The 1,153,433-nt window shown below is 36.5% G+C and overlaps 24 protein-coding genes, 10 long non-coding RNA genes and 8 other non-coding genes across 112 annotated transcripts in view; 17 read left to right on the top strand and 25 right to left on the bottom strand.

The window, feature by feature from the left end:
- The window catches only part of LOC101738406 (protein artichoke), a 93,377-nt gene extending 78,721 nt beyond the window's left edge, over positions 1–14,656 (bottom strand). The window contains exon 1 of the mRNA XM_021350864.3: positions 13,893–14,656. The gene's annotated coding sequence lies outside the window, so the exon portion shown is untranslated. The remainder of the gene's footprint in view (positions 1–13,892) is intronic.
- A 6,653-nt stretch (positions 14,657–21,309) lies between these two features.
- Positions 21,310–37,156, top strand: LOC101738269 (vacuolar protein sorting-associated protein 16 homolog). Of its 3 annotated transcripts, none has more exons than XM_012694227.4 (16): positions 21,310–21,490; positions 21,616–21,779; positions 22,179–22,368; positions 22,635–22,781; positions 22,873–22,999; positions 23,166–23,275; positions 23,871–24,046; positions 25,506–25,752; positions 26,324–26,580; positions 27,273–27,411; positions 27,941–28,075; positions 28,801–28,962; positions 31,383–31,602; positions 31,932–32,109; positions 33,218–33,418; positions 35,344–37,156. In XM_012694227.4, the coding sequence occupies exons 2-16, from the start codon at positions 21,730–21,732 to the stop codon at positions 35,486–35,488; spliced, it is 2,484 nt and encodes an 827-aa protein (XP_012549681.1). In that variant the 5' UTR covers positions 21,310–21,490; positions 21,616–21,729; the 3' UTR covers positions 35,489–37,156. The 3 variants fall into 3 exon arrangements, with proteins under 3 accessions (XP_012549681.1, XP_004930556.1, XP_021206535.1); XM_004930499.5 differs by having other exon boundaries at positions 21,310–21,513; XM_021350860.3 differs by having other exon boundaries at positions 21,340–21,402.
- Positions 37,150–46,586, bottom strand: LOC101738138 (juxtaposed with another zinc finger protein 1). 2 transcript variants are annotated; one of them, XM_021350854.3, is made up of 6 exons: positions 46,446–46,586; positions 45,952–46,140; positions 44,735–44,843; positions 44,434–44,580; positions 42,954–43,053; positions 42,250–42,636 (listed from the first exon to the last, which is right to left on the bottom strand). In XM_021350854.3, exons 1-6 carry the CDS (start codon positions 46,543–46,545, stop codon positions 42,577–42,579), a joined length of 705 nt encoding a protein of 234 aa, XP_021206529.1. In that variant the 5' UTR covers positions 46,546–46,586; the 3' UTR covers positions 42,250–42,576. The 2 variants fall into 2 exon arrangements, with proteins under 2 accessions (XP_004930555.1, XP_021206529.1); XM_004930498.5 differs by lacking the exon at positions 42,954–43,053 and having other exon boundaries at positions 37,150–42,636.
- On the top strand, positions 46,544–49,822 carry LOC101738009 (ATP synthase lipid-binding protein, mitochondrial). Of its 8 annotated transcripts, none has more exons than XM_038011484.2 (4): positions 46,544–46,895; positions 47,360–47,434; positions 47,943–48,129; positions 49,434–49,822. In XM_038011484.2, the coding sequence occupies exons 2-4, from the start codon at positions 47,390–47,392 to the stop codon at positions 49,595–49,597; spliced, it is 396 nt and encodes a 131-aa protein (XP_037867412.1). In that variant the 5' UTR covers positions 46,544–46,895; positions 47,360–47,389; the 3' UTR covers positions 49,598–49,822. The 8 variants fall into 8 exon arrangements, with proteins under 8 accessions (XP_037867412.1, XP_062524970.1, XP_037867414.1 ...); XM_062668986.1 differs by having other exon boundaries at positions 46,760–46,895; positions 48,767–49,822; XM_038011486.2 differs by having other exon boundaries at positions 46,848–46,998.
- Positions 49,823–52,894: 3,072 nt separating this feature from the next.
- Positions 52,895–67,332, bottom strand: LOC101738992 (double-strand-break repair protein rad21 homolog). 2 transcript variants are annotated; one of them, XM_012694182.3, is made up of 21 exons: positions 67,226–67,332; positions 66,662–66,963; positions 66,455–66,570; positions 65,911–66,094; positions 64,810–64,969; positions 64,279–64,391; positions 63,264–63,358; positions 62,342–62,444; positions 62,123–62,252; positions 61,728–61,948; positions 61,296–61,406; positions 60,545–60,632; positions 59,542–59,610; positions 58,675–58,794; positions 58,308–58,421; positions 57,744–57,845; positions 57,128–57,370; positions 56,102–56,292; positions 55,183–55,278; positions 54,395–54,559; positions 52,895–54,018 (listed from the first exon to the last, which is right to left on the bottom strand). In XM_012694182.3, the coding sequence occupies exons 2-21, from the start codon at positions 66,917–66,919 to the stop codon at positions 53,893–53,895; spliced, it is 2,805 nt and encodes a 934-aa protein (XP_012549636.1). In that variant the 5' UTR covers positions 66,920–66,963; positions 67,226–67,332; the 3' UTR covers positions 52,895–53,892. The 2 variants fall into 2 exon arrangements, with proteins under 2 accessions (XP_012549636.1, XP_037867555.1); XM_038011627.2 differs by lacking the exon at positions 59,542–59,610 and having other exon boundaries at positions 67,226–67,331.
- A 12,870-nt stretch (positions 67,333–80,202) lies between these two features.
- On the top strand, positions 80,203–82,060 carry RpL15 (ribosomal protein L15). Of its 3 annotated transcripts, none has more exons than XM_012694110.3 (5): positions 80,203–80,382; positions 80,522–80,809; positions 80,890–81,026; positions 81,343–81,453; positions 81,777–82,060. In XM_012694110.3, the coding sequence occupies exons 2-5, from the start codon at positions 80,638–80,640 to the stop codon at positions 81,969–81,971; spliced, it is 615 nt and encodes a 204-aa protein (XP_012549564.1). In that variant the 5' UTR covers positions 80,203–80,382; positions 80,522–80,637; the 3' UTR covers positions 81,972–82,060.
- A 2,367-nt stretch (positions 82,061–84,427) lies between these two features.
- Positions 84,428–96,722, bottom strand: LOC101737874 (transmembrane and ubiquitin-like domain-containing protein 1). 2 transcript variants are annotated; one of them, XM_012694231.4, is made up of 9 exons: positions 96,568–96,722; positions 95,368–95,552; positions 93,786–93,857; positions 92,730–92,867; positions 91,737–91,892; positions 91,043–91,277; positions 88,636–88,789; positions 87,139–87,275; positions 84,428–86,179 (listed from the first exon to the last, which is right to left on the bottom strand). In XM_012694231.4, exons 1-9 carry the CDS (start codon positions 96,612–96,614, stop codon positions 86,032–86,034), a joined length of 1,272 nt encoding a protein of 423 aa, XP_012549685.2. In that variant the 5' UTR covers positions 96,615–96,722; the 3' UTR covers positions 84,428–86,031. The 2 variants fall into 2 exon arrangements, with proteins under 2 accessions (XP_012549685.2, XP_012549687.2); XM_012694233.4 differs by lacking the exon at positions 96,568–96,722 and having other exon boundaries at positions 93,782–93,857; positions 95,368–95,446.
- Positions 96,723–99,645: 2,923 nt separating this feature from the next.
- Cbz (chorion b-ZIP transcription factor) lies at positions 99,646–113,101 on the top strand. Of its 4 annotated transcripts, XM_062668885.1 has the most exons (7): positions 99,693–100,206; positions 101,099–108,070; positions 108,947–109,025; positions 110,439–110,699; positions 110,823–110,946; positions 111,032–111,675; positions 112,116–113,101. In XM_062668885.1, the coding sequence occupies exons 4-7, from the start codon at positions 110,529–110,531 to the stop codon at positions 112,713–112,715; spliced, it is 1,539 nt and encodes a 512-aa protein (XP_062524869.1). In that variant the 5' UTR covers positions 99,693–100,206; positions 101,099–108,070; positions 108,947–109,025; positions 110,439–110,528; the 3' UTR covers positions 112,716–113,101.
- Positions 113,102–123,230: 10,129 nt separating this feature from the next.
- LOC778479 (eukaryotic initiation factor 4B protein) lies at positions 123,231–129,750 on the bottom strand (the record flags this gene model as incomplete). The annotated part of the gene is given in 11 exon segments (NM_001098304.1): positions 123,231–123,539; positions 124,249–124,432; positions 124,756–124,829; positions 124,917–124,985; positions 125,515–125,629; positions 126,626–126,753; positions 127,433–127,518; positions 127,805–127,912; positions 128,359–128,549; positions 129,170–129,280; positions 129,725–129,750. Coding segments are annotated over 11 exon segments (1,185 nt in total). The 3' UTR covers positions 123,231–123,433.
- A 5,960-nt stretch (positions 129,751–135,710) lies between these two features.
- On the top strand, positions 135,711–185,566 carry LOC101737738 (tyrosine-protein kinase Fer). 4 transcript variants are annotated; one of them, XM_004930495.5, is made up of 13 exons: positions 135,711–136,282; positions 137,931–138,121; positions 165,970–166,066; positions 166,588–166,789; positions 169,077–169,214; positions 172,648–172,905; positions 173,537–173,747; positions 175,764–175,964; positions 176,892–177,068; positions 177,639–177,852; positions 181,804–182,079; positions 182,356–182,478; positions 183,033–185,566. In XM_004930495.5, the coding sequence occupies exons 1-13, from the start codon at positions 136,087–136,089 to the stop codon at positions 183,167–183,169; spliced, it is 2,421 nt and encodes an 806-aa protein (XP_004930552.2). In that variant the 5' UTR covers positions 135,711–136,086; the 3' UTR covers positions 183,170–185,566. The 4 variants fall into 4 exon arrangements, with proteins under 4 accessions (XP_004930552.2, XP_062524968.1, XP_062524967.1 ...); XM_062668984.1 differs by lacking the exons at positions 135,711–136,282; positions 137,931–138,121; positions 165,970–166,066; positions 166,588–166,789 and adding an exon at positions 168,176–168,213; XM_062668983.1 differs by lacking the exons at positions 135,711–136,282; positions 137,931–138,121; positions 165,970–166,066; ... (2 more) ...; positions 172,648–172,905; positions 173,537–173,747 and adding an exon at positions 174,615–174,854.
- LOC134199035 (uncharacterized) lies at positions 157,985–164,855 on the bottom strand. 2 transcript variants are annotated; one of them, XR_009973360.1, is made up of 2 exons: positions 164,445–164,855; positions 157,985–158,681 (listed from the first exon to the last, which is right to left on the bottom strand). It is a non-coding gene; the product is annotated as an uncharacterized LOC134199035 (long non-coding RNA). The 2 variants fall into 2 exon arrangements; XR_009973359.1 differs by lacking the exon at positions 164,445–164,855 and adding an exon at positions 158,777–159,139.
- Positions 185,567–186,718: 1,152 nt separating the features above from the next.
- LOC733081 (eIF2B-alpha protein) lies at positions 186,719–190,024 on the bottom strand (the record flags this gene model as incomplete). The annotated part of the gene is given in 7 exon segments (NM_001044183.1): positions 186,719–187,043; positions 187,410–187,554; positions 188,121–188,233; positions 188,907–189,023; positions 189,194–189,333; positions 189,774–189,875; positions 189,984–190,024. Coding segments are annotated over 7 exon segments (912 nt in total). The 3' UTR covers positions 186,719–186,761.
- Positions 190,025–199,260: 9,236 nt separating this feature from the next.
- Positions 199,261–247,105, top strand: LOC100101182 (malate dehydrogenase). Of its 5 annotated transcripts, none has more exons than XM_012694094.4 (13): positions 212,936–213,005; positions 215,278–215,350; positions 216,567–216,780; positions 231,849–232,007; positions 234,571–234,752; positions 235,392–235,552; positions 236,273–236,477; positions 237,873–237,999; positions 238,918–239,143; positions 239,568–239,710; positions 240,180–240,353; positions 243,282–243,405; positions 245,821–247,105. In XM_012694094.4, the coding sequence occupies exons 2-13, from the start codon at positions 215,295–215,297 to the stop codon at positions 245,955–245,957; spliced, it is 1,908 nt and encodes a 635-aa protein (XP_012549548.1). In that variant the 5' UTR covers positions 212,936–213,005; positions 215,278–215,294; the 3' UTR covers positions 245,958–247,105.
- LOC134199034 (uncharacterized) lies at positions 209,465–210,857 on the bottom strand. The gene is made up of 2 exons (XR_009973358.1): positions 210,555–210,857; positions 209,465–210,448 (listed from the first exon to the last, which is right to left on the bottom strand). It is a non-coding gene; the product is annotated as an uncharacterized LOC134199034 (long non-coding RNA).
- A 64-nt stretch (positions 247,106–247,169) lies between the features above and the next one.
- Positions 247,170–300,966, bottom strand: LOC101737313 (serine/threonine-protein kinase Doa). Of its 21 annotated transcripts, XM_062668980.1 has the most exons (15): positions 300,419–300,966; positions 299,769–299,809; positions 297,909–298,048; positions 267,215–267,341; positions 257,063–257,144; positions 256,502–256,568; positions 255,168–255,281; positions 253,481–253,571; positions 252,509–252,688; positions 252,013–252,142; positions 251,363–251,507; positions 249,902–250,007; positions 248,846–248,993; positions 247,848–247,878; positions 247,170–247,373 (listed from the first exon to the last, which is right to left on the bottom strand). In XM_062668980.1, exons 2-15 carry the CDS (start codon positions 299,769–299,771, stop codon positions 247,367–247,369), a joined length of 1,371 nt encoding a protein of 456 aa, XP_062524964.1. In that variant the 5' UTR covers positions 299,772–299,809; positions 300,419–300,966; the 3' UTR covers positions 247,170–247,366. The 21 variants fall into 21 exon arrangements, with proteins under 21 accessions (XP_062524964.1, XP_062524963.1, XP_012549619.1 ...); XM_062668979.1 differs by having other exon boundaries at positions 247,170–247,878; XM_012694165.4 differs by lacking the exon at positions 247,848–247,878.
- Positions 300,967–307,013: 6,047 nt separating this feature from the next.
- On the top strand, positions 307,014–363,704 carry LOC101738719 (progestin and adipoQ receptor family member 4). Its single transcript, XM_021350855.3, has 6 exons — positions 307,014–307,636; positions 321,948–322,166; positions 350,932–351,035; positions 352,491–352,628; positions 355,842–355,982; positions 357,586–363,704. Exons 1-6 carry the CDS (start codon positions 307,309–307,311, stop codon positions 357,649–357,651), a joined length of 996 nt encoding a protein of 331 aa, XP_021206530.1. The 5' UTR covers positions 307,014–307,308; the 3' UTR covers positions 357,652–363,704.
- LOC110385946 (uncharacterized) lies at positions 357,539–364,209 on the bottom strand. Its single transcript, XR_005244818.2, has 2 exons — positions 364,054–364,209; positions 357,539–357,676 (listed from the first exon to the last, which is right to left on the bottom strand). It is a non-coding gene; the product is annotated as an uncharacterized LOC110385946 (long non-coding RNA).
- Positions 364,210–365,914: 1,705 nt separating this feature from the next.
- LOC100101171 (scolexin) lies at positions 365,915–380,141 on the top strand (the record flags this gene model as incomplete). Its single annotated transcript, NM_001099799.1, is given in 6 exon segments — positions 365,915–366,049; positions 368,284–368,425; positions 373,873–374,026; positions 374,428–374,580; positions 375,112–375,249; positions 379,643–380,141. Coding segments are annotated over 6 exon segments (852 nt in total). The 3' UTR covers positions 379,802–380,141.
- A 531-nt stretch (positions 380,142–380,672) lies between these two features.
- LOC101736630 (AN1-type zinc finger protein 6) lies at positions 380,673–403,957 on the bottom strand. Of its 7 annotated transcripts, none has more exons than XM_004930487.5 (7): positions 403,845–403,957; positions 402,837–402,924; positions 401,101–401,238; positions 387,790–388,134; positions 387,201–387,344; positions 383,532–383,661; positions 380,673–381,895 (listed from the first exon to the last, which is right to left on the bottom strand). In XM_004930487.5, the coding sequence occupies exons 4-7, from the start codon at positions 387,886–387,888 to the stop codon at positions 381,747–381,749; spliced, it is 522 nt and encodes a 173-aa protein (XP_004930544.1). In that variant the 5' UTR covers positions 387,889–388,134; positions 401,101–401,238; positions 402,837–402,924; positions 403,845–403,957; the 3' UTR covers positions 380,673–381,746. The 7 variants fall into 7 exon arrangements, with proteins under 7 accessions (XP_004930544.1, XP_012549659.1, XP_062524952.1 ...); XM_012694205.2 differs by having other exon boundaries at positions 403,767–403,936; XM_062668968.1 differs by having other exon boundaries at positions 403,245–403,930.
- A 1,840-nt stretch (positions 403,958–405,797) lies between these two features.
- Positions 405,798–418,614, top strand: FRSB (phenylalanyl-tRNA synthetase beta subunit). Its single transcript, NM_001195206.1, has 12 exons — positions 405,798–405,929; positions 406,003–406,058; positions 406,240–406,394; positions 407,559–407,715; positions 409,341–409,517; positions 409,788–409,967; positions 410,507–410,682; positions 411,187–411,336; positions 412,745–412,877; positions 413,899–414,109; positions 416,529–416,675; positions 418,385–418,614. The coding sequence occupies exons 1-12, from the start codon at positions 405,872–405,874 to the stop codon at positions 418,534–418,536; spliced, it is 1,752 nt and encodes a 583-aa protein (NP_001182135.1). The 5' UTR covers positions 405,798–405,871; the 3' UTR covers positions 418,537–418,614.
- Positions 418,615–420,271: 1,657 nt separating this feature from the next.
- Positions 420,272–434,647, top strand: GSTu1 (glutathione S-transferase unclassified 1). 9 transcript variants are annotated; one of them, XM_062668866.1, is made up of 9 exons: positions 420,272–420,294; positions 422,353–422,509; positions 426,768–426,834; positions 430,548–430,722; positions 430,956–431,108; positions 431,533–431,666; positions 432,083–432,149; positions 432,808–433,011; positions 434,365–434,647. In XM_062668866.1, exons 5-9 carry the CDS (start codon positions 430,968–430,970, stop codon positions 434,518–434,520), a joined length of 702 nt encoding a protein of 233 aa, XP_062524850.1. In that variant the 5' UTR covers positions 420,272–420,294; positions 422,353–422,509; positions 426,768–426,834; positions 430,548–430,722; positions 430,956–430,967; the 3' UTR covers positions 434,521–434,647. The 9 variants fall into 9 exon arrangements, with proteins under 9 accessions (XP_062524850.1, XP_062524852.1, XP_062524854.1 ...); XM_062668868.1 differs by lacking the exon at positions 426,768–426,834; XM_062668870.1 differs by lacking the exon at positions 430,548–430,722.
- LOC101738584 (mucin-5AC) lies at positions 423,933–429,167 on the bottom strand. The gene is made up of 4 exons (XM_062669232.1): positions 428,981–429,167; positions 428,443–428,494; positions 426,240–428,361; positions 423,933–426,082 (listed from the first exon to the last, which is right to left on the bottom strand). The coding sequence occupies exons 1-3, from the start codon at positions 429,165–429,167 to the stop codon at positions 426,750–426,752; spliced, it is 1,851 nt and encodes a 616-aa protein (XP_062525216.1). The 3' UTR covers positions 423,933–426,082; positions 426,240–426,749.
- A 2,579-nt stretch (positions 434,648–437,226) lies between the features above and the next one.
- Positions 437,227–447,274, bottom strand: CCE-un1 (carboxylesterase clade H, member 1). Its single transcript, NM_001046946.1, is given in 11 exon segments — positions 437,227–437,633; positions 438,061–438,358; positions 438,528–438,665; positions 440,350–440,577; positions 441,217–441,366; positions 441,887–441,959; positions 442,405–442,686; positions 442,815–442,952; positions 443,050–443,114; positions 443,893–444,086; positions 447,080–447,274. Coding segments are annotated over 11 exon segments (2,076 nt in total). The 5' UTR covers position 447,274; the 3' UTR covers positions 437,227–437,317.
- A 13,614-nt stretch (positions 447,275–460,888) lies between these two features.
- Positions 460,889–1,001,569, top strand: Mod(mdg4) (Mod(mdg4)-heS00531). 5 transcript variants are annotated; one of them, XM_062668863.1, is made up of 10 exons: positions 460,889–461,208; positions 461,290–461,524; positions 461,607–462,164; positions 462,239–462,310; positions 982,669–983,034; positions 983,283–983,561; positions 984,415–984,645; positions 985,778–985,951; positions 987,909–988,129; positions 1,001,483–1,001,569. In XM_062668863.1, the coding sequence occupies exons 2-9, from the start codon at positions 461,314–461,316 to the stop codon at positions 988,118–988,120; spliced, it is 2,103 nt and encodes a 700-aa protein (XP_062524847.1). In that variant the 5' UTR covers positions 460,889–461,208; positions 461,290–461,313; the 3' UTR covers positions 988,121–988,129; positions 1,001,483–1,001,569.
- On the bottom strand, positions 463,061–471,349 carry LOC134199032 (uncharacterized). The gene is made up of 2 exons (XR_009973356.1): positions 470,570–471,349; positions 463,061–466,600 (listed from the first exon to the last, which is right to left on the bottom strand). It is a non-coding gene; the product is annotated as an uncharacterized LOC134199032 (long non-coding RNA).
- On the bottom strand, positions 516,334–518,465 carry LOC134199033 (uncharacterized). The gene is made up of 2 exons (XR_009973357.1): positions 518,087–518,465; positions 516,334–516,868 (listed from the first exon to the last, which is right to left on the bottom strand). It is a non-coding gene; the product is annotated as an uncharacterized LOC134199033 (long non-coding RNA).
- On the bottom strand, positions 877,527–880,483 carry LOC105842255 (uncharacterized). The gene is made up of 2 exons (XR_009973355.1): positions 879,769–880,483; positions 877,527–878,354 (listed from the first exon to the last, which is right to left on the bottom strand). It is a non-coding gene; the product is annotated as an uncharacterized LOC105842255 (long non-coding RNA).
- Positions 891,541–934,313, bottom strand: LOC110385951 (uncharacterized). 3 transcript variants are annotated; one of them, XM_038011577.2, is made up of 7 exons: positions 933,925–934,313; positions 915,885–916,070; positions 913,669–915,361; positions 912,408–913,073; positions 911,951–912,190; positions 911,219–911,332; positions 891,541–906,226 (listed from the first exon to the last, which is right to left on the bottom strand). In XM_038011577.2, exons 4-7 carry the CDS (start codon positions 912,934–912,936, stop codon positions 905,988–905,990), a joined length of 1,122 nt encoding a protein of 373 aa, XP_037867505.1. In that variant the 5' UTR covers positions 912,937–913,073; positions 913,669–915,361; positions 915,885–916,070; positions 933,925–934,313; the 3' UTR covers positions 891,541–905,987. The 3 variants fall into 3 exon arrangements, with proteins under 3 accessions (XP_037867505.1, XP_062524951.1, XP_062524950.1); XM_062668967.1 differs by having other exon boundaries at positions 915,898–916,070; XM_062668966.1 differs by lacking the exon at positions 933,925–934,313 and adding an exon at positions 917,933–921,262 and having other exon boundaries at positions 915,885–917,295.
- LOC134199031 (uncharacterized) lies at positions 935,890–939,373 on the top strand. Its single transcript, XR_009973354.1, has 2 exons — positions 935,890–936,333; positions 936,962–939,373. It is a non-coding gene; the product is annotated as an uncharacterized LOC134199031 (long non-coding RNA).
- Positions 956,776–959,802, bottom strand: LOC105842258 (uncharacterized). Its single transcript, XR_001139970.4, has 2 exons — positions 958,416–959,802; positions 956,776–957,983 (listed from the first exon to the last, which is right to left on the bottom strand). It is a non-coding gene; the product is annotated as an uncharacterized LOC105842258 (long non-coding RNA).
- Positions 995,687–997,683, top strand: LOC105842254 (piggyBac transposable element-derived protein 4-like). The gene is made up of 3 exons (XM_062669231.1): positions 995,687–995,829; positions 995,909–996,222; positions 996,659–997,683. Exons 1-3 carry the CDS (start codon positions 995,687–995,689, stop codon positions 997,366–997,368), a joined length of 1,167 nt encoding a protein of 388 aa, XP_062525215.1. The 3' UTR covers positions 997,369–997,683.
- Positions 1,001,570–1,021,142: 19,573 nt separating the features above from the next.
- Positions 1,021,143–1,027,559, bottom strand: LOC134199030 (uncharacterized). The gene is made up of 2 exons (XR_009973353.1): positions 1,025,004–1,027,559; positions 1,021,143–1,024,678 (listed from the first exon to the last, which is right to left on the bottom strand). It is a non-coding gene; the product is annotated as an uncharacterized LOC134199030 (long non-coding RNA).
- A 27,974-nt stretch (positions 1,027,560–1,055,533) lies between these two features.
- On the bottom strand, positions 1,055,534–1,067,536 carry LOC119628623 (uncharacterized). The gene is made up of 2 exons (XR_005244783.2): positions 1,057,342–1,067,536; positions 1,055,534–1,056,364 (listed from the first exon to the last, which is right to left on the bottom strand). It is a non-coding gene; the product is annotated as an uncharacterized LOC119628623 (long non-coding RNA).
- Positions 1,067,537–1,072,404: 4,868 nt separating this feature from the next.
- LOC119628614 (uncharacterized) lies at positions 1,072,405–1,116,798 on the bottom strand. Of its 6 annotated transcripts, none has more exons than XR_009973352.1 (5): positions 1,116,094–1,116,798; positions 1,085,965–1,086,123; positions 1,080,241–1,085,445; positions 1,074,904–1,075,067; positions 1,072,405–1,073,439 (listed from the first exon to the last, which is right to left on the bottom strand). XR_009973352.1 is itself a non-coding variant. In XM_038011536.2 (3 exons), the coding sequence occupies exon 1, from the start codon at positions 1,078,162–1,078,164 to the stop codon at positions 1,075,351–1,075,353; it is 2,814 nt and encodes a 937-aa protein (XP_037867464.2). In that variant the 5' UTR covers positions 1,078,165–1,080,007; the 3' UTR covers positions 1,072,405–1,073,439; positions 1,074,517–1,074,540; positions 1,074,904–1,075,350. The 6 variants fall into 5 exon arrangements, 4 of the variants coding, with proteins under 4 accessions (XP_037867464.2, XP_062524948.1, XP_037867466.2 ...); XR_009973351.1 differs by lacking the exon at positions 1,116,094–1,116,798 and adding an exon at positions 1,089,454–1,089,988; XM_038011536.2 differs by lacking the exons at positions 1,080,241–1,085,445; positions 1,085,965–1,086,123; positions 1,116,094–1,116,798 and adding an exon at positions 1,074,517–1,074,540 and having other exon boundaries at positions 1,074,904–1,080,007.
- TRNAG-GCC (transfer RNA glycine (anticodon GCC)) lies at positions 1,097,667–1,097,737 on the top strand. Its single transcript has one exon. It is a non-coding gene; the product is annotated as a tRNA-Gly (tRNA).
- On the bottom strand, positions 1,101,751–1,101,821 carry TRNAG-GCC (transfer RNA glycine (anticodon GCC)). The gene has a single exon. It is a non-coding gene; the product is annotated as a tRNA-Gly (tRNA).
- On the top strand, positions 1,101,967–1,102,037 carry TRNAG-GCC (transfer RNA glycine (anticodon GCC)). Its single transcript has one exon. It is a non-coding gene; the product is annotated as a tRNA-Gly (tRNA).
- TRNAG-GCC (transfer RNA glycine (anticodon GCC)) lies at positions 1,105,818–1,105,888 on the bottom strand. Its single transcript has one exon. It is a non-coding gene; the product is annotated as a tRNA-Gly (tRNA).
- Positions 1,116,799–1,125,032: 8,234 nt separating the features above from the next.
- TRNAG-GCC (transfer RNA glycine (anticodon GCC)) lies at positions 1,125,033–1,125,103 on the bottom strand. Its single transcript has one exon. It is a non-coding gene; the product is annotated as a tRNA-Gly (tRNA).
- A 466-nt stretch (positions 1,125,104–1,125,569) lies between these two features.
- TRNAG-GCC (transfer RNA glycine (anticodon GCC)) lies at positions 1,125,570–1,125,640 on the bottom strand. The gene has a single exon. It is a non-coding gene; the product is annotated as a tRNA-Gly (tRNA).
- Positions 1,125,641–1,142,860: 17,220 nt separating this feature from the next.
- Positions 1,142,861–1,142,931, top strand: TRNAG-GCC (transfer RNA glycine (anticodon GCC)). The gene has a single exon. It is a non-coding gene; the product is annotated as a tRNA-Gly (tRNA).
- A 9,911-nt stretch (positions 1,142,932–1,152,842) lies between these two features.
- On the top strand, positions 1,152,843–1,152,913 carry TRNAG-GCC (transfer RNA glycine (anticodon GCC)). Its single transcript has one exon. It is a non-coding gene; the product is annotated as a tRNA-Gly (tRNA).
- The last annotated feature ends 520 nt before the right edge of the window (positions 1,152,914–1,153,433 follow it).

Raw genomic sequence — 1,153,433 nt, 5'->3', positions numbered from 1 at the left:
CTATTATATACATGTGGTAGTTTCACTGGTGGCATTTCAACATCAGGCTCAATATCCGGTATAGGTACTGACAAAAGTACCGACGCCCTATGAGCATCTGCCTAAGTCCTACTTTAAAATTCTGTAACCATTCCTCTAAGTTAACTTAATTGTATTTATACTATATAATTGGTGACTGAATGTTTTCAACAATACAAAAGTTTTTTTTTTTAATTCCATAGACAGTACTTACCGATTATTCGTTAGTAGAAAGTCAACGAAAATAGTCATCGTGCGTTTTCTGGTGAGCTTCTAAAATATTTAAATATACGACTTCCCAAATTAATGATAATAAAAAACGAAAGTTAATCGTACAGTTTAATCGTACCACGCCTGTAATATATTTTATTGCGATGTCCAGCTTACACAAAGCGGTAACTAGCACAATTTGCACAGTTCACGCACGTTACCGTCAAGCCATGCGCGAAACACGGAAAACGGGAGTTTTCTACTGTCGCCTTTTTCTAAATCGGTCGACCGAGAGCAGATTGCGTAGTAAGCGATTTTTTTCATAGAGTACCGTAGTCAATGCTCGTTGTGTAAAGATCAAACTTGTACAATACCTAATATAAATAAGAAACTATTTCTTAATTAATTAAATATGTACCATGAACAATATGCGTTTAGGAAATAAATGCCTGTTTCGTTCAATTTAATCAATAGACGAAGCTCACGGTCTACTTGAGGTTAAGTGGGTGAAGGAGCGCATAGACATCTACAACGTAAAAGCCGGCACCCACTTTGAGACATGAGTCGTCCGTCTCAGTGTTATAGTACAACAGCTGCCCCACCCTTCAAACCAAAACGCATTATTGCTTAATGGCAGTAATGGGCAGTTTGGTAGTCCTACCCGTGCGGGCTCACAAGGCGCTCTTTTTTTTAACGCCGGGGAATCCATTTACGGATACCTACCCGGTCAATGGAGGCAACGGACCGGGTCACTACCACCAGTGACTACGCAAGTTATAATTTTTGCGGGTTTGATTTTTTATTCACGACGTCTTTCATTCACCGTGGAAGTCATTCGTGAACATTTGTTAAGCACGTATTTCGTTAGAAAATTTGATATCTGTCAGCGTTGTTCGAAAACCGGCACAGTCACATCGCTCGATACGAATGCATCGGGCTTCTAATCCTTTAGACCACGACGAATTCATTTTGTACGCATTCTCTTTTAACTACTAATATAACTACAGAGCTACTACTACTTTTCGGTAGGCAGCGACTTGGCTCTGCCCCTTGCATTGCTGAAGTCCATGGGCGACGGTAACCACTCACCATCAGGTGGGCTGTATGCCCGTCTGCCTACAAAGGCAATAAAAAAAAAAAAAAAAAAGAAGATTCTATATAGGATAATCTAATAGTGCAAACTTCTTTGTGCGTATTGTGTTTATCAGATTGCAGCAGATGCCATGCAAAATAAATCGATTAAAATTTTATATTTGACATAATTTGCACATTTGTTCGAAAACAACTGGCTTTACTAAGAAATAATAATTATTATTATTATTAATACTTTATTTCAGTTTTTTTTTAAAACCATAACATTTTGTTAGTAGTAATTACTTATATCTATGTTAGTGACTTAAAAAATCTAACACATAACTATCATTATATATATACATTTTATACCATTACATTTTTTATTTTATTTTTTCTCCTTCCAAGTGCCTACTGCAAAGGCTATTGATCAGCAATCCCTCGATCTTGCATAATAATAATATAATAAAATAGATTTTAATTTTCAATTACAAGATTTATGACAACAAATACTCTTAAAAAAATTAGAAAATAACAAATCGAATATTGAAGAGAAATATAACGAATAATTAAGCAAATTTTTAAGTAAATCTCATATTTAAATAACTGTTGGAGATTAGTCTTATAGCCTTATAAATGAATACCTAATTATCTACAAATACTAAAACTAAATTAATATTAATTGAATACTAACTCAAAGCCCCGCGGCCCCGTTCTCTTTGACGACTGACCGTCAAATCGCCATCTGACTAGATAATCAGACATCAAAGCGTATTGTACAATCAGCTCCTGAGTACTTAAGTACTAAATTTCAACTATATACCCCGATCTTAGTGTCAAAGCAGGACTTAATCTCTTGCCAGCTCACAGAAACTTAGGACGCGTTCAAAAACGAAGCTGTGCATTAGCGGGGCGATTTGTAATTAAACTACTAACTTAAGGACGAGCTTTGTTAAAGATTAAAATACTTATAAAGACAACGTAATAATAGTTCATGAAAGTGCCACGTCAGCTACATTAAAAGGCCAGGAATAGCGAAATGTGATAGTAGATTTTTTTTATTGCTTAAATGGGTGGACGAGCCAACGGCTAGTGTTAAGTGATTACCACAGCCCATAGATATCTACAACTTAAATGCCGCCACCCGCCTCGAGACAGGAGTTCTAAGTTCTCAAATTTCACAGTACAACAGCTGTCCAAGCCTTAAAACTAAAATGCATTACTGCTTTATGACAGAAATAGGTACGGCGATTGGTACCCACCCGTACGGACCCACAAGACTTCCTACCACCAGTAACATATAACACGACATTAAATCATAATGTTTCCAAACATTGTCCCATCAACACGCCGATATAACTGAACTCTGGCCGCTCCTATACAAACGAGTCCTTAGTCTTAACAAGACTTATTAAATTAGTAATATCTTGAATAAGCTGTGTTAAGCGAAATGAATACCTGCTTTTGCTCAAGCCTTTGTTTTACTACTGAACTAAGAGCGAACTTACCAATGGTTTTCAAAAAAAATGCCATAGATGTTATTACTAACGTTTAATAACATAAATTTGAATAACTATGTAGGTTAGATTTTTTCCATCATATTATATTTTGATGAATTTTAAGATAGGAAAGCCAAGAAAAAATGTAATTACCAAATCAAATCTTTAACACGATGTATTTAAGCAATATGAATAATATGATTTATGAATAAGCATTAATAAAATCTTTTACATTCTAACGCTGTGTGCTACATTTTGTAGTATGTTGGAACAAATTCTTATTTGAAGTAAGGAGTATCTTTGAACATATATATACCTAGTCAGGTCATAAATTCTGTCACATGTTTAATGTAAAATAATTGAAACAAGTTTATTCATTATGTAACCATTCATATACCAAAATAAACTTAACAAAACATAGATTCTTATGACACTAAAGTTTATTCAAAATGACCTCCGTGATTTTGAATACAGGCCTTCAATCTGCGCGGCCAGTCGTCTATCGCAGCACGAACGAGGTCCATGTCAATATCGGCGGCTGCCTTAATCAAGGATGTCTTGAGTGACTCCAAATTGGGATGAGGCTTTGAGCACGCCTTTTCCTCCAAGTGTTGCCATATCTTGTAATCTAACGGATTCAAATCTGGACTGGAGGAGGGCCAGTCTTCCTGCCGGATGAAGTCGATTTCAGGCGCCGCCAGCCAGTCTTGTGTGCTCTTCGCTCTATGAGCTGGCGCCGAATCTTGTTGGAATACCCAGTGCCTGTTATTGAACATGGAATGAGAAACAGGTTCCACAAGGTTCGTCAGGACTGTATTTTGATACACAACTGCATTCGTTTTTACACCTTTCTCACAAAAATGTACCTCTGTTAAGCCCCAATAAGAAACTCCCAACCATACCATGAGCGAGGATGGAAAATGACCTCGTTGGACACGCGGAATACGGTTGCTCGCTTCTTCACTACTGTGTGCGTACACCTTATCATTTTGTTTGTTGTAGCTCTCTTCTACGGTAAAAATTTTTTCATCCAAAAAAGGAATTTCCCGATGTTTTTTTCCCGCGTACCGCTTCAACAAAGCGCGGCATTTCTTCAGTCTCAGGTCCATTAGACGAGCATTCAAACGATGTCCTGTTTTTCTTCGATATGTCCGAAGCCCTAAGTCTTCATTTAACACCCTTTTCACCGTGGTTCTGCTTAACCCCATCTGAAGGGCCAACAGTTTCTGCTTACGTTTGGGATTTCTTTGAATTCGCGCCTTCACAGCTTTTATCACTGCTGGAGTCCTAACAGACCGAGGGCGACACTTCTTGACCTGTCATCTACACTAGAGTCTTCATTGTATCGTTTGATGGTACGATAAACGAATCTTTTGGTTATATTCAAATTTGTCAGTATGTTAAAAATTTGAATTGCCGCGTAACCGCAACGATGCAACGCAATAACTGCAACACGGTCTTCTTTAAGCGTCCACTCCATATTTAAAAATGAGTAAAATTCTAAAAGTATACATTTTTATTTTCATGAACAATTCGAAATTCGAATTCAATAAACTTTTTTGTGGCCAGCATTCTAAAAGAAAAGTTTTTACTGTGTGACAATACTTATGACCTGACTAGGTATTCCCCTTTAATTCAATTTGTTTAGCAAACGATTCTCATTCTGTACTTAGATGTAATTTCAAAAAAATGAAAGTAAAAAAAATCAGTTATATGTTTACATTTACGAAAAAGTAATAAAAATATAAAAATAAATAAACCAACTCCAACCGGGAATCGAATCTCGACCACATGACACAGTATCTATGATCACTAACCACTAAACCAACGAGTAAGCCGAACAAAGAAAAAGCCTGTTTATAGTCTGTACTGTCAAAAATTATCTAGTTTAAAATAAATTGTTACATTCATAATAAACTTTCAAGAAGGCGTGAATAATAAACGCTATTAAATTTATAATACGCCAGTACACGTTTCTTAAAATAGGTTTTTTTTAGACTTGTTTGAGTACAGAAGTAAAGGCCAATTCGTTTCGAGAAATCTTACATCACGTAGCTGTTCACGTTACGTCAGAAATCTATACTAATATTATAAAGAGGAAAGATTTGTTTGTTTGTTTGTTTCGAATAGGCTCCGAAACTACTGGACCGATTTGAAAAATTCTTTTTCCATTAGAAGCCGACATTGTCCCTGATGAACATAGGCTACTTTTTTTTTTTTTTTTGGTTTCATGTGTGTTTTAATGTTTCCGAAGCGAAGCGAGGGCGGGTCGCTAGTGGTAACATAAAATGTATTCATTATACTAGTAGTCAAGTTATTTTCAATGAACTAAGAAGAAATCTAAAAAAATCAACGAATTCCAAATGTATATTTTATGAATATCGAGGTAATGTGGCTTGTGAACATGTATTTGTGTATAACCAAGTTGTGTGTTTGGATATAAAATTATTTTTGCTCGAAATCACACAGATATTTCATATCTGAAATTTTCACATTTTTGTTTTGTTGAGGTGGAAAAAAATCGTTCCAAGTATTATGATAGTAGATACTAAAAGTCAAAGGTAAATAGTTACTACACAAAAAAAAAGAAAATGAGTTAAAAGGAAAAATGGCACATAACTTTATTATATTACCAGCGACCCGCCCTCGCTTCGCTTCGGAAACATTAAATTTTATTATTGATAGTTGAGTCCCGCAATGTTGCCCACGGTTATTGTCGTACCGCGGGTGACGCCGCGGGGCGAAGCTAGTCTAAAAAAAGTACCCTAAGTTACTCCTTATATCATCAGCTACCGGTCAGTGAAAGTCCCGTCAAAATCGGTTGAGCCGTTCCAGAGATTAGTCGGAATAAACAGACAGACAGACAAAAATTGTAAAAAATGTAATTTTGGTGTATGTACCGTATATATATTCATATGCATGTAGTAAAAAGCGGTTATCTCAATATTACAAACAGACACTCCAATTTTATTTATATGTATGTATACATTTAAGTTGTCGGTGTACATCATTATTTTTTAAATACCAACAATAGCTTAGCAAAGAATGTAAAAGTAGACAAGGCGCTAAATAAAAAAGTGTAATTAGGAATTATGATTACTCTACGATGTAATGTTATCAGAAATCAATCAATGCTTATGATTGATCAGAGTTTTGAACAATAATAAGACAGTATGTAAAATAAATTGTCAATATCCGCTTTTGCACTTATATTTATCATCATCATCATCGTCATTATATTAAACCTATATTAAAACATTAACCTATGCCTATATTCCTATACCTATATAATACATATATTAAAACGTGGAATTTGTTTAAAAACTTTATCAACAGATTTACCAAATTCAAAAATCACTAGGATAGCAATACCTGATAAATTATGTGACTAATAAAGGGGCTATGAGAATATTATATCATATTCCCTATTTGTTCGGTATTGAATTACTCGTAATCTTATTACCATTTTATTTGCTTGTAGTGCATAGCTGTGGAACACTTACCTACCGGTGATTTAGACTATATAAAACTTGTACCAGAATTGTAACTCATAAAAAGCAATTACCGTTATTACTGTATTTTTTTTGTATCAGTTAACTACTTCCCCTTCTGTTTATCGAATCAAAGCATCAAAACTATGAAATTTTAATTAGCATGAAGTGATGTAACTTTGGTTTAGGTTATATCACTTTCACCAACGAAACGCTTTCACTGAAAAGAGATAATTTAAAAAAAGAAGAGGTAAACTCAAGATATCAACAATTTATTTAATCAGTATATTTGCGTAGCATAATTTCCTTATACTATGAAAATTCATGCAAAGATATGCTGTTGAAACTTGATTCTAGATAGAGGGGCTACTCTCCACAACTCGACGTCCTAAACCGGACATCGTATGCGCGTGAGTGGGATCGAGCTACGAGCATCATCCCAGCTCCTCCACGAACTCTGCCAAGCTCTTCGGATTACCAAATCGCCTAGAGCAGGGGCTCCCAAACTTAATTTGTCTACTGCCCACTTTGAGAATAAATTATTTTTTAGTGCCCCCATGTTTTCTTGCTACTTAAAATCCACTATAGCGAGAGCTCAATCGGTGTCTAAGATTCCTCCGAAATGAAATTACAAATTGTCTCACAAGCCTCTACACAATCCCTCCATTTTTTTTCTGGCTCTCTTACCGTCCCCTTTAGGCCTAGAGCGTCCACAAAAGGGTGTTATCGCGCACTTTGAGTAAGGCTGGTCTAGAGCAGTAAACTCGGTGACCTGAGATATGCCGCATGTTCGAGTGAGCAATTGAGCATCTATCGCGTCTATCTCTATTCAGGCCCAGCACAAAAGATTTTCCGTTAAACCTAAATACAGTGAGAGATTGCACAAACTACGATTCTCATCCGTTGTCTATTTAGTCGCAACAGCTGTCAGGTTACTTGCGGTGTTAGTGCCCGAAACTCACGCTCAAGCCTGCCAAGAGTCTATACATTAAAACCAATAAGCTTGCTTCACCTTATTCACCTTGTTCGCCATAGGGTGAGTGACTTCGCAATACCTTGATTTGTTTAAATAGTAATAGCATAATGGATTCAGAGCCATCGTTTCATATTTGAACCCATACGAACTAAAGTGTCGCGGCGGCGTCATTGCCCTTAGATCCACTACGTCCCTTCATCCACTATGTTATTAATCGTCCACACCCTCATCAACGCGTAGAGACACTCGTGAATAATACCTGCTATATGTTGTTACAGACCTATTAGATCAGTTTTCGGTGCGAAAAGTGTTTTTTTCTAAACGAAGAGTCTTGTAGGTTGAGCTCCAGAGACCTATTGTCCTTATTCTGAAACCTAAGCATGCGGCTTGTTGTTAAGCTTGGAGATATAATGAAGTAATGTATAGAATTAATTATGGTTCAGTGGGAAGCAATTTCTATACGGTATTGTGAGATTTTTAATGTCTTTCGGGGATTCTACAGTGTAAAAACGATTTTTGTTTAATTCTATAGGATTGGTGGAGAGTACTGCTTGTTGTGGGCATCCTCTAGCCACCACAACTTTAAAGTATAGGGTTGTAAACAGATTCTCCTACTTCCGAGCATGTTAATAATCCAGCTTATTTATTTATTAAGTTGCACCAACAAAGTGATCATCGATACAAAACATTGAATAATTGACAAAAGTTCATGGCAGATGTCACCTCAATTATAGGTGCAACCGACAGTGCATTAACAACAACAAAAAAAAAATATAACTAATTTGATTGATTGCTTAAGATTAATTTATATTTAATTGGGAAATGATCCGCGTAAGATTTTTCCTGTAAGTTGTGAGACAATTAGAAAAAACATCTATTTCACTTAAAATTAGTTCAGCGCAATCGGACAACTCCGAAGGAAAATTGACAGAGACCGCGCTACCGTGGACATTATTGTAGTCCCAAAGGATTCTGTTTAAGGGAGAGTAAGCACCTAAATTCAAACGAGCGGGCTTTCTTATAAACGGTTTATATTTCTTCCTTCTTGGTAGGTAGGTAGGTTATCACCGCTATACTCACGAAATATGTTGTAAGTGAATTTTCGACGCAGATGACTAACAGGATCTATCGATTTATTAAGTTCTAGTATAAAGAGAGAGCTACTGAGACGTTAATTAACACAAAGATTTATTGGTTACACTGCGGTGGCAGCCGAAGTACGACCAGTGTGCTAAGTGCGTGTTTTTTAACGTTCTCGATAGCGTAAAAGTTAACTCCAATGTGTATGGAGTTGGAACGATTGCTTACGTTTGCCGCTAAGGGCGCTGTTCCAACTGCGTACAAATTTGAGTTAACTTTTACGCTATCGAGAACGTTAAAAAACTCGCACTAAGCACGCTGTACACGTGTACATATAAAACACTAATCCACTACCGTCAACATTTAGTCTGTTCACAGAAACAACAACGGTCAATTACTATGTTTTCATTTATTAATTCACGAACGTAGGTTCGTTATAGTAACTGACAGCTCGCTTGTTTTTACTTTTATTTACTTCACAACGTAAATGCCAACACCCACCTCACGACACGAGTTGAAAAACTAAATAAATTAGATTAGTGGCAACCTTACCGTTCATAGTTGAATGCGTGAATAATTCTAGAAATAGATTGAACAGTAGGACTAACACACAACATTAAATATCGTGCTGTTATATCTCTGTACTGAACCCTACAATTCTTATACTGTCAAACCGCTGACTAGACGGTCGGAGGTAGAGACTTTAGAGGAGACCGGAGAACAGTCAGTAGAGACTAGTAGAGAGTGAACTATCTTAGAGTACTGGTGCGGCTGCCGAGATTGCTCTGAGAGTTACGTATACCATCCATCACCACATAGTATAAAACAAAGTTGCTTTCTCTGTCCCTATATCTATCTGTCTGTCCCTATGTATGCTTAAATCTTTAAAATTACTCAACGGATTTTGATGCGGTTTTTTTTAATAGATAGAGTGATTGAAGAGGAAGTTTTATATTTATAATAACATCCATTAAATAGTGGAGAAATCAATAATAAATTACAGTTTTCGAAGCGAAGCGAGGGCGGGTCGCTTTATTGTATAAATAAAATAAAAAATTATTCGTATCCTAAAAGTTTCCTTTTTTAAACGATCTCACAGTAAACTCCCTTAACAATATGTTAACAGTACATTAAAATAAAAAGGGCAATTAAAAAAGTATTTTTTTTTAAATAACGTTACGTGCAGAAATGTGTTCGTTAATAAGTTCGATTAAAAAGCGGAACTCGCTTCACACCGACGAGGTTGATCATGAATTTTTATAAGTTGGAGATTGTTCAATGGAACCTACCAAGCGTGGAGACCATTGTACACCGTGTGAACTTCGTGAACACCATTATTCATTTTAGTAACCACTCTTAAGTACGAGTATTTGAAATTAAAAGGCAGAAAATTAAGATGAAGAACCGAATATTTCTCAGTATAATAATATGTCTTGTTTATTTATTTAGTTGTACCAACAAACTGATCATCATTAAAACACATTGACAAAATGACAAGAAGTTTGTGACAATTATTACTACATGTTAAAATTTTCAAATTAATCTGACGTCGCGAAGTTGGTGAAAATTACGTTGAGAAATTCCATTACATAGGTAAACAATAATTCTATGAAATCAAAGTTATACAACGGTTGTAAAAACAAATAGTCTATATTTTCTGGAAGCAAAAACAAAATGTAATGTGAGTAAGAATGAACTATTACTTGTGCATATTAACACTCAACGAATGCCTCGGTCACCGTCCTCACCGAGCCAGTCCCTTGCGACGAAGGGCTCGGCGAGTAAATTAACTCATAGACACAGCCCACTGAGTATCTCGCCGGATCTTCTCAGTGAGTCGCGTTTCCGATCCGGTGGTAGATTCTACGGAGTACTGCTCTTGCTAGGGCCAGTATTAGCAACACCTCCGGTTTGAGCCCCAAGAGCTCACCTACACGCTAGGGTAACGATGATATAGCCTCTCAAGGCTAACAGCATAGGAGCATAGGTAGGATGAAAAAAAACGAATGATGTCAACGGTCAAGTCACTTTTCTTTCAGATTTATTGTCACGGCCACAATCAGCAGCGCTACGAAAACGGCCTTTTGACTTGAGCTAAGTAGTGGTATTCACCTTACAGTATCTACGGGTATATAAACCACGTCAGTGGGCCGGTTAATATATTCAATATAAGCAAACACATACCGCATTCATAAGCAACTCTAAAATTCGGTTACACTTCTGAGATGTGCTGTAAATAATTTATCTATAACAGAGCGCAATCATCAATCTAACGGTACAAGTCACGCTAGCCGGAATGCGGGTACATTCTGCGATTACTTTAATTATTAGTTATCTGAACTTTCATTGGCTAATTGCGATATTGAAATGGTTCATATATTAGGTGCGGTGGGGTTATTACTAAGGTGATGTACAATACAATGTACGTAATCACAACCTTCATAATAAGGTGACACTCTAAAAAACTTGCTAAACTGGCATACGTTCTCCCACGACCTGTACAAGCGTAGTGTTCTGCATGCACATAGAATCTCTCCAGGTCATATAATCCCGTTTCTGCAGGATAGCCGTCAGAGCACCGTGATACGTGAGGAATATTGACCTTCACGATTTTACCGTAAGAGAAGCAGACGAAATTTACAAATCGCCAATTTCATACTATAACCCTAATACGAGTATGTTCAGTGTATCGAATATTGTACGCGCAGCCCTGTTTCATTCACCCATTGACTTTCTCGCCGAATCTTCTCAGTTGGTCGGGAATCCGATGCGGTGGTAGATTCTGCGAATCATTATTCTTGCTAAGGCTTGGGTTAAGAAATTCTCTCAGATTGAGCCCGTGAATTCTGTCTGCGCGAAACTAGAATAATCCTCTAGGTTACCAGCGAATATGTAGGGAAAACATGTATTCAAAGTATTATATATTCAAAGTATAATATTTTCAGTATAAGCCACAAAATATTAACACTCAAGAAAAAGCATAAAACAAAAATAAACACAACAGTTTTGTTTATTAAGATTGACAAAATAAAAAGTTTTGATACCTATTATATAAACTTTTGTATATAATATGCATGAATGAATTGGAAACAATCTAAATACGTATATTCATTTGTAAAAAAATAACATGTCCTATCATAACATTGTACGCGAAGAATATTTTAAAAGCAAGATACAGTACAACTCATGAGCAGATAATGAGCCGTATTGAGACCTTAGAACTCATATCTCAAGATGGGTGGCGGCATTTACGTTGTAGATGACTATGGGCTCCGGTAACCACTTAACACCAGGTGGGCTTTCAGCTCGATCACTCATCTATGCATTTTTTTTTAAATGTTTATTTATTCACTAATTCTAGAACATTTCATCAAATATATTTGAAGCTATGAAAATGTAAGTGGTTGCCCATTTTATAAATAGCTTTGGTGAAATTAATACCATTAGTTTCATTTATAGTTTAACGCTTATGAAACTTAAATAAAGCAATGAATGGACCATTGAATATAACGACTACCTGTTTGAGCTGTATGCGGAATTCAGTGGAAATTAAATTCCTACACATAAATTTTTCAAATTTTGTGGTTCTTTTTCCATACCTGTGCTGATAGCCTTGAGAGGCTATATCAGCGTTACCCTAGCGTGTAGGTTAGCTCTCGGGGCTCAAAGCGAAGGAGATGCTAACAGTGACCCTAGCAAGAGCAGTGCTTCGAAGAATCTCCCACCGGATCGGAAACGCGATCCACTGAGAAGATCCGGCGAGAAACTCAGCGGACTGATGCATGGGTTAAATTGCACATCGAACTCGTTATTAAGTTCGATGAGTACGATTATCGGGATCCCTAAGCCTACTCCTAGTGTTAGACCTGATGGCAACTAGTGCAACAGCTATTAGAGATCTGATGGATCCGTAAGGACGTGTCTAGGGCGTCGACGGAGATTGACTCCTGCGTCAGCAGGATTCGGGTAATAGTCGGCGGCGGCAGCAATAAGGCGATTATAATGACGCATAGCCTTATCGAAGTACCGTTCCGACGCTGACTTCATGTGTATTCGGATCGATTCAAAGCCAAAGCTGTCGTGTAAGTCGACATTCCTTACGAACCACGGAGCTCCGATGACGTAGAAGAACTACTGGGGTAAAAAACAACGTCTTTTGAAGTCGTTTAAAAAAACAAAGGTTTACATTTGTGAAATCGTCGTGGCCTGAAGGACAAGGATAAAACTCCCGGTGAATTCGTATATGCCCACGCGATTGTGCCGGTGTTCGATTCCCGTAGAAAGGTGCAAATATTTCTGATGAAAATACGTACTCAATAAATTCCACGGTGAAAGAAAAAAATGTGCAATAAAAATCAAACCCACAAATATTGTAACTTATATAATTACTGGTGGTAGGACGTCTTATGAGCCCGCACGGGTATGTATCACCACCCTACCTGTTTCTGCTGTAAAGCAGTAATGCGTTTCGGTTTGAAGGGTAGGGCAGCCGTTGTAACTGAGACCTTATAACTCATATCTCAAGGTAGCCGTGGGACACTTAACACCAGGTGGGCTGCGAACACGCCCACCCAAGTGACCAATAACGAAAGGTTACTGAACTATTTTGACTCTACCTGTGCCATCAATAAAAAAATACAATAACAAAATGTAAAGATTACAAAATAGCATTTGGAAGAGGAAAAAATTTAAAGAAGTATTTTGATACTGGATTTCACGGTAGCACGTTATCCAACTAAATAACAGTAACTAACAGTTATGGCCATCAACAGGTTGATTAGAACTCTAAAACGGGTCGTTATCAGTATTTGGAGTACCGGTTTTATCACGAAACCAGAATCTCAATGAAGCATTCAGTTCAATGGTATTTAAGGAAGATAATTCAACGTCACGCATCGATAATCACTTAAAAATTCAAACCAGTGTCTGATCAAAGTAGAATATCAAATGATTTTATGAATGTAAATTAATGTGGCTTGGAAAACACAATGAAATAAGATAAATTAGAATTTAAATACGAACGACTATAAAACAATCTTAATTATTTTTAATCTTGTTTATATCCTGTTATGAAATGAATTTTCGATAATACATAATAAAATATACCGAAAATAAAATTTCATATTTGATGTTTTTACATAGAAGTTGAACTGAGATAAATATATAAGTGCATACAGGTTTTGCTAGTAACGTAATATTTAATAGGTACTGTGAGATTATCTCCCAGAAGATAATAAAAAGCTTTATAGTGAAATTGCTTTTTTTCCACGTACAATATTGTTGTAACAGTATTATCATGAGCATTTTATTAAAGAATTACTTGGACACACTCATAGGCTCAAGTACTTTGCAAATTTAATATGTACCTACTACGTAGTACGTAGTATTGAAATTGAACCGCAAAAATAGATTGCATTAAAAGGCTTTCTTTGGATTACTTTGGAGACTTGGGATTACTTCTATAACAGTTTAAAAGCAGATTAATTAGCTAACTTATGAGCATGTTTTTGATAATACGCTAAATTTTAAATTATACAAAAAACTCACCTTGAAAGTTACTGCCAAAAATTTAAGTACACACAAACTGACGCACGTTCAATAACTCATAAAAATTCACTTTATCGCTTCAAACACGATAAAAAATCACCTTGCCGGTACTAAAACGAAGAATCTCCATAATTCGCAACATTTCACAAATCACATTTAACTCTCAAAACGTTGAAAGCTGGCAAAAGCTGTATTGATAAAAGTTTCCTTACACACCACCGCGTACAGTAATGGTTCACATTAAAAGTTTCCTCACACACCTCTGAAGTCGAACGAATGGACACAAATAAATTGAAAAATATATATTTTTAAATTTAGAAATATGTTCTTCGATTTAAACTAGTTATTTATGTACAAGGAGCGTGAACGCGTGAGGTATGTAGCAAGAAACGACAGCGAGGAGGGCAGGGACCTCCGAAGAGTGCGCTGGCGTCGACTGGCAAGCCGCTAACCACGAGTACCGTTGTATTAAGAGTGGGAGCGAGGTCGGGCCAGCTTTGACATTACTAAGTTATTTTCTTACTTCACATCGTAGTCATATCTTTGTTCTTGTTGGCATAGTTCTTTAACAAAAGCGTTCGCTTTTGACTAATGTCGCGGTCGCAGATTGTATTCATGATAACAAGTTGATGTTAAAACATTTTCTTGTGAACGTCACGTTCTTGAGTCATTTTGTTATTTGATTTTATTATTAAGCTCTGTAAAAAATACTATATTTGTTTACTGTTGTTTGTATGTGTTTATTAAATATCATTAAGTAATTAACCCGAATATGCTTTCCCAGGACTATCACAAGATGCACGAAACACGTCCATGTCTTGAGACGCTACTCGCGCTATTTATCATACGGTAACCTACGCATTTTTTTTTTTTTATTGCTTAGATGGGTGGACGAGCTCACAGCCCACCTGGTGTTAAGTGGTTACTGGAGCCCATAGACATCTTCAACGTAAATGCGCCATTCACCTTGGGATATAAGTTCTAAGGTCTCAGTATGGTTACAACGGCTGCCCCACCCTTCAAACCGAAACGAACTACTGCTTCACGGCAGAAATAGTTGGGGTAGTGATGTGGCACCCGTGCTGACTCAGAAGATGTCCTACCACCAGTAATACCTTACGATACTGTTCCTTAACTCTCCAGTACCAACTATACCACGTTAACACATAAAACGATGCGACAAGACAGACATCAAAATAAAAAATCATCTTCAACTATAAGGGTATTCATCGAATCAAATATTTCATGCTAAAAAAGCGGCACCTAAAATAACATCAAATTGAACTTTTCAATTGGCACTGCAATCAACTACGTTTGATTTACGTTTAGACTGCAAATTTATTTGAATAAATCGCAAGCCGGCGAAGCACACTAAAGCCCGTAACTCGCATTAAAATTAGTTTCATTTAATCTAACGAGGCATTCAACGAGTCTATCCGAGTCGTTGAGATTTACATGATAAAAACATTCGAACAGAAACAGGGAGAGAGCCTCCAAACTAAAACTAAGGAAAATTCATTCAGAAAGTCAGGAAGGAGCCTGATGTCGACCTCCTCTATAAGTCTCCTGAAGAATTAGCGTCGATTTACTTGCAGCGCCGCCCAAATCTACCAACTTCTCGGATACTGTACTCCAAAGTGACTCTTGAATAAAACAATAAGATAAAAAGATCACGGAACTATCATTTGGAGTAGGTACGAAACTTTTTACCGTATTCGTTTTCTTTCAGAATGTAACGTAGGGTTGTTTATTTTATGTAAAATTTTTGCATTGCTAAGAATGTTTTCTATTATTGTTATTTTTTGTTCCCATAGTAGGTAGACGAGTATACAACCCATTTAATAGTAAGTAGTTAGACTTTCTCTCATGTACATCACTCATGCCGGTGTTGCTGAGGACTCTCTTTGTCCTCTTAGAACAACAATTTGTTTAATTTTGAATTATATTTTAATATAACTTAAACTAATAACGAATAATCGCGCGAGTGGGACAACGTTATAAAATTAGTTTAAATTATTGCTGTTACCAAATGTAATTGCTATATATAAATATAATTGATGCTAATTTGGAATCATTCTGAAGGCTTCTCCGCAACAACCTTTACACTGAATACAGTTCGTCTTTTACGTCACTTAACGAATTCCCAATGCGACAAAGTTCGTAGCCGTACCATACAAATAAGTTTACTCTTTCTAAGAAAGATCGAGACCTGATTGATGATGAAAGAAACTTGAGGATATCAGTAACTTACTGAAAGATCTAAAGCCCTTTTTTAGTAATCGAATACATATTTTCTAATTTCTGTGAACTTTGCTCGTTGATCGTCCTTGATACGATGTTGCATTTAATTTTCCATGCTAGCTTCAATGTGACATACGAAGTTTAACGTGAAATTATATTTTAGAATTGATGAATCAACAATATTAAATGATTTTTTTATTTGAGAAACGTTTCTTAATCGCCTTCTGCGGTTCCGATAATCTGGTAAGCGTTTACCAGAACCCATTAAGAACGTAACGTGGATGCCGCCACACTCATTCTTGAATATAATATGAGGTCAAAATCTGAATTTAATTGAAGCCTGCTCATTACAGAATGATGGCAGCAGGAGCTCAATACTGAACTACCAGCGCCGGCACTATGATAAAAATCACTTAAAATGTCGTAAAACTCATTTTACCTTGCAACTAACGCAATCAGAATCATTTTAAAAATTCGCTCACAACAGGTCTTTGAATAAATACATTTGAACGTATAAATTGTTAAACTTTTCCCAATTTAAAATTGGAATCAAATGCAGTGCCTGTCGAAAGTTCGAGATTAAACTAATTGATTATCAATATATTTTCATTGTTTATGAAACTTTTAAATAAAATGCGTTATGAGGGTCCACAATCCTTGTTAAAATCTTTGTAACCTCTTTATAGATTGAAAAAATTTAAGAAACAGTATAAATCAAATTAAAATACCCTAACAAGCCTCATTCTCCACATCAACTTAGTCTAACTGGCTTACTTCAATCATAAACCACGTCCCAGCAGGCTCAGGATTCGACACAATAAAAAATCACAAGAAAACTGCCAGTAACACTTGTTGTAATCCATCTCATTCGGTATGTTTTTGATTAAAAATCTGTTGCTTGAGAATATATAAAAAAATTGTATAATAAGTTAAGTAAAGTAAGTAATAAAAAGTTGTATAAAACAATAGGCTTGATAAATTGTTTTAATTTTTTTTATTACCAGATTTTACATAAAAATCTTTAATTACGAATATTTTGAGTTAAGTTAAAAAGTCTCAGCAATGAAGCACAACACAACATCCAATAAAACCACAATAATAATTCAAATATATCAAATAAATCAGATGCATCAAGATACACTTTCGCGACTTTAACATAAAATTATTAAAATGAAGAAACTAAGCTACTATAAACTAAAATTTTAGAAGCCCACATAGTTTTAAATGACTTCGACTGACGTTGACTCCAATAATAACAATCTATCAGAAATTGGTATTGCGGCTCCATTCGTCTACATAACAACCCAAAAAAACAGAATTTTGATACTTGCGGCCTTGAATCAGTATATTAAAAGACTACGTGACGACTAAAAAAATTCGATTATGGAGAATCCTTGCTAAAATTTAAATCATTATCGTAAATTGCTATCTCGGACTTTGCAATGTAGATTTCCAATATTGGAACAGTTATTTGTTAATTTTATTTCCCAGAAAGAGGTTACGCCGTAGAATATCGAAGTGTAGTATTTTGTATAATAACTAACCTAGTCCTTGGCAAAATTTTCAACTCAAAAAGCCCTGATGACCCTATAATCTAATGATGAAGTAAAATTTTAGATCTGCTTAGACCAACAGTTAGTCTGTTTATTAAGAGACTAGCGACCCGCCCTCGCTTCGCTTCGGAAACATTAAAACACACATGAAACCAAAAAAAAAAAAAAATAAGGAGCCTATGTTCATCAGGGACAATGTCGGCTTCTAATGGAAAAAGAATTTTTCAAATCGGTCCAGTAGTTTTGGAGCCTATTCGAAACAAACAAACAAATCTTTCCTCTTTATAATATTAGTATAGAAAAAGGAACGTAAAGCAAAATTACAAGAGCGGAAAATGAGGTTTCACTTTTCTTAATTAAAGGAAATACAGTCAATGACCTATCCAGAATTACTGCTTTCGAATAAAACTTGTTTTAAGTAATGCGCTCTCTCAAGGAAAAGTGACTTCATATACCACCTAATTAGTACGTACGGTATGTGTAAATTTCTGTTGAAGGAACCATGTATTATCATTACCTTTTTCTAGAAGATCGAAAAATTACGTAGGTAAATATTTTATATGGATTTGCTTCATTTGACTTGCCAATTCCTGAACTAGGTTTTCAGGAATACCTGCCTTTATTTATAACTTCTTATTGAAATTGTGCGTCACCATCGTGTTTTTGTTTATAAAATATTTCAAAGTTGAAGGTAGAACCATTATCATATCGTCTGTCGTCGTGTGTTTGGATGTCATAGCCACTTTACTTAGAGGGTATTAGCAAAGCACATGGCAACAGTTTATTTCTTATCCATGGAAACGATACAAAAACTACTTTAAATACGACAAAAGGAATCCGTATTTAATTACTTTATTAATTCGTAATTATTATTAATTAGTTCTATACGACCGTCCCGTCCAAAAGTTCGTAAGAGAATATCTAGTGATATATTTGTTTTGATAGAAAGATACCGTTTGGCCTTGGGGGCTTACGGCTTGACTGGGATGGGTGTACGAGCAGGGGGTGGGCAGCGGCTTGGCTCTATCCCTAGCATTGCTGAAGTCCATGGGTGACGGTAACCATTCACCATCAGGTGGGCCCTATGCTCGTCTGACTACAAGGGTAATAAAAAAAACGAGCTCGAGGGCTCATCCCTGACGAGAAAGCTTCCTAACAACTGCCAGAGCGCTCCCAAGGCCTAAAGGCGCAAAGCTAGCAGATCATGATCAGCTGATAGACCGTCCTTCCGGTAATTTTCTTGTATAAATTCAGTGCTGTCATACAGTTGAAACAGATAATAGTTAGTTTTTGTATGCTAAAGCCACATTTCGGCTTTTCCTTTGTGGGACATAATTTGTATTATTACCTAATTTATACGTAATTAATAATAATTTAATTAATATTAATATTATTTTATAATTTGTACATATAAACGTAAAAGTAAAGTATATAATATACATCTGTATATAAAGAGTTGTAGTTCCAGATTTTTATATCTTAATCATATGCAACTATAATTATGTATTCCTTTTTAGAAGTAACTATTTATATTATGAAATAGCCATAAGAATAGAGTAAAGGGGATTAGTAATATAGAATAACATCACTTGTTGTTACTGACCTTATACTCTTTGCTAATTACGATATTTTTACTTGTCAAAAGTGAAGTCAGTCGCACAATAAATGTCGTTGCAACCACACACAGTTTTTCTTTACGGATAGTACGCAAACCAAATTGAACCTTAATTACATCATTCATATTGGTCCTTCGAGCCGGATTTGAACCAGCGACCTATATATATTTAAATATAATATATTTCATTTACTTTTTTAATTTCTATAGTAACAAATTCAAATAGTAATGAAGCTAAAAAAATAAAACGATTCATTAGAATGCTCCAGAGCTGTTTTATACAAAACTTAGATTAAATAAATCACATTAATGTAAAGTGTGTAAAGAAAAAAAGGAATTTATTACATTTTAAATTGAAATTAATAGATAATAGCGTGTCCTCGTCTTTTAATTACTGATTTACACCGGCGAGGAATTACTGACTCTAAATTTTTTTTTGACATTTCGCAAGAGAGTTCCACTCTTCTAATAAAACGTTCTCTTAAATTACCGGACTGAGGATTTGAAACCTTTTTCTTGATTTTGCACCAAAGATGCTTTATTGGGTTTAAATTTGGGCTGTTAGCTGGCCAATCTAAGACTGAAACATACACTGTTTATTTTTGTCTCGTCAGAAAAAAGAACTTTTTTCCACTGTCTGTTCCACTGTCCAGTTTTCATACCTTCTTGCAAATGCAAGCCGGGCTTGCCTATGGCACCGTTTTAATATGGGCACCTTTCTTCGTATACTTCCGTGCATCTTTTCTTCTACCAAACTCCTTTGAATAGTGCGTGCCGATTTCTGAAAGTTTATTTTCACCAAAATATTCGTTTCGCAGCTTATTAGAACCTTCCAAAGGATTTTATTTAGCCAAACGAACGATATTTCGATCATCCCACCAGAATAGTTACCTACAACCAAGGGCTAAATATTGTTTCGCATTTAAATATGAATACAAGATAAACTATTCAGCGTTCTTAATTATGGACCAGCCAGTAATCAGTTAAACTAGGTTAAAATCTAAAAATCTTATAAGTTTGTGTATTTAAATATTTTGTAGCCAATAATATGTATCAACGAATGTACCGCTATCATAGAAAAGTTCAAAGTTATGGCAAGAAATACAAAAAAAAACTAGCGATTAGTTACAAAATCTTGTCGGTGTGAAAATATTCTCTTACATACAAGATGGCAGTACCTTAGCATTAAAGTCCACAAGTGTGGCTTAATTAAACATAATTTGTAGACGACACTTCACAGGTTCATTTTTTTATTTCATGTGTATTGTGGTGTGGTGTGGTGTGGTTAGTGGAGCCCATACACGTCATACACAACGTCAATGCTGCCGCCCACCTTGAGATACGAGTTCCAAGGTCTCAATATCCCAATATACAACGGCTGTCCCACCCTTCAAACCGAAACGCATTGCTTCACGGCAGAAATATGCATGGTGGTGGTACCTACCTGTGCGAACTCAAAACAGGTCCTACCACCAGCGTTTTTTTTTTTAACTAACTCTCACTAAATTGCCAACATTTTACTAATAGATGATTTCATTTCAATTTACCCAATACTTGGATAGAAATTGAACTTTATTACATTTGAGTCGCCTATTATCAAAGGTGGCAATCTGTGCATTTGGACAAAAAATTTTTATTGATATGTCAATACAGATTGATTTGAATATAATCGTCTCCTTCAAAGAATACGGTTCAAAACCTGCATTAAATAAAGGTTAATAGTTAACCTGTTATTTATCTAAGATGTCGTTCAGAAGAGTTTTGTGACTGCCAATGGAATACAAAGTCAATAATTCGTTTTTCTGATTTACCAATAATTGTCCAAAAGTCACATTGCCGGCTTTGATAATAGTCGACTCATTTATTACAATTTCGTATGTACTCAATTTCAGTGACATAGCTTCGACCTCTATTCCAAAAGATTTGGCTGTATGACCTTTATTATTTTTCCCAGTCCAGTGGAATTAAGAAAAAATCAATAGACACTGACTTAGAACTGTCAGTTGTCACTGAAAAACAAATTGATCAACTGGTGTTTACTACAAAGAGTAACGTGAAAAGGGGAAAAGAAATAATTGTTTACCTACATATCTAGCATAAAGTGAATTTTCAATTAGTTCTGATTAATTCTACTACGATTAGAGTCTAAATAATGAAATATACAAATTCAGTTCATTCAAACTAGTGCTGTTAGTAATAAAAATATGGTGTAGTAAGAACATTTTATTTTACCATACAATTTTCAGATCCTGAAAGCATTAAAAACATTCAGGTAATGAAGTCGTTTCAATTTTAACCGTGCTTTTTGTTCTAGGCTTGTAGTTGAAAGCCAAACCGCTTCGAACAACAATATTTCTATAAAAATATTGTACCTAACAGGAAAACTGAAAACATCTAATTAATTGACTTGTTTGGCTACGAAGATAAAATGTCGGCTCTACTAACAGCTGATTGGTTCCAACTGGACACATATTATCGGTAATAAAATAGCACAATACTTGAAAAATAATTGTTGGTAATTTATGGCATGGGGCTGGTATTGTTGAAAAATAAAGAAATTGAACATAACCTTAACTTAATGCCCGTAGTTATAATATTACCTATAACTTTTCGGATTGTTTTATCGTTTTGCAACCCTAATACTATCATAAGAAAAATGAACAAGCTATGAATGAATTAACTAACAATGCAGTTATTGATTAAAAGTAAAAACCAACACATTTAGTCTCCATACACTGATTTCAACTTCTTTTGTTCGAAGAATATAACTCTGTCAAAATTGTGAACTCATATGTTAAATCATTGTTTTTATGTGTACAAATACAATTCTGAGTATTGAATAAAATATAATACTTAATAAATTTACATTAAAAACAGAAAATTTGATCTCTACACAATGAACTGGATGATGGACGAAGGTTTAGAGAATATGATAGTTAGCGGTGCACCGTATGGTGGCCCAATGGCAGTAGTGAGAGACCGTAAACAATTTGTTCAAATAAAAACCACCACTAAACCTGTTATAACAATCTACAACTGCTCAGGAAATGTTATATCAAAGATATTGGTAAGTGTAAAATTATATTATTTCTGCCACCCCTTACTGGGTCCCTAATTATTGGTAGATCTTAATAATTCTAATGGAATTTGCAGGTAACAAATTCATTTAACTAATATTTGACTGAATTAATGACTGATCTAACTACCCATAATAACAGCTTGGGTTAGAGTTTTAGCAGATTAGTAGTAACAACCTACATAACAAACAAAAGCAATTTAAAAATTGAATATGGACTCTTGACAATATATTCTATTATTAACTACATATTACAGTGGAACAGTGGTGTCCTACTACATATCGGATGGTCTGATGGGGAACAGCTACTTTGTATTCAAGAAAGCGGTGATGTCCTTATTTATGACATGTTTGGAGCTTACCAGAAAACTTTCAATATGGGCCAAGAAGTCAGAGATACAAAAGTATGTAGTTTCATTGTGATCTTAGTATATTCTACAAGTAATGTATTCTTATTTATAACAAATAAACAAGTTATTGATATATTTATTACAGGTTTGTAAAGCTCAATTGTTTCCAAATCCTCATGGTATAGGACTAGCTGTTATCACTACAACTAATAGAATGTTCCTTGTGAGTAATGTTTCTGAACCAAAAGCTCGACCGGTTCCTGATATACCAAGTAAGTTGAGACTATAGATATAATACTGTTTCGATGCTCCATGGTCTTTTATTCTACACATTCTCACAAATCGCATAGAAGCATTCACATATTCTCCGGTCTGTTAAATTGTAATGCTCAATTTAGAGTTGTTTATGTAGTTACCGAACAAAAAAGTTGATTTCAGGAGCCAATGAACCGATATCATGCTGGTGCGCTGTAAACTCTAGTTTTATAGTGTGTCGAGATAAAGAGATTTATAAATGCCAACTAGGTGAATCCAGGGCCATTCTTTTGGTATGTATTAAAATAGGCATATTATTTTCTCTAAATAAAAACAATTACTCTGACAAAAGACTCGTTGAACAGTCTCCCACAAAGTAGATGTATGTCCTCAGTGTAGACAAAACATAGTCTGATTAAATTCCTTCTGATTTTAGGGAATAGAGTTTAAAATACAGAGAATGTTTTTCCCTTTATTGGTGGTAGGACGTCTTGTGAGTCCGCGCGGGTAGGTACCACCACCTCACCTATTTCGGCCGTGAAGCAGTAATACGTTTCGGTTTGAAGGGTGGGGCAGCCGTTGTAACTACTTGAAACCTTAGAACTTATATCTCAAGGTGGGTGACGCGTTTACGTTGTAGATGTCTATGGGCTCCAGTAAGCACTTAACACCAGGTGGGCTGTGAACTCGTGCAGCCATCTAAGCAATAAAAAATAAAAAGAATTCAACATAATTCTCGATCCGTATAATGTGTATAAGAGTAACCTATGAAGTTCTCGTAAAATAGATGAAGTGCATTGTTAACAATGACACACACAGACCTACATACGTTGTTTGATATAATTCCAGTACAATATTTTCGTGCTCAATGCTTACAATATTTTACAGCGTCCAGAAATCAAGAACCCCTACACACAGATCCTATCTATCGTGGCTTCACAGAATGGCAAGCACATTGCGTTCTTTACCGACTCTGGTTTCCTATGGATTGGATCTTCCGATTTGAGGAATAATTACTGCGAGTTAGATACGGATTATATTAAACAACCCAAAGAATTCATGTGGTAAGTTGATTTATAAGCACTATGTTGCAGTTTATCTGCAAATCCCAAGGTTTATCAAACTCCCTATCACACTTGGCCTGCACACAATCCACATACTAATTTGATTGTAATTTGCCAGTAATGGTCGAATAAAATGTTCTCATCTACACGCTAGTAGACGTCACTAAAATATATAATATATATTACACACAAGAAAGATAAGATAAGGGATGACATTCGTCAAGAACGGAAGACCGTATGTGGTTGATTACAAGCGATTGGCAGAAGCTATTGTCTACCACTAGACTGTCAGTGAGTGAGCACTTTTAGAGAGAAAATTGCGCCCATCGAGTTTCTCACTGGATCTTCTCAGTGGTTGTCGATTCAGATCCGATGGTAGATTCTGGTAAGCACTGCTTTTGCTTGTGCTGGTGTTAACAAATTCTCTCAGATTAAGCCCGTGAGCTCACCTACCCTTCCGCGCGAAACTGGAATAGCCCCTTATGAGTTTTATTTAGTCATTCATGTGGGGTCGCTCGTGCAATCGACTAGTGACAAAATAGCAGAAAGATGCTGGAGGAAGACAATTTATCTTTTGTTCCCTACCTGTTCGCTAATAACGTAAGGGGCTATTCCAGCTACGACAGACGGGTAAGTGAGCTCACGAACTCTACCTGAGAGAATTTGTTAACACTAGCCCTAGCAAGAGCAGTGCTTCACAGAATCTACCACCGGATCGGAATCGCGACCCACTGCGAAGATCCTGCGAAAAACTCATTGGGCATTTAATTACTACATCTCCCCATATTTTGCGACTCTTCCCATACGACTCGAAAACGCTTTGTCACATTTTTCTAGATCTTTGACATCCTCACTTTTATTAATACGCTTTTATCAGCTTCAGATGTATGTATGTTAGTATGCTACGGAATCTTTGAACATGATTTTGACCCCATTGAAATTTAGTATACTTATTTAGGACCGATGACAATTCAATATTTAAAAAAAAAATTGGAAAAATTTAAATTCAACTAAAAAATGAAAAATAAATAATCATCATCATCATCATGCTTTCCTATTACCCTCTGCTGGGGTGTAGGGCTCGAATCAATACAAAAATAAATAATAGTTTAAAAAAACTAACAAAATACGCTTTTATAGAAAATCCGACTAAAAATAGAAAATAAATTTTAGTAAATTTGAATTGAAAATAGTGTAAGAAAAAATGATTATATTGTAAAAAAAAGCGTAATTCAAATTTATTAAAATTTATTTTCTATTTTTTAGTTGGATTTTCTATAAAAGCGTATTTTATTAGTTTTTTTAAACTATTATTTATTTTTGATATATGAGTACAGTGGAACTCTACCTTGTCCAGCAGCACCCTTGTTCCGTTGTATAACTTTCTATAAATCTGAATTATAATACCTTGATTCGACTGAACATGCAAAAGGACCTTAATATTAACATTTCATTTAAGGTGCGGTTCCCAAGCTGTGGCCGCACACTGGGACGACACTTTGTGCATGTACGGTACTAAAGGCAATAGTGTTGCGTATCCATACGATGGACCCTTCCACTTAATTCAGGAGATGGACTGCATACGTATTGTATCAGAAATGACCCATGAACTCGTGCAAAAGGTGCCTTTTGTTGTTGAGAAAATATTCCGGATCAATAGCACGGCGCCCGGCTCGTACCTAGTTGAAGCTTCTAAGCAATTTCAGGTACATTAAAAGCTGTGTTTAATTGTAGATTAATTGCGATATAGATTAATTGAATATTACTGAAAGACATAAAATACATTATTGATAGCATTTAACGCAATTTTATCATAAAATTTCAACAGATTCAAACTTCATTGAAAATTAAAATATTTCACGATAACATTTTGTTTGACATTAGCTAAGTTGTTTTTAGTTACCCAAAACCAAGCAGTTTAAATATAAGTAATGGACCCCCGGTAGTCGAAATTCGACTATAATTAATTGAAATTATAACTTTGTACACTATAGTGATTCTATTGTCAGACTATTAAACTTCTATTATATAATCACAGATTTCGCTAAGACGTCTTTCTGGTGGTAGGACCTCTTGTGAGTTCGCGCGGATAGGTACCACCACCCTACCTATTTCTGCCGTGAAGCAGTAATGCGTTTCGGTTTGACGGGTAAGGCAGCCGTTGTAACTACTGAGATCTTAGAACTAATATGTCAAAGTGGACTGTGAGCTCGTCCACCCATCAAAGCAATAAACCACTTTGCCACTAGGAAACGAATACGATCGATCGTCTTCCAGAAACGCAGTCACCGAGCTGACGAGTACATCCGGCTGGTGAAGCCCGACCTGTCCGCCGCCGTCGCGGACTGCATCGAGGCAGCCGCCTTCGAGTTCAGTCCGGACGTGCAGAAAATGTTGATCCGGGCCGCGCAGTTCGGGAAATGCTTCCTGATGGACCCCGTCATCACGGAGCTCTACGTCAAGACGTGTCGCTGGTTGAGAGTTCTGAACGCCGTCAGAGATCCTAAAGTGGCTATACCTTTGACGTCTATGCAGTATCCTTTTCCATCTAATACTAGTGGTCCCGCACTAGTCGAAATTTGACTATAATAATTAAAGAATTGCAATTATATGTTTGAACATCATTAAGGTTCTATTGTCAAAGACTATTAAGCTCACTATAATCACAGATTTCGCCAAGACTACACTGACAAATAATAATATTAAAAATGCTTTGCTGCTTTGCGGCAAAAATAGGTGGTGGGGTGGCATCCATCCGCAGAGGCTTAAATAAATACTCCCTATAACCAGTAATTTCGTTACACCGTTTCGTTTCTAATGACGAGAGACTGTTGGAAAATTTTAGAAGATAATAGATCAGAAATTAATTTAACACTAGGTGTGCACCGCAGTTACAATCGCTCTAAAACTGTATTATATTTGTTGAAAAGTAGCATATATATATGCTAGAAAATCGGGCCTAAAACCACGATACATCAACAATTTCGCAATTATAAAACATATTTTAATATAAAACCGTCAGCGTTAAAGTGGCCTAACCCATGATTTTTCATATTCGCGCTTTGTATCTTTTAATTTATTTAAAACATAATAAATGTTGATGCAAAACCGGCCTATCCCTAGTTTCACAATACCTAATTATCTCCATACGAACTATGGTAAGCTTAGGCCCCTTTTGTGCTGAAGACCTCATGTTTGTTTGGTATTCCTTAACGCAAGGCTGTAGAATGCGTAATTTGGGCGAACGAATACTTCTTGACCGGCTCATATGGCGCCGACTGCACTGTTTGGCCGGACACATCGCTTCCTACCTGCAACTGAAGGATGGACGCACGAGAGTCCTGTCCCATTGGGCTTGTTACAAGGTGAACATATGTCTTCACCAACAATATTATTTACTGACGGTCCCAATTTTGTTTTTGGGAACTTGGATTCAGGCATCTGTCAAATGTCTGTGTCTTTTGATGGCTACCAGCGACAATTAGGTTAGAGTAACGACCGAACTTCAGTTCGAACACCGGAAAGCATTTTCTTTGGGTCGATATCTCAATTTTATAATGTAGTATCAAACCAGAAAGCCGCGGCGTTTCTAGAATATTCTTCTACGGTGTTTCTTAAACTTGATCTGTGTCCTAGTCATTGGGTTCTGACGTGACTGACGGTAGTGTTGACGTGTCCCTATGCTCATCTGCACTATTCTATCAACCCACAAACGTCCACTGCTGGACATAGACCTCTCCTAAGCCTCGCCACAAATATCGGTCCTGCGCTGACAGACAAGACAACTCTTCCTCCCACAAGATGATCGACGATGTATTGAGGTTTACAGGACCGATTGCACTATAAACCAGTAAATGGGAGATTCGATAGAAATTAATTTACAAAACGTTATAGGTAACTCAGCCTCACTTGGACAACGAGAGTGCCGCAAGGGAGATAGGCGAGAAGCTACGGAATGTCCCTGGTATATCGTACACAACGATAGCCATGAAAGCTGCCGAAAAAGGAAGGAAAGCTCTCGCTATAAAAGTTAGTACGTAACCTAAATATTCGTTATACCATAAAAGCGAACCTTAGTATTAAACTTTTTAGTCATAAAAATATAATTTTCTCTTACTCTTACTCTACGTCTAAAATACATACCTTCTTTTTTATTGCTTATGTGGTTGAACGAGGTCACGGCTCACCCGGTGCTAAGTGGTTTCGGAGCTCATAGACATCTACACCGCAAATGCCGTCACCCTAAATTGAGACGCGAGCTTTAAGTCTCAGTTTTACTGTGCAATACTTTCGATCAGTCGACTAGGGGTAACACAGAAAAGAACGCAATGGGGCACATTGCTTGATAAACTCAAAACGAAAAATACATGTTATACAATACCTATACTATGTTCACTAAACGAACATACAAATACATCAAATAAAAATATAAATACACTAGCTGTACCCGTCCGCTTCGCTGGGCATTTAAAATTAACATTATTATTTCTGACCCCCCAAAATTTTTCAACGCCCCCGCAACTGGTTTAGGGAGTCCAACACTCATATTGGCCTATCCATTAAGTACATGTATTTTCTAAATGGCTACCAAGTTTCAAGTCAATCGGAAGCATGGTTCAATAGTTATAACGGAACATCCGTAAAAACCACTGTAGATTTATATATTAGTATAAATACATAAATTTTGAATATACATACTTAATATAATGAATATCTACATAAATGTATTCTACAATACAATTAATATGATACAGATCCTGGAGTACGAGGCACATAGCAAATTACAAGTTCCATTACTATTGTCACTCGGCGAAGGTCCGACTGCGCTGCTGAAGGCGACCGCCAGCGGCGACACGGACTTGGTCTACGTTGTTCTGTTGCATCTCAAGGAAAAAATGGGAAAACATGACTTTGAGGTATGTCATTACCGTAGATTGGGGGGAATCGGGACCCTTTCCAAATCCAACACAAATTTTCAATGATTTTTCTTAGGGTAATATCAATAAAATTGAGATTAAAATTGGTTCCGTCCGTCTTATATTCATTACAAAATACACAAAAACTGAAAAAAACAGCTTGATCCGATTCACCTTCGCTTTGGGGTGAATCAGGCTACGTATGGGGACAAGAGTTTTTCGATAGGGCTGGCACTATTTAGCTGTTAGGTAGGTATCTAACTTTAGGTATTTAACTTTTTAATATCTTTAATGAGTTACTAAACTTTGATGACTAAATTAAAACTATTTAAAACTAATTTTTAGTTCAACAAAGTTAAATCTAACAACTCAACAAAAGTATTGTGACATCCCAGATTTGTGCCTATTCTAACTCTAGTCTCTATCCCCCCCAATCTACTGTACCTACCTCCTCCTTGCGTCAATAATCCTCAACGCTGAGGGTCGTAGCCTCCTCTAATAACTATCTCATGGATTATCCTGCGCCACTCCTGCCTATCTTCGGCTGTGTGGATTATTATTTAACGAATGCTTAAGGCGATTTTAACTTTTAATGAGTTTGCGAGATCTCGACGATTGAGGGCAGACTACGGAGAGGTATCAAAACTTTATATAAATATTTCTTCTGCGCGTATGTTGATCACTGAACTCCTCCTAAACGGCTGGACCGATTTGAATGATTTTTTTTTTTGTATGCGTTTGGGTGGTACCCTGGATGGTTTATATTCACAAATCAGCACGGCATATGGCGCTGCAGTCGGTGTCTAGGTTATTTATCTTTCCTAGAAATAATTTATATGGCAAAACAACGTTTGCCGGGCCAGCTAGTCTTTTGTGAAATTCGTGTATTTTAGGTTACACCGTTCAAACTCGAAGCGGGGCTTACACTTGCGTATAATAGCCGGCAAACTTCTTGAGCATTTGTTGCCGTAGTGGGGGTAAGTTTGCGCATGGTACACTCACGTGCAAAAACATTATTTACTCTGCGTCATAATGCAATTAAATTATTAAAATCAACATATGTATTTATTTATATATTTATGAGAACATCAACAAAAAATATAGGTTAATAATTGTAATAATTTAATCTTGGGGTAAAATAGATATTCCTTCTATTAAGTCAAAACTAGAGCTGTTGCCAGGTCTTGGTTCAGTTGAAGCGAAGCTGGTATTTGTAATTTTTTTTTCGTTATCATAATCTTCACCATCATCATCACTGTTTTTATCACCCGAGTTGCTATCATCGTGATGAGTCGACATAGGGATCATCGGTGTAGTTTACAACTCGGTCGGTTCGGTCTACTTTTTTGTCTATAATTAATTATTTTTTGAAGATATTCGATTCGTAGTAATCGAATGTAACTTTTTTCAATTACCAGCTTCCGATTATTTTCTGTTTTTTTTTTCCATCTGAAGCCTAGCTCTTTCATAATTCGTCGTAAACTTCATACAGAGCCATTAAAATGTATATCTTCTTTAAATTTTTCGAAGCCTTTCTACGGTACGGAGTTTCGCTGCTTGTTATGTAGTTATTATGATTACATCTTTTTATTACAGATTGAACGAAACTATCCATTCCGGTAACTTTCTTCTTCCCTGATCTTTTCTTACCCGGAGTCCGAAACACGGCGAGCAAGCCAGAGCCTTTAGCTTCGTTAATAATGCACCTAACAGTACTCACTGATGTTTTTGTTGCTTCCGAAGTCTGTTTTACTTTTTCGGTATCATTCTTCCCCTGTTTTATAATGAAGCAATATACGTCGTACACAATTTTTCTACCCTTTCTTTTGATTACTACACCAGTTTGTTGCGGCATAGTGTATTTTTTATAAAAAATCAACAAACACTCAACAAATAGCAATGGCAACAAAGTCAACAAGCAATTATAACAAATAACTTAACGATTAATAACGATAGATTTTTCACTGTACGCAAGCGTACTTTTGGGAGCGAGCGGAACGAGGGTGCGGTGCGGGGCGCAGGGTTCGACTGATCTACCAATAACGCGCTCGATACGATTTCCCCTGCCGTCGCGCCTCACCCTCACCACCAAAGTGATCTGAAATTCGGTTCTGCGCAGTCAAGGTCATTTGCTCAAGATGTTTGCCGGTTACTATACCGTACTGCATTAAATATCACTCTGCATTCGCTGAATAATTATTAATAATAAGTTTATACATTTGAAAGATTTTCCACTGAGCGAGTGATATTGCTCGGTAGATCGAAGATTCGAATGTTATTATACGAAACTCGTTTATATACAAGCTTATCTTTTAATGTGTTTAGGGAGGTTCAGGCAACTGTTAAATATCTTGTGTTCTATGATAACTACCCGCTAAATAAACGATAATAATTTCAACGTCACTTTTTTTTTTTAATAGCTCACGATCCGCAGTTTCCCTTTAGCGCACGCCCTGTACATCAAGTACTGCGCAAGTCACAACCGCGAGGCCCTGCGCCTGGTCTACGTTCAGGAGGACGACTTCCAGGGTCAGGCCGCCACTCACATATGTGACGCCATCGAGCAGACCAACCCGGGCAGCGCGGAGGCCTCGCTGATATCCGCCAGGGAATGTTACAAAAAGGGCAAAAACGAATTAGGTATTTATATAAATAGTTTGAGCTCTCTAATACAACTATTGAAATGCATTCGCTCGCTTATCAAAATTCGACCGTAATCACAGACACTACAAGAATTATAATTATATTATCTAATTTTATACAATGTTATGTTGTGAACATGTTATGTTCACACATGAACAATGTTATGTTGTCCGGCCTTGGAATGTATTGTATTTAATTTTTTTTTTTTAAATGGCCTCAATTACTATCAAACAGCAGTTCCTTCTAAATCATATAATATATATATGATTGGATCATATATTATATACTTCTGTCGGTCACTGTACTGGTTAACAACAATTTTCCAGGTGCATCTGTATGCGAGGACGCCCGGAAGCTGTGCAAGCAACAGTCCAGTCTCCAGGAGACGTACGGAACGAGCTTCGTGGGGCTGTCGCTTCACGATACCGTCAAAAAGCTTCTGGACCAAGGAGAAGTCAGATTGGCGGACAAACTGCGATCGGAATATAAAATGCCCGATCGAAGGTGGGTCTGAACATAGTAATAATAATATGCATTATATAATAATCACATAATAATACGCAACAAATGCTTTATCTGTTTTTTTTTAAGTTATACTTCTTTAGGCGCGTTATGAAAAATTGATGAGAGTGAAATTTTACGATGCGCGCGCACCGTCACACAAAATTAACAGAATGAAGTTGCCCACTAAATCGCTCATTACAATACGACCGACGTAACTTGGCGAGTCTGAATATAGCCGCAGGTGAACTTTCCGAACCGTACCGAGAATTACCGAATTCATACGGTGTCAAGAAAAGGGATGTCCAATATGCGTGTTTGAGGATGTTGTTTAATCGATTTTTTTTCAAATTGATTAAAATTTAAATAAAAAAAAAGAAATTAATTTAATAAAAATAAAGTACATTAACTTCTTACGCGCGTACATAAGTACACACACCTTTTTTTTTGTTACATATACCTAAATGACAGTGTCATTTTAATCAGAATTTAAAAATCTATTCTAGAAATAATATTCACAACGAATGCTCAATGTGACAATTCACCCATATCTTCCAAATCTAACACAAAATTTCAATGGGTTTTCCAAATGGAAATAATATAGGTAATACCAATAAAATTGAGATTAAAATGGTTCCGGAGGCTTAAATTTTTATATACGATGCGTTATTATACATAGTTCATTACAAAATATACACAAAAACTGAAAAAACCAGCTTGACACGATTCACCTTGGCCTTGGGGTGAATCAGGTTACGTGACAATAGAGGACAATAGGACAATAGAGTTTTTCGTTAGGGCTGGCACTATTTAGTTGTTAGGTAGCCACCTAACTTTAGGTAATTAACTTTTTAATATCTTTCATGAGTTACAAAACTGATGACTAAATTAAACTATTTAATATTCTTAAACACTAAAGTCATTTTTAAGTTCAACAAAGTTAAATCTAACAACTCAACAAAAGTATTGTGACATCCCAGATTTGCCCTTATTCTAACTCTAGTGCCTGTTACCCCCAGTCTACTGTAACCACTGAAAGGTACGCATTACAATTTTATTAGGTATTCAAAAATTTTTATTATTTTACCTAGCCATCTTAACTGCGTTTCAGATATTGGTGGCTTCGTATCCTAACACTAGCCGAGAAGTCCAATTGGGAGGAATTGGATAAGTTTTCGAAATCAAAGAAATCTCCAGTCGGGTACGAGCCGTTTGTCGACGCCTGTCTCAAGTACAACAAGGCGGACGAAGCACTCAAGTACTTGCCGAGATGCAGGGATGAGATCAAAATTAAATACTACGTCAAAGCTGGGTGAGTCTTTGATTGATACAGTAGTACAAACCTTTTACGTAATACAACATTTTAACAAAAAAAAAAAAAAAAAAAGAGGAAACAGACTTCGCCATACGTACTTAACAAATGTTCGCGATTGACTTCCACGGTTAAGGAATAACATCGTGTAATAAAAATCAAACCCGCAAAATTATAATTTGCGTAATTACTGGTGGTAGGACCTCTTGTGAGTCCGTACGGGTAGGTACCACCGCCCTGCCTATTTCTGCCGTGAAGCAGTAATATGGTTCGGTTTGAAGGGTGGAGCAGCCGTTGTAACTATACTGAACCTTAGAACTCAAATCTCAAGGTGGGTAGCTCATTTACGATGTAGATGTCTATGGGCTCCAGTAATCACTTAACAGCAGGTGGGCTGTGAGCTCGTCCACCCATTTAGCAATATAAAAAAAACTTCAACGACCTCAACAAATAAATTGAGAATATCTTCAATTTAGTGAAGGCACTTAAATATGCATTAATAAAGATATGTAACTCAAAAACTCCTTGTCAGATCTTGATAAAATTTCGATGAGATCCCATGAGAAGCAAATAAATCAAATAAAAAGAAAGAAAATAACCATCAAAATCGGGTCGCCTAGAAAAAAAATTTGAAGCAATTAGCGTACACATAAATAATAGTCGAAAGGAGAACCGCCTCCATTCTTGAAAGCAGCTAAAAAAATTTTGCGAACAACTAAATTGATGTATATCGTCGTTGGAAATTTAAAATCTCCTATGTGTATAAATGTAGTTTTCGAGAAAATCTAATAAAACTAGCTCCTGAAAAAAAAAATGCAAATATTTTTTTAGCACAGGATTTTCCTTTGATCTACAATAGAATGCAATCTAACACTTAGGATTTTTTAAGATTGAAGCGTGATAAAGTGAAATATTGAGATATGCACATGAGAGTTTTTGCTGAGTATAAGTAGGTATTCAAAATAATTTTCATAATACAGTCAAACCTGGATAAGCGAGAGTTCAAGGGAGCACAATCTCACTCTCGCTTATAGAGGTTTCTCACTAACCCGAGCGTCTCGCTGGGGCACCCTCTGAATTTCATTTCGTGATTTTCCGGATTCAAACGCATTCACTATTTTAAGTTTATCACTTAATGACAGTGCTTTAATTTTCCGTTTCGACATGATGCAGAACAGAACTTTCCTTCCCAATTGATTAACGATAAACTCCTACAAACAGGACGGTACACAGGCACACGTGTCCATTCGAAAATAATGCGATAAAATAACAACGTTATTTAGTTCAACGAAATAGAATAGGTTCAATATTGACGAGAAAACCATACAAAAACAATAGTAGGAAGTTCCACGAAAGTTAAGAATAAGTCATAAAATAGCAGATGTTAAATTTGTAATTTGTTTTGTCATTTGTTCCTTCTAAATAATATAAATAAATAAAGCTGGACTGTCGCTTATAAAGGTATAGATAAGTAGCAGTCTCACTTGCGGAGGTCCATGAGGGAAAAACGGCTCTATCTTACAAAGGTTTCTGTTTCTCGCTAATAGAAGTTTTGCGAGCTTAAAATGACGGGTCCTGGCTATTACTCTCACTTATAGAGTTTTCTCACTTATCCAGTTCTCACTTACCCAGGTTTGACTGTATATGAAAACATCATTTTGGCCCAAAATATCACATAGGAGATTTTAAAGTTGCAACGATGATATGTTATATATACAGCGCATCGTAAATAAAATTTACGGCGTTTTGTGTTGTATCGCCTGTAGCTGCAGTGACGTCATAACTTCATGGGGGCAGTCGCTAAGTAGAGTTCGACTTAATATGAGTGACGTCATTAACATTAGGTCTATGTTTGCTTTAATCGGTTAACAGTACGTGAACCGCTCAAAACGAAGATAAATAAAAATATGTAACACAATTTTCAGGTATTACGCGGAGGCCGCCGAAGTAGCATACGAACAGAAAGACGAAGCCGGCTTACATTTCGTTCAAAACAAATGCCCGATGCAAGACTTCGACAATCAAGCCAAAATATCAGGACTCCTAGAACAGTTGAAAATTAAGAAATGATCGTTTTCGTTTGCCGTCTCCGTCGACTGCACGCTGTGGCTGTGACCCGGAATAAGTTATATTCACAAAACTCAATATCACTTAATGTATATCATGAAAACGCACCCTAAAGCACCTCGCACCTTTAGCTGCGTGGTGCCGACTTAAACTTAGAATATATCTCTGTGGGTTGGGTGGCCGCGTTCTCAGAATGCAATACCATTTACTGGTGGTTAAGCATCCTGTAAGCCCACGCGGGTAGGTCCCACCGCCCTTTTTTTTAACGCTGGGAAATCCATTTACGGGTACCCGGTCGAGGGGGGTAACGGACCTGGTTATGTCGGACTCCGGCGCCTCAGGAGAGAATGAGGGGGAGAGGAGAAGGACCGAGGTTCTCCACGTCCCCCAATTTCTCACAGGAGACTGTGCCTTGAAAAAGGCGCGCGAAGCACTTGCCCCGCACAACCGACTACCGACTAAACCCCGTCGAGCTCCACCACACCGAATACACGAAACTTACGGTACCGCAGTGCGCGCAGAAAGTCCCGCCTTCGCCGGTACCCGTCCTGATAATAGGACGGAATCTCATCCACGGGATTTTTTTTATTGCTTAGATGGGTGGACGAGCTCACAGCCCACCTGGTGTTAAGTGGTTACTGAAGCCTATAGACAAGGTAAATGCGCCATTCACCTTGAGATATCAGTTCTAAGGACTCAAGTGTGTTACAACGTCTGCCCCACCCTTCAAACCGAAACGCATTACTGCTTCACGGCAGAAATAAACGTGAGCGGCGCACAGGAGCCATCTTGTACCGCTTCACCACTGGACTGACAGTCCCTACGAGGGCTGAGCGGCGAATTCCCGCCCGCGCTGTCCTCTCCGCTTTCTGCGCTGTGGAACCGAAGAGGGATCCCATTCTCTTTCGCGTTCCTCAGCCTCACGAAGCGACATGACCAAATCGCAGAACCCGGCTATGCCCTCCCACAAACTCCGGTCCTCTACCATACGGGCGACGACAGCCTACAAAGAGAGGAGGTACCACCACCCTACTTATTTCTGCCGGAAAGCCGTCACGCATGTAATGGTGGGACATCTTTTATACAATAGAGACTCCAACCTCATGTCTCAAGATGGGTGGCGGTAGTCAACTTATGTTGTCTATGGGCCGTGAACTCATTTAACCGTCATCATCAACCACCATAGAATGCAATGCGATGCAATCAGAACATAATTATGCTGTGATTATAGTTTCGTTTCAATCGTAAAATTTAAATAATAAATTTAATATTTAGTAATCACTAATTTTATATAAAGTTAAAATTTCTTACATTTTCTAACCACATACTTATTCCCTCTATTGATTGTTTTTATCGATAATTTCCTTGAGGAAGTTCTGTGAAACGAATCAAGCCACTGGCCGTCATTAGTTTGTCAATAATTCATAATGTAATATATTATGTTTTGTTTGATTAACCGACTATAAAAATGGAGGAATATTCGAGAAACATTTGTCATTTATTAACTTTACATGCAAAACTTACCACCGTGAAATGTAAATTATATAGCGCCATAATGTAATCCTATTATTCCTATAACTATGTAACGTATAATAATCATAAAACAATATTATTAAGGTTTATTATTTTATATGAATGTTATAAATAAAATGAAAGACTCCACATATGTCATCATTGCGTTTTACTGTGTGATGTAAACAAACATATTTCTTTTTTAAATACAATACAAATTATGATCGATATTCTGATCCACCAAATTCAGATAAGATTACAAACATGTCGGCTCTAATATTAGAAATAATAATAATTAGCAACAACAACAAATTTCTAAACATCGACAAGCCGTATCTTAGTTACATTATATTATTATAGATAATAAATATTGCATTGCAAAACAATGTTCAAGTGACATTTTAAGTGCAAGAGATATTATGTGTCGATGAATTTAATAAAATATATCATTCTAGTCAAAGTCATCACTTTGCGAAAATCAAGGAAACCACTGCAAAAATTAACGTAATTCTTTTAATGTCTTTTACACATGTGAAGTTCGCACCAAGGGAAATTGTTGTTCACAACCAATCTCAAAAACGTAATAAAAAAATTACGGAATATTTTAGGTCTTTTAAACGCTTCCCCAACATATCCCAATGGTGGCCACCCGTATAACAAAAGAGATACATTGCACATCCCCATAAATACTGCCGCATCGGTAAAATTGATAACCTTCAATTTTATCAACGCAAAAGTCGTTACAGTTTCTGCTTTTAAACTACAAAACTACAATTATTGAGATACTTAAAAGCGTATTTTCGAGCTTAACGAAGGCTTCTAACTTTTCTGTCTGATATGATGCATAGTTAGGATGTTAACTTTCCTTCTTTTTTCAATATTTGTATATACGCGCCTGAGTATGCTCTAAGCAAAAGAAAACGCACAAATGACGTCATCAACAGTAAGCGCGGGCGTGCGACAGAGAGAGCCATATGTTCGTGAATAGCTCATACTCCTTCGTATTTAACATATTGCTAGAAGTACAATACAGTACAGTAAGAATAGTTGAAATTATTAATTAAATGAAGATTTAATTAACAAATGTATCCATTATTTTAATAAGGAACCTTCAGAGTTGAGACTGATACCGGACTACAAGTACACAAATTGAGTATCGTTAATACAGAACATTTGATATGTATCTTTCAAGCAAAGAATTATTCGTTTATAATAAACATTAAAATATTGTGTATTAACACTGTCAATGAAAATATTGAATTAAAACTTTAAAAAAACCTTTGCATTCGACTAGCTATTTAAGCCTCAGTCAGCATGTAAGTAAGCACATGTCTGTCTTCGCCCTTATAAACGAAAACAATATTCTAAAACACAAAGACAACTATCAGTCTTCATAAAACATGACTAACATCGTTCACTGCGAACACAAGCCAAAAATATCATAAATATGAGCTGTTTCATAAGAAACGTAATTATTAGCTATAAGATATTAACTAAATTCAAGGGATGCGGATCGAGCTGGTTAGTCTAATGTTACCATCGATAAAATAAAAACGAATATCGTTCATTTTTCGCATTCGGAATAATCTCGTTAGATCGATAAGAACATCAACAACAAAAGTCAACTAAAACAAATTACCATACAATAAGATGAAAGTTATAACGAAAGAAAACTCAAAAATATTCGTTTTTTTTATCATAAGCCAAGACAACAATAATAAATGTAAATTACAGTTCAATCGATACAAAAAAGAGTTTTCAATTGGTTTTGGTAATGATCAGACCTCTGTTACGAACACAAACTTAATTATCTCATGATACATCATGCAATATTTCATAATAAATAAAGACTCAATCTGGATGGTTAACCGGAATTTAATTCTAACTGAGGACATTGCTGGAAATTTTACTAAACAACATCTTGTTGTCTAAAAAAAGCTCTTATTGCAATTTCATTGATTTGCAAAAGCGGTCCCACGCTCTCTAGACTATTTTTTTGCATTTGTTACTTTTCTACGTTCGGATTGAGCTCTCAACGACCGCATAAAAATTAGAGCACGAAATACACATATAATAGGGAAAATCACTCGATTTGTTTCTTTTTTATATTTTAAATATGTCTTAGAAAAAGTACTGCCCGTCTTGTAACTCAATCCCTGAGTTTATAAATGAAAAATAAATAAGCGTATATCATTTTTTAGAACTATCATTTTTCTTTGGTACTTTGATACATGCAAACATTCGTTTTCGACTTTTGACGCTTATGTCGCGTTAAGCACCTCCAGTGAAATGTGCTTGAACATGCCAAACCCATCAATTTATTATAAAATAGGAACTTTTACATTATTTCAAAACTTATGTAGTAAAAATTTATTTTTAAAGTTACATCAGCACATCTTTCCTGATACTATCACCGTACTAATTGCTGTGCGGTTTGACACGTTCAATGTTCTGCATTGCAACAATGTAGAAAATACTTATATTCGTTTTCAATAACACCCCGTTTACCATCATTAGCACCTCTATCTCACCCATCGCCTATAAAAAATTACACAAACATTGTATTGTTTTTTTTTTTTCGATTCAATCGTGTTCACATTTGCAACTGTTGCAATTATTACAAAACCGTTGTTATCGTGCAACCTACATCAATTGAAAAATAGTCAAATTTATATTTTTTATTACAATTTTAGGTAATCTTCCAATTTCCTCCCAGCTTCCTAAGCCTTGGTAGGCAGCGGCCTGGCTCTGCCCCTGGCATTGCTGAAGTCCATGGGCGACGGCAACCACTCAGCCTCAGGTAAACCGTACGCTAGTCTGCCTACAAGGGCAATAATAATAAAAAAAACCTCTCCACGCTACGGATATTCGAATAAGAAATTTAAAAAAATCACATTCTCTGTTAGTAATATCTTGAAATACTTTGATATCCTTGAAATAAGATATTGATTACATCGGATACATGACAATAGCGTGTGTAGTAATCAAATCAAAGAGAACACATTAATCGATTTTTTTTTAACATCAAAGTTTTTGTTACCCGTTAATCACACTTAGAACGCCGCCCGGATCCCATTAGATATGAGATCGAACTGTAAATCTTATTGATCCTCTCTCCCTTCAAATCAGTGTGTTTAGTGCGAGTTTTTTAACGTTCTCGATAGCGTAAAAGTTAACCCAATTTTGTATGCGGTTGGAACAGCGCCCCTAGCGGCAAACGTAGGCGAACGATCCCATCCCATACAAATATGACCTAACTTTTACGTTATCGAGAACGTTAAATAACTCGCACTAAGCACACAGAATGAAAAACTGCTTTGCAACAGAAATGCGCAAAGAATTTTATTCGCCAAACATGAAATAGACGACGCTTTTTTGTGCTTATTGTTGAAGTTGAAACCACTATTCATTAGATTTGTTTAATTAAAATAAATAATCCTTTTGAATACTTCGTAAATTTCGTCAGCGCTATTAAACACATATACTCGATATTCCAAGAGTACTGTGATCGAATTGTTAAACAGAAAGGGACAGATGGTCCCAACTTTACACTCCCTATTCCCAATTGTTATTTTCAATCAAAACAATCTTGGCTTCCTGAGAGATTTGTTTTTTAATCCTTCAATTATTAGTAACAAAAAAATACAAATCAAGTGCGGACAAAACATATAAAGTATGTAAAAGGACATGAGAATATTTTTTAGAACGTGCATTAATTTTTATCTAAATCTAAAACGTATTCAAACCACTGACATAAAATTAAATTTTATCATTATACGCTCGTGTAAGCATTACATATGAATGTTTACTTATATTCTAAAAACTTTGGTTACGCAATAAAAAAAATTAAGCACACGTCAAACGGTTCTTAAATTAAATTTAATTCCATTTTTATGAGAATCTTTATTTTTAAAACAAAACTCATTTTTCTTTTATTTTGTGTAATACTCGTACCTCTGCAATTTTAATCACTAAGTACATGGATATTTTCTTAAGGGATGGGCATTGTGTGTGTGACAACCTTTTTTCTGTATTGCCAATTGCGCAAAATGTAAATTTTGTATTAAATATTTTTAATTCATTGGTAAGAATTGTTTGTTTTTTCAAACACGAAAACTATAAAATGTTTACCAACAAAACAAAAAAAAAGCACTTCATATAATTTACCACAGTATAAAAGAAAAAGGCACTGAATAAAAATACACAAGTCACATAAAATGACATTCTTATATGTATACATTTAGTGTGTATTAAAATTAGATTATGCAGTTAAGCTTATTTTTTTGTATTTTTTATTTTATTTTATCACATTAACGTTCATTACTGTAGCATACCGATACTAAGTGCGGTTCACTATTTTTTTGACTTTTTTTAAATAATTTATTCCGAGGGTGTGTTTACAACGTTTATCTATAAATCTAAAGCGATTTTGATAGATAATTTTAAGTACATGCCACAAAGTATGGCACGAAGAGAAAAAAAATATTGTTACCAGAATCAAAAATATTTTAAAAAGAAATTTTAAAACTATAATTTCGAGGAACCTAGTACGTTATTGCTGTTAGTAAGTGTTTTATCATTTGTTTACTATTAGGAAGACTTTTGTTAAAAATAGAAGAAGATTAGAAAGATCTTTTATTAAAAAACACACTTTCGATACTGAAAAATTTCGTATTGAATTTTAAAAGGTGCGATTAGTGCGTTCATACGAAAAAAAAATTTGCGAACAAAACATTCCCGTCCCACTCTCTTATTGCGACAGGAAAATACTTTCATGTATATCCGAACGCACCCCAACTCTAAACTACAAATAGATCGATTTTATAAACCAATCGTTTACGCCAATTAAACATTTCTCCCACAGCCTTTTCCATAGACTAATTACAGATGAAAAAAAACATGCAAATAAATCAAATAAATATTAACAACAATCACAAATAATACTAAAATAAATACAACTAATCTAATGTCAACGTGAAAATAAATAAATTGCGGAGCATTACTACAGAACATTTTTGTGCTAGAAAATTTTATGAAAGCTAAATTTCATGTAAGCAATAATACATTTGACGACCTCTATAGTCTATGTACCTACGTTAGCTAAATAAATCTGAACAAAAACAAAACTATTAGGAACTGTGTATTCGAACCTGCGTTTTGAATTCGCTTCGATCGCAAAGGTTCTAAATTAATTGGCCGTCTCATTAGTGAAAGACTGTGCGTAAACCTGTTGGGCGCTCTGCACCGTCACTTTAGTATAAGCGTCGACATTTTTCTCAACGAGACTCGTAACGGGCGGGGAGTGAGACGACGGGAGACCGTGACGTAAATGACTTTGCTTCGATAGGACATTGATGCCGAGATTACTTTTAGTGATGGTAAACGATGAGAGATCTTTGTTTTTTAGTGTGTCATAGATGCGAACCAGCTTGTTGCTGTCAGCTCCGTCGGGGCCGTGGTGCGGACGAGAGCCCGACGCCGTCACCACGACGGCGGGCATTCTCTGCGCCGGCCGGACCAGCTCTGATGGGACCGCCAGCACTGTGCTATTGGCGATGTGTTGCGATATGGAGTGGCTCTTAAATCCTTGGGCGGTTTTGTAACTTTTGCCGCACTGGCATTTGTAAGCCTTTCTTACCCTGAAACATACGATCCTTCGTTGGATTTCATACTAATTTCGTACAGTACAAATAATCCAACAATATATAAAATGAATGACTGTATGTTTGCTCGTAATATAATCCATATGTGCGTATTTCATCCTATTATTGCTATGTTGACTTTTCGTAGTTCGTATTGGCAATTAAGGCCAAGTTTTTATTACAATTCCATCAACGTAAAACAGATTATAAATCTAAGTACTCTATTATCATCGACAAAAACAATGAACTACACTCGATAATCCAAAAAGATTTAGGTGCGTAATAAGTATTTAATACTAGCGTTTATCTTGTACCCATTTCTTCCAAAAGTATTCTTGCGGAGTCAAACGCTTCTTTGGTGCGGACGATCGCTTTTTACTGAACAGACCAGGCGCTGACAACATCGGGTATTGTCTAGACATTGCCAAATCGATTTAACTCTTTACTTTATACCGGACATGATAACAGACGCGAATTTCATTTCCTCAAACTATTCTCCTCATCCGAAACAATATCTAAATCTAATGATAACAATAAATGCGAGACTAAACCGTATATTTTTTTTATTGCACCTTGTGTTAAGTGGTTACCGGAGCCCATAGAAATCTACAACGTAAATGCCGCCACCCACCTTGAGATATGAGTTTTTAGGTCCCAGTTTTTACAATACAATAGCTGCCCCACCCTTCAAGCCGAAACGCATCACTGCTTCACGGCAGACATAGGCAGGGTGGTGGTACCCACCTGTGCGGGCTCACAAGACGTCCTGCTACTAGTAATTACTTAAATTATAATGTTGCGCAAACGTGTGTCTTCAACGGATTAGATTCTAACTCGCCCCAGACAGTTCTCCACTTCAGACACAAGTTTTGATCGTCTCTCTTGCACCACGCTCCGAGAGTCTGATGGCCGATATATTGCGCATCCCCCGCGCTGTCATCCGCATAGCAAACCATGCCATCAATAGACAGCATGTCATTGATATACAGGATGAAAAGCATGGGGGAGAGCACCGAACCTTGTGGAACGCCAGCGTTAATGGTCATGGTATCAGAGCAGTCACCGTCTTGAACGACCGTGATGCTGCGTTCATCCAAAAAGCTAGCGATCCACTTGCAGAGTCCCTCTGGTAAGATGGTAGCTTCGACAGAAGTGCCCTATGCCAGCCCCTATCGAAGGCCTTCGCGATATCAACGCGCACAGCAAGAACCTAGCCCTTGCTCGCCAAGGCTTCAGCCCACCTGTGAGTAAGGTATACAACAAGATCGCCAGCTGAGCGACCGTGACGGAAACCGTACTATCGGTCCCTGATCAGCTGGCAATCCTTAATATACTTCCGGAGTTTTGTATTTATTATTCGCTCCATCACCTTGGAAAGCAAGGAAGTTATCGCGATAGGCCTATAGCTCGATGGGTTCGACCGGTCACCCTTCTTGGGGATGGGAGATTAATAGAAAATGAAAATTATAAAAATGATTGTACACGAAAACATTGACAAGGGTGACAGCGCTACGGTTTTCTTACATATCTGTGTTACTTCATTCTACACGTGCATTTATTGATGCAGCTTCGGTAGGTACTTGGTTTCGGGCGAGAGCGAAATGTGATATGTGCGGCAACTGAATTATTATAATTTCGACTATAATGAGGTACCAAAGTACAATATTGCATATTCGAAAACTTATTAACTTTTTATAACTTACAAATTGGACCTAATTTCACATGGAATAGTGCTTAAAATATTTCCACATTACACCACCGGAAAAAAGAAGTTTGTATTTAGTTTCTACTCACTTGCCGTCCTTCTTGTGACCGTTCTTAGAGTGGTACTTGATGCCGTTGACGTTCTTGTATCGCTTCTTGCAGCCAGGTACTGGGCAAGCAAATGGCTTCTCTTGAGCGACAGGACCCAAAGCCCCGGACAAGGCGTTTGGATTCATTCTAGAACGAATAAATATAACGTTTCTTCAGTCCGAAAATATCCTGTTCAAAAAATACAACATGGTCTTGACTTATAAATTATTTTAGAATAAAATTTCAGTGACATTGAGTTTTTCTAAGTCCATTTTTATTAAGGCAAAATACAAAATCATACCTCATCCCGTAACGCAATATGAACTCAGAGCTGTACTCTTCTACCGTTGTCCATGAGTCATTACTGTCCTCTGAATGAGTACCTGCCTCGTCTTCATCCATTTCACTTCCTGCAAGCGTTTCTTAACATGAGAAATCTCATTTTTCGAGCTCATTACATTAATTTTCTTTTATAACCCAAACATTCTAATATATAAACACCATAGGTATATTACGATGATATATAGATATATTAATATGTGAAACAAAAACTTTATACCCCTTTTTACGAAAATTGCGCGGACGGAGAAGTATGAAATTTTCCCACACTTAAAGAGAATATAGAGAAGGAGATCAGAATCCAATTTTTTTCAAATAATCCATAAATATATACATACATAAATCAATAAAAAAAACATTAAACACACTACCGTGTATTTTACACACACGCATGTATACTCTTTTGTTTATTTATCTGTGGTCAAATTGCGAATAGATTAATATTGTTTGTTTTTAATATTACTTATCTATAGTGTAGCCTTGGCGAAATCTGTTTTCATAGCAGTAGTCTTTGAAAATAGAGCTATCATAATGTTAAAACTTATAATTTAGATCAATAATTATAGCCGAATTTCGACTACTGGACGGCCACTAGTATAATTAAAACCGTAACCCTTTAAATAAACATAAAGTAGGAAATAGTAAGAAGTCGTATAACTATATAATCATATGTACCTACTGCGTACCTATTTTTTTCTTACTATATAGTGTTGTCCACCTCGAGAAATAAGGTCGCGGTCTCAAATGCATCGGAATAACGGTTATCCTAATTTTTAAATAGCTCATGGTTGCTCATGTATGCGGAAAATATAGGTAGACCATTAAATTTAACGCGTATAGATGCAGGACACTTTTTTTTTCTACCTATGCTGATAGCCTTGAGAGGCTATTTCAGCTTCGCCTTGACGTGTAGGTGAGCTCACTGGGCTCAAACCGGGAGTGTTGCTAACACTGACCCTAGCAAGAGCAGTGCTTCGCAAAATCTACCACCGAATCGGAAATGCGACCCACTGAGAAAATCCGGCGAGAAACTCAGTGGGCTGCAGGACAGGCTCTAGCTTCTAGCAATTTATACGTTTTCTTTTTTATTATTTATACCCCTGGGTGTTTATAATGTCAATTATATTATCGTGCAAATCGTGCAAATAATAAATAGATCAGGCTTAGTATATCAGTCACCTGTGGGTGTACTGCTGCGCACTGATGGTGTTTTGGGTGCGGAGAGTAAACGCCGGCGGACCTCCGGAACAGGAGGTGCATTGTGATTTTCGCGTCTTGACGCTTCTGATATATATTTCAAAATGTAACTTAGTGGGATGCATGACGGCTGGGAAGCCTCTTTCTGCTCTACCACCTCCGGATCGTAATCTATTGAAAAAAGTAACTGCGCTTTAATCAACTGACAACTACAATTTAACTTAACTAACAATTTATAAAATAATAACTGAACTGAAAATTTTAGTTATTCCTTACAAAGTGAAAAACATTTAAAACGATAAACTTAAATGTAAATATTGTTATTGTGAACCTATTTAAAATTGACGCAAAAATTAATTTCAGTACTGACAACATGGAGGACTTGATAAGACGCAAAATGGGAGTATCAAAAATTACGGAATCAAATCAGGATTTAAAATTTTACATAACATTTATAATTACATAATTCTATTTACCTATATGAATATCCTCGATGTGTTCAATAAGTTGTGTTAATCTTGGAAATATAATTCCACAGTCATTAAATTTACAGATGTTAATCATGAAGACGGCCATGTCGCTGCGAATGCACAGTCAGTGTCAGAACCGTGCTAATTTTATACTATGCTATTATCGTCACCGTAAAAAAGGCTCGATTATTAAATAATTAATATATTACTAATAGTAAAAATATAAGTACTATTTTACTTTTGTAATCATTATGAATTAAACTAAAAAAAGGAAACGACATTTAAAAAGTACTGAAAGTATACACGACTCGCGCACCTCAATCAATAGTTGGCGGCGCCGAACGGAACTGCTTTCTGCGCCGACCAATAGCGTTGCGCGATTAGTACTCTGTTTCATTTCGCCACTCAGAAATTGAACATTCCAAAGGCCGGTCTCCTCCTTCTCGGTGTTCTTTGGTAAGTGCGGCTAAAATTGTGCTAAAGCTAATCGTGAAAAAGTGCCGAAATTACTAGCCATCGTTACAAAAAGAGTGTTAAATCCGACGTATACTGTCGTAAAGTGTGTGTTAGTGTGTATATTTATTTGTGAATTTCTAAATTGTCATAGAAGAATCCCGTCAAAGTTTCGATATCGGCAATTCGGCCATTTTCCGTAATTCTTCTTAAATCGAAGTAACAACATACAATACTGTAAATACCCTAAAGTAACGTCCCTTAAGCTACTGTTCTAAATCTTTACATAACAGTGTTGATATATTGACCTCAGTCCTCGTTACGTAGGCTAGTAAATTACGTAACTGCAATTCTTCGGTCAAACTGTCAAGTGTCTAATACAATATCTGCTCATTCGGGTCTGCACTCTGGGACTCTTCTCACCACTGTTAGCATTGAATTAATTCTAGCTTTACGGTTTATTTCAGTTGTCGCGCGCCGCACCTTATAAAAACAAAATGCTGTCTGCCGCCAGACTGATCGCCCCTGCAGCCAGGTCTGCCGTAAGTATAATCATTATATTGCTGATTGTTATTGAATCTTTTCACGAAATTTACACAGTGAGATTTGTTAACTTGACATACCCATCAGCTGATGTTAAATTGACCTTGTAGTTGATTTTAATAATATTAATAATCGCCTGTTTAATTTTTGGAAATGTACTCTCCATAAATTTAAACCGATAATATCCCGAAAGAACGCTTTTCATGATTGTAAGTTATATAACCACATAAACCGATATTTAGTGTTGAGTAATTAAAGATTTGTCTAATCTGAAAATTATAATCATGTAATAGGAGACATTAATTTTGACAAAATATTTGTATAATGTGATAAGTATAATTGGTGCATTGCAGTATTTTTTTTATGTAATCCATTATATATAGCAAGTGACAGAATTGGATCTTATTGAATTGACTGTGATCTATTAGTGCTTCAATTCAGTATTTCTTTGCTAATTGTTGTCTGTGATAGTGTTCTGTACAGTATAACATTTAAACACTCTTACAGATCTTCTGCAACTCTGCACTGGTGCGACCACTTGCAGCAGTACCCACCCATACACAGATGGTACCTGCTGTCCCTACACAGCTCTCTGCAGTGCGGTCCTTCCAGACCACATCGGTCACTAAGGACATTGACTCTGCTGCCAAATTCATTGGTGCTGGTGCAGCGACAGTGGGAGTAGCTGGTTCCGGTATGTTATTCTCATTTTTAAGCATGTGTATAATGCTTGTGGTTGTGGTGCTTTGAGTTATTCCCCTGCTATTTCTGCAATAATTCTATCTGTATTATAACATAAAATTCATTTGGAATTCTGATCTTAAAAGGTACCTAAAAAGATTTATGCCAACATAAAAGAATAGACCACTCCCATGATTACATAACGATTTGATGAATAGATGTATAGATAGAGACAACAGATTGCAGCCCTGCTTGCATGCATATAAGTGTTCAATCTTGTACCCTAAGAGGTTGGTATAGAGGTATAATGTTAAACTTATAACATTTTAGAAGTTTAAAATGAAACTCATTCAAACCAACATAGATTAATTTTATGTAATAAGTTTTCTCTTACATTGTCATTATTGATAACAATCTCATCAATAGATATTTATAAGAATATCTGATGAGAAATATAAAAGAGATACTATTTATTAACAGAATAACTTAAAAAAAATTATGAGTTTACTAATTTTCAAAATATTAAAAAAAAATCACAAAATAAATGTTATATAAGTTCAATTGATCATTGCATAAAAATACAAATCCTCATCACATTGGTAAACTAACAAAAAAAATGCGAATTCACTAACATACTTTATATCCTACAGGTATTGGTATTGGAGTGGTTTTTGGATGCTTAATCATTGGCTATGCACGCAATCCCTCACTCAAGCAACAAATATTCTCATATGCTATCCTGGGATTTGCACTATCTGAGGCTATGGGACTGTTTTGTCTTATGATTGCATTCCTGATGTTATTTGCCTTTTAGATGTTTTTATTGTTTATGTACAGTGTATATTTTATATTATGGAAGTGCTTTGTTGTATATGCTGCATGATTTTGTGTGCAATTTTAATATTAACCATGAAGATCACAGAGGTGAGATTGCTTTCTAATGCTTGTAGTTTAGACTAAAACTGAATATTTTAAAGGGAATCTCAAACCATTGAGTGCAAACCGTCAATAGATCGACTATTAATGTGTATAAAGTGCAGAACGTCTGAATACGGACTGTTGCACAGTTACTGCATCTATGCGGACTTGTCTTAGCTTGTATTGGGTTTTTAATATGTTAATAACATTTATAAATAACTGTTTAAAAAGATTTTGCTATGAATTTAGCATTGATTTTTGTATTTTGTAAATTTTTTTAAAATGTACATTTCAAAAATCCTTTAGCAATTGCGACAAAATATTTAAAAGCTCGCACTAAAAGGGTTAAACAACTGTGTTGTCGTTAACAAATTACTTACATCACCATTAAAATTTCAGGAGCTGGTATTGGAACAGTCTTCGGCTCCCTCATCATCGGCTATGCCAGGAACCCCTCCCTCAAGCAGCAGTTGTTCTCATACGCCATTCTGGGTTTCGCCTTGTCTGAGGCTATGGGTCTGTTCTGTCTTATGATGGCGTTCCTGCTGCTCTTCGCTTTCTAAGCTATTTACTTTTAAGAACACTACTACTGCCATCCTACATATGAGGTTTCAGTGTATACTATCTGGAGTGGACAGCCATGGAATCGAATGTTTGGAAACCTCACCCTCATAGTGATGCAAGGACTGATGTGTGTTACACCTACAGTGCGCGTCAACAGGAATGCAATTTATTTAATTATGTAGTATAAACAAAAATCTGCAATAAAATGTTGTACGTAAACATTATGTTGATGCTGCAGTTATTTCTATTCCTGACTTTGTAGACTGTTATTATTAAAATCATGTTAAGCATTAGTGCACGAACATTACAAAATTCGATGACAATATAAAAATGAAGCCAGTTAATCTCGTGTATTTCGCGTGAGTATTGACATCGGGTTTTGTTATGGGAGTTATCTGTTCGAGAGTGTCGGCATCTGTATTGTACATTTTTAGGGCGATTAAATGATACATACCAAATACAAAGTATTAATTCTTTTTTGACCTTCGTTACCCGGTATATTGCATTCTAACTTCAAAAACAGTATAATTATAGTTACGAAATTCTCGATACAAATAGCTCTATTTAATATAAAGCGAGTGATTTTCTAAACGCTTATTATACCATCAAATAAAATAGTCATTTTTGAACTAAATAGTCCAGCTAGACAAGTGGTTCCATTAAGCTAATCTAGTCTGCTAGAACGATAGCAAAGGCACCCAGATACGTTAGAGGACTCCAATCTCTGCAACACTTGATTTTGAAAACCTCGCATAAAAGCAGCTTTCAAATTAAAATATAATGTAGGTACAGTACTCTATTCTAATGCCTTTTAAAGTAATCAAACGTCATATCAGGTACTACCCTTTTTTGCATCACCTTTGAAGACAGCTATATCCCATCCGATTGTAAGTAGGAACTATCGCTCAAACTTCAATTTCTAGGGGCACAGTCAAGCCACCAACTATTCTGAGAATTAATCGAACCTAATGATTTCTGGTAATGGTAAAAACACTAGATCTTGTTAGATTTCCTTAGATACGCTACGTCATAACACAGATACGCTATACAACAATGAACCAAAGAGCTGTACCTATGCACTACCATCTACGTATTTTAAACAGTATTCGTAGGCGCTCGAGTTAAATGCAGATTTCAGGAATACTCTAGTGCTGCCACCTATTTTTATATATTCATAGCCCACCCAAAACTTAATTTGATACAGAGACGACAAAATTCGGAAAAATATTTTTTCGTAGTTAAACATGGATTGGTAACTGCTCATCCAGGAAAGTTGCGCCTAACGCTATCTCAATAAAAATAATAGTATTAAGTTGGCAGATCATTAAAATTACATCTAGTTTATCACGCTTTAGTGAAGAAGTGATAGCACGATAAATAGTAGGTCTTGTTGAAAGGCCTCACTGATAGATACCAAGCATATCCCTGTCGCACAGCAGTCGTACATTTCGGTATGAAAGGCAAGACCCGCCTTCATTGCATTAAGTATGTGGTATCTACGCCCCACCCTTTTTACACCTTAAAGACCGTGGGCAATGAAGTAAATGTGTCCGTGTGCGCGTATTTCCAACGTATGGCGCAGTTATAGTTATTATTGCATATTTAATCTGCTCCAGCTTAAATCTCAGCATTAATTGAAACACTTTTTATAAATGATCTCAAAGGATTAGTATCGATCACTTTCCAAACAAAATGGAACACTTTTTTTGCCTGCTTGAGCTAGTAACCTAAAGAAGGATTATCCTAGCTTCACCGAGCGTGTAGGCTCATAGAGCTCAGCATGGCGACTTGCTAATACAGCCTTAGCAGGGGCACTACTTCGCTGAATCTACCACCGGATCAGAATCGCGCCCCACAGAAAAGATCCGGCGAGAAACTCAAAGGTCTGTGAGTTAATTTTAACGACGAAAACGGCAACCACTGCTTACAATGCCTAAAAGCATCGATAGTATGAATACGAAATGCTATCTACCTCAGTATTATAAAAACTGAAATATCGGGATGTACTATTCTATAAGCTCATAGAGGTCCACTACAGGACATAGGGATCCGCTGGATGCAGCGCAGGGCAGGACCGGTCTTTTTGGTGGTGCTTGGGATTAGTTGGAATGTATACAAAACAGTATTAGAGTAAGATGCACAGTTGTCAGGGGGGAATGGTAAGAAAGATGTTTTTGTCGTTCACCTTAGGGCTCCCAACTGCAATTATATTAAACTTTTACGAATATAACGTCGTAATGCTACCCCGAATAAAACAATCTTAAATACGGGAGGAATGACGTCAGAATTCTAATAACATGAAAATAGATGCTATCTTTAACTGGACCGATTATGCAAGGTATATGAAAAAAATTGTAACGCTCTGCAGTATTTATAATTTTATATCCTTGACTTTTATCGAACAGAAGGCCGAGTTATATTTTTTGTTATTGCATAGATGGGTGGACAAGCTCATAGCCCACCTGGTGTTAAGTGGTTACCGGAGCCCATAGACAACCACAACGTAAATTCCGCCACCCACTTGAGATATGAGTTCTAAGGTCTCAGTATAGTTACAACGGTTGTCCCAATCTTCAAACAGAAACGCATTACTGCTTCACGGCAGAAATAGGCGGATTCACAAGACGTCCTACCACCCGTAATTATGCAATTTATAATTTTGCTGGTTTGATTTTACGGATCCTCCCGATCCATTAACGGTACTTTTAGGCACCACAAGCACCGGTCACCGTCCTCGTCGAACCCGTCGCTTGCGACGAAGGGACGAGCAAATTAACCCATAGACAGTCAGTGAGTCGCGTTTACGATCCGGTGGTAGATTCTGCGAAGCACTGCTCTTGCTAGGGTCAGTGTTAGCAACAATCCGGTATGAGCCCCGTGAGCTCACCTACACACGTTAGGGTGAAGCTGAAATAGCCTCTCAAGGCTATCAGCATAAGTAGGGAAAAAAATCACTGTAGAAGTCAATCGTGAACATTTGTTAAGGACGTATTTCATTAAAAAAACTAGTACCTACCCACCCGCCTGGGATTCGAACACCACCGGTGCATCGCTCAACAAGAATGCATCGGACGTCTTATCCTTTAGGCCACGACAAGAATTCTTTTTCGAAGAACGAATTTTCAACCTAAGAGAATTTGCTAACACTATCCCTAGGACTGCTTCGTAGAATCTGCAACCGGATCGGAATCACGACCAGCTGGAGAGATCTGGCAAAAAACTCTGGGGACTGTATTTATGGGTTAAGTTAATGCCAAGTGATAGTGCTGAACTAATTAGAAATAATAAAACTAACATTATTTCAACAATATATTGCAAATGTTTTCATATATTAAAAAATATTTAGGGGAGTACCTTTGTCAAATTATTGGAAAAACCTAATAAATAATTTTTACTAAGGTAGACCCTTAAATCTAAGGAAAAAATAACTGCACGGTGTCATAAACTAACCACATGCATTTAAAATGCAAGTATTTTAGAATTGAACGCTACGTCAAAATGATTATAGTCCAAGATATAGATTCGGATTATAATCACTTTGGTGAAGAAAATATCAAAATAATGTAAAAACTAAATTATTTTTCAAATAGTCGAATTTCGTGCTTTTTTTATTTATTTAATGAAGTAAATGTGCCTAGTCACTAACGTCGATGTGAACTCTAAATGGCAAATAATTTAGTGTCTACATTTTCTTGACGAAATAACCATTGAACAAAATGCAATGTGCATAGCATATTTTTTCTTAGGCACATATTCGAGTTCAATGCGATTATTGAACATTATACAGGTGCAAATAAATTTTAGTAATGTATAAGGCTGTCAATATAATCATTGCATAATTTTAAAGATTAGAAGTCATTTGTAACAATATTTCTCCTATCTGACTGTTGAACACAACAAAACAGATAAAACATTTTTCTCACAATAATTTCACTTACCCTACAGCAAAACAAAATAAGGCATTTATTCGTCCTACATCTATCAAACACAATACTCAGGATCTGTTCATCTGTGATTCGAGTTCATGAAGTTTACAATACAGTCAACATAATGCAATCTGAATTTTGAGATCAACATTTGTAGTATTATTTGGTCCAAAGTTACAATTTTATGATAAAAACTGTTCACAAACTCGATCCACAGAGTCATCTTACATTATTTTTGGCTCAACATACATCATCATGAAATCTATACAAACTAAAACATCACCTTTCCACCATTTAAAATCTTTTACAATCTAACTTTTTTAATACAAAATATTTAATACAGTATATAAATAAAGTTCTTTTTGTATTTAGATTGCTTCGGTTTCAAACTGTGCACCTCTTGTGATAGTTATAGGTCCGTATGTTTCGTTTTGTTCTATCTTCAACACTTGATATTTCTTCAGAACAAGGAGACTGTAAAACTTTTGTGCAACCTGTTAAAAAATATCCAGATATTACATCATTGTCGTTTTAATCATTACCATAGATAGATAAGGCAGACAAGCTTATGGGTCATCTGATATTAAGCGGTAACTAGAATCTACATACATAAACAAATTGAGGCGTTAGATGTATAAATATTAATGGCCATTCTACCATTCAGCGAAACTACGAAAATATCGATTGGGATCGATTTAAATGCCTCACATTTGCTATTCACATCATAAAAAGACTTATTTACAAGAAGACATTTAAGCAGGGCAATTACCACCCATTTTAACATGGCTCATATATATGTAATTTTGTTATCAAAACATAAAGGAAAACTGTTATATTGTTAAAACCAATTCGCCTCATCTTTTATTTTACCTGTTTCTTATTATTGTGTCTAGGCGCTAAATCTGCGAAGCTAAGAGTCATTCCCGCAGCAATCTTGGGTCTCATCACTGCGAACAGTTGCGCCGCTCGTCTATTTAACACGCGCTGTTCGAACTGTTCGTCTGTTTCCCCAGCTTCCCTCTCACCGTCGTCAGCCTTGTAAAAAGTAGTTTTAAAATCAATGACTTGCATTTTCACAGATTGATCAAATTGAGGGGTAAAAGGCTACTTGGATTTAGCGATATTTTTGCAACTTTACTAATTGCAATTACTGAGAGCGATTTAAAACTTAAAATTTAGAAAATTATCATAACAAAAAATTACTTCTTCAGCTATTTGAATGGCTTAATTGAAGTTTATTTAAAAAATCGAATTGCTGATACTGATTACCAAATGAAACGGACTCATAATTACAAAGATAAATGTCGTGTATTAAGTAAAATGTCGCTTAAACCAAATAGCCTTACACCTCTGCATATATACGTAAATTTTTATTGCAGGCACAGGTGAATGAACTCACGGCACACCTGCTATTAAGTGGTTACCAGAGCACACGCATATCCTAATGTGAATGCTCCACTGGATATGAGGCCTAAATCATAGGTGTATCGTTATGGTTACCTTACGATTTTTACTATGTTCATCATGGAAGCCATTCATGAAATTGTGTAGATTTTTTTACAAGCCTACATGATTTGACCAATGAGGTACATAATAACTTGTAATAAGTACATTAAGTACACAACCAAGATACGTCACTAATAATACAGTATACTCACATTCTCGGGAGTAGGCGGTAGATCATAGTCATGCTGTGGACTTTGATGACCATGTTGTTGCTCATCATAGCCCAAATTAGTCATCTGCATACCATTCTGCAATATGGGAGATTTAATATTTATATAAATGATACTATAATTTTTCTCATTTTGCCTTTTAAAACATAAAATTCAATTATCTCAATTTATTTTAAGCATTTGAGAATAGTTGATGGATGGGATGGAGGATGACGGCATAATTTTATATTTAGTTATTGTTTTTTTTTTTTTAGTATTCTATGTGAAATGTTATTTTTAATGAATGTAATATGCATGTAATATCAGAAATAAATGAAAAAATAACAATAAAATAAAAAAACATTATTACGTATTTAAGAAGCTCAGGTCTCACCAAGTACTTAAGTCGTTACTGAATAAATAATTTAATCAAGAGTAACTAACTTAGAACCTCAATAACTGTTTTTTTTTTATCTAATGATGCCTCACATTCTCTTTTCGATACATTTGACTATTCATTTTATCTATGATTTCATTAATATCAGGATAAAATAAATGACATACAAACATAACGAAATTATAAAGGTTCTCTATATGATGTATCCCTAAAATGGTATTAAACTGTTAGGCGTAAGTCTCGTCAATCCGCAAAATTAATAAAAAAACAAGGTTATTGCTTAGATGTTTGACGAGCTCACAGACTACCTGGAATTAAGTGGTTACTGGAGCCCATAGACATCTACAACGTAAATGCGCCAGCCACCTTTGAGTTCTAAGGTCTCAAGTATAGTTACGACGGCTGCCCCGGCCTTCAAACCGAAACGCATTACTGCTTCACGGCAGAAATAGGTAGGGTGGTGGTACCTACCCGCGCGGACTCACAAGAGGTCCACTAGTAAAGCTGTTTTGTTCAAAGTCAGACCTGTAGATGATCGTGGTCGTCGAGCGGGTTGTGCAGCGGCTCGAGCGGCACGGAGTGCGCGAGGTGGTCGGCGGGCGGCGGCGCGGACAGCGCGCGCCCCGACCCCAGCGCCGCCACCGGCTCCGCGCCGCACACCTGCGGCATCATCGGCACCTCGCCCGACACCTGCAGCAGCGCGCCCGACGACACGCCTGCAACGCCAGCGTAGACACATCAACAGCTGTTTATTTACAAGCCGAATCAATACTTCTTGTATTTAATTATAAATTTAAAGGAAATAAAGAATTTTAGGGTATTTTAATACATTACTTATTATATATAACTTATTGTGAGATTAGCATTCACTTTTTTTAAAGGAATTTTACGACCTTGTAGCAAAGACCTATAATTCATGTCTTATTTAAATTTATATTCTTATTTTTATGAAAAATGATAATATGAAATAAAATGAAGATGATTAATTTGAGACATGAATCAACTGTGATGAACTTAAATGAAATGAGATGAGATGATATGGGATGAAATATAATAAAATGGTGGTTATTTATTGAGATTTTCTCAGTGGACTTTTTGGAGAATCCCGAGAACTTACGTCCAGCTGCTTTGTTTCATTTTCCCACATTTGTGCACTTTCATAGATATTAAACAGTTAATAAACCACCGTTATTACACATTTAAACCTGAAGAAACACTATAGACAAAATAAAACAAACAACACAACTTCACTCCTCGCATTCCCGCCAAAAAGTCTAGCATTCACTTAAAGACACACCATGTTACTGAGATTATTGTTGTCTAATTTAATATTTACCTTTGAAAACGGATACGTAAAATGCCCACTCTATTTAAAAAGTGCAGATTCCTGAATTTTGTTTGCACTAGTTATTTAAAAAAAAAATGTAAACACGCAATTAAGCTGGCAAAACGTTTTAGTCAGCACAGATTTTTGTGAGGACAAAAGCTACGAACATCTGTTTTGAATCCTATACATACATGAATTGAAAAAAAATTGTGGTTTTAACCAACCTGCGGGGATCATGCCGCCATGTTGTAGCCCTGCCGGCGTCATACCACCGTGCTGCAGGCCCGCCGGGGTCATACCGCCGTGCTGCAGCCCCACAGGCGTCATGGCTCCGTGCTGAAGTCCGGCCGGCGTCATGCCTCCGTGTTGGAGTCCGACCGGCGTCATGCTGCCGTGTTGCAGGCCGGCCGGGGTCATTCCACCGTGCTGTAACCCTACTGGTGTCATGCCACCGTGTTCCAACCCTCCTGAAGATATTATACAAACATAATGTATACAGAAAAATACTGCAAAAAGTATCAATAGTTAATTTTTAAAAATACTACCTGTACCCGAACGCTTCGCTGGGCATTTAAAATTAACATTATTATTTCTCACCCCCACAAACATTCTCATTATTTACGCCCTCGCAACTGGTGTAGGGAGTCCAACACTCATATAAATATCAGCCTATGTGTGCCTACGTGTATTTTCTACATGGATCCGAAGTTTCAAGTCAATCGGATGTATGGTTCAGTAGTTATAACGGAACATCCGTAAAAACACTTAGATTTATACATTAGTCTATCTATAAGTCATTAATAATAATAATAATGATTATACAAGCAAAATAACACGTACCGGGCGTCATACCACCATGGTGTAAGCCAGCGGGTGTAAGACCTCCATGCACTAAGCCCGCTGGAGTCATTCCACTATCCAAACCCAATCCTGGCGTCATTCCTGTAATTAATCAAACGTTAAAAATTAAACTCAATTAGGTATGCCAATATATAAAATTTTATCTTAATAAAGCCTATATGAGTCGTCTATTAACAAAGCCGGCAATCTGACTTTTGAATAATATTGGTAAATCAGAAAAACGAATTATTCACTTTGTATTCCATTGGCAGTCACAAAACTCTTCGGAACGACATCTTAGATAAATAACAGGTTAACTATTAACCTTTATTTAATGCAGGTTTTGAACCGTATTTTTTGAAGGAGACGATTATATTCAAATCAATCTGTATTGACATATCAATAACATTTTTTTGTCCAAATGCACAGATTGCCACCTTTGATAATAGACGACTCATATATTCTATTAATATAGTATAGTAGCAGTATAATCTATTAATATAGAATAAACATATTAAAATGGCACTAATTCAAATTTTTCATAAAATCGATATATTTATGGACCTCCATGATGCAAGCCTGCTGGGGTCATTCCACTAGGAGGCAAGCCCAATTCTACGGAATGGTTTTCGCCGTGTTGTAACCCCGCCGGCGTCATTCCGCCATGTTGCAGACCACCTGAAAATAATAAACCATGAATTGACGAACGAATGTATTATCTCCATTGAATTTTAAAACGTAAGTACATATATGAAACAACCAAATTGGAACAGAACTGAAAAAACATCATTCTACAAAATACGTATACTTAAGCATGATAGCTTTGTAGCTACGCCCACTCATTTAGCTGGGACACATGGACGGCTATAATTGCATATTTGGTGTATCTATTTGTTTGCCTTTGTACGCATATGTGAATAAGATCACTCACCTGGCGTCAGCGACCCATGCGCTAATGAAGGTGGTGTGAGTGCCGCCTGTAATAATGTGCCCGGAGTAAGTGGGCCCAGCCCTCCCGGAGTCAACGGACCCAAGGACGACATTATGCCACCTGTAATACAAAGACATTTATAAGTTAATACGTAATATGTGAAGACTTCGTGATCTAAAGGACACAACGCCCGTTGCACTCGCATCGAGCGATGCGACTGTGCCGGTGTTGAATTTCAACAAGAAAATATCATTTCTTCGAATGAAATACGAAAATTGTTATTTGTGTAATTACTACATAATTGAGACAATAGACCGTCTCAAGGTGGATGGCGGAATTCAAGTTTTGATGTCTATGGGTAATGGTAACAATTTAATAGTAGGTGGGTAGTGAACTTGTCTACGGAATGAAAAAGTTACACATTCACTTTTTATGATACTATTAGTTTGTTATTAATTTTTAATTAAGATTAAGAGGTTTTTCATTAATTAAATAATAGTGCTTATGAAAATAATCTATCTGTCTGAATTGTTAGTTTTAACTTTTATAACTCTGCAAACAAAAACATTCATGAAGTAGATTTCTAGTAACAAGACAGTCACAAAATACATGAACATAATTTTATGAAGTGTCAGTGATTGTTTATTTATAATACATTCAGTATTTCCCAATTTCATGGTATCTTTTTCAACTGTGGAAATAGAACCTTATAAAATTGTTACGATCAATAATATAAGACCTTTGAATTAATGACACCATACCGATTTAAATGTTTGTCCATGGATATGATGTACAACATTAAGAGTATTTTTATAAAAATGTTAGGAAGAAACATCTGGTTGGGAGCCACTGGATGGTACATCTCACCTGGAGTCTGCGGAGGGTCTACATCGAGATCTGGACGCGGTGTTTGCGCGAACGCTCCCTCGCTCGTCTCTACTCGCCACCAAGCAACACAGTTAGTTAATAGCAGAACCCACACAGTTACATATGTTACTGTCTTTTTGTATGAAGTGTTACAGTTTAGTTACAGCGTTATTAAAGCACGTATTACCATCACCTGAATGAATGCGTGTACGTTAACAACAACTTTTATTAACCAAAAGCCCGAATATTAGTGTTATAAAAAGTTTGCATGACGCATGTCTATGTAGTGCTTAATGTTTGTGTTGTATTGGACCCCTTCCCCTTATTTTCAAACTCTACATAATGTAATCAATATATAATTAGGAAAAGACAAGTTAGGTAGTATTTAACTCGCTCAAGTATTTATGATTAACTTTTACAATGAACATGTACTTATGCTGTTTTTTTATTGCCATTTTGGCTTCAGGCTCAGTTCTTCATGCACTGTATAATTACAATCAATTTCTTTAAGTTCAGTCGTATCAATCAGGCACTTTACTAGGTAAGTAGTCCCAGATGAATGTTTATTGTCATTCCATCTGTGAACCTAAACCTAAGCGTCTCAGACAAGAATTCCATAAACTCTGTAAAATCACCAAGAGACCACCTCGAGCAGGGTTCATATACACAAGGAAAGAATCAGTAGAATGCAACCGATATGATGATTTTAGTGTTTATTCTGTAGAAGATGTACATACATATCGACGCTTGGAAGGCAAACGTGACTAAGCGACAATGCGTGAACTTTACAGTAGACTAATTTAAAGTTGAAATACCTGAAAAAAATTCTATTTTAACGAATCTACCTGTTGGATTGAAATGATTTTAATAGACCTAGAAATTTTTTTTTTTGCTCATCCTATATGGTTATTGTCTATCATTTATGTACAAAGCAGTTGTTGTCGCTTAGTCACGTTTGCCTTTCAAGCGTCGATATATTCATATGTAGTTGCGTAGTACATACCGACTGAAGGTTCATATTCGTGCGGCATTGGAGTGGGTGCCTCCAGTTCGACGGGCTGAGGCGCTGGTGTATCCGGGGGCGGTAAATGCTGAAAGTCACCAATAACACAAAAGTTAACTTTACTCTGTAGAGGTTTTTTTGTTCATGCAGATAGGTATCAACCCCACAGACCACTTGGCATTAAGTAGTTAACTCTCCATACTGAGACAAAGTGGAAGTAGGAATTGTATTCCAAAGTATCCTAAGCCAGTTTGTGGTGGAAACTACCCATGTGGATGCACAATTTGCCATAACATCAATAAAATTGAGGGCCAAGGATAGGGGAACAATTTGTGAAGAATATATAAGTGAGGAGATAATACCCATCAGACAGACTATTGTCAGCATAAGATATACACATAGTGTTATTATTTAAAATATTATGGCCTCTTCAAAAATTGTACTAACACAGAATTAATATTCTATTTCTTTAAGGTGTGCTTTCACACATCAATTACTGGACTGAGTTAAAGTAATTGTCTGCACTACAGTAAAGATGTCTGTCATACTTAGTGGACGCATCTCATATATTTAACTTTAGTTACAGGATACTAAGTTTAATTGATCGCAAAGACAAAAATAATGATAAAAATTGCTTTTAGTTTTAATAATTTAATGTTTATTTTTGGGTACTTTGATTTGTTAATTTCCTTCCATACTATGTTGCCTCTGTCTGTAAATACGAATAAATAAATAAATGAAATATTCTTACATCTTCATGTTTACGTTTACGTCCGCCTCGTCTCACGACGCTGGGTTCCGGGTCTGGTGACTTGGCCTCTTCTTCTGCCTCACTGCGCAAGGTCATGTTGCGCTGGTATTTCTGTTATAAACAAAAAATACTTGAATATGTCATGCTTACAAGTATACTAAAAAAATTATGGACAAATTGCATTTTAGTTTCGTAGTATTTAGATAAATATCTATTCAAATAAATCTTTGTGCCAGTCGATTTAATATATTATTAAATATTTTTGTCAAACACGTTTTTGAGAGTCAAACCTGCAAAATACACAACTTAAACGCGACAGAGAAATGGGATTGGGTGACATATATGTCATATAGCACTCATTCCCCACACTATCATGCCTTACAGTATTTGATAAAAATACTAAGTGTATATGAAGTAACAGTCATTGGTTACCTTGAACAGAACTCTTGATGGGATCGGTCTAGCTGGTAATGTGAATAGCTTTTCAACACCCCCAGTTTCCTTCCAGTGCATAAGACGCCTAGTAGGGGGAGCAAGATCTAATGTTGTTACAATATCGGAAGTGTTGCTCAGTTGGTTTTTCATTTCTTCGCCCGATATGTTTTTTATTTCATCCACGATAAGCTTACGTTTGCGTTTTGTTTTTGTTATTCCTGAAACGCAACACAATTGTTTTCAAATTTTTTTTTGAGAAATTTTATGTCATACTTAATAGGAAAGCAAAATAAATAGCAACCTACATATTTTATGAGTGTATAGTTTACAAAAGTTGATAAGTTTTTTTTTTTCAATACAACAGAAGCATATTTAAATGTGAAAAATGAAACCTTTTAGTACTGTGGCATCAACAGGTGCAAGTGCAAATGATTCTTCATCGTTGTTCAGCAGCGTGGTGTTATCCGGAGGCTCAACGGGACCGGGGGTCGGCGGTGCGGGCTCCGGAATCTCGTCAACTTCCTATTTGTATACCATATTATTATTATTATTATCATCAGAACGTTTCTGAATAATTGTATCTTACAAAGTGACAAACTACAGCAACTAACCATTGGTCTGACGGAGGGCGGTCGAGGTACGGGCGGGGGCGCCATTTCCGGTACTGCTTCTTCTTCGGGCACCGGCTCCTCGCGAACCGGGGATCCACCCCAACTGAAACATTGCATAACTTTTATATGCAACTAGTGGTAGGACCTCTTGTGAGTCCCCGCAGGTAGGTACCACTACTCTCCCTATTTCTGCCGTAGTAACTATACTGAGACCTTAGATATCTCAAGGTGGGTGGCGCATTTACGTGGTAGATGTCTGTGGGCTCCAGTAACCACTTAACACCAAGTGGGCTGTGAGTCTACCCATCAAAGCAATAAAAAATTATATTTGCAACATTACCTACATAAAGATTATTTTATTAAATATCATTGATACACACAAATATGTTGACGCATAATACACAATAAAACATTAAAGTAAATAACATAACTGTAGAATAAGTAACAATAAACATGGTGCTGCAAATACCATAAATTACTGCTTATTACATTTAGGATGTAAGGGAACTATTCCCAAAGCCAAACAAAGTATAACAAAGAACCCTTAATATGTTATAATCGAAAAACAATATTGATTTGACAATTTAATATTCTTTTACAAAATTTATGTATACTATAAACCTCAAAAAATTTGTAAAATATAGGGTTAGTAAGACCTTCTTTGATTATATAAGCAACACTATTTTATTTATTGCAGCCGTTGTAACTATACTGAGACCTTAGAACTCATATGTCAAGGTGGGTGGCAGCATTCTTTACGTTGTAGATGTTCATGGGCTCCAGTAACCATTTAACACCAGGTGGGCTGTGAGCTCGTCCACTCATCTAAGCTATAAACAAAAAAGTGTCCGCTCAGATTACGAAGATAATTTCTTTTAATAATCCAAAGGTAAGGATAAAAGGATATAGAGTAGTTGTGTACCTGTGGTGCGGCGAGGGCGCGTCGTAGTGGTCGGGCATGTCGTCATCAGAGTCGGGCGCGTCCGCCGGCCCCGCGCCCGCCGCCTCTATCTCCGCCTGGAACGTTACATGTTGTGTGACTACTGGTGCCCTCTCGTTATGTGTTTATTTTATATTATATAGCCCTTAATTTATTAATTAAATTAGTTAAATTAAATTAATCGTTCATTGTGGCGGACTATGGGAGAGGCCTACATCCAGCAGTGGAGAGATACAGGCTAATGATGAGGTTTGGAGGAGGCTTTAAAAGAAAAATACCTGACCATACGACCACCTACCCCAGGATTTGGGTTCGATTTTCTTTCAGAATCAGTATAGTGATAGTTAGTATAGAAGACGTTTTACTGATGATAAGATTCAGAGTATTATAAAAAATTACAATATTTGAAAAAATCGAGCTCTAAATATATTTTTCGTTCTGTTCTTGACCCATGTAACTGAAGAAAATCCTAGTTTGTAGTCATTAATCTACAATGTATAATTGAATTTATATTATTAAGTGAAATTTTTTGGTGCCATTCTTATTTAAATCTTGATAATACAATTGAATATCAATCGTAAAGCGACATAAAAATGAGACAAACATTTATACAAACATTACATGTAGAGAGACAGGCTTGCGACACTAGTAGTCAAAGAAAACAAATAGACCACAAATAATACAATATGAATATAACCACACACTCGGGAACCTGAGGTCAGTCTCGACCACAAGTGTCCTACCCTTCAAACCAGAAAATGATGTTTAAACTGCTTTGCAGCAGGAATAACCGATTGTATTATTAGCCTATTATCATAGGCTGCTTGATCTTACAAAATCACCATACTCCTCAAACACTATATGCTGAATGCCAATGTCTTTCTCGAAACATAAGAGAACAATAAAAAAAGATTCTCACCAATTGGATAAGAACACATAAGATATCAAGTAATTTGTTATAATATCCACTTAAATAGGTTAATGTCTATATTTGTACCTGTAAAGACTGTGGTTGTGCAGAAGCTCCAGGCATGCCTGAAGCCGTGCCTGAACCACTTGCGCTAGCTGTAACATCTCCGAACAAATCTCCTTCGAACAGCCCTCCTGCATCTGGTTAAGAATTTAAAGTTTTTGTTATTTGAATTCATCATATAACATGTCAAGAAAAAAATATTGGATTGATCATTAAATTGTATTAAAAGAATGGAGAAAAGAAACAAAAGAAACAAAAATTGTAATATAGGACCATTTATAACTTTATGTAATACAGAATGAGTATCTAACAGGAGTTGCTAATTTTTTTCCAAGAATAATCCCCAATATTTTTAGGTGGGTTCAGGTAGGTTTTTTAGATGTATTACTTTTTTTTTCCTAAATAATTAGACACAAAAACAAATTAACAAAAAACTGACCAGTTATCCACCAAAAACTTGTCTGATCATGGCTGTGTTTTGATAGTATTGCTCATATTTCCTTCCAGTTCCAGTTCCAAACCCAATAAGCTAGAAAAATATTGATAAATACTTACGTCCAAAGTCCGGCACATCTCCAATAGTACCACCGAAACCATCATCTACAGGAGCATGTGGGGCTGGCTCCAAAGTGCGAGCGTGCACTGAACCTGGACCTGAACTAGACTCCTTGCCTCCCAATTCTAATGATGACCCATCAGCAAAAAGTAGGTTGCTCTGTTGATGTTCATTAAAAAGCTGATATTAATACTCAGTCTCAGTAACATCATATAATAAAAATCAAACCCGCAAAATAGTACATTGTGCACCAAGGGAGAAAAGTAGGACATTTCATCCCACGAGTAAAATTGCCAAACATGCAGAATTAAATGTCCTACTTTTTTCCCATATACTTATAAAAAAACAATTAAACTGTTTTTTAATTTTGAAATAAACTACTACTAATTGAATAAGAACTGTCTGATGAACTCATCTTTGTTTAATACTACACTATTAAATTTTATTTCCTTTTGTTTATTTCTCTTTTACACTAAACACAATATTGCAAATTACCCGAGCACAACAATGGCAGAGAATTTTAGGTGTGTGAGAGCAGACGTAGAAACTAACGCGCATGCGCACTTGTACCTCCTCCTCAGTACCCACAGAGGAAAAGTTACACTTTCATCCCTGTACAGCGGGAGGAAAACCGAATTTTCGGCATAGGTAGGACAAAAATATAATTTGTGTGATTACTGGTAGTAGGACCTCTTGTGAGTCCGCACGGGTAGGTACCACCACCCTGCCTATTTCTGTCGTGAAGCAGTAATGCGTTTCGGTTTGAAGGGTGGGGCAGCTGTTGTAACTATACTGAGACCTTAGAACTCATATCTCAAGGCGGGTGGCGCATTACGTTGTAGACGTCTATGGGCTCCAGTAACCACTTACAAAAACCAGGTGGGCTGTGAGCTCGTCCACACACCTAAGCAATAAAAAAAAATCTAAGGATGTATAAGATGATGAAGAAGGATAATAAATGAACTCTGATCTACACACTTATATCATATTTATTAAAACTGCAATTGCAGATGAATAGCTATAAAGATTATCTTAGATTATTAGAAAATTTTAATTGGTAGGTTATTATGTACCCTAAAAATCATGAATTACAATCATACCTGCTCCAGTCCACCTTCAGAACCAATACCTTCTCTCATAATGTCAGGATTATCAGTGTCAAAACCCATGTCTCCAAAGCCATCATCATGGGTGACAAGGTTTAATGATCCATAATCCTCACGCATCGTGATCTCTTCTGCTCTTGACTGGTTTAAAGAGAATTGGGCTTCAATATCAACCTCACTAAAACATTTTAGAATGGTGTAAATGTTATAACACAAGAAATGCACTTGAAAAAATACCATTTTATTTCATTAATGAAGTATGTCTATACTTCTTGTAAAGTTGTACAGTTTCAAAAGATAGAACAATTGAATTTTTTAGACTTTTGTGATATTTTGTAAATTAATTACAAATAACAACCAATAATCATAGTAATTTAATTATTCCTTAATAATAGCATTATTTTATCGTAATAATAACTAATAGAGGGAAATCAATAATATTGAGAATTTTTTAGCAAGCTTTACTGTGTTATTTTTGTCCACATATTACAGTATACTTACAGTACTACTGAACACTCCCTAACACTTTAATACTCACTTTAATTCAGGCATGGCTGTGTCAAAGTCATGAAAGACCTCTGGTAAGGTGATAGCATTCATAGCAGCCTCCCTGTGCTCTTCGGGAAGATCTACCATGCCAGGTCTGAAGGCCAACTGTTTAATTTGAAATTAAGATTTTTTTTTCAATTAAGTAAATTTAGATTTGGTAAACTTATTCACTACAATTGATTTAAAAAATGTGTACCTTAATCTTGACAAAAGCTTCGTTACAGTCTTGCAACAGATACTTGGCTTTTCTCGAGTAGATTCTCACAACTCCAAGCAAAAGGTGTCCAGAAGTACGCAATGCCATCTTCACTTTAGGCTTTAAAATACCATCAACTGATTTCTCGATATTAGTTTCAAATACGTGTGCTTTTGTCAATTTCTTATCCCAGTGGGCCGCCAGCCAAATCTTGGCCAGCGGACCCTTCTTAGCCAGCACAAAATGTGCATAAAACATGATGATAGTGGCACTTCCTGATCAAGAATCACATCAACACTTTTCTGAAATTATAAAATTAATTTAAATATTTATATATTGGGTTGCATATAACAAAGTATCAATTGCAGAACAATTTAGTAACGATAAACACCACAGCCTTAGATATTGTTTGGCATTTGTAACGAACAACTCGGAACAACAGTAAAGTAATTTGGCGCCTATTCTATTAATGAAGTGAATAATCACTTTTCGTAAAAAAATTATTAAAATAATTATTTTACAATCACAGTTATTGTAAAATATTATGTAAAATTATCATATTACCAATTATTTAGTCACACATTAAATATTTCACTTTTTACAATCAACGTAAACATGACAACAATTACGTTTTCAAGATGGTGTCCACTTGTGTTGCCAGTACAATTTTATTTTCAATTCGAGATAGGTATAAAGAGGAAAGAAATGAAACCGTTACTTTTTAATTGATGCTTAAAAAACGAAATTACATGAAATAATATTATTAATAAGTAATGTCTCAAAAAGTGGTGGATATCCACACTATCTGCTACAGTTAATGAAATTTTTGGAAGAAGTTTTGAAGTTTTGGAAGAAGCATTTAATGCATCAAACAAAATGGCTGAATGTGATGTAAAACAATTTAATCCAGTGTCTATATTTTGGAGAAAATTAAGAAAAATAGAAAGTGAAAAACCAAAAATTAGTAATAAAACATATATCAGTTATTTTGAAATTATTCTCCTCATTACCTTCGTAGCTACTGAAGGAACATTTTTTTTTTTCTTTTATGGATGAACGGGCACGCCTGTTTTCTTTAGCGCTGAGGAATCCATTTACGGATACCCGGTCAAGGGTGGTAACGGACCGGGCTATGTCGGGCTCCAGCGCCTCCAGAGAGGAAGTGGGAGACGAGAAAGTCAAGGTTCTTCACCTCCCCCAATTCCTCGCAGGAGACTACGCCTTGAAAAAGGCGCACGAGGCGCTCGCCCCGCAAAACCATCTACCAACTTAACCCCATCGAGCCTCACCGCACCGGCTACACCAAACCTACGGTACCGCAATGCGCGCCGAAAGTCCACCTTCACCGGTAGCCGTCCTGATGATACAACGGGACTTCATTTTTGTGAATATCCCGAAGGGCGTCGTTTCGGGAAACACGCCGTGGGCGACGCACAGGAGCCATCTTGCACCACCTCATCACCGGACCCATAGTTCGAATACCGAGCGCCCCCGCACCCGGAACTCAACAGCCCCTACGGTGGCTGAGCGAAAGCGTCACGTCTGCGCTGCCCACCCTACCTTAGTTGCTGAGAAGCTGAAGAAGGATCCTACTCCCTTTCGCACTCCTCAGCTTCACGGAACGCCATTACCAGGTCACAAAACCTGGCCATGGCCTTCCACGGATTCTAGTCCTCTATTTTTTTTTTATCTAAGCTGGTGGTCTAGAGCAGGGGTCGGCCTGTTTGTCCTTAAGGGCGCAATACTAAATTTGAAAATCACCGAGGGCGCATATTTTACAGATAATCAACAGGCATTAAAAAAGAGGTTTTTTAAAACTTTATTTTGTTGGTGTCATACATAATGATACATATTATTCAGTGTGAAACTATAACTATAATTAGGGATATAACTATAACTAACTTATAATTGGGGAGATATATAGAATTCCCGGTCCTTAAGCAATTATCTAAATGTGTAGTAGTACTTTTAAATGCACGGCCTACGCGTGGTCTATTCGAAATACGATCACACACTAACAAAAAATACGTGCGTCTTATTAGATACGCTCAAGGTTAGCAAACTGCTAATCTATGCACAATCCTAAACTCAACTGACTACTTGCTGTATATTGACAAGAATAAATTGCTCTGGCTATCATACATTTACATTAGTCCAGCGAGGGCGCATTACCGACCACCATTGCCGACCCCTGGTCTGGAGAAACCATATCAGCGTAACCTTAACTAGTAAGCGAGCTAACGGGACTCAAACCTGACGATGTTGCTAACACGAACTCTAGCAAAGAGCCGTGCTTCGCATAATCTACCACCGGATCGAAAACGCGACCCACTGAGAAGATCCGGCGAGAAACTCAGTGGGCTATGTCTGTGGGTTAATTTATTCGCCGAGCCCTTCGTCGCAAGCGACGGGTTCGCCGAGAACGATGACCGTTGCTTGGGGTACCTAAAAGCACCGTCTGGTCCTCTAGCATGCGGGCGACAACAACCCGTAAGGAGAGGTCCCTCTCCAGCACTGCGATGAGATCTCGCCGCGAGTATTTCCAACGCAGGCACGCTTCGAGCGCGTGCTGAGCGTCATCGTCCGGATACCCGCAATGATGGCAACCCGGATGTGGCTCTCTCCTGTAGATTTTCTACAGGTACCTCCCGAAACAGCCATATCCTGAGAGGACCTGCGTAAGGTGAAAGGAGAAAACGCCAGGTTGCCGATACGACCATGCCTCCAGCACGGGCACCTGGGCTTCGAGGGTGCGCCGGCGGGTGGCCGAAGCTTGCCCGATTTCAGCAACCACTCCCTCCACTTAGCGTACGCCACGTGACGCACAGCACGCTTCTGTCGATCAACAGCCGATGGATGGACGGGCGCTAGTGAAAATAGTGTAAGCATCACATCGTGAATACCGCTACCCATTTTCAGATGTGAGGTTTTTGTCTCAATTGTATTGTAATTACACAACTTATAGCTTTTGCAGCTTTGATTTTATTACACGATGCTATTTCTTGATCCTGGAAGTATTTCCTTATTATTTTATATTATCGTATTATCTTTATCTATTTCCAGGATTTGCATATCAACATTATCAACAAAGTCACATCGTTTGACCAGACGTCTTACCTTTTGTCCTACGAAGACTTCAACAGTGTGTCCGGATTTCAATATATATTGTTGGAGTTTGTATATTAAATGTAATGGCAGGCAACACTTGACACTTGATTAGATTTCGAATATTGGAATTATTTTAAATGTTTTAAAAAAACTGTCTCGTATGGACATTTGGAATTTAATTTATGTAAAATTAAACTCTGATTTTTTGATTGACTGTTTTATTGTGACGTGCGTGCGTGTCTTGAGTGCAATGGCAAAGAGGTTTTATATCTATGAAATATGTCTAAACGTCGGCGCGAACATCCTCCCCCTCGTTGAAAGGTCAGCTTTCAACCTTGAATATCTTGCGCTGAGGGCAGAGGACAAATACGTATTAGGGGCCGCCGAACACAGCCTCGTGTTGTTGATATGTCTGCCACTCGAGAAATTCCGTCTGGGCCCGGGAATAGGCGTCGAACTCTTCCGAGACGCCAAGCCATAGGCGGGACATGATCCTCTTGAATAAGGACAAGATCACCCACATTTAGCTGGGCAGCGTTGGTGCGCCATTTCGTTCGTTGCTGAAGTTCGCTGATATACTCCTTTTGCCAGCGTTGCCAGAAGTGCTGGCGAAGCTGCTCAACTCGAGCGTAACGTTGTAGCGTGTTTTGATTGTGATCTTGCAGAGCAGGCGATGGCAGGGAAGTCAGTGGTCTTCCGATAAGAAAGTGCCCAGGAGAAAGGGAGAGCAGGTCGTCAGGGGAACATGATAGCGGACACAGGGGACGACTATTGAGTATAGCTTCCACTTGCGCAAACAAAGTAGAAATCTCTTCAAATGTTAGATGCGCATTGCCTATAACGCGCTTAATATGGTATTTAGCAGATTTTACTCCGGCCTCCCAGATACCGCCGAAGTGAGGAGCATAAGTAGGGGAAAAAATGAATTTAATGGTTTCTTGTGTTGCAAAATCAAATAGAGGTTCTTTGTTATTTTGTAAAAAAGTACTTAGCTCTTTTGCTGCTGCTACAAAATTACGTCCATTATCACAGTATATTTCTATTGGTTTACCTCGACGTGAGATAAACCTTCTCAAGGTCATTATAAATGCGTCCTTGGATAAATCGCTGACCGCTTCCAGATGCAGGCATTTATAACGTAAACAAACGAACACACACAAATAACATTTAATCAATTTAGCGCCGCGCCCTTTGCGATTGAGTATGAGAAACGGGCCGGAAAAGTCTAGACCTACAGACAAAAACGGGAAGCCAGGGTTTATACGCGGAGCTGGAAGATCGCCCATTTTCGGGCTTAATGTTTTACCCTGAATTCGCCTGCACCGAACACACTTATAGACTGTGCGTCGAGCCAGATGCCTACCATTAAGGGGCCATACGTATTCTCTTACCGTTGCAAGCAGGAGTTGGGGACCGGCATGCATGTTACGTATGTGTTCGTGCTCAAATATGAGCTTGGTTAAATGATGCGATGAGTCAAGGAGTATTGGATGTTTCTTGTCGTAAGAATAATTCGATGCATTGATCCTACCACCGACCCGTATTAAATTATTTTTATCTATGAATGGGGACAGAGGTAAAATTTTTGATTTTGGATTTAATATTTTATTTGTGCTTAGTGAATTGTATTCTGTAGTGAATGATTGTTTTTGTGCTATTTTGCAAAGGTGAGTAAATGAATTGTTTATTTCTTCGATTGATAAATTGCCGGTTAACTTGATTTTGGGATTTTTTGAATTGTAAATGAACCTATTTATGTATGCCAATATACCTTTTAATTTATTTATTTTAGAGTAATTTTCGATTTTTATTACAGGCTCCAGGATGGCAGCCGGACTAGCGTATATGTTTGGTAAGTGTTTGGTTTTAATATTTTGTTTTATTTCAGGTAGCTCTTCATGAAGTTTAGTGGGGTTCAAGACTGGCCAATGTGTTTCGTCATGACCAAGGTAAGCAGGACCTGACCACCATAAACTCATGTTTTGAAGTTTATTTGCGTTAACACCGCGGGATATTAAATCAGCAGGGTTCATATCGGTAGGTACGTATCTCCAGGATGATGATTTTGATGTTTCTAGTATTTCAACTACTCTGTTGGCGACGAATGTCTTAAGCTTAGCGGGATTGCTATTCAGCCACCCTAGTACTATGCTTGAGTCGCACCAGAATATAGAACGAGATGGTACGTATCGTATAGAATCGAGTACACTCTTGCATAACTTAGCCGCTAATAAAGCTGCGCATAACTCTAGCCTTGGAATGGTCACAGGTTTAAGTGGAGCTACTTTAGATTTCGAGCATAATAAGTTTACGGTAGCTACATTATTGCAATCTATAGATTTTATATAAATACATGCCCCGTAGGCTCTTTGTGATGCGTCACTGAACGAATGCACTTCGATTGCGATAGGTGAGTCGCAAAGCACCCTCCTTGGGATTTGTATTTCTGATATAAATTTTAAATTATCAATAAAATCGTACCATTCAGTTTTAACATCATGGGGAACAGGTTGATCCCAATCGAGCTTGAGGATCCACAGTTCTTGTAAAATCATTTTAGGCTTAATAATGCATGGACTTAAAATACCTAAAGGATCAAATATTTTGAACGCGTCAGACATGATCGTTCTCTTTGTTACGTTGTTTGTATTGTGTGGAAATTTTATGGGAAAATGTATGCAGTCACTAGAAGGACTCCACCCGATTCCAAGAGTGCTCGAAGATTCACTCAACGCAAGATTTTCTTGAACGGCAATAAATGAATTGTCAAAAATAGAAGGTAAGTTGGATTTGTATTTACGAAGTTTGAAGCATGCTGAATTAAGAGCTTGCGATATTGCGGTTTGAATATAACGTAGCGTGAGCTCATCATCTGAACCAGTTATGAGATCGTCGACAAAGAAGTCTCTTTGTATAATTGTCTTAATAGTTTCGTCAGTACATTCCTCACCTACCTGCCACAGACAGCGCGTACTTAGATAACTAGCACTTGCGGTTCCGTAAGTGAGAGTATTCAGGCGCAGAGTCTCGATAGGCATAGACTCATCTTCTCTCCAAAGTATTAGTTGGAGATCACGATCGTCTTCGTGAACTAATACCTGGCGATACATTTTCTCTATATCGCCGGTCAATAGATATTTGTATTGTCGTGCTCTTATCTATATGGAGAAAAGAGAATCCTGAATACTTGGACCTACCCGAAGTATGTCGTTAACGGAAAATCCGGATGCGGTGACAGCTGACCCATCAAAAACAACACGGATTTTTGTACTTTCGCTATTGTCCTTGAATACAGCGTGATGACATAAAAAGTATGATAGTGGCGGTATTGGAGTATCAGATTTAGATAGGTGACCTAAACTCGCATATTCACGTAGGAACTCTATATATTGTGACTTTAACTTACCATTTCTACGGAACCTTTTCTCTAGATTAAGGAAACGTTTTTTTGCTGTATTGTATGAGTCACCCAGGCAGTCCGGGGACTCAAGCATAGGTAATCTAACACAAAATCGACCTGATTCTAATCTGGTGGTGTTTTCTACAAAATGATCTTCTGCAGCCTTATGCTCTATGCTTATTTTTTTGTTTTGAGGCAGATCTTCTATCTCCCAAAATTTAGATAACATTTCATGAATGTTTGTTGTATTAGATGGGTTATATACTGCAGCATGATTGCAATGTATAATAGAATGATGTGTGTTTAAATTATGTTTTGATGGATGATGTTTGGACGAATGATGTTTGGATAAATGATGAATAAATGTATTGTTGTTTCGTGATATGTTGTTTATGTTGCCGCCGACCAACCAACCAAATTTAGAATTAATTAACTTAACATTACTGGGGCCTATGGAACGTTTTTCGCTACCCAAAATGTCCCAAAAAATATCTGATCCAATCAACAGGTCGATTGGACCAGGTTGGTAGAAAGAAGGATCGGCTAGTTTAATATTGTTAGGTATATTTAAATGTTTGATGTTGATAGGAGTGTTAGGTAATATACCTGTTAACTGGTCGAGGACAAATAGAGAAAGTGTCACACTAAATTGATTTCGTAGTGACGATATTTGCGCAGTACAACTTTCTTTAATTGTATCCGCTATTTATTGCTGATTCCGATTACATTTAGGATATCAATGGATCTAGATTTAAGTGATAACCTTTGCATTAAAGATTTAGTGATAAACGAATATTGACTTCCACAGTCTAAAAAGGCACGTACAGTAGATTTTTCTTTAGTGTTTGGATTCTTCTTCTATATCGTTCCCTCACTACTGAGGATCGCGACCACATGCGATGTACTTCCAATGCACCCGATCATGGGCGGCATGGACTGCATGGTACAGACTACCACCGAGTGCTTCTCTTGCCAGATTTGACCATCTGGCTGGTGTTCTGCCCACGGCGCGCTTGCCTTCTATTCGACCCGTAATTATGAGCTTCTCTAATTCATGTCTGGGAGACCGCATGATGTGTCCGAAGAAGCTCATAACACGTTCCCGGCAGATGGAAGAGAGCCTTTTTCGGATGTCTAGCTGCCTTAGAATGGACTCGTTTGTTCGCATGGCAGTCCACGGTATTCGCAGCATCCTCCGCCACACCCACATTTCAAAGGCATCGATCTTTTTGATATCCCGGCTTTTTATGCACCATGTCTCCGCCCCGTAGAGGAATATGGGAAAGATCAGTGCCCGCACCAAGCGCACTTTGGTTATACATCTTGTATTTGGTATTGTGTCGCTCATTACATTCGCGACAGCTGCTTAATCGACAGTCAGTCACTGAATGACCAGCTCTCAAACAATTAGCGCATAATTTTAAATTTTCAACCTCAGACCATCTTTCCTTTATGTTTTTTGCTATAAATATGGGACAATTATAGATTCGATGGTTTTCTTTACAAATAATGCAAGAAGATGAATAATTTTGAGTGGTGCTGGTAAACGATTTTACATGGATTGGTTTATTATGAGTAGGGGCTGGGTGACGCGAAGTATTTAGTAATGTCTTGGTAGGGTTATCAAATTTGTTTCTATTTAAAGCCTCGAGAACGTCAGCACGATCGACCAAAAACTTAAAAAATTGTTGTAAAGTAGGTACATCGTCGATGCCATTACGCGTCTCCTCCCACTTGGTTAGCGTCGTATTATCTAGCTTGGAAGAGAGCATGAAGATAATAAGCATATCCCAATGATCAGTCGGCTGTTTCAAGTTAGATAGTGCCCGTAAATTTTTGGTTACATGATCCACCAAGAAACGTAGTGACCTTTCCGATTCGCGAGTAATGGACTGAATATTGAATAGTGATTTAAGGTGTTGGTTAATAAGTAATCGTTTATTATTGTATCGCGCACAAAGTAGTTCCCAGGCCTCTGCATAGTTCGCCGAGGACACTTCGAGATTAGAAATTATGCGCGCTGCGTCGCCCTCCAAATATGAAATTAAATAATGGAACTTGTGTATGTTCGTTATATGTTCGTTTTTATGCACTAGGTTTACAAAAGTATCATGAAATTCCAACCAGTGAAAATAGGACCCATTGAATTTAGATATTTGAATTTGCGGTAATTTTACACCAATATTGTGATGATCGAGACTACACTGAGCTTCCTGGAAGATCGATTTGCGTCTATCTTCATCTTTAATTGAATTTTGTTGATCGATAATATTTTTTGCTGTGACAATGTTTGTTACAATCTCCTGCTCAATGTTGTCTCTTTCATCGATTTCGAAGTCAAGATTATTAGAATTTAAGACCTCGATTTCACTTTGCAACGCATCAAACTTTGTTGAAAGTCCCTCAAATCTGCCAAGTTTAAGTGATAGTTCAGCTAGCTCAACATTTGATAATGTTGACTGCAGAATCAGCTTGTCGAGATAGTTTTTAAACTTGGTTATCTGACCCTTAATTGAACTACGTTTAGTCGTTAGCTCTTTTAAAGATCCGCGGATGGAACTATGTTTTTCACCGTCTGAAGGCATTTTGAATTATAATATAATGTAAACTAGTTACTATTTACAAATTTTAGTGAAATTCAACAAGTCTAACGCAATAAATATGCATATTGCAAAATGTAGGCAAGAAACCAATAGATTGTAAATAAGTAAGTTATATCTCACGCTCCTCACTGCGTCGGCATACCAGTTGGCGTGCGAAAAGCTGACGGCACTGATAACGCGCGATATGGCTCGTCCGTCGTACCGATGCTGTGACGTGAAGAGGCTACGCGCTTGTAGGCAGGGCGCAAGGCAAACTCTCGAGACGCTGAGCGCTGAGCTTCGGTGTCGCTTGAATGCTTGAATGCTTGAATGATGCTTCACGAACCGAGGCCGGCTAGGTCCAGGCTAATGCTTCCAATCTTGACGCCCAAAATGTTCTTCGCGATGAACCCTTTGATTGGTACGCGTCGTCTCGTTTTTGAAGAAGATTCGCGTTTTTTGGTTTGTTTTTTTTTTGAATTGTTGTCCTGTCACGGTCGCCAAATTATGTCTCGTATGGACATTTGGAATTTAATTTATGTAAAATTAAACTCTGATTTTTTGATTGACTGTTTTATTGTGACGTGCGTGCGTGTCTTGAGTGCAATGGCAAAGAGGTTTTATATCTATGAAATATGTCTAAACGTCGGCGCGAACAAAAACAGATCATTGTATTCTCGTAAGAAAATGTCAGTTACTTCTCATCTAGACACGGCAAGACAAACATGTAATAGTTTTATTAAAAATATATAAAGATAATAATTGTATTATGGTGTAAAAGTGTTCAAGCTATCTGCAATATAATTTTAATGAAGCAGTTGTGTTTTTAAATAGCCCCTCATCAACATAAAGAACCCAATCCCTTCAAATGTAACCGTCCAACAGGTTATGGGTCCAGAATTTATAAGGTAATATTTATTATAGTTTGCTGATTAAAACATCACCTACGCCTACAACATCACCATGGAAACGAAACTGTGTGTAAAAAATTTTTCTTAGCAACCAATATGTAATGAATTTAATGAAAATAAAACCATTCAAACAAATATTTTTGATAAATGGAGAGTTAGTGGAGTTCGAGAAGGTGATATTAAAGGAAATAATAGTAATGGAGTGTAATGAAGTAGAAATGGCGTAAAGTTCGAGAAGATGTTGTTAAAAGGCGAAATAATAGAGAAACAAATGAAAATGGAACAAATGATAGCAGATTAACAAATGAAAATCTGGTCATGAAAAACTTTGAGACATTAAGTGTACTCATTTAAAAAAAAAAAAAAAAAGTGAACTTGTGTTTCGGGATAAATGGGTTAGTTTAATAAGTTCTTTGGGAATTTAAATGTTGTATTATACAACAATAGATATATGTAACTGAAAGGAGACAAGGATAATTCAAAAATTAAGAGGGTGCTCTTTTTCAACAGAGGCAAACAATTAAGGGGGTGATCATAAAAATATATTTTTTTATTAATTATACTATAAATACAATAGATAGTCTAGCTGTGGAAGAAGTACACATTATTTGATACAAACATATTTACAGTCGTTTTTTAAAATCCTTTTGAATCTCTTTTATAGTTTTGTTTATTGTTGGTTTTGTTATAATAGATGTTAGGAATATTACTTTATTATTTTGGTTTTAGTTTTTATATTAAAATGATTGAATGGTTAATAGGTAAAAGAAAGTGAGAAAATTTAATAAGTGAAAGATATTAAGATAATGAAAGGTTATGGTAATGAAAAGTTATGTATGTGTTATGTGAATTCAAATGTTGAGTTTGTTGAAGTTGTGCGAGGTTATTTGTTATGAGTTATGTGGTTTGTGAGTGGAGTTGAAGGTGATTAAGGTTAAAGAAGTTAAGAGGGAGATTAACGTTAAATAAGTTGAGAAGGAGATAAAGGAGTTTAAAGGTAAAAGAGTCGAGTAGGAGTTTAAAGGTAAAAGAGTCGAGTAGGAGTTTAAAGGTAAAAGAGTCGAGTAGGAGTTTAAAGGTAATAGAGTCGAGTAGGAGTTAAAGGTAAAAGAGTTGAGAAGGAGTTAAAGGTTAAAGAGTCGAGAAGGAGTTAAAGGTTAAAGAGTCGAGAAGGAGTTAAAGGTTAAAGAGTCGAGAAGGAGTTAAAGGTTAAAGAGTCGAGTAGAGTAGGAGTTAAAGGTTAAAGAGTCGAGTAGAGTAGGAGTTAAAGGTAAAAGAGTCGAGTAGAGTAGGAGTTAAAGGTAAAAGAGTCGAGTAGAGTAGGAGTTAAAGGTAAAAGAGTCGAGTAGAGTAGGAGTTAAAGGTAAAAGGGTCGAGTAGGAGTTAAAGGTTATTAAAGAGGTTGAGAAGGAGTTAAAGGTTATTAAAGAGGTTGAGAAGGAGTTAAAGGTTATTAAAGAGGTTGAGAAGGAGTTAAAGGTTATTAAAGAGGTTGAGAAGGAGTTAAAGGTTATTAAAGAGGTTGAGAAGGAGTTAAAGGTTATTAAAGAGGTTGAGAAGGAGTTAAAGGTTATTAAAGAGGTTGAGAAGGCGTTTAAGGTTATTAAAGAGGTTGAGAAGGCGTTTAAGGTTATTAAAGAGGTTGAGAAGGCGTTAAAAGTTTTAAATAAACTTGAAGAGTTTATGTAGGAAGTCGAGAAGGAGTTAGACTATTATAGTTAAGGTTTTATATAGTTTTTTTTTTTTTTTTTTTTTTTCCGGGCCGGGGGCCGAACCTCCTACGAGGTCCCCGCGCCTAGGGGGCGCGCGGGGTATGTGAGACTCAACGATCTGCAGGTGTTGAGAGCAGATCGCGGGCCCAAGGATTTTAGGGCCCACCCACTAAACGACTCCCCTGCACTCTTACACCCGACGTCCGATCTCCGTCCGGGGTCAGAACCCGTTCAGAGTAGGGGGGTTCCCGCGGTCAACACTACAACCAGACACGCGGCGCCACCCCGAGGACGCCCGACTGACGGGTCGTCGAGGCGATAGTCGACGACCAACGACGTCAGTCTCCGCGGTACGGCGGCCCTACCAGGCCGCCCGGGCGGTGCCGCTGGTGTTCCAGGATACCCCGCTGGGCCAGAACCAGCCTGCCGGGTCGGAACGCGATACACCGCCGACCGGGTTGCTCTTCAACAGTATGTTCGGCGACGACAGCGACGACGAAAATGCGGACCGCATCGCAGTCCGCAGCCGCCGACGCGCCGTCCCGTCCTCCTGGTGCCAGCGCGCTAGAGTGACGGTAGCGTGCGGCGCAGCCTCAACCCCCTTAGGTCGCCCCGTGACCATCACCGGGAGGAGACTGCCTCCTCATAGGGGCTGGAGCTGGACAAACGCCCTCCTCCGGCCCCCGGCCCGACGGCGGCGGCACGGCGCCGAGAGGGAAGAAGAGCTCTCCCTCTCCCGTTCCGCCGCCTCCTTCTGCGAGATGGTGGACTCGCAGAAGTCGAGCATCGCCTGCCAGGACTCGTCGCTGCCGAGCATCGTAGCCACGACGGTCGGAAGCGACAAGTCCGGTCCTATTTTTGCAACGAGGACGCGGCGCTGCTCCGCGAAAGCGGGGCAGTACGCGAGCGTGTGCTCTGCCGTGTCCTCGTTGCAGCCACTGCAGTGGTGGCACTTCGGAGTCGGCTCCCTCCGGGCGACGAGGTGCAGGTAGCGACCGAAACAGCCGTGTCCCGTGAGCACCTGCGTCGCTCGGAAGGTGAGACGTCCTCGGTCGCGATTCACCCAGTCCGAGAGGACCGGGCGGATCGCCTCGACGGTCCGTCGCCCGTAGGCGGGGTCCGCCAGGCGGCGAGACCACGCCAAGGTTTTATATAGTGAGTCAAGAGGGAAGTTAAGGTTGAATGGTAGTATGGTTGAATGAAAGTACATTTTTGATCGAATTGGAGTTGGAGAAGTAAGAAAGGATTAAAGGAAGCGACATTAAAGATGGTATTAAGTTTGAAAGGTTGAATGAATAGTTGTTGGTTGAATTGAGGGATTAAGTGGAAGTAACGGAATGTAAGTGGTTGTGAGGTTTTAAGGTATGTATGGAAAGTAATTCATTTATGAAGGTCAGGTTAGCGTTATTCTTTTTTGGTATTAAATTATAGACGGAGAAAAATGTGTGCAAGTGTTGAGGGGGTGTGTTGGAGTTTGTATATTAAATGTAATGGCAGGCAACACTTGACACTTGATTAGATTTCGAATATTGGAATTATTTTAAATGTTTTAAAAAAACAGATCATTGTATTCTCGTAAGAAAATGTCATTTACTTCTCATCTAGACACGGCAAGACAAACATGTAATAGTTTTATAAAAAATATATAAAGATAATAATTGTATTATGGTGTAAAAGTGTTCAAGCTATCTGCAATATATTTTAATGAAGCAGTTGTGTTTTTAAATAGCCCCTCATCAACATAAAGAACCCAATCCCTTCAAATGTAACCGTCCAACATATATAAATACCCAAAGTACTGAATAAAAGTCTTGGATCGTTTTAGTGGATTGTTTTATAGTGGCTAAATCAAGTTGTGTAATCTATGGTTCAACCTTTACTTGGATAATGCATTATCTGTGTCATAGACAATAAACTTAATTTTATGATCTGTCTATCGGTTTGTAATTTGTAAACTCTGTGCACAGTTTAGTTTTCTTTTACGGTTTACCTGTGGGACACGCGAGACGTATGTACTTGAAAAATTAAATCTTTCAAAACCAAACTAATCCTTATCTAGTATCTTACAATAATGTTAAATATTAAATTCAGGTGAACGCCTGGTACGAAGTTCTCTCCAATTTTCAATAATAAATATTGTGTTTCAGTGTTTTCACAATGTCAAATTTGCGTCCAATCGAGCCTTTTCTGTGGCCAGACCGATGATGTGACTTCTGATCAATTTGTATTGATTTTGTTGCTAGGTCTGCCACAGGCTGCTAAGATGGGTGCCTACAGATATATTCAGGAGTTGTATAGGAAAAAACTGAGCGATGTTATGCGTTTTTTGTTGCGTGTGAGAGTATGGCAGTACCGTCAGTTGACTCGTATGCACCGCGCTCCCAGGCCCACAAGGCCGGACAAAGCCCGAAGACTAGGCTACCGTGCTAAACAAGGTAATAAACCACATTTATTTACTATACCTACTGATCGGCAAGCGAAACTTTTGATTAATGGTCGTAATGTGTTTTTGTAGGTTATGTTGTATTCAGAATCCGTGTGCGACGTGGTGGCCGCAAGCGTCCAGTTGCTAAGGGTGCCACTTATGGCAAGCCCAAGAGCCATGGTGTCAACCAGTTGAAGCCCACGCGCAACCTTCAATCCATTGCTGAGGTGAGTTTCGATTTGAATTAGTAGTATTGTTTTTGACAAGTTATTGCATTACACGTTTTTAGTATTCGTGTATATTATAAGATAAAGTTAACACCCAATCACAATCATGTATCCGTAAAAAAGCTTTTCTGTTGTTTTAATTCGTAATATGTGAAAATTAAATTAGGTACACAAAACTACCACTTTTAATATCTTAAATGTGCAGTAAAATAACTTAGGTCACTAGAATAATTTTAACAGCATTACGGTCTCAATAAAAAATTGCAAATTGAAATGAGATGTTGATGTATCTATTAACTTAAACATTTACTAATAGGAACGTGTTGGCCGTCGTTGCGGTGGTCTCCGTGTGTTGAGCTCTTACTGGGTTGCACAAGATTCTTCATACAAGTATTTCGAGGTTATCCTCGTGGACCCGTCACACAAGGTAATTATGCCCAATTTTTTACATGGTAATGTAACTACTGCCTAAACCCTACAAGCTATAACATTCTACTTTAAACAAAGCTAGTTTTTTAAGTACTATCTGGTAATTAAGAGTATTTGAATGATGGAGGCTGCTAGCAGATATAATTTTTACTTATAGTAATGAGTATTATTGCATTATTAATTTAAATGATGAATTTTTGTCATGCACCAATCTGAAAGGTTTTGCTGAAACTTCACCTACCATTTAATCTGAAATTGTATAAGATTTAATATAATTGTCCCAAAAAAAATTTTTGTTAAGTCTTACTCTTATTTGTTTAGGCCATTCGTCGCGATCCTAAGATCAACTGGATCGTGAATGCTGTACATAAGCATCGTGAGATGCGTGGTCTGACTTCGGCTGGTCGCAGCTCCCGAGGTCTCGGCAAGGGACATAGATACTCTCAAACAAAGGGAGGCTCACGCCGGGCAGCTTGGCTCAGACGCAACACTCTTCAACTACGTCGCAAACGATAAACATCTATCTAAAACTGTCAGTGACTTTCCATTTGCTTATTTTTGTATGCAGATGGAAAGCCAGTGGGATAATAAAATATTATTGCTAATTCAGTTTTTGCAATTATTATGGTACCTATGTCTACTGTCTGTGTAAGTATGTTTGATGTATTGTTCAATGTTTATTATGGCATTTGGTAATTAACAATTACTATTTCACCAGGTCATTCCAGTTGAGATCGGCTTCAGCCAACTATTTGAAAAGGTACTTCAATTTCTAGTCTCTTAGAGCTTACTAAATAAATATTTCAATGATGATACAATGCTTTATGAATGCGCAACCATGATTACCACGCATTTCAAACTTCCTTGGATGGCTGAATAAATTTAGATCCTTAATCCTTATAGTATTTATATCCCACAGTAGCATATAATAAATGATTTTTTTGTTTACAGTTTTATCACTGGCTGATGTCCATATCCCCAAAAGGTAATTATTTCATATAAATTATTAAAACTTCATCCAAATTCAATTTATTTCTTGTTGTTTTTACACTGTAATAAGAAATTGAATTTGGAAATATCAAAATATTGTCTAGGTGAGGTTCCTGTTACTTATTGACAGTAAACCTCAATCCGGCAACAAACATGTATATTATTTGGAATTTATATTGTGACGTGTTTGTTAGGTAATAGGGTTGTTTAAGAAGAATTACATACATTGTCTAATGAAATAAAATTTAAGTGACAGACTATGCTATTCATCTTGATGTATTTGCTAATTTTGTTGTGAAACTCACACTTAAGTTTTAAAGCTGAGACAGTTTTTACAATTAAATTGAGAGCTTGATATATATATATATTGATGTAAATAAATATATCAAAACTCGTGTCTGGATATTGAAGAAAAATTAAAGGGGGTACCTAATTCAATAAATAACAGAAATTGAACTGCCCTAATACATTGAATTTTCGGTCTTGTTTGTTCTCGCGTACCTATATCTGGAACTTTACAGCATTTCATATTGTCACAGGTAGATTCCAGTAATGAGAATACAACAATTTTCTGCAAAATATAGGCGTCGTTCTGTCCTAATGTTGCAAAAAAAAATAGATTTCAGAAATTCGTTTTTTTTACTGATAGGAATTAAGATTGAAAATAATATTGTCGGAAAGTAAGTCATTTTTACGTTTCGACACGAAAACATAGTTTGAGCTGTGGGGAAAAAAGTGGAATACATTTTATCTTACTTCTGAGCACATTTAACAAGTTCACACATTGCTTAGTCAATAAAAAGAAACAATGTTATTATTATCAAAAGGCATTCAACTATTGTTTTTATTCTATTTCAGGTAGTCTACAGCTTGGCTCTACCTCTGTCATTGCTGAAGTCCATGGGCGACGATAGTCACTCCCCATCAAGTGAGCTGTATGCTCGTCTGCCTACAAGAGAAATAAAAAAAGAGTCCACAAAGGGGCGGATCATTGAACCTCAGGAAGAATTTAATGGATATAAATAAGTTGAAATAAATTACTACCTACCCATTAATATTGGTTTAATTTTTGTAGTTCTGTGTTTTTTATTATAGAGCAAGGTAGTTTTGCCATTGATGTAGGTAGTCACCTTACGAACGACATTTTAGGAGTTTTGCAGACTGGTAAACGAGCCCATTTATTGCTAAGCAGTTACCATTACCCATGACATCGCAATCTGAAAGACACCACCTGTCTCTTCCGAGAACAATTTTTCAGTTACATAATTACTCATTTCGAATTTGACAGTAATTGTAGATGCAGTAGTATGGTGGTACTCTAGCTGACAAATAAAGTTAGTGAATGTAGTTCAGCTAGTACGCCAGTATATTATTATGTTTATTTTTAACTATGAACCACTCCTGTTAATTCCCTGTATGGCCTGTATGGCGAGGATGGTTGATGATTTAACTTCAGGTACCTAGGTAGGTAACCTATCTGAAATAAAAATTACACCAATTCATTTTAGTAATTTTATTTTTTTATTGCATGGATGGACGAGCTCACGGCCCACCTGGTGTTAAATGGTAACTGATGAATTAAAAAATCTATGAAAAAATATAGCTTTTTATAAACTATTGGGTACATACATACCTAGTAGTTTTATTTAAAACGCAAAATTCAAAATTTAGTCACATCCACACACCAGTGGATCCAAAATTATGGACGTAACACATATCGAGGCGTGAAGAGCTATTTGGTATAAGCGACATTTTTGAACCTTTACAGGAGAGCCATTTAAAGTTTAAAATTTAGAAAAAATATTGAAGTTCAATTAAAAACATCGAACTGTTGATGTTAATATCAAATAAAACGCACATTTAATTACAAAGATAAATGTCGTGTATTATGCGAAATGTCGCATAAAGCAAACAAACAGCCTTCATCCCTCGACATGTTCTGTATTCTACAATAAATACATTCATCAAATAAAATAGCAATATCTCAATAGACCTTATATTTTCTTTGAAACTTAAAAGTAATTAACAATAAAAATATTAACATATAAAACTCGTGGCAATATGATTGTATTTAAAGAAAACCACAAACCCAAGTTAGATACTAAACTGAAAACTTCGAAATTAATAACATACTTAGGGTCTAAATAAATTACAAAACAAAAATAATTTTCTAATGAGGTGCTTTTTTTACATAAACATTAATATTTACATTTTTAGAGAAAATATACTGTCTCCTATGCCAAAATGCACCAAAAACAATGAAAATGTCGAATTTATGATACAACTAGTAATTCAGACATCAACAGCATTAAATCTCGACCTACTTATAAGGCGGACGGTCCTAAATCGTTGAACAATAGAAATTTGTCTTTAGGATAATATTAAAATTTTTTACGCAAAAAAAAAAATTAAGTGTTTTGTTATATCTCAATGTCCTATAATAGTAGTATATTCCTATATTTATAAAATAATTAAGTTTAAAAAAAGGTTACAAAATAAATAATTAAAAAAGTCTTAAATTACAAATTACTACAATTAGTATTAAAGATCTAGAAAGCGATATCATTAAGCATTACAATACACTCATATTCAGACTCAGAAATGTATCTCAATAATTTACAATTTAAATTGTCTTTGTACATTATTATAAAAGTGTAACATTAACATAATTAATTATTGGACTAGGCTAGATTGGAACAGATAGATTAATAAGCTAGTTTAGTTAAAACAATGAGTTTAATAATTATTGTATTTCGTTTCGCCCAGAGTTGCTAATATTTCACCGAAAGTATCAAGGAATTCAGAAAAATTCAGTTAAAAAGACACCAGAACAGAAAATACTATATCATATACACTGTTTCATTAAAAAATTTGAGGTCATATAAACAATGAGTTTCATTTTAGAATAGTTCTCGGATAACAAAATATATTTATATTAGTCATTCCATTTTACACTGAACAGCCAAATCACTTAGATTATCCGTTTTAAGTCACATTTAATACAAGAAAATATATTTTTTTCATTCACTTTTAACAATGAAAGAAGTGTTAAACAAAACAAAAATATAAAAAAAACAATACCTAGGGGAAAAGTATGGCAACAGGTCGTTGAATTTATTTGGAAACTTAAAGTGTAGTAACAGAAATATGCAGTAGGTAGATTTATAAAATTATTTTACGATTAAACAGTGATAAGTATCAGTATACTGCTAACATTTTAATGCCGAAATTAAAATTTCTAATGACTATAGGCCCAAATGAACCTGCCGTTTCCCCCATTACATACAAACTTCAATTTATAACACAGAGATAAAATAAAATCATACTACCACAACAATATACATGTGCCTCTAATGGAAAAAGGGTGAATTCGTAAGAGAGAAATGTGAAAAAAATCATTCAAACAGTGAGAACACATTAAACTAAAATTAGATGTAGATTTGACTGAACGATTGTGCCGTCACTTTTGATTATTTTAATACTTATTTTCACTTATGAGCGAAATAGGATGTTCATGATTTTCCAACAGAGGCACAGATTAAAAAATCTGTACATCGATAAAGATAATGTTACCTGCTCAAACAATTCAGTTGTTCGTCGTTGGCGGCTGGTGTCGTCGGTCGAACTGGAATGTGTCGGAGAGATAGAGGCCGAATATGGCAACACTGTAGAACACCGTCAGACCGAACAATGCTACACTAGCACTTGCGGTGAACATGTTTGAGTACTCACACCTGTTTACAAATGTATTAATCAATCTCTATTGTTGCATAAAAAACCAACTAATTCTTATATCGAACCTATGGGGACATTTGTAATTAAGTATGGTATGTTGTGTAATTAAAGAACGAGAAGCTTTTGTAATTGAATATATTCCAAGAAAATCAAGAAATTATTAATGCATATTAGTAAAAAAAGACGAGACGAGAGACGGGAAAGCTTTTATTCAATACGATTATGGTTCCGACCTCATGTGGTGTAATGGCATACACATTACCATGTCTATGATCTTAGATAATCTTTTAACACGAAGGCCCCGAGTTTTCTCAACCGTCCAGGCAATAAAAAAGACCCAATTTACTTCATATCAAGCGGAGCAGCTTTGCAAATACTTCGACCAATAATACATCTTTACAAAGCTATAGTATTGTAAAGTTTATTGGAATATGGTATAGTTTCAATAATCTCTTTCCCACTCGCTCTATGGTTTGTTCTTAAAAAAAAGAATTTCCCGTGTATCAATTATTTTTATTGCTTAGATGGGTGGACGAGCTCACAGCCCACCTGGTGTTAATCGGTTACCGGAGCCCATAGACTTCTACGACTTAAATGTGCCACCCTCCTTGAGATATAAGTTCTAAGGTCTCAAGTATAGTTACAACGGCTGCTTCACCCTTCAAACTGAAAAGCAATACTGCTTCACGACAGAAATAGGCGGGGTGGTTTGTGGGTTTGAATTTTATTACACGATGTTATTCGTTCACCGTGGAAGTCAATCGTGAACATTTGTTAAGTACGTATTTCATTAGAAAAACTGGTACCCGCCTGCGGGATTCGAACACCGGTTCATCGCTACATACGAATGCACCGGACGATCCTTTAGGCCACGACGACTACAACCGCACAACTATTTCATTAAACAAGATGTCCATACTACATTAAGATCCTATATGCAGAGGAATAATTGACTCACCTAAAGAACCATACAACGGTGAGGGCGACAGAGACAAACGTCATCAGAATGTTTTCTAAATCCCAAGACCTCTCGGGCTGCGGCCTCTCCGTGATCAGCTCGTGCGTGGCCGCCGCGCTGCTCTCCTCAGCCGCACCCTGTGGTGGTGTACCATCCGTTAGGACGATATAACGTTGCTTTGGTTCGGCAACAAACCAATTTAGAAATTAGTTTTTTTTATTGCGCTGATGATGGACGAGCTCAGGGCTCACCTGGTGTTAAGTGGTTTCTGGAGCCCATAGACATCTACAACGTAAATGCGCCACCCACCATGAGATATAAGTTCTAAGGTCTCAAGTATAGTTACAACGGCTGCCCCACCCTTCAAACCGAAACGCATTACTGCTTCACGGCAGAAAATAAAACTAAAAAAATTAGGCAGTGTTCGATGTATGACATACAATCTCACCACTATCTCTGTGGATATCCCAGTTTCAAAGGTAGGTCAGTAGTTATACAACTGCGACCCCGATCTCTTGGCTCAAAGCGGGTGGCGATAGCCGCGTTGTGATGTCTATGGGCTCCAGTAACCTCTTACAAATCAGGTAGGCAGGGAGCTATTTCACCATATATAAGTTGACGTACTTTTTACTCGCTTAATTTAATTCCATTAACATCGGGACCTTCATCCTCTGCACCGTCTCCATTACATGAAGTAGGATGGTCAACAAAAATAATCCATTAGAATAAACACCCATTAACTTTCAAAATATTTCAAAGAACAATTAAAAGACTATTTGAGACAAGAACAGTGTGTTCAGTGCGAGTTTTGTAACGTTCTCGATGGCGTAAAAGTTAACTCGAATTTTTATGGAGTTGGAATGTTTGCGTACGTTTGCCGCCAGGGGCGCTGTATAACAATTTAGTTAACTTTTACACATGGAGGGTAGAAGTAAGGAGAACCGTCTCTGTGTGTGAAAAATGTCCGTTCAAATCTGCTAAATAAGGGTGGCGCTACAGTAGCAACCGGGTAAATTTTAAAAAAGCCGCTGAAAGTTATAAGAAATAAAAAAGGACGAACGAACTGTAAGCACTACAAAATCACATAAAGTATTTTATTTAAAGCTGATAAGAAAATGCAATCGATGTCTCCACGTTTTACCACAGCAACAATTTTAGGTTATATTGACGAAATTAGTTTGGACTACGTAAACATGTGAGGTCATGTATCACTAACTACTTTAGTCATTAAATATATAAAATTTCCTAACTCAGAATACTTCAATTAGTTAACAACTGCTCAATTCATATCATACCCTATACGCTAGCGCCATTCTCGAGGATTTTTGAACTGTTGTTTAGTACTGAAAGTGGGACACTTTTTCAAGCTTCTCCCATAGTGAGACGGTTCTCCTTACCTCTACCCTCCATACTTTTACACTATCGAGAAGGTTAAAAAACTCGCACTAAGCACACAGAATCTCGTGGCCTGGTGAGGTGTGACGTCTGTCCGCTCACCGGCCCCGCTCGCTTGGGATGCACGAGGCAGTGCACGACGGCGCGGTCGTGCAGCCCGCACGCCTGCAGCGTGGCCGCGTCGTCCGCCAGCACGCGCCCGTTGAATATCAGACGTATCCGGCACTCGGAAGACAGCTCCGTTGAGAAATGACGTCTGAAATGTTTTATTATCAAACATTTATATACGTATTGCGTACATATTATTATATAAAATATACTTTAAATGTGGCAGTATCTTTGTTTGTGTCCTTCTTTATGTTGAAATCAAGCGAAGAATTGACACTTTTTTTTAAATTATAGATAGGGAAACTGTTCTTTTATCTTGACAAATATTAAGTGACACTTTAGAAAAAATAAATGACACTTTCCCTTGACCACACAGACGAAGCCGCGGGTTAACAAGTAGTAATATATTTCTTAGAAATATATAAAGAGGGTAATGATGAAATCTGTGTTTCTCAAATGCATGAAATCATCACCAAGACATACCTAGTCAGGTCATAAGTATTGTCACACAGTAAAAACTTTTCTTTTAGAATGCTGGCCACAAAAGTTTATTGAATTCGAATTTCGAATTGTTCATGAAAATAAAAATGTATACTTTTAGAATTTTACTCATTTTTAAATATGGAGTGGACGCTTAAAGAAGACCGTGATGCAGTTATTGCATTGTATCGTTGCGGTTACGCGCCAATTCAAATTTTTAACATACTGAAAAATTTGAATATAACCAAAAAGATTCGTTTATCGTACCATCAAACGACACAATGAAGACTCTAGTGTAGATGACAGGTCAAGAAGTGGTCGGCCTCGGTCTGTTAGGACTCCAGCAGTGATAAAAGCTGTGAAGGCGCGAATTCAAAGAAATCCCAAACGTAAGCAGAAACTGTTGGCCCTTCGGACGGGGTTAAGCAGAACCACGGTGAAAAGGGTGTTAACTGAAGACTTAGGGCTTCGGGCATATCGAAGAAAAACAGGACATCGTTTGAATGCTCGTCTAATGGACCTGAGACTGAAGAGATGCCGCGCTTTGTTGAAGCGGTACGCGGGAAAAAAATATCGGGAAATTCATTTTTCGGATGAAAAAATTTTTACCGTAGAAGAGAGCTACAACAAACAAAATGATAAGGTGTACGCACACAGTAGTGAAGAAGCGAGCAACCGTATTCCGCGTGTCCAACGAGGTCATTTTCCATCCTCGCTCATGGTATGGTTGGGAGTTTCTTATTGGGGCTTAACAGAGGTACATTTTTGTGAGAAAGGTGTAAAAACGAATGCAGTTGTGTATCAAAATACAGTCCTGACGAACCTTGTGGAAACTGTTTCTCATACCATGTTCAATAACAGGCACTGGGTATTCCAACAAGATTCGGTGCCAGCTCATAGAGCGAAGAGCACACAAGACTGGCTGGCGGCGCGTGAAATCGACTTCATCTGGCACGAAGACTGGCCCTCCTCCAGTCCAGATTTGAATCCGTTAGATTACAAGATATGGCAACACTTGGAGGAAAAGGCGTGCTCAAAGCCTCATCCCAATTTGGAGTCACTCAAGACATCCTTGATTAAGGCAGCCGCCGATATTGACATGGACCTCGTTCGTGCTGCGATAGACGACTGGCCGGGCAGATTGAAGGCCTGCATTCAAAATCACGGAGGTCATTTTGAATAAACTTTAGTGTCATAAGAATCTATGTTTTGTTAAGTTCATTTTGGTATATGAATGGTTACATAATGAATAAACTTGTTTCAATTATTTTACATTAAACATGTGACAGAATTTATGACCTGACTAGGTATATTGGAAGAAGACATTTCATAGGCGATGCTTGATATTTTATTAATTAAATAAAAATCGTGAGGCATGAATCATGTTCAGATTTGAAATGCTATGGAAGGGCACGGCTTAGCTACGGTATTCCGTAGCTTTGCCATAGATTAATATCAGGTAATAATAAATTTTTCCTATTTGAATGCGGTAACTTTCTCAATTTCATGTATTTTAATCTTTTTTGTGCGCAACTCTTATTCGTTTTTTATATAAAATAGCAAACATAGTTTTTTATATAAAAAAGCAAACATAATAGAGTAACGAAGGAGTAAATTCCTTAGTCTAGTAGAGTAATTACTTTTTATATCAGCAATCTGCCAGTTGTGTAGGGGCGTCAATATCGGTTAAGTCGTTACGGAAATCAGCCGGAATAGAGATTTTTTCTTTAACTTTTTGTTCAATAAATACATTTTATACCTTCGTATGCATTTAGTAAAAATACTATTATTATTATATTAAAATGTGTCAATTTCATCCTACTGTATGGATTAAGCACGATTGGAACATATTATAACGTATATATTATTGGAACATAGTACCGGAAAAGCACAATAATTACACACTAATAACGGTACTCACAACTTAAAATCTTTTAACAGTTCATCAAGGTTTCCGTCAACTTCCTTCAGGGTGTCGTTTAGGTACTTCAGTTTTATCAGGATTCTTTTTGTCTCGTCTCGTTCCGGGAGTGCGGGAGTGTCTGCATTTTGGACTAATGTGTTCACATCGTCCGATGCATTCTCTACATCGGTAGACGAAGCGCCGTCTTTCGAACTGTCATTTTTCATTTCACTGTCCCCTTGTGCTGCGTCTACTGTATAAATAAATAAATAAATATATATATATATATTTTTTTTATTTTTTATTTCTTAATTAGAACTACCGAATCACTTAGTTATATAAGATAAAGTTAACTGCCCCACAAGCAAAAAGTGTTTCTTTTTAAATACTTAGATGGGTGAGCGAGCTTACAGCCTAACTGGTGTTAGGTAGTTACTGGAGCCCATAGACATCTACAACGTAAATGCGCCACCCACCAAATGAGATACAAGTTCTAAGGTCTCAGTATAGTTACAACGGCTGCCCCACCCTTCAAACCGAAACGCATTACTGCTTCACGGCAGAAATAGGCGGGGCGGTGGTACCTACCCGTGCGGACTCACAAGAGGCCCTGCTACCTGTGTTATGTGGTCGCGATCCTCAGCAGTGAGGGAACGATATAGATAGATAGAATACAATAAGGCGAAAAGTAATAACTGGAAGTTTCACATACCCGGTGCTCTCGTAAAGAGATCACATCCCGAAGTGACATCAGCCTCCATTGCGCTAACTATGCTGTCCATTTCCCTGATTTGTGCATTCCCGGCTGCTTCCTGTACGTCACTCTCGTCCTGTGTCGATTCTGGATTGCTTTGCGCGTTTGTTGGAGCTGTGTTAAGGTTTAAGAAAATTTTATAAAATTTACAAGAGATTATACTGACCTTTTACTTAATGTAGGAATATTTATTTTTACTATTATATAAATTTCACGGCGCCTTTGAAAATGGACAGTATATAAACAAGGGCAGTTTCTATGCACGAAATTAAAATGTTTAAAACTTTCTTATTTCTGAACAGGTTTCATTTATTTAATTATATTTATATAGTTTTATCTTTATATTAAAAAAGTTCAAAAAAAATTCAAAAATTCAACTACAAAGATACATGTTTTGAGTTAAGTACTCAAAATTAGATCTCTTACAGCTACAGAAAAGGAGATAAACTGGAAACGCCGAGGTGAACGTAAATTAAAATTTGGTTTTGTTTACGAGGCAATAATGATATTGTTATTTATTGCTTAAGTCGATGTACGAGTCCATGGCCATCCGGTCGCTGTCAAATGACTATCTTAGTTCATAGTACATCCAAGACTCAAATACCTTGCCACCAAACTTGAGACATGCAAGTATGATTATTGTAGAGTCGTTAATCTAAAAATATAAAAATAATGTAGAGTCGGCAAGGCGTCAGGGTATTAGGGTATTTAACACTAGTAATTCTTCGCCTTCAAAGACCTTCACCATTTATTTGTTTTACATGAAAAAGAAAGAAAATCACTAGGCACAAAACAGAAAAAACCTTCAATTTTCGACATCAAAGCAAATGTCAGTGACAATGTTGACACATCATCGAATTCATAGTAATTAATTGCATTGTAATAACGGCTGTTATATTGTTCAATGCAGAGGACAGGTATAATGGTATTCAAATTAAAAAAAAAACTCACAGTCCATTCTCCTGTAAAAGTGTAAACGGTTGTTATCAAGCATTGCCATATCGGCATCCACTATGCTGTCCATCTCCTGCAGGGGAATGACCCTGGAAGTTTCACTGGGAGTCTCTTGGACTTCTGATCTGCTTGTGCCTGAATTATGATAAATAATGTATTTTAATCTTTGTCAAAAAAAAAACTTACCTATAGAATGTTTTTACAACAAGGACATGTTCTATGTTATAAATAATTTTTAACTTAACAGCAAATATCAATAATACAAAATTGGCGTTCTTGTGATTAGTGATTAGTGAAAATTCGTGTTCGTAAATCTCGTAAATCTTCACTCGTGTTAGGACCTCTCGTTTTCACTGGAGGTAGGACCTCTTGTGAATCCGCACGGGTAGGTACCACCATCCTGCCTATTCCTGCCGTGAAGCAGTAATGCGTTTCGGTTTGTAGGATGGGGCAGCCGTTGCAACTATACTGAGACCTTAGAACTCATACCTCAAGCTGGGTGGCGGCATTTACATTGTAGATGTCTATGAACTTTGGTAACCAATTAATACCCGGTGGGCTGTGAGTTTGTGCACCCATATATGCAATAAGTGAAAAATCGGCAGTGCAATTAATTGTAGGATGATGTGACAATTAATATGATAAACATAAGTATAACTAAGGCTTCTTGTTTCATTGGCATGTAACATGAAATGCGTTATTGGTTTTTATGTATTTGGGACTGTGTTACAAACATCTTGTTATGTCAACCAAGCATGTCTACCGGCTTAATGCGTAGTGTTCAAATATCCAGGAAATGGGTCTCTACAAAAAACTATACCTATCAAACAGTGCATAGATTAATACATACAAAAGATTGATTAGCTTATTTTTGGATTTCTTTTTTAATTAATTATGTGTTTGAAAGTAGAGCAGATTGAAAGTTCATAAAAAACGAAAGCTATTTTTGTATAAAAACCATTTTATGACTATTCCAATAGAATAGTTTATACCACTGTCTAATGTGTATATGATTCATTAATTTATTGTTTTAAATGTTGCCAACTTACAAACCTGCAGCATCAGCATTGGATTCTTGGCTAGTATTTGTAAGTACTTGTTGATTCACTAGTGCCAGTCGCGATCCTAAAAAAAATTAAAATAAGTTTTTTTTTTAGATACATATCTTTAAACTGAAAGTACTGCTTCTTTTCTACAGATTGTCTTTACTATTAGGATTATAAAAGTTTTATTCCGTAGAGCTTGGTTATAAATACAAAAGTACTTCTTTTTATTATATTATGTTTTCACTTGATTACAGGAAATGTTACAAAAATAAACAAATGAACTATATTGATATAGCAGGTGAATTGCTTATAATTAATTTTTCAAAAGAACTATATTTTGAAAATTTGTCAATATAAAAAAATAATCCTACTCAGTGTTGTAAATTTGTAACAATTTCTACAAACTATTCCTTCTAAATACACAATGAAATGTAGGAAACATCCTTTCTAATAGTATTTTGAACATGATATGGTACAATCATATATTACTCACTATGTTGTACTGGATTGAAATTTATGTACCTACCCATCTAATATTATTTATAATTATATTCTGCGCTCATAAGGGTTTGAAAAAAAATATAGTACTGGATTGAAATCTGCAGCTATGTACTGTATTATACCTATATTTACAACATTATATAGACCTAGTAGCGAATTTTCAAAATTTAAAATTCTAAAAATCCCTCCTTAGCTAGAGACTAATTACACTAGTTTACAGTTATTATCCGCCCACTCAAATCTATACCAGTACTTCCGCGACTTTTTAGGTTCTAAAATTACCAATTTAAAAATTTTTTAACCTCCAATTATTTTTTTAAAGAATCATACGTAATAGCTTGGCTTTGGTGCTGCATTACTTGTTTAAGAGATATTTATTGTTTAACTCAATTAAAATGTTGCGTGGACAACATATATTTACAAAAAAGAAAAGGCATACAGTAGAATCGATGCAAAGTTACCGCCCGATTAGCCTCTAGCCCCTAGTAAATTTTTTTCTCTAAGCCCATCATTTTTGTGCGTACTGTGACATTGGCAAAATGAATGACAAAGGCGCTGGAGCCAAATAAATTCTTTATAAAAAAAACCTCTGGGTCTGCAGAGGAACTTCGGTTCTCTCTGTATTTTGTAATGTATGTTCCATGGAGAGTGCTCTGAGGAATTATTTAAGATGATACCATCATCTCGATTTTACCATCGCACCGCCTAGCACCAGAGTAGAGTTCATCCATACTAACTGAAGTCACTACGCTCATCCATAGTGCGTTTCCAGAGATATTTTTTGCCACGTACCACCTGGTTTTGGAATGAGCTCTTCTCTACAGTGTTCCTCATGCGTTATGACATGTCCTTCTTCAAACGAGGCTTGTGGAGAGTATTTAACTGTAAGCAGCGGCTTGGCTCTATCCCTGGCATTGCTGACATCCATGAGCGACAGTAACCGCTCACCATCAGGTAAACCCTATGCAATGCCTACACGGGGAATAAAAAATAATAACTGCATAATTTTAGCTAAGGCTTCTAACATATGGTCATCATTTTAGATAAGAAATAAAAAAATTAAACAAGCACTACTTAACAACACTTACTGGGTCGAATGCTAATTGCCACAGGACTGTTTGGACGTGATCGCAGGACTAGTACAGTTCCGTATCTATCAGGTCTTGCATTGGTTGACCACCAAGCCAATATTCCCACAATAACTGTCAAGACCACCCCCATGAACTGCACTACTTCATCACCAAACCCATCTATCAGGGTCATCTTGTGCAAACTGCAAAATATCGAAATATCTTGAAAAGGTGATCAAGTTAATTCTATTTCATTACTCAGTTTTTAATACATGTTGATTTACCGTTTTATTACAATTACCAAAAATTGAATCACTCAAAAAATTGAATTACAATCACTCTTAATCTTAGAGAGGAAGAAATTAAACCTGATTTTATTAAATTTAGATGGAAGTAGATTTGGATACACTTACAGTAAAAACATAATTTAAAAAAATATATCACACTTTTTAAATAGTAGCTTTCATGTTTTTTTGAAGTAATGTTGCAAATTTTCAGTATAAAAAGTTAACTATTGTCATTGTTCAGCCTATAAACTATTTAAAACATAACAATTTTTTGCAGGGTGAAAGAAAAAAACAACTTTCACACTCATTAATATTCAAAAATTATATATTTAGAGATTCTTAACAAAAGTTGAACAAGTTTCAAGATTTACTTTCTAGAATTCTCAGTTTGTCAAGTACTATTTTATGTGTTTAATGCACTGCTACATACTGGAAAATTTCATTGAATAGCAATTTCAGGAAACTAATTAACACTACTTTTATAGTTTAATCTCCTTATTATTTCATAGATTTAGTTAACTTTCTTTGTGAATAGTATTGTTTTTTTTAAATTAATGAATAGGTTTGCATATTTCTCAATTGACAAATGAATATTCTTGATATAGTAGGTAGGTAAACAGCAATAATATCAGTGAGCAAAAACATAAAATCCAACATTCCTGAGTTTACAGACTTTCTAGATCCAGCGAGACAAGGTCAAATCATAAAGCAACTGATCATTGCCTCAGGGCTGTTTTATCTTTGTACACACCAAAGTTTTGAGACAAAACGCAGTACCTTAAATCACTGTAGTCTTTGATTCGTTTCAATATTTTTTTACTTGGACTCTGACTAAATGTAGTTTATAGCATACGCAATGTTACATCCTTGATAAAAAACATCACTGTTTTGAAGTTATTTGTTTAGTTTCTTGGCATTAAACATTACGTACGGTATTGTCACCAAATGAAGAGTCAAATAAATTTTTACACAAAACATTAATCTAAATTCGCAGGAAAACAATCAAACCAGTGTATTATCTATGACGGTCCATTTTAACATTTTAACTATGAATTTTATGATGTGTGATGTGTAGATGTATCGATATATTTGGATCAAAAATCGATATTTTGAGTGATATTTAAATTTTAGTTCTTTCTTTAAAGTTCCTATGTCAGTTATGAGTTATAAGCTATAACGTTACGCTATAGGAACATACTTAACGTCGATTTTTAAAAATATTTTTTAGTTTTTCATGGTTACTTTTAGATAAATTACATATTTATAATGTAAATATTAATTTTCAACATCGATTTTGTTTGAAGTTTTTATGGCCTGGAACTCGACACCTTTTAGCCAAGTCTTAAATTTTCTTCTATATTAGATTTTCTCACAATATGATAAATGATATGAAATGAGTGGAAATGGGATGAAATATAGTTTCAGTAAAATGGTGGTGGTTTATTGAGCTTTTTTTTAGTGGACATTGGAAGTTTAACCTGAAAAGCTTCGTCTAGACAAATTTTATCATATTTGTTCACTTTTACAGATGCTGAACAGTTATTAAATCGTCATTACACAATTCAACCCAAAAAAACAATAAAGGAACAAAATAAAACAGAACTGCACTCCTCACATTCCCAGCAAAATATTTTCAATTCGGAAAATAGGGACAAAACAGAAATTACAAACCATCTAACGCCTGTTCACCAATGACCTCCTGCCGGCCACGCAAATGCGCGCAAACATTCGTGCATTGTAGAAATGTTTGCGCGCATGTGAAGGGCCGTCAGACATTCATTCGCAAACTTAGCGGCTGTGCAAATGGGTTCGGTACTCAATTTGCGAACCCGTTTGCGCTTCCTCCTACACTTGTTTACGAATGTCTCACGAATTTCTCCTCCTTTTTAATTCGTCAATAGAACATTGAAGAGAAAAAGAGTTTTGAATTCTTTCCCGGACATCATTAACAGACATGCTGTTTTTATGGGATTTCTTTTGATGAAGATACGCTACACAGTAGACGTCACGACCTATGAAAATAGCGAAACGTCCGTTGCCTTCGCAATCGTGGGCGCAACAGCTTGGATAACCGTGAATGCAGCGAAAACTTTGCATAATCATTTGCAAAGTCGTCCTACACTTGTGGGTTTGCGTATTCGTGCGAATGTGAGTGACCGGTATTAAATTTACAAATTTGCTTCATTGCCTGTTGTTGAGGTCTATTTTGAATTAGTTCGGGTAGTTAATATCAAACTGCCTTTTGCGCCGTGAATTAGTCATGCATTTCGATTTAAAGGGACAGCTTTTTTACAATATAATTCAATATGTTTCTAAGTGAATGGCAGCATGCACGTTGTTATGTCTATCGATTCTGGAAACTATTTAATAATTAGGTGTGTCATGAGCTCACAATTAGAAATGCTTCACTTTATAGATAATACACATATTATAGATATAGTGAGAAATTTTTTTCGGAAAAATTCTTATTTATCGTGCTCTCTCATATAGATTCAGTAGGTACACATCTTAGAGCCGTAGGGGTAAGTCGCATCAGCAGACCAATATAATAGTTTGGGGATAAAATGTCTTCACGTTTTTTAAGAAAATTCACAACATTTTTTTGTATAATTTATTTACATTTAACTAAAGTATGTAGCTACCATTTTGTTCGATAACTTTTTGCCTTCTTGTAGGTAGGGACATGATCCCATTGATATATAAATTTTAGGGCTTCTGATCAAAATACCGCGACAATTGGTTTTGGCAGTTCTCTCGTGATGTTAACCTAACAATGCCTAAAGAATTCTAAAGAGACCAAAACAGGTGGAAATTTGAAGCGTACTCCCCCGAAACACCCCAGACCGGCTATAGAACTCCCCAGATGAGTGGTCACACATTGGAATAAATTGTTTCTGATCTTTCAAGTAACTGGCAAAAAACGTTAAGAGGCACCTGTTGAACCCAAATGCCGGCTTCCGCAATACTAATATATGTCATTCATTGTCAACAAGATCAAAGGCCTTTTTAAAATAAAAGTAGGCAGCATCCACTTGAACCGCTCTGTCCATGTGTTGGAGAACAAAGTTAGAAAAGTTGATATTATTGGTGACAGTCGACCGGCCAGCGCGGAAGCCATGCTGCGCGTTATTATGTAGGGTGATATTTAGGTTATTATTTGGCGATTAATCAAACTCTCAAAAACTTTCGCAAATACCGACAAAATAGCAATAGGCCTATCCTTGGGAACTGGCGTTACTCTCGATCATAGATTATACACTTAATATATCTCGATAGTTTCCATACTGAAGGATATTATTATGTCATTTCTTGTATAGACAAGTTGTACAAATAGAGCAAGGGGGCTCGTCAAAAGCCGACACACAGTCACTAACTAAGAATACAGGTATACCATCAGGCCCTGGAGAGGATGAAACTTTCAGTTGACGCACCACTTGATGTAAATCTTTAAAAGTGATGCTATTCATTGAAATACTCACATTTTTCAGAGGGGTTTCATCTGAACTGGCGTTTGAAGAACTAGCGCACTCTCCTGAAAGACTGAACTAAAGTTGTTAGCAAAAATATCTTTAGCATCACCACTATCTACTATTTTACCATAATGAGTGCAAATACCTATTGACGAACGATACGTCCATTGATTCCGAATATGGGTCCAGAATACTGCGGTCTCCCGAGTAATATTAGATCCAATTCTCCTTATATAGGTACTCTCGGTTTGCAAGAGAAATTACCTCTTTAACTCAGGTTCTATAGTACTGAGACAGCTGTTTATTGAATTCAAGGCCATTAATCTTGAATTTAACGTTATGGAAATACTTAAGTTTAATACTCCCAATAACCTCAGGAGTGTACCAAGATGGGTGGGTATTTATATCAAATTGTTTTGTCAAATTATGCCAGAACCGGCGATTACTATTAAAGCATATCCACCATGAATGAATCTTGTTTTATTTTATGAAATTTACGAATATTTATTAACATTGTGGACTCAGATTCGAGCCACTTATTTCAATGTCGTGAAACGGAACGTTATCTATCTACTCACGCAGTCATCCATTGGATTGCGTCAGCCACCAAGCCCACCAATGACCGAGATAAGTAGATACATTCATTACGTATGTGAATCCTGTCCTGCTAAAAGATCGTCATTCCTCTTATAACGACGTAGTGATTATATACTCTTTGATTTAGCGCTTAAACATTAACAGAAGTGGTTTTATTGTAAAAAATTGTGTATCTTATCCTTTAAATCATAAAGCAAAGAACCGTTTTAATCGTAATTGAATTTTGGTCTTGAAAAGTTTTTAAGGCCGCTGATTCTGTTTCTTATTGTATTGACAAGAATAAGCATCATTAAATCAAGAAGAATAAATTTGGTTGTATTTAACATGAGCTGTGTCTACATGCAAAAAAATAAGCATTCAGGTGTCGGAAATAGTTTTGAACAGAACCATACAAATATTTCTACATTTAATTTTGTTAACCCGAGAAGAATTAACAGCTATTGTTCTCAGAGAAAAGGGATTATTAAGTTTAAGACGTTGTGGTGTAGAAGACACGGTAAAATGTAAGTACAATTTTTCGTTTGATAAGTGGATACTACTATAATTTAAAAAAAGCCAATTTTGAGACGCTGATGTTTTTGGATCGACCCACAATTTAAATTCCGCGCGCAACCGGATCATTTACTGGTGCGTTCCACTAAGCGTACACAACGATCAAAATACTCCTTTAGTCGTTCCACATAAAGAACGCGGTCGTTGTGGTCGCGGCGAAAACGTCACTTATGACGTCATGACTTACGCTCACGCGAAGCCCACGACGACCCAACTAAAAAGGTGGGTCGAAGTGATCGTTGAGAAAATTAGCGGCTTTTCCAAAATTCAAAGCATCAAAAATGGCGACCGTTAAGCTTACGTTATTTTATGCGGAAAGAGATACTATCTGGAGCATTATTGCGACCTCTTAGCAAATATCCAAGTGCCGAAAAGCCGCCGAAAAGACATTTTAATTACATTTGAACGTAAATGATTTATATACACCACTAATATTAGATATAAAAGATTAAATTATAAATGTTTTCAATATGAATCGATTTAAATAATAATTAAATAACTTTATTTTCAAGGCTTACAGATTATAACCTAACCTCTTAAAGCTTTTTATTAACTCACCGTTTGTATTATTTACCTCCACGCTCAAAACGCTCTATAAATCCATTCCACTTGAGTTTACGACAGTAACGCTCACAAGCAAGTGGAACGGGAAAAATTGCGGTCGTGAGCGTGATCGTTGTGAACGCTTAGTGGAACGCACCCTACAATTCATTGACAATAAATACAGCAAGAACAAAAGTCACTAATTATTGCTTCAAAATCAAATCAATTCATTCAATTTCGATGTTATTCAACATTGTTAATAAAACTACTTTTTCCTAACTTTTAGTATTGTTATCGTAGGCAGATGAACTTACAGTCCAGATCGTATGTAGTGTCAACGCCGTCCCTGCCGCCTACTGCTAGTACCAATTTTAAAGGCTAAGTAGTTATACTTCTACGTTTTTTTTTTATTGCTTAGATGAACGAGCTCACGGCCCACCTCGTGTTAAGTGGTTACTGGAGCCCATAGACATCCACTACGTAAATGCGCCACCCACCTTGTGATATAAGTTCTAAGGTGTGAGTATAGTTACTACGGCTGCCCCACTCTTCAAACCGAAACACATTACTGCTTCACGGCAGAAATAGGCAGGGCGGTGGTACCTACCCGTGCGGACTCACAAGAGGACCTACCACCAGTAATTACGCAATTTATAATTGTGCGGGTTTGATTTTTATCACACGATGTTATTCCTTCACCGTGGAAGTCAATCGTGAACATTTGTTAAGTACCTACGTATTTCATTACAAAAATTGGTACCCGCCTGCGGGATTTGAACACCGGTGCATCGCTAGATACGAATGCACCGGACGTCTTATCCTATGGGCCACGACGACTTCACTAAACGTTGACTTCCTACTGATAAAGGCTAAACAGGGGTGGTGGAGGATTTTTATTGAACTATAGTAGAATTATTTTGTCCGTGCAGTTTGGGTCATAATGCTAGCCATACACGTAACGATATACTTGTGCAAGTTTAGACTTGTACAAGTATACAGTAACGTGTGTTGGAAAATTATTGCGCAAATTTCTAGACTTGTACAAGTTTAAAAAAGTTTCAATTTTCGATTTCGAACTTGTGCAAATTTCCGTTTGCGCAAGTTTACTTGAACGTGTGTGGCATGCCGGCGTCCGAAGTTACAGTAGTATAGCAACCGCCCGCTTGTGCGCACGTCTTGTGGTCGTTTTAAACGCGCTAAAATGACGAGTGAGAGACATGGAGTTCGAGACAATTTGGAGGAATTTATTAATATTTACAGAAATGAAGTCTATCTTTAAAATTTTTATTCATTTAATAAATTGATGTGCGAATAATGCTCTCTTTTTTTTAACCAGTCGTTACACCATATAGGTATTTCGGTTTCTTTTAAGTCTTTTCAGTTTTTTGGTAGTAAATATTAAGCAAACTATTGCCAAAGCTTCATCCATCGACACACCCGGATGCTCTGCTCACTTTCATAGAAATGATATCGTTCAATTATACTTGAGGCGTCTGTGGTCACTCAGGAGTGACATTATACCTGTGCAAGTCTAAACTTGCACAAGTATATCGTTACGTGTATGGCTACCATAAAACATAGCCCGGCTAGGGCGGTGAGCATCTTGTGCGGGCGCAACGCTATTATCGATAAAAACAAATAAGTCATCGACGACAGGTACACGGCTGCGGGGTGGTATACGAAGGGTGGTAAGACATTATGTTACGAGTCATTTGTACTTACCTGCAAATTATAGTACATTATGTCGAAGAGTAATGTGTTTTTATGCATTCGTTTTCTGAATTTATTTAGTGACACAATGGTTACTCTTTTGTTTTGTATCAAAACGGCAGAATTTATTCAAAATAATATTTGCACGTGTTGTTATCAACAATGTGTTAAAATTTTTCACTGAAATAAGAATAAATCCCGAAAAGTTACAAAGTGTTAGTTTCTGCCGTTCTCGTTGTTTTGCTGCGGCGATATGTGGTGTAAATATTCGATTAGTGATTCTTTCTTTCATTTTTATTACTAACCCACAAAATGACAAAAATAAATACACTATCGATAACGCTTATCGACAACAATAATGCGCATCACTATGCCCGTCCATAAGGCTCGTGCCTGGAAGAGAGAGCGAAGTACTCGCTTCACCGCTACAATTTTTATGACCCAAACTGCACGGACAAAATAATCCTACTATAGTTGGGTCGACGAGGTTGGTCACTGTCTTTCTGGTATAAAGATGTTGCAGAAATCCATAGACCTTGACAGATGAGGTCGAAGTCTCAAGTCGACTGTATAACGCCTGTTGTCTCCCTGTTCAAACCGAAAATAATTATTGCTTTGCAGGAGAGAATACGCAAGGTGGTAGTACAGTTAGTACAGTATTGCGTTGCTCTCATTAGCAAATGCAGTCGATCTATAGTTGGCGTCGTGTCCCATTACCAATGGCAGTTTTAATTACATGGGTGTAGTATTTTAATGATCGAATTATATAAATAAAAAATGAAGTAAATTTTTCAAGAGATATCTTTATCGGGTTTATCACAGTATCTATTTACACGTGTGACGTAATATAACAGCGAATTGGAGGCCCGGAGGGAATTTTATAACTGGAGCAGTTTTAAGACATAGCAAGCTTGGTAAAATATGCTAGTATATTATAATTCATATTAAGCGTTCGGTATAAAATATGACGCATTTTATATCAGCCAGTGCCAATTAAACTTGTGGTCCAACGGTCCTATGTGTCCTTTATGTGGGGATATCGCAGAATCACGATTGGGCGCGCAATACTGAGTTATCAGTTTTATTGAAGGTCATGGAATCAAGAGAAGACACGTTTCACGATATCTGCCGTAATCGTTTGGCCAGATTTTAGAAAGCTGTAGTGAACGACACCGGCGCAGCGCTGGTAACACTCACAAGTAACTTTTTCAGAGTCAATTTTCGTATAGGGCAGGATTTGGCTGGGTCTCCAGGGTTCAGCAATTGCGACGAGCGCTTTCGATTCTGATTATCGTACAGTATCCACTTTTCATCACAAGTAATGATTCGATTTAAAATCCCTTCATTATTGTGTCGGATCAGCAAAGTAACACAGCAGTCGACGCGTGTTTGCAAATTCGATTCGTTCATTTCATGAGGTACCCATCGTTCAAGTTTTTTTACTTTCCCGATTTGCTTCAAGTGGATTAATAGAGTTTTACCCCGAAGCCTGCAGCTATCACTGAAGTGCTTTGTGATGGATCTTCTTCCACAATAGCCTTTAATTCTTCATTTTCCACTTTGGTCTCCGGTCGTCTACGGGGTTGGTTCTGAAGGTCGAAATTTCCAGAACGAAAACGTTGAAACCAAAAACGTAGCGTGCATTCTTTTGCGACACCAGCGCCGAACACAGTCATCATTAATCCTTCGAGCTGTTTGTGCAGCACTGGGGCTACGGTAGACCTCGTACTCGTAAATATACCGATATTTCATGTTTTCCATTGTGCGGTAATACTTAAGTGACGCCAAAGAAAAAAATAATGAGGAAAAAGAAATGAATGACTGTTTTCAAAACTCAAATGTACCAACTAAATGAATTTATAAATTTGAATTTGGAATTTTTAACCAAAGAGGAGATATTCCAGATCAAAGTGGTCAACACGACAAAACGCTAATTTCATATTATGTATGTACCTAATATTTCAAACATGGACCGTTTCGTTTGCATTTCATCATAATCTTCAGCAATTTGATACTGATTGCTCGACATAGACGTTATGTCGACGTTATAAGGTATGTTCGATCGGCCGCCATACTTGACTGATTGACTATGTCATCGGTTCAACGTGCCATAAGTCTTCCTAAGTCTTCTACGACCTAATCTCAGCCGACCGTCACTGTGTTTTCATTTCGTCCTGCTAAGTTTACAGCCCAACTCCATTTCAGATCTGCTGCTCTTTTACCCAAATCTGTAACTTTTTTTTATCGTCTAATATCGATATTACGGTTTCGATCTATTATATTATGTTATCAGATGCAAGGTATTCTATCGCTCGCGGTGCATAGTCTGACAAGTATTGGTCCATGTTTCTGCACCATACCGGCAAAGGAATTGATTGTCTTGAAACATTGTAGGATTTTTTTATTTAGAGATATCTTCACTTCTCTAAATGCAGCCCGCCCATTCTAATTGATATTCGCTACCCAAGGATAGAACATGTCACTGATCCACTATCTTAACTGTTCTTACCTCACAATTTTAAGTAAAAACTTACTTAGGTATTCACAATACGTCCTAACTTAGTTTAGTGAAGGCTCTTTTTTGAATAATATCACGTGTGATTATTACGTATTGAACGTACAAATATGTTGTAACTTTTTTTTTCCAACCTATTCTAGTAACTTATTCTAGATTCACCGAACTAGTAGGTGAGCTCGCGGGGCTCAAACCTAACGTTGTTGCTAACACGAGCGAACTCTCAAGCGTTTTGTTATACTATTCGTTATACGTATAATTGAGACTTTAAACTCCTCATGTCTCGATATGGCCTTCGACATTATTTTAAATGCACTGCGATAACCTCTTAACCTTTAGTGATCCATGTGTTCGTACGCACTATCCATTTGACGGAATAAAAAAAAAACGATTCACTTTTCTCAAAACAAACGGGATTTGAATCTGTGATCATAACAGTTACGTCATACGTGTGTTGCGGGCTTCAGTTCACAGAACTACTTTTGCGGCTTTGCGGATTTCATTCTCATTACATGAGTTTATTCCTTCGGCATGGAAGTATTTCGTGAAGGTCGTGTAATGCGGAGTTTACATTACGAAATTAGTGTCATGCATGTTGAACTCAGTTGCACGAAAGTAGTTTCGATATATGAGTCGTCTATTATCAAAGGTGGCAATCTGCATTTGGATAAAAAAATGTTATTGATATGTCAATACAGATTGATTTGAATATAATCGTCTCCTTCAAAGAATACGGTTCAAAACCTGCATTAAATAAAGGATTAACCTTTATTTAATGCAGGTTTAACCTATTATTTATCTAAGATGTCGTTCAGAAGAGTTTTGTGACTGCCAATGGAATACAAAGTCAATAATTCGTTTTTCTGGTTTACCAATAATTGTCCAAAAGTCACATTGCCGGCTTTGATAATAGTCGACTCATATGCGAAAGTAATTTCGTTAAAAAATTAGTGTCGCGAAATCCACAGTATCGCAGTAACCATGACGCCAACAGCATCAAAGCTATAATTTGCTATATTCAATGTAGCTAAAGAAATGCTTATAAATATAGCTATAAACTTAAAAAAATACTATCAAGAAAAAAAAGACGTTGGTAGATTCGGGGATGGTCAACAAGAAGGCATTTAGGTGCAATGAAGTTAGTCTCTGAATTAGCAGATGAAGATCCTGAGAGTTATAACTGTTTTCGAATAAGTGAAGATAATTTTGATTTTTTACTGTAGGTGTTTCGGGTCCCAGAGACACCCTTGTCGCTGATATTCATTAATAAGATCTATATTTTTTTTTGTACTCCATCGTTGGTTTGCCATTTTCAACGCTTGAAGGGCGTCCGAACTAACAATACATACGTCGGCACAGCGCAAGTCCTTTCGCGACATTAGTTTCACGTCGCGTCTACACTATGAAATTAGTTGCATGACACTAATTTCACCAAAAAATCGCGCAGGGCACGAAACTAATTTGCATGCATGAAAGTAATGCATGCATTACGAAAGTATTAAATTACACGTGAAACTGTTGGTAAAACTAATGTCACGAAATTAATTTCATGCCACTAATTTCGTAATGTAAATTCCCCTTTAAGTACTTAGGTACGTGTTTACAAATACAATATGGTACCTGGCTGGTTTTAACCCCGGCATTGTCTCATTGATCGTTTTCAATTCCTTATTTACCTATTTATATGACTTTAATTAATCGATAGATTAAAATATATTTTTTTACTAACAATATCTCGAAAGAAGAGTAGGTAGGTAATTCAGGTAAGTAGGTACTTACCTACTTACGAACAATAAAACGAATCATACGGGTATTAGTCTGATTAATATCATAATACAAAACATTGATAAGCTTCCAACTTCTTATTAGCCTAAACAATAAAGTAATTCGATCATTTTTTGAATTTCATAGATATGATTCTTATTACCGTTACGTAACACATAACACAAATACGTACGATCATAACCTTCGTAATTAAAGCAGGCACCACATAATGTTAATAAACTTGTTCGCATAGACAATAAATATTTAAGTAATTCTAAAAATTGAAAATAATAGGCACTACCTAAGCTAATTTACATAAATAGGTACCTATTTAAGTATGACGTAGGAAAAGACTAGGTATACATATTACGTACTTTGTGGATTAAACAATAAAATAGGTTATTCAACTTAGTTCAATGCCGGACTAAAGTGACTCCGTGCCACGGTATGAGTCATTCTTATTTTTTAACCTAAAACGTCACGGCCTAAACATGTTGATACCTGTCTGAATCTGATCTTTCACGCTTCGCAGTTCTGTTATAAACCTTGGTGGCCCCTACCTACTTACTAAAACTATAGTATTATTATCCGGTTTACAAATAATTTAATAACACGTGTTTTTTTACACGCTACATATTATGATAATACAGTGGTATTTAAGGTACATATTATTACGTATTGGCTCCAAAACTTTCTTTATTCAGATTGTAAGTAAAAATCTATATAGGTAAATTATTTTCATTCGACAAGAATGCATGAGTCATTAAAATTATAATGCGCTTGTTTTTAACTTTGTGAATCCCCAATTTCCTCACATTGGCGGACCGGTTAGAATGAAACGGAACAGTCCAAAGTATGTAAAACAAAACAGCTCCAACATAATATATATTGTATAGAACATGGATGGGAAAAGGTTGGCCGCGTGACTACTGACTCGCTAATATCTGGCTCTGTTCATTGGCTGTTAAAGTTGACGTCATTCTGTTGAGCCAATTAGGTTGTTCGAAAATAATATTTATAGATTTCATGTGGTGGGGTTGAGGAAAACCGAGTATAGTTGATTTCAGTGTACAGCGTGATCAAAAATATTGCACAATATTTTCTGTACTCTCTCGGAGAGCACGTGTTGCGCTTTCAATTCTGAGAAACTCTTGAACTTTTTACATTCTGTATTTACTAAGACGTCTTAAGCATTGCTCGTTTAAGTTCGATTCCTTTTTTACAAAAACGGAATCACATCGAACTCTAGTTTTGAAAGACTTGCATACATTCATTGTACTCAGGTAAGCTTAATTTACTTATATATAAATTAAAATTAAATTTACCTATCCCTCAAATATATAAGTACCAACGAGTGGTATTTTCCTACCAGTGGATAATTTCCTACCAGTGAATATTTACAAACGCAAAGACTATTGAGTTCCTAGAAATTTCGATGACGTTGCAAAATTAAAACGCGATGCCTTGGTTGAAATCGCTATCTTTATTGTTCGTCAGATAATAATTGTATCTCGCATTGTCAAAGCGAATAATCAATATCAAAACACTACGCCCTATCCATTATTCCAGCCAAATAAGCAGTCGTAAAAACCCTTCCTACTTAGTAATTAAAACTGTAACTTCACGGTAGGGACATTAGTAGTTTTTTTTTTTATATTGCATACATAGATGGACGATCTCACAGCCCATGTGGCGTTATGTGGTTACTGGAGCCCATAGACATCTACAACTTTAATGCGCCACCCACCTTGAGATATAAGTTCTAAGGTCTCAGTATAGTTACGACGACTGCCCCACCCTTCAAACCGAAACGCATTACTGCTTCACGGCAGAAATAGGCAGAGTGGTGGTACCTATCCGTGCGGACTCACAATAGGTCCTACCACCAGTACTTGCTTACTTTTGGAACGTATCTAAAAATTAGAATTGTTGCTAAAACTATTTTTCCTAACGCGACAAGACAACCGGTCAATCTTTTTACGTGTGGTAAAACCCGTTTTATTATAATCTCTGTGGAAATTTATGAAATCGATTTGGTGTGGGAGTGGAACACATTTAGGACGGTATTATAAACGAGGTCAGATAGATTAAGTAGAAACATATAATTGTAATGGATGTCAATAGAAGTTTATTAAATTACGTCTTTTTATTTGTTACAGGCCTACTCTCGGGACAGTTAGTTGTTTGGGAGCTTAAAGAGTTAACATTTCTTTAGGAGCTCAAGAAGAGTTCAATCAAGTGAGTAAAATATTTTATAGAGGTACTTTTTTCTTTCGGTTAGTATTATTTGTTCACAGACCAGATGCGCAAAGAAACGTTCCAGAAGGAAAAAAATCCAAATAAACATTACGATATACCTATATATAACATACCTATTACGTTGCTTTTCGTTCAGAATGAGCACTAAACATGTACATAATGCTCTTCAATCATTTCTCCCGCTTGGTGGCTAGATTTCAACTATTTTTTGTTCGCCTTTAACATAGCCTTCTCATTGATAATAAGAGATTGTTATTTTTTGTTTTACAATGTATAACTTTGTTATTGGTGATTTAGTAACATAAAATAACTCTTTAAATATTTATCAATGCGATGAATAAGCATAAGGCAAATAACAAGTGATTATCTAGATAGCTGCTACAAGGACATTAAATTCCACGACAACATTAATGAATTTATAATCAACCGAAGCACCTTGTTCGTGCGATTTGCATATCTTATTAAGATATTTTTACATTTTGAATTTCAAATTTTAGTTTAAATGTAACGATATTTACATAACTTTACAAGCTAGCAAATTATATTTAGATGTGATAACTTCCTTTAATATCAAATTAAAGTTTTTAGTATAAGTAATTTTAAACTAATAATCTCAATCGACATTTAGGAGCGACATGAATCTAAGGATTTTGTTGCGAGCAAGCACTTATAATATTATTAACTCACTGTAGAGATCTTTTTGTTTCGCTTCAAAAGTAAAAAAAATAATTATGATGTCATTGATAACGATTATGAGGGCAGGTGACTAGACTGATTGCATAATAAGTCATCATGTTATAATAACATAATGTTGTAATCAATTAAAGGAAAAAAGTAATAACGACATAGGTATTTAGAACATCAATTACACTAAAGACGCAAAAACCTTTTTTTTTTTTTAATCCTCGCAATTCAGCACACATAAGTGCCTAAACTGGTTGTAATCTTATAATATTTATGCAAACCCTCTACTTTATTGAACCTATTTATTTCATTAAATTTAAACAGTTCATTAATTTTTATGTAATGTTATTTGCATGCGTGGCATTAGTACCGACCTTCGTAGTACTAATGTAATAGGTATATCTATATAATAATATGAAAATATGTATATATTAATATCATTATATCTCATACCGACTACAACTACTACTTTGTTCTACTTTCTACTTTTGACTTTTCAAAATTGTACTTTCAAAATACTTAGCTACTGAGTCCTTGTAGGTAGTTATTTCTTTATATTTTACTACTTTAGCTGGTACTGTTCGTGCGGCTTCATTCTGTAGTTGAACTACGACGGGGTCTATATTTTCACATCGATCATCCTACTATAATCGCTCATATTGCTTCATAAAAGGCACATTAAGTTACGTCGTGTAATTTTTTTTGTAGTTCTATACAAAATGGTTGCTCAAAAGATCACCTGCCCGAGTCGGAGCGACGATATCGGAACTCAATACACCAATCCAAACACCAAAAGACATGGTTTTTTCGCAAACGAGTCTCAAGACTCGAAACATTTTGAAAGTAGTAGACCTAGATCGTTTAAAGCCAGAAAAGAACCAACAGGCGAACGGTCTAACCGGAGTGATTCACCAAGGAAACAACGGAGTAATGCCTCAAGGAACAGTGCCAACAGCCAGCTTTTCCGAGGTAAGAGTGAAGCTGAGAATTCGTGAGTACTATTATAATAGAATTTTTATTAACATTAAACTTAAATATAAAAATAGCTATGTCACTGGAACTAAATTTAATATTAGTTTATTCTATTTCCAGGAATATTTGAAACCGGAACAGTTATACGCGAGCACAATGCTTCACGGTTCGAACTCAGAGTTCTTCCAAGAACTGGATCAGTTGTGCTCCGATCCAGAAAGGGAAGAACAAACACGGACCATTGGTAAGATGAATGGAACATAATAAATTGTTATACCTAACATTTCAACAAAATACATTTAATCTAACGAATGAACTTTTGTTAACAGATTCTCATAAAGAAACCGAAAAACGGGCATGTTCCTTCGACACACCGCACACATCATTCTGCCTACAAGGGTGGGATGTACAGGACGATAACTCTCCCTACGGCCAGGCAGGCTTTTATAGTAACACCTCCATGGACACGATCTCTCCGGCTTTCGATGGGTTCGCTCTTAATAATGACTTAGGGCCGATTCCAGAGGAAGCTAATGAGGTTCAATTTCCAGAACAATTTTTGGATATCAGCAGCCTGCCTGTCGTTATCGGAGGTTTAACGTCCGCAGCGGCCCTTGACGATTCCTGGGCTTATCCAGAACCAGTCAACTGGACCAACACATTCAACACAGATAACACTATAAACACAGACACACAAAAAACATTGCCCTTGACCGAAGACGACTCTTGTGATGCAAAAATTATTTCTTTCCTGCCAAGTGAAGTCGAAAATTGTGATGTATTTTTACCTAAACTCATCGATCAGTGTGATGATGCAGTTTTACAAAAAGAAGGAATGCACAAGTGCGAAAGAGGACTTTCCATTGACGTAGGAATTCGTACACCAAGCTGGCCAGCTGATGCGATTAGCACTCCTGAAGTTCTTAGTTACGTCGAGCAATTAGAAAAAGAAAAGTGCTCACGTGCATTTAAGGTAGTTCTATATTTTGTGCTTAAAATACATAATAACACAGACCATAGAGGTTCGACAAAGATGCTTATGTTTTAAAACTAATGTTTACTACAAGATTTTATTCAGCCACTCGCCTTGAGAAATAGGATTGTAGCCTCAATTGTATAGCATAACCAACTTTACTTCTATATGAAAGCTTTAACAGTTGTAGATTAAGTTTGAAGAGTGTGAAAGACCTGTAAAACAATTGTAACTTTAACCACATTTTTATATTATTTTATGTACTAATGAGATAGTAGATTACTTTATGGCTCACCTGGCTTAAGTGGTGGTAGCATATGATGCCTATGAGACTTAGTTATAATTAAACACCAGAGGGGTAAACATCTCATGTCCAGTTACAATATGAAAAACAATTTGTTTATTATGAATAATTATTAACTTCCTATTTCATTGCTTAGGAACTCCGCAATGATTTGCCTCTTCAAAAAACGGAACTAGACCTAAACTCAGTAGTAAACATCATTCCATGCAAAAATAATGATTATGAACCAGTCACACCAAAAAGTGAATCTCAGCTGGATTCTGATAATGAAGACAGAAGAACACATTTAAGCAAAAGGAAGCATCTGGACAGTGATGATTCTGATGAAACCTATACACCTTTTGCTGAACAGACATCACGAAAATATAAAAGGAAAAAGTCAAATGTTCCAATCAAAGAAATGATCCTTGCACTTGAGGGATCGCGACAGGTTGGGACCAGAAGAAGAGGCCGACCCCCCAAGAGACGAGACAGCACACTATCATCCACATGCAGCATTGATGAAAATTCATCAAATATTTCCACTCAAGAATCAAAGTATAGAGAGTTGAGAGACAAGAATAATGAAGCTTCCAAAAGATCCAGAATGAACAGGAAACTCAAAGAACTACAGATGGAACAATTGGCAATTGATTTGGAAGAAAGAAATAAAAAACTAAGAGTTAAAGCAGATATTTTGGAAGAGCTGACCAAAAAAGTAAAAGATGCATTGATGGCTGCAATTTTACAGAAATGAAGCAAATTGTGAATATTTTGTGTATTGTTAAAGCTCATAAGCATCTGCATCTTGTTACTTAGTAAGTCTACAACGGTGGACTTTTCAGTCTTAACAAGACTACATAACAAGACAATGCATGTTGCATATTGGCAAGGATAGTAAGTATCCTTAATAAAAACAACCTGGACTACACATAAGAAAAATTGTCTATTTATAGGTACATAATCTTATCTAGAAATAAGATGTATTAATGTAACAAAACTTATTCTTTGGTTTTGCTTTACATTTTTGTTGTTTATCATTAAAAAAATATTTTTCCCTACAATTGTTTGGATATGGCAATTAAATAAAATTACGACTATGTTATACTTACCTAATTGAAAATAAATGGATTTATTGGAAAAGTTAGTTGTTTACATTCAATAAACCTTTTTCTTTATTTGTTAAAAGATACATTAAGTTTAGGTACTTTAAGTTAAAATTAAGTATGTAGGTTATGTAAATAGTAGGTTATAATTGAGTTTTTTTTTTTATTTTTTTTTTATTGCTTAGATGTGTGGACGAGCTCACAGCCCACCTGGTGTTAAGTGGTTACTGGAGCCCATAGACATCTACAACGTAAATGCGCCACACACCTTGAGATATAGTTCTAAGGTCTCAGTATAGTCACAACGGCTGCCCCACCCTTCAAACCGAAACGCATTACTGCTTCACGGCAGAAATAGGCGGGGCGGTGGTACCTACCCGTGCGGACTCACAAGAGGTCCTACCACCAGTAAAGAGTAAGAGTAAGAGTATGGGTTATAATCTTTCATTTTACTAGTTTGGTACAAATTTTAATTATTTTTTGTTTCAAATAAAATGAAATCAATCAAAATCAAGTATTTTCTGTATGAAAGCTAATTCATGAGTCTTGGAATTTAAATTACTTTTAGGGTTTTACCTCGCATTTTTTCTTTTTAATCCCAGCGTTTCGAAAACTACCCAGTCTCTGCCCTTGTGGCAAACTAATTATCATTGTCAGTAATGTTTAAAAAAAATGGTCATTTCGTTTCAAGATGTACATATATAGATTTCACTAAATTAAATGTTACCTACTTAATGCATCTTTCACTATAAATTGCAGCAAAAAGTAATTATGTAATATTATGGATACAAGCCCAAGTAATCGATAAATATGTACGCATTGTTGGTGCATAGCAGCTGTTCATACCTTCGTTTTGATGAAATGGAACTAAATTTGTATTAAAAAGTAATAATGATCTATCATAGACCTAGATAGTAGGGACACGACATATTGTTCTATACGTACAATTGCTTATATAAATAGCACCCATTTTGAAGGCACATACATAAACATATATCTATCTCGTTCTTACTCAGCACTTTAACTCGCAGGAAAACAATATAACAGTATTTCAGTGCGTACATAAAATGAAACATGAATATACGTAAATATCTCCGTCTCCGTCTAATGAGGCCGAAAATCCGCCATGTTTAGCGCGCCAAATGTCATTGTCACGTCAGTTCGGTCGTCTGTTTTGGGTTGTACATTATTTATTGACTATGATATCGATTTAATATGATTGATTATATAAAATTTCATAATTTATCATGCTTAAAACATAGAAAAATAATAATTAAAACGTATTTTATAGGATCTCAAGAAAGTCGATGTCCTAAAACTATTATCTATATGTATTTAAATTCATTATGGAGCCCTCATCCGAAAAATCCATTTTTCGGTCGGAATCTATTGATCATGACACTAATCATAAATACCACTTTAAAATATGTCATCAAAACATATTTAGACATTCTGTTTAGATATTTCGGGAAAAAGGCTACCGACAAAATCTCTTCGGAACTATTGAAATAAAATAGTTTTATTCCGCAGTGAGTAAAACACTATTGTAAATTTGTTAAATATTTAATAATTAAGTGATTTTAGAGAGGAAGTCACAAGGAATGACGTTTGTAATTAATGAATAAATGTTCTGTAGGCGTGTTTTTTTTAAACGCGGTCCCTGGATAAGTTTAAAATTTGAATCACTCTCAAGCGAAAGTGATTCAAATGGTGCGGCGCACCTTCCTTGGGGTGCGCTGCGGTAGTATGTTACGGACTTTAGAGTCAGCAAAACAATTAAAATAGATTGTAATAGTCTAAGAAAAACACGTACTCAAAATACGATAACATTTAGCATGCTAGAAATGGGCTGATGGCTTTGAACTACGCCATATCTTTATGTTTTGCGACAAACGACAACTTTATAAAATCATTGTAGCAACTTTTAAAAATCATCATATCGTTTACTTGGCAAATTCGAAGGACGAACTTGTCTTAGATTTCACCCATCTAAATCATATCATATTTGCACATAACAATATACCTACTTACTTCCCATTAAAGTATAAATTCTACAAATAAATAATACTCAACAATATTTAAAATAAAATGAGCCAAGAACGTTTATCGATAAAACCTGATAACATTGTAATCTTTTGTACAGCACTAAAGCCGCCATGTTTTGTGGCCAGATGACGTCACAGTGGCACGAAATTTTGGTTGACGTTTCATTTCCATAGGTTTCCTACTTCATTGTGATCTATGATATATTGACACAACTAAAACATTATAACGTAAAAAAAAATTTGATTGTAGGTATTGTAACATTAATTTCTTTGTAATAAGTATGATCTGCTACATTTTCAATCATTCTATACCCACCTACCTACACTCTACAGTTTTTTTATCTATGTTTCAAATATGACATCCAGGGCATTGACATATTATTAGCTGTCACGCGAATGAGGTTAGTACATAGATTAAACACTTAATATATTTGAGAGGTTAGTAGGTACAGCAAGATGTTGTATGTATATTGTATATATATTGTTTTAGGTAAATCAACAGAGATCCTGTCATCAAACATTCTTAGCTAGGTACTCACTTAATTCTTAGTTAATATCTGTGACCTTGCTCGTTCACGAAGCCCGCTATAGAAAGCAGAGTATTAAATACACTTGACATTGGCGAAATCTAAAAGGAAACGCCATAAACATAAGAGATAGGTACAGTAAGAAAGGGTGATTAGGGATTGAGAGGTGAATGGGGAAAAAACCAGAAGGAAAAAAAAGGTTTTTTAATCGTTGCAAAATCTTCCATTTTTTGTAATGTAATGGTAGAATGTTGAAAGTTCACAAAACAACTCTGAATATGCATGATAATAGCTGCTAACTTATAAAAAATCGCATTTCAAATTAACTTCTTGTGGTGGTAATTATTTTAGTGCTAGAAACTTTGCTCTCTTTTATTTATTTGATAATAATAGAAGACGACTGTGATTTATAAATGTTATTTAGTGTTTGAACCATTATATATATTAAAGGTAAGTCTTAGTTGTTATTGGTTTTAATGTATTTGATAAAATAAAAATACATGTAAAAATCTGTTGTTTTTGGGGATATTGGGGACGTTTCAGGTACAAATAACAATGAAAAAGGGGTCAATTGGGATGAGAATAAGTGAAATGGAAGCGACCTAAGTATAAATGAGTACAGAGTTGTAGGGTTGTCTATGTAGTTACAACAATATTTTTTAAATTTGTTGGTAAGAATCTGGTTTATTCATGATGTTTTTGTCTAGAACTTTTATTCAAAATTATCAATGCAGTGTTATTTTATTGTTTGGAAAATATTTATATTATCAGTTACGCGTTGTTTTCTATTAGATATGCCTCGTATCAAAGATTCCAAATCCTTATAAGAGATATGATCCCTTAATATTAAAAACAGTAATAGAAGCCTATGAAATTAGGAATAAGTCTTTAGTTGAAATAGCTAAGCAATTTAACATAAGTAAGTCGCTTTTGCACAGACATTTTACAAGAACAATGAAATCTCAAGGTGGACAAAAATGTCTAAGTAATACATAATAAAATATATTAATATTTGTTCAGAGTGGGGGTATCCACCTGATTAATCCATGGAATAACAGACACACTTAATCTCTTAACCCAGATAAAAACATCAGCCCCTAAGTACTTACTAAGAACGAAGAAATATAAACCGCTTATAAGAAAGCCCACTCGTTCGAATTTAAGTGCTTACTCTCCCTTAAACAGAATCGTTTGCGACTACAATAATGTCCACGGTAGCGCGGTCTCCGTTAATGTTCATTCGGACTTGTCCGATTGCGCTGAACTAACTTTAAGTGATGAAATAGATGTTTTTTCTAATTGTGTCACAGCTTACAGAAAAAAATTGTCGCAGATAATTTCCCAAGTAAATATAAATTAATCATAAGTAATTAAATGTAATCAAGTTTTAGATATATATTTTTTATTTTTGTTGTCAATGCACTGTCGATTGCACCTATAATTGAGGTGACATGTGCCATGTACATTTGTCAGTTTTTCAATGTTTTTCATTGATGATCTCTTTGTTGGTGCATCTAAATAAATAAATTAATTAACACCAAGGAGTGCAGCCCTAGCAAATTTCTCTATTAACACTAATTTCGTCCCCAATAACCGCAATTTCTGGGTAACTAGGGATAACACCTGTTTTTGCTTAAACTGGAATGCTAAAGCTTTAAATTTGATACCAAAGACGCCCCCAAGACTCATCATCAAGATCCTAGACCAAGACCTATAATTGTTCACCTCGATGACGACCTGGACTTAAAGTCCACCAGTAAGTATATGCAGTCGGCGTCGATGCGCCACTTCGATAAAGCGGCACGACACGAGAACCCTCTCATCGTGGCCGCCGGTAACTACATTCCCGATCCTGCGTACAGAATGGAAAGCAGTCGACGTCGCCCAAAACACGTCATCTCGGATCCTCCCGATCCACTAACGGTGCTTTTAGGTACTTCAAGCACCGGTCACCGTTCTCGTCGAACCCGTCGCTTGCGACGAAGGGGCGCTTGGGACGAATTAACTCTCAGACACAGCCCACTGAGTTTCTCGCCGGATCTTCTCAGTGGGTTGCGTTTCCGATCCGGTGGTAGATTCTGTGAAGCACGACTCTTGCTAGGGTTCGTGTTAGCATCGTAGTCAGGTTTGAGCCCCGTGAGCTCACCTACAAACGTTAGGGCGAAGCTGAAATAGCCTCTCAAGGCTGTCAGCGAAGGTAGAAAAAAAAAAATTTGTTCATCAAGTTGGAATTTGTCCCTAATCACCCCGTTTTACCGGTATACAAAGTTTAAAAAATTAGCAGTCTTCCTTAAAAGCGCCTTGTTAATCACTGGAAACAATTAACAAGCGATTAAAGAAATATCATATTGGAGTGAAGACTCATCTACCCTCGAATATATAAGTGTATGATCTATACCTGATGGGATAGGTAGGGAAAAAAGCGAACTGATATTTTTTGCGGAGAGCTCATAGATTATTATGCAGGCCACTCACATGCGCGCAAATATTCGTACATTGTACAAATGTTTGCGCGCATGTGAAGGGCCGTCAAACATTCATTCGCAAACTTAGCAGCTGTGCAAATGGGTTTGGTACTCAATTTGCGAACCCGTTTACGCTTCCTCCTACACTTGTTTACGAATGTCTCACGAATTTCTCCTCCTTTTTAATTCGTCAATAGAACATTGAAGAGAAAAAGAGTTTTGAATTCTTTCCCAGACATCATTAACAGCCATGCTGTTTTTATCGGATTTCTTTTGATGAAGATACGCTACACAGTAGACGTCACGAACTATGAAAATGGCGATACGTCTGTTACTTTCGCAATCGTCGGCGCAACTGGGCAAACGAATGCGTGGGAGACTACGCGAAGGTTCGCGGTTCGCGCGCTTTGATGACTGTTAAAAAACCGACACAGCTTGGAAAACCACGAATGCAGCGAAAACTTTGCATAATCATTTGCAAATGTCGTCCTACACTTGCGGGTTTGCGTATTCGTGCGCATGTGAGCGACCGGTGTTATACACTTGCATAGCTAGGTACTATTTTAATACCGGAAGAAAGTACCTAATAAATTTTTCTTATAAGTACAACCAGTGGGTATGACTCTTAGTTGATAATTAAAAGTGAAAATCATGGTGTCAATTACATAGTTACATCCATAAATCCAGGACTTGCATTTTAATGAAATTTCAAAGGAATACGGACATAGTCATCTGTTTACGACCAATCCGTAATTAAATTGATCTAGGCCAAGTCATCCAGTCAGGAATAATACAAAGAGGCATTTGATAGTAAATTAAATTATCACATTATCTACTCCTCAAACGTTACCTGCCTACCTTCTCGTACGACCAATTTGAAAGTGCCGAAAGATCGTATGATGAAAATTGGGAACGTGGCATGTACAATTCGTCTGAACAAGAGCTAATAAACCTACAGGATTGTTCAATTGAGTAGGAATCTGATTACGAGTCAGTCAACTTTATTTTGAATTACGTGTAATAAAAACTGTCGACTTACAAATTCGTTTTATTCTAAAATGACAACCATTATCTCTAAAAAAAAACAGATATTAAGTTAAAATTTAGACCATTCGATGGCTTCATTTCAACATTGTTCGATCCGTAGTAAATACACTTAGTTTCGATTATCGGTTTTTCCATTAATATCCCAAATTTAGAAATTTAATGTCAGTCTTTTATGCGAATGTCACTTCATCTTCATTCATTTAATCATCATTCTGCATATCTACTTAGATTCACGAAAATGTAGTTTCTAGATGTGTCGGGGTACTCAGAGAAAAATGGAATAAGGCGAATTAACACTATCTAGACAGTCTCAATATATTTTTTTACCGTCTCATGAGATTTAAAATTCACTCTTTTGATGAGTTATCTTTTGTGTATTACAAGTGTAATGCAAAATAATCTTTTCAATCAGCGTCGCGATTACGAAAGTTACTTAATTAAAAGATGGGAATCGAATGAAAGTAACAAATACAGATATGAATTACTACTTTGAAAGCTTTAACGTTGACTACGCGGGGTACTATTGTTCCTTTAACGTTTTTCTCACTCCAATAAAACATTGATTAAAATTTTCACATCAGTTTTAATTACAATTACTATTTAAATGATGCTTCAAGCATAGTAAATAATAATATGACAACATTAATACGAGTGCTAAATTAACAAAATGTGTTGTATCGCAAGAAGACGTTTGTTCATCACGATTCTGTGGCGGGTATACCCCGTATATCGCGGTTTATAAATAGATCCCTTTAGCACAACGGAAACAAAGAAATGAGAAAGATTCCTATAAAATAATAATAATAATCATAATAATAGTGGTGTATTGTTGAGTTTCACACTCAATTCATAATAATATTACTCCTACTCGAAAAGAAATCAAATACATGATAAATTTGCAAGAAAACAAAACACGACAAAGAGGCAGCACCTGTTTTATTGTAAAATTGAGGAAATGGAACTTTCGGATTCCAATGATTTTTAATTAATCAGCTTCATCTATATTTGTAAAAAAACTCATCGTGAATTTACACCAATTAGTATAAAATGGTTGCAAATATGAGAGCCCCAGTCTTTAATGTTGCAACTGCACAGATTTAAAAACAACCTTTTGTCGATGATATAATTTTATCGAATATCAGGTCACTACAGTAAAGACTGGGGCAGACCTCGAAGCTGCGTGAGCATGTAACAAACCCTAATTAATATACACATATGATAAACCACACCGCACTATGATTAGTCGAGTTCTATATCACATAGCACAATGTAAACGATCGTCTCGGTGCCACGTACAGTTCCGTCGTGCGTCAGTCACTCGATAAATTTACACTTTACACTCTGGTCACTTGCAGAACGGACACAAAATATTTCACACGTCTATACGAGTGTTATTCAGATGCAGCGTCGTCGGCGTCTTCAAGGAAGCTAAACTTGTTGGATGCAACGAAATTCTGAAAATGAAATTTTATTAATGAACAACAAAAATAATGAGGAAAATAATAGTAAATTTATTTACTACATAAGCTCTTGATCATGACCTAGAATACTATTACATATTTAACAAATTGAGAGATGACGCTGATGGCATAGCTTGTATCGTGAGGACCAAAATAAGATTTACTATGTATATAAATGACCTCAAAACGACATCACTATTATTAATAATTATTACCTTCAAAAACATATGGTACAAGATTTCACATACCAGATTGGGGAGAATAGGGGATTAGAGGTAAAATAGGGACAAGCCTTGGATGTCACAATGCTTTTGTGAGATTTAAATTTGTTGAATAGAAAATTACTTATTTAGTGTTTAAGAATATTAAATAGTTTAATTTAGTCAAGGTGAATCAGGTCAAGCTAGTTTTTTAAGTTCTTGTGTATATTTTTTAATGAACTATGTTTAATCATGGTTCATGTATGGAAAATTTAAACCTCCGGAAACATTTTAATCTCAATTTTATTGGTATTACCCTAAAAAAAACTGAAAATTTCTGTTGGAATTGGAAAGCGTCCGGATTTCCCAATCTACTCTGTATTTGACAACTGACAAAATGAAAGTCATTTCAAGCGAATACATACGGGTTTTTCTTGTTCTTTTAATTTGGGCAGTGGTTTCTCGTCAGTGTCGTCGCGTCGATCACGTGAACGACTGGGTCGTCCGTTTCTTTCTTGATCGCGCTCTACGGAATCTCTCCTGCGCGCTGGCGAGGCGGGCGAGGGGTCCCGTCGGTCGGGGGTGTAGTCTCTGCGTTCTCTCTCGTCTTTGGGATCGCGCCGATCTCTACTGTCCCTGTTGTAGTCGCGCCTGTCTCTATCGTCCCTGTAGTCCCTTTTTTCTCGGTCGTCGCGCCGATCCTTGTCGTCCTTAGAATAATCTCGTCGCTCCCTGTTGAAGCTTCGCGAATCTCTGCCGCGATCGTCTAAGGAAAATGTAACATCAATTACCTTTTCTAATAACCTATATAATAAATTGTTTTAACGTTTCTTCTTTTCTTCTTTTTAAATGACATGAAATTTTTAGACATTTTTATTAATATTTCAACAAATAGTACTGTTTTTTTTTATTATTATTATTGTATTCCATTTTCGAGCCGATGAATTGCCAATGCTATGTACGCCATTGTTCTCACATGCATCAGGCCATAAATTAAATAGTTTAAATTTATTTTCAATGTTAGATGTTTGTGATGTGGCAGTACTTATTTAAATAAATAAATAACCTTGTTTCATATATCCAAATGATGTAAAGAAACTGTTCTTCAAATCAAAAGGGTATTTTCAGAGTAGTCAACGGTAATTAATGAACATCGGGCCATGGAGGGAAATTTTGACTGCTTTTATGTAGTTAGTAGTTGGAAGTATGTAGTTGGTTTCAGTGCACAACAAAAATGTGATTCTCAAACCAAATGAATACTTGGATAAAATTCGCAAGTTATTTGATGAAACAAATAATATTTTCGACTTGGACGAGTATAGCTTTTTTTTTTCCTATTTAAGCTGAGAGCCTTGAGAGACTATTTCAGCGTAACCTTAACCTAAACCTGACGCCGTTGCTAACACGTACCCTAGCAAGAGCCGTGCTTCGCAGAATCGACCACCGGAAATATTAAGCGATTATAAAAAATATGATGGTCACATACAAGTAACGAAAAAAGTTTTACATAGTAAAATCTGGAAAAACCCCATACAGAAAATGATATAGTTAAGGGGCATTCAATTTAAATTGATCCCAGAACTGATGAAAACCAATGATCCCTTACTACGTCATCCACAGCTTACGGACCACAAAGAGTGTTCTGGAATATGAGTTGAAGAATGAAAAAAGGTTTATGCAAATTTAGTCAAATTTAGGAATGAATATCAAGGAACTCTGTGACGTTTAAGATGATAATACATATTGAATAGTATTAAAAAATAAGAGTTTTCGTGTCGTATAATATCGATTTTAATCAAATCAGAAATAAATTTCAGAGTTTAGACAGTGAATTATATTGTTATAAGTTAAATATCAACTCTAACGATAGTTATTACAAAATTGAACTGACAAAATTAACGTATTCGTAACGGTGGAAATAATAACCGCGAGATTAAATTGTAAAAATTGTTTGGCGTCTATGACTCGCAAAAGCCTAAGATAAGTTGTTTTAGTTTAAAATATGCTATAATATTATAAATCAGTATATATTCGAGATAATGACTAGAAGTGAAGAACAACACGTGACCAATTAGTAAAATATCTCTCTTCAAGGCCAGATGTAAAGTGTTGTTTTACTTTGACACTCAAATATGTTACATGATATCAAAGTTAAAATAATTTTAAATTGAAACAAGCTGAAAACCAAATTTATTGGCTAAGCCAAGTCTAATAATTACTTATTGTTTTACGAAAAGGCGATTTAAAACGAAGGCAATTCCCTCGTGTTACACAGAGAGCTCAATCCTAGCGTTGGCTGATTTTTATAATTTTAATTTTGGCATTTACATTTCAAATTTTATGAGCTCCAATAACCACTTAATGATGGAACGTGAGTTCATTCACCCATCTATGCAATAAATAAAAACGTATTATGGTCGGGACCACTACCAGCACCAATATGTTTACTCGTCATTTTCGTGAAAAATGTAAGTATACCTACTTCTAATAAAAAGTAATTAAAGTGTATTTGTAAATTGATACTGACCTCTTCTAGCACCTCCACGACGATCTCCAGAGTGATCATTCTGTTCGACAATAAATTATGTTAGTAGAAGTTAAATTATAAGAAACGTTTGATTGTTATTATTTTAAAGTACGTACTCTACGTCCCCCCCAACGTTCTTTTTCTTCAGCAACGCGTCTGGCTTCTTCTTCCTGTTTTCGTAGACGCTCTTCAATTTCTCTTTCCCTGTAGGAATTTATTAATTTTAGTTCATTTAATTGTTCTTTTTTTTTCTTCCTAGTTATGCTGACGGCCACGAGAGGCTGTATCAGCGTTACCGAAGGAGTAAGTGAGCTCAGTGGGCTCGAACCTGGCGAAGTTGCCAACATTGACACTGGCAAGAGCAGTGCTTCGCAGAATCTACCACCGGATCGGAAACGCGACCCAGAGAAACTCAGTGGGCTGTCTGTGGGTTACTTTACTCGCTGAGCTCTTCGTCGCAAGCGACGGATTCGACGAATGCGATGACCGTTACACATAATACCTACTTCACATAAAAACGTGATTTTAATGGAGCTACAGCACAATTGGGTGTAGCCGGTTCGCTAAACAGAAATAACCTTCCTGTTGTGTTTCGACTTATTTACAAAATTCCGTTTAAATATTTCGCTGGAATTAACTAGGTCAAAATGAAATAATTTAACTAAAACGTACACAAATTTTTCATAGAAGTCGTCAAATCATGATGACGCGTGAATCTAGTTTTATGTAATCTAATTGACTGTTGGTGTAAAGCGACCGAGTCTAGCACAAAAAGCACGAGTCGGTGTCTAGATAACCCTTTAATCTTGCACATTTTGTAAATTGTTTAACATAAAACCAAGATCATAGGTATTATCTTGATTTATCTGTCATGTGCTGAATTTTATTTTTCTATAAAACAACATATTCTTACTTAGCAGCAGTGTCAACAGGTTTAGCGCCGCCAAACACTTTTTCAGCAGGCACCGGCTTCGGAGCCTGTTTCTCTTGTTTTTCCTCCAGGGGCGCTCCGTCGGCGGGCTTGGTGGGGGCTTCGGTCTCGCGAGGCACAGTGCGCGGTAACAAATTCAACTTAGGACGTTCACGAGGTTTTGTGTCTGTGAAATATTTTTTTCTTAGATTTTTCAAATCTAATGTAACTTTAGTTACACATACATACAAACATACTCACAAGCATAATAGCCTGCTTAAATGATAGCACCTAATGATCTCTCAACACTAGTCTGCGACATCTGTTCACGACTTAACCTAACCTATCTATCCTAAGAACGAGGGAGCTTGGAGATCAATAATACAGAACAAATACAGATACAGAACAAAATAAACTATAAGGTTAATCTCTATTTGTATTTGTACTATACCCTTTAAGAGAGAAAATAAAAATTATTATAGTTAACAAAAACGAACTGTCATGAATTACCTTCTCTTGGAGGTGGGTCCCGGTCACGATCACGATCGCCAAAACCTCTGCCGCCGAATCCTCTACTATCTCTGCTGCAAGTGATTTCATATAAAATTTACAAAAATTTGAATATGGAGGATGTAAGTCAAGCACAATATAATTCAATAATTTAATTTTACCTGAATCCTCCTTCACGGTCTGGTGCAGCACGGAATCCATCTCGTCCACCATAACCCCGATCTCTACCTCTGGAAATGTTGGAAATCAAATATAAATGTTAACATGAAAATTTTAGATTATTTTTAAAGAGTATGCAAATGTATATCATTTTGTTATTTAAATAACACTTGTTATTAAAAACTACCTGCCAACTTATTCTCAATGAAATATCATTATTAAGAGTATGTTAGAAATATATCATAAATATGGTAAATACAGGTTCACAGCATGTCTTTTCAAAAGGATAGATGACAGAAATGGTAAAGGCATACATACTATAAATAGCAAATGCAATTTTACACACTATAAAGTTTAACTTTTTATTTCTTGACCGGTCATCATACACTAGACGTAAAAAAACCAGTGGTCATACTTTAAAAAATATGGTAGGATTCAAATTGGTTCATTTTTTCATGATTCATTCGAGTGATCAAACACAATCGAAATGAGTAATTTTGAATGATAAATCGTATTATGATTTCATAATTATTTGTTTTTGTAAATATATTTAATGTCTTAAAATAAATAGAGTACACTATATACAAAAGGTTATCAAACCTATCCTCTCCATAGCGGTCACGTCCGAAGGAGTCCCTCCCGCCGTAGGGGGCCCGCGCGGGCTCGGGGGCTCGCTCGGCGTCGCGCCAGGCTCCCGGACGGTTATCTGCACTCGCTGTGTAATTTCATAGTTTCTGGTCACTACTACATTACCTCTTGAATGAATGCAATTCTGACTTGGATTTAAGTTTTGTACAGATTCTAACTAGTCAAGTCACTCAGAATATGCGTCAGCACTAGAGCAAGCTGGAGATTAGTCTGAATTGAGTTATGACCGCTGCGTCGTGTCACAAATTGAACTGAAATAGCTGGTCGCAGGGAAACTTCCAAGGGTCAACAGAATCTCGTCTCATCCTTGCTGGACTCCTGGACTTGATAATGCGCCCGCGTTGCTGGGGTCCCCACCACCGCTGTTAGCGGAGCCCCCGCCTAGAGGGTTTGGTATCCGACTGTACCACTGACCTTTACTCAGACCTTCCCGAGACAATTTGAGTAACTAAGATTTTCTATTTCACTGAAAGACTCAAATTCATAGGTGTTTCAAATAAAATATCAGTTTCACATTCTAAATATTTTTTACCGCAGACATCTAACATGAATTAAAAGATCTGTACTCTGTATGTATGTCCCAAGTGTGACATTACAGCTCACTCTTAATGCTGACATTATCATCACTGTGACAGTAAAATTTTTTTTTCAAACCCAATAATCATGACAAACAAAAATAGTAAAATAAAACTGGACTGAATTAATTTAGCTTATTCTTTTTGTTTGTGGTTAGGCAAGGCTATCAAGCCACTATGTGGTGATATAGAGACAACCTATAAGTAACTAACTTCTTGATAGCCTTGCTATTAATTATATATCTTTGTTTAAATGTTTTACCTTCATTTCAAACTTTCACATTTAATATGAATCTATTATATATCTGTTACATAATATAAAGAACATATTTTTATATTAACTACATCAATCCACACTTAAAAGTATATTAAAGCAATGAACATACTTCAAAAACAACTTTTTAATAGAACCATGGTTTTAATAAATGTAAGAGACTCAATGAAATGATAAGGATTAGAAGTTAAAAATCTAATGATTTAAGACTCACAGTCTCTTTCGCGATCCCGATCCCGATCTCGTTCTCTGTCATTGGGAGGACGAGGGCGGCCGGGCGCGTCGGGTACAGCGCGGGGTCCGGAGCGCCAGTCACCCATTGTACGCTCAGGGTCATAGTCCCTGTAAGTTACATAATATCACTTCATTGATGTTTATGAAAATGTGCTATGTGTAGCGCACGTCGTGCGAAATGAAAAGAAAAAGTACAAAGGACTCAAGAGATGTTTGATTAAGAAAGATTGTTAATTTTTGTAAATCAATAACCATAAGCTTAACATTGGTGCTTTTTTTTCAATGCCAGATTAACTAAACATAGTCAGTCATTCTGACAGTGAAATAGAATAATAAATAGAAAAAAGCATCGCAATATGTTTATTAAAGCATTTTTCTATGAATTTTATATAATTAGCTGCTTGGAGAAGATCACTACTGGAGAAAAGACTACCTTTTATAAAAACTTTTGTGAGGTTGATGATTTTGTTAAATGTTACTGTTGGAATGCATTTGAACTAGTGCTAAGATTTTTTTTATTATTGCTTAGATGGTTGGACAGGCTCACAGCCCACCTGGTGTTAAGTGGTTACTGGAGCCCATAGACATCCACAACGTAAATGCACCACCCACCTTGAGATATAAGTTCTAAGGTCTCAAGTATAGTTACAACAGCTGCCCCATCCTTCAAACAGAAAGGCATTACTGCTTCACGGCAAAAATAGGCAGGACGGTGGTACCCACCCGCGTGGACTCATTAAGAGGTTTTACCACCAGTAAATTAAAAAAAAGAATTTAAAATACTTACCTATCTCTATCAGAGCGTCCACTTCGTCCCATTCGACGGTCATCTGGAGTAGACACCTCAATTCGTACTCTCCTGCCACCTATTGTCTATTACAACAAAAGATTACCGATAACAAAAACAGTACCATTGAGGTGAGAGCCTGCTCTTCAAGCTGGTCAACTGTTTTTATTTAAAATCATTATTTATGTATTATAATGTTTTCATAATTTAAAATATTATATCACTTGATGTTGACTACCTTGAATTATTTATCTAAGTTGGTTTATTCAAATTTAAAAGGCATTGATTGTATATGCACATTATCATACTTAGTATTGTTAAAAAAAAAAAAAAATGGATTGATTATATGAAAATAAACAATTTCCAACTCACCAAGTCTGGCATATTGAGAGCTTCAATTAAATTTTCTCTGTCTTCAAAATCAACATATCCATGACCTTTGAGTCTGTCACCCTCTCTTGGAAGTCTTAAGTTGGTAACCTGTGTAAATTGACTCAGATTATTTACTTGATTTTTTTTACTGCATCACAACTATACATTTGAATCACAACTGAGTATTTTGGAGCTGAAGACATTCTATCATTACATCATCAAAACAAGCACAGCAAAGATGCACGAACAATCTACATTATTAGTTAATTGCATATAATGTGATTGGTTTTTAATACAAATTTTGTTAAATATATTTTTCAATTAATCACTACATAGTATAAAACAAAGTCGCTTTCTCTGTCCCTATATCCCTATGTATGCTTAAATCTTTAAAACTACGCAACGGATTTTGATGCGATTTTTTTTAATAAATAATGATTGGAGGAAGGTTTATATGTATAGTAACATCCATTAAATAGTGGAGAAATCAATAATAAATTAGTTTCCGAAGCGAAGCGAGGGCGGGTTGCTAGTTCTTAATAAACAATAGTTACCTTAAGGTCAGCAAATAACTCTGCAATAGCACTTTCTTCAACATCATAAGGCAGATTAGAGATGTGTGCAATAAATGGGGGGCGATGTGGTATTGACTCATCATCAACTGCCAAGCCTCCTCGTGCTGCACGAGAAGCTGAAGGCAGTACAACTGGTGCCCGTGTATGCGATGCATATCCAAAATTTTCCGCTATTTAGAAATTTAGGATTTTTTATTTTATAATTATTCACAAAAAAGATTTTAATGTTTCCAACAAAGAAGTTTATGAGTTTTGGCATTTATGTAATTATAATATAATAAATCATTTTTTCTTTGAGTAATAATTCATAAAAGACCCTCAGTTTATACAGGGAGCAAGCCAAGAAAGACTAGTCTGAATTGAGTTATGGCTATGACCATCTCGTAAATTGTGCTAAAACTGCCAGCCATGAGGGTTTCCAATAGTAACAATAACTATGTCTCTTCCCTATCAACACAGACAAGGAATCCTAGACTAGAAATTGTACCATAATTTCTGGTTCCCTCTTCATCCTTGTTAAGGAAGCATCCGGCTAGAATGTACACAAAACACTGGTGGCTTTTACTCAGACCTTCCCGGGATGTTAAGAGTGACAAACACTCTGTGGGTGTATCCCAAGTACGAGATTAACATTGACCTGCCATTACCCTTTAAATCATCACTGGGTCAATTACGTTTTCAGATCTGATTTTTTAAATGACATTTTTTCAATCTTAACTTAATACTTTTTCAAGTGATGAAAACCCATGTAATCAATTGAAATTTTCTAATTTAATCAATTTAAACTCACTTTCATCTTCTGCAGCGTTCGCCCAATTGTTGGTAGTTGCGATTGTGGTCGGTTCTGCTATAATGCTTGTGATGTCGGCTTTGATCCATTTTGCCTTCTTTGACTTCTTGCCTGCAACAAATACACTATGTATAAAAATCAAAGATAGGGTGATGAAAAATGGTGACGCATATTTATAGTAAAGAACTTAGGTACTAGTCAGAGAGCCATTTTAAGAGGACATATCAGGACGTCCTTCTACAGAGAACATCTGTTCGAATGGTCTTTTTTATCAGCTTGGGTATTTTTTGAGAATTTGGTTATTTACATGTTAATTTACATGGATAATGAAAATATTATAAAAGGAAATGTGGCCACGCGGTAAATCTAAATGCCTGCAGAGGTGAAATTATGACACGTTAGCAATAATAAGTTAGGCATTTACAAGCTTACAATTGATTTGCCCGTAGAGTGATTTACTGTGACATTAGAAATACTTGTAAAATAAATTAAATTAATGAAGGAAATAGCGTAAATTTCAAACTTTTTTCACGTGCCAAAATTATATGAACTAACCTGTAGCGGCCATATTAAAAGGCTGGGGTTGGAGTTGCCACTGCAGAACCCACTTTATCTACCTGTGACGCTTTCAATGAACTTTGCACAAACGGCAAAAACTACCATGAAGTCCGTAATCTACTATAATAAATAAACTTACGATAGTGCTATTAAAATGTCGGCCATTTAACACAAAATATTTCCAATTTACTAAATGGGAAACCATAAGAATAGAAGTCGTCGTGACCTAAAGGATAAGACGTCCGGTGCATTCGTATCTAAAGATGCAACGGTGTTCGAATCCCAGGCGGGTACCAATTTTTCTAATGAAATACGTAGTCAACAAATGTTCACGGTTGACTTCCATGGTTAAGGAATAACATCGTGTAATAAAAATCAAACCCGCAAAATTATAATTTGCGTAATTACTGATAGTAGGACCTCTTATTTGTTTTTTTTTTTCCTACCTAAGCTGGTAGCCTTGAGAGACTATTCCAGCTTAACCTTAACTAGTAGGTGAGCTCACGGGGCTCAAACCTGACGACGTTGCTAACACGAACCCTAGCAAGAGCCGTGCTTCGCAAAATCTACCACCGGATCGGAAACGCGACCCACTGAGAAGATCCGGCGAGAAACTCAGTGGGCTGTGTCTGAGAGTTAATTTACTCGTCGAGCCCTTCGTCGCAAGCGACGAGTTCAACGAGAACGGTGATCGGTGCTTGAAGTACCTAGAAGCACCGTCAGTGGATCGGGAGGATCCGAAATGACGTGCTTGGGGCGACGTCGACTGCTTTCCATTCTTTCCGCAGGATCGGGAATGTAGTTACCGGCGGCTACGATGAGGGGGTTCTCGTGTCGTGCCGCTTTATCGAAGTGGAGTAGGACCTCAAGCCTCTGCCCCGGTAGGCAGCGGCTTGGTTCGGTAGGCAGCGGCTTAGCTCGGTAGGCAGCGGCTTGTCTCTGCCCCTGGCATTGCTGAAGTCCATAGGCGACGGTAACCACTCACCATCAGGTGGGCTGTATGCTCGTCTGCGTACAAGGGCAATAAAAAAAAAATGTGTGCGTGTACTAGTGTACACACGTAAGAAGTGAAACTTCTTTATGGCCTTATTTTTCGAAAAATGATCTACATGCAACTTTCTAGAAATTGGTTAAATAAAGTTAAATTAGATAAAGTTTAAACAAAAGGATTTTATTATCATAGACATGAATACAAAAAAGTTAAATTAGATAAAGTTTAAACAAAAGGATTTTATTATCATAGACATGAATACAAAAAAGATGGCGCGTAACGGAAAAATGTGACGCGTAACCGAAAAATGTGACGGTAAATTTTTTTCCAACGCCGATAAAGAAGTTTCACTTCAAAAACTTGTGAGTCTACGTGGGTAGGTATCATCACCCTGCCTATTTCTGCTGTGAAGCAGTAATGGGTTTCGGTTTGAAGGGTGGGGCAGCCGTTGTAACTATACTTAAGACCTTAGAACTTCTATCTCAAGGTAGGTTGCGCGCTTATGTCGTAGATGTCTATGGGCTCCAGTAATCACTTCACACCAGGTGGGCTGTGAGCTTCTCCACTCATCTAAGCAATAAAAAATAAATAAAAAATCCGTGAACTTGTCTTAAATGTACAATTACAATAATCAATAAACAATGTCAGACGAGAAAGTTAATTTCGAACAGGAGTTCCTAGAGCTTAATAAAATGAAAGGACTCCTCCCCCTCAGAATTTCAGAATACGGCTAAATAATAAGCCTGCATTCTGAAGTTTTCAGTACCGTGCGAATAAGATAGGTCAAATACCATCTATCAACGTCACTGACAATAATTCCCAAAAAATCTTATAGAATGTAGGGATAGATTTGATGTATAACCAGATACGACGAAACTACTATTTTAATTTAAGTTTCATTACTGGCAATATTTAATACCGTTCAGAAACTTTGCCTAACTGGTTCATTGTCTACTTACCTTTTTAAGACTACAATAAAGTTTGACATATTTTGTTGTTACTATAATACAATTAAACACTTCGTACTTTAATAAATTAATGTATGAAGTTATAAATTTGATCAGAAATAATAATGTAAACGAATTAAATTGAGACATTAAAACAGAATAGTCTAAGTTCACGGCCAGACTATGGTTGATATTTCAAGGGCAAAGTCTTTTCATTGTTTGTTTTAACAGTCAAGGATAATTCAAATCTATCAATAGCTGATACTGAATATTTACTTTATTACACTATCTATTATGATATTTAATATTATGAACATGCGCTGTTTTTCCCCGCACAGTTGGGGCAATGCCATGCAATAGAAGGCCTAGACGGTTGTAAAACAAATAAAATTATGGAATAAATTATATTGAATTTGTTTGATCCAGTAAAGGATAAAAAATTGGATAAAAGGCACGTCATATTGAGTCCATACTGGAGATGAGCATTCAGATGGCCGATAACTGGTCTTAAAGCCTAGGAAGATGTACCTATAGTTTCACAAACATCAACATGAATCGTGTCACTCTATAGCAGCGGTCGGGGAACTTTTTTAATTATTACCCCAAAATATTTTTGTGTAAGTTAATGTTACTCCATGGCGAAGAACAAAAAAAAACGAAATCGCTTCTTTTTAGCATCTTTCATATTATAGCCCACATGATAATTTTGCAAAGAAAACAATAACTAAAAATTTAATTTAACCATCATTTATTCAATTTATGAATGTAATACTTTTTTTTTCCTACCTAAGCTGATAGCCCTAGCGGCTATGTCAGCGTAACCCTAACTTTAGTAGGTGAGCTCACGGGGCTCAAACCTGACGATGTTGCTAACACAAACCCTAGCAAGAGTCGTGCTTCGCAGAATCTACCACCGGATCGGAAACGCGACCCACTGAGAAGATCCGGCGAGAAACTCAGTGGGCTGTGTCTGAGAGTTAATTTACTCGTCGAGCCCTTCGTCGCAAGCGACGGGTTCGACGAGAACGGTGACCGGTGCTTGAAGTACCTAAAAGCACCGTTAGTGGATCGGGAGGATCCGAGATGACAATGTAATACATAACGGTAATAATAGTAATATGTATATGTAATATACCTACAGTTGAGGGAAAAAAATCGCCGCCACATCGATTTACCCAGTGAAGCCATGTAAGTATGTATACGAAAATAGCTTTTGAAACAAGATCTTTATAGGTCAGCTATTTTGTCCGAAATATTTTAATAAGAAAACCTTACTCATTTATATCTTTCTTTGCATACTACTAATAGAAAGATTTTATAAAATTTCATATGATTTTCGCTAGAAATATGAATATAATAGGAAAAAAATATATAATTAATCGTAAATACTGATATTATATTCTTATACCTTGATGTATCTATCTGAAGCGAGTTACTTGAAGAGAGCTCTTTCTCGCTGCATTTTTGACCCCGTGCGTCGGTTAATTTATATTGTACTAGCTGACCCGGCAAACATTGTTTTGCCATATATAAGATTTCTAGGGAATTTCTAGTGTAAAAAAAAACTAACTTATTGTAAGTGGGTAAGGATGTGGTAAATGAGTGAAAGAGGTATGTAGTGCTGTGTACGATGAGGGAATATATAATAAAAATAACAAAACCTCATTCAACCACATAATGCCTCCTTATAACAAAAAAAAAAGTCCAAATAAAAAAAAAGATGTTAGGGGTGGACAACCCTAATCACTTAGGGGTATGAAAAATAGATAGTAGCCGATTCTCAGGCTTACTGAATATGCATAAAAAATTTCATGAGAATCGGTCAAGCGGTTTCGGAGGAGTATGGGAACGAACATTGTGACACGAGAATTTTATATATTAGATTAATGCGTGCAGTGCCAAGACCACAAATAAACTTAATTATTCTTGTCGAGATCTTTTTTAAGGTTTTCGTATCAAGAATCACCAACGCCACATGTACTTGAGAACGCATTTTTTAGCATTTATTCTTAAGATTATTTTAGATTCTTATTTAAGTCTGTAAACTTCACTGACTGCAACAATCATAAATGAATAAAGGGCGCTACTTAATTACTGCATCAGATCAAAAGTCATATGAACTATCTACCTAAAATCGTTGCGTTCACCTACAATGTGTTTCGAGAGGTCTTTTATCAGAGATCACGTATTGTTCGGTTTCTGAATGAACTTGCCTTCACGTAGTTTTCTGGGCGCTAAAACATGCCCTCTTACAAAGAGGTTTGAATAGCATCTACAGCGGTAGAGAGTGGCTTAGCTATGCCCCCAGAATTTGCAAATGACTATGATTTTTTGACGGTGGTATGGTCTTTTGTGAGTTTGCACAGTTAGCACCACCCTGCCTATTTCTAGAAAGAGGCAATGATAAATTCAGGTTTGAAAAGTGTTTCAATCGTTATACTATCCGATCGAGACTTTGGACTCATGTCTCAAGATAAGTGATCACGTTGTGATATCCACTAACTTTTGGTAACCACTTTACACCGGTCGGGCTGCAAGCTCGTTCTCCCACCATCTATCAATTAAAGTAATTTAATAAGCGATGGTGACCATTCAACGTTATCAAAAATGCTTAGTATAAGTAGGTCATTCTTTATATCTTTTTCATCTACAGTTTACTTCGTCTAAGCGGCGTGACACGATAACCCTCTTATCGTGGCCTCCACTAATTACCTACACATCCGACCCAGGCGACGACGGGGCAACGCTAAGCCGCCGTCGCCCGAACATGTCTTGTCGGATTCCCCGGATACACTCTCGGTGCTTTTAGGCTCTTCAAGTACCGATCACCGTCCAGGTCTAACTCGCCGATTACGACGAACATTTTGTGGAACGAGCTAACCCATAGACAGCCCTTTTTTTTGTATTACATACTTATATACTCTCGGTGCTTTTACGCTCTTCAAGTACCGGTCACCGTCCAGATCGAACTCGCCGGATTTTCGCTGGATCTTCCCAGTGGGTTGCGATTCAGATCCTGTGATAGATTCTGCGAAATTATTTTATATAATATTCTGAACTTATTTTAAGTGAAATAGATGTTTTTTCAAATTGTCTCACTACTTACAGGAAAAATCTGTCGCGGATCATCTCCCAATTAAATTAATCTTAAGCAATGAATGAAATGTATCCAAATCTTAGCTGTATATTTTATTTTTATTTTTGATGATAATGCAATGTCGATTGCACCTATAATCGAGGTGACATCTGCCATGAACTTTTGTCAATTTGTCAATGTTTTGTGTTGATGATCACTTTGTTGGTGTAACTTATTAAATAAATAAATAAATAGTTCTTTTGCTAGGGCTAGTGTTAACAAATTCTCTTAGCTTGAGCCCGTGAGCTCACCTACTCGTCCGAGCGAAGCTGGAACAGCCCTAAGCTACCAGTGCATAGGTTGGCAAAAAAGTAATGATTAAATTTCAGTTATCAATTCAGTTATTTACTGCGCTATCATCTAGGTATTGAGGTAAAAATAGTCAAATATAAAACACTTCATGAAAATTGGTCCGAATGAGGTAAACAGGGCTACTTCTGTAGCTTTTGAGAGATCAAATATATTGTTATAAAAGTACATATATTAGGTACATAATATTGAATTTACTGGCTTGAGATTTAAATTTGTTTTTTTGTGCATTCCACAATGTAAAATTTAGGAATTGTGAAATGTTTTTTATCGTTTCAGACGCACAGACATACTCATGAAGCCCAGGGACATCACAAAGTGAAAGTGAGGTACATATGTGCGGAGGATTTCAATACGTATATTAAATATTATCTACCTAAGATGCTTAATTTATCTGTTCCCATTACAAAAAGAAATATATTCATAATTTCTGCTTTCAATTTTATTCATCGAAATTCATGCCGCTTACGGATCTTTCAAGCAGGTGTGAGCCAACAAACACTTGGCCAGGATTTAAAATAAATTACTGTCTTTTGCATCGAATACAAAAAAAACACGTCTAGGCTGATCAGATGAGATAGGTATTATTAAGCTTAGTTGAGCAGCGAGGACGCTGCCGCTTCTGTCTAGCCGGTGAATCGAGTGGGCCCACCGTGCCTGCCTCCGTAACGCTAGATGGCATTCAAGTCGCACCCCGTTACCGAGCGGTTGTGTGTTCCGTAGCTTGTCGTCGTTCTAACTTTCCGCGTGCTCCTCTCGTTCGTGAAGAACGTTACAATTGGAAGTTGCTTTTTGTTTGAAATTATTTAACCGTCAACTCGGTTTCGACTTTAATAGCCCACCTTGCAACGCCTTTACGCTTGTAAATTTTCTTTCGAGGGGTCGCAAAACAGTGTTGGTGTGATAAAAAAATATGTGATTTGTGTTGTGTTTATGTTTGCAATGTGTGGTTTAGTGTAGACGTGGGTGGTTCACGATGGGATACACTACGAATGGCGCGGGTCGGGCAGCGCACGAGGCGCTGTTGGCGCGACAGGATGCTGAGCTAAGGCTCATGGAAGCTATGAAGAGAAGCCTCCAAGCAAAGATGAAAAGCGACAGAGAATATGCTCTGGCGCTAAGTGCTGCGGCTGCGCAGGGGCAGAAGATGGACAAATGCGAAGAGCTAAATGGTAAATATTGTATTTATTATACTCGTGTTTCGCTATCATGCAGGCCTCTCAGTCAAAAAGTTGGGGCTTCGAGACTGGACGGCGTGATCAGGGGTCAAAATAATCAATAGTAGTGCTCACGAATGGTAACAGTTGGCAACATTTATTTAAAAATTGTTTTTTTTTTTTTTTATGGGTACCAGAACAATTAAATTAAGGTAAAAATATTAAGGTATAATATTTTTTTACAATCTTGGTTGTTTTCAATGGAAAACACAAAATAGATTTAAATTTGGAAGATTTATGTGGGGGCTCTAAAAAGGTTTGGATGGATTGTGTGAAAGAGAATACGCGAGAGAAGCAGAGATAACGTGTGGTAGGCCTGAATGGAAAATGGACATACTACGCCGACTCCACATAGTGAGATAACAGCAAAAAGAAGAAGAAGATATTTTTTAATTGTTTGATTCTGTCTTAACAAAATTACCTTTTTTTTTTCAAATTCCGATAACACGCAAATTCGTCTTGTTATTATGTGGCGATTATAATATTGTAAACTATTGCAAACCAAATGAAGAGAATATAACGTGTGATCTTTTAATAAATCTTATAACATTTATTATTAGAAACTTCAATATAATGTGACGACAGTTGAAATCTGGCCAAAATCCATTTAATAGCCCTTGGTTAGTCATTTGATAGTTGATCGAAAATATAAAGAAGACTAGAAACTAGCTCTAAGGTAGGGCTTGCAATCTAAATCAATCTCAATCATCTTTTGTTCTTTGTCTTTTACAATGTCTTCGAGATTTACGGTTATTAAGAAATTTAAAATTATAAAGCGAAACCTCGTAAATTTGAGTTTATCTGAAAATCAGACATTATGTTGAACGGTCCCGGCCAAATATCGGTACAGCAGGTACCTGGCATAGCCCTAATTCTAAATATCGATGCAAAATCATAAAAATAGACAAAAACTTGTCCATCCCGATGGTCCGGTTGTTTCGACGGTTTCATTAGATTGTGAATAGGTATATTCTCGAAACGTTTCGATAACTTATTCTGATTTTAATACTAGGAAGGGATGAATGATTAGTTTGCGGGATGTAGTATGCAAAAATATATGTGTAATGTGTTCATTCTATTCGATTTGTCGATGCCATACGCAGAAGTGTTATCCTGGATATCTCAATGAGCTTCTGCATTAATCCTCGGCAGGCTTTTGGGATGGAGGGATGGGTGGTAGCTTGGAGACGGGGAGGGTCGTGTATGGGCTTAACAAGGAAGGGAGAGGTTTGCTAACAACTACTGCAGTGCTTTCGGAGAAGCGCTCATAGCTCAGGGGTAGCTGTTCCGCAAGTGTATCTATAACAGGATCATATCCTACAGATGCGGGGTCGCAATAATTGGGTTTGAGCGAACACCACTTGATCTACTAGTGGAGTAAACTCTTCCTTTGTAATAAGGTAGCACTTATCAAATGGTAACCATTTTGACGATGACGGTGGCCGCAGACTTATCAGTAAATATGGACAACTAAATTATGGCCCAACACAATATTTTTTTCATTAATATACCTACGCTCGAGAAATTCAATCAAACAATTTAAAGGGTGGAAAGGAAAGTGTGTTTCAAAATTGCTTCTTGAAAATTTTGTATTCTCCTCTAGGATCGGTGATAGCGGCAGCATGGCGTACCATGACCGAGGAGTGGGATAACACAAGTCGTCTCATCAAATTGAATGCCGAAGCTCTCGAGTCTCGAGCTCTTGATCGCCTCACCACACTGATGACAGAACGAAGGAAGGCGCGCAAAATGTACCAGGAGGATCATACAAAAATCTCTTCTCAGTTCACACAGGTTTGAATTTAGCTTTTTATTTATTTTATTTGCCTGCCTATTTATTTCGCGTGCTCTAGCTCAAATTTTCAGTTGAGCTGTAACTGTGTCCATTCACGTACGTCATTTAAAATAAGACTATTTCCGATCACGTCGTGTAGATAACTGTTGCTCATTCATTTAGTATTCTAATCACGGCTGCCTAAAACTCTATCAAACAGCAGTCACGTACATATTAGTTTAGTGACTTCGGTAATTTTGTACCGATTGGGTGGGGTAAAGAACTTTTAATGACTCGGTAATTTTTTCGAGAAGTTTTAAAAAGTTGATTGAACAAAGAAGCATAATCTGTATTGAGTTGGTTAGTAAATACCATTACAATTAATATGAAGACCTACAATTCCACATTCCTCCATTCGTTTTCCGTGAATGGTGTAAACTCTAAATTAAGTATAAGCGAAATGTGGCGAGGTCACTTTGCTGCCAGCTAAAATGTGTCCAACGCCAGTGGATTGAGTACTGAAAACGGTTATTTTTTATTTTAAATTTATACCAGTTTCTGACAGACATTTGGATTGCTAAATGATTAGATAACGTTATGGGCACAGATCTCGTTTAGTATTGGGATGTTGCCAACTTTTTCATCGAGATGTTAATAAAACATGTGATATTGGCGCCGTCATTCCTACTCCTCGAGAAAACAGTTCGCGTATTGTCTTTGTAAAATGAGGGTACGAATCATTTATTTCACTGAGGTTTGCTTACAATATAAATCAATAATTATGGTGCCGCATTTAGCGTTTCGCATCAACAGGTTTTGCTTTGTAGTCAGACGGTATGACTAAATGTTAGAAAGTCGCGCCGTTGCCGCGTTGCCTTGAGTCTCCAAGTGACAGGAGGACATTAGTATGCCAAGTAATGCACTTCTCTAAATGAATGACTGAATTTGGATTTTAAAGTAATTAACGTTTTTGATTTGATGATAATAATATGATGATATTACGTAAATATCTAAAAGTAAAAATGTTAACGTCAATTTCTCACCATGCGAAGGCTACGGTAATTAAGTTGTTTCCCGGAAATTATACTATTTTCTTGAATTATAAAAAAAAGAAGTTGATTGCTCGTTTCTTTATAAGATTGAATTGAAATTTCGCCTATTTTTTTTGGCATGTTTCTGGTATCACATATTATCAACTAATTATAGGTGTCGTGTGTTTATTTTAATACTAATGATAGACGATAGTGAATAGCTTTTCTGTTGATGTTCTAGTGATTAAAGAAAAAATTAAAATGAATCGTAAAAGTGCTTTTAAAACTGTAGACAAGGATGTAAATTATAATTTTGTGATTTAAAATCAAGTCTTGTAAAGTAAAGCGTCGCGATTGGCCGCGCGGCACCTGTCACCGTTCATTGGCCCTGTGCTTACGCCTCAGGCGCGTGCACATCCAATTTCTTATTTGATTTTTATTTTTAATGCGATTATTTCCACGAAGTTTTTGCTGAAAATATGAAGATTCCATTGGATTTAATACAACAAAGAAAAGCAATAATTTACGCATCGGTATCCGCAGTTCTTGGTTAAGTTGCGTAAGAATATATTATTTTAATCTATAGCCCGTGTGAGTTGTTTGATTTTGTATAAATATATAGCTAACTCAAAACGAGCGCGTGTAGGAGTGTAACCATACGTCGACTTGTAAGTCGTGTTTGCAATCTCGGCCGTGATCCGTTTAAAACGGATGTAATCTAGATACGACTTTTACAATTCTCGTGGTGAACAGGAAATCGAAAAATCATCCACGTCTATCAATACTAGGTACAATATATATGGGTGAATGACCAGTTGAGAAAAGTAGGTTAAATAGCAAGAGTTTTACTCTGTAGTGCCTAAAATAATTTTCAGGATTTTTGTCTTCTGCCAAATCAACAACCAACGTCGATAATAACTGTATGTTGAAAACATTATAGTTACTGCCAAAAATGTCCAATAAACATCTCATTGCTACTTGATTGTTGAAACTTGAAAGTTGAAAATCGAAACCTACCTTCTTTTTTTGTGAGCACGCTTTGAATGATGTCGCGGGCTTTCTACTTTCATTGGAAATCAATAAAATTCATCTTATCTTAACTTCCTTCTATTCAAAAAACCGATAGTAGTAATTAAATAATATTTAAGTATGAGTAGTATGACAGAAACGTTTAGTTATTTACTCAATTTTATAACTAAATAGATAAAACTTAATTTATATTCAGCAAGTTTCGTACGATAGTAAGGTTATGAAGTAATAACCTATTTCGGAGGATTATCTCATGAAGTCGTATTATAATAATAGTGTATTCTGTTCGACATGTTCGCTGTTTCAATCAGGTCACGCGTACAAAATAGCCAGCAAGTGTTATAATAACAACTGGACCTTGCTCCAAACAAACATCAAGAATGTAGGAAAAAAATTTAAGGACGCGGACGGATGATATGTCTTTAGCGAACGGTTCGTGATGTTTTCTTGAAACTTGACACTATGCCAATACATAATGCTGATTACGTTAGTGACGTAACCTCTGCTACTGAACTAGCACTGAACTGTTTCCAATATGACTATATGTTTTTTGTGCTTAATAGAACTAAGCAACTAACCTCAACTAAAAACTATGTACTTAAATTAAAAGAAGAAACGATGTTTCATTAACAATAAATGTAATAAAAACTATTGTGAAGATGGCCGTGTCTCTGCCTCTTAAAATGTCAGATATTCATAACAATAAAATTATAACAAGAAAGATTACCTATATCGGGATTAGCTATATCATTTTTTATGGGTCGTGGTTATGGTGTTCAAAGTTTTTAATTGATATAATAACCATCAAAATACATGAGGATCTATTTTTAAACTAAAAGTCGGATCGGATTCCCAAGTTTTTTTTAAGGCCTATAAAATATGCTGAAGTTATGCCGGCTCCCGTGTCGAATGTCTAAATTACAGCAATTAATATTGATCCACTGTCTTCTATTGAAACTGGTTGTTATTTTAAAAGTTGACGCCTATGTGGAACTTTTATTGATTGTAATCGTCTTAAATAGGTATGAAATCGCTAATATTCGAAAAGACCAATGAATTCATTTGTATAATGAAAAAAAACAGATTTCAAATTTTCAGATAGGGATAGTTTTTTCTTTTTTGTTGCTTTGAAGCGTGGACGAGTTCACAGCCCACCTGGTGTTAAATGGTTACTAGAGCCCATAGACATCTACAACGTAAATGCGCCACCCACCTTGAGATATAAGTTCTAAAGTCTCAAGTATAGTTACAACGGCTACCCCACCTCTCAAACCGAAACGCATTACTGCTTCACGGCAGGAATAGGCAGGGTGGTGGTACCTACCCGCGCGGACTCACAAGAGGTCCTACCACCAGTAAAAAATCATTATTTTTCATTTAATCATTATTTTGGTAAATTTTAGGATGTAAAGACCTTGCTCCTCCACGAGGTTTTATGGTCGCTATGACATCTCCTTGATCAAACAATTTTGAAAGAAATTTTCAGCAGTAGGCAGCGACTTTACTATACCCCTGATGATGAATGTCTTAAACGACCTAAAATATTCGAAACATTGAAAATAATGAAATAAAAATAATTAAACGCGAGATTAGAGCGTAAAAGTAGTCTTAATTTAGGTGGAATATAGTCTCTAAATGAACTGAGATTAGACTAAAGACAGGGGTAGAGTTAGTTATTAGCGATTACAAATTTTTGTTCATTTTCCAGCAGTTGATTATCGGTCTCTTTTTCAGTATTGTCATAATTATTTTCACACCCACGGGCGGCAATGACCACATGCTAAGTTAGTATTAATTCTTAGGTTTTTTTGTTGTTTATATATTTTCTAGAATGATGACGAAACGGAGGTCTAATGAAAAGTTTATCGGGGCTTTTAGCTAATATTTATATTATTATAATATATTATATTGGCCATTTAGAAGCCGATCAATGAATACCAATTGTTGCGCAACATTCGGAATCGACTCATTAGTGGGCCAGACGCGAGGAAAGTGAAATCAACTCGCGATAAGTGAAAGTTGCGCATGACAGTTATCTAATTTTGAGTTGATTTGAAACTATATTTTGGCTGATGGTATAAGCACATGGCCTGATACAATGGGCATTTTTTTTGCCAGAGATGTGTGTTAGTCACTGAACTCTTAAACAGCTGAACCGATTTTCCTTAAGATTTCGTGTGTTTAACTGGGTCCTTGGATTGTTTAGCTGTGTCCGTGTAAACGGATTCTAAGCTTTTTATAGTTGTGTCCACTGATAGTTTGGATTCACAACTGAACCCGATAAGTGGTGTTGCGATCAGATTCCGTGATCGGCTTTTATTTTACTTTAAAGGATGGGCAATGTCTATCGGGCCCACTAGTACATTATAGAACTCTAAAAATAATGTAACATATTTAATGTTTGATTTTTTGTATTGTTTGTTACGCCCTCTGAACATAAAACGATTGTCAATATGTCATGGCAATATTTTAATTAAATGAAAATTTTGGAAAGAATGCGTGGCGTTTTTATTGCCCCATCCAAGGAAGTTTTTATGAGGAACAAAAGACAAAGAGGCCTTATCGAAATTGCATACCGAAGTTGACTCAATAATCATGTCTTTGTCATGGTCGCCGTAGATAGACTGGAGGCTTGGAATTTCCTTTTAGCTTCGATAGCATTATCTGCCTTGTGTGACATTAGCCGAGCAAATATCAAGGTCGTTGTAAATAGTTCGAAACCTTTACTTCCACAATATATCCACAATGTAACGCGTAGTGTTTTAGCATAATTCATTATTACGTTATCCTTAATAATTCATTTATTCCGCAGGTTTATTAAGTAAACTATAAACAAATTATATTACGAATCGGAGTTTAAAAAATGTTTCCTCCTCATTATTACTTATTTTCATTTTTGGTTTGTTTTGGTACTTGTGACCTTGGGAAGACCCTTGGTTTGCGTTGCAGAGAAAAAGTATAGATACCTTACAATAAGTTATCACATTAACTATGCGTGTTAAATGTATCATGAGTTGCTACTATCAAACAGCGCATTCTCATCTTGTCTAAGGCATTTTCAGGGCACAGATTAATTTAGGCAACACATCTGAAAGGAATTACAGAAAAATATTGGAAAGATAAGATTCTACACCAGTTGAACCTTGATCTTTTACAACTTATTTTGACTTATCTGGATATATATGACCGACTAACGGCATATAATGCACTTAGCTATCCATACTTTAGCGCTGAAAATTAAATTTTATGTGTTTTGATGTTGAACAATAGTGAAGGCAAAATGTAATCAAAGTTGTCTCACTCCCACCGAAGTTTTAGTATTTAGAACTTCCATCTAGGTGTATTGATGTGCCAAGGTTTATCAGTTTCTGCGGTACCCCAGTTTCCGATAAAACCATTGAAATTCACAAAGAAAAGGTTGTCACAGAAAAATAATTGTAGCTCTTATTTATTTAGATTAAAAATATAGATTTTTTTGAAGGATGTATCACAATGAAATTTGTACAATTACCTACCCATGTGTGGTTGAAAACACGTTAAAACTTTGTAATTTCTGTATAACGTGGTGCAACATTTATGCTGTCAAGTTATCGCGTACAAGTTAATAATAATCCGATAACAGTCGAAGTTTTGTTAAGATATACACTTAATATGTTATTCATCATTAATATGTCACTCTGGTAAGAAATGTTTATTTGTAAATGCTTTAATGTTTAATACTTTCTTTAATTACTATTATCAATGAACATTTTGTTGTAGATTGAAGTCAGTATTACATAAAAATGTAACCCCAACCTTGGTATTAGTAAACTTTTTCATTTACAGAAACAAATGATAACTTTTTTTCATAAATTAACATTTCGACATTCCTGTAGTTTGACTTTAAAATGAATGTTAAAAAAATTAACCATTTTCAGTACATTGATACCTATTGAATTCGATTGCAATTAACGTAATTCAATACTTGTAAAGTTGCCATTGTATTATATTATACTATTAAAAGTACTTTTACGGTTTACTCTTACATTTATTATTTTAATTTATGTCCGATGCTTTTAATACTTTATAGTTTTCGTGGTCACGTCGACCATAGAAATGTACTTTTAACAGAATTTAATTGCGTTATAACCGTGGATAATTATGTGTATTATTGAAGTTTAATATTCCTATCATTTTGAAAATGCACTTTACAAAAGAGTGTTATTCTCTAATTGGCATTCTGATTACGCCAATGATTCCAGGTGTGATATATGAATAAAAAAATTCTTGGTTTTCTGTTTATTGTAGGTACTCGAGGTAAAGCTACATTTGTGTATATGAAGGAAAATACGAATTTTGTGATTCCCAGTAATTGTTATGCTACGGCAACATTAACGGTATTTGACAAATAGGAATCGAATTTCTACACTGTATTCATTCTTTACGCCTACATTAATCGTTAACTACAAATGCAATAGAAAGAGAGAGAAAAACTACAAAACACAAAGCAAAATATGAGACATGGGTACCACCACTCTGCCTATTTCTGCCGTGAAGCAGTAATGCGTTTCGGTTTGAAGGGCGGGGCAGCCGTTGTAACTATACTTGAGACTTTATAACTTGTATCTCAAGGTGGGTGGCGCATTTACGTTGTGGATGTCTATAGGCTCCAGTAACCACTTAACACCAGGTGGGCTGTGAGCTCGTCCACCCATCTAAGCAATAAAAAAATTATATAAAACATGCTAATTTGTGTAGCTACAGAAAATCAATAACTTTGTATGTAAAGCACAGATAATCTGTAAAGGTTTTTTTTTAAATTATATTCGTTCACAGATAATACTTATAATATTAGTGGAATAGTGTTACATACATACATCTGGCCGAGAAAATCATATTTGACACGACTGTTGCACTAAGTTTAATTTGGCTGGCTTCGAGCCCAGGGCGTTTGTACGAATGCGATGTCGCACGGACACAAATAGTTCGTTGCACTGTCCTCTCGGACATGTTGACCAGGCATTTTCTAAATGTACCGTTTACAAGTTTTGGAATGTTTATTGACGTTAGCTGGTGGTAGTACCTCTTGTGAGTCCGCACGGGTAGGTACCACCGCCCTGCCTATTTCTGCCGTGAAGTAGTAATGCGTTTCGGTTTGAAGGGTGGGGCAGCCGTTCTAACTATACTGAGACCTTAGAACTTATATCTCAAGGTGTGTGGCGCATTTACGTTGTAGATGTCTATGGGTTCCAGTAACCATTTAACACCAGGTGTTACGATCACCAGGTCTGAACTTACGATCAGGAGGACAGTTAGAGGTCATTGCCGCTCTTTTATTTATTTATTGCTTAGATGAGTGGACGAGCTCACAGCCCACCTGGTGTTAAGTGGTTACTGGAGCCTATAGACATCTACAGTGTAAATGCGCTACCCACCTTGAGATATAAGTTCTAAGATCTCAGTACAGTTACAACGGCTATTGAACATAACATAGCTCATGTACATAAATAACATCAGGGACACAGTCAAACTATCTACCACTGAAGCATGATTTCAAACCTCGTTTAGAGACAAACATAGCAAATAATGAACAGAGAAAAGCATTTTCATAGAGTTTAATTTTTACAAAAGCGAATCTTCGTCCTAGTTAGGTTAGGTTTGTACCTCTTTGGTTTCAAATTGGTATTAATAAAATATTATTTCATAATTTAAGTGCCCTAATTATACATTTGACTGACTCTAAAATATATAAAATGACAAAATTATTTTTAGGTCAATTTTACACATTAAACCGAATTGGAGCGTAAAAATAACGCTCCAATTTGGCAAATCATGGTAACCGGTTAAGAGAGTTAGATAGGCGTTTAACTGAATCTAACCAGGTTTAAAACTATAAGTAGATATATAAAATAAAACAGTTTGTATCGATGTTGCTTTTTTTCATCTGTGAGCACTTCATTGCAATCTGGTGACGTGTATGAAGAGAAAAAAAGGAATAATGTGTTTTCTTCGGCCATAATTGTACTAATTCCTTATCAATTTGATAATTGTAAATAGACATGCTTTAACAAAAAGCGACTTTAAATAGAAAAAAAAAGATATTCCAAAACAAATTAATATACATTAAAAACAATAATCATCGAAATCAGTTGGTTGTTGCGCACGTACTTAATGGAAAATCTAAGACTTATATGGTTTTCTCATGGGTACCATTATCAGAACTGGACTAACAGGACCACATGGGAAGCGTCAACTTTCTAGTAAAAAAAGAATCATCAAAATCGATTCACCCAGTCAAAAGTTATGAGGTAACAAACATAAAAAAAACATACAGTCGAATTGAGAACCTCCTCCTTTTTTGAAGTGGGTTAAAAATACAGCTTTTGCTTAAATAAAAAGGTGTTATAGTTCGTAATAAAGTTTTATTTGTTTCGTTTTGTCATACTTATTCCTTGTTTGTCACAAACTGAGGGAGAAATCTAGTATACCTAAGCGAGTTAATTGATATTGGATTTATCTGTATGTGTATATGCAGCACGTGTTTTTGTTTAAAATTAAAATATTAGAGTTTTCAGAATTTATTTAGCTTATCAAACATTTCTTTTGCGAAACGCTTTAGACCCATGATTTTGTATGTGGTACATTTGTTTTGCGAAAGTTTAATAATATGATGTGTCATACAGTTTATTCTGATGTCATTATATTATAATTACATGTAAATTCAGCTTTTAGTCGACTAAAGTAATGGAAAAACGTGTTGTACTGCAATTACTTTTATCTTTCCGTATACGTTGCAAATAAATCAATCAATATTAATACCAGTTGGAGAAATTTTATTAACTACACTCTTTTTTTTATGTACTGCAATAATCCAGTATGTATATTGGACATCCCAGTATTTGGGACAATTTTTTTTTTGTCACATATGAGATGGTTTGGAATACATTTCCAAGTCATGTTATCCATCAAGATTTGATTAATTTATGCATAAAAAATATTTCAATTTATTTTTGAATCTAGACACAAGTAGGAATTTAAAGTTTTTTGAGATCTTATTGTAAAGATTCAGAGCGTCATATGAGTCGTCTATTATCAAAGGTGGCAATCTGTGCATTTGGACAAAAAAATGTTATTGATATGTCAATACAGATCGGTTTGAATATAATCGTCTCCTTCAAAGAATACGGTTCAAAACCTGCATTAAATAAAGGTTAATAGTTAACCTGTTATTTATCTAAGATGTCGTTCCTAAGAGTTTTGTGACTGCCAATGGAATACAAAGTCAATAATTCGTTTTTCTGATTTACCAATAATTGTCCAAAAGTCAGATTGCCGGCTTTGATAATAGTCGACTCATATATTGTAATAGAATCTCTACATACTACATACCTACATACTACACAAAACATGTCAAACAAAAATAACCAAGAAAAAAAAGAGTTAATCCTACAATTCGTATTCGCTTACGGGATCTGATCTGTGGTTGAAGGTTGTTACATTTTGTTTGAATTTCGTTTTTCAGATGCCCACAAGTGTCCGACGTTATAATAATCCGATAAATATATTTTATAATTAAAGTTATGTAAGCATACGTAACATCAATTCTATACTGACTGATTCAGAACAATCTCAAGCACGCCGTACCCGCTGAACAAAATTCCTTTTTCATACTAAACTTATAGGTCAATCCATAGGTATTTGGTTGTTTTTATGTTGTAATAATATTATAGCTTTTCGCGGACTATTTTAATATATAATATAACATTTCTACTGTAAAGCAATCATGTGTTGAGTTGGTCTTAGTTTGTCTTAGAACAATTTATTAGATCTGTTGGATTTTATTATGTTCATTGTTAATTGCTAGAAATAGTTTATCTATATCGCCAAATTTAGGAATACATTTCAGCGGACCTAAATGTGTTTTACATACAAACATACATACGTACATATACAACAAACGACAAAAAATGAAAACAATTTTTATTTGACATAATAGTATGAATAAGGGACAAATTTAGTGATGTTGTTTTTAGTTTCCGAATAAACAAGATTACGCCCCACCTCTAATTGCTCAGTATTGAGTTTTTAAGCTATATATCATGGTCTCATGATCTATGAATTCACAACTATTATTTTTGGGAAAATTCAACCAAATAATCACGATTCAAAACGAATCAAAGGAAACAACGTAATAATCAATTTGATAACCGCGGCAATTCTAATACACAATAATAAACTTCATTGTATACTAGCTTCATCATTTTCACATTTGAAACATTAGTATAAAATTTTGGACAATAAATGATTATTATCAACCGAATTTTTTCTTTTGTCACGACTTTAAACTTGAAGTTTGTATTACATACACTTTAAAATTTAATATATGTACTGTGGAATAACTTTTTGAAGTAGAATAATTATGTAACACACCTCAAATGTTTGTGAAAATCACTCAATTGTGATATAATATTTATAAAAAAACTTTAATGATAATTAACAAACTGGGTCGGTGCCGTGAGATTTTATTAATTATTATGCCTCTGTTTTGGACTGAAATGAGTACTTTCAAGATTATCTACGTACAATGCAATAACTACGTAATAAAAAATCATAATATGTATGTGTATTTATGTAACATTGTCATCTTATATGCTGTACGCATTTAATAAATACCAGTCAGACGCAAATTCAAAGTTCAAACAATGGGTCAATTGGCAATTTCCTTTGAGTTTCTTGCTGTCTAATTGCTTACTTTAGACCTGTGTCGTTGGACTCACCGAAGTCATTCTTTATTCTAAGAGGTCGTATTTTTTCATATCGATTACTTATATAATCGTATTTATGTTTACGATTACGATAGATACGCGTATCTGGCACGCGTATTTATGTTGACAGTATTATCTCAACATAAAATAGGTACTATCATGATTTCATTACATACATAATAATTATCGTCATTTATATTATTAGAGTATTTGCCTAAATAAATGTTGTATTAGTCATTATGTTGGACTATTTATTTGATACGATATTTCACACGACCGCTTCACAATGGGCTATCATCGTAAAATTCTATTTAAGCATCACTCCGCTCAGGTACAGTCCTAACTTGAGGATAAAAAAGAAATTGACAGCTAGCGTCCGACGTAATATATTAATGAAAAGATGAGGCATAAAAAAAAAAGTATTAGAAATTCGAATTTTAAAAGGCGGCGCGCGTTCTTGCCCTGCCTCAGCTTATTTTGTTTGAGTGTTCGAAAAGAAAACAAAAATGTGGATGCTTCTTTTCTCCTATTTGCTTCCGACCTCGGTTCTTATTGACAATGGCTGCCAGGATGAGATATAGCGCGTCGGTAACCAAAAAGAGATTAGGTGAACACGATATTATTTCTTGCATGTGGTGAGTGGGACGGCAATGATGTCGGCAATATTTGTTATTTCGTATTCAAATTACAAGCATTTTTGTGCACTTGTTGACGCACAAACATAATAATATGGAGATTGTAAGTACTTGCGGGAATTGAAACAAATAATACTTAGTATTAAAACTTTTAATTACAAAATTCGCTTTCAAGTCAATGTTATATAATTTTAAATTAATGTTCTTTTTTTATAAAATTTGAGAAAAGTATAATAAATTTTACAACTTAAACTAGTCATCATCATCATCATTCTTTCTTATTACTCTCTGCTGGGGTGTAGGGCTCGAATCATTTTTTTTCATTTAACAACTTCTTCTTCTTCTTAGTCGCATACTTCATTGCTGAAGGTCGTGTCCCTGAAAGCCCTTCGTGGCCCCGTGGCCCTTTGTACCATAATCTTCCATTTTTTTTATTTTTTTTTTTATTGCCTTTGTAGGCAGACGGGCATACGGCCCACCTGATGGTGAGTGGTTACCGTCGCCCATGGACTTCAGCAATGCCAGGGGCAGAGCCAAGCCGCTGCCTTCGGTTTTCGGCTTCTCTCAGAACGGTCGCAACAGAGAGTTCAGTGAGCGCAGTTATCTGATCTGACCAACGGTTTGGTGGCCGGCCGGCGGGTCTTTTCCCTTCTACCTTGCCCACCACAGTCAATTTTTCATTAGTAATATGTAAATAATATTCAAACTCTTAGATTTATTTGAAAAAGAATTCATTAGTTCATCAGAACAATGAAACAGGTAAAAACAAATTTAAAAGTGCAGCCAAACTACAAATTGATGTGTAAACGTCAGAGAGGATTCAGTTGGCGCCTCGGGCTTAGGAGCTGCCTACGCTAGAGCTCGGGGGTGTCGGAGGGGAAGAGGGGAAGGCCTCGACCGACGGTAATGAAGCGGCGCGTGTGGCGGAGGGCAGACACAATACCTGCCGCCGACGCGCCGATCCTTCTCGGAACCGGTCCACAGCACACCGCTCTGCCGAAATTCGCGTCGACCACCCATCGCTACCAGCAAACGATACTTATCATTCTTGTATTTGTGATCGTATCGATATACCTAATAAATCGCCCTTCTTAGAAAATCTAGAAATAATTCAATCAACCATATTATGTTTTTGCATCATTTAGTAGTTTTTCGAAATGTTTCGTTATGATAACTGTTTTTTTTTTGTGTTAATTCCCCATCAAAAAGGTGTGTCAAGAAAGGCCATTGCACCGTTAGTCGTTGCAATAAATTCTATTATATTTCTGCCCTTCTCTCTGTAATAAGGCAATAAAGTTGTCCTTATTATCGATAAATATTAATACGGAAATGTATGTGAAACTACTTTGAAATAAAAATAAAAAGGATTACGTATTTAGTAATATTTTCTATCATTTCATATGTATGGTTTTATAAAGGACACAAATTATTTAGGCATATTAACGTGTTGGTAATAAAATCTAACAGGTGGTGTGGTGTTTGTTTGCGTCGTGTCGTATCGTGCATTATGTTAGGTGACGTAGGAGACGATATGTCATTGTGCAGAAATAAAATATGTATATTAGTGGAGCAAACAATGTTTATACAATGCCGTAGATGTAAAGTTTAAAGTAAATATTGCATATGATTAAGTTCATTGATCAAGGAAACCGTTCATTGATTGTATATTTACAGTAATTGGTATCTAACATAATATCTAATACCGTTAAAAATGTAATGTTTGCTGCGTTTTCATGAATTACGGGGTTAATCAAAACAACATATTATTGTTTAACATGAATTTCATTGAATTTATTTTTATTTAAAGACTAGCTGTACCCGTCTGCTTCTCTGGGCATTTAAAATTAACTTTATTATTTCTCACCCCCACAAAGATTCTCATCATTAACGCCCCCGCAACTGGTGTAGGGAGTCCAACACTCATATAAAAATTAGCCTATCCATTAAGTACATGTTATTTCTACATGGATACCAAGTTTCAAGTCAATCGGATGCATGGTCCAGTAGTTTTAAAGGAACATCCGTAAAAACTTTTTACTGTTTAAAATAGTTTTAGCAACAATTCAAATTTTTTTGGGATTAGATACGTTCTAAAAGTAAGCAAGTACTGGGGGTAGGACCTCTTATGAGTCCGCGCGGGTAGGTACCACCACCCTGCCTATTTCTACCGTGAAGCAGTAATGCGTTTCGGTTTGAAGGGTGGGGCAGCCGTTCTAACTATACTTGAGACCTTAGAACTTATATCTCAAGGTGGGTGGCGCATTTACGTTATGGATCTCTATGGGCTTCAGTACGCACTTAAAACCAGGTGGGCTGTGAGCTCGTTCACCCATCTAAGCAATAAAAAAAACTGTAGATTTACATATTAGTGGAAAGAAACATTACTTCGTTTATAGACTTTTATTGTGTATTATAAATGAAGTAACGTTTCATTCGCATGCAGTTCATTGAGCAAAGTCGTGTGGCGGACTGGGTCGCGTCTCTCGGAGTGTGAGTAGAGCTTTGAGTCGACGTGATCTGTCCTTGTTGTGCCTGCTTTTGTGTGTGTCTGTGTGTAAACCACTTATTTGTTGAGACCATTCGTAACTTTAGAAGCTCGCCGCGTTGCCGCTCTCCGTCGTGTTTTGTTTATTTATTTTTATTTATATTTTATTGTTTTCGAGCTTAAGGAGACCTGGTAAACGTAAACTTTTTCACATCTCAAATCGTAATAGAGTGGTTCACAATCCGATATTATGTATTTGTATTAGTCGTTACTTGTGGCTATGTACAGCGAAATAAAACAATAAGTCATGTTATGTTTATTGTATGCTGCGAAAAATTCTTTGAATGTTAAAGAGTTTTCTATTTTAATGTCTTAAAGGATTTATATAGCGCCATTACAGTAGGTATGTGCGATCTTACTTTTTTTCCGGGCTATTCCGGACATGCTCGGACGGGATGTGCGTACGAAATTGCGGTATCAATTAAAGATTATTGAATACAATTTTTTTTTTAAATTTTCGATGTAATCATTTATATTTTCAGTTTAAAAACGCTCTTTATAAATTGGACTGGTTTTTAACAACATTTCTAAAATTTGTTATTTCGATCGTTTTACGTTACTTCTATAAACAACTAGCGGACCCGGCAAACTTTGTTCCGCCACACGGTTTGTTTCAAATACATCAACCGGTCAACTTCAATTCTACTATAATTAAGCAAAGAATATATATTACGTTTAGCTGTCAGTTGCGTTTTGTTATTCCATATCAATTGCGTTTTGTTACACCACGTTTTATGACACGTCCCACGGGAATGTGATAAAAAGTATCCTATGTCCTTCTCCTGGTTCTAAACTACCTCCTCACCAATTTTCAGTCAAATCAGCTCAGCCGTTCTTGAGTTATAAATAGTGTAACTAACACGACTTTCTTTTATATATATAGATGTACTATCGATTAGCCGAATTAAACACCAAGGAGTTGAAACTTGTAACCAAGGGAATATTATAGTATAATACCTACTCATTTACCTATTGTGTTATTCAAAAATAAGAAACCAGATAAAGGAAGAGGTCGATTACAACTGCATTACGGTTGGAACAAGTGTATAGTTGTAAGGTAAACAACCCGACCCAGTTCCGAGGCATATCGTAGTCTATCTACAATGATGCTATTATTTTACTGTTTTTCATCGACTGGCGCAACATCGTCATCACACTTTGATATAATTCGACCAGTTACCATTGATCCCTGCGGTTCAGTTTCGGATCGTCTCGGTTTGTGTCAGCTAAGAAGTTCTATAGAATATGGTTGCACGATAACAACAAATGCGTGAAGTTTGTTTAGCTGTGCAAATAGACGCGGTTTGGTAGCACGTTCGGTACCAAGAACTTTCTCGTTTACACTATCCGTAGTACATAAATTATTTATCTTTGTTATTTCTATTAAGTCACCTACGGATGTAAAATGCGATAATGATGTTTGTTTAGTCTTGCATTAGCGTTATCTCAAATCCGTTTTTATAACATTATTTTGACGGGGCTCTGGAGTGTACGTTAAGAGTTTTTGTGGTATTCTTTAGACCACCTACTGATAAACAAAGGGCCTTTTACTTCAGCAAATGCGTCGTATAGGTAGCTACGAACGTGCAGGTATGCCGTTTAAAGGCAATGTCCTTTACTTTGTTTATAATGTAACTTTGACAAAACATATTCCGGTTTTATAGCTGTAAAATGTTTAGCATTTGAGTCGTTACCACCTACGAATATCGGACGTGCTTGTAAATCAAGACTTGGAAATGCTAAAACCGTTACCAACATTTCAAAGGTGACCGATTTACATGTTGAAATACGTAATGCATGTAATACTAAATTTTTTTGGCAACCTTATTTAAAAGAAAATAATTGTTCACAATATATTATTTGGAATCTGGGATACTGTCTATAACATAGGTGGGGAACCTGCGGCCTCCACGAGGTTCTTGTGCGGCCCTTTGCCACCTAGTACAAAATGGTAGAGTTCGTTTCAAACAACTATTGTACATCAACGCCATGACAGTTGCGCGAAAAATCCCGCCAAAGACAGTCATATTGTAACATGACGTCAGAATACTAGTCTGAACCAGGTATATTCATGAAATGTGGCAAAAGATCCAAGCGCTTAGAAAAAAATTATCATTTTTCAAAACATTGCTTTGTCGATCGGAAATATCTGCACAACACTTCCCGGAGCTAGCTAAAATGTTAAATGAGCAGAACTGTGAAAATAAAATATTCGATGAATATATTTTCATATAGACTCTATATGAAAATAAGGAAAATGAGCAAAACGCGTACATAAATGCATTTAGCATACATGCGATGCATTTAATTTGTTATGGGATGATCCGTGGGAAACTCCCTGCGGCGCGACCCGCATCGACACGCCCGAGTTCCGTGAATGAGGACTATACAACATAAAGTGCAGTAAATTATACACACTATTATTTAGTGACTTCATAACGTCATTTTTGATTTTATTTAATTTCTTAGTTTTTGGGGCACACGTGACGGAAAATGACGGGTAGGATGTTTTTTTTTAAAGGAGTTTTATGACTTGGTAACTAAGACCTTTAGGTCAAATCACAGTTTAATTTTAGTGAAAACCTTTTTTTATATGAAAAATGATATTATGAAATGAAATGAAGTTGATTAATATGAAACAAGGGACGAAATGAAATGAAATGAGATGATATGGGATGAAAGATAATCTCAGTAAAATGGTGGTCATTTACTGAGACTTTTTCAGTGGACTTCTTGGAGGATCCCGAGAAGTTACGTTCAGCGGCTTTTTTTCATTTTGGGTAGGATGTTAATAGCAGAAAAATCTGTTTACCCTCTTTTAGTTCGTTTAACACTTAGAGTATCGATTGTTTTTAAGCACTTGAAACAGTCATAACGCATTCTGCAATGGGTTATTTTGGGATCTATACGTTAATAAAGCCAGTCTTGTGTTAAGTCTTTGCCCCTCTCATTGATGACGTCTATGAGCGACGGTAACCACTTACCATTAGGTGGGCCGTATGCATGTCTGCCTAAAAAAATAATAAGAAATAGTGGAAAAGTTATTCCAATGCGGTTTTGATTTCGCTGAATTCATTAAAATGATAGGAATTACACAGAAAATGTATTATTCAAACGTGCCGTTTCGTATGAACTTTGATGACATGTTCTTCAAACGAGGCTTGAAGAGAATCTTAAGTGGCAGCCAGCGGCTCATCTGAGTTCTTGGCGTTGCTTAAGTGCATGGGCATCAGTGTCCGCACGCCATTAGGTTGGCCAAATCTCCACCTGCCACTAAGGCCCAAAAAATCGTCAGCATTATTAGCAAATGCCTTCATTTTTGGATACGATTCCTTTACAGCAGGCACAAGGTTCGCTGAAATAACTAACTATAAGCACGAATAAAAAGTTTCATAAAAATTCCGAGTCGAAATTTCTCAGCCGGCTCTTTTACGTCACGCCACTTTGAAAGTATAGGAAATTGACGAGTAATCAAGTCTTGTGATTAAAGTTGCGTGTGGCTGGCGACCGGCTGGCTGGAGAAAGCCAAACGCCGGTGGCCGCACCTTGAAGCTTCAGTTTTCCAGACAAAAGATGTACAGCTTAAATATATATTCATTTATATATAAATCGTAAATTATGATCACATAAAATCGTTCTAACGTAAATGTGGTTTTGTACAGGAAACCGTATGTTATTCATATTCAATATTTAAATCAGGGTTGAGTTAATATTGAATATGTTAAGTTTTTGTTGATCGTATTTTATAATAAACATAGAAAAAAAAAATATTCGTTGGTATACTGTCAGAGCGGAAGTAAAATGGAAGTTGACACGATTTAATGGTAGCGAATGGATCTCATTATTGAGAGGTTAGTGAACTCAAGCTTTCCGTTTAATGATTATGGTGGAACGATCCAGTGCATCAATATATCCCGTGTAGAGAATGCGTAATGCGACACGTCATCTACTCGTGTTTGCTCCTACCCGTATTCCCGTTATTATTGTGGGCAAATAAAAACTTGATCACACATTGCTCAAGTTCCAATGATTCATAGTCCCGATGTCGATTACAAAAAATTATAAGACCTGTTTTTGGTTTTCATTGGAATTTTTGTAAACGCGGTCATTGCGTTTTCCTTATTTAATTTTGTTAAACTCTAAACGAATTGTGACGTATTGGAATATTTATTAGTTATTAACCTTTATGTGGTTAGCAAGCACATGCCGTGGTTGTTAAAAAAATGCTTAGTCAGGGATATAATATGTACTTGTATTTAAGAATATTTGTAATTAATTTGCATAAAGCCTTTTTAATTGTTGATGTCATCGTATAAAATAGAGCGAGCCACTCGCTATGTAGCCTGAAATTAAAATGTATTAATTTAATTAAAAAATCCATAATTTCTTTATTTCTATACAGATTGTTTTTTTTTCGTAGTTCGAATATAAAAATTAATGGAACTAAGCTTCTAATGAAACAACATGGATTTGAGTGTCTAATTTTCTTTCACTAATACCCTAATAAATTGAATTCGCTTTGTTAGACATGGATTATTCTAAAGTGTACGAACTTTTTTTTTAAATTATCGCTTTTCTTTAGCGATGATATGATTGATGAAAACAATAATAGCCTTCTTATATATTTAGTTAGATATAGCGTGCACAAAATTAAGTAAGGCATTTATGTACATTTGTTTTGGTTCATTTTTGATTCTTGGTCACAATCAAATATCAGCCAAAACAAACATGGGATATTATTGAATATTTTTATTCCAGCTATCTCTTGTCGCTTGTAAATATACATTTAGTTTTAAGGTATTTATAGTTTAATTAAAGGTACGGCCTAGCATTCTTCTGACTACGCTGAAGTTCATAATGGTGGTGAGCGTTTATCATGAGGTGGGTCATAAGTTCACGTACCTTTTATGGCACTGAGATATATATCATACGTATGTTGTCGGTAAACAGGCAGTTCTTCGTAAATTACGTATAATTTGCGCTTATCTTCCATTATGGTAGCAGGGATATGATGACCACTATCCCAAATAATTGATCCACCAAGTTAGCCGGCTTCCTCATGTAGCTGACTACATCATGAAAACTTCAGTGACTAGAACTTTGAAGAATACCTATTAGACTACTGTGGTGGATATTCGAGTAGCACATGAATGCAAGCCTTGTATAAGGGACTGTCTGTAGTACCTATTTTCAATAAATGTTTATTATATGGCCTGTAGCCAGTGATTGCAGCAACTGCAAATCTCCGTGGTCGTCTATTAGGACGAAATAGCTGACGCATTAACCTCGGTTTTGTTTCCGGTAAGACCGCTCTCGCTTGAAGTCGGCGTTCTCTTCGTTCGGGTTAAGATTATACGAATAAATAGTCTCAGTAGTACCTACTGTAATTTGCTTAAAGTAAGGAACAATGGGTCAAAAGTGAGTATTGGTTTAAACGGGGCAACCGGTTAGCCCTGTCGATTCGTAATGATATCTTACTTTTCAACTTTCGTGAGACAATCAATTTTATATAAAAAATATGCTCATTTAATAGAAGTTAGGTTATCATGTTGTTTGGAAAGAAAATTCGTAAAGGTTTAAGGCATCGTGATATGCTAAAATCCAATAGCAACAAAACAAATAGCTCAGATTTATTAGATGCCCTAACAAAAACTGTTTTTATTGTTTTCCACAACTTTAATGACTTTTTATCCATTCGTTCAAATAGATAAAAATAAAAAAACCAAAACATATAGTGCGATGTGATACAAAAAAAATAGATGTACCGATAAATGTCAAAATACTGTCTCGTGATGATCTTAACTTTATGTAGGCTCTATAACTTGGTTATTTTTGTTCTTCATATTATTATTCTATTAATAAATATGATAACAGTTATTAAATAAAAAGTCAGTTCATGTATTTGCAAGTTCAGGTATTTTAATGTATGTATGTATTCCCATTCTTGGCTGGATAACAATAAAAATACGATTGAAAATTGTATTATTGTACAGATAGTTTTGGGTGCTTCTTGATATTATTCCAATGCTATTGAGTCTTAAGAAATATACAACTATAAATATACAACCTTATGCTAATAAAAAGTACCGATCAAACGTAGGCCTATAATAAATAATCTACTAACTAGATAATTGATAACTACAGGATATTGTACAAGAAATTGATCACAGTGACTTACAGTTTCAATGTTCAAATAAAATTGGAACCTACTTGTGAACATAATTTACGTAAATGAAGCGAAATATAAAACACGATAATTTCGTAATGTTTTAGTGGCTAAAACTGGTGTTCGGTTATTATTTTCTGTCTCACGGGCAAGTTTCGCTGACGTTCCGTTCTCGGAAATGAGTAATTACGATTTTATTTTGTCATCCGATGCAACTCTTTTAAGTAGCCGACTGTTAAATAATAAATCTGTACTGCTCTTGATTTTTTCCGTCAACTCCGCTAAGTATATTTGAGTATCAAGACGTATTGATGTTCATGAGTTTATCGACCTTGCTTTTATGACTTGTTGATTTTAAAATGCTTCGTTTCAAATTTCTATCAATATTTGATCACACTTGGTCCGACGTCCACCGCCCAGCCTATGACTTCTGAAACAATGACGAATTGCAGTTCGTATGGTTAGTTTCATTCATTTAATTATCAATTGACACTTCGAGCTTCGGTTCCCGTAACAGCTACGCACCAGATCAATTTTGTTTTTATTTAAACATGTATATTGAATAAAATATTTTTTGTAGCAAAACTTAAAACATTATTATTTGCAAGTAGTGTTATCGTTGATAATACATTATCAATTTTTTACAGCTAAGTTGTGCATAAACGTGACTTTATCATAAATTTTATGTTCTAACTAAAGTGACGTTATTTTGAAGGCTCTGTATGGTTTCATTCCATTCGATTTTTATTTAACGAGTAATTTGGTAAATCACTAATAACACGCACATCATACAACCTACAAAACACGACACGTCTTAATAACTCGAACTGGTTCTGTTTATTAATGTGTATTTTAAGATGACGTCAGGCACGATTTAGTCGATGATGCGTGGTGTCGCGATGTGATTTATCCAGACTCACAGATTCAATCTAATAAAATTTTAAAATAACTACGAAGCTGAAATATTTCGTCGTTTCCAAGACATTCGTGGAGAATAGTCTTCGTTCCGTTAAATAAAAAAAAATACATTTGCAAGACAAGTCCCAAAGCCTGATTAAGATATACTATTAAAACGTAAAAATGTGCTGTTTGATAATTATATCACTGGATTAGTCAAGAGGATTGGTGACTCGAGATAAATATGAGTATTTTACGGGGTTTCTTACTAGTAAACTAACATGGGTAATTAACATAGTGCTACTACTGCTTAGACGTGGGATAACGACTGTGTGCAGAACAAGAATAAATCTTATTAAACTGGGTCACGCGTGTCATTGTTGTTACACGCTATTGTGACGAAATATTTGTATTATTTTTAATCAAGTCTGCTTGTAAACGGTCTAGATCTGGTTATAAACTGAACCACGGCCGACTTACAACAAGGCAGGAGCCGTTTTTTTGTACCGTTACCCACATTGTCTCCATCTCGTCATATTCTGACGTGACATTGTGACATTTATTTATTCTCAACCGTTCTTAATACTTGTAATTTCTTCATATGAATTCTTGTGCTGACAATTTTCGGTCATTCTTTTTTCGACTACAATACATCTTTACAAGTGTTTGGCTGGACCAAAACTTTCTCTTAAAGTTAAAACTCAATAGCTGACAATAAACACCAGAAAAAAATCTATCATTGCAAGTGAAAGATTTCACTTTCAAAGCTTTGCATTTAAGATTGATGACTTTTGAAATCGTTGAATAAATTTGTATTTCTATTATTAGAGTGTTAGTATTTTATGAGATTTAACTAGCTTAAATCTTTTTCCTGTCATCTAATACAATATCATTCAGCATATAGGATCATAAGGTATGACATTGATAATATTAGGGGCATAGCTAAGCCGCTGTCGATTGCTGAGGAAGACCAAAATTCCTTTGGTGACTTGCATGTGATAGCACCAGTTGCAAGTCCTTAATACCACAGCCTGGTGATATATAGAAGACAATAACACATCTAGCTAGATTTGGGAATTTAAAGGAAATGGAAATGGAATTTTATGAAGTCGTCGTGGCCTAAAGGATCTTCGTATTTAGCGATGCAACGGTGTTCGAATCCCGCAGGCGGGTACCAATTTTTCTAATGAAATACGTGCACGGTGTAGGAATAACACCATGTAAAATAAAAATCAAACCAGCAAAATTAGAATTTGCGTAATTACTGGTGGTAGGACCTCTCGCACGTCCACCTACACGTCCGCACGTGTAGGTAACACCACCCCGCCTATTTCTGCCGTGAAGCAGTAATGCGTTTCGGTTTGAAGGGTGGGGCAGCCGTTGTAACGATACTGAGACCTTAGAACTTATATCTCAAGGTAGATGGCGCATTTACGTTGTAGATGTCTATGGGCTTCAGTGACCACTTAACACCAGGTGGGCTGTGAGCTCGCCCAACCATCCATACCAACCATAAAACAAAATGAATAACTTATTAAAAATACTACTACATATACATGTATATTCATTGCAACTTAAGCAAATAAATGTCTTTGTTACATCGTTGTGTAATAGAATTCGTGAGTGGTAATAGAATAAAAAAAAAACAATTAAAGTTGCAGAATATTCATTATACACATAGCTCACGACTTTCATGTTTATCGAGACATCCTGAATGTAACATCAATAAGCATCTTCTTAGTATCGACCTATTTTATTTTAACAGTATTCAATTGAACAAGGTTGAAATAATTTAGAACGAATCATTTATAACACTTATGATATCGATGGTTATTATTAAACCAATCATTAAAATGAGAAGAAGACGAGGCTTATGCCCTAAAAGCAACGATAGCTCATTGTGAATATTACACATTGCATTAAGTATATGCTGTCTGAAGTTAGTAATTCCATTATTAATTTCCATACACAACTAAGATGATCTTCGAAAAACGTGTTTCTTAATAGGTATTGACATTTTAATAAATATTTTAGAAGTGTTCGTCATGTAAAATAAAATCAAATAAGGTTTGCTAATTAGTCACCGTCTTTAAAATTGCAATGTATAATTTTATATACTACTAGCTGTACTCGTCCGCTTCGTTTGCCATTTAAAATTATCATTTTTATTTCTCATCCCCACAAAGATTCTCATCATTAACGCCCCCGCAACTGGTGTAGGGAGTCCAACACTCATATAAATATTAGCCTATCCATTAAGTACATGTATTTTCTACATGGATATCAAGTTTCAAGTCAATCGGATGCATGGTTCAGTAGTTATAACGGAACATCCATAAAAACTATTGTAGATTTATATATTAGTATAGATTGAAGTTTAATTTTGAAACAGGACTTTTAACCGATAAGGTCGTCGTGTGGCCATAAAACGAAGTGAAGCATTCGATACGCAGTGATTAGTTATGCGGTGTTTCAGTATTGGCGTATTTAATGTGTTCGCATTATGTGTTTCAGTAATCACATCGCAGCGTGTGGGCTTCGGACATTAAACTGTTTTAGCGATACCCGCGTAATCAAAACTGTTTTACCGTGTACTTGCTTTTAAATTTAAATGCGAGCGATTCAAATCTTTCTCGGAAGATGGAGACGTCTAAAAAGTTAAAAACCCGCTCCGTGATCCATAAAAATGATAAAAATTCAGTTAACTGTACTTAAGGCATTATAATAATGATATTCGAGCTTACTCTGAATAGATGTAAATATTTCATAAACATACGGAAATCCTTTCAGTCTTTAAAATCGTTAAAAATTCACAATTTTTATTCGTTTTAATATGTGTATTATTGAAAAAAATATTGATAGTTGCTGCTAAGCTAGACATCTAATTACACATCATGTCTGGCTATTAAAGGTTTTGTACATCCAATAAAAGGATAGCAGTCTTATCCGATCACAACTGTGTCTCTCTGTCCGCCTATTACATTCCAAATCAATAGTTGTAAAGCTTTTTTTTTATATTTTAGCACTTGACTAGAGTTATGTGTGAAACTGTACAAAATTGAAAAAGCATTCTTAAAGCGTGTCATCTTACATTTATATATTATTTTATAATATTAAACTTTACAGTCCATACAAATAAGTAGTTATATTAACAAAGTAATATCTGAGTTTATATGATAAAAATTTAAGAAATTATATAGATCATAAGCATCCTTCCCAATCACCAAATATAAGAATGTACCTAAATGTTTGAAAATTTTGGAGTTGGGTCCTCATTCGTAGTATACAAGAAAGCTTTGACCATGACCCTAAGTCTTAATATTCTCACAATATGCCTTTTGGTGAATAGAGGAAACCTGGTAAATACTTAAATTTTGTAATATTGGTTTCAATAACCATATATTGGCTGAATGAAAGATCTATCTACAACTTTACTTTAGAAAACAACAATATATTGTATATCTAAACGTTACGTTACCATCATCATATTTTTATTTATGCCGTAGGCATTGGTGTGATTCATTTCATAAAAACTTTGTTAATGATTACCGAAACAACTCAACGTTCTTACTCAAGTAGTTTTTATTATTTTCATTTTATAAAATAACAATATATGTACTTCGAAATACTTAACGAGATGAGTGACTCAGTTTACTGGTACAGGAGAGTAAAAAATCGGTCTAAGGAAAACTTCACTCTCGAGGGAGATATTAGTATCCACACCTTTCAATAGAATTTCTGAAATTCGAATGTAGGTAGAACAATAGTTTCCTTGTGGCTATTTGTATTGTACAATGGACGGATGAGACCAAAGTTGTAGAAGTTACTCTAGAGACCGGGGTACAACTTTATCTTCTTCTGTTATCTTCCTTTGTCCTTCTTTTTATTCATTATCTTCTTCCAGCCGGACAGACTTTTTATCGTCACTCTCATGTGATAATATTGTTATTCAGAAAATCTAAAATTCTAATGATAAGGACATAACAAGACAGTATGAAAAAAAAAAACAAAAACAAAATAAAAAAATGCGAAAAAAAGAACTTCTTTAAGTATCCTTAAGATATGAGTATGCGTTTTTTTTGTTTACACCTAGTTAGTAATTGAGAAGTGAGCACAAATATTTGAATCGTTTCCGGATACCTCTTAAGGCTAAGTGCCTACACCTAAAAAGTTTTGACTCCACTTGCCGATGATAAATTATTTGTTTGTAAACATATTGTTGGCTGGTATATGATATTTGAATAATAATAATAATAATAATAATAGTAAATATTCAACAATCACGCCACGTTAAGTGGTCCCGTGCTAAGTTCGTAAAGAACTTGTGTTGCAGGTACCAGATAACGGAAATAAATGTAAGATTTTTTATTATACACATACATATATTTAATATACATCCATAACCCTGGAAAAGACATTTAATATTTATCATACAAATATATTTTAATTAATATTTATGATATAAATATTAATTATACAAATATCCTCCCTTGGCGGGAGTCGAACCCGCGACCCCCTTGTGTACTGATCATGTCACCTAACACTACACCAGACGGCCGTTAAAGTCACCAAAGAAAAGTCGCTACGCAAAAAAATAAATTTTGGACCTACTTATACTATTTCCTCATAACATAACTTACCGCAATGATGTAATAAAATAAAACGAGAACTATAAGCCAAACCAAACACTGTATGGACAAACAGTTTTTTTTTTGTATGCATATACACTTGATTCTACGGTACAAGTTGTAATTTAAGATTAGCGTTTAATTGTTAATAATGACGGTTGTAAAACACGGAACAGCGTACTAATAACTGTTGAAAACGTTGAGTTGGTGTCATCATGTCTTTATTTAATTAGCAGACACAGAAATGGCCGTGAGAAAAATTTGATGAAAGCTGAATAGGGTAATCATCAAATTCAATTTGTTGAGTTAAATAAGGTTTATTTAAGGTTTGTTTTAAGTTTATAATAGAGATACATATCGAGGGGTGAAAGGCTTTTTTGTTTAAACGACATTTTTGCAACTCTACAGAAGAGCTATTTAAAGTTTATAATTTGGAAAAAAATCATATGTATATAACAAAAAACTTCTTCAGCTTCTCCCTTTGAACGGGGTAAACTTAATTGCAATTAAATTAACAGCATCGAGTTTTTGATACTACGAGTAATACCAAATAAAACGGACCTTTAGTTACAAAGATAAATGTCGCGTATTAAAAGAAATGTCGCTTAACCCACATAGCTTTACACCCCTCGATATTGTAATATAAATACAAAAAAAAACATACTCACTTATCTCACAAGATCGGTATCACACAAAATCGTGTTGTGTTTCTATGTGTTTAGTGCGAGTTTTTTAACATTCTCGATATCGTAAAAGTTAACTCAAATTTGTATGCAATTGAAACAGCGCTCCTAGCGGCAAACGTTCCGAGTCCATACAAATTTGAGTTAACTTTAACGCTATCGAGAACGTTAAAAAACTCACACTAAGCATACTAAATAAATGTTGTGGAACGTCGAATGTGTGACATCATTAGAGAGAAAGTGATGTCACAGTGTGGCCGTGACCTGCAGCGTTGAAGTTTCTAGACAAGAAAGATATTCAATACTTTTAAGAGAAAAGAGGTTTTTGTGGTTAATTTAAAACGCGCTTCCATAAGTTTACATTTTAATCCCGTACCTATTTCAATCATTCCATTGATTTCCGCCTTTTTGAAATCTGTACAGTTGTCGAGGCTATCCTATTTTTGTCGAGGCTACCTATAAACTAGATAAATCAAATGGACGTCTTCTGAAAACAAAAGAAGCTGGCATGCTGTTGTAACTATGTACAAGAAAAATAAATTGCCTACATTAAAATTCATAACCTTTAGATCTTAGATACGTATTGTTCGTCCCACACATATTAGCTGATGAATTCTAAATTAATCTAAACTAAACGTTCTTTGTAGGATGTAGCACAGCTGTTTCAATATGGTTTTTATTTTGGGCCAAATTTATGGAAGTGATAAGAGTACCTTCGGGTGTACGTGTACAATTACGGAAATATGTAAATGTATTTAAATGGACTACCTGAATCGGTGCACATAGTTATTGAACTTGAATTTAGTAATAAATTATCTAAATCTTTTTATTATACTTAATAACATATTTAATAACCTATTTGCAAGTACGCATGGAATGAAATAAAAGAACTGATAGCTGGATTTTAGAACTGGGAGCAATATTTGAGACGAGAGTTGACGAAGCTTCAAGTACCTTTATGACCGCAAATATTTCAGAAGAACATTTTACCTTTTTACTCTTTTTGATTGAATTTATCTCCGAACTGACTGACGATAGTTTTAGTTAGTGTTGCCGCTGTCAGTCGACAGAAGAGCTCAGCCGGCCTAAATATTATTACAAATTCAAGACTTTATACGACTTAATTTTAAGATTTTTTTATTTTTTATTGCATAGATGGGTGGACGAGCTCACCTGGTGTTACCGGGGGGTTACAGGAGCCCATATACATCTACAACGTAAATGCAGCCACCCACCTTGACATAATAATATGAGTTCTAAGGTCTCAGTATAGTTAGAACGGCTGCCCCAACCTCCAAACCGAAACGCATTACTGCTTCAGGGCAGAAATAGGCAGGGTTGTGGTACCTACCCGTGCGGACTCACAAGAGGTCTTCCAACAGTAAAATTACTCTTAAATGAACCAACTGTTGATGGCATTTTTAATAGATATTAAATCAGAAAACGATAGATGTTTAGATGAAAGGAGACATTTCGAAGCACTTCAATAAATTTATAATCTTGTTTGCAGCTATCCGAAGAAGTGCAGAGAAAACAGAGCGAGTACCAAAAGTGCCTTGAGTCTTACAAACAGATGCGGGCCAAGTTCGAAGAGAATTATCTCAAATGTAAGTTATATTTGATAATTCATATTTCAACGCTGTTAAGTTATTACTCCTTACCGTCTATTTTACTTTTAATTTATAGAGTTTGTATTAAACAGTTATTTTATACTGTTTAATTTTTTATGGAAATATGTTCCATGTCAAACTCTTTGAGGAATTATTCGAGATGATTTCCTCATCTCCTTTTTATCATCACACCCGCCGCCATCGGAGCAGAGTTCATCCTTATTATCTGAAACCGCTACGTTCATCAACAGTGCGTTTTTAAAGACCTTTTCTACTACGTACCATCCGGCTTTGGAATGAACTCCCCTCCACGGTGTTTCCCGAGCGTTATGACATGTTCTTCTTCAAACGAGACTTGTGGAGAGTATTCAACTGTAAGCAGCGGCTTGGCTTGCTGATGTCCATGAGCGACGGTAACCACTTACCATCAGGTGGGTCGTACGCTAATCTGCTAAAAAAGCAATAAAAAAAATTGTAAAGTCAACTAAGTTAGAAAAAATCTCCATCGTGGTTTTCAGGTCCAACTAGCAGGGGAGGGAGGAAATTAGATGAGACGAGAGACAAATATGGCAAAGCGTGCAGGAGACTCCATCGGGCACACAACGAGTATGTGTTATTGTTGGCTGAGGCGACCGAATGCGAACGAGCCCTTCGGACTGCAGCCATCCCTGCGCTTTTAGAACAGCAACGTCGCCAGGGGGAAGCTACTGCTACTTCTTGGTATGTGTGACTTAGAACAGCAACACTGCTACTTCTTGGTATGTGTGACTTAGAACAGCAACACTGCTACTTCTTGGTATGTGTGACTTAGAACAGCAACACTGCTACTTCTTGGTATGTGTGACTTAGAACAGCAACGTCGCCAGGGGGAAGCTACTACTACTTCTTGGTATGTGTGACTTAGAACAGCAACGTCGCCAGGGGGAAGCTACTACTACTTCTTGGTATGTGTGACTTAGAACAGCAACACTGCTACTTTTTGGTATGTGTGACTTAGAACAGCAACGTCGCCAGGGGGAAGCTACTACTACTTCTTGGTATGTGTGACTTAGAACAGCAACACTGCTACTTCTTGGTATGTGTGACTTAGAACAGCAACACTGCTACTTCTTGGTATGTGTGACTTAGAACAGCAACACTGCTACTTCTTGGTATGTGTGACTTAGAACAGCAACACTGCTACTTCTTGGTATGTGTGACTTAGAACAGCAACGTCGCCAGGGGGAAGCTACTACTACTTCTTGGTATGTGTGACTTAGAACAGCAACACTGCTACTTTTTGGTATGTGTGACTTAGAACAGCAACGTCGCCAGGGGGAAGCTACTGCTACTTCTTGGTATGTGTGACTTAGAACAGCAACACTGCTACTTCTTGGTATGTGTGACTTAGAACAGCAACACTGCTACTTCTTGGTATGTGTGACTTAGAACAGCAACACTGCTACTTCTTGGTATGTGTGACTTAGAACAGCAACACTGCTACTTCTTGGTATGTGTGACTTAGAACAGCAACGTCGCCAGGGGGAAGCTACTACTACTTCTTGGTATGTGTGACTTAGAACAGCAACACTGCTACTTCTTGGTATGTGTGACTTAGAACAGCAACACTGCTACTTTTTGGTATGTGTGACTTAGAACAGCAACACTGCTACTTCTTGGTATGTGTGACTTAGAACAGCAACGTCGCCAGGGGGAAGCTACTACTACTTCTTGGTATGTGTGACTTAGAACAGCAACACTGCTACTTCTTGGTATGTGTGACTTAGAACAGCAACGTCGCCAGGGGGAAGCTACTACTACTTCTTGGTATGTGTGACTTAGAACAGCAACACTGCTACTTCTTGGTATGTGTGACTTAGAACAGCAACGTCGCCAGGGGGAAGCTACTACTACTTCTTGGTATGTGTGACTTAGAACAGCAACACTGCTACTTCTTGGTATGTGTGACTTAGAACAGCAACACTGCTACTTCTTGGTATGTGTGACTTAGAACAGCAACACTGCTACTTCTTGGTATGTGTGACTTAGAACAGCAACACTGCTACTTCTTGGTATGTGTGACTTAGAACAGCAACACTGCTACTTCTTGGTATGTGTGACTTAGAACAGCAACGTCGCCAGGGGGAAGCTACTGCTACTTCTTGGTATGTGTGACTGCTGATCCACGAAACACAAAGATCCTGTCGCTTAAGCATGAATATTATTAGTGTTTCGTATCTGCGATTTAGTAGAAGAATCACGCGCGGTGTCACTGAGTCAATAATTAACCTTTATTGGAGCTCACGCTGCATTTTCACTGATTATCAATGGTCATTAGGGTTTTTTTTAAATTTAGATGAGTCAGCGAACGTGCTCACGGCCAATCTGGTCTTAAATAGTGACTATAGTCAAACCGTTTAGACAAATCATAGTTGCCATAGACAAGACATTAACAACGCAAATGCTGCCGCCTATTTGAAACATGAGTTCTCAGCTTCAGTTGTATAGTAGAACGGCTGCCTCACCTTAACTGGAACAAACTGGAACAAACTGGAACGCATTACTGCTTCGTGGCAGAAATAAGTAAGGTGGCGGTAGTAGCTACAAGTGCGGGCTCACAAGAGGCTCTATCACTAGTCCTAGGTCTAGCGTAACTAGTTAAATTGTTTTTCAGTTTTTAGCTTTTAGTATTACGGTGTTTAATACCTCTAATTTCGAAAAAAAAAACCTTTTTTTCATTAAAATTAAGATAATTAAATTAGTAAGCAGCCCATGTGAGATGGTGAGCAGTCAGTGTTGTTCATGGACATCTCAAAAGTCAGGCACAATGAAGACGCTGCCGGCATGCCGGTTGCGATTATACCGCAACCAAGTATCATCTACGCATTCATCCTAATAATCTTTACATTGAAACATTAACTTGTGTTTTTGTTTGCATTTTTATATTACTCATATTCTAGAAAGTCTACATAGTCTATTTTAATTGATTTAATACAATACATTTTACTATTCACACTTCTTCGAACAGGAAAGGGATCCTTTTAGAAGTGGTGCAGCGGTCAGACTATAGTACCGAAAAGTTCAGGGAGATCCAGACCAAAGTCGAGACTACAGTGCAGAATCTGAGGCCACAAGACGAGTACAAAGAGTTCTTAGAGAAGTATAAGTAAGTTCTTAATACAATATGCATAAATAGTGAATTTTGTTTGTATATAAAATATAAAGGCCAGTGCATCGCAAATCGTTAAGTGGTTTTTTAGTAGTTAGATTCACTACACGCACTAAGTATTTATAAATGTCATGATCACGTTCTTCGTCTTACGAATCTCGGAACCTTTTATAAAATCGTGTGAATATTCTTTGTAAAACCTCGAAATACTATTTACTTAAAATACTAATGACTTGTTTAATAGCAATATAATATGTTTCACAATATGTTAGCAAATTCTCTGAACCCGTCACATACCCGTCAGTGCGTAGTCGGATGGGCTCCGTAGGTTACTAAACATTAGGTAACATACCCGTCAACGCGTAGTTGGTAGGAGTGGGCGATATAAATCGTATCTAGATTCAATATCTATATATCGCAGCAATATCGTTGAATCCGATATCGCCCCGCACGAAATCTATATATCGATATCGGCCGATACACGATATTGCTCGATGTGATGCGCATCGGCATATCGTACCGATTCGTGAATCGAAATCTATATAACGATATCAGCCGATACACGATATTACTCGATGTGATGCGCATCGGCATATCGTACCGATTCGTGAATATCAGCAATATTCGTTTGGTTCGTATCGAATCGGCCAGAGTGAGTGAGCGCACGATAGGGATATCATGTGATGAATGAAACAGAAACAGGCATTATCCATACAATTGTAAACCTTATATTTAAGTCCATATGTCTGTAGATTATTCTTAGCGTATCAGCAGGATACAATTTAGGAAAGAAGTTTCAATTTTCGACCCTAACTTGAATGCAGTATAGCCTATTTGCATCGTTGAATTTAATTTCACGCGCTTTGACCTTGAACTACAATTTTTGGACAAGTGTTTATAAATACTTAAAAGTATTTTGTGTTTGATTTTTAAAGTACGCATTTTTCTATTTTTAGTTGAATCCAAATAATTGAGTTTATTTCTTGTGTTTGTAGGTATTAAACTTTTGAAATCTACACTCTTTTGGTATATTTTGTAATTTTAAATTAAGATACAAAATACTAAAAACTGAAAATAATGTAGCCAGTCCTAAGCCTGATAAAAGCATGAAGGAAAGTTTTTTTGATATTTTTATTTTCATGTTCTTTTTATTACTTTAAAATCATATTATAAATTGATATCAGAAAACCAACCGTATAACGTTGACTTAAATCTATATCTACTACGATATTATATCAGGGTATCGTTTCAAATCTCAAATATCATGAATCGAGAAAATCTACTAGCATCCATCAATATATAGATTCAGAAAATATATAGATTCAATATCCGATAATGATCCTCGATATATAGATACGATTCGATACGCGGCAAAACCGATATTACCCACTCCTAGTAGTTGGATGGGCTCCGTAGGTTACTAACGACTAGGTACGAAAAAAAAGTAAATGAAAAATAAGAAGCAGAACTGAGATATAATCTTTGCAAATTAGCTTTCCTCTAAGACTGTATGTTTTACGAGAATTACTTTAATAAATCCTATAGATATCTTAGATTGTTACCTATACCAATTAAAATTGGTAAAGTTGAAATCATTGATATGCTCTTTCGCTTCTAAAGTCGAGGTACATTAGTAATAGTGAACAATTGAGATTAACAATTTGTTAATGTTCAAATACATTATTATGCAATAATAAATACGTAATGTTATCTTTATTTTAAATAAGTCATTAATAACCAACGTTCTATATTTAAAAAGCTTCGAGATGGAATCTCCTATTCCGTTATAGATAATCAGACGGCCAATAACGATTATTTTCAACAACAATCTTTACCGAATCCCTGCGGAGCCCGTTCAGAAAGTAGACACCAAATAACAATCACTTAAAAATAAACCGATGACTTCATTTTTATCACTAAAACTAATAACCTTCATTATTTATCTTACCGCAAATGACGTTTGTAAGAAAAGGAAGTAGGTATTTCCTCTAAATGATTCGTTGAAAAATAAATTGGATCGTAATCCGTATCCGTAAGAGGATTTTGTAGAAAATATGCAACCCTGAATTAACATAAATGTCTGCTATCGTTTTTAGAATCCGATCGTACTACATTCACCGCAGTTAGCAAACACCATCGATGTTTAAAATTAAATTATACAAAGTTCGCATACAGATTTAGTTAATGGAATTCTATTTTAACGCTAGCGGACTTGCTTTACTACAAATGTTTTTATTTAATTTTAAGGTGCGCATATCGATATACGGGCAACGTATCGTTAATTACGATATCATCATCATTCTCCTGCCCTTCTCCCAGTCACCTGGGGTCTTTGCAACATGTTTTCTCCTTCCGTACTCCTCTATCATATACAATTTCTTCGCTCACTCCTCTCTTACACATATCGTCTTTCACGCAATCCATCCATTTCTTCTTAGGTTTACCTCTTCCTCTATGTCCTTCCACATTCATAGTTATCACTCTCTTACCAACCTCATTTTCATTTCGTCTCATCACATATCTATACCATCCCAAACGCGTACTCCTCAGCTTCTCTGTCACAGGTGTCACTTTCAGACTTTCTCTAACATATTCATTCCGTATTCTATCCATTCTCGATAATTAAGATATATTACTAGTCAAAAGAAGTACGTGAATAAGCTTAGGTACCTACATATGTATATACTCACCCTCCTATATACAATTTGTTGCTTTTATCACCTCATTTCAGGTTACAGAGACTTAAATTCTCTTTCTTATATAAATTAAATCATTATTTGGTTCAGTACCCATTGGTAATCTTTTGTGTTAAATCGTAAATAAATAAATAATAATAAAAAACCACATAACTATTTTTTTAAACGATAGTGTAGAGACAAAAGAGAAAATGTAATATATAAAATTTATCTAAATTTTATTGTGTTCGATAATGGCCAAATTATGATCATTGAGCAAACATTAGTCATAAAGGTTACAATTAATCTTGAAAGCTATGTTAGTGAATACATATTTAATTAAATAAAAACAAATTCAATACAAATCAAATAGGCACCTTGTGACAACCGTTTGCAATGTAGGAAAAGTCAAGCCAGTCTGACTACGGCCATGTTTTATGAGAGAAGGCTAAAATCGTGTGTGAAAGAGAAACATTTTTGTTCATTACATACTCTATCTGAGTTGCAAGAAGTATCTAACACGTGGCCGCCCAAACTACGAATCCCACATGAGGTTGACAGAAAATCAGTGATTGAAATATCAGCTAAATAATACTTGTATTTGTATACCTACCTCTTTGCCTTTTCATTTAAGTTAATTTGTATACTTTTCTGCTTTATGTTTTGTCCGTAAATCTAGCTGTATTTGTAAACAAAAGGCTATAATCGATTTTTATTGCATTTCATTATTAAATTATTATTTTATTCTTTCCCAGATCGCCTCCATCGACACCAGTGATATTTACATTTGACGAAAGCCTAGTGGAAGACACGAGCGGTAAATTACAACCAAATCAACTGACAGTCGATAATCTCACAGTTGAGTGGCTGAAAGAGAAACTCACAGAGCTGGAGGCAACATTGCAGGACAACAGAGAGAAACAGACCGCTTTGCAGGGACCAGAAATTATAGGGAATGGGGTTTGCAAAAACAACAATACCGGACTCACGAACGGCGTAAATGGAATCGACAGGTATGTCGATGGATATACAAAAGAAATTCAGCTCAAAAATGTTTATTTTTTATAACAAATTAATCTACTTCCAATTATATTAATTACTAGTAATTATGAAAATGAATATTTTTGTCTTTGTTTGTGATCAATGCTCTCCAAAATGGTATATCTGATTAACTTAAAACTCCGGTGCAATTGTTGTTAGTGCTTCAGGAAAGCTTTTTGTCAAAATCCCAATATTACCTATGATAAGTACACGGAGTGGCGTGTAACGGTGTAAGTACTACATTTTGTTATTGCTTAGGTGGGTAAATGGGTAAATGTCGCCATCTACCTTGAGATATGAGTTCTCAGTTTTTACAGTAGAACGGCTGCCTCACCCTTAAACCGAAAAGCATTACTGCTTCGCGGCAGAACTAGGCAGAGTGGTGGTACCTACCCGTGCGGACTCACAAGACGCCCTAGCACCAGAAATTACGCAAATTATAATTTTGGTTTGATTTTTATTGCGCGATTTTTAATCTAGGGATAGTCAAAGTATGAAGAGTCCTGATTTTGTTAGTGTATTAGACATAGGGCTTTAAGTATTTCAATTAATAAAAAAAAGAGCTATTTGAAAGAATCTCACAGTTGATATTTTCTTTGACAGGCATTCTCCTCCGCCGATTCCCGTCACAACATCGGAGCCCATAAAGTTGTTAGAGCTACGCGTAGCAGAACGCAAATGTGCGAAACAAGCGGAGATGATACGATCCGCGTTGGCCGAACTAGGATGTGAAGAAGCGCCCAGCGGCTGCCCGGATCTGTCGGCCGAGACAGTCGGCGTTGATAGCTTAGACGGAAGCTCTCCCGATCATCAGGTAACGTATTACGATGTTCGCAGATAATAATAAACTGTTTGAATGGACTAATTGACTGGTGGTAGGACCTCTTGTGATTCCGCACAGGTAAGTACCACCGCTCTGCCTATTTCTGCCGTGAAGCAGTTATTGCGTTTCGGCTTGAAGGGCGGGGCGGCTGTTTTAACTATACTGAGACCTTAAAACTCATATCTCAAGGTGTGTGGCGACATTTACGTTGGCTCCAGTAACCACTTGACGCCAGGTGGACTGTGAGCTCGTCCACCTATCTAAGCATTAAAAAAAATACAAGGCACAAGCTGCGGCAGGTTTCACAAAAGACCGAGGAATATAGCCTGCCGCTTTGCTTAGGTGGACTACGAGAAACCCGTCGATTCGATCGAGATTTGAACTGTACTGCAATCTTCAACTGTGCCAAGTTGATCACCGGAAGCGTTGAAGTGTTTGTACGAAAATACCATTATGTCAGTCGGATTACAGAACCGGGCTTGGAATCCATCATTCTGCAGTGTAGCGTGAGACAAAATGTTATTTCTCTGAAACTATTCAACTCTGCATTGGAGGATGCTTTCAAGAGTTTGGACTGGAAACGGCTAGGCATCAACATCGATGGCCAGTACATAACTCACCTTCGTTCTGCCGACGATATCATGATATAGAGGCATAAAAGATTTGGTAGCGACTGGATTTATGAGGGATTTGTTAGGCAGTTTCACTATCTATATATTAACATGTGAAGCAAAAACTTTGTATCCCTTTTTATGAAAATTGCGCGGACATGGGAGTGTGAAATTTTTTTCCATTCCATATCTATGTAAAGTCTTTGACAAGAGACCCTTAGTAATTTTCAAGCTTATAATTTTAATAATGGTCGAATTTCGATCGCTGGGCTACCACTACTTATAATTAATGTTCAACCGTCAGGGTCGATCATCGTTTGACTCGAAAGCGTCAATGGATGCGTTACGGTTGCACCTCCACTCGATAATTCCTCCGAAGCCGTTCTTCAGACTATTCATACGACCGTTCCGACGAAAGTCAGCGCCGTCAAGTCCCGCTTTACCGCCAAAGACTTATCGGAGCAGCAGCGAGGGCCCCGCGGACACGGTAACCGTACAGACCATCCGCTGCAAACGGATTCGAGTTGTGAAGCGTCGCTTGAAAAAACGCCTCGATGTTTATGTGCATTGTCGTGTTCACGCGACGAGGAAGCGAAGGAGTCGCGTTGTAGATCATTGTCGTAACAGTGTGGTGAGTGCCACTAACCGCGATGTGGCCGCGCGGCATGACGCGGCGTGCGCCAGTTGCATGACGCTTACCCTCCCACAGCGCCGCACCGAAGCACGGAACAACAAATAGAAAACGTTGGTCTTTCGTCGTCTCTAATTTTAGCACGAGTTCTCGCGTCACCGTGCACAGTACGAACTTCTCTCCTACACTTTTGTATGAAATTAAAATAGCACCCGCTCACGTTAAAACTCAGTTTCAAAATCAAGGTGAAGTCGCTTATGACGTTCTATATATCTAAAACATTGCATACGGACCGTCTGAACGCGTTTCAGTCTGATTGAGATATTGGCGTCACTTCATCCTGTTTTCCCACGTTATTTCGTGGTTTTAGTGTGCGGTTCAAAGTGAACTAGGCGTAGGTCATGACCCGTTAAGTATCATAAAATTCTGGACAGTTGATGGATCCGTTTTCGATGTATATAACACATTCCGAGCTACCGCCGCCTTACGTGATTCCTCGCAGGAAGAAACGATTGAAACAACTACAGCTGGAACTCGAAAAGGAATACGAGGTTACATTATGAGGAGCATAATATTTTGTGTTCGATTTCAAGTGTTCTTTATTTTTCATGTTGACACTGCTTTCGCGTGCATGGTCTGAGCCTGTGTTTGTTGTGACAGTTTTCGTTGTTCTGTTTTGTTGTATTATGCTTAGTTAGTAAATACTTATAACGTATTTTATGCTCACAATTACAATTAAATAGATTTTTTCAAAACATTTCTCAGGTGAGCGTGAGTGAGACAGAGCGTTCTCTAGTGGAACAGGAGTGGTTCCACGGTGTATTACCACGCGAGGAGGTGGTGAGGCTGTTGCGTAGTGACGGAGACTACCTAGTCCGTGAAACAACCAGGAACCACGCGAGGCAGCTAGTGTTATCCGTTTGCTGGGGACAGCATAAGCACTTCATTGTACAGACCACGCCAGAGGTATGTTTAAGTTTAAAATAAGTTTTGTCCCATTTTATTCGAATTCGAGTTCCATACTAAAGCTCCTCCGAGTTTCATACTAAAATTATACTTAGAAGGATGTGTGTTGATGCGTTTTTCTATATAAGGTATTACACGCTGCGTGTAGTATAGTAATATCTATTTCAAAAACAATGTACAAGTAAAAAATTAATTGTCATGTATGGATAGCTTTTAATCGATTACTAATGTCGGCAGACATCGAAATGTGAATGCTGCTACAATCCTGAAACTTTCAAATTGGAACGCAGTAGAAATAGGATTGGCAACCGCGGTATGGCCCATGTTAAGTAGCAGCGACCACATGTGACTTTCCACAGTGTTCGATCATCATCGTCATTCATCATTATCCTGCCCTTCTCCCAGTCACCTTGGGTCGGCGCAACATGTTTTCTCCTTCCATACTTTACTCAATCATATACCATTTCTTCGCTCACTCTCCTCTTGCCTATATCGTCTTTCACGCAATCCATCCACTTCTTCTTAGGTCTACCTATCCCTCTATATCCTTACACATTCATAGTTAACATTCTCTTACCAACCTCATTTTCATTTCGTCTCATCACATGTCCATACCATCCCGAACGCGCACTTCTCAGCTCCTCTGTCACAGGTGCCACTTTCAGACTTCCTCTAACAGTGTTCGATCATGGATGGCATATACATGGTATAGACTACCATCAAGCGATTCCTTTATCAGATCTGACCATTTAGCTGGTGTTCTGCCAACGGCGCGTTTGCCTTCTAAGCGACACTAAATTATGAGCTTCTCTAACTCATGGCTGGGAGACCGCATGATGTGTCCGAAGAAGCTCACAACACGTTCCCAGCAGATGGTACAGAGCCCTTTTTCGGATTGGTATACATGCCGTTAATTTTTATGTCCAGGGTCACTATCGTTTCGAAGGAGCAGCGTTCCCGTCCGTGGCCGAGCTGATAGCGTGGCAGAGGGCTAGCGGCGTGCCCGTGACGGCGCGTTCGGGCGCGTTACTGCGGCGCGCGGTGCCCAGAGAGAACTGGGAACTCAACAACGATGATGTACAACTGCTCGATAAGATTGGAAGGGTAAGATCGATATTGGGTTGTATCAACTAAATAATAAAATAAAAAGATGTGTGGTGTCATGGAACACCGGATAGGAACGAAGTTCCTTATTATAAAAATATTAATTTTAAGTTCTATTCGTGGTATAAAGAAAATAGAACGGGAGGTTTCGCAACAACCCAAGGTCATTCGGTAACGTGCGAACTTATTGTTGTACACTTCATTCACGGTTGTTTGCGTAAGAGTTAGTGTATTGCGCAAACGAACGCTCTGAGATCGTGGTCAATGAATGATAAAAAAAATTCATTTTTGAACGTTATTACAAAGTTAAGCCGTACACTATATTTACTAATAAAAATTTTACGTTACGGACGTTTTTTCCCGGTTAGGATACCTCACCGTATCGTCCCATAAGGAACTTCGTTCCAAAAACGACTTTTTTTTACACTCATCTCTAATGTTATGTTTCCGCTATCTGACAATAGATGGCTTTGTACTTCTCCAGCGTTCTAGGTGCTACTAGATCCTTCGATGTTCGTTCGACTATTCGGCGATAGATGACGTAACAATATGGTGAAATTTTTCGAACAGGGTAATTTCGGTGACGTGTATAAAGCGCGTCTGAAGACGACAGGACAGGAGGTAGCCGTGAAGACGTGTAGGGTTGCGCTACCAGAGGAGCAGAAGCGGACGTTCCTACAGGAGGGACGGATCCTCAAGCAGTACCAGCACCCTAACATCGTCCGGCTTATTGGCATCGCCGTACAGAAGCAACCCATTATGATTGTCATGGAGCTCGTTTCAGGTACAAATTATTATAATTTCCAGAATAATATTATGATTTTTATTGCTTACTAGCTGACCCGGCAGACTTCGTAGTGCCACAATCGATAAATAAAAGACCTAAACTTTTGTATAAAATAAACTTTAAAACAAACAAAAGGAATCCGTCCGACGGGGGATACATCAAAGGAAAAACTAAATTATTATTTTTATTGAATTCCGAGCATTTTCATATTTATTTACCTTTTAAACCTTCTCTGGACTTCTACAAATCATTCAAGACCAAAATTAGCCAAACCGGTCCAACCGTTCTCGAGTTTTAGCGAGACTAACGAACAGCAATTCATTTTCATATAGATACGTTGAACAAGCTCACGGCCTGATGTTACTTGGTTACCGATGTTCATAGACATTAACAACAAAAATGCCGGCAATTGAGACACGAGCTCTAAATCTCAGTTGTAAAACGTATGCCCCATTTCGTTTTATTTATTTATTCAGCAACACGCTTAGGCACGGGTTATTAATTTTATTTCAACAAGAGACGTTTTAGATGATGAAAACTAAATTATCACTTTAACACATAAACACATTTGCATTGTAAATTCTGTCTAAATTGTTGTTCTTGTTTATCGAAGTTAATTGTTTGACGTATGTATGTAGGTAGTGCTCACGCAAAGATCCTATGAAATCATTCTCTAGAACATTTTTTAAATTAAAACGGCTATCTCATGTTCATCTGAGTATTCCGATTTTACTGCAAATTGATAATACGTCACATATAATATGAACATATCTGCGTCTTAAGTTCTACATCTGCAAAATATCGACATGTTTAAAACGGGATAGTGTAATGGACTGAAACAATTTTCGAGTGTTTGGTTCGTTTATTCGTTTTCTGTACATAATGACAATGACTCTTAGCGATAAGACCGCCAATTGTACTTTTTGTGTTTAATGTATCGCACTGTTTATTTGTTTTTTTGGTGTACAATAAAGAATACTCTCTCTCTCTCTAATGACAGTAATTGTTTTTTAACAGAATTTTTATGCGTATCGAGTTGTTTATTTATTTTAAGAGATTTTCGAATTATTTTGACTACTCACATTACTAATGGGTATTATTAATAAATGCAAAAGTAAATCTAACGAATCCAAATTGCTTGAATATATCTTTTCAATACTCTATTAGACAAAACCACGAAATTCTATTTTTGTTTGTTTATCCTGTTTAGTTGAAAAGTGCCGCAGTTGGTGGCAATTCAATGGCATGCGTGCGCTTGCCAAAGAAAGCAGTTACCTAATTTCTCAAAATACATAATCCTTCGTCATTGAATCGACGATTAGGTATCCAATTACAAACTATGATTGTGATTGCAGCCATAAATGTAAATAATGTTTTATATTGACACTAGCAGACCCGGCCACACGTTGCCGTGGCTAAGGTTTTTGTTTCTAAATAACACGTGGCCGGCTATGCTAATACCGAAAATTATCAAAGTAAGAACAATTGGAATTCACTGTATTGCGTTTACTACGAAATAAATTTAACTTATACTTTAGCCTCAGCAACACGTGGTGTTTATGCCATTAAATTGTAACTTATGTGAAACGTTGGTATTTTTAACACAGCGCTATCTATGAGATTATATTAACGTTAGACAGTATTAAAATTGTCTGTAAAAACTGATTTAAGGCGCCATCTGTTTTAGACTTATGAAATTTGCAATTAATAGCAATAATCAACATATGAAATGATTTTATTGTTAACTAATAAATATTTCGACCATTAATCGAAATAAAAACCATCCTATGGCCTAAGTTGGAACAAAACACATATTAAAAAAAAAAGTTAAAATCTGTTCAGTAGTTTAGGTGTCCATCGCGGACAACGGAACGGAACTAATATAGATGAAGTGAAAAAATGGCTTGAAATCGAATAGATCTATCTACTGATAAATAACTGCACTGATATATTATTATGTAAATTAAAATAGACTAGAATTTGGCGCATAAATTATCGTCTAGATGAGTGAGAGCTATATTAGGGACTAATTTGTTTTGTTTAATTAATGTCTCCTATTGAAATTTGAGCGGGTAATCTGGAAGTCTGTGTCATTCGTATATTTAGACACTGGACGTGTGGGTTCAGATTACTACATAAATACAGTTTTCCATGTGGGTGGAAGTGTAAAAATTGGAGAAGAGCGTGAAGCACAGTCAACGGTTGCATAGTCAGAATAAATATTCATGGTTAAGTTCAAAGCCCACCTAATACTGTTTAATTATTTTCTTAAGTGTTCGTTTCATATTTTTCTTGTACAATTGGGCATTATAGACTCTCTTTTAAATTATTTATAAATTAAAGACATATCCGCATTTTACTTTGATGTGAAAAGGACTATTAAAGTTATGATAGTGACGAACACATTTACAAATAAATAATTAGTTACAAACTTACTGATCACATCTATTTATACTAAATCGGACGTAGTAACGGTAGTTTGAATCTATTTAGATATTTAAAGCAGGAAAATTATTAATTCTTTACGCAGTTAAACGACTAGATTTTTATTAATGTACTACTTGATTAGCTTAAGTACATTTCATTACAAATTGTCGAAACAATCCACTCGTTATCGAGATCAATATGAATTGGGTCTGTTGATTGAGTTATCGTGCGCTGTGTTTTGTCAGTTTTGTTTTCAATGCATCACAATTCGGCTTTCCACTTTTTAACGTCTATTATCATATAACCAATATATATTATAACTAGCGGCCCGCTCCGGCTCCGCTCGGGTCTTTAACAAAAACCAACGATATTTGACGTTTATTTTTTAAAATAAAAGAACATTTATTTCGGCATAACTATAATCGTCGGACATAAGCTGTCGCGACACTTTTTGTAAATAATAATGTGTTCTACAAAGTCGTAGTACATTGTTTTATTCTATCATCAATAGTTTTCGTAGGGCACGCGATGTAAAGAATATTTTAGGTAATTTTTTTACACCTTGGATTACATTATTGGAGTTTTAGTAAAGATCCCAAATTTTTTCAAAAAATATTATAGCCTATGTCACTCGGGAATAGTGTAGCTTCCAAACTGTGAAAGAATCTTTGCAATCGGTTCAATAGTTTCGGAGCCTATTCAATACAAACAAACAAACAAATCTTTCCTCTATAATATTAGTATAGATAATGAGGGAAGTCGTGCATACATATGACGAAATAATTATGAGATAGGTCTATTTAGTCAGTAATATATTGTTCAGTAGAATTTTAAGTAATATTGAAACTTCCATTCGACGTCTTACAACTACGTGGCGGCTTTTATGTTGTTATATGAATGGGTTTTGGTAATAAGTTAATGCGAGGACGGCTGTGGGCTCGTTTATCTATTTAAAGGAGTTGAAAAGCTTTTGGTAGGCAGAAGCTGTGCTTCTGGCATTTTTGACGTCCATAAGCGACGGTAACCACTAAGCAGCAGGTGAGCCGTATGCTATCTGCTATCTATTTAAGCCGTATGCTATCTATTCGTTATCTGTTCGTTAGTCTCGCTAAAACTCGAGAACAGATGGACCGATTTGGCAAATTTTGGTCTTGAATTGTATGTGGAAGTCCTGAGAAGGCTTAATAGGTATATATATATATATATATATATATGAAAATGCTCGGAATTAAATAAAAATAATAATTTTGTTTTTCCTTTGATGTGTCCCCCGTCGGACGGATTCCTTTTGTTTCTTTTAAGTTTATTTTATACAAAAGTTTAGGTCTTTTATTTATCGATTGAGGCACTACGAAGTCTGCCGGGTCAGCTAGTCTGTAATAATAATAAGCCTTTTATTCCATGCAAATAGTAGGCTACATACATATTTCAAATATAAAGAGCTCGTCTGTCTATAATGGCTGCAAAGAAACTCTATGGTCGTGTGTTTTTTTTTAATAGTCTACCCAATATTTCTTCTAGGAGGTTCTCTTCTCACATACCTCCGTACGAGGGCAGCTGCGCTTAGTTCTCGCACGCTGATGGCGATGTGCCGGGACGCGGCGGGGGGCATGCGGTACCTCGAGTCCAAGAACTGCATTCACCGCGACCTCGCCGCCAGAAACTGCCTCGTCGGAGACGACAACATTGTGAAAATATCAGACTTTGGCATGTCTAGGGAAGAAGAGGAGTACATAGTTTCCGGAGGAATGAAACAAATACCTATCAAATGGACGGCACCTGAGGCATTGAATTTCGGTTTGTCTATATGTTTTACTTTATTTTAGCATATTTTATTAAATAGTTTATTTTATTCATTTTCCTATATGTTATATATTTTTTTATATATATTTATTTGAATAGGTAGGTACGTTTCATTTGGTAGGATTTAAAATGATGTGTACAAGGCAAACGATTTAAAAGTAAACGCATACATTCTCTACATTTTATTACATGTTGTTTTAATTTTGATCGACACATTTATTTTAAACAAACAATTAGATGATTCTCGCTTAATGATGTTCAAATTTTCAGGAAAATACACTTCGCTATGTGATGTATGGAGTTACGGAGTATTGATGTGGGAAATATTTGCAAAGGGAGACACGCCATACGCGGGAATGAGCAATTCAAGGGCTAGAGAAAAAATCGATACCGGTAAGCTTATTTCGATTATGTTCATCATCATCATCAGTCCATTGCTGGACATAGACCTCACCCAAGGTTCGCCACAGCATCGGTCTTATGCCACCTACAACCAGTGAATTGCTATGCACTACAAAATGCAGAATATGCAGGCATCCTATGAGGTCTACTGACGACCTACTGAAGGTCGCGGGAATTTTGTTAATCTAAGATATAAAATTTTCGTGTCGCGGTGTTTGTTGCCAAACTCCTCCGAAATGGCTCAACCGATTCTCATGAAATTTCGTGTGCACATCGGGTAGATCGAAGAATTGGATATAGCAGTAATACCATATGTTTTATTCTCGTATCCTATTTCGATCCCGTTATAAATCCAATCGTAAAAAGAACTGACCTTGATCTTATAAGCCTCATTCGGAAGGCACTTAGGCTATTTCTAGTAGAGTCTCCTTCCTGGTTAAGCGGTAACTACTTCGGATAAACCATATTCCGTCCATCCCAAACAAGACCTAATAATCTATTAGTTTCACTTATATTTATACTAACCACAAACTTCTTTATTCTAGGATATCGTATGCCAGCACCGGAAGGATGTCCCGAAGACGTGTACGCACTTATGCTGAGGTGCTGGGAGTATGAGCCTGATAAGCGGCCGCATTTCCACCAGATATACACTATCATAGACAGTATATACAATAGATAAGAATTCAGTGCAAGATATTCTTCAGTGTCCGAATATTTTTAAGGTTACCGAAATGCATTTGAGTTCGTCGTTGCTTGGACATCTTCGAGAATTTTTTAAAAACAAATTGTGTCTAAAATTGTGTTTCAAAAATGTTGGAAAAAGTATTTTTTTGTTTACAAAGCCAAACAATTTTAGTAAGTTTTACGCGCCTGCAATAACACGATTGCAGTTCGAACCTCGCGTTCGGGATACTGTGCCTTTACGATTTTCCAGTGTAAAATTGCGTACAACACATAAAATGAAGGGCTCATTTTCGTTTTCGAGAACAATTTCGTTACACCAATGCGAAGTGCCGAAACATAAATAAGTAATGATTTATCTAAATGACTATTGGTATTCGGGACTCAATAAATATCTTTCGCAAAGATACTACTTCTGATAGGGAATCAAACACTAAGTCCGTGTTGCAATAATCAGGGTAATTAAACAGTCGACCAACAAAGCAATGTTCATCTCAGTTGTACACTGGATTTGAAGATAACCTTACCTTTGGCACAATTTGCGGTATTATTTTTGTGCTAGTGGTGCCATTACAGTATTCATTTTAAAATCCATGGACCAATTTAACGACCATTTAAAATATAAGGCGATTTTAAATTATTAAAGTTAAATATATATTAATACGTGAAGCAAAAACTTTGTATCCCTTTTTACGAAAATTGCGCGGACGGAGGAGTATGAAATTTTCCACACTTATAGAGAATATAGAGAAGAAGTGCACAACGCTAATTTTTTTTTTAAATAATGCATAAAAGATACATTAAATCAATAAAGAAATCATTACACACACTACAAACCATGTATTTGACGCACACACGCATGCATGCGTTTTTGTCAAACTTTTGCTCTTGATGTCTGTTGTCAAAAATTTGTGATTATACAAACTTACAATTCCAATTAATTATAGTCGAATTTCGACTACTGCGGGACCTCTAGTTAAAGTTAAATCAATCAAACCATATAATATTGGTTCTACCAGTAAGTACCTACGGACGCTTTTTAAAATTATTTTGATTGTTTGTAAATAACCTTTGAAATTATGAATGATCTGAAATAACAACAACTGACAATATTAAATCGCAAACTTCTTTTATTATGTCCGGAACCTTGAAAACTTTAGAAAAGAAGATAAAAACATTTTATTTAATAAAAAAAAATGTAGGTATATACTGATAAACTTTAAGTCAAAATATTTATAATTTACACTTACATTCGCAGTACCTACGTACTGTAACAATAAGGTGTGGATCTCCTTCGAGTGGCTCTTTTTAATCAAAATTTAAACATTACAACATTTCATTAGAGTGTTTTTAGTTCATAAATGTTATTTTAACTATATTAAACCTTATATATTGTTTAGTATTAATTCATAAAAATTTTAGATATTCATATTCAGAACGTGTTAGGATTGTTATGTATTGTAAGAAATGTATGAATTAAATGCAAATATTCTAAAAAAAATTGAGTTATGTAATTGACTAACCATATTATGTTACACAAAAAACAATATATGAGTCGTCTATTATTTAATGCAGGTTTTGAACCGTATTCTTTGAAGGAGACGATTATATTCAAATCAATCTGTATTGACATATCAATAACATTTTTTTCTCCAAATGCACAGATTGCCACCTTTGATAAAGGTTAATACTTAACCTGTTATTTATCTAAGATGTCGTTCAGAAGAGTTTTGTGACTGCAATGGAATACAAAGTCAATAATTCGTTTTTCTGATTTACCAATAATTGTCCAAAAGTCACATTGCCGGCTTTGATAATAGTCGACTCATATGGCAGTAACACGATCCAAACATTTAAGTACGTAAGTGCATAAGATTAGACTAATGATTGTAAGGAATTAATGACTTTATTTCATCAGAAACAGACTTTAATAATAAACGTGATGTATGTTAGGATTAGGAATAATTAGACCGTTTTACGTCATTTTCATTTTTTTTTTCAAATGAAAGAACCAATACACAGTGTAACTCAAGATTAGTTACACTGCCTTTAATAATATTAACGAAAATAATTAAATTAACCCAAGTATTGTTTAGTTTATTTGTTGAATGTTGCTCGGATTTAAAAGAATGTGATATTATTATGTGCTTCCACGAATTTAAAAAAAATATCGTTAAAGGAAAAGTTTTTATTTTATTCAATTTCGTTTTCTTGCCTCTTTTGGCGTTTTAAGCGCCAATCGTTTTGGCGGTACAAAAATTATATTAGAACAGAAAAAAAAGTGAGCAACTCGTATTGATAAAAATATATTTTATGTAAGGAACAAAAGTATTTGATATGTATGATTTATTGTAAATATCTTTTCGTACAATAAAGTGCCAGATAATAGTATAAAGTTTTTTTTCTTTTCTTTTCTAATTCTATTCAAGTTCATTTCAATATGATCTAATTTCTTTTTATTTAGCAAAGTAGATAGCCAACAGAATGGGTAATAAAAAAGGACTACGCTGGATGAAATGGTAACTATGAGAATTCAGGTAATTAAAAAAAGGCGGTATTTTAGCTACCGAGTTCCATACAAACCATTATGAATAACCTAAAAAATCTACTGTGCTAATAGAGGTTCGATAATTTTTTATTTTTTTATTGCTTACATGGGTGGACGAGCTCACAGCTGGTGTTAAGTGGTTACTGTAGCCCATAGACATCTACTACGTAAATGCGCCACCCACCTTGAGGTAAGTTCTAAAGTCTCAAGTATAGTTACAACGGCTGCCCCACCCTTCAAACCGAAACGCATTACTGCTTTACGGCAGAAATAGGCAGGGTGGTGGTACCTACCCGCGCGGACTCATAAGAGGTTCTACCACCATTAAAGAACTCATCATGAGTAAGAACGTTTTAGTTTTATCTAGTTTGTGGAAATGAAGTACTAATGCATGCACAACTTTAATGATGGGAAACATTTCTTTTTTTTTTGGATTAAAGGATTACTGGTGGCTCGGAGCCTTTCCAGCTTCACCAAGACAGGTGGGCGCACAGAACACTAGGTGGGCGAGCACGAGCTCAGCCAGGAGGGGTGGGATTTGCGAACAGCTACCTGAGCGCCTCCAAAGGAGACCTAATTGTAATCATGATCCACTGAGTAGATCCGGCGAGAAACTCAGTGGGCTGATGTTTAGGTTAGGTCGCACGTCGAACTCTTTGCCGAGTTCGACGAGTACGTTTACCGGGGACCCTAAGTCTGCTCCTAGTGTTAAAGCTAAAGGCGTCTAATGTAAGAGTTATTAGATCAGATGAATCCGCAGGGTCGTGTAAGGGGAAAACAATTTTGGCAGTTGCATACTTTTATTTAAAGTAAGCCTGGAAAACATTACAGAGGTCGTTATTACAAAAGCTAGTTCCATATCTCCTATTATGTGAAGAATTTTGAAAATCACTAACGATCCAATTCTCGTTTCTTACGCTCCACTGTAGATCTACATATTTCTGGTAAACTTTAAATTCCATGCCACCAATTCAGGAGAAAATAAAAGATCAGTTTTTATAAACAAAATTTATTTCAATCATTACGTATTATACTAAATTATTTACAGGTACAATTTAATTAGTTCATCACTAACGGCGGATGGAGTTAAGATGCCTAAATCCGTGAACAATAAAGTTATGTAGGAGGGAGGTGTGTAGTCGACCAATGGATGTTGTTTGCTTAGATCTTTACCACTTTTCAACGTGTTTGATAAATATTTGAATTCCTTAGGCAAGTCCATTTGGTTTAGAGGGTATATCCGAGAGAATTTGAAACTTTCCGTTAGTACATAAACTGGTTTCTTAAGTTCTAAAGCTGCTATACCAAGCGAGTATGTGCCAATCTGGAAGTTGAAAAATTATTTTAGATTTTTTGTTTACAATATGCCTTGTTTTGGTAAAGAGGACTGATACTTGCATCGCATTAATTTCGCTAATACCTCCAAATTTTATTTCAAAATGTTCAAAGCAACCTGTTGAAAATGAGGATATGCGATTTTATACCTACTATTTCAAGTACTTCAGTTTTCTCGAATCTTAGACTAATTTTTTAATTACCACTATGAAAGGCAGTTATAATGATGAAGAGGATGGCGTCAGCGACGATGACGTCATCCTTTTAAAAACACCATAGAACCAGCCAATAACCGTCATATACAAAAAGCCAGAATAAACAGTAAAAGTAGTTTACTGAAATCAATAGGACAGACCTTATTTATGATACCTCCGCTTTCAGTGACGCCTTCAGCTCCTATCATTACGATATCGACTTGTTCCATGACGTAGCCGACTGCGGAGTCTAAGATCAGTGTTGCGTCCACACCCGCAGCCACAAGTTGTTTGTGCATCACCTCACTGAAACATTTTTATTTATTTATTAATTACGTAAATTGTCTTTGTGTGTGTTAACAAATATAATCTGCATAACATTAAGTGCATACGTGGCATGTATGAGTCTATGCTAATTGGCAAACTTTCAACCTTATTTAAGCTGTTACTTCTTTGGATACTCTAACCTAGTCTGTCATTATTGTTTCCATAGCCTATCTTTGTTCTCATATCGAGGGGTGAAAAGCGCGACATTTATCTTTGTAAAGGTCCGTGTTATTAGGTATCAATATCAACAATTCGATATTTTTAATTGAACTTCAATTATGTTTACCATATTCAAACCGCTGAAGATTTTTTCATGATATTTTTTCCAATTTTTAAACTTTAAATTACTCTCGTGTAAAGTTGTAAAAATGTCACTAAAACTAAATAGCATTTCACCCGTTTATGTAAAATTATTTTAAATATTAGAATGCAATGACAGGTTGCACTTGAGATGAGTTCATAATAATTATGATGTAATTATTACATCATTGGCAATAAGATTTTTTTAATTGCATCTACTTTCATTATTTGTTTTAGATGCTTACCCACTATTGTCCGGTGCAGATACTGTGATGAAGACTTCAAATCTTTTGTTTGCTTTTATAGCTTCTATCATTGCTTGTAAAACAACTCTTGACCGAGAATGTGTTAAAATTTTCTGTAAATGATTTTAAATGTTAAAATGTTATTAATAATACAGAAGTACACTGTGCTTTATTGTGCTATTTTAAATGTGACTTTACATAAAACTACAGTTTTGCTAAAAAAAATTGATTTTGAATCACATCCACATATTTGTGGGTTATGTTCACTATTTATCTATTTTTACCTGTCATATTATACATAATCAAATAATAATATGTCAGTTAAAGACTAATCAAAAAAGCCAAAAATAGTAATGAATTATTAAAAACTAGTGAGCTACTAATTTGGCAAGTTACTTTGGTATTATTTAGTAAAGATCTTTATCAATATACAGTTGCAATTCTGTATACATCTGTAATATCTCTATACTTGCATAGTAGATCCCATTTCTTTTTATCTCCATGGATGAATATTTTAAATTATCATCAGTGTTCTATGGGGGTTAAATACATAAACTTGCAGTACTTAACAGTTTAAGCTGCTTAGCAGATATCAATCTAATATTATAAATGAATAACTCTATTTATAAATGAATAACTTTCAATAACTTTGAAATGATGATGAAGTTAATACTAATTTTTGAGACAGATAACAAAAACATCAACAAAGATGGAAAATGTGATACAAGAAAAGATCCACATATGAACTAGTGAGACTATTTAAAAAATATGAGAAATAATACTTACACATCCATCGCAAATGAATGACAAAGCCTGTTTTGCTACTTTTCCTCGTGCTTCTAACAGCTTGTCCAGAAATATATTGCCTCTTTGTAACATAATTTTTTCACATTCTTCAAAACTCTGAAATAATAATTTTTATACTGCAAGACAAATTAAATCTACAATGTATTTCCTGCATCAACAATAATAAGTAATTAATTTATACCTACTACTCAAATGTCAAGAATGGAAATTCAGTGTGAGTACTTAACATAAAATAGATTTATGGTAGTGTTTTCAAATGTAAGTACCTTTGTGTCTAATTTGGCAAATGTAATAAACCTCATAAACAATTCACACCCAGATGAGATAGCTGTAACAGGTTGATCACAATGTCTCATTGCATCCACAGCCAATTGGAGATTCAGATCTAATTCTCTCACTGTAGATACTGAAAGAAACATACAATGTAGTAGTAGCAGAGCAAAATGATTTTTACTCACTTTTTTAGCATCTTAGTACAAATTATAGAATTGTTGAGACGATTGATGACTGGGCTCAAGATGAATATCGTAAAATATGTTAGTCAAGCTTAGAAGACATGTTAGCAGTTTTGTTAACTTATAGTAAATATTCAAACACAAACACAATAACTATTATTATTGGCAGCAGCCAAAGAAAATCAGAAGAATTGCTACATAGCATATAAATAAAAATCACAGTTCTATTTTAAAATTCCGACACGACATCACAAATCCATTAACTTATTCAGTTTTTTTTAAGGAATTTATTTTTTAACTGTAGTAATCTCTGTTATAACTTTCTGCATTATTATATGTAAAAATATCAGTTACATTTTTATGAACTAATATTGATATAAGTAGATAATACCTTTATAATTTTCTATAACAGTTAACAAAGTTTTGATGGCAGCCACACCAGCTGAGACATCCTCTTCTTCTCTCAGGATCTTCATGAATATAGCTTGTACTTCTGAAATGTTCAACAAAAAAAAGGGATTTTACTTACTAATATAACTACTATTACGGGAACTACAAATATCAATAATATTTCAAACTTTCAGGGAAATATAAAGCTAACCTTCTTTTTTCATGTTTTAAATCTTGTGTTTACGTGCCACTACAGAATGAACATAACCTGCGACTGACAGTTGACATGTGTCCAATGTCACCAGATTTCATTTGACGAATCTACTGCTTGTGGAGGTTAAAATCTACTGAATTCTACCAAAAGAACGAGAAATACTAAAATCTGTTATACTTTTTTTTTGCTGTCGTGTTACAACGCAAAGACATGAATGTTTCCTTGATTAAACAATAAAATAATAAAAATAACAAAGAAACCACCTTTAATTCAAGAGACCAATGTTCTTTTTTTTTAAATTAAATTTATAGCAACCCTAACGCCTGCCACGTCGGCAGCCGCGTCTGATCGCGCGCCGCGACCAATGAGGGATTCTCGTTGTCGGCTCCCGGCGCGATTCAAAGAGTAGCGACCGAGTGGCTTTCCTTTTGGCAAGCCGCGCGTGCGCCTTTACTGGCGCCGACAGTTCACCCGCAACCACCGAAGCATACACACGAGAATACGTCCGCACCTCGCTCGCTACCATTCCTTTTCGAACTTGTTTGTGGGACCCTCTGGAGTATTCATACCCAGTGCTCCAGCTGGACAACACAAAAAATTCTAAATAAAAAAATAAAAATTATAAAAAAAACTTAAAATTCTTCGTCTTTATGTTGGGTAACATTTTCATAAAGTTTTTTTGAATACATTAACTTGATAATACTTCTGAGAGGATAAAATGTGCGACATCCTCCTTCCAACTGTCACCATGTCGTAGCCCCTCTTTTCCATGCATTATTGCAGCAACATTCTTATTATTAAACCGATTTCGATCTTCATTTTTAATCCTATTTATATTAGAAATTATTCTTTCTACTTTGGAGTTTGACAAAGTTGCTTCACAAATCGAGACAAATTGCCATACCTTGGCTTGCTATTTGTATCACAGATTTGGCTGACTTCCTGGACGAAAAGAGACATGCTGGGCGAAGAAAAAAGTCATGGCTCCTTAATATCCGGGAGTGGACCGGTATTGCCTCCGTCGAACAGCTGTTCCGGCTGGCTGCTGACAGAAGTGAATACAGGAAGCTAACGGTTAACCTTCAGGATTGAAGAGGCACTGGAAGAAGAAAAAGAAGAAAACTCCAAATTTTATCCACCATAAAAGTTTTAGACGTCGAACTAGAAGTTGACAATAAATTAGACACGGAAACATCTAATTTTAATTCCCTATATTGTTTGTCAACAATTTGCATGTTTTCTGTTGCAACTACAAGGATATCGTGTTGAATGGGACATCGCGATATCCTTGTGTATATTAAGTTCGATTATAAAAAATTTAAATGAAGGGATTCCCACTAGTCTATCACATTATGCTCACGGCACGAATGGTAACGAAAAGAATGAAAATTAAATAGTTACAATCCATTCGATGAAAGGGGGAATACCCCGAAATTATCCAAAATGCCAAAATAGTACTAGAATAACTGAAAAGCGTGAATTCTACTAAAATATACCAAATAATTTTTTGCATACTAAATTCTGTTGCCAGTACCTCAAAATCTACTAAAAAAGTAGAAATCTACTAAATCTGGTCACGCTGCATGTGTCTTCAGTAGGGGTTCGAGGACTTTTGGCGGGAACTCCAAACGTGGCGGTCGATTTAAATATTTTTACTGCTTTTCGTTAAAATATTACCAAAACTTATTTTATATAGTATATATATATATAGTGTAAATAATTGTACATTTTGTTAAATAATAAAATGAACGAACCGGAGGATCCAGGTGGAACCCCGAAACGTTCCAAAATTCTTCGTAAAAGAGGTTCGAAGGAATGTGGACCTGAAGCAGGCGGCGGTGAGGATGTCTTTATTCCGTTTTTTAAGCCAGGTTATCTGAGACTTTATCCTGAACATTGTACAAATACAGACTTCAAAGTGTTTGTTGAAAGCCAGGACCAACAGGTTAAACTTGGAAATAAAAGCCCAGTTTACTTGAATCATATTTTTACTTCGGAAGTGAAAGGTGTAGTAGCTTTACATAGAGTCAATGCCAACAAAATTGCAGTTGTTTTTAAGCAATACAACACTGCAAATAATTTCATCACAAATACAGACTTTTTAACAAAGCACAACTTGAAGGCGCATATTCCTGCAGCGCAAATAGAAAAAACTGGAATCATCCGATATGTGCCTACCAACATTTCGAACAAGGACTTATATACAAAACTGTCTTCGATCTATGAAATTATTTCAGTGAGAAGATTCACGAAAAAAGTCGGTCAAAGTACTGTAGGTCTTGAGACTGTTAGTATAACTTTCCTATCAAATGTTCTGCCCGACAACATCCAATATGACCTATTTTCGTTCAGGGTGTTTGAATATGTCCCGCCGTTGCAGCAATGCTTCCGGTGCTTCAAGTTCAACCACCCTGCGAAAATTTGTAATGGTAAACAACGTTGCTCGATATGTGCTGGGGAACATAATTTCAGAGACTGTGATAAAAAAGAGAACTTGTGTTGTGTCAATTGCAGTGGCCCTCACCTGGCCATTTCCAAATCTTGCCCAATAAAAATGAAAAAAATACTTGAAAAGAAGGGTAACATTACTTATGCCTCTGTGGCTAATACAATTACGACATCTGATTTTCCATCTTTACCTACACAGTCGAGCAGCATTGTTAAGACCCTGCCATCAATAAACCAAAGTGTACATAAATTAAATAAAAATGTAAAAATTGTAAATAATGTAAATAAAACAGTGCCTGAACCCAACTTGAACCAAACTCAACTTAAGGCTCAAATTGCAAACAATAAGAATATTCTGATGGCAATGGTCCAAACTTTAGTTGAATTGGGTAATAAAACAGATAATGAACCGGTGACTACACTGTTCATAAAAGACTTACTTTTAAAAAATCTGTCACATTAATGGATAGTACAGTACAGAACATACAGCAGTTATGTATCGCTCAATACAATATTCAAAGTATACATAGAAAAAAACCTTTATTGTCTAAATTTTTAGCTGAGCAAAATGTTGATATCTGTCTACTCAATGAAACTTGGCTGAAAGATACTCAGCATTTTAAAATTTCGGGATATAATTCCCACTATCATAATGCTCAAAATGAGCATGGTGGAGTAGCAATTTTGATCAAACCGTATTTTAAATATAATATTATTCAAACCAGATTTTACCAAGACATTCAGACTGTGGCATTATCGTTATATGTAAGTGGTAACCACTTAACGATTTTATGTGTATACTGTCCTCCCTCGAATGGTAGCTTCAGAATAAGTAAACTGCGTAATATAATTAGAGATTTGCCTAAGCCAATATATGTGGCTGGAGATTTCAACGCTCACCATGTGGCATTTGGGTGTATGACCACGAAAAGTCGGGGTTATCAGTTATACGATTTAATTGATGAATTTGATCTATGTGTCCTTAACAATGGTAGCTTCACTACTATTAATTATCCTAACCGAAATCCATCGGCTATTGATGTCAGTTTTTGTAGTGCTCCAATCACTCCACTATGCGAATGGTGGGTGCATGATGATTCTATGGGGAGCTATCATTTTCCTACGCTTACTCGTGTTTTATTGTCCGTTGATAGATACCAAATTAATCCTCCCATTGAAAAATTCTTATACAACAAGACAGACTGGACGAAATACAATGAGCTATCTTTAACTGCTTTTTCTAACTTTGAAGTTAATAATGAGAATCCATTACAGTCATATGACGAATTTATCGAAAGGCTTGATACACTTAAGAGGGATACTGTGCCAAAGTTTGTCAAAGCAAATAACTATCGTTGCAAACCTCCAGCACCTTGGTGGAGTGACACATGTGAACAGAGTGTTATTAAAACTTATGAAGCTTTAAAACTATACAGAAGACATCCAACCATTGATAATTACATTAATTATAAAAAACTTGATGCTGTTAAGAAAAAGACTATTTCAGAACATAAACGCAATGGTTGGGCGAACATCTGTAATACTTTTAACAGAACTACACCTGTTAGTATTATTTGGAAATACATCAAGTTATTTAAACGAATAAAATGCAATAATAGAACATATAAAGACGAATTTGTTGTCCCTCTCTTAGAAAAATTATCTCAGAATGGATGTAGGGTTATTGATAATCTAGAAAGTTATTTTCAAATTAATAATAGTCTTCAAAAGTCCAGTTTCCTCATAGAGCCCTTTACTTGGAGTGAGTTTTGTACAAGTTTACAATCCAGACGAAACACAACCCCTGGTTTAGATGATTGTCCATATATTTTAATCAAAAACCTAAATCAGTCCGTTCAAAAGAAACTATTAGCTAATCTTAATGCTCTTTGGCACTTAAAAAAAATTCCTGAATCTTGGAAAACACAGTGTGTAATCCCTCTACTTAAGCATGACAAACCACCTGAAGACCCTAACTCATATCGTCCCATATCACTGTCATCTTGTGTTGGAAAGCTTAATGAAAACATGATAAAGATGCGTCTTGAGTCTTATGTAGAGGTGAACAACATCATTCCACATGTTCAATATGGCTTCCGGAGAGGGCGAAGTTGTGCTGACAGCTTCATCTCTCTCTTGTCAGATCTGAAATATGCCAATAATAATAATAAGTCCAGTGTTTGTGTTTTTCTGGATGTTCAAGGTGCGTTTGATAATGTAGACCCTGGCATTTTGGTTCAAGTTCTTTCTGACACTGGTATACCAGGCATACTTTGCCATTGGTTATTTAATTTTTTAACAGATAGAACTTTGTATATAAGGTATAATAATATTCTCCATGGTCCCAGAAAGGTCTCCAAAGGTACAATGCAGGGGGCTACATTATCTCCACTGCTGTATAATATATATACTAGTCAAATTCTTAATTTTGTAAATATAGAAGGTGTAAATATTTTACAATTTGCAGATGATCTTGTAATATATTGTACAGACCATAATGTAGATAGAGCTGTAAATAGTATAAACAATGCTCTAGATCAATTGTACATATATTATAATGACAGGTTGGCTCTACAGATTAACCCTAACAAAAGCAAGGCCATGATTTTTAGTAAAGATTTTCCCTCTAATGGCATACTCTACAATAATCATCCTATTTCAGTTGTACCAAACCATAAATTCCTGGGTGTTGTCATTGATAACAAACTTTGTTTTAATTTACACATCAATCACATTATAACTAACTCTCTTAAGGGCTTAAATATTATAAGATGTTTAGCTGGTGTGTCTTGGGGTGCAGACCCCAATGTTTTAAGTATGCTATATAAATCTATAGTCAGAAGCCACTTCGACTACAGTTGTTTAGCCTACTCAAATAGTAGTTGTGTAAAAAAACTAGACATAATTCAAAACAAAGCTCTGCGAATTATTTCTGGGGCTATGTGTTCAACTCCCATACGAGCTATGGAAGTTGAAACCAAAATAATGCCACTGTGTCTTAGAAGACTTTTGCTAATAGAGAGATATTTACTAAAGCTGTTATCTGGTAATGATAACGTTCTCAAAAAAATAGTACCTTTTCCTGTACAATGCTCAGCCCAGCAGACTTCGGGAAGTGAGCTTTTACGAGGTTCTTTCCCAATTCTGCCTCTCATTGTACTGCAAATGAATGAAGATTTTAAAAATGTAATTAAACAATCAAAGTGGACATGTTACTCATACCCATATTCCTGTATTATATTTGAGACCAATATTGTTACTAAAAAAATTTTTAATAATAGTGAATTGTTAAGTTTTCTTTCCAACAATAACTACTATACTTTGTATACAGATGGTAGTAAAAGTGAACTCTTTGTGCGTAGTGCTGTTTATGATCCCCAATCTAAGTTTGGTCAAAGCTTTCTTCTGGACCCTAAATGCAGTGTTTTCACTGCAGAGGTATATGCGGCCCTCGAAGCCCTGAAGAGGATCGCACGTATAAATAGTTTTAATAACTTTTTAATTTTAACAGACAGTTTAAGTATGGTCCAAAGTTTAACCAATCTCAGATTTGACTTTAAAAAAAACTATATTTTGTATAATATTAAAAAATTGTTATTTAGTTATGCACAAAAGGGTATACAGGTCTCTTTCATGTGGATTCCATCACATAGGGACATAACAGGAAATGAGATAGTAGATAAAATTGCACGTGATGGAACCAACATGTTGGATGTTAGCTCCATAGTAAAAGTACCTTTGACTGACTGTTATCAAACTATTGACAACCAGGTCAATAATTTATGGGTCGAATTTTGGAAACAAGACCAAGAACAGAAGGGTAAATGGTATGGAAATGTTCAAACAAATCTACCTGTAGCACCATGGTATAACAAACTGAAAATGGCCAGTCGGGACTTTATTACGATTATAAACAGACTGCGTTTTGGTCACTCGACCGTCCCAGCCCACCTAGCTCGGTTGGGAATAGTGGAGAGCAGCTATTGCACCTTCTGCAATGATTCGGTTGGTGATATCGAACATTTCATATTTAAATGTGAGTGCTTTTCGTTTGACAGATTGATTCTTGTCAGTGAAATTAGTGACATAGTGCAAAATCAAGTGACAGTGCAAGATCCCTCCCGCCGCCTGAGTGATATGTTAAAAAATAGATCCTATTACGTGCCTCTATATAAATTCATCAAAAATACAGTGGGGAAATTATAATAAACTGAATAAAAATACTTAAGACTTGGCCTAAAGGTCTAGATACCAGGCCATAAACTCCAAAAAAAAAAAAAAAAAATCAGTAGGGGTTCTATTTTTCCAAGGCAGGCAAAGATATCATACCAAAAACCCTCATTTTCTGTATATTCTTTTTTATGGAAAATGAAATGAGATATGGGATGAAATATAATTTCAGTAAAATGGTGGTTATTTCCTGAGACTTTTTCAGTGGACTTTTTGGAAGATGCCGAGAAGCTACATTCAGTGGCTTTGTTATATTTTTCTTATTTGTACACTTTCATAGATACTAAACAGTTAATAAGCCACCGTTGCTACACATTTAAACCTCAAGAAACACTAAATATATAAAATAAAACAATTCACACAACTTCGCTCCTCGCATTCCCGCCAAAAAAGCCTGACATATTAATAAGTGCTCATTTTTAAAAACTGGATATTTTTATATAATGGTTAAGATCGGTATTTTAGCCAACACATCATTTATTACTATTATTAGGTATATTACTTGCTCTTTGGAAATTGAATTTGATTGAAATGAAATGGAGTGGATTTATCTGAAATTGATTATCAGATGAAATTGAATGAAACGAATGTAGATTTAAAAATTTCCCAGTAGAATGTTGGAAAATTATCAAGACTTCAATGGACCTTTTGGAGCCCGGCAAGCCACGTCTATCGGTTGTTTCATTTTGACAGATTTTCGCCCTTTCACATATGCTAAATGGTTAATAAGCTTAATTATGACACATTAAAACCAGGATTATTAACTATTACAATTTAATTGTTGCATAAATGTTACACACATAAGCTAGAAATACTTGATTGAAAATTTAAAATAATTCACTTAGCATCTTGAAGTGCCTCGCGTTGCCGCCAAACACCTGTCATAAGTATAGATTTTCTCATTACTAGCATTACATATTTATTGGTTTTCACACTGATATATTATCTTAAATTTTACAGAGTTTATAACCAATGCGTATTTGAATAAAATTAATTGATTAATTAATTTAAATACATTGTATTTTTTGCAATTATTTGTAAACTGGTTGGCTAAGACTGTAATTTTGATAATATTTATTCATTTTCACGCTTCAACCCTATTTGCCAAATCAAATGTATAATGTTTATTTAGCCCATACATATAATAAGTATGGCTATTGTACCGATACACCATTTACATAATTTTTAACAATTTTGCTTAGTTATTTTCATAACTATTTGGATTAAAATTTACACCTAGTTGCTTTAAGATAGAAGAATTGTAGTCGTGTAGTATCATAGAATTGTGTGTATTTCTGCCGTGAGGCAGTAATGCGTTTCGGTCTGAAAGGCGGGGTACCCGTTGTACTGTTAAAAGAGAGACCTTACAACTCATGTCTCAAGGTGGGTGGCGGCATTTACGTTGTAGATGTCTATTGGGCTCCAGTAACCACTGAGCATCAGGTGGGACGTGAGCTCATCCACCTATATAAGCAATAAAAAAAAGAAAAAGGAATCAGTCAAAGGCGCCAGATACACCCATAATACAGACCAGGTACACTCATAAGAGAATTCAAAAATATGTAGGCATTCTTACGATAAGTATCTTCATCAGGCAAACTATCTTTAGGCTTTCAAATAATGACTCTCCAGACATTGAGTATAATATGCATCTCAATGGTAATGGAGATCTCTAATAAGTTCCTAAATAAATCCACCTCCTTCCTCCTTTACATATTCCTCGAAATAACATGTAAAGGTCTTACGAGTATATCTTACCGATCTATTTTGGTAGAAATATATAATGTTTTCGTAAAAATTGTGTTTTATTAATAAAGCATTAAATGATTTAGAAATGTTTTGTTTAAGTAAATGTAATATGATGTAAATGTGGTTTGACTTAAAATTGGGATGTGATGATTTATAAATCTTTCAATCAAAGAGTTGTAGGTTCCAGTGTCAGGTATCAGTCACGAATAATGTGGCTTTAGTTTTTCTGAAGTTGTTTTTTTCGTAGCGCTGGCAGTAGAATAAATAAGATCTTTATATCTACGAATGGTTTCGCGCTCTGCTGTGTAATCGATGAGACGAGACAACGGACAGGCCAGATGCTTACAGGGATTTATTTAACTATAATGTAAATTTTACCATTACAAAAAGATTATTGTTTTTTATCTACCATCTCCACGAAAACTATAATTGTATGTGGTCATCAACAATTCCACAACCAGAAAATAAAATAAAATTGAACGTATAATTATGGTTTTTTTTATTACTTTTTTTATTAACTTTGTAGGCAGATGAGTATACGTTCCACATGACAGCTAGTGGTTACCATTGCTCAAGGCTGCCAGCAATGCCAGGGGCAGATCTAAGTCGCTGCCTATCACATCATGCTGTGGTTTGAAAGCTGTACTTAAGACCCGTGAAAATTTATAACAATAATTAGTATTTAATTAGCATTGATAGTCTTATGTACACTTGTATTGGATTAAATATAAAAATACTTAAATACATTTTTAAATCGAACAATAAATTAAAGCAGTATTGAGTGCTAACAAACGTCTCTCTAATGCAAGGGAAAGTCACGGCCATTGAACAAGTCTGGCACCAAGGTGGTGGATTACAGTCATAACAAGTAGTCGAATGAACTGCACGTTCTTAGTGTTTGCAAAACAACAGTATTGTGTTGTGTTCAGGTTTCTTTCATTAAACAGCCTTAGCTCTAGGGAAGACGGTGAACATGGGAAATTCTGCATCTGTCAAAATGAACGACAAACGGCGCTGGCAGTGAGTTACATTATATTAATTTAAAAAATTTAAAATCAGCTAACGAATTCTCTTGAAATTTTAATATGTTTTTTTTAAATAAAAACAAATATGATGCACTTAAATACTGTTTTGTAAAATGCGTTTTATAAATAATTTATTAGAGCATACCTATGTAATTGAATTTTTATTAAAAACGTAGCTTAGAATTAATTGTTTTTTTCTACGAATAGTGACAATCGCTACTTTAAAACGGAATATGGGTTCGCATCTCTTTTTAAATTAATTATAATAATCTGAACACACAACACGGTAGGAAATCCTAGCTTGGCGCCGTTTATGGTAAACCGATGCGGTCATTGTTTTCCAAAATAATTTAATTGGGAAACATTAAATTAATTTATTTTACAGCCCACTTATCTAATTGTACTAACGAAATAGTCTAAAGTCGTTATCGTGTCAAGCAAATATGTTACCTTAAACACGTTTTCATATTTTTAAAATTGTCACAAGTTTTCGCTAAAATCATTTTTCTGTCGTTTACGTTCCGATTGAATCGTGAAATTGTCTTCTAGTTGGGAGTTATTTTCAATGAGCAGTCGCTTTTCAACTTTCAGAAGTCCAGGAAAATATTATTTTAAGGGTCGTTACTTAATAAAAGCTGTTTATTAAGTAACATTTATTTGATACTAGTTGAAGTCGTCGTGGCCTAAAGGATAAGACGTCCGGTGCATACGTGTTGAGCGATGCACGGGTGTTCGAATCTCAGGCGGGTACCAATTTTTCCAATGAAATACGTACTCAACAATTAATGTTCACGATTGACTTCCACGGTGAACGAATAACATCGTGTAATAAAAGTCAAACCCGCAAAATTATAATTTGCGTAATTACTGATGGTAGGACCTCTTGCGAGTCCGCACGGGTAGGTACCACCGCCCTGCCTATTTCAGTCGTGAAGCAGTAATGCGTTTCGGTATGAAGAGTGGGCAGCCGTTGTAACTATACTTGAGACCTTAGAACTTATGCTTCAAGGTGGGTGGTGCATGTACGTTGTAGATGTCTATGGGCTCCAGTAACCACTTAACACCAGGTGGGCTGTGAGATCGTCCACCCATATAAGCTAAAAAAAAAGTGAAACGGGGCCCGCTTTTCTGGCTAATCTTTGATTTTACTTTAATTCGGTCGGTATCAACACTACCCGCTAGGACGATCTGAAGATTTCTATAAAATTTCTTCCTAATCGGTCCAAATCATTTCGAAACTTCAATACAATTTTTTTCGCCTATTCCTTTTGTAAACGATGTAAGTATCTACCTGCAGTTTCTTATCCGAGAGTAGAGCACTAATACATATAACAGTGTTCAGACGTAGTTTATCGAGCACGGAATAAAACTGTTTTCAGTATTGCTTGCTCTAGGAATTACAAATGAATGTGTTTTTATTCTAAAAGTAAAAAACACACGCCAGTGTTCCAAATCTTATTTTTCATAATTGCACATAAAGGTTAAAGTTATATTACAAACCTAGCAAACCATGGTGTGGGCCGGAAAAAACAATCTTACTGATAATATTGTTTATGTTTATTGTAGAATGACACATCAAAATTATGAAATAAGTTATGGCTTGTGTATGTAAAATCAAAATATTAGGATCTTCATCGAGTATAATGAAAAACGAAAATACATACGGTTGAAATTAATAATCTTCTAATTCTTAGTTTGAAATCTTTTAAAAAGAATAAATTATACCACGAGATGTCCTTGAAAAGTTACTTAAACATAGAGTATAATATACTAATCTATTATTTATTTATTATTGTTTAAAAGTCCGCTCAGAATATAGTATCTAGACTGAGACGCGAACCTTGGCCTCAAAGTTAAGAGCACGGAAAAGGTTACAAAACAAATAGGTGTCGTTCTGAATAAATGAGATTATTGTTTTAAAGCGCAAATACTTAATTTAATGCATGAATAAACGTGATACAAAGCATCGTGTAATTATATTCTAACGCGTCGAAGAAGAGAGTCAATCATAAGTACGGGATAAATAAATGTTAAATTAAATAAATTGAAACACTGTTACTGAAACACTGTATTTGTCGTTTAAAAAATTAGAGTGAGAAAATAATCATTTTAATGTAAAAACGTGTGGCGTGCTACACTAAAATTATTGTAAATATTTTATGGATTCTGTCAATATCTGATATTGGTAAAAGTAAAGTCATTATGAAACATCTTAAAAACCTCCCAACTCTTTCTTAGCTTTCAATACTATGTATCATTTGTTTTTACTTTGTGGGAGGTTGTGTGTTCAAATCACGTCGGGGTCATCAGTGTGGGAGGTGTAACGACGGAGGGAAAGATCTTCCACCGAGCGGGTATAATTGTTCGGTAGACTAACGGTCCGAATGCTGTTCTTCGGAACTTATATATTATAGCAAGCTTATCTTGAAAATGTCGTAAGGGAGATTCAAGCATCTGTCAAATATCTTGTGTTGTATGATGGCCACCTGCCACACCTTTTTGATCTTCAACGACTATAGTTTCATAGTAAGGAAGAATCTGCTTTTTAGTGTATCATATGTGAAGAGTGGTTATTAGGTGGTTCTATGAGTTACATATTTCGTAATCTGACCATTTTATCCAATGCATCGCTGCGTAATGACACGGAACTCTTCCAGTTAATTTTAAGCAAGTCTGGCTCTGGCATCTGACATAGGCTCTGTGATTACCAGGGTTTTAACGGGAAATTAGATTGTGATTCTGGAGAAGTCTGAGAAAGGGCCATCATATCCAAGGAAGGCAGCAGACGCGTACACGCAATTAGTACATAGCACAAGAAACTGCCTATTTTATCCGTCCGTGCCGTTGATAATCCTGAAAATTATGATCAAGATAACCGGATAATTCGATTTAATTAAAGTATTGTCATTTATACTTGCGAAAAGTTTGCGAAGTCTCTATTCAATCGGTTGCTTTAAAGTTGCTTTAAATTCAAAGATTCGGCTCCATAGATTACCTACATACCAAGCTAAATAAAAGCGTGTTAAAACCTCCGCTTTATTAATTCCACAGTGAGTTTCAGCATTTAGACTTTACCACTTAGACTAGACTTACTTTAGCATTTAGACTAGACTTTACCGGTGGTGGGGATATGGTGAGACTGTACGAGATTTTGCATTTTATATGTATTTAGCTATTGCGTACATGGTAGGGTAGGATGCAGCCACATTAGTTAAGACATGAAGTCGAAATCTCCCTTCTATCCTTTTTTTACTCCTTAAGTCTTACTCTACGTAATTTTCTTTTGTGGTGTTTTAATAACTGCTGCTATTTACTGTCTATCGATCTGTATTTATTAGACAACAATTGAGTACATTGATGTTACACGTTGTGGTTGTTTAAGAGCATCGGTTGCCATTTAATGCAAGGAGTGTCCGAGCTCGTATGCCTATATTAATAAATAAAAATATATGTAAGAAATAAACAAAAATACAACGTTGTGTAATTTCGCTCAGGAAGCTTGGTTACTGACTTGCAACATATTGTGAATGACTGTCATTAGCCAGGCGGCACGGCGTTTTGTTGCAATTGGGAAATAACGCGCAATTTATGTACGACCTGCAGAAAAATATTATCCAAATTCATGTTTATTTTCATTATGCTGAAATATAGCTAGGGGATAGTTCTCAGAAATATCTTTCAGTTGTTAGCCCATTGACGATGTTTCGACAATTCGATCGGCAAGGATATCAAGTCTCTGGTTTTTATCCCTTTAGATTGGCTGGCTGTAGGGGTGGAGTGGTAAAAATTCATCACGTAGCAAATAAGCGTTATGCCTCCTCCATGCGAGCTTCGCTTGCTCTCTGTCTCTGTCTCTGTCTCTGTCTCTGTCTCTGTCTCTGTCTCTGTCTCGTTTTATTTTTAACGAGAATCTACGTGCAAATTTCGAGATTCTAGCAGACTAACCTTCTACTGTATATAATTTAAATATTTAATTTACAATTTTTAATCTTAATTTTGATTCACTTTTTAAATTATAATTTTTTTATAAAATAATGTTTTTGTTTTTAAGTATTACATATATATTTTTGATGATAAGGAACTTAGTTCTTGATAGGGGTTCACCAGCCGTATAGATATTTATTTCTGTTAATGGGAGGATGTGCAGACCCAGTCATCGTTTTTTTTTTTTTTTTTTTTTTTTTTTTTTTTTATGATTGAAAGTTTACTGGTGGCCCGAAGGCCTTTCCAGTTTCACCAGGACAGGTGGGCGAGCAAAGGCTCAGCCAAGAGGGGTGGGATTTGCTAACAACTGCCCGAGCGCCTCCGAAGGAGACCTAACAACTCAAGAGCAATTGTTTCGCGAATGAATCTACTACCGGATCGGAATCGCGACCCGCTGAGAAGATCCGGCGAGCTCAGCGGGCTGATGCATGGGTTAGGTTGCACGTCGACCTCTTTGTCGAGTTCGACGAGTACGGTTACCAGGGTCCCTAAGCCTGCCCCTAGTATTAGAGCTGAAGGCATCTAATGCAAAGGTTATTGGATCTGATGGATCCGTAAGGACGTGTCTAGGGCGTCGACGGTGACTGACTCCTGCATGATCAGGATTCGGGGAGTAGTCAGCGGCGGCAACGATAAGGCGATTATCATGACGCATAGCCTTATCGAAGTATCGTTCCGACGCCGACTTCATGTATTTCCGAATTGATTCGAGGCCCAGGTCGTCGTGTAGGTCAACGTTCCTCACGAACCACGGAGCTCCGACGGCTAACCTGCAAAAGCGGGATTGTAGAGATTGAAGGGTGTCTATGTGTGTGCGGGCCGCATGAGCGAACACCACACTCGCGTAGGTCATGACGGGCCTTATGCAAGTTTTGTAAAGTGTCACCTTGTTCCGAAGGGACATTTTACTCCGCTTACAGATCATGGGGTAGAGTCTACCGAGAATAAACGCGGCACGGTCACGGACTGATTTTATATGCGGGCGGAATGTCATCGATGCATCCAGGGTAACGCCCAGGTACTTGACCTTCCTAGTCCAGGGTATGGGTTGTCTAAAGAGAGTAATCGGGGGTGTGAGATTCCTCCTCCTAATCCGGGAGGAAATCCGTGTGGAGCTTCCCCTCTGAAATAGCACCGCAGTACTTTTCGCTGGGTTGATGTCTATGCGCCATTTTCGGAACCACTGTCCTAGGGCTAGGGCTGCGCTCTGAAGCTTCTTCGCGATTAGGGACTTATTTCTACTAGAATAGTAAACAGTCGTGTCGTCGGCGAATAAAGCTAAATGGGTCGGCGGCGACCGGGGAATATCGTTGACGAATAAGCTAAATAGGAGGGGTGAGAGGACAGAGCCTTGCGGGACTCCAGCTGTGAGAGGTCGTGGGGAGGAGCGGGTTCCCTCGACTCGATATCGAAAAGAGCGGTTCGACAAGAAGTCCCGTATGATGAGCACGAGACTATCCGGCACGCCCATGTTGAATAGTTTGAAAATCAAACCATTGTGCCAGACTTTGTCGAACGCTTTTGCGACGTCGAAGAAGAGAGCTCCCGTGTATAACGGTTTTGGTCGATTAAGCCCCACAAGAATGTGCTCCGTGAGGCGGTGCACCTGTTGAACGCATGAGTGATTTGTACGGAATCCGAATTGTTCATCGATGAGAATGCCCTTGGATGAGACGAAGTCTCTGAGGCGTTTGTAGAGCAGACGCTCATACAGTTTGCCTAGAGACATGAGGAGGCTAATCGGGCGGTAGCTCGTCGGATGATTTTTTGGTTTACCGGGTTTATGTATGCCGATAACGTCCGCTTCTTTCCACACCGCGGGAAAGATACAGTTCGCCATAGCGGCATTGAAAATAGATGCCAACATCACGATGAGTTGGACGGGTAGAAGTTTAATAACGCGGTTAGATATACCGTCGGAACCGGGAGCCTTGCGAGGACGTAGGTCTTTGATCAAGTCTTTAACTTCCATCGGGGTGACGTGTGGTAACGCATCCGATGGTGGCAAGGAGGCTCTGCGTTCTACCTCACTGTCTACTAATTCTACATGAACAGGGTCCACGGATTGAGTGCTGGGCGTGCACTGGGTTTGCAATGTATCGGCCAGCAGCTCTGCTTTTTCATCATCATCGAACGCCGCGAGTCGGCCTGAGGGGCCTACGAGAGGGGGCATAGTTACTACCGTATCCGATTTGAGAGTACGAGCTAAGCGGTAGTAAGACCTTTGGGAGGGCGCGAGTCTTTCTAAGAAATCAGACCATCTGGCATCTCGGACTTCGGCGATGCGAGACTTTACGTCGCGTTGTAGGGCACGCATTCGAATACGATTATCCACGGTAGGATACCTATCGTAGGCGCGGATCGAGGTGTTCTTAGCTCTAAGGAGTTCCCTAATATCGTCGGGCAATTTGAAGCGGTGAAGGAAGTCCTCCGCTACAACTTGCTTCGATGACCTATCTAATGTCGAGGTGATGTGTGACGTTAAGATGTCTATGGCTTCAGCGGTATCCTGAGGAGACGGGGTAGAGTCCGGGCTCAACGGGAGCGATGGTGGATCAGATTCAGCCAAGCTGATGCCCAGCGTGTGCCAATCCACCACAGTCCTCGTGACGGGAACGGAATCGGGAGCGCGACCGAGCTTCATAACGACGGGACGATGGTCTGAATCTAACTCTGAAACTACTTCGATCGAGTGTAAGCGCAGAGTTACGTTTTTTAATAACGCTATGTCGAGTATATCCGGGCGATGCGCGATATTTAGCGGGAAGTGAGTCGGGGTTAGCGGAGCGACAATATCGAAGGCGAGATCATCGACTAACGCGTCAAGCCGCCTGCCATTCGGTGTTGTGGTGTGTGAGTTCCACCTGACGTGTTTACAATTTAGGTCGCCCGCCAGAATGACAGAGCTTCCCATGCCGAGCAGCGCCTCGATATCACTGCTTAGAACGATCTTATCCGGTGGAAGATAAACGGACGCGATAACGATCGGCGCGTGTCCAGTCAGTGAGATTCGGCATACTGATGCTTCGATGTTAGAAAGCGCGGGGGGGTCGAGTGGGACGCAGTGCAGGGCTCGTCTATAGTAAATGACGGTACCACCACCACGAGCAGTGAGCCTGTCGTTCCTAACCATGTTATAGTTCGCGATTTTAGGGTCGTGGCGCGCGGGCTTAAGCAGGGTCTCCTGCACCAAAAAGATGTCAATTTGATGGTCACGCAAAAAATCACAAACCTGATCACGTTGATTTGCGAGACCGTAAGCGTTAAAAAATCCTATCGTTACGGATAGGGGCTTTATTCTACTTATGTACGCCATTGATTACCGGCGGAGCGAGGGGAGGACGTACGTATTTAACGACGCGTATACGTCAGCGTATTCTTGCACAACGGCGATGAAGTGTTGTGCAGTGGAGGCGGCGCGAATGGCGTCACCCAAAGCATTAACACGCTCAAAGTTGATCGACTGAAAAAAGTCGATCGCTAGAGCGAGATTGTCGGACGCGGTCGGAGTGCTGGTCGCGGGGGAGGAACGAATCACGGGGGAGGGACGTATCGCGGGGACGGGACGAATCGCGGGGGAGGGAGCTACAGCCGTGTTCGTGTACGGCAACGGTTTAGCCCAGGCCGAGCCGCTGGGCACCAGCGCCGGCACGAAGGCAGGCTTAGCCTTCGGCACAGAGGGTGCCGTGGCTTTGATGTCAGGGCCGGAAGCTCGGAGGCGGTTTTGACGCGCGACGCGGCGATTTATTTTAGGGGCTCGGGGGCATCCACGGTAATTCGCGGGGTGACCCTGTGTTCGGCACAGGACGCAGCTAGGTGGTTCCGTCGCGGTTTTTTGATCGCGAGTGCAAAGAGTCGTGGCGTGATCGTCCAAACACTTGACGCATCGAGGGCGCGCGTGACAATTACGGGAAGAATGCCCGTACAACTGACAATTGTGGCACTGGCTCGGAGTGCCTTTTTTATGAGGGGTTTCCACGGTGATTCCGGAAAGCCTACAGACAGTTCGGACGTTAAAGATTTTCTTACCCTCGGGGGTAGACTGGAGGGCGACGAGAACCATATTGTATGGCTCCCTCCCGCGTCCTGTGTGCATGCGGTGCACGGAGTTTACGGGTAGGCCTTGTTCGAGTAGGTCGGCCTTTACGAGCTCGGCATCTAACTCCTTGGGGATGCCACGTATGACTGCACGGAGCTCACGCTCCTCCTGGAGCGTATACGTATGATAACTTATACGCTCCTTTCGGAGGTAGCTTGAGAGGGCCCTATGGTCGTCGGGTGTTGCTACTTTTATCTGTATCCCGTTCGCGAGGTTACGGGCACTGACAAAATTTATGTTTTTGGCCTTAAGGGCCAGGGAGATACGGTCCCAAGCAGCCTTCTCTTGAAGAATCAACGGAGGAGGGGCCTGATTTCTCGTTTGTGCCACCGGGCGCGGCGACGGCGTGGCACGAGGACAGGGAGCGACGGGGGTCGGAGGGCGGGGGCGCGACGCGTTCGCGGCTTTGCTTATTTTAGCGGCCGCGGAAGCTCGGGACTCCGCGGCGCGCTTCTTACCCTTTTGCACGAGAGTGAATCCATCTGTTAATGAGGCGGGAACGAGGTCAACCTCCATATCCGAGTCAGAGTCGGAGGACGAGGAGGAAGGCGCGGGAGCGGCGGACGCGACGGAGGCCGCAGACGATCGCTGAGGTAGAACGGAAGCTGCCGCGGTAGACGCGGCAGTTTTTCGCGACAGTATGGGGGACACGGGTGTGCTGGGCGCGACGGAGGCTGCGGTGTACGGCGCGGGAGTTTTGCGCGCGCTTGCAGGGGACGCGGGAACGGCAGGCGTGGCGGAAACGGCGGGCGCGGCGGGCACGGCAGAACAGTTCACGGCGCGTTTAGCTTTGTAAGCTAAAAATTCTGATTCGAGGGCCGGGTATTTCTCGCTTAAGAATTCCGCGAGCAGTGTGTTGGTTGGAGAAAACTCCATTTCTTCGGACTGCCCAGGGGGGGCTGCCCCGGGACTTGAACACGCGCTCGCCTTGCGGCGAGGCCCCTGCGTCGGTAACACTAAATTGGCCGAAGCGATTCTAGGAATTTTAGAAATTTTAGTGAATAGAATAAATAGAATAGAATTAGAGTGAATAGAACCACTGCACAGTTTCCGGGCGGCAATGCCTTGTAATTAGGCGCAGGTACAAATTCCGAGAAACACTTGGGCCACAGATGTGCCACGAACAATGATCTATTATCACCGGTAGTCACTTCCGACAAAACACTTAGACGCCAGATGTGCCACGAACCGAGGTCGGGCAATCGAACGAACAATGAGCACGTCCACGCGCGTCGGTTGCTCAAATCGGAATGGCAGTCATCGTTCTCATCGAGCCCGTCCCTACCGACGAAGGGCTCGGCGAGTAAATTAACCCATAGACGCAGTTTCTCGCCGGATCTTCTCAGTGGGTCGCATTTCCGATCCGGTGGTAGATTCTGCAAAGACCTGCTCTTGCTAGGCTTAGTATTAGCAACAGCGTCATGTTTGAGCCGCGTGAGCTCACCTACTTGTTAGGTTACGCTGACATTGCTTCTCAAGACAATAAGTTTAGGTAGGAACAAAAAAAAAAGATGTGCTCACAGTCCACTACATGGGATTAAGGGGTTACCCGAAGTGATTGAAATCGCTGAAATGAATTTCGTCTTTCACCTTGACACATGAACTCTAAGTTTCAATTTTATTCTACACATAAAGGCTGCACGCACTTCCCATTGTTGATTTGCGGTAGTAAAAGAACTGACAGATCGATATTGTAATAGGCGCACCGTCCCTTATAAAGACTACAATGTATTGTAGTCATTAGGAGGGACCAGTGCGGGTTTAATATACTTATCTCACCACCAGTCGAAGTTAAACTTTGTTGTGGGAGGGCGTAAGTAAGCTTATGAAAATAATATAGTGAAGAGGATCGAGGATTATCGAGGATTATTCAATAATAAAGAATCATATGATGTTTTAAATCTCAATTTGATAATTACTATTCAATACAAGAAAACAAATACTATTGGGATAATAACCTTTAATACTATAGGATACAGTTTAAATGCAAGCAGTCTATTATAAATCGTAGTTTTTTTTTGTTGATTAAATAACAGGAAAATAGTCGTGTAAACCACATTATACCGAAGTCGTAAGTTCCGTTATCATGATGTGAACTAGTATTAATGATCGAATCAACATTTGCCCTTGGGTTGCCTCATAAGTCGCAACTATACATTCATCAAGGTATACACCGTACGTAGCGTTAAAAGATTCGAAGAGTATTTGCAAATTGTAGAAAGAATACTCGCTTTTGTAACGGCCGTCTGGTGTAGTGGTAAGTGACATGGTCACTACACAAGGAGGTCGCGGGTTCGAATCCCGCCAAGGGAAGATATTTGTATGATAAATATAAATGTCTTTCCAGGGTTATGGGTGTATATTAAATATTATATGTATGTGTATAATAAAAATCTTATATTTATTTCCGTTATCTGGTACCTGTAACACAAGTTCTTTACGAACTTATCACGGGACCAGTTATCGTGGCGTGATTGTTAGTAAATATTTATATTTATATTATATTTTGTGTACCTAATTTTGACTAGGTATGAAACTCAGAAGAAATTTCGGTGGTGTATCAGACAGTGTGCTTAGGGCGAGTTTTTAACATTCTCGATAGCGTAAAAATTAACTCAAATTTGTATGGAGTTGGAACGTTTGCCTACATTTGTCGCTTGGGACGCTGCACTAAGCACACAGATCTCATTCAGACAATACATAATTCCAAAGTTTAAGATTCAACAATTCTATAAGTGCTACTACTGCTTTTAAATCAAATGATTCACGATGATGCAAGATGTTGTTCGTAGTTATAGGGTTAGTGCTAGCAACGTCGTCAGGTTTGAGCCCCGTGAGTTTGCGGTAGGCAGCGGCTTGGCTCTGCCCGTGGCATTGCTGAAGTCCGTGGCATTGTTGTTAGGTTACGCTGGTCGCTGACATAACCTCTCAAAGTAGGAAAAAAAAGAAGTTTAATTTTTGACAATATTCCTCCATCGTCGAAGTGTTTTGTGAGCAAGAATTAAGTACGTATTTCATGAGAAAAATCGGTACCTGCATCCGGGATTCGAACATCGGCACAGTCGCATCGCTTGTTACGAGTACACCGGGCGTCTTATCGTTTAGGCCGCCAGGAATACAGCTTCGTTAAGGCAGTTTAGAACCCAACCTGTCGTTGTTGAGTTTTTCGCAGCACAGCCAATATACTTCTGTTACGGACAGCAAACAGTCATGCATTGTTAATTCATAGTCGGCAAAGTCTATTCAAATTCAATCTCTCTGTGATAAAAATAAAAACCATTAAATGTCGCACGATCTTTTGCGACTTACCATTGACATTGTAACTATAAGTTCCGACCTTCATGCTTGTTTTATGAGAATCTGTATGATACAGGTATCATATAGTAGGCAGCATATATACAATTGAAGTCATCATGGCCTAAAGAATAAAATGCCCGATACATTTGCATTGAGCGATGAGACTGACCCGGTGCTAGAAACCCGCAGGTAGGTACAAAAATATTTCTAATGAAATAGGTACTTAACAAATGTTTATGAATTACTTTGACGGTTACGGAATAACTTGGTGTAATAAAAACCCGCAATTAGTTATTAATTACAATTTGCGTAATCACTGGTGGTAGGGCGTCGTGTGAGCACGGGTAGGTCCACCACTTTGCCTATTTCTACCGTGAAACATTTTATTTTAATCTTAATTTCAGTAAAACCTATACATTTTCTTAGTACTACTTATAATCTATGTTAGTAAATTAAAAACTTAACACATTAATGCGTTTTGGTTTGAAGGATAGGGCAGTCGTTGTACTGTAAAAACAGCAGCGGCAGCATTTACGTGGTTCATGTCAATGGGTTGATTTTAGGGTGAACTTAGTAATAAGGAAAATAAAAAAATACAGCAGACTATAATGTTTGTTCTATACTTATCATGTATGCGATTAGTATCTCTATGTTTATGTATGTATATATGACTCAGTCGTACATTGAACACATTAAGACTTTCAATTAACAATAGAAGTTTGATTTTACGAGGAAAATATGAGACCATTAATATCTTAATGAGATTGAATGACACAGAGTTTCTAGAAATACTATTAAGTAGTAATTCGTTATTTAGTCTTTTTTAATCTACGATACGTTTTGCAAATGTTAATACTAGGCAAGCAACCGACGTTCCTAAGTAATTATGTTCCTGAACAAAATAGTATCATGTGATAAAAAGGAAATCAACATATCTAAGGTGTTCTAAGCATGACAAACACACCGATGGTTTAATTGGACGACAAGCCTTTTTAGATTTAGAGCTCGGAATGATAATGATGTATCAAGTTATGTGATATATATATCCAACGTCTTCGAGCTATTCCATCTATTTCAGTATCGCAGCAGTCAATAGTAATATGCATATAATCCTACGTACCTGCCAAAATACTACTCACTATATCAAAACTACTTCTACGGACCAGTTTCGCGTTTATTACTCGTAATATCGTTAGTTTTTTTTTCTCCGTTGTTTACAGTTTTCGTGGTCACGGAGAACTGACAGTCGCGCAATAATAATAATTAATGCGAGATTAAGCCCTTATAAAGGCTACCAAGCTTAATAAGCTTTAATCAGAAATTAAAAGATACATCTGAGACTGAAACGAAAACTGAAGAAAATTCTAATATCTCATCTCTCTAATAATCACTCGAAATTAATTTCTTAAGTGGTAGTTAGTTGTACCTACGTGGGTAGCTACGACCGTCTCGCTAATATTTGCGGCGTGACCCTTTCCGGCTTAAGTGGTGGGATATTACCATTTTTTATTTAGGTCTCAAGTTGGGCGGAGGCATTTATGTTGTGGTATCCTCGTAACGTCCGGTGGGTAGTAAGTTTTTTTTTGTTAATCTTAGTTAACAAACGAAAAAGAAAACCTTCGTTCCAGTTCGAAAGGTGTCTTACGTGATAATTTAATTTTAATTCTCACGTAGCTCAGATGCATAGGTATCTTGTTGGCACTATTCAAGAAACAAAACTCTTTGGTATTTTTTTCGTCGGCTTCTAAAGATATGGAGTATTCACGTGATGGCTTTTAATTTAGAGATAATGTTGACTTTTGACCCTAAATAAAACTGCGTGTGATTTTTGCGGGATAAACTCAATAAACTGAAAGTTTCCAGTCATTTTAATGATAGCACAATATTACATTAATTTTATTATCATGATATTGAACGGTAGTCGTCGTCTTGAGTTCGACAGAATGACTAAAGACGTGGCTATGAAAACTTGTAGCAATTCCCTGCTGTCTTTCCTCTTTTCTTTGAATAAATTATAATACGTGAACGATTTATGAACAAAAGTATCGATGTACCTAATTTCCGATATTTCTAATAGTAACTCTTTGGTGAAATTTTGAAAATGGAATATTTGTCGCGCACTATGAATGGCAACAGCGGCAAATGTCAAGTTAATGGCACGGTCCGCGACATTCGGGAAATGAAAAGGTGAGTTTCTACATTTATGTGTAAAATCAATTAGAAATGAAGAATATGAATTGAATAATATTTTTTCAAATTGAAAATTATAAAAATATTATTCTTATTTGTGTGTATATATAGTGAGTATATTTTTAGCTGGTTATTTTTGAGAGATACTACAACCGTGATTCAAGGCTTCGAAAATTCGACGAATTAACAGATAGGTAATAATATAACTTCGCTATAATTTAGCTTAAAAGGTCGAAATGTAGTTTCAGACTTGGGCTGATAGTTCATTTAATTTTTTTAATTTAAATAAATAAATCATAATCCATTTTAAAGATAATTTTTTTTTTTATTAACGGATAGCCGCGCACGCGTGAACGTCTTCCAAAAAAAAAGCAAGATTTTCAATTACCTAAAGATCATAAAATAAGCTGGCATCATTTCTTAACGAACAAATATTAGAAAGTAGAAATGAAAATATTATTGTTTTTCATAATGAAATAGCCAGTAGACATAAAGCGCATATTTTGTCCGTTTATCCATTGCACGCCATGATTGCGTCAGCGAACACGTAACAGCAGGCCTGCATCACGCGATGATATGTCAACAAGCGAGATAGGAAGCTTTATCGAATATATATGTACATACATATATGTTTAACTTATAACATTGCATAACGAATCGTAATTTTTGTTACGCTGTTCTTATTTGTGTATTTCGTACCGCGAAATCATACTTTATTACTGTTATCATACGGCTCAGGCCGTTTTGAGTCAATTGGATTCCTTAACCGAAATAGAAAATTGTCAGGAATAGGGATAGGAAGCGGTGCAGCTGTCCCGTTCGCATTGCTGATATCCATGATCATGGTTAATTACTCACATGTTGTAATTGTAACTTGTAGTTTAGAATTTCCTGGCTGAATAATTTATGCCTTGTCAAAAGTAAGGTTTTTGTCGTGTTGATTGACCCAAATAAATCGGTGAAAATATTTCCAGTCGCTGGGCTTAATAATAATTATTCTTAATGACATTTTTATCTTTAAATTGAAATGTCGTTTTCGATGCCATCGATAACAAGGCCGATAAGACACTACGGAAGACTACGTTTTTTTAATTCGTGTATTCGTCACGCGGTCACAAATCTAACTTTTTATGTGATTTTGACTATATTGCCTTAGGGAGTAGCTCTCAGTCTCACACAACACAATATATTTAAAAGAGGGCTAACGACTCTTTAAAAATATACAAGTTGGAACAATAACATTCGGGCCGTCGATCTACCGAACAATTTTACCTGCTCGGTGGAAGATCTTCCCTGTGTTACCCCCCAATTGCAATACGTCAATGATTAATGGACTTCACTCAGAGTATATGTAGTATTCATAATTGCGAACAGAATAAATAGATCGATTTAGTTGAGACTGACTGCAGCCCTATCATGAAAATGAGGTTATAGTGTCAATTGTACTAGAAGAATAGCCGGCCCTAGGCAAAAGCCTATGAATGATTCGTAATAGATGACAGAAGTATAATGTTCTTTTCATGGTGCAAATCGTAAACTCACAAGTTCCGTACTAGAGCGTGAAAAATACGTGGAATACACAAAGCGTCTTGTCTATTATACAGCACTAGTTACTAGTTAAGATAGGGGCAGGATTAATTACCGAGCAGTGAAGGTTGCCTCAAGAGGTATCGCTTTTAATCATGGAAGGCACGTAGGTTGCGAGCTGTGGTCTTCCAGTTCAAATACATCATGGCGTGCTGAGTTCATGCTCGGCAGGGCTCCAAGGGATCTATCACGCTGTCCACTGAGAGTATTATTGTTTTTTAATAGAGAATAAATACGCTTCTGGGTCCTTATGTCCCCTGACGGGGGCATCGCACGGGCCTTGGGGAGACTCCCTTTGCCCGGACTTGCACTTCCCGCCCTCTCGGCGGGGGCGATGTTCCTGCTGGATGGTGATGTTAGAAGTTAGGGTATGAACTTGATGATGAAATGAATGGAAAGTTGAATGAATGAATAATGAAAATGGTTTGGTGAAAGTGCAGATGACATATTAGTTGGGGCGGCTTGCTTTTATTGTTGGTGTATATATACCATTGATTGATTGGTGTATATTTCTAGTCCAGATCTCAGTATACTTCGTTCTTCTTGATCTTTTATTTTCCTTCACTGCCGACGCTCCTCATGTTGTCTCTGATTTTACGGTCGTAGATCTTATCTATTCTATGGGGGGAATAAATACCGATCACGTTCAATCACCAGATTGATATATATTTTTCTTTTTCAGTTTTCGTATACATCCGTATGAGTTGTCCGTGTCGAAAACAGGGCGACCAATGTCCGGCTGTGGTACAAATTAGGTGGACTCTTATAATATACATTAAATACATTGTAATCAATTCGTGCCTTTAGTACTAAGCTTATTCACTAGAAGATTTACAAAACAATATTATAATTTCTTAATTATCTGTAGCCTGTAGCTCTATGAAGTAGTAAACACACACTTCAATGCTTATTGAAAGTATCTCTTCAATAACCAATGAAGTGTTGCCGATATTGCTTATTTGATTTATAGGTATTTAAAAATCGTAGCATGAATTATTGGCATTCGTATTTTGCTTATAAGCATTATTATTTAACGGGTTCTTATCACGATTTTAGTTCCTGATATTTCAACGTGATTACTTTTTCGAGCCGGGTACGGAGCTTAATACATAAGGTTTCCGTACCTAGCAGGCGCGAGGGGTGTGAGGGTTTTTAGGGCCCTACCTACCAAACAACTCCCCTTGCTCAACCAACCCAACTCTCGCCTGAGGTCCGATCTCGGGGTCAGAATTTAACCCAAAATGTAATTACGTTGAGGATTTTTTTTGGTATCGACGGAAGCGCAAGCGACCTTAGTTACAACTATTTAATTAGACAACTATTTAATTAGCACAGTAGCGTCGATCGGCGTCATCTTTTTAGATATTATTTTCCAGTAGAAACTAAAAACTAAAAAAAAAATTATCACGCGCGAACGAGTGATTCATCAACATTAGTGCCATGATCAAAATTGTTTCGTCGTTATCATAACAAAACTAACAGAAACAGAGCGATTGAGCAAAATATTTTGTGTAATGCGTTCTGATTGAAGTATATAAAGTAATTTAGTTTATCTTTTGTAAAAAAATTGCGAGTTTCGTTAGTTAATGTAATTGAAACAGCAAAAAAATAGTAGTCATGTTCATTAATTATTCTGAAATATCTTCAAGATAAATTCAGTTTTATTTTAATTTAAAATTTTATTATTCGTTTAATGTCATTGACCCGAATGCTCCAAATTAAAAGATGAGGTTTTGATAACAATTTTCCTTTGTTAAAAGAATCGTCAATAGCAAAAAAATTCCATGGTTGGTTTTAGAAATGAGTACGTAACTAGTTATTTTGTAATTGTTTTCGTTATCAACCGCAAAATAAAACTGTTTTACACACGGCCGTTAGGTCAAAGACCCAGCGCCATCTGTTATCGGGCGGCTAAAACCACTATGCGGTTCATATCTTTGTTATCACCGAAACATTTTCCCGTTTTCCCAGGAGCGAATCCGCAATGAGTCCAGCGCCCCCCGCTCACTGTAACAAAACTGGCGTTCCGTTCTCGGCAGTCAAGCAGTCGCAAGCGACAAGCGGAGGGAAGTGTACGTATAGCGAAATGGAACGTGATCGTATCGGATTATGGGGCTCCGGGGACGGACAGCCCACCAGCGGCCTCTCCGGCCTCGACCACCTCAAGCACCCCGGCCTCAACAAGGTTAGTTATATACATACTTACGTAAATCCATCGGCGTCCATAGAGCGGTCACCGTTTAATTCGGTTAGGTCATGGTTGAACGGTTTGTGCACATGCGGCGGTACATGTCCAGTCCAAATGTTTCAGGGGTAAATGCACTGAAATTCGTATATGCAATTTGTTCAGTGACGTTGCTGCAGCACTCTGTATTTATTCACAATTTATTGTTTGTATTATACTTTACTCGCGTTTCAAAGTTCACGTGTTTGAACGTAGTGTCAACAAACTTTTATTACGTCAAATAATATTATGTTTTTTTCGTTTTATAATACTATTTACATTTAAAAATATTTTTCTATTTCTTTCGAATGCACTGGGTTATTATTTAATTTTACTTTACGATTACTACAAACGAGGTGGAGTTTATATTATAACAGATGGTGAGAGGGGAAATATTTTTGTTATTTTTTCATCACAACTAATTTAATTTAACTTACTACTCTATTCTAATTGTTTAATGGTAATAAAAGAAGAGTATTTCACTCAAATCACAACTCGGAAACACAGACAGATTCTCTTCAAATAAATTATGTTAAAATCAATTTTTCCAACGTCATAATTCCAAGGGAACATTCATTATTCATACAACTCAAGGACAAAAAACATACTATTGATTTTTCTACTGAATATTTGAAATCTATTAAAGTGTATTCAATAAAACTAGTTATATGTAAATATATTTTATCATAACGTAGCTTCATTCCAGAGGAAATCTAGCTTTTGTGCTTGAGGGCTGATTTCACTCGCTGATGTCATAAAGGGTTCAGTTAGCTTACAATGTAATCGGACTTAGGGGACTGAACGGCGCCATCTTCCATTTTAAGTGAAAAAATATGTTTAGCATCTTAAAAATATCTAAAAAAATAAACTTTAGATTTAACCGTAAAATTCATAAATAAATGTATTTAGCAATATTTTGATAGTTCTTAAAAACACATTCACACATTTTCATAGCTAATGGATTGTTCCGTTAGTGGCTTTTTGAATACATACTATAAATAATGCCTATTAAAAATTCAAGTAGGTAGGGCTATTCTGCTTTTTTGTGTGGCGAACCTATAATAGGTTCTGGCTTATGTGTGAGAGTGTACGCTCTTGCAGAAGCAACCGACGGAAAGTGAAAGAGTACTCTTCTCTCTCCAAGGCAACCTGAGGCTGTCAAGTCGGGGGCAGGAATAGGGATGTCGTCCAAATATTGGCCTTCTAATTGATTCGGATCCCCCTCCATATGCCGATTAGGGACCAGTGTGGGACCCCAAAGAAGAAGACGTGTAAGCTCCTTTACAAGCGTCTTAGGTCACAGCAATGGGGTAACGGATGACCACATTGGCCGACCCATGTTGGTTTGGACCTAGCGAAGTATTCCGGGCGTACGAGTTGACGGCGTTATCTAGGCTTGCTTCGCATAGCGGTTCGGTTTGGCGTCTGTGAGGATAAAGTAACGGGAAGATATACGCTTTGCCTAAAACATTACCCGCACTTGCTGTGACTGAGTCCTGTCTTGCTTTTATGATTAGGTCAGGGAATGTCGAGTGGCAGCGATGGTCGGTTCGATTCCAACATTCCTAGCGAGACGTACTGCCCGCTAAGTGTAACGGAAGGCCGATAGGATAATATTCTCGTCACCCAAAAACCCCTCTGCCAAGCAATCCGATTTCACAAATGTTCAAAGGATTGATTTAATCAAGATCTTACAAAGCCTTTATCTCGAGTACCTGTTAAAATTCATATTATGATAACATAATAATATTTTTTGTTGCCGTGGGTACCTACTCGGTTTCTATATCCTCTCGAATTATTAAACGAAAGTTATAAATGAATCTTTTATTTTCGTGGCCAAGTGGTGTATCTTTGTATCAAAGTATCAGTTACCACGTGGATTTCTCTAATATTTCCAACGTTAAGCAGGTAATGAGGTAAGCATAAGAACAAATCGAATTCATAAGGAAATAGTGTTTTGTTTTGTTAATTTTAGTACTACCGAATTATTTAGTTCGCAAACGGATTGACCCCAAATTATGGTCAGTAAATGTTTTTATTTTCAAATTCTAAATTTAAATGTAATATTTATAATTTTATTTTATTTATTCGTGACAAATAACGAGCTATTATATATTGTTCGCTTAAACAGGAAAACAAAAAAAACAATACGTCGCGTTAGTTCACATTATGTATATTGGTTATCTGCGGGAATGTGATACTGTACACTCATTGGATATTTTATATCATCAAAATAAATATTACTTAAAATGACAAGGAAACAATTAGATTTTTCGAAATCTTGTAATGTTTGGTTATGTCTTTTTTTGTGCATAGCCAAGTTGAGATGATTATTGAAGTTATTCTCAACGTTTAATTTGATTTATCAATTTGCCAATTTTTTACAAATATGTTACAGGGTATCCTTAATTGGCTATTTGTAACAGCATTACCTTTCTTGACTATTTGTTACTGTTGTTTGTTATTATTATCATTACTATTATACTCAATGAGATCGGACCACATAATCTCAACTAGTTGCTGTGGGTCTTTGACTTCGGTAATTCTAAAGGCAGGTAGCCAAGACATCAATTTTCCATTTATTTACTATAGGTGTGCCGAAGGCCGCTATTATGTCTAGTCTTACATTATATACTGTATTTTAATATGGTGTTAATAGCTGACTTGGGGAATACCTTTACGCGGTGGAATTTTGTTATTTACCATAAAAATTCTGATGAATATCTATATACAATAAAATATATAAGGAGCTTACATAGGAACCTTAATAGGTATTTTAAAATTTTGCCTGCCATTTTGTTGTTGTCCTAGGGTACCCCGCTGGTATATAGGGCCCTCACAAGTTGTCTCCACTTGACCTTGTCTTGCGTTTGCTCCTTGTTTTCACTCCAGGTCACGTTGGCAGTCCTCATCTCACTCTCCACAGTGCGTCGCCAAGTATATACAGGGCGACCAGGTCTTCTCCTGCCAAGCGGTTGCCACTCGAAACGCGATTGATGCTGCGTTGACTCCATTGCGCCATAGAGTGTGTCCTATCCAACGCAATTTCCGATGGGCGATGTCTTGCGCGATGGGGGTTTGGTTACATTTAGTCCAGAGGTACAAAGAGAATAGAGATAGTGACTGGCTAGAATAAGCGGAGTGTCGACTTCAAGCACCTATTTACAAATACTTGCAGTTGGTTCGTGAGTGTGTTGGTCACTCTCCAGGTCTCAGATTAAAACATGAGAACACTTTTGTCAATGGAGTCGAATAGGGTCAGCGAGATTCGTCGAGTCATGGCACTTGACTCCCAGACTGGTTTCAACTGCGCGAACACATCCTGGCTGTCCTGATCGTGTCTCTATACCCTCGTCCGAACCACCCTGAATGGATATGGAATTCCCCACTAACTATAAGACACAGTTTTGGAGCTTTAAAGGTGTTGTGTTTTTCACATTACTCGCATCTCGACGGTTTAGTTGGTGTTGATAAGCAAGCCTCTTTTCTCATGGCTACGCCATATGGATATCCTCAAGCCTTGTTTCCATCTGATCTAAGGTCGGCGTCATTAACACTATGTCGTCCGCATAGTCAAGGTCCTCTAAGATATATTCGCTCCATTCAATTCCCCGTGGTGTAGTCACTACTTCTCGCATTATGCCATCCAGGAAGATAATGAAGAGTAACGGAGAGAGGAGACAACCCTGCTTAACACCGGCTCATATTGATCTCATATTGATATTACGTTCCTTAAAATATCAATTATAGATGATATTAATTTTATTCCGGCTACCGAGAATATTTCCGGAGTGGGTGTGTCATAATAGACACGTCACGACCATGGCCGAGCGTTTGTTTCAAGGTTCCGTTAACGTGTGAGGTTTTTACCGATTTCGTATTATGAACGGAATGACTAAGTGATTTTTTTGAAGTTGTGTGTTTTCGAACGTTGTCAAGATAACAAGCAGGCAAGGTTTTCCTTACGGTGTCCGTTATGATTTAATTATTTATAACATTACCTTTAACATTACCTTTTATGTTAAAGATATGTTATTTTTTGAAGAATACCAATTCAACAAGAAATACTTTGCTATTTCATGACAGAAGCCGACAGAAATGGATTTGTAGTACAAATGGACATAGTTTAATACGTAATAAGATTTGTCTAATATTGTAGTTACATACGTACTCTGGATGAAAGTATGTTCAAAATAATTAGTTCTTGAACCAATCTGTCGAATTTTGAAACTCATTTTGAATTTTAATTTAATCACGCAGTCTATATTAACTGCAGCCACATTCCTAAAAATTTTTCACAAATTAATTAGTAAATTACCTAATTAGAATTTGCAGAAGTAGAGATATAGGTAATTTAAAAAATCTACTCTTCTGTATTATCTTTACTCATGCTTCGTTTTAACAATACGTGTATCAAGGCTAAATATAAATCTTACATGGAGAAAACGAAACATAATCACTGAACTACAAGCTGTTCAGTATGAATTTATAAAAATTCGTGTTGACACAGTTAAAATATTACTTTATCATTTGTACCGACAATTTACTTAACTAACTTAGTCCTTGTAGCTTAGCGATACCATTTTTGTTTCTCATGTACAAGGTCAAAATTTCACCACTGGACCCATTATTTTGACATATCAAGTGACACATATTTGTACGTAAATTCTGTTCACGGGACTTCTTATTGGATGCCTATTCAAAATATGTATATTTAAATTGTTATGGTATTTGTCTATGATCAGCGTACCGTTTATTTAACCTAATTAATTCGTAAAAGTAATCATTGTCAAGAATTCAATTTTTATGCGTAAACTTCTAAGAATTCACAGACAAATTCACAGACAGTTGAATCAAATTGTTTCAGAGAAATGTAATGAAATTTCGGTTTTAATGGATGACGGAATTTAATCTCTCGTGAATCATGAAGACGGGACGAATGCTAAAATTACTTTAGGGTGCACGAAGCGAAATTTTCCTGAAGCCGGTTTATATGTTTCGTAAGCCCTTATTAACCTAAAACATTATTTGCTTTGGTTGATGATGTATCATAGACGTTTGAATAGTACATAAACATACATAGATATATGTATTTATGTTTTTTAGTTCATCAAGCTATGAATAAAATAATCTTTGATAATTGATATAACAATAATTTCATTTTTAGTAGTGTCTTATTTTTATTAACACTTTCTTTTGTCCAATGGGAAAACCAGTATAGGTAGGTATATTCTTCCTGTGGGAAAATACTTCAAACAAGCCTTGTTTACTGAGAATCTTCCTTGTGTGTGGTCGTGACGTAAAGTGTCATAGTTGAAATGTTTGTATATGAAAATTTATAAATAGAACGTTTGGTAACTGGTATGGAGATCTGTTTTATTCATTACTACTCAGACTCGTTTTACGGGCAGATCTTTGATTTGACTTTGGTCCGATCGCTATCATACTTCACAAGATTACCCGCTAGGTCAGTCTGAAGATTCCGGGGAAATTTCATCGAAATCGATTCATCATTTCCAGGTCTATAGGGTACATACACGCTCACATCGACTTTTATATAGGTACATATATCATATACTGGACTAATAAATTATATGTTACTGGGACTCGAGTCTTTACTTCTTTCCTTATTCAAATCGACGATTAAGCATCAAACGACAAATACAAATACATAATTCCTATTTAAATTTTATTCGTCGTCCGAAATACGTCTTTTGAAGCAATAATAATAATTTGAAGCGTTTATGGATTGCGTATTCAGAAATAATTTGTATGATATGAAAACAATGTTACCTCGATCGTGTGTGTGTAGTCTTCTTGTTCCTCCGCGCATCAATATTTTCTGGACTAAGGGTTGTGACCTCTATGAATAATGTTATTGCGGATTGCATTCTTCCACATAGCTTGGTCGTCTATGGTGGGAGCGGCGTCAGACTGCTTCACATATGTTATCGTCGACAAGATTTTTTCACTGCAAAACATGTTCCATCTTGCCCGTAACGCAGTAATTCTTTATAGTTGCTGTTTTTGGTTACAGCGGCCTATATACATCACCATGTGAATGCCGTCACCGACCTTAACAAAATTAAATGAGGTCGAAGTGTCAATTGTATTGTATAAAGGCTGTCGTAGGTACCATACGAGCCAGAACGCGTAACTGCTACACGACAGAAATAGGTAGCTTGGTGGTATCTACTCGAGCAGAGTTAAGATACGCGCTAACAGTAGAAAATATCTTGACGTTGTTGTAATGTACTTACTGCCAGCGGTAGTTGAAGCATTTTTCGCCAAGGCCACGTTTCTGAGGCTAAATAAAGTATATGTTTTTCCTGTCTAAATTTCCAAATTCGACTGTAACGTTCAAATATCATGGCAGCGTATGTTTTGAACTATCCTCCTCCTCCGTGCGTCGTATTCCTCAGTGCTGAGGGTTGTGACCTTTACGGAGCACTTTTGTTAGGACTATGTTCTTCCATTCACTCCTGTCCTCTGCGCAGTGGATAGCGACATTGATGCTGGATTCCAAAGTCGTCTTAATCTGATCGGACCAGCGCATGGGACTACGCCTCCTAGGCCTCTTTCCTTCCACTTTGCCGGTGATGAGAAGTTTTTCGAGATTGTCACCCTTTTTCCTCGCAACGTGGCCGAAAAACTCTAAAATCCTACGTAAGCAAATGGTGGAGAGTCTGGAGGAGACGCCTAGTTCTTCCAGGATTGATGCGTTTGTCCGATGCGCCGTCCAGGGAATCCACGGAATCATTTTAATAATATTTTTTTTAATTTAAATATATCATAATAATAAAAACATTGTTGTATTAGATTAATCTGCGAGTTTTCTATCTGTTCCGCGCTGTCAATATTCAATCGTTTGCCCTACATTGGAATTTCATTTTCGCATGACTTACACAAAAAAATGTTCGGATTCGTATTTTATCGTTTTTGGTGTCCCTGAAAACAGGCGATATGCGAACGAAAAAAGCTTTTCGTGTTGTATATTTTCGCGCAATTTTATTTCGTTTTGGATTAATGGATAGAACATCTGTTTCCCCAAAAAAATACTCAATCTTTGCATACCAGTGCATCAAATATTATTAGGCCTTGATAAAAAAACGAACATAGCATACCAATACTGTAAAATTTTATTTCTAATTCTAACGTAACTAAAACATCATTCCAGACTTATCAATAATGAATTGGGATCTAAAACACATTGTCAATTTTTAAAATGGTTATCAGAATTCTTTGTTCAGTAGTCTTTGGACAACAACAAGCTCTATTAGTCCATTAGATCATTTTCTATTATCTAATTTTATAAATATTATTGAATGATACGATAAATATAATAAAAGCGAAACTTTCAAACTTCCAACTTTTTCACTTCGGCACGTAGTCTTTCATAACTTTCTCAGTAATCTTTTGTCGTTTATCTCCGAAATACACATTCAAGTATGGGTTACTTTTCGTCTCTAATGACCTAAAAAGTTTACTTTAGTCACATCTAAAACAATACTACTAAAATAATCATTGTGTTATTGTTTATACAAGCATTTTGTTTATTGATAAGCATGTTCTGTGGCTAGAATTTAAAGTTAATTTCCAATAGTTGCCCTAATTAGAATTTTCTCAAATTACTAACACGTAAATAAATATCTACACGGCTCGAAAGAGGATATGCGAGAGAAGGGTGCCTGCCGGTGTAGAACTGAATGGAAAAATAGGACACGCTGCGTCGACCCCACATAGGCATAAAGGCAAGAAGAACAAGACTTAAATCAATATTTACCCAAGACAGGTTTATGAACGATTTTTGCAATGAGAGACAGACATTGTAACAGAAATAAATCCCGCAAATTTTGTAAATTTGTCAAATGATTGTGTTACTATTCATAACATCAGGTGTTATCTATGTACTCAAACATTGTTATTACCTCTTTTAATGCATAATTGTATTTTGTTATCGCACATCAAACGTGTATTATCTATTGGATTATCTATGATAAAAAATTGTATTGTTATCGATTTGAATCGTTTGACACTCAATCACCATAGCATTTATCACATATTGTGTATAATTTGCATTAGCCAAAATCTAATTGGAAATGATAGCTTTTGATGCACTCCTTATTCGTGCAAGAAAAGAAAAGTCAAAAGAAGAATTTAAAATTTCGCAACCTTCGAATTCCTAATAATTTATCGATAAAATGAGTCTTTGAGTATTGGTTTGTGAGGAAGATATGTGTTCACACGTCTTTTTTACGATTGAGTTAAACAGTTGATATTGGCACTTCCTAGGTTTTTGTCATAGTATCATCATTAACTTGTGATTCACGACTTGGAATTGTTGGACAATTGGATATTTTTCATTTATTTAATTATAATTTTAGAGGTGTTTACATACATATATGCCTCAAAGATATGAACATAATTTAAGTTAATAATAATATGACAGTAAATTCAATAGAAACAGTATGTTACTTCTAATATGAAATGAATACTATGTTGTCCTAATTCCAAGTCCGGTTTCAAGCTTCCTCTATCCTACACACACAAGTCAACGTCAAAATTAGCCAAATAGATGAGGGTTTAGCGGTAATGGTTCAGTACTCCCTACTTCATTACGCAAAAACGAATTTTCGTTCACATAAATAACATTAGATGGACTTGATGTTGTCATGGCAACAAGATAATTTTTGGATTGGATCCCAATGTAGGTATTTAAGTTTGTATTTTAGGCCATGCCAATTAGTTCCAATACAGTGCGTCGGCTGTAACGTGTTTGAGTAGTGCTAAATAAAATATATTAGTAACAGTTAGTGTGTGTTCAGTAATCTGATAATTAAACAGTGAAGAAAGTTTGACTTTTTCATATTTATTATAAACGCATATACGATGATAAAGTATAACATAAGTCCTTAGCACAGCTATAAAACCTGCTTTGTTTTAAACACTATAGATTTATTAATTTCGAAACTTTTGAAAAAGTTATTTTTTCTTTCAATTTATAGGCGCGATCCTAAATATCTAATCGTAGAACAAATCATGTAAGACCTTTACATCACATCGGAATCGGAAGTGATTCCGACCTTGTGCCTTGATCCCAATGCACTAGTCGTCCTATGTTGACCTAGCCGTTCTACCTAGCCTTGTCTATTCACATTTGAAAGTTATGATATGTCCCGGTATGTAAGTTTATAATGTTTCTCAAACTCGCTATATAATCATGATCGTGAATTTACAATTCTAGTAAGAAACACCGATACATCTTGTCAATGCGAAAGTGCGTTTGATGGTTAACTTATTCGTGACGCTTTCACATCTTAACTACTCAACTGATGATCATAAAATTGCACACATGATGCGTACAGAAAAAGGCACAGAGTATACTTTCATCCAAAAAAGTACTACTCCCGAGAAACATTTTTTGTAAATGAACGCTATTTATAAGTTGCTGTGAGTGAAGATCGCACTGTTCGGGAGATGGATTGGAATCCCTCGTTTAGCCGTTAACTTGGATACGAAAGAAATTTACGGACGCGAAAATTCGCACGGAAAACGCTTTGAGGAAATAAACACTTCTTAATTAAATTTATAATATTAGGAAGCATGTAAAATTCTCAATGAACGAATTAATGCTGCGCAGCAAAACTATCAAAACAGTTTTGTGAAAACAATATTACAAGATAGGAATAAGTTAACGCAATTTTAAGAAAAAAGACAAAATTAGAGGGTAAATTTAATGTAATTTTCAAGCCTCGATACATTTACGAGTAAATAACAAAACTGGCATCTTCAAATATTCTTAGTACCACCACCTTTCTCGCCACGCCTTTCCCCGCCCAGGGGCTGGCTTGGTTCATTTCACAGTAATATCTTTCCTTGCATTTGTTATGAGTTCTACGGCATTATTATGTTGATTATTTCTTGCGTTCATCTTGGGCAACTTAGTCTCTCGCTGTGGCTAAGCCTACTAGATCATTAACTTTCTTGTTTCTTTTAATTTGTGATCACTCTTACCAGAACACTTTTATTTAATTTTAACTTTAGCAGAGAATCGGACAATCATTATTAATATAATATAATCTTATATAATCTTAAAGACTTAAATTTAATTAGCCTTGTCGATGAATGCTATTTTCCGTTGTTATTAAAGTACGTTGTCTTTTTCGATTTCGTAGGGCTCGTCCGTCAATGGCTCTCTGCAGTCTGCTATATATTACGTATTGGCTAATTAAGAATATTACTAATATAAAACAATAGTCAAGCTTAGCCTTGTCGATGAATGCTATTTTCCGTTGTTATTGAAGTACGTTGTCTTTTTCGATTTCGAGTACTGCCATCAGCTAACACGCTATGTGTAAAATTATCTTTTTGCAGCCTATCTTAGTATATGACACGCTATGTGTAAAAATATCTTTTTGCAGCGTTTCCTTATCGTTTAGAGTGTAACAAAAAGCGTTTATATATAATTAAAACTACGGTTTAATCCCGCGTTTTTTTGTCATTTTATTATTTTGACGTTCCGAGTACTATAAAATGTTTGTGGTCATGGATGATTATGTTTTAATTATGTTTACGACTCTAAAACTCGAGTAAATACTACAACGTTTGTATATTTTAATTCATAAGTACAAGCGAGGCGTATCACCGCCCCCGGCTACATCGGGAGGCCCGTCTTGAAGGTTAGATTACGTGATTACTTATGTAATTGGTACAATTTATCGATTTAACATCTTAACCGATCTCGCTGATTCGTTTCTGTACATGTTTGTTGATACCTTTACGTTTGATTGGATCCTTTTAGGTGATGATCAAGTTCCTTACATCACATTTATAAAGTTAGTATCAAAACATGTTTTGTTCACAAACCATAGTTGTCAGTTGTGTGTCAATAGAAAATATAGCCTTTCTGATACCAAGGTTTGGCAGGCAGACCTTAATATTATGCTTCTTTCATAGTACATGTGAATGATTATACCACTTTGTTTATGCTTTGGTTTATCTCGTATTCCGAAACTATATAATCCTCGTTCTCCGTACGTTACCAGATATTGGTTCCTCTATAAAAATTCTGTAGTGTATATAATAAAAGTAGCTACAATACGATATTCCTACCCAGTTTTTAATAAACAATATTGTCCAAAGGTCGCCCCATTGTATCGCTTGAATTAAGTTTAAGTGCAAATGTCAGCTATGGCGTTGCAAATTCGAATTTCCAGATTCTTCTTTTTTCCGTTAAAGGTTTATCTATAATGGTATGAAATGACAAGGGCAAGCATATAGTAATAATAATAGTTACTTGCAAAATTTTAAATAATTAATAGAAATAGTGGCATAGCTTTATTTTTTTATTTTTTTTTTATTGCCCTTGTAGGCAGACGAGCATACGGCCCACCTGATGGTGAGTGGTTACCGTCGCCCATAGGCTTCAGCAATGCCAGGGGCAGAGCCAAGCCGCTGCCTACCTAGCCAAGCCGCTGCCTACCAAAAGGCAAAGCTTTAGGAAAACACTATAATTTGTTGCATGAATCTAATATTTTATCACGCACATTCCCATAGATAATATTTAGTGTTCGAATAGATTTGCATAGAACGAAATCGTTGACATTGTAAATAGAGTTGAGAATGGAACGAGATTGGTGGCAGCTGACTCCGCGCAGGGAGATGTGTGCAGTGTCTGAGTGCTTGGCCGCTATCGACTCGAGGGTTGGTTTTTTCTACTATAATAAATACTATGCACGCGTTCATTGTTGTATGTTCCTATATATTTGCACCAATTTCCTATATAACTAACCACCAAATTCCTGTATATTTGGTGAGTGTTACAGTGGATTTTTGTTTTTAATCAGATGGTCACTAAGCATATGCGACCTAATTAATCAAAGGAGGCACAGTGTAAGATTTTTTGCATTGAACATTAACTTTGAATAGGATAAACAGTAACAAAATATGGTATGAGCTAAGGTCACACTTTATTTATTGCTAACAGGCACACTACTATGCATACACACGTTAAGGCATTACGTAATATATCGAAAGAATATTCATATGTAGCTAGCACACGCCTGTTGAAAGTAGACCGCTTTACAAAATGATAAATTTGAAAAAGTTACATAATATATACATTGCATAAATCGAATGTTGATAGTTAATTACTTTGTATTTTGAAAAAAATACCCAAGACGTATCGTAGTTTTGCACGTTTGTGATGTTAATGACTATTTTACGTATTGAACAATGTTCTTCGTGAGAAAAAATTAAATAAGAACAGTTTCACTTTTTTGCATTAATTCTTTACACATTTTAACGCATTTTGAAACCAGTGGTTGTTTAAAATTAATTATTACAATAGGGTATACTATAGGCAAGTTCATACAGATAATCTAAACCTGAACCTGATATTAAAAATATGCGTAAAGCTTTCAATAATTCTTGTTCAATATTAAACATAAATAAAACTGTAATATCGCTAAAAACTGCAAAAAATAAGACATTACCAATATTTTTTTTATTGCTTAGATGGGTGGACGACCTCAAAGCCCACCTGGTGTTATGTGGTTACTGGAGCCTATAGACATCTACAATGTAAATGCGCCACCCGCCTTGAGATATAAATTCTAAGGTCTCAAGTATAGTTACAACGGCTGCCCCACCCTTCAAGCCGAAACACATTACTGCTTCACGGCAGAAATAGGCAGGGTGATGGTACCTACCCACCGGACTCACAAGAGGTCCTACCACCAGTCTAACTCTTTGTGTACGTCAAAATTAATGAATGTAAGCAAATGTGTATCGTATTGTTTATTTGCACAGAACTGTTTTAAAAAAAATCTGTAAATTAATAAAAATTAAAAAACTAATTTATTTTAAAGACTTAACCTCATTACTCGTTAATAGATAAACATTTTGTTAATTGCGATTCATTGTAGAGTTTCGTTCGGTTTCGAACAGGCAATTAATGGTAATGAAGGGAACTTAATTAAGTCGCGGACCTTCTCTTTGAATATGCTAACGAAATATGAATACAGAAGTCTGTTTTGTGTAGAATATTTGAAAAGGGATAATTTGATGAAAATGTTTACGTTACTTTAACCTTGATTAGCATTCGTCAGATGTGTCATGTGTTTTATGTAGTCATACATGGTACAGGTGGTAGGACCTCTTGTGAGTCCGCACGGGTAGGTACCACCGCCCCGCCTATTTCCGCCGTGAAGCAATAATGCGTTTCGGTTTGAAGGGTGGGGCAGCCGTTGTAACTATACTGAGATCTTAGAACTTATATCTCAAGGTGTGTGGCACATTTACGCTGTAGATGTCAATGGGCTCCAGTAACCACTTAACACCAGGTGGGCTGTGAGCTCGTCCACACATCTAAGCAATAAAAATGTCTATATTCTGAATCAGTAGCTATCAATTTTGCGCGCAGCAATTCGGGTTCAACTAAGTCTTGGAACTATTTCGACAATAGCGGTTGGGTTGGCTTCAACTTAACAACTTTGGCTTTAATACTAAGCCCACTGTCGAATTATTGGAACGATTTAAACAAAATTGGATTTGGTGTATGTGAAAGTTTGGTTAGTTGGACAAATACAGTACTCTGAAAATAGGAGAAGCCTCATTAATATAAGCAAAGTTTAGAAATAACGCGCAATCTTTATATTAATACGTGAGCAAAAGCTTTGTATCCCTTTTTACGAAAATTGCGAAGACGGAGGAGTATGAAATTTTCCACACTTATAGAGAATATCTATATAGAGAAGAGGTGCACAATGCTAATATTTTTTTTAAATAATGCATAAAAGATATATTAAATCAATAAAGAAAACATTACACACACTACATACCATGTATTTGACGCACACACGCATGCATACTATTTATTGTCAAACTTTTATTCTTGACGTCTGTGGTCCAATTGAGAATAGATTAAATATTGTTTGTCTTTATTAATATTTTTTTATAGTGTAGCCTTGGCGAATTTTTTTATTATAGAAGTATAAAATACAATCATAATAGTATACAAACTTACAATTACAGTTAATTATAGTCGAAATTCGACTACTGTGGGACCTCTAGTCCTTTTAAATACGAGACTAGACATATAGGTATCGATCAAACTTTATACGAACGAAATTAATTTATAAGAATTTTATAAAATAAATAGAATATTTTTCAAAAAATAAGGAAGCAGAACTATTCTGTGTTGACGCTTGACTTTAAACCATTGTCTGTTAAAGAACAATAGCGTATGGAGGTAAATACACCGGAAATTATCATTTAACACTGCATTGCGGTTTTGTTGACATGTGGTTCATGTACGTAACACAATGTGTCAACGACATCTTGATATCATCGAGATAGCGCTGTATAATTTAATCGATTTTACAATATCGCTATGTATTTGGTGATTGGTGATGTTTTACAACACAGGCACGAAAGTTAAGCAGCTTTAAGTGCTTTTTTTTAACTGAACGTCAATGCTAATATTTACATTGATATGTACTTTACATACTTGTTGAATTTCAAATGCATAAAGAGTTATGATGAACTTGGGTGGCAAGCTATGAGCTTGAGGTGAATCGGTGAAACAAATTATGCTGGCTATTTTTTATTTAATTTTGGTTTGAATTTATTGTAGAGTCTCAAATTTGCATTATATATTATATTTTAAATAAATATAACAAGTTATGATTTCAAATATAACCCGGGAATGTATGCTGTCTAGTAAATGTCTATATCTTTTAATAACCATTGCTGTTCAAATGTTCCTAAAAAGTTTTCTTAAATTGCTGATTAAGTAGTTACGGAATATTTTATTTGGACTAGTTCTAAGACAGTCCCTTGGAACAGTTACTTCTTTTTTTAAGACGAACTGCTTCCATTACTTTACTACGAAAACCCTTTAAAGATTTTTCTTCCTTAAATTCTCCTAAATTAAATGTACCTGCAAATTTTCGTTTACTTAAAAGCAAACATAAGTTCATGATATGTAAATGAATATTTTTAAATTAATTGATATTGCTTTTCTATAGGGTATGGCTTTTACCATCGAAGAGCGTCAGCTCTTGGGGATCCACGGGTTGTTACCACCACGAGTCAAGACGCAAGAGGAGCAGGTTGAACTATGCAAGCTCTCGATCGACAGATACGAAAATCCACTTAACAAGTACATCTATCTTATGGGGCTCTTGGTAAGTCTTCATAAAAAAATTATTTACAACAATGTTTTCTTCGAGTATTCAAGAAAATTATAGAAAGTAATTAAATTTTAATCTGTGTTACAAGGTGGAAGTGTTCCGTTTCAAAGCAAGCTTAACTTTCTTTTTAAATTGGTAACACTAGTGTAGTAGAAATGTGGAATATATTAAACTTAACGTTTATAATCATAATCTAATTTATCTAATAGATAATTCAAATCACTTTTTTCGTGAGCCAAACTCACGGCCAACCTGATATTAAATATTTACCGGAGTCTATGCACACTACATTATCGTCCACACCACATTATATCCCAGCGAAGATACTGGTCTAAAGGTCTACACCATTTGTGTAAGCTCTGTCTCCTATCCATCAAAGCAAACGCATGATGGCTTTGCGGAATTATTTTCAGGGTGGTAACATACACATTTAAGTAAATTTGGGAGTTATCGGTAGGGAATTAGTAGAAGTAGTCCAGGAAGGCAGCACAGACCTTTATTTTCTGGCAAACTATAATCATTAAGATAAATTAACCTAATAAGTTTTACCTTTGTTAATAAGTTTAATTGAAATTTATTAACAATAAACTTTTGATTTAAAGTTTATTATAATTTACGGATTCGTCTTTAATATAATAGAAAACGATTTAGGTAAGAGTATAACAAGGTTATAGAGTTTGGGAGAGCGATGAAGATTGATGAATGATGGTCCAAACATTTGCTTGAGTACTACGTACGTAAATAGAATGTAAGTACTGTGTAGTACGAGTATATGGAAAGTTAGTAAAAACATGAAAATATTGAGCTGAGAGCTGAGAATTTAAAAAAATGTTTACACAGTGTGTTGTTTTCACAAATGTTGTTTTAATTTTTTTAAATTTTTCCCTACCTATTGGTTGGTAGCCTAAGGGGCTACTTCAGCTACGCCCCGACGGGTAGGTGAGCTCACGGGCTCAACCTGAGAGAATTTGTTAACACTAGCTCTAGCAAGAGCGGTGATTCGCAGTCGTCTATCACTTGATAAAAATCGCGACCCACTGAGAAGATCCGGCGAGAAACTCAGTGCGCTGTGTCTATGGGTTGTTTTCATCATTTATTTTACGTGAATATTTAGACGATTCAACACCTTACCAAGGTTCATCGATTCGTAAGCGTACGAAGCCATCTGTCCGTGACCTCTGTTTCGTATGAATGTTCAATACTGTAGAAAAGTTATACTATAAATATATAAACAGTAGCAACAGGACTGATTTTAACATGACGATAGAGTTTAAATTATTGATGACGCACAGTTATTGTTAAATATTTTGGGTATCGGGTTCATTCGTACTCAATTGTTTTAATTACAGTGTCTACAATATTAGTATGATGACAGACAGTATTTTAAACATACATTAATTATTGGGTTCAATCTAGAAAAATTGTAATCTGGAAAATATCAATTCTTTATATTACATGATAAGAAAACGTGTATTATTTTGCAACATAGTAGAAAGAGCTCCGTCATGCTCAGTACCTGTGGATTCGACAAGGTTACATTTTTACGGTACAATTAAAAAGTGTGTGTGTCCGCTCCGACGCACGACTGGAGTTTACTGGATATAAAAAATTAAACGAAACAATACGAGAAATAGTTCTATATTACGACAACACGATACACTACAGATTATTAACAAATTAACGAGACACAAAACAAACGACTAACAAATATATGAAAATACAATAATGAGAGAAACGCGCGATCAGTACGAGGCTTTGTGGCGGACTGCCGGCGCAGCAGCCCGGCGTCACCTGCGATAACGCATTTCGTGTGACATGCGCAATCAGGCGCATAACGCATTTCGTGTGACATGCTAGTACGATTTTGGTCCCCATAATTTTCATACCCCGGGCCTATATATGTAAATCGATTCTAAAGGAGTAAACTCCAAAAAGATACCATACCTAGACTATCATCACCATTTTCGTAACATTATATATTTATTTAACTGGTAGCTGTTACCATTGAAGAGTTGGCCAAAATATGACTTTTAAACTGCCGTAGGTAGCGACCTGGCTATGCCTCTGGCATTGCTGACGTCCATGAGAAAATGTAAACAAATCACCATTATGAAACTTAAGTGCTCGTTTGCCCACAAAGACAAAAAAAGATTGCTCTTTAAGACAAGCGCCTTCTAAATTAAACATTATTTTTACTAACTACTACCTAATATTTCTGCTTTATAAAGTAATAAGCAGTTTTGACGTATCCAGTACTATGCTGTTTAAATATTGTTCATTTTGTTGACCTTAACTTTTATTCCCTATATAATCATTGGTAGCCCAAGGGGCTATTCTCGCCTACTACCTACTACTAGTCACGCACCGGTAGGTGAGCTCACATGAATTGCTAACACTGATAACTAACAAGAGCAGTGCTTCGTTGAACCTACCACTGGATCGCGACCACTGAGAAGATCTGGCGAGGAACTCTGTCGTGTATATGGGTTAATTCACACGTCGAACACTTCGTTGCGATCGACGTGGACGGTGATCACCATCTTGTAACTTTTTCCAGGACCGCAATGAGCATCTGTTCTACCGTTTCGTCGCGGATAACGTGGCTGAAATGATGCCAATTGTGTACACTCCGACGGTTGGCCTGGCCTGTCAGAAGTTCGGCCTTGTGTACCGCCGACCAAGGGGCCTCTTCATCACGATCCACGATAAGGGACATGTATACGATGTTCTTAAGAACTGGTGAGTACAATACTGGAAACAGAGTAAATTTATTTAATACTGTATTGTTATTACGTTAGTTTTTTGTTGTTGAGATAAATAGTAATATACGTGTCAAATACTGCTAAAGATATTCAGTTTCAGTCCACCCATCTAATTCGTTTTCGTATCTAATTATCCCTTGCTCCTAAATGAATTAATATGAATATTTTATTAATTTTCCTCAAAATTATAATTGTTACGTATTATTTTTCAAAGCAGTCCTAAGTAAACAAAACATCAAGAGGAACTTTGCTTTAGAAATTCATTAAAATAAGGTTAAAACAAGGTGTGTTTGGTTAAAACAATCCTTGTTTTAACACATCGTTAAAACAATGACCGATATTATTTAGGTACGGCAGATGAATCATAACAAAAGAAAAGTTATGAGTCACATTCCGATTTTTGTATATTTTATAATACAATTTATTATTCTTCCATTATTTGTATTGCATACAACGTATTTTCCTATTTTAATGATATACTTTTATGATAGATGTGTGTTTGAACCTATTTTGAATGGTTTAAAAGATATTTTATGGGAATTTTAATGGTAAACCTTTTTGTGGAATGGAACAGGAAATAAAGTGTGCAAATTTATTTCTTGTATTGTGTTTTCAGGCCGGAGACGGACGTCCGCGCCATTGTTGTAACCGACGGAGAACGTATTCTGGGTCTGGGCGACTTGGGCGCATGCGGGATGGGCATCCCTGTGGGCAAACTCGCGCTCTACACCGCGCTCGGAGGCATCAAGCCGCATCAGTGTCTGCCCATCACTATCGGTGCGTATCCCGAACTATGACTACTGAATGGTTCTGTTTTAGTTTTTAATACTTTTTGTAGGCTTTGTAACGAGCTAATCATAGCTTTGATTAAAGCATAAAAATAAATACGTTAGGTTTATATGTTTTATTAGACATTATTGAACTTGTTTTGTGTGCAGCTTCAAATATTTTTTCTTTCGTTTCAATGCTAAACTTTACTAAACAAGCAGTGGTTCGTGAAAATTGTAATTAGAGATACGATGATGAATATTTGGGATCTAAATTATTTCAGGAGACATTCTTTAGCTGAGATAAAGGTCTCGTTTCTTTAATCTAATACATCCCAGGGTCCAGGTTTGGTTTTCAATCGGAGTTAATATTTTTGTTAAAGTTGTTTCTGGTCTCGGTAGGCAGCGGCTTGGCTCTGCCTCTGGCATTGCTGAAGTCCATGGGCGATGGTAACCACTCACTATCAGGTGGGCCGTGTGCTCGTCTGCCTACAAGGGCAATAAAAAAGGTTTCGGAACATATGATTTTGTTTCGATATGTATGTGCATTTTACACAACAGGAAATCTTGAGTAGTAGTATAGAACGTACTACATTAATGTTAAGTTTCGAAGGGTTTGAATGCGACGTTTTTCTGAGGAAGGTTTTAAGGGGCTATTTTATTTAGTTTTTTAATGAGGGAACTAAGTCGAGAACTAAGAAGTAGTTAATGTATAAACGCGTCATCGTAGACGTGGGTACGAACACCCAGTCGATGCTGGACGACCCGCTGTACATCGGGCTCCGGCAGCGGCGCGTGCGCGGCCCCGACTACGACGAGCTGCTCGACGAGTTCATGCGCGCCGTCGTGCGCCGCTACGGGCAGAACTGTCTCGTGCAGTTCGAGGACTTCGGGAACGCTAACGCTTTTAGGCTCCTCGAGAAGTACAGGAACAAGTGAGTTTGACGGGCGCCTTTTTTTTTTTGGAACGAAGTTTCTTATGGGACGATGCGGAGGGGTACCCTAACCCTAAAAACGTCCGTAACGTAAGATTTTTATTAGTAATGCACACAGTGTACGACTTAACTTTGTAATAACGTACAAAAACTAACATATTATCATTAATTGACCACGATCTCAGATCGCACGTTACCGAATGACCGTGGGTTGTTGCGAAACCTCCAGTTTTATTTTCTTTATACCTCGAATAGAACTTAAAATTAAAATATTTATAATAAGGAACTTCGTTCTAATCCGGTGTCCCACGACACCACACATCTTTTTTTTAACGCTGGGGAATCCCTTTACGGATCCCGGGTTAGGTCGAACTCCGGCGCCTCCAGAGGGGAAGAAGGGAAGAAGAGAAGGACCGAGTTAGTAAGAGACATGAGTTTGACGGGCACCGCAGCAGACGATTACATACATTGCTTTGTGAGTGAGTGACCTCGAGTGGTCATACTAGATTCACTGGGCGAACTACTATGGGAAAGCTACTTGAACGAGCCCCATCGCTTGGAAGCTACAATCAAGAACACCTCTGGATTTTGATTCATTTTATCTATTACGTTTTTTACGATATTATAGAGAAAAAAAATGCATTATTAAAAATTAAAAAAGATATCGCTACAGCTCGTCTACGGCCTACCAAATACAGAGAAAACCAAATCGGTTAATGAACAGATGAGATAACATGGTGAATTTTACGGTTCATTCGAGAAACATCTCGTCACGGATCCTTATGAGCCTCTTAGTACTGTTGCAGTCACCAGCCACCATAGCATAGGTCACCGTACCGGTCAAACTCGTCCAAGAGCTCAACGTGAACCTTAGCTCGTCTAGCAGCGGTCGGGGAAAACCGGGGTAAATTACCCTAAAAGGGGTAAAATGAAATTTGGGGGGGGGGGGGGGGTAAAAATGAAACTTTTGTGAGTAAAAAGTATATACTGAAGTGAAACTTTTTTAGAATCGTTGTGATTTCAAACTCGATGAAACGAAATGAAACGAAACGAAAAAATAAAAATTTTTTTCAAAATTATCATGGGGTCTATAAATATGAAAGATGCTAAAAAGAAGCGATTTCGTTATTTTTTGTTCTTCGCCATGGGATAATATCAACTTACACAAAAATATTTTGGGGTAATAATTAAAAAACTTCCCCGACCGCTGCCGTATAGCATCAACCCGCTAAATTTTTCGCCGTTTCTGATCCAAGATGTACTCGCGAAGCAGCTGTCCTTGAGCTGTTATGCTTCCTCTGGGGGCGCTCGGGTAATTGTTTACACTTTCCCTTTCCTTCCTCACTGAGCCCTCGAGTCCTCAATACAGTTTGATTGGATAAATTTGTACATTAGGTACTGCACTTTCAACGACGACATCCAGGGGACGGCGGCCGTGGCGGTGGCGGGACTACTCGCCAGTCTCAGACTCACACAGAAGAGGCTGTCCGACAACGTCATCGTCTTCCAGGGAGCCGGAGAGGTTCGTTTGCATTGTCTCCATTTACACCGGAAGGATTTATTTAATACACATTTCGTCTTTTCGCATTAAAAGTGTACAATTTCCAAAAATAAATAAAATATAAATTACCGTAGGCAGCGGCTTGGCTCTGCCCCTGGCATTGCTGAAGTCCATGGGCGACGGTAACCACTCACCACCAGGTAGGCGGTATGCTCGTCTGCCCAAAAGGGCAATAAAAATAAAAAAATAGAGTTAATATGCGGAATCATTTGGTATCATCAGTATTTTTCTCATAAATACTGTCAAAAGAGCGTAGTTTAGTTTACCGATGTTTGGACTACTATTAACAAAATTAATACATAATTTTATCTTACTTTAAAAGACAGATAATGTAACTGGTAAAAAATAAAAATAAAATGTTGCAAAGATGATTAATATTAAAAAATGTCATATGTTTTAATCCTTTAAAACACTATCCTGTAAAATTAGTAGGTACGTTTTGAGATTATACAGTTTTGATGCGAGAAGACGATTTATGTCAGAATCTTTATAATGTGCGGTTTGTTATGTGCAACAAATGCTTACAGTAAGACTTAGACGAAATGCGTCAAACGGAATTTTCGCGGTGATTTCTAAGGACTATCCCGCAGTTCATATTAAAAGTATTGAAATTATTAATAAACTGAGAAACGAGTTAGGTATTGCAAATAATTGTGTTATTCTATCTAAATTTTTTTTTCTTTCTTAAAAACTTCTGTTATTTTGACTATTAAGTATTTAGTTAAGTAGTTATATCTTTATTAATAATTAGTGTATAACTTTAATATTAACATAATTTTAATTATGCTTTCAATTTATTACCAGAATGTAAATAGGACTGTGTAGCAAGTCTGTCGGGAAATCTACTGGCCAGTTAGAGTGATATATTTGTTTTTTTAGGCCGCTTTGGGTATCGCGGAGCTGTGCGTTATGGCCATGAAGGGCGAGGGCACGCCGGAGCAGGAGGCGAGGTGCCGCATCTGGATGGTGGACTCGAAGGGCCTCATCGTCAAGAACAGACCGGAGGGAGGGCTTAACGTTCACAAGGAGAGGTTCGCTCAGGACCACGCGCCCGTCAGGACCTTGGCAGAAGTTGTGGAAGTGGCCAGACCATCAGTGCTTATTGGTGAGCTCAGAGTTTAGTTATAGATAATATGGAATATGTTTATTCAACTGGAGAATTCGACTTTAGTGAAAAAAATTTCAGAAGCGACAAATTTTTTGAACGGTTTAGACAAAAGCGATCTAATAAAAAATATGTTCCTGAAGTTCGGATTATATTTGACTTTGTCTGTACGACTATTTTAGGAAGTTTCTTTAATTAATTGATCCAATAAAATTAGTGCGCAGGCCGAAACCTCATCCAAACAAACAAAAGGCTACACATAAATCCTTACATAAATGACTGTCTCAAAATCCGATCTTATGCTTCTATTGCATAGGCATTAATGTATAGACATTGATTTCATTATCAGGTAAAGTTTTATTCCAAAAACTGTTGCTTCTATTTGTATAAGTATATCTAACTGTATGTTGTATGTTTGTGGTAGGAGCGGCCGCCATCGGTGGTGCTTTCACTCCTGAGATATTGAGGAAGATGGCAAACTTCAACGAGAAGCCAGTCATCTTCGCTCTCTCGAACCCCACCAGCAAGGCGGAGTGTACCGCTGAAGAAGCCTACAGTAACACCGACGTGAGTACTGATTTGTTTCAATATAACGTCCAACTTGAAATGTGTGCTTCCCATCAACTATGAAGAAGTAATGGCACAGTTTCATTTTTATCACAGTTATATTAAATCACAAGATTTTAGACAAATTTCATCAGAAACGTTGTAGTGGTTTTTTTTCGTGGAGCTCGAAGGAACAAACAACGATACGAAATTGACACGAGACGAAAAAAAGTCACTTTTGCATGTATTCGTTGTTTTGTTTTTAGTTCAAAACAATTATTAGTCAAATTATTCAAACAAATGTTATTTTTAAAATCTGTTGTGAAATGTTGAAATTGTAATGTCTGATATAAAAAGTCTTTGTTTGGGACCCGTTTTTCAGATCTTCCTGTCAGGTCATTGGTTCTAGGTCTCATGCATTCGATAAATGTGTCGTGACAGTCGTGAGCGTTAGTGAGTCCACTCACAATGCGTGTCTCGGGTGTTCCAGGACCGTGCTATATTCGCGTCGGGGTCACCGTTCCCGGAGTACCGCAGTAAGTCGGGCGCGTTGTTCCGCCCGGGACAAGGCAACAACTCGTACATCTTCCCGGGACTCGCGCTCGGCATCATCTGCGCCGGGATACTGGACATCTCGGACGACTTCATGCTACTCGCCGCCGAGGTAACTCTTATTTCTTTTTATTACAAATGGTTTAGCGATGTACGTCATCAGTGTGCTTACTGCGAGTTTTTTAACGTTCTCGATAGCGTAAAAGTTAGCTCGTATTTGTATGGAATGGGATCGTTCGCCTACGTTTGCCGCTAGGGGCGCTGTTCCAACCGCATACAAAATTGGGTTAACTTTTACGTTATCGAGAACGTTAAAAACTCGCACTAAGCACACAGGATAGGACAGGAAAGTCTGTTAATTCACATCATAATAGTCGGTTACTTTTACAGAGCAGTCGTGATCATGTGGAATCTTTGTTTATTAAAGCCTTGACAGCGTTTGCTTGAAAGACATTTCACAAGGAATATGATGAAAAAATACAGTGAAAACAATTTCGGAATAAAATTAAAATGATTAAAAATGAATCGGTATCTTGCCTACCGTCTTATTTGATACTGTAATGTTTTAACTTTTAATGGTTCTTAAGTTACTATTGATGATCGAAGGTTCTTAAAGTGAAATATGCAGTATCGTATTACTGCTAGATCTCAGATACTGTTAGTCCTTTCAGTGTAAAATGAGACGTAACGATATATTTTTTATAGAAAAATAGAACTTCAGTTGGAAATCATATCTCTAATAACAATAAAAATACGAGATCAAACCCTAAAAATAGTTTTAATTGTATTTTTTAATGATGTTTTGAAATTAATATGATTAACGATCTCCTAGAATTTGGTTTTTTCACTAACAAAGTGTGTTTTTTTTTTTTTTTTTTTTTTTTTTTTTTTTTTTTTCCTACCTAAGCTGATAGCCCTAGCGGCTATTTCAGCGTAACCCTAACTTTAGTAGGTGAGCTCACGGGGCTCAAACCTGACGATGTTGCTAACACGAACCCTAGCAAGAGCCGTGCTTCGCAGAATTTACCACCGGATCGGAAACGCGACCCACTGAGAAGATCCGGCGAGAAACTCAGTGGGCTGTGTCTGAGAGTTAATTTACTCGTCGAGCCCTTCGTCGCAAGCGACGGGTTCGACGAGAACGGTGACCGGTGCTTGAAGTACCTAAAAGCACCGTTAGTGGATCGGGAGGATCCGAGATGACGTGTTTAGGGCGACGTCGACTGCTTTCCATTCTGTCCGCAGGATCGGGAATGTAGTTACCGGCGGCCACGATGAGAGGGTTCTCGTGTCGTGCCGCTTTATCGAAGTGGCGCATGGACGCCGACTGAAGATACTTACTGATGGACTCCTAAGTCCAGGTCGTCATGGAGGTCGACGTTCCTGACGAACCACGGGGCTCCGACGGCTATCCTGCAAAAACGGGATTGAATAATTTGAAAGGATTTTAAGTGTATGCGGGCCGCGTGAGCGAACACTACACTTGCATAGGTCATGACGGGGCGTATGCAAGTTTTGTAGAGTGTCACCTTATTTCTAAGGGACATTTTACTTCGCCTACATATCATCGGGTAGAGACGTCCTAGGATGAAGGCGGCACGATCGCGTACCGTCTTGATGTGGGGGCGGAATGTCATCCTACTGTCGAGGGTGACGCCTAAATATTTGACCTTCGGGGCCCACGGTATGGGCTGGTCGTACATCGTGATTGGGCGAACGGCGGGGGCGGGGGTGTTGACGCGCCTAGTCGGGAGAGGGATGCTCAGCGTGGTGTTCGGAGGGCGACCCCTTTTGAAGAGCACCGCTGTGCTTTTCGTGGGGTTAATGTCGATGCGCCACTTCCGGAACCACTGTCCCATGGTGGTAGCTGCGGTCTGAAGTCGTCGATGAAGCAACGCCTTCTTCCTACACGAGTAGTAGATGGCGGTGTCATCGGCGAAGAGCGCCAGATGGGTCTCCGGAGACCGGGGTATATCGTTGATATACAAACTGAATAGTAACGGGGAGAGGGCGGAGCCTTGCGGGACTCCGGCTGTGACGTGACGGGGCCGGGAACGCGTTCCCTCGACTCGATATCGGAACGAACGGTTCCACAAGTAGTCTCGTATGATGAGCACGAGTCTGTCTGGCACTCCCATGTTATACAGTTTGTATATCAAACCGTTGTGCCAGACTTTGTCGAACGCCTTCGCTATATCGAAGAAGAGGGCTCCTGTCGGAATGGGTTACAAAGTGTGTTGATGAGCAGGCACATTAAGTAACTATTCGGAGACCATAGACATCAACACAAAGGCCTCGAACCACCATGAATATATCTAACAATCTGACTAACTATCTAACAATCGCCATGAATGTCTATAGATATCGGTAACGCAACGCTCGTTGGAGCACGTGTGATTGCTTTGTAGCAATACTAGCCAGGACGGCGACACCAACCCGCCAAGACTTATAACATGTAGCCTTGTAACCTTTACTGCAAATTATAGTTGTATCCGATAGCTATTCTTGGTCGATCGAAATAAAACTATTATTTACAATGGAATTTTCTTTGAATTTCTCTATGTGCCGATAACACAAATAATAGGTACCTACTTTAGTTAAATTTACATATTTTGCGTTTATTTACTTACTTATTACTGGGGGTAGGACCTCTTGTGAGTCCGCGCGGGTAGGTACCACCGACCTGGCTATTTCTGCCGTGAAGCAGTAATGCGTTTCGGTTTGAAGGGCGGGGCAGCCGCTGTAACTATACTGAGATCTTAGAACTTTTATCTCAAGGTGGGTGGCGCATTTACGTTGTAGATGTCAATAGGCTCCAATAACCACTTAACACCAGGTGGGCTGTGAGCTCGAGCCATCTAAGCAATAAAAAAAATATATGTTTATAATATATTTATATTATTTTACAATTCAATTTTAATTCTCAAGTCAGTTTAAGAGTGGGTTCTACCTTGGCACATACGTGTTGAGCGATACACGGGATATTTAATTTAACATGTTTTTTTGTCGCTCCGTTTATGATAATTTAAAATAATTTCAGGCTTTAGCGGAAATTGTGTCGGATGATGATCTCGCATACGGAAGCTTGTACCCGCCTCTGCACATGATAAAGGATTGTTCCGTTAAGATCGCGAAGAAGATTGTCGAACACGCCTACAATACAGGTATGTGTAATAATTTCCTGTCGTAAGTGTAGTGGCCTTACTGGTGGTAGGACGTCTTGTGAGTCCGCACGGGTAGGTACCACCACCCTGCCTATTTCTGCCGTGAAGCAGTAGTGCGTTTCGGTTTGAAGGGCGGGCGGCGGTTGTACTGTTTGTTAAAAGTGTAAAAGTGTAGTGTATACCTTACAACTCATGTCTCAAGATGGGTGGCGGCGTTTACGTTGTAGATGTTTATGGACTCCGGTAACCACTTAACACTAAGTGGGCCGTGAGCTCGTCCGTCCGTTGCTTACATAGCAATAAAAAAAACAGTGGATAGTCATGAGGTCCGAATTACATAATTTTCAATCCTGATTACAGTATTTTTTTAGATTTTAACATTTTTAAGTAGTTGATCATGTTGATCGACATAACGAATGTGGTCTGTACGCATTGTAATTGCTTCATAAATAATTCAAAAATTAAATTGCGATATAGGTACGATGGCATATCTAAATACCAGTTATTTTAAGTGGTCCAAGTAAAAAAAAAATTCATACTTATGTATTGCATTTGTTTTATAATTCGATACTGTCTGAAACGATATTGCTTTAATTATACATTCGGGGAAGAGTCATACACTGTTATCTGCTTCCGAACTAGAATTCCGTGTGCTATGGAAATCAGAGACTGGTAACCCTACATAATACCTATGTATATAAGTTCAAATATACAAAGACAAACAGACACAGAGCGAACAAACTTAATACGCCAATTAGCATTGATATTTGCAATGGTAATCGTTTGTAAATTATGTGTACACGTTTTTACTTATCGATTAATTAATAAAGTATTTATTCCTCCGCTTAAATATAATTAATAGGCGCTGAACGTTTTTACCTTTGAATATAATGATGATAGTTGAAATGTTAATTTTGTTTTCCAACTGTTTTGTCATGTATTACAATAAATTAATTATTTGTCAAAATACCACAAGTCAGAATCTACGATTATCTTGTGTATAATGTTTTAGCAAGTCATGTGAACAAATTAGCACAATCCTAATCTTGTACCGTACTGAAAAAAAAACGTGAAATATTTGATAATAAGTCATGAGCGTAATTTTCCGCGAGTCGCGACGAAAATACATTTATGACCTACATTTCCTTTGGTTCGACGTACGAAATTTGTTGCTCGCCTTTAACTATAGATTATGTATACTGTTTTTGTAACACTAATAATGTCTTTATATTATAAAAATGGGTCATTCCTGATACGTGCAATGTCCCCGTCACGTTTATCCTACTGCAAAGCAGTATTAGTTTAGTCATGTCATTTTATTTCGATTTGAAGAGTAAGGTAGCCGTTTTTCGATATTTATTTTAATATTGAACTGAATTTGTTATTGTTCGGAAATTGATTCGTTAGAAATGTTTGAAATTTTACTGGAGGGCGATTGGGGAGAAAATTAGATTTAAAAAAATTTGAGAACCACATTGAAGTCTGACGTCAACACCATTAAACTATGTTGTTGTGTGATACATTGCGATGTTTCGGTTATGGTTCATACTTAATGCAATTATCAAATTTTTACCTACGGTCATTTTACGACGTTGTCAACTATTTTAGTGTCATTTTGTTTTATAAATATTTTACAAATTATTTTATTTATATCGAAACAGAAAACATTAGGTACTTTACTTTGAACGGTAATATATAGGGCAATGACTGTATCGTCGGCAAATATTTGATGACTAAAGACATTAACAAACAGTTCTGATCATTTTTTGTTCTTTGAAGACATCGTTTATGGACTAGAAAGTAACACAAGTTACTTTTCACCGAAAATGTAACACGATTTCTTGCAGATAACTGTATGACGCGGCTGTGAAAGCTATATACGTCTTTAGTTTGATATTTCCCAGTCACCGTCTTCGCCGAACCCGTCGCTTGCGACGAAGGGCTCGACGGGTAAATTAACCAATAAACACAGCCCACAGAGTTTCTTTCCGGATCTTCTCAGTGGGTCGCGTTTCCGATCCGGTGGTAGATTCTGCGAAGCACTGCTCTTGCTAGGGTTAGTGTTCAACGCAACGTCGTCAGGTTTGAACCTCCTGAGCTCACCTATTCGCCCGGTTACGCTGACATAGACTCTCAAGGCTATTTATTAGCTTAGGTGGGGAAAATTGACGTTTTATAAAAAAACTAGCAACCGCTTTCGCTTCGCTTCGGAAATTGTAATTTATTATTGATTTCTCCACTATTTAATGGATGTTATTATACATATAAACCTTCCTCTTCAATCACTCTATCTATAAAAAAAAACGCATCAAAATCCGTTGCGTAGTTTTAAAGATTTAAGCATACATAGGGATATAGGGACAGAGAAGGCGACTTTGTTTTATACTATGTAGTGAAGTTTGTTGTCGCTTCCAGGCAAGGCGTCGGTGCAGCCGCAGCCGCTCGACACGGAGGAGTTCATCCGCGCGCAGATGTACAGCGTGGAGTACGGCGCCGCGCTGCCGCCCGCCTACCCGTGGCCGGACAACCAGCCGCGGGTCGCGATCATCTAACCACCGCACGCGACGACCCACAACCGACTCGTTTCAAAGGCCACTTTGAGAACCGTGTGCTTGGTGCGTGTTAACGTTCTCGATAACGTAAAAGTTAACGAAACTTTGTATGCAGTTGGAACAGCGCCCCTAGCGGCAAACGTAGGAAAACGATACCATTCCATACAAATACGAGCTAACTTTTACGCTATCGAGAACGTTAACTCTAAGCACACAGCTAACAACGTAACCTCCCTCGTCTACGTCCCTTTGTACTAGTGACACGAGCTTAATGTTTCAACTTTACTAATTAATGTATGATTACGGCAGTTAACTTTGTATCAACATAATTTGATACAAAGTTAAAGTTGGCAACTGATTGTGTCCACAGCCGACATATTGTAGTTAGATGACTAGTATTTTAGACGTTGAATTATGTACTGTATCGCTACGCTGCCCCGAAATACTAGCCTCGTGTAAACTAGCCATTATCGGTCTCAGCGATGGTTATGCCCAAAAATTGCTAAAGTTCCGTGGCATTGACTGATTTTGTCTAAAAAAAGATTCAAGTTGCCTTTGAAACCAATTTAACTTCTTAAGTTTAAATATCAATTCATTGTTTTTCTAAAATATGAAATAACATATAATTGTGAATTTGATTACATTTGGAGTTGAATTTAATGCATAAATTCTGTAAACGGTTACCAGAAAAGAATTTGTTTTTTCAACTCGCAATAATTACACATAAGCCCTCGGGAAATTGATTGTTTCTTTATTAAATTTGACTTTGCAAATTAAAATGAGAACCTCATAAAGATCTAAAGTATACGGATTAAGGGAACCATTACAAATTTATATTTTATTGTAGAATTTTAACATTCAACAAAAAAAAAACATGGCATCAATAATGCGCAAAGAACAAAGTGTACTAACACATTATTTATTTAATTTATATTTGTTCTAAGAATCATTCCAACACAACGAAATGAATGTGACAATTGATTGTAATTAAAACCAATTTTATAACCAGCTTAACTTGCTCTCTTTCGTTTCTGTGCAATAAGAGGTAATATTTACAATTAAGCTGTTACAATTTGTTCAGGTTCCTTTTGTGATTTAGAATATAATGTTGTATTTATGTTTGAAATAAATAAAAAAATCTTAAAATATTACTTTATTTTATTTACTCTAAAAATGAATCTTGCGACGCAACAAAAAAAAAAACAAATAATGTCAAGACTGACAAGTCTTTATTTTGAAATAATTATTTATAAATACAAATTGAGAAGTACCGATTCACAACAAAATATTCCTATAATTAGAGCGTACGACAAAATATTTATCACTTATAGTTCATTATTATATGTACAAAGTATTCACAAGACGTCGTCGGCCCCCCTCACCGACTCAACGAGTGCGACCGCGCGCGTTCATTGCCTGAAACACAAACATACAATGTTAAAAACTATTTATTATACATAGTGTCTAAGCAAACAATGTGAAAGTATAAGCAGACTTCATAACGAGGAACAATGTTTAATAATCCCTCTATGTTCTGTTCTTTAGAATTAGACTATAAATAAGGTGGCCATCAGTTAATTTAGGTTAGTAACAAAGATAATTAATTACATTGCGATACACTTTGAAAGAGGTAATTTGAAATATTCGCAATATTACTTATAACCTCGACTGAAGAAGTTCTCATTACTACTTCATAATAGTTACAACCTAGAAGTCGGTTTATTAAAAATAACAATCAATAGTTAAAAGTAAGTGGATCATCGGAAAAGCAAAATAAAGCATATTGGTCTGATAAATATTTCTTTGAAAAGCAACTAACTGCTTCATGTCTCGTCATGTGTTTTTGTTAAAAAGCTAGAAAATAAGCATCTAACATGTAACGGGCCTGACCTAAGGAATGATGGCCTTGTAAACGGGTGTCCTATAACAAAAGATTTTCATTCAACGTAAGTCTTACAAGTGCGCAATGTACACACAGTGTGCCCTCACTCGGATTCTATAGAAATTTTACAATAGGTCGCCATGATATTATCATTATTAAAATTATAAACATTATCTTTATCACATTGGTATTAAAATTCTGGACTTAATTAACTCCGAAAACGCTGTCAAAATTAACCGCAATTTTATTTGAACGTTTCGTCGGCAATATGGATAGCAGTACAGTCTTATTACGATTTACAAGTACACTACTAGTACATGAAGCCGTAAGCGAACATTCTCGAAATAAAAAGTATCGGTGATCACTGATACAATGACATTGATTAAATATTTATTCTTTTATATTATATAATCTATGTAGTATTGCATTTTAATTTAACAAAAAATCTGATATAATGGATACGTGCGGCGTCACGGGTGAATATGTTTGAATGTCACGATAAAAAGTATTCGATCTTATAGTATGTCTTGTTTAGATAAGCAAATGCATATTTTTTTGCTATGGTACGACCTCGAGAATGGTTAAGATCTTATGTAATGAGGAAGTAATACCATTGTTACAATAAAACAAACAATTTTTTCATTGGTTACGTTCATGTAACTTACGGTTTCTAAATCTATTTTTTTTATTCTTAGATGGTTGGACGAGCTCACAGCCCACCTGAGTTAAATGGTTACTGGAGCCCATAGACATCTACAACGTAAATGCGCCACCCACCTTGAGATATAAGTTCTAAGGTCTCAGTATAGTTACACCGGCTGCCTCCACCCTTCAAACCGAAACACATTAATGCTTCACGGCAGCAATTAGCGGGGGGGTGGTAGCCACCCGCGCGGACTCACAACACGTCCTACCACCAGTAAAATCGAATATATTTATCTTAAGACCTAAACGTTGTTTGTGCTTTGTGATTCCTCATCGTGTGCGTGCGTAGTGGCGTGCGTACCGAGCCTCTGGTGCGGCGGCAGCTTGTTGAAGAAGGGGTGCTTGAGCGCGTCGCGCAGGGTCACGCGCTGCGAGGGCTCGTACTCCAGCATGCGCGCGATCAGGTCGAACAGCTGACGCGCCTCCTCGTTGTTGTTCAGTAAGTACCTCTGAACACAACAACAACAATCATCGTTATCACCACATAGTACAAAATAAAGCTTTAAATTCACATCAATCACAGACAAAATGACGGAAAATCGCCTTAGATGGGCCATTTTCCACAATTAACCATTACTTAATGCTAGTTATCCAATTACAGAGCATAATGCGACTCAGTGACGCACAATACCGAATTATGCTGAAGCTTAGTTGAGCATTATGCCGCATAATGCGCTCTTGTGCTGTAATTGGAAAACGGCCATGGTATGGCCATATCATGAGACGGGACGAAGATCAGGTGGTGAAGGTCGCATTGGGCTTGACAGAACAAAAGAAAGGTAGAGGCCGCCCGCCATCGACCTGGTGGTCAAACATCGAAAGAGACCTTAAGGAAGCCCAATTGCCAAAACCGACAAACCAGGACAGATCAGCCTGGCGGTGGCTTGTGGTATCGACTCTTGCACTGGGTAAACATTTATGACGAACATGTTTAATTGTTCTTTGTTTGAGCCTTTCATTTCTAATTATAGAAGGGAGCACAATCTGATACGTTTTAAAACATACACTCGAAAAATTCGAATACTTGCTTCAGCATTGGACAGCGGTATAGTTAACATTTATTAACTTCTTTTGTGCAATATGGTCCGCGTTTATAGAGCGAATTGGAAATTCGCAATGTTTGAATAGTCTGGTCAGCATATACCCGTTTTGAGCCGTGCTGAGACCATGCTTTCATGGGAATGCGACAATAATCTATTATTTAAAAAATTGAACTGAAATTTTGAAACGAAATGCGCTAGTATATGCGTTTCGCGACGAGAATCAATGCAATTACTGCATAAAGGTATTTTCGATGAAAACAAAGAAATATAAATCAAACCATGATTAATGGTAACATGTAAAAAATATAACTCACCAATAATGGTTTACAATTTTCTCTGACGTATCTGCCAGCAGACGATTTTTCTTCCCAATCTAACTTTCCATGATAGAAATATTTTGTTCTAGTTTTCCGCGCCATTCTAGAACAAAGCACAAATGTTAATTCAACAGCTCCGTTACGCGCCACAACAAAACAGAAAACAGACAGTCCAGTGCCCCAGTTCCCGTCTAGTCATTGTCCATTGTTTACTTTCGGCGGCACAAATCGACGGACATACAGAAACAGTTCTAGTCTATAAACACAGTTACATAGTCGGCGAACTGAAAACCGTCTAAAAACCCGTTCGCCGAAATAATAAACAATAGTGTTTCAGGCCGTTGACCACAATAGCGCGCACCCACCGACCGCACTGTGCTGTTCTTTTAACGGTGTAATAAATTTAATTTGCAAGTTCTTTATTGCAGATTTAATTTCACGTTTATGTGAGAATTCAAATGAGTTCTCTAATAGACTTTGTTGTTAGACTTTTTTTTGCTTCGAACGTGTGAAACATGTAAAAGTTTAATGTGTTTTGATTAATAATACAATAATGACTTTAAAAACGAAATCAAGTTTTTCTTATTTTCACAATGAGTACACGGCAATAGATGCGTCCTAATTTGGACGTATAATTTCATATGAACATTTCTTTAAAAATTCTCGCATTAAAACTGTATAATCTCAAAACTTACTAATTTTACAGGAGTGTTTTAAAGGTTTAACATGTGATATTTTTAATATTAATCATCTTTGCAACATTTATTTTTTACCAGTTACATTATCTGTTTTTTAAAGTAAGATAAAATTATGTATTAATTTTGTTAATAGTAGTCAAAATATAGGTATGAAGTCGTCGTGGCCTAAGAGATAATTCGTGTTGCATTCGTGCATTCGTGTTGAGCGATGCACCTGTGTTCGAATCCCAGGCGGGTACCAATTTTTCTAATGAATTACGTACTCAACAAATGTTCGCGATTGACTTCCACGGTGAAGGAATAACATCGTGTAATAAAAGTGAAACCCGCAAAATTATAATTTGCGTTATTACTGGTGGTAGAACCTCTTGTGAGTCCGCGCACCTACCAGCTACCACCGCCCTGCCTATTTCTGCCGTGAAGCAGTAATGCGTTTCGGTTTGAAGGGTGGGGTAGCCGTTGTAACTATACTGAGATCTTAGAACTTATATCTCAAGGTGGGTGGCGCATTTACGTTGTAGATGTCCATGGGCTCCAGTAACCATTTAACACCAGGTGGGTTGTGAGCTCGTCCACCCATATAAGCAATAAAAAAAAAAAAAAAACAAAAAAAAAACTAATACCAAACTACGATCTTTTGACAGTATTTATGAAAAAAATACTGGTGATACCAGATGATTCCGCATATTAACTCAATTTCGAATATTTTTGGAAATTGCACACTTTTAATGCAAAAAGACGATATGTACTCTTTACGAACCTGTACGGTATGGGTCCCAGGATCCTCTCCATCATAGCGAGGTGCTCCCTGTTGTCGTGTGTCTGGAAGAGCGTGATCCCGAGGTACAGCTCGAACATGATGCAGCCTATCGACCACACGTCGCACGGCTGCGACCAGCCCAGCTCTGGAACGTCGCAACGTCGCTGTTATACACCACGAGCTCACCAACGTTATACGAGAATAAACTTGTATCAATTTAAATAAGAACAATAGTACATTATGCACCGCGGAGCCCCCCCCATACTCATAAAAAAACAATTTAACTATTTTTTAATTTTTAAATAAATTACTACTAATTGAATAAGAACTGTCTGATGAACTCATCTTTGTTTAATACTTCACTATTAAATTTTATTTCCTTTTGTTTATTTCACTTTTACACTAAACACAATATTGCAAATTACCCGAGCACAACAATGGCGGAGAATTTTAGGTGAGTGAGAGCAGACGTAGACACTAACGCGCATGCGCACTTGTACTCAGGGAGGAAAAGTTAACTTTCTTCCCTGTGCAGCGATAGGAAAACCGAACTTTCGGCGTAGGTAGGAGAAAAAAAACGTTTCTATGATAACATTTTCTTTCTAGAAGTTTCGAAATGTGTTCTTTCGATATGCGTGCGGAGGACGTACCCAGGATGACTTCTGGCGCCCGGTAGTGTCTGGTGGAGACGATGGTGCTGTGGTGCTCGTGGTCGAAGGTGGCGCTGCCGAAGTCTATCAGTCTAACATCGCTTCGCTTCACGCGTCTTAAGTCATGTGTCTGGAACAACGGTAGCTTCGATTTACTGTGAGCCGCTTAAATAAGTTTAACTAATTTTTTTCAATCATATTTGCCTACAATATGTTTTTTTTTATTGCTTAAATTGATATACTCAGTGCCTCCAGTGTTTCCAGTCATTACCAAAGTTGAATAGAAATAAAAGCTTTAATTAAAAGTAAAAATTATTGTTCAACGTCATACGAGGTCATTAGCCCCAGTTTTATAGTTTTATTACACAAAATGCAAATTAATATAAATACATTTTATTGGGTTTTTGATGTGACTTCATTATTCAGTACAACAGGAAGGAAGTGTTCTCTAGTTGCACGAACAAAATGACGAATGCGAAATAAGCGAACGGTTTACCTTCTTAGAACTAGTGTAGACGCTGACGACCTCGTAATCGCTGTCAACGAATAATATATTTTCAGGTTTGAGATCGGTGTGCGTCAGTTTGTTGTCGTGCAGGAACATCACGCTGTACACGAGCTGGTACGAGATGTGGCGCACCTGCTCCAGCGGGTACGGCTGGTAGTTGTTGTCTTTCTGGAAACCAACGGGACTCTGTTATCACTACATAGTATAGTCAACAACGTCGCTTTCTCTGTCCCTATATTGCTTCACGGCAGAAATAGGCAGGGTGGTGGTACCTACCCGCGTGGACTCACACGAGGTCCTACCACTAGTAATACCAGTATATCTCTATGTATGCTTAAATCTTTAAAACTACGCAACGGATTTTGATGCGGTTTTTTTAATAGATAGAGTGATTGAAGAGGAAGGTTTATATGTATAATAACATCCATTAAATAGTGGAGAAATCGATAGTAAATTACAGTTTCCGAAGCGAAGCGAGAGCGGGTCGCTAGTTATCTATATATTAATAATACGTGAAGCAAAAACTTTGTACACCTTTTTACGAAAATTGCGCGGACGGAGGAGTATGAAATTTCCCACTCTATTAATGCGTATAAAGTGGGAAGCGTCAGAATAGCGACTATTGCGCAGTTTGATATATTAGATGTCGACCTGTACCGTTACGGACGTGTTTTAGTTCTTGATTTTTGTATTTGTTTTTAAAATGATTTTTAACAGGTACTTTTTTCAAAAATCCGTTATCAATTTCCGCAACATATGCGACACTAAAATAAGTATTAATTTAGTTTTGCATTGAAATTTTAGTACACTTTAGCATACAAGACAAACTTTACCAACGTAAGCTTAAACATTTAAATATTGGTCTTTTAAGTAGCAGTCCAGTAATAACTGAAATATTTATCAATTCCACCCCGGGAAGTGTTGAATAATAATGTTTTATCGCGAGGAACGATTACTCACCAGGAAGTCAAATACACTTTGACCGAGCATTTCAAACGCGATGCACATGTGACCGTGGTACTCAAACCAGTCCAACATCTTCACGCACAAACTGAAATAAACGAAAACCAACATCATTATTATTTCTTTCATTCATTTTTTATTTATTTATACTTTATGCACAAAACAAAACTTGTACACAGGCGAACTTAATGCCATGGGCATTCTCTTCCAGTCGACCATACGGTGGTGCAGAGATAATGCATGGTAGGTGCATTAACAAAAGAATAACAAACAACAACAACAAAACAAAAAAAGAACAAAATCAAAACAAAAATATTCCTTAAAGTAACATCTCAGTATTATAGAATACACATAATATTATTACTACCACTGTGTGGTGTCACACGTCTAATTCAATTTTTTTTGTTTGTTTTCGATACGTTAACGAGCTCACGGCCCAAATGGAGTTAAATAGTTACCGGAGCCCATATAGACATCGGCACCCACCTTTACATATGAGTTCTAAGGTCTCACTATAGTTACAACGGCTGCCCCGCCCTTCAAACCGAAACGCATTACTGCTTCACGGCAGAAATAGGCAGGGCGGTGGTACCTACCCGCGCGGACTCACAAGAGGTCCTACCGCCAGTAATTATGCAAATTGTAATTTTGCGGTTTTGATTTTTATTGCCCAATGTATATTGAAGCTTTTAATATAATTTCGACGTTCTGTAAAAACGACTGAAAAACACAACTGTTTCTAATCAGAAATAGACATTACTGTTTATAATAACATGACGGGAGACGTTTTGTTATTATTATGGAAGTATCATAGGTAGGCAAAACGCTCACCTACCTACCTACCTTTCCGACTAAAATACGCTAATAATATCATTCGACTGTTTGTACGTAAATAGACGAAAGAGGAAGTAAACATCAAGGGCGCTAGTTCGATATCGGGACGAGCGAATCTGGAAAGTTTGCGATCGCGCGGCGGTGGGGAGGTGGTATTTCGGTGTGCGCGTCCAGTTGACATCGCGATCCCTGTTGGCGCGGCGCCAGTCGGAGCCATAACGTCGCACATAAACGGGCAAGGTCAAATATTGACACGTTCGCCGACACGACACTACACCACACCGCAAGAACCTTTCATTATCAACCTTTTTGTTTTGTCTCACAACTTACATGAAAAATCGGATCAATTTCCAACTAAATACAAAGCTATACTAATATAATAAAACGACAGTGGTTTTTACGGATGTTCCGTTATAACTACTGAACTGTGCATCCGATTGAGTTGAAACTTGGTATCGATGTAGAAAATACATGTACTTAATCGATAGGTTAATATTTATATGAGTGTTGGACTCCCTACACCAGTTGCGGGGGCGTTAACGATGAGAATCTTTGTGGGGTTGAGAAATAATAATGTGCATAAAACTGAATAAATCTTTTCTTTGTCTCCACCTATTCCCTTTGGGGTCGGCACAGCTAATTTTTCTATTCCATTCTCTTCTATCAGCCGTCATCTCAACACTCACTTCTTTCTCTCTCATATCGTCATTCACACACTCTATCTGTGTCTTCTTCGGTCGATCTCTTTACATTACTTACACTACCATTCTCATACATCTCCTAGTCACATGCATCTCCTCTCTAAAACTGAATAAATAAAATAAATAAATAAACAACAGACGCGACTTACTTCTTACAATCCGGATCGACGTCAGCTAATTTCTCTAATACGTTAATCTCAAGTTTGGCAGCCTCTCTGTACTTCTCGACGTTTTTGATTATCTTCAGAGCCATTCTGTGCTCCCTGAAAATATTTAATTATATCGTTTACGTTTTTTCTTTTATCAGCGTCTCTGTGAAAATATCTGGCAGTGTGCAAGTGAAATTGACGTAAACAATTAAAGCATACATGTATGTATGCGTTATGAATATTATCGGAGCGGATGCCAAACGAAATGTGTCATGCACTCGACCACGTAAACAAAGATAGGCGACAATCACTAATACGAAAATGTAATTAGGGCGTCTACTAAAGGACACGGTTCAGTAATCAATATGAACCGTTCACGAAAATGCAATGTGAAGATGTATTCCTCATGGTCACCTAATACTGCAGTATAATACCACACTACTATTGGGAATTGCTTTGTTCGTCGACTATGCATTTTAATGCCTATTCTTTGTCATTCCTTTCTTCACGATGCCCCCTCATATAACATGTCTTTCTTCAACTAGGATGAAACACAGGATTAAAAGTCTTTAATGCTAGACGGTGACGTGACTGTGTCCCTAGCATTGCTAGTGAATGCTAGTCACAGCATTAGTCGACCCTTTACCATGTAGGTACAGGTGACAGTCTGCAGGGAACATACGATAGGAATAATTGCCTTTAAAAACAATAAAGCGGTCGGTCATAAAACTATAACCTCAATTGCTCAGATTAGTATAATGAACATATTTCCTGAGCCTGCCATCTGTAGTGAAGGCAGCTGACGCACACCCCTCGCTTCTGACGGGGGCATCGACCTCGCGCGTCACTTGAATTTGATTGTGTTACATTACGCGCCGTCCACACAAAAATAATTATAATCGTTGCGATTATTTCGGGAATGGTTCCCATACATACGGTAAATATTTTTTTACCTTTAAAAAGGTATTATAATCTTATATATAAAATTCTCGTGTCACAATGTTAGTTACCATACTCCTCTGAAACGGTTTGACTGATTTTTATTAAATTTTATATGCATTTCAGTAGGTCTGAGAATCGGCTACTATCTATTTTTCATACCCCTAAATGATAAGGGTTGTCCACCCCTAACATTTGTTTTTTTTTTGTGTTAGGTATGTGGTTGAATGAGGTTTTGTTATTTTTATATTCCTTCATCTCAGTGCTACATGCCTCTTTCACTCAACTAGAAATTCCCTAGAAATCTTATATATGGCCAAACAACGTTTGCCGGGTCAGCTAGTTTACTATACAATATACTACATTCTCTATTAAATAGCATAAACGTCACTTACAGCTCTAAATCCTTCACCTCGACGACTTTGCCGAAGGTGCCCTCGCCGAGCGTGTCGATGATTTTGTCTGCAATGAAACCAAGGCGAAACTGTTAGTCAATTATACTTGGTTACAAAGTCAAGACGGAATTTTACATTGATTTTCAGACATCGTTCTTCCCGAGAATAAACTCTGAAAGAATTCAACTGTTGTATTAACGTCGGAAATACAATGTAAAGCATTCCAGCATGACTTTCACGAATGATGATTATAACCACGGACACAAACTGTTTCAGATCTGATAAAAGAAAAGAAAAAAAATATTTAAAATCTTCTTTATCACCAAAAGGCTGTGAATTTAGATGAAAAAAAAAAAAGGAATGCTGATTCTTCGACTTTCTGTATTGGTGTATCGTATTTAATGTTATTGTACGCATTCGCGATCAAGTGGAAGGTGTTTTTTTCAATTTTGGTGTGTTCTCTCTGAATGCTTATGTGTGTGTCCGTGTTAGTGTACTATGTGTGATTGAACAACGGGTGTGAAATGTGTAAGTCGGTAAAGTGATGGTGTGGACACGAACATCTCGCTCCCATGACATAGCCGGGCCAGTAGACCAGATGTCCGTCCTTGTCGTCCTTGACGGAGGAGCGTGCCCGGGAGCTCTGCGCCGCCGAAGTCGCCACCGGGAGCCGCCGCCGAGCCGCGTCCGCCGCCACGCGCGCCACACGCACCACCGCACGCACCGCACATCGAGCACCGCCAACATCGACACGGAGAGCACGCCACGCGATCGCCACGACCCGAGTAGTGTGTTGTACCCAACAATCAGACAATGGAACGGTTGCCCGTCAGACAAGCGACAATTGGTTTGCTGTCGAGGTACATGCTGTTAAAGGACGGACGGGCGGGCGCTGCCCTTCGGGACAGGATCGGGCGGGATGGAGCCGGTGACTGCACGCACTTCTCTCATACTGACATTAACACCAATCACGCAGGTTGGGAAATAAGGTTTAGTGTCCACTCGAATTTACAATTTATTTATACTAACGAATACTAGAAAAATTTCATCATAAACCTTGCTTTTCTGAATTTAAAAACAATAGCATAAACAAACAAAAAGTACATGTTAGTTTTTTTGTTGTATTAAAAATAAGAAGCATGCACTATCATTCCACTATTTTATTTATAAGAAAAACATCGTTAGTCAATGACTAGTGTTGCTAAATGATTTCTAAGGGTTAGGGGGACGTAAAAGGGAAACCTAAATAGTTTATTTAATGGAGATGCGTTTTCTCAACTGGTACGATTCTAAGCCAAAACGTACTATTAGGATTCGATATCCTTGCAATAATATTTCCGTTACCGTCACTTAGTTTGGTATATTTCAGTATAGCATTCAGTATTTGATACGAAAGTGTATGAATTTACAAAGTTTGCTATAATATTTAAAGATGAATGTAGAAACAAGACGGACCAGGTGTTGTGTTAGCGTCAAACAGAGGCGCAGACGGTTAGCTTGTGCTTACAGGCGGCGTTGCCGCGCGCCGCGTCTGGTGGCGAGGTCTCTGGGGACGATGCCGACTGCGCAGCTCCGGCGGCAATGCTACTACGTCTCCAACAGCTAAGGGCTCCGGTTTTCGTATGGCACTCGTGTCGTTCGTCACTTCATTTTTATCTCCAATGCGATCGTACATTTCGTCTAAATGCGCATACTTCATTATCAATCCCTGAATTTCTTTGCGTCTCGTTTCACGATCGGTCAGTACCAGATCTCCAACAGGGGTTTTATCGTCATCTTCGTCACTGGACGGAAAATATATTTGTTTCTGTCTACCCGAATCTCGCGTCGGAGACGAAGCCGGCGTTTTTGTAATTTTAGACTTAGAGATAGCTTCTTTTATGGCTAACGGAGAAATAAGATCTCGATTGCTAGTTTGGAGGTCTATGTCTATTGGTCTCAAAGTCATCTTTGTGGTTTTTCTTTCGCTATTTTCGCTTTTCTCAGCCCTCAATGAACGTCGTTGATGTCTTCTGTATACACTATCACGGTCCTTACCGAAATGGTGATCCTTTTGCAGTACTTCGAAGCCATTCTTATATTCATCTTTATCTTTTTGTTTATGACTGGATAATCGTCGATCAGTCGCATTTCTGTAAGGAGTTTTGTCCCTAGTCTTTTCGCGAGAATAATTATTCCTTTTAAAAGTATGTTCTCCAAAAACGGCCGTCGTCAAACTTCTCATTAAACCTCTCGGGAGAGCAGGTTCTGGTTCTAATGTTTTTTCATGTTCTTTATCTTTTCTAGCTCTTTCCTTCTTTTGACTTGCTATTCGGTCCAAAACAGAAGAATATTTATCTTCTAAACGACTGCGAGTACTACCCAATGATAATGTTTGTTCAATGTTGTTGTTGTTTTCTTTTAGAGGATACCTTTTTGTATACGGGGATGATTTATCTTTCATTTGGGCTCTGCGGAATGAGTCACTACGACTGACAGTGGTAATACCGGACGTAGAACGCAATGGTGAAGTGTCAATTCTAGATTTTGTTGTTCCCAAGTAAGTGGAGTAGGCACGGTCGTCATTCAATTTCCTAGAACTAGGTGTAGTCGCCATTGAAGTCAACGATGAATATGGTAATATGTGGCCATTATTATTATCGTAACGACGGAAATTAGAAAGTGATGAAGTGTTATTGGAAAAGTTATCATTAAAACGAGATCGCGGTATCGTCAGTTTAGAATCAACTGCGGTGTCGGATTTTTCAGAGGGACCTCGTCTCGTTAAACGGTTAATGAAACTGGAGTAGCCGTCCGACAACAGCTGAGTCACACTGGTGGTGGACGCACGATTATAACGTTGACGCCGTGGACTCGTCGTGCTGTTGTTACTGGTTAAACTGGCCATATTTTGTAATTTTATAGTAACGTTGAGAAACAATAACACTCTTTAAACTAGGATAAGTCACGTAGTATCCTGCAACCGTCATAATTTTCAAACAGTGATTACACACTACATAATGATTTCATTTTCACTATTCCCAGCTTGCGGCACTCATTGTTCACTAGCGGTCCCAGACTGGGTCTATCTAGAGATTCAGAGCGTACCTAGGCGCGAACCGAACAAATTTCAAAAAGATCACTAGCGCAAGCGAGCGCGGCCGTCGGTGCCAAGTAATGGTCGTGGACTAAAAATATCGGCAACCCGTGGGAGCGCCCTCCCGCGCACTCCGAGGTGCCCGACACAGGAGCTTTTCTTCGCATTACGTACTACATTTCCTATCTTATTTTTAATGAACACACCTTCACGAAACTATTTTGTTTGTCAAGTTGCCACTAAAATTATTCTGCACTTTTGTGCACAAGAATACATTTTAACTTTTAAAATATCATCATCGTAGTAAAAAACTAAAACAATGCAAATGTTTACAAAATAGATTAAGTCTGATTCTTTCAACATTACTTTGACGTGTACAATATATTAGCAGTGGGTAACTGCAGGACAGTACAGTTTTAAAATAATTCTTCAAGCGCGGAAATTATTGACAAATGTCTTGGCTGTGTAACTGGGTATATAGATGAAGGCGACGGAGTTCGGACCGTGAGTGGCGAGTCCTAGCCCGGTATTTAGCTAGGTAATTGGGTTAGAAGAACAATACCGGTTCTACGCAACGAACGTTCGCGATGCTTTGTTTGCGCACATCTAACGTATCTTTATTCTGAGACATTTTTCGATCACGCCGAAACTATTTATTCATTCATTGACTTAGCAATTATTGACAAAACTGTTATTTGTTTGAAGAACGACCGGCTGATTGTCAACGGATGCGGGCGTTACATCGGAGATTTGTTGATAAAACGTCACACACTAACATGCCTGCTGCGCGTGCCGCCACCTCGCGCTTATCTTTTTGTAAATGAGTTTATTTCTGCTTGACTGCGAGATTGTTAGATATTTACTAGTACACGCGTATCATTTGAACAATAATAAAATCTCTGTTTTTACTTTATGTAATAAAAATAACTGAATACCTTAAGTGACGATATCTATCTTTATTAAGGGCCGTTCAAACTAATCGATATTCTACGACTTTAACATTAGATTTAGGTACTGAAATTTTGAAATATTTCAATGGTTGCACAGAAAATAGCACATACATGCTTAACGATTATTTTCGTTAGTGCAGCAACGTAACAAAACTGTGTAAACATTTTGTTTTCCACTTTGCTTGTTTACTTAAGCGTTTCGAAATATCATTCAATGTAATAAAATTAAAATATGTTATTGAGGTTAACGTACGCTGAATGTTAGTACACGGTCTTACACTTGTGTCATAGCTAGTAGTGTTTTTCGTGACAATTTTTTTTTTCATTTATCAGTACATACCGGAAAATCATAGTCTGGCAATAGTGGATAGTTAAATTCAAAAAAATTTTCTAACACTTGAAAGAAAATGTACGGTTTCATTTGTAATTTACACAACTTGGTCTACTGAAATTAGAAATGAGTGATGCAATATTATATCAAGAAAACACTGATTTATTATAAATGCATAATAAAACGACCGATGTTTATGTACAATTAATGCAGTATTCTATTATTATTTCATAGAAAATGCTAGTATTACACACGCGTTTGAGACAAGAATGTGGAATTTCTACTGAACACACAGCTGTTCGAAATGCAGTTCCTTTGGGTACATTGTGTTTAAAATAAGGGATGAGCAGGTAAAGAAGGTCTTTATTAAAAGTCGGGTACTCGGCCTCCGTTCACAGTTTTCTAGCACGGAACTTTTTTTGCTTATTGAAATGGCGGTTAGCATCAGAAAATCTTAAAAATTTGAGATCTCATTAAGTACTGACCTTTCCTAAAATCTTGCTACATGTACCGTCGACATCGAAAAGTATCTCCGCGACAACCGATAAGAGTTTAGAAACATCGTGCCACTTACAGCCGTGATCTTTTAAGAAACGTTTGTAAAGCTCATAAAACGAGCTAAACTTTAGCGGTAGCCGTGTTCGGTCATTTTTTAATGTCAATTCTGCCATTTCTTTCACTACACAATCACTGCACTGATATTTATTTAAGACAGGAACGCGATTCGTAAACGTGCGGCGGGTGGGTAGCCGGCCGATTATAACACACCACTGTGTAGTAATACCGCCAATGTAATACGATTCTTGTCTAATAAATAGTACCCCACGTGAGATGATCTGTAAATACTTGCAACTTAGTTTGAAATATATATTTTTAATAACCACGTGCACTCGTCAGTGTAACTGAGCTCAGACTGTTAAGACGAGGCCCGTCTCAAATGTAGTAGCATTTTAATTAAGGGTAACAAGCTTGAATGGAGCAACAATTGTTTGTGAAACTTTCGGTTGAAACAGGATTTATCCGCGTCAAATCCACATCTTGATTTTTCGCTTACTTATATTAGTTTTCTTGAAACAATTCATTCAACGAATTCACAAGAAACGCGACGTGTCACGAATGATTCTTCGATTTTGTGATACATTCCCGTGGTTACCCGAGTTATTGACCTTGCTCTTTCATTTAGATAATAAATATAACAACACACAATAATTGGATGATGAACAAAAATTCACAAAGAGTTACTGTAATTATTATAAATTATTATACTTTGAAAAAATTACATGTTTCTTCAATTTTTTAAAAAGTTTTGTCGAGTTAAAATTCCGTAAAAACTTCTGGTGCACTACGTATCGATATCAGTAAGGTCGACCGGAAGGAACTAGGCATTAACAAATGAATGCTGGGCTAGTCGACGTATAGTACATTATCAGGGCACACATCTCGGCCGCCCCTACACTAAACACGAGCCGACTTCATATGCGATAGCGTGCATCACATCCTCTATAAGGTGGACTTGACCTACTCGAAAGTATTTACTAAAACAGTACAAATAGTGATTTGGAAATAGCTGTTAGAGGTCATTAAATATTTCGTGATCGATGCTCAGAATTTTTCCCTATACTAAATGATTACATTTTTTTCGAAAAACTTAATTATCGAGCTTGCTATGTAAAAAGGTATTTGTGTTAAGTAAGAGAATTTTTGTGAAGTGTACCCACATATGCCAGTGACTTTAATACGAGAGGTATTGTAAAGACGAATCAATATTTTTTTATAGTTACCATCTGCAGTATACATTTAATCATTCTATCTTTCAATCAGATCAAACTGAGAAAAACCTTTGATAATCTGAGGGCGCATTTAAAAAGAATTTACGAATATAAAATCAAGAACTATCCACAGATGAATATTCTACTAACATAAAATTCTAAAAACAGAATGTTACGTATATTAAAAAGTTCAGTGACCAAAATCAACATAACTAAAAAGAGTTACCTAATAAAATATTGACAACTCTGACCATTTTTTGAATTCATACTATCAAATAAATATTTTACTGATCATATCACGATCGCCCCAAAAACTAAAATCAGTAGTAAGTATCTTTCTTAAAATTTCATTTGAACGTGTCGTATGCAAAACTGTATAATGTAATAGATAATAAACGCTACATAATTCTCTTTTTTTGTTTGTCGAGCGTATCTCAGCGTAGCCGGCTTTAACGGGTTTCAATTGACATCTCATAGTACGATTCGTAACTAGTAAAATTCCAAACTACACAGACATGTGTTCTTTGATTACTAGTGTGATGTACAGCGGTGTTGTTGTTATTTCCATGGAACTATATTGTTTCTTTTGTTGTGTGCAACGTTTTGTTATAAATTACGATATGTCAAAGAGTAAAAGTTACGAGTGTTGGGGTCATTGGGTTCGATGTAATATATGTATTCAGAGTGGGGTTCATAATAAAGTAGTAAATATACATTTTCAAGTATCGTTTGGAACCTCTGTACGGTAGGGACTCGTACGGTGCTCTCCCTTTTTTTTGTGAGCGCTCTGAGGAATTAATTTGAAATGATTCTCATCTATGGACCACCGTATTATTCTCTTTTCTTCACAGCGTACTCCTTGTCTCTAAATTTCCCACAAAGCTATAACAAATCCCTCGTAATTCGAAAACATTGTTGGACGGCATATCTATGCATGCCGCCCAGAGATGCTACCAATCACGATCGATAATAAATACTTTCTATCGAGCGAATCTTTAGTTCACCTGCCTTCGATGGGAATAAAATTTATTTTTTTAATGTGTTTTGAAGCATACAAATGTACCAAGATGCATTTATTAAGTGTTATAAAAAGTTGTGATACCATGTTTAGAAAAACATTATTCTTTCATACGTAATTATTAGAACAACAATTGTAGGGTCGTAATGGTTAACTTTAGTGAAGTGATATAAATTACAACAATACAAATGTAATTAATTTCACGTAAACTAGTTAAAGTAAAAGGTTAGCGATGCCACAAGAACGACGGCATGCTGATTTCGAATATAACGAACAATGTCAGTTTCTCCTAGGTGAAGGTGATCATCGCAATACTATTTCGGTGCGCGCATGCGTGGTGCGCTTAGCATAAAAACAAACCCGCAAAACGTGGCGCCATCTAGCAATTGACTTTCGAAATGCATAGTTATGACCATCTGTCGATACTATTTCGGTTCTTAAAATATTCATACACATTCTTTTGGTTGGTATTGAATCAACGTTTACAATCTGTAGTTTGTGTTGGCGCGCTTAAACCTACTTGACATAAAAACTTTTAATTTCAATATTTTTTTCGTTATCGCTTTACAAAATTTTTGGAGTTAGAGGAAATCATGCAAATAATTTTCATGCAAAAAACTTTGATTTTAGTTCTTTTTTTTTTCGAAAGGTAAACCTTGACCTAATTATATAACGTGCAAATATAGACGCGTATCGTTCTTAATATACGCTCACTGACAGTGTTGCGTTGCTTTTGATGCAACATAACATTTTATAGGACGTGTTTAAATGAAGCGTGTTATAATATGTGCTGACCTCTACTTCTTTTGGTTTCAGTTTTTCAGGATTGGGCTGTGATATTTGAGATGTCGCAGCAGCCTGAGGTTGCATGTATGAGCAAGATGGTTGAGGTTGGACTATCGACGTCGAAAATTCGTTTTCTTTTTTCGATTGCTGCTGCGTTTTGTGGACTGAATTCACTTCTGTTTTAGTTTTGATGTTCTCTTCTCTCTGTATAAATATTTGAGGCGGAGGTGGTGGATTGCTTGTTGAAGCTACCGGTTTTGACGTTAGCCAAGAAGCAGGTACTGCAGGGGGCTGTAAAGGTTGTGTTCCCGTGTTGGCAGCAGTATTCTTTGTCTTAATGTTTATATATGATTGTGACGAAGGCAAACTATTTTTACGCGGCACAGATTTGCATGCTTCTAATATTTCCGGTTCAGTAGCATTTGGCTTCATATCCAAAGGTAAATTTTGGATTTTCGTTGTATTTCTAGTTTGTATTCCCTTCACAGAATTTTCATTACCGCTTGACTTTTGGGTAGTTAAATTTGAATCGCCTTTCAAGTTTACCGCGAGTTTGTTATTTATTGCGAAATTTTGAACAGTTTTTTCTTCAATATTATGTTTGTCTACTACTAATCGACATGAAACTTCATTATTATATTCTGATGGTTCACTATTTTGATGATTGGATTCAGTATTAATGTGTTTGGTTTCTTTGGTAGATTTGATTACGGATGTACTTGCTTTTGGAGTTTCACACTCAACATTTTTCTCGCTTGAAGAAACATCATCCGTATTTATTCGCAGGCTGCTTTCAGCAGAGGATTCAGAGGTAAGCGGTTCCGCCAATACATCGTTATTTACATTTCCTATTATCGAATTCACATTCGACCCTTGTGTAGAGTTTGCTGCAAACTTTATTTTTTGTTCTTCTGACTCTTCATTTACATTTATATTTAATTTTTTATTGTATGATAAACCACACAAATTGAGATCTTCAGTTGAAATATTATTAATGTTTAAGATAGGTATTAGTTTATCTATTAATTCTTGCTGAATTTGCTGAGTTTCATTTATATTGGTTTCGAGTTGTTCTTTCGTTAAGCATTGCTTAACATTATTCTCATAGTCTTTGTTTTCATTAGTTTTTGTTAGTTGATTATTAACTGGCGAGATATCTCTGCTCTGCGAAAAGTTAGAGCTATCGCAGGACGATATTTCATCTAAACTCTGAACTAAATCAAGAGCGGATGCTTCGTGGTAATCTGTAGAACAAGGGGAAGTGTCGTCACTCGTATTATCAGAGCAATCCGGCCTCTGCGAACTTTTGCTGCTAGGTACAAAAGCTAAACTAGATGTTACATCGTTTGATATATCGGCGTTGAATAACTCTTCCGTTTCTGTTGACGATTCTCGATTTTCACAAAAATCAATATTACTCACTTGTTTGTCACTTGATACGATGTTTGACGAAATAGGATGAGTAGGATCTTTTAACGTTAAGAGGTCGCTGTTGATTAAGTCAGGAGCATCGATGTTAATTAGTTCTGATTGTGCTTCAATAGTTGCATTATTTAAATTTTCTCCAGGTAAACTCATATATTGTGGAATCGTATCTAAATCTGTGAGCGGCATATATTCTATTCCATCTTGTTCTCCGCTTGGTATTCCATAGTGAGGTGAATAAAACTCTAATTCAGTGTTATCATTATTGTAAACTGACCATGGATCGTTAGAAGGTATCAGAGGCACTCCATCGTAGAATATTTCATTATTGTTAACTCTATCCATTATAATGTTCGGTTTGTAATCCCATGCAGACATGAAAGAATCTTCGAAGGCTAAATAATTTTCCGGTAGCATGAGCATGTTACTTAGCTGCATTTGATCATACGCATGTGAATTATCGTAGAAAGGATTGTTCAGTACGAGTGAACGTTGTAAGGGTTCACATTCTAATGTCACTACAGGTTCCACAAACAATCCATATTTCGATAAGTCCGGTTCAGATCGTCTTTGCCTTAACGTGCCCAAATCAATGAAATTTTCAAGATCGGTAGTAGCAGTATCCGAAATATCAAAACTATGAGTTCTTCTTAGAAAAACATTTGCAGGTATTTCGTCATTATTTAGCAAACAATCTTCGATTTGGTCGTTATGATTTTGCTCATAAGTAGGTACACCCACATTGTTTATTTCTTGTAAATCATTCACATTATCAGGTTTCTGTTGCAAAGATGTTACATTAAAAGTCCCATCAACGTGTAGCACATCACTAGGTAAAAACACGACTGCTGGCAGAGAGGGTGGAGGTCCACTGAACAATAAGTTGTTAGGGGTCTGACGCGGTGGCTGGGCAGCCATGACTACGGCACTGGCTGCCCACGGCCTACGCAGCAGACTAGTATTACGGTGCGGGACGGCAAACACGCGCCGGGTGGCCGGCCAAGCTTTGCTACTGACTGAAGGCGCAGCGAGTGACGAAGGCGAACGCAAATAGAACAGCCGCAAGTGCGAGGAGGTCGCCGTCTCGCGCGGATCTTCACGGGCGATGGCGCACGCGCACGCGCTAGCCAAACCCGTCCCGCATAGTATTCCAATCCAACAGGGTGACGTTTATGCTTTGTTGTGGTTCCGCACTTTGCTTACTACTACCATTAAACAAAACAAAAGGAGCAACTAACTAGTTTCGGGTGGACACTTGACACGGCTAAAGTAGGTGTAGGATTCTTTATACGCGCGCCACACACGCTAACCTTTCTCACATCTTCTGGATAATATAGTCTGGAAGCGGTAGGACTCACCTGCTCAGGAGGAGAACGCGGAGAAGATTCATCGCGATGGTGTCTCCTCCGCCTGTGTGAAGTGGGTGAGCGTCGGTGATGTGACCGTTTGGAACGTTCATTTCTCCTTCTCCACGAGTGCTCTGAGCTGTGAAATCACCGATCAACGGGCTGTAGGGTTAGTGCTTAAAACAAGGCATAAACTGATTAGAAACGCTAAGGTGAAGTATGTCTTTAAATATTACATCTGAAGTTTACTAACGTTGGTGAGCGGTCTCCGTTTATAAAGAATGGGTCAACAAGCTGAACAAAATTATCAGAGGATGGGAAACAGCAGGCGCTCATCAGCGCCTGCACTATGGAGCAACATTTTCCTCCCGTACTTGTTAAGCGAACTTTACAATTTGTTTGTGAAGGCGACACAATGTATTTCACGACACTCTACAATTATTTGCATAACGGTTTAGGTGTATAGACTTTACAAAGTTTTTTTTTAAAAGTAATTCGTAGCAGATGGATTATAATATTATTTTGAAAGAGCTGGAGTACTTCAAATAATTTTAATATAAGATGTCATTACAAATCTTAAAAGAAAAATAAGCGTAGGAACGGTAATGTCAAAATGACCACTGTGCGGGGACCCCGCGTGTGCAGCGGTCGCGGACGCACTGCCAGCTTCTATACCGCCCATTGCGCACGAGATACTTACTGAAGCAAACTAACATAAAATCAAATATTCATTTCGAAACAGCCACGGTAGCGACATAAACACTAGACGGCAAAGACCTTCATGATATTCAGCACAATGTCACTATTTACACAAAAATGTTAAGGTTTTCAATTAACAAAAAATAACTATCGTTTTTGTTGCACAGCCAAACGACTCACAAAGCGTTAAAATTGGATGAATACAACTTACCGATACATCGGAATATCTAAATTATTCAGTGACTTGTATTATTACAACTACTATTGGTTAACTTGCTAATTTTATCTGCTATAAAGAATTGTAAATGTTATATTTCCATAGTTCGTCGAAAACCTTTACTATATTTGTCTGCAATGTTTTACTTAGTTCATGGCAAAAGCGTTTACCTCGACAAGAACAGAAACGGCAACGTACTTCCAAGTAATACACTTAGATAAACGTAATTTTGTTTTGGTTTACGATGAAGAAGGCGGTCTTGTCTCATTACTAATACTTAAAATCCAGAGTAATAGTAAGTAATAGTAGGATTTCGAAAATATTTTTATCAGTTACATTTTACGTACGAGCCTAACACGTAATTACACCTTCACCACCAGTACACGCACTACGATTCGGCCTATATAATATGTTGCGAAGCAGTCGGGAGTTATAGTTTGAGGAGCGACACAACCTTTTTTTTATGAACTTGAGTCTTACACCAATATCTTTAGACATTACCTCAAATATTCCTCCACTCTAACTCATCCGTGGACGCTCGAGCAATCCTTCAAAACGTACTCGAGTTTGGTATTTTTAGTCGACCATTAGAATATTCCTCAACTCTAGTGTTTTGGGTTTGGAACGTTCACTTGACAGTTCATTTACTCCACTTCGGTGAGGAAATTTTCGAGGGACGTTTGACTGGGGGTAATTTTTACGATCAAGCATACCAAAACGCGCGTTGGAGGTTGAGTCGAGTCGAGTTAAACTCGAGTGATCGACTAAAGATACGAAAGTAAATCCTTATGTTCTAAAGGTGAGTGGAGTTCAAGTGTGAGAACATATCTATACACATCAATGCTCAATCCGTAACGCATTATTGCTTCGCAGAAAAAGGAACAGTCGTGAGATTCACAATACGGCTTCCCGGCAATTACTAAGAATATTTTCATATTAATTTGTAGGTTTCTTATTTTTAACCAATTTTATTATTTCATCGTAGAAGCCGTTCTTGAACATGTCTTATCTAATGTTGGCGAATTTAAGTATTTAATGAAAAATTAGAACCTTTTTAATGTGCCATTGAACCAATAACGAATGAACAATAAACACAACAGGGTATTTGTTCTACCATTTGTTGTATATTAAAAACTCTAAACGTGTCAACTCAAATCATAAAATAATAATATCGTATACAACAACAAAGATTTTAATAATAACAGACATCACTTAATCCATATAATACGAGAAACAAATGCGAAGGCGTTGGTGTATCTCAACCTTAATGTTACATTGTTTAGCAAGAAGTTGAACTTGAAAAAACTTGTCAGTATGACAAATCTCTGCGAAACTAATTGTTAATAAACGAACAAATATTTTCGTAACGTCCTTAACTTTATTGCAAATAACATATAGAGCATCTTAAAATATACGAGAGCATTACCAAATTTTCATTTTAACTACTAGGAAAGATTTTTATCTACTTATTATCATCGCATATGCCTAGTGTGAATATTATTATACAAAAAGAAATAAAGTAAAGTAAAACACGACTAGTAAGTAATACAAAATCAGTTTGTTACATAAGCTCTGTTGAGCAACAGTGGAAGTGATCGAGGTGCATTAATGAGTATAGCACAATGTGTACCTCTTCGTAACCGATGGTGATATCAGTGTTGAACAAAGCAAATCACGTCACACGACACGTCCGCCGTCGCGAATAACAAACACCGGAACATTCACTTTCGACGTCCGACCACATTAGAATTATCGAGTCCGACTTGTGTTACTTAAGAAATCGGATTTAAAAATCGATAACTCGTGGAACCGGTCGCCAAAACTTGTCATTTAGAAGTTTGTTAGCTAAACTAACTTCCTCAATTAGTATATTCATGTCTCATTAACGTTGACTATAGCAATTTTAGCTTTTTAAATTTCTAAGACGTTTCCCATAACAGTCGTGCGGAAGACCAAGTTTTTTTAATCACTAGAACCCAACACGTGGAAGGTGAAAGCTAAAATATCATAAAACTCAAAGCTTTCATGTATTTTTTTCTCAAGTCAAACTTGAATTTATTCTCGGTAAGTGATAGGTGTGTGTGTGTGTGACCGACTGACTGCCTATTCATAGTTGAATCCGTTTGGAAATTTAAAAATATATTAAAAAATTAAAATCAAATTAAGAAAATTGCATAAAACGTGTGACAAGTGAAAAACCCATAAAGGAAAACGTAAATACGTATCGCGGTCAATGTTCAGCCGGCAACGGTATCCGTACAACGGTTCTTTATGTTTAGAAATAAAACGAACATGTGCACTGGATTGAATCATCTCGTTATAATAATATCTCCTCTGCTACTGGTGTTTCTTATCATATTTCATAATATTCGCTATCCAAGAAACTATAATACGTCTACGATACGAAACTTCAGAGACATAGGATAACTTTATTGAGTTTATGACACATTTTCGGAATTAGAAACTAACTATTAAGTCCATGGATAAATTTATGTTTTCTACAATCGTCGAAATTAAATAGTCAGCACATACTAGGTTTGGTTACGAAATTTTACAGCGCAACTTGCAACGTGACACTAACAACGCCCTTATTTACTGCATGTCACATATTTTAATTATTTTCTAAAAAAAGTTTATATTGTTTTTAAAAATCTACATAAAACCAATATGAGATTCGACAAGAATAATCCAGATTGTTTATTAATGTCCAATTGAATGTAAATTGGATATTATTCTATTAATGCTAGTTTTTAGTTTAATAGTCTAGTTTTAGTCTTAGTCTTATATTGAGATAGTTTTAGTCTATTAAACTAAAATTTTAGTTTAATAGAGTATAAGAATTCAAGGTTGGTGACAGACCCAAGGCCGCATCGGATGAAAGATCACTTGTGATCCTAGCTCACATCGCAGCCGTGGCTAATCACTCGCCTGCGCTACGCTTTGTGGGGTCAATGACAATCACGATTAATGATTATTAACACTCTCCTGTAATACCAAAAAAATAAAATACAAAATCACTACACCTAGCGATATTTTATTTTATTTTTTAACAGAACTAATACATGGACAAAAATATTTTTATTATGTTAGGAATAGGTCAGCCGATTTGAGATAAATATTTTTGAACTGACTTTCTGAACTCGATTACGAATTTGAATAACGATTTAATTGTTAATTCAACGGTCAATCATAATAACGTTTAATCATAATAATTCCTCAGTTTAAAATAGATTTTTCTAGCTTAGGTACCTCTCTAATCTTGCTAGATTTCATATAAAAATTACGAATGAGGAATAATGACAATATAGCAACTGAGATTTTCATATCAGAATTTCATTATAAATTACTTGGTCTCTTTACGTTATACTATCTTGTATGTCCACCTTATTCAACGTGAACCAAACTGAAAGTTCGTACAAAATCACACAGAGGATATATAAAAGGCTCATCTACATAATTACCGGTGTCGCGTGGTTTACATAAGTTGGATAACGTTTTCGCTTTTAGCAATCTCACCTCTGCTTTGTCTGCAGACGTTTAGCCCGATAATGGCGCAAAACTTTCACTACCAACTCAACACACTGTTTAAACTGAGTTTTCAACGGTACTACAATATTTACACATTTTCCTGATCGTACACATATGTTGCCCAAATGTAGAAAGTGAAAAAGTATCTGCTACGATAGAATTACTCCGGAAGCTGTAATCGGTAACTATGATTTTTAAATAAAGGTCACGGATTGTGAAACCATTTAGTTTCCCCTCTATTATTAACAGTACAAATAAGCATTAGGGAAACACGTTCCATTATAAGCCCATAAACACAGAACAATGTTCCATGAGTCATCATCTATCTCGTAATTTAACTTCAAAAAATAAAAAATTCAACAAACTGCTTAAAGTTTTAGATTAATGAATTATTTATTTATAAGATACAAAGAAGAATGAGGGATTAATCTTGAGAGACAAATGTTATAAGAGTTGGAATATTATTGTACACCAAAAATGTCGGAAAGGCACAGCGGCAACGTCACAGACGCCTACCAAGTTGACAAATCCTTTCCGAACAAACCAGGACAGGACCTTGAAACATTCACTGAACGCTATCGAGACGAATCTTAAGCTATGGCTGCTCCGAGAGCGCCCACGGTTATTTTTTTCGTATAATAACACTCCATATGCATTTAAGTCACATGTAAAATGGATTCTTAACTTTATACAGCATTTCTATGATATTTAAAGAGTTTAATTTAAAAACAAAATTTGGATTAATACTCGTATAATAACACTTTACCGGTTTGAAAAATTACTCGCTTATTGCCTCCAGTCTTTTCACTATTACTGATTAAAAAGAAGTGGTCAAGTTACGGATGAAATAAACCAAACGACGGTGAGTCACGATAACTTGTGTAATGGAGTTTGCACAATAATTGCCTGGACCCGAAACATTGATACAATGCTGTCGTACTGATATCTTTGCAAACACTCAGGTAATGTTTTATTAAGCTCAACGATAATGTCAGTTATACAAAATCAACAATTCAATTTTTTTTCTTATACATCCAATTCATAGGTTTCGTAGTCACATGACAAAAAAAGGAGACCTTATAATTTCATTATGTTCACCTGGCACTAATTATACTCGAAAACAAAAACAAGACGAAAGTCGGAAAGTAAATTCTGTAAATAATAGAATATATGTGACTGCATTATGAAAGGAATATTAGCGTTTGGGCCTTTGGCTAAACTTTACAAAATAGTACGATTTCTAAATGATTTCAGTTACTTTAAAATTTCACAATAGTCTGACTATGGAAGCCCTTTCATAATGTTTAGTTCGACACGCAATAGCTACTTTTTACTACTAGCTTCGCGTATGACTTTTGCAAACTTTGTATCACTTTAAAGTGAAATTTGCCTCCATAAGTTGTTAGAAAAAAGTGGGTCCTAATTTTCTTACGACACGTAATTGTAATTTACTCTAGGCGGTGTAAAGATGAATAAGATGTTCCCGATCTACTCGAATCAAGCGATAGGATGCGACTATACCAGTGTGTAATTCTCGTAGGCAGGCACCAATTATTCTACAAAAACGTGTTCAAGAAAGACATCCCTTAAACGAATAACAACGCCCAATAACAGTAATTATTGACAGGAGTATTGTGGGTACCACTATCCTGTTTTTCCTGTCGTCAAGTAATCATTCAATCCGGCATAAACGGTGCGACAGTATTTGAGACTTCGATACGATATCTTAATAATGTGTTATGTTTACGGGCTCTGATTGATTAAGAATAGGTGGTAGGCCGTGATCAACTTTATCGATCTACGCGAAATAATTGTAATCATAACATACATTATTATCTATTCCAAAATGTACTGTTTCAGGTAAGTACCTAAAAAAATGAAATTAATAATGGAGATAATGTAAATTTAATTTAAAAATAAAATAAAATCAATTTAAAATGTTATATAACGTGTATATTAACGCTCAGTAAGAGCTACCAATAAGTAGATGTAGTCGAAACCACGCAGTTTATTGAAAGTTGGAAAAAAAAATTGGACATCTCACCATTTAGAAAACTTCAGTGCATATTTTAGGTCTGATTTTATACGAACAGTATGCCTTGCGGTGTTTTTGGATGATGGGTTAGTATTTAAGGGTATATGCGCTATTCTTTTTATGTACATACGATACGCTCCACTCGTGTTCTTGCATATTCTTCTGGAATGTAGCAGATTTAGGAGTCCAGGAATCGACTCCTCTGTAGAGAGCCGGCAATTCTGCCAGCTTCACTTCCAGTCGCTCAGCAAGCCTCTGCTCCACCAACGCCTTCGGACCGCTTGTCAATAGCCGCGGTGGTTCTTTTCCAATACGCCGCTCAGAGGACGTAACCCCGTTAAATTTTTCATCGTTACAAGAGATCACACGTTTAGGACTATCGGTATTAATACTATGTAATTGACTCATATCGGTTTTAACATAAGTCTTATATTGCACTGATTCTGTTACGTTCGCTGTTCGCGAATACCTCAAAGAATCAAAGGTGTCGCCGTTGTGGCTACTGTATTCGACGTTATCCAAGTTGATGTCTCTATCGAGTCGCTTAGAGACCGCATCGTACCCATTTCGTTTGTGTTCCTCGTGGTTCTGTTTGAGGAAATTGTTTTCGAAACTAGTTTTACATTTAGGAACATTATTTAGGTAATTGTTATAGCTTAAGTCTTTGTGTAAGCCTTTTTCACAGCCTATTTTCAGTGTTTCTTGTATATCTACACCGTTTCCATTCGTCCGATTGTAGCTAATTCCCGTATGTTTTCCGCAATCACCCTTATTATCCATCACTTCGCTTCGTTCAGGTTCCTTGCTTTCAAATTCGTGTTTGACTAGAGCAACGCGTGAAATGTCATTATTCTTATATTGTGCTCTAGGAGAGAAGTCAGCCGACGTTATGCCTGCGCGGCTCTGCTCATTTGGAACGGTCCAAGTGTCGTGCTTCTTCTTTTCACTTTTTGATGACCAGGCTTTTGCTAAAGCAGCTTTTAGTGCTTCCCGCCTTTCGTGCACGCTAACCCTAGGGTACTCGTGTATCGGGACTATAGCGGGAGCGTATAGTGTTGATCTTGGTGTGGCTCGAGTGATTCGAAAACTTCTGAATTCTCTGTTGAACTCTGAACTCAGAGAATAAGCGGGTATCCGTGAAGTTACCATAATGAGATCAATTTTTTCTTTCACACGCAAATAACAAAATAAATTAATTCACCAACTTATTTTAGCACAGAGCGCACTGAACACATATCGACTCTACCTGGAAAATTATCATTTCTTACAATAATGTGTTAAAATAAATTGTTTGTTGTGTTGCCTTGTCGGAAGTCGGTTGTTTAGGATGCGATTTAAGCAAAAGTGTTTGGTTTTATGTGTCGGCGGGTTGTGGGCCGCGACCTTCGCGGTGGGCGGCGAAGCGACGGGACAACGCACTGGTCAACGAACCGTCCCGTGTCGTTCGCTGCTCGCCCTAACTTGCATAACGTTACTCCCTATCATTGATCTTTTTTGCACAACATCTTAAACAAGTCGTATTAGATTTTATGTTTGGTTTTGATAACATTAGAAATGCAACTAATTACGTAAGCTTGATAATGAATGGAACTATTCACATGCAAATATTGATAAGGCCTGTGAAGAACGTCTGGCTCGGGCTTGCTTTGTAGAATTACATTTATTCCGTATAAGTGCAACAAGTGTCGCCTTGATTTCGTCCCTAATATGGTTAAAGGCGCTGCTGCCATATGGTACGCAACAGATACATCCTCGCCTATCTCCGCTCTAGTTACAATGACGTTAATATAAATCAATTACAACGGTCTTGTTTGTTCGAATAGCTAATAATTAAAACGCGTAATTTTGTCCTGGTTCAAGTTGACTTTATGTTATCTTTATTTTATTGTTAGTTTTTCGACTCTTCACAATATAAAGAGGTTGATTTCTACATTTTATATTTGCAAACAATGGTGTTGAGACTGTTCCATTCAAAACAATAGATAAGATTTATTTTGTTTATTAAACCGTTAAACCGACTGACAATAGCGAACACAACAATTTAATTTAACACATTTCTTTTAAACAACAACAAATCACTGTGCATAATTTTGACAAATCGATTGGATCCACAAAATAATTGTAGAGGCTGCATGCACTTCACTCATTAAACACAAAGGTCCTTTACAACGAAAGGAAGGTATCGTGTATGAGTACACATACAGAGAAGAGTTGTGCAGATCGTAAGGAGAGCAGCCACCGGAAGCGAGTGAGCGCGATGGCGGCGGCACGATTGTTACGTGCATACCTTCTCGTTGTGCGCGCGAGAACTGCGTGCGGTGTGCGTGCACCGCGGCGACTATACAGACTCGAGGGAACCAAAGCGCGCTTCGAACCGAAGACCCCACCGCTTCCACCTCTCTCCTCTGGTTTACCACTTGTGACTTTAACATGAGAGCACTATGGACCGAATCACAAGAGCACTGACCTTCGCAGCCGCGCTTAGACCATACCGCCCATACTCTCACACCGATAAAAGTTTGTGCGCCTGCATTTCCCACTTTAATGCACCGCTGATTTTGAGTTTAGGTTATTCAATTTTAGGAGAAACAAATGTTATTGGTTACATTAGTTGATAAATGATCATAACGATATTATTATTAAGTCGATCCAGACAGTATCGCATGATTGCATATTATTATATACAAATGTTACGGTTTAAATATTTTTAAATTTGTAATCAAATATGTATTTGTTTAATGACGAAAGTAGTGATATAAATTAATATTGACAAAATTATGCACCAACTGATTTTAATTTTTTATATGTTGACGATGTTGATAGGAAAAAATTTCGACTGCTGTGCTGGGAAATGGTCATTGCAGTTGATAACGTAAAATTAATGTAAAGAGGATGAGAAATATCTAATCAGAATATTCATTAATTATATCATCATCATTCTCCTGCCCTTCTCCCAGTCACCTGGGGTTGGCGCAACATGTTTTCTCCTTTCATACTCTTCTATTATATCTTCTATCACAATTTCTTCGCTCACTCCCCTCTTACCTATATTGTCATTCACGCAATCCATCAATTTCTTCTTAGGCCTACCTCTTCCTCTATATCATTCCACATTCATAGTTAACATTCTCTTACCAACCTCTTTTTCATTTCGTCTCATCACATGTCCATGCCATCCCAAACGCGCACTTCTCAGTTTCTCTGTCACAGGTGCCACTTTCAGAGTTCCTCTAATATATTCATTCCGTGTTCTATCCATTCTTGTTACTCCACACATCCATCTCAACATTCGCGTCTCTGCTGCATGCAATCGCCTTAATTATATCTTGTTTCAAATTATTTCAATGTTATGATTGGTTATTTGCAATAAAGTTTACCTCAAATTGTTCTTAGATTACTTAAAAATAAAGAAAACACGTTGCCATTTAATATTACCTACATAATATGTCGGAAAAACCTCAAACTTTAAGAATTTCCGTAATTTATATTTCCACCTTTATTCCCGCCTGAATAAATTGGAACATTGACTAACAATTTATTTTTAATTGTTGAGGAAAATATTCATGAGTATATTAAACTTGTTTTGGTAGTTTTGTATGTAGGTACTTTTAGGCAATGATTAGCAATTCATTTAACTATCGATTAGAATATTTTAAATAATTAGCCTTGATTTTGCAACATTTGATCTATTTAATTAAGGTATTATATATATAAATTGTACTTCACCTTAACGTCTAATGTAGTCTAATAAAATGTGTATACCTGAAACAAAAAAGGTGATGTTAAATACAAATGTATTTTAGTGCATATATAAAAAACAGTGTTGAAACTTGTTACTATAATTTTAGCAATATTTTTATTTTATTTTTATTTTTATATTATATCTTATTATATATTATTTTTTATTGCTTAAGTGTGTGGACGAACTCACGGCCCACCAGATGCTAATTGGTTACCGGAGCTCACAGACATCTACAACGTAAATGCCGCCATCCACTTTGAAATATAAATTCTAAGGTCTCAGTTCTTAACAGTAGAACGGCTGCCTCACTCTTCAATCCGAAACGCATTACGCCCTCACGACAGAAATAAGCAGAGTGGTGGTGTCTTACAAGCCCGCACGATACCACCACCTTATAAGCCCGCACGGTACCACCACCCTGTATATTTCTGCCAAGCCAAGTACGTTTGTTTTAGCTTAACTATTTCTAATATGCAAAGACGTTATTCTGTAGAAAGTATTTTATAATAATTAGTTTATGTCGAATTCAATTAAATAAGCTGGTCCAGCCATTAACTATTCTGAAAATGGGTTATTTACTTCCCATTTTGAAGTAAATTTATTTTGTATCAACTAATAAATATTAACCACAATTTTATGATTGAAAATAATGTTTTACGAGTTTAATGAATGACTTAATGTTTGCTAACTTTTGAGTGTAAGTACATTTCATAAAAAATAACGCCTACGCGAGTGAAAGTTACGGAAATTGAAATAAATATTAAAAATAAAAAGCAAACGAATGACAAACAAAAATATTACTGTCGAAGATGTACAAGAATTATGAGTACTATGCGTATCGGAGTTACAGTAAGCCATTAGAATTTGTATCTGTAATTTACATAACCTAAAATCACCGACAACACAAACATTATAGTACTTGATACGTTTGTATTAACTTATGTACGTGGCATGCCTTTTTAAATATTTATTTATGTATGAAATAAACATGACCTAGACTGGAACATTATTGCTTACTCGGTGATAATGTGTCACTGCCAACGATTATATCTAGGGTCAGCAGACTAAAGCACATAAGTCAAAAAACTCTACTTTACAGGAATTAAAAAAAACTATTTAGAATCTTATACATTAACAAACTTAATAATGTTTATTTGAATTATATAAGTCTATAACACTAACTTATTATTAAAATTAAATATTTTAAAGTAAATGTGATTATTTAATAATTAGATGACTTAAGTTATAAGGAACACAATAATAGTATGAGTTAAGTGAAAAAGATCAACAATTAAGATATATATTATAATAATATAATTCATAAATATAAATAACAACTCAATGTTTAATTAAAATTCTTCTTCTTCATCGAGTTCTAAAATATCTGGATCAGTATTTCGTAAAGTTTTCAACGTGGGAAGACTTATGTAAAATTCATGGAAAATATCCGGTATTAAAGGGAGCAGCGAAATTAAATAAATTTTTTTCTCGATGGATATGGGTAATGGCTGTATAGATATTATATCATCAGTTTGAGAACCCCCTATGGATGATCTCCTTTTCATAGCAACTGTCTTTATAAAATTGTCACTTTCATCTAACTGTTTCATTAAACATCCTCGGCAGACAGGTTCACGTTTACCATGCACAGTAAAAAAGTATTTTTATGTCTTCATTCTAAGCTTTTGCTTTTCAGGTTCAATAGCTCGTATTCTTAGATTAGTTTTATCTTGAATTTCCATTAAAGACGCCAAGTATGCAGATCTTTTTGCATATGACCCCATTTGCCAATATTCTGTAAATATGGCATGGCGATCAGTTAATGGTATACGTTCTTTACATTTCATTCTGCAAACAGGTAACTCTTTCAAATTCAAAATCATTTATTTCAACATACGTGTCAGTCACAGTCAGTATAACACACTTGTTGAATGTCAAAATATAAATAACAATGTTATCTCTACCACCGGTTCCAAAAAAAGCCACAGTCCTGAGAAGAACCGGCGAAACAAACTCAGCGGGCTTTTGTTTTTTTGTTTTTTCTTAAATATTTTTTTTTTTCATAATGCGATCTGATATACATTTTCCTTTTAAAGTTTTGTATGCCTGTCCTAAGTTACGTTTTATTTATTTTTTCTCTTTTTATAGTACGTATACTCTTTTTTAGAGACACATTAGGATTCATTGAAATTTCATCACAAGTACTTGAACTTGATGTGATTGGAAGTCTCGGTAATTCATAACATGGATCTCGTACAGAATCATCACTAGAGAAGTCAAGTACAGAATAGTATGTTAAACTACTGACTTGACCTGATGATGTTGACGGTATAGAATCATCTACTACTAGGTTCTCTGCGTTCAAAATCGACTGTTGATTTACATTTTCTAAAAAAGGACAAGACAATTATCTATTTGTAATGATATAATATTGATATAATTACGTAATTTGCAAATCATACTTTTGAAGATATGTGATGTATACCTTCATTGCTTTCCAGATGAGTGGATAACGCCATTTCAACTAATTTCTTGCCTCTTTGAATATTCATCTTAAATAATTAAAATACTTAAGCACTCACACACAACTAACCAACAAACTGTGCACAATCGACAACATTAGTAAATTAAAACCACTTACCGAAGTATTGTTTACGTTATAAATATTTTTAAGTAACCACTTTCTCTAAAGAAATGTTACATTTCGATGTTCTTTATAACATAAGTCAGACTTCTTACGTTAATAACTTTGTACTTATGGTGTTCCTTAGAACATAAGTCCAGTTATGTTTTTTAGTTCGTTTGATTATATTAGGATTTGATAAGGTTGATACAGAACACCGCTTGAATACGCCATGAAATACTTGAGTTTGATTTATGTGCTTTAGTCAGATTGTGTGCTGAGCAAAATGTAAACCGATGATGTAATAAAAAATAAATTGAAAATTTTGACTTATGTGCTTTAGTCTGCCGACCCTAGATATTATGCACCTATGATTTTATGCCCCTTGGGGTGTTAAGCTGTGAAATATTTGCATGACCTATTATAAATCTTTATAAATATCATTTTAATAACATCGTTAGTATGTACAAAAAAAAGGAAAAATAAGTAATAAAACCGTCTCGAGCTGCTTGTATTAATTTCCAAGTACAACATGCCAATCAAAAAACTGACCCAAATAACTGTTCGCTGTAGGAAAATCTTCGTTCGACATACAAACTAACAAAGACAAAAAAATTCTCGACCTAAACCGTGTGTGAGACTGCGTCATTCTATACAATTGGTGGCGCGTAAATGGCAACAAAAAATTGTACCGGAGGCGGCGAGTACTCAACAAACGGTGAAGTCCAATGACCCAAATGACCAGTAACCAGGTCGTCTAGACTGGAATAGAATTAAAAACAAATTACCCGATCCGTACATTATCGCCATAACTTACGTTGTTCTTGCACAATATATACAACGTACAAACACCATCATGTATTGTGATTTGGTTTAATTTTACGCCCCCCTTTAGAAATGAAACGACCTAATCGAGTAACATTATTTAATTTACCTCTACAACTAGAGACACCATAAACGTTTGAAGATCGACCGCCCTAAAAGTTATCAAAGCCTAATTAGGAATGAACGTTCGAAACAAAAAAAAATAAACATGTATCTGTTAAACTTTAGGATGTGGTTCTAGCAAAGACCACAGCAAATTAATCCGAATCCATAAATGGTTCACCCACGGTAACCTGATCTGGCCAGCACCAGTTCAATACAATCTAAATTATATATCAAAATGGCATCCATACATAGACTTCCTCGAAATCATTGATTCTTCATCAGTAATTACTTCGTGACGTGCTCAATGGACAGATTTGATGGAAGATTTTCGCGTTTATTAATTTAAAACACAGCTAAATAATCTAACATGAACTCACTTCAGTGGTATTGCCACCTAATGTTTATGCTCTATAGCAACATAATATATCCAACAAAGTAATGACTGTGGTACTCTCGTTATGGTATCTATGGCCCCAGTAACTGATTACAACCAGGTGGGTCATAGCATCGTCGGGCATATCAGACTGTACGCTAGTTAAAACACACTTGCTTTAGTAGAGTAGGAAAGCATGAGAATTGCGCGTAGACTCATTTCTCCGTAATTACTGTACATTAGCAGGAGGCAGTGATGACTGTTGTTTTAAAAAAGTAACGCAATAATAACTGAGTCAAGTCAAGAGTAACGGTCCTCATTAATCATTGAGGTCATAATCGGTCAAACATCTAATCATATATGTACAAAAAAATCCTTACCAATACATCACTTATTGATTCGTCATCATGCTTTAGTATTCAAAAGATATTTTTGTATATTAAATTATTTTGAGAATTAAATGGAACAATTTGCTGAATTAATAATGCTAATGTTTAATAAACAGGAAAGACTGTTGTTTGCTAAAGTAGAAATACGTCACATGCATAGATATCACATAATTTGTTAGCTAGTAATTAATTTCCGTTCAGAAGAGGAGAAATCAGTCCACCGACCGGTATTCTTATTAACCTTTCTCACAAAGAATGATACGTCGAGCTTCTTGGAAGCACAACAAAGATCCTGAACATGTCCGTGAATCACGCCACCGGCAAAACCTTCGACCCAGACAACAAATAAAAACAAAATTAGAATTTGTGCCTCTATGTTTTCAAAACGAATTTGTATGCATACCGTCATCTGCCTCACTCGACCACTTTGGCGATACCTTTTATTTTAACTATAGGTACACAAAGTATTTAGGTATTTGCTTAAATTGTCAAACATTGTACAGCTCAGTCCGTGATTGTCGACACGTATGTTAAACATACGTTAAAATGGTAAAAAAAACATTAAATGTGAACAAGCAATAAAAAAAAACAGGCACAAGAAAAATGAAAACAAATTTATTGCACAAGGATTTTTAATTAGGAACAGCAGTCAACGCCTGTACGATAAACGAGAAAGTTGCCTACGGGCTGCCGCCACGGACCGTGTAATTGGGGCAGAAAGTTGTCTTACAGTCTCTAACAGTTCGATTCTCCGAAGAGACGCGTAGGTGTCGCCAGCCGCATACATCTGTTCGTTATACTTCATACACGAAATTGCCATTGAATATTACAATGATTCGCAATTGCGGACAGTGTAACACATTTTATTATTATTAGAAAGGAGATTAGGCTTTAGGAAAAAAGGCATTTTAAGGTCAAATTAAACACCAATCCGTGAATATAGTATCTTCTTCGCTTTACGCGCGTCGTAGAACAGTAAAGTAAGAGTATTCAAAATTTCGGAAATAATATTTTGACAACAATCATAAACGTCGATTAAGTGGTAGTGATCGAAAGGATAGGACGCACGGTGCATTCGTATAAAGCGATGCAACGGTGTTCGAATCCCGCAGGCAGGTACCAATATTTCTAACGAAATACGTACTTATTAAACGTTCAAGTTTCACCTCCACGGTGAAGGATGATCTTCTAATAAAAATCAAACCTGCAAAATTATAATTTGCGTACGTTGTTGGTGGTAGGGCGTCTTGTGAGCCCACAGGTAGGTGCCACCACCCTGCCTATTTCTGTTTTGGTTCGAAGAGTGGACAGACGTTGTACTGTAAAAACAGAGGCCTAAAAGTCATGTCTGTCATGTTAAGTAGGCAGCGGCATTTACGTTGTAGATGTTTACGGGCTACGGTAACCACTTAAGACCAGGTGGTTTGTTTGCCCGTCCACCCATCTAAGTTATAAAAAGAGAAAGAAAAAAAAAACAGCGAGATTAAAGCGTAAAAGTAGTTTTGATTATAATTCGTGAATGTTAACTTTGAATCTGTAAGTATATAATTTATATACATATAACGTATACATGTATATATAATGAAATGTATGACGTATATAACGTTTGTTCCTTCAAAAATGCTCAGGCCCATCGGTGAAATCTGTGCCCGTAGCTATACTAAAAGCTATTTTATTATCATATTCCACCCCAGATAAATAAAAAGAATTAAAGGGTTTACACTGAAAGCCTTATTAATCAAATATTTTTTCTTGAATATAATGAAATGTAAATATAGAGGGAGAGGCAACAAACATGGCGGTAGCTTTTGGGAAAAAAATCCTTTATTCTAGTTTCTTTCTGTTTACTCTCCCTTTATAAAACTGAAGTAGTGTATGATTGCTTAAATAAATAAATACGCGAACCATATCAGAAATGAACTCCAATGCAGTGAAGCAATGAGGCATTAAATTTTTATTAAGAAAGACATTTAAAATTCTATGGTGGATTTAAGCTCTAATAACCACTAATTATTATAACTGAATATTTTTTTATATTGTAATTGTATACTGACGACAAAGCGACCAAGATAAAAAAAACATCGTCAACAGAAGACATGATATAATCTACCATATATAAGTAAAACCTCAACTTATTGAATGAGATACATTCCCGATCCTGCGGTCCGAATAGAAAACAGTTGACGTCGACCAAAACACGTCATTTCGGATCCTCCCGATCCACTGACGGTGCTTTTAGGTACCCCAAACGCCGTTCATCGTTCTCGTCGAATCCGTAGCTTGCGACGAAGGGTTCGGCGAGTAAATTAACTCACAGACACAGCCCACTAAGTTTCTCGCCAGATCTTCTCAGTGGGTCACGTTTCCGATACGGTGGTAGATTCTGCGAACCACAGCTCTTGCTAGGGTTAGTGTTAGCAACGTCATCAGGTTTGAGTCCCGTGAGCTCACCTACTAATTCGGCCAATCTAGAATAACCCCTCGAGGTTACTAGAATAGGTAAGAAAAATAATAATTGAACGAGGCATGAGTGAGTCCTCTGGGTCACAGAAGACATCGATGAATACATTAAAGACTAATACTACATACAAATACTCGTAAAAAGAAGATATTAATACCACAATGAGATCGTGAGTGCGGTGAGATAATTTAAACATAATTAAAGAACACAGTTGTTACGTTCGTTGAAAAAGTAAATTAACATTCTTAAAAAATAGTGAACGGCATGTAGTATGAAAGTCAGCGGCTTCCAGTTTCATCAAGACGGATGGGTGAGGTTGTGCTCAGACAGGAAAGGTAAGAGTTTGCGACGAACGACTGCTCGAGCGTGTCCAAAGGACAACGCTCAAGGAGGTGGCAGTTGCTTGACTTGAGCATACACTACCAGTGTATTTAGCGGCCGCAATGGGGCTTATAGATTCGCGTCGCTGTCGCGAAATGGCATTCCCACACTGACCTCATTTACGGATGGGACACGGGAACTTTTTATGTCCACTTGATGTAAGTGTACATACACACACATGATGATACACAAAAGTAATTTGTGTAATACTGTAATGTAATTTATAATAATAAAAAGGAAAATAGAATAAAATAGAATATACCGTTTCAAATAAATTATTATTCTACCAGTATCCCTTATACTACACTATCTTAAACAAAGCCGCTGTTCGCTTCTGTCATCGCCTTTTTTTTAAATTCATGACTGAAAATATATTGCTTCTATTTTTTGTTTATAATTAGTATAAGCATAGAGAGTATTTACAACATTTAACCTTTAAATTTCATTTGGATAATTTAAAAGAAACTTTTTAACACATTCGTTGAGCCGTCATAACGTTATTGTGAATTTTTCAATTAATTACCGGAAACTAAGCACATGATACGAGTATAATTACAATAATCCTTAACTCGAGTGTCATACTACATATTGAACATTCCATAGCTCACTTTGATTAACATACAAGGCAATTAACCACCTGGTAAGTGAATCATAAATAAGCATATTTTTTTTAATTATTAATATAGTGGTTGCACGACGCGCGAGGTGGAAGCGTTTTCAATCGAGAAGGTTAACGGATTGAGGCTGCTTACCGTCACATCATCACTAGGAAAAAAACACACGCAATAAATCTCTCGATAGTGGCTCTCGTTTGTTTATGGCAACTTTCACTTATTAATATTTCATTTGATAAAAGGGAAATCGTGTTACGACAGATGACAAACGACTGAAGACAATGTGCAGTAGCGCGGGTGGGTAACAATCAAGGCCGCTAACAGTGGGCCACGCCGAGGTTCGCCAGACGTTCGAAAACAAAAGTGATCATCACAATTTCACACAAGACGCCAAAGAAATAAGATTATTATAACAATATTTCAGGATTTAATATTAAAAACTGTGCTGATACTATAGGATATATGATAAGAGCTATTAACTACTATTTAGCAAACAATCTATATACAAATCTTAGCGTTTTATTAATATAGCTATACAATATAGCTTTTATGCAACGTAAAGAGTAGGTGTATGTATGTGTAAGGCACGCGGTTGGGTTATATTTAAATTTTTGTTTTGCTTACATTACTATTTTTCTACTGTGATCCAGAACCGAATCGATTTTCAACCGTTTCCCCATTGCTTTACATCGTTTAAAACATTCGAAGCTTTCATTTTTTTCCGGGTACAAATGGATTAACTACGGACAGATCATTTGCATTGTTTTAGTGCGACGCCTCCGTCGATAACCGAACGATACGTGGGCGGCCGATGCATTGCCATTCCTTAAACGGAAACCTCGTTTACCTACTTGTCTTCCCTTCAGATATCGATGTTCGGTAAGGTTCCTTGTCATTAAAATCGGCTACGAAAACCAACTATCTTATCTGGCATTAATATGTACGTGTACGTAAATGGCTTGTCGGCAATCAGCATCAGTCCTTGGTAAAAACGATTCAAATTTGATCGAACTTCCGCGGTCAAGAGCCGATTACACTTCATACTCCCATGTTAATAAAGATCAAATTGAACGAACGCATCCGAGCTTCACTATATTTCCCCAATTTTTTGTCTATCGGATCAGGAAATTAACAATTCGATTTGCATAGCCAGCTAAAACGCGTCACGAGTAATGATCTAACAAAGTGTATACATTTTAGTTATTATGAATCGTATTCATTATTTAAAGAAACACAACAGTTTTATTACAGAAATACAGCTGGCTATCCAGCTTGTATCGTTATTTGTAACGTAACCGATATTGCACCCTTGATTCCAATAATATGTTGCCAACGTAATTTTCAAACGTGCGTAAATTAGTTTCAGTAAATGATTTGTTAAGCAGCGTATCGATGACGTTTTACAACATGCGCACGAAGACGAAGGTGCAATGCGAAGGCGTTGAAACAGATAAGGCACGTAATTCTTAAACAAATCCTTTATGTTTAAAATAATTACCAACAACGATACCATGTGAAGATAAATTTCAATTGAAGTAAATAAAGAAATCGGTGACAGTCTAAGTATCATTGAAGATTCGGGTTAACGTGATCATTTACCGATGATGAGTCACGTTTCTTTAACAACCAAACTAACTGTTGTCGGTCTAGGTTCGCACTTGCTCCAGTTCCCCAAATCTTTTCATATCGCGTTACAGTTCAAACACAATACGTGTTCTCGTTATGTCTTAATGAATGAAAACACATGTGTTTTATTTGGGTCGGTTGCATTTCATCTGCAATTTGAATTATTCTGATACAAACTGATTAGACTGTCATGGTTTGTAGCTCACTAACTGAATATTGGTAAAGGTTTGAAGCCCACGCTCGGTACAAACAATACAACATTATGTACGAGTTCCATGAAACAGACATAACGGATGAAGTACTATTTGACTAACACATTTCCGAACAATCGATTAACGTTCATATGAATACAATGGATATGCGTTATCAGACTACATTTAAATATACAATTAAACAAGCCCGTTAACTTTCTGAAATCTTATTAGTCACAACATTTACAGTTTATGGTATGTATTTTGATATTTGGTTTTAATTTAGTTCGGTTTTTTTTTTAAATTAAATGATAATTTTTGAAATTGAAAGCACGACTACTTCCATCTTCAAACGTAAACAAATGCAATAAAAAGTTGTGTAGCTAATGAGCTTTCACTAGTCACCTCCCACTAACAGCAGGGCACTATCCCACAAAATACAGGTTTTATGGTTTAGAAAACACCCAATATTTTATTTACGTACATGTGTTTGAACACCCACATTTGTACCAAAACTTAATTAGCGTCTACGAAATTTCGAATTGTTCCAGAATTTGATTTACGCAGTGACAGTGAAAGTAAAAACGTGTCACGGTTTGTAGTTTCTTTCAAAAGAGAATGGCAATTTGAAATTTTTTATTAGGGAAATCAAAGAAGTGGTAAAGTACCATAGATACTTATTATTGTTGAGACACAGTTTTGGGAAATAGACAACGATCGATAGGAAGATCGAAATAATAAACCGGATAAACAATTTCAACACTATCTCTTAAGCTTAAGTTAAGTAGTTATTGCAACGAGCTGTAACATTACCGTCGTAATTACCGTTCTTGCACGCCTTCGCCTGATGCTTTCTAAGTCTATCACTACAGCCACTACTATTATTACTATTATATTTGATAATTTTTTTATTTGATTACTGATTTAGTAAAATTTCCAAATTCAAAAGTAACATTATTGTAGCTTCTTGCAACCAGAGTACTTTTTTAGGGTAGGCGGTGTGTCGCAAACACATGAAAAACCAATGTAATGAATACTAAAATGTTCCATAAACGTTTTGACTCAAATATTAAATATGTAGTGGTAATGATTTTCGCTGTCCTTTTTTACTTAGACATCGTCGAGGTCACGCATCGTTATAAATATATGTGTGATCACCGCGCAAAAAGGGGAGATATAGCGGTGGAATAACTCAATTAAGCACTCGATGAGCTCCGACTAAGTGTTTAATAAAAAGCGGTCGTTCATGTGTTAACTATTTATTATGGCTTTTTTTATATATTACGTATGGAAAAAAATTTAAGTGCTTAATAGATTCACGTAGGTTAAGCAAGCCTACACTCGCTTTCGTCCCCCAAATTGGCGATAGCAATAACGATGAGTAATGAATAGAGAGCTGCTTTAATTTGCGGCGTCGCCTGCACCCACGCGCACAGTACAACGCGCATCCACTCGGAACAATACTTACTGGTTTACTTTCTCGATTGACTCATAATAATTCATTGCATATGTCTAGCATTTCGAATTAGATTAATGATAGTAATCTAGATTTATCTGCGAGGACACAAGCTCGCCGGCCGAATAAACGAACAATCGCATACACTTTCACTTTAACTAATAATGTCAGATGGCGGACTATCCTCAAGATATCACCAAGGCTTTGTCCTACCTGTGCGAAGATGCATCAAAGGCGATGCAAGGCGATACAGTGTGTAAATACGAATAGCAACAATAACCATACTGTGCTACATTATGCGATCAATCGAAGAGAGGCGAAGCTCTGTATGTTTTTATTTTATTCTATTCAGTACGTCTAATACGCATGAAAAATTAAGCGCTGAATTTTATTGGAATCCAGCTACTTTGATCCACGATAGTATTGCCTGTACGATGTCCAACTTTGACGTCAGGTCCGACTATAGTTCCTCAGTCCCTTTTTATAATAGAAAGAGATACAATGCGGACAATTGCATCAAAGATAAATTTTTTGCATCAAAGATTTGGTTATGTGCTAATTTAATGGAACAATCAATCTTAAATGTATCTTGTATTTAAAAAAAATGCTTCTTCTCTACGCTAGAGAAAAATGAAAACAGGTTTGAAAACTACTGTCCCCAAGTTTGAAATTAAGCAAAAATTTTATTTCATTAATATTAGAACACCCCACAACGATCATTCTATATGTTCCAGTTGATAATGGTTGGCCAATACGATATGACTGGAAAAGGTGTACAATTCACGTCTACGAGTACAGGCAGCGACCCTCTGGAGTCAACGCACCATAGGGACCGGTTTGCTAATCGCTCCCACATAGAACGGCTCGCGCTCCTGTCAGCTCCTAAACGCAACTAACGGCAACTTCGCAACCGGCTCCGTCTCGGCAACGACTTACAATCTAGTTTTTTTTAATAAATATTGGAAATCTTTGGAATTATCTCCACTGACTAATTGGTACAGTTATTTATTGGCCGAGTTATGTAAGTTTTAGAGCGTGTCGCAGTCTAAGGCATTATGTCATCGTAATGCACAGAGTTTAGTTGGAAAGTTCAACAAGTCGCTTTCTGTTGACTTCATAATGCAACAGAAATAACATGACTCCGACCAGTTTCCGTGGACGTGACAATGGTGCCGTTTTGCAAAGTAAACTCCGTATCCGATGCTCATAGGAACAACACGAATTCCACAAGTATGTTGCATAATACTATAGTTGAACGTTGAACGTTTGCTGCTCTTAATTCTGAGTTCCATTTATTAAAATTTAGAAGTTACACAACATTTCGATTTTAAATTTTAAAAATAAAATTAACTTGAATTTTATAAAAAAAAACAGTTACCCAGACAGACTGGGCGCTGAAGCTCGATCGAAATGATTTACAAACAAACCAAGTAGGGTCAGAGAACATTGATTTATTTGATATGTGTCTCATAAAACATACAATGTCAGATAACATTCTGATGCTATTTACCCATATTTGTATGTTGAAACGCTTTCGGTTCTGCTGTTTGGTTTTATGCCTTTGTTCCGACAATTTAAAAACAAACGGTACCTACGCCTGATCAAATAGAGCAAAATTTTAATCGAGACGCATTTTGGCACCGAAATATCGTCTAATATTAGAATAGTATGTTCACACTGATTCGTTTAATTTTGCTTAGCGATAGATTTAGTGTCGTGATAAATCGTCCAGCTCTCACTAAACGGTCGTTGATTCCGTCACATGTACTCGTTCCATTACGTACAATTGCTGAACGGATAGTGACAATCCGAATAAATAAGTCTGTTCATACAGCCAACGGGATTAATTAGCACTTGCACGTTAAGATTTCACTGAATTCTTTAACAGCGTGAAGAAGTTAATCAAACCACAAATAATTAAAAATCTTGGCGGCTGATCTTTAATTAATGATCGTTTCACGCAGATCAAACAGTCCACTATCATCTTGAAACTTTAGGCTTTTTCATTTAGGTATACAATAGTTGCGTGTCTATTATGATCTAGACAAGGCAGGTAAAAAATATCTTATCCACAATAACTTCCAAATCGGAACGTTTTTTAAAAAGATTGATTTCGAATTATTATCATATAATATACGAATGATAAAAGTTCCAAGTATTTGAATATAGCAGATTAGTTCTGTAATGATGTATTCCATGAAGTTCAAGAACCAAGATCGACCTCGATGTTTTGCAGAGATCCTCTATTGAAGTCTTTTGTTACACAGCAGGATATGTTGAACTGAGACCTTGCCGAGTTAATCCAAAACGTTGGCAAACAAATAATGTATTTTACCTTGGGTCGGTATCAAAATATGAACGGTGCGACACCACGTGTTCAATAAATTGAGGAAGCGCAAAAGATTTCTTCCCACCGATTAAAACTCATTTGTTGATTACAAAATCGTGATTTGTTTGTATGAGCGAAACGTGCGTTAAAGACATAAATTCGAGCACAGTTTTATGAAACATTTGTTCGATGTTGCATGTCGTAACTTGTTTACGAACTATATGAGGTACGAACAGATTGGAAACCAGCGGCAGAAATTACAGATTCGATTATTTGGAATGAAACGTTACGTGACGTGTAAATTGTGGCAAGTGCACTCAGTTCGGCGTTACGATGTGGTAGGTATTCGTTTCATGTTCGAATAGCTATTTTTATTCTCAATCGAAAACAACTGTTGTTAAAGAATCATCTCTATCTTCGAAGAGCTACCACTTCTGTACCGGATCTAATCTTATTAATTATATAATTAATAATCTACCAACTAAGTTATTGTCGTCAAAGTAGCATTAAAAGCTCTATAAAGTTTCATACAGATCTCTTTTAGCGCTTTGCAAAAAGCTCAGCGTGGGTCGGAGCTGCACCTACCTACTGCACTTCTAGTTTTACTGTGTCAAGAACAACGTCTGTCGCCCCCACTTCGCCGTTAGCAAGCCACCATTTGTCACCGGAATAATACACAAACTCTTACAAGTTACGACAATTGCTTCTTGTTCGGGTATAATGCAATCACGGCCTGGCTAACCCGCAAGACGTTGCGCTTTTTACAATATAACAATGTGGTTTTCAAGCTTCCTTATTTAGCAATCTGTCCTACTATTCTAAACAATAACAATTTTAAAACTCCACTTAGTAACTACGTGGCGATAAAATCTATTCCGACAAATACGTTGTTGTTTGAGGGATTTACAATTGTTGATTAGTCATTTATGAAATTTATCCAGTTAGTTTAAATCACGTATTACTGACTTAAAGATAATATAAAGATTACCGTTTAAGTAAGTGACCTTTCTGAAGTCCTTGGCACACAGCACTTGCGAAAGACGAAAATGAAAACATCGACATGAAAACAACCAGTAATAATTAATACTAGGTAAGTACCGCGACACTGTACATGATGAATAAATAATATAAATGTAATTGTTGTAGTGGTGGTTCATCAAGATTGGTTATTTATTGTTATAAAAATGTCTTAATTGTAATAGCTCAGAATGCCGTTATCGTTTCTAAATAAATTTTCTACTAACTGTGTTTAAGCCGAACCATAAGCTTTAAAACTTAAGCTGCCCTATTCAAAAACACGGTCTAAATAAATACTGGGATTATACATACAATACAAAGCCATATAACATTAAGCAGTTTTAACTAAAACACGTACTTTCAATGGTGCTAAAGTTAAAACTCCTACGCCCTAGTTTATTTACGAACTAACTTTAGCTCTGCTACTAATCTTAACATTCACTATTTTTTATTGGTAAACCAGTATACAACTCACTTGATGGTGAGTGGTCACCATTGCTAGTCAGCAACGCTAGGGGCACGACCAAGTCACTGCCTACTGCTGAAGACTCTCATCAAATCTCATTTGAAAGAGAGGATCATGGAAAAGCACTCGGTGAAAGTCGTGTAGGGGATTTTATTCCAAATGTGGATGGTATTCCAAATGTGGATGGTAGGAACGAAAAATATTTCCCGAAACAGAATGTGAATGCAGGTCCTCGTCTTATAGGTAGCATGGATGAACTCTACTTCGAATGTAATGGTAAATCGATCATGTGATCACCCAAAATAATCCCCCCACCACACTCGCCGTGGAACATACAGAACAAATTATGTATTTAGGTAAAAGTTATCGTCGTTTCAAATTACGCGTTAATTTGAGCTTGAAAATATTTTAGGACAAGGTTTCACACAACTTTAAAAGATTTTTAACTAAGAGTTAATCGTGGTTCTCACTAAAAAGAATAATTAGTCAAAGAAAAATTTGTGATACATTTTTGCTTACAAAAGAAGTCAACATTATTTATTTAATTTGAAGATAATATCATTATTTAGAGAAATCCAACGATGTCTGCCTATGCGAATATTTACAAAGTTTCGTTTATTATTTGGAGATATTAACAATCGTCCAATGGTCTATATATTATCCAATTACACAATGGTCTTTGGAGTAACTGATTCTAGAATGGGCTTAATTTTACAATAGTAAGACTCATTTAAGACCAGTACTAACGTTATTAATACCAGGAAGTTAAAACATAGATATGCCCCGCGACGAGTCATCATAATTAGCTCAGTAGTTTGCGTGATGCTCGAACGTACCAGTTTACAAAAGAAAAACCATCCCTAAAAGCCGTGATCGGGATATTTAATGGATGGACGGACTTTATTACAGTTTCATTATCGTAGAGGTTTGCAAATAAAAACATAACATTGTTCTAGTGTTTCTCAATCACAACATTCTCGTTGTGTATTGATTATTTTCATAAACAGTTTGATATAATGTGTAGTGGCAGCTGAATTAGACGAGTCGATCGGTTATAGTAATAACATTCACAACACATGCTTGTATTATGTGATGTTATTAACAATTAAAGTATCAATTTTACTGTTATTGGAACGAAATTAATCTTTTTGATGTCTCCAATCGGTACACGAAACTATGCAACTCATTCAAAGAGTTTTAATTCCACATTTATTTCAAAGGCTTTTGATTTTATAATATAATTTTTTGTGGCATTTTTAAACACGACCCGTTATGACACATTTAACCCTAATGAGGGTAATAGAAATATAATGCGTTTATTCCTTAGTATAATATCAATTGTTTGTGCTGACTGATAATGAACTAATTATTGGAAAGGTATAACCTATTTCTCTGGTAGGAAGTAGCGCACGTAGTTATCGAAAATCCTACCTATTTATGCCGAGAAACAATCCAGTATTCCAGTGAGAAATGACAGATTTTACACAAAGTAATTGAGATTAAGACCAAATGTTTCAAATCTTTAATATAAAATATTTAGTGTCCATTGACTACATTTGAGAGATTCTAGAAAGGATCCTCTTACCGCTAAGAATACTAGAATAATACATATTGAAAAATTGTGCAAGTAACTAATTACACATTAATTACGTTTGGAAATTCCTGTTCAATCGTAACGTGTACGTAATAAAGACGTGTCCTACAGCGCTAAACGTGCGTTACTATGGTCTCGATCCAATATCATGGTGAATCTAGAATAAAATCTTATTAAAACGTAAGCATCTATAAATGGCTGTAATAACAATTAAACCTTTGGAAGGCAAGCAATGCTGACATTATTTAAAGTACACAGATAGTACCAGACAAATGCAACTTGTCTCTAGGGAATGCAACGACAAAACTGGATTCTTTCGCAATGCTTGTTTCAAGCCACAGTACTAAGCACGTTGCATATTGAATTTGTACTATAAGCTTGAATACAAAGCAATCCTTGAGTGTAAATAAAAAAAAATTCAAACATCAATTGATAAACTTGAACTCAATTTCACGAAATAACTTTAATGTAAAATACAAACGTATGGATACAAACTAATTTATAACGCAAGGTCTCAACATTATTAACCGTTATCTGTTTTTTTTTTCACTAATATGTTTTGGCGGCCATTTTTTGTACGGTTAGCGCAACCGTCATCGTTTATTGTTGTAAAAACGATTTTTCGCAAGTGAAATTGGGTTAAAAATATAAATAACCATTAAATTATTTGAATCAATACGAATGTCAATGTAAGCAAACCAAATGGAGAAAAAAGTCAAGTGCGTTCCCACGAAGCGGCACATGTTCAAGGCTAGCGAGTTAATATGACGTTGCATTATGAAAAAAGTAACTCGTTTTTTAAGCAAGAAACCCTTTTCGAAGCAGTGTAAACCTATGAAAGGTAAAACAAATGGCGTATATATTATACTTAATATATTTTCATTCTTTAAAAGTAATCGGGAAGATGAATGGTGATGACCCCTTTAAATACCGTAGCCCATAGGCATCACGACGTGAATGCCGCTAAGCGTCCTTAGTCGTGAAGTCAAAGTCCCAATTGCATTGAATTTATTAACTCGAATACTACATTCATCGGCTGAAATTGAAATTCAACACTACTGGAAATGATTGAAAGTTTTGTTTTAGGAATTTGTATTTCGCTATCGATGCATTCAAGAAAAACACTAGTTTTTCTAATTAAGGTGAGCGTTTTTCACGTTGTAGTCTATGGGCTCTAGTGACCGTACTAGGTATATATGGTACCTTCACGGAAATATCTAACTCGATGTAACGAAAGTGACTATAACAATAAACAGTACAGTAGTTTATTTCGTCGGATCAGATATCTCCACCTGTTATCGTGAATGGTTCCATCCAATATATCGGGTATGATAATAAACTTTAATATTGCGAATTTAGACCAAAGAAATAAATTAAATTGTTTTTTGATAAACATAAAATTTGATTTAATAATCATCATAAAGACTCCGAAAGGTCTTTTATACCACCGAGCACAACCACCTGGATGACTTATGACCTCATCTCTTCTCAGGCTATAATTTGCAAATACAGTTATTCGAGCTTATTCGAATACAGTTACCGTGTTTTCAAACACACTATGTGTGTTAAGTCATGGTATCATTTTCATTAAAACAATATTTGCAAAACAATGTCAGTGTTTGAGAAAACAATAAAACTGTATTTTTGTACCATTATGTGCATACAATATTTCGCTTCCAATAAAACTAACATGCACATTAGTCACTAGTAGGTGTCCTAATTATGAAATATTATATTTATTAGGATTTTTTTTTGTCAGGACGAAATCGCCGGACTTCCGCCCTCCACTGGGGATGGACGGCGGGGCATGTCAGAGTCGAACTGACTAAAACCTCCTGTCGCTCAACAACCAACGTCCAAACCTCGCATGAGACAGAATTCATGAAAAAGCAAAGGGGGGAAAGTGAAGAGTTTAGTGCGGAGTACATCTCTCCCATCACCCTCCCCCTCGGGACGTCGGACCGGCGGTCGTCGGCGCCACGACCATCAGCCCTCTCGGTCGGCAGGCTATCCGAAGCCCGCCTAGATGGCGCCGGTTAGAGTGAGTTATCCTACGGAATACCCCGCTGGGCCAGAACCAGCGTGGGTTGAAGATAGCCGGCCTTCCATCACCCGAATGCTCTTGCGTAAAACGCGTGCAGAGCAGCTTGCACGTCGTCTTCTTAGGTCCCCCTTGCCGGTCCCATGACCCGCATGTGAGGGGGACCCGAAACACTTAAGAGGGCCAGGGCTTGGGCGAGATCCGCCTCCCTGGCCCCCGCTCGACGGCCGCGGAATTATGCGTCTTTCACGCGCCCCGCCGCCTCCTTCTGCGAGATGGTGCACTCGCAGAAGTCGAGTATCGCCCTCCACGACTCGTCGTCGCCGAGCATCGATGCCACAAACACCCGTCAACGAAAAGTCGTTTCCTATTTTTGCGACGAGGACACGGCGCCACCCCTGCCATGCGGGGCAGGCGACGAGCGTATTCTTTGCCGTGTCCAAGTCGCAACCACAATGGTGGCACTCTGCCGTCGGCTCGGCTCTGATCCGGTGCAGGAACTCACCGAAACAACCATGCCCAGTGAGCACCTGCGTGAGCCGGAAAGTGAGGCGTCCTGTCACGATTCACCCAATCCACAAGGACCGGGCGAACCGCCTCAACGGTCCTACGACCAGCCAAAGATATTTATTAGGATAACCTATTATTAACTAATTATATGTAAGTAGTATTTTTTATATAAAAAAATAACCTTTGAGTTTGACTAAGGTTTACTTTTAGTTATTAAATTATTTAAAATTTCAAGTATAATTGATTTCTCTTCCAATTTATGTAATAAAACATTACATTTATATTTTATGTCATAGGTATTTCCCCATTTAATATTATATAAGGAAGCCTATTCAAAACTAAATGGACAATGTATTGGAAACTACAGCAATTACAACAAACATTTATGTTGATAGATAATGTAATTAGGACAATATATAAAAACTAGTATATTTATATATATATACATATACCTACTTTTTTTTCTACTACCTATGCTGATAGCGCTTAGAGGCTATTTCACCTTTATCCTAACATGTAGGTGAGCTCTCGGGGCTCAAACCGGACGTGTTGCTAGCACTGGTCCTAGCAAGAGCAGTACTTTGCAGAATCTACCACCGGATCGAAAACGCGACCTACTGAGAAAATCCGACGAGAAACTCAGTGGGCTACGTTAAGGGGGCTATGGGTTAAGTATTTACTGAAAATTATGTCATTGTTGGCATTGGGTGAGCGTATATTACATTTAAAGTCGTCGTGGCCTAAAGGAAAGACGCGCCCGGTGCATTCATATCAAGCGATGCGACTTTTCTAATTAAATACGTACTTTTACGATTGACTTCCACTGTGAAGGAATAACATTAATTAATAAAAATCTAACTCGCAAAAATTATGATTTGCTTACTGTTGGTAGGACATCCTGTGAGTCCGCACTGGTAACTACCCTATCCATTTACCATGACCCCGCCTATTTATGTTGTGTAGCAGTAATTCGATTCGGTTTGATGGGTTATCCTGTAATAACTGAGACTATAACTCATGTCTCAAGGTCGGTGGCGGTATTTACGTTGTTGCCGTCTATAGGGTACGGTAATCACTTAAGACCAAGTGGGGCGCCAGCTCCGTCCATTCTTCTGAGGCATAGAAAAAAGAAAAAATTCTCAAAAACACGCTCTATGACCTTGCCGCACTCTTTTCACCTATCAGACCTTTCGTTTCGGCGGTCAAATCAGTGCCGTCAGTTGTTAGAGTAGAAACCATTAAAAATATTGATGCCCTCGCAAATCTCGAAATACTATAACTGCATTCATGGGTATTATTGTAAAAAATAAGATTTTTATCCGCCAGCGCCATCTAGTATCATACATTCAAAATCATTGGCAGCTGTCTCACAGAAGTCCACGAAAGGCCAATAGATGGCGTTTAACTCAATTTGAATGTTTCATTAGGCGATTTAATTTTCTTGAATGGTTTCAATATGATAAAATAATGTCTATTTAGCTTACCTGTCACGATCTCTGCTACGGCTGCGTTTCCTGTAGGTTCCCTCTGCTGATCCATCATCAAGACGACGACGTTTTGCTTCATAGGATCTTGATCTGGATTGTGAATGTGAAGAATAATGCTTCCTACGTGTGCGGGGCATCTGTAGATAGAAGAATATAATAAATAGAATGATGAAAATGAAAAACTAAAACCCTGTTTTGCAAGCATTGTTAGCATTTATATTTGAATATAACATATAATATAGAAATTCCATGGTAATTGAATTATATAATATTGCTGAAAAAGCTTCAACCTATTCAAGGAACGGTTGTTGCGGGGCAAAAGCTCAAGATTACTCAAAATAGTAACATTGCTTGGAATTGGATAAATGAGGAAATGTAACAATGCACCATAGATTTGCTTTTGCTTTTTGGACATTTATATTGTTGTAAGTCAAAACATAACTAACAACAAATATGACATCCAATTAAAAACATTATTAAAATTCAATGAATAATTTTTTGTGTTTTTGCATAGAAATTAAAAACATGAAGTTTAAAATGTCATGTTCAGTACATTATTTTTAATCCAATCAGCATTGACTAAAGCATTCAAGGTCAAAGAATGGAAACATTAATACAGCTGTGTTATTTAATCAATACAAATTTTTACCCCATATTTGGTATACCACAAATTTATTATTGTTAAATGAAACTTGAATATGATGGTTCAGATGAACAATTTAAGAAGTAATTTCCAATTTTTAATCCACCATTTACTAGTCTATAAAAAGGTTTGGTCATGAAATGTATTGATTCTTGATTGTATTGGTCATGAAAAGTATCATTCAGATTTTTATAATTTTTTTTAAATTACCATGTAAATCAGTCTTTCCCAAAGTAAGCGATAACGCCCCCTTGTGGGCGCTGCAGGCCTAAAGGGGGGCGGTCAGAGACCCAGAAAAAGAATGGGGACGTTGTCTATAGAGGCTTGGGAGGTGATTTATAATGTCATTCAGGAGGACCTTTACTCTTAACTGAGCTCTCACTATAGTGGTTTTTCAGTAGATGAAAAATGGGGGTGCTAAAAATGAATTTATTCTCAAAGTGGGCAGTGACAAAATAAGTTTGGGAACCCCTGATGTAAATTAACTTTTTAACAAAATTTTGATGACTATTTAATAACTAAAAATATGAACTGAAATACTGTTTGACGAAAATTATAATTAATACAAAATAATGATAGATGAATAAATTTCAGTAGTATTCTTCTTATGTCTTTAGATGTCCTTTTTAGATTTTCTTGACATAATATATTCAGAGTTTATTTGTTATAATGAAACGCATTTGTTATGCAATAAGCAAGCCATTCCATATAGTTCATGCTGAAAAATATGACTGTCAAAAATATTGTTTTCAACAAAATCTTATGATCCAATTTTCTGTCTGTGTTTAAATAGCATTGTTACTTTTAGGCTAATGTGTATAGACAAGAATAAAGCTAATAGTGATGAAACTATATAGAAAATAGATACATATCTTATTTGTTACTATGTAGATGTATACTAAAGGGCATTAATATGGTATATTTGTAAAATTGGAACTTGACCTATAAAATAAAACACTTAAGTAATCAACCATACAAGAGTAGATGATAACTTAATGTCAGTAAGAAATAAATGATCTTGTGTGTGGAAACTTATGTTTTATTTTCTAAAAAAACCTGGCCAAGATTTACTATACTTCCTGTTCTCAAAGAAATTAAATTTTAAAGAGATCTTTGTTCATTAACCTTATTATTTTCAATAACAAATCTTGTATCTAATAAAATGTTTTTGACAGTCACATTATAAGGAAAGTACAAGATGTACCTCCACTTACCATTAACAAGGATATCAAAACTCGTATCCAAGCAGTTTAAGCTGAAAAACATAAATCTTTTAGACCATTGACAAAACTAGTCAAGGGTTCATGAGAGTGCAAACCAACATGCAGTATTGCAATTTCATAGTACTATTTTTAAAACACTAATTCATCAATTTAGTGATGCATTTATGGCCATTTCATAAGATTGCATTTGAAATAAATGAAATAAAATTTTATCTGCTTTGTGAATATTATATGAACCAAATAAGAAATGTGTGGTAACTTAATATGGTAGCGTTGATGTGGCATGCAAGCTGCGTCGTCTCCATGCCTGTTTCTAGCATGTTCAATTTATCTATTGAACATCAAGTTTCTAAGTAGAGAAATGCAAAATATACCAGTTTAATGTTTGAAGACAATCGATTCTTTTTAATTTGAATTCAGCACTAAACAATAAACTTAAATGTTGTTGAAATTATCGTCACTCTTATCAGTTAGTGTGGCTTCAAATAAACGATGTTTTTAACTAATAATTGCGATTCATGTGGCCAATGCATCAAATGTCATAAGTTATTTACATGAGGACGCCATGTTGGTTTCTCCGTGACTCCAGTGGAGCCCTAGGCACTGATGTGACATTTATGTTGACTAAAGTTTTAACTTACCCTGATTTCACGTAAATGTTTTAATTTACACCAAAGTAGTTGAGTAAAATTTGTTAAACAATTCCAAGTTCGTGATGCTGAACCTTGAAGTATACTTCGTCGCAGTAAAGGGCCGAACATCGATCCGAAACCGAGACAAGCGGGTTGGATCGTTGATCGCTGTTTTTGACAGATAGCAATGGCGTCAACATACGTATTTCAAATTATAGTGTATCAAAATCAAAGTGGCTGTTATAAATGATTGAATAATATTCTTAACTTAAAAAAATTACAAAATGGTTCAAAAATAAATTCTGCTTCTTAAAAAAAAACTGGGTGATTAAGATTTACCCTTTAAAAAGTTTAGTTATACAGTAATTCAGAATCACAGTATGGTGGTTTTTTTAAGGGATTTTATGACCTGGTAACTAAGACCTTTAAGTCATGTATTATTTTATGTTATGAAAAATTATAATATGGAGTGAAATTAAATGAGATTATATGGGATGAAATATAATCTCAAAATGGTGGTCATTTACTGAGATTTTTTCAGTGGACCTTTTGGATGATGCCGAGAAGCTACGTGCAGCGGCATTGTTTATTTTCCCACATTTGTGCATTTTGGCAGATATTAAACAGTTAATAAACTACTGTTATTACACATTTAAACCTGAAGAAATACTAAATAGATAATATAATCACATAACTTCACTCCTCGCATTCCCGCCAAAAGTCCAGTCTGTTGGTATTTTTTAAGGGTTTTTTTGACCTGGTAGCTAAGACCTTTAAGTCAAGTCTTAATTTATATTCGTTTATATGAAAAATGATAATATGAAGTAAAATGAAATGAAATGAAGATGATTAATTTGAAGCAATCAACTGAGATAAATTTAAATCTCAGTAAAATGGTGGTCATTTACTAAGATTTTTTCAGTGAACTTTTTGGAGGATCCCGAGAAGTTACGTCCAGCGGCTTTGTTTCATTTTCCCACATTTGTGCACTTTCACAGATGTTAAACAGTTAATAAACCACCATTATTACACATTTAAACCGGAAGAAAAACTAAATAGACAAAATAAAATAAATCACACAACTTCACTCCTCGCGTTCCCGCCTATAAGTCCAGATAGATTCTTCATACGATATCTCATAGATAAAAAATTTTGAGACCTGACGTTTCCAATCTGTCTTGTTGACATCTTTAATAGCGATGACATTTTATATTCATTAAAACATAAGTTTAAGGAATATTAAAAAGAAATTCAATCGTTTTTAATTAGCAAAAATTTTCTGTAAAAAAGTTTAAATCACAAATCATATTCTTCAGTCAATGCCAATCACCATTTCATTTAAAAAAGTTCATTTAATTCCACTGTATTTCTTAATCAAAAAAAGTTTTTTTTTGAGATTCAATAATTAAATATATAATAAGCTCAATGCTGGCAACATTGGCATCGCGATAAGTGCATTACCATAATGTAAAAAATATAAGAAAAAAAATTGGAGTTACCTTAATCACAGGTGGGCCGAAGCCTTGGAGAGCAAAGGCGAGGCTCTTACTGTGGTCCTTGGTCTGGCATAGGGCACTTCTGTCGAAGCTACTATCTTACGGATTCCCCGAGGGGCTCTGCAGGTGGATCGCTAGCTTTTTGGATGGTCGGAGCATCACTGTCGTTATAGACGGTTGTTGCTCCGATACCACGACCATTAACGCTGGCGTTCAACAGGGTTCGGTGCTCTCCCCCACGGTTTTCATCCTGTATATCAAGGACATGCTATCCATTGATGGCATGCATTGCTATGCGGATGACAATACGGGGATGCGCGATATATCGGCCATCAGAGTCTTTCTCGGATCGTGGTACAGGAGAGACGATCTAAGCTTGTGTCTGAAGTGGAGAGCTCTCTGGAGCGAGTCTCCGAGTGGGTTGAATTGAACTAGGTTCACAGGTTAAAGGCACAAGTTTGCGCGTTCACTGCGAAAAAGTACCCCTTTGCCATGGTGCCGCAATTCCAAGGAGTTACCCTGCAACCTTCCAAGAGTAATGGTATACTTGGGGTAGACATTTCGAGCGATGTCCAATTTGGAGGGCAAAGCCAAGTTGGCCTCAAAAATGCCGGGAGTCCTCAACAGAGCGAAGCGGTACTTCACGCCTGGACAAAGACATTTGCTTTACAAAGCACAGGTCCAGCCTCGCGTGGAGTACTGTTCCCATCTCTGGGCCGGGGCTCCCAAATACCAGCTACTTCCATTTGACTTCATACAGAAGAGAGCCGTTTGGACTGTCGATAATCCCATTCTCACGGATCGGTTGGAACCTCTGGGTCTGCGAAAGGACTTCGGTTCTCTTTGTATTTTGTACCGTATCTTTCATGGGGAGTGCTCTGAGGAATTTTTTGAGATGATACCATCATCTCGTATTTACCATCGCACCGCCCGCCACCGGAGTAGAGTCCGTCCATACTACCTGAAGCCACTGCGTTCATCCATGGTGCGTTTCCAGAGATCATTTTTGCCACGTACCATCCGACTTTGGAATGAGCTCCCCTTCACGGTGTTTCCTGAGCGCTTTGACATGTCCTTCTTGAAACGAGGCTTGTGCGGTAGGCAGTGGCTTGACTCTACCCCTGGCATTGCTGACGTACATGAGCGACGGTAACCACTTTTTTTTTTTTTTTTTTGGTCAGGAGGAAATCGCCGGACTTCCGCCCTCCCCTGGGGATGGAAGGCGGGGCATGTCGGAGTCGAACTGACTAAAACCTCCTGTCGCTCAACAACCCGCGTCCGAACCTCGCATGAGACAGAACCCATGAAAAGGCAAAGGGGGGAAAGTGAAGCGTTTAGTGCGGAGCACATCTCTCCCATCACCCTCCCCCTCGAGACGCCGGACCGGCGGTCGTCGGCGCCACGACCACCAGCCCTCTCGGTCGGCAGGCTATCCAGAGCCCGCCTAGATGGCGCCGGTTAGAATGGTCTATCCTACGGAATACCCCGCTGGGTCAGAACCAGCGTGGGTCGAGGATAGCCGGCCTTCCATCACCCGGATGCTCTTGCGTAAAACGCGTGCAGAGCAGCTTGCACGTCGTCTTCTTAGGCCCCCTTCGCCTGTCCCCAGACCGACATATGAAGGGGACCCGAAACACTTAGAGGGCCAGGGCTTGGGCGAGATCCGCCTCCCTGGCCCCCGCTCGACGGCGGCGGGCCTGTGCGTCTCTCACGCGCCCCGCCGCCTCCTTCTGCGAGATGGTGCACTCGCAGAAGTCGAGCATCGCCTTCCACGACTCGTCGTCGCCGAGCATCGATGCCACAACACTCGGCAACGACAAGTCGTTTCCTATTTTTGCGACGAGGACACGGCGCCACCCCTCCCATGCGGGGCAGGCGACGAGCGTGTGCTCCGCCGTGTCCAAGCCGCAACCACAATGGTGGCACTCTGCCGTCGGCTCGGCTCCGATCCGGTGCAGGAACTCACCGAAGCAACCATGCCCAGTGAGCACCTGCGTGAGCCGGAAAGTGAGGCGTCCTCTGTCACGATTCACCCAATCCACAAGGACCGGGCGAATCGCCTCGACGGTCCTACGACCAGCCGAAGGATCGGCCAGCCGTCTGGACCATGCCTCCAGCACGGACCGCCGAGATTGGGCCCTTCGCGCTCTGACCACACTGGGGCTGGGACGTGCCACGCCCCGGATACGAAGGTCAGCCCGCCACTGATAGTCAGCAGCGAGCGCCTCCGCCTCCAGGACCCAAGGCGGCGTCCCAGCCAGTACACACGCCGCCTCGAAAGAGATGGTGCGATAACCACGGATGACCCTGACCGCGATAGTGCGTTGCGGCCGTTGCAGCAGCTTCGCTACCCCCACGGCCAGGGACGGTAACCACTTAGCATCAAGTCGGTCGTATGCTCGTCTGCCTGCTTAGGCAATAATAATAAGAAATGTTTTATTTGTTAATTTATTGTTTCTTCTGGTTGAGACATGTAACAATGGACTGTTGTTGTTGCATACGTGTTGGAAAATGAAATAAAGTTACTGGATGTGGCTTCACAGCTTCCCGTTAAAAGCCTACTGAAGTCTAAGTACGCTACCATCATTTTACAGGGACATTATATAATAATGTTTTATCGCGTTTCTTTGCACTTCGTTCAATTTGATCCCAATCTATTACAATTTCAAGTAAATCAACATTTTACTCTCCTACAATTTTCATTGAAAACATTTACAGTCAAACCTGGATAAGCGAGAGTTCAAGGGAGCACAATCTCATTCTCGCTTATAGAGGTTTCTCACTAACCCGAGTTTCTCGCTAATGCTCCCTCTGAATTTCAATTCGCGATTTTCCGCATTCAAATGCATTCACTATTTTAAGTTTATGACTTTAATGACAGTACTTTAATTTTCCGTTTTTACATGATGCAGAACAGAACTTTCCTTCGCAATTGATTAACGATAAACTGAGTAAGTCCGACAAACAGGACGGTACACAGGCACACGTGTCCATTCGAAAATAATGCGATAAAAGAATACGATAAAATAACAACGTTATTTAGTTCCACGAAATAGAATAGGTTCAATATTCACGAGAAAACAATACAAAAACAATGATAAGAAGTTCAACGAAAGTTAAAAATGAGTCATAAAATAGCAGATGTTAAATTTGTAATTTGTTTTGTCATTTGTTCCTCCTAAATAACATAAATAAAGCTCGGCTGTCGCTTATAGAGATATAGATAGGTAGCAGTCTCACTTACGGAGGTCCATGAGGAAAAAACGACTCTCTCTTACAGAGGTTTCTGTTTCTCGCTAATAGAGGTTTTGGGAGCTTAAAATGACGGGTCCTTGCTATTACTCTCACTTATAGAGTTTTCTTACTTATCCAGTTCTCACTTACCCAGGTTTGACTGTATTTTAAATTGTATAAACGCGACTTACACTAATGGCATCGCTTGGAGCCAATGGCCATGTTGAAAAAAAGAACTAGAAGAACTTAAGCCGTCGTGGCCTAACGGATAAGACGTCCGGTGCATTCGTGTTGAGCGATGCACCGGTGTTCGAATCCCGCAGGCGGGTACCAATTTTTCTAATGAAATACGTAGTCAACAAATGTTCACGATTGATTTCCACGGTGAAGGAATAACATCGTGTAATAAAAATGAAACCTGCAAAATTATAATTTGCGTAATTACTGGTGGTAGGACCTCTTGTGAGTCCGCACGGGTAGGTACCACCACCCTGCCTATTTCTGCCGTGAAGCAGTAATGCGTTTCGGTTTGAAGGGTGGGGCAGCCGTTGTAACTATAATTGAGACCTTAGAACTTATATCTCAAGGTGGGTGGCGCATTTACGTTGTAGATGTCTATGGGCTCCAGTAACCACTTAACACCAGGTGGGCTGTGAGCTCGTCCACTCATCTAAGCAATAAAAAAATAAAAAGCCGTCTAGTATTAATTGAAATTAGAAAACGTAAAGAAAAATGTTGGTATTTGTTAAATTATTTTTAGGCTCATTTAAGTATAACGATCCAGCAACACGATAGCCATAGTTATAGAGCTTAGTTAACCATTTTTCTGGAGATTATTTTTGATATAATTTGAAGAATATCAAAATCGTTTTGTAAATTTAATCGACACGACTACGAGAGAATTAATTCGTATTCCTTCACCGTGGAAGTCAATCGTGAACATTTGTTGAGTACGAATTTAATTAGAAAAATAGGTATCCACGTGGGATTCGAATACAGGTGCATCGCTCAACACGAATGCACCGGACGTCTTACCCTTAGGCCACGACGACTTCAATATGTATTACAAGATAGATAAATATCTCAAAATTATAAAACTGTTGTAGATTTATGATATAGGATATATGTTTAAGGGTTACGATTCGTCACGGTGAAGGGTGATGAAAGGCAACGCTCGACTTTTGGTGAGTCTTACATTTCCCGGGAGTGCCTGCGGTGCAGAAGGACTGATCTTTCACCGACATGTCACGGTTCTTGTGAGGAGGACTTTCACTTTCCATATCAGTGCTTAGTGTACTTTTTATATCGGTTTAAGGACTGGTAAAAACAATGATTTTCTCGGCAGGCCATGGCGCTTATTTATATAAGCCAGTGTTAGATGACCCCCTCTAATTTTATACTCTGTCTTGACCCCCTAGTCGCGAGGGCCAGTGACGGAGGGGTTTTTGCCACAGACCCGACTTTGACTACTCAAACTCTCAGTTGAAAACGCTGATTTTAATAAATATTATTCTAGTCTCACTATCGATTAATAGTAAGTATCTATGCAAAATAAATAGTTAACTGCATTATTTCTTAAAGCTCATTCATAACAGATAATATTAGTAATCACGTGTCTTTTGAAATTAATCCTTAAAATGCTAAAATCCTTATGAATTAAGATATAAATATTTTTGGTACACGAATTAGTCGCACACCAATAATATTAGCTACCACAATGCAAGATTATTGAAAATATCGTCTTCACAAAAAGGGCTAGAGGAAATATAATGTCCTGGCGGGAATCAGCTGATTGGGTTTGCGCAGTGCGCAAAATCGTAAGGGGCAGGGGTGCGAGGCGCGCTACGGTGCCGTGTGGTAGCGCCCGCCCGGCCAGTCGCGCGCTTCCGCGGCCGCAACCACGCGCCGACCCGCTCCCGGCCTCGCCGCGACCGCCACTACATCCGGCTTCACAGAACACCATTAAACTAAGAACAATAAACCTTATCCATGATCTTTCAAAAGCTGCTACCGTGATTTTATTACCAATTAAAAGCATTGCTTTGCATGGTTATGCGGGAAGGTGATTCTACGAACTGGACCACGCCGCAGCATCCCCTTGTTCAGCGTCGTAAACTTATCGACGTTGCTAGGTTATGAGAGCAAGGTTTATCTGAATCTTTTACTAAAATGTACGATATGTCAATTCAAGAAATAAACGGTAAGGGCCCTAAGAAGAGAAAAAAGTCGTTAGAACGACATAGCGATGATCTGGAGAAGGATCGGTCAAACCTAAACATCAAAGACTTTCATGAGAATGATGATAAAAGGAATGAAACTAAAGAAAGGGACACTGGAACCAGCTGCGGTGTAGAGTTATTGCACTGGCGGGACATGCCGCAACACCTTCAGTTCAACCCGTATGTTCTTACTGGCTATCGACCACTACAAGGCTGGACAGACTGCATTCGAAGCCTCTTCTATTTCCACAACGAGACTATCAACATACTTACTCATGGTAATTTTATTAGTTATGTATCCAAAGATCCGCTCGTTATTGAAACAAAACGAAGGTGGGGCATGTCTGTCTTATTTGTTAAGGGCTGGGAAAACACTTGCCCAAAACTTTCGTCCCTTGGTATCTTATGTTTCAAAACGGGTATAAAATATATTGTAATAAATGCAATAATTACACTCATTTGAAGTCAAAGGTAAACATAACAAGATTCCGGACCACAAATATACTTACAAACTTATTTGTGTTAAACAACTTACATAATTATGTATTTTGGATTTACATTTCACTGTGTTGTTTATTTTACCTTATAAAAGAGTGTATTTTGGGGTTCTTTATGAGTCTTTGGCGATGGGAAACGGTTTGGCTATGCCCCTGGCGTTACTGATGATGATGAGAGACAGTAACTTACGTTCGGGAAAATTTGTAAGTTAGTCCGTTACCGACGATATTTAAAAAAAAATGAAACTAAAATTACCAGTAACTAATTCAATACTAATTGATAACATTTTCTTCAAAAATAATAATGATGCGTTGTATAATATAATAATATATACGTCACAACTCGAACATGCTCCAACATTTTGAAGGGTCTTTCTTAGTTTGTTCTTGAAAACAGCATATTCATAATATTAGGTCTTTACTTACCAAACTATTTAGTATACATAAAGTTAGAATCATCTTTTGATACATCTCTGCCAGCGTAATTGTTCAATACCCTTCTTAAAGAAGTCGGGTGTACGGTAGCCAATAAACTCTTCAAAGGCATTTTGTACTACCCCTCAGGTATTGAATTTTTGCCAAGAAGTTGTCTCGTCTTAGGAGAATGTAGAAGTTTGTCGGAGCAAGATCTGGTTAGTACGGTACATGGCGCAAAACTTCCAACCCTAACTCGTGTAGCGGTCCTGTAGGAACAGCGGAGACGAGCGATTAACTAAGGCTGACCGGAGATTCGGGAACTTCTCCATCTTTGTATCCAGCTCCTCACAGTACACATTTGCAGTGAACCTGGAGTCATTTGTTAAAAATCAGAATGAGTTATGCCATAAATCACCAAACGTAGACCCTTTAGACGTAATTTTTTCGTTTGGGACTTTGCCCAGGTGCTGAACCAGAGTCTTACCAATATGATATAACCGCTTATGATTATAAAGATAAATCCATTTTTAATCGCAATTCGCAAGTGACAATGCGGCTTAAAATCCTCATCTGATCCTCAAAGTTTCCATTACCATTCCAATTTAATGTAAATTAAACAATGTTATTTTGATGCTAACGTTGATAGCTGCTGCTTACTCAGCGGTAGACTGAGCATCGTCAGTTTCCACTATCGCCTTTAATTCACCGTTGTTGACTTTAGTATTCGGGCGACTACGGGATTCAGTTTTTGAATCAAAATTACCATGTCGGTAACGTTAAAACCAATAACGAGTCGTGCGTTCATTTTTAGTGTTCACTCAGTAAATGCCAATAATGCTGTGAGCCGTTTAAGCGGTATTGCTACCGCGACGGAACTCTTATTCCATAATTACTCGTTTATTTTTATCGTATTTTGATGAAAAAGATATGTAGTGAAAGCAGAACACTAATCAATACACAAAATATGACTGAATCTAAAAGCATAATTCCATATTTTTCAAATAAAATTCATTTGAATAAAAAAAATATTGCCAGCCATATATAATTTTCGTTTTAAATGGTCAGTATTGTAAACGACCCATTAATAAATTGTAGTAACATAGCTGTTACAGATTTCTCATTTCCAAAGTGTTAGTTGCTTTACTACGAGGAAAGTAGGTTCAGTGTAGCTTACACTTTGAGCTTTCCCGAACAGTTGTAAAAAAAAATATTTTTTGATAATCGACATTAGACTTTGAGCTTTCCCGAACAGTTGTAAAAAAAAATATTTTTTGATAATCGACAATGAGCTTAAGAATTCGCGACATCCGCATATTTATTGCATGACCCATCTGGTGACCGTGGTATGTCCTGCATGTAGTCAAGTCAACTATGTCAAGAAACGTATCCACCAGCTCATTAAATCGTAATTTCGATCATTTGAGAAATGCGATCAGAATATTTAATCGTTAATTATAGAAATCAAAAATGTTTTGAAATTTATTTGGGTTGAAACGGTATTCCATATAATATGGAATTTGAAATGAATAAAACGAATAGTTCTTGCACGTGCCGAAATAACTAAAATAAGTTTTTGGGAGCAAATGCTTGCTGGAAGGTACACGGTACATTTTTCAAATTGTACCACCGTACGTTCTAAGGTCTTTTGTCTTTTGATAAACTTTGATGGAATTCGGTACACATTTTTCACAAAAAACGTAACACTAGTTTGTTGATAACACTCCCTCTGAGGTATGATTTACGTAAATTATTGACCTTGACGTTTTCAAACAACTCTTAAGGCATCTTCAGAGCTTCAGAGCGCTTACATTAAAATTTTGACTCTCTGTTTGTTATAGTTCTCTTTATGTTTGTACAATTTTTCGGCCGTATGCTGTAAATTTTACAAAATACTACAAACACAGGTCTTTCAATCGTGTTTTGAAGACTCTTAAAAATTATTCACTGCCACTCTGGTTTTTTACATCCCATTTCATAATTAAATGTGAATATATAAATGTAACTTAGTTTTCTTATTGCTGAGGGTGAAATGGTACCAACTGACGAATTATTGTGCACCATTGGTGCCTGTTTACTGTTATATGTGTTTAATGCATTACGGGACCTCTCTCTCCGATCTTGTCTTTTGATCATGTGCTTCTATAGGTTGTCAGTCTTTTTCCTGGAAAGATGACCAAAATATTAGAGATAAATTGCCTACAATTTCGCCTGAGTATTCAGTTCTCACAAGATTTTTTTTTATTGCTTCGATGGGTGGACGAACTCACAGCTCACCTAGTGTTAAGTGGTTACTGGAGCCCATAGACATTTACAACGTAAATGCTGCCACCCACCATGACATATGAGTTCTAAGGTTTCAGTCTAGTTACAACGGCGGTCCCGCCCTTTACACCAAAACGCATTACTGCTTCACGGCAGAAATAGGCAGGGTGGTGTTACCAACCCGTGCGGACTCACAAAAGGTTCTATCACCAGTGTTTCGTACATTGGCAAAATCTATCATTCAAGGAATGTTTATAATTTTTTTCCAGCACAGCATCTCAAAGCGTAAGTACATTTTCGGTCGGCTTTCTTAATGACCAAGCCTTAACCCCGTAAGAATTTTCGAAGAACACAAGTGTGCATACAAATAAGCGATGCGTGAGATGTTTCCTCTTTTTTATATACGTTCTGTAAAAGTATTTGTCAGTATTAGGAAAAAATCGCAGGATTTTCGCTTAGAACTGACACTTCGCTCCATTACTCTTCACAATCCACGGTCGACCCCAGAATCTGACAAAACTGAGACTGGTGATCGTCAATGGTGGCCTGTCGGTCTGCGGATGTCATGAAGATAAGCCAAAGTGCTAAGCAAAAGTCAAATACTTAAAGTCAATAGCAAATTTTAATTCAGAATAAAGGAGAAAAGAAGATAAGTCATTCCAAGACTCAATTTGGAAAGGCGTTTCAAAACATTTTGCAAATAATTTTGTGGCGGGTAACCATCATACAACATAAGATATTTGACAGATGCCTGAATCTCCCTTATGACATTTTCAAGATAAGCTTGCATATATACGAGTTCCGTACAACAACATTCGGACCGTCGGTCTACCAAGTAATATCAATTTTTTTCAACCCTTTGTCGTATACCTCTACAATTTTAATTCTTTCTGGAAACAAAATTTCATGCGAAAGGAACTTCTAAAAATAAGTGATATATTTACAATAAAAACCGATCATTAATGTTAATGTGTATTCCATTAATACCGAAGACATCCACTCGGTTTGTGGGTTGTAATTATCAGTGATACTGATAATCAGTATTCGACGGCATGGCGTGTCAATAAGCTATGAAGGCCACCCATAGAGCGAGCCGTATGCCCTTAACATAATAATGGTTCAGTCGAAACAAAATTACTTGAACTTTCTCTAAGAATCACTTAGGTGACACGGTTTTGTTGTGATCGACGGTGTTTAAAAATCGGTGCACCCAACATTGAATTAGAAGAAGACTATAAACAAGGCAATGGCAACTCCTATTTAATAAAACAATGTAGAGCTAATAATATTTCGATTCCGATACCTTAAAGTAATACATTTTTATGTATTTAGGCTATACCCTCATTTCGGAGCCGAAAAATATCACAACGTGATTATTGCTACCCACCTTGAGATATGGGGTCGAAATCTCAGTTGTGTTTATTGTGTAACGGCTATTGCGTCTGAAATTGGCAGGATGATGACCTACAAACGACGTACGAACGGAAAATAGGACGCACTGTAAGTTGGCACGTTTGGTTGTATCTTAAGCCGGAATACATCGCTTGCTTGCTTATAGGTAAAATTGGTGACTATCCGTGCGTGATTTCAATATGCAAAACAGTACTTTAGATCGTAAAAAGGTTTTGTTTTAATTAAGGGATTAAGTAAAGTTATTGGTAATACGAATGAATGAAAATAAGTAATAGCCGTCAGCAGTTCCGTTGTTACGGAAACCTAAAAAATATAATTTTAAAACTGCTCAATTGTTCGAGATGATACCATCATCTCGTTTTTACCATCGCACCGCCCGCCACCAGAGTAGAGTTCATCCATACTACCTGGAGCCACCGCAGTCATCCACAGTGCATTTCCAGAGATCTTTTTAGCCACGTACCATCCAGCTTTGGAATGCATTTCCAGAGATCTTTTTAGCCACGTACCATCCAGCTTTGGAATGAACTCCCCTCCACGGTGTTTCCCGAGCGCTATGACATGTCCTTCTTCAAACGTGGCTTGTGGAGAGTATTAAGCGGTAGGAAGAGGCTTGGTTATGCCCATTGCTGAAGTATAGGTATATAGGTGACGGTAATCACTCACCATCAGGTGGGCCGTATGGTCATCTGCCTATTTAGGGCTATAAAATGTTAAATCCTATCTGAAAAAAAACATCATCATAATGATTCATAACTGCATATAAATATTATTAAATTGGAAAGTATGTACATATTTACCCAAAGGCTATATATGTATAACCTTTTCATTCATTTATACATTTCATTCTGTAGGTAAATAAACGTAATATTGGTAACACCCATCTTCGAATAGTCTATAGGTGTTCCTTTTCAGGTCAACGCTCAATGGTCTTTTGATGCCGTAACCTTTAATGTTAATTTACTAATGGAAACACAGAACCTTGTGGTATTCGATACTATAAAATAACGATTTAAATCGTCTTGAATTAAATTACAATTCAGTTATATTTCGTATAGTAGTATTTTTTCTGTTTAAAATATACGAATTATTGATTTTATTGGTGAAAAAAGTTGTTGGTTTCGTTTCTTGAGCACAGGTGTGCTACGATCAATTTGGCGGGGTATATTGGCCATTTGCCAACGTTACACAACCAACTTTCATCGAAAACTCCCTTCAGTGTTTACGCCTTATAGTAAAGTTATAGCAAATAAAGGTTATTTAACGCGCTGTTACATATTATAAATTAACAAAAACCAACAATTTGTTATAATTTGTCATTTTAGAGACCTCAGTCAATGGTCATCATTTGTAAAATTAAAAATAACGTTACAATTACTCGACTCTATTTGTATTCTTCAGCTAAAGCTGTGGTGTTGAGTAAAAACATTTTTTTTAATTCAGTGTGTGATTTAAGATTGAAGATGAAGATTGAATGTGGAAGGCGGAGGACCGTTCATTGTGGCGGCCTATGGGAGAGGCCTACATCCAGCTTTGGAGAGATACAGGCTGGTGATGATGATGATGAGTATTGTAATGCTTTGAAAATAATAAACAATAATAAATGAATTCTGATTTCAAAAGGCAGCTTTTATGAAAATCAATCTTTATTCTAAGAAATATAAGGTTGACATTGAAGCATCAAGTGGAAACAGCTGCGCATTAACTTATTTAATCCGGCGTCGCTTCCGTACCCTCCTGCATAATTCAGCGTCGGTCATGAAAGCTCGCCCAAAGCTCCCTATGCCATCCGTGTTCATTCGGAATTTTAAATTAACTTATGTATATTAAATGCGCTGAACATCGATGACGCCACGCTATTTTAGGATTGAACCAATTTTGTTAACATTTACTCTATAGAGACACCAAATATGTCATAATAATATGCTAATTTCAAAGTTCATGACAATTATCAAATTTTACTACTGAAACGGAAGACGCAATGTACCAAGGAAAAAATAAATTAAAACAACGGCCTGAGCTCAAAAAATACATTACATATATTACTTAATTAAAGAAATAAACACTTTATTATTTGTTTATGTCAGAATATTTATCATCCATTTGTAACAAACTGCCCATACAATGCAAATGGAAAACAAATTATAAGTAACCCTCGCATTCAATCGTTTTACTTTACTTTATCTATGTAAAAATGATTCAAGTGAGAACGTTTATTAAATACAGACGTGAGCCAAGTCAATGTCGCAAATTGTTTCATTTATAGAATCTTCCGGTGTAGAGCAAGTGCTCCCTATCATCCAATACAGGGTTCCAATTTATCGACAGTCATTCAGGAAGTACCGGAAATTCGGTCAAATGCGCATATTACGAACTTTAAACCATTACTCCCTGAATAAGATGTGTAGATCTGTATATTTAGGTATGCCTTTAAAATAGCTTTTAACTATTTATGTAACCTGGCTCTATGAACCTAAATCTTTCACTTTTTGTTTCGTTATACAATTTGTATTATAGCTCTGTATATGTTATTCTATAATTCAAAGAATAGGGCCAATTTTACCACGACCTAATAACTAAAGGGATGCATTATTCTAGTGCGGTGCCGGTCAGACTGAAAGCTTCTTCGAATATTTACATTATAATGCCACATAAAATGCGTACTAAGAAAATAGGCACTCTGTTTGTTATATTTAAAGAGATGTGAACGGGTACATCGATATTTTTTTATAAATTACTAGTGGACCACCCCGGCTTCGCTCGGGTATTTAAGAAAAAATTCAAAATAAAAAATTATAATACACATGTATTAACCCTTCAATTTGCGTCAGGTTACTAACAAAAGAAAATTGTAAAGAAAGTTTGAATATTATTATTTAAATGATTTTTTGTTACTATTATTTCTTTTTTTTGTTATTTTTTATAAGTATTTAGTAATTTCTTTTCAAATTTTCGTAAAAATATCATACATACAAAACAAAAGCCATTGAATTCATTGAGCCAGAGCTTCCTTGTAAACGATATTTATAATAATAATAATAATAATAAAGATCATTTATTGCCTTTCACATCATAAAATGAAATACAAAAAAAAAGAAAAGCAAAAAAAAGAGAAAAAGGCAAAAGGAGGTGGCTCAGCTATTGCTGTTCAATGTTGATTAATTGAACAGCGCTGATTTTCAGTCACCCCCGTTTCCCTTTGGTTCTTTGCGGGAATGAAGACTCCGTACGTGTGTACATACTCAGAATATGATATAAATTAGTAAAATTAGTAAATTATAAAAATTTAAGAAAAAACAAAATAAAAATCAAATTAAATGGTGAACCCGAAAACAAAACCAAAATTGTTAATATTTGACGTTGTTTTATTTTTTAAAATAAAATAACACTTATTGTGGCATAACTACGAGTACAATAGTTAGACATATGCTGTCGCGACACTTTTTGTAATAAATGTGTTCTGCAAAGTCGTAGTACATTATTTTATTCTATCATCAATAGTTTTCGCAGCGCACGTGATATAAAACGCGATATAAATTTTTGGTATTTTTTTTACATCTTGGGTTACATTATTGGAGTTTTAGTGAGGATCCCTATTTTTTTTGAAAATATCATAAAGCTTATGTCATCCGACGATAGTGTAGCTTCCCAAAAGTGAAAGAATTTTTCGAATCGGTTCAGTAGTTTCGGAGCCTATTCAATGCAAACAAACAATCAAATCTTTTCTCTTTATAATATTAGTATAGATATGCAATTATTAAAGTAAAATTTAATGGTATTCAATATTGATTGTGGAAATGTTTAATTGGTCCTAGTTTTAGAAGATGAGTTTCCTAATTTTTCCTTGAATCAAGAAAAACGTGATTAATAGAGAACGATCCGTCTTAAGGAACATCCGTAGAAGCTGACCTTTAATTCACACCAAAGATATTTAAGCTATTTAGATGCAAGTGATTAAGATATATGATGAATGAAAAATGAAAAATTGAAATGAAAATGAAAAATTATTTCTTCTTTAGAGAAAAATCAACCCATTTTAAACTAAAATGAATAAAAACTACTTTAAAATGTATCATGTCTTGAATTTTAAAAGTACTATTTCATATTATTTTGTACTGGATGTAGGTACCTAATCTCAGAGGGTGTTTAGCACGCAAACCCTTTTGTTGCCTTGTACTTTCAAGCAAACAAGGGGTTGATTGTGTCAGTGAGTCATATTACAACTGCAAATGATTTGTGATTTTATAATAAAAATTGATGGTTTGAAATGTGTAAAAAACAAATGTACAGCGCAAAAGGATATATAATGTTAATTATGTGTTTGCTAAAACACACATAAATTAGCTCAAAAATAATCAGAACCTTTTTTTAAAAATGTTTCGAATTACTTTAAAAATGATAAATATAATTCAGACTAAATTGTCGACTTGTTCTTTGTCATATATGTATATTGTATATTACTACTTCTATTGTTCGTACGTAATTAGCAGCTACGTGACTCAGATACAATTATTTAATGTTACAGAGCAGGTGCAGAAAATATTAAGTACTGGTTATGAACATAATGAATGTGCAGTGTCAGGGACATGGATAATCGATATATTTGTTAAAGAACAATGCAAATTAACTTTTCAATCGAATTCACTATTTGTAATTATATTGACTTTTCCTTCTTCCTAGCGTTTTCCCGGTATAATGCCCGCTATATAAGATATAGGGTCCGCTTTCCTGCTTTAAACTCCTCCGCTTTGCCCGGTCTACGGCATCCTTCCGTATGGGGGTGGGGTTATTCTTCTCCATACTCGCATTTATCACATCTAATCAGCGTTTTTTGGGCCTACCGCAGGATCTTAGACTTGGTACGTAGAAGCATCTAATTTCGGTGTAGTCTGGATGCCTGCGGTTTATGTGGCCGTACCATTGGACACGACTTTCTTGCAGCATATCTGTTACGTCATAAATATCATAATACAAAATTTTCAACCACGATTACTGAGATAAATATGATTTTACGTTTTTAAATGGTTTTACTTTAAAATCCAATCTAAAATGTGTTGCGTCAGCAAGGAAAATGTTTCACGACCGTCGCCAAGCACAATCAGCCTGAATCCTTAAAAGTTAATACCGGTTTTTATGACAAAGGCCTATAATTACGTAGCATTGTTCCTGCGGCTTCGTTCACCCAAAAAGTACGTTTAGTCACAGAGCTGCGAAACTGTGGCAATTAGGACTTTTGTACACCTCGACCGCATCGTCAACAGTTAAGGCTTCCGTCCACGAGGCATTTAAATATCTGCGGGCAGTTGCGTTTCTTTCAGTTTTTACTGAAGTAAAAAAAGAACCATTACGTAGACAGTTCTAATAAAACCTGCACTGGTCTGACCTGACCAGATCAAACAGGTAACAGATTGATCTGGTTCAATGGGCGACATATTAGTTATAATAGATAGTTTTAATTCCTAATTACTTATTTAATCAAATTAATCTGCTGCGTTCAAATGGATAAACCACCTAAGTAAAGTTAGTGTAACCCACCGACGGACTAAATTAAATGTCTTCAGCAAATGGTGAAATATATTTCTAGCGTGCCCGCAATTAGGAATAATTTCAATAATTACCAAGATTAACTCACTAATATATGAAAATAAAAATTGAACTATAAACGTATGACGATATCGATATGGGAAACGTCAAGCTTACTATGATAATGCCGGTACTCGAATTGTGAACTTTAATCCACAACCAATCGATCACCTACAAACGAAAACCGTCTCATATGTCGATAATCGAAAAATCGACGTAATACCTGTGCGACCACAATAACGATTGCTTTAAAATATACCCCTTGTACATATTATATTACGTACAGGGGCTTATAGGATGCCACAGGCTAGGGTGCCTCAGGAAAACTTTTTGCGTAATTTACACTCACACAGCTATTTCTTTTAAAAAAAATCTGAAAATCGAATGTCTCGAAAACATCTTTTGATTCTGAATTATTTTCATGGGTACACCTATTCGTACATAACAATGTCGCAAGTTTAATGTAAACTAGAATTTCCTATCGTTAATATAAAATACGTGCATAGTTAAATGTCCAATGCTCCATTCCACATAATAATAAATTGTAATCAATTTTATATAATAATTTAAATAAAAATAAAATATAATTTAAATACAATGTGTGCACATAGTTTGTTAGGTAACGCATCCACCGTGGGTAGGCTGTTCAAGCAGGCTTGAGGAATTTTACATCGCAGTGAACGTGGAGGTTTTCAATGAACTTCCGGGAAACTTTATACCGCGTTTCATCTCGCTCTAAGCCGAATTCCCCCTCACTGTGCAACGTTGTGACATGGGCGTCTTTAAAAAAGTTTTAAAAATAGTCCATAATGGAGAGGAGCGTTTTAGTCATTTGTTTCTTTTACCGAAGTTGATTAATCATGAACTTTACATATGTATGATTGTAATGACGAATCAAGACGAAAACAAAAAAAACAATATTGATCATAACAGCATTGTTGATAATAATAAAACACTTCCTCGATCTCAATTCCCGTTGTTGTTTCTGCAAGTTCGCGTTTCGTATCGCGCACAAACTTGTGAACTGTTAGATGAAGATTGCTGTTGTATCTAATGACTTAAGTTAAATACTGATTTAGATTTTAGAACGGCGATGTAACAGTGAAACCACATTTTAAAGACTAAAGAAAAACAAGTAGGCTTTTCGCGTGATAGTGAGTCTCTGCTGTCTATGGACAACACCAAGATGGCAACAAGTAGGACAGCCATTTTTTATTTTAGCCCTGTGAAGCCCTGAGGTGATATCTAGCCAACAGTGTGAATGAATTTATAATTTTAATAATGACGAATAATCATTTCGCAAGCTTGTCAAAAAAAGCTACGTATTAAGGGCGAAAAAATTTGTAATAACACAAACCAATTAATTATTTCAGTTTCTGGTTATCCGTGAGTGATAAAAACATTTGTGTATGTATAATTTTATTTGTAGAAGTTCATATTTTCATTAGAAAGTTATTGTGGTTTGTTGCCATCTAGGTAATTTTATTTATTAACCGTTTATAAAAGAAATTCTAATAGTAATTTAACATCGTTTCTTTTATTTCTTTCTGACCTTAACTCCGTAAGTACGTAGCACGTAAAATCGCGAACTTTGTCTCTGTAAACAGTAAAATGATCACATAGAAAAGACGATCAGGGATTTTGTCAAAATTTAAGTAACGAACTTAATACGATGAATTCACCGACAGCGTTTTGTTATTGTTATCATGAAACGTGTTTTCGTACTTAAGTTGACTATGTAGGGCAAATGGGAATAATAGGATAGCAGGATTATTGGAACAAGATTTTTTCGACCAGAGACATTCTCATTCTGGCATCGCGCCATTAGTACTTTCTTGTAACGCTACTTCCCAAAAGTCATTTCGTTAGCAAAGTGCTTAGATTAATTGTCTATTCAACGGTAGCAGGCTTGTCTTTTATGATAGTGGAGTAGATGAGCTCGTGACCTCACTTGGTCCTAAATATTGAAGTGCATAGCACATTAATGCCGCTACCCACCTTGCCACATGAGCGCGATAGAAGTGAAATACGGATTTTACCATATATACTGAAATACAAAATAATCTAGGACTTTCAACAGGCTAAAATTTGATAGAAAGCATAAATATCATTCTAGAGGTACCTAACAATTCTAAAGTATCATCATTAATTGTAATTGGATCGCTCAATTTGTAGCCAAACAATTTATTCAGGAAGAAATTTTAAATTCGTTACATTATAATCTTACAATATTTAGAATTCCGGGCTAACATGAACATGTTTGCGGTAGCTATATCAGAGAAACGTACACATAAAACGCGCCGACGGAATTCACCTATCCTTTGTCCTGAAATCATTCAAAATTATTTATACTGAAATAAAATCAATGATACAGTTGCCTTCAAAAAGATAATATATAAAAATGGATATGTTGAAATGGTAAATGCTGAATGGGCAATAATTTAGCATAATTACCACATAAAACTCGGGCACTACCAATGAGTCGAGCTGAGACTTTTCCGTAAATTAATATAAGCGTAAACTTTTGTAAGTCAATTTATGAAATATAAATTTGCAGCCGACGCCGCAGAGGTACTGCGATGTAAATTTATTCGAATTCAAATGTAATTTTAAATTCATTAAATTGTTTACTTGTTGATCGTTCATGAATAGTTCTTAAAATTATAAATAGACAAAACCTATTTACATTAGATTTGCTTAGAGCTTTATTCAATTAGATCAAGAAAGATCGCTAGATCAATACAGACCTCTGTTCATCCACGAGGAATATCTAATTTAAAATTTAATCGCGTCGTATTATTGTTCAACTACCTACTGTTAAATCCGTTAAGGATGTATCTTCTCAACACCTAGGAGGAGAAGGACCAATATAGAAGTGTACAATGGAATATGTGAGGTCGTATAGACCAAAGCTAACTAAGCCACGTAGTGTTTCTATAATTTTTTTATCCGTGAAGGGCATCCGAGGTCGGCTTCCACACATTATTTTTCCACGTAAGTTATAGGATGCTATGTGATAGTAGTCTGGCTAAAAATCAAAAGAAGATGAGAGTTGCTACATGGTAATATTTTTTCCGAAACTAGCTATTTTATGTTATGAGATACGTAGGTATACCTCTTCCTTACGCCTTTACTTATTAGTCCCTTCGGTGCTCTTCAGACAATCTGAATCATACCTATCTATAGAAGTTATTAATTAATTAGCTATATTCGGAAGTAAAACCTGGCTCTATGGGCTCCTCCATACTCTGCATGTATTCCGTATAACACTATGGGATTGCTGAAACTCAGCAGTGTTTGAAATATTTACATATTTCGAACAGTATTTCCGGTGTTGTGTTCCTTGTGTTTTCAAACAATTTTGTTTTTGTTTTGTTTCTGTTCATTTATTTGTTACCCATTTAATCATTAATATACAAATCATACTGTAGAAATATTTTGGAAGCGCATTGGAAAGTCGTGACTGCGATTACTCACGATCCACCCGCCCCAAATATTTTATTACGAGTACCATAAAAGGCCACTATCCAAACACATTCCTAGCACATCATTTATGAAAACAGGATTCTTTTTTTATTAAGGGCTGAAATAAATATCGGACGATGGATATTCGTATGTTGTTTGATGAATAAATTAAAAATATTTTCCTACGGACTGTCGTAACTAAACAAAAAAATATCTATCTCAGATAGTTTTTTTTTTCTTATTTTTTTTTTCTCGCTTATATGAGTACATGAGCTCACAGGCCACCTGGTGTTAAGTGATTACTGGAGCCCATAGACATCCACAACGTAAATGCGCCACCCAACTTGAGATATAACCTCTAAGGTCTCTAGTATAGTTACAGCGGCTGCGCCACCCTTTAAGCCGAAACGCATTACTGCTTCACGGCATAAATAGGCAGGATGGTGGTACCCACCCGCGCGTACTCACAAGAGGTCCTATCACCAGTAAGTTAATGTTTATAAACTTCGGTATCCACTTAATATCAAGAGGGTTGGAATAGAAAAGTAATAATTTAAAAATACTTTTGTTTGACGAAGTTTTGCATTAATCCTAATGAGGACAAAAAACATTATTCAGCTATTATTTAGCAGAAACACATTGTATGCACTTAACACCAGGTGGGCTGCGAGCTCGTCTACCCATCTAAACAATAAAAAAAATGTCGACACCTAACTTGATATGTAGATAAGCTTCTATCTAAAGTGAATACGCAAAGTTATTATTTTTTGGTTTTGATTTTTACGAAATGGTTGTTCCTTCATCGTAATGAAAATATGATAGGCATGTATTTTTTTTTACTATAACCTGCCTGCTGTAATGTATCCTCGGCACCCTGGTTCAGTTTTTTACCGAAGACAAGGTAAGAAAAATAAAATTAAAAAGTTTATAACATATTCTTATTTGTTTTCAGGGATATCTTTGCTGTACATCCTGGCAGTTCTTCCATGGTTGCTGCCTTGGGGTGGAGGCGGTGCGTGGTTCCTATCTCTCTGCCATCTTCTCGGGGCTCTAGCGCCTTGGTGCGGCTCCTTCTTGTACCATCTGTTTATGAACCACGCTCGAGGAGAAACCCTTTACCATCGCCTCCTACAACTCGATATGTTGGGTATTTGGGTCAGCCAGAGCATAGGTGAGTAACCTTTATCTGACTTCAGTTTTTAAGATATAATCAGTTTTTTTTTTAATTCTATTAAACTTTCCAATAAAGACCTATAAATTGATGTCGCCATAGCCTAAAGGATAAGAAACCCGGTGCATTCATATCGACTGATGCGACCGTGCCGGTGTTCAATAGCGCAGGCAAGTACCATTTGTTCTAATGAAATATGTATCTGAGACATGATCCAGTAATGATTTCTACGACAAAGGAATAAAACACAGTGCAATAAAAATCAAACCCCTTGATAGATTGCATTAATACTAGTCACCACCAGTAATAACCAGAGCATCTAGAAGCCCACACGAGTATTGCCTATTTCTGGCCCGAAGTAGTAATGTGTTTTAGTTTGAAGAGTGATACAGCCGTAATACTAATACTGAGAAGAAGAATGCCTATGGACTCCGGTAATCACTTGAACACCAGGTTGCCATGAGATCATATACTCTAATTATAAATAATTTTGAATGGCGCTCTGGCTTGCAAAGGCACGACAAAACGTTATAAAATATAGAAGAAAGTATATTTAATCATTACGATCCATGAGAAAATTAAACTAATTTTACTGTTTAATTTCGCGTTAATTATTTTCATTATAATAATATTATTGGCGTTTAGAATATTTTACAACTTTTGTGCTCGACCGACCGACCGAGATGTTATTGTTGTGTGCGTTGTATGTAGTATTCCTCCTACAGTGTTGATATCAAAATTAAGGGAACCTTAGTGTGGAAAAATATCACAAAACACAAAATTATCCAAATGAAAAGTATGGTCATTTTGGAAGGCTCAAACCTCAAATACGAAAATTAAATGTGGACCTTGGGACCCCTTAAAATTTATATTATAAATAAATATCTCCAAGCTGTCCTATAAGTGTGAATATTCTAAAAGCTAAAAGCTTCTAAAGGCTGGTAACGAGGCACGCAATCGCATTAGTTCAGCTTATGCAATGCGTAGCAAAATTAAAATTCATTGTGGAAAATCAGCAGTGTGCTTAGTGCGAGTTTCTTAACGTTCTCTCTCGATTGCGTTGAGCTGGAACGTTTGCCTACATTTTCCCATAGGAGCGCTGTTCCAACTGCATGTTTTTTTTTATTTTATTTTATTGCTTAGATGTGTGGACGAGCTCACAGCCCACCTGGTGTTAAGTGGTTATTGGAGCCCATAGAGATCTACAATTTAAGTAAATTTGATAACTTTAATTTAAGTAAATTTGAGTTAACTTTTACGCTCTCGAGAACTTTAAAAAAACTCTCACTAAGCACACAGCCGAGCTCACGGCAGTTAGATAGAATGTTATGAAGTAACAGGAAGGCATTAAAAGTGTACTTTTTTTTCTTACCTATGCTGATGAACTTGAGAGGCTATTTCAGCTTCACCCTAACGTGTGTAGGTGAGCTCATGGGGCTCAAACCGGAGTGTTGCTAACACTGACCCTAGCAAGAGCAGTACTTCGCAGAATCTACCAGCGGATCGGAAACGCGACTCACTGAGAAGATCCGGCGAGAAACTCAGTGGGCTGTGTCTATGGGTTAATTCGCTCGTCGAGCCCTTCGTCGCAAGCGACGGGTTCGACGAGGACGGTGACCGGTGCTTGTGGCTAAAAGTACCGTTAAAAGTGTAGAAAATTTATTATCATATTTCTACGACATCACTTACATTCTTAAAATATAATAAATAACAGTATAAACCGAATTATTTAAACAATTTACTTAAGTATAATTTATGTTATAGAAATAACACAATGTTTGCTATCCGTTGTAATCGGTGATTAAAAGAGCTGGGAGTTGTCCGAGGCGAGGTGGTAGCCTGCTTAATACATTTACGTAACTGAATTCAGGCAAAACAAATGACGGTTTTAACGAGGGTTTCACTCGTAAAACATTTGTTACTGTCGCGTTTCGTCATTTCGACTAACAAATGTTGGCATTTTCAAATCACATTTAGTTTATGATCGGATATGAGCCCATATATTGAATGGGATCAACAAAATGAATATGACGGCGTTAACGATATTTATGTTATATAGCACGTGCAATAGGAGTGACTCACACAAGCCAGGTGCGCCGGCCGTGTCGTTCCACTCGTAAACAACAGCTGCAACAGAAGTGACTCATAAGCCAGCTGCGCCGGCTAGTATAAAAAGGCGGAACGTGCCTTGAAATGAACATTCGTTGGACTGCGCTTGCCTAGTGCACTTACTATATCCTTGTTACGTTGTGTGATTCAGTGACTGTTGTACGTACTGGTTAAAGTTGGACAAGTGTTAAAGTGAATTGTTAAGATAACATAATATTGTTGATTAAATCAGGAATCAAAAGGTGACATCGTTTTACTTGGTGTTCAACAAGATAATGTCTACCCTCAAGCTTACATCAGAAGTGAGATCAGGACTCTACTCTCACTGGCGTGACGTGTTTGAACATGTTCGAAGTACAGCAAAAAAAACATGATGCAGATCAGAATACTAGTAGTGGTACGCCACAAGAGCGTGAATGCAGCATACGTAAGTCGTGTAATAACGTCTCTGTTACCTCGATGGAAGATCTGAGCCACGAAGAAATCGTCACATCTTACGTTCTGGCTCATGTTGCCCAGTTTGACTGTCGACTTCATCACATGGCATTTACTAACGGAAATACAACACGTAACAAGCTATTGCAAGAAATTAAGGCAAGTGCAAATCTCAAGTGAAACTTCGATCGCAATAATGGATCTGTCATGACGAGTGGGTAGTTCCGACACGAATCGTTTTTAAGCCAATGACTACTGCTAGAGTTACATGGCACTAGTACAGTAAACCAGGACATGAGACTGTGAATTGTCGCTGAAATTTTAGAATCTACTCGATTCAATACCAATAACACTACACGTTCGATGACTTCGGGCTCCAGCAAGCAAGCAAGAAAGCAAGCAAGTTTCCGTGGGGAAGAAAAATTTACACATCTGAAGTCGTCGTGACCTGTAAGATAAGACGTCCGGTGCGTTCGTGCCTGGCGATGCGGCGGTGTTCGGGTTCCGCTGGCGGATGCAGGTTTTTCCGGTGAAGTGCGTGCTTGTGCGTGCTTGACAAGTGTTCGCGGTTGGCTTCCTCAGTGTGGGAGTAACATCGTGTAGGAGAAGTGGAACCCGTAAAATTGTAGTTTGCGTGGTGGCTGGTAAGATTTGTTGCGGTAAGAAGTTTGCATGGTGGTAAAATGTCTTGTGAGTCTGCACAGGTAGCCGGAGGTGAGACTTCCGCGGTCGCGGCCCACCCAGTCCGCGAGAACCGGGCAGATCACCTCGACGGTACGGAGGCCGGCCGACGGGTCCGCCAAACGACGAGATCACGCCTCCAGCACGGACTGCCGATATTGGAGCCCCCGCGCTCCGGCTGCACTTGCGCTAGTGCGCGCCGCCTCGTAGGAGACTGTGAGCCTGCAAAACCTGAACAACCTCCTCATCCGTGGGCGCCCGGCTCTCGCCTGCAAGTCGGCTGTTACGTGTGCGGTGATGCGAGCCATGTAGCTTCTGGGTGTTCCATGCGCTACAAGAAGAAAAACGACACTGCTCCAGGTGCTGTGGCAGGTCCAACCAGAGACGTCAACGTGTGTTCCAGAGCTTCAGTGTGTTACAGATAAGTGGTTTTGGCTCCCCCTTTATGTTCCATTCAGGGTCAGACTGTAGTCTTATAAAACAAAGCCATAGTAAATTATTCAATGGTAAGCGGTTTCATGAACAAGTCACCGTAGTCACCCTAGACACGTCCTTACGGATCCATCAGATCCAATAACTCTTGCATTAGATACCTTCAGCTCTAACACTAGGAGCAGGCTGAGGAACCCCAGTAATCGTACTCGTCGAACTCGACAAAGAGGTCGACGTGCAACCTAACCCATGCATCAGCCCACTGAGTTTCTCGCCGGATCTTCTCAGTGGGTCGCGATTCCGATCCGGTAGTAGATTCATTCGCGAAGCAATTGCTCTTGAGTTGTTAGGTCTCCTGCGGAGGCGCTCGGGCAGTTGTTAGCAAATCCCACCCCTCTTGGCTGAGCCTTTGCTCGCCCACCCGTCCTGGTGAAGCGGGAAAGGCCTCCGGGCCACCAGTAATCTTTCAATCATCTGCAGTTTTGGAAAACGATAGGTATAAGTTGAGATATGTAAATGGTTCTAGTGTACAAAGTTCCCCATGAAAACTTACGCGAAGTACCTCGAGGCCCGTCAGGCCTACTAGAAATTTCTGAAAATTATAGTGACGATGACGTGACGGCGTACACAGATGGGTTAATTAATCTTGTTCGTGAAACTGATCTTAATTATGACGACTCTATCACTGACAATAGAAGCGACATTTTTATCCGCAAATAGCGATACAGCAAACATAGTCTGTGGGTAGTGATACAATGTCTGTAAGCTCAGGCACCTCAGGTGCAGGTGTTGGAAATGTAGAAAACGATGGTCGGTCTCGCACTATTTCTGAAGAAATTCTGTATAAATGTTCTGGTTTAAGAAATGTTTTAACAAACGCTAACGTACACGCAGATTAAAAAAAAAAAAAAAAAAAGAGAATTGTATGTGGCTAGAGAGATGTTAATCCGGACTAGCAAAAAAAAAAAAAGAAAAAAAAAGTGTGAAGTCATTGAAGGGTCTGTCCGGTCCAATGGCTTGGCTATAGGGATTTTCATCCAGATTAGCCACAACAATTAGCTACAGGGATTGCGATTCGGTCTAGCATTAACCGGTCCAGTTCGAAAAACTGAAGGGATAACAATTCCGGTCTAAGTTAAAAGGGACATACTTACATACCTGAAGAGTTTTAAATGAGCTGGCCCAGGTATGTAAGCAGTCTGCAGGTTATTTATAGCCAGTATAGGATTTTCTGAAGAATTATGTGAACCGAACCGTACTAGATTCAATATCATAGACCACGTTTTAAGTTGCATCCGTTAATGTCAGGATGAACGAACACGTTTGTTGTTCACAGACATACCATAAGAATGCGCGCACGAGGACGAGCGCACGTCAGTATGGCCGTGACGGCGTTAACGATATTTATGTTATATAGCACGTGCAATAGGAGTGACTCACACAAGCCAGGTGCGCCGGCCGTGTCGTTCCACTCGTAAACAACAGCTGCAACAGAAGTGACTCATAAGCCAGCTGCGCCGGCTAGTATAAAAAGGCGGAACGTGCCTTGAAATGAACATTCGTTGGACTGCGCTTGCCTAGTGCACTTACTATATCCTTGTTACGTTGTGTGATTCAGTGACTGTTGTACGTACTGGTTAAAGTTGGACAAGTGTTAAAGTGAATTGTTAAGATAACATAATATTGTTGATTAAATCAGGAATCAAAAGGTGACATCGTTTTACTTGGTGTTCAACAAGATAATGTCTACCCTCAAGCTTACAAATACGTATACTTAAAAGAACATGCATATCTTTTTAAAACTCATTACAATTTTTTTTATTGCTTAGATGGGTGGACGAGCTCACAGCCCACCTGGTGTTAAGTGGTTACTGGAACCCATAGACATCTACAGCGTAAATGCGCCGCCCACCTTGAGATATAAGTTCCAAGGTCTCAAGTATAGTTACAACGGCTGCCCCACCCTTCAAGCCGAAACGCATTACTGCTTCACGGCAGAAATAGGCAGGGTGGTGGTACCTACCCGCGCGGACTCACAAGAGGTCCTACCACCAGTAATTACGCAAATTATAATTTTACGGGTTTGATTTTTATTACACGATGTTATTCCTTCACCGTGGAAGTCAATTATGAACATTTGCTAAATACGTATTTCATTAAAAAAATTGGTACCCGCCTGAGATTCGAACACCGGTGTATCGCTCAACACGAATACACCGGACATGTTATCCATTAGGCCACGACGACATCAGTAAAGTAGTAAAACGTTAAATTTAATTTGGTTTCGGATAAATGGTACACAAAAATTGTTTTCAAATAGGACCTGTCTAATGCAATGACCACATTTTTGTATTTAAATTTTGATCAATTAAAATTTAATTTTATTTCATCGTTCTTAATTCAAGTGATTGGAAATATAATTTTTGAGATTAACATACTTTTAAAATGAAATGCACTTTCTTTCTCGTAAATACAATATACCACAATTAATTACATAAAGACTTCATTTATTTGACAATATAGACAAGATATTCAGAAAATATTATACCTACTTTTATATACCAATAATATAAAACCAATACTAACCTAATTCCAATTTAATAATAGTAATCCCTAGTTTATATGAGATGGGTCAAGTCGAAACATGAGAAATACTCGAAATATTAAAAAATATATTGATTTATGTAATTTTTAAATACCAACCTAGATTTTCAAATACATAATATGGTTTTACGAGACGTGTATAATTTTGAGCTCTACTGTTTTATAGACGTGTAAGTGACGTCACTGCGTATAAACCTCAGCTTGCAATGAGAGGGTGCACTTACATTAACTCACGGCAAGGCCTCATTGGGATACTAAAAGTTTTACTAGCATTTTAAGAGCATATCTTTCCAATATTATCATGTACTTTATTTAAAAAGACTTGTTGTAAATGAATCAATAACTTAGAAGGTAATGATTTCAGAATAAATCTGTGTTGTCCAAAAATTTTTAGCGATATTTTGAAACTTGTAAATCCATATGTATTTTTTTAAGATTAAAAACACCAAATGTAATTTTGCTCGAAGAAGAAAATGCTATGCATTTTTTTGTGTTAAGTGTATTCAAAAATTATGTTAGATTGTATCTGTTAGGTAGTATTTCATAAAAAAATCTTGTAAACAAGGCTTACTATCGATAAATTCCAAGTGAATTGTCATTTTTAAATGGGAAGACTTTTCTAAGAGCCTCTGATTTGATCTGATTATGCAGAAACGAACACCGAAATAACGGCCTTCCTATTCTTTCGTACCGAATGCGTCTCAATTGCTCGCGGCAGAAATAGTCAGGGCGGACAGTACCAATTCGGACAATAGCGGATAGCAATGAAACCAAATCCGTTAAATTCTAGACAGTTATAGCATTACTCTATACAAATCAATAAAATTGGAGTGTCTATTTGTAATAATAAAATAACCATTTTTTACTAAATGCGTAAGTATGTATACCACAGTACATATAACAAAATATATTTTTTTTAATTTTTGTCTGTCTGTCTGTCTGCCTGTTTGTTCCGGCTAATCGCTGAAACGGCTGGACCGATTTTGACGAGACTTTCGCTGATAGGTAGCTGATGATATAAAAAGTAACTTAGGCTACTTTTTTTAGACTAGCTTTACCCCGCGGCGTCACCCGCGGTACGACAATAACCGCAGGTAACATCGCGGGACTCAGCTATCAATAATAAAATTTCATGTTTACGAAGTTTTTGAAGTCGTCGTGGCCTAACAGATAAGACTTCGACGACGACGTGTTCGAATCTCAGGCGGGTACCAATTTTTCTAATGAAATACGTACTCAACAAATGTTCACGATTGATTTCCACGGTGAAGGAATAACATCGTGTAATAAAAATGAAACCCGCAAAATTATAATTTGCGTAATTACTGGTGGTAGGACCTCTTCTGAGCCCGCGCGGGTGGGTACCACCACCCTGCCTATTTCTGCCGTGAAGTAATAATGCGTTTCGGTTTGAAGGGTGGGGCAGCCGTTGTAACTTACTTGAGACCTTAGAACTTATATCTCAAGATGGGTGGCGCATTTACGTTGTGGATGTCTATGGGCTCCAGTAACCACTTAACACCAGGTGGGCTGTGAGCTCGTCCACCTATCTAAGCAATAAAAAAAAGGCGTAGCAAGGGCGGGTCGTTATTTAAAAATAAAACAACAGCAGAAGAAAACTACGTTTTAATGAAAGAAGCCCCGAAATATCCGCCCTCGTCACTTTCATTACGTGAAATAATCACTAGTAGTCTGTTTTGTCAGCCGTTACCGAGGCCTGCCTCTACTCTGCACGTAATTCTTTAGAAAAATAAATTTGTTTTCTTTTATTATCTCGCTGCCCGCGAGAATATTTTGTTTTAGAATATTGCAGTTCGCTCTATACAAATTCAGGCCCCCGGAGTGACATCGTGAAAAGAATATGATTTGTTTTCTTATACTCTTACTCTCTGTAACAAAACTCATGAATAACAATGAGGGAACAAACAAATGCTTAGATTCCGCAGAAATATTTTGCTGAAAATACACAGAGCCTAACGTTATTTTTGTTTTCAGCAAGCTTGGCACTTAAAATGTATCTGTATCAAATCTGTACTTAAGTACTTATTCTTAGTTTTTAATTTCCATTGTTGGTAGGGCATACGACTCACCTGAGAGTTAGTAATGACAGCCGCTCATCAGCATTGTCATGATCATCAATGGGCACAGTGAACCCGCTTCGTACTGCTAACTGGTGGTAGGACCCCTTGTGAGTCCGCACATGTAGGTACCACCACCCTGCGTATTTCTGCTGTGAAGCAATAATGCGTTTCGGTATGAAAGGTGGGGCGACTGTTGTACTGTAAAACTGAGACTTAAAACACGTGTCTCAAGGTGGTTGACGACATTTACGTTCTCGCGCGTTCTTGCAGTTATGATCTCTTCATTATCGCGGCAAATACTCTTTTCTTAGAGGATCGGGAGGATCCGAAATGATGTGTTTTGGGCGACGTCGACTGCGTTTCATTCGGGCCGCAGGATCGGGAACGTAGTTACCGGCGGCTATTGTCATTAGTGGCATTTACGCCCATACATTCCATGATATTAGTTTGATTGATAATTAATTCCCATAGACACATCCATTTCACTAAACCCTTACAAAAAGTACCCATGAGGTGAACTGACGACCTGTTAAAGATTGCGGGGCTGCGTAGGACTGGTTACTGTGGCGAACCTTAGGTCCTATGTCCATCAGAGGAAGTATCAGGGCTGAAAAAAAAGGTTTAAAATATACACAATACAAATTGTGTTCACAACCCTTAACCTTAACGTCGGATATTTATATCGGCGACCAGACGTCCCGGTACCTTGATCTATAATCGTTTTACGCCCACTCATTAATAGATCATGACCATCAAAATTGAATGTCGCGAATCAATTTCAGTGCAAACATTTATAAAAGTGCTAAATTATATACTTTAAATTATGAAGTTTATTGTTTTTTTTGTGTTTCAGTCGTGACCTCAAAACCTCATAACTACGGAACTGTGCGTCTTCCAAAACATACACATGCACATACTCAGTTTTAACGTTACAATGCAATACAGTATAGATAGGTAGTGTTACATTTCCATTGTCCAGGCTCAAACTTTCGATCTCTTGAATAACATACGAGTATATGAATAACAAGGCCATGCTTAGATTCTTGCCCCAATCAGCTAACAACATTATTTTTTTTATACCTGCTCAATAAAAATCTTTCAACAGTGCGTAAACAAATAATAACTCTATAGCTATTTAATCTTCTCGCAGGCTTCCCTCTGTGACACCGACAGTTTCGTTCATCCATCATTTTAGAAATCACAATAAATGTGGGACGCTCAGAAAATCTATACTACTTGAAGAAGCGTTCGGATCATCTATCATATAACAAAGATATCGTCATGAAAGTAAAATGTAATTATATTTTTGTAGGCTCTTTATAAAACTTTAGGTAATGGTAAATAAATACGAAGCAATGTAAGAGGACACGCACGAGGTTTTAAGTATCAAACATAAAAATGAAAAACAAACATGGGCATCATGAATAAATTCAAATCAATACCCAAATTGAAGCATAAAGTGCAGGTAAAAATTTTGATCAAAAGTTTATTTCGTTTGACGCGTTAGGGATGATTTATGTGAGCGGCGATCGGGACAGTTCGTGCCTCGTACGATGAGCGTGCGAGGAATGGATCTAAAATCTTATGAAAATGTTATATGTTCACTCTATATCGCGTGCTTCCTCCGTCCTGGATGAAGTTGGTATTTCAGCGTCTACTAATCGATTCCTAGTTCAAGCCTGTTGGAAAACAACATTAGTAATTAAGTTATTATTAACGTAATTTGTTTCATAATTTCGTTTTTTACTTTAGATGCGCAGACGAGCTCAGAGCTCATCTGTAGTTAAGTTGTTACTGGAAGCCATATATTACTCGTACATATATCAAACACGGAGACATTTAAGTAGCAAAATATTAAGAGGATACTGTTACTGCCGGTTGATGATGAGGTAGTGTCTGACAGTGATGCTCTCAAATATAAAGGCTACTACTATGAATGTCCGTCTTGTCAAATTTAGCCCTATATAGTCAATAAGGTATAATATATCCCTGTTATAGTCAATAAGGTTAAAATAGTAAACTAATTAATAGGTACAATAGAAGCAAACCTTGTATACAGCTACGGAAGTCAAGCAAGTATATACATATTCCTTGTGCGTACACATACATATTTTATGTATATCGTCTCAGAAGAGCCGTTGTTCTCGTAAACAATGCACCCCGAGAAAGTTGTTAATTTTAACTTCTCAATATCAAAGTGACAAACTTTCGGATTGTTTAAACATGACGTTGAAACTTTTGTATTAATTACAGCTGTATATTTATTTAACAACGGAAAAAGTTTGTTTTACACAATAACTATAAAGTCAAAGTCAACCGTATCTAATGAACGCCAGTAGCACGAGAACAACCAAAGGGTTACCTTGCTCAGGGTCCTTGGTGTTACTAAAATGTCAGACTACACATTGTGCAAGCTGATCAATGGACTAACATATGAAACTTTTGCAACCACTACTTAAATAAAACTGTATTTATTTACCACATATCCGTCATTAGTAAAGAACGGGGGTTTATAAATTTCTTGTCTGTCTTATTTGGTGATTAACGATCTTATTCAGTGGAGTTTAGGGTGTTGAATCGAATTTAAAAATAAATTAATAAAGTTTTTCGGGATCCTAAAAATGACACCTAAAATACCGCACCGTTTGTGTCATAATATTCGAACTACGCAACACAATCTCTTGGTCTCAATCGACTGCTTCAAATGACTACTATAGCATACTCTACTCGAAGTAAAAATATCAGTAATAAGTAAAAAACTGTCACATTTACTTATCGTCTTCGATTTTTAACTAGCAAACAATAGTTGGTCTCATACTAATATCTACGCCAATTTTCCTTTGAGCGCATCCAATCGAGCTACAAAGCTTTTGCTTACACCAGTGCTGTCCCTAAGTAAAGTTCATAAATGTCAGTGGAGCATCGCCAGCATGTAGGTCATGTATTCTGGAGGAACGTCGTAGGCTCGATTTCGCATCGCTTTGATCTCCAAAGTATCACAGTAGTCACTTCGTTTAATTACACGTTTTGCTGACGACAATTTTCCTTTGTTTTCAGAGTACGCGTTAAATTGAAATCTGTTTATTTATAATTTAAAAAATTGTTATCCTAATCCGATTTATTTACAAGAGACGCATTTAGTAATAATTTCTTGGTACTTGAAATAAATAGACAGAACATAGAAAAAAAAAAAAGAAGTCATCGTGGCCTAAACGATAGACGCCTGGTACATTCGTATCGAGCGATTCGACCGTGCCGGTGTTCGAATCCCGCATGTAGGTACAATTTTTTCTAATGAAATACGCACTTATCATATGTGGTTCACGAACGACTTCCGCGATGAAGGAATAACATCCTGTAATATAAATCAAACCCGCTAAAATTCAAATTTCCTAATTACTGGTGGTAGGGCGTGTTGTGAGCACGGCGCACGGGTAGGTACCCTGCCTATTTCTACCGTGATGCAGAAATACGTTTGAAGGTTGTGGCAACCGTTGTGCTATAAAACTGAGACTTAGAATCCATGTCTCAAAGTAAGTAGTGGCTTTTCATTGTTGATGTCTATGGGCTCCGGTAACTACTTAACACCAGGTGGGCCGTTCGTAGACCCATTTATACAGTTTAAAAATAACTGCGAATGTTATTCAATAACATTGAGCGTCTGTTCATTAATAATATCTAAAGCAAGTCCACAAATAAGTTATTTTATTAATGAAGTAAATAGCAATCCCTAGAATTATTTTAATTATAAAATAAAGCTTCTAACTAGTAAGCACTTTTAAATTATACAGTTTGGCGTAGCAGTAATGTTTAAATTCACAGAGCCGTAAATTTTAGAAATTTGGTCGACTCCTCATAATTAGCGCCATCAAAGGGCATACGCTATGAAACACGAAATGAGCATGAAGACCACGCCGGATTAACTCGAAACATTAAATGTTCATTAAATGTATGAATTTTCATAGTATTATGTAGTAGTATCGTCATTATAATAAAATGGTTTATGAATTAATAAGATAAAATGCTCACCCGTATCAAACGAAGCGACGATATATACAAATTCAGCGGTTGCGTATCAATTTTTCTAAGCAAACACTTAGGCAGGCGAAGGAATGATAACTAGAATAACGAATGTGTGAAGTTTCGTGAAAAATAACATTTTACTTCACGAACAATCGATAAGTTTCTGTAAATCAGTATGCGTGTAAGAAAACGAACTTACCTTGTAACTCTGTTAGTTAATACTGCAAAGCCTAAGCTAATTAGTAAATATAAGTCTTTATACGAGTATAAAGTTATAATTTTCAAGGCAGATCTTATTGATGTCGTTTTCAAAGCTGGCGACACTGGAATATCCAAACTCTCTAACTGTTTTCTTCAAATTTGCGGTTTATAGTTTTGTATTTGAATTGTTTTGTCGACTTAGTTTTAACTAAGAAGATTAAACATATAAAGACCGGTAAAGTACAACGGACTGGAGTTTCGAAAATTATCTCTTAACGGGTATTCGCGAATCGTAGACATAAATATAAAGTATAAAGAATATAAAGGAAATATATATAAAGTTGAAATATAAATGATATGTCAAAGCGCTTCCAACGAGGCTTGTGGAGTATACTCAACGGCAGGCAGCGGCTTGGCTCTGCCCCTGGCATTGCTGAAGTCCATGAGCGACGGTAACCACTCATCATTAGGTGGGCCGTATGCTTGTCTGCCTACAAGGACATTAAAAAAAATTGTAGATAGATGCTTATGACTCAGATTTTGTAAGATTATAACGTTTCAAACTTTTTCGGTCAGTTTGGTTGGTTACAGGCTGTCAGGGTGGTAGAACATAAGGGGTGCATTTCATTATATTATTATAGAGGAAGAATATTTTCTGTATATTGGCGTAAGCTGCGCGTAAAAGCTAGTCACCTACTTATTAAACCAGTTAAATGAGCCTTCTCCTAATCCTAAAATGGAGAGGCGCGCTATCGTTAGGTCAGAAACCAAGCCAGGTGGTGTGTCGCGTTTTAATTTTCTTCGAACACAGTCGACCCTACGGCGCCCCTCAACTTTAGTGTCTATCGTTCTGAACATCAACAAGAACAGATCCTTCAAACCCTATTTTTAGTTTACGGGAAACACTCAAGAGAATAGTTAAATTCAAAGCAATATAGAGAAAAATTAACTTGAAAAAACAAAATTAGATAATCGAAGGAATGAACAGTCCTGCCATATATGTTATATTATTATATTGAAAATAATTAATCTAGTACAATAATAACCTAGGTTTCAACCATTTTGCCACAGCTTTTACTCATTGACCGTAATACTAGTAAAAATACTCTATCTTTTTTAATTTAATAATTCTGGCTATTTACTTGTTCCTATCGAATGAGAAAACGTTTGCAAAACACATTTACGTAACGCCAATGTAAGGAAACACCTTCAAGAATCTCGATTCGAAAAACCGACATTCAAAGTCAATGGCCGTGAAAACGTTTATTTCCACGAGCTTGTAATGCATCTTTGAGGAGATTGGGTGAACCCACACGAGTACAAGGTCGGGCCATTTTAATAATATTTTCACTTATACCTAACGAAGCGGTAAATTATTTGTGGGATATTTGGTTTGTTCCCATTCATACAGCCAATCACAAAATAATATGTTTTCTTTTAAGTTTAAAGTACCATATATTTTATTTAAAATGTTGTATTTTTGTGGATATATTGTCATAACGAATTTGGTCACGGCTTACATGCACGTATTAATATTACTTTAATAATAAAATTAATAAACGATTATATATTGATGGAAAGGACCTATGAATAAATTGTGTGAAATTTAACTATAATTTAAAATTTGAAACTTATGCCAATTCATAATCACGACGGAATTCACATTCTTCTGTCTATTGACTTTTTAATTCTTATCTTCATATTAGTATTAGAATAATCCACTAAACTAAATTAATAAAACAATAGAAACCAAGTTTATTTCATGGGGTAAAATTACTCCAAGCCTATGTTTCTCTCACGCGCAGAATTTTCAGAAACAAAAGCATGGAAATGAAAACTACATTGCTTTATGAATGAAGCACAAATCAACAAACTCTTTCGCGTTAACAATATCGGAATAATTACGTGTATAACAATTATTTGTGTCATTTCCATTCTCCCAAATTAAGAGATGTCCTAAAAAACGGACAGAAATACGGCAATAGAACAATAGGGTATTCGTCAGGTACATACTATTTTATAGGTACTACAGTATTTTAAATGGAACACAACGCGTGAATTTTTAAATAAGCATTGTGCAAATTACAGTTTGCAATTTTTTTCCTTTATAAATAGAAACACTACGTCATTCGACCTAGTTTCCGAAGCTTGAACAACAGTTTTCGTTTTTGTAACAACTTTCTTCTGCACATTAGTTGCTGATGGTATGCAATCTACAAATAGCATTTTGCTTACGAGACGGCATTTGTCAATAGCGATTATAATCAGTACGTACGTCTGAAGTGATCAGGAATTTTAGAATCAACCTTACACCACGTTTACCCTTAGATTTTTTTTTATTCTTTTATTGCTTAGATGGGTGGACGAGCTCACGGCCCACCTGGTGTTAAGTGGTTACTGGAGCTCGTAGACATCTACAACGTAAATGTGTCACCCACCTTAAGATATAAGTTCTAAGGTCTCAGTATAGTTACAACGACTGCCCCACCCTTCAAACCGAAACGCATTGCTGCTTCACGGCAGAAACAGGCAGGGTAGTTATACCTACCCGCGCGGAATCAGAAGAGTCCTACCACTAGTTACCTTTGCTGTCGTGCGTTTTATGGCTTATATGTAATTATGTAAATTGGTGGCTAAAAAATTTGAATAGACTATTATGGATACAGCGTAGTATACTTTCTAACTGAGAATATACACTTTTAGGATGGTAGTAGTAGGCCCAGGATAGGCGTTTGTGATCTTTGTAAGTCGATCCTTATTCGAAATGAAAATTATTTTAAAATTACTACCGAATTTTATTAAATAGCAAAGTAAGGAAATCAAAGTCAAACATTAATTCCCGCAAACATATTATCAAACACTGAATCCCTTAAAACGACAAAAACGAAAATAACCATTTCCTATTGAATTTCCTCGACGGAAATCAACAAATGAAGAAGTGTTATTGACACGGAATTAGCAAACCTGAACGAGGGGCACAAGTGGCGACAAGACTCCTGAAAAATACTCGCGCCTTTATTGGAACTTCATCGAAGAGCTCTTACACTTTGATTTGTGAACCCTGTTTAAAAAAAAAAGTGACATTGTTTGTGCATTTTTATTTCTAACATAATAATACAAATATATGAAAATTCATACTTTCTCTTTTTTTATGAAAGCGCTAACATCGTCTGCGTAATTTCAAATTTATTTCACTTCGTCGTACAATTTATTTCACTTAGTCGCTACCTGTAAAGTTGAACCTGAAGATACATGATGTCAGTATGTCTAGTACAGAACTATTCATTGTAATATATTGGAACGTCGGCATGATTAAGCTGATTTTGGAGCTCCGTACATCTTATGAGGGTTTCGATTGGCGAACCTCGTCTGCTTAAACCGAGACAAGTCGGAGCTAAGCTAAGATCACTATTGAACTATAATTATTAAATTAGTAAACTTTCAAACCAGGACGTAGAGTTCTTCATTCTAGGAGTATCACCAGACCATAAAGTTGGGCCGTAATAAAGTTTTTGATGTCAAAGTAACCAGTTTTATAGCGTAGCGCCGACCCCGTTGTGTACTTTTATGGATAAGATACTTAAAAACATACAATGTAACAGCAAGGGATCCTGATTACGGAATTTCATGAACTTGTTTCAAATACTTCTACGTGCTTCTGTGTTTTTTTTTATAGATTTGATTGAAAACAGACGTAAGGGTAAATGATGAAAATTTCTCATTAACTCCTCATTACGGGCATTTTCTTCATTAGTTACGTGAGTAAACTATTTCAAGACCCATCTGGTATTAAGTGGTTACTAGAGCCCATAGACATCAACAAAGCATATGCCACTATCCTAGGAGTGGGCGATATAAATCGTATCTAGATTCAATATCTATATATCGCAGCAATATCGTTGAATCCGATATCGCCCCGCACGAAATCTATATATCGATATCGGCCGATACACGATATTGCTCGATGTGATGCGCATCGGCATATCGTACCGATTCGTGAATCGAAATCTATATAACGATATCAGCCGATACACGATATTACTCGATGTGATGCGCATCGGCATATCGTACCGATTCGTGAATATCAGCAATATTCGTTTGGTTCGTATCGAATCGGCCAGAGTGAGTGAGCGCACGATAGGGATATCATGTGATGAATGAAACAGAAACAGGCATTATCCATACAATTGTAAACCTTATATTTAAGTCCATATGTCTGTAGATTATTCTTAGCGTATCAGCAGGATACAATTAAGGAAAGAAGTTTCAACTTTCGACCCTAACTTGAATGCAGTATAGCCTATTTGCATCGTTGAATTTAATTTCACGCGCTTTGACCTTGAACTAGAATTTTTGGACAAGTGTTTATAAATACTTAAAAGTTTTTTGTGTTTGATTTTTAAAGTACCTACACATTTTTCTATTTTTAGTTGAATCCAAATAATTGAGTTTATTTCTTGTGTTTGTATTAAACTTTTGAAATCTACACTCTTTTGGTATATTTTGTAATTTTAAATTAAGATACAAAATACTAAAAACTGAAAATAATGTAGCCAGTCCTAAGCCTGATAAAAGCATGAAGGAAAGTTTTTTTGATATTTTTATTTTCATGTTCTTTTTATTACTTTAAAATCATATTATAAATTGATATCAGAAAACCAACCGTATAACGTTGACTTAAATCTATATCTACTACGATATTATATCAGCGTATCGTTTCAAATCTCAAATATCATGAATCGAGAAAATCTACTAGCATCCATCAATATATAGATTCAGAAAATATATAGATTCAATATCCGATATTGATCCTCGATATATAGATACGATTCGATACGCGGCAAAACCGATATTACCCACTCCTACACTATCCACTTTGAGATATGAGTTCTAAGTCTCACCTCTATATGAGTCGACTATTATCAAAGCCGGCAATCTGACTTTTGGACAATGATTGGTAAATCAGAAAAACGAATTATTGACTTTGTATTCCATTGGCAGTCACAAAACTCTTCGGAACGACATCTTAGATAAATAACAGGTTAACTATTAACCTTTATTTAATGCAGGTTTTGAACCGTATTCTTTGAAGGAGACGATTATATTCAAATCAATCTGTATTGACATATCAATAAAAAAATTTTGTCCAAATGCACAGATTGCCACCTTTGATAATAGACGACTCATATTATAACGACTGTGCCGTCCTTCAAACCGGATCACACACTACTTGGCAGCAGAAATAGGCATAGTAGGGTAGTTAGTACCTGTCCGTGGGGGTCACAAGATGCCCTACCACCAGTAATAACGACACGAGCCCAGGACTGGTATAATGTGTACCATTTTATAATTCCCTTTTCGTGATTAGAAGAGAATTACTTTCAACTGATATTAAACATTCAGAAGAAATATGTCTCTCAATTTATGAAATAAATTATAGAAAACTACCGTCTCACTAAACAATTAAGATTCATTTCGGTGCCCTATTTAAACTGTCTCGAAAACGTGTTATTAATTTAAACGGTTCATTTACTATATTAAATGTAATAAAGATATATAAATGAGAAACTGTGAAGTAGCAGAACGTAGCAATTTAACGCGGTAAACCACCGAACTGCTGAAAGATAAAATTTTGCCGCAAGGCACAAGAATATAGGTAAAGGTGGGTTAATGTGGATCATGAAAATGAAATCGCAATTTGCATTTGAAACGTAGAATACTTATCAATAGTAAAAGGATGCACGTTCTGAATATGATAGGTTGAATATTCTGGCCACTTACATCGTTATAGAGAAAGCCTTTCCGCCCCTTCGGAATTCAGCTTACATGTGTCCATAAGCTCCAGAAACAAGTGACATCAGGTAGGCTGGCTATACAGGCAAATAAATAACTAAATTTTCCGCAATTTTAAAGGATTATAATACTAAATTATTATACCAAGATAATAAATTTAAATCAGGTAACAAATGATACAAAATACAAATCAATTTAGCTCGGACAGAAACAGAAGTGAACCATAGTCAGTAACTCGCTAACTTCTACACATTATACCGACATTCCATTTACAGACACCGGCAAAGTCCACATTGTTAAGTCGTACGCGTGGCTCATCGTGAGCTGTTCGGCGCTATCATACATATTATATTGTATACATACTTCCTTAGGGAAAACATCGTATTGGAATGGAAATTACACGTGGTTACATTGGATTTTCATGAATAATTAATTTAAACTGTCTTTATTTGATTTAAGAAGTAGCAAAAAGGAATATTTCGGTATAATTTTATTCCAACGTATTCTTCTCAATTAATCAGATTAAAACGTAAAAATAGTTTTAATTATTAATACGACTCGCGAACATCGAAAAATATTTTTCGTACATCATTATTTAATGTGATATCAATTATTTATTAAAGACTTTCATCTTTCTTAACATAAAATTTTCATTTTTCCCACCTATTCGCTGGTAGCCTAAGGGACAATTACAGTTACGTACGGAGGGATGACGAGTGAACTCACGAGCTTATCCTGAGAAAATTTGCTATTACTGGTCGTAGGACCTCTTGTGAGTCCGCGCGGGTAGGTACTACCGCCCTGCCTATTTCTGCCGTGAAGCAGTAATGCGTTTCGGTCTGAAGGGTAGGGCAGCCGTTGTAACTATTCTGAGATCTTAGAACTGATATCTCAAGGTGGGTGGCGCATTTACGTTATAGATGTCTATGGGCTCCAGTAACCACTTAACACCAGGTGGGCTGCGAGATCATCCACAATTCTAAGAAAAAAAAAACAGAACCTCACCCTAGCAAGTTGGTGCTTCACAGAATCTACCACCGCATCGGAATCGCGACCCACTGAATAGATCTAACAAGAAACTCAGTGGAGTTAAGCTTAGCTTAATGTCACTAACACCAATGTAAATTAAAATGTACTCGTATATCTGAATATCAAACAGTATAATTCCTAAAAAGACCTTTCGACCTGATAACTTGGGTATATACCCGGTCGGCGGTGTATCGCGTTCCGACCCGGCAGGCCCAGCGGGGTATCCTCGACGACCCGTCGGTCGGGCGTCCTCGGGATGGCGCCGCGCCGCGTGTCTGCTTGTAGTGTTGACCGCGGGAACCCCCCTACTCTGACTGGGTTCTGATCCCGGACGGAGATCGGACGTCTGGTGTAAGAGTGCAGGGGAGTCGTTTAGTGGGTGGGCCCTAAAATCCTTGGGCCCGCGATCTGCCCTCAACACCTGCAGATCGTTGAGTCTCACATACCCCGCGCGCTCCCTAGCGCGGGGACCTCGTAGGAGGTACGGCCCCGGGCCCGAAAAAAAAAAAAAGTGTACATAAGCTGCGTGTATCCTGTCATACGTACAGTGAATCTCATTTCGTCACTGTATCTGGGTACGATTCCCTGTCGAAGACTGTATTTTTGTTTAAGATATTTCGTATTTTTAGTTTAAATGTACGTCCTGTCTTATGTTTCCGCTACGCATAATGCAGCAGAAAATTCTACCTTTTTCTCTTCGAAATCATACTGCACGTAATCAAATAATTAAGTTGCCTACGATACTTCATAGCTCTACTCAAGGTTACACTATGGTTTAATTACAATAGCGTACACAATAGCAAAACTTAAAGCTTTTTAAGTTAAATGCTTTATTTTATGGCAATGTGTAATATAAATGTATGTATGTGTTGTATATAAAAGTACTTTTTGCATTTCTAGATACAAAGGTTATATCTTTAAATTAATCTATAATTAAATTATCATAATAACCTAAACTTCATATTAACACAAATAATTCACCACAATTCCGTACGCCTGCACATTGAGGAGAATAAAGTATTTATTTATTTATAATAATTTTATAAAAACCATCCAACTAAAAGAAGAATAACAAAACATTAACCAGCGATTTTTAGAATTATTTTCTCTTCTTATATTTGTTTGTAGGCGCACATTTTCGAAACTAGCTACGCATCTGATCTACATTTTTTTCTTAAAGATTGGTTGAGATTAATTTGAAGCACAAGGTTTTGTTTCACTAAAGTTAAATGTTCCAAAAATTCATGTTAGAAGTTACATGGAATATAATGTTCTCAATACGAGTATATTATTATGTATATTAATAAAATAATGGGAAAGAACATAAGCTTAACTTTTCACATTTCATTCCACTAATTTTTGTGTATTATCTATGCACTGCTCAGCACGAGTCTCCGTCTATGTGATAATTAAGGTGGTGAAGTTGCGGCAGAAAGCTAATTTCATTAAATAAAATTTAGTCTAAGCATTCTATTCAGGTGTATAGAAAATTACACATCTCAATTACAGATAATTATGGTCAGCGATATATTATTAGGGTAGAATCTCATTCAATGTTTTGCTTTTCCGACCAGACTACAAAATAATTTTTTAAGTTTTAGTTTAATTTTTGAAAGGAAAATCTTAGATAGCAAAAAAAGTTCACCATTTGAAACGAAAAATAGGTAAATGACACTTCTAATGACCTTGTTATATAGGATGTAAATTTTAGTTTGATGTCATTTTCTTTACAAAATACCATACCATTAACAACTAAAGTAAGCACCATGAATTACAATTTGCAAAGCCATTAATCATATCTCCGAAAATCCATGAAAGTTCAACCTTTTTGTAAAGCGATCATTAATATATCCGTGTTAGTTGCTGCGGTAATATATCACACTAAGGTCACGGTGGAGAAAAAACATTCGCAATATCGAGAAAATAAAATATAAGTAGCACAGTGGTAAAGTCATGTTCACAATATATAAATATTTCTTATTGCCTAATTGGGTGAACGAGTTCACGGTTCACCTGGTGGCGAAGAATTAAGTGGTTACCGAAGACCATAGTCATCAGCAACGTAAATGCCGCCACACATATTGAGACATGAGTTCTAAAATTTCAGTTTTACAGTACCACTTACTGTACTATATTTTACTGTATCACGGCAGAAATAGGTGGGTTGGTGGTACCCTACCCGTGCGGATTCAATACAAGATGTTCTACTACCGTAAAAAATATTTCTTATAATGTTTGGATTACAGCAATGTTTTATGATTTAAGTAAAATATTTATTTTTATACATTTTACAAACTCGTCTTGGAACCAATTTCAAATGAGAAATGTGCTAATACCTAAAACAACTGAAATTCAAGTTTAGAATATTTCAGATACTATTTTATTTATCGAAGGACAGAACAGAATTGAATCTGAACTCTTGTGAGTCCACACGGGTAGGTACCACCACCCTGCCTATATCTGCCGTGAAGCAGTAATGCGTTTCGGTTTGAAGGGTGGGGCAGCCGTTGTAACTATACTGAGACCTTAGAACTTATATCTCGAGGTGTGTGGCGCATGTACGTTGTAGATGTCTATGGGCTCCAGTAACCACTTAACACCGGGGGGGTTTAAGCTCGTCCACACATCTAAGAGATACAAAAAAAAAAGGAATTAACTTCATCTTTTGAGTTCGGATATCGCGTTTTAACAATTCACCTGCAATATGTCGGGGTGAAGCTTGTCCTTGAGCATCAGTCAGGGCGGGCGCGCCTCGAGAAACCATTGTGTACGGAACCGCCGACAGCTTGATTGCTGCGCTATACATATTGATCATGGCCGGGGTTTTTGATCAAACACTTCCCTTGAACTTACGAAGAAAGGTTTATAATATCTTCGAGGTTTTAGATTATAAATATGAACGAAACTTGATTTGATTTTTTTTAAATCTTATAGTCTATTAATAACAGTCTGGCAAAGAAATTTAGCATTAGAATTCTTAATTCGAATTAAGTACTATTATAAAACTTAGAAACAAGAAATTGTAATTAAAAAATGATATGAAAATTTTGGGAATGTATTAGTGAAGCCACTGGTCCACAGGTTTTTTTTCTTGCAGAGAAATAATTATATGCTACCTACTGAACTACTACCTTTTAATGTGTGAAAAATCTCAAATAACCTCTTTAAGCCTTATTTAATCTACAAAATCTTAAATCTACGAAACATACAACGTACTAAACTCTAGCCTATAATATAAATAAAACTGTAAACTACATTTCTGCATTCTACGATTTTATTATACATAATATATTTTTTAAATTATCCTATCACAGCCGTTCATCAAACTTCAGGAAATTCGACAAAGTTTTTCCACTGTTTCTCATTAAGTATTCTTAACACCTCGCGCTTCCGTGTAGAGAATGTAATATTCCTAGTAGCGCTACCGAAACTCTTTTATAAGTTTCATTATAATATAAGAAAGGTACTTGAAATTAAAGTTGGTATTCCGAGAGAACGATTTAGCTACTGCAGCTTAATCCTAAACTGAAGTGAGCTTGTACAGTTTAAGTAACAATTTTGTAAATTTGTACTTATGCTTAGCATTACATTATTTGTGAGAGGGAGAAAGAGAGATAGAGAGAGTAACTTAGCCAAGTCAATGTAGCCACAGTACTTAGATGTGGTTGAGGTATAACAGCGTATCCCTTTATGAATAGCCAAATAAACATAGGGTCTTCTAACGTAACTACCACCAGTCTCACAACACACAACCCGCTAAGGTTCTCCCCGGATCTACTCAGTGGGTCGCCATTCAGATCTGGTGGTAGATTCTGCGAAGAACTGCTTACTAGGGCTAGTGTTAACAAATTCTCTCAGGTTGAAGCCGTGAGCTCGCCTACCGACCCTCGCGTAACTGGAACAGCCCCTTAGATTCCCAGTGAATAGGTAGATAAAAAAAACGATAACCCCTGATGGTTTTCATTGACTCATAGATAAATATGAATTTACTGGTGGTACGACCTCTTGTGAGACCGCGCGGGTAGATACCACCGCCCTGCCTATTTCTGACGTGAAGCAGCAATGCGTTTCGGTTTGAAGGGTAGGACAGCTGTTGTAACTATACTTGAGACCTTAGAACTTATATCTCAAGGTGGGTGGCGCATTTGCGTTGTAGATGTCTATGGGCTCCAGTAACCATTTAACACCAGGTGGGCTGTGAGCTCGTCTACCAATCTAGGCAATAAAAAAAAATCCGTCGCAAATTTTAGACTAATTTGAACTAAATGTGGAATTCAAAATCAAAATGGACTTTTCCTCCCTCTAGACTGGACACTTTATGCTTCGTATGACAGAAGGGCGGTGCAGGTGCCGGCTAACCACAATGTGTCCAACCATCAGTGTTTAAGATGAAAAACGGGTATCGTGTAGAAAGCTAGATAGGAAATAAGGTATCAGATATCCATCTTAGGGCGCTGTAATGAACTCATTAGGGTATAGGAAGGCATTGCCTCATCTCATCTTCCGGCTTAAACCGGAGCTCTTTTGTAAGCTGGTTTTTCTATTCGCTATTTTTTAATTATTATTTATTTCCCAACATATTATTATCTGGTAAGATCCTCTGGTACGATGACTGTCAAATGTCAATAAATATGATTTATATAAAAATACCTTATCCATGACCACGTAAACTGTGAAGTATTCAAAGCGACTGAAATATTAAACGCGAGAGTACATCGTAAAAGTAGTTTTAATTATATATTTTTTATAGCCCTTGTAAGCAGACGAGCATACGGCCCACCTGATGGTGAGTGGTTACCGTCGCCCATTAACTTCAGCAATGCCAGGGGCAGAGCCAAACCGCTGCTCGGCTTTATATTAGGTCAAGTTGTATTTTAAAGGTTATGTTATATCTATTGTTACAACGCATTTTGAATTTTTCGATGGACGGCGCCATTCAGGCTACGAGACTATGGAATTTGCTTGCTGTTTTACTAAACGGTTAGATTTTTGCATAGATGCATAGGTTTTTTTTTAATATGCACAGAATTGAAGTGTATTCGTATCGAGTAACGCGAGTATGCTAATGTTCGAATGCCATAAGCAGGTACCAATTTATCTACTGAAATACATAAGACTACCGTAACAAAGGAATAACATCGTTTACGTTTTAAAAATCAAACCCACCAAAACTACCAGCGGTAAGGCGACTTGTGAACCAGTACGGGTAGGTACCACTACCCTACCTATTTCTCGCGTGAAGCAGCCGTTGTACTGTAAAACTGAGACTTAGGTTAGGTAACTCATGTCTCAAGGTGATTGATTCCATTTATGTTGTTGACGTTTATGTGCTGCGGTGAAAACTTAGCACCAAGTGGGCCGTGAGCTAACCCACCCATCTAAGCAATAACATATAGATAAATATATAATTCTGAATACATTTACACTACCCAAGTCAGCATCCAATCGCAATGAACTGCAACATAAAATTAGTTGTGGTCGTAATTTGCTGTAACTACATCGTTACAACGACTTTTATGCTTCACGTAATTTTGGGGCTTAACTGGTTTGACCACTTTGTGTAGTTTATAAGGTTTTGATTAGCTCCACAATCGAACAGATGCCAGTGACGTGTGGGTAAATATGCGTTAAGTTGTACGGTAGACTGCCGACTGCGTCTGACAACGTAACTCACACTCCGTTTAATACGTTTTGGCCCTAAATCTGCCTCGTCAGAACGATAATCGGTTAATACGTTAACCTTTAGGCAACATTTACTACAAATAATCGTAAAACTGCATCGGTGATTCAGGGGTTTTAACGATTCTGACTCATTGCATGTGTTTTTCAAGATTTTTTTTTTAAATTGTCGACAGTTGAGAGATCGTTGCGTTTTGTGATCCTTAATTGGTATTTTATAAGCTAGTGAAGCAAGCAACCACCTTTTCTCTTGTCGGTAATGAATAATCACCACCTAAAAGTGACAGTGCAAGTCAAAAGTATTTTTATGCATTTGTTTATTATTGCGGATTGATTTTTCAGCACAAATATCGAAAGATCATTGTACTGTGTACAAATGCATAATTAGATTTTAGACGCGATTAAGTTCGGCTTAAATACAAACAGTATTTACATTTTCCAGTGGTATAAATTAGTAAGAATGTAAGGCAACAGTAGTGCTACTTGACAAAGCGGTGGGGCTCTAGACAAAGCATTTTGTAAGTTTACGAAGCTTAGTGAAGTACATCAGATCGGTGTGACCTGGAAGTCATTTTTGCTAATCGAAAAAACAAACGTATACACTTGTACAAAACTTTTAAACGAGAAACTAAATCACTTTTTTAATCTGCATATTTTCTGAACATTCACTTTTTCTCTTTTAGGACCTGTTGAAAATATTTACAGATTTTTAGATAGGATAATTTTATTTGCAAAAACATTATGCAGATTATGCTAAGGACGTAACAGAGTTCGTATAAGAATTGTGTTTCTAAAATGAACGACAAAGAGATTTTCCTCCAAACGGGTATCGGATCATCGACAATCATCGACGATTGAACGTGTTTTTTTTTTCTGGTCGGTGCCGAACCTACTACGAGGTCCCCGCGGCACCTAGGCGACCTTCAGGTGTTGAGAGCCGACCGCGGACCCAAGGAATTTAGGGCCCTACCGCACTAATCGACTCCCCTGCACTCTTACACCCGACCTCCGATCTCCGCCCGGGATCAGAACCCGGTCAGAGTAGGGGGGTACCCACGGTCAAGCGTACAACCAGACACGCGGCGCCACCCCGAAAACGTCCAACCGACTGGGCGTCGAGGTGATAGTCGACTACCAATGACGCCTGTCTCCGCGGGAACGTGGCTGTCCTATCTTTCGAACCACAATGCAGAAATAGGCCAAAAGATGGTACCAGCACATGCAGTTCACAATTAATTATACCTAACCCGAATTCTCAATGAAAAAAAATCAAGGGGAAATTAGTTGAATAAGGAACGTGGTTGTTCAAATGCATACCAACACAGTATAACATAATAGTACAACAGTTGATAGAAGAGGCTGATGTAACCTACTCATATTCTCTGTTTAAGGCCCATTCCTATTGTGAATTTTAAGATAGTATTAATACATAAGCCATTTAATAACATCGTAGCAGTGTTACTACTTTTCAATAACTAAAATATCTGAGACCGACAGAAGGCAAACACAAAAAAAAAATTTACAGTTTTACACTGTGTTTAATATTATATTCTTATTGGCAATGAATGCACTATTTACAATGTTTTCCATTAGTTTTTTCTATTAATAACACAATAAGATACATTTATCGGTATTTTCCACAATATAGAAAATTCCCTACTCCATCGGTCAATATACCGAGTCTAATAATGATTTATTACAAAAACTCGAGCGAGCAAAAGGAAAGGCCAGTCGTTAAATACGTATTCATCATTCCGAAATTCCGTGGTTTATTGGCATCCAAGGACTGTGGGGCCACTAATGATAAAAGTTACAATCTAGATTCCAGAACAATGCGGTGATCTGCGCCTTAAAATTTAATACATAATCTTACCGTGTCTTGAACTATGGGATCTCGATGAGCAATAACAGGACAATCTATGAAAATAGGCAGATCTTATAAGCTAAAACAATTACCAGATACCACGTCCGAATGTCCGAACTCTAGAATGAACCCATTTCCAATAAATTCTCCAAACGTAACATATAAAATGTCCATCTTTAAACACAGTTTCAAGTTTCTTTTAATAAGGTAGCGGTATACTCTCCTGATATTGCCTCCATAAGCAACAGTAACTTTTACTGGTTGTAGGCCGTCTTGTGAGCCCGTACGGGTAGGTACCACCACCCTGCCTATTTCTGCATTGAAGCAGTAATGCGGTTCGTTTTGAAGGGCAGAGCAGCCTTCAGCATTTGTACTGTAAAACTGAAACTTAGAACTCATATCTCAAAGTAAGTGACGGCATTTACTTTGTTGATGTCTGTGGGTACTGGTAACACAAGACGGGCCGTGAGCACGCCCGCCCAACTAAACTATTTAAAGAAACATTAGCCAATAATGAGACTTTTTTTTAACCCCTGATTTAGTTGTTAACAGCGTAGGCAATAGGAAAACAATGCAATACAAGCGCAACAAACTAATGCAATTTTACTCATGATTTTAATTCGTAAAAAAGAAAACCCTGTTATTTTAAATTGCAAGTTTTTATGTTTTTCAAGGAAAGTATTCTGGGTCATTTAGACCGGCGTGAGCTGGCCTATCTTCGAGTTGAAAATTTCCGCTTTTGTTTAAATTTTCCCCTTAAGTTAATAAGAAACATAAAAAAAATCTGACGACACACGACTATTGTTACTACTTTCTTATTTTTTATTAGAATGAAGAAAACTCCAATTATTTAAATTAGCTTTAAATGTAATACAATTTGAATTAACCATAGAGCTTATACATATAAGTTCGTACTCAAATATTCTTGCTTGGGTAAATGACGAAACAGCTGCACCATTTTTGGGGTAAACACTTCTTTGGCACCGTTATAATTTCAAACTTAATAAAACGGAAATTACATGCTATAAGATGTAATAAAGTGTTATGTCCTGGAATATTAATGTAATGTATTATATAGGTAATAAACTTTATGCATAGAGAGAGCTCGAAGCTCATTGTACTGACACTGTGTAACTGTAATTACTAGGTTTGTGTTTCAGCTAAAAAAACCATTGTCGTTTCTCAGTGGGTACTAAACTTCACCCCGGATAACACTTAGCCAAGCAGTAAAAAATAACCTACATACATAACAACAACTTCGGAATGTTTCTCGGCAGCACTGTTCTAGAACTTTTTCTCTGCAGATTACTTGTGAGCTCTGTTTCTGCGTCGAAATCTTTTGTTTATTTATGGTACCACAATTTCCATTCAAGATGCTTTTGTACGATAAGACTGAATCGTGAGTAAAATTTGTTTTACAAAGAGAATTCAATGTTACTAAATGAACTCGATTTGTATTCCAAATGTTGAATTGACTTCTTAATACAGTTCATTTGTTTTGTTGACGTAAAACAGTTGGAAGAGCACACCGCCTACATATAATGAAGTGCTGCTTAAAAGTGATTACTGGAACTCACAAATCCCTATATTGTGAATCATCTTAAGATATAAGGCGTATATGGGCAGAAAAACTTAGAACCTACCTGGTATTAGTTAGTTTAAGAAGAAAGAATATAACTACGGACAGATGACTGCAAATGTCCTTGTGCGGTGCACATATCAATACTGCATCTCAATTGAAGCCTTTGTTGGTTGACTAAACCTGACTCCCAGTTTCAACAGAATTAATTTGTAAATCAGTAAAATATAAGTAAATATTGTTTTTAATTTACAGGAGCCATACCAATGGTCACTGCAACTGTTTATTGTGCACCAACGCTACTGCGATATGCTGCTCTTGCTGTATACAGTCTAGGATGTCTTCTCGGTCTATATAAGGTGAAACATTTTTTCGTACATCTCCATTAAGCATTTATTTAGTACGTGGAACATGGATCGCGAGCTCTTTGACTACGATGAATATCGTCGATGACGCACCACTAAATATAATTACGGCAATGAAAATTTCACAATACTATAAAGTCACGAGTTTGGGTTAGGGATAAAATAGGCTCTTTCATCTACGAATGTCACGTTTATTCAAAATTACAAACAATTAAATTCCCCGTGTTCATAGAGGGATATTTATTTATATTTATCAAAAAAAATTTGTCTATATTATTACTATTAGTAAGCTTAATGTAAGTACTATAATATTGTACTAGTCAGAATATCCCTTTACTAAAATGGACGAAGCAATTACGACTTCACACATGGCACTTATTGCTCTATTCATTCCATCGTAGCTACTTATCTTTTGGTATATCCAAAAGGAATACCATCACACAATTAAGAAACTATTGTTGTTATTTTAAGACCCGTTTTACTATTAAATATAATTGAAGCATCAGCCTCATGGATGTTATCAGCTCAGCCGCAATCAGGTTTTTATTTTATTTATTGCTTAGATGGGTGGACGAGCTCACAGCCCACCTGGTGCTAAATGGTTACTGGAGCCCATAGACATCTACGACGTAAATGCGCCACTCACCTTGAGATATAAGTTCTGAGGTCTCAGTATAGTTACAGCAGCTGGCCCGCCCTTCAAACCGAAACGCCTTACTGCTTCACGGCAGAAATAGCAGGGTGGTGGTACCTACCACCAGTAAAAAAATAGTCCAAAAATAATGCTCGTACAGGAATTTCTAAAAACAATAATTTAAAGTGAGCTTGGTAAGTAATGGTTATATTAATTTCATTAATACTTTACATACACCTAATTTAGTAAGCGAGTGTGAATAGAATGACGTTACGCTAATGTATTTATTGATCGATGCATGTTACGATAGAAAAGGATCAAGGATTTACAAATTGCTGGGTTTTTCCGTACCGAATACTATTATTTATTTGAAGCTGTTTATCAAGTTATTTTGAAGACTTGATATTTATTTATTTGAATTGATATTTATTTAAATGGCACGAGAATTAGGTAAATAATAATGGATGAATTTTTGCTTAACAATAAAAAAATATGTTTGTTCTTCTCACTCCTTATATAAATTGGTATTTTCTAGCTACACAGGGTGTAAAGGTACCCTATTTACATCAGAGTCCTAAGTTAAGTATCTCAACAGCCCGAAACGATCCTGGCTTCAACGAAATCGAGATATCACCGAGCTATTCCTGAACTCCACTTGTCTAAATGAACTCTTTAAAAACTTTATTTTAAAAATAAATCTGATATACTTTTTGTGTGTTAGGTATCACCAGTATTGTCATCAAGTATCGTTTCCGAAAAGTGTTCGAGGGTTTGTGTTATTATAAATATGTATTCTAATTATTAATGGTTTTCAGGCAATGAGAGCGTGGTCTCCGTGGGAACGGCGATTATGCTTCGCGGCGCCATTCTGCATGCGGTTACTACTGGCGGGGGCCCGGGCTGCGAGACTTGGAGGAGGGAACCCTCATGCTATACTGCATGTATTTTTACAAGTATGTGATGTAAAAATTACATCCTCTAATTCGTCATTATTAGAATTTCTGCACTTCTAAAAGTAGGTAAATTCGAAACGCACATCGTAATTATCATACATCGATACGATATTATTAATGTTAATGTGAGTTGTATTTCCTTGTTACGCTCTCTCATCTAAATTACTCATCCAATCATCATGCAATTTTGCATATATGCAGTCAGGGGTAAAAAATAAATATACCATTTCAGAGGGATCGACTTTTTTCTATCTTCAGGTGAGTGAAGCCGCATAGCAAAGTATCGATTTGAAAAAACAATATAGCTCACTAGCATTTCTTTAAAGATCTCATTAACAGGCAATAATATCTTTAAAAAACCATTTACTCCTTTATTTATCAACGAATACACATATTTTTTCGGCGTATGTAGTTGTTGACGAGCTTTAGTCAATAAAAGCTAAAATTCAATCAATACAAAATAGTTTTTTTCAATAGTATTATAGTATTTATTGGTTCGTTTATAGGAAAACCATTACTAGAATAATGGATTGATTTAAGTAATTAATACAGTATTATAAATTGCTTTCTAAAAATTACAAAAATAATTATGTATGTACGTCAATGTTTAAATAAAATTTCGAGGGCCATTTTTATTTTGCTCGACGTCTACCTTCCAAGACTGTTCAGTGTCATTCGCCTCGATTCCCCTCGGGGAACAACCCTCATTTCATATCCTTAATCCGTTAATAAATTCACTTAGCTGCAGTAATGGAGTGCAGATCCAATGAACGCGATATAATAAACGCTATTGTTGATGTTTCCATCTAAAACCTCCTAACGAACAAGTCCGTTTCCGACTATTATTTAATCTATACGTTTTTACCTATATAAATCTGAAAACTATATACACCAAATATCTCTTTGAACCGATTCAATTTTTAATGCAATGCCCCTGAAATAAAAATAGGTTCAGAGCGAGTTTGGAGTATATTTTTTGTTTGATGAAGCTGGTTTGTAAGATTTATTTTGTTGTATACTGTTGTGGCACCCGCCTGCGGGATTCGAATATCGTTGCATCGCTAGATACGAATGCACCGGACGTCTTATCCTGTAGGCCACGACGACTAGGCGCAGGCGGGTACCAATTTTTCTAATGAAATACGTACTCAACAAATGTTCACGATCGACTTCCACTCTGAAGGAATAACATCGGGTAATAAAAATCAAAGCCGCAAAATTATAATTTGCGCAATTACTGGTGGTAGGAACTCTTGTGAGTCCGCGCGGGTAGGTACCACCACCCCGCCTATTTCTACCCTGAAACAGTAAAGCGTTTCGGCTTGAAGGGTGGGGCAGCCGTTGTAACTATACTGAGGCCTTAGAACGTACATCTCAGGGTGGATGGCGCATTTACGTTGTAAATATCTATGGGCTCCAGTAACCAGGTAGACTGTGAGCTCGTACACCCATCTAAGCAATAATATATATATAGATATATATAATTATATTATTGTGCCGTACAATAGGTACGACACGATTGATCTAATTGAAGTAATACTGTGAAATTAAATGTTGTTGTTCATTTCACAAAGTCAACTAGTAATTTCAACTAACTATTAATATAACCATAATGTATTGTAAATATATTATAAAATACAATAATTAAAATGGTGCTACACTTTGAATACAGTGAATACTTAAATTAATCCAAGATCCCTTTCATCGCAGCACAATGGATAGGTTGGCTCGAGGCCAAATGACGGAGGTCCCAACGTAGGGTCGCATTTGATCTAAAGTTTCGTCTTGTCATTTTAGAATATTTTTATCACGTGGTAAATAAATCAAGCGTATTATTTATATTATAATCTTATTAATTTTCATCTTAGACATATTAAGAGAATCAAAAGATAACGCAAGTATTTTGATGAAGTTTTGAATTGAAGCTAATATACATTTTACATCTTTATGGATAGTGGCTATACTATATAAATCTGAAAAACCCTTACAAAATATTCAGTGTTTTTGTCTGAGTGAAAAATTAAGTAAATTTAATTTACGCGGTACTATCAGCTCAGCAACGCCGCGACGTTTTCCTACTTGCTGTTAAGATATATAATACTTATTTATTTTAAAGTATTTGTGAGGACACAATACAGGAGGCGAACGCACTTGCGGAATCAACTAAACATCTTATAGACCAGTCCCAGGAAATAACTATAATTCTAATTTTGTATTATTTTATGAAACTTAAAAAATCTTCTACGTGTGAATATTAATGTAATGCTAACGTTAATAATGAAGTGCGTACATAAAATTGGATTAGAAATACGCACCAACGACCAGATCCTGTCGCAATGCAGTAATGAGTTTATAATTATAAGGTTTCAGTGTTGTAGCCCTTAAACTTACAATTTAAATAACTATTATTTATTTACTGGTGGTAGGACGTCTTGTGAGCCCACACGGGTAGTTACCACAACCAGGTCTGTTTCTGTCGTGAAACAGTAATGCATTTGGTTTTGAAAGGTAGGCAGTCGTTGTACTGTAAAATCTGAGACATTAGTACTCACTAATCAAGGTGAGTGGCGGCATTTACGTTGTTGATGTCTATGGGCTCCGGTAACTTAACACCAACTTAACAGAAGATGGACGAGAGCTCGTCCTCTCAACAATTAAAATATATATATACAGCTCAAAAAATAGTACAGTGCAAAGTTTTTCAAGAGATCGATAATTAGGTTGGTATTTTTTAATTGTATATAAATATAAAGCTCACTAAAGCTCATATATATATATATATATATATATATATATATTTGAGCAAATATGTATACATTATATGTATCAATTTTTCACTGCTTTGCCTTTCGAGCGTTTTAAACTTTATCCTAACGAATCTTCTACCATGACATTCCATAGGATATTGCTTTAGTTGCCCTTAAAAATAACTACCATAATATTTCATAAAGATAAGAGAATGGAAATATTCCGTGGATAAAATGAATTTGTTTTTCTCATTATTAACATTAATAAATAGTAATAAATAAATAGTAATCTAATAATATTTTTTTCAGCCTTATAATTCGTGAATGTTAAGTTAAGTTTATACACCTAGACACCTATTGATTGACTGAATACAAGAATACCTATTTTGGTATAAAACATGACCGTAAGTCACTTCAGGATTTGAGTTCGAAGATTCTGTAATATACGAATAACGATACGTTTCAGGATGCGGTGTCTCTGGGTGGTGGGGTAATCGGCGCGCTTCATATCCCGGAGAAGTGGTTCCCGGGCTCAGTAGACCGGTGCCTCAACTCGCACAACATCATGCACGTACTCGTAGTGCTAGCGGTCTACTCCATGCACCAGGTCTGTTCTAATTTCAACAAATTTAATTTTAATTTAATCTGATATCAAGATTTTCGAAGGTATCATAGATAAATCCGAGTATGAATTTTTTTGTACCGTTTGGGTGACCGAGCTCTCTGTCCACCTAGTGTATCCTTGTGAATATCGCAACATAAAAGCCGCCATCAATGAAACAGTTAAAGTCGAAGTCTCAAATCTATACTAATATTATAAAGAGGAAAGATTTGTTTGTTTGTTTGTTTGTATTGAATAGGCTCCAAAGCTACTGAACCGATTTGAAAAATTCATTCACTGTTTGGAAGCTACACTATTCCAGAGTGACATAGGCTATAATCTTTTTTGAAAAAAATTTGGGATCCTCACTAAAACTCCAATAATGTAATCCAAGGTGTAAAAAATTACCTAAAATATTCTTTACACCGCGTGCCCTGCGAAAACTATTGATGATAGAATAAAATAATGTATTACGACTTTGTAGAACATATTATTATTTACAAAAAGTATCGCGACAGCATATTATGTCTAACTATTATAGTTATGCCGCAATAAGTGTTCTTTTATTTTAAAAAATAAAACAACATCAAATATCGTTGAAATTTTTGTTAAAGACCCAAGCGGAGCCGGAGTGGGCCGCTTGTATTATATATCTATATTAATATTATAAAGCTGAAAAGTTTGTTTGTTTGAACACGCTAATCTCAGGAACTACTGGTCCGATTTGAAAAATTCTTTCAGTGTTAGGTAACCCATTTATCGAGGAAGGCTATAACATCACGCTAAAACCAATACAAGCGGAGTACCAATAAATAATGTTTCAAAATTGGGTTTTTTTCCCTTTTGAGAGCTTCCGCTGCGTGCGCTGCAGAAACAGAATTGTTGCCCTTTAAAAGATCTGAAAAAAGCCGCGACAGCATATGTCCATATGTTAAGGCTGGCTTACTATAACGTTTTTTATGCTAACCAAATTTGTGCTAAAATAAGTTGAGCGACAAGAGGCTTTAGTCAGTTCGACTCTAATATGCCCCGCCCTCCATCCCCAGTGGAGGGTGGAAGTCCGGCGATTTCCTCCTGACCAAAAAAAAAAAGATCGACACTCTAATTATAAATAAAAAACAGTGGCTATTTACCCTGACAGGATTTCAACTTTATTCCCTTCGGCATTATTTACACCTTATACACCCATTCCCGATCCTGGGGAAAGAATGGAAAGCAGTCGACGTCGCCCAAAACACGTCATCTCGGATCCTCCCGATCCACTAACGGTGCTTTTAGGTACTTCAAGCACCGGTCACCGTTCTCGTCGAACCCGTCGCTTGCGACGAAGGGCTCGACGAGTAAATTAACCCTCAGACACAGCCCACTGAGTTTCTCGCCGGATCTTCTCAATGGGTCGCGTTTCCGATCCGGTGGTAGATTCTGCGAAGCACGGCTCTTGGTAGGGTTCCTGTTAGCAACGTCGTCAGGTTTGAGTCCCGTGAGCTCACCTACTAGTTAAGGTTACGCTGGAATAGCCTCTCAAGGCTACCAGCTTAGTTAGAAAAGAAAAAAAAAACACCTTATAAAAGTATACAGCAATATAGTTTAATTACAAACTTGCTTTCAGGTAACTACACTGGACTTAGCCTGGATGTCTCGCGTGGATTGCGCCGTCCCCGTTCGCCATCTTTGACGCACGTGTTGCCGGCAAACATTTCCTGAAAGAAACCTTTCAACATTATTTTTACATATGATCAATCGCTATTGGATCACATATAGTGTTTAACATCAAAGCAACGATATAAGCTATAGCATCAATTTGAATTTTTAAATCGATTACATACATTTTCATTCACATGATAAGACACGTGATAGGTTTATTTGTGGAAATTTCTACCCACTGAAATATTTTAATTTGATTTTGATTAGGCTTAGAAGTCTGTTCACTGATCCTTATTTAATTTAACATTGCCCCAAATCCCTACCCTACCCTACCTTACTCTACCTTACCCTACGTGTCGTGTTCGGTATATTTTGGAAACGGCTGAATGAACTTAGATGTTTTCGTTTTTCCTTACACTTATATTCTTTAAAGGAAAACTAAAATAACAAAGCAACTTACTTCAGCTAACTTTCGTATGTGACCTTCGATAATCGAAGTGTGTGGCAAAAATCCAAAAGACAAAACCGATTACGATAGAAGCTCCGAAAGTTCAACTATTTCAAACTTTGTACTAGAGAGTAAGTAGTAACCATTTTACATGCGCTGGTGATGCAATAACAATATACGTATATTAAACATATCTGAAGTAAAAAAAACAGTATTTTCGAACTTGGTTCCAAAAATTTATTTATTTTATTTTTTAATTAACAATTATAGTTTAAATTTAACTAAGACTCCCCAATTTTTAGTTCTATAATGTTGTCAATTTTCATGAATGTACAATCTATCCGTGTCTACAAGCCATACTTTAGGACATAGCACATGCTTGCTTAGTTTTCCATTTGAGTTTTTCGATTTAACAATATTTAACTGATTGACATTTTCAAGTTTGTGAAATATTGCGCCCACTAATTTAACAGTAAAATTAATGCATGACGTAAATACCAGATTATCCACAAGCTCTCACAGCAGTTGTAATTAAATATAAACACAAATTGACAATACCACGGCCTACAAAGAAAAATATAATAGTTTAATAGGTTTTTTCATCACCAATCGAATTGATTGTTTAGCTTAATGACAGGTAATGACGCCATTCTTACAATAATTAGTCATTAAAATTAGATAGAATTGTTTCCTTGCATATAATAGTATCGACAATTAGTAAGATAAGGTCTCGAATCGTATGTAACGTTCGACAAGTTAAGTTGTAGATTCTTCTTAGCTACTTAAAATTTACTTATAGCAAATTGTCTTCCGGGCGGAAGTAAAATCAACGATTAGGGATTTAGCACGTGTTAAATGAAGATTCAATAAACACAGTGCACGAATTAATTGTAACATTTTTGCACTCACTTACTCACTTCTAATATTCTTGTAATTTGACGGGTAAAAGATTTATCGCGATGTAATTAATATGCGGAATATTATGTATGACATTACTTCCATCATAATAATGCAACATGGAGGATTTTAATAGATATGATAGATCAGTGGTTTCCATGGGCAATCTAAAAAATAAGGTTAATATTACATGTTACATGTTTGCTCATTCTTTTATCCTAATAATTATAATTATGAATTGTTATGTCAATACCAATGTAACAGGATGAAGTTGAAATGTTATTAGCATATTATAGGTCGTCTATAGAAAACCGCCGAAGGGAATAACTCAAGAGCGAAACTAAAATTTCGTACTATGATATTAATCCGGTTGTTCATCATGCAGTACCGGTACACGGGTAACTCAACCGCATCGTCCTCTTAATTACTTTCTGAATACTACTCTCAGACTTTCTGCCCCTCGTTTTTGTAATAATCTAGTTGGCACTGTACGCCCATAAAGTGGCCACTACCACTGCAACTGCTTCGGACATGAAACATTCATGCGTTTCGAAGAGTAGCATAACTGTATTATTATATTACCAATTGAGGTTCACCTCAAAATATTGGCGGCGGCATTTCTTTTATTATTTCTATGGTATGGTATTCCTCATCACCAGCTGGACAGGGTCTCTAGACTATAGGTCTACGACTAGGTCTTCAGACTGTCCTATATCTATCCTAGACTATCCTAAACTAGGGATAGCCTCCAAACCATGTACCAAGAGCAATCTATAAACAAACCACGTGGGTTATATGATCGATAATTGTTAAGATCACTTTATCAAAGATGTTGAAATATCCAAACGGCGCTACGTATGATAGAATCTCAACACACTGTAAAATAACAATTAAAAAACAATGCAATTACTTTATAACAATTGCATAGTTTACGCCATTTGTCCTATACCAACTACCTTTGGCGACTTTCTATACACATACTTGATAAATTGTTCCTATATAGTGATTTTAACCCATTCACTTACGGTAACGAGTGATTATAAAAGTGAATTAATTAACTTGACATTCATTTTGTGTTTATTATTTAGGACTGAAAGTTTAAGTGAAATCAGTCACTTCCAAGTTCATAGTACAAATTATTTTCCTTTTTGTTTTATTAATAATTATTACAATTATAATGCAACAAGTAATTATTAGGTATGTTTCATTTTGTACATATTACTTATTTTAAGATAATAATCACATTTCTTGTAATTTTTAATGAAACTTTGATCTCGTGTAAGTAAGATCAGCGTACAAAACTTAAGAATAGAAAGTATGTTACAAAAGCGTTTAAGCTTAACTTACTTGATTTTAATCAGCTTTAAAATTCAATCGACACTTTTGATGATGACTTACAAATCGGTGTAATACTTGATGTTGGCTTTGACTATTTCTTCGTCGGTACACCGAGTAAGCGTTATTCGTCGTAGGCATCAAAGGCGAAGGAATAAATTTAAATAAAAATGTACTTATAGTCCATAAGAATGTTCAAAAGTAATTAAAACGAAGTAGTATTTTGTCATGTACATGATTTTTCCATAGATACAGACGAAGATTGTTACGGAAAATACAGAGAAAATATTTTTCTTACCATTTATTTAATTCCTTCAACGATTTTGATACCTACATTGATTTTGAAGTATTTGTCGAGCGTAGTAAATGTAATTGGATTTAAATTTCGTAATCCGAGCCAGTTAAAGTTTTTTCTGGACCTGTATAGAAAACTGGTACACTGGCAGTATATAGAAAAGCTTTCACAAAATTTTCTTTCATAAACCAAATCAGGCATACACACTACACAACCCGTGAAATTTATACATAAAAATAAGAATATGCTTTTATGTAAAGTGACAAATAGCATTCCTAAAGGGCTCCTTTAAGAAAGTCTTGTTAAATTTAATCCTTAGATATAATCGTAGAGTCACTAGTTAGAAACATTCAAAGCAATAATAGATGACAATGAAAAATCATGAAGAAATTTGACAAAAGTAGGGCTCACATTATGAAATATTTAAAACAAAGTATTTTGAACCCTCAATTGTTAAAATTTTATATCACGTCTTTTCGATGGCTTTAAATTAAATCTACTTTTGTCAAAGTTCTACTGTTATTTATAAAGTAGAATTAGATAATACCAAGTGTACTTGAAGTTTAATACTAGTTAAGAATTCGCACGATATTGTTTAAGCGGAGCGATGGTGTTTGAAATATCCTTCAGTATTGAATAAATAACCTACAACTTTGGTAAAATCTAATAAAATTGTTTTGTCAAAAACAATGCACATTGTTATTGTAACAGAAAAAGTATATAAAAATAAAGTGTTCGATAATCAAATGCTATAGTTTTAAAATGTGCTTAAGCAGGCACTCGGTGCGGAATTTTTTAAATGTTGAAAGGAGAAAAAAGAAAATCAATGAAAAAAAAAATGTTTTGAATGATAAAATTCTAAAAGAAAATGAATGAAATATCGTCGGCTTTTCTTTTGAATCAAATGCTTCTTTAACAATTCTCGTGACAACTCAACAACCAAAGAAAGAATATTTCATCATTCACCCTGACCATGCTCGTGCGAGTAGCACGGTGAGAGTGAACATCATCTTTGAATTATCTTCTTAAATAACGTTCAGTGTCAAACGTTTTCGCAGACATTTACTAATTTTATTTATATTTTTCGAAGCAAATATTCCGATGGTACTATTTTTTTAACTTTTTATTTTTGTCTATGCACACCTGAATGTTTATTTATTTAGATGAGAGGTTGTGTATGCAGTACTTTCTGTCATATTATTCAACTATTGAATAAATAAAATAAATGTATTTATGACTATTAAGTCACAATTTCAATTTGTTCAGCTATACATGTCTTCACTTATTAACATTTAAAGTTCATTACTACGATGAGTAAAAGAAAACAATAGCTAAATGCAGTAATTATATCTAATATGTATGTATGTATGTATGTATCAATGGATCGAGCAAAAATTTTGTATAGTCACAATCTCACGATCACAAGTTAAAATTTAATTATAAACATATAAACGATGAGTTGACATTTTCATTTTTATAACTTTATGCACTTAATACAATTAAGGGTAAAATTACAATTTTAGATACTATACTATAGTTATACGCTAGCTATAGCTAACTAGTTATAGCTATGGCACGCATTTAGGACATTTACAAATGCAATAAATTACGCATAATGTAAATCCACATTTCATTAAAATTACCAACGCAAACAAAATAATATATATACTAAATATTGTACTAAACTAAATGTCCAACTTTCAATTACTAATAATAAAACATCCGATACAATACAGTTTCAATCTGTTCATTCACTAATTAAGAACTTTGTTATTTCGTTGTGAGAATCAAACGTTCCATTTTGTAGGTATTCCATAATCAGATCGATTAAAAATAAAACCACCTTTAATGCTTGCATTAAACTATTTATATTATACATTTTTCTATTCAACGGGAGTGGGGACTTTTTCGTCACAAAATAATTAACTCAATTCTAATAGCAATCCAAAAATAAAATTAGATAATTTATAAATATTTTCAAGATGACTGAACCAGATTTTTATTACTAAGATGGTTAGACCAGCTCATAGCCGACCTGGTGTTAAATAGTTACCGGAGCCCCAATGTCAATGTCGCTATCCACTTTCAGATATGAGTTCTAAGTCTCTGTTTTTTAGTACAATGGCTACCTCACCCTTCATGGCAGAAATAGGCAGGGTGGTGGCACCTACCAGTGTGGGCTCACAAGACGCCCTACCACTAGAAACGTACGCAAATGGTACTGAACCACTCTTAGAATTGTGACGTCCCTACTCATTTAGGTCTATTGAGGGTAATTTTCCATCCGTTAAATCAGTTAACTAGCCAGCAGCTGCAGTGGATAATGGGCTAACCTCCACCGCTTTGCAAGGTTTTATACATTTTCAATCAAGAAATCTGTAACCAAATTATTTTTGTTATTACGTTTAATTATTACAAACCCTAACTTCTATAGTAATTATTGATAAGATTGACATTTTTATCATACAAATATTTTAATAATCGTGATAACTCTGAACTCTGATACAGACCTAATAAAAACATACATTTGTTAAAAGTTTCAGTAATTTTTACACTTTGTCAACTCACTATCTAAAGTCTAAAGCATAAAAGTCTTGGGGTTCAAGGACTAACTCATTTCATTCCACGTAGTATCATCTAGTGGATACACGCCATGCTCATCTAAATCCTTCATTTGTGTTACAAGACCCTTCACAAATAAGTACTTAGTAAAAAAACTTAATTTCTAAGTAAAATAAATACATTATTTATTATAAACAGTCGCTGCATTCATGTATATTTGTAAGTATACATTTGTAATTATCATTAAAAAACTATTAGTATTATTTGAAACTCGAATACCCTTGATCGTCATTAAAGTCATTCATTATAATTAAATGTTTTCAACTCTTACTACTTACTGTGCATAATGGTATATTTTTCGAAATACAATCAACCTAAAATTTATATTTGTATAGTATTTCACGCCACAGTAGTTAATAACGCATCAATAAAGCTATTAGAAATATAATTTACGTGTGAACAAAACTCGCCATAAATTATAACCTAATGAAAATTGTCAAAGTGTAGGATGTTAAAGAGAGATTAAAGTTTATTTAAATTCGCAAAATAGTTTTACTACAGCTGAAGCTTGAAATATCTCGAAGTGTCTTCCGAAGTGTCTTATCGAAGTGTTGAAATATTTTAAAACATTATTTAAGCACTGAAAACTCGTTATTTTTATGACTATTTAAAGCAGAGGATCCAAAAGACTTTATTTAAGCTATTGATAAACGTAGGCAGGGAGAGAGGCAAAGCCAAGCCGCTGCCCACCGCTAGCGGTAGGTAGCACAGGCTTCAGGTATTAACGAAACCTTAAACATACTTAAATGTGTTCTGAGTTCATTACCCAAGAAAAAAGCCTAATTTAGACCCGTTGTTTGTGGAGCGTTAATTTACTTATTTGCATTAGTACGTACCTACATACATTGGCTCGAACGCGCCACAGCGTAACCATCTTGCAATGCTGCAAATAAATCTTGTCGAATACGTTAAATGTCACGTATTACACATATAATGGCATTGGATATTTTTGAGGGAAACACCACGGAGACAATTGACGCAAGACAGAGCCCGCATTTTGTTATCTATATTTTATTTTGTACGAGTTTATTATGCAGCGGCGGGGTCAAGTCTCCTGGCCTGGCTGTTATATACGCGAGTAATCGAACATGAAGGTGAGATATTTTAAGAACAATATTTTTGTGCGTTTGTGATAAGGAATTACCGGAGCATGAGCCCACAACACAATTTTAATAAAATATGAAGTTAACGTGACCTAAAGGTTAAGACGCCGGGTGCATTCGTATCGAGCGTTGGGACTGTAACGGTGTTCATATCCCGTACCAGATACCAATTTTTCTAATGAAATACGAACTTAAGACACTTCACGAATGATTTCCACGACGTAGGAATAAAATTGAGTGGGCGAACTTGAGGACTCAGCCGGGAGGGTCTGAAATGTAGTTACTCACAATGGGCCTGATCAATATACCCAGTCACTCAGAAACGCAACCTATACTCGGAGTTTACCTGCGCGATCCAATCAGGAATGAAAAGATTCGCAGATGAATAAACGTAACCGATTAAAACTTTTGCGGCTTAATCTTTCTTATGGTCTTTATATACTATTATATTTCCGACGTTTGAATTTTTTATTTTACAGATTTAGTGGTCACGGACGACTTATAAGACAACATTTGAATATTATACTAGTATACCTGAAGCAGTATTAATTACTTCCCCAACTCACGAAAATCAAAAAAGGCTACATTAAAACTAACATAGCATTGCAAATTAGCAATAGCAGTGAACATGTATATTGCTCGTAGAACAAATGGTGGTTGAGGCCAAAAAGCTCTAAGGAGGCAACCGCGCACCGAAAGCGCAGCAAGGGCAGACATCTCTCAAGGTGGACCGACGATCTCATGAAAGTCGCGGAATTCCGCCGAATGGTAGCAACGTGGGATCGGTAATTGTGGTAAGCCTTGGGGGAAGTCTATATCCCGCAGCGGAAGTGGTCAGGCTGATGACATTGATGAACCGCTGAGGTCATAACTTAGTATTACGTGTATAGTATATTTGAGTCGTCTATTATCAAAGGTGGCAATCTGTGCATTTGGACAAAAAAATGTTATTGATATGTCAATACAGATTTGTTTGAATATAATCGTCTCCTTCAAAGAATTCGGTTCAAAACCTGCATTAAATAAAGGTTAATACTTAACCTGTTATTTATCTAAGATGTCGTTCAGAAGAGTTTTGTGACTGCCAATGGAATACAAAGTCAATAATTCGTTTTTCTGATTTACCAATAATTGTCCAAAAGTCACATTGCCGGCTTTGATAATAGTCGACTCATTTAACAACTAGTTTTTTTTGGTGTACCAAATACGTTTCTAAAATTATTTTATCGTAATTATTTAAAATATACGAGTAAACAGAATATACCAAAACTTTTCAAACTTGTCTAATGAATTATAACGATACAATTAAAATTGTAATTAAATACTCATTTTTACACTTTTCTTCATGAATTGATTTTTAAGAGCCTAAGTGCCACTTTAGTCTTATCTCGAGTCCACTACTATTACGAGTATTACAAAGAATTGTTTAGAAACAATGGAATTTATCATTACTTACACTCCATACAATTTGTCACATGCACCTTGAAGATATGCATAAGTGCTACTTAATTCGATAAGAAAATTGTCGAAAGCATTAACGAGACATTGGAGAAGAATAATTTCCTCGTGTCGTATGTTGTGATATAAAGTGCAGCGATCGTGCGGGTGGACGACAGTGGCACGATGTTCGCCAACAAACAGTCGGTTCTCGCGGTGATCGCGCTGGCGGCAAGTGCGTGCGCGCTACCTCAACCCGGCGCCAATGACATACCGGATTTAAAACAAAAATGTAAGTCTCACTACCTGTTTTACATTAATTTAGGCAATGTTAGCTTCCTAAGCAGTGCACGATCAAGAATTTATTGTGTTGTGTTTCTATTAAATCATTATCATCGTTGTTACGCGGAACAATGAATTTCGTCAGCGATCGAGTTTTTTTTTTAAATCTTTATGTTTTGCTTTAGATTTGTCTTTAAATTTTATTAAATTTGCTGTCAACTGCTGTTACTTAGGTGCTTTTTAAGTGAGCACTGAATCAAGAAGTTTGCCACAGTGAATATCGATATCATTTCAAATTATTTTCGGGAAAAATACTTCACTATAACGGAAAGAAATTAGTATACGAAAAAATAAAACCACCTCTCATTCGTGTCAAGTTTATTTTATATTGTGTTGCTGTTATCAGAAATTGTTTCCTTTGAAATAATGAAACTAGGTCACGAATAGTGTTACTTGTGTAGAACAAAAAAAATCCTTGTGTAAAGAAGAATCTTAAAGAGAACTGAAGCTAATAAAAGCATATTAAAAACGGGAGCGTCTTGATGGTAGGCAAGATTATTTTTTATTTCGGGTAGCTATTTAGAACCTTATAGATACTACAGGTAACCTTATCTGCGGCATAAGCGGCAAACTTTACGTAGGTAGATGAAAAAATTTCGTAAACAACAGTATACCAATAAACATGAGTTCACGTTTACTTTTGACGATAAAGTAACAACATGTTTAAAAATAAATCCGCATAATATGTATTTTATGTTGGTCGTTAGTGTAATTTTAATAAAAATGTAATAAGGCTTGCTGAGACAACATTTATAGCTGCTTGAATAATACTAACTATTATTAGTCTTGTAAGAGAAGAAATGTGTTCTGTTCCTAAAAGTTTTTGTGCTTTAGTTAACGTCTAAATAATACGTACCGAAAATGTTATATAGCATTTTGGTCATGCTGCTGGAATTAAAACGTGTATTGGTAACGGTAACCATTAACACACACATCAGACGAACCATAAACAGACAATAAACAATTTTTAAAACCATGTATGCAGTTCAGACTCAGTAGAAGTGAAACCTTCAGAAATACAAAATAATATTATGTTTTATTCCTTCCTCTGGGTATCTTTGTTGGTTCTTGTTGCTTTTCTAGTGTCATATCAGTTTCATTGTTTTCTGTTATTACCGTTTTATCGAGTTTAAAATCATAACGGTACTAGAGAAGTTTTGACTTCCAAAAAGAACATCAGCTAATTGTTTTCATATTCAATTTACGAACGATATACGTATTAATATAAAAAATAATTTGCAATAGACGTATTAATATATAAAAAATGTGCTTAAATAATTGCTTTTACTTGTGCTTTGCCAATAAACGGAAAAGGAACACGCAAGTACATTGAATGCTCACGACAATTATTTGTATAGGAGTATTTTTTTTATCGTTAAAAACTCGATCTTTACAGCAATTGCTACGATAAGCGGTCATGTAGTCATTGGAATTGGTTCATATCATTCAAACTATTACCTGCTACTACGTACTTATAGTATGTAATTAGTCAGCGCTATGAGGACTATTGGTTTTACGCCGTTGTCATATTTTCCGAGAAGTAGGTACAATTTAAACGATTTAATCCTCCCCATAAAACTAATTAATTGACTAAGGTAGTCATAGTCTAGAATAATCATACATCCAATAACTGAACGCAGTAGCGTAAGTAAAGAATGAGCTACTCGAAAATTGTGGATGTAGTAAATATAGTGTAATAGACTAGCAGATACATACATAATATAATGGAAACATCTTTTGTTGCGTACGTCAAGCCTAAAGCCTTATCTTTTTGTCACAGTACTGACCTCATAGTACACTGAAAGAAGATTTCGGTGTTCGGTAAAGATCGTAAAGGAATAAAGTACCTATTTCTTTTACCCGAAACCGCTTATTCCATAACACTACGTAGATACATTTTGAGATATTGTCACTCCTAATATACTCAAATTCCAAACTATGCCTGTTTGTCCGAAATATTTAGGATTATTATTCCTCAAATTAAATCTACCACCAAAGAATACGAATCTACCACCGGTTCGGAATGTGTGTCTCAACACTGTGAGATAATCCGATGAGAAACTCCGTGGGTTGCGTCTATGGGTTAGGTTGCACTTCGAACTCTTCGTCGCATTCGACGAGTATTTCGCATTCGTGACACTGGTTGACTGAGATTGTTTTTTAACTTGACCCTTTCATTTTCAGCTGCGCTGGTAACAACTGAAATTACAAAGACACAGTCTGATGTGAAAGCAGTACACGAAAGGTTTCCACATGCCGTTCTTTTCGGTGGTACCTGTGGAGGTTCCATTATTAGCCCGAAATGGATCCTCACTGCGGGACACTGGTATGTTAATTATCTAACCATATGGTAACCCTCTTCTAATACGAAGTCAGGGGGGAGTGCACTGAATTTTGACTTCATAATTATTATATTTTTTTTTTAGCTTAGGGTGCACGAGCTCACAGTCCACCAGGTGTTAAGCGGTTACTGGAGCCCATAGACATCTATAACGTAAATGCGCCAACCACCTTGAGATATAAGTTCTAAGGTCTCAAGTATAGTTACGACGGCTGCCGCACCCTTCAAACCGAAACGCATTACTGCTTCACGGCAGAAATAGGCAGGGTGGTGGTACCTACCCGTGCGGACTCACAAGAGGTCCTACCACCAGTAAAAATATATATAAATATAAATTGTATAAAATATTATTTTACTACTGCATGCAATGTAACACAATAAAAAACCAGCTGATGTGCGGGTCCAACCTCATAAATGTTTCGAGAAAACAATTACTTTAGGCTTCAGAGTGCGAGTTCGCGAAATATCGCCGGTATAAATCAACGACTATAATGTTCTCAAATTAGCAAAGGAATATTTTTTGAGGTTATTTACACTCTGTATTGATACTTCACCTTGTTTTGCAATCATTTTAATTTGAAAATCATTCACGCATTAAAGTAATTACTTACCTAACGATGAATTAACAAATTATTCTAGAGCATTGTAGGAATGTATTTTTTACGTAAGTGAACTCGCAACTTGTTTCATAAATTCACGATCACCTATTATTGTTTTTTATGATGAATATATTTCATTTATTTATTATTTATTGCACTCAATCTGTAGACAAGCCTAGTGGCCTGGCGTTAAACAAAAATAGGTACCTTTAAAAATTTGATGGATGGTTTACATATCATGGGGTAAAGTCTGCCGAGAATAAACGCAGCACGGTCGCGAACTGTTTTAATATGCGGTCGGAATGTCATGGATGCATCCAGGGTGACTCCCAGGTTCTTCACCTTCCTGGGTCAGGTAATAGGTTGGCCAAAGAGGACGATCGGGGCTGTAAGATTTCTCCTCCTAGTACGGGAGGAAATTCGTATAGAGTTTCCCCTTTGAAATAGCACCACTGTGCTTTTCACTGAGTTGATGTCTATGCGCCATTTTCGGAACTACTGTCCGAGGGTCACGGCTGCACTCTGAAGTTTACTCGCCATAGTGGACTTATTCCTACTAAAGTAGTAAACGGTTGTGTCGTCGGTGAATAAGGCTAACTGGGTCGGCGTCGACTGGGGAATGTCGTTGATGAATAAACTAAACAAGAGCGGCGAGAGGACAGAGCCTTGTGGGGCTCCAGCTGTGAGTGGTCGCGGTGAGGAGCGGGATCCCTCAAGTCAATATCGAAAAGAGCGGTTCGACAAGAAATCCCGTATGATGAACACGAGACTGTCCGCCATGCCCATGTTGAAAAATATTTGAAAATAAAATCAAATACTTTTGCGACATAGGGCTCCCGTGTATAACAGTTTAGGTTGGTTCAGCCCTATGAGAATATGCTCCGTGTAGCGGTGCACCTGTTGTACGCATGAGTGATTTGCGTGGAATCCGAATTGTTCATCGACGAGAATGCCCTTGGATGAGAAGAGGCTTCTAAGGAGCTTGTAGAGCAAACGCTTGCTATATACAGTTTGCCGAGAGACATGAGGGGGCTAATCAGGCGGTAGCTCGTCGGATGATTTTTGGGTTTACCGGGCTTATTTACCTATGCCGACAACGGTCGCTTCTTTCCACACGATGGGAAAGATACAGTTCGTCATAGCGACATTGAAAACATTGAAAATAGATATCAACATCACGATGAGTTGGATGGGTAGAAGTTTAATAACGCGATAGAAATACCATCTGAACCAAGAGCCTTGGGAGGACGTAGGTCTTTGATCAAGTATTTAACTTCCATCGGGGTGACGGGTACGTTCAACGAATTTCAACGAACGATTACGATTCTCACGTCACGATTATCTATTATCACAGGTAGTTAATTTCGACAAAAGACTTGGACGCCAGATGTGCCACGAACCAAGGTCGGGCGATCGAGCGGTCAATAAGCACGTCCGCACGCGACGTGTGCTTGAATCGGAATGAAAACTAATATCGTGCGTAAATACTAAAATTGTACATTTACATATTATTATATGTATGTATCAATTTTAAGGGCCTGTATCTTTGAATGCTACGTAAAATACAATCAATTGAAATAGACTTACGCAATGATATACGCATTTGGTAATAATAAAAAAACATTACATTTGAAACCCACCAACAGTACCTATCTAACTCATTAAAATCTAGCATTTACCCAAATCAATAAAACGTTTTACTGAATCAAATATGACAGCATTACATCATTAATTCTCTACAAATCGCTGTTAAAACTCCATTGAATACGATTTCAATCAGTTTTGGTGATTTGAGCACAGATGACTAATATGTCAAATTTAATACTCGTGGCCTCGGAGCGATATTTATTGTACTAGCAGTAACCCAACGATTGTGATTTTACCGTGATTCATGATTCTTCGGATTGAAGTAGCTTTAAGTTTTATATTAAAAGTTAATAAGGACACTTCTCAATGGCTAAATTTTAATTATAATTAAAAATCAAATAATCCATAAATAATTGATTTACTAATAATACCATGAAAATCCATTCAATCGATAAATGACAAAAATCGAATATTTAAATTTTATCCAATAAAGCATTTTTTGTTTAAAGTTGTAGATTTTATGAATAAGCTTATCTTGCATTATTATTACCATTGTAGGTACAAATGTTTCGTAACATTGTCCATTTTGTTCAAATCATTTTAAAATATAGTACTATTAGTAGAAATTAATCATGCCAATAAATATTTTTACACCGTAAAGTGTGGAGGATTACAATAGTAATCGATATGCGGACCAGGCACAACATCACCGCCAATTAATATGCATAAGTCACTTGGGTTTTCCTTTTCCGTCAGAGAACAAAACAAAAAATAAAGAAACCAGTTTGCAAAACATGACAAGATATTTACTACCTTAAACATTCAAGCACAAACGGACGTAGGATATGTAGCTGTAACGATGAGACATTACGCGGTAATTACAAAAAAAACTAAGTCGTCATTCAAAAGTCGGACAAGACGATGTCTTTGTGCTAGTTTCTGTTTTTTGACAGAATAGTTTTTGTTTTTGACAATATGAAATCGAGCCTTCACTGGCTTTACTCTGGTTGGTGAAACATTCGTTTTTCCTCATCATTGTAGTCAAAGATGCAATCCTTAGCTGTGTAAGTCAAAGTTAATCAAGGCTGACGAGTTTTTTGCATAATCTTCTATAGTACAAAGATAACTATTAAGAATAAATATTTATTTTTTTGTGAATAGAGCAGGAAAATCATTTATTTTTTGATAGAATATTCCTTTTCCACAATCACTGCTACATACAGGTTCACCAAAACTTAAATGTACTTAATTCAAATTTATACCTATAATTAAATTGTTTATTTATAGGCATAACTGCTTTTTAGACAAATGTAGTGATGTATTTCTTCCATTTTACTATTTCAACGTAATCAGTAGGTACTTATCGTATAGCCCTGACCGAGAGCGATAACCTTTTGGTAAGCATAAGTCACATTCGTGGAATATGGAAACGACAATCTGAAGACTTTAGTCTAAAAGTAAACACAGGATTTTCAGAATGATAATCTGACCAACCTGAGTTGATTAATCACGAGTACTAAGTGTAGTCGGTCGATAAGTAGCTATTCGAGACTCTATTGAAGAACTTGTCATCTTCACTTGTAAACTGAAGATTCTTTCTATTTTAGTACTTATATTACAGCCAATAGGCATGTAGGTACCGGTGCAGAAACTGTTAGTGGACGATAATCACACTTACCCACTGACAATGGGGATAAAATTGTGTCGAATTATAATAATACATCCTATTGTATGTATTCAGGTTACCCGTTCAAAAAATCAACCGCTATCAAATATTCTAACCTTGTAAATATATTTCAAATTTATTTTATAAATATGTAGTTAACAGAAATACAGAAAGTACGTGATAAAATAAACGATTGTATAGTAATAAAAAAGGAAATAATGGAAATTTCTAGAATTGTTTCGTGTTTCGTTTTCATATTTTATACGGATCTATTACAATCATCATTCTGTTATTTCTTTCAATAAGCCGACATTTTCAATATGTCGTTCAAAATTCAATGCCTTTAAAAAATTAGCTTTCAATGCCTTTTAAAACTCATTTACCACAGTACACGAAAGTTTCACATTTGGTAGGTAGTCAGATGACACTCACTAGTAATCGAATCAAATAAGCCTGCTTTGATGCAAAAGCAAACGTTGCTTTAATACTAGAACTAACTACGCGTAATTTCATTAGAAAATAATTCCGCAACCTCCACGATATGACGTCATAATTCTAATGAGGTATCAACACAATCACAAGGTAAATTAGATTGTGATTTCAACCGTAGCCCAAAAATTGTCCATTAATGAATTATTGTTATCACACAATAACAGGTGAGCGTCCTTTGCTTTGAACCAATTTATCATTTGTATTTCATATTACATTATGAAAATTAAAGACATCGAATATTATGTAACCATATTGTTATAGAAATATTTAAAAAATCTGAATTTTGTTGCATGTCTTATACGAGGGCGTAACAAAACTTTTTGGCAAGAACATTCCAATTTACAACTTGAATATCGAAGGAGCATTCTTGTCAAAGATAAAAAAATATTAGTCATTCTTCACTCATTATGTTCGCCACATTTTTACACTATTAATATATGATATTCTACTTTCTGATCACATGATATCAAACGGTTTTATCTACTTCATCATAACCAAACAAAGTTCCTAGATCCTGATAACGTAATTCTCCATTTTTACATTCTTTGTCTGATTAATCCTCATCTTCGTTCCAATTCATCAAATTATTTCTTTTACTGCTTACACGAGTGCGGCCGACCTGGTGTAAAGTGGTAAAACTAATAATAATAATACCTACTATTTTTTATATTCATAAAATCAACGTATTTTATTATGTGGTACTTTAGTACGTTTAATCACTTGATTTTATTTTAATCTTATTTTACGTTTTTATTTTTTTATTTTAATCTTATAACTTCTGATAATAGTCGAACACTTTGGTTTCCCAACATCACGACCTCTAAAGTGTTATTCTTCGAAATTATAATGTTGTCTTCTCAACTATTTCATAAAAAATTGGTTTTCATTAAAAAACATATTACGTCATTGACTCCACAGTTTATCTAATGTTTTTGTTTTATTAACCACATTTAGATAAAAAAATGCTACCTAGTGTTGTTGTATGATCAAATTGATATTTTGATATTAGACTTAATTTAGAACTAAACCGTGCTGAGATAATCCTACCGACTACCTAGTGATTATGATGACACTATTTCTGATTTTAGCACACTGTTCACGAACGGTCATTACGTATTGGCCGGTACTAACAAATCAGACGACCAAAGCGGCATTATTCGCTACGTGAAACGAATGGTCATCCACCCGCTCTTCTCTGTTGGACCATACTGGCTTGACGTAGAAGATTTTAATCTTAAACAGGTAATTTAGTTTATTCTGACATAAGAGGACAAAGAAAAAAATTAACTAGGATGAACTTTAACGTAGAATATTATAAATTTATAATAAGAACTCAACAAAGTATTCGGTTTTAATCCTACAAACTAACTGTTAAAGGTTTGCAAGCAACAAATTGTGAGACATTTTTACTATGCTAAGTTGACAGACTAGCTCAGTGGCCTCCTTGTGTTAACTGATCAATGGAGCTCATATATATACCTAACATACAAAACGCGATTAGAATGTAGAAATACCGTAAAAACAAAATTTACTTTACATAAATATTTATATACATATTTTATAATTCAAATTTGTACGATATTACTAAGTTGACTAACGCAAATAATATGCGTCGGTCAAAAGAAAACTCTGTTGTTTTACAGGTAGCAGCTAGGTGGGACTTTTTACTGGTCGAATTGGAGGAGCCCTTACCCGTGGACGGCAAAACGATAAAAGTTGCAACACTCGATGATCAGCCAAATCTACCAATCGGAGTCGACGTCGGATATGCTGGCTACGGAACTGACGAGCATGGGGTTAGTTTTATTTAACCTTTTATGATTTTTTATTGTTTTGACGCAAGAGTCCCAGCCACAGCCCACATGATGTTGAACGGTTACCGGAACCCATAGATATCACAACCCATATCTTAAAATTTAAGGTCTTTGTACAGTAATTACGCAAGTTATAATATATTTGTTTGTATATTTCGTTTTTATTATATGATGTTATTCGTTAATCTCGAAAACCACTAGAAATATTGGTAAATCCATGCGTACACCAAACGTCTTATACTTTAGATCACGAAGACTTAAATACCGATATCGTTCGCTATGCCGAAGTGTCATGGATAATACCATTAATGATTGCAAACATTTCATTCCTTATCCTTTCTTCGTCGCATACCCAAAGCATCACGCGGGAAGGGCCGTTTTTATGCGCTGGGCAATCAGCATTAACGGCTGCCTCTTTTTAAATTTGATAATAGGTACTTGGGTAATCAGAACACACTGAAATACTTGTAGTTGATCGGACGGTTTTTAAAACCTCTTATTTCACTTTTCCAGGGCGTGATGCGTAAAGATATGCACGCCATGGAGCTATCAACGCAGTCCGACGAAGTATGTTCTAAATTAGAGCAATACAACTCTCTGGATATGATCTGCGCTAAAGGTCGCCCCCCACGGTTCGACTCTGCTTGCAATGTAAGTCCTGTTCAAATTCTAAAGCACAATAATGTCTAACAGCATTATTGATTAAGCAGTTGATTAATTTGAGTATTTTGTTAACAATCGCAAGCAAACGTTATAATTCCTCTAATAATATCTAGGACCTATGAAAAGCTCCAAGCAAAACGTCATTGCTTATTAAGGTAACATTGTCGGATCATTGCACCCGCGACGTAGAACCTAAGACAACTGAGAAACTGGTCATCACGTGAAAAAAATAGTTGAGAGTTCCAAAGAAACTAGTTTGTTCATTCGTTTCATTTTAAGTAGGTAGCGTTAGCAACACTTTTTTTGAAGATTTTATGGCTTGGTAACGAGAGCTCTAAGTCCATTAGCAACACTTTCACAAACAAATTATTTGAATATTCGCTGTTTGCGTATTGTTCTTCGTGCTATTTTCGTTACACCACAACCAATAATAAAAGGTAACTACTATTTTTAATAAGTGTTAGATTCTGGCAAAGAGCATTCGTAGGTGAAAAACTATTCAAGTTCCCAGAAATTTAATGAAGATCGTTGAAAACCGTTAATCATTTCGATTCACATTGGAGACATTTCAACCCACAGACACAGCCTACTGAGTTTCTCGCCAGATCTTCTCAGTGGGTCGCGTTTCCGATCCGGTGGTAAATTCTGTGAAGCACTGCTCTTGCTATGGCCAGTGTTAGCAACACTCCGGTTTGAGCCCCGTGAGCTCACCTACACGTTAGGACGACGCTGATATAGCCTCTCAAGGCTCAAGCATAGGTAGGAAAAAAAAACATTTCATGTAGGATCGCTTCAATTAACTTTTCTATTAAGTATTTATGTATATTAATACCTCAATTAGTTTTTTAAAAATCTATTACATGTTTTTTTCTTCTCTATTTATTTTATTACTGTACTCTTTCAGCAGTAGTTCCAACTGAAAAATCTAACGTGCCACATCATACAACCTAACATTTTATTTTTATGAAAAGAAGAATTATTTAGGATTTAGAATGAAGGTGATTATTTTGAAACATTAATCAATCGGGATGAAATGAAATGAAACGAAATGATATGAGATGAAATATAGTCTCAGTAAAATGGTGGTTATTTACTTGACTTTTTCTGTGAAGTTTTTAGAAGATCCCAAGAAGCTACGTGCTAGCGACTTTGTTTCATTTTCGCACATTTGTGCATTTCCACGTTTAACAAACTCAAAAGAAACACTACATTAAAAATGTAAAGAATTCAGACAACTTTGTTCTTCGCGCCAAAAATCCTGTCATCTTTCATTCTTCCTTTTCTTTTTCTACTTCCTCCAAATAGGTTGAAGTATGTCTAGTGTCTACCTAGTTGTGGTAGTAACCTTTTTACTTGCTACAATGTCAACGTCATACAATTTTATGGGCATTCATATATCATCACCGTCCCTAAACTTACGACAAAACTCATATACATTGTTAAACTATTCGATTATATCGGGTGTGCCACAAAGAATAGCTCAAGCCGGAAACTGTAGATAGCTTTTATTTTTTATTGCTAAATTGATTATAGTGCAGGTGCAGGTATGGTGTTAAATGATTACCGGAAGCCCATACTCATCCATGACGTAAATGCCGCCACCCACCTTGATGTATGAGTTGTACCTAAGTCTCAGTTTTCAGTACAACGGCTCCGTGCTCCACCGTTTAAACCGAAAAGCATGTCTGCTTGGAGGATTCGAGTAAATTAATCCACAGACAACAGCCCACTGAGTTTCTCGCCGGATCTTCTCAGTGGGTCGCGTTTCCGATGCGGCGGTAGATTCAGCGAAGCACTGCTCTTGCTAGGGCCAGTGTTAGCAACACTCCCGGTTTGAGCCCCACGAGCTCACCTACTAGTTCGGTGAATCTAGAATAGCCCCTCGAGGTTACTAGAATAGGTAGGAGAAAAAAAATCTTTGTTTCAAACATAGGATTAGAAGACTGGATTTCAATCTCATGTTTCAAAGTAGATGTTGCTATTCGCGGTATGATATGTACAAGTTCCGGTAGGATACCCCTTATTAGGTAGGATACTCCCTAACTAATGTACAGAAGTAAAATAAAATAGTTCGAGCTCCGCTTCAAAACAAAATTGTCGCAAAGTCTCGGCCCTTTGACGGACTACACCAGCGCCGCTGTGTATTATCTATGTCCGTTCAGGCTGTTTTTTAGCTTAGATGAGTTGACGAGTTCGCAGCCCACCTGGAGTTAAGTGGTTACTGAAGCCCATAGACATCTATAACGTAAATGCGCCACCCACCTTGAGATAAGTTCTAAGGTCTCAGTAGTTATAACGGCTGCCCCACCCTTCAAACCGAAATGCATTACTGCTTCACGGTAGAAATAGGCAAGGTGGTGGTACTTACCCATAAGCCTTGTTCAGACTAGGCGAGTATTTTAGTCGAGTACCGAGTAATTCACAGGAATCGTTCGCATTACGGTCCAGTAGAGTACACAAGTGAGTGGTGTTTTGCAAGATGAACAAGCTGCAACGCAATAGAGTGAATAAACTGATTAAGCTAATCGTAATGGCTATTTTAGAAGTGAGGAAATTTCTCTGATTAAGAAAAATAATTTTATGGGTACGAAAATGGATCAATAAAAGAAATAAACTAGGAGCTACTAAATGTCTTCTGAAGGAATTAGCATTGGAAGAGATCGCAAAGAATACTTCGATAGTTTGGGAATGTCCAAAGCACATTCTCAAACCATCATCAAATGCACAAAGATACCCATTTGAGAAGTGTCACTAATGAACTCGACTAATCAACAGATTCGGACTTGTTTAGTCAGTGAGCCAGTGAGCAAGGACGCGTGGTGGGAGGCGCTACTCGCCTGTTTTTTTTTTTTTATTGCTTATATGGGTGGACGAGCTCACAGCCCACCTGGTGTTAAGTGGTTACTGGAGCCATAGAGCCCATAGACATCCACAACGTAAATGCGCCACCCATCTTGAGAATAAGTTCTAAGGTCTCAAATATAGTTACAACGGCTGCCCAATCCTTCAAACCGAAACGCATTACTACTTCACGGCAGAAATAGGCAGAGTGGTGGTACCCACCCGCGCGGACTCACAAGAGGTCCTACCACCAGTAATTACACAAAATATAACTTTGCGGGTTTCATTTTTATTACACGATGTTATTCCTTCATCGTGGAAGTCAATCGTGAACATTTGTTGAGTACGTATTTCATTAGAAAAATTGGTACCCGCCTGAGATTCGAACAGCGGTGCATCACTCAACACAAATGTATCGGATGTCTTATCCGTTAGGCCACGACGACTTCTAGATAAAAATAGAACAAAATGGATTGACTTTACTAAATTATTTACTAACCTACTCGACTAAATTTTTGGTGTCAGACACATTTAGCTACTAAATTACTCGGTACTCGACTAAACTACTCGCCTAGTCCGAACAAGGCTATACGGACTAAAAAGAGGTCCTACCACCAGTAATTACGCAAATTATAATTTTGCGGGTTTAATTTTTATGACACGATGTTGTTCCTTCACAGTGGAAGTCAATCGTGAACATTTGTTAAGTACGTATTTCATTAGAAAAATTGGTACCCGCCTGCAGGATTCGAATACCGGTGCATCGCTCGATACGTATGCACTGGACGTCTTATCCTTTAGGCCACGACGACTTCAAACTGTCGGCATAACAACTTCTTTTGTCTTTCCAGCAAAGGTGAAATTTAGTAGCATCAGCGTTAAATCGCTTGAAATTTGTTTTGCGTTTATGAGCCTTACGTGCTTAGCATATGGCTATATTTTCGTCGTATTCACTGTTTTAAATTAATTGAAACGAGTTTGTTATTGTCTGTCATTCTGACGGGTTTTAGGAAACGGAAAATTCGAACGACACTTTTGTTAATTCAGGGCTGACATTGAACAGTTCAAACTGTTAAAATAAATGATTTCATTAATTTACTAAGCAATTACGACTTAAATGTTTTTAATATAATCTACATTGTTTATACTATGGCCATGTTTCGGCTTGATATAGTTATTGTGGGACACTCTGTATAATTCATACTTGTTTGTTAGAGTTGTCTCGACTGGAATAATTTTGATGGTTTTGTTTTGTGGGTTACCTAGAGAATTCAAGCAAATTGGCTACTTTGCAAACGTGATATTTTTTCTTTACAGTTTGCTTAGTGCAAGTTTTTTAACGTTCTCGATAGCGTAAAAGTTAGCTCATATTTGTATGAAATGAGATCGTTCGCATACGTTTGCCGCTAGGGGCGCTGTTCCAACTGCATACAAAATTGCGTTAACTTTTGGGCTATCGAGAACGTTAAGAAACTCGCACGAAGCACACAGGATAGTATGTCCATGGGTCCTCTAGTAACATATGTAATTGCACTTCCAGGGTGATAGTGGCAGCGGGCTCGTGGACGGCGAGGGGCGGCTGGTGGGGGTGGCGTCGTGGGTGGAAAATGACGCTTTTGAGTGCCGCAACGGAAACCTTGTCGTCTTCTCCAGGGTCTCCAGAGCGAGGGACTGGATCCGAGAGGTCACCGAGATTTAAATTCTTTACACATCCAACTAAAGATAGCATCAACGTCGTTAAGAATTTAAAAAACTTAAAACTTGTAGTAAACTAAATAAACATTTGTTTGCTGGTAGCTTTTGTTATGTTTGAGATATCGAAACAGAATTGAGTGGGAAAGTTGACGTTGTAGCTTTAGATATATAATTTTTACTACCCAATTGTTAGCTCTTGCTAGTCATGATATTTATTTTCGGACATGTTTTCGTTTTTTGAATTCTAATATTAAATTTAGTTATTTAAGAAATTGATTAATGTACAAATGCAAGACAACAAATATTGTAGTTAAGTCAAAGGTAGCAAATGATTTTATCTAATCTGTTATATTTATTATAAAAAAAAGAACACAATATTCCTAACCTAAAAGTACATATTATTATCGGATCTGTTATATTTATGAACAACATGTGAATCTTGTTTTGAAATTAAATCGTTTTTTTAAATATCTATTTGTATTCGTTAAAACCCAAATCCAGTTTGATTCAATTTTATAAATGCATAGTCAATAAAACAAATGTGTCAATTCTCGAGGAGCTAAACGTCAAGACCCGTCTATCTACAATCTGCATGCAGCGTCTCCTCAAGTACTTCGGACACGTGGCCCGACAAAATCCCGAGAACTTGGAAAAATTAATAGTTGTAGGTCACGTGGAAGGAAAGAGAAGTCGAGGAAGATTGCCAACCAGGTGGACGGACATTATCAAGGAGGCCACAAACACCAGCGTCCCGGGCGCCAATAAGCAGGCCGAATGCAGGCAGCATTGGAGGAAGCTGGTGCAAAAACTGGACCAAGGTGGTCACGACCCTCAGCAATGAGGAAACGACAGAGAAAAGAAGTCAATAAAACAAGTTATATGTTCCTGAAAATTTAATGACTTTAATACAAGAATAACTAAATTAAAACAGCAAGATAGAAGAAAAATTATTCATCATTAACATTATCTGATTATGTTCGAAAGCGAAGACCAAAATTAATCAATGACCTAACAAAATATACAACAAAAGTCATTAAATAATTAAGTTCAACCAATCAGTTAGTCTACCGTGGGCACGAGACCGAAGCGATACGATAACTATGTCGGTTCCAACTTCACCACTAAAATGAACAACATTACATACAACTTACAATTTTGAATAATATTGTGATTAAAAGAAAAAAAAAGCTAAATAATTCTTTCCTACTTATATAAGGTGTAATAATATAAAGTGTCGACTACTTATAATATGTATAACTATTCATATGCTTACTTAAAATTTTCACACGAGCAGAGCGGGTCGCTCGCGCGCTCTCCTCACGCCGGTACACAACAATCTCGCTACACGCTATATCACTCACGCCAAATGTTACGATAATAAAGCGACAAGTTCCCAAACCGTAATTACAGCACTAATAATAAGAAGTTGACGTAAAGTTGAACCATCCGGTGTGGTGGGCGGCCGGCGCGGTCGAGTGTTCGCCAACAGTAAACACGAGTCAATAGGGCGCCGGCCCGCGATCCTCACGACCCCGCGACCACGCTATGCTCTCCTCCAAAAACGTAGCGTGTCATAGCTTTTTTTGAAGTTTTTTTTTTTTTACAATATATAGGATTCGTCTCTATAATTAATTACCACTAATATTTACAATGGAGGTGAACGGACAACATTCGCAACTCTACTGATGACCTCGTAAAATAAAATCCCGAACTCGCGGCCGCAACGCGCTTAGTCTGCGGCTTTTATTTAAACAATTTAAAGTAAACTCGCCACTGATTAAATCTAAACGGACGACGGATCGAGTCTGCATTTCAGACTTTTAGAAAGTCGTAGACTGATGACGTCAGGTCACGTGCGCTACACGACCGGGCTCGCGAATGAGAAACACAGACTCGATCGAACATTTATTGAGGAGTGGAGGATGCGGCGGTGCGGCTCGGGACGCGGCTCATATCTTGTGTATCTTCTGGCTGACGACGACGGGGTTGTTGCGGCGGATCTCCTGCGCGCCGAGCTCTCGGTAGTCGAACGAGCACTCGTGCTTGTCGCTGTACCGGTGCACGGCGCAGAACAACCCGCCGCATCGACACTCGAACCCTGCGCCCAAAACAATTACCAGTCATTCAACCACATTACGTCTTTTTGCATTAAAAGTGTACAATTTCCAAAAATATTCGAAATTGAGCTAATATGGGAATCATTTGGTATCACCAGTATTTTTCTCATAAATACTGTCAAAAGAGCGTAGTTTAATTTTAGTTTTTTTTTTTTTAGTTTACCTATATTTTGACATACTATTAACAAAATTAATACTTAATTTTACTTTAAAAAACAGATAATGTAACTGGTAAAAAAAAAAAAAAGTTACAAAGATGATTAATATTAAAAATATTACAATATGTTAAACCTTTAAAACACTCTCCTGCAAAATTAGTAAGTTTTGAGATTATACAGTTTTAATGCGAGAAGACGATTTATGAACGTCAGTCATGATAGCTTGTCCATTCATTTTATTGCTTTTCCTAAACGAGGACTATTTTAAATTAAGTAAAACAGCACAACGCCCTGTATTACTTGGCCTATGACAGATAATATACAGACTAAGCTGTTTGTTTCAATGTTTTATAGGTTTTCATTTCGATAATGTTTTGAGTTTAAAATTCCTCTATATAATTGATTTAAAAATCACCCACCATCCAGAGATCTAAAAAAAGATGATCTTATTATTTTCAAATAAATTACAAAATTATAAACTTCAGCCTCGACTTTGATCTCAAAAAAGAAACAAGTTTTTGTAAAAAAATTAAATCAGAACAACTCCTGACATCAAGATTTAAAATTCGTTGCAATGTTCCTTATATGCCCTATGTAGCGATTTTCGATATTTCAAAAATGATCCAGCACAAACAACAGCTTAAGTTAGAATTTTTTCCATGTTATCGGTAGATAAACACATAAAAGAAAAATATTGTAATGGCTTTTAAGTTGAAAATATATTGTCTAGTCACATGAATATTATAAGATACGCAGATAGGTACAAAACCAACACAGTAGAATTGAAATGAGTGAAATGGATCAATTGCTATCTGCAGCAGCATTATGCACATCTTTGTTCTCCATATTTATAGAGAATATCAAAAACATCTTGTCTTTATTTAGCGTAAAATATTTCATATGCATGAGTCCATTTGTTTATAGACAATGTCTCACAAGCACTATCGGATAAAATTGATTTTACATTGATTCTATTGCATGAATTAATTTCGCACACAATAGCGTAGTGTTATCATCGTAATGGAATTCTAAGGCTTGTATCTTTGTTATAAATAAAATATAATTTCAATACGATTATTCGCTAATATATCTACGCGAGTTCTCGGATAATGAAAATATGACCCAATTCGACTAGATACCAATTAATCTTGAATTATTTTAAATTGGTGCCAGGCGTCATTATCTATGATTAACTATTTAGATCAGTTCAAATAGTTCACGATCGATCAGGCTCATCAAATATTTCATACTATCTATTTACGCAGGGAAATTAGGTTAAACTTTCCAAAATCTAGAAAGGATAGAAGCGTCCGTGGCTCCCTCGTTTAGTCGCTGTATTGAAATTACGCCTATTGCAATCCTCCAAAACCTTAAAATCTAACCAAACCTAACGCATGATTACTTCGCGACAAAAATCGATTTAATCGAAAAAAAAAAACATAATATAAAATGCAATTACCCGTTAGTCCAACCTTCTTGCGGCAAACAGCGCATCTGTTCTTTTTCTTTTTATCCTTTGTGTCCTTGTCATCGGCGTCATTGTCCGACGTGGCGGCGCTGGTGCCGGCCGCGCTCTCCTCTTCTAACTTCTGAAAACAACAACGAAACAGCGTCAGCGACGCGTGCGTGTCGATGAACTCATTCCTCTGACAACAATAATTTCACTTTAGCTATAATTATTATTGTTGGCAGAGTTCGTTCACGTCTTATTTTTATCGAGACGTTCGATTTTGTGCAGAAACGGGAGGAATAAAACGTACCTACTTCATTAGTTTGATAACTTGTTTTGTAAACTAGAAATTTTATATAATGTAGTTTTTATATAAAAAACCTGTAGTTTTTATATAAAAAACCTATATGAACTTTCCATACCTATACCTCGTACAGTGCGTAAACAATTGAGTTCACATTTCAAACGAACAATGTTATCAGTAGGGATAAATGTCTATGGTGAAGTGGGAATTTCCCAGCCATATAATATGGAAATAATGTTACGCGTTAAAAGGCATATTTCAGTAGCGTGATTAAGATAATGCTTAGTTTTTTTCGGCACTGGCACGTACCCTTTTCAAGCTTGTTTTCCTTGTTTGGATTTGGTTTGTAGATTCTTTTATAGTAACGGTTTGCGTATTGGGTCGAACATGTTTTGAAGAGTACTCTTCGGTTTCTTCATCATCTTGAATGCGTAACACGTCTTCTTGGACGGAATCGGTTCGGATTCGTGAAAGTTCCAACTTGTCATCTAATTTAATTTTCTGAGGATCTACTCCTTTGGTTCCATCTACATTGCGGAGCGAAGAGCTGTCATTGATATCTTCAGAGCCACTTTTATTTTCAATTGATGCACTTTCTTCGTTTCTTCGTTCTAGTTTAGAATTTTTACCGTCATCGCTGGATTTACTTTTGCGACGAATTACTTTTTTGAATAGCCTTCTTCCCCTCGATTCTTTTTTGTTAGGGTCATTTTCCATTATAGATATATTATTATTTGGTAATTTACCAGATTTAACATCTTGATCGAAAAAAAAAGTACCTTGAAACGCCTTTATATTTATTTAATGATTTACCTAACGAATGAACAATTGTTACATGTTACCGATCACGACTCGGATGTGTCCCTCATCGCGTGTTCAACAACATCGTCAACTGGTTTGGGGTTTAACAGATAAAACATGTTACATTACATTTTTGTGTTGATTACTACAATATTTTAGTAATATAATTATTTAAAAAACTGAAAAGAAGTCTAAAATGTGTCAAAAAGGTTTGTACTTCAAAACACAATTGTCAAAACGACGCAGTAATTTTGAAATGCAACAAGAAGAATGTACTTTCGAAACCTTTTTTCTTATTCTCTCTATTTATATGTTTTTCCGCCTGATTGATCGAAACTTGAAGTTTGGGCTGTTGATGCCTTTTAGGTTTTTAGCATCTACTGAAGAAATATATTGGGAAACTTCCCTCCTAAAGCAGTAAATTATATTACATATAAATGATTGTATTGAATTCCGCTATTTTTTCAATTTTATATGCTATTTTTGCTTGCTTCTGATTAGAAATAAATGTATACTTTTTTTTAAAATGTTTAGCCCTAAAAGTGTGCGTATTAGGGGTTGAAAATATATATTTGGACTTTATGTATTTGTATATTTGTTCTATATATGCATTCCTATACCAACCATCGGATTGTAATGAAACTGTTGCGATTGATATTTCAGGAAAGGTTAGGGTACTGTCAAAATACTATCAATGTACGCCTAAGTTATCATTTTAAAACAATGGCTACTTTGAATTGAAAATTTCATTAAAAAGGCATGATTTTTAAGTGATAAAAAAGGTACATTGGCAGAAAAGGAACAACGTCCATTGTAAGTAAAAATATATTCGGTAGTAATTAAATTTAGTATTTAGGTCAATAATCGCCACAAATAAATACGTGTAGTGCATTTTCGCCTGTCTCAGTTTTCATAAAATGCAGAGTATTTCTTGAGAGCATACAAAACAGAGTTTCTTACTTCAAGCAATATAACTTAGGCATAATTGTCAAACCAACGTGACTCTTATAGTTGTTTCTGAGTGAATGAAATAGAAAGCTTACTCCAAAACATTACAAGTTTCATATTTACATCATCGCCATCAGTTAGAATCCTTTTTAGTATATCATTGAAGAGGTTTTCTTCCCTTTTCTACTTATTGTTTGCTGTTTATTTTTGTCATTACCTCACTGGTGTTAGAGACGAAATTTTTCGGACGTCACGAGGTATCACAATAAACTGTTACTCTGTCTTCTTTAGACATTTTTTTATTATTTACTTGGTTACACCATAATTTCACATAATGTCATCATTCAGACAATCAAATCATCTTTTTTTCGATCTAAATTCCAAGTTATCACCTGTATCATAATTTCTCTTGTAGTCATCCACATTCGTTATGACTCTCTTGTAACAAAAGATCTGATAAATTTTATTCATTGTGGTTTATTAGTAATGTCGCCATAACAGCGCGTATTGCGAGGAAGTTTTTCATTCTGGAGCCATAACCACACTACAAAATGTTGGCTTGTGTCGTAAACACCGTATAACCAGCAGGAATTTATTTTTATAGTTTTTTTTAATCAATTTCTTAAAACACATTGCTTAATTAATAAGATGTTAATAAATATATTTAGTATAAATGTAAAGAATCAACAGAAACTAAATTTGGCCTTACCTGCAAACCGTTCAACCCCAAAATATGCAATTTATTACTGCAATGTTAATAAGTTTCAATCAAGGTAATGAACTGCCTTTCCGTTTTACTAAAACTCTTCTGTATCTTTGTCTATTTACATTTCAGATTTTATATAATTTAATAAAAACTAAATTACTTCAATAAGTAAATTTTTTTTACAATGCCATTTAAAGTTATTAAAAAAAGTACAATTAATATTTGCATGATAATCGGGATAACTCGATAGGATTGTAATTCAATGGCGCATGACAAAGTAACGGGCTACTTGTTCATATTATTATAAGCAAAGCACAAATTATTCTAATACATAAATAATGGTTCTGATTTATTAGCCCCCGATCTATAATTTTCTCCCGAGTTGTGGGTGCCAAAACACCCAGGCCAGGATTTTTTCACTTCGATGGGAATCGAACCCAAGTCCCGTGGTACAAGTCTTTGGCACTAGCTACTAGAGTATGACAATGATCTTCAATGGAAGGCAAAGAAACTAGTCTGATTGTCTATTAATCAAAAGAAATGGATTGTGGTCTCAGCAATGTTGAGAAATTGCTTTTACTTCTCCAACATTCATCATGTCAAATATTATCATCACTTTCTTTTAATGCCTAACTTTCCCTTTAATATTGAAGATAGAGCTTGTGAAAGCCCGCATGGGTTGGTACTATCAAACTGTTTATGTCTGGTCTGGGATTATTCCCGTGCCTGAAACTTCGACCAGATATCTCAAATTGGACAGTAACAGTGTTGGGTCTCGCGCGCCACCGAGTTCGGTGTGTGTGAGTGCGCGCGCGCGTGTGTGTTTGTGTGTGAGCGCGCGCGTGTTTTTGTGTGTGGGCGCGCGCGCGTTTGTGTGTGTGTGTGTGCGTGTGTGAATACAAGAGAAGTGCGGCCTCACGTCTGCAAGCGGCTGCGGCGAGGCGGGCAGGCTGGGCACGGTGGGCGCGGCGGCCGACAGCGGCGTGGGTGCGGACGCTACGAAGGGAGCAGACACAGCCGACGGCGTCGTCGCGGGAGGCTGTTGTTTCTTCTTTAACGCTTCCTGGAATTAAAGAGATCATTTATATTAATAGCCGAAAATGTTGCAGAATACAAAAACGTTTAAGATGTGAAATAAACAATTTCTTTTAACAATAATATGAACGAATTAACTATTTACACAATATATTTACTATTTATATAATAATAATAATATGTATCTAACAATAATTTGATATAAAATTTCCCTTTTGATATAAAAAGCACATTTTTTTGTAATCACGCCTCATAAAAATAAACTTTTTGGCATATCGAAATCTAAACTATCACCTTAAAACTATCACCTGTTGTCTAGAATGGTCAGACAAAATCTTAATCGTCATCACAGTAAAGCAAAAAGTTTCAAGGACACAAGCTTTTGTGCTGCTTGAATCTAATGAAAAAAAAGAAAATAACATTCTAAGAAACATGAAAAGTAGCTTATGAAGACATTGCACTACAATATTTACCTTAAAGCAAACTGAGCAAAGTCCGTCTGTGGAGGGATTGCCGTAGAAACCGCAGCCCGATCGGCAAAGCGCTTCCATAGGATTTGATTCACGCTCCATTGTTCCACTATAATTTCACTTTAACAACAAGTTTCAAACACTTCACTAATGTCTAACGTCTGATTGCACTAAAAGTACTTTAATATTGCACACGTTTAGTTTTCCAGTACTCCGCGGTGATCACGATGCGCACTAATTTACTTTCAAATGTAGGCCAAGTTACGTCTGGCTTATGTTCGGCACAGCAGTTTTCCTTGTTGGTAGTATACGATCGCTACTTCTGTGTCAGGACCTTTGAAGGACACACTGAAACAAAACGAAAGTTATTCTTTTTACTTTCATAATTTATAAAACATTCGACCTCGCGCTACGGTGACACAATGATTCAGTGAATTGATTGAACAGCAATTTTGTAAAAATCGAAATCAGTATAACTTAGTTCGTAGATTGGATATAATATGCATAACGTCAGGTTTGCGTAACAAGAGAGAGCTAACACAAAGTGGAACGCGACCGCGAAACAAAGCACCAAAGGCGTCGGTAGGCCCGCGCCCCGCCACAAGGTCGTACTCCTCACTGGTGCACTCTGCAGATGGAATTTTATTTTACTAACAAAAAAGTGCATACAGTATAAAGTACTATGATATAATTTGAACACCCTTCATTCATTGGCAATAACTCAAAAGACCATAGAGGTAATTTAATATTAAATAACAAAAAGAAAAATTTAAGACTGGATCCAGGCTAAGAATCTACGAAAATCATATCACGACTTAAAATCAATCGTAAAATTTTAATAAATAAAGAATTAACGTTGACTGGTTGCTTTAAAGAATGATGCGTGGTAACAACTTCACAACTGATTTATTTCATATCTAAAACTAGCTTCGACATCGTGACATCGAAATCTCAATCAGTAGAGCAATCACTAACTAACAGAAATCCCAGAAACCCTTCAAACTAGAACGACGGACTGCTTTCCTGCAGAAATATTAGCAATTTTTTTTTGTGAATCCGATTTCCCGCACTATGTGCCTGCAATTAAAACTAATATGGTGGTACAAAGGTCGTTCACACTAGCACTTGGGGGAGTCATTGACCGGGCAGCACGCAGGGGTGCAAAGCGCCGACCAACGCAAGCGCATATCTCCTTTATTATTTTAATGCACTCTCATCACGCATGTGATACGGTCTGCGTTCTTCGAATATTACAATTAAGAAATCAGAAATCACTCGAACACTTTATGCTCGCATATTGTAAATAATATGAAGACAATAAAAATAGTTGACACATCATTTTAGTTTTAACAAGTCATGTCATGCTTATCTTAAGACTGATTCTGGTATTTTATGGGTTAGATTCCTAATTCGCATAAACCCTCGTATGACGAAAATGTTTGTTTGCTCTTGGCCTAGGTTTTTTATATATTAAAGCGTTATATACACCATTATTTTATAACTAGTACAAAAATTTTAAGGAGATATTAGGGAAGACATTATTATCATATATGTGACGGAAAAATCTCATACTACCTTTAAATAGCAAAGTTATTATCATTTGTTTATTGTAAAAAATCTCACTGAAATCATGGACATATTACTTTACAATCCATTCATTAGTTCATTGAACTTCATTGATGGTATTCCATCCTACTCATTCGCATTCGTACTGTCGCACTTGTGACGTAGATGGCCTTAGACAATAAAATGAAACAAAAGAACATGTGATGTAGTTACCTACTTTATTTAATTTTCTAAATTCTAACCTCTCCTTCATATTCATCCGGGCTTATGACCGGCAAAATTACCTTTTTACAATTAATTAAATACGTATGTGATTAGAAAACAATAAACAAATATTACAATAAAATAAGGTATTCCGTACTAAAAGAAAAGAGAAATTTTGGCATATTTATGAAGTTAGAATCAGGTGCTATTTACAATAATTATTTACATAGGTATTATTTACTAAACTTACAAGTATTTCAATTGTCCTTCGAAATGTCCGCCACTATTGTTAATACACAGACGGGCTCGTTTCATTAAATTGTTTTTAACGAGAAAAGTACGCTTCTCTGTCTTTTCACTTCGTGAATAGCGTCCAATATGCGGTGTTTTAATCATTCGAGCCTAATTCGCTCGCTTCTGTGCACACGTCTCTTAATTTCACTCCACAAAAAGAAGTCCATGCGCGTTAATTCTTGAGATTTCCTGTAGTGATATGGATTTAATCCAGCCTTATTAATAATCTTCCAAGCACAGGACTGGCTGATGTTAAACCGTCGATCAGCGTCATTTGTAGTCCGCCGGGGATCCTCTTCAAAATACGCTAGATTTTGTGACAACGCCGGTCTTCCTCGTTCTTGACGTACGTAGGTGACCGTGCGTGGAATGAACCGTGATCTAGTAAACGCTGGTAAGCATTTACCACGGTTCGCACATTTGGCTGTCGAGCGTTTGGTTGTCTTCCCTGTACATACGTACAGCTGCACTCGCGTTTTCTCCACTCAAAAAGTACGCACGAAGCATAGCTACATACTCCCGTGATGTAAACTGATAAGCCATCGCGTCAGGAAAAAACTGTTAAACAAACAACTGTTGCAACGAAAAAAAAGCATGCGCACACTTCCGATAACAATTTAGCACTGTTTTTTGTCGTTGTTGCGTCGGGGCGCGGCGCGGGCGCAGAGGGACAAGGGGTGGTTGGTGGGCTTCGACTTGAGTTTCCCGGAATTTATCAATGGAGCAGCACCCCGTAGGTACCCAAACCCCGCCGCACGTACCTACTATCGGTCATTGATTGATTTTTTTTATAATTATTTAGCATTTACCAGTTATTACGTATTTTTGTGGACAGTTTTGAGACTTAGTGTTTTTTATTTTTTAACTACACAAATATGATTAGTTAAAGATACTTAGATCCCAGTAAAATTTTTTGTACTAATTAAAAAATAGGGGTGTATATACAATAATATAACTATATACATACCAGAGATTAACTTGCATAATCGGTCTCTAGTTCCCATGTTATCTATACTAATATTATAAAGAGGAAAGATTTGTTTGTTTGTATTGAATAGGCTCTGAAACTACTGAACCGATTTTAAAAATTCTTTCACTGTTTGGAAGCTACACTATTCCCGAGTGACATAGGCGGCTATAATCTTTTTTTTTAATTAGGGATCCTTGCTAAAATTCCAATAATGTAACGCAAGGTGTAAAAAAATACAAAGTAATCTATACTAATATTATAAAGAGGAAAGATTTGTTTGTTTGTTTGTATTGAATAGGCTCCGAAACTACTGAACCGATTTTAAAAATTCTTGCACTATTTGGAAGCTGCACTATTCCCGAGTGACATAGGCTATAATCTTTTTTTTTAATTAGGGATCTTTACTAAATCTCCAATAATGTAACGCAAGGTGTAAAAAAGGTATACAAGAAGATCGCCAGCTGAGCGACCGTGACGGAAACCGTACTGTCGGTCACTAATCAGCTGGCGATCTTCAAGATACTTCAGGAGTTGTATATTTATTATTCTATAGCTCTTCAGTCGCTCGCCAATTCTAGCAACGTGCTCCGACTTCGCCCTGGCAATAACCTTCTTGTAAGGGATATAATTATAGTTTGAGGTCCAATAACCCTTTACTTTTTGCCCTCAATTTAACACAGAATTTGCAATGTGTTAATTTAAGGAGCTGGTACTTGGGAGCTACGGCCCAGAGGAGGTAGCAGTACTCCACATGAGGCCAAACTTGTGCTTTGTAAAGCGCACTGATCAGCTGGTGATCGTCAAGATAATTAAGGAGCTGGATGTTTATGATTCGCTCCATCACCATGGAAAGCAAGGAAGTTATCGCGATAGGTCTGTAACTCTAAGGGATCTGACCGATTTTTGGGGATAAGGTGGACAGAGGCGGCCAGGAAAACGGAACCCTTTTGGTGCTGTACGAAAGGTGATACTGACGCGTTAGCATGGGTGTCAATTCAGGGGTGCATGCTTTTAGAACTATGCGGGAATGGAGTCCGGTCGACTCGTCTTGTGGATTTATTGATTTCCCAAAAGTAACGGCCGTCTGGTGTAGTGGTAAGTGACATGGTCACTACACAAGGGGGTCGCGGGTTCGAATCCCGCCAAGGGAAGATATTTGTATGATAAATATAAATGTCTTTTCCAGGGTTATGGATGTATATTAAATATATGTATGTGTATAATAAAAATCTTACATTTATTTCCGTTATCTGGTACCTGTAACACAAGTTCTTTACGAACTTATCACGGGACCAGTTAATGTGGCGTGATTGTTAGTAAATATTTATTTATTTATTTAATTTTAGACGTAAATAAAGTATAAATTTATATATTGTATTATATATAGTGTAGTATTTATATAATAATATAGTATAGATTTTTTATTACCTATTCGCTGGAAGGTTGAGGGGCTATTCCATCTACACTGTGACTAATAACCTAACGTGTGTGCTAACACTGGCCTTAGCAAGAGCAGTGTTTCGCAGAATCTACCACCGGATTGGAATCGCGAACCACTGAGATCCGGCAAGAAATTCAGCAGGTTTTGCCCAAGGGTTAATTCACAACTCTTCGGCATCGACGATTACAAAAGGCCCTTAAACAACATTATAAAAACGATGGTGCTCGAAAAACTCGTCATTCAAAAACCGAGACTGGCCGATTGCTTTATAACCCGCTGCTTCATCAAGATAAAAGTCGAACAAATGCTGCCCGACAGGAAAATTATAAGCTGCGACCGCCAAACCATAACCAGACCTTGCTCCATTTTTCAGGATTTAGACAACTTTTTAGGAAAATAATCAATTGAAAGCACTCAAAACCGCCTACAAATATGTAATTTATGGATTATAGCTTCAAGATTTTTTTCAGAATACATGGTGGTAAATCTATTACGAGTATTGTGGATATAAAATTCATAGTTAAATTTTAACAGCTTATTCTCAAGTCTAATTATTATTTTGCTACAAACCTGACATAACTAATAAACACATAATTATTATAATTTTTATATTAATAGGCTAAAACAAAAAGTTGTCTTTTTCAGTTTGTCAACCTTTTTTTGTTTGTTTGTTAATAAGCCACGGCTATGGTTTAGTTAGTGTAGTATGTAACAGAAAGTGCAATATTTTGTTTTATTTGCATTAAAATAATAATAAAGAAAAAAAGGCATAACTGTGGGAGAACCCTACTAATAATGTGTATAAAAGTAACAACGTAGTGAATAAAATTAATTAAAAAATTGAGGTCAATGATTATGATCGAATTTCGGTTTTTAGTCAAACACTAGAAGAAATTCTGTTTCTTTTACACACGTGCTTTATTGTTAATAATTTTTGTTTGTCATTTACCACCAGCATCTAATTATAACACCAGTATCTAATGTAGAGCAATAAACAGCGGCTTGGCTGTGCCCTTAGCATTACTGATGTCGTTTAGCAACGGTGACTATTTACCATCAGTTAAGCCGTAAGCTTGAATGACTATGGCCTCAATAAAAATCTAATCTATAAGTCTATATTATACATATTTCGTAAATTATATTACTAACGAGCTATATAAATATGTATAAGCTAAAATGCATCAGTTAACACTGGAAAATAATTTCAAGTCAGGCAATGTTGATACTAAATAAGTGTGCCAAGGCGACTAACAACCTACCTATAGTCGGATTTTTAATTAGACGAAGCTAGCTGACAGTAGCTAATGTCACTTTGTGAAATAATGTTGCTATATTTAAAGTAATAGTGATGCGTTCAGTTCTCGTTCAATCACAAATGAACAATGAGTGTGAAGAGTTAATCATTAATTTCAAACTATAAAAGAGTATTATTTATATTTTACAATAAAATTGTATTAAAGTGCTCCAATATATGTTGCTAATAGTATGTAACTACAATCAGCTTTTTTATTTTCATTACCTACCTATAATTGTTATATTTTATACATCTATAATTTCAACTATATGATGTATTGGAAATATGACAGTCTTACAAGCTTCCTCGCAGTGTTTTTCTTAATTAAAACACTCGGTATTCAGTACAGGTAGATACTATAGGAACATAATATTTCGTCGAAAACTCGTTGGTATGTACAAAGCACGCCTAAAATTCGAACCCCGTACCCGATATCGGCAATTCGGCACACCAACTGTTCACTAGACAATCGAGGCAATTTCATTAATTCAGGAGTTTTTTCAATCGTTCACTTTGTCACAACACTATTAATATTTCATCAAAAACTGACAACACAGTAAACGTCAGTTGACTTCGTCTAATAAAAAATCCGACTATATACAAGAATTGGAAACATGATGTACAATTATAGTGTGTTAAGTGACGAAGGCAACCGGGCAATCGGTAACTTGTTGCCAAATTAACAGTGCCTTTAAAAGCTTGCAAAACAATTATTCCGATGATTAAAACGTACACGTAATACCAAAATTAATTCAGGGATTTTGTTCAATAGCATAAAAACAACAATATAATATCAGAAGTGTTCGCTTCTATATCAATGTTATCAGTTAAGAATACGTGGCGACGACGTCAGACGGCTCGCGAACAAGCCATGCCCTGTTGACCCAGTTGCAGAGTAGTTCGGTACGCAATTCTAGCGTGACCCGCTTCATGCTGCACTGACACTACTTCGGGCTACACAAAAACCGGCCACATGTCTCATCGTTTAATGTTATTTGCACATCAAAAACCCTCAATATTAATTAACGAGCATGAGTAATAAATCGAAAGATACCTCCCACCGAGATTCTATACTCCTGCTTTAAAAATTTACATTTATATACAAATTAATACAGAAATATTTAATTTTCATTACTTTGGATTGTATTACTCATAACTTTTACAAACACATTGAAATTCTAGTTTAAGTAGTATTACGTTTATTTAACTAGTGTACTAAATAAACGGTGTAATAATTAAAAACAACTTTATTTCCTTATGTTCTTCATAAGCCGATATCGTCTTGCATGTATCGAAGAAATTAAACTACAACAACGGAAGACAAAAACGCTGTTATCAAATATTCATAGATTTAGTACTTAGCACGACTATTTTCACTTTAAAAAAAATTTCAATACTGACAAAGAATGTTTCATTATTTCTATGTAAACAGACGAGAAAACAGCCCACCTGATGGTGAGTGATTACCGTCGCTAATGGTTGTAAGCAACATCAAGAGGACAGGAAAGGGCTGTGCTCATATTTAGAGTAATACGTATGTATTGAGTAACGACATTTCAGTGTGAGCTTGAATGTTTATGTAGCGAAGTAAAAGTTCCGTTTATCTCACAAAGCAGAGTACAAAGTACAGTGCTCGATTTGAGTCTGGTAGAGACAAAATACTGGTCAGACGACTCGATCAACGGTAACAGTAACTGTACGAGAAAAGCTCGTGCAGTTTTTTAAAATCCACCGAAATCTTTGTACCTATCTACTTATTATAAACCAAAGATATTATAGTATGGTATTAAAGTCAGTCGTAAGTTAACGTCACTAAAGAAAATGATTAAACATCTGATACTCTATGATGAAAACACAAAACGGGGTCAAAGAATTTATTCCTGGCAAGTTATAAAAACATTTTTTATCGCAATAAAATCTACGCTTGAACAAACGTGTTTGTCTAGGCGGAAACGTCACGTACCAAAAATAGAATAGCCAGGGTTTAGCTTCCTTCCGCGTGGTTTCGCAATGAGGAAACGGCTCTCGAGAGGTTCAATGATCACTCAAATAGAATTAACAGCGAGAACAAAGCATACAAAGCATGTAAGCAATAATGCAGATTTTGATCTTTGAAGGAAGATTTTTCTTGTTCAACAAGTGACGCGATGAAAATTGAAACAAGACGAGATGGCGGACGAAGGCGTCAGCTGATCTTGCACGGACAGCTGTAGTGTCAGTGTGTGCGAAACAAATTCTCAGGCACGAACACGCACATACCTCCTAGTGACTATTGCGCTCCCTTTCGTACGCAGAACACACAATAGAAACACTCTCAGTCGTTCAATTCAAGTTCAAAATAATACTATTTGGAAGCCTAGTAAGAACAGGTGTTCTACGCTAGCATGATAGCATGATTGCATTGAAATGCTGAAATTGAAAGTAAGAAAAAATAAAAAATTTAATGACAAAACTGTATACATATTTATCTAAAATATGATTAATCATGATAAGATGAATCATGACTTTTGCGAAAGTATTATCAAGTAATAAGTAAGCAGTAAAAAATATATTTTTCATACAGCATGGCTTGACTGATATTCAACAGCGAAATTAAAGTGTATTTAAACTTTTAAAAAAAATTTAGGTCCATTGTATTTTATTTCGCTTTAATTAATAGACATTTATAGCATCGATTTTGTACAATTAAACTACATTAAAATCACGGAAATCACAACACAGTTGACGTTCAATATTGTATTTATTTCGAAAACATTTTTTTTAGCAATAATTGATTTCCTGTACTTGGTAATCGTCTTTGTTTTATTTATGAAATATATAAACTCGAATGGAATAAAATTAAATTAACTAATGAACCCTGTGTTAAACCTCGCCTAGATAACTGAATAAATGACATGAAAGTTACACATGGGGCCGTTAACCTTGTCACACCAAGGTCGACGCGGACGGCCTTCAAACAGCCTCGTCTAGTCTAGGTTTTAATAGTCTCGCGAGGACACATCTCGAACTACAAATGCACCTAAGTATTTTACACAGAAAACCACAGTAAAATACAAACCTTTGTGTGGTAACACAAGCCCATGGCCACGTAGTATCTACGCTGTTCTCGAACTAAGAAACAACACTATATCACTGCCACAAATGGAGGAAACAAACGCGCACTAATTCGCACTATTATCTGACTCGATAAGGTACATTAGTCGCAACTAGTGACGAAAACGGCACTCAAATATTTGCTATCGGCCTCGTTTGAATGAGCTCCGACGCGCTCGACGTTTTAGCGAGGACTGACTGAACGATGAGCACTCTCCTCTAGAGCAGCGACGCTCGCGGCTTGCAACTAACTATTCGCGTCATTCCATTCTACTCACGCACTCAACAATACAAACAACACACGGGTCGCTAGATGATAAACATATTCGTGCGTAGTGGTCGCCATCTCGTTACACAAAGCATTTTGTTTTAACCACAAATTACTAAATAATTACTAATTTACCAAAAAATTGTTGCTCCAGATATCGTTGTACATTCAAGAAAAAAATCTAAATCATTTGTTGGTCTGTACCGAATGTACCTAAATAACATACAAATTCAAAGAAATTACGCATGCGTCAGCTATGTTATATGAATCATCATATCACACAAAGTTTTAAGAATTGTTCCCTTCTCGTTTCTACTTAATTCATCTGACTTTGATCAGAAATGTGACTTACGAATGATGTACTACTCAGTGTTGTTCAAGTTAAACATGTTTCTTATTAAATAAATGTATTAACTATCTTTTCGCACGTGTGGATGAACACTTTCTCTTAAGATTTGCCCAGCGTTAGCGATGTGAGCATACGAAGTTGCTTACGGCCTGAGAATCATAGTTCAACCATTTTGTCAAATATATTTACAAGATTATTGTTTGTGCTTACGTGGGTGGACGAGCTCACCGCCCTCCTACTATTAAGTGATTACCGAAAATCATAGATATAAAAAACGTAAATGCAGCCGCCCACCTTGATATATTTTATGAGTTCTAAGTCTCAGGTTTTCAGTCAGTAGAACGGCTGCCCGACCATTTAAACTGAATTCCATTACTAACTGCTTCACAGCAGAAATAGAAATGGTGGTGATACCTATCCGTGCGGGTTCAGAAGACGTTCCACCACTAGTAATTATGCAAATTATATTTGTTATAGGTTTGATTTTGATTACATGATTTTATTCCTTCATTGAGAAAGTCATTTGTGAACATGAAAATGTTAGTCACAACTACTTCAGATATATTCAAACTTTCCTCTCGTTTATTGCTCTTTCTATTAGTGAAAATCCTATCGAAATCAGTTGTCTGTCTAGTTTAGAAGAGGAGCTCTGTCTTCAAAAACGGACAGCGACTTTTTATACTTTGTAGACATTTGGTACATTCATATTGATTTTACATTATAAACAACGAAACATAAAAAGAAAATATACGCGATCAACTTTTTGGGAATTAAAAACAAAAGTGCAATGTACTGGTTATTGAAAGTGAAAATAACAGTAATCATCAATATTCAAGTGTCGACGGGCATCAACCTTTAACTACAATACGTAGCGTCGTGTGGGCGATACGGGAGCTGTATTTGTGCTTAAATAAACGATAATAACTAGTGAGTTAAGGTACAAAGGCCTTTGTATACTTTTCGAAATTGTCGTCAAAACATATGACTGGGATTTTATTGGCGGGAGAACCACTTATTGGGAACAGACTGAAGACAAACAAAGACGTGTTTGTGAGATTGTACGTCGCAAGTCATTTGGGGAGCTGGCGGACGGAGACAAAGCCGCGACGAGGCAAGTCGTCGATCTCCCCCGAATTAGTCCTGGGCCGGGGCGGTGACCTTTGAGACGGCCGCACGCGCCCGCCTCCGCCTCCGCGACACATCTCGCGACTCTCGAAAACTCACTCTACGATATTTACATTCTCAATAAATATGACTTTCTTAGTATTACTTTGTTTACCACACTAAATGCTGATTACAGACCAGAAACTGTGAATTCATAAATAACCACGTGTTTTCGGAAATAAGTGCGCAGTTTCTCGTCACATGTTTTGTGACTGCGCACCTGCGCGCGATTCAATTTACTTGGCAATCGCATGTTTAGTTACTTTCATAGTCTGTTCAATGATCAACTATGAAACCGAGATAAATACTGAACATGTCTATAGACTCTTTATTTCATCATTAAAATTCTTTTTCACTGTTACAAAATCATCCATTATACTGTGTCAGAAGACATACTGCGATGATATGTAATATAGAAACCTTCGACATCCTTTAATAGTTAAAGGATGGAACAAGCCTTATTATTGCTTTAAAAAGTGAAAAAAAAACCAAGGGATGTAGTATAATACATTAAAAATGTAATATGAAAAATGTCGTTGAAGCGACCACCTTATTCGTAAATAACGTATTCGATACTCTTGAGATAAATCTCCAAGTAGCATATAAAAGTGGCTATCTGTTTGTTTCTCCGCTACTTCTTCCATCCAAAAACACGACCGATTTTTATAGGGTTTTCACTAATAGGCCCGCGGCTTGTTTTCACGCGGCCCGCGACGCATGTTTTTAATCAGAAAATAGTTGTGGATATAAATATAATAATAGTTACTTATAGAATAATTTCCATAATAGAATTCTTTGTCAAAATATATATATATATTTTTTTTTTTTTATTGCTTAGATGGGTGGACGAGCTCACAGCCCACCTGGTGTTAAGTGGTTACTGGAGCCCATAGACATCCACAACGTAAACGCGCCACCCACCGTTCTAAGGTCTCAAGTATAGTTACAACGGCTGCCCCACCCTTCAAACCGAAACGCATTACTGCTTCACGACAGAAATAGGCAGGGCGGTGGTACCTACCTGCGCGGACTCACAAGAGGTCCTACCACCAGTAATTACGCAAATTATAATTTTGCGGGTTTGATTTTTATTACACGATGTTATTCCTTCACCGTGGAAGTCAATCGTGAACCTTTGTCGAGTACGTATTTCATTAGAAAAATTGGTACCCGCCTGCGATTCGAGCACCGGTGCATCGCTCAACACGAATACACCGGACGTCTTATCAGTTAGGCCACGACGACTTAACAATTCGATATTTGGTACAATTTATCTTTATTCTTGTAACATTCGATTCCCATGACATCATTTAAAAGTGAAGCTCTCTTTTACTATTATTGGAGGAATTCCCGGAGTGTATTTTGTTTTTGAAAATATATTTTTTTGCAGCCCTCCGGGTTTGAAGGAAATTTTATTAGCCCGCAAAACTAAGTAGCTTAGACAGCCTTGTCCTTTTTTTATTGCTTAGATGGGTGTACGAGCTCACAGCCCACCTGGTGTTAAGTAGTTACTGGACACCATAGACATCTACAACGTAAATGCGCCACCCACCTTTGAGATATAAGTTCTAAGGTCTCAAGTAAAACGGCTGCTCCACCTTTCAAGCCGAAACGCATTACTGCTTCACGGCAGAAATAGTCAGGGTGGTGGTACCTACCCGCGCGGACTCACAAGAGGTCCTACCACCCGTAATTACGCAAATTATAATTTTGCTGTTTTGATTTTTATTACACGACTAGCTGACCCGGCAGACTTCGTAGTGCCTCAATTGATAAATAAATGACCTAAACTTTTGTATAAAATAAACTTAAAACATACAAAAGAAATTCATCTGACGGGGGACACATCTAAGTAATAACAAAATTGTTATTTTTATTTAATTCCGAGCATTTTCATATTTATCTACCTTTTAAACCTTCTCTGGACTTCCACAAATAATTTAAGACCAAAATTAGCCAAATCGGTCCAGCCGCTCTCGAGTTTTAGCGAGACTGACGACAGCAATTCATTTTTATATATTAATACACGATGTTATTCCTTCACCGTGGCGGTCAATCGTGAACATTTGTTGAGTACCTATTCATTACAAAAATTGATATCCGTCTGGGATTCGAACACCGGTGCATCGCTCAACACGAGTGCATCGGACGTCTTATCCTTTAGGCCACGACGACTTCTAAAACTCCTATATAAACAACTAGCGACCCGCCCTCGCCTCACTTCGGAAACTGTAATTTATTATTGATTTCTCCACAATTTAATGGATGTTATTATACATATAAACCTTCCTCTTTAATCACTCTATCTATTAAAAAAAACCGCATCAAAATCCGTTGCGTAGTTTTAAACATTTAAGCATACATAGGGACAGACAGATACAGAGAAAGCGACTTTTTTTTATACTATGCTGTGAATACATTCTCCAGACCAAAATTTTAGTAATTTCTCTTATTTCGAAAATTAAAGAACCCACACAGTCGTGGAACTAAACATTGTAATAAGGATGCATTCATTGTCATAAGTTTTTTAGTCAACAAAATTATTAGTGAATCAAGCTCTACAATCAAACTAAGGTTTAAGTTGTTACACCATTGCTTAAAGTTTCCATTTTATCCATTTTCCTAGAAACCTTTTGACATGTAGTTTTTGTATATTTATTTTATGACATACCTGTTGTTGAAAAAGAGAGTTTCGAACCAAACAAATGTCTTTCCAAGTGCGCAGTCCCTTCAGCTCACAAACAAGCGACACCACGTCTGTGCGGTTGTAGTCAGCATCCACCGGCATCACAATGAATGGTTACAAAACCTGTTACAATACAAAACTATGCTCAATAATGCATCATAGAATAAACAACTACGTATCCTTTGTGAATTTAATTCATAATATAAGAATTGTGATCTTAATTAGGTTTTATAACCTATTTTAATAGATAATTTACAATGGACTTAATTTTATGAATAAGGTACTTTTTCAGTAGAACCTCAAACATGTTTTCGTTTTATAATTCATGAAATTACAGTACATATAATTTGTGATTATGTTCACACAATGACATGTAATTTAACATTAATTTAATTAGTTAAATGAAAAATGCAACTAATTTTTATTCTTAATAGTTAAGACTTGACATTTGTAAAATATTAGCACACTATATAGTATTATTCACTCTGTGTATTAAAAGACTGATTGAATGACTCATTGATGTAATTTATATATGTTTAAAAGATTTTGGTCTAAATCAGACTTTATTTAAATAGATAAATGTCAATAACAGAACAGAAAATGCATAATATTATAGTAAGTAAAGTATAATATAATAATGCATACATAAAGTCAATGTAAATCATGAGGTGTGAGTGGTCATGATCAAATTTTTGAGTACTGAACTAACATTGATAAGGGCCATACAATAAAAACAAACAAATACCATGATCTTATAAAGTAATCAAAAATAAATATGTAGTTAGTTAATTACTGTAATAGTGGGAGCATTATTCCAATATAATTTCTCTATAGCCTACTAGGCTTGTTTTGGGCTTGTCAAGAACTTCTGCTGAATTCTGTACTGGAAAGCTCATCCATACCTACAAAGACACATGCACACACACACACAGAGAGACAGAGAGATAGACAAATATGAATGATTAGACTTATTTTCTCATTATATACTCACTGGAAACTATATTACTCACTGGAAAATAACATGAAACATGTTCCAAAATGCAACACACCAAAAAATTCAAATAATTACCCAAATTTCGTAATTATTTGTATTTGGATTCATGGCGATATGGATAGCACTGGCCATGTTGTTGTCAAATTTAAGATTCTAAACTAATTTACGATTCTGGAAACTCTCAATCACCTTACATCCATACTTCATTGTAAATAAGGTTATTTAAGGTTTCAGGTTAACTATTTTAGTAACAATTTGTGGTGACTACTAACACTATATATATTTGTTTGGTATCTCTATGCAACTAACTAAGCAACAGATAACTAATAGTTAGGTGAATAAACTTGAAAAGTGCTTAAGAGTTTAATACTTATAACCAGCCAGAAAACTGAAGAAAACTTTTTTCAATAAAAAGGTCAAAAATTTCTTGAAACAGAATTTTGTTGGACTCTAAGTCTCATCTCTCTAACACTTTACATTCAATAAATAATTATTTAAAACACAGTCATATCATGTATCATGTCTACATTATGTCATAGAAAAAATTGTTAGTTTTTTATGTATGTGTATACAAAGTCTATGAACATTAGAACTTCAAAAACTTGAAAAAAAAGTTGAACAGGAAGAAAATTTTCATTTTTAAATGTTTCATCATAAGTTTATAACCATTGCATTCTCCTTATCTAATTTATCATGACAAAACTACCACAAACGATAACACACTTACCATTATCTGTAAAACAAAATTAATGTATTGTTATTGTGAGTGCTTATTGTTCCACATCATTCTTAAATTTTCTTAATGATTATTTGTTCTGAAAGTAATGAAATAATCTATAATTATTTATTAAATTAGCAAAAGTTAGTTTTCAATAAAGTTATAAATTTTAAGATTATAATAAGCACTATTCATTTTTATTAAAAAACTACAATTGTATAAGCCTTTTTTGAAAAACACATGGCATAAAATTACTGTCTTGTTTTAAATCTATTGAACCTTTAAATTTTATTGTATTCCAAAATACATTTTAGTACGTTTAATATATCAGTCCCATGACTTAACTACTTATAACAACTCCACACTAGAATACAATTAAACACAAAGCCATTAGAATAACATCAACAAAATACCTACTGTGTTGACATAAACCAAAAGTGAACTAATTAGGTATTGTTTCACTTTATTGGTTTATATTCTAAAAGCACTATTAACAATTATAGATATCAGCAGAAACCCTAAGGAATACGTGTGCATTTTAGCTGATAAGTAGTTTTTGTAACAAAGAGGAAGTTGATATTAGAAACTAATGACTTTGTTATTGGTAGGGCATTAGATAACGTTACTGAGACGCCATTTCCTATAGGTAAAAATGATGTACAAGAACTTCTTTAGAAAATAGTAAAAAAGAACGCCGTTGTAGGTAGAGTGCCATGCAAAAAATACGTGTGGCAATTGATAAAGTCAACGACTTTACGATGACAAATTTAGTTGAAAATTTTACGTTAGGTACTACATGTTATGTACATTTGAAACAGAGTTAAACGTAATGAAAGCCATGAAATACATCAAAAATTTTGTAATTGGCATTCACGAAGAAAATGGCGTCATATCACTAGTCACGGAACAAGGTACAGTTTCGTCACATTAGGAACTCACATTTCACGAACACCTTACAACTGTGCAACAAATTGACATATGCGTTCAGAATATTTATAAAATCGTAAATTTACTCACTTTGAATAAAAATTCGAAAGAAAATCATCCAAAAACTTATACAATTGATGACAAGGCACTACACTCACCGTTTGCAAAACCAGACTAATGTCACGTGATCATTTTGTACTGTCAAGAATTTGGTGAATCTCCTATTTGGTAGAAAATTTTATAGTACAGATTATTGCCGTGGTCAAGGACGCGTTTAGATTTAACGCGTTGAAAATTAGAAGAACTGAAAACACGGCAGATAGACAGCTATTTTCGTGATATCAACGACTGCTACCTAGCAATCCAGATGAGTTCTGTTTTATTTGAGACTACTAAGTCATTGAGTGACAGGTTGGTGAGGTTTTAATTTAAGCAGCTCCGACATGCCATGTGCACCAGCCCCAACACATTGGTGAAAGTAAGGGGATTGAGTGTTGATACTATTTCTGTAATTAAAAAATACATATACAACACTAGATGAGAGGTAGGGAGTGGCATGGCTGTATCTCTTGCATTACTAAAGTTAATGAGTGATGGTAACCACTCAGCACATCAGGTGTACTGCCCGTTTGTTTATAGAGGTAATAAAAAAATCTAAAGATTTTTTTTTCCTGCGTGGAGTTTTAATTTGTTGTCGAACTGGAAAGAAATTACACGTTCAGCTCCCCGAATATTTTTCCCTTATACCTTTTTCATATGTGTGTTTTTATGTATTACGTAGGTGTTGTACTGGAGAAGTAATTTCTATTGTTAATCTAATACATAAAACATTTTTCATTTTTTGCTGTCAAATTTTGTGGGAAAATATAAAAAAGGGGAAAATCAACGAAACCATCTGGCAGTAAAAATCATTAGTAGGGATGGAAATTTTTGCAACACAAAACGATCTTTGTATCAATTCGAATCAATGGTTTAATAATAATAGATTCACAAAAAAATTCGCAAAAATCAGTTTTTAGTGCTATTTCTGTGTTTTCTACCCAGCAAAACAAAAAATAAACGCATTTTCATTAATCATAATTATACAATACATTTAATAAAAACTTTGTCTTGAGAACTGAAGTCATGTTTTATCCCGTTTGTGAATAATTAGATGAAAATTTGATCTTTTAAAGATTAAGTGTTAATTGTTTTGTAGTTGTATATGAGTTGGCTCACTAATTTTCATGGCCTAAATAAAAACTGACAAGTATTTAATTATATATACCAATATCCAATATGGACTTATCCAATAAAATGTTCATTCAACTCTCTATTCTAAAATACCAGTTCTTATGATTATATCAGTACCTCATGAATATAACATAACTTAAATAGAATTTTCTGATAAAATGCTTTTCATAATGATGCTTTTCTTTTTATTATCGAGTAACTTATTTTAAATCAATTTTGTCAGTAGATACTATCCAGCATCCCTGCCGTGAACTGTCACCCTTATTTTCTGTGATTTGTGGTGCTTTTTTGTATTAACTGACTATTTGGCGGGAATGCGAGGAATGAAGTTGTGTCATTTGTCTACTTAGTGTTTTTTCAGGTTTAGAGATGTAATAAAATAACGGTGGCTTATTAACTCTTTAATATCTGTGAAAGTGCACAAATGTGAAAAAATAAAAGAAAACACTAGACGTAACTTCTAGGGATCCTCCAAAAAGTCAACTGAAAAAGTCTCAGTAAATGACCACCATTTTCCTGAGATTATATTTCATCGCATATCATTTTATTTAATTTCATCCCAGTTGATTAATGTCTAAAGTTAATCTTCTTCATTTCATTTCATTTCACTCCATATTATTATTTTAAATTAACACAATAGGAATATTTATAAATTAAAATAAGATATGGTATAAAGGTCCTAGTTACCAGGTCAGAAAAACCCTTAAATAGAATTTGTATTATCTATGGTTTTAGAACAGACATGGCTGTATGGGCTTAGATTTCCTTGCCTTTCCTGATAAGGAAAATTGTACCAAAAAAAAAACCGATAGTTTTGGAAGAGCGCAGCACTGACATATTTCACATATGGTCTACTCACTCGTTTTTAAATAATTTTATCAAGAATGCCCACAATTTCTTTAAAGCGCGATGCGCTTTTCGCCGCACTCGGTTCTACATACAGTATGAGAATATTTTGTAAAAAAATTAGTTTAATTTTAATTCAAATTAAAATGCTTTTATCGAAACATTTCAGCTGATGAAGAATTTCAAGACCTATGTTTCAAATTTGGTTTAGAGCTTGATGAAGTTGTGAGTACCCATTTTAGGACCCACTAAATTAAAAAAAACGAAATAATGATCTGAAACCTAGTTTTATTGTAATAATTAAAATAATGATTTACCTTGAAAAATATATGTAAATGTATTATCTTGAATTCAGAGCTTGAAGAAAGGATTTGTGGCGATATTAATGTGTGTCTACCAATTTCAGACTACGGAGAAACAAATGTTAATTAAAGAACAAGGTGACCAAGCAGATGCTGAATTATCTGATGAGATCCTCTACAGAATAGACATCCCAGCCAATAGATATGACTTATTGTGCCTCGAAGGACTTGTTGATGGTCTATTAGTGTTCCAGGGGAAGTAAGTTAATGGATATTTTTTTCTATTTTATTTATTTATTGTGTATGGGTGAACAAGTCTACCTGGTGTACAGAAGTCACCAGAGCCCAGTTATTACATTGTTAATATTACCACCCAACTTATGACATAAATTTGAAATCATATAAAAGTGGTTGTAACCCGCAAAGCAGAATGCATGAATACTTTGTAACAAAAATAGGCAGGATAGTAATACCTACTTGTAATATCCTCTACCACCAATGAATGCTATTGCAGTTTTCTTTTTTTACTGCCCTTGTCGGTAGATGAGCATACGGCCCACCTGATGGTGAGTGGTTAACATCACTCATGGACATTAGCGTTGCCTACTGTCTAATACTCTCTACAAGCCTTGAAGAAGAGCTTGGTAAACACCGTGGAGGGGAACTCATTCCGAAGCTGGATGGTACGTTGCAAAAAATATCTCTGGAAACACTGTGGATGAACGCTGGCTCCACATAATATGGATGAACTCTACGCCGGTGGCGAGCAGTGCAATGGTATTGTTTGAAATGATGGTATCATCTCAATTCAATCCTTAATTCTTCAGAGCTCTCCCCATGAAACATACGGTACAAAATACAGATGGAACCAACGTCCCTCGACAGACCCCGAGGTTCCAAACAATCCGTGAGAATGGGATTATCAATAATCCGAATGGCTCTCTTCTTTATGTAGTCTAATGAAAGGATTCCATGACGTGGTAGCAGTACTCCATGCGAGGCCGAACCTGAGCTTTGTAAAGCAAAATTCTTTATCCAGGTGTGAAATACCGGTTTGCTCTGTTGAGATCTCCCAGAACTGTACTTGAATTTTGATACTAAGAAAAGCTGCTGCCCATTCTCTAGTGAAAACTTTTATTACCTCTTTTGCCCGCTACTGAGGACACCCTTCAAACTTCTCTTGAATAAGACTTGTTAAAGATTTCAAGAAAGACTGGAAGAAATACTGTACAATAATACTGTGACTGTTCATTCTAGAGCAGGATGTTAAGTGGTAAAAATAATGACTTAAAGTACACTCAACTAACTCAATGTTTCAAAGTAGATACACATTTTGCTTTAGCAGCATTGCTACTATGAACAATTGTAAGCAGCAGGTGCGACGGTAAAAGTAAATGATGAGATCATTATAAATAAATTTCAGGAAACCTCCACCTCAGTACAAAGTGAAAAAATATGAAGACTGTAACTCTTTACACCTAACGATGGCCACAGCACAAATAAGACCCTATGCTGTAGCAGCTGTACTTAGAGGCATTACTTTTACAAAGGAATCTTATGATAGTTTCATTGATCTACAGGTAATAAATTGATATATCAAGCATAAAAAGCATTTGAATTGATGTACTGATAGCAGTGTATTATTGCGAGCCTGCACAGGTATCAGTGGAGTAAGTATAAAAATAAGAATAGAATTCGAACAGCAGACAAGACTACAGACCAGCAGACAAGACTACAGACAATCTAAATGGTATGAAGTGAACACGATAAACACAACTACTGCAGTTTTTAAATTAACCTTAAATTTATTATATTTTATTACTTTGACAAAGACATAATTGTAAAAAAACCTTTCACAATGTGTAGGTCTATGAGGAATTGCCTATAGTAGAATTATTTTGTCTGTGCAGTTTGGGTCATAAAACATAGCCCGGCTAGGGTGGTGAGCATGTTGCGCAGGCGTCTATAAAAACAAATAAGTCATCGAAGGCTTAGGTACACGGCGACGGGCGGGGTGGTATACGAAGGGTGGTGAGACATTGCTATGTTATGAGTCATTTGTATTTACCTGCAAATTATAGTACATTATGTCGAAGAGAAATGTGTTTTTATGCATTCGTTCTCTGATTTTCTTTAGTGAGTTCTTTAGTTTGTTTTGTATCAAAATGGCAAAATTTATTCAAAATAATTATTTGCACGTGTTTTTTATCAACAATGTGTTAAAATTTCTCTGTGAAATAAGAATAGATCCCAAAAAGTTACAAAGTGTTAATTTCCGCCGTACTCGTTAACTTACTGCGGCGATATGTGCTGTAAGTGTTCGATTAGTGGTTTTTTCTTTCATTTTTATCACTAACCCACAAAATGACAAAACTAAATACACTATCGATAACGCTTATCAACAACCATAATGCGCATCATTATGCCCGTCCATAAGACTCGTGAGTAGAAGAGAGAGCGAAATACTCGCTTCACCGCTCGATCACCGATTTTTATGACCCAAACTGTACAGACAAAATAATTCTACTATAGCATTCTATACATGGTAGTCTTGAATCAGTTTTTTTTAAATAAATTAATTTTAATATATGTTTTTTATTATAACTGTAAGCTAGGCTGATGGTGCGGAGTTATTATTGTTGATGAAAGTCTGCAAACTCCATTTTATTCACTAACACTGTAATCAGATGCCTGCAGCTCTAACAGTAGGAGCAAGAGTAGGGACCTAGGTAACTGTACTTGTCAAACTCATCATAGAATTCGACTTGAAATCCAAGAATATATACCGTATCACAAAACATGGTGAGCATCTTGAGTTTCTTGCACTTAAAATCTCAGCATTTTGCGTTTTTAATCTGGTAGCAGATGCATTCGTAAAGCAGATGCCCCTAAGCCGCTAGGTCTTTTTGGAGGCGCTTGGGTAGGTGTTAACCATTCCCATCTTTCCTGGCTGAGCCTGTGCGCGCTCAGCTGTCCTGGTGGAACTAAAAATGTCACTGGGCGAATAGTAATCTCTCTATCCTAAAAAAATGCCAGGGGTATTATTAGATTAATAAGAGTTCAAGTGATAACTACCTTTATTTATATGGTAGTTCATCGAGGTTACCAGCAGGCAAAAGTGTATTTGCTACAACAGCTAGTGACAAATCAAGAACAAATAAAATGGTTATAGTGGTATTATATCCCTTTATGTTTTAATTTCCAGGACAAACTGCACCAAAACATTTGCAGGAAAAGGACTTTAGTGGCTATAGGAACACATGATCTGGACACTATACATGGTCCATTCATCTATGATGCATTGCCTCCAAATGAGATTAAGTTCAAAGCTCTTAATCAGCCAAAAGAATTAACTGCACCTGAATTAATGGAGTTATATTCGGTATGTACAAAATTATCCTCTTCATAAATGAACGTATCATAATTATAATGTAGTATAATCTATTCATAATTAACAGATACATATAATTACACATACTATTCACAACAGTTTAATTAGAGGTGTGGCAAAATTATTTTCTTTTGTTGAATGAAAACACTACTCAATTAAATTCTACTTCATACTATATTGTTTTCTTCTCTATGATGATATATAAAATCATTCTACTTCACAAACACTTGATTACATTTCAAAATAAATCTGCTGTTTCAGAATCACGCCCAATTAAAACAATATTTAGGAATCATAAAGGAGAGCCCAGTGTATCCAATCATCAAAGATAAAAACGGAGTGATATTGTCTATGCCTCCAATAATTAATAGTGATCATTCTAAAATTACACTAAATACAAAGAATGTATTCATAGAATGCACTGCAACTGATTTAACTAAGGTAGGTAGTTTCATCTTTTTCGTGTTTGTTTTCCATTATTAGATTTGGAAGAAAACTCCTTTACTAATGAAACCCCCATTTGGAATAAATATAATTCTCTTGCACAACCTCATTCTTATTATGGTGACGTCATTAAATATAATAGCCTTATTTTAATTATTTGACAATGATGATATTATAAAAACGAAGATACTATAAAAACGAAGATACTAATACTAACTAACGAAGATACTATAAAAAAATCTACTCTTTTTTTTCATTGCTTAGATGGGTCGACGAGCTCACAGCCCACCTGGTGTTAAGTGGTTACTGAAGCCCACAGACATCTACAACGTAAATGCGCCACCCACTTTGAGATATAGTCTCAGTATAGTTACAACGGCTGCCCCACCCTTCAAGCCGAAACGTATTACTGCTTCACGGCAGAAATAGGCGGGGTGGTGGTACCTACCCGTGCGGACTCACAAGAGGTCCTACCACCAGTAATATAAAATATCAAATATAAAAAAAGTAATTTTAATTGCACTTTATTTATTTAGGCTATTGTAGTTCTGGACACGGTGGTCAGCATGTTCTCGAAATACTGCACGAGCGAGTATGAAGTACAACAATGTAAAGTTTTCTCTCCTGATGGAACTTACGAATTGTATCCCAAGCTTCAATATAGAGAAGAACTTATTAATGTTGATAAAGCCAACAACTATATTGGGATCAGGTTATCATTTATAAATTTTTTAATTAGACTGATCTCTTGAACACATGTATTTGTCGACTTTACAAATAGAAAGTTGAATTTGCGTGCTCATTATATATGTATATATCATATTTATTCATTACACATATTTTATGCCTGTATGAAAAGCGAAAAAGCAGGTCCGAGCTTTATGCCTCTGATATCAGCACATATTGAAACTATATACTTTTCTTTTTACTATCGGTGGCTGTGTTGTCCATCAGTTTAAGTATTATTTAGATTTTTCTTTTTTTTTTTTTTAGATGGGTGGACGAGCTCACAGCCCACCTGGTGTTAAGTGGTTACTGGAGCCCATAGACATCTATAACGTAAATTCACCACCCACCTTGAGATATAAGTTCTAAAGTCTCAGTATAGTTACAACGGCTGCCCCACCCTTCAAACCGAAACGTATTACTGCTTTACGGCAGAAATACACATGTACATATATAAACAGTTAGATTGAATACATTTGTGTAATTGCAGTGAAGAAGGTGATAAGCTAGCGTCGTTGCTGTCCCGGATGTGTCTCCAGACCGCGCACGAGGGCTCCGTGCTGCGCGTGCGAGTCCCCCCCACGAGGCACGACGTCATTCACGCTTGCGACCTCTACGAAGACATCGCTATAGCATACGGGTAAGATTGTTTATTTATTAAATAATAAACAACAGATAAAATACGTTTTCAATTAAAGTACGTTTTACTGCTGAATATTATACTCGATGTGAATCATAACAGTAAATTAATACGTGAGGCAAAAACTTTACTCCTTTTTACCAAAATTACGCGTATGAAGGAATATAAAATTTCCCACACTTATAGAGAATATAGAGAGGGAGTGCAGAACGCTATTTTTTATTATTATGCCAAAAAAATACATTTACCCAATAAATGAAACATGACACACACTACCATGTATTTGACACACACACACATAGATATTCTCTTCGTTTATTGTCTAACTTTTGTTTTTGTTATTGTTTAGTCTGTGGTCAAATTGAACATAGATTAATATATTGTTTGTCTTTAATTTTATTTTTCTATAATGTAGTGGCGAAATCTGTGATTATAGGAAGTAAAATAATAATAGTCTTTGACAATAGAACCATAATAATGTCCAAACTTATAATTTCAATTAAATATAGTCGAATTTCGACTACTGCGGGACCACTAGTAACAGTAAATACATGGAACTTCAAAGGGTTCAAGGATTTTCATAGACATTTCAAATAAATATGCACCCATTTTACTACAGTAAAAACTAATTAAACAATGAATTTCGTAAAACTATACCACAACAAGGCCGTTAATCTAATAAATAACTACTGGTGGTTGGAAGGACCTCTTGTGAGTCCGCGCGGTTGGGTACCACCACCCTGCCTATTTCTGCCGTGAAGCAGTAATGCGTTTCGGTTTGAAGGGTGGGGCAGCCGTTGTAACTAAACTTGAGACCTTAGAACTTATATCTCAAGGTGGGTGGCGCATTTACGTTGTGGATGTCTATGGGCTCCAGTAACCACTTAACATCAGGTGGGCTGTGAGCTCGTCCACGAATCCAAGCAATAAAAACAAAAAAAAATTAAGTTATTTGATTAACGATTAAAACTACTAACAAATGACGTCATAAATAAAAGAGCGCATTGAAAGTAGAGGGTCGACGGTGTGCGTACTGTAAGTGCGGCCGGACTTTTTGGCGGGAACGCGTGGAGTGAAGCTGTGTAATTTGTTTTTTGTCTATTTAGTGTTTCTTTAGGTTTGTGAAAGTACACAAATGTAGGAAAATGAAACAAAGCCGCTGGACTTAACTTCTCGGGATCCTACAAAAAGTCCACTGAAAAAATCTCAGTAAATGACCACCATTTTAATGAGATTATATTTCATCCCATATCATCTCGTCTCATTTCATTTAATTTCATCCTAGTTGATTAATGTCTCAAATTAATCATCTTCATTTCATTTCAATCCATATTATCACCTTTCATAAAAATAAGAATATAAATTAAAATAAGACATGACCCAAAGGTAAAATCCCTTGTCGCTGCAGGTACAACCGCATAGCGCGGCGCCCCGCCCGCGCCGTGACGTCAGGCGGACAGGACCCCGCCAACAAACTCACGGAGCAGCTGCGGAACGAGTGCGCCCGCGCCGGCTACACTGAAGCGCTCACCTTCACACTTGTTAGTAAAATCGTGACAATCCCAAGTATTCTTCGATGTTAGAGCCACACTGCTGGGCTGCTGGACTTTCAGAGAGGAATTTAATCTTGAATAAGTCGTCGCCCTTGTGCGGTGCACGCCCGACGGGCCTGGGCCTAAGAGATTGAATGTGCTTTGTTCGATTTATTTGTATAACATTATATTAATACTCCTTGTATACAAAGCGTTACGGCCAGTCACTGTCATATTTCTATTATTTTAAATATATTAGTCAGTGTCATAGAAAGTGCTACACAAAACACACGTATTTTATTTCAATTATCAAGCCACTCAAAACACAACCTTATCACCTCAACATGCTTTTATATATAAATTTGAATATTTGATTAACAATTCCTATCCCCTCTACTATTTTCTCATCTTACACCATATTCTTAAAGACCTACATACTAAGATGAGGCTAGAAGTCGTCGTCGTGGCCTAAAGGATAAGACGTCCGGTGCATTCGTATGAAGCGATGCACCGGTGTTCGAATCCCGCAGGCGGGTACCAATTTTTCTAATGAAATACGTACTCAACAAATGTTCACGATTGACTTTCACGGTGAAGGAATAACATCGTGTAATAAAAATCAAACCCGCAAAATTATAATTTGCGTAATCACTGGTGGTAGGAAGGACCTCTTGGGAGTCCGCACGGGTAGGTACCACCGCCCTGCTTATTTCCGCCGTGAAGCAGTAATGCGTTTCGGTTCGAAGGGTGGGGTAGCCGTTGTAACTATACTGAGACCTTAGAACTTATATCTCGAGGTGGGTGGCGCATTTACGTTGTAGATCGCCTAGAAAATTTTCATTTTAGTTCAATTAATAGATAGTATAAATATAGTAGATAGTAGTAGTTTATAAATTAAGTCCCCATCAGAGCACTCCCCATGGAACATACGGTACAAAATACAGAGGGAACCGAAGTCCCTCCGCAGTACAATTCAGAGAATAATTGAAAATACAAATTTAAGAGAGCTTCGTAATTATACTAATTATAGTGCTCCCGTGAAGACGTATCTACGAAATTGGGTGTTAAAATCGAAGATGTACCGGCCGCCCACATCTCCAATCCCAAGACCCTGGAGTTCCAAGTAGTCCGAACGTTGTTACTACCCGGGCTGCTGAAAACCATTGCTGCAAACAAAAAAATGCCTTTACCCTTGAAACTCTTCGAGATCAGCGATGTTGTGCTTCTAGATGAGAATGCCGGTGAGTTTGGTCTGAATTAATAACAACACGATAATTAATTAATCAAAAAAATGAAATATTTTTTTATACTGTAGGTTCTCGGGTTCTTTATTTGAATGTTAAACTTGGAACTTTGTACATTTGTTGTACAATTAAAAAAAAACACATTTTTCGATAATTAAAATGAAACGTGGCCGGACTTAACTAAAATTCATTAACAGTTACGTATTGTCTGTGTACTTAGTGCGATTCCCTTTGCTTATCGCCAGGGGCGCTGTTCCAACTCAATACAAAGAGTTGACTTTTACGCGATCGAGAAGTTAAAAAACTCTTACTAAACACACTGATCGCCTGGAATTACTTATATTTCCGTTCTTTCAATCCATAGCAGTAGTAGTAATGTTAGTTTTCTTGTAAAACTTATGTTCATATAGAAGATAGGTCTTACTAGAAACCTCTTACTAGCCCTTATTTTTTTAAAATAACATGTCTTCATGTCAGGGCCCTGAAACTGCGGTACTTTACGACAAATCTTTTTTGTATAGGAACTAGCGACATCTTGTTGCGGATGCCCCTAAACTTACATGTTGTTAAAGTTAAAGCATTTAATAATTGTATAACTAAACACAAAATAAAAAATTTATAAATCATACAAGTCTTTATTTGCTGAAAATTTACAAAATTCTTCATTGAAAATATTATAAAAATATTTTAATATAGGATAGGTAATATTCCGCGCTCACTTTGAGAAGTTGGGCCCTCGGCTGATGGCAACGGCCGGCTCTTTGAGCCGGCTCCTTCCAAACGTCGGGGGTCCCGATCAGGTGGCGCGCCGCCTCTACATGGGGGTGGTGCGGTCGATGGCACTATACGGCGCGCCCGTATGGTGCCACGCCCTGACCCGCCAGAACGTCGCCGCGCTGCGACGTCCGCAGCGCGCGATCGCGGTCAGGGCGATCCGAGGATACCGCACCGTCTCCTTCGAGGCGGCGTGCTTGCTCGCCGGGGCGCCACCCTGGGACCTGGAGGCGGAGGCGCTCGCTGCCGATTACCGGTGGCGTAGCGACCTCCGCTCTAGGGGGGAAGGGCGCCCCGGCGAAGGAGTAGTTCGAGCGCGGAGGCTCCAATCTCGGCGGTCCGTGCTGGAGGCGTGGTCTCGCCGCTTGGCGGACCCGTCGGCCGGCCTCCGTACCGTCGAGGCGGTCCGTCCGGTCCTCGCGGACTGGGTGGGCCGCGACCGCGGATGCCTCACCTTCCGGCTGACGCAGATGTTGACCGGCCATGGGTGTTTTGGCCGGTACCTCTTTAAGATAGCCGGAAGGGAACCGACGGCGCAGTGCCACCACTGCGCGGACCGCGACGAGGAAGACACAGCGGAACACACGCTGGCGCGTTGCTCTGGATTCGACGAGCAACGCGCCGCCCTCGTCGCGGTCATTGGAGAGGACCTCTCGCTGCCGCGCGTCGTGGCTACGATGCTCGGCAGCGACGCGTCCTGGAAGGCGATGCTCGACTTCTGCGAGTCCACCATCTCGCAGAAGGAGGCGGCGGAGCGAGAGAGGGAGAGCTCTTCCCTTTCCGCACCGATCCGTCGCCGTCGAGCCGGGGGCCGGAGGCGGGAATACGCCCGTACGTCCCGGCCCCTGTAGGTGGCGGCCTCCCCCCGGTGAAGGTCAAGGGGCGACCTGAGGGGGTGAGGCCGCGCGGCGCGCTACCAGCACTCTAGCGCGCTGCCGTGGAGTGAATAGAGCGACCGGTCGACGGTGTATCGCGTCCCGACCCGGCAGGCTGGTTCTGGTCCAGCGGGGTATTCCGGGACACCAGCGGCACCGTCTGGGCGGCCCGACGGGCTGCCGTACCGAGACGGCCGACGTTTCAGAGCCTTCGATTCGCCTCGAAGGCTCCGTCGGCTGGGCGTCCTTGGGGTGAGCCGCGCCGTCTGGTTGTAGTGTTGACCGCGGTAGCCCCCCTACCTCATCCGGGTTCTGACCTCGGAGGGGATCGGACGTCGGGTGTAAGAGTGCAGGGGAGTCGTTTAGTGGGTGGGTCCTAAAATCCTTGGGCCCGCGGTCTGCTCACAACACCATGCAGATCGTTGAGTCTCACATACCCCGCGCGCCCCTTTTGCGCGGGGACCTCGTAGGAGGTTCGGGCCTCTACCCGAAAAAAAAAAAAAAAAAAAAAAAAAAAGGATAGGTAATATGTTACTGCCATCTACAGGAACAATGAGAAACTAATCGACGCGAAGCCAACTAGTGGCCGGCGCCCGTAAACATTTTTGTTGCTTGCTTGAGTTGCTTATCTATAACTAATTTATGTGTATTATCTATGCTTCGTGTAATTCAAGTTCTTCCTGAAAAATAAAAAATAAAAAGAAAAAGTAATATGATTATTCCTGAGGATATCGATAAACATACGATGCGTGTGTGCGTGCGCTCAGAAAGCGGGGCACGCAACGTGCGGCGCGCGTGCGGCGTGCACTGCGGGCGCGCGGCCGGCTTCCAGCACGTGCACGGCCTGCTCGACCGGCTCATGGCGCAGCTGCGGGTGCGGCACCGCGACCAGTACGCGCTGCGACCTGCGCAAGGTACTTCTACTCACTTCGACTACTTTACGGGTAGTACATAGGGCTGCCACCTTTTTAATTGCAGATAAAGTACATTGATTATTATAGGTAGGGAAAAAAGTACATCGTATTAAAATAAAGTACTATTTATTTTTTATTATTACTATGTTTAAATACATAGTTTTTATTAGAATGGAACAATTTAAACATGAAAGTGTGACAATTGACAGTGATATTATTGAAATTTGAGGTTAAGTTGCGTTCAGAAATATTTGTTAAAAAACGAGTGTTTAAGTGATGTGGAGTTGACGAGTGGCGACATCGATTGAGCAATCGATGTATTTAGCTTAACGAAAAAATACATACTAAGACTAAACTTTTCAAAATCCCAAAGAAACCAAATCATGCCAAATAAAGTATTTGTACCTACTTTATTGTTCGCATAAAGTACAGAATACAATTAATTACCTTAAATATCGTACAATACTTTATTATAAAGTACGGGTGGCAGCCCTAGTAGTACAGTATAGTGAGCCCGCCGTGGCGTCGTCCGGTTCGAGGACTCGTCTCCACGTTTATTCCAATACTTCGTGTCTCTCGCACTTCAATATAGTACTAAAATAAAATATTTAAAAGAATACTGAGTTTTCTAGGAAAACAATTTAATATTAAAACGTATGTATATCGTATTGAATCCATTGTGGCACAACAATTTATTTAACACCATTTCGAGAGGTAAAAGGCAATTTGGATTAAGCTACATTTATTTTTATAATTAAAGGTGGGTCTTATTTGGTATTAGTATCAACAATTCGATGTTTTTAATTGAACTTCAATTAAGTTTACCCCATTCAAATCGCTGAAGAAGTTTTTTGTTATGATATTTAATTTTTCCCCAAATTTTAAACTTTAAATGGCACTCCTGTAAAGTTGCAAAAATGTCGTTTAAACAAAATAACCTTTCACCCCTCGAGTTAATCAGGATAGTTCTAGCAATGTGAAAATGTATCAGAGCTTAACGATCTCATTGTGAAATCATAAGAGAACGTCTTTTTTGCCACATACCATCCGGCTTTGGAATTTTGGAACATTGGATCTGCGGAGGGACTTCGGTTCCCTCTGTATTTTGTACCGTATGTTCCATGGGGAGTGCTCTGAGGAATTGTTTGAGATGATCCCCTCATCTCCTATTTATCATCGCACCTACCGCCATCGGAGCAGAGTTCATCCATATTATCTGAAACCGCTGCGTTCATCGAAATTGCGTTTCTTTGAGGTCTTTTTGCCACGTACCATCCGGCTATGGAATGACCTCCCTTCTACGGTGTTTCCCGAGCGCTATGACATGTCCTTTTTCAAACGAGGCTTGTGGAGAGTATTAAACGGTAGGCAGCGGCCTGGCTCTGCCCCTGGCATTGCTGAAGTCCATGGGCGACGGTAACCACTCACCATCAGGTGGGTCGTATGCTCGTCTGCCTACAAGGGCAATAAAAAAATTATTACCCCGGTAAGAGGAACGCCATCTATCGCCGAATAGCAGAAACGAAAAGCAAAGGATCTAATAACATCCAGAACGCCCGAGAAGTACATCGCCATCTATTGTCAAATAGCGGAAACACACATCGAAAATACTTGACTTGTGAGGAATGTTCTCGACAATTTTAGGGATGTCGTATCGACTATAATAAAAGCGATGCGAAGATGATTTGAAATAATTTTGTTTTGTTTAGATCCCGCTTATTTCCCTGGTCGCTGCGCTGAAGTTGTACTTCAAGGAAAAGTAATCGGAAAGATTGGAGTCATCCACCCGAATGTGCTGACAGCATTCGAGCTTACGAATCCGTGCTCTGCTGTTGAAATAGATATTGAACCATTCGTGTAAATGTAAAATGCATTTTGTGTTAAATTTACGAATGTACACACACATTTGATATGAAAATAAATTTAATTTTACAGCTTGTTCATTTGTTAAATTCAATTACCTTAATTAAAAAAACATAGTGATCTGTATAGTGGCCAAAAATAACTAAATCATTCGTATTTCGAATTGAATATAAACATACATTACGCTCCTCGTAACTCCACCGGGCGAGTCTCGTAATTCTAGCACATAATAAATAGACTGGCCAGTTGCATTAGTAAATCAATACTCGGAGAGCAACTTCTTCCAATGAAAAAAGGTTTCGTGTAGTAAAATGAACCAAAAATACATATAGGCATATGGGTATTAGCAATAACATGTATTGCTAATTCTAGCTAAATAAGAGTTAATACGGTCTGGGTTTGAGAATAATGGAACCATTGAAATAAAACTAATGCCTTTCATCTCACGTCTCAAAGTGAGCTGCGTCATTTCTGTTCTCATGTCTATAAACTCGACGAATCATTCCCCACCAGGTGGACTGAGCTCATCTTGAGCATAAGGTAACATTGTTTCTTCCAGTATATTTTTGTATTGGAATTGATCCATGTTTCCTTGTCTGATACAAAGAAACATAACAGATCCAACAGCATGGGCAAAAAAAGCACTCCTAATTTTCACATTTCCCCGACTTTACTTTTTCACAAAAGTATGGCTCAGTCACTCCTTCATAGCTAATACCCCATCAAACCTTCACTGAAGTCAGATAGTGCCCACGTTGCACTCTGTCGACTAGTTGGGAAGCTTCCTTAGAGCTTTGAGCATAAATACGGTCATTTTGTTTGTTAAAATGTTGCTCAATTGTAAAAAAATTCTCATCCGTAAACAAAAATTTTTTATGACCTCCCTTTGCGTACCGCTTCAGTAGTTGTTTTGATTTTACCACCCTATTCTCTTTTAAATTATCAGTTAAGAAATGACCAGTACGTCTCTCATAGGCTGCAAGTCCTAAGTCATCTTTTAAAATACGCGACAACGTTCTAGGTGCTATCTTCATCTCCTGAGATAAAATCTTGCTTTCGGACAGGATTTCTTCGAATTCTTTCCCTTACTGCTTTGACCACCTTTTTCGTACGAACACTACGTGGACGGCCAGATATTTTTCTGTCACAAACAGAGGAGGTCTCATTGCACCTATTAATAGCCCGGTACACAAACATTTTACTAATACCAAGCGTATGGAGAGTTTTAAAAATTGCATTTGGCTCCATACCTACTTTGTGTAATGCAATCACAGCGATTCGGTTCTCCTTACCACCCCACTCCATTTTAATATCGCAAAATATTGTACAATGTATTGGCGCCAAAATAAGAAAACTCAATGAGCAATTATATAAAAATGACAGACTCCAAATTCAAATGTAATATTTTGTTTATTTTTAATTGTAACAGTATTTATGGCCAGACTAAGTATAATACCCTTAAATGAAAGTAATAAAATTTATAAGCCACTACATTTTATTTATTAAAAACTACCATAAAGAAAAAAATACTGCTGATCTTGCCTTAACACCGGTCACTCACATGCGCACGAATACGCAAACCCGCAAGTGTGGGACGACATTTGCAAATGATTATGCAAAGTTTTCGCTGCATTCGTGGTTTTCCAAGCTGTGTCGGTTTTTTAACAGACATCAAAGCGCGCGAACCTCGAACCTTCGCGTAGTCTCCCACACATTCGCTTGCCCTGCTTGCCCAGTTGCGCCGACGATTGCGAAGGTAATGGACGTATCACCATTTTCATAGTTCGTGTAGTATAATAATATATACTGTGTAGCGTATCTTCATCAAAAGAAATCCCATAAAAACAGCATGGCTGTTAATGATGTCTGGGAAAGAATTCAAAACTCTTTTTCTCTTCAATGTTCTATTGACGAATTAAAAAGGAGGAGAAATTCGTGAGACATTCGTAAACAAGTGTAGGAGGAAGCGCAAACGGGTTCGCAAATTGAGTATGCGAACTTATTTGCACAGCCGCTAGGTTTGCGAATGAATGTTTGACGGCCCTTCACATGCGCGCAAACATTCGTACAATGTACGAATATTTGCGCGCATGTCAGTGGCCGGCATAAAACAAAAACAAGAGACATGACATTTTTGTACAACTTAGTTATGATTTTCTTGAATTTTAATACTTTGTACCTATTGCCTTCTCGTGCTTCCATTACTGCGTTTACGCGGTTTGGTATGCTTTACACCACGTTTATTATACGATTTTGGTAAATATTGGCCCATTCTTCTGTGAGAGCAATTTTGAGCTCGTGAAGCGTGATTGGGGGAGGGTTTCGTTGTTTTACGCATTTCCCTAGCTCGTCCCATACATGCTCGATCGGGTTGATATCGGGGCTGCGTGCTGGCCACTCCATACGAGTAATGTTCATCTCTTGTAGGTAGGTAGTCATTCACAATGAAACCTGTATGAGGTTGGGCATTATCATGCATAAAAATGGCATCCTCACCCAAATTGACCATAAGTGGCCCAACGTGTACATTAAGGATTTTCCAGATATTTTACGCTAGTTAAAGAACTGTTTTCTTTGGATACTAGTTCTGTGCGAATCTCAGATGAAATTCCGGACCACACAAGTACAAATCCACCACCGTTGGCTACTTTTTCTTCTATGCCTGCTTGCTTGAATATTTCCCCTGCTCTTCTATACACCCTGTGTCTTCCATCGTGTTTGTAGAGCATAAATTTTGATTCGTCGGAGAACACAACTTTCGACCTATCTTGAATAATCCAATTTAAATGGTTCTGGGCATATATTAGTCTTGAAATACAATCACCACGCTCCAGTTTAGGACCATTTGCAGGTCTAGATGATTTCAAGTTAGCTTTAGCAAGTCGTAGTCTTACTGTCCATGCGCTTGGGGTACTTCCTCCGAGGCATCGAAACTGATCACCAAGTATCGACCTTCTCGTGTTGTGGTACACCTAGTTCTGCCTGTTCCTGGTCTACGCAGGTTAGAGCCAGTTTCCTCGTAACATCGGAGAACTCTTTGTACTTTTGACAGCGATACCGATAGTCCTGGCTGTATACCACTGACTCCGGCCGGTATTCAGCATTGTGAGGATTCTGGTGCATTCTTCAGTAAGCGACATGATTACAGGTTGAATAATAAATATTGAACACTATCAATGTGGTTTATAGACCCAAATAAATGACAGATTAGAAACAAAAGCAAAATCAAATGCAGTAATTTCGTAGTTCCATCTTCGAAAGTATCCCTTTTTTATGACATAAACTTGCAGTAACTAATAAGTTTTAATACCTTAATTTATGAAGAATGTATTTGTCTACTAAGCACAATTTATTTCATTAAGCTAGGATTCTTAGTTTCCGAGATTTATAGGTTTTTTTTAGTGACCCGGATTCATTGCTCTCGAGTGTCTCTAGTTGGTAACGTGGCAAAATGCTTCAGAGCATGGAAATGGGTTCTTATTTTTTGTGACCAACCAATAAGTAGTAATATATAAAGTTTATCTATTTACGTTTAAATAATCATGTGTATCAACGAATGTTCAATTAGCATGGAAGCACGTGCAGTTATTTAAACTTTTTATTATTATTTATTAGTTAGCTTAAAAAAATCTTCCTTTTAAATAAACGTTCATAATTATATGTCCATCATTCTTTAAGTAGGTAATAAAATATCTATAAAGAACTTTTTTCTATTGTTCTTATGGGTGGACGTGCTCCACCTATAGACATTAACAATGTAAATGCTGCCTTTTGAGCATTCATAGATTGATTGTTAGTCCAGAGCCCTTTCCAGTTTCATTAGGCGAGCACGGGCCGAGATGGTTGGGATTTGCTGGCAGCTGCCCGAGCGCTACCTAAGGACTCCTAAGACCTCACGAATGCATCTACTACCGGATCGGAATCACTACCCGCTGTGATCCAGCAAGAAACTTTGCAGGCTAATGTTATTGGTAAGGTTTCACCTCAAACTCTTACTTACTTTTTTTTTTTTTTATTGCTTAGAAGTGTGGACGAGCTCACAGCCCACCCCTTTATTAAATTAAGCGAGTTTTCAAAGAAAGATAAAGATAAGCAATGTGAATGTTTCACGAAAGATGGATTCTAAGAAAACTATGTTATAAATTACTTAATTTTTTATTTACCGAAAATACGAACGTTTCAATGATTATGAGTTTTAAATACTCCTATTACTTCTTTATCCAGGGTGATTACTGTTGCGCGACATCCACTACTGACCCGAGTACACGACCATCGAGCCCTAACGCCAGTACTTCTACTATTCTTATTATATCTGTAGTCACCGATTTCAAGGACAGGATTCCCGTATCTAGAAGTAGTGAACGTGTTTAGAACGTGGCTTAGACCTGTGGAATAGAAATTTGTGTATATGTTTTTTGCATATATGTATATTTTTTTATTGCCTAAATATGTGGACGAGCTCACAACCCACCTGGTGTTAAGTGGTTACTGGAGCCCATAGACATATACAACGTAAATGCGCCACACACCTTGAGATATAAGTTCTAAGATCTCAGTATAGTTACAACGGCTGCCCCACCCTTCAAACCGAAACGCATTACTGCTTCACGGCAGAAATAGACGGGGCGGTGGTACCTACCCGTGCGGACTCAGGAGAGGTCCTACCACCAGTAAGGGTCCCTACGCCTGCTCCTATTGCTAGAGCTGCAAGCGTCTAATAACTGTGTTAGTGGATCGGACAGAACCGTAATAACGTGTTTAGGGCGTCGATGGTGAGTGGCTCCTGCGTAAGCAGGGTCGGAAATTAACCGTTTTTTTTTAAATTTTTTTTATAGCCTATATGGGTGGACGAGCTCACAGTCCACCTGGTTGGGGGTGGTTACTACGAGACGATTTTCATGATGACTGCCCTACCCTTCAAATCGATACGCATTACTGCTTCACGGCAGAAATGGGCAGGGTGGCAAAGCCTTACCAACAGTACTTATGCAAATTATAATTTGCGCTTTGATTTTTATTACACGACGTTATTCCTTCACAACCGCACAGAGCCTCAAGATCAGTAATACAGGTCTTTGAACGTAGTACATACTTCAGTTACTTCAAAGCCTAACAATAAAAATTATAGGTTTTACCTCTATTTGTACTATACTTTTAAGAGATAAATTAATACACATTATTATAATTATTATTACAGTGGAAGTCATTCGTGAACATTTGTTAAGTATGCATGTATTTTAGTATAAAAGTTGGTACCTCCCTCGGGACTCGGACACCGCCGCAGTCGCATCGCATGATGCACCGGGTTTCATATCCTTTAGGCCACGACGACAACACATTAGAAACTAGAGACGCATCAAAATATAATACAGTGAAAGAGCAATTAAAGAAAAATTTGTGTTGAAATTTTATTCATATGTATACAACACAATTAGACAAACAATAGTATAATATACTATTATAAATTATTGCACGATAGGTAAATATTACAAAAATATCTTACATAGGTTCCAAACGTATTTTTATATAATACTCAATATTTCACAATACATTAAATGTCATGACAGAAACAATAATCTTATGCGGTTATATTTCAGTTTTTATTCGAGTTTTTTTGACAATGTATAATCTTTTAAAGTAGGCATTTCTTAGTCATCCATATTCATAGAATAATAAAATATCTTAACTTTGTTTATAATTTGGCCTTATTATTCAATTCTATAGCACTATAGATAAGTAGGATTTTTAACTTTTAGTGAATTTACTAATTCTGAATTTTATTTTATTTCAAGAACTACATACTCATTTTAAAACATACACTTTTTAATGTCTAACATAAAATAATGTTGCCGAGTTTTAAATTCGTTTCGTCGTAAAACTAACAAACTCGTCTAAAATTGTGATGAAAAATTATTCTTCATTTTAGCAAGTTAAAAAAACAAGGTACCTAGTACATAAAATTATGCAAAAAATATGTAAATGTTTCTCCATTTGCCTTCCTTTTTAGAAACCAAATTTAACGTTTTTCTAAAATACAGATATACAAAACCTTTTTCCATTATCCTACAAAACTTTCAATCTAATTGTCCTCTAAGAACAATTCAAGGAAATAAGGCACCACTGGTTACTGTCAAATAGAAACAATATTTTGAGGAGTTGTATTAATATTTCTATTTTTACATTTATCTATCTACTATGCAGATAGTTTGACTTTTTAATACTCAGTAATACTCAATTATATAATTTGTTAAAAAAATTAAAAGTAAGATGTCACAACACAACTTAATACTGCCCAAGTAACCAAATATGTTTTTTAAAATTTGATGTCTGTTCTACATGTTAGTGGATTATTCTGTTATATTTTAATTGGTTGGACGGATATTCTCAGCTGCTATTTATAATATTTGTATACAGTAAGTTAGTCAAGCAATAACTGTATTTTAAACATTCGTTCCAATTCAGCTCTTTTAAAATCTGGAGCTATTATAAATGGACACAGATAAAATGACAATTCTTTAAGATTAGGAGCACTTGTTCTCACAGCTTTTGCCACTTGCATGGTCACATGAAGACATCTCGATAGGCTCAAATAAGTCAAGTGCTGAAATGTATTATTGCTAAAATGTGCTAACAAAGCACTTGTTGAAAAATACCCATGGCGAAGTTTCAGAGATTGTAAATTTTTGAGCCTATGCAAGTGTAACAAGCTTGAGTCAAATAATATTTTACATGTCATAATGTGAAGAACCTCTAAAACTCTACAGTTGGAAACATGTCTCATAATGTCATCATTTAATGTATCCCCATAAATATATAAAGCTCTTAAAGTAGATTGTTTTGTCCTTAATAGAGATTCAAGGAAGTTTGCAGGGATATTCTTCATTTTTTCCATATTAATACTGACCAGATTAGTGCACTGAAGCATACTGTACAAACTACTGTGAGTTAAAGCAAAATTTGATAAGATTAAAGTCTCAAGATATTTTAACTTTTCAAAAGGTAAATGATAAACAAAATTACCATTCGCATTTTGAGAATTTTGAACTATGAGTGAATTACGAAAGCTCAAAAATTTTAAATTAGGCCAATGCCCAAGATCTTCAAAAATACAACTGTCAACTTGAGATATACTTATTTCTAAATGAGTCAAATTGGGACAATAACTTATCAAGGAAGTCCTAACTTGAGAATATAATTTAAAATACTGTAATTTAACATTCTTTAAATACTTAGCTACAAAAGGCACTATACTCTCACTAATACTAACATAGTTTTTCATACACACTACAAGACGAGTGTTATCCCATACGCAAGGAGTGAGACACAGTTGTTGCCATCTTGAACAAACTTTTGCAACAGCTAGCAGGGACTCAAAATCGATCATAGAGAATATATAAATAAGTATTTCATTTGGGAGATCATTTATAGTTAAAGTGTCAGAACTTAGTTGAGTACTCAACATCTTCAGGTGCACCATAGTTCAATACACCAGCACACGCTTTTATTTTGATAATTGATGTATGCTTAATGTCACACGAAATAAACTGTAATAAAAAATAAGTAGCTTTAAAACGTTACCTACATTACCTACTTAATTTTACTAGTTACACTTTCCAATAAAGAACTAAATATCATGAATATAGGAAATATTTTTATTTAATTATTTAAACTTGTCGGATAATCACTTTATTTTTATATTACCTTATAATCACCTTGCTTCGCACTCGAGTATAAATTAACATTTGCCTTTATAGAACGCATAATTTTAATAAGATTCCTCTATAAATAAAAGTCTTCTCATTATGTGTTGTATGCAATAGAATAGAATACGCCTCGTCTAATTTATCAGAATTCATTCTAAAATTTAGAGAGTTTACCAAACTGAATTTTTAAGACATAATATTAAAAATAACTTTCATCTTTGATTTCTTGAAGCTATTTTTGAATGACGTTTTAATTGTGACACTTGACGTTTCCCTTGATCTCTTGGATAGCTATTTTGTGTGACTGATTGGGCAAAGAGCAAATGACCACTAGCTCGACAGTGCTATTTTTTATTTTTAATATTAAAATAAAATGAACAGCGTTCTGAATATAACAATTACATTTTAAATATAACAATTACGTTTTATATTTAAGGATAAGTAAATAATAGATAATATTATTGACATATTTCTGTTTACTAATTAATGTGGATTTGTTCTTAATTACTTAAATCTTCGGTGGCAGGTATGATACAGCCGGTAGAGAAGAGTCTGTCACTGGAGATAAATAGTTAGAATTCACTGATGTTGGGGTAAGTGTACCTGATGTAGGAGGTAAATAATTTCCATTAGGTTGGCTGGTTCCACTACTCAAATTTCGACTCGATGGCTGTAGATACGACTGTGATGGTACTGATGGTTGAATGCTTGGTGCACTAAGTTGTCCTGTATTCTGCGGCGGAATATATGAATTTAATGACAAAGCAACAGAGGTCTGTGTACTTAATTGTGGACCAGGGCTTGATATCCCGTATTGGGATGTTGATGGTGGTATATATGTCTGTGAATTGGACACCATTGACGAACTAAGTGGTGTATTGCTACGTATTGATGGAACGTACGATTGCGATGGCTGATTAGTTGAAATAGAGTTCGATGGAGGTAAATATGCTTGAGAAGAGCTTGATGAAGAAATTCCACTGCTTTGCGGTATATACGAAGCCAATGGCGTCATCCCTGGTACGCTAGTACTAAAAGAACTCGTTGGAGGTACGTATTGGTTATTGATTCCATTTGATCTATTCGTGCCAGAATTAATGGCGGGAGCACTAGCGCCTGAACCAGCCCCAGAGCTTGGCGGTAGGTATCGTAGACTTTCTGTATTTATTACTTGACTTGGCGCAGGTCCTTCATAGTTGTAATTAGCTGATACGGAACTTGTGGCTCTGGAATTCGGAATGGTTATTTTTTTAACACTTTCCACCGTATTGGATGTAGTCGGAGTATTATAATTATACCCAGAATTTCCCGATTGTTTTTGTGAATTTCCTTCGCTTAAAGCACTTTGACTTGCTATGGAATTTATGGAAGTACTTGTCACTGGAGCAGGTCCAGAACCGTAGCCCGCAGCTTTTGATCCAGCTTCTGAATTTAATAAATTCTTTTCTGTATTTATTAATGATTCTGATGATGGCGCTTGATAATTATAACTAGATGACAAATCTGTCAATCCACCTTTTACTGAAATGGTTTCTGTTTCGATTCGCCCAAAATTGTTTGCAATCAATCCAGCATTGTTGTAGTTATAGCCTGAAGGTGAAGTACTTTGAGAACGCTCAGCGTTCGTATTTTGATTGACTAAATCATTTGATTTCTGATTATTGTTAGTAATTCCGACAGAATCATAATTGTAGCCAGCAGCACTCTTACTTGTTTGAGATGAATCGGAAGTAATTTGACTTTTTGCTGTGGCAATATTAGAGATTGATGATGGAGTGTCATAAAAATAACTTGTGGAGACAGAACTGGTAGCAGTAGAACCAGTGGAAGTCGCACGTGAACCCGTGTTAATTTGAGGTGGACTACCAACATCCGTTGGCACATTATAACCATATCCAGCATTGGTATTTGTTAATTGACCGGTGCCTAAACTAATGGCCTGTGATGATGTGTCGCCAGCATCTTGTTGACTGCCAATCGTGTTTCGTGAACCATAGCTATAGCCGCCAGCGCTGCCACCGTTGTTACCTTTTGTTGTTGTATCCCCAACAATTTCCGCGTTAGAAGATTGTTCTTTAGGTGGGGCAGGATAAGCGTAATACATCTGCTGCGCCTGCGTCCTGTCAACATTTGGTTCTTGAGTGGATACAGTAGATGTCGAAGGCAAATCAAATTGAATACTAGGCTTGTTGTAAACGTACCCGGCTTGACGTTTCACGCGGACAATTTCTGTCACTAAGAACTCGTGGGATCCTGGGGATATGTAAAACGATCGTGTATTTATTATTAAAAGTAAAAAATTAAAAAGAAAACCAATAAGTTTTGCTTGTAACCACATTTCAACGGAAACCTACGGCTTTGTTACAAACTACTAACTTGTTTGTGAAACACGTTTCTCAGTAGACCTTTCTTTATTTATAATAATTTTAAGGAAGTCGTGAGTTCAACACTACCGCTGCTGAGCAGTGTTTTCCACCGCTATTCGTTGAATTAAAGGAAACCACAGAAAATAATGATTTTCATGTTTATGTTTTAATGGAAAGATAACAAAGAATACATAAGCAGCGAAATTTGAATTTTTTTTCATTGGAAAAAATATTCTTAACGTATATTTTAGAAAAACTTAGACAAGTCTGTGAATCTAAAATCATCATTATCATATTGACGCCGTCTCCGCTCACAAGACGATCGGCTTTCGCTCGACGGACTGCCCGAAGCCTACCATTCCACATGCCTTACCGTACTGTAACCCAGCTGACGCTAGTGTTCCGCAAGGTTCTGCAATCTCTATCATGAGCGTGATTCCAATGTGAAGAAGGATGCGTTTGACAGGACACCCCCATTCCAGCGAATACCTCTTCCGAAGCGAAACCTTCCGAGCGCATCGAGCTTGTTGGAGTTGATATTTCAAGTGTTGTATTATCATTTAAATCATTTGGAAGGTAAACCCATACTGGTATTAAAATTTTTGGGAGTGCTATAGGCTAGAGCGAAGTGGTATCTTGCGCCTGGACAAAGGCTTACGCTACATACATCCATAAGTAAAAGAAAAGTGCGGCTTGTATGTCATGATTGTCATGCTCCCTCCTTCGCGGCGGGGTTACCGATTAGTAGCTGCTCTTGAATAGTAGAGCGCTGTTCGGATTATCGATGATCCTGCTCTCACGGGTCATTTGGAAACTCTGGCTTTATGGAAGAAAGACTTTGGCGCTCTGAGTATTTCGTTCCATATTTTATATACAGAGTTCTCTGAAAATTTGTTTGAAAGGATTCCAGCATCTCTTTTTTGCCGCACAATCGGAGCACAGTTCATTACTATTTGGACTGCTATATTGCCTGTATGCTTAAAGTATAAGGTAAAAGAAATGTTGGTTATGTTTCTCAATTACCCATTCAAAATGAGATACATTGTTGATGGTCAAAAATACATACCTTCTTTTTTTCTCTCCACCTTATTCCAATAGGTGCGGTCGGCACAGCAATTTTTTCTCTTCCATTTTTCTATCAGCCGTCTCGTCTCTCATCTCGTCATTCACACACTCCATCCATGTCTTCTTCGGTCGACCACTTCCTTGCACTACCACTTCCATACATCTCCTAGTCCCATGCATCTTCTTTCATATCATCTTCACATCATCTTCAGCGGTGATGGTCAAAAACACCCGAGGAAAAAAATACAGTAGTTACAGGTTATATTCCGCGGACGAGATTGTGGTTTTATTTAATTATATAAGTATAACGAAGGTAGGACTTGACACTAATTTATTTATGTCAAGGGTTGAACATTTTTAAAATGAAATTCGAGTAAGCAAGTGCTTGAGATGATGATGGTCGTGTACAAAAATAAACAAGGCTAATTTAAAAAAAATGTTTTTTAGAATTCCAAACCTAGGTTTCAGACCCTGTAACTTACTGTACAGGCCTACTATGTTTAAAGCGTAAATTAATTAAAATAAAGTATTTCAAATTTCTTTCTTTACAATGGAAATTTGTTAGTCACTATTGAAAACAATACGAATCCAAAAAAACAAGGTCGGCTGAGCTTGTTTCGTCTGTTCTGAGAACCATGGTTCTTTGCAACCCGTAGTTAATTAGAGTTACTATGATGATATCAAGTATGTCTGGACGTTGAATTAAAGATCTAGTCTACCAATAACCCTATTTAAATACACACTCTAGAGTAAAATGTGAATATACCGAATATTGTATAGCTTTTTTTTTCATTTTACATTTTTGGTGACTTTTGATATAAATTATTTTATGAGGGACAATACTTCTTAACTTATTCTATTGTTTATATCAATAGGCATATCTAGATAATAATAACCAGAAAGTGAAAGACGAAGTCGCCACTCGCCAGACCGCTTAGTGCCAGGCGACCTCCAGTCTCTATTGAGAAGCTTAAGCTGCAGTTATTTAATGTACAGTATACAACAGTATAAAAACAGTACAGTGTAGTATAAAAACAATACTAAAGATAGGTAAGTTATCGTCATAATATTACATTTAAAGTAAAACTACAGATACAAATACTTTGTTTTCTTAAATATTCTTTCAATCAACAGGTATCTATGCGTAAAACCGGACCAAATTAGCGTAATTTCTATACTTACACGAGTACAGAGAATATGGGAATACATATATATTAATACTTAAAGCTATAATTAAATTTAACGGACAAAAAATCACGTAATTTTTTTTATTTTTATTTCAGACCCTTTCCGAAATGGTTCTAAAATTATATGCCGTTTCTGATGGCCCTCCATCGCTCTCTGTGAGGCAAGCCCTTGTCGCGCTTGAAGTACCATTTGAATTGATTAATGTGGACTTCGGCGCTGGGGAGCATATGACATCAGATTATGCCCTGGTATGAACAAAAAATAATAATTAACTACTTTCGTTTCGCAATCGGATCGTCACGTTCTCGAAAGTCGAAACTTGTACTCATAATCGAGAGCACGAAAAGTATTTTGACATACGGTACAACATAAATTTTAATCTCGAAGGCTAGCTAACGAGTACTACCATCTAATGTAATGATCCGTTTTCGTATCGAGGACTCCATACATTTACATTACGAATTCGATAGATTTTCGTTCTTGACGTACTGGTACCTGGTGATTACCTGAAGCCATAGACATCATAATGTGAACACCATCTGGAGTCAAAATCTAAATTATATTGTATAGCGGCCATCCTGCCCTACATCTTGGCAATTAACACGATAATAAAGTATTTCCCCATCTGCAAATAACAAATTATAATAAATAAATGTGTTTTACCTCTCCTAGATGAATCCACAAAAAGAAATTCCTGTTCTTGACGATGAAGGTTTCTATTTGAGCGAAAGCAATGCTATCCTACAATATATATGTGATAAGTACCGTCCTGGCTCACCTTTGTACCCACAGGATCCTAAGTCCAGGTTTAAATTTTAATTTTGTTTTTAATAATATACTCATCCAATAATATCGTCAATATTATCTGCCCAGCTATTAAACAAAAGATAAAAGTATAGCTGATTCACCTTAAACTTACTATGGCTATGTTTATTAGCTAACTTTCCTAGCTAACTTCATTGAATGCCTCCAGCAATGAGATGAGTTGATAAACTTGCATCTGTTGTTAGTTGGTACGACTAAACGGAGAGCCGTTAGTCTAATGAAACTGACACCAGGAACTCGTTTATACGGGGCATTTATTTGTCTCGACATCTACTCAAAGAATGTAATTTAAACGTAGTAATATCAAATTACAATTAATTACTAAATATTAAATTACTACCAATTTTGTTGTATGTTTTTACAGCAAGAACATTTATACCGTGAGTTTTTTTTTCAGAGCTATCGTAAACCACCGTCTCTGTTTTAACTTATCAAGCTATTATGCTAATATCTCAGCCTACACAGTAAGTACGTACTTCACTTAATAATAATGAGTTCGATGTTATAGTTAAAAAAATATTCCCCTTGAATTTATTTGGGCCCTTTATTGAATTTATTTGGAATATAAGGTGCCACGATTCCGCAATAACAACATGGTTATTGTCAATCTCTGACATCGTAACGCAGATTAAATTGAACAGTTTGTTCGTTTTCTTTTGCTATATTAGTTCAGTTTGAAATAAGTGACACGAGTACCAGGGTATGGTTTTTGGTTACTAACAGATACTTTTTTTTTGGGAGGGAATGATTACTGTTTGCCCTAAGTCCTTTCCAGTGTCACCAGGACAGCTGTAAGAGCAAATGCTCAGTCAGGAGGGTTGGGATTTGCTAACAGCTGCTCGAGCGCCTCCGGTGGAGACCTAACAACTCAAGGGCAGTTGCTTTGCGAATGCATCTACTATCGGAACGGAATGGCGATCCGCTGAGAATTTATATTTTTTCTCTAATTCTATTCTATTGAAAAATGAGGCAGAACTTCGAAGTCTGGTACATGCTTTGTAATATTAATATCGGTAGGTGCGGAAGTCGAGAGCTCATCTCCTATCTATACATACTAGTATAATAATATGGACCAATTACAACTTATGTACACATTAGTTTTGGTTGAAATTTATTTTCTAGATGGCACCTATATTCTTTGACTACGAACGCACTCCACTGGGTCTCAAAAAAGTTCACATCTCATTAGATGTTCTTGAGACTTACCTAACCAGAACAAACACATCCTATGCGGCGGCCAACCACCTGACTATAGCTGATTTCCCCTTGATCAACTCTACTATGACATTAGAAGCTATAGATTTTGACTTTTCCAAATACACGAAGGTAAATACATAAATATGTACTATCATATTGTTAAATAGCGGCGGTGACTTTTACATTTCTGTTTGCCTAACAAAGAAGAGAAATGCATAAATTTCGTCGTCATATTTTATATTCTAAGGTATGAAGGTCTTTTTATTTCATAATGAATTTTTGAGGGTGAACGCTAACGCATAATATTGCTTATTTTTCTATCAAGACTACAATACTACGCTTTTATTTTTATTCATGAATACACCCAGTACACTTAGCAAGCATTGACAAATTCTTGTTGTATATTTTGAATTGTGGATTCGGAATATTTAACTATGAGAGGTCAACTTGATTCATGAATAAAAAATCACACGTTCCGAATTGCAAATTTGTTAACTCTCTAAATAAACGCACAGTCTACCTTCTTTTTTACATATTTCTTTTTGCATTATTTTATTTGCCTATGTTTCATTCCTGTTTCGGTCAGTGCTTAAGAGGAGTACATTGAAAATACTTTATCTTTGACTTATTTTTCTCTAGATTCTGCTTATTTCTATAGAAAAAGGCCAAGGAGTTTCCGAATAATAATGAAAAATGATGAGTATGTGTAGAATAAATTATGGCCTTGGAACTTATTTTGTTGCCGTGCCACACAAACTTTTGTATAAAAAAACAATGATTACAATGATACAATGATCACAATTGATATGACTTCGCCTAGCCTTTGGCATCCTTAGGCACTTCGAACAGATTTTAGCGGAGATTAAAAAAAGTTTCCAATGTCAATTCGTGCCCTCACAAACCTTTCGCCGCTTCTACTAAACGCAACTCTCGAAAAATGATAAATGTCAGAGACGAAATTCACTCAAAAACTATTATATTTAAGCCATTGGCAAATATGTATTTACCACCAGTAAATAATATTTTTACTAGTGGTAGGACCTTTTGTGAGTCCGCACTGGGTGGTGCCTATTTCTGCCGTGAAGCAGTAATGCGTTTCGGTTTGAAGGGTAGGGCAGCCGTTGTAACTATACTTGAGACCTTAGAACTTATATCTCAAGGTGGGTGGCGCACTTACGTTGTAGATGTCTATGGGCTCCAGTAACCACTTACAACCAGGTGGGCTGTGAGCTCGTCCAGCCATCTGACCAATAAAAAAATGCATATTTGGAAAAATGGATTAGGTAATGAATACAAATCTCAATTAATAGAACTATTCTTTTTATAACTTTATCAGATCAATAATTATAAATTTAGTATGGTTTATGAAACGATATCGATAGTAAATATTAATGTTATTTAAACACAAAATGTGTTGTAATCTGTATATGTAAATACATACAATAAAAAAACTTGAATAATAAAACTTTTTTTATTTCACAGATACACAAATGGTACAATGATTTTAAGGTGAAGTATCCAGATTTATGGAAAATTTCGGAAAGCGCCATGAAAGAGATCCAACATTTTGCCGCTAACCCTCCAGACTTGACTCACCTCAACCATCCTATACACCCTATCCGAAAAATCAAAAATTAAATTGGAATATTTTTCATATTTCCTCACGCAACAGAGGAGCTCCAAACAAGATTTTTACTTAAATACATATTATTATATTATTTTGTAATCGATACATGATGTCTAATAAAATAAACGACAAGTTTTTTATCCGCTTTTACCCGGACCCTGAAACGCATTTCTTCGCATAACCCAGACACGCATTCGTGCAACAGTCCTTATGGTTGGTACACTGTGAAAATAAATTTTTTTTTTTTGATTTAAGGTTTTAATATAAATTACTAAAGATTTAGTTAGAATTAAAATAAAAAATTTAATAGTAGCTTAAAAGTTAATCGGACGTATACAAAACGAATAAATTTGCATAATCTCATTGTCGGATGAGTTGTATTAGAATAAATATCCTAATAAAACAAACCTGACCGATTAACCGATTATTAACCGATGACCCTAATGTTCATTTAATGTTAATTAGATCACGACAACTATTTAAACTAGGTGATGACCTATTAAAACTTATTTATTGGCGTAAATACGTAAACAAATCTAATAATGAATACAATTTCGGGCGTAGCAATTACCTACGTGATCAAACAATGGAAATAATCAATTTTGTCATAGTATCAGAAAAACAGTTTTAATAATATATTTAAATTAAAATTACTTACGGAATGTCCAATCTGAAAACATTCTTCTTTATTTTCATAATCCACGGGTTTGTCCAAATCATTTGCAGTAGTATTTTTATCCTTTACGTTTGAAGTTTCTGCATTTTCCCTTATTGCATTTCCAGTCACGTATCCGACGACAAAAACAATGCAAAGTACAAGTACTACACGAGACATTATGACCAAGTTTTGTTTGCTACTGGGTAGTTTCTCTGGCACGTCGACTCATATACAGTAAGGCAATCGATGTACATACATACATAGATACGTACGTACATATATAGTAATAGTATATATAGTATATAGTAACTTCTCGGAACCACGTACCCGCATGAACTTTCGTGATAGTAAATAGCAGAACGCTTGCGTTCAAAACAGGGTGTTCGTAAACATAATTAATTAAAAACAATTTTGGTATTGGTCGAATGCATGTATGGCTATTTATGGGTTTATAGGTTTTTAAACGTCCATTGCCTGAGACACAAAAAGGTTTGCCTGTCCATGTAGTATTCGTACTAAAAGCGATCAAAGCAATGAAGGAAAGAAATCTTCTTTGAAGACTTGCTCTGAGGAATTGTTCGAGATGATTCCGGCATCTCGTTTTTACCATCGCACCGCCCGCCACCGGAGTAGAGTTCATCCATACTACCTGGAGCTACTGCGGTCATCCACAGTGCGTTTCCAGAGGTCTTTTTTACCACGTACCATCCGGCTATGGAATGAGCTCCCCTCCACGGTGTTTCCCAAGCGCTATGACATGTCCTTCTTCAAACGTGGCTTGTGGAGAGTATTAAACGGTAGGCAGCGGCTTGGCTCTGCCCCTGACATTACTGGTGTCCATGGGCGACGGTAACCACTCACCATCAGGAGGGCCGTATGCCCGTCTGCCTACAAGAAAAAAAAAGACTAATATTTTATTTAGAGAATTGAATATACAACCCAGACCATAGTATTTTAAATCGTCACTAATTATTTCAATATTTAAATAATCTGTAACGTGGTGGTAAGAGTCTCCCCGGTTGTTTACCCACCCAGCCGAACAATATAAATAAAGGAAGCTTTTCATTAATGACACACTTGAAGTGTTTCGCAAACACTTAATCCAAAACATAAGTCTGTTGCATTTCTTGTCAGCTCTTCTCACAAGCACGCGATTCCGATCTGGTATTAAATACATTCGCGAAGAACTGCTGTCCTTGAACTATTAGGCCTTAGGGGGCCACTCGGGCTGTTGTTAGCAAACTCTGCACTCCCAGCTGAGAGTTAGAATTAAGCACCAAAGTTTCCAGGCCATCCACAATAATTGCACAAACACCTAAATTTGCGTTTAGCACTAAATTGTATTTTCATCTGTACAATTAACATTTAGTACCTATACTTTTTAATTTATTTTTTATTCCGTAGACGGGTGTACGAGCTCAAGGCCAGCTTGTTGTAACTGTCTACCAAAGTCCATATACAATAACATCTCCGCAATTTTATATTAACCTGAGTAGTTACATACATATCTATTAATTTTATATGAAAACAGAAAGACGTAATCTATATATATAAAAATGAATTGCTGTTCGTTAGTCTCGCTAAAGCTCGAGAACGGCTGTTCCGATTTGGCTAATTTTGGTCTTGAATTATTTGTGGAAGTCCAGAGAAGGTTTAAAAGGTAGATAAATATGAAAATGCCCGGAATTAAATAAAAATAACAATTTTGTTTTTCCTTTGATGTGTCCCCCGTCGGACGGATTCCTTTTGTTTGTTTTAAGTCCATTTTATACTAAAGTTTAGGTCCCTCTTTTATTAATCGATTGAGGCACTACGAAGTCTGCCGGGTCAGCAAGTACACAATAAATATACAAGAGTTAAATAGAGAATATAAATTTTATGATTAATAAATACTATCGTACTGTAGTTGGATTCTCAGTACTTTCAGTATTGATCAACAAGTCGATGTTTACATTTTTAATCTCTCTTTTAATTGATTTGTGAATGTCATTACGAGTATTTATGATGTTAACGCAATTATTTTGTTATGGTAAAGAAAAAGTAAAAACCAAAACATGTTAGACAATATTAATTTTTGTTTTTTAATTAATTTATAGTCCTATCAGGCAAACAATTTACATAACATGTTAATTATTGCAGAGGTAATGAACTTAAAAGTCTATAGGAAGTCCAAAGAGAGAGCCTCGCGTTGTCCTCCTGGTTACTTGTTGGACCCTCGGCGGCTCTGTAGGCTTCCTGCCGAGCAGACCTGGCACCAGCATGTTTTTATTTCCCCCAAGGTTGTTTAATGGTAGTTTGTTTCCTCCGAGATTGCCTAATCCCAAATTGTTCAAAGGATTATCTACCGGCAACTTGTCCACTGGCAAGGGTATCGGCAATTTGGATAACAAATCCCCAATTAAATTTTTGCAGAGAGCTCCTGTTAGTCTATCCGCCATTCCACCCCATAAGCCCATCTGGCAAAACCTGAGAATAGTTTTAATTTCAGTTACAAACTAATCGCTACAAACTAAACGCTTCAAATATCATAACTATTATCAATATATTCACTAAAAGTATGAGTTGAATCAGGGCCGGATTTAGGACAAATGGAGGGCCCCTACAAAAGAGAATTTAGAAAAAAAAATTCAAATTTCCACAAGTAAACATCTTTTCCTTCCTCCGAAATTAAATTTTAGATAATTCTTGTCTCCGATTATATTTATATATGTTTGTTAAATACTATGAAAATCTACGTGATTTCACAATAAATTATATATTGGAAAACTCGACTGAAAAAAATTGTTCATTTTATTGGAAAATAATTTGGGGCCAGGGGTCTCGGCATCTCTGTTGCCCCGATGCCTCCAGACCTCTAAATCCGACCTGAGTTGAATTCTAATGTTTCACGTACCTAAACCCTTTATCTGTTTTGATGCCATCATTGATTTTTAAGAACTGATCATTTTCTTCTGAATACGGTTGCAAGCCCATCAAATTCGTCTTTGTATTGTTCTCTTCTCCATTAAGGCTGTGCGCGAATTTGGAAATGAGATCTACAAAGTTGTCCCTAACTTTAGCATCACTGTCGGATACTGCACCACTCATTGATTTTCCTTCGTTGTCCAACGGTTCGAATATGTAGGCAAGCTCATCTCCGTGAGCTGGGCCCTTCATTTTGTTTTCATATACTTTCATATCATTTGAGTTATCTAAAAAAAGAGCAAAGTTATCAATTTGCTTTCAACATTAATTAAACTTGTAATGAAATTAAATCAATTTTATATTAATAATCGGTAGTGACTTTTCTAAAGCAAAAGCAATGATTTCAATATATTTTTCTGCTCTTCAAAATATGTATCCACAAAAAGTTGTACTAACCAGTAAGGGCAAGTCCAGGTAGAAAATATGACCCTTTACTAAGGTTCCCAACGTATTCAAAGCTATATAGATAAGCGGGACCCCCTGCGCTCCACTGGCGAACACTCTGGTACGCAGGAAAGTTGAACAAAGCATCACCTGTGATTTTTAAACATACATTGAACGAATTCGAATGGCACGTAATACATAAATATAAATTATAAAACTCTATATTTATTCCTTTCTTTGCGTAGGTAGATTAACAGCACATTTGAAAACAAAAGCCATGATTCTTAATTAAAAAACAAAAGGACGGTGGGTAAATTATTTTTAAGTAAAGTATGTATTTCTGAGTAAGTACCTAATGCTTTTAAGAACAGATTTATATTTTGAATAATTATCGCTGAAGGAAACTTTATTGAAATCCGAAATCTTTTAAATAATATCCATAACACAAGAACACCTAGCTTCGGGCTGTTTGAATGTGGAATTTGATTTTGGAAATAAAGAATCTTACTTCCTTGTTTATTTCTGAGATATCTAACATGTTGACTTAAGCTGTAATAAAATTGTAGCGTAACTCAAACATCAGTCAAAGCTCACAAAATATTTAGATCATATCACTCTGGAATCAGTTAGGAACACGTTTCCCAACTGAACCCTAAACACAATCTTGTTTACCTGAAGGGTGTCGGATCTGGGGTACCGTTAGGTTTAACACAGACAGGGGATGATAACATTGGAGGGGTGCCATTGTGTAACGCTTTCAAAGGACCCTAAAATATTTTTTTCGGACCGGACTGTACACCTGCTCTCCTATTAATATTTCCAGAGAAGCCACAGTGCACTTTAGATTTTTACAAAATCAATGTACTGAATTTGTAAAATTACCTACCATACCTGTAGAATTATCTATGGTTGTGACTTTTACAGGTCCCGATTCCCACTTATCACTAAGTGGGCTGATTAGCTTGATCTGTGCTATAAAAGCTCTGATAGTAATTTCAAATGAATTCTATTGTGACCGTTCCAAGTTTCACAACGAAATGCTTGGCTGCTTCAGAAGCTGCTTAAGTGGTAAGGATGGTGGTAACTGCCCATACGGGATTACAATTCGTCTTACCACCAATAATTACAGAAGTTTATAAATTTTGCGAGTTTCGTTTATTGTAGAATTCGTGAATACCTGATAAATACGTATTTAGAAAAAAATGGTATCTATCTATCTGCATGATTTGAATACCGCCATATGTATTTCCAGCGTGTGATACGAGTGTAGAGTGTATATCAGTAGATGTCGAATGAGTATATCAGAGGAAGTGTGAAAGTAGCCCCGGTAATTAACAAATTAAAGAGCGGACGGTTAGCGTGGTATGGACTAGCCCACTGAGTTTCTTGTCGGATCTTCTGAGTGGGTAGCGTTTCCGATCCGGTGGTAGATTCTGCGAAGCACTGCTCTTGCTAGAGCCAGTGTTAGCAACACTCCCGGTTTGAGCCCCGTAATTTCATCTACTAGCTCGGTTCACCGAATTCTAGAATAGCCCCCGAGGTTACACTAGAATAGGTAGGATAAAAAAAAAAGTGGTATGGACATGTGATGCGTAGAGAGAAGATGCATGTGACTAGATGTATGGAAATGGTACTACAAGGTAGAAGAGGGAAGACGTCGACCGAAGAAGACATGGATGGAGTGTGCGAATGACGAAAGAGAGAGAATGGAAGAGAAAAATTAGCTGTGCCGATCCCACCTAGTTAGGTAAGATGGAGAAAAAGAAGAGAAGTCAATTGTTGAACCTGCCATATTTCCCACGATACCTATGATTTTAGAATATCCTCGTCTTACCTGTGGCTTCAACTATTTGAGATAGACCATCGACTGCGTTTAAAGTTGTATTGAAGACCGATCCATAGTAATCCGTCAATGATATAGGAAGTATAGATCCGACCACTGCCGTTATAGGCAGTAGACCATCGACGCCTTGCACAACACCTTGTAGACCACCGACCAAGTCTTTTTTAATGAAGTCCTTAACGGCCTGTAATTGGTTAGTTAGAAACTTGTTGTATTTTCCTGCAAAAGAAAAGATATCATATATATTTTATTTTGTTATTAGTATTATTATTAATTGATCGTTCTGGCACATTATTTCTGGTAGATATCATGCAGATAAACTTTGTTTATAATTACCGGAATTTAATATTAGAAAACGGGAAAGACACCCGGTGTAATCTCATCGCAATGTTATGTGCCAAAGTTGAAATCAGAAAGGCAGGTACAATTTTTTCTAATGAAATACGTACTTAACAAATGTTCACGATTGACTTGCACGGTAAAGGAATAACATCTATTAATAAAAATTATAGTTTGCAATATTACTCGTGATAGCACGTCTTGTGAGTCCGCAGGGCTAGGTACCACCAACTGCCTATTAATGAACGTGAAGCAATAATGCGTTTCGGTTTGAAGGGTTCGGTAGCCATAGTTCTGTAAAAACTGAGACCTTAGAACTCATGTCAGGTTGCGGCATTTATGTTGTTGATGTCTATGGGTTCCGGTAGCCACTTGATACCAGATGGGTCGTATACTAGTCCATCCATCTAAGCAATAAAAAATAATCAGAGCTAATGTATCAAAGTGAATAGTTGCATTCAGTTCATTCAAGTGAATAGTTCATTGAGTTCTTTCAGTTCAGCTACTTGTGAAACCTACCGAAAACGGCTCTGGATGTCTCTGCAGAAGTGACACCTGTCAACATAGGAGGTCTTTTCGTTTTCTTTTTTAAAGAATCAGCCGGTTTCTCCGATACAATTGGTGGCAAGGCTCGTTTGTCATCCTCACCTTCTACGCGAGCTCCAGCACCTGCAATTACGAGTTTTTAATTCGAGATTTAATTCAACTTTAGTTAGGCGAGGTGGTTTCTAATTGCCTTATACATTAGGTAGTTCAGTGTCCTCAGAACCGTAACAATTGCTTGTTCCGTGATGAGCTGCTCTACGCAAGTATAGTGTTCGCTTACGCGGCCTGCATGCCCCTCAAGTACAGGTCACTGTCCTCGTCAAACTCGTCTATTACGAAGAAGAGTTCGTCAAGCGAGCTAACGCGTAGATGCAGCCAACTGAGTTTCTCGCCGGATCTTCTCAGGGGATCGCGATCCCGATCCGGTGGTAGATTCTGCGAAGGTCTTGCTAGGGCTAGCGTTAGGTTAAATCCGTGAACTCACCTACCCGTTCGTATATAGCTGGAATACTCCCTTAGGGGGTACCAGTGAATAGGGAGCGGAAAAAAGATTGCTTGAGAAGGAGTTAAATGACCGCCGTTTGTGACTTGGCGTTACTGTACTTAGATGCTTTGTTATTAGATGAATAAAATATATACTTGCCTGAGCGTCCAGATATTTCATCCAAAAATTTCATTGTGTCCATAGCGTTATCCATGCTTAAGTCTTCATCGGCCTTAAAGAGTAAATGCGAAATCAATACGCATGTTAAGATGTGCATTTTTTAGCGTTCTCCGAAGACTGCCTAATAAGTGTCTGATGACTCGATGAACGAAACATTGTAACTATTTATATAATTTTGTCTACGTGCCATATTTTTAACTTTCATTTAATCCTTACGCCAAAATTTAAGATATAACTAATGTAAACTAATGTAACTATTTAAAAAAAAAATGTTAATTAGTTTAACTTAGTAAAAATCCTCAAAGTACATGCATCATTATACTAATCTTTAAGCTATTATGAGAACGCATAAACAGTACATTCAGAGTGCCACCTTCAGCTCCATTAAGAAGGTATGTGTGTGTGCGCATCTCAGTTGCATTGTTTGCGTTCGTATTCTGTGTTTACAAGCACCAATTTGAAAATACAAATAATTCAAGAATGTCGATATAACTCACCATAATTAGTTTTTCCACGGGTACCTGTCGAAGGCACTTAATAAGACTCTCTGCAGGTCTCTTTGGGCATCCAGTACGTTCTGCTATGGTATCGGCGTGTTTAGCTGGTTCAGGTCTAACTGCCCCTGGTGATAGAGGAGCACCTGATAACGCAGCGACACCAGTCGCGGTACGTCCTTCCGCTGACATTGCTAAAAGTGATGCAGCGCTCCCACCCGAACCTTGGCCCATTACAACAACTCGAGTTGGATCACCACCAAAAAACGTTATATAGTCTTGAATCTAAAAAGTTGAAAATGCTTGGACATTCATTGTTGAAGTTTGGAAATCGAAGCGACTTAACGTATTTCGTAACAGAATTATGTATATATAAATAAATGTAAATATTTAAAAATTAAGCAGGTATTTACCCAGGCCATTACAGCATGTAGGTCAAACAAACCAACGTTTCCAGCTGCATCTCTTTCATCAGTACTAAGGTATCCTAAAGATCCTAAGCGATACTGCGCCGTCACCAATATAGTATCTTTTTGAGTAAGATGTTGGCCCTATGGAAGTAAATATTTATTTTGTTAACATTAAATATGTATCGTGTATAAAGTTTAGTCAAATTACAAATTTATTTTTAAATGTTTCACATCTTACTCCATACGCAGACGCAGAACCGCTTTTATAGTTGCCTCCGTGGACAAAGAAGACTACTGGGCAACCTGTAAAGTCAAAATTATACAAATAAGCAAGGAGTACCCTTCTCTTTCTCTTCTTCAACCCGTGTCCACCCAATGCTGAGTGTAGGTCTCTTCAAATGCACCCAATTGTTTTCGGTCTCTTGCCTTTCGCATACCCAAGTACTTGACTGTTACAATTTCTACACAACACCTACTTTTTGTAATCAGATGTCCTCGGCTTCTGCGAGTTCTGCTATAAATTCCTTAAAATTTGTCTGAAAGGGTAGGCCCGATAGGCTAGTTTCCTAAATAACTACTCGTTCTTATCTTAAAGTAATGGTGTGGTGGTAGGGCGTATTGCAAGCTCGCATGAGGGTTCAGCACCATTTTGCTTATTTCTGCTAGGATCGCTCAATAATGAGAAGCGTGTGTCCATTCTTGCAAAACAGTCCTGTGCTATTTCTCCGCGGATAGTGAATTCACAATATTGTCGCTTTTATATTTACGTTATAGCATTTTGGCCATGGGCCATTACATGGCTTGGCCTTTCATTTAAAAAAGGTTTTATCAAAAATATATGCTCGTTTTTAGTGGGCTTTTTTTTATTGCCTTTGTAGGCATACGAGCACTCGGCCCACCAAGGGGTTACCGTCGTGCAATAATTACCGCAATGCCACGTGCATAGCAAAGTCGCTGCCAACCTTACCAGACTTTTCTATCCTTATATCATAATTATTTTATTCCTTATATATGGCTAAACAAAAGTATGTGGGAGCCTTAAAAAAAAAGTTTGGACGAAAAACAATATGAAATTAATTACCTCGTTCATCGCCAGGCATTTTGGGAGCGAATACATTGAGACACAAACAATCTTCGTGACCAATAAATCGGTCGGGATAGTAAGGGTCTCGTTGCGGACACGGTAAGCATTGTCTCGTGGCGTTCAGCTCACTTGCTAAATACTGCCTCACTGGCCGTTGGAACCTTCGTGGTCCTAGCGGTGGCTCAGCATATCTACAGAAAGTTAAATAAATATGAAATACAGTATAACTAAGATCGTATCAATGAAACTTCTTGCTTCAATATTTTACATACACACATTACGTTACATTTGTAATAATACTTATAGCGATATGATTATTAAGTATGTGTGTGTGTGTGTTTCTCTTTCCCATGAATGTCTTATTGACAATGCGTAGACTTTCAGCAAATATCAAGCTCTTGTTTCTAATTTCTAAAATAATATTTTTTTATTTTAGGTATCGTAATTACAGAAAGCATTATATCTAATCTTTAATTTAATCTTAGATTCGATCAATAATAATTCCATTACCATTATCATAGCATTATTGTATCAATGCGAACTACACACACCGGTAGTTTTGGTAGTCCATTTATTGGTTAAGTTTAGTAGTAATTTAAAAAAACTATCTAGAAATTGTCAAATCCTTTCGATAACAGAAGCTATTTTAAATAAATTTAAATGCCTAGATTGAATGTGTTGCGTAAAATAGCGATTAATCTGCTGAGCAACGGAAACAGTTATCTATACATCCGCTAATATTAAATTTATTTCTAAAAAATTATCACGTTTAGTAATAAATCATTTTACTATTGGAGAAGGTCACTCAGCACGTGGCACACTTAATACAAACTTATTGAAGGGCATAATAGGTAATAATAAGATTGTTATACTGGGAACAAATCACAAACGGTCATCAGGCCTCAAATCAGAATTTCCTGCATTTTGGGTACCAGAAACTGTCATACATACTTATATACGTTTAAATAAATACATAATTATATAGATAAAAAGCACCCAGACAAAGAGCAAACAGACCTGTTCATAACACGAATGTTACGGTAATTGTCCTGAAAATAATAATTTTATACTCTTATAACGTCTCTTATAACGCGTCGAATTACCGCATGTAATTACGCCTTAGACATCCGCGGGGGTTCCAGTAACTTAAGTAAGATACTCTCGAACAGCTAACATATAGCTGACCATGTAAAAAGTAAGAACTGCCCAGGTGAACTCAGGCCACTTTCAGCATTTATTAATGACAATGACTGTCATGAATATGTATTTTTCAAGTAAATCTTCATTCATAAAGTTAACGAAGTCATTTTCATAAATAACACATAAAACGCAGACCGACAATCCTTACATTTCTTTAGGAGAAAGAACTTAATACATATTAATATTTTGCTCCTTTAACTAAATTACGGTAATAAAATTGTAGCACTATCTAAATCGACACCAAAGCGATCTAAGAAGAAAAACGGAACTAAAATCCAATTAAAATAACATTTAAAGTAAATTTATTGCAAAGTATTATTACCTTAATTTATATAGGTTATAATACTTAATAATTAATATTTAAATTAGTGTTAATCTAGGATTTGGTCTATCTATGTGCCAATATTCATCCAAATCTGTTTAACTGTTTACTCATGATTGAGTGATAAACATCCAACCATCTGTACAAACATTTTATGTTTATAATATTAGTAGGATTCGCATTCCCCATAGTACGTAAGATATATTATTTTCATTACAAAGAAACCATTAAAATATCATGTTTTGTACAATCATCCAACTTTTCTCTACTATACTAACTTAACTACTATCATTGACTGTAATGGATTTTTTTATCACATTTTCACTTATTCCTAATTTTTGTGTTATCATCAAACTGTAGATTTTTAAATTCTCATACATACAGAGTAATAGTAATATTACGGCAACTTGTAGGTGAGTTAAACTTTGTTTGATTACTAATAAATTTATCTGTTTTGGACACATTGGTTTGTCTTATCCAGTACTATTCACAAAGCATGTGGCTTTAGTTATAAGCTACATTTTATTTACTTAACTGCAATATGGTATAAGCCCCTTTATCATATAAATGTGTGTATACTCGATTATGACACCATAAACCTAGTAAGCTCAGTAATCAACGTTTGTAAGTTTAATCAGAACTAAATACAGTCCACTCAAAGAAGCACTATGGCCATTATCTACGAAGTGTATTTTGTAATTATGTTATCGTTCTAAATTTCTTTAAGTTGCTGTACTTAGTCATCAACTATCTGTATATGAGATAGTAAAACTAAGTACTGTAAAAATTTAAATACACAATCAGAGGACCTTTTTTCGTGTGCTCTCAATATGCATTCGAAGCTCACATTTTTTCGACATGATTTCGAAGTCTCAGTTGTATTCTATAGCGATTATAAGCCGGACAGCATAACTGTTTCACGCTAACTATAGATAGGTTGGTTGTTTCTAACTGCTCGTCTGGTTTTCTAAAATATCCTGCCAACCGTAATATGAAAATTTACGAACTTTTAGAGTATCATTTTAATTACACGATGGTATTCTTTCACTGTGGTAATTGTTCTGGAACCGTGCTACGCAGGCACCTATGTAATCAACACCATCATCATCAACGGAAAACGCAATCACCCGAAACACGTCTTATCGGATCCCCTGGATCTACTCCTTTACGCTGTTCAAGCAGCGGTCACCGTCCTCTTCGAACTCGTCAGTTACGGAGAAGAGTTCGACGGGCGAACTAACTCATAAACATAGTTCACTAAGTTTCTCGCTGGACCTTCTCAGTGGGTCGTGATTCCGATCCGGTGGTAGATACTGCGAAGCACTTCTTTTGCTAGTGCTCTCAGGCTCTCAGGTTGAGTCCGTGAAAGCTGACCGACCGGTCCACGCAAAACTGAAATAGCCTCTTAGGCTACCAGGGAATAGGTAGGCAAAAATAGCCATAGCCGCTACGAAACCTGGCCTGTTTTGAGGGCTGAAATTCGTCGAGCCTTCCTATGTAAAATTAAATGTTCCCTTACTTACTTTCACGTTTTAAAGCCCGGTAGTGTCGCATCACTCAACACGAGCACGCCTGGATGTATTCAGCCACTATGTTTTCTTTAATATCATAAGGTTTTCAATTGAGATGGGGAGCTAATTGAAAAGTTATTATTAAACCTACCTTATCCCAAAGAAAGTGTAGTAACCGAGTTTGTCGTCTTTGAGACCCTCTAGCCTCGCGCTTCTGCCATGTCGCTGGATGAAAACTACAGCTGCATCGGGTTCCGGAGGTGACGCCGGCGCACCTCCGACAACAGCTGTAGCGGGAGCTGACCAAGTCAGCAGAACAACAACACAGGACCAGTGCCAAATCATCACTAAAGCAACGATAGTTGCAGAACCGGAACCCACATCCTACGATAATTTTAATCTCTATTTTACTAAAAATACTGAAATAATTCCTCTTTTTTTTTATTATCACTATAAGGACTTATTACTTATACATGTTTATACTTTACTTATTACTTATGTATACTAACTTACTTAAACCAATATATTTTTACTCACTTTAGCTTTTTAATAAAGGTTGTCTTTCCCTAACCTTTTTTTGGTCCTATTTTCTTTTCCGATTTTATTTTACCTCGACGAGCGTGATGACTTGACAGATTGCATATATTCTTTAGATCTTCTTCAACGAAGTCGCTCCACGACGCTAGATATTCGATATTTATTTAAAAGCTTTTCGATATTTTTTGGTACCGGTATGCATTACCAATTCGCGCCAAAAAGAAATTGGTCGAGGTCTTACAAACCCATACGAATTTCAATTTCATCAGTACTCAATAGGACTAAGGAAATGTTATGTAGAAAAATAAGGTAAGCAAAACTGTTGCTACTGCCGATTACGTGTTGATTGAGAATTTCATATGTTAGGTCGTTGGTATGTTAGGTCGGTGTACAGCCAAGGATAAAACCTTGGAATCATCTACTTATCATCAGTGTCTCAGAGATTCCCTTTTATTGCAGTTTAAATATATATAACAAATTCGACATAGCTTTGTGGTACCTACTTAAATTCTCCTTTAATTGAGATTAGGGATCATCAAATCATTTGTCATTTTTTTTATAAATGGTATTGCGTTCAATCTTCTGTCAGGACTGCTTTTAACGCGTTTTATTATAAACTACTTAACCTTGACCTGTATTATATCTATAATATTTATAATATAAAACGATATAATATGTTTATTAATTTTACCTCCTAATATCCGGACCAGGATCATCAGAATTAGGATATCTTTATATATATACTAGCGACCCGCCCTCGCTTCGCTTCGGAAACATTAAAACACACATGAAACAAAAAAAATATTTTTTTTTTTTTTTTTAAAAAGTAGCCTATGTTCATCAGGGACAATGTCGGCTTCTAATGGAAAAAGAATTTTTCAAATCGGTCCAGTAGTTTCGGAGCCTATTCGAAACAAACAAACAAACAAATCTTTCCTCTTTATAATATTAGTATAGATATAGATATAGATTTCTCATGTGCGTGTGTTTATTACTGAACTCCGTCTAAACGGCTGGACAGGTTTTAATGAAATTTTCTGTGTACCTTCGGGTAAATTCGAGAATGGTTTAGATTTACAAATCAGCCCGGCAGATGGCGCTGCAGTCGGTATCTAGGTTATTACCTATATCTTTCCTAGAAAAAAATTATATGGCAAAACAACGTTTGCCAGGCCAACTAGTAATATTATATTATTATAGTTTCAAAACTCGCTTTAGTAGCAATTCGTCTCACTGCTGCAGCCGGCAAAAAGTAGAAAAGTAAATTCATAATGAAAAGCGTGGAAAGTGAGAGTCCCCGCCATGGACACCATGCATTATCTGAAATGGAAGATTAGGTCCCTACGAGAACTTGAATGAAATAATTTTTGACCTATCGACAAACATACGATGTACTAAAAAATCGAGTACCTTGATTATAACTATTCTTGACGTTGTTTGGGTCTAAAATAAGAAAATAAATTACAGTTAAAAAATATATAAAAAATACCGCAAAATTATAATTTGCGTAATTACTGGTGGTAGGACCTCTTGTGAGTCCGCACGAGTAGGTAGCACCCCCCTGCCTATTTCTGTCGTGAAGTAGTAATGCGTTTTGGTTTGAAGGGTGGGGCAGCCGTTGTAACTATAGTGAGACCTTAGAACTTATATCTCAAGGTGGGCGACTGCATTTACGATGTAGATGTCTATGGGCTCCAGTAACCACTTAACACCAGGTGGGTTGTGAGCTCGTTCACCCAACTAAGCAATAAAAGAAAATTAAAAAAAAACTGGGAATTAAGGCATTAATTTATAAGAAAAGACATAAAGTATCAGGTTTGAGCCCCGTGAGCTCACCTACTAGTTACGGTTACGCGGATATGGTCATTCTAGACAATCAGATAAGGTAAGAAAAAAAAAATGAATGTCTTCAACCACCTTATGGTCGAAATTGATACCTACTATTATTGATCGAAGGTCGAAAACAACACTTTTTTGTATATTTTGTAGTCGTCGTGGCCGAAAGGATAAGACGTCCGGTGCATTCGTGTGTAGCGATGCACCGGTGTTCGAATCCCGCAGGCGGGTACCAATTTTTCGAATGAAATACGTACTCAACAAATGTTCACGATTGACTTCCACGGTGAAGGAATAACATCGTGTAATAAAAATCAAACCCGCAAAATTATAATTTGCGTAATCACTGGTGGTAGGACCTCTTGGGAGTCCACACGGGTAGGTACCACCACCCCGCTATTTCCGCCGTTAAGCAGTAATGCGTTTCGGTTCGAAGGGTGGGGCAGCCGTTGTAACTATACTGAGACCTTAGAACTTATATCTCGAGGTGGGCGGCGCGATTACGTTGTAGATGTCTATGGGCTCCAGTAACCACTTAGCACCAGGTGGGCTGTGAGCTCGTCCAATCATCTAGCAATAAAAAAAAATAAAAAAATAAGAGAGATGTTCCTAAGGTATTTTTATCCTATGTTTGGTTTTGAATCTCGGTCAGGTTAAAACCACAATTCACACAATGTTTTTCAGTCGTAGTATGAAATGTTATTGATCGGTATCCATAATCGAATGTAGCTCTCTCTGATCCTTATCTCCTGAGCCAAAGTCGTCGTTGAAGGGAGGATAAAATCCATAAAACAATGCCAGTAAAATAAATCGAAGAAAAATCAAAACACATCCATTTTGAACGTAAGCAGCAAGCGAACTGCAAAGTAGTGCAAAGTGTCAGTCAGTCAGATTAAATTCAGTGCTGTCAGTATAACGAAAAATAATTACATTAAATTCATATAATTTTTTTAAATAACCGATAGTTGATTTATTTTTTCAAAATTTATTTTTACTGGTACATATTATTTTTTATGTTTTTGTTTTAGTTGTACATATTTAAATAACAATACTAGTAAAGTTTTTTTTTCCTTAGATGATTGGACGAGCTCACAGCCAACCTGGTGTTAAGTTGTTACTGGAACCCATGAGATCTACAACGTAAATGCGCCACCCAGCTTGAGATATAAGTTCTAAGGTCTCAAGTTACAATCAATTAAAATCGATTTATTAACTCATTAATATAATAATATTTTATAAAACATATAAATAAAACATTTTCAGTATTTGAGAATACTTAAAATGTTTTATTTATATAGTTAAAATGTTTACTTAATACGTAAAAGGTTTTGAAGCTGGAAATATTTTTCCCGCAAAAATTAAAATCCTTGTTTTTTCAAGAGTTACCGTCAAACTAACCAACATTTTTTAAATAACACTAGATATTTCAAGATTTTTGTATGTAGCCCAATACATATTTGCTTATCTATGGCAACAATAAGTTCATATGCATGCATGTGTTTACTTAAATTTAACATTAGTCATGGTTTTCACGATAATATAAACAATTTTCAAGGCGGATAAAGTTATCTAGACTTTTGGCCAACATTACCCAACTTGAATTTTAGCAAAACATTTTGGCAATATAAGCGATCGCCCAAAATGTTTACTCAATATCATAAATATTTTCTTACTAAAATGAAAGGGCAATGTTATCCTGACATTTTTTCTCTTTCCCATACAAACGGTACCTACGTAGCGATTTAAAAGTGCTTGGGTTGTCACATTTGAGTAATCTTCACAGAGTGTCGCAATAGGTGAGTAACATAAACAATTTTTAAAGTGCAGTTGTTTATTAAAGACTTCAATCAATTAAAATCAAAGACTCATTTTTATAACAGAAGACTTAAAATCTGATAACTAAATTAGTTTTGTACTACCTGGACCTAAATTCACGTCTCGACCTTCTTTATCGAATACGTGATTTATGTTTGTTTCTTCTGAAATACAAAATTGCGAATTATTATAGGTAATAAAGAATAAAAAAAATTTTTTTCTTCTGTAGATATTTTTATTCTATCCAAGTTGGGGTACATAGCCAAAAGGATTGCGACTTTAAGTGTAGTCGGGACTGCAAAGTTCTCAAGTTCGACTGCGTACCGGGAGACGTAACATGGGTAGGCCTCTCACAAGATGCACTGACGATCCAATAAGATCTCGGGGATCTACTGGATGCAAGCAGCGCAGGATCGATCGTTTTGGTGAGACTTGGAGGAAGCCTATGTCCAGCAGTGGACGTCTGTGGGCTGAAAGATCCATAGGGATACATAAATTCTCAACAGTAGTAGTAATATTCTCAATTCTCAATAAACATTATAGACATACTTACATGAACCCTGAAAATATAACTCTTTTTTTAACAGTTGCGTAAAAGAAAACCAAAGCGTCAACCCTAGATGTTTTGGGCAATGTTGACAATGATGCGGCTGCACATTTCTGTGTAACTTTGCCCGTCATCATAACTTTTGTTATACTTGAGCTACAGCAACGAATCTATCAGCAAAATACTAAGCATATTGTTTTACATAACAAATAATTTATTAAACTTACCGGTGTTTTCGTTATAATGCACAATTTACTTCAAAAAATTCACAGTAATTGGCCCGCAACATAGACCTATATAGTAGGGACACGACATATTGTTCTATACGTACAATTGCTTATATAAATAGCACCCATTTTGAAGGCACACACATAAACATATATCTATCTCGTTCTTACTCAGCACTTTAACTCGCAGGAAAACAATATAACAGTATTTCAGTGCGTACATAAAATGAAACATGAATATACGTAAATGTCTCCGTCTCCGTCTAATGAGGCCGAAAATCCGCCATGTTTAGCGCGCCAAATGTCATTGTTACGTCAGTTCGGCCGTCTGTTTTGGGTTGTACATTATTTATTGACTTTGATATCGATTTAATATGATTGCTTATATAAAATTTCTAATTTTATCATGCTTAAAACATACAAAAATAATAATTAAAACATATTTTATAGGATCTCAAGAAAGTCGATGCCCCAAAACTATTATCTATATATATTTAAATTCATTATGGAGCCCTCATCCGAAACATAGATTATACACTTAATATATTTGAATCCGAAATATCGGACACAATTTTTCGGTCGGAATCTATTCATCATGACACTAATCATAAATACCTCTTTAAAATATGTCATCAAAACATATTTAGACATTGTGTTTAGATATTTCGAGAAAAAGGCTACCGACAAAATCTCTTCGGAACTATTTAAATAAAATAGTTTTATTCCGCAGTGAGTAAAACACTATTGTAAATTCGTTAAATATTTATTAATTATGTGATTTTAGAGAAGAAGTCACAAGGAATGACGTTTGTAATTTCATTAACGAATAAATGTACGTATGTTCCATGGGGAGTGCTCTGAGGAATTGTTCGAGATGATACCGGCATCTCGTTTTTTACCATCGCACCGCCCGCCACCGGAGTAGAGTTCATCCATACTACCTGGAGCCACTGCGGTCATCCACAGTGCGTTTCCAGAGGTCTTTTTTGCCACGTACCATCCGGCTATGGAATGAGCTCCCCTCCACGGTGTTTCCCGAGCGCTATGACATGTCCTTCTTCAAACGAGGCTTGTGGAGAGTATTAAGCGGTAGGCAGCGGCTTGGCTCTGCCCCTGGCATTGCTGAAGTCCATGGGCGACGGTAACCACTCACCATCAGGTGGGCCGTATGCTCGTCTGCCTACAAGGGCAATAAAAAAAAAAAAAAAAAAATGTTCTGTAGGTGTTTTTTTTTTATCAGGCGGTCCCTTGATAAGTTTAAAATTTGCGTGCGGTGCGGTAGTGCGGTGCACCTTCCTTGAGGTGCGCTGCGGTAGTGTGTTACGGACTTTAGAGTCAGCAAAACAATTGAAATAGATTGTAATAGTCTAAGAAAAGCACGTACTCAAAATACGATAACATTCAGCATGCTAGAAATGGGCTGATGGCATTGTACTATGCCATATCTTTATGTTTTGCGGCAAACGACAACTTTATAAAATCAGTGTAGCAAATTTTAAAAATCGTCATATCGTTTACTTGGAAAATTTGAAGCACGAACTCGTCTTAGATTTCACATAATATCTAAATCACATCATCTTTGCACATAACAATATACTTACTTCCTATTAAAGTATAAATTCTACAAATACATTCATACTCAACAATATTTAAAATAAAATAAGCCAAGAACGTTTATCGATAAAACCTACTAACATTAAATTACATCCTGGGCAGCACTAAAACCGCCATGTTTTGTGGCCAGATGACGTCACAGTGGCACGAATTTTTTGTTGACGTTTCATTTCCATAGGTTTCCTACTTCAGTGGCCCGCAAAAACTCATCCCTTTTTTGACAAGTGCCGACAGGTACTAGGCTGCACTAAAAGTATCGGGAATGGAATATTTCCACTGTTCCTGTCATATTAAAATCTTTTTAATTGAAAACTCCTTGGTTTTAAAAATCGAATACCATTTATTTATTTCAAAAAAGATTCTCGGTCTTGTCACGAGGTTTTGTCAAACTTGTTTAGTCGTTGAGAAAATGGAATTGACTCGAGAAAATTCAAGAGCGATGATTTATTATGACTTTCGAAGTGGTTTAACACAAAAACAATGTGTTGACCGGATGATTTCTACATTTGGTGATGAAGCCCCATCCAAAACCACAATTTATCACTGGTTTGCTGAGTTTCAACGTGGACGTGTCAAGCTCAGTGATGATCCCCGTCAAGGTCGTCCAAAAACTGCAGTCACCCAAGAAAACGTTGATGCTGTGCGTAAGCTGATTGAGGAAGATCGACATGTGATATACCGCGAAATTCAGGCAACTTTAGACATTGGCATGAGTCTAATACAAATAATCTTGCATGAACAATTAGGTGTAAAAAAGTTGTTTTCCCGATGGATACCGCATTCGCTCTGTGAAGAGCAAAAAGCGGCTCGCGTTACTTGGTGCGTCAGAACTCTCGAAAGATTCCACGCAGGATCCTCAAATGCTGTATACAACATTGTATCAGGTGACGGATCCTGGATATACGCGTACGAACCCGAAACAAAAAACCAGTCACGAGTTTGGGTGTTCGAAAATGAGTTAAAGCCAACAAAAATTGTTCGTTCACGGAGTGTTGCAAAAAAAATGGTGGCCACGTTTGTCTCCAAAACCGGCCATGTTACGACTATTCCTCTTGAGGGACAAAGAAAGGTTAATGCAGAATGGTATGCTAGCATTTGTTTGCCACAGGTCGTTTTTGAACTCCGTAAAGAGAACTGCAACCGCCGCATCATCCTCCATCACGACAATGCGAGTTCTCACACCGCGCACAGAACAAAAGAGTTTTTAGAGCAAGAAAACATAGAATTATTAGACCATCCGCCGTACAGCCCCGACCTAAGCCCTAATGATTTCTATACTTTCCCTAAAATAAAGAATAAATTGCGTGGACAGAGATTTTCATCGCCTGAAGAAGCTGTGGACGCCTACAAAACGGCCACTTTGGAGACCCCAACTTCCGAATGGAATGGTTGCTTCAATGATTGGTTCCATCGTATGGAAAAATGTGTCAAATTTCGCGGAGAATACTTCGAAAAGCAATAAATACATTTTTAAATAGTAATGTTGTGTCACTTCGTTAATTCCCGAAATTTTCAGTGCCGCCCTCGTAACAGTGTCAAGTTAGGAACGCACGCGCTATCCTGTGATATCACCGGTATATTTGATTCTCTACTAATGTTATAAACGCTGTAGTAAGTTTGGTACTTTTATGATATTAGTTGATTTTCTTAGAAAGTGTGTTTTGGGCAGTTTTCCCTCGTGGTGAAGTTGGCGTATTTGACGGTACTTTTATTAAACTACTTATTGTAATGCCGGCCACTCACATGCGCGCAAATATTCGTACATTGTACGAATGTTTGCGCGCATGTGTAGGGCCGTCAAACATTCATTCGCAAACTTAGCGGCTGTGCAAATGGGTTCGGTACTCAATTTGCGAACCCGTTTGCGCTTCCTCCTACACTTGTTTACGAATGTCTCACGAATTTCTCCTCCTTTTTAATACGTCAATAAAACATTGAAGAGAAAAAGAGTTTTGAATTCTTTCCCAGACATCATTAATAGCCATGCTGTTTTTATGGGATTTCTTTTGATGAGGATACGCTACACAGTAGACGTCACGATTTATGAAAATAGCGAAACGTCCGTTGCCTTCCCGATCCTGGGCGCAACTGGTCACACGAATGTGTGGGAGACTACGCGAAGGACCGCGGTTCGCGCGCTTTGATGTCTGTTAAAAAACCGACACATCTTGGAAAACCACGAATGCAGCGAAAACTTTGCATAATCATTTGCAAATGTCGTCCTACACTTGCGGGTTGCCAGCTCTATGGCCACTCAGCGCGTAATTGCCACGCGCGCCCCCGCTGCGTGAAATGCCTCGGCGATCACGCAACCACAGAATGTTCGCGTGTTAGGGAAACCGCGACGGAACCCCCAAGCTGTGTCCTATGCCTTAAGCAAGGGCACCCGGCAAACTACCGCGGATGTCCTAGGGCTCCGCGTAAACGCCTGAACCACCCAGCCCCCCGAACCGTCGACCCAAAGACTTCGGCGCCTTCAGTGCCGAAACCAGCCTTCGTACCGGCTGCGGTTCCCACCGTCTCGGCGTGGAAAAAACCGCTGCCGTATACGAAGGAGGGAACACAAAACGTACCCCAGCTCCCGCCTGCGACACGTCACGCGCCTCAGCCCCTGCTCGCACCTCGCCCCGCGCCCGCGTACCGCCCCCTGCAACCCTCAGTCGTCAACGACTTCGCGCTCGTGCGCGACTTCGTCACCGCGGTAAACTTTGACCGTCTGCGATCGTTCGCAGATGCTATCCGTAGGTCGGTAACCCCCGAACAGCGGCTCGCGGCCGCTTTCGATCACATGGACGTCTACGAGTCCGTGTCTCGCACGTTATAAAAATTCTTTACCGGTAATCAATGGCGCAAAAAGGTAGAGAAAAACCGTATTCCCTTACGTTAGCATTCTACAATGCTAACGGACTCGCGCGGCAACGCTATCAAATTTTCGAATTCCTCCGCGATAATCTTGTAGATATTTTGTTAGTGCAGGAGACCTGTCTGAAGCCCTCGCGTTGTGACCCGAAAGTCGCGAATTACGTCATGGTTAGGAATGACAGACTCACCGCCTCCAAAGGCGGGACTGCCATTTACTATAGGCGGGCTCTGCACGTTGTTCCTCTCGATACTCCCTCGCTCTTACATATCGAGGCGTCAGTGTGCCGTATCTCGCTGACGGGACACCAGCCGATCGTCATCGCATCCGTTTATCTCCCCCCGGACAAGCCCCTCCTGAGCAGTGACATCGAGTCACTGTTTGGCATGGGAGACTCCGTCATCCTGGCAGGCGATTTAAATTGCCACCACACTAGGTGGAACTGCCATCGTACGAACGTTAACGGTAGGCGTCTCGACGCGTTTATAGACGACCTCACTTTTGAAGTAGTCGGTCCCCCAACTCCAACATGTTATCCGTATAACATCGCGCTCCGTCCGAGCACTATAGACCTGGCATTGCTTAGGAACGTAACTCTGCGCTTACGTTCCATCGAAGCACTGTCAGAGCTCGACTCAGACCACCGACCTGTCCTTATGCAGCTCGGTCGCCCTCACAACCCAGCCACTGTTACGAGGACCATGGTGGATTGGAATAAGCTGGGCACGTGCCTAGCCGAAGCCGCTCCGCCAATCCTCCCTTACGGCCCGGATTCGAATCTATCCCCCGAGGACACCGTCGAATCCATAAACATCATTACCGATCACATCTCTTCCGCGATCATTAGATCTTCAAAAGAAGTCGATGTGGAGGACAGCTTCCACCGCATCAGACTGTCCTCCGAACTTAGGAATCTCTTAAGAGTTAGGAACGCGGCAATCCGGGCCTACGATCGTCTTCCCACGCATTCAAACCGGATTCGGATGCGTCGTCTACAACGCGAAGTCCACTCCCGCCTAAGTGACGCGCGTAACGATAATTGGCATAGTTATTTAGAACAACTCGCGCCCTCCCACCAAGCATACTGGCGACTAGCTAGGACTCTCAAATCCGAAACTACCGCTACTATGCCTCCCCTCGTACGCCCTTCAGGCCAACCACCGGCATTCGATGACGATGACAAGGCTGAGCTGCTGGCCGATGCACTGCAAGAGCAGTGCACCACCAGCACTCAACACGCGGACCCCGAACACACCGAGTTAGTCGACAGGGAGGTCGAGCGCAGAGCTTCCCTGCCGCCCTCGGACGCGTTACCCCCCATTACCACTGACGAAGTTAGAGACGCGATCCACAACCTCCAACCTAGGAAGGCACCCGGCTCCGACGGCATCCGCAACCGCGCGCTAAAACTCTTGCCAGTCCAACTGATAGCAATGTTGGCTACAATTTTAAATGCCGCTATGACGCACTGCATCTTTCCCGCGGTGTGGAAAGAAGCGGACGTTATCGGTATACATAAGCCGGGCAAACCGACAAACGAAACTTCTAGTTACCGTCCGATTAGTCTCCTCCCGACGATAGGAAAAATTTACGAACGGCTCCTTAGGAAACGCCTCTGGGATTTTGTTACCGCGAACAAAATTCTCATAGACGAACAATTCGGATTCCGCTCTAAACACTCGTGCGTACAACAAGTGCACCGCCTCACGGAGCACATCCTGATAGGACTAAATAGGCGTAAACAAATCCCGACCGGCGCCCTCTTCTTCGACATCGCGAAGGCGTTCGACAAAGTCTGGCACAACGGTTTAATTTACAAACTGTACAACATGGGAGTGCCAGACAGACTCGTGCTCATCATACGAGACTTCTTGTCGAACCGTTCGTTTCGATATCGAGTAGAGGGAACTCGTTCTCGTCCCCGTCAACTGACTGCCGGAGTCCCGCAAGGCTCCGCGCTCTCCCCGTTATTATTTAGTTTGTATATCAATGATATACCCCGGTCTCCGGAGACCCATCTAGCGCTCTTCGCCGATGACACGGCTATCTACTACTCGTGTAGGAAGATGTCGCTGCTTCATCGGCGACTCCAGATCGCAGTAGCCACCATGGGACAGTGGTTCCGGAAGTGGCGCATCGACATCAACCCCACGAAAAGCACAGCGGTGCTCTTCAAAAGGGGTCGCCCTCCGAATACCACTTCGAGCATCCCACTCCCTAATAGGCGCGCAAACACCTCCGCCGTTAGCCCCGTCACTCTCTTTGGCCAGCCCATACCGTGGGCCTCGCAGGTCAAATACCTAGGCGTCACCCTCGACAGAGGGATGACATTCCGTCCCCATATTAAAACGGTACGCGACCGTGCCGCCTTCATATTAGGACGTCTCTACCCTATGCTTTGCAAGCGAAGCAAACTGTCCCTCCGTAATAAGGTAACTCTCTACAAAACTTGCATACGCCCCGTTATGACGTATGCAAGCGTAGTGTTCGCTCACGCAGCCCGCACCAACTTGAAGCCCCTTCAGGTTATTCAATCCCGATTCTGCAGGATAGCCGTCGGAGCACCATGGTTCCTGAGGAACGTGGATCTCCACGATGACCTGGAGCTTGACTCTGCTAGTAAGTATCTACAGTCGGCATCGCTGCGCCATTTTGAGAAGGCGGCACGACATGAGAACCCTCTCATCGTAGCCGCTGGAAATTACATACCCGACCCAGTAGACCGAATGGTAAACCGTCGACGTCGCCCAAAGCACGTCATTACGGATCCTCCTGATCCATTAACGGTGCTCTTAGGCACCACAAGCACCGGTCACCGTCCTCGTCGAACCCGTCGCTTGCGACGAAGGGCTCGACGAGCGAACTAACCCATAGACACAGCCCACTGAGTTTCTCGCCGGATCTTCTCAGTGGGTCGCGTTTCCGATCCGGTGGTAGATTCTGCGAAGCACTGCTCTTGCTAGGGTCAGTGTTAGCAACTCTCCGGTTGAGCCCCGCGAGCTCACCTACAAACGTTAGGGTGAAGCTGAAATAGCCTCTCAAGGCTATCAGCATAGGTAGGAAAAAAAAAAAAAAAAAAAAAAAAAAAAAAAAAACTTGCGGGTTTGCGTATTCGTGCGAATGTGAGTGACCGATATAAAGGACAAGACGTCTAGTGACCGGTGCATAATGTAGGTAGCAATGCAACGGTGTTCGAACCCCGCAGGCGGGTACCAATTTTTCTAATGAAATACACGACGTACTCAACAAATATTCACGATTGACTTCCACGGTGAAGGAATAACATCGTGTAATAAAAATAAACCCGCAAAATGATAATTTGCGTAATTACTGGTGGTAGGACCTCTTGTGAGTCCGCACGGGTAGGTAACTAGGTACCACTGCCCTGTCTATTTCTGCTGTGAAGCAGTAATGCGTTCGGTTTGAAGGGTGGGGCAGCCGTTGTAACTATACTGAGACCTTAGAACTTATATCTCAAGGTGGGTGGTGCATTTACGTTGTAGATGTTTATGGGCTCCAGTAACCACTTAAAATCAGGTGGGCTGTGAGCTCGTGCAACCATCTAAGCAACAAAAAAAATTTTTTTTTGATTGAAGTTGGAAACGCACAGTCTCAGTTTTTTTCTTGTACCTGGCCACACTGTGCAATATCGTGTTAGTTGATTTTAAGCCTTAATATCACGATTTAGCGTTTATTTTTCTTACACAGTATTTTAAATCTGTAATTGCAGTGATTCTGTCTCTTTTTAGCATCCTTTTCTCTATCTTAACGCGGCGGTTGTCAAGTTGACATTTTCATTGCTTGGGCATTTTTATAATCGACTTAATTGAAAACTAAAATTATTTTAAAGATACAGAAAAGAGGAAGTAGCATAAAAATTGGTTGGATGTAAATTTGGATACCAAATGAGAAAGTTTAAAATTCCCTGTTCAATAGTTTCACCATATTTATATTCTTTTTCCACTTTTTCTAGAATAATTGAGAAATTAAAATGTCATTAGTTCAAATTAATAATGTATTTTTAGTAAACCCACATTATAAAAACACGCAACAACCTCGTTTTGTAACTCTTAAGGCAATTAATTAAATAAAATCTTTATTGTGCTTATTATGCTTTATTAAAGCATCTTATTTAATTTTATAAAAAGCCTAAGAATATTGTTTAGAAACTAAAGTTCTAAAAAATTCGTAGGTTCTTAGTTTTTCAAACTTCAAATTTAAAAGCTTTGTAAAATGATTTGTTTATGTAACATCACGTAAATGTGTCCAGATGATCAGAGCCTTTGCACACCGTTCCGATCCGTACTTACTAAAGCTAATTTTTTTTTGTATGTACTATTAGCATACAATTTTTAAAAGTTACGTTACACAATTTTCTTTCTATAATTTAAGAACAAAGGTTTGATTTTTGCAATTACAGTTTTTTTTCTAGAAAAGTAAATATTAAAATATCATACATTGGGTTGTACGGTTACCTCATGTTCTCATACTAGTTGGTCCAATGTCAAGATAATATTTCAATTTAAGAAAACTAGATATAAAATTTATAAAAAACTGTGTGAAATATAAAAATAAATACAAAAAGTATCTTATTTTACCAAAAAAATCGATCACTTGCTCTATTTTCTAAGTAAATGAAAAAAATAATTTCGTCCAATATGACTTTTCTGCATGGTCGCTGTGACGACACAGTCTACGTCGATTTTGCGTCATCAGATCAAGAACATCATTCAAACGGGGAGGACGTACTTCAGAAATGTGTAAAGTGCTCTGTTGGGAACATTGAGTTATATTTTTTTCAAATGTTTCTCCTACCGGAATTATAAGTACAAAGCTTAGGATAGGTATGGAGTGTTCATTTGTGTAGTTATTCTGTGTAATGGTGTTCAGTTACTTTTCACTCCGTATCTTTTTAACTGTTTCAGGTTCCACGTCGAGTCGTCGCTATCATGGCGTCGGACGAACAATTTTCACTATGCTGGAACAATTTCCACGCAAATATGTCAGCGGGCTTTCATGGCCTGCTGTCGCGTGGAGATCTCGTAGACGTAACGTTGGCTGCCGAAGGCAGGTTATTGCAAGCACATAAATTAGTTCTATCAGTATGTTCTCCCTATTTTCAAGAAATGTTCAAAATGAATCCAACACAACATCCGATAGGTAAGATCAGAGAGTATTTGAACCACTAACATTATTTCTTTATATGCTTACAGTTTTCCGTAATATTTTTTCCTTGTTTCAGTATTTTTAAAAGATGTTAGTCATTCTGCACTAAGAGACTTATTACAGTTTATGTATCAAGGTGAAGTTAATGTTAAGCAAGAAGAATTAGCATCATTTATTAGTACAGCGGAACAACTTCAAGTTAAAGGTTTAACCGGTAATCAAAATGAAGAAAGTTCCACGCCATCCAAACCAAAGCCGACTTCGAGGCCAGGCCCCAGGTCGTCACAACAAAGACAATCTGTTATGACTAAGTTAGAGACTGATCTAGATTCTAAGCCCTCCTCAACTCCAGTAGCCGTTAAGAGGCCAAATAGGCCATCAATAGCATCAAATAACTCTTCTTCCTCACAAAGTGGACCAGCGAAACGAAAATGCGTAGATCCACTGGAAGCAGGTCCCTCTGGTTCTGCAAAAGACGAATTTGTGACGATACCAGACGAAGATGAGAACAATGCTGTCGCTCCCAAAATGGAACCAGAGTTTGTTAATGAGAGTATGTGGGATGACGATGAAGATGGCACGAACAATGACGAAACTAATTACGGAGAGGACGATTCTAATATGGAAATGACTGGTATGTTAAATGTTTCTTGAATACAAATTTTAATTATAAACTGCTGTAATTCTACAAAAATAAGTGTTTTCCAGGTTTTGATGGCTCTGCAACTGGAGATGTTAATATTTCTGGAGGTGAAGGTGGAGCAGTCGGCGATGCACAAGGTAGGTTCGCAATTTCTTATACAGAACAACTCTGCGATACGTCGGAGAGATGTTCGCTTCAAAAGCGCCAGAATGATCCTTCTTTAATCAGTGGACCTATGTTAAGCTCAAGGATCATGAAGGTCATTAGTTTTAGTGATGAAATTTGTAAGTTAGACCTAAGTAGTTTGTAGTAGACTAAATTAATTTAATGTTTCAGGTATGTATTTTAGTAGGCAATGCTTCATATGATCACATTCAATGAAACACTGTCTAGCATTCTAAAAGCTGGTGGTAAAACTTTGGTAAAAGGTTTTTAAAAAGGTTAAAAGGTATTCGTAATTCCAACAGGTGTGTTTGTATGGATTTTAAGGTAACTAGTTTCTGGTCTGGTTGCGATATTATGGTATTTAGGTTTTTTATGTACAAAGTGATTAGAATACAGTAGTCGGTAAATGGTAAGACTGCGCTCTGGCGCGAAACCAAACTTCAGCATGACTGAACTTTTACAAGGTAGCTTTCATGGCGCCGAATGTTGCAGCGAGTGATCATGTGAAATCCATCTCTCTATTTCAAACTTAACACTATGGTAAAACTTGGATGAATGCAAAAGTTTTTAATGCCCGGGTATGTTCGCTGGACTAAATATCCGCATGATTAAGGATAAGTATCTGCGCACACTGGCCATCAGCTACAACTGCTGCAGATGTATTTCCTGTCTCCATAGCTATTTTATATGGGCTCTTATGTATACTGTTTACACCGGTGGCCGAAGCTCCAAGGTGTCTGAAAATTGCAGGAAATATGTCTGGCGTGTTGTGGCTTATGTCCGGCGACCATAGATTGTGGAAGTTCAAGCGTGATTGTCACGATGTAGGTATATCAATTTCGTAAGGTAATTTGGAGGAGTAATGGTAAATTGTTGGTTGGGTTGATATCAATCTTTGAGAAAATTAATTGTGCGCGGAAATTGTCCCTAAAGCTAAAACAAAATTGAGGTTAAAAAACGTGAATCCTAACTTTCAAAGCTTGATAGTGCTTATGCTAGTATCCCAGAAGTGTTTGCTTACTCTACTAATAAACCCAGAATACACAGGTGATTACTGGTTATAAAATTCAAGAACATTCGCAAGCGCTTCATACTGCGCTGTTGTCTCAATCTCCCGAAATTTGTCCCTTCCGGAGCGTAGGTTTTAAGTTTAAAATGTTTAAGGGTTCATCAATCGATAGCGGACTGGACTGTTTGGTATGCTTAAGGTAAGTATAGTATGTATCCTATGCTAAGCCGGAAAACTTTAGGGAGATTTGTTCTGTGTAGGTAAGATGATAGCTGTTGGCAAACTTCGTAAATAGGTACCGTAAAACGGGATGAATAAAAACGCAGGGGTCAATAGATACAAAACAAAAAGTTTCTGCATATTAAAGCCAACTATTTTGAGAGAAAAACGTTCCGAAATTTGTGTTAAGACTGCAGCATTATTTTTCTTGAAATAGCAACACTGGATTGACGTGAGGTTTGTCAACTTTAAAAAAACAGTGAGTCCTTTGGATGCAGGTTAAACGAGGTCCTATAAAGTTATTTTCATATTGAAAGGAACTGTTTTGTGGCATCACAATTTGTTAAATGTATTCGTTGGTTCCTTGTCATCCAAATTAATACAAAGGTATAGGCGTTTGTTGTAAATTTCGAAATATTTGTAGAATTGTAAACAAAGCCATTTTTTACTTGTGATTGAGGTTAATAGATACGTAATATGGGTTCAATAGACACGTGAATGGGTTCAATAGAAACTAGTAAGCGGTGATTAGAAAAATATTTGTTAGGGCTGCTATATTAGAATATTATTTTCTTTTGTTATAAAATTAAGAATTCTTGGGAAATATGATTCGGGGACGATATTCATGAACTGTTATATGTATATATAGGTCACTGCCCGAGGGAGCTCCAAGGTATTACAAATTACAAACTTCCAAATCAGGATTTAAATTTTATGTACAATGTTACTAATTATGTAGGTAGATAAATACTGTCATCGCCTATATAAAAATTATCTCCTGCTATAGGTACAAATCATTATGCCGCGTGATTATAAACCTGATCCTAGAGGGAAAATATATAGAAAGTACGATGAAAATATTATAAATGAAGCTGTTGCCGCATATGCGAATGGCAAATTCCTACCTATTTTTCACACTTACGTTAGCTACTTAAGCAGGTCTCTACTTAATCTTTGGAAATTGCCAACCATAGAATTTTTTCTTTTCACCCCATACCTCGTGTCTATTGAACCCATTTGCGGGTCAATAGAAACCAATGTTAATTTAGATGACTGAAAACTATTAAAACAGCTAAGAGACATGATATAAGACCAATATAATGTTCTTTTGACTATTGAAACATATATAAAAATGAAGTAAATTTCAATATTGTGTCAATTCAACCCGTTTTACGGTAACCACAGTCTTAACTGTGCATCTGCATTTTATTTTAAATCGTGGACGTGCAGACTAGGGTACCGTCAATCAGGGTAACAACTTAGCTTTCCGTTTAACGTTAGCCCACTTACTCACTTTTTACTGATCTATAATTTCCAAACTGGATACCGTCTATCTGGGTAACTTTGTCCCGCCATGTGAACAATTTTGTACGTATTGTCTCAGTTTTACTGGATATAAATAAAAAATATGGATTTTCCGTGGGTTTTAAACGTTAACAATTGAAATTTAAATGATTTTTCATGAAAGAGTGAAAATCTCACAAAATTGACAAAAAATTGTGGTCCAATGTTATATTGAGAACGGGGTAGCTTTGCCAGAATAAGAACTGGCAACACAATTTTGATGTATTTTTACATTTAAAGCCCTATGATAACATTTGATTTATTTTTTATATAAATAAATTAGGTCGCCATCTTATGACAGCTGTTTACCAAAAAATAAGCTTTAAGTAGGGTTGTCGATAAAATTCACGAAGTGTGTTTGAAAGGACCTTTATTTATAAGAACTTATTTATCTTCTATTTATTATTACAAATCGGTCTATTCATTATAATTAGCAAAACGTGGCATGTTAAAATTATAAAAAAGAGCCAAAGCTATTATCCTTCGGTAGAATTAAAATAGTTACAGTTGTTAATCACCCCGTTCCATGATCCAGTATCCAAATCTAATTGCTCAGATAATGATTTTTAATAAAGAGGTTTATTATTGAACGAAGAAAGCGCGCGAAAATTTGATATCAATCAACAAAACTTTTCTTTGTTTAGGTTGATTGTGAAGTGGTAGGGAGGTAATAAATGAAACATCGCTGCAAAGGTTTTTATATTCATACTCAATAGTTTCAAAGGTTTGTACTTTTTATAATAAGTCAAGGTTGCAGATGTAGTTTCAAAAAAATCTATATGATTTAAATAGTTGTTTACGTGTTTGTCTTGATTTTAATTCGTTTGGTGAATATTTGTGCTAATATAGGTAACTTTAACCCGGGTAAAAGTTGAAAATAAGCTGAAGAATGTGTCAAGAACATGCACAAAAAGCCCTTCGAGAACTGTTAGAAGCTTCCACGGTGACTAACTTTCCTGTTACTTGTTCTTTATCACCTATTCCTCGTCCTTCAAACAAAAAATCGACATACTGCGTCTACCTACCAATCATCTTCCATCACCCACAGCTGAATCCTCATTTAATATTGAAACTACCGTCTTTCGTACTCCACTACCTACCTACTAATGATATCACATCACTCATGGATCAATATATGCAAAATCATTTAAATTTCAATTGTAAACTTTAAAAACCCACGGAAAATCATATTTTTTATTAATATCCAGTAAAACTAAAACACTACGTACAAAATCGTTCGCATGGTGGCACAAAGTTACCCAGATTGATGGTAACGTAATGATTTTTACGCTAATAAACATTTTATTTTCTCAAATTTATTGAATTTGTGCCTCCTACTGTGATCATTCTTTTAATTCTAATACAAAGTATCCAGACCGGCTAAAAGGTATGGCTATGCTGTGGGCCGAACTAGGTTGACTCAAACGGCACAGTGTAGGTACTTTCCTACTAACTACCGGAGTATTTTATGCGAATCTGAATCTACTCTTCACACCTTTTGTCTTATCATTGTCTAGTGAATTAAATAATGCACCATCTCTAAATAGCAATGTAGGTTAATTCTGGCGTCCAAAACGTAATATTGAGTAATATCGGTGCATAATTAGAGATTTCAGATTATTAACTACGAACTAATGTAATCTTCTAGATCATAAGGCGGCGTCCAATTTCCTGTTGAGTAGTTTTGTTTCTGAAGAAAATCAAAATGGTTTTTTTTAAACTTTGACAAATTTGATTTGTTATTCGTCGCCTAGTCAACGCAAGTGTAAGAAAATTAACCTTGTGGATAAGATAAAAAGATAAAAAGATAAGATAAAACTACCTGTGTTGAGCAAAACTGGTTTCAAATACCGGCATAACCCTTAAATGTTGTCAAATAATGGTAGATTGTCTTCTGTTTTATAATGAGACAAAAAATTACATGTGTGCAATTCACACGTGGTAGAAGTGAAACCTTCCAAAATTAAAATACAATTATCCTAAACGTCTTAAGTATATGTAAAATTTTGTCATTAGTAAATAATTGTAAGGCAGCGCCCTCTGTGAATTGATATTTTAATTTCACGTATAATCCTAAATTAAAATTCCCTACAAGAGCTTTCATACACACGTTAGTATTAAAAGATCTCACAGATGGCGCTGTATTAAATAGTATGTATATTTCTGTCTCATTCTTTGCTGGCTTCATCCTACACATTTTTGTATTTGTGTCTCTTACCTGTCGTTTTTTCCGTTGCATCCGGTTTGAAATCACAACGATTCTAAAGAAGTTTTCACTTCAAAAGTGCTTTACTTAGCACAATATTATAATATCTTAATAGTCTGATCACTAAACCTAAAGTATTCGCAACTTTCAAAATAAGTGCTAGTTCAGGCATGACGAAACGCGAGGTTTCAGAATCGCGCGGGTGGATCTTATTTATGTGAGTATTTCTCAATCATTCAGACTATTTCAGACATTCAACCGCGCGATTGTTCAAGCCCTTAGAAGATATACTATGGAGTCTTCAGTGCTGCCAACTTAATCTTTTCGAAGCTAGATCTAGCCCTTTTTCTGTCTGATTAGTTTCCATAATAATGATTTAGCCTCTACCCAAAATTTAGCCCTAAATTATCATATCTCAATAAAAAAAATCATAGACACGCCTAAGAACGACACGAAATGAAATTTTAACAGAAAAGTCTAGATAACCTAAAACGCGCATACTTTAATTCTATGTGGGGACTCCCCGCATCTGCTATATCGTTCCTGTCTCTGTTTTACTGGGAGTCTTTCTTCAGCGTTAGGTAAGTTGCGTTGCGGGCACCGTGCGGTTCGTACGTCACAGCAAGTGAGCTCGCTATGGATTGCTTCGACACCGAATTTTTTATTGAAGAAGTGGAGAAAAGACATACAGTATGGGATCTTCAGTGTGAGGATTATTCAAATAAAATTGCCAATAACCGAGCTGGGCAAGAGTTGGTGGAGATAATAGGTTGGGGAAAAAGTTTCTCGCATTTCTTAAAAAAATTCGCAACATTTTTAATGTATATTATGTAGTTTATTTACATTTAACTGAAGTATGTAGATACCATTTTATTCGATAACTTTTTGCCATCTTGTAGGTAGGGACATGATCCCATTGCTATAGAAATTTTGGGGCTTCTGATCAAAATACCGCGACAATTGGTTTTAGCAGTCCTCTCGTGATGTTAACCTGACACTGCCTAAAGAATTCTGAAGAGACCGAAACAGGTGGAAATCTGAAGGTGCAAGGTGAGGACTATACATACGGTGGATGCATTAACATCTCCCAGCCAAGCTCTCTTACTTTTTGCTGAGTGATTCAACATGTGTGATATCATGATGAAAAACTACACCCCTTCTGTTGATTAATTCCGGCGGCTTTCTCTCAGCTTCTTGCTTTAATCTCATTAGTTGTTCGTAGTAGAGTTCAGAATCGATGGTCCTGCCTGGTGGTAACAGCTCATAATGAATAATGGCCTTCCAATCCCACCACACACACAGCATAACCTTGTTGCGAGTTAACCCGGATTTCGCCACAGTCGGTAAAGGCCTTTGACCACGACCTTTTTCGCACGTTCTTGTCATACGTGATCCACTTTTCATCACCAGTTATCAGCTTCTTCAAAAATGGCTCGGTTACATTACGTCGTAATAAAGAATCACAAATGAGTACACGGTTCATTAGGTTTCTTTCAGTGAGCTCGTGAGGTACCCAAATATCGAGCTTTTTTGTGTGCCCAGTTTTTTTCAAATGCGCCAAAACTGTTTTGTGATCAACTACCAGTTCTTCAGCTACGTCGTAACTACTGATATCCCGACCTTGCTCCACCTTTTCAAAAATGGCATCCATTTTATCCGTAATTGGGCGACCAGAGCGACGTGCATCTTTGATATCAAAATTTCCGGATTGAAAACGCTTAAACCAAATTTGTGCTATTCTCACAGACACTGCACTAGGTCCATAAACATCGCAAATTTTTTCGTGGCTTGCGTTGCATTTTTACCTTTTTTTTAGTAAAATTTTAAAATGTATCGAATTTCGTCATTAGATTACTTATCTTCACAGTACGAAAAATAAATAAATTCACACATTTTCCTAATTTGAATTTGGAATAATCTTCTTTAAAATTTAAACTTTTAATAATATCAAAACTTGCCAGATGCAAATACAACAAGTTCCTACATACTGCAATGCGAAAAGACTTTCTCCCCATCCTTGTATAAATATAAAAACCTATTTATTATGTTGGTACAGACCGCCTTATCCGACCGTGACCGGGCAAGCAAAGCTGCCGTTGCCCGAAACATATCATGTCAGATCCCCCGTATTTACTCTTGGTGATTCTCAAGCACCAGTCACCATCCTCGTCGAACTCGTCGATTACGACGAAGAGTTCGACGAGCGAACTAATCCATAGACAAAACCCACAGAGTTTCTCGCCGAATCTTCTCAGTGGGTCGCAATTCCGATCCGGTAGTAGATTCGACGAAGAAATGCTCTTGCAAACTCTCTCAGGTTGAGCCCGTGAGCTCACCTACCCGTCCGGACTTAGCTCGAATAGCTTCTTAGGCTACCAGCAAATAGGCAGGGAAAAACAGAAGTGTGATGGAAAGCCACCGATGGTACTTGCCCATGTTACCTCAAATTTAAGATATGTGTGTGAATAATAACTGGATTTTATATCGCAGACTAATGCAGTGAATAATGTAAATCGATTAAGCTTAAAGAAGTTTCGGCGTCATACTTACAAGAACTTTCACATGATGGTTACAATAATTTTCTTACATTTGAATTCAAATTTTTTTTAGACATCTACGGGTCGTATTGCGGTATGATTAATATTTTGATATTTAAATTTTTTTTATAAAAAAACTGCCAAGTTAAGTGGTAATACGCAGACGACGTAAACAACGCTAGAGCTGCCTATGTTGGGTAAGATGTCGTGCTCTATGGTAACGTAACGTATGGTAACGTATGGTAGCGTACGATACGTAGAAAATCTGACCCTTAACTGCTTGAGTGGCACAACCGTGTGACAGTGGCGGTGCCTGCGTCTTGTGTGTAACAAGCCTGTAGCAAGCTCAAGTGGCTAGTCGCGGACACTGCTTTAGCGAGTGGCCGCCACCGGCTACAAGTGTGCGGCGCGTTTGTATTAAATATATGAAAAAATCTGTTAAGTCGGACAAAACAGCATTCCAACAGGGACTACAGGGTAGCGTCGACGGCGAGAAAAAGAGAGCAGAAGAGCTGAAGAAGACAGCTCTCACGTGCTGGGGCTGGGGGCCGACTCATCTTCACCTACTCAAGGATACTATGACAACCAAAATTATATAATTGAGGAGGAATAGTTAAGGAGGTGCCAATACAATACTATCGACGACTATACTAGCAATCATATGGTGTTTTTTTTTATTGTTATTGCCTTTGTAGGCAGACGAGCATACGGCCCACCTGATGGTAAGTGGTCATCGTCGCTCATGGACGTCAGTAATGCCAGGGGCAGAGCCAAGCCGCTGCCTACAAATCATCATCATCGTACATCACAAATACAAATCATTATCATACATACAAATCATTATCATCGTACATCACAAATTTTACCATATTCACCTCCACTCTTATTACTAACGAAACCAGCAGAAACATCATACCTGTTTCATTAGGCAGAGTGCCTAAACCAGGGCAGAGGGGGTTGCCTCGAGACCCGACGAGTTAAGTTGCTGTTGCTGGGCATTAGTGGCTGTGGTATGTGCCCCTTTTGCGCCTAAGGCGTCGAAATATCTAGTAGACTCTGGGAAAGACAAATCTGAAGTTACTGAGAATCAATCTATTTCTAAGAGACTTAGAAAACTCAAACATGCATTTAAAACAGAAGACAAAGTTAGTCAATCCAGGCGCTTAGTAACAGAAATCGACAATTATTTCAGTGCGTCACATATTTCATGGTATAGCCATAAAGAAAACTTAAATAAAAACACTCGTGCATAGCATATAACTAGTGTGCCTTCTATTCTATTTATCGAATAAGTTCTGTTATTCGAGTTATTAATAGGGACCATTTAGAGGGGTTTGATGCTTCTTCAATCAGTATACCATACACATCTATCAACAGGTAGGGCGGTCTTTATTACCATCTTATTTTTGCCATAGAACAGCCTTACGTGCACTTTCCGATGAATACCTACCTGCAGCTGTAATACAATGTAATTAAGACTTCGCCCTATGGGTAGCAGCCTCCATGTTGTCTATGGGTTCTGGTAACCACTTAATACCAGATGGGCCGTGAGATCATTCATCTATCAAAAATGTTAGGTATTATCGTATGGCTTTGATTCTTAATTTAACTCAGATGAAACCGACACCACAGCTAGTAAATATTTAAATACGATAATGAAATTGAAGAATTGAAATTAGTTTAGACTAATATCAAAATCTATATTAATTATGATGTAGGTATCTAGTAATTACTGTATGGTACCCATAGAGTTACTATTCTAACTGGAGTGCTTACTTCGTTTGACATAAAAACTAAAAATATACTTTATCTCTATGGCTTAAAGTTTATTTTTAAATAGCAAAAGATGTAAGGAAAAACGGTCTGAAAAGAGAATGATTATTAAGTGGTGGTGTCCCTCTCGCACATTTTACAAGCAAAAAGCAGTGTTGCTAGCTTAGAGGATTTTCCATAAAATCTCGGAATTTGGACCCCCGTCTTAGTTATCAAAAATGGCTTTTAGTGGTTAGTGGATTTTTTAGTAGCTTGGGCGTTGTTGAAAATTATCGAAAAGGTTAAAATCAATCCACTTTACAGGATTTTAAACATTTTATGACAATAATATATCTAAATACATATTATTTAAACGATGTGACTTAAACTTAACTAGAAAATGTTGCGAGAATTTAGAATTTCCATCAACGTCAAAAATTAAATTGGTTCAAAATAAACGTACAAAGTTATGGTGAAATTTATTAAAATAAATTATATAAGAAATATTGATTAGATTAATAGAACATCATATATTAATAAAGCTTATTAACAAAAAAATATTGTTCTATATTAATAAGAACTCTGTTTAATGGAAAATTTAATGGTAGGTACGTAGATTTCTGATGGTTTTCATATTGAATTTGGTGGGAAGCCAGATTAATTGTTGGCATCACCGAAAAAGAGCAATGAATGGATTAAAAGAAAAATGGCGTCTATTTACGTTTGTAGTACGAAGTTAAAATGGCACTGATACAGCTTGTGGCTTGTTTTTTTTCGAAAATCGTGAAAGTTTCCGTGTAATCATGGTGAACACTTTTAATGTAAGTGGTTTTAAGCGAGAATCCTCTCCAGTTTGTGGAATATTCTTCCATATGTCAAATTCATTGATAAATTTTTACTAGTGTGAGCATATATTTTTAAAATGTGAGATATTTTTTCTCATTATAATATTTAATACCATTTGTCTTGTAAATTGTACTTAATCTATGTCATATACTAAATTTGAAAAAACAATCGTGAAAACTATAATTTTGCAATGTATTTTTCATATTATAAGAGCCATCACGTGGTATTTTTTGAACTTTTTTATTGTATTGAATAGCGTCGCACGCAAGCATGTATATCATTTGCCTGACGTTAAGCGAACGAGAAGGATCTTCTAGTAAATATGACGTTAGAATTTCTGGAAAATGTTCTATATAAAGGTCAAACAAGAAGAATCAAGTACTCAAACGCAAGAAATAAAAAATACCCCAAGAAAAGCAAAATTACGACAAGATGTTAAGGTATTGAAACAAAAACTTAAAAGTCGCGAAATAGTAATTGTAAATATAAAGTCGATTTTAAATTTATTAAAGAAAAATGGCGATTTTTAATTGAATTGAAATTTAAATTGCGAAATTTTAATGATACTCATGGTCCACTTAGATATTGATTAAAATAAATTATGTATTTCGTTGAAAAAAAAGAATTTACTTAATATAGAGGAAATGTTATATTATAAGACTACAGAAAATTAACTGAACTTAATAATAATAATATAACCAATATTTTGTAAATAGAGATCAAGTACTATGTGTATCGTGTTATGTGTATTGACTTGTCATTTAAGAGTTTGTGGCGACTCACCTATCCGCCACTACTTGGGCAACCGCCTTACAATTCGACAAAATCGCTGTCGCTTATGAATACAGGCAATCATCTATTATTGTTGTTCAACACTTCGAAATCTTAAGAAACTGTGGGCAGTACATATCGATATTTGTTGTGCTACCCATCGTTCGTGTCAGTGTCTTACTACGCCTATATGTTATTTCTTTATCGTGCCACTCCTGTCATAGTTTGTTTGTGAATATTGCTATCTTCAATAAACTATTCAAAGCAGTACATATTATTATACTCACTGTGTAAAACACCCTTCGTGTCAGCGCCTACCTAATACAGTTAGAAGCAGAACTAATACTACTACTTCTACAGTGGTACATCTACAAGTTATTTAATTGTCTACATATAACAAATAAATGAATTTGAGTTCATTTCATTTTATTACCCATTGTGTTTTATTTCCTAAAATGTAACTAGTAGACTTTGTAGAAATATACGACAAAGGGAAGATCTTCCACCGAGCGGGTGATATTGCTCGGTAGACCGACGGTCCGAATGTTGTTGTTCGGAACTTGTATATATGCGCTTTATCTTGAAAATGTCGTAAGCGAGATTCAGGCATCTGTCAATTATCTTGCGTTGTATGATGGCTACCCGCCACAGACTTAATATACACGTGTCATGAAAATAGCACAGAAGTAAAAATACAAGCAATTTTAAATCAATTGAAGATGTGAATGTAAGAAAAGAGCACCCGATACGCACAGACCATGTGTGTTGCAGTGTGTCAAATATTAATTTGCACGTCCCACTTAGCCAGTACATTAAAGTAGGAATTGCGTAATTAAGTTCAACATAATATATTATTTAAGTCGCGGTTGAGTATTCGGACGTTAAACATGAGTTTGAGGAAGTTTAAGTAATAGAACTGAGGTAATGATGTTTGTAATAAAACTCAGTGCTCTTTTCAGTGCGATTTTCGACAACGCAGCAATTTCAAAAAAAAACCGTCGGAAAAAAGTCACCATGACGACGAAGCAATGTTTAGAATTGAATTTACATAAATAAAACGTTGCAAGCACGTGTTTTGTATTTACATAGGGTTACACAGAATTACTTAAGGTAAATTCAAAACTGACGCATGTGTATAATTTTATCCTATAAAAAAAAATTATATGGTCACCATATTAGACAAGGACACCGCGACCAAAAAGTATTCTCTTTCGAGACCGATTTCTCGGCATTAGACAGCACTCCAGTTGTAGGTACTTATTAACTCCATGATGGTACCATGCCTAACAAACTTATTCTAACAAAAAGCGATCTGGAATTGCACATTTTTTAGTTCTATTCTATTTAGATAAAGGGAACGTAGCCCATACAGCCAAGATAATATTTTCAAGTCGAAGTCATGTTTTTGACGGCAAGAAGTGAAATAAAACAGACTTTTGATCATTTGAGTCAAAATAGCGAGAATTTACAGAGGTCTTAATAGACTTCAAAGATAGTGTCCTGCAATTGTGTTACATTTCTCTTAATTGTTTTCGTGGCCTAAAGAATAATACGTTCGGTGCATTCGTATTTTGCGATGCATCGGTGTTCGAATCCCGCTGGCGGGTACCAATTTTTTTAATGAAATCTTACTTAACAAATGTTCACGATTGACTTCCACGGTGAAGGAATAACATCGTGTAATAAAAATCAAACCCGCAAAATTATAATTTGCGTAATTTGTGGTGGACTTCTTGTCAGTCCGTACGTGTAGGTACCACCACCATGCCTATTTCTGCCGTGAAGCAGTAATGCGTTTCGGTTTGAGGGGTGGAGCAGCCGTTGTAACAATACTGAGACCTTAGAACTTATACCTCAAGGTGGGTGGCGGAATTTACGTTGTAGATATCTATGGGCCCCGGTAACCACTTAACAATAAGCATTAAAAAAAATGTGTTTTTCTTTATAGTGAAAGAGTAAGTACATTTGGTAGTTTTTAGCAAATTAACTTGGACTTGGTGGACAGGACTTGTGTTCGGCAGATGAGTTCACCGGCAATGTATTGACAGTGGTATGGAGGATTTCTGATGACGATATGCTGAAGTTACGTATTATTTTGTTTACAGTATTTAGTGTATGATTTACATTGAACTATTTTTCGTCTGTTGAAACAGGATTAAGACTATTCTTCTATTTCAATAGCTTATACAAAATTTTGGTATGGAGGAGATTTTATTTTTTATTGCCTTTGTCGGTAGACGGGCATACAGGCCACCTGATGGAGAGTGGTTACCGACATTCATGGACGTCGGCAATGGCAGGGGTACAGCCAGGGCGCTGCCTATCGCTAAGTATTCTACATAAGCCTCGTTTGAAGAAGAACATGTCATAGCGCTCGGGAAACACTAGAAGGGAGCTCACTCTAAAGCTGTTTGGTCCGTGGCAGAAAATATCTCTGAAAACTCACTGTAGATTAACGTAGTCATAGTATGGATGAACTCTAGTCTGGTGGCAGGCGGTAGGATGGTAAAAACGATTTGATGGTATCACTTCAAGCAAACGTAGACATTTTTCAATTTAAAGTTTTAACTTAACTTCATTTTTAAAGTATTTTCTATATTGATAATAATTACTTAGTATACGAATACGATACTTAAAATACGAAATCCCCTTCCTATCATGAGAATGGGAGGTACATAATTACGTATTTCAAGATAGCACAAGCTTTCTTAAGTGTCCTTTTTACACTATACATTCAGGATTTTCTGATAGACAAAGATTAGAGGAAAAGGCAATATGCTCAACAACTTAAATGTAAAATAGAATAAGATAATTATATGAATATGCAGAAAATGCATATTCATATAACTCTCTCGCTCTCGATTCGACTGAAAAGAATTCTGCCTCTGAATCATTTGCGATAAATGATAAATGATTAATAGATAAAATTCCAGAAGCAATTTATGAACCATAGTTCTTTCAGAATCTACTTACGCAAAACATAAAATGAAATGCACACATATCAAAATATTCAAGCTGATATCGATTCCTTTCTTGATAGTCCACATTGATTTGAAGGTGGTGATATTTAACCCAACTACGCAAGACAGTATTATGGACTGTATCTCCTTTGCCTATTAAAGCAGACATTTTTTTTAAATCTATGGGTTTCTACTATGTCATTTTAGAAACAAGCCACAAAATCTAAAAAAGCTTCTAATTATGGGTCCAATAACACAAAATAAAATTTGAATGTAAAACACGGAAATGAATTCAGATTATACGAATGTGAATGAATGCCTATGTTTCAAAATCTTTTACTGCCACCTAGTGACTAATTATGAAATTCTGCATCTTACTTACTTACTTAATATTCTATTCGAAATTAATTTCATATTGACGTTGAAAGTATTCCTTATAAAATTAATCATGTGCTAAAAATGTAATTGTTTATTGAATTTTTAGATTTAACATCAACGGGATGTTTTCGAATTGCGTGAAATGAAACGTGTATCCGTTATTTGTGGTTGTTCATCTAAACTAAACGCTGTGTATCTATGTGCATATTTTGTGTCACTACAGGATTGTTTACTAATTCTCGTTCATTAGATTGTAAATCTGCAGTTCTTTAAGTGTTTATTGAACGTTTTGAAGAAAAAATGTGTCTGGTAGTGTATATTTGTAACTGTTAGTAGATAACTTTAAATGCGGTGCTCTGTTATGATTTCATGACTAAACGTGTTTACGTGAGATTTTCAGTGGAAAAGTGTTGTGAATGTGTGATTTTACTATTCATATACTGCAAGGAATGACAATTTCTACTAAATATTTATTTGGTATGTAAAGATTTGGTATAAAGATTATTCTTGTCTAGGGGAAATGGGGAAAGTAACACAACCAGCAGAAGGAAGTTGTCAAACAGTACGTTGCAAGAATTACGTTTTTGTTAAAACGAATAGAACATTGGTAAATAGTAGTTTAAAATTAAATTATTATTTTGTTTTAGTCTGATAAAAGTGAATTCTGTTGCAGAATTTTTAGTAGTTTTATAATTTCCATCAGCTTGTAAACATAACCTACAAAAAAAAAAGAGTTTTTTTGAGGCTCATAGTCTAGTAATAAGCACGATAATATAGTGTATATCAATGCAATATTTATCTCTTTATTCGCACGATTGTATTTATAAATTTAAGTAAATGTCTGGGATTTTTGTAACTAGTTTCTGTTGTAAATGTCATTTACATTTAGACTGATGTTTATTTCACCTCTATATGATCTTAACTGGATATCACACTTCTTACATCGGTTAGTTTAATGGAAAATGGAAATCATTTGAAAGGCAGTAGTTAATTTTAAATAAATTTGTTATATTTTTCACATCTCCATAAAGTATATCTTAAAATAAGGAACCTCAAGAGAGGATTCTGTTCTACTGTTTTTTTAATGTTTTTGAAACATATATAGATAAGTAAATGACCTCACAGCTCAAATTGTGTTTAGTAGTTCTGAATCCCATAGAAATTATAATGTAAAGCATGCCAGCCGCTCTGGGATTGAGATGTAATTTTTGATATTAATCATCTTTGCAACATAAATTTTTTTTTTTATCAGTTACATTATCTGTCTTTTAAAGTAAGATAAAATTATGTATTAATTTTGTTACTAGTAGTCAAAACAAACATATAAACTAAAAAAAACTGAAACTAAACTATGCTCTTTTGACAGTATTTATGAGAATACTGGTGATACCAAATGATTCCGCATATTAACTCAATTTCGAATATTTTTGGAAATTGTACACTTTTATTGTGAAAAGACGATATGTGAAAATATCAACCTTGAAAGAATATAAATTAATATGAAGATAAAAAAATCAAGTCCCTTAGCTTTGTTATCAAGTTTCTTAACAATTACACTGTAAATCACTTGTACTGACCTGTAGGTTCTACTGACTGAATCTTGCTGAAGGAGGAGTCTAAATTGAAAAAAAAAACAGCTCATTTAATTAATGGCTCTTTATGCAATTTATCTGATTTGCTTTTTATTGTATCCTGTTATTTCTTTTTTTTTATTAGGCATTAGTCTCTGTGATTTGAGCTTGAGATATAACGAAATATAAAATTAGCTATGAATGAGCGCAGTGCCTACTAGGTAGTACTTAGTAGTGTTGCATTTGGGTAAATCACAAGTATATTAAAATTAGTTTGGTTATTGTGAAGAGTCTGTTTTTGACTTTTTGGCGGGAATGTGAGGAGTGAAGTTGTGTGATTTGTTTTATTTTGTTCATTCAGTGTTTCTTCATGTTTAAATGTGTAATAATGGTGGTTTATTAAGAATTGTGCATATTTGCACTGACGAATATTTAATTTCAGTGTAGGAAGTTTTCATAGCTTTGGTCCTCAAAACTGAACCATTAAAGTGTCACATTGTTGTGCTTCTTTCTCTCTCCGACACTTTTCTCACTGTTTTTCTCAATAACAATCGAGTTGAAAATACTAAAAACCAATGATAATAAACAGGGACAAACGCCACCTCAATGAATACCCTAGTTCTTACAAAATATTTATTATTATTTCCAAATATTAACTTATTTGATGTTTTTATTTAATTAAAGTAATTATTGCTTGTTACTGATTAGCTTTATAAATAGTTATATATGGGTAATAAATGGACTAATGTAGACTTTGTTTTGCAATTTATATGTCTATACATTTGTATCAAAGGAGATTTTTTTATGCAGATAATGTATGCAGCCGATTTGATGAGAAGTGATTACTACTACACGTAAACGTATCCATCTCCATAATAGTGATATTGTATGTTTTCAAATTAATTTGCATTACGTTTGAATGTTCACTCTGGGTTTTAATAATTATAATTATAGACAAAATTTGAACCTTGGGTAAATAGTAAAAGGTGAAGTAAAAGGAAATCTAAAAATCGATATAAAATACTAACTAATGGTTCCGAAATAAAAAAAAATTTGTAGATTCAATTGCAAAGAAACCTTAGTGAGAATTTGGTGTACTTTGGAATCTGAAGTTTTTAATGTGAATTTTTTGCTTTTTTGTTATCGTACATAGTATACTTTTCGAAATTTTGTTCTGAGCCTCACACGTTCTACTGACTGGGTAAGTCAGTTATTGTGGCGACGACGACTCCCGGTTTGGAGTCAAGAAGAGTGACAAAATAATTTGTGTATTTCAGAGCTAATTCTTAAATTTTATTTATCTACTACAAGCTATTATAGTAAGACACCACTTAATGCGGTTTCAATTAGCGCTGTTTTTGTTCAATGCTCTTTCAATTTAATTGTGGGATTCTGCGTAATTGCATGCAGCGTTAGTCTTCTCAATTTTTTTCTCTACTTGTTCGCTGGTAGCTTAAGGGACTATTCTAGCTACGCCTGGATGAGTAGGTGAGCTCAGGGGTCAACCTGAGAGAATTTGCCAACACTAGCCCTAGCAAAAGCAGTGTTTTGCAGAATCTACCACCGGACCAGTATCGCAACCCGCTCAGAAGATAGGCGAAGATAGTAACCACTTCATTAGGTGGGCCGTATGCTCATCTGCCTATAAGGGGAATAAAAAAAATCCGCCGGGAAACTCAGCGGGCTGTCTCTATGGGAGCATTCTCAATATTCGAAGAAGATTAGTTAGAAAGATAGATTAGATTGTGTTTCTTCTTTCTTGCGGGGTGTTATACAAACGTATTTTTTTCGTTTCGAATATTTCTTGACGTTATTGTAAGTATAAATTTATGTAATATAACGATTGATAGTAACAATTATTATAATTTTTAGTTTTTATCATGGGTAATATAGTAAAAATACGAAAAGAAAATAATAAGAAAAAGGATTGCCCTAGAAACTAAAATGCAAATGCTTAGAAGATTAGATACTGGTGAACGTCAATCTCAAATCGGTGCTGTATTGAATTTGGCAACCTCAACGATACGGAGTATTCTTAAGAATAAATAAAAAATATTGTTATCGGCAACTGCAAGTACGACAAGCTCTGCAACTAGAATTACCCGCTCTAGAAATAATACAATAGAGGAAATGGAAAAACGACTTTCTATATGGATAGATGACGAAATTGAACGCAATATGCCGTTAAGCCAATTTATTATAATGGAAAAAGCTAGAAGTATTTTTAATTACATTCAGGTTGAGGCAAGTGACCCTAGTGAAACTTTCGTTGCAAATCAAGGTTTAATAGATCTAAACATAGAATTAATCTTAAAAAGGAAAACACAAATTACATTGCAAATTAAATTAATACTAAATTAATTACAAATTACATTACAATGCAGAAGAGAATGAATGACCGGAAATTAATATAATGACTTACAATTGCTCCCAACACCTTGCAGATCGTCAAGTCCCACATACCCCGAGCGCCCTTTAGGCGCGGGTATCTGGTAAGAGGTTTGGAACCCAGCCCGAAAAAAAAAGTGGCACAAGTGCCACCACTGCAGTGGCTGCAACGAGGATACGGCGGAGCACACGCTCGTGTACTGCCCCGCTTTCGCGGAGCAGCGCCGCGTCCTCGTTGCAAAAATAGGACTTCACTTGTCGCTTCCGACCGCCGTGGCTACGATGCTCGGCAGCGACGAGTCCTGGCAGGCGATGCTCGACTTCTGCGAGATGGTGGACTCGCAGAAGTCGAGCATCGGCGGCGGAACGGGAGAGGGAGAGCTCTTCTTTCCTCTCGGCGCCGTGCCGCCGCCGCCGAGTCAGGGGTCGGAGGAGGGCGTTTGTCCGGTTCCGACCCCTGTGAGGACTATTGCCTCGACGACTAGTCGGTCGGACGTCCTCGGGGTGGCGCCGTTCGACGCGTGTCTGGAGATCAGACGTCGGGTATAAGAGGGCAGGGGAGTCGTTTAGTGCAGTAGGGCCCTAAAATTCCTTGGGCCCATGGTCTGCTCAATACCTGCAGATCGTCAAATCCCACATACCTCGCGCGTCCCGTAGGCGCGTGGACCCCGTATGAGGTTCGGCACCCGAAAAAGAAGTGACACAAGTGAAACTTTCGTTACAAGCAGATGATGACTTAGTAGATTTAAACATAGAAATAATCTACATAACTTACATATTAGAATTACGGATTAGATCGTTAAAAAAAAATAAAAAAAAATTGCCTAATGTTTTCTGTGGATTCTAACTTTCAGCCATTATTCCACACTAACCTGAACCATAACTTGCATAGCGGAACACTGTTGAGAGGTCCTATTGATGGTATAACCTTCCTTGTTGTATGATGGTTATATGTTCTTCGATGGATGAACTGGAATGAATAATAACTTTTTTTTTCGACATAGAAAAACAATACTAATAGGGAGTAAAGGAAAAAATAGTAGAAAGGCACTGCTTATTTCTTTAAGAAATCTTCCCTAACAGACCTGTGAGACGATTCTGGAAGTGATAATAAAAACTGATGAGTGTGTGTAGCAGAGTAGACATAGTCTCTTAAATATGTTAATCAAAGTACAGTAACAGCATTGCCAACATTCATAAAATGAAAACATGCTATTTTTAAGTAGACCTTCACAGGCCGTTTTAAATCGTCTCAACCAAGTTTACCAAATAAACACACACACCCACAGCAAACATTTTTTGTTACACTTTAATACAAACTTAAGTGAAGAGAATAAAAAACAATTAATGAGGTCGATGGGAAATATTCCTGGTCTTTTTATTTAAAAACAAGAACTGCTTTACAAACTTGAAAGTCAGCCGGCACCGATTACACGTTGACTGAACGGAGAAACCAAAAAACACAAAAACACAAAAAAAAACATTAATTGCCCTTGTAGGCTGCCGAGCATACGGCCCACTTTATGATGAGTGGTTACCGTCGCCCATGGACTTCAGCAATACCTGGGGCAGAGCTAAGCCGCTGCTTACCCAGCGCTTACATCTGCCGAGTACGTATTTCATTACAACATTTGGCACCGGCATATGCGAATCAAACACTGACATCAAAAATGTTCGACACAAGCACGCCGGGAGTCTTATCCTTGAGACAATGACGACCTCAAATGAATGTCATTTTCTATATGACTATCTACTTATCATGCTATTATCAACGTGAATAGTATAAAAATACTAAATACTAAGCATTTTGTTATATAATTATGAATAAATAATACTTACGACTTAAATTTGTGTTTTATTTTTAACTATATCATTATTCTTCACAGATTCTAGTGCCACATACTAATTATACCATGCTTCCAGTTTTAGGTGCGTTGGCCAGTAACACTAAAGGGGACCTACATTTCATACAAACGAAAAGCGGCCATTTACAGTTAATATATGAACCGTATATTTTCGTGACGGACAGTGTTCGGAGTGGACGAACATTCTGGAGATGCATGGAGTACGGAAAACGGTGTCGAGCCAGGATCACGTCTAAAAATAATGTTTTACGAATAACTAATCCTGTACACAATCATTTGGAAGATCATATGCAGAAAATAGCTAGGAAATATGAATTGGGAGAAGTTGTAACGTGCCCATCTGTTTGACATGTGAAACTGTAGATACCTACCAGTATTTTGTCTTTTAATGTCGTCAGTGTTGAGGCAAAATACATACAAACAATTCTTTTTGTATAAATCACTTACGTATCTGAATTGCGATATAAATAATTTTGCAAATGATGAATGGGAATTAGAGACATGTAGGCTGATTTTTTAATATGAGATAAAAGTAAGGGTGGTGTTAGGGCATAAAGTTAGCCCGTACGGGTAGGTATCATCCTGCTTAGTTCTACTTTGGAGCAGTCATGCTATCTGGTTTGAAGCTTGAGACCACTGTTACCTACACAATATAAATGAGACTATGACCTCATATTTCAAGGTCGATGATGGCATTCATTTTGTGATGACCTGGATTCCACGGATGCCGATAACCACTTAGGAGGGCCAGCTCAGACGCCCATTAATGCAAAGAAGTTGTTCACGACATAAAGTGCAACATAAACGATTTTTATTACTTATGTTATAGTTGCGTACAAATAAATTAAAACGTAATGATCATTAAATATGGCTACTCAAGAAATAATTAACAGATTAGACAATTGATCCCTTCCTCAGGTTTGGAAGTCTTCAAGGCATATAAATAAAGAGCTTATCCCAGAGACTCTTGAAGTTAGATCGGTTAGCCTTAAATAAATAATTAGTATTTTCATTCAATTAGTAATAACAACATATTAGTGACATGACTGCAAATATTATTGAATTTAATTAAATGGATTATGAAAATGTGTTACAATAATGTGATCAGTAGAAATTAAGGTTGAATAAATTTAAGATAAACAATAAAGAAAACAAAAATTATTTTGTTTTATTTATTAAATTATAGAAAAAGTATATTTGATGTGTTTCGTTAACCATTAGAGCGCGAACCGTCGATAGATCGACTCTCTACTAATGCATATAAGTGCGGAGCGTCGAAATACCGACTACTGCACGGTTTGATTATAGGTACCTCGACCTGTACGGACGTGTCTTAGCGCGCGCATTTATAACGTTTTTAATAAGTTTTGTAAATAACCATTTAAAATTAATTTGCTGTGAATTTAGCATTGATTTTTGTATTTTTTTTAAGTTGAAGTTTTCCTAGAGACACCAACCAGATTCAATCAAAATTTTGGTTTAGAGAAGTTACCAGGGACGAAGCTTCGCCGTTGTGTGGTGTGTAGTAATAAAGGAGGAAAAGGAGTGACTCGATCTTCGCTAGTTTGTGTGCGCTGTAAAAAGGGAGTCCATGGGGTTTGTGTGGGGAAACATTTTTGTCAATAATTCTTTTTATATCCTTGTTTGTTTCCTTTTCTTTTAATTAAATAAAAATATGTTTCATGTGAGTAGTTTGATATGTTCCTTACACGTAACAGAAAGAGTTACGAATATTCATCTACAGTTGAGGGAATAATTAAGATTCTGTGTATACTTAATTAATCGGGTACTTTTTTCAAAAATCCTTTAGCGGTTTCTGGAAAATTTGTGAAAAGCTCAGCACTAAAAGGGTTAATAACTGTTTCCATTTAGGTTTGGCTGAGAAGCAAATAAGTTATACAATAACGAAACGCGGTGCTCCGTCTCTTGTGTTAGATGGTTTTGGTTTCATTGCACGCAAAAGACGCGGATCTCGAGTGTACTGGTCTTGTAAAAGTCGTCGCCACGGATGCGCTGCAAAAGCACTTACTTACAATGGGAAGCTGGTCAGTCATAAACTCCACCATAACCACACTCCACACGATCCTTTCGTAACCCAACATGCACGAATTGAAAGTCTTATTGAAATTGTACCTGTTATCCCAGGCACATAAATGTCTGCTTCCTCAAAATTTGTTTGATTCTCGCATAAGGCGCATGATAATTACGTAACTGCGAGTATAAGCCTACGTCTTTTACATTTTAAATGTACTCTTGGTGTTCGTCAAAAGTTTGGTAGCTTCTTCATCATTGTTACTATTTATGTATATATTATATTGGTTGCGGACGATACACTGATAAGGTTGGTGTTTTGCAGTTGAGTTCGTGATTTCTAATCGCGGTCGACGGCACATGAGGCTTGGGGGATTTTCATTTTACGCTGAAAAAGTTTTCCCGGAAAAAAGCAAGGTGCGATGGCGGTGCACGCGGCGGACTTGCCGGGCTTATGCTCACACGCTTCACGACAAAATCTTCGCTCTAAGTAACGTACATTCACATGAACCGCCGGCGTTGGTTCAACGTATTTTAACGCATGCGGCACTCGCTACTCAAGCGAAGCCTACTTTCGATGAATAATTATTACTAACTAAACATTAACGCAAGGCTAGCCTTAGATTGTATTGCTACGTTTGAACGCTTATTAAAATCGTAACGACAGCTACTGATATCAAATGCATTGTTTTTTAAATATTAATTTTTGGACACACTAACATCAACGGAATGATATTCGAAGCGGTCGTTACGTCGAAATGTTAATGTTGTCTTTACCAATAATAATAGTAATGTTGTGTCGTTTTACTCGCATATTGCCATATTAATTGAATTGTGATTAACACATGAAAATTTGATTTAGGTTGAGTAAGATATTGATTAAGTGAAAAATATATTTGCACAAAACATCGCCTAAGTAATAATTAAGTTAGTGAATCAATCTAGTCATGGTATACCAAATCCAAAAATTTTGCGTAAACATAGAAATAGGTTTTCTTTTCTTGACAAGTAGACGAAGCTGTTTGGTGTATAATTTTATAATAGATTACAAAAGACTTATAACAACTCTTTTTGGGAATGGTCCTACGGTTGGCAAGTCACGGTATAAACTAGTGGGAGAATTAAGTTAGAAAATAAGGTGAGAAAGCAAAATAAGAGAGTTAATAAGTAGTTAATAATAACATTTGACAAGTACCTGATATTTAACTAAAGTAGTGCTTCGAAACAGCAAAAAAAGTATTAGTATTGAACGATCTGGTATTTATTGCTTATTTGATGTTTCAAGATTGAATGGCGTATTTTTAAGAAAATGTGAAAAGAGAAATATCTTTTTTATTTTATTTTATCATTACATATTCTCTATTTCAACAAGTGGTGATTTTTATAGGTTACTTACTGATCAGGAATTTATTTACAAAATAAAAAAGAACATATTAAGAAGTTATTCGATATTTATTTTAAATAGATGTATAAAGGTCTTTTTTTCAAGCAAATTGTTTATTTGAATTACAAATTTTAAATGTAGTTTCTGTTAATGATACGCGGATCCTGTAACGTAGCTCTATACCTTTTTATCGATATTGTGCACATTCATATTCATCTTTACTAACTCTCGTATCATTATATGTATTTTATTGTATTACTTTCGGTTCGGTGAATAATGTTGGGGAGCTTGCGGTTGCATGTTGTTGATGATTTATTTTATGTTATAAAGAAGTTGTATGAAATTGGGACTTTCTAATGTAATTGATTTTTGTTGTTTCCTTAGATGAATTTGTGCGGCTGTCAGTGGGCCCCGGAGGACGCCCGCGCCTCTGGGTTCGAGGGCGAAGTTTTTATGCGGCTCACACCATGAGATCCGGAGTGGTTCGCTGGCGTTGTACTATGGGAGGTTGTGGTTGCAAGGCCTACACACAGAAGGGTACCTTGCACAAGTTGGTTGGCGAACACAACCACGTCAATCGTGGGGGCAGACGTGCGGCGAAACAATCCAATCCCATGATAAATGCTCGTGCGTCATCACCTCCCACGCCGTTACTGCTGTCCAGAATACGACATTTGGACATTGATAATTTCGATCCAAACGCTTGGATGGTACGAAATTAGTCCTGTATCCATTATTAACTGGTTTTGAAATGCTGACGATGAAATGGATGGAATACGAGATTCTGTTTAATATAATTTGTCAGAAACGAATATTTATAAGAATATAACACAGGTACAAAACGTTAAAAGAAATTTAGCGATTTCCATTGACTAAATTGAAAGAAAATGACAAAAATTTTCAATCAAATGATTTGTATTTATAGTTTAATTACTGGTAATTGTATAAGATTATTGCAATTTAAATGTGCCATAATATAATTTTGTTCTTAGGTAAATATATTCTAGTTGCAAATCAAAGTACAAGCTTTAGGTACTGTGTGATATGAAGCTCATATACTATACTCTCAATGTAGTTATAGTTTTATTATATGAGTGCCAAAAAGAAATTTTACTAGGTAGTTATTAGGAAGTAGATATTTTCTTAGTTTAAATATTCTTATGATCGGTATGGTCAAATCTTGTAGAAAATTGTAGTCGATAAACATAAACCACGAAATCGGTCTTCCTCTTATTTTTTTCAACATTGTTAAATTATGATCTTACTACTCTTCGTTATTGTAATAATATTTTTATTGTTTAAAAACTACTAATACATTTACATGTGCCAAATGATTTGCTCATTTTATGTTTCTCATAGAGAAGAATAAGTTTAATTGTGAACATAATTCTGTTGACTCTGACTGTGGCAAGTGGTGTGTTGAATAGTAGCGATGTAATTGTGTGAAATACAAAATGCTCATTTCGATTGTGTTTTATTAATTTCATCGCTTTATACAAATATACGGTTTAATTGAACTTAGTTTTATTGAATCCTTCTGTACTCAAGTCCATTGTCTGTTAGCAAATAAATAGTTAGATATTAGATAATAATGCATGTTAGATTTTTTGTTCCACTTAAGGCTCGTAGATAAGTTCAAACTAGCATTACGTGGAACTTAATGTAAGATTTAAAAAACGTTTTTGAATCGATAATTAATTTGTGTGTATGTTTGCAGCACGTTTCATCCGTGCCGGTAAGGGGAGACTCCTGCTGCACCGAGGTTACACTTTCCGCTTGAAGAACAACCTGGCTCATGGTCGTAAACAATGGTATTGCTCGTCACGTCTTACCTCCCGTTGCCTCGCCGACGTGAACACAGAAGGACCCGAGGGCCACGAACGCATCGTTCGCTCCCGCTATGCCCACAACCACGCACCCCCTAATGTACGTCGTTTCGCTGACGGCCGGTATGTCGTTCGCACTCCACACCAGAGCGGCCACCGGGCAAATGCTCCACTCGACCCTCATCATCAGCTGCTTCAGTTGCAGCATGCACTGGCTCTTTATGCGGCTCATGCAAACGCTACCGCCACCGCCAATGCAACTGCTAATGCGACTGCTGCGGTCTCGGCCTCTACAGGGACTGCGCCTCAACCATCTCCGAGCGCTTTACCACCTCCAGCGCAGCACACGAATGCGGCTAAACCTTTACTTGTTGACACTCCATGCAACGAGGAGGATTAAATTACATGGTTCATGTATGTACATTTGATGCCGGTAATGGACCCATGAATGAGAAATGTTTTACGAATTGTACTAAGCGATATAATCATAACAATGACGATTTCAATCGTTAGTCGATTGATATTTTGCGAAAGCCTTTTGGCATGCATAATAGTTTAATTTATTTAGGGTAATTTATCATATAAGTTATGAGGGGATAGGTATCGTTTACTTAGGATTCAGCGATGGCTATTGTTGGTTATTAAGTGTGGGTAAGGAAAGTAATGTCGACGTTTCTGTAGGTGTTCTGAGTGTTGCGATGACCAGTGAAGGAAACACGAGAGACATCCACTTATAGAATACGATTGAATGTTACGTGTTCGTTGTAGGTTAGGCGTTGTCATCTAATGTAATGCGTATCGTATAGGTGTGGTCTATTTAACGAATCGAATAGGAATATTAAGGATGTTAAGTATGTAAGAACTATATGGTGTGTGATGGTGTTAAATCGTATCGATGTCAGATTAAAGCAGTTGGTTGTTATCTGGATAAGGGCCGCTTTTAGCGTTTGGTTTAATATTGGACCCGCGCAGCATCGTCTTTGAACGTGTAACGCTAGGCGGAGAGGCTGGTCAGTATAAGGAACCATCAGGTCAGTGGAAACAAGTCAGCATTTGATTCGTGTGTTCAGGTCGGGTTCGGCGGTAATGAGCCGTCGACTACGTTGTAGGTGACTGATTGAGAAATTCGTTCGAGACAAAGCAATACGGTGTCCCCTGGACTGTACTTAGAATTACTTAATTTATTTTGTGAATTTTATACTTTACAATTTTCAGATACTTATTGCGACTTAGAAAAATAGACGTCCGCCTCTTTAATCTAAGAATTTACAGTAGTTACGAATGTCGGACGGCGTCTCCGATGAGGCGCACCAGACCGGCGCTACGACGTCGATCATGTCGCGCGGGCTGCACTCGATGTTGTGCTCTTTACGATTGGTTTTAAGTACTAAAGCTCAATCATCTACCTCTTTCACTTTTATACGGGTTTACAGATTAGTTTAATTATACAATTTTTATATACAAGAATGAATACTCAGAAGCTTTACTCGAGTAAGGTGTTTTAATTTAGGTGCATAGGTTAGGCTAGGCTAGAAAAGGCGCACCGGGGTGGTTCGCCGCGCAGGGTCCGGCGCGCCTTCTAACTACCTCTAGTTATTATCGAAACTCAACTACCTCTTTACTTAGTTTTAACTTGATTGTGAACATTCGCTGTTGACGACTTGAATTATAAATAATAAATGTAAGTCCTTTTTGAGACTTGTCTGGATATATTTTATTAATTGTTTTGCTTTGTTGCTAATCGAGACGTATGATATTCGACGGGACTCATAACGTTCTCGTCGAAATGCTTTTGTATGTACCTATTGTCTTAATTCTGATTTAAGTACAAAATTTACTAATTTTTAAATTGTTATTTAGGTGATTTAATTCTATGGGGTCTAAGTAATTATGTGTATGACGTTATTTTATCTAGATGTGGTAATAGACCGTGTCGAATTCTTTGGAGTTTACTGAAGTGACTGACAATATGAAACGACACATTCAGATGAGACCTTGATCCGGCTGCAAGGTATCAACGATGAGGCACCGGAAAGGCCTCATTTGAAATGTTATGAGCACTGAATTTTATTCATACCAAACAATAGTTTAACATATTTCCTGTCAAATGTTTGGCACGATCTTGTACCTGATGTTTAAAATGCTAAACCAAAAAAAAACGGACTATTAAATAAAAACATAAATAAATAAAAACATAAAAAAAGTGAAGCCGTGACGATTACGAGTTGTAATTTAATGTAACTATAAGTTTAATGTATTTAGGTTTATGTGTATTATATATAGAGCAATTTGACAATATACGTCAATTATAATATACGATCAAGGAGCTGTTGGATTGAAATAAAAGGAATCAATGCTAAGACAATGCGACAAGTTTTGTGTAAATATTAATGTGTCAGATACGAAAATATTAATGATTGGTTTAGGTAATGAATTTCGATCGGATGGTACGCCGAATTGCTCACGTTACATAATTATTGTGAATCTCTTAGGTAGTGGACGTTCGCTGTGTTTGTTCTCGGGATCACCGCGGCTTCTCTTATGTACTAACCAGTTTCTGCTATATAAAACTATCTACCTCATTTATGATTACTCATATTATACAAGACTTATTCATAATTCTTAGTGTAATTTTATACTTATACCATTGTCGTAAGGTTTTTTTTTTTTAGTTCATTTACGGGGTATGTTTTGTGAAATCATATTATTAAATTGTACTTATAAATAAATAACCGCTCGTTTTATTTGTAAAATTTCATCTATGAAACCCATTTTTAAATTTTATGGTGGAAATTACGGTGAATAAATCTGTGTGCAGTTATCTGACTGATGTTTTTTCCTAACAGGTATTAAGTTTACACAATCTCGTCGAGGGAAAGTCATAATGATGGTGAATACTTTTCCCTTCTGCGAGGAATCTAAGCTTCGAGATAAAGTCATCTGGCGTTGTACATCTAAGAAAACAAATTGTAAAGCTAGGATACACATGGTGGGACAGAACGTTGTTGCTGTGAAAGGAATGCATAACCATCCTCCGAGAGCCATGTGCATTCCGCCTAAAAGACAAAATCCAAAGGCTCCTCTCGACGTAGGAGCGCCCGTCACCGCCTCTACAAATGTAACTTCAGCTCTGACCGAGCTTGGGATGCAAACACCGAAACTAGAATAATATAATGACAAATGCTCACGTATTTTATATTTTTCGTTCACTGATTTACGAACCGAAATGTATTTAGGAAGAAAACCAGACAATAATTTAGGTTGTAAATATTGAAGTTAGTTTATAAGCGAAACGCTAAAAACGTTTTATTCCGATTGAAAACACCCTTTTTACTGTTTGTGGTGCTTTGTACTGTCTATATTGTATTTAGTTCGTATAGTACTAATTACAGTGAAATCAATTGACTTCGGAGAAAATATTACATGGGTAAAAGACACATGAAAATTTTGTTTGTTAACTTGTTGAAAGTGGATTCATACGCACAGCATTGGATATCGATTTGTGATAAAATGATTTTGATAAATCTATCAAAATCACCCATATTTTTATATTGTACTTATGATATTAAAGTTGTAAATTGAACGTTTTTATTCCCTGATGGTATTCCATTCCATCACTTTTAATTGTAAGAAAAAAGTGCCTTATGTGAAACAATGGGACCAATAAATTGTCAATCAAGAGAATTTATGCACTGAACATTCCTTATTGAATTGTTAAATTAGGTATTTACGTAGTATTGTAATGTTTATTTTTATGAATATTGGTAAAAAAGTTACATTTTATAAAGAGTATTAACTCCTTAGTATTTAATTAAAATATTATGTTCTTGTAACACGTAGTTTGTTTTCTTAGCTCATAACGGAAGTCGTAAAATTTAAGTCCCATATTTATACAAGTAGTTTGATGTTTTAGTATTAAAAGTGTGATTTCTCCGGAGCGAATATTGATAATTGTTGTTCGATAGGTCCCCGGTCCTCGGGGATGTCACAGTTCAGATTCGGGCGCAGCTCTCGTCGCCAGGGTCCCATCATCACGACAGGCAAGTTCTCATTCGTCAAGGACCAGGAGTTCCCGAATGGGCGCACCCGCTGGAAGTGCTCCCACGTCTCGACCAACTGCCCGGCCAACATTTACACCATTGATACCGATGTTGTTCTGTTTTATGATAAGCATAATCATGATTGAGAAAGGCGAAAAAGGCGAAAAACTAAAGCCAAGTAGGATGTGACATTTTTGTCATAGAATGAGTTTTTCGTCTTTTATAACAAAAAGATTATTTTGTGAATGAACTTTTTATAAACAAGCGGGATTTAGTAACAATCTAGCGGTTGTGCGTAACGTCATGTAAGGAAGAAAGTTTAAATATTATGTATCGACATGAAACTTGCATTATGAATCTTATATCGTATCTGAATTTATAGTTTTTAATAATGGCTGGATATACGAATGGTGTAATATATAGGGAGCGACAAAGTCGTAGATGTGACTGATTTTCCGAATCGGATTGTAACTTAGTATTTAGTTTTTCATAATCGTAATGAATTTATTATGTGTGTAATGGATATTGCTAAGAGCCTGTAGTGTCATTGACTTTGCCACTTCTCATTTACTATAGAAAGAAAAAGCGATAAACAAATTTAACATGATCCTTGTAATGTAAAAAAAAGGTAAAATTGTTAGAATTCCCTAAATTACATATCAGGATTCCAGAGATTTGTTCTACATAATAATGCATTGTCTGTGAACTCACAGGCTTAGTTACTTTAGATGATTAGATATGTACTTTCTTACATAGTTACTGTATTTAACTCTCTGTGTACCAAAGCCGTACGTAATACATATTACCTTTGATATAGATCAACAACCAATATTTATTTAACCTTTGATGTAATTACTTATAACGATTAAATAAAATCTGAATGTGAATAATTGTTTAACTTTACATTCTTTTTAAACAAAATATACAGCTCAAATTTAGATTCGTATAATTTTCACAGGAAATATTTCAGCTGTGTATATACCAACCGGAAAGGGTAAAATGCACTTAGTCCTGGATGGATTTGTTTTCGCAGAGAATGCGCCCCGACAATGGCGTTGTTCGAAACGCAGGAGCAAATCGTGTTCGGCAAAAGCGCGAACCAACGAACGAGGAGAACTTATTCATTATTATAACGTACATAATCATAGCAAGCCGAAGTTCTGCGAAAAAACTACTAAAAACGTTATACAATTATGAAATAATTAAACAGCGCGTTATAAACACAAGGTTTTGTTTTATTTTTACTATTCAATTGAAAAGGGTTTTTCTACTTTGTACACTGCGAAATTTTCAGATATAAAGCCCTTATTAAGTTGGTCAATTTTCAATGTTATTAAATAAAAGCGTTAATTATGTCAAGACTAAAAAGTCTAATTTAAAAAAAAAAGAAGGGTTCTTGTGAATAGTGTGCGAAGCAGAATGAAGGAAGCGAGCCATTCGCACAGTTGTACAGCATTTTAATGTATGCTGTATGTTTGAAATACATTGAATTTACTTTTTTTTTCTACCTAAGGTGATGATAGCCTTGAGAGGCTATTTCAGCGTAACCTTAACTAGTAGGTGAGCTCACTGGACTCAAACCTGACGACGTTGCTAACACGAACCCTAGCAAGAGCCGTGCTTCGCAGAATCTACCACCGGATCGGAAACGCGACCCACTGAGAAGATCCGGCGAGAAACTCAGTGGGCTGTGTCTGAGGGTTTGCATTTGCAATTTGCGTTGCGTTGCATTCGTAATGTATGCTACATCACGAATTGCAAGACACTAAATTTATGTTTAATATTATAGAAAATCTTGTTTATTTGTTCATTTCTTTACCGAAATAAATAATTTTACGAATACTTTTCACATAATAGTGTGACGTCTTAATTGGTCATTCTATTTTTGTTACTTCAAAGCGAGTAACAACAGTTTTTTTAAAATATCAGGAATGCTTATATAATAATTTTATTTATTTATTTAAACATGTACCCATGTAATAACTGAGTAATTGAATGTGTTTAGAATACCATGCAATATTTGACTTTATCTCTTAAAATATTGAAAATTTGTAAGTATTATATAGCGATATAATTTCTACGGTTCTTGGCCATGTAATGGTTGCTTGCAAGAATATTATTGGTGTATAGAAAGCATAATCAATACAATTTTTCGTTAACACAATATATACTTTTAATAATGGCGTCTTTAGATTAGCTTACCGAAACATAGAGAGATTATTAATAATTTTCAAATTTTAATTTCCAGTTTTTTACTTGCCATCCAGAGCTGGAAAGTCGGTGCTCATTTTCCAAAACAATAAATTCTGGGTAAACAATCAGTACAGGGAGAAATTAAATTGGGCTTGCAAAGATAAGGATACTACGGGCTGTTTGTGTAGAGTTCAAACAACGATGGAAGGAAGATTCATAAGGCTACGTGGAAGTCATAATCATGTACCTAATTTCGCTCCAGACACTTTCATCGCTTCCGAAAAAAAAATTGAAGAAAAATCATTAGCAGCTGTCTCGGTTGGCTGCGATTGGAAAATGTAATGTTTTTGTTAATAAGACGTTTCTTAATTACAATTTGTAATCATTCCGAATGTAGCTTTATTATGCGCCCATCGAGGTCACAATTTTTGTTTTTATTACATAGTATTCCTACTTCGATTTTGTCGACTTTCTCGTTAAATGATAATGTAATTTAAAAACAAAAACAATTATTTTGAATCTACTATGATCATAAGTGCACAAATATTAAAATCACTATGTTTTGTATTATTTACATCAAATATGTATTTGTTTTAAGTATAACTCAGACCTACCGTATTTTAATAATTTATTCATGTTGTACGTCTATTTTTTTATAGACTATAGTCTCAACAATTTGACCCATATTAACATTGATGTTTCGTTATATTCATCTTAATTATAGGAGTGGAATATGTCAAACTTAATTATTAAAAATGGCGTTTGTGGATCAAAATAGAGAGGGGAATAAAATGTGTATTTTGCTGTGTAATAATTTAGGTATCCAATAAATGCTGGTAAATATTCCATTACACCTCTAGGTATAAAATATGTTAAAACATTTTAAATTACGGTTTTAACACATTAATAAACATGTCGGCAGTCGGATCGGCCTTATTAATTTATATATTACTCTTTCACTTGTTGTACGACTCACTATAATATTAGGATTAACTAAAAACAGTTTGTCTCTGTACGTGTAGTATACTAATTAAACTAAGCCATAACGGACGGCTGTGAGTGAGAACATGATATTTACGTCGCTGTAGCCATTTGAATTTTAAAATTTGGGTAAAATCTCACGCAAAAATGTCTTCTTTAGCTATTTGAATGGTGCAAACTTAATTGAAGTTCGATTAAACATAGAATTGTTGATGCTGATACCATATAAAACAGATCTTTAATTACAAAGATAAATGTCACGTATTAAGCGAAATGTCGCTTAAACCAAATACCCTTTCGCCCCTCGTTTTCATTTTATTTTATATATGAACGATAAAAAAATATTGTTAGCTCGTAGGAAAACACGTCTGTGTAACATGCAAAAGACATTTTTGATGGATTCAACTTAATCTTATTCTAAAATTGTATAATGGACGATAACGCAGAGCTTATGTTTTTGTGTGTGATAGATATTTGTACTTTTACAATATAAATTATTTTGATAAAACGTTGTTTATTTAGCATAGGTAGACGAAGAGCTCATGGTCCAAGCGGTGTTAAGCGGTTACCGGATCCAATAGATATCACACGCAGAATGCCACCGCGAGACATGAAAGTCTTCATAACAGTCTTCATAACTTGAAAATAAGGTCGCATATTCTTCAAACCAAACGCATGATTGATTCGCTATAGAAATGCAGAGCAATGAATTTAACTCCTGCGGGCTCAAAACCAGAAGTTTTAGACGAACTATTTATTAGTTACAATTTTTTTTAGTAGTAGCTGCATTATGTTTACAGTGCACTGGAGCATCTCTCGATTCGGGAATCCGGTGCTAGTAGTGGGGGAGCACCGGTTTCGGAAGTCTGGAAAGCCAGTCGGCAACAAGTATACCTGGCTCTGCATCAAATCCGACACGGGTTGCAAGTGCTACGTCGTGACACAGTGCAACAAGATTATCGGTTCGGGCCACAACCACGAGCATTTTAAAAGAAAACGCATACGTAAAAAACAAACATACGCCAGTAAAACTAAACAAAAGCAGAAGAAGAAATGTAAGAACCGAATAAAAACCCATTCGAATGGGATTTTTGTCTAGACGGATAGATGTCTTTAACTGAAAACACTTTAAAAGATGATTCTGATGCAAAATAAATTCGTGCGTAGATAAGCCTATATGATTTATAGTTTTGGTTTTCATTGTATTGTGGTAAATAAAATCATGGCAATTATAGTACAACGCTGCATATATAATTTTCTTCATAGATTTCAAAAAGGTTCGCCAATAATTGGATGATGTTTGTGTCCTGATATTTTTTGGAAAAGTTTTAAGATTTCATTGCGTTATTCTACATCGACACAATATTCATAAATACTTTGTTAATTGAAAACTAATACTTTGTTAATTGTCATAATATTTTTTTATTGTGCAACAGATTTAATTGAAATTTTAGTCTTTGTCATTGACTACCACATCCAAAATATCGTTAGTGTTTTGTTTCTTTGAATGCAATGGTAAGCAATGTAATATGTATCGTGGCGGAAGGTTCTTGATAACACGGGTCCGCTGTCCACAGGAAATATCAATATATTCTCTTAGTTTAGGTAAATCATTACGATGTTATTTTCGTTTAACCAATGTATCTTAGTCTACAGTGTAAGAACAATTGGTTACAAAGTATCTCTGTATGTATCTCTACAATGTATGTAATATATACATATAATTGTTCATTTAGCGATTTTTACCTTACAAAACGCTTTCACAAAATTATTAAAAATAGACATTATTTGGCGGACAAAAAATTATTCTCTTAAAGGACTATCAATGTTAAGCGATCCTTATTCATGTCTTTAGCGTTAATTGGTTACACCTCTGTAACGGTATCTGTCGTAGTCTATACGTTTTTATTTTTTTACTATAAGAGCTCATTTTAATCTTCCATCAGAATATTGTATTTAAATATGTTTTGAAAACAAAAAAAATTGGAACGTGATTGTTGACGAGAAGCAATAAAATTCTAGTCTTTTAAGAAGAAATTAATTTTATTTTCATATGATGCATTTACTAAAATGTAAATTCACCTTCCTATTTAAATATATGTAAATTATGCTATGTTTTATAAAAACGTTAACTAACATTTTGTTTGCTTTTTCGATGGGTATTGACCGTTTAGTTTAGTTGCAGGTGCTTGCAACGTTCCCGAGGCTACACCGACGCTGGGATTACCATTTCCGTTTCCATGCTTTCCCGGTCAGTTCCGGTACTGTCTAAGCAAGAGAGGGAAGCCTGCGATAGAAGTTGGTGCGCACAGATTTTGCTTTAATGGCAGGGCCGCTAGCGGGAAAGTCTGGTGGAGATGTTCTCGCAATCCGCGTTGCAGGGCTGCCGTTCATACGTTCGGTTTGAGGGTTGTACAAATGAATAGTGCGCACACCTGTGGAGTGAGGGCCACGCCGCTCAGACCCATGTTTTAAGCACGTTGACTGTACCGCCCCTATACGACGAGTCTAAAAGTCAATTGAATTATTTGTCATCCGTAACCACCGGCTCCCAGTATGATGTTGGTCTCCGGCACAGAATTTGATCGCGAATTATATATTTATTGATCAGATATTGGAAATTGAATGAATATTAATGAGGGAGTTGATTATTTCAAGGGAACGTTAAATCTTGCTCTTGTGCCTTCGTGCCGGTGGTTGACAAACTTACTCCAAAATAAATACGCTTTTAAATATGTTCAGACAAAGTTAGACTTGGCAAACTTTAGTTTGTTGAAGTAACACTTGTCTCCCTGACTCTCCAAAGAGATGTTGTATACGAGTATTGTATTGAGTAGATGCATTTATTGCTAGATATTTTTGAGCTGTGTAAAGTATACGAATATTTTATAGGATTTATGTAGTAGCGACATTTTATAACCGTTTCGAATTGCGGAAATTGATCAGTATAAATTTTTTGTTATTTATTATTGATCTGAAACAAGAATAATCAAAATATTTTCGTTAAGTTGGTTGTTTGTTCGGTATTTCTGATTGTTATTCTCACAGTTTGAACTGATAATAAGTGTATAGATTCGAGATGTAACTTACAGTTCGAAATGTTGTCTTTCCTTTTCCGCTCGCAACGGTCTAATGGTAGTTATTGTACAAAGTGATAGTTCTACGGTAATACGTATTTTTATACATTCTTTTACATTATTTTTTTAACAAATTTATCCACGGTATGTACATAAAATAGAAAGCATGTTGAGAGCGAAGGGTAATCTTCGCCGGAGTTGGTTTCGTTTGCGATCGCTCGGATGTCGCGCGTTTCGTGTGCTCAGTGCGAGTTTCTTAACGTTATCGATAGCGTAAAAGTTAAGCCAATTTTGTATGCGGTTGGAACAGCGCCTCTAGCGGCAAACGTACGTAAACGATGTCATTCCATACAAATATGAGCTAACTTTTACGCTATCGAGAACGTTAAAAAACTCGCACTGAGCACACTGTCGTTCGGCGAAAGCTTAGACTCTGAGCGGAACGTTTAACAAACAAAGTCATGACAAGTATACGATTAGTTTGTAATGTTAACAACTTGTTAAATTAGGAAAATGCATTTATTGATTGAATTCGTAATAATACTCATGTATACGGTTTTAGCGATAAGTATTTCTTTAGTGAGATGTATTACTTTTAAATTTTACTTTATATGATTTTTCGTATTCGCTTTCGTACTTAATTGTAGTTGTTTCGTTTTTTTGATCGTCTCTACTCTTGTTGGAAATCTACGATGTATATTTCATGGCGGCTACGCATAATATTATTTGTTTAAGAATATTATTTACTGATCTCTGACGTCACGCAGTCTAAGTTAGTATTATATTATAATGTTTAATTTGTTTCAATTTCAACATAACGACTTAAAGTTCGACTTTGTAACATTTTATATTTTTGTTCTGTGTTACTTGTTAGAAAAAATTATAAAATTAACAATATGGCAGTAGTAAGTGAGAATTTAATATGTCGCCGCCACAATGTTAACCGACTGAAAATATATACCATTTTAAATAAGAACGTTCTGGTACCAATAAGCGATGTATACGATTTATAAGAACTGATTTTTCGTTCATCTGATAAAAGTTATCCTCAGAGAAAATTATAACTTGTCCGAATTTACTGACAATTTTTTTTTAATTCTTTATTCTTTATTGTACACACAGTTAATACAATACAATAATTGTGAAAAGTTATAAAATGGCGAGCTTAATTCAACAATTAAGTTATCTACCAGCTAACCGTTCTTAAAGAGGGAGAGCTTTACATAATTTATTTTTTTAATTCATGAAACCACTTTTTTGCACCGTATTTTTGATGTCAATAACTTTTATCTGATAATTGAAAAGTCAGCCCAAGTTAACCTTTTTATAGCTTTTGTTAACCTTTGAAGTATTATTATTTGTGATAAGATATTTTATTCGAATTATGTTTTTTAAATGTGAAACTTATGTGAAAGTATTATGAATATAAGTAAGGAACGGACTTGGACCTGGCTAGTGGTGCATTTATGGTTTTCGTCTGCGAAAATTATAAAAATATTGAATTTAAACATTACATATAAGTAGACTTATTAATGGATTTGCACTGATAAGAGACCGAGTGAGTAAATGGCAGGTTTAAAATGCATAATTTATTACATTCATGGTAACGGTACGCGACTTAGTTATAATATTTATGGCTTGTTACATTATAATATGCGATTAAAACACGAATAGGATAGATCTTCCGTTGCAATGGTTCACTAATCAATTAGCAGATCTGCGAAATAATTTTTGAAGTGTAACATCATAACTTGGTGAGACCGACATAGGGAAATGTGTAATAGGAAATAGGAAGAACTGCGCACCATTTAAGTAACCATAATACATATTATATACATAGCTGTCTTCAGACGGCAATTACTATTTTAATAAAGCACATAGGTCGTTGTCGGAACCCAAGTTTTGAATAGCGGCATGTATTGTGCTGGCATGCGTTTAACGGTAGGCAGCGGCTCGGCTCTGCCCCTGGCGTTGCTGATGTCCATGGGCGACGGTAACCACTCACCATCAGGTGGGCCGTATGCTCGTCTGCCTACAAGGGCAATAAAATAATTATAAAAAATTGCAGTTTCTTCAATGTAAACTTGAGTAACTAGTACACATCGTTAGGAGAATGAGACTATATCAATGATTTATTAATGAAAATTTATTGTAATTACATATAATATTTGTTTTCTGTACGTATTTTTGAATTGGACGTGTACTGAACTCCTCATAAGCAGAGGCTCCCTGTCACTTGAAAATATGACTACCAAGATTAGATGTTACACGTCGGTACTACAAAAAAAGTACCCGAAATTTTTATGTTTTTATAATAAAGTGACTGATAACAATTACAGCACGAAATCAATTAAAATTAATATAAATATATAATATATTAAAGAAATAACAAATTATAAGTACATGCGAATGAAACAATTTGATTTTTGTATTTTTGTGATAAATGGAGTAGTCGAATGTTGTCGCGCTGCAAAAGAAATTAAAATCTAGTTGCGATAGACGTCAAAGCTTGTAAAGTTTCGCAGACGAAAGTCTACACTCGCGATGTCGGTGTTTACTATGTGTAGGTTCGGTAGGGAGATGTTCTCGTGTATCTAAGTACAAAGAGATGATTATATTGCGCTAAACTAAACGTGAATTTTCATTTACTGAAGCCTTTGATCCAAGCAAACGACGCATGTAGCTATCTGATAATTTTAATTGGTATTGACATTTTCGCAAACACAGGCCTGTTGTATAAATTGAACTGAATCGCCAAAGAGGTAGGTGCTCTGATATCAGAAACACGACATTCGGACTGACTTCTATAATGTTTGTGACTGTTTTCTATAATTAAAAAGAAAACATAACTGAAGGCCAACTAGACTAATCTATGAACTTGGCTGTCTAGATTTATAAGTTGATTAGTAATCGAACGTGATTATAGATTTCGAACGATAAAAGTCTGCTAATTATGTCGATTTGTCGAATATTCATAAAGTTCGTAAGTAAATTTATTGTTGTAGATTAACTTTAAATAGCCGACATGTATTTGACGATATTTTCTTTGCAGGTTGGTTCTACATCAGATCAGCTCGCGGCGGTCTGCACTTGGTCGCCAACGGACATATATTTTACGAAGACGGAGGCTCACATCCTCGTCGCGTCACGTGGCGTTGTGCTAGATCCTACCAGAAAGCTGAACGCTGTCAAGTTGCCTTATGTTTGAGAGACGGTCGTCTAGTATACTTCCGCGGCTCCCATAACCATCCAGCTACGTACAACCCCTCCAAACACGAATCCAGGAAGTTCCAAGTAGATCCTATGGGCAAGTATAAGATTGTAGCTAGTGCGCCATCGCGGCCTGTCGAGGTGGTAGTGCCTCTTGTACCCGCCGCGCCTGTCACGCCGGCTGCCCCTCATGCAGCTCTGCTCTTTTAGGCCTGGCGCGACCTCCTTGTTCGGGGCCTCCTCGACGGTGGGCACTGACCTGGAGTGTCGCGATCTCCGGCACCTTCGTGATAAGCATTTGGCACATATCGTCTTGTCGCATTAATAGTATACAATTTCCTAAAATATTCGAAATTGAGTTAATATGCGGAATAATTTGGCATCACCAGTATTTTTCTCATAAATACTGTCAAAAGAGCGTAGTTTAGTTTTAGTTTTAGTATTTTTTTTAGTTTTGGCTATTATTAACAAAATTAATACATAATTTTATCTTACCTCAAAAAACAGTACACTATGTAACTAGTAAAAAAAAATGTTGCAAAGATGATTCATATTAAAAAATATCACACGTTGAACCTTTAAAACACTCTCCTGTAAAATTAGTAAGTTTTGCGATTATACAGTTTTAATGCGAGAAGGCGATATGTGTCCGTCCTAGTGTAGCTAAAAACATGATATCAAAAACTGCTAGTGTTCACCGTGAATTTAAATGTGTTTGATATCTTTATTTTAATGCAATAAAATCCGAAACTTTGTATGACATTTATACAAAAAGAAAATGCCAAATTCGACTTCCTTAACATAGGGGTAGGGTACATAATTTAAGATTTAGAGACGTTTACTTTCATACTCGCATTTGTCGAGTGATCAATACAAAACGAACTAAACGAACGATTTCTAGTTTAGTGACCGGGCTTGATTGTAGATACCCAAGAATTATGTATCAATCAATTTATTCTACCAAATAGCCGTTTACTAATCTTCCAATATGAGATAGAACACAAACAATCATCCCCGTTATGTGATAATTAAGCGTTTGCTGAGATTTATTCGAAGTATCCGCAATCATGGACAGTTATTTGGAATCAGAATTAGTATTATGTCTGCGGCTGCAGATGATCGTCACGATCGCCTTATAATGCCTTAACGGCTCTTATTGTGTATAGGATACAAAATAAATAATAATATACATTTGTATAACGTGAATGTGCAATATTCTCATACCAAATTATTTAGATATTATGTACACATACAACTGTATAGCTTTAATACTAGTGTAGACGTCTTGTTGATGCTTTTTATGAAATTCTATTTATTGACCGCGATGTAGGACGCGGTAACGACTGATAGACAATGTTACGAAATACTCCAATATTTATGGTTTGTATTTAGCCGTAGAGTTAGCGTAGGTACTATAGGTATACCGTTATACCAGCTTATGAACAGAATTATACGAGCGGTAGTTTTATATTAGAAATATTTATTCAAATACTATTGTATTGCATTTATAATCTTTAGAATATTATCTTTTACCAGTAGCGCTGAATCTAAAAATGAGGCGATATTATCCAACAGTGTAACCGGTTTTATTGCCCATCATGTATTAAAATGTATTCCATAGAATAACAATAAATATAAGGTAGTATTTTTTTGTAATTTGAGTTTTAAAAAAATGCTGTATTATTAACGTTTTGAAATCGTAATGATCTTGTTTAGTATTATATTATATTAATATTAGTAATCGTAGTTTGTTGTGTTGATGTTAAAATTTCTGTCAAGATATCATTGTTTCGTTTTATGTTTATGATGTCAGTATTTAATTTTATAAAGCAAAATGCTGAGAATTGACGTTATTTTATTACGCCCTTGCGACTGACGGGGGTGGTGCGATCGATGGCCCTGTACGGTGCACCTGTGTGGGCTGAGCCGCGCAACCGGGCCACTATGGCTCGGTTCCTGCGCCGGCCGCAGCGCACCGTTGCCATCAGGGTCATCCGCGGATATCGCACCGTCTCCTTCGAGGCGGCGTGTGTTTTGGCGGGGACGCCGCCATGGGAGCTGGAGGCGGAGTCGCTCGCTGCCGACTATCGGTGGCGCAGCGAGCTTCGTGCTCGGGGCGTGGCGCGTGTCCCCGAGAGTGAGCTGCGGGCGCGGAAGGCCCATTCTCGGCGGTCCGTGCTCGAGTCGTGGTCGAGGCGATTGGCCAACCCCACGTGGGGGCTACGGACCGTCGAGGCGGTTTACCCGGTCTTTGATGACTGGGTGAATCGTGGCGAGGGACGTCTCACCTTTCGTCTGGTGCAGGTGCTGACCGGGCACGGATGCTTCGGGAAGTACCTGCGCCGGATAGGGGCTGAGCCGACGACGAGGTGTCACCATTGTGGACACGACCTGGACACGGCGGAGCATACGCTCGCTGTCTGCCCCGCTTGGGAGGTGCAGCGCCGTGTCCTGGTCGCAAAGATAGGACCTGACTTGTCGCTGCCTGGCGTCGTGGCGTCGATGCTTGGCAGCGATGAGTCATGGAAGGCTATGCTCGACTTCTGCGAGTGCACCATCTCGCAGAAGGAGGCGGCGGGGCGAGTGAGGGAAAGCTCTCCTCACTACGCAGAAACCCGCCGCCGCCGAGCAGGGGGTCGGGACCGGGGTCGTATCCGTGACCTGGCCCCCTAAGAGCTAGGGGTCCCACCCGTTTTGTGCGGGGAGGGACCCAGACGAGGGGTGGCGTGCTCTGCACGCTCACCCGCAATAGGAAGCCGGGTGATGGTAGACCGCGTTCCCCCGACCGCTCTGGGGGAAGGTGTAACGCGGCGCCATCAAAGCGGGCTCTCGGCCCGCTGAACGAGGGAACCGGTGGTCGTTTCGCTGGCGGCCACCGGTCCGGCGTCCGTGGGACGGTGGGATGGATGTAATGTGCTCTGCGTCAACCCTGTCCCGCCGTTTCAATAGCCCCGACTGGGCTCCGGCCCGGTCCGAGGTAGGGCGCCGGTTGTGAGCGGCAGGAGTTTTTAGTGAGGTTCAACTCCCACATACCCCACCTGCCGCGCGGGTGGGGATCCGGCGATTTTCTCCTGTGGAAAAAAAAAAAAAAAACGCCCTTGCGACGTTGTCGCCATTTTTTTTAATTATGTACCCAAAAATATCGATATCGACGCTTGAAAGGCAAATGTGACTAAGCGACAATGCGGGGGGAACTTTACAGTAGACTAATTTAATGTTGAAATACCTGAAGAAAATTCTATTTTAACAAATCTGGCTGTAGGATTGAAATTATTTTAATAGACCTAGAATTTTTTTTTTTTGTGCATCGAATATGGTTATTGCCGTTCATTTATGTACAAAGCAGTTATTGTCGCTTAGTCACGTTTGCCTTTCAAGCGTCGATATATACAAAATCATATTTTTGTTGAACTTTTGAGACATACTGCAGTTTGATATTGAAATAAGATTTGTGTGCATGTTTGGACAGCGTCAGTGCAAGCGGCTCGCCTGAGCAATGACGACGGACAGTTGTTAAAGATCAGCGGATATTGGTACAAGCTGGACGCCTGTTACCGCAACAAGAGGAGATGGATGTGCGCGCGAGATTGCGGTGCCCGTATCCACACAGCTGGAAAGAAGGTCGTCTTCTCGGAAATCAGACATAAATGCAAAAACGACCTATATAACACCGTTTGACTCAAAACGAATCTCTCATGACATGACATTTTAATCGAGGTTCTTTTTTATTTTGACTCTACTACGAGTAATTCATTTAATATTTGACGAACATAACATTAATTTAATAACTGTATACTTTGATTGTATAAATCCCACCGTATTACAAACGCATAAAATTTTTGTTAAAAATATACTGTCGTTTTATTTGAAATCCTCGAGAACTCGGGCCAAACGTTGTCTTTGATATAATATTTAATAAAATTTGATTTCGTACAATTTGAATTTCAGTGAAAATGATCTACAGTAAAAGCGGGTACCCGAAAATGGTTCTCAACGGTTACTATTACCGGCCGCACAACGCGTATCGGAACCAGCCGAACGTGTTGTGGTACTGTGTCGGTCGTACAAAGTACCAGTGTAACGCCACGCTCCGGACCTACAAGAGCGAGCTTGTGGCGGTCGCTGGGCAACATAACCACGGTCGCTGACCACAGCCGCACCGCGCTGACCCCCTGCAGTGCATGCGCGATGTGTACATATTACAGCTGCATGAAATGTTCCGACTTTATGGTGAAAGATTAGCTTTGAGTGTTAATAATACTGCTAGGACCAATAATTAAGAGGATACCTTACGAAGTCATTTTCTTTATTATTAAACTATGCACTATAAATTAAAAAAAAACATAAGAATTTGTAGTTGTTACATGATTTGCACATTCCTTTAGAATATGTACATTCAATGTTCTGTATAAATGTTGAAGTTTCAAATGTTATCATGATGTCTATTTTATATTTTAAGTGTATAAGACCTAAAGGGTATTGTTAGTTCGATTAGGAGTAATAAATTGGGCAGTATATTAAATGTAAAATATTTAATAATATTATTGTTGATTTTAGTTTAGCCTATATTTGGAAGTCGTAAAAAATTTATATAAATTATGTAGTGCCATTAAATAAAAAAGATAGAAGTACGTTGTAAACAGTTTTCATTTTTCCAGGAAGGCGAGCGGTTTCTTTTTCAATATATACATTGTACATAAATTCACGAATAACAAACAATATTAATGTGACATTTTCGTAAAAACTCAAATTATCAATAACCTATGTGACGTATGATAATTGGTTGTAAATTTGATAAGATCAGCATACAGTAGCAACTTAGATTATAAATAAATTAAGTATTATTTGAAAGAAAAAAAATTAAATATTTCCACATGATCACTTTTCAAATGAGTGATGTCTGTACTTTAAAAAGAATAATTATGTGACTAATTAATTGGAAACGATTATTTGTGATTGTGGATTTTGGTACAGAGGCGCCGGCTGTTTACGTGCCGTCGAGGTCCGGGAAGTCTTTGTTGGTCCACGACGGATATACGTTCTACTTGAAGAACCTTCAGGCGCACGGTCGGAAGCAGTGGTACTGCTCGTCTCGGGACATGGCCGGGTGTCGCGCTGACGTCATCACCGCTCCCGCCAGCGTGGGGGCCGGGGACATCTTGTTCCTGGTTCGGGGCCGCCACATACACGCGCCCCCCAGCTACTATTTCACCCCTGACGGTAAATATGTCAGACGGAAGGATATTTATCATAGGTACAGGTAGCGGCACTAATCACTGTACAGTTTTTTTTTTCAATCACCTGTTTATTTTATATTTTTTTGTATTTTTTATGTATTTTTTTTGTATTTTTTTTACGAGCATGCTCGGATAGTAAGTTCCTATAATGAAAATTTACAAATAACTACGCGTACTTAAACTAATTCGCATTGTTTACGTGTTAAAATTGAAAGCGACTTAAATGTTCACTATAATTATAATATTACGATGTGTAATGTAATTTTACGTTGTATCTCTTTGTGCCTAAAATCGTAGCAATACTCAGAATTACTCTACGTTTTTTTTAAGTTTGAATTACAAGTTTGTGCTCTGAATACAGTATTAAAGGATACGAATGAATGAACGGAGTTTCCCTTTCCCAAATTTGTAACGTACTACGCAATAACGCGTAGTACGGAGCGTAGGCGGGCGGTGGCGTGGTGGGCCGCTCTTACGTAAACCAGTGTCAAAAGCCTGCCGTAAACGGGGTGGCTGCCCGATCACGTTTTACGCACTTACAAATAAACAAAACAGTTGAACCTAAACTCGCTCAAGTGTCGTCCACGACTCGTGAACCTGTTTACGACAAGTTATTATAATAAAAGAGCGGTTTTTTTGTTGTTATTAAAACAAACCAGACCGAAATATCAGTACTAACTGTGAAGGTCACGAATTAAATTTTCAGTAGCGAAAAACAAACAGATTCGAAACGACGCAGTTATAAAACTTGTAAACAACACAAACGTCGCGGCATAAATTGCGTGCCTCATTTTGTTAATTAATGACCCGAGTTACGGAAAAAAATATTTACTTGCGAATTCTGTTTGGATCACTCAAGTATAAGAAATAATGTAAAGATATTGAATCGGGTGTACTCGTACAAGAAAACATGAATTGCGCAGTTGAGTCGGATCGATACAACCTACAAAGTTATGAAAGAAGAAAGTTCGGCAGGGCACGGGGAATCGTATGGGCGTGCCCTTCCATCCCGCGGTATAGCCTAGTTACGCCCTGTATGCCCTAATTTTGACATAGTACGCATCGGCCTTTCTTTGTAGGGCGGCAGGGGGTGCGGGAACTCGCGTACCCCGCTTCCCACTTGTAGTTACGCAATCGGGCCGTGACGTGCTTATTTGTTTTGATATCTCTGATGCCTACGTCTCCCCGGAAAACCCGCAAAACGGAACGTAATGTGAAACGACTCACAATAATATTGAACTTTGATTTTAATTTACATTGTTTACATTCTGAGCACACAAATACAAATATTTCCTCTGTTATTATGTTCATATTTCATTTTATTTTATTAGATTTTGTAGAATTTGTAGGTAGAATTTTTTATTGCCGTTTATCTTCACGTAGAATGTATGTCACGAGAATTACATATACGCTTACGAGTGCAATAGTCACTATCATTACACTGCAGTGAGTATCTAATTGTGCTTAACCCCGGCACATTTAGGTCGGTAGGTTATTGATTTGAGATTTGAAAATGTATACTAGGATGTAATCTTACGAACAAAGATTGCTTGTCTTCCGAAAGTCGATGATCAGTTGCTGCACGGAAGCTATGTAGTAAGTGGACATTAAAAAATGTTGATGTCAACTGTGTAATTTCTAAAGGCTTAGCTTCGTTATTCAATGCCAATAATCGGAATAATCGTTAACTTTATTTTACTGGTTTCTTGGAATGTCTCTTCCATGAACACATTGAGTAGGTAGGTACCTTGGTAATACGTTTGACACACAAGTCGTTCACTATTATCATATTTATGAATTTTAGACTGTCCTTTTTAAAATCAAATTTACAAGGATTTGATCGTTCGAATTTACTGTAGAGTGTAGAGTAACTCAGTAGGTACGCACAATGTTATTTTCAGTCTAATTTTCAGTCTAAAAAAATTTATTCATGGTAAAAGTCACCATGAAACTTGGCAGTTCTTAAATAATTTCCCAATTCTACTAGACGCATGTATCGAAACCCTTTTTTTATTTTGATTACCATTCACATACATTTTTTAAACACTACAAAACTAGATTGCTGCTGGTAACGGTCTCTACAGCCCAGGTCACTAGTTGAGAAATCCCCTCAAAATATATATAATATAATATTTTTTTATTTTCGTGTATAGCAAACAACATACCTATGCTCACCTAGATTCATGTGACCGTACGAAGTCTATAAGTAATATATCTTTTTGAAACAAAAGACTTCGTTACTATGTTGTCGATTTGCAATATTTGGACAACTACCAACATGTCTTACTTGATAATTTATTATATAAACTAAACATGTTTATGTGAAACATAACAATATTTTGTATTGATCAAAATATTAGTTCGGTGTAGTTGGTAATATTCCATTCCAGGGAGTCATGCAATATCTAATTTCAGTTGATCCCCGTAATGCAATGGTATGAATGGGAGTCGCGGGTGTTTGTATTTTGGTCGCTGCACAGGTCTCGAGGAGGCGGGCACGCGGGGCACGCGATACCACGCGCTCCGGCGGCGAGACATGCGCGTGGCGCCATTCTCATCCTGGTGATGGTGGCCCCAATCGATAATGCCCCAGAATCTCACTCCCGAGTGCCCCTCTCTCCTCTCCCTATGCCCTAGCTTCCATGCCTGTCAAATTATAACATCCCAATGTAGTAATAAGGTCGTTTTTACATTCGCTGTCCCGCGAAATGTTTCTATTATGCTTAATGGCCTCTATAAAATATTTTGATGCAGACTATTTTTTGTTTCAGCATTTGTAATGGATGAATGCGTTTGTTAATGTTTTATGATTTAAGCACATTCAAATGGTTTCTTGTTCATATTTAGTAGGTTTGAAGACAAAAAACAATAAATATGATAAAATAATTAAAATATTTCTGACACGGTCGGATTTTTGACACGGTCGCATTGCCTTGCGTTTTAGAGTTGAGTTATTTGTGGTTGGTTTTTAAATTGTAGCGTGAACAGCTCTCACGATTCACCGAGAGTTAAGTGGTGACCGGAGCCCATCTTCATAACGTGAATGATAACACCCACCTTTGACAAGAGGTCGAACTTTGATATCAATACAACGACTTTACCAACTATCCTTCAAACCGGAAAGCACGATTGCTTCGCGACAGGAATAGGCAGAATAATAACATTAACACGTGCAATCCCACAATATTAATAATATAGATCATTTCGATAGTTTTTTTTTTTTCGTGATTTAGACACACTTTGGATTAAAATATTATGATATAACGTAAGTGAAACCGAGAAAAATTAACGTTAAAAGACGACGATGTTTAAGAATTGAATCGTTGTAGCGATCGGCTGCGAGATGTCTTCGTGGCAGATAAGAGTTCGTTGGTTCGTGTGGCGGTGCCGGGTGAGGTCTGTGGTCCATGCTCCAACCTGCGGTGTCACTGTGCGCGACTTGAAAAGTTGCAATTGTATGCTCACAAAATACAGAAAAAAGAAATAACATACATAACATTAGATAATTTTCACTATATCGAATTAAAAAAAATTTACTCATAATCCATGCAATGTCATTTAAACTGTATCGAGTTGTTCCTATTTTTTTAAATTCGTTTATTTAAATCAAATCGTACCTTATAAATGGATTGCGGTAGAATCCTAAGAAATGAAACAATTCGCTGTTTATAAATAGCTCTGGAAACTTCGAGTGAATCGTGAGCTAGCATATCTCTGTATTTGCCATTTTTTTTTAAGGAAACAAGTAATCTAAGTAATACTGTATTTACGGTTCTGCATTTATTATATTCAAAAGGTAATATTGTCGTGGTCATGGAATGTACAATATTCAAATATCTACTTATTCGTGAACGTTTGAATATCGAGTAAAAGCAGCTTTCAATATGTCTACGACTCGTGAAAAGCGAGGAAATTACTACAAGCGATCTAAGCTTTGTAGTGATTGTATTTGTAATCTATATATTAGTACGTGAAGCAAAAACTTTGTATCCCTTTTTACGAAAATTGCGTGGACGGAGGAGTATGAAATTTTCCACACTTATAGAGAATATAGAGAAGAAGTGCACAATGCCAATTTTTTTTTAAATAATGCATAAAAGATACATTAAATCAATAAAGAAAACATTAAACACACTATATACCGTGTATTTGACGCACACACGCATGCATACTATTTATTGTCAAACTTTTGTTCTTGACGTCTGTGGTCAAATTGAGAGTAGATTAAATATTGTTTGTCTTTATTAATATATTTTATAGTGTAGTCTTGGCGAAATTTGTGATTATAGAAGCATAAAATACAATCATAATAGTGTACAAACTTACAATTCCAATTAATTATAGTCGAATTTCGACTACTGCGGGACCTCTAGTATGAATAAATGCCGCTATTAGGAAACCAGTTAAAAGAGATAAAAAGATATACAAAAGCAATGTATTTTTTTTAAATATAGTATATATATTACGATATTCATGCGTGTTATACCCATCTCAAAATTTTAGATCTGCTATCTCGGTCGCACCGAAGGTGCACGTCTACTTTTTATTCCAAGTGTTTTATTATTTTGTTTTCGATCAAACCTATAACCGTATACGCGCACATTTGTAATCTACGTATTTGATTTTGACATAAATCAAGAACCAAAATGTCACAAAGAAATTAACATACCGTTGCATCAGACAAATTATGTATTTTGGAAATTTGTTTAGAAGAAACACAAACGCGCGGTATTACGCAATTTGAGCGCCAGAAAAAAGAATAATGTAAATACATATTATACAAAACTTTGACCTATCACTTAATATTCACAGGAAACTGTTTAAATTTAAGTATAAGAAACGCAACTTATCTCATAGCATATCGTGTGTTGTAATAGTTCTCTCAAGATAAAAAGTATTATTAGAATAGATCTCGGTGTTTCGGAACCAGTGTTCTATATTTAGTACAAGAGTAAAAACATTCCATTTATAGAAGGGGCGTACTGCGCATGTCTTTCTATCAATGAGATAATTTACTAGTAAAACAAATTGTGATTTGCGCAGGGTTGTAACAGTTGCGATGTGATGATATACTTCAGTGTAAATATTGGGTTTTTTTAATGCCTTTGTAGGCGCAGAAGTACGTCTAATTGAAAGTTGTTGTTTTTGCTCATGGACTTTGGCAATGTTAGAGACAGTCAAACCGCTAGCAGCGGCAAAAATCACACGATCCTGTCTTGAATAACTTCTTTGCAAATTGTTATGCCAACCTATATCCTTCTAGCAAAACAAAAATTTTAAATTTGTGGTATTTAATTTTAATTATGAGCACACAAATTTGTCACAAAATGTTATCATACCATATTTCATAATGATTAAAAGATGTGACTAAAATATCAATTGACAAAAAGTATTTAGTTACAAAATGTTCGAAAATCAAATAATACATAAACAAAACTGAGTAAAATGCTGCATTTCGATTGATTCGTCAAGTAAATAAATTTACACCAAAACACCGTAAACGGTATCTGGAAGGATCAATAACCTTTAGTTATGAAGAAAAAAGACAAACTGAGAAGATATGTTGATACACAATAATGTGAAATACTGAGTAGTAACTAAACGCTTGTCGCGTTTGTCACAATTTAAACAGGAAAATATTTAGAAATTGTCCGATGTTAGATTCTTTTTCGAACAAAACATTTTTGTACAATTTGACCCGATACTTTAGATGTCAATACATAAAATGTTGCAATATGAAATTTTGTTAAAGGCTAATAAATATTTGAATGTTTGAAACATAGCGTTATTTCTTTCTTCCATAATGCACTTTTTCTTTCAAAATTAAAGACGGAGTTAGAGTCACTAAAACAATTTGTATGTTTCATAGTTTTTTGCATTTAAAAATCTGGTTATTATTTTGAGAATGCCACAAGCTTCGATAAACATTAATTTAGATGTTTCTATATGATAAATACTCTAACATTTGAATGGTATTCGTAGCTCGGTACATCTCGACGACACGGGGCTCGAGGTTGCTTCTCTACCAAGGCAACACGTATTTCGTCAACTCTAGAAAGAACCATGACAAGTCCCGCCTTCTTTGGTACTGCTCCTCGCGAAAATCCAGGTGTTGTCCGGCTTCTATACTGACTTTCAACGACAGAGTCCTCGGCCAGCCTCCAGTGCATACGCACCCTCCGAAAATGTCGAGCACCCATAAAACCAAAGAAGAAGAACTCGATTATTATCATGATTGAGTTGGATGACAAAAAAGAAGTTTGGATTTCATAAACAAAAAAGAATGGGTAAATGATCGTTTGCAATTAGTGTGGAGTTGGTTTTGATTACGCTTGAAGAAGTATCTTTGCGTCATTCCTCACAGCATATTTTAACATTAAAGAAATGTAAAAATGCTTTTAGATCCAAAAATCTACTTTTAATTTAGTGAGTAGGAAATTTAATAAATCACGCTAGTGGATTCATGTCATTTATAAAAAAAAACATAAAGAAGAAATGTAGATTCGGGTTTCTAATCTACTTAGTATAAAAAACGTTTTTAAAGTTGATAAGCATACTTATTAAATAATTAATTAATAAAATAAATTGCAAAGTTTTATAATTTAAAAATGTTGAACTTTATTAATTTGTTCGTGCCAATACTTTTAATGTACTTGTAAATTTGGTTAAGAGAAATGTGTCATATTTATAAATTACTTATTTAGAGTTACATATATCGGGTTTCAATAGCTATTAGTAATTTAGTATAAACATAATAGAAAAGTATATTATATGCTATTGTTCTGAATACAATAGCAAAAAGTTAGCGCGACGAAGTTTGACAATTGTGCCCATTGATTCAATTAAGACTATTAACGTAAAGTACAAAGACAGTTTCTAAAACTTAGTTTAAAAAAATCTTCAGATGTGCCAAAGTTTTAAAAACACTTGAAACGTGCTTCTAGTCAATGTCCCGGTTCTGAGCCGCCCTAAATCCGGGGCTTGGTATCCACTATTGTATAGATTTCTACCTGTATCGTTCTGGGAAGCGAACAAAAAAAAAAACGTCTAGACGCCCTGCCTCTAAAAGCTTTTTCTATTTAAAATGTCTTTACGCATTTTGATGCATTTCATTGGTCTAGTCAAGGGCAGGTAGTCTCAGCTCCGTAATTTTTAAATAGTACTTTATGATTTAGGTACAAAGATATATTTTCGTTTTCACGACACTGGTAATGCCGTGTACCTTTCTTTAATAGCTGTTTCAGTTTTTTATACGGTGTAATATTCGTACATTACATCGAATAGTTAATAGAACATTATAAAGTATCAACGAATTTGAGCAGTTCTTGGAAAGATTCCAAGATCGAAATTTTGTAGACGAAAGGTGTAGGAGCAGATCTTATAAAATATTTATTACATCCACGTGTCACGGTGCTTACTGAACGAAGAAGTGTTTGAGTAATTCTCTCCGAATTTAAGAATACTTGAAAGTTTAATTGAAAATGTTGAGTACTGTTTTCATGTCAAAAAAAATAAATAAAGATTCGAGCAAGTATTTTATCGCATTCGTTGTCAGCCCGCAAGCTGAATAGTGAAGGGCAACTGTGCGTTTCGACATGGCCCTATTGCTCGTTGAACTAGTAGTAAACACCTGGCTATACGCAGGCATTACACGTACCGTTACGTCGAACAAACTGGATATCTTAATTACTACTCGTCGGTTCTCATTTACAGTATTCCGACACTGCTCCTTCATCTTACGCATGTAAAATGTTTTTCTACTGTAATAAAATCGATCTGAATGTAATTTTCTTCGACTATGTAAATTGTATATCCGGCTGTGACACGTGTACGATGATTACACGTAATAGATCAAACTAAACGTATTGTGGACATGTCTGTATACCAAAATAATTGCCAATAAAATTATGATCACGGGTATAATTTTGTTTTCTTTCATCTGTTTTATATTTGTTAGGAGAACGACGTTATCCGACTCCGCGGGTCATCACGGGTGCCACGGTTACCGTTACCCGGGCAACGCAACGACTATTGTGAGTAAATAGGGGGGTGTAATGAAGATGTACATAATAATATGCTCGATGAACACGGAGATATACTCGTGTGTTTCTTTTGAAATTACTCGATATAATCTTCCGCCTTTCTTCTCTTATACAAATACTTGATCTCCCTACTCGTGATATGTATGTAGGTGTATGAGTTATATTCACCTACATGTATCGAATTTCTTTTCACTGAGACTTGGACCTTTGTTCGGTATCCTAGGAGACTGTAATCCGTTATCTTTTGTTCGTATAATCCAGAGGTTTCCAAACTTATTTTGTCTACTGCCCACTTTGAGAATAAATGATTTTTTAGCGCCTGCATTTTTTCACCTACTTCAAAAACCACTTTAGCGAGAACTCAGTCGGTGTCTAAGAGTCCTCCCAGATGAAGTTAGAAATCGCCTTCCAAGCCTCTACACAACGCCCCCTTTTTTCTGGATCTCTTACCGCCCCCCTTTGGGACTACAGCGCCCACAAGGGGGCGTTATCGCCCACTTTGGGAAAGGATGGTATAATCTATTCATTGTGTCTGTCACTAACCCTAACCCTGCCTTCTGATTCTCAAAAGATTTGTTATGGATGAGAAAGATGCATAACTAACACAAATACCTGAACATTATTGCTAAAGTACGCATCAAACGAAAATAAAGTCATTAAATTACGTGGACTATTGAATTAAAACTGGAATGTAACGTACCTAGATATTAATGTTTAAATGTTGCCTGATGTCTTCTTGGATCTTAACTTTTTAGGTTTTTTATCAAAAAAAAAATATATGCTACAAATCTAAATTGTTGAAAATATGGATTTTTTGTTTTAACAAGAAAATTTGAATTAATATCAGTGTACTTCCAGGAAATCGTTGATGCAAAGTAAAGTATGTCATGAGGGCCACCCAACTGCCATGATCCATAATAATTACGAATAGATTTCATCGTAATATCGAAGGAAAATCGAAGAATAAAACATGCAGAGATGCGTATCGTTCCGTGAGAATGCCGCTGAGCTATTAATGTATGTAGATTGTGGCTAGCTCATTCACATGAAGGAATCCGTTACTTATTGTCTTTACCTGCACGGATCCATCTCGACCGACTTTGAATTTATAATCTGATATTTCCCTATAGGTGCTCAGATTCGTAGAGACCATTTGCTTGTTACGTAAGAACTACTTACTTTACTTTACTTTTTTTACTGGTGGTAGGACCTCTTGTGAGTCCGCACGGGTAGGTACCACCACCCTGCCTATTTCTGCCGTGAAGCAGTAATGCGTTTCGGTTTGAAGGGTGGGGCAGCCGTTGTAACTATACTTGAGACCTTAGAACTTATATTATTATCTCAAGGTGGGTGGCGGATTTACGTTTTAGATGTCTATGGGCTCCAGTAACCACTTAACCCCAGGTGGGCTGTGAGCTCGTCCACCCATCTAAGTAATAAAAAACAAAAGGTCCAATACTGGAATTACATTTTTAATTGCCACGCTGAGGCGAACAAAAACTACATAGCACGTACATTTTTATTTGAAACCTAAAATCATTAAGCTTGTGCGTACTTTTCTGTATTGCTATCAGCATTGGAAATTTTCATCAAAAGCAATACGAACGCATAAAAGTGCCTACTAAAAATGGTAATAAATTTCGGAGTCAAGCTGAGCATGACTACTAAGATAATCGTGTTAACGGTAAACTGCATTTTTGTGTGTGTCGTTCCGTTCTCCGCTAAGTTTGGCGCATTCGATAACACAGTCCACGTATAACCGTGCTCATTATAAATACAGTTCCGAGATATCGAGTCCCAGTTTAACATATTCATCGACAATGGGAGGTCCCGATACGATGTTACAATACACCATAAAAATAACTGAATATCTCGAAACAGCGCCCTCGCTCGAAGTGACGTAGCAGATATTTGGACACGTCATAAAACCGGTTCATTCGAGATTTGTTGATGCTGTCAAGTTAGCATACGGGCGCTGGTAGATGGCGCCGCTTGTATTTTTAGAGGGGCATTTTGATAATACTATCGTTGTTAATTCGGGCATGTCAAATATCGAAAACTAATTTCACCGAATTCTATTAAATTATAAAACTTAATATGCTTGGAAGACAAAAAAGAAACAATAAAAAAGTCGTTTAGTTGTTTACTCCGCATGGCAGATGGCGTTACTGGTTTAAAACTGCTATGGTTCTAAGAAGCAAACTTATTAATAAACTATTGATTTGAAAGTGAGTTGATGAGAGATTTGCGATGTAATTGTAAGAGTAATTGATTCAATATGCACTTATTTAATGTAGCTAGATAGAAAAAAAATACAATAAAATAAGAAGCAGCGCTTAATCTAATTAGCCGGACAAATTATGAAAATATCTGATCTTCTATTTGCACAGTTTACAGGTAAAATATAATTTAAGATAAAACAATTATGTCATAGGTGCAGTGATAGTGCGATCACGTCAGGGTAATCCGATGATAGTCTACAAAGGGATGAACTTCATCAAGGAAAGGACGTACGGAGGTCATCGGGTCTACTGGGTGTGTGGCAGGAAACGGCGACTCCAGTGTCAAGCGCGACTCATGACTATTGACTTCCAAGTAGTTAAAGTACAAGGAGTTCATAATCATTTCTGACATGTATCAACTCCAATAAACTGGATTTTAATCTAAATATACAAAAAGACATTCCATTAAAATTACATACGACAAATTATGATAGTTAAATATTTCAAAATTACGTGTTGTGTGATACGAAAATACTCAGTTTTAGTTTTATTATTCTATAGTTATTCATTTAAAACAACCAGGATAATACATTATCAACGTATTGTTAACATTGGAACTTCGAAGTAATGGATGGGCATCTACTGTTGTTTGTTATCTATATGAGATTTTTTACGTAATTATTGAACAAATTTATTCATGTTGTATGGAAGACTGGTAAAATTAAGTGAAAATAAAGTGATTAAATATCGATAAAAAGGAGAGCATTAAAGACACTCAACTGTTTGTTATAAACGGTAAATAAAAGTAATTTCCACAGGACGCGACGTAGAATTTAAGCTTGGGTAGAGTTACAGGAAAAATACAAAGAATATCTGTACACTAACTGCGTAGCGGTATTTAACAATTTTAATTAGTTTAAAATAAATTGTATTTAATACATGTAGTATATAATATAACATAGATGTAATAGAGTAATGGAGCTCGGTATAGTTTGTATATTGAAAAAAAAGCGACAAAAATATATAAATACTGTAATGTGGATGCATGTGGATATAAGCATGCACGACTCGGTTATGTCTACCTACTCTCTGCCGTTATGCCGCAAATTACTACCAGTGCTATATTTATTTCGAGAAAATTTAATTTCTATGTATTTCATTTAGTTCTTGATTTGAGGAAAACATTTACGAATAACTGTTTAATTATGGATCATAATATCTTAGAGTTATGTGTCAGGGTTTATTTCAGAATTATTAGTAGGTACTAAGAAAATAACCGTTATCTTAAACTACACTAGTTCAGAATATTTAACACGCTTCTTGTGGTGACCAAAAATGTGCTTTTTATACACTGCTAAAAGTACACGTATGTAATGGAAATTTCAGAATGAAGTAATATATGCCTTTTTTCTTAGAGTTTGATAAATGGGAAAATTTATGTAATGAAATTACTACTAACAATTAAAAAATGACAGGTTGAAATTGAAACGAGTAGAGACGAAATTTCGATAATAGTCAATTTAATTTATCATAGCTCTTTATATAACGTTTTGTAAAATTATCCGCGGAAAATATTAATCTTTACGGAATTTATTTTATAAAATTAAATATTTTAACGAAAACAAAACATATTTTTTATTTCTTTCTCTCTAAACTTACCACAATTTATGGGACTGCGGGACGATCTGGTATACGTGAGGTCGTGAAGATAATAATTGTGTTACGGCAATGAAATACGAAAAATTGTTTTTTCCAATATGCCCAGAGGTTTGGAAAAATGTTTCATCCAGAAAACCAGAAAAAAACTCGACAATTACCCTTTAAGTAACTAAATTTGAAGGCTCTATACGTAAATTGTATTTAGAAAGTTTTTTGTAGCTGACAAATAAAATGAAGTCTGATTGATTTATAGAATGTCTGTTGTCTATGATTCAGGAAAAATGAAGAAAATGAATTATAGAGTTAGATCCGTTTTTAAAGAAAAAAAAACATGGACCGAACCATGTCTAAATATTATTACGAGTATTTCAAATACGGCAGTACGATGCTTCATTTAAACTAACAAATGTGGCTCCTTTTCGAAATGTAATGTAGTTTTTGGAACGAAGTTCCTTATGGGACGATGCGGAGATTTACCCTAACCGGGAAAAAACGTCCGTAACGTAAGATTTTTATTAGTAATGCACACAGTGTACGACTTATCTTTTTTAATAACGTACAAATTAGTAATGTACACAGTGTACGACCTAACTTTGTAATAAGGTACAAAAAATAATATATTTTTATTATATATTTTTTATAAATCATTGTGAATAAAATAAAGTTGATAACTTTGTAAAGTAGTTTTTTTTTATCAATAAAAAAATCATAATAAAAAATGTATACCCGAATAATTATTTTCTTTATACCTCGAATAGAACTTAAAATAAAAATTTTTATAATAAGGAACTTCGATCCTGTCCGGAGTCCCACGACACCACACATCTTTTTTTTATTTTTTTTTTTATTGCAGAAGGAAATCGGATACAGTACAAAAATCGCTCGTTTTCTTTCTTCGACCTGGAAATGGCGTTGCATAATTGTTCTAATGATTAATATTTACGGTGTAACTACGTTTGCTCTTACGTATTTCTTACGCTCAATGGTTGTCTGAAAGATATCGACTGTGATAGAATCAACTGTGTCCGCCGACGAATCGACCGCACACTGTCCTTCAAGTTCTCATTACATTCTCATCGCAATATATAGGAAACAATAAATACAAACAGAATTAAGCTGAAATTTCTGCGTAAATGGTTTTGTTTCTATTACGATAACATGGGCCTTATTAGAACATTAAGATTAGTATTAAGTGTAAGGTATTATAATAACTGGGAACAATCACGCACATTCAACTGGCCCCAAATTCGGATTACGTGTGTTATGGGTACTAGAATAAATTTCGTATAGTATCAGAGTTAATAAATCAATCGTTCCTAATCGTGTTGTGATAGATATTATGATAGTAGTAGGTTGTGATGGTCTTAAAAGTTTACTACAGTTTACCTACTAGTCGTAGAATCGTGTAATAAATCAATATTTGAGAAATAAATCATGTTTACTTTTAATTTAAATTGCTCGATAAATTGGTATTTGCATATATTGTATAATCAATTGTTTAAAATTGAAAAAAAATACATGGGAATTTAGAGTTAGTCTCAATGTGACTAAGATTTAGTAACCGAAGTGTTATTTATAGCTTTAGTCCAAAATGTATCAATTTAAGCAAAAGTCTGCAATAATGTGCAAGCTTGTCTTGTGTATGATGAACTATTAAACGATTCCTTTCTATAAAAGCTTTTGTTATTCTGCATGTAAATTACATATGTGAGGTATATCACTAAATTCGACTTTTCGTGCCATTTCATGAAAAAATCAGTAATAAAATTTTTTTTCTTTCAGACTCCGAAATTATTTTCATACCCTCTTCACGCTCAAAAAAGAGCTTGCTGATGCTAGACGGGTATACGTATTCCCAAATGAACTATGGTGCCCATTGGTTTTGCTCGTCGAAAGCATCGGGCTGTCCGGCGAAGCTGCGTCGCTATGATAGCACCATCGTGAAAGTCAACACTTCGCATACACACGATCCACCGAAATACCTTGTTCGAGATGGACACTACGTGAAGATATAACTGAATTTCACGTGTCAATAATTTCATAAACGCTTTGTACGCATTGTTATTATAGTTATGGACTACTAAAATAACTAGATAAATATTAGTTCTACTTATAGTCAGTCTGTGTTTTATTTATTCTCAATACTTGTACGCGCTAATAGTGAACTCATCATTCATTATCCTGCCCTTCTCCCAGTCACCTGGGGTCGGCGCAACATGTTTTCTCCTTCCATACTCTTCTATCATATACCATTTCTTCGCTCTAATAGTGAACTGTGGTTTGAAAATTAAGAACGCTTATTAAATATGAGTACTGTTCCAGATGTGCAGTTTATTCCTACGGAAAAAGGAAAATACATATTGGTGCTCGGAGGCTACACGTTCTCACAAGTCGGGGGGCGGTTTTTTTATTGTTCTTCCAAACATATGGGCTGCAGGGCTAGAGTGAGATTGATTTCTGGTAAATTAATCGCTTCAGGCGACGCTCACAACCATGCGGCCCCGACTTACGCTCGGTGCGGTAATGGTGCCTTTGTTAAGTTGCGCCCTCGCAGTCAGATCACAGATCTTGCCAATGCAGCTGCTATCCTCCCGTCTCCCATCTCGTCTCCCACGGCGGCGGCATTAGCCCTGCATGCAATTGGTTTTCCGAGATTGTTTCCTAAAACAGACCTATGGTTGAGACCCCCCAATCCTAGTGATAAAAAAGACCCCTAAATTTGAAAAGTAGTAGTATTAAGTGAACTGTAAGCAATATTATTGTTAAGAATTGCGATCGAATGTTTCTTAAACTTATTGATCTCCTAAATTTGACGTAAATTTCAGTATATTAGGATTAAGGTTTTGCTTCTCAGTGATATTCTAAACGCGATACGTAATATGGTGATATTTTTTAGATTAGTAATTATGAGCCTTACTATATTTCTACACAAATGTTCTAATTATTGACATTATTTAAATATTTTGTTTGTATATAAAACGTTATTTTAATATAGATTTCTTATTATTAAAACGAAAGATTTGTGTTTATTTTAATATCCTATATAAACAATTATGACTTAACGTTCTGATTACCGCTTATGTTGTCAGCTACGTTAAATATCAAATTTAGCGCGAGTAAGGTATCTTTGCATAGGATATTAATGCAAATATAACATCAATCATATATGTCGGCGCGTGTTTTTGTAAACCATTAGTTCATGACTAATAAAGATGGGACGACAAACAACACGTGCAAGCATGTGGGCGCGTGTTTTTATAAACCATTAGTTCATGACTAATAAAGATGGGACGACAAACAACACGTGCAAGCATTCATCGAAAACAACACGTGCAAGATAAGAGTCGTAAACAACATCGTCCCACCACGATACCTTGCTATAAAAACGCTCCGTTGTTGTCTCTCGAGCTCAGACACAGCCCACTGAGTTTCTCGCCGGATCTTCTCAGTGGGTCGCGATTCCGATCCGGTGGTAGATTCTGCGAAGCACGACTCTTGCTAGGGTTCGTGTTAGCATCGTCGTCAGGTTTGAGCCCCGTGAGCTCACCTACTAGTTACGGTTACGCTGGAATAGCCGCTCTAGGCTACCAGCTTAGGTCAAGCTCAGAAGCGAGCGAGTCGCCGTATCAGACAGAACGCTCATGCGTAATATACGCGTAATATAATAAAAAAATTTTTTAAAAATATATTATGTTTTTTAATGTATTTTTTTTTCAGGTGAATTTATCAAAACTACCAAAGGCACCGTAATGTTAATTTATAAAGGGAATCGTTTCTCGAAGAACTACAAGAATGGATACAAGACCTCTTGGAAATGTACTAAAGTAGGCTGCAATGCAAGGGTTACAACTTTTAAATATGACATAATTGGAATCAGAAACGGACATTGTCATCCAAACGACTCTTAATTGACACCGAGAAATAAAACTAATTTTTGATAATGTATGATGATATCAAGTAGTCCGTCAGCTGTGTTAATTATTTATGAAATTTATTCATAAAATGCTTCATGTGATCAGGTCGTTGTAGACTTCAAAATACACAATAAAGACCAGATGAAAATCAATATTCTATCAGAAACATTTTATTTCGCCCAAAAGGTGTCGTTAATATAATTTAAGGTTAATAAATATGTTACCATTTTAAGTGGTTTTTTTTCAGGAATTAAGCCCAGTTTTCGCGTATCAAGGCTAGGTAGGCCACAACTGTGTCTCGGACGGTACCGGTATTGCAAATCCACTGAGCGTGGCCTTAAAATAAAATGGCGCTGCACCAGACAACCGAGGGGCTGTCGGGCAAAACTTACAACAATCGGAGATCTTGTCGTTCATGAAGAATGCCATCACGATCACTGAGAACTTTTACTGTATGACACCAATGCGAAGGTAAATTAGTGAGCAAATGTATTCAATAAGACTTATTTAAAACCCGATTTCAATAAAATTGAATTTTAACTTATTCCAGTTTTGTTTTATTTATTTAGGTATTTTCCAAAAAAAAAATATGTAACAGAGACAATCATAAAATTACTTTTGTTCTGCTGATTTTGAGTTTGCTGATGCTAATTGTCTGCTGGAGTTCTGAGACACTATCGCACTCATTTCGAAATATGAGATGGAACTCTTAACGGTATTTATTGTAAAATCGTTTGCATATGCTTTAAGTCGAAACAGTAAGGCTGCTTTGCATTAGAAATAGGTTGGACAGAATTTACGCAAATAAATTTTGGCGTAGGTATTTTATGTTAGTCCATGATGTTAGTCCTTCATACTGGATTTTTTTTGCGAACACTTTTAAAGTACGTGTTTAATTAGAATAATTGATTCTTATCGCCAAGAGTCGCACTTCGGCATAAGCCCGAGTAAAAATGAAATTATAATTTTTTGATAAAAATAATAATTTCAAGTCTATCGATCGCCGAACCACCGCTGCACGGTGTCCACACCACAACGCTGAACCACCGCCGCACCACCGCCATTTGGCGGAAAATTCCGCCGCACGCTTCGAAAGAAATCTCCCAGCACCGCCGCACCACAGCCGAAGCATAACCGAACGTTTCGAATTTTTTTTATTTTAGATCGCCGCACCACAGCTGAGTATAAGTAAAAAAAATTAATTAATTCGTTGGTAATTAAAATTTTGCAAGCACTTAAATTAATAAACACTGGACGTAAAAAACGTTTACATTCACACACACACATAAGTATGTATACGAGAATGATATGTCACTGCTGTAATGCAGCGGTGGTGCGGCGGTGGTGCGGCGGTAGTGCAGCGAACCCACTCTTATTAAACAGTCGCGGCTATAGTGCGGCGGTGCTTCGGCGATTAAAATGCCGTGCAGCGGTGTTTCGGCGGTAGAGCAGCGAACCCACTTTTACGTAAGCAGTCGCGGCTATGGTGCAGCGGTGCTTCGGCGACCATAAAAAAATTCAAATCGTCCACGTTCATAGTGCGGCGGCGCTTCGGCGATTCAAATGCCCTGTTTTTACTCGGGAGGGCATATCTTACCAGTGGGTACAAGTTATTCATACTCATTAGGCCCAATATGACATATTGTACGAAATATCCTTATAAATGAATTGTAAAGTTTAAGACTATAAGATTTCATAGCTACTTTTAGAGGACAAGCCTCCTGAATAGTAACATCAGTCACGGATTTCAAAAGTAAACATCTTTAGATAATCTATATTTGGATATTTTTAGGTTCAGAATCAGATGCTTCTATTGAATATTATTTTTCAAAGAGCAAAAGAGGTAATCCTGTGTTGGTGATATCTGGGAATCGTTATAAATTAATGAAGAGAGACGGCAAGAAGGAGAGGTGGATATGTATTAAAACAAGGGAAAGGTGCAATGCGTTTGTAGTCACTGAAAACTCGAACGTCACTAAAATAAGTTTTAACCACAATCATTGATAAACTAGATGATAATTTTAAAGGAAAAGGCAAAGGGCAGAAATGGTGCTGTAAGATTAAGAGAGCCGATACAGGGAAGAAAGGATGATGAAGAAGTCGATCGGAACTCGCCATCAGGTACGCCCAGAAACTTTGACACTTAGATAGAATCTTGTTACGTAGTGCCTAAAGGATTATATTTAATGTTCTGTACAGTAAATATATTTTATTAATATTTGAATGAGCTTGTTTTATTTTTATATCAGTTAACGTTCTGAAAAATTTTAAATGACAAATGTCGTAAGATAAGTATCTTGATTAACAAATTGAAATAAACCATATACCATAAAAGGGTTTGCTTAAATTCCAAATAAAAAAATAAAACTTAACTTTACACCACATATTAAATGCTGACATTTTTGTTGTTTTAGGAATAATGAACCCCAATGCTCTTAGATTTGAAATGACGAAGTTTGGAAATCCCACTTTAAATTGGGGTAATTATAGATTTATAAAAAAGTTGACGCGACGAGATAAAACCTGGTGGGAGTGCACTTCGAGGAAGAGCTGTGGTTGCAGGTGCCTAGCTGTAACTGTGAACGGTAGATTGATGAAGCTAAACGGCTGGCATAATCATAAGTCTTAATAACAGATAAGTAAGACTACGCTCGACTCGCTTTTGGCGATAAGACCGCCTACTGTACTAATGTATCTGTTTTTTGAATGTAAATTGGGTTTTGGTGTGCAATCATACTGTTATAACAAGCCAATGTAATTTTAATAAAAATCAAAACGATGTTTAGCTTCTTCGGATATAACTATCGTGTCAGTTGTAATTAATGGACATTAATATTGAGATCTTAATCATATTGATAGTCAAATTGCACACCTGATACCTACAAGAAATGAATATGCAATATAAAAGATATATGTAATTAAGTATAGATATTCGTGCTTGATTTTGTTATAACTAATGTAATAAAATCTTCAATAATGATACTTAAGAGAAATAAGCAATTTTAGTGGTGATCTAAATTAATTAAATAAAAATAAAAAAATTAATTAAAAAGCAAATAGAAATTTTTTTTAACTTGAGGATCCTTGATATGTGTGCAAATTTTCAAATGAATCGCGCGTCTTATTGTTGAAGAAAATTACGATGAGAGATTTCGTCACATAGATACATGTCAAGCCAATAAAAGCGAGTTGGTAATGATGTGATACTTTATCATCTATATATTAATACGTGAAGCAAAAACTTTGTATCCCTTTTTACGAAAATTGCGCATACGGAGGAGTATGAAATTTTCCACACTTATAGAGAATATAGAGAAGAAGTGCACAATGCTAATTTTTTTTTAAATAATGCATAAAAAATACGTTAAATCAATAATGAAAACATTACATACACTACATACCCATGTATTTGACACACGCACGCATGCATACTATTTATTGTCAAACTTTTGTTCTTGACGTCTGTGGTCAAATTGAGAATAGATTAAATATTGTTTGTCTTTATTAATGTTTTTTATAGTGTAGTCTTGGCGAAATTTGTGATTATAGAAGTATAAAATACAATCTCAATAGTGTACAAACTTACAATTCCAATTAATTATAGTCGAATTTCGACTATTGCGGGACCACTAGTTCAACTTCATTACGTTTAATGACAGAGGTTAGTTATATCGTATTGTTAATATTGTTAATTGAAATTTATGAAGACACTATGAAACATGTAATTTTAAAACTATTTTTTGTTTGCATTATCTTTTTATAATATAGTGCGCCAATATAATAAATGTTTAGTAGTAGATATTGATCTATGAAGTATAATAAATTTTAATCAAGTTTTTTTTTTCATTTGTATCATAACATATTCTATTTTTAGGATTCTTCAAATAATAGTTATTAATATTTAACATTAATTCCTGTTCACAATAATGGAACTTTGTATTGACTAAGAAGTTTTCATTCACAGAACCGAAATTCGATCTGTCCCAACGCGGTAATCTAGTGGTGCAGATAGGGCAATGGAGATTCAACAAACACGCCTGCTGGGGTTCGAAGGTTCGGTGGACGTGTATTAAAAAGAAGAGCGGATGCAATGCATCAATAACAACCGTTGATAACGTGATTGTGAAGACTTTAGGGAAACACAATCATTGATCTAATGTAGTGAAATGTTATTGTGGTAATGTCGTGGTCGAAAAACAAGAAAACTGACTATCGCTATGAAGTCTACATTACTTTGACTGTAGGGTTGGGATTTAAAATGCCATTCATGAATAATATCGAGATGAGAGCATTTAAGCCGTGTGTCGGCTTCTCCTGTCTGGCGTTGGCATTCAACTTCAAATACTGGTACTTACTGGTGGTAGGACCTCTTGTGAGTCCGCATGGGTAGGTACCACCGCCCCGCCTATTTCTGCCGTGAAGCAGTAATGCGTTTCAGTTTGAAGGGCGGGGCAGCCGTTGTAACTATACTGAGACCTTAGAACTTATACCTCAAGGTGGGTGGCGCATTTACGTTGTAGATGTCTATGGGCTCCGGTAACCACTTAACATCAGGTGGGCTGTGAGCTCGTCCACCCATCTAAGCAATAAAAAAAAAACGAACGAAAAGGAAAAAAAACAGTGAAACTATAAAACTTGACACTTTCAATTTCACTACGTAATATATTGTTAAATGCTCGTTGAATATTTAAACACGCGTATTAAAATCATGTACGACTTTATTAGAATGCGTGTAATTCGTATTTTTTTTAACAATAAATATTTCCTATTTAGTTAAAACGTTAGGCATATGTAGATTAGTTGTAGATTATTGAAAGTTCAATATAATAAATAATTTTGCGTTTGTAGTCAATTTTAATTCCTACTTTAAGTATTTTTTGTAAATAAATGAATTGAATATGAGTAACGACTGATTTAGACTAAGAGGTAATAAAATTTGCTTGATTCCTAAATCAATTTTTTTTCATTTAGTTATTGCACGAGTCGGTTTTTCTTTGTTGATCAAATTCTAGTAATTGCATTTCGATTTTACAAGATCAGGTTCTAACAGAGTATTTTTTTCAGATTTAAGTCCAGTCTTCGCTCAATCGCAACGTGGAAATCCCGTGATCATGATCGGGCAGTATCGTTTTAACCGGGTTAATAAATATGGTAGCAGAATTAGATGGGTGTGCGTTAAAGCAAAGGCTGGATGCAGAGCGTCGCTCCACACCATGGATAATGCCATAGTTCGTGTATGGGGTTTCCATGATCCGTTGGCGCACACCACCGCGAATCGATTTTAAAGATAAAAATCGCAAAACTGGTGTTGGGAACTTTAGATGAACTATTTAGGACAGTAACAAAATGACCGAGATGCTTATTTAAGAAACCGATATCATAGAATACAATAATCGTTATATTTTAAACAAATAGATCTAAGGCTTACACAATCTTATTATTTTAAGCGTTTCACATAAAACATTTGTTTGTAAGTCTATTATTCGCATACTATTTTTTTTATCACGTGTCAGTTTTTTTTCCATTTGTATGTTTGTCTGTTTGTATTAGCAGTATTTTATGTCTTAAAGATTAATAATTTATAGAAAAATATATTCCTCCTTCGACGGACTCTTAGATTAAAGTAAGCTATGAAATTTAACTATTTAATTAGTTTAAATGGACAACTGAATTGGCCGATCGTTAATTTAAAACTGGAAACTTATTCGTTAAGTGGGCGATCCTTTATAAAGCCGACCTACAGTACAGTCTTGTGTAGCCTTCATCATGCGTCATACACAGTCCTATAAATGTGAATCTTACTTGATTTTTTTGAATAAGCTTACATCAAATATCAAAGACAAAGATGATGGAATGGAAGAAGGCAAACTTGGCCCATTTAAATTTAAAAGCAGATTTTTTTTGGTTTGTTCATCACTCAAATTAAGATGATCGTAAATGGGAGATCTATGTGACCAAATAAATAATAGTTTAAAAAAACTAACAAAATACGCTTTTATTGAAAAGTTAGTTTTTTTAAACTATTATTTATTTTCATCTTTTAGTTGAATTTAAAATTTTTCAATTTGTTTTTTCTTTTTTTTTTAATATTGAACTGTCATCGGTCCTTAATAAGTATACCAAATTTCGAGTTAATCCGTCAAAACCATGTTCAAAGATTCCATTACTTACTAAGTTACATACGTCTGAAGCTAATAAAAGCGTATTAATGATAAAGAAATTATTAACCGATTTTATAATGTTAACCTATGAGCTTGTGAGAAGTCGCATGTCTGCTCAATTGTTATACTCCAAACTATGATTTGAAGAATGCAGGAAGAGTTAAAGTTTGATTTTCGGTTTAAGATCGCAGTATTTCAGATGCATCACATTACTTTTGGGAATGGCAATAAACACGGGAACGTATACTCGTTGACGCGACTGTCGTCTTGTAAATGAATCGCCCACTTAATCGTTATTGTGACGGAGAACGTTTATATTTATTACATTCCAAGTTGGAACGTTCATACAATAATAGTGCTGTCGTGTTTTTTTTTTTAAAGTTAAGTGTGTTAGGAATACCGCGAATGCCTTTATATTTGATCGACAAAAAGTGAAATTTTCATGTACCATCGAATAAACCTGTCTCCTATAATATAATCATGACAAAAGGTGCTTGGAATACATTAAAAGTTTACAGTTTGAAGGCTTCAAATTGTTTAAGAAAATTACGGGAAATGAATCATGTTAAAGATTTAAAGTATTAATTAAGCAATTTATTTATTAGGGTGGGTTTCATAGAATAAGTGTTACTAGTTTTTGCAACAAGAGTAGTAGCATTGACTAACAAACAACAATATATCACAATATTCTTGCACTCGAAGATGTTACTAACATAAATATTACTTAGGTTCGGTGGTGGATAAAATTATAAAGCTTTTATTCAGTATTTAATCGTAAGTAATGTTTATATTAAATAGTTTAATACTTAAAATATTAGATATGAAGAATTGCTGTATTTGTCAATTTTCTTTGGTTGTTTCATTTAATACAATCTTTTTCCTGCTACAGTTCTCCTTAATACAATTAATGATATTGGAAGTACTTATAAACATGCATAATTTTTATTTGTGATGTCTAAAGATCATCTGGATCCTTACGGGTAAGTATTCGATATTCTTATGGCGTATAGTTTTTAATTGCCTTCGACTTCAGTGTACTTTCTGAACTATATATTATTATAATACGTTGCGTTCCCCGTAACTTTTGTATCAGACAGTTTTTTTTGTTTTTTTTATTGCTTAAATAGGTGGACGAGCTCACAGCCCACCTGGTGTTAAGTGGTTACTGGAGCCCATAGACATCCACAACGTAAATGCGCCACCTACCTTAAGATAAAAGTTCTAAGGTCTCGAGTATAGTTACAACGGCTGCCCCACCCTTCAAACCGAAACGCATTACTGCTTCACGGCAGAAATAGGCAGGGTGGTGGTACCCACCCGCGCGGACTCACAAGAGGTCCTACCACCAGTGTTGGAATCTTGTTTTTTTGTGAACATAAACAGACATCTGCGATCACAACTTACCTGATGTTATGTCGTTACCAGAGCCTATTGAGAGAATAATGGTGAGAGAGGTGAATGTCACCGCTTCCTCCTGACATGACTCAATTACATTGGATGTTTGCTCGGTTATCTCGGCCCGTGATCTGGGACGCGTAATGACTTCTTAAAATAGACTACAGATATAGAAAGGGACTTTATTGATTATTTAATAATTTATACGCCCTTTAAGTATCATCATGTAAAGGATAATCATGCAAATAGTTGAAATACATCTGGCTCAAGGATAGAGTATTAAAAATCATATATGAATGAAAACGAATAAAGTATAAAATTTGTACATGATAAGTTTACAAACGAGCGAATGTGAAAGTTTTAAATATTGGTGGAATTACGGCTGAGAATGAAAAGGTAAAAACTTTTTTAGGTAAAATTTTCCTATACACGGAAATGCTCTCCATCTGATAGCAAGTGGTAACTTTTTGAGAAAAAATCTTAATACCTAAGATTTAAACGAATCTAAGTTAGACTATTTTTTAATTTAAATGAGTTGGATGTTAAGATTTAAACAAAACAATTTCTTTCAGCAGTGACTGAATTAATCACAAGTAGAGGCACCCTGATGCTGGTTGTCGCGGGATATCGGTTTTCCAGGGAGAAGGTAGTAGGCATGAAGACCAGATGGCAGTGTTCGGTTAGATCCAGGACGAAATGCAAAGCCTTTCTGACCACAATTGAAGGAAAACTTGTGAAGAGTCATCTCCAGCACAATCACGGAGACAACAATAATATTTTAATATTAAATGATCACAGTGTTGACGAAACATAAAATCAGGAACGCTTTGTAGGATTCTGTACATCCGATGACAGGGAATCACTTTAGGCTCATTCTCGTGTGCCCGTTCATCTATTTATATACTATATATAGGAATAGTTTATTTTCTACAAGGATGTTTACGCACAGCGTTATAAATTTATTGGGTACATCATTGAGTACCAAACCTATTTTGGGGTACTGTGAAAGATAAAAAAAAACCGGCTTGAATTCAAAAGAGAATAAAGAAAATATATCGCTTTCCCAATCTCCGATGTAAATGGGCCTGCAAATGAAAGGACAGATATAGGACATTTGGAGTCCTATTCATAATTTAATTTGCTTGAAAGTATATGCGAAATTTTTAAAGATCTGTACGACCATGTCCGAAGCAGTCGTAGGTTGGGATTTTTACTAGAGTTTTTCGCGCTGGACCGTAACACTTTCTATGTATCCTATTGTCTTCTGAAACTCCAATGTTTATATTTAATGTATTCGTAAATGCACAGGGTTGGTAGGTCGTTAGTATTAACGAACATTGCTGCGGCGGTTGTGTTCTATAGACAGACACTGTGTTTACAATCTAAGATGAAATAATGAAAGTATTTGTGAAGTTACTATAATGAAGCGCAGGCGTTATCCCGATGGTATTAAAAACTTTAGAGAACTCTTCTATTACTAGAAGAGGTGTGACATGATTTACATCATCATGATAGTATTTCTTAGTATTTTTTACGGGAATCGGAAAATAAAAACCATGATGTAAATATTGCTGTAATGACTATTGACTATAACTATTGAATATGCGGAAGAGTTTAAATTATGTAACGTCGCGGAAGAAAACTGCTAAAGCAGTTTTAGAAATAAACTATTTATTTTTAAGATTATTATACAAATTATAAAGTGGTATTAATTGGTGGGACCAAGTATTTGTACATTTTGAATATTTTGTAGTCGATAGTAAAATAGATTTAGATCATGTGATAATAATAATATAGTTAATGATGTATAGAAAATGATGCTATTTTTGGACTATTTTTGCTATTTTTTTTATTTTTAATCTTTAAAGATTTCACCGATACGGAAATAATATTTTTCTACATTTTGTACGCAGATTGTTTTTTTTAAAATTCGAATCTACGAAACGTCAATAATAATTTGTCAAGCTACCCGGGTCAAAGTCCGCACGACCCGGGTAACGGTTAAGTGACTATCGAAGCTCACGTTAACGTGTACAACGGTATGCTATTGCTGCAATATTTTGTCGATTTTTAAGAAATAAAAATAAAATTTACGCATTTTTTTTCTTTTTCGAATACCTTTAATGCTAATGCTATTTGAATAATCACAACGCACGTATAACGAAGAATGATAATTGAAAATTATTAAGCACTGGTAAAACTCATGCTTCTTCCTCTACCTGTATTTAAGAAATAGACATATGACAAAATTTTACAGTGCGAAAACAACGTATAGACTAGTACTACAAAGATAGTTTTTTGCAATCACTATAGCGAAGTTTTGTCATCTAAGTCGTAAGCCGTAAACACATTGCATCGAATAATTATATCAAATTTTAAGCATGTTTCATTGTCTGTATCTTGTACTATGTACATGTTAGTCTAAGTATGCGTGGGTAAGAGTAAGTTTATGAGTAAGTATCACCGTGTTGCCTATTTCTATTTGGAAACGTTGGGGTAAGCATTAGATACCAATTCAGCCTAATGTTGGTCTTGTCATGTACGGTAAAAAAGGTCTTCATTATCAGCACTCTGCAATCTCTAAATTATTATTCACCTTTTTACTCTACAGCCGAAGGAGGAGGTAAGGTTTTTCTCTCTAAGGCTCTGCACCGTAAACCTTTTGCCGGCTATCTACATGTGATGATTCAACGTGTCATTGAATTCATTTTAGCTTTGGGAGTGACGTAGAGCAACTTTATCCGGGAAAAAAAAAGTGTGTAATAAAATAGTATAAGCGAAACGAAACCCTAGCAAAAAATGTAATATATTTGTGTATAATTTCAACATCCCCTTGATCAGTACCTTTTCTAACATTCAAGTCGTATTTTACTATACTATAGTAAATTATTGTTCTTATTATTTCAGGTAGTATTTAAAAAAAGTTGTCGTATTTTTGTGACATTTAATAATATATTTTATTCATTCAGTGGTTTTATTTCTGTCGGTTAATATACAAACGTAACATTATAATTATTAATATGGTCTAATTACATAGGGGTTTGTTTTATTTTCAGTTTTAGAAATAATAACGAGCCGAGGTACTCAAATGTTAATATGCAATGGTTATCGTTTCTCGAAGGTCTATGGGATCGGATCGAAGCTGAGGTGGCAGTGCACCACTCGCTCGCGAACTAGATGCACGGCGTTCCTGGTTACGTCCTATGGAAACATCGTTAGGTCCAAAATTGATCATAACCATTAACCATAGTTTCGGAAAATTAACTTTTTATTTATTGCTTAGATTGGTGGACGAGCTCACAGTCGTGGTTGTTAAGTGGTTACTGGAGCCCATAGACATCTACAACATAAATGCGACCTTAGATATAAGTTTTAAGGTCTCGGTATAGTTACAACGACTGCCCCATCCTTCAAACCAAAACCCATTACTGCTTCACGGCAGAAATAGGCAGGGTGGTGTTACTTACTCGTGCGAACTCACAAGAGGTCCTACCACCAGTAATTACGCAAATTATAATTTTGCGGGTTTGATTTTTATTACACGATGTTATTCCTTCATCGTGGAAGTCAATCGTGAACATTTATTGAATAATAAGTATTTCTGTATTTGTATGATGAAAGTTCTTAAGCATCACTTCAACTGGCAAGTTGAAATTGAATATCATATTTCTTATGTGGTAGGCTATGTACCATACCTATATAGGAAATGAATATAGGTTAATCATTGAAAGTATTATTAGCTTGTTAGGTTTTGTAAATAAAATATAATTAATGGTCTAACGACATTCTAGAACACTGTAATTGTATTTATGCATAATATTAGAACAGAATTTTCACGGCAATAAAAATTACAAGTTGGATGTAGTGGTGTAATTTCACAAATTCTGCAATTAGACAATATCAGAATGAAAAAGAAATATCATTAAACAAAAAACAAATAATGTGTGAAATGAAATTGCATTGGAAGCCGTCGTCGAATAATAAAATAAAAGATTAAACAATAAAAGTAGTATTATTTTAATTATAAGATTAGCGCAAAACCGAAAAAAATATAAATTATGAAAAGCAGTCGTTTGAGGTATATTTCGAATTGCTTACCTAAAAATAAACATTAAAACACAAGAAAGCGGTGTGTACAGAAACATGACTAACCTTGTTATGTCACAGTGGAACAATGTTGAATTCGGTAAATTTCTTGACACGTCAGCTACAAGCTTCATTTCAATGTTTAAAAAGTCTTCTATTTTAGTTGCAGTGTTCGAAACGACGCACACCGGGAATCCTGTGGTTATACTCGGACCTTATCGTTACAATCGGGTCAGCAAAACGAAGTGCAAAGGACCGAAGATTCGGTGGACGTGTATAAAGTACCCTTACGGATGCCGAGCTGCTATATATACCTATGAAAATGTTATATTTAAGGTTCTAAATGAACACAATCATTGAATTATCTTTGCATCCAACAAGAAAAATTCAGTGGTATGGGAACAAGAATATTTTCTAGGCGGCTTTTGAGAACTTCATCTAGGTCAATATTTTTCATTAAGACAAATTAAATCTTTGGCATGACACGGTGACTAGATGTGATAAATGAATGTATGTACGTATCAATAGCGATATCTTGTGTCTTACTCATGTGAGAGGTGACATGTTCAATACTGGGCACGTTTTGTGTACATACTGCTCGTTAATTAGCTTAAGGAAGTAATATCGGCTTGGAAAAATTTCTTCATAGGCGAGCCTACTGTGCCTGTTTGATAGTGATTAACATCGCTCATGGGCACGAGCTATTCTTATAATTCTTGATAGTAAGGCTTTCTTTTTTTGTCAAACGGAAATCGCTAGACTTTGCCAACGGGTTGTGGATAGCAGGTGGAGCACGTAAGAGTTGAATCGTTTAAATCCCCATTTTTTCAATAACCTGCGTCCAAGCCTCGGATAGATCTCATCCAAAGCAAGATGGGGCATGTTATCGCATTTTGCGCGGAGCGCGATATACGAAGCTCGTCTAGATAGCGGCGCCCATACCAGCCGGGAGATAGCAAGGGATAGTGAGACTATAAACTCAGTAGTTATAATGATCATGTAGTCGTGAATCAATCGAGACTTTACTTGGACATATTTTGTTCTCTTAGTCGGGGCGAAATTGCGCTCGCCAAGGACTAGGTACGTTTCGCTACCTATGACGCAGCAGCCAAGTAAAGCTCTACAACTCCGAGCGTTGCGATCATTGAATCTTTTGAACACAAAATTTTGCCCGGGGTACACTTAATACCTTGCCTCTTAGTAAATACTAAACATCATTTGAGTTTATGTGTAGTCTGTAGTCGATTGTAAAGAAACATTTAATTCTCCCATATGATATATGTGTATTATATACATATAATAAATTATTGTAGAAGAGCGGAATCGCTGCAGTCACTAAAATATTTGTTCACTGATTTGTTGATTTTAACATGTACAATAAAAAGCATACCCAATAAAAAAGCTAAGGCGTCTCACCTTTTCTTTAAAGCTTCTTAGCTTCTTTGCACGTTAAATCACCTGTTGGTAAGACGTAGTCAAGGGACTTCCTGGATCTCTCAACTATTGTGAAGTAAGTGGTTTAACCGGAGTTGTACGGGAACTTACAAACCGTGCTCCCCCTCCACACTACTAAACTCGCCCCCCCACACCTCTAAACTCGCCCCCTCACACCTGCTGGGGTACCCTTTTAGGGGACCCACCTTTGAACCCCCGTGGGTGATCCACTCTCCCTTTTGGAGAGTGCTTTGTTCTATTTCCATTTCTCCCGTGGCCGGGCTGCTCCGCAAGAGAAGCCGGAGCAGGGTGAGCTACAGATGTGATGTAACCCTCCCTATACTCGTATTTGTTATTTTGTAAGGAGTCGGCTCCCTTGGTAGCTCTGTTTAGATTGTAAGTACTTAAGTAGGTATTTGTTGTTGTTTTATATCTTTGCTGCATTCTTAACACCATGACATGACACACAACATTGGTTTATTTAGTTATAGTTAGGCTAGTTTAGACTATTGGTATTGGTAAAGAATAAGTAATAAAAAACAGAAAGAAGGAAGAGCGAAGGTGGGGAGACGAAGATGCCGGAGCTGGCGGGTGGAGACTGCCATCGCCACACCTCGACACACATCACGCCGTCCTTGATGTCACGTATTATATTTAGATATAAATATTGTTGTGATAAGACCGTTTTAGGCATACTCACCCTGCCCCTCGGTGGTTGGGAGCCCATGCCCGGGGAGTGGGGTTCACCCCGAGGGCCGTTCCGTGTCTCCGCAAGGGAGTATCATTTTCAACTAACAGAAATTAAAGCATTTTGTAAATTTTTCTGTGTAAACGCATAAAATAAACTCTGTGAATTCAAGATCTGAACCAAGTTTAACTAGTACTAGATCAAATTTGTAATATAAACTAATTTCAGATAAAATTTACAAAGAAACAAAGTTTTTAAATGGTCTATCTGTTTTCATAGTTTAAGCTTTTAGTTTTATTTCCTTCTAACATACCTTCAAATTAAAATGTTTTTTTTTAATCTACAGCTCCAATATTTATTGAAAGCAAGAACGGCAGTCAAGTCATCGAGATTGGCCCTTATCAATTCAGAAAATACTCGGAATCATCGGACGGCAGGCGGAAAAAATGGATCTGCGTTAAGAGCGACATCGTCTGTCGAGCTACAATTATTACCGTGGACAATGTCATTGTTAGCACTGTTAACGAACACAAACACTAAATCAAATATATACATAAGCACCCGATAGCTACATTTTTGTATTGAAAGAAAGCATTAAGAACTACACAGGGAAGTTAATATTTCAAAAGTTGACTAGTTATTGAAATGGAAGAGATTGTTTTGCTGTCGGAGTTGTATTCATTACCTCCTATTTGTTAGTAATAGATATAAGACTTTATTTGAAATTAGATATGGAGTATTTTAAACCAATTGTACGTTGTAAACGTTGGCACAAGTATGTATTATTGATGCTATAGTTCTATTAAATTATGTTTGTAAGTTTTAACACTTAAGGGCTGATTTATCGAAGTTTTGTCTTTAGAGAAGATAGTGTTTGTTATCTTTAAAGGGAATTGCACTACAGCTCAGCGAGGCGGTACGACTTGGTCTGATCTATTTGATAAACCATACTTAAATTGATTGTTCTGAAGCTCTAATTAGTACTAAATACACTTTAAAGTCATGCGGCACTAAACATCTGCACAAAAAATAGAAAAGGCCCTGAAATGGACGTGCCGTGCAAGGAAATGGCAAAGAAATAAGACTACATGATTGTTTAAATATAAAGGTCATTTTTTGATAGTCAGGCTCCGAAAGGTTTCACGTGAATTTTGGAATGATAAAATATCAAAAGTTAGGCACTCAAGTGTTTTGTATAGCATTGACTAAGAAGGGTGGTGTCGTATCTATTAAACTTAGTCGTTAACTAGGAGCGCGGTTTCGCTTAGCGGTAAAACCGTAACTGCTTAAAACTTGTATCTATATAAGTCGTCCAAATTATCATCCAATTGATGTAAGTTATAATCGTGTGTATTGTTAAAGGGAAATCGTCAGAATTGATCTCGTTTAAAATAAGAAGAGCATACAATATTTACGGATGCTCACGGTTGAGATACCCGCCATGTGTCGATAAAGACATGCTTTCGTTTGTCTTAAAAAATAATTTTAAATTTTTAGAATAAAAGAATCCTACTTATTAGACAATGTTTTTATTTCCTTATGGAATCTACATTATCAAGAATACTACTAGCGTCTACGTTTTCTTCTGTGACAAGTATTGTTCTTCTTTTAGATCCGGTATTCGGCACATCACGCTTCGGTAATCCGACGATTTTAGTGGGAAAATACAAATTTTGGGCTGTTCACAATAGAAAGACGCAAACACGCAAACGTTGGTATTGCAGCTTCAAAGGATGTAGGGCGACTCTGTTCACGGAAAATGACGTCATTGTGAAAACAAAGGGTGAACACAATCATCAGTAGATGGCAGACAGTGAAACATACATAATAAGTGGGGTTGATTAGTTTATTTTATTATTTCATTTCTTATAGAATAGGATTTTTTAGTTTGGTAATCTTTGAAAATTGTTTGTTTATTATCCTTCACAGTTGCAATTCATAAGGAATTCAAAAGAATTTTGTATTTTCTTTAATGGTACTTTATTTTGGCGGCCTGTGCGGATGGGTATCATCATTCTACTAATTTGTACGTCTTACTAATTTGTATCTTTGTGCGTTCCAGGCCGTAATTAACATAGAGTTTAAATTCTAATGCAATTATCATGCCCTTTTTGTTTCAAATGCTTAGGCGTTCCGGTAATCTCATAACACAAGCTGGACTATGAGCTAGTTTTTACATCTAAAACATTTCCATTAAAAGTAACACGAAAAGGATATTTCTCCCTTTTATCGCTGTAAACAGGCAGTCTATTTCAAGGACTGAATACCGGGTATTAAGTAATTACCGGAGCACCACATCGTAAATGACATAAGAGATCGAATCTCAACGGTATTGATTACGGCCATTCCACCTTAAAAATCAGAACGCATGGTTCCTTTGTGGCCGAAATGAACAGGACGATGGTTTATACCTATCCACGCAAACACATCCTATTACTAGTAGTAAATAATATGTAGTGGGTAATAGAAGTTTTGGTTCTATTCCGAACTTAAAACGATGAAATGATCAAGGGTTTGTAGAATTTAGTTGGAACATTGGAATTTGATTGAAGATTTTGGGTGCTTTGAAAGAAATCCCAATTTAAAAAAAAAAGTGCAGGGATTCTTTTTTCGTTAATCACCATGTCTCAGTAGTCATGCTCATCTTAAAATACTTATGGCTAGGTAAGTAACTTTAAAGTCATTAGTTTATAAGTATTCATAGATATAGACAATTTAGACGAAGAGCAAATACTTGAATTGTATTTTTATAAAAAACTTCCATGCTAACTTACAAGATTTTTGAGCTAGCTTGAGATTTATTTTCTAATGTTTAGTTATGGCAGACTTTGTAGAGATACTGCTGGTGGTAGGACCTCTTGTAAGTCCGCGCGGGTAGGTACCACCACCCTGCCTATATCTGCCGTGAAGAAGTAATACGTTTCGGTTTGAAGGATGGGACAGCCGCTGTAACTACACTTGAGACTTTAGAACTTATATCTCAAAGTGGGTGGCGCATTTACGTCGAGGATGTATATGGGCTCCAGTAACCACTTAACACCAGGTGGCCTGTGAGCTGGTCCACTCATCTAAGCAATAAAAACAGAAAGAAGACGTTAGGTTAAAAGATCAAGGTTTCTTACAGGGTCTGTAAAATGCCATGAGAATTATAATATTATATAGCCACAAGGCGCGTTACCTACTCTTATACATTTGGGCCTATCTAATATACTATACTACTGTGTAAAAGCAGCGGTCGGAATTGTGATTGAGTCTTAGATAGAACTAAAAATAGAATACATATAATGTCTATATTACTATAAAATATAAGGAAAACATGATATAATCAATGTTTAGATAACATGATACATATGTAAAGTAAATTTGTACTTCTTGCAAGGCTATTATTGCCGATTGTAACGTGGTATAGTTGTTACCGATTTCTTAGTTTAGTATGAATTCAGGGTTACTTATCCTTTGATAAGACTTAAAGATGCTTTCACTTTTGTCTCCCGTCTCTAATAACGAAGTTATCATTGATGAGAGAGCATACGCGTTTGCTTGAACACATTCCGATTTAATGAAGCAGCCGACCAAAATAATATGGAGTGCGAGCAGCGACAATGCTATCAACAAATCACCGCAGTATAGCAGCGGTAAAATTTTGAATGTATTCGTTGTGATATTGTTCGATCCATATCTTATGATGCAAATTGTAATTACGAATTAGATAGGTATTGATTTATTTTTAAGAATTGACTAGAATTAATATGTTCGATAGATAAAAAATATTAAACATATGATGTCATGGGTTACAGAATATATATTTTTTCTCCTACCTACGCCGAAAGTTCGGTTTTCCTCCCGCTGTACAGGGAAGAAAGTGTAACTTTTCCTCTCTGGGTACAAGTGCGCATGCGCGTTAGTGTCTACGCCTACTCTCGCGCACCTAAAATTCTCCGCCATTGTTGTGCTCGGGTAATTTGCAATATTGTGTTTAGTGTAAAAGTCAAATAAACAAAAGGCCATAAAATTTAATAGTGAAGTATTTAACAAAGATGAGTTCATCAGACAGTTCTTATTCAATTAGTAGTAGTTTTTTTAAAAATTAAAAAAGAGTTTGTTTTTTTATGAGAACGGAGGGGCTCTGTCCCCCTCACTCCCCGCCCGGGCTTCGCCTCGAGACCCCGCCGGGGCTTCGCCCCTGGACCCCGGCTCGGTACTCCACGAACTTTCGGCCTGGTAGGAGAAAAAATTGTATGTGCACCGTGGGAAAAAGTAGGACATCTCATCCCGCGTTTTTGTTACTTTTCTCCCTTGGTGCACAATGTACTATTGTTTGTTTTTAAAGTAATATGTATCTGTAATTTTATCGATATTAATTGTCAAGTACTACAAAGTGAGTTTAATGTTTTACAGACACGTGTAATTAATTAAAGACACGAAATGAAAAATTTAATTTTTAATACTAGATGTGTTTATTTTTGGTTCATAATGGTTTAAGTATCGAAGCAATCTCCCATGTTCATGGACGCCACGTATTAACACAAGTTAAAGTTTTATCAGTTGCGTAAAGCGATTAGCTAGATCAGCTATCTTTCCGTTTATCCACGGAATTCGATCCATGGCTATGATTTAACTTGTAAAATGTTTAACAGGGCGTATTCACAGTTCGGTAAAGATTAAGGTCAGATTGTTTTTTGTAGCTTTCTATACAACATCCCGTTCGGGTAAAAGGAATCTGCACATAAACGGATTTAAATTTTATTTACACCAGAAGGACAAGAATTCCGGAAAAACTTTCTGGAGATGCACTCGCCGAACCTTAGTTAACTGCAAGGCTTGCGTCATCACGCTGGAAGATGAAATAGTCAAGGTGAATAACGAGCATAGTCACAAAACGAAACAAAACTTAGGCACGACTAGCCAGTGTATTCAATATTGCGAGAGAAGTGGTATGAAATATTGAAGGCGATTGTTATTGTTATCACTGATCAAACAATCAAACCGGTGTTATTCGAAATATTTGCAGTTAACGTTGAAGACTAGCATATGTGTTATGCGAACATACGGGAGTCGACGGAATATCAAGAAAAGATAGACGACGGCGATATAAATTTGGTTATATAATTAGTTGTGAGAAATATAAAGTGATGTTAAATATAAACAATAGTTAATCTTTACGTTGTCCTTGTGATATTATAATGCGTTAGAAACAGTGACTTAACATTCGGGTCTTTTTACTCGTAGTACAGGATCAGTTGCCAATCTCACCATCATTGATTATATATGTCTATCTTAATAATAGTAGTTTTGTTTTTAATTTAATATTTTTCAGTGCCATTATTTGCAATGAGGACTTGCAATATAAGTTTTAAAGATATGATGTCTATCATATTTTTTTAAGACTAATAATTTTTATTTTTCTGTGCTATTACTAATTGGTTAAATGTGTTATTTTAGATTATCATTTCGTAAATCTGCCGTCCGGTGGCGAAGCTCTCGTCTGGAATGGCTACCGTTTCTACAAACACAAAGCTAGCCGTTGCCTCAACAACAACACTAGATGGTACTGTTCGAAAAGTACAAAGGGTTGCAAAATGACTGTCGTACTCTTTTGTGACGGAAGCCTCAACTACGTTTTACATTCACACAATCACTTATTGTGAAATCGCACGAATCGGCACCATTGTCTTCAACAGTGATACCGTAAAGTAATTATTCAATATTCAAGAAAGATCTTAAATTTGTATAAAAAATAGTTGCAATATAGGATATCAAATTAGGACTTGGAAGAATACAACATATAATTGAAACATCTAGTAGAAACCTCTAGAAAACCTCTAGTGGTTAGTGACCCTGGCTTCAGCACAGCGGAGCCCTGGTTCGATTCGGTCGGTTTTTTTAATTTTTATTGCTTAGATGAGTAGACGAGCTCACAGCCAACCTGGTGTTAAGCGGTTACTGGAGCCCATAGACATCCACAACGTAAATGCGCCACCCACCTTGAGATATATAAGTTCTAAGGTCTCAAGTATAATTACAACGGCTGCCCCACCCTTCAAACCGAAACGCATTACTGCTTCACGACAGAAATAGGCAGGGTGGTGGTACCCACCCGCGCGGACTCACAAGAGGTCCTGCCACCAGTAATTACGCAAAATTATAATTTAATTTTGCGGGTTTCATTTTTATTACACGATGTTACTCCTTCACCGTGGAAGTCAATCGTGAACATTTGTTGAGTACGTACCTATTTCATTAGAAAAATTGGTACCCGTCTGAGATTCGAACACCGGTGCATCGCTCAACACGAATGCACCGGACGTCTTATCCGTTAGGCCACGGCTACTAACACGTCGTTCCATACCTAAGGAAAACATTTTCTATTTGTAGTCTGAGTGGAGTTGTTCGTTTTCGTACGTCAAGCCTTAGCTTAGCGTGACTAGCACTTAACAGAACAAAATCTAGATTAGGATTATTGAAAGTTTAACATTTAGCTAATGCAAGTATTTGTTCACATAATCGGGCAACAGGTTAGTAATGATAACCATTTGAAGATAACCGCAATTCTAATCTCAAGAATCGTTTGGAATCTTTGGTTGTATAGAGTAGCTTTGATTTTCTTGGGCTTTGAAACATGTGTTCCATGAGGAGTGATTGGACTAAGGAATTGTTTTCAAGGAATCTTCTCTGTCACGTACCATTCGGCTTTGGAATGAACTCCCCTCCACGGTGTTTCTTGAGCGCTATGACATGTCACTATTGAAACGTGGCTAGCCGAGAGTCACAGCGGTTGGCAGGGATGGCTCTGCCCATAAGCGACGGTAACCTCTCATCAGGTGGGCCGTATGCTCGTCTGCCTACAAGGGCAATAAAGAGTATCATTTTAATGTGTTATGAAAACTTTTGGTAAAATTTTATTTTAATTCAATGTTATAACCCTCAATTATAGGTTGATACGGTTTACTACTTGCACTTTGCATTCTATTGTACATTGTGTTGTAAAGTTTTTTTATTAAATAATTATAGCATTCGATATGTATTGTGTAGTCGTGTATTGTATAGTGTAGTATTAATTTTTAGAATTTTTAATGATTTGTAGGCTTAAGTTCCGAATTTTTCGTAAATTAATTGAGCAATTGATTATATTTATTGCTGCATTTAAAAATATACGTAATCTGAAATCGTCATGATATTGCATTGAATTGTTTAAAAAGTAGCTTACTAAACTTGTACATTATGTATAAAATAAAAATGAAATCGTAGAATGTACGTATGTCTATGGAGTGTTCGCTGTAGACAGGATGATCTTTGACAAATGATAGTGTAGAATAAAAGATCTCTAAAGTACTCATTTTTTATTTTCATCATTTACTTTAAAATGAAGTAGAAATTAAAAACTCGCAGTAAAAGATTACAAATTATCATTCAATTAATCCCGTTATACCCACGAGGGACCATATACACGTACATACCACAAGAAGAATCATAAAAAAATATTCTCAAGATCTACTGTTGATTAATTCTTCAAACGACTTGCCTTGGCGTTAAGCCAACTAACTCAAATCTCAATTTTTTTTTCTTTCTTTCCCACCTTTGCTGATAAATTAAAAACCGCCTGTAGCCTTGAGAGGCTATTTTCGCTTCACCCTATCGTTTGTAGGTGAGCTCACGGGGCTCAACCGGAGAGTTGCTAACACTGACCCTAGCAAGAGCAGTGCTTCGCAGAATCTACCACCGGATCAGAAACGCGACCCACTGAGAAGATCCGGCGAGAAACTCAGTGGGCTGTGTCTATGGGTTAGTTCGCTCGTCGAGCCCTTCGTCGCAAGCGACGGGTTCGACGAGGACGGTGACCGGTAAAGAATAGCAGTTGACACAAATCACGCTGCGGGGTCTACGGATTCTGGTAAACACTTCTAGCCCGCTGAGTTTCTCGTAGGATCTTTTCAGTAGGTCGCGATTCCGATCCGGTGGTAGATTCTACAAAGTACTGCTCTTGCTATACAATCCCTGTAAGAAGGAAAGTTTTATGTGGATATTCATTATAGATGGGAATTTAGGTCAACGTTAAAGGGTATTTAAAAATCGTACGGTTTGTGAAAATGAATATTATAAAAATGTATCTTGTCTGTAAGCCTTCTTTTCAAAAATAAATATATTGAAATGAATGATCACTTCATACTGCTGAAGGTTCAGATATTTCTTTACAGTTTCGCATTGTCAATGCATCCATGGTTCTCACTGTTCTTTTTACATGTTACAATTTTCAGAGCCGTACTTCGTTGATATAGCGACAGGAGGCAAAGCATTGTACGTAAACCGATATCGCTTCAACAAGCACAGCTCAAGTAAAGATCCGAAGTCCAGGTGGAATTGTGTGAGGGCCAAATATGGATGCAAGGCCACCGTCATCATGATCGAGAATGTTATCATCAAGGTGATGCATGAACATAATCATTGAGACTATATTCTGTGGATCGTACATGGTATATAGGTACTCTTAGAGTTGAAAATTATTTTGTGGTTTTATTTAAGTAACTTCCAGAATACGTCCATGTTTTGGATACACTTACTTTCTTTACTTCACTATTCCCTCAAACACTATCATAAGATTCATAATACTGGTGAAATAGCGCGATGTGACCCCTCTCTGGTTCGTATCATCGTTCTATCTATTTTTACTGCGAAGCGATCATTTATTCCGGTTCGATGTGTCATAATTCACTCACATACACTCGTTTTGGTGTCTATAGACTCTTCTTAACATCAGATGAATTATGAGTTTCTTCTGGTACCCTGATGTAAAAATACATATATTGCAGGCGGACAAAAATGGAATTGTCACAGTAGGTATGTGAAAGAATAAGTAAATGTATACAATTTTAGTGATTTGATAAAAAAATCACTATCATATTATGATAGTATGAGGTATTTTACGTTTGGAGAAATGGCCTAAGTATTAGTTAGGTTATCAATAGTTTGTCTACCCATTATAACCTCCCAATATCTTCATTGTGTGTAATAAATAATGCGCCGAAGCTAAACGTTCCCCTTTGTGCTTATCCCTTAGAGTATACATATAGCTTGCTTATGTATATTCTAAGGCTTATCCTAATTTCGCGGATTTAGAACTGTGCAACTAAATCTAAATTGAAAGTTTCCCGAAAGTTATTAAGTATAGTCTAAGTTATTAAAAATCTGTAGTCGAATTTGAATTTACCGTTAAAGCTCTTTATTCGCGGGGTATAAATATGCCGCGAATACGAGAAACTATGAAAATGGAAAAGCGCGCTTACAAAAGATATTCCATAGAATTCATACATATTGGAATCATTTTTATCAATGTGTATGTCCCGTGTATCCATCTATCGATATGATCCACGAATAAAGAAATCATTAGCCGCGAACATAGGAAATGGGTCGCTTTTTTTAATCCGTGAATAGTGAAAACAAGAATAAGGAGCTTTTACTGTAAATGAAAAATCGCATAGAACATTTTCACGTAAACTATATGAATTCATTCGAACATGACATGATTAAATTTATATATAGATTTAATTTATTGTGATACATTTAGTGTTTACGTGTTTACGTGTAAGTTACGTTATGTTTACGTGTAAGTACTACAAAGTGAGTTTAATGTTTTATAGACACGTGTAATTAATTGAAGACACGAAATGAAAAATTTAATTTTTAATACTGGGTGAGTTTATTTTTGGTTCATAATGGTTTAAGTATCTAAGCAATCTCCCATGTTCATGGACGCCACGTATTAACACAAGTTAAAGTCCGATGGAAGTTAAAGACTTGATCAAAGACCTACGTCCTCGCAAGGCTCCCGGTTCCGACGGTATATCTAACCGCGTTATTAAACTTCTACCCGTCCAACTCATCGTGATGTTGGCATCTATTTTCAATGCCGCTATGGCGAACTGTATCTTTCCCGCGGTATGGAAAGAAGCGGACGTTATCGGCATACATACACCCGGTAAACCAAAAAATCATCCGACGAGCTACCGCCCGATTAGCCTCCTCATGTCTCTAGGCAAACTGAATGAGCGCCTGCTCTACAAACGCCTCAGAGACTTCGTCTCATCCAAGGGCATTCTCATCGATGAACAATTCGGATTCCGTACAAATCACTCATGCGTTCAACAGGAATAGGCGCACCGCCTCACGAAGCACATTCTTGTGGGGCTTAATCGACCAAAACCGTTATACACGGGAGCTCTCTTCTTCGACGTCGCAAAAGCAGGTTTAGGTAACTACTCGTCGAACTCGACAAAGAGGTCGACGTGCAACCTAATCCATGCATCAGCCCGCTGAGTTTCTCGCCGGATCTTCTCAGCGGGTCGCGATTCCGATCCGGTAGTAGATTCAATCGCGAAGCAATTGCTTTTGAGTTGATAGGTCTCCTTCGGAGGCGCTCGGGCAGTTGTTAGCAAATCCCACCCCTCCTGGCTGAGCCTTTGCTCGCCCACCTGTCCTGGTGAAACTGGAAAGACCTTCGGGCCACCAGTAATCTTTCAATCAAATAAAAAAAACAAGTTAAAGTTTTATTATTTGCGTAAAGCGATTAGCTAGATCAGCTATATTTACGTTTATCCACGGAATTCGATCCATGGCTATGATTTGACTTGTAAAATGTTTAACAGGGCGTATTCACAGTAAGGTAAAAATTAAGGTCAGATTGTCTTTTGTAGCTTTCTATACAACATCCCGTTCGGGTAAAAGGAATCTGCACATAAACGGATTTAAATTTTATTTACACCAGAAGGACAAGAATTCCGGAAAAACTTTCTGGAGATGCACTCGCCGAACCTTAGTTAACTGCAAGGCTTGCGTCATCACGCTGGAAGATGAAATAGTCAAGGTGAATAACGAGCATAGTCACAAAACGAAACAAAACTTAGGCACGACTAGCCAGTGTATTCAATATTGCGAGAGAAGTGGTATGAAATATTGAAGGCGATTGTTATTGTTATCACTGATCAAACAATCAAACCGGTGTTATTCGAAATATTTGCAGTTAACGTTGAAGACTAGCATATGTGTTATGCGAACATACGGGAGTCGACGGAATATCAAGAAAAGATAGACGACGGCGATATAAATCAGGATATATAACTATTTGTGAGAAAGATGAAGTGATGTTAAATATCTATATATATATAAGAAAGTCGTGTTAGTTACACTATTTATAACTCAAGAACGGCTGAACTGATTTCGCTGAAAATTAGTGGGGAGGTAGCTTAGGATCAGGAGAAGGACATTGGATATATATATAGGACATAGGATTTTTATCACGTTTCTATGGGATATGACATAAAACGTGGTATAGCAAAACGCAACAGATATGGAATAACAAAACGCAACTGACAGCTAAACGTAATGTAGTTTATGGTTAATTATAGTAGAATTTTGAGGTTGACCGGTTGATGTGTTTATTTCGAGTTTCGATTAGCTTATTGGGCCGAGATAGGTAATAATTAAGAAAGCCATGCCGCGACCAACACGATCAAATCTTTCCCGACGAAACCGTAATGCAACTAGGATTCGAAACTTTGCGAGTGAAAGGACTGAAGAAGAACAAGAAAATATAATAATAATAACTAAAATACATGGCCAATAAAAAATCATTAAAATACTTGCTTTTTTAATTTACATTAATTATCCAAATAAAAAATTGACCTTGATCAAAAGTCTGCTCATTTATTGCCTCTAAGGCGGAACAAAGTTCGCCGGGTTCGCTAGTAAACAATAGTTTATCTTTACGTTGTCCCTGTGATATTATAATGCGTTACAAACAGTGATTTAATATTCGGGTCTTTTTACTCGTAGTACAGGATCAGTTGCCAATCTCACCATCATTGATAATATATGTCTATCTTAATAATAGTAGTTTTGTTTTTAATTTAATATTTTTCAGTGCCATTATTTGCAATGCAATATAATCATATAAGTTTTAAGGTTATGATGTCTATAATTTTTTTTATACTAATCATTTTTATTTTTCTTTGCTATTACTAATTGGTTAAATGTGTTATTTTAGGTTATTATTTCGTAAATTTGCCGTCCGGTGGTGAGGCTCTCGTCTGGAATGGCCACCGTTTCTACAAACACAAAGCTAGCCGTTGCCTCAACAACAACACTAGATGGTACTGTTCGAAAAGTAAAAAGGGTTGCAAAATGACTATCGTACTCTTTTCTGATGGAAGCGTCAACTACGTTTTACATGCACACAATCACTTATTGTGAAATCGCACGGATCGGCACCATTGTCTTCAACAGTGATACCGTAAAGTAATTATGCTTAATTAGTTTTCGTTCACTTCCATAAAGATCTTAAGTTCGTATAGAAAATAGTTGCAATATAGGGTATCAAATTAGGACTTGGAAGAATACAACATATAATTGAAAACTCTAGTGGTTAGTGACTCTGGCTTCAGCACCACGGAGCTCTGGTTCGATTCAGTCGGGTCGTTCCATCCCCAAGGAAAACATTTTCATTCGTAGTTTTTTTACTAGTGGTAGGACCTCTTGTGAGTCCGCACGGGTAGGTACCACCAACCCGCCTATTTCTGCCGTGAAGCAGTAATGCGTTTCGGTTTGAAGGGTGGGGCAGCCGTTGTAACTATACTGAGACCTTAGAACTTATATCTCAAGGTGGGTGGCGCATTTATATTGTAGATGTCTATGGGCTCCAGTAACTACTTAACACCAGGTGGGCTGTGAGCTCGTCCATCTAAGCAATAAATAAAGTCTGAGTTGACTTGTTCGTTTTCGTACGTCAAGCCTTAGCTTAGCGTGGCGAGCACTTAACAGAACAAAATCTAGATTAGGATCATTGAATGTTTAACATTTAGCTAATGCAAGTATTTGTTCACATAACCAAGCAACAGGTTAGTAATGATAACCATTTGAAGATTACCGCAATTCTAATCTCAAGAATCGTTTGGAATCTTTGGTTGTATAGAGTAGCTTTGACTTTCTTGGGCTTTGAAACATGTGTTCCATGAGGAGTGATTGGACTAAGGAATTGTTTTCAAGGAATCTTCTCTGTCACGTCTCTCTTCGGCTTTGGAATGAACTCCTCTACACGGTGTTTCTCGAGCGCTATGACATGTCACTATTGAAACGAGGCTAGCGGAGAATACTGACATTACTGACGGCCATAAGCCACGGTAACCACTTATCAGGTGGGCCGTATGCTCGTCTGCCTACAAGGGCAATAAAGAATATCATTTTGATGTGTTACGAAAACTTTTGGTAAAATTTTATTTTAATTGAATTTTATACCCTCAATTATAGGTTGATACGGTTTACTACTTGCACTTTGCATTCTATTGTACATTGTGTTGTAAAGTTTTTTTATTAAATAATTATAGCATTCGATATGTAGGTATTGTGTAGTCGTGTATTGTGTAGTGTAGTTTGTTTTAGAATTTTTAATGATTTGTAGGCTTAAGTTCCGAATTTTTCGTAAATTAATTGTGCAATTGATTATATTTATTGCTGCATTTAAAATATACGTAATCTGAAATCGTCATGATATTGCATTGAATTGTTTAAAAAGTAGCTTACTAAACTTGTACATTATGTATACCAAAATAAAATAAAAATGAAATCGTAGAATGTACGTATGTCCATGGAGTTTTCGCTGTAGACAGAATGATCTTTGACAAATGATAGTGTAGAATAAAAGATCTCTAAAGTATTCATTTTTTATTTTCATCATTTACTTTAAAATGAAGTAGAAATTAAAAACTCGCAGTAAAAGATTACAAATTATCATTCAATTAATCCCGTTATACCCACAAGGGACCATATACACGTACATACCATAAGAAGAATCATAAAAAAATATTCTCAAGATCTACTGTTGATTAATTCTTCAAACGACTTGCCTTGGCGTTAAGCCAACTAACTCAAATCTCAAAATTACTGTTCAAGGTTTGCATAACACATCACAGTACTATATTAAATAAAATATTTTAAAAATACTATCAAAACTCAATGATGAAGCGGCTTAATGTGATGAACAATTATAAAAAAATTGCGATATTTGCGGTAATATTCATATGTTCATGTATGTTCCAGGAGAGCGTTCACACTGTATTTTTTTAAATGTTAAAGAATAGTAGTTGACACAGATCACAACCCAGATGACGCTGCGAAGTCTACGGATTCTGGTAAACACTTCTAGCCCACTGAGTTTCCAGATCTCCGGATCTTTTCAGTAGGTCGCGATTGACCGGTGGTAGATTCTGCAAATCACTGCTCTTGCTAAACAATCCCTGTAAGAAGGAAAGTTTTATGTGGATATTCATTGTAGATTGGAATTTAGGTCAACGTTAAAGGGTATTTAAAAATCGTATGGTTTGTGAAAATGAATATTATAAAAATCTATCTTGTCTGTAAGCCTTCTTTTCAAATATAAATATATTGAAATGAATGATCACTTCATACTGCTGAAGGTTCAGATATTTCTTTACAGTTTCGCATTGTCAATGCATCCATGGTTCTCACGGTTCTTTTTACATGTTACAATTTTCAGAGCCGTACTTCGTTGATACAGCGACAGGAGGCAAAGCATTGTACGTAAACGGATATCGCTTCAACAAGCACAGCTCAAGTAAAGGTCCTAAGTCCAGGTGGAACTGTGTGAGGGCCAAACATAGATGCAAGGTCACCGTCATCATGATCGAGGATGTTATCATCAAGGTGATGCATGAACATAATCATTGAGACTATTCTGTGGATATTACATGGTATATAGGTTCCACTTTGAGTGGAAAATTATTTTGTGATTTTATTTAACTCGTGGCCTGTAAGTAACTTCCAGAATACGTCCATGTTTTGGATACACTTACTTTATTTACTTTACTATTCCCTCAAACACTATCATAAGATTCATAATACTGGTGAAATAGCGCGATGTGAACCCTCTCTGGTTCGTATCATCGTTCTATCTATTTTTACTGCGAAGCGATCATTTATTCCGGTTCGATGTGTCATAATTCACTCACATACACTCGTTTTGGTGTCTATAGACTCTTCTTAACATCAGATGAATTATGAGTTTCTTCTGGTACCCTGATGTAAAAATACATATATTACAGGCGGACAAAAATGGAATTGTCATAGTAGGTATGTGAAAGAATAAGTAAATGTACACAATTTTAGTGATTTGATAAAAAATATAACTATCATATGATAGTATGAGGTGTTTTACGTTTGGAGAAATGGCCTAAGTATTAGTTAGGTTCCGTGGTTATCGCACCATCTCCTTTGAGGCGGCGTGTGAACTGGCTGGGACGCCGCCTTGGATTCTGGAAGCGGAGGCGCTCGCTGCTGAATATCAGTGGCGGGCTGACCTTCGTGCCCGGGGCGTGGCGCGTCCCAGCCCCAGTGTGGTCAGAGCGCGGAGGGCCCAATCTCGGCGGTCCGTGCTGGAGTCATGGTCCAGACGGCTGGCTGATCCTTCGGCCGGTCGTAGGACCGTCGAGGCGATTCGCCCGGTCCTTGTGGATTGGGTGAATCGTGACAGAGGACGCCTCACTTTCCGGCTCACGCAGGTGCTCACTGGGCATGGTTGCTTCGGTGAGTTCCTGCACCGGATCGGAGCCGAGCCGACGGCAGAGTGCCACCATTGTGGTTGCGACTTGGACACGGCGGAGCACACGATCGTTGCCTGCCCCGCATGGAAGGGGTGGCGCCGTGTCCTCGTCGCAAAAACAGGAAACGACTTGTCGTTGCCGAGTGTTGTGGCATCGATGCTCGGCGACGACGAGTCGTGGAAGGCGATGCTCGACTTCTGCGAGTGCACCATCTCGCAGAAGGAGGAGGCGGGGCGCGTGAGAGACGCACAATCCCGCCGCCGTCGAGCGGGGGCCTAAGAAGACGACGTGCAAGCTGCTCTGCACGCGTTTTACGCAAGAGCATCCGGGTGATGGAAGGCCGGCTATCCTCGACTCACGCTGGTTCTGGTCCAGCGGGGTATTCCGTAGGATAGCTCACTCTAACCGGCGCCATCTAGGCGGGCTTCGGATAGCCTGCCGACCGAGAGGGCTGGTGGTCGTGGCGCCGACGACCGCCGGTCCGGCGTCCCGAGGGGGAGGGTGATGGGAGAGATGTGCTCCGCACTAAACGCTTCACTTTCCCCCCTCTGCCTCTTCATGAGTTCTGTCTCATGCGAGGTTTGGACGTTGGTTGTTGAGCGACAGGAGGTTTTAGTCAGTTCGACTCTGACATGCCCCGCCCTCCATCCCCAGTGGAGGGCGGAAGTCCGGCGATATCCTCCTGACAAAAAAAAAAAAAAAAAGTATTAGTTAGGTAATTCATCAATAGTTTGTCTACCCATTATAACCTCCCAATATCTTCAATTGTGTGTTATAAATAATGCGCCGAAGCTACAACTTTCTCCTTTGTGCTTATCCCTTAGAGTATACATATATATTGCTTATGTATATTCTAAGGCTTATCCTAATTTCGCGGATTTGGAACTGTGCAACTAAATCTAAATTGAAAGTTACCCGAAAGTTATTAAGTATAGTCTAAGTTATTAAAAATCTGTAGTCGAATTTGAATTTACAGTTAAAGCTCTTTATTCGCAGGGTATAACGTTCCGTAAATATGCCGCGAATACAGAAACTATGAAAATGGAAAAGCGCGCTTACAAAGGATATTCCATAGAATTCATACATATTGGAATCATTTTTATCAATGTGTATGTCCCGATGTATCGATCTATCGATATGATCCACGATTAAAGAAATCATTAGGAGCGAACATAGGAAATGCATCGCTTTTTTTAATCCGCGAATAGTGAAAACGAGAATAAGGAGCTTTTACTGTAAATGAAAAATCACATAGAACATTTTCACGTAAACTGTATGAATTCATTCGAACATGACATTATTAAGTTTAAATATAGATTTAATTTATTGTGATACATTCAGTGTTTACATTGTGATATTGTAATTTAAGTTTTCAATAAGGTAACGGCAACGAAAATTTAAGTGCTCTTAAATAAATATATATATTTTTTATCTTGTTTTAATGAATTACATGTGAGAACAAATTTTATTTTTAACTAGAGACCCGCCCTCGCTTCTTTTTGGAAACATTAAATTTTATTATTGACTAGCAGACCCGGCAGACTTCGTAGTGCCTCAATCGATAAATAAAAGACCTAAACTATTGTATAAAATAAACTTAAAACAAACAAAAGGAATCCGTCCGACGGGGGCCACAAAGGGAAACAAAATTGTTATTTTTATGTATTTCCGAGCATTTTCAAGAGTTTAAGAAACGTTATTATTCTCGAACCCGATTTTTAACTTTAACCTAATTAGGCGTATTCGACCAAGATTATTCCTGATCGACACTTTAAAAGGTAATGATAATGTTCATTCCCTAATGTTTTACTGGTGGTAGGACCTCTTGAGAGTCCGCGCGGGTAGGTACCACCACCCTGCCTATTTCTGCCGTGAAGCAGTAATGCGTTTCGGTTTGAAGGGTAGGGCAACCGTTGTAATTACACTTGAGACCTTAGAACTTATATCTCGAGGTGGGTGGCGCATTTACGTTGTAGATGTCTATGGGCTCCAGTAACCACTTAACACCAGGTAGGCTGTGAGCTCGTCCACCCATCTAAGCGATAAAAAAAATATGATATCGAATATGTATAATAAAAAGTTCGCATTGTTTGAGTGTATCTTGTTATTTCCAACTTTGTTTCACCATCTGTTCACCACTTCAACGGCCGTCTGGTGTAGTGGTAAGTGACATGGTCACTACACAAGGGGGTCGCGGGTTCGAATCCCGCCAAGGGAAGATATTTGTATGATAAATATAAATGTCTTTTCCAGGGTTATGGATGTATATTAAGTATATGTATGTGTATAATAAAAATCTTACATTTATTTCCGTTATCTGGTACCTGTAACACAAGTTCTTTACGAACTTATCACGGGACCAGTTAACGTGGCGTGATTGTTAGTAAATATTTATTTATTTATTTATTATTATATCTTGAGGCACATGTGGCAACAATCTGTTTAATGCCGTGCTACGTAAAACATATGAAATAACACAATGATAATAATTACAGTTTATTATTTCTAGTAAAATTTGAGACAACGCGTTTCGGGAATCCGGTACTGATATATGGACGTTATAGATACAACAAATGGAGTGGCAGCAAGGGGCCTCAAGTGCGCTGGACCTGCATAAAAAACCAGTACGGCTGCAGGGCTACCGTTTCGACCTTCGATAATGTTATTATTAAGATAAGGAACTACCATACACACTAATTATTGTTATAGAAACATTAAAAGATATGTCTAGAGATTGTGAATACAATCAGAATGGAAAAGTATATGAAGCTTTTTTTTGTAAAAGTGTAAAAAGTGACCTATTAAGCTCGTGAAAGTGCCTCTCGTGTGAGTGATTGTCCATAGACTGGGTATCCGGGAATTCATGTAGTAATAATGTCTACAACTATACACATACAATGTTGTAACTATACTCGAGACCTTACAACTTATATCTCAAGGTGGGTGGCGCATTTACGTCGTAGATGTCTATGGGCTCCAGTAACCGCTTCACACCAGGTGGGCTGTGAGCTCGTCCACCCATCTAAGCAATAAAACAATTAAAAAAAAACACGGTCTTCGGATAGGCCTTTCGCCTAATTCAGCGTGTGGATTGATGATTCGGGTTCCTCTCGATTCAATAAACTAAAGGTTGGATATAGTGGGCACGTATCGCGTACGTAATATGAAATTATAATTGAAACTACATTATGATTACATCTCACCTAGATTAAAAAAGTAAAAGTAGTGAAATACTTTTTTATGTTGTGAAATTTTCGTTATAAGTTGGCAACCTGATAGTTATGTTAGCATAAGGTCACTTACTATCTAATGTGAAATAATAGTTCTGAAGAGATCAATATTATATTGTACAGTTCTCATAAATCTTTAGTAATATGCAATAAATACGTACATATATTTCAATAAATCGGCTCCAACAAAAAAAAAAGATTGTATTATTGTGCAATAATGGTTTTAAAATAATTACATATTAGTACAAATATATGTAAATACGTATGTATGTATGTAGTAAAGCAGTTTTATGGCAATATTAGCTTTTACAGCTTAAAATATTTAAGGGAAGTATTAATTGAAAAGAAAGTATTAAAATGCTATTGAAATTTTAACTATAAGCAAATGGTATCTATCTAGCAAAGTTTAAAACCTTTACGCTTGATATCCGTTAGATCGTCAGAAAATTAAATGCTGTTATTTATTTGTTTTGCATCTCATTTAATTTTACTTCTAGTATTAAATCTTATCAAGTCAAAAATATTGTCTTTTACTAAATGTTAATCCTAGTCCCTGTCATCATTCAAAATTAAGCGAGACAAATCAATTAATCCTGAGTTATATAAAAAACCAGTAGAGTAGGAAGACAGAAATTGGAGAAATCCGTCATTCTGAGGCCGTCACCGTCACAAGGAACACCATTTATTTGATTAGACATCATTTTCCAGACAATCTCCGTTTCAGTTTATTTTAGTTAGTATTATTGAAGTGAAACTTCTTTAGGCGCGTTGAGAGTAAAATTTAACTCGCGACAGTTTCGTTACGGCTAGAGAGAAAAGATACAATTTAGGAAGAGCGAGAGTGAGAAAATAGACAGAGCGTCTCGCGAACCACTCGACCGTGGAGAGAGGGACAGGTCAAAGCGAGCTATGTCGTTTCTCTTATACATAGCATTCCCTCTTACAAGGTCTTGATTTAACGATGAAAAATTAAGAAAACCACAATACTACATACCGTAAAAGAAGTTTCACTTCTGTCACGTGCACCAAGTTGCACGCAGACCATTTTTTATTAATTATAGTTTGATTTTTGGGTCAATAATATATTTTTACTTACAGAGAAATTGATATTCATGACATCACGATTCGGCCAACCTGTCATTCTGAAGGGTGGATATCGTTACCATAAATGCACAAGTGGTCACACAACATCGTTGAAAGTGCGTTGGTGTTGTTCTATGAAACATAAAGGGTGTCGTGCTTCTCTGAGTACTTTCAATAATGAACTTATTTATACAAAATTTGAACACAATCATTGATTGATTGAGAATTTATATTTTTTTAAGCTTTGAATAAAAAATGTGGTTATATGATTTTGTATCACTAGTTCCAGTATTTGATTTAATTATTATAATATAGGAATGTGTTGGGTGTGTAATGTATTTGGTAAGTATATATGTAGTAATATAATAATAATAATAATAATAACCGAGAGACCAGGCACACACTGTCGTTTAGCCCCAATTTAGGATTCCCATTACTATGGGAATATTCCCACTTGAAATACGTTTAAATATATTATATATGTACAAACGTGCTCATCACACGAATGTTTCCCGATGTGGGAATCGAACCCACAACCCTCGACCCAACATTTAGAGACATAACTACTGCACCACCGAATTATGTATTATATTTCTTTGTCACTTTATGATTAACTTTTAGCGGGCGATACGTACATTTGAACTTTGAAATGTATTAATTAAAAGATACAAGTAACATCATTGAAGAAAAAATTGTGTGATTACTGAATTTTTAGTGCCTCATAAAAGTTCACACACTTTTAGTGCCATAAAAGTAAACATAATTATCATTAGAACATAATCTATTTTTGGAATGAAACCTTTTTGAGTCTGATGACTAATTTGTTTGTTTAAATTGGCCTGTATTGTTTTATGTACAGTTATCTGTGCCTCAACCGTAAAGCCCGCTTCACGCTACGAACAAGGGCAGCAGAATAACGCAAACACAGCGCTATTTGTGCATAGCGCTATTAGCTTGGAACGTGCGATCTTTTTGTTGAGAGCTACGCACCATGGCAATGTAAGACAATTTTTTGTTTAATAAAATTCGACGTGTTGTGATTTTAGGTGAAGAGTTTACGCTTACCACTTCACGGTGCGGTAATCCGGTCATGCTGATGGGTCCATATCGTTACAACAAATGGAGTGGGAGCAGAGGATTGAAGGAACGGTGGATTTGCGTCAAAGTCCACAGAGGTTGCAAAGCCACAGTAACGACCTTCGACAGTGTCATCGTGATGAAGAAATACGAGCATAACCATTAGAATCGAAGACACGGAGCTTTGTATTTAAATTAGAGACGCGGCCGAAGCCGTGAAAATTAAAGTCGATTAGTCCCGATTTTTACTTTGAGCCTAGCCCTTATTTAATATTTGCTGGTTGATAATACTAAAATAAATGGTAATTAATTTTATATTAAATCACGCACGCAGTGCTTCGTGGGTATGTACATATGGGTCTCTTAACACATGTTGCTTTCTTCACGGAGACCTTTTCCTACTTTCCTACCTATGCTGAGAGCCTTGAGAGGCTATTTCAGCTTCGCCCTAATGTGTAGGTGAGATCACAGGGCTCACACCGGGAGTGTTGTTCCGGTGACCTTGTCGCTCTATTCACGTCTTATATCTTATACCTTTAAACGAGCAATTCTTGTATATTAATATATATATATAATCTGAATCTCGGAAACGGCTCCAACGATTTTCATAAAATTTAGTATACAGGGGATTTCGGGGGCGATAAATCGATCTAGCTACGATTTAATTTCAGAAAATGTTGTTTTATTCATGTTTTCAATAATCAACTCGTCCCGGCATCAATTGGCGAATAATAATACTATTTTTCTTAATTGAGGGCAATTAACCGCTTTAAAGAAACAACAAGATGGCGTTATAAAAAAAAACCAAGCAAAGCTCTGTCCTCATCTGGTAGTAGATTTATAAAACAGTACTTACTATCTAATCTTCATCAAATATATTTCATTTTAAATTAATTACTTGATGATTGAATCAAAGTTGACGCGGTCGTGCCTAAAACATATGTTAACGAAGACACTACGTATAATTATGTCTTCCATTTTTTCGAAAAGATAATCTAAGCCGTAATTCTCTATCGCAGTGTAATTTTGCACTTCGACTTGACTGGTACGTTTTATTAAAATTCCGAATTCATCTTTGTAGTTTTTATGGAACTGGTAATCAACGAAAAAAGAGTTGAGTTCTGTTAGGTACTTACAAGTCAGAGAGTGTGGCCACTCTGTCGCCGCATCGCCCGATTGCTTCTATACTCGTCGTGACTGTGAGTGAGTCTCCGTATAAAATTCAGTATCAAGCATTCTTCAATCTATTCACGGATTATATAAAGCTATTGCCAAAGCTTTGCGGCTGTTGACAGGGACGCTGGATTCTGCTAAAAGCCTGGATGAAAGCTTTATCTCGATACTAAAATTACTTGTAACGCTTTGATTTTATTTTATAGAAGACGACGAACCGATATTTTCGACGTCTCGATTCGGAAAACCGGTTATATTGATTGGTAGACATCGATTTAACAAGTGGAGTGGCAGCAGAGGTCCTAGGGCTCGTTGGATCTGCGTTAAGGCCTGCACCGGCTGTCGGGCCACAATCATTACAATGGATGATGAAATTGTCAAATGTAATGTCGACCATAACCATTAGTTCAAAAACATCAGGTACAAGTACTTAATTAATGTTTAAATAAAAGTGAAAAGTAAAATCTCTCATATTTTATTTTGCAACAAAGATTTCTTTTATTTTTTGACCGCAAACGAGGAGTAAACTGATGAGCGTTTATTATATTTTGATAATAACGATTTAATAAAGTAAAGACGTCTGTTATCTAAGAAAAAATGCGTCTGCGTAAAGTATGATGTACCTAAACAGTAGATAACAGATTCAAACTATAAAATGTTTTTTGAAAACAATCGTGCTATTGCTATTCTTTATGGACAGAATTTTACTTTTATCTTTGATACCAGTTCACAGAATAAAGTGAATTGGACGGAATTCATAATATTGAATACCTATGAAATTGTTAATGTGAACAATTGTTTATTAATTATATATTAATGCGTCAATGTACTACAGTAAGTACCTATTTCATTTTAGTTCTGTTTTCTAAATTAAGAAATGCAAAAAAAAAAAAATTTTTCTTGAATTTCGACCAAATGCTTTGTGAAGTCCCTGTTATTGTACATGTGAAAATAAAAATTGGGCGCTTACAATTAAATTAACGATTTTTTAAATCATTTTAGATGAAGTAATTTTCACGTCATCACGTTTTGGAAATCCGTTGTTGGAGATCAGGGGGTATCGTTATAACAAGTACTATCGATGCACCGGTCCACGTGTCAGATGGACCTGCAACAAGCTAACGAAAGGTTGCAAAGCTTCCGTCATCACTGTGCACGGAAAGATAGTTCAATTTAGAAATGAACATAATCACTAAAAAATTTGGCAGCGTTGGGCGTCCCCCTGCCCGTTGGACCGATGACTTACGGCGATATGTTGGGAAGGATTGGATGCGGAAGGCGGAGGATTGTTCGTTGTGGCGGAATATAGGAGAGGCCTACATCCAGCAGTGGAGAGATACAGGCTGATGATGATGACTAAAAAAAATCAACAGAGAAATCTCGCTTATGGAGTTTGTAAAAAAAAAATCGGCTAACTATCACCTTTGGCAGTAAATTTTCATCGCTGCTTTTGTCTTAGAAAATAAAGTTTGATAAAATTTGACAGCTTGACTGACACAAGGATTCAGTAGCAATAAAAACAAACGCAGTACTTCTATAGTAAGTATAATATAAGAGCCCATAGACATCTACAACGTAAATGCCACCACCCACCTTGAGATATGAGTTCTAAGGTCTCAGTGTAGTTACAACGCCTGTTTCACCCTTCAATACGAAACGCATTACTCCTCACGGCAGAAATAGGCAGGGCGGTGGTGCCTACCCGTGCGGACTCACAAGAGGTCCTATCACCAGTATTTTTTTTATTTTTTTTTTTTTGTTACACGATGTTATTCCTTCATCGTGAATATTTGTTAAATAAGTATTTCATTAGAAAAATTGGTAGCCGCCTGCGGGAATCAAACACCGTTGCATCGCTCGACACGAATGCACCAGACGTTTTACCCTTTAGGCCACAACGACTTAACAAATTACCAACAAATAATGTAACCAGACCACACTTTAAAACTTTGTTGATTAATTCTATTTTTTTATATATATCGAATACAGATACAATATGCATGGATGAATATTTGAAAACGTACAGTTTTGATGTCTCGCTGTGAATAATAACACACTAAACCTAAATCGATTTTGATCCCTTTTTTATATACATAGTAAATTAATTGGGGTACATATTGCAGATCAATTTATTGTGTTTTATAAGCTATAAGCCATTTTATAAAAAAAATAGTTCCCAAAACCTCATTACCATTCGTGTCCCTTTTCCCAATTTTCAACCATTATGTAAAGAAAAATTAAACGAAACCTTCGAAGAATAACATTTTTTCTTATTATATAGTAAATATAATAGTTAATGTATAAACTGAAATAAAATATATGATATAAAGAACGGTTTCAGTTAATTTTATACCAATTCAAAAATTGTCTCACCCTTCGTACTACTTACCGTTCGCGAATACTGACAGTGAAATAGAATTGTGCCCAATGGTAAATGTAATCCTCACGACGATTCCCCACCACGACCTCAGTGCCCGCTAGTGTATTAAATATTTATTATCTCTATCGTCGCTTTTTTTGTTTCTATCTATACTTATTCAATAAATAGGTATGAGTTGTTTGTTAGCTCCAAAACCGTAATCCACATAGACTGGTCAATGCTATTTGGTGCATGTCACATGTCCTTGAATGATTAGTTCTAGAATACGCTGGTTACCTCACGATGTTTTGGAGCAATGGTGACAATAAAATGTCCACAAAAGACGTACGTCGGATGGTGTTCAAACCTTTAACTTACAAATTGTAAGTCTGAAGTAATCACTGGGCTACCAGTTTACTCTACTCTGCTGGGGCTACTCATTGCGAATTACGGCCTAGTACCTACTAACTCTTAAAATAGTTGAGAAGAGACCCATGGGATAGTAATGGATAATAATAATAATGATGTGCTCCAAAACCATTAGACCTACGTTATGTTACCCTACCTGTTATGTTACCTATGTTACCCCACGATTCTTTAATATTTAGAGAATCATTAGCAGTGGGATATATCCTTACCATATTTTTAGCATGAAAGTAATTTAATAAAATGAGATACATTAGCACTTATAGGAAACCTATAGGATCTATTCCACAGGATATCAATTTATATTTTAGATGAAATGCCGCGGAAAAAGCAGTCACACGAAGAGGTATTGGCAAAAGCCCGACTTGCACGGCGAAACAGATATGCAAAAATAAAAGCAGATCCGGCTTTATATGCCTTAGAGAGGGAGAAAGAAAAGAAAAGATACATAAAAAGAAAAGAGGAAAAGAAAATATTAAGGGCTTCTGAATTGACCCCAAGAGCTAGAAACATACAGAGAAAGAAATGGAGAGAAAATTTCAGAAGACAGTACCAGAGAAAAGTCTTAGAAAAGAAAAAAACAGAAGAAGTTTTTGTTTAATTTCTCATTACCGTTTGCACAATAATTTCAAAACAAAATTGTGACGTATATAAAGGCTTATTTTTTGGTCTCACGCATTTTTTTGTTTGTGCAAGCGTGTCAGCCTTGCTTTGAATATCTAAAGAACAGTTTTGTAAGTATTATTTTTTCATTGTTTAAAGTTGTCTAATATGTTCATTTGCAAATATTCACCCACATATCATGGTTCTCGGAAGTGAGAGAGACTAGCTAGGGGCTGTGTGGCCTGCAACCACAATGCTTTTGTATGTAAAACAAATAGAAACATTATACCATAATTGATAAAACAGTTTTTGTGTAAATTGAATTAAATACGTAGAAATATTTAATATTTTCATTTTCTTATGAGATATCTATTGCAAAAGATGACTTCTGAGGAGTAATTTTAAATTTAAAACATATCTCCGTGAAGTTTTGGTTTTATAAGCCGTGCTAAGGTTGTCGCGCGGCTTTCTTAAGGCGTAGTCTCCTAGGACGAATTGTAAGAAGAAGAGGAGCTTATTATTCCTCTTCTCCTTCTTCTATGGAGGTGCCGGACTTCGACATCACCTACTGGCTATACGTAAACGGATTCCGCACTGTTAAAAAAAAAGGATTGAATTTGGTCATTGACATAATTTTCCCCTATATTACGAATAACGAACATGAATTGTTTTTTCCAGCTACCTTCTCTATCTCCAGGTACGGACAACCTGTTCTCGTTATTGGAGAACACAGGTTCAACAGTAACTTTCGATCAGGAAGTTCAGTGAAGCGCTGGAAATGCTCCCGGAGGAGCGACTGTAAGGCATTCGTTAAAACAGTCGACAGATCCATTGTGCATTTCAATAATATTCATAATCACTAAGTTTCTAAGAAGTCTGGAGCCTTGGTTATTTTTAAAATAAACACATATTAAATAGATTGATGTATCTGATGTACTTATTATCCAGTTTATTTCGAATTACATGCTAGTTGTAGTTATCAATTGGTTCCGAATATGTAGTTTATTTAATGTCAAAAAAAAATTATTAGACTCATTTTACATTAATGAGTCAAAGAGATGATAGTTCTGTAGGGTTGTTACGTCCCATAAAGTTTTTTCTTTTTCTTTATTAGAGCCATACACCTATTAGGCTAAGCAGGCTATTATATTTAACACAAAACAAAATACAAATAACATATTTAAACACAGTGAAACATAAAACTTAAACAAAAACACTTAAAATAACTATATCGCTTAATTTATATCTCTCAAGAAAGAACAAACTTAAAAACTAAAAATTAAAAAACAAAAAAAGAATGCGAAAACAGATATTATATATCTAATAAAAGATACATTCCTTCATTATTCCTTCCAATCTTGGATTCTTGGCTGAATTCTCGGACGAGTGACTGTGTGATTTTAGTTACAGCGACTATAATTTTATTTCCCCTCCACAAGTCTACTATATAAATAATTCTAAACACACAGCCTGGAGTGTATTTGCAGATAATAAGAATTGTTTTATTTTACTGCCGAAGGCATTGTGCCTTTATGGAAAATTAGGGTTTTTTTATAGTAGAGTCGACTGAACGAAGTCACGGCTCACCTGGTATTAAGTGAAGTCTGTTTACAACGTAACTTGAATGCCTGTGAACTAAGTCTTAATTATATAATTTAACGGCTGCCCTACCCTTCAAACCAACGGAACGTATTTTTTCTTCAGGGCAGAAATAGGCAGGGTAGCGCTGGCTACCCGATTGGACTCATAAAACGCCGTGCCAACAGTATTTGCGCAAATTAAAATTTAAAAAGGGTTTGATTTTGATTGAAAGATATTATTCCTTAATCGTGGAAGTTGTTCGTGAATTAAAATAGAAATAGAAAAATTGGTGGTACCTGCCTGGTGGTAATTGAATACCAGCATAGACGCATCATCCAATACGAGTACATCGGCGATCTTATTATCCTTTACGCCACGATAATTACTTCCAGATATTTTTTACATTTTCATCATACTACGAATAACAAATTGTCTGTTTTTTTTTCAGTTACATTCTCTTTCTCCAGATACGGACAACCTGTGCTCTTGATAGGAAAACACAGGTTCAATAGTAACTTCCGATCAGGGAGTTCAGTGAAGAAGCGCTGGCGATGCTCTCGGAGGAGCGATTGTAAAGCATTCGTCAAAACAGTTGACCAATCTGTCGTGCAATTTAATAATGATCACAATCATTAAGTAATTGAAATAAATAATAGTTTAAAAAACACTAACAAAATACGCTTTTATAGAAAATAAAAACTAAAAATAGAAAAGAAATTTTAAACTATTATCTTATTTTTTAGTTGAATTTCTATTTTTTCAATTTTTTTTTTAATATTGAATTATCATCGGTCCATAATAAGTATACCAAATTTCGAGTTAATCTGACGTTTTGAAGGGGATCAAAATCATGTTCAAAGATTCCGATACAAACATACATACGTCTGAAGCTAATAAAAGCGTATTAAAAAAAAAGAATATTCGAGGAAGAAGGACGATTTAAAAAAAAAAATTATTTTAGTATTGAATTTTTCAAATTATATTTAGTTAGTACGTCATACATGTACGGGCGGTCATTTTTGACATAATCTATTTTTTATATGATGAATTAATGTAAAATCTATAATATTATGTGTCAAGTTCACAAGAAAAATCCAAATAAAGCTTGCAGTTCTCAAGCAGTCGAAATAGAAACATTTAGAAGTTCATTTTCCAGCACGCTATATCCCATATCTCTTAATGTTTTGTTTCGATCGAATTTTAAATCACAACTATGATAAGCAAATTTTTTACTTAAAAACCTACGGATCGATATAAAAGTGATTTTTGGTCAAACAAAAGTCGATCCGACCTTTTATCGATTTCAAGTGATATTGTATAAATAAGTGACATACGTATTTTTAGTGTTTAGTTTAATTTACTATTCAGTTATTATTAAGGCACAATCGAAAGAGACAAAGAAACGTGCCCTTTTTAATTTGGCTAGGACTATGTGACCCACCGACTATAGGTACATTTACTTGTTTGTCCTATCAAGAATTCATACACGTGTATTCAGACGGCCTCGTTTCATGGAATGGGCCGTGACATTTGCATATGTGGTGTATAAGGTTCCAATAACCAGGTAACACCAGGTAAGCTGAGTTTTCAGTCGGCGATATAGAGACTGTATTTTTTACTGGTGGTAGGCCTATTTCTGCCATGAAGCATTTCGGTTTGAAGGGTGAGGCAGCTGTTGTAACTATACTTGAGACCTTAGAACTTATATCTCAAGGTGGGTGGCGCATTTACGTCGTAGATGTCTATGGGCTCCAGTAACCACTTAACACCAGGTGGGCTGTGAGCTCGTCCACCCATCTAAGCAATAAAAAAATAAAAAATATACCATTGAAAGTTGTACAAATTAATTTTGTAAGTCAACAGCTGTAGAATTTGTACTCATTAAAATTAAATAAGACATGTATAAATGTATCTAAATTGTAAAATATACCTACATTGTAAAATAGAATAATTTGTATTCGGATTTACGGTTTCTTGAAAATAAACTCACACAAACAACAAGCTTATAAACTATTATGTTCATGGTAGAAGCTGATTATAATGACATGTACTGCATTATGTATATCAGGCAGTGCGATAGAAAAAACTGCTTGTAATTTATAGAGTAGGATCCTGCGGACGATCCTAAACATATAGTTTGTTATTAATATATGCCGTGTATCCTATACTTAAGTTACGTCATCTTTATTCAGGCTCCTAAATATTGAAGAATAGTGCAGTAAATAAAAACAAAAAGTACCACTACTATTTTTTTTTAACTCTTATGTTAAGTGATAAAATGCTTGCTTATACGGGGTGTCCTACAATCGGTATATCAAGACGAAACGTGGCCGTAGTAATTATAATGTAGATAACGTTAAAAATGTAAAAAAAATGTAAGTTTTAATTAGTAATTTCAAACAGAAATTGATATGTTAATTGTTTGGACTGTTTAATTTAAAGACAGCCCTGAATATATACGACAAAAGTACTGTTAGGTCGCTCATTCAGTGAAACGCGTCAGAATGAGTTAGACAACAACAAATTCGTTTGATTCATTTCAAACAATGAATACGACAAAATATGCAAAAAAAATATTACAAATACTATAAATAGAAAAGTGAAGTCGTCGTGGCCTAAAGGATAGGACGTCCGGTGCGTTCGTATATAGCGATGCAACGGTGTTCGAATCCCGCAGGCGGGTACCAATTTTTCTAATGAAATACGTACTTAACAATTGTTCACGAACTTCCACGGTAAAGGAATGACATCGCGTAATAAAAATGAAACCCGCTAAATTATAATTTTGCGTAATTACTGGTGGTAGGACCTCTTGTGAGTTCGCACGAGTAAGTACCACCACCTTGCCTATGTCTGCCGTGAAGCAGTAATGCGTTTCGGTTTGAAGGGTTGGGCAGCCATTGTAACTATACCGAGACCTTAGAACTTATGTCTCAAGGTGTGTGGCGCATTTACGTTGTAGATGTCTATGGGTCCCAGTAACCACTTAACACCAGGTGGGTTGTGAGCTCGTCCACATATTTAGGCAATAAAAAAATATACATATATGCAAAAAACATATACACAAATTTATATTCCACAGGTCTAAGCCACACGTTCACTACTTCTAGATACGGGAATCCTGTCCTTGAAATCGGTGACTACAGATATAATAAGAATAGTAGAAGTACTGGCGTTAGGGCTCGATGGTCGTGTACTCGGGTCAGCAGTGGATGTCGCGCAACAGTAATCACCCTGGATAAAGAAGTAATAGGAGTATTTAAAACTCATAATCATTGAAACGTTCGTATTTTCGGTAAATAAAAAAAATAAGTAATTAATAATATAGTTTTCATGGAATACACCTTTCGTAAAACATTCACATTGTTTACCTTTATCTTTGTTTGAAAACTCGCTTAATTTAATAAAGGGGTTTCCACACTGTACAAAGTCTCACGAAAAGGAATCTTTCGGGAGGAAATTAATAAATTATGTAAAATTTATAATTTTAGATATGCACGTTAACTTCACGACGTCGAGATACGGTAAGCCGGTTCTTCAAATTGGACGGTATAGATACAACAAGAACGGCTATTACAAGGGAGCTAGAGCGAGATGGTCCTGTTCGAGGGTTTCTACCGGCTGCAGAGCAAGTGTTGTGACCGTAGAGCACAGTGTAATACGAACCTATAACGATCATAATCATTGAAGGCCATGTTAACGATAATACATAAATACTTATAGTCGGTTTTTTATTTAGTGTGTGAAAAGCCAAGTTTTGTACCTCACTTTGGACTAGGTATTGGAACAGGAGCTTACTACTTGGAACTCACACACTCATTCAGTGTCGATACTTGAGATCATTTTCTTAAACGATAAAAACCAGAAAAAGTAGTTTCATGTTTTCAAGTGTACTTGATGTGTGTACACAAGTGTACATGACTTTTTATGAATAAAGTGTAAAAAAATAAAGTTTTTTATTTATCAATTATGGTCCTTACTTACAATATGCCCTACTCCCAGTAAATGCCGGTTGACAATCTCATAACGCCGGTATTATATTCAGAGTACGCTATCGCTCATTTTCCGGTGAACTATTCTATCGGGTGGCACTAAGATTGTGATCACCAGCACTTAAATGCTATATAATTTAATTCTTCTTCTTCGTCGTTTTCTTTATTACTGAAGGTTGTGTCCCTGAAAATGCAAAATTTAATTATACTAATTTTACTATTTATATACAGTATTTATAATTTAGTTTCAGGGGGCACGACCTTCATAATTTCATTGCAAAGCGAATATTTACTCTAACAGTTATATGTATACAGAATTATTATATTTCAGGAATGACGTACAGATTTACAACTTCTCGTTACGGAAACAAGACCCTACAAATCGGACCGTACAAGTATAGTCAAACGAGTCGATCTTCAGGATCGAAGGTGCGCTGGTACTGTACAAGAAACAACAAAGGATGTAAAGCTATTGCGGTCTCGGTTGACGAAGAACTGATCGGTGTTTATAATGAACATATTCACTGAAAACGGAAAACCAACAACCCATATGCTTGTCTGCTAACCAAAGCAATTTTTTTTTTTGTGAAAATAAACTATAATAGTTATAAGATATTACATAACAAGTTGATATAGTTTGAATTACAAATTATAGAATTTAGAGGAAGTTTTCTTTTGTTTTTGTGTTACTAAAGGTATAGCGAATATGTGTGATATGTATGTAATATGTTTGTTTAAATGGTAACAAACCATAGTTGGTTTTGGGCGAGAGGGAATCAACAACAGCTCTTCTCACCACTTCTCTGGCTCTGGAAATTGAACCTCCCTGGTTATAATTTTGTCGCTCGTATTTTTTTATTTTTATTTTTTTTTATTGCCTTTGTAGGCAGACGGGCATACGGCCCACCTGATGGTGAGTGGTTACCGTCGCCCATGGACTTCAGCAATGCCAGGGGCAGAGCCAAGCCGCTGCCTACCGCTTAATACTCTCCACAAGCCTCGTTTGAAGAAGGACATGTCATAGCGCTCGGGAAACACCGAGGAGGGGAGCTCATTCCATAGCCGGATGGTACGTGGCAAAAAATATCTCTGGAAACGCACTGTGGATGACCGCAGTGGCTCCAGGTAGTATGGATGAACTCTACTCCGGTGGCGGGCGGTGCGATGGTAAAAACGAGATGCTGGTATCATCTCGAACAATTCCTCAGAGCACTCCCCATGGAACATACGGTATAAAATACAGAGGGAACCGAAGTCCCTCCGCAGACCCTTCGTATACCGAAAATCCAACGGATCATGACGAGCTGTATGAGCATTCACCGAATCGGTTTGTATGGGACTAACGCAACGAAATTGACTTGATGCGGATAATGTTTAAAAATCTCTTTTGCGAGTCGAAATATTCTAAAGAAGTATCAAATTTCTATTATTATTGTCTGAAATTATTCGCAGCTAAAAATTTGCTTTCACGCAAACTGGAAAATAATACGTGATATCAAAAGTGAATAGCCACGCTCACTGCCTTATATCGAAATTCAAATGTATTTATGTACATTGAAATACTAAACATGTAAGCTGATAAATAATGCTTTTGTGATTTTTAGTAACTTACGACACATCACGATTCGGGAAACCAGTTCTAGTGTATGAAGGCCAAAGGTTCAATTTACATAGTCAGTACAAAGGGGCTAAACAAAGATGGATTTGCACAAGAGTCGCGACCGGATGCAAGATGTCTATAACAACTTTGTACGAAAAAGTGATCGCTATTAAGAATTACCACAACCATTCTATGAGACGGAACGATCATATTATTTATTATCATGTATGAACCTTGCGTATATTGTGCTTAGTTTTGAGTTTATCTAACTTATTTTAGTTAGAGTTAGATATTGGATCGGGAGGATCCGAATTGACGTGTAGAGTTTCTACTTTTCTTACTGTCCCTCAGACCACATTTGATTTGTAACTGCCAAATGGAAGTAATAATGTCACATAAAAGAACACTCTGTATAAATAATAAATAATTCAGAACATATTACACACGATCATCTGGCCCCAAATCAAAATGGAGACCAGTCCATTTTTAGTTTTTTAATTTTATTAAAATAAAATAACAAAATTTAAATACGCACTGCACTAATTTGACACAATGAAAACAGTTTTTTTTAATGGGTTAAGATCCCATATCTGCTATTTCAATATCGAGACTACAAGAAAAAAAACCCACACAGAAAATTTAATGCTTAATGGTTACCAGCTTTCCATTAGGCCGGCCACAAACTTGTTCACTTATCGACGAAGTAAACTAGTAACAGTAAAATAACTTGGATTGTGCTTGCCTGCTTCACAAGCCATTGTTGGCTTATGACCTATAGTCTGCATAACAAGCGACCGATCTCCCGATATAAGATCATCTACATGAAAACCTCCTCAAGTACCGGTAACGGTTCACGACGAATCCGTCGCTTGCGACGAAGGGTTCAGCGAGTAAACTAACCCATAGACACAGCCCACTGAGTTTCTCCCTGGGTCTTCTCAGTGGGTCGCGTTTTCGATCCGGGGGTAGATTCTGCGAAGCACGGCCCTTGCTAGGGTCAGTGTTAGCAACGCCTCCTGGTTTGAGCCCTAAAACCTACACGTTAGGGTTACGCTGACATAGCCTCTCAAAGCTATCAGCTTAGGTAGGAAAAAAAACCATGTGCTCCAGAATGGTACACGCGGTATTCAGTATTCTAATTATTTGCACATCACAAAGAATTAGCTAAATTATGAATATCCGTGTTAAGCAGCACGCAGAAAACGATCGCGAATTAATCGCGTACTCGCACCTTTTAGAGAAAAAATGTTAAATAAAATGCAAGTGAACATGGAAATTGATTTGTTTCTTATAATTTTCAGTAACATTCGTCTCGTCACGGTACGGAAAACCGGTTTTAGTGTACGCTGGGCATAGATTCAATAAACACTGTAATTACAAAGGCGCGAAACAGAGATGGACTTGTACAAAAGTCGCGACCGGATGCAAGATGACTATAACTACTTTTAACGAAAGAGTGGTCGATATTAAGAATTATCACAATCATTCTCTGAAAAGGAACCATCAGACCTTCTACTCTCATTCATGAATCTTGCCTAATTTTCAAAGATTACCCGGATATATTTATTCTAATTCGGCAACACTATAGTCGACAGTAAAGCCGTGTGTGCTCAAGACGACGTATGTAGTATGTCTTCTTCACAAACTACGTTTGAGGCTTACAATATACACATGACTGGGGAGCACCGGATGCAACGAAGCGAATCAGCAAAGCATAGTTCACTCATACTACCAAGAACATCGCCTTTCATAGTTTACCGAGATCGTTTTTGCTACATAACATCCGGCTTTGGAATTAACTTCATGAAATCACCCCTTACTACACTTTGTGCGCACCACAGGGATATATCCTCCATATTATAAGTCCGTAGGTTCTCCCTATTCGGCTGTGTATTATCTATCAATCAGTGGAAGTATATTTTTATAAATGAAACAACAAAGTCAATAAAAGCCACTGGTTTCGCTTTGCCACCAGCCTGCCACTTATATTGATTTTCACAAGAGACAGTAAACGAAATGGAAAAAACTAACAAGACGGCCTGTAAAAAATCAGGATAGTAGGCAATAGTGTGATCTCAATAAACGTAAGGTATTAAATAATATTGTGATGCTTTGTTTAGTAAAAGAATTAAGTTTTTAAATAATGAAGTTTTTTCGAACCTATGATGTAAATTATGGCAAATAAATATATCGACGTTAAAGTTGACTTGAAAATGTAAAATGAATGTTTATTTAAAATAAAACTCTATTCATGAGTGAAAAAGACTATTATTTAACCTTGTTTATATTCTCATAACTCTTGGTCTGTGTAAAAATCTCAATTTAGAGATGTATTTCATGAGCATTGAATTTTGTAATCATAGTTTATAGACCCATGTTCGCCAAGTAGAAATAAACCTGACACTTTTACTGAGGCTTCAATTGGTGATTCAATTCAATTTGGTGATTCACCAAATGCTCCTGAATTTATTAGCAATAAAATGTCAATTTTGGTGTTTGAATTTAAACCAAGTCACTTATTTTATTGTACCTACTATGAATCTACTATTTATTAAAAGAGGTTCTTATTTCTACTCTCACATCATTCTAAATTACGAAAGTATGAATCATATATGTATGTCAGATTCAACTACAAAATTCACAAAAATTATGATTATCAAGGAAATCAAATTTGGCGGGCTGATCAAATATTTACAACGAACGCAAATGCACAATCATTACTTTTTTTATCACAAATTTTCTACTGTTATTACATTTTTCAGTAACTTTCGTGACGTCACGTTTCGGAAAGCCAGTTCTAGTGTACGAAGGCCATAGATTCAATATATATTGTAAATCCAAAGGTTTGAAAAAGAGATGGATTTGTACAAGAGTCGCAACTGGATGTAAGATGACTATTACTACTTTAGATGAAAGAGTCGTCGCTATTAAAAATTATCACAATCATTCTATAAAATGGAACGATGAGAACAGCCATTCCTATGTGTGAAATTTGCACATTTCAGCTCAGATACATATCCGAAACAATTTGATGAACCTGTGCAATGTATTGCGTAAAAGCATACCAGTCGACACTATGAAGTCCAATAACTGTCATTAATATGAACGTGATTTATACTTCTTTGAAAGGTTTTTCAAATGAAATATCTATTTTTAAATGGTCACCGAGGCACCAACAAAGTGAAATGTAATTTATTTCAACTTGCCAATATGTGTACATAGTTTGAATGTAAATATGTATTAAATGTCTAATAAACTTTTATTTAAATATTAATTGCACTCGAGTCCAAATACAATTTGTAAAAACAAATACATACAGCCAAATTCTATCTTTTTTTTAAATATTCCTTGAATACTACTATTTCTATAAATGGATTGAATGTAAATATGTATTAAATGTCTAATAAACTTTTATTTAAATATTAATCGTACTCGAGTCCAAATACAATTGTAAAAACAAATACATACAGCCAAAATTCTGTTTTTTTTTTAAATATTCCTTGAATACTACTATTTCTAGAAATGTTGATTGACAATAATTCCTTGGATACAATATAGTACAATTTGCAGATCTCGATATCTTACAAATAATAGTTAGCTCTATTAATTACATACTTTTCTTCACAAGCTTTCAAAACTAAACGAACAGATAGTATGTAGAACATAAGTATGTCAATAACTATCCACATAATAATGTCTGCTGCAATGAGGGGATCGTTTTAAGGAATTTTGTAATAAAGGCATTGTAGAAAAAGTAGAAGATATAAAAGCTTCATAGTAAATAACCCCTTTAAAATTATACAGCTTAATATAGGGTATTGTTATTTTCCAAACAAAAGTGCTCCGTAAAGGTCACGACCCCCAGCATTGAGGAACACGATGCAAGGGATATTATAGATTGTTTTCATAATGAAGTGTTCAGTACCAGCTTGTGATGTTATATGAATTCGAAGCGCAAATTTCCCATTTTAATGCATTGTATATTCAGAGGTACCCACATTCGGCGTATCAAGACGAGGAAATCCGGTGATTAATGTTGGAAAATACAGTTTCTACAGACTTAAAAGGGATACCGACGCCATTAAGCAGCGATGGGCTTGCACTAGATGCGCATTTGGTTGCAGGGCGGCCATCACGACTGTTCAAGACGAGATCGTCAAGTTCCAAAAGGAACATAACCATTAGATAATAAAACAATCAAGTCATATGTTGTTTTAATTGAAGTTAGTTTATGGTAATCTTTAGAATTTACCGCGTTCATGGTATTTATGCCATTATAGTAGTCTCTAAATACTACAGTTAGTAGATGGGAAAAGACATAAAAGGCTATTGTATTTTTAGTATTAGTATAAGCGGTGGCTAATTGTTTGGGGGCTCATAATAATATGATATTATTCTTTCAATGTAAAAGTCATTTGTGAACTTTTGTAACTGGTTAGGTTATTTAAAAAGATTCATTCCTCTGATTTGAACCTCGACGATCAGAACCTCTTAAATGTGATGAATATAAAATAACGCCTGACGATGAGCTAGCATTGTGGATAAAATGGGTGACGTTTACAAACTATTAATGTCTGTAGAACGAATGGCTACGTCTGCCACAAATCAATATTATATAACAGTGTGACGTGACAGCTGTCATTTTAGTGCACTCGAGATTTCGATATCATTCTACAAAACACTAAAATCTGGGATAACTGTTTTAAATCATTATTTTGTCAGAGAAGATAAAGATAATGCATGTTTTGGCCTTTGAGTCTTTGTAGAAAAAGTAAATGTTTAACAATTCAATGTTTTCATAAATACAGATTTTCCAACATTTGGTGTATCACCCCGAGGGAACCCAGTAATCATTGAGGGTGGACACACGTTCTCCAGGTTGAAACGACCCTATGACTCGATCAAGCAGAGATGGGTTTGCACGAAGTGCTACTTAGGATGTCGGGCGGCCATCATTACTGTTCAAGATGAAATTATTAAGTACAATAACACACATAATCACTAGATTCATGGTTACTGGCTTTAACTCTGCTTTCGAAGTAGGAGGACTGTGGGTGTAATGTAATAAAAGGATTGGAAAGTGATTGGCAGCAGTGACCCTCATTATACTAGCTTACTGTGAATATAAACTGTCATTTACTGGTGGTAGGACGTAAAGTAAGCCCGCATGGGTCGGTACCACTATCCTACCTATTTCGACCACGAAGCAATCATGCGTTCAGCTTCGCTACATAGAATATCCGTTAAATATATAATTAATTGAGACTCTTATTGAATATATAATTAATTATAATATATAATTAATGAAATATATAATTAATTGTAGGCAGCGGCTTGGCTCTGCCCCTGGCATTGCTGACGTCCATGAGTGACGGTGACCACTTACCATCAGGTGGGCCGTGCACTCGTCTGCCTATAAAGGCAATAAAAATAATAAAAACATGTTTCAAAGCGGCTAGTGGCATTCAAGTTGGGATATGGGAGCTTGTAACGAGGTGTGCCATAAACTGCATCCGTCTACGCAAAAAAGTTTAAACAAAGAAACTTAAAATTAACTTCTATAATTCTTCATCTTCTATACTTTCATAAATTAATTTACCCGTAGATACTATGTTGCTCAGGTAATTTGCACTCATGTCACTAGATTGTATTGATTTATGATTAATCATATGTTTACAAAAGGGATTTATGAATTTATTTAGTGACACCAAAAATGTTATATTTGTTTATACTTAATGACTAGTTCATAACAACGAATGTGTGATATTTCATACTCAATTAATAACTATTTACAATGATGTTCACGATGAAAATTATATTAATTGTTGAGTTAGAATTTAATATACAATTTTTAGGTAATTAATAAAATTTTAATAAAAATTGGTTGTTATTATTGATATTGAATTCAATTGTAAACATTTTCATTAATTTAATCTTGATGAAGTATTTTAAACATACTAGAGGTCCCGCAGTAGTCGAAATTCGACTATAATTAAGTAATTGGAATTGTAAGTTTGTACACTATTATGATTGTATTTTATACTTCTATAATCACAAATTTCGCCAAGGCTACACTATAAAAAAATATTAATAAAGACAAACAATAATTAATCTATTCTCAATTTGACAACAGACGTCAAAAACAAAAGTTGACAATAAACAGTATGCATGCGTGTGTGCGTCAAATACATAGTATGTACTGTGTGTAATGTTTTCTTTATTGATTTAATGTATCTTTTATGCATTATTTTAAAAAAATATTAGCATTGTGCACTTCTTCTCTATATTCTCTATAAGCGTGGAAAATTTCATGCTCCTCCGTCCCCGCAATTTTCGTAAAAAGGGATACAAAGTTTTTGCTTCACGTATTAATATATAGATTGCTTTGAAACATAAATATTTTTATTTTATTTTAGCGTTCTTTGGTCTGTAATCACAAACGCCATCGAAGCGCCGTCTTCGTTCACATTGATGGTTCCAATACACCTGTGCAATACACGGACTGACTGTAGTCTGGCATTAGTTAATATGCACAAATTAGGCAATAGCGATGCCACGAAGTATCTGGTTTGTTATAATTGCTCATGTGTTTGTAATCAAGAGATCAAATAGTAATTAAGAGTACGTTTAAATTTAGCCAGGGTTCCGCAGGATAGTGTCCTGTTACAGAGCCTGTACGCTCTTTAGACAAACGTTATTCCTACGCTTGCGCGAGTAACTTCGCGCGAAGGCGTGAAGTTTGCGCAATATGCCGACGACAGTGCTTAACACACGTCATCTGCATTCCACTCAGCGGCCATCTCGAGTATGCAGTAGATGCTTCAATGATTGGATCGGTAGGGGTCACGATCGCCTTTTTTTCGCGGCGGATCCCAAACGAGGTGTCCGCGCCTAGGGGGCATGCGGGGTATGTGCGACTTGACTGTATGCAGATGTTGGGAGCAGACCAAGGATGTATTAGGGCCCTACCCACCAAACGAATCTCCTTGCACTCTCACAGCCGACGGCCGGTCTCCGCCCGGGGCTAGAACCCAGGCAGAGTAGGGGATTATCACGGTCAACACTACAACCAGATCCGCCACCCCTAGGACGCCCAACTGACGGTTCGCAGAGGCGGTAGTTGAAGATTCTACGTGGGACCTTTCGGTCCGGCCGCCCTAGACGATGCCGCTGGTGTCCCGGAATATCCCGCTGAACGATAACCAGTCTGTCAGGTCGGAACGCGATACACCACCAACCGGTTGCTCTTAAGGGGAGGTCACCTTGTACGTGGATTGAAGCCGGGCGTAAGGCCTTATCCGTTCCTAGGCTCGGCGGCGTTGCGTCGGTCCGGAGAGGCATGAGCTCGCTATCTACAAGACATAATGTCCGTTCCCATATAATTATAATAATAATATTGGCCTGGTATCACTTCACGTATTTTGCATTTTGTACCTGAATAAAAACAGTCATATTAAAGTTATTGAAATACACTTTGTCTCTTGAATTGGAAATATCATGTCTTATAAAGAATTACTAGATGATTACGGTATTTTTTTTTTTGATAAATTGTGTTTTTTTTGAAATTATTTTTAAATATGAATTACATATTGATAAAATGATGAAATATTCCTAGATCGTTTAGGCATTTTTAAGTAAACACGTGATTTAAAAAGACACAAATAATATAAATAAACAATTCATTTTCTTGGTCTAACCTTAAACCAAACACTCATTGGCTTCGGGTTGCTTAACAACGCCATCTGCTGAAGTAGCTTTAGTGTTATTGTGTCTTTAAAGCAGTTAGTTGCTCTCAATTAAGAAAAACAGTATTATTATTCGCCAATCGAAAAAGGTGATTATTGAAAACACGAATAAAACATTTTTCATAGATCAATTTATCACCCCCGAAATCCCCTGTATACTAAATTTTATCAAAATTGTTGGAGCCATTTCCGAGATTCAGATTAAATATAATAATAATAATTTGATGTGGCTATAAAATTATTTGTTTCAACTTTGTTTTCAGACAAATGCGTTTTCGTAATGTCAAAGCTTGGTAATCCGATGATTTTATACCAAGGCTTCAAATTTAGCTTCCACAAGCGGAGCAGTAGCGGTGTCAAGAAATACTGGTACTGTAGTAAAAGCAACTGCAGAGCTACAATTGTCACTGTGGAGGAAGCTATGATTAAGTTCATGAATGAACACAGTCATTTGTAAAAAAAATTGTATTTCAGACCTTAATGTAGTTATCTCAAGAGTACTTTAATACAGCTATCGCTCAGAACGGAATGCATAAATGAAATAATAGAAAGGGATAGATAGATGGCTGGCTGGCTTACAATATACCCCACCATTTAGTATGTGGTTTTTCATACATAGATCAATATCTCAACAATTAAGAGATTCTGGAAAATTCAAGACAAGAATAAGAGAGAGAAAGATGAAAAAAGGCCAGTTTATGAAAAAATAAAAATAAAGGATTTTTCGGTTTTTTGTTCTGTAATTTTTAGATCTCCTATGGTCGAGAGCTTCTACGCTTGAGAGTTAATTTGAAAATATCCACTAATGCCGTGATATGTTTATGAAGTTGGAAGTTACCAGCACAGAATGCAAAGTTTCCATATTGTTATAAGTTTATTAGACAGTTATAATTGAATGTGATTTTAATGTGGGGTCTTCAAATAAAAGTTTTCATTTTGATATGTGAAAAAAACGGATATATTTCTCATAAAAATTATCTGATGATTATTTAATTGTACAAGGACCATATTGTTTGCATGATTTTCTTTATCCCCAATTCGCACATTTACAGTTACAGTATGTCCTCGACAACTTCACGAGTTTCATTTTTGAGTCTTGAATCTAATGTGAGTCTTTTGTATAGATCTTATCTTTCACGTAAATCGCAAGGTCTTGGTCATCAGTTCGGTGCATTTGAAGGACCCAATAACCAAAGACACGACATTATGACACGGTCAGTAGGCGTGAGTTGTACTTTGGTCTTTATATAAATTACGGTGTAATGGCGTTAGTGGAATGTCCAATTCCAAAGATGGATGAAAAATGGACAAACTTTGATTTTCCTCAACACTGAGAGCTACGACAGCAATATTCTTATTTGCTCCTGAGTGACGTGCATAAGTTAGATACGTGACATTACTAACTGCTGGCCGAGAAGGCTTCTTATATCTAGTCTTATATCTAGTTCAGGCGTAGGTGGCAAACTTCACAACAAGCCGCACTCCTCTCTGACGGCCTCCCTCCTCGTGCATTGATGTAATGATGATGAACCATTTACTACCACTCTTATCTGGTGATTCCACCTCTGGCTTTACTATGATCTAAAAGTGCTTTAGTATTTCGAACTGCGATCGCGACATTTTTACGATATTTTTAGTGATTTTTAACAATTTATTTCGTTGTTGAATCGTATATCGTTCCATTTTTATTAAAGGTGTGGTTTTTACTGGTTATCCGCAAATAGTAATAGCTTGACTCGAAAACTGTTTAGTGAAGAGATATTCAAAATGAAACATCTTATTGGAACACACTGTATAATTATAGACTCGTTAAGCTTAATAACATTTTGTCTGTAAGTATTACGAACAACTAGATATTACATATTGGAGATACAGGTGTTTAACATTGGAATACCCTTCATAATGGTCTCTGATATTTGGCTCTAGAAATAAGTGAAGGAAGGCAGTGAATAATGTTTAGTCAAGAAAATTATTTATTTAGTGCGTAATTACAATTTATTCCTTGTTTATGTACTATATAGGTTTTTAATAAAACAATAAATGCCACAGAATCTTTGAATTTAATTTCGAGTTTAATAAGTTGCTCTAAAAGTGAGGTTTTATTTATTCCAGGAATAGTTACGGAGTTTATATCTCTTTCGATCGTTCTCGACTGAGTACAAATGGAAAAATATTATGCACATATAAATAGTATAAGAGCATGTTAAAAAAAGGTTAATATTAAAATTAAGAAGTCTTTATTTTGTAATCCATGTAGTGTTATTAGTGTTATTACAAATAAAAATTCTAGTATTTGCTACCATAAAATATATTAATTGAAGTAAAACTCGAGCGGTATATTTAATTTATTATCACTAGGTAAAACAAACGTGACACATGTATAACGATTTAAATATTTGCAGGTGCGTACATGACGATGACCCCGCATGGCAATCTCATCATAGAACTGGAAGGAATACGATATTATTCGAGTCACAAGAAGAGCAATATTAATTCAACAAAGAAAGTTTACCGATGCTACCGCTGGGACCGGGGATGTAGGGCGAGCCTTACTACCATTGACAATATGATCGTTAGATTCAAGAATACTCATTGCCATGCATAAGTAATTCTTGACTAATAAATAATTATACGTATTAGTTGAAAAATCTGTTTTGTGCTGTCCGTTTTGAATCTTTTGAACTGTATGTAGTTAATCTCTGCCCGCACCGGTAGATATCACTATGCTTCTTGTTTCTTCTACAATATTAAGTATTCATGCATTTCGATTTGAAGACTATGACAGCCTTTACCTCTACATTTACTTGGTGTAACGGTCTGTCAAAACACAATCGCGTGAGCTGTGAGTTCGTCTTTCTATGCAAAAACTATGCCATCATTATCTTATTTCAAAGTTATAGTAACTGTATATTTAAGTAAATTTTCATATTAAGTACCTAAAATGATCTTTATTTTTAAACTGGCAAGGGATAGGCTTTAGAATTAGTATTTTCTTTAAAAATCAACAAATCGAGTATTATATTGTATTCATAATTATAAATAAGTAAATTTAACGATGTGCTACATTTAAAGTTGAATGTCTTAATAAAAAAAGCACAATAATCGAACTGTACGTATAGACTAGAAAGTTTTTATTAGTAAATTGAATGTAGAAACTGTGGCATTATGTAAAAAGTGCAAAAATATGGTGTAAAGTAAATTTTAGCATGGCGTATGTTAGATGTTGTTATTATATGATTTCTCTAATAATGTTTTTTAAATTATGTGATCTGTTGACTGAATTGGTAACATTAGCTGATAACGGTGGTGTTGAATTTTAATAGTTTTTCAATAAAACAGTGCATGCTAGTTAAGTAAATTTTATTGAGGACAAAAAATATGTATTTGCAAATTTTTTATTTGCAAAAATTTCATGCACTCAGGTTTGGTTAATTTAAATTAAATTAAAATGGTGAATACTCAACTGATTTGTATTTGTTTAGTTCGACAATAAAATAATATAACTTATTATGTAAATAAAATGTGTATCAATAAAATTTTGAATTGATTTTATTTGTTGCGGCTTACTCTCATCGATAGGTCCCAAAGGTTTGGTTAGATACATTGCGCATGCTTGCTTTTCTTTTCTAAATCCTCAAGCGGTCATTTCTATCTTGTTTATAATTTGCAGGACAAATTCGCATCATTCCTTTTTCAGGTTAGTTAATAAGCATATCACAGGTATCAATTCTATTCTATGTTGATTTACGGATATTTTAGATACAAACTGAAACAATATAAAGATGTTCTAAAATAAATAGAATTTTATACGTCTTTGAGTCAATTTACACAAAATACATTAAACTTGAAAAATAGTTAATTAATAATTATTATTTATTGAAAAATGAACGAAAATGGAGAGAGTACACATTAGATTAAATATGATGCATAACAAATTATAATTTTCCTTTCTCACTTTAGTTTTGTGAACTGTAATAATTAATTGACAATGTATTGTGAACTGGAATGAAACATTGACAGTTATGTTTGATAATAGCTATTATACTTTTAAAGTATATTCGTATATATTTTCGTTTCAGTGCCCAAATTCATTCTTTCATCGAAGGGAAATATAAACATAGAATTAGACGGCTATCGGTTCTATACGAATAAACGTGTCGGCAATCGTAGAAATTGGTGGTGTGTTAAATATTCTAGCCGATTTCGTTGCAAAGCTAGCATCATTACCTTAGACAACCGTATCTTAAAATCATCAAAAACTCATACACATTGAATAATAGATGATCAGGATAAAAAGCCGTGAGCCGCTGAATTAGTGTATGATTAAATAAAATAAAAATGCTGTCGATTTTAATGTTGATTCAATCAAGTGTGATTTTTACGAGTTAAATGTAAGCCTTATCGCTAATAAACTATTTCAAAACAAAAAAAATATCATGTCGATTTGTTGATCCTTTAACTCCTGTTATCGTAATTTAAATTTAATTTAAATTTTAATTTAAGTGCTTTAAGGTGAGGACGACAGAATGTAACAGTATTTAATTTCAAAATTTTGCTCCTTTAAATCCTGAAACTTTTTCTTGGTTTGCAAAGTATCAGCCATACTTTTTAAAATACTTGAATAAGCATAACTAGAATTCACCCAATCTTCTCAATTCGGCCATAATTACTGACAGCTCATGATTAATTTTGACACATATATTTTCTCTCTTGTTTTGTTATTGACATTAATTTTGTAAATATGAGAAGAACGACCGTTTCCGATTTTATGTTTTGATACCACTAAAACTCATTAGTACTCAAACTCAATGGTAATAAACAAAAAAATAAAAATTTATTGACAAACATTCAATCTTGAAACTAATTTTTTGTTTTGTTTTAGTGGCCAAATTTGTTCTCTCATCAAAAAGAAATATAAATATAGAACTGAATGGATACCGGTACTACATGAAGTGCCGAGATGGCAATCGTCGGAAGTGGCTCTGCGTGAAATGTTCCAGTAGAAATTGCAGAGCCTTTGTCAATACTATAGACAATCGTATCGTCAAGATACGTGACGAACATACGCATTAAATTCTGTACTAATATTGCAATCTTTATGCCGCAAATGCGTCTGTATGTAGCAGAGAAGTTACGCGTAAATATGCCAAAGAGTATGTATGCAATGTAATACATACGCAATGTTTAAACTTGTATTTTTTGTTCTTTTTTTTGTATTGTTTTGTTTTGTTGTATATTGTATGTTTTGTTATATTTTAAAATGTCAAGACAATGGAACAGTTCGTTCAAGTATTTTCTCTCGATTTTATGACTACTGACAACTGCTCTATTACATTTGATCTTATTTCTAACAGATGCTAACACGATTTTATTCAGAAACAATGTCTTTAATCTGATTTTTGTTTTTAAAAAAGATCATCAGTTTTCTCAACGAGTTTTTCGAACTTAAACTAAATCCTTTTTTTTTATTGCTTAGATCGGTGTGAAAAGGTAATCGGCCCACCTGGTGTTAAGTGGTGGTTAAATATCGTAATGCTACGTACTCTTTGCTATATTGTAAGATAAATTTTAGATCCGGTTTTTTTAAGTTTTTGAGATTATTACTTATTTTTTTATGTTTGAAAATGCTCTTAACTAAAATAAACAAATACCAAAGATTAATATAAATACGGAGTGCGAATCTAAATATAATACCAAATATGCGGAATTTATCGTTATATGTACGTACGTACGCAAAAAAATGTTTGTAATTGTAAATTGGGAAAAAATCATTTTTTTATTTGCTCATTTCCATTATCTATAGAATTAACTATATCGAGGGGTGAAAGGATATTTGGTTTAAGCGACATTTTTGCAACTTTACAGGAGAGCCATTTAAATGTTAAATATTTTTTTTTTGCTTAGATAGGTGGACGAGCTCACAGCCCACCTAGTGTTAAGTGGTTACTGGAGCCCATAGACATTTACAACGTAAATTCGCCACCCACCTTGAGATATAAGTTCTAAGGTCTCAAGTATAGATACAACGGCTGCCGCACCCTTCAAACCGAAACGCATTACTGCTTCACAGCAGAAATAGGCGGTTTGGTGGTACCTATCCGCACGAACTGACAAGAGGTCTTACCATTAGTAATTACGCAAAATTCGGAAAAAAATACCATTACAAAAAAACTTCTTCAGCTATTTATATGGGGTAAACCTAATTGAAGTTTAACTAAAAACATCGAACTGTTAAGGCTAATACCAAATAAAACGGACATTTAATAACAAAGATAAATGTTGTGTATTGAGCGAAATGTCGCTTAAAGCAAATAGTCTTTCGCCCCTCGATATGTTACAGAAAGGAGATGACAGGCAGGACTGACTGCTCATGCTCGAATCATCAACTGAACAGTTATTGTAGTCCCACACTGCTAGGCATGTGCTGTGAACAGTGGTCGGAGTAGGTAGAATGATTTTATACGCAATTGCGTCAAGATATTATAACGTGGACATGCCATTTTATCCATAATAATATTTTTTTTAACTTGAAAAAAAAAACCTCATCGGATACAATTTCTATAGTTATGAGATAAAGTAACAAAAAGCCCTGTCTTAGTTTTGTCTCATACTGACAAGCGTCATTTCTAATTCAACAGAAAGGGACAAAATAACTATTCCAAGGCGTTTTTGTATAAAATAAAATAATGATTTCTTTGACCCTTAGCTAGCACTGATAGCGTAGATTAATATTATTAATACGTTTTTCACCTTAAACACAGATTCATGCTAATTTCAAAATTCCGGAACAAATATCACAATAAATATGAAGTTCCGGTATTTTGGCGGCATATCCATATTATCCTCTACCTTTGACGTCAAAGACCTTAAATCAATCTACCTACTCCGACCTCTAGTTATGACCGTTCAGATATTGTTTTTTTTTTACTCGTGGAACTTGTCGAACATTTCGACGTGATACTTAGTCCGTAAGATCAGACCGCTGAGTTTCTCGCCGGATCTTCTCAGCGGGTCCCATTTCCGATCCGGTAGTAGAAGCACTCGCCAAGTGGTTCTGCTTGAGTTGATAGGCTTCCTATGGAGCCGCTCAGGCATTAACCACGTTCACTCACCCGTCCTGGTGAAACTGGGAGGGTCACCGAACCACCAGCTATTCGTCCATAAAAAAAAAAGTTAAGTCTTTATTAAGGTTTTTTATATTTTATTTAACTTTATTCATTATTGGGGTTTACTTTTTGAGCTTGAGCTTTTATTAATTTATCGAGTTTATATCATTCAGTGATTAAATTATATTTATCATCTAATGTTGTACCTATATAAATAAATGTATACAGAATGGAGATGACGGTGACGCCATTAAAGAAAACATAGAATGTACTAGTCTTGAATACTAAATACTAAAAAAATACTAAAAGTACTAAGTAGTGAATACTAAAAAAGTACAAAACAAATCGAAGTCATTAGAAAAAAAATTTAGGAAATGACGAAAGGTCACATACCACATATGATATATCCAAAATATGATCCTGACCCTTCAATTATTTTTGTTTGTACGGCTTTTAAAATATTATACGATATACTCGTGCATGTATGTGGTTCGATTTAAGTCGAGACCGTCGTCCTCATCTTGTATATTAAAGTATATAAGGGTAGTCTGAAATGTGATAAACGTGATACAGGGTGTCTATAAATGTGCCGTATTGTTAAATTTGATGATATATAATATTTTTAATAAACTTTTGGTGTTCAGCGTGTGTCTTATTTGATGAGTCTTGAAAAATACACAAAACTATGAAATTAGATTTCTATGCAGATTAAACAAGGCACGTTACGAGTTAGTCTCCAACGTCCACTTTCTTAACCATTGAATACGCGTTAATTAGGTTTTTCTTAAAAAGGGTTAAATTTTTTGGAGCATAAGAATTCTTTTAAAAATAATTCGACTTATTCTGTAAAGAGAAGTGATATGTTTTAAATAAAAACATAATTTAATTTTACCAATAAAGTTGTTTCATTTTTCATATTAAATCATGTGAAACAGCCTAATGAATTTTTATTTAACTTGACTCAATAAAAACTAATCATACACAGATTTCCATAACAATACGGTTCATGGATTTCTACTAAAGATTTAGAAACTTCTTAGGAAGTTAATATGTTAATTTCTAAAAATTTTAAGTGCTTAAATTCACTTTTCTAGTCGATAATAATTACTGGTATCGATACCAATATTTTTTTTAACGATTCCTTTTGTAATCTACGAGTATACGATAGTCAAGTGCTACATTTAATTCCGTGATATTCTAAATATTTATATGTTCCTATATTAATTAAATTTGATATGTTAATTTTTAGACCCATTCTTCGGAACCTCGTGCCGTGGCCGACCGGTAATTGTGTATCAGAATTACCGGTTTCATTTGCACCAGAAATACGGAGAGAAAACCTCATGGAGGTGCGCCAAATGGAGGAACGGATTCTGCAGATCTTCGATAGTTACGTTCGAAGACATCATTGTAAAACTAGGAAAACCTCACAATCACGACTAAATATTATTCACAAACCAACAAGCAAACTAAACACCCCTGCACTCGTCGAGGTAGGAGGAGCTACCGTGCTCAACACTCTAATCAGTTACCATTTTCGTACCTTCAGGGTCCTGAATGTATCCGTCAGTGGATACGAAATCAGTATTCCACTACGTGTGTGTATAAAATGTTACACTATGTTTAGAGATTACTATAAAATCAAAGCTAAATAATTTACATCACTCTTTTCTGGATGTTATCGTTAATAACAATATCTATATTTAAATGAATCTGTAATTATTAGGAAACGTCGTCTGATTTATGCCATGCTTAATGTGGACGTGGTCTTCATTTTTGAACCTTTGTAGTCACTGGGACCCGCTGCCTCCAGAAGGCTCTTGACCAGCCACATTGGGAATCCGTAAGCAGACGTGTATTCGAGCGTTAACTACATTCCGTCGCTATTAACAATTGTACTAAGCTACCTGTGTGTGTACTGATAAGTAAACTTTAAGATTGACAAGTAATCATACTTTAGCTATAAGTGTTTAAGAGTTGTTTCAAACTTTCGCGGCTTTTTGCATTTTAAACATTTTTTAACGGGTTCAGTTCACGATTTTCGCACTACCCGCACATTAGATTTGCATTTAGAATGTGTCTACCAATAACCATGGCACTTGCAATAGCATCGTAATATCGAGAACTCATTAAATGTAAACGTGATAAGTGCCCGTTAAATAATAGTTTCTTTTTTAAATGCATTGTATTTGTGGAAGAAACACAGTACTGTTTTAAAAATATGGACATTTTAAATTTATTTCATGAGATTAATATTAGGAATAAGCAGATGACAATTTCTTGTATGTCAACAATGTACTTTACCAAGGTAAGAAACTACCAAATATTTAACTCTACGAGTCTACATCTAAGATCTGTAAATGTAATACTTCATAATAAATAATAAATAATTTAAATGTCATCTGATTTATCATTATTATTTTACATAAAGAAAAAGTGGTGACTTTTGATGTGAAAAAAGAGTATCATTATTTGAATGAGTTTACTGTCATTTTGTTAATTTATTTTTTAACAGGACTAAAGGAAGCTCAAGGTTCAGTATATTTTCATTAACCTTCAGTGGAAAAGGGTTGTGAATAATTAATGACTTGGTTTTTTCTCAGGTGCTATATATTCGATGTCGAGGTATGGCAAACCGGTATTGATCGTCGGCGACCAAAAGTACCATATCCACAAGGCGATCGGTCCCAAGTCCTTTTGGAGGTGCGAGAAATGGCGAAGGGGGAAGTGCAGGACAACGATCACAACATTTTCTAATTCCGTTATAAAAATGAACAAACCACACAATCATTCATAAATGTACTTGTTTCTCAGTTTACTTAAGCTGGTAGACCAGAAAGTAACTAATTTAAATTAACTCTACCACCAACGTTTCCTGCTATGTTCTAATAATTCATAAATACTCTACTTACCACTTTTCTTTTTACCTCAGGAAGGAGAGGTGTCTTACAGCAACCATTACTGTTTTAAGCCCCCAATGAGTTTCTCGCCGGATTCTCTCGGTGGTACATTCTGCGATGCATTGTTCTTGCTAGGACTAGTGCTAGCAAATTCTCTCAGGTTGAGCCCGTGAGCTCACTTACCCTTACGACCGTAGCTAGAATAGCTTTTTAGGCTACCAGTTTAAAAAAACTGTTTTACATCTACATATATATGTAATGAAAAACTTTTATTATTTCAAACTCTTTAGTTTTAAAAAAGGACTTTTCTTCAATGTTATTCAGTTAAGTCTGTCATTGAGTAAAAAGAGAGTTTAGTTTTTTATAGTTAATGAATACTGTTTACTGTTTAATTTTTAACCCTTCCTCTAATTTTAAAAGAAATTAAGGACTTTAAATATTGTTTTCTTATTATACATATAACGGAAAACGCAAGCCTTTATTTAAGCCTTTTATTGTTTATACATTATGAAATACTGATGATGAAATAATCGTTTGTGTTTCTTCGTAATCTATAGAATTTTAACACACAATAACATTTTGAAGACATAGTAAAATTGAAGATGTTAGTAATGGAAGTACTTACTGTTACTGTAACATAATATACAATGTACAAAACATAAATTAAAATTTCAAAATTAAAGGCAGGTCGGGTTTTTTTCAAAAATTGCTTTAGTAGGTACAGATTCGTTTGATTTTTTTTTTGGGATTTTGGCTTATTTTATTATTTAAAGAAAACTTAACTAAAAATTGTGACATTTCCATGATGCCCCAGAACCAATTACACTTTGAAAATTGAGATAACGAACACGGAACCTTATTAATCTAATCGCGAGAAAAGTTAATTGAATAATAATATATTGAAATGGAATTGTATCAGTTCACGTGAAGCTTTAAAAGTATTTTACTACTGTTTATTACCGAAGCCTATCTTGAATCTTTTCTTGTTGTTTTTAGTTATTTATATCTATTTTATAATGATTCTTAACATACCTTAATCTTGCAAAATGACAAACGTTAAAAAATAAATGTTACAGAAGTTTTTGTTTTCATTATTATGAAAAAACGTAAACAATTTTCTAGTACTGAAACCGAGGTTTTACAATGAGTATGATTATTAGCATTTTTTGCTACCGAAGATCAACAAACGAGCTTCATGTCCAACGGGTGTGAAACGATTAACGGAGTCAATAAACATTTTAATAAACTCGATCGTTTAGACTTGACCACATAATAAAGTGGATGTTGATACCGAATCAGTTCATAATACGCCTTAAACTATTTTATCACATCGTTAATGGATATTTAGGTATGTATTTGTTAATGAGAAATAAAAAAAAAATCGTATAATTTCGCAGATGTAGTCTGGACCCAGTCTAGGCAAGGCAGGCCGATGCTGCAGATGGGATGCTATCGATTCTACCAGCACAGCAGCTATAAGACCAGCAAATCCAGGTGCTACTGGATCTGCAATAAATGGTGCAATGGCTGCAGGGCGTCCATAACGACATTCAACGATGAAATTTGGAAAATGAACAGTTTACATACTCACAAATAATATACATCGACGCTTGAAAGGCAAACGTGACTAAGCGACAATGCGTGAACTTTACAGTAGACTAATTTAAACTTGAAATACCTGAAAACAAAATTTATTTTAACGAATCCAGCTGTAGTAGAATCTAGCTAGTAGCTGTAGGATTGAAATGATTTTAATAGACCTAGAAATATATATTTTTTGCGCATCGAATATGTTTATTGCTTATCATTTATGTACAAAGTAGTTATTGTCGCTTAGTCACTTTTGCCTTTCAAGCGTCGACATGTTTGTAATTTCGTGACCTTCGTCATTGTCTTCTTCTTATTGCCCTTATCCCACTTTGTGAGGTAGGCGTAGCATGTCTACTTTATCCATTCAAGCCTATTACAAGTCATCTGATATCCTTCTTTCTTCTCACACAGCCCATACAAGTCTTTTTATGTCCCTTCGTCGCTTACCATGGGACATATGTATGTATGTAAGTCATTCATATTTGTCTAGTCCTCCTTATTTGAACTTTAGTTGATAGATCTATGAGATTGACTAATCGGTCAAACCTCATCTCACAACAACTCAGATAATATGTTTGCGGTAATTTCCAATAATAGTAATAGGGCTATTTTTTTACTAAGTGAAGAAAATATGCAGCAAATTACATTGTTTATAAAATTGTACCGGTTTTGCATGCTTTTTTAAATAGATTTAATTTGATTTAGTAAATTTTTATTTGATAACAAAACAAACACAAGACGTAGACCAATCAAGTATTTATACTAAAATAAAATTGGAGTAAAAAAGCTTTGAAAGGGTATTTTTCTTAATGCGAAAAGGCAGTTGAGCTCTGTGCTAATGTAAAAATTTCGTAATACTTGTTAAGGTGATTTTGAAACAAGATTGTTCAGAAGAATAATAGATATTTTTATCACACTGTTAATTAAATATAGACGGACAAAATATAACTCTTAAAGGTGTTTTTTTTCAGGGATATTTTTTACGGTTTCCCGTTTAGGAAAGCCGGTACTACAATTCGGTAATTATCGTTTTAATAAAAATAACAAGAGCCGTGGAAGTAAAGCGTATTGGACATGCAGCCGATCCGGTGGTAAAACGTCATGTAAGGCTTCCATCACGACTATTGATTATTTAATTGTAAAGTACATTGATTGTCATAATCACTGAACAACTGTCCGCTTCATAGAATCTGTTTTAGTAATGCTATCGTTGTCATGTTGCTTGCATAACTTGATGATTTTAATCTCACGCCTAAGTCTAGGTGACGGCATCAAGGTTATAGTGCCAATGGGCAGAAGTGGTTGCTGGAGAGAAAATGCTTCTACGCTTTCTTTTTAATGGACAAAAACATATAGGCATAAGAGAAAAACAGACAGACAATATAGATCAATTAGCTGTGATCTTACAATTAAGTCTAAAATTCTGATTATCTACTACAGGAATATGGATAATAGTCTTTAATCAAGAGTTTTACATCTTAAATCAATATTTTCATATTTCTATCTATTTATAAGTTAAAAAAAATATACATTAAATCGTATTCTCGAATAGAGTTTAATTTTGCAATTGTTCAAAAAGAAAGGTGAGATGTTTTCGCCAAGAGGCAGTTTGTTGCGTTATGATGCAGTAGCAACACAAAATGTACCGAATTGTATATTATTACTCGTAATAAACATAAAATATTTTGATAAGAATGACAGTATATTTATGTATACTTTAAAAATATGTATTTTTATAATAACAATAGAATTAGACAATACCTTAAGTGACGATACTTTACGATACTTTAAGATACGATTATTTTGAACATGAATATTATGAACAGGCATTTTTCATTTAAGAAAAATGAACGAAAATGTAAATAAATTTTGTTGAAATCGGGTCTACCGCAGTATACAGATGGTAATTATATAAATGTACTATTGTTTGACCAGTTGTTTGTAACTTATCGGTGGATATATGGGATTTAGGAGTTAGCAAAATATAAGGACTTTTTGGCGGGAACGCGAGGAGTGAAGTTATGTGATTTGTTTTATTTTGTCTATTTAGTGTTTCTTCAAGTTTAAATGTGTAATAACGGTGGTTTATTAACTGTTTAATATCTGTGAAAGTGCACAAACGTGGGAAAATGAAACAAAACCGCTGGACGTAACTTTTCGGGCTCCTCCAAAAAGTCCACTAAAAAAATCTCAGTAACTGACCACCATTTTACTGAGATTATATTTTATCCTATATCATCTCATCTCATTTCATTTCATTTCATCCCAGTTGGTTAATGTCTCAAGTTAATCATCTTCATTTCATTTCATTTCACTCCATATTATCATTTTTCATAAAAGAATATAAATTAAAGTAAGACATGACGTAAAGGTCTTAGTTACCAGGTCATAAAATCCCTTAAAAAAACCAAAATATTGAATTTTGAAAAACCAAAACAATTGAATTTTACCCACATTTACAAAAAATAATGCCAAAAAGAAAACTAGACATTGTGATACTTGATTACGTTACCATATCTCATACTGAAATTGAATCTAAAAATCGAAATGTCGATTTTAGTCTAATTAAGACCTCCGGGCGAACAATAATTTGTCTTGACAAAACTACTATTTTTATGAAATCATTTTAAAGATTGAATAAAATTTTTTGAATTATTGTGATACCTCTTCTAAAACATCCTCTGGATTCACCCTAAGCCTAATGGGGATTCATGCTTCATGGCGATCCATAATAAAAAAAATATTTATTATGATTGTGCATTTCATACTAAAAAAAATTTAATTTCATATTTCTTCAGTTTCTTTACCGGTCATTTTTAATGAAGAATGTGAAAATTAGTAAAATAAATATTCTGAGAGGTCGTGATTTAAATCCTTGTTCATTATTTGATTTTACATCTACCCACATTTTGAATATTATAGATTTCCTAGTCCTTATTGTAATGTTTAGATTCATGTGATAAAGCGTTTTTTTATTTTTTTTATTTCTGAGGCTGATACCCGATGTTAAGTGGTCACCGGAGCCCATAGACATCTACAACGTAAATTCCGCCACCTAGCTTGAGATATGTGTTCTAAGGTCTCAGTTTTTATAGTACAACGTCCGCCCCACCCATCAAACCGAAACGCATTACTGCTTCACGCCAAAAATAGGCAGGGTGGTGGTTCCCACGCGTGCGGACTCACAAGACGTCCTACCACCAGTAATTACGCAAATTATAATTTTGTGGGTTTGATTTTTATTACACGATGTTATTCCATCACCGTGGAAGTCATTCGTGAACAAAAGCGTGCAATGAGTTCCCATCATCATCACCACAGTAGTAACAGAGTCGTCTTTCTTTCTACTTCAATAATCAATTATTATATTTTCGTTAACACTCTCTGTCGCTCTTCCATACTATACACCCTATTTGACTAAAGAACTCTGCACTCACATTTTTCTACTTTTACTCGTCATAGTCCAGAAACCATGTAGTTGCTCATTTAGTTTAGCCCAATATGTCATTTTGTCTGGGTTATTCCTCTAGAACAGGGGATCCCAAACTTAATTTGTCTACTGCCCACTTTGAGAATAAAATATTTATTAGCGCCCCCATTTTTTCACCTACTTAAAAACTACCATAGCGAGAGCTCAGTCAGGGTCTAAGAGTCCTCCTAGAAGAAATTACAAATCGCCACCCAAGCCTCTATCTACACTATGCCTCTATTTTTTTCTGGGTCTCTTACCGCCCCCCTTTAGGCCTGCAGCGCCCACAAGGGGGCGTTTTCGCCCACTTTGGGAAAGGCTTCTCTAGATCTTCGACTGGGTAGCGAAACTGCGAATTTTCCTATTATTAGACGATCTAACATTTAATAGTATCAGGCTAAAATAATATAATTTTCAGGTCCAGTTTTCTCGGTATCACGTTGCGGTGGGCGTGTCCTGATAGTCGACGGTAACAGGTATCATCGAAATAATCGGAGTAAGGGTCCGAGAGCGACGTGGTTTTGTAGTAAACGAACCAAAGGATGTAAATCTTCCCTTGTTATATGTAACGATGTTATTGTTGCGATCAACCACGATCATTCACATCAACCGGTGATATTGAACAAATCATGATTGAAACTTTATAATTCATTTTTGATCGAATGTGTGGGTGTTGTTAGTTTCTCCTAGATGAGCAGGAGGTTTACAAGTTACCGCTATTCAAGTCTTGAAGTTTTGAGGCTGTAGGCGGTTAAGTAGTAACTGGAACTTATAGATATCACAATGAAAAAGCCACCATCTCTTTCTCCACGGAGCTGAATTCTGAATTGTATTGTGATAGTAGCAATCGTGCCCTTCAATTAATTTATTTGAGTTAAAACCTCGTACGGGTACTGATGACACTTCAGGATATGTTTCTGGTCCAACAACATAAAATCGGTGGCGTGTGAATAGTTTCAACAAAGCGCAGATTTCATATATACACGAATAATATCACCAAAACGTTCCTTAAAAATATCAATGCTGCGGATTTAATGTGATTTTTAATTAGCGTTCTGCGTAATGACAGCTTGTAAATTCATAAAAGTAGGATCGTAGTGAAGCGTGGCGCCGCAACTGAGATCTCTTATAAGGAAACCGCATCGCATGGTACTGTTGGGGCTGGGAAATAAAATCATAGTTCTTACATTTACCTTTGAGTCCTGAAAATCTCAGAAGATAAATTATTCGGTAGGCGTATTGATAACTTTAAAAATGTACTGTCTATGTATGTATTCGGAAAAAACCTGTGGTTATAGTGTATGCTTCAAAAACATCTACCATAAACAAAAATATGTGAAGTAAACGCGAGATTAAACATTAAAAGTGATTTTAAACACTTTTTTTCTTTTTTATACTCCGTTTATTGGGTCTGCTACATTGAAACTAGAATCTACTGATGTGTTTCTTTGCTTATCTGAAGCAGGTTACATGATTGAAATATTACCTGTTACGTTAGAATGTTCCTAGCCTTTAGCCTTGAATTAAACAAATAATAAAGATCGAATGTAAACAAAAATCCCATTAAATATACGCCTACATCTAAATATATATATATATATATTTATGTGTTTCCATTCCGATATAAAATGTACATTATTTTCAGATGTTTTCATAACAAATACCAAATTTGGGCATCCTTTAATGCTAATAGGTAATCATCGTTACTACAAAAACAACCGCAGTCACGGATCCAAGGCCACTTGGTTCTGCTATAAGAACAGATATCACTGTCGAGCGTCTGTAATTACTTATGATGACGTTATTATTCAAGTGAGAAACGAACATAATCATTAGTTTTCGCATTATGTTATATTAATTTTACTGTAGCGAGATAAAATAGATTTTAAAATGTCTAACCGTGCGCTTTAAAACTGCATCCATTAAATTGTAACTGTAGTTTTGCATGGGCCTTGGATGATTAAACGAAAAACACACTAATACATTAAAATTTAAAAACGAAGAGACTAATATTTTAGAGATGAGTATGAGGGAGAGATGGATTTGGTGACGCAGTGGGAATATCTAGTAGTAACGACATATACCGTAATGTGCATCCTTTTTTTGTGATTTGAATATTACTTTGGTCATATAATTTATAGCTTTGTCATTTGTAAATTTGTTTTTCAATACCTCTAATTGGCATTTTTTCGGTTTATATTTTGTACATATATAGATATAGTATGTGTGGAATTAGTTTTAACTGAAAAACTATTGATTGATTATCTTCACATGATTGTAAGTTTTGATGATGACTGTGTAAATAATTTAACAAAGGATCCATAAAATATACTAAATATTACAACGATAGTAATTGGTTTTGTATCATGTTTAGTTTATATTACATTGAAAACACACACGCTTATTGGTTTTTTATTATTACAAGTCAATAATCATTCAAAATATCTGAATAATCACATGAAACATTGATTTGATTATTTGTTGAATTACTTTGTACTGATTTTGTAAATGAATTTTCTTTTCTTGATTGAGAAGAGTTTAATAGGAATAGTTAGCCGTTAAACTGATTTTTTTTTATCGAATTTTAGCACCGACGTTCACTACATCCCGTTACGGTAAGCCGGTGCTAGAGATGGGCAGATATCGGTACAACCGGAATAATAGGAGTAACGGGCCAAGATCGCTTTGGGTTTGTTCACGGTATAGCTCGGGTTGTAGGGCCACTATCATCACTATCGACGATGTTATAGTCAAAGAGAAAAACTTGCATATTCATTGATTCTTCACCTTTATTTATTTTTGCATTAAATAATGTTGAGACTGGAATTTACGTGATTTTACCTTTTGTATGAATATTGTGTAACTGAGACGCGGTATCGCGTGAAGAGTTTCGGTAATTTACGCGTGTACACTCAAATCACGGTATGTACTTTAATGGTAACGCAATGAACATCGTATTATTGTAAAACCCCGGCCGAGATTCAAATGCTAAAATCATGTCTGTTCGATTCGTTGTGACGGATCCAAAGGAAAAGTTTAATTATTTGAAAACTACTAAAATTATTTTTGTAAAAGTTGTAAAATTTTCACGCTGTTTGTTAACATTTTCCGATCTTAATTTCGAATAATTGTTATTAAAAATATTAAAAAATGTCTTGGCGTCAATTTGTCTTCTTATTTTTTCGTGCATTGGATTGATCGCTGGCATGTTATTCTTCCACGAGAAAACCTCTTTTGAGTAGCAAAAATACAGATCTTTTAAAACTAGTCTCACCATATGTGCCGCATGTTAGCATTAAAATTTAGGGTTGAACTGGTGCAACTTTTTAGGACAGTACTAAATTAATGATCAATTTACAGGTCCAATATTCAGGCAGTCGAGATACGGAAATATAGTGATGGATTATGGCAACAACCGATACAACAAGTGCTCGTCCCGGACAAAGAACTCGCTTAAGATGAATTGGATTTGTAACAAACTGGGCTCTGGTTGTCGGGCTATGGTGACCACTATTAACAATGACATCGTCAAGACGAGGAACAGTCACAATCATTAAATAGTTGGGAGCGCGTGTTGTGAGGATGATTTTTTTTGTTATTGCCTTGTAGGCAGACGAGTACACGGCCCACCTGATGGTGAGTGGTTACCGTCGCCCATGGACTTCAGCAATGCCAGGGGCAGAGCCAAGCCGCTGTCTACCGCTTAATACTCTCCAAGCTTCGTTTGAAGAAGGACATGTCATAGCGCTCAGGAAACTCCGTGGAGGGGAGCTCATTCCATAGCCGGATGGTACGTGGCAAAAAAGACCTCTGGAAACGCACTGTAGATGACCGCAGTGGCTCCAGGTAGTACGTCCGGCTCGAGGATTCGATTCATTTCTCACGGCGCGCGGCATCCACATTGTACATCTGAGATTGGATACCACGGTTCTATTATTTAATATCAAAAACGTATAAGTTGAAGTTTTTTGTGCAGTATTTTAAATCTCTAGCTCGTGTAAGTTAATAAAATTTATTATTTTAATTCAACAAAATTATTTAAGCTAAGCTAATTAAAAAAAATTTTTTTTTTAAATATTATGTAGGATACATGTTTTAATGTTTTACCAACTTCAAGAACCGACTATCGGTTTCTTCAAGTAAGGTAGTAAAGTAAAATTAGTGAAATAAATGAAAAAAAATAATGAAATTACTTATAATAATAAGATGCTTGGTCTGCTTAAATTCTAACAAAATTTTAGTGTTGGTATTTCCAGGGTTTTGGGTAGTTTTAGACATAATAGAAATACTTTAATGGCCTTATCTCTCGGTTGTTTGATTTGTCACTGACGACTTTAAGGAAACTTAATTAAAACTTCTTTTAGACTGTATCATTTTTGATGCTTCGAATACTTTATATATAATATAGATTCCAAGGTTACGATCGACTAAGGTGTTATTCTTATATGATGACGAATATTGTGCTAACTACCGTCATTTATAATCTATATATATAAAAATGAAACCCGTTTTCCGTTGTCACGACATAACATGAAAACGGCTTGACCGATTTGTCTAATTTTGGTCTTGAATTATTTGTGGAAGTCCAGAGAAGGTTTAAAAGGTATAAAAATATGAAAATTCTCGGAATTAAATAAAAATAACAATTTTGTTTTCCCTTTGACGTGTCCCCCGTCGGACGAATTCCTTTTGTTTGTTTTAAGTTTATTCTATATAAAAGTTTAGGTCTTTTATTTATCGATTGAGGCACTACGAAGTCTGCCGGGTCAGCTAGTATTTTATAAAAAAAAAGAAATAGAATAGATGTAATAATACGAAATACGTAAGCTGTAAAGTATCAGTAACTTCCAAAAAAGTTGCCTGCTTCAGGATTGACTCCTGTTATTTCTTTAGCTAAGATAGAAAACAACCCACAGGCAGCTTAGGCTAGTTCTTAGCATTACTATAAATGACGGAACCCCATTTTCATCTAGTGATCTGTAATTTCGGCTACCTTATCCTTAATTTGCTATTATAAAAGGTTTTATAGAAGACTAAAGTCATAATTTTTTTTATTAAAAACAAACAATCTTTCAAAATTGTGTGTAACATTGTAATGCTTTTAAAATTATCCTTAGTATTTATTTGGAGTATGTATGGAGTATACTTATATGGAGTAGTATTAAAGTATGGAGTTATTGTTATTATTAATCAATTATGGTGTTCTAAAAGAAAATAAAATTACTGTAAAATGGTTTATATTGTTATTTATTTTAAGGAAGTTTGCTGGATAAAAAAAATGACCAGAGAATGAACGAGTCTACATAATGTGCGGATTGAGGAAAATATCTGTACAGCAAATAAAATGAAAACAACCTAACCTTCTTCTTCTTGCCGTGATCCTACATTATGTGGGTTCGTCACATGTCTTCTTATCAGGCTGCAAAAGGATTTGTCCTTTGAAGTTTTACGTCTGGCCACTTACCTGACATCAACCCGCCTTCAGGTATACCTTCATAATTGTGCATTGCAAACGTGCTATAGGTTGTATAGGTGCCACGCCTTCAGGTATACCTTTATATGTGCATTGCAACGAGCTATAGGTTGTATAGGTGCCACGGGTTTACCTATTGGTGCTTTATTACTTGGACTTTTTTGGTTCAAATTTTATTAGTATAAACATAAACACTAAAATTTAGTTTCAAATTCTGAAAAATACAAAATTGCACGTACTATATGATTAAATTGTAAGAATCGGACAATAGTGTCGATAATGGAGATAACAATGACAGTTTGAAATAAACCGTTATATATTTGTTGCTAGAATTTAAACGATCCAAAGTTATATCAAGGACTTGTCAAGTCAAACGAAATAACAAGTCCTTGATGGAACTGTGAAAAAACGAAGTTACGAAGTAAATAGACAACACTGTATGTGAGTGAATTTCTTACAGAATACATGTTGTTCTTTGTTGCATTAGTTGTTGCTTAAATTATTTTATGCCATAAAGTTTCTTCAAACGAAATGCTGCCGTTGATATACTTTTAATTTGAAAAATAATAATTCAACTATGCCATACTAAGGCTATGTCTTTTTATACATATAAATGTAAATGTAATAAAACATTTGATAGTTTTATGTTTTACAGGTGTATTTAAATTGTACATTTTATCAGTAATAAGATAAAATTTTAAAAGTTCGCAATGAAGTTAAGCCTTCACAAATTCAATATTCGTTCGGGCAGCGTTATGGATTTGAACGACAGAGTACGATGGCAGTGCAAGAAACAAAAACTTCGATGTCCCTTAAATGTAACAAAAAGATTGTCTTTCTCAGGAAAGAACACAATCATAATCCTGGATTCCTCTGCTATGGCAAGATAGTCGGCTTAACCGGACTGATATAGGAGTGCTCATAATAAGTGTTCCCTAACCCATGCATCACTAACCCATGCATCAGCCTTCTGAGTTTCTCGCCAGATCTTCTCAGCGGGTCGCGATTGCGATCCGGTAGTAGATTCATTCGCGAAGCAATTGCTCTTGAGTTGTTAGGTCTCCTTCAGAGGCGCTCGGGCAGTTGTTAGCAAATCCCACCCCTCCTGGCTGAGCCTTTGCTCGCCCACCTGTCCTGGTGAAACTGGAAAGGCCTTCGGGCCACCAGTAATCTTTCAATCATAAAAAAAAACTCATTCGTCCCACATTGTTAGGGTGCCCCCTTATGGGGTCCCGTTTTTTTTCACCCACAAAAATATCCAAAGAAAGTTTTTCCAAATTCAATAGGTATTTCAAACTCATGAAAAATACACGAGAAGGTTATTTTTGCAGATAAACAGCCAACAATAATTCAAACCAAAAGAGGGAAGCCGCTCCTGATAATTGGCGAACACAAATACAATTGTAAGAGTGTACAGGGATCGAAGATCAGATGGGCCTGTAACCAAACTACTCCGAAGGGATGCAAGGTCAAAGTCCTTACGTGGGATAATGAGATCATTAAAATTGAAAATGTTCATAATCATTAAATGATTCACTCAAAATCGGACTAGTATACGTGAAAAGCTTTGATGTTTGTGTTTATAAGCTCGATTGGCTGATTTCATTTCGTATAGTTTTGTGACTTTTGAGAAAAGCTAGTGTTTGTTCCTCTTAAGTATTATCGTATCTCTATAAGAATAACAAAAATCATAATAATATCGAGGAGTAGAATGCTATTTGGTTTAAGCGACATTTCGCTTAATACGCCACATTTATCTTCGTAATTAAAGGTTTGCTTTATCAGGTATTAGCATCAACAATTCTATGTTTTCAATTGAACTTCAATTAAGTTTTTTTGTTGTGATATTTTTTACAAATTTTAAACTTTAAATGACTCTCCTGTAAAGTTGCAAATATGCTTAGCTTAAACCAAATAACCTTTCACCTCTCGATATGTAAATAAAAAAATATGATAAAGTAATCATATTAGGTAAATATTATTTGCAATCGAAATCACTGAATGCTTTAAAAAAACCCTAGCCCATAATAAACTATACCGATAAATTTTTACTATTTTTATTTATTTTTGAAATGAAGAAGAAAAATACAATTTACCTAATTACAAAATTATATTGATTGGTCTGTTTGCTGTGAACCATTTTAACATAACATTAAATTGTTTGCTGCAGATTTACAAGATATAAATTTCAAAATATGCGCAAGAAAACTTTTTTATAAAGGATATGCGTTCAGGAAAAACAAGGAAATGCACTACAAAGCTTGGTGGGTGTGTGTGAAACGCTCTTCGAAGAATTGTCGGGCCTCCATTACCACTTTTAATAATAAATTGTTAAAATTGGGACCGGGGCATTCACATTAAGATTACGTTTTAAATAAAACAGTAATAAAATATATTATATTGTGATGTAATTTACTTTAGTGGCAGAGTAGTTTGAATGATAGGGAAATGTTCATGATTCTCTCGTATTTATTTTAAGATTTCACATATTATATTGTAGTGTAGTTTGTAATAAAACTTGATCTCATTATAACTAAATAAACCACAGTAAATGATCTTTTTTTTCCCAAAAGTAAGTTACTGTACTTACTCTATTTAAAGGATGCGGTGTTCAAATCAGTTATTTTTTTTTTAAGGAATTTACATATTTAATAGGTAATTGTCTGACTCAATGGTGCAATAGTTAGCGGCTTGCGCGGAGGGTCGTAAGTTCGATTTCCACATCGGACAAACATTATGTGATGAACATGTTTGTTTTCTCTTTGTCTGGGTGTTTATTATCTATATATGCATATATTTGAACATATACAAGTATGTTTGTCAGTCTCTGGTACACAGATAATCCAAAATTTGGGCCGGATGACCGTGCGTGATTTGTTCCCAGTTATTATTTATTAATTCATGCTTACGACGCTACATGTTAAAGTCACTTAAACATATCACATGTGTCAAAGCTATGTGTATGTAACATGCGCACGAAGTATAACCTCATTAATGATTTTGGATAGCAATAGCTTGAACCACTTTTAATCATTTGGTCTCTGTTCATTTATCGTTTCATTGGGACGCTTGCGTAGGTTTTCACTTAAAATATTGGAAATAGTAAATGTATACATTTTCATTCTTGTTTCTAGTATCGTATGAAGATTGTACAGGTCGTCTGTACCTCTGGTATCAAGGACATAAATTCAGGAGGAATAACAGTCTCAGAGATAAAGTATGGTGGATATGCTGCAAGAGACAAGCGGAGAAATGCAAAGCGTCGGTGGTCACAGTTGCTGGAGTATTGTTTAAAGTAACCGCCGATCATTCACACGACAGTTTTGTTGAGTGAAATAAAAACTTTAATGAAATTGAGTAACTAAGTAAACTTAATTGAAGTTGCTGGCAAGCTAGGGCTGAACATTGTGCCGAGTCTTGGGATAGGTTTCAGCCCAGTAGCGGACGTCTTTCAACTTATAACGCTGACAAGAATACGCAAAATTAGGCTCCTATTAATGTGAAACTCTTAAAGCCTAATTTTTTTTATGGGTTAGGCATTCACCAGTACGTATATTATGGCTGATACGATATTATCGTACCACCAGTTAGATAATGAGGACTATATTTTCTTAATTTATGTTTGCAAAAATATAAGATTATGGCTCTATTCTGACACACGATACATTCCTATTTGATGACTTGTAAATTACCGATCGAATTTGCTCGAGTTCTTCATGAAAGCATATCACCTAAGTTCCCAAAAAAAGAAAATAACAAATAAACAACTTAAGAAGTATTTTTTGTGTTATTGATTGATAAAAATATACTGTAGTTTTAGGATTTATTCAAACGTTCAAGCAGAGATTACATGTGGAAATTATAAAATTCAAAATAAAATTGCAAAACGAAGTTTGAACTGGATGAAAAATTAACAGACTTTCAATTTTATTTTGCTATCTGAAAAGTAAGCTAAGACACCTACATAGAGCAACGAACAACATTTTATTAAATTAAACCTATACGAAATCAAAATCTTGCAGAAGTGAGTTTCGTCGAAAGCGAGAACAAATTGTATCTGCTATACCATGGATATCGATTCTCCAAGCGTCGTGACGATGGTTCGAAAACCTGGTGGGTTTGCAGCCAGAGAATATCATCGAGGTGTCCAGCGGCTATGATCACTTTCGAGAATAAACCTATTAAAATTAATTCCAAACATACTCATAAGAATTTTTAACACATTTTTTAACATTCTCTGCCTATAAAAATGATTCTGAAAAATGCAATGCCGTTTCAACATTATTAAAAAAAAACGCATTATGTGTTATAACTAACATAATTAACGATTCTTTGGTAGATAGTTAGTTCTGCTTTAAATTTGCTTGACTTGTTTATTGGTTTTTTATAATGTGTAGCTCATTGTCTGTCTAGTATTAATCAATGACTGCCGCCTATAGACTTTTTTTTTTATTGCTTAGATGTGTGGACGAGCTCACAGCCCACCTGGTGTTAAGTGGTTACTGGAGCCCATAGACATCCACAACGTAAATGCGCCACCCACCTTTAGATAAGTTTTAAGGTCTCAGTATAGTTACAACGGCTGCCCCACCCTTCAAACCGAAACGCATTACTGCTTCACGCCAGAAATAGGCAGGGTGGTGGTACCCACCCGCGCGGACCCACAAGCGGTCCTACCACCAGTAAAAACACCAGACACCAGAACTTTATTTCCGTTTCTTTAATAAATGTGATTTTGCCTTTCCCACTTGTAGGGTGGGGACAGTCGTAATATGTAACGTACGTAACACACTTAAAATGTTTTAAAATCATATACATTAACACTCGGCTGGCTACCTCTTGATACCAGTATAAAGTGATTCGTCTGTACATTGACAGTAAGTTTGGTTTTAGTTTGGTTGGACCGGTTAGAGTATACAAATCTATACGGGTGGTTACCATCATGCTGTCTATTTTAATCACAAAACAATAATCCTCATATTCTACTGTAAAGGATAGAAAATAAGATGTGGCAATTATTAATACTCAGCCTTTTTACCATTTGGTTGTGACCGTACGCTTTCCCATCAGTGTATTATTCCATGACTCTATTATCCCATCACTATATTGTTAACCCATTTCCTGTCACTCTGTTTGCTTTTTAAATTTAAACATTAATATCCATGTGGTTTTTTTTAGATTGTTTTAAAATGATTAAAAGTTGTTCTCTATGTTAATAAAAATTAAATGAAAAAAAAAACTGTAAGCACTTGAGTTTTGTGAATTTAAGACTTGTTGAATCATTATAATTATATTTCTATTGTTCTCTAATTATAAAATACATTTTTAGACAAATAAAGATTACTTGAAAAAAAAAACAGCCTTAAACAAACGAAGAAGTTGAATCCTTTTTTTTATAAATGAGTAAATCAATACCACTAATTTTCTACAGGAGAATTTACATATGACATATCAAAACGAGGGAACCCGGTCATCTTATATGGAGGCATGAGATTCTTGAAGGAGCGATCCCGAGGCTACAAAACAAGATGGTGCTGCTTAAAAAAAAGACTATTGAAATGTACCGCCTCCGTAACGACCTACGAAAACGAGGTCATCAAAGTGTCCGACACTCATAATCATGACATTTATTGAATGCAAAATGAAATAGCTTAAATTATTGTGTTACGTTTGGGGAATGGTGGTTGAATAAATATTTATATACATACTTTTCTTTATTTAAAAAAAACTTTGAGAACTAATCTTGTAGCTTCTGTTGCACCTTGTATTTCTAATGAATGTATAAAATGAGTATTCGATAGTAACGTAATTGTATTCACCACAGAGGTAAACCTGGACTTGTTTGAAGAAACAAAAAAATATCGCCTATCGCTGTAGCTTTAACAAATTTTTAGTGAATATGTATTCACTTTGTAATATCTATCTTGGCTCCGGTGATAACTTAGTACTAGGCGAGCAGTGAGTACGTTACCCACCAATGCTAAAAAAAACATCTTCATCTCAACAAGGAAGGCTCGAACGTACTTACTTATATTTAAACTAGTGTTTGCCCTACGATTTAAATTCGATAATAACCCCCAACAGCTCAAGATTTTATACATCACCAAAAAATTACTAAAATACCAAATATTTTTCTGATAGCATTGAGCTTCAAAAACAAAACTAAAATATGAACAGAAAAGAAATCAGTAAAAAAAAACAAAGAAGAAAATGGCACTGAACTGTTTTTCCTTTACTACTGTTAGGTGGTTGCTTATCAGAAGTTCTTATTAGAAGTAGAATAATTTGCTACACTCTAGCTAGAGGATTATTTAAAAAAGTGAAAAATGTGCTTTGCAAGCTTTGTAGACTCAGATGTAACATTTTTTGTTATAAATAGACAGAAATTGCTACAATTGCATTCCGAAGTAAAATAAAACAACGAAAAAAGTTTTAAGAGTGATTTTTTGGCAAAAACGGAACTAATAAAAATGCTGTTTAAAACAAGAATGACGATTGTTTTAGGCTTCGGAATTCATTTCTACTCATCAAGGAACGGTAACCAAGCTCTTATGGTGAACGGATATCGTTACCACCGACGCAATGACATGTTCGGCTCGCATATTGTATGGCGGTGCTGTAAGAGATACAAGCGATGTCCTGCCCAAGTCATAACAGTTGGACAACGCGTGATTACTGTCAGGAACATTCATAATCATGTATAACTTGGTATAATGCTACAAATTTAATTGTTTCAATAACGAATTTATTGTTTACCTCTCGATTTTTCATCAATTTCGATATTTTAAGATTCTATGTCCTAAATAAATCGATGATGAATAATGATGAAATAAATTGGTGCTTGTCTGTTATCTACCATTTATTTTATTGCAATATTTCAATACTTTGATGTATAATATGAAAAAGCTTAAATTAGAAAATTTTCTTTATTTACTTCTAAAGAATCTAAGAGTTCGATGATAGATTTATAGTATACTCGTAGTAATATGGCTAATGCTATTATTATATCTTATGGTCTATATAACCATCATAGCATACGGCATTTTAAATTATTTAAGCCTACGTCTATTCGGGTTATGAGGAAAGCCCTTTTCATTTATAGAATCGTTGAAAAAGGTGTGTTAAAAATTTACTGTTATTTTTATAAATATTCAACCCCAATTTACATGAGGAATTAAAATAGGTGTCATCGTTTTATGTTGGGGGTTTATAAAATGATATTTTCCTCATAATTATATACATATTATAATTATGGATTTTCAGATGCTCTCCTTCTACCAACGAAACGAGGAAGCAAGAAACTCATTGTTGACAAGAATATATTCACAAGGAATAAAGTTTGGGGCGATGGAGAAAGAATTCATTGGGTGTGTAATATGAAAAAACCAAGAGGTTGTAAAGCTACTGTGTTAACATACAAAGATAATATACTAAAAGAAAACGGAACTCATAACCATTGATGAACGATGTGATCGAGAAAATGCTATTTGTTGAATTGAATTTTGGTTTTAATGTTGAAAAGTCTTTGGATAAATTATTCTGACCCTTTCAAATGAACTGCTCTCGAGCATAGAGATGATTTCAATTTTCCTCAGGCCAATACATTCCAAATGTTTGACTCTTTTGGACATATATTATTTAATATTCTTTAGTTCCATTTTCAAACATTATTCTGTGACACGTTAGCTAAAATGTTATTATGTAACAGGATAATTTTGAATGAACAAGATACAATTATATTATTGAAGTATAATGTTACATGTGTCCCTATTTAAAGGGTTGGATAGCTGTACTGTATAACCAAAAGTTAGAACTCAAGTCTCCGGGTGAATTATGACATTCACATTGCGATGTCTGTTGACTTCGGTAACCACTTAACACGAGGTGAACCGCGAATTAGTTTACCAGGCATGGAATAAAAAAATGATTTATTATTATCCTAATCTCTTGACATGAATATGTGCTAACACAACATAGAACAACGCCTATACGACGACGACTGTTTTTCGAAATGACACACCAGTACCATATTCCTGGGATAACCATAGTTGTTTAGGAAATGGTGGAAGCTTTAAGTTAGCAACTAGAGCATGCTTACATGAATAGTGGCTTTGTAGCCATGGCATACCCATTTTCTCTGAAAGCACTATTTTTATTCAATCTTAAAAATAATATACATACAGATGAGTTTCGTAAATGATGTGTTATGTAATTTTGGAATAACCAAAACTATTATTTTTGACCAATATCAATGTTTTCACATAATTTTTACGCTTTTATTACTTAAAAGTACAAATCTCCCCTATAACGCGGCACTTTTATAATGCGATTGAATATCTCTCTTAAAGCATGTGTTTATTATCCCCATATAAATATATAGGTATAATGATCTGTATAATTCACAATTAATATCGCGTATCTTTGCAGATTATGTGAATTGTGTTGTTATAAAATTAAAATATTTTACTATGTTTAATTTACGTTCCTAGTTTTTTAATCGTTAGTGCATTCATGTTACATATGTGCAATAAAAGGTGTATACATTTTATTTATAGTAGGTCTTTACCTATGAAGTTGCTTTTTTACAATACTGGTCATTTGAAACGTAATTAATGTATGACTGACAATAAATTCTAATTTAAAATGAATTTTAATTTATAAGTATCGAATTATATTTTCAAATTGAGTCATTTTCAGTTTAGTGTTTTGTTGTTGGGTTTTACTAAATGGCAATATTACTGCTGGTGTGTATTGTGAGGAACTGGACAAAACCGACAGACTTCGGCTTTTTGCAGAGTTCGGATGACTTCTTGGCAGGGAAAAAATCAGTACCCGATGCTTTTAAAGACCTTGTTGGTGTACGGACACCTCATTTCTGCAAGAAGGGTATTGAACAATGTACACTGCACTGGCAGAGATGCATCGATACTATGTTTGGATATTGATTGATAGCAATAAACAATATAAAAACTCTAACTTTCTGTTTACCAAACGGCAATTTTGTAGGTAAAGACATATTATAATTTTTCCATTTAAAATTCCCAATTTTAAGAGCGGGTGTAAAATAAAAAATATATAATATTGTTATTTTAGTATTAAAATAGGCTGATATTTATAAGAAGTATTTCGTTTGTTGTTAAAGTCATCTGTTTAATTTTCTCTATTCCTATTTTATTCATGTTTTCTAGGAAAATATTCAATTAATAATTATTTTTTTCTTACTTAAACTAAATAAATTCTAGTAACAGTAAGGACCATTTTTATAATGTCAAATTTACAAGATTTAGAATATTTATCCACATAATATGTATAATAGACATCCAACATTAAGATCGGATTTGTGATTGACATTAAACACAAATATATTAATTACAATTCTCCAATTATATTTTTTATCATTTTTTAAACGGTAAAAACTATTATGAATTCATGTTTAATTCCATATTTTTATACATAGTGAGTTTAAATAAAATTTGTCTCTATTTCGCAGACATAAAAATTGAAAAGGAAACAAAACCTAAATTTAGAAGAAAATTTATTTCCCTACAACAAAAAATTTATATTTTGGATCAGCTAAATGATGGTAAGAAATCAACAGCAATAGCAAAGGATCTGGAATTAAACGAGTCAACAATAAGAACAATTAAACAAAATGAAAGTAAAATCAGGACTGCTGTAAAGTCTAGATCGTTGGAGAACTTAAGTAAATCTTCACGTGTAAAACAATCATTAATAATAAAGAAGAACAAAGTCTGATGACTTGGATAGAAGATTGTGATTTAAATAATATTCCCATCAATAGTTGTTTCAATTAAATGAAATAAAAAAATTAACCCATTTAAAGGTATTGAAAATTATTTCTTCCGACGATTCAAAATCCAAATTTGTCACTAGTGAAGTCTGATTTTAATGGTTTCGAAAAAGATTTTCTTTACATAAAATTCAAATTCAAGGAGTGTGCTTCAGCTAGTTTTGGAAGTGCTCAGAAATTTAAAGAACTTTAGGAGATAATTGATGAAGGCGAATATACAGCTGATCAAGCTTACAATGACCTACGACCAATGTAAAACTACTAATATTGGAAGCTTAAGAGAACATATTATTATGTATATCATATGAAAAACGAGATATTACCTGATTTAAGGCGTCAAGAAAAGGAAGGAGATATGTATGAACTAATAAATAACACTGAAAAGATAGATGCGGAAGAACTCAAAAAAACATTTGATACATCTAACTCAAATATTATAAATACATAGTACTAAAGAAAGTTCATTGGTGATTATTGTTGAAGTGGACAAAATCCTTTTATTTTTTGTTAATCGTAACATTAAATATTTGGTTTACTGTCAAAGAAATAAACTATGTTGCTATATAATATTTGTTAAAATATTTAACGTAATCTAATTCCGCTAATGTCATTTTTTGCGCTCTGTTTCTTGGTTTGTTCAAAACAAACTAACGAGACCGTATTTTTGCAGCATTTTTCGCCGTTACACAAGCTGGGAAACCATGCCTCAATATAGGAATGCACAAGTACACTGTTCACCAACACGAAGGCCTAAAGACTCGATGGAGATGCGTTAAAAAGGCCATGGGCTGTCCAGCATTTATAACTACCATTAATAATATTATTATCAAAGTCCGCGATTGTCATCAGCATAATTTTCTATAATCAACTTAGAATTTCTAAATGTCACTCACAGCCATCATTTTGTGTTTTAATTATTATTAATTTAACTTTTTTACATCAAGTCAAATCGTACTTTTTTTACAATACGGTTTTAGTTATTGTCAGATTTAGTACTATATACTCTAATAAGCTGCTTATTTATATAGAGTTTCGTTTAGTTTTTATTTATTTATTGATACGTAGGGTAATGAAATCCACGAAGGTGATTTCGAAAAACTTCCTCTAGACATACAAATAATATGCACAATATAGTTGTAGGACCGTAGTAACTACAAAAATGTATTATTTACGTAGTGCAATAATTAGGGGTGGTATGCATATTATTTCGATGAACAAAAGATAGAAACACTTTGCATTGTTCCGGGATAGAAAGTTACTTGTATCTTTGATTCATAAATTACCAGTCGATTCTTACATAATATGTAATTACGTATGATCACGAACCTGCGAACAGATTATCGTATTTATGGCAGCAAGTATGCCTGGCCATATCCCATGAAAAAACTTATGATATAGTACTTTAACTTAGATAAAGTTGTTGTAATATAGTCACTGGTGGTAGGGGGTATTGTGAGCTCCGCATGGGTAGTTAGTTACGAGCCACCTTTGATATCTGTTCATCATAGTGTAAATTGTTAGATAATTGTTTAATAATGTTATTATATGCTCATGTTATTTAATGAATTTAAGTGCATAAAATTACGAGAACTGAAGAAAATGTACATATGTAACTGAGTTTTGTATTTGTGTTGGAAAATAAAATTGTTAAAATTAATGTTATTATTTTTATCCCTTTTCTTTTCTGACTCGGGGTTTCTAATGAACACGATTAATATACAAATAAAAAATATTTTTCAAATACGTTTTAGATCTGTTTGTGTCTAGAAAACTCCTTTAATAGATGTTAATTTATATTTCAACAGACTGGTTGCTGTGTAAAATGAAAAATATAAACATCGTTTGCATGTACAAGTGTGATTGCTATGAGGATTTTTTTTTCGTTCGTTGAATACAGATTGAAGGTTTTCCTGAGTGGTTGGCCCTGACCTAGTTGCGACCTTATAATGTGTCTTTGGTTATGTCCATGACCGACAGTGACTTGTCACAATCAAGATATTTCTTCGGCCTTCGTTGGGTCTGACTTGGCGGTAGTACGAACTGGCAGCGTTGTCTAGGCGACCCATATTCGTAGCGTGAACGACTGCCAGTCTGGTATCCTGTGAGCGTAGGGTAGAGAGAACTACACGACCCGTCCTAAACGTTACACGCTTCACGTCTGCCTCGGTCGTGTTGTCTCTTTCGGGGTTCGAATGCGGGTCTTTGAGCAACAGAGTATTTTTGACGGTCCAATAAGCCCCACTCGATTATCGATTTCAATTAAAATGGTTCAACTCAAGCATATCTTTACCAATCGTTTCGGTACTTCAACTTCTTAGTTCTAACTATTTGATTTCATTGCTTTCCTTTTTTTTGGTTCATGTAACTTTCGAATGCGAACGTATAATTTTTTTTGCTTAACGTTTTTCAGATATATTTTTCGTCGAGAGTAAACGTGGAAACCAATCGCTCATGTTTCTCGGTAATAGATATAGCTTTGCGAGAATTAACAAGAGACATCAAGGTACAACCACGTGGCGGTGCATCAAACGAAACTATGGCTGCAAGGCTATTGTGACTACAAATTGCAATGAAGTACTTGTTTACACACAGCACAATCATTAGATTAAGAAATGTAGGTACAGCAATAGGTCTAGCTAGACAGAATTTAATGTTGCTTATAAGATTTGTGTCTCTTAATCAAAAAGGTTACAGATTCAAGATCGTATCTCAATCTTTTGAAATCTTTTGAGAGTCAACTGTACGTACGTAAGCGTGTGACGATCGTGAAACCATTGTTAGTAACAGCCAGTAGTCAGTCTGTTTGGAGACCTTGTTCTTTTAGTTCGAGCCATATTACCATTGAACTGATTTAATATAATTTTATATTATTATTTCTTTGTGTTATACAAAAATGTATTTGGAGAAGAACAAGTCTTAGTTTCTTGCCAATTATTTTCAGTTGAAATTATATTCTAAGACATTCGTAAATCCAAGATTTGAAAACGCCCAGGCAAATTTAATTATGAACATTTCGATTTTAAGTAAAAGAGTTCCACTACCCAATATAATATTTCAACAAACCTTTGTTAGCGGTTACTTTCTAAATATATTGTCTGGTAAATTCATTCTTAAGTAAGTTTTAGCACAGATAGCATAATTTCATATTTGTTCAATAAATATTATAAATATAGATCGGATATAATTATAACGATAATAATTTTGCTTCATACATTTTTCTTAATTTACAGGTTGAATGTATGAAATATTTGAGAAGGGGAAATATTTGAGTTAAATGGATATTTGTGCATATTAGTACCGATAGTACGGAATCTTCGACACTATGTAGAGATTCAGTAGTATGAGGTAAAAGTATTTAGTTTAAATGACTAATGCACAACAGTTACTTATCATGTTGTTGTTTGCAGAGCTAGTGGCGTCGCTGCTTCGAGCACGTTTCTGCAGGGAGACAACCAACATCTTCATTGGAGGTCATAAGTTCTTCAGACACTCACGATCTCTGGTCGGTGATAGGATTAGATGGACCTGTGCCAAGAAACACAAGTTTAAATGCAAAGCTTCAGCGGTAACAATCGATGGAGTCGTAATCTCTACCACCGGTAATCACTCACATAATTAGACAAAGTTTTTTTTTTTTCAAATTTAGCGACAATCTAGGAAATGATTGTACTGGCAGGATAATTTAAAATTTTGGATTCGCACGTACGATTTGTTGATTGTTAGATTACAAAACTTATGACTGACTGATTTGAAATTACATGTAGCTTCTAGTGCTGTATTACAAAAAAACTTTGAGTGCTTAACCGCCAACTATTTGGCAATAGAAATTATTTTGGTTTAAATTGGCTCTTTAAGCAGAGGTCGTGGCATTTTCTTATTTCGTAGCGTAAATATTGCCGGTCAGTTATAGATTCGGTCGACTGTATTGTGACGTCTTTTTCATAACAAAAAAAAGATTAGCATTCGTGTTTTTTTTAAAGTCCAATGTGACGAAGTAACTTCTTCATTGTTTCTTGAGTTGGTAAATTATTTGCTTTAATGTAATGGGTCTCGATAAGATATAAAAATGGGTGGATAAATTAATGGTGCGTAAAATCGTTATCGTATAATAATTGATGAAATGAACCTGTTGATATAGGTAACTAAAATGTGCAGAGTTTGTGTAAGATTCGATATGGTGCTGAATACAATGTGTCATGACGTATTTGTATGGGACTACAACAATGATGTCAAGAATTTAAAATGAAGGATACAATTTTAAATTAGATTGTTTGTGTTACGATAATGTATTTTTTATCGATGTATGAAATGTAATATGATAACGATGAAGGGGTGAGAAATTTAATAAGCGATGAAAAAGGTTAAAATTTAAGCCATTAAAATCTCGAACAAATTTTTAGTTGTTTAACAGTCGATGTTTAAGTATTGTCACTTAATTACTTTTGGTTGTTATCTTTGAAATCATTATAAAGAAAAATCTATTTATTATTATTTTATTACGTTTTCTTATATGTGATTATGTTTAGTAATAACACTAAAGTTTAATAAGATTATGTAAACTTGAATTTAGGGTAAAGAACAAAAAAATATTTATTAAAAGAAAACCACATTAAGTTAAGCTTTCACATTCCAAAATTTCTTTGAAATTTTTGTGTTTCGTTGAATATTTGTAGGTAATAAGAATGTTATTGTAGTCCACCAAAGTAATTATTATAAAGGTATTATTATTATTCAAGATTTCAAGAGTCCTTTTTTCGAAAAATATGTTTTAGTGTTTTAATCGGGTTCGTGAGTCTAAAGACATAATTAAAACTGTTATTACGGTTTAATTTCGCGTTTTAGTTCGGCTGTGATTATGACAATTGTAAAGTATTCCAAACGTCTCGGTGGTGCATTCGCTAGCACCCCTGACTGCCGTGTCGAGGGTCGTGGGTTCGATTCTCACATCAGACAAATATTCGTGTGATGAACAGGTATGTTCGCTCTTGGTCTGGGTGTTTGTTAACTATCTATATACTTATTTATATTGTAAAAAAGTATCCATGTCAGTCTCTGGTACCCATAACACAGATAATCCTAAATTGGGGCCGGATCACCATGCGCGATTTGTTCCCATTTTTTAATGATTATTTATTACTTACTTTACTTTAAAAAAGTATGTCAGAAGTTATATAATGTCCATAGAAAACGAGAGATCAAACCGTAACAGCAGTTTAAGTTATGTTTCAATTTGTTACTAAAAATAATAATTAAATATTCACATAGTAAATTATACATATGTTAATTTTAAATAAGTATTGACTTCGTGGGTTCATTGTGGAAATTTGAAATGTTTTTTTATATATATTTGAATTTTAATAGTTGTTAAGGCACATGAGTTATTTAATTTGCATAGCGCGTGAGTCTGATAAGAAACGGCCCTTGGTCGAAAATTATTAAATTATAATAATGGAAAGTAGGTGCTTTGTCGTAATCCTTGAAGGTACTATACTATACTATATATATATAAATGTAAATATAAGACCAAATGATAATAAAACTATAAAATATGAGTGCTAATAACTTTTTAGCTACGTAATTCGAAATTATAAACCCTAAAATACATAGTTTATCTTTGTCTTTTTTCATGTACTCTTTGCTTATTGATGAATGGTTGATTTTGTTCATCCTGACTTTTACTAAGCGTTTCCTGCAGTTTTACTTGCATTAAATTTATAATTGAGAAATTTAGATGGTGATGTTGATTTTTTTTATTGCTTAGAGGGATGGACGAGCTTAAAGCCCACCTGGTGTTAAGTGGTTACCCATAGACATCTATAACGTAAATGCGCCACCCACCTTGAGATATAAGTTATAAGGTCTCAAGTATAGTTCTTCTGCCCCACCCTTCAAACCGAAACGCATTACTGCTTCACGGCAGAAATATGCAGGGTGGTCGTACCTACCCGTGCGGACTCACCAGAGGTCCTACCACCAGTAAGATAAAGAATGATAACGAATGACCAGATAAAGTTTAAAGTTGACACTACCAGAATGATAAAGTTTTCCATGTGTTCTTTTTGGATCCGACTCAGAGTCACTATAGCTTCACTGACCAGGTGGCGCAGTTTTAGCTCCCCTGTATGGATGGCTAGGTCGAAAGTCATGGGTTCAATCCCTACTTCAAAGCAAAACATTTTTATGAGGATTAGGTTTCTTATTCTTTACTATGCTTTGTTGGGGTGATATAAAATATATAATATGTATATATGTAAGGATCTATTGTGTCTCTGGTTCCCATAGTACATTGAATCCTAGTTTGCGACCAGATAGCCGTATGTGATTTGTCCTCGTTTATTTATTTTGTTTTATTAAATTTAAAACAAACAATTAAAGCATTTTTTCGTTATTGAAGTACTTTAGTGATTATGCATGAGTGATTTAGCCGTAAAGTACTGTAATAATGTGGACTCGTGCAAAAAATATAAATTCTTGTCTTGTTACTGTTGATAATATAGGAATTAACCGTGTGCCGCAGTTTTAGTAATATAATATTCAAATTTAGTGATTTACATAAATGTATGTATCTTTACAGCACCAAGGAAAAATATTTATAACTGTTTTCACTTGTATTGTTGACATATCGTGTATCCAAACTGTACTACGTATGTAAGAGAATTTTCATATTTTATTAAAAATATTGTTAGAAATTGACTTTATGTGGTTTCTGTTGGTTTTATAATATGTAGTTTCAAGTAAATCTGATTATGATATTTATATAATTTTGGATGAGTAGAAGACAAGTTCGGCTTGATAAGTGTTAAGTGCTTACTGGAGCACAACCGAACAAATGAGAATGAACTTGAGAATGGGATCGGGGGGTCGTGGTAGACCCCTGCCATTGGAGGCATGAAAACGAGCCCTGGGGTATCCCTTCTGCCCGGCTTGACCCCCTTGTCTAACAGAGCAGGGAAGTTCTTTCTGTTGGTTATTGGTAAGTTCCTTGGCATGCGTTCTCTGGCTTGGCATGTCGGAGAGCCCTTGTCACACGGGTTCGAGGTTAATGTATAGTAATATAATAAAACCAACCCTTCAAACCAGAACGTGCAAATGCTTCGAGACAGACAGTTATAGAATGATACGAACAAGCCCATCATGCCCTACCATCTGAACTTAAGAAAAAGGAATCAAGACGAGATTGAGGTATAAAAATAAGACAGCAGCGTGTTATCCATATTTAGGAGACAATCAACAGATAATACTTATATTAATAAGAGAAAAATTTTCAGGTCCACAATTTGTGACTACTTTGAAAAGCCAAGTCGCGGTACAAATAGATCAGTATAGATTCGTCAAAGATTACCAGGTCGGGAATAAAACGAGGTGGCGTTGTACAAAAAAAAATTGGAACTGTAAAGCTGCTATCACTACTATTGACGGTGTTATTATAAAAAGTAGGGGCATCCACAATCATTTTTAAACATGAACGCGATTGACTTGGTGATATTTCACCAGAATTTTGAAATGGTGAGTGCTGAAGCTACTACTTGTACTTACCTATGCGTGGTATTTTTCCTATTATTACTTACTGTCTGGGTCTCTTGTCCTTGTACATAAGGTCGATGCTTTGATTAATCATAAGTTTCAGAACTCGGTATCCCCCTCTCACGTTTAAAATATGTGAGATATATTTTTCGGGTCTGTGTATCTCTTCGACGGTATAGTTGATTTGCGTCCTCAATTTGATTTCTCGTTGTCTTAATAATACGCCGGCAATTTGTTTTCTAAATCGTACAGCATTTGTCAATCTTTGCTTTCAGAGGTGTACTGAATTTCTTATAGGTTTTATTGATCCAATAATTTATTTTGATTAAAATTTCTATAAACATCTCATGAAGTTTTATTTTCAGAACAGAAGTTACGAAATTGTTTAACAATTTGTTTACTTTCAGCTGTACAATTCGTAACGAATCAATGCGGCCAAACATGTATCTCAACTGATCGGTTTCGATTTTGCAAGGACTACATGAAATACATCACAAGAAGATGGAGAAGTTTTAGAAAGAAACCGGCGCTGCATCGCGGAGATGGCGAATATCGATAATGTTATCATTAAGGTTGACCACGGAACATTATCAGTGATATAGAATTATTAAATGCGGTGTTTGTCTGTAATACTTTTTTAAATTTTCCCATTATTTCCTGCCGAGAGTATAATGAATCAAACGTTGTGTGCTCTCTATTTTTGTCGAAAATGAATGACGCTGAACGCATTTGGAGCACGCCTTGAAAGCTGGGACAACCGAATTTTTATTGCACGATGTTATTCTTTCATGGTGGAAGTCATTTTGACGTAGTTATCCAACAGTTGTTAGGTACGTATTCACAAAATAATATTCATACACATATAGTGTTTGTCTAAGGGATTTGAACATTGGCATAACATACCGTTTGATATATCTGGCAACTTTCCTTCAAGCCACCGCTTAGAAAACCTTTATGCCGGGCCATGTTTCGGACCTCAAACCCGTCTTAAAATTTATTTGTAACACAACATGTTTCAAAGTCTCTTTACAATAAAATTGAACGAGATATACCTGAATAGGTTAAAAACATATCGGAAGGATATAAAAGGATTATAATTTGAAGATACAAACGAAAGGGAGGTAGAAACCATATTAACAAGAGAACAAAGAAATACGATCCAAGAGATTATGAAACTTTAGATCGTTGGTTATTCCTACGAGAACTCAGAACACGAATAAAAATATAAAACTATGGAAAGAAGTCTTTAAAAATTAAAAAAATAATAATCATAAAACAGTAAGTAAAATTATACGAAAGAAGAATTATAGAAAGAAGGACTAGTCAATATAACGACAAGCAAAAAGACGTAATGGGTAAAGATCCAAAGAACCTATGAAAAAATGGAATGATGATATCATAACTGCAGTGGAATAAATGTAAGGAGTTAAAGATGACGAAAAGACAAAAAATTATTGATTTGGAGGCATATACCTAAATAGAGGTTATTGTCCTGTCCTTCTTTTAGAGAAAACATGATGTGAATGAATCCAGTATCGAGAAAGAAAAACACGTTTAAATAAACTACTAGTATGTAGCGCAAAATTGTTATTAAATTCTCATAAGTCAGCCGTGATATTTAGTTAATAGGACATAAAAAGGCTTTATAAAAATTATTATTATTGTAATCCGAGTAAAAATTCATAAAGCGTTTTCAAAAGAGATTTGATTTTTTGTACGTGTTTTGATTTATTTTACTTTTTTGTTTCAGTAATTTTCGTCAACAGCTCAAAGGGGAAACTTCTTGCAATCGTAGAGGACTACACGTTTTATCGCAATTCCATAGGAAGAATAAGTTCGAATTGGAGATGTACTAGATGGTCGCGATGTAATGGCTCAGTGAATATTTCTCCTGAAGGTATACTGATGAAGCCCTGCAATGGACATAATCATCCTCCACCTAGAATATTAATTCGCAACGGAATATGTCATAGAATTTAGATATAAAAAAACATTACGCTGTTTTTGCCAAAGTTTACCGAAATTGGGTTTTATATTTCAAATCATTTGTAATAATACTTTACGAATATATTCAATGCGGAAAACAATTGTCATTCTTCATTAAATTAAAAATAAAGAAGTGTATTGAAATCATCGTGACCTTAACGATCAGACTCCCAGAGCACTGGTATTAAGCGATGTAACTATGCCGGTGCTCAAATTCCTTCAAATTCCTATTGTAAGCCAGCAGAAGCAGTTTCCAGGGTTAGAACACAATTATTGGTCAGTCTTCTCAATAAATTAAATACATTACTAGCATTTATGGTTTTTGATGCTATTAATATACCTAAATATTCTTAGTTTTATTTTTTCAATTATTACTAGTGACGCTTTGAATGGATGAACGCATAAATTTACAATTTCACTTTTTTGTAGATTTGGAATACTTGTGCTCTTATCCTACAAATTCTAGATTAAAGGAACTGAAAAGTCTGTGTATGTACGTGTAGGTGTACCACACTAGCATAAGTCAATATGGGGCGGCACCAGTTCTTTAGTGTCCCGTTTTTTCAAAAGGACAGCTTACTCCGCTTGCAAGGTAGTCTGCCGAGGATAAACGCGACACGATAAGGCCTGTCCGCACAGCGACATTTCACCGCGAGGTTTTTATTCGCGCTTATTAAATTCCGCGATCGGAATTACACCTAGTACGCACTGCGAATAAAATTTCGTACTATTTTCCTCAGTTTAATTCAATTCTCGGCTGAGACGCACGTGTAAAATGGACAACCGAACAAATTTTTTAATTTATCTAATGGTAAAGCGGCGTAACAGACGTATCAAAAGATGTAATGAGCCTTCAATATTCTATCGTGGTATGCTTTATGAAATTCGTCCCACAAGGGAGGTCTCCTCTACATCAGCGAGATTAGGTGCTCCACATCAATCTCATCATTTTCTTGCACGGCCGCCGATCGGGCGGGAGAAGAAGCACTTGACATATTTTCAATAGCGACGTTGGACGACTGAGCGAAACGCGCGAATTTTATTCCACAGTGCGAACATAGCCATACTTACTTTATACGGTACAAAATATTCGCGCGGAAATAAATCGCACCGCTTCGCGTTCTATTTGCATCAAGTCACAGATTTTTTTCCCGCGCGATTTTTTTACCGCCAGTGCGGATACTCCTATAATATTAAATGTGTTACAGAATTACGAGAAAAAAATCGCGCGGGGAAATATCGTTGTGCGGACAAGGCCTTACGAGTAGCCTTTCTGTGTGGGTGCATAGCTATCTATAACGCTATACTATCTAGAATGATTCCCAGATTTGAACTTTTATAAAAATATATAAAATTAACATTAAAATCATTATTTGGTTATGCTGTTAATGGTTATGCTTTAAAAATAGAGAGTCAACATAGTCACAGATATTCAAAAGATTTGTGATCAGGTTTAGTCATTATTGGCAAACCGTTTTCGAAATCGAACCTTTCATTTTTATAATCTTTATTATTATTATTTTATGACATCTATACATTCCTATTGCGAAATTGTGCTAAATGTTTGATTTTGTTTTCTTCTTTCAGTTGTACAATTTGTAACGAACAAACGCGGTCAAGTAAGCATTCTTATTGGTCAGTTTAAGTTCACGAAGGACTACACGAGAGGCTCAAAAACAAGATGGAGATGTATTAAAAAGAATCGATATTGTACTGCGGCTGTTACAACTGTTGATAATGTAGTTGTTAAATGCACCGCTCAACATAACCATTGAATTAAAAATGTTTAAACCAGTATTTGTCTTTCAGCGACTTTCACTTTTTTCCGTAATCTCCGGAAGTTTCGCATTTCTATTATATATTTCATATATATATTTCATATATTTCACAAGAGGCAGTTAAAGTTCTGACATCCGCACTGTCGTTCAAGGGAATTTACCCTCAGCTTTCTCAACTGGTCTTCTCCAATCCTATCAAATCCACTTAGAATGAATTCCTGCAAGATCATTTGCAATTGATATCTTGTATTCAACTAAAGACATCTAACTGCCCCGTCTCATCGCTTCAATATGGCATTTCTAAAAGTTTGGATGTTCAATATGAAAAGACCAACCAAAGTATAAAGGAATAGGAAAAAGATTTCAAAAGTAAATTGAAAATTCCTACCTCATGGTGGATGGTGTCGTACAGGTTGTTTTTAAAGGCGCCGTTAATTACCAAGCAATAAATAATAGAGAAATTAATTTAAGTCAGTCAATGAAATGTAGTAGAGTGATTTATCTAGGGTAAAAAGCACAGTGTTCGATTTCCACGGCAGATGTTGTGTTCAGTTGCTGTTCAGTCACCAATGCAGTTTGTAAATCACCGTTTTTGGAATTAGCATTCATGCCGTCTTCACCCAATTTGTGTATACTGGTTTGGAGGGTAGGACAACTATTACCACTAAAAAAACAAGAACTCATCCTCAAAGTGAAGAATTAAACACTATTTTACATTTTCAGTTGTTAATATTATTTTATTTTGTATTATTGTATTTCATGAAGCATTTTAGTTTATCGTCAAAGTTTTTGCTATAAAAACAGAGCCCTTCTTTTTTTTGATTTATCTAGTAATACACATACCGAGTGATGCTGTCATTATAAGGTGGCTTAGGCTCTCCAAGGACTGTATTTTAAAAGAAGTTGCTGTTGCTCTGCGGCGTAAGTAACTGTCGACCTTGGTATCAGTGGAATTCCAAAAACTTTCTTATACAGTTAATTTAGTTAACAAATAGTTGTTTCGTGAACTTTTAGAGTTTTTTTAAATAAATGATGATACTAAATCGAACAGGAGTGCTTAATCAACGTATTTTTATTTCATTTTATTTTTCAGTGACCTTCGTCAACAATTCGAAAGGAAAACAGCTGGCAATTATACAGAATCACACGTTTTATTGTATTTCTGTAGGAACGAAGAGTGCGACTTGGAGATGTACCAGGTGGTCACGATGTAATGGCTCTGTGCGCATTACTCCCGAGGGTACACTAGTGAAGCCTTGCAACGGACATAACCATCCTCCACCTAATCTGATAGTTCGTGATGGAATATGTTATAGACTTTAATGACCAGAAGTGAGTTAATCGGAAAAGTTCATTGGAGTTCTCTATTAAAGATTATGAATTACATGATTGAGAGTGGAAAACAGTAAATTTATTTGACTTACCCTCCGTCATATAAAAACAAGAGAAAACGTTATATAACGATAACGATACCGATAATACTGAATTTTTGTCAATAGATATTTCTTTAACACGATTTTAGAAAAGCTTATATAGGGATAACATAGCTGACATAGTTAACTTGAGAGCTGTAACATCTTACAAATTAACAACTTTGTGTTTTTATCGCAACAAAAACGCTTTCCCAGTCGGCAGTTCTTTAGTGGCTCTTTAAAGTAAAATTTTGATATTTTTGGTGGTCCGAGAAAGTCACGCTTAATTAACTGACTTGTCTGCCTTCTTAACCTTATCGGCTAGGGTTTCCCACCTTTCAGATCAATTTTTTCATTGATCAGGAGTTTTTCCTTCCAAAATACCTTAGTGTATGTTTATAGAGAAAGTTAAGAGTTATTTTATTAGTTATATCATTAAAGGGAGTCGTGAAGGGAGCCAATATAACATTCTGCAACAAATATGAACCTGAGCATTGAAGCTTCACCACTTAAATTTAAACTTAAGTTAAAGGAAACTGCGATAACAGTAAGACGAAAGATTTAGTCGTATTTGGCAACACTAATAGTCAAATATGTTGACTGCTAAACCGACATTCATATATTTATAATTCTCGTTCGAGGGTAATGGTATTTTATTGTAGGCTATTTGATAAAATAATTGTATAAAAAACCTAATTTTTTGGGGGTAGTATCATTTTTAATTTTAGATTTTAATATCGCCTGAAGGATTTTATTTAATCTTCGAAGTCCATGTAATGAAATTATACAGTGTGGGTATTTCTTAATATGTGAATTTTTGTATTGTAAATATAACTGAACGATTTAATTAATATTTAATACTTTTTATCGTGATATATGACCCGGGAAACATACATATCAATTAAATACGACAGTGTCATCGCTGTTGCATGGTTTTATGTACCAACGGACTTAAAAATCGATTTGAAGTTAAAGGAATTGAGAGTGATTCGAGTCATTCTATAGCCTGTGAAAATAGATGTTTCATTATTTGTGAACTACTACTTAATGTATTATATATTGTAATTATTATTTATGTATACTATAGTGTTAGATACACATTATTATAATTGGTGTGATTATTTGTCTTCTTTCAGATAATTACATGCAGTTTGTAACCAATGAACGCGGTCAAGTAAGCATGCGAATCGGCCAATACAGGTTTACCAAGGACTACACAATAGGCACGAAAACACGATGGAGATGTGTCAACAGGAAACAGTATTGCACCGCGGCCGTGACTACCATTGATAACGTCATCGTCAAATGGACCGCTCAACATAGCCATTGAAATGATAATGGTAAACCATTGTTTATGGAATCGATTTTTTAGGCTCCTAGGATATATGTGAATAAATAACCTCTCCATATTCTTGTTATTTTAGTTTTGTATTCATCAATTTTGATTTTTAAATTCCTTCTCCCTTTTTTTTCGTATTTGTCTTGACGTAACAGTCATGATTTATGATTTTAAATTGGTACAGTATGATGTTGAGAACTAAGTAGGACCTCAACCTAAATTCTTAAAGTTGCGATTCACATGCCTATAATTACTTCTTTATATCACATGGATAGTGAGCTTACCATTACCATACCATTTATATTTACATATAGATTTATTATTTAACCTTAAAAAATATTTAAATATAAACTTGTATTCTATTCTTCTTTTCATTATTATATTATTGTATTCTATCTAACAATCCATCTTGTTTTAGTAGTAATTGTTTTTTTTCCGGAGCCCACAGACAACAAAGTGTGAATGTTGTCACCTACAATGCTGTGCCTCAAGTGTGAAAGTTTCTTACTTGTTTTCATACATATGTCGTTTATCTGGCTTATTTGAAATTCTAAAAAGATCTTTGTACTTTACAAATTCACTAACAACATGTTTTCGATAAGTAAAAAGATTTCATATTCCATACAGTTAGTTCTAGGAATGTAGTCAAACTTAACATGTAGTACATACTATTGTTACAAAAACATTTGAAAAATGTCATTAACATTTCTATAAACAAAGCAGAAAGTAAATTCAAGTCCTTTGATAACTCTATTTATCTTAATATTTTTATTCCAGTTAGATTCGTGAGTACAACGAAAGGGAAACTCCTGGCGCTTATCGAAGATCATACGTTTTATCGCATTTCTTTAGGAATAAAAAGTTCGAACTGGAGATGTACCAGGTGGCCGCGTTGCAATGGTTCTGTCCGTATCACTCCCGATGGTAGACTGCTGAAGCCTTGCAATGGACATAACCATCTTCCGCCAAAACTGATAATCCGTAACGGAACATGCTATAGAGTTTAGTTCTAGAAGTTACTAGAATTTAGTGTTATTAAGCTTATGGGAACTGAGCACTGTACCGTCTTTTTTTTTTTTCATCCAAACGTAGACGAGGTAAAGATTGTCGCCGAAATGAAATGATTTTCAAAATTTCCTCATTATCTTTGTAAGCTATTGATAATGGAAATCTCTGCTTCGATTGCTGTCATAGAATAAATTAAATACTTAAAATGCGTAACATGTTTGAAAAATATTTAGTTCTTCCGTTTGATTTGGATGTATTGTCAACGTTTGTGGACCTAGTGATGAATTAAAAAGATTAGCAGCAAATAGTGTTTCTACTATTCTAGTTTCGTCTGTACCCTTTTAGTGTTTTCTTCGGCTTATGCAGCTCGGTAAATATAATAAAAACTGCTTTTATGGTGTATAGTCTCAAGTTTTTTGCGTCATTTCGTTGATTCCTTATAGACTCACTTTACTTTTTCCCCAGTTACATGGACGAAGAATTACAAAGGCAAAGAGATTGCTATTATTAATGGTCACACGTTCTACTGCGAACGTAGGAGCAGTATCTTGATTCATTGGAGGTGTAACAAGAGCCTCTGTAAAGCACGTTTCACTACGAAGTCTTTTGGTGATCGTTCTATTCTACGTGGAAAATTTTCACATAATCACCCACCAACAAAATATAAAATTATTAAAGAACTGTACTTTAAGATCTAATTCATCGCCTCACTAAACTTCGAGTTGTAAACCTGATTTCTGTACGTTCCTATTACGTTTAATATTGACAATCGTTCGTGCGTTGGGTTCATTATAGTAACAAATTTATACTTATTCAATAAAGTTTTGTGTCTCTTCGCCTGTTAGTTTTGTTGGTTAAATTATTGGTTTATTTATTCCTAACGCGATAGAACGGGTTACGAAGAGGAACGTAGATCTCCATGATGACCTGGAACTTGACTCGTAAGCATCTACAGCCGGCATCATTGCGCCACTTTGAAAAGGCGGCACGACATGAGAATCTTCTTGTCGCGGCCGCTGGAAACTACATACCCGCTCCTGTAGACCGAACGGTAAACAGTCGACGTAGCCTAAAACACGTCATTACGGATCCTCCCGATCCATTAACGGTGCTTTTAGGTACCGGTACAAGCACCGGTCACCGTCCTCGTCGAACCCGTCGTTTGCGACGAAGGGCTCGACGAGCGAATCAACCCATAGACACAGCCCACTGAGTTTCTCGCCGGATCTTCTCAGTGGGTCGCGTTTCCGATCCGGTGGTAGATTCTGCGAAGCACTGCTTTTGCTAGGGTCAGTGTTAGCATCACTCCGGTTTGAGCCGCGTGAGCTCACCTACTAGTTAAGGTTACGCTGAAATAGCCTCTCAAGGCTATCAGCTTAGGTAGGGAAAAAAAAGTGAAAAGTGTCTGTTTAAGAAAATCAAATTCGAAGCTTAAATGACTAATGCCCGCATCTTTAGACGTTTCGTCAAATATTCCTCCACTCTTAACTCATCCGATGCCGCTCGAGCATTCCTCATTTGGTATTTTTAGTCGACCATTATATTATTCCTCAACTCTACTTGAGTGAGGTAGAGCCTTTTTTATTTTTTTTATTGCCCTTGTAGGCAGACGAGCATACGGCCCACATGATGGTAAGTGGTTACCGTCGCCAATGGACTTCAGCAATGCCAGGAGCAGAGCCAAGCCGCTGGCTACCGTAAAACTATGCTTATCGCTTATTCTAAGTCTGACTACTTGTCTACTTGTCTAACTCATTATCGCTGTTTATATATTATACAAATACCGTCCGTTTTTTCCTGTTTACGTGTTCATTTTTGTTTTTCAGTTCTTGATTTCGATTTCAACTAATTTATTTTTGTTTAAATTATTATTCTAATTCTATTCTCTGGTTGTTTAACAAAAAAACCAAACTGGGGGGGGGGGCAGTTCATTATCAGCACTCCAGCCCCGACTTAGCAGGGACGTAATGCGGTGGCGGAATTATTCACAAGCTGCCAAGAATGAATGCAGACCCATCCGGGCACTAGAGTCCAGGTGCGGAAGTCCGCTCGGGCTTTTTTGGGGGCCCCAGTATTTATCGAGGATCTGTTCAGGGGAAACTACATTTCCTTTTCCGGCCGATTTCTTGCAAGCCCATCGGCAAAGCCAACCCAGCCCTTGGAAATACGCCAGGCATGACTCCAGACCTTCATATAAATTGAGTGACGAAAGTGAGGATTATTCCTTCGGTATTCGCACAATATTTGTGTTGAGGAATTGAATCGCAACAATGTTTTACTTTTAACTTTATTAATTAAGTACCTAACACACACATTTTAAGATATAAAATATTGCTCACTGTTGAAATAGTTTTTTGTAACATAAGAGTTATTAGTATAATATTATTATCGTTATAAAGCGCAACACTAATACGTAAGTTCGTTTTTAATGTTTAATACGACCTTCGAAACATTGATAAAACCGTTAATCTTGAATGTGTGGATGTAATCAATAAACAAATGAACATAACTGAACTGGACATTTTCAACACTTCTACTAAGAGTATTAGGAGAACATTAGTCAGTCGATGGTTGAATGCAAATATTTAATTAATTATTTTCTATTTACTACGTTTTTCCGGTTTTTTTTTTCTTTCTCAAACTGTTTTATTTTTGTTTTTGTTTTACGTTTTACTTTAATTATTTAATTCTAGGCGATGCGACGCCACAATCGTTTGTAGTTATTTAAATGCGATTAATGGTCACACGTTCTACTGCGAACGTAGGAGCAGTATCTTGATTAATTGGAGGTGTAACAAGAGCCTCTGTAAAGCACGTTTCACTACGAAGTCTTTTGGTGATCGTTCTATTCTACGTGGAAAATTTTCACATAATCACCCACCAACAAAATATAAAATTATTAAAGAACTGTACTTTAAGATCTAATTCATCGCCTCACTAAACTTCGAGTTGTAAACCTGATTTCTGTACGTTCCTATTACGTTTAATATTGACAATCGTTCGTGCGTTGGGTTCATTATAGTAACAAATTTATACTTATTCAATAAAGTTTTGTGTCTCTTCGCCTGTTAGTTTTGTTGGTTAAATTATTGGTTTATTTATTCCTAACGCGATAGAACGGGTTACGAAGAGGAACGTAGATCTCCATGATGACCTGGAACTTGACTCGTAAGCATCTACAGCCGGCGTCATTGTGCCGGAAAGCAAACCCAGCCCTTGGAAATACGCCAGGCATGACTCCAGACCTTCATATAAATTGAGTGACGAAAGTGAGGATTATTCCTTCGGTATTCGCACAATATTTGTGTTGAGGAATTAAATCGCATCAATGTTTTACTTTTAACTTTATTAATTAAGTACCTAACACACACATTTTAAGAGATATAAAATATTGCTCACTGTTGAAATAGTTTTTTGTAACATAGAGTTATTAGTATAATATTATTATTGTTATAAAGCGCAACACTAATACGTAATTCGTTTTTAATGTTTAATACGACCTTCGAAACATTGATAAAACCGTTAATCTTGAATGTGTGGATGTAATCAATAAAGAAATGAACATAACTGAACTGGACATTTTCAACACTTCTACTAAGAGATATTAGGAGAACATTAGTCAGTCGATGGTTGAATGCAAATATTTAATTAATTATTTTCTATTTACTACGTTTTTCCGTTTTTTTTTCTTTCTCAAACTGTTTTATTTTTGTTTTTGTTTTACGTTTTACTTTAATTATTTAGTTCTAGGCGATGCGACGCCACAATCGTTTGTAGTTATTTAAATGCGGAGACATTTAAATGGTGTTTAGTTGTAAGTTTAGAGATTATATAGTTTAAGTTCACTGTTTGTCTTCCTAATAAAATAAAATAAAATAAAATAATCTTTTGCTTCCAGTAATGTGGCTACGTAACGCAAAAGGAAATGAGGTAGCAGTAGTTGATGGTTACTTGTTCTACTGCGATACTCGTACTAAGACAACCGAAGGCTGGCGATGTAATAAAAAAAAATGTCATTCGAGGTTCACTATCACTTCAGATAAAATCATTAAAAGATCGTATCTGCAACACGATCACGCAGCTTCCGAATACACGATCATTAACGGTTTATACATTAAAATGTGAAATACATAAATGTGAAATAGGTTGTACCAAAGAATTCGTTACTCAATAACTGTACAATTCAAACTGCCTTTAGCATTGGATCAATACCCTGAAAAGTAGATTTTTAATACGCTTTTATTTGCTTCAGACGTATGTATATATGTTCGTAACGGAATCTTTGAACATGATTTTGACCCCCTTCAAAACGTCGGATCAACTCAAAATATAGTATACTTATTAAGGACCGATGACAATACAATATTAAAAAAATAAAATAAAATAATTAAAAAACCCACGCTTTTTTTACAATAAAATAATTTTTTCGTACACTATTTTTAATTCAAATTTATTTTCTATTTTTTAGTTGGATTTTCTATAAAAGCGTATTTTGTTAATTTTTTTAAACTATTATTTATTATTGTTGAATAATAACATTAATATAAAATTCAGCAAGCTTGAAAAAACGAATAAATAAAATATTTTTATTTACGTTCAATTTATCGTTTATTTAAACCACTTGTTGAACTCTGAAAGCGCAGTCCGAAATCATAGAACCAAAGAGTTCAAGCTTTTTGCTTTAATTTAAAATTCATTGACTTCACATTGACATCTACTCATCGTAATTTATAGGCTGCATGTATAGATAGAATCGGAAATTATATTTTCGTAAATAAATGTAGTTATTATTGTTGAATGGGTTTTTATTTTGTTTCGAAATTTACCATGATTTGTTTTTAATTAACCTAAATAATAAATTTCGTCGTGGCCTAGTTATCGTGGCCTAATGAATAAGACGTCCGGTGCATTCGTGTTGAGTGATACACCGGTGTTCGAATCCCGCAGGCGGGTACCAATTTTTCTAATGAAATACGTACTCAACAAATGTTCACGATTGACTTCCACGGTGAAGGAATAAAACATCGTGTAATAAAAACGAAACCTGCAAAATTATAATTTGCATAATTACTGGTGGTAGGACCTCTTGTAAGACCGCGCGGGTGGGTACCACCACCCTGCCTATTTCTGCCGTGAAGCAGTAATGCGTTTCGGTTTGAAGGGTGGGGCAGCCGTTGTAACTATACTTGAGACCCTTAGAATTTATATCTCAAGGTGGGTGGCACATTTACGTTGTGGATGTATTTTTATTTATTTTTTATTGCTTACATGGATGGACGAGCTCACAGCCCACCTGGTGTTAAGTGGTTACTGGAGCCCATAAAAATCTACAACGTAAATGCGCCACCCGCCTCGAGATATAAGTTCTAAGGTCTCAGTACAGTTACAACGGCTACCCCACCCTTCGAACCGAAACGCATTACTGCTTCACGGCGGAAATAGGCAGGGTGGTGGTACCTACCCGTGCGGACTCACAAGAGGTCCTACCACCAGTGATTACGCAAATTATAATTTTGCGGGTTTGGTTTTTATTACACGATGTTATTCCTTCACCGTGGAAGTAAATCGTGAACATTTGTTGAGTACGTATTTCATTAGAAAAATTGGTACCCGCCTGCAGAATTCGAACACCGGTGCATCGCTACATACGAATGCACCGGACGTCTTATCCTTTAGGCCACGATGACTTCAAATGCATATGGGCACCAGTAACCACTTAACACCAGGTGGGCTGTGAGGTCGTCCACCTATCTAAGAAAAAAATAAATGGTAATAACCGTAAAGGCTTAATCTTTTTTTCGTATTGTTTCAGTTCAGTGGGTTCTGAATCGTAAAGGTAAAAGTGTAGCCATGATCGGTGGATATGTTTTTAACTTACACAATCGTATGAAATACACCTATAGCTGGAAATGCAATAGAAAAAAGTGTCAGGCCAAATTTACTATTAACCGTAAAAGGAACGTGGTGCGAGCTCAACTAGACCATAATCACCTACCATTCGAATATAAAATTATAAATGGAATGTATTTTAGAATATACTGAGTAAGTGAAAAAGAACGAATAAACAATACCAAACTGTCGACCTAATTACTGGTGGTAGGACCTCTTGTGAGTCCGGACGGGTAGGTACCACCGCCTTGCCTAATTCTGCCGTGAAGCAGTAATGCGTTTCGGTTTGAAGGGTGGGGGCAGCCGTTGTAACTATACTGAGACCTTAGAACTTATATCTCAAGGTGGGTGGCGAATTTACGTTGTAGATGTCTATGGGCTCCAGTAACCGCTTAACATCAGGTGGGCTGTGAGCTTGTCCACCTATCTAAACAATAAAAAAAAAAACGGACATTATTCGCTTCATCGTGCGTAACTACACCATCAGAATATTACTACTTTTTGGCTACTTTAAACTATGTATATGTGAATGTAATGGATAATTTAATAATCATAAATTACAAGTAATTAAAGTATTGTAATGGAAAAACAAAACAGTGTAACAAATAAAAAGAATTTACAATGGTTAGCAATCTTTAATCAAACTGAGACAGCCTTTACTGTCTACTTCGTAAAAATCGTAGGCAAAATAAACTAGGGATCTGTGTTGAATTAATAGAGTCAAATCAATAATTAATTAACTTTGAGGCTACCTATTATAAAACACAAAAACCTTCCGTTTGTTGATAAAGATTTGTAAAATTTGATAATAACATTATGATCATTAATTTGTAGTAAGTCAGCAGTAATAAAAATTAAACAATATTGGCGGTGACATATATGTTATTTTCTTTAGAAACACTTCTGAATCTTTTTTCGTCATTTGCGTATCCAGGATAAGGTATAATGTAATCATTTTCGAAAATTAAGACAAATCGTAAAAATATTCTTTTTTTCCATTTGTTGGTTTCATTTGGAGCCAATGGTAACGAAAAATTCAAAGTGGCGGATGAAAGGCGATTGCATGCAGCAGAGATGCGAATGTTGCGATAGATGTGTGGAGTAACGAGAATGGATAGAATACGGAATGAACATGTTAGAGGAAGTCTGAAAGTGGCACCTGTGATAGAGAAGCTGAGAAGTGCGCGTTTGGGATGGTATGGACATGTGATGAGAAGAAATGAAAATGAGGTTGGTAAGAAAATGTTAACTATGAATGTGGAAGGATATAGAGGAAGGGGTAGACCTAAGAAGTAATGGATGGATTGCGTGAAAGACGATATGAGTAAGAGAGGAGTGAGCGAAGAAATGGTATATGATAGAAGAGTATGGAAGGAGAAAACATGTTGCGCCGATCCCAGGTAACTGGGAGAAGGGCAGGATAATGATGATGATGATGGTAACGAAAAATTTACATTACTACTCGTAAACAACGATTAGTGCATATTATCATTACATAATGCGTTGTTATTTATGTTTTTTTACATCTAGAACAGATAAAACTTGATTGAATTTATAGATTCTATTCAGTTCTTTTAAATATAAAATATTAATAATTACGACGAATGGTGATTTACTGATAATAATTATTGATGAAATGGAATGAAAATTCCTCAAAAAAATTTTTTGATTGCTTAAATATTAGACGAACTCACGGCCCAACTGGTTTTAAGTGATTACCGGCGCCCATAGACATCTACAACGTAAATGCGCCACCCACCTTGAGATATGAGTTCTAAGGTTTCAGGTATACGGTTACAACGGCTGCCTCACCCTTCAAACCGAAACGCATTACTGCTTCACGGCCGCAATAGGCAGGGTGGTGGTACCTACCTGTCTTAGCACCAGCAACTATTATAGTTACTGTTGAGATAGTTTTGTAATTGGTTTCGTTTGAGTGGTTTATTCAAGTACAATGTCAAATAAGTAGTGGCAGTTAAATATGAACTAAACAATTTTTTTTTCAGTTATTTGGGTCCGTAACATGAAAGGGAATGAAGTAGCCGTGATTAATGGTCACGTGTACCACTGTGATAGCCGTTCGAAAACAACCGAAGGCTGGCAGTGTAATAAAAAGAAATGTCATTCGAGATTCACAATCACTCCAGATAAAAATATTATAATCAGATCTAACCTCCGACACAATCACGAGGCTGACCCACACGCGATCGTCAATGGAGTTTATATCAAGGGATTTCAGCATTCACGCCAGTTTCGGCAATGACATTCGCGCCTATATAAGTAACGAGCCGTTTTAGGCAGCGGCTTAGCTCTACTCCTGGCTTTGCTGAAGTCCATAGGCGACGGTAACCACTTACCATCAGGTTGGCCGTATGCTCGTCTGCCTACAAGGGCAATAAAATAAAAACTCGCCCGCTTCGCTGCGCATTTAAAATTAACATTATTATTTATTGTCATTATTATTAGGGAGTCCAACACTCATATAAATATTAGCCTATCCATTAAGTACATGTATTTTGACTTTAAACTTGGTATCCAGGTTTCAAGTCAATCGGATGCATGGTTCAGTAGTTATAACGGAACACTGTAGATTTATACATTAGTATAGATAATTGAATAACGATATTATACGACAAAGCGGAATGCGTAGGTGTGCAAAGCAAATATAAAGAAAGAATGGTGGGAGGAAAGGTATGAATTTACAGTAATCCCGAATTAAAGGATGTAAACGACTTTTATATATCTGAAAAATGTATGCTAAATTTTTGGATCACTCTAAAAATCGAACCGTTTATTTTTTAACTTCTTGAAGAGTCTTTGTCAAAAGTCAAACATAAATTGGAAGAAATACTCGTATTTAACATACGGCCTATATGTCTAGGAGATATCTGGGAATTTCTTGCTTTACAGGTGTGTTCGGGCGGATGTAGAATCGATGATTTTTTAAATAGTGCGCGAGTTTTAGAAATGAATATTTTTCATATAATTAGGAATGTCGCAGCGAAGCGTGGCCAGGTTCCATTAGTGTTTAATAGGAAGTAGTAATACCAAAGAAGAAACTTCTAATTTAGTCTATAGATAAAAAAGGGGTACTTGTTATAGGGTTTTTTATAAAATAAGATTTTTTGTCGTCGAACGAATGAAGGACACATGACTTTCATTGCATTTAGAAGTTGATATTTCTTGTTTAACAATATTTATGTTTTTAAAATATCTAAAGTTCTTTTGGGTTGATTATAATAAATAAAATTATTTTTAATGCGTTTTTTTTATGTAACGGAATCTTTAAATGCAAGTTTCCCCAACCTCAAGTCATCCAATTATCATGATGACTAGCACATGCATGAAGGATAAACAAAAGGATATTTTTTTTACTGTCACCTTATATGCTGAATAGGATTAAAAATTATTTTTTGTTTGGGTTTGCTATTAAACTGAAAAAGTTTTGAACTAATATTATTACTTATATTGAGTTCTTTCTGCGTCGTCTTCTTTTATTTAAATATAGAAAACGAATTACACACTTTTTAATCACAACTTACCAGCCAGCACACAGCCCTGCATCGGATGCCTCATCATTTGCTCATTCACCCTTCATGAAAAATTGTAAAAAGGTCAAAAATAGATTTGCAAGTGCAAAAATTAAAATTTAACAAGTACATAAACAAAGTTGTATAATGACTTTCTTTTACTATGCTTTTGGAGAACAATTAATGTTGTATAAATGAACGCGCAATCGTAAAATTGAGTAGGACTTCACTGTCTCAAGGATAACCTAATTGATATTTGTCCGAATCTAACTATCACGTCAACTACTTTTTGTGTTTGAGCGGGGCTCTAAATGACGATAAACAAAGCGATTCGATGTTATATATGTACAGAAGGAAATAATGTATCTAACAAAGTATTTAATTTTCAGTCCAGTGGGTTCACAATGCAAAAGGCTCTGATATAGCTTTGATTGATGGGTACGTTTTCAATTGCGATAATCGTTCAAAAACAACGGACAGTTGGAAATGCAACAAGCATCGGTGTCCCGCGCGGTTTACTGTCACGAAAGACAAGCAAATAATACGTGCTCATTTATATCACACCCATCAGCCGGCCAACTACAAGATTTTTCGAGGGATTTACATGAAACTCTAATATATTTTTTTAATTTTTTTTTTTTTTTACTATCAATCACGCCACGTTAACTGGTTCCGTGATAAGTTCGTAAAGAACTTGTGTTACAGGTACCAGATAACGGAAATAAATGTAAGATTTTTATTATACACATACATATATTTAATATACATCCATAACCTTGGAAAAGACATTTATATTCATCATACAAATATCTACCCTTGGCGGGATTCGAACCCGCGACCCCCTTGTGTAGTGACCATGTCACTTACCACTACACCAGACGGCCGTTAAATATCCTCTAGAATACTATTCCGCTAGTTTATCCCCTAGAAATAAAAGTGTGAAATCATTTTACTGTTTTGGCGTTAACTTTCGATTACAAGATTGAGAAATAATAACGCATTTTTTTTAAATAAAACAAGAAAGTGTATTTTTAAATTATTTTGTAATTTCAGTGCTGTTCCTACAAAACACAAAAGGTAAGGACGTTCTTGTAAAGGATGACTACGTGTATTACTGCGATGGCCGTAACAAGACAACCGACAGTTGGAGGTGCACGCACTGCGGATGCCCCGCCAGGGTTACCACTACCAAAAACAAGGAGGTGAAAAAGGTTACAAGGGATCACAATCATCCTTCAAACGACTATATGATCGTCGATGGGGTTTATGTTAAAATGGGCAATTCCTGTTAAAAGTTTATGTTTATTCAAACGATATACTTACAGAATGAATGAGTTATCACAGCTATCTTTATTATTATTTTTACTTTATTATTACTTTATTAAGTATTTTTTATTATAGCATTTATAAAATGAATGTCCAACACTGTTAATGTTTTTATCTACCAATGTTTGCATTTCGATAATAAACTTTATATATTGGTCAATTTTAGCTTTGATTATTGTTTGCATTGTGTTTTTAAATATTGAAGTGATAAATGAAGCTTAGGGCCCATCTAATGTTAAAAAAAGTGAACAGAGTCGATAACCCTGCGCGGGTCAATTTGTAAACCACAACACAAAAATACACTAATATTTAATGGTGTTAAAGCTATATCGCAAAAACGAATCATATAAAATTATTAGGGAAATCATACAGAACTACAAAACAACTTTTTAGAACAATTTTACTAGAACGAAATAAATTCCTACGTTTTCCAAAAAATTTTACAATTTCCTTACTTATGCATACGAATTCAGCTAATGAAAATATTGCTTTACTGTATCGAGAGCTGGATTAATTCGATATTTAATTTTAGCTCTAACCACCAAATTTGTTTCAGTGACCCTAGCTCTGAACCAAAGGGGCAAGGAAGTGGCAATAGTCGACGGGTACATGTTCAACTGCGTTCACCGCAACCAGAAGAGCTCGAACTGGCAGTGCAACAAGAATAAATGCAAAGCCGTGCTGACTACGGACAAACAGTTGAAGATCAAACGCGGATATCTGGTGCACAACCACGCGCCCTCGCCTTACAACATCGTTAACGGGTACTATCTTAAAATAGGCCCTAAAGATTCTGTGCCGCCAAAACTGTGAGATATATTACGGGTATACATATGTTGCAATAGATCATATGTCAAGCTGATTTTTTGTCAAAACTGTTTGTCTACTGTCTTATTATTTATACATGCAATGGCCATATTATTCCGGTTTTTTTTAAATAAAAATAAAAAAATACTGTGGTGGGCAAGGTAGAAGGGAAAAGACCCGCCGGACGGCCACCAAACCGTTGGTCAGATCAGGTAACTGCGCTCACTGGATTCTCTGTTGCGACCGCCCTGAGAGAAGCCGAAAACCGAAGGAAATGGAAGCTGATGGTACAAAGGGCCACGAAGGGCTTTCGGGAACACGACCTTCAGCAATAAAGTATGCGACTAAGAAGAAGAAGAAAAGCATACAGTACAGTCACATGCCCAAACTCTGCATATGTAAATACTTATATAGTCGTTCTAAGCGACATTACTGGCTTCATGCACGCCTCGTGTTTTACGTCTGGAAGATGAAGTTTGTTTCTGACAAACCAAGAGAAACATGTTAATGTGTTTTGTCAATATGATATTATTTGTTGTTAAGTGTAAACGTTTTCGTATTCAAACTGGTATACTCAACTGCTTTGCGGTGGAAATGGATTAGGTATACGACATCTAATGTCTAATGTCAGTTGTGCGTGAATATAATTTTATGGTGCATATTTACATAAATATTGTATTAAATACAAACAAATACTGTATTACATGATAGTTTTGACGATGATTTGTATTTACTGCATATCTAATTACTCGATACCACAACATCGAGCGATTAGGCGGCTCGGACCCTTCAAAACACATTTGTAAACGTAAAATTTCTAGAAGTATCCATGGTCGGATTTCTATGCAATTTTTACTCAAGAAGATTTTTTTTTCTAGCAAATTTTATTCTTTGCACGCTTATACGAATATATACAACGATGTTTTCTTAGGTACAAACTAAATATACATAAGTATATACTATAATCAAGACACCGTCAAAATTCTTTTTGAAAAAGCGTATGCATTTCACGCAAAATCAATAGGATTGATTTTTTGTTAAAAATTTCGATGTTTTTTTAAAGTTAGTTATTAATTGTTAGACCTTAGTATTTACGTTACAACATAGGTTAATTTTTATAAAAATTAAGATTTCAGGAGTAATAGAGATAAGTATTATAAATTCTCCTAATTACAGTTTATATTTGTAAAACAGAAATAACTGTTTTTATGTTATATTAGAAATAATAAATAGATAATATATGTATTCTTGTTAGTGTGTCTCATCTGTAAAATATTTATTCGAATAATATACAATTCGTTAGATCTGATCTGTTTTGTTCGTTTTAGTTGATACTAGTTGCCCCGGCGAACTTTGTACCGCCTTAGAAGCAATAAATAAACAGACTTTTGATTTTATCAAGGTCAATTTTTATTTGGATAATTAATGTAAATTAAAAAAGCAAGCATTTTAATGATTCTTTATTGGCCATGTATTTTTGTTGTTATTATTATTATTATTATTATCTTCAGTCCCTTCACTCGCAATGTCTCGAATCCTAGTTGCATTACGACTTCGTCGGGAAAGATTTGATCGTATTGGTCGCGGCATGACTTTCGTAATGATTAATCATCTCGGCACAATAAGCTAATAGAAACTCGAAACAAACACATCAACCGGTCAACTTCAAAATTGTATTATAATTAACCATAGACTACACTACGATTAGTTGTCAGTTACGTTTTGTTATTCCATATCAGTTGCATTTTGTTATACCACGTTTTATGTCACGTCCAACGGGAACGTGATAAAAAGTATCCTATGTCCTTCTTCTGGTTTTAAGCTACCTCCCCACCAATTCTCATCCTAATCGGTTCAGCCGTTCTTGAGTTATAAATGGTGTAACTAACACGACTTTCTTTTATATATATAGATTTGTTTTATAAAAAAAAATTATGCAAATAAAATTGGACTGTTTTTTTTGTCATATCAAAATAACGGTTTTTCTCTAAACGCGATAAAAAAAAATTAGAGTTCCGCGGAAAAGAATTCAAACCCATATGATTATGAATAAAATCCGATTCAAATAAGAAATTTTAATTAATATTAGACAAAGCCAGAGCCTGGTTATTCTAGCTAGCTAATAGCCCGGTTCTGCTTGTAATCGCTAATTTTAGGTATACAACTTTTTATTTAGCTATGATCTACCGTCAACTGTTTTGAAATAAAACATAGTTTAATTAATAGTGTTACGTATCGTTTGACTCGGAACTAGCGTTTTATTACCTCAAAACTCACCGTACACGGCTCAATAAATAAGCTATAATCGTTAGGAGTCGACAAAGAAATCCCAACGAAGCTTTTTAAAAGTATTAGCGGGAATGTAGACTTGAAACAAAAGTCAAGTATTTTATTTATTAAAATGAATAATATTTAATGCTCTTTTGGATTCGTTTCTTCATTACCGTGACCTTCACGTGCTGGTTTTTTTATGCATAGTTTTAGCATTTTTTTTATATGTATTTCAAAGTGGAGATAGAGGAATTAATTGTGCTACATTAAATGTTTTAGTTATAATAAATATTAAATGTTTATATTTATTTGAGTTATTTTTTATTTGATGTTGTAATAATGTGAAGTTTCATGTGTATGATCGTTGTGATTAACATAATTACGTTTTATTACAGTCAAGGTGTTAAAGAGCCATAATGGGAAACGAATTGTTCTAGTCAACGGTTACGTGTTTAACTGCGTGTCTGATAATAAAAATTCCAAAAATTGGAGCTGCAATCGTGCGAAGTGTAAATCAGTTTGTACCACGTCCAAGGATATGAAGATAATTCTACATAGTTCTCTAGAACATAACCATCCGAAGCCCGAATTCAAAATGATCAACGGTTATTTTGTGAAATTGTAACAACTGTATACTCTACGTGTGTTGTAATTAAAATTGCTGCATAATAATGTTCATTGTACAATTACGCAGCATTGTATGTAGTTTAAAATTTGTAATGGAATTTATTTCTTTTTTTTTGTCTACCATATTTTCAGTTGCCTCGAGAGGCTGTCCTGACTGTCCCTTTACTGATGGGTCAGCCTGATTTACGTATATACTATGGTATAATTTAAAAAGAGCAAATGAACTCTTATTTATCCTGACCATATTAAATAAAAGTATATATATTTGTATAATGTATTATAATATAAAGTAAGTATATGTATGTATATTATTATCTATTTGTTTTGTATCTTGTAATATGTTTTTATTATTATATGTAATGTTTACTGTATGCACTAGGTTTGTGTTCCTAATTCTTCTATTCTTCTGCGGGCCTACTGGAAGAGATTTCAATATGAAATAAGTAGTGCCCTTGTACTCTGTATCCTTATTGTCGTGTTTCTTCTAACAGCTGTGTGTACAAATATATAAAAAAAAACAAAATCAGTTTGTTGATGTGAATGTGTTGATGTTTGTGCATATTTGTTCATATTGATTGCAATAGGTATGCAGAGTTATTTACACCCCTTTAATTTTTAAGTTTACAAAAAGTAAACATATAATACTTTCGGTATAAAAAATACCTTATAAAACCTATCCGATATATTCATTTTTTTTTCATAAAATCAGTTCAGTCGTTACTCTGTGGGCGCTTGAAAATAAAAGAATTCAAGTAGCATTAGCAATAGCATTAGCATATTATATAGCAATACTAATGTCATTTTGTACATTGTAAGTATTTTAATAAATACACATTTTATTCAAATGATTTTCGCCAACGATTTTGACTTATTACTGGGGAAGTGATTGTTAAAATACCTATTCATGTGGTTTTTCTTGTAAAAAAGACTTTGACGACGTACATTTGTTTGTCACCATATAAATTAAATAAAAAAATCATGTCAATCCCAGCTCAAAGCGGCTACACTCGGCTACAGAGATGTCTTTATTGTTTTATCTCATCAGGCTCAACTGTAGCACATATGTATGAAGTTATTTATGGAAACGTCGTCGTCGTCGTCGTCATGAAGTCGTCGTGGCCTAAAGGATAAGACGTCCGGTGCATTCGTATGTAGCGATGCACCGGTGTTCGAATCCCGCAGGCGGGTACCAATTTTTCTAATGAAATACGTACTTAACAAATGTTCACGATTGACTTCTACGGTGAAGGAATAACATCGTGTAATAAAAATCAAACCCGCAAAATTATAATTTGCGTAATCACTGGTGGTAGGACCTCTTGTGAGTCCGCACGGGTAGGTACCACCACCCCGCCTATTTCTGCCGTGAAGCAGTAATGCGTTTCGGTTCGAAAGGTGGGGTAGCCGTTGTAACTATACTTGAGACCTTAGAACTTATATCTCAAGGTGGGTGGTGCATTTACATTGTAGATGTCTATGGGCTCCAGTAACCACTTTACACCAGGTGGGCTGTGAGTTCGTTCACCTATTGAAGCAATAAAAAAAATAAAAAAATATGAACATTACAGAAAGGTATTAATATAAATTAATGTATTTTTTTATCACAGTAACATTAGTAAAGAATCTCAATGGAAAACAGATCGCTCTAGTGAACGATTACGTCTTCAACTTCGTTAAGAACAACAGGAACACGAGCAACTGGAAATGCAACAAGCCGAAGTGCAGATCGGTATTCACGACAACAAAGGACTTGAAGATAATCCACAGTATTCTAGAGCACAATCATCCGAAATCGAAATATAGGATGATCAATGGGTATTTTGTGAAACTGTAACTTCTCAGCACCGTACGAAGTGGATTTGTTTTTGTTTATAGAAGTTGATGCGCATACACAGTCTGGAACATTTGGACCGCAGTCTGCATAGACCACTTTGAGATATGAGATAGAAATTTGGTTTAAAGCACTGGACTCTATATTGCGTCACAATAACATCTGCTTTCAAAACTAAAATTCAAGTAGGCTTTTACAGACGCCTTCAAAATGATGATGCCTTAATTATCGGTTTGAAATGTAGTTTATCACTGAGAAAAAACACCGCCTATTTAAAAAAGTACATTTCAACAGAATTTACAAGCAAATAAATTTCCCCACCCCATTTTCTTCGGTCTCTTGCCTTTTTCATCCGGTCTCTACCAACCACTTTGACCAGGTCATCGGTCCACCTCGTTGGCTGTCTGCCCACGTTACGAAGTTCAAAACGAGGTCTTCACTCCAGTACTTTTGTGCTCCACCGATTGTCGGTGCGACAGTATATGTGGCCGGCCCACTTCCACTTTTTCCGGTCTTTGTGGCGAGGCTTGGGGGAGACCTATGTCCAGCAGTGGACGTCCATGGGCTGATAAGAAATAAACTAATACATAGTAAATTAGTTTAATAATTAATAATTTTCAATATAATTAAAAAATATATATTCATGATTAGATAAGTAATAATAAACTGTGATTTACTATGAAGAAGCACTTTTGTTTTCCTACCTAAGCGAAGTGAAGTGAGTAGTTGAGCGGGGCTCTAACCTGAGTAAAAATTAATTACTGAGTACTGTTCAAAGATCTGCTTAGTACTTTTGTAGTGATGTATGCTTTTATTGCGTAAACTTGTGAACTTGCTCACGAGCTACCTGGTGTTAAGTAGTCACCGGAGCACACAGACGCGACAACGTGAACATTGCTATCTGAGACTGTCGTCTAAGTCTTAATTGTATAGCAAATCGACTGTCTCATCGTTCAAACCAAGGTGAAATAGGCAGGGTCCTAGTTTATATAAAATGGTAATTTAGAAACCGATATTGACGATTAGCTCATTTAAATCTTTATGAGAGACTTCGCCAACTGTTACATTTAAATTTAAGAAATTATGTAGTTTTTGAGTAAATTATGACAGTAAAATTTATGTATTATTTCACTTAACTCCTATCCAAACAAAATACATAAACAATATGTTATTGAAAGGCAAAGCACAGACTTATAACGAATTATACGGTTTAATCTCGCATTTTAATTTTTAATTTTATTATTTCTTATGTTTCGAATACTTTTCGTGATCACGATCATTTACGTAATCGCAATAATATATATTTTTTTTCACTAGTACGATGTCCACTATTTTAGGACTTTTTGAAAGGTGACACGTTGAGTCTATAGTTATATGGAGTTAAAAGAATGTCTGGCAGAAGAGTGTTATTTAATAGAGAAATAAGCACCAAGCTTAGAGGACTCGAGGTAGTAAAACAAGGTGAACATTTTACTATCAAAGAAGGATTAGGAAGAAATATTAAGAGTGGGAATATATTATCTTCTGCTTAGTAATCGAATGGAATACTACAATGTGCAAAGTGCTCGTTAAATTATTTGTCTAGTGGACTATAATATAGATTCCCAAACCTTTTGCAATGCATTGAACTGTTTTTTAACTTCATCGGTATATTTCAGTGAAATGGGTGACAAACGGGATGGGAGTAATGCTGGCGATAATAAGAGGATTCACATTCTATCGGCACGTCGAGCACAGGATGTCCCAGTTCTGGCGATGCACTAGTTCTGGACAATGTCCGGCCAGGTTCACTCTACAAAAGAACGGAGACATAGAACGAGCTAGTTTGGTACACAGCCACGAGCCGCCGATGTTTTCGATTATCAACGGTGTTTATATTAAATTGTAAATCTTATATATTTAAACGAGCAATTCTTGTATATGTATATATATATACAATCTGAATCTCGGAAACGGCTTCAACGATTTTCATAAAATTTAGTATACAGGGGATTTCGGGGGCGATAAATCGATCTAGCTACGACTTATATTCAGAAAATGTTGTTTTATTTGTGTTTTCAATAATCGATAATCAACTTAAACATAAACTTTTTTTTTTATTGAAAGACAATAACTAATAATATCAATATGTAATTCGTATTTAAATATAATTTCTAAAAAACATAATTTATCAAAAAAAAACTGAGCGAAGCTCGGTCATCTTCTAGTGAAAAATTTAAAACAGCTATTTATGCCTGAATCTCATGATTTGCATGTAGTAGTGTTTTTGGGGTTCGCGTTAGTCATAATAACGCAGAGCTTCTTCGCTTATTTATGCGAATAAATAAAGAAGATTGATGCTTCGATCTCATGATTTGCGAACGGATTTTATGTAGTAGTGTTTTTTGATTCCGCGTAAGACACAATGACCCAGAGCTCCTTCGCTTATGTATAAATAAAGCAGAAACTAAAATAGTCTTAGTAAACTTATAACAGAAGACGAAGTACTTAAGAAGAAGTTACTAGTGGTAGGATGTCTTGTGAGTACGCATGGGTAGGTACCACTACCCTGCCTATTTCTGCCGTGAAGCAGTAATGCGTTTCGGTTTGAAGGGTGAGGCAGCCGTTGTACTGTAAAAACGGAGACCTCAGAATTTATGTTTCGAGGTGAGTGGCGGAATTTAAGTTGTAGATGTCTATGAGCTCTGGTAACCACTTAACACCAGGTGGGACGTGAGCCCGTCCACCCATCTAACCAGTAAAAAAAGTACTCATGGTAAAATATTACCAATATTGACTATTTATGAGTATAAACTAGGTGATACGCTTATTGGGTGTAAAAGGAATATAACCGAAATGACTATAAAGTAATTTTTTTTTTTTTGTGATATTCGCCTTATTCGAGGCATGAGATCGTTTTTTTAAATGTCTAGTCTATGGATCTAGTCATAATATTTAAGATGTTAATGCATAGTAGTAGTATAGAAATAATCCAGTAAAGTGTTGTACAGGTTTCGGAAGATACCTCTTCTCATGTGAAGCACACGTATTTATTTTGTTAATATTATAAATTATGTTAATATAAAATTATATTATACTTTACGCTTGCTTGCGACTCACAAATTTAAAGACTTCGCAAAATGAGGAGGTATGATATTCGACAGGATGTTTGTTACTTTTAAGAACTTTTTTCTAATTAATCTAATTTTGTAGGTTTATTTATTTATTTGAAAGCTGATGTTTCTCATGTGGTTCCCTGAATTTTTTTATCAAAATCTAACCGGTAGTATATTTTGAGTTATCGTTATCAATGTATTTTTTATTGACATTGATTATATTGATATTATTATCATATTTATGATATTGAGTCAGTTTTCTTTTTGCTGAGTTTTTGTATTGGAGATTGCTTATTTGATAAAATTATTTGACACGGTGTAGTAAAGCCTAGATAAATTCAAATAATAGACAGTATACTATGCTAGACATATATGTATATACTACTAGACAGTATTTGAATTATAGATAAGAAAGAATAGAAAAGAAAATGAAGATTAAAACCAAACCCGGTCAGATTATATATTTATACATTATATTTTTTTTTTTTTTTTTTTTATAACATCAAAGAGGCAAACGAGCAAGACGGGTCACCTGATGGTAAGTGATTCACCGCCGCCCACGGTCACCAGCGATTACGCCAGTGCGTTGCCTACCCTTCAGATAAGAATATGCTCTTTTCTTGAATAACCCAATGTCGCAGTTGTTGGGGAAGACCGCTGATGGCAACGAATTCCAGAGATTTACTGTGCGTGGCAGAAAACTGTTTTTAAAACGCATTGTAGTGGAACGCCAACCATCCAGATGGTGCGGATGATAGTTCCGGCGAGACGATCGGTTACGAAAATCAGCGGCTTCTATTAAATTGAACAACTCCTCGGAACACTCCCCATTGTAAATTCTGTAAAGTATGCATAGGGAAGATAAATCCCAATAAATTTTAAACAAAAATGCAATAAATACATATCTTGAAAATTGTCCAGATTCTAATAGAGCAGTTTTTACGAGTTATGTTATTTTTAAGACTTACATCAGTATTTAACTTAATTGTAATTCAGAAAACCTTAAAGTTAATGATACGGTATCTTATTATACTTCAACTATTCAAAAAACACTATATTGACGTCTATGAGTGAATAGAAAACTTATTTCATAAACGTGTATATTTGTGTAGTTTTAGTTAAAATAATGCGCAAATCTTATTTGATTAAATTATAACTAGATATGTGTTTTTATCTTTCGATTAATTTGGACTGTTAGAAAATCAGGCGTCATGTTTCATGTACATACCTAAATTTTATTATTATTATTAAGTTAACAGACTATTCTCATGAAATAACGAACTGACGATATCAGTTTTATAATAACTTTTTAATGGATCAAAAAAAAACATTACTTTGTATTCGTTAGTGTGTCTGTTTTTTATATTTATTAGAAGACACGTAACACGTCCTTACGGATCCATCAGATCCAATAACCTTTGCATTAGACGCCTTCAGCTCTAACACTAGGAGCAGGCTTAGGGACCCCGGTTACCGTACTCGTCGAACTCGACAAAGAGGTCGACGTCCACCCCAGCTATCAGCTCGCTCGCCGGATCTTCTCAGCGGGTCGCGATTCCGAATCGGTAGTAGATTCATTCGCGAAGTGGCTGCCCTTGAGCTGTTGGGTCTCCTTCGGAGGCGCTCGAGCAGCTGTTAGCAGATCCCACCCCTTCTGGCTGAGCCTTTGCTCGCCCACCTGCCCTGGTGAAGCTGGAAAGGCCTCCGGGCCACCAGTAATCCTTCAATCATAAAAAAAAGAAGACACGAACTCAAGCATAAATCTCTGCTGTGTTCCCATTCTCTACTGTTGAGAGGTAATAAAACGAATTCAAGTTGTGCATGTCACCGAGCGGTTCAACGCATGTTAGACTTTAAGATAAACATAGATGAGTTGACGTATTTTTTTGAAGTGAAACTTCTTTACGTTGTGATTTCAAACTCGATGAAACGAAAAAAGAAGTCCATAGAGACACAAACACATAAATGTATAGGATTCAGCCGGCGAGAGAATGAGATAGAACACATTAGACGTTCTCGGTCTCCTCTTTGTGCGACTCTTCGTAGCATCCCCACTATCGTCTACTAAACATTGTCCATATGTATGCTCCTGTGTAATGGGATAGTCAGTATATCTATATCTTATTTATAAGTTTCACTTCTACCGTGTGTGACTTGCACACACACACACACACTTTCTAAATGATATTTCGTTTTTCAGTACAGTACTTGAGGAAGTGGGATGGGAAATTGATCGGCGTATGGAACGGGCACACGTTTTATACTTCGAACAGCACGCCGGGCCGATGGAAGTGCACCAGATCGAACAACACGAGGAGATGCCGGGCTTTCTTCACCGTAGTCCCGCCGTACGGTGATATGATAAAGTACAACAACGTCCACACACACGATCCGCCCTCATTCGCTGTAAGAAATGGCTACTTTTACAAGACCGGTTAGACCAAAACCATTACTAACATTGTGTTATATCGAGAAGCGAAAGGCTGTTTTGTTTAAGCGACATTTTTGCAACTTTACAAGATAGGCAACTAATGGTAGGCAGCAGCTAATGGTAGGCAGCGGCTTGGCTCTGCCCCTGGCATTGCTGTAGTCCATGAGCGACGGTAACCACTTACCATCAGGTGGGCCGAACGCTCGTCTGCCTACAAAGGCAATAAAAAAAAGACAGCCATTTAAAGTTTCAAATTTGGAAATAATATCGTAACAAAAAAATGCTTGTTCAGATTGAATTGAATTGAATGGAGTTAACTTAATTGAAGTTCAATTAAAAACATCGAACTGCTAATTTTGATAATGCAATTATAAAACGCACCTTTAATTACAAAGATAAATGTCGCGTATTAAGCGAAATGTCGCTTAAACCAAATAGGCTTTCACCTCTCGATATCATAACGGTGTTTAATTAAAAAAAAGGTACACAGAAACTTACAGTAGTTTAAGCGGTTTAAATTTCTTGTAAAAGTTCCAATTATATATTTATTGAAAACGTCTAACGTTTGCCAGTAGCCTCTTGTGCAATAAAACTGTCTATGTATTGTTAAAATATTTAGAATCGGATCGATACATAACTACGAATACGCACGTATGTGTGATAATGCATAAAAAGACTAATGGAAGCTTTTATGCATTTCAATTGATAAATAGCAGTAGTACTGTAGCGATTATTTGTAGTAGATATAGGTGAATCGATGTTAATGTAAAAGTAAATTATGTATAACCCGACCGCTCCGGGGGAAGGTGTAGCGCGGCACTATCAATCGGGCTCTTGGCCCATCGACCGAGGGAACCGGCGGTCATGTTGCTGGCGGCCGCCGGTCCGGCGTCTGGGGGACGGCGGGATGGATGTAATGTGCTCTGCGTAAACCCTGTCCCGCCGTCTCAATAGCTCCGACTGGGCTCCCGCCCGGTCCGGGGTAGGGCGCCGGCTGTGAGCGGCAGGAGTTTTTAGTGAGGTTCGACTCCCACATACCCCACCTGCCGTGCGGGTGGGGATCCGGCGATTTTCTCCTGTGGAAAAAAAAGAAACATAGATTCCAAGAATAACAATGCCTGTTTAGCTGCCACATACTATAAGAAATTGTTTCTCACGTACAATATGTATGACATAGAAATTTACCTATAGAAAAGTTTATGCTTAATATATTGAACCTAGGAAATGAACACATCTTTTATTATGAATTTTCAAACATGCGTAATGGGACGTATTTAATACATGGGCACAAAAACAAGGAAAATTTCTTGCTTTCAAAGTTGATTGGAATTATACCGTACGTAACATGTTTGAAAAACAAGTATATAGTACAGATTTTAACACTGAATGAAATTGAAACATGTTTTATTAATGAATTGTATTTCTTACATGATTGTTTTCTGTAAAGTATGCATGTAAGCAAGCAGACATTTCCTAAATCGGACACAAATACAGAATTGCTTTTCAAATGATACCAAAGTGTAAATAAGTAGATTTATTGAAATAAAAGCATTCGAGTTACTATGAAATTTGGTTTGATATTTTGTAATAAATAAGTGACTATTTTAGTATAGAATAGATCACGGGGATCTTACATACGTATTACAAGAGCTAAACTAAAACAGTTGTTTGTATACTAGGACTGGATCTTAGGAGAAAATTCTGGAAGAAAAGTAGAACCTTTTAGATCCTTTAATAGCTCCTTTTCGGTATTGAACGGGAAATACAATCATAAATTATTGTATAGTATGTCATTTAAATATTCTCTTAAGAACTTTTGGTAGATCCCTATGAAGCTACCAATATATTAATATGGTATTTTTGTGACAGTTCTATAGATTTAAACTTCTGGAAATCTTTAATGTGGATATGAAATTATGAGTGAAGACAATTTTACTCCCCGCCGAATGACCTGACCTTCAACTTGTTACGCATTTATTCACTGTGGTTTTAAAGTTTATGATAATGCTCAAATAGTGGTATCGGTTTGTCGCCACAGTTATGAGTGTAAATGATATTAAATGGTTCGTTTAATTTAAAATAACGTGCCAAATTTTTATTTCAGTGACCCTAGCTCTGAACCAAAGGGGCAAAGAAGTGGCAATAGTCGACGGGTACATGTTCAACTGCGTTCACCGAAACCAGAAGAGCTCGAACTGGCAGTGCAACAAGAATAAATGCAAAGCCGTGCTGACTACGGACAAACAGTTGAAGATCAAACGCGGATATCTGGTGCACAACCACGCGCCCTCGCCTTACAACATCGTTAACGGGTACTATCTTAAAATAGGCCCTAAAGATTCTGTGCCGCCAAAACTGTGAGATATATATTCTCAATTGTGATATAAAATAAGGGATTACATGTTAACTATAAACCTCTCCGGTTTGAGCCCCGTGAGCTCACCTACAAACGTTAGGGTGAAGCTGAATTAGCCTCTCAAGGCTATCAGCATAGGTAGGAAAAAAATATAACTATAAACCTGTGATTATTCTTAAATATTTGAGAATATCATATGCATTGATTGTATCTATCTAAACATATTTCAATTTTGAAAAGGCTGCAGCATTTTACAGCGTTTTAAGTGATGAAATTTTATTAAAGGAACAATTGGTGCTAGCGATGATTATAGGTATATCGCCTTAGTACAGTCTTGAAACACTGATGTGACCCACAAAGGCGGCTAGACGTTATTACACAAACAAAGAAGACCTGCTGTTGTAAGAAGAAACTTCTTAAACTAGAAAATGATTATCTACATACGTTTTGGAAATATTTCCAAACGTATCAGGGTTCAAATATTTAAATTATAAAAGAAATAAACTCGAAATACAATCGTTACCGACGCTCATGGACGTCAACAATGCCAGGGACAGAGCTAAGCCGCTGCATACCGCTTAATACTCTCCACAAGCCTCGTTTGAAGAAGGACAGGTCATACCGCTCAGGAAGCACGGTGGAGGGGAGCTCATTCCAAAGCCAGATGGTACGTGGCAAAATTGATCTCTGGAAACGCACTGTGGATGAACGCAGTGGCTCCAGCTAGTATGGCTGAACTCTACTCCGGCGGCGGGCGGTGAGATGCTAAAAACGAGATGAAAGTATCATCTCAAACAATTCCTCAGAGCACTTGGTAGGCAGCGGCTTGGCTCTGCCCCTGGCGTTGTTGAAGTCCATGGGCGACGGTAACCACTCACCATCAGATGGGCAGTGTACTCGTCTGCCTACAAGGGCAATAAAAAAAAAAAACGTAATATATTAACTTTGAAACGCAGATTTATGTACCTTAAACTTTAAAGTTGATATCTCTTTAAGTATAAATAAGTATTTTTTTGTGTGATCAATAAAATTGATTGCGAATTGGCGGAATCAAGATATTAAAAAAAAATATGATAGGTATTCACCACACAAACAATATGATTTATTTTATAGTTCAACTTGTATGAATACGAAATACGATTAAAAAAACATAAATAACTATAAAATTAAGTCATACATCTTGAGATAACACAATGCGATCGTGGCCCAGTAGCATCTTGTGTATATTTCAATGGCAAGGTCGCAGATTCGAGATTAGGTACACTTGGGCGTTTTCATCACACTAAATATCAGAGTTTAGATAATGTCAGTGTGTTGAAAAGACTCCAATTTGTCTTGTAAACAATGCACGTTCTAGTTGTATGTACGTCACATAATATTAATTGCTTATTCAATTGCACCACACGTTAGGTTAGTAGAAAGTGATATTTAAGATACGTGATAAAAAAATATGTTTTAATATTAGTTATGGCTCGTTGTAGGCATATTATTATGACGTCTGCCAACAAGGGCAATAAAAAAAAACTTGGTATAGGATATCAAATAAGTCAGTCTTATTCACACTCGTAGACGCAACCACACACACGCATACAACACACACAAAATCGCACATACATACACACACACACGCGCGCACACGATACAGTGCCTATTATTGTAATACAATGTTAGCTGAACTCGACTAGGTTTTGCTGTAGCTTTGTTTGATATTAATATCGTCCATATTTGAATCCTATTTGAATTTTAGTCGTCGTGACCTAAAGGATAACACGTCCGGTGCATTAGTATCTAGCGATGCAACGGTGTTCGAATCCCGCAGGCGGGTACCAATTTTTCTAATGAAATACGTACTTAACAAATGTTCACGATTGACTTCCACGGTGAAGGATTAACATCTTATAATAAAATTCAAACGCGCAAAATTATAATTTGCATAATTACTGGTGGTAGGACCTCTGGTGAGTCCGCACGGATAGGTATCACCGCCCTGCCTATTTCCGCCGTGGGGCAGCCGTTGTAACTAAACAGAGACCTTGGAATTTATATCTCAAGGTGAGTGGGGCATTAACGTTGTAGAGGTCTATGGGCTCCAGTAACCTCTTAACACCAGGTGGGCTGTGAGCTCGTTCACCCATCTGAGCAATAAATAAAAATAATAATTTTGTTTATATTATTTCATAGGTTCTAAAGTTTATTACAAGGAACCCTAATTTTTTTTTTATATAAATAAATCGGCTTTTAGATATTAAATATCAATTAATTAATCTAATCATAGTATAATTAAAATAACTTTTATAGAATGGCATGTGTCTTTTTATTTTTTTCCTTAATAATTATCTTTAAAAATACCGTGACTAGAACAAATATTAAATATTATTAACACCAATATCTTTTGCTTATTAAAGGCGATTGCACCGTCGGAGTGGTAGCTAAAAGTGAAAATTAAACCGGAATATTATTTAATTTTATATTAGTAAAATATGTACTATGGAACTTGTTTTAATATTTGTTTTTTAAAATTAATAATTTCGGCCTAAAAATGTTCTGATTGTTAAATAATAAAAATAGCTTTGTGGTCATTATATAATCATGAAACGTATAATCGTAGTTAATAACATTTATAATAGCTTAGCACTAACAGGGTTAAAAACACGAGAATAAACCATAAAAAGTAAATTTAATTATTATATAATTTGTCTCTCAATTCGATTAATCTATTTTTTATTTCGTTTATTTAATATATTAAACGAAGTGTAATTTTTTTTATTGATCATTTTCTAATTTCCCCGTATAGTTATAGATTGCTTGAATCGTTTTTGTGGTTGTGAACAACGCATGCTCGTCATTTAATACCGGCTCTACGCTCGCGGCGCGAACGGCCGCGAACGCCCGTGACAACTGCGAATCACGAGTGTAGATGTTGTTCACGCCTTCTCGTTCGCGCTTCGCATCGTTCCCTGATCACGGTCGGTTTTTTGGCCCGCGACAAAGGGCTTGCAGCGCGCGAACGCGATCTGAGAAGAAGAGGACTGTGAAGCTTTGCGAGTGTGGAGGAACACAGTCCTCGCGCGAATGTCTGCGCTTATTCACGGCGCGACGTCACACGCGAGTGTAGAGCCGGAGTAATATCTCGAATATCTTAGTTACAGTATGTTGTAATGGATGTTTTTATACAGCTTTCCGAGTGAAGAAGCGTGACGGTGAAGTCTTAATTGTGTTCAAAGGATACACGTTTTACCAGAGCAGCAGCGACGAGAATGTCGATACATGGCTGTGTGCGGCTAAAAGACAGACCGTGAAATGCAGAGCGGGGTTCGTTATGAGGAAGGGCGAAGACATGATCTTGAAAGGATTCTTTCGCCACACGCACAATAAGCCTCTGTTTGCAATTCGGAATGGAATATACATGAAAATTAATTCAGGTTCTTAAATGGAACCACATAGATTGGAACCTAGATATAACTCGTCTGATGAAGGATCGGTTTCATTTAATTGTAATAAAGCAAAATCCTTAATAAAAATGTAATGAAATAATGTAAAATTGTACCTGTCTACTTATACGTATTATTTAAATGTAACGATATAAAATGTAAATTGGTCTACATCTAGCTTTTTAATTTATTTGTGTGTGTGTGTTTATGTTGTGTGCATTATACAATAATGCGATAGTCTTGTAGATGAAACTAGTCATAAGATATTTATAATTTATGTAGATTTTTTTACTGCTTATGCTGTGAACGTAATGAACTATAATACATATAATTCTGAATACCGTTTAGATCTAATCTTTTACTGTCAATCATCGTCAATGGAAATGTAAGAGGAGTTTTTCCTGTTAACCTTTGTGTGTTTTAAATATCGACATCGCAGAAGATGTTGTTTGTTGATACTCAATAGGCAGTGCCTTTAACTATCTTAACGTGCAGTGAGCATCGTTCCTTGAAAAGTAAAACAAACAATAAAAATTGAAATTAACGTGATTTTCTTTACACATAATGTGTACAGAAAATTTTGATGAGCTTTTGAATAAATTGTCCATATCGGCGTGTTTCTTTTCGGAATGAGAACTGAAGGGTTTTAGGGCTATGTTCATCCAACAATGAAGTAGTCGACGGTAGACAGGAGCCCGATTGTGTTTCAGATCACGGATATCTATGAATTATGTGTTGACGATACGAGTACAATTTGTAATGACAAAACCGGATACATATACCTTAAATATCAGTGTGATATTATTTGTATTCTAATAATATATATATAAATGATGAGCTGTTCGTTAGGCTCGCCAAAACTCGAGAACGGCTGGATCGATTTGTCTAATTTTGATCTTGAATTATTTGTGGAAGTCTAGAGAAGGTTTAAAAGGTAGATACATATGAAGATACTCGGAATTAAATAAAAATAACAATTTTGTTTTCCCTTTGATGTGTCCCCCGTCGGACGGATTCCTTTTGTTTGTTTTAAGTTTATTTTATACCAAAGTTTAGGTCTTTTATTTATTGATTGAGGCACTACGAAGTCTGCCGGGTCAGCTAGTAAATTATATTTTTTTGTTATTACTCGAATATCTAACAATTTTAATTAGCTATGTTCATATTGTTTCAGTCGTCAAAGTGAAGAACACCCACGGGACGACCTTAGCATTATTCAACGGCTACACGTATTACATGACTAGACGCTCAAAGAACTTAAGTACTTGGGTTTGCACCAACGCTAGCAGGGCGACCAGATGTAAAGGAAAAATTATGTTGCTAAATGACGAAGATGTCTTTGTGAAGGGCTGTCTTGAACACACCCATAAAAAACCTCGATACATGATCTGCAACGGAATTTATATTAAAATCTAAATTCGTCTTGTAGCGCTCACACGTTCACGATTACATATAAAGTGAAAATTAGTGTTAGTTATACTAATAAACAGAAAGTGCCTACTAATATACATTTTTTTGTAGAGTCCATTGTTTTATAATCTTTTTTTTTTATAGAATTAAATATTAACGTTACAACAACTATAGTAATACTGAAATACACTAATTCTGTAATTTTCTTTTAGTAAAGTGGATTAAAAATGTAAACGGAGAAATTATTTGCATCGTCAATGGATACACGTTTCACAACAGAGTAGGGGACACGTGGGTGCGCGAAGCTGACGTCAGGATCCACGGCTGGGTCTGTACCGAAGTGAAAAGCAAAACTAAGTGTCAGGCGAGATTCGTTTGGCACCCTCGCAGCGGCATGTTGCATTGCAAACTGAAACATACGCACGCTCCACCGTCTTTTGTTATTAATGACGGAGTCTACGTACCGCATTGAAGATTCCGGAAGATCTTTTGAACGCCTTAATAATATCTCTTTTGAACGCTTTAATAATATCTCTTCTGAACGCTTTAATGATAGCAAATGTATTTTAATCATTATAATGATCATATTAGGCTGAGCCATGTTGTTAGATTTTAGAAATGTAAGTCGTTGATTTACTAGAAATGTGTTACTATTCGTTACTGTTTATAATGTTAAATAAATAAAAATATATAGTTTATCGTTAACAAAGATTGTTGAAAGAAACGAAATGGTTTTTTTTTCTTCTATTTAACATTATTGAAAACAGCAAAGGCTCCTGATTTGAATAACATTTTAGATGCTATATTAATGTTCTCGTTTGCATTGTAGTGACGTGGGTGAAAAATAATCGAGGCAAAAGACTGGCATTGTTGGATGGGTACACGTTTTATAACAGCTTTAATAGTAAATCCAATCAAGTGTGGACTTGCACGAACTCAGGGCAGGGCAGGACCTGTAGAAGCCGCTTCGTTCTGTCGAATAGTGGTTATATAATTCGCAGTCACACTGATCATACGCATAACCCTCCGACTTACGCTATCGTGGAGGGAATATATGTGAAATTGTAAATTTACAAATCACGTTCCTGGCGGTATAAAGTTTGCATCAGGATTTTCAGGCGCAATTTATTGGAGACCTATTAATTTCATTCACGTAGTTGCATGGCATTTACAACGCTTTAATACGCATGTCTGCCAGTTTTAATTAATGAAAGAAGACGATACGAACTTCAAATACGGACAAAAGATGATTCATGGACCTCTTTTGTTGCATATGTTACAAATTTATCAGATGTTGATTGAAAAAAACCATTGCCAACGCCAAAAAGTGAAAACAAGAAGATTTGTGTGATCGCTAAGTGACGCGCAATCGAAATCAAAGTTAGTCTCTACGTGTCGGGTAATATTCGTGTTACATTGCGTGTACTAAAATAATATCAATAAAAAATTAAACCTATGCGATTTATGGTGAAAATAGTAGTAGTGCTGTAGTGTTTTAAAGTATCAGCCCGACTACTTTGAAAAGAGTGCCCATCAGTATTGAATACAGAATATAATTTGGATGTTAAGTTTTAATTTAGTTTCTATTTAAGTTGGAGTATTGGTCTGGATATTTAGCAAGGCGAATTGATAACAGATCGACAGATCGATCGATAAGACAGTGACGGAATGGGGCCAAGATTAGGTTGTATAAGTGTCGGAACACCGATGGACGGTGGACCTATGACTAGTCAGAGCGAGGGGACGGACGTGGATGAGAATGGCGGGCGATCGAATATTATGGCATAAAGAAAGGGAGGCCTATGCCCAGCAGTGGGTATCAAAGTGCTGAATAAATATATATTTATAATAATGATTTACTGATCTTGTTATACCTACTTATTTTTTTGGTCTTTATGCTCTTGACTGAGCAGTTTTACCTTAGTTTGTTAATGATGTGCGCCTCCTGACATTCTTACTATTTGTTCGGTGTTAGGAAGTAATTTTAGAACGTCGATACAGTATAGAAGGTCACCTACAAATGACTGGTCGTTGCATTTTGTTGTGGGGGTGCATTTTAAATAAGTATTTATTAATTTTATTATGAGGAGATTATATTGATACGTATAAATTATATATATTATTATTATATTATATTATATTTATGAGTATGAGTCAAAATTTCGATCACGATTAATCGATTTTTAGTGAAGCACTAGTTATGAACATACGGTATTTATATAAAGTTAGTTGTATATTTGGATAAATTACGGGTAAATATATAGATTATGAATTTCTCATTGTCGGAACTTTAAGGAAATAATTCTGTTTCAAAAATAAAATGAAAAAGGTTTATGATTTCTTTTGTTGTCTGATACTCTGTTTTGAGAATAATTCTATTAATAAACAAATAGCGTAAAGTTTTGAAAGCTTCTTACCGGTAAAATTTTCGATTAAAGTATATAATAGAAGAATTCGAAACTTAGAGTCATTTCATTAATTTATCTCTTTTTAATCAAACGAGTATCAGTAGCCATGACGGTTCGAGACAGTGTTTTTCATAATTTTTTAATAGATTCCCGTTTTGTTGGTCGAAGGCCTGTGTTTTTGGTTATTTTTTGCCCTTATGAATAATTAAATCCCTGTCAATATTTACATTTAGGTGAGTGAATTAATCGGTGGTAGTTGGGTACCTGGTTACCTGGTAGTGCTTGGAAGTCGTTGTGGCCAAAAGGATAACACGTCCGGTGCATTCGTATGTAGCGATGCATCGGTTTTCGAATCCAGGTGGTACCAATTTTTCTAATGAAATACGTACTTCACAAATGTTCAGGATTGACTTTCACGGTGAAGGAATAATATCGTGTAATAAAAATCAAAACCCGCAAAATTATAATTTGCGTAATTATTGGTGGTAGGATTTCTTGTGAGTCTGCATGGGTAGGTACCACCACCCCGACTATTTCTGCCGTGAAGCAGTAATGCGTTTCGGTTTGAAGGGTGGGGCAGCTGTTGTAACTATATTGAGGCCTTAGAACTCCTATCTCAAGGTGGGTGGCGGCATTTACGTGGTAGCTGTATATGGGCTCCAGTAACCACTTAACACCAGGTAGGCTGTGAGCTCTTCCACGCATCTAAGCAATAAAAAAAAACTTGTATTAGCATCAATACACATTTTAAATGCATGGACGATATCTTTTTATTACGATGGAGATGGTGACTGCAGCCTGCGGTGGATCAGGTCAGCAGAGCCAGTTGCGGACACGGAATAGCAAGGATTATCATGAATTTTAAATATTTGAATGCTTTTTAGTTCGTTATGTATACAGCTACCAGGAAACTCGCTTTTTTTTCCTACCTAAGCTGATAGCCTTGAGAGACTATTTCAGCGTAACCTTAACTAGTAGGTGAGCTCTCGAGGCTCAAACCTGACGACGTTGCTAACACGAACCCTAGCAAGAGCCGTGCTTCGCAGAATCCACCACCGGATCGGAAACGCGACCCAATGAGAAGATCCGACGAGAAACTCAGTGGGCTGTGTCTGTGGGTTAATTTACTCGTCGAGCACTTCGTCGCAAGCGACCTGTTCGACGAGAACGATGACCAGTGCTTGAGGTACCTAAAAGCACCGTGGGTGGATCGGGAGGATCCGAAATGACGTGGTTTGGGCGACGTCGACTGCTTTCCATTCTGGCGGCAGGATCGGGAAGGGGACTCGCCTAGCGTTGATCGACCAGTACAACTTTTATAACACAAATAAGCAAAAGTGTGGTGATCTTTGGTGGTGCAGGGCGCGTGATACCCCATAGTTTACGCGAAAGAAATGTTTTATTATAAATTAGTAATTTTTATTTAATTTATATATTATACAGTTCGTTATGGTAACGTACATACATTTTGTTAATAATAATTATGAAAATGAGATACGATCTAATGGTTTTGATTTTTTTACTGTAAAAAACCAAAAACGTTGTCTAAATTTTATACTAGCCACAAAAAATATAATTCACGTTCATAAAAAAAAAGAAATAATTTTTTTGTTACGTTTCAGTTCGGTGGGCTCTTAGCAAAAGAGGTAACAAAATTCTCATTGTCAACAACTACTTGTTCTATTGCATGAGAGTGCAAAAGAACTCTGATTATTGGTGTTGTTTGTTCGGGACTCAATGCCAGGCGAGGGTCAGCACGACAAAGGGAGGGCAGCTCGTCCGTCACAAACATAAACACAACCATCCCTCCCCGAAATTCTCTATCCACGGTGGAGTTGTAATCAGAGATTGTCCAGTGAAATACTTATAAATGTTTGTATCTTGTTTATTAGCGTTTATGATCTTTTTAATGTTTGTGTTTTCTTTCGGATCATTTTTAATCGGATCAAATTTCATTCTGATGCTTTTCTTGGTCATGCATACTCAAAACTATGTTTTGTTTCGTGATAAAGTAAATAAATAAATATATTATAAAAACGAGTTTCGACTGCTTTTTTTATTTCTATGCGGTATTTTAATATAGGTTTTAGCAGGGCTGGATTTAAACTTAATGCCGCTCCTGGGCACCGGAAAAACAGCTGCCCCAATACTGGAATTTTACTTAAACTTATAGTGTATATATTTTATTTTTCAAAATTAAAATAACTAATTTATTGCAGAAACTTTATTATATATTCCAAAAACAAATAAATATTTGTTTTTTTTTTCTAATAATTATAATTTGTTCTTTTTTTTCAGTTTCAAAATTTTGCCGCTCTAAAAAATTTGCCGCCCTGGGCACTTGCCTCGACTGCCCCTAGTGTAAATCCACCGCTGGGTTTTAGCTTTATTAAAAAGTAGTATAGCGTTTAGTCTGTTTAGACTTAGAAACGAAATGCTTAGGTAGGTACTAACTATTTTCTTATTCACAGCTCGATTTGTGAAGAGCCCACGCGGCCGTCTCCTCCTCGTTCTGAACGGCTACACGTACTATTGTATGAGGAAACAATTCGCGACCAACTACTGGTGGTGTACCAGTGGCATGTCCTGCAAAATGCGTATAACCACCACCAAGGAAGGAAATATCGTACGCATACACAAAAACGGACACGATCACAGTCCGCCAGAATTCATAATAAGGGACGGCGTTTATATAAAAGTGCGTAAGTACTTCCGAGGATTGAACTCTTAAATACCAATGTCTGTTTTACGGGATTGTTTTGCCTCATTTATTTCATGCATAAAGTATCGGATGATTGGAATAATTTTAGGACTACAAATTCTATTCTTGTAAATGTTGTACTAGTTGTTAGGAAATCGTTGACAGAATATGTATGGCTGTTGGTTCCTTTTCCTTTACGGATGCCATGAGAGCTGCCTCTTTTTATTTATTTATGTTATTGTTTAGATAGGTGATAGTGATCAAAGGCCTACCCGTTCTTAAGTGGCGAAACTTAATTTTAACGTTTTATACGATCGAATTTATTAGAGGCATTTTTTATTTATTACACTTTGAAATGAATGTTATTTTTCGTTTATTATTAAGGTTATTAACTGATGCTTCTTTGGGTTCAGAAACGGCTTCCTTACGACATTTGAGGCCGTGACCTAAGCTTACCTGAGCTTAGTATAGTAAGTATGGCGACAATGAGGTTTGAATTTACTTTTACACTGCCTCATACGCAAAAACAAAACGCGCAAATATAATGTTGACGAAGCCATCTGCTATCTATGGACGAAACTAGGGATGGGCCGGTTTTGCATCAAAATTTATTATGTTTTAAATAATTTGCAATATAGTAGAACCACGAATATGAAAAAATGTAGGATAGGCCGCTTTTGTGCTGACGGCCTCATTTACGTGTGAACGTTAGTGATAAATAACCGGATTAGAATTTTATTTTAATTTTTTGTCACAAAAGTGCTTTGTAATATGTTATTAATTATAAGATTAAATTAGTGTGAACGATTCGATCTTTGCACTTGATTTTCTTGTCGAAGGCTCGCGGTCATACGTATGACGGTGACTGGTCACCACCGGTGTTGGATCTCAGTATAGACACAGCTGAATAAACTTGTTAGGATCAGCAATATTTTCTAGTCATGTTAGTGAATTAAGGAGTCATGTTATTAAAGTTTTTATAGAAATATAATGCGATTGATTGCGATTGCATGCAGCAGAGATGCGAATGTTGCGATACATGTGTGGAGTAACGAGAATGGATAGAATAGATGAACATGTAAGAGGAAGTTTGAAAGTGACACCTGTGACAGAGAAGCTGAGAAGTGCGCGCTTGGGATAGTATGGACATGTGATGAGACGAAATGAAAATGAGGTTGGTAAGAGAGTGTTAACTATGAATGTGGAAGGATATACAGGAAGAGTTAGACCTAAAAAGAAATGGATGGATTGCGTGAAAGTCGATATGTGTAAGAGGGGAGTGAGCGAAGAAATGGTATATGATAGAGAAGTATGGGAAGAGAAAAGATGTTGCGCCGACCCCAGGTAACTGGGAGAAGGGCAGGAGAATGATGATGACGATGATAGAAATATCACGCGAATTTGTATGAAATCGTTTCGCTACCACAATTATAGCGTTGCTCGCATATAGGAATTATAACTATAAATTTCAAACCAAACAGTTTTAGTATAATATTAAGTTTAATTGTTAACAGTTTTCCATTTTGACATAAGTAAAATGCATCGGACAGATTTCAAAATCGAGAACAAATATTTATGAAGTCGAAACATCAATTGAAACTATTTTCATATATTATTTATTACATTTGCTTGAAGATTACACTGCGTTGAACCGAACATGGTCACAGATAAATAGTATTATCATAAAACTAGATATAGTAGTATTCTACTAGACTACACTAGTATTGTCTAACGAACAATAATATGAAATAAATAGTATGAAGATTTTTTAATTGATAGTTCGTCTTCGTTGCACTCACTTATGTAACAATTATTCAGTTTTATTACAATAACAACGGTACGGTACTACTCTAGTTGTGGAATCCAGATAAAAATATTAAGCAGTTTGTTATCCAGGTTATAGTCTCAATTGCATTGGCTAACGGCTGAAATATTAAACTTTTGGTTGGTGTTCACCAAATAGATGTTTTTTTTTAGGAATTTTCAAATATAGAATCAGACTCTAATTGTAGAATAAAGTTTTTGGGTCGGTTACACTTAAACACCATGTGATCTTTCTAGAAATATATTTAATACACACACATATAATTTATGTACTTATATTATATTATTGTATTTGATAAAAGTATACGTTCTAGGAATTGTTCGCGTTTTTTTTTTAATTTTTTAATTTTTATTGCTTAGCTGTGTGGACGAGCTCACAGCCCACCTGATGTTAAGTGGTTACTGGAGCCCATAGACATCTACAACGTAAATGCGCCACACACCTTGAGATATAGTTCTAAGGTCTCAGTATAGTCACAACGGCTGCCCCACCCTTCAAACCGAAACGCATTACTGCTTCACGGCAGAAATAGGCGGGGCGGTGGTACCTACCCGTGCGGACTCACAAGAGGTCCTACCACCAGTAATTACGCAAATTATAATTTTGCGGGTTTCATTTTTATTACACGATGTTATTCCTTCACCGTGGAAGTCAATCGTGAACATTTGTTGAGTACGTATTTCATTAGAAAAATTGGTACCCGCCTGCGGGATTCGAACACCGGTGCATCGCTTCAACACGAATGCACCGGACGTCTTATCCGTTAGGCCACGACGACTTCAAAATACTTCTATCTACGTTGAAATTGTAATGAACGAGGCGATTGAGATAATGGATAATGTTTTAATCTAATAGTTGGGCAATTTTTATAATAAATTTTCAAAGTATAGTTTTCATTGAAATACCTAAGAATCATTTCATAATCTTCTGGTTCTGTGAAATTATTTAATGTTTCGTAGTACATAGTTTGTTATAGAAAGGACGGACAGTTCATCAATATTCTATATAATATCCTATATAAACCTGTAGAATGTAAATAAATTTATTGTACCGAAGAAATAATTTAAAGCAACTAATAAAGTGCTGATATAAATTCGCCTAAAGTTATTGGTCTGGGATTTAGAGATTACTTCTTTTCGCTTTCCAGGAAAACAATAGAAGAAGTCTAGAATAGATATGATGTACGTCATCATTACCCTCTTTATTAAAAACGATAGTATCTGCATAGCATCAAATTAAAACTCTTTTATCTACATATTTTGTTTATTCTGTATTTGTCGTTTGCTTTTTAGAAGTTAAAACATGTCTTGTTTTTATTTATTTTTTGCTTAGATGGGTGGACGAACTCACAGCCCACGTGGTGTAAAGTAGTTACTGAAGCCCATAGACATCTACATCAGTCCATAGGCCAGCCTACAAGTACCCACGAATTCGTATGAAAGCCATTTTTGCAAAAATCGTCAACAACATTTTTTTTTTAAACTCGACTAAAAAGTATAGTTAATTATTATAGGAAAAGTTTTACTCGACGAATTTGTATTGGATAAGTTTATAATAAGAAATTGAACTTTTAATATTTTAAATATCACATAGTTGCAGATGCCAAAATGTTTAATACCCATATGAAACTGAACATTTTACAGTTCGTTACGTGAGGAACAACCAGGGAACGCGTCTAGCGTTGATAAACCAGTACTGTTTCTATTACGCAACGAAACAAAAGTCCGGGGCGATGTGGCGATGCAAGAAGAACAATTGCCGAGCCCGCGCTACCATAGCCGACGACGGGCGCTCGATGCTGCGGGCGAGACTAGAGCATAACCACCAGCAAGATAAATTTGTCATTATGGACGGACTTTATATTAAATTGTAGTTCGGTACTCATTAAATGTCACTAGATGATGATTTTTTTTTGATAACGCCATCTTGTTGTGTCTCTAAAGCGGCTAGTTGCCCTCAATTAAGAAAAATAGTATTATTATTCGCCAATAGATGTCGGGAAGAGTTGATAATTGAAAACACGAATAAAACAACATTTTCTGAAAATAAATCGTAGCTAGATCGATTTATCGCCCCCGAAATCCCCTGTATACTAAATTTTATGAAAATCGTTGGAGCCGTTTCCGAGATTCAGATTATATATATACAAGAATTGCTCGTTTAAAGGTATAAGAATAAGAATAAGATTTCGATTTTTCTGCTGTAAAATAAAATTCCTTGACAACTCGGTGGCAAGCGGAGAATCGTTTTCTGTTGTTGTTGTTTTTTTTTTCTTTTCTTTTTTTATGGCCCTTGTAGCCAGACGAGCATACAGCCCACCTTATGGTACCAGAGCCAAGCCGCTGCCTACCGTCACGTCTTGTTCACCTCTCATGGTCGATGGAGGCAATCGAGAGCTCGGTAAGTAACACTGGCCCTAGCAAGAGCGTTGCTTCGCAGAATCAACTGCTGGATCGGAATCGCGAACCACTTAGAATATCTGGTCAGAAACTTTGAGGGTAATCTATTGCGGCATTAACGATTTCTATTTGCCCCGCTAATGCCCAATCTCATTTGTCCATCTATAAAATTATATAAAAAAAATTCAAGATTTGAACGTACTTAGAACACTTCTTGTTCATTTGAAACTACAAGGTTAGTGTTAGTGTAAAACGATTAATGAACATTACTTTTCAGTTCAACTGGTAAAAACTGCATCCGGAAAACTGTTTGCATTGCTATTCGATTACACGTATTCATTATCCACCAGAGATTCGTCAGCGTGGCGGTGTACCAGAAGATCGTCTACGAAATGCAAAGCCAGGTTCACATTAAACAACGACAAGCTCACGAAAGCTCACCTGACTCACGACCACCAACCGTCTAAATACATTATCCGGAATGGTGTTTACTATAAACTTTCGAATTAACCGAAAGCCTTTTTTGCAAATGACTTTTTTTTTTATTGCTTATATGGTTGGATGAGCTCACAGCCCACCTGGTATTAAGTGGTTACTGGAGCCCAAACACATCTACAATGTAAATGCGCCACCCACCTTGAGATATAAGTTCTAAGGTCTCAGTATAGTTACAACGGCTACCCCATCCTTCAAACCGAAACGCATTACTGCTTCACGGCAGAAATAGGCGGGGTGGTGGTACCTACCCGTGCGGAGTCACAAGAGGTCCTACCACCAGTGAAATTTGTTTTAAATATATGTTAAAAGTTACTAAGAAAGTTTTCTGTATCATTTTGTTTATTCGAATATGATCAAATATCTATTTAGACAGTAGCTGTTTTGCTGTTTCTTTCACATGTCCATTCTTTCACATTCACGTCCATTCTTTCACATTCACATAATTTGATGTAACCAGTTATAAAATATAAAAATATATTAAACTACATAGTAAATTGAAATGTATTAATTCAAAACTGTGAAAATTGAAACTTAAAAGGCTATAAAAATACCAATAAATACCTTAGAAACTCCTTCGTTTTAAAAACTAATAAAATGTAATTTGGTCTACTTGGCTGTTTGGTTTAAAAACCAAACGTTTTAGTTTAATTTGTTTTAGTGTTTGTAATTTGTTTTAGTCTAATATGGTAATAATGGTAATAATAAACGGGAACAAATCACGCATGATTATATGGCTCCAAATTAGGATTCTGTATATTATGGGAACCAGAGACTGATATACATACTTATATACGTTCAAATATACACATATATAAATAATAAATGCTTAGACAAGGAGTAAACAGACCTGTTCATCATACGTCATGCTTGGAAATCGAACCCGCGACCTTCGGCGTAACAGTGAGGGACGTTAACTACAATGCAGGAGTTATACGATTTGTTGTACTTTGCCAATGATATTGTAATTTCATGTAAACAAAACAATTTCTTTTTTTTTCTTTCTTTTTTCCTACTTAAGCTGATAGCCTTGTGAGGCTATTTCAGCGTAACCTTAAATAGTAGGTGAGCTCACGAGGCTCAAACCGGAGTGATGCTAACACTGGCCCTAGCGAGAGTAGTGCTTCGCAGAATGTACTACCGGATCGGAAACGCGACCCACTGAGAAGATCCGGCGAGAAACTCAGTGGGCTGTGTCTATGGGTTAATTCGCTCGTCGAGCCCTTCGTCGCAAGTGACGGGTTCGACGAGGACGGTGACCGGTGCTTGTGGTAACAATTTCATATATTTTTGTTCTATTTACACAGATGTATATTTTTATTTTCCAGTTTTGTACGTAAGGAACATATCCGGGGAGATTTTAGCTGTGTGCTGTAACTACACGTACTCGTTGGCCTATAAGAACGATAAGGTGACTGCGTGGAGATGCTCCAGAACCTCGTCGACGTGTAGGGCTAGGTTCATTGTTGTGGACAACAAAGTGCAAAAGGCGCAATCTCAACACGACCATTTACCGTCACCATTCATTATTAGAGACGGAATTCTGTATAAATTGTAAATCGTACAACAAAGACACTTGCCGGATACAAGCCGGCGAAAATATAATGAAGCAAGGATCTTGTATAGTGTATTTTTTTTTTCCTACCTATGATGATAGCCTTGAGAGGCTATATCAGTTTCGCCCTATCGTGTAGGTGGCTAACACTGGCCCTAGCAAGAGCAGTGCTTCGCAGAGTCTACCACCGGATCGGAAACTCGACCTACTGAGAAGATCTGGCGAGAAACTCAGTGAGCTGTGTTTATGGGTTAGTTAACTCGTCGAGCCCTTCGTAGTGTACAATACTCGGTTCACGGTTCAAAAGCAAGAGCCGTCTCTGAATACCTTCTTAGCTTACGGTATATTGGTGCAATTTAACAGTCCAAGGAAGTTTTCTAATACAATAATTACAGAAAATACCCTCCCAGGATGACATTGTGTGTATTATTGATGAAACCTTTCTAACCTAAACTTTAATTCATTGTTAAACAACAGGATTGCACATATTCCTGGTCATATGAAAAAATAGTACGTGCTACGCTAACTCCAGTAACAAAGTCAAGTCGCGCACGATCTCCCAAATGAAGTGTATCTCGTCTTGTATATGTGGAGATTCTGAAGGTACTACATATATCTGTTGTTTCTAATTACAGCTCCATGCTAATGACATTTTGTGGGATACTTTTTGCGAAATACTTCTTTCATAAGTAAGTAGTTCCTACTTCTTTATCATCTATCATTTTGTTCTTGTTTAATAGCTTAGTTACAAACTCGTATGGCTCATTTACGTGTTCACGAAAATGAAGCTACTACTACTGCTGCGCTGGCGCTATGACCCCGAAATGGGTCTTGGCCTCCGATAATAAACTTTGCCATTTTTTATTTATTTTTTATTTATTTATTTATGTACACACAGAAAAAAAGACATAGTACAAAGGCACTGCTTATTTCTTTAAGAAATCTCTTCCAGCAGACCTGCGAGAGGATAATGAGAATAATAATAAAAAGTGATAAGTGTGCCATTCATCCCGGCGCTGCGCAACACCTTGCTAGTCCGAGACTTGGAGCTCACGTAAATTTCCTTCCACAGCCTCAGACCAGCGGTACTTGGGCCTCCGTACGGGGCGGCGTCCCTCCGGTATACCCGCGTACACCCGTTTCACAGCCCGATCCTGCCCCATACGTACTACATGCCCGAGCCATGCGAGCCTCCGTGCCTTCATCTCCCTCAGCATATTTGGCTCACCAAAAAGCCTCTCCACATCCTTATTTTTCCGGACGTGCTCATTAATATATTTAATTGTGACTATTTCTTTTAGTACAATGGATAAAAGACCCTTTAGGTCGAAAACGGGCGTTTGTCAATGGGTATACTTTCTGCTTACATCGAAAATCCAGTTTCAAATCCACTTGGCGTTGCACAAAAGCGTTTTCAACGTGCCGAGCTCGTTTCACAATAAGTTGTGAAAGTGAAATAATAAAAGCTACTTGGAATCACGATCATACGCCTCCGAAAGCTATTTTTCGCAACGGGATGTATTTCAGGTTGTAAGTGACCGCCGTAAACGAAGCCTAAGATTATGTAATGGATTAATAAAATTGTAAAAATAAATGTATTATAATATTTATTAGCTTTATTTATTTATTTATTGTATAGCTTAAGTGTTGTTATGCGTGTAAAATTTCAATATTTAATTTTAGTACTACTGAGAACTAATAAAGGCCAACACTTCCGGCGAAATAATTAAACTTACGACGATAATTATGTTTTCTAACTACTACAGGATGTAAAATATTTGTACTAGTTTTTTTCATAAAAACAGCAACGTCTAAGATTGTACTTATTATGTTGTAACATGTAAAGGTCATTTATTAAAAAAAATGGCATGTCGATCATTTCATGTCTTAGTTGTAGACATAAATAATACAGATATTGTACAATAATAATACAGAATAAATCAACACGAAGAATATGTTGAATGTACAGGGGGTGATTTTTTTCTGAATTGGAATTGATTGAAAAAATTAAATACCTAAGCTCCGTGTTTGTCTTGGAAATAATGTAATATAGTATATGTATGTATATATCTAATTCATATCTCAATTTACAGTTTTTTTTTAAATCGGACGACACCGGCCCCGTCCGAGGTAGGGCGCCGGCGGTGATCGGCAGGAGTGTTTAGTGTAGTTCAATTCCCACATAGCCCACCCGATGCGCGGATGGGGGTCTGGCGATTTTCTCCTGTGGAAAAAAAGGTCGCAAAAGCTTAAAATAAACGAAACTACAAACTCATCGGTACAGTATGCGCAGACATAGTCGAGGGGTGACCTTGGCGAGATGGCGAGAGCTACGCGTCTAGTTGTGGTTATTGCCTGCAGAATCTCTCTTACCTTGCCTAGATTATGTCTCGAGTGTCGGGCAAAAGTGCAGGAGAATTGTTTAGTGGGTGGGCCATTAATATGTTTGGCCCGGGCAATTACCATCTTCGGCCATAGATAGAGTCCCAAGTATGGCGAGCGACGTCTAGCCACGGAAACCTCGTAGGATAATTTATAATCGATAAACTTAGTTTGAATTTAGAATTAATTGCTATATACATACTATAATATGTATTAACTTTGGCCACTATTTTAAAGCGACAATTTCATAGGTAACCAATTGTATACGTACATATATATGCTACTGTTAGTAAATATTTATTTATTTATTATTTACTTGAAAAAACGTCGATAAATAAATACATTATACATAACCAGGTACAGATATATTTAAAATTTCGTGTTTCTTATTTTGAAAATTATGAATTTCCATACAACTATTAATTATTCCTTATTTTACCCATAGGGGTGAAATTGGTTGGAGTGGATAGTTTTTATATAAAAAGCCATCAACTGCCAAAATTTCTGTAGTCCTAGTAGTTTAGGCTTTGTGTTAATACATCAGTCAAGGATTCAAGACAAAAAATATGTACAGTTTTATGGCCGTCGTCTAAAGCCCGAACGACCAAAACTATTTCTAAGCTGTTAAAAACTGCGTTCTCTCGTTATACACATTTCAAATTTGTTTTTGTCACTTCCAAAAAATACCTGTAGAAGCTGATGTTGAACAATGGATCGGATGCATATAATAAATTCGATTTCCGTATCTGAGTTTTGTTTCAAATTAATACAAAACTGTTTAATTAAATCACGTTTCAGTTCAGTGGGTGAGGAAAAAGTCTGGCGGTGGCGAATATGCGCTGATTAACGGCTACACTTTCTCGAACGGCGGGAAAACAGATAAGAGGGGCTTCTGGAGATGTACTAGGACTTCGCCGAGATGCAGAGCCAAATTTTTAATAGGCCAAAACATGAAGATTGTCATAGCGCAACTGACACACGATCACGACCCATTACGTTACATTATTAGCAAGGGGCTTATTGTACGAATATAGCTTTTTAGAACAGGGAATGGACCGGGGACCTATTCTGTTTCCCGCACCAATCAATCGCTTCAACGAGTGTGCAAACCGTGTACAGTATTGCTGTTTCAACTCAGAGTCGTTCCCCGCCTTCATTAATTAGAGTCCTCGGCGGCTTAGGACCTCATTTTACCTATATCCAGAAGCCACTGGGACCACTTTACTATTAGTAGGACCTCTTGTGAGTCCACACGGGTAGGTACCACCACCCCGCCTATTTCTGTCGTGAAGTAGTAATGCGTTTCGGTTTGAAGGGTGGTGCAGCCGTTGTAGAGTCCTTAGAACTTATATACTTATACTTCAAGGTGGGTGGCGCATTTATGCTGTAAATGCCTATGGGCTCCAGTAACCACTTAACACTAGGTGGGCTGTGAGCTCGCCCACTCATATAAGGAATAAAAAAAAAAAAAAACAACAAACAAACTACGAACTCCAAAGGCTTTAAAATAAAAGTATTACTGCGTCTTATTTGTCTAGAAATTTATTTAATCGTGTTTGTAGTGAAAAGTAGATATTTGCTCTTATTATTAAAACTAATTAAGTACTTAGCAATAAGTATGTTTGTATAGGATGATATGTTTTGATGCGCATAAAATTACACTTCAATCTGATGTAATCTGAAGACCAAAATTGATTTTATATCGAAATATTGACGAATAAAAATAAGTATTATAGTGTAGGTTGGGGATATATCTCCATTCCATTACTTTGAGTTACAAATTACAGTTTAATATCTTAAAGCAAGAGAGAGTTTCTAGCTCATAAAATTTATTTCCCTGAAATTTACTTATTCAAAATATGTATGTATAATAATAGTTATTTTTCTTGTTTTGCCCAAAAATATCCAGAATTATGGGAAAGGATCGGGAGTACTCAAAATATACCAATAAGGTATAAACTAGTTTTACTCGTAAGAAAATAAAATGTAATATTATGTCAAGTCATGTCTTTGTGTTCAGTATGGTTCTCTGTAGTTTTTATTATTAACATTTATTCTTCAATAATGTTAATATACTTTAAAAACCCAACAGATTTGGTGTTTTACTATAAAAATTATGTAATTTTTATTTCTTATTTTTAAATGACGTTATTTTTCGATGTTCGATCCGTTTTTTAAAATCCTAAATTCTCGATTCTCAATTTCCCATTTTTGGTTTTCAGTTCTGCAGCTCCTGAACCTACATGGCAAAACTATATATCTGGTTAAAGGATATCCGTTTTATCTAGTGAATGACAATGGATATTTAACTTCATGGAGGTGTACAAAAACAACGATATCGTGCAAAGCGCGATTCACCATGGCGGGGAACAACATTGTGCGGCACAATTTCATTCACAATCATAAAAACGATGATTATTATATAGCGAACGGCGTTTATTATAGACGTAATAATTTTAGAAAAACTAAACGACGTGAATACTGATCGATGTGATTTTTAAATTCTAATGTTTCCAATTTAATTTCCAAATAAAACGGGACATTGAGGTCAATCTAATGCTGTTGAATAACATTTCCTTGTGGACTAATGCTGTAAGTTTTATTCGACTGTAATTAATGTAAATTCCTACTCGATTAGGCCGCCCAGTTTTATTTCCATAACGAATTTTTTTTTTGGTTTCCTTTTAATTTGTATTTTGTCTCCTTTTGCTTGAATAGATAAGATTGTCTGTGGATTGGGTATTATGAAAATAACTTAACTGCAATAAGTAAAATTACCTTATTAATGTTCCAAGAGATCCGAAAACTTTTCTGTTTTTATTATTATAATTTTGATGTCATTCATTCTTGTTTGTTAATTGTAAACAGTCTATCGCGCTTAGAAGAGATTCGCTTGATGCTACTCCTAGGAAAGCTAGGTTTAAATCCTCGAGCTCCGTCTCTGTTGGAATATAATCCAAACATACATAGGAAGGGAATTTTGAAGAGTAGTTAAGGACTATGACACAACTTTATGGAATGTTTATAATATGCCTTATCAAAACAAATCACAATATACTCTTCTCGTGTTCAGTTTTAATTTATTTTTCGAAAATTTTTGGCGCAAACAACATGCTACTTTCAATTTATTATGCAGGCATGCTCATTCAATAACATAGGTTGATTAAATTTCAATTTCGACAATTTGTATTTTCCAGACCGCGATTAAAAAGCAAAAATCCAAAATTACTTTTTATCTTATCCATGTCACAAATATGATGTCGAAATGTATCAAATAAAACGTTTTGCTGGCAAATAGCTTTGCGTCACGCTTCGGAATATTTACCATTTATTATTATAGTCTTAGCTTTTTTTTTTTCTTCTATAGTTTTTAAGCTTACACGGTAATTCTTTATCCTTTCATTTTGTTTATTTATTTGTTAGTTGCTGTGTCTTTGAAACTAGTTGATTGTTTTATTATTATTCAATATTAATTTAACAAAACGTAGATGTGTTTATTCAATTATTTTTGCCATTATATGCAGACGACCAGACGTGGACCGTCTGGACCTGGACCTGGACCTTATGATAAGAAGTCACTGTAGCTCGTGGACATTGGTAACACCAGGGGCACAGTCAAGTGCTTCTTAGATATAAAATTAGTTGTTGTCTTGATTTTAAAAGATAATAATCATTAGTTAAGTTTGTTCTTAGTTTTAAGATGGCCGGAATCATCACTTTTCGAATTTTTGTTTTTAGAAAACTAAATAAAATCTAATAGTGTAAGTTAGTTAGATTAATGACGTTTCAATTAATGTTAAAACCTTCAAAAATATTTTATATATAATATTTTAGTGAAATTTGTCTAGATGATGTACTTTTTTTTAATTTAAACTTATTTTATTATGAACCTTTTAGTTAAATCGAAATTATATAGTAATCATATGCAGTTAAATAATAATTACTAACCTTTTAGTAAGTTTGATACCATGTTGATAAAATGTAATTAATTGTAAAATTGGATGTCATAAGTATTTTATCCATGTTTTAAATTATGAGTATTGCTATTATGTAATAGTTTTATTGTCGTCCAGATTAGCGAAAACATACATAATTCGATAAAAAAAAAAAAAAAAAATCAGAATCCCGACCCTCAATGACAAAAAACTATGGCGTCTTTAATAATACAATGACCCATTTAAATTACAATTTTACTAAAGATTCCCCTTCATTCCGAGACAAAGTTAACAAACAAAATCCCAAGTTTGCTATTTTAGAATTCATTGGGACTCCTAATAATAATTGTCCTGTGAAATTCTGAATACATAAGATGTATCAAATAGTCCCTCACGGACCAAAATAAAAAGCGCCGTTAAAAATTCTAAAATAATCTTTGTTTTTTGTTTTTTTTCTAATGCTCTTACATTCTAGGGCCCGTGCCTCTATTGCAGATCTATGGTGATGGATGCTACAGATAGATAGATTATCAAATGTTGAGGGTAGTTTATTGAAAAAATTCTAATGTTAATGTTCACAAATAATTGATTTCCTATTAATTTTTGTTAGTTCTTACATAGTGTTAGTTATCTGCACATTTGTTATTGCATACTTTTATTATGGGGCAATGCAAATACATGTTGCAGTTTCAATTAATTATTGTTTTATTTTTGTATAGAGTTTTGATTATCGTGATTATAAAATGTCATTAATTTTGAATAAAGACCTCGAATCAAAACCGAAACGAAAATATTTCGCTGATTTAATCGTAATGTAAATAATAACCAGCAACGTCTTGTATTTCCAGCACCGACTGTGGAATGGATGAAAAGACCGAACGGTAAGGAATTGGCTGTGGTCGACGGCTACACGTTCTACTGCCACAAGAAGTCGCGGAACACCACAATTTGGGACTGCACCAATGGGGGAAAGTGCAAGGCTAGGTTGATCACGGACAGTGGCAGTGAGCCGTCAACGAGATTTTTGATGAATGCCAGACTGGACCACTCACATTCTCCACCAGATTACATTATAAAAGATGGGTATTTTGTTAAAATCTAACTTTCGGCATCACAGCAAGTTCGTTTCTACTTTTTGTATTAACATTTACAGAAACATTTTGTATAGGTCCGTGTGAGGTTTTTTTTTTCGTGGGCTTTAGTTGAGACTGCTTTGACTGAATAAGTCATTTAAATCAATCGTACCCTAAAAGTGATCAAATTGAACATTAGAACCTATTACAATATAAAAGTTCGATTTGAGGAGTTTGAGATCTTGGGTATCCGAATTTTTCACGTTACTGTCAGTAATCTAATTACCTGCCTTTATAATTATTGTATTATTATTGGTGTAGATGTGCAATCGACTTAAGACAATGGTTAGTGGTTAATCGAATTCTATGGTAGTCTATATTATGGCGTGAATCTCGCCATGGGTACTCTGAAGCATGAAGCCAAAGTTTTAATTCCATTTGAATAACAGATATTGTACTGTTCAATGCTTTGTCATTTTAAGGATATCTGATATTCCACTGCAGGTCATGTGGTCAGGTGGGCAATCTCTATAATTTCCACTAACCGCTAAATATCAGAATGGCGAAGAACTCTCTACCCGAAATTATTTCTGAAAAAAAAGCACTCGATTTACAACTTCATCAATTGCACTCAGGTAAATCACATAGCGTGTTCGTAATCTCTGATTCGAAATTATATCATACTCACAATACTATTCTTGATTCTTTAATTGAATTCTAGGATACATTCCTATCAGTATATGTTTTTTATGTATGAACGTTTGGGTGGACCACATTAAATAATAATGAGTTAGTTTCGAAAGAACAAGCAATATTTGATAAATAATTTATTTAATAAATAATTAATTTATTTTAAGTATGTCGTTTTTAATACAAATTTTAGTTAGTATTTTTTGTGATTTGGATTATAAAATTAAATGTTATAAAGTCTCAGTTGTTTTTTATTCTCTCACAAAAGAAACTAACGTACCTATTTATTGCCTTTGATGATGTGTCATAGTGTATAAATAAAGTGTAAATATTAGTGACGCAGATATGACCCTAGTAGCCTAGTGAAGTAATGAAGCATAAAAAATACTGTTGATTTCACCTTTACCAAATTTATTTTTCAATATTAGAATATTTTACAGTTATAATAGTAGATTAAGGGGCGAATGACTACGCAGCTTTGTCAACTACGCGCAAATGTTTGGTCAGGATTTTACAGACTTAACAGCAGATAGTTCAGGAGCTGCGTCTATTCGTCTAATGGAATCAGAATCGTGTATTGTGATCTCAGCGTTAATAAACATTCGGTCTGTTTCTGTGGTGGAGCAATGCATTCCCATTTCACTTGCAACGGCTATTCCAATGGCACTAAAACTTTGGATGCCGTCACCTACCTTGAGGTATGGATGCGGTCGAATTATTAACTGTATGGCTTAATGGCTCTCTATTTTAAAATATGATGCAGGATGTATTCGCTGCAGAAATAATCAGAATAGTATAGCGCGATACGCCTAATCATCAATAAAAATGACAGATGGATCACTGTATGATGGTAAAAACTCAGACAGCACTGCTGTTTATTTTCGGATAAACCTCTTAGTCGCTTTTTACGATAACTTCGCAAAAATGTGGGCCGGTACATTTCTATTGAGTTTCACACTCGTCATGTACTAATAAAACCGTACGTTTCAGTGATACTGTTAGCTAAATCGCGTTACTCGGGAAGGCATTTGGTGATGCACAACGATTACACGTACTACTGCAAGAAACAGTGCAAGAAGACGAAATATTACCACTGGTACTGCTCGACTCACAACTGCAGAGGGTGCAATGCGAAACTCAAATTGGACAACAATTTCGTTATAATAGAACTAGAAAATGAACACACACATCCCCCGGCCAAGTATTTCATACATAAAGGGCAATATGTAAAGATAGCTTAGTATTTAAAAAATGATAATCGTTTTGTTATAACGAATAATATTTATTTAAATAGAGTTTGGAATGTTCGTTATATAGAGAAAATGAATACTGGTTGTATATATTTAAACATAAAAAACATGATAGCCTATTGAAATTCACCTAACAACAAAAAATACAATCTTTAGAAATCTTTTAATTTCAGAAAATAGGTACCAAATGATTTTATTTTAAAATATAAATTTTACATCCTAAAGCATTTCAATTGCCATCTGCCTAAGTTTTAAATTTCATTATAAAAGAAATTCTATCTTCCGTTTACTGAAGTCTTCCACTTCCTTTGGTATTGTTAGTATTTAAGAAAGTAATATTTTTATCTAAATTTCTCAAACACCAAGTTCCACTGACTGAAAAATAAAAAAAGGAATTTCTTTTAACAACCCATCTATTTATTCACCTTCTTTTGGCAGACTTTTTCTACGTATAGGATCCAACAGAGAGATATAATCTTACTACTAGATGCGCTACTATTTTGGGAACATTTTTAGACATTTCGATATTAAATTGATTCTAAAAAAACCATGAACTTAACTGTTAATTATTATTGTTGTTACCAATGCACGTTTTACGTGTGTGGTTATATTTTATACAATAGAGTGACTCATTGTGGAATTGAAATAAACAATATTACCAAAGCTCTGGTTTCAATTGACTGAAAATTTGTGGTTATTATTTAGTGAAAGCTAAATTCTAAATAAGTTTTCAAATTTTTGTAAGTCATTTCATTTTCAATACATATTTATTATATACTAACTCATGAATAGTAAGACAACGCATTAGAATACCGTTGGATTATTAGAGCTTCTAGGTATATTAGTTAGGTTTATAAATCGTAAACAAATTTTGCGTGGAGTTATTTTAAGCTGCATATCTTGATTTAAACTCTGTGGCCGAAACATTTTTTTTCAGTTTCCTCGATGATATATAACCAATATTGCATACTCCGGCCGTGAATATTTTATCCTTTTCGGATTTTACTTTACATCAAAAGGACCACGAAGCCAGTTTTTCTACGTCAGTAAAAACGATTACTAATTCTATATTTTTATAAATGTAGTTTTAATAAAAATAAAAAGGTATTTTTATAACTAAAGCCTATATGTATATATATTTAGTATATATAAAGGAACTTTTTCGCGGGAACGCGTGGACCGAAGTCGTTTGAATAGTTTTATTTTGTTCATTTAGCGTTCTTCAGATTTAAATGGGTAGCAACGGTGGTTTATTAACTGTTTAACATCTGGAAAAGTGCACACATGTAGGAAAACGATACAAAGCCGCTGGAGGTACCTTCTCGGGATCTTCCAAAAATTCCACTAAAAAAATCCCAGTAAATAACCATCGTTTCACCGTGACGTTAGTTCCTGCCATCTCATCTCATATTTTCATCATTATAACAGAATATAATAAGGAAATATAAGACTCGGCTTAAAGGTCGTGTTATCAGGCCATAAAATCTTTAAAAAAAAGTATAAACAAAAGCTTTAGTTATTTTCATTTGGTATAGAAAAATATTATTTTTTTATTCACAGCACGTCGTAAGAAAACGACTATGACTTTTGGAGGCCATACCTTCTATAGTAAACGAAGTGGCGGTTCTAGAATCCGATGGTACTGTAAGCACAGATACATACGCGAATGCAGTGCTTACGCCATAACATTCAATGACGTCGTTGTTATGGCTGACGAAAGCCATAATCATTAATAAACTTATGAGCATCATCACAAGGATCACCAAAAAAAATTAAATATTGCACCTTTAGAATTGAATGAAGCAGCTTAATCCGAAATTCTTGTTTATTTTGGTAAACTCCAAAAATTCAATTGAAGAATTGTATTATTTATTTTATTTTTCGATTTTAATACTTTAAGGTATGCGCTTGATTTAAAAAAGATGGAAATAGCACGTTTGTTTGTACTTTTCTGAACTAAAAGATACTGTTATAAAATATCTTATAAAATAAAATGATAGAATACATGTTTATAAGTCGTTCGCAGTACATATAAATCTCATTTTCTTAATTTTTTTGGTTAAGCCTTTTCAATACAAAAGCTGCGATATATGGATAGTTAGCTAATTCTCATGTTGTATTTGTTATTTTAGTTATGTGTTATTTGTTCTACACACACTCATCACTTTTTATTATTATTCTCATTATCCTCTCGCAGGTCTGCTGGAAGAGATTTCTTAAAGAAATAAGCAGTTCCTTTGTACATAATTTTCCTATTACTCTGTACTATGTCTTCTTTTCTGTGTGTACATAAATAAATAAATAAATAATTCTAAAAGAAAACATTAATGGGAAACAATTCTTCTATTCTAAGCTGTTTTCACTCGACAAGAGTAGTCCTAATGCTTCGACCACTTGCAACACTTAATGGATTTTATGATTGTTTAATTTCATAAGGATCATTAACATAGTCCTAAAATTATTTTGGAAAACTAACCGAATATGAAATAATATAATTTTCATTAGAAACAATGTTAACTGATTTTACTAAGTCAGAACTTCTTGTGGGAAGTTTTGACTAAAATGGCCTCTTGTTTTACAGTCAAACAAATACAACGGAATGTTTCAAAATTGATTTCTCGGTAAGTTTTTAATCGTTGATATTTTTGTATTTAGTTGCACAAATCGCCTGATCGTTTAATATAGACATCTACAACGTAAATGCGCCACCCATCTTGAGATATTAGTTATAAGGTCTCAAGTATAGTTACAATGGCTGCCCTACCCTTCAAACCGAAACGCATTACTGCTTCACGGCAGAAATAGGCAGAGTGGTAGGTACCACCACCCTGCACCCGCGCAGACTCACAAGAGGTCCTACCACCAGTAATGTCCTGGTATCGTGTTCACGCACACTACAAGTTGTATAGTAAATTTTTGTTATTTTTTTTTTCAGCGTACACCCTTGTACCATTGCCTACCGGTCGATTTCTACTAGACGATGGTGTGTCGACCTTCTCCACAAACAAATCTTGCTTGGAAGGCAGCGTAACGTGGTACTGCTCCAAGCGTGTTAGCAAAAAATGCCCAGTTCGAATCAGAATGCTCGATAAGACAGTCTTACACATTGCAGGAAATCATACGCACAGAATAAGAAAATGAGTTCGAAAAGAGTAGTTTTCTTGGATTAAAGCTAGTCTCGCGTTTTTATTGTCATTGCAATAGTATTATTTCTAACATTACGGATATATTTTTCGTGGTACTGATGATTAAGGAAATAAATGTAATGACAATAAAAAATGCGAGTTTCAACTGTAAAAATAGTTTCAATTATTATTCTATTAATGATATCTTATTATGTTTTAAATGCCGTGATATATTTTAATGGCGAGAACGATACGTTTGTACGAGGCTAGGAAATATATAAGAGCTCATACATAACGTGACCATTTATATTTTTACTCAAAACGGGACGTTGGTTTATTTGGGACAATTGACAGGTACACAATGGAAAAAAAACAGTATTGTTTTGTATCTTGTAATATGTATATATTATTATATGTAATGTTTACTGTATGCACTAGGTTTGTGTTCCTAATTCTTCTTTTCTTTTGTGGGCCTACTGGAAGAGATTTCAACATGAAATAAGGAGTGCCCTTGTACTCTGTATCCTTATTGTCGTGTTTTTTCTAACAGCTGTGTGTACAAATATATTAAATAAAATAAATAAATAAATAAAAACAGTACTTTTTTAAAGTTATTATTCGGAAAAGTTAGTTTGAAAATTATAAATTAAAGAACATATCGACGCTTGAAAGACAAACGTACTAAGCGACAATAATTGTTTTGTACATAAATGATAGGTAATAACCATATTCGATGCGCAAAAAAAACAATTTCAATCCTACAGCTAGATTCGTTAAAATAGATTTTTTTTCAGGTATTTCAACTTTAAATTAGTCTATTGTAAAGTTAACGCATTGTCGCTTAGTCACGTTTTCCTTTCAAGCGTCGATATATACTCTAGATGTTTAGTTATATTTGTATTTATTAGAGGAACAAATTTTGTTATTATAGCTCACAACGCTCACGTTCGGTCGAAAACGGGACAATTTTGGGTTTCAGAGTTCATTTCGGGGACACCGGGACTCGTAATTATAAAAAGGGACAGTCCCGTTCAAAACGGTCACGTTATGTATAGTATCTATAATTTCTGAAGTAAATCATCACAGTAGAAAATGTGAATCTTTAGTCGCATACAAAATTGAATCTAGTCAAACCGAGACATAACTTGGACACCAAGCCTTAGCAACTACAAGGCTAATTAAACTTGATACTGCTGTAATTAGGCCGTTGTTTGTGATATGATATATTAGTAAATAAATGGTACATATTTAGTAATAGCTGTGTACATATTATTAACCGGAAAGAAAATAAAGTTCAACGTTGAATTACTTAGTATATTCTTCGGTTTTGAGAATTGTAGGCATAATCAAAACTACGGAATTAAAGTATTCCGTATTCGCAACATCAGAAATAATACAATGACAATGACAATGAAATACCTTAGAGTACTTAACGGTAGGCAGCGCGGCAGCGACTTAGTTCTGCCCCTAGCATTGCTGATGTCCATAGGCGGCGGTAACTACTAATCATAAACTGGGCCGAATGCTCTTCTTCTACAAGGTTAATAAAAAAATTAAAAGTTAGCTTTAATTATAGATTTACTTGATAAAAATAAATGAATTTACATGTAATCCGACTGTACCGTTTTTCAATTATGAGCTAGTAAGGATGCTAGGAAAAAAGAACCATGCCTCGTATAAACATGTATAATCTGCATCTCAAAGCTACGTCTCTAGCAATATCGTTAGAACAAAACTAATAAAACGCATTAAGATCTCGATTGTTTTTTTATTTATAGCTTTAACATGATCGTTGCTTTGCGAGATCTATCAGATTTCTTGCAGCATTTCTTGTATTGTGCGTTGACTATAATCGTGTTGTTTCACTTCTTACGAGAGGCTCTAACGTGTAAAGTTCTGTAAGTATGAGTAAGACAAATATATAACTTAGCACTTTGTATCAATCATAAATAAACCTCATTAAACTTTTTCAATCTGGATTTTGGCTATTTCACTGGTGGTAGGACCTCTTCTGAGTCCGCACGGGTAGGTACCACCACCCTGCCTATTTCTGCCGTGAAGCAGCAATGCGTTTCGGTCTGAAGGGTGGGGCAGCCGTTGTAACTATATTTGAGACCTTAGAACTTATATCTCAAGGTGAGTGGCGCATTTACGTCGTAGATGTCTATGGGCTCCAGTAAGTCCCGCTTCCGTAGGTTTAACCCGCGATTCCCTACAAGTGACCCCTGGGTGGTGCTAAACGGGAGCCGAAAACATAACCGGTGGTAGGACCTAGTCCGACTGGCTGGCGACCACCCTCCAACTAGAGTCCGCCGCCAAATAGCCTAGCTGTGTTCCGGCGTGTGGGTTGGAGAGCCAGTTCTATCCCTTTCCCCTTCCTTGTTGGGGGTGAGTCTTGGTGACGCCTGGAACTTGCGGAGCAGACGTGCGTGCGAACTCACGGTGCGTGATTGTTTGACGGGGGTATAGGGAGACCCAGTGAAACGGTACCCGCTGCCGCCCGCCGGTCAGTAGGGGACCTGAACCCGGGTGTCTCTACTAAACTCCGCCCCGGGAAGCTGTCCCGCCAACCGGTGTAAAATCCTGTCGTGCGGTCGTCGTGCCGGAGTCGGAGACCGGAGTGGATCCCGGCGATCGCACGCAGAGTGGACTGGGGGCCCTTCCATGCCCTGCGTCGGTCTCTCATGCAACCCGTGGTCGAGCACGTACTATGTTCCGCGCTTCATTCAGGTGTTGCCTCGATCTCACCTCCAACATCCTACCTCTCCTAATCCTACTCTCCGAAAATATAACAACTATGAAGTCGACAAAAAAAAAGAAAAGGGTTTCACAGGCGGTTCCCCATTCCACATTTAATGTGGATTTCAGCAATGTCAGGGGCCTACATAGCAACCTTGACGCCGTACACCACCACCTTGAGACGGCGCAGCCTGCCCTGCTTTTTTTAACGGAGACGCAGATATCTGCTCCGGATGATACCTCATACCTTGAGTACCCCGGCTACGTATTGGAGCACAACTTCCTGCGTAAAGCCGGGGTGTGCGTATTCGTCCGGGCTGATGTCTGTTGTCGCCGTCTTCGGGGCCTCGAACAACGGGACCTGTCCCTCTTGTGGCTGCGCGTAGATCACGGGGGCCGTAGCCGAATCTACGCGTGCCTGTACAGGTCCCACAGCAGTGATGCAGGTTCAGCTCTGTTCGAGCATGTGCAAGAGGGGACTAACCGCGTGCTTGAGCAGTACCCATCTGCGGAGGTGGTGGTTCTTGGAGACTTTAACGCTCACCACCAAGAGTGGTTGGGGTCCAGAACCACTGACCTCCCGGGTCGGACTGCCTACGATTTCGCCTTGGCCTACGGCTTCTCCCAGCTGGTGACACAGCCCACCCGTGTCCCAGATATCGAGGGGCACGAGCCTTCTTTGTTGGACCTTCTGCTGACCACAGATCCGGCCGGATACAGTGTGGTGGTCGACGCTCCGCTTGGATCGTCTGATCACTGCCTTATTCGTGCTGCCGTACCACTCTCTCGTCCTGATCGTCGAACGACGACCGGGCATCGAAGAGTTTGGCGGTATATGTCAGCAGATTGGGATGGATTGCGTGAATTTTACGCATCCTACCCATGGGGGCGGTTCTGCTTTTCCTCTGCTGATCCTGACGTCTGTGCGGACCGTCTTAAAGACGTGGTGCTCCAGGGGATGGAATTGTTTATTCCCTCCTCTGAAGTGCCTGTTGGGGGTCGCAGCAGACCCTGGTATAACAATGCCAGCAGGGATGCTGCACACCTCAAGCGGTCCGCATACGTGGCGTGGGATAATGCCAGGAGACGTCGGGATCCTAACATCTCAGGGGAAAGGCGGAAATATAACGCCGCTTCCAGGTCCTACAAGAAGGTAATTGCCAAGGCGAAGTCGGAGCACGTTGCTAGAGTTGGCGAGCGATTGAAGAGCTATCCCTCCGGGAGCCGTGCTTTCTGGTCGCTCGCCAAAGCTGCAGAAGGAAACTTTTGCAGGTTTAGTCTCCCACCACTGCGCAAGTCCGATGACAATCTGGCCCACAGCGCGAAAGAGAAGGCTGACCTTCTGGTCAAACTCTTCGCCTCGAACTCGACTGTGGACGACGGGGGAGCCACACCACCGACCATCCCCCGGTGTGATAGCTCCCTGCCGGATATCTGCTTCACACAGTGTGCAGTCAGGCGGGAGCTCCGACTCCTGGACGTCCATAAGTCGAGTGGGCCAGACGGCATCCCCGCAGTGGTTTTGAAAACGTGCGCCCCTGAGCTGACACCTGCGCTAACGCGTTTGTATCGCCTCTCTTATTGCACTAACAGGGTTCCGTCTTCATGGAAGACCGCCCACGTCCACCCTATCCCCAAGAAGGGAGACCGGTCGGACCCATCGAGCTACAGGCCTATCGCGATAACTTCCTTGCTTTCCAAGGTGATGGAGCGAATTATAAATACACAACTCCTGAAGTATCTTGAAGATCGCCAGCTGATCAGTGACCGACAGTACGGTTTCCGTCACGGTCGCTCAGCTGGCGATCTTCTTGTATACCTTACTCACAGGTGGGCTGAAGCCTTGGAGAGCAAGGGCGAGGCTCTTGCTGTGAGCCTTGATATCGCGAAGGCCTTCGACAGGGTCTGGCATAGGGCACTTCTATCGAAGTTACCATCTTACGGAATCTCCGAGGGTCTCTGCAAGTGGATCGCTAGCTTTTTGGATGGGCGGAGCATCACGGTCGTTGTAGACGGTGACTGTTCTGATACCATGACCATTAACGCTGGCGTTCCACAAGGTTCGGTGCTCTCCCCCACGCTTTTCATCCTGTATATCAATGACATGCTGTCTATTGATGGCATGCATTGCTATGCAGATGATAGCACGGGGGATGCGCGATATATCGGCCATCAGAGTCTCTCTCGGAACGTGGTGCAAGAGAGACGATCACAACTTGTGTCTGAAGTGGAGAACTCTCTGGGGCGAGTCTCCGAATGGGGTGAATTGAACTTGGTTCAATTCAACCCGATAAAGACACAAGTTTGCGCGTTCACTGCGAAGAAGGACCCCTTTGTCATGGCGCCGCAATTCCAAGGAGTATCCCTGCAACCTTCCGAGAGTATCGGGATACTTGGGGTCGACATTTCGAGCGATGTCCAGTTTCGGAGTCATTTGGAAGGCAAAGCCAAGTTGGCGTCCAAAATGCTGGGAGTCCTCAACAGAGCGAAGCGGTACTTCACGCCTGGACAAAGACTTTTGCTTTATAAAGCACAAGTCCGGCCTCGCATGGAGTACTGCTCCCATCTCTGGGCCGGGGCTCCCAAATACCAGCTTCTTCCATTTGACTCCATACAGAGGAGGGCCGTTCGGATTGTCGATAATCCCATTCTCTCGGATCGTTTGGAGCCTCTGGGTCTGCGGAGGGACTTCGGTTCCCTCTGTATTTTATACCGTATGTTCCATGGGGAGTGCTCTGAGGAATTGTTCGAGATGATACCAGCATCTCGTTTTTACCATCGCACCGCCCGCCACCGGAGTAGAGTTCATCCATACTACCTGGAGCCACTGCGGTCATCCACAGTGCGTTTCCAGAGATCTTTTTTGCCACGTACCATCCGGCTATGGAATGAGCTCCCCTCCATGGTGTTTCGCGAGCGCTATGACATGTCCTTCTTCAAACGAGGCTTGTGGAGAGTATTAAGCGGTAGGCAGCGGCTTGGCTCTGCCCCTGGCATTGCTGAAGTCCATGGGCGACGGTAACCACTCACCATCAGGTGGGCCGTATGCCCGTCTGCCTACAAAGGCAATAAAAAAAAAAAGCATTTAACACCAGCCGGGCTGTGAGCTCGTCCACCCATCTAAGCAATAAAAAAATCAACAGCTGAGATATTATTATTTATTTTATTCCATCACTATTTACTACACATATTGAACTACAATTTTCGGTTGCGGTACGAGATACAATCTATATGATTTTTTATTTTGGGTATTTGTGGTTTATTCTAATGTCATAACTGCGTGCGAACCGTGGTGCGAACCTAGCAAAATATAGAGCAATTGGCTATTTTTGACCCACAAAAACTTCAAAATATATGTCATTGGCTTTTTGGAAGATAGCTATTATATAACATTATTTTCAAACTGTATTTTTAGGAGACTGATTAGGTCTCAAACGCACCAAAGGGTAGGTTAGTTTCGAGATCTTTTATGTCTCCAAAGCACCAGCTGAAAGTTCTTCGATAATAATGACACAGAGAACGTGTTAATTGAAAACTCTTCAACCAAATGTAAACTATAATAAATGTAATTTTTCAGAAATATCCATACTGACGTCACGTGCTGGCAAAAAATTGCTGCTATACCAGAACTATACATTTTGCTACGCCCGACAGTCTGGGACGTCTGGGATCACGTATTGGAGATGCAGTTCGTTCAACAGTAAGAGCTGCCGAGCTAAAATGTTAATGTTGAACGACATGCAACTGTTGACCGTCAAAGGATTCCCACACACGCACGACCCCCCAAAGCAGCACAGTGCCCAATATTTGTTAAATTAGACACTAATTTTATCCACCGCACCGCCCGCCACCGGAGTAGATAGAGTTCATCCATACTACCTGGAGCCACTGCGGTCATCCACAGTGCGTTTCCAGAGATCTTTTTTGGCACGTACTATCCGGCTATGGAATGAGCTCCCCTCCATGGTGTTTCTCGAGCCCTATGACATGTCCTTCTTCAAACGAGGCTTGTGGAGAGTATTAAGCGGTAGGCAGCGGCTTGGCTCTGCCCCTGGCATTGCTGAAGTCCATGGGCGACGGTAACCACTCACAATCAGGTGGGCCGTATGCTCGTCTGCCTACATGGGCAATAAAAAAAATATCGTGGTTTGTTAACCGAAGAAATAAATTGAGTTTAAAAACTACACTTGGATTAGAATGCAGTTTTATTATTTACTTAATCCATGCTTTCTTAATGTCTGAAGCTCCAATTTAGGTTATTCGTAACTAAGACAAGTTCTTTTCGACGTCTACGGATAGCGGTTTATGGTCACAGGCCAGCTTGACTTTGACTGTTTACCATTATCTTCTATTTCGAGCAAAAAAAAAAGAAGCGAAATAAGATTATTTTGGTATTACATTGTTCATGAAAAGCACTTTCCAGTTTAAAGTCAAACGAAAGGCCGGTGAAGACGTATTGAGCGACACCACTGTGTCGGTGTTGAAATCCCGCAGGCAAGTATAAAAAAACTACTTAACTCAAAATTTGCGAATGCCTTCAAGAAATAAATAGCATCGTATGTAACATTAAAATTGAACCCGTAAAATTATAATTTGCGTAATTACTACGGGTACTATTAGGGCGCATTGCATGTCCGGACTTTTGCTGCAAAGCAGTCATGCGTTTGAGATTTTGAGGCTCGGGAAGACCGTTATTATACATATATGATAGAGACTTATACATAATGTTTCAAAGTGGGCGGTGGAATTAGCATTGTGATTACTTCCCGTTGAGCACTTAACTAGGAGAGAAACGTGTATTCGCTTGCGCTTTTAAAGACGTTCGCCCATTCATCAAAAAAAAAGAACGGATAATTCTTATTTTAAATTAATATTTTTCAGTTGCAGTGTCAATTTCCCAAAAAGGCAGACTTCTGTTATCCTTACAAGGATTCACGTTTTTCCTACCGAATGTGTACAAAGGGAAGGAATTATGTCGGTGGTACTGCTCTACCCATCGTACGAAGGGTTGTAGTGCCTATGTGGTCACGGAAGGATCGAAAATCTTGGGAATAACAAACACGCATATTCACCCCCCAAGATTGAAGTACAATAGTAATCTAAACGAAATTATGTATGGAGTGGGTCACATGGTTTGATAAAGAGAAGCTTTATAGGTATACGGAAAAAGCAATAATAAGTTTACAACAAGTTTACCCTTTATCGTACAAAAGAAAATATTTTTTTAAACATGTCGTTACATAACAAACTACTGCACGTCATTACTAATACTAAACATATGTTAATACGGTATTAACTAATATAAGTTTTTATATGTTTAATATATAATCTAATCTAATTTTATCTTATAAACTTATCTTGTAATAAGTACTATTAGTTAAAATTATCAGCCTGCTCGGGTAAGAGCCACCGTCCGTGACGAGGACCGTTGTAAGTAAACACGAGCTAGTTTGTATTATTTAACGTATTAATTAGACTTAACATTAAATACGTATACTAGTCAAAAACCCAAAGAATCCTCGTATATCTATTAAAAGAGGTGTAGCAAATATTTTCCGCCGGCAGCTGTGCTTGAGTGAACCACACTGTATGTCGTGTGGGCGGAAACCAGAGCTCAACAGTGATATTGATACGACAGCGCAGTGGACAAACTAAGTTACTTTTGCATTTATAATATTACTGTAGATTAATTATATCGAAACACCTAAGGTTTTTGAAGTGAAACTTCTTTAGAATCGTTGTGATTTCAACCTCGATGAAACGAAAAAATAAGTCCATAGAGACACAAACACATAAATGTATAGGATTCAGCCGGCGAGAGAATGAGATAGAACACATTAGACGTTCTCGGTCTCCTCTTTGTGCGACTCTTCGTAGCATCCCCACTATTGTCTACTAAACATTGTCCATATGTATGCTTCTGTGTAGTGGGATAGTCAATATATCTTATTTATAAGTTTCACTTCTACCATGTGTGACTTGCACACACACACACACACACACTTTTTTTAATTAAAAAAACATGTGCTTTTTTTTCAAAACAATTGATATAGTATTCACAATGAACAATGCAGATATTGTAATAAATAAAACGTGTCGAACATTGTATTGATTGTTTTTTTAAACATATAATGTAATCTTGTTAATCATACTTTCCAGTATTTTTCATCACGACAGCAAAAGGAAAGGAAATGATGAAATAAAAAAAAGAGAGGTTTTTTAAGTATAACCAACGCAAAAACGAAATTGAGTGGCGTTGCGCCAAACCTAAATGTGATGCTGTTTGTTACACGGTTAATGGGATAGTAGTGAGTTCCCGCGGTATACACGGACACACACGGAAGCCCAGACAAACCACCACGCTTCATTTTTAAAGTATTTAGTAAGCAAAAGAGAGAGAGAGAAAGAAAAAACTTACTTTTTACTGGTGGTAGGATCTCTGGTGAGTCCGCAGGGGTAGGTACCGCCGCTCTGCCTATTTCTGCCGTGAAGAAGTTATTCGGTTTGAAGGGTGGGGTAGCCGTTGTAACTATACTGAGACCTTAGAACTTATATCTCAAGGTGAGTGGCGCATTTACGATGTAGATGTCTATGGGCTCCAGTGGGTTGTGAGATCGTTCACCCATCCAAGCAATAAAAAAAGAGAAAGAGGTGTCTCATGGGCACCCGGCTGGAAGCGAGTTCCACTCTTTCTTGTGTTTGTATGTATTAAGTAATTATGAAATAATAAAATAATGAAACATACATATGTATGCTTATTACTAACAAACAAAAAATATAAAAACAAAAGGCGTTTATCAAAAAATACTGTATGAAACAAATGGTAATTAAACAGTAAAACTATGAATGTATAAATATATTTTCATATGCTTATTCTCAAAATTCCAAGAAAAAAGTTTTTTTTTATTGCTCCTGTAGGCAGACGAGCATACGGCCCACCTGATGGTGAGAGGTTACCGTCGTTCATGGACTTCAGCAATGTAAGGGGCAGAGTCAAGCCGCTGCCTACCATAAAGTACTCTCCACAAGCCTTGTTTAAAGAAGGATAGTTATTTTTATCCTGTGCAGTTTTCTAGGCGATCGGGAAGTGTCTCAAAAATCACTGCAAAAGATGCCTGCAAAACGGTTTTCGGTCTGACTCCTCAGCCCTCACCTTCAGTGCGATAAGGAAGTCCATTCCAAAAAACTGCTCATTCATTTATAATTTTCCGCTATCATTTTGAGCTGTGCTTGAGCTGGGCATTCAAGCTACGGTAATCGCTTATTAAGGCCCACGATGAGATCAACAATCATGCCCTATTAAAATATAATCAGTAGTGTCGGTTATTCGAACATTGAAAACCTATTTCTTCATGTTCATTAATAATAACTACTAGTACACAGAAAGGACTAGTTAAGACCTGGTTTATTATTAAAAATTTACACTAGTAAATAAAATAAATTGCAAACAATAATTATTCATTTTCATAAAATATATCTTATCATACAAGAAAAAAAATCATTAAATGATAAAATTGTATTAAACTTTATTTCCTAAGTAAGACAAATTTTCTAATAAAATTCGATTTCCTCTTCCATCTACGACTGTGAAAATCAAATGATCTTTCGAATTGTTTGATTTCCGTATTTACAATAAGATGACTAGTAGGTGTGTTAATCTAAAATTTCAGCTGACTTATAACGAAGAATGCAATTGTAATTTATCTGAAGAGAATTATCAGTATTTAATTAGTTACGTACTGAAAATATGAAATATAACTTAGCATTATGTAAAAGAAGATACATATAGTATTCACATAATTCATTTAATTATTTTAGTTTATTGCATAGATGGGTGAACAAACTAACGGCCCAGATTACGCAATGTCACTAGAGCATATACATACATACATACATACATACATACAAACATACATATGTTAGACATTAAGGTGTAAATACGCAAACTTTGAAGTGGCCAGCTGTAATTAGAAATATGTATAATTGACCGAAGTATGAAACTTAAGGTCTATGGTATAATTACGAGAAGTTTGTCAAAGTCGTGTCAATGTCTTGGTGCGTTGTTTACATAAAAAAATGAGCTAATAAAGTATTTTGAATAACGTATTTTTCATTACTAATCTGTTAAAATTTATAGCGGTCCTTTTTCATTGTGAAATTAATAAAAATGTTGTTATTTTTTTCCCCTTACGTTTCAGTTGCTAAACACAATTTACTTATTTTCTTTTAAGTTTATATGTGTTTAAAACACTAAGTTATTACTAGTTTTTGAAAACATGCAACTTGAAAAAAATACTAAACAATACCATACGATGATACTAAACTTAAGCTAAATGTAACATACGTTGAAACTTAAACTTACTTTAGCAATAAGCAATGATTCTCCCCGAACAGAATAATAAGCAATTTTTTGTCGGCTTACAGGATTTTGTGAGCAGAATCATTCGGAATCAGAACATGTATTGGAAAAAGGACCCATCAGGAAACGCTGCGTGGGCTGCTACGCCAAGCTTCGTCTTTCGCTAAGCGGCGCGATGGCCGCAAAGAAAACAAAAAAAATACTCACTAGATGTACTGTGTGTAATCAAGGTCTCTGCGTGGAGTGTTTTAACGAAAGACATCTATTTTAAAGAAACAATTCTAACACAAAAGTTACGTTTATTTTCTCTGCGAAGTCAAATGTTTTCGTTTTTAAACGCACCGGCCGCGATTTTACTGTTCCCCTAATACCCTAAATACATACGTGTATGCCTGACGACAATAAGATAATTTTTGAGTTATTTTATACGAAATATGCCTAGAAATCGACTCTTGCAGAAAAAAAAAACACGATTCGCTGTTGGGTTTCATTACGTCCCCACAGAAGTGTAAATTGTAACATGCGTTTTTTTATTAGTTTAGAACATTATTATTATTTTTACTATTTAGCGTTTTACGGTTCATTATCAGTAATTTCTGTATACACGTGTATTTCTACATTAATAAACTACTAATAAATAATTCGTAAATTTAAAGTTTAATCGTTCAGTCGAGTTCAAGGATTGTTGTGTATAGGTGTTGTCCACTGTCATGTGTATCTCCACCGTTTGGTAGCACCTCAATTTACATAATGAGTTAATCACTTTTGTACTCACTGGAAGTAAATAGGTATAATCAGATTATATAAAGTAATTAATCATAAGTTTTATTCGTTCAGTTATGTAAGTTGTGTTGGCGAATGCTCACGGGTGACAGACAGTCTGTTCGTATCAAATTGTTAATGCAACAGGCGATCATAAGCCTTAGCTCGCCGGTAGCGTGAGCATTATTTTAAATATCACTTATTACTTGTATGATCGGTGTTAGTTTAAATACTATATATACATATATTCAGTTACTACTTAGTTTAGTTTATATCGATACTTGTTTCTTGTTTAAAAATGATGTGAATAAACATTTTAAATCACACGCCTAATTGATTAGAAAATTTTAAATTGGTAATTTCTTATTGTTTAGACACAGTGTAACAGACATTGTTACACTCACAGCACATTTAGAATACCCTTAAATAATTATTTAGGAAGTAAAGAGCTTGGCTTTTTGTTTAAAATACGAGTGGTTCAATTTATTTGCGTTTTTAATTTTATCGATGTAAGTTTCATTGAATATTAGTTGTTATGAGTTTTTTTTTGTTTCGTAAAAATAAAAAATATATTATAAAACAAAAAAATAAAAAATAAAAAAAAAGTAATTGATTTAAGTTTCATTGGCATATACTTTAATGCCTACTTAATTTAGTTTTATGTTCATTGTACTAGCTTTTTGTTTAGGAATAATACGCATAACGTTATTTTAAGTTTTAATTTTTTTTTTCGATTTTGTGTTGGTAATTTCATTAAATACGTTTAGAAATTAATCATGTTTAGAATAATTTTCACTTTACATAATTCATTATGTTAGTTTCACTTGCTATGAATTTGAATATAGAATATAACCCAATCGCGTTTTTTATTACAAAAATTTTATAATGCAATAAAGAAAGATATGCGTAAAAAGGAAATCTATAATTATAATTATGATATATTGGAACCCAAAAGAGTCTATGTAAATATTAGGTATATACGTTATAAATTTATAGTTATTTATTAGTTAAAATACATAATGTTTTTTTTTCCCTAAAAAGAAAACAGACATAGTCATAAATGGGCAGAGTGCCAGAAACAAGTACTCATAGGGTCCTAGCCTTACTTCGCACACATAATTATCTATTTAGTACAGTATCCAAGAGTCATTCCTTCAACCGGGTGAGTTTCGATTTTATTAAATAAAATTTAATATTACAAAACAGTAAATAACCAATCATCGTATTTTCCTTTTTAGCAACTAGAAGAACGACGACAGTTTTGCATCGTGTTCTACTTTATGCCCCGCAGTTGCTGCTTCAGATACCGCCAGATTTACTGCGGATTCCGACTTTTCCTCTTTCCCTATACGATCGAGTAAACTTCAGTAACAAACGAACCATATCTGTATATTTTTTATTTTTTTTATTTCAGCTACAATCTTCAAAACGCACACCGGGAAAGAACGAATGTTGTTGAGAGGGTACGGCTTCTACAAGTATTCGGTGCGTAACGGGAAGGTACGATGGTGTTGCACGAAACGGGGATGCACCGCGAAATGTTACACGAGCGATTCTACGGTCATCAAGTTAGACGAAATACACAATCATTGAGATAATTTAGTGTATTTAAAATAAGGAAAATACCATATCGTCGTTGTCAAACCAAAATCTGCTACGTGCAAAAACTCTATCTTGAATTAACGAGTAAAAACATTTTCGTATAAAATTTTACTAGATGATGACCGCCATCTTGCTAAGTTGCCCTCAATTAAGAAAAATAGTATTATTATTCGCCAGTAGATGTCGGGAAGAGTTGATTATTGAAAACACGAATAAAACAACATTTTCTAAAAATAAATCGTAACTAGATCGATTTATCGCCCCCGAAATCCCCTGTATACAAAATTTTATGAAAATCGTTGGAACCGTTTCCGAGATTCAGATTACATATAAACAAAGATTGCTCATTTAAAGGTATAAAATATATAATAATAGATATGAAGGTGAATTTTTAAGAACTATATCAAATGAAAGCTATAGACACATAACAAGATAGGGCTGTGAACTATACGAAAAAGTCAAAAATAAAAATCTCAAAAAGGGCACATAGCAGATTTTGGTTTGACAACGACGATATGCCAGATGACTGTACAAGATGCATTGGAGGCGGTTGTTGTAGTGATGTCCGGCTTCAGACGGAAGAGGACTTGCAGCAACAACTGTTTATAATTATATTATAGTATTTAAGTAGAATGATGGTATGCATTATTTTCTTTATTGTCGACAAGGGCAGTTGACGACCCACAGTGTGAGGACTTGCGCGGCCGCGTTTGGCTATCGACAATGTCAGGGTGACAACCATGTTGTTGCCATTAAGTAAGAATAGCGCATTGTGAATTTTTTATAATTTTTAGATATAACCTAATTTAATTAATTTAAGGAAGTAATTTAATTATTAGATTTTAACTGGGTTAACATAATTAATAGATGAAACTTGGTCACGACTGTTGTACCTAAATTAATGAATTGCATCCAAAGTCTGAAATAACATCACTTGTAATTTTTTTGCGTAAATTAATTTTGTAACTTGCATCACTAAAATAGAAATAGTAAATAAATAAGAGAATTGATTTTGTTATTGAAGAAACTGTTTGTATGAACTAGTTAGTGTGTAATGACATTAATAACTTGATCTTAATAAAGTTCAAACCCCAGCCTTGTTTTTAGCATCGGTTTGCTTTCGGCTCAATTGACCACAGATTCAGACTCACGCAAAGTCATCAATTAAATAATAAAGAAGTAACTAGAAAAGTGTAATTCCGTTCAAAAAATCGATCAAACTTTACGACTATACTAGAAGACTATCTAATTTCACCAACAAATTATATTATTTTATGTTTCAATACTCATTCTGTTTAAATATTTTATAGAATACTTATAAGTGTAGTTTTATAAATTCAGTACTTTTAGTGTTTCTAATAATAACTTTAATGTATTTTTTTAAGGTAATTTACTTTGTTTTCAAATTTCAATTGATAAATAAATGACGAGTTCGGGTTTTTCTTTTGTATTTTCCAATTTTTTTAAATGAATCAAAATATTGAGTAGTAGTTGTAAGTATAGTAGTAAATGTATGATGTTGAATAGTAAATTTACTGAAAGAAGGACAAGCCCAGATCAAGATCAACGAGAAAGGCCAATAGTTGATGATAATGACCCCGCATAACCTCGGTATAAATTTAAACGAAACTTTTGAACTCTTTAAGTCATCATGGCCTGAAGGATAAGATGCGACAATGTGTTCGAATCCCGCATGCAGGTATCACTTTTATCAATGAAATAATACGTTCTTAACACATGATCACCAATGAATTCAACGACGAAGCATAAAAATCTACCCGCAAAAATATTTTTTGTCACCTGGTAAGTCTTCTTATGAGTGGAGGTCTGTGATTTGAAAGATAGATAGATAGGGCGTCTTATTAGCCCGCACGGGTAGGTACCATCATCCTGTCTATTTCTGCAGCGAAGCAGTAATGCGTTACAGGTTGAAGGGTGGTGCAGCCGTTCCATTGTAGAACTAAGACTTAGAACTCATGTTTCAAGGTGGGTGGCGACATTAACTTTGTTGAAGTGACCAGTGCTAGCCATGACCCCGTTCGTCCATAAGAGTAATAAAAAAAAGAACAGCTCTTAAGACCTATTCTTTTTTAAACAAGGTTTAAACAAGGAATCGTAATTCGTAATTAGCATACCACAATTGGTAGTTAATTATAACAAAAACATGTTCCTCGATAAGTATGACCTTCAAACCGTCGTAATATTTTGATTGTCTTCATAGACATGTGTCGATGAGTGATCGGAGTCACTCATGGATGTTAACAATGCCAGGGCATACTTGAGCCTATGCCTTTCGAGCCCAATGAGGACCCAGGTATAATTTTTTAAATTAAAATATACTTTTTAAATTAAAATTTAATTACTTTCTTTCAGCCATCTTCGTAGTAAACCCTCATACAGGAAACCAACAAATGCTGTACAAAGGGAATAAATATTATCAACAGATACAAGGATACAGGAGGATAAGATGGAGATGCATGAAAAGGAACTGTAAAGCTTTTTACTTGACTTTCGAAGGAGTTTTTATTAAAAGTATGGATGTCCATAATCACAGTTGTATGCAATGAATCTATCTATATATATAAATGAATGGCTGTTCGTTAGTCTCGCTAAAACTCGAGAACGGCTGGACCGATTTGGCTAATTTTGGTCTTGAATTACTTGTAGAAGCCCAGAGAAGGTGTAAAAGGTTGATAAATATGAAAATGCTCGGAATTAAATAAAAATAACAATTTTGTTTTTCCTTTGATGTGTCCCCCGTGTTACGGATTCCTTTTGTTTTAAGTTTATTTTAGACAAAACTTTAGGTCTTTTGTTTATCGATTGAGGCACTACGAAGTCTGCTGGGTCAGCTAGTATATAATAAAATAATGTATGGAATCCACGAGTAGTATTTATTTATCACAATATTTATTTTTAAGTAAAATTTTTGGATGCAATACCATATAAAAACTGCAATATTATATAATACATTTTTGTTTTAGGTTGTTTCTTCTGGAACAATCGAGGAAAGGAAATGCTACTTTGGAATGGTATAAAATACAGGAAGAATGCGTCGCAGAGTGGTAAGATCAGATGGCGTTGCTCATCGCACGAGAAATACGGTTGCACCGCGAGAATACACACAGTCGACTCGAAGATTACATACTTTTATGACCAACATAAATACATATAATTAAAAATCTGTGATTCGGGTCACGACACGTCATTTAGTGATAGTATTATTTAGTATTAAAAACATGATCATGTGATATATTTACTATTATATGCACGTGATAACGTAGATGTAGGATTAAATAATATGCTCGGATGGTGTACTGTTTTATTAATACACGTAAAATACGTTTAGTTCCGATTTATAGTTTTAAGTCTAAGTTAGTTTAGTTAGTCTAAGGTCTAAGTTGACAAAATCTTAAAGTTACAAGATTTTAAATGAAACTAAATAATAAACAAGGAACTGCATGATTAAACGCACTTATATTGACACTAAACGTAAATATAATTAGTGACGTACTCGTACATCGGTAAACATGTTAACAAAATAAAAATTTGGATTGTAAAAAGTTTTTATTTTTTTTTATTCCTTGGTATCCATTTACGCATACCCGGTATTGTATGGATTGTAAAACCTAGTATGTAATTTTTCAGAATTGTTGATATTCGAAAATTCAAGAGGAGGTTATCGATTATTCTTAGACGACATAGTGTATCGAGTGAACAGAAAAATCGGAAACAAATTAATATGGAGATGCTGTACTCATTATAAATATCGTTGCAAAGCCAAAATACACACTGTAGGGCGCCAAATTGTATTCAAAACGGATGATCATACAACGGCTTCATAAACGATCTTCATTGCCATCATCAAATTAGTCGCAACTTTACTTTACTTTAGAGCGTATTGTGTGCCCGCACTAGTAGCTTATGTATGGCTTTGAAGTACTCGCAAATCCTGCATGAGTTATTTGAAGTGGCAAACTGCATATTATCAGTAAATAAAGGAAATTAACTGTTTGACTGTCAAAAGTATATAAAAGAAAAATCTATATACATAATAATATGTTGTATAGATCCTACGAAAAATTTTGAGGAACTTGATTTTGTGTTAAGTACAAAACATTGTTTATTGCTTACACCGGTCAGCGTCCCCGTCGAAACCGTCGCTTGCGACGAAGGGCTCGACGAATTAACCCATAGACACAGCCCACTGAGTTTCTCGTCGGATCTTCTCAGTGGGTCGCGTTTCCAATCCGGTGGTAGATTCTGCGAAGCACTGCTCTTGCTAGGGACAGTGTTAGCAACACTCCCGACTTGAGCCCCGTGAGCTCACCCACACGTCAAGGAGAAGCTGAAATAGCTTCTTAAGGCTATCAGCATAGGTAGCAAAAGAAAAAAAACGCTTACTTTAAAGCAAAACGTACTGGACGAATCTTAATTAAATTTTATTAGTGGTAGGACCTCTTGCGAGTCCGCACGGGTAAGTACCACCACCCTGCCTATTTCTGCCGTGAAGCAGTAATGCGTTTCGGCTTGAAGGGTAGGGCAGCCGTTGTAACTATACTGAGACCTTAGAACTTATATCTCAAGGTGGGTGGCGCATTTACGTTGTAGATGTTTATGGGCTTCAGTAACCACTTAACACCAGGTGGGCTGTGAGCTCGTCCACCCAACTAAGCAATAAAAAAAAAAATTTACAATCTAATAACGTATACTTTGTGCTTATGTTTTTCATAGAATTAGCAGTTTTAAGGAATGCGAGATTTTAGCACCTTTTCAGAGCTTAGTTGAGATTTCTTTCTCTTCACTTTACTATCACCTCTTTACTTTTATCGATTTTCAAATAAGTTTGTTACATTCTGCTGCACTTCATCGTTCATTAGTAAAAGCACAAATTATATAAAACGGAAATAAGGAGAATATCATATTAGCGTCAACTTAACAAACGTAATAAAAGTCTTCGAAACTGTAGGGATTAATTAAATAAATAAAAAATGAGTAGTTAATCTGTAAAGAGTTTTTTGGGAACGGTAGATTTACCTAACATAATAAGGGCTTTTATGATAAACTAGCTGATCCGTCGAACTTCGTACTACCTAACAGTGAATTAATGGTGTGTTACACATTAGCTAAGGTAAATATCAGTTTTCCACAGGCGTATCGTAGCTTGATATATGAGGCCGTCAACGCAGAAGTGGCCTAGCCCGCAATTTTCATATTCGTGCTTATATTATACTGCAATTTATTTAAAACATAAATAAATTTTGAAGCAAAACCGACCTACCCATAGTTTCACATATAGATAACAAATGGCTTGCAAATATTATTTTTGCGCGTATTGTTTTTGCCTACAAAGCAGCGTAAAAGTAAATTCAGACCCCATTATCTCCATGCGAACTATGGTAAGCTTAAGTCACTTTTGCGCTGACTGCCTCATATTATTATAATGTTTTTATAATACCTTTATTTAAATACGTTCTTTAATTTGAGGGGAGAGCTTACCGTATCAACGGGATGAACATTAAATGTATGATAGCTACGTAAACCCATAAACATTTTGGACGGGAAAATGTTTTTTTCTTTTATTTTATTTTTTTCGTTAAATCTTCAAATGCTTTCTAAGTTATTCTGCTATTCAGGACGGAGACAAACACAACAAATAAAAAACCATGAAAACTGATTTAGCCGTTCTAAAGTTATAAGTTTTCGAACAAACCCGACTTTGTTTTATATATAGATTTTCGGAACAGAATTTCTTAAGGATGTTTTTATTTATTGTAAAATTACATTTCATCGAACTCGGCCCTATTCGAAAAAAAGTAAAGGAACGATAATAAATATTTACTATTTAAATATTATATTTAAGTAGCCGTTTATTTGTGATAATTTTCAAGTATGTATTCTTTTTTTTTTAAGAAACAAATTAACAAATCTCAATAGTTGCTAATGGCTATATTTCTGTAAACACTTTAAAATATAACACAAATAATTCTTTGTAAATTTAATATAATTATTTAGAGCAAAAATAAACAATGTTTGATGGCAAACGTATTTTTATAATAAAGTTTGAAAATCAGTAAGTAATCCGTATCCGAAATTACCAAGTTTTAAATTTAATTGCATGAGGTCGCTAAAATATGTTTTCACGCTGATTATTCATTACATTTTTTTTTTATTGCTTAGATGTGTGGACGAGCTCACAGCCCACCTGGTGTTAAGTGGTTACTGGAGCCCATAGACATCTACAACGTAAATGCGCCACACACCTTGAGATATGGTTCTAAGGTCTCAGTATAGTCACAACGGCTGCCCCACCCTTCAAACCGAAACGCATTACTGCTTCACGGCAGAATTAGGCGGGGCGGTGGTACCTACCCGTGCGGACTCACAAGAGGTCCTACCACCAGTAATTGCGCAAATTATAATTTTGCGGGTTTGATTTTTATTGCACGATGTTATTCCTTCATCGTGGAAGTCAATCGTGAACATTTGCCGATTACGTATTTCATTAGAAAAATTGGTACCCGCCAGCGGGATTTGAACACCGGTGCATCGCTCGATACGAATGCACCGGACGTCTTATTCCTTTAGGCCACGACGACTTCAATTACATTTAATGATTGAATAATGACTTGTAAATATCATTTTCAGGGCCGTACATTATCAATAAATCGAAACGCAATCAAACATTAGTCTTCCAAGGTATTAGATATAGGCAAAATGGGCAAAGTGCTCGGAAAATTCGTTGGCGATGTACCACACACGGCAGGTTCGGATGCAGAGCCATCATACATACCGTAGACGGAATGATAGTACATTTTATTAATGAACACACAACAGATTTTGATAATTAATATAGGCGGTTATTTATGTATATTTGATTGTACCTTTGATTTTAAGATGATTAGCTCTGACGTAATTTCAAGATTTGATGGGTAAGATTATTTAGTTTTTTTTATTGCCTGTGTAGGCGGACGAGCATACGGCCCATCTAATGGTGAGTGGTTACCGTCGCCCATGGACTTCAGCAACGATTGGGGTAGAGCCAAGTCGCTGCCTGCCTTGCCACAGTTATCTTACGCTAGTATTATTTAGTGCCCAACGCGTGAAAGTGTGTATCAATAATAAACTCTAAAAACCAGACCAACAAATTAAAATTATTAAATTGTAACAGATAACCGGAAGTTAATAAAAAAAAAACTATATTACAATCAATTATAAATATGTATTTTGACCACGTGTCAAGTAGTGCGGGTTGACAATACGCTCTAGTACCTATCAGTAAAATTAACGGATGAGAAGCATATTTATGAGACAATTATAAAAAAATTAAGAAAGTAAGGAAGCGATGATTTTGCACCTAATGAAAATTTTAGTCGTACATTCATTTTCATAATTACGTCACAATGTAGTCTATACTGTGTTTTAGCTACAAAGACAGTAATCACATACGTAGCGAAGCGAAGATGTAAGATCACAAATTATACATCCAAATGTGTCCGTTGCGTTTATTACTTAAGCGACAAAGCTACTAGAAAAATATTTAATATTAAAGGTACCTAATTAGTGTATTAATAAATTATGTATTATTATCTTAATAGCTCTATTATTTTAAAATGATATTGCGATTTCGACGTAGAATAGCGCCATCCATCTCAAAATGGCCAGCAGTTATATTTGAGTATTGTATCAAGCGTGAGTCTGATTACCCATCCACACAACAAAACGATATGTCGTTTGGAAAATAAATTGTTTAAACGTATTACGAGTATTATTTTTTATTTTCTTCTTTCACATTATACAGGGTGTGTTTTTAAGGTATTCAAAAACGCTACCATTGACAGACACACATTAAAATTTTTTTATGTTTTTGCATCGTAATCATAATATTTAGATGCATAATTCAGTAAATGAATTGTATCCTGGTTTACCTTAGTGTCATGGTTCATTCCCATTTCAGCTTCAAGAATAGAGTCTCTACACCCTGTATATTTATTTACATAAAGAATTACTAAATCACTGATATTCTATCTAGATATTTAAGCAGATGCCTCATAACTGTTTACTGAAAATGTTATTTCTTTCAGGTTACGACATCCTTCGTTCGTTAAAAGGGAAACCATTAATGAGATACGGCAGATACACTTACTATCAGAAGGCGATATACAACAGGAAGATACGTTGGATGTGCTCCACGCATCACAACAAGGGATGCAGCGCTGCTGTATACACGTTTGACGGAAACATATTCAAAATAACGAGCGAACATAATCATTAACAATATACATATATCTATAAAGTAGCTACATTGTTTATGCTCAGACCGATCTGAGATGAGGACCATGTTATGAAATCGTTTCTAACCTTTAACAAGAAAAGAGGAGATTATTAATTCGACTGTTATTTTTTATGTGCGACCCGATTTCGATGAATTTTTTATTTATTTAAAAATTAATCTAATATACACTAACTATTTTTTTAAGACCTGACCAATAATTTTGGCGTTACCCTAAAAATGCATACATATTTCATTGATTTCGACGGCTACATTGATGTTTTCTTCTGTTGGTTTTCTTTTTTTAAATCAAATCTCTTATATGTTCCATTAATAGATTAAGAGAATTTTTATATTTTTGTGCAAATTTAGCCTTCATATCCTTTATATTGGTATGGTAGAGAAGTTTCTCGGTATTATGAAGAAATTAGACCGGAAAAAAGCATCATGCGGTGATAGGGTCGAGACTGGGCACATATCAGCTTGTTCTTTGTTTGTCTAATTCATCATATAGATACGCAAAATGAAGTGCCTTTTCGTTGGTTAAAATAGACAAATTATCCCACAGACCACTAGATGCTAAGCGGCTACCGAAAATCAGAACGCATAATACGTCGCTGCCCAGTTCGAAGCTTAAATCGAAACTGAACGCATGATTACTTCATCTAAAATTAGGCAGATAGTATTTACATACCTTTGGCAGCCTGTCAGTGTATTGACATCATTGTTGGCATTGGTATGTGTTGCTTTGGAATCAGTCGTTTTATCTGTACATACTGAAATAAAATCTCATTAAATTATGAATTAAAAGATATGACTTACGTAATGTTAAAAATAACAACGTGTTGATTACTCTTCGAACTTGCCATCTTTTAACCGGGTACCTGCCGCATTTTTGGTAATGAGGCACAGGAATTCCGGATATTATAACCGGTGGTAGGACCTTTTGTGAGTCCGCACGGGTAGGTGCCACCGCCCTAACTATTGCTGCCGTGAAGCAGTAATGCGTTTCGGCTTGAAGGGCGGGGCAGCCGTTGTAACTATACTAAGACCTTAGAATATCTCAAGGTGGGTGGCGCATTTACATTGTAGATGTCTATGGGCTCCAGTAACCACTTAACACCAGATGGGCTGTAAGCTCGTCCACTCATCTAAGCAATAAAAAAGAAAAAAAAATCAGCTCACTGTCTGACAATTTTTGTAATATGATGATACGCTTTCGACACGAACGGAAGTAAATATTGTGCCTTCATAAAATGTATTTTAAGATCATGTAGTCTGTAAGTTTGCTTTAGAGCATATTATACTTTTTTTTTAATTAACACTGAATAAATAAGTACACACATTGAGTGATTTTTTGTTTAATAACTGGAAAGTGGCGAAAACTGGGACATTTTTTGATATTCACATTGGAAAAGGTTTTATCCTAATGCTAAGCTCATGGATTTTTGAATTTTAGAAAAAAAAAAACGTTCCTGAATATAGGTTTAGTCCCACAATAGTCTTGTTTAATTGAATTATTATCGATAACATTAAGATACATTTTCCTGTTTCTCTTGAGAAACACTTAACTATTATAAGCATTGACGCGTTTACAGATCGTTAAACTAATACATATTTTGTTTAACATGATATTCCTACTACATAGTAATTGTATTATTTTCATAAATTTAATAATGTTGTTTACGTAATGTATTTTGAAAATAAAATTATTTTTTATGTATTTGATTTTTTTAACTGTCACAAATGAGATTACATCTCGATATGAGAACAACAAGGCCGGTTCTACTTTATGCAACAATCAGGTTTGTGCGTTTTAGTGAAGTTTTGGCACTAAAATGTTATTGTCCTTTTTTTGGGATTTCAAAAGCATTGCAACACTGGAAATAGGAGAGAGCTGATTTTAATCATATGTACATTGATATATTAATTATCGATCCCTGACCACGATATTCACTTTAATAACTTCCAGACATGTGTGGTCCTAATATCCTCCGGTCTCTAGTATACCCGTGATCATAGCGCGTGCAACACGCCGAACTATCCCGGAACTCATTAGTAGTGAAAAACTTGATAAGAACTCCTTAAATAATACGGTTTAAAATGCCAAAAGGAATACAGGTTTTGTTTTTTATTATATTTATTTATTTTTTCTTGCTATATATTATTATTATAGAACGAGCTCACAGTTAACTAATTGTTGAAGCCGAAAGACATCATGACGTCAGGATAGCTTCGTTGGTGCGGGTCGGGTTTTAATATGTACCCTACAACAACCACGTAAACAAAAGAAACCCAGTTTTGCTTCATGTAATCCATTTTCAATTGACACAATTCACTACTACACATGCTATGTAAGCAAAATGAAACCATTTTCGGATATTGCGTGCATTTTTAGGTGATGGTACCTATTGGATACTAACTCGCCTTGGCATTATGTGGGTTAATTCGGACTAAGCCCGATGATTTTGTAGGGGATCCTCACTTATTGCCAAAGCCTCTGATCCCCGTCGGTATAGAACTAGAACGGAAGCAGATGAGGGAGAACCAGAAAGCTTGTTAATAACCGAGGTAATTAATATTGCAGCTCGGGACATACATTATGAGTTCGTGATAAATCCAAGAGGTAATCGAATTTTGATAGTGAACGGTGTGAAATACAGACAGAACGGACACAGGAAGAATAAGATTCGATGGCGCTGTACCACACACGAGCGGAAAGGATGCAAAGCAATCGTGCACACCGTTGACGATGATATTGTTTATCATTATGATGGTCATTTTTATTAACAGTACGTTTTGCGCTCGTGATACGTTGCCACGACACGTGCGCGGTTTTTTTAAAAATTAAACCAGGCACTAACAAGTGTACCGCTTGTCGGCTTGTTGCTGTATGATATTGTATGATGTTTTATTATGTTATTAGAGCGTATTTGATGTCCGCTTCGATAAGTACAACCAACCTGGCTATTTCTGCTAAAAGCTTGGACAAAGAAATGTCCCTATGAAATAAATGTCACTAATGTTTTAAAAAAAATTAGCATATAATAAAATGTTACTTTTAATTTTTATCGATTTTCTTGAATTAAATTACTGTTCGTTTATTAGTTTTAATTTTCACGAGGACCAAGATATATAACATAAAATTACTTTATTTTTGTCTATTCAATAATATATTTAAGGTTCAAGATACAAATATAATTTTATCAGTTATTATTTGTATTTTAATTTGTGTTATTACTTATCATAAACGTAACTGAAAGTTAACGTGAAAATAAATGTTTATGTAATGATTTAACAGATTTTTTATAAAAATACCAGATACTTGGACAGATTTAGGTCAAATCACAAACAATTACAAAGAACACCTATCCTAAATCGCCTATAATCATTTAGTTGTTCTGTAGAAGATATTTTTTTTAATAATTTAATCTCATAACACACATTATTACAACTCATTCCAATGAAATACTTAAAAAAGCTAACTTAGAACATAAACTACAAATTTATATTGAACACTTAACTAATGAATATACTAAGAGAAACATAACCGGGATCCGATAACTTAATCGATTGACCCTATAATATTAGAAAAGGAAGAAGAGGTCTAAGTCCTCAAATGGCGTAACTTGGGTAAGCCTTTTTTTCGGATGGGGGCCGAACCTCCTACGAGGTCCTCGCGCCTAGGGGGCGCACGGGGTATGTGGGACTTGACGATCTGCAAGGTGTAACTTGGATAAGCCTGCTACAAGGTGAACCGATGACCAAATGACGGTCGCCAGAAACCGCTGGACGAGAGCGCAGAATTCCCCCTATCTTACCCAGGCCATGTCTCGGGCAGGCAATGGTCGTTGGCCGCGAATGCAGGGGAGTCGTTTAGTGAGCGGGCCTTTACCATTTCTGGCCACTGAGTCCCACATATCCCGCGCGTCCCCTTGGTGCGGGTGCCTTTTAGGAGATTCGGCTCCGGCCCAAAAAAAAAGTTCAGGTTCAGTAAACTAAAATTATTAATCAATGGTAATATGTAAACAATAATGACTTATAGTTTTTCTGATAACGTCACTGAATTTTAATCAAAATGCTGTTTACTTTTCAGCGGTATTCGCGAAATCCAAACGAGGAAGGGACTTAATAAAAATAGGTAACTTCTCCTTCTTTAACAAAAGGATCACTGGATTGAAGACGTTATGGGTGTGCTCCACTCATCACTCGAAAGGATGTCGTGCCTTGATTTACACATTAGATTGTGAAATTATTAGAATTAAAAACGTTCACAATCATTTGTAACAATAAGGAAAATTTCAATGAAAAAATAACTAGATTTAATATTTTTCTGAATTAAACCCTGTTCTGATGTGGATCTGTCCACCATATTATGTTCCTATGAGAATAGAAGAATAATAAATAATCTCACCTGTAATTTTTGTATTTTCTTTAAAAGAACACCGGTCAAGTAAATTCTGAGTCATATTTAAAGAGCCCCGTGTAGGTTTTGTACGACTCTTTTGATTCGAGAACGCATTGCAAATATGCGCAGAATGGCAGACTATTGATGGGTCAACACAAAAGTAGACTTTGATTGCAAAGCATAAAATTTCGATATTTTAGATCGTAATTAGATGAAAAAAAAGTAAATGGCATGAAACAGTTTGCTTTTGAACTTTAATAAATTGACCACATATGAAACAAAATGCATCAGCATCGTATTTACACTTTTTTGTCATTTTAATTTTTTCTGAGCTTGTACAAAACACCTGATCGTTGTTTATGACTCGAGCGCCATCTAGTGGCACTGTGTAAACGTAAACACCCCACTCTCATAGCGCGGTTTTTTTGAAAGTATTAAAATTAATTAAAATTTATAAAAACATTGAAAAATGAGTATTATTACTATAACTATCACAAAAGCAAACTTTATAAAAAAAAAAGGTATTTTATTTTCGTTTTGTGTGAATAATTAACCGGAAAAACCTAGTACAAACGTTAGGACAAAGAAAGATTTTTTTTTATAGAGTTTAATCTTTAACACAGGAAATCATGCATTTCAGCGACGTATGTTACATCAAGACGTGGAACTCAACTGCTAAGCGTTGGGGGATTCACATTCTGTCACAAAAGAAGCACGGGATTGAAGACCGAATGGAAATGTTCGACGCATAACTCCAGAGGTTGTCCGGCTCTCGTGCACACAATAGAAGGTAGCGTTGTCAAGATGAGGAATTTACATAACCATTACGCTATACTCGACTGAAGGTGAAAGTTACTGTTTTGTAATTAAATTTTGTTGAAGTCGTCGTGGCCTAAGAGATAAGACGTCCGATGCATTCGTGTTGAGCGATGCACCTGTATTCGAATCCCAGGCGGGTACCAATTTTTCTAATAAATTACGTATTCAACAAATGTTCACGATTGACTTCCATGGTGAAGGAATAACATAGTGTAATAAAAGTGAAACACGCAAAATTATAATTTGCGTAATTACTGGTGGTAGGACCTCTTGTGAGTCCGCGCGGGTAGGTACCACCGCCTTGACTATTTCTGCCGTGAAACAGTAATGCGTTTCGGTTTGAAGGGTGGGGCAGCCGTTGTAACTCCAGTACTGTTGTAGTTCCAGTAACCACTTAACATCAGGTGGGCTGTGAGCTCGTCCACCCATCTAAGCAATAAAAAAAATATTACGCAAGGGTATTCAGATTATATCTTCCGTCCACTTCGGCTATGGTTAATGTCTGAAATAAAGTAAAAGTAAACGACATTGCTCAAGTTAGCTTTCCTGTTCGTATTATGTTTAAAAAAAAAAAGTGTTTTAAATGACGATTATACATTCAAAAAGTTAGTGAGTAAATATAAAATATTTTTTGTATTCATACCAATGAGAAATTGTTGCTATTAAAACCAAATGTGAATAATTAATTAAATTGATAAAGGCTCATGTTTCGTCCGTACGGTGCGTTTTGTTATCTTCGCAATTTGACTTATAAAAGTTAATTTATAAATTGTAAATGAGTCCATACAGAGTCCATACACGGAACGTGGCATGGTTCCAACAAAAAAATGGGAGCTACAGTAGAGGATGATAAAATGGATTTTATTGATTGACCACTCCAGTTCTCGTCACAATAGCGAGATGAAATACATCTATACCTACTAGTTTTTCATGACATTTAAACAAACAAATATGTCGTAATCTTGTTTAAATGTTTTCGGTCTAAAGAATAACAAAGACACTATTAATATTATTGTTCGTAATTGTATGGAATATGTCGATGAAAACAGTACTGAACGATGAGGTAGGAATACATATTAAAATATAAAAATATGCCTTTTCAAAGAATCAAAAGAAGACAGTAAATTATACCTACTTCCTACTAACTTGTTATACGTGTAACGTGTGTTTAGTTAGTACCTGTTTTTAACTTTTTGTACAATATATTTGTAAATACATTTAAAATCGGTAGGTAAACTATACGGGCATATAGGGTCTTGTTGAACTAAATCATATAGTTTTCTAAATGTTTATTAAAACTTTATTAATAATATTATAAAATATTTTATTATATAAATAATTATTATAAATTAAATAATTATTTGTAATGTTTTTGTCTTTTGTAAACGAATATTAGAAATGTGAATTAAAAATATTTTTATTAATATAACTTTTATTGGATATTTCTTTTTTCTTATCGGTTTTGTTAATTTAATTGTTTGGGTGACTAACAGGTAAAATATCTATCAAATGAAAGAGTTAACATGTAACATATTATGTACATCTTACACATACATGATCATCTTTTTTTTTTATTTTTTTTTTACTAAATCACGCCACGTTAACTGGTCCCGTGGTAAGTTCGTAAAGAACTTGTGTTACAGGTACCAGATAACGGAAATAAATGTAATATTTTTATTATACACATACATATATTTAATATACATACATCCATAACCCTGGAAAATACATTTTTTTTTATATTTAAAACCCGCGACCCCCTTGTGTAGTGACCATGTCACTTACCACTACACCAGACAGACGGCCGTTAAATTACAATTACACTTAATGTGTGAGATCTATGGTACAAACATCGACACTTCAATTTCAAAGGGTAAAAATTATGTTCTTAAGAGATAATTAGGAAGTTGTAGATTTACCCATGTTTTGTTGTTAGTAATTTTATTAAATTAATTTGTACTTATAAATGATTTAAGGATGACACATATTAATGCAGTGGAAAAGGGCAAGTTCTACATATTTTTTTTTATGTCCATTCGTTAGTGTATAACATACATACATATATGTATATGCATTTAGAAATTATCAAATTAATATTACGTGTAGTGGTTAAGCAGCATTATTCATAGACTTGTAACTGACTCTATAGAAGTGAAGTTTTAATATTGTTCTTTTCTATGAGTGATCTATTTGCATACTGTATTTCTTACAATCAGTCGTATGAGTGAGAATGATCTGTGATCAAAGTCACATGTTTTTGAAGTGAAACTTCCTTATCGGCGTTGGAAAAAAATTTACCGTCACATTTTTCGGTTACGCGTCACATTTTTCCGTTACGCGCCATCTTTTTTGTATTCATGTCTATGATAATAAAATCCTTTTGTTTAAACTTTATCTAATTTAACTTTTTTGTATTCATGTCTATGATAATAAAATCCTTTTGTTTAAACTTTATCTAATTTAACTTTATTTAACCAATTTCTAGAAAGTTGCATGTAGATCATTTTTCGAAAAATAAGGCCATAAACAAGTTTCACTTCTTACGTGTGTACACTAGTACACGCACACATTTTTTTTTTTATTTTTTTTTTGTTTCGGAATTTTATGATGTATGTGTAACAAAATTGTTTTAATTCCAGTATCATACGTGATGTCATCACGAGGGAAGACTCTTCTAAGCGTCGATGGCTTCACATTCTGTTGCCAAAGGGCCGTGGGGCCGAAAATTCAATGGTTGTGCTCCACTCACAACAGTCGAGGATGCAAGGCCAGAGCACATACGATCGAAAATGAATTGGTTAAACTAAAAAACTGCCACAATCACTAGAATGTTAATAAGTTTTACAAAAAAATATTTATTCTGTGAATTTGGCCTTTTTTAATACGCTTTTATTAGCTTTAGACAGACAAGTTAGTATGTAATTACAATTACAAGGTTCATTAGACTTGTCATGACCATAACGTGGCTTCGGGCTTTAATTATATTCATATTTGATTGCCGGAAGAATCGTAGCGCTGACATTATTTGTTTTCAGTAGCCTTTCACGAAATTATCAGCCTTAGGAGTCCACAGACATCAGAAAGGGAAAACTACTACCCACTTTGAGACGTGGGTGGAAGTCTTACTTGTATTGCTCGACGGCTTCCCCACCATTCGAATCGGATTACATGGCTTCGCGACATAAAGATTTATATATTTTATGATATATGTAGATAACCACCCTAAGACATTAAGAAAAAAATGTTGAGTACCAAACCTTTTATGCTTTTATTAGCTTCAGACGTATGTATGTTAGTATGTAACGGAATCTTTGAACATGATTTTGACCCCCTTCAAAACGTCGGATTAACTCGAAATTTGGTATACTTATTAAGAACCGATGACGATTCACTATTAAAAAAATAATAGAAAAAAAAGAAAATGAAAAAATTGAAATTCAACAAAAAAGAAACAAGTTTAAAAGAAGTAACAAAATAAGGCAGGGGATGTACTTTATGCTGGCTGGTATGGTATGTGTGCTGGAATTGTGTGATGACGGGAGATGATTCCGCATTACGACGGCTCCTGCGTCGAAGCACAGAGAACCAGTATTCTTGGTGGTTCTTCTTTCTTCCGTCTTTGTTTCTGGTATTCCGTCTTTTGTTCTTGTGGGTCAAGACTCCCCAACTGGTATTTTTCTATACTACCACAAATCTACAACTAACTTCCTACCACTTACTCATCATTATCCTGCCATTTTCCCAGTTACCTGGGGCCGGCGCAACATGTTTTCTCCTTCCATACTCTTCTATCATACACCATTTCTTCGCTCACTCCCCTCTTACCCATATCGTCTTTCACGCAATCCATCCATTTCTTCTTATGTCTACCTCTTCCTCTATATCCTTCCACATTCATAGTTAACATTTTCTTACCAACCTCATTTTCATCTCGTCTCATCACATGTCCATACCATCCCAAACGCGCACTTCTCAACTTCTCTGTCACAGGTGCCATTTTCAGACTCCCTCTAACACATTAATTCCGTATTCTATCCATTCTCGTTACTCCACACATCCATCGCAACATTCGCATCACTGCTGCATGCAATCGCCTTTCATTCGTCACTTTAGTGGTCCAACAAGCTGATCCATACAAGACGGCAGGCCTTATTAAGGTCTTAAATATCTTCCCTTTTAGGGGAAGAGGAATGTGTGAGTCACATGTCCTACCACTTACTAATTAACTTAAACACGTTGAGGCTTATTAAAGTCGCTTATGCCCTGCCTCTGCTGCATTACAATGCATATTCACGCTTTACTACTTACCATTGAAGGGGAGTGCGTGAAGCGCTCTTCTGCAGCAGAGTCCTCGCTTCCTTACCCTATTATATATAACTTATTCCTGTGGAGGCACTCATATGACCTCTCAGGTCTCTTAGCCGTCGAGGGTCATTTATCTCCGTACGATAATCGGGGAGTTCGGGAAATTCGGCGGCAAGTTTTACCAACTGGTGGTCTAGGGTGCAGTGGAGCATATCCCGTAAGATCCATTTTCAGCTCGGCCGTACACATGCGAATCTAAATACGATCTCCTCGAGTGACCTCACACATACATACACTCGACAGCCAAGCGATGAGGTCATTTCTTACGTATCCTTACTTGCTCCCTGGATGCTTTTAACTTTACTTTTTGTATAGAAGAAAATAGGCATCCGATCTCAAAGTCTACCTCAAGATCGGAAGCCCGTCGCTGTAGAAATGTAAATATCGCCTTTTACCTTGAGACTTCAGACGACGCTATTGTAAAGAACTTGTTTTATTAACAAAATATGTAAAATACTTTGACATATGCAGTAAAAAATTGTGATATATTTAATAAAAAAGTTATCTAATGAAGAAGTTTTCATTCTTTCCCAAGTATAACGTCTGTCCCATGGAGCCAGAACAATGCTTAGCGGCTGAAGTAAGTTATGTGATTGGTACCTCTAGTGTGTAAGATTACATTATAATAAACCTAAATGCTTTAAAAAGTACCTTTATTACATTTTATTATGCACCTGAATTTAATACAAATTTCAAAAGGCATCATGCTTCAAACTTTCAAGAATTTGATCACTTGGATTTTTTATATTAATCCTCAAATTTATTTACTTTTCATTGTTATTTTTTTATTTATGAAATAATAATTATTTTCAGTGTCGTATGTTCAATCACAAAAAGGTAAAATGCTACTTAACATTGACGGTTACACGTTTTCTTGCCGAAAAGACAATGGCTTCAAGAGGCGATGGGTTTGCTCAACTCACAACGGTAAGAAATGTCTGGCTTACGTCCATACTGTGGAAGGAACTGTTGTGAAAGTAAAAAACGAACACAATCACGGAATTAATAAAAATAAATAAATAGCGTTTGGTGGAAGGAACAGGTGCGAGTAAAAGAACCCTAAAAGGTTTCTGGGATGATTCTCTGTCCCTAATAATAAAACAAAGATAAACCGAGGAAATAGTTTTAATTTATTTTTCATGTTATTTTTTTTTATTAATATTTTTTTTAATTAATACTTAATTTATAATAATAACTAATAATAAATTAATTAATAATAATAAATAAATAAATTGTTTTAAAAAAAAATTAATTTAATTTACCCAGGAAAATTTCTTCCTTCCTATTTTTTTATTCGCGTTTATGTTGTTTAGTTGTGGAGTTGCATAGTTTTGTATCACTAGGGAAGAGATATAATAAATTGTTAGGTTTAAAAAAAAAAAAATTGCTTAATTGGGCGGACGAGCTCACGGCCCACCTGGTGTTCAGTGGTCACCGGAGCCCATTAAGATCAACCACGGAAATACCGCCGACCATCTTTGACATAAGTTTCTAAGTCTCAGTTTATACACAACAACGGCAGCCCCGCCCTTCAAACCGAAACGCATAGCTGCTTTACGGCAGAAATAGGCAGGGTGGTGGCATCCACCCGTGGACGTTCACATGACGCCCTATCACCAGCACACACTCTTAATTTTATACCGCCTATCGGGTTTCCCGCGGATTGTAGCGGCGGAATAATACCCGGAGACAGCCTCGCCGCGGCGCCAATTGTTGTCATTATTATTTATTCTCCATTATTATTATTTCTTTATAACTTACACCTAACTACAACTACTATCTACACTTTATACATAATGACAACAGTCAGCAATGACGGAGTAAGACCCGCCACCGGCTCCATGCCGGGGCCCCAACTTTACTGGTTAGAGGAGGGGATACAACCATTCGTGGCGCTCACTTGTACCAGACTCCCCTGTCGGGGCAGACCGGAGCAGGGAAGAACCGAAAGGTCTTCCCAGAAGGAAGAGTGGACCACCTACGGGGAGAGCGAAAAGATGGATCTCTGAGGGTACCCCTATGCTGGGGGGAGAGATGACGAGTGTGGACAGCTCAGTCCCGTGAGGGCGGACAGCATGAGTGCGGGGGTTCAGGAGCTTCCTTGGCAATGCTCAACCATCAGGTAGTCTAGTGTATGTTGTGGAGGTGGAGGTTCGTGGAATCCACCATCAGCGCGCTCTTACATTCCAATATAAATTCAACCAAAGAGTATGTATATAGATAAAGACTATACTGTCGGTTTCCCCGGGCGATACCGTGCAGGTTCTGGCCGAAATAACCGCAGCCGGTTAACACTTGCATTAGCCGGAAGGTCGCGCCTATTCAGTTCGCGATAACCGGGCAGACCGCTTCAACAGTCTGCCAACCGTAAGACGGGTTCGCCAAACGGCGAGACCCGCCCTCCGACACGAACCGCCTAGATTAGAGCCTTCGCGCTCGAACCACTTCTTCGCCTGGGCGCCGTTCCCCTTAGAACAGAGGTCGCTACGCCATGCGTAATCCTTGGCCGTCTACATGTCCCAAGGTGGCGCACCGACAAGATAAAAAAATGGTGAAAAAAAAGAAAAAAAATGATCAACTTTTATACCACGGTAAGTGATAAAATATTTGTATTTAAAAATTTAAAACATCTAAAAGATTACTTCACATGTGATTTCTTACGTTATAAAATGATTTGCAAGTACTTATGTACCTGGTACCAGACTGGTGGTAGAACCTCTTGTGAGTCCGCACGGGTAGGTACCACCGCCCTGCCTATTTCTGCCCTGAAGCAGTAATGCGTTTCGGTTTGAAGCGTGGGGCAGCCGTTGTCACTACATTGAGACCTTAGAACTTATATCTCAAGGTGGGTGGCGCATTTACGTTGTAGATGTCTATGGGCTCCAGTAACCACTTAACACCAGGTGGGCTGTGAGCTCGTCCACCCATGTAACCAAAAAGTCGATTTCGATATGTTGGTGGTATTTTGGTCGGCGTAGTGCTGGCTTTTAACGACTGTTGTGTTATCATTATAATTTTTTTTTTTACAACAAATTTATAATGATGAGCTCACCAAGCATACTATTCATTTAGATACTCACTACTTCTCGATACGCGTACTTTAGTAAGCCATGTAATAAAATGTGATCAAATATTCTGTTTCAGTTACCTATGTGAAGTCGCGTCGAGGTAAGACGCTTCTAAGTGTTGACGGCTTCACGTTTTGCCTACAGAGTGTCACTGGTGTCAAATTCAGATGGGTCTGTTCGACTCACAATCACAGGAAATGTCGTGCAGTTATACACACGGTTGAAGGTGTTATAATTAAAATGAATAATGGTCATAACCATGAGATGCCTTACAAACCTTCCAATGATCTGCTCCATTGAAATCCCTGGAAACGTATTATTTAGATAAAGATGGAATTTAATTTGTTTGTATCATGACAGGCCGATCGATACTGATGATACCAACATCTGAAAGGACTTATGATGAATTTTACTTAAATTAAAACCTTTCAATTTTTGTTTAATATTAATGATCTATATATGAAATCAATCAATAAAATTTTCATTTTTTACATTAATCCAAACATCGCTGTATTAGTGTTACATTGTATCGTGTATTTTAGCCTCAAATGACGTCACGTAAAGAAGTTGCCAGCTGTTGAAAGTTTAACTGAGTGTTGTAAGTCAGAGCTGACCGGTCTTCATATCGCCGAATTACTCAATAAAATGCCTATATTTTGTTTTTTAAATATTAATTGAATAATAATTGTGTCCGAAAACTATTTGCTGTGGTAAGTGTAAATAGCAGTTTAGATTTTTCGTGATAGATAGCAAACATAATATTGGAGTTCTGTGACTTTATCTCATAGTGATGTAGTTTTACTGAGTTTCAAAGGCCACACTATCACCACAACAACTCAAAGCGAATAGTGGCAGAATCCCCACCTGGTCCAAAAAGGTCATACTAAAATATAATCCAAAATTTAATTTTTTTTGAAATACAGACTTTATGTCTAATGTGTTTTAAAGGTTTGTATAATACATCTGTCTAAGACTTTTTAGATAGCTGTGTGTGAATGTCTGCGTATTTTTGTATATATAACAGTATAAAATCGTTATTATTTATACAATAAGGGGAGAAGTACACCCGTTGGTAACTTAGTAATCAATACTAATATACTCCCAAGTGTCGGTTATTTTATGCTATTGAAACTCCAGTCTCAGGTCTCGAATTGGCAATGACATTTGTAATGTGATGTGTATGAGCTGAGTCAAACGCTTAACCTGTTTAGCCGTGGCTCTTTCAACGATATGGCTATAAAAAGAGGCTTGTGGAGAGTATTAAGCGGTAGGCAGCGGCTTGGCTCTGCCCCTGGCATTGCTGAAGTCCATGGGCGACGGTAACCACTCACCATCAGGTAGGCCGTACGCTCGTCTGCCTATAAGGGCAGTAATAAAAAAAGAGAAAAAAACATGTTTTCACTTTACAAATAAATTTACAATTTCAGTTATATTCACAAAGTCAACCCGCGGGAGAACTCTTCTCACTTTGGACGGTTACACGTTTTGCGTGCAAAACGTTTCAGGCATGAAAAAAAGATGGATTTGCTCTACGCACAACACGAAGGGATGTCGTGCCGTTATACACACAATAGAAAACATGATAGTCAAGATAAAAAACGAACATAATCATGGAGCTGTTTCAAATCGAAGTCATGATTTTTATTATCAAACAAAAGACGTTTACCCCTGGCAATAGGTCTAATCTATACTAATATATAAATCTACAGTGGTTTTTACGGATGTTCCGTTATAACTACTGAACCATGCATCCGATTGACTTGAAACTGGGTATCCATGTAGAAAATACATGTACTTAATGGATAGGTTAATATTTATATGAGTGTTGGACTCCCTACACCTACACACGTTAAAAAACACGAAAACAATCTGGAATCGGCTGAAGTGCGGAAGCTTTTCGAGGGTAAACAGGATACGCTTGCCAGCTGATCCGTACCTTGCTAAAACGACAGATATACGCTAACCTTAGTAAATGGATATTGTTTTCCGGTTCACCTTAACGTAATTTATTTTCGTAGCGGCTTCGTGATCTCCTGATATTCTCTAACATCACTTTGTTTTATGCAAGTTCTAAGGCTGATTATTCAACTGTAACTCTAGAACAATAGTAACTTTAAAAAAACGTATGACATAGACCGCTGCTTAGACATTTCCAATGTCTATTAGAGACAGTAACTACATACTACGGCGTGGAACAAAAGCACGCCGCACGCCAAAAAAATTTATGTACTAAAAAGATTTATTTAATTGCTGTAATCCATCAATATTTTAAAATTTAAATTGTATCAAAATTAATAACCCTTCGTTTTGACTATTAGAGTAGTATTTATTGACACTAGATTTATATAGGTATATAAGATGGGAAAGACATGTAAGGAAATCACAATTATGTAGGTTCGTGTGTAATGATTTTAGTTTTTTCTTGCGTCTCCGTTAATATAGTCTCTTATTTTTAGGTAAATTATTAAAAGAAATTTTATCTTAAAAATGGGAACATAGGTTAAAACCAATTTCCTTTCCTTGTGTCTCTAAGTCAAGCTTAACAAATATTGTATACCGATTCTATGTTCTGTCAATTTCGAAGGATGTCGATTACGTTTCAAACATTTTGTCATTTGTCCTTTGTCGCGCAAAATGATAATGTCGATGCCTCCAATGAACACTACTCTAACTCTAAATTCGTAGGTTTACAGGAGGAGAGTTTAAACGAAAAAAGTTGGTAAAATCTTTATTATTGCAGATATATTTATGGTTTTTTCTTGTGTAACTAGCTGATTTACTCTTGCTTCGAACCCCATCAATAATGAATTTGTAATACTTTTAAAATAGTGAAGCGATTTGCGTGAAAAACGAAATTTTCAAAATTTTGAGTTAGAGTAGTGTTCATTGGAGGCATCGATGTATTAAATTTTTAACTCCTATCTAAGACAGACAAGCAAATAAGTCACAGCCGGAGCTAAGCCAAACTGTGTCTACTACAATTACTGCCACTATTAACGTTTGGCTAAAATGGTTTTTATTTTGTGAGTTTATAATTAAAGGTAATAATATATATAATTTAAATAATATATAATATTATATATAATATATAATTTAAATTAATTTTTTAGTAAATTTTACCTACAATCTATCATGACATTACCTTAGAGAAACTCAAAAGAAAGGCACCAAAAACAAATGACCATGAGTTTTAACCTAACACTATTTTGTGTATTATTAATTGTAATAGAAAATCAGTATTATTTTTTCCGTATTATTTTTTTGGATATCTAATTTGAGATTATGTAATAGTGTTGTCATCGTTTATAATTTTAATTTAATTAAATAATTCTTAATTAGTTTTACACATCTTTATTATGATTAATTAACTTTGTATACAATTGAAAAATTTAAATATGAATTGAAACAGGAAAATCAATTAGTTTTCTTTTGCATCTGATCAAATATTATTTTTCCAAATATTTGGTGATTTTCGTTTACTTTAAAACTGTTTTTGATACTCATTTGAAAACAATAAAATATCAGTAAAAAGAAATGCTGTGTTTTTAACGAAAGCTTAGGGATTCAGAGGCATAACTTTCGTTTAGTTACATACATTATATTTTCATACATTAAGACTTCTTAAAAATACTAGGGATGTTTGCGTATTTTAGTATTTTAAACAAGTACGGAAAGTGATAATGAAGTAATAATAAGTGATAATGATCTTATCTACTTACCAATGAAAGGCCCATCAGAACTGAAAAGTCGTTTAAGAAATTAGCCCGAAAAATTAAAAAAACAAACAGTAGACTATATAAAAAAACGTGTTCGTAAACAGTTCGTAAATATGAACAAATAACCACCTGACCTGGGAGATTTTAGAAATGTCATAAAAATCTTTTACGGTTTCACACGTATCAAATATATATTTGGTTAGACTTATTTATAAATGTTATTTTTCCTTTGGTAAAATGCTTGTTTTTTTTTTTTCCTACCTATGCTGATAGCCTTGAGAGGCTACTTCAGCTTCACCCTAACGTTAGTAGGTGAGCTCGCGGGGCTCAACCGGAGAGTTGCTAACACTGACCCTAGCAAGAGCAGTGCTTCGCAGAATCTACCACCGGATCGGAAACGCGACCCACTGAGAAGATCCGGCGAGAAACTCAGTGGGCTGTGTCTATGGGTTAGTTCGCTCGTCGAGCCCTTCGTCGCAAGCGACGGGTTCGACGAGGACGGTGACCGGTGCTTGTGGTGCCTAAAAGCACCGTTAATGGATCAGGAGGATCCGTAATGACGTGCTTTGGGCGACGTCGACGGTTTACCATTCGGTCTACTGGGTCGGGTATGTAATTTCCAGCGGCTACGATGAGAGGGTTCTCATGTCGTGCCGCCTTCTCAAAATGGCGCAGCGATGCCGACTGTAGATACTTACTAAAAGAGTCGAGCTCCAGGTCGTCGTGGAGATCCACATTCCTAAGGAACCAAGGCGCTCCGACGGCTATCCTGCAGAATCGTGATTGAATAACCTGAAGGGATTTCAAGTTGGTGCGGGCTGCGTGAGCGAACACTACGCTTGCATACGTCATGACGGGGCGTATACAAGTTTTGTAGAGAGTTACCTTATTACGGAGGGACAGTTTGCTTCGACTACAAAGCATTGGATAGAGTCGTCCTAGAATAAACGCGGCGCGGTCGCGTACCGTTTTTATATGGGGACGGAATGTCATCCCTCTGTCGAGGGTGACGCCTAGATATTTGACCTTCGAGACCCACGGTATGGGCTGGCCAAAGAGAGTGATGGGACTAACGGCGGAGGTGTTTGCGCGCCTACTACGGAGTGGGATGCTCGAAGTGATGTTCGGAGGGCGACCCCTTTTGAAGAGCACCGCTGCGCTTTTCGTGGGGTTGATGTCTATTCGCCACTTCCGGAACCACTGTCCCATGGTGGCTACTGCGATCTGGAGTCGCCGATGAAGCAGCGACATCTTCCTACACGAGTAGTAGATAGCCGTGTCGTCGGCGAAGAGCGCTAGATGGGTCTCCGGAGACCGGGGTATATCATTGATATACAAACTAAATAATAACGGGGAGAGCGCGGAGCCTTGCGGGACTCCGGCGGTCAGTTGACGGGGACGAGAACGAGTTCCCTCTACTCGATATCGAAACGAACGGTTCGACAAGAAGTCTCGTATGATGAGCACGAGTCTGTCTGGCACTCCCATGTTGTACAGTTTATAAATTAAACCGTTGTGCCAGACTTTGTCGAACGCCTTCGCGATGTCGAAGAAGAGGGCGCCGGTCGGGATTTGTTTACGCCTATTTAGTCCTATCAGAATGTGCTCCGTGAGGCGGTGCACTTGTTGTACGCACGAGTGTTTTGAGCGGAATCCGAACTGTTCGTCTATGAGAATTTTGTTCGCGGTAACAAAATCCCAGAGGCGTTTCCTAAGGAGACGTTCGTAAATTTTTCCTATCGTCGAGAGGAGACTAATCGGACGGTAACTAGAAGTTTCGTTTCTCGGTTTGCCCGGCTTATGTATACCGATAACGTCCGCTTCTTTCCACACCGCGGGAAAGATGCAGTGCGTCATAGCGGCATTTAAAATTGTAGCCAACATTGCTATCAGTTGGACTGGCAAAAATTTTAGCGCGCGGTTGTGGATGCCGTCGGAGCCTGGTGCCTTCCTAGGTTGGAGGTTGTGGATCGCGTCTCTAACTTCGTCCGTGGTAATGGGGGGTAACGCGTCCGAGGGCGGCAGGGAAGCTCTGCGCTCGACCTCCCTGTCGACTAACTCGGTGTGTTCGGGGTCCGCGTGTTGAGTGCTGGTGGTGCACTGCTCTTGCAGTGCATCGGCCAGCAGCTCAGCCTTGTCATCGTCATCGAATGCCGGTGGTTGGCCTGAAGGGCGTAAGAGGGGAGGCATAGTAGCGGTAGTTTCGGATTTGAGAGTCCTAGCTAGTCGCCAGTATGCTTGGTGGGAGGGCGCGAGTTGTTCTAAATAACTATGCCAATTATCGTTACGCGCGTCGCTTAAGCGGGAGTGGACTTCGCGTTGTAGACGACGCATCTGAATCCGGTTTGAATGCGTGGGAAGACGATCGTAGGCCCGGATTGCCGCGTTCCTAACTCTTAAGAGATTCCTAAGATCGGGGGACAGTCTGATGCGGTGGAAGCTGTCCTCCACATCGACTTCTTTAGAAGATCTAATGATCGCGGAAGAGATGTGATCGGTAATGATGTTTATGGATTCGACGGTGTCCTCTGGGGATGGATTCGAATCCGGGCCGTAAGGGAGGATTGGCGGAGCGGCGTCGGCTAGGCACGTGCCCAGCTTATTCCAATCCACCATGGTCCTCGTAACAGTGACTGGGTTGTGAGGGCGACCGAGCTGCATAACGACAGGTCGGTGGTCTGAGTCGAGCTCTGGCATTGCTTCGATGGAACGCAAGCGCAGAGTTACGTTCCTAAGCAATGCCAGGTCTATAGTGCTCGGACGGAGCGCGATGTTATACGGATAACATGTTGGAGTTGGGGGACCGACTATTTCAAAGGTGAGGTCGTCTATAAACGCGTCGAGACGCCTACCGTTAACGTTTGTACGATGGCAGTTCCACCTAGTGTGGTGGCAATTTAAATCGCCTGCCAGGATGACAGAGTCTCCCATGCCGAACAGTGACTCGATGTCACTGCTCAGAAGGGGCTTGTCCGGGGGGAGATAAACGGATGCGATGACGATCGGCTGGTGTCCCGTCAGCGAGATACGGCACACTGACGCCTCGATATGTGAGAGCGAGGGAGTATCGAGAGGGACAACGTGCAGGGCCCGCCTATAGTAAATGGCAGTCCCGCCTTTGGAGGCGGTGAGTCTGTCATTCCTAACCATGACGTAATTCGCGACTTTCGGGTCGCGACGCGAGGGCTTCAGACAGGTTTCCTGCACTAATAGAATATCTACAAGATTATCGCGGAGGAATTCAAAAATTTGATCGCGTTGCCGCGCGAGTCCGTTAGCATTATAGAATGCTAACGTAAGGGAATACGGTTTTTCTCTACCTTTTTGCGCCATTGGTTACCGGTAAAGATTTTATAACGTACGCGACACGGACTCGTAAACGTCCATGTGGTCGAAAGCGGCCGCGAGCCGCTGTTCGGGGGTTACCGACCTACGTATCGCGTCTGCGAACGATCGCAGACGGTCGAAGTTGACCGCGGTGACGAAGTCACGCACGAGCGCGAAGTCGTTGACGGCAGAGGGTTGCGGGGGACGGAACGCGGGCGCGGGGCGAGGTGCGAGCAGGGGCTGGGGCGCGGGGCGTGTCACGAGCGGGGGCGGGGGTGCGGTTTCCGTTCCCGCCTTCGTATACGGCAGCGGCTTTTTCCACGCCGAGGTAAAATGCTTGGTCGCATGATTTTATTTTTATTTTCGAATAATCTAATAAGTATTTGTTTAGTTTCTATTGCAGAGAGTTCTTTTTTTGTGTTCTCAAAAGGATTTTGATTAAATTAAATTAAAATATGGGTACTAAATTATTTGTTTTGTTTTCCAGGGATGTTCATAACATCAAGACGCGGACGAGTTCAATTGAGCTTCGGAGGTTACACTTTCACTTCGAAGACAGTGCGAGGCCCCCGTTCCATATGGGTATGTGCCACCCATTGCTTCAAGGGCTGCCGGGCACGGGTGCACACCCTCAACAATTTTATTATCAAATTCCTTAATGGTCACACTCACTAGTACCTAATTTTCTGCTATGAATGTGTCGCTAGTTCATATGTATATATCCAATAGCGTTGATTGTGTGTTGTGCTGTTAGCACGACATCGGAGGCATCAATTCTCGACATTAGAGTCATGAGGTCGAATATTTCAACTTTTCTAATTGAACATTTTATGTTACTAATGCCGGCTATAGACAATGATAACTCAAGACTTTGATTCATTTTCGATTTCGTTTTGTCACTAATATTTTGTTTTATGCAAAGGCGGAAAATGTATTTGTTTCCAGTTTTTGACTTGTATCTCGTCAGTAGCTTCTAAACAAAAACAAAAAAAAGAATATCGGTCTGCAAATACAGAACTGTTGTATCTTGGTCTCTTTTCTTTCTCTTTGGACAGTTTTATAACAAGATTTTAATAAATACATATTCTTATTAAAAATCATGGTTTAGTTGCAGAAAGGCAAAAAAAAGTAGCGTTAAACAAACAAAAAAACGCTACAAAAGTTGTTTTTTTTCCGAGACTAGATCCGACCTCGTGTTTCTGATGATTTAGGCTGATTATGTTTTTATTCTTGACAACTTCGCTCTCACAAAACTTGGATAATTAATTATTATTTTCCATTTTTAGATTATTATCACTAAACTTTTGTGCACAATGAATTGTATTAAAACAGTAGGGGCCAAAAGAGAATCGAAGTAGTAGTGAAATTTATTTGAAGTTACTAAGTAATTTTGCACAAAAAAATGTTTGGATGTTTGAATCTACGCAACATGTTATTTTTAAGAATGAGGTCATATCAATGATATTAGAGCACTTTCCAGTGACTTCTGTTCTTTATTTGCACTATAAAGATCTACTGAGTATAAGCTAGGATATGACATGCGATTTAGTTTGATAATTTGTAAGTCACAAAAACATTACTAATAATTCGGGAGTTCTATTTTTTAATCCGATTATCCGGTGTTTGGCACAAACGTAGCGTAAGAAAAAAAAACTAAGTCCACATTTAGAATAATAGTTACTATATTTAGTATAAGCGAAATTAAATTATAAAGTGTGAACTACGTTAGAGGCCTGAATTGTTTGACGATATGTCATTAAATATTTTAGAATTTGACGAACCAATATTTTTTATAGCCTTCGAACGTAGCGGTTCATAATTCGAATCTACTATTATCAAATAACGTTTTTAAACTAGGATTTGTCATAGACCCGAATACACATACCAGGCAAGAATAATAACAGTCTGATTTTGAACGAGATAAACTCTGAGTAACAAATATTTAAAATGTAAATACGAAATCCAATTGAGGATTGAATATAATACACCGGGGTCCGGTAGTCAGATTTAATAACAGATAGACACGGCGATCAAACAGTCTGGCATTATATATAGTGACATTTATATTACATATTTAGTTCATATTACTTTACGAACATGACAGCTTAAAATACTTAAAGAAATAATAATTTATAAGAGTACTTTTAATAGATACACATATAATAAAGGTTAAAGGTGTCGCAGGCGTGGAGCCATCGCGTTTTGTTGAGTTCATTCATGCTTTTAATTAATCATAGCAGACCTGATAATTACCGTGGTCTGAGCAAAATGCTCAAATAAAACCTAAAAAAGGGACACTTTAAATACGTAGCAATCATTTGCTAAGTCCAACATAAATACTTGTAGTTTTAATATGTTTATGTTACAAGAATTAGTTAACTAAGACGAAGACATCCGACAAAAGAAACACGGTTCATCCGTCAATTGGTTTTATAATGAGATACGTTGTAGTATAAAGAATCTTTAAGTCGAATCCCATTATCATCTGTGTTTTCAAAACATGTTTTTTTCATCTCAACTGGAACTTCGAAAAAAATTCTCAATTACTTTATTTATATTTAAGGCACGTAGTCAATATACAATTTGTTTTATGTGATTTTTTTTTTATTAACTGCTCGATCTCTTTTTTCCTTTTTCTTTAGAGGAGTTATATCGTAAACTTATTTATTGTGCTTATATTTTTATTGTTATTAAGATTTCACACGCGAACACAACTTTATGTAACAATATTAAAAATACATATGTCAGTGAACTACGATTTCGTTTTTTTTCCTTTTTGTATAGTTTTTTTTAATCTATTTGTGTCACATAGATTAAGCTTATATACTAAAATGTAGAAATAGGTGTGTAGAAATTCTAGCAATTTATGGTTCTGTTAAATGGAACTTGTCCTGACTACAACTGATTAGATAAGATAAGTATTTTAAAATTAAAAAGTTATAAATAATATTATTAAGTATAATAAGGACAATATTTACAGTTTATTATCTTTAAATATTTAAAATAGATCCATTATTAAGAAGACAATATATATGATCACGAAATTGATGTCCTAATGAAAAATACAATTTAAAATTAACTACTCATCGGCTTTAAATGTGTTTTTTTCTTCAGTGAAATATGTAACGTCGCTGCGAGGTAGAATGTTGATATCTATTGATGGGTACACATTCTGTCATCACATGAACTATGGCCTCAGAACGAGATGGATCTGCTCAACACACAACAGAAAGAAATGTCGGGCGTACTTATACACAGTAGGAAACGAAATAATCAAAGTAAAGAATGAACATAACCACGAAATCAGGAACAGTAAGATATTGAAGAACACTTAAAAAATATTTAATGTAAAAAATAAAAGCAATGTTGTGTTTTAAAAAAATATGCAAACTATTAACTGCTGTTAGGCATTGGGAGATGCACTGTCTGAAATTTTGATGACAATTTAGACAGAGATGATTAACCTAACCAAACGAATATGAGTTCGTCCAAATTTGACTGGGTTGTTGAGCAGCTTTTATTAACAGTGTCAAATTTGATAATGACGAGGCGTTGCTGAGTTTATTTGTGTCGTATTATTCTGATAAATAAGATCTGATATAAAACAGTAAGGTTATTTAAAATCAATAAAACATTATACTCGTTTAAATCAGCGTCATTTATTATTAAAGAGGAATATTTTGAATCGAGGTCACTCACTCTAACCCGAGTCACTTTAGCCAAGATTTAAACAGTGGCAAACTCGCATGCTTTTTTACTGAGGTTGTTGCATAACTTGATATTCAATTGCGAGGAACAAAGGTAAAAAAACAATGATAAAAAAGATTTAATTATATAAAATGAAAGAAGTTAGTGGTGTCAGAGTTTTTGCAAAGTTTTGTACCGTTTAGAGGTGTAACGTTTGTTTTAAGTCATAATATGACACTACAATTTGTAGACCTTTGACTTCATTTTTTGTTGACACATATATGCTGTAGTTGCAACCGTGTTGTATCCCTGTACAATGCGGGACAAGGTAGATCGCGTGTTGGACCCCATATTTTTTCCGATTCCTTTTAGAGAAGAAGGGATTACCTTGACCAAGAATGGCAAAACGTCAACAACATTTGGCTGTCAAATGTCTACGTCATTTTTTTTTAAAGGGATTTTATTATCTGGTAACTAAGACCTTTAAGTCATTCCTTGTTTTAATTTATATTCTTATTTTTATAAAAAAAGATAATATGGAGTGAAAAGAAATGAAATGAAGATGATTAATTTGAGACATTAATCAACTGGGATGAAATGAAATGAGATAAGATGGAATGAGATATAATCTTAGTAAAATGGTGGTTATTTACTGAGATTTTTTCAGTGGACTTATTGGAGGATCCCGAGAAGTTACGTCCAGCGGCTTTGTTTCATTTTCCCACATTTGTGCACTTTCACAGATATTAAACAGTTAATAAAACCACCTTTATTACACATTTAAACCTGAAGAAACACTAATTAGACAAAATAAAACAAAATCACACTTCACTCCTCGCGTTCCCGCCAAAAAGTCTCTACGTCATTTCATTGGTGTTCCCAGACAATCCCCTGGATCAGAACCAGCAATACCGGGCTTGGACTCAATATAACACCAACAGGTCGCACTTAAGCATCAACTTTACAGCGCACTGGCACAGTCCATTGGCGCACTGCTCAACCTCTACCTCTCCGATCTATTTTTTTAATTTTTTCGGGCCCGGGGCCGAACTTCCTACGAGGTCCCTGCACCTAGGGGGTGCGTGTGGTATGTGGGACTTGAAGATCTGCAGATGTTGGGAGCAGGCCGCAAGTCCAAGGAGTTTTAGGGCCCTACCGCATTAAACGTCTCCCCTGCACTCTTACACCTGACGTAGAGTAGGGGGGTTCCACCCCAAGCTCATTATCGAGAAAGGCCACATATTTTTCAAAAGCTGCCTTATGTAGCAACTGTCTATCAGCATTACAGGAGATAGCAAATGGATACGATTGCGTACCGTACAAAATTTAAAATAAATAAGCTAACTCAATATTTATATGTGTAATGAAACTAGTAAAACATTGAATTTTTAAAAAAAAATTAAGTTATTTTAACAATTCCGTTACATTTAGAAATGATCCAATAAAGATAACTTTTAGAGAAGAATACAGCAAACTTTCGATGTGAAGTAAAAAGGCTGAATTCCTCTTTTATAAGGTGAGGTGATCATTCTTCATCTTCTTTTCATTGTCAATAAGTGAGCATAGACTCTTTGAGTTCCCTACTAAAACGGGGAAGGTGCATCAGAACCTTGATCTGCGGTCTTAGGCCCAGGGTACTATCGCTTAAGGCAGATAGATAGATCGGAGAGACAGATGTCAAGGAGAAAAAATAAATAAAAATAATTATTTTATTTTTTATACTAGTAGCACATGGTATTTTATAGAATAAGTTTTCAATCAGACAATATATTACTGCTATTTAAGTACATAATATAATCGTATTTGATTTCTTACAGTAATGTACGTGCTGTCACAACGAGGGAAGAAGATGATTAGGATCGATGATTTTACGTTTTGTTTGCAAATTGTAACAGGATCTAAGATAAGATGGATCTGTTCCACCCACAACACGAGGGGATGTCGGGCTTTCGTATACACTTACGATGATCAGATTATAAAAATTAATAATGTTCATAATCATGCGAAAAAATGAAAATCGGGTACCTAAGCCCAGGGATGTTCCAACACATCACAGGTTTTAGGCAAGCCGTACATCACTAAAAGAGGCAGTTCTCGATTGTACTGAAACCTAGAGCTCTTCTTGCGGAGCCCTTAGACACAATAATGTAAATACAATTTACGTAGCTTGGAGGGAGAATTTTTATTGCTCAAGATTATACAGTTGATTCGTGACAAATGTCAACAGAGAGGTGCTACCGAATGCTACCGTGTGCTACCGAATGCGGATAAATGAGAGAGTTAGTTGGAAAAATATTCTGAAGATACTACGGTTGAATGGAGAGATGTTAGTAGTACCTCCATTGTTAGAATCAATGACCCCAAATTGACTCTAATGTGTAAGATCTCCTCGCCACAGTAAGCAGATTATGAATTTTCTGAACAATTTTTTTGCGTAACGTATTTATGAATTATTTATTTATAATGTGTAAATCTTAACAATGTATTCTTATATAATTACTAGCGACCCGCCCTCGCTTCGCTTCGGAAACCGTAATTTATTATTGATTTCTCTACTATTTAACCTTCCTCTTCAATCACTCTATCTATTAAAAAAACCGCATCAAAATCCGTTGCGTAGTTTTAAAGATTTAAGCACACATAGGGACATATGTAGTGATACTGTACGTGTGTATATCACTGAACTCCTCCTAAACGGATGGACCGATTTGGATGAATTTTTTTGTATGCGTTTGGGTGGCGCCCTGGATGGCTTAGATTTACAAATGAACCCGGCAGATGGCGCTGCAGTCGGTGTCTAGGTTATTTATCTATACTACAACTAAGAGACTGGATTGACTTGAATAGATTTTTGTGTATGTATTCACAGGACAACGTCTGTCGGATCCGCTAGTATTTTAAAATAACTATGGTGTATCGTATCGCATCTTATAAAATCGTATCGTATGATATTAATTGTTTCTCATGTTGTCATCTGAAAGCGTCGGTTGCATTTAAAGTATTATTGTATTATTAAAGTATTATTTAACAATTATTAATTTAGTCACATGTGTTTTAAAAGTATTATTTTGCTAGTAGTAGAATAAATTGGGTAAGAAATCTAATTTCCTAAATACCTAGTCAGGTCATAAATTCTGTCACATGTTTAATGTAAAATAATTGAAACAAGTTTATTCATTATGTAACCATTCATATACCAAAATGAACTTAACAAAACATAGATTCTTATGACACTAAAGTTTATTCAAAATGACCTCCGTGATTTTGAATACAGGCCTTCAATCTGCGCGGCCAGTCGTCTATCGCAGCACGAACGAGGTCCATGTCAATATCGGCGGCTGCCTTAATCAAGGATGTCTTGAGTGACTCCAAATTGGGATGAGGCTTTGAGCACGCCTTTTCCTCAAAGTGTTGCCATATCTTGTAATCTAACGGATTCAAATCTGGACTGGAGGAGGGCCAGTCTTCGTGCCGGATGAAGTCAATTTCACGCGCCGCCAGCCAGTCTTGTGTGCTCTTCGCTCTATGAGCTGGCGCCGAATCTTGTTGGAATACCCAGTGCCTGTTATTGAACATGGTATGAGAAACAGGTTCCACAAGGTTCGTCAGGACTGTATTTTGATACACAACTGCATTCGTTTTTACACCTTTCTCACAAAAATGTACCTCTGTTAAGCCCCAATAAGAAACTCCCAACCATACCATGAGCGAGGATGGAAAATGACCTCGTTGGACACGCGGAATACGGTTGCTCGCTTCTTCACTACTGTGTGCGTACACCTTATCATTTTGTTTGTTGTAGCTCTCTTCTACGGTAAAAAATTTTTCATCCGAAAAAAGAATTTCCCGATATTTTTTTCCCGCGTACCGCTTCAACAAAGCGCGGCATCTCTTCAGTCTCAGGTCCATTAGACGAGCATTCAAACGATGTCCTGTTTTTCTTCGATATGCCCGAAGCCCTAAGTCTTCATTTAACACCCTTTTCACCGTGGTTCTGCTTAACCCCATCTGAAGGGCCAACAGTTTCTGCTTACGTTTGGGATTTCTTTGAATCCGCGCCTTCACAGCTTTTATCACTGCTGGAGTCCTAACAGACCGAGGACGACCACTTCTTGACCTGTCATCTACACTAGAGTCTTCATTGTATCGTTTGATGGTACGATAAACGAATCTTTTGGTTATATTAAAATTTTTCAGTATGTTATAAATTTGAATTGGCGCGTAACCGCAACGATGCAACGCAATAACTGCAACACGCACTAATCTTCTTTAAGCGTCCACTCCATATTTAAAAATGAGTAAAATTCTAAAAGGTATACATTTTTATTTTCATGAACAATTCGAAATTCGAATTCAATAAACTTTTTTGTGGCCAGCATTCTAAAAAAAAAGGTTTTACTGTGTGACAATACTTATGACCTGACTAGTTATAATGCTGCGTCTGAATTATGCGTTAACATTTCTAATTATTTTTTTGTTGATTATTTTATAAAATGTGGTTATTATGTTGATTTTTATAATTTTTTTTTTCTTTTTTTACAAAATCATACAAATAAATTATGCTTCAAATGATGAGAGTCCGCCTATTATTGTACGTCTTTCTCGCAATTGTTCGTGAAATATAATTGTATAGAACTGCTGTATTCGTTGTGAAATAAAGTTTACTATACTTTGCTTAGTGGTAAGTAGCACGTTGTTATTAATTCAGTCGAAATTATGTGAGTTCAAATCTCGATCAGACCTTTATCAAACATAGAATAATCAGAATTCGAGATGGAAAACATGACAGAGTATTTGAGGTCGTCGAAAATAGAACGCTTAACTTTTTTAAATCGAAAAAAGGCAAAATTAATATTAAAGTGGAAGGGTCCAGTTTTTACTCGAACTTTTTAATCAAATATTTTACTAATGTTTTTCCACTATAATTGGTCAAGACGAAAAAAGGCCAAACTAATATTAAAGTGGGAGTGTCCAGTTTTTATTCGAACTTTTTAATCAAATATTTTACAATTTTTTTTTTTCAGTAAAATTGGTAAAGACGAAAAAGGTTAAAATTAACATTAAAGTAATCAAACATTTTACTAATTTTTTTTCCAGTAAAATTGGTAAAGACGAAAAAAGGCAATATTAACATTAAAGTGGAAGGGTCCAGTTTATACTCGAAAATTTTAATCAACTATTTTACTAGGTTTTTTTTTTCAGGAAAATTGGTTAAGACGAAAAATGCAAAATTAACATTAAAATGAAAGGATCCAGTTTTTACTCGAACTTTTTAATCGAACATTTTACTAACTTTTTTTTCAGTAAAATTGGTAAAGACGAAAAAGGGTAAAATTAACATTAAAGTGGCAGGGTCCAGTTTTTATTTGAAGCCGGGTAACGCTGTTACCGGCACGATGCGGTGGTGCTGCACCAAGAACAAGTACTGCAAGGCCCGAATACATGTTGTTGACAACAAAATTGTTGCTATTTACAACGAACATAATCATAAAATCAAATGAACATAGAACAGTCCGTGTAACACATACAGGGTTTGTTAAAACCGATCCCTAAATCACAGTGTTTCTGAAGAAGTTGTTAATGTGATATTACTATAATAAATCGAAATTGAGCACATATTGACTTTACCTTGCGAGAACTCGAAACTCGAACTAATCATGATATCTGCTATAAAACATAATCAAAACCACTTTTTTTTCTATGATGGGAGGACGAAGTGACAGCCCGCCTCGTGTTGAGTGGTCACCGGAGCCCATAGACATATATAATATAAATACCGCCACTCACCTTGAGATATGAAGTCGTCGTGGCCTAAAGGATAAGACGTCCGGTGCATTCGTATGTAGCGATGCACCGGTGTTCGAATCCCGCAGGCGGGTACCAATTTTTCTAATGAAATACGTACTCAACAAATTTTAATGTTCACGATTGACTTCCACGGTGAAGGAATAACATCGTGTAATAAAAATCAAACCCGCAAAATTATAATTTGCGTAATCACTGGTGGTAGGACCTCTTGGGAGTCCGCACGGGTAGGTACCACCACCCCGCCTATTTCCGCCGTGAAGCAGTAATGCGTTTCGGTTCGAAGGGTGGGGCAGCCGTTGTAACTATACTGAGACCTTAGAACTTATATCTCGAGGTGGGTGGCGCATTTACGTTGTAGATGTTTATGGGCTCCAGTAACCACTTAACACCAGGTGGGCTGTGAGCTCGTCCACCCATCTAAGAAAAAAAAGAAAAAAAAAAGATATTAGTTCTAAGGTTCAGTATAGTCTCAATGTGGAAGGTGACATTTGCGTTGTGATGTGATCTCGCGATGGGTTGCGAGAGCCATTTAAGACAAAATTAGCAGTGAATTCGCTCACTCGTTTTTGCAATAAAAATTATTCTTAGCTTGGTAGGTGAGTAATGTTTTTACTTTATTTTACTGTTGAAAAATGTTTTTACTTTACTTACTACTTACTGCTACTACTGGTTTCGGCTAAGAGCAGTTTTAATACACCCTTTATAAAAATAAACATTTAGGTGGTTTCGGATGGGAACCGTTTTAATACACCCTGTATAAAAATAAACATTTGCAAGCTTGTTTTTCCTATCCGTGGCGAATACGCGTCCTTTATCCGATTGGCATGAAGTTGTATGATTGTTGTGGGCACTGCGGGGAATATTTCCAATAACATATCACCAACATGGGATAGCAGTTACGACAATTGATCTTTCGACTATCAGTTTCGACTATTGAATCGTGCCAGTTCCGACTATTGAATAATTTAATAGTCGAAAAATTGTAAAATGAAATTTATGAAAATCTTTTTGAATCATAATAAAATTAAAATTATTTCATTCAAAACGATGTATTGTATTGACTGATGGTGTTAGCATAAACGCAATATTTAAAACGATTTTTATGATTTGCAAATGACTTATTGATGTGATGTGACATAAAATGCATTTTAGTATACATTCCACATGATATAAAGTAAATAAGATTTTTATAACTAAACTGAAATGATATCTGGCTTGAATTCAATTTGCCGTTCAAATTTTAGCTTTTAGAATTTTTGAGAAAATAAATATCCATCGGCATATCTAATTCTTTTATTTTTATTTCACACGTGATAAGCTAAATATGCCTTTTTATAATATCTAAATATATTATTTTCACAACGAACTCTGCATCACAAATATTATGCACGTACATTTAATAGAAAGAAGCGTGGCCTAAAAGATAAGACGTCCGGTGCATTCGTATCGAGCGATGCACTGGTGTTCGAATCTCGCTGGCGGGTACCAATTTTTCTAATGAAATACGTACTCAACAAATGTTCACGATTGACTTCCACGGTGAAGGAATAACATCGTGCAATAAAAATCAAACCCGCAAAATTATAATTTGCGTAATTACTGGTGGTAGGACCTCTTGTGAGTCCGCACGGGTGGGTACCACCGCCCCGCCTATTTCTGCCGTGAAGCAGTAATGCGTTTCGGTTTGAAGGGTGGGGCAGCCGTTGTGACTATACTGAGACCTTAGAACTATATCTCAAGGTGTGTGGCGCATTTACGTTGTAGATGTCTATGGGCTCCAGTAACCACTTAACACCAGGTGGGCTGTGAGCTCGTCCACACATAAAAGCAATAAAAAAAAAAAAGAAAAAAAAAAAAAAGAAGAACGAAGGACTTTTGGTATACAAGCTGCGCTTAGTGCTTAGAGAGCACCACAGAGAAATTATATTTAAGTTTATTGGAAATCCTTATTCTTTAAGAGGTATCAAATAATCTTAGTAATCAATAAAACATGTTTAGATATCATTAAACAACACTATTAGTCACCTTGATGCTTTGATGCTTTGATTAAATATTATGTATATTATCAGTGCTTAGTACTAGACTGAGATAGTGAGACTCCCGTACCGATTGTTCCACAGACCATAGAGCTTACGTCATTTTTTTTAAGTGATTTTATGACCTGGTAACTAAGATCTTTAAGTCATGTCTTATTTTAGTTTATATTCTTAATTTTATGAAAAATGATGAAATGAAATGAAGATGATTAATTTGAGATATTAATCAACTGGGATGAAGTGAAATGAAATGAGATTTGATGTTATGGGATGAAATATAATCTGAGTAAATTGTGGTGATTTACTGAGATTTTTTCAGTGGACTTTTTGGAGGATCCCGAAAAGTTACGTCCAGCGGCTTTGTTTCATTTTCCCACATTTGTGCACTTTCACAGATATTAAACAGTTAATAAACAACCGTTATTACACATTTAATCCTGAAGAAACACTAAATAAACAAAATAACACAAATCACACAACTTCACTCCTCGCGCTCCTGCCAAAAAGTTCCCAGCTTACGGTATACTTCGAAGCGCGGGTGATTGGGTCTTAATAACTTAATAAATATTACACACCTATACGTATTACTTATTTTATTATTAAAAAATGCTTTGTTACAGTTCTGTTCATACCGTCAAGACGGCCCGGAGAATACACCCTAATATACCAAAGATACAAATATTTCAAAAAAAAAAATTACGGATCCCCAAGTTCAATGAAGAAAAGGTGGATCTGCTCCACTCATCACTCAAGAAAATGCAATGCGGCAGTATACACGATCGAGAATGACATAGTGTCTGTCAAAAACACGCATAACCACAATCCGGTTATATGAAATTAATAAAAAACTCACACTTTCCTGCCAATGACAAAAATGATGTCTCCAAACGATAAAAACTATATAGGATTAAAAAAGATATTGTTACCAATTAAATGTTACAGTTGTTGTATGTATGTATGTTTCTAAAGATAATCAGAGATCGAGTCAACTGTAAACGTTTTGAACGCACCGTAAAGACTTACGATGGGCTAATTGTGTTCATACTGTCTTTTTTTTTGCCCTTGTAGACCGACGAGCATACGGCCCACCTGATGGTGAGCGGTAACCGTCGCCCATGGACTTCAGCAATGCCAGGGGTAGAGCCAAGCCGCTGCCTGCCGTTAATTAATGTCTATAGATGCAAATTAAATATTAGCCAATCGGTCTTGTAAAACGATCTTTTATTGGTTTATTTGTCTGCACTCGCCACCAACAAAATTATTTAGTTGGCTCCGGTTATTTTACACCAATAGATTTAATAGGCAATATTAGAGAAACTTGACATTTTTTAAATATTTTATACTTATTGTACACACAAAGAAAATACAATAAAAACAGATTTAAAGAATGTCTAAATACTATGTACAAAGGTAAACATCTTATTTTGTCAGAAATATTTTTCAGAGAAATGTATTAAGTTAATTTTCTAATATATATTTTCTATTACGTATTCGGAGATGATTGATTTTTAGTATCAAAATTAATGTTAATGAATCGGATAGAAAGGATAAACTTAACTCCGAAGGTAAAACCAAGAGACGATTTTTTGAAGTGGTTGTGGCCTAAGGGATAAGACGTCCGGTGCATTCGTGTTGAGCGATGCACCGGTGCTCGAATCCCAGACGGGTTTTTTTTCTCCTACCTATGCTGATAGCCTTGAGAGGCTATTTCAGCTTCGCCCTAACGTTTGTAGGTGAGCTCACGGGGCTCAAACCGGAGAGTTGCTAACACTGACCCTAGCAAGAGCAGTGCTTCGCAGAATCTACCACCGGATCGGAAACGCGACCCACTTAGAAGATCCGGCGAGAAACTCAGTGGGCTGTATCTGTGGGTTGATTCGCTCGTCGAGCCCTTCGTCGCAAGCGTTCGACGAGGACGGTGACCGGTGCTTGTGGTGCCCCAGACGAGTACCAACTTTTCTAAAGAATAATATCGTGTATTAAAAATCAAACCCGCAAAATTATAAAATATAAATTTGCGTAATTACTGGTGGCAGGCCCTCTTGTGTTTATTTCTGCTGTGAAGCAGTAATGCATTTCGGTTTGAAGACTGGGGCAGCCGTTGTAACTATACTTGAGACCTTAGAACTTATACCTCAAGGTGGGTGACGCATTTAGGTCGTAGATATCTATGGACTCCAGTAGCCACTTAACACCAGGTGGGCTGTGAGCTCGTCCACAAATCTAAGGAATAAAAAAATAAAAATATGAAGGAATCATCTCGAACAATTCGTCAAAATACTTCGCGTCGAACATTCTGATCGTATATGACAGTGACATGTAGCACAAGTTACAACTCAAGTCAAATTAAATAAGAAAAACACGCCGGATACAAAACTGATGTCATTCCCTTTACTTTTCGATTTGTTTTAGGTGACGTTCCATTCTATGAAATAACTAAATCACGTAAAGGACATAACAGCATCATAGTAATGGAAGGTTACAGGTTTCACAGGCGATCTCAGGACCATTGGCGCTGCTCCACGCATCACAAGCTGAAATGCAGAGCCAAACTAATTGTGGTGCACAACGAAGTGATTTACGCTAATAACATACATAATCATGAACCTAATTATAAATAATTTGGTCTGTGAATGAATAAACCAAAACAAAATGTATCATACCTAAAAGTATGTACATAAATAAGGGTATTTGAATAATTTAGATACTAGAATCTTCCGATAAGGGGTAATGAAATACGAATGGATTTCGAGCGAACTGTTTCTGATTAAAAAACCGTGCATACAATCCTATGTGACAAATGTATGTGGCAACATTCCTTCTTCTCATTGCCTTTAAGAAAATAAAACCGAAAATAAAAAATAAGACGTCCATGGAATCAAAATCAAATCAAATCAAATCAAAAAAATTTTATTCAACATAAATGAAAGTACATACTTGTTGAACGTCAAAAGAACTACCGCCAATTCACAAGAACTAGCCTCCGTCCTGAGAAGAATTGGCAAGAAACTCAGCGGGCATGTTTTTTTTTTTTTTTTTTTTAATAAATTATTATTTATTAATTTTTTAATATTACATTATTTTTTTTAAATATGAGTTTTTTACAATGAGTATTATAACGTAACAATTACTACAATATTGAAATGCCCGGAGCGAGCAACTCATTCCCACTTTGTGCAATCTTCTAGATAATCATTGACTTTATAGTAAGCTTTATTGCACAGATGTTCTTTAACAGTTTTCTTAAACCTATGTATATGTAGGTTCTGAACATCTTGTGGGATTTTGTTGTACAGGCGCACAGACAAACACCCGAATGAATTTCGTATCTTATGTAACCTACTCATCGGCACAACAAGCTTGTGTTTGTTCCTAGTATTTCTATTATGTATGTCCGACTTTTTAGGAAACTCCTCAATATGTTTACGAACATACATCAAATTTTCAAAAATGTACTGGGATGGCATAGTGAGAACTTTAATTTCTTTAAATTTCTCCCTCAGGGATTCCCTTGAGTGCATGTTATAAATAGCGCGTATAGCTCTTTTCTGCAGAATAAATATCGTTTCTACATCGGCCGCATTGCCCCATAGCAAAATGCCATAGGACATGACACTGTGGAAGTAACTAAAGTAAACTAAACGAGCCGTGTCCGCGTTTGTTAACATTCTAATTTTTTTTACTGCGTATGCTGCAGAGCTGAGCTTACTCGCCAATTTATGAATATGAGGTCCCCATTGCAGTTTGGAGTCCACTGTTATACCAAGAAATACGGTTGACTCAACAAGCTCCAATGATTCCTCAGAAACAATTACATCACTATCCACTTGTCTCACATTTAAAGATGGTTTAATACATTTTAAAGTAAATTTAATACATTTAGTTTTCTTACTATTCAATAATAGGTTATTGATACGGAACCAATGAACCACACACGAAATCGCATCATTCACTTCGTCATAGACTTGTAATTGTCGTTTAATTTTAAATAATAAAGATGTATCATCTGCGAATAATACGACCTCGTGTCGGGACTCAATAAAACTAGGTAAATCGTTTATATATATTAGAAATAAAAAAGGACCCAAAATGGAACCCTGAGGTACACCCATTTTCAACAAGGTACCTGAAGATCTATTACCTTTCACATCTACTGTTTGTATCCGTCCTGATAAATAGGAAGTAATAAGTTCCAATGCACCATCCCTAATACCATAGTGATGTAGTTTCCTCACCAATGTTTCATGTTCAACACAGTCAAATGCTTTGGATAAGTCACAGAAAATTCCAAGACAATCATGTGATTCCTCCCAAGATTTAAAAATATTTTTGACTAGATAAGCACCTGCATCAGTTGTAGAGCGACCCCTGGTAAACCCGAATTGTTTATTATGAAGCAGGTTATTTGAATTAAAATGTTCTAAAAGTTGTGTCAAAATTATTTTTTCAAAGATTTTACTCAACGTAGGGAGTACTGAAATAGGTCTATAGTTAGAGGGGTCATCAGTACTACCAGATTTAAAAAGAGGAATCACTTTACTATGTTTCATTAAGTCAGGAAATACACCACACCTAATACAATCATTAAAAATACTAGCAAGATGAGGAGCAATAATGTCTATTACAGACTTCAAAACCTTTACTGATATATATAACTATATATATAACTAATAACTGAATAGTTTGGTCACATTGAAATAAGTATTATTTTTTAAATATACTCACTTCTTTTATATTTAAACTCCCATTTACTGTTCTAATTGAAAATAATTAACACGTTAACTGTAAGTAATAAACATAAATAAAAACTTTTGTTTTGTCAATGATTGCTTACACAGTAAATAATTTTCCTTTGACTGGACTGGAAATTTTTGTAAATCCTCAGAACAAAGCAGACACAACTCCTTCGCGCCATAAAAGTTCGTTAACCCCGCAACGGGGTTTTTTATTTACATTGCGTCTTATGTTAGAAAAGAAACGTTTTTTTTTCAAACGAGGGTTGCGAGGGTACTCAATGGTAGGCAGCGGCTTGGCTCTGCCCCTGGCATTGCTGACATCCATGAGCGACCGTAACCGCTTACCATCAGGTGGGCCTTTGCTCGTTTGCCTGCAAAGGCAATAAAAAAAAGTAAAGAAGTAAATATGTATTTTCGTAATTAAAACGTTCTTAACACGTGATTTAATTGTAACAGATTTAACGGCCGTCTGGTGTAGTGGTAAGTGACATGGTCACTACACAAGGGGGTCGCGGTTTCGAATCCCGCCAAGGGAAGATATTTGTATGGTAAATATAAATGTCTTTTCCAGGGTTATGGATGTATATTAAATATATGTATGTGTATAATAAAAATCTTACATTTATTTCCGTTATCTGGTACCTGTAACACAAGTTCTTTACGAACTTATCACGGGACCAGTTAACGTGGCGTAATTGTTAAAAAAAAAATGTCTACTATTCTTGACTATTTAATAAAATCTCATATTTTGCTATTTAGTATTGAGAATCGATAATATTAGTAGTGACCGAGTATAATAGCCAATAATCAACAAACAACACACTGTTAATCTAGACCGCGTTATTGAAAGCGGTTTCAATATACAATACAATATATCTTTGTCTTATATCTTATGGTAACGGAATAACTGACTAATTGATTACTGTTATTGTATCTAAAAATTTACTTAATTCAAGCTCGTATATATGATTTAACCCAAAACAGGTCTAACAAAATATAAGTAGTATAACTATAATATATAGTAAAAAATAAGTAATACAACAATTATTACCCACATATAATATAAAAAATTAGAGGGTAGGAATAAATCCTGCTATTGATGTACACTGTTTTTGTTGTTGTTCTGTTGTTAGTTATAAAATAAACATATGTATTTTTTTCAAGTAACTTTTATTAATTTCACATTCAATTAATATGTTTTATTCATTAACGTGCACTAATGTAATCTCAGTTTGTACATTTACTAAAAAGACCAATGTGTTTTTTCAGTTAACTTCAAGGTTTCACAACGAGGCAAACGTCTGATCGAATTAAACGGGTATACTTATTACGCTGCGCCTTCGAGGAGTAACAGGACGCGATGGCGTTGTTCCTCTCAATGCTCCTACAGTTGCAAAGCCTGTCTGTTTACGTACAACGACAAAGTAATGGCGGCCGAAGGCGAACATAATCACCCGCCGAGATTGATCAAACGTAAAGATTAAAAATATATTCATCTCTTTTCTGTCGTATAAGACGTAATTGTTTGTACACGCTAATACTGGTAATGGCTTAAGTAATATGGCTCTAATTACGTATGGATAATGTTTAATTTGCTAAAAAAGATTGCGATGATCGTTGCTGCAGGTCAGCAAGCAAGTCCACATAATGTACCACTGGCCGAGTTTACAAATGCATGATGTAAGAGATCCCTTGCTCGTATATTTTGTAATCCATCTCGAAAACAATCGAAATCATGACAGATCGTCCATCCTCTTCTAAAGTTAGAGGAAGAGAGATAATTTTACCAGATGGGTACGGAATTACGAGATAATTTTACCGGATGGGTACGGAATCACAATATGCGTTTGGAATTGGACTTCTCGACCTGACCGAAATACGTGAAGTCAGTGTGCTAAGATTGAACAAAAAGTCGAAAGCTGAAAAATATATGTAGGTACTAAAGGTTTACACGTAACACAAAGCAAATACACGCTGAACACAATGTATCCAAATTATTAAATTACAATTACATATTGGTAAGCATTTAGATTTCAAATGTCGTTCGAAAAAGCACGCTTGCAGTCTAGTACAATAAGAAGTTCTCATGAAGAGCTCTATAAGGTTGGACAACTTCGATTTCAGATATTGATGTTGTGCTACATATTAATGTTCATATAGGACTAGTAACGTATATACTTAAACGGCTTAAATGTTTACTAATTTTGTCTATTAATGTAAAATAAAAACATTTCGTATTAATCATCGCAAGAGGTGTTGGGGAGAGGCGCGCTCTTTGCTGAAGGTCTGCCATACCCCGTGTCTGCCTAGGTTGAGATCTGTCTTATGCCAGGTTTGGACGTGGGTTATCGAGCGATAAAAGATTTTAGGGGCTTAGTTTCCACCTACCGTCTCCCACGTGAAGGCGAAGGTCGGTTCATTGCCTCCTCAAGCAAAAAATAAATAAAATCCAATAAACTAAGAAACCCACCCGTGGTAGTGGCGGAATACCCAGATATGTTCATTGGAATAAAGCATTTTTAGAAACAAGACCAGGCAAGACAGTCTGATGATAGTTGTAGATGCATCATAGACATGCTGCGCATTCATCTGATCAATCTGGAAATGGCATTTGTTCTGCATTAAACTTAATGTTCTTAATGTAATGACGACAGATGGATATCATTAACAGATTTAGTTTAGTTATTTATAAGATTACGGGCTTTTAAATTGTGAGATGATGAAATACATCAGATGTCCGGGAACCGTTTGCGATAAGTAAGACTGGTGGTGGTAGCACGGATTGATGATTGACACGATATCATTAAAGAAATGGTCATCGGAAAATTAAATTTCACCAACTTGATTATACAGCACGTTACTATACTTGAGACCTTAGAACTTGTATCTCAAAGGTGGGTGGCGCATTTACGTTGTGGATGTCTATGGGCTCCAGTAACCACTTAACATCAGGTGGGCTGAGAGCTCGTCCACCCATCTAAGCAATAAAAAAAAAAAAAGTGTATCATAAATCAATGGCCGCTCGAGGTCAACGTCCTTAGATGACGTGATCCGTCCGTTGCCTACAATTTAGATTGCGGGTTCAAAAAGATATGTGGTGTCGTGGGACAACGGATAGGAACGAAGTTTCTTATTATAAAAATATTAATTTTAAATTCTATTCGAAGTATAAAGAAAATGAAACTGGAGGTTTCGCAACAAACCACGCTCATTCGGTAACCTGCCAACTTATTGCGGTACATTTCACGGTTGTTTGCATAAGAGTTAGTGTATTGCGCAAACGAACGCTCTGAGATCGTGGTCAATGAATGATAAAAAAATATGTTATTTTTTGTATGTTATTACAAAGTTAAGTCGTGCACTGTGTGCATTACTAATAAAAATCTTACGTTACGGACGTTTTTTTCCGGTTAGGGTGGGTACCTCTCCGCATCGTCCGACAAGGAACTTCGTTCCATAAATTAAAATCAATAAAACTATGTAGAAGTATTTGTGATAAGCTTAGCAAATGAACATTGTATTTCTATTGTGTTGAAGTTATTCCCAGTTCGACTTCGAGAACGGTTGACCGTACTCTGTGTAATAATCCTATGTTAAGTTTTTCTTTATAAGGCACGAGCTTACTACGGAGATAGATATTAAGATAGATATTAATTTAAACACATTACTGATTGACATTTCCATTTAATGATTAAACTTTATTTTAAAGTCCTTGTATTTTTTTATACCGTACCTTTGATTCGCAATTGTAGTCCTGCGATATGCGTAATACTGGAGGTAGAACCTCTTGTGAGTCCGCACGGGTAGGCATCACCTCCCCGCCTATTTCTGCCGTGAAGCAATAATGCGTTTCGGTTTGAAAGGTGGGGCAGCCGTTGTAACTATACTGAGACCTTAGCACTCATATCTCAAGGTGAGTGGCGATATTGATGTTGTAGATGTCTATGGGCTCCAGTAACCACTCCCTAACGTTTCGCGAGTTCAGTGGTAAAGCTCATAAATGGATAATTAATCACACGAAATTAAGAAAAAAAATTTCATTTCAGAAAATCAAGTAAAATCTAAGGACAATGACCATATCCTTGAGATAAGCGATAAACGAAGAAATTGTGCAGGGTGCTACGACAAACTGCGGAAAACCTTTAATAGTACCCAAGCAAAAAGAAAGGTTAATAAAATAAAAAAATATTGCAGGAAATGTAAACAAAACCTTTGCGTGAAATGTTTCAAAGAGAGGCATAAATAAATGAAAACATTCTTCAGTTATTTTATGATAATTTTGTTTTCTTTTCGACATTCCCTTATTTTTTTCTGTCCCATCTCTATATATAAAAATGAATTGCAGTTCGTTAGTCTCGCTAAAACTCGAGAACGGCTGAACCGATTTGGTTAATTTTGATCTTGAATTATTTGTAGAAGTCCAGAGAAGGTTTTAAAGGTAGATAAATATGAAAATGCTTGGAATTAAATAAAAATAACAATTTTGTTTTTCCTTTGATGTGTCCCCGTCGGTCTTTTATTTATCGATTGAGGCACTACGAAGTCTGCCGGGTCAGCTAGTATATGATAAAATTTTCATTTGATTTTCTTACAATTAGGTCCAAGTCAACGAGTCTTCGCATAGTTTATTGTTTCATTAACGTGCGCATCATATCTGTGTGCTTGTTGCCTAAAACTTTGTGGTTTTCATTGCAGCTGAGATAATAAAGTCACAGAAAGGGAGAGAAATGATCCGCCTTGGAGGTTACACTTACTACAAACTACCGTCAAAAACAGCAAAATGCCGTTGGCGCTGTTCAACCCACACACCGCATGGCTGCCGAGCATCCGTTATTACTGTGGATGACGAAATCATTCATCTAAATTCTAATCACAATCATTAAGGATCATCATCAGCTTATGCGGCACTGAGCTCAAGTTGTGGGATTCCTAAATTCTTTCCCCACCTGGGTCTCCACTTTCGCGATATGCTCACAACTGTATACACACTTATTTTATACATATAAGTAATAAGTAATAAATAAATAAATAACTGGGAACGAATCACGCACGATCATCCGGCCCCAATTTAGGATTCCCTGTGCTATGGGTCCAGAGACTGATGTACATACTTATATACATTTACATATATAAGTATATAAATAATCTATGCCCGATGCGGGAATCGAACCCACGACCCTCGGCGCAACAGTCAGGGCCGCTAACTACCGCACCACCGAGTCAGTCAATACATACAGTTAGTACATATTTAAAAAAAAAATTAAAATTCATAATAATCGCCAATAAGTCTCGCAGATGCTTTATTATTACTTTAATGTGATGTGTTAGTGATAAGTAATAAACAATAATATACTTGAACACACTATATATTTTAAGCTTTAATATATTATTATTATCAATAAATTATTCTTACTTTAATATACTTTAAACAGTTGACAACTTAATGCGTCTTAGCGGTATCACGCCTCTCTTCAGTTCAAGAGTGGGCACGCATGACTACACACACAGTTTAAAAAGTAATAATATTGAGGAAATTGGTCACATTATGACGATTTTCATCTTAAAATACACCGCCTCTCGTTTTTAATCGATGTAAATAAAAACTCGAGGCTTCTACCGGTCAACATATCGCGCCGTTTTAATAAATGATTTTGTTTCTACAGCGGAACTAGTCATGTCGCAGAAGGGAAAACAACTGCTGCGTCTAAATGGGTATACTTATCACAAACTACCGTCTATGTCGAACAAAATACGTTGGCGTTGCTCCACACATGCGCCTCACGGATGCCGGGCCCATTTGATCACTGTGGACGGGGAGATTATAATTGTCAACGCTACACACATTCATTAAAATAAGGAAGATGATGTTTTATGTGGATTGCATGATGCACCTTTGCAGTTCAAGCACGCGAAGGGCTGTGTCTATTTACTAAAATTACAAACCCACTTCATGGTCAACTAGAATTAAATTATTTGTATACTTTACTCGATAAAAGTTGGTACAATAAAAAACAAATCAAAACATAGCAACATTTGAAAATATTGATTCGGCTTTGAGAATTAACAAAATACGAAATACGTACGATATGACGCTATGATATTTCCCTAGAAATTATTATGAAAATTATAATGTTAAAACGTGTAAAAATTATGTATACATATTGCAATCTAAATAGTACTTATAAATTATAGAAAAAGAGCATGAGGGCCCACAGAACACAAACCAGTTTTAAAAAAATAAAGAAGCATTTATTTTGGATTAAATTGCTTTTTGTAATCGACGTCTAAGATAGACGAGTTAGCAGCCTATCATGGGTGCTATACATGGCGGTATGGTGGTACAGAGTTAAGCCTCTGCCACAGCATTGGTGAAGAAGAATCTTGCTGAAGAATAACCCGTAGATAAACCACTCAGAAAATACCATGGGCCAGTTAATTCCAGATGGTAGGCACGTGTCATTAATACTGATTGGATAGATAAAGCCGTTTCAAGTAGATACGATACATTATGCTCTCATAGCGAGTATGGCGGGCAATGGTAAGAAGGAAATGACAAGTTAATCTCAAACGATTCCTTAGCGCATTTTTTCCATCAAACGTATGGTACAAAACACAGAAAAACATAATCTTCTTCTATATTGAGTTAAATGGAAATAGTACTTAAAAGTCCTGTCCCAGCGGTAGGATTAATTCTGGTATTTATCAAAGTTTATTTTGAATTAGATAATTCCATTTATTGAGGAAGATACTTCATGCTATTAAGTAGAACATAATTTATTAAAAGTTTGATATTAAAAAAAAATCGTTGTATGAATCTGGGAATACAATGTTAATATTTAATGAATTTTGGATTTAAGTTGGATTTTCATTTACAGGACCTGACGAACCAAAGTACTCGCGATCAGAACACACTTTAAAAAAAGGCTCAAGAAAAAAGAGGTGTGTCGGATGCTACGCTAAACTAAGACACTATTACAGCGGAAGATGTGCTGCCAATAAAACCAAAAAAATTCTTACAAGCTGTTCTGAATGTAATCAAGCTTTGTGCATAGAATGTTTCAATGAAAGGCATTATAATTGTTATTAAAGCAAATTGACTGTTACGTATTAGTCTCTATATTTATTATTTCCAGATTACAATTTTGGTTGTTCACAGACGACAATTCAAATTCAAATTCAAAGATACTACTATTCGTGTTTTTTAATTAATTGTACTAACTACAGGATCTTATTTTAAAATAAAAATGTAACCTTTATGTTCCTGTGCATACCAAAAAGGATAACAATGTCTTGAAGTGATGTAACAATATGAATTGAGATTTTTTTCTACGCTCTCAGGCCTTAGATAACCCCCAAAGCATAATTTGGGGTAAAGTTTGGGTATATTTGGAACTATCATTTAGAATAGCACAACCTTATCTCTTCGCGTAGATCCCGTAAAGGGCGATTAAGAGATTTGCCGGATAATGAAGAATGACGTTCTGGTTTTATACCAGAATACAACGATCACCAACCACCATTTACTGGTAATAGGTCATATTGGGGTCTGGTGCGGACGGGTGCCACCATTCTATCTATTTCTCCCGAGAATCAATGAAGCATTTCGGTTTCCAAGGACTTTAAGCGATATTATTGAGACTACAGGTCCATGTGGTGACATTTACATTGCTATGTCTATAATCTCTGGTCACTACTTAATACCAGGTGTGTTATGAGTTCGTGTGCCCAGCAATAAAAGAAATCAAACAAACGTCAGTGTTTTTTTTAAGGAAAAATTATCATTGTTTTAACGAGCATTAAATAGCAATTAAATAGCATTTAATAGTGTTTGTTATTTATTGAAATAATGATTTAAAATTAGTTGTTGTACATAGTATTATTTTCAAAGTAAGAGTATAAAAGCTTGAAGAAAGCAGAATGTAACACTGGGAGAATAAAGAGGTGAGGGAGCCGCAGCCGACGAACATGACAAGAAATAAGAGAAAAAAACTTTCACACAAATTATAATCGCAAATTAATACCGATCCCTGGTTTGATAGGGACATCAAGCATAGACAAATCGAGCTACTCCGAAGTTACTTACCATTCCACGACTTCTGTAAACAGTAGGACATCACGACAACACAATAGAACTTAACTGGATCTAATAAATTCATTTAAGAATAGTATATGCGACTTTACTATAATATTCCATACCTCGTACGATGATATTATAAATAACAATGGTTATACTAGTTTGTTCAATTATTCTCATTTATATCTTCATAAAAACAAAGAACCAGAAAATTCTGGTAATGGTGCTATCAAAGTGAATTCTTTTTTTTTTTTTTTTTTTTTTATGATTGATACTTTACTGGTGGCCCGAAGGCCTTTCCAGTTTCACCAGGACAGGTGGGCGAGCAAAGGCTCAGCCAAGAGGGGCGGGATTAGCTAACAACTGCCCGAGCGCCTCCGAAGGAGACCTAACAACTCAAGAGTAGCTGCTTCGCGAATGAATCTACTACCGGATCGGAATCGCGACCCGCTGAGAAGATCCGGCGAGAAACTCAGCGAGCTGATTCATGGGTTAGGTTGCACGGCGAACTCTTTGTCGAGTTCGACGAGTACGGTTACCGAGGTCCCTAAGCCTGCTCCTAGTGTTAGAGCTGAAGGCGTCTAATGCAAAGGTTATTGGATCTGATGGATCCGTAAGAACGTGTCTAGGGCGTCGACGGTGACTGGCTCCTGCGTGATCAGGATTCGGGGAGTAGTCAGCGGCGGCAACGATAAGGCGATTATCATGACGCATAGCCTTATCGAAGTACCGTTCCGACGCTGACTTCATGTATTTCTGAATAGATTCGAGGCCCAGGTCATCGTGTAGGTCAACGTTCCTCACGAACCACGGAGCTCCGACGGCTAACCTGCAAAAGCGGGATTGTAGAGATTGGAGGGTGTCTATGTGCGTGCGGGCCGCGTGAGCGAACACCACACTCGCGTAAGTCATGACGGGCCTTATGCAAGTTTTGTAAAGTGTCACCTTGTTCCGAAGGGACATTTTACTCCGCTTACAGATCATGGGGTAGAGTCTACCGAGAATAAACGCGGCACGGTCACGGACTGATTTTATATGCGGGCGGAATGTCATCGATGCATCCAGGGTAACGCCCAGGTACTTGACCTTCCTGGCCCAGGGTATGGATTGACTAAAGAGAGTAATCGGGGGTGTGAGATTCCTCCTCCTAATACGGGAGGAAATCCATGTGGAGCTTCCCCTCTGAAATAGCACCGCAGTACTTTTCGCTGGGTTGATGTCTATGCGCCATTTTCGGAACCACTGTCCTAGGGCTAGGGCTGCGCTCTGAAGCTTCTTCGCGATTAGGGACTTGTTTCTACTGGAATAGTAAACAGTCGTGTCGTCGGCGAATAAAGCTAAATGGGTCGGCGGCGACCGGGGAATATCGTTAACGAATAAGCTAAATAGGAGGGGTGACAAAGTGAATTCTGAATATCAATGAGCTATTCAAAATGATACCTGAGACATGAGTACTAATTTCTTGAAGAGGAGGTCATTTTAAATAATGTGCCTTGAAACGGAACACTTTTCTCGGAACTTCTTTATTATATCTAGACGGTCTTTAATGATATGGTAAAACTCTTAAATCATAGGCATTTATAATATTTAAATTGTGATCGTATGACATACTTAAATCTTTGTGTAAAACAAGCAACAAGAAACGACAGAGATGAGAAGATTAATTCAATTCATCTGAACGCTCATCAATTTAACGACTTTATTTATTAATAATTAATTTGAAGATTTTTATAATTGAGTTTTTACAATTTTTACATTTCCCAGAAACCTTCAGCCTGGATTCACGTTCTTTGAAATATGGTGACATATATTTTTTATAATTTTACATTAAGGTCTTAAGTTAAATATCCGACAGGATCTTTGAATTGTTTCTAATACAATATTTCTTTGCAGTTCCTATCTTCACGACGTCGCTTAGAGGAGCTGCCATTATGATTATCGACGGGTACAGATACCGGCGTCATTTTAACAAGCGCGAGAAAACGAGGTGGCTGTGCAGTCAGAAGAATAGCGGCTGCAAAGCCTATGCATGGACTGCTGGTGGTGCCTTATTAAAGAATTACTACTACCACGGTCACAATCACGATCGTCCGCAATACCTTAATTATTTCACTCAAACATTACACGAAGACACTTGGGGTCCGAATAATGAAAACTTAAATAACTGATATCCAGACCTAAATACCAAATAAATTGCATGCTATTTTAATGAGTATTAAAAAGTTCTTAGAGACGGTAGTGCTACTGTGACTAAAATGTCAAATATAATAACAATGTAGTTGATAATAAGCGTGTTTAGATGGCTAATTAACAATTTAGGGGACGTTTTTGTTGTTTTCTATTAATATTTTAGTTTGCTAATTAGGATTCATTGTGACTATGGACATATTATGAGGGGCTGAAGTTTTATTGACATCACCATCCTCTCTATGATTACTGCAAAGTAATAATACGTTTAATGCTATTTGAAGGGTAGTAGGACTATTTTCATTTGCGCTCGTGGACTTTAGGTACCTGTCCTGTTTTTTTTTTCAATCAACAGTTCATAGATTCAGGATTGAGCGTACTTTCTTGTGTCGTTCATATTTGGAGAGTCAAGCTAAAAATGATGAAGTAAACAAGGTATTGAAAACTGTTTTAATAGTTTCGATGACTCTCCAAAATCCTGAGAGTTTATTATGGGTATAAGCAATATCGGTTTTATCTGCGTTTTAACCTGGTATACCGTTAATAAATAAAAAATAACTTCAATTTTATCCTGGAATTTGATTGGATTCAAAGTTCAAAGTCTGTGGGTATCCACTGCTATTATAAATTGCACCATAGATATATTGGAATAAGAAATTGGCTTTAGATGTTTGTTTAAAGTAATACAATCAGCTAAAATTTCTATTTAAGTGTTTCCTACAGTTACTATACATACATGTGTCTAATAACATTTCAATTTAGTACTTATGTAAATTGTGTATTTGTGGTTTAATTAAAACTAATAAAACAAACGCATTGTTCGTATTATTTAAGTCAATATTCAAACAAATTGAAATGGATTTTACACCATACCAGTATAATTTCGGATTTGGTTAAATCATTACTTCCACATTCTAGTACAATTTATCCTTAAAATTTTGCCGATCACTATAGGTCGAAACGGTTGGTATTTATTTTTGTCAAAAAACCAACCAAAATGACTAAAATAAGAATAACATACATAATCCCTAATACTAATATAGGCCATACCTCAAAGTAGGTAAACTTCAGAAAATAGACTTTGAATTTTTCAGATCAAACATTATCATTCACAAACTGCTCACTTAGATTACAAGATGAGCTTTACCCCAACGATATCTGGGGTGACCCTACTGGGATTCGGTTGGTCAGCCCAAAATTCGATAAGTTAACTACATTTCGCAACAGCGCATTTCAGTACTTGATTATTCATTTCCAGCTCCAGTTTTTGCGAAATCAGCAAGGGGTGCTACGATTGTACTCTTCGACGGGTTCACTTTTCGGCAGCACATCACGAGGAAGTTGAAGACCCGCTGGTACTGCTCCAGACAGCATCAAGGCTGTAAAGCTCACGTGTGGACCGTTGAAAATACCATTGTAAAATACGGTCCAGAACATAACCACGAGAGACCCAGATTTCATTAGCATAGGAATAGGACAATCACGATTTATGAACATTATTTAAAATTAATTGGACACAAATAAGATCAAAAAACTGCTTATAACTGCTGTAGTTCGATGACTTGATTCAAGTAACTATACTTGAGACCTTAGAACTTATAATTCAAGGTGGGTGGCGCATTTTACGTTGTAGATGTCTATGGGCTCCAGTAACCACTTAACACCAGGTGGGCTGTGAGCTCGTCCACCGATCTAAGCAATAAAAAAATAATAAAAAAAAGACTTACAAAGGCTTATTCGTATTATAGAGTATTAAATTTCTCGCTCGCACTTATTAACATGTTTAAGATTGATTGGCATGTCATGCAATTATAACATAATTTTTTAGGGTACGATGTTATCAATGGTGGTAGAACGTCTTGTGAGCCCGCACGAGTAGGTACCACTCTGCAAATTTCTGCCGTGAAGCAGTAATGCGTTTCAGTTTGAAGGGTGCGACAGCCGTGGTATTGCAAAAATTGAGACTTGAACACATGTCTGAAGGTGGTTGGCGGCATGAACGTTGTAGATATCACCTATCTAAGCAATAAAAATAAATTATAACTAGCAGTGTTAATTGTAATATGATAAATATCGTCATCAGAAAATTGAAAAATGCTAATTTTCAATAGTATAATATGTGCAGCACGCAATGTAATCATATATTGTTTGTTATACATTGTGGGGTCCTAATGTCTTACTAAAATGACCAGTTCCACAAAAGGAAATTGTTTTTGCTTAATTTAATACAGTGTGCCTTTTTTATCTTTGAGAAATATTATTTAGTATGCCATTTAATATATACAGAATCGGCTATGGTTCTGTATATTTTTATTTGGAAATAGTAGTTAACTAGTCATGTTAAAAATATCGAAACATCGATTGTATTAACTGTTTATAAAAATATCGCAACATCGATTGTATTAACTGTTTAAATTTTTGATGCTTTCAAAGTTAATTTCATCGAGAGTATTGTAATCTCTTCAATTGGAATGCACTTAAGATGCGTGTGTAGAATGTTAGAAGTTTAACGTTATTTACTTAAGATTAACAATAAAAAATTTAAGTATTAAAAACAGTAAGCTTTACACTACTATAATTATTTTAATACTATATTGAGCATTGTTACAATTAAAACTAAAACTTCATTATGTACTTTGCATTCACCTAATATTAAGTCTTTGCGGTCCTAAGACTAATGTAATAAAAACTAAACAATATGTCTAATATGTGTGGACTCTGGACCTTCAAGGGCTGAAACAGTATTTTGATGCATTGATAAGTAATAGAACTCACGGTCCTACTGGTGTTATAAATTGTTACCGCAGTCCACAGACATTCGTGATTCCTGTGGATCTCCAGGCCAGAGATCTCGAATGTACTTTTAACAACTGTCCCACCCTTCATAACATTGTTCTACGCCTTTAAAATTTTTATGGAGGTGAAAGTAAAGAATCACACAGTCTGCCCGAAGCAGAACGTCTTACTGAAGCCAAAAAAAAGAGGCCTGATTCAAAACGAAAGGTATACCTTAGCTCAAAATTGAATAGCTCCATCCTAAAGCCGTTTCAAATGTTTGTGGCCTCATGGGTAAGTGCACTGGTGCACTCGTGTCTAGTGGTACGCCTATGCCGTAATTTGTGAATCTCTTAGTAGATACGAATTTTTCTACCCGAATATTTAGAATTGTTAGGAGAGTTTTAACTATGAATTTGGAAGGCTTTAGAGGAAGAGGTAGACCTAAGAAGAAATGAATGGATTACGTAAAAGACTATATTATGTATAAGAGCGAAGAAATGCTATATGATAAAGGAGTATGGAAGAGGAAACCATGTTGCGCCCACCCCAGGTGACTGGGAGAAGGACAGGAAAATGATGATGATGATGATGAATATTTAGAATATGTTCACGAACGACATAGACGATGACCGAAACAGGGTCATGTCATAAAACTGGTGGCACGACGCATTGTGAGCCCTCATGGGTACATACCGTCATACCGTCTGCTTCTGCGAAGATCCTAAAAAAATGAACTAGCCGTTGGATATTAAGTCATCATGGTAGATTTGGGATTCACACTGTGAAATCTATGTTCCCCACTTTTCATTTCAACACCAGGTAGATCGTAGATTGGTCTGGCCACAGAATGAAATTATTGATGTAAATTTTTATTAAAAACTAATAAATTCTTACCACGCCTCGCTTTGACTCTCACTAAATTTATAGTATAAAAATAATGTATAATTAAACCATTAGAAAAAAAAATGGCACATCTCCTGATCAATATTGTCCTGTCAAGAACTTTGTACAGATAGAATTGTGTAGAATCATAAAAAAAAAACAATTGCCCAAAGAATGGTTTTTTCACAAAAAAATGCTTTCTAAGTAGTACATTTGAGGTATACATACTTGACTGAAGTTTCAGCTTTCTAGACTTTGAGGTTTGGCCTGATCGTTATTCGAGATTTGGTAAGTATCTAATAGAAAACATATCGTACAATTGACATCATAATTAATGCTCAGATCTCTAGTGTATACCAATCGATGGTTATATGTTTGTTTGTTCGGACCGCGTATGGCTTAATCAATTTACTTAGAACCTAGAACAAATTGTTTTTGGAATACTATTTTATTCATTTTTTGCCAATCGCAGACATAATTAACTAATAATAAAACTAATTTTACGGTCATTCTGTCAGTCGGTCGTGACCACGGAAACTGCAAAGTATCCGAAATCTCGGAAGTAATGTAATGACAATAAAAAGGCGTCGTAAAACCGTAAAAGAGATTTTAATTATTTTTTAAAAAACGTTTCTGTCATAATACGATCGGTATACGATAGATGACTTATTAAATATGTGCATTACACAAAATTAGCAGCATCCATTACCGCCATATAAAATAAGTCGTTTCTTGTTTATTAATTATTGTTATTTCATGCAGTATTACTAAAGTACACTATTTCATTCCAGTCCAAGTGAGTTTGTCGGCTAGAGGCAGGAAGATTTTAACAATAGGCGGGTACAGGTTTAGTAAGCACTACAAATGGGGTCTGAAGACACGATGGAATTGCGCCACTCACATGAACAGAGGCTGCAAAGCTGTACTACACACGTATGGCGACGATATAATAGTGAAGTGTAAAAACTTACATAGCCATTTACCTTCGTCTATAAAACAAGAATTTCTACTTAAAACAAACATGCTAAATAAGCATTCTGAACATAGTGCTACATTTTAGATGAATGATCGATTTGATTGTATGATAATTCATGGAACTCTAAATTAATTTTAGAAATATGTAAAAGTTTAAAAAAAGATCTCTTCCAGACATATGCATGATGAATTAAAAAGGAGATATGAATGCGCCACGAATTACGGGATGCTGTCAGATTATCGCAACTGCTATCAGTTTATAATAACCATTTAGTCAATACGAGCAAAATAGTCTGACGCGAAAATTAAATTAAATTTTACGGAAATCAAAGATTTTATAGTTATTTTTACTTTTAGGTATTAATTATTATACATGCGCTTCCATATCCGCTACTCCTGTGGACCTGTGGAGTGGTGACCACACACACACATTCACACACTCACCCGCATACACACACGCTTTCACATACACACACTAATATCCAAATTATGAAATAAAATATGTTTAGTTTAAGTAAAAAAGTGGCTTAAGTGTTTCTTGTTTAAGTGTCAAACAAGTAACATTACCATTTTGGAAGTCAAACCCGTAAATAATACTAAAGAATATAACGAATATAAAGAGTAAGCGATTATTTGTTAAGCTGTGCTAAGTACCAGTTTTAGGAGGTTTATATTTCGTGACCTAGCAATCTAAAAGAAAGGCGTTGAGCGAACATTCACTCCTCATGTCACATTGTCATGAGACTAATGACCTCGCCATTCAGCTGATTTTAAATGTGTTACATTGCGTACAGCCCTAAAAGTATATCTAAAACACCCCGATAGATATAAGACGAAAGGAACATCTTTCACCGAGCGGGTGATATTGCTCGGTAGACCGACGGTCCAAATGTTTTTTTTTTCTTCCTACCTATACTGATAGCCTTGAGAGGCTATTTCAGCTTCACCCTAACATGTAGGTGGGCTCACGGGGCTCAAACCGGTAGTGTTGCTAACACTGACCCTAGCAAGAGCAGTGCTTCGCAGAATCTAGCACCGGATCGGAAATGCGATCAACTGAGAAGATCCGGCGAGAAACTCAGTTGGCTGTGTCTATGCCAAATGTTGTTGTTCGGAACTTGTATATATGCAAGCTTATCTTGAAAATATTGTCAGCGAGATTCAGGCATTTATTAAATATCTTATGTTACATGATGGCTTTCGCTCCAAAAGCAACGTACGCCATATTAATTTGCTTGTACCCGATTGAAGTAAAATTTGCGTTTTCCTTATGAAATCAGGTCACTTCCTATATGTTGTTAATTTTATGAAAAACACTGACAAATAGACTTTTCACGAAACTATAGTTGATTCAAACCTTGTCCTGACAATTGCGAATCAGCCAAATCGATTATTCGATATTATAATATCGAATTTTACAAACAGCCACAGTTGGCAGCTGAGTAGAATTGTACTGATTTTATAGATTCCAGTTATTTTATTAAGTAAATAGAGAAAAGAAGTGATTGTTGTTTGATCATTATGATCTCATTCTGAAGGTAGGCTGTCACATTCAAGGTGTAATAGCTTTCGGTCTTAGGCTCCACAATGAGATCTCTCCATTCGAATCTTGCGCCTCTTATGTTAGTTACTACATAACCGCTCATTTACATCATACCAGCTATATCTAATGCGAATCATCCAGAACTACATTAAATTCCTGGTTTAAGCGCTTGGTACAAAAAGCGGCTATTCTCGACGCCATGTCGCCGTGAGGATGTATCGTGGGTCTCTGATTGACTGGTGGTTCGACAATGGCATTCTATTAATAAATAGTTTTTTATTCAATGGTAATTTAGTTATTTTTTGTAACTTAATGTTCTTGGTAATAAATTTCTTCAACTGAAATAAATGAATGTTTTATTCGAGCAATCATAATTATTTACAAACTAAATTAAAGTACAACTCAACTTATTTAGTAAGCATAATGTAGTAGTCATTACAAATAAAAGAAACTAATTTCCTGTAATCCTAAAATACATTACTAACGTCCAATAAACTCCACAGGATTAACATTCGTAACAACAAATACTGGAAGCATATGTATCAGAGTACGGGGATATAGGTTCTGCCTTCATCGACGAAGTGGAATGAAGTTTCGATGGCAGTGCTCGTCCCACGCCAGCAGAGGTTGTCGTGCTTCAGTGTTCACGATCGAATCGATCGTCTGCAAGATCAACAATGTTCACAACCATCCTCCGAGATATGACCGTGATTGATGTTTCATCGAGTAACACGTCATAAGCGTTGTAAAAATCCCGCTCTAGGGAGCAGGATTTAATCATTACTATATCAAATCTATATGAGCTCTTTATTGGATAGGGTTTTGGCTTTGCATTAATCTAGTGAAGTATTTTTGTGGCAACAATACGGGCCAACATTTATATTCTTACTATTCATTACATTAGCCTTTTATTATAGTATTTCATGGATTCTCGCTATACCTTTATATAATTAGGCGAATTGACGAAAACGTTTTTCAGAATTGGTACTCAACTAGTGTATATTTGGCACTAAAATTTTTATTATTTCCATTTGGTAGAAACAAATAGACAGCGATAGATTTGATCTAAGAAAAATTGATATTGTAGAACCGATGGTCGCTGAGGCTGAAACGTTCTATAGTAGCGACCATGTACTGGAAGACGTAGGTAACTTGGGTAATCCTCCCCCTACAAGCTGGATCGACGACCTATTAAGGTTCGCGGGGATCCGCTGCATGCAAGCAGCGCAGGACCGCTCGTCGCTCGTTATGGCGAGGCTTGGAGGAGGTCTATGTCCAGCAGTGGACGTCTGTGGGTTTAAAGATAGAAGATAGATAGTGTTAGGGAATTATTTATGTTAATGCTGTTTTGCATAATCAGATCGATTTTAAAAAGATATTGTTTTGTATGTAAATGAATTCACAAAATAATTTCACTGTTTCAAACTATTCCTACCATACCTTAATTATCTCATTCCATATCAATACCCTAGCTTTCTCATAATTAATATTTTTACTATCTAACTTTAATAATAATATTAGTGCTTAGTACCTAAGTAGTACCTAACTTGCTACTGCGTTCTAGAGAACTAAATAAAGTATAGAGTAAAAAATACATATTTATTTTTATTTACATACCTTGAGTTAATTCTTGAAACTTCAGATGATTTTTCGAAAACGTCCGCTGTTGATAAAAAAAGGTTTTGTGGCTTAGAATATTTATGCATACCTTACCGGCTAGTGTTCTTAACCTAGCCGCCGTTTAGAAGGTAATTGATATATTAACTGCAGCGCCACCGACCGGGCACGGAATCAAACCGGATTCGGATGCGTTGTCTACAGCGGGAAGTCAAATCCCACCTAAGCGATGAGAAATGGGATAGTCATTTAAGAGAACTCGTGCCCTCTCACCAAGCATACTGGCGACTAGCTAGGACTCTCAAATCCGAAACTACCGTTACTATGCCTCCCACCGGCTTACGATGACGATGACAAGGCTGCGCTGCTGGCCGATGCACTGCAACAGCAGTGCACCACCAGCACTCAATACGCGGACCCAGAACACACCGAGTTAGTCGACAGGGAGGTCGAACGCAGAGCTTCCCTGCCGCCCTCGGACGCGTTACCCGCCATTACCACTGACGATGTTAAAGAAGCGATCCACAACCTTCAACCTAAGAAGGCCTCCGGCTCCGATGGTATCCGCAACCGCGTCCTAAAAATCTTACCAGTCCAACTGATAGCAATATTGGCTACCATTTTAAATGCCGCTATGACGCACTGCATCTTTCCCGCGATGTGGAAAGAAGCGGACGTTATCGGTATACATAAGCCGGGCAAACCGAAAAACGAAACCGCTAGTTACCGTCCGATTAGTCTCCTCCCAGCGATAGGAAAAATTTACGAACTACTCCTTCGGAAACGTCTCTGGGACTTCGTTACCGAAACGAACAAAATATTAATAGACAAGCAGTTTAGTCTCCGCGCCAAACTTTCGTGCATACAACAAACAAGTGCAAAAAAAAAATATTGCTGGAAATGTAACGAAAACCTTTGCATAACATGTTTAAGAGCCATATTTAAATTCATTTCTTTTGCGATGATTCTATTTTATTTTCGATATCCTCTAATTTTTTGTCTGTCTCATCACTACTAAAAGTATTTTCTAGTGCGGTTCAGGTCGTTATCGGCCTGCAGATTTATTTCTCATTTCCTATTTGGTAAATCCCGGGGCGAATCGGACTTAAGGAAGCTGGGTTCTAATTTTATTCTAACAGTACAAAAAAAATTGCATACAACATAATTTCGCTAAGTTATAGCAATTCAATCTACTCTTGTGCTGGTGGACCCAGAAATTCCTGCCACGCACTGGCGGAGATATCGTTAGGAGCGCATTTCAACCTGCCGCCGCTCCAGATAAAGGTTTATGAGTTTACTTGCCGCAGCCAAGGTGTTAGTTAAAGTGCGAACGTGCCAATTAGATTTCAACATAATTCTGCTCCACACCCACTTTTCCGTATCTCTCCACTCCTCTTTGTCTCCACCCTATCCGACTGGGTGGGGTGGGCACAGCGAATTTTCCTAATCCATTCTCTTCTATCAACCCTCACCACAACACTCACTCCTCTCTTTCTCACGTCGTAATTCATACACTCCATCCATGTCTTCTTCGGTCGACCTCTTCCTCCTCTACCTTGCACTACCATTTCCATACATCTTCTAGTTACATGCATCTTCTCTCTACGCATCCATACCATCCATACATGTCCATACCACGATAACCGGTCTATCTCTCCACTCCATTATTATATTTTACATGTTGCATGCTTAATTTACAAATAAATTTGATACTGTCCCATAAAAAATCGAAAGTATTTTCCAATAATAAACTGAATCTAGGAAAAAATTCTATTTACATCTTACTGCTTTTATTTAGGCTTTAAATGTTTTGTTACAGATTGGATATTCACTAAAACGTCACGAGGCCATCCCATGATTGTTCACAATGGCTGTAAATTCACAGTCCACAGAGAACGTGGTGCTAAAATCCGTTGGTACTGTACAGAGCGAATCAGAAAATGTCGTGCAATCATTTATACTATTGAAGGGAAAATAGTGAAATATAATGTAGAACATAATCATCCGACATTCATTATCGATAATTGAGTCTACAACTCGCTAGTAGACCCCGATAGCAATGATTGAGACTTGACAATGGTATTACGATTAGCCAATGGTGCTCTGATGAGCATACTTCACAATGACCACACGAAGAGACTTGCACTCCGAAGTGAATTGATTGATTTTCTGGGGATTGTCTGATCCCACTATTATTTTCAGTTTATGCAATCGATGCTTAGATCAGTTCTTTTTTTCCTGTATGAAGATGACAGAGCGGGCTTTGCATTTAATGCGATTAATAATCTAAACAAATAAAAAATGTTATTAATTTCCTGTTAATTAGTTTTGTGTACATGACTAATACACGTAGAATTAATGACTAAAAAATTAAAAACATCACACAAGTAATTGTCACGTATACAAAATCCTTCCACTTTTTGATAAAGATTTTGTTTTGTTTCATTGCTGCTGTGCGGAAATTAGTATAAGGCCCACTAAATTGTGAGTGTTCACCGTTGCTCGTAGACATCAGTATTGCCAGAGGGACACCTAAGTGCCTACAACACAGGACAGCTCTCAGACCATGTTCGAAAACGAAAATATCATAGCTCTCAGAAAACAACACAAAGGGAAGGACTAGATGGAACTTGGCCCAAACCTGATCTACTAATCGCATTTTGGATGGGTTTATGTGTTCCAAGTACTAGAAGTAAACTCTGCACAGGGGTGGATTGTGCGATGGTAAAATCGAGATGACAGAATTATCTCCACAAATCCCTCAGATCATTCACAATGCAACATACGCACGGTATCCACGTTCTTCTAAGTTTAAGTACTTCCTTGGTGGACCCAAAGCTTCGGATGATCCGTGACCAGGATTATTGACAATCCAAACGGCATCATCTTCTATACGGTGTCAAATAAAGAGAACCAGGCTTATATTGTAGTCAAAATATTTTTATGTGTAATACGAAAACCGTTACAAGTCAATTTCAGAACACCCAGGTAAAGTTGACGATTTGCCCTAAATTTGAGAGCATGATTAAGAGTCATTCTAGACAATTGTTTTTTTTTTTGGATGAGAGGATAGCTAATCACCTGATGGACTTGCCTGCAAGCCAAAACGGCGGGGTAAGTACCACCATTTTACCTATTTCTGCAGCTAAGTATTACTGCGTTCCGATTTGATTTCTAATGGGATGGCCATTAAACAACACATTTGAGATTTCAAACTCATACGTCAAAGTAGATAGTGGCATTCACTTTATGATAAATCAGTTAATAGTCTTAGATTTCTAGCGATTACTAGTGATAGCGCTTATTATGGCTACCCAAAAAAAGTCGTAAGCATGTTGATGTTCATTGAAATAAGTACTGCGTTTTCTTTCAGAGCCCATCTTCCTTGAAACCAGCCGCGGTACACGAAACCTTATCTACTCTGGTTACAAATACATAGTACAGTCGAAGAAGGGGTTGAAAACTAGGTGGGTTTGTTCCTCTCATCACAATCGCGGTTGTCGAGCCGTCTTATTCACTGTGGGATCTGAAATTCTTATATCTAAAAATTTTCACACACATTAACAGTTTTTGTTTAAAAACTAATAGCCCATCAGTGAAATTCAAGAATGACTGAGATATTATTTAATTGAACAAAAAATAAACTCGATATTTAAAAACATAATATAAGAATTAAGCGTCCCAAATAGACGAGTCTTTCTCGTATGACTTAATATTTTTGTAAATAAATGATTTGTACTGACTAACAGATGTATATTATTAATTGGCTATGAGGCCATATACCTACTGACGCTGTAGTTTTTTTTTATGATTGAAAGATTACTGGTGGCCCGGAGGCCTTTCCAGCTTCACCAGGACAGGTGGCCGAGCAAAGGCTCAGCCAGGAGGGGTGGGATCTGCTAACAACTGCCCGAGCACCTCCGAAGGAGACATAACAACTCAAGAGCAATTGCTTCGCGAATGAATCTACTACCGGATCGGAATCGCGACCCACTGAGAAGATCCGGCGAGAAACTCAGCGGGCTGATGCATGGGTTAGGTTGCACGTCGACCTCTTTGTCGAGTTCGACGAGTACGGTTACCGGGGCTCCTCAGCCTGCTCCTAGTGTTAGAGCTGAAGGTATCTAATGCATGAGTTATTGGATCTGATGGATCCGTAAGGACGTGACACTATAGTATAGACACTGTGTCTTTGAAGTACTTTTAAAGCTGTATACTGTTAGTGTATGTATGGTACCGTAAATTAAGAATAAAATAAGTATATCTACATGTCTGACTATTCATTTGACTGTTGCAAAATACCTTCTTAAGTTCTAAGTTTAACGTGAGACTGGTGGACGAGCTGAAGTGTCACCTAGTGATAAGTGTTTATCGATGCTAATTTACGTAATAAACGAGATAACCAAGACCGCAACAAAATAATTGAAGATATTCTTGGAGAATTTGTTTTTATCGTTTATAAGTGTTAAAATATTTCTTGAAGATTGAATATAGATACTTATCTATAATCTTTTTTTAATAATTATTTCTTTTGGAATATCAAGTGATATTCCAAAAGATTATTAAGTGAAGAAATTGCACGACAATTAACATGATCTGTATTTGAAATGTCGACGATTACACCTTGGCTGTCAGTAACACCAAAAACGTCGGAAATAATAAAGTCAAAAAAAAAAACGTTAGATAAAAACCTTAAAAAAAATTTTTATAATATTTTTTTGACTGTTTGTTGACTTATCATAATTACATGTCTTCTTTATTTCTTCTACTTTTAGTTCTTAGGGGTAATATAAATTATGTTTTTTTTATAAGTTGGAGTTTGGTTTGGTGTTTCGCTGGATCAATTTTTTTTTTGCTTAGTTACTTGGACGAGCTCACAGCCCCACTGGTGTTAAGTGGTTATTGTAGCCCATAGACATCTACAACGTAAATGCCGCCACCCACCTTGAGATATAAGTTCTAAGATCTCAGTATAGCTACAACGGCTGCCCCACCGTTCAAACGCATTACTGCTTCACGGCAAAAATAGTGGTTGGTGAGTGGGGGCTGGGTGGTGGTACCTACCCATGCGGACTCACAACAGGACCTACCACCATTAAAAAGTAGTGGTTAATTAGTAAATAAATATCATATTAAAATTCTTAATGGTTTTTTAAAAATAATTTTTATTTAAATTCAGGTAATCAATTTGACATCAACTCAATGTCTCTGATGACTTTTTCAGGCATAAAAAAATCCACTATAATCATACTTGTTGTTTTAAGTTTCCTTGTCTTTGTTTATTTTATAGATTGGGAGTTTACAAGAACAATACGAGGCCATCCGATGATTGTCCATAAGGGATTCAAATTTACAGTACACCGACAGTTTGGTTTGAAAACTCGCTGGCGCTGTACAGAGAGACATAGAGGGTGTCGTGCATTTATTTATACTATTGATGAAGAGATAATTAATTTAAATTATGTAGAACACAACCATTAACATTATAGGAAATAATAACGAAAATAACACACGATAATAAAGATTTTTTAATGCATTCACACTTGTAACAAGAGACATAAAAGAAAAATACAATAGGCTGTGAACCAAAGGCCTAGTCTTCTTGCCAATTTGTAGGCTCAAAATTAAAAGTCCACATTACTACACATAAAAGAAATGACACTATTTTTCGGTCTCTTGTCCTTGGAAGGTTGAGGTAATAGATACGGACAAAGAAGCGAGAAATACAAAGGGCAATCTGTCGACCCAGCACAATATTAAGATTTTAAAACATTTCCGCGCATGTTAGGAAGACCAAAACTTTACAATCGCCTAACATGTATATGAGACTCACTTCTTATTCCCCAAGCGACACGCAATAGGCAACGAGCATTAAATCAATGATGGTGGCTAAACTTTTGTATAAGATTATAGTTAAAAGAAAAATCCAAATATGACAATGTTCAATGGAAAGAAATCTCTTAACATGAAGCTTAAAGATAACAAAGTAAGGAAACAACTGACAGAATGAAGTTTCTATATGTAGTATATCATGTCCAACGCTTAAAGTAGAACGCCTAAACGTATTGAATATAATACTCAAAAACAGTCACATCATGGATTTATTTTGTTGGTACTAGAGGGAAAAGATCAGGAAGGAATCGTTGGTATGTCGAAAAAAAGAACATGACAGAAAATCACGAAGACTTTGGATTGGATCTATTTAATTTTACTATTTCGTTGATATTCTATAATTTCGAAAATTATATTAAAGGCATTAAAAACTACTTATCATTCTTAAAGCTATATCTTTTAAATAACAATTATCCTGTCCGCGATAATAGATCGAGGTTAGTAGATAGTTAGTATTGTTATTGCTAAACGTGGAATCGATAAGACTATATTTTCAGGGTATATTTCATGTAATATAATCTTGCGGGCGGTAATGTACTCAATAAATGTCGACTGTTCCTATATTTTACTTTCAGCCAGTGCGTATGAGGTATTTTAGAAGCAAAGTTGAACTTCTTTGCAGTGCTTCTGAGATCTTTTACTACTAACGGTACTACCACTCTGCCTATTCTGCCGTAGAGCAGTAATGGGTTTTGGTTTGAAGGGTGCGGCAGCGGTTATACTATGAGTCTTAGAACTCTGGTCCCGAGGTTTGTTTGTTGATGTCTATAAGCTCCAATAACCACTTAACACCAGATAATCCGTGATCTGGTAAAACCAACTAAGCACAAAAAATACATATTACGGAGTTTCTTCCATACAACTCTAAAAATCGTTAGCCAGTGTATGAAACATTACACGCTTTGATTCATTTTAATATTGAACTTTTTGGCTAATAGGTGTTGATTGTAAGCGAATCTTTTGTACTTTAAGACCTACAAGTGTCCTGAGTAATGTTCTGATAGCTAAAAATGTGACTGTACTTAATTTCTCAGTATGAATTTAAATACAATAAGTAAGTATGTGATTCTGTGATTATTTAATTTTTATTTTCAATTATATGCCAGATTAATAGATCCAATGAGTAATAGATACAAGATGTCATGAAATTGACTTGTAAATTTATATAGTATTATATGGCCTATTTCACAGTATTATATGGCCTATAATGGCCTATTTCTGCCGTGGAGCGGTCACATTTCGGTTCAAATAATACGAATGACTATTATATATTGTTACAGAGTCCAGGCAACCCCCGACCGAGAGCCAGCGCTAAAACTATAAAAGCGATCCCTTGCTGCGCCTTTGCCTCTTTTTGTGCGTGGCGTTCGTGTGTGCGGTTCTTGTTGAAACATGTTTGGTTCTTGTGTAATTTTAACAGTTTTCGTTAATAGTAAATTGAAATAATTTTGTCAGACGTTTTGTTAATTCAGTGAAATATAATTAGGCCAGTTCTGTGTTATTTATTTCTTTTTGTTAACTACCTCACTTCTGGTCGATAATAATATGATAATTTTCATGTGTAGTACAGGCGAAGATATAATTTATTTGTTTAAACACACTAACAGCAATACACAAAACATTCAAGCTTAAAATTAACAAGTATAAAATTAAGTACTGGTTTGTAAGCCATGTACAGGCATGTACAGCAATCTCTTATAACACACTATGACATGTTACAGCAACGAAAAATAGGTTAAATTTAAATGTTAACATAAGAAAAATAAAAAGTTGAAAAGAACATGAAAACAATAGTTAACTATTTAACATTCTCTCATCAATTAAAAACAAAGAAACTTGGATACTGGTATGTTTTTGAGACCAGGACACATGTCGTAAAAAATGTCGATGCCGTAAATTAATGCACATATTTGGTTATACCATCCGGCTTTGGAATGAGCTTCCCTCCACGAGGTTTCCCGAGCGCTATGACATATCTTCAAACGAGGCTTGTGGAGAGTACTTAACGGTAGGCAGCGGCTTGGCTCTGCCCCTGGCATTGCTGAAGTCTATGATCGACGGTAACCACTTACTATCAGGTGGGCCGTATGCTCGCCTGCCTACACGGCCAATAAAAAAAAATCACCACAAATCTTTATTAAAGAGGAATATTTAAGGAGGTTTGTTCTTCTTGCGGGAATATGGAAAATTTTAGTGATAGGATGCCGTGGGCAGTGGTCATCATCATTGAATATACTGAATTCGTTATGTATAATCTATATATTATATAAAAATGAATTGCTGTTCGTTAGTCTTGCTAAAACTCGAGAACGGCTGTACCGATTTGGCTAATTTTGGTCTTGAATTATTTGTGGAAGTCCAGAGAAGGTTTCAAAGGTAGATAAATATGAAAATTCTCGGAATTAAATAAAAATAATAATTTTGTTTTTAATGTGTCCCCCGTCGGACCGATTTTTTTGTTTGTTTTAAGTTTATTTTATATAAAAGTTTAGGTCTTTTAATTATCGATTGAGACACTACTAAGTCTGCCGGGTCAGCTAATTACCAAATAAATTCGTGTCTATTTTACTTTTAGGTCTTGTCTTCACAACGTCGAAGCGCGGATTTCAGAATTTGATTTACAAAGGACATAAGTTTACCAAGAAAAAGACGCACGGTCCAAAGATCCGTTGGATATGCACTCTGCATGACAGTAAAGCCTGCAAAGCAGCTTTGTGTACGATAGACAATTTTGTAGTCTATACGAAAAATGAGCATAGTCACGACTAAAAAAAAACAATTCATTCAATGAACAGTAAAATAAGATATAATAACAAAAGTGGAAAATGAATAAAAATACGTGGAAGATTCTAATTTAAATTTCAAACGTATTGGAATATTGTAAAATTTACATGGCAACGATAGATGAAAGTTATTAATGGAAAATTGAACATTGTAAGCGTTTTAGGTGAATAAGTCAATTTTAGTTAAGATGACGCTATGCCTTGAAAATTTTACAAAATACACGGAAGATTCTAATTTAAATTTCAAACATATTGAATTATTATAAAGTTTACATGGCAACGATAGATATTGTAAACTGAAAGTTATTAATGGAAAATTGAACATTGTACGCGTTTTAGGTAAATAAGTCAATTTTAGTTAAGATGACGCTATGCCTTGAAAATTTTACAAAATACACGGAAGATTCTAATTAAAATTTCAAACGTAATGAATTATTGTAAAGTTTACATGGCAATGATAGATATTGTAAACTGAAAGTTATTAATGGAAAATTGAACATTGTAAGCCTTTTAGGTAAATTAGTTGATTTTAGTTAAGATGACGCTATGCCTTGAATTTTTTAATTAGTAAACTAGTAGTGTTCAATTATACCTGTTCATGGGCTTAACAAAGCCATCACATTAATGGACCATGGGCTTTTATAGGTGCTAATTATCACCAAGTCGTAAATTCGAAACTATAGTTTTCTAGTCGTTAAATGCAAATTTAGATATATAATTTTGTTAATGTTTTTTTATCTCAATCTACTTACGTCTTTTTACTGTTATTGCTACGATAATTGATATATTTTCAAATAAATAACTAGAAAATATTTTTGTCACTTTGTGTTTTATTAATAAAAAATATTAATATAAGCTGTTGTTATTGTTGTTAACGTATCCGAGAAATTTTATTTTATTCTAATATTTTGGTAATATGTAATTTTGCAATTGATTGTAATAGAAGCAATGAAGTGTAAGTGTAAAGGGCCGTTCGGATTGTCGATAATCCCATTCTCTCGGATCGTTTGGAGCCTCTGGGTCTGCGGAGGGACTTTGGTACCCTCTGTATTTTATACCGTATGTTCCATGGGGAGTGCTCTGAGGAATTGTTCGAGATGATACCGGCATCTCGTTTTTACCATCGCACCGCCCGCCATCGGAGTAGAGTTCATCCGTACTACCTGGAGCCACTGCGGTCATCCACAGTGCGTTTCCAGAGATCTTTTTTGCCACGTACCATCCGGCTATGGAATGAGCTCCCCTCCACGGTGTTTCCCGAGCGCTATGACATGTCCTTCTTCAAACGAGGCTTGTGGAGAGTATTAAGCGGTAGGCAGCGGCTTGGCTCTGCCCCTGGCATTGCTGAAGTCCATGGGCAACGGTAACCACTCACCATCAGGTGGGCCGTATGCTCGTCTGCCTACAAGGGCAATAAAAAAAAAAAAAAAAAAAATGTTAAAATACCAGCGAAATATCGGTTGTTAAAATATTGACACATTTTTTTGGAATTAAAAAAGGTACGTACATATTTTCGATTCCGATCATTTTGTTTCCAAGGAATTCGAATAGGTGACCTCATGGTCCGGCTAGTGGGCATCAGTCCACGGAAATAGCCAAGCTATTGCAAATTTGTTTGAAGAAGAAAATGTCGTAGCTCTCGGGGAGTACAGTTGAGAGGAATTAATTTCAAAGCCACGTGCTATCCAAGAACGGTATATTTCTACGCATCTAAACGGAGAGGCTCCTCCGGTCACCGTCCTCTTAATTAACCCATATAATTAACCCATAGACACAGCTCACTGAGTTTTTCGCCGGATCTTCTCAGTGGGTCGCGTTTCCGATCCGGTGGTAGATTTTGCGAAGCACTGCTCTTGCTAGGGCCAGTGCTAGTAACACTCCCGGCTTGAGCCCCGTGAGCTCACCTACACGTCAAAGAGAAGCTGAAATAGCCTCTCAAGGTTATCAACATAGGTAAAAAAAAAGAGAGACTCCGAGAGATCGGGGTGAATGTTGCCCCAGTGCAGAACTAATTTCTACGACGTATACCAACGTGTGAGACCTAAAATGAATATATAATTTTTTTAGCTCCCTTATACGTGAAAAACAAGCGAGGTTCAGAGAATATTATACTAGACGGTTACAAATACACCAAACAGCAGACGCGCGGTATGAAAACCCGCTGGATATGCACCCTGTACAACAGCAGGGGGTGCAGAGCATCGATATACAGCGTGGACGATCAAATAATTTCCTTCAAAAACACTCACAATCATTAAAATAATAATGCAATATTGTAACGCAATAACAAAATCCATTTAGGTTTTATACTAGCTTTTATCTATTTATAACCTTTAATTTTATAATCGAATTATAATTATGAATATTAATTACGTTTTATTTTAATTTAAAAATTTCCTTTCTGGCGTTGATAAATTTGAATGCTGATAGAAGCATCGGAACCTTCAATCAATCAATTATGAGCACATCATCGACTAAGAGTTTGACTTCATAAATGCCGGCAACCTAAAATGAGGGCGGTCGTAAGATACTTTTCTTGGTTATTCCTGCATACTATCTAAATATGGTCCAACCACCATAATAATTTATATATAACTTTTCTATTTCCATGTCTCCTATCACATTCCTCATAATTAATTGAACATCTACGGAAAAATTCCTTAAAGAAACTTGAAATTCAATCTTTGAAAATTTCCTCATGAACATTCAGGGTGGTGGTCCTATTTATATGAGGTATAGTCGAATGCAAAATTACTAATCACTACCAATTAGTACCTCCTGCAAAATTAGGTCACACATAAACAACATGCTTCATTTCGCCCAAGTAAGGATCAAGTTCTACAGAACAAGAATTCAGTTCTACAGAACTGAAACGTAATCACTGAAAAATCTTGATAAAATTATAATATTAAATTGTTTCTTGACAAAAAAAATTTAGATTTCTGAATGCTATTTAAAAACAATGCCGATAAATTTCATAAGTAGCTGTCGAATATTGATTCGAGCATTGAAAATTAAGCACTTGTTTTTTTTAATAGGCTAACAGAGAAGCCGTAATGTAACCTAAAGTCCGCTAATAAACGCCCCCCGCATCTCCCTCGAGATCGTTGACCCCATTCGTTGGATCGTTTTACATTAGTTTACATTGCGCGTAATACACAAAACCAAATTTAAGGGTATTGGTATTTCTATTACTAGAAGATCGAATATGATAAGCATCATCAGTTCATCTTTTAGAAGATTCGCAACCAGCCCCTGCTTCGCACGGATGAACCAGAGCATTATGTTGAAAGTACACTACAGCGCAATTGGATACGTAAATATATGTAGAATAAGGATCGCAGCGCATTAAATAAAACTTCCACTGTTCCAAAGTCTTCTGTTATAATTTAAAAATTAATTACACTTTTGTTACGCCTTGCTTATTTTTTAACCGTTTTCGCCATCTTCCTTTTCTTTGTCATTCTGTCGGTCATTCTCTTCTTTCTTTCCGTTTTCTCTCACTCACATCTTAACGCTCCGTTCCACACTCTTTTCATACGTTCCGTTGTTACCAATCCTACAGGTATATTAATTGTCTATAGCATTTAACTTATATATAAGATTTATTATTGAATTTTATTTGTCTTCATAATTTAGACTATTAAGGGTTGACAATTTAAAAAAAAACTGCTATACTTGTCTATTAGGTACAACGTTTATGATTTATAATAAAAAATTGTATAATTTATAATTAAATAAAATTATGTATTAAAAATGATGAACATCTACAACTCCGTGCTTCCTCTATCTTACATTAGGTCTGAATATTCCCAAAACTTTCATTCTAATTTTTTTTGTTTCATGTTGAACTCTTTTGCAAAAATTTCGAACTTCATCACTTTAAAATTTATCTCCTCGTGAGCATAAATATACCTGATCCTAAAGTGATTTTGTGCAATATTTTTCTCTACGTTGTTGTTTCATTGGCTGTTTCACGCAAACTAATATTCATTAAAAATAAATTTTATAATAATAATAATATAAATTTCCCTTTATATATAAATTTATAATTACATTATACGTAATCAAATACAACCTTTTTAATTGAATAACGAAATAAAACTATACTTGCATATATTTCTAACAATTTCATTATTAATATACGGTTTTAATTACAGAATTCGTGATGACGACATCTGCGAGAGGCAATCAGTTACTGGTTTTTGGGAAATGGAAATTCAACAAGCACTCGCAAAACGGATACAAGATTCGTTGGCAATGCTCCTCGCACCACAGCAGGCGTTGTAAAGCCAGTGTCACAACTTATTGTAATGAACTAATCAAACACAATAATAACCATAATCATTGATGGAAATCTTTCATTTCTTTGTATTTCACGTACGTTCAGAATATGTCTTACATGGCGTTTTGAAGATTTCGTGACAAAAGAACGCTACTAGCGAAGATCATCTTCGTAGAAACTTATAGCATTGAAATTTAAGTATCTATATTTAGTAGCATCTCGATAAGCTACTGTAGAATATGATACAAGAGCGGGATGATAAGTAACTAGCCTAACAATAAAACACTTAACTTTTTGTGATAAAATTAATTTCATTTTTCGATATAGTCTTCGTGAACCTCTACGCACTTATTCCATCTTCGTTCTAAAGCAGTAATTAATGCCTTCCATAAAATGATTTCTTTCGACGCCTGCAAAATATTCCTCTACAGCGGCTATGACTTCATCATTTGTAGCAATGTTCAAAATTAATTCCTCACTTAGGATATGATGTACCCGTTCTTTTGAGATACCTATAGTGTTAGCTGTTTCAGATAACTTCAATCGTCGATCTGTTAAAACTATATCATGTTCTTTCACGACCATTTCCGGAGTCGTGACGCTTTTTGGTCGTCCAGGGCGGGCTTTATCTTGGACACATGTACGACCGCGTTTAAACTCATTCACCCAGCTTTTTACTGTGGCATAAGAAGGAGCACATTCACCCAAAACATTATTTAACTCGTCATAAATATATTTCCCCTTCATTCCCTTCATATGAAGAAACTTTATCACCACACTTTCTTAAATTTTATCCATTTTGAAAACACTTGACGAAATACATTTTCAAATGACAAAAAATCAATAAAATTTCACGCCACCAAATTCAAACTTAGAACACAGGTGGCCAGAGATACGAAATTAAAAATGACATATATTTTTTTTTTTATTTTAACTTTTTAAATAATAGAGGCTAGTTACTTATCATCCCGCCCTCGTAAAGAATCATCTTGTCTGTTGATTTATTATAACCATACTATATGTAGCTTAGTTTTCTCCATAGTCCGCTATTTTGATTCCTTTGCATTACTTAATGCATCAATCAAGAGAAATAATCAATTATTGTATAAAGATTCTCTCACTCTTCTAAACGTCGAAAAACTCCCAAGTAAGGGTAGGTAGGTACATCTGACATGCACTCCTTTGATTTTTTAGCTTAACCTAAGACGTGTTTTTTTTTTTGAAATCTATTTCATGTTATCTTTGAAATGAAATTCTGCGTTCATACAACACATATATTTTCCTTCAGATCTCATCATGGTTTCGTCATCAAGAGGGAAGCCACAGTTGATATACGAAGGGTTTAAGTTCAGCAAACAGCTGACATCAGGTGACAAAATTCGTTGGCACTGCTCCACGCATCACAGCAGAGGTTGTAGAGCCAGTGTGACAACTTATTATAATGTACTAATCAAACACAATAATAACCATAATCATTGAAGGAAATCTTTCATTTTCTGTAGTACTTCACGCACCTACGTTGAGAAAATGTTATATAGCGAAGAACATCTTCGTAGCAACTTACCTCATTTAAATATATGTATAATTAGAAATCACGACTCCAAATATTAAAAAAATATAATCAGAACGATATGTACAAAATACAATTTTCAACAATTATTGAATTTAAATACTAATGACAAAATGTGGGTAACTAAGTTGACACGCGAATGTACAACGTCCGTCTATACCTGGTGCCGAGATCAGAAAGAGGCCGTGAACGAGGCAATATGTTAGTGGTGTCCTCAACTCCCCTCTTCAACTCCGACCAGTCTGAAGTCGCTGCTGTATTACGTCAGCAGGCCACGCCCACTTCCTAGGTCTGCTTTCCTTAGAGTATATATATATTTTTTTTTGGTCAGGAGGAAATCGCCGGACTCCCACCCTTCACTGGGGATGGCGGGCGGGGTATGTCGGAGTCGAACCGACTAAAACCTCCTGTCGCTGAACAACCAGCATCCAAACCTCACATGAGACAGAACTCATGAAAAGAAAGGGGGGAGAGTGAAGCGTTTAGTGCAGAGCACATCTCTCCCATCACCCTCCTCCTCGGGACGCCGGACTGGCGGTCGTCGGCGCCACGACCACCAGCCCTCTCGGTCGGCAGGATATCCGGAGTCCGCCTAGATGGCGCCGGTTAGAATGGGTTATCCTACGGAATACCCCGCTAGGTCAAAACCAGCGTGGGTCGAGGATAGCCGGTCTTCCATCACCCGGATGCTCTTACGTAAAACGCGTGCAGAGCAGCTTGCACGTCGTCTTCTTAGGCCCCCTTCGCCGGTCCCCAAACCAACATGTGAGGAGGACCCGAAACACTTAAGGGCCAGGGCTTGGGCGAGGTCCGCCTCCCTGGCCCCCGCCGACGGCGGCGGGCTTGTGCGTCTCTTACGCGCCCCGCCGCCTCCTTCCGCGAGATAGTGCACTCGCAGAAGTCGAGCATCGCCCTCCACGACTCGTCGTCGCCGAGCATCGATGCCACAACACTCGGCAACGACAACTCGTTTTATATTTTTTCGTCGAGGACACGGCGCCACCCCTCCCATGCGCGGCAGGCGATGAGCGTGTGCTCCGCCGTGTCCAAGTCGTAACCACAATAGTGGCACTCTGCCGTCAGCTCGGCTCCGATCCGGTGCAGGAACTCACCGAAGCAACCATGCCCAGTGAGCACCTGCGTGAGCCGGAAAGTGAGGCGTCCTCTGTCACGATTCACCCAGTCCACAAGGACTGCGAGAATCGCCTCGACGGTCATACGACTAGCCGAAGGATCGGCCAGCCGCCTGGACCATGATTCCAGCACCGCCAAGATTGGGCCTTCCGCGCTCTGACCACACTGGGGCTGGGGCGCGCCACGCCCCGGGCTCGCCCCGGGTCAGCCCGCCACTGATAGTCAGCGGCGAGCGCCTCCGCCTCCAGGACCCAAGGTGACGTCCCAGCCAGCACCCACGCCGCCTCGAAAGAGATGGTGCGATAACCACGGATGAATGTATACATAGTAGCATTTTGATATGATAAAGAATCATCATTTAACATCTGTTGATTTATTGTAACCATACTGAAGAAATAATAAATTATTGTAAAAAGTTTCTCACACTTCTAAATGTCAAAATACACCCAAATAGAACTACATCCAACATACACTTCTTCGAATTTTTTGCTCAACCAAAGACGTGTTTTTGTTGTTGTTCTGAATCTAATTTATGTTATCTTTGAAATGTAATTCTTCGTTCATACAACACATATATTTTCCTTCAGGTCTCATCATAGTTTCGTCTTCGAGAGGGAGGTCGCATTTAATATACGAAGGGTTTAAGTTCGGGAAACATCTGACATCAGGCGATAAGATTCGTTGGCAATGCTCCTCGCATCACAGCAGAGGATGTAAAGCCAGTGTCACAACTTATTGTAATGAACTAATCAAACACAATAATAACCATAATCATTGAGGGAAATCTTTCATTTTTTTGTATTTCACGTACGTTCAGAATATGTTTTACGTGGCGTTTTGAAGATTTTGTAACAAAAGAACGCTACTAGCGAAAATCATCTTCGTAGCAACTTATAGCATTTAAATTTAAGTATCTATATGTAGTAGCATCTCGATAAGCTACTGTAGAATATGATAAAGAATCATCTTTTAATGTCTGTTGATTTATTGTAACCATACTATATGTTAGTTTTCTCCATAGTCCGCTATTTTGATTCCTTTGCATTAATGCATCAATCAAGAGAAATAATCAATTATTGTATAAAGATTCTCTCACTCTTCTAAATGTCGAAAAACTCCCAAGTAAGGGTAGGTATATCTGACATGCACTCCTTTGAATTTTTAGCTTAACTTAAGACGTTTTTTTTTTAAATCTATTTCATGTTATCTTTGATTTGTAATTCTGCGTTCATACAACACATATATTTTCCTTCAGGTCTCATCATAGTTTTGTCTTCGAGAGGGAAGCCACAGTTGATATACGAAGGGTTTAAGTTCAGCAGACATCTGATATCAGGTGATAAGATTCGTTGGCAATGCACCTCGCATCGCAGCAGAGGATGTAAAGCCAGCGTCACCACTTATTGTAATGAACTAATCAAACACAATAATAATCATAATCATTGAAGGAAGTCTTTTATTTTCTGTAGTACTTCACGTACTTACGTTGAGAATATGTCATATGGGGTATTTTGAAAATTTCGTGAATAAAAAACGCTAACAGCGAAGAACATCATTGTAACAACTTATCTCATTTAAAATGTATATATAGTAGCATCTCGATAAGCTACGGTAGAATATGATAAAGAATCATCTTTTAACGTCTGTTGATTTATTGTAGCCATACTGAAGAAGTAATAAATGATTGTAAAAAGTTTCGCACACTTCTAAATGTCAAAAATACTTCCAAACAGAAGTACATACGACATGCACTCACTTCTTCGAATTTTTAGCTTAACCAAAGACGTGTTTTTGTTGTTGTTGTAAATCTAATTTATGTTATCTTAGAAATGTAATTCTGCGTTCATACAACACATATATTTTCCTTCAGGTTTCATCATCGTTTTGTCTTCGAGAGGGAAGCCACAGTTGATATACGAAGGGTTTAAGTTCGGGAAAAATCTGACATCAGGTGATAAGATTCGTTGGCACTGCTCCTCGCACCACAGTAGAGGATGTAAAGCCAGTGTCACAACTTATTGTGATGTATTAATCAAACACAATAATAACCATAATCATTGAAGGAAATCTTTCATTTTCTGTAGTACTTCACGCACCTACGTTGAGAATATGTTATGTAGGGTGTTTTGAAGATTTCGTGACAAAAGAACACTAATAGCGAAGAACATCTTCGTAGCAACTTACCTCATTTAAATATTATGTATACTTAGTCTGCCCATAAATACTGTTACAATTAAAAATAAACAAAATATTACATTTGAATTTGGAATCTGTCATTTTTATATGATTGCTCATTGAGATTTCTCATTTTGGCGCCAATACATTGTACAATATTTTGCGATATTAAAATGGAATGGGGTGATAAAGAGAACCAAATCGCTGTGATTGCATTACACAAAGTAGGATTGGAGCCAAATGCAATTCTTAAAACTCTCCATACGCTTGGTATTAGTAAAATGTTTGTGTACCGGGCTATTAATAGGTGCAATGAGACCTCCTCTGTTTGTGACAGAAAATGATCTGGCCGTCCACGTAGTGTTCGTACGAAAAAGGTGGTAAAAGCAGTAAGGGAAAGAATTCCAAGAAATCCTGTCCGAAAGCAAAAGATTTTATCTAGGGAGATGAAGATATTTTTTTTTTTTTTTTTTTTTTTTTATTGCCCTTGTAGGCAGACGAGCATACGGCCCACCTGATGGTGAGTGGTTACCGTCGCCCATGGACTTCAGCAATGCCAGGGGCAGAGCCAAGCCGCTGCCTACCGCTTAATACTCTCCACAAGCCTCGTTTGAAGAAGGACATGTCATAGCGCTCGGGAAACACCGTGGAGGGGAGCTCATTCCATAGCCGGATGGTACGTGGCAAAAAAGACCTCTGGAAACGCACTGTGGATGACCGCAGTGGCTCCAGGTAGTATGGATGAACTCTACTCCGGTGGCGGGCGGTGCGATGGTAAAAACGAGATGCCGGTATCATCTCGAACAATTCCTCAGAGCACTCCCCATGGAACATACGGTACAAAATACAGAGGGAACCGAAGTCCCTCCGCAGACCCAGAGGTTCCAAACGATCCGTGAGACCGGGATTATCGACAATCCGAACGGCCCTCCTCTGTATGGAGTCAAATGGAAGAAGCTGGTATTTGGGAGCCCCGGCCCAGAGATGGGAGCAGTACTCCACGCGAGGCCGGACTTGTGCTTTATAAAGCAAAAGCCTTTGTCCAGGCGTGAAGTACCGCTTCGCTCTGTTGAGGACTCCCAGCATTTTGGACGCCAACTTGGCTTTGCCTTCCAAATGACTCCGAAACTGGACATCGCTCGAAATGTCGACCCCAAGTATCCCAATACTCTCGGAAGGTTGCAGGGATACTCCTTGGAATTGCGGCGCCATGACAAAGGGGTCCTTCTTCGCAGTGAACGCGCAAACTTGTGTCTTTAACGGGTTGAATTGAACCAAGTTCAATTCACCCCATTTGGAGACTCGCCCCAGAGAGTTCTCCACTTCAGACACAAGTTTTGATCGTCTCTCTTGCACCACGCTCCGCGAGAGACTCTGATGGCCGATATATCGCGCATCCCCCGTGCTGTCATCCGCATAGCAATGCATGCCATCAATAGACAGCATGTCATTGATATACAGGATGAAAAGCGTGGGGGAGAGCACCGAACCTTGTGGAACGCCAGCGTTAATGGTCATGGTATCAGAACAGTCACCGTCTACAACGACCGTGATGCTCCGCCCATCCAAAAAGCTAGCGATCCACTTGCAGAGACCCTCGGGGATTCCGTAAGATGGTAGCTTCGACAGAAGTGCCCTATGCCAGACCCTGTCGAAGGCCTTCGCAATATCAAGGCTCACAGCAAGAGCCTCGCCCTTGCTCTCCAAGGCTTCAGCCCACCTGTGAGTAAGGTATACAAGAAGATCGCCAGCTGAGCGACCGTGACGGAAACCGTACTGTCGGTCACTGATCAGCTGGCGATCCTCCAGATACTTCAGGAGTTGTATATTAATTATTCGCTCCATCACCTTGGAAAGCAAGGAAGTTATCGCGATAGGCCTGTAGCTCGATGGGTCCGACCGGTCACCCTTCTTGGGGATAGGGTGGACGTGGGCAGTCTTCCATGAAGACGGAACCCTGTTAGCGCAATAAGAGAGGCGATACAAACGCGTTAGCGCAGGCGTCAGCTCAGGGGCGCACGTTTTCAGAACCACTGCAGGGATGCCGTCTGGCCCGCTCGACTTATGGACGTCCAGGAGTCGGAGTTCCCGCCTGACTGCACACTGTGTAAAGCAGATCTCCGGCAGGGAGCTATCACACCGGAGGATGTTCGGTGGTGTGGCACCCCCGTCGTCCACAGTCGAGTTCGAGGCGAAGAGTTTGACCAGAAGGTCAGCCTTCTCTTTCGCACTATGGGCCAGACTGTCATCGGACTTGCGTAGTGGTGGGAGACTAGACCTGCAAAAGTTACCTTCTGCAGCTTTGGCGAGCGACCAAAAAGCACGGCTCCCAGAGGGATAGCTCTTCAGTCGCTCGCCAATTCTAGCAACGTGCTCCGATTTCGCCCTGGCAATAACCTTCTTGTAGGACCTGGAAGCGGCGTTATATTTCCGCCTTTCCTCTGAGATGTTAGGATCCCGACGTCTCCTAGCATCATCCCATGCAACGTATGCGGACCGCTTGAGGTGTGCAGCATCCCTGCTGGCATTGTTATACCAGGGTCTGCTGCGACCCCCAACGGGCACTTCAGAGGAGGGAATAAACAATTCCATCCCCTGGAGCACCACGTCTTTAAGACGGTCCGCACAGACGTCAGGATCAGCAGAGGAAAAGCAGAACCGCCCCCATGGGTAGGATGCGTAAAACTCACGCAATCCATCCCAATCTGCTGACAAATACTGCCAAACTCTTCGATACCTGGTCGTCGTTCGACGACTAGGACGAGAGAGTGGTGTGGCAGCACGGATAAGGCAGTGATCAGACGATCCAAGTGGAGCGTCGACCACCACACTGTATCCGGCTGGATCGGTGGTCAGCAGAAGGTCCAACAGAGAAGGCTCGTGCCCCTCAATATCTGGGACACGGGTGGGCTGTGTCACCAGCTGGGAGAGGCCGTAGGCCAAGGCGAAATCGTAGGCAGTCCGACCCGGGAGGTCAGTGGTTCTGGACCCCAACCACTCTTGGTGATGAGCGTTAAAGTCTCCAAGAACCACCACCTCCGCAGATGGGTACTGCTCAAGCACGCGGTTAGTCCCCTCTTGCACATGCTCTATCAGAGCTGAACCTGCATCACTGCTGTGGGACCTGTACAGGCACGCGTAGACTCGGGTACAGCCCCCGTGATCTACGCGCAGCCACAAGAGGGACAGGTCCCGTTGTTCGAGGCTTCGTAGACGGCGACAACAGATATCAGCCCGGACGAATACACACACCCCGGCTTTACGCAGGAAGTTGTGCTCCAATACGTAGCCGGGGTATTCAAGGTACGAAGTATCATCCGGAGCAGATATCTGCGTCTCCGTCAGAAAAAGAAGGGCAGGCTGCGCCGTCTCAAGATGGTGGTGTACGGCGTCGAGGTTGCTATGTAGACCCCTTACATTGCTGAAATCCACATTAAATGTGGAATGGGGAGTCGCCGACAAAACCCTTTTCCTTTTTCGAACTTTCATTTTTTAATATATTTTTTTATTTGGAGAGTGGGATTGGGCGGGGTAGGATGTTCGAGGCGAAATCGTGACAATACCTGAATAAAGCGCGGAGCACAGTACGTGCTCGACCACGGGTTGCGTGAGCGACTGACGCAGGGCATGGAAGGGCCCCCAGTCCACCCTGCGTGCGATCGCCGGGATCCACTCCGGTCTCCGACTCCGGCACGACGACCGCACGACAGGATTTTACACCGGTTGGCGGGACAGCTTCCCGGGGCGGAGTTTAGTAGTGACACCCGGGTTCAGGTCCCCAACTGACCGGCGGGCGGCGGCGAACACCGTTTCACTGGGTCTCCCTATACCCCCGTCAAACAATCACGTCCCGCGAGCTCACACGCACGTCTGCTCCGCATGTTCCAGGTATCGCCAAGATTCACCCCCAACAAGGAAGAGGAAAGGGTAGGAATAACACTGGCTCTCCAACCCACACGCCGGAACACAGCTAGGCTATTTGGCGGCGGACTCTAGTTGGAGGGTGGTCGCCAGCCAGTCGGACAAGTCCTACCACCGATTATGTATTCGGCTCCCGTTTTGCACCACCCAGGGGTTACTTGTAGGGAATCGCGGGTTAAACCTACGGAAGCGGGAAGCAATCAACCCCCAAATTAAACCCCCAGATAGCACCTAGAACCATGTCGCGTATTTTAAAAGATGACTTAGAACTTGCAGCCTCTATGAGACGTACTGGTCATTTCTTAACTGATAATTTAAAAGAGAATAGGGTGGTAAAATCGAAACAACTACTGAAGCGGTACGCAAAGGGAGGTCATAGAAAAAATTTGTTTACGGATGGGAAAATTTTTACAATTGAGCAACATTTTAACAAACAAAATGACCGTATTTATGTTCAAAACTCTAAGGAAGCTTCCCAATTAGTCGACAGAGTGCATCGTGGGCACTATCCGCCTTCAGTGGTGGTTTGGTGGGGTATTAGATATGAAGGAGTGACTGAGCCATACTTTTGTGAAAAAGGTATCAAAACATCGGCACAAGTGTATCAAGATACCATTCTTGAGAAGGTAGTGAAGCCCCTTAATAACACCATGTTCAATAATCAAGAATTGTCCTTCCAGCAAGACTCGGCGCCAGGTCATAAAGCTCGGTCTACGCAGTCTTGGTTGGAAATGAACGTTTCGGACTTTATCAGAGCTGAAGACTGGCCGTCGTCTAGTCCCGATCTTAATCCGCTGGATTAAGATTTATGGTCAGTTTTAGAGAGTACGGCTTGCTCTAAACGCCATGATAATTTGGAGTCCCTAAAACAATCCGTACGATTGGCAGTGAAAAATTTTCCCATGGAAAGAGTGCGTGCTTCTATTGATAACTGGCCTCAACGTTTAAAGGACTGTATTGCAGCCAATGGAGACCACTTCGAATAAGATTTCTATACTTTAAATTGTTTTATATTTATGTATTAAACTAACTCACTGTAAAAATAATAAATGATATTTGAAATAGATTTTTATTTATTTTTAATTGTAACACTACTTATGGCCAGACTAAGTATATAGTAGCGTTTTGATAAAATGAATAATATGATAATATGATAAAGAATCATCATTTAACGTCTGTTGATTTATTGTAACCATACTGAAGAAATAATAAATTATTGTATATAGTTTCTCACTCTTCTAAATGTCGAAAAACTCCCAAGTAAGGGTAGGTACATCTGACATGCATTCCTTTGAATTTTTAGCTTAACTTAAGACGTTTTTTTTTGGAAATCTATTTCATGTTATCTTTGATTTGTAATTCTGCGTTCATACAACACATATATTTTCCTTCAGGTCTCATCATAGTTTTGTCTTCGAGAGGGAAGCCACAGTTGATATACGAAGGGTTTAAGTTCAGCAGACATCTGACATCAGGTGATAAAATTCGTTGGCATTGCTCCACGCACCACACCAGAGGATGTAGAGCCAGTGTGACAACTTATTGTAATGTACTAATCAAACACAATAATAACCATAATCATTGAAGGAAATCTTTCATTTTCTGTAGTACTTCACGCACCTACGTTGAGAATATGTTATGTAGGGTGTTTTGAAGATTTCGTGACAAAATAACACTAATAGCGAAGAACGTCTTCGTAGCAACTTACCTCATTTAAATATATGTATATATAGTATCATTTTGATATGATAAAGATTCATCATGTAACGTCTGTTGATTTATTGTAACCATATTGAAGAAATAATAAATTATTGTAAAAAGTTTCTCACACTTTTAAATGTCAAAATACTCCCAAATAGAAGTACATCCAACATGCACTTCTTTGAATTTTTTGCTCAACCAAAGACGTGTTTTTGTTGTTGTTCTGAATCTATTTTATGTTATCTTTGAAATGTAATTCTGCGTTAATACAACACATATATTTTCCTTCAGGTCTCAACATAGTTTTGTCTTCGAGAGGGAAGCCACAGTTGATATACGAAGGGTTTAAGTTTAGCAAACAGCTGACATCAGGTAGTAAGATTCGTTGGCACTGCTCCACGCACCACAGCAGAGGATGTAGAGCCAGTGTCACAACTTATTGTAATGTACTAATCAAACACAATAATAACCATAATCATTGAAGGAAATCTTTCATTTTCTGTAGTACTTCACGCACCTACGTTGAGAATATGTTATATAGCGAAGAACATCTTCGTAGCAACTTACCTCATTTAAATATATATATATATATATATATATATATAATTAAATATATATATAATAGCATTTTGATATAATAAATAATATGATATTATGATAAAGAATCACCATTTAACGTCTGTTGATTTATTGTAACCATACTGAAGAAATAATAAATTATTGTAAAAAGTTTCTCACACTTCTAAATGTCAAAATACTCCCAAATGTAGAAGTACATCCAACATGCACTTCTTCGAATTTTTAGCTTAACCAAAGACGTGTTTTTGTTGTTGTTGTAAATCTAATTTATGTTTTCTTTGAAATGTAATTCTGCGTTCATACAACACATATATTTTCCTTCAGGTCTCATCATCGTTTCGTCTTCAAAAGGGAGGCCGCATTTGATATACGAAGGGTTCAAATTCGGGAAACATCTGTCATCAGGTGATAAGATTCGTTGGCACTGCTCATCACACCACAGCAGAGGATGTAAAGCTACCATCACAACCTACTGCAATCAATTAATCCGATATAATACGAAACACAATCATAAAAAATCATTTGAAATTAAACGAGTCTAGACGGTTTTTTTTCTGGTGGTAGGACCTCTTGTGAATCCGCGCGGGTAGGTACCACCGCCCCGCCTATTTCTGCCGTGAAGCAGTAATGCGCTTAGGTTTGAATGCAGGTGGGGCAGCCGTTGTTTTAACTATACTTGAAACCTTAGAACTTATATCTCAAGGTGGGTGGCGCATTTACGTGGTAGATGTATGTCTATAGGCTCCAGTAACCACGTAACACCAGATGGGCTGGTGAGCTCGAACACCCATCTAAGCAATAAACAAAAAAAATAAGACGAGAAGCACATTTAACTTTTAAACTAACATTTAAAACATTTGTTATTGTTATTTGTGAGTTTTACTTTAAGAACTGTAGAGATTACAAAAACAAACAAAGAACTGTGTTCACTGTCAGGAAAATAAAATAAAAAGAGCTATCAAAAAACTGAACTTGGAATTAAATAAAAGCCGGTAATAACAGGGTTTTTACACGAAACTAATGACTGGCGTACAACTTGGTATACCGTCATTGGTAATATAGTGCTGGTTCATTATAAAGGTTTTGTGTTAATTTTAAAATTAAGTTTTTTTTTGTAATTTGGTGTTTTAAAATAATGTGTTTATGATAAGAAACTTCGTTACTAAATACTTAATAAATACTAAATACTTTATTCTAATAAATGATGAATAATTTAACGGCCGTCTGGTGTAGTGGTAAGTGACATGGTCACTACACAAGGGGGTCGCGAGTTCGAATCCCGCCAAGGGCATTTGTATGATAAATATAAATGTCTTTTCCAGGGTTATGGATGTATATTAAATATATGTATGTGTATAATAAAAATCTTACATTTATATCCGTTATCTGATACCTGTAACACAAGTTCTTTACGAACTTATCACGGGACCAGTTAACGTGGCGTGATTGTTAGTAATTATTTATTTATTTAAAAAAAAAAAAAAATGTTAGAAAAAATTAAATAATATCGTTTCATTATATAAATATGTTTTTTTTTACTACCTTGGACCTCGATATTCTTGTACTATTTTACAGCTTTGGCTCGTTTTGGGTTTTTCATAAACTGAGTATGTCACTCACCTTATTACCACATTTATATCCACCTTCCTAATGCATTTGTACCTATATAGGAGTTGAGAGGTGTTGCGTGACTTCGGTAAAGCGACACGACATGAGAATCCTTTCATCATGGTCGTCGGTAACTACATAGCCGATCCTGCGGACCAAATGGTAAACAGTCGACGTCGCCCAAAACACGTCATTTCGGATCTTCCCGATCCACTAACGGTGCTTCTAGGTACCCCAAGCCTCGGTCATCATTCTCGTCGAACCCGTCGCTTGCGACGAAGAACTCAGCGAGTAAATTAACCCACAGACACAGCCCACTGAGTTTCTCGCCGCATCTTCTCAGTGGGTCGCGTTTCCGATCCAGTGGTATATTCTGCGAAGCACGACTCTTGATAGGGTTCGTGTTAGCAATCTCGTCAGGTTTGAGCGCCGTGAGCTCACCTACTAGTTACGGTTACGCCGATATGGTCTCTCTAGACTATCAGCTTAGGTGGAAAAAAAAGAGAGGTGCATAATGGGATTTTTGTTTTAATTTTGCCGTTTTAATTAGCTGAGTCTGAATCTCCTGTCTAAGCCTAAATCTCCAAATTCAGTGCGATAAAGTTGATATCAAAACAGGCAAATATACATAAGAATATAATAAAATAAAAATATGTACAAATGTTCACGATTAACTTCCACGGTGAATAACACGGTAATAACATTGTGTAATAAAAGTGAAACCCGCAAAATTATAATTTGCGTAATTACTGGTAGTAGGACCTCTTGTGAGTCCGCGCGGGTAGGTACCACCGCCCTGCCTATTTCTGCCGTGAAGCAGTAATGCGTTCCGGTTTGAAGGGTGGGGCAGCCGTTGTAACTATACTGAGACCTTAGAACTTATATCTCAAGGTGGGTGGCGCATTTACGTTGTGGATGTCTATGGGCTCCAGTAACCACTTAACACCAGGTGGGCTGTGAGCTCGTCCACCCATCTAAGCAATGAAAAAAAAAAAAAGTATGTTAACACAAGGCTGCCGAATGTGAAGTGCGCACTCTACATTTGTTTTTTGTTATGCCTTTTGTTGTTTCTGCATCTCGTTTAACACAATCAGCTTCGTTTCAGAGATCATAATGGCGACATCTTCAAGAGGAAAGCCGTTACTGATATGTGATCGATGGAGGTTCAGCAAGCACTCGCAAAATGGAAGCAAAATACGTTGGCAGTGCTCCTCCCATCACAGCAAAGGGTGCAAGGCGACGATTGTGACCTACGCAAACAGTGTTATTATTTCAAGAAATCAACACACGCACACGTGAATTTTTACATTGAAATTGTTATTAATAATCAATTGTACATATAAAAAAAAATTTAGAATTTATGCAACCAAATTAAGTTTGATATTTATATTTCTATTCCCCTTACGTAACGAGATTTATTTACTATTGTATCATGTATTACTATGTATTAATACTATTTTAAAAAGGATTTTTTTAAAGATTTGGTCCGGTAACTTTTATGTTTCATATGTCCATATAAACACAACAAGCAAACATATGTTTCCCTCTTTTAGTATTAACTGGATATCATTTCTTATTTGTTTCTGTTGTTTTCGTATCCTGTATTATTTTACGGTCTTGAGATATCTATGCACATTTCTGTAGAATGACAATAATTAAGTATGTTTGAGACAATTCTTTGCAAAATATACAGATTTTCGACAAGTTGGGGGTGTAAATTACGTATTAGCCTTTCCGGAATCCGTAATGGCTAAGTCACTTTATAAAATGGTCTTGGTGGGCTCTCGGAGACGATAATACATAGTTTCCTTAATTTTGTTATATAATTATTTTGTTACTCTCTTTTCTTGCACAATGAAGTATCATATTCACTAGATGAATAATCACTATCACTACATAGTATAAAACAAAGTCGCTTTCTCTGTCCCTATATCCCTATATCTTTAAAACTACGCAACGGGTTTTGATGCGATTTTTTTTAATAGATAGAGTGATTGAAGAGGAAGGTTTATATGTATAATAACATCCATTAAATAGTTGAGAAATCAATAATAAATTACAGTTTCCGAAGCGAAGCGAGGGCGGGTCGCTAGTCTCCTTAAATAAAGAAAAAAAAATGCTTCGCATTATTAATAATAAAAGATATTTTGCGGTGTTACTGATCCTAGAATAGGTCGCGAATACCGCATCTCTTTTTTTGTGAAAGCCAAACACAATCTAAAGAAATAGTTGGTATACACCAGGATTCATTCTATTTACTGTTAAAATATGTATCGACCAACATATATTTTTTAAACTAAGCATTTAAATAAGTAGTAAGTAAGTATCTATGTAAGTAAGTAGATTTATATAATGAGTATTTTAATATTCAATAAGTAATTATAGATAAATTGTTATCAATGGTGCTAAATTAATTTAGCATTGCAGATTACAGGGTGTTCGAAATCATTGGACAAAAATTACATGTACTTATATGAAGTTTTAAGAGTTTCTTGTTATTTTTTATAATTATTAACTAGGCTATACGGCACCATGGTTGTTACGTGAAATTAAAGTTTTTAACTAGTTTTACAGGGTGTGTTTTTTTTGTTACAGGTACAAAAAAAAGCAGAAAAATTTAAGTGTAGGACTATTCTTGGAAGTAAAAGAAACGTTTATGTTTCACTTTAACATTTACGAGCGAGCACGTTACATGTTCAATTTATTACTTTAAATTGCTTTTTTAAGTGAAACTTCTTTAGAGTCGTTGTGATTTCAAACTCGATGAAACGAAATGAAACGAAACGAAAAAATAAGTGTGCCGCGATTGGCTTGCCGAAGCGGCTTCGAGCGGCGCCGACATATCACGAAGCGCTCCTACGGTCTCGCGTCCCTGCCTATTTAAGTGTGTTTTTGACGTCCGTGCACACTGTCGTGGCTTTCGGAGCGCCCTGAGATACTTTTACTTCTATTTAGTTTGTTATTAACAGATATCACTGCACCTAAATTTAACAATTTCTGAATCGCGGTGACGAGATGTTACACAGTTGATAGACGTTCTCGTATTTCTCTTGCTAAATTATACTTACCTGGCGTAGAGATACCGTAATCATGCGGGTGAGGTCATCATCAGGGTGAGGCTGCTCCATTGCACTGCGAAGTGGTTGACCCTTGCGATAATTTTTATTTTTAATAAGTTTCATTTCTACCGTGTGTGACTTGCACACACACAATTTTTTTTTTCTTTTCAATTGGCACCACGGTTGTTTTGCGAAGCTAAATTTAAATAGAAATTTTGATTTCTCAGATTACAATTTTACTTCCTCATCCAATCCGTTCTCTGTTTCCAGGTCCCCAGTACATAATGTCACATCATAACAATAAGATCTTGGTGTTAGACGGATATAAGTACGTGCATCATGTGACAAGGAAATTGGGTGGTCTGACCAAGGTCAGATGGAGGTGCAGTCAGCATAACGTCGCCTGCAAAGCTGCTGTTCACACTCTGAACGATCAAATATTTAAAATGAAAAGTGATCATTGTCATCCACCGAAATGAGGATACATTGTCGTTCTGCTGCATAATATAAATAACAATTGTCATTAGAGTAAGAATAATTTCATATGTGGAAATAATATTTACAAAGTAAGAATCACAGTTTCTGTCTATACATATAAATAAAATTATAGTGTCTGTTTGTAATATTGAAATAACCGCTTTTTACTACATGTATATGAATATACTTAGTCTGGCCATAACTGTTACAATTAAAAATAAACAAAATATTACATTTGAATTTGGAATCTGTAATTGTTATATGATTGTTCATTGAGTTTTCTCATTTTGGCGCCAATACATTGTACAATATTTTGCGATATTAAAATGGAGTGGGGTGATAAAGGAACCGAATCGCTGTGATTGCATAACACAAAGTAGGTATGGAGCCAAATGCAATTTTCAAAACTCTCCATACGCTTGGTATTAGTAAAATGTTTGTGTACCGGGCTATTAATAGGTGCAATGAGACCTCCTCTGTTTGTGAGAGAAAAAGATCTGGCCGTCCAGGTAGTGTTCGTACGAAAAAGGTGGTCAAAGCAGTAAGGGAAATAATTCGAAGAAATCGTGTCCGAAAGCTAAAAATTTTATCTCGGGAGATGAAGATAGCACCTAGAACCATGTCGCGTATTTTAAAATGACTTAGGACTTGCAGCCTATAAGAGACATACTGGTCATTTCTTAACTGATAATTTAAAAGAGAATAGGGTGGTAAAACCGAAACAACTACTGAAGCGGCACGCAAAGGGAGGTCATAGAAAATTTTTGTTTACGGATGAGAAATTTTTTACAATTGAGCAACATTTTAACAAAAAAAATGACCGTATTTATGCTCAAAGTTCTAAGGAAGCTTCGCAATTAGTCGACAAAGTGCAACGTGGGCACTATCCGACTTCAGTGATGGTTTGGTAGGGTATTAGGTATGAAGGAGTGACTGAGCCATACTTTTGTGAAAAAGGTATCAAAACATCAGCACAAGTGTATCAAGATACCATTCTTGAGAAGGTAGTGAAACCCCTTAACAACACCATGTTCAATAATCAAGAATAGTCCTTCCAGCAAGACTCGGCGCCAGGTCATAAAGCTCGGTCTACGCAGTCTTGGTTGGAAACGAACGTTTCGGACTTCATCAGAGCTGAAGACTGGCCGTCGTCTAGTCCCGATCTTAATCCGCTTGATTAAGACTTATGGTCAGTTTTAGAGAGTACGGCTTGCTCTAAACGCCATGATAATTTGGAAAAACAATCCGTACGATTGGCAGTGAACATTTTTCCCATGGAATGAGTGCGTGCTTCTATTGATAACTGGCCTCAACGTTTAAAGGACTGTATTGCAGCCAATGGAGACCACTTCGAATAAGCTTTTTATACTTTAAATTGTTTTATATTTATATATTAAACTAACACATTGTAACAGTAATAAATGTTATTTGCAATAGATTTTTTTTATTTTTTATTGTAACAGTATTTATGGCCAGACTAAGTATATACGGCACAACACCAAAATAATAGTTTTAACAATTTTTCTCTGTCTGTCTGTCTGTTTGTTCCAGCTAATCTCTGGAACGGCTGGACCGATTTTGACGAGACTTTCACTGATAGATAGCTGATGATCTAAAGAGTAACCACTAGTTTTTTTAAACTAGCTTCGCCCCGCGGCGAAACCGTTTCACCCACGGTACGAAAATAATCGCGGGTAACATCGCGCGGGACTCTGCTGTTAATAATAAAATTTAATGTTTCCGAAGCGATTCAATATGTAGGTATCCAACCGAATATCGTTTGTAAACGTGTCGTCAAATGGACTAATCTCTATATATAAAAATTAATTGCTGTTCGTTAGTCTCGCTAAAACTCAAGAACGGCTGAACCGATTTGGCTAATTTTGGTCTTGAATTATTTGTGGAAGTCCAGAGAAGGTTTAAAAGGTAGATAAATATGAAAATGCTCGGAATTAAATAAAAATAACAATTTTGTTTTTCCTTTGATGTGTCCCCCGTCGGTCTTTTATTTATCGATTGAGGCACTACGGAGTCTGCCGGGTCAGCTAGTAACAAAATAAAATAGACCTTAATACAACGACACCTAAAGTATGGTGTTAAATGTTATTTTTATATGGTCACATAGGAACGTATCCCCTATAATTCCATATATGTAAATTACCATTCCATACCATTCCTCTCCATAGAGAGCTTTCACTGTATTAGATGTTCCGGAATATGAATGAATGTGTTCTGGACTGACACTGGTTCTGTTAGTCACTTTATGGTTTTCTAAATGATGACGATATTTATGACTGATGACATATTATTGAAATTACATCATTTCGAAGTCTAAAGGTGACACAATAATTATATGTACATGCACATTTCATTAAAGCATTCCCTTAGGTTCAGATACAATTTCGGCGTCTTCTTCAAGTGTCATATCGTTTCTCTGTCTCCTTTTTCTAACGCGATTGGCGTAAGTTATTTATGGTTTCCAATCACAATCTTCTTTTTAAACTCTTGTTTCCCTATATCTTTTCTTAAATTATACCAAATGTCAATACTATGTATACTAACTAGTCTATCTATTAATAAATATTGTGTTAAAATAAATTTGGTATGTAACATGAACAAGAATTTATCTTATGTAGCAATTAAAAATTAGTTTATACATAAAAAAAAACTTCAGTTAGGTACCGTTAGAAATGTGTATATTTCGTTATCTTCGAATCTATATATATAAAAGATGTATGTGTTTGTGTATGTTTACTTAAAACTCGGGAACCGTTAGCCCAATTGATATGAAACTTTTACATTTAAAGGACGACATGATCACTCCGACAATAGTGTAATTTTTATCTTTTGAACTATATATAGGTCGAATTTATATGAAATCTATATATGTATATGAAAGAGAGTGTTTGTATGTTTGTCAAAAATTATCTTACGTATTTGGCTTTCTGAATCGTCTTATAGCTTTTATGGCTTTAATATAAAAGTGTATTTAGTTGCGGGCGAAGTCGGGAGTGCAGCCAGTATAATATATTATAAAATTGAAAATGTTATCATGTGTTTATTTGTTTTATGACCTCGAGCGTCAGTTTTATCTGTTTGAGGTGAATTTTTGTGCACTTCTTATTAGTAACCTCAGATAAGATTGGAATATACTAAATTATAATGAAGAAGCTGGCATGTCACGCATCAGAGTACGAACATTGCAAATGATGCGATTCCTATTTAGAGGGAGTTACAGAGAGCATGAAAAAATATTTTTTTTTGTTTTTCGAAAAACGAGGAAGAGGGGCCGCCCCAGAACAACTTGGCGTCGCTCGGTGGAGCAGGAGCTAGGGGTCTTGGGCATGACGTGGGAGGAGCTAGAACAGACTGCCCAAGACCGATGTAAATGGAAAATTTTTATTCGAGCCTTACACCCCAGCAGAGGGTAATAGGTAGGAAGGGATGATGATGATGACCAACCTTATGTTTTTAACAAGTTTTGTGTTTTATTTTATTTAGATTTTTTTACTTTAGTCATAATTAACTTTTAAATCTAGTAATCGCTTGTTATTATGAAGAATAAATAACCGTAAATGCAGCTTAAAGAAACTTTAATCAAATAAAACATATACTTAAATATAATTTGGTTTCGAAATATCCTTCTCCTTGCATCGAATATCCTTGATGCTGTCGATGTGTGGTGTGTCGGTCGTGGCCTCTCTGAATAACTTTCTCTTGGACTATCTTGGCTTTCTTATCTCTTTCATTCACAAACTCTTTCAACGTCTCCTGGGTGTCGGGAAAGGTGACTAGGAGATTTACCGGGAAATGGGCAGCAGCATACTCTAACTATTACACCAGTATACTGCGAACGCAAATATTTACTGGTGGTAGCTTGTATTGGAAACTCACACGGTACCACCGTCCTGGTAGCAGCTATAGTATAGACCAGTAACTCTCGGATGGTCACACCGGGTCGGTAAGCGGGCTCACCGGCTTCACCGTTGTATCTACTGCCGGATCGGAATCACTGCCCGCTGAGAAGATCCGACGAGAAATTCATTGAGTTATGTCTGATTGAGTGAAGTTGCACGTCGAACCATTCGTTATATTCAACGATAACAGTGACCAAAAGTATATCGAGGACATGGATGGCGAGAATGCGAAATGACGTGCTTAGGGCGACGGCGGCTCTATGTTTTCCGGTCGTATATGTAATTAGAGGTGGCCATGATAATAAGGTAATCGTGTCACGCCGCTTTTTTGATAAGGCTTTCTGACGCTGCCTTCAGATACTTACTTATCGCTTCTAATTTAAAGTCGTCATGAAAAAATATATTCCTCGTTTGAAGAATGTAGCAGCCCGATCAAGACCTCGTGCCTTAAAGTGGGTATCGACATTCACGTTGTGATGTTTTCCGATGACCACTTTAAGCCAGGCATACCATGAGCTTATTGTTAATGATAATAAAGAAAGAAACAGTGCACCTCACTATACTCAGTCCTTCGTATAAAAGAGCGTGAATTAAAAAGAAATCAAATCTTTTAGGTTTAAAAAGAAATGTTATGCATTATACTGGTGGTAGGACCTCTTGTGAGTCCGCGCGGGTAGGTACCACCGCCCTGCCTATTTCTGCCGTGAAGCAGTAATGCGTTTCGGTTTGAAGGGTGAGGCAGCCGTTGTAACTATACTGAGACCTTAGAACTTATATCTCAAGGTGGGCGGCGCATTTACTTTGTAGATGTCATGGGCTCCAGTAACACCAGGTGGGCTGTGAGCTCGTCCACCCATCTAAGCAATAAAAAAAAAATGTTTTACACGTTTTAAAAAATAATACATTGAACATTTTCTTTTTTAGCAATTACACATACGGAATCATGCAACAATCGTATTTGGATATCAGGGTACAGATATCATAAGCACATGATTATTAAATTCAAAACAAGATGGCGCTGCAGTCGTTACAATAAAGCTTGTAAGGCGTTCCTTCATACCATAGACGATGTAATAGTAAAACACCAGAATATACATAATCATCCGCCTCTTAACTAAATGAAATACGGATTAGGAGTCCGGCTTAATGGAGTAATCTATGCAGACTGGCCAGAGATTTTAATATCTAATGAAACACAAGGTAAAGTTATTTAAAACAAATAGTGATCGCCCGGTAGTCGAAATTCGACTGATTTGAATTATAAGTTTTACCATTACTAAAGGTCTATTGTCAAAGACTATCATATATCTCTATTATAACAAAATTCACCGAGGCTTACCAATTAAAGATAAATAATGTTGAAGACAAACAATATTAATCTATTCTCAATTTGACCGCAGACGGTATGTATATATGCGTGTGTGTGTCATGTTTTTTTAATTTATTTAAAGAATTATTATGCACAATTTAAAAAAAATTGGCATTCTTCTCTATATCGACGCTTGAAAGGCAAACATGACTAAGCGACAATAACTGCTTTGTACATAAATGATAGGCAATAACCATATTCGATGCGCAAAAAAAAAATATTTCTAGGTCTATTAAAATCATTTCAATCCTACAGCTACTAGCTAGATTCTACTACAGCTAGATTCGTTAAAATAAATTTTGTTTTCAGGTATTTCAACTTTAAATTAGTCTACTGTAAAGTTCACGCATTGTCGCTTAGTCACGTTTGCCTTTCAAGCGTCGATATAAACTATAAGTGTGGAAAGGGGAATGCCCACTCTCCATAGTGTGCTAGGCCCAAGGTGGACATCAAATATTACTATAAAAATGGACTGATTCAAATTCTTAAATGTATTAAATATCTAAAAAATATATTGAAATTGACGCCACTATTATAAAAAATATAATAAAAATAAAAAACTCGTTTTGAGGTTAATTTTCTATATAAATACCTCAAGAACTTTTCTTTTTTTAATGTTTAAGATGTTCCTAATGTATTTTTATCTAATTGTAGTTATTAGGGTATAAAAAACACACATACTTCTTTAAATATCTATATTTTCTTCATCTTCATACACAATTAGTAAATCATCTAAAAATAGCACAGGAGAGCATATACACGGTTTTAAATCTCGGTCAGGTTAAAACCACAATTCACACAATGTTTTTCAGTCGTAGTATGTAACGTTGTTGATAAAACCAAAATAAATCAAAGAAAAATCAAAACACATCCATTTTGAACGCAAGCACAAGCAGCAAGCGAAGTGTCAGTCAGTCAGATCAAAATCAGTATTGTCAGTATAAAGAAAAATAATTACATGAAATTCATATATCGATCATTTTTTTAAATAACCGATATTTGATTTATTTCTTAATCTTTTTTTACGAGTACACATTATATTTTATTTTTTATGTTTTTGTTTTAGTTGTACATATTTAAATAACAATACAAGTTAAGTTTTTTTTTATTGCTTAGATGGGTGGACGATCTCACAGCCACCCTGGTGTTAAGTGGTTACTGGAGCCCACAAACTTCTACAACGTAAATGCGCCACCCACCTTGAGATATAAGTTCTAAGGTCTCAAGTATAGTAACAAGTTAAAGTCCAATGGGTATGTCTTTGATGTTATTTTATGTGCTTAAAATCGATTGATTAATGATAATATTTAAAATGATTTATTTATATGTTTTTTTATATACTTAAAATGTTTACTTAATACGTAAAAGGTTTTGAAGCTGGCAATATTTTTCCCGCAAAAATAAAATTCTTGTTTTTTTCAATAGAGTTACTTTTTTTAAACTACTTATTGTAAACTGTAGTGGCGCTTATTTGGAAGAAAGTAAATGCATATTTATTTATGACAAAATTAATGCACTAAGTATTTTTTTCTCTAATCTATTGTCCGCTTTGGGCCTGAAATGGGCCGTCCCCTTTCATACTCATTGGTTCGCGCAATTTTCGTAAAAAGGAGTACAAAGTTTTTGCTTCACGTATGTAATATAATATAGATACTGGCTTTAAAAAATAATACATTTGCGTAATGGTGATTTGGGAAATTAGTGATGAATACATACCTACTTTATGATAATTTGACGGATTTTTTTTGTATAAACAACGTGTCATGTTCCTGGTATGTAGATGGTGCTACTGCGTAATATTTTGTTGTTGTTTAAATAAATAAATAAAAAAAGCTAAATAAATTGTCGAAGGAAAACAGCTTAAATTCACCTGACCTGACCAGGTTTCCCTATTAGAACTAAAAACTGATATACATATTATGTGCATACCTGCATTTTTATCCATTTATTTATAACGAGAAATTAATATTAATAATAATAAATATTGGCAACTAGTCACGCACGGTCATTTGGCTCCAAATGCTGTCAGAGGCTCCAAAGACTGATGTACCTTGGCGCAACAATCTGAGGCACTACTGTTGCACCACGAAGTCAGTCAAACGAATATGACACACACACAACACTCACACAAACATACACGCACACACCCACACCCACACACCCTCACGCACGCGCGCTCGCACACACACAAGACACGAATGCTAACCCGATCTGGGAGACCCCAATCTACTTAGTTATTCGTAATACATTCAATGATTTTACTTTTCAGCAATTACAGTGCGAACGGCATCTTACGAGAGCAATAATCGTATATGGTTATCAGGGTATAAATATCACAAGCACAGGATCATGAAGCTCAAAACAAGATGGCGCTGCAGCCGATACAATTACGCGTGCACCGCGTTTTTGTATACGATAGAAGATGTGATAGTGAAACATTGGAATCATCATAATCATCCACCTCTCCTTCAGTGAGAGACGAATATCGAACATTACATTATTTGCGTGCAATGGTTACCGTACATAACAAAGTTTACGTAAAAAAAAAACAGTTGTGGCTTTATGGGCTCTTATACAGAAATTTTGGTTTGAAACAGCGCTTTTAGATTGCTTGTCAGACCGCGGGAGACACCTAATCTAAAATAAAAATAAAAAGCAGTTAAATTTTATATATTATGTATTTTTAACAGTATTGACTGGTGGTAGGACCTCTTGGGAGTCCGCACGGATAGGTACCACCACCCCGCCTATTTCCGCCGTGAAGCAGTAATGCGTTTCGGTTGGAAGGGTAGGGTAGCCGTTGTAACTATACTGAGACCTTAGAACTTATATCTCGAGGTGGGTGTTTTTTTACATTTTCGCCATTTTGAAAGTTGTCTAATATCGTTTTTATTAAACTTCATAGATTTGGTTAAATGTTTATTAAATATAAATGTATTGAATAATTAATTAAAATCGGCTAATAAAATTACGCGGTACTATGTATGTATAAGCGTTTAAACCTTTTTCGTGTGGAATTAAGATACTTCTATAATATATTTTATATAGTATGCATAGCATATGTCTCTCTATCATGAGATAAAAATGCTGGTAGCATCCCTATTCCTAACCAAATCTGACTTTCTCTTCGTTATTAGACTTATTGGCTCTTTACGTGGAAAAATACAACTTACCGTCGGATTGAATGTACGTATGTAAATATGTTTATCCGTATCTGAAGATAAGATGAGAACTAAAATATTGAGGGTAAAGTATTTGTAATTAACATTATGTATTTACTAAGGCTACTAATTATTTTGTTAGTAACAATGTTTTTGTGTGTTTCTTTACTGGAAATATATGTATAAATAACAGAGGTGCGTATTTTATTTTGAGTAACTAATACTAATATCAATAGTAATTGTGTTTAGTTTAGTTAGAACGATTTTTAATGAAATAAAAATAATTACAAAATCATCATTTAATTTCTCGGGAAAACCTTAATTCCATGAAAACATATCATATAATGAAATATATTTTGTGCCTTAAAAGATATTGTTCATTGTAATATTTATTATTTTTTATGCTATTGCATATCTTTTATCGCGGGCTTTGATCGCGACGACCGAATCAAGAAATTCCGTAACGAAAATAAAACCTAACACCCCCACTCCGACTGCCATGTAGCTCGCATTCAACACATTGACACGTTGCGCTTGTGTAGTGTTTGTGAATAAGCGCACAGCGTGACGTCCCATTGCATGCGCATCATGAAAAGTCTGCCCATCACTTTCGCGCGGTCTAGCTTATGAGTATGAAGGGGACAGTTAATGTTTTGCTTTTGTTAATGTTTATAAATATATATAAATAATATAGATGGTCTTATTTTTTATTATTGTTTTAATATTAAATTATTATTGTCTAAATATTATAAAATTGCATAAGTTGATAAAAAATGCTATGCAATAGCTTTACCGCGGCAGTGCCCGAGTGCCACATGTGTTTTTTTTTTAATTAAGAGTCTGATATAACTTCGTTTGTCTTGTAGCTTGCTTTATTCAGTCGACGCTTATAAGTATTTAATTTGTCAAATCAACAGCTTCATTCACAAATTCAGAGGTCTAAGTAAAAGAGCGAAACAAAAAAGGCACCGAAAACAAGAGAGGCGAATGTTAATGTTAAACCAATTTTTTTTCTTCTTATCTATGCTAGTAACCTCGAGAGATTATGTCAGCTTAATCGGGCGAGTAGGTGAGCTTATGGGGTTCTAATCTGACGAAGACCAATTGCCACATTACATATTAACTAAGTAATCATTACAGATGCAATATTCATGACGTCTAGTAGAGGAGTGCCTCGGATTATGTACCGCGGTTATACGTTCTGCAAACAGAGAACAACGGGACCTAAAGTCAGATGGAGATGTTCGAAAACGCACAGGGGTTGCACGGCGGCCATTATCACTGTCGATGACGTCATCATTAAATTCATGGACGGTCACAATCATTCGTGTGATTAAACAAAAACGTTGGTCTGTTTTACTTGGAAATCATTTTGATTTTCAAATCGAGAAACAAAAAGAACTTATAAATTTTACTAGTCGGGACTTTGGTCGTGTTTTTTTAGTCTATAGAAATTAATATTCTTTTGTTTGTTCGTTCGTGATCGTGCATGAGATTGAGGTACAATTACCTTTTTTAAACTTTATTTAGTAGTTGATACTTGAAATTAATTTTCTGGCGTAGTACCGTTAATATACATAATATAATAGATGGCTCACCATTATTTTTAAGTCATTTTAATGGATGTTTTACAGTGAAATGTAGATTATTACAATATCCCCTGAACATAGTAGTTCATAAAATAGAAAAATTAATAAATATTTTCATAAAATAATTAAACCAAATATATGTATATGTATGTCTAAAGTTAGTGTTATCAATCAAGTCATACTACTCAGTCAAATTGGAATATAATTTTTTTATGAATGCTTATATTATGTATTATAAATGTGAGTTTGTATGTCCGAATGTTTGTCACAAAATTGAAATTGTGTGAAGTGCTTGAAATTTCGCACAAAGTAATTGCGGAACAGAACTTGGAGTGGGGGGAGTTTATTCGATTAAAACCACAACCAGACTCGTAGCTCATCCCAAGGACGTCTGGCCGCCGGAGTCGTCTCTACGTCGGTCGTCAGGCTATGAAAACCCGATAATGTTTGTCGCTGGTTGCCGCTGGTGTTTCAGAAAAGGTAGTTAGTTATAGCTGGAATTAACACACATGGATCGACTAACTTCGAATATTTATGGTATTACTAGCTGACCCGGCAGACTTCGTAGTGCCTCAATCGATAAATAAAATACCTAAACTTTTGTATAAAATAAGCTTAAAACAAACAAAAGGAATTCGTCCGACGGGAGATACATCAAAGGAAAAACAAAATTGTTATTTTTATTTAATTCCGAGCATTTTCATATTTATCTACCTTTTAAACCTTCTCTGGACTTCCACAAATAATTCAAGACCAAAATTAGTCAAATCATTCCAGCCGTTCTCGAGTTTTAGCGAGACTAACGAACAGCAATTCATATTATAGTTATTATAAACACGACAGTAGATTCGCTGGTTTGTAATTTTACGTAATAATGAATCTGCAAATCGACTATCAAAGAGAGCGACACAAGCAACAAATCATTCTTGAAAGACGCAACGACATGTTTCAGTTTTTCTGAATTAATTTTAATACTAGTTAGGCGGCAATATACATTTAGTTTTTTTTTTATAGAAAACACCGTGGGGAAGCGTGCCATGATTTGATTATTGGAATTGCAAAAATTCATATCCAATAAATATTCTCACAAAAATATTGTTTGTTTCAATTTTAACTGTACCTTTAAATTACCTGATTATATATAAAGTTTGCGAAATAATTTAGGTAAATGTACTGATCGCCCATGTTTTGTTTTTTCCCTAGATCGTCCCCTCTTCTACAACTCGAATAACGGCGCAAAGATCATGAAGCTCCGTGGTTATTGGTACACCAGACACTCTGTTTGCTCGTCGCGGGTTAAGTGGCTCTGCGGGGACAGTCGGCTGAGAGACTGCCACGCCATCGTGGTCACCATCGGGCACACCATGGTCGACAAACAGAACAAGCACACTCATCCGCCCGGCTAAACATGTTTTATAGATAGAAAAATTTGAATTTAATAGGCTACACTTGAAATTTGTAAAATTGCTTTATTTTTGTTTCCACATTCATCCTTGATACGAATTTTTAATTTACTCCTTGCCTCCTTGTTTCGGATAGTACATTTTTAACTTTATCTAGTGATCGTGGTCTCGAAATTAAGAACTTAATCTCGGCACTATTGCTTTAAAAATCAAAAACCATTGAGTCAACAAATCCAATGTAAGTGTTAGAATAATACGCATTAACAAATTTTGTTTAAATGTATGAATGGTATGAAAAACGATTGAAGAAATGGACTCAAATGGAAGTTTCCTAACAATAAATAAATATAATAGTTAAGTTTGTTTTACAAGGGGCCTTTAATAGAGTTAATTAAGCTTTCGACGGTATGAACGTAATTCCTATTAAATTAATTTTTTAATTTAGTTTTATTTTAACACAATGTGATTATTGATCTGATTTTTAGTGTTAAGAGTCCATAAATGTTAATATTTAAATGTAAAACAAAATTCATATAATGGTTTCAGTCATCGAAAAGATATTGGATGATCTGCAATCAATGATAACCGACATTGTTGAAGATTGTTTCAGTTTGGTCATAAAAAATACTTGTAGATATTTATTTTCCAATCTTTATCTAAAATTTCACGTATAATATCCCAAATGACTAAAATTATTATACGTAACCTATCATCCAAAATCGTCAAAATATTTTTTCTTTATCAACATTAAAATGTGAAATAGTTATAACATATTATTTTATCTTCATTCATTAGCAGTATATTGAGCAATTCGACATAAATAATTGATGTATACTACGGAAGAGGTTAATTATAATAACAGATCTGCAAATTTTTGTTCACACTTTGGACTAGTGCATCGTGCTGCTACTTCTGTAAAATTACTATAACCTTTATATATATTTACGCTGGGCTCTCTAAAATAAACCATAAAAGAGTCTTAAGCAAGTTCTCCTACACGAAGTCCTTGTGACTATAGGAAGACTTCTTGTTGTTTTATTCATGGTGTTGTTAAGATGTTTAACTCAAAAATCGCATCTCGATGCATCTGGTCCGGTGATTTGACATCTTTTTCACAATACTTCTCCGTCACTCCGTTAACGGCTAAGTCCTAAGTAAATCCTAAGTCATTGTTACAATTACACGACAAGTTTTTGAGTGTTATATTCATTTCCTCGATATTTTACTGTCAGTAGGACTTTTTTAGATTTTTTGGTATTATTTTTTAATGGTTCGTCGATGGGCATATCTTTTTCTGTTACAAAGATTAGAAGAATTGCATTTGTCTCCATTTTTATGTTGGGTAATATACGTCTATTCTCTAAACTCTCTAACTTCGATTCTCTTTGTGGCATCACTCCGTTGTAATATAAAAAAAATATTGGAGCAAAAATAGGTAAACACGATGAACAATCATACTATAGAAATACAGGTTTCAAATCGAAATGCAATATTATTGCTTTTTTCCATCATAACAGAATTTATGACCAGAGATATAATAGTTGATAATCCCTTTTTATTAAGTTTTTCACGTTTTTAGACTTAAATTAATTAGGTAAACAGTAATATTTCACCAATCCACATCTTTCCATTAATTAAGTTTTATTTCGAATCTACATGTACCTACGTTTAAGACTATACTTCTTTTAATTAATAATAGTAAAAGTCATATGTAAGAATTTGTTTTCAAATTGTTTGTTGCCTGTTCTCTGTATGTTGTAATGATTTTTTTGTGATAATAAATACAATTAACTACAAAAAATTGTTTTATTTTTACCGAATGAAATCATTTAAATTCCAACTGCATATTACTGTAAATATGCAGATATATTTTATATGTTAACATTGTCCAGAAGTCGAGAATAAGCTAGGTTTTGAAGTGTTTGTCGGAAAGATTCTTATAAATAATAAAAATTTGGCTACAAGCAAAAAAAATCATTATGATTTTGACCTTATCCCTCTTCTAGAAGAGTTTTAATTTTAGCAACTATATGTTTTAAATTAATAGTCAAAAATTATAGATACTCGTCTCAATTGCAGTAACTATGGGGATTATTGATAATGAAAAAAATTATATTTTAACTCAAAACATTTATTTAAAAACACTTAAAATAATCACATATCTGAATTTCTAAAAGTACTTAAACTATCACTTTGCTCTTGATTTCATTATAATTGTACTTAATGTGCAAATACATACATATATTATGTATCAATTAAACTATACAATCATCATCATCATCATCATCATCATTCTTTCCTATTACCCTCTGATGGGGTGATAGGGCTTCAATCAAATCCTACAATAGTAGGTAAGTATTACTATACAACAGTATACTAGTAACTATACCACAGTAGGTATAAATATAAATAGACTAAAACAAAATAACTGGTGCCATTTTTACGTCTTGACAACCCAACGTTTTTTTTTAAAATTATATAGTAGCTATTGTACAGCGTTGATACTATAAAAATAAATAAGAATTTCTTTTTATCTTTAAAATAAGGTCAAGGCAATAAGTATAATTTTCTCCTCTTCGTCAATTACAAACAAAAAAATATAATTAAATCTAGATTTTACATTTTTCAATTTAGTTACATTTTTTAAATGCAAGTGTATAAATAATAAAAATATCACAAAATTTATTATTTTACTGTCTACAAACACTAACAAAATATTGATTAGAAATATATTAGTTTAAACCCTCGAAATATTTATCGAATTGGCTGAATGTTAAATTATATCTACAAGTAAAAAAAATATGTCTTAGTTTTCTTGTTAGAAATAACATATAAACAATAAGTATTATGTTCTCCTATACTCCTTTCGATATTTTTTTTGTAAAGTACATGTAGTAAGGCTCCGCTTAATGCGGGGAGTCAAAGTAAAGCGTAATAGGAAACCACGCTAAACGATTTTATTTCACATAAATACTGGGGTTAGGGGAAGTTGAGTAGAAAATTGGTCAGGCGTTTTACCATTTAATTTAAAAAATTTTTTTTTATTATATAACAGTAAAACAAACAAAAAAATCTTACCAATATAGAAACATCATAAACGAATAAACATAAAAAATATAATAAATAAAAATTGTAAGTCATTCATTAATTTCAGGTCATTAATTCTCTTCTGCATTTTAAAATTTTCTACCTTATTATCAAAAAGGTATCTAATGTAATTTGTGTTTTCCTTTTTAATATTATTTCTATGTTTAGATCTATTAAGCCTTGACTTGCAACAAAAGTTTCACTTGGGTCACTTGCCTCAACCTGTATCTAATTTAAAAACACTTCTAGCTTTTTCCATTATAATAGATTGGATTAACGGCATATTGCGTTCAATTTCGTCATCTATCCATATAGAAAGTAGTTTTTCCATTTCCTCTATTGTATTATTTCTAGAGCGGGTAATTCTAGTTGCAGAGCTTGTCGTACTTGCAGTTGCCGATAACAATATTTTTTCTTTATTCTTAAGAATACTCCTTATCGTTGAGGTTGCCAAATTCAATGCAGCACCAATTTGAGATTGCCGTTCACCAGTATCTTATCTTCTAATTTAAATTAGTAAATTTTAGTTTCTAGTGAAATACTCGTACTAACAATAAAGTCAACAAATGTTTGAAACAATAAAAATACTTTCCTATAACACCCTAGCAAAGCAGAAATACAGATAATGTTCCGGATATTAGGAAGCTTAACACTACGTACAATTTCGGGGAATCCCACAATTCAAAGAGGTCTTACTGTTTTACGGAGTCATTATGAGACATGAGTACACATATACTCGAGAGTAATGAATCTGAGTCACTTCTGGCTCTAATCTACGTAAACCAGGAATAGGCAGAACTAGGTATGACACAGCACGAGAAGATTGATACTTGGTGAACACCATGCTTCGTAATCGCTTTCTCACAGGAACTGAGCTTAAAAATTAGTTTCGACGCCTCGGAGGAAGTGATCCAAGCGCACTTGAAACCACTTGACCTGCAAATGGCCCTAAACTGGAGCGTGGTGATCGTATATCAAAACTAAGATATGCCCAGAACCAATTAAATTGGACTATTGAAGATTGGTCGAAAGTTATGTTCTCCGACGTAATTCGTCGCGAAATTTGTGCTCTCAAGCACGATGGAAGATACAGAGTGTAAAGAAGGGGAAAGATTCAAGCATACATAGAAGAAAAAGTAGCCTACGATGGTGAATCTGTACTTGTGTGGGCCGGAATTTTCTCTGATAGTCGCACAGAACTGGTGTTCAAAGAACATTCTCGCTCACGACTCGGTCGTGCGCGGACGTGCTTTCCGATCCGTGGCCCGCTTGCGAGCCGCGTCTCTGAACTCACAGTTGTGCTCGACAGTGTAGTGACCGTGAATACATCGTGCTTACAATTCAGTAGTGCGGACGTGCCGATCCGTTGGTCGCTTGCGATTTACGTCTCGGAGTCCACTTTTGTGCGCTAAAGTTTTGTAACCGCGAACCCACCCTTTACCAACTGCCTTTTTCAAGGCAAAACCAATCGCTACGATCAGGCTTCCTGTGGCACTCACAGGCTAGCGATTTCCTAACCCTTCCCAAAACAACAGTCTTTTTCAAGACTAGACCCCCGCTCGCGATTCTGCCTGCTGTAGCACTATACAGCCCGAGCGGGTTCCTTTCCTTTTCCCCGCCGATTGCCGTTTTCACGGCATAGGCATTCCCCCCCCCCCCCGCTCCTTGCTGTCCTGCAGCACAGGGGGGTTACAAATCCTATCCGGGGCCTCGCCTTTCGGCGAGTTCAACAAAAGTCCCGGGGCCGCCCCCCCCGGGCAAGAAGACCGAAGATGAGCGAAGATTTTGTGTGTGACAGTGAAAGTGCTAGGGACATTGTCGGGTTCCTCCGGGATAGGTACCCGTCAATTAGGGCCGAGTATCTCAGCTATAGGGCCGCTCGTGGCAATCCCTCCCCCCCCGCGTCCGTCGCCGCGTTTCTCAACCGTGCCTCGGAGGCACGCCGCGCGCCCCCCGCCGCCGCGTCAAGTTCGAGCGCACGTTCCCACGATGCGGCTCACATAGCGCCTAACGCTACCCCCACCCCCGCGCCCGCGTCGTTTACGTCATCGCGCGCTTCATCCGTCGCGACCTCGATCGTTTCGAGTTCAGGCTCCGATACCGAATCGGAGATGGATTCCGAATCCGCGTCAAGCCCTCAGCCTGGAACTTCGGATGGGTTCCAAACCGTAACGCGCGGCAAAAAGCGTACTCGCGCCGTGGAGTCCCGGAGCTCCACGACGAAACAGACTAAATCCGCGACCGCCTCTCGACCGAAAGTAGTAGTTACACCGGAGTCGGACTCCGCGCGCCGCGTAACCCCACCGCCGCGTCCCAAGCCCGCGCCCGCTCCTAAAGTAGCTGCCCCGCCCCCGCTGATACTTCAAGAGAAGACAGCGTGGAATCGCGTGTCCCAGGCCCTTCAGGCAAATAAAATTAACTACACCCATGCGCGTAACGTCGCGCATGGGATTCAGATCAAGGTCGCAACGCCGGGCGACCATAGGGCCCTCTCAGCATACCTCCGAAAGGAGAACATAGGTTTTCACACCTATGCTCTTCAGGAGGACCGCGAGCTCCGCGTAGTGATACGCGGAGTCCCTAAGGAGTTAGACATCGATTACATAAAGGAGGATCTGACCGCTCAGTCCCTCCCGTTAGTTAGCGTGCACCGGATGCACAGTGGGCGGGGCAAGCAGCCCTACAACATGATCCTGGTAGCTCTAGAACCCACCCCGGAGGCCAAAAAGAAGATCGCATGTCTCACGACAATTTGCGGCCTATCCGGGATCTCGATCGAAGCCCCCCACAAGCGTGGCACTCCCGGGCAGTGCTACAGGTGCCAACTCTATGGCCACTCGGCGCGTAATTGCCACGCGCGCCCCCGCTGCGTGAAATGCCTCGGCGATCACGCTACGTTAGATTGCGTTAGAGATAGGGAAACCGCGACCGAACCTCCCAGCTGTGTCCTATGCCTTAAGCAAGGGCACCCCGCGAACTACCGTGGATGTCCCAGGGCTCCGCGAAAACGCCCAACCCACCCAGCTCCGCGAACCGTCGGCCCAAAGACTTCGGCACCCTCAGTGCCGAAACCTGCCTTCGTGCCGGCTGCAGTTCCCACGGTTTCAGCGTGGAAAAAGCCGCTGCCGTATACGAAGGCGGGAACGCAAACCGCACCCCCGCCCCCGCTCGCGACACGCCCCGCGCCTCAGCCCCTGCTCGCACCTCGCCCCGCGCCCGCGTTCCGTCCCCCGCAACCCTCTGCCGCCAACGACTTCGCGCTCGTGCGCGACTTCGTCACCGCGGTGAACTTCGACCGTCTGCGATCGTTCGCTGACGCTATCCGTAGGTCGACAACCCCCGAACAGCGGCTCGCGGCCGCGTTCGATCACATGGACGTTTACGAGTCCGTGTCGCGTACGTTATAAAATCTTTACCGGTAATCAATGGCGCAAAAAGGTAGAGAAAAACCGTATTCCCTTACGTTAGCATTCTACAATGCTAACGGACTCGCGCGGCAACGCGATCAAATTTTTGAATTCCTCCGCGACAATCTTGTAGATATTCTATTAGTGCAGGAAACCTGTCTGAAGCCCTCGCGTCGTGACCCGAAAGTCGCGAATTACGTCATGGTTAGGAATGACAGACTCACCGCCTCCAAAGGCGGGACTGCCATTTACTATAGGCGGGCCCTGCACGTTGTCCCTCTCGATACTCCCTCGCTCTCACATATCGAGGCGTCAGTGTGCCGTATCTCGCTGACGGGACACCAGCCGATTGTCATCGCATCCGTTTATCTCCCCCCGGACAAGCCCCTCCTGAGCAGTGACATCGAGTCACTGCTCGGCATGGGAGACTCTGTCATCCTGGCAGGCGATTTAAATTGCCACCACACTAGGTGGAACTGCCATCGTACAAACGTTAATGGTAGGCGTCTCGACGCGTTTATAGACGACCTCACCTTTGAAATAGTCGGTCCCCCAACTCCAACATGTTATCCGTATAACATCGCGCTCCGTCCGAGCACTATAGACCTGGCATTGCTTAGGAACGTAACTCTGCGCTTGCGTTCCATCGAAGCAATGTCAGAGCTCGACTCAGACCACCGACCTGTCGTTATGCAGCTCGGTCGCCCTCACAACCCAGTCACTGTTACGAGGACCATGGTGGATTGGAATAAGCTGGGCACGTGCCTAGCCGACGCCGCTCCGCCAATCCTCCCTTACGGCCCGGATTCGAATCCATCCCCTGAGGACACCGTCGAATCCATAAACATCATTACCGATCACATCTCTTCCGCGATCATTAGATCTTCTAAAGAAGTCGATGTGGAGGACAGCTTCCACCGCATCAGACTGTCCCCCGATCTTAGGAATCTCTTAAGAGTTAGGAACGCGGCAATCCGGGCCTACGATCGTCTTCCCACGCATTCAAACCGGATTCAGATGCGTCGTCTACAACGCGAAGTCCACTCCCGCTTAAGCGACGCGCGTAACGATAATTGGCATAGTTATTTAGAGCAACTCGCGCCCTCCCACCAAGCATACTGGCGACTAGCTAGGACTCTCAAATCCGAAACTACCGCTACTATGCCTCCCCTCGTACGCCCTTCAGGCCAACCACCGGCATTCGATGACGATGACAAGGCTGAGCTGCTGGCCGATGCACTGCAAGAGCAGTGCACCACCAGCACTCAACACGCGGACCCCGAACACACCGAGTTAGTCGACAGGGAGGTCGAGCGCAGAGCTTCCCTGCCGCCCTCGGACGCGTTACCCCCCATTACCACCGACGAAGTTAGAGACGCGATCCACAACCTACAACCTAGGAAGGCACCCGGCTCCGACGGCATCCACAACCGCGCGCTAAAACTCTTGCCAGTCCAACTGATAGCAATGTTGGCTACAATTTTAAATGCCGCTATGACGCACTGCATCTTTCCCGCGGTGTGGAAAGAAGCGGACGTTATCGGTATACATAAGCCGGGCAAACCGACAAACGAAACTTCTAGTTACCGCCCGATTAGTCTCCTCTCGACGATAGGAAAAATCTACGAACGGCTCCTTAGGAAACGCCTCTGGGATTTTGTTACCGCGAACAAAATTCTCATAGACGAACAGTTCGGATTCCGCTCAAAACACTCGTGCGTACAACAAGTGCACCGCCTCACGGAGCACATTCTGATAGGACTAAATAGGCGTAAACAAATCCCGACCGGCGCCCTCTTCTTCGACATCGCGAAGGCGTTCGACAAAGTCTGGCACAACGGTTTAATTTATAAACTGTACAACATGGGAGTGCCAGACAGACTCGTGCTCATCATACGAGACTTCTTGTCGAACCGTTCGTTTCGATATCGAGTAGAGGGAACTCGTTCTCGTCCCCGTCAACTGACCGCCGGAGTCCCGCAAGGCTCCGCGCTCTCCCCGTTATTATTTAGTTTGTATATCAATGATATACCCCGGTCTCCGGAGACCCATCTAGCGCTCTTCGCCGATGACACGGCTATCTACTACTCGTGTAGGAAGATGTCGCTGCTTCATCGGCGACTCCAGATCGCAGTAGCCACCCTGGGACAGTGGTTCCGGAAGTGGCGAATAGACATCAACCCCACGAAAAGCGCAGCGGTGCTCTTCAAAAGGGGTCGCCCTCCGAACATCACTTCGAGCATCCCACTCCGTAGTAGGCGCGCAAACACCTCCGCCGTTAGTCCCATCACTCTCTTTGGCCAGCCCATTCCGTGGGTCTCGAAGGTCAAATATCTAGGCGTCACCCTCGACAGAGGGATGACATTCCGTCCCCATATAAAAACGGTACGCGACCGCGCCGCGTTTATTCTAGGACGACTCTATCCAATGCTTTGTAGTCGAAGCAAACTGTCCCTCCGTAATAAGGTAACTCTCTACAAAACTTGTATACGCCCCGTCATGACGTATGCAAGCGTAGTGTTCGCTCACGCAGCCCGCACCAACTTGAAATCCCTTCAGGTTATTCAATCACGATTCTGCAGGATAGCCGTCGGAGCGCCTTGGTTCCTTAGGAATGTGGATCTCCACGACGACCTGGAGCTCGACTCTTTTAGTAAGTATCTACAGTCGGCATCGCTGCGCCATTTTGAGAAGGCGGCACGACATGAGAACCCTCTCATCGTAGCCGCTGGAAATTACATACCCGACCCAGTAGACCGAATGGTAAACCGTCGACGTCGCCCAAAGCACGTCATTACGGATCCTCCTGATCCATTAACGGTGCTTTTAGGCACCACAAGCACCGGTCACCGTCCTCGTCGAACCCGTCGCTTGCGACGAAGGGCTCGACGAGCGAACTAACCCATAGACACAGCCCACTGAGTTTCTCGCCGGATCTTCTCAGTGGGTCGCGTTTCCGATCCGGTGGTAGATTCTGCGAAGCACTGCTCTTGCTAGGGTCAGTGTTAGCAACTCTCCGGTTGAGCCCCGCGAGCTCACCTACTAACGTTAGGGTGAAGCTGAAATAGCCTCTCAAGGCTAAAAAAAAAAGTTCAAAGAAAACGGCTCTTTCACTAGCTTACAATATCTGGAATCCTTAATCCTTAATGAACACGTTGGGCCATTTATGGTCAATTTGGGAGAGAATGCTATTTTTATGCATGATAATGCCCGACCTCACACATGTTTCATTGTGAATGACTACCTACGAGAGATGAACATTACTCGTATGGAGTGGCCAGTACGCAGCCCCGATATTAACCGGATCGAACATGTATGCGATGAGCTAGGGAGATGCGTAAAACAACGAAACCCTCCCCCAATCACGCTTCGTGAGCTCAAAATTGATCTCACAGAGGAATGGGAGAATATTTACCAAAATCATAAAATAAACTTGATGTACAGCATGCCAAGCCGCGTAAACGCAATAATGGGAGCACGAAGAGGCAATACAAAGTATTAAAATTTATGAAAATCATATTGTTGTACAAAAATGTCATGTTTCCTATTTTTTGTTTTAAGGCGACATCAGCAGGATTTTTCTTTATGTAATTTGTAATAAATAAAATTTAGTGGCTTATAAATTTTATTACTTTCTTTTAAGGGTTTATTACTTTCATTTATTGTCTATTAATCACCGTTTATTTTATTAAGCTAGCATTCTTAGTATCCAAGATTTATTGGATTTCTTTAGGTGACCCGCATTCATTGCTCTCGAGTATATATTATAATTTTATCAGTATGGTTTTTCTACCCAATGTCATTGATACATCGTAGACTTCGTTGGTGAACATATGTGAAAATTAAAAGTCATTTCGCATTATTTTTCTTAAATACATTTAACGTTTTGTTCGTATATAACTTTTGTAAAATTTTATAGTTGTTTTCATATACATTATTGTAATCACACAAAAAAAACATAACTACGAAAAAACAACTATCAATTCCTTAAAATAAATGGTATTATTAAATAATTAAGGGTAATGAATGCATTTTATAATAAATATATCTGATATTTTTCATCGATTCAATGTAAAAAAACTGCCCTCCGTATTTTACATATCTTGATAATGCAACGTCTAGTGTTAGCAATTATTTTCGAACAGTAAGTATACTATTATTATTCCAACAAAAAAAAAAGGAATGTTTATGATTATTGACGTTATTTTTCATTGGCATTTTATTAAATTGCGATGGGAAATGAAAATTAAACAATTACTTGCTCATCTTTTATTTTTTAAATTTAAGAAAATACGTACAGTTCCAAATTTTTTTTTTCACATACCAGTTAATTTATTGTGTAAAACTTCAAACACTATAACCAATAATATAAAGTATTATTATTATATCAAGATTTTATTATTTGGAATTTAGTTATGCAAATACCTAAATAACAAAAAGAAAACTTAATTTGCATTTTATTATCTACCAACATTAAACAAATCGGTTAGAGAACATTAGAAAAATTGTTTCAACAATTGAATTCTTTATCGAATCAGATCGATGCCTAATAATTATATATAATCATTTCATTAGATAATATTTTTTCTAATGAAATACGTACTCAACAAATGTTCACGATTGACTTCCACGGTGAAGGAATAACACCGTGTAATAAAAATCAAACCCGCAAAATTATAATTTGCGTAATCACTGGTGGTAGGACCTCTTGGGAGTCCGCACGGGTACCACCACCTCGCCTATTTCCGCCGTGAAGCAGTAATGCGTTTCGGTTCGAAAGATGGGGTAGCCGTTGTAAATATACTGAGACCTTAGAACTTATATCTCGAGGTGGGTGGCGCATTTATGCTGTAGATGTCTATGGGCTCCAGTAACCACTTAACACCCGGTGGGCTGTGACCTCGTCCATCCATCTAAGCAATAAATAAAAATTTTACCAAGATAAGAATTATGTTCTACTTTTCCTGAAGCCCGCGTGATCGTGAATATTATATATTTTGATTATAGCATCGTTAAGTGTGGTGAGTTTGGCTTTACATCCTTTATCGCATTTATTACAGACCCAATGTATTTCCTTCCGCTGGTTTGTGTGTTTCGATCGCTTCTTGAATCTGTGCTCTCCCAGCATTATGATAGCGTTGCCCTGTCTAGACCAGCTGTACCGGGGCTTCACTTCTGAAACAATGTAATAAGAAATCAACCTATAACTTCTATGTGAATTGCGGTGTTTGTGAATACAGGAGCATGTAGAAAATCATAGGCGCACAACTTGCGTCACCTACTCCCTGTAATATTGTTTTCAACGATCCATTATGTTCAGGTATGTCTACACAAACGGTAGATCAAAACACATAAAGTATCCGTATTCTTTTCACTGGTGCATGTTTAAGCATTTCCGTATCGCACCTGACATGTTAAAATCGACATAAAGTTTTATTAACCAGAAGTATCTACAGTCGGCATCAATGCGCCACTTCGATGAAGCGGCACGACATGTGAATCCTCTCATCGTGGCCGCCGGAAACTACATAGCCGATCCTGCGGACCAAATGGTAAACAGTCGACTTCGCCCAAAACATGTCATTTCGGATCCTCCCGATCCACTAACGGTGCTTTTAGGTACCCCAAGCATCGGTCATCGTTCTCGTCGAACCCGTCGCTTGCGACGAAGGGCTCGGCGAGTAAATGAACCCACAGACACAGCCCACTGAGTTTCTCGCCGGATCTTCTCAGTGGGTCGCGTTTCCGATCCGATGGTAGATTCTACGAAGCACGGCTCTTGCTAGGATTCGTGTTAGCAACAACGTCAGGTTTGAGCCCCGTGAGCTCACCTACTCGTTAAGGTTACACTGAAATGGTCTCTCTAGACCAAAAAAAAATTAATCAGATCTATTAGAGACTAGAATGATTTACGCAAACAGCCATAGACATCTACAACGTAAATGCGCCACCCACCTTGAGATACAAGTTCAAAGATTTCAAGTATAGTTACAACGGCTGCCCCACCCTTCAAACCGAAACGCATTACTGCTTCATGGAAGAAATAGGCAGGGCGGTGGCGGCGTCACAAGCGGCTAGAGGCTATCAGTACCATCTTCTGATAGATTATTGATAATACTTATGTTCTAATAATCTGCTAACTAATTGCGTAGTCTGAGTACGTGTACTTTTTTTTAAATATAGAATCACAATTCTTTTTATAGCTAAAATAATGGTGAAGAATGATGAGAACACAATAGAACTGACTGATTTTATTGTGGTCTTTAACGAAATATTTTTTTGATGTGACCACGTCTCATAATTCGATGGAGCCGGCTGCACGCACGAAAAAGCATGACTCATGCGGCGTTACCTCGCTCTGAGGCGTTCCATTTAAGGCTTGAAGTGCAAGCCAGAGCGCGCAACGAGCGACAAAGAGACACAATCGGCCTCCGCGTTCGGCAGCGTTCGACACCTGTCTCTCTCCTACTTGAGTGAGCGATGCATCCGCGTGCACAGCTGCTATACAATAATACATTTACATGTTTTCGTCAAGTATGAAGTTCAGTGAAAAGTGAATGTGGTGTCAATTGTTTATAGCAACGATAATTGAGATAATTGAAAAATGAAACCATTCCATCAGTATTTTCTTATGACGTTGTCACGTTCAACTATCGTCAGTAAACCGAATTTACAGACAACCGATTTTTTTTTGTTAATTTAAATGAATAAATTCGCAAATAAAACACAAAACGTAAAGTTAAAAATTTATTTTAAGTAATTTTTAATTGAATCATAAGTGAGTGTAAGAGGTAGTTATAACATATTATCCAGATTCTGTTGAAACAATTTTTAAATAGAAAAATAAATAAATAAGTTAAATTATGAATTAAAAAAAAATATATGTACTGGTTTTCAAATATATCTATCTATTTTTATGTGAAATACATAAGAAGTCTAGTTTTCATCACATACATGCATATTTGTCTTTTTCCTACTCCGTACTCAGGGTATGTTGACTAAATTCAACTCAAACCTTCAGTAAGTGGCACTTCAAATGGTTCAGCTACTATATTATACATATACTCGTATTGCAAAATACTTCTAGTCATGCTCTATGGTTGTGTATGACGTTACCATAATAAACATTTCCATCAGTTTTGTGAATAACAGCTTTACACCCAAAGTAACTTCTGCGGCTGCACTGCCACCTCTCCGTGGTCCTTCTGGAGTATTGTAAAGAATACCTATAGCCGTCGACGACCATCAGCCGTCTGTTATTCTTCGATATCTGATAGGTAACTAAAAATATATCCGAAGATTAGAACAAACTGCAGCTTCGTGTCAAATGATTGGACGTCATGACTTGTAAACGTACTTATGAAGCTGCCATTTTATAGTATTAGTCATTTTAAATGTAATTTATGTATGGCTGACAATCAATTCTAAATTGAATATTGTTCTAAAAATATGGAAGGGCTTTCAAATTCAGTTATTAGTGTTTTGTTTTCAGTATATTATAATAGTATTTTTTATCAATAAGGACATGATAAAAAACGAATTCCATCTCAGTAGAAATGCCCCACAAACTCCACCCAACATTAATGACGGAGTGAACACTACAAACGAACGCACGACTCGCTATTACCCAATAGCGAACCGATAATACCGAACGCTTCCCACATGCAAAATTTAATCTAAAAAATGAAGCAAGTGGTCGCCTGAAAATTAAAGTCAACAAAGACGAATTAAAGGCTCGAAACTGATAATCAACAATCTACCGCTAAATTAGCTTTCAAGGTTTGCATCAAAACCATATCGGTTCATAGGCGTCAAATTGGCAAGGTAAAAAAAAAATATAAGAGGGTGCGGATGAACTGAATCGCCCGCGCGACAAACACTTTATGATATGCCTTGCGTCACTTAACAGACAAAGAAACTAAGAGATTTTGAACCGCATTTCCGATGGAAAATGGATTCTTTATGAAATTTTTTTCCTACCTAAGCTGATATCCTTGAGAGGCTATTTCAGCGTAACCTTAGCTAGTAGGTGAGTTCACGGGGCTCAAACCGGACTGATGCTAACACTGACCCTAGCAAGAGCAGTGCTTCGCAGAATCTACCACCGGATCGGAAACGCGACCCACACAGAAGATCCGGCGAGAAACTCAGTGGGCTGTGTCTATGGATTTTCTTTATGATAATCGCAAGCGTTAGACCCCAGTTCAGCACTAGCAATTCCCCACACGAAAAATTACCAGACCTTATACCGACAGACTTCTACTTTCTTTAAAGTCCGGACAACTTCTTGACAGGGAAAAAATTGAATACCATGATGCCATATTTTGCGTGATATAAATAAATACTTAGAAACAAAAAATATGTTAACTTTCTATAAACTAAATAGCAAATTCGTAGGTAATGACCTCATATATTTGTATAAGGTCCGTTCTGAGATCCTTCCCTGACGTTTTTAAGATGGGCAGACGAATTCACGTTCCGTCCAATGTTAAATGACTATAACCCATAGACGCCACTATGAAATGCTAAAGACATAAGATTGAGGTCTGTATTGTGTTGGCATAACTGAGTAAACCGGCCTGTAGCATGTCATACGACCAGCAGATGATAAAAGATTCAGGAGTTGGGGGTCAAGGAGTCGTATAGGAAAATCGATGAATACCCTGCTTAGATTCCATAAGTCCTAGTCGTATTGACTTTTTTCTGTGTATATTCCCTAGTGCAGTGATTCTCAACCCTTTTTTTGTTGCGGCACATATTTAACGATATCAAAATTTGGCGGCACACACACAAAAAAATTTTAATATACGAAATAAACTAAAATATACTATAATTTTTTTTTTGTGGATTTAAATATATATTCATGTTTAAAATATTTTTCCTTTAAAATGATATAATTTAATAATATTGACATTATTATATAGTCGCAAAATTTGGCGGCACACTTTTGAAATTTGGCAGCACACAAAAGTGCCGCGGAACAGTGGTTGAGAATCACTGCCCTAGTGTATTTTTTACAAGTTTTACTAATCAATAAAAATAAAATACTACATAGAGCATAGATAACATTTAAAGATGAAGTAAATAAACAAACCGCAAGGAATGTCTTTATGGTTTTATTACGTATTTTGGGGACTTAGTTTTTTGTCGAATTATATCGCCACATTGCGGTTGTTGGAATTCAAAGACATCTTTTACTTATTGATACAGACGTCAGTAGATTTGTCTTCTGCTCTAGTTTTGAGCACTACGTTAGTGGTAGGACCTCTTGTGAGTCCGCACGGGTAGGTACCACAACCCTGCCTATTTCTGCCGTGAAGAAATAATGAGTTTCGATTTGACGGGTGGGGCATCCGTTGTAAATATAATTGAGACCTTTAGAACTTATATCCCAAGGTGGGTGGCGCATTTTTAGGAAATATGTTGTCAACTGTCGTCGTTGCGGATTAAACTCAAACTGCAGTATAGGAAGCACTTATTTATTCCACACGCACCTTAAAATCGTATACATTAACAATCAATTGGTTTTTATCCTTTGAACCTTTTAAAAACGTAAAACACAAATTTTTATCTCATGACATTTTTCCCTCAATCTGACAGCCTGTCTTTCTTTTCTTCCGGACGTCTCCCGTTGTTAATCTGTGTGTGAAAAACCATTCACCACACCACACCCCCACGGAGAAAGATACGCCAGTTGAGAGCCCTTAATCAAAATTGTCACTATACTCTTAATATTACGCATAATTAGGTATACGTGCGAATGTATTACCAGAATAATTGTATAAAACGAAGAATTATAAGTGAAAATTACAGGTAACAAGTAACAAGTACAAGGTAACGATAGGTAACAACAGGTAACAAGATACAAGTAGTTCTTATAAATCAGTAATTTTTTTAAATCTGACACGTCTGCCTGAGCGTGTGGTATAAGGCTCTTTTGTTTTCTCACCTTGAATTTTTATTGGAATTGACAGCGGCCTTGTTGGCAGCGGCAACAGCGGCGGATTTTCCAGATCCATTGGTCGTAAGGCTTGAGTTTGCTGACAAGACAAAGGCTCGGCTTGCTTCCGTTCATCATCAATGTGATCTATGAAAGCCGGCTTAAGTCTGTCTACACTCACGACAACTTTGTTATTTTTTATGGACAGTGTGAACGTTTTCCCATCAGGGGAGCGTTCTAATACTCTATATGGACCTGTATATGGCGGCTGCAATGCCCTGCGGATGGTATCGTCTCTCAGGAAAACATGAGAAGCGGTTTCCAACTCCTTGAATATAAATGGAGAGTTTTTACAATGTCGAGAAGCAGGCACTGGGCGTATAGATGACATTTTGTTACGCAATTGTACCACAAAGTCGGTGGCATCCTCAATTTTTTCTATTGACGAGGAAGCTATTAACAGCTCTCCAGGGAGTCTTAAAGGTTCACCGTACACCGTTTCTGCGACTGTGGCTTCCAAATCTTCTTTAAAGGCTGACCGCATTCCCAGCAAAACCATGGGAAGGGATCTTACCCATGAATCTTGATGGCATATTAATGCCGCCTTGAGCTGTCTATGGACACGTTCAATCATTCCGTTTGCGCAGGGATGATATGAGGTAGTCCTTATACGCTTGGTGGCGAATCGAAGCAGCAGCCGGTTAAACAAATCGGATTCAAATTGGGATCCTTGGTCTGTTGTGATTATTGACGGTACTCCAAAACGGGAAATCCACTCCCTGGTAAAAGTTTCCACCACTTCCTCTGCCGTGATGGTGCGCATAGGCCACACCTCTGGCCACCTGGAAACCCTATCAATTGCCGTCAAACAATATCGGTATTCGTTGCAAACCGGTAATGGCCCTACAATGTCTATATGCACGTGCATGAAGCGACCGGATGGTGTGTTAAAGTTTCCAGTAGGAGCTGAGTTGTGTCTTGAAACTTTGCTACGTTGACATGCGTCACAGCTTCGAGACCAAATACGGCAGTCCCTTTTCATCGATGGCCAAACGAAACGTTCTGACACGAGGCGTGTGGTAGCACGGATACCAGGATGACTCAAGCTGTGCAGTTGGTTGAACGCGGTTCTTCGAAAGGAAGGGGTCAAATACGGACGTGGCTTACCTGTAGAAACGTCACAATAAATTGCCGATTTCGCTTCTGGAGGGCTGATTTTAGTTAGGCTCAGGCTAGAGCCATTTTGTAACAGATTTTTCAATTCAGAATCTGTAGCCTGAGACTTCGCGAGTGCATCGTGATCTTGATCCAGCGCGATGGCGTTGATATCGATGCGTGACATTGTGTCAGCAACGATATTGTCCTCGCCCTTAATATACTGTATGTCAGTCGTGAATTGGCTTATAAAAAACAACTGGTTTAACTGAGGAGGTGGCAGCTTCTCGCGTCTCTGTAAGAAAGCATATAAGAGTGGTTTGTGGTCGGTAAAAATTGTGGCATGCTGGACTTCTAACATATATCGAAAATGTTGAACACTTTCGTATACCGCTAATAATTCTCTGTAGTAAGTCGGCCACTGTCTTTGCTGGGGTGTGAGTTTCTTACTAAAAAAAGATAGCGGAAACCACTTACCATTTACCTTTTGCTGAAGGCAAGACCCAATATGAACACTGGAGGCATCCGTGAACAGACCTAAACTAGAATTACTCACAGGATGTTGTAATAGCGTCGCCGAGGACAAGCTTTGCTTGCAGGCTTCAAATTGCTGAAGTAGCTCTGGGGACCAAGGAAATGGCCTGGCACCCTTGCTCTTTGTTGCTACGAGAGCCTCAATTAGCGGTGCCTGAAACTGAGCAGCATGTGGAACAAAACGCCGGTAGTAGTTCAGCATACCGAGAAATCGGCGCATACCTTGTACCGTCTCAGGAGGTGGAAAGTCCAATAAGACTTGGATGCGAGCCTGAGGAGGGCGTGTCCCTTCACTGTTTATGTGATAGCCCAAGAAGTTAACTTCATCTACTCCCAGAGTACATTTGGAGGGGTTAATTACAACTCCGTATTCTTGTAGACGTTCGAAGAGGGTTCGAAGGTGTTTCAGATGAAGATTCTCATCAGCTGAATGAACGAGGTGTCATCAACGTAGGGAAAACAGAAATCAAGACCCCGTGTGACCTCATCAATAAATCGCTGGAATGTCTGTCCCGCGTTTCGAAGCCCAAAAGTCATGAATGGGAATTCGAAGAGGCCAAACGGTGTAACAATTGCTGTCTTCGGCACGTCCTCCTCAGCGATCGGTATCTGGTGATAAGCTTTTACTAAATCGATGGTGCTGAAAACTTTTGAACCAGAGAGGTTATGAGCAAAATCGTGAATATGGCGCACGGGGTACCTATCTGGAACTGTTCTGGCGTTTAGGGCCCGGTAATCGCCGCATGGACGCCAGGTGTCGTCTTTTTTAATTGTCATATGCAGTGGTGATGACCAGGCACTTTTGGATGGTCGAGCTGTACCAGATTGCACCATATCCTCGAACTCTTTCTTAGCTGCAACTAGTTTCTGAGGGGCTAAGCGGCGGGGACGGCAGGCAATCGGAGGCCCATCCGTTGTTTTGATGAAATGGACCGTATGGTGCTTAACGACTCGAGGCAGCCCTGGTGGTCGTGTAATGTCTGGAAATTCTGCTAATAATTCAGTAAAAATGACCTTTCCAGATGCAACTGCTCGAACACTTGGTTGATCAATATCAGTGGTTGAGGCAATTGATGATAGTCCTGTGGTCCCATCAACTATCCTTTCATTTCTGCAATCCGGTAAAAGATTGTAAAACGCTAAAAAATCAGATCCGATAATTGCAGAGTTAACGTCGGCTATGACAAATTTCCAGACAAAGTTACGGCGTAGCCCGAAGTTTAGATTTAAATTAATTGTGCCAAAAGTCCGAATGCAACTACCATTGGCAGCGCTTAAGTCGTATTTGGTAGCCTTTCGCTTTACTGGTAACCAGTGATGGGGGAAACAACATAGGTCTGATCCAGTGTCGATTAAAAAACGGTGCTTGGTCACTTGGTCAATGACAAACAGGCGGCGGCCAATACTATGGCAATCAGTTGCCGCCATTACTGACTGCTGTTTGGGTTTTCCGCCTTCCAGGTGCAAGGAGTTACACATTTAGTTGCATTATTGCCCCACCTCCGATGATACCAACAAATTTTAGGGCCGCGAGATGATGATCTGTCACGATAAGGGCGGCTCTGTCGCCTAGATAGGGCAGCAACTTGGCTACTGATCTCTTCTAGTTGTTTGGCTAATGAACCAAGGGTTAAACTGTTCGAAGATGTTGCGGTCGAATATACCATAGGAGGAGTTTGGGCCAACTCAAGAATTTTGTCGGCTAGTTCTGACAATTTGTCAAGGCCAAGGTCAGCCTGTGCTGCCAGTATAGCTTGAGCCTGATGAGGCAAGCGGCGTAACCAAAGTTGGCGTATAATATTGTCGTCTGTGAGTGTGCTTCCTGCAAGAGAGCGTAGGTGTCGGAGGAACTGTGATGGTTTTCTATCCCCAAGTTCTTCATCACTCAGAAGTTGTCGAACTCTTTTTTCTTGTGATACAGAAAGGCGCTGAATAAGTATGCTTTTTAATTTTTCATATTTTTCTTCAGTTGGTGGGTTTGTTATTATGTCTTCAACCTCTCCAGCTATTCTTTGGTCAAGGTGACCTACAACATAATTATATTTAGTAGTATCTGTCACAATATTGGCAATTTGGAATTGAGCTTCAATTTGAGCAAACCAAACAGCTGGTTTGTCAGCCCAAAATGTAGGCAATTTAACTGTAACTCTACAAACTTTTGTTTCTCTCTCATTTCCTTCAAGTTGTTTTTGTAGCGCTGCATTTGCAGCCAAGAGTTGTTGCAGTTGTTCCTGTATTTCTTGACTGGCCATTGTTAAGAAGAAAAATATAAACTTAGTTTAATAATATAAAACTGTATAAATAATGTTAACTATACCACACGCTCAGCAGGAATTATACATATAACCAATTATAGTATTATATTACAATACAAAATGGTATTAAAAATTTTTTTTTAACTAAAATTAATATTGGTTAATACATTCACAGAAAAATAAAAAGTTAAAGGAAATAAATAACATTAAGGTTTTTAATACGAAATTCTATTTTTTATTAGAGTCCCTAATATATAGACTGCAGCACTGATGGTGTTCGTATTAGACCTCACTAATACTTGCGAAATTGATAATTAAATTGTCGAAAAAATGTTCAGGCGTAATAAGGAAATGAACATTTGCGATTAATTTCTGTGGTTCTCCGTGGATTTATTGAAAGCAGGCTTCTATATTGCGTTACTACATCCGTTATTACGTCCGCGGCTTCAACGGGACATCTCAATTTCTCGTGTCGGGGTCACCATTTTAAGAAATATGTTGTCAACTGTCGTCGTTGCGGATTAAACTCAAACTGCAGTATAGGAAGCACTTATTTATTCCACACGCACCTTAAAATCGTATACATTAACAATCAATTGGTTTTTATCCTTTGAACCTTTTAAAAACGTAAAACACAAATTTTTATCTCATGACATTTTTCCCTCAATCTGACAGCCTGTCTTTCTTTTCTTCCGGACGTCTCCCGTTGTTAATCTGTGTGTGAAAAACCATTCACCACACATTTACGTTGTAGATGTCTATGGGCTCCAGTAACCACTTAACACCAGGTGGGCTGTGAGCTAGTCCAAGCATCTAAGCAACAATAAAAAAGTGACGTGTAAACTTTCATTATCATGGTACGAATATAATATGGCTGCTCAAACGATTCTTTCTATAATTAGCATTGTAAGATGTGGGAACAGCGGCCTTTTGTTGCAATGTCTCTCGTTTCCGGTTGTCGTGAATCGCCGATATAATTTTAATAATTTTAACGATTTATTGTTACGTCTACTATTTTAATGTTCTTATTATGTTGTACGTAATGTTCTTATTTCCGATTTAATGTTCTTACATTCGTATTTTCGAAGTACAGTTTACGTAGTCACGGACAAATATATGGGCGCAAATGCCACTATTGACAATAATTAATATGATTTATAGTTTAGTTTATTCTATGTTATTATTTATTTATTATTAATAAAAATAGAATTGTTATTCTACCATATGTAATGTTTTGTAGACACTATTTTGATGTGAAAATGTTCAGTGTATGTTTAATGTTTATTTTACTGTTTAAAAACACAAATGACTGTGAAAATAATCAAATATTAATAAAGCATAAATGTTAATAATAAATTATGTTATATTTAATATGAATAATTTGATTAGGTATTGTAATTTTTATGCTAATTATGTTGTTGCCGCCCTCTTTTATTAGGCTGGACAATAATAATGTTAGTTTATATTAGTTAAAAGTAATTTATGTAAAATAAATTAATGTCAGAGTCATGTAAAAATCACTAAAATATGTATTGTGAATATTAAGCCATCTTTTGTGAATTGTTTCGCAGTAATAACATTTGTTTGTATAAAAGAAGTTGTTGTTTCTATAACCAACACAAATGACTAAGTGTAAGAACTTAGACGTGGCTTTTTGTAATAAACAAGTAATGTTAACGTTTTATAGAATTTTAGTCATCGTCGCAATAAAAACAATAAACCAATTTCTCAGAAATGTGTAACTGAGAATAATAAATTCCAAATCAAGCCGCAAAAATATTATCTCATCATCATTATAAAAATAAGAAAATAAATTAATTAAATACTAATTTTTTTTTTTCATTCATCAACAGCCCACAGTCGTCCACTGCTGGACATAGGCCTCTCCCAATCTACACCACTGAGCCCGGTCTGCGGCTCTCTTCATCCACTTCTTGCCGGCCACTAATATTATTAATATTAATATAATATACTAATATTATTAATATAATATTAAAATAATATTAATATTAATAACTAATAAGAATAATAATTTAATAACTAAAATAGAATCATATTGAATTTTCATTGTAATAGATCTTATGTGTGAGAACCATGGCGTAACGCCGACAAATAGTTATTTCTCGACATTAAGGGAATATTATGCTAACTACCGTCACACTATAGTTTTGGCACAAAGATAGAAAAAATAAAATGAAATAATAAACGCGAAATTAATCCGTAAAAATAGTTTTAATTAAATTCATAAAATAATCATAAACAAATTTATTAAACGAGTCAATGTTCGAAGTTCGACCATAATCACCAGAAACCTCATTTAGGTGTTGCTTTTTGTGTCAAAGTCTCAATAAGAAATTGTAACTTTAAAAAAAAAACAATTTACAAAAAATTTATGATATGAAAGTTCGTCAATAGCAACTAAACAACAAAAAAGGTACAAGAAAATCGATTTACAGACAGAGGAATGATTAGCACTGTTTTCACTTTGCCTTTTTATACATAGATCTTTCGATCTCTCGGAAAAATTCACTAAAACTTTTAATAATTTATCGAGGGGTGAAAAGGCTGTTTAAGCTACAGTTTTACAACTTTACAGGGGAGTCATTATTTAATGTTTAAAAATTTGAAAAAATATTGTAACAACAAAACTTCTTCAGCTATTTGAATGGGGTAAACTTAATAGAAGTTCAAATAAAAACATCGAACGGTGTGCTTGGTGCGAGTTTTTTAACGTTCTCGATAGCGTAAAAGTCAAATCAATTTTGTATGCAGTTGGAACAGCGCCCCTAACGGCAAACGTAGGCAAACGATCCAATTTTTTTTTTTTTTTTTTTTTTTTTTTTTTTTTTTTTTTTTTTTTTTTTTTTTTTTTTTTTTTTTTTTTTTTTTTTTTATTATGATTGAAAGTTTACTGGTGGCCCGAAGGCCTTTCCAGTTTCACCAGGACAGGTGGGCGAGCAAAGGCTCAGCCAAGAGGGCGATCCTATTCCTTACGAATATGAGCTAACTTTTACGATATCGAGAATGTTATAAAACTCGCACTAAGCCCACAATTGATGCCAATACCAAATGAAACGCACCTTTAATTACAAAGATAAACAAACGTAGCGTGTTAGCGAAATGTCGCTTAAAACAAATAGCCTTTCACCCCTCGATATAATAAACACAATAAAACTCATATTAAACAATTATACCTGATTACAGCTGTTTGAAATTAAATACAGAAACGTTATGTTAACTCGTATCAGATTTTTTTTTTGCGATTCAATAATAATTCGGCCGCGTCATGATTATGAGAGCCTTTCACCTCAATGATGTTGGAGCCTTTAGTTTTGACGACAGCCCTGCAAGATCTATAAGAATGAGTGGAGCATATCCATCGCACGACGCCGTTCCTCGTAGAATGCTTACAAAACCTATATTTCTTGTAAACGATCATTGGTTTTCCTCTGAGGGACTCCGTGAAGTACGCTGTAAAAATGTTTCTCAATTAGTTTTACAATAGGTGTATATTTCGGGCTCCGTAAACATACTCTTTAAATTAATTTCCTTATTCGAAATCGATTTTTTTGTTTTCCCTCTAGTTTGATTACCATGGCATCGGTATAAATTGCACACCATATATCTGATGTATGTGGCAGACGGCATACATAGGCTTAGGACACAGCGATGGTCCCTACGTATGTACAAAAGTCATGTACAAAATCACGTTTTATTATTATTTCATAATCATTAAAATTTTCTATTTGTCCATCTTTTAAAAATATAAAAGACTTTGTTGATGTATATACAGTCATCTTTACATGAACTTTTATACGGTCTTAAAATAGTACTATTATAATTATTAGTTGTAGTTGACACAGTCATCCTTAGGGTATACATAAGCAAGCAAGCTAGCTAGCATAGCTTGCTCGTGTATACTCTAAGCAGTCATCTAACTAGTTTTCCGAGAAAATCGAGGATATTATAAATAATTATTATACCATTAGAAACAGCCTAAATTGAATACTTGAAATCAATACTAAAAGATAGAAGTTACTTTTATGATTTGATTACACGATACTGAAACTTTAAAACGCTCTCCTGTAAACCACCATTTTGACATGACGCTTTGTACGTAGGGGCCGTCGATAGGCTTGCTATACTGTAAGTCAATATATCTCATGACGCGATGCCAAGACGAGAGATGTGACGTGAATGTTTCCACTCGACATAAGGTCGAGGTCTAAAAGGTATTGTATATCCCACCCTTATCCCACCCATTCAATAGTCGCATGACAACTTCGCGGCAAAAATAAACAATATGATCGTTGTGCGATAATTCAATTTTATTTGTTTTTCCAAAAGTAGTTAGTAGTACCAATAACGTTATGTCACTTAAATGAAATGTTAATTGTCCTTAATTATCAGTTTACACTAAACTAAACAATTTTACCATTGATGAAATGGCACTACATACATACATGAAATAAAACATATTTTTTGTTGTTGCCAGTAATAGTCAAACAATAAAATTTGCAAACATAACGCAAAGTTAAAGTTTCTTTGTATGTAAATAATTATGCAAAAAATGCATCGAATTAAATTTTATACATTTTTCTTTCATTAAATGTATATATATATTGTTATAATACAGTACGCACATATTTCGAACTTAAATTACCAAATCTTGCAAACGTAAATTGTATCTTTCAAAAGAAAAATAAAATAAAATCGCTTTATTGCTTGTAATGTGAAAACACTTGTTTAGTTATTCTCAATCAAACAACAAAAGTGAGATATTTCTAAAAATTATCTATATATTAATACGTGAAGCAAAAACTTTGTATCCCTTTTTACGAAAATTGCGCGGACGGAGGAGCATGAAATTTTCCACACTTATAGAGAATATAGAGAAGAAGTGCACAATGCTAATATTTTTTTTAAATAATGCATAAAAGATACATTAAATCAATAAAGAAAACATTACACACAATACATTGAGATTAGATTAAATATTGCTTGTCTTTGTTAATATTTTTTATAGTGTAGTCTTGGCGAAATTTGTGATTATAGAAGTATAAAATACAATCATAACAGTGTACAAACTTACAATTCCAATTAATTATAGTCGAATTTCGAATACTGCGGGACCTCTAGTTTAAAAAAAAGCTGAACTTTTTGCAATTTGGCTTTGACTTTGATTGCAAAAGTTCTATACAGCGCAGGTAAGCGAAACAATTAAAAAAAGAAGGTATTTTAATTTTACGATACACAAGAGACACAATGTAAAATGACGACATTTCCAATAAAAATACGTAAAAAAACACTACCTACATATTTAATTAATAAAATTATTTATTGTCAGCACACCGTTTATTTGTTATGAAGAATTGCCAACGAAACGATTGCCAAAGAATTGCCAAGAGAAGCCACTGGTTTTAATCCGTATAAATCAGACAAGCACCCAATTTATTTCAGATCTAAAATCATTCTTTTGCAATACATAATTACAAGCTACACCGATATGAAAAATGACAAATGAAGACCACAAAAATGTTTGAAAATTTTCTTTAAAATCTGTTCAGTAAAATGTCCAACACTATTCAGAAATTCATATACGTATTATATAGAACAAGTATTCTAGTTAAAAAATAACACTAAAATAAGACTTTTATTATTATAATATTATTATTAATATAGATTTTATTATCATCTCAACATTTACAAAATGTATACATCGTAAAACAGATCAGCCTTATTCCATCATAAGTATTCTGAAGGTATTCAGACTTTCGCCTTACGTTAGTAGACAAGATAACAGTTGCACAAAATAAACTAAACGACTAAAACAATAACAATGCCAATAAAATCCTAACGGATCTCTGACCGTGACGATTGCCGAATACATCTCACGACCGTTTTGTCTAAAAGTTTATTTTTATTTTTTATTGCTTAGTTGGGTGGAAGAGCTCACAGCCCACCTGGTGTTAAGTGGTCACTGGAGCTCATAGACATCTACAACGTAAATGCGCGACCCACCTTGAGATATAAGTTCTAAGGTCTCAGTATAGTTACGACGGCGGTACCTACCCGTGCGGACTCACAAGAGGTCCTACCACCAGTAAAATGAAGTAAGATAAAAGCTTGTCCTAACTGTGACGCGTTCTAGTATAAAAGTCGCAAACTTCATTTTATTCAAAGTCATGGTTTACTGATTTTACTAAATGAACCAACATGCCCACCTTTAGACATTTCTGATACCTACAATACCTGCAATTGCGCCGCTTCGGGGTCAAAACACATCGATTGTTGCGAGGGCATTTAAAAGACTTCGCCTTTCCGTAACTCACGGTCCTTTTGAAGAAACATTTGCAGGATTCGCACGTGACGACGCCGTAGTGCAAACCGTTGGCGAGATCCTTGCATACGGGACAGTTGAGTGTACCTGAAGAATTCCATTTATTAATTTAAAATAAGCAATTTAGGGCCTGTACACAACATTTTTTTAAACGCGCGTTTATTCTACAGAGCAGTTTGTTGTCGTTTTTATTTTATTACATGCGCGTTAGTATAGCGTTTGTATCTATTCAAACGCCCGATACCGATGCGACCGGTAGCGCGCGCGCCTTCCCTACGGGCGGGGTTTCCCCTGCAACAAGTGAAGTGTGAATGTACGCTGGTAGCAATCGAGCAATTTGGTGCACCGTCTTTAGAGCACGTCTTTAGAACAAAAAAATGAGGCCTTTCGACGCAGAAAACTTGACAAGATATCTCTTTTACCTTATTGTTATAAGTAAACATTCTTCCGCCGATATACATAATCTTAGGACTGTATTTTGACGAGTTACTTCCGGTTTAAGAATCTCAAGAAGTTCTTCAAATGATGAATACGACATTAGATAAGAATTTGCATTCTTTTTTTCATGTCCTATTAATTTTCTAAGCGTCGTTGTATAATGTCCACACAAGCTTCTCTCGTCGGTAATTTTTCTTATTCCTTTTAAAAAATAATAATTACAAAGCGCATGCAATCAGTGCTGCCTCGACCGACGCGATCTTGCTACTGTTGACGAGGTTCTGCTTAAAAACGCAAAATGCCGGCGCGTTTGTGTCTGTATCTATTCAAACGCGTATTTCAATTTATCTTCTTCTTCTTCTTCCAGTGCCTCTTCAATCCTGAAGGTTGGCCGTTAGCTTCCTGTATTAATTTCTATCAGCAACCAGCCGGAACAGCTGTTCGACGGAGGCAATACCGGTCCACTCCCGGATATTCCGGAGCCATTACTTCTTTCTTCGCCCAGCACGTCTCTTTCCGTCCACTTTGCCCATCATTGAATTTATACAGGTGTGCAAAGGTCTACAGGCTGCGTCTGACTTGCGTGCGTATCGCGTCTGTATCGCTAAAAACGCGCGTCGACGGCGCGTTTAAAAAACGTGGTGTGCACAGGCCCTTATTTAGATTAATTTATTAAAATAATCATAACAAGGGGAGGACGTCACATAGTTTGGGGGTTTGTCGCTTTATATTCCAATTTAATTAAAATTGCCCTTTATTTTCTGATCTTTTTGCTATGTTGTGTTCATTACGGAACCATATCAGCAAGGAGATATATTTTAAAACCACATCCAAATGCCCATGTCATGATTTTCTTTATTTCTCTTCATGTGATATGGGTCGCACAAATACAGAAGACAAAAACAACTCCTACCGGGAATCAAACTGTACTGGTTGGTACTTAAGATTTTTTTTTTAAATATAATGCTATTGAAAGTCGTGCAAATTATTGGGTTCTCGTAAAGTAACATGCCCAACTTTCTCACAGGCAACTCTGAAAAGTTACTTTCGTATTATTTAGACGATTTGGTCAACTGTTATTGAATTATTACATACATTTCTTGATTTAGTTGATATTAACACGTTTTATAAGTATAGGCTTATCTGGAAATCCAGATGCCTTTTCTAATGTTTAAAAGGGGGCTCTTTTGATAAGGTATAATTATTGCTGAAACTATCTCTTTAGTAGAAACAAGACCTATATTTTAAAATAATATAATACATTTCCAGGGCGATGAAGCACATGGCGACCGAGAGATATCATAGAAATAAAAAAATAAAAATCGTTTTCTTATATTATATTTAGTAGTAGAGAGCAATGGAGCAAGCGATCTAGCTAATACTGAAGATAAACAGGCCATATGTGTACTTAAACTAAGGCAAGGCAAACAGAGATCAACTTAAACATCATATCACAATATTAGCACCTATCATAAGGAATATGCTGTAATCGTAAAGAGAAAAAATATACAAAAATGGTTTTCAAGCAAAACAAATTTTTGTAGCGTTTTTTAAGTATGTATTCATCAAAATTTATTACATCGTCTGCTGAATCGAGTCGAATCGTGCCGGCGATAAAAACATAGTTTTATTTTGATTTTATAAACTTTAATTTAAGAAAAATTTGATACCGTGTAAGTACTATGTACTATGATGGACCGACCTCATAAAATCTGTGACTCACTCCAACATAAATGATTGCTCTCACTCTGCGAAACATCGTGCCACATGGCGTCGCATCGCGAGAGCATCGGTATCGCAGGATCCGACTGATGCATGACCACGACCACTCTGTCAAGAGTGTACGAATAGGAAGAAGAAGAAGTACTATGTGTTCACAACAAAATTTTTTGGACAATCTCTAAAATTTGCGCTGTGAAATAATATTAAAGAGATATTAGATCATTAGCGCGTTGCCAATGCCGGTAACATAGTTCGCAAAAAAGTGCAAACGTTTAAAGATGGTAGGGCGTCCTGTGAGCCCGCAAGAGTAGGTGCCTCCATCCAGTTTTAAACGCGAAGCAGTAATGCGTTCCGTTTTGAAGGATGGGGCAACACTTATACGAGTACAATCATACAGTCAACTAATATACAATTGAGATCAAGACCTCATCTCTCGAGGTTGTTGTTGTTTTTTTTATTTATTGCCTATTATACGATGTTATTCCTTCACCGTGAAAGTCAATCGTGAACATTTGTTGAGTACGTATTTCATTAGAAAAATTGGTACCTGCCTGAGATTCGAACACCCGTTCAACACGAATGAACCGGACGTCTTATCCTTTAGGCCACGACGACTTCATTTTAATGTCCATAGGCATCGGTAACCACTTAATACCGGGTAAGTTCACCCGTCTACGCAATAACAATATACGATTTTAGCGGTGTAGAGCTTAATGTAATTCCTGCTTAAAAATTAAATATTTTGACGTGACAACGTCTTATAGTTCGATGGAGCCGGCTGTACGTACGAAAAAACATGACTCATGCGGTGTTACCTCACTCTGAGGCGTTCCATTTAAGGTTTGAAGTGCAAGTGAAAGCGCGCAACGAATGACAAAAAGGCACAATCGGCCTCCGCGTTCGGCAGCGTTCGACATCTGTCTCTCTCCTACTTGAGTGAGCGATGCATCCGCGTGGACAGCTGCTATACAATAATACATTTACATGTTTTCGTCAAGTATGAAGTTCAGTGAAAAGTGAATGTGGTGTCAAAAAGCCATACAAAATAGCTATCAAAAAAGAAAAGTAAAATTTTCTTTTGAAAAATTAAACCATTCCATCAGTATTTTCTTATGACGTTGTCACGTTCAACTATCGTCAGTAAACCGATTTAAATGAAGCACCGAATAACCATAAAGCCGCGTCTAAATTGAATTCGCTATAGTGTAGTCATGTTTGGATATTTTGATTTTAATTTTGTTTTTATCTTACCTTATTTATTTTATTTGAAAACCATTCTTATATTCACATTGACAGTCTCTAAAATACAATGGCGGCATCAGTGTATGGCTGGTTATTTTTTTATTGCTTAGATGGGTGGATGAGCTCACAGCCCACCTGGTATTAAATGGTTAGTGGAGCCCATAGACATCTAGAACGTAAATGCGCCATCCACCTTGACATTTAAGCTCTCAGGTCTCAGTATAGTTACAACGGCTGCCCCGCCCTTCAAACCGAAACGCATTACTGCTTCACGGCAGAAATAGGCAGAGCAGTGGTACCTACCCGCGCGGACTCACAAGATGTCGTACCACCAGAAAAAAAATTGATAACCGCAATGATAAACGTATGATTTTTTCATTATAATTCATTAGGATACTTAAAATAAATTATATAATAAATTTAATTTTTTGGTGGGGGGCGTATTGGAGGGCGTATGTATAGGTGCCATGAACCTGCCTATAACTAGGACGACGCACTTGTACGTTCTGGTATGAAGGGTAGATCAGCCGTTCTACAATTCAATTAAGACTAAAACCTCAAACTGCTTTCAGACTACATTCAATTCTATAGACTATTTCAGACTACTACTATACTATACTACTATAGCGCCATATAGCATAGCCAATAATATATAGTACAGTACAGTGTGAACGTGTCGATAACAATGTATGGTGTGCGATATTTTGTGCTATGAACTTATATCTAAGTATATATTAATACGTGAAGCAAAAATTTGTATCCCTTTTTACGAAAATTGCGCGGACGGAGCAGTATGAAATTTTGCCACACTTATAGAGAATATAGAGAAGAAGTGCACAATGCTTATATTTTTTAAAAACAATGCATAAAAGATACATTAAAACAATAAAGAAAACATTACACATACTACCATGTATTTGACACACACACGCATGCATACTATTTATTTATTGTCAAACTTTTGTTCTTGACGTCTGTGGTCAAATTGAGAATAGATTAAATATTGTTTGTCTTTATTAATATTTTTTTCTATAGTGTAGTCTTTGCGTTGAAAATACAATCATAATAGTGTACAAACTTACAATTCCAATTAATTATAGTCGAATTTCGACTTTTTTTTTTTTTTTTTTTTTTTTTTATGATTGAAAGTTTACTGATGGCCCGAAGGCCTTTCCAGTTTCACCAGGACAGGTGGGCGAGCAAAGGCTCAGCCAAGAGGGGTGGGATTTGCTAACAACTGCCCGAGCGCCTCCGAAGGAGACCTAACAACTCAAGAGCAATTGTTTCGCGAATGAATCTACTACCGGATCGGAATCGCGACCCGCTGAGAAGATCCGGCGAGAAACTCAGCGGGCTGATGCATGGGTTAGGTTGCACGTCGACCTCTTTGTCGAGTTCGACGAGTACGGTTACCGGGGTCCCTAAGCCTGCCCCTAGTATTAGAGCTGAAGGCATCTAATGCAAAGGTTATTGGATCTGATGGATCCGTAAGGATGTGTCTAGGGCGTCGACGGTGACTGGCTCCTGCATGATCAGGATTCGGGCGAATTTCGACTACCGCGGGACCTCTATTATAGCGTAGTCTGAAAGCAGCTTTGTCTTAAAGACGGTGACTGCGTTCTCGTCATTGGCTCCGGTAACCAGTTAACACCAGCTGGAGTCATACAATCTTTCTCTTTATTAACCAATTTAAAATATCAAATCATTCTTTTAGTTGAGTATATTTCACATTCAGTTAAGCCTCTAATAACAGTACCCTTAACAAAGATAACATTATTCGTTGAAAATATGTTTTTATAATATCTCTATTTATATAAATCTGCATGCATAATTAATTTTACATAGTAATTCTAATAGCTTCCGCTCTCAAACAAGTAAATAATCGAACACAAAGGCTTCGGAATATTTGAATACAGAAAATATAATTGTCACGAAATTATATTTATAATGGCATCATTTGGGTATTGATTGTAGTGGTTAAATATTCTTCCCCGCTTTTTTTTTTTCAATATATCCCATCTCAATTTATACCCAATTAAACAAAACAATGGTAATGTTACTTAATGTTTCTTTACAAATGGCTAAATTAAGTACACCAAACGAAAGACGCTCTTTATCTAGATTAGTCTAACTGTACTAGAGAGTTTGACACGTCACGTAAATATTCCGTGCCGTAATTTTAAAACGATTTAGCAGGTCCAAATGTTAGCTATGTATAGAGCAGTTTAATTTGAGAAATTTTGGTATACCGCAGTTTGTTTAATTTCTTAAATGTGTAAGATATAGGAGAGCCAATGCTACAGTAGCACATGCGAGATACCGTATTTCGATCTTCAACAACAACCGAATGTCATACAAAGAACTCTGTAGGCGGATGATTGTGCATATTCTTCGCATATACAATTTTGTTTCTTTCCGTATAGACTTTAGCCGGACATCCGTTATTGTTGTGTGTGTAACAGGACCAATAACAACGGTCGCCGTCGTTTATTTCTTTGGTGAATGTGAAATCGGCCAGTTTCATTAATTTATCGCCGCTTTGGGCCGTCATGAAGCCAACTGAAAGAATACAATACATGAGGATATTATAAAAGAACCATTCACCGTATGTCATCATTAGCGTGTGCCAAAGATTCTGGGGTTTTGTGGAAGATAAATTTGGACATGAAACACCGAGCATGACTTATTAATTTATTCAATAGATAAAAAAAATTAAAATACATTTAAACCCTTACAATGCTTAACATTCCATTTTATGTTCTTACGTACTAAATAATTCAGATTTATAAGTTAGTTATGAATTTGTAAAAATACAATATATATGCATTGTCATTAATATTTTGAATCGTAGTGTTTACATTTAAAGTGATGTAATCCCATACTACTATACTATGTATAATATCGGTTATAAGCTTCTAAATAATGTGGAGCGTTAACAATATTTCTTTAACGTTGACGTTAACGCTCATAGTTCGCCCGGTATTACGGGTAAGTACTCACCATAGGCCATAGCAACAACGCGATGGACAATGAATGCTGTCACTCATCTTGAGACATGAAATCTTAATCAATATCTACTGGCCTACCCTTGAAAAAGAAGCACATAAGTGCTTGGGATTTATTTAGAAGACTCAATCGTATAAACAAAAACAACTCTATAGCTAAATAAACCCAATAATTTAAGATGAATAAATTCGGAAAATTTCAATTTCGATACACTGTTACGTGTATATTTGTATATTTTTCATTATTTTTTGTTTCATTACTGTTATTTTTCTTTAATGCATATTTGACAAAGGCTTGTGTATATTTTAATTACCTCTTTAGAAACATTACAATATTTAGTTTTCAGCTCTTTCTCTAATACATCTTTATCGGCATGATTCAGCAGTAAATGCATCGTATGGATAATCCCAAATAATTCATTTGAGCAAACATAGAACTTGATACATGCATTCGATTCTGTTTTAGGAAGCACAAGTCTATCTTTACCGCAAATATTTAAAACATCGTAACTAGCTAACGTTTTGTAATCATCGTATTCTTTATTTCTTTTATTCTTTATTTCTTTGATGTCTCTAACAAAATCGTTATATCTCTGACTATCTATCAAATAGATGCTGTTGTTCTTTTTTCGTGTCATAATCCGATTTAGTTTTTTGTTGAATTCCATTTTCATATTGGCTATTTGAGATATGGTATTTGGATCTGAAAAAAAAAGAAATAATTTGCGATACTTCTCTATCAAAAGTCACGAAAATTAAAAAAAAGTAATATGGCTGGCTTTAACATCTTAGGGTTTATTTTATCAGAAAATATTTTGAAAAAAATAAACAGGTAGGAAATGAATTTTCATTTTTATTTATTTCAAATCACTAATAAATAAACACATCAACAAAACTCTACCATACAAATATATTTTAATATCTCTGTAACAAAATTAGTACATATAGTAAACGAAAATATATTTATTACATAACTAACTAGTTTTAACGAACTAACTAGTTTTTCAGTTTAATCTCGTGTTTTTCATTGTTACCATAAATATTATTTCCGACATTTTGGAACTAACGTAATGAAATATAATTTAAATTAGATAGTTTATGGATAAACTAGCTGTAACCGCCCGCTTCGCTGGGCATTTAAAATTGACATTATTATTTCTCACCCCCACAAACATTCTCATCATTAACGCCCCCGCAACTGGTGTAGGGAGTCCAACACTCATATAAATTGCCTATCCATTAAGTACATGTATTTTCTACATGGATACCAAGTATCAAGTTAATCGGATGCATGGTTCAGTAGTTATAACAGAACATCCGTAAAAACCACTGTAGATTTATGTATTAGTATAGATAAATTGTAGTTAACAACCTTTACGTTACACGAGTATTTTCAAATATCGATAAATAACGCCTTAGTAGTCAGTGATAACGAGAACTGTAAGTGATTTTAAACGTCGGAATTAATATTATAATGACAATCAAAATAGTATTAATTATGTTTACAACTCCTGAAAACGGAAGCAAACACTACATTTAATACGTACAACAAGAGAGCAAATCATTACATGTTTACTTACTACCTTACTTATTCGACAATACAAGAGTAGAATCAAAAATAATAACTTTATAAATGAGATCCTATTTTATAATAGTTTTCAGTTTTTTTTTTCCTTCCTTCTTTAAAGCAACGGCTTTGTGCATATCCGTAAAGATTAGTGCCTACTTTTTTATGAGACGTTAGATCTACTTAAAGTAAATTGCATACAATTGAGAGAAAACGACACACCCGGCTGAGGGGTTTAGTGTGGAAAACAAAACACGCTATTTAATTAGTAAGCAATTTCAGTTTTTTTATGAGTTTTTCTTTATTGTATAGATAGGTAGACGAGCTCGCAGTCCACCTAGTGTTAAGCGGTAACCGGAGCCCATAGACATATAAAACGTAGATGTCGCCACCCACTTTGAGATATAAGTTCTAAGGTCTCAGTATAGTTACAGTATAGAAAAATTACTACCCGCCTGCGGGATTCGAACATCGCTACGACTACAGGTTAATAGAAAGTTTTGGGATATGATTTGAAAGAGACACATATGTTAAAAGCACTCGCGTCAGACTTGTCGTATATACCTATTATGCCAGAAACCTTTGTACAACGATCCACAATTATACAGTTTCAACTTAATTTGATAAACAAACGCAAGTAAAGCCACAAACTTTATACATCTTACACAAAAACAATGTTTTTCATTTATCTAAAATAAATAGTAAAATTATAACACAAGGTTAAAATCTCCTATATTCTAATTCAGATATAAATATTTATTTATATCTGAATAAAATAAAGCCATTTAATTCTAGAACATTTTTTATTTCTATTTAATTCAAGGATCTTTTCGATCCAGTAGCTTCAAAAACCTAAGTTAGTTAGAGCTAGTACATAATATTTAAAATTTAATTTTTAAATATCTGGTTAATCAGTCAGTCTGAGTTAATGAATTTTAGTAACTTTAGTCACATAACTTAAACAGCCAATTTAGTTTTAAGTGGTTACCTTATGATAATTATGCAAATTTTAATTCTATTACAATATATTATACCTTTATCGTGGAAGCCATTCGTTAGCTTCCTCGTATTTCATTTCAAATTGATGCGGGATTTAAGTTGGCAAAGTCTTGTGGCTGACTGCGAAGACACTTGGAGTCGTATTTTTAGACCACAATGACTTCAAGTTCAACTTCTAATTGAATATGCAATTTCGAAAAGGGCACATGTCACATATTTTGTCAAATACGTTTTTTCATATACATGTAGTTTTGAGGCTTACCTACACCCATTTTATAATAATTCCAGTAATTTTTAATTGCTAATTACCACTAAAATATATCTCAAAAGTTAATATTTTAAATTTTACACTGCTTTAGAAAATAATCAGTTTTTTTCATTTCCTGAACATTTTACATTTTCAGAGATGTGCCCTTTTCGAAATTGCATATTCAATTAAATTAAACTAGACGATGATTTTTTTTGATAACGCCATCTTGTTGTGTCTTTAAAGCGGTTAGTTGCCCTCAATTAAGAAAAATAATATTATTATTCGCCAATAGATATCGGGAAGAGTTGATTATTGAAAACACGAATAAAGCAACATTTTCTGAAAATAAATCGTAGCTAGATCGTTTTATCGCCCCCGAAATCCCCTGTATACTAAATTTTATGACAATCGTTGGAGCCGTTTCCGAGATTCAGATTATATACATATATATTAATATACAAGAATTGCTCGTTTAGAGGTATAAGATAGATGCTTCAATATTCAATCAATCCTGATATATTTTCTGTCACCCGTTTTATATAGATGAGGCGGACTATGATTATGATTGAGGACATGTAAGATCAGGTCACCGTTTTCGTCAAAACGCAGTTTAGCCGGACACTGAGTCGAGTTCTTTTTGCTGCAATTCCAATATCTTTTGTCGCTGGTCGTCTGCCCGAAGGTGTACTTTTGGAGTAGTAGAATATTCTTTTTTTTCCCGACTTGGATCGTCTCGAACCTTAAACCTAGAATAAGCATGACCCTTTAATGTACCTAGTAAACTTCATATTTCATACGCAGCAACAAAACTACAAAACTCGACATTCAATACTTTTTAAAATATTAAAATTGGACACAGTTAAATTATTTATTATGGATATTTATTACCATAGTCGTCTGACCATCGGCCTTTTTAATCTGGAATGAGATCCGATGGCTCGGAAGCCTCTCTAGCTTCAGCGTTTTTGGTGGCAAGGCGAAATGGAATTTGAGAACAAATGCGCCTTCGTAGAAATTTTCTACCGTAGTAAGTAATTGCATCTCCTACCAGATCGATACCCCAATTCGTTGAGGAGATCCGGCAACACTCTAGTGTTTATTATTAGCTAGTGATCCTTGACTACTCATCACTATTCCAAAACTTCAAGAATGGAATACGGTCCTTTGTGGAAACATAGAAACGATTTCTGAATTACTATTAAAATGTTAAAACTGTACTACTAAGAAGTAACAACTAAGAAGTATCGAATATCATTCATAAAAAAATGACACCTAGGCCCACAATATAACAAAAAGGACCTTCATTCATGATACATGCAAGAAGAAAATATTAGTGGGCAATATTGGCATTGTTTTTTTTGAAGTTTGTTTGATTTTATTTTTAATATGCGTTAAGTAGTTCACGGCCACCATGATCAGTGGTGGGGGTAAAACAACATGACAAAATCAGGCTATGTATTAGTGGTATTGTAAATAGCTGTTACAATTAACATGTATTTAGAATGTAGGTGCATAAGGTGGTTAAGACAATGGCTAAGCTAGAAAATGAGGGAGCTATGGCATATACCGTTAACAGAGATATCTTTAAAGAGTAAACTATTATACAATAAACACAATATAATAAACACTAAAAGAGTCACAAGTCTTAAGGTAACAGACAGGCTTTTTTTTTTTGTTTTTTTTTTTTTGCGAGGAAATCGCCAGACTTCCGCCCTTTTCTGGGGATACTGGGCGGGGTATGTCAGAGTCGAACTGACTAAAACCACCTGTCGCTCAACAACCAACGTCCAAACCTCGCATGAGACAGAACTCATGACAAGGCAAAGGGGGGAAAGTGAAGCGTTTAGTGCGGAGCACATCTCTCCCATCACCCTCCCCCTCGGGACGCCGGAGGACTGGCGGTCGTCGGCGCCACGACCACCAGCCCTCTCGGTCGGCAGACTCCGAAGCCCGCCTAGATGGCGCCGGTTAGAGTGGGTTACCCTACGGAATACCCCGCTGGGCCAGAACCAGCGTGGGTCGAGGATAGCCGGCCTTCCATCACCCGGATGCTCTTGCGTAAAACGCGTGCAGAGCAGCTTGCACGTCGTCTTCTTAGGCCCCCCTCGCCGGTCCCCAGACCGACATGTGAGGGGGACCCGAAACACTTAGAGGGCCAGGGCTTGGGCGAGATCCGCCTCCCTGGCCCCCACTTGACGGCGGCGGGATTGTGCGTCTCTCACGCGCCCCGCCGCCTCCTTCTGCGAGATGGTGCACTCGCAGAAGTCGAGCATCACCTTCCACGACTCGTCGTCGCCGAGCATCGATGCCACAACACTCGGCAACGACAAGTCGGTTCCTATTTTGGCGACGAGGACACGGCGCCACCCCTCCCATGCGGGGCAGGCGACGAGCGTATGCTCTGCCGTGTCCAGGTCGCAACCACAATGGTGGCACTCTGCCGTCGGCTCGGCTGTGATCCGGTGCAGGAACTCACCGAAACAACCATGCCCAGTGAGCACCTGCGTGAGCCGGAAAGTGAGGCGTCCTCTGTGCCAACAATTTTTTTTTCTTTCATTACTTAAATGTATGGACGAGCTCACATCCCACCTGGTATTAAGTGGTTACTGGAGCCCATAGACATCTACAACGTAAATGCGCCACCCACCTTGAGACATAAGCTCTAAGGTCTCAAGTATAGTTACAACGGCTGCCCCGCCCTTCAAACCGAAACGCGTTACTGCTTCACGGCAGAAATAGGCATGGGTGGTTACCTACCCGTGCGGACTCACAAGAGGTCCTACCACCAGTAATTACGCAAAATTATAATTTTGCGGGCTTGATTTTTATTGCACGATGTTATTCCTTGATTGTGGAAGTCAATCGTGAACATTTGTTGAGTACGTATTTCATTAGAAAAATTAGTACCCGCCGAAAAATTAGTACCCGCCGAAAAATTAGTATTCGAACACCAGTGCACCGCTCAACACGAATACACCGGACGTCTTATCCTTTAGGCTACGACGACACGAGCACTAGCGAATAAAATTGTTATTTATTTACACAAGAATATCGAAGGTGACTCAATTAATAAATATACTAATAACAATATACTTTATTTTCCACACAATCACTAACACAACAACCGATTGATATTAATCTTCAACTATTTGGACATCTTATCAGCGAGCCATTTTTAGCGCGATAATATTTAGGCGGCAAATGATTGTGACTCAAATCGTACGAGCAAATCGAGTCTTGCTTGTTAAAAACAATTTTCGCTTTACAATATTTCGACAGTCTACTCGAACAGAACCAAGTTCTGGAAACTTTTGATGGTTTCGAAAACGTATAATTCTGTACCATTACTAAAAATCCACCGCGCGCTGTCGGTATTGATTCCATCGGCAATGGACCTGTGAACAAAAATAACAAATAATTTCATCAATTGAAGATCTAAAAGGCTTCGTCAAACAGAACGCGTAAGTAGCGCGCGTCAGAGCGCTACGCTATGACGCCGCTTGTACTACTACGGTACTAGAGCGCCAGCGCTATAGCTATAGCGCCGGCGCTCTGTTTGACAGTATGTTACCGTAGTAGTACAACACATCCCGGCGTCATAGCGCGGCGTTAGTTTAATGCTCTGACGCGCGCTAAGTACGCGTTCTGTTTGACGAAGGCTTAAGTTAATGATTTTTTACTGGTGGTAGGACCTCTTGTGAGTCCGCGCGGGTGGGTACCCCACCACCCTGCCTATTTCTGCCGTGAAGCAGTAATGCGTTTCCGTTTGAAGGGTGGGGCAGCCGTTGTAACTATACTTGAGACCTTAGAACTTATATCTCAATTTGGGTGGCGCAATTTACGTTGTGGATGTCTATGGGCTCCAGTAATCACTTAACACCAGGTGGGCTGTGAGCTCGTCCACCCATCTAAGCAATAAAAAAAATACAATTTGTTAATTTTGAGAAAACGGACATCAAACTTTTGCTACTTGTACTTTTTAACCGACTTTAAAAATGAAGGAGGTTCTCAATTCGACTGTGTTTTTAACTGACTTCAAAAAAGGAGGAGGTTCACAATTCGATTCTATGTTTTTTTTTTATGTTTGTTACTACCTCATAACTTTTGACTGGGTGAATCGATTTTGATGATTCTTTTTTTATTGGAAAGCTGACGCTTCCCGTGTGGTCCCATTTAGTCCAGTTCTGATAATGGTGTCCATGAGAAAGCCATATAAGTCTTAAATTTGCATTAAGTACGCGCGCGACAAATAGATGAATAACTCATTAGCTCAATATCACGCCAACCGATTTCGATGATTATTGTTTTTAGTGTATATTCATTTGTTTTGGAATAACTTTTTTTTCTATTTGAAGTCGGTTTTTGTTAAAGCATGTCTATTTATAATTATCCTTCGTACATAACTCCTTCATCACATGAAATTTCTAAAAATAGCATATCATAACATAGCACCTTCATTCAAAGTAAAAACTCAAAACTCAAAAATCTTAAAAATGGTATACTTAACCCCTTCATCCGCTCATGTCTTCAATTACTATTATTATAAATATATTTTACAATTTTCCCTTTCAATCTGTTGAAAAAATGACGAGAAAATGATACTAAGTTTGAAAAATTTGTATAAATGGATGACCACGACGCAGTGAAGTTTCTAACCGTTGCCAATGTTACTGCCTAAGTTCAAGAATGTCTAATATACACACTAAATATAGTTTTGATCGTAACCACATGATACATCAAAGATAATTTTGATCTCACCTAAGGTGTGAATGACAGACTTGTTGCTGAGAAAATTAGTCATAATTAGGATTGAATCTGAACAGTGTCATTAATAAAGGACAATGCCCATTTTCTTAGGGCGTTAGGGCCCTTAAAAAAAGTTGTCGGTCATTATGGTTTTAACTTAATTTGATAGACAAAGAAATATTGATTCATATTCAGAAAAGGATTTTTATATTCTCACCCAGGTTTAAGAGAAATCTGTTTTTTTCTGCAGCTAAAATTAATTTGTTAATTGTTTTCTTCGAAATCAATAGTCGCTCTCATAATTAGTTACAGTGTTACATAAGTTAATTGTGGTTATTGTTACTAGAAATAAGCCCTTGTGTACTTTTTATAATTTTTTTTTTTTTTTTGTGTTTGGAATATTACTGGTGGCCCGGAGGCCTTTCCAGCTTCACCAGGACAGGTGGGCGAGCAAAGGCTCAGCCAGGAGGGGTGGGATTTGCTAACAACTGCCCGAGCGCCTCCGAAGGAGACCTAACAACTCAAGAGCAATTGCTTCGCGAATGAATCTACTACCGGATCGGAATCGCGACCCACTGCGAAGATCCAGCGAGAAACTCAGCGGGCTGATGCATGGGTTGGGTTGCACGTCGACCTCTTTGTCGAGTTCGACGAGTACGGTTACCGGGGTTCCTTAGCCTGCTCCTAGTGTTAGAGCTGAAGGTATCTAATGCAAGAGTTATTGGATCTGATGGATCCGTAAGGACGTGTCTAGGGCGACGACGGTGACTTGCTCCTGCGTGATCAGGATTCGGGGAACTTTTTATTATTATTATATCCTCATAATTATAATAAAATGAAGGTGGTTTCTGAGAATGGACTTCATTGACCCTTCTTTTGGAAAATAAAAATCCGGAAGCCGGCAAAGATATTGTTGTTGTTGTTTTTAAATTCGCCAATAGACAGGCAAAGAGCGTAGCCTATACAGCCTAGTCTGTCGTAGTTACATTATTTTCATGTCAATAAAAAGCCGGTGTATCTCTTTTTATTGCTTTTTGGGAGTTTTGACGTCAACTCGACGAATAACACATTGACTGAGCGTGAGTTTCCGCAGACCTTTTATCTTGAAAAAAAAAAACAGTCACAAAAACACGACAGGTGCTTAAAGAGGGAAAAGATTACTAAATCTAAATACAAATAAATTTGGTCGGTTTTGAACAACGATTATTGACGTTTAATACACAAAACAACACCCAATTTATATATTAGCGCATTAAAGTAAAAAAAAGCATTAAAGTAAAACTTCAAGTGACGCTTCACTCGGGTTGCTGCCAAAACTGTGACCATACATATTAAAAAAAGTAATGGTGGGTCATTGAGATTTTTTTTTAATGGAATAATTAATGTCTAAAAATATTAAATAATTCATGGTTTTAAGTAATAACTATTATTACAATATGTGAATATTGAATTCAACAAAAATAAAGTAAAAAATTCTGTGAATTATGACTGTTAGCTATTTTTTTTATTATTTGTTGTTCAAGTCACAGACAACGTTGTCTCAGTCAGTGTCGCACTCACAACACAAAGTTGTTGGCCCACTTTTGGGTATTGTCCTTTCAACCACTGCGCTCAAGACAAATCCTTGCTGAGAAATATTCACACTACGGCCTTTGAAATCGGTTGTTCGTAGCGAATGGTATTGTTGTTTTATCTGTATTGGAAATCTCAGAATGTTCAACGAAGAGATATATTAGTATGAAAAATAAAATTTAAATAAATATTTCACTATCATAAAACATGTATTACGTACAAATATGCAGATTTATATTTAGCTATTGTACACTGTAATGTGTAACATGTTAATATATCTTTGTGGGTAGAATAAGAAAAAAGTCAAATATCATTCATTTAGGTTCTTTGGATTAACACATTAGCCTTTTTCCCTCTCTTTATTGTTTTAGTGATAAATTTCTTTCTCAATTGTAAGGATTTAACGTGAGGTAAGAAGTCCTACGATCACCACATCCACCTCACATTAACCAACAGTTCGCAAGAAATATTTACTGTACTGGGGGTATACTCCAATAAAGAACAACATAAAATTACAGATGTTTTATTAAATATATTTAATAACGGGTTATTTTTAAACATAATATCGACGCTTGAAAGGCAAACGTGACTTTACAGTAGACTAATTTAAAGTTGAAATACCTGAAAACAAAATTTATTTAACGAATCTAGCTGTAGTGGAGTCTAGCTAGTAGCTGTAGGATTGAAATGATTTTAATAGACCTAGAAATATATATTTTTTGCGCATCGAATATGGTTATTGCCTATCATTTATGTACAAAGCAGTTATTGTCGCTTAGTCACGTTTGCCTTTCAAGCGTCGATAAGTACTTTTATTATTAGACTAAGCGTCAATTGTAGTTCAGTCACCCGTAGTTATAATAATGGACAGTATGTATTTAGAAAAACAGCAATGTACAGCGTAGGTGGCAACTGCTCGCTGTTTCCCAACAACCATTGATCCCACGCCTCATTTAATTTTTATTGTGTTACATTGCGTGCTAAAAAAAGTGTTAGAAATTGTGCAGTTTACAATCGTGTTACTTATTATTTATATCAAAAGTCAAAAGGATATATATAAAGAGCGAGCTTAACTCGGACTTGATTTTTTTCCAGTAAACTTAAATTAAAGGAACAAACGTTATACAGGATAGAAAATCTTATTATAAAACGCACATATTAAAGTAAATTATAAAAAACACCGAAATACTGTTTTAAAAATTATGAAACTTAACAAATAAAACACAACAAAAAAAAACTTAATGACACATTCAAATCACTGAAAATATTTCCACCAAATTCAAATCAATCCTTATTATTATTTCATCAAATAACATCATAATTATTTTACTGTGGTGGTGTATATATATTGAGTGTTAGGAGACCGCTTCCGAAAACGAAGACAGACGATACTTTTCATGATGGAGGTATTTAGACAAATGTTGTAAATAAGTATTTCTGTGATCGCGCGAATCTGCACCGCGCCCGTGCATTGATCCGAGTATCAGCTGTTTTTGATTTTGTGTTTCATTACTGCTTTTTTTTAGTAAAGTAATTTATTTTTTATGAAGCTATCGTTTTATTTAGCTGTACTAATATGATGGAGCGTAAATAATGCTAATAAAACGTTTTAAAAATATGATTTTTTTTCAAATCAGGATCCATTTTTTTCCGTCCCATCATCATAGGTGTCATTAGTCCTATCGTCTGTATTTGTTTTCAGAACCGGTCTCCTAACACCCAGTATATAAGTACCTTTGTTTTGTAAACGATTTCAATGGACCCTGGATATTTATATCTCATTGACTTTATATAAAACATTTTCTTCATATTTAACTATTGGCTTTCATGTCATATATTTACATCAGGAATATTTTTCAGTGATAAAGAAAAAATACTATATATATTAATACTTTATGCACACGTGTATCAGCTCACGACTGAATTATATAATAGTTAATCAATAACTTGTCATTTTGTTTGTGGTTTTAAATTTGTACGTTCATTGGAACATATGACGGCATCTATCAATAAACATAAAGTTGTATATATAATATGTTTTGGGTGAATTACATTGTGATTTCAGTATTCAAATTTTACTATAAAACTAAAGTAATTATGAACAACATCGATATAACCTTTAATTTTGTATAGCATTTAATTTATCATTATATTATTATAAACAAAATTTTACGGAGAGCTTATACGAGTAGATTTAGACTATTTTAGAATATTTAAATCTATGAATTTAGTGGAAGTGCTTAAAAACTATGTTATATTTTTTTTTCTATAATACTATGCAGATATAGTTTAAAATTTAATTCATTTAAAACATTTAAAACTAATAATAATTTCTCTTTCGACTAATACTAACTAATAATAATTCTCATTTTATGTTCTAATTCTAATACAGTATTAACATCACTATCGAGCGGGGCACAGGACAATAGATTATGTATTTTTTTACCATATTTTAAATGAACGCATAATTCAAATACTACCCATACGACTACCCATACGTCGTCATACCCCTAACGCGGGCACGGATCGGGTCTCGGGACTAACCCTGCCCGGGCGTGATCTCCCTGCCACGCTGGGTAGGGGTGAGATAAAGCAAGGTTGGGTTTTTTGGGGGGGATGGGGAACTGTAAGGTGCGTGCACCGGTTACAGCTACATAGCCATAACATACTACACCTTTGCTTAGAAAGAAGGTCTAACAAGGCTACCAAGAGTTTCTATTAGTCATTTCCCAGACGATATGTTTCGATCGTAATGATATATATTTTTTATTGCTTAGTTGGGTGGGCGAGTTCACAGCCCATCTGGTGTAAAGTGGTTACTGGAGCCCATAGACATTTACAACGTAAATGCACCACCCACCACACTTCAAGCCAAATCGTATTACTGCTTCACGGCAGAAATAGGCGGGGCGGTGGTACCTACCCACGCGGACTCACAAGAGGTCCTACCACCAGTGATTACGCAAATTATAATTTTGCGGGTTTGATTTTTATTACACGATGTTATTCCTTCACCGTGGAAGTCAATCGAGAACATTTGTCGAGTACGTATTTCATTAGAAAAATTGGTACCCGCCTGGGATTCGAAAGACCGATGCATCGCTCAACACAAATGCACCGGACGTATTATCCTTTAGGCCACGACGACTTATATATTGAAAAGCAAACATGACTAAGCGACAATGCGTGAATTTTACAGTAGACTACATTAAAGTTGAAATACCTGAAAACAACATTTATTTTAACGAATCTAGCTGTAGTAGAATCTAGCTAGTAGCTGTAGGATTGAAATGATTTTAATAGACCTAGAAATAAATTTTTTTTGCGCATTGAATATGGTTATTGCCTATCATTTACGTACAAAGCAGTTATTGTCGCTTAGTCACGTTTGCCTTTCAAGCGTCGATATGCTAATGTTTAGCACTAACATTAGCTACCTGCCCGTACTTTGACAAACAAGCCATTATTGGTCCGAATATATTCGGGTGGCGAATGATTATGGCTCAAATCGTACGAGCATACCGAATTTTGTTTGTTGAAAACGATTCGCGCTTTGCAATCCTTCGAGAGTCTGCTCGAACAGAACCACGTCTTCGATACTTTCGATAGTTTTGAAAATGTGTAATTATTCACCATTATTAAGTGACCACCACGTGCTGTCGGTATTATTTCGAACGTTAACGGACCTGTGGACAATAACATGCTTGATAAGTGAACGCTGACGGCAACATTGTTTGATATAACAATCGTATAGTAGTAGTCTATTTCCTATTGAATTTTTCTAACTTGAAATCAGACCAGCTTGTAAGCTCGTTCTCCTTTTACGAAGATACATATTTTTAATTTTGTCAATATAATAAATGATAATTCCAGATAGTAAATGATAATTCCTCATTTAACCTACTCAGGCAAGGCTATTTATTGCCTTTATCGCATTGTTCGCGATCGCATTGTTGGTTTTTTTTATTAAAAAATTTGTTATTAAAAAGGTTATTAAAAATTTTTTTATTGAAAAAGTTTTTTTATTAAAAAAACAACACTGCGATCATTCGTTATAGGAACTTGAATGTACATATGCGAGTATATTACCTTTTTAAAGGTATTGAAAATTAAATAATATAATTGTTTAAGTAAAATTTATGCGCTTCAGCCCTCAGAGACTGTAATCGAAACATGTGTCTTAACAAATTTTGTATAATCTAAGAGATTTTTTAACAGTCAACTTCCGTTCTCTGCAAACACACAAACAAACTTGGCTATCAGACGGTTCGTTGTCAATAGGAGCGTTATGCTTCATCAGAGTTAAAATAGAGGAGGAAATATGTTGGTACTGAAGTTGATGTTTTTAGTTACGTGCTTACTTGTAAATATTGAGAATAATTTTCAAATAAAACACTACGTATTTTGAATTTTCACATTTTTTATTAGTTGACTTTTTATTAGTTGGTATTAGTGAACAGTGGCGCCGAGAACTTTGATGATATCCAAATATTCAAACTGGGATATTCTTATCGTGACGATAAATAACCAAGTCAAACAAACAGCCAAACCTCAATATACTATTTAGCTTATTCTGTGTGAAATGAAACGTAAAAGTCTAGGATTTTTCTAAATTAAAATTACAGACTGTAGTTGGCAAAATGTTCAAACATTAACGAATATTACCTGTGATGTACACCGTAACCACAAAAACTAAAATTTTCTAAACATCGGAAATAATATTTAAAAAAAAACGCACGATTAAACCATCAAAAATATTTTTATTTCATTTTCAACTAGTTTACATACCCATTCCCGTTTAGTTCAAAGCGTACTAATTTAATCTAAAAATCTTCACTAAAACTAAGAACACATATCTTATACCTTTAAACGAGCAATTCTTGTATATTAATATATATGTATATAATCTGAATCTCAGAAACGGCTCCAACGATTTTCATAAAATTTAGTATACAGGGGATTTCGGGGACGATAAATCGATCTAGCTACGATTTATTTTCAGAAAATGTTGCTTTATTCGTGTTTTCAATAATCAACTCTTCCCGACATCTATTGGCGAATAATAATACTATTTTTCTTAATTGAGGGCAACTAACCGCTTTAAAGACAACAAGATGGCGTTATCAAAAAAAATAATCGTCTAGTTTAATTTAATTGAATATGCAATTTCGAAAAGGGCACATCTCTGAAAATGTAAAATGTTCAGGAAATGAAAAAATTGATTATTTTCTAAGGCAGTGTAAAATTTAAAATATTAACTTTTGAGATATATTTTAGTGTTAATTAGCAATTGAAAATTACTGGAATTATTATAAAATGGGTGGGGAATCATCATCTAGTAAACTTTTACGAAAAACTCTTCTAATATTTGGGTTCAAGTCAAACGATTAGCCAAAATTTTTACTTTTGATTTCATCCCATTTTGACGTAGACACCATTATAGGTCTTTAAATAACGAGGAGGCGGATGGTTGTGGCCCAAGAAACACGTTTTCACATTAGTACCCTGGATTAGTAGTTTGGCCTTACAATAATCCGTCATTCGGCTCGAACAAGTCCAAGTGTGAGTGTCAGCCACGCTCACGGTCCTGTTGAATGTGTAATCATCGATCATCAGAAGATATAAGTTTGTATTTGTCTTTATGATTTCGTATTTTATTTCAGCTGAAATGAAAAGTTAAATCGGTTAGATATCGCTCGGGTATTGCAGAAACTTTTAGAAATATTTACAAAATATGCGATTTATTTATAGACGGAAACAAATCCTGTTTTTTTTTATTGCTTACATGGGTGGACGAGCTCACAGCCCACCTGGTCTTAAGTGGTGACTGGAGCCCATAGACATCTACAATGTAAATGCCGCCACCCACCCATATGAGTTCTAAGGTCTCAGTATAGTTACAACGGCTGCCCCACCCTTCAAGCCGAAACGCATTACTGCTTCACGGCGGAAATGGGCAGAGTGGCGGTACCCAACCGCGCGGACTCACGCGTGGTCCTACCACCAGTAATTACAAATTATAATTTTGCGGGTTTGATTTTTATTACACGTAACTACGTACACTAAATTGTAAGCTCGTCTCTCGGTCTTTTATTACAGAATTAAAAATCAGATGTAAATGAAGTCCAGTCATTTAATTGATAGGCATATAAAATATATACAAAAAAAAAACATTTAGGTATTTAGCTCAGAGTTCAATATACAATTAGTGTATTATAAAAAAAGAAGAAAATTTTGTTTGAAGACGAAGAATACTCTATGTATATTCACTTATCAGCCATTACTTTCACTTTTAGGTTTGTCATATTAACTAAACCTATACATGTCCAAAAACTAAATTTAAAAAAATATATATAAATATTATTAGTGTAGGAATACGAATAATTAAAAAAAAAAATAAACTTTCTTTGAAAACAAAAGACAGTTACTTAAAATAATCTCCAGATACACACAATGACAGAAAAAAGGGCTTTTGAAAGATATCGTCCGTAACAAGATCAATAATGCATTTTTTTAATATTTTTTTTATTTAATATATTTTGTACACACAGCTATTAGAAAAGACACGTCAATAAGGGTACAGAGTACAAGGGCACTACTTATTTCATGCTGAAATCTCTTCCAGTAGGCCCACAAAAGGAAAAAAGAATTAGGAACACAAACCTAGTGTATACAGTAAACATTACATATAATAATATACATACATATAACAAGATACAAAACAATATATATGCATACAAATACACACACACACACACACACACATATATATATATATATATATATATATATATATATATATATATATATATAACATACACACATATATATACTTTATTTAAGATGGTAAGGATAAATAATGTTCTTTAACAGATTTCTTGAACGCTGCTATGGTTTTGCACGCTCGTATGCTTGGAGGGAGGGAATTCCAAAGTATAACTGCTTGTACAGAAAATGATTTTGCGTAAGCATGTTTTATGAACAGGGCATTTGAGGAGAGTTTTAATGTGTATATTCGTAATAGATTTCCAAATCGAACAGTGATTTACTTCTAATAGAAGTTCGTGGGGAATAAATTATTTGTTCAAATTGCGAGAAAATTTAATATCTATAATACATGGCGTATAGATTTTTATTGATTAAATATCTTTGAAAAATATTAAAAACGCTTCATAAACTCGCCTGACGATTTTCAATCTTTATCCATTAATTAACAAGTCATATTTCTATGGCTGTATCATTGTAGTTTAATTTGATTTCCAGTGACCATCCATCCGCAAACATATTGAAGATGCTTCATCAATAATAAATCGAGTTTTTAAACAAAAATACCCTTAAATATTAATAAAAAACAAAAACAAAATTTTTACCCTACTGATACTGATCACGCTATAGTATATTAGAGAGATGTTATAAAATTATTGTATTTGTGATCATCTGTCGTTAATGCGATAGTAAATTTTCAAGTTAATCGGACGTTTTGAAGTCAGAGTAAATGAATTGAAATATTTCGTTACATACAAAGGTAGTTTTCCAATTACAGAGCATAATGCGACTCAGTGACGCACAATGCCGAATTATGTTGAAGCTTAATTGGAACGTGATTTAGTTTTCAAACGCATCAGCAGAGTGCGCTAAGTTAGCAGTTTTAATTAACATTGATATTTCTAAGAAACTACGACGAAACGAAAGCCTTACAATTTTTTCACCATTAAATAATATTACTAACGATAATATAAACAAAATTTCGATCAATGCCAACTTAAACAAAAAACACTTGTCAATTTTCTGTCACTGAGTCGGTATCGATTGCGAGTATCACGCGAGAGCAGTACTTTTGAGAGTGCTCGATTGTGCGACGAAGCGTTGCTGTAGTTGGAACATTCAACGTTGAGAATTATGCCGCATAATGCGCTCTTGTTCTGTAATTGGAAAACTACCAAACATAACACTAAAGTAAGCTAATAAAAGGCTCTTAATGCTATTAAATAACGTTCAATCTTAAATCAATTAATAAACAGATGTATATTCATTAATTTGTACAGAATTTTAGAAGCTTCTATAATAATGTTTTGTTAATCCAAAGCTACTCCTGAATTTTAGACTGATTGATGACCCGTTGTCTCCTGTGCATTACCCGCTATTTTATAACATTTAATAAAATATAATAATCTTGTATATTAAAAACTATTGATACGATTTTTATTCTATAAACAGAACAGATTGGGTCGGGCCTTAGAAATTGGCCATTGTGTTTTTGGCGTTAATCTCACACTACTTTGATATAAACGCCATTAGCCGTTTTCATATAATGCGGAGGAGGGTGGTTGTGGCCTAAGAAACATGACTTTATAGTGTCCCCGTGAATAATGAGTTTAGCTTTACAGCACTGCGACATTCGACTTGAGCAAGTCCAAGTGTTGGCCATTCTTGAGGTTTTGTTGAACGTGTAACTGTCTATCATTAGAAGGTGGACGCCTCTATTCGTTTTTATTATTTCATACTTGATTTCAGCTGAAATTGTAAAGAAAATTGATTAGAACTCACTCGTGTATTTATTTTAGAAAATATGTAAAAAATATGATGCAACTTTATGATAAAAACAATACATGTGTGCAATTCACACGTCGTAGAAGTGAAACCTTCCAAAATTAAAATACAATTATCCTAAACGTCTCAAGTATATGTAAAATGTTGTCATTAGTAAATAATTGTAAGGTAGCGCCCTCTGTGAATTGATATTTTAATTTCACGTATAATCCTAAATTAAAATTCCCTACAAGAGCTTTCATACACACGTTAGTATTAAAAAATCTCACAGATGGCGCTGTATTAAATATTATGTATATTTCTGTCTCATTCTTTGCTGGCTTCATCCTACACATTTTTGTATTTGTGTCTCTTACCTGTCGTTTTTTCCGTTGCATCCGGTTTGAAATCACAACGATTCTAAAGAAGTTTTCACTTCAAAAACAGTTCATTCAAGTAGTTAAAATTACAAACTATTTTATTTATTTTTTCATAATTATCGATGTTTTACAGTACTTAAGTTTCTTGAGCTTGGCCTAATAGTCGTGAGTAGTGTTAATTATGTTTGCGATTCACGTAAACCGAAGAAAAATATTCCGGATACATCTTTTATTTGTTTCGTTATCTATGATAGTAAATACATCACAAAGCATGGGTAGTAGTAATGATAGATGTATAGTCCCTTAATTTTTTTATAACGCAACTAAGGGTAATTAATTGTATTTTATATAAAAGCTAAATAAAGTCAAATACAATATATTTAACAATAAATTGTCAAATTTAATAAATCAATTAAAATAACAAAACGTTAGAAGAGTGCGCTGATGTAAGAAAAAAAATGTAAAAATAATATTAAAACAAAAAGAGTTTTAATGGATTGATCGTAATAAATAAAAACATAGATAAGACGCAATGAGTACATAGTCTATTTAAAATATATTAATAGGGTTCTGTGATATCATTTATTTTTACGTGATTTACACAGAATTTTTTTAAGGTTTTTTTTTTATTGATTAGATGGTATTTACACTCAGCTTTTAATTTTAATTGACGAAAAAGCAAATTCATCCTATTTAATATTCCAATACCCATTCTGGAATCTATCATTGTAGTTACTGCCTTTCAGATTGCTACGCATGATAACATCGCGGCAGAAATAGGCTTGTGGTAGCAAATTATGCGGGCTCACACTACCCCACACCTTCCGTGAAGTATAAAATATTGTTAATTTTATTAATGTAATTAAAATATAAAATAAAAACAAACACAAACAAAACGATGAGTGGGTATTTGCTTGGGTTTTCGAGCATTTAATTAATTAACTAATTGCTGAGTATTGAGGTGTATTAAGTTTTGTGTGTACATGACAGTGACTAAATGTGACCCATCGCGCAAGACATTGCTCATCGGAAATGGCGTTGGATAGGACACACTCTACGGTGCAGCGGAGTCAACGCAGCATCAATCGCGTTTGAGTGGCAACCGCTTGCCAGGAGAAGACCTGGTCGCCCTGTACACACTTGGCGACGCACCGTAGAGAGTGAGATGAGGACTGCCAACGTGACCTGGAGTGATGTCAAGGAGCAAGCGCAAGACAGGGTAAAGTGGAGACAACTTGTGAGGGCCCTGTGTACCAGCGGGGTACCCTAGGACTACAACAATGACAGTGTGAAATTTATTTTAGCTCATTTAGATTCTGTAATTCAAGCCTTAGTGCGTTCACACAATGCCGTTTACTTAAACGCATTTGTTGGTGAAAAAATCGAATTTGTGTAACGCTATATCCGTAGCGTTAACATTACAATGAATAAATATTCTTGGAATGGGCAGTAAAATATCCGCAGTTTTTTTAAATGGTTTATTATGCATTCATGAGAACAATAATAAAATGAAACTGTGGACAGTTCATGTCTTTCACTGTAACAATAAATAAATAAAGCTTTCTTGTACTCTATACATATCTAACTTAAATGATTCATAATTATTTATCTGTGTATTTATTTAATATTTGTTTAATTTGAAATTTTATATAATCGTGAATCAAAATTAACTTAGGCAGACAAATATTGCAAGGATTTTTTTCTTAAACACTATATTAATTGTAAAAATTTTTACCGTTACTTTATGGAACTACGTTATTTATACAAATATTGCAAAGACAATTATTTTTTAAGACATTATATTATTATTTAATTTTTTTATCGTTAATTTATGGAACGAAGCTATTTTATAATAACATGAAGGTAGGGTGTTTTTTTTTTTTATTGCTTAGATGGGTGGGCGAGCTCGCAGCCCACCTGGTGTAAAGTGGTTACTGGAGCCCATAGACATCTACAACGTAAATGCGCCACCCACCCACCTTGAGATATAAGTTCTAAGATCTCAGTATAGTTACAACGGCTGCCCCACCCTTCAAACAGAAACGCATTACTGCTTCACGGCAGGGTGGTGGTATCTACCCGCGTGGACTCACAAGAGGTCCTACCACCAGTAAAGTAAGTAGTAATTACCGAAGGCAAAATATCGTACTAGAAAAACGAACCCGCCTATTTCTGCCGCAAAGCAATCTTGCTTCAGGGACATGCTAATTACTTTGAATGACAAACTCCCACCTCACATCTCAAGGGGCGACAGCCTTCACTCGCCCACGTACAAAATCGACAACTAAACCCACAATTCCCTATAGAAGAAAACCTACGATATTTTGATAAAAACACCACTAGCCGTTCTCTTGTAAATCGGAGGAGCGTGATTGTGGTACAAGAAATGCGATTTTATGGTATTACCGTCCTTTATGACTCTCGCTTTGCAAGCCTGCACCGACGTCCTGCTCGAGCAGGTCCAGGTGTTGGCAGTTTTGGAAGGCTGGTTGAAAGTGTAGCTGTCGATCATTAGAAGACTGTGGCCTCTATTTGTCTTGATAACTTCGAATTTTATTGCACCTGAAATCGAAGATTACAGCACTGTATTGTATCACGCTATCTACGAATTATATTCTTAACAGTTTTTTTTTATTGCTTAGGTGTGTGGATAAACTCACGGCCCACCTGATGTTAAATAGTCACCAGAGCCCATAAGCATCTACAACGTAAATTCCGCCACCTACCTTGAGATATTAGTTCTAAGATCGCAGTTTTTACAGTACAACGGCTGCCCCACCCGTCAAACCGAAACGCATTACTGCTTCACGGCAGAAATTGGCAGGATGGTGGTACTCACAAGACGTCCTGCCACCAGTAAATTTCACGGAAATAGGTAGGGTGATAGGTGGGGTAGTGTCCCTTAAGTCCCTTCAATGACAAAATGTAACTTTACCTTTTTTAAACTAGTAATAGTCTGAATTTCTATGATGATTTCTTAGATCTACGTACTCAGTGCTGCGTTTAGACTAGGAGTTAGAAGTGATCGGAAACATATTGACTCGAGAAGTACATTAATGAAGAAATTCGTATAAGGCCTTTGCCGACTGGTCAACATATCTACAGTAAATAAGCAAAACAAACAAAAATAGACAATTCGAAAATCTAATCTTTTATGTGTATGTTTCTTGTATGTGTGTAGTAACATATCTAAATAAAAGGCTATAACTTTTTTTTTCAATATATTTATTTATTCAATTATTCAATATTAAAATAGATATAAAAGGAGGTATTCATGAATACATTTTTTTTAAATAGTTTAAAAATTTGCCGCTGGTGATGTTCTTCACGACACAAACCGAGAAACCTTCTTAGGATGCGCAATGTATTAAGAATGATCGCTCCCTGCCCCAGACCTTTAACCCAACCACAGAAATCTTCTAATGTTTTTTTATTTTTTTATTGCCCTTGTAGGCAGACGAGCATACGGCCCACCTGATGGTGAGTGGTTACCGTCGCTCATGGACTTCAGCAATGCCAGGGGCAGAGCCAAGCTGCTGCCTACCGCTTAATACTCTCCATAAGCCTCGTTTGAAGAAGGACATGTCATAGCGCTCGGGAAACACCGTGGAGGGGAGCTCATTCCATAGCCGGATGGTGCGTGGCAAAAAAGATCTCTGGAAGCGCACTGTGGATGACCGCAGTAGCTCCAGGTAGTATGGATGAACTCTACTCCGGTGGCGGGCGGTGCGGTGGTAAAAACGAGATGCCGGTATCATCTCGAATAATTCCTCAGAGCACTCCCCATGGAACATACGGTACAAAATACAGAGGGAACCGAAGTCCCTCCGCAGACCCAGAGGTTCCAAACGATCCGAGAGAATGGGATGTCATTGATACAAAGCAAAGTATTCTTATCGTGCATCGACATAACTATCCAAATAATGACAGTTGAAATAACACGCTAAATAGTTACAGTCTCATGGGCCAGATCTACATGTTTTGATCCTTTTCTGCTTTCACGAATTCATTACAATTTTTAACGCTATTGTAAAACTCTACTAATAAGATTCCATAACTATACTATAGCACTGTAGTATACAATTAGTATTTTTAACAAAAAAAATGGTGCGCGTGCAACTTAGTACACGTGAATGAAGTGAAACTTCTTTTTCGATGTGTAGTATTGTGGTTTTCTTCATTTTTCATCCTTAAATCAGATTGCTCTTGTAATAGGTAATGCTGTGTATAAGAGATGCGACATCTTCAACATTTATATTATATATATTTTAAATTATAGATATAAAGAGAAATACATATTGTAAGGAGCCTCCGAAACATCGTCATCGAATACTCGGCAAACCTATAAAAGGAGGGTACTTAGATAATTCCGCACATTTTGCTCGTTACACTCGCAGTGCACGGACGTTTGGCGATAATCAGTGTTAGATGTACCCCCACTAGCTAAAATATTAGATGTACCCCCACTAGCTAAACGCACTATACCGAGTAAGCTTATAAAAGCACCGTATTTGGCGCGGCTCGGCGACTTGAGCATTGACCGGCGCTGGGTACGGACGTTCGCGGACTACTCGGCATACTCATACGTGATTCGTGATTTGTACTTAATTAAAAATTAGTAAGATAAAGTTAGGCCACTGGCAATTGTTTTTTTATTCATTTCTCACTTCTGATTCCTAATAATATATATATTTTTAAATACTTCATTAAAAATTGGACGCTACTCGTCACGCTCGCGCTGACATTTAACAGGTATACTACGCGCATGCGTTCGAGTGCTATGCATTCGTTCTCACTCTGTCTCTTTCTAGTATGATAGCGTTAAATGTTTAACGCAACCTTGTTGGAAATCGCATTAGAAGTTTCACTTCAAAAAACTAGCTTCATGCTTCAGCACCGATACCAAACTTTGACGTGACTACGTTATCTTAATAAAAATACCATCAGACGTTTTCATATAACGAGGAGGCGGATGGTTATGGGATAAGTGATGCGATTTTATGGAATCGCCGTGGATGACCAGCTTCGCTTTGCAGGTTTGCGACATTCTCTGGGAACAAGTCCACGTATAACCGTATCTGCAGTTTTTCGTGAAAGTATAGCTGTTGATCATCAAAAGGTTGACGCCTCTATTAGTCTTTATAACTTCGTATTTTATTTCGCCTGAAATAAAAAAGAAACAAAAAAACAGGTTAATTCATCCTTATTTTTTTAATGCAATTATGAAAAACCACCACAAACACTCACTATTTGTGTTTATAATTTCGTATGTTATTTCGCCTGAAGTGAAAATAGTTTTTGTAATGCAAATATGTAAAAGCCCCTCATGTATATTTGAGTATAAGTACTCAAATATTTCAAGTCATTATTACCCTCTATAAATACATCCGCCAGGCTTAGGAATAATTCGTATTAGGAAAAAAAAAACAATTGAAAAGAAAATTTGAATAAAAATAAAAGACTGGAGATTTGTTAAAATGCCTGTATTGGAAATAGCATTTCACCCGTTTCTTAAAAAATAATTAATTTAAACAATCTTACTTAAACCATTTTCGGTGAAAGCTTATTTTAAGCTTGCCCGGAGAATCGATCTGGACTGCCCAATTATACAGCACTGGATCGGACTGCAAGTCGAGCAATCCGGATCCAAACGGAAATTTAGACTACGACAGTGACCAGAATTTATACTCATTTGTGTGTGTTCATAATTATTTACAATTTTTATTTGTTTTAATTGCTAATATTTAAATGGTAATCTTATACCTTTAAACGAGCAATTCGATTATATATATATATAATCTGAATCTCGGAAACGGCTCCAACGATTTTTATAAAATTTAGTATACAGGGGATTTCGGGGGCGATAAATCGATCTAGTTACGATTTATTTTCAGAAAATGTTGTTTTATTCGTGTTTTCAATAATCAACTTTATCGATAATCAACTTTATGACTCTTCCCGACATCTATAGGCGAATAATAATACTATTTTTCATAATTGATAGCAACTGACAACTAACTGCAATAACACTAAACCTATTTCAGCAGATGGCGTTGTTAAGCCACCCGAAGCCAATGAGTGTTTGGTTTAAGGTTAGACCAATTTTTTCCCTACCTATGCTGATAGCCTTGAGAGGCTATTTCAGCTTCGCCCTAACGTTAGTAGGTGAGCTCGCGGGGCTCAACCGGAGAGTTGCTAACACTGACCCTAGCAAGAGCAGTGTTTCGCAGAATCTACCACCGGATCGGAAACGCGACCCACTGAGAAGATCCGGCGAGAAACTCAGTGGGCTGTGTCTATGGGTTAGTTCGCTCGTCGAGCCCTTCGTCGCAAGCGACGGGTTCGACGAGGACGGTGACCGGTGCTTGTGGTGCCTAAAAGCACCGTTAATGGATCAGGAGGATCCGTAATGACGTGCTTTGGGCGACGTCGACGGTTTACCATTCGGTCTACTGGGTCGGGTATGTAATTTCCAGCGGCTACGATGAGAGGGTTCTCATGTCGTGCCGCCTTCTCAAAGTGGCGCAGCGATGCCGACTGTAGATACTTACTAAGAGAGTCGAGCTCCAGGTCATCGTGGAGATCCACATTCCTAAGGAACCATGGTGCTCCGACGGCTATCCTGCAGAATCGTGATTGAATAACCTGAAGGGATTTCAAGTGGGTGCGGGCTGAGTGAGCGAACACTACGCTTGCATACGTCATGACGGGGCGTATACAAGTTTTGTAGAGAGTTACCTTATTGCGGAGGGACAGTTTGCTTCGACTACAAAGCATTGGATAGAGTCGTCCTAGAATAAACGCGGCGCGGTCGCGTACCGTTTTTATATGGGGACGGAATGTCATCCCTCTGTCGAGGGTGACGCCTAGATATTTGACCTTCGAGACCCACGGTATGGGCTGGCCAAAGAGAGTGATGGGACTAACGGCGGAGGTGTTTGCGCGCCTACTACGGAGTGGGATGCTCGAAGTGATGTTCGGAGGGCGACCCCTTTTGAAGAGCACCGCTGCGCTTTTCGTGGGGTTGATGTCTATTCGCCACTTCCGGAACCACTGTCCCATGGTGGCTACTGCGATCTGGAGTCGCCGATGAAGCAGCGACATCTTCCTACACGAGTAGTAGATAGCCGTGTCATCGGCGAAGAGCGCTAGATGGGTCTCCGGAGACCGGGGTATATCATTGATATACAAACTAAATAATAACGGGGAGAGCGCGGAGCCTTGCGGGACTCCGGCAGTCAGTTGACGGGGACGAGAACGAGTTCCCTCTACTCGATATCGAAACGAACGGTTCGACAAGAAGTCTCGTATGATGAGCACGAGTCTGTCTGGCACTCCCATGTTGTACAGTTTGTAAATTAAACCGTTGTGCCAGACTTTGTCGAACGCCTTCGCGATGTCGAAGAAGAGGGCGCCGGTCGGGATTTGTTTACGCCTATTTAGTCCTATCAGAATGTGCTCCGTGAGGCGGTGCACTTGTTGTACGCACGAGTGTTTTGAGCGGAATCCGAACTGTTCGTCTATGAGAATTTTGTTCGCGGTAACAAAATCCCAGAGGCGTTTCCTAAGGAGACGTTCGTAAATTTTTCCTATCGTCGAGAGGAGACTGATCGGACGGTAACTAGAAGTTTCGTTTCTCGGTTTGCCCGGCTTATGTATACCGATAACGTCCGCTTCTTTCCACACCGCGGGAAAGATGCAGTGCGTCATAGCGGCATTTAAAATTGTAGCCAACATTGCTATCAGTTGGACTGGCAAAAATTTTAGCGCGCGGTTGTGGATGCCGTCGGAGCCTGGTGCCTTCCTAGGTTGGAGGTTGTGGATCGCGTCTCTAACTTCGTCCGTGGTAATGGGGGGTAACGCGTCCGAGGGCGGCAGGGAAGCTCTGCGCTCGACCTCCCTGTCGACTAACTCGGTGTGTTCGGGGTCCGCGTGTTGAGTGCTGGTGGTGCACTGCTCTTGCAGTGCATCGGCCAGCAGCTCAGCCTTGTCATCGTCATCGAATGCCGGTGGTTGGCCTGAAGGGCGTAAGAGGGGAGGCATAGTAGCGGTAGTTTCGGATTTGAGAGTCCTAGCTAGTCGCCAGTATGCTTGGTGGGAGGGCGCGAGTTGTTCTAAATAACTATGCCAATTATCGTTACGCGCGTCGCTTAAGCGGGAGTGGACTTCGCGTTGTAGACGACGCATCTGAGTCCGGTTTGAATGCGTGGGAAGACGATCGTAGGCCCGGATTACCGCGTTCCTAACTCTTAAGAGATTCCTAAGATCGGGGGACAGTCTGATGCGGTGGAAGCTGTCCTCCACATCGACTTCTTTAGAAGATCTAATGATCGCGGAAGAGATGTGATCGGTAATGATGTTTATGGATTCGACGGTGTCCTCGGGGGATGGATTCGAATCCGGGCCGTAAGGGAGGATTGGCGGAGCGGCGTCGGCTAGGCACGTGCCCAGCTTATTCCAATCCACCATGGTCCTCGTAACAGTGACTGGGTTGAGAGGGCGACCGAGCTGCATAACGACAGGTCGGTGGTCTGAGTCGAGCTCTGACATTGCTTCGATGGAACGTAAGCGCAGAGTTACGTTCCTAAGCAATGCCAGGTCTATAGTGCTCGGACGGAGCGCGATGTTATACGGATAACATGTTGGAGTTGGGGGACCGACTATTTCAAAGGTGAGGTCGTCTATAAACGCGTCGAGACGCCTACCGTTAACTATGAAAATGAATTGTTTATTTATATTATTTGTCTCCTAAAAGATCTTGGAATATTTCATCATTTTATCAATATGTAATTCGTATTTAAATATTATTTCTAAAAAACACAATTTATCAAAAAAAAAACCGAGCAAAGCTCGCTCATCGTCTAGTTTTAATAAATTCTCAATGATTCTATGTACACATATGTACATAATAATATGAAGCCTGTACTTTTCCAATCAATGATTTTAATTAATTATTTTTTATAATCTCAAATTTTATCAGAATGTAGGATTAAGAAACTTGACGACTTTTCTTGTAATAAATAAGATTCCAAAGTAGGCATATTATGAAATGATTTTCGATCTATAATAAAAACCTTCATTCGTTTTCACATAATAGGGAGGTGGATGATTGTGCGTTAGGTTCCATGCCTTAAGAGTGTCGCCGTGGATAATGAGTTTCGCTTGGCAGGCTTGCGATGTTCTACCCGAGCAAGTCCAAGTGTTACTCCGAGCCTTTTTACACGGCCTGCTGAATGTGTACTGGTCGATCATCAGAAGCTTGACACCTCTATGTGTCGTAATAATTTCGTATGTTATTGTACCTGAAATCAAAGATTGAGTACGTTACGGCCCGGACCAATGCTGTGAGTATAACTAGTCAAACCCAGCACGCTTTGTTGGCCGATCTATGATTTGACTTTGAAACAATCGTTACCAAATCCCACAGGATCAGATGCTAGGCCAAGTTGAAGATTTCCTGAAAATTTAATCGAAATCAGTTCAGCCGTTTTAGAGTCTATAAAGAATACAAATCGCCTTTATATGAAGATTTTACGTAACACAATACTATAATATAAATTATCAAAACTTAACCGTTAGAACTATTATTGTATCAATATTTTTTTTGTCTTTTTTATGTCTGATTGATCATGCCTTTTTAGCCTAAACTAAAGTTTACACCCAGTGATAGAAATTGGACCATAACGACTAACACATAAAGATTTAGATTTGATTTTATATATAAAGTTTCTTGTTTGTTTTGTTATCGACACATAAAAAAAACTATTTGCAAAACAACATTGGCGACAAGGAAACACATTAATAGCTACTGAAGGAAGGAAAAAGAAAGAAAATCGCTGTTTAAACAGAATATAAAATTTTATTTAACTGTATGTCTTTTTAATACATCATCATTATCCTGCCCTTCTCCCAGTCACCTGAGGTCGGCGCAATATGTTTTCTCCTTCCATACTTTTCTATCATATATCATTTCTTCGTTCACTCCCCTCTTACCCATATCGTCTTTCACACAATCTATCCATTTCTTCTTAGGTCTACCTCTTCCTCTATATCCTTCCACATTCAGAGTTAACACTCTCTTACCAACCTCATTTTCATTTCGTCTCATCACATGTCCAAACCCTCCCAAACGCGCACTTCTCAACTTCTCTGTCACAGGTGCCACTTCCTCTAACATATTCATTCCGTATTCTATCCATTCTCGTTACTCCACGCATCCATCGCAACATTCGCATCTCTGCTGCATGCAATCGCCTTTCATCCGCCACTTTTGTTGTCCAACAAGCTGATCCATACAAGACGGCAGGCCTTATTAAGGTCTTATATATCTTCCCTTTTAGGGGAAGTGTAATGTGTGAGTCACATATGGTGCCCGTGACCTGCCGCCATTTCATCCATCCTGCATCAATTCTGTGCCTCACAGTACGATCCAGTTCATCGTCGCTTTGGATAACAGACCCTAGGTATCGGAAGAATTCTTGCACTTATAGAACGTCAAATATAAATATGTCTATATGTATATTTAACGATTGCCATGGGGCTGTAATGGGTAAATGGTTTAAAGGGTGGAGCAGCCGTTGAACTGTAAAAACTGATACCTAGACCTCATATCTCAAGGTGGCATTCACGTTATTGATATCTATGGGCTGCGGTAACCACTCAACAGCAGGTGGGCCGGGAGCTCGTCCACCCGTTTAGGTAATAAAAAAATCAAATTACAACAAATCTATGAATAAAAAAATATACTCATTAAATTGAATATAAGCTTGCGTATGCATGGGGTAGTGTGGTCCAATCCGTATGGTTAACGCGATGTTTCAATTGCTTGTATGTAAAGCAAATCATATACATATTATTATGTACCTTTTTTTTCTTTTTTTTTTGGGTTTAGGGCCGAACCTCCTACAAGGTCCCCGCGCAAAAGGGGCGCGCGGGGTATGTGAGACTCAACGATCTGCATGGTGTTGTGAGCAGACCGCGGGCCCAAGGATTTTAGGACCCACCCACTAAACGACTCTCCTGCACTCTTACACCCGACGTCCGATCCCCAAGGACGCCCAGCCGACGGAGCCTTCGAGGCGAATCGAAGGCTCTGAAACGTCGGCCGTCTCGGTACGGCAGCCCGTCGGGCCGCCCAGACGGTGCCGCTGGTGTCCTGGAATACCCCGCTGGACCAGAACCAGCCTGCCGGGTCGGGACGCGATACACCGTCGACCGGTCGCTCTATTCACTCCACGGCAGCGCGCTAGAGTGCTGGTAGCGCGCCGCGCGGCCTCACCCCCTCAGGTCGCCCCTTGACCTTCACCCCTGCCCATAATTTCTAAAGTAGTTCACACTCTCCTTACAAAGGTTTTCTATTAAGCATTTTGTATTTGTATATTTCGATTTCTGGGCTAGCTGAGTTTAGCCTACCAGTAAATTTTATACTTAGCTAACCTCGCCGTTTTTTTAATAAGGGCGGGATGATAAGTAACTAGCCTAACAATAAAACACTTCACTTTTCGTGATAAAATTAATGTTATTTTTCGACATAGTCTTCGTGAACCTTTTTATTTATTTTTTTTTTTTATTTTTTTATGATTGAAAGTTTACTGGTGGCCCGAAGGCCTTTCCAGTTTCACCAGGACAGGTGGGCGAGCAAAGGCTCAGCCAAGAGGGGTGGGATTTGCTAACAACTGCCAGAGCGCCTCCGAAGGAGACCTAACAACTCAAGAGCAATTGTTTCGCGAATGAATCTACTACCGGATCGGAATCGCGACCCGCTGAGAAGATCCGGCGAGAAACTCAGCGGGCTGATGCATGGGTTAGGCTGCACGTCGACCTCCTTGTCGAGTTCGACGAGTACGGTTACCGGGGTCCCTAAGCCTGCCCCTAGTATTAGAGCTGAAGGCATCTAATGCAAAGGTTATTGGATCTGATGGATCCGTAAGGACGTGTCTAGGGCGTCGACGGTGACTGGCTCCTGCATGATCAGGATTCGGGGAGTAGTCAGCGGCGGCAACGATAAGGCGATTATCATGACGCATAGCCTTATCGAAGTACCGTTCCGACGCTGACTTCATGTATTTCCGAATTGATTCGAGGCCCAGGTCGTCGTGTAGGTCAACGTTCCTCACGAACCACGGAGCCCCGACAGCTAACCTGCAAAAGCGGGATTGTAGGGATTGGAGGATGTCTATGTGTGTGCGGGCCGCGTGAGCGAACACCACACTCGCGTAAGTCATGACGGGCCTTATGCAAGTTTTGTAAAGTGTCACCTTGTTCCGAAGGGACATTTTACTCCGCTTACAGATCATGGGGTAGAGTCTACCGAGAATAAACGCGGCACGGTCACGGACTGATTTTATATGCGGGCGGAATGTCATCGATGCATCCAGGGTAACGCCCAGGTACTTGACCTTCCTGGCCCAGGGTATCGTTTGTCTAAAGAGAGTAATCGGGGGTGTGAGATTCCTCCTCCTAATCCGGGAGGAAATCCGTGTGGAGCTTCCCCTCTGAAATAGCACCGCAGTACTTTTCGCTGGGTTGATGTCTATGCGCCATTTTCGGAACCACTGTCCTAGGGCTAGGGCTGCGCTCTGAAGCTTCTTCGCGATTAGGGACTTATTTCTACTAGAATAGTAAACAGTCGTGTCGTCGGCGAATAAAGCTAAATGGGTCGGCGGCGACCGGGGAATATCGTTGACGAATAAGCTAAATAGGAGGGGTGAGAGGACAGAGCCTTGCGGGACTCCAGCTGTGAGAGGTCGTGGGGAGGAGCGGGTTCCCTCGACTCGATATCGAAAAGAGCGGTTCGACAAGAAGTCCCGTATGATGAGCACGAGACTATCCGGCACGCTCATGTTGAATAGTTTGAAAATCAAACCATTGTGCCAGACTTTGTCGAACGCTTTTGCGACGTCGAAGAAGAGAGCTCCCGTGTATAACGGTTTTGGTCGATTAAGCCCCACAAGAATGTGCTCCGTGAGGCGGTGCACCTGTTGAACGCATGAGTGATTTGTACGGAATCCGAATTGTTCATCGATGAGAATGCCCTTGGATGAGACGAAGTCTCTGAGGCGTTTGTAGAGCAGACGCTCATACAGTTTGCCTAGAGACATGAGGAGGCTAATCGGGCGGTAGCTCGTCGGATGATTTTTTGGTTTACCGGGTTTATGTATGCCGATAACGTCCGCTTCTTTCCACACCGCGGGAAAGATACAGTTCGCCATAGCGGCATTGAAAATAGATGCCAACATCACGATGAGTTGGACGGGTAGAAGTTTAATAACGCGGTTAGATATACCGTCGGAACCGGGAGCCTTGCGAGGACGTAGGTCTTTGATCAAGTCTTTAACTTCTATCGGGGTGACGGGTGGTAACGCATCCGATGGTGGCAAGGAGGCTCTGCGTTCTACCTCACTGTCTACTAATTCTACATGAACAGGGTCCACGGATTGAGTGCTGGGCGTGCACTGGGTTTGCAATGTATCGGCCAGAAGCTCTGCTTTTTCGTCATCATCAAACGCCGCGAGTCGGCCTGAGGGGCCTACGAGGGGGGGCATAGTTACTACCGTATCCGATTTGAGAGTACGAGCTAAGCGGTAGTAAGACGTTTGGGAGGGCGCGAGTCCTTCTAAGAAATCAGACCATCTGGCATCTCGGACTTCGGCGATGCGAGACTTTACGTCGCGTTGTAGGGCACGCATTCGAATACGATTTTCCGCGGTAGGATACCTGTCGTAGGCGCGTATCGAGGCGTTCTTAGCTCTAAGGAGTTCCCTAATATCGTCGGACAATTTGAAGCGGTGAAGGAAGTCCTCCGCTACAACTTGTTTCGATGACCTATCTAATGTCGAGGTGATGTGTGACGTTAAGATGTCTATGGCTTCAGCGGTATCCTGAGGAGACGGGATAGAGTCCGGGTTAAACGGGAGCGATAGTGGATCAGATTCAGCCAGGCTGATGCCCAGCGTGTGCCAATCCACCACAGTCCTCGTGACGGGAACGGAATCGGGAGCGCGACCGAGCTTCATAACGACGGGACGGTGGTCTGAATCTAACTCTGAAACTACTTCGATCGAGTGTAAGCGCAGAGTTACGTTTTTTAATAACGCTATGTCGAGTATATCCGGGCGATGCGCGATATTTAGCGGGTAGTGAGTCGGGGTTAGCGGAGCGACGATATCGAAGGCGAGATCATCGACTAACGCGTCAAGCCGCCTGCCATTCGGGGTTGTGGTGTGTGAGTTCCACCTGATGTGTTTACAATTTAGGTCGCCCGCCAGAATGACAGAGCTCCCCATACCGAGCAGCGCCTCGATATCACTGCTTAGAACGATCTTATCCGGTGGAAGATAAACGGACGCGATAACGATCGGCGCGTGTCCCGTCAGTGAGATTCGGCACACTGATGCTTCGATATTAGCGAGCGCGGGAGGATCGAGCGGGACGCAATGCAGGGCTCTTCTATAGTAAATGACGGTACCACCACCACGGGCAGAGAGCCTGTCGTTCCTGACCATGTTATAGTTCGCGATTTTAGGGTCACGGCGCGCGGGCTTAAGTAGGGTCTCCTGCACTAAAAAGATATCAATTTGATGGTCACGCAAAAAGTCAGAAACCTGATCACGTTGATTTGCGAGACCGTAAGCGTTAAAAAAACCTATCGTTACGGATAGGGGCTTTATTCTACTTATATACGCCATTGATTACCGGCGGAGTGAGGGGAGGACGTACGTATTTAATGACGCGTATACGTCGGCGTATTCCTGCACAACGGCGATAAAGTGTTGTGCAGTGGAGGCAGCGCGAATGGCGTCGCCCAAAGCGTTAACGCGCTCAAAGTTGATTGACTGAAAGAAGTCGATCGCTAAAGCGAGATTTTCGGACGCGGTCGGAGGGCAAGTCGCGGGAGAGGGACGAGTCGCGGGGGCGGGACGAATCGCGGAGGAGGGAGTTGTAGCCGTGTTCGTGTACGGCAGCGGTTTTGCCCAGGCCGAGACACTGGGCACCGCCGCCGGTACGAACGCTGGCTTAGCCTGCGACGCAGAGGGTGCCGAGGCTTTGATGTCTGGGCCGGAAGCTCGGAGGCGGTTTTGGCGGGCGACGCGGCGATTTATTTTAGGGGCTCGGGGGCAACCACGGTAATTCGCGGGGTGACCCTGTGTTCGACACAGGACGCAGCTAGGCGGTTCCGTCGCGGTTATTTGGTCGCGAGCGCAGAGAGCCGTGGCGTGATCGCCCAAACACTTAACACATCGGGGGCGCGCGTGACAGTTACGGGAAGAGTGCCCGTACAATTGACAGTTATGGCACTGGCTAGGAGTGCCTTTTTTATGGGGGGCTTCGATGGCGATACCGGAGAGCCTACAGACGGTCTGTGTGTTGAAGATTTTCTTACCCTCGGGGGTAGGCTGGAGGGTGACTAGGACCATATTATATGGCTCCCTACCGCGACCGGTGTGCATACGGTGCACAGAATTCACTGGAAAGCCCTGTTCTAACAGATCGGCCTTGACGAGCTCTACATCTAACTCTTTAGGGATTCCGCGTATTACAACGCGGAGTTCGCGCTCCTCCTGGAGCGTATAAGTATGGAAACTTATACGTTCCTTACGGAGGTAAGAAGAGAGGGCCCTATGGTCGTCGGATGTTTGAACCTTAATTTGAATGCCGTTCGCGAGGTTACGGGCATTCGTGAAATTTATATTTTTGGCCTTAAGGGCCAGGCAAACTCGATCCCAAGCTGCCTTCTCCTGAAGGATAACCGGGGGAGGGGTCTGGGTTTTATTTTGTGCCACTGGACGCGGCGACGGAGTGGCACGGGCGGGGGGCGCAACGGGAGTCTGAGGGCGGGGGCGCGACGCGTTCACGGCTTTGCTAATTTTAGCGGCCGCGGGAGCTCGAGACTCCGCGGCACGCTTCTTACCCTTCTGTACCAGGGTGAATCCATCCGTCGATGAGGCGGGGGCGAGGTCGACCTCCATGTCCGAGTCAGAGTCGGAGCACGAGGAGGCGGGTGCAGGCGACCTACGAGCAAGTGTAGGTGTTTTAGAGGGCGCGACGGAGGCCGCGGATGATCGCTCAGCTGAAACGATGGTCACGGCGGACGACGTAGCAGCTTTTCTCGCCAGTATAGGCGACACGGGAGCGGCAGGCACGACAGAGGCTGCGGTGCTCAATGCAGAAGCTCTGCACGCAGTTACAGGCGACGCAGGAGCAGCGAGCGCGGCGAAGTCCTCGAGAGGGCTCGCAGTGTGATTGGCCTTGAAGGCCAGAAACTCTGAGGCGAGCTGTGGGTGGCGAAGTCGGAGGAATTCCGCGAATACAGCGTCCATTATCGCTGAGTACCCAGGTGGGGCGGCCCCGGGTCTTGAAAACACTCGCCTTGCGGCGAGGCCCCAACTTCTCGGACCTGAGCGGTTCTATTGAACACAGGTGGCAATGCGGCGCAATTACTACAGGACAAAGAAAAAGCTCAACAAAACAGAAATTACAAAAAGAAACAAAACAAATAAATACTTGCAGGAAAACACTTTGTCGGCAAATGTTCCACGAACACAAAAATAACTAAAACAAAACAAATAAAAGCTTCCAGGAAACACACTTGGTCGGCAGATGTATCACGAACACAGGCCGCGCGAACAATGGCCGGGCTAACAAAAGCCGGGCGAACAAAGACCGGGCGATCGAGTGGACAATGAGCACGTCCGCACGTGACGGGTGCCTCTATCGGAATGTTCGTGAACCTCTACGCACTTATTCCATCTTCGTTCTAAAACAGTAATGCCTTCCATAAAATGATTTCTTTCGAGGCCTGCAAAATACTCCTCTACAGCGGCTATGACTTCATCATTTGTGGTAAATTTCTGTCCGCCCAAAAAAGTTTTGAGCTTAGGGAGTAAGTGGAAGTCTGATGGCGCTATATCAGGCGAATAAGGTGGGTAGGACAGCAAATCATACTTCAATTCGTTGATTTTTGCCATGGCTTTAACACATGTGTGAACCCTAGCGCTGTCTTGGCGGAAGATGATTTATTTTTCGCCAAATCTGGTCGTTTTTGCTGAATACACTGATGAAAATTATCTAGAAGATTAGCGTAGTATTCTCCATTAATCGTTTGACCTTTAGGAAGGTAAACTATCATCAAGATCCCATCTGCATCCCAAAAGACGGAAGCCATCACTTTTCCAGCCGACTTTACAGCCATGGCTTTTTTGGAGCCGGGCATCGCGATTGTGTCCACTGTTTTGATTGAATTTTTGATTCTGGCGTATAATAACGAACCCATATTTCATCTGTTGTTACAAATCGACGTAAAAAATCGGCATTATTACTCTGAAACGGTCCAGACATTCTTTTGACTTTTGCACCCGAATCCTCATTTGATCGTGCGTAAGCAATCGCGGCACCCAACGGGCCGATGACTTTTTCATATTTAATTCCTCATTTAGGATATGATGTACCCGGTCTTTTGAGATACCTATAGTATCAGCTGTTTCAGATAACTTCCATCGTCGATCTGTTAAAACCATATCATGTACTTTCACGACCATTTCCGGAGTCGTGACGCTTTTTGGACGTCCGGGGCGGGCTTCATCTTGGACACATGTACCACCGCGTTTAAACTCAGAGACCCAGTTTTTTACTGTGGCATAAGAAGGAGTACATTCACCCTAAGCATTATTTAACTCGTCATAGATATCTTTCCCTTTCGTGCCCTTTATATGAAGAAACTTTATCACCGCTCTTTGTTCAATTTTATCCATTTTGAAAACACTTGACGAAATATATTTTCAAATGACAAAAAATCAATAAAATTTTCACACCACCAAATTCAAATTTAGAACACAGGTAGCCAGAGATACGAATTTAAAAATGACATATATATTTTTTAAAGTTTCACTTTTTAAATAGTAGAGGCTAGTTACTTATCATCCCGCCCTCGTATGTATTATAGATGATATAGAGATATACCAAAAGAAGTTTATTTGATTACGTTTTAATTTATTTTATTTTATTTATTGCTTAGATGAGTGAACGAGTTTACAGCCCACCTGGTAATAAGTGGTTACTGGAACCCATAGACATCTACAACGTAAATGCGCCACGCACCTTGAAATATATGTTCTAAGGTCTCAGTATAGTTACAACGGCTGCCCCACCCTTCAAACCGAAACGCATTACTGTTTCACGGCTGAAATAGGCAGGGAGGTGGTACCTACCCGTGCGGACTCACAAGAGGTCTTACCACCAATAATTACGCAAATTATAATTTTGCGGGTTTGAATTTTATTACACGATGTTATTCCTTCACCGTGGAAGTCAATCGTGAACATTTGTTAAGTACGTATTTCATTACAAAAATTGGTACCCGCCTGCGGGATTCGAACACCGGTGCATCGCTCGATACGAATGCACCGGACGTCTTATCCTTTAGGCCACGACGACTTCAAAATATATAATTCCCTCAAACTTTTATAAAACATGTTTTAATTTTGCACCCAAATTTTAGGACTGACTTTTTTAAGAGGAGCGCTACGTGAATTGTTTTATTTTGTTATTTTATCGGGCTTGAGCGTAGAATAGTGGTAGTCTACTAATCGTTAGTTCCTGTGAGAGTGCGCAAGTATGAGAATTGAAACAGAACCGCTGGATGTGGTTTCTCAGGTTCTTCCAAAAAGACCATTGATCTCAAATTCCAATTTCCTGTTTTCTAATCTCTTCTTCTCCTTCTTCTTCTCCTTGTCTATTTCCAATCTCTATTCTGTTTTTTCTAATCTTTCATCATAATTTTCTTGCATCTTTCTATGATCACGATATACTCTAGCACTGGTATCTTTAATGCCTTTAAGATTTTTGTTATCTTTCGAAGGTTTATTATTATTATTTATAACCCTTTCTTTTTCTTGTCTAAGCTACAGATTGCTTTTATTTCTTCATAATCTTGATGCTTTTGAATTTAGTTTTAGTACTTGATTACTTTGTGCCATTTTCTTAACCGACCGCGACAAGGCAACGCAAAGCCTTGGTCGCCGGAGTCTTGTCGAATTCCCCGAATTCACTCTCGGTGCTTTTAGGACCCTTAAGCATCGGTTACCGTCTTCGTCGAAAGAGGTTGACGACCAAACTAACCCATAGAAACAGCCCACCGAGTTTCTTGCCGGATCTTCTCAGTGGGTCTTGATTCCGATCCGGTGGTAAATTCTGCGAAGCAAGGCTCTACTAGGGCTAAAGTTAGCAAATTCTCTCAGGTTGAGCCAGTGAGCTCACCTACCCGTCCGGGCGTAACTGGAATAGCCTTTTAGGCTACCAGCGAATGGGTAGGAAAAAAATACAGTTTTCCCGAGTCATAGACTGTATCTAGTTTTCATTCCTATGGTATGGGGCATATTAGACCTTGTACTGAAAGCATTGTCGTGCACCGCACGGCGCTTAGTGAACCCCCTGACGTTTTAAAAACTAAAATCATTTTGTTTGGCTTTTGTATAAAAAAGTTAATAGTTTTAATCATTTTAAATAACGAAAGGATTGATCTAAGTTTAAAGGCGTATGTACGTCGACATATCAGTTTGCTTAGAGTCTCTAGGTAAAATAAAGTACAAGATCTAAGGCAGTTCGTGCCGCACTTAACGAAAGTTTTACACATATTTTAGTGATGCGAAATAAAAATATCGACCAGTTTAATTTATAAAAATTAATTAAGTAAGATTTTGTTTAGTTCGAAACGACTGTAATATGTTTTTCATTGAAGCAATCTAGGCAGAAATATTTGTTGCATTCAACGCATTCTGTATGAATTTTTTTAACTTTTTTGTCAGCCTCTCTACTAGTTAGAAATATTCGGAGCTTTTTATAGCAACCGGCACATTTTTTCCTCTTCGAACTCTTTTTGAAGTAATGTTTATTTGTTGTTAATGTGGGTTCTGAAAAAATAAAATTTATAATGAACCTTGTGTTTGTTTGTTCTAGGGTGAACACCCTCCTGATTCATCTCATCTGCTCAGCTCAATTAGAAATAAAAGGGTAAATCATAGGCGAAGCGGAGTCAACGGAGTATTGATCGCTTTTGAGTGGCAACTGCGTGACAGAAGAAAACCTTTTTTTTTATTCCATATATGGGTGGACGAGCTTACTGCCCACCTGGTGTTACGTGGTTAAATCTACAACGTAAATGCCGCCACCCACCTTGAGATATGAGTTCTAAGGTCTCAGTATAAGTTACAACGGCTGCCCCACCCTTCAAACCGAAACGCATTACTGCTTCACGGCAGAAATAGGCAGGGTGGTGGTACCTACCTGTGCGGTCTCACAAGAGGTCCTACCACCAGTGGTCGTCCTGTACATACTCGGCAACGCACCGTGGGCAGCGAGATGAGGACTACCGGCCTGACTTAGAGTGATCTTAAGGAGCAAGCGCAAGACAGAATGAAGGGAAGACAACTTGTGAGGGCCCTATTTACCAGCGGAGTACCAACAAATCATAAGTAAGTTAGAAAATTTCCTGTTTTGAAACAGGAAATATTTTTATTGCTCTTGGTTGTTTTCTGGGTTCAATTTGTATAAATAAACTACGGCGCCGGAAATATAAATTATACTTTATCAGTAGTAACGAATTACCTGTATTTGATAATTTCAGATGAGCAGGGAGCCCATATCAGGGCGCTGGGGTGCGCCCTGAGGTCCGCTTCGTGCTCTCCCGTAAATGGGTACGACTCTGCTTGTAATCTCAGTTTCTTCAAAATCCCTTTAAAATTCTCTCTTTTGACGGCAATGTTTATCCACGATGCCTGCGCTACCTCGACTCAATGAACAATACTAGCTGGTGGAACTTACTGATGGTAGGACCTCTTGTGAGTCCATGCGGGTGGGTCCCACCACCCTGCCTATTTCTGCCGTGAAGCAGGAATGCGTTTCGGTTTGAAGGGTGGGGCAGCCGTTGTAACTATACTTGAGACCTTAGAACTTATATCTCAAGATGGGTGGCGCATTTACGTTGTGGATGTCTATGGGCTCCAGTAACCACTTGACACCAGGTGGACTGTGAGCTCGTCCACCCACCTAAGCAATAAAAAAAAGCTGAAGTGCGACACAGCCTGCGAAGGGCCCAGGTGCAGTATAAGGTGCTTGTTCAGCGCTCAAGAATTCTATTTTTTATTTATTGCCTTTGTAGGCTGACGAGCATCATACGGCCCTTGATGGTAAATAATTACCGTCGCTCATGGACGTCAGCAATGCCAGAGGCAGAGCCAAGCCGCTGCCTACCAAGTTCTTCATTGCACATTATTACTGGTAGTTATCAATCCGCACGGGCAGATACCACCACTCTGTCTATCTTTTTTTCCCTATTGTAATAACCTCGAGGGGTTATTCGAGGGGGGATTCGCCGAGCTAGTAGGTGAGTTCACGGGGCTCAAGCCTGATGACGTTACTAACACGAACCCTAACAAGAGCCGTGCTTCGCAGAATCTACCACTGGATCGGAAACGCGACCCACTAGTGGGCATAATACTTTAGTGACTGTGTTTCGAATCTCAGTAATGGTTTTAGATTCTAGTAGAGATTTTCAGAACTAGTTTGTTTAATATTTTATCAAAGGAATGTTAGCATAAATTTAATCGCAATAAAATAATTAATTATTAAAAAACTTTTATTTTTTTCTTAAAATGAAAAATAAACACATTTTATGTAAAAAAATAATTAAGTTATTATACAATTTTTTCTTCTATTATCGCACCCGTTATTAATTTTATTTACAAACAAACAAATCATTATTCTTGATAAACTAAATTCAAATTTAGGTTATGTATGATCGACACAATCAGTCCCCGCCATCAATCGGTCGCACTCCCATCCGTCCTTTCGCGTTCAGCGTGGTTATTTACTGAATTCGACCCGATACATACACAACCCCAAAACACTGAGTGGACCAATCTAATGTGACCCACTTGACCCCTTATGACTGATCTCCGAACCGCAACTTCCTATTTAATTTTACAAAAGTGCCGTTCGTCAGTTTCGTGTAATTGGGCGGCGGATGATTGTGGGATAAGCAGTGCGACTTTACTGTGTCGCCGTGGATGATGAGTTTTGCCTTACAGGCCTGGGACGTTCTACCCGAACAGGCCCAGGTGTAGCCGGTCTTACACGGCTTGTTGAAAGTGTATTTGTTGATCATTAGCAGACTCTTCCCTCTATCGGTCGTTATAGCTTCGCACCTTATCACACCTGAAATAAATCATATCTCATTGTAATGCATGTTGATTGCCTATAATAACCTAATACCTAAACCTACAGATAAACTCAACATCCAACTCAACGCTTACAGGAGCTTAGGCTCCTAAATTAACTAATTTCATGCGTGAAGTATGAACTTATTGTGCAAGTTCTGTTTTTAATGCTTTTAATGCTCATAGCTCATTTGGTTAAGCGGATGTCGAAGCCCATGGTCATCACATTTTAAATACCGCCACCTGCCTTGAGACTTGAGATATGTGTCTCAATTGTATAGTAATTACGCAAATCATATTTTTTACAGGTTTAAATATTTATATTGTTAGCGAATTTATGAAATTGTCTAATATTAAAAATTGAATAAGGATTAAAATAAGGTGCGGTATTGTTTTTTATCATGATCATATTTTTTGTGTACTTTTATTTATTCTAGAAGCGATTTCTTTACTAGGTATCTGCATTTTTAGGGAAATCTGTTATCATGATTTGACGATCCAAAGAATGATGTCTCTGATGGATCCAATCAAGGCACACTTTTGTATAATTACTTTAGTATAGCAATTATCTAAGGAATCAGATCCTATGCAAATGAAAAGCATCTTAATATTTTAATAAGCTTTATTCAAAACTGTCAACATTACCATACTTTTTTGGAATTGGGTTACATGTACAAAACTATTTATTAATAAAATACATATTTTCCAATTTTATTGATAAGTATTTTTTTATTGTCATTGTGGGCAGACTTTCGTAAAGTGAGGCCCACCTGATGGTGGATGGTTACCGTCACGGCCGTCGGGATTGCCAGGGACACTGACAAGCCGCTGTAAAAGTGAACCTTTTTCAACTGTCATGGATGACCGACCGTTTTCAAAGTATATACGTACCAGAACTCGAATGTCACCGACAGCTTTGGACTGATGACATCTTAATCCCGATACCACCTGAATCAGAGTCGACCCAAAGTTCGAGTCGATTAAGGGGTTAAGTACCGTTATTAAGATTTTTGAGTTTTTTACATTAAATGAAGGTGTTCTGTGCCTATAAACCATATTAGACCTTAGAACTCTAGGTTTAAAGGCTATTTTTAGAAATTGCATGTAATGAAGGAGTTATGTACGAAGAAAAATTACAAGTAACAAAAGTTTTTTTAGTGGTGGTAGGACCTCTTGTGAGTCCGCGCGGGTGGGCACCACCACCCTGCCTATTTCTGCCGTGAAGCAGTAATGCGTTTCGGTTTGAAGGGTGGAGCAGCCGTTGTAACTAAACTTGAGACCTTAGAACTTATATCTCAAGGTGGGTGGCGCATTTACGTTGTGGACGTCTATGGGCTCCAGTAACCACTTAACATCAGGTGGGCTGTGAGCTCGTCCACCCATCTAAGCAATAAAAAAAAAAAAAAGTTTGTTGCCCGTTTTCTCAAAATTAACAAATATTATCATATCCCCTTCATCCAGTCGTGTCTTCAATTGAGAAGCGATATAAACAACCCTCAACTAGCTGGGCGATCAATCAACAGACAACAACTTTACAGTTATCACAATTCATAATTTTTTTTACATTATAATTATCTGAAAACGACTTGTTTTACGATTTCATCTCGAGTTTTTTTTTTAATTGCATTATATTATGTATTTATATTAAATTTGAATTTATGTTTACGACCGAAAAAAACGTAATATCCGTTACATTAATTTTACGCTCCGTTACATCTATACTTAGCTCTAGCCTTTTTTTTCGGGACGGGGGCCGAACCTCCTACGAGGTTCCCGCGCCTAGGGGGGCGCGGGGTATGTGGGACTTGACGATATGTAGAGATTGGTGCAGACTGCGAGCCCAATATATTTTAGGACCCTACCGCACTAAACGACTCCCCAGCACTCTCTTACACCCGACGTCCGATCTCCGTCCGAGGTCGTAATCGTAAACGGGGTAATCAAATACCCCGGGGTACCACCACCCCGCCTATTTCTGCCGCGAAGCAGTAACACGTTTCGGTTTGAAGGGTGGGGCAGCTGTTATAATTATACTGAGACCTTAGAACTTATATCTCAAGATGGGTGGCGCATTTTCGTTGTAGATGTCTATGGGTTCCAGTAACCACTTAACACCAGGTGGGCTGTGAGCTCGACCACCCATACAAGCAATAAAAAAAAAAGGTTGGTACAAACAGTTTTATGACTTGATTCTTTCGAATTTCAAATTGGGACATCGGAAAAACAATTATTACAAATGGGACAATTCTAAATGTAGTCTTGAAGTACCAAGTAACAGCAACCATGATGGTTAGATTAACTTACGTAATTATTTGCCATTGTACTATTATCGCCTTCAACAGTTCAAGTCATAATGACAACAGACATCAATCAGGTAATAGCTAAGAATACATCAGTAAGCGACTTTGTAACCAAATCACTATAAACAACATATAAATATCATATAATATAATAGCATATATAATATAATGTAATAGCATATAATATAAACAACATAATAAATGTTAACAGTTATTTTATTAATATATATTTACTAGAGATACATATTTATTTATTTGGTACAACAAGCATTTTCAATAACAATCAAAATAATCTTTTTATAGTTTTTTTTAATATTAATAAATTCAATCAATCTACAATCATATAAAACGCTCAAATTTCATATTTACACCGTAAGTGTTCTGAATTAAACTGAATTATCTAAAATAACAAAAAAAATGAGAAACTACAATAACGCTAAAGAATCTAACATTCATATTTAGAATATTGTTCTTTGTTAAGCGGTAAGCCATATAATAAACCAAAATTTTTCTCGAAATTAGACAATACAATTGTTATAGACCACCAACGAACAGAAGCGAGTCGTGAATAACAAGACAAAAAATCTTGATACCGCGAATAAAATGAAATATTGCCAACAAATTGCTTTCGTCCATAAATTGTCTGCGAATGAATTAGATGAAATAGAATTTCACAATTTAACAAAACAGCCATCACTGGTTTTACAATATCTAGGGGGATAATGATTGTGCCATAGCATGTGTGACTTCAAGCGATCTGAAGAATCAAAATGTAAACGCGCTTTGCAGTTTGTGGTCATCCGACTGGAACAGTCCCATGTTCTAGATACTCTGGAGTGTCTATTGAAGGTGTAACCCTTCAGCATTATCAGTGTAGCGCCACGACGTGTAGTGATAGTTTCATACCTCACACCTGAAAATGAAGCTTTATATTATTTGGATCATGAAACGATTCGCAATTTCATAATATGCTACTGAATACATTTTGAGGTTGTCATTTGTCTTGTAAGCTTGATGTAAATCCCGCCTGTTTCAGTTAAAGATTATTCAAGCTAATTTTAATGGTAATGGGTTTTGAAATATAATTAATTTAATTATATAACTTTAATGATTTCAATTGAATTTATTTTGGGTTTCGTCTTTTTGGAGCTCAGGAAGTCCCACACGGCAAGTCTGTTCAAAAGTTCTTTAAACTTTTACTACTTAACTGTGTATTTACTCCGAAAAAGATTTACATAACTAATAAATTTGTTATCTAATTTTGGCATTACAGAAACATAGAAATGATTTTATTAAGATTAAAATTTGACTTACAGTCCCCGACCCGTGTCCTAGCGTTCAGAAAGGAGAGTTTATTCCAGATCCGATTGGAAAAAAAGATCTTTGGAAAGGCATTGTAGGCAAATGCAGTAGTTCTAGGTACTATCGATGAATTCTACTGCGATGGTGGGCGGTGCGATGCTAAAAGGATATGAGATCAACTCAAATAATCCCTCAGAGCACTCCCCATCGAACGTACGTTAAAAAGATACAGATAAACTCCAGAGATTCCAAACGATCCTTGACAATGGGGTAATCAAATTCGAATGACCCTCTTCTGTATCCTGTCCTGTAGATTTAATTGGTATTTGTGAGTCCTGGCCCAGAAGTAGGAAAACTACTCGACGCAAGGTCAGACTTGTGCTTTTTAAAGCAAAAGTCTACGCGTGAAGTATAGCTTCACTCTGTTGAAGGCTCCCAGGATTTTTGACGGAAAACTTGGCTTTGCCTTCCAAATGACTCCGATTTGGATATCGCTCGAATCGTCCATCCCGAAAAATCCCAATAATCCCATGCGACGCCATGATAAAATAATCCTTCATAACAGTGTACGCACAAATAACATAATTCTTTTAAAATAAATGTAAATGAAGTGTAATGCAACATGCAAATCAAAAAGTAGTCGAATTGCAAAGGATTTAAGATTCATAATTAAAACTATTTTCATAGTTTATTCTCGCATTTATTATTTAATATTCGTTTTAATTGATATACTTTATTCTAAAACGAAAAGTATTTTATTTTGCCAGTAGACAGTGGGCTCTATCTCTAAAAGACAACTATAGTTTTTATAAATTTTGTTGTTAATAGGTTTTATAAATGGTACATTTACATTACGTCAGTTAATTACTCGTCTTGTCTATATCTGCCGTAAAATAATCAAGTGACAAGCTCGGACCGGCCGGATATTGGTTGCTTGTCTATATCTACCGTAAAATAATCAAGTGACAAACTCGGACCGGCCGGATATTCGTTCCAAAGTAACTCTGACTTCAACATAATTTCAATGTAAGGCACAGCATTGAACATATCGAAGGGTGAAATGGTATTTGGATTAAGCGCCATTTTTGCAAAAAAGTTGTCAGTCCATATGGGCCAGAGATAGCACCAGCCCATCGTACTTGACCTGATTTCCATACCAGAACTTGAATATGTTGATGAGTTCAGGTGGAAATTGAATCTTTTTTAGCTTTTTAACATAACTTTTCTAACAATTCATGGGAAATCAGGTCAAAAACCTTGGAGAGATTCATTAAACAGGTATAAATAGGTGTATCAAGTGTAGTATAAAACTAACATCATTAAATAATTTTACTATTAAGGCCGTTTTTTTTTCTTTTGTCTTGTACGAAAAATCAACGGAAACTTAAACCAAAACTTTCGACAGCTACAATTTGACATAAATCCCGTCGATGGTCTTCACATAATTCGGAGGTGGATGGTTGTGTTCAGGATTGTCCATCAACACATTACCCAGCGGCGTCATGTGTATTTTTGCTTTGCACTTTTTCGATTTCCTGCTTGAACAATGCCATATGTTGTAGGCTTTCATCGTCTGAGAGAAAGTGTAGCCTAAAACCATAATGAGTCTTCCACCAAGACGCGTTGATATCTCTTCATATGGAACACAACCTGAAATTATTAAGGTATAATGAACTGTACTGGTGGATGATTTTTTTTTTCTAATTATTTGACAACTTACAATGAAATACAAAGACGGATTCAGGAGTCGGTTAGTGTAAAATCATTAACCGTAGACGTTAACAATGTGTATTCTGCCACTTACCGTGGAACATTAGTTTGAGGTCTTAATTATTGTATTTTATTCTTCAAAATAGGGAGGAGGTAATCAATTACAATGTTTTTATTTCTGTTACCTCGGAAATGTTATCCAGGTAAATTTCGATTTTCATAATTCTTATATTCGAAAGCTAGAGTTTCTCGTGTGTTCCCATTTAAGTTATATAAAGAACTAACCAGAAGTTTTTTAGTTATCCTTTTAAATTGACTTCAACTACATCCATGATATTCTCATTATATTTTGATGAAAACGGTTTCCCTTTTTGTGAAAATTTTGTATCATAAGCATACATTTATCATTAATTTACTGGTGGTAAGACCTCTTGTGAGTCCGCGCGGGTAGGTACCACCGCCCTTCCTATTTCTGCCGTGAAGCAGTAATGCGTTTCGGTTTGAAGGGTGGGGCAGCCGTTGTAACTATACTGAGATCTTAGAACTTATATCTCAAGGTGGGTGGCGCATTTACGTTGTAGACGTCCATGGGCTCCAGTAACCACTTAACATCAAGTGGGCTGTGAGCTCGTCCACCCATCTAAGCAATAAAAAAAAAATAATTACTAAATATTTTTTTGCTCCATTCTACAGTGTAAAACGTGAGATTTTACAATAATAGATAGACCTGGCAACCTTTGGTATTGACAGCCTCAATTAAGAAGAAGCGATTCAAATAAAGAAACAATTATTGTAAAACTCCATTTATTAACTTAATTAACTAAGTATTATAACTAATACCAGGTACATTACGTACAAATCAATTACTCGTCGTTTCACTGATACATAAAAATGTTACAGTACAAAGATCAATCGTAATTTATAGATTACATTTAAAAAAAAATCTTAACGATAACATTTGATATTCATTGAAGTTTGTTTACGATTTAAGAGTATTTTATAATAATATTCTTTAAAACAAGTACTTTATGATTCACAGGGCGTAAGGCGACCATTTCTAAAACTGGTACGGAAATAAAGGACTAAACTGAGGTACACAATTAATTTTGATATAGCTAAGCGTCAGTGATTATAGTTTTAATAAATTCATACTTTATGAACGTAGAATCTATACCGAAATCAGCGGACTAACCTACGTTCGGACTTTTTGGCGGAAACGCGAGGAGTGAAGTTGTGTGATTAATTTTATGTTGTCTACTTAGTGTTGTGGTTTATTAACTGTTTAATATCTGTGACAGTGCACAAATGTGGGAAAACGAAACAAAGTCGCTAGACGTAACTACCCTTCCTTCAAAAAGTCCACTGAAAAAATTTCAGTAAATGGCCACCATTTTACTGAGATTATATTTCATCCCATACCATCTCATCCTATCTCATTTCATTTCAGTCCAAAATAAGACATGACCTAAAGATCTTAGTTACCAGATCATAAAATCCCTTAAAATAAACTGCCCTACGTTCTGTTGACACTGCGAGATGCCTTCAGCTAATTTTTAATTACATTGCGTATTCAACAGAACGAGTGTGTCTTGCATTTCATTAAACCAGTCCAACGCCCTGTATATGAATATCCATTACAGTCAAAAGCAAAATAATTCAGTTGCAATATCGCGCCATTGCATTGAAGAAACACAAACAAACAAAAATCACGGGAACTAGTAAAATAACACAGTGTTGACTATATTTTTTTGTCTGTCGTTACTTAACGACACAGTTAATTTATGAGCATAATATTTAAAACCTAAAAAATCAGGATGCTATTATCATTTTGATTTCATTGTCATTGTCAAACAGAGATCACAACGTTTTTAATAATTACGTTCATGTGATTCGAATTTAATTCAAACACACGCTATGCGAGTAAGAAGAAGACGTCTGTCAATGGCGACCTTTGTTTTTTTTTTTTTATTGCTTAGATGGAGACCTATGTGAGTTATCACGCTTATTTTTTTTTAATTGCTTTTGTAGGCAGACGAGCGTACGGTAAGCGGTTACCGTCGCCCATGGACTTCAGCAATGCCAGGAGCAGAGCCAAGCCGCTGCCTACAAAATACATATACATAATCAAATATTATACATAATCAAATACTTCATCGGCAGATTCAATTTGTTCGTCACTACATATTATGTTACGTTTAAATACATCCCCCACTAAATCATTTTGTTTCAACAAACACGACAAACATTTTATTTATTTATTTCTTAGTAATTGTTATTATTTCTCTGAAAATACATATCGATCGATGTCTTTTGATATATAAAACATTCGTCAAGATTTTGTCAAGCAAATACATCCAATTAACATACACGCATTTTATACACACAATAATATTAGTGGTAAAGTTCCTTTAAAATATAAATTTAACGCGATTCAAGTGATAATTCTTTGGAATTATATGTATAAGCCGGCAATCAATTCAATATTACAGCTATACGCGTCACAAGCATAATTTAATTTAGATAAATATTGCGCATTTTTTATTTGCGTATTTCGGGTGATAGGGCGTATCGTAAGTCAGCACGTGTCGCTACCACCATCCCGCCGGAAGCCACTACATTACTGACGGGAGGCAGTTAAGCGTTCTGGTTTGGAAGTCGTGGGTTGTCGTGACAACCTACGACTTACAAACTTCATTACATATGATTGAGAATACAACCTCACGTTTCTGGTGACCAAGATGTCTATGAGCCTCAACTGATTAACACCGGGTCGCTCGTGAGTTCTTTCACCCATCATGATCAAAATATATCATAATAAAAAGCATAACACATGCCTTATTAAAAAAAAATTAAAACGAATAATGTCATGTTAAAATAATAATACTGCGCGCCACAAATTAAATGGCGTAAGTAAAAAAACAAGAATGCAACAAACTCTTATTTCATCAGCACACACTAGTCAACTGGTTTGCATAGTTACCACTGAAATAAGTTAAAAAACCTCACAAACATTCATTTAAAAAAAAAAGGTACACACATTTTTGTCGGCTCCTATCCGCAGCCTACCCGCAGCAGCACCGAAATATCGAGAAAGCATAAAAACTAATAATCGTGGTAACAATCAGTTACCTGTATTTCAAATGTTTCCTTTAACATTTCTATTAAGCGTCAAATACAACTAACTGCATATGAATATTTGTATATTCATTTGCAACATTTCTAATTTTAAAGTATACACTAAAAATTCTCCATCCATTCTCCAGTCTCCACATCCAGTCTCATAAAAGAAGTAGCGTGCCTTAAGATTGCAAAATAAATAACTTATATTTACATTTCAGGTTAACTAGTATTTTTTTTTCTATACAACATTAGAACCTTCTTCGATTACGGTTAACTTTAAGTATGCTTGTATTTTCTGTTATTTACTTAATTTACTATGCATTGATTTAAATTAAGGTGAGGAAAACTGTGAAGTATTCCAAACGTGGGACTATTTTAAAGGAATAAATTAAGGCGCAGAGTTGTTTCCGATCATGCCTGCAACTCGCGAAACACTATAAAATATTAACGCTAGATTATACGTTAATAAGCTGTGGTGCACTCGAAATAAATAATCATGGCTCAATAGCGAATATGTTCGTACCATCAAACGCAGCAAATAAATATTAGTCAATAATTTCTCATTTGGCTCATCTAGTTAACATTGATCTGAGAACTTGACAAATGAAAGTTAATGTCGCAGGCACAATTACCCCTGCCCTGTGTGGCTGGGAGTTTCATGCCGGGGCAGAGAGAGGGGTTCGCCCCGAGGTCCATTTCACGCCCCCACAGGAAGTATGAAGACCCCGATATTAGGCACAATTACATGTTAAAAACGATGATACAACATCCAGACTTACAGCCCGGGAGAACTCACGTCTCTCTCTTACCAGTGGTAATACCGGGGAGATGACAGAAAAACAGAGTGGGGATTAATATTATTATTACGGACGGATTATGAATTCGATTGGTAATATATTTTAAAATCATGTGGGATTTATATTTTACTAGTCATTGATGCTGTATCATCAGCGGCTCGTGGTACCACCGTTAAGAATATTGTTAGGTTATTAATCGCATTTACAGCTTGAGGTCGCCTCTAAGGAGCGATTCCTTCGCCGCGACCATTAACTAATAATTCACGAAAAACAACCCTTGTTACCGTGTCCAAATTGGAGCTGACGGTATCGCCTTAAATAAAAAAGGGGCTTTTAATCATATTTATAATGTGACTATTTTTAGAAAACAGACTAACAGATTACAAAAAATCAATTTGATTTCTAAAATCAATTTAATTCTGAAATTAATTTATATTTAAAAATAAAATAAAAAGAGCAATTTATTATTTTTAGATCCCTTTTCAAGCCCTTTGTACGCATTGAGAGCATTTAGACTAATCTGAGATCTCTAATTCTCTCTTTTTCGATTTAAGATGATACCGTGGTCCCCATTTTGTATCAGGAGGAAGCTGCGATGAGATACCTTTTCTTCACGATTTCAATTAGTTTAAGTACTCGAAAGTTCCGTTATTGAGTATAGACGTACATCATAGTTTCTCAAGGCCAGACACATCTGCCATTTTATAAAAATATAAAATCGATTGTAGAACTTGAAGAATTACTTATCTAATTTTGTTTGTAACAATTTACATTGGAACCATTTTGGTTAATTATTCAATGTACAACGGTTATAGTGTAGACAAATACAAATAAGGGTCTTATTATGTAAACACCTAATAATAAAAAGTACCAATAGCTCGATGTGTCCATTTGGCCACGCTTTCACTCCAGATTACGATGTCCATCTTAATATTTTATGACAGATCTCTTTTTTTTTTAAAAGAGCACGAAACTGCTTAAACGTTACAATAGATTCTGCGACTGGATTTAAATAAATCAATTTCGTGTCCGATACAAACTAAATAAGACCCTGTATAGTGAAACAAAACGTTTTCTTTATAAGTTTGAAATCAACGTTCCGGTAATGGTTTTGCCAATACTAATAATGAACGGTTTAATTGGTCATTCGAATTAGAACTGTTTACACTTTGACATAGCGTCCGTTTTCCGCTTGCACGTACATCGGAGGTGGATGAGTGTGCATGAGATAGCTGGCCGAAATATCGCCCGTTGGGTAAGTATTGAAATTAGCTTTGCATTTCTTTGATCTTCTGCTGGAGCACGACCATTTGTTCTTCTTCTTCTGGTGGAATGTGTAACCGTCGATCATGTATAAACACGCGCCGCCTCTTGTCCTTATTATGTCGTACGGCACGTAACCTGTAACGATGAATGACCATTATAATATTTACTCCAATAGCGGTACTTAACGGGACTCAGAATTTTATACTAAAACTTATTTTTGTGGCACCAGTGTGTGGGTAGACGAAACTATTTGCATGAAAGTGATTGTATAGAGCCTGTAGACATCGAAATGAGAACTGCTTTGATATAAGGAATACATTGTTTTGCTGATCAGATATCATGTCGACACCTGAATTACAGCTCAGCTTTTCATTTACAATTTTCATTTATTTAGAAAATAAGGAAGGTACTTTCTAAACATAAAAGGCCGATTATGGAGAAATAGTTTCAATAATTCGTGGTTTTTTTTTTTAATAACCAGACAAATTAAGATCTGGTGAACTCACAAGTAATTCAAGGTATTTAAATAAAACAAAGTGGATTTTTATTTAATATTTATTGTTTAAACTCTAGCTCAATTGTGGTTTTTGAAATAAAATAAGGTGCTAATCTAGTAACATTTTCTATTCGCAATTTTACAGTTAATATTTTCTTTTTGTGAACATATTCTCACGTGAAATGAGAGTTGCAACTCGAATATGTGCCTTTTTTACAACATTTTTCACCTTAATCTAGTAACATTAAAACTAGTATAATTTAAATTAAATAATTATGAAAATAAAGAGTGCTTCATCACAAAGCTAAGTGCATTAAATACCAAACCATCGAGAAGCTGCTATAAAATTATAAGTTGGATTAAAAGCTAGATCGAGTAGTTTGTTATTAACTTGAAGTTTTTGCAAACAATTTATTTTGTTATTTAATAAAATTCAATCATATTTTGGGTCATTAAGCGTTTCCAGAAATCTTTTTAACGCCCCATCAACTGACTTTGGAAATAATACCCTCCACGTTGTTTTCTTAGTGCTCTTTCATGTCTTTGAACGAAGCTTAAACGTCTTCAAGTGTGAGCTGTGTCTCTTGCACTACATATGTCCTTCAGCGACAGTGACTGCTCACTATCAGATCAATCGTTTGCTATCTTTTAATCGCATCTTCAATTTGCGAAATTCTAAAGTAGACTAATGTTTATGTAACTTCACTATATTTCCGCAAGCCGTTCTATGCAAGGCTGGCTGTTCGTGATTGTGATTCAGAATCGCTTTGACCACAGCGTCTCTATCCAGCACTATATGCGCTTTGCATCCTGTAACTCTTTTCCTAGAACAGTAGTATCTTTTTGTGTTACTGCCTTGAATTGAAAATGTATTCCCTCCGACCAACACTAAGTTTTTTCCTCGTCGGCTCGGAAAAAACTCGTACGGTAGCAGAAAACCTGAAAGGTAAATATATGAATATTAGATTATTTTTTGTTGATTTTATTCAATTCGTTGGGCTGATGACCCAATTTTTTGTATTTGTCCTTTATGTTGTCGTTCACATTGTATTGGAAATGGGGAAGATCTTGGTACCTCAAGTTAGATAACGGGATTTATATAAGGATGTTTATGGTATTCAGGAACTACTTCATTCAAGGGGGGCCTGATTTCATTAACCAATATATGCAATAAAAAAACTTCTCCAACCGACCGGAATTGAGTCTTCCAGATTCAGGCCAGTCGTATGTATGCCTGATCGAAAAAATAAAACCAACCAATTACTAATTTCATAGTTTGCTGAATTTTTATTTGCAATTCAAAAGCTTAGAATAGAAAATACGTGATGCATTTTCGTATCAAAATATGAACATGAGAAAATTCAGGTATATCGATAAATAATACTAATTTAGAAACGTCAGTAGTCAGATTTTACTAATTATAGTATTTTAATTACTATTTGGCAACATTATGGAAGAAGAAAAATAAGTGATGGATAAAGAAATTTCAAGGCTCAATTGATCAGACGCCAAAAGGACAGGCTAGTTCGTAAATCACAATCATGTAATTAGAGTTTCTTCTTGGTAAGATTTTTCAGGATGTTCAAATTTTCATAAAAAATAAAGAAAACTAAACACGACGCTTCACATTTTTTCGGCCAATACATAATTATATTCAGCTTTGTCAAAAATTACACTTTCAGATATCTCCCATCCGATGTCTTCAACAAATTGGGCGGTGGATGGCGATGGTCTATCGACGCAGCAATGATCTCTCCGTGTTTGTTCAACGTGATTTTAGAATGGCAACCCAAAGCTAATCTCCTCGAACAGTAATAATAAAATTGAGTTTTCGGGCCCTGCCTTGAATACGTGTATTTCTCGTATAAAAGATTCGGTCTGCCGTTCACAACAATCATTTCATAATCTGAAAACAAAAGTAGTGAATGATAACGAGGATTGAGAGGTTTTCTTCCATTTCAAGTAATTCAATTCACTGATGTAGTTCTTTAGTGCCCTCTTGTGAGTCCGCACGGGTAAGTAACACCGCCCTGCCTATTTCTGCCGTGAAGCAGTAATGCGTTTCGGTTTGAAGGGTGGGGCAGCCTTTGTAACTATACTTGAGACGTTAGAACTTATATCTCAAGCTGGGTGGCGCATTTACGTTGTAGATGTCTATGGGCTTCAGTAACCACTTAACACCAGGTGGGCTGTGAGCTCGTCCACCCATACAAACAATGAAAAAAAAAACCAATTCAGGACGACAATGTGGGAACTTCTTAGTACTGGGAACTTCGCAGTAACAACTAAGTACACAGTTTTAAATCTTTTCAAAATTATATATTTAAGACAATTTCACTTCGCGTGACAACTACGGAATTGAATACATTCAGTATAAGCAACATCACAACACAAAACGTTGTAAATCTATTAAAAAAAACCGAATTTGCCCTTATAGGCAGACGAGCATACTGCCCACCTGATGGTGAGTGGTTACCGTCGCCCATGGACTTCAGCAATGCCAGGGGCAGAGCCAAGCCGCTGCCTACCGCTTAATACTCTCCACAAGCCTCGTTTGAAGAAGGACATGTCATAGCGCTCGAGAAACACCGTGGAGGGGAGCTCATTCCATAGCCGGATGGTACGTGGCAAAAAAAAACTCTGGAAACGCACTGTGGATGACCGCAGTGGCTCCAGGTAGTATGGATGAACTCTACTCCGGTGGCGGGCGGTGCGATGGTAAAAACGAGATGCCGGTATCATCTCGAACAATTCCTCAGAGCACTCCCCATGGAACATACGGAACATACATCAAATAAACCAAACGTGTCCAATCTGCATTCGTGTTTATTATACCCCGTAGAACTATGACGACTTTCCGACCAAAATGCAATTGTGCAATTCACTCTAATGCTTTATATACACTCCGCTGTTTGTTATTGTGTATTGACATGGCTCATGATTGTGGGAATGGATTAACTCAACTGTTCCATCTTTGTTCACTTTGAGTCTCGCTTTGCAATTCCCTCGAGATTGTCTCGAGCATTTCAGTACTCTACAGGTTTTGTTGTTGCTCTGGAACGAGTAACTGTAGTCTTTGTATAACATTATTTGAGCTCCGCATGGTCTTCGAACATAACGTATGTCTAAGGGAAAAAATAAATAGTTATTTTTTTTTAATTGCGGGTAGCACGAAAAAAATCAAGATCCGTAAATCGTACATATGTAAGGATATTTCATTTTTATTTTTTTATTGCTTAGATGGATGGACGAGCTCACAGCCCACCTGGTCTTAAGTGGTTACTGGAGCCCATAGACATGTACAACGTAAATGTGCCACCCACCTTGAGATATAAGTTCTAAGATCTCAGTATAGTTACAACGGCTGCCCCACCCTTCAAACCGAAACGCATTACTGCTTCACGGCAGAAATAGGCAGGGTGGTGGTACCTACCCGTGCGGACTCACAAGAGGTCCTACCACCGTTTTAAATTCCATTAAATGATTACTTTTTCTTTCAAAAATAAAAATATCTAGAATAATTCTAATAAATAATCTAGATTATTCTTTTTGGACAAATTTTATTTTTTCTAATCGTTCTTTTCGAAACCTCGCAAAACGCTTAAACAAATTTCAAATCAATTCCTGTATTATTTTTCGATTTTTGCCGACACAAATATAAAAAGCCGAATCGACTTATTGTATTTGAAAAAGAAGAGAATTAAATTGATATTCAATTGGAATCGTAATTTATATTGGAGCAACGGTTACCATGACCGCAGTTTATATTGTAGTTGTAACTGGGATAATCGTAATTTTAGTATTAAAAAATACCATCGCAACTTATCTATGACGACCCCTAACTCAGTTCAAACCGTATAGAAATTTCCGTTTTCCTTGAAACACAAAAATAAAAGTCTACACATACACCCGATTTTTATAATACATTATTGTATAAAGATTTGGAGTCAGTTAATCAATTAACAACTTACAGAGATTTGCGGACACAAATATATGTGAACTATGTTTTGTTATACTAGTGTCGAAAAGTGACGGAAATTAGACCACAATCACTGACAGCTCATGATTAAAATTCAATATTTTTGAGGCGTCTAGCTTTTATTTATTGCATCGGTGAGTTGACGACCTCACTGCCCACTTGGTATTGAGCGGTTACACGCATCTATAGACAAAATAACGTAAATTTTGCCAGAAGTTTCATTTATATTGTATAAATAATCTACAACTCTTAAAACCTGGTCATTAATCTATTTGCTGGTAGTGATGCGTATTGCAAGCCAGTACGGATAAGCCCCACCATCTTACTTAGTTCCACGAGGAACGCGACGGAGTCACGTTAGTAATATAGAACTTACTAGATGATTCATAAGCGGTGCTAACGAAAATATCGTACAACACTGACAATACATTGCTAACGTGCTACCAGCCTTGAGCGCTCGTGTTCGTCGCGGACGCGTCACCCTAATGCTTTATATACACTCCGCTTTTTGTTATCGTGTATAGAGGTGGCTCATGGTTGTGGTAATGGATTAACTCAACTATTCCTCCTTCGTTCACTTTGAGTCTAGCTTTACAGTTCATTCGCTTCTGTTTCGAGCACTTCATTACTCTACAGGTTTTGTTGTGGCTGTGATGCGAGTAACTGTAGTCTTTGTATATCATTAATTGAGCTCCTCCCGGCGTACGAAGAACTTGAACGGTCTCATCGTCTGAAGGAAAAAAATAATCACTTAAGGATACCCCTGCGATAATACAGCTGCGAAAGAATCGCAGAGGGACTTTCATTGCGAAAGATACGAATCGCTACGTGAGGTGTGCTGGGTGATCGATAGTACTGACTCCGGGGTCACATTTCAAGGTTAATTGAGGCCGTCAACACAGAAGTGGCCTAACCCACAATTTTTCATTTCATGCTTATAATTATGTATATTGCAATTTATTTAAAACTAGCAGCCCGCTCCGGCTCCGCTCGGGTCAACAAAAATTTCAATGATAGCTGACGTTTATTTATTTTTTAAATAAAAGAACACTTATTGCGGCATAACTATAATAGTTAGACATATGCTGTCACGACATTTTTTATAAATAATAATGTGTTCTACAAAGTCGTAATACATTATTTTATTCTATCATCAATAGTTTTCGCAGGGCACGCGATGTAAAAAATATTTTATGAAAACTTAAACCTCATTGCTCCATCATATCTGTGGTAAGCTTAGACCACTTCTGTGCTGACGGCCTCAATTAAAGAAAAACTTACCAGGAATCCGTCAATAGTAAATAAAGCATTTACACTTTCATGCTTAACCTGTTATTAGCTTCTTCGTGCAAAATTTCGGATGTGGAAACTAGAGAATGTGGAGGGACCATTCCAAGTTATGATAAAACAGAGAACTCTACGAGAAAACATTAATTGTACTTAAAAAATATTTTGTGTGTAAACTTTAAAAGAATTGTAAAGATTTATTTTGAGGTATTATTAATTTGTCTTTTTTTATTATTATTTTATTGCTTAGATGGGTGGACGAGCTCACAGCCCACCCTGTGCTAAGTGGTTACTGGAGCCCATCGACATCTACAACGTAAATGCGCCACACACCTTGAGATATAAGTTCTAAGGTCTAGTTACAACGGCTGCGCCGCCCTTCAAATCGTAACGCATTACTGCTTCACGGCAGAAATAGGCAGGGTGGTGGTACCTACCCGTGTGGACTCATAAGAAGTCCTACCATCTCCTGTCTAATTCTATTGATGCTAACAGATCTTCTTTCCTATGATGAGACTTAAAACTGGACCGCCCTATGGGCAAGTCCTGCCGTTATGCCTACGTCAATATAATTGAAACAGAAATAAAAACAAGAAATCTTTTAATAAAACTATTAATTTCTTATACTGTCCAAACATATAACAACACTAGCCGTATCCGTCCGCTTCGCTGGACGCATCCGCTCCGCATTTAAAATTAACATTATTATTTCTCACCCCCACAAAGATTTTCGTCATTAACGCCCCTGCAACTGGTATAGGGAGTCTAACATTCACATAAAATTAGCCTATCCATTAATAATAATAATAATAATAAATAATAATAAAACCCTCCAAGCCTATCCATTAAGTACATGTATTTTATACATGGATACCAAATTTCAAGTCAATCGCATGCATGGTTCAGTAGTTATAACGGAACATCCGTAAAAACCACTGTACGTTTATATATTAGTTTAGATAGTATGGATTATGCTAATCTAATATAGTTTTTTTGGTCTCTTATATCTTTATGTAGAATCCACTTCCAGTTCTTATTAAGTTTGGGGGAGGATGGTTGTGCTCTAGTAACGCCCACTCGATCCTCCCGTACTGGTCGACCTTGAACCTCGCTGAGCACTTCCCCCTGTGTCGTTTCGAGCACCTCATGATCTTCGTATTAGGATAACTCTTCGTGGTGGTCACCGAGAATGTGTAGTTCTTGTACATAAACAAGGTAACTCCATTAATCATTGTCAACTCTTGCAACTCATCTGTAATGTAAATTGAGTTGCTAAGTGCGATGGTTTTTTGTTGTTGCATATTTAAGGGAACGAGCTTACGGGCTTGTTGTTAAGTAGGTACCGGAGGCCATGAAGATATCAACCTAAATGCCTTCAAACACCTGGAGAAATCAGGTACCTACAAGTCTTAATTACCGTTTATGAAGGGTGTCCCACCCTTCAGAACAAAAACAGGACTAAGATGACAGTAACTATCCATGTGGGCTAACAATACGACTTACAGTTGCCATTGCTGAATACGCAATGAGTATTTTTTATACAAAAACGTTTCTGCCTGCGGGATTTAAATACTAGTATAGCATTGATCATAACAGGCATCTTATCTAATAGGCCACGACTTCGCGACGATCTAAAAAGAACACTCGTAAGTACACTTCAAGGTACATTATGACTTTTTTTTTATTGCTTAGATGGGTGGACGTGCTCACAACCCAACTGATGTTAAGTGATTACTGAAGCCCATAGACATCTATGACGTAAATGCGCCACCCACCTTGAGATATAAGTTGTAAGATTTCAGTATAGTTACAACGGCTGCCACACACTACAAACCGAAACGCATTACTGCTTCACGGCAGAAATAGGCAGGGTGGTGGTACCTATCCGCGAGGACTCATAAGAGGCCCTACCACCAGTAATTACGCAAATTATCATTTGGCGGGTTTCATTTTTATTACACGATGTTATTCCTTTGCCATGGAAGTCAATCGTGAACATTTGTTAAGTACGTATTTCATTAGAAAAATTGGTACCCGCCTGTGGGATTCGAACACCGTTGCATCGCTAGATACGCATGCACCGGACGCCTTATGCTTCAGGCCACGACAACTTTAATAATAATTTAGTAGTACTGGTACGAACTGAACAGAGAGGAGATGGATGAGATACCATCAGTAAGTTATAGCCAAGAAGATCATTCATTAGTCTGCTAATGCGACGCGATAGACGATTTTCAAGCTTAAAGTCTCAGTTGTTTTCAAAACAAACGCTACCCTCAGATGCGAAATATGTAGACTTTACACAGCAGAAGTACGCAGTGTGGTAATATCTCCAAACAAAATATGAATGATCGATTATCGATTTACTACAAAATATTGTCACATTAAAATCGATTTAGTAAGTTTTTTTTATTAAGAATAAGGATAATATTTCTTCCAAATAAACGATGCTAAGCCGATTTCAAGAATGAAACGCATCAATTAATCTCACCGATGACGATGGAATCGCCTTGAGAGTTTACGATACAAACAAGTATTTTAAAATCGATCCCAATTTGACCGGGAAATCGATAAAATTTAAAATAAAATACACATAGTCGAACATAAAACATTTTTTAATAAAAATATATTATTATTTCAACATTTTATTTATAGCACTACCCTCGTCATTAGTTACTAAACAAAAAAATCGATTCACAAACAGAGAAGAAATTACTACAGGTAGGTACTGTTTTGTAGTAGCCTGCGTATGTTATTTTGTTCCTTCTTTCTTTGTAAATTTAATAATATTTGTTTAATGAAAAGTTGTACTAAAAATAGTCACTTAGGTACCTTTATTACGCAAGAACAAATAATAATTTTAAATTATCAATTTGAATAGTCGCAAAATAGGACCTCCTATTTTTAGACGCCATATTATATACGAATTGTAAAATTCAAATCGGCAAGTTTATTTACACACTTAAATTGAAACAAATCTATATAATATTATATTTAAGTGCATAAAATTCAAATGTCATTATGTAGTCAATGATTGTCAGGAATGCTAAAAACGGAACTTCGATAACCTATTCATACTGCCAGAGATTAAAACATTCGAAAATGAAAATATCTTAAATTTAATTGAATATAAATTTGAATATTTTTTTTCATATTAAATAAAAAAATCCTTAAATTTAACTTACTTTTCCACCACTAACCCTTTAACCCACTTAATTAACAATTAACCTACCCAATAGACGGTTTAAAATTTTAAAAATGTATGTATTCCCCGGACTTCGTCAGATGATACGTCGGTGGCTCGTGACAGTGAGAAGAATCAGCGTACAATATAGCACCGTCTTCGGCTAATCTCACTTGGGCCTTGCAACCTTTCCTTTTCTGGGAGCACTTATAATAACGATTGCTGTTCATCTGAGCAAACGTGTAGCCGCGATACATCAGCAATTTGTATTTCTGCGTTGGAATAAAAACGTATTCTGAAATGAAAGTATTTTTTTAAACACTATTCAGAACTTTTAATACGCTTTTATTAGCTTCAGACGTATGTAATTTCGTAACGGAATCTTTGAACATGATTTTGACCCCCCCTTCAAAACGTCGGATTAAGTCGAAATTTGGTATACATATTAAGGACCGATGACAATTTAATATTTAAAAAAAATTGAAAAAAAAAATTGAATAAAATGGAAATTCAAGTAAAAAATGAAAAATAAATAAATCATTTTTTTTACACTATTTTTAAGTAATTCAAATTTATAAAATTTATTTTCTATTTTTTAGTTGGATTTTCTATAAAAGCGTATTTTGTTAGTTTTTTTTAAACTATTATTTATTTTCAACTTAGAAACTACACAAAATATAATTGACAACATTACACAAACATAACAATTAACACATTGAACGCCGGTGGCATTTGAGACATTTAGACATTTGTAGAAAATATTGAAAACTACCTGACCCGGCAGACTTCGCAGTGCCTCAATCGATAAATAAAAGGCTTAAACTTTTGTATAAAATAAACTTAAAACAAACAAAAGGAATTCGTCCGACGGGGAACATATCAAAGAAAAAACAAAATTGTTATTTTTATATAATTCCGAGCATTTTCATATTTATCTACCTTTTAAACCTTCTCTGGACTTCCATAAATAATTCAAGACCAAAATTAGCCAAATCGGTCCAGCCGTTCTCAAGTTTTAGCGAGACTAACGAACAGCAATTCATCATTTGTATAAAAATAGAAGATGGAAGATAGATTTTGTACGTTTTCTTAAAACACTAAATTTTCTTTCCATATTCACATCTCCCTCCACCGGAGTAGAGTTCATCCATATTATCTGGAACCGCTGCGTTCATCGACAGCGCGTTTCCAAAGATCTTTTCTGCCACGTTGCATACGGCTTTGGAATGAACTCCCCTCCACGGTGTTTCCCGAGCGCTATGACATGTCTTTCTTCAAACGAGGCTTCCGGAGAGTACTTAACTTACGTTAGGCAGCGGCTTGGCTCTTACCATCAGGTGGGCCCATGCTCGTCTGCCTACAAAGGCAATAATATATATATATTTTAACTATAACGAAAATAGAAGCAATATCATTATTTTTTTATAATTATGAGATGCCGCGTTTTCCCAGGGCCGGCGTACAATGTGTTAATAATAAATTCGGTATGAAATAAAAATATATAGGCCTTACGTTTTGGAATTACGGTGAAAAACTGTCAAGGCTATAATAAACAAGGATTAAACACGACCACGACAGCTCTGCCAAGAGTAATCGACTATGATGACGTCATTGGCAAATGTCATCATTAACTAAGTCTGAAATAGACAAAGCACTATGCTAACTAGGATTACTTGTAATGCGCTCATTAATAGCAGTTAATGTTGTAGTTTTGGTTTTGATTTTAAGAAAACGCATATTTTTTTGTAAATATATTATATTTAAAATATATTCTATTTAACCACCCCTCATTATTAACTCATATAATTCTTAAGGACATAATAGAAGATTTTAGCAAAACCGACTTGGACAAAATAAAACGAGAATATCCTTTAATGTTTTCGAAATCAATAAAATTTGCATTCATTAAGGATAACTCTAAAACTACTGGTCGGCTATTCATAAAATTTAAATGGAACCACACGTTCACAAAACATTAAAGTCGGTTTGCCTAGAAAAAAGTTCTATGGTATATAAGAATACACATAAGAATACCGCCAAATTGATAAACGTCTCCTTTTTTGACGTCGGTTATAAAATATCGTCGAAGTCCTATAAACACATAAATTTAGTTACGAGTTTTTACTGTGGCAAACAGGTGAGTCCATATAAATTTCTAGATTGTAAAATCTATTTTGTATGGGAAAAAATCAAATTTTATTTATTTACTTACAAGTTAATAAATAAAAGTATTACTCACCTAAGCCGCAGTCTAATCTAATTTGATAAGAGTTAAGCATTTGCTGAGAATCGCATAATTATCACATTTTATAGCTTACTGCAAGTTAAAATCTACGATTCGTAATTCTTTTATCGGTTTAAATCTTATAATAGTGTGTTAATTTGATTGGTTAATACTATATGATATACAAAATATTATACAATATGACGTCATCACAATTTAACATTTATTTCAAACTAGCGACCCGCCCTCGCTTCGCTTCGGAAACTGTAATTTATTATTGATTTCTCTACTATTTAATGGATGTTATTATACATATAAACCTTCCTTTTGAATCACTCTATCTATTAAAAAAAACCGCATCAAAATCCGTTGCGTAGTTTTAAAGATTTAAGCTTACATAGGGACAGAGAAAGCGACTTTGTTTTATACTATGTAGTGATGTCAAACCTGTATTTTTGGATATTAAAAAATTTATTGAATGCTGCTCGTAATTCTATTTGCTACAACAATCATTACTAATTTTTATTTCTTGCCTGTACTGTAGTAATTGTACTGTAGTACTGTAGTAATTAATTTAACTTTTGTGTATGTTCTTAGCTTTGCTATGCCCCTGTACATACCATCAGGTTGTCGCATGCTCATCTGCTTACAATGACATTAAATAAGAAACATTTTTTTATAACCTTACAACTGTTTTTATCCAGAAACTTTTATATAAAATCCTTGGGAAACTCTTTTGTACACCGGGGGAGCGTGTGTATGTATATTATCCATAAAAAGCACCTCTGTCTCGTCCTTATTCAGGAAGATTCTCGCTTTGCATCCTTTGCTTTTCTTCGAACAATAAAAATGCCTAGGCGTCGTTTGTGCAAATGTAAATTTGTCCGCCATCAACAATCTTCTTGATTTCGATATATTAATGAACTGTATGCTATCTGAAAATATTTTAAAATTATTAAAAAAAAACACGAGTATGATTTGGTTGCCGAAATCTGGTCACGAGGGGAAGTAAACAGTAAAAAGGGGACAAGAGAATCATCTCAAAATACAGATTTCTTTAATTTTATCCATTGCGATTTACGTAACAGTAAATGACATCAAAAACACTGTTATATACTATTATGTACTAGTCTATTGTACTGGTAGTAAGCTTACGAGCCCGCACGGGTAGGGACCACTACCCTGCCTAATTCTACTGTGAAGCAGTTATGCGTTTCGGTTTGAAAGGGCAGCCGTTGTATTGTTAATACTGAGACTTAGAACTAATGTCTCAAAGTAGGTGGTATTTGCTTTGTTAATGTCTATGGGCTCTGGATACCACTTCACACGTTCGGTCATGAAGTTATATTTATGTCCTTGTAAGCAGACGAGCATGCCCGATGGTGAGTGGTTACCGTTGCTTATAGACGTCAGCCGCCATGCCAGGGGCAGAGCCAAGTTGCGTACCGGTGCGTGGTCTTAAGCCTAGTTTGAAGAAGGACATGAAAAGTGACATGAAGTGTCCGCCATGACCGACCAAGATAACAATTGTTTTTAGTCTGGCGTTCAACGTGTTAAATTACAAACCAACTAATATTTTAAAGATGGGTGTTAAAAAAAGCGGGCGCAAATGAAACATTTCAAAACTATTTCCCACATCCGTATTTCAGTGGTGATGACGGCATTCCCGTTTATGCCGATAGATCTTTATTGTACCAGTACACACAAACAAATCAAAAAGATGTCTAATTCACTTGTTACTGAGATAGATTTAACTATTACCAACCATTGAAAACGAGAATCGGAAATTTCTTCAATTACGAGATGCATTACCACATTCTCAATTTCATCTGTCTAAGCAGGTATAACTAAACTTTTCTAATCGATTTTTTTATTGCTTATTTGCGTGAACGAGATCATGGGCCACCTGGTCTAAAGTGATTACTGGAATCCATAGATATCAACGAAGTAAAAGATGTCACCGACCTGAAGACGTCAGACTTCTGAGACTCCTTTTTTGTTTGCAATTAAAATTATGTATTCACAACTATACGTGTGTGGTTGAGTTTTTAGGGTGATTTATTTAGTCGTGGTGTCGCGAATCTAAACTTAAGCTTACATTAGCTTGTGTTGTTTTTGTTTGTTGTTTGGTCGTGTTTAGACTTGGCTAGCGGTGTCAAGGACGTCTCAATTTGGCTCTACCAAAGTGAAAAGACCGTAGATTCCATGTCAACAAACCCGTCTTGCATAATTTAACGATGGTGACGAAATTAAAATAACTTAATATAATATAATAAATAAAATAATTACTAGGGAAACAAAAAAAAAACAAGGAGAACAAAAGAATCATTAGTATAAACTGGATTTATTGTTATTTGACAAAAAAAAATCGATAGCCTTACCGATACCTACGAAACCGCAATATTAATTATATAGAAATAAAATATCGAAACATAAATAAAAATGTCACATCTCAAAAATCATAGCTTCTATATATTATTGGGCAAATTAAAAACATTGCCCTAAACACGTCATTATGGATCCTCCCGATCAATTAACGGTGCTTTTAGGACCCCAAACACCGGTCACCGTCCTCGCCGAACCCGTCGCTGGCGACGAAGAGCTCGACGAGTAAATTAACCCACAGACACAGCCCATTGAGTTTCTCGCCGGATCTTCTCAGTGGGTGGCGTTTCCGATCCGGTGGTAGATTCTGCGAAGCACTGCTATTGCTAGGGCCAGTGTTAGCAACACTCCCGATTTGAGCCCCGTGAGCTCACCTAGTAGCTCGGTGAATCTAGAATAACCCCTCGACGTTACCAAGGTAGGAAAAAAAATTTTTTTTAGTCTCTTTCGTGATAGCATTAAAAGACATTGAAATAGTTGAACTTAGGGCGGGGCTTTAGACGCTTAAAGAACGCTTTTCATTTATTTTAATTGTAGATTTTAACCCATCATCTTGAAATAGAAACCGTCGGCTTTCTGGTAAACAGGAGGCGTGTGATTATGAGTGTTGTCCATTAAAACGATCTCAGTTTTGTCTTTGCTTAAGAATATTCTAGCTCTACATCCCTTCAATTTCTTAGAACAGTAATAATGCCTTCGGGTAGCTTGCGCGAAAGTGTACTTGTTCGCCATCAACAGTCGCCGGGAATTAGACAAACGTATGAATTTGATATCTGCAAAAGTTAAATTCGTTTTAGTTAGCATTTAATTTTGTAATCGTGCGTGCGAAGGTGATACAAAAGGGTGGTCACGACCCTCAGCAATGAGGAATACGACGCAAGGAGGAGGAATTTTGTAACGTCACTTACTTCACTACTTTAATTCAAATATGTTTTGGTTTATTCCATCCATTACCAACGTTGCACTTTCACAGTTTTTCTTTGTCTCTGAAGACGTTTTTATGTATCAAATTTGAACGTCGCAAACTACCTATTTAGACGGTTATTTTTTGAAAGAAAAAAGAAACGTTTTATTTTATTTCATCGCACATATAAATAAAGAGCAATATCTATAGTTATACGGTCACCGTCCTCGTCGAACCCGTCGCTGGCGACGAAGGGCTCGACGAGCGAATTAACTCATAGACACAGCTCACTGAGTTTTTCGCCGGATCTTCTCAGTGGGTCACGTTTCCGATCCAGTGGTAGATTCTGCGAAGCACTGATCTTGCTAGGGTCAGTGTTAGCATCACTCCGGTTTGAGCCCCGTGAGCTCACCTACTTGTTAAGGTTACGCTGAAATAGCTTCTCAAGGCTATCTATCAGCTTAGGTAGGAAAAAAAATTAGTTATAATACTATAGTTCTCAGGCGTTGGTTTATTTGGGGTTCCTAAAGGCCATCCCAGTATGAATTCAGTTGCAATTCAAAACGCAATTATGTTTAAAATCAATTTAGGAAAGATTAAAAAAATATTTAAATGCGGCTGAGCCAGTTGTATCTGATACCTCATCGCTTATCTTAAACACGCCGACTAGAACGAGGAATTATAGTTGACATCACGAAAGCCTACGCAGTTATGGCCCTAGCCAAAATTTGTTGCAGGAGAACAACCGGTCATCGTTTGAAAACGCTCAATAATTTCGCTGTTGACGACTACGTATTAAAATTAAAAATAGCAGTTACCGTTATCCGATCTACCGGTCCATACGATGTTTAGTTATTTAACAAAGCCCATAGAAATAGTAATGTGAATGTTGCATTTAATTCCAAATGCGTATGGTTAATTTCATTGAATGAATCCAATTTTATTCCGCGTGCAGTAAAAAAAAACTTACTTCGAAATAAGACCTGATACAACGGCGACACCGTCACAAAAATCACAACATACCGTTTGTAAATCACTCATTCTTACACAACTAAGGAGTTTATAAATTAAATAAAATAAAACTCAAAGAAAAATATCTACAATATTTATTACAGTTGAATGAATATCAACAACGCAATTATTTAATTAAGTAAACAATTAGAATGCTCAAAAACTAGGGCCATTGAATTTTACTATGTTATTTTTTTAGGAAATTTACAGTTACAATTTTTAGCACAACAATACAAATATCAAATGGAAACAGTCAACTATGAAATCAATAAAATTCATACTATATCAATTTCAAAGGACAAACACGGCTGTAGGGAGTCTTGGGGACCCCGCACAGGTAGGTTTTTGCCACGTACCATCCGGCTATGGAATGAGCTCCCCTCCACGGTGTTTCCCGAGCGCTATGACATGTCCTTCTTCAAACGAGGCTTGTGGAGAGTATTAAGCGGTAGGCAGCGGCTTGACTCTGCCCCTGGCATTGCTCAAGTCCATGGGCGACGGTAACCACTCACCATCAGGTGGGCCTCATGCTCGTCTGCCTACAAGGGCAATAAAAAAAAATGGTACTACCACTCTTTGCTTATTACTGTATAGTTGAAACTTAGACCTTATGTTAGATTGTATGAGGCAGCATTCCCATTGTAATTTCTATGAGCTCCGACAACTACTTAACATTGGGTGGGCCGTTAACTCACTCGTCTGTGTAATAATAAAAGAACCCGAATATAGAATAATACACCATTTTACAAGTATTTTATTATTATATTTAAAGTGTTACACTACGCAATTGTTCATTTAAATTCATATGTAATTTTAAATACACATATACCATATGAACGCAATAAATAAATAAAACGACTACTTCCTTAAAAACTTTTGAAGTCGTCGTGGCCTAAAGGATAAGACGTCCGGTGCATTCGTATCGAGCGATGCACAGGTGATCGAATCCCGCAGGCGGGTACCAATTTTTCTAATGAAATACGTACTTAACAAATGTTCACGATTGACTTCCACGGTGAAGGAATAACATCGTGTAATAAAAATTAAACCCGCAAAATTATAATTTGCGTAATTACTGGTGGTAGGACCTCTTGTGAGTCCGCACGGGTAGGTACCACCGCCCCGCCTATTTCTGCCATGAAGCAGTAATGCGTTTCGGTTTGAAGGGTGGGACAGCCGCTGTGACAATACTGAGACCGTAGAACTATATCTCAAGGTGTGTGGCGTATTTACGTTGTAGATGTCTATGGACTTCCAGTAACCACTTAACACCAGGTGGGCTGTGAGCTCGTCTACACATCTAAGCAATAAAAAATAAATAAATAAAACTCAATTCATTTCCCAGTAATCGTAGCAATTTTTTATGAAGCGTAAATTATTATTAGAACAGCAAGCTAAAAACATACATCTTAAAGAAAGCACTATGTTATTGTAGAGATACATTATAGTGACGACATATTTTAAATTTTCAAATATTTTTTACATGCAAAACATTATCAATTTATTACTACATCATCAACAATGCTACTTATTTTTATAATGTTTACTAAACATCTATATTGACTACCTCCACATCTAGAAAATGCGTCGTAGTAATTTTCACATTTACATCTACCTAAAAGTTAAAACTGAGCATCATATTAAAATACTATTAATACTCATACTTAAAACATTGAATGGAAATTTGATAATCCTAAAACTTTATTGTATTTCGTTTTGGTAAACTGTCAATTAATATTCTAATCCTTCTTTATCAAAGTCAAATGGTTATAAGAAACGGGCGGACGTTTTCAGAGCGACACGACAGCGTAGGTCCCGTGCATTGGCTGACTTGTATATTCATGAGCAATCAGCCTATAGAAATGAAGCAAACCAACATTGATAGCACTACCTGATTGTTTTATTTGGAAGGAAGTAACACAGGAATATGAGTATAAGAAGGTACCGCCTTTGTACAAATACATTAAGACTTGTCTAAACGTAGGCAGAAACTGTGGAATCTAGTAACATCTTACAATCAGATGGGCTCTAACCATGTCTATCTATCTTAACGAACAAAATACCAAAAAAATCATTATTCTTATAATTTAGAGATAATTTTTTATCTTCAAGCTTATCAAATTTACGATTATATTATTAGTTAAATGATAAGCACAATTTATTGCTAAGGCGATTTAATAAAAATCCTGCTGATGGGAGGAGAGTAAAGCCCTTCAACTAAAATAGTGTCCGCCGCCGTAAAGTAGAGAAAGCCTTTTTCGGAAAGGCTGCTTATATAAAATTTATTATTTAGGCGTCTATTCGGGTTTAGTGTTCTGAATTTTCTCGGAGTCATTGAAAAAAAGGTCAGAAAGTCATTGGAAAAAGATAATAATATTCTTATACAATACTCCGTGCCCTGAGTCCGAAATCCACTAGGGCACTTGAAAAAAAACGCTAAAAACAATACTGCCTTACATCTAAAATACTTTATAACACTCCAAAACCGTTTCCTATGTAAGCCTATCAATTTTAAGACCTATCAAAGATTCTAATTTTTTGGCAAACATGGAATGATCTTTACATTAATGGTTTACGTCTAAAACAAATGGTTTTTTAATAACCATTAACCACTAACCTAAATAATAAATTGATACTTTTAGAATACTTTTGCGACATCACCGCTCTTTTACAATAAATGTATAATACAATCATTCTGTAAATTCAACTGCGGTTTGCACAAACTCGAGTCGACTGTAGACTTTCAAATAAAATTTCTTACAGCTAACATAACATTATTACTCAAAATTTTCTCTCGAAACTTCGATAGCTCTTTTATTAAAGCAACTCTGCGATCCTTAAGTCCATTTCGTATACCTAATTGTTTCGCGTCCTTATCTATCGAATCGGATAGCTGTCATGCGCGTACCTAATTTAAGTGAATTGACCGTCATTTTAAATTTAATTCTAACTTTAGATGTCAGTATTTAATGTATCCGCAGGAATCGAATCTGTTTCAAAATGCAAGAATTTGTTCTTGAATTATCGAACGAGTCAACAGTCAGAAATTACTGGTAAAGACATTAACTTTCCTATTAACTTTTTGATGAATATGATTGAAGAAACTTTAAGACGTTGAAATTTTACTAGAACATTCTTTTTTTTTTTGGAAAACTTCAATCGTGTTAGATAGTTTTGATTACTAAACAATAATTAGAGATTACATTGTGACTAGTACGAGTGGTACATACCTACAACACACTCCTATTTTGAAACGTAAATTTTGTTCCTTAAACGTAAAATTTTGTAGTCGTGACAATTCCATTATTTGATTTTTCAAAATCTGACAGTAGACAACATACGTTTTTTTTCAGTTTAGGTAATATTAAAATTTAAGTAATATAATATTAATAATCGACGGAATTCAAATACAGAGCATTTTTTACAAAAAAAAAAAACAGATTGATATAGCGTTGACGCTATACGAGACAAATACGAATATTTCTTGATGAAAATTTCACGTGCATTTTTTGCATTCGACAAACATCGCTATATTTTTAACGTTCGGTTGCATAAAGATCAGACCACTGAGTTTCTCGCCGGATCTTCTCGCCTACACGTCCGGTTAAGCTAGCATAACGAGATTACTAGAAATAAGGTACACACACACACACACACACACATACACACACATGACGTCATTCGTTCAATCGTACGGATGAAGTATTGGGCGTACTACAACCGCAAATAATGTCATGAAGTCCCTTGTAGTAAACGTTCTAAAATTTATACATCAATAAAATAAAACATTGTCTTAAAATAAAAATCGACTACAATTTACACAGTATATTTTAAAAAAAATTTACTTCATTTAAGTGAAACCCCAAATATTTAAAAACAATAAGCTAGTGCATTATCAAAACCGGCATTAACGGTCGAATCTTGTGTCCGTTCCGTTGTTTTGTTTTTAATTTCCAATTTTTATTAGTCACATTACGGTTTTGCGTATAGATAATGTCTACACTAAAACAACAATATACATGAAATTCAATTTTGTTCCGTATTTTACGTTTACAGTCAACTCGATCGAACGAGACGAGACTCGGTGTAAGCCGATATAGGTTAAGGGCGCTTTAAACAATAACACGATTATATTTTAATCTTGAAACGCTCGCAAAAACTGTACATTCCCAAGGAGACAATCATTTCACAACTAGTTCAAGCCCTTATATAGTAACCTTCAACCGCTTTCGTGTAACTCTTAAATGGATGGTTGTGATTGTCGTTCAAGATTGCTATTTGATCGTTGTTGTCCAATTTCAGTTGAAACGCTCGCAAAAACTGTACATTCCCAAGGAGACAATCATTCCGCAACTAATTCAAACCCTTACATAGTAACCTTCAACCGTTTTCATGTAATTCTTAGGTGGATGGTTGTGATTGTCGTTCAAGACTGCTATCTGACCGTAGCTGTCCAATTTTATTTTCGCTTTGCACAGTCTCCATTTTACCGAACAAACCCACAGTTGGGGACTCGCCTTCGAATAAGTGTAACCATCAACCAATATAAGATTTCTTCCCATGCGCGACTTCACGATATTGAAGGAGAAACCTGTCAAAAAACCATAGGAATATTTTAGAATCACAAAAACAAATATTTTTATAAATAACTATTGACTAGGCTAATTCAACATCGGATTCAATCCCTTAAAGTCTTAGTTTACCTTTTTACGGCTGATCAATTCTAGTTTTTGTTATTATTTTCCAAAAATAGACATTCCATAAGACAGTAACTATATTTATTTATAGGCGTACAAGGTAAATAGGATTTTTTATGCAAAGAAACATTCGTTTTTAATTAGTTTTATTAAGTACATAGATTAACTTAAAGGTACTTATATCTATTTAATATTATAACTAAATCGCATACATGATTACTGATAGTGAAATTTTCAAAAAAGCGTGTAGGTTTTATTTATGCAATTTAGAGGATTTTTTTATATCCTGACGTATTTGAATAATTAATTAGAAAAAAGGGATAAACATCACCCCACAACTTATTAAATAATGAAAAACATAAATTCTTAGTGAGCATTTAGATTATATGTATATTTAGTTTTAATGAAATCAAATTAAATAGTATCGAAAAGAAAAGACATCACATAGAGCAAACACATTAAAATTAGCCTAAAACGTTTTCATTACAACCTAAACTAACCTAAGATAATGTCATTTTGATTTATTTACTGCGTCGTTTGATGAACGTGCTCACGGCTTTTCTTGTTTTAAAAGGTTACCAGACCATATCCATCGCATCGGGAATGCTCATTGATAGCGATTCCGATTTGATAGTAGATTCTGCGAAGCACTGCTCTAGCTAGAGCTAGTGTTAGCAAATTCTCTCAAGTTGAGCCTGTGAGCTCACCTACTCATTATAGCGTAGGTGGAATAGCCCCCTAGGCTACAAGCGAACCGAGAGGGCTGGTGGTCGTGGCGCCAACGACCGCCAGTCCGGCGTACCGAGGGGGAGGGTGATGAGAGAGATGTGTTCCGCACTAAACACTTCACTTTCCCCCTTTGCCTTTTCATGAGTTCTGTCTCATGTGAGGTTTGGACGTTGGTTGTTGAGCGACAGGAGGTTTTAGTCGGTTCGACTCCGACATGCTCCGCCCACCGTCCCCAGTGGAGGGCGGTAGTCCGGCGATTTTCTCTTGACCAAAAAAAAAAAAAGGCTACCAGCGAATAGGTAGATAAAAAAGAAGAGAATGTGGTCACTCAACTTAAGACATCAATTCGGAATTTCCTTCATTATACTTCTCATTTAGAACACGCACACGAAAGACGAGTATTCTCTTTAAAATATAACGTCTTACATCATATAAGCTACTAATATAAATTTAGTCTAGTTAAAATTGAAATTAAAACATCATTTTTGTTATCTTAGGCTACCTGAACAAGGGGCGTTTGATGTAATCATCGGGTTCATACACTCTGGGTAAGTGGATATAATGGATGCTTGACATTTACTTTATTATTGAATTATAATATACCATTCGATTATTGATTGATAAGACCATTGGAACATAGGCAATATTGAATATGCCATATTTTTCTGACACTCTGAACCATCACTAAGCGAAAATCGCTTTAAATATTTTATCTAATTTCCGGTAAATGAATTGGACCCATAATCGGATAAGGCACCTCCTAAGATCTCCCATTCTCTACAGCCTAATAAACATTCCGTCTGCGGCTCTAACGTACTGTCTTTTCGGATGATTGTGATTATTCAAAAGGTATGTTATTCTATTTTTATCGTCGATCTTCAGTTTCGCCGTGCACTTGTAGTAGCTGCTCGAGATGCAACGCCACAGCTTCGCCTTGTTGTGTGTGAAGGCGTAGCCGTCGACTAATATCTGTTTCCCGCCTGTCTGAGACCGCACTATGTCGTAGGGAATCTCTGTAACGAAGGGAAACATTCATTAAGAACATATTCATAATAAGCCTTAGCTTCAGACGAAAGAGGTACAATGCTGAATGGTTAACTCTCCTAAAGCCGAAATATTTACCCGAAATTTACGAAGAATTTCAATGTAGCAATTCTTCTAGTTTTGTCGGTTACCTTGGTTCCCTTGCATAGCCAGCTCCAATAACTAATTATATTATATAATAAAAACTTTAAAATATACTGTAGAGATTCAAAGCACTTATAGTACATTATTTAACTAATTATCTGACTCATGGAGTCACTTAATAACGACAGTAGCACAACAAACCTAGTGATTTCCCAATTTCCCAGCTATAATTCTTTCAAAATTAATCCAATCCTTTTTTTTTTTAACCAGGAGAAACGCTAGAAATGCAATGAACTCGAGGATCCAGAGTGAAAATTGTTAATAGAAATATCAAATGATCGCAATTATTTTACAAAAACATGAGATATGTATGTATCAATGCTATTATTATCATAATAATAGATAGCAGACAAACCTGTTCATCACATGAATGTTTGCCTGATATGGGAATCGCACCCACGACCCTCGGCGCAATCCAGATTCACTAACTAACGGGCACCACCGAATTAGTCTTTTAAAAAAAAGGCTTGCTATTTATTTAAAGCGTGTTTTTTTGTTGTTCTAAATTACAAACTCATACAATAAATTACATACATACATTACAGACAGTGTAATGGTAATACAACTTCTTTTGCATTAATTTTAGAGTACATAATACATTAAGAATACACGACATGGCGATGAAATCACCAGTTAGGATCCTTATACCGACAAAACAACTGCCTTTCGTGCATGTGTTCTTTTTCTAGGTATATTATTTTCGTCCCGGTCTCGTCGAACTTCAGTCGAACATTGCATCGGAGGGCCGAACATACCCAGTTCCTCTTATAACGATTCGGGAACGTATAACCGTCGACCGCAATCAACATGTGGCCTCTTCGAGATACAACTGTTTTGTATTCAATAGACTCTAAATCAAAAACAAACAGAAAAACATTAATGTGAACTAAGTGTAAAGATCAAATTTGATATTGTACGATGACAAGTGAACGACTATCTCTTCTGAGCCTTTGCTCGCCCACCTGTCCTGCTGAAACTGGAAAGGCCTCCGGACAAACAGTAAACTTTCAATCACAAAAATAAAAAAAATACGACTCTTTCTTTGTTTAACTCAAAAGAAAAAAAAAACAGTAGTGTCTCCAACAACTAGATGTTATTCATCGTATGAATAACAAAGAAAAAACACCGGTAACTGGTGAAGCACGTAAAATACGGTCGACATTTTTTCCCTACCCAATCATTGGAAGCCTAAGGAACTATTGCAAGTTCGTGCCGACCGGTAGATGAGTCCACGGGCTCAACCTGATAGTATTGCTAACACTAGCCCTAGCAAAAGCAATGCTTCGCTGAATCTACTACCGGATCGGAATCCCGACCCACTGAGAAGATTCGGCGAGAAACTTAATGGGTAGCCTATCTTACTCCCTATGTAGGTAATCCTTCAGAGTCTAGGCAGGCAGTGGAGGCGTTGGAGGATGACTGTATTTCTCAATATCTCAATCTCTCTTCTGGGCTAGTTATCGCTCAAGACGTGTGTTAGTTACGGTTTCAACACAGATATAGTTACCGAGGAATCAAGCGTGAAAGACACATAAAGTATACACTGGTTAAGGTAAAATCAATATCACCAACGGATTTATCCTTCGTAGCCGTTGTATTCAAAACATTTTGGACCAAGAATATCTCGAGCAAAGTACTTACCTACATCTTGTTGTGAGCTTGTCTGAAGGTGAAGAAACAGAATACGCACACAAGAAAAAGGTGCAACGAAACACGTGAATATGCGAAACACGTGAAACTTAACACAAACAAAAGGAATCCGTCCGACGGGGGACACATCAAAGGAAAAATAAAATTGTTATTTTTATTTAATTCCGAGTATTTTCATATTTATCTACCTTCTTTGGATTTCCACAAATAATTCATGACCAAAATTAGCCAAATCGGTCAAGCCGTTGTCCAGTTTTAGCGACACTAACGAACAGCAATTCATTTTTATATATATAGATTATTTCTCCAGGAGTCTTGGTGAAAATATCTTGAGCAGTAATAGAGTAACTTTGAAAGCAAAGCAAAATTGGTGCCAACTTTTCAAAATGTCACTTTTACATCTACTAACAGGCATAGGTATTAGCATGAACTCCCTTCTTTGAAATTAACCCCACACTATGCCATATACTTTATATACGCAAAATGCTTTGAGACTGACAGCACTTACTTTGGACAGCATTTTAAAAATTAAAAAGAACATTATTTAGGAATCAATCTCGTGCTTATTTATTTCATTTCAATATTTTTAACATATCAATTCCACTAAAGCAAAAGCGTGTGAAAACACGGTCAATATGACAACTTTATTTAGTGATTTAGTATTAGTTCGTTCTGATTGTAACCGGTGATTTATTTTATACTCTACTTACAAATAAAACAAAATATATACCGATTGAATGGTAATTAATATCTCAGTAGCCTAAAAAAAATTATTGTATTTTGTTTCTTCATAAAATTAAACCTTTTAATTATCGAAACTAAAAAAATCTTAGCCTAAATTTCATAAGTCTCCTTTTGGCCTGTCCGCATAATTAAAAACATTGAAAATGAATAATACAACAAAATTATTGAAACTTATAAATATAATAAGTAATTTATCAAATTATAAAGATTAACAAAAGCCGAAACGTGCAATTATTCTAAAAACTTAAAATAACATGTCCGATGTAGCTAGAGGTGTATGTAGTATTACGGATCATGTGTGTCAAAAGTCAGACACGGTCAATGCGTTAATGCGTAATAATTAATAAAAAAATTAAAAATAAACTTAGCTTCAAATAGCGGTGAAAGCGATTAGCACGCCGGTAGCTGTTTAGAATAAACAAGTACCCAAAAGGGTAACAATTCAAAACCTTGTTCAAGAGATAATTTGGAAGATCAAAGACTTACCCGGTTACAAGGTAACCGGTTTTTGTCATTTTTTAATTAAGCCAAAAAGTTGTTTTTTTTTTATAATTTCGAATACCCTTAAAATGAGATAGTACATTTGTTTGAATATGTATGTTTTGGAAAAAAAGGTATTAATTTAATAAAAAAAAGTTAGCTAATTACTATGTATTCGTGCATTCACTTGATTTTCTTTCATAACTGTAGGTTTTTCAATGGAATCATTTCCCATTCTTGTCTGAATTTCACTGAACAACAGACTCGTTATGTTTTGGAACGTTAGATATTGTCGTGTGACTTATGCTATTAGGTACACAAATAAAAACGCATTGAACATAATACTAAGAGCGTTGTTGTAAGCTTCAGGCGAAGGAGGATGCCTTAGGACCTTCGTCTAAACCCTCATAAGCACTCCGTCTGCGGCTCTAAAATACTGCCTCTTGGAATGATTATGATGATTCAAAAGATACGTTATTTTGCCTTTATCGTCGATCTTCAGTTTCGCCGTGCACTTGTAGTAGCTGCTCGAGATGCAACGCCACAGCTTCGCCTTGTTGTGTGTGAAGGCGTAGCCGTCGACTAATATCTGTTTACCGCCCGTCTGAGACCGCACTATGTCGTAAGGAATCTCTGTAACGAAGAGAAACATTAATTAACAACATGTTCATTATAATCCTCAGCTTTAGCTCAAAGAGATACTATAAATAATAATAATAATAAACAATAAATAAATAAATATTTACTAACAATCACGCCACGTTAACTGGTCCCGTGGTAAGTTCGTAAAGAACTTGTGTTACAGGTACCAGATAACGGAAATAAATGTAAGATTTTTTATTATACACATACACATATTTAATATACAACCATAACCCTGGAAAAGACATTTTATATTTTTCATACAAATATCTTCCCCTGGCGGGATTCGAACCCGCGACCCCCTTTTGTAGTGACCATGTCACTTACCACTACACCAGACGGCCGTTAAATGCTGGATTTCTACCTTCCCCAAGGTCCCCCAACGGTAATTGATTAATGGTCAATGACCGTGCGGCCCGTAGTCGTTCAGTCCATCTTATGAGAGGCTTACTTGAACTAAAACTATGCATAATCAAAAACACGAACTATGCCATAGGGAATCTTCGTAGTAAATAAAAAAAACTTATAACATGGAAAACAATAGAACAATAGTCAAATTTAAAATCAATACATACCCGATCCTGTGGACCGAATGGTAAACAGTCGACGTCGCCCTAAGCACGTCATTACGGATCCTGCCGATCCATTGACGGTGACTTTAGGTACCTAAAGCACCGGTCGCCGTCCTCGCTGAATCCGTCGTTTGCCACAAAGGGCTAGACGAGTAAATTAACCCATAGACACAGCCCACTGAGTTTCTCGCCGGATCTTCTCAGTGGGTCGCGTTTCCGATCCGGTGGTAGATTCCGCCAAGCACTGCTATTGCTAGGGCCAGTGTTAGCAACACTCCCGGTTTGAGCACCGTGAGCTCACCTACACATCAAGGAGAAGCTGAAATAGCCTCTTAAAGCTATCAGCATCGGTAGGGTAAAAAATGAATAAGACTAAATGTGGTAGGTACATATAATGCAACAGAGTTGAAAGAATTTCATTTAGGGTCGAATATAACATCGATTTAATATTACGCAAACACTCACGATTTAATTTCAAGTTTATTAAATTCAATTACAGGTTTTAAACATTACAAGTATTCAAACAGAATGAGTCTTAAAATTTATTTAATTTATAACGTTTATGTAACAATGACCGGTCGAAAAATCGTTTTTTCTCGTCCATAAAATAGGGATGTCTTAATTCTCATAATCAAAGCTACTAGGTTTCCAACTTATAGGTAAGTGAATCATTGCTAAAAGTGCCACTTTTTAAACTGCTGTAGATTTTAGATAAAAATTTATTAAGCAAACATTTTCTAACAGTAGAATTGGGTTAACATCCCTAATATAACCTAGTTACATTTTTCAATTATTCAACTTATTCATAGCAAAAAATTAAGTTACAATTAAAAGCATCGTAGTTGAGTGATATACCAAGCTTATTATTTAAGTTTATATTTAGAGATAATCAAAACATGCAAATACAATTAGTATATATTCTCAAATCTTATAGTTATTCTAACACGTAAGCGACGCCCGGTGTACCTGAGTATATCTACTGTGAACCGGTCCTGGAACAGGTACCAATTCCACAAGCTTATATGAACCAACATCTATAAAGGGATAGCGTTATGCAATAAAAACCAAACCCAAAAAAATTATCGATTCGTGTCATTAGTAGTCGAACTATAAGCCCGTACTACGAAGTAGCTTATTATGCTTCGCAAATCATAATTCCTCGCTTGAAGGGCTACACCGAAAGAAATTGAAACACGAATTAATGTCTCGTCGCCGAGAGTTTGCCTACGCATCTATTCTAAGAAAAAAGTACATTAAATCTAATACTAATAATAGAGAGTAATTATATGTCAAAAAATCCTCAAGCAAGGACAACTCGAAAAAACTTTCTCCTCTAAACCCTCATGAGCATTCCGTCTGCGGCTCTAAAGTACTTCCTTTTGGGATGATTATGATTGTTCAAGAGATAAGTTATTCGGCCTTTATCGTCGATCTTCAGTTTCGCCGTGCACTTGTAGTAGCTGCTCGAGATGCAACGCCACAGCTTCGCCTTGTTGTGTGTGAAGGCGTAGCCGTCGACTAATATCTGTTTACCGCCCGTCTGAGACCGAACTATGTCGTAAGGAATCTCTGTAACGAAGATAAACATTCATTAATAACGTATTAAATGGAAAGAAGTTATCTAATACAATACGGCTATACAAGCTATATATAGTTGAATAAAGCGTAGAAACGCAAAAATATGGAACCTTATTAACTAATTATTGTTTTTACGAGACGTTGACATAAGTTAAGCTACGGTTTAATCTCTCGTTCGTCGTCCGTGATCACTAAAACTGTAAGGTATAGTATATATATGTAGTAAACGACGAAAATAATGTCAATAAAAAGCTAGAGTAAATAATAAATATTAGTTTTAATTAGGTGATTTAGATCTCATAAAAATAATTTTTCATAAATTCTGGGAATGACAGATTCGACAGGTTAATCCTTCAAGGAAAACCAATCTCTAAAAACAAAATTAGTTTCATCACATTGACTACAATTATTATTACTATTCTTTATTGGTAATAAATACTTGGTAAACTTAAGTTTTTTTTTTTAAACACATCAGTCATATACAGTATCTTAAGCATATAATCACACAGTCACACTTAATTGATTCCAGGCCTGGTATTCTTGTGGAGTGAGTGATACGACGAAACCGGTCTTCAAATCCCTAGATAAGTCTAAAGTCTCCTTAATGAATACGTATCAAACGCGTGTTTACGAACGACTTTCATAACGAAGAAATAAAATTATATAATTAATTGAATCCACAGAATCGCATTGTGACGAAGAGTATTGTGAAGCAGGAGAAAATATATTTCCTACGTTACAATAATTGTATATTATATCACATTTCAAATCCAAGTTAATAGGATTAAGCTATGGTCATTCTATTTTCTACATGTGTCATATAGATTACGGCTTTTATCTAGTTTTTAACTCGACAGTCGTTTTTTTGTATATAATTTTATATCTACCTCGTTCCCTAGATCCGTTAAATGTAGATTCATAAATCTTTATTAGTGTACTATCTATGCACTTTTGCAATTTGTTTATGGTTATTACTAAAATATTTACTACGATAAAATGATTCTACACATGTATGTCAAAGATTAAAAATTACAATTTTGAATAGACAATCAACTGCTTTGTTATAGACACAATGATAACCAAGTGCGTAAGTTTAATTTTGCTCCTTTTAGTTTTTTGCCCCTTCCAACACTACATGATGATCACGACCACTCTGTCAAGAGTAACACGACTAAGAAGAAGTTTAATTTTAAACGCGTATAAAAGTTCCATCATTGGTTCCTACGTACTGCCTAGGGGAATGATTGTGATCGTTCTGCAATGATATTATATTCCCGTGCAAATCGACTTTGAGCTTCGCTTTGCATTTCATGCTTTTTACCGAACAACGCCAATTGTTCCCTTGCGTTTGAGAAAACGTATGACCGCCTATTAATATCAGCTGCTTTCCGAATTGAGATATAACAATGTCGTAGCTTGGGTATTCTGGAATCAGAGAAACCAATTATTGCACGAATGAGAGAACTAAACGTGAGAAAATATGTGAAGTGTTTCTATGAGGCCGTCAGCGCAAAAGTGGCCTAAACTTACCATAGTTAGTTTGGAGATAATGAGGTTCGAATATACCTTTACAATACTTTGTAAGCAAAAAAATACGCGCTAAAATGATGTTTACAAAGTCAACTGTTGTCTATGGATTGAAACTAGGGATAGGCCGATTTTGCATCAAAATTTATTATGTTTTAAATAAATTGCAATACATAAGCATGAATATGAATTGTGGGTTAGGCCACTTTGGCGCTGACGACCTCAATTATATTTATGGTAAATAAATAAATAAGCAATATTTTGTGTTTGGCATAGATGGGCCATCGTGACCCTACGATCCACCTGTAGATAGCGGAGTCCGAATCCCGTCACCATACGAGTACGAACGTCCCGGTCCAAGAACGGACACGCAATTTTAAAGCTTTCCCTCTGTTTTAACTAAAATGAACATGAGTACCTTTGAAATGACATAGGTATAAACACAGATAAAACTTTATTCAGAACAAAAAAAAACTTAAATAGAGAATCCAATAATCTCAACAACGATAAATACGCTCGCCTTTTAATAAACATCCGATTCCGAGTCAGCATCATGCTGATTGTGCGCAGCAAATAACGCTTTCATTGAGTCAGGTGTTGAACTACCCACTTGACACCCCGGTTAGAGAGCGCGAGGTGCATGCGGAACTGTGAAAGATGTTAAAAGCCACCTTTTTTTCCTACCTATTCTAGTAACCTCGAGGGATTATTCCAGAATCGCCGAACTAGTAGGTGAGCTGACGGGGCTCAAACCTAACGAACACACGAACCTTACCAAGAGTCGTGCTTCGCAGAATCTCCTACCAGATCGGAACCGCGACCCACTGAGAAGATCCGGCGAGAAACTCAGTGGGCTGCGTCTGTGGGTTTTAATTTACTCGCCGAGCCCTTCGTCGCAAGCGACGGGTTCGACGAGAACGATGACCGGTGCTTGAGGTACCTAAAAGCACCGTTAGTGGATCGGGAGGATCCAAAATGACGTAGAGGCCATCCATTAAATGGCTCCCATTTACTCTTACCCAAGTGTCCGATGCTCGCACGATACAGAACCCGGGGGTGGTAGGGAGAGTCGCCCCGGCCAGCACTGAACAACCGATGCTGACTTTAGCCGAAACCGGAAATGCAACCGGCTTAAGGCACAATGCAAAACGTTCAAAATAAATTCTTAATTTAAATTCCTCATCCTTATTCTTATTAAAAAATATATATACATTTACATATCTATTGGAATTATCCAGTAAAAAAATTAACAAAAATACGAGATAGGCCACATATAGTCTTAGATTACAATTTACAGTACAAATTACAAATTAATACTTCAGTGTGTTTACTTTAGAATTCACGATACATCAGAGTTATAAATGAAAACCTTTATGTTTTTCGAATACTCGACGAATAATGTTATGTATTTATTTATATAAAGAATAACTTACCTATTTACATAAAGATCAACTTAATAATTACGTCTGAAAGTGAGGGCTTTCCATTAACTCTTAGAAACCTATATAAGACACCTCAATCTAACATCTTAGTTATAAAACTCTATTCCAACATAACGGGTTTGTTTTTAGAAAACGCTTGATAAAAGAGCCTACGGGCCTAAAAATACTATAGATCCGTTAACCATTTTAGTGTATTTCCTGGGCTTGTGAGTGTGGTTGTTGTTCAGCGAAGTTATTTCTCCGCTTTCGTTCATCCTGAGCGAAGCCTTGCAACTGTTTTTACGCACTGAACAATACCATATGAATTTCTCGCATTGCGAAAACGAATAACCGTCCACCAATATCAGGGTCTTGCCTCTTTGCGAAGTCGTCAAATCATATGGTATTTTCGGTGTCTCTGAAATCATCAAACAAAGCACCATTATATTCTCAATCAACCAACAATGATGTGGAATTGATGCGACTAAGAATTTTCAAACAATCACTCAAGGTTACCAAATAAAACGAGTTTCATGCAAGAATATCTTATATTTTTTCAATTGACTTTGAGAAATTCGCCCTTCGCGGTCACCACGTATTTCGGAGGACTGTGGTTATGTTGCTCGTAGGCTCTCACTATTTTACCGTTCGCATCCAGTTTAACGCTAGCTTTGCAATTAATGGCCTTTTTCGAACAATAAAACAGGCCACTACCGCGATTATTCATCGAGTACGTATAACCGTGGAACATTAGGAGCTGCTTCCCTCGGGAGGTCGGTAGCATTACGTAGTTGACTGCAAACAGAAGAAGAACGTTAGGTCAGGTTGAAGTCGCACTGGCCTAAAGGATAAGAAGCCCAGTGTACTCGTAAAGCCACAATGACTGGCCTTGGGCAGCCCGCATCCAGCAATTTTCCGCAATCTTTAGCAAGTTGTCCGTTCAGTTTTTTTTTGTACTCTAAGCTGATTGTCTTGAGAGACCATTTCAGCGTAACTTTGACTAGTAGGTGAGCTCGCGGGGCTCAAACCTGATGATCCAGTACCTTGTGAAAGGCTACCCACGCTGCGTTATGCGGTGCGCGTTCGCCACTCTACCTTAATTACAATTTATTATACGATATAACGAAGTGTATCCTACCGACTCTCTTATATGGATGCCAAACATGGACTTACAACATAAAAATAAAAACAAAATTAGCGACCTGTCAGAAAGCGATGGTAAGAAGTACATATATTGAAAATAAGAAAAGTAGTACAAAATATAAGAAGCGAACAACATTAGAAAAAAAAACAAAATTGATAGATGCTCTCAGGTATGCTCTAACATAAAAGTGGCGTGGGGCAGGACATCTTGAGAGATACAATAACATAAATTTTATATTTGTTAATTTTATTGATAAGGTGTTTTATTTTGGTAATACGAGTAAAATGGGCCTTAAAGAAATAAAAACGATATAAATATTTTCCATTAGCAAAATTCTAAAATCAAAATTCAAAATATTATTCGACACCGACGATAATTTATTTTGATCCTTATTATTAATACATCACTACTGGCGTGTGATATTGTACGTTAAATAATTACATTTAAGCTACATTTTACAAAGGACCAAGAAATAATGGCTATGTACTGACCATTACCATACCATTACCAGTACCATTTACAAATACTTTATACAAATTAAAGATATTTCACATATGATATTTAGGCGGAATTTGGATTAACAATAATTGTATCGTTCGATTTCCTTAACAACTAAATGATAAGTTTGATTTTTTTTTCTCACACCATAGTGCACAGCGCACTAGGGACGGAAAACTAATTGCAAATATTTGGCACAGTAATATACAATAGAAAAGTTGGCAAATATACTTTTACTTACTACATATTAATTTAATAATATTTATTATACTCTTCAGCATGTTCGACTACTGTTGAAGAGTATACATTATTTTAAAGATGACAAAGTGTGAATGTAATGAATTTTTTGTATGTATGTATTTATGACTTTTATAGTTTAATGAATATCACAATATTACTATATTGATTATTATATAAAATAAAATTAATTTTGCTCATAAGAAGCAGATGCCGGGGAAAATAATAGGTTTTACTTATCTCTGAAATTGCGGTTTTAAATACTGGCCATTTGAAAGGTATGAAGAAATGGCCCGGCCATAAATTCTAAATTCAATATTAGTTAAAAGATATCAAATTATATATTAAGTCAATTGCAACACATACTCCTTACAAAACTAATGACGTGCACGGAGTGAACACTACAAACAAACGCACGCCTCGTTGTTATTGATTTGAACGCTTCCACCATGGAAATATTGATCTACAGACCAAGCCCGTGATCGCCCGAAAACTAAACTCAACAGTGATGCATTAAAGGCGATAGTGGAAACTGACAATACTCAATCTACCGCTGAGTAAGTAGAAGCTTTGAACATTGGCAACAAAACAAGACTGGTCCTATTTCTTAAGTTTGGACAACTTTTTGGCAGTGAATAAATTGAATACTTAGAAGCAGTACAAAATGTCTTTGAAGAAATTGTTGGCTCTCGTACACCTGACCTCATCAAGAAGGTCACTGAAAAATTAACCATGTTACATATTTTGATAGATAGAAATAAAAATTCTTTAATTTTCTGTATACTAAACGGCAACTTCCTAGATAAAAACCTAATATTAATTCGACCGTAACTGAGAGCTTTTCCTTTTTATGTCAATTTAAATATCGGCACATTAAGAACTATCCGAAATTTCACTGTGGTGCTTTTTTGCGTATTTTAAAGTTAGTATTTCGAATAGGTTAGCGCATAGATTGTGTATCTTTAGGAGAGCGCGCTGTTTAACGACTTCACTAAAATGGCAAACACTCCCATTTTAACTGAACAAAAACTTGCAGTACAAAGCTTTGTGAATTGGAAGCTAATTAATAAAGAACCGCTTTTCACACAATACGCTTTACGTACATTTGAAAACGTACTTAATTAAATATCTTATACCTTTAAACGAGCAATTCTTGTATATATATAATCTGGATCTCGGAAACGGCTCCAACGATTTTCATAAAATTTAGTATACAGGGGATTTCGGGGGCGATAAATCGATCTAGCCACGATTTATTTTCAGAAAATGTTGTTTTATTCGTAGTTTCAATAATCAACTCTCCCCGACATCTATTGGCGAATAATAATACTATTTTTCTTAATTGAGGGCAACTAGCCGCTTTAAAGACACAACAAGAGGGCGTTATCAAAAAAAAAACCGTCACCGTCTAGTATTAATAACATTAATGCACATCAAAGGGTGAAAGGCTATTTATTTGGTTTAAGCGACATTTATCTTTTTAATTAAATGAGCGTTTTTTTTGGTATTAGCATCACCAGTTCGATGTTTTTAATTGAACTTCAATTAAGTTTACTCCATTCTAATAGCTGAAGATTTTTTAGTGTTATGATATTTTTTCTAAATTTTAATCTTTAAATGGCTTTCCTGTAAAGTTGCAAAAATGTTGCTTAAACCAAATACCCTTTACCCCTCGTCATAATTATTTTACATGCTATAATTTTAGGGTTACATTCATTATAAATTATTTCCAGATACAACATTATATCTACTGTAAAGTTTCTCATATAAGACAATTTTACAATATTTTAAAATACATTTTAGTCTTTTAATTGTGAAGCGTATGAACAACACGGTGGTAAGTACTATTGGCACTTGAACATAGAAATACTGACATGAAATCACTTATTAGCTTAATGAATAGTATCGATAAATCTATTGTATCTACTGTTCTATATCTATCAAATATAATGACCCTTGATATAATAACCCTTGAAGCACAACATCATAGTTAGAAACTACAAAAATATGAAGCCCTTAAACTATATTTTAATTTATCGCAAATTTTATTTGGCAAAAGGTGCATACCTCTTTATATTGCCACGCTCCGTGGTGATGGTAATTTTTATGCAGTCCTGTCCTGAATGATCATTTGCTAGAAGAATCCTAATGATCCAATTGATCAGCAACTCACAGATTAACTTCTATTATTGAAACTAAATCTTAGTTTTTATTATTGCACAACGAATCCATAAAATTAACTTCTTATTAAAACAGTTTAAGGACGTAATATAATATTTATACGAAAAAACATTTATTTAACGTTGTATACCGCGTATAATTGGTATAAATATTGGAAGTAAAAAAACTACTAGGCAATAAATTTACAAAATGTATATATGTACATAAGTATGCAATAGTTGACACACTAAGCGTATTTGGGAATCACAAACCTTAACACTTATAACTTTAATACTAGGGTATTTGTGTTACGTGACGTTAATTTTAAATACAAGGCAAGAGGATTCCAGCTTTGGGAACTTTCGAACAGTCTATACACTATACAACATGTAGCTTTTAGAAAAATTGAAAACATCGCGGTTTGATAATTCAATCCAAAATCGAACATCATTGCTGTATATAGGCAGATAAATCCTTCATTCTCCAGGTTATCAGAAACCAAGGAGTTTGAATTCTTAACTGTAATGTGCCACATTTTATGCCTCCAAGCGTGATGGCAGTACCTATCAATCAACCTTTTCACGTGTTTCACGTGTCGGAATTGCACATAAATTTAATACCTAATTACTGTGTATATAAATAGCAAAATAGTAACAAAGAACATTTCACGAATGAAACATTAAACTAAAGTTACTGTTGCCTCCATAAAATAAGAACTTGTATAAATTAAACTTAATAATTTTATAAGAATAGCTTTCCAGCTCTAAAATGACATTTGAAATACAGATAAAAAAAATTCAAATGACTAGAATTTGAGAAAAATACAAACAAATCTTCGAAACCTAGGGCAGTATTTAATACTTTTACATTCATTGATTCAAGAAACGTTTATGACAGAGCAAGACACAAGCGTAAGGGTTCACGAAAAATATCACATTGATTTATTTTCGAGATCAGTCCTGTTCCCTACCCATTTTTAATGTAAAGGCCACTGCCGTCTGAATTCCAAGAACACCAATTCAAAGCACCACCACATTGGCTACCGATTCTTTCTCATCATTATACCAGTCGCTGGAATGATTAGGCCTACTATATCACAGCATCACACTTTACCAAACCCTATAACGTTTTTGTTAAAAATACTTTGGACTAACCTCAAAAACATTTAATTTTATTACGAAATATTAGGTAAAAAAATAATAATAAATAATCTACTTGGTATTGGGTATTTACGGGAGCTCATAATTATCACAACTTGATTTGGCCTACCTTGAACTGGCTCACCCCTTAAACTGGAGCACAAGAAATGTTTCACGGCAGAAAAAGGCAGACCGGTGGTACCTACCTACCCGTACGGGTTCACAATACGTCCTACTACATAGTACAAAAGTTTTTACATTGGGAAATTTTCACTGAAATTACTACAATTTATAAAAAAGTACAAAAAGATGGTTCTCACGAATGTACTAAATAACTACTACGTCAGAACTAAATTCAAAATCCACTACTACTACTACACTACTCCAAGTTCCCTTCTCTAGCGCAATATATAAAAAACGTTCAGCAAAAAAGAAACAAATACAGCTCGTATTTGTTCCTGTTAATAAATGTTACAAATCAATACCACGTAAGCTGATAAAGTTTTGCGCCAAAATTAGGGTAGTATATTCACTAATATACTAGTATAATTTACTATCCGGTAATCTAATTCGAATAGAAGTCGATCATCTGTAAAGGATGTTTCTCACGTAAATGTCCAATCAGAAGCGGTCTATTCGTTGCGCACACAATAACTTGTCCGCACAACTTGCATTTATAACATCCTTCGTCGAATATTTCAAAATTCCTTATTATGTTTGGATCTGTAATGATAGAGGCCATATTAATATACGTATTACTTATTAAAAAAGTTTGGTTATTAAATTGGCCCCTATTAAAAGCCTAATAATTCTGACTTTAAAAATTTCAATATATTTTTTTTATTGCTTAGATGGGCGAACGAGCTCACAGCAATATGATTTTAGCGCTCACGTTAGTCAAATAATGTTCCAACAGAGATTTTTTTTATTGCTTAGATGTGTGGGCACACAGCTCACCTGGTGTTAAGTGGTTACTGGAGCCCATAGACATCTACAAAGTAAGTGCGTCACCCACCTTGAGATATAAGTTCTAAGATCTCAGTATAGTTACAACGGCTGCCCTACCCTTCAGACCGAAACGCATTACTGCTTCACGGCAGAAATAGGCGGGGCGGTGGTACCTAGTAATTTGTCAAGTTACACTGTAATAGGTTATTTCCAAATGAAACACGGTCAAAATGAAAATTTATAGCAATTCAATATTTGCCAATGTTTGTTGATGACAAATCTGTGAATTATTGTCTAATGAAACCGATGTATTAAATACTAAGAACTTTGGAAATTATAAATAACTTTACAATCACTTATCTTTTTTAGTCTCTTAACAAGAATAACAGTTACCTGTTTCCGCGAATGCATAAAGTAGTGGAGTCATAACTTTGCATGGATCATTGAAAGGAGCATACTTCATGATCAGATCATATTCCAAGCTATGTTGCAAGATCAGATGCCGTTTCAAATTTGAAACGCATTTGGGAGCTATTGATATTTCGATGAAGCAAAACGAACATTTATATATCCTGCTATCGAGAGTGACATCAAAAAAGTTCCAAATGCATGTTTTTCTATTAGGTTTTTTCCCTGTCAAAAAAAAACGATAATATTGAAATTTTAAGTGAAATGAATTTTTAATATTAAATTATGAACAACCATGTGCACGTTTTTTAACTTTGCTTTTAATTCGGTCCGGTGTTAAGAAATAACATGCCTAAATTCTATCTTCTTCACAGACGTCCACTACTTGTCATAGGCCTACCCAAGCCTAAATTATTTACACTAAAATTGTATACATACTTACGATTAACATCAACTTTTGTGCATAGCATTTTAATTTTTTCGACCGTTTCTTTTGTAATACACGGATTAGATTTCTCTGTTGTTTCAGATGAATCTAGGATAAGATCTTTAGAGGTTTTGTACACTTCACTATTTGTTTTTGTAGGATCATCTCCAGAGTCATTACATGACACTTCATTTGTTGTCTCCAGAATTGCTTTAAAGTCATCATTAGCAAAATTACCAATGAATGTTTCAGTTACCTTAGAAACATCTTCAGTTAAACCATAATCGATATCGATTTTTAAATTTTCAAAATTGTTATTTTCAAAATCAATATCATAAACGTCCATATTATTAAGAGTTATGTCATTGTCAAGACGAATGTCTTCGTTGATTATATTATTTCCAACTTGAAGTACGTTTTCATTAGCGATTGGTAAGTTATTAACTGCTAATAAAGAATCGTTACATTCGATAGATCCACAATTTTTTTCGGTATTTATTTCTGGTTCCGAGTAAATATCGTTATAATAAATTTCAGGGTGCATGTCGATGATGTGTTTTTTTAAATCAGTCAGCTTTAATTTCTTCTCACATAAAGAACAATTATACAATCGATTTCCTACTTTCCGAGCGAACTGTTTTTGCCACTCTGGATGTTTTCTACCGTCGAATCGATGTTGTACTAAAATTTAAATGGTTGGTATTTAACGTCCGATATCGGTTTTGTGAAACTGCTCCCAGTTCCGCTAGATATGGTTAAACTAGGGTAATTTTGAAGGTAATAAATACATTTTAATAATGTAATTATTTTGCTTTGGCTAACCAGTAAAATCAATAGCGTCACAGTTATACGGTAAGCGCAACATGTTGTAAAAGCAGATAGCGAGGCATGACAGAAGGATTGGCGCTTGGAATTAACTCGTCGAGTTGACTAGGATAGGGGTGCCCGAATGCTGAGATCCAAGTGTTTTGTCGTTTCGGGTTTCCACCGTATACCGGTTTGAAGACTCTACACGAGTCTAGTACAAATGAACATGAGTGACGGATGAACGCACTTCTAGACCCACGCTGATTCTGATCGAATGACGTATGCCGTGCTTACTACGTACGAGTAGGGGGTGCCATGCATGTATACTTCGAATAGATTGCCGACCGAAAGGCCCCCGTATCGATTCGGTGTTTAGTAGCAGGGAAACATAGCTCCATAACTTATTTTACTATATCAAACTGCTGTCTAATCACTACTACAATTGTATACAAATAGAAAAAGTAGCTACCTTGATATGTCAAATAACTAATACTATTCTGTTTTTTAATATTTTTCTTCCAAAACTCATAGCTTTTAGGATGACTAGACCTCAAATGTCTAAGAATATTTCCCTTTATTTTGCCACTACAAATTTTGCAAGTAGCTTTGTCATCTTCCGACAGATCAAAGAACTTCCATAATAAGCTTCTGTTTTTGGGCAGATCATTTTTGGTGAAGTCTTGTTTATCGTCTGCAAAAACTGCGGCAAAGAAATTTTGTGTTATTCTATTATTCTTATCGTATTATTCTACATAATCTAAAGCAATCAATCTACATGAGAGAACCACCATATAGTTATTTTTAAGTAAGCAATTTAATAATGTCCAAAAATGACTACAAGACATTGTATATGAAACAAGGCCAAAAAAAAAAAAGATACATTTTAAAATTGTATATCGTGTTACAGTTACACGCGCCCACGACAACATTACGTACTTCTCGAATTTGCCTTTTGTCCAAGCTATTCTTGAAGTTAATTAGCGGTATATTAAACCTTTTGGTGCTGAGCAGAGAGTGCTAAAGTATTTTAAAAAAAAGTACCTTATAAGGGTGTACAGAATATTAATTATTTTCCTCAAATGTAGATGGATTTTCGTAATTATTTATGTTACGTGTAAGTGACATATCAAACTACTCAAATGAAACATAGTTAATATAAAAACTGTGTTTATTTAATTAAAAAGAGGCAATAAGCGATTCTATTAAAAATCATTGGCAAAAATGTTTCCCCACACAAACGCCATGGACTCCCTTTTTACAGCACACACAAACTAGCGAAGATCGGGTAACTCCTTTTACTTCTTTATTACTACACACAACACAACGACAAAGCTTTGTTTGGAACCGGAACGTGTCTCTAGGAAAACTTCAACTTAAAAAAAATACAAAAATCAATGCTAAACTCACAGTAAAACAGTGTTTAATGGTTATTTACAAATGTGATTAACTTATTAAAAACTTTATACATGCACGCGCTAAGACAGGTCCATATGTACAGCTCAATGATACTTATAATCAAACGATACCTATCGACGGTTTGCGCTCTAAGGGTTAAACAACTAACCCAATTAACATGCGATGCGCACAGACATGATTGTTTTCCTAACGTTGACTGACATCCATTCACGCTGGTATGAGATCGACAGCGTAAGTCTCAAGTTTATAAAATTGTAACATCAAAATTTATTAAAACAGTAATTGGTATTAATTAGCCTTTTTATTTACCAAAAAAAAACATTTTTTTACACCATATTCTAAGCATCTTTTTTAAAGTATACCTAAACTGAACTATACAACCACAATTTTCTTTTAAAGCTAATCTAATCTATTATTTACATTAATTTCTTTTTGAACCTCTCCTTTTATAGCACTTAATAATTCATCACTGTTCATTGAAATAGCATCATCATCATCATCATCATCATCAATATATTCCACAACATATTCTACCACGTCCTCAATCTTAGATTGTTCGCTGAAAATTTTCATTTCTTCCTCATATATTATCGGGTGTTTGCGTTTGAAATGCCTCTTCATATTACCATAGAGCCCACTGGGCATTCTCAAAATAGCTGAACATATTTTGCATTCGTATTTTCCGTCGCCGATTTTTTTCACATAGTCTTGTATCCAGCCGCGTCTGCCCGAACTTTGTGGTTTAACTAACAAACAAATAAATGATCTAAGAAAAACGTCAATGAAATTCAGGACCTACTCTTAAAAAGAAATGTAATGACTTTTATCTAACTGGATCTAAACGTTTTTGACAACGAAACATTATTTTCAGGATACTCCTACCGAGTACCGAAACTGGGTACGTACCTCCGTGTGTTTAATTATTCTGGTCGTCATAAAAGCTATTATTTGAAGTGTCTCCACAGACAACCACGGTTAACTGCCTCTTACCAATTTACCTCAACTGTTTATAGCATATATTATTATACGTCATATTATTATTCTGTTTAATTACAAGAGTTTACTTTTGTACTGTTTCATATATTAAGAGGAAAGGCGGTTTGAGAGATACTGAGATTTAAAAAAAAAAGAATTTTAAATTCTGCTACTGTCTCTCGTACCAAAAGAAGAACAAAATAAGCCACCATAGTTCGGCCTGATAACTCTCACACAAATATCGAATTTGTCGAATATATTCCCGCAACAAATGAGCAGGATAATAGTACTTACCCTTACGATTTACCTTACTGGTCTCCTGCCATTGCTTAAACGCCTTCACATGTTTGATTTTCAAATGCCTAGCTTGGTTGGATTTCATTACCGCGCCACAAAGCTTACAACGGCTAAAATTTCCTTTCAAGACGCTGTAATAGTTCCATATTGAACTTCTTCTTCTTGATCCGTTCGTATCTACACCTGTTTAAATACAAAGATAAAAATGCAGTTTGCATTAATTTTTAATGTAGTACTAACATTCTTGAACACCTTCTGTAATTAACATTATGATTGTAAAGTGTTATTTGAAAAACGCACGTATGTCTAAAATTTATTTACGTCAGGCTATTTACAATTGTATTACCTCAAACATCTGTTGAGTACCTTAAATTGGTATCAACATTAACTGTGTTTCCTGTTACTTGTTATTGAGACAACATATCCAGAACCATTTTACCTGCTAGATCACGAATTGTGTTATTAAGTGTTATCTGTGGTAGCCATTTTCTAATGATAATTATGAGAATCTCAACAAAATTAAATACACATCCTAAATTGGGTTTAATCACATAATAAGATTTGAAATATTTCAAAATTTTAAGAAATTTCTTCAAATATTGGTGAACAGAAACTGAAAAATATGCACAACCGTCATAAATTGTAAATTTAAAGTAATACAATAGATTTTGAATCCTTATTTAAATTTGTTCTCTATCTGCTTCACTTACAAGCACACATTGCTTCCTGAACATTTCTGAAATAAATAAACTTTTCGTGTGGCTTATCATTCGCATTTTATATAGAGAAATATCCTTCCAGGCAAGAAAATGAACATGTCCCCCTATTTATGACATAAAATGTAACTTCTTTTACATTTACTCTAACAATTTATTTGAATATTTATTATTAACACAGTATACGTTAAATGTTGAACAATAACGTTAATTAATTTAGTTAAACTACAATTTATCAACTTATTCAAAATAAAAATATACCATAATCTATAAAAAAATATTACTCAAGAATTTACGCACATCCCTTTAAAATATCTACACTTTAATTCTAACCACTTCTTTCATTACTAATCAATTCTCCAGCTAAATCGGAGCGTTCGCTTGCTTTTCTTTGACTTCTCCTCTAATAGCGCTTAATATTTCATCACTGTCAATGGACGTGGCATCATCATCAACATACTCAACAACGTACTCTACCACATCAGTAGCCGTAGATTGTTCACCGTTAACTTTCATTTCTTCTTCATATATCAACGGATGTTTCATTTTCAAATGTCTCTTCATATTAGCGTAGATTCCATGAGGCATTCTCAAAATGGTCGAGCATATTTTGCATTCGTATTTTCCTTCGCTGATTTTTTTCAGGTAATCTTTTATCCAGCCACGTCTAGCTGATTGATGCGATGGTACAACTAATAAAGAAAGAAACGTTTTTAAAAGCACTTCGATATAACATTAGATTTTATTGATAAGCTTCGTTTTCGCAATACTGGTGTTATGGATGCCTATAATCCAATTCACGGATAAGTCTCAGCATGTGTTAATTTTTTAACACAGAATTTTGCTAACAGAACCTACATTACATGAAATTAGTTTAGTAGTGGAAAACAGTTCGGTCAAATGTTTTAGATCAGAAGATCTTATATGATAATAGTAACGCCCGGCTTTCGGTTACAGTTATGATCCTCCTATTTCTACATAATCTATTTAATTTCTTAGTTTATCACAGTGTTTGGGCAAGAAATTGTCCGCCACTTCGACCCTTGGGATCATTTTCCTGTTTGGAATCTGATTATCTTATATTGGATCTCACATTATCTTATTATTTAGCCCTCTACACATTTTCTGGGATAATTTGCCAAACGTATTAGTCAGGCCGGGGACCATTTGTTAAACTATAAGTCATATACTAAATACTGTCGTATCCTCCAATACGGGACGTTTGACCGCTTCAGTACAGAAATAGGCACTTAAGTGACACCTACTCGTGAGGCCTCACAATTTTATTGCAATAACTACATTGCAATTAATATGACAAACACAAGAGACCTTTGCTGTATTTTGTTTCTCCGAAGCTTTTACTACTCTCTTTCCATTGCTTGAACGCCTTCGGATGTTTCGCTCTTAAATGTCTAGCCTGGTTGCTCTTCATCATCACGCTGCAAAACTTACAACGGTACATGTTCCCGTTCAAAACGTTAAAATACGTCCATATTGAACTTCTTTTTCTTGATCCGTCTTTCTGGTTATCTGTTTAAATACGATAACGTAACTTGATTAGTGGACGTGTACATAGCGCCAAATCTACGACAAAACAATCTTTTTTGTCTTTGCAATAAATGTGCTTGTGTAATTTTACGTAATAGAAGAAAATATTAAAAATATGAAGCCAAACTAATCGTAGCTTTTAAAATGCTCACAAAAAAAACAACATATTACATATATTTAAAATAGAAGATATTAATTAATAGTATTATTGGCGTTTTTCCTGTTGTTCTATTTTCACAATGAAGGCAAGATTTGATCAAGATCACCAAACCAAAAAAAATTTTTTTGCTTGTATGGGTGGACGAGCTCCCGCCTTTTGTTAAGTGGTCACTGGAGCCCATAGACATCTACAACGTAAATGCGCCACCAACCTTGAGATATAAGTTCTGAGGTCTCAATTTAGTTGCAACGGCGACCCCAGCCTTCAAACCGAAACGCATTGCTGCTTCACGGCAGAAATAGGCGGGGTGGTGGTACCTACCCGCGCGGACTCACGAGAGGTACTACCATGTATGTATGTGTGTATGTATGTATGTGTGTATGTATGTATGTGTGTATCTATGTATGTATGTATATACTTTTTTTGTGTATGTATTTGTAACTTAATATAAATTTCATTGCACCTACCACTGTTTACTCTGTCATTAAGTCCGCCAATGTAAATTTTACATGAAGTGTAATAAATAAATAAATAAATAAATAAGCAGCATCTGATCCTAATTGGTTACCGACGCTTAGGTCATCAATAGTTTTACTACGCATAGGCCTGTACACCGTTAATTTGAATAAATAAATAGGTAGGTAATGACATCGAACTTACTATATCTTCTTATTTTTAGGATCCAATAGAGCATTTCAAGTCTAATAGACTCGGCTAACCTTTGCAAGCTTGGGGGATCGTTCATTAATGTTCGTGTTAGATATAGACAAAATATTTTCCCAGACCTTACGGAACCGTACTTCCCTTAACATCGGTGGAAATCATAAACAATGATATTCTATTACAAAATTAAACAATTACAAATAAATATTTTTTTGTTTTTGTTTTTTTAATATTGTAATAATACATTTTAATTATTTTACTAACAATTCATCAGTTTAATAACTAATTATTTAAATTACAAGTCGACTAGTTTAATGTTCTGTGTTTCAAACACAAATACAGATACTCTCGTAAGTACTTGTAAAGTTCACGCTTGACGAGATCGTGAGTTAGATATAATATTCTAGAATATAATTTTATGGATTGTTCCTCGCGTTATAACTCATTGACGCATAATATTTATTGTACAAAATGAGTAGTTTTTTACCACAACAAACAATCAGAAAAATCAATGTACACATATCATAAAGTCTTCAATTTTATCTTTGGCAATAACTGTTTTGTTATATTTAAAAATGTACGAATTGTGATTCAGGTCAGAACAGTTTGTGTTCAACTAAATGGTATCGAGCAAATTTCGGAAGAATCCCGGTCGCACTGTCCTGAAAACCGAAGCTAGTCGGCCAAACGGGAACCGGACTGTCACCTGCCCCAAACGATACCCGCCCTTGTCCCCCCCAAGCACATACGTTAACCAGCCATATTAATTGAGGCCAGCAAAAGTGGCCTAACCCACATTTTTTAATACGTTTTTATTATAATAGCCTCAGACGTATGTATGTTAGTATGTAACAGAATCTTTGAACATGTTTTTAACCCCCTTCAAAACGTCGCATTACCTCGAAAGGAGAAACCCCATTTTGGGCCTAAGCGTTACACGAATGGGATATGTACCAAAAAATTCGTCTATTTTGCTTGATTAACTTATTAAAATCTTAGCTTCATTGACAATGGCCAAGTGTAGAAAATAAGTTGAATTCATTTTTTTGTTTTAAACAATCTTTGTAAACATCTGCAACACTTATTTCAATATACGTAACTAGCTCCACAAACGTGCGGATTAGAATTAGAACATCCATAAAATAGGATCGATTTAGTGGAAATCAAGTGTAAAAAATAATTAATACTCTTTTGCTTTAGGTTAAATGACTGTTTTTATAGGTATTTTAATCAATGTAAATAGAGTATGGTCATCGAATCGTGACACAACTACTTACAATGGCGGCAATTCAAAATATCTACAACTGACAACATTAAATATAGCATGAAAGGGTAGTTTTGCATTTTTATATTAATGTGACTATGCCATAGAAAAACACAAATGTATCAAATCGTGTTATGTTATCTTTAATGTTGCCAACTGAAGATATTTTGGATTTTGCCGTAAAGCAGTAATGCGTTTCAGTTTGAAGGGCGGGGCAGCCGTTGTAACTATACTGAGATCTTAGAACTTATATCTCAAGGTGGGTGGCGCATTTACGTCGTACATGTCTATGAGCTCCAGTAACCACTTAACATCAGGTGGGCTGTGAGCTCGTCGATGGGTATCTAAGCAATAAAAAATAAAAATAAAAAAGGCATGAAATAAAATGAAATGAAATGTGATGAGATAATATGGGAGCACGTAATGATTTATATTTTATATAAAAAAGTTATCATTTAAATATAGTTTTTCATATAAAAAAGTTTTCATTAAAATTAAGACTGACCTAAAGGTTTTAGTTACCAGGTCATAAAATCCCGTAAAAAAATCATTTCGTGCGCAGCGCGTTTCGCATTACGTTGTTTTTAATTTTTGGCTTTCGTTCGTTTTCGTAAACAACCTAACGCGCGATTTCTCGTAACAGGTTCCATTTTTATTTTAAAGCAACCTGTTGCTGCAACAGGTTTCGTCAAAAATTACTCATCTTTAGTACGAAACAGCCTCAAAAATATCGTTTTTATTAAAATATCTCGAACAATAAACATAACCTAAAATGTAAACATTGTCTGATTTTACCAATTTGGCCATTGCTGGGAGACCTGGAAATTGGGCTCATGAAACCTTCTTAGGTATTGTAACTTATGCCCAAATTCTAGCACTGTAACGCCAGGCCCAAGTTTGTATGGATTTCGGGTTTGTCCTTTGGTATACTTATTAAGGACCGATAAAAATTCAACATTAAAAAAATATTGAAAAATTTTAAATTCAACTCAAAAATTAAAAATAAATAATAGTTTAAAAATAACTAACAAAATACGCTTTTATAGAAAATCCAACTAAAAACTAGAAAATAAATTTTAATAAAATAGTGTAAGAAAAAATGATTTTATTGTAAAAAAAGCGTGGGGTGCATGGTATCAGTAGTTATAAATATTTTATGAACAGATATGAGTAGAAGGGTTATTTTGATAATATTCTGAAAAGCATTTGGATTTTCTATAAAAGCGTATTTTGTTAGTTTTTTAAAACTATTATTTATTTATATTCAAGTTTATATGACGGATATTGGAATTTATTTAAAATAACATATAATAAATTTTGATGCAAAACCGGCCTATCCATAATTTCACCCATAAATAACAGATAGAGATAGATAGATAGATAAACATTATTTTTGCGTGTACTGTTTTTTTGCTTACTCAAATTCAAATTCATGAAAATTCAAAACCTAACTGCCTCCATACTGACTATGGCTTAGACCACTTTTGCACTGACGGCCTCAATTGTAAAAGCTGCATTTACTCTGTACACACACCATTGGAGGGGCAGACGACCTGACTTTTTAGCAGGAACGCAAGAAGTGAAGTTGTGTGTATTGTTTTATTTTGTCTAGTTAGTGTTTCTTCAGGTTTAAATGTGTAATAACGGTGGTTTATTAGCTGTTTAGTATCTGTGAAAGTGCACAAAATGTGGGAAAATGAAACAAAGCCGGTAAACGTAACTTCTCGGGATCCTCCAAAAAGTCCACTGTAAAAGTCGCAGTAAAGGACCACCATTTTACTGGGACTATTATCTCATATCATCTCATTTCATTTTGTTTAATGCCATGTTTCATATTAATCAACTTCATTTCATTTCATAATATCACTTTTCATATAGAAGTTTTCATTAAAATTAAAATAGACTTGACCTAAAGGTCTTAGTTACCAGGTCATAAAATCCCTTCAAAAAAATCCGACGAGCTCACGATTCACTTGGTGCCAAATACAAATACATGGCTCAACAGTACCGCGATACGGTTATGCGTTCGTCACATACGAGCTAATTAATTGGGGGACATCCACTTAAGAGTAGGAAAGTATTTGAAGGATGAATTTTTGGAAGATGCCATTAAGTTTGTAGGAAGGTGCCACGGTTAAGCTAAGGTAATTTATAATGAACAGCCGGATAGGCTATTATCAGTACAAGATCCTTTGACCTAATTCATTTAATAGACGACTATTGTCTTCGAATCCTCTTTTCAAGTAAATTAAAATTTTACAAACTTTTTTTTTTATTGCCCTTGTAGGCAGACGAGCTTACGACCCACCTGATGGTGAGTGGTTACCGTCGCCCATGGACTTCAGCAATGCCAGGGGCAGAGCCAAGCCGCTGCCTACAAAACTTAAGACGTTTTATAATACTGTCCGTTTTTTGTAATAAAATACTTCGGCGGCGGATGTAAATGGCTTCCCAATACTGTTTTCGGTATCCTGTTAAAATCCAACCAAACGCGAGCCCTACATCCGGAACCGAATTTCGAACAATAATAATAGTTCGTTTCGTTTTTCTGCCAGTACGTATAACCGTTTAACATTAGAAGAGCCTTGCCACGATTCGACGGAATAAATTTATAGTCCAATATATCTGAAATTCAAATTATTTAGTCAATCATAAATATGTAATTGTGAAATAAAACATCGCACATACGGTGCGATAACGTCACTTATGCCATTTATGTAATTTTTCAGGAGAAGAATTTGAAAATACAACATCTTATTGCAATTATATAGTTCCTCTGTACTAAAGAAATAAAATGATAATATTTAAACTACAACTTTAAACGTTATCAGTAAAAGCAAACATCTCACTGATAACTGTTAAAAAATTGATATTCGAAAACTCAGTTCAGTTTTAACAAGAATCGCATAAGTGACATTACAGTACTGTATACCTATGCGATATTTTGGAGAACAATTTTATAATAAAACTAAATAAAATTTATTTAAAATAAAATTTATTTCAATGTTTTCGTAAATAATACGAAAATTTACATTTGTTCATTTTAGCCGACTTCAAAAAAAAAAGGAGAGGATTCTCAATTGGATTGTTTTATTTAATGTGTATTACCTTCGAGCTTTTTAAGAGGACCGGTATGTACGAATCTTTTTTATTTGAAAGCTGATGCTTCTCATGTGATCCCATTTAAATTTTCCCAAGATCTGACGATTAGTTTTTGAGTCATCTTTAATTCTCTTCGACTACATTGATTGAATGTTCTCATTTTATTTTATTGAAGTCAGTTTTCTTTTTATTAATACTATTTTTTAATATATATTTACAATTCGCCAACTATATAATTTATAGTGAACACGATTTTATTTTATATTTAAAAAAATCATATTTTCACATATCGACCACTCACAAAGGCATAACGAGGTGGTTCATGAAAATGTTCATTGTGTATTTCGGTAATATTGTTATTCCTTATTTTGATACGGGCTTTGCATCCTGCATTCTTCTTCGAACAATAATAGTTTCCAGAATCGTTCTGTTGCGAATACGTGTATTGTTTATGCATTAATAAACACTTCCCTTTCGTTGTCGGTATGAATTTAAGATCAATGAAACCTAAAACGGAGAATGAAGTCAAGTTCTTATAAGTCATAATAGGTCAAACATAACCAAGTCCTTAGATGGCAGAAAATTATAGAACAGTTATGGAAATTTTAATTGGGATTGGAACTGGGTGTGAAAATTTTGTCAGGAAACAGAAGCGAACAATTTTTTTACCAAAAATGATCTGAGCCATGGACAGACTGGATGCGTATAGCCCATAACGGTAAGAGGCGGTAAATGGTAATGTATAGAAGGCACACACAATATACTTTATGTGGCTAAGAACGAAGAAAAACTTAAGAAACTATCTAACATATTTCAAAAAATAAGCGAATAAAAACTGTTTAACAAAGTTGAAGGTTTTAAAGGCATTCTTTCAAAAAGTTTCATTATTTCTCATAATTAAGCTACCTATATTAAAATCCAATAACTTTTTTAGGTCTATACTTAATTTTCTTTTTTATTACAATTTTTTTGTTTCTATTTTCTACATATAAATACAATGTACTTATAAATTACACAGTACCACTAAAGTATTAAAGGGTCATACACAAATGGAGCACAGAAAAGGGCAGCAAAAAAATATCTCAGAACCAGTGCGAAACAAAATATTTATTATTTATCTATTTTAATCACTGTAACCAGATCAATGTCTTATTTTTGGCATAATCGCATTTTTTTTATTTTTGCGGACCACAGAAGAGACGATTTGGTTTACAAGAGAGATGAAAAGTTGTGATGCAGCGTAAGCTAAAATATATTAAGGCAACATAATCAAACACGTGTAGCCACTGGTATAAACGAATACCGAAACGAAAGTAAACTGTCAACATGATCACATTAATTGGAAAATAAAAAAAGAATGCCTACAAAAACGAAAATCGCTACGGTGGACTTATGAAACAAAACAAATATCGAATGATAATACTATTACAGCCATAGTATTTTATATAATTCTTTAGATAGCCAATTAATTTTATATGTAATGCAGTGAAATTTGAGGACTTTAATTATTTCAAAATATTTCCAGAGAGCTATCAGAATCGTCTGAATGTTGTAAAGGAATTAATGGCCATCATTTTTTTGATGAAAAACTTATGAAGCAATCACTCACTATCAGAATATAATATACGCAGTGCCCGCTTAATAGGTTTAAGTACGTGGTTCTCGATCATTTGGTGTAAATCTGTCTGAGAAATCAGGTGATATTGATAGCGTAGATACGTCGGGTGTTACTGGTATCAAAGGAGAATTAAGTACAGATAAATATTATATTTCAGGAGTATTTGACGCAGAATCTAGAACATGCGAGGCCCGAGACGAATCCAATGTCTTCATTTGCACAGTTATTTGACATAGACCATAATGAAAACTATGCATATCAGCTGTATTTCTTCACTATTTTCTTTTTTCTGTCTATAGGTTGCTCTAACTGACGATTTGTTCTTCTGTTTTCTGTTTAATCTTGATAATTGCATACGATATCTAACTAAGGCTGAATCCATCTTTGATATTTCCGTTCTTAAATACTTATTCTCTGCTTTAAGTTATCGCAAGTTATGACCTCTAATAACTTTACCTACACTAACACGAGATCTTGCCAAATATGATGAACTTGAAGATGAAGTGTTACTAATCAAATCAGTAGCCGCAGCTTTTTGCTGTTTTTCTTTTTCACGTCTTATTTTCGCTTTTTCTCTCCAAACCTTCCTAATGTTTCTTTGCTGCTTGGGAGTATAGTCTTTTATAGTATTAATTAGACCTTCAGCTTTCTTTTTGTTGTATCTTTCATTGTCTTGTTTTCTTCTCTCTTCGATTTCTGCTCCGCTCAGCTTTGCACGTGCGCGTCTCATGCTCAACTTCTTTTGTTGACGACGTCTTTGTTTTTTTTCTTCTTCTGAGAGTTGAATTTTAGACCAGCTTGCTCGTGGCATATCTATTTAAAAAAATGCAATACGAAAAAAAGCATGAAATAAAACGAAGCAAGATATGGACTAAGGCACGACCCAAGTTTTGAACACTCTGTACGAAATCAATAGAACTAAAAAAAATATTTTCGTTTCCTCTATTTACATTAATTAGATTTATATTTTTTTTTATTACGAATATAAAATATACTAAAAAGTTTGAGGCTCTAACTTAGAATATAAAATGTTGCCAAAATCAAACCTTTTTAATCAACTTTAAAAAAGGAGTAGGTCTCAATTCGACTATTTTTTTTAGTTCTTTTCTACTTAGACCAAGTAAGGTCTCTTACCTCTTTTCCGTGGACATAGTGACCACGGGAAAGATGTTTTATAAAAACTTGCGCAAAGAAGTTAATTTTGAGGTTAGAAATCAAGCAACATGCTTTTCATTTACTTGTACTAAATGTTCATATAAAAACAATAAATATTCCATTTTATAGATAATATTTACATGTCCATAATTGGAACAGGATAGAGCACTTGATCTTTTACGTTTATGTGTGTGTTGGAATAAAAAAATATATTTTCAATCGCACTCGAATCGAAAGAACAAAATATCGAACGCCGGAATGACCACTATTTAGTGTTGCCAACAGTTAAAAACATAAACGTGATGCGGTCGAATAAATAAAATTTTGGTGTCGTTTTATCATGTCCACAGAAAATACTCCATTTCATGTAACCATAAATTTATTAAATTTATTGTATACAGAAAGTAACGATATATTTGTTTTATTCTCAATATTATCGTCTTTACTATATTGCTTGTATTACAAGTAAATAATTTTAATACATAGGGTACTTCAACTATTTTTAAACATGGCTCAAACATTATAACTTCGTCTTTTAATAGTCCACAGAAAGAGATTTTTTGAAGCTTAATGCCATCAAAATTAATTTATGAAATGTAATATAATATTTTACAAGATACGATTAAAGTGAGTAGTAATAAAGTATCTTTACGATTTAAATGCTTTCAAACATTCATCAATTCGCTCTTTTAGATGATACATATAATTTTTTCCGGGCCGGGGGCCGAACCTCCTACAAGGTCCCCGCGCCTAGGGGGCGCGCGGTGTATGTGGGACTTGACGATCTGCAAGGTGTTGGGAGCAGACTGCGGGCCCAAGGAATTTTAGGGCCCTACCCACTAAACAACTCCCCTGCACTCTTCGCCCAAGCATCCGATCCCTCCGAGAACCCGGAGCAACCCACTGCAACCAGACAGCGCAGCTCACCCCAAGGATGCCCGGCCGACAGAGCCTTCGAGGCGAATCGAAGGCTCTGAAACGTCAGCCGTCCTGGTACGGCAGCTCGTCAGGCCGCCCAGACGGTGCCGCTGGTGTCCCGGAATACCCCGCTGGACCAGAACCAGCCTGCTGGGTCGAGACGCGATACACTGCGAACCGGTCGCTCTATTTTCTCCTCTGCAGCGCGCTAGAGTGCTGGTAGCGCGCCACGCGGCCTCTACCCCCTCAGGTCACCCCTTGACCTTCACCGGGGGGGAATATGATACATTGCTATAACACGTTTTTTTTGCCCTATTTGTGTATTGACCCTAAAACAAGAAAAGGATTATTTACCTTTCGGCAATATTGATTTTGGTAAATAAGTAAAATTTGAAAAGAGCGTATTTATAAGTTTGGACAGATTCAAAGATACAAATATATTGCCGAACGGACGGTTGAGGTTGTTGACTCGGTCCTCTTAAGCGAGGAGACCTCACCTTCTGGTTGGTGTAGGTTCTGACTAGGCACGGTTGCTACGAAAGCATACAGCAGACGACAGAGAGCCATTGAGCGACTTGAACACGGTGGAGTGGAACACACGCTTGCGACTTGACCAGCTGATAGCACCCCACAGGGACGACCTTTGCTTTCGTCGTAAAAATCAAGCCGCTGCCCAGCGTTGCGGCTGGTCAACAGAAGCTCAATTTATTAATATCAATATTACTGGTGGTAGGACCTCTTGTGAGTCCGCACGGATAGGTACCACAACCCCGCCTATTTCTGCCGTGAAGCAGTAATGCGTTTCGGTTTGAAGGGTGGGGCACCCGTTGTAACTATACTTGAGAGCTTAGAACTTATATCTCAAGGTGGGTGGCACATTTACGTTGTAGATGTCTATCGGTTCCAATAACCACTTAACACGAGGTGGGCTGTGAGCTCGTCGACCCATCTAAGCAATATAAAAAAAGAAGAAAAAATCCCAATTCGTATGAGCTTTTCAAAACAAAAATATTTGTCAAAATCACATTAGGAGATCTTTTGTTAACGATGAAAAGACTACTTTTTTCGAAAAATCAGAATTCACTTCACTTTGGTTCTTTATCTATGGCCGAGAGACCGTTTATAATCGATGTGATATAGCTACGTTTCCTTGTCAAAAATCATCGCAAATTTCATGAGAACACCAATGTCTTCAGAATCAGTAGATTAAATGCAGATAAAATTAAATTTTGCATGTATCCTTTATGTACATTCTAAACTTTTCACTAAAGCGAAATTGGAATTCTAGCGTACCAGTGCTTTTGGAATTAATAAACGATACAGACTGTTTAAATTTTCTGTATGGATGGGTAGGATTGGCTAGTATTTGGCAGTGAACAAAATTTGAAAATTATCCATACGACAAACCAAGCATCCTGTTTATATAACCTATACAGTAAAAATCGAGACTGCATGTCATGTTGGGTTTATAAAAAAATGATTATCTATTCCTCAGACCACAGACGTCTATTATTGGAAATAGACGTCACCGCATCACCACAACAAACAAAAAAACCATAAATACAATTCATTGTATACTATTTTTTTGCTAGTAAAATTGTGTATTGGACTCTCACAGGTAGATACTGGCATCCTAACTATATTTATCGATTTTCAATCGACATTTCAGTTAAAAGAGTGATACAGTCAGTATAAAACAATCTAGATTCCTGTTTCGAACTGTGAACACGTTCATTCACCGAGTGGTTTTTAAGTTATTTTATTTGTGTCCTAATGTCTAGTATAATCTATACTAAAATATAAATATACAGTGGTTTTACGGATGTTCCGTTATAACTACTGAACCATGCTTCCGATTGACTTGAAACTTGGTATCTATATAGAAAATACATGTACTTAATGGATAGGCTAATATTTATATGAGTGTTGGACTCCCTAATAATAATGACAATAAATAATAACGTTAATCCGAAACGAACACAGAAAAATGCGAGATTGAATCGTAACGCGCTATACATACGAACTTATTTTCATTGATAATAAATAATCATAAAATCACCGGTAGGTACTAATAACATAAATCTACAGTGGTTTTTTACGGATGTTCCGTTATAACCACTGAACCATGCATCCGATTGACTTGAAACTTGGTATCCATGTAGAAAATACTTGTACTTAATGGATAGGCTAATATTTATATGGCTGTTGGACTCTCTAATAATAATGAGAACAAATAATAATGTTAATTTTAAATGCCAAGCGAAGCTGGCAAGTACGGCTTGTTTAGAATATGACCAGACACGTCATTAAATCTTAAAATAATTATCGCCAACAACACAGTATTCAGGTGGTTTGTGACAATGTTTCGTAGAGGAAGTCAAGACAGAGCCGTCCGCATCTAGTTTCACACGGGCTTTGCAGCCAATGTCCTTTTTTGAACAGTAATAATTGTTTGAGTTATTACGCTGAGAGTACGTAAAACCGTTCATCATCAGTAATGGCTTCCCTCTGCCGGATGGTATGAGTTGATATTCTGAAATCACAAGTAAGCATCGTGTGTCTGCTGTTTCGATAGTTTAAAGAAATATAAAACCAGTTCATAAGTTACATAAAGACGAGAATTGTGGAGCATCATCCCAGTATGTAGGAACACACATATGTATCTATAGCCCTCTATGTGCGCTCTTCCAGGGTCGCTTACATCTTTCCAGTGGCACGCTAATAAGTTAACACATCTTTCCAACAAGAATAAAAGATCTCAGTACTCAAGAAAACCGAATACGAATTTGAACTATTTGCCAGGAACTAGCTGATTCGACATTCAAAACATAAATTTTAGTGTAGTTCTACTTACGTTGAAAATAAACTCAACCTTTAAGTATATTGGTTATGAAATAATGTAAAAAATAGTTTATCAAAAGCTGTTTATTTTCAAAACAGTTTTTATTCAGACGTTACATTCAATATCAATTCAATTTCGCTGTACACCTTGGGATGGAAGGCAAAATCTCAACATAGTAGACTTGTGCTTTTGAAATCGTCACTGAAAAATCAATTTAAGCAGTCCAGTTCAAACAATCCTTTAATAGAAGATTTTTTAGAAGTAAAGGTTATTGTATGTAGGAACACACATATGTATCTATAGCCCTCTATGTGCGCTCTTCCAGGGTCGCTTACATCTTTCCAGTGGCACGCTAATAAGTTAACACATCTTTCCAACAAGAATAAAAGATCTCAGTACTCAAGAAAACCGAATACGAATTTGAACTATTTGCCAGGAACTAGCTGATTCGACATTCAAAACATAAATTTTAGTGTAGTTCTACTTACGTTGAAAATAAACTCAACCTTTAAGTATATTGGTTATGAAATAATGTAAAAAATAGTTTATCAAAAGCTGTTTATTTTCAAAACAGTTTTTATTCAGACGTTACATTCAATATCAATTCAATTTCGCTGTACACCTTGGGATGGAAGGCAAAATCTCAACATAGTAGACTTGTGCTTTTGAAATCGTCACTGAAAAATCAATTTAAGCAGTCCAGTTCAAACAATCCTTTAATAGAAGATTTTTTAGAAGTAAAGGTTATTGTATGTAGGAACACACATATGTATCTATAGCCCTCTATGTGCGCTCTTCCAGGGTCGCTTACATCTTTCCAGTGGCACGCTAATAAGTTAACACATCTTTCCAACAAGAATAAAAGATCTCAGTACTCAAGAAAACCGAATACGAATTTGAACTATTTGCCAGGAACTAGCTGATTCGACATTCAAAACATAAATTTTAGTGTAGTTCTACTTACGTTGAAAATAAACTCAACCTTTAAGTATATTGGTTATGAAATAATGTAAAAAATAGTTTATCAAAAGCTGTTTATTTTCAAAACAGTTTTTATTCAGACGTTACATTCAATATCAATTCAATTTCGCTGTACACCTTGGGATGGAAGGCAAAATCTCAACATAGTAGACTTGTGCTTTTGAAATCGTCACTGAAAAATCAATTTAAGCAGTCCAGTTCAAACAATCCTTTAATAGAAGATTTTTTAGAAGTAAAGGTTATTACGATTACGAATGTTTTATATTATTTATTGCATAGGCGGACGATGTTAAGGCCGATCTGTGTGCTTAGTGCGAGTTTTTTAACGTTCTCGATAGCGTAAAAGTTAACTCAGTATGGAGTCGGAACGTTTGCCTAGGTTTGCCGCTAGGGACGCTGTTCCAATCGCATACAAATTTGAGTTAACTTTTACGCTATCGAAAACGTTAATAAACTCTTACTAAACACTGGTATTCAGTTGCTACTTTAGCCCAAAAGACATCGTAACGTGAATAGCGCCACTCACCTTGAGACTTTAGGTCTATGTCTCAATTCTATAGTAATAGCGCCACTTACAAATTTTGCGAGTTCGATTTTTATTACACGATTGCTCTCCCATCACAGTGGAGGTAATTGAAGTTTGCTTTCTTATTTCTCTTTATCTTCATCTCAATTGCTTATTTTAATGTATTTTCCAGCGATTGTGGTATATTGAGGTGGCTTATGATCGTGGACAGTTGACGATCGCATTACACGCCCGTCCAGATCTAACCTCACCCGCGCTTTGCAGCCGGCAGCCTTCTTTGAACAATAATAAAAGCCCGCCGCACCCATCTCCGAAAATGTATATCCATCTATCATTAGCAGCTGTTTGCCTTTTGCTGTCGGAATCTTGATGTACGGTAATTCTGAAATATAAGATTTTGTTAATTTTTGAATCAATCAATTTACCGCCAATTCTATGTTTATTGCTGAAATGCAGAAATAGGACGGTGGTACTTACCCGTGAGAAATTGGACAGTTTGCATGGTTCATATTGAATACACGGGGCATCTTTTTTACTTCCCGTGTCAGCAAAGTTCACGCCCCACCTGGTGTTGAGTGGATACTGGAGATATCACAACTAATATGCCGCTACCCACCTTGAAATTTGAGGTCAAAGTATAGTATTTCAACTGTCCCACTCTTTAAACTACAACACATGATATGTTACACGGCAGAAGCAATCTGGATGGTACTACCTACCAGGGTGGGCTTAGACTGCGCCTGAATGTACCAGCAGTAAATGCCAGCTGGCTATTGTAATAAACTGATCTATACTAAGAAACCGCTACTGTCCGTTCTCACAATACTCACAGGAAAATATGAGTTAATGCTCTTCTAAACCAACACTGTACATCCATAAGTAAAGAGAGAGACAATAAAACAGTAATAATTTTAATTAATTTACTTTATTTCTGTATAAATATACATACAGCATCCCATACAGTATTCGAGAGTTATGTTTAGAATAACCTCAGATCACCAGCAATCCATCCATACAAAAATATACATATTTAAGTAAACAGCTAAGGATAAAAAAGTACAATTTTCTTATATTATGTTAACTCATTATCGTTTTTTTAGTATTTGAATTTCCAATATTGGACCAACACTAATAAAAGTAACATACACTCGTAATTGTAACTCATCTTATAGTTATTAAATAACTTCCTTCTTGATATACATTTAGGTCTCACTAATGTTGTGAAATAAGCAAAAAATTTCTATCATTTACTCAGCAATATTAATATACTTGAATCAAGCTTCAACATTTGTATAATACATGATCCAAACTTCATAAGATGACAAAATGAAGAAGACAAAAAAATGATCTAGCTCAATTTGTCACAATCAGAATTGCGGGGTGATAATGTGTATTATAAGTTCGCAGGTGGCAAGTACAACAATGCTATTTATTTCTATTCATTCTAGGTCGAAGGATTGTACAACTGTTACAAACACAAATGAGACTTTATTAGAACTTAATAGTATACGAAAATAATTACTACATACAAGTTTAAATAAAGAAGACAATGTCTACAAAAACAAGCTTAACCCATACACAAATTCTCTTCTCATAAACCAACAGCAGAGAGGAATAGGGTGTAAGGCAGGGGAAGCGCATAAAGAAAAAAAAAATTAAAAGAAAGGCTGACAGATTTAGTACATATAGTATATTGATGAGAGAACTTATGGCCCTTGGTAGGTGGTAATAACATAAAAGCAATGGCTGATAAGCACACGAGTCTCTGCAGTCACTTATGCTTGTTTTAACTTACAATCACCTCAATTTAATATAATTTCCTTTAACGTAAGCATATCTTGGTGGCTCATGTGTGTGTTTACTGTAAGTTTCCACCAATTCTTTGTATAACATTTTGACTCTCGCCTTACATCCGGAATACTTCTTAGAACAATAGTAGATCACAGATTCCCCTGATTGTGAGTATGTATAGCCTTTGTACATCAATAGCTGTTTTCCTCTAGAAGATGGTATAAAATCATAATTGTTGCCTGTAATGTGACATATTAAATTCAAAGAAAACATAATTACACTACAAAAAGTTAAATAAAGAATTCCCCACAGAACAATTAAAGTAGCAAAAACTCCTTAAAATATCTTCACTATCGCTTTTTTTTATTAAAATTCCATAAACATTTACTGTCTATATAAAATAGAAATAAAAAAACAATTTTGTTGGTATTTTTTTATTTGGACTATTTGATGTACTGCAGTAATTCATGGATTGCTAAAAATAAAAAGAGTTTCTTTTCATCTCATAAAAACATTGGAATAAGACTACTGGTCTGTGACACATAGTTCCTTTTATGTTACAATAGAATAAAAAAAAATTCAAAATAATTGTTATTATTAAGCATACTTTCATATTTAAACAACGTACATGTTTGAATAAGTTCTTGAAGTAATCACTTTTTTATGCTATTGACCAGATACAAAAGTAAGATACATTGGATGGTAAACAAAACACAAAACTTGTATTTGGAAAACTTAAGTCTACGTACTTACCCTCAGCTACGATGATAGACCAATAGGGTCAAGCTATTTCTGATTACTTTCACAACACTAGCACAATTCACTACACACCAACACTGAAAACGCTTTCTGAAAACACCAAAACAGAAATTTACACAAACACTTTTGAGGTTAACTTCATTTATATCACTTTTCTTCTACATTAAAAGTCCACATTCGATAATTTCTGATTTAAGTATTAACGCGAACACTTTGTTTTTTTAGAATAAATTCATATCGCGGATATGGTCGCGAAAATCATTATTTTACAAAATCTAAATATTATTTGACATTTTTGACAACGTAAAATGTTTTAAATGTTTACAAGTACACAACTGTCTGATTGTAGTAGGTAGGTAGGTATTCAGAGTTTCAGAGATACCTCATATGTGTATGTTATTTCTAAAGTCCATAAATCTAATCCACGAATCATAATAATAGCACCAAAATATTTCCGTTATCACGGTGGCAATGAGGATTGCTCAAAATGATTATATTATAAAAAAAATATATTATTTTAAATATATTAATTTACACAGTTGCTCTATTTTTCACATTACGTATCAAAAAAAATCTCATTTTTTTACCTATAATAAATTCTTGGAACAATAAATGAAAATTACTATTTCCAATTTAAGTGCACCTTTAGTTTAAATATGCCTCCAATTTAACGGTTGTAGATAACTCTAGAAATCAGGCTTAAGGCATTGAATGCTAATCTTCAACTTTTCAAGAACCATCTAGCAGATGATCAATCGCCAAGCTATCGAGAGCTTGTAATTAATAACGTGCCTTGATCCTTAAACACAATAGATCTATACAAAGTACGGATGCTTTTCTTAAACCGTTAGCGCACGCTTTCCAACCCTCATGTTCTTCTTCTCAACTTACACTTTTCCTTGTATTTTGTCTTGGATTATTAACTGTTACAACTCATAGGGTTTTTTATTATGTTACCTACATGTTCGAACTTTTTAGTTGATCCTCGTGTGGAATACTTTTATTTTTGTTACATAGTTGCAATATTTCGCAACATGGTCTTTCAAATATGTTACTAGCACTCTGCTCACAAATCAAAAGCATCCATTATTTATTATAGAGTTTTCATAAGTAAACCTTTGGCTTGAAAGCATCCCAGCGTCCCATACGGCTGCGGCTGGTTAATTATTAATAGTCTCGTACCTAAAATGGTCTGCGTTTGTAGGTTCAAAGTTCTTGCTTATTCGGTGCTGTAACGGTTTTACATATTGTGATCAATAGTCTATAAGTCACGGCTATTCTTTTGTAGATTGCAGTTCCTGTATGTAGGTCTCATGCTCAAATGTTAAATTCCATCCAACGAACGATTGAGGAACATTATCGGTATATAAAAATCATTATGTTTTAATAAAATGTCTGGTTTAGTATCTTCAGATTCGGAAGAATGTTGCATTTTCCCTTATTTTTGCTCACCTCTATAGTTAAGACTGGTATCAAAAAAATAAGAAACATGTGAAGCTCTAATTTGGCCAAATCACTTATAATGGTACCAGTTTAAATTGTTGAACACATCGGGGTCATTATATGTTAGTCACTGATTTGTTCATGTTCATGAGCCACCCGTTACTGATTTCCAAGATTCAATCCAAATACTTTACTGTAACTGTGTTACAGCTTCCCAATTTACCTTTAATTACATTTAATTTACAATTCACCGTCTGTGTAATGTTGAATAGGTAGGTGCTATGTTTTTTTTCTCTACCTAGCTGAGAGCCTTGAGAGTTGAGATTCTATTTCAGCGTAACCTTAACTAGTAGGTGAACTCACGGGGCTCAAACCTGACGACATTGCTAGCACGAACCCTAGCAAGAGCCGTGCTTCGCAGAATCTATCACCGGATCGAAAACGCGACTCACTGAGAAGATCCGGCGAGAAACTCAGTGGGCAAGGTGCTATGGTAGAAGCATGGAGTTGATGGAGTTAATAATTACCTACGGTACCTACAACTTTTAAAATACTAACTGTATGGGTAGAAGTACTATGTACAAAACTGAATTTGCGTAGTAGTCTGTGGTTTTAAAGATTTTGACTCTATGACGTGACGTTTGTGACGTTTCACTCGACGCTTAAAATAACCTAAAATACAATTTGTTTATTTTGCAATTTACGCGTTTAACGGTTTTGTCTTATTCCTATTAAACTTTTATATTAGTTTGCTTCATTATATGCATCGTATAGAGGAATACAGTTAGTTGTGTAGTAGTGTTTTAAAATCGCGGTTGTTTGATACCTTGCCCATAAAATAGCTAAGAATTTTATTTTCATGTGCATAAATTTCAAAACATAAATCCTTAATGTGCGCTGTGTTTGTGATAATGCTTTTATAAATTGACTAAAGCACTTAATTCTTAGTTAGATTGAGAGGTAAGAATTTTTTGTTAAATTATGGGTTCAAAACACAACGTTTCTGTGCAATAAAACCAATCCAAAACAACTAAAGATTATTAGTATTCAAGTTATTTTATATAATGTAAGAGCTGGTTGTAACATCCATATATTTATTGTGTATATTTAATGTTACTAATTTTACTAGCAAGCATTAAATACATTATTTACATTTATATAACAAAAAACCCTACAAGAAATTAGACTGTTGAATAAGAGTGTAAAACGAATGAAATCGTGTTAACCTAGAAAAGGGCAACATTTAAATGCTAGTAGTGAGATGACCTCTGAACGGTAGCCAGAAAGAGGTGGATGAAGAGGACGACTGTGGGCTAATAATGATGATGAAATTAATTAATATGGGAGTACCAATCAGACAAGCCCGTTGAATTCGTTTTGCAAATTCTTCACCATAACTTAGCTATATTGCTTGTATAATAATTGTATACAGAACATATTCAGACAACAGAACATGTTCCACATGTTGCTAAGTAAGTCACAGTATCTATGGGTTTATATTTGCAGTTAGATGAGAAATTATTATAGAATTAAGCTTTGTGATTCCTTAATTTTGGGAATGTGTATTTATGTTTCAAATTTTTTGTAGGTAAGTCATATTTTGGCGAGATGCTGTCATTGGTAAGTCTAATTTTTTATTTGAAATTGTTTGTTAATAATATTTATATCAATTTTAAAGTGAGTTACAAACTTACAGCCTGTATTTTAGGCTTTTTTTAAAATGAATTCTTTCTGTTTTACATGAAATTAAGTGAATGTCTGCAAAATGTTTCATACTAGAACACGGTCTAAAATTTAATGCTGATAATTTTTAAAAATCAAATAAATTATTCAACCATCAATCTATTGTTTTACTATATGACCTACCAAAGTTTTACCCTGCACGAAAAGGCAAAATATAAAAATTAACATAGATTTTACTATTTTCAAATTAGAAATAGACTAAGTAAAGTGAATGTGGCACTTGTTAAGTATGATCTGTTGTAAACAAACTTCTCGAATGTTTTTTTAAAAATTGCATTTAAGTTTTGACTTCACCAACTATTGTTATCAAACCTGACAGTAAAAAATCTCAGTTTACCAGTTAGCCTGAATTTCTGTAACGGAACATAAGTGATTCAAAGTGGACTTTTATTAGTTGAAACAAATTTTTAAACACAGCTAAGCTGACTCGACAGATAAGTCATAGGAAAATGGCAGCTGTTTATGAAATAAGAATGCTTCTTCAATAAATGTAAGGGCTGCAAATTGTTTACATTATTGAAAATTTGCAAAAAGTTCGAAATGTTTCACTGTATATACCTTTGGTTTTGCTAAGTTCCTACTATTTTCGTATTCTTCAAATGTACTCACAACTTCACAACAAGAAGGTATAAACTATAAAGGTTTCAACACAGATAGTTGTAAATTGTATCATTATTATAATCAAAAGTCTAAAAGGAAAATTTTATTTCCAATGAGGTAATGTATAATATATATTTGTGTAGAAACACATCAATATTTTAAATTTTAATGCATCATTTAAATGTTTCGATTGAAAATATTTACAGATGCAATGATCATACCATCAAGGTACAAGAGAGGCCAGGGTATGCTTCTATTCCGTGGCTATACTTATTCGTGGAGGAATCACAAAAAGAATGGCAATTATTGGACATGTTCCAGTCATCATAAGAAAGGTTGCAAAGCTCATGCCACCACAAATGAAACCGAAAAACCATTTGAAGTGACATCTTTTCACACTAATCACAATCACCCACCACCTAAATTAAAAATTTCCCCAGATATTGAATTTGTGGATTCGTGATGTTGTCCTTGTATAATTCGTTTGTATAGGAGTCTGCAGTAAGCAAATATTATTGCTATAGCTTGTGCTATTGGATTTGACAGAAAAACTACATAAGTAATTTTTATGGTTGGAAAAAACAAGGGGATTGGAATAATCCACCCTACCAATTATGCAGGCTAGGATTTTTCGAAGTTAAATGTTTTGAAATAAATTGCTTGTTACCTTATTTAAAAATGATGGCCTATTAAATGTATTCGTTATTTTTTTAATTAATAGACTGGAAATTATTATCCAGCAAAGATTTGACAAACGACAAGCATTGAATGTATTGAAATTTGTTGTATATTAACTCTAAATAAATTTTATGTAATGTTCAAGTTTTTTTTTTTCTCTCCGCTTAACCTCAAAACTTTGTGCAGTATGTTTATGAATATATATTATTATGTATAATTTTACTTAAAAATTACGTAAAATTACAGAAATACATTTCATTCCTTCGAAGAAAGGATGCAATTTATTAGTTTATGAAAAATATACATATGCAAAAAACTGTCAAAGTAAAAACAGAACGACTTGGACATGTTCATCTCGATGCTCAAAAAAGTGTAATGCGCAAGTACTGTTAGGTAATAATGGAGAATTCATTGTGATCAATGATGAGCACAGTCATTCACCTCCAGTCTTCTATGTGAACGACCTAGGCGAATATGTGAGGGTAATCGAGAGAAAACCAAAGGAGACTTAAATAAAATGTTAAGTAACTGCAGCTGTGATAAACGCTATATTAAAAAAATCCTTTATTCAATAAGTTCAAATTATCAACAAATAGATGTAAGTTGTTATGGAAATAAGAGAACCTTATGTAATTTAAATTCTTAGAGAGGAGAAAACCTATGATATTCAGTAGACTTAAGACATATGCATTCATTTATGGCTGATATTGTTGGAATGTTACGTATAAATTTTTTGTATGATCTGTATTTCATTTGCAAAGAAAATGATTTTGTACGTTTATACCTATCTATAATATTATTACTACTATGTATATATTTTATAATTTATAAGGTCACTATTTCAATTGTACACAAGAAGGGCAATATACAGGTATTTTCATTGTAAAACAATGAATCACGTTATTCAAAACTTTAAGGCATTTAAGTATGCATGTACCTGAGCGTATGTTAAAATACAATAAATAAATAATGCAACACATTGTGTTTTTTTAATTTCAATCCCACTGACCGACTTAAAATTAAGTAATAAATAACTGTATGTAGGTACAATCATGAATATAAAATTACAGGTCCGGTTTTGGTAAAATCAAACAGAAAAGGAAAATACCTACTATTATACGAAAACTACACGTACTCAAGGCGAACAAAATCGAAAAAAGGCGTTGTTTGGAAGTGCACTGCTAGCAAAACGGACGAATGCACTGCAAGCGTTACCACAGATGACACTTTAAATGTGGTCGTGACAAAGGGTAAACACAATCATGAACGGCAGTGCTCTGATAATAAACCCAAACATGTTTACTTTGCTACCGAATAAACGTATTTTTATATCATCTGAACAAACGAGCTCTCGATCTGTTACATTTTACACGAATGATGTCGATCTCTTATTCCAAAAGGTAACACACAAATATTGTCATATCACCTTAAAGAAATTGATATACGTTAGTCGTAATGATATATTACAAATCGTTATCTAGCAAACCTATTTTTTAAATAGTGCTAAATACGAGTATATAATCAGTTGAAAAAAAAGATCTCTTTAACTGTTATAAAAAGAAACACTTTTTTCCTCCAGGTGTGCTTAGTGCGAGTTTTTTAACGTTCTCGATAGCGTAAAAGTTAACTCAAATTTGTATGCAGTTGGAACAGCGCCCCTAGCGGCAAACGTATGCAAACTTCCCAACTTCATACAAATTTGAGTTAACTTTTATGTTATCGGGAACGTTAAAAAACTCGCACTAAGCACACTCATTGATGTAAATGGGTGTGGAATTAAACTATATTTAATCGATTTTCTTTTCATACTCAGTTTAAATTCCACACTTCTTAATCTTTGGAACTAAGGTATTGATATGAAAGTACATATTCCTTTTTAAATATAACAATGTATTTGGATACATTGGTTGACCAGTCGACCAAAGTTAATGCAGAGAAACTAACGGTAGACGCATTGAAACATATACAAAGCACACAAACAGATACATATTCTTCTTTCTTTCATTTTCAAACTGCTATTATTTCGCGAAAGAAATAGTCCAAAAAACTATTACTGTTAGCCATTCATTGCATTTCTGAAAGGTACGTGTGAGAGTTACGTTACGAGCAACAGGTACTATTTTACTAAGAGCCGTATTAGTAGTAAACCTTGGTTTAAAAGCCTGTCAATGTATTTTAATAATTGCGATGAAAAATCCGACATTTTTTTAAAAACCGAATACCTCATATATAGTGTAAGCCTTTAAGTGTTTAATTTTTATTTTAAAACAAAATTTATGGGGGAGGTCTTGCGAGATATTGGTAGCGATCGCGACCACAATCTGGGTCCTAGAATCCTGAATTTTGCGACTTTCACTTGAGTGGATATACCCTTGGGGTCGCAAATATTAACTTAACTGACAGGAGGGGCTGAAAAGTTGAAGCGGTATTGCTCAATCATGAGCACAGTGCACTACATGAAATTCCGATTGTGTTAAAGTAATCTGTCATCACTTAGTTGTTGTCATTGACAGTTAAAATAAGCTATTAAATTTAAAAACGTTTCGTCGTCAACTAATGCCTTTGTTGTCCATGTCAATACTCATCACCTTATTACCACAATGTTCGGTTATGGGACAATCGTAATAGAGCGGGTTATAATTTTTTGGCATGATGATAATGGTATTGTAATTTACATTATACATATCTGGTTGTTACACTCAAGATTATTTTTCGGAGCACTTTTTACCACCACATACATAAGTATCTATGGCGTCACCCACTCTTATATACGAGGTCGGACTGCCAATTGTACAATGGCTGACAGTTCATCTCGGATCCTCCCGATCCACTAACGGTGCTTTTAGGTATCTCAAGCACCGGTTACCGTTCTCGTCGAACCCGTCGCTTGCGACGAAGGGCTCGACGAGTAAATTAACCCTCAGACACAGCCCACTGAGTTTCTCGCCGGATCTTCTCAGTGAGTCGCGTTTCCGATCCGGTGGTAGATTCTGCGAAGCATGGCTCTTGCTAGGGTTCGTGTTAGCAACGTCGTCAGGTTTGAGCCCCGTGAGCTCACCTACTAGTTAAGGTTACGCTGGAATAGCCTTTCAAGGCTAACAGCTTAGGTAGGAAAAAAAGAAAAAAACCATGGCTGTCTCATCCTTGAAAGAAAAACGCATGATTTTTCGGGATATTGGCACTTATCCGGACGGGATCAGAAAATCAAAAGAAAAGTTGAGCGACATGAAAATACTTTAATTTGCATGAGCTTTGTTATATTTGAAATTTACATTGAGGCTGCGGGTAACCCTGATTGATTGCAGTTAGGCATTTTTTGACATATCGTTTAGAATAAAAAGTCAAACTAATTTCTTAATAGGTATAAATAGGTAGGTGAATATTTTAACTTTTAGTATATGTTTTTTATGGACGATCGTTCTTCGCAGAATAAACCTTCCGTAAACGGTTAACAATATCCATTTATTAAGCTAAACTTGAATAAGTACAATTTTAGTAATATTTATAATATTTCGTAATATTTCGCGAATTCCTAACTTCTGTTGCAAAATCGCAGTCAACACGCTCCTTATTCAATAATGTCCATTGATCCCACCAACGATTTTTTTTATTATGATTGTGTAACACTGCATGCAATGGGAAAATCACCAATAAAACCTTTAGATAGCTAATTCTTACAATAATTTAATAGTCTGTACTTCGAGCACTTTTAAACTCAAATCTTTTGGATATCTAACATACGGTTGAGTATTTATATTACAGCCTAGTTGGCGAAATTCGACCATAACCACTGATACCTCAGGATATCAAATTTATGTAGTAAATATTTAATTCTCATTTAGCTTTTAACTTTAAAAAAAAAATCGATATAATTAAGCTCGTCGATAATTATTAAACAAGACAATAATTGATTACTAAACAGTGGAAAAAAACCCGAACTATTTGGATTTTGTTTAATAATTTTTGAGATTGAATACTATTTAGAAAGCTACTTTAGTTTTTAAGTATTTAGATCATCTTCAGGTATTTACTATGAAGGTTTTTAAAAAAATATGTCACAAATACCTATACAACTCTTAAGCCGAATTTACATTACGAAATTAGTGGCGTGAAATTAATTTCGTGACATTAGTTTTACTAACAGTTTCACGTGTAATTTAATACTTTCGTAATGCATGCATTAATTTCATGCATGGAAATTAGTTTCGTGCCCTGCGCGATTTTTTGGTGAAATTAATGTCATGCAACTAATTTCATAGTGTAAACGCGACGTGAAACTAATGTCGCGAAAGGGCCTGCGCTGTGCGGACGTGTGTATTGTTAGTTCGGACGCGCTTCAAACGTTGAAAATGGCAAACCAACGATGGAGTACAGATAAAAATATAGATCTTATTAATGAATATCAGCGACAACGGTGTCTCTGGAACCCGAAACACCTACAGTAAAAAAGCAAAATTATATTCACTCATTCGATAATAGTTTTTATAACTCTCAGGATCTTCATCTGCTAATTCAGAGACTAACTTCATTGCACCTAAATGCCTTCTTGTTGACCATCCTCGAATCTACCAACCTTTTTTTTCTTGATAGTCTTTTTTTTAAGTTTATAGGTATATAAACATTTCTTTAGCTACATTGAATATAGCATATAGCATAGAATTTAGCTTTGATGGTGATGGCGCCATGGTTACTGCGATACTGTGGATTTCGCGACACTAATTTTTTGACGAAATTACTTTCGCATATATCGAAACTACCTTCGTGAAACTGAGCTCAACATGCATGACACTAATTTCGTAATGTAAACTCGGCATTAAGGATAATAAGATTAGTTTATCTATTTAGTATTATGGTTACGACTATTATGATGTGGTTTGATAATTTAATGTCTATAAATTACCTCGGTTAAATATTTTTGAATCTAAAATCGTAGGAAAAGATGTAGCTATGTTTACATAATTTTTTTTTTTTACGTATTAGTTTTAAGTTTTAATGGTATAATTTTTCTCTACTGAGTTTCTTACCAGTTCTTCTCAGTGGAAATTTTAATTTTGAACTGGCTCGTTTTGTATGGACGTGTGAAGTTTGTGGGGCATGTTTCAATATTTATTGGTAAATTCTGAGATGGTTCCTCACTGAGGTAAATCTTATATCAGGTGTCGGGGGTAACTTTTAATAAAAATGTGCAATGCAATCAATGCAATGTGGTTATCATTAGGAAAAATTAAGGAAATATGACGTATCTAATGTAGTTAAGCAATCGTCATGTACGAAACATCCCTATTAGAAATGTTACAAAAATATTCTATATTAAAACATGACTTTGAATACATTTATTAATAAATTTTTAACATTGTATTTATGCCTTTTACTTATGACTATTCCTTTTTGTTCGATTAATTCACTAGAAATACCCGTTCTAAAAATAATATAGTAGGGAAAATAGAAATACGACTTTCTATATCTATATGGATTGGTGACGAAATTGAAAGCAATATACCATTAAGCGAATCTATTATAATGGAAAAAGCAAGAATTGTAAACTATTAGAGTATTCCAGACTATTCTGAAACCTGGATAGGATTTAGATTTATTTAGATTAACAGCTGGTTTCGTGGTCAGGAAGGCTACAGTAACGGCGGTAGGTACATAAAAAAGAAGTGCCATTAATATGGTGTATGACCTGTTCTCTAGAAGCATAAAATTTCGTGCTCAAGAAATATTGAACGAATGCGAATTAAAAATTACTAAACAATTTTATACGGTCCAACATATTTCTCATTGCAGATACGTTTTTAATATCGTATAAGAAAGGTCGAATTTTAATGCACGAAGACTACACGTATTGGAAGCATCATATGACACGTTACAAAATATGTTGGTATTGTTCATCGTTCTCGCAGCGACAGTGCAAGGCAAAGATATATACCGACCATGAGAACAGATTTCTGCACATCGTCAATAGGCACACTCATTTACCGAAAAATTAGTACTTTAAATCACGCCTAATGTGTACACGCCTAATCTGCACACAAACCGAACAGGTCTGATCAGTCGATGTAAAAAAAATTGGTGTGGCTGTGTCACCAATTTCTCTACTAAACTACGTAGCTAGTGAGTTATCACGAAGGACTAATTGGTCAATGAGTTCGTTCTACGGAAATGACAGTGTCATGGCAACACCTGAAGATCGGGGTTGCTATAGCAAGAGTTGTGACCAGAATTTCGCGATAGCCACCATGTTAAATAAAGTTATGTACTTTTAATTATTTTTCAATAAACGTATGTGCTGTAAATGTCGTTTTGACAAGTTTTGATTGTTTAATAAAATGTTATAACAGAGTTACTTTATGAAGAAAACAAAATTATCCGGATTTTTTTAATAACCTAAGTCCATGTGCCGGTCAAATGTCATACGAAAAGAAAGATGGTAAAGAAATATGGCCAATCCAATCTGCAGCGAATCTGGTTATTTTCGGTCATGTTATTGTGTAATTAACTCGAATGTTTCAGTGACAGTTGTCACCGCAGTAGACGGCGCTACGCTACTAATGTTGAACGGGTATTCGTTTACCAATCCCTCGCCGATGTCTGGCGGCGAACGATGGTACTGCTCAGGGAGAATCCGATGGAAATGCAACGTCTGCCTTCACGTCAACGACGATTACGAACTCGTATGTGTATCGAACAATCACTCACACAAACCCCCAGTCTACCAAAAGACTCCCGACGGTTTGTACGTTGAAAAAGCTATTTGAAGCATACCAAATTTTATAAAGTTAATATTCCGCCTACAAAAGCGTAGTGTATATATTTTTTGTTATACGATCACATGTTTACCAAAAAATATGCGTACATACAAACAACACTATTTGTGTTTTTCGTTGAATTATTTTATATTGTTACAATACTGTTATCGGAACATCGTAACTGTGTAAAAACTAATAATATTGATAACGTTATTTTGCAACGTGCTGCTATAATAACTACTGGACTGCTTATAGCTTATACCTTCGATCAACAATAGTAACTAGATTTCGGGTCGGTTCATAAAATCCGTCTCGTCAAATAACAGCGCACTTGAAATGTGAGCTCTTATTTTGTTTAGTTCACTTCAAACACAGCCAATGTCAACCCGTCTCACAATACCGCAGTGTGTATTCAAAAGTTGCAAAAATAAGGCCCGAAAAAGCAATTTAACGGCCGGAATATCTTACTTTCGGTAAGTACATGAAGTATAAACTATATTGTAAGCTTTAAACTTATAAATAATATTAAACTTTGAACAAAATTACCGATTTTTAACCACCGCTACAAATGTTGGCCAAGGCTCGGCCAACACATAGACAAACTTTTGCTTAACAGAACAGTAAATGCATGGAGTAGATTTGTGTTGTAATAATTTTTTAAAATATGTTAGCAGCACTTCAAAATTAGTTGGTTAAAATTGGTTAATGCTGCTTTTGTGTCTGTTTGTTGGACTCTCATTAGATACTTAGCTTTGCATTTTTATTTTAGCTTTCCTAGCAATCACGTGTGCAGAATGGATCTCGATTGTCGCCAGAGAAACAAGAGATGACTTTTATAAGCCAGCTAATATCTCCGTTTATTGACACTGGACATCTTTGCCTTCCGTGCTCACGGCTACTGAAACGTGGCCGAAACATTGTAATAAAAATACCACGCTTGAAACCGTTTAAACGTTGTTTTATTATGTGCACTGGTCGCGAAAACTTAAAAATATATATTACACAAAAACGTAACGCTAATAAAATAATAAGTAATGTATAGATACTAACAAACATACATTTCCAAAACATAAAAAGTAAACAACTAAACTTTTACTTTAATTCATTAATAAATTATTTTAGTGTTAAGCGCGACTCCCTTACCTCCTGTAGTAAATAGAAATCGGCATTTCAAGAAGCAAAAATAAATAAAGCAAAACGATGTTAGTTCTCAGAGCAATTAAGGGAAAAGTTACTTTATTTGTTTCCTGTTAAGATTGATTTAACATTAAAAGTTGTTTAAAATATGTCTTTTTATTGGTAAGTGACAGGAGTAATTTATTGCTTTGCTCGTTTTATGTGACGAATGATCGTAAGTATTAGATAATGTTTTGGAGATTTGTGACTTTATTACTAGGTGCCATAGTTGTTATTAGTTTGAACGTAAAAGTGTTTCAAAACTTTTTTCTCCGTTTGTTAGTAAACGAATGTAGCTATATAAGTATATATTCACGCGGACAGTTTTTGCTTTAATTTTGTACGTATCCCTTTATCTAGTTATACTATTATTGATCGAAGGCTTATACATATAAAATAGGTTATGAAGTAGGTATTTTTATTTTATTTTTCTTATTACCATTAAAGTTGGATATACGATATTGAGCAGTATGGTGTCTTTATTACAACTATTTTTGTCTGGAAGTGTACAATTAAATCACCTTTAAAAAAAATTGGAATAAATTAGCGTTTGAGTTTTTAATGTTAACAACTTATACCCTGTTGTATATACTGTTCTATACAATCTGTTATATAAAATTTATAGCGTTCAATAATTTCGAAAATTAGTCTTATTTTCGTTTTATTTTATTACACAAATAATATGTTTATTTAATTAATTAGATTTATAAAGACAACAAATCGATATGGTACAAGAATAATGAAAATCAATTATTTTAAAATATAGATATATCTGTAATTGTATTGGTAGTAAATATATTGGCGTTGTAAGTTATTATTTTAAGTGAAATGTGAGTAACTTGAACGACAGGGTATTAACGTTTTTAATTGTAAAATTTAATATTATTAATTAATAAATGTTTTTCGTGTACTGGTATACAAATATTGTTCTATTACATTGAATTGTATATATGTATCTACATTACATATAACTGGCTATTATAATTTGTGTCCTATAATAATGTAATTAATGGGAATAAATATAACCTCTTGATACTTTGGTATTATTTAAGAAACTGTTTAAAAATTTAATACTTCCTTAATGCCTCCTAGAAATACATAAATGCTTAACAACATTTTGCTGCTTTAGATATATATTTTTTTTCGATTGGATACTAAGAAACGGTTTTGTCCACAGATGATTTTAAGAATTTTAACCCGATCAGGCATCATTTGGAAAAGAAAGAAGGGGCGAAAATACGCAGACGTTGCGTTGGTTGCTACAAGGGCTTTTCGTCATTACATGGTAGTGTAAAAGCGAAAAACATGACCACAAAAGTGAACACATACTGTCCGCAATGTCCCGGGGAGCCTTTTTACTGTTCACATTGCTTCCTTAAAAGCCACGGCTACCTTTTACCGAAGATATCGGGAAAGAAAAAACAAAAGTTAATTAAAATGGAAGAAAAACAAAACGTCAATTTGTCTGGATCTAATTAGTGATATATTTTGTGTATAGGAAATTTTATATTGATTTATATTATTAGTTTTTGTGCTGTTTGCGGAATTCAGTACATCTGACATTTTATAAGATATTTTGAATGATATTTCGTCAGATTTTTTGGGTTGTTTACAATTAGTAAATAATTTTCTGCATGCGAAGGGGAGCGAAAGATAATTGTATAATGAAAACCATTTGAGGAAAAAGAAATCGTTTTAAATGGTTCACAGAGCATTTAAATACGGTATATGTGGGCACAAAGTACGACTTTGGGTTTTCTGCTTATAAAGTTTAGTTTACGTAATTTGGAAAAACCATGGATAAGGTTTTACGAAATATGTATAAAATTAAGGTAATTTACATGGAAGAACAAGCTTTCAATCTAGATGATATTACCAGAACCTTTCTATCTTCATTTTCCCCAATTTCTGGTTTTCTAGTAATTGTCTAATTGCTTTTTTAAGAAATCAGCCATATGCTCAAATGCGACTAAATAGGGTCAAAAAAAGTTAAAAACATTCAATAAAACTGCATGAAACACATGTTTCGTCAAAATTAAGGAATTTGTTATTATTTGAACATCGGGTATGATAATCCTATCGTTTTTGTGTGAACTATCTTAAAATTTAAAAATATTTTTTTAAATACTTTTTTTATACTAAATAATGTCGCTGATGTTCTTTTTTTTATATAAAAACAGGTGTGCTTCCTGCACAAATTTTAGTGTACGATATTGATATATAAATAGGCAAAAACAAAACAGTTCAGTGCCTTTTTCTCCTTTGATTGTCAAACGTTTTTAGCAGTTATCGAAGAGATCAGTTTTGGAAACAGTATCCCATTTCAAGAAAGTGTGTCAACGACTAATAAAACACGTGGATTGTCGAATTAATAATGTATCATTTATTTTTAAAAATAACGACAAACGCTTAAAAATAGACAATAATCGTAACCTCTTTTTTATATCAATTTCGAACAATGAAAAAAGTGAAAATATTATACATAAAATTAAACCGAATGTTAAGGTCTAGATCGCATTTCGATCATTGGACCAACATTAGCTATGATAAACATTACTGTAGCTATGTAAGATTCTCTAAGCCACAAAGTCAAAAGTACGTATTTAAAACGTTATTTTAGGAATAAACGTTAAGTATGGTAGCTAATTAAATTTATTTAACACGTTTTAATTGAATGTATTAAAGTTCTGTACCCGAAAAAATGAAATTATTATGTAATCTGTAATTGGAACGGCAACAACTTAGATAAACCGATTTGTTAAACCGTTATGCTTAATAAATGTGTAATAATCGCTTATTCTTTAAAAGATAATGTTGATAATGATAATGGTTAATTGAAATCATAAGAATCCCAAGGTCGTTCAATCTATTTTCGAATATGTTTAATCTTGGTGCCATAACAATCAGATACGAATAAAATTTTATGATTTAGAAAAATAATCGAAATGCATTAGGCTAAGTCCATATGACCGCGCGGTACAATATCAATCTAAACAGTGTTCAGCTAGCTAAGACGATATCGCGTCTATCGATTTTAAATAGTTTTTAACGCAATCATATAAAAAATCAAAAGATGCAACTGACATCCTAAAGTAGGTATAGTTAAAAAATGCCAGATTCTCGCGCGTACATATTCTGTTATGTGAACGCTTCCACCACGCGGTGGCGCGCGGTGCCGCGCAATCATATGAACCTAGCCTTATATCCGAGATGAAGTTTAAATTAGCAGGCTCATCATGACATTTAAAATTGATTATAAATTATTAACTAAAATAAAATCTACAAGCTAACGGCTGTTTTATTTGAAAAATATACCCTTGTTTTTTTTATATGGAAAGCTATAATTGAATTTGCTTAGAATTTTCTCAATGATTGTGTAACATTAATTGTGGCTACATAAACGCCGTGTTAATCTTAGATTACGTACTAATATGACCTAATGCGTTGTATTTAGTGTTATTGTTAACTTAACGTAAAGAGCGGATAATTGGTTACTAAATTTATATACCGAGTTATAAATGATAGAGGAGATCAGAGGAATTCAAAATAAGAACATATTATGATTTAAATCTGTTGACTTCGGGAAATACACCTTTAACAAAACATGAGCGCGATTTAAAATCCCCCGACCTTGAGATGTAAGGGTCAAAGTGTACATTGTTGTTAATTCTACAGTAGTTTCTTTTGGCTCCACAAATGACGTCACGAGCAATGATTTTTTTTCTGATGGGTATAGTAGTTTAAAAAAAAACCCTTTAATTTTGTCAAGTCAAACGGACGTCTTTTTTCCTATCGATGCTGGTAACCTCAAGGAGTTATGTCAGCTTCATCGAGCGAGTAGGTGAGCTCACGGGGCTTTACCTCCGGATCGGAAACGCGACTAAAATAATTACAATTACTTTTTACAATTGCATTACAATTACAATTTACAACAGACAATATCTATAACACGCATTACTATGATACTAATGCGTGTTATAGATATTGGCTGTTTAAGGGTCAGTTTCTTTGATTCTGTCCGTAACGATGGTTGAGTCTCAGCGTCATCATACATCGGCCTAACGACCATGGTCATGATCTGGAACTGTTGGCATTGCAAATTACTTAGATGGCAAACGGCAAAGGGGACTAACTAATCTAGGCATCCTATGCCGTATTTCTCAGAACGTTCTTACTATTATTTTTAGTATTTTTAAAAACTATAGAGTACTTTGATTTCTTTGTGTCATCTTTTTGCTGAATATGTAAATTAAAATTATATTTTTTTCTTGAGAAAAAACACTTTCGGTTTAACGCAATTTACTGGTTAACTTAACCTTTCACACGTTGCCAACAGATAAATCGGAATTGTCCACGGTCATATTTCAAGAGGAAGGGGCATTTGATGATAAAGAAGTAACTTTTATAAAATTACGCACAGGAATTGAATTATTGCAGTACAATGGATACAGATATAGGAAGGCATATAAAGCTAAGAGCGGTACTAGATGGGTCTGTTCTGTTGATAAAAACTGTAATTCGTTCCTGTATGTCAATGATGATTCAAAAATTATGATGACCTGTGAACAACATGATCATCCACAATCTGAAAGCTTAGAAGCGGACGAAAATGATGCACAAAAAGGTGAATAATATCTGTTTTTTTAATGCGTTAAATATATGACTGATGTAGTTGCAGATTTCGTGGAATAGATTTTCGAAATGTTCTTTAGCCATTGGAAATTTAAAAACAAAATACTTTAAAATTTCAAAAACAGTAGTAGGCGTAGTAGTAAGGAGTATTTATTATATATAGTATATATTATTATTAAGAACGATTTGTCTTTAATTTTTTTATTTAAAATCCAGCTACATCCTTAGAAGAGTCGTCAACAGTGATGACAGAGGAAGAAGAAGGATTCGATGATAATGAAGTGTTATTCATTAAGTCCCGTAAAGGAAAAGACATGTTACAATACAATGGCTTCAGATACAGGAAGGCATATAAAGCTAAGAGCGGTACCAGATGGGTGTGTTCGCTGGACAAGAATTGCAATTCGTTCTTGTACCTTAATGATGAATTCAAAATTGTGATGGCCTGTGAACAACACGATCATCCCGAGCCGCACAGATTCGAAGACATCGACAGCGAGCAGAACGGTAAGAGATTGTGTAGAACTATTATTCATCATCATCATTATCCTGCCCTTCTCCCAGTCACCTGGGGTCGGCGCAACATGTTTTCCCCTTCCATACTCTTCTATCATATACCATTTCTTCGCTCACTCCCTTCTTACCCATATCGTCTTTAACGCAATCCATCCATTTTTTCTTAGGTCTACCTCTTCCTCTATATCCTTCCATATTCATAGTTAACATTCTCTTACCAACCTCATTTTCATTTCGTCTCATCACATGTCCATACCATCCCAAACGCGCACTCTCAGCTTCTCTGTCACAAGTGCCACTTTCAGACTTCCTCTAACACATTCATTCCGTATTCTATCCATTCTCGCTACTCCACACATCCATCGCAACATTCGCATCTCTACTGCATGCAATCGCCAAATTGTGTGGAATTATTATAATCTAAAAATAGCTTATTTGAGAAATGCTAGTACCTACTGACGGCCTTTTAACTTTACTGAATTCGAAAAGACACCTTTAACCTCATCATGTTATAAACTGACTCGGCGGCATAGTAGCGCCCTTGGCCGAGGGGTATAGATTCGATTCCCATATCGGACTAGTAAAGTGTGACAAACGACACGTCATTTCGGATTTTACCGATCCACTAACGGTGCTTTTAGGTACCTCAAGCACCGGTCATTGTTCTCGTCGAACCCGTCGCTTGCGACGAAGGGCTCGACGAGTAAATTAACCCTCAGACACAGCCTACTGAGTTTCTCGCCGGATCTTCTCAGTGGGTCCGGTGGTACATTCTGCGAAGCACGGCTCTTGCTAGGGTTCGCGTTAGCAACGCCGTCAGGTTTGAGCCCCGTGAGCTCACCTACTAGTTAAGATTACTCTGAAATAACCTCTCAAGGCTCTCAGCTTAGGTAGGAAAAAAAAAGTTATAAACGACGTTTGTATCCATTACTGGTTCCTATAGGTAATCCAAATTTGGGGCCAGATGACCGTGTGTGACTTGGTTTGGAGATCCTATAACGTGATGACTTATTGATATCTTGAATTTCAGATACAGCATTAGTGATCACGTCTAGGAAAGGCAAAGAAATGCTTTTATTCAGACAGTACACTTATCGGAAACAGTACATCAAAGGGGATCGTACTAGATGGGTCTGTTCTACTATAAAGAACTGCCGCGCATGCGTCTTTACAGACACATCTAATTACATCACTTCAGCTTACGAAGAACATTGCCACGAGCCTCCGAAGTATTATCTCAAGCCGCAGAATGTGATTGAAGCGCTTCGAGAACCGCTCATAATAGAAGCTGATTAATTGCTGTTTTAATTTATTAACATGATAGCATCATGTCTGTGGTAAAGCTACTACTGAACAATTTTCCATAGATTCTAGTGACATGTTTTTTTTTAAATGTAGATAAATAAATAAAATGTTTCTAGAAATCGAATTGTTGAACTAAATATTCTTCAGGTTCTGGTTAATACTTATTTGTGAGTTGTTTTTATTATTATTTAAAACAGGTTGAGTTTTGTAATTTATAAAGCGTTGCAAATAAATTACTTTATACTGCATTATCAAATTAATGTTTTTCACTATAGATAAATTGACAAAAGTCAAGAACAATTCAATGAGCCAATATCACAGGGAAAAGGGGCTTAAGGTTCTATTCTGAGGTTCAATAACGGTAACAATGTTTTATTTGAAATAATACAAAAATCCAAATAAAAATCTGAATTAACACTATAAAATTATATCGCACGTGGATTAAAAAAGTTGCCACATTTTGTATTTTTTTTAAAAAGAATTTCAACAATTTTGGCTCGCCTTTTAAATAATTTTAAGTTCGTTCAGAAATCACTAAATTGGAAGCCTTTTAAATCTGATGGTTGAGACATTGGTCAAACTATGCTTGTAAAGTTGTTCATGAATCTCAAAAAAATTAAAATGCGGGAACAAAACTATATTTTGGAAGCTTATTTATGCATTTACTACTACTTTGAATCCTGAACTTTATGTTATATTTTACTTTTATGTCCTCACCATATCCTATACGTTTTACCAATACGTTACTAACACGATTATCTAAGTGTTTTTTTTTAAGAACAAGGTTGGGTTATATTTGTTTTTATTATGGTAATATTTGAACTGTTTTAAAATTTACAGTGCTTCTTAAAATGTCGAAACGGGGACGACCGTTATTGGTCTACAAGAAGTATACATACTCGAAATACCCTTACCCTTTGAAGGCTGGATGGCGGTGGTATTGTTCGAGGGTGAAAAATTGTCGGGCGAGCATATTAATGACGGATGACAACTGCGTTATAGCGGCCACGGGGCGACACAATCACGGGCCTCCAGACGAAACCAACTGTCTACAAATGAATATTCCTATTTTGTGTCCGAAATATTATGGCGGTCATGAGTGATGTGCGTGACCGTGTTTTGATATGTCAATTAAGTATTACGCTCTATTATGTATTCTGATTTATATTTTTTAAAGTATGATAATTTTTTCAATACTATGCATTAGAGAAAAATTTTTTTGTAGCTGCCTAGATATTGTTTTACGCAAAAGGCCACTATGCCGGGTGCTATTTAATTTCTTCTTTTTTGACATAGCACTCACCTATCCTAGTATGTTCGAGTCAAATCAAGTATTAGACTTTGTCTAATTATTTAAGTTGTGGTTAAAATGTAACGATTTTCGTTAAGAGTATAAATTATCGAACACGGACTAAATTCTCTGAATTTTTAATATATACCTAATTGTTTATGTTTTATTAACTTATAAAATTAAAAACGCAATATGATTAAATAAAGGTGCAGAAAAGAAATCATATACTTGCAAAAGGTACTTACTAATTATACAGGGTGTGCATTAAGTTATGCTTTCATTTTCAAAAAGATAAAATATCCGATGACGGTACTAAGAAAACGTCTTAAAATCGATTAATGTTCCTTTGAAAGTGTGGCGGTAAACAGTTTTCGTAATTTGAATTTGATTGTGTAGATTGTATTTTTTGTCTCGTTAACGTCTGCAATTTCTTAACCGCAAAATTTGTATTAACACAAGAAAAGAATTATAATAAAAAGAAATACAAGTTTAAAAGTTATGTATAACATGTACTATTTTTGTATCGTTAAGTTGAATTAGATATTTTATATTACAAATATAATTATTTTTTTCGCGTTATTGAATAAAACAATGTCTTTGATTGATCGTTATTTCATTTTTCATAGAATTTCGTTTTCAACACCTGATCACTTACTAAAGTGAAAAAAAAAAACACAGTATCAATTTACAATTTTAAATAAAAATTATGTACATATGTAGCGTTTGTACTCATAAAAATTTGAGCAAAATATTAATGAAATGATTTAATTCCAGTTCGGATGTTAATATCAAGACGGGGTCGGCCCTTGCTTCTCGTAGGAGGATACACTTACAACGAAAGGTTCCTGACTAAGCATTGCAGGCGATGGCTGTGCTCTTCGAACCGATCGAAAAATTGCAGGGCCCACGTCATAACAGACAGAACCGATAATACCTTGTTGAAGATTAGCGATGAACATAATCACGAACCGAAGTTGTTGCATTCAATTGAGTGAACATATTAATCAATGTTACGTACTGAGATACTGGTCAAAAACTTTATTTTACAGATAAAATGGTGGGATTTTTTTTATTGCCCTTGTAGGCAGACGAGCATGGGGCCCATCTGATGGGATTGTTAAATTTGATTTATTTTTGCTGATGTAACTGCCCGTTCCTCCTGATATTAAGTGCTTAATTACCCGCATCCATAGACACTGAATACCACCAACTACTGTAAGACAAGAGGTGGAAGTCAAAATCGAATTGGAGTGAGGGTCTTTGTTAAGTACATGAAGATAAAAAAAATTGTAACTGTTGCAAGATCGAACTATCGTATGACAAAATTACGCCTAGTGTATTTTTAGTCATACATACTTAATCATGATTATTTTCATGAAATGGAATGTAAGTGAACGGTAAATGTAAGGGAACCATTACCCTAACAAAAAGATTAAGCACTCAATTGGTCAATTTTACTTGTTAAGTTTAAGTGTTCATTGTTATAATTTTATCTGTATTGTCATCTGATTATGAATTGCAAAAAAAAAAACCGTGCAAATCTGATTTTGATACTGAAATAGTTATTGGCAACATTATTACCTATGTAATTTAGTGGCAAGGGTACGAGCCGCGAACATCTTTGCGTCTGGTATGACGGTTATCAATCAGCCGGGATGAATAGGCCACGAGTACAGCCGCGGAGAATGCAAACTGGTATGCATCATATTATAGTTTACTAACATAGTCCAGACCGTTGAAAACTGGTAGTGGTACTTCTACCCGGCGGCAAATGAGAGGTGTGAAAAGGTATTATAAGAATAAAATATTTAACAAAAGATTTTTTGCCGGGAGCTGACATACATCACCGACTAAGTCGATGATATTAGTCTGTGTGCTTAGTGCGAGTTTTTTAACGTTCTCGATAGCGTAAAAGTTAACTCAATTTTGTATGCAGTTGGAACAGCGCCCCTAGCGGCAAACGTAAGCAAACGATACTATTCCATACAAATATGAATTAACTTTTACGCTATCGAGAACGTTAAAAAACTCGCACTAGGCACACTGATATTGTTAGACCAACGGTCCAATATTGTGCTAAGAACGTGTATATTACGTGAGATCCTTGTAAATCTTAGGGTAATTCAAAATTTTGTTAAATATCTTCTATCCTATGAAAGCTGCCACTAAAAGACCAATTTAAAAACAATTCTAGACTACAATTTTCTGGGTGCCTTTTTGTTATATTGACCAAAGACCCAGGGACTTCTTTAATCTGGGCATGATTTTACAACGTCAAAGATATTGTTAGCATGGTATTTTAACCAGGTAAATTGTGCATTTTGCCACGGTTTTTGATATTTTAATTGATGCATTAAAGTAGGAAAAATCGCAAATTTGGTATGCCCGTTACATATCTCGTTATTAACTTTTTCAGGTAATCAGTTAATATTTATTTTTCAGGAGTGTAGGGTTCCTGAATTCTGTTTTAAATAATTTTCGTTAGAGTTAACAAACATTTTGTAGATAATAATTAATATATTTACGGTATCTGCGATAATTTAATGGCAAAACTAACTAGTCCAATCTCCATATATATTTAGTGTAGTAGTGTATGTGTGTGAAAATTATTTTAAGTAATCACTAGTCAATTTAAATTTAAACTGACCTGATTTTACTGTTTCGATTTGGTAATTCCCCTAGGAGCTGTATTAAAGTGTACAAAAACAATGATGCTATTTTTTTGTTTGATTTATTTTACCACGTTTTAAAAATCACTATCACATTTGTTAGATTTAAGAGTCTTAAGGTATTCCAGTAACATCACATCAGTTCATATACAGTACAATACTAATACTATATTATTTAACTCTATGATTGTCATGTAGGTCACTGGTGTCCTACGTGGCTCACTAAAGTAATTATGTCGATTTCTGCCAATAAGGCGCCGGAATATCTAGTAGATTCTGGGAAAGAGGAATCCGAAGATACTGAGAATGAATCTAGAGAGACTAAGAGACCTAAAAGACCAAAACATACATTAAACCAAAAGAAGGCAAAGTTAGACAATCCAGGCTCTTAATAACAGAAATTGACATAACTACTTTAGTACACCACATAGAGCAATCATAATCTACATGGCAGCCAAAGGCTTATAAATCTGAATGAAATTATAGTCGATTATTATATTCTCTTATCTTTTTTATCATCTTGAATATTAGACTTGGTATAATCTAATATGGTATCAAGAAAACAAGAAATTACAAATATTTTTTATTCATGTCCTGAGGTAGAAAACGAGTATCAAAAAATTCAGTCTTATTTACAAATCAGTTGAATATATTTTTGAATTACAATAACTTTATCTAGATTTAATAACCAAGCAAAATTCTATAAACTAGTTACCGACTAGGGAAATAATTTAAAAAATGATCTTACAATTTATTTTGAGGTAGAGAATAAGTCAGTCTCAAATTAGAATGAGCAAATTTCTTAATCTAAAATATTACAAAACAGTCTGTTAAATTACATTGTTACCAGGTACATTTTGTATCATTAAGGTTATAAATATATTTAATATAAATTTCATGTAGAAACAGTCAATATACAAAGTTCCCATAATCAGTTTAAAAACATCTTACTGCTAAGATCATGTACACACTCAGAAAAACGTATATTATAGAAGAATTAGACAATTTTAAAAGATCCATCCTTACGTCTATAAAATCCAGGAGCGGGATGGTTGTGCGCGTTTCTTACTCTCTTTATGAGGTTTCCTGTTCTGTGTATGACTGTCGTCACATCGACCTGGCAGCCAGTCTTGGTTCTAGATGTACAATACCATTGTTTTTTTCCATATGCAAGTTTGTTTTTGAGTCTAAATGCAAATCCTTCATAAACAAGCAATAAACTTCCCTTCCTTGTTGGTATAAAATTTGCAACTGAAAAGTAAATGTTAAGTTAGCACAATTTGAATCAACATATCGATAATAGTAATTTAAAGTAAACCAAATAACATGGGTTTAAGTGTGAGATTGGATAAAATAAAACGAAATTTTAGAGTTAATTTTATTCAAAATATTCAGTGTTTCTTCTTTTAACATAGTCTGAAAGATATATAAAGAATACTTTCAATGTTCATTTAAAGTATCGAAGGCAACATTAAATTGTCCACTATGTTATCAAATTCAATATACATTATAAAATATTTATTTAACAAATTTTATTATGTTAACTCCTTTTAAAATAATCATTTAAACACGTAATACATATATTGTCAGTACACATAATATAAAATAGCACTTAAGGAATACAACATCGGCACAAGCTAATAAATATTCGTAACATTTACAAGTAGACGCACATTTTCTAACCTTAACACTAGTGTATAGAAGCCATGAACATAAATAACAACATTACTACAGTAATAATAAATTTAAAATCTCAGCATTATGGATATTATTAAATAATTAAATAATTTATACCGACAGTACTAATACATAAAATAATAAATTGAATTTTAAGACTAATTTCACCATTAAAAACCTAACTGTCCACGATCCTCAAAACTTTTGACGTATGACGCTAGTGACGCAATATTTCGCTACCATTTTTATTTTAGGTATGTTCCTTTGGCTTGTACGATTTAAATGAAGATGAACAACAAAATAATGTCTTTTGTATGTACTTATTTTGTATTAAATTATTTATAGTTAATGGAATAAGTAAAAACTTGTTCCAAATGGGTGGCTTCTATTATCAATGGAATTTAACAGTTTCAGTAGTAGATGCCCATATTCAATACTTTACTCTACAATACAATAATCTTAGTCTGTGGTACAGATTGTGATTGTTGTCAGTTGAATTCGGTTGTGTCAACTGACATGTAAATGTGTAAATCGTAAAGAAAAGAAAAAAAAGACGAAGAGAGTTATCGTTAATTTGCTCGTTATCGTAATCTGATTACTACCGGGTTTTCGGAGTTTTGTTAATAAATGAAGATTTATAGAATTTTACGTTAACTTTGCTATTTTTATACTTTTCCCTCGGCTATAGTCGACAGCAAAAGTTTGATAAAGTTTAATTGACTTCCAGTACATACATACAAGACAGTATTAAAGTCAATTGATCGGTGTTTCAATTAATTTCAAATGCATTGAGTCATTTCAGGTTAGGACTTTGGTGTTACATGAGACAAATGTGTGCCATAGTTATTGTGTTTTATTTTGTAAGTTTAAGTTAAGAGATTTTTTTATGAATCAAAACTCAGCATATATGAATTTGAATGTACATTTTAAATTAAACTCGCATACTCATATGGATCGCCTTAATAATATGTGTATGATTGTTTAAGCAAATTTAATGAATGTTAAAATTTGAAATAATACTCGATTATGAAAGAATGTATATTATGATTGTATATATTAATATCAAAGTAAATAATACTTCTTTATGTTATTAATTATAATTGAAAATTTAAAGTTAAGTACTGAGCAATTGAAACACATTTTTATAAGTACTTACAAAATTTTGAATCCTATAATTTATTTATAGAACCATTCTCATCCTTAACTTATTTAAATACCTTGTTTTTAAACAATTGTTAATATTTATAATTTTATTTTTGTTAATTGTTTTAGTACACTGTGTGTAGAATTCTAAACAATAAAGTATTGTAAAAGTCATGTTTGTTATTTTCAAACCCCAAACTTGTAATAATAACTAATATAAAAATTATTTTATTATTTATTCATGCATTATTGTTTTCAGGTATATTCATTAACACCAGGGGGAACTCAAAACTGTTTATATATCAAAATCATACATTTAGATTCATGTACAAAAAAGCATATGGAAGCCAGCTGTGGTACTGTTGGTATTTCTTCAGTAGATGCTGCCCTGCAAAGCTACGGATAAATAACGCTGGAAAAGTCACTGAGAGTATTGGGAGGCACAATCATGACCCACCGACTTGTTGGATGACTCCCGACGGGAAGTCTTACAGTCTACCTCCACTACCAGACAAAAATAATTAACACATTGAACGCCACGCAGCCACCGGTGGGCCTATAGTACTATACCATTCGGGCCAAGCCAAAACAGGGAATCCGTAATTTTTATCAACTTGAGATTTTCATTATAAAGTTTTTAAAATGTGATCATTTGCCCCGAGGATAAAAATTTGCAACTTTTACTATCTAGATTAAGATATTTAAAAAGATATCTTGATAAAAACTTCAACATTCTATTGGATTTGAAAACCAAGGCATTCTGCTAAAGGGCCACGCGATTCACTTCCATAGGCATTATATTCGATAGCTGCAATCTGACTTGTAGGAAGCGTTTACGTTGCAGCCCTCACGTGGTTCACCGGTGAGCACCGTGGTCTGTATAAAAATACCTGATTTTTCATGTGGCATTCAATGTGCTAAGAAAGTATTTTAAGAAACATATGTTTCACTGCCTCTAGTTATTTTTATTAATGTATAACAAATTAAATGTGCCTCTGAATTGAGATTTATGTTTTATGTTGACACTGAACTATTCAGTGATTTTTGTTAGGTTATAAGTATTTGTTTTACCAGTAATGTATTTACTGTATCAGGCTATTTATAAAGTCAAAATTATTATAATTCATTTCTGAAGAACTGCATTGTTTATAAACAAAGTTATTTAAGAAATAAAAATTTATATGTTACTAAGAAATGTTGTGGATGTTAAATACCATATTATTATGCACTACTTATTTTTTATTTTTTTGATGCATTTTGCTTATTATTTTTTTGTCCAAAAAATTAATGTGCCCAAAGGACACTATGTTGACTAACAAGTTTACTATGTAGATTTAATGCCATGTCAATATTATTAAGAAATTTAAGTTCCTGAACATGGAAAAAATATACAAATATACACTGAACTGTTTTTAATATTCATTCGTGATTTCAAACTGTGTTGTGTACATTTTGAATTTCTTGAAATTTTCAAATCAGGGGATTCCTATTGTGACAATTAATTTACATTTGAGAGAGAGAGACAGAAAGTATTCTTTATTGTACACCAAAAACAAATAAACAGCGATACATTAAAACCAAAAAAACGTACAATTGGCGGTCTTATCGCTAAGAGCGATCTCTTCCAGACAACCATCAGGTGGACAAGAATCAAATTTGAACGAACTTAGAAGCTTAACTTGTTAAAAAGTACATCTTTGAATAAGTAGGTCACCGATGTTCTATGTGGCGCACTGAAGTAATTATGTCGATTTCTCTCCGGCGAATATTTAGTAGACTCTTGGAAAGACGAGTTCAAAGATACTAAGAATGAATCTATTTCTAAGAAGCATAACAGAAGGTTTAGTCTTTAACATTTAAACAAAAGAAGGCAAAGTTAAGCATTCCAGACGTTTAGTAACAGAAATCAACATAATTATTTCAGTGAGCCACGTAGGGCACGGATGACAGTCAATGGGTTAAATTAATCTACTGAAGACTGCGCATTTAACGAGCCTCATGGAGCTAGCTTATTACAGACCACGGACTACTGTTAGGGGTTTTCTAAAGTCTTGTAAATATCTTCACTCGTCCTCATTTCCCCACTCGCCGACAATACTCTCTGGTGGTAGGACATCTTGAGAGTCCGCGCGGGTAGGTACCACGACCCCGCCTATTTCCGCCATGAAGCAGTAATGCGTTTCGGTTTGAAGGGTGGTGCAGCCGTTATAACTATACTTGAGACCTTAGAACTTATATCTCAAGGTGGGTGGCACATTTACGTTGTAGATGTCTATGGGCTCCAGTAACCACTTAACACCAGATGGGCTGTGAGCTCGTCCACTCATCTTACCAATACAAAATATATATAGTGATGACCACCTGATTAGCGCGATCTCTACTATAGTGGGAACAGTTGAAGGCGGTTATCATTTGAAGCTCTCGCATGACATAATCGCCTAAGATAAATATTACTTTGAATTCGACTTACTGTATGACAGCTTAGACTTCAAATTCTTTGCTCGTATTAGGTTTTTTTTTTGTCGGGAGGAACTCGCCGGACTTCCGCCCTCCACTGGGGATGGAAGGCGGGGCATGTCGGAGTTGAACCGACTAAAACCTCCTGTCGCTCAACAACCAGCATCCAAACCTCGCATGAGACAGAACTCATGAAAAGGTAAAGGGGGGAAAGTGAAGCGCTTAGTGCGGAGCACATCTCTCCCATCACCCCCCCCCCCCCCTCGGGACGCCGGACTGGCGGTCGTCGGCGCCACGACCACCAGTCCTCTCGATGCTCGTATTAGGATGCCCTTTTTTATGTCAATGAAATCTGAATCGAGTAAAATCGTGGTAATATCCGTCTTCATTCCATACTTTGTGGTATTGAAAAGTGTTTGTTTCTGACTCTTGTCACCTCTTTCTAGGAACGAAAAAAGAAATCTGTTTACTTTGCTTCGTTCCTATTTTTTTCGTTTTCATTATGTAGGTACCTAATTGTTTGGAAGCGCTGTAATGTTATTAAATATATCTAACACCAACCAGTGCCTACAGTATATGAAAGCATTGAAAAACACAAATACAGTGAATTGACATTGTTGAAAGATATTCTTCAAACGAGCCTTGTGGAGAGTATTAAGCAGTGGGCAGCGGCTTGGCTCTGCCCCTGGCATTGCTGAAGTCCATGGGCGACGGTAACCACTCACCATCAAGTGGGCCGTATGCTCGTTTGCCTACAAAGGCAATAATAAAAGTAATGCATATTTCTTGGAGGCTTTAAACATTTCGCATATCTACTTATGTTTGCGCTTACTTAATTTTGGTAATCTGTGAGGTAGGTACCGAGAAAAAGCCATACAATAAAAGCAGTAAATAGACTGAAATATTCACAACTAAATAAGGCAAACCATTTTTACTGCTTAGATTTGTGGACGAGCACGCGGTACGCCTGTTAAGTGGTCAGAGGAGCCGATAAACATCTGCAACGTAAATGCCACCACCACGCTAAGTATACATAAGTACTAAGTGTCAGTTTTTTTAGAGCATAACCGCTGCCCAATCAAGACCTTCAAACTGAAACGCATTACTGCTTTACGACATAAATAGGCAGGGATAATAGGGATAATGGAAAGAATGAACTTTTCAATATACTTAGTCTGGCCTAACTAAATACTGTTACAATTAAAAATAAAAAAAATTCTATTGTAAATAACATTTATTATTTTTACGGTGTGTTAGTTTAAAACATAAATATAAAACAATTTAAAGTATAAAAAGCTTATTCGAAGTGGTCTCCATTGGCTGCAATACAGTCCTTTAAACGTTGAAGCCAGTTATCAATAGAAGCACGCACTCTTTCCATGGGAAAATTTTTCACTGCCAATCGTACGGATTGTTTTAGGGACTCCAAATTATCATGGCGTTTAGAACAAGTCGTACTCTCTAAAACTGACCATAAATCATAATCCAGCGGTTTAAGATCGGGACTAGACGACGGCCAGTCTTTAGCTCTGATGAAGTCCGAAACGTTCGTTTCCAACCAAGACTGCGTAGACCGAGCTTTATGACTTGGCGCCGAGTCTTGCTGGAAGGACCATTCTTGATTATTGAACATGGTGTTGTTAAGGGGCTTCACTACCTTCTCAAGAATTGTATTTTGATACACTTGTGCCGATGTTTTGATACCTTTTTCACAAAAGTATGGCTCAGTCACTCCTTCATAGCTAATACCCCACCAAACCATCACTGAAGTCGGATAGTGCCCACGTTGCACTCTGTCGACTAATTGGCAAGCTTCCTTAGAGCTTTGAGCATAAATACGGTCATTTTGTTTGTTAAAATGTTGCTCAATTGTAAAAAATTTCTCATCCGTAAACAAAAATTTTCTATGACCTCCCTTTGCGTACCGCTTCAGTAGTTGTTTCGATTTTACCACCCTATTCTCTTTTAAATTATCAGTTGAGAAATGACCAGTACGTCTCTTATAGGCTGCAAGTCCTAAGTCATCTTTTAAAATACGCGACATGGTCCTAGATACTATCTTCATCTCCCGAGATAAAATCTTTTGCTTTCGGACAGGATTTCTTCGAATTCTTTCCCTTACTGCTTTGACCACCTTTTTCGTACGAACACTACATGGACGGCCAGATCTTTTTCTGTCACAAACAGAGGAGGTCTCATTGCACTTATTAATAGCCCGGTACACAAACATTTTACTAATACCAAGCGTATGGAGAGTTTTAAAAATTGCATTTGGCTCCATACCTACTTTGTGTAATGCAATCACAGCGATTCGGTTCTCTTTATCACCTCACTCCATTTTAATATCGCAAAATATTGTACAATATATTGGCGCCAAAATGAGAAAACTCAATGAGCAATCATATAAAAATGACAGATTCCAAATTCAAATGTAATATTTTGTTTATTTTTCATTGTATCAGTATTTATGGCCAGACTAAGTATATAAATCAAAGTTCAACGTTTGTGCCGAGTAACCTAAACAACTACTACATTTGTTTTTTTTACTATAGCTTGACAAAATGCTATTTAAAATCTAGCAATAGGCATAATAAAATGTATTAACTCATTAACTCACGAGCCATGAGGTGGATTCTCGATAGGTTTTTTTCTTTCTACCTATGCTGATAGCCTTGAGAGGCTATTTCAGCTTCGCCCTAACATTTGTAGGTGAGCTCACGGGGCTCAACCGGAGAGTTGCTAACACTGACCCTAGCAAGAGCAGTGCTTCGCAGAATCTACCACCGGATCGGAAACACGACCCACTGAGAAGATCCGGCGAGAAACTCAGTGGGCTATGTCTATGGGTTAGTTCGCTCGTCGAGCCCTTCGTCGCAAGCGACGGGTTCGACGAGGACGGTGACCGGTGCTTGTGGTGCCTAAAAGCACCGTTAATGGATCAGGAGGATCCGTAATGACGTGCTTTGGGCGACGTCGACGGTTTACCATTCGGTCTACTGGGTCGGGTATGTAGTTTCCAGCGGCTACGATGAGAGGGTTCTCATGTCGTGCCGCCTTCTCAAAATGGCGCAGGTCTCGATAGCGTTAAAGTTGCTCATATTTGTATGGAATGGCATCGTTTGCCTACGTTTGCCGCTAAGGGCGCTGTTCCAACTGCATACAAAGTTGGATTAACTTTTATGCTATCGAGAACGTTAAAAAACTCGCACTAAGCACACTGCTTGACTTGAAACATTTGCATCGCTTCCCAAAACGTGCGTTACCCAGCATAGAGATTTAAAGTTCGTCTAATGGTCTCTACTTATTTTAACGTAAATTTAATTAGCCATCAAGGAAAGTATTAAAAATCTACTAACACGGGACTCGGTGAATGTCTTAAAAAAAGGGACTTTACAGAGTAAGTGAATAGATAAAAATATACTTAACCTAAAAAATTAAAATAGAAAAAAAAAACATAATATAAGAATTGGAAATGTCTGTTTCCCGTGAGTTGAACTGAATGGCTGTTGAGACCAGGAAGAAAGGTTTAACTTATATCTAACTATCAATAAAGCGCAGACTTGCAATCCTCAGTTTTGCATAGTGCATTTCTATGCGCAAAAAAGGACTGTAGAAGTGCCATGTTGAAAACATGGAATATCCGAGAAATACTAAGTAAAGTAAAAGCTCTTTATTCGTATATGTTTCGTAAATATTCCGCGAATATGGAAAAGCGCGTTTACAAAAGATATTCGGTTGAATGCCTACATATTGGAATACTTTTGTATCAATTTGTATATATCGATAAGTCGTCGTGGCCTAAAGGAAAAACTTCGTGCAAGCATTCGTGTTGAAGCGAATGCACCGGTGTTCGAATCCCAGGTGGGTACCAATTTTTCTAATGAAATACGTACTAAAATGTTCACGATTGACTTCCACGGTGAAGGAATAACATCGTGTAATAAAAATCTAACCCGCAAAATTATAATTTGCGTAATTACTGTTGGTAGGACCACTTGTGAGTTCGCGTGGTTAGGTACCACCACCCGCCTATTTCTGCCGTGAAGCAGTAATGCGTTTCGGTTTGAAGGGTGGGGCAGCCGTTGTAACTATACCTGAGACCTTAGAACTTATATCTCAAGATGGGTGGCGCATTTACGTTGTGGATGTCTATGGGCTCCAGTAACCTCTTAACATCAGGTGGGCTGTGAGCTCGTCCACCCAACTAAGCATTAAAAAAAAAAAGATCGCGGATCGCATTTGAATCCGCGAATGAAGGAAGCGCGAATACGGAGCTTTTACTGTATATACCTAAATTTCAATTTCATACTAAGTTCATAGTCTGAGGAAAATAATTTTTTTTTTTAAATTTCAGGAACTCGTATAACTTATAGCTATACTAGATTCGGTACACCTAGTTTAGGAATAGGACTATACAAGTTTGTGATGCATTCATCGTCCGATGCAAAAGTTCGATGGCGATGCAACAAACACCGGATTCTAAACTGCAAAGCAAGATTATTAACATACAACAACATCGTTATTAAATCTATTGGACAACATAACCACTAGCGATCATATTCATAATAATATACTTATCGAAGGTAAAAACCAACATTAGTCAAACGCCGTTTATGCCTATCGAACGTTCGATAAAACTGTTTACAATTTTCTTAGTCATCATGAACTATCGAAGTTTTATAAGTTTGACAAAGCTTGACAAAGTTTGATAAATTTAAAGTTTTATTGCATTATCACCGACCTCTGGAATCTGTTTCAGAGTTCAAGTTGATCGGACATCTTGAAGCTTGTGAAAATTGCGCAGAGCAATTTCCTTAGATAGGTACAGATGTACTAAATAAGATGAATAATAAACAATCATACTTAATTTAAATATGGGTACCTAGATTTGTTTACAATTACAAATGTAATCTTAAGTTTCATTGTAATTATTACATTATTGAATTAAAACTTTACCTGATTTACATAGTATATTATTATGGCGCTGTGCCATGTGTTATTTTACGTGCTATATTGGAAGAGAGTCTGACTATAGGCGTTGACAGTACGCGTCTGCATCTGGTATTGTTGGTGACGAATATCATAGACAAGACCCATTGAGTTTCTCATCGGATCTCATTAGTGGGTCGCGATCCGGTGGTAGGTTCAGTAAAGCAATGTTCTTGTTGGAGCTAGTGTCAGCATCCCCACCCAGGTCGAGCATCGTGAGCTCACCTACTAAACTGTGCGTAACTGGAATATATGGTTACCGGTGATTAACTAGGGAAAATATTGTCGAATTTCCATTAGTAAGCTCCTCCGGTCCGGTTTTGTATGGAATGGTATAATAAAAGTCATTAAGCAATGGTTTCGATGCGCACAAAAGTAAATCTCGCATGTTCGAGTTCCTTTTCAAACAACTTTGCATTTCAATCAGCTTAGTTTCAAATTACGTAGCTTGCAAAACTCCCTTACTCGGGGGACAATCGTCTAGTTTGCAAACACAATATTGTCCCCGACAGTTCTTCGTGGAGTAATAGAATGTCAAATACGATCATTAGTAAGCCTAATGATTTAAGAATAATGAAATCAAGTCGGCTGTGTCAGTCTACATGATCGGTACCCTGGTTCTATTTATTTCTGCCATGAAACAGTAATGTGTTCTACTTTGTTGGCTAGGATAGCTGTAATTCTAAATCAAAAGACAAATCCACCCACAACCTTAAAAGCCGACAGTATTATTCAAACTACGGTTTTCGAAGACTTCAGGATCTATATAACTACCGTTTAGGCATTATGGTCATCTAAAAAGTACTCTGACTTCTCTGAAATCATCGTGCAAAATGCAACATCAGCAGTAAAGACCAGTGTGGTTAGAGCGAGTTTTTTAACTTCTCAACCGCGTTAAAGTTAACTCAAAGTTGTATGAAGCTGGAACAGCTTCCCTTCGTCTCCGATTTACATTAGCCAGCAAGATGGAGAGACCAGGTCCGAGCACCTGGACATGAGACTGTGTGCCACTGACTGACATAAATGACTACAAATTACAAAAAAAAGTCACAAGCGGGCGCATTGCGATGCTCAGCAATTAGGGATCGATTGAAGCAGGAGGAGGAGTAGGAACCAACAAAGAAATGTTCGAAAAATGTACAAATACAGCTTGTGTGTTAACTTAAATGCCATATTGCAAAATTGGTTATTGATATTACACCTTTCAACTAGTCCAGGTTCCACTGTCTCAAACTATGACTAGAACTAGGCTGTAAGATCATATTGACCTTAGGCAATCAACGATGGAACACTGACAGCTAATCGCAGAAATGCTATTAATCTATTTGACGATTAGCGAATATCTGACAAGATATACTATAGTATTTAATTTTAATGTACCGTATCAACGTAACATAAAATCTAACGATAATGAATAAGTATATTTTTCAATATTTTCAGGTACGCGGGTAGTATATAGCCACACTAGATTCGGTAAACCTAGTATAGAAATAGGACAATACAGATTCGTGATGCATTCAAGATCCGAAGCGAAAGTACGATGGCAGTGCAACAAACAACGGTTACTGAACTGCAAAGCAAGATTAATAACCTTCAACAATGTCATCGTTAAATCTGTCGGACAACATAATCATTAATATACAACAATGTAACACAAACGCGTTAACAAATAACATTGATCTGTTAATTTCTGATGTAAACTTTAGTTTTACTTGTAATTCGTTGAATTAAAATTTTTACATAATGTAAATTAAGGTCTATTATTATGACAGTTCTTTGTCATACTTCTGCTGCGCTGGCGCTATGACCCCGAAGTGGGTTTTGGCCTCCGACAATAAAACACCTTGCCAGTCCGACATTTGCAGTTCACGTAAATTTCCTTCTACAGCGTCAGACCGGCGGTACTTGGGCCTCCCTACGGGGCGGCGTCCCTCCGGTACAACCGCGTACACCCGTTTCACAGCCCGATCCTGCTCCATACGCACTACATGACCGAGCCTCCGTGCCTTATCTCCCCCAGAATATTTGGCTCACCAAAAAGCCTCTCCACATCCTTGTTTTTCCGGACGTGCCAAGAACCGTCATGACTTATTAAAAATTCTTCACGTTCTGCAGCTGGCAGTGGCTGGCAGATTCCCACCAACTAGCTGGCATGTTCGTTTGGTATTATTTGGAATAAAAACATGGTATATTTAAATGTGATTCATCTGGTCTACGGAAAACGCAAGAGAGTTTTGCAGGGCCTCGAGGAACGACAGTCACTGTTGATGTTCCAAGTCTTCCTATCATTAAATAAATGAGTGTTAATTTAGGTGGGAGTGCTCGATATCCAGACATACGGTGAGACGGTCAGCTCATGAAATGAGTGAGATTCATGTTTTTTTTTATTGCTTATATGGCTGGACAACACACCTGGTGTTAAGTGGTTACTAGAGCCCATAGACATCTACAACGTAAATTCGCCACCCACCTTGAGATATAAGTTCTAAGGTCTCAAGTAAAGTTACATCGGCTGCCCCACCCTTCAAACCGAAACGCATTACTGCTTCACGGCAGAAATTGGCAGGGTGGTGGTACCTACCCGCGCGGACTAACAAGAGGTCCTAGCGCCAGTAATTACGCAAATTATAATTTTGCTGGTTGGGTTAGGTTGCGTCTGCAGTAACTAGCTGCACAACTAGTCAATATGTGACAATTTTCATGTACATAGATTAATAATATACAACAGCAACCTTCTTCGAAGCTCCAATAACGAGTACAAAATTTTCAACGACAATTGATAAATAAAGCACGCACTCAAAAAAATTTAGTTTTTAAATGTTATTGATAAGATTATAATTAAAATGTTTAAACGTCGAAAAAAAGGTTGTTTATCTGGATGGAGCCTCTGGGTCTACAGAGGATTCTCTTTCTACGGACTACGTATGTTCCATGAGGAGTACTCTGAGGAAGTGTTCGAGATAATAAGCTCATCGCTTTTTTAGTATTGCACGTCCCACCAGCGGAGTGGATTTCGTCCATACTATCTGAAATTATCATCAACAGTGCGTTTCTAGAGTTGTTTTTGCCGCGTACTTTCCAGCTCTGGAATAAACACCCTTCCACGACGTTTCCGAGCCCTATGATATGTCATTCTTCAAACGAGGCTTGTGGAGAGCACTTAGCGGTAGGCAACGATTTGGCTGTACCTCTGTCATTGACCTCTATAACCACTTACCATAAAAAAATCTTGTGTTGTTAATTTAACCTTTGATTGGAAATCCAGTTCGAGAAAACGGATTTCCTAGAGGGGAATGTTTTGATGCCCTTTGGACTGTGACAACAGGAAAACAATCAATCCAAACTCGTACAGGAAAATACATCATATTATATAGGATAAACATACAAACGAATGTCCTTAACCTAATTTTTTAATTAGTTGTAAAAAATTAAGTCTACATAATAGGGTTTTTATCGAGTACAGATTATTAGTCTACGTCACAGATAAAAATACAAAAAAAAGTCAAAATTCTTTACGAGACAATCGTAAAACCATGTTTATTAACAGATAAGTTATGTATTTTCAGAATTTAGAATCATAGACATGACCAAAAGTGCTCATAAGAGTGTACTTTAGCGTTTGTTTATACCATTACCATACCAGGTTATATCATTTGCGAGGTTAATAATTTAATTTTCGTCTTAAGGTATGTCGGGCAGGGCCGGAGACCGACGTCGTTGGTCGTCAACTATCGTCTTGACGACCCGTCGGTCGAGCATCCTCGGGATGGCGCCGCGTGTCTGGTTGTAATGTTGACCGTGGGAACCCCCCTACTCTGACCGGGTTTTGACACCGGACGGAGATCGGACGTCGGGTGTAAGAGTGCAGGGGAGTCGTTTATTGGGTGGGCCCTAAAATTTCTTGGGCCCGCGGTCTGCTCTCAACACCATGCAGATCGTTGAGTCCCACATACCCGGCGCGCCCCCTAGGCGCGGGGACCTCGTAGGAGGTTCGGCCCACGGCTCAAAAAAAAAAAAGTACATTATATGACGTCGAATAATTAACACAAACCAGCCAAAACAACTGACGACTGCTTCGTGTTAATTGTGGACAGTTGGCAATTATCCAAATACTTTTGCTTAATAGAGATTTGTTGAAATATGGATAGATAAAGTCGTGCCCAGACATAAAGTGTAAGTGACGTTGCTCAAGCTATTTCAATTACATTGACATAAGGTAGTGTGATTCTTCAATACGTAATCCATGATTACTTCTTGAGCGGAAATAGATACGACAGTGGCATATTTGACTCGAACAATACTCAGTGTTAGAAAGATATAGAAATACTACACATAGACATTAGTTAAAATGCGAAAGCGTAACAAACCAACAATCTTACATTTAGCCTTACCACATTAGTAAAAGTGTGGATTCAGCAAAATGCTAGTCTTAACGTGAACAACGTAACGTTTTAGTTAGAACTCTCAGCAATTTTAAGTCTTCAATTGCTGATTTGCATTTTTGTTACAAACCTATTACAGGATGTACCTACTCTATAGCCGTTTGCGTTGTGTAAGCTGCCAGATCGACTTACAAAGACTCGTTGAACGCAAGAATTTAAATCTAAACAAAATAATGGTCAGTGTGAACCAAATAAATATTTTTATATTTTTTTTTAATACAATGATTTTAATGCTGTTCGTTACTACAACTAAATTTTAATTATAACTGGAGACGATAGACTGAATGAATGACGATATGAGAGAGAGAGAGGAGTGAGTGTTGAAATGACGGCTGATAGAAGAGAATGGAAGAGAAAAATTAGCTGGGCTGACCCCACCTAGTGGGACAGGGTGTATGGGATTCCCATACACGCAATTCGTACTTCTTTAATTAGAAACCCTGTTGAAAATTACGTAGTCAAATAAAAAAAACGTCCTTGAACCGTTGTTGGCGCGAACGAGAAAAGTAAGTAAGCAAAATAAAATTTTACTGAGTGAATTTACACGAACTATCTAGTCTGTCTCATAGTTTACAGCTATTTTTGATTTTACATGATGATTTTGATAATTTACGAAATCTTAACTCAGTGATATATTCTGAATTATCTGAATAATAACTCGCCAGAGGTCACAAAAATTGCGAACTGCGATGTCGTACAGTCATACATTTACTTAGGTGCACTGATATCGAACACTGGCTAGTGCGTTGATGAAGTCTGGGCGTATGGCTGTTTCGAGGTCAGCCATGGACAGGCTGAAGAAAATATGGGGGAATCGAAATATCACTAAAGCCACTAAAATCAGACTTGTAAGAGCGCTGTCTTCCCCATTTTTCTTAATGCTACTGAGACCTGGACATTGAGAGAAAGTGAGAAAAAGAGGATAGATGCTCTCGAAATGTGGTGCTGGAGAAGAATGCTGCAAATATCGTGGACGGAGTTCAGAACGAATCAGTCAATTCTACAGGAACTCGGCATCAAGCAGCGACTATCCTCCATCGTTCAGGGTCGCATTCTCACTTTCTTCGGGCATGTATCGCGGCGGGGTGACGATTCAGTTGAGCGCCTTGTGGTGCAGGGCATGATAGAGGGTACAAGACCGCGCGGCAGATCACCGTTACGATGGACCGACCAAATAAAGGCAGCTCTAAACGGTCCCGTTAACGAGTGCACAAGAAGGGCCGCGATACGCGAGGAATGGCGACGTCTGGTGAAGCGCACCACCAACCGAAGTGATGACCACGACCACTCTGCCAAGAGTGCATACGACTGAGAAGAAGATATTCTGAATTACCTACGCGCAATCCATATCAGAGCTTTATCATCCAAGTTACCATTTATATTAAAGAAACACAGTTCAAGTTTCAACGCAACATGAATATTAGAACAACCCGCCTTTTGTATAAAGCAGAGCGTGTTCAGCGAATATCAGTGATAATAATAATATAGTGGCGTGATGTGTGACGTCACAGCCAACAACATTGTCCACGAAGTTTTTACCGCGGCCATTATAATTTGTAGTTTTGTAACGCCATCTGTTGGCATTAAGCTTGTGATGTAAATGACCTCGGAAGCATTCAGCACTAGGTGAGCTGAATACAAACTTGTCGATTTAAAAAAACAAAAACAAAAATCAAATTTGTGTTCTAATGAACACTGACAATTTTCGTTTTTAGGGTTTTATAGTAAAAAGGATTTAAAAATAAAAATCTAAACGACGTACTGTTTTTTTTTTATATTATTGTAAAATAATGTAGTGGTTTATGCGAACATCTGTCAGATGCATACTATTTATTTTTAACATAATTTCCTGCTTAATATCAGTGTATAAACAAAGGAAGGAACAAACAATTGATACAAAAATACTCCAGAGTAATCTCCAATGAAACACGATTTCAAAAGTTTTAAGTTTGGCCAGGTATTATAGCGTAGTTGGTCTAAATATACATTGTTTTTATATCAAATTACCTACTTAATAAAGCACCTGAGACTTTTAAATAGTACGTATTGTTTCACGACGCGTCGCTACTAGAATCCTTAGTGCTGCCATCTTTAACTGTGTCTCAATCTCTTTCGGTAACTTCATTAGGTATAAAAAAAGCCCAAAAGGAATTAACAGAACAAGTCCTTTATAGCAAAAACATTTTAGATTTCTCAATACTTTATCAGGGTAGGAATGATACGGTACCAAGAAAATCTAACTGCACCACAACAAATTTGCCAAGATAGTGCCGAATATTTGATAAAAGGGCAGAATAGTATAATAAAATTGTACATTTCTTTTATGTTTTCAATGATATTATATTAATTTGGTTACTTCAAATGTATTTCATTTTAGGACAGGTATAACTAAAATAATTACTATCAAGTTCCGTGAAACTTTATAGCACGCTTCGCGAATGCGATACATACCACGTGAACATCAAATGACATCAATTAATGTGACAGTTCTGTTGCGTCACCAATCAGATCAGTCAGATGCCTAGTGTTTTGTTATTTTTTACAATTTTGTTTATTTTCATTTATCTATCGCTGCCAAATTAAAATTATAAATTTAAAATCAATTTAATGTTCATTTAAAAGTGGAATAAAAATTACATCGTGTGAAAACAAGTCTGCTTAATAAACTTCTTGACGTTTGACAATTTGTTTTCATTTCTGATTGGTATTGTGTCGAATTTATTGTGTTAAAATATTATTTATTCTATTTAATTTGCAGGTGATGATCTAGTACAGTGTGTCCCAACGAGAAAAGGTCACCAAATTTTATACAAAGGATACACTTATGTTTTTAAAAGTAAATTGCAGTGTGGTGCTGAACAGTGGATTTGTAGTTTCCGTCAAAAAACTGGTTGTATATCAGTGATCAACATGCAACTTTACGGCGTTCAGGTGGTGAGAGACTTCCATAACCATAAAAAACCTATGTTCTCCGATTAAAACCTGATAATACATCTCAATCTTGGGTAGCAACAAAATAAAAACTGTTTTATATAGGTTATTTTCAAATTATTTGAATCATCATGTATCTAATAATAATAGTTAGAGGCTGTTAGTAAAATAAAATTATATAAAGATAAATTATGTCTTATGGGAGGGTAAATGCTCATATGTTTAAAAAGTAAATTCTATGAGCATTCAATGTCTTCGTACATAAAATTCATTGAATTTACATTTACAGCTCAATTATTACTATTTTTAGCACCATTATTTTAATTGGTAATGCATAGTTTTTAAATTAATTTTGAAATATTCATTTAATTATAAATCAGATGTCACTGAAAATGTAAATCAATGTTTTTGTTATAAAACAGTAATTGAACTATGCATCTCTTAAAAATATTGAATAATAATAACGTCACTTTGCCCTTGTAAGTTTAAAATAACTGGAAGTATCAACAAATAACATAACTACACAGTTTAAAGCTTTTATAACTTTCAGAGGACGCTTTCAATGTCTAAGGTAAAATTCAAGACTTGTTTTGATAAAACCTGACCAGTAGTCTTGACTGGAATTTTACACAATATACCGATACCTACTCACACATATGAACACTATTTCTGACACATTTAGGAACAGGTGGTCTACCAGTTTGGCTGTGAGATTTTCCACGCATGTTTGCAATAAAAAAATTACCAATTTTCTAATTAGCGGTGCTAAATCTCAAAACGTCATAATTAATCATATTAGTATTGAAAGCCTATTATCCACGAATCTGTCGCCTATAAGCACCTACAGAAAGTATTACAATAAGCTCAGCTTATGCTCATTCAACCCAACCTGACTATAGCTTCTGCTCGTACTTAGTCTCTGGTGTACCCAGTTTTTATTCTATTTATTTATTTTTTATTTTATTCTAGTAGTTAGCATAGATTCGAAACAATACTCAATATTTTAGTCTTAAAATGATGTGTAGGTTATTTTCAAGAGTTCAAATGCTAAGGAGACGAATACCAAAAGGAAACAAAATAAGAAAGCTCACAGCGCAAAGTATTTGCTATGGTGGCTTAATTGTTATAATCAATCTCATGTACCTGTATGTAGTAGTTGAATGTTCTGTTTCTTAAAAACATGCGACTTATTGGAAAGAATTATATATAATGATACAAAGTAATTATAGTGATCAGGAATACAGTGAAATGTGTTAATAAAGGATTTTTAGGACTATTTTGTTCCTAGACTACGATGCCAGTATAGAATTTTATTATTCATGTAAACAATGAAATCAGTTAATGTAATTACTGTGTAACATGATTTTAAATAAGTTTTTATTATTTACACACATAACTAATATTTTCTAAATCCACGAATTGATTCGTTGGTATTAAATTTTAAGGGACACGATTAGTAAAGTGTACCGATTCAATGATTTTGATTTAAACAAATAATTAAAATGTATTGTTTTTAAATCACCAATAAAATATCATAATTTTTTACATAACCTCTTCTGCCTGTAGTTATAGATGTTTACTCATGTGATCATAAGATATGATTAATTAGACAAGAATTTTTTTTTTTTTTTTTCATAGTGTTTTCCATAGAATTAAATGGATATTTGATGCATTTATTGTTGTTTTATTTTTTTTAAAATAGAAATTTACTAATCCACATAAGGGTACGAAATCAAAGCCTCTGCAATATGTAATTATTATTACACTTTTCATTATCGGCTTATCAAATGTGAATGGCATGTAAGTAAATGTAGTAAAGTAAGTACTTAGTTACAAGCATTTTGTAGTATTAGTTTTTCAGTCACTTATAGGATCATTAGATATTAATTTTTCAATCTTTTACAGAATCTCCGGCTTGGACTTCTATTTATTACATTAAGTTAGCTGACACTCAAGGTATGAAATGTACTCTCTGTGATTTCGTTTTGGAAGTTGATGGCAAGTCCTTGGAATTGCTTAATCACATGAAAGAATTTCATCAGGACATTTACAATTTACATAAAGCTAATCCTGAAGCAAACGTTGGATTCCGCATTGAATTTCTACAAGTTAGCGTTCTGAATGATGAGATTAATCCTAAAACAACTCCAATATTACTTGAAGAGGTATGTGAAACCAATGAACCACCAAAAGAAATTGAACTGCCAGTCATCAATGAGGATGATGTCATCAATACACAGTATGTCATTGACAAAAAGAAGAAGAAAAGAAAAAGTGAAAATTCAGGTGTGTAAAATTAATCTATTTTCAAATCAAGATCATTATTTGACCAGAGAACACGGTGCTAGTTTCAAAAATAATTTTTTTTTCATTTTTTCCAAGAAAATGAGTAAGAAAAATGGCAACACATACTAGTGTAATAATAAAAAAAAATCGTTTGGGCATGTGGACTAACAAGGTTGAGTTCGGATACAATATGCTTATCGTATTCCAACGTATATAGTTTAAATGTACTTGTACGGCTAATATTTTAGTTCTCACAAAAACAATTGTTTAACTTCTCGATCGCGTAAAAGTTAACTGAAATTTACATCGAGTTGGAACAGAGCCCTACGTTTGCCGCTAGAGGCGCTGGTCCTATATATATTAAAAAACTCGCACTAAGCCACATTATCATTCAAAATTAATCCTAAGTGGTTTTTCACTAGCTGTTGGTATGCAAACCTTAGCAGCTGAGTGTTACCATTCTGTCTATTTCCGTAAAAACCAATTGTAACTACAACCTTAAGATGAATATTTAATAGAATATGGATGGAATGAATGAATTATAATCTTAGCGATAAGAAAAAATAAATCCAAATCTCTTTATAATCTCACTATAATTAACATTTCATTTTTGCAACTACAGAGGCACGTAAACGAAGCTGGGTGTGGAAGTACTTCGACAAACTCAGCAACATTATATTCCGTTGTAATCTATGCAACGTCGTTCTCTCAATAAAAGGATGCAATACTAACAACATGAATAGACACGTGAGAACTCGGCATCCACAAATATACAGAAAAGAGGTATCCAAAAGAGTGACCTGTGATAATGCGGACATAAGCTCTGATATTGATACTCCGTATGCCATAAAGACTGAAGAAATATATGCGAGTGATCATAAAGACGTTGATCTTGACGATGTGGCTGGTAAGTTAGTTTTTGCTCATACAAAACTCATAAAATTGACATCCAATCATTATCGAATATGATGCAACTATTTGAAAATTTCAATTACCTTAAAGGCTATTGTAAGTATGTTAATCCTGAATAGACTTAATGCTACCCCATCACTTGGTCCGTATCTTAAAACGCGCCTAAGGGATTTACCAGAAAATGGGCAGCAGCATTGTGTGATAACATCAGTATTCCCATCATACTCGTACGGGTATTTGCCCCATATATAACAATAAAAACCCCTCCTATGACAAAATTTACCGATTTATGGTCCATTGCGACATTTATGTGCTATAGCAATACGTACAATCCCGTCACAGCTCTAATACAGATTATGTTTTATTTTATTTTAACGGTCATTAGAATTTTCTAACCGCGCCACAATGAAGGTCTTATGCGGAAAATGTGTTATTCAATTTCTCAGAATCTCCAAGTCAAAAATTGCGTCGCAGTTGGATATGGTCATACTTCAGCCGCGTGACGTCAACCCAGGCGCAGTGCAAGCTCTGCAGCCGCCAGATCAGCCACGGCGGCAACGCTACCGGAAATATGAACAGACATCTCAAAATGATTCATAACAAGACAGCTGAGTATTCTGGTTAGTATTGTCTCATGTAGGTATGCAACCTTTTTTTCCCTCTCCTAAGCTAGTAAGTAGCCTTTAGAGGCTATTTCAGCATAACCTTAACTAGTAGGTGAGCTCACGGGGCACAAACCTGACGACGTTGCTAACACGAACCCTGGCAAGAACCGTACTTCGCAGAATCTGCCACTGGATCGGAAACGCGACCCACTGAGAAGATTCGGCGAGAAACTCAGTGGGCTATGTCTGTGGATTAATTTACTCGTCGAGGCCTTCGTCGCAAGCGACGGGTTCGACGAGAACCATGACCGGTGCTTGAGGTACGTAAAAGCACCGTTAGTGGATCGGGAGGATCCGAAATGACGGATAATAACAACCCAAAAATTAGTCATAAGGAATCTTCGTTCATTTTTTTAACTCTAAATATTTTTATACATAAATATATTAAGTCATCATATTAATACATATTAATATATTAAGTCGTTATATAACTAAAATCTAACAATTCCATTATGTCGAGTCGTAATGTGTGCAACTTATCGTATATTGAAGCCACAAGTGACGTGGCATAATGAGGTTGCGTTAAGTGGAGTTGGTGAAGTTTCCACAAAATCTGTTGGGTCATCGTGTCCAATTGTGTGGGCATTAGTTTGGCCCCGGAGCAACCCTCTTTGGGAATATGCGTTCAGTGGGAAGAGGTGCTTTGATTTTTGGTTTGGTTATTGGTAGAATTTAGGAATCAAGTGGCGGAGGCCTGATTGATTACATTTAACTTTATTGGGTGTTGCTATTTTACGTTAATCTTTTTAAAATTAAGTCATTTTATTACTTAAAATAATGTGTGAATACTAATGAATTATTATGTGATTACATTTAACTTTATTGGGTGTTGCTATTTTACGTTAATCTTTTTAAAATTAAGTCATTTTATTACTTAAAATAATGTGTGAATACTAATGAATTATTATGCATTAATTTTTAAAAACATGTCTGTTAACGATGTATTGCCATGTGCGGGACCATTGCCGAATAGTTTGGGAATTTATCGATCTTTGATATACTAAGATAACTGTATAAGTCAAGATACGCCTCCCGCTATTCGGTGTGGGGGTAGGATTTTCACTTTCGTTGCCTCGCACACACAGTCACACAAACAGACAAACGACCATATAAGTAAACTTTGGCTGCATAATTTTGGGTCAAAGTTAAATTACGTAAATATACGTTTAATTTAACGTAAATAAAAGTTCATAAAATACGTTTATCTTAACCCAGAAAAATTCCACTTCGATAAAGCGGCACGACACGAGAACCCTCTCATCGTGGCCGCCGGTAACTACATTCTCGATCCTGCGGAAAGAATGGAAAGCAGTCGACGTCGCCCAAAACACGTCATTTCGGATCCTCCCGATCCACTAACGGTGCTTTTAGGTACTTCAAGCACCGGTCACCGTTCTCGTCGAACCCGTCGCTTGCGAGGAAGGGCTCGACGAGTAAATTAACCCTCAGACACAGCCCACTGAGTTTCTCGCCGGATCTTCTCAGTGGGTCGCGTTTCCGATCCGGTGGTAGATTCTGCGAAGCACGGCTCTTGCTAGGGTTCGTGTTAGCAACGTCGTCAGGTTTGAGCTCCGTGAGCTCACATACTAGTTAAGGTTACGCTGGAATAGCCTGTCAAGGCTACCAGCTTAGGTAGGAAAAAAAAAACCAGAAAAATCATAGCGTAAACTCACCCACCCATCAACCTCGATTGTATAATGAAGGCTTATATTTCGAACCTCATCGCGTTAATGCTTCAGCGCGAAAGCAAAAACATTGTGTTTATGTTAACACAATGTTTATTTTTTGAATGTGAAACGAAATGAAAAATCTTATCTTATCTTAACTTTATCGTTGCCGACATCTATAAAGTCGGCCGCTATCTATTGGCGAATAATAATACTATTTTTCATAATTGAGAGTAACTAACTGCTTTAAACACACAATAACACTAAAGCTATTTCAGCAGATGACGTTGTTAAGCCACCCGAAGCCAATGAGTGTTTGGTTTAAGGTTAGACCAAGAAAATGAATTGTTCATTTATATTATTTGTGTCTTTTTAAATCAAGTTTTCACTTAAAAATGCCTAAACGATCTTGGAAAATTTCACCATTTTATCAATATGTAATTCGTATTTAAATATAATTTCAAAAAAAACAAAATAAAAAAAATAAAAATAAAAAAACGACCAAAGCTCGGTCATCGTCTAGTAATATATAATACTAGCCGTACTCGCCCGCTTCGCTTGACATTTAAAATTAACATTATTATTTATTAAACGCGAAACGTATGTATTGTTTTGACAGAAATCGAAAAGGGCAAAACGAAATGGATATGGAAAGTGTTTGAGGAGTGTGAAGACGACGCGTATTCGTGTAAAATCTGCCAGTTCAGATGCGAGAAGGGTGGCGACGAGATCACGAACGTGACGTCTATACTGTCGCACCTGAAGGTGGTGCACGGTGTCGTCTCCGGAGACCAGATCATAACCGGTCCCGACTGCGAACGCGACGAAGACGAAGATTGAGCAAACGAGAAGTGGATCATCTTACACTGGTGGTAGGACCTCTTGTGAGTCCGCGCGGGTAGGTACCACCGCCCTGCTTATTTCTGCCGTGAAGCAGTAATGCGTTCCGGTTTGAAGGGTGGGGCAGTCGTTGTAACTATACTTGAGACCTTAGAACTTATATGTCAAGGTGGGTGGCGCATTTACGTTGTAGATGTCTATGGGCTCCGGTAACCACTTAACACCAGGTGGCCTGTGAGCTCGTCCACCCATCTAAGCAATAAAAAAAAAAGAGTATATAATTTTTTTATTATTATTAAAATTCGCATTGTCCAATGACTGTGCTGATTTTGCTTGATTAAAAGTGGCTTCTGAGAATTGTGTTTGAAACGTTTATTTTACGATATCATAAAAAAAAACTTTGTTTTATTTTCTTTTATTTAAAATAGTCGGTTTAGGTATATAATATATATTTTATTGGTAAATAAATATGTATAGTTAGGTACGTGCAGTAGTTAAACTAATGAATACTGATGTAATTTTTTGTTATAGGTATAGCAATAAATTTAAGATAAATCTGAATTTTGTTTCAGTTACCTGACTGTGTCTGTTATAGATATTTTTTATATTCAATGTAACCAAACAACGTTGTCTCTTCAGACGATAACAAACCTTGCAGTTCATTATTGTTACGACCCTTAAGAAGTGAATAATTATAAACGCAATTATTTTATTACTCGTGCAGCTCCACTGAGTATGAAATATCAGAACGAATTCTCGAAAATTTAGGCAATTTATTTCTTACCCAGGCACAATATGAATTGTCACGACATTTCGGTTCTTTTAAAAAAAAATATTGATATCAGCAACGAATCAGTTCAGAATAGAACGAGGCTATTAAGTCTCGTTTTTATATATTAAATATATATCGTATATTATTAAATATAATATAATATAATATATATTTTTTATTCCTTATTAGAGCCATACACCTATTAGGTTAAGTCGGCTATAATATAATAAATAAATAAAAAAACTTGAGAATTTTAGAATTATGTAAAATATGTGTTCCAATAAATGATCGTTGTTCACAGAATTCGTCTATTAAATTTACAGGGAAAATTCAGAAAACGATAAACTTATGAAAATAATGAAGTCGGGAATGTGTTAGCATTAATGCTATTATGGTATGGCTTTTATCATATACCTGTATATATTTTATTAAAAAATATTTGGGTGTGATTTCACTATGACACAATTCAAAATAGCAGTTGAGTCTTTTAAGACGATTGAATATCTCGTCTTTTTAAGGTTTCGTAAAATGCATGCGTATATATTGAGAAATCGAAGCTGCTATTAAATGATATGGGTTTAACTTTTAGGGTGTGTGAGGGTATGTTTTGTCTCTTTCCCGCAAAGCAAAGTGTTGCTGTATTTGTATGGCTGTTTAGTACTTAATATTATAATCTCGTTTTTATTTTATTCGTGTTTTGGAAACTACTTAAGTTATTGTTTATTCTAAAATTTGTTTCACTCTTACACCATATGTAATTTAATAATGTGTGTTATATTTAAGGTTTATTTTTCGCAATTAAAGTGACGATAAAGCATCCAGTTTGTTAGATTTAAACATTAAAATGTCGTTTGTTAATTATGAAATGTGTAATTATTTTGTAACTATTGTTATTGCCCTGAAGGTCAGAAAATGTTTGACATTATTAAACTTTGTTGTTTTCATTTTTATCATCCTAATGCAACAATACTGAATCATTGAATATGTTATTACCATGAAAGATCTTGGAGTGGCCGCGCGATGTCTACAAACTGTAAGAATATAGCCATAGTAATCTAAGTTCGTACGTATACATATTGATATTGTTATATTTGTAAGTTGATATATAAACACAATCATTAATGATCATTAACAATTTCTAAATTTGCCGAACAGAAACAGAAGCACCCGCCTGGACTTCAGTCTATTTCGGGAAGCTATCCGATGATGAGGGCATGAAATGTAGCCTCTGCGAAGAGGTCTTGAGGGTAGACGAAAAATCACTGGAATTACTAAATCACATGACGATCGTACATAACGACATTTACAATTTGCACAAAGACAACCCCGAAGCGAATATCGAGTTCAGGATTGAATTTATAGAAGTTAATATGTCGAATGATGACGTAGGCCCTAAAACACATTCTATAGTCATAGAAGACGTTTGCGAGGTTAACAAGACAGCGAAGGAAATACAGCACGTCAATACTGATGATCACGTCATTTGCGAGGAAAAGAAGAAGGAAAAAAATGAAACATCAAGTAAGATCTCCTCCGTTTTTTCTTATGAATTACTCACAAATTTTCTTCAAAGATCGTTTTGTATGTTGATCGATATATTAGTTGAAAAAAAATATTCAAATAGGTTGTCCTACCTACCACTTAAAAATTCGAGTTGTAATATTATCTCCATAGAAAAAACTTAGTCCATACTTAGTTTTTTTTTTGTGTTGTCTCAATCGTTTTGTTGATTCGTCACCGTAATTATAATTCTTCTCCTGCAATTCCAGAGCCGCGGAAGCGAAGTTGGATATGGAAATATTTCGAAAAACTTGGCAACATTAAATATCGCTGTAATATTTGCAAGGTCGTCTTGTCGGTTAAAGGAACGAGCACTACCAATTTGAAGAGGCACGTGAGGACTCGGCATCCACATGTTTACATACGAGAACTATCAAAGATAAAATCCAGCACTGATTCGGAGTTACGTCTTGATACTGACACTGCCTCTCATTTACAAAATAGAGGAATCAATGCTAACGATCATAGAGTCGATGGTCTAAATGAAGGTACGATCATATTGTTAAATTATTATACTACCAGAATCCTATCTAAAATAATTTTGATTGTACTCAACTAACTCCACAATGAAAGAATTTCGTATTGTGAGGTCGATAGTCTTCGGTAAACAACGTATAGACCGTGGGATTAATAGTACAAAAAGAAGAAAAAAATTGACGTATTTTTAGGAACGGTCTTCCTCATTGCACGTTTTGTTTGCGGATTGAGGGGGTAGATTGAAAAAAGTGTAACATTAAAAAACGACACTAATAACTGAGTGACATGTTTTTGTAGTGATTTTTGAGGCATTTCCCGGTCACGTACAAAACTGAAAGTTTCTTCCATCGATTCAGCTTGTCGTCAATTTTGAGAATATGACGAAAATATTTTGTCTATATCTATACTAATATTATAAAGAGGAAAGATTTGTTTGTTTGTTTGTTTCGAATAGGCTCCGAAACTACTGGACCGATTTGAAAAATTCTTTTTCCATTAGAAGCCGACATTGTCCCTGATGAACATAGGCTACTTTTTTTTTTTTTTATTTTTTTTTTTTGGTTTCATGTGTGTTTTAATGTTTCCGAAGCGAAGCGAGGGCGGGTCGCTAGTATATATATATATAATGAACGGAGACGGTGGAGACGAGAGGCCCAGATTCGAATCGAGTGGCGTGCCTTGGGACAGACCTATGTCCACCAGTGGACTAAAATAGGCTTTGTCATTATGATATATATGATTATGATATATTTAACACAAAAATGAGCAATAGCAAAAAGGAACTTCGTTCCAACCGGATGGTTCATAAGGCATCTCTATCTTCTAAATATAATCTAAGTTAACAATAATATAAATTCATTGCAGTTTTTTTGGTTGACAATATGGAAAAGAAGAAGTTCAAGTACAATTTAAATCAGTCGAAGGCCTCGGGAAATCGCTTACGTCGCAGCTGGGTCTGGTCTTATTTCAAAATCGTGTCGCCGACTCACGCGCGCTGCAAGCTCTGCGGTCGGCTGATCAACCACGGTCGCTACTCGTCCGGTAACTTGAACCGCCACCTGAACGTGGTCCATAAAAAAAAAACCCAGCCGCCTGGTGAGTTTCATTTCAAATAACGTATCAGTTTCACAGATCACCATCTTATAACACGGTATTTTACAACACGGTTCCACTTTAACAAAGAAAATATCCCCAAAATCATCTTAAAACACGGTACTTCTATAACATTACGGTATTAGTAGTCGTCGCGAACTTATATCTCAAGGTGGGTGGCGCATTTACGCTGTAGATGTCTATGGGCTCCAGTAATCACTTAACACCAGGTGAGCTCTGAGCTCGTCCACCTATATAAGCAATAAAAAAAAACACGATTTTTTCTAATTATTTAGAAAATTACATTATGCACCATGAACACACAATATATATATATATATATATATATGGAAATGACCCGATTTACTGCTTATTTTTTATGAATAATAGGTAAAAAATACTCTTTTTGCATTGGCTTCTAGTCTCATACAACACGGTTTCGCACAACACGAGTATTTATAAAAACGTCTCTACCGTGTTACAGGAGGGTTACTTGTACAGTTAATTTTATTTTGTCACTACCCACAGATTTGCACTTATATTTTCTCGGCGTCTTTAACACTGAGCTAGGGAAATAATTTACCGCTGGTACAGCGTACTGTAAAGGGACAACCGCTATGCAATGTAATGTTATAACTTACCCCCCAATTTATGTAAAACAGTCTCTAATATAAGGGGTTCATTTGGGTCCGTGGTTTTCACGACGTGAATAGTGACACCCAGTTCTGTATGACGCTATTATTGCCATTTTCATTGTAGTTGTCTTCTTTATGGCCAAACCTATGTTCTTATGGCCCCTTATTGAGCTGTTTTTCATTTTTTCAAATGAAAATATTTTTTTAAAATGTGGCCCACCTGTTATTTAATAGTCAGAGCCAAAATACATCAATATGTTGAGACAAGAGTTCTATGTCTCAGTTTTTACAGTACGACGGTCGTCCCAGCCTTCGAACCGTAACGCATTATTGCTTCTCGGCAGAAATAGGCAGGGCGGTGGTACCTACCCGCGCGGACTCACAAGACTCCCTACCACCACTAAGCTGTGCTTACGCGTTCCTTCTTATCCGCACGTCACGTGAAGTTTCATAATTTCTTTAATGTTCCATTTTGCTTCTTTTGACGTTTCACCTCCCAGAAACACGAAGTAAAGGATTGCGTCGCAGTTGGATATGGTGTTACTTCAGCCGCGTGACGTCAAGCCAGGCGCAGTGTAAGCTCTGCAGCCGCCATATCAGCCACGCCGGCAACGCTAGCGGAAATATGAACAGGCATCTCCGAAGAATTCACAATAAAACTGCAGAATATTACGGTTCGTGTTTTTTGATCGTGTTAATTGTAGATTTAATGTTATTCAATAACACAACTCTACAAAAAAAAAAATCGTTCTTTGTCCTAACGTTTATACTAGGTTTTTCCGGTTAATTATTCATAAAAACGAAAATAAAATACACTTTTTTGGTATAAAGTTTGCTTTTGTGATAATAATAATATAATTTAGTAATAATACTCATTTTTCATTTTTTTGACAAGTTTAATTAATTTTAATAATTCCAAAAAAACCGCGTTATGAGAGTGGGGTTTTTACGTTTACACAGTGCCACTAGATGGCACTCTAGTCATAAACAACGATCAGGTGTTTTGTACGAGCCCAGAAAAACTTAAAATGTCACGAAAATGTAAATACGATGCTGCATTTTGTTTCATATGTGGTCAATTTATTAAAGTTCAAAAGCAAACTGTTTCATGCCATGTATTTTTTTTTCGTCTAATTACGATCTAAAATATCGAAATTTTATGCTTTGCAATCAAAGTCAAATTACCCGTGTAATTAATGAGACAAAGCACATATCGTCGTTGGGGCCCACACTACACTTCGCTGCAATAGTCATAAGACAACAAATAGACTGAAATACATATTTATATACGTTTAAATTTTAAACGCCAAGGCACAGAACAAAGAAATCTGTTCTTCGTGAATGTTTAATACACATTTTGATGTCCATAGATTCCGGTATCTACTAAGTAGACCGTGAGCTCGTTCGAACGTTGGCTTAAAAAAGAAACAGTATTTAATTAAAATTAAAACTACTTTTACGGTTTAATCTCGTTTTTTATTGATCGTCTATTATTTGGGATGTTTTAAATACTTAACAGTTTCGTGGTCACGGACAACTGAACTGTATTTAATTGAACTGTATTCAACTGAACTGTATTTGATTGAACTGTATTCAATTGAACTGTATTTAATTGTGATTACTATTATGGTCTCATTGCCAGAAGGACTAAATGTAAGATTACATCATTGCTCGATACGGTCTTATATCGTTTGTGTGTATCCACTGTGTTAAGCTAATATTGAACTTAAAATAAATACAGTTCACGATTTTTGCGATGAAACTAACAAAAATATCGTGTGAATAAAACAGATTGTATTCGCGTTGTTGCGTCAGTACGTATTGGTAACAATTTAACATCAGATGATCGTTGAATTGTCTCGACCTTCAAAAAACCATCCGGCTATGGAATGAGCTCCCCTCCACGGTGTTTCCCGAGCGTTATAACATGTCCTTCTTCAAGGCGGCTTGGCTCTGCCCCTGGCATTACTGAAGTCCATGGGCGACGGTAACCACTCACCATCAGGTCGGCCGTATGCTCGTCTGCATACAAGGGCAATAAAAAAATGCGTAGTTCTCTCAACTCTACTGCCAATTGAAAAATATATTCTATTATTTTAGAAATTAAAAAGGGCATAACGAAATTCAACTCCACTGGTATATTAAAAGTATGAAGTCGTCGTGGCCTGAAGGATAAGACGTCCGGTACATTCGTATCGAGCGCTGCAACGGTATTCGAATCCCGCAGGCGGGTACCAATTATTCTAATGAAATACGTACTTAACAAGTGTTCACGATTTACTTCCACGATGAAGGAATAACATCGTGTAATAAAAATCAAACCCGCAAAATTATAATTTGCGTAATTACTGGTGGTAGAACCTCTTGTGAGTCCGCACGGGTAGGTACCACCACCCCGCCTATTTCTGCCGTGAAGCAGTAATGCGTTTCGGTTTGAAAGGTGGGGTAGCCGTTGTAACTATACTCTTATAACTATATCCTAAGACCATATATCTCAAGGTGGGTGGCGCATTTACGTTGTAGATGTCTATGGGCTCCAGTAACCACTTAACACTAGGTGGGCTGTGAGCTCGTCTACCCATCTAAAAAATGAAAAAAAAAGTATCATGTTTTTTTTTGTTGTTGTTTTAGAAACCGAAAAAATCCTGGAAACGCAATGGATATGGAAAGTGATCGATCGCTGCGACGATGGGGGTTATTCGTGCAAGATCTGTGAATTCCGAAGCGAGAATGGAAGCGAAGAGATATCCAACCTGACCTCGATGCTGGCACATCTGAAGGCGGAGCACGGCATCGTCTCCGGGGACCAGATCATTACCGAAGGCGAACAAGACGAAGACTGATCAAACGAGGTACAATTTCTATTGAATTGTGGGTAGCTACTTGTTTTCTATAGCCATTGAGGGTAGGATTCGGGACATTTGGGCAAGCAGATTTCATCTAGGTTAACGAATCGTGTCGCTTCTCAAATTAAATAGTATTGTCATGTCAATGTCAAGATAATTTTTTTTTTTTAAATATTATTGAGAATGCAGTAGATGAGAAAATCACCGGAATCGCATATAAAAACGTTTTGAGTTAAAAAGACTATTGTGTGTATTTTTTTTCAATATATGGGTATCTGTTTAGCTCAATTTCAGATTTAATGAGCACTAGTAGTTTTTAAAAATATATGTTTACGATTATTAATTTTTTATATGTATGTACCATGTAATATATATATATATTATTGACGTGAGCTATATTATGTATTTATATGGTAAACGAAGAATGTTATTGTATTATAATTATTATAGCTATAAATAAAGGAAAGTTGTTTCGAAAACCAATTGTTTTGATTTGATTGTGTTTGAAACCAATTGTTTTTAACGTCCGTCTGGTGTAGTGGTAAGTGACATGGTCACTACACTAGGGGTCGCGGGTTCGAATCCCGCCAAGGGAAGATATTTGTATGATAAATATAAATGTCTTTTCCAGGGTTATGGATGTATATTAAATATATGTATGTGTATAATAGAAATCTTATATTTATTTCCGTTATCTGGTACCTGTAACACAAGTTCTTTACGAACTTATCACGGGACTAGTTAACGTGGCGTGATTGTTAGTAAAATAAAAAAAAATAAAAAATAGATAATGTATGAAGAGCGTTAATGATGATTCAGATTAGCATCGGTATTCTTTTTTATTTATTCATTACTCTTATAGGCAGACGAGCATACGGCCCACCTGATGGTGAGTGATTACCTACCTTCATAAACTACCGTTAAATATTCGGACATAAATTTAAATTTAGTGTGTGACCGTCCTGTTGGCTTCTACCGTTCTTCTGTTTTTGGGGTAACACTGTCCTGGTTCCAGTGCTGAAGGCAGCGGCATTCTCGTTATCTGAAGGTTCTCGACTTAATACCCATTGGAGCATGAACCTTCATGAGCCAATCAAATGTACCGAATTCAGTTTTTTTTTTTTAATAAGTCATCCATGTTAGTTAACTTCCTATTCCGCTATAAGATAAAACGAACGCCTTCGAAAGAAATAGCCAAAAATCTATACGATTCTTAAACATCTCAGTCATTCATCAAGTCATTCGTCATATTTCAAGATATGAATTTTCTTTCTATGAATTCTTGAGACTGCTTAGTTTGTGACGGGAACTAAATGAAAATTAAGAATCGACTTGAATATTACTTGAAGAGCTGTGTAACAATTTTTTTTTTTAATTCCATATACAGAGACCTATATTTTTAAGATATACAATAGTTAAATTATTGTAGTATAAAATATATTGTATATAACATTTGCTATATTAAAAAACAAACATTGTGTGCATTACACACGCGCTATGAGAGAAACGTATGAGAGAAACCTAATGAAGTGAAACTTCTTATGCGACTTCCAACACGGTTACGTTAAACGTTTAACGCTATCATACTAGAAAGAGACAGAGCGAGCATTATATACAGCATTCCCTATTGATGAAAAATGAAGAAAACCACAATACTACACATCGAAAAAGAAGTTTTACTTCATTCACGTGCACCAAGTTGCACGGGCACCGTTTTTATCTATCTCTTTCTCTCTTAGAAAATAAGACGAGCATAATTTGCTCCTGAGGATTTTCCATAGGTTATGATCATTGCTTACCAATGCTGAGGACTCTTTTGATACTCAAAAACCAATGGTGGACGGCTCATTCCGAATTGTAGTCGGCAAAAAATATTTTAAGGCATTATTTAATATGCATCAGGATTAATGCGGTTCGGAAGTACTTAAGATGGGAAATATAAATGAAACACGATTTAAACATCTATGACTAGTTTTATTTTACATTGTAACATTCGATTTCATACCGGCTATAACCAAAGAAAATGTGTATTAATAAAAAAATAAAATAAAAATTGTAAACAATTTCTTGTATTGTATAAATAATTTCTGAAAACTGAATATAAATTTCTTTGAGTGTATTCAAAAGCTTAATTTCAGCGCAACGATTCAAATATGCTTTCCGAATGCTAATAAGGCTTTAAAAATAATCCTCCTTCGTCGACAACTTATTAAAGGTTAAAAAGAAGAAATTTGATTTCTGTAATTTTTACAAAAAGTTTACAAACGTTGCGTATCAAACATGAACAGAAGGAATACCGTAAAATAATTGAATTTTACAGGAACTATTAAAATTAAATTAAAAACAGAAGATGATTTCACTAAAAGGAGATATAAACGATGCGTTATGTGCGGAAGTAAGAAGGACCGTAAGACCAGATATGTTTGCATCGAATGTAAAAGACCTGTATGCTTACAGTGTTCCAGACAAGTCTGCGTCGATTGCATTAAATAAACGAATTTAAATTATGACGTCATAATACACAATTTTTAATTACCAAAAATTAAAATAAAATAAAATATATGCTGCTTATTTAAAACGCATACGAAAATGAATACCAAACCAACAAGGAAAATATATGCCATACAAAAGCAACCGTCAAAGGTTAACTTAAAAAAATTACCTATTTTTTTTTGTAATATTACACTCGCATTCTTATTCACTGTTGTGCAAAGTATCCAATACGCAGAATTAAGATGTGCATAAAATAAAGACACAATTAAATCATCAAACACAAAAATTAATCAGTTTTATTAGATCTTAAAGTCTCCGTAATTTATTTACAGTATTTTTGAAAACATTAACTTAGGTTTTGCAATGTAAATGTTCTTAAATATATTTGCAATAGATTCATTTTATTTTTTGGTAATTAAAGCCAATTTAAAAAACAAAAAACGCATTCTCTACCGCGCCGAATCATTCTTTAGGTTAAGTGTACATTTTTTTTTAAGATATCTCAAATTCGTGTTGTCCAAGACATTAAAACTCTACATACAAATTTGGCGACTGTTAATTCTAAACATCATAATACATTTAATACACAACCACTATATTACTTTTTTTTTTAATGTTACTTAGAGGTAGATGATTGAGAGAACTACATTAACCGTTCATTAAATATTTGTTCAAGGACATATTTATATTATTATACATTTATATATGTGTAATATAAAAATAAATTAGTAAAATAGAAAACTCAGGAACTGTTTATAAACTAGTAAGTTTTAAAATTTTAATGTTCATACTAATAATTCTTATCATAGAAAGTTCATTCAGTGTTCCCTGTTCTTACAGTACATTATTGATTGGAAGAAATCACTAATCACACTAATAATTGCGACTAAAAACTTACAAGATCATATTTTGATTATCGCTCAACAATAAAGAGTTTCGAATCCCAATAATGTATATACCAATTATTACGTCACAAAAGCCTTAACAGAAATAATAGTTTCTATCTCTATCGCTGCTTATTTATCTGCGAAAATCTCTGTTAAATAATAAGGGGCCATCCATAAAGTACGTCACACGTTAATGGGGAGGGAGGGTATCACCGAAGTGTGACATCGTGTGACAAGGGGCATGGGGGGGTCAATACTTTTGTGACGTCACATGTTAAAATTTAAAATACTAAAACGCAAAGTTTGTACGTGAATTAAAAATTTTAAAAATTTACAAACTTGATCTATATTTATTAATAATTTAGAATTCTCGCTGAAAATAGCTGTTTTCTCTCGATTATTTTTAAATACATACATAAATTTAAAAAATGTGTGACGTCACATTAGGAGGGGGGGGTTATAAAAATGTGACAACCTGTGACAAGGAGGGGGGGAGGGGTTCAAAAGTCCTAAAATTCGTGTGACGTACTTTATGGATGGCCCCTAAACAGAACACATGCTATAAATTGAGCATACCAGTATGAAGCTCCCGCAGGAATGAGCGAACTCGAAATCTCTAAGTTTTGAAACAGACGCATCAGAGATAGATACTATTCCGTTTTGAAAAATATAAATATTTAATACATATGTATACATAATCTATAATTTATATTTAACCCAGTTTTCGATCGAAGTATACATCGTGATTAAACACATAAGTATATAAAGACAAAACCTCTGTTATTACAAGGAAGGTGTTTCAAATTTGAGAATAATGTATCTTAGCATAAGCGGAAAACAGTATTTATTCGCCATGTTAACTTAAAACAGCTGCAATTTTAGTAAGTTCCTATTTCTCGAACAATTAATCTAAAGCGAAGTTTCACGAAACAATGACTTCGCGTGATACATTGCGTGTCACACCAAAACGCATTAGTAAAATACAATAAAATACCTTCTTTTCTTTCGAAACGTTTTTACATCCACACATGTACAATTAAATTCGTATTTTAGGATAACCGTAGTTAGTAAATAATGGAATTCACAACTGGTAATGTTTGGCACTAATATAATTCTACACTAACTCTCTACTATATTCACTATCATACAAATTATTACTAAAAGGTAATTGATTAAATGAGTAATTTCTTTGTCATGTCGATTGCTTACAAAAACCCTGTATTGTGATCCTTTCCTATTTACTTTTTTTAAATGGTTTTCAATACTACTGTCGCATCATGTGTTTTGTGTGAAGGTTTACGAATTATATATATTTTTGAAGCGATAATTAATAGGCCCAAAAAGCCTTTGTCGAAACAATATTAATGTAATGCTCGTTGCTGTTACGTAATGGTTTTTTTGTTAAGTGAAAACGCGGGTACATACAGAAATTTGAATAATGTGTTTTAATAAATAAAAAAAATATGTGTGGCACTCGGGGACTGCTGCGGTAAAGCTATTGCACAGCATTTTATATCAACTTATGCAATTATAATTAGACAATAATAATTTAATATTAAAACAATAATAAATTAAGACCACACTATATTTATAAACATTAACAAAAGCAAAACATTAACTGTCCCTTTCACACTCATAAGCTAGACCGCGTGAGAGAGAGATGGGCAGACTTTTCATGATGCGCATGCAGTGCGACGTCACGCCGCACGCTTATTCACAAACACTACACAAGCGCAACGTGTGAATGTGTTGAACGCGAGCTACATGGTAGGCTTAGTAGGGGTGTTAGGTATTATTTTCGTTACGGAATTTCTTGATTCGGTCGCCGCGCTCAAAGCCCGCGATAACAGCTATACAATAGCTTAAAATATACAGATAAGTTTCAGTAGTTTTAAAACTCTTAGGGCGGATTCGACCAAACTTAAATTTAAACTCGAGTAACTATACGAGGAATAACCTATTCCATGATTTTAATCTCGAGTAAATTCATAGTCGTTTTTCCACGTATACTTGCGCTAGGAATAACAATACGCGAATAGCAGAGTGAATGGTGAACAAAAATAAAATCCGGCAAATAAATGTTGTTGTGCAACGGCATAGTGTAAGAGCATACAAATCGTCAACTCGATTTTGCCGTATTTTAGTGTGAAAAAGTAGCTGTTGTGTAAGATATCCAGCTGTCAAACGTATTATTTTTATTTCTTGTTTGTTTGAGGGAATTGTCAAGTTTTGTCGTGTGGTTTTATCTTTTTTCGTTTTAACGTTGCATTCAGACTATTAATAATCATTTAGTGCATTGCGTTGACTTGAAATTAAAACAGAATAAATATTTATGAAATGACAGAAATCAGATGTTGGACTGACAGACGCCATTACTTTATTCTAGGAATAGCTCCGTTATTCCGTGCGAAACGGCGGTATAGTAACAATTCCCGAATAGGCCCACTATTCTTAGAATTGTAGATGGTAAAACGTAAAATTGATTTACTCTCGATTAACTGACGAGTTATTCTAAGAATAAGATTTACTCTTGTTTGGTCGAATCGACCCTTACTAAAATTTTCTAAGTAAAAAGTCTTAATCATCCTCTCGTATTCCTCTGTTCATATTATTGTCAAAACTTACTTAACGCCGGGTTAAAGTTTTGCTCTTATTTTATTTTACTCCTGAAACGGGAATACGTTTGTTGGACTGACTATAAACAGCATCCATGTTTGACACTCTTGACACCATAAATGCCTACGTGTTTTATAGATGAACGAATTAACATGTTCACTGCTTAACAGGTCGATATCCTGGCGCGGTATTTCAGTTATTTCTGGTACGGACGAAGAAAACTTTGTCCCTCTCGCTTGTGCGAAATTATTATCTCAGGTGTTTGTCAAAATTCGACAGAGACATATATATATTTCATCTTGCGGTCAAAATTGTAGGTGATCCTCATCAAAACATATCGGCAGGCTTTTATCGACCTACCAACGCACTGACGGTGAAAAACATCCGCTAAGCGCGGCAGTGGGCCTACTTCGGCCCAACAGGCAGCTAGCGACCCGATACCTAATAGTGTTGTGCTATCTAACTGATCTGACGTAGCGTTCGATATAATCAACGATGGCAAGCAATAAAAGAAAAATACAAATTTTGGAACATAGAGTAAGAGAGAAGTCGTCGTGGCCTAAAGGATAAGACGTCCGGTGCATTCGTGTGTAGCGATGCACCGGTGTTCGAATCCCGCAGGCGGGTACCAATTTTTCTAATGAAATACGTACTCAACAAATGTTCACGATTGACTTCCACGGTGAAGGAATAACATCGTGTAATAAAAATTAAACCCGCAAAATTATAATTTGCGTAATTACTGGTGGTAGGACCTCTTGTGAGTCCGCACGGGTAGGTACCACCACCCCGCCTATTTCCGCCGTGAAGCAGTAATGCGTTTCGGTTCGAAGGGTGGGGTAGCCGTTGTCACTATACTGAGACCTTAGAACTTATATCTCAAGGTGGGTGGCGCGTTTACGTTGTAGATGTCTATGGGCTCCAGTAACCACTTAACACCAGGTGGGCTGTGAGCTCGTCCACCCATCTAAGCAATAAAAAAAAAAAAAAAAAATTCGCCTGCAGTTATTGACAGTGATAGTGACAGCAGTGAAGAAATATTTTCCACTAAGAAAAATAGAAAGAAGTTGGAAACAAATGTGCACGGAAAACAAAGCACAAGCGGTAAGTTTTGTTTCCTACCTACATATATCAACATATCAGCCTTAGACTCATAATGACGTAGGGGTTTTTGGTGTAATACCATCCTTTATGAAAATGATTATTCTTAAATTATTTCTTTGCTTTTAGTGTTATAGTGTCTGCCGAGCATCTGTGAACATCTTTCCATATTTCATGTTTTATTTGTTTTATTTAAGGGTAGCAAACATCCATACATCTAAACTTACACATTTATAATATTAGTGTAGATTAATTTTATTCCACTTACCTTTTTTTTTGCATTACAGAATTTAAAAATAAACCTACACAACAGACATCAAAAGGATTGTCTTCATCTTGCTCAGCGTCAGTGGACAGATTAAGTATGTATAGCTCAAGAGGATGCAATCCTTCGCTAAACAATCTATCAGCTTCTATAGATGAAAGCGAATATCATGGCTTGATAAATCTAAGAAACAATAATAAAATGATAGAAAAGAAAAATAAAATAGAAAGGAAAGATCCAAAGACAAGACTTACATTCGCTTATTCTTTTGAAGACAGTATGTCGCAAGAGTTAACTGAAAGCAATGAACATGATGGTTTTTATGACGAAGAGCGTAATAAACAGTTTGAAGAAAATGAAAGACAGAAAGAACACTTAATGATGAAGCAGAGAGAGAGGAAGAAACAGAAAACGTTGAGGTAGAAGATGTAGAAGAAGAGAGAGAGAGGAAGAAACAAGAAATGCTGAAGAGGAAGATGAAGATACAGAGAGAGGGGAGGAAACGGAAAATACTGAGGAGGAGGAAAGTGGTGACACAGGCGACGATGAGAGTGATGTATACTCTGCAAGTGAAGTTGTATCGGATATAGATAATGATGTTTTAGAGGAAGAGGGAGATGCACAGGATAATAGTGTCAATGAATGGGGTGCTATCACAGATTTGACCCCTGAGTTGGAAGCGTGTACTTTAAATGAAAGCACTTTAAATATTCCCATAGAAGATATATCTACGGCAGGTATTTTTTCCCTATTTGTAACTGATGAAATAATAGATAAAATGGTTACAGAAACTAATAAATATATGCTAAAATACATCACAGAAAAGCAAATTAATAACGAAATAAAAACGAAACCTCGGTTATTATCATGGAAAGCTACGAATAATATAGAAATGCGAAAGTTTCTGGGGGTACTGCTCGCAATGGGTCTGAACAAATTGCCTCATATAAATGACTATTGGTCAAAAAAAAACAATATATCGAAACGAATATATTGTATCTGTAATAACTCGGGATAGATTTCTGCTATTATTAAAATTAAAATTCTGGCATTTTTGTGATGATTCGTCAGCCATCCACAATTCAAATAAGTTGACGAAAATTCATGATTTGGCTAATATGCTCAACAGCAGATTCCAAGAAGTATTAACGCCCGGTAAATTTGTTGTTATAGATGAATCAATGATACCATGGCGTGGCAGGTTGAAATTAAAACAATACATTAAAAACAAATCACACAAGTATGGTGTTAAAATTTACAAGTTATGTACTCCAGAAGGGTATACATATAATTCAATAATTTATTCTGGGAAGGGAGAAAATGGCCGTGAACAAAATCATGGTAAAGTCACCGTACTGAAACTCATTCAAGGGCTGGAGAACAAATGTCGTATAGTAATTGCAGACAATTTCTACTCTTCAATTGAATTGGCGGAAGAAATTCTATCTCACAAAACCCGTTATTGCGGCACCCTAAGATCAAATCGAAGAGGGCTTCTTAAGGCGATAGTGTCACTAAAGTTGAAGAAGGGCGAAATCAAAGGAGCTATGAATAAAAATGGCGTCAAAATTATTAAATGGGTTGACAAAAGGCAACTTCTAATGATATCTACTGTCAAAGAGGACGAAGATGTGCTTGTCAACACTGGCAAAAAAAATAAGAAGACGAACGAAAATATAAAAAAGCCTACATGTGTCTTAACGTATAATAACAACAAAAAAGGAGTTGACTTCAGCGACCAAATGTCTTTATACTATTCTTCTACATTAAAAAGAGGGCTTAAATGGTTCAGAAAAGTGGGTATGGAATATTTGTTTGGCATGGCGTTAGTAAACGCGTGGATCACATACAATATGAAAAATGATAAGGTTTCAAAATCATAATTTACAGAGGCATTAATGCAATCATTAACTGGACAAAGTATATGCCCTGATAGTAAGTATAATGACGTGTAACATCACTGTAACCATATGTAGATCATTGTTGTAGACGATTCCTACATTTCCGTGTTTCAACATCGTCAGACGTTCTACATCTGCAACAGGTAACCATTGTCATTATTTTGAACATATTACCAGTGTTCCGGTGGCTGCGCATGGCTTTCGTGCAAGAGCTTTGTACTGACTCCGCTGTTTTTCTGCGAGCAATGTAGGACGTTTTTTGCACTACTGCTTCTATTATGGTATGCTATGGCACTGTTTACTAGGCATGGTCGTTGCGCAACGTAAATGGTTATTGAAACTATCTATAGACAAAATAGCGGTTAGCTAGTTTCGCCGTACTGCAATAACCTGCTAACGTCTACTACCTCAATCACGTCACCGATCACGAACACAAATCACACAACGTTCGGCAATATTCGTTTTACTTCGTACCGCTCGGTCGGCAGCTATCGCGACACGCAGCGCAAACATCGGTTCGATCGAAATAGACAATCATCATTTTGTCTCTTTCACGCACACGACTGAGATGCATTTGACCTTTGACTTTAGCCCTTAAAGCCCTTAAAATAAGATTTATAAAATTAAATTATGAGTGCAAGTTGAAGTCGAATTTTGTGGCCTTGAACCAGTTATTCACGAATCGCGTGTTTAGCGACAAAATGTATTTAAGACTCGGCGCTAAGTTTTAAGTTTAATTTCCAAATTGAATAGTTTAAAATATAAAGTTTATAGTTGTTTAATATAGATTATCCTTAAAGATAAATTACAAATAAAGTCGTAATTACTGAAAATTTATCGCGACGCTAGCTCATTCGTGTGCACATTAGTTTACTGCTAAACAAAACCCGCTATTGCTCGCTAATGAAATAGCGCGTTTCAAAAGCCGCTATTGACATTCGATAGCTAGTTTCGTTTCGCTAACCGAAAATGCCGCTACAACCCACCGCTACTGTTTACTTACTCAATAACACAGATTTTTTCCAGATTCTGTTATATTAAAATAGGTGGAAATGTAATGCCCTTTCCAAAAATATGCCACAGTTATATAGTTTGGTAAAAAAGATAGGAGAAATCTGTTTTTTTCGAGTGAGAGTCCGATCGCCGCTGATGCAGATTGATTTAGTAGATAAAAATATATTTACCTAAAAATATTTTTATCTACTAAATCAGTAATCTGGTTGTCAATTTTGTAAGCGAGGGCCAAATTTTTTTTTCATATTTCGACCTATGTTCTCTGGGGAAAGTTGTTCAGTTTCGGGAGTTCAGTGGTAAAACTCATAAATGGTTAATTAATGACATGGAATTAAGAAAAAAAAATTCATTTCAGAAAATCGAGTAAAACTTAAGGACGATGACCATGTCCTTGAGATGAGCGATAAACGAAGAAATTGTGCAGGGTGCTACGACAAACTGCGGAAAACCTTTAATAGTACCCAAGCAAAAAGAAAGGTTAATAAAATAAAAAAATATTGCAGGAAATGTAAACAAAACCTTTGCGTGAAATGTTTCAAAGAAAGGCATAAATAAATGAAAACATTCTTCAGTTATTTTATGATAATTTTGTTTTCTTTTCGACATTCCCTTATTTTTTTCTGTCCCATCTCTATATATAAAAATGAATTGCTGTTCGTTAGTCTCGCTCTCTCGAGAACGGCTGGACCGATTTTGCTAATTTTGGTCTTGAATTATTTGTGGAAGTCCAGAGAAGGTATAAAAGGTAGGTAAATATGAGAATGCTCAGAATTAAATATAAAAAAAAACAATTTTGTATTTCCTTTGATGTGTCCCCGTCGGACGGATTCCTTTTGTTTGTTTTAAGTTTATTTTATACAAAAGCTTAGGTCGTTTATTTATCGATTGAGGCAGTACGAAGTCTACCGGGTCAGCTAGTCACTACTAAAAATACTTTCTAGTGCGGTTCAGGTCGATATCGGCCTGCCGCTTTTCCTGCTTTATTTCTCATTTCCTGTTTGGCAGATCCCGATTCGAATCAAACCTAAGAAAGTAGGTTTCAAGGTCATTCTAACAATAATAAAAAATTTATACATTGTTTCCACAAATTTATGGCAATTTTTAATCTATCCTAGTGCTTGTGGGTCTAGAAAGACCTGCCACGCTCTGGAGGAAATATCATTGGAGGCGCATTTTGGCCCGCCGCCGCACCAGATGAAGAATTATGATTTTACTTGCCGCAGTAAACGTGTTAATGGGCTAAGTAGTGTATTTAATACCAGAGGCTCGGGTCTCTTATTTATTACCTACTTCACCGTTGCGGAAACATGCGAGCGGTGTTTGGAGATGTAGACGTTATAGTATGTATATAAAAGATTCATAAGAGACAGGATTAGATAGGCCATGTCAATTGTTGTCAACGTTTATATGTATGAAACGATGTGAGGACTTTAAGGCCTTAATATTTTTAAAAACATATTACATTAACTGGCGCAATGCAGATATTATTATTCTCTACCACGGATAATACTTATTTCAGCATTACTAATTATTATTCAATCTTAATAAATTTTGTTTAACGCTGTGTTTACAAATCGTCAAATTGGTAAGCTGTTTAATACAAGTATCGTCTGGTATTGACAGTGACAGATAAATACATTTCATTGATCAACAGCAGCACACTAGGAGACAAGCGCGAGAGACTAAAAAAAATATTATTGCAGATCTTTTAAAACATCGACACCACTGCTTCAAGAGCGCTAGCATTTGATAATTTTATAAATTTCAATTCATTATCAAATATGAGGTAGGTTTTTTTTTAATAATAATTTAAACTTTTACGTTTTACTCCTTTTGCTCAGGACGGTAACTGGTAAATAATTTATTGCAAATATTATTTTTCGTAGTTTAAAAAATATATCTAGTATTTACATTTAAAGATTTTTTTTGTACTATACAGTAAACTTATACTATATATGGATAATATATAATTCGAATGTTTACTACGTTTTTCTATTATACAGTCAGGGTTTGGGATCTTAAGCAATTATTTTACATGCAAAATTTGTTATGTCACAAAAATAAAAGAAAATTTTCCTCTATAGTTTCTTTACATTAAGCACGTATTTCATATTTGCAAGCAAAATATAAGGCTTCTCAAATAGAGATTGCTTTTCTTCCACTAAGAATATCGTTTTTGACTATATGATACACAGTTGAGCTAAAATTTCTGTTGTTTTTATGAGCTAGAATGCATCGAATTCCACCAACATTCTATGGGTTGGAAAATATAAAAAAATAATATAAACGTGTCAGTCATTGTACACATCGCTCTTTGAGTCGACAGGCGAGATACAGAGATATATTAAGCTTAAGATATATTAAGCTGAACATAAATATTATGAACTAATTTAAGTGTTGTCATAGGGATTATTAAGGAACATTACGTCTGCGCGCACTTACATATGATCTCTACCATTGCTACTACTTCATTTGTTTGATTTACTCCGGTAACATGAAAGAAAAGAGAAAAGCGATACTCTCACAGAAATTTACAAATTAACAATTTTTTGTACATAAAAGGCGAAAACTAAAATCTTATTGCTCTTTTTCCTACAACTGTTGTCGATAGGTTAATTGTTTTACAAGGGAGGCTTCGGGCCACAATTATGTGTACTTTGTATGTAAACGATTCTTCCCCTGAAAGTGTGGAGAGCGGCCTTGCACCAAGGACCACGGGAGCACCTCCAGCGAATCTTTCCGTTTCTGGCGCATCCATTGAATCTGAACCTGTATCCTCCGACGTTGATACCCATCTTTCCCTGTTTGCTGAGGCAGTAGGAGGCGAAGCAATCTATACCGGTGCCGATAAGGCCAACTGAAACAAATAAAACTCTGTTTATAATCTGATGGAGATATCACTGTAAGTGGACGTTAATGATTAGTTAATGCGTACCAAATACTTAAAATAAAAAAATATAATGAATCTTTGATGTGTTTTCTTGCTTCTGTACCTTTTTAGTGGATATGATTCGCAAAAATCCAGATAGTATTGAATTACAAGTTGTAACTTCAGGTGCTAAAGTCTGCGTTGTGTTTTCAGTGCGTTTTGGGCTATCGAATCGTGGTCACCTGGTCGTCCACGTGGGCGAGTACAAGTTCATTAAACACGAGTGCTATAGGAAGAAAATTAGATGGACCTGCTGCAAACGAATCCAGTTGGGCTGCAGGGCTAGCATAACCACTCACAATTCGGTCATAGTGAGATCCTTTCTAGAACACAACCATAGTCCATAGCATTGGCTTTATTTTTTGTTTACCTTACGTCTTTTTCTGTTTTATCGTTCGGATACGAGAACATGCCTTGCTGGCGGACATATTTTTATAGTAATGTTTAATTTCAAGTTGTATCATGACATTATTAATATTCTCGAGTAATTATATTTTATGAATTAAGTTAATTTAAATTTAAACACACTTAGGCTAAGGTTTCACATCATTCCTTCTTTGGAAATCACAAATGTAGATAATTTTATAGTAAGTATTCACGAAATTGTTTCAGAAGGTTATTTTTGATATCATACTTTGAATGTTGATTTAGTCAAAGATTGCAATTGGTTTGTATTAAGACTGTAACGAAAACAAAAATCCGGATTTATTGCAAGAGAACAATACTCATAAGTGTGTGACGTGACGCGCGTATTTTTCGTCATTATCGAAATTTAAGTATTTTTTCTATTGTGAAATATTTTGAAGTGAACACATCTTTAGTACCGTTGTGATTTGTAAAATCGAAGAGAATAAAAGACAAACTTAAAAGAGTTTAACCTGTACATCTAAAAGATTTAGCCTGCAAGAGAATGAGGTTTATAAATACATACTTCTCAATGTTTCATTTCTATGGCGTGTAAACCTGCTTTGAAACTAATGCAAATTACAATGTAAATTATCACGAAACCCCACCTTTGAACTGTAAAAGTGCCTTAAAGAATTAATTATTCGACTTGTTGCATATAATGCAATTTGTAGCTTTAATGTAAGCGAGGGTATTTCGAAATAAGTCGTGCCTTAGGAATTTAGTTTGGTATTATGGAAACCCATTAAATCTTTTTAAAATCAAGTATAAAATCTGTCTTTTATTTCAGTAATTCATCACTTTTTCGGTGATATGAAGTGTGTTGCCGGTTAAAATAACCAAAATACCCAAATAATTTTGTCATTTTATTTTAATGATGGAAATGTAGATAAATATAATGAATGAAAACTATTTTTTATGCAAAATAAATAAAATGGTATGGTAAACAAAGTTTGGTATTTTTATTTTGCATTTTTTTTATCGCTCACCAATGATTTGAGACTTCAATGATATCAATGAATCTTAAGCGGTCAAGTTCTCGACATGTTCTACAACATAATATACTAACTATTATTCTACCTCTATGTGGACATTGAAGGTATCCGTATTAGGAATTCTTTAGCTTAGATTGCAGTGCTCTTCAAAAGGGATCGTAATGGGGAATCGAAAATAATCTAATGCGGCTGGTATTAACTCAAACATCTAATAAATGTATAGTGATTCGTTTTATTTTCTCCGATCCGGTTTAGTCTCTGTAACATTCCTAGAAAATTAAATTTACTTCAATTCTTGTCAATTTGATTTGAATAATCTCACTTAAGTTTTAGCTATTAAAATATATTAAAAAAGAATGTCCATAATATGGGTGAACGTTTATCGTAATAATTCAAGATTGTCACCGTCGGGCGAAAGATGTCCACAAATAGACATACAAGTTTAAGTAAGAAGTAATGGGTGCACTACTATTACGCTACATCTACAATTTATTCTACGCTGTCCGAATCCAGCGAATCCTTGCGAATTGCGATCTTTGAATACTTTGGAATATATTTTGCTCAAAAATTTATATGGCAATCCATGTTGACTCCCTACCAGTGCTTTGAAGTACGGCGGTCTTAATAATTGATAATAGAAAGAAGAAAAAAATTGTTCCGCCATTTTATTTTAATCTAAGATAAGAGAATCGAACGGAAATAAAACCAAAAAGATATGTTAGTAAATTATTTTTCATGACCTTAATAATTTTACATTATTCATTTAGTACAACTCGTAATCAAGTTCAATGTCTCTTAAGTTAAGTTATAAATAAATAAAATAAAAATAACACAATTCTTTAAAATTGAGTTTTTGAAATAAATATGTTGGAAAGTGACGTATAAAAAAAAAAGCTTTCTTTTTAAATTGGAATAGTAAATAAAAAATTGGTAGAATAATTTAAAAAAAAGGGATAACAAAATTTGCTACATCTTGAAAGTGAGATTAAAGTACAATGTACTTATTCTTTCTTAGTATTATCACTGTGAACCCATTTTTCATTTAAAAGATACGTAACAATAAAAAAAATGTTAAAAAAAATAAGTCAAGAAACATTCTCATCTTATTTTTTTTGACAGAGATATTTTACATTGATTCAGTTGTCACATACCATTTTAAAAGAAAAAGTCCATGAGATTCCAGTTAGATATTGTTAATTACCAAAGGACAGTATTAAAACCCTAAAATCGAAAAAGGAAGAACAAAACATACATATAAAACATTCATTTCTGTTCCCGTTTATTTTGAAATAAATGCGAATTACATTTCGTGTAACCATGCATAAAAGCTCTAATTAATTCACAAAGCCTATTCATTAAGAAGTTTCTTGTTAAGAGATCTGTTTTAAATAATCACTACCTACTATGGAATTAAGAACGACAATATACGAAGGATCTAAGTGTTTTTTTGAATATTTTCTAATTAACTTAATTTCATATTTATTTACCGATTTATAACCTTCGAAATTGAAATTTCGGCTTGTAAAAACTGGTATTTATTACAATTTAAATATCTAATTTAATGACTTTTAAATCAATAAAGACATGAAATTATGTTATATCACCATCTGCCCTAAGTACAAAATAGATTAAAAAGCCCTGAACTTCCCATACTGGTTAATCTAGTTGTTAAATAATCTAATGGTTATGCACGTCAGTTAGCTTGACGATACTGGTTCCCTCAGTGATCGCTATAGCATTGCATCTAGTGAAAGACCTCCAACAACGCCATCTTGTTCGTCCTTGTCTTTCGTAGTGTTTCAGGAATCGATTATTGCGTATCATCAATATACGTCGACCATTCGCTTCAATGAACGCTGCCTCTAACTCTGGTTCTAAAAACGCATCTTTAGTAAGATCTAATATGTAAAATACTGCTGTTGGTTGTGAAGGTTGGAATATACTTTATTTCAAATTAAAATAATGGTCACAGTAGTGTTGTATTCATGTATTTTCTCTTAATACAGGGTTGAGGTATTAGTTTAACCACCAATATTATTTTGAATAGATTTTTCATTGTATTATGGTTCTGTTGTTGTTTTTTTTTTATTGCCTTTGTAGTCAGACGGGCATACGGCCCACCTGATAGTGAGTGGTTACCGTCGCCCATGGACTTCAGCAATGTCAGGGGCAGAGCCAAGCCGCTGCCTACCGCTGTTGTTATTGTTTTGTTTGTTTTCGCAACTTACACATTACGTAAACAGTTACAAGTATCTCTAAATGTATGTCCAGCCAAAAATAGCGCAGAATAACTGCGTTTTTTAATCAATAATTACAGGTATGTTGACTCCGGTAACTCTTAAAACTAGACCATAAAAAAATCTAAAAATCAATGTAGAATTGGTTTGAAGTGGCACGTAAAAATCGAAGTCACGAAATGTCCACTGAGCTTTTAATACTTAATTTTTTTTTTGGACAAGCCCACTTGATGTTAAGTGGTTACTGGAGCCCATAGACATCTACAACGTAAATGCGCCACCCACCTTGAGATATAAGTTCTAAGGTCTCAGGTATAGTTACAACGGCTGCCCCACCCTTCAAACCGAAACGCATTACTGCTTCACGGCAGAAATAGGCAGGGTGGTGGTACCCACCCGCGCGGACTTACAAGAGGTCCTACCACCAGTAATTATGCAAATTATAATTTTGCGGGTTTCATTTTTATTACACGATGTTACTCCTTCACCGTAGAAGTCAATCGTGAACATTTGTTGAGTACGTATTTCATTAGAAAAATTACTACCCGCCTGAGATTCGAACACCGGTGCATCGCTCAACACGAATGCACCGGACGTCTTATCCGTTAGGCCACGACGACTTCCATCTTCCAAACTTTCATCAGCGTAGCTTGTATGGTGTAGATATTCCGAGAGTGACTCATTGCGACCGGTCAGCGGAATCTGATTATTTTTTTATTGATCGGCAGTTTAACAAAACAAACATAGTTTTTAAATTACATTTTATTGTGAATAACAAAGTTAATAATACAAAAGTAACTCAAAATTTTTCTATGAAAAAAAAAAAAAACTCAGGCGAATTCTTTACAAAAAAATGCTTTTTCTTATCTTACGTTAGAGAATCATATCATCATCATCATCATCATCAACAGTCCACAGTCGTCCACTGCTGGACATAGGGCTCTCCCAATCTACACCACTGAGCCCGGTCTGCGGCTCTCCTCATCCACTTCTTGCCGGCCACCGTGCGGAGGTCATCGCACCATCTAGCCAGAGAATCATAAATGTGCGAAAATTAATTTTGGAATAGCGTTAATTATTATTAGCGATGGGTCTTATTTTATATATAACACAGTTTGTCCCGTAAACTGGAAGTAATATGGCGCGTCAAAGCTTCTACTAACATCTAATAGTCGGTACCGACGCCATAGACACCAGCCATGTTTGTGAAAATTTAAAGGTAACTTGCGAGATGCTGTTATTGACTGTAAGGTTTACCATAATTTATAACTTTTCTCTATAAGAGTGAATAGCTGAACTTCCTAATTACAGTTGAAAGATTGTCTAATGGTTTTGATTGTCTAATGATTGTGAATAAAAAAGAAAAACATAGGATAATTCGATTAATCAATTATCAGTAACTTTAGATTTTAAAGACTCTAACTTTTTTGATATTTTACCACATCGTCAATCTAAAAAAAGTAATTAGGTAAGTGGTGCGGATCCAAATTGCAGGCATCGCGACGTACATACGTGGCGTGGTAAGATGGCAGACATGGCACGTATTCGTATGAGCTCTTAATACTGACGGTCGGTTTATTCTTTACATCTGGGAACGTTTATACTTTGCGGCAGTAACAAAGACGTGATGGTGCTTAAACGCTAGGCATTAGAACCTTAGTATCTCATGCCTTATCGATTTGAATGCTCTCACTCTCAATATTTACGAAAATAGCTGGTTTTCATTGACATTGACGATTTCTATGCTAATTTTATTTCTACAGCTCTGATATTCTAGTGCCGTCTTATGGTCAGTTAACGGGATACACTGCATATACATATATACCTGCAATAAATTACAGTAATCTAAACATTTTCGTCATTTTTATTCAACGGGATATCTGATTTTCCATTACTATTTTCTTGGGATAAATTAGAATCAACTTCCTTATTAATCGAATCCAATCCAAATTGTTTCTCAACTGTTAAATTGTCTTTGACAACATCAATGAAATTTTCATTGTCAGTCACTATTTCATGATTTAAGGCACTTTCGGATTTCGATTGTGAGTCTATGTTTGTTTCTGGTGGCATGTCAATTGTTGTACCATTACTTGAGTTACAGTCAGTCAAAGACGTAAAACTTTTCAACGGGTCATCTTCAACGTTAATATCTTTTTCTTCTCCGGGCGATTCTACTGGAGTATTCGTGAAATGGAAATTCTGAATGACAGATTCATGTCGACTTTTCTCCAACTCTATTTCTTCGCCATCTGATAGTATTTCTATTGGCGCTTCATCTCTTACGACCTCGATGACGTCATCGTCGGAGGATTCGCCCTGGGATACTTGTGATGTTACACCGGTGATTTGCACGTTCTCGAATTGACCTGCTGTAAATGAAATCAGTACATAAGCTATTTCAAACTAGACTTTATACTAATTCAGTAAGCCAAATACATCTAACTAAATTTCAAGTGTAAAAGATAATTGAAACGACATTTTTAAGTATTTATTTAAAGAAAAGCTTAACGCATCTAATAAACTTAATATAACATTTTGAGCCAAAAATTAAAGAGATCCGATAAATTAACCGTGAGTTTACAATAATTTGAAGATATATGTATCTGAAACATATAGTATACATATATGAACAATGCCATTTATCGCATGTGCGATGTTGTGATTGTGTTAGAAATTTTAAGCGACGCTCATTGCATCCTTCATCCTTCAGATTCGAAATAAATCAACTACTCGCTACAAAGTAATATACTAAAACATTTTAAATTTACTTCATAAATTCACTTCCTTTCTCTCAGCCTTATCCTACATTATGTGAGGTCGGCGCAAAATGTACTTTTATCCTGCTACTTAAGGATTTGTCATGAGTTATACGACCAGCCGCTTGCCCGACGAAAACGCTTCTTGGGAGTGTTATCATTAGCATAAGATGGTAGCCAAAAGAAGTCTCTTAGTCGCCTTTTACAAAATCCACCGGAAGACTTAGGTAGGTCCAATTCTAAGCCGGGAATCACACGTTCGTTTAATTCACTCCCATAAGGTGTTTAGTAACTCCGTATTGAAGTTCTTCAGTCTTTATTTCATAGCCTTTCAAGGCAGGCGAACGCTTTCAACGGCTCATCTAATAATGTACTGGTCACTGTTATGGTCAATTTATTTATTTAACTCTTTTCGAAACTCGTTTGAAGTAAGATTGTGTTACAGCGGTCCGGAAATTGCCTGAATGTGAGTTTATTCCAAAGCCAGATGGTACGTTCCAAAAATATTTCAAAAACGTAAGGTTGATAGTGCTTTTTTCCCTTCTACTTGCTCGTAGCCCCTCGGGGCTATATTCCAGTTACACTCAGTTTGGTTGATGAGCTCAAGTCCGAGAGATCGATAGCGCAGTGACAGGATCATGTCAAACGATTACCTACTGAGGATATTTGTATAAAACAAATCTACCCTCTAGTTTTAATTTTTAATTTTATTATTTGGGGGGTGATTATGTCTATTCGTTATAAATATTTGTCCGTAGATTATGTGAGCTTTACATTTGCACGAAAATGCAAGTCTATTCGAACATCTCCAGTAGCTTCTGAATTCGTCACCATATTCACGGTGGAATGTGTATCCGTACAGGCATAAGAGCTTACCGCCTTTTATTGTTGGTATAAACTGACCTGGAATTATAGTTGAAATTTATGATTGGTGCACGTACATTAATTTTGGATAAAAAATGCATGTATTGAAAGATTTTTTATTTATATCTATGTATTTAGCAGAAGAGGTCAAGATACATCAGATGTTATGTGGTTACTGGAGCCCACTTGTACCACTACTTTGGAAATATTATGTTTAAAGAGATAAACTCTTTATTACATTAGAATAGCGATTAGCGGTAGGCAGCGGCTTGGCGGTAGGCAGCGGCTTGGCCGGTAGGCAGCGGCTTGGCCGGTAGGCAGCGGCTTGGCCGGTAGGCAGCGGCTTGGCTCTGCCCCTGGCATTGCTGAAGTCCATGGGCAACGGTAACCACTCACCATCAGGTGGGCCGTATGCTCGTCTGCCAACAAGGGCAATAAAAAAAAATAAAAAAAAATTAGATTTGTTGGTAAGACTATTTTTGCTTCATTTTTTAAATTGCTCACATGCGACCATTAGCTCACGTCTTTCACATAAAATCATTTAACAAGCAGGAGGAAATAGTCTTTACATAGCATAATATTCTGTGATAGCAACAGTTTTGTAAATGAAATTTTGGAAAGAAAACTTGACTATATAACATATAAATAAATAAGGGGCTAGATAAAAGAAAAAGCCGGAGGTGGAAACACGTATTAAAGCAACTGGAGTTTGAAGTTCAAATTAATTTTTATTTTATTAATAATAAAACATGAGATAGATTTACATAGCTTATGACAAACAAAAACACATAAATTGCTAAGTATTATAATATCATAGATTTTTCGTAAATGCTCCATTATTGAGCTAAAAACTAACTAGTATAATACCGTAACCATATTATGTTAAATCTATTGAATTTCGATTCAATAAGAATACTTACGAACCTAAACTTCTGACTAATATATAGGTATTATGACTCGATAATGACTATCCTAATATTGTACTTTCCATTAGTAACCAAACTTCATTAATCTAATTAAAACAATCCAGAGTATATTGCGACCTTAAGATATTCTACACGATATCTTAAGCTTTAAGATACTTAAATTTATACAGCTCTTTCGATACATCAAAACGCCGGATCCGATTGCGTCGACTGAAGGAATTTATTTTTAAAGCTACTCGTTGGATGAATGTGGTCGTTATGAAGGCCTACTATTTCGTCGTCGACTGTGTGGACTTTGGCAGTGCATCCGGCGTGACTGGCGCATTTCCAGGTCTTCTTGATGTGGTTTTGGCAATACGATCGGCATACGAAGGCGAAACCGTCGACTATTAGATGACGGGTGCCCCTAGCGGTCGTCTTGTAGAATACTGAAAGATTTACGGTTAATTACAAAAACAATTTTTTTTTTGCTGCATATGGTTTGATGAATTTGAATCAGACAATCATTACACTGGGTGTGACTCCGGCGTCAAGGTGCGTAGTGATACTAATGGTACCTATAAATTCCGTAACAGTTTATTATGACTTGCAAGCTTATATATTCTAATGTAATTGTTGAACACGGATAATACTAATTATCTATATATTAATACGTGAAGCAAAAACTTTGTATCCCTTTTTACGAAAATTGCGCGGACGGAGGAGTATGAAATTTCCAACGCTTATAAAGAATCTAGAGAAGGAGTGCAGGACGCTAACATTTTTTTTAAATTATGCCTAAAAATACATTAAATCAATAAAAAAAACATTACACACACTACCATGTATTTGACGCACACACTCATGCATACTATTAATTTATTGTCAAACTTATGTTCTTGACGTCTGTGGTCAAATTGAGAATAGATTAAATATTGTTTGTCTTTACTAAGATTTCTATAGTGTAGTCTTGGCGAAATTTGTGATTAATAGTATTTGAAAATGGAATCTTATTAGTGTACAAACTTACAATTTCAATTAATTATAGTCGAATTTTGACTATTGCGGGACCACTAGTAATTATTATTTTGACAAATACAATTTAAGAATACATAAAAAAATTAATATCTTAAATTACAGTCGGCTCTCTCATGCTAATTAAAACTATTTTGAAGGTACTGCTAAAAGAGAGACAAACAAACGTGCTTGATGAGAATAAACGGGCCAGTGTCCTTAAATTGACATCTCTGAATCGCGCCTTTTTTCTACAGGAATGATTCTAGCAAATTCAGAAATATTAAGAACTAGCTGACCCGGCAGACTTCGTAGTGCCTCAATCGATAAATAAAACACCTAAACTTTTGTATAAAATAAACTTAAAACAAACAAAAGTAATCCTTCCGACGGGGGACACATCAAAAGAAAAATAAAATTGTTATTTTTTTGAATTCCGAGCATTTTCATATTTATCTACCTTTTAAACCTTCTCTGGACTTCCACAAATAATTCAAGACCAAAATCAGCCACATCGGTTCAGCCGTTCTCGAGTTTTAGCGAGACTAACGAACTATTCATTTTTATATATAGAGATAAGAAATATTAAGAATATATTAAGAAATATTAATTTATGTTGAACGCATATTTAGAACATAATATAGAAGTGTGTTACTCGACTTAAATACATGAAGTCAGCGTCGGAACGGTACTTCGATAAGGCTATGCGTCATGATAATCGCCTTATCGTTGGCGCCGCTGACTACTCCCCGAATCCTGATCACGCAGGAGCCAGTCACCGTCGACGCCCTAGACACGTCCTTACGGATCCATCAGATCCAATAACCTTTGCATTAGATGCCTTCAGCTCTAATACTAGGGGCAGGCTCAGGGACCCCGGTAACCGTACTCGTCGAACTCGACAAAGAGGTCGACGTGCAACCTAACCCATGCATCAGCCCGCTGAGTTTCTCGCCGGATCTTCTCAGCGGGTCGCGATTCCGATCCGGTAGTAGATTCATTCGCGAAACAATTGCTCTTGAGTTGTTAGGTCTCCTTCGGAGGCGCTCGGACAGTTGTTAGCAAATCCCGCCCCTCTTGGCTGAGCCTTTGCTCGCCCACCTGTCCTGGTGAAACTGGAAAGGCCTTCGGGCCACCAGTAAACTCTTAATCATAAAAAAAAAAAAAAAACTCGACTTAAAAAAGCTTATATATAAAATGCAGTATTAACTATGTCTCTGTCAACAGTGTCAACCCTATCGGAAAAAGACAGTATGTGAATTAAGGTAAATAAAGACACATAAAAACTATAAAAGTTTTGTATTGTTTTAATATGACGTTAATAAATAAATGTAAAAAAAAGATTTACAACAATATTTACAGATTGCGCCTAAAACTACATTTGTTGGATTTATAATAGGATCATTATACCGATGATGTAATGAATTTATTGAAGCCGAAACGGGTATAATCTATTTATTATGTGGCGGAAATCGAAAATCAATGTTTATTTAATAACAAAAGTATAAATAGACACTACTATTTGACGGGCTCTTAGAACAATTATTCAGTAGCCTGTGTTTATGGCGCTTGTAACGTTTGAAATAACGGGAACTGATTAAATTCCCGGTCACCGTCCTCGTCGAACCCGTCGCTTGCGGCGAAGGGCTCGGCGAATTAACCCATAGACACAGCCCACTGAGTTTCTCGCCGGATCTCTCTTGTTAGGGTCAGTGTTAGCAACACTCCGGTTCGAGCACCGTGAGCTCACCTACACGTCAAGGCGAAGCTGAACTAGCCTATCAAGGCTATCGGCATTAGGTAGGGGAAAAAAAATGAAAAAAAAAATGTCCAGAATCATCACGTGGTCCGCATTTGGGTTTCTCGTATGTATGTACGTAAAATAAGAGCAAAACCCCTGTGACGATTTTAGGGTGTTGCATGTGGTAAATTTAGGTTAACGATAAAATAAACTAGGGCGTCAAACAAACTTTACGATACCACGGCTTATAAATACATAATTAATACTGAAATCTGTATTTCAGGAAATTTACAAATCAATTTCTTGCGTTCGTCACATTCAATCTTTTTGTGTTAAAATTAACTTTTGTACTATTATTATACGAAAATATTTTGTACCTAATAAATTAAGCCATCATCTTAAACGATATTAATAGAATGATAAAAAGAATATCACAATAATTATTAAATAATATATTATAAACAGTCTTGAATAAAAAAGTCAAAATGTAAAATTTTATGACTTGAAAAAAGGAGAAAAAAAACATTACTTCCTTTATCTGATGTAAAATGCTGTTTTAGAGTTCAAATTATTAAGATATTATTTGTAAAATATTAAATAAAGTATTTTACGTTGGTTCGTGTAATTTCATTTTTCCCTCGCACGAAAGAAAATAACGTCCCTTCGAAAAATATAGTCTATATGTAATAATTGATTGGCTGGAAAAATATACACGAATAGGTAAGTGAGTAAATCGTTTTCTGAGTCATCATCACACTACCTATTTATGCCGCGAAGTCGTCACGCGTTACCGTTTTAACGTCGGATCTGCTTTTATATAATAAAATCGGAAACTCCACCTGATGTCTGGAGATGAGTGGCGGTATTCATAGTTTCACTTTGGGATGTCCATGAGCCCGGTATCCGTTTAAAATGCCGCGGGGCGTGAACTCGTCCCACAATCTAAAGCATTGGCTATGGAATGAGCTCCCCTCCACGGTGTTTCCCGAGCGCTATGACATGTCCTTCTTCAGACGAGGCTTGTGGAGAGTATTGAGCGGTAGGCAGCGGCTTGGCTCTGCCCCTGGCATTGCTGAGGTCCATGGGCGACGGTAACCACCCACCATCAGGGGGGCCGTATGCTCGGCTGCCTACAAGGACAATAAAAAAATTATAATAAATAAAAAGTGTCTGCGCCAAAAAAAATAACTTGGAGCTTTAAGCTTACTGGTGTAGGACCTCTTGTGAGTCCGCACGGGTATGTACCACCACCCTGCCTATTTCTGCCGTGAATCAATAATGCGTTTCAGTTTGAAGGGTGAGGCAGCCGTTGTAACTATACTTGAGAACTTAGAACTTATATCTCAAGGTGGGTGGCGCATTTACATTGTAGATATCTATGGGCTCCAGTAACCACTTAACACCAGGTGGGCTGTGAGCTCGTCCACCCATCTAAGCAATAAAAAAAAATAACACAAATAATCCTGATAAAACTTCTGCCTTCCATTTAAATTGCATCGAGCGAGGAAGTTATAGACAGACTCATAGAAAAACACTGACATGAATAAAACAGTTATATCAACAGCTCTGATTTTGTGGATGTTAAAAATAAAAGTGGTTCTATTTCGGTACAAAAAACCCGTTTTTCGGGCAATGAAACCAAATTACTTAAAATCCCCGTAAAATGTGCATGAGTACAAACGATTAAGCTCACGACAGGACATTGCCAAAAATGTTCACTCAACTGCCGACCCGAATTATACCGATTTTAAAATTGTTTTTTTTAAATATTCAATGTAATTCATTCATAAAATATCAAAATTTTACTAAGTTCGTGAATAAATCACGAAATGCTACTAAGCAAAATGTCTTTAAATTTTACTAAAAGGTAATTAAAACTAAAAGCATGAAGCAACTGTACAATATTCGCTGAATATTATTTATGTTTGTATATAATATAAAGCATATTCAAAGTTCGACTGCCTAAGACATACTTGGGACATACAAATTGATTCTCTTATATTTTTTTAAATATTCGAAAGCCTAACAGGTTTTGACCAGATCACCATTGATTTTGGTTCCCACCACAACAAAATATTCTTCATTTCGATTGTACTGAACTAAAGTCGCATGCTTGATTAGCGTCCAAGGTGTGTGGGAGTTTTGGTGGGGGATGGTCGTGGGGCTTGTGAGCAAAGGCTCTGGATCCAAAGCTAATGGCTGACGCTCTGCAACCTTTCAACCTTCTAGAGCAATACCAGGATATCCTTCCGTCGGCGTTCTGTTTCTGATAGCTGTACGTGTAACCAGATAGAAGAAGAAGAGGATGTTTCCCACCTCTCTTCGTCCATAAGAACGTTCCTGAAAGATATAATTTGTTAGCTTCGATTAATGAAAATGGTATCAGGATTTACAATGAAGGTTACTCCGGTTAGCCACGATGCCCCCTTCCCGATTTCGGCAGTAAAACACTAAACATGATTTTCAACACGTATATTTTCATTTTTATGTAACCATAAAATGATTACTTAATTTAAATTATCAATAAACGTTCTAGCTAAAACAGGACGTAATAACATTTTCGTAAATATTAAAACTAATATCAGTATGTTATAATACAATTTTGCCTGATAATTTTTTAACAACATTATTTATAAAGCATTTATTTTTAGTCTGTCGTGCGATATAAAAATCTGTAATAACAAAGACATGGTCATTTTCTACTCATTGGGATATGAAAGCGTTCGGTAAATTGAAAGAGGGATTAATTTGCAAAGACATTCAATCATATTATGTACCTTCTATATAAAATATTATTTCTAGGCAGCAGTTGGGTTGTGTGTTCGTCAGCCTACAAAGGCAATAAAAAAACCGAGAATGTGATTTTTTCTGAATGAACGTTAATTGTATCGGTTAAGACATCAATACCAGCAATAGGCACATATTTAATTAAGTCATAATTTACAACAGCATTTTTATAATCAAAACTATATTTACGGGTTAATTGTGACGGGCCACCATCATGGAACACAAGGTATTTGCCGGATACCTGAATATAGCTTATGACTCTTTCAAGATAAGACTGCATAATAATATATACAAGTTCCGAACAACAAAAATCCTCCTCCCGATCCACTAACGGTGCTTTTAGGTACCTCAAGCATCGGTCATCGGTCTCGGCGAACCCGTCGCATACGACGAAGGGCTCGACGAGTAAATTAACCCACAGACACAGCCCACTGAGTTTCTCGTCGGATCTTCTCAGTGAGTCGAGTTTCCGATCCGGTGGTAGATTCTGCGAAGTACGGCTCTTTCTAGGGTTCGTGTTAGCAACGTCGTCAAGTTTGAGTTTGTCGTCAATTCATTCAATTTCACCGGCTCGATGGAAGATCTTTGTCGTTAACGATCAAATAATCTCGCGTTTTTTATTATCCGTATGAATTAATCTGATTACTCTATTATATTATAATTACCGAACGATAGCAGAAAAGCTTACCATCTACTCTTACAATAAGCGTGTAAGATATGTAATCTATAATATATTATTAATTACGATGTTTTACCGCGTATTAAAAAATGCATTCAGAGTGCACAGTTAAAAAATAATTCTCTTAGGCAAAATGCTCAGTTTAAAATTTAAAATTATCATCATCATTATCCTGCCCTTCTCCCAGTCACCTGGGGTCGGCGCAACATGTTTTCATTGTCTTTCACACAATCCATCCATTTCTTCTTATGTCTACCTCATCCTCTAAATCCTTCCACATTCATAGTTAACACTCTCTTAACAACCTTATTTTCATTTCGTCAAAATTTAAAATTATATAAAGATAAAATTTTAATATAATAAAATAACTGCCACATACTGATTGACTAACGGATAGAACAAAATATTCCAATACGTTTTTATTTATTTGATTACGGAACCTCAAAAATCGGACACTTTTCGATTCGATTCCATCTGTCAATCTAAATTTTCGATTATAAATTTTCACCGTTTTGTTTAAAATCAATAATTAAGGAAAAGTCGTATAATTGTTGACCGTTGTAAAACATAAAACAATTTTTATTCGGAATTATTATGTAAATTTACGTATGTAATACTTTTACACAGTAATATTGTAAGTTATTTCTATGGTTGTATATAATGCGGAAATAAAAAAAATAGAAAAAAAATATATTAGTGTACGTAAAACAGACGCAAGTTCAAAACGTCGACTTGGTCGAGATGTACATACTGTTTACCATTACCATTACGTTTGTAAGCGTTGGTTGGGCAATTTTACTTAGACGTGAAATTGAAAATGACATAAAACCGTAAATTTTAAAGCATATACAAAAAAAAATTCAACAATATCAAAAATCGTAAAAAAATAGAAACCTATGTAAAACATTTATTTCTAACTATAACAATATTATAAATTAGAACATAGATAAGTCGTCAAGTATATTTCATTATTATATAAAGAATGTCGAATTATGTAGATAAATCACTACTGTATTTATAACTGGTCGAAGCACATATGATATTTCTTCTAAATAATAAATAGGGATTCATCTAAATATTAATACGTGAAGCCAAAACTTTGTATCCCTGTCTACAAAAATTACGCCGTCAGAGGAGCATGAAATTTCCCACACTTATAGAGGATATAGAGAAGGAGTGCAGAATGCTATTTTATTTTTGCATTAAAAATACATTAAATCAATAAAAAAAAACATTACCATGTATTTGAGACACACACGCATATGAGTCGACTATTATCAAAGGCGGCAATCTGACTTTTGGACAATGATTGGTAAATCAGAAAAACGAATTATTAACTTTGTATTCCATTGGCAGTCACAAAACTCTTCGGAACGACATCTTAGATAAATAACAGGTTAACTATTAACCTTTATTTAATGCAGGTTTTGAACCGTATTCTTTGAAGGAGACGATTATATTCAAATAAATCTGTATTGACATATCAATAAAAATTTTTTGTCCAAATGCACAGATTGCCACCTTTGATAATAGACGACTCATATATACTCTTTTGTTTATTGTTAAAGTCTGTAGTCAAATTGAGAATAGATTATTATTGTTTGCCTTTTAGCCCAAGAGCCCGCGACGGCCAGACCTTCGTTATTTTACAAAAGCTGAAAGTTTCTCTTTGTATGTCTCCAACACAGGTAAGAACGACCCGCGACTATGTTTCGATTGTGGTTACTTGGGCAGGTAATAGGCAGTAAAGGTATATAAAATAGTAAATTCTTTAAAGTATAAAGTTAATATTTTTTATATTTGCTCCAGAATATCTTTAGAAATCACGATATCCATTGCCGGACACTTTTTACAGTTGCTACCCCCTGCCAGACACCCCTAAACTTTAATAAATTTTAATTATACTTTCGTTATAGTATAAAAGCTGAATTTTATATATGTTACTTAGGGACTTATAAAAATATGTTACCCTAATAGCCAGACAGTTTTAATGGTTTTTACATCTAGCCAGACACATTGAGAGCCCGCTGTAGGTGCGATTCAATTAATTATGGTCGAAATTCGACTACTGGGCGACCACTAGTAAAAGTAAATAACTTTACTTAATTACTAGTCTAAATTAGTCAACTACCCACACATAACGATCTATAGAAAATTAAGGATTACTTATAATTCATTTAACGGCTCATTATTTGTGTCTGATGTATATGCCCTGGGGGGTGACTGAGTAATTCGAAGCAACGTGATTATGTTCAGACATGTCCCTCAACAGATTCAAGTCGTTATCCAGGATGATGGTAGCCTTACATCCCATGCTGCATCGCCAGCGATTCTTGTTCTTGCAGGCCATCTTTCCTTTGTAACTGTACGTGTAGTCCTTGTACAGAACAAAAGTTTTTCCGTTGATCATTCTGACTGTTCTAATGGCGCCTTCGTTCGATTTAGCTGCTGAACAAAAATAATGTTAGAGTAATGCTCTATATTACCAGTCGATTTTAATATCATAGGTTTTTTTTTTGGAACGAAGTTTCTTATGGGACGATGCGGAGGAGTACCCTAACCGGGAAAAAACGTCCGTAACGTAAGATTTTTATTAGTGATGCACACAGTGTACGACTTAACTTTGTAATAACGTAAAAAAAATAGCATCTTTTTATTTTATATTTTTTATAAATCATTGTGAATGAAATAAAGTTGATAACTTTGTAAAGTATTTTTTATTTATTTTTGTCAATAAAAAAATCATAATAAAAATGTATACCCGAATAATTATTTTCTTTATACCTCGGATAGAACTTAAAATTTATATTTTTATAATAAGAAACTTCATTCCAATCCGGTGTCCCACGACACTCCACATCTTTTTCATTTTATAGATTAATTTCCACATCAGAGAAAGAGAAACTTTTAATTCGAATAATTGTAGGAAGTTAAATATTGCAACACAAAAATCATAGTTTCACAGAGTAGTAAACAAGATTTATTTTATTATAGACTGTATGTACATAAATCTGGTTTGAATTACCGCATATCATACAAAAATAAAATAGAATTGCTAATTTTAAGAAAAATTTCTAAGTGTAAGTGATCATTATTTTAGTACAATATAATTACCAAATATTATTTATTGGGATCATAAATCACTATAAAGAACGCATTCAAAATAAACGGCGTACGGTAAGTACATGAGATATAATTAAATGATTTTGCATATTAACTCAATTTTGAATATTTTTGGAAACTGTACACTTTTAATGCGGAAAGAGGACATAGACACCGGAAAAAATAGATATTTTAATTCAGTAACATAGTAAGAGATAAATTCCGAGGTAAAGCTATCCTTCGATTTATGCGCAGAATTTTTCCATGTTAACATCTTTAAAATTTACTCTCCCAAAGATGGACTATTACTAAAACTTTTTTTATTCCTGAATTAACGCTTTATGATCACATTTTCCTGCGGATCCTTGTATAAATCCCGTCTCTGGACACGACGTATTCAGGACGCGAATGATTATGCTCGTTTTTGTATTTGATGAAGTTTCCGAATTCGTCGAAATACAGCGACGCTTTGCAGCCGAGGGTACATTTGTATCGTATGAGGGATCCGAGCTTCGTGGGACAACTATACGTGTAGCCATTGAACATTTTGTACATTTTACCGTTATGCAAACGTATGTCTTTCACGAACATCCCTAGAATGTATTCAATAATGTTTTAATTTACTGTCACTTTTATGAAAGGCATACATAGAGCTGTATGTTTGGCGTCAGAAATGTCTACCATGGGAATAACACTAATCACACCAACACTTGGTACCAATACTGGTGGTAGGACGTCTTGTGAGTCCGCACGGGTACGTACCACTACCCTGCCTATTTCTGCCGTGAAGCAGTAATGCGTTTCGGTTTGAAGGATGGGGCAGCCGTTGTAACTATACTGAGACCTTAGAACTTATATTTCAAGGTGGGTGACGGCGTTTACGTTGTAGAAGTCTATGGGCCCCGGTAACCATTTAACTTCAGATGGGCCGTGAGCTCGTCCACCCATCAAAGCAATAAAAAAAGACTTACTGGTCGGTATTGTACATATATATATCTTAAGTTAAATTATTAATATGAATAAAAAAGGTGGGAACTATTTATCGATATCGACTAATGTCACACCACTAGAACATTGCCATGTTAACCTGTAGCTAATAGTAACTTAATTCCATTGTATGCTTCGAAACGTTGTCATAAAAGCTTACAAAGTTTCTCGTGAATTGGTGTTTAGAATAACCACGTTCAGTTAGGACGTAGGTTGAAATTTATTTGAGCTTCAACATTGTCTTGCTGTTTGGCGTACTTCTTCCTATCTCTGTATTTCTTGGAACGTTCTCTCCAACACTGCCTTACTAATTCCTTCTTTGTATCCGGCAAGTCTTTTATAGACTTTAAGTTTTTTGATCTTCTAAATTTACTACTCTCTTTTGCCTTTTCTAATTCTATCCATCCGGGAGTCACATTGTATTCATGTTCTCTTGCATCTGCGTATTCATTATTCTCGGAATACGGTTCATTTGTGTGTTCGATTACTTTGTTCTCTGTTGCTACATCTAAAAACTCAGGTAAGGCTGAAATTTTTTATGTTATTAAAACAGTTGAAATATGAGCTTGTTGAGAAAAAAAGAACTGTAAGAGTTTAAATTTGAACTACTATTTACACAGAAATGTGTTTACTATACACCTGTGAATATTAAGAGCCGTCTAGATAGTAACTAGTAGTATTTAGATGCAGATGGGATCGAAAGAAAGTCTATAATAAAGTTGGTTAGTTAGTCTTTTAATTTAATATAGTATCTGGAAAATATATAATAGCTTAAAGAGATATAATAATAATGAATAAGCTAATTAAAATGGGAAAATAAAACTATGGGAACTGATATAAAAATATATGTTTTAAATTATTATTATTATTTTTATTTTTTATTGCTTAGATGGATGGACGAGCTCACAGCCTACCTGGTGTTTAGTGGTTACTGGAGCCCATAGACATCCACAACGTAAATGCGCCACCCACCTTGAGATATAAGTTCTAAGGTCTTAAGTGTAGTTACAACGGCTGCCCCACCCTTCAAACCGAAACGCATTACTGCTTCACGGCAGAAATAGGCAGGGTGGTGGTACTCACCCGTGCGGTCTCACAAGAGGTCCTACCACCAGTATTTATACATATAAAGATACTACACAACCTTGCAAAGAGGAAAATGATCCTGCTAATCACAGGAATGGTTGCCTGATGTGGAAATTAAACCCAAGGCCCCACGTTAACTATTGCGCCAACTTAAGACGCAGACGAACTAAAGCTAACAATACACTTAGAAATATTATAATAATTATTTATTGAACCTAACAAATAATAGCGATTATAAAAAAAACGACAGTCAAAATGAAAACTTCGTTTAATTTTATTTTTAAAAAGTTACCAATAAAGACAAGACAATACTATAAATGAATCCAATGTTTATCCTTATACATATACAAATTATATAAATATATATTACAGATTGTTTTGTATAATAAATAAAATATTAACGCTCTTTCATCTACATGTCTTATATTCTAAGAGGTGATTCGCCCTTAGAGTAACTTTTTCTTTCTCTGTACCTTTTATTTTGTTTTTCCATTAAATTTTTTTTTTTTTGTATTTACAACAGGTTGCTAGGTTATTCTTAAGGCTCGCTTAAAGAGAGACACCATTAGTCAAGTTCAGTTCATTTGGTAGCAATAAATACGATCTCAATTAAATTGAGCATTTTGCATCCCGATGGAAAGGCAAAAAATGCCTAAGTTGGGTTTGTGTCAAACACGATCTTTAGCAAACTAACTGTAAGGTGCGGTAAAATTATGTAATTTAACAACGAAAAAATTTATGATTTAATAAAACAAGATCAAAAATGTATTTATTAGTTATGCGATTTACTGTTTCTAATCTATGAGCGACCGAATCACATAGAAGAAAATTTCCAATTACGAAAGTCCTTGTTATTGCAAAAAAACACATAATAGATACATTACTTTTAGAGGGGTCTGAGAATAGTTTTCGAGTCTAATTACAAGCTATTTAGGGTGCCTGTCCACCGGAGCGGAGCAGAGAAACGGAGAAATATTAACCAATAAGATTGCACAAAATCTCCTCTGGGTGCAAGGTGCGCCCGCAGTGTGAACTGACTCGTCGCGTAGGTATTAACTCCGCTCCGCATTACTTTCTCGCTCCGCTCCGCAGCTTCGCTCCGCTCCGGTGGACAGACACAGTACGCAACTCCTCCCCGCCTTACTCGGTTGCTCTGCTCCGGTGGACAGGCAACCTTAGTGGCACGGTTTAGCGGAGTACTCTTCATTATATCGAGGGATAAAAGGCTATTTCGTTTAAGCAACATTTCGTCTAATACGTCGCGTATTTATCATTGTAATTAAAGGTGCGTTTTATTTGGTATTACCATCAACAATTCGATGTTTTTAATTGAACTTCAATTGAGTTTACTTCTATGAAACAGCTGAAGAAGTTTCTTTGTTATGTACTTTTTTTCCAAATTTAGAACTTTAAATGGCTCTCCTTTAAAGTTGCAAAAATATCGCTTAAACCAAATAGCCTGTCGATATGTGGGGTCCACATCTATGGTACCACTAAATAAACTAAGAAGATAATGGCGTCAATAATTAATTCTAACGTAGGTTCCATTATTACTTTTACGGTACGTTGCTGGAGCATGATTGTGGTCGTTAACGGCTTTCACTAGGTACCCTGACGTTGATACTATGATGTATGCCTTACATCCAACGGTACACCTCCAGCGTTCCGTTAGGCTTGAACGCATGTTCCTCGCGTAACTATACGTATAGTAATTGTAGTAAATATACGTTTTTCCGTTCGTAAGCTTTATCTTTTCGAGTGCTGTAAGAAATATTTTTGTATAAATAATTAATTCTTCCGCGCTCGACTTTTTTATTTTTTTTATTTAGTAATCTGTGAAGTTAGTAGTGTGTGTAGTTAGCTCTTGTTTTCATGTTGTTTTCAAATATACTTTTTTGTCGTACTGTTAACATTTAAATTTAGCCTATTTTTCCGCTGTTTGTAAAATTGCTGTAACATGTCATAGTGTGTTCTTATAAGAGATTGCTGTACATGCCTGTAACTGGCTTACATACCAGGACTTAATTTTATACATGTTAATTTTAAGCTTGAATGTTTTGTGTGTATTGCTGTTGGTGTGTCTAAATAAATAAATAAATAAATAATTGCTCATTAAGTTTTCAAGCTCTTCTTTTTTTATTAAATCAATATTTTTATAAGCCTTTTCATGAACACGTATGGTATGTGTGATAACAAATATTGTTCAGGCATTTTTAGTTGTGTCATCTTTTTTTTCCCTACCTATGCTGATAGCCTTGAGAGGCTATTTCAGCTTCGCTCTAACATGTAGGTGAGCTCACGGGGCTAAAACCGGAGTGTTGCTAACACTGGCCCTAGCAAGAGCAGTGCTTCGCAGAATCTACCACCGGATCGGAAACGCAACCCGCTGTGAAGATCCGGTGAGAAACTCAATTGGACTGTGTCTATCAAGTGGGTTTCGTGTGATATACTTTAATGGCTATAATAACTGTTCCCACAGCAGGCAGCTGTGGCACTTCTGACAAATCCGTCATATAACGTATACAAGCTTTTGATCAACAATAGTAGCTACTACATACTAGCTAGTGATTAACTACATAGTTACTACGAGTATTGTTGATCGAAGTATACAAGTCAAATAGAATTTGTAAAAATTATCTCACGTTGGCAATATTTTCAAAGTATTTACTTAATATAAAAAAATCTTTTGCAATAATTTTGCGTCGATACTCGCATAATTGGTTTAAGATACAATTGATGAAATGTGACTTTCTTATTCTGGATTATTTTATATCTGTTCATTTAATTACCGTTAAGTATAATTGTGCATGTCTTTTTTATTTGTGTAATTTTGTCAGCCGCATAAATCACCACATTCCGTTAATAATGTGTTTGAAATAATATTATTACTTTGTGTTTTAAGCTTGCCATGTGCTGCCATATTTTGTCTTAGATGTCTCCTATTATTTCATTTATAAGTCCGGTCTTATATCACCGAATAAGTATATGCAACGACGAAGCTATTTGAGCTACACTAGGGAAATCCTTAACACGTTAGTTGCGGCACCAATTTTTGCAAACTTTCCGTTCTTGCGGCACGAGGTATTATCGGCCCGCACCGTGACCAGACGTTAGGGCGACACGCGGTCTATTAGACCCCACCTCCTTTAACAGACTAAAATCCATTTTCTGGCGTGAAATCAAAGATAAATGAAAATTTCGGTCCTTATCGATATAGACAGTGAATTGATGAACCCTAATGTACCGTCGCCCCGGGATCTGATAGCTAGTTTATTAATTATTGGCAAAACAATATATAGGATCTTATACACCTCGTAACGCACTGAAATAGGGTAAATTTTCGCTAAGATTAGTGATGACAAAAATAATATCGACGCAACGTCGTTTATCTCTATCTATCGTCTATTTATTTTTGTATAAAAGTCTTAATGCGGTTCACAGAATAGAAAAAAAAGAAAACCAGAAGTAGAAAAGAAACTATCCTATTTATTCTGCCTCGGGCTTTAAAAATACACTTATTAGAACTTGAATTGACATAAAAAAATCAGTAACAATATACTTTTTTATAAAAAATCTCAATATATATTTTGTACTTATTTATGAGTGTTTTTCATTGAAACAGGGTAGACAATAAGATTTTTTGCACTGAGAGCACAGAGTCAAAATCTTTTTGGATTTTTTGTCAGCTTCACGAGATGGTAAAAATGTGCGTAGTTTCTGGTAACAACCAACACATCTTCTTCTTTTTTCACCCTTTTCAAGGTAATGACGTGCGCTGCTTTCAGGTGCTGAAAAATAACAAAAATGTAAAGATAACGTAATAAAACTGGCATTGTTACTTAGGTTAGATCGTAAATGAGAATAACAATGATAATGTATAACTGCATTAAATTAATGTGTTTGCTTTATGCTTAAAATGTTGAAAGAGTAGGTAGGTAAGGTAGCTTAAATTCAAAATAATTTAATTTTGCGAAAAGGAAACAATAATAAATAACTTAACACTGACCAAATGTCAGGCTTAGTTTATGAAAGCTTCTACACGTTGACTGTCGTCAGCCTATTGAAAGTTTACTTGTTTTAACTGTCAAGAAATATATCTGAGCATTACATTACCTGGGATCTCATCGATTTCCTTTTTTATAAAAGATTCTATAAGTTTCTCCACAAAAAGTCTTTTCGGTAACTTTTTTTCATCAGTTTGGATTGAATTAAACACAATCCAGGCATTAATTAGCGCTGTACCAAATATTAGCTCCATTACAACTTTTCTCCAACATTTGATTCCTCTCTTCAACGTTGTATAATAAAATGACATCTGGTCAGAAAAGTCAATGCCTTTTTTTGTTTTACTGTACAGCAGAACACATCCTGGTTTTTTTATGCATTCATCGGTTCCTCTCTTCTTTTTTCCAGTATCTATCAGGTTATCATCGTGATCTTTGCACGTCGTCAACATTAAAACATTCCGTTTATCCATCCATTTCATTACCTTTGGGCCCTTTTTGTTCATTTTTCCAATAATTTCGCCTTTCTGCAATTTGTAACTAGTAACTTTGGCAGATATTTCCGTATTTTAGTAAGTGTTTCGCATATAAATGTTTTTTGTGATAGAAGATCTTCTGCCAGCCCTAACGAAGTGTAGTGATTGTCTACTATTACGATTCTTCCCATTTCTGTTAGATTTGTCATCAATCTTAACACTACTTTTTTACTGTGTTCTAATTATTTTTTCTGATTTTTTTCCCTGTATAAAACTCTAACTCATAAGTATAACCTCGGGAGTGCAAAGCTTATAAAGCTTTACGCCGTACCGGTGTGATTTGTTTTTTGTATATTGGCGAAAACCTAGTCTTCCTCTTCATGGTATCATGGTTTCATCGATTACCACATACTTACCAGGTTTTGCAATACGTCGAAAATTTTCTGTAATCTTTGTGAACATATCTCTAATTTTATACAGTTTGTCAGTTTTGTCTTCATTACTTACATCACTGACATGCCAGCATTTAAGTAGCAGTAAAAATCTGTCTCTTGTCATTACTGAAGAAATAAATTCGTTTCGATACAATTTGTTTCTGCTCAACACACAACAAAACAGGCAAAAATGTTCTCATTTCCTGAGAACTGGTGTCACTCCATTTTGTCATGCGTGAATTACGTTTCATATTTTGTTGATTTATTTGTATATACTTTTGTGCGTAAGCATTTGTTTCATATACCATTATATCAATTATCTCATTTGTAACAAACATCTTGTATATATCTTCAGGTGTAACTCCCACAAACGGGGGTAAATTAAAAGTACATTCTCCATGGAATTCATTAAAAATTATGGGACTTTCCGATATATTTTCCCACTCATCGTGATCTTTAGCTTGCGTGCCGGGTAATATTTCTTGCTTACCGGGTAATGTTTCTTCCGTGACTAAAATTTCATCTTCTGTAGCTTCTTAATTTTCACTATTTGGAGATAAATCCTGATCTGAATGAACGCAATTTTCCATTGAATCATACTCTTCCGGATCACTAGACTCTTCCTCCGAAGGACTATAATCATTGTCAGTACCGCTAAAATTATCATCTTCCATATTATTACTCTCATCCAACTCAGGAGATTTTCGAATATTCTGCACACTGTGACGTATTTCGTTTGTTTGTATTATATTATTGTTTTCGCAGTCTATATGTTCAATAATATCATATTCGAGAATATCAGATGATTTTAGAACAGTTGGCAATTTGTTATTCATATCTCGTTTTCCTTTAACATTGTCATCAGGAATACTTTCTATAATTACAGAGACCTCTATTTCATTACTTTTTTTAGATTTGGACGGATTACAGTCTTTGGAATATGTACATTCGGATGTAACATTTTCTCTCGGTCTTTTTTGTGTCGGAGTACGAAGTAATTGTTGAATGTGGTCCTCACTAAGTGATATATCACAATCCAGTAAATTGAAGCGTGAGACTGTTGTTTATCAATGACACATTCTTGTTGTGAGCTAAATTCTTGTAAAGGTACGATTTTTTCAGTTATATTTGGTTCAGTAGAAAAATATGTTTTTTGACGTTTATTTGTTGGGAAAATCTCTTCATCACTCTCGTCGTCAAACAAATTTTCAATGGGCAATATTGGCCGATTGGTTGGTTGAACATCACTTCTCGGTGGACTCTGAAAAAAATTACTCTCATATTGTATTTTGCATATACAGACAGTTCTCAGCTACCAGTAGCCATTTATTGAGTGTACTGATCAAAACACGGTAAAAAAATAGAATAGAAATGACTAGAAAAAAAACCGATACGCAAATACCGCGGGCTCAGCGACTAGTTTAGGTATTATGAGATTCAAAGTAGGTACTTTTCTTTATATATTATTTAATAGATCGCCAAAAATGTCTCTAAGTTCAATCATTTTCATATAACCAGGTTTGTAAAACATCAATATATTTTCGTCATAGTGACAATACAGTAATTTAAAAAAAAAAAAGCCTTTTTTTTTTTAAACAATCACGCCACGTTAACTGTTCCCGTGATAAGTTCGTAAAGAACTTGTGTTACAGGTACCAGATAACGGAAATAAATGTAAGATTTTTATTATACACATACATATATTTAATATACATCCATAACCCTGGAAAAGACATTTATATTTATCATACAAATATCTTCCCTTGTGTAGTGACCATGTCACTTACCACTACACCAGACGGCCGTTTGTATGATCGGTACACTTGAAAATATAATTTATTAATAAGCTGCTAGAGAAAGCCTTTGCTTGGTGATAGTTTAAACAAAGTGTTATTCTTAAATGAAAAACCTCTTTAGGTGGTGATACAACGCGTGAAAGTAAACAAGTTTCATCAAAATAAAAGGGAAGAAAAATATATACTTCCTATACAAAGTCCTAAGAGTAAGTTTTGTGTGACAAGTTAATTTTATTATTAATAAGTATAGGTATCATAATTAAGGCAGTCAGTTGGAACAACTGATATTGCCTGTATACAAATTTTCTTCACTAATTTGTTGAAAAAGTATTTTTATCGTTTTCTTATGAAAGTTGTCCTATTTCGCAAGTTGTTACAACCTAGGAGGGTTCGCTTTATAAGATGTTATATTATTATTCATATAAGTGGTGCAAAATATAAACACGAATAGCAGTTTAAAAATAGAAATGAATTTAACATGCTTATTCATTACAAAAAACAAACGCACACACCACACACTAAAAATCGTTAGGTAATCTTTATTTACTTTCAAAACCTAAACAAAGAACTACTGAATTATTAATTAATTACTTACCTGTTTTGTCAACGGCTGTTTTTCGTTTTTTGTGGAGTTTTTCACTACCTACAAAAATATCAATTAAAAAACTTACCTATTTTGGTTCTGTTTCTGGGTTTTTTAAAATTAACTTCTTCCGACATCGTTTAGACATGTTCGGCGATGTAAAAGGACGTGCTCTCCAATCGACGTGATGCACAACACTAGTCGCGGGAAGCTCGCGTTGGGTGCGGTACGAGGTCCGGGGGGATATGGGACGTTTTAGTCTCGTTCCGCATTGCATTAAAATTATATTAATTCAGTGCGGTACGAGGCCTAAGACATCCGGTACCAAGGTAGGTATACCACCGAGTCCGGGACCATTAGCGCGTCTCAAATATACATTTATCTCTTTTCTGTACTGGACCAAATCAAAGCTATGCCCTTCGCACGACAGAGACGTTCACGTTTTTCCTTGCCGCACCACAAGTTGCATGAGGGGTGATTTAGGCCTCGTTTCGCACTTAACGTGTTAACTGGTGGTAGGACGTCTTGTGAGTCGTGTAAGTTCGCAGGGTTAGGTATCAACACCCTGCCTAGTTCTGCCGTGAAGCACAATTATGTTTCGCTACCTATATTATCTCGAAGGTAAGAGGTTTTACGGTTGTTTGCTGCTGGCTTATTACTTATTGGTAAGGATTTTCCCAACATTTTACAGTTTGGGAAATATCGAGGAAGGTAATTTATATCGAAAGAAGACAGCGCATGGTAGCAGCTCAGTTTCCCTGATGGGTTTCAAACAGTTCCTATGAACATTCCCCATAGAAGGGTACAACATACTAGAAAACTATTTGCTCCTTAGATCCTGAGGTTCCAAACGATGGTAACTATTAATTTTAGTTTGGTTATTAATTTTATGTCATGATAAAGAATGACTAGCGCATCCATCTAACTTCGTTCCTTTACATTTGGTTCACAGGTAGAAAATAGAAGAAGGAAGGAGGATTTGATTGCTTAAAAAAAAAAAATATTTTATACTATATCGATATATTTGCGTTATCGTATGATACAATATAACTTAAATATTAGTATATTTCTACATATAATTCCTCATTAAATTCTTTGTTATTAACATCGATTTAGTAAAGATGGTTGATTTACATTAAAACAAAGAATCGAAACGCCATTTTTTAGTTTTTATATTATTATACTAACCAGATTAAATGAATTAGAGGCATTGCCTGTTTCCGCAAATATTGACATGATCCAGTTTAACTATTACAGGTAGAATAAAATCGAGACATAATCTTTATGTGTCCAGTTGCGCCTCACAGAGCTTTGCTAGTTAGCTGGTAATAGTCGTTCCTTGGGTTGACCTTTAATACCGAAGCAATCAACCGTCAAAATTATTCGCGCCACATATTCATTGTTGATAGTAGGCGAGCAACGCACAATTTCCAATAAGTCAATTGATTTAAAGTGAATGAAGTCGTCGTGGCCTAAAGGATAAGACGTTCGGTGCATTCGTATGTAGCGATGCATCGGCGTTCGAATCCCGCCGGCAGGTATCAATTTTTCCAATGAAAATACGTACTTAACAAATGTTCACGATTGACTTCCACGGTGAAGGAATAACATCGTGTAATAAAAAACAAACCCGCAAAAATTATAATTTCCGTAATTACTGGTGGTAGGACGTCTTCTGAGTCCGCACGGGTAGGTACCTGCCTATTTCTGCCGTGAAGCAGTTATGCGTTTCGGTTTGAAGGGCGGGGCATCTGTTGTACTGTTAAGAGTGAGACCTTACAACTCATGTCTCAAGGTGGGTGGTGGCATTTACGCTGTAGATGTGTATGGCCTCCGGTAACTACTTAACATCAGGTGGGCCGTGATCTCGTCCACCCAACTAAGCAATAAAATAAAAAACTGCAAGTTTATTTCGATTCATAACTATAGTTTCTAGTTTTAACTATTGTTTCAATTGATCCGAATCAACGAATCGGGTTTACGCAATACACACATTCACTAAATATATAGTACAATCGTCACATTACTAAATGTACACTAATTAATGTACTAAACACAATAATAATGTATCATAGGGATTACAAAGGAATATATATATTTACAAAAAAAAATCTACCTATTTTAAAACTAAACCAAATCTTAAGTAAAGATTTTTTTAGCACAATCTATTTTGATTATGTCACCATTCAAAATGTTTTGTTAATCTTAATACGATTTGACACCAATACTTTCTTCGGTTTTCACGAATCATATACATACATACTTTTGTTTTTATTTAATCTCGGGTTTATTATTCTCATTCTGTGATTTAGTCGAATACTTTATAGTTTCCGTGGTTAAGACTAATCGAAATTAAGGCGCCGAAGTTTTCAATAACCACATCCAATAGTTGCAATGTCCAAACTACATATTTCAATAACAGCGAATTTCATTCAATATCGTTTCTTTTTATATTTCAAAACATGTCATGATTCCTAAAAACTAAAAAAAAAAACAACCTGCCAACTAATATATATCGACGCTTGAAAGGCAAACGTGACTAAGCGACAATAATTACTTTGTACATAAATGATAGGCAATAACCATATTGGATGCGCAAAAATAATATATTTCTATGTCTATTAAAATCATTTCAAACCTACAGCTAGATCCGTTAAAATAGAATTTTTTTCAGATCTTTCAACTTTAAATTAGTCTACTGTAAAGTTCACGCATTGTCGCTGAGTCATGTTTGCCTTTCAAGCGTCGATATGTATTTGTATAAGTTATTTTAAGAATTGGGATTAATTGAAAAAAAAAATAAAAAAAAAATTTTAAACATTTTTCGCAGTTTTTCACACATTCAGCAAAGACATTTTACGAGTAAAACAAAACAAATAAAGGTATTCAGGGGAATCTGAGATGAAGTACTCCCGACCATGCTCTCTTCGGAGAATTCTTAGTAGGTAATATAAAATTTAATACCTATTGTTCAAATTTATCTGCTATTCCTCTATTGGTTTGATGTGTCATTAATAGATAGTCTTTCTAAATTTAATAGATTTCATATTGAATTAGATAATCAGCGGGAAGATTAAGAGTGAATTAGGAATAGTTATACATTAACTTAATTAAGAATAGTGTTTTATCAAACATCGACATTACTGCTTGACATGATAAACTATATATTCGCCGGTCTTATTTGACTCTTTGAGAAGTTTGTGTCTTCCGTCGCTCATCTCAATGAATATTTTCGGTGCATGACTGTGTTCCCCTGGCTCTTTTAGGACGGAGAAGTCTTCGTCCACGACGATGCCTACGTAGCAATGGTTCGTATTGATGCATCTCCACTTCTTCTTTAGATACGGAGCCTTTGTGTAGTAATATCCCTTGTATTTTAGCAGCAGTTTATCGTGTACCGTCGTTATTAGTTGAACTGTCGACAAAATTACGAAAATCATTATTACACCGTTTATTATTGGCGGCCTTATGAATACTTATACTAAATAAGTACAGGTTATTTCTTGGTTAAGCTTCGTAAAGTTAACAGCGAGTGTTTGTTAAATCAAAACGAATTTTATATTGTTAATTAATATAATATAAATTTACAATTGATTATCTCTGTTTCTTTATCACATACATATTATATTTTTTTACCAAATCTATATTTAAATAGATAAAGACAAAATAAGTTCAATGACTTTTCTGTACTGTTTGTCAGTCGATTTTCCAAGTTTTTTTAGTTGCTACTGACAAGCAATCTTTTTTATTATTAATAAAAACATTTAGAAACAATATTTTCCTGTTTTAACAATCTAAAATATCAACAAGAAAACAAAAGTGAAAACGAAAATACATAAAACAAATCTAAATCTTGATGCGGAACGTCACTTCACACGATCATACATTGCGCCTTATATCTTCCGTATGCATACATATATTTCGGGTTATTTACACCGAAAGCAGTAACCTAGGTTATTTTCAAGAAACTATGCTATTAATAATAAAATTCTAAATAATTATGCGCATTAAATTGCTGCTCGAGTCAGTACTATTCTAATTCTTAGCCTTAAAATGTCGGCTTTAATTAAGAAATTAACTTCCATTCTACTTTTTATTGCATATATGGATGGACGACCTCATAGCCCACCTGGTGTTAAGTGGTTACCGGAGCCCATAGAAATCTACAATGTAAATGCCACCGCCCACCTTGAGATATAAGTTCTAAGGTTTTAGTTTAGTTACAACGGGTGCCGCACCCTTCAAACCGAAACGCATTACTGCTTCACGGTAGAAATAGGCAGGGTGGTAGTACCTACCCGTGCGGACTCAAAAGAGGTCATACCACCAGTGCTCACAATAGGTCCTACCACCAGTACTCACAAGAGGTCCTACCACCAGTACTCACAAGAGACTTCCTAATGTACTATTTTTGAAACGTACAAGTCGTCCATTGTATTTATATCCAATAATGCGACTATATCGTATCTTTACAAGTAATGCGTTATAACATAAAACTAAATCAACAAGTTACCTCCACTAGCAGTTCTTCCAAATAAAAAAGAGCTTTCATAATAGAATAGAGAATTCAATCTCTCAACATTTCTGAATGTCTCAAGCAACATTAATGCTGTCTACGGGCCTATATCTACCGATGACGTTCGCCGTGCACACGTCTTCCTTACATTAAAGAATACAAATCCATTATCACTAATCCTACCCTAACAGTTTTGTTCTAATCAAACATTAATCAAAATACTCTAATCAAAAATTAGATTTTCATGTAAATCCCTTCTGGTCCTCTGTGCATCCGCGACGGTGAATGGTTATGCTCTTTCCTGGTCTCCAATATAAAATAGTCCTCGTTGGCGAACAAGCCGGCAGTGCACTTAGGGTGAAGCGTGCACCTCCAGTGCGTTGAATTTTTGGTCTGGTAATACTTGAAGTACGTGTAGTTCTTGTGAAGCAGCTGTCGTCTGCCGTTGACTAAAGTAATCAGTTTGGCTGCAATCAAATTTTTTTTGTTGTAACAAAATGTAATATTCAATTATTAAATTTATGAGAATGGCGCAGGATGGTGAACAGTCAAGTACGCGAGTTCAAGGGTCAGCGTAAAGCTGACCTTGATTACAAACGCGACCAGGCGTCCAGGCAGGATTTTTGCCGTGAAGTTAGGCTATATAAGCCACCTTCGAGCGCACGAGCGCCAAATCGCCGGATAGGAGTCGAAGTAGTCGCCATGGCCGAAATCGGTCGGATGGATCATCATCATTATGAGAATTAGTTATAGAATCAAATAGAGATCACATTAATTTAGTATGTTTTGCAAGCAAGTTTATAATACATCGTTTAATGACGAACAGGTTTAGTTACTCTTTGTCTAGATATCTATTATCTATTATCGAACATATATAACATATATTTAAACATATATAACTGTCTATGTCAGTCTTTGGCTCCCATAACACAGGGAATCCTCATTTGGAGCCGAATGGCCGTGCCCAGTTCGCAGATAATATCGTTTTTGTGGAAGTGCAGGTAACGTGTCAGAAGTTTCCCAAGACCGGATCCCTGAGGCAGAAGTCCATTCAAGACATAACGATATCACGGTATAGTCGTATAGTGAAAATCAGTTTAAGTCGACTTTAAATTGGCTGAACACGAAATTGTTTCAAGTAAAGTGACAGTTCCTTATACTCACATAAATAAATAAACAAAAACATCTCGAGTATAATTAATCTTTATTGTCTGTATTTACAGAATTGTACACGTGCTTTCAAATAGTTTAAATATTAAATTTAGCGTCTCTTTTATTGTTGATAATCGCAATCGAAAATTATTCGAATTTCGAAATTATAAAATCAAACGAACGAGTTACGTTGACGCTATCGCCTTAAAGTTAGAAAATAATACGAGTAATCGATATTCTCAATAACTATCGAATTTCTATCGATATATCATTACAGAATATCTAAAAATTCAAAATGTTCCACACAATCGTGGGATTCTTATTTAAATACGATATAATAAGTATATACTTACATAATACTTATTTAATATATAATACTAATCAATATATAATACTTATTTAAATAAATTTCAATCGGAGTATTTTAAGTGACATCATAGATTTTCATACAAAGCCTTTTAGCGTTGAAGGCTAATTTTCTGAAGCAATGATTGTTAGCATTTTGCTTCTCCGAGAGAATCAATAGAGATCTATAGTTTATCGCATCACACAGGAGAATATTTCATTCGAAATTCAAAAAGACCACCAGTCATACCGGACCGTACGATTTGGGGTCATAGTGGTGTGGCGACCTTGACCGTAAACATATTTTAATATATTTTAATTTAATTTATTACGATACCAGGCGAAGCCTGTTCCGTCATTATTCTAATAAAGGTTGAGCTTTTGTCTGCGTGAAGGTAAGAGCTCACGGTGCTCTGTTTATGATAGCTTAGATTAAGAGCTTATTTCCGTACTGTGCTAAAAAAAGAAAAAGATTAACTATCTCATATATTTCCCCGACGGCAGCTTGTGTAGTGACTTCCTAGGATGCGCGTGGTCAATTTTCATATCATAAATGTTCCCGCCTGAATCCATAGCTAAATACGACCTGCAGTTTAGGTTATTGGTACATGACCACACGTCGAGCTCCTTCCTACGATATTTCTTGTAAAAAGTGTAACCTTCGTAGAGAACGTTGATCCTTCCATTGATTAGACTTATAAATTGAACTGAAAATAATGAAAGCGTTAGTATCGAAAAAAACAGCTGTGTATAAATATTTAAAAATATATATACATGACGGAGATTGCTGGTTCCATGGTGATTATAATGTGATGACGTCAGCGTTGCTAGCGCCATTCTTTTATTATTACCATTGCCTTCCATAGTGACAGTAATTAAGACTCACTTTTCCAATGAATTCCATTTATTGCATCTCGAGTGTACAACGATAAAAACAGAGAGCTCTAACTAATTTATGTCTGCCTCAGACGGCTGATCGAGTCGGAATGTTTTGTGCGGTTTTTTTTCCTACCTATGCTGATAGCCTTGAGAGGCTATTTCAGCTTCTCCTTGACGTGTAGGTGAGCTCACGGGGCTCAAGCCGGGAGTGCTACTAACACTAGCCCTACCAAAAGCAGTGCTTCGCAGAATCTACCAGTGGATCGGAAACGCGACCTACTGAGAAGATCCGGCAAGAAACTCAGTAGGCTGTGTCTATGGGTTAATTTACTCGCCGAGTATCAAACTATATTAAACCAACTACATACATATATGTGCGTCTCGCATCAAATCTTATTGGTCTAATTTACATACACAAATAATTGATTTTATCAATTTTATTATAGAAAATTCTTTAAAAACGTCAATTATAATACAGATGTGAAATGAAAACCCAATGTTTAGACATTAGTCTTCCCGTGGTCGCTGTCATCAGTGTCATCGTAATACGATTGGTATTTTTAGGTATAATGAAACTTAACATATGTTCCGTCGTGGCATCGCATCAGACCCGGTTTCTTATGCTCGTGATTCTCCGATATTTGTATAATTTTCTCAGTACAGTCTTCTAAATACAGATGGGCCTTGCACTTCGGAAACAAAGTGCAACACCATTTCCGACCAATTCTCGATTTGTATCTAAAGAAGAACGTGTATCCGTTGAAGAGAAGACAAGTCTTTCCACCGGCCAGTGTTATTATTTCAGCTGAAATTTAAAAATTGAGAATATTATTTCGATGTTTTTAATTGGAATAGAGGATGATAAGAGTCCTGAGATGTCAAGAGTCCAGCCATTTCATACTGTTATAACAACTCTTTTCAAAAGTCGTTCAAAAGTCCTAGTACTGAGCAAACTCCATGACAGGGAGTTCAATCGAGGGTCTGATAATTCGTGTTAAAGATGATCCATTGAAAAGCACTGTTTTATGTTCCGAGTATTACTTACTGCCTATTGTATATTTGATATTTTTTGTGATTATTGTAAATTCATATTTTTATAGCGATATATCTAACTTTTTTTTTCCTACCTAGTCGCTGGTAGCCTAAGAGGATATTTCAGCTACGCCCGGACGGGTAAATGCGTTCACGGGCTCAACCTGAGAGAATTTGCTAACACTAACCCTAGCAAGAGTAGAGCTTCGCAGAATCTACCACCGGATCGGAAACGCGACATACTGAGAAGATCCGGCGCGAAGCTCAGTGGGCCGTGTCTGTGGGTTAGTTCGCTTGTCGAACTCTTCATCGTAAAATTTATAACCTAAATTAACTATGTTCAAAAAAACGGTGCGCGTGCAACCTGGTGCATTTGAAAGAAGTGAAAGTTTTTATCCCATTCTGACGGATCGTTTGAAACTTCTGGGTTTGCGGAGGGACTTCGCTTCTCTCTGTATTTTGTACCGTATGTTCTACGGGGAGTGCTTTGAGGAATTGTTTGAGACGGTCTCACCATCTTGTTTTTACCATCGCACCGCCCGCTACCGGTGTACAGTTCATCCCATACTACCTCGAGCCACTGTGTTCATCCACAGTGCATGTCCAGAGATCTTTTCTGCCACGTACCATCCGGCTTCGGAATGTGCTCTGCTCCACGGTGTTTCCCGAGCGCTGTGACATGTCCGTCTTCAAACGAGGTTTGTGGAGAGTACTTAACGGTAGGCAGACTCTTGACTCTGCCCGTGGCATTGCTGAAGTCCATGGGCGACGGTAACCACTCACCATTAGGTGGGCCGAGTGCTCGTCTACTTACAAGAGCAATAACAAAAAATAAAATAAAAACTTCTTTTACGGAATGTGGTATTATGGTTCTCTTCATTTTTCATCCTTCAATCAAATTTCTCTTGTAATAGGGAATACTGTGTATAAAAGAAACGACCTAGTTCGCTTTGCCCTTCCCCTCTCTCCACGATCGGATGGTTCGCGAGACGCTCTATGTATTTTCTCACTCTCGCTCTTCCTAAATTGTATCTTTTCTCTCTAGCCGTAACGAATCTGCCGCGACCAAAATTTTACTTTTAAAGGGCATAATGAAGTTTCACTTTTAAAAATAATATCATGACTTCATTCCATAGTGTGGCTTCTCGTGAGCCTGTGCGGGTAGGCACCACCACCCTGCCTATTTCTGCCGTGAAGCAGAAATGCCTTTCGGTTTGAAGGGTAAGGCAGCCGTTATACTGTTAAAACTGAGACCTTTGTACTCATGTCAATAGGTGGGTGGCGGTATTTAAGTTGTTGCTTATGAGTTTCGGAAACCATTTAATAAGGTGTTGTAATTTAATAAGGTGTGTTCCTCCACCCAACTAATTATTTTTTTAAATGTAAATTAGTAATTACGTGTAGGACATTTGGACAGTAATCACAGTGCAAACATAGACAAATTCGTCACCAGTGTGCTTAGTGCGAGTTTTTTAACGTTTTCGGTAGCGTAAAAGTTAACTCAAATTTGTATGGAGTTGGAACGTTTGCCTACGTTTGCTGCTAGGGGCGCTTTTCCGACTGCATATAAATTTCAGTTCACTTTTACGCTATTGAGAACTTAACGTTAACGTAAAAACTCGCACTAAACACACAAAACGCGCACGGTTTAGTCGTAACGTGATATATGGGGAAAATATGAAACAATCCGCCTAACAACATATTACATATAAACAAATACTATGCGAAATCGAATTCGCGATCATTCGTTTGACGATAGACTTTTAATACACAAATAATACATGTTATCAATTTTATTAAATAAAATCTTTAAAAAACATCAATTATAATACAGATGCGACATGCAAACCCAGTTTTTTGACATTAGTCAATACGTGGGCGCCATCGTCGTAACATGATCAGTATTTTTATAGGTTTAATGAAATTTAACATATCTTCCGTCGTGGCATCGAATCAGACCCGGTTTCTTGTGCTCGTGATTCTCCGATATTAGTATAATGTTCTCAGTGCAGTCTTCTAAATACAGATGGGCCTTGCACTTCGGGAACAAAGTGCAACACCATTTCCGACCAATTCTCGATTTGTATCTAAAGAAGAACGTGTATCCGTTGAAGAGAAGACAAGTCTTTCCACCGGCCATTGTTATTAATTCAGCTGAAATTTAAAAATTGAGGATATTAATCCAATATTTTTAAGATCAATAGAAAACGAGCGATCCTAAGCGACCCTGGGACGTTACGAGAACCCAGCTATTTCATACTGCTATAGAAACTTTTCAAGACAGTGTGTCTAAAAGTCATTGTATTGAGTAAACTCCATGACAGGGAATTCAATCCAGAGTCTGATAGTTCGTATTAAAGATGATTAAAACGCGCTGGCTTACGGTCGGTACGGTTTCGTTGTCATAAAAAAGTACCTATTTAATCATTAGCTACATCTTGCAAACCCTTTAGAAAATGGATTCTATATAAGACACATTGTATATTGCTGGAATTATGGCCAGGGTACTAATGTCCTACATATAAAAAAAAATCTCGAGAGTTCCAAAAATAATTCCGACCGCAGCATCAGCGTCTTGAAGCTGCAATAAACAAACGGCCCCTTTTTTCCTACCTATGCTGGTAGCCTTAGAGGGCTAAGCTAGCGTCACGGAACGAGTGGTGATCTCATGGGGCTCTAACTTGATGACAATCAGTCCCTAATTGTTCTCCTATGCTATAAGTACCAGAAAACACAAGACAAAGAAAACTAGCCCGTAAATACGAAATATCGTTCACAAAAATAAACAAATGGGTCTGACCGGGAATCAAAATCGAACGCCGTAGCATGAGATGATATTTATGGTCACCACTTGTCTAACGCGGCGAAAGTAATGTGAGGAATTTCGGGTATTTACTTAGACCTTAGTTTGGATAATTTTTTGGAGTTTGAAAGATGATTGCGTGTATAGGATTTTACTTTTTAAATCAAAATCTAACGCGGCAAGAGTAATGTAAGGAATTTTGGGTATTTAATAAGAACTTACTTTGGATAATCAATTTAAGTTAATTGTGTGTATAGGATTTTACTTTTTAAATCTACAATAACAATATATTCTTGTCGCTGCTTTGAACGTCTTTTATTATATTAATGCTTATCTGGTATTATTATATTAACAAATCATGTTTTGTACAAATAAAAATTATCAATCGTTTCTTACATTATTTTTTTCAGAGGAAACGAATTCTCTTAACACTCATTACGTACTTTGTACAAAATAATATCAAAAGAAATAAATGCTTAATAACATTAATTGTATATATATACATACATGAGATTTTTATGTTTTAAAATTATTAATGTTTTACAAAATTACAAAATGTACAGATTTTTAAGAATCCCTTGTTAATTAAAAAGTTATTAGTGCACCATTGACTCTATGATCAATAAATTGTTATGGTTCTTGAAGATTGTTATTTACTTACAAGCCAAAAAGTTGTGTTTAGAATCTTTACATTTAGGGACTAGCTTACGGCCAGTTTAGTTGTTGTTGTTACTAAACTTGAATGTCAACATCTACTTCATGACGTGGCATCGAAATCGCCATTGTATTGCAAAATTGACCTACACTTCAATCCTAACATATGACTGCTTTGTTCAAGGAATAGATAGGATGGTGAAACCTACCCCTAAAGGCCCACGATACGGTCTATGGCCAGTAATTACAAGTTATTAATTTTTTATTGCTGAGATGGGTGAACGAGCTCACAGTCGACCTGGTGTTAAGTGGTTACTGGAGCCCATAGACATCTACAACGTAAATGCCGCCACCCACCTTGAGATATGAGTTCTAAAGTCTCGGTATAGTTACAACCCTTCAAACCGAAACGAATTACTGCTTCATGCCAGAAATAGGCAGGGTGGTACCCGTACGGAGGATCCTACCACCATAGAAAGTATACAAATTATGCAGGATTTCTATTACACAATGTCATTCTTTCATCTTGGAAGTTGATTGTTAACACTTATTTATTTATTTAGGTACTTATTTCTCTTAGACAAAATTGGTACCTGCCAGCGAGATCGAGGCTCCAGTGTAGTTACAATCCTACAAGTAACACAAGTCTTAAGTTTTAGGCCTCGACGATTTGCTCAAAATCAAATTTATTAACATTTTTACGTGACAACTGTCACGGCTACTTAAAATTAAACTGCAGTATATTCATTAGCTTCGACGGTGACGAGTCATGGTTGTGGGGGGTGATTTTAAGCAGATGGTTGTAGCCCCGCATTAAGATGAACGAAGGGCAGTCCTTGTTGCGGCACTGCCATCGGATGATGCCGCCGACATTTTTGCGTTTCGTCATCCTGTAGATGTGATCCCTCAGAATGAGGACCTGCTCGCCGCTGGGTATCTGAAAGATCCCCCCGATGACCATCTGGTTCTTTGGACCTAAAATAAAAGTTTTTTTAGAAGCTAAGTACGGTTTGCAAAGTTACAATTATTCCAATTATTATTTTATTTTTTTCCCCTACCTAATCGTTGATAGCCTACGGGGGTATTTCAGAATCACCTTAAGGTTGAAACGATAATTCAAAATTATACTACCTGGAATATAGGTAATAGAACTTAAAAAGAAAATGGTAATTCTAAATTTGACAAATTCGATCACTTTTCTCATTTTTTCTACACTTCAAGTATAAGCATTTTCTCTATGGAATTTATATGTTCATTATAATACAAAGTTGTATTTACAGAAACAATAGTCAACATTAAAGGTAATTTAAATCAAAAACAACAAAAATTACGGTACAAAAAAATGGCATTTCTAAACAAATTAAGTAGTCTGAAAATAATATGAAGTTATTAGTAAGCAAAAATACTGTTCAATTAATATTTTTAACGAAACAAATTTTATTAATAACAACATAATATCTCTCTTCTACACGTATCAGACGAGACGATGCAAGACAAATCTAATTTGCTAAATTTTCCCATTTATTAACTTGATTCATAATTGTATTGGTGGCAATAAAAAGTTTTATGAGGTGATCGACCAACTGTAAATTTGTAACTCTTTTCTTATATTAAATTCATATTGAAGTAACATATCCCTTTCCTGTTAGTTGGGTAATTTTTTTTCCCCATAAGATTTGATTATTTACTGCTTCATCTCGATTTCGCAGCCACATGAATACAGCGGCTCCCATACTTATCTTAAGTTCCAACTATATTGAATACTTCACATCCTTTCGGAGACCTTATGGCAATTTCTATTACAAAGCGAAGCTCTTCCAACGAACGGATATCTTTAAACTTGTTGACCAGAAATATAATTTGAAATTTAGACGATGATTTTTTTCTCACTGTCATGGCCAGACCAGTTTCGCGTTCTAGCCAAAAATAACAACCCAGTTGTTCTATATTATTTACGGATTTTTGCATCTTTAGTCACAGATACTTTAATCATTTCTCTCTTATGTATTATCTTCATATTCAAAACACACGTTTGGTAATCCATGACTATGACTTCCTCGTATTCTTGTTATGACAGTGTTATCTTTGTTCACTAAAATGTTTACTTTGCACCCTTTCTTCTTTGCCGAACAACGCCAGTAGGTAACACCTGTTTTGTGAGTATTCGTTTTGTGGTAAGTATGTCCTTCGTACATTAATAGAATTGCTCCATTCTTCATTGAGACGAATTCAAATTCTGTAATGGTTTTAGACGTTTTTGTTGAGTGTATCTTTTAAGCAAAGCTCGCAATAAGGCAAGCAGATAACATCACAATTAGAACAAAGTTAGATAAACAGAGTAAAGATGAATTTGTGTAAGTTTTGTAGATGAATATTTTCGTTAATAAAATCGTTAAAATATTTACTAATGATTTTTTTTTTAAATGATTGATGATGATGTGAAGGATTTAAAAAATAATACCCATGAGCATTTTCGCTTATTTAATTAGTTATCAAAATTAGTTACTTACTTTCATAAATAGGGTGTGTTGAACCTACATCGTGTCTATATGGAGCAGTCGTACTTGAAGGTCGAAATATCTATTATATTACAACAATACAATTGAAAATTCGACCTTGTACCTAGTTAGCTAGCGGTAGGTCATCCGTCAACCTATAGTAAGAAAAAAGGCATGCCCTTTTAAGAAAAAAAACATTCTGCTAAACTGATGCTTGTCATAGGTTTAAATGAACTTTTTCCGTACAAATAGCATCAGTTTTTCAAGAATGTGCGTTCTATGGTCTACTTTGATTTGTAATTCCCGAATCTGTGTGTTGTTTACTGCACTGTAATAGAATTTTGACAAAATAATTATCTTATTAGTAGCAGCAGTGGCGTATTGAAATGGAGAAATGATACACTCTAAAAACTACATAAACATTTAATATATTTTAGTCCATTTATAGGATGGCGTGTTAAGATACACGTCATTTGGGCAAAAAGTCTATATAAATCGGAAGAATAGATTGAGTTAACGTGTAACGACCTCATTTAGATAAACGCATGCTTTTTAATGAATGTTAAATTATTTAACGCAGTTACAAATATGGAAACTAATTCTAAACAGTTTTATTTTATTATAGTCTAATATAAAATTAAGAATGTACAAATTACTGCACTTTCTATGAATAACACATTATTGTTAATTTTTTTTTATTCAAGGAAATGAATACATTTTACGATCTCTTAAAGTATATTCCTTCTTTACTAACGAAGAAACTTGGCGGCTCGTGGTTGTGTGCAGTGAAAGCCTTGAGCAAAACGTTGTCTTTGCTCACGTGAACGTAGGCCTGGCAGTGTTTGGAGACAGTGTTGGAACAGGCGTATCTGGTGCCGCCTTCACGGATCCCGCTGTTTTTGCTGAACGAGTAACCGTCGATGAGAAGGAGGGTCGCGCCTTTGAAATTCTTTACGAAACGAGCTGAAACTGATAATTTTTTTATTGATTGTAAAAGTTCTGATGATGGCACGTGAATACAGAAGAAAATATCGGCTGTATCGGTATCTTTCTAAATGATCAATGGCTGTTAATGCTCTGATGATAAAACAAAGATATTTATGAAAAAGCCGTACTGGATTTTGCATATAGGCCCTATGTTGTGAAAGCCCTGACGAGCGAACGGAATAACTCGTGCTTCAGTTTCGAGAATAATAATAATAAATTTAATAAGAATTTTAAATAAAGACAATAATAACTGAGAACAAATCAGGCACGGTCATCCGGCTCCAATTTAGGATTCCCTGTGTTATGGGTACTAGAGACTAGCAAACATACCATATACGTTAAGTATATATGTACATAAGGAACACTCAAACAAAGAGCAAACAAACCGGTTTATCACACAATGTTTGCCTGATGTGGGAATTGAAGCTGTGACCCTCAGTACAACAGTCAGGGGCGCTAACAACTGCCCCACCAAGTCAGTCAATACATAGAGAAGACAATTCAATATTGTTGACTTATTATTTTAATTACATGAAAACATTATCCCTAGCAGTTTTCCATTCAAAAGCATGGATCACGCGCCGTGAATACGCCAGAATTTCGCTGACTTAAGTTAGGAACCGAAAGACACATCAAAACTTCACGTCTTTATTAGTTTACTAAATTCTAAAGCTTTGTAATTAGGTATTTTATGATTACTGTGACGCAATCTACTGTACGTTACAGTTTTCCCGTCAGTGCTCGTAATCACAAAAGCATTGCACTTCTTCTTCTTGGCTGAACATTGCCATTTGTATCCGTTCTTCACAGTGACAGTCTTGTGGAAGATATATCCGTTTACCATTAGCAATACTTGACCATTAATAAGTGTGACGAATTGGGATACTGGAAAAATATTACTTAATTTTAAAATTACTAACTGCTTGAGGTGCAAATTTTATAAATTGACAATGGCAGGGTGTAAACAAGCCATAAAGTGTTTCTTTATACGACGATTATATTATAACGTTGCAACTTTTTAATACTGGAGATGCGAAATAAGTACAAGCATTATCATTTTTACATGACATAGACGGGCATAGGAGTAAACACTTTAGATATCACACAGGAGTAATAATCTCAATTGAATTAGTTTAACGATAATTTTAATGAAACTGAAACATATTTCTTAAAAATAATATGTACCAAAATAAATGAATATTCCTTGGGATACAAATAGACCGATACTGATGTATTTTTCGATGAGATTTTCAAGAAATCTTTTGATTGACCTAACGGTTGATCCTGTGAATTAATTCTTTGTAAATTTAAGATCGGTTAATTCAAAGACCGGCCAGCGAAACGGGCCGCATTTGACTGTTTAATTGTAAAAATGAATTGATAAAGCACGTTATTGACTTCAAGGCGTCTGCAGTTTTATTTACAAACTTTATTGAAAAAATTTAAGTGTTCAGAGAACAAGCAAATCCAATCGCTAGCCTCACTAAATTATTTGCGATTAATTATAGAGAAAAATAGACTTGATTAGGTAAATCATTTTTCTTAATATACATATTTCGAGAACCCATTTTAGATACTCAATTACTTAGGATAATTGGTACGTCCTTCGGCGCGCACTGTGCGGTACCGTAGGTTTCGTGGAGTCGGAGTGGTGGAGCTCGATGGGGTTTAGTCGGTAGTCGGTTTTGCGGGCCGGGTCCTGCGTGGTAGACGCCGCGCAGCGCCTCGCGCGCCTTTCTCAAGGCGTAGTCTTCCGGTAGGAATTGGAAGAAGAGGAGGACTTTGGTCTTCCTCTTCTCCCTCTTTTTCTCTGGAGGCGCCGGAGTCCGACATAACCCGGTCTATTACCACTCTCGACCGGGTATCCGAAAATGGATTCCCCAGCGTTAAAAAAAAAAGGATAATTGGTACGTTCTATATTGCCGTTGCTGGTATATTTCATTCGTTCGATAGGAGTAAACGTTGCCCTTTATCCTAAGGAACTGTTTATTCTTACATCCAATCCCCGAACTCTCAGTTCAATTTAAAATGTATTAAAATAAAAGGGGAGAATTTGTGAACATGCATTTTATTTTTAACACATCAAATACAATCTAAAACTTTTAACGCTCGTTCATCAAACAAGAGTCGTGTTACGCATTATCTGATTTTATCAAATTTCGTCTTTAAAAAAATATTTGTTTTCTATAATTAAATCAAAATCAAAATCGGATATTAGTTAGCATCGATATAAAAAAAAGCTGTTTACTGGTTCCAATAACATACAGCACCAGAACAAATTAATGTTTGTAAAATTATAATTGCGTCTACCTTGGCAATGGCAATAAAAGAAAGGATGTTTTGTATAATAAAGTACATGTTACTGCATTTAACTAATATCCTTGGATAGTAGATAGTAATTAAGTACAATACAACAAAGATGTACTTTCAAAATTAGGTTACCTTATAGTATATGAAATTGGAAATTACCAATATAATTATTATCAGTAATAAAACGATTTTACAATAGTGTTCAGACATTTTCTTCGTCAGTAGTCATATTAAAATTTGTGGTTTCTGTGTCTGTCTTTTGTGGTTCAATCTAGTGTTTTGTATGTCATTACATTATTTCAGACGATTTGAATACTTTAGGGTGGATTTGGATTTTGTCAAACCCATTAAAACTTGTTTGGCACTATTTTACAATATAATAGTTAGTAAATGATGCCAACCATTTCACAAGATCTGACAAAATCCAATTATTCGCTACAAAAAAAAAATCCACATAAGGAGAGCGTGGTCATTATAATAAAAGAAATACCTTCAAAAAGAAAAAAAGAAAGCACGAAGATGGTTAGTGTATATTCAACACCTGGGATCATCTTATCGTGAAGATGAAAACCGGAGTCAAACAGATTGCCACACCTTATGAGACTGATTTTCGTTCTGTGTGAAATGAAGATTTTATATTATGTATTATAGAAATTAGTTTTTATATTATAGAAAAATAGTCAGTAGTTAGGCCAATATTAAAATATTAACGAACAACACATTAGTCACCCTAGACCTAGACCACGAAAACTGTACAGTATTCCAAACGTCAGATATGTTTTAATGACCAGTAAAGAAGGCGAGATTATGGAGTTCTAAGTTTTCAATCAACTTAGTTCTGTTTGAGCGTTTTTGCTTACCAAGATATCTTAGTTCAAGCCCACGAAATTAAACAAAAAACACTTCAAAAGACAGAGAATATCCGTAATTCCAATGCAAGTAAAACTTCGTTATTGCAATCCAAAAGGGACACATCTGAGTCAATAAAACCGCTCGCGGACTTATTTTCTAACGCCCAAAGACTCATCTTTCGAGATTCGTTTGGTAAATAGACAAACCCAGTTCCAACAAGCGTATCTATAATTTAAAATAGGCACCGTCTTTAGTCTTCACGTACTTGGACGGTTCGTGGTTGTGATCCAAAGAGGCCAGGGTTATAAAGTTGTTTGCGTCCACGTGAGCGTACGCTTTGCAATTTTTGCTCCAAGTATTCGAGCAGCAGTATCTAGATCCTCCTGCGCGCACATTGCTCCTCTTGTAGAACGTGTACCCGTTTATCATCAGTAAGGTTGCTCCGCGAGCCAACTTGATGAAGGTCGCTGTGAAATATACTGATTAGAGCTTCAAGAAAATTGCAGTACACGTAAAGAATAGAAAGTTAAAGGCTTCAGCTGACATTTTTTATAACAGTTCTCATATCTATACTAGTATATAAATCTACAGTGATTTTTACGGATGTTCCGTTATAATTACTGAACTTCGCATCCGATTGACTTGAAACTTGGTATCCATGTAGAAAATACATGTACTTAATGGATAGGCTCATATTTATATGAGGTTTGGACTTCCTACACCAGTTGTGGGGGCGTTAATTATGAGAATCTTTGTGGGGGTGAGAAATACTAATGTTAATTTTAAATGGCCAGCGAAGCGGACGGGTACACCTATTCTTTTGCAAAAACATTGAGTTTCAATGGCAGTTTAATGCGAATCCGGTAATGCAGTACTCAAGATTTCTTGTCCATATTTAAGTGATTACAATTGATTCGGTCATTTTAAGAATGTTTTATTCTTTTCCAACCTCATCACTTGTTCTTAGTAACTAACTACTGAAGGATTTTAAAAGAAATACCACCGACTAAATGCAAATGGTTTTTAATGGGTTGCGACAAATACAAGCTGAATGTATTGTCTTGGCCAGGTAATTGACTTGACAACTGAAAATGACTACGTTACATTAACCATAAACAGAAACATCTTTAATTGAGAACATGAACATTATTTCAAAGTGGTTTAAAAAGAGCTATTCTTAAAAGTTTGTTTATCTTTAATTATATTGTTGTCTGATCATTAGATACGAGTACTTACACTGCGCAACTTATAGGCTACTAATCATATGGTACTTTTATTTGCGGTCTCGTTTTAACAAAATAAAGAGGAAAAAATCAGTAGATTCAACAAAGAAAATAAAAAGAGAAATGAAATTCTGTATTTCGTTTGTAACCCATAATGTGTACAATATTTTGCAATTTTGTTTCAAAGTTTTGTCATGGAAAAATATATAAACTAAAATTCTTACACTCATATACTGACTGGTTATAATCGCTTCATGGATAAGATTTTTTTTATAGAAAACAAAACATAGTCTAGATGTTTTTAAACTTAATTTGGTTTATTATTTATATTTTAAATTTCTTTGTCATTATACATATTGCCTTATCCTTTATTTATTCATATAAAAATAAAAAAAAATATATATACTAGAACAATGAACCTAAAAGGGAAAACTTTAAAAAAATATCATATAATAACTAAAATATATTATTAAAAGGAGTCCCTTTAGGCAAAGCCCCGAAGATATGTATGTAATTCATCGCCAAATCAGCCGCGAAATATAAACTACTGTCAGAACTTCATAAGAAACAGAAAATAAAGGTGGCACAACCGCTACCTCACGCGACAAACCGGAACGCTAGAAATAGGCAGGACAATGATCCCTGCTCGTGTAGGCCCACAAAAATTAGATAGTTATTAAAAACTGAGCCCAGAAAGTCAATTCAGCATTTGACATCTTTTATGTGAAGTCTATTAACAAACGAATTTCACGATGAAGGAATAACTCAAACCCGCAAATTCTATAAAGTTGCGTACATACAAACGATAACATGTTATGGGCCCAAAAGATATGCGTGCTGGTATAAATGTCAGATTCCACTCTATTCCAATGGCAGAATAACTTACATCTCAAAATGCGCCTTATTATAAATATACATCAGTTAAATCGTTTCCGCTATGGATATTGTGAGATCCAACGAGATATCGCTCGATAGACAAATGCTGTTATAACTTAAAGTAGGCACCGTCTTCAGTTTGAGCGTATTTGGGTGGTTCGTGATTATGCTCCAAATAAGCCAAAGTGATAACATTGTTCACGTCCATGTGAACGTACGCTTTGCAACGTTTGCTCCAAGTTTTCGAACAACAGTATCTAGATCTTCCTCCTCGCGAAATGCTTCGCTTACAGAACGAATAGCCCTTTATCATCAACAAAGTCGACCCCCGAGCCGTCGTAATGAACTTAGCTGTGGAAATAATACTGCTTAGAATCTTAATAAGGATGTTACAAAGAAAAACGAAGAATGTTAAGGTTTTAATGAAGCGATAATCACACATGTCACGTTTGTGTGACATTATTGTTAACTTTCAGGTTGCCTAATGACGTGGTGATAGTTGGTAAGGACTAGATGCGAAGGACATGAGATTGAAAAGAATGGAGTGCCTATGAAGAGACCTACACTCACCATTGGGTGGACACAGATTAAAGAAGAGAGAGAAGAGAAGATTGTTAAAGAACACAATTTCCTTTATTAGGATAGATGAGATGACGAAGCTCATCACATGCTTATAGGGGCTATAATGCTTGGACAGAGACAACAGGCTAGAAGAGAGAGAAGAGAAGATTGTTAAAGTCCACAATTTCCTTTATCTGTACTATATATTATAATATTATAAAGCTGAAGAATTTGTTTGTTTGAACGCACTAATCTCAGGAACTACTGGTCCGATTTGAAAAATAATTTCAGTGTTAGATAGCCCATTTATCGAGGAAGGCTATAGGCTATATATATAAATAACATCACGCTAAGACCAATGCAAGTCGGTAAAAAAACGTGATTTTGGTACCTTAAATAAGTTCTTAACATTCTATTATTCAAAAATATTTTCACTTTCTACGTAAATGAAGAGGCGGGTAAAATTTAGCATTATGCCAAAGTAATTATTCCACGCGGACGAAGTCGCGGGCAAAAGCTAGCTACAATAGATGAGGTGACGAAGCTCATCACATGCTTATAGGGGCTATAATGCTAGGACAGAGACAACAGGCTGATGAAGCCTTTGTTGTATTAGTATAACGACTGTTTTAATTCAACCTGTAATGTATTGGATGTTTTTTTCTGAGGGTACCTGCTATGCAATGAAAACGTTATAACGCGAATAAATATAACCGCTGTGTAGCAATGGAGTGCCATCGCTGTGGCCGCGACGTCTCTGGATGCTGTGTTGACAGATTTCACCCCTCATAGGTTCTTTTTCGATTCGCATTTCGTATCGAGATTCGGCCGCAGACCCAAAAAAGGAATGTAATAGACAAAAACATTTTATTCAATTGCACACAAGTATTTATCATTATAAACTACTACTACATAGGCCTTCAAAGGCGGTCGTTTACAATAATGTTTTGTAGGTATTTATTTATATATAATACTCGTAATTTATTACATTAAAATGCTGAGAGTTCATCCTCATAAATTACACGATGAATGCCTTAATCTAATGTAAAAACTACAAAATTACAGCATCTCTTAAATTGCACAAAAGCACAAATCGATCGAGTTTAAGCAGTGAATTATCATAGCTGCATTTACGGTTTTATCTCGCTTTATTTACTGTCATTATTTTATTTCCAACGGTACGAATACTTTACAGTTTTCGTAGTAACGGACGACTGAAATAAAAGAAAATATGCGAAATAAAACCGTAATAGTTAGTTTTAATTATAATATACGACTCGAGAAAATAGAAAGAAATACTATGGTGAATTATGGTTTTCTTAAAGTGCCAGTTGTCTCAGTGAATTAAATTTTTAGGTCCTTGCTCAGTAGATCGTAACGTAACAATTTAAGAACGATAGTATAGTACAATATAGTATAATCAAATTTGATATGTAAAATCTAAATTTAAGTGTAAATGTTTATTATATTAATAAGATACAGAGCATATGACCAAAAACGGATGGATATTTTAGAAGAAAAAACAAAAGAAAAAACAGCAAAATTATGGCACGTTGCAATTGATATTCGGAAATATAATAGAAGAAAAGTTGCCATCAGGCAGGCGGTCGATTGCAGCGTATAAGGACAACAAGAAGAACAGGACGTGTTTAATAAATACCAATTTAAACTTGAATTTTATTATTGATTTTCTATTTATGTTATACCTGTTTCATTTCCAATTAATCAAACAACTAGGTACGAGTGCCACTACCGCAAAACATTTTATGTATACTTAGTTTTTTTTTAATGCAAAACCCGGCATTGACAGACTTTGGACTTTTTGGACTCTCGGCGTTTTGTACAGCTTTCAAAGAAAAATCGGTCTGACACGTTCTAGTGATGATTCCTAACCCATATTAGAAAGATAAGTAGATATAGTAAGATAAGTATATTAAAGTTTTGAGTGTAATGAAGCACCCTGTATTCGTATTCGGGGCACTTTTTATTCCATGCAAAAATAAAACACTTAAAATGTTCTCGTTGTTAGAATATACGTGACCTTTTCAACCAATAAAATTAAACAGTCAACTTTCTTTTTGAAAATGGATTGGCTTTACGTTCGATCGAGACCTTAGCCAAACCTATAAACATAATCGCCCTCTAACAACCAGTAGTATCAGTAGAGATTGGATTACTCGGCTGTAGTCTGAAGTGAAACCCGCAGTCCATGGGCAGACGGACTCGCATAGATTAAAGTCTAGTATAAGTCCCATCTTTAGTCTTAAAATATTTGACGCGGTCGTGGTTGTGTTCTGAGGAATACTTCATAATGACGCCCTCATTACTGAGGTGCACGTAGGCCTTGCAACTTTTGCTGTTGTAACAGGAACAACTGTATCTTGAACCACCAGACCGTATTGGACCGCTTTTGTTGAAGGTATAGCCATTGATCATGAGTAATTTGGAACCACGCGTCAAGGTTATGAAATATGCTGTAATGTAATTTTAAAAGAGGTTATTCATAATTGGCGATGTTGCTCTGGATTCATTTATGAAAATTAAGTTGGTAATACGTTTTGGCGTATCGTAAAGCAAATCAGGAGTCGACTGTGAAGATAAAAGTTAACTTCGACCATTGTGGAGGAGAGCACGAAAAACTAATTTCTTCAAGAAAAAAAAGTTTAATGTAAAACCTTCTTGCGTTGTGGACTTCTCCGACATAAGCCTTCTCCGTTTCTTGGGGTAATTCCACAATTCTACAAGTGGTATTGAGTATTGTAAGCCAGCGAAAATGAGTATCACAATCCTAATTATTTGTTCCATAAACGTTTCCTAACGCGATCTCAAGAATAAGCCGCGTTACAATCATAATAAGATTTCCAGTTCACATTTTTATTTTATTAGTTGAAATAGTTCATTTATGAAATAAAAATAAATTAAATGGATTAACAAAAAGACAGCTTTCAATCAAACCTTTTCCTAATAATTAAAGACAACGCAAATCAGCCGAATCGCTCGAGCCGATTCTCAAGTGATGAGCTTTCGTACATTTGGCAATTGAACTAATCACTCAATCGAAATTAAGCCGTAGGTTGGTTTCTTTAAAGTTTATTTTTTGTGACGTTATGAACGAAGGTACTTCTTGCTTTCCAAAATTAAACGACCGAGTTCGCATCACGTATTATTATAGCTTAACGTACGTCCCATCGCTTAGCTTATAGTACTTGATTCGGTCGTGATTGTGATCGTTATTTAGTTTCACGATTTTGTTGTTGGTGTCGACATGAGCGTAGGCCTTGCATCTCTTGCTGATGTAACAGGAGCAGGTATACCTGGCACCTCCGTTTCTGATTTGACCGGTTTTGAAAAACGTAAATCCTCCGACCGCTAGGTTCTTGCTGCGTGTGGTCGTTATAAAAGATCCTGTAATGTTTATAATGGACGGTATTTAATTACAGTTACAATGACCCAAGAGCCTTACGTCATAACGGACTGTCTTCCTTAGTAAGTATGTGCGACTTGAGCCTAATTACCTCTTCACCCTGCGTAAGGACGCATCAGAGCCTCATTAGTTTATCCTTCATCACTTTCCTTTGATTCGTACATATTTTGTGTACGCATCAGCCTTATTTGGTAACAAACACGCTTCTGTTTATTCTAGCCAGGAAGGTTTACAGTTCAAAGAGTTTAAAGGTCAGTTACCTTTAAAATTTAACGCGTCGATCGAGGATTCAGGAGGTGATGATATACATGCTTTCGAGTAACCACTTGGTACAAGTTTAACCGTCAAATGTTTGGCGGTGTGTATCATTCACTTATTTTGAATCAAATATTAATTTAACTTGGTCAGTTTGATAGCAGATGCGGAGATCCGATTTAAATTTTGTCGCATATATTTGAAGCTGTTATCTAATACCTAGAAAAGATCTTTCACTGGATGGATGTAGGGTTGTTAGGTCAACGGTTCAAACAATTTTCGCAACTTGTGTTACAATGAATTTTGAAATAGTGAGCGTAATCCAAACACCCCATGATAATGTAGTTTGTATAAAAAAATATGGGCAATAGTGAGACTAAAGAATTTGAGAATTAGAAATGGCACATAGAGTTTTCAAAGAGTCACTTGTTTTACAACTTTAAGTTCCATAATTTAAACTTTTTAATTTCATTAAGACTATTACATAATTGAATCCCTACAGTTTTATTAAGGACTTTTAAATCTATTTCCGAATTTTAATTATTCAATCATGTACCCATTTTTTATTCTCAGTCCACTAAGCTAATTAAATTTATTTAAGTAATATTCAACCAAGTATTCTAGTCTATGCAAGCTCTATCATTTCCAAGAAAATAGAAGGATCTGTCGTGAAATCATAAGCAAATTAAACCTGTATGTTGGAATGTTGTATCTACTTTAGCTTATGGGACAAGTGCAAGACTAGGAAGGAGTAGGACACAAAAAATACACATTTTTTTAATAATAAAATTTAATAATGAAACGAGATCATATTTTACATTTTGACTAGAATCAAAAACAACATTTTAATAATCCTAAACACTTATCAGAAGCTGTACCGAAATCAAACAGAATCACGATTCTCGGTGACGGTATAACAATTCGAGATATAAAAACTGTTAAAAATAAACTACACGTGATTTCATTAAAATTGTTTTTACGATTTAACGCCACGTTTTTTTAGTCGTCCGCGTGACCATGAAATATGTAAATTGTTCGTAACGTTGGAAATAATATAATGACAACAATAAATACATAGGTAATAATGGGAATTTAACTATAAATTAAATTCTCATTATTATAAATTATGTCTTCCGAAATTCCTTGAAAATACCATTTATTCATTTTGTTATTCATTTGCATTACTTTAAAATGTGTATCACAATACATGACTGAGCATTGGTCTTAATAGAATTAAGCAAGATGTATGTTACATACAGTTGTACATAGATACAGCGAAATATATGGCGAGTTGTAGACATAATTGGAAATATTTATATGGTTTCAATGGTCACGGACGACACGATCGGTCGTTAACTTTAAAAGCAATTTTACTTACAACAAAACACTTTCAGACAACAAAAGTACTGTGCCATCCTAACTTCAACATGCTCACAAACTTGTGACTATTATTTGCTGTGAAAAAATATATTTATGAATTACCTAAGACAATTTTCTTATTATTACTAGCTAATACTGGCAATAATGCAAGCAAAGTGCCTCGTAGGCACAGTCTAAGATAATTTTCAGACCCAAATCCGAAATTAGGTACGTATCCTAAAGTGCCTCTGAATTCAATCTTCTGCCGTGAAGTCTATTTCAGTGAGTTTCAACAAAACTATACTAAGTCCATTTTATATTGGATAGCTACCGAATTGCAGGTATGTAATCTATTCACATTTAGTTTTCAATAAATAATTGAATGCAATTATTTATGTCAATACCGCGTGCGAGAAAGTGTGAAAGTAGCCCCGGTAATCAACAAATTAAAGAGCGGACGGTAAGAGTGGTATGGACATGTGATGCGTAGAGAGAAGATGCATGTGACTAGATGTATGGAAATGGTAGTGCAGGGTAGAGGGGGAAGAGGTCGACCAAAGAAGATATGGATGGAGTGTGTTAATGACGATACGAGAGAGAGAGGAGTGAGTGTTGGGATGACGGCTGATAGAAGTGAATGGAAGAGAAAAATTAGCTGTGCTGAACCCACCTAGTGAGATAAGGTGAAGAAAAAGAAGAAGAAAACTGCGTGTGACACTAGCAACGTTGCAAACTTTCGAATTTTCCCATTGACGTAAACACTATTAAATGTTTGTTTTAAAACACATTACGTAATTAAAATCTCTGTTATTTCTCTTCTAAGAAGTCTAATATTTTGATTAATCTAATAATTTACTCAAAATGAAAAAAAATAATTAATTATTTGTTTTTTTTATTGGCGTCCCGAACGGACTGTGCGTATGTTCCATGTTACTCCTTACTATATTCATGTCGTCCGACAAATGCAGAAACGCCTTGCATTTGTGCCATCGGTTTTTCGTACAGCCCCACCTGAAGCCGTGTCTCGTTCTGCTCTGTTTGTAGTACGTGTAATTCATGTAAACCAATCTCTCTTTACCGCGCGCCGTCATAAAAATGTTCACTGAAAAATCATATTGTTAATTCACCCACACCTCGTGTCAATGATTCATTAGCGAAACGACATAAGTGCTACTTTTTTTCGAACGCCATAATTCTTATATTCGACTTAATTTTACGAAAAACGCTTATGCTGTTCCAGTTCTGAATCATCAACAATGTTAGTTATAAGCAAATGCATTCATAGTGATTGTTTGTATGTTTTAGTAGTTAATTCGCTTATTAGTTTCGAGCATTTGATAGTTACTATATTTTAGACAAGTTTTATTTCATTTCATGAACATTTTCTAACATGCAGCGTTTAAAACGTTTATAGTTACTTTATGGTAAATAAAGGGTCGTACCTACCTACCTACGTAGACTATGTTTTTTTTTTGTCTCTTATCAAATTAAATTTTGTGTACGTTTTGAAAAAGTTCACACTTCAAAAAGCCCTTTTAAATAGCAATTTATGTCGACTTTCAATAGTTTACTAAGGGGCTAAACATACATTTCTGCATATCAAAGATGACAAATGAAAAACTGATTAATATTGAAATCATTTAATTACAGATACATTTACATTTACGTCGTTTGAAGTTGTCGTGGCCTAAAGGATAAGACGTCCGATGCATTCGTATCGAGCGCTGCAACGGTGTTCGAATCCCGCAGGCGGGTATCAATTTTTCTAATGAAATTCGTACCAAATGTTCACGATTGACTTCTACGGTCAAGGAATAACACCGTGTAATAAAAATCCAACCAGAAAAATTATAATTTGCGTAATTACTGGTGGTAGGATCTCTTGTGAGTCCGCACGGGTAGGTACCACCACCCCGCCTTTTTCTGCCGTGAAGCAGTAATGCGTTTCGGTTTGAAGGGCGGGGAAACCGTTGTAACTATACTTGAGACCTTAGAACTTATAATCTCAAGGTGGGCGGCGCATTTACGTTATAGATGTCTATGGGCTTCAGTAACCACTTAACATCAGGTGGGTTGTGAGCTCGTCCACCCAAGTAAGCAATAAAAAAAAACAAAGACATTAATAATGTATTGTTTTCTTTGTCTTTTTTTTGTTATCATAATTGGTCACAATTATCTATGTATTCGCGAAAGATTTATTTGCTGGGTTACGTTTTCGGGCGAGGCAAGTTCTAGGTCTAATGAGATTCATTTTTAATTTTTTGCTTCTTCTTTCTCCACAGTTTTCTCTGGGCCAGTTTCTCGGTTTCCGGCATCTCCTCAACTCGTCTGTATTTCATTTTCGTTCGTCTCGCATTCTCTCTCCTCAGTTCCTCGTATTTTAACGGGTTATTTATTTTTAAGTTCTCTCGATACCTTTTCTGTCTCATTGCCGCAGACGATGGCCGTTTTTTACCTGACAACAAAAGTACGAATGACTTATAAGTATGTACTTTTATGGTAATTTTTGGCGATCGTTTCAATCAGTTTTAATAACTGCATTCTCCTTTATCCGTGAGACGTTAATTTGTTTAATTCATGTCCACGGCTTGCGACGATCTCACAAAATATTAAAAGTAATATTTCTTATGTATTAATATATATTTCGTATAGTATATATTTCGCCCACCCAATCTGGTTAATATTACTTTTAATATTTTATATGTAATGTCATCAGCAGAATGCCTAGACGTTTCTTTTCTTCGTTATTCCTTGGATTTGGCAAGAGCTCTAAGTCTGAGTTTTTATAGAACAGCAGCCGCCCCACCCTTGAAACCGAAATGCATTACTGCTTCACGGCAAAAATAGGCAGGGTACCTATCCGTGCGGACTCACAAGAGGTCCTACCACGAGTATGAGTGACTTTTCGAGATTCGACTCATAAACTGCTCTAAATAAGTCTTGCGATAAAGTAACCGAGTGACGGATGACCGCGTTCATGACTCTGGTTCTGAACTAAAGGGGTATCCTAAAGGGACGAGTTGGCGACGCCGTCTAGGCAGATCTTAGATAGCCCGCCGACCAAAAGGACCGGTGGTCACAATACCTAGGTATTCTTAGGCTTCGGCGCCCCACGGAGAGAGATGCACCCCGCGCGAAGTCAATGAATTGTTATCTACAATTTTAAAATTTGTAACTATAACTGTATGTATTGTAACTATACTAAGACCTTAGAACTCATATCTCAAGGTGGGAGGCGGCATTTACGTCGTAGATGTATATGGGCTCCGGTAACTACTTAACACCAGGTGGGCTGTGAGTTCGTCTACTCCTCTATACAATAAAAAAAAGGTCACTAGCAGAGAACTCGAAACACTTAAGGGGCTAAAATTAGGGTGGGATTTTTTCGTTTGGACGCCGATTGATTGATGCAGAAAAAAAAAATCTGCTCACCCCCGCTTGGTTCTGCAGTAATTCGAGCAAGCAAGTCGAGTATCACCCGTCAGGAACAAGACGGCCGCGATTTGTGTGTAGATTAAGCGGTGCTGCATACAGTGAGCGCGTGTACCGTTATGTCCAACATGCATCGACTACTGCAAGCATTCTGCCGTCAGCTTAGCTTCAATCTGGTATCGAAAGGACCGTATTGGGTCAGCGCCTGCACCATCCCGTAGGTAAGCCTCGATGGCCCGCAGACCGGCTAGAGCGATCAGCCCGTGATTGTATGTCCTCTTGCGGTATTATAAAAATATTGTCTACACTTTATTATATTGTCAGCTGTTTAACCGTTTATTTCATTTTATTTTTCCCCAAACTTTACGATTGCCTCCATTACAGACCTATGGTAGTGAGCTTGGCGCATGCAACCGAGTTATTTGTTCTTTATGTTCATACTTATAATATTATAAACTAGCGACCCGCCCTCGCTTCGCTTCGGAAACATTAAAACACACATGAAACCAAAAAAATAAAATAAAAAAAAATAAAAAAAAGTAGCCTATGTTCATCAGGGACAATGTCGGCTTCTAATGGAAAAAGAATTTTTCAAATCGGTCCAGCAGTTTCGGAGCCTATTCGAAACAAACAAACAAACAAATCTTTCCTCTTTATAATATTAGAATAGATATGAAATTGCGTTTGTTTCTTTGTTCTTCATTCTCATCGAAACGAAGCAAAGGATTGACATTACTTTGTTTATGTGACAGTCTTAGACCTGGAGAGTAACAGAGGCTATCTTAAATACCGAAAAAAAAAACCTCATCGCATGGGAAAACATTTTATTAACTCTAGAAAATATTACGTGACACTTTAGAAACATTATTGACACTTTTCCTAGATAATGCCATCGAAGATGCGGGTAGAACGTAGTGGCGTTTTAAAAAGAGGTATTATTACACTTTAATATATTTTCCCGTGTTCGTTATAAGGTATCGGTCAGGATAATGGCTATGATTGGTCGACGAGACCAACAGAAGGTTCAAATCTTCGTCCAAATGTAAGTAGGCGCTGCATTTCGAAGACTTGGTGCAGGGCCACCTTATCGCGTGGCCTTTCTGTAGGCGGTTCTTCTTGTAATATGTGTAACCGTTTAGCATGAATAATTGTTTCCCGTTTGTTAATTCTATCAGTTGACCTGTTGACGAAGAAGGGTTGCAGGATTAGTACAGAAGGTTGATTTTATCGGAGTCTACATTAATAATTTAGGTTGCACGTTTTTGATGTTTTAGCCAGTTTTCAAATATCATAGCTAATGCTGTGTGTATATTGCTGGTTCCTGCCTGCCAACCTACAGACCTGAGTTCAAGATCACAACATTCGAGTCAAGACCAAATCCCGAATGGCGAGAATGAAATCTATTGCCAATAATCATTTTTAAGCTTTCTTTAACCAAACATTTTCTTCAGTCCTGCTTTTAACTGTTGGTCCAATTTAAGAGCACACCTTAAATTGCCATTAGGTATTTGCTTGCCCGAAATGTGGCGTCACGGATCATTTTCTAACCAGAGACCATAAGCTCGAGACTGACTGAATGACAATGTACATTTTTAAGGTTTACGTAGTGAACCACGCGTAGGCAACGAAATAAGAAACGATATATTTTGACAGCTCGAGCCAGAATTTTATTGTCTCCTGTGTTATGGGTACCGAAAACACACATACGACAAGAACATGTCGCAAGATGTCAAATCCCGTATTCGAGTCACGTTGTCTACTAGTCTTTATAATTGACCATTTAAAGATCCATAGAAGGAAAATTATTTAGACAATTAACCCATGTTTTCATGTCTTCAGAGTTTTGACTTTCGTTTAAACTACCAATGTTTTTATTGCAAGCATCATGTTTGTTTCTAGAAATTTTCGTATTTAAGTCAGAGCCATTCTATTTCGCGTTGAGCGTAGAACCTAGAATGCTGTTATACAAATCATACATCATATGTGTGACAGCGTTCTGAATAATAAACTGCTTTTGCACCATTTCACTACTTTTATTTTATCGCTTACGATGGGTGGACGAGCTCACGACCCATTTGGTATTAAGTAGTTACTGGAGTCCATAGACAGACACACGTAAACGCCACCGCGTAACTTAAGACATGAGTTCTGACTTTCAATGTTATAGTATAACGGCTGCTTCACCCTTCAAACCGAAACGCATTACTGCTTCACCGCAAAAATAGGCAGACATCACGTCCTACCAGCATTAAGATTTTCTAAGATGCTTTAATTCGTTGCATACGTGGTTTCACTCTATCGCCCTTAAATGTTTCATGAAAGTCCGTAGATAGCTATCTATCTACTGGTTTTGGGCAATCAAAATCAGAAATTAACACATGCGGGCATATTACACTCTTTATAAGCGCCTTCGTATAAACAGTAAGATAGGCGAATGAAATCGCTTTATTTCGGCTCTTTAAGAATATTTTTAATGTGGAAGTTTGTTTGTTTGTCCTTCTTTTACATCGAAGCGAAGCAATGGATTGACGTTTTTTTTAAATGTTTTAGGTCTGTAGAGTGACATAGACTAGCATTTATCCCGAAAAAAGAAAGACTCATTCCCATGGGAAAGACATTTATTATATTCAGAAAAACTACGTAACACGTTATAAAAATAATTTAGCATTTTTTTGACCATGCCCCTAAACCACTAGATGGTCTCTTAAAAAGATTGTTTACAGTTTTATATATTGTCCTGATTTCGTTTGAACGTATCGGCCCGGGTCGTGACTATGATTGTTCGAGGAGACCAACAGAAGGTTCAAATCTTCGTCCAAATGCAAGTAGGCGTGGCATGTCGATGTTTTAGTGCAGGGCCATCTTACCGCGTTGGTTTTCTGTAGGCGATTTTTCTTGTAATACGTGTAGCCGTTTAACATGTAAAACTGTTTCCCGTTTGTTAATTCTATCAGTTGACCTGTTGACGAAGAAGTGTTTGAGGATTAGTACAGAAGGCTGGTTTTATTGGGGTCTACATAAATTATTTAGGTTGCACGGTTTTGATGTTTTAATCGGTTTTCAAAAATCATACCTGATGCTGTGTGTATATTGATGGCTGCTCCCTACCAACCTACAGACCTGAGATCACAACATTCGAGTCAAGACCAATAGCAAGAACGAAATCTACCGCCAATAATAATTTTTAAGTTTTCTGTAACCAAACATTTTCCTCAGTGTTGCTTTGGTTGGCCTTTTAAATTGCCATTGTATACACTAAGGTACTTGCTTGCTCAAACTATGGTGCCATCGAGCATTTTCAAACCAGAGCTTGGGACTGGCTGAATGACAATATACATTTTTAAAATTTGCGTAGTGAATCACATGAAGACAACGAGCAGTATTCTCAGTGATATAAGAAACGATATACCTTGACGGCTCCAGCTAAAATTGACTCCTGTGTTATGAGTACCGTAAGCACACATACGAGATAGAAACATGTAGAAAGATGTCAAATCCCGTACTCGAGTCACGTGGTCTACTATTTCTTTATAATTGACCACTATACGGTGTATAGAACGCAAACATTTAGATAATTAACCCATGTTTACAAGCGGCATGCATATTGAAGGAATAACACCGTGTATAAAAATATACTGATTAAAAAAATATATGAATGCAGGCAGCATTGGAGGAAGCTGGTGCAAAAACTGGACCAAGGTGGTCACGACCCTCAGCGATGAGGAAACGACAGAGAAGAAGAAGAAGAAGAATATTGTCGTAATTGTTGTTGCTGCCTATTTGTGCATCGAACCGGTAATGCGTCTATGGGCTTCGTAATCATTTCATACCAGATGGTGGGTAAAAAAATACATTGTTGAGGTCATGGGCAGCATACAGCATTTCTGACCACGGAGAAGATCGGGCGCTTGGACGAGAGTGCATGGGAGTGGTTTAGTGGGTAGGGTCCTAAATACCATCCTTGGGCCTGTGGCTCGTTCCCAACATCTGCGGGTCGTCCAATCCCACATAGCCCTCTAGGCTCGGAGACCTCGTAGGATGGTCGACCCTCAGCCCAGAAAAAAAGTCATATAGCAATCTATTTTTATAGTATAGGATAGTAGGATTAAACCAATTTCTTCCCGAATCTTCTCAGCCAATCGCGATTCCGTTCCTGTGGCAGATGCACTTGCGAAGCATCATCCCTTTTGAGCTAATAGGCTTCCTTCGTGGGCGTTGTTATCAAACCCCTGCCTTTCTGGGTTTATTTCGCCCACCCAACGTGGTTAATCGGTAAATGTGAAAGTTTGTTTGTCCTTTTACGTCGAAACGAAGCAATGGATTGACTTTTTATTTAGAAACGACTGTTTTACATCTAGAGAGTGAAACGGGCTAACATTGATCCCGAAAAAAAGACTCATTCCCACGGGAAAGACATTATATTCAGAAAAACTACGTAACACGTTATAAAAATAAATTGAGATTTCTTTGACCATGCCGCCGAAGCACCAGATGAACTTTTAATAATATTGTTTACAGTTTAATGTATTGTCCTGATTTCGTTTGAACGTAATGGCCCGGGTCGTGATTATGATTAGTCGACGAGACCAACACAACGTTCAAATGATCGTCCAAATGCAAGTAGGCGCTGCATCTTTTAGTACAGTTCCATCTTACCGCGTTGGTTTTCTGTAGGCGATTTTTCTTGTAAAATGTATAGCCATTTAACATGTAAAACTGTTTCCCGTTTGTTAATTCTATCAGTTGACCTGTTGACGAAAAAGGGTTGGATTAGTACAGAAGGCTGGTTTTATCGGAGTCTACATAAATTATTTAGGTTGCACGTTTTTGATGTTTTAATCAGTTTTCAAAAATCATACCTGATGCTGTGTGTATATTGATGGCTGCTCCCTACCAACCTACAGACCTGAGATCACAACATTCGAGTCAAGACCAAATCCCGAATAGCAAGAACGAAATCTACCGCTAATAATATTTTTTTAGTTTTCTGTAATCAAAACTTTTTCCTCAGTGTTGCTTTGGTTGGCCCAATTAAAGAGCACACTTTAAATTGCCATTGAATACCCTGAGGTACTTGCTTGCCCAAACTATGGTGTCATCGAGCATTTTCTAACCAGAGACCAGAAGCTTAGGACTGGCTGAATGACAATATACAATTTTAAGGTTTACATATTGGACCACACGAAGGCAACGAGCGGTATTCTCAATGATATAAGAAACGATGTATGTACTTTGACAGCTCCAGCTAAAATTGTCTCCTGTGTTATGAGTACCTTAAACACACATACGAGATAGAAACATGTAGAAAGATGTCAAATCCCGTACTCGAGTCACGTAATCTACTAGTCTTTATGACCACTAAACGATCTATAGAAAGCAAAATATTTAAATAATTAAGCCATGTTTACGAACCGCGTGCATATTAAACGAATAACACCGTGTATAAAAATACAAATTGATAACATTATTGCTGCTGCCTACTTGTATCCTGAAGCGGTTATGCGTTAGTTTGGAAGACTGGGTAGCCGTAATAAAATTGACCCCTCCTGGCTGAGCCTTTGCTCGCCCACCTGTCCTGGTGAAGCTGGAAAGGCCTCCGGGCCACCAGTAATCTTTCAATCATAAAAAAAAAAAAAAAAAAATTGAGACTAAGACATCATATCTCAAACTGGGTAGCAAAATTCACGTTGTGGTATCTATGGGTTTCGGTAATCATTTCATACCAGGTGGTGGGTAAAAAAATACATTGTTGAGGTCATGGGCAGCATACAACATTTCTGACCACGGAGAAGATCGGACGCTTGGACGAGAGTGTATGGGAGTGGTTTAGTGGGTAGGGTCTTAAATACCGTCCTAAGGCCCGTGGCTCGCTCCCAACATCAGCGGATCGTCCAGTCCCACACAACCCCCAAGGCTCGGGGACCTCGTAGAAGGGTCGACCCTCAGCCCAGAAAAAAAGTCATATAGCAATCTATTTTTATGGTATAGGATAGTAGGATTAATCCAATTTCTTCCCGGATCTTCTCAGCCAATCGCGATTCCGTTCCTGTGGCAGATGCACTTGCGAAGCATCATCCCTTTTGAGCTAATAGGCTTCCTTCGTGGGCGTTGTTATCAAACCCCTGCCTTTCTGGGTGAGACGTTTATTTCGCCCACCCAACGTGGTTAATCGGTAAATGTGGAAGTTTGTTTGTCCTTTTACATCGAAACGAAGTAATGGATTGACGTTTTTATTTAGAAACGACTGTTTTACATCTAGAGAGTGAAATGGGCTAACATTGATCCCGAAAAAAAGACTCATTCCCACGGGAAAGGCATTATATTCAGAAAAACTACGCTCACATAATAAAAATAAATTGACATTTCTTTGACCATTCCGCCGAACCACTAGACGGTCTTTTAAAAATATTGTTCACAGTTTAACGTATCGTCCTGATTTCGTTTGAACGTATTGGCCCGGGTCGTGACTATGATTAGTCGACGAGATCAACACAACGTTCAAATCATCGTCCAAATGCAAGTAGGCTTTGCATTTTTTAGTGCAGGGCCATCTTACCGCGTGGCTTTTCTGTAGGCGATATTTCTTGTAATATGTATAGCCGTTTAACATGTAAAGCTGTTTCCCGTTCGTTAATTGTATCAATTTACCTGTTGATGAAGAATTGTTGGACAATTAGCTCAAATAGGAATATATCATATTCAAGTTTTTATTTTAGTGCTTACTGAATATTCGCTTGCATCTTTTTTTTATTGTTTCGACGTGCTAACGAGAGCACGGTTTACCTGGTGTTTAGTGATTACCGGAGCCCATAGACAATGCCACCAGACCACCATTACCACACACAAAGTCGAGGTATAAATGTAATGTTTATAGCCGTAAGGAGACAAAGCATTGATTTTCTTCAGTCGTATCTTTTAATTTTGATCATTGACCACATAAAAGACCATTTATATATTACTTATTGCTTTTTTAGGCAGACGTGCATATGGCCCACCTGATGGTGAATGGTTACCGTCGCTTATGGTGGTCAGCAATGCCAGGGACAGAGCCAAGTCGCTGCCTACAGTTAAATGGCATTAAGAACAACAGGGTTTACGATGCTTACTTCCGACAAGTTATAAACAATCAAAATAGCAATTAAACAGAATTATTTAACAAATTTATTAAAGCAGGGTATTATTGAAACAAAATTCATTTTGGACAAATAGTATCTAATAGCTTTATAATTTTTTTTCTAATTATAGAAAGAAAAATAAAACTTTTATACTTAAGCTATTTTGAACGGGACGAAAACTTTGTTTTAAATATGGTAAGTAAAATAAACTTCAATTTATAAAAAACAGTTGCGCCTGCACTTTTCAGTTGACACCGGAACTTTCTTCCAACAGGCATGTTGCAGTGAACATTTGACTACAAAATTGTAGTCATTTAGTGGTTTGCCCCCGTTGGCGAACGTCGTTTCAATAATGGTTTTGTTTGCGAAACATTGGATAACTTAATAAAACTGCGACATAAAAAAAAACGTCAATAACTTAGCTATCAATAAATATGGCGTGACATATAGGAATAGGTAGTCGCAATTTTCATTGATCCGCAATTTAAAATAGCTTTTAACTGCGTTACACGACCGCTCGTTAGGATATCTAACACGTTTTCGTTTTAATATCATTCAGTATGACCCGGTAGAGTTTGTACCGTTTCTGTTTACCCTTTAAACGGACTTCGGGGATTTATATATTCTGGCGATGAGATCCTCTTTCCTTATCGGCAAGCCTTTTTCAGCGTTAATCTTGATCCATTTAACAATGTCACGTTCTTCTTGAATTGTCAGCGCGGTCGATGGCCCCGGCCGGTCCTGCTTCTCCGGGTGTTTGCTTTTAAATATCAACGTACTCCGGGGCACTTTGAACGTTTTCGCTGCCAAATTTTTGCTCATCCCATTCTCGACCGCCCTCAGGGCGTCTTCTATTGCTTTCTTTGTGTATTTCCTTCGTTTTTCTGGTACCAATATTTCTACCTTCGGCACGTATTGGTACAGTAGATTACCTGAAAATATTAACGAGATCTGTGTTTAATTGAGTGCTGTGAAGAATCATTTTCGACTAAATGTTTAGTAGAATGAAGGGTACCAGAACACGCGGCAGATGCGGACCAATCAAAAGAAGACTCCAGCGAATTGTTCGATGCACCAGAAGCGCAGCTAGAAGATAGTGATGCCTGGTAGAAAAACTGGCACCTCCACTCTTGAAGGCCATGACCACTCTGCCAAGTGTTAAGCGGCGCAGAAGATGATAATAATGTAATATGCTCAATGTAGTGTCTGTTCATGTTACATGAAGTTGGAGACTCACTATAAATCATGACTGCCTATTCACCATATAACAGGTCTGGATAGGTACGTACATATTTTCTAGATACAGCGAGAAATATACGGTACTATCAAAAAGGATAAAATAAATAGATTACGTTATAAGCTAAATAAAATTAATGTCGCCATATTCAAGTAGTGCCTAATTTAGAAAGTAATGTCATCTTGATTTAAAAATAAGATATCCGATATACTCGTATCGAGCCATGAGACCATGCTAGTGTTTAAATCCCACAGACAGGTAACATTTATTCTAAAGGTATACGTAATTAGCATGTGTAGCTTGTAATTAGCACGGACTTCAAAGATTAAGGTGTAAAAATTCGTGTAATAAAAATCAAATCGGCAAAATTTACCCGTGGTAGGGCGCATTGTAAGTCCGCATGGGTAGGTACCACCACTCTGCCTATTCTAAATCTATGCAATAAAATAAGTAAAGGACAAGACGAAAAAAATTATATTGTTGTTTCAATGAAACAAGCTTAATGGTTTTAGAATTGATTTCCATTGTACGTACCTGCACGTCATTAAAAGATATCGGCGAATTTTGCATTTATTTCCATTTAAAGTTTCTGATGGATTGTTTTTTACATGAATTTTTTTTTCCTACCTAAGCTGAGAGCCTTAAGAGGCTATTTCAGCATAACCTTAACTAGTAGTTGAGCTCGCGGGGCTCAAACCTGACGACGTTGCTAACACGAACCCTAGCAAGAGCCGTACTTCGCATAATCTACCACCGGATCGCAAACGCGACCCACTGAGAAGATCCGGCGAGAACCGGGCTGTGTCTGAGGGTTTGCTCTGCCAATGCCCATCCCAAGCCCGGAGGAGAAAAGAGGAGGGTTGAGTTGGAGTTCGATCTTTCCACCGTAAAACAATCAACGCCGAATGTTGGGCGGCGGTTAATTAGCCGGACCCAAATAAGGTTTCTGTGGCTTTGAAGAACTAAATCTGTTCCAAAGGCACTGCCGCGGAAGGACTCGGGACCCCACCATGTGTATTTTCCCAAGAAAGCCTCTTTGAGGTCACGATCCTCAGCATTGAGGATTATCGACGTAAGAAGTTTTTTTCTGAGATGCCCATTATTTCCCTAAACAAACTCACAGCCCATCTGATGCGAATTTCGTTATTTTACGCTGACACTAGTAGTGAATTCGGAGCTGGAGAAAGGCGAAAAGCGACTCGCTCAATGTGCGACATAACCCAATCCTAATCACGCAGGAGCCAGTCACCTTCGTCGCCCTAGACACGTCCTTACAGATCCATCAGATCCAATAACCATTCGGGAAGCAGCTACTCTTGAATTGTTAGGTCTCCCTTGGAGGCGCTCGGGTAGCTGTTAACAAATCCTGCCCCTTCTGGCTGAACCTTTGCTCGCCCACCTGTCCTTGTGAAACTGGAAAGGCCTCCGAGCCACCAGTAAAGCCTCAACCATAAAAAAAAAGACATAACCCAATTCTTGAAAGTAATCGCGTGCGATGTTACGGCATCTATTACAAGTATATTACAACTATATAAAACTTCAATTCAATCGACTAAAGTTAAATCGTTACGAAAGCCTTCATTATACGCAATAAACAAACGTTCATACAATATAACTAAAACTAATTTTAAATTTTAATTTCACGTTGTTTTTTTTTCATGTACCTACCAGCCGTACGTGACTGCCCTGACGTCAGAAGTAATAAAAAGCTATATTAAGCCGTATTTAAGCAGTTTTATTTATGTGTAGGACTCGCGGAAGCAACCGTATGAAGTTCTGTTTACCTACTACTACTAATTATTATTACATTACATTGTATATTTATGAATATATACTCGTATATGTATGTGTGTATTTGTGTGTATGTGTTTAATATATTATATATAATCGATAGGCACACCACGTGTAATTCGTTTCCAAATGATTATTGTCCACCTGATGGTTGTCTGGAAGAGATCGCTATTAACGACAAGACCGCCATTTGTACTTTTTTTTGTATCTAATGTTTCGCATTGTTTGTTTTTTTGGTGTACAATAAAGAATACTCTCTCTCACTACTACTACCATTTGATTTTTTATTGGTTAATACCATTGTTACACGGTATTCCTTTAAAGTGGGAGTGGACACGTGTCATTTACACAACACGCATTTCATAGTGACAAGGACTTACCAAACACCATAAAACAAAACCGGTCCTAAGTTTTTTTGATGGATCGAAAAGCAAATCAAGTTTTATAAAAGTTCTCATATGATTTGCCTGTATTTTTAAATCAACAAATATAGTAGTAACCTTTAATTTTCTCGAAACAAAAGAAAATGGACTTACACCACTTTCAAAATAAACGGTCCATATAGTAACAAACTTCGAGAACAAATGAACAGATGATTATTTTATTATTTTTATAGATGATCACAAGGTTGTTTTTTTTTTTTCTCCTACCTATGCTGATGATAGCCTTAAGAGGCTATTTCAGCTTCGCCCTAACGTTAGTAGGTGAGCTAGCGGGGCTCAACCGGAGAGTTGCTAACACTGACCCTAGCAAGAGCAGTGCTTCACAGAATCTACCACCGGATCGGAAACGCGACCCACTGAGAAGATCCGGCGAGAAACTCAGTGGGCTGTGTCTATGGGTTAGTTCACTCGTCGAGCCCTTCGTCGCAAGCGACGGGTTCGACGAGGACGGTGACCGGTGCTTGTGGTGCCTAAAAGCACCGTTAATGGATCAGGAGGATCCGTAATGACGTGCTTTGGGCGACGTCGACGGTTTACCATTCGGTCTACTGGGTCGGGTATGTAATTTCCAGCGGCTACGATGAGAGGGTTCTCATGTCGTGCCGCTTTATATTTGTAGCGGCAAAAGACAACAAGATAAATAAAAAAAGATTTAATGATAAGGAGTGATACGCTTGTACATTCCGAGGGGTTAAAAGCTATTTCGTTAAAGCGACATTTTTCTTTGTAATTAAAGGAGCGTTTTATTATATATAATATAATACGCTTTTATTAGCTTCAGACGTATGTATGTTAGTATGTAACGGAATCTTTGAACATGATTTAGACCCCCTTCAAAACGTCGGATTAACTTGAAATTTGGTATACTTATTAAGGACCGATGACAATTCAATATTAAAAAAAAATTGAAATTCAACTAAAAAATAGAAAATAAATTTTAATAAATTTAAATTAAAAATAGTGTAAGAAAAAATGATTTTATTGTAATTGAACCGAAACGCATTACTGCTTCACGGCAGAAAAATATTCAGGGTGCCTACCCATGCGGACTCAAAAGACGTCCTGCCACCAGTAATTACGTAAATTATAATTTTGACGGATTTAATTACACTATATTATTCCTTGGAAGTCAATCGTGAACATTTGTTAAGTACGTATTTAATTGGAAAAATTGGTACCTGCCGGCGGGATTGGAACACCGATGCATCGCTACATACGAATGCACCGGACGTCTTATCTTTTAGGTCACGACGACTTCATGTCTTACCCGTTTCGGCAAACTATTCATTGCCCAAATCGGTAAGACAGTGATATCTGATGCGGGCTAACAAGTACTACAAGACATTCATATTCAATTAACATCTGATATCAAAATCGATTAGAAAACGTTAACTGAATAATTTAATTAGTACGATAATCATAGTAGAAGATTCAATAAGTTGCTCTTTTTTCTGCTGATAGCCTTGAGAGGTTATTTCAGCTTCACCCTAACGTGTAGGTGAGCTCACGGGGCTCAAACCGGGTGTGTGGCTAACACTGGCCCTAGCAAGAGCAGTGCTTCGCAGAATCTACCACCGGATCAGAAACGCGATCCGCTGAGAAGATCCGGCGAGAAACTCAGTGGGCTGTGTCTATGGGTTAATTTACTCGTCGAGTCCTTCGTCGCAAGCGACGGGTTCGACCAGGATGGTGACCGGTGCTTATGGTACCTAAAAGCGCCGTTAATGGATCGGGAGGATCCGTAATGACGTGTAAGTTGCTCATTTAAGGATTTATGTACGTAAGATGAAACATTCTTGAATTCTGTGAATTAAAACAATTTATTCATAATATTCAAACAAACAACTTTTTTAACATTACAATATGCAGAAACAAAAACACACTTCGTAGTCTTTGAATCTGCAATAAAATAAATTTATACACAAAACATACTTCCGTAATTTAAAACTTTACTTTTAATAAAAACAAATTAATATTATGTAACATATTATTATATTAATTATTGTTATTATTATTAATAAAAGACAGTAAATAATTCGATGTTCTGTTTTTAAAACAGTTCACAGAATGCCAGTTCAATGAAGCACCAAAATGTTAATTAGTTAGGGAGACCAGCAAAAAAACCCACGTCATGGTGAGTGGTCAATTTTGCTCACGGATATCAACAACGCCAGGGGAACAGTAAAACTACTGAGAGATCACGAATTTCACAAATGTCATAGTACCAGTGCAAATACCGGTGCAAAAATGATAATTCACTTGAATGTATGAAATATCTACTCCAGCTTAGTTCTTACACGAAATCAAAATACAATAGACGACAAAGAAATGAATTATACAACATTAATGCATTAAAAAAAAATATAAAAACAAAAATTTTGCATTCTGCAACTTACCTGTAAAATAGGATATTAAAATAAATGGAGAGTATATCGCACCTTTAGAGACCCATTTTGAAATTTTTAGATTTCGACTAATTGAAAAATTGACCTAGAATTACACTTTTCAGCGATTCTTAGTAATCAAATTACCAAACGTAGCTTATATAGGGACAATCTTATCTATCGGTCTCTTTCTTTCGTCCCCTTACTCAACATCTTTTGGTTTGAAAACTTTATTCGATGTTTCCAAAAAAACAATTTATTTTTGGTTGGGTCTCTATAATTCTAAAGGTGCGATACGCGTGCTCGTCAAAATTCAATTTATTTTGTAATGCAAAGCAAAATATTATCAGTTATCCATGATAGTCATTATTTACCAGTTACTGAAGTACCTCCTTAACTGTCTAGACATTCTCTTTGAGTCCCTCCACTTTTTCCTTCGTTTTATCTGTTCGTGTTCAGGAATCTCCGCTATCTTCTTATACCTCAATGATTCCTTGAGTTTGTAGTCTTCCATTTTTTTTGGATCCTCTTTCAATCTCTCTCTGAATCTTCTCATTTTCTCTGCGGACGTCAACGGCCGTCTGCGTCCTGATAAAACAAATTGACTCAAAAGATTTTTTACCTAAGCTTTTTTAAGCATTTAAAAGGATCACTTCTAAGTTACAGTTTTCGACATTTCACACAATACAATTTGCGTTTTTGATTGCCGTTTTTATACAATTACAACTGCGGTAAAAGTAGTAGGATGAAGTACCGTCTCTATAGAAGAATGGAGATGGAAATTTGTGAACAATCCTCAAAGTTTCCGGTCACTTGCAAGTTTAGGCTCTTACTCTAGTGGAATTACTGATGGTAGGGCCTCTTGTGAGTCCGCACGGGTAGGTACCACCACCCTGCCTATTTCTACCGTGAAGCAGTAATGCGTTTCGGTTTGAAGGGTGGGGCAGCCGTTGTAACTACTGAGACCTTAGAACTTAAATCTCAAGGTGGGTGGCGCATTAACGTTATAGATGCCTATGGGCTCCAGTAACCACTTAACACCAGGTGGGCTGTGAGCTCGTCCACACATCTAAACAATAAAAAATAAAAAAAGAATGAGTTCCGATGCGATAACCACGTACACCATAACCATGTACATGATGTAACCATAACCATGTATTATACATGATATATAAATAATTATAATAATAAATCTGGTTCCACTACACATATGCCACCAAATGTCTCAGGCTTGTGAGGAACGCCGCCGACGCCGCTAATCAGCTCCAACTGTATAGGCATATAAAACAGCTTCTTCTGTCTTTGCAATAAAGATGAAATTTTGTAAAATTTGTCGTAATAATGTTACAATTTGCAGATGCTTATGCGCCATAGTACCAGTATTGATGTTGCATTTTTTGTCGCATTCGTTGTTTGAAATTAATTGAACAATTTTGCTTTTATCTATCTTTTCTATCTGAGAGGAAGAGGGGGACGAGGAGGTACAAGGTCCTCCACCTCCCCGAATTCCTCGCAGGAGACTACGCCTTGAAAAAGGCGAGCGAAGCACTTGCCCCGCAGAACGACTACCGACTAAACCCCATCGAGCTCCACCACACGGGCTACACCAGACCTACGGTACCGCAGTGCGCGCCGAAAGTCCGCCTTCGCCGGTACCCGTCCTGATGACAAGACGGGATTTCATCTCCGGGAAACTCCCGAAGGACGTCATTTCGGGAGATACACCATGGGCGGCGCACAGGAGCCATCTTGCACCGCCCCACTGAATGAATGGCCTAACGGTATCTTTGTTGTGTGACTCGATTTAGGTCAGTTTCAATGGCACTTTAGTCGGGGTATTAATACAATAGTTTGAACTCTTTAATCGAACCAAAAACAATTGCTTTATACATTCGTACCTACATTTTATTTAGAACAAAAGTTTGACATCAATATCTGTACGTACAAAGACCTCAAATAAACTGACAGCATTCGATGCGTAGATTGAAGATCGGTACTTTTATAGCTTGATGCATAGCTTTGAAAACTAAATTTTATCTTTAGGATAAAAAAATCGAATTCTGGATATAGGATGTAGTAACATTGAAACAATATTTCCGTATACTCAATATTTAATAAAGATATATAAAATAGTAGAACGAGGGCAAGCATTATTGATCAAATACTTAATTTAGAAAACATTAATCGTATACAAAAGTTCGTAAAAAAAAGCTTAAGAATTAATGAAATCAAAGTTAAAAGTAATGCGAAAAACTTACTTTAAAAATAGGACACATAAGGAAAAAAAAAACTTCACATCACTAAAATGCTTCTGAGATCTAAAATTAGATGCCGTATTATCACAAAAAAAAAAACAAGCAGTCTTAATATACATATTTCCTTAAAATAATTTAAAACGATCACAAAATAATACTGGACAAATTATTACAAAATGCAAATTATCACACTCAAACGATTAAATAACTTATTTTACAATTTATAAAACTACAATGATATACCGGAGACATTCATGATTCATAGATGTTAATTCTAGAAGACACGTTATTTGTAAAGGCACGTTGCTAAAAATGAGCATACTAAAATCGAGAATCATTATCTTACGGTCTTAACATTAATTAGCTCTAGAGCTGTTTGAATAATCCATAAAATTACTAATTAATATATATATTTTTATAGCAATTTATTGCTTCGAGAAAAAATTAAAAGGAAAGATAAAAATGACAAATTGAAATTAATTGGTCTTCGATCTTAATAGGTTCCGAAAACGCTGTGAGCCACGAGATAATTATGAAGCGGTGACGTCAGAGTGTAATTCGATTGAGAATCAGTTCCGATGTCCGATTTTATTTTACCAACCCTTTTAATCTCTCTCTCGTTAATCGAGTGTTTCAAATCAACGATTTTCCGAACGTCCGGTCGTTTCGAGGTGGGCGGATGACTGTGAAGAATATTCGCCTTTAGAACTTCGAGTTTATCGGTGATGACGAGATGCGCTTTGCATTTCCATTTCGAACCGTAAGCAGTGCAGCTCCAGCGGTACGCGTTGGACCTGGCCTTCAAATGCTTGTAGAAAGTAAAATTGTTTAAGCGGAGATTGATCCGACCGCTTGGACGCAAGTAGAACTCAACTGCGGGACAAAATATTGACAAATCGTATAATTGCCGAGGTTAATTTTGTTTATTGCATGCAATATTAGAATCGGAAGGACACGGTTTACGGCAGCCAATGTCGTTACGATTTTATTTTTACGCTAAATTCAGGCAAAATCATCGTACAATATTAAGTAGCTTGTTCGTTACAATAATATTTAAAGACAAAAACATATCAAGACAAATTATGGCAAGAGAAAAAAAAATAAAAAATGATATTTTGTTGATGGCGTTATATTTTTTAATAATCATACATGATTATAAGATACAATGGTGATCTAATGTATATACAATATATCTTAGTTATTCAACAATTTTTTACTTGTTATTTAATACAAAATAAATCCTTAGTACAATTCAAGAGCTAACAATAATAAATAATGAATGTAATCGACACGATTTGCACTATCAAATTGCAAGTCCAGTTATCCCTTGAAGAGAACCAAATAACTCTAAATAGATATATTAAAAAGAAGATCTCCCGTGTATTTTGCTTATTTTAAACGCTATTGGATTTATAGATTCATTCGGTCTCCTCGTCTAGAATGAAAAACAATACCACAATAATTAAAATATTGTTAATTGAAGTAACATCACTTCTTCAAATACGTAAGGCTCCCCTATCAGAAATAATGAAAAGCATTGAATCTCTTTGTGTTTGCTCTGTGCCAACCATTTAGTAACCTTAAAATATAACATGGTATTATACTAATAAAGATATAGATTAGTCATTATTGTAGGTGAAAATAACAAAGATGTCATGATTTTTAAATGTTTTTTTTTTCTAATCATGGGCAAAAGACAAGGTCTATACATTTGGTGGTTATCAGACCCCCGCTCATGTCAGGTGGGTGCCACAGACCCAGAGACATGTGGAACAATTTTCTATTGCTTGGAGCAAGCAATATGCTTGGTGAGATTTATTACATAGCTATTACCAGAGACAATTGGTTGAGGCTTAAATTTCATCATCATCAACTGGCTAAAATGGTATCTTAAAATGATTTCCCCGTATTGCACATATTGAAATTTGGCATCTCATTGGCTAGGCTTACCTTTAAACTTTCCAAATTGGCATACTACATATGTGGTAAAAAAACAAAAAAAAACAAGTTAGCGAACTATAGTTTTCGTAACTTTTTTGGCTATCGTTCGTAAAAGTGTTTTTTTTATTGCCCTTGTAGGCAGACGAGCATACGGCCCACCTGATGGTGAGTGGTTACTGTCGCCCATGGACTTCAGCAATGCCAGGGGCAGAGTCAAGCCGCTGCCTACCGTTAAGTACTCTCCACAAGCCACGTTTGAAGAAAGATATGTCATGTTATAGTTCCCCAAATATTTGGTCTCACAGCTTGCAAATGTCACGTAAATTAGTAAGCTTAATCCGCTGTGGTTTCCGGAACAACACTAACGTTAGTAGATAAAGTTTTTTTGATACTTACATAAGATCTCTGCATTTTCGTGCTCTCCAATAAGTACTTCGAGGGTGGATGAGTATGTTCTGTTTGCGCTCGTATAACCAGCATATCGTTTGTGACGTGCAAGAATCCTCTGCACGACCTGGACCCCATCTGAGTGCAACTCCATCGGTAACCGTCTTTGAGCACTTTTCAAATCAAATCAAATCAAATCAAATCAAAAAAAATTTTATTCAACATAAATGAAAGTACATACTTGTTGAACGTCAAAAGAACTACCGCCAATTCACAAGAACTAGCCTCCGTCCTGAGAAGAATTGGCAAGAAACTCAGCGGGCATGTCTTTTTTTTTACATATAAAATTATTATTTATTTATTTTTAATATTATTATTTTTTTAAATATGAATTTTTTACACTGAGTATTATAACGTAACAATTACTACAATATTGAAATGCCTGGAGCGAGCAACTCATTCCCACTTTGTGCAATCTTCTAGATAATCATTGACTTTATAGTAAGCTTTATTGCACAGATGTTCTTTAATAGTTTTCTTAAACCTATGTATATGTAGGTTCTGAACATCATGTGGGATTTTGTTGTACAGGCGCACAGACAAACACCCGAATGAATTTCGTATCTTATGTAACCTACTCATCGGCACAACAAGCTTGTGTTTGTTCCTAGTATTTCTATTATGTATGTCCGACTGTTTAGGAAACTCCTCAATATGTTTACGAACATACATCAAATTTTCAAAAATGTACTGGGATGGCATAGTGAGAACTTTAATTTCTTTAAATTTCTCCCTCAGGGATTCCCTTGAGTGCATGTTATAAATAGCACGTATAGCTCTTTTCTGCAGAATAAATATCATTTCTACATCGGCCGCATTGCCCCATAGCAAAATGCCATAGGACATGACACTGTGGAAGTAACTAAAGTAAACTAAACGAGCCGTGTCCGCGTTTGTTAACATTCTAATTTTTTTTACTGCGTACGCTGCAGAGCTGAGCTTACTCGCCAATTTATGAATATGAGGTCCCCACTGCAGTTTGGAGTCCACTGTTATACCAAGAAATACGGTTGACTCAACAAGCTCCAATGATTCCTCAGAAACAATTACATCACTATCCACTTGTCTCACATTTAAAGATGGTTTAATACATTTTAAAGTAAATTTAATACATTTAGTTTTCTTACTATTCAATAATAGGTTATTGATACGGAACCAATGAACCACACACGAAATCGCATCATTCACTTCGTCATAGACTTGTAGTTGTCGTTTAATTTTAAATAATAAAGATGTATCATCTGCGAATAATACGACCTCGTGTCGGGACTCAATAAAACTAGGTAAATCGTTTATATATATTAGAAATAAAAAAGGACCCAAAATGGAACCCTGAGGTACACCCATTTTCAACAAGGTGCCTGAAGATCTATTACCTTTCACATCTACTGTTTGTATCCGTCCTGATAAATAGGAAGTAATAAGTTCCAATGCACCATCCCTAATACCATAGTGATGTAGTTTCCTCACCAATGTTTCATGTTCAACACAGTCAAATGCTTTGGATAAGTCACAGAAAATTCCAAGACAATCATGCGATTCCTCCCAAGATTTAAAAATATTTTTGACTAGATAAGCACCTGCATCAGTTGTAGAGCGACCCCTGGTAAACCCGAATTGTTTATTATGAAGCAGGTTATTTGAATTAAAATGTTCTAAAAGTTGGGTCAAAATAATTTTTTCAAAAATTTTACTCAACGTAGGGAGTACTGAAATAGGTCTATAGTTAGAGGGGTCATCAGTACTACCAGATTTAAAAAGAGGAATCACTTTACTATGTTTCATTAAGTCAGGAAATACACCACACCTAATACAGTCATTAAAAATACTAACAAGATGAGGAGCAATAATGTCTATTACAGACTTCAAAATCTTTACTGATATTCCCCACAAGTCAGCTGTATTTTTTACATTAAGGCTATTAAAACTTTTTATTATACTGCTTGAATTAATTTCCTTAAATTTAAAAATTTCATTACATTTGTTGACATGTTTATGCAATAATATTTCAGCTGCTGTGGGGGATGAATTTAGAGAAGTGGTAGTTGAAACTGGAATGTCAGAGAAAAACTTTTCAAAAGCATTAGCCACATCTTCATGACTAGTTACCAATTTATCATCTATTTTTAATGAGAATTCTTGGTGGCTATTTCTGACTTTTCCACTTTCTCTACCAATGATGTTCCAAGTCATCTTTATCTTGTCAGGGGCATTTTTTATTAAATCACTTAAATGTAAAGATTTTGCCGCTAAACAAACTTTTCTAAATAGTTTTGAATAGTTCCTGACATATTGATGAAATGTTTCATCATTATTATAAGCTTTTTCAGAGTACAGATCATATAACTTTTTTCTACTCTTGTACACTCCGGTGGTGGCCCACTCGCTGAACACGGTTTTGTTTTTTAATGTTACAGTTTTAGGAATAAATATATCAGTAAAGACCAAATTAATTCTCTGAAACATATTCTGGTATGACAAATTTGGGTTTTTGTTATAAATAATTTCTGAATGTTCTTGCTTAATATTATTTCTAAACTTCTCAATTCGTTTTTTATTAATAGGAACAATCACAAGAGTATTTTTATCTTTAGGATTCATATTAGATTCAAAAGACAGAAATTGTCCACTATGGTCTGATGTTAACTGATTAATAATTTTTTTGTTAGTCGGTGTTACATTTGTAAATATGTTATCTAAACATGTTGCCGATGTGGTCGTTGTCCTAGTAGGCTCTAAAAATAAGTTTGGGAGGTTATATGACTTTAACAGTGTTCTGAATCTAATAGTGGTATTTGTGTTTTCTAAAAGATTAATATTAAAATCACCACATACCAAAATTTGTTTATTAGAGACAGAAAGCTTTAGCAATACATTTTCCAAAATATTTTCAAAAGAATCATATAACGCATCAGGAGGTCTGTAGACGCAGACAACGATGAGGTGCTCAAGCTCAACACAGGAAATTTCAATAATTCTCTCAACAGAGAGGGCCACTACATCCTTTCGTTCCTTACATTTCAAACATTTACTAACGAGAATCAGTGAGCCACCGCGAATAGCGTTCTCTCTGCAGAAGGAACTTGACAACTGGTGATCATTAAAATTAAACAATAATTCATAGTTTCTAAACCAGTGCTCAGTGACACAGAATACATTAATATTATGCATATTTAAAAACATTTCAATTTCTAGCTCTTTACCCATCATCCCTTGTAAATTTTGATGCACCAAATTGAATATGTTAATAATTGAAACGTTAACGTCTTTTGATGGGTATAATCTAGTTGGTGTATTAATTGATTTGTAATTGCAAGAGTGTGACTCCTTTGTCTTACTAATTAATTTAAATTGGAAGCAGATTCCAAAGTCTTATAACATGTCATATCTTTTTCCTGCTCAATAGAAGCAGGTATTTTTTTAGCTAAATTTATAGCTAGGAAATTGTGTATAAAATAGTGTAGCGATGTTGCTACTTGTCTAAAATTTTTATTCGTTAATTTAAATATTTCATTTTTTGATGTCCTTAAATATCTAAATTTTATTATATTATTTAAGTCTATTAATTTAAATGCATATTTTTTGGATGTCAAGATGCAGTTATTATTGTCAAAAGCATTATAAATTGCATTATTAATATTAAATCTAATTTTATTTTCTGTCGGCAAGTCCTGCAAGTAAGGAAAGGTGAACATAATAATTTTTTTAATATTTAACATATTAACTTGTTCAACATAATGCAAAATTTGTTTTTGGTTAACGTTTTCTCTCCTCCCTAACATAATTATTATGACTGTGTTTAGACAATGTGTGGTATTTAAAATCTTATCAAATATTTGTTCTGGATTAGCACCTGGCATACAGTAATTAATCACATGTTGTCCAAAACAAAGGTCATGTAATGCCACACCCATTTGTTTCCCCAGCTCATCACTAAAAATTTTTATTTTAATTTTGTCTTCTCTAGAAACTTGTGAAGATGCAGTAGTAGGTAGACAGATAGGTGCTGCCCTCATAATATCATTGCTTTGAGACTCTAGCACTGAAAGAATAGACACATTATGTTTTTGAATTTCAACATGTGGTAGCTCCTGACAACCCGATGCAGAGCATTTACATTCAGCGTACTGCATTGTCAAAGAGTCAAAACGCTGTTGATTATAATTACAAGTATCAATTAAATTGTCCATTGCCAACACATGCTCACTAATGTCCCTCTGTGCTAGTTCATAGTTTAATGTAATGTTCTCTAAACTTGACTTTAAATTGTTTATTTGTGTAGATAAACATTCTATTTCTTCCATGTGTTTGTGATGAATTTGTTGACTCTGTTCAGTCAATACAGCTACCTGGTGTGAAAGTGAAGTTCTCTGCTTGCAAATGAACTTGATGTATTCCTGAGACTTGTAATTCCTCAATTTCCGTTGAGTCTTATATATTAATTTATTAATTTTAACATATTTCCTAAGTTTATTTTTACTTAAAACTAACTGGGAGCGCTCTGAGGTCTCTGCATCACTACCAGTCAGATCAATAGTAGTTATGTCAAAATTCAAGGCAGTATCTACAGCAACCAAAGAGGGTTCGCTCTGAACCAGTTCCGAATATAAGCTCTGAGGCTGCTGTTCCTTAAGTTTACATAACTCTGACCGCAAGTCAGAAATACAATCATCAGCCTCAGCCAATTTATGTCTCAACTCAGCAGTGATTTTCAATGAATCACAAAATTCATCACTGCATTGAGAAAAGGTGTTAATCGTATCCTGCAACTTCTGATTGATCTCAAGAGCTTCACTGTGTTCAATGAAGAGCTGAGACAATTGTTTTTTAAGGTCAGTATTCTTAGAGATGACTGACAGCATCTCCTCTTCATTTTGTTCACTTTCTTGTAAAAGTATATCATATTTTTCGCGAGTATTTTTTAATTGTTCTAAAGCAATACGAAGCTGTTCATCAACCTGACGAGATTTGATGCTGCGAGTCATCATTTTAAAATAAATTACAATAAAATATGTAAGGAAAATTTACGAAGTTGCCGGTCAGATTACCGGCAACTTCGTAAATTTTCCTTACATATTTTATTGTAATTTATTTTAAAATGATTACAGATACTTGGCAGATTACTTTGTGTTGGTAATACGTGTAACCGTTGAGCATTAGTAAGTTTTTTCCGTTACGCCCTTTCACCATAAGCACTAAAACGTTTGAGATCTTTTAGTACTATTATGGTTTTTGAAAAACATTCGGTTTCGGTCACCGTTCTAATAGCAACGATTGTACACTTACCTAGACTTCATTCGACACCTTGCAAATAATTGAACCTATATATTAAATTAATGCAATCGTTCAGAATGTCTTTTAATACATTTTATAATTGAGCAACAACAACAAAAAAAAACGTACCATTATATTCAATAATTTATTTGAGAATTTTACGTATCCGATTTTATTACACTATAATAAAATTATAAATTGAAGAGTTTGGCACATACTTTTCTATAAACAATGCACTGACTAGGAAATTCGAAAATTCTGGAAAGTCCAATTATTCAGCACTACAAAACAAACGAAATTCGAATATTTCAATTCATATGTATATTAAACCTTAATAGTTAATGAAGGATCCAAACATTAGGTACGTACATAGGCAGAATGTAGTATAATCAACGCCATCTATCGCTCGAATGCATTATTAACGAGCTACTTCGAAGTTTCGTCGTTCGATTCTAGATGGCGCTTAAATTAAAAAATCACACCGTTCAAGGAATGCTATCACCATCTCATAACGAGTTGATACTCGAAGCTAAGGTATGAGCGATGTAAGGCAATCCTTAGGCCGGTTACAGTGCTCCACCGACCGTCTGTGCGTACGTCAGTCGCGCTTGTCGTTTATATGAAAATTCATAAATCATTACAGTGCTGGACTGACCGTACGCACGCGTATATTGCTACGCACTGCGTACGAGGACCGTCGGTCTAGCGCGTCCGCATTAGAGATGGCGTTAACGGTTGAATTTATTTATCTGTTAACTGGTAATTGATAAAAAAAATTACCGATATTTTTATTGGTTGAAAATACCGGTAAATCTTTTCGTTGAAAAATTAATTTTGCTAATGTTAAACTTGAATGGTACTAGCACTTTTCGAAATGATCCCATATTTCTGCATTGCGTTTCGGCATTTTAAATTAGATATACAATTTAAAAATCCACAACAACAAAGTAAGCAAAGTCTCAAACACACAAAAACAAAGTCAAAACACACAAACACAAAGTACAAATCTCTTAAAATACAAAAACACAACTTTACCAAAATAATAGAAAAGATGCACTGAGCCACCAAAATGTCAAGTACCAAACAAAATATTACGTTTAAAAAATCAACCAATCACGTCATCTTCGCGTTCGGTAAAAATATCGTTTCATTTCAATTTTTTAACGAAAAAAATTATCATTAACTGTAAAATACACCAACTTAAATATTGTGCTTTATTTTGAGGGGTATAGAGCATACAATGAAATCATAAAATTCAATATTTTTTACATGATAAGTTGAAGACATCTGCAAGGCGAAAATGAATCTTACGTGTTGAAATAAAGTTGAAACTTGCATAAATATAATTTCCAATAATTGCCTATGCCACTACACGCAGTGTGTTTGGTAAACGGTATTTTTAACCGTTTTGGGTAATTTTATTTATCGAATAGAAGTGTTAATTTTTTTTACCGGTAAATTTATTGGTTATTGGTTATATTAGCCACCTCTAGTCCGCATGCGTGCCGTCGGTCTACCGACGCGCTATGGAAACAAATGAACGCGTTCAGTGCTGCACCGATAGGTGGACCGACCGTACGGATGTGGGTATCATCATCAGAAAAAGCGATTTCGTATTGAACGTGGCCAAATATATCGACACCGAGCGCCTAATCACCGAAGCTCGTCTTCGTGAACCGCTCTGGGACAAAGGCCACGTGTTATATAAAGATCGCGATGCCAAGTTAAAGACCTGGCAAGAAGTATGTGCTGATAATTCATCAAAACTTGATAGGAAATTCTGAAATAATTAAAAAAACTTGAACTTTCTTTAAACGTTTTCGAAAATAATAAGCAGCAATTAAGCTATTTGCAAACGCTTCCCTTTTGCGTACCGACTATACCAATTCGGTCAGATTGTTGGTCAGGAGAGCACTGAATGAAGCAAACTGACGATCGGTTAATGCGTACCGTCAGGACGGAACGTACGCGCAGACGGTCGGTGGAGCACTGTAACCGGCCTTAAACTTAGCACGCAAACTGACCGCAAACCAGCAATGTAAGTCTAAGGCACGTGTTGGACGCCCTCAGTATCGGTACATTTTTGCGCTTGTTACATTGCGTACAATACAAAGATTGGTTTAATAAACTTTCGATTGCTGGTCTTTATTATCAGGAACAGCCCTCAGGCAAACAATTTACAATTCACTCGAGCAGAGAAACTATTTTTTTTTTTTTAATATAACTAGTACGGGGATTATAGGATTTAAATACCTCAGCATTTCTACTATACTACTCCTACCTTATTACTACTAATTACAAAACATATAAAACCACTAAAAATCTAAACTGGAATATTGAGGAGATCACGAAATTTCAATCGCAGTTCATTTATCAACAGTATCATTATAAGAATACTTACTAAACGTATTAATTACATATTTGATTGTATAATGAAAATTACAGTACATATTATTGACTTAATAATGCCGTTGATTCGGTATTAATTACTTTATTATACTGGAATAGATTCGAAATTCAAGTCTCGCTTACTATTAACAATATCGCCAAGGGTATTACAACTGCGAGCAGTTCTTTTATAATGTAATAGCTACTGCATTTCTTACTACATCCACACACTTACAAAATAAATAAACTGATTTTATGTCGATTTAATAAAATCCATTCAAAGAGATGGTCAAAAGAGCAAACAGGAAAGTGGGGGATTTGAAATAATATCTAGTTATGATTGATCCGTTATCCACGATTATAATTGCGATTTTTTTATGACTAAAAAAAAGGAACAGATTGATGATCGAAATTTTACGATTTCTGAATTAAATTTTAAAAGTCCTTAGTATTAATTGATATAACAAAAGAAACATTTTATTTAATGTAATAAATAATATCTACTATCGATAATATTTGCCGATATTTATTTTAAAAAACAATCCTAAGATATTATCGTGTCCGTAGCCGTAAAGCTAAGAGAAAATTATTTCATCACTAATAATAACCACATTAGCGGGTAGCCGCAAAAATCATCAACTAATCTCTGCAAATTGTTTATAATATGCAGAAAAAATGACCCTGCACGAAATCCAAGTCTATTTTAAGTTCACCTGCTTTCATGGGTAGATGATTCTTTTTTATTGTTAATTGAGTTAGAGCTTTCAAGGTCGTTAAGCTAAGCGGTTTATCTGCGTGAGACTGTTAACAAGTCATTATATATATCGACGCTTGAAAGGCAAACGTGACTAAGCGACAATAACTGCTTTGTACATAAATGATAGGCAATAACCATATTCGATGCGCAAAAAAAATATATTTCTAGGTCTATTAAAATCATTTCAATCCTACAGCTACTAGCTAGATTCTACTACAGTTAGATTCGTTAAAATAAATTTTGTTTTCAGGTAATTCAACTTTAAATTAGTCTACTGTAAAGTTCATGCATTGTCGCTTAGTCACGTTTGCCTTTCAAGCGTCGATATTCATTGACACGATTGCCACACTGTTTCTCCCGTAAGTAGTGTACGGCTAGCCTTTCTGCTGAATTCGGTAGGCAGCGGCTTGGCTCTGCCCCTGGCATTGCTGAAGTCCATGGGCGACGGTAACCACTCACCATCAGGTGGGCCGTATGCTCGTCTGCCTACAAGGGCAATAAAAAAAAATACTGTACTAAAGAACATCGTGTTTTAGAACCCCTTAAATAGCGTCTCTAATGATAGCGGCGAAAGTTTTGACAGACAGTCGATCTTTCAGTCGTTAAAACAATTAGACCAAAATACTTTGAGCTCCAAACATTCGTGTTACATACTGACCTGGTCTTCGTCTATCTGCTTAAACTGTTTAGCCCTAATCAGGTTTCCATGTCAGAAATATAAATTTAGATTTTATTTGCGCTCTCGTTTGTAAAATTTACGAACATAGGCCCAAGCCGATTTATTTTTTTAAGCGCGCATTCCGTTTTCCTAACACGAAATTCCTTATTTGCTAGTATGATCTATTCGAAGAGCCTTATTAACAGATAATTTTAAAACGTTGACCAATGATATTTACTAGCTATTAACATTTTTTAAACTTAAAACACTTTTTTTTTACAGGCAGCCGATACGATTCCAACGAAACATATAAAAAAAAACATATCACACAGGTTTTTTTAGAAGCACTAACTTCCAATTTGGGCATCTTGACATCCTTATTAAGTTTACATCACCGGCTGTTGTATCCTTTAAATTGCGCGTTATTTTTAGGTAGCACACAGCCCATAAGCAACTTGATTACCTACCGCTTTTTATACCTAAGCTGATGAGAGAGAGACCATGTCAGCTTCGCCGGGTTAGTAGGTGAACTCACGGGGCTCAAACCTGACAATGTTGCTAACACGAACCCAAGCAAGAGCCGTGGTTCGCAGAATCTACCACCGGGTCGGAAACGCGACCCACTGAGAAGATCCGGCGAGAAACTCAGTGGGATAGTGACGCGTGCAGTACAAGCGAGTTTTCGTAATTGATATAACACCGATGAAATTTATAGATTTAATACGAAAAAAATAAGCTAAAAGTGAAGTGTCAATGATTGCCATAAATTTTAAACAATATTTTTAAGGGTTGTGGCGTTTAAACCTTTTCTATGATGCGTAAGCCGGAATGCACGAGAGGTGGAAAAAAGAAGATAGTCTGTGACACGAGATTTTTTTTACCGCCAAAAATACATAAGACGAAAAGAATTATATGGTTGGTATAACTTAAAACTGTGTAAGCCGCTGCAACAATAAAACTCCTATTTGTTCAATTGTGGTGTTAATTAGGAGTGATCCAGAAATACGATTTTCACGCGAAATAAAGAAGGGAATCTACACGGAATCCCTCAGGATGTTGAATATTTTTCGATTTCTCGGTCATTATTCGTCCAATTTCATTTGAAAACCGCTGTATCGACCCACGTTACTAGCAAACAAACATACATACATTGATCGTGAGCAATTTTAATTCCAATACGCCGATCATTTATCGAAATTGTATTTGGTGTAATTGTCGTCGTGATTGTGGAACCCCTTGTGCTTGATGTAACGTCCTTCGATCGTGGTCTGCACGCAGCTCGTGCAGCCGATCCTCTTGCGATCTCTGCACGTCCAATTTATAGTGTTCTGATAACGATTGTTTATCCAGTACTTGTTCTCTTTGTAAATCAGCACCATGCTACCGGTCCGGTGCGACGGCAAATAGTATATATCTGAAACCGAGCTCAGGCATCATTATGTGTACATTACAAAAAAAAAAAAACGGTTACAACAGTATCCAACAGAACAGAATTACTTTTTTTTTTTTTAAATACCCGCTAAGCTTTAAATTAAATAAAATGAAACTAATAAAATTAATCTTTAATACAATACTTCAGAATGGGTAGATTGCGTTTGGCTATATTCAACAAATGTAAAATAAAAGCTACAATCATTAGTCGATTCTTTTTTTTATATATTTTTTGTTTTTTTATAAATCTACATAACTTATCCTTATAAATTAAAACTAATAAACTAGCAGGTCCCTACATCAGAAACAGGCTCAAGTCACATTTGTATAAGTACATCACATGATTTTAGATTCACAAACGATATAAATCACTTAGTATAATGTCTGCCTATTACAAAATCTTTTTCCCTTATAAATCTACCGTCGTGACATTGCCTTAAGCGGGGGGGATCGTGGATATGCCTCCCGCGGAATATGGAAATATAATCTCTTCCATCGGCACCTTTGCAAGTGATGACGTCAGCGCGGCACCCGTGGACGTCCCTAGACGAACAATACCACTGCTTCTTCCCGTACGCCTGGTGATTCTTCATGTAGAAAGTGAAACCGTTTAATATCAGGAGTCCGGCGCCCGTTCTTCCTGGGATAAATTGCGCGGGAACTGTAGGGTATAACCAGATCATTAATACCTTTGCCCTTGGGAATAAAACACAGGTTTCTGTATTGTTTTTAAACTAATTTTATTTATGACGCAAATGCTTTCTTAACGGCCTAATGAATAAATATTGTTATTTTTTAAGGCTTAAGAGAGCATATGCAAATCACGACAAAAATGCAGTCATATAATTGATTGCTGGGTAGGATTGAGGGGAATCGGGGAAAAAAGGTAAATAAATAGACGAAGCGTTCCGAATTTCTTTATTAGGGTAATAAATAAACAAAGCTTTTGTTTTCTTTATTTATAAAAAAACAGATACAAATTTTATTTCTTTTACAAAAAAAAAAAATAACTAAAAATAATACCTAATACTTTTGTTTTTGATTCAGTTAAAAGTTTAAAAAAAATGGCACCATGGTTGTTTTAAAACTCAAAAGTTTCAAATATATAAGTGATAAGGACACCAAAACTTGAGACAATGTGTGTACTTTGAGGAATAAAATTTAATTATATTCGACATTATATTTATATATCACAATAATTTCGTTAAGTTAGATTTTAATTAGTTTCCAAATTAACCTTTTAAAATGCTTTCCACGAATATCTTTTTGGGAGATGCCAAACTGAAAAATTTTCAATGTCTTGATAATAAGTTTATTTAGCGTAGGACATTTACTGTCTTTTCAAGAAAAGATTACAATTTTTCTATAATTATTTCGAACTTACCTGCTGGTGGAGAATATTATGAGACTGCAGGAGTAAGTATCAACAAGCCCAATTATGCCACAATAAGTTAGAGAGTTGTCAAACAATATTGAAACTTCGACTCAAGAGTCTTAGGGCTGGGTGGCAGCATTCACTCTGCATAGTTTATGAACTAATAATACCGGTAACCACTAAATATCAGCGCTATTAACTCTACTTCCAGAAATATATAGCAATTATAATATTTTTCCGTTTTGATTATGGGAATCTGACTTAGCATTGCATAGGCAGGGGCCATATTGTCTCTTCATTAAATATCAATTCAAACATAATTTTACAAAAACTACCTGAAGCTACTTCTATAACACGTTTGATAGCAAGCTTCCTAATTATAATAACGAGCTTTAGTCTCAAACATAGAAGTGTGTTTTGACATTCAAGTTTCAAAGTCAATGGGATGTGGTAACCACAAGATAGGCTTGTCTATTTTTCGTAAGCAATAAAAGTGGATTCATTAATACTATTGATGAAAAACCAATCATAATCAAAGTATATTGTTCCTATAACTATAAAACGAATTGAGACTCAAACCAAGGCAGTTAAATTACCAAAAAATTTACAATTATGATTTTATTTATATTATTTATAAAGCATTTTCCTTAGACCACCGAACTGTTACTTTCGATAATTTCCACCTGTCTATGGACATCAAGGTCTCATGTAAATATTTCATCTAGGACTCGAACCTAGATTATGTCATGTTTTGATTTGAGGTCGAAAGTCTGTTACCACACTATCATGATTTTTAGTAGTTTAACTGAGAATCTAACTCAGTTTATGGAACTTATGAACCATGTGAGGTATCTACTGGACATACGCATTTTTCTGCATAGATGAATAGGGTCCAAATTGAACTCGAAGTTTCAAGTCGTTGTGGTCTAAAGGATAAGGACGTTCGGTGCATTCGTATCTTGCTATGTATTGGTGTTCGAATCCCGCTGGCGGGTACCAATTTTTGTAATGAAATACATACTTAACAAATGTTCACAATTTACTTCCACGTTGAAGGAACAACATCGTGTAATAAAAATATATAATTTGCATAATTACTGGTGTTAAGACCTCATGTGAGTCTGCACGGGTAGGTACCACCACCCTGCCTATTTTTGCCGTGAAGCAGTAATGCGATTCGGTTTGAAGGGTGGGGAAGCCATGTAACTATACTGACACCTTAGAAATCATATCTAAGGGTGGGTGGCGGCATTTACGTTGTACTTGTCTATGGGCTCCGGTAACCACTTAACATCAGGTGGGCCGTGAGCTCATCCACCTATCTAAACATAAAAAAATCACAATACACATCACACTATGTAACCACAAAAACTTTTTATCTATTTATTTATTTTAATCACATTAGTTTATCTGGGAATTCAACTCAAAGTAACATTGATAGATTTTGCAGGCAGGCAGTCCTCCTCATTTAAGGTAGTTCTTAAAATCATACAAATTCATACATACCAAATTCACCTTGAGACATGAGGTAAAAAGATTTCAATAATAGAAAAAAGTCAATGGGAATAACACTGACATTGCCATCAACAACACACCAATAACTGTCAGATATGTTCTTAATTCCTTATAGTTTTGTTTTTGTCTTATCAAATGAATGAACCTAGGAAACGGTTCAAGTTATGCTTATGTATATTTTGTAAGAAACTCCTAAATTATTTTCAGGGGTTTGAACCCTGAATTTAAAATGTCATGGTCACATTAGTACTGTGTTTTGGTCTACTTCTCCTTGACACAAAAAACCTTTGATTGAGAAAAATTGTTCCACAAAAAAATCTGAGGATCGAACCCAGTTGTCACAAATCACTTTCCAATTTGTTGTTATTTTCTCTATCTTGATATATTTTTATGGGAATCGAACCCAAAATTTTAAAGCCATGATGTGACAATTATTATATTATATATGTTATATTATAAGTTTTAAAGTTATTTATGTGTACTCTACTTTACTAAGTACTAAGTCTATGAACAACTGTAAGACCACAGGACTTTAAAAATACTAATTCAATATATTGATATTATTATTAAGCTAATTAATACTATTGCATTTAAAACTATTTTCTTTATATAATCATAGAAACAGCACCACTTATTTATCAAGAAAACTTGAATGTCCAATAAACACATTTACTTATAATAAAGTAATATGTAGTTTTGCATAATTATGCAAGTTACTTACTTTTGAATAGCTGTTGGCTATACTGTTTATATTGTAAGTAAAGTAAACAACATCTTACCTCCAGTTACATGCAGGATAGAACATTTTTGAGAAATCTTAACAACTGTACTTATAATTATTTTTAGTTGATTTAAGTTCTTTGTTGATACATTGTAATCTCTTGACAGACAGTTTTAGAGTAGTTTTACATATAAAAAAACTTTATTCCTTTTCAATTTATACAGAATAAAACACACACATTTGTCTATTGTATAGTTCTGCTTTGTAAACATTGTAGTAGGATAGGATGCAATTTCTCAAAAAATATAGCCTTCTGTGGCTATTTCGAGTTACAGAGTTTTGGCAGTCCTTTAAGTGAGAACTTATAGACTATTACTCACCGGACCGCTGACACCAGACTGGAACAACTTGCCTCTAAAGCGGGAACAAAAACTAACCTCAAAACAACAAAACAAAAAAACTCATTTTCATTAGTAGGATCACATCATTTCGGATTTCAGCCTACCCAAACAACACGAGGTTTCCATGGGAAACTTTGAACCTATTTGTATGACTTTTTTTGCCAGAATATTATGAAAAACACTAAAAAACAATCTGACATTTTCAAGTGTAGCAAGTAAAATTCTTGATACGGCACTAATCCGGCAATGGGTATTACTTCGCGCAACGACAATCGCGGCGTGAACACGGAAAACTCGATCCCGATGCATTTTTGATAAATATTGTTTAAAAATTATTAAAACAAGCAATAAATTATTACTTGGCATCGAGAGAGTTTTGACATTTGTGATGAGCAGAGTTGTCTGACTTGTCTCTTGTCTTCACTAATCCGCGTCTAATATTTCTAAAAACAATGTTCTTATCTCTTTCGCTTTCGTTATGAAATCCGTATGTGCAACCAAGATATCACATAAAGGTTTTTAGTGTTGCCAGTGCTATGTTCTTACCACTTAAGTCATGATGAGTTAAAAATCATTGCTGCTGCTATGTATCATATGCAGTATGCAAAAGAAATTACAGGAATTTATCTTAAAGAGCTTAAATATATCCAAGTAGTTGCTGAAATTTGTGTAATCGGTCTTACAAGTCGTTGTTTTTTTCTTTATAAAATACAAACAATTTGTGATAGTGTAATAAATTTTAGGTATCGTTCATGTTAAAGATATTTAAATAGATAAACACAGGGAGTTGAAGTCAATCAAAGGATAAGCAACTAGAATTTTCCAAAAAGGGTTCACCACGCTTACTGCGTAAACTGCATTTTGAATGATTATCTTTAGGACATATTAATGCTTCGATCAACAATAACTGATCGAAGTATTAATGGTAAACTCTTACAGACTTAGGATACGTCTTAATATCACCTTATCTTTCTCTTTTTGTCATAATAATATTTGGATATCAGTGTCAATTTTTTTTAAATGCAATCATATGGTCCTATTTTAGGCTACCTTTCAGAATATTAAACCAAACATGCTTAGAATACTATATAAAGGACATGTTGATAAATACTTTTTGTAAAAAAAACAAGGTATCTTGTAATTTGCCCCTATAAACTTGCCCTATTTATCTGACGATATCTTTTAGTGTACCCAATTTTACCCAGTCCGAAGAGGTTCGATTAACGTTTGAACACGAATCAAAGACCGATGACAATACAATTATATTTTTATGTTGGTCGAATATTCTCATTACCAAGATAAAATCTTCTTATTATTTAAAATCGGCTTAGTGTTTTAAACTATTTTGCTGTTTTTAGCTCATTTTTTTAGTAATTTATTTTTAGGGTATTTTTGATGCACTGCGACTCTGTATTATGACATCTATTGGCAGATGTTAAAACTATTACGTGTCGTAAGTTGAAATTTGAAAGGTACTTTCACAATATTTCAATACATTACCGCTAGATGACTCTTTTGTGGAGCCGTAAAAATTGTGCTTCGTAATGAAATGAATAATACAATGTTCTACTTAATTCTTTTGTTTAAAATAAACTATTTAACTACATACACAATACTGGAATAACATTGCTATAAAATGTTTTCAAAATACAGTTTTGGAATTTTTGGAAATATTTTTAATGTTTTTAAATTTATATTTAATATTTTACTTAATTGAAATAAATTGAAACAAATTTTTTTCTAGGTAAATTAAAACTGCTATTACTTCAAAATGTTTACCAGCTATTTAATTTTACAAGTATTTTCAATACGATCTTTTGCGCGGAAAAATGCTCTGATACTTTTGCGAATCCAATTCGGATTGTTAAGAAATATTGTGAATAAGGCTAGCTGCCTTCTCCGAAGCACCTACAGATTATATAGGTATGAAATCATGACGATTTAGAAATTTATCGCAAGTCTTCAAAAATTAGCGAAAAAATCTGTAAAATCCATCATTGATAAGTTCGGGTTTATAAAGCAAATTTTGCTTCCAACTCCGGTCACAGCCCTCGTCGAACCCGTAGCTTGCGACGAAGGGCTCGACGAGCGAATTACCTCATAGACACAGCCCACTGAGTTTCTCGCCGGATCTTTTCAGTGGGTCGCGTTTCCGATCCAGTGGTAGATTCTGCGAAGCACTGCTCTTGCTAGGGCCAGTGTTAGTAACACACCCGGTTTGAGCCCCGTGAGCTCACCTACACGTCAAGGAGAAGCTGATACAGCCTCTCAAGGGTATCAGCATAGGTAGGAAAAAAAAGCTTCCAACGGCTTCACGAGCGGCTCTCGATCACATAATTGTTTCGTATCTGCAAAAATGTTGACCGACGTAGTTGGATTTTTATCGCCTATCTAGACTATTTTGATTATTATTCAGGTGAAAGTAAGTAAGTAAGTATTATTTAGGTGAAATGCACGGATATCCGCCGGAAAACGAAAATAGCAGATGCTTTAATATTCTCGCTACAAAGGAAATGGAAACGGGCAGGCCATCTGGATAGATACAACGACAACAGATGGGCAAAAAGATCGGTCGTATGGGCAGTTCCGCGAGGACAGACAGCTAAAGGCCGCCCGTACGTCAGGTGGGTAGACGAAATTGTAATAGTGACTGGTAAAGATTGGCTGAAAATCGCCAGGGATAGAAAGAAGTGGTATACCTTAGATGAGGTTTTACAGAAATAATCCGTACAGAAATAATGTAAATAATAATCAACAATAAATTAATATAAGAAACTTTTAATCCATTAATGTATATTCAAATTGCTTGTAATTAAGTGTTAACTATTTTTTGTATGGAATATAGAAAGCTTTATATTAATTATTATTATTTAGACTATTTTAAAGTTAAGTCATTAAGATCCCATTAACTTTGAATTATATTAGATGAAGATAATCATTAAAATCGTCTTCTAGCCATTCTAGAATCATTCTAGTCATCGTGACCCAAAGGATAAGCCGTCCGGTGCATTCGTATGTAGCGAGGCACCAGTGTTCGAATCCCGCTGGCGGGTACCAATTTTTCTAATGAAATACCTACTTAACAAATGTTCACGATAGACTTCTACTGTGAAGGAATAACATCATCTAATAAAAATCAAACCCACAAAATTATAATTTGCGTAATTACTGGTGGCAGGACCTCTTGTGAGTCCGCACGGGTAGGTACCACCGCCCTGCCTATTTCTGCCGTGAAGGATAATGCGTTTCGGTTTGAAGGGTGGGGCAGCCGTTGTAAGTATACTGAGACCTTAGAAAGAACACAGCAAAACAGCCTGGGTAAAATTACAAGAATTATTGGGAAGTCGTGTAAGCAACATGAAGAAATAATAGTCGGAAAATATAGGAATAACAGTCGATTTTACTTCCGCTATGAGGGTATCTGGTACGTGATCTTTGACGTAATGTCAATGATGAGGTTGCAGCAAAAGTTCAATGCAAATACAATGCTATTTCGGTAAACAGAATAGGAAGAATTTTTGTGATATCTAAAAACCTGCCAATTCAATTGAGTTCACTGCGCCAAATTATACTGCGGCCATAAAATCATGTAGGTACTGGACGTGAATCTGGCTTGATGTATTAACGCTCCAGTCAAGTCTGCAATAAAGTACGGAAGTAATAAAGCACTGTAAATGTTGCGTACGCCTACTATGGATTACTGGTGGTAGGACGTATTGTGAGTCCGCACGGGTAGTTACCACCACCCTGCCTATTTCTGCCGTGAAGCAGTAATGCGTTTCGGTTTGAAGGGTGGGGCAGTAAAATGGTGGCCCAAAATGCGGATTGGGTCCAGTTAGAGACATTTCTCGTACATTTCTCTTACGAATGAATTATCTACACTAATATATAAATCTACAGTGGTTTTTACGGATGTTCCGTTATAACTACTGAACCATGCATCCGTTTGACTTGAAACTTGGTAGAGTACTTAATGGATAGACTAATATTTATATGAGTGTTGGACTCCCTACACCAGTTGTGGGGGCGTTAATTATACCCGGTCGGCGGTGTATCGCGTTCCGACCTGGCAGGCTGGTTCTGGCCCAGCGGGGTATCCCGGAACACCAGCGGCACCGCCCGGGCGGCCTGGTAGGGCCGCCGTACCGCGGAGACCGACGTCGTTGGTCGTCGACTATCGCCTCGACGACCCGTCGGTCGGGCGTCCTCGGGGTGGCGCCGCGTGTCTGGTTGTAGTGTTGACCGCGGGAACCCCCCTACTCTGTCCAGGTTCTGACCCCGGACGGAGATCGGACGTCGGGTGTAAGAGTGCAGGGGAGTCGTTTAGTGGGTGGGCCCTAAAATCCTTGGGCCCGCGATCTGCTCTCAACACCTGCAGATCGTTGAGTCTCACATACCCCGCGCGCCCCCTAGGCGCGGGGACCTCGTAGGAGGTTCGGCCCCCTACCCGAAATAAAAAAAATAAAAAGGCGTTAATTATGAGAATCTTTGTGGGGGTGAGAAATAATAATGTTAATTTTAAATGGCTAGCGAAGCGGACGGGTACAACTATTCTTTTGCAAAAACATTTGAGTTTCAATGGCAGTTTAATGCGAATCCGGTAATGCAGTACTCAAGTATAGATTTCTTGTCCATATTTAAGTGATTAGAATTGATTCGATCATTTTAACAATGTTTTATTATTTTCCAACCTTGTCTTAGTAACTACTGAAGGATTTTAAAAGAAAAACCACCGACTAAATGCAATTGGTTTTTAATGGGTTTCGATGAAGACAAGCCGACTGTATTTTCTTGGCCAGGTAATTGACTTGACAACTGAAAATGACTACGTTACAATTAACCATAAACAGAAACATCTTTAATTGAGAACATGAACATTATTTCAAAAAGATTATTCACCCCCAAAAAGATTCTCATCATTAACGGGCGTTAAGAGTTAAGTGAGAAATAATAATGTTAATTTTAAATGCCCAGCGAAGCGGACGGGTAAAGCTAGTTGTTTGTAATAGCGATGTTTCTTCCGTATGAAGTTTAATTCCTTGGGCCAGTCAACCAGTTGTAGGACCGGTCGATATCACTCGAAAGCGACGGAATCCAATGAATTCCGGAATCCGTTCTGATTATTGTTTTAAACGACAAGCTTTACGACAACTTCGATTTTACGGCCCAATGCTTTTAGGCCGGTTTAAAGCTGTGGTCGGACGACGGGTTAGGTTGAAGAAGTTTTTCTTTTTGTGTAGAGATGAGCTTCACGTGCCGTGGTGTGCAAATAGTTAAACATGTTTTTGTTGGATTTCGCAATATGATTGCCGGAGATAATTGAGGCTGTCAGCGTATAGGTGGCCTAAGCCTACCATAATGTGGAGATAATGAGGTCTGAATTTTCTTTTACACTGCTTCGTAGGCAAAAATAATACGCGCAAAAATAATATTTACAAAGCCATCTGTTATCTATGGGCGATTCTAGGGATAGGCCGCTTTTGCATCAACATTTATTACCTACGTTTTAAATAAATTGCAATATATAAGCACGAATATGAAAAATTGTGGGTTATGTCACTTTTGCAGTGACGGTCTCAATTATAAATTCACCCAGTGCGCTAAGTTTTGTGACTGAGCAGCAAAAGTGTTTGTAGTCGTGTCTACGGTTCGCGAAGATCTCGGAATATACGAGAAGAGCACAATGAAACGTTCGAGTCGTACGACGCGACGGGGTTGAAATACTTAGGATATCATGTGAGATGTTACTGTTTTATATCACGAGAGGATTGCGATCGATATTTCCGCTTCACAGAACGGAGCCGTCAGTTGAAACTTAGGTGAAAGCTCTTTAACACGAAATAAAAATGTATTAAAATCAATCCAAGTTCGACTTAGATTATTTTCCATTTATAATTTAGATAATAAGTGAACGTTACTAAAAAATAAAATATTTAAGGAAAAACTAATTTAATGAAAACTAATATTATCATTAATACAACTTGAACCGCCTGCTATGAGAGATGAGTTACGAGTTTATACTGGACCACTAGTTTTTACGCGTTCGCAATCGATTCTATCAGCTGCAAAATTTCAGTAGATCCTTTCTCAACTCTATTAACTTGACATTAACATCAAGATTTAGATTAAAAAGTGCTGGATTGTCTGCAGAACCTCTACAACATCCAAAATCTAGATCGAGGAACTTTATTTGTAGAAGTTTTACTTAGTCAGCTCGGGAGATCGTTAATTTTAAATTTGATCAGTCAGAATTTGCAGTTGAGAACACTCGAATAAAGATTGAGAAACGTTGGTTATTTTGTGAAAGAAAGATATTTTTGCGGCGCTTTTCTAAAGTTTTAACGCGATAATCTTTGATGATATGCGAAAACTATAAACATTACTTAGTCTTATATTTAGTTAAATCAGTACAAAGTTCTGTTATCGGACCGTGTCTTGCTTACATAAGCCTTGTATTATTTGAGAAATTTAAGCTATTCCTGCCATTTAAGAGATATAACAAGATAAGAGATATCAATTATACACATATGGTAATGTTAAATTAGGTGAAACGTTCTTAAAATGTTTCTATTGCGTAAATCAGAGTTTTTTTATTGTTTAGATGGATGGACGAGTTCACAGTCCACCTGGTGTTAAGTGGTTATTGGAGCCCATAGACATCTACAACGTAAATGCGCCACCCACCTCGAGATATAAGTTCTAAGATCTCAGTATAATTACAACGGCTACCCCACCCTTCGAACCGAAACGCATTACTGCTTCACGGTGGAAATAGGCGGGGCGGTGGTACTTACCCGTGCGGACTCCCAAGAGGTCCTACCACCAGTGATTACGCAAATTATAATTTTGCGGGTTTGAGTATACTGTATATTTGATCATTAGTCGCGTGCATCAGTAATAAATACTAAGGGCAAAACGAAGAAATAAATATTTTAGTATAAAGTAGCTTCCGGGCAAAGTAAACGGTCTAAAACTTTGGCAATAAAAGAAAATCGATTTCGTTCGAATCTTAGCAGCCCTATACGACGAGGACTACTTATGTAGGGAGTTGCAAAAGCCCTCTGTAAATCTGTCTACGGTCAAGACGGCTTAGGAATTAGGAATCTTGTCACGAATACAGTTCGATTCAGTTCAACTGGGTTTTCTTTTTCTTTTTTGACGTGACAACGTCTTATAATTCGATGGAGCCGGCTGTACGCACGAAATAACATGACTCATGCGGCGTTACCTCGCTCTGAGGCGTTTCATTTAAGGCTTGAAGTGTAAGTGAGAGCGCGCAACCAGCGACAAAGAGGCACAGTCGGCCTCCGCGTTCGGCAGCGTTCGACATCTGTCTCTCTCTTCTACTTGAGTGAGTGATGCATCCGCGTGGACAGCTGCTATACAATAATACATTTACATGTTTTCGTCAAGTATGAAGTTCAGTTAAAAGTGAATCTGGTGTCAATTGTCCATACAAGATATCTATCAAACAAATAAAATTAAAATTTTCTTTTGAAAAATGAAACCATTCCATCAGTATTTTCTTATGACGTTGTCACGTTCAACTATCGTCAGTAAACCGACTTTACAGACAACCGATTTTTTTTTGTTATTATATAAAACAAAAACGTGCAATTTTTTTCTGCCGTGACGCAGTAATGCGTTTCGGTTTGAAGGGTGGGGCAGCCGTTGTAACGATAGTGAAACCTTAGAACTTATATCTCAAGGTGGATGGTGCATTTACGTTGTAGATGTCTATGGGTTCCAGTAACCACTCAACACCAGGTGGGCTGTGAGCTCGTACACCAATATAAGCAATACAATTTTTTTTTACCTAGATTATATAATAACCTTTAGTGGTAAGGCATCTGGTAAGGCAGTGTTAATGTCAGCGGCTTTAGATAATGTTACAATCTAGTAGCGATCGATATAGAGCCAACAAATATTATTAAGTCATATTTGTCTTGATAGTGTCATTTTCTTAAATAATTGTGTATGCTTTTACAAGTGTCTAAGAGCATTTCGTTTCTCTATTTAAAATATTGCAAAAGATTGTTATTATTAGCATTTAAAATAACATTGGCTGAAGTATAAAACACATGTTTTTTTGGTATAAAATTATCCAGGTAATGTTTGGAAAATTGAATACGCATTTCCATTATAAAAAATTATTGTTCTTAGTTATACACTATTTCAAACCTGTCAACAGAGCATCGGTGGTTCAGTGGTAGAATGCTCGCCTGCCACGCGGGCGGCCCGGGTTCGATTCCCGGCCGATGCAATACTCTTTTTTACTTTTTATTTTGCCAAATTTTCAAAACCGAATATTTGAAAGAAATTATTTACGAGTACACAATTACAACATGTTCATTTATGACAAAAACGCCAAGTTTTTATGTAGATGAAGCATATGACCCACTTGATGGTAAGCAATGACCGCGGCCTATACTACAAACCGTTTAACTATTCCTAAAAATACGATCCAATCTATCAAGTCTGTTTCAGAATATGGGCAGATTTATACACATACATAATATGTTAGAAGAACAATAACGGAAAATTTTCTGAAAGCATTCAAATTGAACTTAATTTTATCTGTACTTCTAGACGACAAAAGTTCAAAGAATTGCGACACCTGGGGGAACCCTTAAGTCCGAAATGCCAGATGGTCTGATTTCTTAGAAGGACTCGCGCCCTCCCAAAGGTCTTACTACCGCTTAGCTCGTACTCTCAAATCGGATACGGTAGTAACTATGCCCCCCCTCGTAGGCCCCTCAGGCCGACTCACGGCGTTCGATGATGACGAAAAAGCAGAGCTGCTGGCCGATACATTGCAAACCCAGTGCACGCCCAGCACTCAATCCGTGGACCCTGTGCATGTAGAATTAGTAGACAGTGAGGTAGAACGCAGAGCCTCCTTGCCACCCTCTGATGTGTTACCACCCGTCACCCCGATGGAAGTTAAAGACTTGATCAAAGACCTACGTCCTCGCAAGGCTCCCGGTTCCGACGGTATATCCAACCGCGTTATTAAACTTCTACCCGTCCAACTCATCGTGATGTTGGCATCTATTTTCAATGCCGCTATGGCGAACTGTATCTTTCCCGCGGTGTGGAAAGAAGCGGACGTTATCGGCATACATAAACCCGGTAAACCAAAAAATCATCCGACGAGCTACCGCCCGATTAGCCTCCTCATGTCTCTAGGCAAACTGTATGAGCGTCTGCTCTACAAACGCCTCAGAGACTTCGTCTCATCCAAGGGCATTCTCATCGATGAACAATTCGGATTCCGTACAAATCACTCATGCGTTCAACAGGTGCACCGCCTCACGGAGCACATTCTTGTGGGGCTTAATCGACCAAAACCGTTATACACGGGAGCTCTCTTCTTCGACGTCGCAAAAGCGTTCGACAAAGTCTGGCACAACGGTTTGATTTTCAAACTATTCAACATGGGTGTGCCGGATAGTCTCGTGCTCATCATACGGGACTTCTTGTCGAACCGCTCTTTTCGATATCGAGTCGAGGGAACCCGCTCCTCCCTACGACCTCTCACAGCTGGAGTCCCGCAAGGCTCTGTCCTCTCACCCCTCCTATTTAGCTTATTCGTTAACGATATTCCCCGGTCGCCGCCGACCCATTTAGCTTTATTCGCCGACGACACGACTGTTTACTATTCCAGTAGAAACAAGTCCCTAATCGCGAAGAAGCTTCAGAGCGCAGCCCTAGCCCTAGGACAGTGGTTCCGAAAATGGCGCATAGACATCAACCCAGCGAAAAGTACTGCGGTGCTCTTTCAGAGGGGAAGCTCCACACGGATTTCCTCCCGTATTAGGAGGAGGAATCTCACACCCCCGATTACTCTCTTTAGTCAATCCATACCCTGGGCCAGGAAGGTCAAGTACCTGGGCGTTACCCTGGATGCATCGATGACATTCCGCCCGCATATAAAATCAGTCCGTGACCGTGCCGCGTTTATTCTCGGTAGACTCTACCCCATGATTTGTAAGCGGAGTAAAATGTCCCTTCGGAACAAGGTGACACTTTACAAAACTTGCATAAGGCCCGTCATGACTTACGCGAGTGTGGTGTTCGCTCACGCGGCCCGCACGCACATAGACACCCTTCAATCTCTACAATCCCGCTTTTGCAGGTTAGCCGTCGGAGCTCCGTGGTTCGTGAGGAACATTGACCTACACGACGACCTGGGCCTCGAATCTATACAGAAATACATGAAGTCAGCGTCGGAACGGTACTTCGATAAGGCTATGCGTCATGATAATCGCCTTATCGTAGCCGCCGCTGACTACTCCCCGAATCCTGATCATGCAGGAGCCAGTCACCGTCGACGCCCTAGACACGTCCTTACGGATCCATCAGATCCAATAACCTTCGCACTAGACGCCTTCAGCTCTAGGAGCAGGCTTAGGGACCTCGGTAACCGTACTCGTCGAACTCGACAAAGAGTTCGCCGTGCAACCTAACCCATGAATCAGCTCGCTGAGTTTCTCGCCGGATCTTCTCAGCGGGTCGCGATTCCGATCCGGTAGTAGATTCATTCGCGAAGCAGCTGCTCTTGAGCTGTTAGGTCTCCTTCGGAGGCGCTCGGGTAGCTGTTAGCAAATCCCACCCCTCCTGGCTGAGCCTTTGCTCGCCCACCTGTCCTGGTGAAACTGGAAAGGCCTCCGGGCCACCAGTAATCCTTCAATCATAAAAAAAAAAAAAAAAAAAAAAAAAAAAAAGGAACCCTTAAACTGAACCGTCTGGTTCTGACTAGAAAAGTTTCTGACGCCGTATTTATTTTTGGGGAGAGAAATACATAAAATAAAAGCTTCTGGACTGTTATCGTTTTAGACGTATTCGCCCGTAGATATTTCAACATAACAGATTCTCATCTTGAGAGGTAAGGTCGAAAATCTTCAAATCGTCCTTTCGAAGTCGTCGTGGCCTAAAGGATAAGACGTCCGGTGCATTCGTATCGAGCAATGCACCGGTGTTCGAATCCCGCAGGCGGGTACCAATTTTTTTAATGAAATACGTACTCAACGGATGTTCATGGTTGACTTCCACGGTGAAGGAATAACATCGTGTAATAAAAACCAAACCCGCAAAATTATAATTTGCGTAATCACTGGTGGTAGGACCTCTTGGGAGTCCGCACGGGTAGGTACCACCACCCCGCCTATTTCCGCCGTGAAGCAGTAATGCGTTTCGGTTCGAAGGGTGGGGTAGCCGTTGTAACTATACTGAGACCGTAGAACTTATATCTCTAGGTGGGTGGCGCATTTACGTTGTAGATGTCTCTGGGCTCCAGTAACCACTTAACACCAGGTGGGTTGTGAGCTCGTCCGTCCATCTAAGCAATAAAAAAAATAATCGAAATTCGTGTTTGGTTCGTGGCAGCAATAAGAACCCATTTGCTTTTTTTTCCTACCTAAGCTCATAGCCTTCAGAGGCTATTTCAGCGTAACCTTGACTAGTAGGTGAGCTTACGGGGCTCAAACCTGACGACGTTGCTAACACCAACCCTAGCGCGAGCCGTGCTTCGCAGAATCTACCACCGGATCGGAAATGCGACCCACTGAGAAGATCCGGCGAGAAACTCAGTGGGCTGTGTCTGTGGGGAACGATAACCGGTGCTTGAGGTACCTAAAAGCACCGTTAGTTGATCGGGAGGATCCGAAATGACGTGCTTTGGGCGACGTTGACTGCTTTCCATTCTGTCCGCAGAGTCGGGAATGTAGTTACCGGCGCGCGCGGCGGCCACGATAAGAGGGTTCTCGTGTCGTGCCGTTTTATCGAAGTGACCCATTTGCGTTTACAATGCTCTTTACAGTATTTAGAATGGAACTTAGTATTGAATTTTAAGTAGAAAAAAGCGGTAATAGTTATATTACGGAAGGTTATATCTCGAAGAGATCGTTAATGGTACAAGGTAACTGCTTTTTCTGAATCAGAAACAATATTTATTTGCAAATCTAAGTATTATTACTTTCTTATTTCGCAGGCCCGTGATTGATAGCCTCGGGGTTAATGACCGCGTTGACAGCTGGAGCACAGATAGTTTTGAGCTAGCTAGCTAGCGATGTGCTTTCATTTTAAATGTCCTGTAATTGTGTTTGAAAACATTTCATTTTTAAGCTTTTAATCCAAATGTAAATGTGTTATGATATTATAATGAATAATAATTAAAAACAACGGATGAGTTTATTTGATAAACGAAGATAAAAAAGTATACAGCCTAAAAAATAACGTTCTTCGGAGTAAAATAATTTACATTCATAAAAGTTTTGCATCGGCCGGGAATCGAACCCGGGCCGCCCGCGTGGCAGGCGAGCATTCTACCACTGAACCACCGATGCTTATACACATTTGCATAATTTTTAAATCTTTAGTAAGCATAATTTTACAACTGTTTTTGTAATATTGATACAAAATACTTGTCATCGTTTTAATCATACGTCACATTTTCTACAATATATCTTTAATAATTCATAATTTTGTCAAGCATCGGTGGTTCAGTGGTAGAATGCTCGCCTGCCACGCGGGCGGCCCGGGTTCGATTCCCGGCCGATGCAGATTTCTTTTGTGAACGTAAATCATATAATTTCAAGAAAATTCTCACAGGCACTACCTATTATACTTTTGTGTTCATTTGTCAAAATAAGTAAAGGCGACACAGTATGTACATCACCTTTTTTAATTCTTAGTTAATCGATTTTATTTAATTAGTAGCTATTGTTGAGACGGACCACCGGGTGAACACTCTAAAGTAAAGCTTTTTATGTTCAGCCCATAGATTTAATGATCACAAATTGGTGGGCTTAGAATGATAATATCCCACCACTTCTTGGGGGTGTCGTTAAAGTAGACTAATTGATTCACCTGTCAATTGAGAGTAGCGTTTGTGTCTTATACTAGCCTAATGTGATTTATTGGTAGCGAATTTAAGCCTACACGTGCAGGACCAGGTAGAACCGCCATCTTGACAAATTTGCTCCAATGTAGCTATACTTCCGGGTTTGAAGAGTAGAACATTTGTGATCAGCGTGTTGACCGATCCTTAATCGGGAAGGTCAAGGCCTGGGCAGTCGATCGATTTTATTGAACTGGGTTTACGGAAATAGGTATAAATATTTCTTATTACTAAATTTAAAAATGACGAACTTGTTGGATTGTCTGTGGAGAGAGATTTTATTATTATTATACATAAATGACAGCTGTCACGTTCCGAATATATAATTGATTTTTTTTTATATTTTTAGCTATGGAATTCTTGATGTTCGTACATAAAACTCGCAATATTTAATAGTAATTTGTATTTTTTCTTTAATTTTAAATAAAATAGCTCTTTACGCCCATCCTATTGTTACGTAAAAAAATGCCGTCAGAGCTGTTTTGTGCGCACACATAAGAAAAATAATTATGAAAAGATCATTTTCTTATTCGTACTATAGTTTTTATGATAACGGGAACGTGGAAATACATTGTTATAAATACATATTATATAATAAAAATAGTGTAAGAAAAAAATATTTTTTTGTAAAAAAGCGTGGAGTGCTTTTCAGGATATTATCAAAATAACCCTTTTAATCATATCTGTTCATAAAATATTTATAACTACTGATACCAAGCATCCCCCGCTTTTTTTTACAATAAAATCATTTTTCCTTACACTATTTTTAATTCAAGTTTATTAAAATTTATTTTCTATATTTTAGTTGGATTTTCTATAAAAGCGTATTTTGTTATTTTTTTTAAACTATTATTTATTTTTCATTTTTTAGTTGAATTTCAATTCTTTCAATTTTTTTTAAAATATTGAATTGTTATCCGTCCTTAACAAGTATACCGATTTTCGAGTTAATCTGACGTTTTGAAGGGGATCAAAATCATGTTCAAAGATTCCGTTACAAACATACATACGTATGAAGCTAATAAAATCGTATTAAAAACGAAATTGTCTGTGTAAATCACTTTGCATCAGCACGTTTATGAGGAAATACATTAATTATGTAACGTACTGGAAGGGCTCGTGTTTCGAACGTGACGCTGATTGTTTCGTGTTGAATAAAGAATTAAACACTTTCTTGAAGTAGAACTATAAATTCATTTTTTATAAATTATAAACTCTAATTACAAAAAAGGAACAGATTGTCATAGACATTATTTTGTAAAAGTAATATGCAGAAAAGAACAGATTGTGATAGGAACTAAATATGTCATAATGATAAAATAAAATATTACGAAAAAATAATTTGTTTTCAAGTAAAACACAGGTTATGTGTACTGTAGTAAACAACACTGTATACCTACACTACGGAGTATACAGTATAGGTATCCGAGCTCAGTGTAGCGAAAGTGATGGCTTAACGCCGGATCAAGTGGGAGAGAATCGCACAGTCGATTGCGCATGGCGACGCGTCGCCACGGCATGCGTCGCCACGCCAGAAATCGGTTTTACGTGCGGCTATAGATGTTTCACATCAAGAAAATGGAAATGCAGTACTGCTTCACGGCAAAAATAGGCAGGACGGTGGTACCTACCCGTGCGGGCTGAGCACATGCCCTGCTATGTTACGCTTTGCCGTCTTCATTAGACACCAAATAGCGAAACCTTTGCATTGTTGGATACATAAATAGTTCCAATTTCTTTTGCATTGTCGAATACCTACGTAAATAAAACCAAGAATACAAGAAAAGTAGAATTCCCGAGGGATTAATCTTCAAAATTAATCCGAATGGAACCACTTGTGATAGTCATATAAAAGTATGTACTAAAAGCAGTTACGCTCAAAATAATACCTACGACTTCATGCCTTTAAATAAACTAGAATTCGACTATAATTAATTGAAATTATAAGTTTCAACATTATTGTTACAGATTTCGCCAAGACTACTCTATAGGCAAACATTCGTAATATTAAAGATAAACAATACTAACCTATTCTCAATTTGACTACAGACTTTAAGCAATAATAAAAGTTTGACAATACTTCAATGCAATAAACAAAAAGTATATGTGTATGTGTCAAATACATGGTAGTGTGTGTAATGTTTTCTATACTAATATTATAAAGAGGAAAGATTTGTTTGTTTGTTTGTTTCGAATAGGCTCTGAAACTACTGGACCGATTTGAAAAATTATTTTTCCATTAGAAGCCGACATTGTCCCTGATGAACATAGGCTACTTTTTTTTAATTTTTTTTTTTTTTTGGTTTTATGTGTGTTTTAATATTTCCGAAGCGAAGCGAGGGCGGGTCGCTAGTTCTCTATAAGTATAGAAAATTTCATACTTCTCCGTCCGCGCAATTTTCGTAAAAAGGAATACAAAGTTTTTGCTTCACGTATTAATATATAGATAAACAGTGATCATTGGTTTTGAAAATTATCTACGTCATTTGTGTGTTTTGTATTGCTGTTGTTTTGTCGAATGCAAACAAATCGAGCTCGTTGCGAAATATATCTGATTACGCTGACAGTTTTGTGCGTATTTATTAACTCGTGAATTTTGCTTCAGTCGCGGCTTTAAAATACACTGTTTGATATTGTTTTATGTAATCTAGTTTAAGAGGTTTCGTGAGTTGCAGTTTATGTTATTATTATTATTATTAATTATTAGCAGTATTATTATTAATTATGCTTACTGTAAAATTGAAACGTACTTAAAAATAAAAGTGATAAAATTGCGTAAAAAAAACAATAATAATATACAAAGCCTTTTTTTTGAATGGCTAAAAGTCAACCCCGATATTCCCAAACAAAAATGCTGATAATATTTCAAGTTAATTTTCTTTAAACAATTGATACAAACGAATGTTTTTGTTCATATAAGACCTTTAAATATTATAATATTTTTTATAATTACATATAATTTTTATTTTTTATTTTATTAATATATTTAAATAATAATATATAATAACTTCGTATGAAAGTTGCGTAAGTGACTCAAAGATATATGTATGTATATTTAAATTAAATCTTCATCATCATTCTTGACGTTCTTCGTTGGACTTGGTAAATAAAAAATGTATGTAGGTTTAGCTACGTTGAGTTGGAGGCTTGTGGAGAGTACTTAACGGTAGGCAGCGGCAAGGTTCTGTCTCTGGCATTGCTGACGTCCATGGGCGACGGTCACAACTCACCATCAGGTGGGCCATATGCTCGTCTGCCTACAAGGGAAATAAAAAAAAGCTAAAAAGAAACAAACTTCAAACATTTTATAATGTTATTATCGAAGGCGACATACACTGAGAATTCACATAAGAACAATGTGTAGTAATGAAATAAGTTGAGTGTACGAGAGTTTGTATGAAATTAATTGAAAGAAAATTAAGTGAAAACAAGACAAAAGCTATGCATCGGCCGGGAATCGAACCCGGGCCGCCCGCGTGGCAGGCGAGCATTCTACCACTGAACCACCGATGCTTGATAAATTATAAAGAAATAGCAGATTGTTCAAACTTTTAAATCCGTTCACTTTTAGACGAAATCGCACGCGCATCTTCGTTACAAAACGTGACCTAGTTAATAGTATACAAGTAAATGCAGTACTGTCTTTAAGATTTGACGACGTAGTAGGATCTTCTCAGTGGGTCGCGATTCCGATCCGGTGGTAGAGTCTGTCAAGCACTAGTATTAGCCAAAGTATTAGCTACATATTGGTAGCAACAGTGTAAGAAATCCCGTAATATTCATATCTAAAATGTAATAATATTTTATTTTAATGACTCCTCAAAGACATCGTATAAACTATTAACAAATGCATAAATTCGAACTGTTATAACTTATTCACACTATTTCTTAACGGGTTTTTCACATTATTTTCACATTCCATGACATCGCAATAGTTTTTATTTTTATTGCTTAGACGGGTGGAGGAGCTCTCACCCCACGGTGTTAGGTGGTTACTGAAGCCCATAGACATCTACAATGTAAATGCGCCACCCTTCAAACCGAATTGCATTACTGCTTCACGGCAGAAATAGGCAGGATGGTAGTACCTACCCGTGCGGACTCACAAGAGCTCTTACCACCCGTAACTACTCAAATTATAATTTTGCGGGTTTCATTTTTAGTACCTATGTATTTCATTAGAAAAATTGGTACCCGTCAGCGGGATTCGAACACTGATGCATCGCAAGATACGAATGCACCGAACGTCTTATCTTTTAGGCCATGACGACTTCAAACTTAGATTTCAGTTACTGTTACGTGTTCCCGATACTTATGTGAAATGTGTGAAAAACGTCCAAAAATGCGATAAATCGTACCGTGTACAAATGTTTATTTAATTATTTAATTCCCTTATAGTCTATTCGTATTTTACGGTCTTCGCTTTCGATTTAAGCGCACTGTCCCGTAATGCTAGTAGAGCGAGGGCTAATTGAATAGTGTTCATTTAGCGACCTGCGCCAATTGCATTTCGCACGGAACTGTGTAATTAGACTTAGTTTAATGAAACACTCGGTATTCATTTAGGATTACTGCAAGTAATAATACTCGATGAGTTTCGTTTGAGAGCATTTGTTTTAGAATTGATTTTTGTAGATCAGTCTTTCCCAAAATGGGCGATAACGCCCTCTTGTGGACCCTACAGGCCTAAAGGGGGGCGGTAAGAGACCCAGAAAAATAATGGGGGCGTTGTCTATAGAGGCTTGGGAGGCGATTTGTAATGTCATTTAGGAGGACTCTTACTCTTAACTGAGCTCTCGCTATAGTGGTTTTTTCAGTAGATGAAAAATGGGGGCGCTAAAAATGAATTTATTCTCAAAGTGGGCAGTGACAAAATAAGTTTGAGAGCCCCTATTGTAGATCGTGGTGGATACAAAAATAATCCAATAGTGTAATGTTTACTCGTCCCAGTATTTTAATTTATTAGTATTTGTTTCAGAATTTCCGTATTCTGTATCATAATTCGATCGCCGGTTCCTCTCAGCGAGTCGCGATTCCGTTCCAGTAGAAGATTCATTCGCGAAGCAGCTGCCTTTGAGTTGTTAGATCTCCTGGAAGCGCTCGGGCAGTTCTTAGCAACTCCCATCGCTCCTGTCTGAGCCGTGGTCGCTCGCCTGTCCTGGTGAAACTGGAAAGGCTTCCGGACCACCAGTATAATTCTTCCTTCACAAAAAAAAAACCACATAATTCGATATTACTTGTATTATTCAACGGAATAGACTTTAGATTAAATCAGTATGTATTCATTTTTCGATTTTTACTGGTGGTAGGATCTCTTTTGAGTTCGCGCGGGTAGGTACCACCACCCCGCTTATTTCTGCCGTGAAGCAGTAATGCGTTTCGGTTTGAAGTGTGGGGCAGCCGTTGTAACTATACTTAGACTTTAAAACTTATATCTCAAGGTGGGTGGCGGCATTTACGTTGTAGACGTTTATCTGCCCACTGCTGAACATAGGCCTTACCAATATACTTAGTAACAATTCCGTCTCACAACCAGTAGGTATCACTGGGTAACAATGAACTAGTAGATATGTACGTGTGATTTGAATTTCTTAACCACAATCAATAGACAGAAGTCGTCGTAGCATGAAAGATAAGATGCCCGGCGTACTGGTATCGAGCGATTCGTCTATGCCGGTGTTCAAATCCCGCGGAAATATAAAAAAAAATGTAATGAATTATGTGCTTAGCGAACTACTTCCACGATCTCTTCTTTTTGTCCACCTTATCCCACTAGGTGGGGTCGGCACAGCTAATTTTTCTCTTCCGTTCTCTTCTATCAACCGTCAATTTTAACACTCACTCCTCTCTCTCTCATATCGTCATTCACACATTCCATCCAGGTCTTCTTCGGTCGACCTCTTCCCCCTCTACCTTGAACTGCCATTTCCATACATCTCCTAGTCACATGCATGTTCTCTCTACGCATCACATGTCCATACCACGCTAACTGTCCGCTGTTTAATTTGTCGATTACCGTGGCTACTTTCACACTTCCTCTGATATACTCATTCTTTATCTTGTCCATTCTTGTCACTCCACACATCCATCTCAACATTCGCAACGTCAGGATGCGGGCAGTCGTAAAACTTTGCCAAAACCTTCACAGCTATGAATACGAACTACTTCCACGACAAAGGCACAATATCTTGTAATAAAAATCAAATTCCCAAAAAATATAAGGAGCGTAATAATTATACAACTGAGATATATGCTGCATTCAAGCTGCGATGTCTATGAGCTTCAGTGACTACTTAACGCCAAATTGGAAGTGAGCTAGCGCGGTCGTCCAAAAAAAAAATGTAAATAAAACGAGCTTCATAAGGCCTAGATCTAGAATACGTCTCTGAGGAACAAATATGTGAAAAGCATACTATAGACAACAACACTAGCTTAGCCGCGGATTCACTCGCTCACTTACTCACTCACTTAATATAGAAAAATAATATCCCTTGGGCATAATATTTTTGTCTGAATGGATACCCATGTTCTTTTATGTACCTCTGTGTTGCTTTCATGATAATACGTCGAATAGTTAGCATATGAGAGCGTGGCAAACAAACTCACTTTCGCGTTTTTTATATAAGTATGGATTAAGGACTTCAAATGTCTTTCTCGAACATTTTCGTTCCCGAAATTACGAATGATATTCGTTCAGTATTAAGATAAATGCTCCTTCCAAGTGGACATACAAATTGTCCTAGTACAAACGCGATAAGAATAAATTGACTAACATTTTTCTCGGTCAACATTCAAATTCCGAGTTATTTATTTGCGCCGCATGTCACGGAGATTCGTCTCAATAGGAGAGACTCAATGATATTAAGATCTGTTGACCGAAATCTTTTCTTTTTGGAACGAAGTTCCTTATGGGACGATGCGGAGGTGTACCCTAACCGGGAAAAACGTCCGTAACGTAAGATTTTTATTAGTAATGCACACAGTGTACGACTTAACTTTGTAATAACGTACAAATTAGTAATGTACACAGTGTACGAGTTAGCTTTGTAATAAAATGTAAAAAAAAACATATTTTTTTATCATTCATTGACCACGATCTCAGAGCGTTCGTTTGCGCAATACACTAACTCTTATGCAAACAACCGTGAATGAAGTGTACCACAATAAGTTCGCACGTTACCGAATGACCGTGGGCTGTTGCGAAACCTCCAGCTTTATTTTCTTTATACCTCGAATAGGACTTAAAATAAATATTGTTATAATAAAGAACTCATGTTTCTCAGGTAGGTACCTGATTTAATGGACACCACGAATCAAAGCCGCCAAATGATCTTGATATTTGAGGTCGATTGCTATCCTGCTCTTTGAGTTGTAATGCTAGAATCTTTATAGAAATGACAGCAGTTGCCGATAGGATAACGAGACCTGCATAATAATTTGAAGCTATATAAATAAGTAACTGAAAATGATCTGTACTCTTGAAAGTAAGGAACTTTTTAATATTTTTATTACCTAGAAGCAGGGCACCGAAACTCCCATACTTTAAAACAAATATTTTTTGTATGGAAACTAGCGACATCTTGTGGCGGATGCCTCTAAACTTATATGTTAAAGTTCAGGCATTTCATTAAGTTATAAGTAAATAAAAAAAAAACATACAAGTTTTTATTTGTTATAGACAAATTGATTAAATTTTATCAATTTGTAGTTTCTGAAAATTTACAATATCCTTCATTAAAAACAAAATATAGGATAGGTAATATGATCCTACCTGCTATGTATCTACAGGAGCAATGAGAAACTAATCGAAGCGAGGCCATCTAGTGGCCGACGCCCCTAAACATTTTTGTTGAGTGCTTGTGTTGCTTATCTACATAATTGTAACTAATTTATGTGTATTATCTATGCTTATAAGGTAGACATTATTTCCAGTATGTTAGAAATCTTAATTAAAATGAATTATGAATAGTTTAAATAAGAAATAATTTTATGTGAATGGAAATAAGATTTAAATTGGAATGTGAGTGATTTAATTTAATTTATCATTAATGTCTTCGGATTTCTTCAGACAAACTAGAAACGGTAAATATCTTCTGACCTCAACATAGCGTACCGGTATTTTCGTGGCAGATTTCCAATTATGTCAGACTAATTTACCGTACGTGTGATAGATACCATCACCCATGGACATCAGCAATCCCGGGTACACTACCAACCTGGTAAAAATGTGTAATAATATTAATAAAAATTCTCTGTCACAAAGTGCTACACAAGCACTTCAATTATGATTATTTTTTATCACAAAGTGTATTTAGTTTTAATTTTATGTTCATTTTTAGTAAAATATGTTTTTAATGAAAAAGAAAACAAATATTCAACGTAACATGCATATGTAAGCTTGAGGGTAGACATTATTTTGTTGAACACCAAGTTAAACGAAGTCACCTTTGATTTCTGATTTAATCAACAATATGTTATCGTAACAATTCACTTTAACACTTGTCCAACTTTAACCAGTACGTACAACAGTCACTGAATCACACAACGTAACAAGAATATAGTAAGTGCACCAGGCAAGCGCAGTCCAACGAATGTCCATTGCGAGCCACGTACCGCCTTTTTATACTGGCCGGCGCAGCTGGCTTATTTATGAGTCACTTCTGTTGCACCTGTTGTTTATGAGTCGAACGACACGGCCGGCGCACCTGGCTTGTGTGAGTCACTCCTATTGCACGTGCTAAACAGTAATATCGTTAACGCCGTCACGGCCATACTGACGTGCGCTCGTCCTCGTGCGCGTATTCTTATGGTATGTCTGTGACCAACAAACGTGTTCGTTCATCCTGACATTAACGGATGCAACTTAAAACGTGGTCTATGATATTAACAATCTAGTACGGTTCGGTTCACATAATTCTTCAGAAAATCCTATACTGGCTATAAATAACCTTCAGACTGCTTACATACCTGGGCCAGTTCATTTAAAACTCTTCAGGTATGTAAGTATGTCCCTTTTAACTTAGACCGGAATTGTTATCCCTTCAGTTTTTCGAACTGGACCGGATAATGCTAGACCGAATCGCAATCCCTGTAGCTAATTGTTGTGGCTAATCTGGATGAAAATCCCTATAGCCAGCCATTGGACCGGACAGACCCTTCAATGACATCACACTTTTTTTTTTTTTTTTTTTTTTCTCTTTTTTTTTTTTGCTAGTCCGGATTAACATCTCTCTAGCCACATACAATTCTCTTTTTTTTTTTTTTTTTTTTTAAACCAGAACATTTATACGGAATTTCTTCAGAAATAGTGCGAGACCGACCATCGTTTTCTACATTTCCAACACCTGCACCTGAGGTGCCTGAGCTTACAGACATTGTATCACTACCCACAGACTATGTTTGCTGTATCGCTATTTGCGGACAAAAATGTCGCTTCTATTGTCAGTGATAGAGTCGTCATCATTAAGATCAGTTTCATGAACAAGATTACTTAACCCATCTGTGTACGCCGTCACGTCATCGTCACTATAATTTTCAGAAATTTCTAGTAGGCCTGACGGGCCTCGAGGTACTTCGCGTAAGTTTTCATGGAGAACTTTGTACACTAGAACCATTTACACGTCTCAACTTATACCTATCGTTTTCCAAAACTGCAGATGATTGAAAGATTACTGGTGGCCCGGAGGCCTTTCCCGCTTCACCAGGACGGGTGGGCGAGCAAAGGCTCAGCCAAGAGGGGTGGGATTTGCTAACAACTGCCCGAGCGCCTCCGCAGGAGACCTAACAACTCAAGAGCAATCGCTTCGCGAATGAATCTACTACCGGATCGGAATCGCGACCCACTGAGAAGATCCGGCGAGAAACTCAGTGGGCTGACGCATGGGTTAGGTTGCACGTCGACCTCTTTGTAGAGTTCGACGAGTACGATTACTGGGGTTCCTCAGCCTGCTCCTAGTGTTAGAGCTGAAGGTATCTAATGGATCCGTAAGGACGTGTCTAGGGTGACTACGGTGACTTGTTCATGAAACCGCTTACCATTGAATAAATTACTATGGCTTTGTTTTATAAGACTACATTCTGACCCTGAATGGAACATAAAGGGGGAGCCAAAACCACTTATCTGTAACACACTGAAGCTCTGGAACACACGTTGACGTCTCTGGTTGCACCTGCCACAGCACCTGGAGCTGTGTCGTTTTTCTTCTTGTAGCGCATGGAACACCCAGAAGCTACATGACTCGCATCACCGCACACGTAACAGCCGACTTGCAGGCGAGAGCCGGGCGCCCACGGATGAGGAGGTTGTTCAGGTTTTGTAGGCTGTATTTTTGTGAGGCAAGTAGTAGCTCGAGCCTTAAGCGAATGTGTGAGAGTCAAAATTAAATCGACACCATCCAATACTTCAACTACTTTAAACGGCCCTTTAAACTTCGTATCTAATTTCGTTTGATTATGCTCTTCGTATTAATGTGTGGACGAGCTCACAGCCCACCTTGTGTTAAGTGGTTACTGGAACCCATAGACATCCACAGCGTAAACGCACCACACACCTTGAGATAGAAGTTCTAAGGTCTCAGTATAGTTACAACCGCTGCCCCACCCTTCAGACCGAAATACACCACTGCTTCACGGCAGAAATAGGCAGGGTGATGGTACCCGTGCGGTCGATGGCACTATACGGAGCACCCGTCTGGTGCCACGTCCTTACCCACGAGAACGTCGCCGCGCTGCGACGCCGGCAGCGCGCGATCGCAGTCAGAGTTATTCAATGATACTTCACAGTCTCCTACGAGGCGGCGCGCCCTAGCGCAAGTGCAGCCGGAGCGCGGGGTCTCCAATATCGGCAGTCCGTGCTGGAGGCGTGATCTCGTCGTTTGGCGGACCCGTCGGCCGGCCACCGTACCGTCGAGGCGATCTGCCCGGTTCTCGCGGACTGGGTGGGCCGCGACCGCGGAAGTCTCACCTCCGGCTACCTGTGCAGACTCACAAGACATTTTACCACCATGCAAACTTCTTACCGCAACAAATCTTACCAGCCACCACGCAAACTACAATTTTACGGGTTCCACCTCTCTTACACGATGTTACTCCCACACTGAGGAAGCCAACCGCGAACACTTGTCAAGCACGCACAAGCACGCACTTCACCGGAAAAACCTGCATCCGCCAGCGGAACCCGAACACCGCCGCATCGCCAGGCACGAACGCACCGGACGTCTTATCTTACAGGTCACGACGACTTCAGATGTGTAAATTTTTCTTCCCCACGGAAACTTGCTTGCTTTCTTGTTTGCTTGCTTGCTGGAGCCCGAAGTCATCGAACGTGTAGTGTTATTGGTATGGAATCGAGTAGATTCTAAAATTTCAGCGACAATTCACAGTCTCATGTCCTGGTTTACTGTACTAGTGCCATGTAACTCTAGCAGTAGTCATTGGCTTAAAAACGATTCGTGTCGGAACTACCCACTCGTCATGACAGATCCATTATTGCGATCGAAGTTTCACTTGAGATTTGCACTTGCCTTAATTTCTTGCAATAGCTTGTTACGTGTTGTATTTCCGTTAGTAAATGCCATGTGATGAAGTCGACAGTCAAACTGGGCAACATGAGCCAGAACGTAAGATGTGACGATTTCTTCGTGGCTCAGATCTTCCATCGAGGTAACAGAGACGTTATTACACGACTTACGTATGCTGCATTCACGCTCTTGTGGCGTACCACTACTAGTATTCTGATCTGCATCATGTTTTTCTTTGCTGTACTTCGAACATGTTCAAACACGTCACGCCAGTGAGAGTAGAGTCCTGATCTCACTTCTGATGTAAGCTTGAGGGTAGACATTATTTTGTTGAACACCAAGTTAAACGAAGTCACCTTTGATTTCTGATTTAATCAACAATATGTTATCGTAACAATTCACTTTAACACTTGTCCAACTTTAACCAGTATGTACAACAGTCACTGAATCACACAACGTAACAAGAATATAGTAAGTGCACCAGGCAAGCGCAGTCCAACGAATGTCCATTGCGAGCCACGTACCGCCTTTTTATACTGGCCGGCGCAGCTGGCTTATTTATGAGTCACTTCTGTTGCACCTGTTGTTTATGAGTCGAACGACACGGCCGGCGCACCTGGCTTGTGTGAGTCACTCCTATTGCACGTGCTAAACAGTAATATCGTTAACGCCGTCACATATAACTAGTCAGGTCATAAGTATTGTCACACAGTAAAAACTTTTCTTTTAGAATGCTGGCCACAAAAAAGTTTATTGAATTCGAATTTCGAATTGTTCATGAAAATAAAAATGTATACTTTTAGAATTTTACTCATTTTTAAATATGGAGTGGACGCTTAAAGAAGACCGTGTTGCAGTTATTGCGTTGCATCGTTGCGGTTACGCGCCAATTCAAATTTTTTACATTCTGAACAATTTGAATATAACCAAAAGATTCGTTTGTCGTACCATCAAACGATAGAATGAAGACTCTAGTGTAGATGACAGGTCAAGAAGTGGTCGCCCTCGGTCTGTTAGGACTCCAGCAGTGATAAAAGCTGTGAAGGCGCGAATTCAAAGAAATCCCAAACGTAAGCAGAAACTGTTGGCCCTTCAGATGGGGTTAAGCAGAACCACGGTGAAAAGGGTGTTAAATGAAGACTTAGGGCTTCGGGCATATCGAAGAAAAACAGGACATCGTTTGAATGCTCGTCTAATGGACCTGAGACTGAAGAGATGCCGCGCTTTGTTGAAGCGGTACGCGAGAAAAAAATATCGGGAAATTCTTTTTTCGGATGAAAAAATTTTTACCGTAGAAGAGAGCTACAACATACAAAATGATAAGGTGTACGCACACAGCAGTGAAGAAGCGAGCAACCGTATTCCGCGTGTCCAACGAGGTCATTTTCCATCCTCGCTCATGGTATGGTTGGGAGTTTCTTATTGGGGCTTAACAGAGGTACATTTTTGTGAGAAAGGTGTAAAAACGAATACAGTTGTGTATCAAAATACAGTCCTGATGAACCTTGTGGAACCTGTTTCTCATACCATGTTCAATAACGGGCATTGGGTATTCCAACAAGATTCGGCGCCAGCTTATAGAGCGAAGAGCACACAAGACTGGCTGGCGGCGCGTGAAATCGACTTCATCCGGCACGAAAACTGGCCCTCCTCCAGTCCAGATTTGAATCCGTTAGATTACAAGATATGGCAACACTTGGAGGAAAAAGCGTGCTCAAAGCCTCATCCCAATTTGTAGTCACTGAAGACATCCTTGATTAAGGCAGCCGCCGATATTGACATGGACCTCGTTCGTGCTGCGATAGACGACTGGCCGCGCAGATTGAAGGCCTGTATTCAAAATCACGGAGGTCATTTTGAATAAACTTTAGTGTCATAAGAATCTATGTTTTGTTAAGTTCATTTTGGTATATGAATGGTTACATAATGAATAAACTTGTTTCAATTATTTTACATTAAACATGTCACAGAATTTATGACCTGACTAGGTAGATGCATTAAATTAAATGAAATTTATTTTTTTATTTTGAAACAAACATTATTTAACGGCGTAGTCTCGCGTTTGTATTGTCATCATATTGCTTCCATTGTTTTGAATACTTTACAGATTTCGTGGTCAAGGACAAATTTTAATTATAGTTAGTTACTTTTAATTATGTCTACGACTCGTCAATACGTAAGTGAATAGATACCAAATACCTATTACTCTCTTCAGTAAATCTCTATCATGTGCTTATTTTTCTTCTGCTATTTCGGTTGTTCCAGCTATTTGACATTTATTATTCACTAGGGGCCCCTTCGATCAACAATATTGATGATCGAAGAGCGGCCCGCTCCGGCTCCGCTCGGGTCTTTAACAAAAATTTCAACGATATTTGACGTTGTTTTATTTTTTTAATTACAAAAGAACACTTATTGCGGCATAACTATAATAGTTAAACTTATGCTGTCGCGACACTTTAAGTCATTAATAATGTGTTCTACAAAGTCGTAGTACATTATTTTATTCTATCATCAATAGTTTCCGCAGGGCACGCGATGTAAAGAATATTTTAGGTAATTTTTTTACACCTTGGGGTACATTATTGGAGTTTTAGTAAAGATCCCAATTTTTTTTCAAAATAGATTATAGCCTATGTTACTCGGGAATAGTGTAGCTTCCCAACAGTGAAAGAATTTTTCAAATCGGTTCAGTAGTTTCTGAGCCTATTCAATACAAACAAATATTTCCTCTTTATAATATTAGTATAGATACGCTTTTATTAGTTTCATACGAATGTTAGTATCTAACGGAATCTTTGAACATGATTTTGATCCCCTTCAAAAGTTCGGAATAACTCGAAATTTGGCATACTTGTTAAGGACCGATGATAATTAAATATTTTAAGCAGTTTGATCCGTTATTCTTACTAGGATAATCAGGATTAGCGATTTTTTGTTTTCCTGAGACCCGGAGTGTCTGCGTAAAGGCCAAGAAGGGAAACTACCAGGCGCGCCGATCATCTATCGACTGATTCAGATGAAGTCTTAAAAACTGAAAAAAATATAGAAAAAAACGAAATTCAGCTAAAAATGAAAAATAAATAAAAATAGTTTAAAAAACTAAAAATATACGCTTTTATAGAAAATTCAACTATTTTATGGTAAAAAAAAGCGTGGGGTGTATGGTATCAATAGATATAAATATTTTATGAACAGATATGAGTAGAAGGGTTATTTTGATAATATCCTGAAAAGTACCCCATGCTTTTTTTACAATAAAATCATTTTTTCTTGCACCATTTTTAATTCAAATTTATTAAAATTTATTTTCTACTTTTGAGTTGGATTTTAAATACGTATATATAAAAGCTATTTTTTTAGTTTTTCTAAGCTATTACTTATTTTTATATTTAACTAGCTGACCCGGCGAACTTTGTTCCGCCTTAATGTCAATAAATAAGCAGATTTTTTTTTTATTGGAAAAAATACAAAAAAAATTAAATTTCTACATCAATCATTCATAATTATTTCTGTATTTTAGTACATAGGTTGCTCTTCATTTAAGTACCTTGTGATACACGACATTTTTTGTTTTATTATCAGGCGCAAAAACAAACAACGCAGATGGTCTTCCGACCCGTGAACATACCACGTATAATTGACCATGGGAAAAACATGAATGTTCTAGATTTAAACCACAAACTTTTAAGGATTGGCCTTGTGATTTGTTGATGGTCATGGCAAATGCAAGACGTATCGGAAATTGAAGTCTTTTAAATTCAAACGGCATATCGGTTGGGATCATCGGTATCCTCGGAATGAGAACTTCCTCACCTTTGAATTTTCCTATCATTATCGTAGCGTAAATTACATTGTTCATCAATTTTCTAACCAAACGCGTACCGTTGCACAGTTTTGGTTGGTTTATGTTTCGAAGCATGATTACTACGGAGCCAACCTTTAGGCGTAAATTGTGCGGTGGTAAGCCAGGCACGTCCAAAGAGTTTAAAAATTCAATTGGATAGTTTGGTGGCTTCATCTTCATTTGTGACGCAGTCAATAGATTTGAATGAATGCATTGTTCCAATGATCTTATTTTGAATTATGTAGTTTAGGTCATCTACATCTTTATTCTTAGCCGCTAAAATTGCTCGCTCACTCATCCATTCATAATTTTTGTAGTTAGAAATAATTTCTGGAAATACATTGTTGATAAGTTCGTCTTTTGATGAGACAAAATTACAGAAATTATTTGGAAATGATATTAATCCGCTCGATTCATCGACAGGTACTTGACCATTACCGATAGTCAGCAATTGCTCCGAGAAATCTTCAGCAGATGTATCATTAAGCAATGTAACTCTCATGTTTGTTGTCAGTTGCAGTTTCTTCACATGGCGCCATAGATTTGACGATTTGAGGCAAGCGTTTATTTCGTCGGCAGCCGTACTTAGATCTTGAAATTACTGGCAGTATTTGGCGGAAATCGCCAGAAAGTAAAATCATTGCTCCTCCAAAACATCTCGAGTCATTGCGTAAATCTTTTAATGTTCGGTTAAGTGCTTTTAATGCACGTTTATGCGCCATTGTGCATTCGTCCCAGATGATGATTTTCGATACCGCTAAAACTTTGGCCATTGCTGAGTGTTTTGCAATATTACACGTTGGTTCTTCAATAGTTTGAAGATTTAACGATAATTTGAATGCTGAATGAGCCGTACGGCATCCTTCTAACAATGTGGCTGCTATTCCAGAAGAAGCAACTGCAACCGCTATGTTAAATCTCGCCCGAACAGTTGCTAAAACTAATGACATGAGGAATGTCTTGCCAGTTCCACCAGGGGCATCTAGGAAATATAAACCACCATTTTCATCATCGATTGCCTTCATTAAAGTATCATAAACTTCCTTTTGTTGGTAATTCAACAGGGGTACATTCGTTTGAACTACTAAATTTAATTCCTGGTGATCATATTCACGTTCCCTTTCCAATTATCGATTAAATGCGTCATTCATTTCACGATATGGTGCTGGCATTCCTAACCTGATTAATAAATTACCGCACATGAGTTTTATAGTTCACTTCACTGTTTATACGAATGGGCAATTGGGCAATAATGTGAATTATTTATTTAATAGAAATAGTTTTATTATTGATTTCTTACAAATATCAAATTGTCATCCATACGTCATTACATAGCTGTCATTATACGTCAATTTTGTTATTCCAAGTCTGATTCTTTTTTGTTATACCGGTGTGGCGTTTTATTATGCGTAAGCCGGAACGCACGAGATGTGGGAAAAAGGATATAGTCTGTGACACGAGGCCTTTTTACCGCCAAATATTTAAAACATAAAAATAATTTATAATGTGTTAAATAACTAATATACCTATTATAATTAACTGGAATTGTTTATGCCGCTACATCAATATAATTTATATTGTTTCAACTGTGGTGTTAATTACTTAAAACACGACTACGGCGAAATAAAGAAGGGACTCTATACGAACTCCCTCATTGGTGACCCCGACGTGATCGATCGTTACAAATAGAGATCGAGTAGAAACCATATACACCTGGCGCAGCATCCAGACAAGGTCGAGTACATATTATATACACCTGGTGCAGCATTCAGGCAAGATCGTCTACAAACCATATACACTTGGCGCAGCATCGCCGCGCACAGCAGAGTGATCAAGTACAAGCGGTTAAACACCTGGTGCGGCATTCCACAACATGGAACTTTTTTTTTTTTTTGTGTTTTCTGATTAACTCGGTGAAGTGTTTTATATTTTTTATTTTATTTTAATCTTAATACTTCTTCATATTCTCCGCCTATACTGTAACTTTAATTTTGTTACATAATTGCATAAGTAACAGCTTGGTCTTTGTCGACATAAAAAAACAAGAAAAACAAAATTTTAATTTAATTTAAAGGTTCCTTTTGTAACAATAGTTATTCATATTTTGTTAACGGGCCTTCATTGCTCCACCAATTCATAGTATAACATTGTAATTAATAATAATATTAAGGTATTATTGTACGATTAGTAGTAAGGAAATATTTGTTTTTACGAGGCAAAATAATTACAGTTTTAGGTTTTATCTACATGAATGCTATAAAGTAAATAGTCACGAAATGTAAGTCGGTGTTATCATCACATCTGTATTTAATTAATTTCTATTTTCTTGTTTACTATAATTTTATTTCATTGTTTTACTGTGCCTCTTATTGTCAGTATTTTGCCATCTTTTACCATAATCATTAATTTTCATTTTCTTCTTTACTTATTATTATTATTATTTTTTTAAGTTGTTAAATTGTATAAATGCTTAGTTTTTTTTTTTTTACAATTGTATACGTAAAGTTCAATGATGGAGGCAAACGAACAATTAGTAAGAGAAGAAAATACGCTGTTACAACAACAAAATGCCATCCTAAAGGCTGAGTTACAAAAATTTAAAATGCAATGCGTCGATAAAACGGACCCACCCCCCACAGAGCCATTATTTCCTCAACCTACCTCAGTATGCACAGTAGCCATAAAACTTCCTCCCTTCTGGCCTGATCGGCCTGCAATTTGGTTTGCTCAGGTAGAGGCACAATTCTCGATTTCGGGCATCTCCGCTGACCTGACTAAATTTAACTACGTGATTGCTCAGTTAGATACCCGAGTTATTGGGGAGGTAGAAGACATTATTCTCCAACCACCACCAGAGGACAAATATGGTCGCCTCAAATCCGAGTTGATCCGTAGGTTGTCCACGTCTGAGGAGCAACGTGTCAGGCAACTTGTCAGTGATGTTGAGTTGGGTGACCGCCGTCCTTCGCAGTTTTTACGTCATCTTAGATCATTGGCAGGAAACACCCTCACTGATGAAAATTTGCTTCGCCAGCTATGGATGCGTCGCCTCCCACAACATCTCCAAGCAATTTTGGCCGCCCAATCAGAACTCTCGCTGGACAAAGTCGCTGAGCTAGCGGACAAAATTTTGGAAGTTTCGCCTGGTATGTTCGCACCTCATTCATCTGCTGTTTTCTCAGCAAGCACGTCTGCCGTCTCACCCCCTTCGTTAGAAGATATCACACGGCGTCTGGATGAGGTCACGCGTCAGCTTGCTGTGCTTACTGCAGAGCGCGGTAGAAATAGGACCCGGGATTTCTCAAATCAGCGACGACGCTCACAAACACCTGGTAAGCCTCAAATGTGCTTTTACCATAGGAAATTTAATACTAAAGCTGTTAAGTGTATTCAACCATGTACCTGGACGCCGCCGCCACCTTCGGAAAACGACAAAAGCAGTCAATGATGGCGACGTCTGACTGCTTAAAGGAGAGTCGCCGATTATTTGTCACCGAAAGCTCAACCAAGCGCCGTTTTTTAATAGACACAGGCTCTGACCTCTCCTGTTATCCATATCAGTGGTTATCAAATAAGCCGATACGTTCAAATTATACATTAGCGGCTGCCAATGGTAGTGAGATACGCACTTTTGGTCACATACAAATGGCGCTTAATTTGGGGCTACGCCGCATATTTCAATGGCGATTCATTATCGCCGACGTCAACACCGCAATCATCGGCTCCGATTTTCTGGCGCACTATCGGTTGTTGCCCGATTGTGCCAGTAAGAGACTTGTCGATAGTATTACCGGGTTGTCATGCGTAGCTGCCGTCGCTGTTTTAGACCAGACCAGCGTCAAAGTTGTCTGCGCTCCGTCATCCCAATTTAGTGCACTTCTTGCGGAATTTCCGTCCATTACGAAGCCACCAGGACTTATTCGTGAGCCGAAGCATAATACAGTTCATTATATTCTAACCACTGAGGGCGCCCCAGTCTCTTGTCGTCCTAGACGTCTGGCACCTCAAAAACTTCAAGAGGCCAAAAAGGTTTTTGATGATATGGTACAGTGCGGGACAGCCAGACCTTCGAAAAGTTCGTGGTCTTCTCCACTTCATATGGTCCCTAAGCGCGATGGCACCTGGCGACCCTGCGGCGATTATCGTGCTTTGAATTCACGTACCATACCCGACAGGTACCCAGTTCGCCATATCGGTGACGTCGGCCATAACATATCTGGGTGTAGTATATTTAGTACCATCGACCTCGTTAAGGCATATCAGCAAATTCCTGTTGCGCCTGAGGATATCTGTAAAACCGCCATCATAACACCCTTCGGACTCTACGAATTTAATTACATGACTTTTGGTCTGCGCAACGCAGGCCAAACGTTTCAAAGATTTATAGACGAAGTTGTCCAAGGTCTCGATTTTTGCTTTGCGTACGTTGACGACATATTAGTGTATTCCCGTGATGCTCTTCAACATGCTGCACACCTTCGTACTCTTTTCAAGCGATTTGAAGATTACGGAATCGTTATAAATCCAGCAAAATGCGTGTTTGGTGCTCCTGAAGTTACTTTTCTCGGAAACAGAATATCTGCCGACGGAACACAACCACCATCAGAGCGCATTCAAGCTCTAAAAGATTTTCCTCTACCACAGACTGTACAAGGACTCCGTCGTTTCATTGGGATGGTTAATTATTATCGCCGATTTCTGCGCAATGCGGCCAAGTTACAAGCACCGCTAGTCAACGCGATCGTGGCCACTGGAGGTAAAGGTCTCACACCGATCACTTGGACACCTGAGCTCGAAGAATGCTTTAATGCCTGTAAGGATAGCTTGTCATCTGCAGCTCTGTTGGCACACCCTTTGCCTAACGCTGAACTAGGGCTTTTCACCGACGCTTCCAGTTCTCACGTTGGTGCCTGCCTTCAGCAGAAAGTCGGTGATGCTTGGCAACCCCTGGGTTTCTTTAGTAAAAAGCTGAATCCCCGACAGTGCCAGTGGCCAGCATACTACCGAGAACTTTTTGCGGTATATGAGAGTGTGCAACATTATCGACACTTCTTAGCCGCACAGCACGTAACGATTTATTCGGACCATAAGCCATTAGTTTATGCGTTCTCGCAACGTCGCGAAAGGCTTCCTCCGGTACAGTTAAATCAACTGTCTTTTATTTCGCAGTTTACCACGGACATTGTCCATATAAAAGGGGAGGACAATACGGTGGCGGACGCCATGTCCCGCATCGAAGCTGTTAGTTTTGAAACTGACCATTCTGCTCTCTCCGCTTGCCAAAAACTTGACGACGAATTGAAAAAGTATCGTAACGATGCGAATTCTTCTCTAAAACTAGAGAACGTCGTAGTTCCTGGCACAAACACTGTTTTGGTCTGCGACATGTCAACAGGGCGACCACGCCCATTTGTATCGGAACCTATGCGAAAGAAGATTTTTGCTCAGCTACATAATCTTAGCCATCCTGGTACTAGATCAACCATTCGATTGATCTCAGACCGTTTCGTGTGGCCTGGCATTGCCAAAGATTGCCGTTATTGGTGCCAAACCTGCGTTGCTTGCCAGCGAAGTAAGGTGACGCGGCATATAAAATCTCCACTTGGACACTTCTCCAGTCCTACGTCTCGACTGAAGCATGTCCATATTGACATCATAGGCCCTCTTCCATCTTGTTCTGACTTCCAATACTGCCTGACTGCTGTGGATCGCTACACTCGATGGCCCGAAGTTTGGCCTATGCACGGAATAACAGCAGAAGAAGTGGCGAGCACCTTTGTAGCCGGTTGGATTGCTCGATTCGGAGTACCTGCTGTCATCACTACCGACCAGGGACGACAGTTCGAGTCGGACCTTTTCAGACGCCTTACTAATTTATGTGGTACTAAACGTATACGCACTACTAGTTACCACCCTTGTGCCAATGGGCTCGTGGAGCGCATGCATAGACAATTAAAGGCCTCTCTGATGTGTTATGATGATTCGTGGTTGAATGCATTACCTTTGGTCTTATTAGGAATGCGTTCGGCTTTTAAAGAAGATCTACAAGCAACAGTAGCGGAATTGCTTTACGGAGAAACATTAACGCTTCCAGGGGAACTGTTAGTACCTCCCGGTCCTTCTGGTTTCGAGGACCCGACGGATTTTGTCGTAAAGTTAAGACAGCGTATGTCTAAATTGCGTCCCACTCCATGTTCCTCACACACTAAACCATCACCTTTCATATTTAAAAATCTTTCCACCGCCTCTCATGTCATGCTCAGGGAGGATTCGGTTAGACGTTCAATGCAACCACCTTACTCTGGTCCTCATAGAGTTATATCTAGAGCCGAGGACGGAAAAACGTGGTCGATTGATGTAAAAGGGAAACAGGTGACGGTCAGTGTCGACAGAATTAAGCCAGCTTTCGTCGAGCATTCTTTAGTAGATCTCGTTCCAGCACCAGCACCGCGGGTTTCTGTGCCTCAACCAGCGCAACCGGATGCTACTAATGTCCCTTCATGTCCACTCGTGCCTTCGGCACCTCTAACTGCTACTCCTACACATACACCTCAATATACCACCCAGTCAGGTCGCAGAGTCCACTTCTCCAAACCTTTCGACCTATGATAATTTTTCTCTTTTTCTGCGGATTCTCCTTCTCCGTAGGGGGGTGGTGTGGCGTTTTATTATGCGTAAGCCGGAACGCACGAGATGTGGGAAAAAGGATATAGTCTGTGACACGAGGCCTTTTTACCGCCAAATATTTAAAACATAAAAATAATTTATAATGTGTTAAATAACTAATATACCTATTATAATTAACTGGAATTGTTTATGCCGCTACATCAATATAATTTATATTGTTTCAACTGTGGTGTTAATTACTTAAAACACGACTACGGCGAAATAAAGAAGGGACTCTATACGAACTCCCTCACCACGTTTTATAGTGACTGACGTTAAATGTCAAGTCACACGGGAATGATGTCGAACGGGATAAAAAGTATCCTATGTCCTTCTCCTGGCTCTAAACTACCTCCCTGCCAATTTTCAGCTAAATCGGTTCAGCCGTTCTTGAGTTATAAGTGAAGTAACTAACACGACTTTCTTTTATATATATAGATGTTATTTCCGTTGTTTCCGTGTCCTATACAGTTTTTATGCACACAGACATGTATGGCTAACGAAAATCGAAGAAAATACTTTAATAATAAAAGTGAGGAAACGGAATAAGAATGATTTTCTTTTTAATTTAATGGTTAGACAATGGTAGGAAAAAAAATCTTAATAATTGTTGTGACAAAAGCTATGCATCGGCCGGGAATCGAACCCGGGCCGCCCGCGTGGCAGGCGAGCATTCTACCACTGAACCACCGATGCTTATACGCTTGAAACTGAATAGTAAAATGTTCATGTGACAAATTTACTCAATCATCAAATATAATTGAATTACACAATAATATAATTAATATTCGGAACTGGGTACATATCCATCAGAACTTTTTATTAAAACATTATTGTATTGATGTATGAACAGCCTCAAGACCACATGGTGCTATGCAATTATCGGAACCCATCATAAAACATGAGATCTAAGTCTCAATCGTAGGCTTAGCGGCAGTCCTACCCTCCAAATATAAAAGTATGACTGCTACGCGGCAAAAATGGGTAGGAAGACCAATGTGAACTTACAATACATTCTACCACAATCTGGTAACCACTTTATATCACCACTGTAAATTCGTTCAACCCTGGAGAACACTAAATAACATTAAGAACTTTTCGACAAAATTTCACTACTTAAAATTTTAAAAAAAATATACCGAAAAAATGTGTTCCAAAAAACTGCATCGGCCGGGAATCGAACCCGGGCCGCCCGCGTGGCAGGCGAGCATTCTACCACTGAACCACCGATGCTTGATAAATTTTAAAGAAATAGCAGATTATTCACACTTTTATACGCGTTCACTTTTAGACGAAATCGCACGCGCATCTTCGTTGCAAAACGTGACCTAGTTAACAGTACACAAGAAAGTCTAGTACTGTTATATTAAGATTTGATGGCGCAGGTCAGAAAGAGTATTATTAGATTGATGTTTCTTAAATATTAGAATTATAGCGGCAGATTGTGAGCTCGATGAAAAAAGCTTTTAAAAGCATTGAATTAAAAACGATTTTGAGGCAACATTCCAAAAGTCTCGAGGGAATATTCTGGCTCCACCTTTACTGCGTGAGTTACGGGGCTCAGCTTTAAAGAATTTGCCAAACATCAACCTTAGCAAGAGCAGTGCTTCGCTGAATCTACTACCGGATCGGAATAGCGTACCACTGAGAAGATCCAGTAATAAACTCAGTGGGCTGGGTCTGTCGGTCTTCGTCAATCGACGAGTTCATTGGGAACGGTGGCTTGTACACATCCGTGTTTATTTTTGTCATTCCTTAACTCTAGATAATTAGTATTTCAATATTATCAAAGAGAGAGAGAGAGAGAATATGCTTTATTGTACACAAAAAAAACGCAAAACATTAAATACAAAAAAGTACATTATCGCCAAAAGCGATCTCTTCCAGACCACCAGGTGGACAAGAATCGCTAGGAAACAAATTAAAAATCAGTTCAATCATTACTATAAATTTTATACTTTACACGAATACAATCGAAACCAAAAAATTATAATTTACTGGTGGTAGGACCACTTGTGAGTCCGCGCGGGTAGGTACCACCGCCCTGCCTATTTCTGCCGTGAAGTAGTAATGCGTTTCGGTTTGAAGGGTGGGGCGGCCGTTGTAACTATACTGAGACTTTAGAACTTGTATCTCAAGATGGGTGGCGCGTCTACGTTGTAGATGTCTATGGGCTCCAGTAACCACTTAACACCAGGTGGGCTGTGAGCTCGTCCGCCCATCTAAGCAATAAAAAAAAAAAGTATTATTGCTTAAAGCGGTTTTTTACAATTAACCGTTCTTTTACAATAACTGTTCTTTTACAATAACTGTTCTTTTACATTAAAATTAAAATTCAATTTCCAGTTTTAATCAGTTGTAAGCGAAATTCAATGCGGTATAATTAACCTGCATAGTGTAGTTGACAGCTTTAGAGGTGGCATCGGGTGCGATATCGTTTCAAAGCGTTGTTGGCAGTGGTCTACGTTGGCAGAGATTCTGCGGGAACTATAATATTACGTGGTCAAATTATCTGTAGACACTATTCTGATGACAGAAGCGAACTGGTTTAACATGGCCTATTTATATAGTATGATTAGTGATTTGAGATTATGTATAAGGAGTTTTTACGTCTATTATCTCACCACAGGGTGCATAGGTACTTCACAGTAGTCACGGATGACTGAGCAAGTAAAATTGGTATTAATTGCCATGATTTGTAAAACCGCAAAAACTTCTGTATATTTTACTCATTTTTATTATATACATATTGTTTTTTTTAGTAAAACCGCTGTTAAATAGCCTTCATTCCTGCCAGATTTCGGAGAAGTTTTTTTTCGTACTAATTCGCTGGTAACTTAAGGGGTTATTTATTCCAGCTACGTGCGGTCGGGATTTTTATTTGTATTGAGACAAGCATACAGTAGCAATATATCTGCGAATGTTGTATCCCTTTTGGAGTTTACAAACGACCGGGATCGATGAATAAGCGTATCGTGACGAAAAGTGTTCAAGTACCGATTTGTTCACATATCAAACTTGAAGGCGGGGTTGATTCGCAACAGAATAACGCAGGACTGTGGTTTTTTTATGACTGAAGGATTACTGGTAGCCCAAAGGCTTTTCCACTTTCACCAGGGCTGGCGGGCGAGCAAAGGCTCATCTAGGAGGGGTAGGATTTGCTAACAGCTGCCCGAGCGCATCCGAAGGAGACCTAACAACCCAAGAGCATCTGCTTCGCGAATTAATCTACTACCGGATCGGAAATGCGACCCGCTGAGAAGATCCAGTAAGAAACTCAGTGGGCTGATGCATGGGTTAGGTTAGGACTGTGGTATCGACGCGTGTCTTGTCACAATACTCCTTACGATTCATATGCGCTAAGTTGCAGCCTACTAGAATTTCCTGGTATTAGTCACGTCTTCTTCTTCACGGCATATTAAAGCTATGTAGCTTTCTTATTCGCCAGAGCTGTTTGAGCTCAATAAGCTCGTACCCGTACCCGTAAGACAAACTCTGAAATTACAACGTAAATCAATCAACAATTCAAACATAACGAAGTTTCGTGTAATTTCGTACCCTCGGTTCGCGACAGTTTAATGTTCTGTAAAAGCAAAACAAGTTAATGTTCAAAGGTATGTATTAGCATAGCATACGCGCGGCTACAGAGGTGGATTTTGTGTTGCGTTTAAAATAAATATACGGTTTGTAAAAGGTTTTTTTGTAGACGTTTTGTAGACTCGAAGCGTTCGTCAAACAATCTTTGCGAATTGAAAGACAATTTTATTATACTTGTAATAATGGTGTGTATGTTTGATTTTTATCACGGGATGTAACAACGTTGGGATTCCAAGATGCCATTCGATGGTTATTGGAATGTTTTTGCTTCTCATGAGATCTCATTTTTTTTTAAATTAATGTACGACGAGTACTTTGATTTTTTGTTTTTTATTGTTTAGATGGGTGGACGAGCTCACGGCCCACCTGGTGTTAATTGGTAAACGTAGCCCATAGACATCTACAACGTAAATGGCACCACCCACCTTGAGACATGAGTTGTAAGGTTTCACTTTTTAACAGTACAACGGCTGGCCCGCCCTTCAAACCGAAACGCATTACTGCTTCACGGCAGAAATAGGCAGGGTGGTTGTACCTACACGTGCGGACTCACAAGACGTCCTATCACTAGCAAGTTGGTTACCAACTGGGCAAATTCCGGGAAAAATTATTCTACGAATAAACAAAACGATTTTTATTCGCCATTTCTGGGCCTTTTTATTTCAGCACTAACGATCTTCCCAACCAACTCTTATAAAATGACTGATGGTAATCACCTACCTTGACTAGATCTAAAATTCTTAATAAATAAATAAATATAAATATTTACTAACAATCACGCCACGTTAACTGGTCCCGTGATAAGTTCGTAAAGAACTTGTGTTACAGGTACCAGCTAACGGAAATAAATGTAAGATTTTTATTATACACATACATATATTTAATATATATCCATAACCCTGGAAAAGATATTTATATTTATCATACAAATATCTTCCCTTGGCGGGATTCGAACCCGCGACCCCCTTGTGTAGTGACTATGCCACTTACCACGACTCCAGACGGCCGTTATAATAATGCATATTTAAATGACATAGATTACTCGTACATTAATTATATTCATTCACATTTAATATTGATGACTTTGGCTTTCTTTTTTGTACAAATTTCGTAATATTGGTATGTCGGATAAAATAAAATCTATCAAGCACATAGTTTTTAACGAAGAAATGTGTTTATTTATAAAATTTTCGTAATGGTATCGATTTGCAAATGCCCGTTGATCCGCAAAATGACGAAGAAAATTTGTAAAATCTTTTGTTACTTCGTCTTTGTTGCTTAGTCTTGAACATAATGCTTCTTAAAGCTTTATATTATTATTCCCTTTATTTCGTCCACCTTTAATATGTTGTTCGTGATCTTTTTATGTAAAACACATAATTTGCATGAATATCGATGGATCGGGACACACATATGAATTATTCAGATATATGTACATAAATTTTCATTACTGAATACACTTGAGTGTAACAAAATTATGTCGAGTATTACAAAACTTTGAGTGACTCGGTGGTGCGGTAGTTAGTGCTGCTGACCGTGGTGCCAAGGGTCGTGGGTTCGATTCCCACATCGGGAAAACATTCGTGTGATGAACAGATTTGTTTGTTCTTTGTCTGGGTGTTTATTATCTATATTTAAACGCATATAGGTATCTATATAGGGCTCTGGTACCTATAATCTAGTTTAGAGCCGGATGATCGTGCGTTATTTTATTCCAGTTTGTTATTATTATTATTATTACATTCATGAGAAAATATTTACACGTCGGAGACGGTCATTAGTTTGGTAGCTAAACGAAATGCAGCACGATTGCGGTAGCATCAGAATTCGGCTAGCTTCGTGCTACGACAGAGCCTAGCCGATGGAGGCGGATAGATGCCATCACACTTACCAACCAGCCTTCTCGAAGAGCGATGCCTCCGTCCTAAGAACTGTCATTCGTTTTCGTTTGCTAACGTCAAGAAAATATTTCTAAATGGTTCTAAGACAACAAACGTGATTGGTGTAGTTAATATTTCTCTTAGCTCGATCACTCTATTCACCCCTACGATGTCTGACGATGTTTTTAATAATTGTGGGTTCTCCGACATATATATCATTAGAGATTCACGTTAATTATATATCGTAACGATATCGTCATGCCTGAAATTGTCGTGACTTCTGCTCTTTGTCTGCTATATGTAAAGGATGACACTTGCCTTATCGGATTCCGGGATCCACTTTTGGTGCTTTTAGGCTCTTCAAGCACCGGTCGCGTCGCATCCCTGAGCGAACTAACTCATAGGTTCAACCCACTGACTTGTTCGCCGGATCTTCTCAGTGAGTCGCGATTTTGATCAGACGGTAGATTCTGCGAAGCACTGCTATTGCTAGGGCCAGTATTAGCATTTTCTTTCAGTTTGAACCCGTGAATTTGCCCGTCCACTAGCCCCTTAGGCTATCAACGGTACGAAAAAAAGGATTAAACTTTAATAAGCATTTAAGATATAAATTTAATTGTCTATTGTTTGTTTTTCCTACCTAAGCTGATAGCCTTGAGAGGCTATTTAAGCGTAAACTTAACTAGTAGGTTACGGGGTTCAAACCAGAGTGATGCTAACACTGACCCTAGCAAGAGCAGTGCTTCGCAGAATGCAGAATCTACCACCGGATCGGAAACGCGACCTACTGAGAAGATCCGGCGAGAATGTGGGCTATCTATTGTTAATGAGTAATACATGTAACGAAAGTACATTTATGTGCTAAACTGTACAAAAAAATATAATAAGGCTCATAAACCAAAGATTTCTATTGAGTGTGTGTGAGTGAGTCAATGGAGTGATCATATTTAGCAATTATTAACATAATGTGGAAGATTTTATATAGAAGATTACGGTAATAGCTCGCTCTGTCGTGTGAAAAGTTTGAAACGATAAAAATATCGTTACGACCAAAATTCTCATTACAGATATACGCGAATCTCGCTTAAGAGTATATTTGCACGAGCTCTCCAAACTCTTGTACGATCTCTTGGATTTTAATTTCATCATCTCGACCGGGGAATAGCTTTTAAAATTGCGCAAGTTTCCCTTCAATAACAGCCGTTTTAATACCTCACATCGTTTCTGTTATATCTACGTTATTATCTCGGGAATCTTTATATTAAATAATCTTTTCTACACCGTAATAGTTTATTTATGATTTACTTAATAGTATTTATGTGGGCATTTCTTATATCTTCTTCTTCTTTCTAGCGTTTTCCCGGTCTAGTGCCAGATTCCGTTTTTCTACTTAAGCTTTTCCACTTTGCTCGGTCTTCGGCATCCTTCTAGGTGAGGTTATTCTTCTTCATATCCGCCTTGAGCACATCCAACCAACGGTTCTTGGGCCTACCGCGGCATTTAGGACCTGTTAATAATAGTACGTAATCTGTATAAACCTAATATAGTAGCATAAAAGTAAAAAACACATTGGCACTCGGGGACTGCCGCGGTAAAGCTATTGCATAGCATTTTTTATGAACTTATGCAATTATATTTACACAATAATAATTTAATATTAAAACAATAGTAAAATAAGACCACGTTATATTTATAATCATTAACAAAAGCAAAACATTAACTGTTCCCTCCACACTTATAAGCTAGACCGCGCGAGAGAGAGACGGGCAGACTTTTCATGATGCGCATGCAGTGCGACGTCACGTCGCGCGCTTATTCACAAACACTACACAAGTGCAACGTGTGAATGTGTTGAACGCGAGCTACATCGTAGGCAGAGTGGGGGGTGTTAGGTTTTATTTTCGTTACGGAATTCCTCGATTCGGTCGCCACGCTCAAAGCCCGCGATAAAAGCTATGGAATAGCTTAAATTTTTAACACGGCATAATTCACTGCTATTTTGTTCAGTTTTGGGATGTATAGGGCGCGAGTACAATGATACCATTTTTGTTAAATATAAGTTTAAAGTTTATTGTAGGTATGTCATTTTTAAGCAAAGGGACCTAATAGTTTTTGATGTATTGTAATTTACTTGAACGTACTCGAAACGCTTCGAACCACCAGATCTGGAAGGGCATCGCCATGAAGGTAATCCTCTGGAACATAAACGACCTAACGAATGTTTCTGCGTGTATGACGTCAGCGCAACCACAACTACTCTGACAAGTGTCCGACTCTCTTCTTCTTTTTCTCCACCTTATCCCACTAGGTGGGGTCGGCACAGTAATTTTTCTCTTCCATTCTATTCTATCAGCCATCATCTCAACACTCACTTCTCTCTCTCTCTCTCTCTCATATCGTCATTCACACACTCCATCCAAGTTTTCTTCGGTCGACCTCTTTCCCTTCTGCCTTGCACTACAATTTCCATACATCTCCTAGTCACATGCGTCTTCTCTCTACGCATCACATGTCCATACCACGCTAACCGTGCCCGACTAAGAACAAGTTTTTTTTTCTGGTAACGTCACTGGTGGTTATTGCCAGAGGCTAATTCTGTTGTGAAGTACAATATCAAATTGGCGCGTATTTAGTAAGATGAGCTCCCATTTTAAACAAGATTAGAACGGATTAGCGAAATTAGGACAATTTGTAATTTAAAAATTCTTCCACAGTTTTATCGTTCAAATACAGGCTTGTTTCCATTATATCATTTAAGTTTAAAAAAGTTTATATCATTTAAGTATCATTTAAGTTAAAAAAAACACACACAGTCAAGCACACACTCAATCAAATTGAATTGAAGATTTTAATGACATTAAGTAAACAGACAGACAGACTTTCTACAAAGGAAACCGAAATATGCAACCGTCTTCATTTTTCAAAACACCATTTTCCACAGTTTTCTCTTAAATAAATTGTTAAAATAAATTTCTTTGTAATCTCTTCTGAGCGAGTCCTTCGAGACGAGAACTCAACAGTTCGCTCCGAGCTATGGAAAAGTAATTTGCTTTAAAGTACATTGCCTTTCGGCGACCCACTAAATAATCTTTGTAGGTAAATATTCTAAAAACCCTCTCATTGCTTATATCCTATTAGACAAAGTCTGAGAAAATGTATTTTTTACTCACATAGACCTGAAAATGAATTTATTTGGCTATTAGTGGCTACATTAAGGCCGAGACTGCACTACGGTTTATTCCCGGGAGCGATTAACCGCTATAACCGCGAAACCGCTTAAGATGCACACACTATAATTATTAACTGCGAATTCGCCCGCGATTTTCACAGTTTGAAGATGGATTTCAAAAGAGCAGTATATATTGTTGCTCTGGTACTAAGAAATAGAAAAAAGACAACGAAAATTTCACAAATGTCGGGCCCATCCATTTCCTAGGCGTAGATTTGAGAAAGGCTTTTTTATAAGAAATATCAAAATTTAAGAAATTTTTCAATTACTATCAGATGTCAGTAGCCGCAGCAAAGAACAACAGCAAAGCAGCGTCACGTCCAAACTACTGCCTATAGCCAAAGGTTCGTTCCATACCTCTTTTGAAGAACACCATTACTTATAACACACTAAATGAACCTAGAGATTTCGTATAGTAGGGATTAATTTGGCCCCTAAGGTGGATAGTCTGGTGACATAAGAAATATTACCTTAATGAAGTGTGAATAGGGTATTGGTTTGAGCGACATTTTTGCAACTTTGCAGGAGAGCCATTTAAAGTTATGGAAAAAATGCCATAACAAAAAAAAGCTTCTTCAGCTATTTGAATGGAGTAAACTTAAACTTGAAGTTCAATTACAATCATCGAATTGTTGATGAGAATACCAAACAAACCAGACTTTTAACTACAAAGATAAATCATGTCGTGTGTTGTTAAGCAAAATGTCGCTTAAACAAAATAGCCTTTCACCATTCGATATATTGATTTATTGGCTCAAAAATTTGTTATTGCTCAGATGGCCGAATGAGCTCACGGCCCATCAGCTGTTAAGTGGGTACCGGAGTCGATAGACATCAACAACGGAAATGTCGCCATTCACTTTGAGAAATAATTTCTATATTCCAAAGTTTTATAATATAACGGCTGCCCCACCCTTGAAACCGAAACATACAGCTTCACTGCTAATTAGGCAGGGTCGTGGTACTCACAAGACGCTCTACCATCAGATAAGGTTTACCCTTACTAACAACCCGCACCCAGTATACTAAAAAAATATAGACAGAATATTTATAATTAAAGTCGCATAGCCGTCGAATGCTTACAGTATATGAAGAATTTAATGTTTGAACATTAAGGCTTGACTGCTTTCTCAGCGATATGCAGTTTGATGGCGGATAGTAAACTGCGGAATACTGCCTCAATTTAGAAACAAACGTAAATTTAGTTTAACTTGGTTCAAACACTAAAAGATGTTATGGCTGAGTGTGAAAACTTATCACTTAAAAGTCATTCCGATATTAAACTGACTCGGTGGTGCAGTAGTTAGCACCCCTGGCTGCTGCGCCGAGGGTCGTGGGTTCGATTCCCACATCGGGCAAACATTAGCGTGACGAGTAGGATGGTTGCTCTTTGCTGAGTGTGTATTATTTATATCTATATATCCATACGTGAAGCAAAAACATTGTACAAATTTTTACGAAAATTGCGCGGGCAGAGGAGTATGAAATTTTCCACACTTATAAGGAATATAGAGAAGGAGTGCAGATTGCCAATTTTTTTTTAAATTATGTATTAATTAAGCATTAAACCAATAAAAAAACATTACACACACTACCATGTATTGGACACAATGCATACTCTTTGTTGTTCACTGTCAAACTTTTCTTATTGCTTATAGTCTGTCGTCAAATGAAGAATGGGTTAATGTTGCATATCTTTAATATTATTTGTCCATAGTGTGGTCTTGGCAAAATCTGTGAATAAAGAAGTATAATTATCTTTGACAATAGAACCTTAATAATGTTCAAACAGGTTCAAACTTATAATTTCAATAAATTATAGTCGAATTTCGATTAGTCTGGGACCACTAGTACACTAGTACGTATAAAAGTATCGATGTCCAGTCTCTGGTCTCTGGTACCCATAACACGGGGAATCCTAATTTGGGGCCCGATGATCGTGCGTGATTTGTTCCCAGTGATTAGGTATAATCTAATGGAGGAGTGTTTAAATGAAATTTCATAATGGTGTTGTATGTTTTGCAGTAAGCAGCGTCTTGGCTGTGCTCCTGATATTGCTGTCGTTGATGAGCGACGGCAATCACTCACGATTAGATGGATCGTATGCTGCTCGTCTGCCTATAAGGATAGTAAAAAAAAGATATTATTCAAATAAGACAATCTTTCTTCAAGCCAAGCCGCGGCCTGTAATGTAAGCGAATTTCTTCATTATTCTTTTTCTTTCTTGGCTTTTAAGTGTTCACTCGTGGATATGAACAGTGCTACCGCCTACGGACCGTACCAAGCCATTGGTCACAGTCGAGTTCGCTGGAAAATCGTTTGGAGGAGGATTTTATGGCGCTCAGGAAAAGAAGAAGTATTATATATTTTATTGCCAGATGGCACGGCATTATCTCTGGATGAACGCTACTGCGGTGGCGTGTTAATCGTGCAATGAACAATATATTCTTACTATTTACGTTGTCGTTAAGGGAACTGAAAGTGTGTCCGCTCGGGTAGGTACCACCGCCCCTGCCTATTTCTATTTTCTGCTGTGAAGATTTTCGGTTTGAAGTTTGAAGGGTGGGGCAGCCGTTGTACTTGAGACCTTAGAACTTATATCTCAAGGTGGGTGGCGCATTTACGTTGTAGACGTCTATGGGCTCCAGTAACCACTTAACACCAGGTAGGCTATGAGCTCGTGCGAATTCAATTCCCCGGTCCGAAGCTGCGGCCCCTGTCTCGCATGACTGCCCAGTGTGGCCGCTTTTACTTGATTCAATATTTTCGTGATTTTGTTTAGCGAAAATTTTCAGAAGCGTAATCTTCCATGAAACACGACGTGGTTAGTGTGCACAGTTCAAATTAGCTAAGTACGTAAGTCTAGTTTCCAAGTAATTCACGTTCGAGTGCAGTTCGTAACTTTATTAAACTAAACGAGGACTTAAGTTTAGCTAGAGTTGTTAAAGTTCGCGTTTGTGCACCGATCTTCCATATAAAATTACGTAACTTATAATTGAAACTTCTATGTAATATGATGATAATAAGCTCATTTGGAAAACGACGTTTTGTGTTTATCGCTAGGAGATCGGTCAGAATGTGTGGAACTTTTATTTGTTTAAGATTATTTTGTAATTTCTATTAGGGGGGTTTATATTTTTGTCAGATTTGTCAATTTAGCTATTAATGCACAGTTTTACTGTGTGAAAAGGTGAATAAGCTTACGACCCATACGATTTTAAGTGGTACAGCAAAAATGTCGAAATCTACCCAGAGACGTGGCTTTATTATAAAAATAATAAAAATAATCATTTCTTTATTTACTACATAAGCCCTTAAACCATGACCTAGAATACTATTTACATATTTAACAAACTGAGAGATTACGCAGATGGCATCAACAATATAAAATTAACCAATGATCCTCACACTAGGCATAGCCTGTATCGTGAGGACCAAAATGCGATTTACTATGTATATAATTGACCTCAAAACGACATCACTATTATTAATAATTATTACGCTCAAAAACATGCGTTACAAGATTTAACATATAATATAATAAAAATTTTTGAGTAATAAAAATAACACATCAAATAATTACACATATGTGGGGAGCGTAGACATAAACAATTATAAAATAAATTAATAAGAAAAAATAAACAAAAAGATACAAAACTAATAAATCTACTGCTATTTCTTGCTTTTAATTAAGTTCTCTGTGTCCATATAGTTCAATGTTAACAACAATTTTTTCACTAGTGGTTTAGCTTGCCTAACCGTTTTGTGTTTTAGGTTTTAATTACAATGTCTAATAACCGCGTTATAAATAAAGATCTTAGCAACATCTTGAAATAGATGTTTTTGGAGAGATGGTAATTTTGTAGCTGTCAAAGTTACAGGTTATTTGTAAACCCTGCGTTTAATCAAGGAATCGTACATTCAGATGAGAGCACCGCTCCATGTATCAATAAAAATATTTTTAAAATGAATAGCTGACGGACGTTGAGAACTTGACTTTCCCTGTAAACGCGTTCTGTAGAGTACCTTCGAGGTTTATTTAGTATCACCTTTAACACTGAACGCTGAGCTCTTTCTAATTCAATTAGCACAGTTTTTGAAGCAGATTCCCAACAGATGATACAGTACATTAATAGGGATTGGCATAGTGTATTGTATTGTATAACAACATCAGCCTTCACCAAAATGCATTATTGCTTCGCGGCCTGTACTAGCCGTGTGAACTCACAAGACGTCCTACCCCCAGTAATTATAATTGTTGACGGCTCGATTTTAATTACACGATGTTAATCCTTCATCGTGGAAGTAAGAATTTTACAATTGTCAGTTACACATTGCATTAGCAAAAAAAACGTTTACTGACTGCGGGATTTGAACACCGGTATAGTGGCATCCCTCAATTAGATTTTTTTTCCTTCCTTGCCGATGGCCTTGAGAGGATACTTCAGCGTAACCTTAACTAGTAGTTGAGCTCACCGGGCTCAAACCTAACGACGTTGCCAACACGAACCCTAGCAAGAGCCGTGTTTCGCAGAATCAACCACCGGATCGGAAACGCGACCCACTGAGAAGATCCGGCGAGAAATTCAGTGGACTGTGTCTGTGGGTTAATTTACTAGTCGAGCCCGTCGTCGCAAGCGACAGGTTCGATGAGAACGATGACCGGGGAATTTGAGTAAACCATCCGCCTTATGCTTTAGGCCACGATGACTCCAGGGCTCATGTAGGTAATTCATGTAAAGGAATATAGATACGTGTAACTCTAACGGTTTTTGGGGCGCACGACAGAATAGCTGGCAGATGCCAAATTTTTTCCTACTTACTTGACACTTATCGTTATGTTTCTACGTAATTCATACTATATATATTTATAAATTATAGCCTATGTGTTATTCTAATGTGTAAGCTATATTATTGTAAAGTTTCATTAAAATGCATCCAGCAGTTTTTGCGTGAAGGAGTAACAAACATACATTCACCCTTTCTTACAATAGTTTTGTGACAATAAGGAGTAGTGAAAATAAGTAACCTCCACGACTGTTTTGAAATGATTGCGTGCCATGAATTAGATTTGTTTGAAATGACTACCACAATCCATAGACGTACAAAGTGATAGAGATCATCGTATTGAAATATCAAAATCGTTCTTTTAATTATCTTTACCTATATATATAAAAACGAATTGCTGTTCGTTAGTCTCGCTAAAACTCGAGAACGGCTGGACCGATTTGGCTAATTTTGGTCTTGTATTTTAACAATTTTAGTTTCCATTTTAGATCTCCCCCGTCGGACGGATTCCTATTGTTTGTTTTAAGTTTATTTTATACAAAAGTTTAGGTATTGGTAGGTTTATCTATTGAGGCACTACGAAGTCTGCCGGGTCAGCTAGTCTTCAATAGGACTGTATCTGTGTTCAAAAACAATCGTGTTGTATAATAAAGAAAATCGAATACTTCACGTCATAAGTCTACATTCGGAGCCGCTGTACAAAAGCAAATATGTAAGTCGAACTACAAGCGGTGATCTCAACAAGTAATTCTCAAGAGACGCTCATCTGCTTCACAGAGCTTCTCAAAGTTGCGTATCCCCGACTCCTTAGACTGTGAAGTGCAAAGCAGATGTGTGTTCATGGTAAATAGTGGCTGCAAATATTGCACAACTATTCGACAGATCCGTTAGTTGGTTTAGCGAACTATTAATGGTGTTTCGGAAGTGCCCTGAGGACTTCTTACAAATTATCTCGTTCGTAATTTACGTTCATTGATAATTATGAGTTTAAAAATGATTGTAGAACTCTTGTCTATTGTGTTCCACTTTTTTGGATGTGGGAATTGTCTTGGAGGCCTTTTTAGCTTAATTAGGGTACGTTTAAAAATATCAACGATCGGCGAACCTTTCACTGCTATTACTGATGTCGTAAGCTCATCTGCTTTCGAAGGCTAAACAGCAGTGTTGATTCTTCTTCTCAGTCGTTCACTCCTGGCGGAGTGGTCGTGGCTACATAAGTCTTAATGTTTGGTTGCGGCTTTTGAGAGTCTTCTCCATCTATCTCTATTTGTGGCGGTACGTGTACACTCAGTAAGGGAACACTTCGTAGATAACTTAACCAAGTCTGTCTACCTTGTGGATGATCGGCCCCGAGAGCGTTGACCGTCAACTCTTCCTTGAACCACTAAATAGATAAATATCATATAATAACTAAATAAATATCACTTGTTAGAACGCCAGAAAAAAACAACAATCACAAAATATATTTAACTAATTCGAAACAATAACGAATTAAATCGACGCGAATTATCTTTATTCATTTGTACAACAATAAATGAAATTGACAAAGGTTTATTCTTTGGACAATCGCTTTGATAATTTCATAGTGATTGAACAGCTTAATTGAAACCTTTGTGCCAAACGAGTCGGAATTATTTGAACAGTTGTCGAACGATGCGATACGATATGATGTCTTTATTGAAAAAATAATAATAGACGAAAACCTACTATTAGTTTAGTAAATGAATTTTAGCTGTGTTTTACTGGTGGTACGACCCGCGAGATCGCATTTCCCTCCCTCACTCTCACTCTACCTATTTCCGCTGGGAAGCAATAATGCGTTTCGGTTTGAAGACTGGGAAGCGGTTGTCTATATATCTATACTAATATTATAAAGAGGAAAGATTTGTTTGTTTGTTTGTTTGTTTCGAATAGGCTCCGAAACTACTGGACCGATTTGAAAAATTCTTTTTCCATTAGAAGCCGACATTGTCCCTGATGAACATAGGCTACTTTTTTTTATTTATTTTTTATTTATTTTTTTTAGTTTAATGTGTGTTTTAATGTTTCCGAAGCGAAGCGAGGGCGGGTCGCTAGTACTATAATAATACTGAGACTTAATTGAGAATTAATGTCTCATGGTGTATGGCAGCGTTAACCTTGCTGATGTTTGTGAGTTTCGGTAATCATTACCAGATGAGCCGTGAGCCCGTCAACCCATTTAAGGAACATAAATAAAATAGAAGAGCGGTATCCTAACTCTTCTTTTGGATGGCGTAAATGTCGCTAAAGGATTCAGCAACGAATGGACAGCGCTGTTCCTTTGAGTATCACAACAGCGTATTATACCTGCAATATTATAATTTGCGTAATTACTGGTGGTAGGACCTCTGGTGATTCTGCGCAGGTAGGTACCACCACCCAGCCTATTTCTGCCGTGAAGCAGTAATTGCGTTTCGGTTTTAAGGGTAGGGCAGCCGTTGTAACTATACTGAGACCTTAGAGCTTATATCTCAAGGCGGGTGGCGCCTTTACGTCGTAGATGTCTATGGGCTCCAGTTACCACTTAACAACAGGTCGGCTGTGACCTTGTCCACCTATCTAAGCAATAAAAATAAAAATAAAAATGAAAATCTAAATCTACTATTTAATTTTTTGTTGTTGTACCATCTAGTCAAATTAGTGTCTCGCTTGTCACTAAGCGATTATCAGACCACATAGGCATCAAAATAGGAATGGTGCCGTCCACGTATGAGGTCAAAGTTATAAGCTACGACAATATTTCATACGTCCGAGTGTGTTTGGAATTATATCCTACATATGAGTCGACTATTATCAAAGCTGGCAATTATTGGTAAATCAGAAAAACGAATTATTGACTTTGTATTCCATTGGTAGTCACAAAACTCTTCTGAACGACATCTTAGATAAATAACAGGTTAAGTATTAACCTTTATTTAATGCAGGTTTTGAACCGTATTCTTTGAAGGAGACGATTATATTCAAATCAATCTGTATTGACATATCAATAACATTTTTTTGTCCAAATGCACAGATTGCCAGCTTTGATAATAGACGACTCATATGTAAGTAAGACTTTCTAAAATTGATGAGTTGAATCTATTGCATAAATGTGGCGTTGTAAAATCATGTTTATATAATTTTATAGTACAAGACTATGAGCATCGGTGGTTCAGTGGTAGAATGCTCGCCTGCCACGCGGGCAGCCCGGGTTCGATTCCCGGCCAATGCAATTTTTTGGAACACATTTTTTAGGTATTTTTTTTTAAGTTTTAATCAGAGAAATTATATCTAACAGCACTTATTGTTATTTACTGTTCTCCAGGGTTGAACTAATTTACAGAGGTGATATAAAGTGGTTACCAGATTGTGGTAGGATGTATTTATTGTATGTTCACATTAGTCATCCTACCCATTTTTGCCGCGTAGCTAAGCCTACGATTGAGACTTGGACCTCATATTTCATGATGAGTTCCGGTAATTGCATAGCACCATGTGGTCTTGAGGCCATTCCAATAAAATAATATTTTAATAAAAGCTCCGATGGATATAACTAGTCAGGTCATAAGTATTGTCACACAGTAAAAACTTTTCTTTTAGAATGCTGGCCACAAAAAAGTTTATTGAATTCGAATTTCGAATTGTTCATGAAAATAAAAATGTATACTTTTAAAATTTTACTCATTTTTAAATACGGAGTGGACGCTTAAAGAAGACCGTGTTGCAGTTATTGCGTTGCATCGTTGCGGTTACGCGCCAATTCAAATTTTTAACATACTGAAAAATTTTAATATAACCAAAAGATTCGTTTATCGTACCATCAAACGATACAATGAAGACTCTAGTGTAGATGACAGGTCAAGAAGTGGTCGCCCTCGGTCTGTTAGGACTCCAGCAGTGATAAAAGCTGTGAAGGCGCGAATTCAAAGAAATCCCAAACGTAAGCAGAAACTGTTGGCCCTTCAGATGGGGTTAAGCAGAACCACGGTGAAAAGGGTGTTAAATGAAGACTTAGGGCTTCGGGAATATCGAAGAAAAACCGGACATCGTTTGAATGCTCGTCTAATGGACCTGAGACTGAAGAGATGCCGCGCTTTGTTGAAGCGGTACGCGGGAAAAAAAAATCGGGAAATTCTTTTTTCGGATGAAAAAAATTTTACCGTAGAAGAGAGCTACAACAAACAAAATGATAATATGTACGCACACAGTAGTGAAGAAGCGAGCAACCGTATTCTGCGTGTCCAACGAGGTCATTTTCCATCCTCGCTCATGGTATGGTTGAGAGTTTCTTATTGGGGCTTAACAGAGGTACATTTTTGTGAGAAAGGTGTAAAAACGAATGCAGTTGTGTATCAAAATACAGTCCTGACGAACCTTATGGAACCTGTTTCTCATACCATGTTCAATAACAGGCACAGGGTATTCCAACAAGATTCGGCGCCAGCTCATAGAGCGAATAGCACACAAGACTGGCTGGCGGCGCGTGAAATCGACTTCATCCGGCACGAAGACTGGCCCTCCTCCAGTCCAGATTTGAATCCGTTAGATTACAAGATATGGCAACACTTGGAGGAAAAGGCGTGCTCAAAGCCTCATTCCAATTTGGAGTCACTCAAGACATCCTTGATTAAGGCAGCCGCCGATATTGACATGGACCTCGTTCGTGCTGCGATAGACGACTGGCCGCGCAGATTGAAGGCCTGTATTCAAAATCACGGAGGTCATTTTGTATAAACTTTAGTGTCATAAGAATCTATGTTTTGTTAAGTTAATTTTGGTATATGAATGGTTACATAATGAATAAACTTGTTTCAATTATTTTACATTAAACATGTGACAGAATTTATGACCTGACTAGGTATATCCAGTTCAGAATATATTATTGTGTAATTCAATTATATTTGATGAGTGAGTAAATTTGTTACATGATCATTTTACAATTCGATTTCTGGCGTATAAGCATCGGTGGTTCAGTGGTAGAATGCTCGCCTGCCACGCGGGCGGCCCGGGTTCGATTCCCGGCCGATGCAACATCGTTTTTTTTTGTTTTGGTTTGTTTTTTAATATACAGAAAGTAAAAAGTGAAGTAGGGAAGTCACGATAGAGTATCTCAGCAGGAAGATGGTCAAATAAAGTTGTTGCGAGAACCTACTGGAGAAGAATAACTTGCTCAGTATCTTGAGTCAGAGAAGATCTCTCAAAAGAGGCAGGTTTCATTACAATTCCAAATATGACAATGTTTTTAAAATATATTTTTTTTATTGCCTTTGCAGGCAGACGAGCGTACGGCCCACCTGATGGTAAGTGGTCACCGTCGCTCATGGACTTCAGCAATGCCAGGGGCAGAGCCAAGCCGCTGCCTACCATAAAGTACTCTCCGCAAGCCTCGTTTGAAGAAGGGGATATATAATATAATGTATTTCGTATTTTTATATACAAAGTAAAATCATTTTAAATGTATATACACAACAAAACATTTACATTTCAATTTTTCTTTGTAATAAATACTGTTTTATTTATGTGATTCCGATTAGCATAGGCCTTACATTCCGATATGCAGATTTAGAACTTGGCATGGGTGTACGAATGATGTGATCATGAGTTTCGTGACAATACCTCATTCTTAATTGAGATCCTGCCGCTAAATTAGAATTAGGAAGCAGTAATACAAGTAGTATGTAGATCTCGACTGCCTATCTCAACTGTTTGAAATGTTCATTACCAGCCCTAGATTTAAATTATAAATATGAATTAAAATAAAAGCCTCTACTTTAAAATTATCCGCTTGTATTTTTTATGCTTAATTATAAAAATATATTAGCATTCTGCACTCCTTCTCTATATTCTTTATAAGTGTGAGAAATTTCATACTCCTTCGTCCGCGCAATTTTCGTAAAAAGGGATACAAAGTTTTTGCTTTACGTATTAATATAATAATATAGATTAGTATAATTTGTGAAAAACCGTGAAAGAATAAAATTATCATTAGCGCGATTCAGGTATTTTCAGATCCTCTATCCTGAAATAGCAGTCGATATTCTATACATAGTTGACCTTCAAAAATATTTAGTGTTTTACTTATACCTATTTGTCCTTTAAACGTCATTATTGTCTTAAATTGCTTTACAAATTATTATTATTATTATTATTTTTATTGCTTAGATTGGTGGACGAGCTCACAGCCCACCTGGTGTTAAGTGGTTACTGGAGCCCATAGACATCTAGAACGTAAATGCGCCACCCATCTTGAGATATAAGTTCTAAGGTCTCAGTATAGTTACAACGGCTACCCCACCCTTCAAACCGAAACGCATTACTGCTTCACGGCAGAAATAGGCAGGGCGGTGGTACCTACCCGTGCGGACTCACAAGAGGTCCTACCACCAGTGATTACGCAAATTGTAATTTTGCGGGTTTGACTTTTATTACACGATGTTATTCCTTCACCGTGGAAGTCAATCGTGAACATTTGTTAAGTACGTATTTCATTAGAAAAATTGGTACCCGCCTGCGAGATTCGAACACCGGTGCATCGCAACAACGAATGCACCGGACGTCTTATCCTTTAGGCCACGACGACTTCAAAAGTTGAAGTGAAGTTTTACACGATCGACTTTGAACTAAACGGTATTCGCTTTGTACTGAACATGTTCAGATTCCAAAGCAAATCGTTTTCTTTAGGAATACAATTTGCGAAACGTTGACTGCAAGTTGAATTCCATTGAACTCCAGTGAAATCCCCGCAGACTTTAGATCGACATCGGCGTCATATACCAAATTCTTTGTACTTTGAACGTAATGAAAATTAAAAATACTTTTCTTATCTATATATTACTATGTGAAGCAAAAACTTTGTATCCCTTTTTACGAAAATTGAGCGGACGGAGGAGTATGAAATTTTCCACATTTATAGAAAACTAGCGACCCGCCCTCGCTTCGCTTCGGAAACATTAAAACACACATGAAACCAAAAAAAAAAAAAAATTAAAAAAAGTAGCCTATGTTCATCAGGGACAATGTCGGCTTCTAATGGAAAAAGAATTTTTCAAATCGGTCCAGTAGTTTCGGAGCCTATTCGAAACAAACAAATCTTTCCTCTTTATAATATTAGTATAGATATAGAGAAGAAGTGCACAATGCTAATATTTTTTTAAGATAATGCATAAAAGATACATTAAATCAATAAAGAAAACATTTCACACACTCAGGGACGTCTTAAATTAGGCTGGGGCCCTTGGACACACAAGAATTTGAGGCCCTTTTAGAAAGTAAAAAAAGCGAATTATAATAACATTCTTTTACTGAGTATGACCATTTATTATAGGTAATCAAATACTGTATGATATAATATGTCATTAATGATATTAGAATGCTGCTGGTTTTTTGGTTACGATCACGATAACGGAAACCGAATAAATGTGTGAGAGAAATTGTCGGTCCTTAGGGGCCCCCTGAGAATGGGGGCCCGGGGCACGGGCCCCATGTGCCCTTATGGTAAAGACGGTATTGCACACACTACTATGTATTTGACGCACACACGCATTCATACTATTTATTTATTGTCAAACTTTTGTTCTTGACGTCTGTTGTCAAATTGAGAATAGATTAAATATTGTTTGTCTTTATTAATATTTTTCTATAGTGTAGTCTTGGCAAAAATTGTGATTATAGAAGTATAATACTCTTTGAAAATAGAATCTGAATGGTGTACAAACTTATAATTTCAATTAATTATAGTCGAATTTCGACTACCGGGCGACCACCAGTAGTTGGTAAATGTGAATGCCGGTCAATTTTGGATTTGACTAAAGTCAAATTCTTTTTCATACTAATCTTTTGCATATCAGGGTCTTTTTCGAATTACCAACGACTACATAAAACGCACAGCCCATAAGCAACATGAATACCACTTTATCCACCCCGTGGAAGATAAAAATATGGGCAAACACCAATACAAACTGGTATAAAAAGTTTTAAAACAGTATTTATGGGATATTTTCTTAGTTATGCCAAAATATTCATTATTAAATAAGTATTATGTATTTTTAAAATATAATCAAATTTTTTTATTCAAAATTGATTATTACTACGAATACACATTGTATTAAAAAAAACTAATGCAACTTTACTGGGAATAGAATGGAATCGAAATCGAAGCCTTTCAACAGAACGGGAGTAAACTATCCAAAGCATACGTGACTGACTTTCACAGCTGTACAGTCTAAGTACTTAGATTCAAGCGCTTATATACGAACACGTCAGATGGTTGTGTATGGTGTTTTTATCTGATCACATTGGATTGAATTACAGAACTTCAATTGTATGTGGTATGAAAAACGAAGCCGCGTGATTCTCTTTTTAGGCTTCCTTTGATGCTGAGATCTCGTGCTCAAACTTCCACAGTGAAGCTGGAAAGTCCTTCTGACAACCAACAACCTCTTCATAAAAAAGTCGGCGTGATTCCTAATACGAAAACGTAAGAAATCTCTAGCGAGGAAGTATACAGGATGTTGTATTTTATTTAAGTTACATTGTATGATTAAAAAAAACACTCCTTACTATTTAATTGCATGCAGAAACTAATGAATTGTTATTGTAAATATACAGCCTCACGGGGACGATTTGTCAGCGAATCCCGGTTCAAGTTATATTAATTTACTGGAGTTGTTTAATTTAGCCAATGAATAATATTTTCCGTTCAAATTTGAATTTGCGAAATAGTCTCGTGTTTCCGTTTCAAGGGCAGAACAGTGTTGTATAAGCCAATCTAGATTTGACCTTTAGTTTCAGCCTTAGATATGTTTTTTCGGATCCATTAGATCCAATAGCTCTTGCATTAGACGCATTTAACTCTAACACTAGCATGCTTAGGGACTCTGGTAATCATATTCATCGAACTCAGCAAAGGGTTCGGCGTGCAAACCAAATCCATACACCAGTCCGCTGAGTTTCACGCCGGATCTTCTCAGCAGGTCGATTCCGATACGGTAGTAGGTGCATTCGCGAAGCAGCTGCCCTTGAGCTGTTAGGTATCCTTCCTTCGGAGGCATTCGACCAGCTGTTAGGAAATCCCACCCCTCTTGGTTGAGTCCGTGCGCACCCACCTGTCCTGGTGAAACTGGAACGACTTTCGGGCCACCAGTAATCTTTCCTTCATAGAAAAACCGTTAGTTTTAAGGTGGTTTTTTTTTATTGCTTAGATGGGTGGACGAGCTCACAACCCACATGGTGTTAAGTGGTTACTGGAGTCCATAGACATCTACAACGTAAATGCGCCACCCACCTTGAGATATAAGTTCTAAGGTCTCAGTATAGTTACAACGGCTGCCCCACCCTTCAAACCGAAACGCATTACTGCTTCACAGCAGAAATAGGTAGGGTGGTGGTACCTACCCGTGCGGACTCACAAGAGGCCCTACCACCAGGTGGAGACATTTGCTTTTAATGTTAAAGGGATCATGTAACCAGTCAGTGCCAGGTGGACTTTGATTTCGTCCTCTACCATGGAACTGTAATTCGAAGTTTAAAATGTAGTAGCCTAAACAGTTTTCGACCTCATTTTTGAAAGTCGTTAGAGGCTGTATGGTATTGAAGTTTTTGGCATCCGATGTACCAAAACATGACTTCCACAATACGCACAATAATAAATATTTGGTTGTCTGGAAGAAATCAAATACACCGATCCACTATTATTGAAAATTAGTTATGAGGCAGTTAAATGAAAAGTTATGAGGCAGTTTAGTTTTTAAAGCCACCTAATAAGTAAATGTCTCATAGGTAGGCGGCCGTCAGAGAGGAGTGGGAGCTTGTTATAAAGCTTGCCACGAACTCCTGATGTCCACGATCACTTTGTCAAGATCGATACCGACAAAGAAGAAAGAGATAAGAACGTGGTGGGGAAGCATTGTGAATAAAGGTAAGCCACCACCTCGCCTGTTCCTGAAGCAGTAATGCCTTCCATTTTGAAGGGTGGGGCAGCCGTTCTACTACAGAATTGAGACTAAGAACACATGATTTAAGGTGGGTGAAGGCATTTATGTTGTTGATGGCTATGAACTCTGCTAATCACTTAACTAGGTGGGCCGTGAGCTCCTTCACCCGGATAGGTAGGACCTCTTGTGAGTCAGCACGGGTAGGTACCACCACTCCGCCTATTTCTGCCGTGAAGCTGTAATGCGTTTCGGTTTGAAGGGTGGGGTAGCCGTTGTAACTATACTGAGACCTTACAACTTATATCTCAAGGCGGGTGGCGCATTTACATTGTAGATGTCTATGGACTCTACTAACCACTTAACAACCAGGTTGGCTGTGAGCTCGTCCACCCATTTAAGCAATAATAAAAAAATTCAGAAACGTTAAAGCATTAAGAAAATGAAGTGATAAAGTCTAAGTTTGTACGATTTCGTAATGCTTCTAATTATTCTGGAACCGAACTCAAAATCATATAAAAGTTTAAATCAAGCGAGTTATAAATTAATAACGGTTTTACAAACGGTTCACGTTTTGCTCGATCGAGATGGTATAGACGAACATCTATAAAAACTTCCAACGAACGAGATGCGGCACCCGTAAACGTGTAAAGTTTAGCAAAGGTAACTCTAGCTTCAACTTTGAATACTGCACTAAAACTTCGGATGCGCAGCTATAAAGTTTTTCTCGCCAGAAACATTACCGGCAACAAAATTATTTTCAGTTTGTTTTAATATACATTATAATATATTATTGAATTAGTTTTTTATTGTTAAATTAGATTATTCTTATTGAATTAGGAATGCATATTTCGAGTATTTTAACGAAATAACTACAAAGTATGTGTACTGTCTAATTTGGGAGCCAGCCCACTGTGTTTCTCGTCGGATCTTCTCAGTGGGTCGCGTTTCCGATCCGGTAGTAGATTCTGCGAAGCACTGCTCTGGCTAGGGCCAGCGCTAACAACACTCCGGTTTGAGCCCCGTGAGCTCACCTACATGTTAGGATGAAGCTGAAATAGCCTCTCAAAGCTATCAGTATAGGTAGGAAAAAAAAGGGAATCATTCGCATGATAATGTTAAATTAATACGTGCAGCAAAAACTTTGTATCCCTTTTTACGAAAATTGCGCGGACGGAGGAGTATGATATTTTCCACACTTATAGAGATTATAGAGAAGAAGTGCACAATACTAATTTTTTTTTTAATAATGCATAAAAGATACATTAAACCAATAAAGAAAACATTACACACACTACACTACATACCATGTATTTGACGCACACACGCATGCATACTATTTATTGTCAAACTTTTGTTCTTGACGTCTGTGGTCAAATTGAGAATAGATTAAATATTTTTTGTCTTTATTAATATTGTATAGCCTTGGCGAAATTTGTGATTATAGAAGTATAAAATACAATCATAATAGTGTACAAACTTATTATACAATTACAATTAATTATAGTCGAATTTCGACTATTGCGGGACCTCTAGTAATGTTAAACTGAGAGAAGTACAGACAACGACTCTCAAATGCCATTTTTTCCGTTCAGCTCTGTACAGAGACATGCTGAGACCACGAAAGATAGGATAAGATTTATTTTTACAACAGCACACCACATGTGTATTTTTTGTCTGTGTTTGTGTGGCATTTTGAGATCCCAATGTGCATAAATGGCAAGAGATTATTTCGCCTAAGTACCATCAATTTGTGGCAAGAATACTCCTTTGTAGCTATATAATATGTCCTCAACAAAAGGAGGCTATTGTGGAGGGTTCATTGCGTGTCTTGCTGGTTGGGTTTAAAATAAATTAAATTCATGTTTAATTTTAAGCCAGAAAAGCTTAATATTAAACATGAATTTAGGAATTAGAAGCATCTGGTGTTCAGTAGTTGCAGCGGTATAGATAACGTGATGACGTCATCCATCTGGAGACAGAAACGCATCATTGATTTGCCACAGAAATAGTCTGGGTAGCGGAAACCATTCCTCTCACAGAATACCTTTATTTGATTTCCATTAGATGTTTCTCCATCATAGTGGAAGTCATTTGCGAGCATTGTTGAAAATTTGAAAGTAAATACTTGCTGATGAGCATCGGTAACCACTCATGATCAGGTGGCACGTGTGCCTACTTCTAAGACAAGAATATGAAAATCTATGTGATAAGTAATAAGACTTCGTTTAGAAAAACATAAAATGACATTAGGTTACGACATTTTTTAACTCGATCTTTTCATTTTGTAAATAATGATGTGATAAAACATTACTAGAGGTCCCGCAGTAGTCGAAATTCGACTATAATTAATTGGTATTGTAAGTTTCTACACTATTATGATTGTATTTTATACTTCTATAATCACAAATTTCGCCAAGGCTACACTATAAAAAATATTAACAAAAACAAACAATATTTAATCTCAATTTTACAACAGACGTCAAGAACAAAAGTTTGACAATAAATAGTATGCATGCGTGTGTGCGTCAAATACATGGTATGTAGTGTAGTGTGTGTAATGTTTTCTTTATTGATTTAATGTATCTTTTATGCATTATTTAAAAAAAATATTAGCATTGTGCACTTCTTCTCTATATCCTCTATAAGTGTGGAAAATTTCATACTCCTCCGTCCGCGCAATTTTCGTAAAAAGGGATACAACGTTTTTGCTTCACGTATTAATAAAACATTATATTTATATACCTACAGCTACGAATAAATAGACTTATTATTATTTATTTGTAGAACTACAGTTATTAAATTTATCTTAAATAAAAAAAAAAAAACTCTGAATATTTTTGTTACTACAAATTAATAGTTATACCGGTTCTGAAATAATATGTGAAAGAATTGAGAGCCTGAAATTTCGTGTTCTACTCGTGGCTAAGGACGTATCGCGCTAACGAAACCGAACTAATCCCACCCCTCCTGGCTGAGCCTTTGCTCGCCCACCTGTCCTGGTGAAACTGGAAAGGCCACCAGTAATCTTTCAATCATAAAAGAACGATCCCGAATTACGAAAAAACAAAGTAACACGTATTATTTGTTGTATTCCAAGTAGTAACTATACTTTGATTCCCTGTAACAGATATAGCCTCAAATGTGTTTAGAACCACCCGAGGTTAGAGCCTGTTGACTATAAAAGTAGAGTGCATGATGACAAAAATATTTGCCTTTTCTTACTCTTTTATTCAACAGCCTTCCACATTCTTCTGTTTTCCTCTATCTCTACGTTCACACAGATCTATTACTCTTCTAGTATCTCTATCGTTCCCTCGTAACATGGGCGTACCGCATTTGGTCCTCATTTGTTTTTCTTCTTTGTTGCTTTGGAAACTTGTTTTTGACTTCTTCTTTTTCATTTAATAACAGAACAAAAGAGAAAATGTAGATAGATGAATCTAGACTTTGAGATGTCAGTTATTATGATTGATTTTCCATTATTGAGCGATGAAACGGATAATAAACAAATAGTTTCGGTATTCAATTTGATCAAGGTTTAATAAGAGAATCATAATGCTGAGTCATGTCAACGCGTCATAAATAAATCCATTTGAAAAGTAGCTTAAGGTGTCTTATAAATTACCAAGTAATTAGATGAAAGCCGGAATTAATCAGAATAATTTCATCGAGGACTATTTCGTTTCGGGCCCATTAAGAGAATTAACATTTTGACGGGCGACGGATACCTTGAGACAAAGGAAGTTGGAATTGTGCCGCCTCAAGACGGCCACCGTTGATGAGTTCCTCGGAAAATATTAATTACCACAATAACAACTAAAGTGCGTTGAATTTTTTTCTAGGCTAATTTTCTTGTTAGAGATGTAGTCTCATTTTCTTGTTTTTAAATAAGCTGTTACCCAAAAACTCCGCTTGGCTTTACGTAGGCACCTGATGACTTAAGATGGGCGGGCGATATCATGGCCCGCGTGGTGCTAAGTGGTTACCGTTGCCCATAGACATCTACAACGTAAATGCAGCCTTGGGACATGAGCTCTAAGGTCTCCGTTACAGTACCAAGTCTTTCTGGCCGGGGGCTGAGCCTCCTACGAGGTCCCCGCGCCTAGGGGGCGCGCAGGGTATGTGGGACTTGACGATCTGCAAGGTGTTGGGAGTAGACCGAAGGCCCAAAGAATTTTAGGGCCCACCTACTAAACGACTCCCCTGCACTCTTACACCCGACGTCCGATCTTCATCCGGGGTCAAAACCCGGTCAGAGTAGTGGGGCTCCCACGGTCAACACTACAACCAGACACGCGGCGCCACCCCGAGGACGCTCGACCGACGTTACGTCGAGGCGATAGTCGACGACCAACGACATCGGTCTCCGCGGTACGGCGGCCCTACCAGGCTGCCCGGGCGATGCCGCTGGTGTTCCGGGAAACTCCGCTGTGCCAGAATCAGCCTGCCGGGTCAGAACGCGTTACACCGCGGACCGGGTTGCTCTTCCACAGTATGTTCGGCGACAACAGCGATGACAAAAATGCAGACCGCATTGCAGTCCGCAGCTGCCGACGCGCCGTCCCGTTCTCGTGGTGCCAGCGCGCTAGAGTGACGGTAGCGTGCGGCGCAGTCTCAACCCCCTTAGGTCGCCCCGTGACCATCACCGGGAGGAGACTGCCTCATCATAGGGGTCGGAGCTGGACAAACGCCCTCCTACAGCCTCGGCTCGGCAACGGCGGCACGGCGCCGAGTGGGAAGAAGAGCTCTCCCTCTCCCGTTCCGCCGTCTCCTTCTGCGAGATGGTGGACTCGCAGAAGTCGAGCATCGCCTGCCATACAGTACCAAGTCTGCCCCAACCTTAAAATCGAAACGCATACTGTTTCACTACACGTGCGACGTGTACAAAATTTTGTGTGTGTGTGTGTGAAGCTACATACGTGACTTTATAAATAGCGTTAATGAGGAGAATCTTACGTAATTATTATTAAAATTGTTGTGTTATTGTATGTTTAAAGCATTAATGACAAGCATCGGTGGTTCAGTGGTAGAATGCTCGCCTGCCACGCGGGCGGCCCGGGTTCGATTCCCGGCCGATGCAGTCTTTTTGCTTTATATTCGTCTCGAAGCGCCACCGCCGATCTCACTAGAGGCCGAGAACTCAATTTTGTTGTTTTGTTTTGGCTACGATTATAAATTAAAGTATATTAAGTCTAATATTTAGTATGATACTGGGCCCGGATTTTGGAATCACTCTACAGTTTTATACTAACATTGTTTTCATGTTTTATATATGTATTAAGGGGCAGTATTACGATAGTAGTAAAAAGCACATTCTTACCATAATTAGAGTCCGAGACCATTTTCTTTGTGAGTGTGAATTAGATGAGGGTCCATTGCAGCACATCTTCTTCAACGGCCCCAATATCGTGTCCCCTCTTTATGATATCCTTTCAAAAGACATCCCCAGGCCTATTCATATTAATTTTCAATCAACTTTACTATATTCTAAACATGTAAATTTTTATCTGCTAATAATATTTATAAAGATAAATATTAAAGTAGTCAGTCTAACATATTTGTTTGTGCTGTTCCTAAAATCACAGATTCGCGTATAGAAA

Source organism: Bombyx mori, chromosome 6 (genome assembly GCF_030269925.1).
Source record: "Bombyx mori chromosome 6, ASM3026992v2".
Lineage (NCBI taxonomy): Eukaryota > Metazoa > Arthropoda > Insecta > Lepidoptera > Bombycidae > Bombyx > Bombyx mori.
This window is presented reverse-complemented; position numbering and strand designations above follow the sequence as displayed.

What these genes read in the sequence shown, in the direction of transcription:
- GSTu1 (XM_062668868.1), top strand. Translation starts at nt 430,968, where the DNA reads ATGGTTCTAAAATTATATGCCGTTTCTGATGGCCCTCCATCGCTCTCT. An exon ending in TGACATCAGATTATGCCCTG is followed by an intron (nt 431,109 to 431,532) that starts GTATGAACAAAA and finishes TACCTCTCCTAG; the next exon opens with ATGAATCCACAAAAAGAAAT. An exon ending in CCACAGGATCCTAAGTCCAG is followed by an intron (nt 431,667 to 432,082) that starts GTTTAAATTTTA and finishes TTTTTTTTTCAG; the next exon opens with AGCTATCGTAAACCACCGTC.
- LOC101737738 (XM_004930495.5), top strand. Translation starts at nt 136,087, where the DNA reads ATGGGATACACTACGAATGGCGCGGGTCGGGCAGCGCACGAGGCGCTG. An exon ending in TCTCTTCTCAGTTCACACAG is followed by an intron (nt 138,122 to 165,969) that starts GTTTGAATTTAG and finishes TCTTGTTTGCAG; the next exon opens with CTATCCGAAGAAGTGCAGAG. An exon ending in ACCTGAGGCATTGAATTTCG is followed by an intron (nt 182,080 to 182,355) that starts GTTTGTCTATAT and finishes TCAAATTTTCAG; the next exon opens with GAAAATACACTTCGCTATGT.
- LOC101738269 (XM_012694227.4), top strand. Translation starts at nt 21,730, where the DNA reads ATGTCGGCTCTACTAACAGCTGATTGGTTCCAACTGGACACATATTAT. An exon ending in AAGCTTCTAAGCAATTTCAG is followed by an intron (nt 25,753 to 26,323) that starts GTACATTAAAAG and finishes ATCGTCTTCCAG; the next exon opens with AAACGCAGTCACCGAGCTGA. An exon ending in ATACCTTTGACGTCTATGCA is followed by an intron (nt 26,581 to 27,272) that starts GTATCCTTTTCC and finishes GCAAGGCTGTAG; the next exon opens with AATGCGTAATTTGGGCGAAC.
- LOC105842254 (XM_062669231.1), top strand. Translation starts at nt 995,687, where the DNA reads ATGATAGAAAAGAAAAATAAAATAGAAAGGAAAGATCCAAAGACAAGA. An exon ending in GACGAAGAGCGTAATAAACA is followed by an intron (nt 995,830 to 995,908) that starts GTTTGAAGAAAA and finishes ACGTTGAGGTAG; the next exon opens with AAGATGTAGAAGAAGAGAGA. An exon ending in AGAAGATATATCTACGGCAG is followed by an intron (nt 996,223 to 996,658) that starts GTATTTTTTCCC and finishes TTGTTGTTATAG; the next exon opens with ATGAATCAATGATACCATGG.
- LOC101738138 (XM_004930498.5), bottom strand. Translation starts at nt 46,545, where the DNA reads ATGGCCGTCTTCATGATTAACATCTGTAAATTTAATGACTGTGGAATT. An exon ending in ATATTGCGTTACGGGATGAG is followed by an intron (nt 44,581 to 44,734) that starts GTATGATTTTGT and finishes TATTCGTTCTAG; the next exon opens with AATGAATCCAAACGCCTTGT. An exon ending in GGTCACAAGAAGGACGGCAA is followed by an intron (nt 42,637 to 44,433) that starts GTGAGTAGAAAC and finishes CGTATGTTTCAG; the next exon opens with GGTAAGAAAGGCTTACAAAT.
- LOC101736630 (XM_004930485.5), bottom strand. Translation starts at nt 384,543, where the DNA reads ATGGAAAATGACCCTAACAAAAAAGAATCGAGGGGAAGAAGGCTATTC. An exon ending in GGAAAACAAGCTTGAAAAGG is followed by an intron (nt 383,662 to 384,135) that starts GTACGTGCCAGT and finishes TGTTGTTTTCAG; the next exon opens with AAGTTAGAAGAGGAGAGCGC. An exon ending in CAAGAAGGTTGGACTAACGG is followed by an intron (nt 381,896 to 383,531) that starts GTAATTGCATTT and finishes TTTTGGGCGCAG; the next exon opens with GGTTCGAGTGTCGATGCGGC.
- LOC101738992 (XM_012694182.3), bottom strand. Translation starts at nt 66,919, where the DNA reads ATGTTTTATGCACATTTTGTGCTGGCTAAGAAGGGTCCGCTGGCCAAG. An exon ending in TGATGCCACAGTACTAAAAG is followed by an intron (nt 61,949 to 62,122) that starts GTTTCATTTTTC and finishes GTTGCGTTTCAG; the next exon opens with GAATAACAAAAACAAAACGC. An exon ending in CGAATATGAACCTTCAGTCG is followed by an intron (nt 59,611 to 60,544) that starts GTATGTACTACG and finishes GGTGGCGAGTAG; the next exon opens with AGACGAGCGAGGGAGCGTTC.
- LOC101738584 (XM_062669232.1), bottom strand. Translation starts at nt 429,167, where the DNA reads ATGATAATACAACACTTGAAATATCAACTCCAACAAGCTCGATGCGCT. An exon ending in GTCAGCTGGGTTACAGTACG is followed by an intron (nt 428,495 to 428,980) that starts GTAAGGCATGTG and finishes ACATATCCCCAG; the next exon opens with GATCCCACGAGTTCTTAGTG. An exon ending in CGCGTGAAACGTCAAGCCGG is followed by an intron (nt 428,362 to 428,442) that starts GTACGTTTACAA and finishes AAATGTTGACAG; the next exon opens with GACGCAGGCGCAGCAGATGT.
- LOC100101182 (XM_012694093.3), top strand. Translation starts at nt 212,920, where the DNA reads ATGGAATATTTGTCGCGCACTATGAATGGCAACAGCGGCAAATGTCAA. An exon ending in TCTATCTTATGGGGCTCTTG is followed by an intron (nt 232,008 to 234,570) that starts GTAAGTCTTCAT and finishes AACTTTTTCCAG; the next exon opens with GACCGCAATGAGCATCTGTT. An exon ending in CTCGAGAAGTACAGGAACAA is followed by an intron (nt 236,478 to 237,872) that starts GTGAGTTTGACG and finishes TTTGTACATTAG; the next exon opens with GTACTGCACTTTCAACGACG.
- FRSB (NM_001195206.1), top strand. Translation starts at nt 405,872, where the DNA reads ATGCCCACAATTTCTTTAAAGCGCGATGCGCTTTTCGCCGCACTCGGT. An exon ending in CTGCAACTGATTTAACTAAG is followed by an intron (nt 409,968 to 410,506) that starts GTAGGTAGTTTC and finishes TTATTTATTTAG; the next exon opens with GCTATTGTAGTTCTGGACAC. An exon ending in AAGCGCTCACCTTCACACTT is followed by an intron (nt 412,878 to 413,898) that starts GTTAGTAAAATC and finishes TACTAATTATAG; the next exon opens with TGCTCCCGTGAAGACGTATC.
- LOC101738719 (XM_021350855.3), top strand. Translation starts at nt 307,309, where the DNA reads ATGTACGATATGTCAATTCAAGAAATAAACGGTAAGGGCCCTAAGAAG. An exon ending in TTGGGTCAGCCAGAGCATAG is followed by an intron (nt 322,167 to 350,931) that starts GTGAGTAACCTT and finishes TTTAATTTACAG; the next exon opens with GAGCCATACCAATGGTCACT. An exon ending in GTCTTCTCGGTCTATATAAG is followed by an intron (nt 351,036 to 352,490) that starts GTGAAACATTTT and finishes AATGGTTTTCAG; the next exon opens with GCAATGAGAGCGTGGTCTCC.
- LOC110385951 (XM_038011577.2), bottom strand. Translation starts at nt 912,936, where the DNA reads ATGCACCCTGAAATTTATTATAACGATATTTACTCGGAACCAGAAATA. An exon ending in CACAAAAGTTGATGTTAATC is followed by an intron (nt 912,191 to 912,407) that starts GTAAGTATGTAT and finishes TTTTTTTGACAG; the next exon opens with GGAAAAAACCTAATAGAAAA. An exon ending in TTATGCATTCGCGGAAACAG is followed by an intron (nt 911,333 to 911,950) that starts GTAACTGTTATT and finishes CTATCATTACAG; the next exon opens with ATCCAAACATAATAAGGAAT.
- LOC101737313 (XM_062668970.1), bottom strand. Translation starts at nt 266,774, where the DNA reads ATGGCTGCCCAGCCACCGCGTCAGACCCCTAACAACTTATTGTTCAGT. An exon ending in GAGGTGAAGGATTTAGAGCT is followed by an intron (nt 255,282 to 256,501) that starts GTAAGTGACGTT and finishes AAATATTTTCAG; the next exon opens with GGAGCACAGAATGGCTCTGA. An exon ending in AAAATTGTAAACCATTATTG is followed by an intron (nt 248,994 to 249,901) that starts GTGAGTTATATT and finishes TGTTGTGTTCAG; the next exon opens with AGGTACTTACTGAACAACAA.
- Cbz (XM_062668884.1), top strand. Translation starts at nt 110,529, where the DNA reads ATGGTTTTTTCGCAAACGAGTCTCAAGACTCGAAACATTTTGAAAGTA. An exon ending in AGAACAAACACGGACCATTG is followed by an intron (nt 110,947 to 111,031) that starts GTAAGATGAATG and finishes TTTTGTTAACAG; the next exon opens with ATTCTCATAAAGAAACCGAA. An exon ending in AGTGCTCACGTGCATTTAAG is followed by an intron (nt 111,676 to 112,115) that starts GTAGTTCTATAT and finishes TTCATTGCTTAG; the next exon opens with GAACTCCGCAATGATTTGCC.
- LOC101738009 (XM_038011484.2), top strand. Translation starts at nt 47,390, where the DNA reads ATGCTGTCTGCCGCCAGACTGATCGCCCCTGCAGCCAGGTCTGCC. An exon ending in CCCCTGCAGCCAGGTCTGCC is followed by an intron (nt 47,435 to 47,942) that starts GTAAGTATAATC and finishes ACACTCTTACAG; the next exon opens with ATCTTCTGCAACTCTGCACT. An exon ending in AGTGGGAGTAGCTGGTTCCG is followed by an intron (nt 48,130 to 49,433) that starts GTATGTTATTCT and finishes TTAAAATTTCAG; the next exon opens with GAGCTGGTATTGGAACAGTC.
- LOC119628614 (XM_038011536.2), bottom strand. Translation starts at nt 1,078,164, where the DNA reads ATGATGGGTAAAGAGCTAGAAATTGAAATGTTTTTAAATATGCATAAT.
- LOC101737874 (XM_012694231.4), bottom strand. Translation starts at nt 96,614, where the DNA reads ATGTTTTGTGTAAAAATTTATTTGACTCTTCATTTGGTGACAATACC. An exon ending in CTTCATTTGGTGACAATACC is followed by an intron (nt 95,553 to 96,567) that starts GTACGTAATGTT and finishes GATATTTTGCAG; the next exon opens with TTTGCACAAGATGACCCTGA. An exon ending in CTTTTACAGGAGAATGGACT is followed by an intron (nt 91,893 to 92,729) that starts GTGAGTTTTTTT and finishes ACCTTAACACAG; the next exon opens with CTCCAACAAACGCGCAAAGC.
- RpL15 (XM_012694110.3), top strand. Translation starts at nt 80,638, where the DNA reads ATGGGTGCCTACAGATATATTCAGGAGTTGTATAGGAAAAAACTGAGC. An exon ending in AGGCTACCGTGCTAAACAAG is followed by an intron (nt 80,810 to 80,889) that starts GTAATAAACCAC and finishes GTGTTTTTGTAG; the next exon opens with GTTATGTTGTATTCAGAATC. An exon ending in ACCTTCAATCCATTGCTGAG is followed by an intron (nt 81,027 to 81,342) that starts GTGAGTTTCGAT and finishes ATTTACTAATAG; the next exon opens with GAACGTGTTGGCCGTCGTTG.